This window comes from Pseudophryne corroboree, chromosome 4, assembly GCF_028390025.1.
Source record: "Pseudophryne corroboree isolate aPseCor3 chromosome 4, aPseCor3.hap2, whole genome shotgun sequence".
Taxonomy (NCBI): Eukaryota; Metazoa; Chordata; class Amphibia; order Anura; family Myobatrachidae; genus Pseudophryne; species Pseudophryne corroboree.
The window spans coordinates 452,806,476-453,712,218 of record NC_086447.1 but is presented as its reverse complement, the minus strand read 5'-3'; the positions used below and the strand labels follow the sequence as shown (position 1 = coordinate 453,712,218).

The following is a 905,743-nucleotide window of genomic DNA, read 5'->3' as shown; positions in this document are numbered from 1 at the left end:
TGCGACTGCCTGGATGTGCAGTGCTGGGGTAGTTTGGTCAGAGTCCCTGATCAAAAATATTGATACCCTGGACAGGGACAATATTTTACTGTCGTTAGAACAAATAAAGGATGCATTTCTTTATATGCGTGATGCACAGAGAGATATCTGCACACTGGCATCACGGGTAAGTGCTATGTCCATTTCGGCCAGAAGAGCTTTATGGACACGACAGTGGACAGGCGATGCGTAGAGGAGTTATTTGAGGTCGGTCTATCGGATTTGGTGGCCACGGCTACGGCCGGGAAATCCACCTTTCTACCTCAAGTCACTCCCCAACAGAAAAAGGCACCGACCTTTCAACCGCAGCCCTTTCGTTCCTTTAAAAATAAGAGAGCAAAGGGCTATTCATATCTGCCACGAGGCAGAGGACGAGGGAAGAGACAGCAACAGGCAGCTCCTTCCCAGGAACAGAAGCCCTCCCCGGCTTCTACAAAAGCCTCAGCATGACGCTGGGGCTTCGCAAGCGGACTCGGGGGCGGTAGGCGGTCGTCTCAAAAATTACAGCGCGCAGTGGGCTCACTCGCAGGTAAATCCCTGGATCCTGCAGATAATATCTCAGGGGTACAGGTTGAAATTAGAGACAGAGCCACCTCGCCGTTTCCTGAAGTCTGCTTTACCAACGTCCCCCTCAGAAAGGGAGACGGTTTTGGAAGCCATTCACAAGCTGTATTCTCAGCAGGTGATAGTCAAGGTACCTCTTCTACAACAAGGGAAGGGGTATTATTCCACTCTATTTGTGGTACCGAAGCCGGATGGCTCGGTAAGGCCTATTCTAAATCTGAAGTCCTTGAACCTATACATAAAGAAGTTCAAGTTCAAGATGGAGTCACTCAGAGCAGTGATAGCGAACCTGGAAGAAGGGGACTTTATGGTATCCTTGGACATCAAGGATGCGTATCTCCACGTTCCAATTACCCCTCACACCAGGGGTACCTCAGGTTCGTTGTACAAAACTGTCACTATCAGTTTCAGACGCTGCCGTTTGGTTTGTCCACGGCACCTCGGGTCTTTACAAAGGTAATGGCCGAGATAATATTTCTTCTTCGAAGAAAAGGCGTATTAATTATCCCATACTTGGACGATCTCCTAATAAGGGCAAGGTCCAGAGAACAGCTAGAGATGGGTTTAGCACTATCTCAAGAGGTGCTAAAGCAGCACGGATGGATTCTGAATATTCCAAAATCCCAATTAATGCCGACAACTCGTCTGCTGTTCCTGGGGATGATTCTGGACACAGTTCAGAAAAAGGTTTTTCTTCCCGAAGAAAAAGCCAAGGAGTTATCTGACCTGGTCAGGAACCTCCTAAAACCAGGAAAGGTGTCTGTACATCAATGCACAAGAGTCCTGGGAAAAAATGGTAGCTTCTTACGAAGCAATCCCTTTCGGCAGATTCCATGCAAAGGGATCTGTTGGACAAATGGTCAGGGTCGCATCGTCAGATGCACCTGCGGATAACCCTGTCGCCGAGGACAAGGGTATCCCTTCTGTGGTGGTTGCAGGAGGCTCATCTATTGGAGGGCCGCAGATTCGGCATACAGGATTGGATCCTGGTGACCACGGATGCCAGCCTGAGAGGCTGGGGAGCAGTCACACAGGGAAGAAATTTCCAGGGAGTGTGGTCGAGCCTGAAAAAGTCTCTTCACATAAGCATTCTGGAACTAAGAGCAATCTACAATGCTCTAAGCCAGGCGGAACCTCTGCTTCAAGGAAGACCGGTGTTGATCCAGTCGGACAACATCACGGCAGTCGCCCATGTAAACAGACAGGGCGGCACAAGAAGCAGGAGGGCAATGGCAGAAGCTGCCAGGATCCTTCGCTGGGCGGAGAATCACGTGATAGCACTGTCAGCAGTATTCATCCCGGGCGTGGACAACTGGGAAGCAGACTTCCTCAGCAGACACGACCTTCACCCGGGAGAGTGGGGACTTCATCCAGAAGTTTTCCACATGCTATTAAACCGTTGGGTAAAACCAATGGTGGACATGATGGCGTCTCGCCTCAACAAAACACTGGACAGGTATTGCGCCAGGTCAAGAGATCCGCAGGCAATAGTGGACGCGCTGGTAACACCTTGGGTGTACCAGTCGGTATATGTGTTTCCTCCTCTGCCTCTCATACCAAAGGTATTGAGGATTATACGGCAAAGAGGAGTAAGACTAGTGGCTCCGGATTGGCCAAGAAGGACTTGGTACCCGGAACTTCAAGAGATGGTCACGGACGATCCGTGGCCTCTACTTCTGAGAAGGGACCTGCTTCAGCAGGGTCCTTGTCTTTTTCAAGACTTACCGCGGCTGCGTTTGACGGCATGGCGTTGAATGCCAGATCCTAAAAGGAAAAGGCATTCCAGAAGAAGTCATTCCTACCTTGATAAAGGCAAGGAAGGAAGTCACCGCGAAGCATTATCGCCGTATTTGGCGAAAATATGTTGCGTGGTGCGAGCAGCGGAGTGCTCCGATGGAGGAATTTCAACTGGGTCGTTTTCCTACTTTTCCTGCAATCAGGATTGTCTATGGGTCTCAAATTGGGATCTATTAAGGTTCAAATTTCGGCCCTATCAATATTCTTCCACAAAGAATTGGCCTCAGTCCCTGAGGTCCAGATTTTTATCAAAGGAGTACTGCATATACAGCCTCCTGTGGTGCCTAAGGTGGCACCGTGGGATCTAAATGTAGTTTTAGATTTCCTCAAATCCAATTGGTTTGAACCACTAAAGAATGTGGATTTGAAATATCTCACATGGAAAGTGACTATGTTACTGGCCCTGGCTTCGGCCGGGAGAGTATCTGAACTGGCGGCTTTGTCTTATAAAAGCCCTTATTTAATTTTCCATTCGACATAGGGCAGAGCTGCGGACGCGTCCGCATTTTCTCCCTAAGGTGGTATCAGCGTTTCACCTGAACCAGCCTATTGTAGTGCCTGCGGCTACAGACGACTTGAAGGACTCCAAGTTGTTGGACGTTGTCAGAGCCTTAAAAATATACATTTAAAGGACGGCTGGAGTCAGAAAATCTGACTCGCTGTTTATACTGTATGCACCCAACAAGTTGGGTGCACCTGCTTCTAAGCAGTCGATTGCTCGTTGGTTTTGTAACAAAATTCAACTTGTACATTCTGTGGCAGGCCTGCCACAGCCTAAATCTGTTAAGGCCCATTCCGCAAGGAAGGTGGGCTCATCTTGGGCGGCTGCCCGAGGGGTCTCGGCATTACAACTCTGCCGAGCAGCTACGTGGTCAGGGGAGAACACGTTTGTAAATTTTTACAAATTTGATACCCTGGCAAAGGAGGACCTGGAGTTCTCTCATTCGGTGCTGCAGAGTCATCCGCACTCTCCCGCCCGTTTGGGAGCTTTGGTATAATCCCCATGGTCCTTTCAGGAACCCCAGCATCCACTTAGGACGATAGAGAAAATAAGAATTTACTTACCGATAATTCTATTTCTCGGAGTCCGTAGTGGATGCTGGGCGCCCATCCCAAGTGCGGATTATCTGCAATACTTGTACATAGTTATTGTTAACTAATTCGGGTTATTGTTTAGGAAGCCATCTTTCAGAGGCTCCTCTGTTATCATACTGTTAACTGGGTTTAGATCACAAGTTGTACGGTGTGATTGGTGTGGCTGGTATGAGTCTTACCCGGGATTCAAAATCCTCCCTTATTGTGTACGCTCGTCCGGGCACAGTACCTAACTGGAGTCTGGAGGAGGGTCATAGGGGGAGGAGCCAGTACACACCACCTGACCTGTAAAAGCTTTACTTTTGTGCCCTGTCTCCTGCGGAGCCGCTATTCCCCATGGTCCTTTCAGGAACCCCAGCATCCACTACGGACTCCGAGAAATAGAATTATCGGTAAGTAAATTCTTATTTTTAACTGAAGGAAGCAAGGAGTGCCGGCTACATATATATAGATAGATATGTAGATACATATACATATATATTTATATATATCTCTATCTATTTCTGAGATATATATGAGAGAGATATATATATATGAGAGAGAGAGAGATATGAGAGAGATATATATATATCAGAATGAGAGAGAGTCTGCGGTAGAAATTAGGAAAAACACAGTTACATTTTCATGGTCCAGTTTTAATGTATTTATTTCTCTTTGTAAAAGTACTGTAGATCCACATGTTTTTTGGAATAATCTGGAACAAACACTTAACGCCTGTCACTTTTAGCTGCTGTCACTGTTCATTTATTGCTTTTTTTGTTTGATTTTGTTTGATTTTTTCAACCATCCCACCCTAGCATGTTTAGATGTCTCCCTGCTTCATATCACCTCTGTCATTTCACCCTCCACATACAAACAGCGATCTGATTTCCTGTTTCATAGTTCCTTTACACCATCCTTGTCATTTCCAATGGTATGTAATGATTAGCATTGTTAATGTGTTCCTTTTGTTTTCTTCCCCATCTCTTTGCTGGTTTATAGGAGAGTAGAAGTAGCAGCAGATCCTCTAGTCCTAGCGTGAGGATGATAACTACCTCAGGACCAACCCCTGACAAGCCGCCACGTGTTATTCCATGGGGTCCTGATGATTCAGGTAGCAATTTACCATCATTATTTCTTGTTTTACTAGTGAAGCTAAATCTGTTGGGGGGGGGGGGGGGGGGTTCCCCCCTAAGGAGCTTTTCATGGTGATATTAAATGTAACGGAACCCTCCTATTAATATAAAAATAATTTATTTAAAATTTTTCTTAGGGATGTAGGGTGGGGAGTGACCAGTGTCTGAGCATATCATCACTTTAGAGCACTGTGGTTGACGGGACGAAAAGTCGCAGCATTTCCAAGTGCCTGACGTGCACATTCTCAGCGTACTTTTTACCTTGTCTGTAAAACAGTGTGTGAGCACTATTTTGCTTAGACAGCAGTGAATATGTAAACGCCAGGGGGAGTAGACTTGTACATGCTACCTGCAGCAGTGAAGTATAAGATTTGATTGTGGCAGTCTGTCTCACAGAGAACTCGTTGGCTATAACAGTGCTTTTACTTTCTTCAGCAATTAGAAAAATTACATGAGAATTCCCGTAGCTCAGTGGTTCCCAAACTGTTTGCCCAGGCACCCTGGGCTGCCTTGGGACATTTGCAGGGGTGCCATGGATTGGTGTTCCAATACCAATTCAAATTCTATATGGTCATTGTAATAGAAAAACTAGTGCTGGTGGCTGCCAAAAATAAAACTTGTGGACAAACAGAAGCAAATCTTGTCCCTCACCACATAATTGAACCTAAGGATGACATATAAACACCATTTACTTAAGTTAACAATTTTTTTCAAAATTTCTCAGTAAGAAACTTTTGGCCTAGGGGTGCTGTGATAAAAAAAAATTCTGAATCTCTAGGGCGCCGTGCTTTAAAAACATTTGGGAACCACTGCTATAGCTGAAAATGGCCTTATGCAGTGATGGGAGAATATCAAGTGTACACCACGCAAAAGAAGTATTCATAGAAAAAAGTTTATATTTGCCTATATGCAGAGCTGTATGCATCTCAAGGTCTGGCCAATCTGTGTGTATAGCTTATTTATTACCAGTTATTTGTACAGTGCACACACATTCTGCAGCCTTTTACAGAGAATGTTTGGTCATTCACATTAGTCCCTGCCCCAATGGAGCTTACATTCTATATTTCCTACTACACACACACACCAGTATGTTTTTTGATTATATGAGGAGCCCAGAGCACCTGTAGGAAACTCTGCAAACATTGGAGAACATAAACACTCCACACAGATATGGCCTTACTGGAAATCAAACACAAGGCCACTGTGCTGTGATTCAGTAATGCTAGCCACTATACCACACATGCTATCCATATGCACTTGGTTTGGTACAGTTCATCATAATAAGTAGGTACAGTACTTGCACCCTCATTATACTAGGTGTAAAACATACTTGTACAAAAAGGTATATATTTGCTTACATACAGGTCTGCATGGGCTTTGTGTAAACTTTGCCTACGCGATAGCACCTCTTCACGGTATCCGGACCATAGATCTACACTAAAAAGGTCTACAGTAAACAGGTCTACCATTAATGGTAGACATGCATTAGGTCGACAGGGTCAAAAGATCGACACACATATGGTAGACACAAGTTGTTGTATTTTGTGGGGGGGGGTTCAACTTATTCATACTTTACCATCCACATGGACTACGATTGGGAATAGTAATCTGTGCCAAGTACTGTGGTAGTGGAGTGAGGCACCTTACCCGAAGCATGGCGAGGGGACGTGGTACACTGATGGGGCTTGCTTGTGGCAGGAAAGTGCCCAAACCCCCCCCCCCCTTCCCCCACCTCAAAAAAAAATTGTCTACCTTTTTTGTGTGGACCTTTTGACCCTGACGACCTAATGCATGTCTACCATTAGTGGTAGACCTATTGACTGTAGACCTTTTTAGTGTAGATCTAATAATCCACACCCCCATTCCACCTCTCCGGTTTTAAATGTAGATGCAATCAAAATGCTTGTGACTCTGCATTCACTGTACTTGTGAGTGCCTATTTTCTGAGCCTGTGAGTTCACGCAACGTATGCTTAGCACTTCACCAAATTTCAACTCTGTGTGAGAATCATTGGTAAAGCTGTCCGAATCTTGGAGTGCGTGTTGGATATTAAAAAAAAAAAACCAACAACTTCATAAAGAGTTGCATCTGAGATTACAAACCACTTTGTAGTTAATGGTTGGTTGAAGCTCTGCCTTGTGTGCCACGTAGTGTTTTTGTTTTGTGTTCATTAAGGATATAACTGTAGCTATATAGTAACTGCAGAATCCTAAGTAGTATGAAATGAATAACCTCGTGTTGTGGTTCCATAAATGCCAGCAGGTTGAAGAAGGTTCCACACGGTATCCACCTCAAGCAAAGGGCAATCCTGCGCAGAAGGAAAATATATATAATTATTGATAAAAGTAATCGTGTTCACTGAATGTACCTAATGTGAAAAGAGTTTGAGTTTACGCTCACCTATGATAGGTGAAGTGCAGGCAAAAGATTGACAATATTTCCTGTTCACACGTTTCAACATCATGTTCTTTTTGCTACAGTCCCCAGAAAGGAAAAGGAACACACACAGTGCTCACTGTAGGGCTAATTTAGCATGGATCGCATTTGTAAAGCAGCTTTGCAAATGCGATCCTTAGCAATGTAAATGCAGGAGGAGGTGTTGAACACCTCCCTGCTGCATTTGCGATCCCTGCGTTGCTACCGTGTCGCAGCCTGGCTTCAGCTTACTCGGGCTGGCCTACGCTTGGAGGCTTGTGGGACCAAGGAACCTGCATCTCACGACGCAGTCCTTGGCCTCACCACTCCCGAAAAACGGGATCTACATGCCCCCGTTTCCGGCAACATCGGCCTCCCCCACCCCTCCTACTGAATGCCTCCGTTCATGTAATGAACTTTTGACCAGTTTTTCAAATGTAAAATCTATTTTCTCTATCGTCCTAGTGGATGCTGGGGTTCCTGAAAGGACCATGGGGGAATAGCGGCTCCGCAGGAGACAGGGCACAAAAAGTAAAGCTTTAGGATCAGGTGGTGTGCACTGGCTCCTCCCCCTATGACCCTCCTCCAAGCCCCAGTTAGATTTTTGTGCCCGGCCGAGAAGGGTGCAATCTAGGTGGCTCTCCTAAAGAGCTGCTTAGAAAAGTTTAGCTTAGGTTTTTTATTTTACAGTGAGTCCTGCTGGCAACAGGATCACTGCAACGAGGGACTTAGGGGAGAAGAAGTGAACTCACCTGCGTGCAGGATGGATTGGCTTCTTTGGCTACTGGACATTAGCTCCAGAGGGACGATCACAGGTACAGCCTGGATGGTCACCGGAGCCTCGCCGCCGGCCCCCTTGCAGATGCTGAAACAAGAAGAAGGTCCAGAATCGGCGGCATGAAGACTCCTCAGTCTTCTTAAGGTAGCGCACAGCACTGCAGCTGTGCACCATTTCCTCTCAGCACACTTCACACGGCAGTCACTGAGGGTGCAGGGCGCTGGAAGGGGGGCGCCCTGGGAGGCAATGAAAACCTATTTTTGGCTAAAAATACCTCACATATAGCCTCCGGGGGCTATATGGAGATATTTAACCCCTGCCAGAATCCGTTAAGAGCGGGAGACGAGGCCGCCGAAAAAGGGGCGGGGCCTATCTCCTCAGCACACAGCGCCATTTTCCCTCACAGAAAGGCTGGAGGGAAGGCTCCCAGGCTCTCCCCTGCACTGCACTACAGAAACAGGGTTAAAACAGAGAGGGGGGGCACTAATTTGGCGTTAGAAATATATAAAAAAGATGCTATAAGGGAAAACACTTATATAAGGTTGTCCCTATATAATTATAGCGTTTTTGGTGTGTGCTGGCAAACTCTCCCTCTGTCTCTCCAAAGGGCTAGTAGGTCCTGTCCTCTATCAGAGCATTCCCTGTGTGTGTGCTGTGTGTCGGTACGTGTGTGTCGACATGTATGAGGACGATGTTGGTGAGGAGGCGGAGCAATTGCCTGTAATGGTGATGTCACTCTCTAGGGAGTCGACACCGGAATGGATGGCTTATTTAGGGAATTACGTGATAATGTCAACACGCAGCAAGGTCGGTTGACGACATGAGACGGCCGACAAACAATTAGTACCGGTCCAGACGTCTCAAAAACACCGTCAGGGGTTTTAAAACGCCCGTTTACTTTAGTCGGTCGACACAGACAGGGACACTGAATCCAGTGTCGACGGTGAATAAACAAACGTATTCCTTATTAGGGCCACACGTTAAGGGCAATGAAGGAGGTGTTACATATTTCTGATACTACAAGTACCACAAAAGAGGGTATTATGTGGGATGTGAAAAAACTACCGTAGTTTTTCCTGAATCAGATAAATTAAATGAAGTGTGTGATGATGCGTGGGTTCCCCCCGATAGAAAATATGGGCGGTATACCCTTTCCCGCCAGAAGTTAGGGCGCGTTGGGAAACACCCCTTAGGGTGGATAAGGCGCTCACACGCTTATCAGAACAAGTGGCGGTACCGTCTATAGATAGGGCCGTCCTCAAGGAGCCAGCTGACAGGAGGCTGGAAAATATCATAAAAAGTATATACACACATACTGGTGTTATACTGCGACCAGCGATCGCCTCAGCCTGGATGTGCAGAGCTGGGGTGGCTTGGTCGGATTCCCTGACTAAAAATATTGATACCCTTGACAGGGACAGTATTTTATTGACTATAGAGCATTTAAAGGATGCATTTCTATATATGCGAGATGCACAGAGGGATATTTGCACTCTGGCATCAAGAGTAAGTGCGATGTCCATATCTGCCAGAAGATGTTTATGGACACGACAGTGGTCAGGTGATGCAGATTCCAAACGGCACAAAGGTGTATTGCCGTATAAAGGAAGAGGAGTTATTTGGGGTCGGTCCATCGGACCTGGTGGCCACGGCAACTGCTGGAAAATCCACCGCTTTTTACCCTAAGTCACATCTCTGCAGAAAAAGACACCGTCTTTTCAGCTTCAGTCCTTTCGTCCCTATAAGAGTCATATCTGCCCAGGGATAGAGGAAAGGGAAGAAGACTGCAGCAGGCAGCCCATTCCCAGGAACAGAAGCGTTCCACCGCTTCTGACAAGCTCTCAGCATGACGCTGAGACCGTACAGGACCCCTGGATCCTACAAGTAGTACCCCAGGGGTACAGATTGGAATGTCGAGACGTTTCCCCTGCGCAGGCTCCTGAAGTCTGCTTTACCAAGGTCTCCCTCCGACAAGGAGGCAGTATGGGAAACAATTCACGAGCTGTATTCCCAGCAGGTGATAATTAAATTACCCCTCCTACAACAAGAAAAGGGGTATTATTCCACACTATATTGTGGTACTGAAGCCAGAAGGCTAGGTGAGACCTATTCTAAATCTAAAAAAATTTGAACACTTACAAAGGTTCAAATCAAGATGGAGTCACTCAGAGCAGTGATAACGAACCGGGAAGAAGGGGACTATATGGTGTCCCGAGACATCAGGGATGCTTACCTCCATGTCCCAAATTTGCCCTTATCACTAAGGGTACCTCAGGTTCGTGGTACAGAACTGTCACTATCAGTTTCAGACGCTGCCGTTTGGATTGTCCACGGCACCCCGTGTCTTTACCAAGGTAATGGCCGAAATGATGGTTCTTCTTCGAAGAAAAGGCGTCTTAATTATCCCTTACTTGGACGATCTCCTGATAAGGGCAAAGTCCAGGGAACAGTTGGAGGTCGGAGTAGCACTATCTCGGATACTGTTACAACAGCAGGGGTGGATTCTAAATATTCCAAAATCGCAGCTGATCCCGACAACAAGTCTCCTGTGCTTAGGGATGATTCTGGACACAGTCCAGAAAAAGGTGTTTCTCCCGGAAGAGAAAGCCAGGGAGTTATCCGAGCTAGTCAGGAACCTCCTAAAATCAGTGCATCATTGCACAGGGGCCATGGTAAAAAAAATGGTGACTTCCTTCGAAGCAATTCCAGTCGGCAGATTTCATGCAAGAACTTTTCAGTGGGATCTGCTGGACAAATGGTCCGGATCGCATCTTCAGATGCATCAGCGGATAACCCTATATCCAAGGACAAGGGTGTCTCTCCTGTGGTGGTTACAGAGTGCTCATCTTCTAGAGGGCCGCAGATTCGGCATTCAGTTTTGGATGTTGGTGACCACGGAGGCCAGCCCGAGAGGCTGGGGAGCAGTCACACAAGGAAAAAATTTCCAGGGAGTGTGATCAAGTCTGGAGACTTTTCTCCACATAAATATAGCTAAGGGTAAATTTATAATGCTCTAAGCTTAGCAAGACCTCTGCTTCAAGGTCAGCCGGTATTGATCCAGTGGGATAAAACATCACGGCAGTCGCCCACGTAAATAGACAGGGCGGCACAAGAAGCAGGAGGGCAGTGGCAAAAACTGCAAGGACTTTTCGCTGGGCGGAAAATCATGTGATAGCACTGTCAGCAGTGTTTCATTCCGGGAATGGAAACTGGGAAGCAGACTTCCTCAGTAGGCACGACCTCCACCCGGCAGAGTGGGAACTTCATGGCGTAGTTTTCCACATGATTGTAAACCGTTGGGAATTACCAAAGGTGGACATGATGGCGTCCCGTCTGAACAAAAAACGGGACAGGTATTGCGCCAGGTTAAGAGACCCTCGGGCAATAGCTGTGGACGTTCTGGTAACACCGTGGGTGTACCAGTCGGTGTATGTGTTCCATCCTCTGCTTTTCATACCTAAGGTACTGAGAATTATAAGACGTAGAGGAGTAAGAACTATACTCATGGCTCCGGATTGGCCAAGAAGGACTTGGTACCCGGAACTTCAAGAGATGCTCACAGAGGACTTATGGCCTCTGCCGCTAAGAAGGGACTTGTTTCAGCAAGTACCATGTCTGTTCCAAGACTTACCGCAGCTGCGTTTGACGGCATGGCGGTGGAACGCCGGATCCTAAGGGAAAAGGCATTCAGGAAGAGGTCATTCCTACCCTGGTCAAAGCCAGAAAGGAGGTGACCGCACAACATTATCACCACATGTGGCGAAAATATGTTGCGTGGTGTGAGGCCAGGAAGGCCCCACGAAGAAATTTCAACTCGGTCGATTCCTGCATTTCCTGCAAACAGGAGTGTCTATGGGCCTCAAATTGGGGTCCATTAAGGTTCAAATTTCGGCCCTGTCGATTTTTCTTCCAGAAAGAATTGGCTTCAGTTCCTGAAGTCCAGAAGTTTGTCAAGGGAGTATTGCATATACAACCCCCTTTTGTGCCTCCAGTGGCACTGTGGGATCTCAACGTAGTTCTGGGATTCCTCAAAACACATTGGTTTAAAACCAGTCAAATCTGTGGATTTGAAGCATCTCACATGAAAAGTGAACATGCTCTTGGACCTGGCCTGGACCAGGCGAGTGTCAAATTGGTGGTTTTTTTTCTCAAAAAAGCCCATATCTGTTTGTCCATTCGGACAGGGCAGAGCTGCGGACTCGTCCCCAGTTCTCTCCCTAAGGTGGTGTCAGTGTTTCACCTGAACCAGCTTATTGTGGTGTCTTGCGCCTACTAGGGACTTGGAGGACTCCAAGTTGCTAGATGTGGTCAGGGCCCTGAAAATATAGGTTCCAGGACGGCTGGAGTCAGGAAAACTGACTTGCTGTTATCCTGTATGCACCCAACAAACTGGGTGCTCTTGCTTCTAAGCAGACTTTTGCTAGTTGGATGTGTAATACAATTCAGCTTGCACATTCTGTGGCAGGCCTGCCACAGCCAAAATATGTAAATGCCCATTCCACAAGGAAGGTGGGCTCATCTTGGGCGGCTGCCCGAGGGGTCTCGGCTTTACAACTTTGCCGAGCGGCTATTTAGTCAGGGGCAAACACGTTTGTAAAATCCTACAAATTTGATAACCTGGCTAAGGAGGACCTGGAGTTCTCTCATTCGGTGCTGCAGAGTCATCCGCACTCTCCCGCCCGTTTGGGAGCTTTGGTATAATCCCCATGGTCCTTTCAGGAACCCCAGCATCCACTAGGACGATAGAGAAAATAAGAATTTACTTACCGATAATTCTATTTCTCGGAGTCCGTAGTGGATGCTGGGCGCCCATCCCAAGTGCGGATTATCTGCAATACTTGTACATAGTTACAAAAATCGGGTTATTATTGTTGTGAGCCATCTTTCAGAGGCTCCGCTGTTATCATACTGTTAACTGGGTTCAGATCACAGGTTTTACAGTGTGATTGGTGTGGCTGGTATGAGTCTTACCCGGGATTCATAAATCCTTCCTTATTGTGTACGCTCGTCCGGGCACAGTATCCTAACTGAGGCTTGGAGGAGGGTCATAGGGGGAGGAGCCAGTGCACACCACCTGATCCTAAAGCTTTACTTTTTGTGCCCTGTCTCCTGCGGAGCCGCTATTCCCCCATGGTCCTTTCAGGAACCCCAGCATCCACTACGGACTCCGAGAAATAGAATTATCGGTAAGTAAATTCTTATTTTTTAATTTTTATGTACTCAAATTAACTAGTTTTTATTTCAGATACAAATGGATCAGATAACTCTATACCAATGGCATACCTTACCCTGGATCATCAGTTACAGGTCAGTATAACTAATTATTTTATTACTCTACCTCAATACCGTCTCTACATATATACCCACACACTACCTATGACTCAATGTATCCATAGAGGTTACTATTTTTCTTCCTGTCTTCCGCATTTGGGAGCAAGTTGTCAATTGTCATTTGCTTCCATACATTACCGGATTTTGTTTTTTGTTTGTTGGTGGGGCTGGCTTAGAGCCCTTCACCTTCCCTATTTCATTGATGTATTTAGGTGTGGCACCTTACAGACAATAATACCATACTGTATGTTTTCTAAATGTTACAACAAACTGGGAGTTGTGATGATAAAACAAAATCAGCAATAGGTAATTCAGAATCTACTAAACTTAGAGCAGAACATCAACTTCATTTATTTTCAGTTTCGCAGTACTAAATATTTTAAACTTTTTTTTATTTCTCATACGTCCTAGAAGATACTGGGGACACTTCAAGAACCATGGGGTATAGACGGGATCCACAGGAGACATGGGTACTTTAAGACTTTCAAAGGGGTGTGAGCTGGCTCCTCCCTCTATGCCCCTCCTCCAGACTCCAGTTTAGAATCTGTGCCCAGGCAGACTGGATGCACACTGAGGAGCTCTACTGAGTTTCTCTGAAAAGACTGTTAGTTTTTTTATTTCCAGGGAGCACTGCTGGCAACAGTCTCCCTGCTTCGTGGGACTTAGGGGAGAGAAGTCAGACCTACTTCTGTGAGTTTAAAGGATCTGCTTCTTAGGCTACAGGACACCCATTAGCTCCTGAGGCTTCAGTGACTGCTTTGATGTACCGCACAGCGGCCGCGCTTCGCGCCATGCTCCCACGCACAACAGCACTGCAGGGCGCGGGGTGGGGGGGCGCCCTGGGCAGCATATAAACCTTATTTATCTATCTGGCAGCAGCGGACAAGGTGCCTGGGCACTGTCCGGACCCCCGCCAGTGTAAAAAAGTTCAAAAATGAGCGGGACTGAAGCGCGCCAGTAAGGGGGCGGGGCTTAGCCCTCACAGCACACAGCCCGGCGCCATTTCTCTCCACATGCAGCAGAGATGCTGGTCCTTCCTCACACTGCTGTAACAAGTAACAGGGTGGAAAACGGGGGGTGGGGAGGGCACAACGATTTTGGTGCATTATACTAATTTATAAAAGCGCGGCAGGTCTGGGACATCATCTGTAGTGTTCAGACCAGGTTTTGGGCGCTGGGGTGTGGTCTGGCTATATCTCCCTCTGTCTCTCTCTGACAGGCTTTGCTGTAGGTCTGTCCCCTATAGGCCCAGTGTATCTGCGTGTGGTGGGTGCACGTGTGTCGGCATGTCTGAGGCGGAGTGCTCCTCCCAGGAGGAGACTGTGTTGGGGACACAAAAGGCTGTGGGAGTGACCCTGTCGGCGCCGCCGACACCGGATTGGGTGAACGTTGAGAGTGCTTTGAATGCAAATGTGGCTCTGATTAATAAAAGATTGGATAAATCTGAGTCTCAGAACCAGGCTTGGAAGAAATCCATAGGGGATGTGTTGTTTCAAGTCCAGACCCCTTCGGGGTCACAAGAACTTTCATTTGCCCAGCTGGCAGACACGGATACCAACACGGACACTGACTCCAGTGTCGACTATAGTGATGCCAGATTAGATCCACAACTGGCAAAGAGCATTCAGTACATGATTGTAGCTATAAAATAAGAATTTACTCACCGGTAATTCTATTTCTCGTAGTCCGTAGTGGATGCTGGGGACTCCGTAAGGACCATGGGGAATAGACGGGCTCCGCAGGAGACTGGGCACTCTATAAGAAAGATTTGGTACTATCTGGTGTGCACTGGCTCCTCCCTCTATGCCCCTCCTCCAGACCTCAGTTAGGATACTGTGCCCGGAAGAGCTGACACAATAAGGAAGGATTTTGAATCCCGGGTAAGACTCATACCAGCCACACCAATCACACCGTATAACTCGTGATACTATACCCAGTTAACAGTATGAAATATAACTGAGCCTCTCAACAGATAGTTAGTTAGGCAATAACTATATACAAGTATTGCAGACAATCCACACTTGGGATGGGCGCCCAGCATCCACTACGGACTACGAGAAATAGAATTACCGGTGAGTAAATTCTTATTTTCTCTGACGTCCTAGTGGATGCTGGGGACTCCGTAAGGACCATGGGGATTATACCAAAGCTCCCAAACGGGCGGGAGAGTGCGGATGACTCTGCAGCACCGAATGAGAGAACTCAAGGTCCTCCTCAGCCAGGGTATCAAATTTGTAGAATTTTGCAAACGTGTTTGCCCCTGACCAAGTAGCAGCTCGGCAAAGTTGTAAAGCCGAGACCCCTCGGGCAGCCGCCCAAGATGAGCCCACCTTCCTTGTGGAATGGGCTTTTACTGATTTAGGATGCGGCAATCCAGCCGCAGAATGCGCCAGCTGAATTGTGCTACAAATCCAGCGAGCAATAGTCTGCTTAGAAGCAGGCGCACCTATTTTGTTGGGTGCATACAGGATAAAAAGCGAGTCAGTCTTCCTGACTCCCGCCGTCCTGGAAACATACATTTTCAAGGCCCTGACTACATCCAGTAACTTGGAATCTTCCAAGTCCCTAGTAGCCGCAAGCACTACAATAGGTTGGTTCAAGTGAAAAGCAGATACCACCTTAGGGAGAAACTGGGGATGAGTCCTCAATTCTGCCCTATCCATATGGAAAATCAGATAAGGGCTTTTACATGACAAAGCCGCCAATTCTGACACCCGCCTGGCCGAAGCCAAGGCCAATAACATGACCACTTTCCACGTGAGATATTTCAAATCCACAGTGTTAAGTGGCTCAAACCAATGTGATTTCAGGAAACTCAACACCACATTGAGATCCCAAGGTGCCACAGGAGGCACAAAAGGGGGCTGAATATGAAGCACTCCCTTTACAAAAGTCTGAACTTCAGGCAGTGAAGCCAGTTCTTTCTGGAAGAAAATCGACAGAGCCGAAATCTGGATCTTAATGGAACCCAATTTTAGGCACATAGTCACTCCCGACTGTAGGAAGTGCAGAAAACGACCCAGCGGAAATTCCTCTGTAGGGGCCTTTCTGGCCTCACACCAGGCAACATATTTTCGCCAAATACGATGATAATGGTTTGCGGTTACTTCTTTCCTGGCTTTTATCAGCGTAGGAATGACTTCCTCCGGAATGCCCTTTTCCTTTAGGATCCGGAATTCAACCGCCATGCCGTCAAACGCAGCCGCAGTAAGTCTTGGAACAGACAGGGCCCCTGCTGTAGCAGATCCTGTCTGAGCGGTAGAGGCCATGGGTCCTCTGATATCATTTCTTGAAGTTCTGGGTACCAAGCTCTTCTTGGCCAATCCGGAACCACGAGTATCGTTCTTACTCCTCGCCGCCTTATTATTCTCAGTACCTGTGGTATGAGAGGCAGAGGAGGGAACACATAAACCGACTGGTACACCCACGGTGTCACTAGAGCGTCCACAGCTATTGCCTGAGGGTCCCTTGACCTGGCGCAATATCTCTTTTTAGCTTTTTGTTGAGGCGGGACGCCATCATGTCCACCTGTGGCCTTTCCCAACGGTTTACCAACAGTTTGAAGACTTCTGGATGAAGTCCCCACTCTCCGGGGTGTAGGTCGTGTCTGCTGAGGAAGTCTGCTTCCCAGTTGTCCACTCCCGGAATGAACACTGCTGACAGTGCTAAGACGTGATTTTCCGCCCATCGGAGAATCCTTGTGGCTTCTGCCATCGCCATCCTGCTTCTTGTGCCGCCCTGTCGGTTTACATGGGCGACTGCCGTGATGTTGTCTGATTGGATCAGTACCGGCTGGTTTTGAAGCAGGGCCTTGCCTGACTTAGGGCATTGTAAATGGTCCTCAGTTCCAGAATATTTATGTGTAGGGACGACTCCTGACTTGACCAAAGTCCTTGGAAATTTCTTCCCTGTGTGACTGCCCCCCAGCCTCGAAGGCTGGCATCCGTGGTCACCAGGACCCAGTCCTGTATGCCGAATCTGCGGCCCTCTAGAAGATGAGCACTCTGCAGCCACCACAGCAGAGACACCCTGGTCCTTGGAGACAGGGTTATCAGCCGATGCATCTGAAGATGCGATCCCGACCACTTGTCCAAGAGGTCCCACTGGAAGGTCCTTGCATGGAACCTGCCGAATGGAATTGCTTCGTATGAAGCCACCATTTTTCCCAGGACTCGTGTGCAGTGATGCACCGATACCCGTTTTGGTTTCAGGAGGTCTCTGACTAGAGATGACAGCTCCTTGGCTTTCTCCTGCGGGAGAAACACTTTTTTCTGTTCTGTGTCCAGAATCATCCCCAGGAACAGTAAGCGTGTGGAAGGAACCAGTTGTGACTTTGGAATGTTTAGAATCCAGCCATGCTGTTGTAGCACTTCCCGAGATAGTGCTACTCCGACCAGCAACTGCTCCTTGGACCTCGCCTTTATTAGGAGATCGTCCAAGTACGGGATAATTAAAACTCCCTTTTTTCGAAGGAGTATCATCATTTCTGCCATTACCTTGGTAAACACCCTCGGTGCCGTGGACAGTCCAAACGGTAGTGTCTGGAATTGGTAATGGCAATCCTGTACCACAAATCTGTGGTACTCCTGGTGAGCAAGGTAAATGGGGACATGCAGGTAAGCATCCTTGATGTCCAGGGATACCATGTAATCCCCCTCGTCCAGGCTTGCAATAACCGCCCTGATCGATTCCATCTTGAACTTGAATCTTTTTATGTATGTGTTCAAGGATTTCAAATTTAAAATGGGTCTCACCGAACCGTCCGGTTTCGGTACCACAAACAGTGTGGAATAGTAACCCCGTCCTTGTTGAAGTAGGGGTACCTTGACTATCACCTGCTGGGAATACAGCTAGTGAATTGCCTCTAGCACAGCCTCCCTGCCCGAGGGAGTTGTCGGTAAGGCCGATTTGAGGAAACGGCGGGGGGGAGACGCCTCGAATTCCAGCTTGTACCCCTGAGATACTACTTGAAGGATCCAGGGATCCACCCGTGAGCGAACCCACTGATCGCTGAAATTTTTTAGGCGGCCCCCCACCGTACCTGGCTCCGCCTGTGGAGCCCCACCGTCATGCGGCGGATTTGGAAGAAGCGGGGGAGGACTTTTGTTCCTGGGAACCTGCTGTGTGTTGCAGCTTTTTTCCTCTGCCTCTAGACAGAAAGGACCCGCCTTTTCCCCGCCTGTTTTTCTGGGGTCGAAAGGACTGTACCTGATAATACGGCGCTTTCTTAGGCTGTGAGGGGACATGGGGCAAAAATGCTGACTTCCCAGCTGTTGCTGTGGAAACAAGGTCTGAGAGACCATCCCCGAATAACTCCTCACCCATATAAGGCAAAACTTCCATGTGCCTTTTCGAATCTGCATCCCCTGTCCACTGCCGAGTTCATAAGCCTCTCCTAGCAGAAATGGACAATGCACTTATTCTAGATGCCAGCCGGCAGATCTCCCTCTGTGCATCTCTCATGTATAAGACTGAGTCTTTTATATGCTCTACGGTTAGCAATATAGTGTCCCTGTCTAGGGTGTCAATATTTTTCGACAGGGAATCTGACCAAGCAGCAGCAGCACTGCACATCCACGCTGAAGCAATAGCTGGTCTCAGTATAACACCAGTGTGTGTATATATAGACTTTAGGATAGCCTCCTGCTTTCTATCAGCAGGTTCCTTTAGGGCGGCCGTATCCGGAGACGGTAGTGCCACCTTTTTTGACAAACGTGTGAGCGCTTTATCCACCCTAGGGGGAGTTTCCCAACGTGACCTATCCTCTGGCGAGAAAGGGAACGCCATTAGTAATTTTTTTGAAATCACCAATTTTTTATCGGGGAAAGCCCACGCTTCTTCACACACTTCATTTACTTCTTCAGATGGGGGAAAAACTATTGGTAGTTTTTTCTCCCCAAACATAATACCCTTTTTTGAGGTACCTGGGTTTATATCAGAAATGTCTAATACCTCTTTCATTGCCTCAATCATGCAACGAATGGCCCTAGTGGACATTAAATTTGACTCATCGTCGTCGACACTGGTATCAGTATCCGTGTCGACATCTGTGTCTGCCATCTGAGGTAGTGGGCGTTTCAGAGCCCCTGATGGCCTTTGAATTGTCTGGGCAGGCACAAGCTGAGGAGCCGGCTGTCCCGCATTTGGCATGTCGTCAAATTTTTTATGTAAGGAGTCGACACTTGCACGTAATTCCTTCCATAAGTCCATCCACTCCGGTGTCTGCCCCGCAGGGGGTGACATCACATTTATAGGCATCTGCTCCGCCTCCACATAAGCCTCCTCATCAAACATGTCGACACAGCCGTACCGACACACCGCACACACACAGGGAATGCTCTTAAAGGAGACAGGACCCCACAAAAGCCCTTTGGGGAGACAGAGAGAGAGTATGCCAGCACACACCAGAGCGCTATATAATGCAGGGACTAACTGAATTATGTCCCCTTATAGCTGCTATAAGTTATACTGCGCCTAAATTTAGTGCCCCCCCTCTCTTTTTTACCCTTTCTGTAGTGTAGACTGCAGGGGAGAGTCAGGGAGCTTCCTTCCAGCGGAACTGTGAGGGAGAAATGGCGCCAGTGTGCTGAGGGAGATGGCTCCGCCCCTTTTTCGGCGGACTTTTCTCCCGCTTTTTTATGGATTCTGGCAGGGGTAATTACCACATATATAGCCTCTGGGGCTATATATTGTGGTTATTTTGGCAGCCAAAGTGTTTTTATTGCTGCTCAGGGCGCCCCCCACCCAGCGCCCTGCACCCTCAGTGACCGGAGTGTGAAGTGTGTATGAGGAGCAATGGCGCACAGCTGCAGTGCTGTGCGCTACCTTGGTGAAGACTGAAGTCTTCTGCCGCCGATTTTTCGGACCATCTTCATGCTTCTGGCTCTGTAAGGGGGACGGCGGCGTGGCTCCAGGAACGAACACCAAGGACGGGACCTGCGGTCGATCCCTCTGGAGCTAATGGTGTCCAGTAGCCTAAGAAGCCCAAGCTAGCTGCAAGCAGGTAGGTTCGCTTCTTCTCCCCTTAGTCCCTCGTTGCAGTGAGCCTGTTGCCAGCAGGTCTCACTGTAAAATAAAAAACCTAACATATACTTTCTTTCTAGGAGCTCAGGAGAGCCCCTAGTGTGCATCCAGCTCGGCCGGGCACAGAAATCTAACTGAGGTCTGGAGGAGGGGCATAGAGGGAGGAGCCAGTGCACACCAGATAGTACCAAATCTTTCTTATAGAGTGCCCAGTCTCCTGCGGAGCCCGTCTATTCCCTATGGTCCTTATGGAGTCCCCAGCATCCACTAGGACGTCAGAGAAAAGATGTATTACATATCACTGAGGACCCTACTGTTCCTGATACTGGGGTCTGTATGTATAAGGGGAAGAAACCTGAGGTAACGTTTCCTCTCTCTTATGAACTGAACATGCTTTGTGAAAAGGTTTGGGAAAATCCTGACAAAAAGTTTCAGATTCCCAAAAGGATTGTAGTGGCGTATCAGTTTCCCTCTGGGGATAGGGAAAAGTGGGAGTCACCCCCCATTGTGGACAAAGCTTTATCACGGCTGTCCAAAAAGGTGGCTCTTCCGTCCCGACACGGCGGCCCTGAAGGATCCTGCGGATCGTAGGCAGGAAAATACATTGAAATCCATTTATATCTCCACGGGTACGCTACTCAGACCAGCCATTGCATCTGCGTGGGTGAGTAGCGCTATCAAAAAATGGACAGATAACCTGTCATCTGAATTGGATACCCTGGATAGGGATAGCATTCTTCTGACACTAGGTCATATCAGGGACGCTGCAGTCTACCTAAAGGAAGCTGCGAGAGCTATTGGCCTCTTGGGTTCACGGGCCAATGCCATGGCGGTCTCGGCTAGGAGAGCATTGTGGATTCATCAATGGAATGCTGATGCTGACTCCAAGAAAGCTATGGAGTCTCTACCTTATAAAGGTGGTGTATTGTTTGGTGACGGCTTCACTGAGTTGGTATCTACGGCTACCGCGGGTAAGTCATCCTTTTTACCTTATGCGCCTGCACCACAAAAGAAAGCACACCAATATCAGATGCAGTCCTTTCGGCCCTATAAATACAGAAAAGGCCGGGGGTCTTCCTTCCTTGCTACTAGAGGAAAAGGGAAAGGGTAAGCGATCACCGGCCTGTTCCCAAGAGCAGAAGTCCTCCCCGGCTTCTGCCAAGTCCACCGCATGACGCTGGGGCTCATCTGCGGGAGTCCGTACCGGTGGGGGCACGTCTCAGGCTCTTCAGTCAGTTCTGGGCTCGTTCGGGCCTGGACCCATGGGTTTTATAAATAGTGCCCCAAGGGTACAAACTGGAGTTTCAAGATGTCCCTCCTCACCGATTTTTCAAATCAGCCTTACCCGCTTCTCTTCCAGACAGGGAAGTGGTATGCGCTGCAATACAAAAATTGTGTCAAAATCACGTCATAATCAGGGTTCCCCCTTCGCAACAGGGAGAAGGCTTTTATTCGAGCCTGTTCGTGGTCCCGAAGCCAGACGGCTCAGTCAGACCAATCCTGAACCTCAAATCCCTCAATTTCTACCTGAGAAAATTCAAATTCAAGATGGAATCTCTCCGGGCTGTGATCTCCAGTCTGGAGGAGGGGGATATTTTGGTGTTGGTAGACATAAAGGATGCCTACTTACATGTTCCCATTTATCCTCCACATCAGGCTTACCTTAGGTTTGCAGTTCAGGATTGTCATTACCAATTTCAGACGTTGCAGTTTGGTCTGTCCACGGCTCCGAGGGTTTTCACCAAAGTAATGGTCTAAATGATGGTTCTCCTGCGCAAACAAGGAGTCACAATTATCCCATACTTGGACGATCTCCTGATAAAGGCGAGGTCCAGGGACTAACTACTGCAGAACATTACGCTCTCCCTGACAATTCTGCAGCAACATGGTTGGCTCCTCAACTTGCCAAAATCACAGTTGGTTCCGACGACACGGCTGTCGTTTTTGGGAATGATTCTGGACACAGAATTAGAGTTTTTCTTCCAGTGGAAATGGCTCTGGAAATTCAGAATCTGGTAAAACAAATTCTGAAACCAGCAAGAGTATCGATCCATCTATGCACTCGGTTGCTGGGGAAGATGGTGGCGGCCTATGAGGCCATTCAGTTTGGCAGATTCCATGCCAGAGTGTTTCAGTGGGACCTGTTGGACAAGTGATCCGGGTCCCATCTGCACATGCACCGAAGGATAACCCTGTCCTCCAAGACCAGAATCTCACTCCTGTGGTGGCTGCGCAGCTCTCACCTCCTAGAGGGACACAGGTTCGGGGTCCAGGACTGGATCGTAGTGACCACGGATGTGAGTCTCCAAGGCTGGGGAGCAGTCACGCAGGGGGAAAGCTTCCAGGGAAAATGGTCAAGCCAGGAAATGTGTCTACACATAAACGTTCTGGTGTTAAGGGCCATTCACAACAGCCTTCTGCAAGCGGAACATCATCTTCGCAATCGGCCCGTCTTGATTCAGTCGGACAACATAACAGCAGTAGCGTACATAAACCGCCAGGGCGGAACAAGGAGCAGAGCGGCAATGGCAGAAGGTGTACCGTTGGGTGGAAAGGCATGCAAGCGCTCTATCAGCGATCTTCATTCCAGGAGTTGACAACTGGGAAGCAGACTTCCTCAGCAGACACGATCTCCATCCAGGAGAGTGGGGTCTTCATCAAGAGGTCTTTGCAGAAGTAACAAGTCTTTGGGGAATTCCTCAAATAGACATGATGGTGTCTCGCCTCAACAAGAAACTTCAGAGATATAGTTCCAGGTCGAGAGGCCCTCAAGCAATAGCAGTGGACGCCCTAGTGACACCGTGGGTGTTTCGGTCAGTGTACGTGTTTCCTCCGCTTCCACTCATTCCAAAAGTGATAAAGATCATAAGAAGAACAATGGTTCAAGCGATCCTCATTGTTCCAGATTGGCCAAGGAGGGCTTGGTATCCAGATCTTCATGAATTACTCATAGGATATCCTTGGCCTCTTCCTCTGAGGGAGGATCTGTTACAGCAGGGGCCGTGCGTGTTCCAAGACTTACAGCGACTTCGTTTGACGGCTTAGAGGTTGAACGCCGGATCCTAGCCAGAAAGGGTATTCCCAAGGAAGTCATCCCCACTCTTATTCAGACCAGAAAAGGAGTAACGTCTGAACATTACCACCGTATTTGGAGAAAATCCGTGTCTTGGTGTGAATCCCAGAAAGCTCCTACGGAAGAATTTCAGTTAGGACGTTTTCTCCATTTTCTGCAAGCCGGTGTGGATGCGGGCCTAAAGTTGGGCTCAATTAAAGTTCAAATTTCGTCTTTATCGGTTTTCTTCCAAAAACAATTGGCCTCCTTTCCAGAAGTTCAGTGAAAAGCTTATTGCACATTTAACCTCCCTTTGTGCCCCCTGTGGCACCATGGGATCTTAACGTGGTTTTGCAGTTCTTTCAATCTCATTGGTTTGAGCCTTTACAGGAGGTAGAGTTGAAATTCCTTACTTGGAAAGGGGTCATGCTGTTGGCCTTGGCATCCGCAAGGCGGGTGTCTCAATTGGCGGCCTTGTCTCACAAGAGCCCTTATTTGATCTTCCATGAAGATAGAGCAGAATTGAGAACTCGTCAGCAGTTTCTGCCGAAAGTGGTTTTCTCGATGTAGTAAGAGCTTTGAAGATTTTTGTCGCCAGAACGGCTCAGTTTAGGAAAACTGAGGCTCTGTTTGTCCTGTATGCTCACAATAAAATTGGGGCTCCTGCTTCCAAGCAGACTATTGCGCGCTGGATCTGTCGTACGATTCAGCAGGCTCATTCTACGGCTGGATTGCCGTTACCGAAATCGGTGAAGGTCCATTCTACCAGAAAGGTGGGCTCATCCTGGTCGAGGCTGCCCGAGGGGTCTCTGCTTTACAACTTTGCCGACCGGCTACTTGGTCGGGTTCAAACACCTTTGCGAAGTTCTACAAGTTTGATACCCTGGCTGATAAAGACCTCTTGTTTGGTCAATCGGTGCTGCAGAGTCATCTGCACTCTCCTGCCTGTTCTAGAGCTTTGGTATAAACACCATGGTTCTTGAAGTGTCCCCAGCATCCTCTAGGACGTATGAGAAAATAGCATTTTAATACCTACCGGTAAATCCTTTTCTCTTAGTCCGTAGAGGATGCTGGGCGCCCGTCCCAGTGCGTACTGTATCTGCAGTTATTAGTTATGGTTACACACATGTTGTGTTACGTTTATGGTCGGCCTGTTGCTGATGTTGTTCATGCCGTTGACTTGCGTTATGTTGAATGCCATGTTGTACGGCGTGCTTGAGGTGTGAGCTGGTATGTATCTCACCTTAGTTTAACAATAAATCCTTTTCCTCGGAATGTCCGTCTCCCTGGGCACAGTACCTATAACTGGAGTCTGGAGGAGGGGCATAGAGGGAGGAGCCAGTTCACACCCCTTTGAAAGTCTTAAAGTGCTCATGTCTCCTGTGGATCACGTCTATACCCCATGGTTCTTGAAGTGTCCCCAGCATCCTCTACGGACAAAGAGAAAAGGATTTACCGGTAGGTATTAAAATCCTATTTTATTTTTTTTTATATTTACTAGCTTAAGATGGTATGGACTATAAAGATCAGTTCCTTTTTATCCATTTCATTTAATCAGTTCTCTGTAACATTATAAAAGTTGGAACCATGGCAAAAAAAAAAAAGCATACTAACGTGCTAAGTAACATTTATGGAGGGTTACATATCTGTATAAGTATGCCGATATTCTGTGGATTTAAACCTGCAATTAACATGTCTTGTTTAATCCCGAATGAGCTATTGATACATTGTTAATGGAACACTAGTGAACATTCCTATATGTATAATATGTGCACTGTGTAGTATCCAATACTTATAAAACATGTCGGCTCCCATATTACGTAAAAAAACCTTTTACATCTAAAGAATCAGAAGTATTGCCTAATGAGACAATGGTCATTTTAAATGTTTTTTAGTATTCTATTTTAATCAAACTACTATGAACAATACCTACTGTATAGGTCAGTCATGTCCAAACTGCGGCCCTCCAGCTGTTGAGAAACTACACATCCCAGCATGCCCTCACACAGCTTTAGCATTCTCTGACAGCAAAACTGTGTCAGGGCATGCTGGGATATGTAGTTTCACAACCGCTGGAGGGCCACAGTTTGGACATGCCTGGTATAGGTGAATCTCAAACTCTGTGCAATCTCAGATGTGCTTGTGTTCCTCACTAGCAACAGAGCCAGGTCTGACTCAGATTTAGAACCCAGGGTTAGGTTTTCCCGGTGCAAGGAACAGCGCTTATTTTTAAAAGCTTATGGGTGTAAAAATATTTCAAGCAGAGTCTAGCATGGTATATGTGGAGATATCTGTTGATTGGTTTTTATGTCTGCTTTATTTTCAGCCTCTAGCACCATGTCCAAACTCCAAAGAATCCATGGCTGTGTTTGAGCAGCATTGCAAAATGGCACAAGAATATATGAAAGTTCAAACAGAAATAGCATTGTTGTTACAACGAAAGTAAGTGTCCAAAAGAGGTGGGGGGGGGGGGGGGGGGGGGACACATAGGGGTCAATTCAATTCGGCAACTTATGAATAGCGCCGGGAATTAGCTCCCGACGCTATTCAATTCAGCTCCAGTTAAGTCGGCGATGTTCCGTTCTCGCCGACTAAACAGGTTGAATTGTCGGGAGAACGGGCATTCTCCGACTTAACTCCCCGGCGCGAGGCTGATTCCCGACAGAATCAGCCTCGTGCCGGCCGCGAGGCAGCACTTTTGTCGGGTTTCTTCTCTCATCCCCCAGGGATGAGAGAAGAATTCCCGACAATTGCGGGTAACTAGCAGCTGAATTGAATAGCGTCGGGAGCTAATTCCCGGCGCTATTCATAAATTGCTGAATTGAATTGACCCCATAGAGTACCAGTTACAATGTTGAAGTTCTATTTGTAGTGGTATCTGTACACCTTGTAAGTCTGTTATTGATGCTGGTATTAAGTGCTTAATGGGTTTTTCTCTAACGTCCTAAGTGGATGCTGGGGACTCCATAAGGACCATGGGGATTAGCGGCTCCGCAGGAGACTGGGCACAACTATAAAGAAAGCTTTTAGACTACTGGTGTGCACTGGCTCCTCCCACTAAGACCCTCCTCCAGACCTCAGTTAGATTATTGTGCCCGGCCGAGCTGGATGCACACTAGGGGCTCTCCTGAGCACCTAGAAAGAAAGTATATTTAGGTTTTTTATTTTCAGTGAGATCTGCTGGCAACAGACTCACTGCAGCGAGGGACTAAGGGGAGAAGAAGCGAACCTACCTATCAGGTGGTAGTTTGGGCTTCTTAGGCTACTGGACACCATTAGCTCCAGAGGGATCAACCGCAGGACCCGACCTTGGTGTTCGTTCCCGGAGCCGCGCCGCCGTCCCCCTTACAGAGCCAGAAGCACGAAGAAGGTCCGGAAAATCGGCGGTAGAAGACTTCAGTCTTCACCAAGGTAGCGCACAGCACTGCAGCTGTGCGCCATTGCTCCTCATGTACACCTCATACTTCGGTCACTGATGGGGGGGGGGCGCTGGCGGGGGGGGGCCTGAGGGCAATAAAGAACACCTTGGCTGGCAAAATATACATCATATATAGTCCCAGAGGCTATATAGATGTAAAATTACCCCTGCCAGTATCACAGAAAAAGCGGGAGAAAGTCCGCCTAAAAGGGGGCGGGGCTTCTCCCTCAGCACATTGGCGCCATTTTTCCCTCAGTTCCGCTGGAAGGAAGCTCCCTGGCTCTCCCCTGCAGTCTGAGAATACTACAGAAGGGTAAAAAAGAGAGGGGGGGCACTAAATTTAGGCGCAGTATAGATATATATATATATGTAATATATATAAAAAAGCAGCTATAGGGAAAGATCCCAGTGTTATATAGCGCTCTGGTGTGTGCTGGCATACTCTCTCTCTGTCTCCCCAAAGGGCTTTGTGGGGTCCTGTCCTCTGTCAGAGCATTCCCTGTGTGTTTGCGGTGTGTCGGTACGGCTGTGTCGACATGTTTGATGAGGAGGCTTATGTGGAGGCGGAGCAGAGGCCTGTAAATGGTATGTCACCCCCTGCGGGGTCGACACCTGAGTGGATGGTGCTGTGGAAGGAATTACGTGATAGTGTCGACTCCTTACATAAAAGGTTTGACGACATACCTAATGTGGGACAGCCGGCTTCTCAGCCTGTGCCTGCCCAGGCGTCTCAAAAACCATCAGGGGCTCTAAAACGCCCGCTACCTCAGATGGCTGACACAGATGTCGACACGGATACTGACTCCAGTGTCGACGACGAAGAGACTAATGTAACTTCCAGTAGGGCCACACGTTACATGATTGAGGCAATGAAAAATGTGTTGCACATTTCTGATGTTACCCCCGGTACCACAAAAAAGGGTATAATGTTTGGAGAGAAAAAACTACCAGTAGCTTTTCCTCCATCTGAAGAGTTAAATGAAGTGTGTGAAGAAGCGTGGGCTTCCCCTGATAAAAAGATGGTAATTTCTAAGAGGTTACTAATGGCGTACCCTTTCCCGCCAGAGGATAGGTCACGCTGGGAAACATCCCCTAGGGTGGATAAAGCGCTCACACGCTTGTCAAAGAAGGTGGCACTACCGTCTCCGGATACGGCCGCCCTGAAGGAATCTGCTGATAGAAAGCAGGAGGCTATCCTGAAATCTATATATACACACACAGGTGTGATACTGAGACCGGCTATAGCTTCAGCCTGGATGTGCAGCGCTGCTGCTGCGTGGTCAGATTCCCTGTCAGAAAATATAGATACCCTAGACAGGGACACTATTTTGCTAAACGTAGAGCATATAAAAGACGCACTTTTATACATGAGGGATGCACAGAGGGATATTTGCCGGCTGGCATCCAAAATTAGTGCAATGTCCATTTCTGCCAGGAGAGGGTTATGGACTCGGCAGTGGACAGGTGATGCAGATTCCAAACGACACATGGAAGTTCTGCCTTATAAGGGTGAGGAATTGTTCGGGGATGGTCTCTCGGACCTCGTTTCCACAGCAACAGCTGGGAAGTCTACATTTTTGCCCCATGTTCCCTCACAACCAAAGAAAGCACCGTATTATCAGGTACAGTCCTTTCGGCCCAATAGGGGCAAGCGGGTTAAAGGCGCGTTCTTTCTGCCCAGAGGCAGAGGTAGAGGGAAAAAGCTGCAGCATACAGCCAGTTCCCAGGAGCAAAAGTCCTCCCCCGCTTCCTCTAAGTCCACAGCATGACGCTGGGGCTCCACAGGCAGAGCCAGGTACGGTGGGGGCCCGTCTCAAGCATTTCAGCAATCAGTGGGCTCGCTCACGGGTGGATCCCTGGATCCTTCAAATAGTATCTCAGAGGTACAAACTGGAATTCGAGACGTCTCCCCCCCCCCCGCCGTTTTCCTCAAATCTGCCTTGCCAACCACTCCCTCAGGCAGGGAGGCAGTGTTACAGGCAATTCAAAAGCTGTATTCACAACAAGTGATAGTAAAGGTGCCCCTACTTCAACAAGGAAGGGGTTACTATTCCACAATGTTTGTGGTACCGAAACCGGACGGTTCGGTGAGACCCATTTTAAATTTGAAATCCTTGAACACATATATAAAAAAATTCAAGTTCAAGATGGAATCGCTCAGGGCGGTTATTGCGAGCCTGGACGAGGGAGATTACATGGTATCGCTGGACATCAAGGATGCTTACCTACATGTCCCCATTTACCATCCTCACCAGGAGTACCTCAGGTTTGTGGTACAAGAGTGTCATTACCAATTCCAGACGTTGCCGTTCGGTCTCTCCACGGCTCCGAGGGTCATTACCAAGGTAATGGCGGAAATGATGATACTCCTTCCAAGGAAGGGAGTTTTAATTATCCCGTACTTGGACGATCTCCTGATAAAGGCGAGGTCCAGAGAACAGTTGTTGGTAGGGGTAGCACTATCTCGGGAAGTGCTACAACAGCACGGCTGGATTCTAAACATTCCAAAGTCACAGCTGGTCCCTACGACACGCCTGCTGTTCCTAGGGATGGTTCTGGACACAGAACAGAGAAAAGTGTTTCTCCCGGAGGAGAAGGCCAAGGAGCTGTCATCTCTAGTCAGAGGCCTCCTAAAACCGAAACAGGTGTCGGTGCATCACTGCACACGGATCCTGGGAAAAATGGTAGCTTCCTACGAAGCGATTCCATTCGGCAGGTTTCATGCAAGAACCTTTCAGTGGGACCTGTTGGACAAGTGGTCCGGATCGCATCTTCAGATGCATCGTCTGATAACCCTGTCTCCAAGGACAAGGGTGTCTCTGCTGTGGTGGCTGCAGAGTGCTCATCTTCAAGAGGGCCGCAGATTCGGCATACAGGACTGGGTCCTGGTGACCACGGATGCCAGCCTTCGAGGCTGGGGAGCAGTCACACAGGGAAGAAACTTCCAAGGACTATGGTCAAGTCAGGAGACTTCCCTGCACATAAATATTCTGGAACTAAGGGCCTTTACAATGCCCTAAGTCAGGCAAAACCCCTGCTTCAATACCAGCCGGTACTGATCCAGTCAGACAACATCACGGCAGTCGCCCATGTAAATCGACAGGGCGGCACGAGAAGCAGGACGGCGATGGCAGAAGCCACAAGGATTCTCCGATTGGCGGAAAATCACGTGTTAGCACTGTCAGCAGTGTTCATTCCGGGAGTGGACAACTGGGAAGCAGACTTCCTCAGCAGGCACGGCCTCCACCCGGGAGAGTGGGGACTTCATCCAGAAGTCTTTCAAATGATTGTAAACCAGTGGGAAAAACCACAGGTGGACATGATGGCGTCCCGCCTAAACAAAAAGCTAGAAAAATATTGCGCCAGGTCGAGAGACCCGCAGGCAATAGCTGTGGACGCTCTGGTAACACCGTGGGTGTACCGATCGGTTTGTGTTCCCTCCTCTTCCTCTCATACCAAAGGTACTGAGGATAATAAGGAGAAGAGGAGTAAGAACTATACTCATTGTTCCGGATTGGCCAAGAAGAGCGTGGTATCCGGAACTTCAAGAAATGATGTCAGAGGACCCATGGCCTCTACTGCTCAGACAGGACCTGCTGCAGCAGGGGCCCTGTCTGTTCCAAGACTTACCGCGGCTGCGTTTGACGGCATGGCGGTTGAACACCGGATCCTGAAGGAAAAGGGCATTCCGGAGGAAGTCATTCCTACGCTGATAAAAGCTAGGAAAGAAGTAACCGCGAACCATTATCACCGCATATGGCGAAAATATGTTGCGTGGTGTGAGGCCAGGAAGGCCCCAACGGAAGAATTTCAGCTGGGCCGGTTCCTGCACTTCCTACAGTCAGGGGTGACTATGGGCCTTAAATTGGGTTCCATTAAGGTCCAGATTTCGGCTCTATCGATTTTCTTCCAGAGAGAATTGGCTTCACTACCTGAAGTTCAGACTTTTGTTAAGGGAGTGCTGCATATTCAGCCCCCTTTTGTGCCACCAGTGGCACCTTGGGATCTCAACGTGGTGTTGGATTTCCTAAAGTCACATTGGTTTGAGCCACTGAAAACCGTGGATTTAAAATATCTCACGTGGAAAGTGGTCATGTTGTTGGCCTTGGCTTCGGCCAGGCGTGTTTCAGAATTGGCGGTTTTGTCATGTAAAAGCCCTTATCTGATTTTCCATATGGATAGGGCAGAATTGAGGACTCGTCCCCAGTTTCTCCCCAAAGTGGTATCAGCTTTTCATCTGAACCAACCTATCGTGGTGCCTGCGGCTACGAATGACTTGGAGGCTTCCAAGTTGTTGGATGTAGTCAGGGCCCTAAAAATTTATGTTCCATGACAGCTGGAGTCAGGAAGACTGACTAGCTTTTTATCCTGTATGCGCCCAACAAGTTGGGTGCACCTGCTTCTAAGCAGACTATTGCTCGCTGGATCTGTAGTACGATTCAACTTGCACATTCTGCGGCTGGACTGCCGCATCCTAAATCAGTAAAAGCCCATTCCACAAGGAAAGTGGGCTCTTCTTGGGCGGCTGCCCGAGGGGTCTCGGCTCTTCAACTTTGCCGAGCTGCTACTTGGTCAGGGGCAAACACGTTTGCTAAATTCTACAAATTTGATACCCTGGCTGAGGAGGACCTTGAGTTCTCTCATTCGGTGCTGCAGAGTCATCCGCACTCTCCCGCCCGTTTGGGAGCTTTGGTATAATCCCCATGATCCTTACGGAGTCCCCAGCATCCACTTAGGACGTTAGAGAAAATAAGAATTTACTCACCGGTAATTCTATTTCTCATAGTCCGTAGTGGATGCTGGGCGCCCATCCCAAGTGCGGATTGTCTGCCATACTTGTATATAGTTATTGCTTAACTAAAGGGTTATTGTTGAGCTATCTGTTGAGAGGCTAAATTGTTATCATGCTGTTAACTGGGTATTGTATCACGAGTTATACGGTGTGATTGGTGTGGCTGGTATGAGTCTTACCCGGGATTCAAAATCCTTCCTAATTGTGTCAGCTCTTCCGGGCACAGTATCCTAACTGAGGTCTAGAGGAGGGTCTTAGTGGGAGGAGCCAGTGCACACCAGTAGTCTAAAAGCTTTCTTTATAGTTGTGCCCAGTCTCCTGCGGAGCCGCTAATCCCCATGGTCCTTACGGAGTCCCCAGCATCCACTACGGACTATGAGAAATAGAATTACCGGTGAGTAAATTCTTATTTTTTGTATTGTATCTCATACTAGAAAGTAATTGATCATATTATATTATAGAATAACCACAACTTTAGTGGAGTATATATTATTGCAAAGTCTAATGGGTCTAAATGGCTAAATACTGCTTTACTGGATTAGTTTTCTATGCATTATAGTCTCAAGCACAGTCCATCTGTTTGCATGGCTTCACTGGTTTCCTGATTTTCAGCTGAAAGCTTTGTATACAGCCTGCTAATGATTACCTTTCCCATTGTACATGTATCAGCAGCAGACTGTTTCAGCTGGAGATTCCGTAAATATGAAAGCTTTCCATTTGTATAATAAAACAAATCAGGGCATCACCTTGTACAAGTAGTCAAAAATATAAAGACCCTGGTTCTAGCCCACTTCATGATAGTCAGTTGGAAAAGTAGCCTCAATATCAAGACTAAAACAGAATATCAAAGTAGAAATATAAAACTGGTAAAGTGACGCACAAACAATTTAAAAAATGATAAAGGGATTTCATATTCATTACGCGTAGCCCGTATAAGCCCACGTGGAGTTTTAGTTGCCACCCAGGAGTCTGCTTGTCTAGGGTTAGGGGAAGGTTCCTGCCAAAAATACTTCCAGGAATCTGCTCAGGGACCCAGCTCACTATTACTAGCCTGAATCCAAGCTCCAAAGATGGGCAGCCTAGGCCCCCTGGCAGGGTCTCCTGGCCTCAGAGTAGAAGCTCTCAAGAGCTCCCTGAAGACACTTGGCTTGCTGTGTTGGCTAGTCCTTCCTCTGTCTCCCCTTGCTACTTTCATGTGGAGGCCAGAGCAGAAGACATTCCATTTGCCTGTATTCCCCCTAGACCACCAGGAACCCAGTAAGTGTAACTTCTATACTTTTAAATACATGTAAAATATAGTTCACATAATTACACTAAGCTTGTGCATAGCAACAGGCTTTCCAAACCACACAGCACTTCAGCTGGGGATATGTAGTCCCAGCTCAGTGCTGCACATACATTAAAATGCATTTGTACAGTTTCATTTAAACCCTTGTGCTTTTATTCTGTGCTGGGGCTTCATTAACACAGCCCTGCAGCCATGTAGTGGACTGCGGGGCTCTCCCCCGGGTGCAGCGCGGCGCACCGGGGGTCAACCAAATCGACTGCCTGGGGATCCGGGGAGCTGGTTCTCCCTGTCCTCCAGCGTGCAGCCAAACAGCTCAAAAGCCATTTAGGGCTGAGGTCCTCACTAGCAGGCGCTTAGTCTCGCAGTCTACGCTGTACAGGGAGCCAGCTAGCCCAGTCCCTGTGTGTGCAGCACTCAGCCCCACTGGGGCACCCGAGCCCCAGCGGTCAGTGCAGCTGGCACTCTCAGACCCCTAGCATACGGCACAAAATCCTTATAGTGCTGGGGCACCGAGAGCCAAGATTCTGCACCCCAGCGGTCTGCACTTCGCCCTGCAGCCTGGGAAGTCCCAACAGCAGCAGCTTACTTCTCTCTCGGTTCATCGGGGGTTAACATAGTACCCAGACAACTCTTTTCTCCCCTGGCGCACCGTGGGTTAGCATATATTGCCACGGCCGCTGGTTAGGGTCCAGGGCTGCGGCACCTTGAATTACACTTAAATAGCGATGTATTCAAAATTCGCACCTTTTGTCCCTTTAAAGATGGCGCAGCAGCACTGGGAACCCCTTCAGTGAAGCAGCGCCAATCTTCTCCACATAGGTCAGGGTCTCCGGCAATAAACTGGGTCCTGCTTGCCATTGCCAGGTCAACACTATACTCTTCTTTTAGGTGGTAGTCAAGAATTGTCATCTCCGATTCCTTTTTGCACCATTACTGATTTTCTGTAGATCTTTGTGTACTTCACTCCTCTACTAGATCATTTATATTGCTTCTATATATCAATACTACGAAGTGTCATTTGCCCACCGTTGAAAGGACTAGCATTTTTGTCCTATTTTACATGAGGTTTTAGTGAGTAATTGATGACAATAATTAGGCTGACCATATTATCCCTTTAACCTGTGACACTCATGAATTACACAGGTTCTGTGGCTGCTTAAAACCAGGTGAAATGCAGGCTTGTAGTCAGCCAGCCACAGAACCTGTGTAATTCATGAGTGTCCTAAGTTAAAGGGATAATATGGTCGGCCTACAATAATTATAAAATTTCTGTTTGCCAAAATAATCCCTTTAATTTGTGACACACCCTATTATTCACACAGGTTATGTGGTTGATTAAAACCAGGTGAAATGCAGGCTTTAATTTAGCCAGTCACAGAATCTGTGTAAAATCATAGGTGTCCCAGATTAAACGGTTGGTCTGGTAAACCTATTTGTAAGGCATTGACTGCACAATATAACTCAATACATGATTTATTTAAACTTTGTTGTAGGCAAGAACTAATTGCAGAACTTGACCAGGATGAAAAAGACCAACAAAACACATCTCGTTTGGTTCAAGAACACAAAAAGCTTTTAGATGAAAACAAAAGTCTTTCAACTTATTATCAGCAATGCAAAAAACAGCTGGATGTAATCAGAGGTCAGCAGCAGAAGCGACAAGGAACCTCCTGATTACAAGACACATGAACAATTGACCTCACAGAATGGTGCAATTAAACATTTTGCAAACTTTCCTTTATTTTTGAGCATGAAGATGGATATATTCATTCGATCAGACTTAGTGTCCAGAGAAATACAACTATTAACTATTACGAGATTGTTGTGAACTATTGATATATGCATGTTTCATGCCCGTGGAAAGTCCTATTACGTTATGTATGAATAGTTTTTGATCCTTTTTTTTTTCTTTCTTTTTTTGTAAAGCTGAACTTTGCTTCTCAAAGAAATTTGTCCAAGATAACCTGCTCTTCAAAGGATTTATTTTTTTGTTAACAAAATGTTAGTCCACTCGCTAATGCACAGTTTCATAGGGGGAAAAAACTTTTTCAGGACAGTTCACATGCTCTGGATCTTATTGTATTCATGCATCTTGTCGTTTATATTTTACTATCTGTGTGCTGAGAAAAAATGATTGGTGGGGAATAATGTTGTACGATGAAATAAAAGCAGGCTCATTAAAACAAAGCAAAATATACAGTCAATGACAGTTACCTTTATTGCCCAGTCTACTTTCAGTATAAAGTTAAAGTACAGTAAATGAACATTAAGAAAACCATTCCTTTTAGGTCGTGGGATATTTCTAAATGAATTTTGGAACCTTCTACAAGAACATGTTACTGTATGTAAATATCTAGCTGGATTAAATATTTTCAGTGTATTGCTCATCATAAAAATACAATTATTTACAAGAAGTAATATAAATATTCTAGTGTGAAAATAATTCTTTTCTAATTAAAAGTGCAGCAGAAGTTACTACATTTTGAGTAAAGGTCATTATATATCAGTGACAGTGTCGATATTTGCTGTTCCCCCGACTGCAGGGTCAGGAATATTAAAATGATATGGTCATGTAAAATAATTGAAGAACAATGAAGTCTCTTTGGTAGATTTATTGCATTGTGAAGTTCACAGGGCTCACGATAAAAGAATATCATGAACTGCACATTGACACGTTGATTTCATCTTATATACTTTCATCATAGCATTACATGATCTAATCAAATTAACAAGCCAATCATATACATAGACCAATTACATTTCAAATATCAGAATATATTATAATTTATAAACTCCCCTTATGGGGGATTTCCAATTAATTAGCTCAGCATCTTGTGATTATGACTGTTACATTAAAAATATACTTTTACCTTCAACATACTTTCGACTTCCCTTTTCTATAGGATACTAGCTAACCACAGTCTATGAAATACTGTAAAGCTAGACTAACTTCCTTAATTGCTACTAAAATCAAAGTTTCTGCAAACATATAAGAATCACATTTAAAGCAACAGTTTCTTTTAAGCAATAGACAAACTGACATCCAGCTTCCATTTTGTGTATTCACTTATCTATATCATTCCTCTCTCTGCCAATATACTTGGCACTCTAATACACAAATCAGAAGGTTCAATTTCACAATTTCTAATGAGGGTTAGGTAGACGCACAACATAGGAAAAAGGTAGGTTCACGGGGATGGGCCTGGCGCCAATGCTCACCGCACCGGACGGGAATCCCTGTTCTTTTTATAGGAACCTTCTGGTGTTGGCTAAGAGGGTGTTGACACAGTTAGGTGAAACTCGCTTGTATTTCATGTCTAACATACTCATCCTGATTCATTTATACTCTGTTATCCAGTCCATAAGTAAAATTAACAAGCTGTGTACTTTCCCTACCTGCCTGATCCTCCTCTAAAGCCTGGTATATGGGCTCAGCTTCCTAGAGTTGTAAACTTTCATAAGATTTGCTCATGTCAGCATATACCACCTGTCTCTCCTGCTGCCCCTGACTAGTTCCCTGAGTCACCTGTTCTAGTGGAACCTCATCATCTACCACCACAATGGTCATTTCATGGTGCACTTTCAACCTTTTAAATCCTTTACCACATTGTACACAGACTACTGGTCCACACTTGATGGTAAGATATATGATTCCTACAATCAGTGCAGCAAACACAATGTACTGCAATACTCCAGAAAAAAACTTTGCAATACTTCCTCCTAGCCATCCAAGTGGATCCCAACCTTCACTAGCACCTAACCTTAACATTTCCTGCTGCAACTCTCCCACCTTGCTCAGATGAGCACTTATTTCAGCTCTGTGATCTTCAATATAAGTACAACATTCTTGTCCTACCACTGCACACGTGCCCCCTTCTGCTGCCAACAGCTGATCCAGTGCCATCCTATTTTGTAAAGCCACTTTTCTTACTTGAGCCAGCTCTTCCACTGTCTGATTGATTGAAACGACCAATTCCCCTACCATCTGATCTAGTACCGTTAAGGTTTGGGACACAACTTTTTCCACCAAATAGTGGACAGAGGAAACAAAGTTCCAGCCGTACGTTCACCATCAGAAAATCTGAAAGATACATATCCTTTTTTCACTTCTCTTTTACTGAGATGTCTTAAATATGTCAGGTCACTTGGTACCAAGTCATGCTCTATAGGAATACTGAGGAGAGTACACATTGTCCTTTAGAACCTAAGGGAATCCATGAGTATGCCCATTTTCCACAAACCCAATACATACCCTTAGGCAGAGGCATTCCAAGTACTTTAGTGTAAATGAGTCCTATATATATCATAAAATACCCAGTGTTATTGCCATTGACATCTCTACACGTGCTGTTATCAAGAGTACACCCATCGTGCAGTAACTGGTCTAGGGTGTCATTAGGTGTTAGCACTCCATTTGTATCTATTGAGTTCCAACAGTGTTTGAGGGTTTTTAGTGTACACTTTTTTGAACTTTGAACTACAAATGTGGCTCCAGTATAGTTAGTGTACCCTAGGTTTGGGCTTTTTACCTGTAATATTTTTTCCTTGTACACATATGGGTGGGACTTTTCATTAACACTTAAGCAGAATTCAGGTTTCCCTTTGGCTGCAGATACCTGCAGAGCGGGCGCATACAGCAAGCCTGCGTCTAAGACATCCAAATATGGGAAGTCTACTATATTCTGTACTTTAGGTGTCTTATTGGCACAACTGCGACTACCATTCTTTCGCTTATGGCAGGACCAATCTCTGTCTATCATGTCAGCTGTGCTTATGTAATGAGCCAGGAGCGGTATACCTGCATCTACACTGATGGGTAGGTGGGTACAAATCCAACATTTGCTTGTGTTGAGAGCCTTTGCAATTTTACTGTGCATTGCTATCATGGAATTACCTGTAAATTCTCCTCCATAATTATTCTTTTGTAAGGCCCTACACACACGTGTCTTGAATAACGCTTCATTGTAAGATGTTACATTACCTGTTTGACTGGTCACATTGTTAACAGACCCTGGAATGTATATACAACACTCAAGCACAATGAGTATGATTGTAATCAGACATGCCCATGAGAGAATGCACCCCCATAGTCCACGGTCTGGCCTTTGGCCTATCGGCATCATCCTGTTTAGCATTGTCTTTGTTGTCCTTTGATCTTCACAGTACTCTTCTAGGAGTTATGTACCCTCCACAGAGATACTGCGTTGGCAAGTGGCTCAAGGGATTATTATGCCCGAACCACTCACTTGCTGGTTTTACTGGTGAAGTGCAGAGGAGTCTTGGAGAATATCTTCCACATGTGCTGTCTCAGGAGGCGTGACTTTTCTGCAGTGGGTGGAGTGGATCCACGAAGTCTTCTCCTTTATCTTAACAGCAGTTGGGGTTGTCAACAAGACTTGGTAAGGTCCTTCCCACCGGTCTGTCAGCGAGCCCGATCTCAGGAAATTTCTGACCATCACCTCATCACCAGGATGTAGATTATGACAAGCACCTTCCACAGGGATTGGTTGTGTGCTGGTCACAGTAGCTTGGATCTTCTTTAGCTGGTTGCTTTGGAAGCTGAATGACATCAATTTGTATAACTTGGAAAGGACCAGTTGTCTGGGGAAGATGTGAAGGTATAGTCTTAACTGTTCTTCCAGCATTCCTCTGCATGGGTCAGTCCATGGGACATCTGTGCCAATGCTGTCAAGAGTGATTTTGGGGCAACAGTTTTACCTTCAGAGCTGTGCCACAAGCCTTCATTGCATTTTCCCTCTTTAGTCCTTTCCTGTAAATAACAAGCTTTTTGCATTTTGATTAATGTTTGTTCATTTAGTATACATATATCTTTAGTAAACATGTAAACATTTTTATTACAATTTATTTTCGTGCTGCTACCTTGGCAGTTATTATCAGCTTAGTCAGGGTATATTAAGCAAGCACGAGGGGTTACACTTTCCTCCCCCCATTCCTCTCTCTAAAACCCATCAGTTTCATTAACCATTTGTAAAGTAGCAGACTTCAAAATATTACATTTGACCAGGGTAATGGTGGTAGAAATAATGAGGACCAGTTTTTATTCTGGTAAGCGTGCCACAGTGTCATGCCGAGTTTTCTGACAAGTTAGTAGAGCTGCTATTATTATTATTTTGCTTTGCAGGGATTTCTGTTAGCATGGTTTGCTATACAATATGAGGTGAAATTACATTATATGCCTTAATTAAAAACTAATATATTTTATTCTTCTCTGGAACTGTCCTGCCCAGCACGGTCTGCAGGTCAAATTAACAACGTATTATCTGCAGTTGGTTTCTACAGAATTAACAAACAATTTCAGCTCAACAGCGCAAGTATCCAGTTGATCAGACTGGACACCTGCCTGTTTCACGCTGAAACGGTCTAAGTCTAGGGGTGGTACCTTTCTGTTGCCCACCCAGCCATATTACCAGTGACTTCAGCAACTTTAACTTGTTTCTAACTTTATTGAACACCAAGTTATCTTCATGGTGTACTGCTAAGGTTGTCAAATCCTCTGGGACTTGTGTGCGCCACAGTAGATCATTAATGGTCAACCAATTTTTGATATGCGATCTAAGACCCTCAACAAAAGCAATGGTCAACATTGTAAAAGGTTTCTTGTGATCAAATATCTCTTTTATTTGTCCATAATTTTGTACTTCTGGTTTGAACCTTACCCAATAATCTCTGGTATGTTTTCTCTGTAGGTCTCTGAGAAACATCTTTTCTTACTCTATTTGTATCCTGTGTGTTTGAAATGGATGTTTTCTCACCCTTCTTCTTTAGTGAGTGCCTTTTATTCTTCAGTTGTTAATAAACCAGTAAACAATTGTACCATATTACTATGTGTAAATGAATGTGTCTTATACAGCCGTACTAGCTTGATTAACTTACTTTGGCTTTCTCCTATAATGGTTACATTTTTCTAGGGTCCAGGGCACATGGATTGACCATAACTTGACCTCATCAGTAGTTACTACTCTTAGTGGAGCACGTAAAAGTGTTTGTTGCTGTGCTACCTTACTTCATGTAATTCCAGTTGCAGTCATGTTATCTGGGTGTATGTTGGCATAATTTGCACCCTTTTTTTTTTTCCTTTCCCTTTTTAAGTGGAACACATTCATTGTCTTCATTTCTCTCTAAACAATGATATCTGTGCTAAATAGGCAGAAGGGGGAATATAACGAGATGTTTCTAGCCATAATGTATATACCTTCCATTCTTCAGCCTTTTTCCCTTAATTTACTTAATTCTATCCACTTGTCTATGCTAAAGGTTCCTATGAATGATCTATCAAGGTATTTTGCATGCCATCTCCTGAGAAATTTCACAGCCACACTCCCATGTCTCTGATACATCACACTCGCTGGACTGCCGTGCGGGATCTCTAACATAGAAGAGCCCTTCGGTGTGGACATCTCTTGACCCATTGTAATGGCTAATCTTTATTTTACAGTCCAGCCTCAATGTCCAATACAATGGTAAACAGGGACGCTCCCCTTGTTTAGAGAGATATTACTCCACTTAGGAAACCTCACCACCTCGTCAGGTGCCACGGCTCTGAACAGGCACACGTGTTCCACACTCTGCTAAGCTTGGCCTTATAGTGTACAAGGTGCTTTTCACAGTGGGTGAGTATCCCTGATACTATCCAGCATAGGAGAGTTTAACCGGAGCCTCTCTCCTACCTGGGCCCTGTCCAGAATCTGCCGGCGTAAAGCCTCGGCCAATCACACTCATAATCACTCACAGACTTCACGCTTAATTTAGCAAGATATGGCAGGCAAAAGATCCCATAAAATCATTAAATATGATAATGACAGAAATTACAATCTTAACACTCTATACTAATCACTGCATCTGGTAATAAAATGCAGTTAAAATCATTTTGGTTCCATACTCACAATCTCCAAAAAGACTTCAAGGAGTTACAAGCCAACAATAACACACAAAGTCAGCAGACCGAGGCAGGGACACATGGAGCAGAAGTAAGATAACAGCTCTTACCTATGGCCACAGTTGATCCAGGTGTCCCGGCTCCAGCCCACCTTCCTTCTTCGTGTGTCAATGTTGGGTTGATCTCGGTGGCACAGACCTCCAAAATGATATGGTCATGTAAAATAATTGAAGAACAATGAAGTCTCTTTGGTAGATTTATTGCATTGTGAAGTTCACAGGGCTCACGATAAAAGAATATCATGAACTGCACATTGACACGTTGATTTCATCTTATATACTTTCATCATAGCATTACATGATCTAATCAAATTAACAAGCCAATCATATACATAGACCAATTACATTTCAAATATCAGAATATATTATAATTTATAAACTCCCCTTATGGGGGATTTCCAATTAATTAGCTCAGCATCTTGTGATTATGACTGTTACATTAAAAATATACTTTTACCTTCAACATACTTTCGACTTCCCTTTTCTATAGGATACTAGCTAACCACAGTCTATGAAATACTGTAAAGCTAGACTAACTTCCTTAATTGCTACTAAAATCAAAGTTTCTGCAAACATATAAGAATCGCATTTAAAGCAACCGTTTCTTTTAAGCAATAGACAAACTGATATCCAGCTTCCATTTTGTGTATTCACTTATCTATATCAAAACATATTTAAAAATCCTTCTTCCCATATCGTCGGCAAATTGGGGATTTTCAACATGTTTTATTTCTTCTCCTCTGATGGGTCGCCGATCATCGGCGGATTGCTGGTGCCGTCTGATCGGGGACATGGGGTCGCTGATGTATGGGGGCCTTAAGTCAAATCTGGGGGGGGGGGGGTGTAAAGATGGGTGTTTTGGTATGTGGTGGACAAGACACATTGGGGCAGATGTATTAAGCCTGGAGAAGTGATAAAGCAGTGATAAGTGGAAGGTGATAACGCACCAGCCAATCATTATGGGTATGAAAAAAGGAGCTGATTGGCTGGTGCGTTATCACCTTCCACTTATCAATGCTTTATCACTTCTCCAGGCTTAATACATCTGCCCCATTGTATGGTCTCCTGTAACACAGTATAAGAGATAAGTAAGCTGTCCTGAGATTGTAACAAAGTTTTTTTTTTTTTTTTTATTCCATGTGTATTATAGCACACAGAACAACAGTTATTACAGGTTGAGTATCCCTTATCCAAAATTAAAAATCCCACATTTTTGGGTCCCCTACTGAGATAATGACTTATATATTATATATTATGTGTATATATAGATATATTATATAGATATACAATGTAATATACATATGTGTGTCATTATCTCAGTAGCGGAACCAAAAATGTGTGATTTTGGATAATGGATACTCAACCTGTAGTTTTATAAAGTCTTGCCTTTGTAAGAGATTTACTAAGCGCGTGCACTTTTACCCCTGCTTTATGACTCTATGGTCTCCGCAGTATCTATTTATTGAGATTATTCAGATTTAAATCAAAAAGAGGGAAAAAAAAGTTGTAACTGTTGTATCTCAGGAATCTAGTGTACTTTGGTGGGACTTACATACTCAATGCTTTGCATATATCTCCTTGCAATATTTCCGCATTTGATCTTCCTCCTTACATGCAAATCCAAGTGACTGCTGTATTCTTCATCCTATTTGTGCAGCAAAATATTGGCAAATTTGTGACTGATTCAACTTCTAGTATTAATGTATTGGGGTTTTTTGTTTGTTTAATGTGCGCTTTTTATTACGAGAAAGTAAATATTCCAGATTAGCAGAACGTTAATGGATCTATTAAAAAAAAGAGCGTGAGTACTGAATTTTGCAAAGCAGGCATCTGAAAAATCTATAGATCTACAGTATGTCCTATATATTGGAAAATAAGGTATTTTTGAAAAATGAGGTATTAGCGTCTCTATTATGGTAGAGGGTTTTTTCAACGCAATCTAACATTGAAAAGGTGGTGTGTATTAATGTGTTAACACAATAAAAATACAATTAATATATGGGAATTGTTATATGACTGATAGAAAAAAAGTAAAACATTTGTCATGGACACAAAATGGTGAACAATAGACCAATTTAAACCCAAATATAGGGAGTATAATCGGCAGCACGGAAGGTGTAATCGTTAGTATTACTGCCTCACAGCACTGAGGTCTTGGGTTCCATTCCCACCACAGCTCTGTGCATAGTTTGTATATTCTACGTACATATGCTTGCATGGGTTTCCTCCAGGTACCCTGGTTTCTTTCCACAATCCAAAACTATACTGGCAGGTTAATTGGTTCCTGACAAATAGTAACCCTGGTATGTTTGTGTGCATACATGTGGTAGGAAATATAGATTAGATTGTAAACTCCACTGGGGCGGCTGTAGCGCCTGGAGAGGAGTGTGGCGTGTGGTGCCTTGGGAAATCATAAGGGTATATAAGGCCATTGGGATGCATAGTAGTACAGACGGTAATGAGGAAGTAAGCACATTCAGTTGAATATGAGCACGACGATCCACCCAGACCAGAGAGGAAATCTGTATTAATTTTGTCCTTACTCCATTTAATAAGATGGTAAGAATGCTAAATTGATTTCTCACAAATATTTAAAATGCCCGCTCTAATATATATTGTAAACGCCTGCACCTCTTATTGCCATATCCCATGAATGTGCGCTATACATCGCAAAACACTGCATCCCATAAGAGAAAACAATACACATTATCTGAGTTCCAAAGCTCATTGATGTATATATTTGTTATTAAAAAGGATATGGATTCAATATATATTACAAAGTACAGTATACCTATAGTTACATGATTACAACTCACACAGTAAGCAGCTAATACATACAGTTACATGCCATTACATACAGTTTCAGTTACAGGCCAGCGATACAATTACCATTCCCTCCAATGCATCTTATGTCTCTCTCTCTCTAAATAAATACAGGAACTGATCTGCCAGCAACTCCTTCATCCTCTGGTCCCAAAAAGCCACTAAGCTCCTGTGTGTTCAATGTGTTATCTATTTTCTGGTTGAGGGATTCACCATGAGTCACCAGTCCCTTTGTATATGGTAATCAGGTTCAGCCTTGAAGACATCCAAAGGGCTGGCCTGAGTTTCCTGTTCATTACCTGTTTGGAATATCTATTGTTCTAATAAAAGTGATTTTAGCTTTTATACATTTAATCATAATTCCGTGTTGCAATGTCCTACAACTTAATAACAAGTATCAAATGAATCTACACATCAATCTGGTCGTTTTAACAGTAAACGCGACAGGTCTATCTTGTTTCGTTCAAATAATACACATTCATGACATTACTTCATTAGATAATTTTAAATCATCATGATGTCTGGCGCTCGATATTATAATTATGTACTGTATGAAATAAGTGTCGAATCCATCTCTGTAAATGCGTGTGTTACCATATATTGCTTTGCTCGCTGCGCGTATTTGCAAGTATAGCGACTTATATGTGTGTAGTTTGTATGTTCTCTTTATGTAATATTTTTTTTTACTTCGACAGTGCACCCTTTGGCAGCAAACAATAACTGCCATCAATTATTAACATAAGAAAAAAAAAATTTCATACAATAATCGGTGACCTAGACACAAGTATGTATTAATTTTGCAAATCAGACACTTGACTATATTTGGGGAAGACAGGGAGGAGGACAAGACATCCTCTATATGCACTCGGCGGTCACGGGACCACTAGTTGGGTGTGGGACAACATTCAACCTATAGAGTATGCTGGGACAGTGCTTTGGCCTATAATGTCTGATTTGCGACGAACATTTCACACATACATGTACCTACGTCTTTGTACACTGATGTTTGGATTCAGTTGAGGTTCTGCTGGGTAGATGAAGAAGACACAAACAAATTGTGACAGTGACATAAAATTTTCATGACCTATATATTCCTATCATTTTCTGAACATTGTTTCCATTTCTGGAACGTATGCTAGGTCTGTTTAATAATTGAACAAGGGTTATAAGTAGTGTCCTTCCTAAATAACATAAACCTTCGGAGTTCGGGGAGAGCCACTCATAAACCTTTCTTCCACATATATTAATGAGCTCTTTATCTGCAATGTGTGAATAGCCATTGTCTGATTGTTCCTGATTACCTCTGAACTCCATAACTACTAGACCTTTGATTTTTCTCTGACTTTAACAAATTGATCGGCTAATCCTGGGATCCTATAAGGAGATCACTCCTTCCTACAGAAACCAGTTCTAGTCCCACACTCGACTCCTCATAAAAAAAAACCTTGCAAAAATCGAATATCCTGAAAGAAAATGTTTGTCAGCGGCAAAAAGAGAAATCGAACAAAACAACTCTTGTTCATAACAAATCAATTACAATGACTGGTCTTTCTGCAATCCTTTAGTACGCTCAGGTAGTGTTCAACAATGCCACCTCTCAGTCTTCATGGAACAGAGTCTCTGGTGATAAGAGGTTCTCTTTGCCTTGCTCTTTGGACACACAGTTCACTTGGAACACACAGTTCACAATCTCGAATGTGAGCAATAAACTACTTTGTCACGAGTTCTCTCTGGGTCAGCGACCTTCTTGCAGTGGGACGAGTGGACCCAAATCTCTTTTTCGGGGGGCGACCTTTAGTGCTGTCAACAAAACTTGGTATGGTCCTTCCCACCTGTCTATTAGGCAACCTGAGCGTAAGAACAATCACAGTCTCTTGGTTCACACTCAAGACAGTTGGCATACCAGCAATCAACCGTTTCAAGTTCTTTTGTCAAGTTCTCAAATGCTGGCTCATCTCAATAAGGTACTGTACTGTCACCTCATTGGTGTATTTCTGATCATTGTGCGGATCAATCATGACATGAGGTTGTCTTCCAAAAACAACCAAAAAACACAAATACTAAAACAAAAACAAATTTCGAAGAGGGTGATTCGTTAAGTGGAGATCTGGGAGTGGTTCCGAAGCTACATAATACTAGTGGCAGTATCTATGATCACAATAGTACAATTTCAAGCTTTGCTCCTACTTCTAGGGGTACCATTATCTACACACAAATTTCTGCGCAATTTTCCTTTGCGGTAAACACAGCAGTATCTGTGGCAGCAAAATGCCTCTACCCAGTTTGAGAAAACAGTGCACACCAATACATAACAATAATTCCTAAAAGGTGTTAACTGTACGAAGTCGGTTTGTTTTTCCTGAAAAGATCCGTCTGCAGGAGGGATATGGGATGGCTCTGTTGGTATTGCTTTACCAATATTCTTCCTCAAGCAAGCAAGACAGGTCATTGCTCTCTTTACCTGCATGAGAATAGAATCCTGGCGCACACCAGTAGACTCTCATCAGCCGGCACCTACCCTCTTTGCCTAGATGAGTCAGACCGTGTGCCACCTCAGCTAGACTTGGAGGGTATGCTCTGGGGGCTACTGGCTTACCGTGTAAACCTGCCCACAGTCCTGAGGAGTCCTGGCCATACCCCTTTGTCCTCCATACTGCCTCTTCCTGCATGGAACACCCTTTTTTTTTTTTCATTTTAATTTTCTATCGTGTGTTTGCAATGTAGAGTACCATGAGCATAACTCAAAAAAATAAATAAAAAAGAAACATCTCTAGAGGAGAGAAATAAGAAGAAAATGTCAGGTTTGCCATTCACCAACAGGCATATCAGTGTCTATACAAAATTTCCCTTCACCAGTATTCCCATTCTCCACCCTTTGTGCATGACAAGGCACACTGCAGTAATACTGGTGTCATCGTGCTGTTGAGATATACTGGGTTCGGGCAGAACTCTGAAGGACCTAGGCATGTGGAGTTTGAACTGTACTTGGGTCCATGTATTGTACCACCCTGTGTGAACGCAAAAGATGAAGAGGAAAACTGTAGAGAAACAGAATAGAGGTTGGTGACAGATGAGTTTGTAGAGGTGAAGAAGATTTTATAAAAATTTGACAACTGGATTGGGCACTACGGGGAAGTGATTCTCTACTTAGTCTACTCCCCTTAAAAAAATTCTGTGTTTATCGTATCGCTATTGGGACTATCCCAGCCATCAATCCAGTGTCCTGTCCATACTAAGTTCATAGGGAACCCGGTATCTGTGAGATAATTTCCTCTACCTGTGATGGACATGCATCTAGAACAGTAGAATGCGACATTAGCCTTTGAGGGGTGTCTAGTTTATTTTGTACTTCTTGAGCATGGTTCTCAGGTATATCCAAGAAGACACCCTCAGGAGTACAATATATGACACACCGCATTTTACACAATAAGTCTCTGCCGAGTAGATTAGTCGGAGCCGATGCAGCCAGCAGAAAAGACTGTTTGGTTTGCAAGGGCCCTATCGTAATCTCTGCAGGTCTACTCAAAGGGTATTGTTGCATCGTTCCTGTTACTCCCATTGCCCGAATCTGTGTTTTCTATATGGATCGTGATTCCTTACTATATGTCCCTTGGTCCCGTCTATGTGTTTAATAATGTGGCTTGTGTTTTCTGTCTAGGGGATCTATATTGACTGTGTCCTACTCCTAAAATCTCTGGCAAAATGCCCTTCCTTCCTACTAGTGTAACATATTATTGACCATTAGGGATCTGGGGTTTGGACTGATCGGTCTTTCCTGTATGTGCCAGTATACTTACCGTCCTCAACCTCTCCACCTGTTGTTCTCTGCACCTAGCACTATTCTTGTGATGTTCAATAGCACACTATCTAAGATTAGCTACTGTGACCCCTTTCCAATTTTGCAAAGAAGTCTGCACCCTGACACTCAATGCCTTATTGAGCCCATCCATTTGCACAGAGACAGCCACCTCCCATTTGCCGAATTAGTGTTTACCAGTGATCTTATCCAGATGGAGAGTTTTCTATTTCTGCAAGAGACAAAAACAAAAAAAAAGTTTAACAAGCTTCTAGGTCATGCAAAGTATTTCATTCAATCCTTCTCATCCCCTATTAAGGGTCTGTACATGGTCCAACAAACATTTCCGAGCTCATCTTTACTAGGGGCATTATTAGGAATGAATACTTCTTATATGGTAACTGAAAGAAATACCCAGGGGTTACCTTGTCTCTGTCCGCTTTCCTACTGGCAAATACTAATGTGCAGACAGGTTTTTTTTTCCAGTTCTGATGTTACTTTCTTGATTTTTTTTTGTTGTTTTATTTTTGGGTTTTACTATATATGTACACAAATGATACCATACTTACCTGTTCCACTGGTCTCAGCCACTTCCCCCCACAGGCTACTGCTCTTCTTTTACCGGTTAAATACTCCTCTGGGTACATGAGAAATGGCTGAAAACAACCAGGTCACCTTCTCCTCCTAAAAAAAACTTCAACATTCATTAGTAAATATATAGGTTACAGTTATATTTTTCATATTTTTATTTTCTATAGTTTGTATGCTGGTCGTAACTACTTCCACATCTACATATGGCGGTGTACTTGCATTCTCTTTTTTTTTTTTTCCTACTTATTTATTGTTGCTACAAGTTCAAACAGTTTATTTATATTTCCATTCTTGTCTTATATGATTTTGGTTAGACATACCACCTGCAATACCTTAGGATCAAACTCACCAACCCCTCTTGCTGTCACAGGTTTAAACAATTTGTATGTCTGACCCTTTGTTTTCGGGATTTTATCAGACATTCTTATCCTTAAGTTCTGCAATACCTCTGGTTCAAAGCTGCCCACTTTAGGGAATGGTACCCTATCTTTGTCAGTCATACATTCCTATTCAGACAAAAAGTCTTCAGCGTGTGGACCATATTTCCCACACATAATACTTTTCCCTTTAAACTTCGCTGACCCCCTGGGCCGCGGCTCTTCAACCTGAACCCTGGTTACAAAATGTCCACCGCTTGTGCAATTGGATCCTATCGCAGACTTTTTCCCTTATTACGCAATCCCCAATGCACAATACGAATAGACGGTGAAAGTTCTTAGAGTGCTTTCATCCACTCCTCCGCTGAGTACCACGACTCACTCCAATAGTGACCACCGCATACCCAGTGAGGTCCCTATCTGGTTTCTATTTACTGGAAGTGTTAGGAGTGACTTACCTTTTCCAGTGAATATACACAGCTGGAGATTTTCCTGAGAGAGACCAGCGAAAACTCCCTATACACAAATCACACTTGCGTATGCTCTATACAGCGCTAATGATACCGCGATTTTACGCAAAAGCTCGTAAAGGGGTATCCAGTTGCGCTATATATATCGCACCCACAAATGTGCGGTCCAATCGCACAGCGTATAGGTACTTGTTACCTATCTGCCGTACAACCACGGGTCGATGTACAAACTGCGACCCTCAGTTCGGAGCGTAATACTAAAACCTTTTAACTTCAATCGCAATACTATGCACTATCACGCTCCTCTGCAAATCCCCTCACGATTTGCGTATTTCAATCTATATTAACGTGAGTCAGCCACTTCACGCCACCAAGCCTCCTCTTACTTGATGTACCACAGGACCCGACTTCCGGGGTTCAGTTCCACTCACTCCTACGTTCGCTCTCTCAAGTACACTTTGTCTTTTCTGTACAGAAAAGATTTTCATTCAGATAGGCAGCTTTACCCCAGAGGCAATACAGTTTTTTTAAACTAAATTTAGAGTAACCTGCTTTTGAAATCTGATAGTAGACATTTAACACAATAGCACATAACTATCTCACCTTTGAACTAAACGACACTATTGTGTAATTTGTACTTAGCACCCGCATTCTTATGCACTTTGCGTAAACCCGCAACCGTGCGTGTCTCTATGCCACATGTGCGGCCTTGCGCCACGTGCGTGTTTTTGTACGCTGTCCTCACGTTCCGTACCACATGTACCAATGTACGTCCGCAATAAAACAAATCACAACTTCTATAAATGTGAGCAATACTAACTATAATCGCTCACTTAACACAACACACAGTTTCTTTCTGTATAAACCTTTACAACCAGGCCAGACTGCGTTTGTGCTTTACCCTTACTTCCTTAAACATTTATTTTAGTTTTAACTATATAGCAACAAATGTATTCGGTTTCACACAGATCTATAATGAATCTAGCAATAATCAATCATTTAAATGGTATGATTCAGATTGGATAGCTATCTTGCAGAACATACACTGATATAAATATACACATAATTATAATAATACACAGTGTGTGTCGGCGGCGGTCAGCGTGGCGGACTGAATGGAGACAGCCTATACAGGTGTGGTAAGTTAATCTTTTTACAGGTGGGGGAGGTCCTGGTGAGGGTATATATTTGGTTTTTGTATTGTGATGTACATCCCTGATGACGGGCAATGGCCCGAAACAATTGTAGGATGAATCTTCAATAAAAAGAAGTATTGGATACAAAGTCTCTGGAGTGCCGCCTATTCTTCTGGCTATATATATATCACTTGACGCTCATAGAACCCCCACACAGTACACACCTACTGAATGAATGAATTTCCTTCAAAGTATCTAATTTACATATCAATAGAGGTTCATATGCCTGTTCAAGAGGGTAGTGGGATAGGTTAATTAACATTTCAATGGCTATCCTAAACTAGCAAGCAGAGTTAACTAAATCCTAGAGGTAAAAGGAAAAAAAACTTTTTTTTATATCTGTGTGTAATTCTTACATCAAGTATTAATCTATTAACTCTCACTAGGCCCAGCTGAAACTATTTGTAATTGACTATGGCATGGGTTAAATAAATGCATTGGTAACTCCTAAATGGTGTTTGATGTGACCAAGGAAAGCTGATTATTCTGAGCAGTGAAAATCAGCCATTTAGAAAATGACCTTCCCAAAATGGCCGCTGCTCCTCCCCCTTCCACATCCATGAGGGTTACACAAAATGGTGGACAGGCCATGTGGTTAGTCCAAAATGGAGGACAGACCATGTGGCTTCCTTTGTCACAAAGAAATCACACATCATACAAGCACCAGAAGTTATTTTAGGCCTGCGTTAAAAATAAAAACTATATCAAGGCTATGCAGCAACTTTTAAATATACTTTTAAACCTACTTAAACAGATAAACAATCCAATCTGAATCAAACACAATATGACTTATTTGAACCTTGTTTTGCAACAATAAAAATACATTTTAGCATCTTAAATATTATGAGAAACGCATTGTCCCTTGAATTTCATATCAGCGTCTTACTAATAACACAACAATAGATACGGATATGATTTTTTCAGCTTTAGGATGCGTCCATCACAAGCTGATCGACCACAGTGCATCATTAAGATTTGGCAATGTACAGTGCATCATTAAGAACGTGATATCGCGGACCAGCCCCATCTAAGAATGCCAAATTGCTTTCTCACAAATATTTAAAATGCCCGCTCTAATATATATTGTAAACGCCTGCACCTCTTATTGCCATATCCCATGAATGTGCGCTATACATCGCAAAACACTGCATCCCATAAGAGAAAACAATACACCCACACATTATCTGAGTTCCAAAGCTCATTGATGTATATATTTGTTATTTTAAAGGATATGGATTCAATATATATTACAAAGTACAGTATACCTATAGTTACATGATTACAACTCACACAGTAAGCTAATACATACAGTTACATGCCATTACATACAGGTTCAGTTACAGGCCAGCGATACAATTACAATTCCCTCCAATGCATCTTATGTCTCTCTCTCTCTGTAAATAGATACAGGAACTAATTTGCCAGCAACTCCTTCATCCTCTGGTCCCAAAAAGCCACTAAGCTCCTGTGTGATCAATGTGTTATCTAGTTTCTGGGGGAAGGATTAACCATGAGTCACCAGTCCCTTTGTATATGGTAATCAGGTTCAGCCTTGATGACATCCAAAGGGCTGGCCTGAGTTTCCTGTTCATTACCTGTTTGGAATATCTATTGTTCTAATAAAAGTGATTTTAGCTTTTATACATTTAATCATAATTCCGTGTTGCAATGTCCTACAACTTAATAACAAGTATCAAATGAATCTACACATCAATCTGGTCGTTTTAACAGTAAACACGACAGGTCTATCTTGTTTCGTTCAAATAATACACATTCATGACATTACTTCATTAGATAATTTTAAATCATCATGATGTTTGGCGCTTGATATTATTATAATTATGTACTGTATGAAATAAGTGTTGAATCCATCTCTGTGGCATGTCCGTGTAAATGCGTGTGTTGCCATATATTGCTGTGCTCGCTGCGCGTATTTGCAAGTATAGCGACTTATATGTGTGTAGTTTGTATGTTCTCTATGTAATATTTTTTTTGACTTCGACAATGGTCAACTCCCAATACACTTTCTCATCACCACGATAATTTCGGAGCTATTGAATTCACTCCACTGTGTATTCAATTGCGGTCTATTTTGAAGGCATTTTTCGCCAATGCCTTTTCACTTTTTTTTTTCTTAACTAAAAGGCATTGGCGAAAAATGCCTCAAAATCATCAAAAATGGCCCAAGTTTTCGCCGGCGCAGGTGCAAAAAACACGTGAATTCGCCATTCCACATGTTTTCGCTACTGACGTATTTGTCACCTAGGCAAAATAACAGCCCTCCTATTGAATAGGGCAAATCCCCATTCACCCTAAAAAATTGTGAAAAGTGCTAATTGAATACCCCCCTATGGTTCGATCCAAAAGAATTAGATTCAGGTAATGGTAATTCAGGTAATCATAAGTAAAAAGACCAAAAAAATTGGACTTACAGAACACTCCTGTGGGGCTCTAGCACTAATCTTAACTGCAGCAGATATTGATTTCCCCAATCTTACTAGTTGCTACTTAGTAAATCTAAATTCCAAGTGGACATCAGTACACTAAATCCCAGCTTATATAGTTTACCATTATTGCTGGGAGAAATTTATTAAATGCAAAACTGTAGTCAACAAAGAATAATCTTACATGGGTGTTTGGCAGCTCTAAATGACTGAGGGAAGAATGTACCACTGTGAGCAAAGCATCACCAGTCAACCTATTCTCTCTAGGTGAACTGAAGTCTATCAAAGTCAGACGGCAGACTACTTTTAAGTTTTAATATGTGCTTGTATAAGTTTTTTCTAAATATTTAAAAATCTATATGCATGAGTGGAGCCTGCACATCTCACATGCTGTGATTGAAACTTTTTGGATGGGAATCTGCGTATTCCCTTATCTGGAACACTGTATGTTTAGTAGTTTTGTTGTATTGTTTAATTGCAAAGTGAAAAACCAATAAAAATTATTGAATTTAAAAAAATATTTAAAAACCAGTGGGGTAAGGGCAATTGGGTGATAATCATTCAGTTCAGGAACTTGGAACGCTGGGACTGGAATAATCAAAGTAGACTTAAAACATTCAGTGACAATATATTGTGCCATAGATAAATTAAGAATAAAGGTAAAACCCCCTGCAAGCTGGCCTACACACTCCTGTAATACTTGCCCCCCTATATCCCATCAGGGCTGGGTGCTCTCCCAGCATGGACTTTTCTGAAGTTTTCCTAACATCTTGCTCTGTAACAACCAGTTATGCATCCCTGGTCTTTATGCAGCCTTCTCCAGTTGCAGAGACAGACCAGAGGCACTGATGTGGGCACCAGTCCACCAGGGTACTATAAACTGAGAGACATTATACAGGCCAGTGGCCCCGGAGGTTAACGTCAGCATGGGGAGGCCAGCTCTCCCCTACGCCAGCTCATAGCGCAATTCCACTGTGGCTTCCTGCCTCTGAGCTGCTCCTCCACCCTCCTCCCACTGTGAGATGCTCAGCAGCCATTTTCTGAACTGCAGGTTTCTATGAGTCCTGGGTCCTCTCCTAAGGGCCAGGTTATACAGCACTCATCCTACCAGTCACTGCGGTGTGGTTGATTTAAGAGCCCTTTGCAACTGTATATTTCTCTTACGTCCTAGAGGATGCTGGGGTCCATATTAGTACCATGGGGTATAGACGGGTCCACCCAGGGGCGGAAGTCCCGGAGGCAACGGAGTCAGTTCCAGCCTTGGGTGGTCATTCCGAGTTGTTCGCTCGCAAGCTGCTTTTAGCAGCTTTGCACACGCTAAGCCGCCGCCTACTGGGAGTGAATCTTAGCTCATCAAAATTGCGAACGAAAGATTAGCAAAATTGCGAATAGACACTTCTTAGCAGTTTCTGAGTAGCTTCAAACTTACTCGGCATCTGCGATCAGTTCAGTGCTTGTCGTTCCTGGTTTGACGTCATAAACACACCCAGCGTTCGCCCAGACACTCCTCCGTTTCTCCAGCCACTCCCGCGTTTTTCCAAGAAACGGTAGCGTTTTTTCACACACTCCCATAAAACGGCCTGTTTCCGCCCAGAAACACCCACTTCCTGTCAATCACACTACGATCACCAGAACGTAGAAAAAACCTCGTAATGCTGTGAGTAAAATACCTAACTGCATAGCAAATTTACTTGGCGCAGTCGCAGTGCAAACATTGCGCATGCGCAGTTAGCGGAAAATCGCTGCGATGCGAAGAAAAATACAGAGCGAACAACTCGGAATGACCCCCTTGAAGGGGGCACTTGGCTACTTCATTGTCCCCTCGTCCAGACTCCGCATCAGTCTAATTACAGTGCTGCAGAGTGAAGAGCTGAGCATCATCAACGCGGCACTCCTCACCAGTGACCTGGACACAGTGCTCTGGGGGTCGCAGTCGTCATGTAACATCCGATTGCGACCCCCAGAGCACTGTGTCCAGGTCACCGGTGAGGAGTGCCGCGTTGATGATGCTCAGCTCTTCACTCGGCAGCTCCTCTAACAGGAAGCACCCGTCAGGCTTTCAGCACACTGAGCGGTTGGATGTGCTGAGGAGACGGGAGAAAATAAAAGTGTTCGGCCGTGCGCGGCTGTCAGTCTGTGTGTGGATGGGAGCCGGGAGTCGTGAGAGCAGCAGCTGCATCACAAAGGTCTGGTGGCACACAATAAATCTTTAGTAATTGCTAGAGATGAGCGGGTTCGGTTTTACTCGGTTTTACTCGGTTCTCAAAACGGCATCTAATTGGCTCACGGATGTCACGTGTTTTGGATAGCCAATAAGATTCGGTTTTGAGAACCGAGTAAAACCGAGTAAAACCGAATCCGCTCATCTCTAGTAATTGCAAGCCCTGTGGTGAGGTGTGTGTGAGTTGAGCGGGTGTCTATATGCTGTGGAGGGGCTAAGGGAGGCGGGTGTCTGTATGTGCTGCAGGGGTGAGGTGAGTGGATGTCTATGTGCTGTGGGGGGGTGTCTGTATGTGCTGCACGGGTGAGGTGAGTGGATGTCTATGTGCTGTGTGGGGGGGTCTGTATGTGCTGCAGGGGTGAGGTGAGTGGATGTCTATGTGCTGTGGGGGGGGGGGGGTGTCTGTATGTGCTGCAGGGGTGAGGTGAGTGGATGTCTATGTGCTGTGGGGGGGTGTCTGTATGTGCTGCACGGGTGAGGTGGGTGGATGTCTATGTGCTGTGGGGGGGTCTGTATGTGCTGCAGGGGCGAGGTGAGTGGATGTCTATGTGCTGGGGGGGTGTCTGTATGTGCTGCAGGGGTGAGGTGAGTGGATGTCTATGTGCTGTGGGGGGGGGGGGTCTGTATGTGCTGCACGGGTGAGGTGAGTGGATGTCTATGTGCTGTGGGGGGGTGTCTGTATGTGCTGCAGGGGTGAGGTGAGTGGATGTCTATGTGCTGGGGGGGTGTCTGTATGTGCTGCAGGGGTGAGGTGAGTGGATGTCTATGTGCTGGGGGGGTGTCTGTATGTGCTGCAGGGGTGAGGTGAGTGGATGTCTATGTGCTGTGGGGGGGTGTCTGTATGTGCTGCACGGGTGAGGTGAGTGGATGTCTATGTGCTGGGGGGGTGTCTGTATGTGCTGCAGGGGTGAGGTGAGTGGATGTCTATGTGCTGGGGGGGTCTGTATGTGCTGCAGGGGTGAGGAGAGTGGATGTCTATGTGCTGGGGGGGTCTGTATGTGCTGCAGGGGTGAGGTGAGTGGATGTCTATGTGCTGTGGGGGGGGGTCTGTATGTGCTGCAGGGGTGAGGTGAGTGGATGTCTATGTGCTGGGGGGGTCTGTATGTGCTGCAGGGGTGAGGTGGGTGGATGTCTATGTGCTGTGGGGGGGGGCAGGTGTCTGTGCTGCAGGGGTGAGGTGAGTGGGTGTCTATGTGCTGGGGGGGGCAGGTGTCTGTATGTGCTGCAGGGGTGAGGTGAGTGGGTGTCTATGTGCTGGGTGGTGAGGTGAGCGGGTAACTATGTGCTTGAGGGGGAAGGGGGGCAGGTGTCTATATGCTGTTGGGGGATGTGAGCAGGTGTCTGTATGTACTATGGGGGAGGGGAGCGGGTGTCTATGTGCTGTGGGGGGATGTGAGCAGGTGACTGTATGTGTTGGAGAGGGGAGCGGGTGTCTGTATGTGCTGTGTGGGGGAGGTGAGCGTGTGTCTATGTGCTCTGTGGGGGAGGTGAGCGAGTGTCTATGTGCTGTGTGGGGGATGTGAGCGAGTGTCTTTGTGCTATGTGGGGGAGGTGAGCAAGTGTCTATGTGCTGTGGGGTAGAAGGTGAGCGGGTGTCTGTATGTGCTGCTGGGGGAGGCAGGGTGAGCAGGTGACGGTGTGTGCTGCATGGGGGAGGGGAGCGGGTGACTGTGTGTGCTGCTGGGGGGATGAGCGGGTGACTGTGTATGTGCTGCAGGGGGGGAGGTGAGCACCGGTGACTGTATGTGCTGAAGGGGGTGAGTACCGGTGACTATGTGCTGAGGGGGGTGAGCACCAGTGACTGTATGTGCTGCAGGGTGCGGTGAGCGGGTGATGGTATATGACCGATGGGACCCAGAAAAAGACAGGTAAAACCGCAATTTTTAAAAGTTACCCACTTTTTGGGGGGCTCAGCGTGATCACTGTTACTGTGTGGCTTAATTTGTAAGTGGCACTACTGTGACATTACAGAATAAGGGGCATTACTATGTGACAGGATGTGAATAAGGGGCACTACCGTGTTGCGTAATGTGAATAAGTTGTATTATAGTGCAGTGTAATGAAAATAAGGTTACGCTACTGTGTGGCGTACTTTGAATTGGGGGTACTGTTGTGTGGACACACCCATTCACAGTGAGACCACACCTTTTATTGGTGCTGTCCCTATTAAGCATGTGGTGAGTGAAGGGGGGGCACCAACATCTATATTGCCTCCGGGCAACTGGGAGGAAGTTACGCCACTGGGTCCACCAGGAGCCATTGGCACTTTAAGAGTTTAATAGTGTGGGCTGACTCCTTCCTCTATGCCCCTCCTACCAGACTCAGTTTAGAAAATGTGCCCGGAGCAGCCGGTCACAGCTAGCGGAGCTCTGCAGAGCTTCTTTAGAAAAAGTTTATTTTCTTTCTTTTCAGAGTTTTTTTATTTTACAGGGAGGCTGCTGGCGAAAGCCTCCCTGCAGCAAGGGACTGAGGGGGGAGGGGGGAGGGGGGGGAGCAGTGTCGGCCCTGCGGGGTCTTGAGCCACTGCTCCCGCTGACTGAACATTAGGCTTCAGAGGGATCTGATCGCGCCCCGCCGCAGGGGAACGCTCGCCCCGGCAGCCGGCCGCCACCCCCTCGGGAGCTGAAGATGGCGAGTGAGACACTGTCCCCCCTTACAAGCGGGGGGACAGTGTGAAGAAGGCGGCCTTAGGATAGGGAGCACGGTCTCACCCGTGCTCCGTGATGGCACAGCGGTACTGCGGTGCGGCACTGGGAGGGGTGTCCTGGGCCAGCGCCAGACCCTACTCTGTCCACTGAAGTCTGTTGGGGTCTGCGGATCCAGGCCAGCGCAACTCCTCTGGCCAGTATAATCTTTCGTGAGCGGGAATACAGCGCCATTTAGGGGGCGGAGCTTCTCCAGAGCGGACCCAGCAGCGTTCAGTGCCATTTTCTCCTGCCTGCACTTACTACAAGTGCAACCAGGTCCCTCCAGAGCAATCTCCAGCTATCTGTACGGTACCAAGGGGGTTGTAGAAGGGGGGGGGGGGGCTGTATACAGGCTGTGTCCCCTATTAAGGGACACAGTCAGCGCTGGTAAGGGACTCCCTATACCTTTGATAGCACTCTGTGTGGGTTGGCTCCAATCTCTGTGTCTCTCTGCCATTCTTGTGGGGGAAACTCTGTCTTCATAATACCCTGTGTGTCTGTGGGGTGTTTGAGTATGTGTGCAACATGTCTAGGGACACTGTTTCATATGCTGCAGAGGATTTATCTTCCCAGGAAGACTCCATTCCATGTAATCAGGATTGCACTGTCTAAACACAGATCCCAGCTAGAGAGCCAGAATGGTTAGTCTATCTGAAGGGGACTATTTCTCAGATTTCTGATGGAGTTGCTAGGACTGAGCATGCCACGCAAGTCCTCCAGTCCTCTATGGTTGTATGCTCTGATACTGCATCCTCGAGGTCCCCTGCGGCACATTCTCACAAACGTGCACTTGCAACTTTGCAGGATGACACGGACACCGACTCTGATGCTGCAGGCGGTGACGGGGACGTTTTGAGGGGGACTGCATCACTTGCCAAGGGGGTGCAGTTGATGATTGAGGCTGTTAGGGATGTTTTACACATTTCAGACACAGCTCCGGAACAGGTGGAGGAGGCCTTCTTCACAGATAATAAGAAGTCCCCCCTCACTTTCCCGGCATCCAAAGAATTGAATGCTATCTTTGAAAAGGCCTGGGAAACTCCGGAAAAAAAATCCAGATTCCCAAGAGGGTCTTGGTGGCGCTTCCCTTCCCAGAGGAAGAGATGGGAGTCCCCGCCGATCGTGGTCTCCAGGCTGTCCAAACAGGTGGTATTACCGGCCCCGAGGTCTACCGCGTTAAAGGACCTGGCAGATCGCAAGGTGGATGCTTCGCTGAAATCCATTTACACGGCTTCAGGGGCTATATTGCAGCCTACTATAGCCTGTGCTTGGATTGCTAAAGCTATTGCCAGGTGGTCGATCACTTTACAGGAGGAATCGTCTACGCTGGACAAAGGTGATGTTGATTTATTTTTACGTAATATTCAGGATTCTGCAGGGTTCCTGCTGGATTCCATGAAAGAACTGGGTTCCATGGCTGCGAGGATCTCCTCCATGTCTGTCTCGGCTCGCAGGGGTCTCTGGCTGTGCAACTGGTCTGCGGACGCGGAATCCAGGAAGTGTGTGGAGGGCCTACCATACAAAAGTCAGGCTCTCTTTGGGGAGGCGCTGGATGCGTGGACCGCGGGTAAGTCTCCTTTTCTCCCCTCAGCTGCACTGGCTACGAAGAAGCCTTTTACACCAGCCACGTCACAGTCCTTTCGGCCCACGAGGTCCAGAAAGAACAAGCCTTCGAACACCTTCTTCAGAGGTGGTCGTGCCAAAGGAAAGGAACCTGCTCCCGCAGGTTCCCAAGCCCAGAAGCCCGCTTCTGATCCCCCTAAGTCCTCTGCATGACGGTGGACAGCTAGGCCTGGAAGAAGGTCAGGTGGGGGCAAGACTCCAGCAGTTCAGCCATGTCTGGGTGTCATCTGGTCTGGACCCCTGGGTCCTGGATATAGTGTCCAGGGGGTACAGACTGGAGTTTCAAGATCCCCCACCTCACCGTTTCTTCAAGTCAGGCTTGCCAGCTCTGCTGGCGGACAGAACAATCCTTCTGGAGGCCATCAGAAAATTGATGGTGTCAGAGGTCATTGTTCCTGTTGCACCTCAGCAGTGCAACAAGGGTTATTATTTGAACCTTTTTTTGGTACCAAAACCGGATGGTTCGGTACGGCCTATCCTAAATTTAAAGTCTTTGAACCCTTATCTCAGAGAGTTCAAATTCAAGATGGAATCTCTGAGAGCTGTCATCTCAGGACTCACGGAGGGGGAGTTCCTGGTGTCGCTGGACATCAAGGATGCTTACCTCCACATTCCCATTTGGTCGCCGCATCAGGCATATCTCAGGTTTGCACTGTTGGACAATCACTATCAGTTCCAAGCGCTGCCGTTTGGCCTTTCCACAGCAAGGATTCACACCAAGGTGATGGCGGAGATGATGGTTCTCCTCCACAAGCAAGGGGTGAACATAATTCCATATATGGATGATCTCCTGATCACGGCGTTGTCCAGGGAGAGGCTGTTGCGATCCATCGCGCTCACGACACAGCTGCTCAGAAAGCACAGTTGGATCCTGAACCTTCCAAAGTCTCATCTGGAGCCGACAAGGAGGCTGTCTTTCTTGGGAATGATCCTCGACACGGAGGTGCAGAGGGTTTTTCTCCCGTTGGAGAAAGCATTGGTAATCCAAACAATGGTCCGGGATGTCTTAAAGCCTACCCGGGTATCGGTTCATCAATGCATCCGCCTTCTGGGGAAGATGGTTGCCGTCTACGAGGCGCTGCAGTACGGCAGGTTTCATGCTCAACCTTTTCAGCTGGACTTATTGGACCAGTAGTCGGGCTCTTACCTACACATGCACAAGAGGATACGCCTGTCTCCGAAAGCCAGGATTTCACTCCTCGGGTGACTACAACTTCCGCACCTTCTGGAAGGCTGAAGGTTCAGAATTCAGGACTGGATCCTTTTAACCACAGATGCAAGTCTAAGAGGTTGGGGAGCAGTCGCTCTGGGGGAAACCTTTCAGGGAAGGTGGTCGAATCAAGAATCCCTTCTCCCAATAAACATCCTGGAGCTAAGGGCCGTTTACAATGCCCTTTTGCAAGCAGCACACCTTCTACAGGATCAGGCTGTTCAAGTGTAGTCGGACAACGTGACCACGGTGGCCTACATAAACCGACAAGGCGGAACGAAGAGCAGGGCTGCCATGTCAGAGGTGTCACGAATCCTCCTCTGGGCAGAAAGACACGCGGTGGCGATGTCGGCAATCTTCATTCCGGGAGTAGACAACTGGGAAGCAGACTTCCTCAGCCGCCACGATCTCCATCCGGGAGAGTGGGGCCTCCACCCGGAGGTGTTCGAGGAGGTAACCGGTTGGTGGGGGGGTTCCTCACATAGACATGATGGCCTCCCGCCTCAACAAGAAGCTGGGGAGGTACTGTTCCAGGTCAAGAGACCCACAGGCAGTGGTGGTGGATGCACTGGTAACACCGTGGGTGTTCAAGTCAGTGTATGTGTTCCCTCCACTTCCTCTGATACCAAAGGTTCTTCAGCTGGTGAGAAGAACAAAGGTTCTGGCAATTCTCATTGCTCCGGACTGGCCAAGGAGGGCTTGGTACGCGGATCTGCTGGATCTTCTGTTAGAGGATCCAAGGCCCTTACCTCTTCGGGAGGATCTGCTACTGCAGGGGCCGTTCACTTATCAAGACTTACCGCCGTTCGCTTATCAAGACTTACCATGGCTATGTTGGACAGCATGGCGGTTGAATGCCAGATCTTAGCTCGGAAAGGTATCCCGAGTGAGATTATTCCTACCCTGATACAGGCTAGAAAACGTCTAAACATTACCATCGTATTTGGAAAAAAAATGTTTCTTGGTGTGAATCCAAGAAATTTTCTGCGGTGGAGTTTCAACTTGGACGTTTGCTCCTTTTCCTGAAAGCAGGTGTGGATATGGGCCTGAGATTGGGTTCCATCAAGGTCCAAATCTCTGCTTTGTCCATCTTCTTCCAAAAACAATTGGCTGTCCTCCCTGAGGTTCAGACCTTTTTGAAAGGGGTTCTACACATCCAGCCTCCCTTTGTGGCACCGACGGCTTCCTGGGAACTGGACGTGGTGCTGCAGTTCCTGCAATCTGCTTGGTTTGAGCCTCTGCTGGAGGCTGACATCAAGTTTCTCACGTGGACGGTGGTCACTTTGTTGGCCTTAGCTTCTGCTCGACGCGTGTCGGAATTGTGGGCTTTATCTTGTAAGAGTCCCTATCTGATCTCCATGAAGATAGGGCGGAACTTAGGACTCGTCCATAGTTCCTGCCTAAGGTTGTATCGGCTTTCCATATCAACCAACCTATTGTGGTGCCAGTGGCTACTGACTCCTCAATTGCTTAAAGGCCTTGGATGTTGTGAGGGCTTTGAAGATTTATGTGAAGAGGACAGCTCGTCATCAAAAGACTGACTCCTTGTTTGTCCTCTATGATCCCAAGAAAATTGGGTGTCCTGCTTCTTATCAGTCGATTTCACGCTGGATTAGGTTCACCATCCAGCATGCATATTCTACGGCAGGATTGCTGTGTCCAAAATCTGTAAAGGCCCATTCTACTCGTAAAGTGGGCTTTTCCTGGACGGCTGCCTGGTACTAATATGGACCCCAGCATCCTCTAGGACAGGAGTGGGGAACCTCAGGCCCGCGGGCCGTATAAGGCCCGCAAAGCCACTTTATCTGGCCCTCCCAGGCTCACCTAACCAAGGTAGATGCCGGGCGCCCACTGAGATTTTGTTACTAGCGGGCACCCGGCTCACTCCTGAGCTCCGGCTTCCGGCTCTGGCAGAGTGCGTGTGCTGCTGTGCGGTGTTATGGGAGAGATTTCATGACGTCTCTCCCATAGTTCTGAGGAGCGGGCAGCCAGGCAGAGGGCAAGGGTCCGGAAGCAGGAGCGTGGCTGGTGAGTATTGTGTTTTTTCTTTCTTTTAAGGTGTGTGTGTAAGCGGTGCTTCTAGGCAGGGCCGGCGCATCCATTAGGCAGCTTTAGGCAGCTGCCTATGGGCGCCAGAACCTGAGGGGGCGGGTCGCTGTCGCTGGGGCATGTGGCTGTCTGTGAAAAAAAATTAAGTATGAGTGAGCGGCCTCCCCGGCAAATGTGACGGTCACATTTTCCGTCAGCTCCGCCGGCTCCCGCTCTACTGCAGTAACTGAAGGGAAGTCCCTCAAGCGCCGCCTCTGCCGTGTGAGTTAAGAGCCCCTGTAATCTGCTCTGGGCTGCTCCACTCACGCTTTCCCGGGTGCCGCTGTCCGTGTTCGCCTGCTGCCGCCCGTCTCTGCGTCCTGCTGGTAACATCTCCGGAGGGGGTGATCAGCTTGAGCTACTCTCGGTAAGTGAGAGACAGCGGCTACAGAGGAGACTGCAGGCGGCCTCCTGCTGTTGTTGTTCCATGCGTGGATCACCAATTCCTGCAGCCTGCAATCTGTTCTCCTTGGCCTGGCCCCCACTATACATTTTCATGGGCTGATTGTAGTGATTTTGGGTGTAATATATATATATATATATATATATATATATATATATATATATATATAGAGCTGTGGGGATATACTGTACACACACATTTTATATATATATATATATATATATATATGTACAGTATATCCCCACAGCTCTATATATATATATATATATATATATATATATATATATATACATACATACATACATACACACAGTGGTCGAAGTGGGGCAGTATACAGTGGTATGGTATGCCGCCACTTCTTCCACTGACCCGGAAATGAAAATGTGCAGCATGAGGCGAGGGAAGTCGCCATCCTGCTGCACATTGTGCTCCTGTCCCTGCTCGATGGCCAGCGGCTGTGTAGAGTGCTGTTGTAGCTCACAGCCGCCCAGCCGCCCTCCACCCGCCGCCGCCGCCAGCCCGGCTCACGCGTGACACTCCACGGCTCAAAGCTGCCCAGCCGCCGCCAGCCTGGCTCCCGCCACCCTGACAGCGCAGCTGCCCAGCTCAGTCTGGAACTGATGTAAGAGAGTGTCAGTGTGGGGACATGTGTGTGTGTCTGTGATGTGTGTGTGTGTGTGTGTGTGTGTGTGTGTGTGTGTGTGTGTGTGTGTGTGTGTGTGTGTGTGTGTGTGTAAATCTGGCTGCGTGTGTGTGACTGTGAGTATGTAGATATGTGGCTATGTGTGTATAAGTGATATAGTGTGTGTGTGTGTGTGTGTGTGTGTGTGTGTGTGTGTGTGTGTGTGTGTGTGTATGTGTATATGGCTGTGTGTAAATGTGGCTGGGTGTGTATTTTTATATATGTAAGTGTGTGTATGCGTGTATATGTGGTTTTGTGTGTATACCTGAACTGGACCGAGTGGGGGGGGGCAATATGATCTCTTTCGTCTCTGGCCGTCCGCCACCAGCCGCTCACCGCTGCCAGCCACCAGCTGCTCACCGCCGTCAGCTCACCGCCACCAGCCACTCACCACCACCAGCCAACAGCCGCCCGCTGCTCACCGCCGCCAGCCGCTCACCCGCAACAAATGGCGGTCAGAGGGACCTAACCCACCAAAGGCCTCCTTATCACTGCCGCTGCCCATGGGTGCCTCCGCCGACCACAGTCAGGTAATGTTCCCCTGCTGTCACCCTCTCTTCCTGTCGTTACTGTCCCTACTGTCACTCTCTCTCTCCCTGCTATCACTGTCGTCACTCTCTCTTCCTGCTGTCACTGTCGTCACTCTCTCTCTCCCTGCTGTCACTGTCGTCACTCTCTCCCTGCTGTCACTGTCGTCACTCTCTCTCTTCCTGTCGTCACTCTCTCTCTCCCTGTCGTCACTCTCTCTCTCCCTGTCGTCACTCTCTCTCTCCCTGTCCCTGCTGTCACTCTGGCTGTCACTGGTGTCACAATTTCAGCTCATTCAGTGTGCTATAATGTGATTTTCGTCTCATGCAGTGTGCTACAATGTGAATGTCGGCTCATTCAGTGTGCTACAATGTGAATTTCAGCTCATTCAGTGTGCTACAATGTGAATTTCGGCTCATTCAGTGTGCTACAATGTGAACTTCGGCTCATTCAGCGTGCTATAATGTGAATTTCGGCTCATTCAGTGTGCTGCAATGTGAATGTCGGCTCATTCAGTGTGCTACAATGTGACTGTCTACTCAGTCAGTGTGCTACAATGTGACTGTCGGCTCAGTCAGTGTGCTACAATGTGACTGTCGGCTCAGTCAGTGTGCTACAATGTGACTATCGGCTCAGTCAGTGTGCTACAATGTGACTGTCGGCTCATTCAGTGTGCTACAATGTGACTATCGGCTCAGTCAGTGTGCTACAATGTGACTGTCGGCTCATTCAGTGTGCTACAATGTGACTGTCGGCTCAGTCAGTGTGCTACAATGTGACTTTCGGCTCAGTCAGTGTGCTACAATGTGACTGTCGGCTCAGTCAGTGTGCTACAATGTGACTGTCGGCTCAGCCAGTGTGCTACAATGTGACTATCGGCTCAGTCAGTGTGCTACAATGTGACTATCGGCTCAGTCAGTGTGCTATAATGTGAATTTCGGCTCAGTCAGTGTGCTACAATGTGACTATCGGCTCAGTCAGTGTGCTACAATGTGACTATCGGCTCAGTCAGTGTGCTATAATGTGAATTTCGGCTCAGTCAGTGTGCTACAATGTGACTATCGGCTCAGTCAGTGTGCTATTATGTGAATTTAGTCTCGTACCGTGTGCTATAATGTGAATTTCAGGTCGTACCGTGTGCTATAATGTGAATTTCAGCTCGTACCGTGTGCTATAAGGTGAATTTCAGCTCGTACCGTGTGCTATAAGGTGAAAGGGGCACCAGTACTAGATAGTATAAGGCAGGCATGTCCAAACTGCGGCCCTCCAGCTGTTGTGAAACTACATATCCCAGCATGCCCTGACACAGTTTTGTTGTCGGAGAATGCTAAAGCTATGTCAGGGCGTGCTGGGATGTGTAGTTTCTCAACAGCTGGGGGGCTGCAGTTTGGACATGCCTGGTATAAGGGGTTCTACTACACTGGACACGCCCCATTTTAGGTGACCACGCCCCCTTTTCCTGGAGCGCGGGCGCCTTTGGCGCGCACATAATTGCATCCTTGACTTTTGCATACCCCCACTTCAAAATTTCCACTTCGACCACTGTATACACACATACACACACACACACACACACACACACACACAAACTCGCCGCAAGTGGGAATAGTCCCTGCTAGTCGGCATGCCGACTGACAGGATTTAGAGGGGGGCGGGATGTAGGTCGGTAATGTGATCGGCAGTCTCGTGACCACCGGTCACATAACTACATCCCTATAAATCTATATATATATATATATATATATATATATACACATATCTCCATATAAAAATCTGAATATACCCCCCAGTTCCTGCACACATATCTGTCTGTCTATGTATGTAATGTATGCATGTATGTATCTATCTACAGTACATATCCTGCTGAGTTGTGTTCCCCCTTTCCTCCCCCATACACCACTACTACCTGCCTGGAGTCACCGCAATATGTCGCACATAGTGTGGTTTTTCTTCCATATATTTTTGGAGGGGCAGTTTGTGGGTTTGGGCAAGGGAAGGAGGGGGGGGGGGGGGGGGCAGTAGGAAGACATTTTGCCTAGGGTGCCGAAAAACCTTGCACCGGCCCTGCTTCTAGGGGTCATATCTAATGGGGGCATATGTACTGGGGCAGGCTAATTTTTAAGTTGATCATTTTTGTATGCCCCCCGAAGGATTTTATAAATATCCAAATGGCCCTTGGTAGAAAAAAGGTTCCCCACCCCTGCTCTAGGACGTAAGAGAAAATAGTATTTTAATTACCTGAACGGTACATCCTTTTCTCGTAGTCCATAGAGGATGCTGGGCGCCTGCCCAGCACTTCATTTTCCTGCATTGGTTTTTATAGTTCAGTACTGCCTGGTTCCTAGGTAAGTTCTGCGTTATTTACTGTTTCAGTACTGTTTCAGCTGTTGCTGAGTTGTTCCGGCATGTTGGCCGGATTTGCCTGTTGTGTGAGCTGGTATGAATCTCGCCACTGTCTGTAATTCCTTCTCTTGAAGTATGTCATCTCCTCGGGCACAGTTTCTAGACTGAGTCTGGTAGGAGGGGCATAGAGGGAGGAGCCAGCCCACACTATTAAACTCTTAAAGTGCCAATGGCTCCTGGTGGACCCATCTATACCCTATGGTACTAATATGGACCCCAGCATCCTCTATGGACCACGAAAAAAGGATTTACAGTTCAGGTAATTAAAATCCTATTTCTATATGCATTATACAGTATGTGATAGCTCTGCTGTCTGACTTCCTTCTGTCAGTTATACCTATCTTTTCTGTTCTTCTAACACTAAATACACGTGTATAGGGGTTCACAGAACTTCACAATTGCTGGTATCTGTGAAGGGTGTCACATTGCATTACAAGCTATACATTTATTAGGCGAGATTCAAATGTTATCACCTGTCTAAAGTGATGGGAGAACGCAGGGGGCAATATGTAAATGTCCCCGTTTTTCCGCTTATCGCGTGTCATATGGCTAAACCCGAATAAACTATTGGACGTAACGCAAGAAGTCCCATATGGGCGGCTAGGCTTACGGTCATTAGGTCGACCACTATTGTTAAACATGCAAAAAGGTCGACATGAGTTTTTCACTTTTTTTTTTTTTTTGAACTTTTTCATACTTTACGATCCATGTGGACTACAATTGGGAACGGTAACCTTGCCCAAAGCACGGTGCACTAATTGGGGTTCTCCGTCACTTTACAAAGAAAACGACACCCAAAAAAGTAAAAGAAGAAGAAAAAAAAATCTCATGTTGACCGTTTTCCATGTTGACCTTGTTCATGTCGACCTAATGCATGTCGACCAATAGTGGTCGACCTAATGTCTGTCGACCTAAGTCTTGTGAACCTAATGACACATACCCGGCGGCTAAACGGTTCACTTTTCACGCATTTCAGCTCACCACCCCCGGGGGTAGCAGGCTGAAATGCTGATGTTGCGCCTTTCGGCAGCAACATATGAATAGCTGCTGGCGGGCGGCAACATTTGAATCTTGCCTATTGTTTGTTATTATATTATTGTTACTGTGTCTTCCAAGGGCAAAAGTAACTAGGAGACTACTGTTCCTTTGCTGGTCACATGCAGGTCCTGTTCCACAGGATTATCCCATCAGGGTCTGTCCAGGATGGTCTGTGTGCAGATTGCTATATTCCAACTTACCAGTCTGCCCCATCAGCCCCTGTCCAGGAACCACCCGGAGTGTCTTTCTTCTCACAGGTTTTGACGCAGATAGCGGACCGCTTATCAGCCCCCACTCTGCCTCCCACTATGGGGTTTCTACAGCAGTTACAATCTGCTCTGCTAGTCCTCCCTGTGCATTCTACCTGGGTAGAGGTTTTTTCACACGCAGTCCAGAATCAAGTTCCAACTTCTGCCACCTTTCAGCAAATGTTACCGCATGACAGACCTATAGCACATAGGCGTACTGTACCATCCTTAGTCTACAAAGCTTTTGTATTCTGACATGTCATCTGGGGAGCCAGATGAGGCAGATGTCTCTCTCCCTGAGTCCCCCCCAGTTGAGAAGAAGCATCATTCTACAGTGGATGTACCCGCACTAGTATAGGCAGTCGAACCCATTCTGGAAATAGAGTAGCGAGCGCCTAAGCCAAGATCCTGGTATTTAAACGCCAGGAGGTGACTTCATGCATGAAGCATGGAGTAACCGTAGTAGGAAGTTTCAGATACCAAAAAGATTATCTTCCTTTTACCCTCTCCCACCTGTTGAATTTGCTAAGTGGGACGTTCTCCCTACAGTGGGTTTTCACGAAGCGCGCCTGGTTCGAAGCTCTACTTTGCCTATACCATCTGCGTCTTCCCTGAAGGAAGCTGTGGATAGATTTCCTTAAATCTGTCTATTCTCTTACAGGGGCTGTTATACGACCAGCTATGGCCTGGGTGGCTAAGGCTATTGAATGCTGGGCCGATGCCCTAGATGACAGTCTCCCCTCTGACACTACCACGGAACTACTGTCCCACATTACCCATATCAGGGAAGTGGCCTTTTATCTAGTAGAAGCGGCATTGGATACTGGTCTTGCTTCCAATGCTCCCTTTGTCCCTCCGGTGGCTCCATAGGATTTGTCTTTGGTTATTTAGGCTCTACAGCTTCCTTCACTTGAACCTCTGGACTCTGTGGACCTCATGTGGCTGACGCCGAAAACGCTTTTTCCATCTGACCATTGCACTCCCCCCTTTCTGATCTTTCATCTGGACAGAGCTGTTCTACGGACCCAGGCCGGATACCTCCCCAAGGTGGTGTCCAGGTTCCACCTTAGTGAAGAAATTGTAGCTCCGGCCTTGCAATTTCCAAACCTTTCTGAAGTAACATAGGGTGTCATTCTGACCTCATCGTAGCTGTGCTAAATTTAGCACAGCTACGATCACTTACACTGACATGCGGGGGGACGCCCAGCACAGGGCTAGTCCGCCCTGCATGTCAGGGTGGACCCCCCGCACAAGTACAAAAGCATCGCACAGCGGCGATGCTTTTGTACTTGAAGAGTAACTCCCAGCCAGTGCAGCTTCTGCGGCTGGACGGGAGTTACTCATCGCTGCCCGAGTCGCAGCGGCTGCGTGTGACGTCACGCAGCCGCTGCGGCCCGCTCCCCGCACGGTCCAGCCATGCCTGCGTTGGCCGGGCCGCACCCGCAAAATGGCCAAATGCCGCCGTGTAGACCCCCCCCACACCCACCCCCACCGACCAGCGACCACCTCTGCCTGTCAATCAGGCAAGGCGATCACTAGGCAATGACAGCCGTCGGCTGTCAGCCATGCGCCGGCACACTGCGGCGCTGGCGCATGTGCAGTTCTGACCTTATTGCTGCGCTGCGATGAACTGCAGCGAGCGATCAGGTCAGAATGACCCCCATAGTTTCAAAGGTTGAAAAAAGACAATTTGCCCATCGAGTTCAACCTGTTAGTGCTCTCCTACACTGTAATATTTTTAAGACTAATTTAACTGTGGTAAATGTTTAGCTGTTACGTCAATTCCTTTTTTTTTTTTCTTTTTTCTTTTAAATACTATAGTGCATGATTAAACCGGCCATAACCATGTATATCCTTATCCATTAGGAATTTATTTAGGCCATTCTTAAAAGTAATGACCGAGTCCACCATTACTACTCTCTCATGCAGTGAATTCCAAGTGCGTATTGTCCTTACTGTTAAGAAACCTTTCCGTCTGTGTGCGAAATCTCCTCTAATCTAAGCGGGTGTCCATGAGTCCTTTGTGATGATCTTACCATAAACTATTCCCCCCACTATTATTTATTTATTTATTTATTAACAGTTTCTTATATAGCGCAGCAAATTCCTTTGCGCTTTACAATTTGAAATAACAATAACAAAATGGGTGATAACAAACAGTCATAGAGGTAGGAAGGCCCTGCTCGCAAGCTTACAATCTATAGACTCTGTGTATTGACCCCTTATATATCTGTAAATGTTACTCATGTCTCCTCTTAATCTCTTTTCCAGTGTAATCGAGCCTAGCAAGCCTTTCCTCATATTCTAGCGTCTCCATCCCCTTAATTTGGTCGCCCGTCTCTGAACCTTTTCTAGTTCCAGGATATCCTTTTTGTAGTATGACTTTACAGAGTTTGGTATTGTCAGCAAAAATTGACACTGTGCTCTCTAGACCTACTAACAGATCATTTATGAAAATGTTGAACAATAGTGGTCCAAGTGCAGACTCTTGTGGCACACTACTTAGTACTTCAGTCTAATTTGAAAAAGTTCCATTTACCACCACTTGCTGTTCCCTTTTATCCAACCAGTTTCTAACCCAAGTGCATATTGTGCTCCCTAGCCCAAGTTCTCTTAATTTGTATATACTGTAAATCTCAGGTGAGGTACTGTATCGAAAGCTTTAGCAAAATCTTAAAAGATTACGTCCACCTCTTTACCCTGATCTGGGTTTGCACTAACGGTTTCATAAAAGCCTATTAAGTTAGTTTGACATGATCTATCCTTCACAAATCTATGTTGGTTCCTATTAATAACCTTATTGGCTTCAAGGAACTTCTGTATTCTATCCCTTAAAATACCTTCCAGTACTTTCCCCACTATGGATGTAAGACTTACCGGTCTATAATTACCTAGTTCAGATTTACTTCCCTTTTAAAATATCGGCACTACTTCTGCTATATGCCAGTCTTTGGGGACCATGCATGATGTAAGTGACTCATTGAAAATAATATATAGGGATCTTGCTTATTCGGAGTACAGTTCCATGAGAACCCTTGAGTGAATTCCATCTGGACCAGGTGACTTATTAATCTTATTTTTTCTTAATCGGTCACAGACTACTTCCTCAGTAAAATAAACATTTAGCAATGGGACATTATTATTGCTGAGGTTATGAGTCAATCCCACCATCTGGTCCTCTCTTGTAAACACAGATGAGAAAAACTTGTTTAGTTTTTTTCGCTATGTCATGGTCGTCTTTGATTAGGACTCCCAACTTGCCTTTTAAAGGGCCTATACTCTTTCTTTAATCTTTTGCTGTTGATGTATTTAAAAACTTTTTGGGGTTTGATTTTCTTTCCTTTGCTATTAGGTTTTCCATTTCTATTTTAGACGCTCTGATTTCTTTTTTTGCATATTTTGTTACAATCCTTATAGTACTGGAATGACTCCGCCCTCATGTCCGATTTATAGTTTTTGAATGCTCGCCTCTTTTTGGTCATTAGTTCCTTAATCTTTTTGTTAAGCCACATTGGTTTGGAATTATTACTCCTTCGTTTGCTGCCTGTGGGAATGAACTTACCAGTATAACTAGCAGCATTTTTAATACATCCTATTTCTCTGTAGTATTCTTGCCTTGAAACAAAATTTCCCAGTTAATGTCCCTTAAAGCTTCCCTCATCATGTTAAAGTTGGCTTTGCTAAAGTTTTAGAGTCTTAGTTGAGCCTGTATAGGGCTGCTTGTGAAAACTGATATTGAATGTGACCATATTGTGGTCGCTGTTTCCCATAAACTCCCCTACTATAATATTTGATATCAATTCCCCATTGTTTGTTAAAACCAGGTCTAAGATTGCATTGTACCTAGTTGGTTCCTTGATTAATTGAAGTAAGTGGTAACCGTTAAGTGTGTTTAAAAACCTATTACCCCTAGCAGTATCACATAAATCATTTGTCCAATAAATCTCTGGATAGTTAAAAGTGGACGCCTCCTTGGCAGTGGTTCGTGCTCTTCGGACTTACGTGGATTGTACCAGCTCCATCAGAAAAAAGGATTCCCTTTTGTCCTATATGAGTTCCACAAGATTAGCAATATGGCTTTGCATGACTATCTCACATACTTAAACGCAAGCTGACCTCTCTGCACTGTATACAGTCTCTGCACATTCTACTTGCTCTGTGGGTCCTTCATGGGCAGTTTGGTGCGGTGCTTCTGCTGAACAGTTATGCAAGACAGCCATGTGGTCTTCTCTCCGCACCTTTCTTAGGTTGCATGCCTATGATTCCTTTGCCTCTCAGGCTGCTTCCTTTGGGATCTGGATTCTCCTTTCTGCGCAGGAGCATCCCCTCCCTTTAAGTAACTACTTTGGGACATCCCCAATGTCTTCTATGTCCCTGATGCACCTGGTTTCTATGGGTTTTCTTTTCTCTTGGTGACTGATTCCCATCTCTGTTGTGTGAGAGTGTGATTCTTGTGTGTACCAGTCTTCCTTCTGTCCTATCCTGCTCCTGCCTTGGACTTATTCACAAAACTGGATAGCTTTAGCTGGGGGTGGGGTATAGGGAGGGGGGACCGTTACATCCTAGTGCTTCAAAAGCTTTAACTGTTTGGTGCCCGGTCCTCTGCAACCACCTACAGTTGGCTCATTGTGTATAAAGATGCAAATAGTATCATAATTACATTACCATCAATTACTAAGCATTATTTCTTTATAAACCTAATTATTTACCAAACAGATGTTATGGCATAGCATTATCTTAAGCTTTCCTGACTATTTGTGTACTAATTGCTTTTATACCATTACCACCGCCTTCCAGTTTCTGCCCTTGTCTTGTGCATTGCTTCCACAACACTGGTCCTTGATTAATATATACCTAAGATTTCCTCATTTGTTAATTTCTCTTACATCCTAGAGGATACTGGGGTCCACATTAGTACCATGTGGTACAGACGGGTTCACTAGGAGCCTTGGGCACTTTAAGAAATCAATAGTGTGCACTGGTTCCTCCCTCTATGTCCCTCCTACCAGACTCGGATTAGAAAATGTGCCTGGAGGATTCAGTCACGTTTGGGAAGCTCCTGAAGAGTTACTCCATTAGGCTTGTACTGGAATCCTCTCAAAATAGGATGGATTGTTGTTGCTGCAGGGGATGGTCCAGTTATTTGACTCCAGTGTTCCTGACTTGGTAATCACGATACTGACGCATTTCGCTGCACTCAGCTTGCAGCTTTCTCAAAGGGGGGAGCAATAATAGTATACTAAGCCCCTATTAAGGGTGCTTAGTTTGCGACCCAGCTAAACTTGGAAATTAGCTATAGGAGCGCGGTGTGGCTGGCTCTGTGTGGGTTAACTGTGCTTTTAACCTATTGTCCTGTGTGTGTGGGTTCTTTCACATTTTACTATGTCAAAGGAATGTGTCTCATGCACGGCAGAGTGTTTTTCTCACTCAGGGGGATCACTGCAGTGTACTCAGAATAGTACACATTGGGGGTCATTCCGACCCGTTCGCACGCAGCGGTTCTTCGCTGCGTTGCGAATGGGTCAGAACTGTTCATGCGCGGTGTGTGCAATGCGCACGCGTGTCATTGCCTGGCGACGGACATCGCCGGGCAACGGCGTGCACAGCGAAAGAAGACGCAGCGCCGATTGCAAGAAGATTGACAGCAGAGAGGCATTCCTGGGCGGATACTCACCATTGGATGCCGTTTTCTAGGAGTGGTCATCCAAACACAGGCGTGTCCAGGCAATCAGAGGGCGGATGTCTGACATCAAAGCTGGGATGAACGTCACTGGATCTGTTGCACAGGGTAAGTAGATCCAGCCTTACTTTTCAACAGCACAAAACTTTTTTAGCTAAGCAGGGCTTAGCAGCCCTGCTAAGCGGAAATACACTCCCCCATAGGCGGGGATTACTTGATTTCACCAGCAGCAAAAAGTTGCTGGCTGCGATCAACTCGGAATCACCCCCATTCTCAGGCTAGTGGATCTGAACCTGTATGGTTAGATTCATTGAAAGGGATGATCTCTAATATTTCCCATAAATTATCCCAAAATGAGAAGGAGACGCAATACTTAAGACAGTCGGTAGATGACCTGATGAATAGAGAGTCAGTGGCCATTCTGGCATCTCAGACCCCTGCCATTTGTCCACAAAAGCGTACACTGGCCCAAATCCTGCAGACTGATGATGATGATGTATCAGATGTTGAGGAGGGTGAGGTGGACTCGGGAGGGGGGGGGGTGCAGCTTTGTCACAGGGAATACAGGCCCTGATAGAAGCTATTAGAGATGTCCTGCGCATTCCTGACAAAACGACAGAGGATGAGGAGGAATCTTATTTTAATGTAAAAAAGAAATCCTCTGCTACTTTCCCTGCATCTAAGGAAATAAGGGGGTAATTCCAAGTTGATCGCAGCAGGAAATTTTTTAGCAGTTGGGCAAAACCATGTGCACTGCAGGGGGGGGGCAGATATAACACGTGCAGAGAGAGTTAGATTTGGGTGGGTTATATTGTTTCTGTGCAGGGTAAATACTGGCTGCTTTATTTTTACACTGCAATTTAGATTGCAGATTGAACTCACCACACCCAAATCTAACTCTCTCTGCAAATGTTATATCTGCCTCCCCTACAGTGCACATGGTTTTGCCCAATTGCTAACAAAGTTCCTGCTGCGATCAACTCAGAATTACCCCCATGGTTCTACCCAACTGCTAACAAAAATCCTGCTGTGATCAACTCAGAATTTCCCCCTAAATTCCCTATTTGAAGAAACTTGGATTAATCCTGACAAGAAGTTTCAGATCCCTAAAAGGTTACTGACATCATTCCCTTTTCTTCAGGACGATAGGAAAAAATGGGAAAACCACCGATTGTTGACACATCAGTATCTAGATTGTCCCGTAAGATAGTCTTACTGGTCCCGGGGGCAGCCTCCTTAAAGGATGTGGCTGAATGCAAGATTGATACCACTCTCAAGTCTGTATACACAGCTGCGGGAGTGGCCCAGAGACCCACTATAGCTTGTGCTTGGATCACTAGGGCCATTGCAAAATGGTTGGGTAACCTAATTGAGGGGTTAGATTCCTTACCAGAGGTGAGGCACTTTTACAGGACTCTGCAAATTTTATGCTGGAAGCCATAAAAGAAATCGGATTGCTCAATGTACGCACCACAGCCATGGCAGTGTCTGCATGCAGGGGCCTATGGCTACATCAGTGGACGGCGGATGCGGATTACAGAAAGGGGGTGGAAAGCCTACCTTTCACAGACGAGGCCCTGTTTGGTGATAAACTGGATACGTGGATAGCCAAGGCTACGGTAGGTAAGTCTACATATCTTCCTTCTGCAGCCCCCCAGCTAGGAAGGCCTATTCTGCTCCAACTCTGCAGTCCATTCGGACAGCAAAATTGAAAAATAAAGCCAAGGGTTCTTCTACAGCCTTCAAAGGCAGTAGAGGTAAACTCAGAAAACAAGCAACTGCAGGTTCACAGGAACAGAACTCTGGTTCTGCTTCCTCAAAGCCTTCAGCATGACAGTGGACCTCTCTGCCTGGAAGACGGGCAGGTGGGAGCCCAGTTAAAAGATTTCAGTCACGTATGGGCAACATCATGCCAGGATGCCTGGGTCAAAGAGCTCATCGCCCAGAGATACAGACTGGAGTTTCAGGACCTCCCACCTCACAGATTCTTCAAGTCAGGCTTACCAGCTTCTCAGGAGGCAAGTATAAATTTACAGGATGCAATTCAAAAATTGATACAGACTCAGGTCATTGTTCCAGTTCCACCTCAGCTACGGAACAGAGGGTATTATTCCAACCTGTTTGTGGTACCGAAACCGGACGGTTCGGTGAGACCCATTTTAAACCTCAAGTCGTTGAACCCGTATTTACGGGTGTTCAAATTCAAGCTGGAGTCTCTGAGAGCGGTGATCTTGAGTCTGGAGGAGGGGGAATTCTTGGTGTCTCTGGATATCAAGGATGCATACCTTCATAACCCGATCTGGCCGCCTCATCAGGCTTATCTCAGGTTTGCCTTATAGGACTGTCACTACCAGTGCCTGGCTCTACCTTTTGGCCTCTCCACAGCTCCGAGGGTGTTCACCAAGGTAATGGCGGAGATGATGTTCCTCTTCCGCAAACGGGGAGCAGTGACCCAGGGGGAACACTTCCAAGGAAAATGGTCAAGTCAGGAAACTATTGTTTCAATCAACATTCTGGAATGAAAGGCCATATACAACGCCCTTCTGCAGGCAGCACATCTTCAAGATCAGGCGATCCAGGTTCAGTCAGACAATGTGACGGCGGTAACGTACATAAACCGACAGGGTGGAATGAAGAGCAGAGCAGCAATGTCAGAGATAACACGGATTCTCCTCTGGACAGAAAGATTTGCTGTGGCGTTGTCTGCGATCTTCATTCCGGGAGTAGACAACTGGGAAGCAGATTTCCTCAGCAGACACGACCTCCACCCAGGAGAGTGGGGCCTTCACTCGGAGGTGTTCGGGTGCGTGGCACATCAGTAGGGAACTCCACAAATCGACATGATGGCCTCTCGTCTCAACAAGAAACTCAGGTGGTATTGTTCCAGGTCGTGTGATCCACAGGCAGTGGCGGTGGATGCTCTGGTGGCTCCATGGGCCTACCAGATGGTGTATGTGTTATCACCACTTCCACTGATCCCAAGAATTCTCAAAAGAATAAAAAAGGGAAAAGGTTCAGGCAATTCTTATTGCTCTGGATTGGCCAAGAAGGGCTTGGTATGCGGATCTACTGGACATGCTTCTGGAGGATCCGTGGACTTTACCTCTCCAAGAGGATCTTCTGCAACAGGGTCCATTCGTCTATCAAGACTTACCGCGGCTACGTTTGATGGCATGGAGGCTGAGCGTCAAATTTTAGCCCGGAAAGGAATTCCAGACAGGGTAATTCCTACCCTGATCCAAGCCAGAAAAGGGGTAATGTCTAAACATTACCACCGGATTTGGAGTAAATATGTGTCAGTGTGAAAACAGAAAAATTCCTGTGGTGGAATTTCAACTGGGTCGGTTTCTGCTTTTTCTGCAGTCTGGCGTGGATGTGGGCCTACACCTGGGCTCCATAAAAATCCAGATTTCGGCCTTGTCCATTTTCTTCCAAAAACAGTTGGCTTACCTCCCTGAGGTTCAGACGTTCTTGAAAAGTGTTCTGCACATCCAGCCACCCTTTGTGCCTCCCACGGTACCTTGGGATCTCAACGTGGTGTTGTGGTTTCTACAATCTGAATGGTTTGAGCCTTTACAGGAGTTTGATGTAAAGTTTCTTACGTGGAAGATCGTCACATTGCTGGCCTTGGCTTCGGCAAGACGTGTGTCAGAATTGGGGGCGTTGTCTCACATTAGCTCCTATTTGATTTTTCATGAAGATAGAGCTGAACTCAGAACTTGTCAGCAATTTCTTCCAAAGGTGGTGTCTGCATTTCACATCAACCAGCCTATTGTGGTTCTAGTGCTTACTGACACCACTTCCACTTCAAAGTCCCAGGATGTTGTGCGGGCTTTGAAAATCTGTCAAACGGACAGCTTGTCGCAGAAAATCGGACTCGCTGTTTGTACTCTATGATCCCAATAAAATTGGGTGTCCTGCTTCAAAGCAGTCTATTGCTCGCTGGATGAAGCTTATTATCCAGCATGCTTACTCTACGGCAAGTTTTCTGGTTCCTAGATCTGTACATGCCCACTCTACTAGGTCGGTGGGTTCTTCCTAGGTGACTGCCCGGGGTGTCTCGGCCTTACAGCTCTGCCGAGCAGCTACTTGGTCTGGTTCAAACACGTTTGCTAAGTTCTACAAGTTTGATACTTTGGCCTCTGAGGACCTTCAGTTTGGTCAATCGGTTCTGCAGGGACCTCCGTCCGCACTCTCCCACATGGTTTGGGAGCTTTGGTACATCGCCACGGTACTAATGTGGACCCCAGTATCCTCTAGGACATAAGAGAAAATAGGATTTTAATTACCTACCGGTAAATCCTTTTCTCGTAGTCCGAAGAGGATACTGGGCGCCCGCCCAGTCCTTCGTTCTTACTGCACTGTTACTTGATTAAGTAATGTTGCTTCGGCCGTTGCTGTTCCTGTTTCAAGTTTGGTTAGCTTGGCTTTCCTCTTGTTGTGTGTGCTGGTTCGGAATCTCACCACTATCCTTAACTATCCTTCTCTCAAAGTATGTCTGTCTCCTTGGGCACAGTTTCAAGACTGAATCTCGTTGGAGGGGCATACAGGAAGGAGCCAGTGCACACTGTTGATTTCTTAGTGCCCAAGGCTCCTATTGGATCTGTCTATACCCCATGGTACTAATGTGGACCCCAGTATCCTCTACTGACTTCGAGAAAAGGATTTGCCGGTAGGTAATTAAAATCCTTTTTTTTTTAGTAGCACTCTGAAAATCTTTGCAAATATGAAATATATCATACATTTTTCACATAGCTAACTTTCCTGAGGAAATCTGGATAATTTGATGAGCAGTGTATCACACAGCAAGGAACTCAGGGTGTTATTAAGGTTTGTTAGCAAACCAAAAAAGCGAACTAATGGGCAAAACCATGCTGTGCTGCAGGTGGGGCAGATGTAACGTGCAGAGAGTTAGATTTGGGTGGGTTATATTTTTTCTGTGCAGGGTAAATACTGGACAGCTTTATTTTTACACTGCCATTTAGATTTCAGCTTGAAAACACAGCACCCAAATCTAACTCTCTCTGCACATGTTACATCTTCCCCACCAGCCGTGCTACATGGTTTTGCCTATTAGTGTGCTTTTTTTGGTTTGTTAACAAACCTTAATAAGGTCCTCAGTTGGGTTCACCAAGTCATGTCACTGCTTCAGTCTGGTGCTGTAAAGACGCTTGAAGAATCAAAAGACCAATAATTACTAGTTTTAAATGCCCATATGTCCATTGAATGATGCCACAACCTGCATGCTGAGCGTGAGTCTGACCACACACTTTCCTGCACACAGCTCTGCTGGTTGCTTCTTGTTGATTAAGTGCTATTTCAGAATGATAAATCAGGTGTGAGTAGGCGCAGCAATGACGTGTCCAGAGATAGTAATTCCGTTATATTTTACCATTTTCATCATAAGTGGCTGCTTAATTTTTCTAACAATAAGGAGCAGACTGTTGCAGACTAGCTCATCAAATCTATTTTCATACCTCTTTGATTCAACTAATTAGATACTTAGCACATCAAAAATAATACTGTTATAAATATTTTACATTTTATAATCCTTTCTAAAAAAACAAAAAGGGCAAATTCAAACCTCTTTCAGATTGTTATCAGGGCTTTTCACATCAGTCAGCTTTCATCTACTCCTACTGCAGAAACCCAGAGAGCTGCACCAGGCTGTGCAACATTATTGGGCCAATGCTCATCCCTGCTCATCGTCCCTCTGTGACTCTTTACTGCAGGTCACCTATGGGTTGGGGCTGGAATGCCGGCGGTCGGGATCCTGGAGGTCACCAGAATGCTGGCGGGGGGGCAAGCACAATGGAACTCCACGCGGACTCGGTGGCTCGCTGCACTCACCACAGGTTCCATTCCCACTCTATGGATGTCGTGGACACCCACGAGTGGGAATAGTCCCTGTTAGTCAGCATGCCGACTTTCTCAATGTCTGTCATTGGGTTTTCGGCGTCTCTATCCTTACCGCCGGGATCTCGACTGCCGGCAAATCAACTACATCCCCCACCTGTATGTGACTTTCTGCCATTTGATTCCACATAGAGGAGGAGCAGAGTGGTACAGTGGAATACCAGGTCCTAGAGCTCCAAGGAAGCGAAGATTGTATTGCAGAGGAGAGGACAAAAAGACCTGCCAAAAAGATGGAAAGTAATGATTTTTATTTATTTATTTATCATTATTTTTTGCATGGAGTTGGGATGGCTCCTGCATATTTTTGTCAGTTCCGGGACCAACAATTTCTGAAGGCGGCCCTGTAAAGATATATACCATGTTCACAATTCCAGTATTTAAAGCCAAAAAACTTCAAAATATGTAGCCATGCTCTAAAGTCGATATGCCCCAACCCTTTCCAGTTCTAAAAATAAGGGCTAAACTATGCCTATTTGAACTGCTCGTGGTACGTTTAACATTGTATCTAACAAAACAAATACTAAGGCCAGTTAGTCTACATCTACATTAACTGTTTTTTGTTTGCTGTAAATCTGAGTAGATTGAAATGTGTAGGATTATGAAAAAGGTTTGCAACTTTTTTGTATGTGTATGCGTGTTTTGATGCGTTTAGCGCCGAAGATCACGCCATCATGTTCAACACACACAAGGAGAATTTTTGGTTAGGGAACCACTTATTGCGTAAACTTTTATATGTATATATATATATATTTTTTTATTTTTTTATTATTATTATTATTATTATTTATTTATTTTTTTATTTGCAAGCCTTCCCATTACGTCTCCTGAGTCTTTTGAAACTGTCTTTCCCGTGTAATTCTAAAATCTTTCAGAACTGGCAGCAATTTTCCAGACAGAAACTAGGTCTAAAATGTAATTTTACACATGGCCACTTGCTATAAGCATGCAGCTTTAGTGGCTGTCAGACTAGAGATCATTGATCTGTGGATAAAACTGCTATGTCAGAAGACGTAGACTCTTTCCCAAACACTTGACAGACAGTGATAGCTGCAGGCAGCATTCAAGCATGGTCTGACAAGTATTGGGGACAGTATTCTAGTTTCCGCGTGTATAGTGATACTAATACAGAGCATTGAGAAATGTGATTCTCTATCACACATGGGCACTTCTCATAGGTTCTGCTTATCACATTGGAAAAGCAGAATTAAGGCTAGTGTGCTACATTAGCAAGTCTGTATTAAATTCTACACGGCTTAATCACTGCTACACCAATGTAATTAGTGGAGATTCAGAACTAACAGTACTATTTATGTATGTACAGCAATTTCAGAAATTCTTGTCAATACTACAGTATGTACAGTATGAGTGTAGGAGGGATCATGCATAATGCCTGTCTCATGTTAATCGAGTAAGATGTGCATCAGAGAAAGTCCCAAAAAACTTTAGTTAACATTAATGTACTGGCATAGATGACATTTGGCTCTCATTTGACATACCAAGAACCATATTTCCGCTAACTAAAAGGTATTGTTGATCTTAACTGCATCATGATCTCCTGTACAACATTTATTATACCCCTTTTCCACCGCCATAACAACCCGGGATATTGGCAGGTTAACCCATGTCACGGCTTAGTGGAAAAGGGTCCCCAAAAAATAATCCGGGTCCAGTGAGCCAGGTAATGAGCAGAGCGGGATCCGGGAAGGACCTGGGTAATGGGGTAGTGTAAACTAGCGAAAGAGGTCATCTGACCCGGATACTAAAAGCATAGGAGAGACAGCTCACCGACGCTTGGAGATGACGTAACGGTAATCTCCTAGCGACGGCATAACAGAAACACATTGCACACAGGTGCAGTGTGAAAGGAGCAGACCCGGGAATAACCCTGGTCAAGGCACCGGTGGCCTGTCCCTGGTTGGAACAGTGTTCCAAAATTTGTGATTTCAGTGGAAAAGGGGTATTAGTGTGCTCGTGTGTGTGTGTGTGTGTGTGTGTGTGTGTGTGTGTGTGTGTGTGTGTGTGTGTGTGTGGTGTGTGTGTATACAAGGTATACCGCAGTGTTTCTCAAACTTGGTTCTCATAGACCACAAACAGATGTTTTCAGAATAATCTAACTGGAGTTAAGGTGTATTAATTGACTAACACAATAGATCTGCAGGTGGCACTAATTATTAGCGAGGATACCTTGAATACACATACTGTTAGGGTTCCATGAGGACTGAGTTTGAGAAAAACTGATATCTACAAGGTTAATGTTTGTTACCGCAATTCTCATTTTTCTAATTACTTTATTCTTATACAATTATTTAAATGTTAAAAAATGAGGCTTGTCAATAAAAATTGCCAAATAAAATAATCTGTATCTGAAGGATGTGTTTTATCCCCAGATATTGACCAGGATGTAATGAAGTCAGAGTTCGGCAGTCGTGCGGGATACCAGCCGAATTCAGATGTTTTTTTTAATGGAGAAATCATGTACGAGGCATGGTTTAGCCTTGTACATGATTGCCTCTTTAAAAAACTGTCCGAGTTCGGCAAGCATCCTGCACGGCCGCCGAACTCGGACTTAATTACATTCGCGCCATTGACTGTTTTAATAACAAGTGATATTCTTGTTATCAGTCATTACTAATCTTAAATGGTGCACCCTCCAACCAATCAGCTCCTAACTGTCATGTGTTTGAAAAATGACAGGAGCTGATTGGTTGGAGCACCATTTAAGATTATTAACGAGTGATAACAAGAATATTACTTGTTATTAAATATAGCATTATACATTGATCATATCGTGCATGGAGCTCCTGCAGTTACCAGTTGTTGCAATTGTTGATAGAATCGTCTATTACTCATTGATCACTTGATATTGGGGGTCATTCCGAGTTGTTCGCTCGTTATTTTTTTCTCGCAACGGAGCGATTAGTCGCTAATGCGCATGCGCAATGTCCGCAGTGCGACTGCGCCAAGTAAATTTGCTATGCAGGTAGGTATTTTACTCACGGCATTACAAGGCTTTTTCTTCGTTCTGGTGATCGTAGTGTGATTGACAGGAAGTGGGTGTTTCTGGGCGGAAACTGGCCGTTTTATGGGTGTGTGCGAAAAAACGCTACCATTTCTGGGAAAAACGCGGGAGTGGCTGGAGAAACGGAGGAGTGTCTGGGCGATCGCTGGGCGTGTTTGTGTTCCATCCTATTCAGCTAAAATAAGGAAGTGAACTTAAGTTTGCTTCCTGTCTGAGCACTGTGGTGGCAGCTGTGTGACATGTCTCTTCTGATCGTTAAGTGATCCAGAGAGACTATGGCCCTCATTTCGAGTTGTTCGCTCGCTACCTGCTTTTAGCAGCATTGCGAACGCTAGGCCGCCGCCCTCTGGGAATGTATCTTAGCTTAGCAAAATAGCGAACGAAAGGTTAGCTGAACTGCTACTAAATAATTTGTTGCAGTTTCTGAGTAGCACCAGACCTACTCCTAGACTGCGATCACCTCAGTCCGTTTAGTTCCTGGTTTGACGTCACAAACATGCCCTGCGTTCGGCCAGCCACTCCCCCATTCCTCCAGCCACTCCTGCGTTTTTACCTGGTACGCCTGCGTTTTTTAGCACACTCCCTGAAAACGGCCAGTTTACACCCAGAAATACCCACTTCCTGTCAATCACACTACGATCACTTGAGCGATGAAAAAACGTCACTCGACCTTGTGTAAATCTACAAAGTTTTGTGTGAAAGTAATTAGCGCATGCTCGCTGCGTACCATGCGCATGCGCATTTTTGCTGTTTTTTACTTAATCGCTGCACTGCAAAAATCGTCAGTGAGCAATCAACTCGGAATGACCACCTATGTTGTCAGATCAGCCTCATGCATTAATGCATGAGGCTAATCACTGTGTGATTGCAGTCAGTGTGACCTCTCTGCTTTGTGAGGAGATCACGTAATGTGAAAATCAGCTGTTCCTGTCAGTAGCAGCCGGAGGGAGTCCCAAGGCTGTGTAGGTGATACCTAGCCTTGATAATTGTACAACCGGTTGTACGCTTACCACTGAGAACTGCTGTTCTAGACATTAACAGCTATACAGGTTGTCCATTTTGCAACAATATTTTCCTTCTTTACTCCTCTCCTACTACTTGTATATAGTTAGACAATAGGCACCACTGACCTAAAACCCCCACTATTGCCAGTTTACTAATTTTGTAAACTTTATACTTTCTATGTTGCTGACTAGAGAATTCACAAAGGGAACAGACTCGCCTCCAAGAATGAAAGCACCTGCCACCTGTTTAGGTATTGCTCTACAGATATGTGAGTAATAGAACTACAAGTTGAGTCTTCCATATCAAAAAATACGATATTCAAAATCCAGTTGTTTGTTTTAGTAGCAACTGAGATGGCGACACCTTTGCTTTCTTGATGGTTCAAGGCACACAAACTTTGTTTCATGCACAAAAATATTAGAAATATTGGTTAAGATTACCTTCAGGCTATGTGTAGATGAAACATAAATGCATTTCATATTTATATTTGAGTCCTATCCCCAAGATATCTCATTATAGTATGCAAATATTCCAAAATACATAAACATCCAAAGTCCAAAATACTTCTGGTCCCAAGCATTTAGAATATATGAGACTCAACCTGTACTAATTAAATTAAAATTGTGGTTATCTATGTTCTTCAAAGATGAGACCAATAGATTTATGTTTTGTAATTGTTATAAGGATATTAACTCCCTTGCTTCCGAGTGTATTATGGCAATTTTTTGGGCTAGTCACATTTCAGTATCAATATCAGACTGGTAACATACCTTTGCTGGACATTATGCAATACACAAACCTAGTGGTGCATACTAATGCCATACGCATGAAGATTTAAGCAAAGGAGCAAAGGACAGTTCTTCCAATAAGAGCTGTCCTTTGTGGCATGTGGACGTCTAGGTTTATGACCTTAAAGTCCTACTGCACATGCACGACTGTCAGTCTGCTCAAGTGCAAGCAGATGAAAACGCACACAGAATATACAATAAAACCAGAAAGTTGAGGAAAGTATCAGAGTGCGCTCAGGAACAGCAGCAAGTGTGAAAGATTCTGTCTAGGAGGGTACTCTCTCCCTCCCCACACATAGATTAATACAACAAGAAGTGACAGAAAGTGAATCACAATGCGCTACACACGGTGTAAAATAAATAAAACTAGATACGTTCACCAATATCTTTCCTCCTCCACGTTAACGTAGATGGATTTGTTCCTCATGTGCATGTAAGGAAATTAAAAAAGATTTGCCATATGGTGAAGTACAGTTTAATATGGTGGACGTGGGGTGACGGAGGCAGCTGACTGGACTAAGACCCGACGGGAGAACCATCTGCACATATGGTCTAAGGAACCCGGGCTATCCAATAGACTCCTATGCTGTCAGGATTATTCTATGCGAATAACCTTGCATCCTGCCGGTAATTGTTCATTTTTGCAGCCTCCAGAGGATTCCCCATTATTGCTGTCATTGTACTATTGCACTTGCACTTTCTGTGAATGATTGATGCTAGAAATTAAGTTTTTAAATATATTAAACTGTACTTCACCATATGGCAAATCTTTTTTAATTTCCTTACATGCACATGAGGAACAAATCCATCTACGTTAACGTGGAGGAGGAAAGATATTGGTGAACGTATCTAGTTTTATTTATTTTACACCGTGTGTAGCGCATTGTGATTCACTTTCTGGCACACAGAATATAGGCATGCCGTATACCATTTTAATCAGCAGAGTCTGCTTGTGCATCCTATTTGCATAGCAATGCAATTAAGGCTTATCCAGCTACTTAGCGTATTGAGGCAATATGTGTGAGGACACATCTGTATAATAAACTGTTAATTATAGATAGTATGCAGCCATAAATTAAAATAGAGACACTGCCTGAGACTGCCTTTCATAATAGCTGCCAGACCTCACAATGCAGATACAGTAACTTGAAAGCATCTTCACATTACAAGGAAATCCTTAGGAGATGCTAGGATCCATTTTAGAAAAAAACGTTTACACAGACCTGGTACTAAGAGCTCCTTAGCACTACCATCAGGCAGATTACTTGCAGCTGCAGGCAAACACTATTCTGCAATCTAGGCTCGCTGTTCATATTAACTTTTGGAGGTACTAGCATGCCAACTCTATAGCGCATGCACAGCTCTGACCTATCCCCTCAGAGCACATAATGAGAAGATCTGTAGTGCTGATAGTCATACCCCATTCACATACTGGCATGCAGTGATGAAGCATGATGTTTTGGCATAGCCCTTTAAACTTTGGTCAAATCTTCACAGTAAAAGAAGGTGTACTTCACTATTATAGTTTTCATTCTTCAAAATATTACTTTAAATGTCACTCAGATGTCCACATACAAAATTCCCTTTCAATTTAATTCTAATGATGTTTGGTCAGAATCTTGACCGGGCAACACCATGTACTACAGCTACTCTATAGGCAGATGCCAACAAGTTTGTACGAGTGTAGCCAATGTGAGCAAGGAGGTTAGTCCACATGTTGATTCCAAGCCGTAGTACGTTTTATTAAACATAACAGGATACACGTGATAGATGACAAAGTCAATATGATAAGGTATCAATCTCTGTTGGGCTAACTACTGTACAGTCATATAATGGCAATCCAGTAACACAGCGTTAGACTTGTGCACATGCAGATACTTTTATAGAGGCATGTAAACAAGTCCTGTACCTGGAGACTACACAATCTGACCTTTAAGTCTGGTGAAAAACATTTTCTCAGACATACAGTATGTGGTTCTTTACACAGATGAGTCATACACAACAACACTCCATTAAGAGACAACAGGTAGTGATTAACCATTTAACTACTGTACATATCAATCTGTTTTACTACTTTTATTAACTACTTAATAATATATAAAAGTTGATAAATTAATTCTTAAGACTTAATGATAATTGTGCTATTTATATTTTTAATGAATATAATATAATTTATATTTTTCCTAATTTTTTTCTATTGTGTAAACGCAGCTCACATACAGTATCTTCAATATGATAATGGGACAACGGCATCATTTTTATTTCTCCATTTGACTAATTTACTGCTCATTCATAAGTTATGCACATTAATTCTACAATATCGTAACATGAAACTACGGTGCCCAAAACATGCATCTTTGGCCTATACCAAAAGCACACTGTATGACCAAGTGCAGTAGTGTCTTAAATAACAAAAAATGTTCTCCCTTTCTGCTAACAGCTCTGCAGCTATTCACTACTGTTGTCAACTTAACAACTTAATAGTAGGGGCCATTTAAATAAAATTGATTTTTCCAGGTCCACAAAGAACTTTTAATACCTTGAGCTCTGTTTTTGCTTCAAGAAATTCTAGAAGTACAACCACATACTGTACACAACATTTCTTAGAACAATGAAAACATAAATATTTTTGATCTTGTATTGATCTTACATTTCTTTTTTTTAAACATTACATTTTTTATTGAAGAGTTTACACATAAAAATGGGGAACAGAATAAAGAAATAGGAAAACACAGGGGAAGTCCGGAATGGTTACTATAAGCAAACTTAAACAACGCACAGTCTAAGGGGTATACATTTGGTTACATTGAACATACAGACACAAGAAAAGGAGAAAGCACCAAAAGGAGAGATGAAGAGGACATATCTAGTAGCACGGCATTCACGTAGAGATAATTCTAGGAGAGGTCGAGAACGGACGTGTCAATTGGAGAGCTATATACTGTTAGCCTACCTTCTCTACTTCTATAATCAGACCAACCCAACCATTTCATGTGGATAGAGTTAGCCGAAGAGGAGTATTTAGCCTTCGCGGTTTCAAATATGAAATGTTTGTGGATCTTATTTTGGATGAGCTCCAAGGTGGGAACACTCTCAGATTTCCATAACTGTGCTATAGCAACTTTAGCGGCTATCAAAATGTGCCCCAAGACATAACGGTCACCTGCGGAGAGGCGATCTACATACAAGTGAAATAGCGCCAGAGCTGGGTCCATGTGGATGCTAAGCCCTAACACCATGCCGGCCATATTTAAAACTTCTCTCCAAAGTGGTTGTATACGAGGACATGCCCAGAAGACATGAAAGATATCCCCCGTGGAGCCACATTTCCTCCAACATAATTTAGATTGGGAAGGCCAGATTCTGTGCTGCTTGGCAGGGGTGAAGTAGGCCCTCTGTATAAGCTTGTAAAACATTTCTGAGTGGTTAACACATTTAGAGACTTTAAAACAGGACCCAAATATACCATCCCACTCTGCCTCAGTAAAGGACCTATTCAAATCTCTTTCCCATAAAGTCTGAGCTTTCAATTTTATCTGGGGGCCGTTTGTCAGTTGAAATTGATACCACCACGTAATCCTATATTTATGCGAGGGTGTCTCCAGTCGGCTCACAATGTAAGTCGGAAGAGACAATTTGTGGAGATGTGAGGGAGTACATGAGTGCAGCCAACTTCTCACCTGCAGGTATTTAAAGAAATTCTGAGCCCGAATCCCAAATCTCTCTTGTAATTGAGAGAAGGACATCAAGATGTCCCCTTCATATAAATCGCCCACGGTAGTGAGCCCCTTCCGAGTCCACTCCACTAGTAGAAACATTGGGTATCAATGACTTAAGAGCAGTTAACGACAGGCAGGGGGCGGGTAAATTAAGCTCTTCTGAAGAGAGTACTAATTTATGCCAGGAATCTATGGTCGTTTTAATAGACTTGTAGGATTCGGCCCTACTCCTAGCAGCGGGCGGTGGCAACCAAAACATATCAGGGAGAGAAACAGCATCCAAGCAGGAGGCTTCCAGAATAACCCAAGGCTTCAGACTTGTGGTGTCAAACCAGTCCCTAGACTGACTTATCAGACATGCCGCATGGTACTTTTCTATATCTGGGAAAGCTACCCCCCCAGACAGTTTAGGCCGTACAAGAGTCTTCTTAGCAATTTTCGGTCTAGATCCTCCCCACACATATCTGGTCAAGACCTGGTTAAATTTATTATAGAGGAGTCTGGGAAGGGGCCTTGGTATGGCGCGAAACAGGTACATTAATTTCGGCAATAAAACCCTCTTAGCAGCAGCAATCCTACCTAACCAAGACACCTCCTGCAGCATCCACTCCCCAGTCAGCTCAACAAACGCTTTTAATAACGAGGCATAGTTACACTCAATCAAGTTGTCTTCTCTGGTTAAGTTTATCCCCAGGTATCTCAGGGAGCAGGACTTCCAGGCATATTTATACCTATCCTTCAACCTAGAAACCACAGTCGGAGGTATATGGAGTGGGAGGGCTTCAGTTTTATTTGTGTTTAACTTATAAAAAGAAACCTCTGAATGGCTTTGAAGGACCTCGTGCAAAACTGGCAAGGAAGCTTCGGGGTCAATTAGACATAGCAGAATATCATCCGCAAACAAACTAATTTTGTGAGAAATGCCCCCTATAACAGGACCACTAATCGCATCCCGAGATCTAATACAAGCAGCCAAGGGTTCTATTGCCATCGCAAAAATAAGAGGGGATAGCGGGCATCCTTGACGTGTGCCATTAGAGATATTAAAGGGTGAGGAAAGGCATCCGTTAACAAAGACCCGTGCACTCGGGGAGGAATAAAGAGCCAAGATAGAGTCCAAGATCCTTCCAGAGAAGCCAAATTTGTCCAGAGTTAATCTCATAAAATCCCAATTCAATCTATCGAAAGCCTTTTCGGCGTCAAGAGACAAGACTAGGAGGGGTTCTCTTCTACCTGCTGCGTGCTCAATCACATTAATCACCCTGCGGGTATTATCTGGGGCCTGTCTGTTCAGTACGAAACCCACTTGATCGGGGTTGATAAGAGAGGGGAGCAGAGGGCTGATACGGTTGGCTATTAATTTGGCATACATTTTTAAATCCGTATTTAGTAACGCGATCGGTCTAAAATTTTGAACGGAGGTGGGGGGTTTTCCCGGTTTGGGGATGGTAATGATTTGAGCTTCCAGCATCTCTTTAGGGAAGTGGCCTGCCTCTGAGGCTTCATTGAACACCGACAAGAGCACCGGGGCCAAACTCTCCCTAAAGGATTTATAGAAACTGGCAGGATAACCGTCGGGACCCGGGCCTTATCTGCTGGGAGGGAGTCAATAGCCTTTTCGACTTCAGCTAAAGTCCAAGGCGCACTTAGAGAGCTACAAGACTCCGGCGACTGCGAGGGGAGAGTAAAGTCACTCAGGAAATTCTGAACATCTACGCCTGTAGGTTGAAAGGTAGAAGAGTCCCCCTTCACGTTGTATAGTTTGGAGTAATAGGATGCAAAGACATCTGCAATTCCGTCTGGATCATAGACTCTGTTACCCCTATCCGAATGGACAATGTGAATTTTTCCTTTAGCCTTCCTACCCCTCAGGTTCCTCGCCAGCAGTCTACCAGCCCTATTACCATAAACATAAATTTTTTGATTCAGTCTATGTAGGTTGCGTTGCACCTCCGCTAGATAGAAGACATTCACCGCCTCCCTTGCTTCTATCAAAGACTTAAGAAGGGCTTTATCGTGCAGATGTGCCTCGTGAGAACTCTCCAGGGAGGCGACTGTAAGCTCAGCTTGTTCAAATTTTTTACGATATGCCCGTTTAAGTTTAGCCGCTGTTTGAATTGCCGTCCCTCGTGTCACTGCTTTGAGGGCGCACCAGAATGTGAAGATAGACGTCTCCTGGGGAGAGTTCTCAGAAAGATAATAATCTAAGGTGGATTGGATCGCCTGCGTGGTCTCCGGCCGAAGAAGACTGAGTTTACCCAAACGCCAGGGGGCCGGGGTAACCTTTCTATTATTTATATCCCATTCGATGAATAGTGGGGAGTGATCCGACCAGGACATGGGAAAGATGGTGATTTTACGGATGGACTGTAGGGTCCACTTATCCGCCAATGCTAAATCTATTCTAGAGTAGGATGCGTGCACCGAGGAATAAAATGTGTAATCTCTATCCATTGGATGCTTAACGCGCCAGAGGTCTAAAAGATCATATTCCGCCAGTAGCTGGCTAAAGCCCTTTGCATTCCTATGGAGCTGACTGGAGAGTGAGGGTCGCTTGCCAGAATTATCGACGAGAGGGTCTAAAGTCATATTAAAATCGCCCATTAAAAGTAAAGCACCCTTAGCCAATTGTTGCACCTTAGCGCAGAGTTTCCTGCAAAATGCTAGTTGCTTGGTGTTAGGGGCATAGCAGGAAACTAATGTCACCTCTTTATTTTCAAGAGTACCTACTAGAATAAGGATTCTCCCCTCAGGGTCGCAATATTGCAAAGCGAGGGAGAACGCGCAGTGCTGAGATATCAAGATTGCCACTCCCGCCTTCTTAGCCGGCCCGTTAGGCAAATAGCAATGGGGGTATCTCCCATTAGTAAACCGTGGAGGGGAAGATTTAATAAAATTAGTCTCTTGGACTGCTATAATTTGAGCTTTAAGTTTATGAAAATTATAAAGCGCTAATCTCCTCTTGTGTGGGGAATTAAGCCCTTTTGCATTTATAGAGACAATGTTAACCATAACGTAAAACTGTTGGGGAATACGTTTCTAACCACAACCAACTGGCAAGTAAAAAATATGTGTAACATACCCGGACAAAAAAGAGAGGAAAGAGGAAAGAAAAGGCAAAAGAGAAGAGGAATACAGAAAGAAAAAACAGAAGAAAAGAAAAACAGAACATTAACCCCACTTGGGGGTACATTTGGACACCTAACCATGGCGACTCCAAGTTAAACAGTGGGGGTAGTGGCAAGCCGCCCGCACCCGAACCTAAGTTAAACTAAATGTAGGCTCTCGACACCCCATCTCTGGGCCCCCGACTGCCACCGGGGGTAAATGAAACTTGAGTAGAATTCCCAGCCAAAAAGGAATTGTGGGTGGCAGTCGGGGCAGCAGAGACAGACAGTAACCAATGAAATACCGGTGAGGAGGCCACACTGAAAAACATTCTAGAAATATAAGCAACCTCCTCAGATAAACGCCAAGGAGTTGATGCAACGTAGGAATATACGACATGACAAACTAATTAAGAAACATGAAAACAAGGCAAGTGTAACATATCAAACAATACTCAAAATTCTGTAGCCGATGAGGCCCAGTCCCGCTGAAGGCCCCGTTCGGGAGAGGTGTGTGTAGGAGAACTTGCAGAGTTCCATGATGCTAGGATCTTTTTACCCTCCTCAACATTCGTTATAACAACTGTGGACCCTTCTCGAGAGATGAGCAACTTCGTAGGAAATCCCCATCTGTATAGAATGTTCTCTTTCCGTAGCACTGATGTGATGGGGTAAAGAGAGCGCCGTTTCGCCAAAGTAGCTGGGGACAAGTCTCCGAAAATTTGAAGTGAGCCCAAAGCCTCTGACGCAGCATCTGAGGGTCTGGCAGCTTTCAAGATTGCCTCCTTCACATGGTAATAGTGGAACCTCATAAGGACATCCCGGGGGACACCATCGGGGGCATTCCTGGCCTTTGGAAGCCTATGGATGCGATCAATTAAGAAGTCTGCGGGCCGGTTAGAAGGAAGGAGTTTGCTAAAGAGGTCAACTGCAAAATCGTTTAAAGCGCTATTAGCGACATTTTCCGGAACACCTCGTAGCTTTAAGTTGTTACGCCTCGATCTGTCTTCCATTTCCGAGAGTTTGTCTCTAAGCGCCGTGACCTCAGTTTGGAGCAGTTTGTGTGAGGAGATTAGGTCGTTGTGAGACGACACCACTTCACCCATTTTCGTTTCGAGGTGGTCGGTGCGGCCTCCGATCTCGTCAATTGATCGCTGGCATTCCTTCATAGTTGCTCTAAATTCTGCCGCGACTTCATCCTTAAATTGCGTTAAGAGCTGCTTCATAGCTCCCACCATAAGCACTTCACTATCGGCAATGATGCTGGTGTGTGCAGTGACCGGGACGGGCGCATCTCGAAGCAGTGAGGACACAAGAGCAGCAGGTTTAGAGGTGCCACCCCGTGCGTCCTTTGCTTTAGCGGCCTGGGGAGAAGGTTTAAAGAACGCCACCTGGGAAACAGTTTTAGCAGCCTTATATTTCTTGGGAGGCATAGCAACGCTGAGTGACAAAGGTAGAGGAACCGGAGGCAAGAGGCGTCTGGAGCGTCAATCTCGGAAGGATCCACAGAATTGTCGAGCTGTCATATCATGTCATAAGAGCATTCGGGCGCAGGCGGAGCCTTCTCAGAGCGATCAGAACATAATATTATTCATCCATGTGGACATCGCGGCCGATCGTCTCGGCGGGAGCCGGGAAATCTGCGGTCTGATGAAGTCTGCAGAGCAATATGTATTATATATCCCGCACACTGAGAGAGAAATGTGGGCTATTACATCCAGAGGCCACTAGATGGGGCAGGTGCAGTAGAAAAGAATAGTGTCAAGTGTAAGGCCGTCTCCCAACTCAAAAAAACAAATGCACAGATCCTGCCACAGGAGCTCCAGGTCAAGAGCAGGGAGGGAACAATGCCAGAGGGCCACCAACCTGAAGAAGCCCCAGTCCAGAGACCCCCACAGCAGCAAAATCACCCTGCTACCTCAGTGCCAGAACTACCTGATGGATTAAAGATGGCCGCCGTGTCTCACTGGCCGTCTGTTCCGCCTCCGTCCCCCGCTGCCCGGCGTCCCTCCGATCCTCTGCCCCGGGGGGGGTGCGCTCCGGAGGGCCGGGGGAAGCTCCCGAGTGCTCCGGTGTTAGTATGCGGGGTCCGCGCCGCTCCCCGGCGCCGCGCTCCCGCCGTGGAGCTCAAGACACGGGCGCCGGGAGTACGCGAGTCCCCAGCTTCCGCCTGCGTGTGAAGGCTGCAACCTGCAGGAGCGGTTAAAACCACTCCCCGGCTCCGCAGCCGACGCCACAGGGCCGAGGGGACCTACAGGGAGGGACAGGGAGCCCCCGGAAAGGTAATCCAGGGGGTGAGCACCCCGGATTATTCCAATAAAGAACGCTGGAGAGAGGAGAGCAGCAAAGGCACGTCTGCCCTCTTCTCCAGCCAAGCCACGCCCCCCCCCCCCCCCCCGATTTTACATTTCTTATACAGTTGTACACAGTCCATTGTGTTCTGCTAATGTGAAACTTGCCATAGACTCACTTATATTCTAAAGTGGCTCATCCTTTAGTTTAGGCACTCGTATATGTTAATTATTTATTGGTTTTACGCATGTAAGACTGCAGACAAAATTATGATATCGGCGGTAGCATTTCCTTTTCTTTTTTTAAAGTGGTACCACCAAACTTCAGACTTGTGGGAAAGGGGGGTGGGTGTCTATTACTAGTGATGTGCCAGAGAGTAATTGAGGAACATTCATCTACAGGCACATGACTCTATTTTCCTCTCCTCTGATATTGGTGCACTGGATATTAAGCAAAGATTTCCTGCCATGTTAAATAGCAATTTATAGTGTTCGTCGCTTTTCTAGTGCTTGAATTTTTCTCGATAACATTTTATATTCATTAATTTAAGGTATAATATGGTATAGCAAAATTGTTATAAATACGGTAGTCATTAACATACGTAATTATAGGGCATAATCATCTTAGTCAATAACTTTTGTGTATGTGAGATAATACATGTTCAAGTTTTAAAAAATAAACTTGATTGATTGATTGATTGATTGATTGATTGATTGATTGATGCATGCATACTGCAGGATATAAAACAGCCAGGTAATTGGCATATTTTTTGTTTGAAGTCACTCTACATATACTGTGATTGGGGTGTACACATTATGTCATGTTTTGCCCCTTGGCATGTGCCAGGCTTTCTAAACATCCCAACCCAACTTGTTTAACTCTTTGCTAATTTGACTGATTAGATTTATTATTCAATTATTATTTATTATTTTATATTTGTCTTATTCTGTAAGTCGGTTTCACCATTTCTTTTATGTTTATATAGTCTATCCACATAAAATGTAGGGGTAGAAATATAAATAAAATAAGCTTATTAATAATTCTTCCCATAGGACAAGTAGAGGAACAACAGAATTTTACCCCACAAATTAGTTAGCTAATTCTCCGGAGCTTAGCGGTACCAGGATGCATGTACTTTACTCAACGCCTCTAGAGTTGCTGTAAAACCCTATAAGAACAATAATTATCCAATAATTTAGAAGTAAGGAAGAAAAAAATAAACATTAAAAAAGTATTACTTTTTTCGTGAAGGGAAGAAATTTCTCCAGTCATTAAGTGGTTAATGAGTTTAATGGGTACACATTTACATTTAGTTAAAAAAAAATATTGCATCATCCACAGTGTAAGCAATTAAAAACCTGTTAATGTTTTATTAATATTTCCAAAGTTTAACTCAGAGTTCAGCTACAGTTCAGCTACAATAAAATTGGTAACAAATAAACAAAAACACAGTATATGAGTGCACTTTATTACATGATCTAAAGCACGTTTGGGGCAAAAGTATACTGTATTACCCATGACTTCTCTACTATTCCCTTACAGCAGGGCTCCATAGAGCGCATAGGTAGGACATTAAAAATATAGTTATTGGTCTCTAAAGTAATTTGAACAGACATGCAGTGCACTTATTTTAAAATGACTGCTGTAAATAAGGTTTGAGGAATATTACATAGTATACCATTACTAGGATTGCTGCAATCTCCTTTTGTAATGTGTGTTGTTTTATGTAGCAGTTTTATTCCCATTACAGAAGTAAAAATGTATTAATTTTTGTGGCTGTTCTGCTAAACCCTTCAGCTAATATGCTGATTATCACCCTATTAAATACTCATATACATATTCAGTGGCATGCAAATAACAGCTATGACTACACTATGGGGGTCATTCCGAGTTGTTCGCTCGTTATTTTTTTCTCGCAACGGAGCGATTAGTCGCTAATGCGCATGCGCAATGTCCGCAGTGCGACTGCGCCAAGTAAATTTGCTATGCAGTTAGGTATTTTACTCACGGCATTACGAGGTTTTTTCTTCGTTCTGGTGATCGTAATGTGATTGACAGGAAGTGGGTGTTTCTGGGCGGAAACTGGACGTTTTATGGGAGTGTGTGAAAAAACGCTACCGTTTCTGGGAAAAACGCGGGAGTGGCTGGAGAAACGGAGGAGTGTCTGGGCGAACGCTGGGTGTGTTTGTGACGTCAAACCAGGAACGACAAGCACTGAACTGATCGCACTGGAAGAGTAAGTCTCGAGCTACTCAGAAACTGCACAGAGATGTCTTTTCGCAATATTGCGAATCTTTCGTTCGCAATTTTGATAAGCTAAGATTCACTCCCAGTAGGCGGCGGCTTAGCGTGTGCAAAGCTGCTAAAAGCAGCTTGCGAGCGAACAACTCGGAATGACCCCCTATATTAGCTCTGTTACTACCTTCAATGTAATCTTCTTCCTCTCCCAGCTAGCAATGTATATGGGTGTAGGAAGTTACAAGGTGATGGTATCACAGTAAGGGCAGGAAGTGCTATCTGTGAATAAGGGCCATAAACTAAGTCCAGCAGTGAGCATGGTGCAAGGGAAAAAGACAATTCCACTGGGCTGGTGGCAATCCAACAGGTGAGGGAATCATTATGTATCAACAATACCAAAAACATTGATGGCCATGAAACACAGTCACTCACCATTTGACATCATATTCAAGAAGGATAAAGGTGCAGGGAAGGCTCCTGCTAGTGATGTCATTAGCCCAGCTTTATGTTTTATGCTTCTCATAAAACATAAATGGCCAATGACAGCCAACAAAACACACCAGTGGCTGCTTTAATATTGTTAACTGATAATGCTTTTGCCTTACAGTAGTCGTACATTATCCCACCACCTTAATCTGTCAAACTGTAATTCAGGTGTCCTAAGGTAGGACAGATACCTCAGTGGAGCAGAAGGGCAAAATATTGCTTGATCTTGACTATGAAAGTGGGGCCTTAAGGTGTTTCTGACTTCTGGGGCTTAAATCAGGTGGCAGCAAAGTTACCTCTTAGTGTATAAGCTCAGTTGGGCAGATTCATGTTTACCTTTTCCTTTTTGTTATTTTTTTGTAATGTATTGCTAACATGAGCCCCACAATGTGCAATGCTAAATAATACATCACCACTATAAATAAATGGTGATAATTATAAAAATATACATACTGTACATACAGCCATATATTTCTATCAATCCTGGTGCTAGAGTGGTTTACTACTTGGTTATCATATGTTTAGTGCAGATTTTCAAATTCAATATAGTAATACATAAATATACTTTGCAGTTATACAGTATTAGTAATCTCAATAGTGCCAAAGAATTCAGTGGCCTCATAACAAATAAGTGCCTGATGCCAACTAGGTTTTGGCAGCTGGATGCTATTCCGTAATTGTTTTCTATGAAAATTAAGCTTGTTATAAAATTGATATGTTCAACTTTGATCTTTCTATATGGAATCCTATTTGCTTTATTATTTACTACATTGGGGGGTATTCAATAGAAGTCGGAAACTGCCGTCTTTTCGGAAAGACGTCAGTTTCCAACTTTTTTATGTCGGAAGGGGTTCCGACCTATTCAATGCTGCCCCCGTTTTTCCGACAAGTCGGTAATTCCGACTTGTCGCAAAACATGTGGATTGGCGAATTATCCGCGGATCCACGTGTTTTGTCAGATTCCGTGTCCAAATCCAACAGGTTTTGGCCCCGGTACGGACAATGTCAATCCAACTTTAAAAAAAGTCGGATTGGCATTGTCGTGAACGGCCTCTCATTGAATACTCAGATGTCGGATCCTTACTGTCGGAAAGGATCCGCCATCTATTGAATACACTCCATAAAAAATTGTACCCAATGCCTCAATGTAATAATGTAGTGTTAAGTACCTAAACAATTTTGTTAAACCTTTTGAGGAAGATTCAAGGAATGTGAATGGGATGTTGATGATTTACTGATTAATAATTTTTCTGATTAGTTCATAAATGAGCAGCATTTTAGGAGAAAAAAATGAGAAGTTGCCTTTATTTAACCATTTGCTATAAAATGGACTTTGAGAAGGTATACATACGTTGCTCACTGCATCTATGCAGATTTTTCCACCTTTCTGCCCAGATTTTTCTAAGTTGTAGAAGTGTCTCATGAGAGAGTAAGGTAGGCATCAGTAGTGAAACTACACTGGGTGCAGAAAGTGCAGCCCTGTGGGAACCATAGGTCTGGTTCACCTCCCAAACTGAAGAACAATTTCTAATCTCTAAAGACCAGAACAGGGCATCTGCTGAGCCTTTGCAGGTCCTGCATACTGTATATGCAGTTGGTACATACACTGCACAAGAGCAGATCATGGTGACCAGGAGGCTAAGGAGGTATTGCCCACATTTTACTATGTGGCACAGCGTTAGACAGTTTCTACCTTAATAGGCATGCAACTTGATTTGAACTTGGTAAACCATCAGATGCCCTGGTGCAAATCCAAGTAATTTTACGGTGCTTAACAAGTTTGCATTGCAAATTAACTCCTGAGAGGTCATTCGCAGACACTGTTAGACTCCTGTTAGATCCACAGTAAACAGTACAGAGATTAGCAGAAAATGTACATGTAAATTTGATGGACTTAATATACTGTATTTTTCAACATAATTACTGTGTTGCTACAGAACCCTTTATGTGGTTATCAATGAATATTAGAGTATGTTCATTCAAATATAGGTAACTTGTGTTTTAACTATAATTGTCCTTTATGCGAACAGGCAAATGTGCAATTACATGATTAGTATAATCTTTAGATTTCGTAATGTGTTCACATTTGCATTTGTTTGCTCAGTATGAGATCTGAATACAGTGATTAAATTAATTAGGTTAAGTAAAGTTTATTCCCTCTGAGTGCTAATCTTTGAAGAGAGATTTTTAAAACTTCAGCTAATGCTGATACTTAGTAGAGCAATAGCTTTAGCAAACATGGAAAATAAACTCTTAAAACAAATTAAAAAACACATTTCATGGGTGGTAAAACTATCAAGTCCCAGCTCAATGTAGGGAATCCTAGTCTCTTAAATTTGGCTATTTTCCATCAACTTTATACTGTACATTAAATAAATAAGTATTGGCATATTCATATTACATAATAAGTATTTGTATGTTTGTTTATGTGGATGTCTGCTTTTATTATGGACATATTGATCTATCTACTAAAGTACCTGACTGAGGCCACCAAAATTTGGAAGATTGACAACCACCAAGATATTGCATGCAGCTCAATCTAGCATCGGCGATAGCGATGCGCGGGGCCGCGCATCGCTATCGCTTGAGGGCATACACACGGCAGATCCGTGCTTAAAATCTAAGCAATCTAGCAAGATTGCTTAGATTTTAAGCACGGATCTCTCCGTGTGTACCCCCCTTTAGAGTAGAAGAACAAGTCTACAGTGCAAGTTTTACAAATAATGAAAAGAGTAGACTCTAGGAAAAGTCCATGAATCAGGTGCCAGTGGACATTAAACCAGTGAAAGATAGATAGACACTAGTACCCACAGACAATATATTAATAGCAACGAGCTTGACCCCCAAATGAAATATGGGAGATCCTAGGTATTCATTTGTGGATCAAAGTATGCAAGTGGCAGGATAAAGAATCAGATGTTGCTTCAAGTACCTTGGACTGAGGTAGAGTGCATTGCATTAGTCCAAGCATGAGCATACATATGCTTGCAAGAGGGTGCTACCATCCTGGATCATTTGTATTTCCTACAGTATCCATAGGAAAATAGTTCTTTTGTAGAACACCCACGCATTTTGGCCTCTAGAATTATTTCACCTGGAGCCTATACAAATGTTCTTAATATTAGTTCTCCATGCAACTACTGACCTTTGGAAAAAAGACAGCTCAATCTTGGCATGCCTAATGTAAATCATCAATCAATACTGAAGTAGAAGACCATGGCTAAAGTATAGTGCACAAACTTTGTCATCTCCTTCATCTAGTACTAGTTGTTGACTTGACAACATCATGAGTAGTCATGTAGCATTTGTAGTTGTGGTGGTAGCATTAGGTAGGTATTCTCCATTTGCAGCAGATAAGGCTTATGGTGCTCCCTAGTGGTCTGTCACTTACTTGTCTGTTGACACCAAATATAAAACTCCTAACTTTCTTGGCAAAAGTTACAACTGTAGTAAATTACAATCTGTGCCCTCCATGGGCTTTACTGCTAGAGGTGCTTGTTACTATGTGAACTCAAAATAATTCACTAAAAGTACGCCATCTAGGTAATGAGAATGCACATAGCTTATAGCAAAATTTGCACATGTTAAGTCATTGTTAGATTCCTTTATTAGATCACTGTCAAATAATTTTTCTCAGTTGAAAATGGTCTGTGCACACAGACTATACACCTGCAGTATTAGGATCTGCAGTAGATATTATTTATATTTACTGGGAACCAACTATCAGTCTCTTCTATTCATGTCGCACAGAACTTTTTAGAGATGAGTTTAAGTGGAAAACGTTTTATTAAATGAAGTAGGACAAGTCCCAAGGTGCGGCACTCCAGGCTTAATGAAAACTCATGTTGTGTCATGAGCGACTTGTGTCATGAGTTTTCATGAATCCTGGAGTGCCGCTCCTTGGAACTGGTATATATATGGGGGTGCTGTGAAAGTTTGTGAACCACTGGGATTAAGTTTTATTTTAGGTCACTTCTGATGTAGTTTTGTTCCAGAATACTGTCATTTGTTTTTTAAGTTATTTCCAACTAATTCCTAATACTTGTATCACCAAACTTTTGATCCTTGTTAAAGCTGACAGTGAAATAGATATGTTCTCCTACATCCTTGATGCTTTCACGTTAAACAGCCTTTGACGTGACTCATTAGTGCCAAGTGTCTTTATGTGTGAATTGTTATGTTTAAATGCGTCTAAGTCACCTTGCTATGCGAATATGATGCACAAGCAGCTTATGCTGATTAAAATGATATGCAGCATGCCTATATTCTGTGTGTGACTGCGGCTGTATCTGCATACGAAATGGTACGTTACAGTGTTTTCCTGGAAATCACTGTAACATAGCTACAACCACAGTCACACACAGAATATAGGCATGCCACATAACATTTTAATCAACATAAGCTGCTTGTGCATCCTAGTCATATAACAATGCGAATAAGACGCTTTTAAGTAGAAAAAGTTGCACATAAAGACGCTCTGCACTACCGTGTCACACTACGGCATAGCGTGACTAGAAGAGCTGTTTAACGTGACTGCAGCAAAGATGAGAACACATCTGTATTTCACTATAAGCTTTATCATGGATACTTGGACACGTTCTCACATCTGCTAGAGCCACTACTGCTCAGCAGTGGAAGACCTCCTCTGCCCCCTCCCTTTGCAAGGTTGTTACCAAGACTCAATTTCATTATGAGATGGTTCCCTATTCCATGACCTCCTCCTCGGGTACGGCGCCAGGGGGGATCAAAGGGGACAACTGTAGCAGGCCCCAAGGATCAGAAGGGCCCCAAGGATATGCCGCATAGTCATATTTGCCTACTTTTGAAAAAGCATTTCAGGGAGATGTGAAAGTAACACCTTTCAGCGCAGACGTGTACTGCTACATCTGAGAGGCGTGTCATAAAAATAACTTACATCCAAATGTAAATGAGCCCCAAAGTTAGTAAAATCTAATTGTTGAGGAAAAGACACTGATATTTTTCAGGAATTGTTTGTGTATTGTGTTTTGCAAGCCGTTCAATATACTGTAAGTGGCCACAAGAAAACTTATTTAAACTGCATGTAGCCATAGGGATCATTGTGCCTTTTAACCAATGCAGGGAAATGTTCTCATTTGAATGTATATATCTCTGATTTCTTATTTCTCCCCAAGAATGTAACAGCTACATAATAGGGGTAAGGTGCAATCAGGGAGATTGCAGGACTATTCAGGGAGTCCGGGAGATACCTGCTATTTCAGGGAGTCTCCTGCAGAATGCGAGAGGGTAGGCAACTATGCACATACTGCCCGGCAGGGATGGGAGCCGTCTTGTCCAAATACAGCAAACTGTAGATGGTGTGGGCGCAGCCTCAGAGTGACAGGAGCCTTTCACACACGGTGAGTATGTGCCCGCTCTTCCAGGTCCAGCTACTTTGCAGTCAGTTATAGGACAAGCAGCAGCTCCGCTGGTCAGATTTCCCTGTGTCGGCCTCTTCTTGTGCTGTGTGAGGGCCGAATGGAACCAGTTGTGCAGTGTTTGGATCTGGGTACTGGGGAGTGCAGCGCAGGGTGGTCTCTCCCCGGGGTAAGAGTGGCTTGGTGAGGTGATACAGGGCTTTGGGATGGGGTGAGGGAGCTGGGAATGCATCATGGAGTCATTGGGGAGAGACAGACTGTGGGGCATGTGGGAGGAAGGAGAGAGGGAGACACAGACTGGTGTGTGTGGAGGAGGAAGGAGAGATATACATATTTATATAAGTGTATAGATAAATAAACATATATTTATTAACAGCTTCTTATATAGCGCAGCAAATTCCGTTGCACTTTAATATATATAAATGTATATGTGACAATAGTGAAATTGGCACCCTAAGGAGTTGGAATTGGTTCCCTCCTTTGTTATTGATTATACAATAATACAGCGTAACATTTTGTACATTATAAAACAAACCGTAAGTTCCAATACACAAGTTTTATTTAAAATTCATAAAAATAGCGGCAGTGTCCATATACATAAATTATTTTTAGTCCAGCAACCCCCTATCACATAAAATGGGGGTCTGGTTTTACATAAGTGTACAAATACTTATTTTGTGATATCCTGCTTCAAATAATGTAGATTGGAGGTCACATCAGAACAAGATAGAATACCCAACGCGTTTCGTCTTGCACAGAGACTTCATCAGGGGTGTATCTATAATGTTGAAACATAATTTTTTCTAGTACATCAGATCAAATACAGTAAATATACATTATTACATAAAAAGAGATTGGAACATCACCGAGAATAAACCACTGAAGTTACAGACTAAAACGGAGGAATTAGAACAGAGGAATTGAAACAAGAAGGAATAAATGACATGGAGAACATTTAAGGTATGAAGATGAATATAACACATACCTCATACGAGGAGTATAACATTGGATGATTGTACCACAGGGAAGTGTTCTTGGACAGAACAGACCAAGTGTTCTTGGACACTTTTTCAAACAGGCCACACGTTAATATACGAGTGAGCACTCGTGCCTATTGAAGAAGTATCCCCATTTTTATACACTTCTTCATATAATAACTTCAAGATAGCACTTTCTATTCTAACCAATAAAACGTACCTGATAATCTGTAAAAAAGGACGTGTGATACTTAAGGGTTCAAATTCGCAGGGAAATCTCATAGGAAAATCTCAGACATACTGTATTCAACCTGGTGGAGTTTATTACATAAAATCAGTGCCCGAAGACTTATCATTTAGACTGACTACTTAGAGCAGGCATGTCCAAACTGCGGCCTCCAGCTGTTGAGAAACTACACATCCCAGCATGCCCTGACACAGGTATTGCATTCTCTGACAGCAAAACTGTGTCAGGGCATGCTGGGATGTGTAGTTTCACAACAGCTGGAGGGCCGCAGTTTGGACATGCCTGACTTAGAGACAAGGATATCAAAATCAGTACATAGGGTGTATCAGAATACATAGTAACATAGTATTTGAGGTTGAATAGAGGCAAACTGCCCATCGTGTTCAACCTGTTTTAAGTTGTGATGATTCTATATACTTGCTAAATAATGTTTTATGACTAGTTAGCTACTATAACTCATGTTACCTCCGGATTAACCACGTTGATATTTTAAGTATTATAACCTTGGATAGCTTTTTCATTCAGAAATGTATCCATTCCTTTTTTAAATCCAGTTACAGAGTCCGTTATTACCACCTTCCCTGGCAGGGAATTCCACATCCTGAATTCCACACCTTCCCTGGCAGGGAATTTCACATCCTAATCTACCTTGAATTAGTTGTTAAGATAATATTGATAGTAATTAACAACTTAATGACCTTTTTATCAACAGTATTATAAATGTGTCACACAATGTACATATAAACCGGATCTATAGAATTACAGAAGATTGAACCTGGGCCATATTTAAATATAATTTGTAATCATAAACAGATGCCTTTAGAACATGTCTTATTAGCAGCATTTTGTGTGTACTAACTAATCCAAATAATAACATATGGATGCCTTGTGTCCTCTATGAGGATCTAAATTCATTACCTAATAAACACTGCATTGGTATATAAGTGAGGTCATAATCAAACAATGTGACCTTCTAGTACATAATATTAAGTATTTTATCTATCTACTTAGAAAATATATAGTGAAAAGTGCTTACCATCAGGTTAAATGAGTGGTGTATCCCAGTATCACAGATGCTAGGGTGAGGGCACTGATCCTCCTTTTATTGTAATGGAAATCATGACATAATTTCCCCTTTCCGTGATTGGTGGACCCATTTAAGTGTGTAAACTATCATTTAAACTGTTTGGACATGTGAGCTGCTCCCAACAGAGGAAGATATTATCGTGGACTAGGGTATCAATCCCCTTAATTGTTTGAAAACAACTATTAACTAGTGCAAAAAACTTAATTATTAAATCGCCCCATAATGCCGAGCGGCTACCCATAATGCCGTTATGTGTCACTCCACTGTCAGATTGACAGATGAATGGTCCTATCTAAGGGGGGGCGGGTCATCATTAACTCACAACATTATATTGGGGAATGTAACCTGCCTCTGGGGGCAGGATGACATCACTGATCACAGCCACCCATTGTTACCTTAGTGGGCTAGATGCAACATCGCTTGGAAAGTGATAAAATGGAGAGTGAAAAAGTGCCAGCCAATCAGCTCCTAACTGCCATTTTTCAAACACAGCCTCTGACATGGCAGGTAGGAGCTGATTGGCTGGTACTTTTTCACTCTCCATTTTATCACTTTCCCAGCGATGATGCATCTAGCCCAGTGTATTACATACACACCAGTACTTAGGATGCTGCCAGGTCTTAAACCTCAAGCAGTAGGGGCTCACCCAATTGGCTGGAGACCACAGGATAACAGGCTGGAGAAATATATCTACTGCAGAATACAGACAAGAGTGGAACACGGTGGGCTAACTGACAAGTGAGAATCTAGCTGTAGATACACTGTGAGTTTGAACTTGGAGCACAGTGCAGTTGATAATTCCCTTGCAGGCAAAGCTGGAGAAGCACACACAGCGGAACAGACAGGGATAAATCAAGACAGATACTAGGTCAGGCAAGGTTCAGACTTGACTGATTGTCAGTGATACTGACAGGCAGAGTATTCAGAGGAACAGGCAGAGAATCCACAAGAGTCATACAAAGTACAATACTGTACAGGAACTTGGGACAAGACCAGCAACTTACACAGGAGTATAAGTTATAAACAACACTGGAGAGCTGGGCTGACTGCCTATATAACAACAAGCTGAACCAACGAGGAAAGCCGGACTGGGATAATAAATTACAGATTCTGTGCAGCAGCAGCGCTGCACGTAGCTAAAGGCATACAGCTGCTAGGTAGCTGCAGCTGCTGTGGATATCCGGTGTCCCGGTTGCCTGGCAACCAGCGAGACCATCGGACACAGCGGCAGGAAGATACAGTGTCCTAGTTGCCTAGCAACAACCAGGACCTACTGAGGTTACAAGCCACCACCGCGGCTTGTAACATTGGTGCATACTGTCGTCATCGTCTAAGATTGTACTCTCATCCTCCTCCCTGTTTTCCTTGTACTGCACTTTTTCTCTTTTTTGTACCCCATGTTTTAGTTTTTGCATACTTAATAAAAATGTAATATTGAAGGGGAAAAAACGCCTTTGGCTAGATTTAGTGTATTAAAGCTCTAACAAAACAAATGTATAGGTGTTGCTCATAGCAATCAATCCAATTCTAGCTATCAGTTCTCTATTGCATTCTAGAACAAAAGTGTATTTGTTTAATTAACAGGGAACCATGGTAGATGTTGAATGTGAACTGGGGATATACTGTATACTTGATTGCTACAGTATGTGAGTTAAAAACAGACCCACTAAATTTATTTAGTTGTCTATTTACCTATCTACCTACCTACTTACCTACCTACCTACTTACCTACCTATATATATAGCTATGTTGATGACTGCTGTTGCTTTATTAAAGCAATATTATATGGTAAATATCTAATTATATAGAGGGAATATGAAAGCCTTTAGTGTACATTTATATACGAAAATCATGTACAGTATACTTATACAGGTTGAGTATCCCTTATCCAAAATGCTTGGGACCAGAAGCATCTCAGATAACGGATTATTCTGTATTTCGGAATATTTTTATATTTTAATGAGTTATCTTGAGGATGGGACCCTGTTGTGAACACAAAATGCATTTATACTGTAAATAGACCTCAAACACATAAAATACACACAAATAGAATTTATTTGTGCATAAAACAAGATTTCAGAACATGAAAAATAAGATTTTACTTACCGATAAATCTATTTCTCGTAGTCCGTAGTGGATGCTGGGGACTCCGTCAGGACCATGGGGATTAGCGGCTCCGCAGGAGACAGGGCACAAAAATAAAGCTTTAGGATCAGGTGGTGTGCACTGGCTCCTCCCCCTATGACCCTCCTCCAAGCCTCAGTTAGGATACTGTGCCCGGACGAGCGTACACAATAAGGAAGGATTTTGAATCCCGGGTAAGACTCATACCAGCCACACCAATCACACCGTACAACTTGTGATCTGAACCCAGTTAACAGTATGACAACGTAGGAGCCTCTGAACAGACGGCTCACAACAATAACAACCCAATTTCTTTGTAACAATAACTATGTACAAGTATTGCAGACAATCCGCACTTGGGATGGGCGCCCAGCATCCACTACGGACTACGAGAAATAGATTTATCGGTAAGTAAAATCTTATTTTCTCTAACGTCCTAGTGGATGCTGGGGACTCCGTCAGGACCATGGGGATTATACCAAAGCTCCCAAACGGGCGGGAGAGTGCGGATGACTCTGCAGCACCGAATGAGAGAACTCCAGGTCCTCTTTAGCCAGGGTATCAAATTTGTAGAATTTTACAAACGTGTTCTCCCCCGACCACGTAGCTGCTCGGCAGAGTTGTAATGCCGAGACCCCTCGGGCAGCCGCCCAGGATGAGCCCACCTTCCTTGTGGAATGGGCCTTGACAGATTTAGGCTGTGGCAGGCCTGCCACAGAATGTGCAAGTTGAATTGTGCTACAAATCCAACGAGCAATCGTCTGCTTAGAAGCAGGAGCACCCAGCTTGTTGGGTGCATACAGTATAAACAGCGAGTCAGATTTTCTGACTCCAGCCGTCCTTGAAATATATATTTTCAATGCCCTGACAACGTCCAGCAACTTGGAATCCTCCAAATCGCTAGTAGCCGCAGGCACCACAATAGGCTGGTTCAGGTGAAACGCTGACACCACCTTAGGCAGAAAATGAGGACGCGTCCGCAGTTCTGCCCTGTCCGAATGGAAAATCAGATATGGGCTTTTATACGATAAAGCCGCCAATTCTGACACTCTCCTGGCTGAAGCCAGGGCCAGTAGCATGGTTACTTTCCATGTAAGATATTTCAAATCCGCCGATTTGAGTGGCTCAAACCAATGGGATTTGAGAAAATCCAAAACTACATTAAGGTCCCACGGAGCCACTGGGGGCACAACCGGGGGCTGTATATGTAGTACTCCTTTTACAAAAGTCTGGACTTCAGGAACTGAAGCCAATTCTTTCTGGAAGAAAATCGACAGGGCCGAAATTTGAACCTTAATGGACCCCAACTTGAGGCCCATAGACAATCCTGTTTGCAGGAAATGTAGGAATCTACCCAATTGAAATTCCTCCGTGGGGGCCTTCCTGGCCTCACACCACGCAACATATTTTCTCCAAATGCGGTGATAATGTTGTGCAGTCACCTCCTTCCTGGCTTTTACCAGTGTAGGAATGACCTCTTCCGGAATGCCTTTTTCCCTTAGAATTCGGCGTTCAACCGCCATGCCGTCAAACGCAGCCGCGGTAAGTCTTGGAATAGACACGGTCCCTGCTGAAGCAGGTCCCGTCTTAGAGGTAGAGGCCACGGATCTTCCGTGAGCATCTCCTGAAGTTCCGGGTACCAAGTTCTTCTTGGCCAATCCGGAGCCACGAGTATCGTTCTTACTCCCCTTTGCCGTATAATTCTCAGTACTTTTGGTATGAGAGGCAGAGGAGGAAACACATACACTGACTGGAACACCAACGGCGTTACCAGAGCGTCCACAGCTATTGCCTGAGGGTCTCTTGACCTGGCGCAATACCTGTCCAGTTTTTTGTTGAGGCGAGACGCCATCATGTCCACCTTTGGTTTTTCCCAACGGTTCACAATCATGTGGAAAACTTCTGGATGAAGTCCCCACTCTCCCGGGTGTAGATCGTGTCTGCTGAGGAAGTCTGCTTCCCAGTTGTCCACTCCCGGAATGAACACTGCTGACAGTGCTATCACATGATCTTCCGCCCAGCAAAGAATCCTTGCAGCTTCTGCCATTGCTCTCCTGCTTCTTGTGTCTGTTTACGTGGGCGACTGCCGTGATGTTGTCCGACTGGATCAACACCGGCTGACCCTGAAGCAGGGGTTTTGCCAGGCTTAGAGCATTGTAAATCGCTGTTAGCTCCAGTATATTTATGTGAAGAGACATCTCCAGGTTTGACCATACTCCCTGGAAGTTTCTTCCCTGTGTGACCGCTCCCCAGCCTCTCAGACTGGCATCCGTGGTCACCAGGACCCAGTCCTGTATGCCGAATCTGCGGCCCTCTAACAGATGAGCACTCTGCAACCACCACAGAAGAGACACCCTTGTCCGTGGCGACAAGGTTATCCGCTGATGCATCTGCAGATGCGATCCGGACCATTTGTCCAGCAGATCCCACTGAAAAGTTTGTGCGTGGAATCTGCCGAATGGAATCGCTTCGTAAGAAGCCACCATCTTTCCCAGGACTCTTGTGCATTGATGCACAGACACTTTCCCTGGTTTTAGGAGGTTCCTGACAAGTTCGGATAACTCCTTGGCTTTCTCCTCCGGAAGAAACACCTTTTTCTGAACCGTGTCCAGAATCATTCCCAGGAACAGCAGACGTGTCGTCGGGGTCAATTGAGATTTTGGAAAATTCAGAATCCACCCGTGCTGTTGCAGCACTATTTGGGTTAGTGCTACTACGTCCCCCAGCTGTTCCCTGGACCTTGCCCTTATCAGGAGATCGTCCAAGTAAGGGATAATTAATACGCCTTTTCTTCGTAGAAGAAACATCATTTCGGCCATTACCTTGGTAAAGACCCGAGGTGCCGTGGACAATCCAAACGGCAGCGTCTGAAACTGATAATGACAGTTTTGCACCACGAACCTGAGGTACCCTTGATGTGAAGGGCAAATTGGGACATGCAGGTAAGCATCCTTGATGTCCAGGGACACCATAAAGTCCCCTTCTTCCAGATTCGCTATCACTGCTCTGAGTGACTCCATCTTGAACTTGAATTTTTGTATGTACAGGTTCAAAGATTTCAGATTTAGAATAGGTCTTACCGAGCCGTCCGGCTTCGGTACCACAAATAGTGTGGAATAATACCCCTTTCCCTGTTGTAGGAGGGGTACCTTGACTATCACCTGCTGAGAATACAGCTTGTGAATGGCTTCCAATACCGTCGCCCTGTCTGAGGGAGACGTTGGCAGAGCAGACTTTAGGAACCGGCGAGGGGGAGACTTCTCGAATTCCAACCTGTAACCCTGAGATATTATCTGCAGGATCCAGGGGTCCACCTGTGAGTGAGCCCACTGTGCGCTGAAATTCTTGAGTCGACCCCCCACCGCCCCTGAGTCCGCTTGTAAAGCCCCAACGTCATGCTGAGGGCTTTGCAGAAGCCGGGGGGGGCTTCTGCTCCTGGGAAGAAGCTGCTTGGTGCACTCTCTTACCCTTTCCTTTGCCTCGGGGCAAATATGACTGTCCTTTCGCCCGCTTGTTCCTATAGGAACGAAAGGACTGCGGCTGAAAAGACGGTGTCTTTTTCTGTTGGGAGGGGACCTGAGGTAAAAAGGTGGATTTCCCGGCTGTTGCCGTGGCCACCAAATCCGATAGACCGACCCCAAATAATTCCTCCCCCTTATACGGCAATACTTCCATATGCCGTTTGGAATCCGCATCACCTGACCATTGTCGCGTCCATAAACTTCTTCTGGCAGATATGGACATCGCACTTACTCTCGATGCCAGAGTGCAAATATCCCTCTGTGCATCTCGCATATATAGAAATGCATCCTTTAAATGCTCTATAGTCAGTAAAATACTGTCCCTATCCAGGGTATCAATATTTTCAGTCAGGGAATCCGACCAAACCACCCCAGCACTGCACATCCATGCAGAGGCGATGGCTGGTCGCAGTATAACACCAGTATGAGTGTATATACTTTTCAGGGTAGTTTCCAGCCTCCTATCTGCTGGATCCTTGAGGGCGGCCGTTTCAGGAGATGGTAACGCCACTTGTTTTGATAAGCGTGTGAGCGCCTTATCCACCCTAGGAGGTGTTTCCCAGCGCGCCCTAACCTCTGGCGGGAAAGGATATAATGCCAATAACTTCTTTGAAATTAGCAGTTTTCTATCGGGGTTAACCCACGCTTCATCACACACTTCATTCAATTCGTCTGATTCAGGAAAAACTACAGGTAGTTTTTTCAGACCCCACATAATACCCCTTTTTGTGGTACATGCAGTATCAGAGATATGTAAAGCCTCCTTCATTGCCGTGATCATATAACGTGTGGCCCTACTGGAAAATACGTTTGTTTCTTCACCGTCGACACTAGATTCGGTGTCCGTGTCTGGGTCTGTGTCGACTGACTGAGGTAAAGGGCGTTTTACAGCCCCTGACGGTGTCTGAGACGCCTGTACAGGTACTAACTGGTTTTCCGGCCGTCTCATGTCGTCAACTGATTTTTGTAATGTGCTGACATTATCACGTAATTCCATAAATAAAGCCATCCATTCCGGTGTCGACTCCCTAGGGGGTGACATCACCATTACCGGCAATTGCTCCGCCTCCACACCAACATCGTCCTCATACATGTCGACACACACGTACCGACACACAGCAGACACACAGGGAATGCTCTTATCGAAGACAGGACCCCACTAGCCCTTTGGGGAGACAGAGGGAGAGTTTGCCAGCACACACCCAAGCGCTATAAATATATAGGAACAACCCTATAGAAGTGTTGTCTCCCTTATAGCAGCTTAATATATATCAAAAACGCCAAAAAAAGTGCCCCCCCCTCTCTTTTTTACCCTGTTTCTGTAGTGCAGTGCAGGGGAGAGTCCTGGGAGCCTTCCTCGCAGCGGAGCTGAGCAGGAAAATGGCGCTGTGTGCTGAGGAGATAGGCCCCGCCCCCTATTTCGGCGGGCTCTTCTCCGGAGTTTGTGAGACCTGGCAGGGGTTAAATACATCCATATAGCCCCAAGGGCTATATGTGATGTATTTTTTTAGCCAGAACAAGGTATTCTCATTGCTGCCCAGGGCGCCCCCTGCAGCGCCCTGCACCCTCCGTGACCGCTGGTGTGAAGTGTGTGACAACAATGGCGCACAGCTGCAGTGCTGTGCGCTACCTCATGAAGACTGAAAAGTCTTCTGCCGCCGGTTTCTGGACCTCTCGCTTTTCGGCATCTGTAAGGGGGTCGGCGGCGCGGCTCCGGGACCGGACTCCATGGCTGGGCCTGTGTTCGATCCCTCTGGAGCTAATGGTGTCCAGTAGCCTAAGAAGCCAATCCATCCTGCACGCAGGTGAGTTCACTTCTTCTCCCCTAAGTCCCTCGTTGCAGTGAGCCTGTTGCCAGCAGGACTCACTGAAAATAAAAAACCTAAAAACTTTTTCTAAGCAGCTCTTTAGGAGAGCCACCTAGATTGCACCCTGCTCGGACGGCACAAAAACCTAACTGAGGCTTGGAGGAGGGTCATAGGGGGAGGAGCCAGTGCACACCACCTGATCCTAAAGCTTTATTTTTGTGCCCTGTCTCCTGCGGAGCCGCTAATCCCCATGGTCCTGACGGAGTCCCCAGCATCCACTAGGACGTTAGAGAAATATGAAATGAAGTTTCTGTACATACTGAATTTGACGGCTAATTTTCTTGCACATATTCACACATAACTAAAAGTACACTGTACTTACCACTAAAACATATAATATAACATTAATACAGGTACAGTGGAAAAAGTAAGGGGGGGCACGGTGATACACATACTGGGGCCTGGGAGGACACACACACTGGGTCCTGAGGACATGGTGACACACACACACACACACTGGGTCCTGGAGGGGGAAGCACTGACATGATGACACTGGGGCCTGGGAGGGGGGCACAGTGATACACATACTGGGGTCTGGGAGGACACACACACACACACACTGGATCCTGGTGACATGGTGACACACACATAAACACACACTGAGTCATACTGGGTCCTGGGGGAAGGGGGTGACGTGGTGACACATACCAAGAGGTTCCAGTGCTGGTCAAGCAAAAAGCTCCTACCAAATACTGGAGGGTAACCCGCACCGAGATGGTGACACATACACCTTGCAGCCGGGGGAGCATGGTGACCAGAGTCCTCATCATAGTACACAATTCGACCACTTGCGCATCCCTGAATGGAGGACTGGAGTCTGGTGCTTCCTTTCATCCACTGTGCATCCCCGCCTCCCCCCTCCAGCCAATCTGATAGGCAGCTGTGAAAGAGGGAGATGAGAGGCGGGCAAGGCGATTAGTCACTGCTGGAGCTCGCCCCCGCTCTCAGTGATCACTTGCAGCAGCCTACGCTCCACCCGCATCATGCCCGCACTCTGCAAGCGCAATCTATGGTCCTTGGTATAAACGGTATATGTTTCCAAGCAACATATACCGTTTCTACCTAAAGATGAACTAACCTCCACTGGCATCAATGGAGAGGCGGGGAGCGGCCCACCCGCTCAGACGTGTCTCCTGTGCTCCATGCTAGTGGCGACTGGCGAGTGTTCTCCTGTCCCAGCACAGTTTGTACATATTGTAATGAGCGGTATGACGCTCCGCCACTCATTACATATGCATGAACACACAAGGAGGAGCCGCGTCCACAGCAGGCAGCAGCACTGATCAATCAGCCGGGGCAGGGGACGGACGAGTGCAGCATAAATGAAAAAATAAAATTCTGCATACCGAAAACTACGGTTTTCAGAATAATTTGGATAAGGGATACTCGGATAAGGGATACTCAACCTGTATATGATACATAATGGAAAAAGTCAATCCAGCCATGTAGGCTGTCATCATCACTGGTATTCTGGAGATTCACGTGTTATGGAGAGAGAATATTAGTATTGTGACAACATGGGAAAGATGCAAGTCTTCATCTCCATACATGTGTGACATTGTAGCAGTGTTCATCCTTTCTGATCCCCTGATTAAGCTGATATTTAGTTATATTAGCCTCATTTAAGGATGTGACTGATTTCAACCAAGAAGGGCCGGATGTAATGATGGCCAGGATTGCCGGAGGTGCGAGATGCAGGCCGATCTCAGACGTTTCTTTAAAGAGGCAATCATTTACAAGGCATGGTTTTGCCTTGTAGGTGATTACATCACTTGTCATTACATCCGACCCGAAGTTTCTATTATAGTCATTTATTTTATTTATATACCTGAGTTTTTATTGGGCTGCAGTTCTCTTACTAGAACTGTAGCTGTTCCCTGATCACAATCCCAATAAATCGTCCTGAGAAGCGGACCTCGAAACCCCACCTGACACTTGGGACGACTGAAAGACCTACGATTGCCACATCCTCCATTTCCACTCATCTTACCTCATAAACTATATAACTACTGGTACTATACCCCAGTGCAGCTTTCTCAAATGTTTCCCTCCATCTTGCCTCTCTGCTGGAGAAACTGTGGCCTAGAGCTACCCTTGCTCATGTCTGGTGGACATGCTCTGCCATTGAATTTTTTGGGACGTCTGTTTATACGCTCCTGGACATCCTACTTGAAGCTCCAATACCAAAAGATCTGTGGATCTTTCTCCTCAGTTACCCTCCTCCTGACCTTTGCAAACTTTCCTTCAAATTGTTGCCTCACAAAAACCTGATTACCCATAACTGGAAGAACCCCCTTCCACCTTCTGTCTCTGCCCTAAAATCATAAATTTGACATATAGCCATGATGGAAAATAATATTTATTATCTCCATGACAGAGGCCACATGTTTACTCAGGTATGGTCCCCTTGGATTTCTTACCCAGGCACCCTGTGTCCTTTGTTTCTTGTTCCTGCCACCTGTTTGACAAATGTTATGCTTCTTTTGCTTCTAGTATTCCTTGTCAAACCTTACTTGATTGATTGATTGATTGATTGATTGATTGATTGAGTGATTGTTTCATCTTTCTTGTTTCCCCCCTCTACTACATGGCACTAATTTTATCTAAATGTCTATTTCCAGCATCTAGGGGGGTATCCAATTGGGTACATAAAAACCTAGCAGACCTAGTGCCTATTTTTGGATTACCATAGGTATCAAATTAAAATAAATGGGAGAAAATAAAAGGTCTCTGTGGCTCCCGATTATCTTTACTCCATCTTTCCACTGGAAAGGTGGCTGCTGGGTTGATCTGAGATGCACGTTTTCTGGGGGTCCTATATTTGAATACGAAAAACCCCTTGGCTGCGGGAAAAACCTAGTGCCACAGGGTTTTTGAAACATGAGTGCACAATTGACTATGCCCCCTAGTGTTTATTATGGTACTTTCCTTTTCCTGTAGTCCTGTTTAGATGTGGATCATAAGCAGACAAACAATTTGGAAGCTGCTCAGTCATACCTGGAGGTAATTATATATCAGGTGCTGGAAGGGGGAGGGGTCACAGACTAACAACAGACAAAGAGGAAGGGGGTGCAAATCCCCACCTCTAAATTCCCTTCCGCACACTGAAAATTACCTGTAACCATCCCTGAACCTATCTGGTAATAAAATTCAGAGAATTAGTCACAAATGTTTGCAAACACATGTTTAGCTGCTGGCCACTTCACGGCTTATCTGATACAGCAGTCCTAACACTACTTGATAGCAGTGCCCAGTTACAGGTAATTTTCAGGGTTTGAAGGTCGACAGGATTTCTAGGTCGACGTGCTAGGTCGACAGGTCAAAAGGTTGACATGATTTTTTTTATATTTTTTTTAAATTTGTGTCGTTTTCTGCGTACAGTGACCGGGAAGCCGAATTAGTGCACCGTGTCCCCTCGAATGGCTCGCTTCGCTCGCCATGCTTCGGGCAAGGTTACCGTTCCAATCATAGTCCACATGGATGGTTAAGTATCAAAAAGTTCAAAAAAAGAAAAAATTTTGAAAAAACTCATGTCAATCTTTTGAGCTGTCGACCTATCACATGTCGACCTAGAAATCCTGTCGACCTAGTGACTGTCGACCTATAGTTGTTGCCGTAAACATTGTCGACCTAGACAGTGTCGATCTTCAGACCGGATCCCTCCTGTTCCCCCTTGTACCTCTGCCCTCTCCCCCAATCCCCTAGTATTTGCTATTCACTATTCAACATATACATATTGTCTATTATTGTATTCATTCATTCTACCTGCAGAAATGGCTCACTTGTATTGCTCCTTGTAATAGTTTTTTGTTTACTCTTGTGAGCTCTCAAAGAGAGGGACCCCTTGTCTTAAGTGTCCTGGGCCCCCCAAAGGCTTAAACTGGCCCTGGGAGTAAGAGACCGCATTGGTCAGGTTTACATTGGATTCAAAGTTTGCTAGAGTTCTAATGAATTTATGTATCTTATTAAGCAGCAGTCTTTCTGTAATTACAGTACATCATCATCTACATTAAAAAGCAGAAATGTTTACAATCTGTACAGTTGTTTGCCAGCAGTCTTTTTCCAGTCTGTGCAGTCTGTGCGTAGCCCAGGACTGACTCCTACAGTGTGATACAAACAGGCTGATCGAGACCTGAGCTGATGTCACGCACCCTTCCAGATAACGCTTGGGAACGCTGGCGTTTTTCCTGACACTCCCAGAAAACGGGCAGTTACCACCCCCAAACATCAGCTTCCTGTCAATCAACTTGCGTACACCTAGCGATCAATATTTTCGCACCATTCTTTCGCAGTTTGGCCTTGCGCCTGCGCATTGCGATCCATATGCATGTGCATTCGTTCGATAATCGCTCATCATGCAAAATCGCACAACATCGATCAGGTCTGAATTAGGCCCATGGTAACTTTCATGATAGCTACATAACCCACACAACCTCCATGTATGTCACCTTTGCCCCAACTAGTGTACTGCTTTCTACATTTACTGAATGTATACTGTAGATAAGAGTCAATGAACATATCTCTGTCACTTTAAAAACTTAAAATAAAATAAAAAATAAAAAGACAAAATATATTGTAATTTATATAAAACAAAAAAATTCAGCAAAACAAATACACATATTCACCTTTTTGCCAAGGCAAGAATGAGTGAACATATTCATAACATTTTTGCAGGGTTTAACAATTGAAAAGACTTTCTAAAGCCATCTTTCTATACCACTAGATGGCAGCTTCATCCAAACCAAAAGAACACAGTGTGATCACTTCTAATGTGCAGGTGATTTTCTCATTATTTGCTCTGTCTTCCTTTCATTACTATTCCAAAAATTGCTACAGTATAGAAAGTTTACCTGCTTTGTTTACAATCACTATTAGGAGGTTATCCAATTACCCACAGTCAATGACGGAAGGAAACTGTATCGCCAGGGCTATCTAATTACCCCCGATTCTGGCACTTATCTGGGATTATGCTTTGGGTGGCATAATCTGCGATAACTGGCCACCTGAGCAGCAGTAACACATTGTATCGGGAGCTTATTCTGAATCAAATGTGCTATTGGACGATTGCGTACCCGTTTTCAGATGATCAAAGTGGCCTCTAATTGGATACCGCGATAATGACCATGGGTCAAAAATCGCGGTATCCATCCGTTTGAACTGCCGAAAACAGATTGCATGTAATTGGATACCCCACAAAGTCATGAATGTCTTTTCACAGCTCCTAAATTATCCAAACATAGACACATAGTATATCATTTTAACATTTAAAAATGATACATTATTTATAAATTACACATTTTATTAACTACATTAATATTTTCATAGATATCTATTGTGTGAAAGATCAATGTACTATTTCATTTTAGAGTACCGTATATAGTAAACCTATCAAAAAATAAACCCTTTTCCCAAAAAATACATTATAATTGATAATAATAGCAAAGCATTTCCATCACTGTATTTCTTGGAGAATGCGTAGAAAAGAAGCACAGGTGGCATCTAATTGTTAATTTACTATGAGTTAAGTTATTTTTCTAATATACTTTCAATATTTGAATAATAAAAAATGTGTGCTAATGGTAGGCAATCAGACCTGGATACTGTATATGAAGAGATTCTAGAATTTGATCACCAGGATGTGATAAAGTTGTATGCTTTCCACAGGTGAACCAAAGGATAAAAATGTTACTTCTTATTCCCAAGAGTGTGAAAGTGCAATTGTACCATAAGCTGGGATCCGGGCCTTTTGGTGCTGATGCAGGATCCATACAGCAGTGTAGAAAGTATACAGTTTATTTTTTCTTGCACTATTCACCCAAGTGTAATAAATATTATTATTATTATTATTATTATTATTATTATTATTATTAGTGTTGATGTTGTTATTTTGATATGTATAATAAAACCTGAGGCTGGAAAACTAATTTAAATCAGTATATACAGTATTATAGATGAGTCATTATCACTTAAACGCGCAAAACCGTCCGGTATCGGTTTTCCACCTCAGTTGTCCATATAATCTCTAGTTACAGTCACAATCTGTAGTGTTTTGTGCTGAACATCAATTTTCATTCTCCCTTATTCTTCCACTCTTTAGGCTATTTCTCATTCACTCATAAAGAAACAATAGTTTCAAAGCAAATACATGCTAAAGAAACATATCACATAGTTCTTTTGTGCAGGCTTAGACAAACACAGTTTCTTGCCTCTACAAAACTATCTGTTTTTTTCCCATATAAATGATCAATACTTTTGTACTAGCTGCAATGTAGCTGTCACAATGGTTGGTGTCACAGAGAAGTCAATCTGGAATAAACATTCATCTGCAGCATAAAATGATGTAGGATGGAATGTTTATGTCTGTAAAGCCTTATGTTGCCACAGAGTGGCAATATATGTAAACCATTTCACTAAACAAGTCTGAAAACATTACCTTTACCTACTTAACTGGCTAACACATTTTCCAAAACTGTCCCCAAAATTGTTGATTTTTTCCTTTATTTCAAATATGCCGATCTATTAATAAAATTATATGGGTTAAGTAGCTCTTATTTTAAAAAAAATTGATCATTTAAAACATTAACATTTTTGGGATCACTATTAAAAATAACAATAGTTTATACAGTTATCAATTTTTCCCGCCAAAATCTCTCTCTCTATATGTATATATATATATATATATATATATATATATATATGTTCTAGTGATAAATCAGCTGCGCCTTCAGTGTTTGTGAATAGTTCATTACAAATCCTTAGATGACAATTAAAATATGCGTACCAGACATACGTAGAACAGTTGCCTTATACAGAATGTCTTTGCATCAGGGTAACCCTTATTCGTACTGCCTCTACGCTTCAATCCGTCCGGGTAAAGAGCCGCGCGTTGCCGCCATTTTCACTCATGCATTGGAGATTGAATGGAGAGGACGTGGCTGCGTTCTCTCCCTGAAAAGCTCTGTATCTGTGCTCAGTGTGCTGCAAATATCTGTGCTCAGTGTGCTGCAAATATCTGTGCTCAGTGTGCTAGAAATATCTATGTTCTGTGCATGAAAACGCTCCATATCTGTGCTCAGTGTACTGCAAATATCAGTGCTCAGTGTGCTGCTTTGTGGGGACTGGGGACCACCAGTATATAATTATAGTAGTACAGTACAGTAGGCCATTGCTGTATCTTGCAGCTCTGTGTCAAGTATACTATCTCTGTGCTGCATTATTGTGAGCAGTATATAGTAGGACAGTGCAGCATTTTGGTGACCAGCAGTATACATATAGTACAGTACAGTAGGCCATTGCTTTATCTTGCAGCTCTGTGTCAAGTATACTATCTCTGTGCTGTATTATTGTGAGCAGTATATAGTAGGACAGTGCAGCATTTTGGTGACCAGCAGTATACATATAGTACAGTACAGTAGGCCATTGCTATTGATATATTACTGGCATATAATTCCACACATTAAAAAATGGAGAACAAAAATGTGGAGGGTAAAATAGGGAAAGATCAAGATCCACTTCCACCTTGTGCTGAAGCTGCTGCCACTAGTCATGGCCGAGATGATGAAATGCCATCAACGTCATCTGCCAAGGCTGATGCCCAATGTCATAGTAGAGAGCATGTAAAATCCAAAAAACTAAAGTTCAGTAAAATGACCCAAAAATCAAAATTAAAAGCGTCTGAGGAGAAGCGTAAACTTGCCAATATGCCATTTACGACACAGAGTGACAAGGAACGGCTGAGGCCCTGGCCTATGTTCATGGCTAGTGGTTCAGCTTCACATGAGGATGGAATCACTCATCCTCCCGCTAGAAAACTGAAGAGTTAAGATGGCAAAAGCACAGCAAAGAACTGTGCATTCTTCTAAATCACAAATCCCCAAGGAGAGTCCAATTGTGTCGGTTGCAATGCCTGACCTTCCCAACACTGGACGGGAAGAGGTGGAGCCTTCCACCATTTGCACGCCCCCTGCAAGTGCTGGAAGGAGCACCCACAGTCCAGTTCCTGATAGTCAAATTGAAGATGTCACTGTTGAAGTACACCAGGATGAGGATATGGGTGTTGCTGGCGCTGAGGAGGAAATTGACAAGGAGGATTCTGATGGTGAGGTGGTTTGTTTAAGTCAGGCACCCGGGGAGACACCTGTTGTCCGTGGGATGAATATGGCCATTGACATGCCTGGTCAAATTACAAAAAAAAAACACCTCTTCGGTGTGGAATTATTTTAACAGAAATGCGGACAACAGGTGTCAAGCGTGTGTTGCATTTGTCAAGCTGTAATAAGTAGGGGTAAGGACGTTAACCACCTAGGAACATCCTCCCTTATACGTCACCTGGAGCGCATTCATCAGAAGTCATTGACAAGTTCAAAACCTTTGGGTGACAGCAGAAGCAGTCCACTGACAACTAAATCCCTTCCTCTTGTACCCAAGCCCCTGCAAACCACACCACCAACTCCCTCAGTGTCAATTTCCTCCTTAGACAGGAACGCCAATAGTCCTGCAGGCCATGTCACTGGCAAGTCTGACGAGTCCTCTCCTAACTGGGATTCCTCCGATGGATCCTTGAGTGTAACGCCTACTGCTGCTGGCGCTGCTGTTGTTGCTGCTGGGAGTCGATTGTCATCCCAGAGGGGAAGTCGGCAGACCACTTGTACTACTTCCAGTAAGCAATTGACTGTCCAACAGTCCTTTGCGAGGAAGATGAAATATCACAGCAGTCATCCTGCTGCAAAGCGGATAACTCAGGCCTTGGCAGCTGTGTTGGTGTTAAACGTGTGTCCGGTGTCCACCGTTAATTCACAGGGAATTAGAGAATTGCTTGAGGTAGTTTGTCCCCGGTACCAAATGCCATCTAGGTTCCACTTCTCTAGGCAGGCGATACCGAGAATGTACACAGACGTCAGAAAAAGAGTCACCAGTGTCCTAAAAAATGCAGTTGTAACCAATGTCCACTTAACCACGGACATGTGGACAAGAGGAGCAGGGCAGACTCAGGACTATATGACTGTGACAGCCCACTGAGTAGATGTATTGCCTCCAGCAGCAAGAACAGCAGCGGCGGCACCAGTAACAGCATCTCGCAAACGACAACTCATTCCTAGGCAGGCTACGCTTTGTATCACCGCTTTCCATAAGAGGCACACAGCTGACAACCTCTTACGGAAACTGAGGAACATCATCGCAGAATGGCTTACCCCAACTTGACTCTCCTGGGGATTTGTGACATCGGACAACGCCACCAATATTCTGCGTGCATTACATGTGGGCAAATTCCAGCAAGTCCCATGTTTTGCACATACATTGAATTTGGTGGTGCAGAATTTAAAAAAAAACGACAGGGGCATACAAGAGATGGTGTCGGTGGCCCGAAGAATTGCGGGCCACTTTCGGCATTCAGCCACCGCGTGCCGAAGACTGGAGCAACAGCAAACACTCCTGAACCTGCCCCGCCATCATCTGAAGCAAGGTAACGAGGTGGAATTCAACCCTCTATATGCTTCAGAGGATGGAAGAGCAGCAAAAAGACATTCCAGCCTATACATCTGCCTACGATATAGTCAAAGGAGGGGGAATGCACCTGACTCAAGCGCAGTGGAGAATGATTTCAACGTTGTGCAAGGTTCTGCAACCCTTTGAACTTGCCACACGTGAAGTCAGTTCAGACACTGCCAGCCTGAGTCCAGTCATTCCCCTCATCAGGCTTTTGCAGAAGCAGCTGGAGAGATTGAAGGAGGAGCTAAAATGGAGCGATTCCGCTAGGCATGTGGGACTTGTGGATGGAGCCCTTCATTCGCTTAACCAGGATTCACGGGTGGTCAATCTGTTGAAATCAGAGCACTACATTTTGGCCACCGTGCTCGATCCTAGGTTTAAAGCCTACGTTGCATCTCTCTTTCCGGAAGACACAAGTCTGCACATGTTCAAAGACCTGCTGGTGAGACACTTGTCAAGTCAAGCGGAACGTGACCCGTCAACAGCTCCTCCTTCACATTCTCCCGCAACTGGGGCTGCGAGGAAAAGGCTAAGAATTCCGAGCCCACCCACTGGCGGTAATGCAGGGCAGTCTGGAGCGAGTGCAGACATCTGGTCCAAACTGAAGGACCTGCCAACGATTACTGACATGTCGTCTACTGTCACTGCATATGATTCTGTCACCAATGAAAGAATGGTGGAGGATTATATGAGTGACAGCATCCAAGTAGGCATGTCAGACAGTCCGTACGTATACTGGCAGGAAAAAGAGGCAATTTGGAGGCCCTTGCACAAACTGGCTTTATTTTACCTAAGTTGCCCCCCCCCTCCCCCCTCCAGTGTGTATTCCGAAAGAGTGTTTAGTGCAGCCGGTCACCTTGTCAGCAATCGACGTACGAGGTTACGTCCAGAAAATGTGGAGAAGATGATGTTCATCAAAATGAATTATAATCAATTCCTCCATGGAGACATTCACCAGCAATTGCCTCCAAAAAATGTACACAGGGACCTGAGATGGTGGATTCCAGTGGGGACGAATTAATACTCTGTGAGGAGGGGGATGTACACAGTGAAAGGGGTGAGGAATCGGACGATGAGGAGGAGGTGGACATCTTGCCTCTGTAGAGCCAGTTTGTGCAAGGAGAGATTGATTGCTTCTTTTTTGGTGGGGGCCCAAACCAACCAGTCATTTCAGCCACAGTTGTGTGGCAGACCCCGTGGCTGAAATGATGGGTTTGTTAAAGTGTGCATGTCCTGTTTATACAACATAAGGGTGGGTGGGAGGGCTCAAGGACAATTCCATCTTGCACCTCTTTTTTTTTATTTATCTCAGCATCATGTGATGTTTTTTTAAGTGCCATCCTGTCTGACACTGCAGTGCCACTCCTAGATGGGCCAGGTGTTTGTGCCGCCGACTTGGGTCGCTTAGCTTAGTCATCCAGCGACCTCTGTGCAAATTTTAGGACTAAAAATAATATTGTGAGGTGTGAGGTGTTCAGAATAGACTGGAAATGAGTGGAAATTATGGTAATTGAGGTTAATAATACTATGGGATCAAAATTACTCCCAAATTCTATGATTTAAGCTGTTTTTGAGGGTTGTTTTTTTAAAAAAACACCTGAATCCAAAACACACCCGAATCCGCCCAAAAAAATTCTGGGAGGTTTTGCCAAAACGCGTCCGAATCTAAAACACGGCCGCGGAACCGAATCCAAAACCAAAACCCGAATAATTTCCGGTGCACATCTCTAATTTATATATATATATATATATATATATATATAAATATAAAACTCCAAGGTCCGGCACTCACATGAACCATAAATAATCTGCAGCCGGTGCCCTCATAAATAAAGTCACATAGATACCCAAAAGGTGCGGCACTCGGCATAATGACCACAAGAAGCAAGGCTCAGCAATGTTTCAGTGTAATAACACTATCACCAGGCTAACAGAAGCAGAAACATAACATACCTTATATACTTTAAGACACCACGTGTAGCGGCCGAGACAGAACCGGGACCACGCACCCGGCAAATGTCGTAGCCAATGACGTCACTCCTAACAGCCGAGATGCTGAAAGAATGACGGAGTGAACAATCACCATGGAGACAGACAACACCAATAAAAACATACACAGAAATGACTGCAGGTATAAAGATCTAAAACATTACAGCGATCAATGTAAGGATACTCAGAGGCGACCAGACAATAATCAATAAAATAAATAAACATCTCAAAAATAGGATAGTACCAAGTTTTTATTGAGGCCATTAGGTGCCAACACTCCAAGTCTATGAATCCACCTAGCCTCACATTTGAGAAGTTGTAAATTCCAATCACCCACCCTAAGGGAAGATGGAATGTGATCAATCATGCGGTAACAAATGCTGGACAAGCTATGTTTGGCTTCGACAAAATGTCTCGCCACCGGCTGGTCACTGATCCCACTCTGCAGAGCAGCACATATAGTAGATCTGTCCCCCGACATTCTCTCTTTAAACTTACATTGTGTTTTGCCCACATAGGACAATCCACAAGGGCACAAAATCTGGTACACAACAAATGTGCTGTTGCAGGTGAGATGGTGACGAATCTTATACTTCTTACCCGAACGGGGCGGTGTGAATACATCACCTGACAGCATATAGCCGCAGATGACACACAAGCATTTAAAACAGCCAGGTTTTTTTTTGAGACAAAAAATGATCAGAAGTTGCATTGGATTTTACTGAAATATCAGCTTTAACTAAAAAGTCACGGCGGTTCCTACCCCTGGAATAACAGGGCATTAGTCTCGTCGAGTATTCCAGGGGTAGGAACCCCGTGATTTTTTAGTCAGGTCATTCCCCTCATCAGGCTTTTGCAGAAACAGCTGGAGAAAGTAAAGGAGGAGCTAAGATGGAGCGATTCCGCTCGGTATGTGGGACTTGTAGATGAAGCCTTTCATTCACTTTGCCAGGATCCGAGGGTGGTCAATCTGTTGAAATCTACATTTTCGCCACCGTGCTCAATCCTAGGTTTAAAGCCTACTGTCATGAAGCGGTCACTTACCGCTGTGAGTCCCAAGGTCCGGCCGCTACCGGTGCGGCTGCTTGGAGTCGGGAGTGTGGGGACGCGGCCTCTGGGAGTCGGGAGTGTGGGGATCTAGTGGCATGCAGCACTCCTGTGTGTCTGTGGCATCGGTGGCGGCCATGTTAGAGACCAAGTGTGCACCACTGAGCATCTATGGGTGAGTGTCAGCCAATCCTGTGTTCTTGTGGCCTATAAATAGGCTGGAAATTTAGCATTCTGTGCCAGTGCTTTGTTGTAAATACTCTGTACCCTAGCTCTGTGCTCCTGCAGATTATATCTGTGCATTTGCAGTTGTTTGGTCCTATCTCCGCTCTCAGCGATTGACAGTTGTCTCCCGCTGCAAGGATCTCGACGGCTCTCCAGAGCGCGGCACGGTCATCCGCTCTCCCACCAGGTGCATTCGGATACCGTAGGATTCCCACGGTGGTTCTCTCGCTTCAGCCGGTGATCTTCATCTACGCCTTCGCATCATCCAACAACCAGTCCTCTCAGTCCTTCACCCACGTCTTCGCATCATCCAGCAACCAGCCCTCACAGTCCTTTGTCCACATCTTTGCATCATCCAGCAACCAGCCCTCACAGTCCTTCATTCATGTCTTCGCATCATCCAGCAACTAATCCTCACAGTTCTTCATTCACGTCCTTGCACTGCCCAGCAACCAGTCGTCACAAGTTCCACATCCACGTCTTTATATTATCCGGCAAACAATCTTCTCAGTTCTTCAGCTTCGCCTTCGTATCACTCAACAACTGAACACCACGATTCTTCAGCCACATCTTGTACCAACTAAGGATATTCCTCATTCTTCTTCAGTCTCGGCCCCGCATCATTCAGTGACTTCCTTTCCGGCAGTTTACCAATCCAGAACTCTTTAGTCTCCATTTTCCGACAAGTCTCATTCTTATCTGTTATCTTTAATAAATATATGAGAGGGAATTATCTTCGTCCTCCTTGCTTCCAGCACTCTGGGGCATCTGCTCCTTCGGTCGGTCAAAGTCCAACGGATCCACAGAAACACCCCGTCGTGACACCTACGTGGTGTCTCTCTTTCCGGCGGACACAAGCCTGCAAAGGTGCAAAGACCTGATGGTGAAAACACTGTCAGCTGAAGCGGAACGTGACACAGCAACAGCTCCTTCTTCACTTTCTCCCGCAACTGGGGCTGCCAGGAAACAACTTAGATATCCGATTCCTAACCAACCCGCTGGCAGTGATGCAGGGCAGGTAGGACCAACTTTGGACATCTGGTCGGGACTAAAGGACCTGCCAACATGTCTACTGTCACTGCATATAATGCTGTCAACATTGAAAGAATGGTGGAGGATTACATTGGTGACAGCATCCAAGTAGACATTTCAGACAGTCTGTACCTGTACTGGCAGGAAAAAGAGGCAATTTGGAGACCCCTGTGCAGCGGGCACTTTTCGTGTTTTGTGTATTGGTTTTAGTTCTAATTCCACTTTCGTGTTTTGGTTTTGGCTTGGTTTCGCCAAAACCACCCTTTCGAGTTTTGGTTTTGGTTTTGGATCTGGATGATTTTTGAAAAAAACATAAAAACAGCTAAAATCACAGAATTTGGGGGTAATTTTGCTCCTACGGTATTATTAACCTCAATAACATTCATTTACACTCATTTCCAGTCTATTCTGAACACCTCACAATATTGTTTTTAGGCCTAAAAGTTACACCAAGGTGGCTGTATGACTAAGCTAAGCGACACAAGTGTGCGACACAAACACCTGGCCCATCTAGGAATGGCACTACAGTTGCAGACAAGATGACACTATTCAAAAACTAGTCCCCAAACAGCACATGATGCAAAGAAGAAAAAGAGGCGCAAGATGGAATTGTCCTTGGGCCCTCCCACCCACCCTTATGTTGTATAAACAGGACATGCACACTTTAACAAACCAATCATTTCAGCGACAGGGTCTGCCACACAACTGTGGCTGAAATGACTGGTTTGTTTGGGCCCCCACCAAAAAAGAATCAATCAATCTCTCCTTGCACAAACAGGCAAGATGTCGACCTCATCATCATCCTCCGATTCTTCACCCCTTTCACTGTGTACATCCTCCTCACTGAGTATTAATTCGTCCCCACTGGAATCCAACATCACAGATCCCTGTGTACTTTCTGGAGGCAATTGCTGGTAAAGGTCTTCCCAGAAGACGTTATAATTCATTTTGATGAACATCATCTTCTCCACATTTAGTGGAAGTAACCTCCTACGCCGATTGCTGACAAGGTTACTGACTGCACTAAACACTCTTTCAGAGTACACACTGGAGGGGGGGGGGGGGCAACTTAGGTAAAATAAAGCCAGTTTGTGCAAGGGCCTCCAAATTGCCTATTTTTCCTGACAGTATACATACTGACTGTCTGACATGCCTACTTGGATGCTGTCACTCATATAATCCTCCAACATTCTTTCATTGGTGACAGAATCATATGCAGTGACAGTAGACATATCAGTAATCGTTGGCAGGTCCTTCAGTCCGGACCAGATGTCAGCTTTCGCTCCTGACTGCCCTGCATCACCGCCAGTGGATGGGATAGGAAATGTTATCCTTTTCCTTGCAGCCCCAGTGGTGGGAGAAATTGAAGGAGGAGCTGTTGAAGGGTCATGTTCCGCTTGAGTTGACAATTTACTAACCAGCAGGTCTTTGCATCACTGCACACTTGTGTCTGCTGGAAAGAGAGATACAACGTAGGCTTTAAATCTAGGATCGAGCACAGTGTCCAGAATGTAGTGCTCTGATTTCAACAGATTCACCACCATTGAATCCTGGCAAAGAGAATGAAGGGCTCCATCCACAAGTTCCAAATACTTTGCGGAATCGCTCCGTCTTAGCTCCTCCTTCAATTTATCCAGCTGCTTCTGCAAAAGCCTGACATGACTCAAGCTGGCAGTGTCTGAACTGACTTCACGTGTGGCAAGTTCGAAGGGTTGGAGAACCTTGCACAAGACGGAAATCATTCTCCACTGCGTTTGAGTCAGGTGCATTACCCCTCCTTTGCCTATATCGTAGGTGGATGTATAGGCTTGAATGGCCTTTTGTTGCTCCTCCATCCTCTGAAGCATATAGAGTGTTGAATTCCACCTCGTTACCACCTCTTGCTTCAGTTGATGGTGGGGCAGGTTCAGGAGTGTTTGCTGGTGCTCCAGTCTTCGGCACGCAGTGGCAGAATGCCGAAAGTGGGACGCAATTTTTCGGGCCACCGACAGCATCTCCTGCACACCCCTGTCATTTTTTTAAAAATTCTGCACCACCAAATTCAATGTATGTGCAAAACATGGGACATGCTGGAATTTGCCCACATGTAATGCACGCACAATTTTGGTGGCGTTGTCCGATGTCAGAAATCCCTAGGAGAGTCCAGTTGGGGTAAGCCATTCTGCGATGATGTTCCTCAGATTCCATAAGAAATTGTCAGCTGTGTGCCTCTTATGGAAAGTGGTGATACGTAGCGTAGCCTGCCTAGGAATGAGTTGCCGTTTGCGAGATGCCGCTACTGGTGCTGCTGCTGCTGTTGTTGCTGCAGGAGGCCAAACATCTACCCAGTGGGCTGTTACAGTCATATAGTCCTTAGTCTGCCCTGTTCCACTTGTCCTCCTGTCCGTGGTTAAGTGGACACTGGATACAACTGCATTTTGTAGGACACTGGTGATTCTTTTTCTGACGTCTGTGTACATTCTCGGTATCGCCTGCCTAGAGAAGTGGAACCTAGATGGGATTTGATACCGGAGACACATTACCTCAAACAATTCTCTAAGTCCCACTGAACTAATGGTGGATACCGGAAGCACCTCTAACACCAACATAGCTGTCAAGGCCTCAGTTATCCGCTTTGCAAAAGGATGACTGCTGTCATATTTCATCTTCCTCACAAAGGACTGTTGGACAGTCAATTGCTTACTGGAAGTAGTACAAGTGGTCTTCCGACTTCCCCTCTGGGATGACGATCGACTCCCAGCAGTAACAGCAGCAGCGGCAGCAACAGCAGGTATACCACTCAAGGATCCTATGGAAGAATCCCAGTTAGGAGAGGACTCCTCAGTCTTGACAGTGATATTGCCAGCAGGACTACGGTCTTTCCTGAGGAGGAAGTTGACGTTGAGGGAGTTGGTGGTGTGGCTTGCAGGAGCTTGGGTACAGGAGGAAAAAGGGATTTAGGTGTCAGTGGACTGCTTATGCTCTTACCCAAAGTTTCATAACTTGACACTGACTTCTGATGAATGCGCAGCAGGTGATGTATAAGGGAGGATGTTCCTAGGTGGTTAACATCCATACCCCTACTTATTACAGATTGACAGAGGCAACAGATGGCTTGACACCTGTTGTCTGGATTTGTGGAGAAATAATTCCACACCGAAGAGGTGGCTTTTTTGGTAGTTTGCCCAGGCATCACAATGGGCTTCTTCATCCCAAGGACAACAGGTGTCTCCCCCGGTGCCTGACTTAAACAAACCACATCACCATCAGAATCCTCATCGTCAACTTCCTCCTCAGCGCCAGCAACACCCATATCCTCATCCTGGTGTACTTCAACTTCAATTTCAATATCAGGAACTGGACTGTGAGTGCTCCTTCCAGCACTTACAGGTGGTGTGCAAATGGTGGAAGGAGCCAACTCTTCCCGTCCAGTGTTGGGAAGGTCAGGCATCGCAACTGCCGACACACTTGGACTCTTCTTGGGGATTTGTGATACCATCTCAGAGCGCACAGTTCTTTTCTGTGCTCTTTCCAGCTTGACTCTTAATTTTTCTAGCGGGAAGATGAGGGCTTCCATCGTCATGTGAAGCTGAACCACTAGCCATGAACATTGGCCAGGGCCTCAACCGTTCCTGAGGCCCTGGCATCGGCCTTGGCAGAAGACGTCTATGTCATGGCAAGTGGAAGCAGCTTCAGCACTAGGAGGAAGTGGTTCTTCTTGATCTTTCCCTATTTTATCCTCAAAATTTTTGTTCTCCATTATTTTTTGGGAGTTATATGAGACAATATGCAGCACAAGAATGACTGGAATGACTGATGAGACAGGACACTACCACTGGTCTGTTTCAGCACAACAGGTTGTTATAATTATTATACTGCAGCAGTGGACATATTGCAGCAGCATATATCGTCACTGGAATCGTTTTACATTTTCTGGGGGTCCTTTAATTGAATAAGAAAAACCCCATGGCTGCGGGAAAAACCTAGTGCCGCAGGGTTTTTAAAACACGAGTGCACAATTGACTATGCCCCCTAGTGTTTATTATGATACTTTTCCTTTTCCTGTAGTCCTGTTCCCCACTGCATCTCTGCCCTCTCCCCCAAAGTTATTTACTATTCACTGGTCAACCTATACATATTGTCTATTATTGTATTCATTCATTCTACCTGCAAAATGGCTCACTTGTATTGCTCCTAGTAATTGGTTTTTGTATACTCTTGTGAGCTCTCAAAATAAAGCATTAAAAAACTACATCTGTTACTGCTACTTGACACTAATTTCAGTGGACTGACTGAAGCCTGAGTACTAAACTAACAAACTTCATGTGAGATCTTAAGTGAAATGATGGTTACCATTGCAAGGATATTCTTATGCTGCTGTTAAAAGTAGATTGTATTATATATATATATATATATATATAGCTGCTACAAACGGATCGGCACTCGCCTAACTTGTTTTGCTCACCTTGACAAAGGGGCGGTTACGCCCCGAAACGTTGGTTTGGTATGCAGACTTTTATTATGATTCATTAAAGCACAGTTTTATGCCAGTACAAGCCTCCGAGTGCCACTGAATGGAACTGGGTTATTTTTATATATATATATATATATATATATATATATAGAAAAAGAGACAGGGGGGGCGCTCCATAGTGCACAATCAATTTAATTTGTAAAAGCACACAAACACTCCAGTTAAAACACAGCGTTAAGTGCCCGTACCAGAACATAATCCGCTGTGGGCTTAATACCACATGATTTAAAAACATATGCCCCTGGCATTTCTCCAAACCTCTGGCAATCTTCTAGGACAGGACCACAACCCCGTACCGCTAGACCGCTGGACACAGCCGCCGCACGTCGGAACACCGTCACTTGTCGATAGCAGACGAGGCAGGAGGGGGCACGACCACACACGTCAGCAAGCCATGCCCCTACGCATTTTGTCACAGACTTTGTCAGAGGGCTGGCTTGCTGTACGTGTCACACTACCTTTTAAGAACGGCTCCCACCAATCAGCTACTTCAATCAATTGTTTTTGCATAAAACAAACAGTGCGTCCACAATAGACTATCCAGATTTACAGGCATACATCTCTCCTATGCTAATTACCTATTATTTAACCATTATATTTAGAAACAAATTAAATTAAGTTAAAGTACTCAGTGCAGAAGCTATTATACAGCCACTTACGCTGCAGCAGTCCCGGTCTACGGGGGCTCGAGTATCCCGACTCAGTTCAATTATGTACAGAGAGTTCCCTTCTAATATTCAAAAAATGTTTATACTACACCCAGCACTAGTCAGTCTAATGTGGATACACTTTACATCATTTATACAGGAAAAAAGAAACAGTTTCTATTATTTTCATTACTGTATCACTTATTAATCCTGCTAGTGGTGTAGAGTCCTAAAGCTGCCACAGATACAAACTTCTCATACGTTTAAAACGATCATACAGTACTGAATCATAAATACTGCATCTAACATATTTTTAACAGAAACAGGGACAAAAATGGAAAATAAAAGATAATAAAAAATAATAGTAAAAAATAAAGAATAAAAAAGAAAAAATATTTCCGCACAGTGTAGAATAATCATGTAAATACCACGGTGATCACACGACACAGACCATTACAAGTTTATATTCCTTTAGTCACACTATGATTCATAACACCATTATTAATATTCCTTAAATGCTCAAGAATCCTAATTTTTAAAGGCCTTTTGGTCTTACCTATATACTTTAGCCCACAGGGGCACATAAGCATATAGACAATATAGCATGAATTACAATTAATAAGGGAATTAATTGAGTATTGTCCATTTATTGCAGTTCCTTCAAAGTATTTTGCCCCTTTTAGTCCTTGTGGGCATATTTTACATGACCCACACGGATAGAACCCTTTAATATTCCCAAACATATTTCCCTTATTTAACACACTATCATCTGGTAATTTTTGCAAACAACTTTTAGAAACCATACTCTTTATTGTTTTTGCTTTCCTATAAATAATGGTAGGCTTATTTGGAAGGCATTTCCCCAATACTGGATCCATCTGTAATATGTGCCAGTTTTTCCTTAGGATCTTTTCTACTACCTTATTTGCATCATTATATTGAGTACTGAAGGGACATAGCACTTTTGAATCGTCTTCCCCCCATTTCTTTTTTTCTGTATATTCGAGTAGTTCATCCCTGATCTTACTCTTAGCTTTACATTTTGCCCTTTCTACTAAATTGACTGGATACCCCCGTTCATTAAATCTCTCAATATAAATGTTAGATTGTTCTTCATACTGTTCTACCTTGGAACAATTTCTTCTCAATCGAGTAAACTGAGATAATGGTATATTTTCTTTCCATCTACTCAAATGGCAACTGTCAAACGGTAAATAGCTATTGCTGTCTACTTTTTTGAAATGAGTGAATGTTTCTATTATGCCAGTGTTCAATGATTGTGTTGAGTCAAGCACTAGGTCAAGAAATTCTATTCGATCCCCACCTATGGCATGTGTAAATTTAAGATTAAATTCATTTATATTGACTCTAGCCATAAAATTTTCAAATTCTACTTCATCACTGTCCCATATAATCAAGATATCATCGATATATCTCTTAAAGATGACCAGATGTTCTCTCATATCACCAGCCAATGTTTCACATTCCCATTGGCCCATATACAGGTTTGCCAGGCTTGGGGCACAGATACTCCTCATAGCGGTCCCGCAGACTTCCATATACCACTCATCTAAAAAAGTGAAGTAATTATGTTTCAACACAAATTCCAAACATTTACATATAAAATTAACCATGTGTTCTGCCATCTCTGGATCATTACTAAGGGTTTGTCTTACAGCTTCTACTCCCTTTTTATGGGGAATAGCTGTGTACAGCGATTGTACATCAATTGAACACCATATACATTTTTTCTGCCATTGAATATCTTTAACTAATTGTACAACTTCAGTAGAGTCCTGGACATAGGACTCCAATTTTACCACATACTTTTTCAAGAATATTTCTATGTATTCAGAGAGTCTAGACGTCAGTCAGCCAATTCCACTAATAATAGGGTGACCCGGGGGATGAGACAGATTCTTGTGAATCTTTGGGATATGGTAAAAGGTTGCTATTCTAGGGTTTTTATTAAACAGATAATTATATTCCTCTATAGCAGTGGTTCTCAAACTCGGTCCTCAGGACCCCACACGGTTCACGTTTTCCATGTTACCCAGCAGCTGCACTGTGTATCACCAACTGTCACATTTTAAAAATCTACAGGTGACCTGCAAAACATGAACTGTGTGGGGTCCTGAGGACTGAGTTTGAGAACGTGTGCTCTATAGTGATACTTCCATTTTTTAGACCTTCAGCCAGCAATATTTCAAGCTCCCCCAAGAAAGCAACGGTAGGGTCCTTCTTAAGTTTGGAATAGGATACCTCATCTAGTAAAAGGTTGAAAGCTTCCCTTTCATAATATTCCCTGTCCATAACCACTACCCCTCCCCCCTTGTCAGCATTTTTGATGACTATATTTTTATTATCGGCTAGGCCTTTCAAAGCTGAAAACTCCTTTTTTGTCAGGTTTTTAATTTTATTTTTCATAGAAGATGGAATCTGATCTATGTCATTCTTCACTATTTTGGAAAACAACTCTATATAGGGGCCTTTTGACTCCACAGGATAATAAGTGGATTTAGGTTTCAATCCTGACATCGAGCTGGCGCCTAAGTTCTTATTTGCCCAATTTTTAATTGGTGCATCCGATTTCCTCAGAAAGTGGCGTTTTAACGTCAGATTTCTCATATACAAATTGAGATCAATATACAAGTTAAATTTGTTAGGACCACAGGAAGGAGCATACTGTAGTCCCTTTTTTAATACCACTTTCTCAACCGATGTTAGATCAGTGCTAGAAATATTAAAAATACCCTCATCTAAATTTTCTACTGTAAGTTTCTCACCTTTGCCTCCCTTTTTGGTAGCTCTTCTACCTCTTTTTCTGCCCATCTTCTTTTCGTCCCCCCCGGGGATCCTGGCATTTCCCTTGACATTTGATGTCCTACTCTTTCTTTCCAGTGGTTTCTTTGTTCTAAAAAAACCTCTCTATCATTATTTCCAGAGGAGTTTCATCTCTCAAACCTATTCTCATGCACAAAACCTCTTGGTTTCTCAGCGGCAGCATATTTTACACTGCGTTTGGGATATTCCCATTGGTTCCCACAATTGGAGTTTCTTCGTTCCTGCCACTGTCTGTCCCTTTCCCCTTTATTCGACAGATTCCTTTCTCCCCACTGTCTAGGGTGAATATTTTGCCATCGTCTTGGTTGTTCCCTCCAAGACTGATATCTAACCCTTTGGGGGAATCGTTCTCTTTGTATGTCATTATCCCTTTTAATCCTATTTTTACTCCTCACTTGGTGCCAAATTCGTACTTGGTTTTTGAGATAATCCTCCTTATCCCTCTGGAATTTCTTTACTTTAGTATCCATTACTTTCTCTTCAATAGTTGTTACCTTTGCGTCTATAGATTTTTTATTTTTAATAAAGACCTCTGTATCTTTAATACTTTGAAGCTTTAAATCCAACTGTTCTAATTCTTTGTCTACCTCTTTGAGAATTTTTTTCTTCTCAAAGACTAATAATCTCATGAGTTCCATTGAACACTCATCTAGAATTCTATACCATTCTTTTAAAAATTGAGGATTTTCCCTGACCCATAGTAGGATTTTTGGTAAGTCTAAGACCCCTCGGTATTCTCCCATGTTTGATATAATTCTCTAAGCCCATTACATCCCACCAAGTTTTTGTTTCTTTAATTAGTAATTTCTCTAGTGTGTAATACACCTCATCATTTTTAACAAAAATGTCATTAGAAGTTTCTCTTAATTCTTTTGTAGAATCCTCAAAAATTCTTGCACATTCTTGTGTGCGTTTAGACCTATACTCCGTGCTTCTAAACATTATTAAGCTGGAGAAGTAATTATCACAACAAATAATGGCAGGTGAAAATAGCCTCTTAGCATATTCAACCAAGATAAGAACACAGTACCACACTTTCACAAGTAGCCACAAGCCTGTGCTGCTACCTGATTAATTTGGAATTCAGCTGGTACTAATACATACACAATTTAGAATAATCAGGTGCGCTCAGTATAATAGAAAGGTATCATGAAAAAAGTCTTTAACCAGTAAAGCTTAAAAGTCACTTCTCTAAAACCAGAGGAGAGTGAATGCACCAGTGTCCTTCTTTTAATAGAACCGCTGCTCCCCCGCCGTCATAAATAGCCCGGAATTCCACGGGAGACAGGTATCTAGAAAAAGAGACAGGGGGGGCGGGGCGCTCCATAGTGCACAATCAATTTAATTTGTAAAAGCACACAAACACTCCAGTTAAAACACAGCGTTAAATGCCCGTACCAGAACACAATCCGCTGTGGGCTTAATACCACATGATTTAAAAACATATGCCCCCAGCAATTCTCCAAACCTCCGGCAATCTTCTAGGACAGGACCACAACCCAGTACCGCTAGACTGCTGGACACAGCCGCCGCACGTCGGAACACCATCACTTGTCGATAGCAGACGAGGCAGGAGGGGGCACGACCACACACGTCAGCAAGCCACGACCCTACGCGTTTCGTCACAGACTTTGTCAGAGGGCTGGCTTGCTGTACGTGTCACACTACCTTTTAAGAACGGCTCCCGCCAATCAGCTACTTCAATCAATTGTTTTTGCATAAAACAAACAGTGCGTCCACAATAGACTATCCAGATTTACAGGCATACATCTCTCCTATGCTAATTACCTATTAATTAACCATTATATTTAGAAACAAATTAAATTAAGTTAAAGTACTCAGTGCAGAAGCTATTATACAGCCACTTACGCTGCAGCAGTCCTGGTGTACGGGGGCTCGAGTATCCCGACTCAGTTCAATTATGTACAGAGAGTTCCCTTCTAATATTCAGAAAATGTTTATACTACACCCAGCACTAGTCAGTCTAATGTGGATACACTTTACATCATTTATACAGGAAAAAAGAAACAGTTTCTATTATTTTTATTACACTGTATCACTTATTAATCCTGCTAGTGGTGTAGAGTCCTAAAGCTGCCACAGATACAAACTTCTCATACGTTTAAAAAGATCATACAGTACTGGATCATAATACTGCATCTAACATGTTTTTAACAGAAACAGGGACAAAAATGAAACATAAAAGATAATAAAAAATAATAGTAAAAAATAAAGAATAAAAAATATTTCCGCACAGTGTAGAATAATCATGTAAATACCACGGTGATCATCACACAACACAGACCATTACAAGTTTATATTCCTTTAGTCGCACTGTGTCAATGATTATTCCTACAAATGATATAGAGTCCCAGAATTATAAGAAATGCAGACTTCTAAACTATTTTGGTAATTATACTATTTTTCTAAAGCCTAAGAAATTACATCAACATATATTAGCCACAAGAATATATAGATAAATACTGGATCAGGGGACTCAACACTTCCTCAGCGAGGGAGATCATAGGGAGCATTTCATTATACTAATTTCAAACTTATATTAACGTTCCTCAATAAACGGAGTCAATTCATAGTTTTCATTTAACCCTTTTGGTATCAGGGTGTTTAACGTTATTATCCAATATGTTTCCCTTTTGATCAGCTCCTTATCACGATTTCCTCCTCTTAGATCTGGCAAAACTTGTTCAATTCCTTTAAGTTTTAGTCCCTTGGGGTCGCTATTATGATGCTTTTGGAAATGCTTCGGCACACTATGATTCATAACACCATTCTTAATATTCCTTAAATGCTCAAGAATCCTAATTTTTAAAGGCCTTTTGGTCTTACCTATATACTTTAGCCCACAGGGGCACATAAGCATATAGATAATATAATATGAATTACAATAAATAAGGGAATTAATTGAATATTGTTCATTTATTGCAGTTCCTTCAAAGCATTTTGCCCCCTTTTAGTCCTTGTGGGCATATTTTACATGACCCACACGGATAGAACCCTTTAATATTCCCAAACATATTTCCCTTATTTAACACACTATCATCTGGTAATTTTTGCAAACAACTTTTAGAAACCATACTCTTTATTGTTTTTGCTTTCCTATAAATAATGGTAGGCTTATTTGGAAGGCATTTCCCCAATACTGGATCCATCTGTAATATGTGCCAGTTTTTTCTTAGGATCTTTTCTACTACCTTATTTGCATCATTATATTGAGTACTGAAGGGATATAGCACTTTTGAATCGTCTTCCCCCCATTTCTTTTTTTCTTTATATTCGAGTAGTTCATCTCTGATCTTACTTTTAGCTTTACATTTTGCCCTTTCTACTAAATTGACTGGATACCCCCGTTCATTAAATCTCTCAATCTAAATCTTTAAGCTTTACTGGTTAAAGACTTTTTTCATGATACCTTTCTATTATACTGAGCGCACCTGATTATTCTAAATTGTGTATGTATTAGTACCAGCTGAATTCCAAATTAATCAGGTAGCAGCACAGGCTTGTGGCTACTTGTGAAAGTGTGGTACTGTGTTCTTATCTTGGTTGAATACTCTAAGAGGCTATTTTCACCTGCCATTATTTGTTGTGATAATTACTTCTCCAGCTTAATAATGTTTAGAAGCACAGAATATAGGTCTAAACGCACACGAGAATGTGCAAGAATTTTTGAGGATTCTACAAAAGAATTAAGAGAAACTTCTAATGACATTTTTGTTAAAAATGACGAGGTGTATTACACACTAGAGAAATTACTAATTAAAGAAACAAAAACTTGGTGGGATGTAATGGGCTTAGAGAATTATATCAAACATGGGAGAATACCGAGGGCTCTTAGACTTACCAAAAACCCTACTATGGGTCAGGAAAATCCTCAATTTTTAAAAGAATGGTATAGAATTCTAGATGAGTGTTCAATGGAACTCATGAGATTATTAGTCTTTGAGAAGAAAAATATTCTCAAAGAGGTAGACAAAGAATTAGAACAGTTGTATTTAAAGCTTCAGAGTATTAAAGATACAGAGGTCTTTATTAAAAAATAAAAAATCTATAGACGCAAAGGTAACAACTATTGAAGAGAAAGTAATAGATACTAAAGTAAAGAAATTCCAGGGGGATAAGGAGGATTATCTCAAAAACCAAGTATGAACTTGGCACCAAGTGAGGAGTAAAAATAGGATTAAAAGGGATAATGACATACAAAGAGAACGATTCCCCCAAAGGGTTAGATATCAATCTTGGAGGGAACAACCAAGATGATGGCAAAATATTCACCCTAGACAGTGGGGAGAAAGGAATCTGTCGAATAAAGGGGAAAGGGACAGACAGTGGCAGGAACGAAGAAACTCCAATCGTGGGAACCAATGGGAATATCCCAAACGCAGTGTAAAATATGCTGCCGCTGAGAAACCAAGAGGTTTTGTGCATGAGAATAGGTTTGAGAGATGAAACTCCTCTGGAAATAATGATAGAGAGGTTTTTTTAGAACAAAGAAACCACTGGAAAGAAAGAGTAGGACATCAAATGTCAAGGGAAATGCCAGGATCCCCGGGGGGGACGAAAAGAAGATGGGCAGAAAAAGAGGTAGAAGAGCTACCAAAAAGGGAGGCAAAGGTGAGAAACTTACAGTAGAAAATTTAGATGAGGGTATTTTTAATATTTCTAGCACTGATCTAACATCGGTTGAGAAAGTGGTATTAAAAAAGGGACTACAGTATGCTCCTTCCTGTGGTCCTAACAAATTTAACTTGTATATTGATCTCGATTTGTATATGAGAAATCTGACGTTAAAACGCCACTTTCTGAGGAAATCGGATGCACCAATTAAAAATTGGGCAAATAAGAACTTAGGCGCCAGCTCGATGTCAGGATTGAAACCTAAATCCACTTATTATCCTGTGGAGTCAAAAGGCCCCTATATAGAGTTGTTTTCCAAAATAGTGAAGAATGACATAGATCAGATTCCATCTTCTATGAAAAATAAAAATAAAAACGTGACAAAAAAGGAGTTTTCAGCTTTGAAAGGCCTAGCCGATAATAAAAATATAGTCATCAAAAATGCTGACAAGGGGGGAGGGGTAGTGGTTATGGACAGGGAATATTATGAAAGGGAAGCTTTCAACCTTTTACTAGATAAGGTATCCTATTCCAAACTTAAGAAGGACCCTACCGATGCTTTCTTGGGGGAGCTTGAAATATTGCTGGCTGAAGGTCTAAAAAATGGAAGTATTACTATAGAGGAATATAATTATCTGTTTAATAAAAACCCTAGAATAGCAACCTTTTACCATATCCCAAAGATTCATAAGAATCTGTCTCATCCCCCGGGTCGCCCTATTATTAGTGGAATTGGCTCACTGACGTCTAGACTCTCTGAATACATAGCAATATTCTTGAAAAAGTATGTGGTAAAATTGGAGTCCTATGTCCAGGACTCTACCGAAGTTGTACAATTAGTTAAAGATATACAATGGCAGAAAAAAATTATATGGTGTTCAATTGATGTACAATCGCTGTACACAGCTATTCCCCATAAAAAGGGAGTAGAAGCTGTAAGACAAACCCTTAGTAATGATCCAGAGATGGCAGAACACATGGTTAATTTTATATGTAAATGTTTGGAATTTGTATTGAAACATAATTACTTCACATTTTTAGATGAGTGGTATATACAAGTCTGCGGGACCGCTATGAGGAGTATCTGTGCCCCAAGCCTGGCAAACCTGTATATGGGCCAATGGGAATGTGAAACATTGGCTGGTGATATGAGAGAACATCTGGTCATCTTTAAGAGATATATCGATGATATCTTGATTATATGGGACAGTGATGAAGTAGAATTTGAAAATTTTATGGCTAGAGTCAATATAAATGAATTTAATCTTAAATTTACACATACCATAGGTGGGGATCGAATAGAATTTCTTGACCTAGTGCTTGACTCAACACAATCATTGAACACTGGCATAATAGAAACATTCACTCATTTCAAAAAAGTAGACAGCAATAGCTATTTACCGTTTGACAGTTGCCATTTGAGTAGATGGAAAGAAAATATACCATTATCTCAGTTTACTCGATTGAGAAGAAATTGTTCCAAGGTAGAAAAGTATGAAGAACAATCTAACATTTATATTGAGAGATTTAATGAACGGGGGTATCCAGTCAATTTAGTAGAAAGGGCAAAATGTAAAGCTAAAAGTAAGATCAGGGATGAACTACTCGAATATAAAGAAAAAAAGAAATGGGGGAAAGACGATTCAAAAGTGCTATGTCCCTTCAGTACTCAATATAATGATGCAAATAAGGTAGTAGAAAAGATCCTAAGGAAAAACTGGCACATATTACAGATGGATCCAGTATTGGGGAAATGCCTTCCAAATAAGCCTACCATTATTTATAGGAAAGCAAAAACAATAAAGAGTATGGTTTCTAAAAGTTGTTTGCAAAAATTACCAGATGATAGTATGTTTGGGAATATAAAAGGGTTCTATCCGTGTGGGTCATGTAAAATATGCCCACAAGGACTAAAACTGCAATAAATGGACAATACTCAATTAATTCCCTTATTAATTGTAATTCATGTTATAAAATATCTATATGCTTATGTGCCCCTGTGGGCTAAAGTATATAGGTAAGACCAAAAGGCCTTTAAAAATTAGGATTCTTGAGCATTTAAGGAATATTAAGAATGGTGTTATGAATCATAGTGTGCCGAAGCATTTCCAAAAGCATCATAATAGCGACCCCAAGGGACTAAAACTTAAAGGAATTGAACAAATGTTGCCAGATCTAAGAGGAGGAAATCGTGATAAGGAGCTGATCAAAAGGGAAACATATTGGATAATAACGTTAAACACCCTGATACCAAAAGGGTTAAATGAAAACTATGAATTGACTCAATTTATTGAGGAACGTTAATATAAGTTTGAAATTAGTATAATGAAATGCTCCCTATGATCTCCCTCGCTGAGGAAGTGTTGAGTCCCCTGATCCAGTATTTATCTATATATTCTTGTGGCTAATATATGTTGATATAATTTCTTAGGCTTTAGAAAAATAGTATAATTACCAAAATAGTTTAGAAGTCTGCATTTCTTATAATTCTGGGACTCTATATCATTTGTAGGAATAATCATTGACACAGTGCGACTAAAGGAATATAAACTTGTAATGGTCTGTGTCGTGTGATGATCACCGTGGTATTTACATGATTATTCTACACTGTGCGGAAATTTTTTTTTTTTTTTATTCTTTACTATTATTTTTTATTATCTTTTATTTTCCATTTTTGTCCCTGTTTCTGTTAAAAATATGTTAGATGCAGTATTTATGATCCAGTACTGTATGATCGTTTTAAACATATGAGAAGTTTGTATCTGTGGCAGCTTTAGGACTCTACACCACTAGCAGGATTAATAAGTGATACAGTGTAATAAAAATAATAGAAACTGTTTCTTTTTTCCTGTATAAATGATGTAAAGTGTATCCACATTAGACTGACTAGTGCTGGGTGTAGTATAAACATTTTTTGAATATTAGAAGGGAACTCTCTGTACATAATTGAACTGAGTCGGGATACTCGAGCCCCCGTACACCGGGACTGCTGCAGCGTAAGTGGCTGTATAATAGCTTCTGCACTGAGTACTTTAACTTAATTTAATTTGTTTCTAAATATAATGGTTAAATAATAGGTAATTAGCATAGGAGAGATGTATGCCTGTAAATCTTGATAGTCTATTGTGGACGCACTGTTTGTTTTATGAAAAACAATTGATTGAAGTAGCTGATTGGCGGGAGCCGTTCTTAAAAGGTAGTGTGACACGTACAGCAAGCCAGCCCTCTGACGAAGTCTGTGACGAAACGCGTAGGGTCGTGGCTTGCTGACGTGTGTGGTCGTGCCCCCTCCTGCCTCGTCTGCTATCGACAAGTGACGGTGTCCCAACGTGCGGCGGCTGTGTCCAGCGGTCTAGCGGTACAGGGTTGTGGTCCTGTCCTAGAAGATTGCCGGAGGTTTGGAGAATTGCTGGGGGCATATGTTTTGAAATCATGTGGTATTAAGCCCACAGCGGATTGTGTTCTGGTACGGGCATTTAACGCTGTGTTTTAACTGGAGTGTTTGTGTGCTTTTACAAATTAAATTTTTTGTGCACTATGGAGCGCCCCCCCTGTCTCTTTTTCTATATATATATATATATATATATATATATATATATATAATAACCCAGTTCCATTCAGTGGCACTCGGAGGCTTGTACTGGCATAAAACTGTGCTTTAATGAATCATAATGAAAGTCTGCATACCAAACCAACGTTTCGGGGCGTAACCGCCCCTTTGTCAAGGTGAGCAAAACAAGTTAGGCGAGTGCCGATCCGTTTGTAGCAGCATATGTTTTTAAATCATGTGGTATTAAGCCCACAGCGGATTGTGTTCTGGTACGGGCATTTAACGCTGTGTTTTAACTGGAGTGTTTGTGTGCTTTTACAAATTAAATTGATTGCGCACTATGGAGCGCCCCCCCTGTCTCTTTTTCTAGATACCTGTCTCCCGTGGAATTCCGGGCTATTTATGACGGCGGGGGAGCAGCGGTTCTATTAAAAGAAGGACACTGGTGCATTCACTCTCCTCTGGTTTTAGAGAAATTACTTTTAAGCTTTACTGGTTAAAGACTTTTTTCATGATCCCTTTCTATTATACTGAGCGCACCTGATAATTCTAAATTGTGTGTGTGTGTGTGTGTGTGTGTGTATATATATATATATATATATATATATATATATTTACAGCCAAGGTTGCAGTGCTGACGTGAGGGAGAGGGACCCCCTGTCTTAAGTGTCCTGGACCCCCCGAAGGCTTAAGCCAGCCTGGGAGTAAGAGACCACATTGGTCAGGTTTACATTGGTTTCAAAATTTGCTAGAGTTCTAATGAATTTATGTATCTTATTAGGCAGCAGTCTTTCTGTAATTACAGTACATCATCATCTACATTAAAAAGCAGAAATGTTTACAATCTGTACAGTTGTTTGCCAGCTGTCTAATCAAACTGCCTCTATTATATGATCTGTGGTTCTACCCTGCTGCTAGTCAGTGCTGTCCTAAACAAGTGTAAGGTCTGAGCCTGGACTCAACTGAGCTCTTCCCTTCTTTTACCCCCAAAGTTTTCTGCGTGCAAAATTGCCAGGTAATCTATCATGGGGCCGAATTCAGACCTGATCGCTCCTCTATGTTTTTACAGAGGTCTGCAATCAGATAGCCGCCACCTGGGCCGGCTCCAGGCATGTTCGACTAGAGCGGCCGCGCGGGGCGCCACCCTTAATGGGCGCCGCCATAGTCATACCTGGAGCCGCCCTGTACGCTGCAGCTCTCCCCGCCGTCCCCGGCCTTTGACTGTGCACTGCGCGGCGCCGGCGTCTGACGTCAGACGCCGGCGCCGCGCAGTGCGCATGTAGAGCGCTCAAGCGGCCGGGAACACCAACAGACAGTTGGTGCCCTCAGACGGCAGCACTTCCCCTCCCAGCGCCACCGCAGGTATTGTGGGGATCATCGGGCACTGTGTGGGGGCATATCTGTCACAGTGGGATCATCTGCACTGTGGGGTCATATCTGGCACTGTGGGGGCATCTGCACTGTGGGAGCATATCTGTCAATGTGGGGGCACTGTCACTGTGTGGGGGCCTATCTGTCACTGTGGGGTCATATCTGCACTGTGGGGTCATATCTGGCACTGTGGGGGCATCTGCACTGTGGGGGCATATCTGTCAATGTGGGGGCACTGGCACTGTGTGGGCATATCTGTCAATGTGGGGGCATATCTGGCACTGTGGGGTCATCTGCACTGTGGGGGCACTGGCACTGTGTGAGGTCATATCTGTACTGTGGGGGCACTGGCACTGTGTGGGTGCATATCTGTCACTGTGGGGTCATATCTGCACTGTGGGGGCACTGGCACTGTGTGGGTGCATATCTGTCACTGTGGGATCATATCTGCACTGTGGGGGCACTGGCACTGTGTGGGGTCATATCTGCACTGTGGGGGCACTGGCACTGTGTGGGTGCATATCTGTCACTGTGGGGTCATATCTGCACTGTGGGAGCACTGGCACTGTGTGGGTGCATATCTGTCACTGTGGGGTCATATCTGCACTGTGGGGGCACTGGCACTGTGTGGGTGCATATCTGTCACTGTGGGATCATATCTGCACTGTGGGGTCATATCTGCACTGTGGGGGCACTGGCACTGTGTGGGGTCATATCTGCACTGTGGGGGCACTGGCACTGTGTGGGTGCATATCTGTCACTGTGGGGTCATATCTGCACTGTGGGAGCACTGGCACTGTGTGGGTGCAGATCTGTCACTGTGGGGTCATCTGCACTGTGGGGGCACTGGCACTGTGTGGGGGTCATCTCCACTGTGGGGGCACTGGCACTGTGTGGGGTCATATCTGCACTGTGGGGGCACTGGCACTGTGTGGGGTCATATCTGTCACTGTGGGGTCATATCTGCACTGTGGGGGCACTGGCACTGTGTGGGGGCATATCTGTCACTGTGGGGTCATATCTGTCACTGTGGGGTCATATCTGTCACTGTGGGGTCATATCTGTCACTGTGGGGGCACTGTGTGGGGGCATATCTGTCACTGTGGGGTCATATCTGTCACTGTGGGGTCATATCTGTCACTGTGGGGTCATATCTGCACTGTGGGGGCATTTATGTATCTGGCACTGTGGGGGCATTTATGTATCTGGCACTGTGGGGGCATTTATGTATCTGGCACTGGGGGCATTTATGTATCTGGCACTGCTGGGGGGCATGTCACGTGTATCTGGCACTGCTGGGGGGCATGTCACGTGTTGCTGGCACTGCTGGGGGGCATGTCACGTGTAGCTGGCACGGCTGGAGGGCATGTCACGTGTAGCTGGCACGGCTGGGGAGCATATCATGTAGTGTTCCCGCTAGGCGTCTGTGGCTAGGCAATGTGTCTCAGTGCTCTGCCTGGCGCAATGTGTCTAACGTACTCTGCCTGGCGCAAAGTGTGTAGGAGGTTCTACCTGGTGCAATGTATATTAGCTGCACTACTGTGTGGTGTAATACGAATTGCCACTATTATGTGGCCACGCACCTTCCCCACGAAGCAACTGCCCTAAATTTTTGCTGCGCGCCTTCGCCGCGCACTGTCCATGCTCTAGCGAATGGGTAGGTGAGCACCAAGCATTACAGTATGTACAGAATTTCGCCCTCCTAACTTGAAAATGTGCCCTCCCTGTGATCAGCACCCTGCCCTAAAAAGTGAGCACCATCATGTGTAGCTGGCACTGCTGGGGGGCATATTGTGTGTAGCTGGCACTGCTGCGGGGCATGTCACGTGTAGCTGGCATTGCTGCGGGGCATGTCATGTGTAGCTGGCACTGCTGTGGGGCATGTCATGTGTAGCTGGCACTGCTGCGGGGCATGTCGTGTAGCTGGCATGGCAGCGGGGCATGTCATCTGTAGCTGGCACTGCTTGGGGGCATGTCATGTGTAGCTGGCATGGCTGCGGGGCATGTCATGTGTAGCTGGCACTGCTGCGGGGCATGTCATGTGTACCTGGCACTGCTGGGGGGCATATTACGTCTATCTGTCACTGCACATTATGTGTATCTGCCACTATACTGGAGACATTGTGTGTAAGGAACCCTACTGTGGCTGTTATGTGTAAGGCTGCTAATTGTGTGCGTAGAGGGGGTGTGAAAATATATTTATAGTGTGATAATATGAGGCCACGCCTGCTTTTCCAGGAGGCCACACCCACTTTCCCTGGAGCGCGCACGCATAGGGTTTGGGGGAGGGGGGGGGGGGCTTTTATATTTTCTCGCTCAGGGTGCTAGTAGGCCTGGAGCCAGCCCTGGCCGCCACCCAGGGAGAATGAAAACCCGCCCCGTGCAAGTGTGCGAATGCATGCGTACGCTGTGCGAAAACTTCAGACAGCGGACATCTGCAAATCCGTTCGCAACTCACTCACCATCTAATGATTTTTCCAGTCTGTGCAGTCTGTGCGTAGCCCAGGACTGACTCCTACAGTGCGATACAAACAGGCTGATCGAGACCTGAGCTGACGCCACACACCCTTCCAGATAATGCTTAGGAACGCTGGCGTTTTTCCTGACACTCCCAGAAAACGGGCAGTTACCACCCCCAAACGTCAGCTTCCTGTCAATCAACTTGCGTACACCTAGCGATCAATATTTTCACACCTTTCTTTCGCAGTTTGGCCTTGCGCCTGCGCATTGCGATCCATATGCATGTGCAGTCGTTCTGTAATCACCCATCATGCAAAATCGCACAACAGCGATCAGGTCTGAATTAGGCCCATGGTAACTTTCATGATAGCTACATAACCCACACAACCTCCATATATGTCACCTTTGCCATACTTGCCTACCTGACCCTCTCCATGAGGGAGAAAATGCTCTGTTCCTGGACTTTCCTGGTAATGTATGATTGCCATCACCTGTGGTGAAACACCTTTCTTATCAATTAACTAGCTCACCACAGGTGATGGCAATCATACATTACCAGGAAAGTCCAGGAACAGAGCATTTTCTCCCTCATGGAGAGGGTCAGGTAGGCAAGTAAGCGGCTTTGCCCCAACTAGTGTACTGCTTTCTACATTTACTGAATGTATACTGTAGATAAGAGTCAATGAACATGCTTGTGTATCTCTGTCACTTTAAAAACTTAAAATAAAAAAACAATAATAAGATAAAATATATTATTGTAAATTATATAAAACAAAATAATTTAGCAAAACAAATACACATATTCACCTTTTTGCCAAGGCAAGAATGAGTGAACATATTAGGGTTCAAAGAGGGTTGCGATTACCTTAAGGATAAACAAAATGAGCAGACTAGATGGGCCAAGTGGTTCTTATCTGCCGTCAAATTCTATGTTTCTATATTATTACATTTTTGCAGGGTTTTACAATTGAAAAGACTTTCTAAAGACTTTCTTAATCTATACCACTAGATGGCAGCATCATCCAAACCAAAAGAACACAGGCCCTCATTCCGAGTTGATCGGTCGCAAGGCGAATTTAGCAGAGTTACACACGCTAAGCCGCCGCCTACTGGGAGTGAATCTTAGCTTCTTAAAATTGCGACCGATGTATTCGCAATATTGCGATTACTAACTACTTAGCAGTTTCAGAGTAGCTTCAGACTTACTCTGCCTGTGCGATCATTTCAGTGCTTGTCGTTCCTGGTTGACGTCACAAACACACCCAGCGTTCGCCCAGGCACTCCCACCGTTTCCCCGGCCACTCCTGCGTTTTTTCCGGAAACGGTAGCGTTTTCAGCCACACGCCCCTGAAACGCCGTGTTTCCGCCCAGTAACACCCATTTCCTGTCAATCACATTACGATCGCCGGAGCGAAGAAAAAGCCGTGAGTAAAATTACTTTCTTCATAGTAAAGTTACTTGGTGCAGTCGCAGTGCGAACATTGCGCATGCGTACTAAGCGGATTTTCACTGCGATGCGATGAAAAATACCGAGCGAACAACTCGGAATGAGGGCCACAGTGTGCTCACTTCTAATGTGCAGGTGATTTTCTCATTATTTACTCTGTCTTCCTTTCATTACTATTCCAAAAATTGCTACAGTATAGAAAGTTTACCTGCTTTGTTTACAATCACTATTAGGAGGTTATCCAATTACCCATAGTCAGTGACGGAAGGAAACTGTATCGCCAGGGCTATCCAATTACCCCCGATTCTGGCATTTATCTGGGATTATGCTTTGGGTGGCATAATCTGCGATAACTGGCCACCTGAGCAGCAGTAACACATGGTATCGGGAGCTTATTCTGAATCCCATGTGTTATTGGACGATTGCTGATCCGTTTTCGGACGATCAAAGTGGCCTCTAATTGGATACAGCGATATTGACCATGGGTCAAAAATCGCGGTATCCATCTGTTTGAACTGCCGAAAACAGATTGCATCTAATTGGATAGTCATGAATGTCTTTTCACAGCTCCTAAATTATCCAAACATAGACACATATTTTATCATTTTAACATTTAAAAATGATACATTATTTATAAATGACACATTTTATTAACTACATTAATCTTTTCATAGATTTCTATTGGGCGAAAGATCAATGTACTATTTCATTTCAGAGTATATAGTACATCTATCAAAAAATAAACCCTTTTCCCAAAAAATAAATTATAATTGATAATAATAGTAAAGCATTTCCATCACTATGTATTTCAGTGCCGTAACTAGGATTTTCATCATCCGGGGCAAGGCAATAGTTTGCGCCCCCCCCCAAGAAAAAAAAACAACAACAGTAAAACAAACTCTGTCAGACTAAAATATCAGATTACCAGGAAATTTGAAAAAAGGGGATACTATTGGACAATATTCCCCTGTGTGCCTCAAATGCCCTACAGTGTGCGTAACATGCCCTGCCAGCGTGTTCAACTACATGCTCCACTGTGTGCCCCCATACATTGCACTATGGCCCTCATTCCGAGTTGTTCGCTCGCTAGCTGCTTTTAGCAACATTGCACACGCTAGGCCACCGCCCTCTGGGAGTGTATTTTAGCTTAGCAGAATAGCGAACGAAAGATTAGCAGAATTGCTACTAAATAATTCTTTGCAGTTTCTGAGTAGCTCCAGACCTACTCCTAGACTGCGATCACCTCAGTCCGTTTAGTTCCTGGTTTGACGTCACAAACACACCCTGCGTTCGGCCTGTTACTCCCCCGTTTCTCCAGACACTCCCGCATTTTTCCCTGACACGCCTTTTTTTTTTTAGCACACTCCCGGAAAACGCTCAGTTACTTCCCAGAAACGCCCCTTTCCTGTCAATCATTTACCGATCAGCAGTGCGACTGAAAACCGTCGCACAAACACCAGCAAATCTACTAAGTTTTGTGTTAAATAACTTAGCGCATGCGATCTGCGTACCATGTGCATGCGCATTTAGCAACAAATCGCAGCATAGCGAAAATCGGCAACGAGAGAACAACTAGGAATGACTACCTATATCATAACACTTCGTCACTGCACTACATTCTCCTATCCACTGCACTACATCCCTATACTACATACCCTACACGCTGAACTATACTACATGTCCCTATGCACTGCACTACATACCCTATATGCTACACTACATCACTACACTACATCCCCTTATATGCTACACCAGATCAGTGCACTACATGCCCCTATATACTGCAAAACATTACTACACTACATAACCTATATGGTACACTACATCACTGTACTACACCCCCCTATAAGCTACACCAAATCCCCACATCTGGAAGGCAAAGCGGAGCTTGATACTGCTAACTGAGAGCACAGTGTGCTTCTATAGCTTGTACAGTGCACTGCACGCTAGTCGCAGCACTGCGTGGCAAAGAAGAGAGTTTAAGACAGTAGCCGGCATAGAAGAGATCCTAGGTACTGGAGTTCACCCGCACAGCGTTGGAGTCAGCTGTGGGCAGACAGGGGGGTCAGAGACATTGCCAAGGTTGCTGTCTGCTGCCTCACTGGAGCAGCACAGCACTGCCGGTAAAAAAACAAAAACCTGTTCCTCTGTAACTCCTTGGCGCTCCCTCAAATCCTGCACCCGGGGCACATGCCCCCTTAGGGCCCCCCCAGTTACGGCCCTGTGTATTTCTTGGGGAATGCGTAGAAAAGAAGCACAGGTGGCATCTAATTGTTAATTTACTATGAGTTAAGTTATTTATCTAATATACTTTCAATATTTGAATAATAAAAAATGTGTGCTAATGGTAGGCAATCAGACCTGGATACTGTATATGAAGAGAATCTAGAATTTGATCACCAGGATGTGATAAAGTTGTATGCTTTCCACAGGTGAACCAAAGGATAAGATTTTTACTTCTTATTCCCAAGAGGGTGAAAGTGCAATTGTACCATAAGCCAGGGACGTGCAGTCAGGGGAGGCAGGGGAGGAAGTGCCTCCCCTGTCATAAATGATTAAAATAATACATGTGTCATAAGTATGTGCTTAGCCTTTATATTATTTTAATTATCTTTGTTATGTAAAAAAAAACAGTTTTACGTGTGAACCGGAGGCCTCCTGCTGGCTATGTGAAAGGGCCGGAAGCAGGGGGGCGGGGCCAGGCATCGGGCAGTAAAAGCCCATTCCAAAAAGACCTGCAAGCGTCACCTGTAGAAGTGCCGCTTTGACACTGAATGATTGGGCAGTGGCAGCAGGGGTGGACTGTACTGTCAGGATACTAAGCCACCCCCCTTCCCGGGCTGACTGCCGCAAACAATGGCCACCCCTTCATCCGAGCTTAGACCAGTGGCTGCCAATCGTGACCTCCCCCCGATGTTTACCAGAGACGGAGGACTTCAGGGCAGCAGGGCAGGCTCTGTGTGTAATGTGCAGCTGCAGCACTGGCTGATTATCCTTATGTGGAGGCTGGGCTGGCTGTACGTAGGGGGAGCTGCAGTCACTTCCTCACCAGGCCAGCTCCTCTCAGGCAGTTCCCATGGGCCTTTGAGGGTTCAGAGGTCGGGTGAGGAAGTGACTCTGCAGCAGGTTCGTGACTGGCATGCTGGAGGGGGCTGGCTGGCCGGCTGATCGGGTAAGTAGTCACTGTCTTTTTTCCCCATGCCTGTTTTTCTCTCTCTCCATGTGTCTAGCTGTCTCTCTCTCTGTGTGTCCCTCTCTCTGAGTCCCTTCCCATACCAGTCTCCCTCCCCATATCACTCTCTTCATGTCTGTCTGTCTGTCTCTCTCTCTCTCTCTCTGCATGTCTGTCTCTCCCTGTGTCTGTCTCTCCATATGTCAGTCTCTGTCTCTCTCTATCTCTCTCCCCTACCTAAAAATACTCAATAGAATAATAGAATAACTTATAATTATATAATAATATAAAAGTTGGCATGGTTAATATATTAAAACACTTTAATATGGCAAATATCCCATGTATATTACAGAAATATTAAAGCTTGCAATTAGCATTAAAATCACATATGTTTAAAAAGTACATAAAGTAATATGTAACAGTTTATGCCCCTGTTCCAATAATACAGAATACATTTCAGTATACCTGTTTCTAGTATAGTCCCTGGGGGGTGATAGGCAGTCTATTGATGAGCACAAAATCAGCAGCATTGAATAGTTACCGCAGCTGATGGTAGGGTCACAATCCTACACCAGGTATAAGTAGTCATTCAGATGAATTGGGTATGGTTGACTGGCGTCCGGGATCCTGGTAGTCAGCATACCAACGTCGGGATCCCGGCCACCAGAATGCGACCTTGTCCATTGTGACCCTACCATCAGCTGCGGTAACTGTTCAATGCAATAGTTTATGCAGTTATCAAATTTTTCCACCAAATCACCATCTCTATCTATCTATCTATCTATCTATCTATCTATCTATCTATCTATATATATATATATATATATATATATATACACACACACACACACATATATACATACAAAGGTCGAATCCCAGCACTCAGCCAAAAGAAACACGTAGTGCTCCGGTGCCCTCCTCGGGTATGGCAGCCCAATGGTAAATAGCAAAAAGTGCAGACGGCACTCAGGAGACTACTGAAAGTGTTCATTTATTTCGATTTTCATCCAACATATGTTTCGGGCAGAAAGCTCGTCGCCAGGGATCAATCTTGTGCACCAACTAACAAAACATATATACCCATAAGACACATTTCTCCCCTCACTCCTCTAATTGCTCTCACCTGTCCGTGCTACTAAAGGTGTGTACACACGGTGAGATATTTTCCTTCGATTTTGACTATATAGTCAAAATCTCAAAAAAAGTTAGTGCAGATCGCAAGGTGAAAGTCACCTTGTGATCCCAATTCGATCCCGATGCGCGGTCCCGCCGGGTCAGCATCGCAAGAAAAGATAGACTGTGCAGGCAAGTCAATCCTTGCTAGATCGGTGTACTATCTAGTTCATCTCACATGTTAGTGATATCTCACATAAGCCAAAATCTCACATAAACCAAAATTGTAAGCACACATAGGGGGTCATTCCGAGTTGTTCGCTCGTTATTTTTTTCTCGCAATGGAGCGATTAGTCGCTAATGCGCATGCGCAATGTCCGCAGTGCGACTGCGCCAAGTAAATTTGCTATGCAGTTAGGAATTTTACTCACGGCATTACGAGGTTTTTTCTTCGTTCTGGTGATCGTAATGTGATTGATAGGAAGTTTGTGTTTCTGGGCGGAAACTGGCCGTTTTATGGGAGTGTGTGAAAAAACGCTACCGTTTCTGGGAAAAACGCGGGAGTGGCTGGAGAAACGGAGGAGTGTCTGGGCGAACACTGGGTGTGTTTGTGACGTCAAACCAGGAACGACAAGCACTGAACTGATCGCACTGGAAGAGTAAGTCTCGAGCTACTCAGAAACTGCACAGAGAAGTCTTTTCGCAATATTGCGAATCTTTCGTTCGCAATTTTGATAAGCTAAGATTCACTCCCAGTAGGCGGTGGCTTAGCGTGTGCAAAGCTGCTAGAAGCAACTTGCGAGCGAACAACTCGGAATGAGGTCCATAGTCCATATCTCAAGAAAAGTTAGTCAAAATCGGTGGTGCTGGGCTCCGGGGAGTTCAAGGGAAATTGCAAGTGAAAATCGGGCATAGCAAGGATCTCACCATGTGTACACACCTTAAGACTTCCCGCCACGCTGATTCCACCGGTTCATTGCGCTAGGCAATGATGTCATCCTACGGTGCGGTCTTGGTCTGTCAGGTCACTCGTAACCATGACGACACCTCCGAGCCGCTGGTTTACCCTGCCACGTCTATGATCCCTGCCCCAGGCACTATGTAGTGACGTAATCAGCTTGCGTGGTTGCAGGCCAGTGAATTCAGCGGTAACCATGGTGATCTGTAACAACATTAATGAATACATATATTTAAAAAACATATAAAGAAATGGTTAAACTATTCCTGGAAGTTACAATCATATATGCACTTATCCCCCATGGTGTATTATCAATATCAAGGATTAAAAATAGGATTCATAATAGTCGCTAGATCCTACTGACTATACCATAGAATATATGAACATACATATTGTACAGAAATTTAAAAAAGCAGTATAGGCCCAATGTTTAGTTCAAGCCTCTAGAAGATAATGTTTTGTTCAAGCCTCTAGGAGATAAAGGTGTTCCTAACTGATAGATTTAACGGCTCTCCAACTGTAATAGGCGTCAGCCCCTATTACCACCTCTTCTAAACGGTGGAACATGGTCTATAAATTTACACCGAATGCTGGCTACACTATGGCCAGCTGTGGCGCAATGTCTCGCCACTGGCTGATCACTAGGACCATTAGCTATAGCTGCCAGTATCGCTGTGCGATGGTTGGCCATGCGTTCTTTGAATTGGCACTCTGTCTTGCCCACGTATAACAACCCACATGGGCAAGACAGAGTATACACAATGTATCTGGAAGTACATGTCAAAGCGTGTTTAATGGGGAATTTAACCCCTGTGTACAGATGTCTGATGTGGTCACCAGCTAACATAGACCGGCAAGTTGTGCAGCAAATGCAGCTGTAACAACCATTCTTCCTGGTAAGGAAATGCACAGGTTTAGACTCAAGACTCATACCTGTTATATTAGCTTTTACCAACCGATCTTTTAAATTACGACCTTTAGTGTAAGCTGGCATAAGGTGTACATCTTTAAGCATAGATAATTCCTTCTCCGTGTTGACTATTGGCCAAAGTTTATTGATGCCCCTTTTCGGGTGCTCACTTTATTAGTGTACTTAGTTACCCAAGGGATTTTAATGCCTGCATCAACTTTTTCTTTAAACTTAAACGTGTCTTCTCTAGATAATTGATCAACTCTGTTCTTAGTATGTCTCAACTCATCTGACCTATACCCCCGTTGCTGTAATTTGAAAACTATATTCTCTAGAGCTTCCTGTGCTTCATCAGGTTCGCTTGTTATGCGCTTAACCCTCAACATTTGGGAATAAGGCAAACCCCATTTCAAAGGCAGCGGGTGGAAGCTGTCTGATTTTCACTATATAAATTAGCAATACCTAATATACGCTAGGACACCCTATTGTTTGATCAATATTAGACAATTGTTTCTACACTAAAGGCGGAAATCCTCAGGTAGTCTCTCTGCTAGCAAAAGACAATAGTATTTTACATGAAAGATGGGGTGAGGTGCACCTGCGATTAATTGTTTGTTAAATTACACCACCATTGCCATTTGATTTATCATATTAAATAAAAAAAATTATATGCAAAAAAACATATTAAAGATGATGGCCCTCATTCCCAGTTGTTCGCTCGCTAGCTGATTTTAGCAGCATTGCACACGCTAGGCCGCCACCCTCTGGGAGTATATCTTAGCTTAGCAGAATAGCGAACGAAAGATTAGCAGAATTGCGAATAAATAATTCCCTGCAGTTTCTGAGTAGCTCCAGACCTACTCCTAGACTGCGATCAGATCAGCCCGTTTCGTTCCTGGTTTGATGTCACAAACACGCCCTGCGTTCGGCCAGCCACTCCCCCGTTTCTCCAGACACTCCCGCGTTTTATCCTGGCACGCCTGCGTTTTTCCGCACACTCCCAGAAAACTGTCAGTTTCCGCCCAGAAACACCCACTTCCTGTCAATCACACTCCGATCACTCAACGATGAAAATTTTTTGTTCGGACATGAGTAAATCTACTAAGTTTTGTGCTAAAATACTTAGCGCATGCGCGCTGCGTACCATGCGCATTTTTGCCTTAATCGCTCTGTTGCAAAAATCGGCAATGAGCGAACAACTCGGAATGACCCCCCGATGTCTAGAGTAATCACCCTTGATTATCAAAAAAACTTTGGGAAGCATTTTAAGTTAAAGTTTCCATCAATTGACTATTAAGGTGATATCTATGAATTTTATAGTATAACTAGTAGATTTTCTGTCTTTCTTAAACAATAAATTTGTGATTCATATATCCAGTGTACTCTAGACATCATCTTTAATAATGTTTTTTTGCATACAATTTTTTTTTTACATATGATAAATCAAATGGCAATGGTGGTGTAATTTAACAACCAATTAATCACAGGCGCACCTCAGGACCTCCCATCTGTTATATATATATATATATATATATATATCCTGTTCTATGCTCCGGCACTGGGCACTGCCCCGACAATGGGGCTGACTTGCTCCGGTGTCCTCCTCCAGGTGTAGAAACCGAATGGATACCAACAGGAAAAAATGAGGCGGCACTCAGAGTCTTAAACCAACTTAGAACTTGTAATGGTGCATGACAACGTTTCGGGGTCTCCCCCTTCGTCAGGATTAGTGCAATACAGTACAAAATGTGATTAAATAGAACTTACCCCCCACAAGGAACATCCCCTCCAGCGTGTGCCGCTGGCCGCGCCGTCCCGGCGTCCAGCCCGCCGTCTCCAGCGTCTCAGCGGAAGTGACGCGCCGGCGCCCGGGTGCGCGTCCATGTCCACGCTGCCTAGCAACAGAGGAGCATGTAAACAACCTTAGTGATACAGTATCGTGATCATTACTCAAAACAACAATTGTTGTGCCTGTGTACATATTAAAGGAAATAGCATAAAAATAGTGTCAGAGTTTAGGTGCTCTCATTATTTGATGCTAGGTTACTAGACAGCTTGAAAACATCTTTTTTAAACACTGTAAAAAATACATATGTGACAAACATATTAAAAATGCACTGATGAACCAACCTAATGGCTCCGCCACGGCCGATTGTTAACGCTCTCCATATATATAGAGAATCACGTGACAATACATCCATATTATAGACACCTAGCATTAATTTTAAACTTATACCAGCTATCTTATTCTTTTAGTATTTGTTACCGCTTTTATTAATTTATTTTCTCCCTTACTTTCCTCCCTTAACATGGTATCCACAGGATACCTAACGCCCTTTCCCAAGGTTATGGCTCAGATGACGCGTCACTAGGCCACTTAAAGTAATTATGGCCCTACTAGATAAAGTTAATAAGACCCAAGTTGTCATTTAGACCAGCCGGTCTAAGAGTATTTAGCCTATGGATCCACATCGACTCTAATTGTAAGAGTTTTTTACCTCTATCGCCACCCCGCATAGACTCAGGTACATGGTCTATGATCCTATGTTTGAAAGTGGCCATGGTGTTTCTAAACTCCACAAAATGTTTGGCTACAGGTTGTTCCCCCTTGCCTGATGCAAGGGCATTCCGAATAGCCAGCCTGTGTTGTGCCATCCTGATTTTAAATTGGCATTCAGTCTTGCCAATATAGTATCTACCACACGGGCAAATGATGACATAAATTACAAATTTGGTGGTACACGTTAGAGGCCATTTGAAGGGGATTTTTTTTCCTGAGCAAGGATGTGTAATGTGATCTCCCACCGACATGTGAGAACAGGTCGTACACCCCGTGCATTTAAAGCAACCATTCTTACGTTGCAAAAAATGCTTAGGAGTTTCCTTGAATTTTGCCATGTCGGTTTTAACTACCATATCTTTAATGCTCCGCCCTTTCATAAAACTAGGCATCACTCTCTGATGGCGGAACACAGACAAATCAGGATCAGTTGATACCAGTGGCCATAATTTTTTTACCTGTTTTTGTGTATGGTTGCTGTGTGCATTAAAATCACACACCCAGGGGATGACATCACCCAATTTTTTGGCACCCTTTGGTTTCAGGCTTTCAATTCTATTTTTACTTAGAGCTTTTTCTCTAGCCTGGGCTAACAGTTGTCGTGGGTAACCTCTAGCAAGTAATCTAGATTGCATTTCATCCAATTGCTTATCTCTCCCGTCTATGTTACTATTAATTCTACACACCCTCAGAAATTGAAAATAGGGTACACTCCTGACAGTAGATAGTGGGTGGCAACTGTCGTATCTGAGGATGGTGTTACGGTCAGTTGGTTTTTTGTATAGAGATGTCACAACTTTGCCTTCCTGTATACTGATCCTAAGGTCCAGGAAGCAAATTTCACTGCGACTACTACTCAGCGTCAATTTAATGGGGCTGTCTGTGGCATTGTGTGTCTCAATGATGTCATATAGATCAGCCACCTCACCATGCCACATTAAAAACAGATCGTCTATATACCTAAAGTATTGGAACAATCTATTAGACACCAGACTGTTGGTAAAAAACAGGTTTCGTTCCACCTCCCACATATAGGCATTAGCAAACGAGGGTACCACAGAAGATCCCATGGCACACGCCGTTTGCTGCCTGTAAAACGGACCATCAAAACTGAAAAAATTATGCGTTAACGTGAAGTTTAATAGAGTCATAAAGAAATCAATGTCGGGGCCCTCATAAGATGCATTCCCTGTAATCAGATGCCTAACCGCCTGCATCCCTTGTGTATGCGGGATGCAGGTATATAGGCTTGTGACATCGATGGTGGCTAGAGTGATATCAGCCGGTACCTGATCAGTGAAATTTGCTTCCTGGACCTTAGGATCAGTATACAGGAAGGCAAAGTTGTGACATCTCTATGCAAAAAACCAACTGACCGTAACACCATCCTCAGATACGACAGTTGCCACCCACTATCTACTGTCAGGAGTGTACCCTATTTTCAATTTCTGAGGGTGTGTAGAATTAATAGTAACATAGACGGTAGAGATAAGCAATTGGATGAAATGCAATCTAGATTACTTGCTAGAGGTTACCCACGACAACTGTTAGCCCAGGCTAGAAAAAAAGCTCTAAGTAAAAATAGAATTGAAAGCCTGAAACCAAAGGGTGCCAAAAAATTGGGTGATGTCATCCCCTGGGTGTGTGATTTTAATGCACACAGCAACCATACACAAAAACAGGTAAAAAAATTATGGCCACTGGTATCAACTGATCCTGATTTGTCTGTGTTTTCCGCCATCAGAGAGTGATGCCTAGTTTTATGAAAGGGCGGAGCATTAAAGATATGGTAGTTAAAACCGACATGGCAAAATTCAAGGGAACTCCTAAGCATTTTTTGCAACGTAAGAATGGTTGCTTTAAATGCACGGGGTGTACGACCTGTTCTCACATGTCGGTGGGAGATCACATTACACATCCTTGCTCAGAAAAAAAATTCCCCATCAAATGGCCTCTAACGTGTACCACCAAATTTGTAATTTATGTCATCATTTGCCCGTGTGGTAGATACTATATTGGCAAGACTGAATGCCAATTTAAAATCAGGATGGCACAACACAGGCTGGCTATTCGGAATGCCCTTGCATCAGGCAAGGGAGAACAACCTGTAGCCAAACATTTTGTGGAGTTTAGACACACCATGGCCACTTTCAAACATAGGATCATAGACCATGTACCTGAGTCTATGCGGGGTGGCGATAGAGGTAAAAAACTCTTACAATTAGAGTCGATGTGGATCCATAGGCTAAATACTCTTAGACCGGCTGGTCTAAATGACAACTTGGGTCTTATTAACTTTATCTAGTAGGGCCATGATTACTTTAAGTGGCCTAGTGACGCGTCATCTGAGCCATAACCTTGGGAAAGGGCGTTAGGTATCCTGTGGATACCATGTTAAGGGAGGAAAGTAAGGGAGAAAATAAATTAATAAAAAGCGGTAACAAATACTAAAAGAATAAGATAGCTGGTATAACTTTAAAATTAATGCTAGGTGTCTATAATATGGATGTATTGTCACATGATTCTCTATATATATGGAGAGCGTTAACAATCGGCCGTGGCGGAGCCATTAGGTTGGTTCATCAGTGCATTTTTAATATGTTTGTCACATATGTATTTTTTACTGTGTTTAAAAAAGATGTTTTCAAGCTGTCTAGTAACCTAGCATCAAATAATGAGAGCACCTAAACTCTGACACTATTTTTATGCTATTTCCTTTAATATGTACACAGGCACAACAATTGTTGTTTTGAGTAATGATCACGATACTGTATCACTAAGGTTGTTTACATGCTCCTCTGTTGCTAGGCAGCGTGGCCATGGACGCGCCCCCGGGTGCTGGCGCGTCACTTCCGCTGAGACGCTGGAGACGGCGGGCTGGACGCTGGGACGGCGCGGCCAGCGGCACACGCTGGAGGGGATGTTCCTTGTGGGGGGTAAGTTCTATTTAATCACATTTTGTACTGTATTGCACTAATCCTGACGAAGGGGGAGACCCCGAAACGTTGACATGCACCATTACAAGTTCTAAGTTGGTTTAAGACTCTGAGTGCCGCCTCATTTTTTCCTGTTGGTATACATATATATATATATATATATATATATATATGTATAGGAAAAGGTGTAAACAGCGCTAACCACTCAAAATCAGATTCCCAGTTACCAAATTAATGCTTCTCAATAGAATAAACTTCTCAAGGAATTATACCAAAATGTATAAAATGTGTATAAAGCAAGTGTAAAATAGTGAACAATCAATAGAGGATAGATAATAGAAACACCCCCAATCAAACAGGTGTCGCGACCAGATTTCAAAATAGTCCAATTCACAAGGAGACCAATTTAAAATGTTCTAGTGGTAAATCAGTCGCGCCTTCAGTGTTAAAAACAAGTGATTCAATCACGATATCCTCAGACAACATTCAAATGTGCGTACCGGACGTAAGGGGATCAAGCATCTTATACGAAGTGTCTTTAAACGCTGGATCACTCGTATTCCTTCTCCTCTTAGACTCGTCCCGGCATAGGTGTAGAGTTTATATGTGGATGTGTAAAAAATATATATACACACAGGTTTCAGTAAGTTTGCTCTTAAAAGTGATTGGGTGCTGATATGTGCAATATTTACAATAAAGTGACTAAGTGCAGTATAAAGTGCTAAAGTGCTAGGTTATAGAAGCATTACGTAGGCTCATGCATTTGTGCTGACCCACTATAGGTAATGTGCTTATTTACCACTTTCTGGGGGTGCAACACCAGTTTTTAGTGAGCAAGATTTAAAAAGTTTGGAAAACAGCACTCACATTGATACTGCACTCCGTTAGGTACTGCCCTTGTTCAATCAGCAGTAATAGGATGCCTTAAAAATCAAAACAGAGCTCCCATATGGGAAAGAGAGAATCTCTGATAGTGTAGTATTATTTGAAAAGAAGTTTTTTAATAAAAAAATACATAAATGACAAGAAAAACAAATAGATGGACTCGTACAATTTTTACAAAAACATGATGCTTATCTGTCCTTTCTCATACAGAGAGCGGGGAGCCGGTAAGTGTCCGGTGGGTGTCCAACGCGTTTCGTCCCTTTGTGCAGTTGTGGGACTTCCTCAGGGGTCAATAGTCTATTGATTTTTAAGGCATCCCATTACTGCTGATTGAACAAGGGCAGTACCTAACGGAGTGCAGTATCAATGTGAGTGCTGTTTTCCAAACTTTTTAAATCTTGCTCACTAAAAACTGGTGTTGCACCCCCAGAAAGTGGTAAATAAGCACATTACCTATAGTGGGTCAGCACAAACGCATGAGCCTAAGTAATGCTTTTATAACCTAGCACTTTAGCACTTTATACTGCACTTAGTCACTTTATTGCAAATATTGCACATATCAGCACCCAATCACTTTTAAGAGCAAAGTTACTGAAACCTGTGTGTATATATATTTTTACACATCCACATATAAACTCTACACCTATGCCGGGACGAGTCTAAGAGGAGAAGGAATACGAGTGATCCAGCGTTTATAGACACTTCGTATAAGATGCTTGATCCCCTTACGTCCGGTACGCACATTTGAATGTTGTCTGAGGATATCGTGATTAAATCACTTGTTTTTAACACTGAAGGCGCAACTGATTTACCACTAGAACACACATATATATATATATATATATATATATATACACATACACATACACATACACATACAGTACATGCAACAAAAACTTTTTTTTAACTTTGTATATGGTACACTTCATGAAGGACTTCACAGTCCCCCAGCAGCCATTCCCCCCAGCAATGCCTGTCATTTGGGGGAGAAGGAAAGACATAGCTTCCCTGATTTCCCTAAGCCCTAGCTACAGAAAAACTGTCTTCCTGCATCACCGGTTGAGCGATCCTTCTGTACCTCACCCTGGAGGTTGGTTGCCATGGCAACTGCGGGCTGGCTGGTGGCATGAGCCCAGTAGCTGCTAGACGATTAGCTTCCAGCAGCCACTGCAGGTGTCTCTGACACATATGTCAGGGTGTCAGGGATAGCCCAAGCAAGTGACTAAAGGTCCTGATACCAGTTGGGTTTTTTTTGTAAATCATGTACAGTAGATGCCTACAGAATTTCCTACTGGACACATTTACTCTTTAAAGCTTGAAAATGCCCATCAGTTTATCCTGGTCACACTTTTTACAAAATGAAAAGGGTTGCAAGACTATGTATCAGTATGCGTTTAAGATACCGCCCGTCGGGGTGCTGGCAGTCGCAATACTTATGCCGAAATCCCGATGGGTACAATGCTGCCGATGGAATACTGGTGAGATAGGTGATTCTCCCTCTGTGGGTGTCCAATCAGAAGCCTCGATGCGCTCGCCCCACTGCCAGCATTCTGATGGAGAGGATGCCGCTGTCTGTATCATGACAGCCGGCATCCCGTATGTTAGGATCCCATATTGATCCTTATGTATCCTGTGTTGTTCCTGCTCAGGGTTGGACTGGCCCACTGGGGTATGGGGAAATTGCCATTCCCCGGGCTATGATGTATTCACTGTAGTGCATTACTGTTATCAATCTGGCACATTATCATGCAAGCACTATAAATATTTATCACATACACACAGTTACACACACACACACACACATATATACACACACACACAACACAGCAGGTGCGGCACTCCAAAGAAGAACACTTTAACGGCCAGGATTACAAGTACAGAACACATCTTACCTTATAAAGGACAAACACCCAGTGAGGCGCCAAATCGCCGGCGCGGGAGTGCACAACCGGTCGGCGGCGCAAGTAAAGAACGTCATTAGGACACCCAATCACAGTGTACCGATGATGAGTGCTATCACCATAGAAACATCTAAACAAAAACATAACAACGAACGGACTGTAGCATAAGTAAAGAAATATAAAAAACTACTCGTAAGCCATCAATAATAGAACATAGCTGATCGAATAATAAACATTATGACAGCTAATAATACATTAAGACCGCAATACTTTCACAGCAAAATTTAAATAGTGAGCATATTGATACCAGATTGCTCATTTAATCCACGGAGAGAGCCAATGTACCTAGATAGAAAATCCATCTAGATTCACACTGAGTCAGACGAAGACCACGATTACCACCCCTAAGTGATGGTGGAATGTGGTCTATCATGCGATATCTGAGAGATGACAAACTGTGAGAAAATAAAGCAAAGTGTTTGGCAACAGGTTGCTCACTGTTACCAGACATGAAGGCTGCCTTAATGGCAGAACGATGGGCAGCCATCCGATCTTTAAAAGGGCGTTCTGTTTTGCCTATATATGATAGGCCACAGGGGCAAATAATATGGTATACTGTAATCTTGGTATTACAAGTAAGATTAAACCGGATTTTTAAAGGTTTACCCGTTAAGGGATGATTGAAGGTGTCCCCTGGAATTAAAAAACGTCAGGTTACACAAGTACAGCGCACGCAACCCTTCTGCCAGTAGGACTAGGATCACTGGTACAAGAAAAATCTGTTTTTACTAATAAATCCCACAAATTAGGACCGTGTCTATAACTAGACATAAGACGCGTATCTGTAAAAGGCAAATCCCCATCAGATTGAACAATTGGCCATAGGCGTTTAGAAACTTTATTAATCACAGCACTAGGCTGGGTAAATTTATTAACCCATGGTAGCACAGAGGATTGTGATTTGGGCTTTTTAGCTTCTAATAAAGCTGATCTATCAAGGGCTAGGACTTTAAGTTTACATTCAACTAGGTGTTTAGGATCATAACCACGGTTAATAAAACGTTGGATCATAGCCTCCATCTGAATCTCAGCCTGTTCAGGATCCGACGTGATACGTCTGATCCTTAACAACTGAGAATACGGAAGCCCCCTGATAAGGGGACGTGGGTGACAACTGCTAGAAAGAAGAAGATTGTTTCGATCTGTGGGCTTAGAAAATAAACTAGTGGATATAACACCCTCCTTACATGAAATGGCAACATCCAAAAAAATTTACCAAACTAGTACTAGCTGTGAAAGTGAACTTCACAGGACTATTACTAGCATTATGTAGTTCAATATGTTTGCTAAGATCATCACCGGAACCCCTCCAAAATACCAACAGGTCATCTATGTAACGACAAAAAAACAAAATTCTATCAGCAACTGATGGATCTGGTTTTGTTTAGATGTTTCTATGGTGATAGCACTCGTCATCGGTACACTGTGCTTGGGTGTCCTAATGACGTTCTTTACTTGCGCCGCCGACCGGGTGTGCAGTCCCGCGCCGGCGTTTTGGCGCCTCACTGGGTGTTTGTCCTTTATAAGGTAAGATGTATTCTGTACTCTTTTAACCTGATGAAAATACCACACGAATAAAGGCATTGAAACGTTGTAATCCTGGCCGTTAAAGAGTTCTTCATTGGAGTGCCGCACCTGCCGTGTTGTATTCGGATTTTTCTGTGATGGCACCCACCTATGTGATTATGTAAGAGGCTGTGCCGGGTCCTTTGGATGTTTATATATATATATATATATATATATGGAAAAAAAGGGGGGGATCTGGGTGCGCTAAAAATACACTGACATCAACGACCATGAACAGAGAGAACAGTGATCCAGTAATTTAGTATTTATTACATAAAAAACAGGGAATTCTTCCCTTCATATAAAAACCAAATGATTTTTGCAGAATTTTTAGGCAGTACAATTCATACCAATACACGGTGAGTAATATACATTCAATGTTAATGAAACATTATCCAACAAACTGTTTATGATGGTGGAAACAGTGCTTGTAGAAACCCAACGCGTTTCGTCCCAGTCGGGGACTTCTTCAGGGGCATTTAACAGGTACCAGATTTATTTATAGCATATCTTGAAAAGACGTGTATCGCATTAAAAATGATAAAACAGGTATAAACCTAAGGAGCAAAAAATACAATTATGAGGGATCTTAAAAATTGAAATTAAAAAATGAGGAGATGGAGGAGGAGGGCGAGAGAGAGAAGATGTTACATACCCAGAATTGATCTATGGCGGATAATCCGTCAATGGATTTCCGTATTAAAAATGGACCATATTTAGCTGAACATGGAGAAATTACCTAAAAATATAAAAAGGAACCAACATTTCAACAGATTGATCAAACTGGGCATGAGGTGACTGAAAAACTCCAAGTGGAATGAGATCCAAATACATACCAGCCAGATGATTAAGATAAATGTATTCTGGTTCAATGTGAAGGAGACTAACGCTCAACCTACAATAATAATTATATCGCAGTAAATATATTTAGCCCGCTGGTGTAATAAAAAAAAAAAATAACAATAAATAAACATAAATAAACGAAACCATCCCCTTATCAATATATGGAGACAAGGCAGTCACAGTGTTACTTACTTGGAGCGGATAATTTACCGTTCATTAAGAAATGGAATTCAACTCTAGATGAATGTTCTGCTCAACTAATGAGCCTTATTATTAACTAACGGAAATTAGAAATGGCAAAACTCCAAGAGGAAATCGCTAAAATTGAATCCACCCTAATCAAGTTTGAAGACAGTGAGGAATACCAGAGAGATATGAAAGATCTTCAGTCTAAGATGGATAATCTCGAGAGAGATGTTATCTCTAGGAAGCAAAAAAAGTTTCTGAGAGATAAGAAGGATTACGCTTTAGGACAAGTACGTAACCCTATTATTAATAACGTTTATTCAGATAATATTAATCATTTTGGAAATGTTCCTCAGAGAGTAGGACAACAACAGACTAGAGGGTACCCCAGACGCCGTTCATACCGCCATTCATATCGTGAGCAACATCAAAGGGAACACTCACCCGATTCAAGAAGATTGTTTGAACGGCAGCAACACCCTAAATGGGAATACCAACAACCCCGAAGAAACCGACAGAGGGATGACGGCCGTGGTAGGCAATTCCGGAATAGGATTCCATCTTATTATGATCGGCAAGAAGAAAATCATTATAATTCTGGAAGATTCGAAGTATTCCGATCACCTTCGCCGGATTCTAGAAGGCCAGGCTATTTTTTAAACGTGAGACCAAGGAACAAACCTCCCACCTTACAGCGAAATTGGATAGAAGAACTCCATACAAGACTAGATTCCCCCCAAGGTCTCAAAAGAGGCCTAGGTGGAAACGAGGAGCAAGAGGTAGAAGAAAGGTCCCCAAAGAAAAGGAGAGCCTTCCAACCACAGGAGAACAAACAAGCATCATCAACAACTCTAAAAAGGAATTATCGTTAGCTGAGGTTGCTGTTTTGGATAAGGGCCTTAAGTTCGCCCCTGATTGTCATGTGGACAAATTTGGGCTTTTTAATAAGTATATCCGAAATCTCACGGTTCAAAGACATTTTATTAAAAATCCTGTGGCAGCTGTCTCTACACCAGACAGACCCATTGTGGCTCTCCCTTCACGTTTCAATCCGGTTGAATCTAGAGGTAGCCATCTTGATATTTTTTACAATCTCGTTAAAGATGATTTTAGGAAAATTAAACCTCTTAATAATAAATACTCAGGGAACTTGAGTTCCGAAGAGAGATCAGCCTTGAAATCATTAAAGAAGGAAGATAACGTCATAATCAAACAGGCTGATAAGGGGGGTTCCGTTGTATTAATGGATAGGCAGTCATATTTGGATGAATCGGATAGGATTTTGTTAGATGAGAGTACCTATATGATACTTAAAGGAAACCCCACTAATGACTTCAGTGAACAGTTGAATATCCTTTTGAATAGAGGGCTAAAAGAGGGCCATATACGTATTGAAGAATACAATTATCTTATGGTTAAGTTTCCCTCCACCCCTATATTTTACCATCTGCCGAAGGTGCACAAGAATAAAGACCATCCACCAGGAAGGCCGATTATCGCTGGCATAGATTCCTTAACAGCCAATCTGTCTCACTTTATTGATCTGAAACTACAGCCTTATGTGGTACGGAATAGATCACACCTTAAGGACTCTACTTCTATTCTTCAAAAAATGAAAGATATTGTCTGGTCAGAAAATTATACCTGGCTCACTATAGATGTGCAAACCTTATATTCCTCTATACCTCACTTAAAAGGAATTGAGGCTATTCAAATTGCGCTAGAAAATGGAACACCCCTGGATCCAAGGGAAGTCACCTTCCTGTTGGATTGTATTAAGTTTATATTACAGCATAATTTTTTTGAATATAATGGTAATTTTTACCTTCAAACCCAGGGAACTGCCATGGGCACTAAATTTGCCCCCTCATACGCGAACTTGTACATGAACAACTGGGAAGAGAAATTTATCTATGGGACGGCATTTGAACAGAACTTGATACTTTACCAGCGTTATATTGATGACATCATCATAATTTGGCAAGGACCTTCTGCAGATATTAATGATTTTATGACCTATATCAATACAAATGATTACAACCTTGTGTTTACTCATAAGATGGATAAAGCGGTTATAGAATATCTGGACCTTGAATTTAAAGGCCTTCCAGGTAATAACATCGAGACGAAAACCTATTTCAAATCAGTTGATGCTAATAGCTTTATTCCGCACACGAGTTGTCATCACCCTTCTTGGAAGAGGGGTGTCCCTTTTTCACAATTTATCCGTGTGAGAAGAAATTGTAGCAATATAAATGATTATTGGGCTCAATCACAGATACTCTTTGATCGATTTATACAAAGAGGTTACGAAAGATCACTATTAGATAAGGCCAGATTGAAAGCCTCTGAGAAAACTAGAGATGACCTTCTTATATCTAGACCCAAAGATAAGGGAGGACTAAACGCGAGACCGTTCATTACCCAATATAATAGGGAAAATCATTTCATACGGAAAATATTGGATCGTCATTGGGGTATCCTCCTTAAGGATCCCGTACTAGGACCACACTTACCGATTAGACCAACCATGGTTTTCCGTAAATCTGCTAATTTAAAAAGCATACTAGCTCCAAGTATGCTACCATCGAGATCCTCTAAACAGAAGGCTAGTAATTTATGGCTGCCTAATAAAACTGGTTGTAGACCATGCAATAATTGCATTTGTTGCAAATATATGGATCGTTCTACATTTAGTTTAAAATTAGAATCCGGTAGAACCTACACAATGAATGATACAGTTAATTGTAATTCTGAATATGTGGTCTATAGAATCACTTGTGGTTGTGGCCTTTCCTATATTGGTAAAACTAAGAGACAGCTAAAGCAACGCATACAAGAACATATGCGCAATATAAAAAATAAAATTAAGATCCATAGTGTTCCTCGTCACTTTGCTGCTAAACATAATTCCGAGCTTCATATTTCTACTTTTACATTTACTGTATTAGAGCATATTAAAACTCCAATTAGGGGTGGTAGTAGAGACTTACTTCTTGCTAAACGAGAAAGTTTTTGGATCTTTACTCTTGACACCTTAGCCCCACAAGGTCTAAACGAAGGGATAGATGTAGTCTCCTTCGTCTAGCAGCATATGTCCGCTTTCCCCTTTTATAGTTTTTTAATTTTTTATTTTATCATATGTTAATAGGCAGCCGACATTAATTCTATATTAAAATAAGGTATTATCTATATATGAATAGAGGGAATTTAGTCGACTGCTGATATATTTTTCAAACTCCTTAAATATTAGTTTAAGTTTGTCATTTATTATCACTATTTATGTTGTTACGTTATTATTGTATTCTTTATTGTTAAACAATTACTTTGATGTTTTGTAACCCCGTCATCGTGATTGTAAATATGGAGACAAATTAATTGTAAAGTCAACAGTGTTATTCACTAACTTTGAGCTGCATCTGAAATATATATACAGTATCAATTTTCATGTTGAATTCCATACTTATAGCATCTATTATTATAGTACACTTGTTTTGATTATTATTTAACTATTTACACTTAGTGTTTTTTGATTAATGATATTATTGGGCCATCAGGCCCTCATGATTAGCCTCCTATTTATTTTCTAATAGTTTAATCATCAGACTATCAGGTTTTCCTAATTAGGCACATATTCATATACCTTTCATTAGGATATCTATTTGCTTAGCATTTATTATTATTAGTTTTTATTGTCACTTTTTCACTCATCAATATAATTATATCTGTCCATGCGGTCTATAGCTGCAGAATTTTAAGGATGTAAAAGGGTGTAGCATACGATATCCCCGTTATGTGTCCCACCTTGTGATTCGTTATATTTTAAAGTTTGACCACTAAATAGAACAGTGTCCCTTGATATGTTATCACATGTGTATGCATCTCACTGTAAAGGCACTTAATTGACGGACACTTCCTGACGGTGGAACGCATAATGGCCGTGCGTTCCACCACCGTGATAATAATTATCTTATATCCAAACAACTATCCTCTAGTTACAACCTATTGGCCGGCTTCTCTGCATCTCATTGAGATGCGGTTCATCCCTCGCAGAGGAGTACTTCTTCTCCGCTTGTTTATGCGTTCCACCGCATAAGTACTTCCTCGATGTACACTTCCTGACGGTGGAGCGCATAATGGCCGTGCGTTCCACCGCCGTAACCACAATTATCTTTCTAACCATTCTCCATCTAGTTACGGCGGAGTCGCCGACGTGACTGCACCGCATAGAGATGTGGGTTATCTCCTACAGAGGAGGTTTTGTCATTTTGTTATATTTTAGGTTATATTTTTTATGCTGGCTGTTTAAATTTCCGTTCTATACACTTCCGGCTATTGGAACGCGGAAATGTGCGTTCCATTCATATAAATTAAGCTTTATCTTTTGTTATGATGGTTTACTCAATTTTTTGAGTAAACCATTAGGTTTTTGATACACACGTTATTGCTATCACTTATCTATTCAACCTCTTTTTTAACTGGGTATTAAGTTTTCTTTTTATTTTGTTAATTAGACCTCACTAATTACTCCAGGAAGTGATGTAATTTCAAGTTTGGTATAAATATTCTGCTGGTGGTACTCTCTTCCAGTTGCCTTCTGGACTTTGAGAGAACCACTACATGCTCACCCAGTAAGTAACACTGTGACTGCCTTGTCTCCATATATTGATACGGGGATGGTTTCGTTTATTTATGTTTATTTATTGTTCTTTTTTTTTTTTTTTTTTAATTACACCAGCGGGCTAAATATATTTACTGCGATATAATTATTATTGTAGGTTGAGCGTTAGTCTCCTTCACATTGAACCAGAATACATTTATCTTAATCATCTGGCTGGTATGTATTTGGATCTCATTCCACTTGGAGTTTTTCAGTCACCTCATGCCCAGTTTGATCGATCTGTTGAAATGTTGGTTCCTTTTTATATTTTTAGGTAATTTCTCCATGTTCAGCTAAATATGGTCCATTTTTAATACGGAAATCCATTGACGGATTATCCGCCATAGATCAATTCTGGGTATGTAACATCTTCTCTCTCTCGCCCTCCTCCTCCATCTCCTCATTTTTTAATTTCAATTTTTAAGATCCCTCATAATTGTATTTTTTGCTCCTTAGGTTTATACCTGTTTTATCATTTTTAATGCGATACAAGTCTTTTCAAGATATGCTATAAATAAATCTGGTACCTGTTAAATACCCCTGAAGAAGTCCCCGACTGGGACGAAACGCGTTGTGTTTCTACAAGCACTGTTTCCACCATCATAAACAGTTTGTTGGATAATGTTTCATTAACATTGAATGTATATTACTCACCGTGTATTGGTATGAATTGTACTGCCTAAAAATTCTACAAAAATCATTTGGTTTTTATATGAAGGGAAGAATTCCCTGTTTTTTATGTAATAAATACTAAATTACTGGATCACTGTTCTCTCTGTTCATGGTCGTTGATGACAGTGTATTTTTAGCGCACCCAGATCCCCCCCTTTTTTTCCATACCTTATATTGGACCTCATCTAACAGGAGGTTCCCTCTGGTGTGCAGCTCATTCCATATACACACAGCGCTAAGGGTTACTTCCCCTTTTTCTAGATATATATATATATATACACACAGAGTAAAAACCACAGCACTCACCGCACCAGAAGCGGGGCACAGCTATGCACTTACCACTCACAGGGTGGGGTGCATGTAACACTGCACTCTCCACCACAGAAGCGGGGTACACAGCTGTACTTACCACTCACAGGGCGGGGTGCATGTAGCCCATGACCACATCGCTCTAATAAATACAAACAGAGAACCCAGCACTCACCAAAGTAAACTCACTTATCCTCAACAATTCAATAAATAAATGATGGGGGTTTAGTTGGTGGATTGGCCAATGCACGGAAGCCTGTATACCGATTCAAGGTACCATCATATAAGAGAGGTCGCAGCATAAAGGATGCAGTTGTGCATAATGACATATCACAGTTCAAGGCAGTTGAAAGAATGGATGGCCATGCATAGGTCCAGTATCCGGGCAGCCCTGGAAGGCAAAGGCTCCGACCAACCAGTGGCTAAGCACTTTGCAGAACAAAAACACAACTTGGCATCACTGCGTTACAAGATGATTGATTTTGTTCCCCCTAAGATCAGACGCGGAGACCGTGACCGTAAACTGCTCCAGAGGGAGGCATATTGGATTCACACTCTCAAAACAGTCAAACCGTATGGATTGAATGATATGTTGTCCTATACCCCATTTCTATGAAATTATTTTCATTAGGTTCATAGGACATAGATATTAATGAACAGTTGGCGTAACACCATTACCCTTCCCTTATGGAAGCAGTGTTATTATTTAAATATGGTAAACTTCACATGTCATTCACATTTGGTTCATGGATGGTGGGTCCGACATGGGATCTTACCAACTTGTATCCCTTGGATGTAATTATGATCATTGCTAGATAGCTTATTTGACGTCACTAGAACGTACCAGGTCTGATCTGTGTGTAGTTTACACTAGCCGTTATATGTATTCTGCTAAGTAGTTATCATTTAATTGATTATAATTCATTATGATATATTGTTTCTGCATTTGCTGTTTTTTCTACATAATGTTGATTCAGGTCCTGACATACAGTTTTATGTAGTTTTAAGTATTTTTGTCATATTGTTTTGTTTGCACAGAGGTGAGATCCACTTCCCAGCGAGAACCCGGCACGTCGGCGTGGACGCGCCATGATGACGTCACCGGGACTCCGACGGGACTCGTGGAGATGGTGATGGTGCACCCTTTATAAGGTATGTATTTTAATGGTTTCTGTGGTCTTGATAAAGGGATTAACATCCCGAAACGTTGAACGCACGTACCTGTGTATTGTCTATTTCTTGGTCCACGAGTGCCAGCTATTTGGAATTCTATGCTATTTGAAAACCGGGGCACCGTGGCATTATTCACCTACAGCGGAGTGCCGGACATTCATTGCAGTATATACAATATATCCTTCCACACGATTGGAGTGGATTTAGCCAGGGCACCGCTGATTTTTCACAAGGCCCATCACTGTCTTCACTTATCCTTTCACTGGTGGCTGCTGGTGTAGCATTCTGCACATACACCATGTCTGTGAATCCGACAACAGAGGATGTTAGCGGCTTTGTAAGCAGTTTACTACCGTTAGGTGAAATGCTCAGTTTATCTGATGTGGATGCTGAAAGCATACTCTTTACTGATAATTTCCAAATAGCAGCAGGAACTGACACGGCAGAACAAAGCTATACTCAGCTGTTACGGCTAAAGAAAAAAGAAACAGATTTTTATTTACATGGCGTTACACTTTCGGATTACTTCCGCAGTAAAAAAAATCCCCAGGGGTTTTAGAATTAAGAACATTCCGACCATTGGTCGATATAATCAGGACTTCTGCAGGCGCTGGGCGGCAGTCCTGAACAAATGTTCCTTCGACCTGATCCTACTAGTCATAGAGGAGTCAGGGAAGGAACTTAAAGCTGTTAAAGAAAAAATTCAAGCTTTTGAAGCACAACACCTGGATAACATCAAAAAAGACACAAGCACAGATTGGATCCAAAAACTCCATGAACAAATGGAAAAATATAAACAGGAATTAATCAAATTCAAACAGAATAAATTACGTTTGGTCAACCAAGACTACGCAGAGTTGAGAGTTTATAGTTGGGCCTATAACAGAGAATCACAACTGGATCGTAAAAAAGGATTTAGAACTCGTCCCAACAAACATTGGGGAGATACCGAGTCCTCCAGTGAGGGATCCTCCTCCAGTGAACAAGAGAGACGCTACACGAGGGGTTTTCACAACAAACCACCATCGGGTGTCAGAACTCGGGCACGCAGAGACATGGCAGGAGAAAGAATAACAGAAGAGGAGGCCAGTGGGCTAGATTTTACAAAAAAGAACACAAAAAGGAAAACCTAGTGTTCAACCTGTCCCCCAGACAGTTGACGGACTCTGAAACAGCAGTATTAAATCTAGGTCTTTCGTTTGTACCCACCTAGAAACCCAACCCATTTCAGTCAAAAATTGACCTTCACAAATTGAATAGAAGGCTACGGTTGAAAGAATGGTTTGGTGACACTCCGTCTCCAATCAATGAGGTGATCCCTGTGAGGAAGAAATCTGTTTTTGAACCCCAGTCCCACAATATTGCCATTAAACACTTCACACAATCCATGGACTCCACCATCAATCATCTAGTGGACACACATGAACAAGAGTGATGGAATTTATCTTTGAAACAGACAAAAGCACTTAAAGATCTGAGCATGTACCAAGATATAGTCATCCGCCCCGCCGACAAGGGGGGAGGGGTGGTGGTTCAGGATGTGTCGACTTACCGTAATGAAGCTTATCGACAAATCAATGATGCCAGTGTTTATCGACAATTATCCAGTGATCCCACTGACCGATTTAAGAAAGAGCTGAACACACTTCTTGATCAGGCAGTTTCTGGTGGCATTATTACCGAACGGGAACAGAATGCGATATCAGTAGAGGAACCTGTGATTCCTGTGTTCTATATGTTGCCCAAACTGCACAAGGACCCAGTGTTGCCACCTGGCCGCCCAATTATAGCGGCTAGGGATTCATTATATTATGTTCTCGCTCAATATCTTGACTTTTATTTACAGCCGGTTGTTAAAGGTGTCCCCACGTTTTTTAAAGACACTACCACATTTTTGTTAAAACTCCAAGAATTGTCACCAATGACAGGTGAATGGTTAATGTGTACCATTGATCTGGTGGGATTATACACATGTATTCCACACGATAGGGGCCTCTCTACGGTTCGTCGCTGGCTTACGAATAATCCCCTGTACACTGGCCCAGATTTAAATTTCTTTATGTCATTACTAGAAATTACATTATCTAGGAATTACTTTCTTTTTGATTCCAAGTTGTATATACAACATTCTGGTTGTGCCATGGGGTCCAGCGTGGCCCCCAGTTTTGCAAACATTTTTATGGCCGAGGTCGGGAGGGATTTATTCTTAACCAATGTTGCAGTTATGCCTAATATAAAGTATTACTGTCGCTATATCGACAACATTTTTGTGCTATGGTCAGAGAGCCAAGATTTGTTTGAAGAAAAGATGAAAGAGATCAATACACTTGATACTGCGGTCAAGTTTACTTGGGAGAGTAGTTTTTCGTCCATTCATTATCTGGATGTATCTATCTCCACCAATCAAGATCATGTTATTGCAACTTCCTTATATACCAAACAAACTGACCGTAACACGGTACTACATGCACTGAGTGATCATCTAGCTGCCACCAAACGAGGGTTACCTTACTCACAGTTTTTGAGTGCTAGAAGAATTTGCAGCAATGAGGAAGATGCCATCGTACAAATTGACAAATTACTCTACAAATTCCTCCTTAGAGGATACCACTACAAGTTATTGAAGTCAGCTAAAATCAAAGCACTTACCAGAGAACAAGCTTTGCGTGGCAACACAGTACAAAACAAAAGTCTTGTGAAGAAAGTTGTTTGGCCCCAAGGTTACTCAGGAATCAGTAAAAAACTGGCACAGCAGGCACAAAAAGTCTGGCCCATTATCACTACAGATCCAAAATTACCTATGCTGAGAGAAACCTCCATTTTACCATCATATAAGAGAGGTCGCAGCATAAAGGATGCAGTTGTGCATAATGACATATCACAGTTCAAGGCACCGTCTAAAGAACACTTTCTCTCAAGAAAACCTGGTAACTACAAGTGCACAGGCTGCACGACGTGCAGTTATCTGGAATCAGGCCCCACATTCTCTCATCCCCATACGGGTAAAATATATAAAATCAAACATGTACTTACCTGTTCTTCCACTTTTATTGTATACTTTATCAGATGCCCATGCAGTTTATTGTATGTGGGGAAGACCAAAAGGCAGTTGAAAGAACGGATGGCCATGCATAGGTCCAGTATCCGGGCAGCCCTGGAAGGCAAAGGCTCCGACCAACCAGTGGCTAAGCACTTTGCAGAACAAAAACACAACTTGGCATCACTGCATTACAAGATGATTGATTTTGTTCCCCCTAAGATCAGACGCGGAGACCGTGACCGTAAACTGCTCCAGAGGGAGGCATATTGGATTCACACTCTCAAAACAGTCAAACCGTATGGATTGAATGATATGTTGTCCTATACCCCATTTCTATGAAATTATTTTCATTAGGTTCATAGGACATAGATATTAACGAACAGTTGGCATAACACCATTACCCTTCCCTTATGGAAGCAGTGTTATTATTTAAATATGGTAAACTTCACATGTCATTCACATTTGGTTCATGGATGGTGGGTCCGACATGGGATCTTACCAACTTGTATCCCTTGGATGTAATTATGATCATTGCTAGATAGCTTATTTGACGTCACTAGAACGTACCAGGTCTCATCTGTGTGTAGTTTACACTAGCCGTTATATGTATTCTGCTAAGTAGTTATCATTTAATTGATTATAATTCATCTCCTATATAATAGCCCTATTCTGTGACTTTGTGATTCATTTGCTAACGCTGGGCGGAGTCACAAGACTGGGCGGAGTTAGTCAAATGAGTCACAGATCTGGCCAAATCTACAGGAGACTAGGAGCAGAAGCAGATAGTATGGGCATGGCACAGGCAGGGGTGCATACCTCCCAGCTTTCTGCAGGAGCTGTCTTCAGGCAGAAGGAGGGACACACACACACACACACACACACTCTCGGCGAAAAGGGGGCGTGGCTTCACGGGAGGGCCTCGTTTTCGTCAGTGAGGGGGCATGCCCAGCGCTCTGTGAGCTGCTGGCATGCCCCCAGGGGCTGATTATGAGTCCGGGGGGCCCAGGGCACTTGAGACAGTGGAGCCATATCTCATTGCTGTGCCTGCTGTGGGGTTAGGGGCGTGGCCTAATCGCGGGGCGCGCGGCCACGCCCCCTTATGCAAATTCCGTTTTTTTTTTTTTTTTTTTTTTACTTTTATTTTTTAAATTGGATTTTGGCCCCTCAGCTAGGGCTAAATCCAGAGGGGGTGGTCGCTCCCCCCTACACACCCGCACAGGCAGAAGAAAGCAGGGAGGCTGCTGCCTCCCTGTAACACCACAGACCTGCCAATACACAGCAGCGTGTGCTGACTGTAGCACAATGCTGCCGCAGGGAGCATAGGCGCCAAAATGGCGCTGCGGCGATATAGGGGGGAGGGGTGGCACACGCGACCGCGGGCCAACGGCGGGAAAGGGGGGACGGGGGCAGGTATGCCGTCCTCCTTTTCACACCTGGGGGGACAGGGCAGCCAGTAGGGCAGCAGGAGGGAAGAGGGGGCAGGAAGGGGTTAAAAAGCAGATGCAGGAGGGGAAGCGGCATTGCTACAGAGGGAGCCGGACGGAGATAGATGCGGCCGGGAGAGCAGCAGCGGGAGCAATATTAACAGAGGCCTTACCTCGTTGCCGGACAGAGCTCGATGCAGACGGGAGAGCAGCAGCGGGAGCAGCATTAAAGAACACGTCACCTCTTTTAAACCAGCGGGTCTGGGTCGCAGCACCTCCAGCTCAGGGCAGCAGCAGCCGTCCATCAGCTCCAAGAGGTAAAAACAGCGGGGAAAGAGCACCAGCAAAGCGCCCAGGAGCGGGACACATCCAGCCAGACGAGGTACCGTAAGCCCCAGGGTAGCGCCAGCAGGGCATTATGGAGCCACTGGCAGCGCGGTCAAGCAGAATCAAAAAAGCCCCCAGTCGCTTCAGAGAAGAGGGAGAGGAGAGCATCCGGAAGAAGGGGAACAGAAGAGTGAGGAAGCAGCAGCACTTGCAGCGTGGAGGAGCACAGGCAGAGGGCGCACCCCCTAGTGGTCGGAGGGCGAAAGAGCGGTCCCTGGCAGCCCAAAGCAGAAGAAAAAAAGAGGCATCATACAGACAGAAGGGAGAGCAGCATGGGGAGGAGATCCAAGCACCGGCAGCGTACGACAGCATTCCAGCAGCGGCAGAATCAGACGGGGCGGAGTCAGGCACAGAGGCGCAGAGCGTCACGGCCCACTCAAGTCAAACTGGCGCGCCACGGATTTCAACTCAACAGAGGGACAGCGGCATTGCGGCAGCAGCGCTGGGCTCATCCGCGGGCACACCAGCAGAATGGGTACAGCAGGCATCTACGCAGCTATTTAAGGAGCTGGCGCAATTCCCAGCGGCCGCACCAAGGAGATCAAGGGAGCGGGAGTCAGCACATCACGGCAAGGGTGAGAGTAAACGCAGACGACGCGCGGCGAGGGATCACGGTCACCGTCATCACCCAACCCGTTACCTTTCACCCGCGAGAAGCATCCGCCACTACTCAAGGTCGAATGGAAGGGCATCGCCGGCGACGGCCAGCGGCGGCCAAGTGTCGCCAGCAAGGAGCTACCGCACGCAGCACCGGGATTGCCGGGGCTGCAGCTGCGCACGGCGATCAGAGCGGAGGGAGCAGCCTTACCGCGACAGGGAGCAATTTCTTCAGGAGGAATACAGCGGCGCAAGCAGGCGTCATCGCAGCCCACAGCGATCTTGTTTGGGGAGCACGAGGCAGTGGGACCAGGAAGCAAGGGTTTTCATTAGCACAGACTCAACACTGCAAAGGAGCTACCCTAACCGCGGGCAGCAGTTTGGCACGCCGCGGAGAGAGCATCGCGAGAGGCGCGCGAGCAGCCGGGATCAGAGGCAAGGAGGCGAGAGCACGGCCTACGCTTCGTTCGGCGTGGCGCCATCATTTCCAGCGGTTCACGCAGAACATACCCAGGTGACAGGGTCATCTCCTTGCGCCAAGGTCGGCGCAGGATACGCAGCACCCAGATGGACAGCGACGGGGTCATCTCCTTGCGCCAGGATCGGCACAGGACACGCAGCACCCAGAGGGACAGCGACGGGGTCATCTCCTTGCGCCAGGGTCGGCGCAGGACACGCAGCACCCGTAGAGACAGCGATCGAGGACGCGGCGCTCGGGATCGGTAAGAACAATGTCGACAATAATGACTTGCATAATGTTTGTATGACCCAAAATACTTGTCAGAATGCGCAGAGTATATGCAGCGATTTATGCAACGCAGCAGGGGGGTCGAGTCATAGCAGTTTCCATAGAATGTGTGTTATGCCAGGAAGCGCGCAAGGGGTACAGCGTAGCAGTATTGATGTCGATAAAATGACAGGAGCGCAGAGGGGCGGGGTAGAGGCGCAGTCAGATGCAGATTTGGGGCTAACCCCGGCGGAGTCGGACGAGGACGACGCATGCAGGGTGTTAAGGGAGCAATGGCTGGCAGCAGTTGCGAAGTGGAAGAGTAAGAAGGGCAGCATCCCCGGGGCTGACGCAACCAGGGAAAAAATGGGTGTGGTAGAGCATGATAAGGCAACAGCTTTTGTGCAGGGAACCGCAGGCCTAGTATGCGCCTTCGGTTCAGTAGCGGCCCACTTGCCGGCGCTGACTAGGAAGGAAATCGAAAAAGGGGCTTTTATAGATATATGTTCACTGACGGAGGCAGGGCTGAAGGCCAAGGAGGCAGCGAAGCCAAAGGGAGAAAGGCAGTCAGAAAGCTATAAGACAATTGAGCATTGGCTGAGTGGTATGTTTGCCTATACAGCTTGTTATACGGAGGCGTACCCTGAAGCAGCCGCGGGCATGCTGAGGTACACAAACTTCATTTACTCGGTGTATAAGGAACACGGGGGGACGGTATGGAGAAAATATGACGAGCGTTTTAGGGCAAGGGCGGTGGGCGGGAAGCCCATTGATTTCGGCGTCAGGGACATTGACGAATGGTTGAAAGCCCAGTCGGCAGGGGCCCCAGAAAAGGTCTTAACTACACAAAGGCCGTTTGCAGGGAGGCCTAGCGCGCAGAAACCAGATCATAAATGCTGGGCATTTAATGAGATGCGGTGCACTCGCGCGCAGTGCAAATTCAAGCACGCATGTTCAATCTGCGGCGCGAATCACGCAGCCAAAGAGTGCAGCAGACAGAGGGGAAATAACCAGAAAAAGGTACCCGCAGCGGCAGGGCCTAACAAAAGCAATTAGTCCAGTAAACTCGAACAGGATCCTGGCATGGCTGGCCAGGTATCCCAAGAGCCAGGAAGCCAATTTGCTGCGGGCGGGGTTCGGGGACGGGTTTAGGATACCCATAACTAAGGAAGTCGCGCCCTCCGGCAGCTCCAGAAATTTAAAGTCTAGCAGGGAGCAGCCACGAGCGGTGCGGGAAAAAATTATCAAGGAGCTAGCTTTAGGGAGAATGGCGGGGCCTTTCGTAGCCCCCCCAGTGGCGGGGCTAGTTATATCGCCGTTGGGGCTGGTCCCCAAGAAAGCACCGGGGAAATTCAGGCTCATTCAGCATTTGTCCTATCCAGAAGTGGCGTCGGTAAACGACGCTTTGGACAGGGACGAATGCTCAGTGCAGTACCAGTCCTTCGACTCGGCTGTCAGGTCGATCCGGACACAGGGGAAGGGGGCCCTGATAGCAAAATTAGACATCGAGTCTGCCTTCAGACTGCTCCCCCTACATCCTGAGAGTTTCAGGCTCATGGGGATAAGCTTTGACGGGTTTTTCTTCATTGACAAATGTTTGCCAATGGGTTGCGCTATTTCGTGTGCATATTTCGAGGCTTTTAGCTCTTTCCTGCAGTGGTGCTGGGAGGAGCGCACGGGGTCAAGAGCTATAGCACACTACCTGGACGATTTCCTGGTGGCAGGGCCTCCAGATTCGACACGGTGCGCCCACCTTCTGAGCGAGCTGAAGGCCATGCTGGAGGAGTTCGGCGTGCCTATCGCAACAGAGAAGACGGAAGGGCCCAAAACGGTCCTATCCTACCTGGGGATAGAGATTGACACAGATAGACAGGAGTGCAGGCTCCCCGAGGAAAAAATACGGAGGCTGGAAAGGGAAATCGGGCTGTGCGTAAAGGCAAAAAAGGTTACGTTGGGCCAGCTGCAATCATTATTGGGAAGCCTCAATTTTGCATGCAGGGTGATCCCAATAGGTAGGATTTTTAAACGGCGGCTCGAGCAAGCCACCGCGGGCGTTGCAAAGAGACATCACTTTGTGCGGATCAACAGGGATTTGAGGGAGGACCTGCGAGTATGGGAGGAATTCCTCCTACATTTCAATGGAGTGCGTATGTGGCCCAAAGTAGTACGGTCCAATCACGCAATGCATCTATTTACGGACGCCGCAGGGGGGACAGGCTTCGGGGCATACTGGCAGGGAGAATGGTGCGCGCAGGTTTGGCCCACATCGTGGGAGGAGGCGGGGCTCACCAAGAACTTGGCGGCCTTGGAGTTGTTCCCAATAGTCGTAGCAGTGACAATATGGGGGGAGAGACTCGCCAACAGGCAGATTCAATTCTGGTGCGATAATATGGGGGTGGTTCAGGCGGTGAACAACCAGAGGGCCTCATCGCCACCAGTCGTCAGGTTGATCAGAAAATTGGTGCTAGCATGCTTGCATCATAATATTACATTCAGGGCGAAACACGTGCCGGGGGAGAAGAATGTGATAGCAGATGCGCTGTCTCGGCAGAACTGGGAAGCTTTTAGGGCAGCTGCGCCAATGGCAAACGCGACTGGCCTAACATGCCCCTCATGTCTCTGGCAGATAGTCAAGCCGAATTAGGCAGGCTGGTGGAGCGGTCGCTGGCGCCAAAGACGTGGAAGGCATACAAGGCTGCCTGGAGATCGTGGCAAGAGTTTCAGGCTGCGGAAGGCACCGGGGGAAAAAATGCGCAGCAGCAGCTGCTGGCTTTCATAGCTAAGCTCAGGCGCGAACAGGCATCCAAGGCCAGGACGAGCGCCATGTTAGCAGGTATCGCGTTTTTCGATAAGTTTGCAGGGAAAAATGACGAGACAAAGTCGTTTACGGTACGTACAATCATGAGGGGCTGGGCCAGGGCAGAGGTTAGGAGGCCAGACGCAAGGGAACCCATTACAATGGAGAGATTGAAGACGCTGCTGGCATGCATCCCATCAGTGTGCAGGGATCAGGGCGAAGCGGCGCTGTTTGGGGCCGCATTCGTGATGGCTTTTAGCGGAGCATTCAGGATTAGCGAGCTTGTAGCGAGATCTAAGCTCACAAACGGCGACGGGCTGCAGTACAAGAACGTCGTCATAACCGAGCAAGCTGTGTTATGCAAAATACAGAAGTCGAAGACTGATCAGGAGGGTAAGGGAAAATGGGTTCAGTTGCGCAAGCACACGGATATTGTGGCATGTCCGGTGGCGGCGGTCAAGGCCTTCCTAGACCACAGGCCGCGAGGTGGGGATAATTTTCTCATACACACGGACGGGTCACCACTAACTAAATATCAGTTTACGGCGGTCCTGAAAAAATGCGTAACGGCCAGCGGATGGCAGGCCGATAGGTTTAGCACTCATTCATTCAGAATCGGTGCCGCCACGTCGGCAGCTAGCGAGGGCTGCGCTGGCGAGGAGATCAGAGCGCTGGGCCGGTGGAAATCAGATCGCTATAAAGTTTACGTCAGGCCGGTTACCAGCAATCTAACATCTAATTAAATCTCCCCCCCCCCCTCCGCAGGGAGCAAAGAGGCGAAGCGCATTTGGATCGTCGGCCATTCCTACATTCACTGGGCGGAAAAGAGGGCCGCCGGCAGGCCCTACGGCAGGCAGCTGGGGCTGGCAAGGAGCGCGGGACGAGTGTTTTGGTTCGGGCGGAGGGGGATGAGGTGGCACGGCCTCAGGGAGGCGTTGCTGGGAGGTGAAAAAACGGCGGGCAGCCCAGACACAATAGTCATTCATTTAGGTGGTAACGATTTGGGGAACACGAAGTCCCTTGACATGGTAAGAAGCATGGGCACTGACCTGGCATGGGCCAAAGCACGTTGGCAGGCAGCGAACATCGTGCGGTCCAGCATCATACCTAGGCTCACATGGCGTGGGGCGCGTAAAGGGGCTGCCATAGAAAGGACCAGGAAAAAGGTGAATGTAGCAGTGAGTAAGTGCGTGAGGGCGATGGGTGGAAAGGTCATCCGTCACCCGGACATCAGTCAGAAGGTCAAGGGCTTGTACAGGGCAGACGGGGTGCATTTGTCGGACGTCGGCATTGACTTGTTCAACAACGCTTTGCAGGAGGCTTTGGAAGTCGAGGTTAGGGAGAATGGCAGGGTGGGGGGGTTTTCGGTAATCGGGCAGACCCCGAAACCTCAGTGGCGGGAGGAAGCGGTGCGCAAGGCAGGTGGAGGACGGGAGCCAGCTGAGGTTGCAGATTCACCGACGGCGACGTGACGCATGCCAGGCTCCAGCTGTCGACGGCGGGCCGACGGCTGCTCACCAGGCCAGAGGAATCTGCGGGGGCTGGCTCACTAGCGGGGGCGTTGCTGAGGGCCTACGGCGTAGGTATGTGGCACGCCCCGTCGTAAATCAATGATCGGCATTGATAGGGTTTTTTGTGCCTTGCCCACCGTTTCTCTGCCCCTACCCTGGAAAAAAGTGTAAGTTGTAAATAAGGTAATGGTTAATAAAGAACTGTGGCCAATGATTCAATCCCAGATCTTGTCTCCGGGTATTATTTCGGTAGGGACGACAGGGGGGTTGGTTAGCAGGGGCGCAGCGGACCACCCTCTCCCCCTTAAGGGAGCATAGGCGCCAAAATGGCGCTGCGGCGATATAGGGGGGAGGGGTGGCACACGCGACCGCGGGCCAACGGCGGGAAAGGGGGGACGGGGGCAGGTATGCCGTCCTCCTTTTCACACCTGGGGGGACAGGGCAGCCAGTAGGGCAGCAGGAGGGAAGAGGGGGCAGGAAGGGGTTAAAAAGCAGATGCAGGAGGGGAAGCGGCATTGCTACAGAGGGAGCCGGACGGAGATCCCACCCACCCACCCCCTGTGTTAGGGACTGTATTGTTTTGTATATGCCTGTCAGCATTTGGAGTGTCTATGTCTGTCAGCATTTTGCGTGTTATATATATATAAAAAAATAAAAAATAAAAAATAAGAACTTGGAAAGGAAATGGGACGTTTTTACGAATGCAATTTGTGGTCGACAAAGTCTTGGTTATGCATGTTGTTTTGTCACAGTTGGTAAGAGGACGGCAGGAGGAAGCGGTGCGCAAGGCAGGTGGAGGACGGGAGCCAGCTGAGGTTGCAGATTCACCGACGGCGACGTGACGCATGCCAGGCTCCAGCTGTCGACGGCGGGCCGACGGCTGCTCACCAGGCCAGAGGAATCTGCGGGGGCTGGCTCACTAGCGGGGGCGTTGCTGAGGGCCTACGGCGTAGGTATGTGGCACGCCCCGTCGTAAATCAATGATCGGCATTGATAGGGTTTTTTGTGCCTTGCCCACCGTTTCTCTGCCCCTACCCTGGAAAAAAGTGTAAGTTGTAAATAAGGTAATGGTTAATAAAGAACTGTGGCCAATGATTCAATCCCAGATCTTGTCTCCGGGTATTATTTCGGTAGGGACGACAGGGGGGTTGGTTAGCAGGGGCGCAGCGGACCACCCTCTCCCCCTTATGTTGCTGGTAGGACGGGGGAGCTTCTGAGATGGGACAGAGCTACTCGAGCCGGGGGGCCCCCTAAAACTGTGGGGCCAACGGTACGTACCCCCTGCCCCCCCCCTCCCTAATCCGGCTCTGCTGCTGGAACCCCCCCTTAATCCGTACCCCCTGATGCCCCCTCTCCCTCTGTCTCCACTATTCACCGCTGCTCTGCTAAGCAGAACAACGAGTACAGGAGCTTTCCAACTGCCCCCCCACCGCGGGACACTGCGACCCGCGGGTGGGACAGCGGGACATACCCCCAAAAATGGGACTGTCCTGCGAAAATCGGGACATTTGGGAGGTATGGGGGTGGGTGAGGGGTATGTCATACAGACAGACGGGCACCGGCTCACTGTGTGCTTGACCCCCCACATCGGCATACTCAGCAGGGTCTCTCTGGCGCGGAGGAGCGTCACTTTCTAGCACACTCCACGCTTCTTAGCTGCAGTTTTGTGGGGCACCTGCCGCTGTGCAGGTTCCGTACTGCCTCTGTTATCTCCAGCCCCGGCAACCCCACCGCTAGCTGCAGCGCTGCCACCCGCAGTGAGGTGCGCCCAGCTCATTCACACACTTTAGCTGGCGGGTAGCGCTGCAGAAATCCAAGCTGCATGCTATGACCCCCTCCTCCCTCCAGCCGCAGCATCTCCTGGGGGCTAACCAGTCATTTCCAGTCTCACCTTACCACAGTGCCCGGCAGCTGCGCGAGGTCTGCGGTGTGTGACTGAGGAGGGGGGGAGGGATGCGGACGGGCAGAGGAAGCAGGACTCCAGCCTGAGAGAATCAACCATGCCAAGTCTCCAGCAGCAGCAGATCCCAACAGGTTGGAGTGGAACAGCAGCAGCCAGCAGCAGTGACTCCGGTAAGACACATCTGTCTGTCACCACTGTTTTGTCCCTAATACCAATCTCTCCCGTGCCCTGTGTTCTGTCATGTCCCTGTCACCCCTGGCCTTGCCCTGCCACCCTTATCCTGGCCCTTTCACCCTTATCCTGGCCCTGTCACCCTTATCCTGGCCCTGTTACCCCTATCCTGGCCCTGTCACCCCTATACTGGCCCCGTCACCCCTGTCCTGGTCCTGCCGCCCCTACCCTGGCCCTGTCACCCCTATCCTGTCCCTGTCATTTCTGTTCTGGCCCCGTCGCCCCTGTCCTGGCCCCGTCACCCCTGTCCTGGCACCGTCACCCCTGTTCTGACCCTGTCACCCCTGTTCTGGCCCCGTCAACCCTGTTCTGACCCTGTCACCCCTGTCCTGGCCCTGTTACTGCATACCCTCCAACTACCTTTTATGGCATGTACAGTACCCGCAGCGCCTCCAGACCTCTCCCCAATACACCACACATCCGCACCTTCCCCTCCACCACATGCGGCACTCCACCCCTCCCCCACATGCTGTGCCTCCAGACCCCCTACACCACCCGCGACTCCCACTCCTCCGCCCCTTCACCACCCACAGCACCTCCAGGCCCCCTCCACCATTCACCCCCCTTATATGTCTCCCCCCCACACCTGCCCCCCTCCACCCGCAGCATCTGCAGACACCCTCCTCCATCCGCGGTCCCCCCCTTACCCACCCCTCCCCCACCAATGGCACCCCCGCACCTGCCCCTCCACCACCTGCAGCACCTCCGGACCTCCTTTCCCATCCACCGCACCACCCGTACCTGCCCCTACCCTACCCATGGTGCCTGCGGTCCCCTACCCCACCCCCGGCACTCCCATCCCTTCCCATCCCACAGCACCTCCGGAACCCTTTACCCATCCACAGCATCCCCACACCTGCCCCTCTCCCACCTGTGGCACCCCTGCCCCTCCCCCACCTGCAGTGCCTCCGGACCCCTCCCCCATCTGCATCCCCCACTCCTCTGCCTCTCCCCCACCCGCAGTACCTCCCGAACCTTCCCCATCCGGGCCCCACCCTCACTTCTGCCCCCCCTCCACCCGCAGCATCTACATACACCATCCGCAGTCCCCCCCGCACCCGCTACATTCTGTACATCGTGCCCTGCAGGTGCTGTTCACGCCGTCGCAAGGGGCTGTGCCTCCTTCACCATCGCACGCCCTTTCATTGTGCAATATTTAACCACTAACAAAGGAATGCAGGTAATACTCCATATAATACAAATATTAAACCCCAGAAAGGCATGCAAGGGTTAAGGGGGCGTAGCCCCTTGCGACGGTGTGAAGAGCGCCCGTAGGGCGCGATGAAGCACCTAGTTATGATATATTGTTTCTGCATTTGCTGTTTTTGCTACATAATGTTGATTCGGGTCCTGACATGCAGTTTTATGTAGTTTTAAGTATTTTTGTCATATTGATTTGTTTGCACAGAGGTGAGATCCACTTCCCAGCGAGTACCCGGCACGTCGGCGTGGACGCGCCATGATGACGTCACCGGGACTCCGACGGGACTCGTGGAGATGGTGATGGTGCACCCTTTATAAGGTATGTATTTTAATGGTTTCTGTGGTCTTGATAAAGGGATTAACATCCAGAAACGTTGAACGCACGTACCTGTGTATTGTCTATTTCTTGGTCCACGAGTGCCAGTTATTTGGAATTCTATGCTATTTGAAAACCGGGGCACCGTGGCATTATTCACCTACAGCGGAGTGCCGGACATTCATTGCAGTGTATATATATATATATATATATATATATATATACTAGGTGCTTCATCGCGCCCTACGGGCGCTCTTCACACCGTCGCAAGGGGCTACGCCCCCTTAACCCTTGCATGCCTTTCTGGGGTTTAATATTTGTATTATATGGAGTATTACCTGCATTCCTTTGTTAGTGGTTAAATATTGCACAATGAAAGGGCGTGCGATGGTGAAGGAGGCACAGCCCCTTGCGACGGCGTGAACAGCACCTGCAGGGCATGATGTACAGAATGTAGCGGGTGCGGGGGGGACTGCGGATGGTGTATGTAGATGCTGCGGGTGGAGGGGGGGCAGAAGTGGGGGTGGGGCCCGGATGGGGAAGGTTCGGGAGGTACTGCGGGTGGGGGAGAGGCAGAGGAGTGGGGGATGCAGATGGGGGAGGGGTCCGGAGGCACTGCAGGTGGGGGAGGGGCAGGGGTGCCACAGGTGGGAGAGGGGCAGGTGTGGGGATGCTGTGGATGGGTGAAGGGTTCCGGAGGTGCTGTGGGATGGGAAGGGATGGGAGTGCCGGGGGTGGGGTAGGGGACCGCAGGCACCATGGGTAGGGTAGGGGCAGGTACGGGTGGTGCGGTGGATGGGAAAGGAGGTCCGGAGGTGCTGCAGGTGGTGGAGGGGCAGGTGCGGGGGTGCCATTGGTGGGGGAGGGGTGGGTGAGGGGGGGACCGCGGATGGAGGAGGGTGTCTGCAGATGCTGCGGGTGGAGGGGGGCAGGTGTGGGGGGGAGACATATAAGGGGGGTGAATGGTGGAGGGGGCCTGGAGGTGCTGTGGGTGGTGAAGGGGCGGAGGAGTGGGAGTCGCGGGTGGTGTAGGGGGTCTGGAGGCACAGCATGTGGGGGAGGGGTGGAGTGCCGCATGTGGTGGAGGGGAAGGTGCGGATGTGTGGTGTATTGGGGAGAGGTCTGGAGGCGCTGCGGGTACTGTACATGCCATAAAAGGTAGTTGGAGGGTATGCAGTAACAGGGCCAGGACAGGGGTGACAGGGTCAGAACAGGGTTGACGGGGCCAGGACAGGGGTGGCAGGGTCAGAACAGGGGTGACGGTGCCAGGACAGGGGTGACGGGGCCAGGACAGGGGCGACGGGGCCAGAACAGAAATGACAGGGACAGGATAGGGGTGACAGGGCCAGGGTAGGGGCGGCAGGACCAGGACAGGGGTGACGGGGCCAGTATAGGGGTGACAGGGCCAGGATAGGGGTAACAGGGCCAGGATAAGGGTGACAGGGCCAGGATAAGGGTGAAAGGGCCAGGATAAGGGTGGCAGGGCAAGGCCAGGGGTGACAGGGACATGACAGAACACAGGGCACGGGAGAGATTGGTATTAGGGACAAAACAGTGGTGACAGACAGATGTGTCTTACCGGAGTCACTGCTGCTGGCTGCTGCTGTTCCACTCCAACCTGTTGGGATCTGCTGCTGCTGGAGACTTGGCATGGTTGATTCTCTCAGGCTGGAGTCCTGCTTCCTCTGCCCGTCCGCATCCCTCCCCCCCTCCTCAGTCACACACCGCAGACCTCGCGCAGCTGCCGGGCACTGTGGTAAGGTGAGACTGGAAATGACTGGTTAGCCCCCAGGAGATGCTGCGGCTGGAGGGAGGAGGGGGTCATAGCATGCAGCTTGGATTTCTGCAGCGCTACCCGCCAGCTAAAGTGTGTGAATGAGCTGGGCGCACCTCACTGCGGGTGGCAGCGCTGCAGCTAGCGGTGGGGTTGCCGGGGCTGGAGATAACAGAGGCAGTACGGAACCTGCACAGCGGCAGGTGCCCCACAAAACTGCAGCTAAGAAGCGTGGAGTGTGCTAGAAAGTGACGCTCCTCCGCGCCAGAGAGACCCTGCTGAGTATGCCGATGTGGGGGGTCAAGCACACAGTGAGCCGGTGCCCGTCTGTCTGTATGACATACCCCTCACCCACCCCCATACCTCCCAAATGTCCCGATTTTCGCAGGACAGTCCCATTTTTGGGGGTATGTCCCGCTGTCCCACCCGCGGGTCGCAGTGTCCCGCGGTGGGGGGGCAGTTGGAAAGCTCCTGTACTCGTTGTTCTGCTTAGCAGAGCAGCGGTGAATAGTGGAGACAGAGGGAGAGGGGGCATCAGGGGGTACGGATTAAGGGGGGGTTCCAGCAGCAGAGCCGGATTAGGGAGGGGGGGGGGGCAGGGGGTACGTACCGTTGGCCCCACAGTTTTAGGGGGCCCCCCGGCTCGAGTAGCTCTGTCCCATCTCAGAAGCTCCCCCGTCCTACCAGCAACATAAGGGGGAGAGGGTGGTCCGCTGCGCCCCTGCTAACCAACCCCCCTGTCGTCCCTACCGAAATAATACCCGGAGACAAGATCTGGGATTGAATCATTGGCCACAGTTCTTTATTAACCATTACCTTATTTACAACTTACACTTTTTTCCAGGGTAGGGGCAGAGAAACGGTGGGCAAGGCACAAAAAACCCTATCAATGCCGATCATTGATTTACGACGGGGCGTGCCACATACCTACGCCGTAGGCCCTCAGCAACGCCCCCGCTAGTGAGCCAGCCCCCGCAGATTCCTCTGGCCTGGTGAGCAGCCGTCGGCCCGCCGTCGACAGCTGGAGCCTGGCATGCGTCACGTCGCCGTCGGTGAATCTGCAACCTCAGCTGGCTCCCGTCCTCCACCTGCCTTGCGCACCGCTTCCTCCTGCCGTCCTCTTACCAACTGTGACAAAACAACATGCATAACCAAGACTTTGTCGACCACAAATTGCATTCGTAAAAACGTCCCATTTCCTTTCCAAGTTCTTATTTTTTATTTTTTATTTTTTTATTTTTATATATATATATATAACACGCAAAATGCTGACAGACATAGACACTCCAAATGCTGACAGGCATATACAAAACAATACAGTCCCTAACACAGGGGGTGGGTGGGTGGGATCTCAGTCCGGCTCCCTCTGTAGCAATGCCGCTTCCCCTCCTGCATCTGCTTTTTAACCCCTTCCTGCCCCCTCTTCCCTCCTGCTGCCCTACTGGCTGCCCTGTCCCCCCAGGTGTGAAAAGGAGGACGGCATACCTGCCCCCGTCCCCCCTTTCCCGCCGTTGGCCCGCGGTCGCGTGTGCCACCCCTCCCCCCTATATCGCCGCAGCGCCATTTTGGCGCCTATGCTCCCTTAAGGGGGAGAGGGTGGTCCGCTGCGCCCCTGCTAACCAACCCCCCTGTCGTCCCTACCGAAATAATACCCGGAGACAAGATCTGGGATTGAATCATTGGCCACAGTTCTTTATTAACCATTACCTTATTTACAACTTACACTTTTTTCCAGGGTAGGGGCAGAGAAACGGTGGGCAAGGCACAAAAAACCCTATCAATGCCGATCATTGATTTACGACGGGGCGTGCCACATACCTACGCCGTAGGCCCTCAGCAACGCCCCCGCTAGTGAGCCAGCCCCCGCAGATTCCTCATACCCCTCACCCACCCCCATACCTCCCAAATGTCCCGATTTTCGCAGGACAGTCCCATTTTTTGGGGTATGTCCCGCTGTCCCACCCGCGGGTCGCAGTGTCCCGCGGTGGGGGGGCAGTTGGAAAGCTCCTGTACTCGTTGTTCTGCTTAGCAGAGCAGCGGTGAATAGTGGAGACAGAGGGAGAGGGGGCATCAGGGGGTACGGATTAAGGGGGGGTTCCAGCAGCAGAGCCGGATTAGGGAGGGGGGGGGGGCAGGGGGTACGTACCGTTGGCCCCACAGTTTTAGGGGGCCCCCCGGCTCGAGTAGCTCTGTCCCATCTCAGAAGCTCCCCCGTCCTACCAGCAACAGCGGCAGCATTGTGCTACAGTCAGCACACGCTGCTGTGTATTGGCAGGTCTGTGGTGTTACAGGGAGGCAGCAGCCTCCCTGCTTTCTTCTGCCTGTGCGGGTGTGTAGGGGGGAGCGACCACCCCCTCTGGATTTAGCCCTAGCTGAGGGGCCAAAATCCCATTTAAAAAATAAAAGTAAAAAAAATATATATATAAAAAAATAAAAATAAAAAAAATCGGAATTTGCATAAGGGGGCGTGGCCGCGCGTCCCGCGATTAGGCCACGCCCCTAACCCCACAGCAGGCACAGCAATGAGATATGGCTCCACTGTCTCAAGTGCCCTGGGCCCCCCGGACTCATAATCAGCCCCTGGGGGCATGCCAGCAGCTCACAGAGCGCTGGGCATGCCCCCTCACTGACGAAAACGAGGCCCTCCCGTGAAGCCACGCCCCCTTTTCGCCGAGAGTGTGTGTGTGTGTGTGTGTGTGTGTGTGTGTGTGTGTGTGTGTGTGTGTGTGTGTGTGTGTGTCCCTCCTTCTGCCTGAAGACAGCTCCTGCAGAAAGCTGGGAGGTATGCACCCCTGCCTGTGCCATGCCCATACTATCTGCTTCTGCTCCTAGTCTCCTGTAGATTTGGCCAGATCTGTGACTCATTTGACTAACTCCGCCCAGTCATGTGACTCCGCCCAGCGTTAGCAAATGAATCACAAAGTCACAGAATAGGGCTATTATATAGGAGATATATACACAGGCAAAAAAGTGGGAGCACTCACCAGTCTTCATTAAAGCAGAGGTTTATTTATAAATTCATACCAGACAGAGTAGTATCCACTTGGACTTTTGTCAGGAATCCTGACAAAGGTCCAAGTGGATACTACTCTGTCTGGTATGAATTTATAAATAAACCTCTGCTTTAATGAAGACTGGTGAGTGCTCCCACTTTTTTGTCTGTGTATTATACTGGTGACTTTAATTAGATCTCCAGTTTTGGACGGCACCCCAGCAGAAAATCTTAAGACGTGAGTGTGGACCCAACGCTTGGTATATATATATATATATATACATACATACACACATACATATTTACAGTGCTATTTTTGTAGGAACTGTGGGCAGGACAGAAGTGGGTGGTGATGTGGGTGGAGCTACCAAATGGGTGGGGCATCAGTTGGTACATAAACACATTTTTAAACACAATCTCCCCAGTAGTGCCGTATGTACACATAATGCACTAAGTAGTGCCATATATACACATAATGCCCCCACTAGTGCTATATATGCACATAATTCCCCCAGTTGTATCATATGAACACAATGCCCATAGTAGAGCCATACTGTATACACACAATGCCCCCAGTATAGTGCCAGATTCACAATGCTCCCAGTTTATTGCCAGATACACAATGCCCCCAGTAGTGCCAGATACACAATGCCCCCAGTAGTGCCAGTTACACATTCTGCCCCCAGTAGTGCTCACCCCTCTTCTGCTGCTGCAATAATCCGTGTCTGAGGGGAGGAGAACAGAGTGGGCATTTCTCTTGCCCCTCACTGTGTCCCGTTTCTGGTGGCCATATGAAATATGGTGCCAGCTTGTGAGCCAATCAAAGCTTTTGTGATGGTAGCCAATCAAGAGCTACAGCCACTGCTCAGGGCTGGATTAAGGTCTGTGGGGGTCCCTGGGCAACAAAGTTGTGGGGGCCCCATCTACATCAATGAAAGTGGGCAGGGGGTGCAGTGGGGGGGGGAGGAGGAGGATGAGCAGCATGTCTCATCTCCAGCATTTTCAGTCTGTTCCGGCCCGCAAGGCTGTCAGCGCCAACAAGCCTCCTGCTACTTCCGTTGAGCTGCCTTCTGCACTACTGCTCTCTCTCCTCTCTCCGCTGCTAGGCCCCCCACTGCTCTTGTTTTTCTGCCTTTGCCAGTGCCGCACTGTCACCACTGCAGCGTGTGAACGGGTCGGAATGACCCCCCAAGTTCGGATGGGAGTGACTGAAATTGACAGACAGCAAGCTATGGGATGTTTACTAGTCAAGCCCCTATGTTAATAAACAGCTAAACTGTCTGAGCATAACTCCTCCAACTGACGCAACAGTGTGTGGGCCACCGGACGACCGCCCCTAACGCCCCTCCCTTAATCCGGCCTTGCCGCTGCCATTCACGAGCTCTGATTGGCCACATTTTAAATAGAGATAAGCGGGTTCAGTTCCCTGAAATCCGAACCCTTCCTCCCCGAACATCACATCCCGATCCCGGATCCGAGCCCGGCTCAGGACTTCCTGCCTGATTCGGAAACCAGAACGAGGCAAAACTTCATCAATCTGCTGTCAGTCCATATAAGGAGCTACCATTTTAACTCCAGTCCTGGAGAGCGTAGCGAGAGGACATGTCTCTCTCCTCAGTGTCTGTCTGTGCGGGAAAGTGGTGTGGTGACCTGCTCTTATGTGTCATTTCAGTGCTGTCTTGTGCTGCATCAGTCCAGTGGTGGTGTCTTGTGCTGCATCAGTCCAGTCACAGTGGGGTGTCCTGTGCTGCCTGCCATAATTCCAGTACTGCTGTATAAGTCCAGTGCAGTGGTGCTGTGTTGTGCTGCATGAGTCCAGTGGCGGTGTCCTGTGCTGCCATAAGTCCAGTGCTGCTGCTGTATAAGTCCAGTGCAGTGGTGCTGTGTAGTGCAGCCATAAGTCCAGTGCTGTTGCTGAATAAGTCCAGTGGTACTGCCGTATAAGTCCAGTGGTACTGCCATATAAGTCAAGTCCAGTGATACTGCCTTACAAGTCCAGTGATACTGCCGTACAAGTCCAGTGATACTGCCATACAAGACCAGTGATACTGTCGTACAAGACCAGTGATACTGCCGTACAAGTCCAGTGATACTGCCGTACAAGTCCAGTGGTATAGCCGTATAAGTCCAGTCCAGTGGTACTGCTGTATAAGTCCAGTGGTACTGCCATATAAGTCCAGTCCAGTGGTACTGCCGTATAAGTCCAGTGGTACTGCCGAATAAGTCCAACCCAGTGGTACTGCCATATAAGCCCAGTGGTACTGCCGTATAAGTCCAGTGATACTGCCATATAAGTCCAGTGCTGCTGCCGAATAAGTCCATGGGTACTGCCATAGAAGTCCAGTCCAGTGGTACTGCCGTATAAGTCCAGAGGTACTGCTGTATAAGTCCAATGGTACTGCCGTATAAGTCCAGTGATACTGCCATATAAGTCAAGTGATACTGCCATATAAGTCCAGTACTGCTGTCGAATAAGTCCATGGGTACTGCCATAGAAGTGCAGTCCAGTGGTACTGCCATATAAGTCCAGTGGTACTGCCATATAAGTCCAGTGGTACTGACATATAAGTCCATTCCAGTGGTACTGCCGTATAAGTCCATTGGTACTGCCGTATAAGTCCAGTGATACTGCCGTATAAGTCCAGTGGTATAGCCGTATAAGTCCACTCCAGTGGTACTGCTGTATAAGTCCAGTGGTACTGCCATATAAGTCAAGTCCAGTGGTACTGCCGTATAAGTCCAGTTGTACTGCCGTATAAGTCCAGCGGTACTGCCGTATAAGTCCAGCGGTACTTCCATACAAGTCCAGTGGTACTACCGTACAAGTCCAGTGGCACTGCCGTACAAATCCAGTGGTACTGCCGTACAAGTCCAGTGCTGTTGCCGAATAAGTCCAGGGGTACTGCCATAGAAGTCCAGTCCAGTGATACTGCCGTATAAGTCCAGTGGTACTGCCATATAAGTCCAATGGTACTGCCGTATAAGTCCAGTGATACTGCCGTATAAGTCCAGTGATACTGCCAAATAAGTCCAGTGGTACTACCATATAAGTTCATTCCAGTGGTACTGCCGTATAAGTCCAGTGGTACTGCCATATAAGTCCAGTGATACTGCCATATAAGTCCAGTGGTATAGCCGTATAAGTCCACTCCAGTGGTACTGCTGTATAAGTCCAGTGGTACTGCCATATAAGTCAAGTCCAGTTGTACTGCCGTATAAGTCCAGCAGTACTGCCGTATAAGTCCAGTGATACTGCCATACAAGTCCAGTGGTACTGCCATACAAGTCCAAGTCCAGTGGTACAGCCGTATAAGTCCAATGGTACTGCCGTATAAGTCCAGTGATACTGCCATATAAGTCCAGTGATACTGCCATATAAGTCCAGTACTGCTGTCGAATAAGTCCAGGGGAACTGCCATAGAAGTCCAGTCCAGTGGTACTGCCATATAAGTCCAGTGGTACTGCCGTATAAGTCCAGTGATACTGCCGTATAAGTCCAGTGATACTGCCGTATAAGTCCAGTGATACTGCCATATTAGTCCAGTGGTACTGCCATATAAGTCAAGTCCAGTGGTACTGCCGTGTAAGACCAGTGGTACTGCCGTATAAGTCCAGCGGTACTGCAGTATAAGTCCAGTGATACTGCTAAACAAGTCCAGTGGTACTGCCGTATAAGTCCAGTGGTACTGCCGTATAAGTCCAGTGGTATAGCCGTATAAGTCCAGTGGTATAGCCATATAAGTCCAGTGGTATAGCCGTATAAGTCCAGTCCAGTGGTACTGCCGTATAAGTCCAGTGGTACTGCCGTATAAGTTCAGTCCAGTGTTACAGCCGTATAAGTCCAGTAATACTGCCGAATAAGTCCAGTGGTACTGCCGTATATGTCCAGCCCAGTGGTACTGCCCTATAAGTCCAGTGGTACTGTATCACTGACCTGGTTTGGGAGGGTTGTGGACTCGGGGTTTCTTCCGGTGACCGGGAAGTGGAACCGCAACTGGACCGCAGCAGAGATGGCCGGATGTAAGTTTTCCTTATGCAGGATCAGGTCGGCGGACAGGAGGCACGTGTGGACGCTGAAGGTCTCCTGAAAGAGAGAACTTGAAAGGTGCTGGTGAATCACAGAAAAATACTAGGTGCTGGAGACACAATTGCACTAACGTGCAAAGGACTTGGAGACACAGAAGTGTTTGTAGGCGCTGAAGCGCGTGGAGACACTGAGGTGCCTGGAGGCACGGAGGTGCTGAAGGCACGGAGGTGCTGAAGGCACGGAGGTGCTTGGAGGCACGGAGGTGCTGGAGACACGGAGGTGCTTGGAGGCACAGAGGTGCTTGGAGGCACAGAGGTGCTTGGAGGCACGGAGGTGCTGGAGGCACAGAGGTGCTTGGAGGCACGGAGGTGCTTGGAGGCACGGAGGTGCTGGAGGCACGGAGGTGCTGGAGGCATGGAGGTGCTTGGAGGCACGGAGGTGCTGGAGGCACGGAGGTGCTGGAGGCACGGAGGTGCTTGGAGGCACGGAGGTGCTTGGAGGCACGGAGATGCTGGAGGCACGGAGCACTGGAGATCACAGGTACAGTAGCAACGATGATACTCAGGCGCCGGAGCACTGCCCGGCGTCTGAATTTGAACTTCCCGCCAGGACCTGATTGGAGGACGGGCCAATGACGTCACCCGCACCTCCCGAGGACGTCGGACGCACACGCCGGCTGGACGGAGCGCCGGACGCCGGGACCCGCCAGCGAGGACGGCCGCACGGAGACCCAGCGCGCCCGGAGAGGTAAGTATGGAGACCGCGGCGCCGTGACAGTACCCCCTCCTCTAGGAGTGGCCCCTGGACACTTTCCCGGCTTCGTAGGATGTCTAGCATGGAAAATCCGGACTAGTCGAGGAGCCGAGACCTCAGAAGCCTTTATCCAACTTCTCTCCTCAGGACCATATCCTTTCCATTCCACCAGATATTGCAGATTCTTGTGAAGATAACGAGAGTCTAGAATATTTTTGATCTCGAAGTCTGTCCCTGTTTCAGTCTCCACTGAGGTGGGGCTAGAGGTCTTTGAATGAAAACGATTAAGGACGAGAGGACGAAGAAGAGAAACATGGAAGGCATTGGGTATACGTAGGTGCGAAGGTAAACCCAGCTTGCAGACCACAGGATTCAGGACTTGTAGCACAGGGTAAGGACCAATGAATCTTGGAGCAAACTTCATGGTGGGCACCTTCAACCGGAGATTACGTGTGGACAGCCACACCCTGTCATCAACCTCGTATTGTGGAGCGGCTCGCCGTTTCTTATCTGCAAAGAACTTGTACCGGACTGAAACCTTCTTAAGATTAGCATGAATCTTACTCCAAATTTGTCCGAAGTGTTGTAGAGTGGACGTTACAGCTGGAACCTCTTCTATCGGAAGGCTTGGTAATTCTGGAACACGTGGATGGAACCCATAGTTGATGAAAAATGGAGATTCACCAGTGGAAGAATGAAACGAATGATTATGGGCAAACTCCGCCCAAGGTAACAACTCCACCCAGTTGTCCTGTGAAGGGGAGAGATAAAGACGGAGGAAAGTCTCTAGATCTTGATTGACTCGTTCCGTTTGTCCATTCATTTGGGGATGATAAGCGGATGAAAACTTAAGTTTAATCTGCAGAGTCGAACAGAGGGCTTTCCAAAACCTTGCGGTGAACTGTACCCCACGATCAGAGACTATTTCCTGTGGCAACCCATGCAACCGAAAATGTTCTTGGATAAACAGTAGAGCTAGTTTCGGAGCTGTTGGTAGACCAGTCAAAGGAACGAAGTGTGCCATCTTCGAAAAACGGTCGACGATTACCCAAACGGTGTTGCAACCCTTGGAACGGGGCAAGTCAGTGATGAAGTCCATGGAAATATGAGTCCAGGGTTTCATAGGAATGGACAGAGGACGAAGTAACCCAGCATGAGGTAAACGGGGAGATTTATGCTGTGTACACTGGGGACAGGAATTAACGTAATCCTGTACATCCTTCCTCATGGAGTCCCACCAGTAAGATCTTTGCAGAAACTTGTACATCTTCTGGGCGCCGGGATGACCGGAGAATTTGGAGATATGGGCCCACTGTAGTCCTCGACTGGTATTTAACTGGTAAGGACATTCTTCCGGGAAGAGGACCTGGAGTAGTCGAGGCAGCAGAGACAGAAATTGGATTCAGAATTAAACTCCGTTCAAAGGAATCCTCATCATCTGTGGGAGTTTGTGAACGGGACAGTGCATCCGCTTTGGTATTGAAAGTCCCGGCTCGGTATTTGATAACAAAAGAAAATCGAGTGAAGAAGAGTGCCCATCTAGCTTGGCGAGGATTCAAGCACTGTGCGGTTTTGATATACAACAAATTTTTGTGATCAGTGTAAATGGTAGTCACATGTTTGGCCTCTAAGAGATATCTCCACTCTTCCAAGGCAGATTTAATCGCCAAGAGTTCCTGGTCTCCAATAGTGTAATTCCGTTCAGCCGGAGAGAATTTACGAGAGTGAAAGCCGCACGGATGTAATTTCTTATCTGAGGCGTACTGAGAGAGAACGGCCCCAACTCCGACCGAGGATGCGTCGACTTCTAGGAAGAAAGGTTCCTCGAAATTTGGTTGTTGGAGTACTGTGGCGGACATAAAAGCTGATTTCAAGTGGGAAAAAGGCATCTATGGCTTCGGGAGGCCACAACCCCGGGTTGGAACCCTTTCTCGTTAGGGCGGTAATGGGTGCAACAATGGTGGAGAAACCTCTAATGAACTTTCTATAATAGTTCGCAAAACCCAGGAATCTTTGTACTGCTTTCAAGGAGAGTGGCTGTGCCCAGTCCCGAATGGCAGAGAGTTTCTCCAGATCCATGCGAAGCTCCATCCCCGAGATGATATAACCGAGGAACGGTATTGATGTTACTTCGAAGGTACACTTGGACATCTTGGCATAGAGGTGATTCTCACGTAGACGACGGAGTACCTCTTTGACTTGTATCCTGTGTTCAGCAAGGTCTTTTGAAAAAATCAGGATGTCATCCAAATACACCACGACACTTAGGTATAACATGTCTCGGAAGATTTCGTTGACGAATCCCTGGAAGACAGCAGGAGCATTGCTAAGACCGAACGGCATCACCAGATACTCATAATGCCCATCCTGGGTATTGAAGGCGGTCTTCCATTCATCTCCCTCTCTGATACGTATAAGGTTATAGGCCCCCCTCAAATCGAGCTTGGAAAAAACGTGGGCACCGCGAACTCTATCAAATAGCTCTGTGATTAGAGGCAAGGGGTATTTATTTTTGATGGTAATATCATTTAGGCCGCGGTAGTCGATACATGGTCTTAACCCTCCGTCCTTTTTTTTCATGAAGAAGAAGCCCGCTCCAGCCGGGGAGGTAGAGGGACGGATGAATCCCTTGTGAAGATTGGATTTGATATAGTCAGACATAGCTTGTGTCTCTGGAAGGGAGAGAGGATAAATGCGACCCCGAGGTGGCATTTTCCCAGGGATAAGGTCAATGGGGCAGTCCCAAGCCCTGTGGGGTGGTAACTGGTCAGCTGCTTGTTCCGAAAACACATCTCTAAATTCTTGGTACGCCTCTGGGATAGGTTCTTCCTCCGCCTTAGAAGAAACACGAAGTGGACAGACAGGGGTGAGACAGTTGGCGTGACAAAAAGAACCCCAAGACCGAATCTGTGCGGTCTTCCAATCGATATGGGGATTGTGACTTTTGAGCCAAGGCATTCCGAGAACCAGATCGTGATGCATTTCCGGGATCACCAGGAACTCCAAATATTCTTGATGTAGAGCCCCGACCTGTAGTTTAACTGGAACCGTGCGTTCTGTTATGATACCCTTGGATATCCTAGTACCATTGATGGCTGTCAAGGAAATAGGCCGTTCGATGGACCGTACTTCCAAATTCAGGCTTTGGACACAGAAAGAAGAAACGAAATTCCCCGCAGCTCCGGAGTCCAATAGGGCTTCAAAAGACTTGGAAGTAACCTTGGTGATTAACGTTACAGGAAGCAAACAGTCCGAAGTGGGAGAAGATTTGGTCGTAACCCCCAACTTGACTCCTCCGGAACAAGCTAGGCCTTCTCGTTTCCCGGACGGGATTTGCAGGACTTGATGAAGTGACCCGCAGCTCCGCAGTACAGGCAGAGCTTACTCTCATGACGACGCTGCCGCTCCTCCGGGGACAATCGGGATCGGTTAATCTGCATGGGTTCGTCCGGACTTGGGACCACCGCTTGCCTTGCAGGAGGAAGCCGGAACCTGGAACGATCCGATCGACTACGTTCACCTCCACGTTCCTGCATCCGGAGATCTACCTTGACACAGAGAGAGATCAATTCCTCTAAAGAATCCGGAAGCTCTCGAGTGACCAAATCATCCTTCAGGCGATCAGAAAGACCGTTCTAGAAAGCAGCTCTCAGAGCCTCATTATTCCAACGAAGTTCAGAGGCAATGGTTTGGAAATGAACCACATACTGACCCACGGATCGGGAGCCTTGACGGATGCGGAGTAAGTCAGAAGAGGCCGAGGTCATCCTGCCGGGCTCGTCAAAAATTCGTCGAAAAGACGTGATGAATTCGGAGTAATTGGAAACCAGTGAATCAGAACGTTCCCATAAAGGAAACACCCAATCCAAGGCAGATCCTTCCAGCAGAGAAATAATATATGCTACCTTGGACCGGTCTGTAGGAAAGTTGTGTGCTAGTAGCTCGAAATGTACCTCGCATTGGTTTAAGAAACCACGACAATTTTTAGGATTCCCATTATAACGGGACGGCGTAGGCAACTGAAGGCGCGGAGTGGCACCGGCCGATGGTTGGACATTGCTGGAGGTGGCAACTGGTGCAGCTACTGGAACTGGTGCCGGAATTACTGAGGCTAGAGTCGCCTGAATCTGATCCAGACGCCCGGACAACTCCTGGAGGTACTGCATCACGTGACCTTGTGCCGCTTCCTGACTTTGTACTCGGGAAGCCAGGTTCTGGATGGCACTTGAGTCCATGTTCCGATTCCCCGGGTCCATGTGTCCTGAGTATACTATCACTGACCTGGTTTGGGAGGGTTGTGGACTCGGGGTTTCTTCCGGTGACCGGGAAGTGGAACCGCAACTGGACCGCAGCAGAGATGGCCGGATGTAAGTTTTCCTCATGCAGGATCAGGTCGGCGGACAGGAGGCACGTGTGGACGCTGAAGGTCTCCTGAAAGAGAGAACTTGAAAGGTGCTGGTGAATCACAGAAGAATACTAGGTGCTGGAGACACAACTGCACTAACATGCACAGGACTTGGAGACACAGAAGTGTTTGTAGGCGCTGAAGCGCGTGGAGACACTGAGGTGCCTGGAGGCACGGAGGTGCTGAAGGCACGGAGGTGCTTGGAGGCACGGAGGTGCTGGAGACACGGAGGTGCTTGGAGGCACAGAGGTGCTTGGAGGCACGGAGGTGCTTGGAGGCACGGAGGTGCTGGAGGCACGGAGGTGCTTGGAGGCACGGAGGTGCTGGAGGCACGGAGGTGCTTGGAGGCACGGAGGTGCTTGGAGGCACGGAGTTGCTGGAGGCACGGAGGTGCTTGGAGGCACGGAGATGCTGGAGGCACGGAGCACTGGAGATCACAGGTACAGTAGCAACGATGATACTCAGGCGCCGGAGCACTGCCCGGCGTCTGAATTTGAACTTCCCGCCAGGACCTGATTGGAGGACGGGCCGATGACGTCACCCGCACCTCCCGAGGACGTCGGACGCACACGCCGGCTGGACGGAGCGCCGGACGCCGGGACCCGCCAGCGAGGACGGCCGCACGGAGACCCAGCGCGCCCGGAGAGGTAAGTATGGAGACCGCGGTGCCGTGACATACTGCCGTATAAGTCCAGTGGTACTGCCGTATAAGTCCAGTGGTACTGCCGTACAAGTCCAGTGGTACAGCCATATAAGTCCAGTGGTACAGCCGTATAAGTCCAGTCCAGTGGTACTGCCGTATAAGTCCAGTGGTACTGCCGTATAAGTCCAGTCCAGTGTTACAGCCGTATAAGTCCAGTAATAATGCCGAATAAGTCCAGTGGTACTGCCGTATATGTCCAGCCCAGTGGTACTGCCGTATAAGTCCAGTGGTACTGCCGTATAAGTCCAGTGGTACTGCCGTATAAGTACAGTGGTACTGCCATATAAGTCCAGTGGTACTGCCATATAAGTCCAGTGGTACAGCCGTATAAGTCCAGTCTAGTGGTACTGCTGTATAAGTCCAGTAATACTGCCGAACAAGTCCAGTGGTACTGCTGTATAAGTCTAGCTCAGTGGTACTGCCGTATAAGTCCAGTGGCACTGCCGTATAAGTCCAGTGGTACTGACATATAAGTCCAGTGGTACTGCCGTATAAGTCCAGTGGTATTGCCGTATAAGTCCAATGGTACTGCCGCATAAGTCCAGTCCAGTGGTACTGCCATATAAGTCCAGTGGTACTGCCGTATAAGTCCAGTGGTACTGGCATATAAGTCCAGTGATACTGCAGTAGAAGTCCAGTGGTACTGCCGTAGAAGTCCAGTCCAGTGTTGCAGCCATATAAGTTCAGGGGTACTGCCCTATAAGTCCTGTGCTGTATATTACTTACTCCAAATAAAGGGGTTATTAATATTTAATCCAAATAATTTAGGGGTACGCTCTTCTGTACCTCATATTGTTATATAACTCCATCCAAAGTAATGTAATGTAAGGGCCTGGTACAAGTTGCCCCTTTTATTCCCCTGGCACCAGTTGATTTTTTTTGTGCTGCTGTATCTATCCAGTAGCGGCCGAGTCCATTGTGCTGTGTCCATCTGGGGCCTTGTGCTGTGTTTCCATCCAGGGGCTGCTGTTGTCCGTACTCTGTTCTGGTGTCCGTATGCGCCAGTGTTCCAAAATCTAAAGACAAAAGCTAAAAATAATACAGAAAGCAAAAAAAAAAGCAAAAACTAAAAATAATGCAAAAAAGCAACAAAGAAAAAATACAAAAACCATTACCCTGCACCCTCCCCCCCCCCCCCCCCCCACCACCACCACAAAAAGAAATAAAAAAAATGTTAACGTTGATATTGTTACTGTATTTGTAATGTTACCTTTTGATTAAAGTGGCACAATTGACTATGACATAGTGCTTGAGTCTACTGTGCATGGGTATGTTTCTGGGAACATGACACAGCACACACCCTGCACCCATTATAGATATGCCAATGCTTAGGGACCTGTCAGCCTCCTCCTACCCCTCCTATATGGTATCTTTGCAACTCTGCCTGTACTTCTGCATATGGGTTGGACAAAGGGCAGTGCTGGTGGAGCTGTTGGACAAACCTATCCATTAGATTAACCATCTGTCCCTCATCATCAATAACACTCCTGGCAATCTTCCTATAGACAATGCCCTTAATTTTTTTCTTTGTCTGTGAATGCTTTATATTGCTTGAATAACTTTCTGTAGGAATCCCATCTATTGTCTCTTTAGGAACCCTAGAATTTAACAGATCAAGAAACATTTGTTTATTGGACACCTTGTAGCATGGCTCTGCTCTAATGTAGGGGTTTCATGTGATTTGTACTGCTTCTGTTGTACCCCACTCGCTGTACAGGTCTTTGCTGATGTTTTTATTATGTTGCTCTAATTCTGTAAAATGACTCAGTGTAGTGTACACATTTATAGCTGTACTGTTTTATGGACAATACGGCATACAATGCAGCATGCGCAAAGTCACCATTTTGCTTGTAACTAATATCATAACAGGTTCTGACCATTCATTCACCACAGCAAACTTAGTGTTTATTTGCTATACATTAGGTTTTAAAACCCAGAACTTCTGATCGTGTTTATACCCAAAATTAAAAAGTACAATGCTTTTACTAGCCATGTTTACTTGTAAAATCAATGCCCTTTTAAATTTTGGGCATAAAAACAATCAGCAGCACCTGGTTACGTGTAAGTCATAATTGCTTATTATAGTCATTTCACTCCCACAGGTGGTTTGAGGCTGACAAAAGGCCACACATGCATAACTCTCCACACCCACACGTGTGGTTCTCATACAAAAATATCAGTGGAAAAAAAATGTCTTTAACTCGCATTCTATATAAAGACACTGTGACACTGAGATATTAAATTGAATTACTTTTTTTGTTCCTTGATTTTAAAACTGATACATCCCACTGATATGATATTTACATTTTAAAAGGTTACTTGGAAACTAATACCTCTTCTTCACTAATTGGCTAGATAATAGGGAGCAGTGCGTTGTGGTCAATGGATCATTTTCAAATTGGACTAAAGTACTAAGTGGTGTGCCACAAGTGTCTGTACTTGGACGATTTTGTTTAACATTTTCATCAACGACCTAACAGTAGGTCTAGAGAGCATGGTATCAATTTTCGCAGATGATACCAAATTGTGTAAGGTTATAAATACAGAGGGGGATGCTGAGTCTCTTCAGAACGACTTAACTAAACTGGAAGCATGGGCAGCAAAATGGAGAATGAGATTCAACACAGACAAGTGTAAGCTAATGCACTGTGGGGGCAAGACCAAAAATAATACCTACATACTAAATGGGGTAATATTAGGGGATTCTGTACTGGAAAAAAAGACTTAGGGGTTCACATAGATAACAAATTAAAAGCAGTACCCAAAGTAGGAGTGCAGCAAAGAAGGCTAATAAGACATTAGCATGCATAAAATGGGGAATTGATGCAAGGGACGAGAGTATTATACTCCCATTATATAAATCACTAGTGAAGCCTCATCTTGAATAGTGATGAGCGGATTCGGTTTTACTCGGTTTTACTCGGTTTTACTCGGTTCTCAAAACGGCATCTTATTGGCTCACGGATGTCACGTGTTTTGGATAGCCATACTGTGTGCAATTTTGGGCACCATATTACAAAAAGGATATCCTGGAGCAAGAAAAGGTTCAGAGGCGGGCGACCAAACTAATCAAGGGCATGGAGATGCTGGAATACGAGGAAAGGCTTGCAAGTCTAGGCATGTTTACATTGGAAAAGAGGAGACTAAGAGGGGACATGATCAACATCTACAAATATATAAGGGGTCAATACACAGAGCTTGGGAGGGACCTGTTTTCTGTAATATCAGCACAGAGAACACGTGGTCACTCGCTTAGGTTAGAGGAGAGGAGTTCTCGCACATTGAGGCGAAAAGGTTTTTTCACAGTAAGGACAATACTTGTTTGGAATTCCCTGCCTGAGAGAGTAGTAACTGCGGACTCAGTCAACACCTTTAAGAATGGGTTAGATAAATTCCTATTGGATAAAGATATTCAAGGCTATGGTGCCTACGCATTATAGTTAATATAACTAGTCCTAACATAAAAATAACTAGTCCTATAATAAGACTGCATAGGAGACCACAAATAGGTTGAACTCTATGGACAATTGTCTTTTTTCAACCTTAGTTACTATGTTACTATGAAGTCCCGGGTCTGACCCAAGGTTTGAAACACAGTTCCAAACTGGGACAGCCCCATTTCCACCATGGTGACAATCCTGTTATTCCTGGATCGGCATGGTTCACACTGCACAGTTCTGCCCAGCCTATACTTTCATCATTTTGATTAAGGGGCACACCACAATCAGAGTATCCAAAAAATATTTGCAGCCAGCATAGAAGTTCTCAAACACAGTCCTCAAGGCACCCCAACAGTCCAGGTTTTAAATGTATCCATGCTTGGCCACAAGTGATTTAATTAGTACCTCAGTCAATTTGATTTAGCCATCTGTGCTGAGCCATGGATATACCTAAAACATAGTAACATAGTAACATAGTATCTGAGGTTGAAAAAAGACAATTGTCCATCGAGTTCAACCTATTTGTGGTGTCCTATGCATGATGATTTGACTAAAATTTCTGACTGATGCTGATGTCAGCCATTGCATTTTATCCCTATTTATAGTAACTATAATGCATGACTATGCACCATACCCCTGGATATCCTTATCCAATAGGAATTTATCTAACCCATTCTTAAAGGTGTTGACAGATTCCGCCATTACAACTCCCTCGGGCAGGGAATTCCAAACACGTATTGTCCTTACCGTGAAAAAGCCTTTGCGCCGTATTGTGCGGAATCTCCTCTCCTCTAACCTGAGCGAGTGTCCACGAGTCCTCTGTGTTGATCTAACCAAAAACAGGTCCCGCGCAAGCTCTGTGTATTGTCCCCTTATATATTTGTAGATGTTGATCATATCCCCTCTTAGTCTCCGCTTTTCCAATGTAAACATGCCTAGTCTTTCAAGCCTTTCCTTGTATTCCATCGTCTCCATGCCCTTAATTAGTTTGGTCGCCTTCCTCTGTACCTTTTCAAGCTCCAGGATATCCTTTTTGTAGTACGGTGCCCAGAATTGTACACAGTATTCAAGGTGTGGCCTCACTAGTGATTTATATAACGGGAGTATAATACTCTCGTCCCTAGCATCAATACCCCGTTTTATGCATGCTAATATCTTATTAGCCTTCTTTGCTGCAGTCCTGCTTTGGGTACTACTGCTTAGCTTGCTATCTATGAGGACACCTAAGTCCTTTTCCAGTACAGAATCCCCTAATTTTACCCCATTTAGTAGGTAGGTGTAATTTTTGTTCTTGTTACCACAGTGCATTACCTTACACTTGTCTGTGTTGAAGCGCATTCTCCATTTGGCTGCCCATGCTTCTAATTTAACTAAGTCGTTCTGAAGAGACTCGGCATCCTCCTCTGTATTTATAGCCTTACACAATTTGGTATCATCTGCAAAAATTGACACCATGCTCTCTAGACCTTCTGTTAGGTCGTTAATGAAAATATTGAACAATAGCGGTCCTAATACTGAGCCTTGCGGCACACCACTTAGCACTTCAGTCCAAGTTGAAAAAGATCCATTAACCACAACGCGCTGCTTCCTATTATCTAACCAGTTTTTGACCCAAGTGCATATTGTGCTTCCTAGCCCTGATTCTTGTAGCTTGTAGATAAGTCTCATGTGTGGTACAGTATCGAACGCTTTGGCAAAGTCTAAAAAGATTACATCCACCTCTTTACCCTGATCTAGGTTTGCGCTTACTGTTTCATAAAAGCCAAGTAAGTTGGTTTGACAGGATCTGTCCTTCATAAACCTATGTTGATTCCTTTTAATTACCTTATTGGTTTCAAGGAACTTCTGAATACTATCTCTTAGAATACTTTCCAATACTTTCCCCACTATAGATGTAAGACTAACTGGTCTATAATTACCTAGTTCAGCTTTACTTCCCTTTTTGAATATAGGCACTACTTCCGCTATACGCCAGTCTTTGGGAACCATACCGGATATAACTGAATCCTCAAAGATCAAAGATAGCGGTTTTGCCAGTTCAGAGTGAAGCTCCATTAGAACCCTTAGGATGAATACCATCGGGCCCTGGTGATTTATTAATCTTTAAATGTTTTAATCGGTCACAGACTACTTCCTTGCTTAAATAAGTACCTGACGGGAAAGGGGGGATGTTCCTGCACAACCTATCAAAAAATGACGACAAATATTGTAAACCAGCAATCTGGAAGACAATTAGGGAAAGTATTTCCAGAAACAGATCATCCTGCTGGCGGTGCACCCCGAGGTAAAAAAACAGCTAAATATTAGGAAGATTTGTTCCTTGAAAGGAGTCAAGAAAACAAGAAGTAAACCTCTTTGTGGGGGCACTCTTATTAAATAGTCTAATTTATTTAAAACATAACGTTTATTAAGTCAAGTAAAAAATGTTGTTTATAGCCTTTCTCAAACAAAAGAGATTTTTGACCTCTAAATATGGGTCACCCTCAGGTGAAAATATATAGTATGATGTAAGGTTATATCAAAGAACTTTTTATTTAAATAATTTAATTATAGAATAAAATAAACAAGGTCAGAAAGTAATAATCCGACCATAACGGCATATTAATATTTCTAACTGGACGATCTACCACAGATGGTGAACAAGCCCGTTTTCAGGGTGAAACGTACGTTCAGTACTTGTCTTTGAGCGTCACATGACGCTACTTCCGGAATCCCGAGACACGTGACAGGGGCCCGGACTACAGCACTAACGGAGACGTCAGCCGCTACCGCTGCATACGGGGACTCTCTCTCCCCGCTAGGTATTTCAGTGCGCTCTCATCATCCGCTTGGCGGCACCTCCTAGCCCTGCGCTGATTAAATATCAACAGGGCTGCGGGACGCTATAGCGGATGACAGCAAGAAACACTTCTTTCTTTCTTCAGCCTGCTGCCGTCTGGCCAACTCTCTCACCTCCCATTTACTGTGTACTTGTACACACATGGGAAGGCAGCAGAAGTTGACCGGACACACGGGACGGGCTCTTTCTCTGTCCATAGCTGAGGATTTTTTAATCCACAAAAATATCCTTTTTTGGCAATTTAATTAATCTTCTCCACTATGTCTATTGTAGTTATACTTACAGTCTTAAATAAATTGACTCAGCTAACCTGATATAATTCTTCTTCTGTCTATGATTTCATTCACAGGAAGTTTGACATTTCTTTGCAACTTTGTTTCTGTTGCTGATGTTACATATTGCTCGAAAAATAACAAAACTGTAGCAAGTATAGTGGAGATCTGAGTCCACATAAGAAATTGTTACAATAGTTTTTTCTTTTTCTTCTGCTGAGATTACATACCATTTTCTCCTCAGTAATTGCTATAAGCACAGTGGAGTACCTAATTTCCAAACTATATATTATTAAAATCTATTGACAAGTACAATATCAGGAGATACACCATCCCCCGCTAGATCTGAGTTTATATAACTGAGTGTTCTAATTATTGCGGAGGAGTTTCTTTTGCTGACACCATATACTGCCCTATACATGACATATACTGCACTATTCTTAATAACTATAGAATTGCTACAAACACAGTGAAACATTTAACCTTTAAACCGCACATTATCATAAAGCTTTTGATGGTACAATATTAGGGGACATATCATCCCTTTGGGTAAACTGTGTTTATATAAATGTTCTAACTATTGCGGAGTATAGAGTTTTTTCGTTTCTATGTTTGGGGAAATAATTACTCACAGAGAAAATTTACTGTTACTTGTACTTTTTATTGTGGTCATAAACAAATTGTCATAATTATTGTGGAGTATATGGATTTTCTGCCTCATTCAGGAAGACACTCACTCACAAAAGAAAGTTTATTACCATTTGTATATGTACCAGGATTTCAACAAAATAAGGTTCTGATCCATAAGGCCTGCTCTGATATACTTATTCTTAGCAGGGACAGTGATCAGCTACAAACTAAGTTGATGTGTGCCTTTCCTATTTAGAAATATCTAGGAATAATCTCTGGTTAAAAAACTGTTATTGGTTTATTTCTCTCAATAGAAGTGATATATCAACTACTAACTACAGGTAGATCGTCCAGTTAGAAATATTAATATGCCGTTATGGTCGGATTATTACTTTCTGACCTTGTTTATTTTATTCTATAATTAAATTATTTAAATAAAAAGTTCTTTGATATAACCTTACATCATACTATATATTTTCACCTGAGGGTGACCCATATTTAGAGGTCAAAAATCTCTTTTGTTTGAGAAAGGCTATAAACAACATTTTTTACTTGACTTAATAAACGTTATGTTTTAAATAAATTAGACTATTTAATAAGAGTGCCCCCACAAAGAGGTTTACTTCTTGTTTTCTTGACTCCTTTCAAGGAACAAATCTTCCTAATAATTAAATAAGTACCTATCAGTGTGATATTCTCATTATTGAGATTGTGTGCCAGTCCCTGAATTGGGTCCTCTCTAGTGAATAATACTGTTGAAAAAAACTAATTTAGTGTGTCCGCTATGTCATTATCATTTTTGCTTAAGACTCCCAACTTGTCTTTTAAAGGGCCTATACTCTCCTTCTTTAATCTCTTGCTATTAATGTATTTAAAGAATTTTTTGGGATTCGCTTTGCTTTCCTTTGCTACTAGTTTTTCAGTTTCTACTTTAGCCGCTCTTATTTCCTTTTTGCAATTTTTGTTACATTCCTTATAGTGCTGAAATGACTCTGCTTCCCCGTCAGATTTGTATTTTTTAAATGCTCGCCTTTTCTTGCCCATAAGTTCCTTAATCTTGTTGTTAAGCCACATCGGTTTATAATTTTTATTCCCTTTTTTGCTACTCATAGGAATATATTTGAGTGTATTTTTAGCTAGCAGGAATTTTAGTACCTCCCATTTCTCCGTAGTATTTTTTCCTAAAAATAAACCTTCCCATTCAATATCCCTGAAAAATACCCTAATCTTTTCAAAATTTGCTTTGCTAAAGTTTAAAGTCCTAGTTGAGCCAGTATAGGGCTGTTTGTAGAAACTGATATTGAATGTGACCATATTGTGGTCCCTGTTTCCTATGGGTTCCCCTACTATAATACCTGATACCAAATCCCCATTGTTTGTTAATACCAGGTCTAAGATTGCATTGTACCTAGTTGGTTCCTCAATTAGTTGGACTAAGTAGTTATCATTTAGTGTGTTTAAAAACATATTGCCCCTAGCAGTATCACATGAATCGTTTTTCCAGTTTATCTCTGGATAGTTAAAATCTCCCATCACTACTATGTCTCCTACTCCTGCTGCTCTTTCAATTTGCTTTAGTAACAATTCATCATCAGATGCGTTGATACCAGGCGGCCTATAGCATACACCCAATACTAACTTTTTTATTCCTTTTTCCCCGCATGCAATTTCTACCCATAATGTCTCAACAGTGTCTACAGTCCCCTCCTGAATATCTTCCCATATATTAGGTTTTAAAAACGGCTTTACGTACAGACACACCCCTCCACCCTTTTTATTTAGTATGTCTCTCCTAAACAGTGTATAGCCCTCTAGATTGACTGTCCAATCGTGAGATTCATCCCACCAAGTTTCAGTAATGCCTATAATATCATACTGTTTGCTTGCTGCAAGTATTTCTAGTTCACCCTTTTTACCAGTAATGCTTCTGGCGTTTACATACATACAACTAAGATAAGTATTTTCCCTTGCGTTAGGGACATCTTTCACCTTATGTGGCAAGGATGACCTGTAATCGTCATTGGTTAGTGCTTTGGTAAAATCCCTTTTAGTACCCATGTTAGTAACCTTACCGCCTGCTCTTACCCTCCCCCCAACTTCTCCCCCATTTCGTTTACTACCGCCATCCCCACTATTCTCACTGCATGACCCGTAGTTTCTAGCTAAACCCTCCCCCCAGGCTCCTAGTTTAAAATCTCCTCCAACCTTCTAACCATCCTTCCCCCCAGCACCGCTGCCCCCTCCTCAGTCAGGTGCAATCCGTCACGACAAAAGAGATGGCGCCTGACTGAGAAGTCCGCCCAGTGTTCCAGGAACACAAACCCCTCTTACCTGCACCAATCCCTAAGCCACACATTTACCTCCCTAATCTCCCTCTGCCTCCCTGGACTAGCGCGTGGCATGGGTAATAATTCCGAGAATATTACCTTAGATGTCCTTGCCTTCAGTTTCTTTCCTAAGTCCCTATAGTCTTTCTTAAGGACATCCCACCTTCCGCTAACTTTGTCATTGGTGCCAACGTGCACCAAGACCGCCGGGTCCTTGCCAGCCCCTCCCAACAATCTATCTACCCGGTCCGCGATGTGCCGTACCCGAGCACCCGGGAGACAACCGACTGTACGGCGATCACGGTCCCGGTAGCAGATTGCCCTATCTGCCTTCCTGATGATAGAATCCCCTACCACCACCATCTGACTAGGTACTCTCTATCTTTTATCCCAACCGCGCCAGAGGGACCGCACCTCTGGATGCTAGAGGGAGCAGTCTCCTCCGGCACCGTCATTTCTTCACCATCATCCTCCGATTCCTCGTCCTCAAGGCACCGTTGGGGTGCCTTGAGGACCGCGTTTGAGAACCTCTGGTTTATACACATACAGTATGTTGTTTTCAATCCATTATACAGCAAAAAAATCAATTCCAGAGTGATGTTGCAGTGAAGAACGACTGCTTTTGAAGCTGCTAGAGCTTTGGTTCCCAAACTCAGTCCTTAGGGAGCACTAACAGTCCTAGTTTTAAGTATATCTAGTGTTCCTTCTAAGCTGTTTCAGCAGGGTGCAGGTCCATAAATCACCCCCTTGTATACAGAATGTAACAGTCAGAGTGCATGCTACAATGTTGTCTACTCCTTGCCCACCTCTGAAATTGGAACACAATTTCTATCCTTAGCCAACTGGATGGCAGAGGAGGCACTGTAAATAACACAGCACTCTGATAAAGAGGGAAAGAACAGGGTAAGCAGTGAGCTTGTACTGCTTACAGTATTTCCCTAGTAGAACGGACTTATTTTTTTCCTATATATTTTAACCCATTGTTTAACTTTTCTGTTTTATAACACATACGGATTATAACTACTTCAGCACTGGAAAAGACATTTATAATTATCTACTTATGTATATGCTACAGCCAATCTTTCAAGAAGACTGGACATATACAGTATGTTTCTCAGTACAGATGTTAGGAGTCTTATATGTATGCATGGGTAGATGATTTACTAAGGGCAAAATGTATGTACAAAAACTATAAACCTATGCGCTATGCTTTGTGTGCAAAGCGTCACATCAAAAAAGTGCCCTTCAAAATAAAAATGGGCCCTCTTCAATGCTCAGCACCCTGCCCTAAAAACATCCTAGAGTGAACACTATATATCCATGCTTAAGCACAGGTAACTTAATCAGTACCTTAGCCAGTTTGATTATGGAGCACTGGAGTGTTAATTGTCTAACACAATAGATCTACTGCTGGTACTAATTATTCCTGAAAAGCACTGCTAGCGTTATACGAGGACCGAGTTTGATCAACACTGTCTAAGACCCCTTTCAGACATGCATCAAAATCTCGGGTTTATGTACAGAATATTGGTATGTCTGAATGTAAAAGACCCAGGACTAAGTCCCAGGTCCATGACCTTTCTCCCGACCAGGGTCATGGAGCTCAGACCCAGCAATTTGCTGGCATGCTAGACCTGATAATTTCCCGGGTCTGATGTCTGAAAGGGGTATTAGAGGGATGATACACACATCCTCTGCAAAACATAACCAACCCCACATAGACTGTGTTTGGCAGCCATGCCTAATACCCCTTTTCCACTACCTTTAAAAATACGGTTAAATGCGCGGGGGCGCGCATTTACCCATGTTTTTTCCTAGTGAAAACGGCCCGCCGGCAAATTCCCGGATCAAGTGATCCGGGAATCCTACCCGGGTATCTTGCCGGGTTGAACACGTCTTCAACCCGGTAAGCTGTGTAGTGTGAATGGAAGCTGTGACGAGGCGATATGTATAGACGCATTCAACTGTGCACGGAGATACCTCATTGGACACTGCGGATTTAAATAGCATTAGGAGTAGAAGTGAGGCATATTGACACCTTGACAAAGACCCCAGTAGGGGAGGAAACGCGTTGGTGGAGGAGGCATTGCAGTTCTTATACTATAGAGGAAAACCTGTTGGAATTAGCAGCAAGGACGGTTGTGAGTGGTGCTCCCGGGATTCCCACCATACCATATGAGCTGTCTTTGAACTGTTTAAACCACAGTTCCACCAAATCTAGTAAACCTCCATTGCATATATTGACTGGGAAGCCTACCTTGTCTAAAATTATGCCTTTTTGCACAGACCATTGGATTTAATTTTATTTATATGTTGTTTGTAGATTAAAAACTGTGTTACACTATATTCTCTCTCCTATTTCTTTGTTACATATACAAATGACGGGGGTGATCTGATGAGAATTAAGTGAATTATTGAACAAACGGAAACGCTGGTTAAGTGGTTTCTCCATATTTTTCTTGTTGATGTTTGCACTATTGGTGAGGGGTGAAGGATACCTCCAGGAGTTTACCATTGACATGCCGCTTCTTGCGCACGAAATAGTTCTTTAAATTTCTTTGCTATTACAGTGAATGGAAGGGCGGCGCTGGGAGATCATGTGATGTTGCAGCGCCGCCCCTGCCGCTTCACTATCAGCGTCATCAACCCGACAATATGCCGGGTTGGTGAGCGCTGTGGGAAAGGGGGTAGTAGCATAGGTCGCAGCCATGTCAGGCTCCCGGCTGCGACCCGTGCTACAGGTAGAAAAGGGGTATAAGGGTGACCCAGTGTTATAGAGGGTCCTTATGAAGATGGCAAAATCATCAACTTCACTAATACCTGCAGAACCTGTCATTTATGATGTTTTTCATTTTAATACTTAGCTTTTCTTTAGGATATATTGTCTAAAAAAAGAATAGCTATTAAAGGTAATGTGGATTTGATAACCATGATTAATAGTGATATCAGAACTTTCTGGCTTCGTTTAATATTACACAGGGGATGTGAGAAGTCCTAGCATTGGAAAAGTGTCATGACAAGCAACAAAATATTTACATTAAATGGGGATTTTAAGTAGGTTTACCATACAATCCCTTTAAACCGGGACACTAATGAATTACACAGGTTTTGTGGTTGATTGACTTCAAGTCTGCATTTCTTCTGCTTTTAATCAGCCTCCGAACCTGTGTAATCCATAAGCATTCCGGTTAAAAGGGATGCTATGGGAAACCTAGGTTTAAGGGGCAGATTTACTAACTTTTTTTTTTTTTTACTAAAAATAATGTGAAAAGGGTTGAATAATGTAATAATGGGCTTTTGGAGCAGATTTTGTGAGAAACTGCTCCAAAACCTTTGATTCACTTTTTTTGGTAACATGATCGCATTTCCCATACTTATAATGGGAAATGTGATTTGGCCATATTTACTATAAAATAAAAGATAAAAACACTGCAGTGAGCCCTGTGATAATAATAATCTTCAGATAGCGTAATCACAATGCTCACTGTGGATCCCCTACCCCTGCACAGCTTTCTCTGCCCGCGGGCAGAGAAAGCTGTGCAGGGAACATGCCAGTGTAAATAAAAAAGTAAAAAACATCCACGCAATGTAATCAATTATCGCATAAGTTAAGCAATGTAACAAAGCAACGAGGAAGGATAGTCATATGCTTGGTTGCATAGGGAGAGGAATCAGCAGCAGAAAGAAAGAAGTAATAATGCCACTGCATAGGTCATTGGTACGGCCTCATCTAGAATACTGTGTTCAATTGTGGAGGACATTCCTTTAGAAGGATATTAATACATTAGAGACTGTACAAAGAAGGGTAATTAAAATGGTGCACGGTCTACATCACAAAACATACCCAGAAAGACTAAAAGATCTCAATATGTATAGTTTTCAGAAAATACAGCTATACATTATGTCAACAAATGCCAGATACAGTATGTGGCCGGAGAGACTAACCAGCCACACGTGTAATGGCGGCTGCGGCACTGAAGGGGTTAAGCCTCGTGCCCGGCAGCATATTAAGGGACAATGGGCGCTTGGCGTCACTGTTAAACGTACTTACGGCGCTGGGCGCGGACTGTTTAAAAGTTTGTTTAATGATGTGTTTTAACATGTCATATGTAGTGCTCTGTGCACAATTGCAGGATTGCATGTTTAACTGTATTTATTTTATATTCAAGATATGGTCACCTTTATTTTAAAGGGGAAAATGCACTTACTCTTATCAATGTCTGAATAATCATCTCCTGTCAGTAGGAAGTGGCATGCTAATGGGCCTGTCCTAGCAGAGAGGTGTGAATGACAAAACCTTTTGATGTGTAAGTACCTTAGAGAGAGATGCTAATCACGTGGGATCTCCTTATCCCATAGATAAAGTCTATGGGCTTGGAACCTGTTTGTTTCATGTAGCTGATTTAATTGATATACGAATCCTGAATGGTAGATGCAGGAAGGAAGAATATTTGTCTGGTAAATCCAATACAAACCATATTTAAAGCTATGTGGTAAATGTATCAATGGTGAAGTGTAACCTCCCAGGTGGTAGGAATTGGGGTTTAAATTATACAAAACTTTGTCTGTGTGTGGCAGGAAAAAGGAAATAGCTTTTTTGCACTTACTGACATCCTTGTAAAATGTAATTTATTTATATTTTGTGCGATAACCTGATTGGTTGGAGAAGACAGGGAGGGCTTACCCCCCTGTGGTACTGTGGGGAAAATTGACATAAAAAGGAGGCCTTCGTGCCTCCGTATTGTATTGTACCATCTTTATTCTGCTGGAACATCTTGCTGTATGCTGTTGCCCCTAGCAATAGGGATGAGTCTTTTTTAAGGCTATTATTGAGCAAATAAACATCTGCCTCAAGAAGACTGCTTCATCTTGTGACCTACAGGGTTATGCCAAACATAGCCCCGTCCTCCGGCTGTCCAGGGAAGCACCTAACGTCTCCAAGTTCCGCGTTCCACCAGCTACCGGTAGAGGCCTAGCAAGTGGCTAGTGGGGATTCGTCAACACCACACAGGTGTGGTAAGGCAGTGCGTCGGCACATACAGAGCAGAACCGTGGTTCCAAACGCCATGGCAGGTTAGGAGTTTGGTGGTGGCAGCATAAACCCGCCCACAATGCAGTAGGTGGAGTCAGTAACAGGCGGTTACTGACGGTAAGCGGGAATCCCCTATGTGGTCAGGCCTCGTGTGACCTGACCCTCCATTCTATGCGCAGGAGACGGGACGCGAAAGCGGCGAGTGCTTTCGTACGGGACCGTCCTGTCACACAGTAATATAAAAAAAATACTTGTTGACGGTGTCGAAGTAGGAAAAAGAAGACAATACAAACTACCCCCAACTACGCTTCTCGGTGGTAGCGTAAGGACGCAATTGACGTGTATGGATGCACCATGCTTCTTTACCATACATCATGCATTGAGTCGCATGGCATGCGTGTTGCAGCGTGGTGGGTGTATATATGGTAAAAGGTGCAATCACTGACAAACGCCATAAAGACGCACACAGACACTTATTTCATACAACACATAAATTACACATAGATAAAACATGTCCAGCAACAGACTTGTATTATATGGTATTTATATAATAGAGTGTAAAACCAGATATTTATGCATTATTGGGATGGTACAAGTTAATTATATCATGTTTAGTGTCAAAATGATCAGAAGAATGTGTGGATAAATTTGCTAGCTGTGGTTAGAATGTAGCACATTGCAACGATTGGTTATGATTAAATGTATGAATATGAAGCCACATTCTAAAGTGAACAAAAGAATATCCTGAAAGAAAGCATGTGGGCAGGAAACCAGTGGCTAACCCTATGATGTCATCTTTAAGGCTGGATGTTGCTTGCATATGAACTGACCAATGACACATCATGAATGAGATATCTCCCTCCCCTGGACCAATAACAGAAGACTCAGTCCCAGACATGTACTTCTCCCCAATACACAGTATATAGGTGATTCCCCTCACCCAAGAACTTTCTGTTTGCTGTTTGCTGTTGTTTAGTTGCTGTTGAGGCAGATTCAAAGATGGAGAGGACTGTGCATTGAGGGACAGGGTAAAGTATGCTGGCTGTGGCTGTAATGGATTCTTTTGTAACTACAACTGGCTTCTTGTGTAATTGTAACTCTGTAACCATATATATATATATATATATATATATACTGTACATGTGTTATATTGTATACATACCCTTTTAATATCAAATATATACATCTATGAGCGTTGGACCTCAATTTACAATGTGTGTGAGTACTTGTTTTCTCTTAAGGGATGTAGTGTTTGCAACGTACAGCGCACTTTTATCGTATATGGTAGTAAGATGCGCCTTGCGTCCGCAGCATATTTTAACACTGGCATTTTAAATATTTATTAGAAATAATCAGAAATTTTCAATGGAGACAACACTTGGCCCTTACACAGTTCTGTGTCCTTGCAGCTTTTTCAGAAGAGCTGATTAGCTTAGTCTATGACATTGGAGTCAGCCCTGTGAGTGTTGTGAGCTCCATTTGCATGTAAGTGAATGTAACTGTGTGACAACGAGACATTTACATTTTTAAAAAATCCTACAGACTCTTGAAAGAGTAGGGGAAACTCCCACATCTTGCCCACTTCCTATTAAAAATGTTGAGACAGGGAGCATAATGCCACAAATTGTCGGCTCATGAGAATGAGACAGAGCCAATATGTATGAGACTGAGAGAGTGATGCCTAATTGCATAAAACACCTGGTTCTGCCCGTATCTGGGATCAGCTGTCTCTCGCATTCATGTACTTTCCCAGAGGGGAGAAAATAAATGTTGGTAAGTATGCAATGGTGCGTTCACATGTAAGCTAAGTGTGCTGTCAATGTGGAGACAGAATTGCTGGCAATTCAGAGATAAATGTGCACAGAGATCAGGCTGATTTCAGATGGATTTTTTGCACTAAGAATAGGTTGCGGCAAAATGTTAATTATGGCGACTGCTCTCACTGGTGGATAAATGGGGCAATATGGCCGAATAGATGCAGCAAACTCTGTATGCAGGTGATGATGATCATCTATTTTCAAGCACACAATGCAGACACAGGTGTTTGCATGTGACTCAGGGCCAGAAAATGCAGTAAGGTGGGTGAGGTAACATTTATGGTGACCAGAGCCCCTTATATGTGCAGTCGTAACCCCAAACAAATATACCCTTAGTATATCCAGATGACAGCCATGCCTGGAGGTGTCTCTCTGCATGCAACAGGCCCATAAGGGAAGGAGAGAGAGTAGGGCTCCACTGACTTATGGATTCTGTATCCATAGTACACACACTCAATAGAATGTTTTTAAGAGCAAGCAATGAATGCTTTTTTGTTACAGTTTCTATTCTTAATACTAAAGAATTAGGGGCATATTTATTAACTTTTTTTTAACTAAAATAATGTGAAAAAGGGGTTTTCACACCCTTTTTACATTATCTTAGTATCACCTGAATGTATCAAAGGGCTTTTGGAACAGTTTTCATGAAAAACTGCTCCAAACCCTTTCGTTCTATTTTTTTTTAGTTGGACAGATCGCATTTCCCATATGCATAATGGGATATGTGATCTGACCAAATTTACTGAAAAAAAATAAATTTGTAAATAAATACAGCAGTGAGCCCTGTGACGCCAGTCCCCAAAGTCGCCCCCGATGGCTGCCCTGGATACATCCATGCAATGTAATCATTAATCGCATTGCTGATTAGGGCGATTTTATCACCTCACATCTGCATACTCAGATGCAGATGGTGATAAATCGACCCCTTAACCTCATATATTGTAGCTTTCTAGATTTCTGTATTATTGTTCTTGTGTTCCTTCAGTTTCAGGCAATACTCTGCTTTTTTCTTACTTTTTAGATTTATTTTGAAATTTTATCAAAAAATCCTCATTATTTACATTTAAAAGTCGTTATAGCCAAAATGAAAGTTAGTAATTGTTGCTATTTATATTTATATTAAAGCATTGCATCTATTTTTAATAAGGTCCTTTATTTTATGTTTATCATTTTCATACTGTTTCAAATACAGTACTTTATTTTCCACAAAAGTCACGGTACTCCATTATACCTATCATACCCAAGATCTGCAAATGATGTGTTGTACCTACTGTATTTATTTTGGTCACATGTGCTGCCTGAGATATTAATTAAAAAATCAGATATACTGTACATGAAAGATACATACTATTTGCTTAAGGTTATTGTGTACTTCCCTTAACCAATATGATCCCTCCTTTTTTCCCTCTGTACCCCATTTATTATTTAGAAAATTAATTAAAACCACAATACAAATATAAAATACATACAAACACAGTACACAAAGTAAGGCACTTCTGTAGACATCATTATTTAGCAGACTTATGACAATTGTGTAACAGTTGTGAAAGCTTTTAAAGTTCATCTGAACAGTCATGAAACCAGAGTTTTTCTACCCACTCAGAATGGGTAAAAGCACAACCACAGGGTTTGTTTATTGCATGCAAAATTTATTATGCAACCACTGTTGCCATTTAAATGTACTGACATTGCAAAGTATACAAAATTAGAGCTACAATAGCTCCAACAAAGATTTTCATTATGCCCCCAGATGAAAGCCTAGGTTTCAATGGGTTCTGATTAAAAGTATTACAAGTCATATCAAGAATTAACCTCCATATATTAAAAGGTCTTTGCAAACAATAACCCCCTCCTTCTTGCTACACATAGGTCATGTTACTGTTATTCCATGAGTTGAAAGGATTCATAGAACAAACGAGCTACAGGCCAATATTGTGGCTGATAGTAGGGCTAAAACCTTTGTCAAAGGTCAAGCTATGCTTGTTTCTGCTCATGTGGTTAGCCTAGTGTAATAGTGTTAATTGACACAAAGTCCCCACTGAAGTTTATTTCAGAGAATGTGCAATGATTCCCTAAGTGGAGACTATGAAAACAAGCTGTACCTAAACAATGAAGCAATATTTTGCTGACAAGAATTGCAATATGAAATGCACTCAGTAGCAATGAAGTATAACAGTATAAGGGATTCAATTACAAGAATTAAGTGTTAGCTGATGTTTATTTAAAATTAAGATACAACAGTAATATAAAATATTACTAATTTTAAACATTTTAATTATATAAGTTCAAATATACTGTAGCCCCTTTGTTCTCCTGGCCCAGAGTGTCCCGTAGACCCCAGGAGCTATACATGCTGGGACCTACACAGGATGGCTATTTACTACATGGACTATGCCAATATGGCTGGCTGTCACCTGACTTGAGCCTTAGTGATGCAAAAAGGGGCAGAACAAGTGAAGAGTCAGACCTGGCAGGAAACAGAGGAGCTGAGCCTATAAAAAGGGCTGGTTTGGCAGCAAATGGTGTTCCAGAAACAAAGGAGAGAAAGCAGCGCCAGGTGGCTGACTGGAATTTTGCAGTCAGGCCTGTATACTACAGAAATTCTGCAGTACTGTGGGCTCACTACCAGCATACCCTCCAACTGTACCTTTTTGGCAGTTACAGTACCTTTTTTTATGGTCTGTACCAATTTTCGTCTCTCTAAACTTCCATTGAAAGTATAGGAAAGGGGGCATGGCCACACACCCCTTTACCAATGGCCACGCCCCCTTTCCTCATTTGTACCAATTTTTATGTGTAAAATGTTGGAGGGTATGTACTAGGGGGCTGTGGTTTGGGCAGCAATCTGTCTGAACTGGTGGGATTACCAAGGAGGAGTTAATTCTGTCTGATTAGCCTTACCTGTTGGAGAGTTGTTTCAGGTCTCTCTCTGAGACAGGAAGTTGCTGATCATTAATGTTTCTTAGAGTTTTCTATGGATTCCTATGTCAGTCTGTAGCTTCTCCAGTAGTCTACATTTAGTCTACAGTGTTCATGTTCGGCTGTCTGTCAGGTAAACCTGTATATACCTCAGCTGCTGCTTCTGGACTCTATTAATCCTGTGATCCGGTCTCTAGGTCGACAGCAACTAGATCGACACTATCTAGGTTAACCACTATTGGTCGACAGTAACTAGGTTGACAGGGTTTCTAGGTCGACCGGGTCTTTAGGTCAACATGTCAGAAGGTCGACATGAGTTTTTCACAATTTTTTTCTTTTTTTGAACCTTTTCATACTTAACGATCCACGTGGACTACGATTGGAACGGTAATCTGTGCAGAGCGAAACGGAAGCGGAGCAAGGCACCTTGCCCAAAGCATGGCGAGCAAAGTGAGCCATGCGAGGGGACACGGTGCACTAATTGGAGTTCCTGGTCACTCTACGAAGAAAACAACACCAAAAAAACTCATGTCGACCTTTTGACCTGTCGACCTAGACCATGTCTACCTAAAGACCCTGTCATCCTAAAGACCCTGTCGTCTTAAAGACTGTCAACCAATAGTGGTCAACCTAGACACTGTCGACCTAGTTACTATCTACCTTCCATACCACACCCATTAAACCTACACCCATTAGTGCATTCTTCTGCTGCCTGCATGTTATGCCTGTATCCCATTTTCTGTGCATTTGTATTGTGTCAGGTTACTCGCCAGCCTACAAAGGACCTACATTAACCTGCATTCATGTGTTGATCATGATCTGCTCGTATATTGCATACCAGATCTCTTAGTATTTCAATGCACATCAAAAAGGTTTTGTTTTTTTCATGCAACAGATCAGGATATTAAGTACCAGTCAAAGGATCTCTCAAACTCCTATGTGTCCATTATTAGCTCCTCGGCCTGAGCTCCTGACAGTGACTTTGAGCCTTCACCGCCACCCGCTGCCTGGCTCAGTGTCTGTTCGCTGACCTCTCAACCGGCCGCTGCTCGGTCTCACTCCGCGGTTACTAAGGCAGTGAGGTGGATTTATATTCAAAGGATACAATCTGGTTTTTAGTGTCATTGGTTATTTTGAAAATGTATATGATTAAACAGACACAATTCGAAGGTGCCATCTAAACGTCGGGATCCCGCCATCGGCATGGTGACCGGCGATCTCCCAACTGCCGGTCACATGACCCCAATCCGTCACAATGGTGATTGTGATCACAAAGGTGTTGTCCAACAGCCTTTATAACCATTATCTGCTTTAGAATCTGTACTTGGTTTTTGAACACATGTTGAGTCATAACAGCTTGCCTAGTCATGAGGAACGTAACCATTGAGGGACAGGGCATGACATCACTGTTGCTACTGGAGAGCAGGTTGCAGTTGCAGATGCAAGGGGCATCGGCAGTGCAGAGCATGGTGTGGAGCTAATGCTGACCCCTTGGGAGAGTCAGGACAGTATCTACAAAGCTGGGCATTCTCAAGCTAGTTCCTGAAAAGAGAGAGGCTTCAGTTCTGGGTGGATGCTGCTGAGGGTTTCTTCAAGCAAGAAAGGGATGTCCATAACCTGTGCTTGAGTTCATCATAGAAAAGAAACTACCTCATAATCACATATATCCACTGTGTCAGGGCCGAGTGTTTTTGTGAATCCGTTAACCCTGGACCAATCAAAGGTGTAGGTGCTGGTGTATGATGAAAGCAGGGAGGATGAAGAAAGTTCAGTTTCATATATTTATTAAAGGCAACAATTCCAGTAAGGAGTTAAATGACAATTATTAGTCACCATATATATACTGACGTATTGCAATGAATGGTATAATGATAAGCAGGAACAGTCTTAAAGATGCATTGAAGAAATGTTCATATAACTGAGTTTAAACAGGCTTGTGAAGAATTGTCCAAATGAAGCAATGGCTGGTGCCAAACTGTAAGGAGTGTTAACTGGATATTGCAGACATAAATGAATAACTGTAGAGACTTGTACTGAAGCTTAAAGGTTAAACTGGAAGGCTGTGAAGAATTGTCCTTAATTGCAGCAACAATAAAAATACAATACTGAATAGAATACTTGTAAATTGTGAAGAAGCACTGTGAAACTACAGCAGATGACAATGGTGAAAAATGAGTTAAACTGAGAGCTGATTAAACAAGCACCTGAGTTTAGTAGAATCTTCCAAAGGCTGTGTGATTGAAGCAGGCAGACAGGGTAACCTCTCACAAGACTCTGGAAATCCACTTGTTTGCCACTGGGAGAGCAATTGACTGACAGCACAGCATGTAGCTGGTGGATCTTTTGCAGTAAAGGCTGCAGGCAGGCCTCTGGGAGCGGAGGTGATATCTGGACCACTGGAATCACACAGAAAACCACGGAGAGAGCACAGAGCTAGGGTACAGAGAAGCTACAACAAAGCATTGGCTCAGAGTAACATAATCCCAGCCTACTTAAAGGCTGCACAAGCACAGGATTGGCTAACAATTACCCACAGGTGTTTCACAAGTGCTCTCAGGTGCTCATTTGGTCTCCAAAATGGCCGACCCCTATACTGCAGACACACAGCAGTGTCTTTGGCCATTTGGTCCCCGCACTCCCGGCTCCCAGAACCTGCATCACCTCTGCCGCTGACCACGCCGCATCGCCACATGGCTGTACAGCACCACAAGCAACTGCGCCGGCAAAGGACGGACCCCAGAACCCGCAGAGGTGAGTGATCAGTTCGTGACACACTCTGATCTACCATATATCTACTGAGATTTGTGGAAGTGGTGGTCATTCCGAGTTGATCGCAGCCAGCAACATTTTGCTGCTGGTGCGATCAACTAGTCCACGCCTATGGGGGAGTGTATTTTAGCTTAGCAGGGCTGCGAACACTTGTGCAGCCCTGCTAAGCTAAAAAAGTTTTGTGTAAAAGAAGACTAGCCCTAGACCTACTTACCCTGTGCGATGGCTCCAGCGATGCAGGTCCCGGCTTTGACGTCAGACATCCGCCCTCCGTTCTTCTGACCACGCCTGCGTTTTCTCCACCACTCCCTGAAAACGGCCGCCAATGGTCTGGTGACGCCCAGGAATGCCTTCTTTGAGTCAATCTTCTTGCGGCCGCCGCTGCAACCGCTTTCTTCGTAATCCGCGTCGTAACCCAGCAAATCCCATCGCGGGGCAACGATGCGAGTGCGCCGTGTGAACGCTGCACATGCGCATTCCAGACCCGTTCACACCGCAGCGACAAACCGCTGCATGCGAACAGGTCGGAATGACCCCCTGTGTTAGAGCAGCGATTATCAATAGCCAAGACCTTTCTTTGGAGACAAACATAATTATCATCATATTGTCTAGCACAGTGAAGAGATGATCAAGAGTAATGGCATCACAGTACAAACAAAGTAGCCAAGGTCCTGAGAGATATTGGACCTATTTCATGTTTGTACGCAATGGGCGATTATTACACAATGGAGCGATTACTGGCAAACTGCGCATGTGCTGCGATTGCAATGCGCGTGCGCAAAGGTGCCATTGCGATCCCACAATGAGTATTTCATGGAAGAGTGATAGACAGGAAGTGACATTTTAGAGGTGTTAACGGGGAGTGGATGAGAAACGCAGGCGTGTCATGGCTGTTTTTGTGGCGTGTATCTGCTGTTGGATGCAAGCTGTATGTGCAGAAACATGGTGTCTGAGTCGCTACTGCTGTGTCCAGTCTGCGCAGCCATAGACCGACCATTAGCCCATTAGATGTTCCTCAGTTTTGCGTATAGGTCACGAATGTGTATGCAATTGTGAACGAGTTTGCGATGCCTGAAATGTGCGTCTCTTTTCATTTCTGGGCAGCAGCTTCACTTGCTAACATTAGCAGTTCAGTAGCCTAGAAAATCACAATTGCAATTGTATTTGCATACTAACATGAATTAGGCCCATTGTTTCAAGAGAGACTACATTTACTATTCAACATTGCCCATAGTACCTACCAACAGATCAAGCTTGCAATGTTACTATACTGTATTTATAAACATGATGCTGCATATCTGAGATTGCCAAGTATGCATGTGGCTATATTTTATTTTGCAGGGCCTTAACGAAGACAGTGTGGTCGGTGCACTTGCACAGAGCGGAGGTCACCCTGCGGGCGGATTACCCCTTTAAAAAAACTTTAGAGTTCGGCCGGCATCTTGCATGGCTGCAGAACTTAGGCAGCATTACATTCTGCCCTTTATCTTTTATATTGTGAATTATCATTATTTTTCTAATTCTATATCAATATCATACAAATATGTATTATGCATATTTTGCATTTTTTTACCTATGGTATTATTGATATTAGTCTTTATTAATCTTTTCTGATATTTTCATGTCTTGTTATTTTTACATTCCTGCTTGGCTGCTGATGGACGGAGGGCTGCTGCTGATGGATAGAGGCTGCTGCTGATGGAGGTGGACATAACGAAAGAGGAAGTGATGCGCGTGTGCGCGAGAGTGCACGTGCGTGTGCATGAGGAAATGCACTGAGTGGCGGAGTAAGCTGGGCACCAGTGTAAGCATAGGCAAACGCAGGGGGGGTTTCCAGTTGCATGGAAACCCCCCTCCTCTTGTCAAGTGGCTCAAATTATGACAACAATTGCAATGGTATTTAATACAATTACTAGAGCTGCAACCACATCATGAAGTTTAAGCTGCTGCACATGTCCAGTGGTAGAAGCTTCTGCTTCTGAGGCCTCAGTCAGTGCACTGGACCAGAGAGTAGCTACCAGGAAGAAGATACAGGAGCCTTACAATGAGGTGGGATAATGTGTGCTTCGAAAGTGCAGTACTGATTCTATTATGTTTGTGTATTTATTTATTTATTATGGCATGTTTAATCTTTTCCTGACCACTTACAATATCTTAATTATATAAAATATGTTTGATACAGCCTATACTATAGACCATCTATAGTGTTAAATAATAATATTGTATTGCATGTTCCGCAGAGTGGGAGATTTGTGGATTGCATGTGGAAACCCCCCTCTAGAAATCCTGCGTTTGCCACTGAGTGTAAGCACCCCCCAGACACGCCAGTATCATTATTATTACTGTATTGACTGTCTTGCATTGATACATTATTATACATTGTATTACCAAGTACTTTCTGTTGTTGAATATTGTTTCTCTTCACAGCTAGGCCATAGTGTAGTATCGTACTGCATAAATTGTATTGTTGTATTCTTTTGTACTTATTCTATTCTTTTTTCGAAAGTAATAGGGAGTTATGGGCCCTACACACTGGTCGATACCAGTGAAAAATATGAACGATCTCGTTCATTAATGAACAAGATACCATTCATATCTTTCAGTATATAGGCACCAGCAATGAACGATGCGCGGCCCCGCGCTAGTTCATCGCTGGTGCCAGCTTGTTTAAACATGCATGCCAATATGGACAATCTCGTCCATATTAGCATGGAGTGCTATGGAGCCGGGTGACAGGGGGAGTGAAGAAACTTCACTCCCCCAGCCGCCGGGTCACCTGCCAACCATATCGGCCATCGGGCAGTTCAGCGGCAGGTCGACAAGTGTGTAGGGCCCATTAGGCATTCAAATGGATGGGGCCGTAATTGAGAATCTCACTCAGTGCATGTCGTGCAAGATGTATGCACACCTGGAGCAACCATCCTAGTGTGAGTACATCTGCGCGAAGTGTGTGCGAAAGGTTGCCCTGGAAGCCCACGTAACTGATCTAGAGCAAACCGTTACGTGACTGAGTGATATTCACAGTCTCGAGCAAAGCTTAGATAGAACGGTGGAGGAGTTGCAGGTGGGGACACCGGGAGAGGATGATGACAATCAGGTAGCTAGTTGGGTCATGGTTAGAAGGAAGAAGAAGAGGGGAGACAGGACATCTCCGATCTGCCAAACCCCAATAAAATCGCCCGATTGGAAGAAGATTCTGGGGATGGCAGTGAGGATATGACGGAGCTGGAGGATACCATTCCCTCTAGCAACCAAAGGAGCGGTCCCTCCGGCACAAAGGGAATAGGAGTTAAGGGCCATACACACTAGACGATTTTTTTGACCAATATGGCCAATACAGACAATTGTGAACGATATATCATTCACATTGTCTAGTGTGCATGGACCTGCTATCAATGATGTGCGCACCCGCGCTCGTTGATTGCAGGTTGGCGGTCGGAGATGCAGCATGCTCTATGTGAGCAAAGTCACTTGTGACATTGCTCGTCACGGCATGTGTGTACAGAGCCGCGATGAGCGATGTCCACAATGTGACATTGCTCACCCCCCGCAGACGGCTCCGTCCCCGGCAGCGGCTCCCTCCCCTCCAGCGGCTCCCCTCCCCGCCAGTGGCTTCATACAGTATCTGAGGGCGCTGACAGGAGCCGCTGACCGCTCAGCACGTCTCCCCTCCAGCGGCTTCCTCCCCGCCAGCGGCTTCATTGTAGCTGAGCCGCTGACGGGAGCCGCTGGAAGGGAGACACTGACCGATCAGCATCTCCATCCACTGCCCCACCAATGTACCCAGTGTGCCCCACCAATGTACCCACTGCCCCACCAATTATATTTCCACTGCGCCACCAATGTAATTAAAAATTAATTATAGTGGGTTCTAAATATTATATTTATATATTTATATATATATATATATATATCCATGTAAGAAGGCACTCAGGAGACATCAATGTAGCAAACAAATATCAAGTGTATTTTTGGTCAAGTACTTTAGGGGACTGCGCCCCGTCCTCAGCACCACACCAATACAGCGCAGACAAACAAATAACATGAAGTGAACTTACCCACTTACACCCCCCATCGTGCTGTCACCCCCTCCTCCGCCGCCACTCAGCTCCCGGGACCCGCCAGCCAGGAGACGCACAAGATGATGCACTTCCGGTAGTCGCCCCCGCCGTCACCATGGAAACACCAGCATGTGTTCCAACGGCCGGACACGATGCGCTCCACCTGTGCTATTCCAAGGCATGCATGTGTAGCGAGTCTGTGAAGATATGAGCAGGGCAGAGATTAGAGGATACAGCAGGCACAGTAATCATAATAATAAAATACACAATAAACACTTATATAACAACATAATCAACACATGAACATAAACACAGACAAAGGAAGTACATTAATAATAACGCTATACAATAAATATAAATACCATAATGTCATATCTATTCATATCGGGTACCAAAGAGTAGCATACTCTTCCCACACGGTAATATAATACATGCTTTACACCAAAGAATTCCAATTGATTTTGTCATTGAGGCCACCTGGCTTGGTGGTCCCCAATCTCAGAATTCAGCGGGATTCCTTAATCAATAGGGCTTTTTCTCAAACATGGTCAATTCTTTGTCCCATACACCTTATCTCCCCAAATAAAGTGGCGGACCGGTACATAAAACCAATAATCCGATTTATGTAGATTTGTGTGCGCTAACAATGTCTCAAATGATTTAAGGCGACCTCCCTGTATAAAATTATAAATCCTAGTAACCCCCGCCGATTTCCAAGGAGCAGCAGCCTTCTCTACAGTACCTGGTATAAATGCAGAATTATGGACAACAGGGATCAACTGGGATATTGGTGACGCGATCTTCAATTTCTCTCGCAACCTCCTCCACAACAATAACGTAGGACCTACAATTGGGTGGTCAATAGACCTCACTTTTGATAACCAGGGTACCAGATTCAAATGGGAGTTGGTGGAGAGTGATTCAATTGAGACCCACTGCTTATCACCTGAATTTCTCGTCCATTCCAATACCCTACTTAGCATAGATGCTTGGTAGTATGCTGAGAACATCGGCAATTGCCTACCTCCTTGGGATTTACGTCTAAAGAGAGTCTGATGTTTCCTCCCTCCCTACAAGTAATCACGTAAAGTATTGTGCAAAGAGAGAAATCATGGTGGGAGGAGTATTGGGATTGTTTGGAACAAATAAAGAAACCTAGGGAGGACGTTCATTTTGACAACATTAATCTGACCCAACCATGAGATCCTCTCTGGAAACCAACGGGACAGGTCGCCCTTTATCTTCTTAAGCATTGGGGCAAAGTTTAGATCAAATAGTTTAGGAAGTTGGTTGGGAATCTTAATCCCTAAATATTGGAGATGTGAAGAGGTCCACTTAAAGGGGAATGATTTGGAAAGAATCTCAACCATCTCATCCGGTGCAGTGACATTCAGGGCCACAGATTTGGAGTAGTTAATCTTAAAGTTTGAGAGAGTATTAAAACGGTGGAATTCCCTCATTAAATTTGGCAGGGAGATTGTTGGATTAGTAATGGACGCCAGGAGGTCGTCAGTGAAAAGGCTCAATTTATAAACCTGCGGCCCTAATCTCATGCCCGAGATATCTGGATTAGCCCTAATTGCCTTTGCCAGTGCCTCCATACAAAGGACAAAGATCATCGGCGAAAGAGGGCAGCCTTGTCTTGTACCATTCATAATATGCACTACTTTGGACAAGATACCATTAATTCGTACCTGTGCTGAGCGTGCTTTGTATAGAGCCAGTATCCTACTCAGGAAAGTCTCCCCCAAACCCAGTTTCCACAACACTCCCTCCATAAAGTCCCAGTCAATCCTGTCAAATGCTTTTTCTGCATCAGTTGACAAAATGACCAAAGGGATATTATTAGTAGACGCATAAGAAATCAAATCAATAACCTTAATTGTATTATCCCTAGACTCACGACCCGGAACAAAGCGTACTTGATCAGAGTGGATGAGGCCAGGGAGGAGAGGTTTCAAGTGGCCAGCTATCAACTTGGCATAAAGTTTAATGTCTACGTTTAGCAGAGAGATAGGCCTATAACTTGCCGCTATACAGGGGTCCTTACCCTCTTTGGGGATCACCGTAATATGAGCAGAGAGAGATTGGTTGAAGAACTGTGCATGGGGAGAAACCGCATTACACGCCCTCAGCAGAAGAAGGACCAATTGGTCCTGGAAAGCCTTATAGTAAGCTATAGGGAAGCCATCGGGACCCAGACTTTTCCCACTGGGGGATGTCTTAATAGCTTCTCTCAATTCTTCTTCAGTGAATGGGGAATCAAGAGCCTGTGACACCACCTTCGGAAGAGAGGGGAACTCAACATCCTCAAGGAACTGCAAGATGTCAGCCTTATGAGCCGAAGTGAGTGAGTCTGTGCGGTTCCGAGTAAGATTATAAAGTTCAGAGTAATACTCATGGAAAATGGATGCAATCCCCTCGTTAGTAGCACGAATATTCCCAGAGGAATCCTTCATTTTTTTGTATGTACGTTAAGATTCTCTGTGCTCTGAGGGATCTTGCCAGCATCTTTCCAGGCTTATTACCCCACCTAAAAGAGTCATGTCTGCACCTCCTATACGCCCTGTTGACCCCATCATTAAGCAAGGAATTTAGGGACGTTCTGGCAGTTTGTAATTGAACAAAGACATCTGAATCTCCAGAGGTTTTATGGGCCAGCTCTAGAGCTTTGATTTTAGTCAAAAGGGCATCTCTGCATTCTAGTTTCTGCTTCTTAAGAAACGTTCCAAGTTGGATGCATCGGCCACGGATAACACATATGTGGGCTTCCCAGATCGTAACTGGAGAGACATCGGCCGTGACATTGGACACCACATAATCTTCTATGAAGCTCAATAGCTGAGTTCTATAGTGAAAGTCTGTCAGGAATTGCTTGTTTAACCTCCAATGCCACTGCCGTGGCCTCGCATAGGCATTGTGCAAAGTAACAGTAATAGGAGCGTGACCGGAACCCGTAATCTGGCCAATGGTTACCTCAGGCAATACATCCAAATGGGAATGAGCAATACACAAATAGTCAATACATGAATACGACCCATGTGGGGGGGTATATAATCCCTCTCTGCAGGATGTAATAACCTCCATGAATCAACTAATTAAAACTCATGTAGAATTTCCCTAAATCTTCTCGCTTCCCGGTATGAGGCTCGAGGAGCCCCAGAGGATGTGTCCAGGAGCAGTTCAAGGGCCCAATTGAAATCCCCACCAACTATCAGAATGCCCTCAATATATGAGTCAATAAATTCCAGGGATTTATGTAAAAATTGAGTCTGACCAGTGTTAGGCACATACAAGTTGACAAAAGTATAACGTTGTGATGCAATGATTACCTTCACCAGCAGACCCCTTCCATCACCAATCGAGACCACTTTTACATTGGAAAGCAGCAAAATTTGGAAAAGAGAATCCCCCCCCCCCCCCTCCAGCCTTAGCCCCAGAAAAATTATTGAAAAACCCAGTAGGGTAATAGCGAGAAGACAAACGTGGAGCAAGTCCCTTTTTAAAATGAGTCTCCTGAAGAAAGGCTATATCTATTCTATCTGTGTGTAGGGTATGTAACAAACGTGAAGGTTTCTCGGGCACATTAAGACCCTTGACATTGTTCGATAATAATGTTAAGTTAGCCATTAGAAAACCCTGTAAGGATGTAACACATTAAGAGGGCATCCCACTTAGGCTGAGTGGAGAGAAAAGAAAAAAAGAGGACAGAGAAAAGAATAGGAGAGATAACTAGACAGGAAAGCAACCAGGAGACATAAAGAAGAACAAGCATAGTCCGCCAAGACAGAGTCTTGGACGGAGCAGACCCTGTAGAGGGTGCTATGAAAACCCCTAATGGGTTCATAGGCACCATATATACCACAGGGAAGAGAACTGGGAAGTTCAGGGGGGAAAACATGAGTTGCGACATATAAACAGGCCCTAACAATAAAGGGGACTGGAGATAACATTTAGAGAGTATATTAAGCAATACAAATATCAGTAGGTCTATGTAAGAGTGACCGACTAACTGGTAATAAACCGGACTGTTGTCCGAACTGGGAACGATAACTATTATCCTGTGACCGCAAGGGGAGGAGGAGAGAGGGAGAGAAAAAGAGACTAAGCTATCACCGTGCAAAATGTAGTACTATAGATAGAGGTATACTAGGCATATAACCTAATTAGAAAAAGAATGAGAGAGTACTAGAAACCCAAAGATAACATCCATAGAATACATATATATAAATACCAACAGACCTCCCAATAATAGGAAAGACGAAATACAAAAAACATAGCACAGATACAAAGCGAAGTAGAATAAGTCTGTCTCAGGGGACGTCAGAGGTTTCCGTAGCCAAAGAATTTCTTCTCCTCCTCCTTGAGGTATGAACCATTTTCCATCTCTCCCGCCGAGGTTGAGGCAGTGCGGATGAGAGAGGAAGGTCCAACCAATTTGGCAGGGCAACTGGGGGAGGGCCTTAGGCTGTACAAAACGATGGGATATCCGCGGGCGTCTGCACTGTGTGAGTTATGCCGTCATGAGAAACGAGAATGCTCAAGGGGTATCCCCACCGGAATTTGAGATTCTGCTTGCGTAGCTCCTCAACCAGGGGACGAAGCAGCCTTCGTTGTGGCAAAGTATGCCAAGAGATGTCCTGGAATATTTGGATGGAGTTCCCATTAAAATCAATATCCGCAGCTCTGCGTGCATGTTGCATAATTCTTTCTTTAACAGTGAAGAAGTGTAAGCGACAAATAATGTCCCTGGGACGTTCCGATGGTAAGCCCTTGGGACGTAGAGCTCTGTGAGCACGATCAAACTTAATCTCTTCATTCGGGTCCGACCCCAACAACTCGTTAAAATTTTTCGTAAGGGCGTCCACTATGCCGTCCTGTGGGATGATAAAGGAATATTATCTGCGCAATCTCCTTAATTACCAAAGAAGAAAAGAATTTCAGAAAACGACAGATTTAATGGTGCAGCCATAGAATAGACCAGTACCCTTACTGGTTTAATTTATATACAGCATTAGATCTTGGCGCAGCATTAAACAATAATAGTGGAAAGAATACAAGAAAATGTCAGACTGAATAAAATATTACACATTTAATAGTAACAAATTAAAATCTAATACTTTCTGAGTATATATATATATATATATATATATATAAAACCACAATTTCTTTAAAATCTATATAAACATAATTTATATATAAGGATTGAACGGTAACAATGCCCCATATGTATCAGATAATTTAGAGACAACCGCGTCCTTGTTTTCTTCAAGAGAGACCACACGGTGACCCACCTGAGTTAGGTCGGCTTGGAGAGAATCCATCTGAATCTTGACTGCCTCCTGAATCCTCTGCTCAAGAGATTGTAAGTCATGTTGTAAGTCTCGTCTAGTAGGAAGGGTACGGAGATGGTTCAGTATTCCAGTGATCTCCAGAATCACCAATTGAGATTGTGGTTGTGTGGATGGAGAATGAACCTCCGGGGTATGGGCATCCTCCGAGCTGTCAGAGGCCATTATAGGCGACGTATGCGTCAAAGGAGTAAGTGCAGTAGGTGAGGAGGTTCCAAACAGGCTTTGAAATGCAGCAGTAGATTTAGATTTAGACTGGACTTGAGTGGCCTCAGCGGATTTACTAGCACGTCGTCTCGGCATATGGCTAGCAGGAGAGAACTCTCACATATCACCAGATGTTATCACATAAAAGGCTTGTACAATAGTAAAAGGATGTCACTCCTCATGATACCCCCCCTAAAACATAAACATATTCACATAGCAGCAGGCATCTTGAGGATCAGTGGATACACTAAGAAGCAGTTGCTCACTCGGCAGAGAGGTGCATCAGAAAAGCAGGGAAGGTGTTTCAAGACAAAAGTAGTGGGGCCCCTGTGAGAGCAAAGTATCCTGCCTTGTTTCCTCAGAAGGAGCACCACACAGAAAACCACATCCAATAGCACATAGATATAGCAAGAACTGTGTGGTAGAACAAAGCTGGGCTTTCCCGCTGTAGGCACTGTGTATACATGGTGATCTTGCTAGTCAAAGGTAGTCCTGTGACATGCATATAAACAGGTCTTGGTATCCCAACTTGATGGCAGAAATTGGATACCACTATGCCACAGTCCCACCAAGATTGACTGCAGCAGTGGGGGCAGCTGAATCAGAGCTCTAAGGCTTAGACACTGAGACACCCAGTCCAGGAGTAACAGTACCTCATTAGTGCAGGAGGCACAGTGCTCAGCACCCACTGGAACCACTATATACTGCTGGCGGACAGCAACCTGTGGGGCTCAAGATATGTCCGCACTCCTGGTATGACACAGTTGGTGGCCGCACGAAAGAATCCCAGTGAAGCCAGCACAGGGGCTCCGGAGGAAGCGGCAGGGATCCCAGCACCTCACGGCAGCTGCCAGCGGCACCAGGACCCCAGCTGCGGCACAAGCTATCACACTGCTCAGCTGCAGGAGGGACCTGCACTGACCGACAATGACTCACTGCCGGGCTGTCACTGGAGGAATCCTTGCAGAGCAGTCTGTCAAGGTAGCGGTAAGAGGACGGGAGCCACGACGGGAGAAGGATGGGAGCCGCAGTGAGAAAGGTCCAGGGTGGATGGGGACCACTTCCGGGAGACGCATCTGACTCCAGATCTTGGGCTGTAACGTGGCAGCTGAGCTCTCCCCGCCCGTGGTCAGTGCTGATTAGAAGTGCTCGTTTAGAGGAATGGTAGGGCCCAGGAGATAGGTGAGTGCAGGGCTGCTCAAGGGAAATCACAGCGCTATGTATAGGAGGGGAGGTAGCCAAGTCTGGATTCTTGCGGAAATATAGCACCCGGCTTCCGTAGAGTGTGCAGGCCTCAACCCCCAAGGAGGCTGGAGGCCACCTCCGGCTCCGAGACTATGCACACTTGGTCCAGGCAGGACGTGGACAATAGGCTGGGTGTGAAGGAAGCCGGGTGATGGCAGAAGAAGGCCAATTTAAATCTTTAACTAAAACAATGGCCCGGAGCTCTACCCAGGCACGTCTTCATTGCTTGCCTGCTAGGCCATGCCCCCTTATAATTAATTTTTAATTACGTTGGGGGCACAGTGGAAATATAATTGGTGGGGCAGTGGATCATAAAAAAATTAATTGGTTCCCCCTTCTACAGCCCTGCCCACACACCCAGAAATGCCTCCCCAATATTAAAATATGTAAATAAGGTGGCAATTCCAAAGATATCTTTCGTCTTTCAAATTGTTTGAAAAATTGCTTAGTTCAATTTTCGTTTGTCAGGACTCCTGGAAGTTCAAGGGAAATTGGTCATCTTTCAAATTGTTCATCTTTCACATTGGTCATGTCTTCTAGTGTGTAGGGCCCTTAAGCAAGGCACCTGGTCAGATTGTGGTGGTAGGGAATTCTATCATCAGGAAGACAGACAGAGCAATCTGCTACTGGGACCATGATCGCCGCACAGTCGGTTGTCCCCCGGCTGCTCGGGTACGTCACATTGCGGATTGTTGGGAGGGGCCGGGAAAAACCCGGTGGTCTTGGTGCACGTTGGCACCAATGACAAAGTTAGTGGTAGGTGGGATGTCCTTAAGAAAGATTATAGGGACCTAAGCAAGAAACTTAAGGCAAGGACATCTAGGGTAATATTCTCTGAAAAATTACCTGTGCCACGCACTAGTCCAAGGAGGCAGAGGGAGATTAGGGAGGTAAATGTGTGGCTTAGAGACTGGTGTAGGAAAGAGGGGTTCACTGGAATTATACAGATGTGTCCACTATTACCTTTCTGAAAACAGAGCTATGGTAGTAAATTTGGCATGACATATATTCCTTGTGCTTTTGTGCCGTCATATTGTGCCGTGACAATTCGTGACAATTGATAGTTTCACCACTGGGTGGCCAGTGCATCACGTAACATAGCTTTGCACTAACATTGCTGTTAAATAGACACTGTAATCAGTATGGCCAGCTTTAAAGTCTAATTGCTAATTGTGTAGGTGTGAAAATCTCAGTGTGAGAGGCCTTTGAAGTAGACTCCTTGGGGGTTACAGATTTTATCCTGGCTGGGGGATGTTACTATCAGTGACGTGCGGTGGGCACGTCCCTGCTTACTATACAGTATGTTGCTCAAAGCACAGAGGTGAATGAAATCTAAAGTGAAATTAAATAATAAGTTAATAAAAACCTTAGTGCTATAGAGTAAAAGAACATATTATAAGATTTTGCAATGATAAAATATTTCCAAATAAAGGGCCTCATTACGAGTTGATCAGACGAAGATGCTTTTTTCAGCCCGTGCGACAAACTAACCTCCGCCTATGGGGGTTGTTTTTTTTCCCATACCGAGGCTTTGATCACTTGTGCAGGCCTGTTATGGTAAAAAATGTTGTGCAGTTTCTAAGTAGTTCTGGACTTAGGGGGTCATTATGACCCAATCGCAGAGTGTTGTCGTTCGCACAGCTGCAATCGGGTCCCTACTGCACATGTGCGACGGCCGCTATGCGCACGCACGGCCATCGGCGGGAAATGACGCTGGAACCGAAAAAAGCGATCGCTGCAATGATCGCACGAAGATTGACAGGCGGAGGGGGTACCTGGGCATCAACTCACCGTTTGCAGCCGTTTTCGGGGGGGGGGTAAGAAAACGCGGGTGTAGTGAGAGAAACGCAGGCGTGTCCAGGACGGGTGTTTGACGTCAGAGCCAGGACCGAACAGGCTGAAAACGTTGCAGCAGGTAAGTAAGTCACCGGCACCCCTGCACTGAGGACACCGCCGGCACTGCCCACACTGCCGGCACCCCTGCACTGGGGATGCTGCCAGCACTCCTGCGCTGAGGACACCCCCTGCACTGCCGACACTGCCGGCACTTTTGCACCGAGGACACTTCCGGCACTCCCACACTGCCTGCACCCCTGACTGCTGACACTTCTGGCACCCCTGCGCTGGGGATACTGCCAGCACTCCTGCACTGAAGACACCTCTCGCACCAAGGACACTTCTGGTACTCCCACACTGCTGACACCCTTGAACTCCTGCACTAAGGACACCTCCAGTACTCCCGCACTGCCGACACTGCCGGTACCCCTGCACTGAGGACACCGCCGGCACTTCCCGCACTGCCAACACTCCTGCACTGGGTATACTGCTAGCATTCCTGCACTGAGGACACCTCCTGCACTACCGACACTGCCGGCACCCCTGCACAGAGGACACTTCCGGCACTCCCACACTGCTGGCACCCCTGAACTCCTGCAATGAGGACACCGCCCTCACTGCCAGCACTCCTGCAATGAGGACACCTTTTGCACTGCCGACACCCCTGCCCTGCCGGCACACCTATTGCTAGCACTCATGGACTGAGGACACCTCCCGCACTGCCGGCACTTCTACACCGAGGACACTTCCGGCAACCCCACACTGCCGGCACCCCTGAATTCCTGCAATGAGGACACCTCCCGCACTGTCGACACTGCCGGCACACCTGTACTGGGGATACTGCCAGCACTCCTAGACTGAGGACACCTCCCGCACTGCTGGCACCCCTGCACCGAGGACACTTCCGACACTCCCACACTGCCGACACTGCCAGCACCCCTGAACTCCTGCACTGGGGACACCTCCCACACTGCCAACACTGCTGGAACCCCTGCACCGAGGACACTTCTGGCACTCCCAAACTGCCGACACCCCTGAACTCTTGCACTAAGGACACCTCCAGTACTCCCGCACTGCCGACACTGCCGACACCCCTGCACTGAGGACACCACCGGCACTGCCTGCACTGCTGACACTCCTGCACTGGGGATACTGTCAGAATTCCTGCACTAAGGACACCTCCCGCACTGTCGACACTGCCGGCACACCTGCACTGGGGATACTGCCAGCACTCCTAGACTGAGGACACCTCCCGCACTGCTGGCACCCCTGCACCGAGGACACTTCAGACACTCCCACACTGCCGACACTGCCAGCACCCTTGAACTCTTGCACTGAGGACACCTCCCACACTGCCAACACTGCTGGAACCCCTGCACCAAGGACACTTCTGGCACTCCCAAACTGCCGACACCCCTGAACTCCTGCACTAAGGACACCTCCAGTACTCCCACACTGCCGACACTGCCGACACCCCTGCACTGAGGACACCACCGGCACTGCCTGCACTGCTGACACTCCTGCACTGGGGATACTGCCAGAATTCCTGCACTAAGGACACCTCCTGCACTGCCGACACTGCCGGCACCTCTGCACTGAGGACACTTCCGGCACTCCTACACTGCTGGCACCCCTGAACTCCTGCAATGAGGACACCGCCCTCACTGCCGGCACTCCTGCAATGAGGACACCTTTTGCACTGCCGACACCCCTGCCCTGCCGGCACACCTATTGCTAGCACTCATGGACTGAGGACACCTCCCGCACTGTAAAGCATGAAATGCCAAATATTCCATTTTTAAATTCTCTCCCTTTATTGACTTTTCACAGATCACCGGACATGAATCCTATCGAGCTAGTGTGGTCTCAAATGAAAAGTTATATTCGTTCTCAATGTAAGCCAAGGACAAAAGAGCAACTGATTGATGGCATCAATACATTTTGGAAAAACGTACTTACATTGGAGACCTGTAATAATTATGTAGACCATTTATTTTCTGTGCTGCCAGTGATTATAGAAATAAATGGACAAGCCAGCTGCATGTAATTGGAATGGATCATATTGTCAACAAAAAGAAGGTCAACAGTCATTAGGTCGACCAATATTGGTCGACAGGCCATATGTCGACACATCAAAAAAGACAGTACGCAAACGAATAATGCATAGAATTTGCATAAAGGGCCCTTTACCTATCGTACTCATCCTTTCTGCAAATGCTTGAAATATCAAAATTAGACTACCTGCTTAAATTAATTAATTTGTTATATTTTATCTGTAACATGTACTTCACCCTAGTATTACATTTGTTATGCAATCTTGAAAATTGTTTTTAAAAAAAAAGTTGTCACCTCTGCAACACTGTATACTGTAATTGTGTATGGATTGTACAAAGCATCCAAGTGATTGCATTCAGTTTTGTCTAACTTACAGTATATTTATACTATTTAGTTGGAATTATTTTATCATTGCAAAGTCTTATAATATGTTCCGTTACCTTGTAGCACTATTAGGTTTTAATTAACTTATTCTTTAATGTCACTTTAGACTTCATTCACCTCTGTGCTCTGAGTAACAAATAACTCCAATTTTTGCATTAATAAACTGAGGCTCTGAATTGCTAAAAGTTCACTGTTTAATTCAAATTCCAGGACAGCAGCCCTTCCCCCAACCAGAATACATGTTACTGGGCTGTATCTCTATTCCCCAAGGAATCTACTTCAAAGGCCTCTCACACTGAGATTTTCACACCTACACAATTAAGAACTGGACTCTAAAGCTGGCAATACTGTACATCAGAACGACCTGAATACAATCACACACACATAGCGATTTGGGCTGCTTTTCTAATTGATTTGCTGAGTCACTTAGAAATACAGCACAAATCGCTATGTGTGAATGGACTATAGCGATAGTGATGTGCGTCCCTGCATGCTTGAAAGATCTAGTCATCACCCATGTTTTCTCTATTGCAAACACGGGCAGTGACAGATCGCTCAGCACACAACGCTGGTGCAGCTCTGTGTGCTGAGTGATCTTGCTGAGCCCGTGTGATCACCGATATCGCTGGGCAGAAAACCACTCAGCGCATACATACTGAGTGATTTTCCGCCTGCCCAGCGATGTCAGCGGGAGTGAATGGTTTTGCATAGCAGGACGCTTCCTGCTGAGGTGTCCTCAGTGCGGGAGTGCCAGAAGTGTCCACGGTACCATCAACCAAGTGCAAGGAGGACATCTCCCGCACTACTGACACTCCTGCACTGGGGATACTGCCAGCCCCCCTGCACTGATTACACCACCACCACCTCTGCACCGAGGACACTACTGGCACTCCCACATGTATTGGAGATATATTAATACTTCACAATTAGCTGCCGCTGCTGATATTCCCGTGTGCCTGATGGATAAATTGCCCTGCACATATGGATGTCCATGTTGCTGCCCACGGTGCTTTTGGTGGCTAGAGGTGGGAGGAGAAGCCACCGGCATCCTTGATTCTGCTGACCGGAAGTCTGACCCGGTCACATGCTCGTTGCCAGGGGTTACATGCTCGTTGCCAGGGGTTACATATGCTTTTTGCCATAGGGGTTATATGCTTAGAGCCAGGGGGTTACATGCTCATTCTGGGTAGCGCTGGGTAATGGTCTAGTAATACCCCTGGCATCTGTCTCCTATAAGGGCCGTCTTCCATGCTGTCTGCATGGAATCTGCAGCTTCCAGTAGTAGGTAGAGCCTAAGCATCTATTGTGCCGGTGCCCCCCCAGGACTCAGCCATTCCGGCTGCAGGCTTATGGCTGATCAGGCCCTGGGTCTCATGTTTCTTCACCCACTTGTATGGCAGGCAGAGCACCCAGTGACTTATTATGGAGCACAGCCCAAGCACAGGACTGATTTGTGGCAGACAGGCACAGCACCCACTTGTATGGCAGACAGAGCACCCAGTGATTTATTATGGCAACACAGCCTCAGCACTGGACCGATTTGTGGCAGACAGACGCAGCACCCACTTGTATGGCAGACACTGTCGATCTTCAGACCGGATCCCAGTGAAATATATGTGGTATTGAAATACCAAAAATTCTCTCTACTCGCACCTTAACCACCAAACAATTGCAAAAAATGACAAGTATCAATAGTGCCTTTTAGTTAGTATCATAATTTCTATATTGAATCTCTGTGTGGAGTTTGTATGAACTCTTCATCAGCACATTATCAATCACAAGGAAAAAGATTTTTTTAAACATATAGGCAACATTGAGCCAGGTACATGTTGGAAGTTAGTATGAGAGATGTATTGGAAAAATATTAATACTTCACAATTAGCTGCTGCAGCTGATATTCCCGTGTGCATGATGGATAAATTGCCCTGCACATACGGCTCATGGGGGTCATTCTGACCCGATCGCGGCTGCTGACCAGCCGCTGCGGGCCGTGTAGTAATGAGTAGCTCCCGGCCAGCACGCTAAAGCTGCGCTGGCCGGGAGCTACTCCTGAAGTACAAAAGCATCGCCGCTGTGCAATACTTTTGCACTTCTGCAGGGGGGGGGGGGGGGGCGTAACTGACCTGCAGGGCGGACTGGCCCTGTGCTGGGCATCCCCCACATGTCTCTGTTCCTGATCGTAGCCCTGCAAAATTTTGCAGGGCTACGATCAACTCGGAATGACCCCCCCATAGCTGCAATTTTGTTAGCAGATGGGCAAAACCATGGGGGTCATGCAGGCCTGATTGCACGCTAGGTTGTTTTGCTGAGCTGCGATCAGGACATAACTGCGCATGTGTGTGCCCCGCAATACGCAGGCGCGTCGCACAGGTACAAAGTGGATCGTTGCTGAGCAATGGATTTAATGAAGAATCCATTCGCACAGACAATCGCAAGGAGATTGACTGGAAGAAAACATTTGTGGATGTCAACTGACCGTTTTCTGGGAGTGTTTGGAAAAACGCAGGTGTGTCTATGCGTTTGCAGGGTGGGTGTCTGATGTAAATTCGGGGCAAACACTTTAGCCTGTTCGTGTCCGGAATTGACGTCAGACACTTGCCCTGCAAACGCTTGGACACGCCTGCGTTTTCCCAAACACTCCCAGAAAGCGTTCAGTTGCCACCCACAAATGCCCTCTTCCTGTCAATCTCCTTGCGATCTGCTGTGCAAATCGATTCTTCGTTAAATCCATTGCTCAGCAATGATCCGCTTTGTACCCGTACGACGCACATGCGCATTGAGGTGCATACGCATGTGCAGTTTCGACCTGATCGCAATGCTGCAAAACAACCTAGCATGCGATCATTTCGGAATGACCCCCATGGTTTTGCCCATTTGCAAATAAAATGCTGCTAGAATCAGGTCTGAACTACTCCCTCTAGAATCTCTTTATCAGACTTTCTGCTTGCTCAGTTTCTGAAAATGCCACCTGCTGTCTGAAAAGTGGTACTGCACTATATTTCAGAGGAGATACACATGGCTTGCCGTGTATATCTTAAGAGGAAAGCTTATCTCGTGCCATGAACGGCAGGCCATGATACTTTTTTCAGAAAGGTAATAATGGACACATCTGTACATCAGGATCACTGGAGGCAGATTGGATAGCTGCCTCCCCTTTTGTTTTTTGCAGTATTATTGGTTGCTGTGTGGCCCCGCCTCCAGCTCCAGGCAGTTTCTGACTATCACAGAGGAGAGGCTGAGCTCATAGCTGTTTCACCTCTTGTCTCTTCCTGATAGTCCCTGTATTTCCAGTGAGGTGTTGTAAATTTGGGGAGTTTTGACTATAAAAATTATTAGAATAATACAAAGATGATATAAGTTATAAAATCTTTGTACAGGTTGCGTATCCCATATCCAAATATTCCGAAATACAGAATTTTTTGAGTGAGACTGAGATAGTGAAACCTTTGTTTTCTGTGGCTCAATGTACACAAACTTTGTTTAATACACAAAAGAATTAAAGATATTGTATTAAGTGACCTTCAGGCTGTGTGTATAAGCTGTATATGAAACATAAATGAATTGTGTGTATGTACACAAACTTTGTTCAATGCACAAAGTTATTAAAAATATTGTATAAAATTACCTTCAGGCTGTGTGTATAAGGTGTCTATGAGGCATACAGTACATGTATTCTGTGCTTAGACTTGGGTCCCATTGCTATGATATCGCATTATGGTATGCAATTATTCCAAAAGTCAGAAAAATCTGATATCCAAAATACCTCTGGTCCCAAGCATTTTGGATATGGGATACTCAACCTGTATTATACTCATAATTTTAGAGTCAAAACACTGGTGTGTACTGGAGTATGACTGGTGAGGCTCTGAATCCTTTGACTGCACGTCACTGTAAGATGCTCTATGTATTGTATAAAGGTCATTAGAATTTGTCCTGCATTTCATTGGCTGTACAAAACCATGCCTACAATAGAGGAACTACTGCCACTACCACATGTCTATCATCATGCTCATTTTTCTACTGCATCACTTTTAGAGGAGCCCAAGGCCCTTGTTTGTTTCTCCAATGGTAAAACCCCTCCTCTAGGCATGCAACATTTACATGTGTATTCCCTTACTTTACTTTAGAATTTACATGGAAATGCCCACTATTCAGATGCAAAAAGTCACAAGTGCTTTTTTAGGCGGAGCAACTTCATTTACATATTTATAAATCTAATGAGACTACTGTTTTTGCACAAGTGCTGTGCATCAAAGTACATTTACATACACAGTAAATTAACTTATGTCCATCTATATATTTGGCCCACAGTATTTTTCTTCTCCTTTTCTACAGATTCCAGATAAGTCAGCTGTCAACAAACAAAAGATGTATTATTTAAACAGACTTTCTTGTATCCTAAAATGGTCAGTAGAAATAGAGTGGAATAAAAAGGACATACAGCACATTAGGTGCTGAATGATATAATCCATAACACAGACTAGAAAAGTCGCAGATCAGTCACTTTCAGAGGTTGTTCCTTTCTATAAATATATGAAATGCCAGAGGCACTCCAGCCACTTTGCAGACAGTGCTGTAAAGATGGATAAGCTTTTCAGCTCCAGCTCAGGGGACAAGCACATGGAATATTTACTGACCATATATTTAGAGAGTAATGTTTGCTTTGTGCTAAATATATGCTGGACATAAAATATGAAGTGACATTAAAGACACCAATGCAATAAGTATCATTCTCTATTATCTCTTATGGAAAGAGTGTCTTATAATATTCAACAGAGACATGAAATATGTACAATTTAACAATAAGCACTGACTTTTAACCATCATGCACAAACAACTACCTATAAGTGCAACCCATTACCTCAGGTAGAATAGGAGAGTACACAAACAATGCTCTTCTAGGGATGGAATGTTGGTACAGTGATTTCCCTTCAGTGTTGGGATGCCACGGGCAACAAGTGGAAAATAACTGCATTAATCATAGCTGTGCCTGCTTAGATCCTACAGTAACCCCAGCATCTACATTCTGTCACTATTGTCATTTCAAAATGAACTATCACATAGTTACAATTCTGAATATAGGATCTTATTCAATAAGAATTGCAAAATTTGTGAATCGCAATCTGGATAATTGTCGAACAGTTGCGCATGTGCAGCATTTGCACTTTGCACGTGCAAGTAATAATAGCGACAGAAAATGAGTGCACATTGTGATTGCAATGCAGACGCTGTTTGGCTGACAGGGAGCCGGCGTTTCTAGGCGGAAACCTGATGTTTTCTGGGTGTGTCTGAAAAAACGCAGGCGTGTCCAGGCAGTTTTTTTTTACCATCATTAAGTTTTTATTATTTTTTCAACAACAAAAAAGGGTAGGGTACAAAAAGAAAGAGGGGGGGGGAAATTAATAAACATTTATAAACAATTAGGAGGGAGGGAAACATCTATGATAACAGATTCACTTTGTATCAAATTAGAACATGGCATCTGCATATAAATACACAAGCATATACGAGCACAGAGAGATCGGAGTATTTATGGACTAAGGCCAGGGGAATCATTCGGTTCGTTTAAAGGGAACAGGCTGGGGTTAGGACTGGAAATAGTCGGTAAGGGTTGGGACCGGACTCTACTTGATTCATATTCCCGCCATAATGACCAATCTGGTAGTTTCGCAGGGGAATGAAGTGACATTGCCACAAACTGTGTTTCCATCTCACAATTAGAGATGAGCGGGTTCGGTTTCTCTGAATCCGAACCCGCCAGAACTTCATGTTTTTTTTCACGGGTCCGAGCGACTCGGATCTTCCCGCCTTGCTCGGTTAACCCGAGCGCGCCCGAACGTCATCATGACGCTGTCGGATTCTCGCGAGGCTCGGATTCTATCGCGAGACTCGGATTCTATATAAGGAGCCGCGCGTCGCCGCCATTTTCACACGTGCATTGAGATTGATAGGGAGAGGACGTGGCTGGCGTCCTCTCCGTTTAGAATTAGAATAGATTAGAGAGACACTTGATTTACTAATTTTGGGGAGCATTAGGAGTACTCAGTAGTGTACAGTGCAGAGTTTTGCTGATAGTGACCAGTGACCACCACTTTTATTTATAATCCGTTCTCTGCCTGAAAAAAGCGATACACAGCACACAGTGACTCAGTCACATACCATATCTGTGTGCACTGCTCAGGCTCAGGCCAGTGTGCTGCATCATCTATTATCTATATATAATATTATATATATCTGTCTGACTGCTCAGCTCACACAGCTTATAATTGTGGGGGAGACTGGGGAGCACTACTGCAGTGCCAGTTATAGGTTATAGCAGGAGCCAGGAGTACATAATATAATCCGTTCTCTGCCTGAAAAAAGCGATACACAGCACACAGTGACTCAGTCACATACCATATCTGTGTGCACTGCTCAGGCTCAGGCCAGTGTGCTGCATCATCTATTATCTATATATAATATTATATATATCTGTCTGACTGCTCAGCTCACACAGCTTATAATTGTGGGGGAGACTGGGGAGCACTACTGCAGTGCCAGTTATAGGTTATAGCAGGAGCCAGGAGTACATAATATATTATATAGTGAGTGACCACCAGACACACAGTGCAGTTTATTTAATATATCCGTTCTCTGCCTGAAAAAAGCGATACACACAGTGACTCAGTCAGTCACATACCATATCTGTGTGCACTGCTCAGGCTCAGGCCAGTGTGCTGCATCATCTATATATATTATATATCTGTCTGACTGCTCAGCTCACACAGCTTATAATTGTGGGGGAGACTGGGGAGCACTACTGCAGTGCCAGTTATAGGTTATAGCAGGAGCCAGGAGTACATAATATTATATTAAAATGAAACAGTGCACACTTTTGCTGCAGGAGTGCCACTGCCAGTGTGACTAGTGACCAGTGACCTGACCACCAGTATATAATATTAGTAGTATACTATCTCTTTATCAACCAGTCTATATTAGCAGCAGACACAGTACAGTGCGGTAGTTCACGGCTGTGGCTACCTCTGTGTCGGCACTCGGCAGCCCGTCCATAATTGTATATACCAGTGACCTAACCGTGGTTTTTTTTTCTTTCTTTATACATACATACTAGTTACGAGTATACTATCTCTTTATCAACCAGTCTATATATTAGCAGCAGACACAGTACAGTGCGGTAGTTCACGGCTGTGGCTACCTCTGTGTCGGCACTCGGCAGCCCGTCCATAATTGTATATACCACCTAACCGTGTTTTTTTTTTCTTTCTTTATACATACATACTAGTTACGAGTATACTATCTCTTTATCAACCAGTCTATATATTAGCAGCAGACACAGTACAGTGCGGTAGTTCACGGCTGTGGCTACCTCTGTGTCGGCACTCGGCAGCCCGTCCATAATTGTATATACCACCTAACCGTGGTTTTTTTTTTCTTTCTTTATACATACATACTAGTTACGAGTATACTATCTCTTTATCAACCAGTCTATATATTAGCAGCAGACACAGTACAGTGCGGTAGTTCACGGCTGTGGCTACCTCTGTGTCGGCACTCGGCAGCCCGTCCATAATTGTATATACCACCTAACCGTGGTTTTTTTTTCTTTCTTTATACATACATACTAGTTACGAGTATACTATCTCTTTATCAACCAGTCTATATATTAGCAGCAGACACAGTACAGTGCGGTAGTTCACGGCTGTGGCTACCTCTGTGTCGGCACTCGGCAGCCCGTCCATAATTGTATATACCACCTAACCGTGGTTTTTTTTTCTTTCTTTATACATACATACTAGTTACGAGTATACTATCTCTTTATCAACCAGTCTATATATTAGCAGCAGACACAGTACAGTAGTTCACGGCTGTGGCTACCTCTGTGTCGGCACTCGGCAGCCCGTCCATAATTGTATATACCACCTAACCGTGGTTTTTTTTTCTTTCTTTATACATACATACTAGTTACGAGTATACTATCTCTTTATCAACCAGTCTATATATTAGCAGCAGACACAGTACAGTAGTTCACGGCTGTGGCTACCTCTGTGTCGGCACTCGGCAGCCCGTCCATAATTGTATATACCACCTAACCGTGGTTTTTTTTTCTTTCTTTATACATACATACTAGTTACGAGTATACTATCTCTTTATCAACCAGTCTATATATTAGCAGCAGACACAGTACAGTGCGGTAGTTCACGGCTGTGGCTACCTCTGTGTCGGCACTCGGCAGCCCGTCCATAATTGTATATACCACCTAACCGTGGTTTTTTTTCTTTCTTTATACATACATACTAGTTACGAGTATACTATCTCTTTATCAACCAGTCTATATATTAGCAGCAGACACAGTACAGTGCGGTAGTTCACGGCTGTGGCTACCTCTGTGTCGGCACTCGGCAGCCCGTCCATAATTGTATACTAGTATCCAATCCATCCATCTCCATTGTTTACCTGAGGTGCCTTTTAGTTGTGCCTATTAAAATATGGAGAACAAAAATGTTGAGGTTCCAAAATTAGGGAAAGATCAAGATCCACTTCCACCTCGTGCTGAAGCTGCTGCCACTAGTCATGGCCGAGACGATGAAATGCCAGCAACGTCGTCTGCCAAGGCCGATGCCCAATGGCATAGTACAGAGCATGTCAAAACCAAAACACCAAATATCAGTAAAAAAAGGACTCCAAAACCTAAAATAAAATTGTCGGAGGAGAAGCGTAAACTTGCCAATATGCCATTTACCACACGGAGTGGCAAGGAACGGCTGAGGCCCTGGCCTATGTTCATGGCTAGTGGTTCAGCTTCACATGAGGATGGAAGCACTCAGCCTCTCGCTAGAAAACTGAAAAGACTCAAGCTGGCAAAAGCACCGCAAAGAACTGTGCGTTCTTTGAAATCCCAAATCCACAAGGAGAGTCCAATTGTGTCGGTTGCGATGCCTGACCTTCCCAACACTGGACGTGAAGAGCATGCGCCTTCCACCATTTGCACGCCCCCTGCAAGTGCTGGAAGGAGCACCCGCAGTCCAGTTCCTGATAGTCAGATTGAAGATGTCAGTGTTGAAGTACACCAGGATGAGGAGGATATGGGTGTTGCTGGCGCTGGGGAGGAAATTGACCAGGAGGATTCTGATGGTGAGGTGGTTTGTTTAAGTCAGGCACCCGGGGAGACACCTGTTGTCCGTGGGAGGAATATGGCCGTTGACATGCCAGGTGAAAATACCAAAAAAATCAGCTCTTCGGTGTGGAGGTATTTCACCAGAAATGCGGACAACAGGTGTCAAGCCGTGTGTTCCCTTTGTCAAGCTGTAATAAGTAGGGGTAAGGACGTTAACCACCTCGGAACATCCTCCCTTATACGTCACCTGCAGCGCATTCATAATAAGTCAGTGACAAGTTCAAAAACTTTGGGTGACAGCGGAAGCAGTCCACTGACCAGTAAATCCCTTCCTCTTGTAACCAAGCTCACGCAAACCACCCCACCAACTCCCTCAGTGTCAATTTCCTCCTTCCCCAGGAATGCCAATAGTCCTGCAGGCCATGTCACTGGCAATTCTGACGAGTCCTCTCCTGCCTGGGATTCCTCCGATGCATCCTTGCGTGTAACGCCTACTGCTGCTGGCGCTGCTGTTGTTGCCGCTGGAAGTCGATGGTCATCCCAGAGGGGAAGTCGTAAGCCCACTTGTACTACTTCCAGTAAGCAATTGACTGTTCAACAGTCCTTTGCGAGGAAGATGAAATATCACAGCAGTCATCCTACTGCAAAGCGGATAACTGAGGCCTTGGCATCCTGGGTGGTGAGAAACGTGGTTCCGGTATCCATCATTACTGCAGAGCCAACTAGAGACTTGTTGGAGGTACTGTGTCCCCGGTACCAAATACCATCTAGGTTCCATTTCTCTAGGCAGGCGATACCGAAAATGTACACAGACCTCAGAAAAAGAGTCACCAGTGTCCTAAAAAATGCAGCTGTACCCAATGTCCACTTAACCACGGACATGTGGACAAGTGGAGCAGGGCAGGGTCAGGACTATATGACTGTGACAGCCCACTGGGTAGATGTATGGACTCCCGCCGCAAGAACAGCAGCGGCGGCACCAGTAGCAGCATCTCGCAAACGCCAACTCTTTCCTAGGCAGGCTACGCTTTGTATCACCGCTTTCCAGAATACGCACACAGCTGAAAACCTCTTACGGCAACTGAGGAAGATCATCGCGGAATGGCTTACCCCAATTGGACTCTCCTGTGGATTTGTGGCATCGGACAACGCCAGCAATATTGTGTGTGCATTAAATCTGGGCCAATTCCAGCACGTCCCATGTTTTGCACATACCTTGAATTTGGTGGTGCAGAATTTTTTAAAAAACGACAGGGGCGTGCAAGAGATGCTGTCGGTGGCCAGAAGAATTGCGGGACACTTTCGGCGTACAGGCACCACGTACAGAAAACTGGAGCACCACCAAAAACTACTGAACCTGCCCTGCCATCATCTGAAGCAAGAAGTGGTAACGAGGTGGAATTCAACCCTCTATATGCTTCAGAGGTTGGAGGAGCAGCAAAAGGCCATTCAAGCCTATACAATTGAGCACGATATAGTAGGTGGAATGCACCTGTCTCAAGTGCAGTGGAGAATGATTTCAACGTTGTGCAAGGTTCTGATGCCCTTTGAACTTGCCACACGTGAAGTCAGTTCAGACACTGCCAGCCTGAGTCAGGTCATTCCCCTCATCAGGCTTTTGCAGAAGAAGCTGGAGGCATTGAAGGAGGAGCTAACACGGAGCGATTCCGCTAGGCATGTGGGACTTGTGGATGCAGCCCTTAATTCGCTTAACAAGGATTCACGGGTGGTCAATCTGTTGAAATCAGAGCACTACATTTTGGCCACCGTGCTCGATCCTAGATTTAAAGCCTACCTTGGATCTCTCTTTCCGGCAGACACAGGTCTGCTGGGGTTGAAAGACCTGCTGGTGACAAAATTGTCAAGTCAAGCGGAACGCGACCTGTCAACATCTCCTCCTTCACATTCTCCCGCAACTGGGGGTGCGAGGAAAAGGCTCAGAATTCCGAGCCCACCCGCTGGCGGTGATGCAGGGCAGTCTGGAGCGACTGCTGATGCTGACATCTGGTCCGGACTGAAGGACCTGACAACGATTACGGACATGTCGTCTACTGTCACTGCATATGATTCTCTCAACATTGATAGAATGGTGGAGGATTATATGAGTGACCGCATCCAAGTAGGCACGTCACACAGTCCGTACTTATACTGGCAGGAAAAAGAGGCAATTTGGAGGCCCTTGCACAAACTGGCTTTATTCTACCTAAGTTGCCCTCCCACAAGTGTGTACTCCGAAAGAGTGTTTAGTGCCGCCGCTCACCTTGTCAGCAATCGGCGTACGAGGTTACATCCAGAAAATGTGGAGAAGATGATGTTCATTAAAATGAATTATAATCAATTCCTCCGCGGAGACATTGACCAGCAGCAATTGCCTCCACAAAGTACACAGGGAGCTGAGATGGTGGATTCCAGTGGGGACGAATTGATAATCTGTGAGGAGGGGGATGTACACGGTGATATATCGGAGGGTGAAGATGAGGTGGACATCTTGCCTCTGTAGAGCCAGTTTGTGCAAGGAGAGATTAATTGCTTCTTTTTTGGGGGGGGTCCAAACCAACCCGTCATATCAGTCACAGTCGTGTGGCAGACCCTGTCACTGAAATGATGGGTTGGTTAAAGTGTGCATGTCCTGTTTTGTTTATACAACATAAGGGTGGGTGGGAGGGCCCAAGGACAATTCCATCTTGCACCTCTTTTTTCTTTTCTTTTTCTTTGCATCATGTGCTGATTGGGGAGGGTTTTTTGGAAGGGACATCCTGCGTGACACTGCAGTGCCACTCCTAGATGGGCCCGGTGTTTGTGTCGGCCACTAGGGTCGCTAATCTTACTCACACAGTCAGCTACCTCATTGCGCCTCTTTTTTTCTTTGCGTCATGTGCTGTTTGGGGAGGGTTTTTTGGAAGGGACATCCTGCGTGACACTGCAGTGCCACTCCTAGATGGGCCCGGTGTTTGTGTCGGCCACTAGGGTCGCTAATCTTACTCACACAGCTACCTCATTGCGCCTCTTTTTTTCTTTGCGTCATGTGCTGTTTGGGGAGGGTTTTTTGGAAGGGCCATCCTGCGTGACACTGCAGTGCCACTCCTAGATGGGCCCGGTGTTTGTGTCGGCTACTAGGGTCGCTAATCTTACTCACACAGCTACCTCATTGCGCCTCTTTTTTTCTTTGCGTCATGTGCTGTTTGGGGAGGGTTTTTTGGAAGGGACATCCTGCGTGACACTGCAGTGCCACTCCTAGATGGGCCCGGTGTTTGTGTCGGCCACTAGGGTCGCTTATCTTACTCACACAGCGACCTCGGTGCAAATTTTAGGACTAAAAATAATATTGTGAGGTGTGAGGTATTCAGAATAGACTGAAAATGAGTGTAAATTATGGTTTTTGAGGTTAATAATACTTTGGGATCAAAATGACCCCCAAATTCTATGATTTAAGCTGTTTTTTAGTGTTTTTGGAAAAAAACACCCGAATCCAAAACACACCCGAATCCGACAAAAAAAATTCGGTGAGGTTTTGCCAAAACGCGTTCGAACCCAAAACACGGCCGCGGAACCGAACCCAAAACCAAAACACAAAACCCGAAAAATTTCAGGCGCTCATCTCTACTCACAATGGAAATCAATTTTTCAAATAACCTTCGAAATATGAGGCAATGTAGCCTGTTTCCAGTTTTGCGCCAGAGCTGCTCTTGCCGCTATAAGGATATGACCCAATACATATTTGTGTCGAGAGGACAGGGTATTCGGCATCAAATGAAGCAACGCCATACCAGGGGAGGGGCTTAGGGACATATGAAGAACATTATTAATGAAGTCAAATACAGCCGCCCAGAAGGGGGCCAGTAAGGGACAAGTCCAAAAAATGTGGAAAATATCACCTACCTCCCCACAGTGCCGCCAACAGAATTTTGAACATGAGGGCCAAAACACATGGAGTCTATCTGGGGTGAGGTAAAGTCTGTTCAGCAACTTTGTGTGCATCTCAGTGTGGTTAAGACACTTAGACATAGTGTGTGTAGATAAATAGATGGTGCTCCATTGGGAATCGGACAATCCGAAGCCCAAATCCCTCTCCCACTTAATCTGCGCTTTGACTTTAGGGTTGGTCAATAGGGCCACGAGAACGTTGTACCAAAAGGATATGTCTCCCTTAGAATCTGTCACATTCAGCCTAGCGTAAAACCGGTGAGTATATGGATGAACCCCTCTGGCGGCAACAGAGAGCGAGCTCCACCAATGACTAATTTGGTAATAGCTCAGTCGTGAGGAATCAGGTAAGGAAAATTGAGCTTGCAGGACAGGGAAAGGAAGCATTACTGAACCGTCTAATAAATCACTCAGTGTAGAGATGCCACATAAATGCCATCGAGAGATATTCAAATTTGGGACTAGTTTCATCAGGGCACGGAGAGAAATAGATGTAAAGGTAGGTGGTGTAGCAGTCAGTTTCGCCACTAATTTGTCCCATGTTTGCAGTGAGGTACGAGTAGAGGGAAGTGTTGGTAAAGAAGATGGGCGAAGGCTCTTAGGGGTATGTAGAATGTCCCCCAACGGGTAAGCCGTACAGGCTTATCTCTCCAGACTAGCCCATCCCAAGTCTAATCCAGCTGCTCTAAACATCCTTACATGTGCTAATGTACACGCCTCATGGTAAAGTGTAAGATCTGGCATCGCCAGTCCTCCTAAAGTCTTGGGTAGGACCATCCGTGTGCGAGCTATTTTAGGGGCCCGGGCTGCCCATATATATTTTACCATAATGGCCGTAAATTTATCGAGGTATCGGTTAGGAAAAGAGTAAGGTATCGTACGGAAAAGGTACATCAACTTGGGAAGGAGGGACATTTTGAACGCAGCTAAGCGTCCAAGCCAAGAGATATCATATAGCGCCCAGGATCTGGTTAAAAGTGTGAGTGAGGCTAGGAGGGGTTTGAGATTTTCCTCCAATACTGTCTCTATTTTAGGGGATATGGCAACACCTAACTAGGTGAGGGACGAAGTTTGCCAGTTATAGGGATATTTTGATTGAAGGGTAGCAAGAGAATCCGAGAGGTTAATTGGCAAAGCATCCGTTTTTGCAGTATTGAGCTTATAATAAGAGGCTCTACTATAATCATCTAGCAAAGAATGTAAGTGGGGGAGGGACTCTATGGGGTCAGTTACAAATAACAAAACATCATCAGCGAAGAGGCACAGTTTATGCGACTGGGACCCAAGAAAAACACCAGGGAACAGGGGACTGAGGCGGATTTTCGCTGCCAAAGGTTCTATAGCGAGCGCAAATATTAGCGGGGACAGGGGGCAGCCCTGTCTCGTGCCGTTAGTAATGGGGAATACATCTGATAAAAAGCCATTACTAAACACCCGAGCCGAGGGGCAGTGGTATAATGCAAGCATGCCGGAAAGAATACGACCGCTGAAGCCAAATTTAGATAGGACTGATTTCATATATGGCCAACCCAACCGATCAAATGCCTTCTCCGCATCCAAGGATAGCAGGAGAAGTCCCCGATCAGACGGCAAAGAATCGAGGACATTAAAGGCTCTGCGGGTGTACGTTTTTGCAGTATTGAGCTTATAATAAGAGGCTCTACTATAATCATCTAGCAAAGAATGTAAGTGGGGGAGGGACTCTATGGGGTCAGTTACAAATAACAAAACATCATCAGCGAAGAGGCACAGTTTATGCGACTGGGACCCAAGGAAAACACCAGGGAACAGGGGACTGAGGCGGATTTTCGCTGCCAAAGGTTCTATAGCGAGCGCAAATATTAGCGGGGACAGGGGGCAGCCCTGTCTCGTGCCGTTAGTAATGGGGAATACATCTGATAAAAAGCCATTACTAAACACCCGAGCCGAGGGGCAGTGGTATAATGCAAGCATGCCGGAAAGAATACGACCGCTGAAGCCAAATTTAGATAGGACTGATTTCATATATGGCCAACCCAACCGATCAAATGCCTTCTCCGCATCCAAGGATAGCAGGAGAAGTCCCCGATCAGACGGCAAAAAATCGAGGACATTAAAGACTCTGCGGGTGTTATCCGACGCCTGCCTTCCCGGTACAAACCCCACTTGGTCCTGGTGAATCAAGGTAGGCAAGAAGAGTTTCACTCGGGTGGCAATAAGCTTGGCAAATAATTTAATGTCTCCATTCAATAACGCTATGGGGCGGTAATTCTGGCATGAAGAGAGGTCCTTCCCTGGTTTAGGCAACGTCACCACCTGTGCCTCCAGCATTTCCTTGGGGGGTGAGCCCGTCTCAGTTATGTCATTAAAAACGTTGGTCAATGTAGGTGTTAGTAGTTCTTGGCACACTTTATAAAAATCGTTTATGAAATCGTCCGGTCCCGGAGCTTTACCTGAGGGCAACGACCTGATTGCCTCAACAACTTCTTCCGAGGTCCAGGGAGCATTCAAGAGCTCTACCTGGTCCTCCGACAAAGAAGGAAGGCGCAAGGAACTTAAAAAGCTATCAATGGACGATGCTGTAGGTTGTTGGGTGTTGGGGTCCGACGAGAGATTATACAGTCGGGCATAGTAATGGGCAAATTGGTTTGAGATATCCAGTGGGTTGGATATTTTTAAACCGGAGGAGGACATCAGGAATTTAATTTTATTCCGAGCTTGTTGGGATCGTAATCTTCGGGCCAGTAACCTGCCCGGTCTATTACCCGCTATATAGAATCTCTTGCACAATCTATTCAAAGCTTGCTGTGTTCGGGCCATTAAAAGTTTCTGCAATTGGCCCCGTACAATGGCAAGCTCCTTTCGAATGGACAGAGACGGGGTCTGTTTGTTTTGGTCTTTCAAACATTTCAATTTAGCTTCCAAGTCGCTTTGCAATTGAGCTGATTGACGTTTTAGTAATGCACCTGCTTGGATAGCCGTTCCCCTAACTACAGCTTTTAAGGCACACCAGTGATTACATGTGGACGTGTCAGAGGGGGCATTAGACAATAGATAACCTGATATACTATCCTCAATCATCTTTTTAGATACATGATTGGAGAGCAGGTGAGGGGATAGTCGCCAAGGATGGGGGGGTAGGTACTGTCTATCAAGATCCCACCGGCAAAGTATCGGGGCATGGTCCGACCATGTTATGGGAAGGATGTCCACTGAGCGAATGTGCTGTAGAGTTAATTTGTCACAGAAAGTGATATCAATGCGTGAGTATGAGTTATGTACCGGTGAATAAAAGGTGTAATCCCTTGCTGAAGGATTCTGGACTCTCCAAATGTCGTACAGATCAAATTCGTTCACCAATGTCCTAAACCCAGTGGAAGCCGTCAGGGGCGCCTCAGAGTCCACATCTATGCCAGCAATCGACATGGTGCCCAGTGAGTTACTTGATTTCAGAGGGGTCGAGGCAGTAGCCGGGCGTTCCCCCCGAGGGGATGATGAGGTCAAAGGTGATTTCTGTTTAGGAAAAGACACTTTAGGTGGCAGTGCTCCTTTTACCTTTTTAGGGGCCATGATAGAGGAGCTCGGAGGTAGTTGTAAAGGACCAGGACAGGCGTAGCGGTAGGTAAATTTATTCACAGAGATGCGGAACATGGAGGACCGTCAGGTGTCGGACACATTAAACATGAGTGGTGGAGGAAGGTAGGAGAGGGTCACATCAGAGATTCACTGCAGCATCCCACTAAGCTGCCTGTAACAGAACCAGGGTGTATCAATTGGTGATAAAATATGCACTCACCCTGCACCTGATCCCATGGATGTTGGAGATGCAGGAGATACCAGCTCCAGGATCAGCAGAGATTTTCCAAGATGGCCACCGAGGCCTCCAAGTGCCAGATCTGCTGCTGTTGTTGGAGCCCCTTGTGTGGATTAAATCAGGGCAGGCTTCCACCCCCAGCTCCGTGCCCAGGGGTCCGGAGGTGTTTACAGGCACTGCAGGAGGCTTGGGAGGCGTTCGCGGCCGCTCACTTCCGGTGCGCGACTCGCGCGTCTTCCGGAGCTCAATTCCCGGGTGCGTCGCGCACTCGAGCCCCCGGCTTCCGGACCCGGCTAGGCCGCAACCTGCAGGGACGTGCAGAGACGTCCCCCGGCTCCGCGGCTCCTCGGATCAGGTACAGGGGGGCCCTAGGGGGGATAGTAGGGAGCTGTGGAGGTCCAATAAGGGGTTAGGGCAGGTATATATGTGGCAATTAACCAGCTGAAGTGGGAGCCCAGTGCAAGGACCGTGTCCAGGCAGTTTTAAAGAGGGCCTCTGACGTCAGCGATGACCACTTCCAGCCTCTTGTGTTTCCACAATTGGGGATGACCTTGCCTGGCTCAGATAGGAAAAATCTTCGATGTTCCAGGAATTGCGTATGGTTTTGTGATCAGCCCGCATATTGTGATGCAGTTGCAATTTCTGCAATGGCCGTTTTTTCTTTTTTTCTAGGTGGCAACTATTTGATCGCAGCAACTGCTTTTTAGCAGAAATTGCAATCTTTACTGAATAAGGGCCATGGTTCAATTTAGACTGAAAATAAGAATTGTTTAATTCATTAACAATGGGCTTAATTTTATAATTTGCCATACAGTACAAAATCCATTTTGATGATGATGTTCTCCTTGATTTGCGCAGTTGTGTCTTGATTTCCACCAAAGACGGAGGAGAGTCTTTAGTGGCCAATGAAATTGAGTGGAGTGAGGGCTTTCATTGCCAAGTACAGAGTAACATACCCGGACCTAGTCTTGCAGAAAAGTTATAAAATATAGTATCATTCTGTGGGACAGAGTACTGCAGTGAGATAAAGTGGCGATGAGTCGCATGGATTTCTGTTCCTGGGTGCAAATGGTGAGTTTCTGCATACAGAGCATGTGCTAATGAGAATGTACGGAGGTACAGTATGTCTGTCCTATTATGAGTGGGCTACAACTTGGCCGGATTATTCTTTCTGTGAAATAGGGTGTTTTGGTGGCAATGCAATCTAATGTGATCACCCTGGCTGGAGACAGTGTCATTTGAGTGGCGTGGGCATTTATCAAAAGCTCCAAGTGGAAGCCTGTTCCAAGGTTTCTCTTGCACTTAGCATGAGGCTGGTGAATGTACAGGTACTAGTTATGACAGCTGCAGCGGCCGGGATAACATCAATGGGGGGCACAGGTTTCTGCTTGCAGACGCATAGGTGAATGGATACTGGCATGAGCATATAGTAGTGAAACACGGGTGTAGTACTGGTGAGCGGCGGTCTCCTGACCGCCGGTCACCTTACCGACGCCGGGATCCCGGCAGCATACCGACGCCGGAATCCCGGCGGGGAGGGGCGAGTGCAGCAAGCCCCTTGCGGGCTCGGTGGCGACCTGCGGTCGCCACGGGTTCTATTCCCACTCTATGGGTGTCGTGGACACCCATGAGTGGAAATAGTCCCTTTTGGTCGGCATGCCGACCATCGGGATAGTGAGCCGTCGGGCTCATGGAGGAGGTCATGTGACTGTCGGTCAGCTGACCGGCGGTCACATGAATACCACCCGTGAAACACAGCCTCTACATAAGACTCAGAATCAGCCCATCAGTCTTTTTTCATGGGCTGCATTACTGTATGCACCATCCAGATGCATTTTATAGGAGAAGCGGCAATGTGTAGGGCCCATAAGACATAAACCAGATCTTACAGAAAAAAAGGGAGGAATATATATAGGGATGGCTATAAAGTGCTAGCTTCTTTTACACTGATGTGAAGGCTACATTATGGCGCAGTACACCTCTACAGATTACTTTATCAGTCCACAAACCTTACTGCACATTTCATTAACAGAGGCATCTTCTAAGTGCAGAGAATAACCATGTGCACTGCAGGTGTGGCAGATATAACATGTGCAGAGAGAGTTAGATTGGGTGGGTTATTTTGTTTCTGTGCAGGGTAAATACTGGCTGCTTTATTTTTACATAGTAACATACATAGATTTCAGTTTGGACACACCCCACCCAAATCTAACTCTCTCTGCACATGTTATATCTGCCCCCCTGCAGTGCACATGGAGGGGGGTAATTCCGAGTTGTTTGCTCGTTGCCGATTTTCGCAACGGAGCGATTAAGGCGAAAATGCGCATGATACGCAGGGCGCATGCGCTAAGTATTTTAGCTCAAAACTTAGTAGACTTACTCACGTCCGAACGAAGAATTTTCATCGTTGAAGTGTTCGGAGTGTGATTGACAGGAAGTGGGTGTTTCTGGGCGGAAACTGACAGTTTTCTGGGAGTGTGCGGGAAAAACGCAGGTGTGCCAGGATAAAACGCGGGAGTGTCTGGAGAAACGGGGGAGTGGCTGGCCGAACGCAGGGCGTGTTTGTGACGTCAAACCAGGAACGAAACGGGCTGAGCTGATCGCAGTGTAGGAGTAAGTCTCGAGCTACTCAGAAACTGCTAAGAATTTTCTATTCGCAATTCTGCTAATCTCTCGTTCGCAATTCTGCTAAGTTAAGATACACTCCAGGAGGGCGGCGGCCTAGCGTGTGCAATGCTGCTAAAATCTGCTAGCAAGCGAACAATTCGGAATGACCCCCATGGTTTTGCCCAACTGCTAACAAATTCGCTGCAGTGATCAATTCTGAATTAGGCCCTTAGTGCTATCCATACACAGTGGTGTGGAAATGAGCTCCAAAGAATATTAAATACAATATAGGAAGTTACATGAAAGCCTACAAAAACAATTGAATGAAAGTTTTATTTTTGCACGCATCACTTCAGCAGCATGAAAGAGGGATTGTAATGTCTAAGCTAATCACCTCCCAGTTAGCAGTCAGGTATGTGAGATTCCGATGAATTTTAGTTTTTGATCCTGGGACATTATTGAGAATAAATAATTAGTTTTTTTTAAGTAATAGGTAGTAAGAACTGAGACTTAAAGCAAACTATTTTTCTCTTACGTCCTAGAGGATGCTGGGGACTCCGTAAGGACCATGTGGTATAGACGGGCTCCGCAGGAGACATGGGCACTATAAAGAACTTTAGAATGTGTGTGCACTGTCTCCTCCCTCTATGCCCCTCCTCCAGACCTCAGTTAGATCCTGTGCCCAGAGGAGACTGGGTGCATTGCAGGGGAGCTCTCCTGAGTTGCTCTGTAAAAAGAATTTTGTTAGGTTTTTTATTTTCAGAGAGCACTGCTGGCAACAGGCTCCCTGCATCGTGGGACTGAGGGGAGAGGAGCAGACCTACTAAACTGATAGGCTCTGCTTCTTAGGCTACTGGACACCATTAGCTCCAGAGGGTCGGAACGCAGGTCTCACCCTTGCCGTTCGTCCCGGAGCCGCGCCGCCGTCCTCCTCACAGAGCCGGAAGATAGAAGCCGGGTGAGTAGCAGAAGAAAGAAGACTTCAAAGGCGGCAGAAGACTTCAGTTCTTCAGTGAGGTAACGCGCAGCGTTAACGCTGCGCTCCATTGCTCCCACACACACACACACACACACAACAGCGGGCACTGTAAGGGTGCAGGGCGCAGGGGGGGCGCCCTGGGCAGCAAATAATAGCCTCAAGGGACACTGGCAGATGTACATATACTGCGGAGGCAGTATATTATTTACCCCCGCCAGTTTTTTGATTGTTTGAGCGGGACCGAAGCCCGCCGCTGAGGGGGTGGGGCTTGATCCTCCAGCACTAACCAGCGCCATTTTCTCCACAGCACATGCAGTGAAGCTGGCTCCCCGGACTCTCCCCTGCTGAACACGGTCACAGAGGGCAAAACAGAGGAGGGGGGGCACTTTTTATTGGTGCAGTGAGTGTATATTATATATATTTGTATAAAAGCGCTGTTTGTCTGGGAATTGGGTTTCCAGTGTCAGTTGGCACTGGGTGTGTGCAGGCATACTCTCTCTCTCTGTCTCTCCAAAGGGCCTTATTGGGGAACTGTCTCCATATAGATATATCCCTGAGTGTGTGGGGATACCGGTACGCGTGTGTCGGTATGTCTGAAACGGAAGGCTCTTCTAAGGAGGAGGTGGAGCAGATGATTGTGGTGTCTCCGTCGGCAATGACACATGATTGGATGGATATGCTGAATGTTTTAAATGCAAATGTGGCTTTGTTATATAAGAGATTGGACAAAGCAGAGTCCAGGGATAATACAGGTAGTCAATCAATGGCTTGGACGGTGTCACAGGGCCCTTCAGGGTCTCAAAAACGTCCCCTGTCCCAAATAACAGACACTGATACCGACACGGATTCTGACTCCAGTGTCGACTACGATGATGCGAGGTTACACCCAAGGGTGGCCAAGAGTATTCATTATATGATTATTGCAATAAAAGATGTTTTGCATATCACGGATGACCCCTCTGTCCCTGACATGAGGGTTCACATGTTAAAAGAAAAGAAGCCTGAGGTTACTTTTCCCCCATCTCATGAGCTGAATGAGTTATTTGAAAAGGCTTGGGAAACTCCAGACAAGAAGCTGCAGATTCCCAAAATAATTCTTATGGCGTTTCCTTTCCCTGCGAAGTACGTGTTGCGGTGGGAATCCTCACCCAGGGTGGACAAGGCGTTAACGCGCTTGTCCAAAAAGGTGGCGCTACCGTCTCCGGACACAGCAGCCCTCAAGGATCCTGCTGATCGCAGACAGGAAACTACCTTAAAATCAATTTAGACACATACATGGACCTTGCTCAGACCGGCAATAGCGTCGGCTTGGGTTTGTAGCGCTGTAGCAGCTTGGACTGATACCTTGTCAGCTGACTTTGATACCCTAGATAGGGATACCATTTTATTGACCTTAGGTCACTTAAAAGACGCAGTCTTGTATATGAGAGACGCTCAGAGAGACGTTGGTCTGCTATGTTCGAGAGCCAACGCCATGGCGATTTCTGCTAGGCGAGCCATGTGGACCTGCCAATGGTCGGGTGATGCCGACTCAAACATATGGAAGTTATACCTTACAAAGGTGAGGATTTATTTGGGGAAGGTCTCGCAGACCTGGTTTCCACAGCTACCGCGGGTAAATCTACCTTTTTACCTTATGTTTCTCCACAGCAAAAGAAGAAAACGCCGCAATATCAGATGCAGTCCTTTCGATCGCATAAGTCCAGAAGAGGTCGGGGTTCTTCCTTCCTCGCCAGAGGTAAGGGTAGAGGGAAAAAACTGCCTGCTACTAAATCCACAGCATGACGCTGGGACTCTACTGAGGGAGTCCGCCCCGGTGGGGGCACGTCTTCGACTCTTCAGCCACGTCTGGGTTCAGTCAGACGTGGATCCTTGGGCAATGGAAATTGTATCCCAAGGCTACAAGCTGGAATTTGAAGACGTGCCCCCTCGCAGGTTTTTCAAATCGGCTTTACCAGCTTCTTCCCCAGACATGGAGATAGTGTTAGCTGCGATTCAAAAACTGTGTCAACAACAAGTGGTTGTCGAGGTTCCCCTAGTTCAACAGGGGAAAGGGTACTACTCAACCCTATTTGTGGTCCCGAAACCGGATGGTTCGGTCAGACCCATTCTAAATTTAAAATCCCTAAACCTGTACTTAAAAAAGTTCAAATTCAAGATGGAATCGCTCAGGGCGGTTATCTCCAGCTTGGAAGGGGGGGATTTTATGGTGTCTCTAGACATAAAGGATGCATACCTTCATGTCCCCATATATCCCCCTCATCAGGCATACCTGAGATTCGCTGTACAGGACTGTCATTACCAGTTTCAGACGTTGCCGTTTGGGCTTTCCACGGCCCCGAGGATTTTCACAAAGGTAATGGCGGAAATGATGGTGCTCCTGCGCCGACAGGGAGCCACAATTATCCCGTACTTGGACGATCTCCTGATAAAAGCGAGATCGAGAGATCAGTTGCTGAAAAGCGTGTCACTCTCCCTGAGTGTGCTGCATCAGCATGGCTGGATTCTAAATCTTCCAAAGTCACAGTTGGTTCCAACGACTTGGCTATCTTTCTTGGGCATGATTCTGGACACGGAACAAAAGAGGGTTTTTCTCCCAGTGGAAAAAACCCAGGAACTCCAGAACATGGTCAGAGACCTGTTTAAACCGGAAAGAGTATCAGTCCATCAATGCACTCGAGTTCTGGGGAAAATGGTGGCGTCCTACGAGGCCATCCCCTTCGGCAGGTTTCATGTGCGGACGTTTCAGTGGGACCTTCTGGACAAGTGGTCCGGGTCCCATCTTCAACTTCATAAAAAAATAAGCCTGTCCCCCAGGGCCAGGGTGTCTCTCCTGTGGTGGCTGCAGAGTGCTCACCTTCTAGAGGGTTGCAGGTTCGGCATTCAAGACTGAGTTCTGGTTACCACGGACGCGAGCCTCCGAGGATGGGGAGCAGTCACACAAGGAAGAAACTTTCAGGGGATATGGTCAAGCCAGGAGGCTTGTCTACACATCAATGTACTGGAATTGAGGGCCATATACAACGGCCTTCGTCAAGCGGAGAATCTCCTTCGCGACCTACCGGTTCTGATTCAATCAGACAACGTCACAGCCGTGGGTCATATAAACCGCCAAGGCGGGACAAGGAGCAGAGTGGCAATGGCAGAAGCCACCAGGGTTCTTCGCTGGGCAGAAAATCACGTAAGCTGTATTCATTCCGGGTGTGGACAACTGGGAAGCAGACTTCCTCAGCAGACACGATCTCCATCCAGGAGAGTGGGGACTTCATCAAGAAGTTTTTGCAGAGATAACAGATCGTTGGGGACTTCCTCAAATAGACATGATGGCGTCACGCCTCAACAAGAAGCTTCGGAGGTATTGTGCCAGGTCAAGGGACCCTCAGGCAGTAGCAGTGGACGCCCTGGTGACACCGTGGGTGTTTCAGTCGGTCTTTGTGTTCCCTCCTCTGCCACTCATCTCAAAGATATTGAGAATCATAAGACGAAAAAGAGTGCGGACAATACTCATTGTCCCAGATTGGCCTTGAAGGGCCTGGTATTCAGATCTTCAGGAAATGCTCACAGAAGATCCGTGGCCTCTTCCTCTCAGAGAGGACCTGTTGCAACAGGGGCCCTGCGTGTTCTAAGACTTACCGCGGTTACGTTTGACGGCATGGCGGTTGAACACCGAATCCTAGCTGGGAAAGGCATTCCGGAAGAAGTCAGTGCCAGTGCACACCCATTCTAAAGTTCTTTATAGTGCCCATGTCTCCTGCGGAGCCCGTCTATACCCCATGGTCCTTACGGAGTCCCCAGCATCCTCTACGGACTAGGAGAAAAAGATTTACCAGTAGGTTTAAAATCTTATTATTTTATTAACAATTATTGTATATGTAGCTCAAACATTTTGAATACTTAACAGAGACTACTTTGCCATTCACATAAGTCCCCGTCCTAGTGGCACTTATCATCTAGATTTCCTGCCTGCAGGGTTCAGCATCACTTTAACGATTGTAACCTTGACATACGCAGTCTTCACCTGCTGACATCAGGGATTCTCACAATCCTCTCTTCTTCTTCATCCTTCTGCCACTGAACCTTCTTGGTCAGAGGCACATTTTCATCCAAGCAGGGGGTCTTCTATGCTTGTGCCTAACATCTCTCTTTTCTTCTGCATTCTGGCTGCTTCTGTCTTTTTTTTTTTTTTTCCTGAGACTGCTCTCCTCTCTCTCCGCCAGTATTCCCCTCTTCAATCCACTTCAAGGTTGCCTAGCTAAGTCACAGCAAGCCACGAGTGGCTCACCGTGGCCACTCTTAACCACCTAACGGATGATTTTTCCCCCCCAAAAAAAACGCTCCAAAATTGTTGGGTTTTTTTATGAGTGAATTTGGTGAAGAACATTAATTTAACCTTATCCAAAATGATTTTAGCTAAAATATATATATATATATATATATATAGATTTGTTTAGAACCGTCACTCCTTTGCTGCCAAAAGTGGATGTTCGGTGCCTTCAGTGGAAATAATAGATAATGCACATGGAGACTGCGGCACTCAATTTTCTGAAGTTGAAGAGTTTTTACTGAAGCATAATTTCAAAAGTTACAAGATGCCTTTACAAGGCCGACGTTTCGGTGCTGCAAGCACCGTCTTCAAGGCAGGCATGGATGGTATTACAGGTACAAGAAACTAGCAAGACAAACAAACATAGATTTCTTACCTAAATAGGCCCACAGACATCACGCCGCTGGAGAGCCGGGACCGGACTCCGCTTCCGCCTGCCGCAGCTGCGTCTGCGTCACTTCCGGTGACGTCAGTCGACTACCTCCTACGTTACCATGGAGACGCGTCCCGTAGTCATGGTGACGCGTCTAACTCTCTGGCCGCCTCTATGGAGCCGCTGACTGATCTCCCCGGCCCTCCAAGCGGCGATCTGCTGAACAAACACAAGGGGACACATTAGTAATTGCTCTGCTGGGCATAATAGCACATAATTTACTAAATTACTAATGTGTCCCCTTGTGTTTGTTCAGCAGATCGCCGCTTGGAGGGCCGGGGAGATCAGTCAGCGGCTCCATAGAGGCGGCCAGAGAGTTAGACGCGTCACCATGACTACGGGACGCGTCTCCATGGTAACGTAGGAGGTAGTCGACTGACGTCACCGGAAGTGACGCAGACGCAGCTGCGGCAGGCGGAAGCGGAGTCCGGTCCCGGCTCTCCAGCGGCGTGATGTCTGTGGGCCTATTTAGGTAAGAAATCTATGTTTGTTTGTCTTGCTAGTTTCTTGTACCTGTAATACCATCCATGCCTGCCTTGAAGACGGTGCTTGCAGCACCGAAACGTCGGCCTTGTAAAGGCATCTTGTAACTTTTGAAATTATGCTTCAGTAAAAACTCTTCAACTTCAGAAAATTGAGTGCCGCAGTCTCCATGTGCATTATATATATATATATATATATATATATATTTCAAACAATAATAATTTTCTCAATCATCGGAACAATGGTCGGGAAGATTGGTAGCATTGGAACATCATTAACATTGCAACGTTACTTTTTACCCACAAGACAGCTGCCAGGTACACGGGGGGGGGGGGGTCTGCGGGTGGCTTGGGGGGGTTGTTTTACACTTTCCCAGTGGCTGCTATTGTCTGCAGCCGCTGGGTGGGGGGTCCTGCCATGCTGACCAATCAGGAATTATCGGCAGCACGGCAACACTTAGGGGAGGGTGCAGGGATGCAGAGGAACCTTCTGGTCCCTCTGACAGCAGCAGCAGAGGGAAGTTTCTCTTCCCTGCAGCTGCTAACACTGTTTATCTGACAGGTCGCACCCTGTGCAATCAGATCAGATAAAACAATTGCTGGTGTGGTCGGATCTGATGCAACCATGCCAGGCAAGTGGTTAATTGGCCATCCAGTTGCGATCTGATTTACTGGACTTGAATCTTTGCAGATTCAAGCTTGCCACAGCTGAACAGGTGCAAGAGATACTCACCAGTAATGTCTTCTCCATCTGGTGAGAGATTTTTGGTGGCAGTTCTTTCTCCTACTTGGGACCAATTTCCTGTTCAAGCACTAGGAGGGTCATGGGATCCGGGCTCTAGGTCGACAGTAACTAGGTCGACAGTAACTAAGTCGACCACTATTGGTTGACAGTAACTAGGTCAACAGGGCAGTAACTAGGTCGACAGGGTCTCTAGGTCAACAGGGTCTCTAGGTCAATATGTTCTAGGTTGACAGGTCAAAAGGTCGACATGAGTTTTTCACAATGTTTTTCTTTTTTTTTTACTTTTTCATACTTCGCGATCCATGTGGACCACGATTGGGAATAGTGACCTGTGCCGAGCGCAATGGTGGTGGAGTGAGGCACCTTTCCCGATGCGAGGGGACACGGTGCACTAATTGGGGTTCCCGGTCACTGTACGGAGAAAAGGACACCAAAAAAAATAAAAAATTAATGTCAACCTTTTGACCTGTCGACCTAGACCATGTCGACCTAGTTACTGTCGGCCAATAGTGGTCGACCTAGTTACTATCGACCTTCCATACCACACCCGAGGGTCACAGAGCTCTCAGTCTCCATTGACCACCTCATTATAGCACCTTAATACAGTATATGAGCTTCTTTACCATTCAATTAGGAAAACCTATACTTCAGGAATTAATTTCAAATGAAGTATATGCTGCAAATTACAGATCCTTCTCAGTGGGTTCTATAAAGACTTTTAATGACCGGAATGCATTCATCCTTGTTTAATTGTTTATTGCTACATAGTTTTTTGTAGTTGGATTTGCAACAATGTATGTGTATTTTGTATATAATCTACAATATGTGTAATAAACAATGATGTGCGGTGGGGTGAGGCAGATGAAGCAGAGCCTTTCCTGTCATACTAACTAATGGGCCCTATACACTCGGCGACCCGCCGCCAAGCTGCCCGACGGCTGATACGGCCGACGGGCGACCCAGCGGCGAGGGGGGAGGTGACGGGGGAGTGAAGTTTCTTCACTACCCCGTCACCTGGCTCCATAGCAGTGTATGCTAATATGGATGAGATTGTCCATATTGGCATGCATGCATAAGCAACCCGGCACCAACGATGAACGAGCGCAGGGCGCGCATCGTTCATCGTTGATGCCTACACACTGAACGATATGAACGAGTTCTCGTTCATTAATGAACGAGAAGGTTCATATCGTTCAGTTACATCTTTAAGTGTGTAGGGCCCTTTACAAGCCAGAGTTTTGACTATATGAAACATGAAAAATAAAAAGAATGTATTAGAAATATCTTCTTTTTATTATTCTAATAATTTTTATAGTCAAAACTCTGGAGTAAAAAGTCTATGACAGGTGTGGCAGTGCCTCATCTGCCTGCCTTTTCCGCATCTGCCGGCAGCGGTGCAAGCGCAAAAGAACTCCTTGCGGGCATGGTGGCACGCTACGCGTGCCACGCTATGTATTCTCCCTCCAGGGGTGTCGTGGACACCCGAAGAGGGAGATTAGTTGTCGTATACCAGCAGTCAGAATTCTGGTGCTGGTATGCTGAGCGCCGGGATCCCGACAGCCTGTATATTAAGTAGCACCCATATCAGTATAATGATCAGTTCCTTTGTTTATCTCTAAAATTGTAGAATTGATCAATATATGCCACTTAATATACAATATATTTTGATGACTTAAAAAAACTTTAGGCTGGATTTCCAATGTTTTTAAACCCATCACAAACCACTGGCAAATATGTTCTCCAAACCACCAGATTTTTTTTATCCATCATTTTGGAGACTTTTAATGCAAATTGATGAACTTTCAGATATCATTTGATCTAGGTGGGGTGGAACTGCTGCAGTCTTTGGACTGTGAAATACTCAACAGCAAAGGAAACATTTTTTTTTTTGTACTCTTGTCTGTGCCTCTGTGTGACCAATTGCAGTATAATGTGCCCGAGTAAGCTGATTGTATACAATCTGTGGCTACTTTATTAGGTACAACTGGACACTGTTTGTTAATCAAAATATCTAATCAGCTAATTATGTGCCAGCAACTCATTGCATAAAAGCATGCAGTCTGATTCAGAGGTGAATGCTATAGCTACAGTACAACAATGCAGCAATTGTGCTAATATAAGCAAAAGCTGCAGGATGCATCTTGTGTTTAAAGACAATCACTGCCAGCTTTTGTGAGCCACTGCTATGTCCGACGACGCAGCATCATATCAACTGTGTGACCATCGGACATCTGAATAACCATCAGATTACTCAGAACATACCTCCCAACATGACCCTCTCCAGGAGGGACAGAATACTCTGCTCCTGTACTTCCCTCTTAATTTATGATTGCCATCACCTGTGCTGAAACACCTTTCTTATCCATTAACCTGTTCACACAGGTGCTGGCAATCACAAATTGAGAAAAAAGTCCAGAAGCAGAGCATTGTGTCCCTCCTGGAGAGGGTCATGTTGGGAGGTATGCTCAGAATGTTTTGCAAAATCACACTGCTAGAGCCAGTGAAGCTGCACCTGAGGACAAAGCCAATGGCCTCAGCATGCCCAGGAAACATGGATGACATACTGCCATTATCTGGAATGTTGCCAGTCGATGCCCCCAGCTGCCAGCAGGATGTCAATCATACTTTAGGGTTTCAGACACTGCTAGCAACATTGCAAACACAGATCTGCACATCATAATTGCCTACCTGACCCTCTCCATGAGGGAGAAAATAGTCTGTTCCTGGACTTTCCTGGTAATGTATGATTGCCATCACCTGTGGTGAAACACCTTTCTTACCAATTAACTAGCTCACCACAGGTGATGGCAATCATACATTACCAGGAAAGTCCAGGAACAGAGCATTTTCTCCCTCATGGAGAGGGTCAGGTAGGCAAGTATGCTGCACATACACACTGTGGTTTCTGTGCATGTAGATTCCCGTAAATCTCTGAATGAGGCCCATGGTCAAGAGATTTAGATGTTGCACCTGAACAGAGAAGGAATATAGGGGTAAATGTATTACCCAACAATATGGGGGAGAAGCAGTATCGGCACACATTATGTGCACTGATACCGCTTCTCCCCCATGTAAGACACTGGCGGAGTGTACACACTGACAGGGGCGCCCCTGTCCATATTGGCGCTGCTATCTAAAAGATAGCAAGGCGATATGTTAGTACATCTTGTCAATCTCCCTTCCTGCTTCGCCTTGGTGCCGCTATAATACATTTAAATCATAATCTGCATGCTACAAACTGTGTTTGAAAAAATGAGACTTGGGAACTGATTGGTTAGTACTTTTTCTCTCTCCACTTTATCTCTTAGCTTTGATAAATTTCCCCCTCTGTGTGTCACTCTAATGCTGAAGAGAAGAAGATCCCATACTGTCAGCTAAGATTGGCTCTACCTGGGACAGAGACATGGGGTGGAATTCAAATGTTTGAAAAGTTGGTTGGGTGTCTGTTTTTTCCTGTCTATTAGATAAGAAAAAACAGACTCCCAACTGACTTTTCAAACATTTGAATCTCCCCCATGGAGTCTAATATGCTACTGGTTTGTCCAGGGACCTCACAAAGGAGCATGGGCATTACTGCAAGTGGCATGCCGTTTGTAAACTCAATAGATAGGAGAATGGTCTGAGCAATTCAAGGTCAAGGTCACAAGCAAAGGTCCAGGAATTAAAGACAAGCCAAAAGTCATGTATACAGGAAACCTAGGGGGTAATTCCAAGTTGATCGCAGCAGGAAATTTTTTAGCAGTTGGACAAAACCATGTGCACTGCAGGGGAGGCAGATATAACATGTGCAGAGAGAGTTAGATTTGTGTGGGTTATTTTGTTTCTGTGCAGGGTAAATACTGGCTGCTTTATTTTTACACTGCAATTTAGATTGCAGATTGAACACACCACACCCAAATCTAACTCTCCCTGCACATGTTATATCTGCCTCCCCTGCAGTGCACATGGTTTTGCCCAACTGCTAAAAAATTTCCTGCTGCGATCAACTTGGAATTACCCCCCTAATGAGTAATAAATTGCACCAATTAAGCAGAGGCTACGTAATGATTAGAGAAGTGAAGCCCTGGCAGAGGAACATGGAGCCTGAGTCTAGGACCCCACTGACAGGACATTGGAAACCGCCAGTAACAGAGTGTAGCCCACGATGGATCCAGGTTTGGTGCATGGCAGTGTGTCTTGAAAAGAAGTAAAAGTGTTGAGGGAGAAAGTAAATAAAAGGCTGGTGCTGTATACCAACAGAGAATTAAATGAATATACTGTATATAGGAAGGCTTAACCTAAAAATGTGCTATACTGCAAGACAGTAATATGGTCTACTCTAAGCACCTTGAGTACTCTTGGAGAAGAACACTATATAAATAAAATTATTATTATTATTATTATTATTATTATGTATTACTTGGACTGATACATTTTTCCATACCATGTTAAACCTGTGGGTCAGTATAGAAGATGCATTCTTGGAAAGATTATGCTTTGATGGGTACAGTGTGTGTGGTGCACTCAGGGGTGCCAACCCGCACACACTGCACCTATTTTTTTAATACTCACCCCTCCAGAGTCCCGCGTCGACGTCATCGGTGCTGTTAAAACCCAGTGAAAATGGTGCAGTGGCCATTTTCACAGAGTTCTGTGCATGCGCAGTAGAGAAATGACTGGGAAAATGGCCACAGCGCCATTTTCCCAGAGATCTGCGCATGCGGAGTACAGTCTAAGCCTTCTAGTGCTCAGACTCTACAGCAATACTTGCAGAGAGGAGGGGGGCCCAAATGAAGGAGGCTGGACACGGGCCTTCTCCTCTCTTAAAGCGACCCTGCTCCAGTCCATCCGTGGGTACAGTCCTGACACTGCTCTTAGCAACCTAGATCAACCTCAGCAACATAGCTAAACTGTATAGTCTCCTTAGTATACAAACTACTGTAAATCCACCAATCTCCACCATTTAACATACAGATAGCCCTTAGCCAACAACCAAGCTCAGTCCATGTTAGTTTTATTCACGCCCATGATGGTTTATCATTTACTCCATGGCACATCATTGTTACATAATATTGGATTAATATTGCCAATACTTATGACAATATTAATTATGGTATTACATAATTGTGTGCATGCTATTAATGTGGCATAATATGTTCTTTTATATGGTACCTATGTGGTGCTAGAACAGCCTAGAAATAAAGAATTATTCAGAAGGTAATATATGACCTTTCATACTGCTAATCCCTAGGCCTTTCTTCCCTTTTCATTCCGCTTGACCTTTCTGCAGCCTGAGCCTTCACACACTTCACTTGCTTTATACAGTGTTCAGGACAAACCTTTCTTTTTGTGTTAATCATTTTCCATTTTTCTTCAGTTTGTATACTGGCATCCTATATGGAGCTATTGTAGATATTGTGTCTTTCCAATGGACACCTATGAATTTATTACTAGTAAAATCACTGAAAGACTTAATTTCTCAGTTGCAATCTCAACACAAAGAAAAGAGTTGCCATATGTACTGTTTGTCCATCCGTCCACCCCCCCCCCCCTCGTCACCAGGCCTGCCCATAACTGTCAACCTTGTTAGCATTCGCTGAATATGTGGAAATTCTGACTATGTCGACATTCTCATGTCAGCAAAATATGCAGAACCCTATTTATTTATCTATCTATCTATCTATCTTGAATTTTAAATGCCGGTGGGTGGGATGCCGGCGGTCAGTATACTTACCTTCCCCCAATAGGCCCCTAACCCTCTCTTGTAGCAGCCTAAACCTTACTCTCCACCTCCTGCAGCCTAACCATAACCGTCCCTGGGGGAGCCTAAACTTAATCATCCCTCCCTGCCGCCTTACGCTGACCCTCCCTTTCCCGCAGCCTGACCCTAACACTCCCCCAGGGGGTGGTCAAATCCTATACCTCCTGTCCAAAGCCAAACCGTAACCTCCCCCGGCAGCCTAACCCTAACCCTCCCATCCACAGCCTAACCCTAACTTCCTCTGGCAGCTTAACCCTACCCCCCCCAGAGCCCCCCCCCCGCCTAAAGCCTAACCCTAACTTCCTCCGGCAGCTTAATCCTAAACCCCCCATCCAAAGCCTAACCCCAACCTCCTCCGGCATCTTAACCCTAACCCCCCTGTCCAAAGCCTAACCCTAACCTCCTCCGGCACCTTAACCTTAAGCCCCCTGTCCAAAGCCTAATCCTAACCTTCCCGTCATCTTAACCCTAACATTAAACTGTCAACAGATGTCGCATTGTGAACATGTCAACAGTTTGAGGATGTCTACTTGGTGCCTGTTGACAGTGCGGACCATGTTGAGGATCAGATGTTGACGTTCCAGTGTCAACTTTATTCAACATTATTCACATTGTCATGGTTACTTTTAACCATTCGATATATTTACAATTATCAGGAGACCAGTTAACAGAATCACACATAAAAAAACACGCAAAAAAATAAACACTTTAATGGGGGAGTGTAACACTCCGAAACCTGTAATAATGACATAAGGCCTAATTCAGATCTGATCGCAACAGCAAATTTGTTAGCTAATGGGCAAAACCATGTGCACTGCAGGATGGGCAGATGTAACATGTGCAGAGAGAGTTAGATTTGTGTGGGTTATACTTTTTCTGTACAGGGTAAATACTGGTTGCTTTATTTTTACACTGCAATTAAGATTTCAGTTTGAACACACCCCACCCAAATCTACTCTCTCCACATGTTACATCTGCCCCCTCCCTGCAGTGCACATGGTTTTGCCCAACTGCTAACAAATTTGCTGCTGCGATCAGGTCTGAATTAGGCTCATACATGTTTCTCATTTCCATTGACTGAAATATATATCATATCAGAAATCCTGTATCAAATATTAGTTTATAAAATTGCTCCTCTGGATAATTATGTATGTAATATTGTCTAGTGAATACTTGTAACCAATCTGAAAAAAACGTAATGTGGGGCATGGCTATATCCACAGTGACCAATGATGTGCCTTAGAATACATTTGGGGAGATTCAATTGTTTGAAAAGTCAGTTGGATGTCTGTTTTTTCCTATCTAATAGATAGGAAAAAACAGACACCCAACCGACGTTTGAAACATTTGAATTCCCCCCATATTGTACTTCCGGATCTATATTGTGGTCATCTTCCACAATATTCTTACAGGCTCATGTAATTCCGAGTGAATTGACCGCTTGGCCTCAGGGGCTGAACCGCAAAATCTTATGTAAACGCCAGTGTAATATCAAATTCCTTACACAAGGATACAGACAGACTGAACTGTAACACTATAAAGTCCAAAACTCACATAATTTATGGTGAAACTGCTTATGTAAATATTGTACAACTTTGCGATCTCCAGACAATACTGAGAGCAATTTTGTGACCTCCAGACAATACTGAGAGCAAGTTTGTGACCACCAGACAATACTGAGAGCAATTTTGTGACTACTAGACAATACTGAAGGCAATTTTGTGACTCTAGACAATACAGAGAACAATTTTGTGACCTCCAGACAATTTTGTGACTACCATACAATACTGAGAGCAAGTTTGTGACTACCAGACAATACTGAGAGCAATTTTGTGACCACCCTACAATACTGAAAGCAAGTTTGTGACTACTAGACAATGCTGAAAGCTATTTTGTGATTACCGGACAATACTGAGAGCAATTTTGTGACTACCAGACAATACTGAGTGCAAGTTTGTGACTACCAGACAATATTGAGAGCAATTCTGTGACTATTCTACAGTACTGAGAGCAATTTTGTGACTACTCTACAATACTGAGAGCAATTTTGTGACTACTAGACAATACTGAGAGCAATTTTGTGACTACCATACAATAATGAGAGCAAGTTTGTGACTACCAGACAATACTGAGAGCAATATTGTGACTACCCTACAATACTGAGAGCAAGTTTGTGACTACTAGACAACAGTGAGAGCAATTTTGTGACCACCATACAATACTGAGAGCAAATTTGTGACTACCAGACAATACTGAGAGCAATTTTGTGACTACTAGACAATACTGAGAGCAATTTTGTGACCTCCAGATGAAAGTGAGAGCCATTTTGTGACTACTAGACAATACTGAGAGCAATTTTGTGACCTCCAGACAATACTGAGAGCAATTTTGTGACTACTAGACAATACTGAGAGCAATTATGTGACCTCCAGACAATACTGAGAGCAATTTTGTGACCTCCAGATGAAAGTGAGAGCCATTTTGTGACTACTAGACAATACTGAGAGCAATTTTGTGATTACCAGACCATACTGAGAGCAATTTTGTGACCACAAAAGAAAACTAATAGCATTTTAGTGACTTAAAGAATTTTGTGACCGCCATATAATACAAAGACCATCAGTGTCCACTATATAATGCAGAGCATTGCAGCACCAACCATATAATGCAGAGTGTTGAGTGTCCATCATATAATGCAGTGTTGCACAGACACACATATACAGTTAAACTGACACATATATACAGGTATACAGACACATACTGTATAAACACAGAAACATATATACAGAGTTACACAGATACACATATACAGTTACACTGACACATATATAGTTACACAAATACACATATACAGTTACATAGACACACATATACACAGACACTTACTGTACAAACACAGACACATTATATACACAGACACATATTGACAGGGTTACACAGAGACACATATAGTTACACAGATACACTTATACAGTTATAAAGACACATATATACACAGACACATACTGTATATACACAGACACATTATATGCACAGACATACTGTATATAGGGGGTAATTCAGAGTTGATCGCAGCAGCAAATTTGTTAGCAGTTGGGCAAAACCATGTGTACTGCAGGTGTGGCAGATATAACATTTGCAGAGAGAGTTAGATTTGGGTAGGTTATTTTGTTTCTGTGCAGGGTAAATACTGGCTGCTTTATTTTTACACTGCAATTTGGATTTCAGTTTGAACACACCCCACCCAAATCCAACTCTCTCTGCACATGTTATATCTGCCCCCCCCCCCCCCCTGCAGTGCACATGGTTTTGCCCAACTGCTAACAAATTTGCTGTCGCGATCAACTCTGAATTAGGCCCATAGACAGGGTTACACAGAGACATATATACATTTACATAGACATACATATACATAGACACATATACAGGTATATTTACAGACACATACTGTATATAAACATACTGTACACATATATACTGTAGTCACACAGACACAATAGTCCTCATACCTTTACATATACTGACAGTTGTCACTGAGTGGGGACTGTGGCAGCTCCATCACTCGTATATCCCATATGGTAGTTGCTAAATCCCAGTGGGATAAAGTACTTTTCACGCCCAGGGGGGAGGAGCAAGGGGGCTTGCAGTTTCACTGTCCACAACACCACTGGTTGCCTTTAGTAACCAAGTGGCGAGCGAAGCAGAGCAAGCCACCGTGCCCGAAGCGTGGCGAGCGTCCGTTTGGGTCCCTTCTTCCTTCTCCCGCTCCTGCCCTGTCACATGACAGGTCCTTTAGCCCACTAGGATTTAGACCTAGCCCATCCCATATGGCACTGCTGGGACACTGCCACTTTCCGTTTCTTCTTTTTATCTTCAAGATGGTCCTATGAAGGAGGGATGCCTGAGACACATGCCCCCAGAGACCACCCTTTTTGATCCACTGTTCCACTGTGACTGGAAGCAGCTGACCCGCTACTGTGTAGGAGGCGGAGCTTCTGCTGCCCCGGAGGATAGGTGAGCATAGCAGGAGCCTGGAGGAGGTGGAGCTGCACTGGCCGACCAGGCTGTACTCCCGTATTCACAGCTGGTAAGGGGAGCGCAGCAGGGGACAAGCGTCTGTCAGATAGACAGCGCCGGCTGCAGCAGCTGTCGCATGCATCATATGCATAATGCTTAGAGAACAGCACAGCGCCATTGCTGCAGGTGACCTGGGCTGGGAGCTGGCTGAGACAATGGAGTACAAGTGCCTCCTTCATGGCTGGAGCCCAGCGGCAGCTGACTCCATTGACTCCGGCAGTTCCGCCCTTGATTGGATGTATAGTATATTCAGAATAGAGCATGGATGAATATTACATGGAATTGTGGTCACATGCTTATATGTGCACACTGATTCTGAGTCATATTCAAAAGCACAGGTAGCATTTATTGGTAGTCACCCATCTGCGACTTTATGCAAATGGTCTACAAAAGCCTTCCCTTGTGAACATCAGTGCATCCGAATGTGCAAGGACTGAGACACCCACTTTTAGCATTCATGCATGCTGTAATATTGATTGGTGCATTCTTATATGCCATTAGGGCTGTTTCTAGAGCTGGGCGGTTTCTAGGGTCGGATACAGTGCGGGTCGGATATAGGGGCTCATTCCGACCCGTTCGCTCGCTGCGTTTTAACGCAGCAGAGCGAACGGGTCCCTGCTGCACATGCGCCGACGCCGTAGTGTGCCTGCGCATGCAGGACGGCCGAAGGCCGTAGCAGGACAGCGATCGCCTCTGCCTGATTGACATTTGCCCGCCGTTTCGTAGGCGCGGTCTGTCCAAAGCAGGCGTGGCCGGAACGAACGGGGGGCAGGCCGCAGCGGCTGCGTGACGTCATACGCAGCCGCTGTGGGCCAGGGAGTGAGGAGTAGCTCCCGGCCAGCACGCTAAAGCTGCGCTGGCCGGGAGTTACTCCTGAAGTGCAAAGGCATCGCTGCTGTACGATGCCTTTGCACTTCTGCGAGGGGGGCCGGACTGACATGCCCCCCCCCCCCCCCCCGCATGTTAGGAAAGATGATCTTAGCTGTGCTAAATTTAGCACAGCTACGATCAACTCGGAATGACCCCCATAGTGTGGGTTAGATACAGTGCGGGTCGGATACAGTGCAGGTCAGACACATTGCGGGTAGACATGCCAGCTGTAGCCTACAAGTAATACTGCACTTCAATGTACTGTGACAGAAGGCAGGAGGGTCCCCCTGATGGTAAGTTCCCCCAGTGGTGTCTGTGAGGATGAGGATGGACTGAGCGCTGCAGTGTACGCATCGCACTCTCGGTGCCTGCCATGCCTGGCTTGTGTGTGGCTGCAGCAGCCTCAAGGTGGATAAGAATGCAGGGATCCATTAGCTGAGAGCCATGAGAACAGTTCTCTCAGCAAATCAACGGTCAGCCCATTGTTTGCAATAGGGTTTGGAAATTGGCACTCCAAATCCAAACCCCGCGAGATCCGGAAAGATTACGTTTTGCTTTGTTTCTGGATCCAAGGCATGCGGGAAGATCCGAGTCCTGGACCGGATACACTCGGAGTGAGTAAGTTCTGGTGGGTTTGGTTCTCTGAGAACTGAGCTTTCTCATCTCTAGTTGTGTTGCCTATTTTTATACACAGCAGAATTACAAGTAATCCCTCTATTATAGTGGCCTGCTCCCTCAGTGGAGCTCTGGCAGCTGCTTGCTTAAACAAATCTTGTGGAGCTTGACCGTTTCTTTGGTACAGCACCTGCGCCATTTCACTGTTCACTTCCTTAAAATGGTTGAAGGTGGCCTTGTGAGATTAAGGATGTTACCTATGTAATTGTTACCTCATTGGTCAATACTGTCACTTGCAAAGCATAGACCTGGGGCGACAGGACAGGACGGGTCCCTCCCCAATGTATAGTGATAATTTAAATGCTGAGTGTTTGACAGGAAGGGACCGTTTAGGGGAGGTAACAGGAAGTGGCTGCAAAAATGTAGGGGTGTCATGGGTTGTAAAGTAGTCTTTTCCTGTGAGGCCACTCCCACTGCAGTGAGGCCATGCAAAATGGTTCTTTGTATGCTACAGTTTTAAAATAACCGGAGGAGGGGGAGTCATTTTTTGGGAGCCAAGTTGTCTATAAACAGCCCTGTATGCCACCATCGGTCACACCATCGAAAATGTACCAGCCCTGTGGCAGGTACAGTGTCTCTGTCTAATCACGGCTAACGACACTCCCGTAATACACCCACTGAACAGACATTTTTTGCGTGCACTGCTAACCACCCCCTAGTCACTGATCAGGAATGGCCATAATTATGCCACCACAGTCCTGATGATATTTGTCCTGATCACCTTTGGGCGTACACTTAGGGGTATATTTACTAAAGTGCGGGATTTCAGAAGTGGAGATGCTGTCCATAGCAACAGACGCATTTCTAGAGAGGAGGGGACCCATGTGCAGACTCCGTGTGTGGGCCCCCTCCTCTCCTGTAGCTGCCACCGCCGCTGTTAGCACTCTCAGCACTGAGACTCTGGCACAGTGCCAGGGTCTACAGAGCATGTGCAGGACTCTGAAAAAATGGCCACTGTGCCATTTTTCGGAGTCCTGCGCATGCGCTATAGACTCTGGCTTTGTGCTAGAGTCTCTAATGCTCAGTGTGCTAGCAGCGGAGGTGACGGCTACGGGAGAGGAGGGGGCCTGCACATGGTTACCGATGGACGCCGGAAAGGTGAGTATAGAAGAAATGGGTGCACACAGGCCCCCTCTGGACCCAGGGGCCTGTGTGCACCGCACACACTGCACCCATTATAGATACGTCACTGCATAGCAACTAATCAGATTGTACTTATCTTTTATCTAGCACTTTCCAGAAAATAGAATCTGATTGGTTGCTATGGGCAACATCTCCACTTCTGAATACCCGCACTTTAGTAAATATACCCCTCAGTGTAATGCACTGTAGGAGATTTCAGAATGTTTTCACACGTGCAAATTTGCAAAAAATCACTCAAATATGAATCTCTTTATTTTACTGTTTTATATGTAAATGCTATCTGATTGGTTTTCTATTTGCTAAGTAACAATGTTTAAATTCCTTTTCCTTAATGGATGAATACTTCAAGCCCCTTATCTGTAATTCTCCTGTTTATATAATGATCACATTTCAAGCTTTCTTTTACACATTTAATACATTTTTAATGGTTAAAGCACCTTTAAGTCAACAGTAAAAGCACCTTTAAGTCAACAGTAAAAAGCCCCAAAATAATGTGTGATATGGTGAAATAGTAGTAATAATAATTCATTATTATTATTATATTAATTTAGACTGTAAGCTCCAGTGCTGCAGGGACTGATGTGAGTGAAATACTTTTACTATAGTCAGGGACGTCTATTTGTATGTGCTCAATGGGCAGTTTCCCAAGGACCCCAGAATCATAAGTGGCCTAGGATGATAGCTGAGGGTCCCCTTTTTCCAAGAGTACCAGATTTTTTAAAAATGGCCCTGGGGAACCTGAGATATCTGACTTAAAAACAGTGGTGCCCAACAAAGCCTGTTAATTCCTCTTCCTAGTCAGATATCTCGGGTTCTGTCTGACTTAGGGTGTTTCTGAGGATATACTACCACATACCTCCCAACTGTCTCCATTTTCGCGTGACATTCCCGTTTTTTTGTGACTGTCCTGCTGTCCCACCCCTGGGTCACAGTGTCCCGTGGTGGTGGTGCGGGGAGGGGCAGTCGGGAGGCTCCTGTCATCGCTGCCCTGCTTAGCAGAGCAGCGGTGAATAGACGCTGTGCACATGCGCACAGCATCTATTCAGTGGAGACAGGAGGAGAGGGGGTATGCCAGCAGGTCACAGAGTGCTGGTCATGCCCCCTCAGTGATGAAAATAGGGGCATGGCTCGCAATCGCAGGCCCTCCCGCGAAGCCACGACCTTTTTTGGGATCACGCACGGCTTTACCGCGCATGTGTCCCTCTTTGTAAAATAAGAAAGTTGGGGGGTATGTATTCTAAAATATGGGACTCTGCCCTTTTGGTTTGCAAGCTTGTCTCTACTATGCCCAGAACCAGAGATATCAGCCATCTAGCAGCTGGTCCCACTCCAGCTCCACACACCTGGTATGTAGTTTTATATTTTCATCCGTGGATTGCTCTGGCTCCTGAACTCTGATCTCCAAGTCCCCAGTACCTCCTGAACGATGGGACTCTGTAGTGTTTTATCCCTGTGAAAACTAAGAAATCTATTTCCAGGAACTGGAGATATGTGCAGTCAAGCAAGCTTCCCTCCCACCGGAAAATTATGAATATTAAACCCACTCCACTATCCACCCCTCCCCTGCGTATTAAGCACCCCCTACCACCCTGGAAGTCATGTACAGGGGCCCCTTCATTCAGCCCAACACCCCCTTCTACAGTGTAGTGTTCTCCCTCTTGCCCCATCTTCCACCACTTATACAGTGACATACCTCCAACTGTACCTTTTTAATAGGTACAGTACCTTTTTTTATGGTCTGTACCGATTTTTGGCTCTCCAAACTTCCATTGAAAGTATAGGAAAAGGGGCGTGGTCACACCCCCTTTACCCGTGGTCACGCCCCTTTCTCTAATTTGTACCGATTTTTATGTGTAAAATGTTGGAGGGTATGCAGTGAAGGAGTGATTAGCAGAAATGACTGCTCCAAGTCCTACTTGCTGAGCAAAAGATAGAACACCACCTACCAACCGCAGGACTTTAAGCTGCCGCTGATAGCACCCCCCCTTTCCCCCCCCACTACCGCTGGAGTATGGGTAGGGGCCCCAGTGCATTGCTTTGCCCAGGGGCCTCCACTGCTGTTAAGATGGCGCTGACTGTAGTGTTGCCTAAGTGGTGGCACTACTGTATATAAAAAAGCAATTAAAATATTAATATAATCTTATGACCATAATGAAAAAGCTGTTTAATAACATGGTGCAATGGCCCTCATTCCGAGTTGTTCGCTCGGTAAAAATCTTTGCATCGCAGCGATTTTCCGCTTAATGCGCATGCGCAATGTCCGCACTGCGACTGCGCCAAGTAAATTTGCTATGCAGTTAGTAATTTTACTCACGGCTTTTTCATCGTTCTGGCGATCGTAATGTGATTGACAGGAAATGGGTGTTACTGGGCGGAAACAGGCCGTTTTATGGGCGTGTGGGAAAAAACGCTACCGTTTCCGGAAAAAACGCAGGAGTGGCCGGAGAAACGGAGGAGTGTCTGGCCGAACGCTGGGTGTGTTTGTGACGTCAAACCAGGAACGACAAGCACTGAAATGATCGCAGATGCCGAGTAAGTCTGAAGCTACTCAGAAACTGCTACCAGGTGTGTAATCGCAATATTGCGAATACATCGTTCGCAATTTAAAGATGCTAAGATTCACTCCCAGTAGGCGGCGGCTTAGCATGAGCAAATCTGCTAAAATCCGCTTGCGAGCGAACAACTCGGAATGAGGGCCAATATACGCAAACCTTTCACAATGTTATTATCATTTCTCATACGTCCTAGAGGATGCTGGGGTCCACTTCATGACCATGGGGTATAGACGGGATCCACAGGAGACATGGGCACTCTAAAGACTTTTCATTGGGTGTGTACTGGCTCCTCCCTCTATGCCCCTCCTCCAGACCTCTGTTGTAGAAATGTGCCCAGGTCGACTGGATGCACTCTGAGGAGCTCTACTGAGTTTCTCTGAAAAGACCTGTTAGATTTTTTATTTTCAGGGAGATCTGCTGGCATCAGACTCCCTGCTTCGTGGGACTGAGGGGGCAGAAGTATGAACCAACTTCCTAAAGAGTTTCATGGCTCTGCTTCTGGCTGACAGGACACCATTAGCTCCTGAAGGGAACTGAACGCTAGCCGTGCCTAGATGCTCACTCCCACAGCACGCCGTCACCTCCCTCACAGAGCCAGAAGTCAAAAGACAGGTGAGTAGAAGAAGACAGATCTACTATCAAGTAAGTGATGGCTAAAGGTACCGCGCAGCTGGCGGGAGCTCAGCGCGCCATGTTGCCCACACATACACAGGCACTGCAGGGTGCGCGAGGGGGCACCCTGGGCAGCATGAAACCTATGGAAACTGGCATAAATAAGGGGCATAAGTTGCTGAGGCACAGTCCTACCCCCGCTAGTATAAAAAATTACCTCATAAAAGCTGAGGAGAAACACACCATTGAAGAGTGGAGCTTCCTCCTCCGTCAGCCAGCACACTGCTCAGCGCCATTTTCTCTCTCTCCTCAGGCTGCGGAGACAACACTGGTCCTCCTCCACTACTGACAGGAGGGCCACAGTGAATTTGGTGCTATAGAATTTTGTGATTAACATTATAAAAGCGCTGAATGTCAGTGGGCATTTTGTGTTCACAGACATTGTGTTACTGGCGCTGGGTTGTGAACTGGCAAATCCCATCTGTGTCCCTCTGACAGATTTTACTGTGGGTCTGTGCCCTATAAATCCCGGAGTGTCTGTGGTGTGGTTCTGCATGTGTGTGACATGTCTGTGGCAGGGAACTCTGTGGAGACATGTTAGGGACAAAGAGGTGTAATATGACACCAAGAGCCTGACTGGGTGAAAGGTTACACGATAGCGTAAATCATATCAGTAAGAGGTTGGACTGAATCTCATACAGAAAATGAAAATAATCTGTTGAAGATGTGATTTTTAATAGTTCTGCCTTTCATCTACAGGGACCTTTCTGAGTCACATACAAATTTGCACAAGTAGTACAAACTGATACCGACATGGACTCTGATTCCTGTGTCGCCACTAGTGATTCCAGGGGAATAGGTCCTAAGTTAGCAAAAAAGCATTCAAAACATGTTTTAGCTATAAAGGAGGTGTTAGAAGTTACAAAGCCCCCTCTTTTACCACAAGGAGAGGGTTTACTTTATTAAAGAAGTAATGTTATTTTCCCTCTACCTCAGGTCTGATTTAACCTGAAAAGAAATTTCAGATTCCCAAAAGGAATTCAGGCAGCTTACCTTTTTCCAAAAAAGGTGGGAGTCACCCCGCATTTTAGATAGGAGGACCCTGTCATAAAAGAGAAAAGGTGTTTCTCCCTGCACCTGGAATGGCTTCACTTAAGGAGCCGACAGACTGCAAGTGAGTGAGGTGATTTATTGATGTGGCCAATGGGACACTACTCAGGCCTACCATTGTCTGTAAGTGGGTGAGTAGTGCTATTGAAAAGTGGTCAGAAAACTTGTCATTAGACATTGACACAATAGATGGAGACGAGATACTCCTTACGTTAGGTCATATCAAAGATGCTGCTGCGTACGTACTAGAATCCATGAAATATATTGGTTTCTTGGGATCAAGAACCGCTACCATGGCAGTATCGGCTCGGAGGGCGTTGTGGATTAACCAGTGGACTGCTGATGTAGATTCCAAAATAAAATATGTAGGGCTCTCCAGTATAAAGGTGAGGCCTTGTTTGGTGATGGGCTGGATGCGTTAGTCTCAGCGGCTACCGCAGGTAAGTCAACATTCTTGCCTTATGCTACTACACCGGCGAAAAAGACACATCACTCTCACATACAGTCCTTTCGGCCCAACAAATACAAAAAGGCCAAAGGTTTCCCCTTTTTTTGCAGGTAGGGGAAGGGGAAAAGGAAAGAAATCTGCAGCGTCTCCCGGATCGCAGGAGCAGAAGTCCACCCCTGCTTCTGCCAAATCTGCAGCATAACGCTGGGGCTCCCTTGCGGGAGTCTGCTCGGGTGGGAGCACGTCTGAAACTTTTCAGCCAAATCTAGATTCAATCTGGCCTGGACCAATGGTTCTTGCAAATAGTGTCCCATGGGTACAAACTAGAGTTTCAAGATGTCCCCCCATGCCGATTTTTCAAATCGACCTTGCCATCTTATCTTCCGGGAAGAGAGGCAGTAACAACGGTAATTCAAAAATTATGTCTGTATCAGGTCATTGTCATTTATTCAAGCCTCTTCGTAGTTCCGAAGCCGGACGGCTCGGTCAGACCGATTTTAAACCTGAAAAATCTGAATCTCTACCTGAAAAGGTTCAAGTTCAAGATGGAATCCCTGAGGGTAGTGATATCCAGTCTGGAAGAAGGGGACTTCATGGTGTCAGTTGTCAAAGTCAGAAAAATATCCCCATACACGTTGCCATATTTGCACCGCACACTGGTCCGTGCTGCGCATGCGTACGCTCTCCCGTGAAGGCGCATACCCGCAATAGCGTGCACTCGCAGGCGCGGTATGCGTATTTACGGTAGAGTTTATGTAGTCGTAGCGTGCGACTCATTCGTTACATATTTTCACAATTAATGTAGTTTATAGATCATGATCCCTTTGATAGTTTCTGAAAGTTTGGTTAATATAGAAGGTCCCTGTTTAAAGTAATCCCTCTTTGTATTGTACGAAGGGTCTAACAGGAATCATACAGCAGTGTTTGGTACCCATCGGAAGAGTATTTAATTAGCAATATTCCGGTGTTGGTTTGGAGCGTATTAATCGCTCGTGCGAATAGTTATGGACATAAGAAGTTTATGTCCATTTCTACTATTTACTCATACTCAGGTATGCGGCGGGAAACCTAGTTTCCCACCCACCTGAGCTGTTGGAAATCGTCACAGCCCACCTGTATGAATCAACCTATGACCTTTTGTTGTGATACAGGGTCGAATTCCTTCATCCAATGGACAATGGGATTGTAGGGACTATGAGATTGCATTGTGTGTGGGGCATAAATAGGCAGGCCGACCACATCCAGCTCTCACTCTTCAACGGTTCTCATTGCTGAAAATCGGGTGCTGGATGTCCAGGCGCATGCGATCGTTTACCCTGTGCGTAAGTTTCTCTCCGTAATCATTGTCTTTCTGTGAGCCAATTTCTCTCATCTCTCTCCGTCTCTCTCTCTCTCTCTCTCTCTTTCCCTTCTCTTTCTCTCGTATCTCCCCTAGACTAGTATTGTATTGTATTAGATAGTATTGTATTTTGGTTAGGAAGTCTCTGTTATATTGTAGTGTATCATTTGTACTGTTATCCCCTTTTTACAAGTATACTAGATATAATACAGTTAATAGGCTTTGGACCCTAAACCAGTATCTGTGTATTTCCTATAGTGTTAAGTGTTCACTTGAGCGTCGGTGACGCTCAAGCAGCTTTGTAGTTAGTCAGGTTACACAAGGTTGCACTTACACCCTGTATTCACATTAAGGTATTCCGTGTATTTCATTGGTATAAGGTTTAGACATAAAGGTATAGCGTTGTGAGCGTCTGCGCCGCTGGTGATCTCCTCGTGGTCTCGAGCGTCCGCTACGCCATAGCGAATCATTACTCTAGTCATAGCCAATAACGTGTCCTGTGATCACTGGGCCGTGAGCGAACGTGACGCTTGAGCGTCTCGCCTACGGCTGAGCGATCGTTACGCAACTAGCGTACCATTACGGTACTTCTTAAGTAAACAGCGTACAGTGTTCTTAGACTTCATAAAGGGTTGTTTATACGACAAGGGAATTTAGCATTGTCAATTGGGGACTCGTCCTATCCTTCTCATATCTGCACTAGGTAGATCAGCAGACATTATCCCCCCAGCAAAGGGTGGGAGGTTGTCTCGCAGTGCTGACGGGATAAGCGTCTGCTTCGCTTAGATAAAGAGTGCTGAAGGAATCCGGGAACCGGAAGTAAGAACAAAACGCTTGTGTCTTTTAAAACTGTTTTATTTCTCTTCTGTCTTGCGTATACACGCACGCATACATTTATCTGCATTTCTTTTTCAAATTTCGTATATCACTATTCCTGTTTGCCAAGTTTTATAGTTGATAGAAAGTGCTAAAAGAGATTTGCTGTTATTTCATAGTAGAGGTAATAGTTAAAATATAGACCAACACACGGCTTGTCTGGGAGATAAGGCAGTCAGTGTGGGGTGCGGTAGATGATCAGGGATCATCTACATTGATAAAGGTAGAAATTGTGTTACGGTGGATCTTTGTTTTGCGTACACGTGTCCCTAACAAAAGACTTGCGTACGCAATCCAAACGGCAGACGCACGCAGCGTACATTACGCAACGTAGCGTCTGGTTACGCCCACGTAGCTCAAGTCACGAAAAGTTGAATTAGCGCAAAGGCGATAAGTAACGCACAGCGGTAAATAACGCGACGCGGTAAATAACGCAAATCTATTTTTGGAAAAATCTGAAATTTAGTTTAACAGATCCTGCTCCTAATTGGTAACACTGTTGGACTGAAGACAATTTCTGCGCAGAAATAGATATAGAAACAAAGTGTACATGTGTTGAGTGAGTGTGTTTTTATTACATAAGTTTATATAACTTAGAGGTTGAACCAAAAGGAAAGTCGGGTACTCGTCAAGGGACACACGTGTAAGTGACATATACGGTGGCTAGGGAGGCATCCTTGGTTAAATAATATTTGAGCATTAGAGTATAGCGGACCATAAGGTAACAGACCAGGAGGTCATAAGGTAACAGACCAGGAGGTCATAAGGTAACAGACCAGGAGGTCATTAACAGACGGTAACAGACCAGGAGGTCATAAGGTAACAGGTAAAATAGACAAAGAGGTCCGCTATAAAGGTACAAGAGGCACAACGCCTGGGGTGTTGGTGTAGAACCCATATAGGCCACAAGCTCTTGCTGAAGGAATCGCGGCCGGAAACATCGATTCCATTGATCTTTCAGTACATGACAAGTAGTGCTTGTGTACTGAATGATTGGACCGCACGTAATTGTGTGCAGTAGTTAGTAATCTGACCTAATACCATTAGAGTAAAGTGGTCACAAACGCTATCTGTACATTCTGACGTGATTTGTGTAATTTTTTATTTTTAAAGGGAAGTTCGCTGGTCACTCAGGAACTATCTAACAACCCCAACTTTACTGGAAAGAGTAAGTGTCCTTCGGGTAACCCTCATATGTTCCAGTAAACAGAAGGTTCACAGGGGCCCTGGGTTGGGTACAGCAGCTCTGGTTACAGTTATTGCAGTACTGGCCAACGTGGGCGAGAAGTAAGTGGGGTACTTGGTAAACCGCCACCGCCGGCCTGCCCAGGACATCTTGGTTTGTTTGTAAGGGTTCGCTGAAAACCTTGATATAAAGATCCAAGGAGGAATAAGCAACACCTGCAGAATTATGGGGGCCATTTGTTCAGGTAGGGGGCGATCAACCTCGGTTCGGGTTGATTCAGAGAACCGACCCGTTGGGTCGGCAAGGTACATCATGTGTGAAAAATACGGAAGTCACACAGAATCTTTATGTGATGAATGGGAGAGAATGACTGTACAAGACAGGGACAAATTCCCAAGAATAGGTAGCTTCAGTCCAGACGTGTTACAAAATTTAAGGAGGAGGATATGTCTCATTGAACCAACAAAGAGACGAAGTAAACATTATGATTATGTGCAGTTAGGGCAACAGGAAGGTGAATTACAAAGAGATTCAATTGACTTTTCTGAATCTTATCTTGAGAGGAGAGACATGGCATCGGGGAGGATTATGGTTTCGGAGAAAAGCACAAGGTTGAACAATAAAAACGCTCTTAGCAACTGTAGTATAGATTATAAGAATAAGTGTAATAACTGTAACAATGATTATTGTAATACTGTTGAATGTACAACTATTAACCTATGCAAGTTGCACCCCATGTCAAACTTCCCTCAGGAATACAAACAAGAAAGTGAGCCCAGAACGATGTCAGCACCTCTTCCAGCAACCATCACAAAAGCCATCCAGGTGGACGCGACCAAATTGGTAAAGGCAATAATCGAACCCCCTAACGGAGGGTCAGGTGAGGTCGTGTCCACAGGTACGTACAATGTTTCATATCACGCACAAACAGATATACCCCAAAATATAAGACCAACACAAGATGATGTAACTGAGCTCGATCTGGCCAGGGTGATCTCAGTCCCCAATGGGAAGACTGACGATCAGGGAATCATTCCCGTCAAGGACAGTGCAATGCGCTGTCTCTGGTCCCGGACCGAATTGAGATCAATTGTGTCTGAATTTCCTGATCCTAGGAAAAATCTAGTCAAATGTCAAAAGTTTATTAAAGAACTAGGAAACGCCACAGAACCCACCAACAAAGAATGGCGGACAGTGCTGAGGGCATGTTTGCCCTCCAGTGTTGACCCTGAAAAATTCATTGCTGATTGTAAATTAAACACGGAGGTACCTTGTATGGAAGAACACAATCAGGAATGTATTAGGCAGATTAACCGACAGTTAGGAATATATTTCCCAGCTGCTGTCAAGTGGAACGACATCCTCTCCATAAGGCAAAACGAAAGGGAAAATGTTTCTAATTATTTCAATCGAGCACTGCAAATAATGGCTAGAAACACTGGGATCGCAGACATCAAGGCAAATGCACAACATAAAGAAATAGCGGTTAAGGTATTAATGAATGGTTTAAAGGATGAATTAAAAACAAGGGTACAGACCACCAACCCAAACTGGAGAGATATCTCGGTGACCGCACTAAGAGAGGCCGTCATCAATCATGATCAGAATATCACCAGATACAGAGAGTCACAAAGAGATGAGTTAATGGCAGCAAATATACAGGCCCAAAACACAAGACCACCCCAACAAAAGCCCCACACCCCTGTGAGCAATCCAGATATGGAAGTCTGTTACAATTGTCATAAAAAGGGACACTTTGCAAGAGATTGTAGATCAAGAGAAAGACAACACCATAATCATAAAATCCAAGGAATCAGGGAAGTACAGGGGAAACGATTGATGATGATGAGCATCCGAGCGTTTGAGGAGGCATCAAATCAACCAAAACCTCAGGTCATTGACACGTGGAGAAAGCCCAGGATTTGTTATCATTGTAGGAGAGAAGGGCATTATGCTAGCAACTGTAATAACCCACATAAAGTTAGACCCCCTAGACCAAGAAATGAGCAAAATTACAATACACACCATTATAATCAGGGATCACATAGGAAGGAAAGGTGATTATTAGGAATGGAGGCAAGCCTGAGGTAACGGTTAATAAAGTGGGAGGTCATTCACTGAAGACACCGGAATGACCAGGTGAAAAGTTGTAAATGTATTTGTGAAAAATGTTTTTTTTTCTCTCTCTCTCTCTATCCCCATCTCTGACTAGTATTGGTAAGAATTCACACATTGCATATCCACTTGGTCCTTGCAGAAGTCTACCAAACCCCAGCATGACCTATCCGCCACAATGTATTTCTGGCCAGATACAGACAGTGGAGTAATGCAGGTGCTGGTGGGGAGGGACTGCTCAAGGAGACCAGTAGACACATAGATATGACAGCCTAATAAGTCTGACAATGTTTTTCTAATGCTAACAAGGTTTTCTCAATGTTGACAATGTTTAAAAATGTTTTGTTTCTCTTTTCTTATTGATGGTTATTGTCGAGTTAAGTAATGTATATATGCACATGAATTGTTCTCTATCTCTTTTGTTTCTTTTTGTGCTTTCTCTCTCTTCTCACTCATGTTTCCATGGTTTAAAGATGGTATGTCACCCCTCAGTTGGACCAATGGTAATGCCAGATTTTTACTCCTTACAGAAAGATCGTCGGTTGGGAATGAACATTGCATCACCAGAATGTTCGTTTGGAAGACTGAGAGACAGCACCTTTGAGAGGACAGCAGAACAAGAAGAACAACAAGACGAGAGAACTTATTATCGTAACAAGTTCTCTCCCCCCCTCAAACTGTTTTCTTATGCCCCCTTTACAAATTTCTTCTTTTCTCCTCCTGTAAGATGGACTTGCCCCAAGAGACTGTGATATGGATTTTCCTGTTGACCATGATGTTGACCAGAGCAGTCTGTTTCGGTGAGAGTACCAGTGAGGTCGAGAAAGGATCCAGAAAGGTTCTAATGACTGAGACGGAGGTGTAAATTTCCAATAGCAACCCAACCACCAAGCAAAGGCGAGTACCGGGCACGATCTAACAACCATGTTATCTGTAAACATTTTCTTTGAAGGATTGTTAGCTCAAAAAGAAAATTGTATCTGTAGGCTCTGTGATAATCTGGTTGAAGATGGATGCATAAAGAAATGCCAATCCAGTTTTAATATCCATATGGACCGGCATCCATTGAGTGACTATCACTCCTTAGTGGGTAACGTGTTAAACCAAACAGATTGTTGGGTATGCTCTCAAGTACCTCAGGGTCATAGCAAATCAGGGCTAGTACCATTTCCTTTAACGTTAGGGGAGGTACTTGAGCTAAGTGGTGGGAGACCGGTGGACCGGAGGTTTAATATCTCCAGCCCTCCTAGTTTGAAGCTCCACCAATACCATGTGGATAGGTCCCTATTATGTTTTAACATCTCCAATCCCCGAAAGCCGGGAAATTGGGAAGTGTCATGGAGCAACCAAACCATGACCTTTTCGCATAGAGCAGATAGAATGCCTACAGATACAGAGCTTGTACGCCACATAGCCAGTAGAGGAAAATCTTTCCGGTATAGGTATACCTTAGGAAATAGGATTACGAGAGTTGGAGAAGTATCACCAGGATACTGTGCACATATCGTACAAACTGATACGTGCATTAAGCAGATGGAAGAATTAGGGTCAGGAGATTTCACCTGGAAGGTTTGTAACATGGTAATGTCCTTCTCCGTCCCATATGTTCTCCCCGATGACGCATATTTCATATGCGGGAGAAAGGCGTACAAGTGGCTTGCCCCAAACTCTGAAGGATTGTGTTATATTGGAAAAGTATTGCCTGAAGTGATGACTGTAACACATGACAAAATGAAAGACATACACCGTGGTGCCCAAGCTCCTTATACTCACACTCATTACGAGCACCGAGTTAAAAGACAACTGTCAGAAAGGTTAGAGCATCCGGCCTCTGATCTTATCCATGAATCCACCGGGATTCAGGTTCTGGTAGCGTTAGATTTCACTCGCACCGCTCGAGGAGTGATGAATTATAGATACATTTCCGCACTCGCCAATTTGTTAGATAATATCACTGAAATGTATGATGACACGTTTAGATACACTGGAAGAGAACTTCAAGCTTACAAAACGGAACTAGTTCAGCATAGGATGGTTCTTAATTATCTTACAGCAGTAACAGGCGGATATTGTGTTACATTGGCAACACAGTACGGCATAAAGTGTTGCACTTATATCACAAATAGCACCGAGGATCCGGTAGAGGTCATAGACCAAAAGATGGACGATATTCTGCAATTAAAGTGGGAATTTCGTCGAAAACACAATCTCACCCTTGCTGCTGTAGGTAATGAGCTGACTGGTTGGGTGTCATGGTTGAACCCGCGAAATTGGTTCTCCGGTTTAGGAGACTGGGCTCAAGGAGTCATAATGGATGTTGGAAAGTTTCTACTATGTATCTTGGGTGTCGTTATATCGATTGGATTGATATTTAGATGCGGGCAGGCTTTAATGAGGTGCAAACAAAGTACAAAAGTGATGAGCGTGAGGAGTGAGGAAACTGTAATTAACCTGGATTTGATTTATGACCCAATAATAGAAACCCGAATGTGATGAAAATGCGATTATACGGTCCGTTTCTTTCACCTGTTTTTCTGCTTTTCTCCAAGATACAAAGACCCCCTTGGACGAGGAAGTTGACGAGACGCTATACAGACAACAGACAAGCACCAAAGATGAAGTTTTGACCACTTGAGAAATGGACACTTGATGAACTTTGCCATGGATCCCCAGTTTCCCTAGTACATTTAAACTCACGCTAGCCCAACATTTTTTTGTAAATCCGATGGCTCTGACAAAGCTATTTGCTCATGCCCAAGGAGCAATACAGCGCAAAGAAGACGACTCTCAACAGATACCGAACACAACTTCGACGACAGATGTACATTTCCCTGACATAGAATATCATTGCATTTTCCATAAGTGTTCTTTATCTTCATCTCTACAACCCTCAGGTAATGACACACATAGACGATAGGGAATACAGGCACAGATATCAGCAACCACATACCTCCCCCATTCATGTATCATCAACTAAAATGTGCTCCCCATTTTGTTCAAAATCCGAAAAGAGCTCGGTAAAGTTTGACAGCCCATCCACAGACCTGTACCACAGGATAAGAAGGAATTCAAATGTATACTTCGCAATACCTCGAAGCTTGATTTACAACACGTACGGCACGATGATACATGACCCTCCAAACATGGACTCATACACACATGCTTCTGCTATCACACTAGGTCATACCCTCTTCACACCTACTCCTCTCTCCTCCCTCACCCAACCATGGAAATGAATTAACCCCTGACATATATTTTTCTCCTTTTGAAATGTTTTAGAAGGTGGCAGTTATTATTGACTGCCAAAGGGTGGACTGTCAAAGTCAGAAAAATATCCCCATACACGTTGCCATATTTGCACCGCACACTGGTCCGTGCTGTGCATGCGTACGCTCTCCCGTGAAGGCGCATACCCGCAATAGCGTGCACTCGCAGGCGCGGTATGCGTATTTACGGTAGAGTTTATGTAGTCGTAGCGTGCGACTCATTCGTTACATATTTTCACAATTAATGTAGTTTATAGATCATGATCCCTTTGATAGTTTCTGAAAGTTTGGTTAATATAGAAGGTCCCTGTTTAAAGTAATCCCTCTTTGTATTGTACGAAGGGTCTAACAGGAATCATACAGCAGTGTTTGGTACCCATCGGAAGAGTATTTAATTAGCTATATTCCGGTGTTGGTTTGGAGCGTATTAATCGCTCGTGCGAATAGTTATGGACATAAGAAGTTTATGTCCATTTCTACTATTTACTCATACTCAGGTATGCGGCGGGAAACCTAGTTTCCCACCCACCTGAGCTGTTGGAAATCGTCACAGCCCACCTGTATGAATCAACCTATGACCTTTTGTTGTGATACAGGGTCGAATTCCTTCATCCAATGGACAATGGGATTGTAGGGACTATGAGATTGCATTGTGTGTGGGGCATAAATAGGCAGGCCGACCACATCCAGCTCTCACTCTTCAACGGTTCTCATTGCTGAAAATCGGGTGCTGGATGTCCAGGCGCATGCGATCGTTTACCCTGTGCGTAAGTTTCTCTCCGTAATCATTGTCTTTCTGTGAGCCAATTTCTCTCATCTCTCTCCGTCTCTCTCTCTCTCTCTCTCTCTTTCCCTTCTCTTTCTCTCGTATCTCCCCTAGACTAGTATTGTATTGTATTAGATAGTATTGTATTTTGGTTAGGAAGTCTCTGTTATATTGTAGTGTATCATTTGTACTGTTATCCCCTTTTTACAAGTATACTAGATATAATACAGTTAATAGGCTTTGGACCCTAAACCAGTATCTGTGTATTTCCTATAGTGTTAAGTGTTCACTTGAGCGTCGGTGACGCTCAAGCAGCTTTGTAGTTAGTCAGGTTACACAAGGTTGCACTTACACCCTGTATTCACATTAAGGTATTCCGTGTATTTCATTGGTATAAGGTTTAGACATAAAGGTATAGCGTTGTGAGCGTCTGCGCCGCTGGTGATCTCCTCGTGGTCTCGAGCGTCCGCTACGCCATAGCGAATCATTACTCTAGTCATAGCCAATAACGTGTCCTGTGATCACTGGGCCGTGAGCGAACGTGACGCTTGAGCGTCTCGCCTACGGCTGAGCGATCGTTACGCAACTAGCGTACCATTACGGTACTTCTTAAGTAAACAGCGTACAGTGTTCTTAGACTTCATAAAGGGTTGTTTATACGACAAGGGAATTTAGCATTGTCACAGTAGACATAAAAGATGCTTACTTGCATGTTCCCATTTATCCTCCTCACCAAGCTTATCTGAGATTCGCAGTACAGGATTGCCATTACCAGTTTCAGACGTTGCCGTTCGGACTCTCCACGGCACCGAGGGTATTCACCAAGGTGATGGCGGAGATGATGGTCCTCCTTCGTTAAAAAGGAGTCAATATAATTCCTTATCTGGACGATCTCCTGATAAAAGCGAGATCCAGGGAACAGTTGGTGCAGCACATAGCACTCTCCCTATCAATATTCCAACAACACGGTTGGATCATGAATTTTCCAAAGTCGCAGTTGGAACCGACGACAAGATTGTCCTTTTTAGGGATGATTCTGGACACAGAAGTACAGAGAGTATTTCTTCCAGTGGAAAAGGCTCTGGAAATCCAGAAAATGGTCAAACAAATATTGAAACCAACAAGCGTGTCGATCCATCAATGGATTCGGTTGTTGGGGGAAATGGTAGTGCCCTACGAGGCCATACAGTTTGGCCGATTTCATGCCAGAGTATTCCAGTGGGACCTGTTGGACAAGTGGTCCGGATGCCACCTACACATACACCGGAAAATAATCCTGTCCCCCAAAGCCAGGATTTCGCTCCTGTGGTGGCTACACAGTTCTCACCTACTAGAGGGACGCAGGTTTGGGATTCACGACTGTTTCCTAATAACCACGGATGCAAGTCTCCGAGGATGGAGAGCTGTCACACAGGGGGAAAGCTTCCAAGGAAAATGGTCAAGTCAGGAAGCCTGCCTTCACATAAACGTTCTGGAATTGAGAGCCATTTACAACGGCCTTCTACAAGCGGTACATCTTCTTCAAGATCCCGTGCAGATCCAGTCGGACAATGTAACAGCAGTCGCGTACATAAACAGGCAAGGCAGAACGAAAAGCAGAGCGGCAATGGCAGATGTGACAAGGATTCTCCTCTGGGCAGAAAGACATGTTAAAGCTCTGTCAGCAATTTTCATTCCAGGAGTGGACAACTGGAAAGAAGACTTCCTCAGCAGACACGATCTCCATTCAGGAGAGTGGGGCCTCCACCAAGAAGTCTTTGCAGAGGTGACGAGTCTTTGGGGAGTTCCTCAAGTAGACATGATGGCATCTCATCTAAACAAGAAGCTTCAGAGATATTGTTCCAGGTCGAGAGACCCTCAAGCAATAGCAGTGGAGACACTGGTAACCCAGTGGGTGTTTCGGTCGGTATATGTTTTCCCTTCACTTCCACTGATTCCAAAAGTTCTCAAAATAATAATAAGAACAAGAGTTTGAGCAATCTTCATTGCCCCAGACTGGCCAAGGAGGGCTTGGTATCCAGATCTTCAGGAGTTGCTCATAGAAGATCCTCTGCCTCTTCCTCCTCGAGAGGACCTACTACAGCAGGGGCCGTGTGTGTATTAAGACTTACCCCGGCTACGTTTGACGGCATGGATGTTGAGCGTCGGATCCTAGCCCGAAAGGGTATTCCCAAGGAAGTCATCCCCACTCTTATTCAGGCCAGGAAAGGAGTAACGTCTAAACATTACCACCGTATTTGGGTAAAATATGTGTCTTGGTGTGAATCCAAGAAGGCTACTACGGTAGAGTTTGAGTTGGGACGTTTTCTCCATTTTCTGCAGGCTGGTGTGGATGCGGGCCCTAGATTGGGGTCAATCAAGGTCCAGATTTCAGCCTTATAAGTTTTCTTTCAAAAACAATTGCCCTCCTTTCCAGAAGTTCAAACGTTCGTGAAAGGGGTTTTGCACATCCAGTCTCCATTTGTGCCTCCAGTGGCACCATGGGACCTTAATGTGGTGTTGCAGTTCCTTCAATCGGGTTGGTTTGAGCCTCTACAAGAAATAGAGTTGAAGTTTCTCACTTGGAAAATGGTGATGCTTTTGGCATTGGCATCCGCAAGGCGGGTGTCTGAACTGGGGGCCTTGTCCCACAAGAGCCCTTACCTGATCTTCCATGAAGATAGGGCAGAGTTGAGAACTCGTCAACATTTTCTTCCAAAGGTGGTTTCCTCTTTCCACATAAACCAACCTATTGTGGTGCCAGTTGCTACTGACATGTTCGTTGAGTCAAAGTCTCTAGATGTGGTTAGAGCTTTGAAGATTTATGTCGCTAGAACAGCTCGAATACGGAAAACAGAGGTTTTGTTTGTCCTGTATGCTCCCAACAAGATTGGGTGTCCTGCTTCCAAGCAGACTATTGCGCGCTGGATCAGAGGTACGATTCAGCAAGCTCATTCTACGGCTGAATTGCCGTTACCGATGTCGGGGAAGGCCCATTCTACTAGGAAAGTGGGCTTCTCCTGGGCGGCTGCCCGGGGGGAATCTCGGCATTACAACTTTGCTGAGCAGCTACTTGGTCAGGGTCAAACACATTTGCAAACTTCTACAAGTTTGACACCTTGGCCGATGAGGACCTCAAGTTTGGTCAATCGGGGCTGCAGGGTCATCCGCACTCTCCCGCCCGTACTGGAGCTTTGGTATAAACCCCATGGTCATGAAGTGGACCCCAGCATCCTCTAGGACGTATGAAAAAATAGGATTTTGATAACCTACCGGTAAATCCTTTTCTCCTAGTCCGTAGAGGATGCTGGGCGCCCGTCCCAGTGCGTACTTTACCTGCAGTTTAGTTATTATAGTTACACAAGTTGTGTTATCTTAGTTCAGCATGTTGCTGCAATTAGTTCATGCCTGTTGGTGTGTGTTATGTTGAATGCCATGTGTGCGGCATGGTTGAGGGTTTGAGTTGGTAGATATCTCACCACTAGTTAAGTAATTCCTTTCCTCGAAATGTCAGTCTCCCTGGGCTCAGTTCATACAACTAAGGTCTGGAGGAGGGGCATAGAGGGAGGAGCCAGTTCACACCCAATGAAAAGTCTTTAGAGTGCCCATGTCTCCTGCGGATCCCGTCTATACCCCATGGTCATGAAGTGGACCCCAGCATTCTCTACGGACTAGGAGAAAAGGATTTACCGGTAGGTTATCAAAATCCTATTTTTCCAACTGCAATTTAGAAAGTGAAAGGAAGCTTTTGATTGGTTGGCATGGTTACAGCATTTGTGCATACTGAACTTAGTTATAAATAATCATATGTGTCTAAAGATATGTGATGCTGAGGTATCATTGCTATCACAAACAAATGTAATCAAATGAATTAAGAAAAAAGGATAGTGTAGTTAACCAATACATACATTTCCCGTATTTTACTTAAGTAACTTTTACTAAAAAAATATAATGTAAGTTGTCAGTAAATATATGCTGACTATGAAAATAGCTATGCGAATAAAAGAATATTTCTAGATTTTGAAAGTACAGTGTCTGTTGCTAAGCAACACTGTTCAATCAGTATTAGGCCAATTTCAACAACATCTTTTAAACTGTGAGGAAAATACAAGCTGGTCTTAAAATAGACTGCTCCTAACATGTTAACTTATTCATGTTGGGAAAAATACTATTCTGGGGATATAGGGATGAAACTGCATGAATTTATTTATGTATTCTGACCCAAGTACGCTTCTAGCAGCAAGAAAAAGCCTAAAAGCCCTGCAAATTAGCTATGCCTAGTTATTATGGTTATTTACTAACATTACTAATAGGTACATTCAGTTAGGTGCAGTTAAGTGTGCCTATATTCCGCACTTACAGTACCACCAGATTCATTGACCCATGGAGTTGCAAACAAAAATGTCTAAGTCTGAGGCGAGATTGGGCCACCAGCGGTGCAAGTTCTGCAGCCGTTGCCAGCGTTTGCGTGACGCTGCAAAGGCAACTCCCCCTCCTTACTTCTAATTGAATTGTCCCTATAAATAATTTCTTAAGGTCGGTATATATGATGATAAGAATTCTGGGTAATACGTAGGTAATAGCTAGTTCTTTAACTTTTATTCCATACACAACTTGCTATATGCATACTGTATGTGTGGTCATTGGATTACACATGCGTAAGCGTAAATTATTCTGATCCCTTTTCTGTAAAAAGTTGCGTTAATGTAGCCTATATGCTGCAATGGCTAACATATAAAGATGTCTTACACTATCAGGGGCCAAGCTCCAAAAAGCTAAGCTTTTCTGGCAACTCCCCCTCCTTACTTCTAATTGAATTGTCCCTATAAATAATTTCTTAAGGTCGGTATATATGATGATAAGAATTCTGGGTAATACGTAGGTAATAGCTAGTTCTTTAACTTTTATTCCATACACAACTTGCTATATGCATACTGTATGTGTGGTCATTGGATTACACATGCGTAAGCGTAAATTATTCTGATCCCTTTTCTGTAAAAAGTTGCGTTAATGTAGCCTATATGCTGCAATGGCTAACATATAAAGATGTCTTACACTATCAGGGGCCAAGCTCCAAAAAGCTAAGCTTTTCTGACTATTGTAAACATTTGTATGGGGACTGCTTGTACAATTACAAATACAATACCCTCTTAATACATTTCAGGATACCTAATTAATACGGTAATCCTTTGCATAAACTGTAAACATTCAATAAGATGTATTACTAGAGTATAAAAGTAAAAAAAAAATGTTCCTGTGATGGCATTTTTACAAGAGGATCCATATATGCTAATAAATATGAAGGTTGCATCAGCCTTGCACATGCACCAACCCTCACATTAGTTGAACAGATTCTCGCATTGTTGAGAGAAGAGTGCATTCCAGCGCTATCTTCCACTGCTACATTATAGCTAGGTAACCACCTTTACCATGATGGTTAATGGAACCAGCACCCTGTACAATCTTAGAGTGTCTCTGGGTTTAGTATTGCATGGATGTGCAGCACATGTTCCTCCAGGGAGTGAGTACCACTGATACACACCACAATCACTACCGCTGTCTCCGGTGATACAAACCACTTACTGTGTTATCGCTGTTACCAGTGACTACCACTGTTATCTTAAATAAACCTGTAACACTGCGTAAGGACAAAATGTCTGGCCTAAACTCCATTTCAAATTCTGCTAATGCCTATTGTTCTACACCAGGGCTGGCCAAACCGGTCCTCGAGATCTACCAACAGTTCACATTTTCCAGACTACCTAGCTGTTGCACAGGTGTAGTCATTACGAATTAAGATGTGCTGCATTCATTCCTAATTGACAATTCTACAGATCTCCAGGAGGCCTGGAAAACATGCACTGTTGGTAGATCTCGAGGACCGGTTTGGCCAGCCCTGTTCTACACCAATAAAACATACTTATGAACAGCATTAGTGTAAAGTAGAAATTGTTAGTTTGCGTGTATAGAAATTGGAATAACATCTAGCGCTGGTTGTTCTAAGCAGCTTGAATGCAAAATAGAATTTGGTAGGTTAATAATAGAATGACAAGCACTAATTTTAATATGTTATATGTGTCAAGAAAGTACTAGTGAATGAACATAAGACAAATCTAAAAAATATATTAAAAAACAATGCAATGTTAGCAGCTCTTTTCAGACTATTTATAGGGATTGGTATGATTGAGGCAATTGAAACTGCGTTTGTGGCACAGTGTCATTTGTGCTTTCCGCTGACCCTAAGCTTACCCTAACTGACGATCTCCAGCCGTAGATTTCACAAGCAGTGTTTTCTCCTTCCACTGGGCGCTGTGTTGTAGCGGCTGCAGCACTCGGCGGTGAATGGAGCCTCGCTAGCGGTCTCACTCTCCCCGCTCTCCTCTTGCCAGGCGCTGTATTGGATGGCATGCAGTGGCCGCGGCACTGGGTGACGACGTCACCGGCTGACAGAGCGTGACTGGGAATATCCAGTCACCGAAATCAGATCTCTCCCGATAGCCTTCCTTTCCTACGCATTTCACGCCACAGCGGGCCCTTTTTATCAAGGATGAAGGTGCCTTTACACCAAGGTTTCTTTTACAGTAAATAACATTCTGTCCTGGAGCAAAAACCGGAACCGGAATTGGATCTTAAAAGGCGGGGAGCACGTGTTCTTCAGTGTATATTAAAAAATAAGGGAAAATTCCTTCAATAAAAATAAAAATAAGTTTTATATAAAAATTTGTCTTTTTGGTTCATTCACTACATTATCTAGGTCTGAAGTGTGTACTAAAAATATGATCATTAGATTATAGTGTACTAATTTATTTGTTTTTTTCAAAAGTGTTTAAAGGAATACTGTAAGGTCAATGTCAATGTTCAGTCCTTTCGGTTCAAGTGTGTCAATTTTGTATATCCATTTTGTCTCTTGCGTCCTCAGAGAGGTCACACTCACAATATTACTGTTTCTCCAGTTCGCATATACTTTTTTGATACCCATACATTTTAAACCTGCTGTGTTTTTGTTGTGAAACTTTAAGAAATGTGCAGACACGCTGTGGGATTCCAAAGTTTTCTCTTGGTCTGTCCGATATATTGTTTCCCGCAAGGGCACTCTATCAGGTATATTACTCCCACTGTATTGCATGTTATCATTTCTTTGACCTTGTGTTATTTCTTTGTTTAGTTTGATACAAATTATTCCATGATTCCAGGTTTTTTTATTTTTACAGCCACTACAATTTAGACAATAATGGAAACCTGTTGTCGATTTTTCTTCCGGTTCTTCTTTAAGGTAACTTTTTGTAAGTTCTTGCTTTAGATTTTCTGCTTTTCTATAAATTATTTTCAGATATTGTGATAGCTTAGAGCTAAGTGATTCATCCAGATGTAACACATGCCAGTGTTTTTGTAAAAAAAAATTCTACTTCTTTATATGGTATATTGTGTTGTGAAATTAGTTCCTGACGGTTGCTTGGTTGTTTTCTCTTTGTATTGTAACATTTGAGAACGTGGAAATTTGGGAATTTCATCAGTTTCCCTTTGTAGAAAGGTTTCCTTGCATTCTTTTTCAAGAAAATCTTGTTTCATTTTGGTACTTTGCAAAATATATATCTCTTCATCTGTACAATTTCATTTTATGTGCCTAAACTGTCCCTGAGGTATGTTCCTGATCCTTTGTCGATGATGATTAGTTGAGACAGTATTTCCATTTACTTCTTTTGTATGTGTTCTGGTTTGTAAAATATAGTTTTCAATGTATATTTCGAGGTCCAGAAAAATAATAATTTCTTTGCTGTGACTAGTGCTGAAATCCAAATTGAGATTGTTATTATTCAAGTAAAGTTTAAACTCCTCCAGTAGATACTCCGGTCCCTCCCATATGAAGAGGAGATCGTCTATGTATCTTTTCCAACATCTTATGTATTGCCTGTATGTATTGTTGTTCCAGATATGGGACTCCTCCCACCAAGCCATGAAAAGGTTTGCGTAGCTTGGCGCGAAGGAGGTTCCCATGGTGGTACCTTGTCTCTGAATGTAAAATTCTTCATTGTACCAGAAATAATTGTTCCTAAGTATGAAATCTATACTGTCCATAATGAAGTTTATTTGTTGATTCTTTATGTCCATTGTATTTGAAAGGAAGAACCGGGTTGCTTCACTTCCTTTGTTGTGGTCAGTGCAAGTATATAACGACTTGACATCACTTGTACAGTGTGTGTATGTTTCCTTCCAATTCAGACTTTGTAATGTTTGTAATACGCTGGTTGTATCTTTAAGTAGCTTTTCTGAGTTTTGACAAGGGGTTGTAGAAAAAAGTCTATGTATTTGGAGAGATTACTTGTTGTTGACCCAATTCCAATAATAATGGGTCTCCCAGGAGGTTCCGTTAGATGTTTGTGAATCTTCAGAAGATGGTAAAAGGTAGGAATATTCGGATGGTCTTCAAAGATAAAATCAAATTCTTTTGAGGATAATATTCCTAATTCACGTCCTTTTTCTAAATGTTCGTTTGAACGTCGTTGCAAGTCCTCCATGGGATATTTTTTTATTTTCTCATATGTTGTTCTATCTGATAGTAGTCGAATGACCTCTTGGTTGTACTGATGTTTGTTCATTATGACTACTCCCCCTCCTTTATCTGCGGGCTTGATGACAATTGATGTATCCATTTTAGGGCATCCATAGCTTTCTTTTCTTTCTCTGTAAGATTGTATTTTATTTTCCATTTTTCTGGCAGTTTCTTTATATCCTCCTCAACTAATCTCTGGAAGGTAGTGATATGGGGTCCTTTTATGTGTGCTGGGAAAAATGTTAATTTTGGCTTGAAGTTTGTCGAAGTCGAAAATATTACATACACACCACATGTAAACCCCAAACAGAATGGCCTCTGTGTGTGCACGCTGCCTCCGTGCGTACGCATACACGCACGCTATATACACTGGTTCTCAAGCCTTGCGTATTAGTGCATGGTATGAGTATATACGGTAGCATACGCATTCGCACAGAAAAGCCACAAAGACATATTCAATATTCTATTTATATAGTGCATAATTTACACATAGTCTCCACACACTTTGCCAGCAAGTTACATATACTCAAAAGGTAGAACAACAGAGCTATCCGGGTTTACAGGATGTGAGGGGATAGAGCAAGGTTAGGACTTAATGTTTGGTATCCAGATGTGCAGTATTTAGAGACCTACATTCCGGTTGCTATTTGCAGTTGATCGCATGTCTCTGCGTGTAGATATACGCAGAAATATAATATTAGAAAACTGTTATGATACTGTATTCAGGATATTCGGTGGGAACCCGGTGGCGAACACCTGCATATACACCTGGACCTAGCATCGCCCATTCATTCAAACCAACCTATGACCCCTCATATACTGTAAATGACCTGCCCTTTGACCTATGAAAGAAGAGCTTACATTTCCCATTGTACAGCATTTGGACACATTGCATAAAAGAGAGTCCCCCTGACCAGGCTCAGTCTATTCTCTGAAGGTCATCTTGCTAAGACTGACTGAGTCCTGGGTCCAGGAGCGCTCGCGAACAAACGTATGTACTATTGGTTGTAGCTCTTCTCTGTAATATTGTTGTATCTTTTATATGTATCTTTTAAGTAAATATTGTTGATGCATTGGACCACAACATTACATATAACTACTGGTGTTGCATTCCATTCTTGTTTGGGATAAGGTGTATTCAGCCACACGTGTCGCTACATTGTGCGCATAACGTATCTGCATGTATACGCATCTTTACATACTTTAGCGGGTGTACGCATATGTTTAGTGGCCGCAGCGGCCCGAACCACAGTGTGATACGGTATTGCTTTCCTTGTAAATTAATCGAACTTTACAGTTGGGGGCTCTTTCTGGTTCACCTCATACTCGCGGACTTGCAGGGCCTTACAGACTTTGGTCTAACAACAAAGGGTGAAGGACGCATCTAAAGTAAAACAATTTCTGTTGTTGTGTTAAAACTACCTAATGTTGTTAAACCATGTCTGTCCTGTATAGTCTCAGAGGTGTCGGTGCAAACCAAGGCACAGCAAGGAAAAGCTATTTTTTTTGTGTGTTACTTCTGGCGCAAAAACGCACACAAGCATACAGATGTCTTGCGTATATACTCATACATTGTTGCCATAGGTTGTAATAGTCATTATAGATCTGCATAGAATCGGATAAGTTATTTGTTATACATTTGTTATATTTGTTTAGTGGTTATCTGTAAAGAACATACTAGACTCTGTTCCTGCCTAAAAGTTTGGGCAGCACTCAAAGGAATTTATCCACGTGGGTGACTTTCAGTGTGTTTGGGGAACAAAGGAAGTATTGGGTAGTAATCAATAGCAATAGAAGCACAAGTTTGTTCTATTGCTTTCATTGATTGATATAAGTGTGGTTGCTGCGTATATTCATACGCAGGAATACGTAATTGCGAACGCACGGTACACACGTGCACAGTACAAAGGTACATGAAGCGTGCATGATTGCGTACTTACGCAAAAGTTGCGTAATATAGCGAACAGAAGTTAGCCGCATAATAAAAGTTAATTTTAAGGTGGGAAAAAAGAATTATAGTTATACATTAACAAGTAACTATCCAATTTTAGACAGATTACTCAAAATCTTATTATAAGTGTACTACCTCTGGGGCAAACTATCAAAGGGAGTGATTTTCTTTTTCTGTACAGAAAATCTAAAAGTGTGGGTTGTTGAAAAGTAAGTGTGAGTGGATTGAACCCCGAAAAGCGTGATCTCGTCGGTGAGGCACTGAGTTAGCAGAGGCTCGGTGGCATGGAGGTTAGCGACCTCATGTATTAATTGGTATTGAGGCACGTAGTGTGTGTGGTTTTTTTTTTTAAAGGTAAAACATGCGGAGGAGCGTGCTTTTTGGAGTTACGCTCCGGCTGTGGTGTGCAGCTTGTAAATTCGACTCCCGTGATCGTAGGAGCATATAGATAACAAGTATCTATAAGCTGTGCGATTGGACCGCACGTGTGTGTGTGATACACACCGCAACGTGATACCATTTGCATAATTTTGCGCAATTGCGTCATCATACGCGCTGTGTTAGCATACGCAGACGTGATTTGTGTAAAGAAAAGGAATTTTTTGCTGACTCTCTCAGGAAATATTTCTGGTGGAACTCCATAGGCAGGCTCGGTGACGTTTCCCAGGTGGAATTCCTGTGGAAAGAAACCGAAAAGATCAGGCTTTTAACCTCCACTGAAAAAGGTGGGGTATTAATTTATTACTTCCAGTGCTGAGGGGTCTGGTAGGGTCCTCGCTGGGTACACGGGCAATCACTACTGGAGTGGACCGTGGTACTGGCCAGCGGAACAGGAACAGGTGAGAAGTGCTCAGAGGAACTTTTCACCGTCATCTCGCGTGGGCCGTTTGGTGTTTGTGTTTAAAAAGTTCTCAAATGGGAGCCAAGTGGGCATGCGAGAGGCGTTCAGGAGCCAGGGTTCAGGCTGAGGACAGAGGCCGAGAGGGTCTGCTCGGTATATTATGTGTAGGAACTATGGTCCTTACACTGAGACTTTTTGTGATGAATGGGTATGCATGACTGTTGAAAATAGGGCATAATTTCCCAGGGTTGGTAGTTTTGAACTAGAGGTGCTGCAAAATGTTAGAAATAGAATATGTCTGATCAAATCCAAGAACCGGAGGATCAGACATAACGACTGTTTAGACATATGGCAACAAGAAGGAGAAATGCAAAGGGAACTTGCTCGTGCAGCAAGGTCCAAACCAGACAGGAATGTGAATGCGAACACACCACCACCGCCCTATGTCGATGGAGAGAAGGCTGCTACAACCAATAACATACCAAGAAATGATAAAAATGCATTTGTAAAATGTACTAACCCTAACCCCTGCAAATTTTACCCTGTCCTAAGTTATTCCAAGGATCATAGGTCAGAGGAAGATGATGAACCTAGCCTAATTTCAGCCCTCTCTCAGGCAGCCACCACGCAGGAAACCCAGGTGGGTACAGCCCAACCGGTAAGAGCAGTGGCTGTGTCTTCTATAGAAGGAATGGGTGAGATCATAGCCACCGGTAAGTATGGGACTGTTCATTACGCAGAGACAGTAGCTCCCCACAGTGAGCCAAATAGATATGGAGTGGTTAGGTTACACTCTGTCTGGGTGATAGCAGTTCCCAATGGGAGAACTGATAGCCAGGGAGTAACCCCCATCAGGAATACTGCAATGTATTGCTCGTGGACCAGATCGGAACTGCGGTCAATCATTTCAGAATTCCCAGATCCCAGGAGAGATTTAGCCAGATGCCAGAAGTTTATTAAGGATCTAGGTAATGCCCATGAACCCACAAACAAAGATTGTCGGACAGTGTTAAGAGCGTGCCTACCCCCTAATATTGACACCCAAAAGTTTAGAACAGATTGTAAGATAGAGGCAGACAGTCCTCTGACTGATGAATACACTCAAGAGAACTTGAAACAAATCAATGTGCAACTAGGATTGTATTTCCCCACAGTTGTAAAGTGGAATACAATTTTCACTATCAACAGAAAGAAAGCGAACTGGCATTTGAATATTTTCATAGAACTTTACAAGTAATGGCTAAATACACTGGGATAAGGGATGTAAAGAATGATGTGAACCACAGGGAGGTGGCTGTCTCTGTGCTAATGGACGGACTCAAAGAGGCATTGAAAGTCAGGGTACAGACTTCTTTGCCTAATTGGAGAGGGGTCACTGTAGATGCTCTGAGAGAGTCTGCCATTGAGCATGACAAGAATATCTTCAAACGTAAGAAATAGCAGGGGGAGAGGTTGATGGTGGTGAGTATACAGGCTCTCGAAGGGATGACCAACCAACTGAAACCCCAGACCGTTGAAGAGAACTGGAGAAGGTCAATAAGATGTTATGTTTGACAAAAGGATGGACACTTTGCCAGAGAGTGTAGGAATGCAGGGACACATAGTAAGTATAGACCCCCTAGACAAGAACACGAGCCACGTTATAAAACACTTAGACGGGACCGAGGGACATACAGGAGGGATTTCGAGCCACATAGAGGGGAAACACATACATTTCCCCCAAGGAGGGATGGGCAGGCCTCCAACTTATCACAATTACTTCCCCCACACATAATAGCTGCCAATGCTCCCCAGGGAGGCCAATATCCACAAAAGGGTTCAGGTCACACCTGTATTTTACAGCCAGTGAGGTTGACTAATTGCCTCAGAGACGAACCTGAGGTCATGGTCAAGGTAGCTGGTACAAGACAACCCTTCCTTGCAGATACAGGGCGGCCAGATCTTTATTAACCTTTTCAAAAGTAAGAAAGGTCATAGGTAAATACTAATTCGGCAAATGGGAGTAACGAGAGAAGTGCAACATTACCCTTTGACAAAACCTGCTGAAGTTACGATTGGGCCTCTATGATGCTAAACCCTTTTCTTTTCCCCTAGCAGCAGTGGCCCCTGACTAACTTAATCGACAGAGATTTTGTTGTGTAAATTGAAATGTTAAATACATATATTGTACTCCTGCTCAGGAAGTACAAGGTATGTTAGATACTTCTCAAAGACTAATGTTGCATTCCACTGTTCTAGATTCATGTCCATCACAGGTAGAGGAAATTATCTCGCAGATACCGGGTTCCCTATGAACTTAGAATGGACAGGACACTGGATTGATGGCTGAGGTAGTCCCAGTAGTGACACAGCAAGCACAAGATTTAAGGGGGGTAGACCAAGTAGTTAATCAATTCCCCGTAGTGCCCAATCCAGCTGTCATTTTAATAAAATCTTCCCTACCTCTACAAACTTTACTGTTACCAACCTCTATTCTGCTTTCTTCACAGTTTCCTCTTCATCTTTGCGTTCACAAAGGGGGTACAATACATGGACCCGATTCTCCCAAGGTTTCAAGTGACAGCCTGAGTATTTTCTCCCAAGCCCTACATGACTATTTACAGTCCTTTCAGCCTGAGAATGGGTCGGTGCTGATACAATATGTTGGTGACTTGTTGTTGTGCGCTGATTCATTTGAGTCGTCCCTGGCAGATACGAAAGTTTCTGTTTCGTCTCTTCCAGACAGGACACAAGGTCTTAAAGGATAAACTGCAATTGTGTGGGATAAGGGTCAAATACCTAGGACGTAGTAATGGTACATGATTTGACAGTTCATACACCACATGCCGTATTGGTCCTTCAAAATTCTGCCCTAACCCGGTATGTCTCATCAGCATGAGTTAGCTGTCACTGATGACAACAGTATATTACTGCATGTGCCTTGTAATGCACAAAGGGTGAAGGATGAGAATACTGGTGAAGGGACATTTTGTACAGACACTGGTGTCACACCTCGCGGGCAGCGGCGGCCGCGCTTGCCTCTGCGGGTGTCCTGGATGGCCTGGCGCCTCTCTCCTCCGGCGGTCTCGGGTGTCCGGCGTTGGGTCGGCGGGTCTCTCCGGCGGCTTCCCGGAGCGAGGGCGCCGCCATGTTGACTGGGACTAGGTAGGCGGAGCGGGGCTGACGTCATCTGCCCGCTCCGCCAATCAGGCAAAGGCGGGAGGTTTAAAGCCAGACGCCGAGCAGAGATCCGGCGCCTGTGTATCATCAATTCTGCCTGTCAGAAACCGTGATCTCCAGAGCTCCCTTGTCCCTGTTACCGCTGTGCTTCCAAGCATATCTGTGTTTCCAGCATCTCAGCGTTCCCGAGCACCTCCGTGCCTCCCAGCACCTCCGTGCCTCCAAGCGCCCGAGCGCCATCACGCACCTTTGTGCCTCCAAGCGCCCGAGCGCCATCACGCACCTCCGTGCCTCCAAGCGCCCGAGCGCCTCTACGCACCTCTGTGCCTCCCAGCACCTCCGTGCCTCCAAGCGCCCGAGCGCCAACACGCACCTCCGTGCCTCCAAGCGCCCGAGCGCCAACACGCACCTCCGTGCCTCTAAGCGCCCGAGCGCCATCACGCACCTCCGTGCCTCCGAGCGCCATCACGCACCTCCATGCCTCCAAGCGCCCGAGCGCCATCACGCACCTCCGTGCCTCCAAGCGCCCGAGCGCCATCACGCACCTCCGTGCCTCCAAGCGCCCGAGCGCCATCACGCACCTCCGTGCCTCCAAGCGCCCGAGCGCCTCTACGCACCTCTGTGCCTCCCAGCACCTCCGTGCCTCCAAGCGCCCGAGCGCCAACACGCACCTCCGTGCCTCTAAGCGCCAGAGCGCCAACACACACCTCCGTGCCTCAGCGCCCGAGCGCCTCTACGCACCTCTGTGCCTCCAGCACCTCAGCACCTCAGTGCCTCAGCACCTCAGTACCTCAGCGTCTCTGTGCCTTCAGCACCTCAATATAACCAGCACCTCTGTACCTCAGCACTCAGCACTTTTACAAGTCTTGTTTTCCAGGAGACCTTCAAGCATTCCTCCGTGCTTCCTGCTTACCGTCTTCATCCTGTATGAGGAAGACCTACATCCGGCCATCTCTACTGTGACCCAGTAGCGGTTCCTCTTCCCGGTCACCGGAAGAAGCCCCGAGTCCACAACACCCTCCGACCAGGTCAGTGATAGTATACACAGGCCACATGGACCCGGGGAATCGGAACCCAGAAGCGAGTGCCATCCAAGATCTGGTTTCCCGTGTTCAGAGTCAGGAAGCGGCGCAAAACCAGGTGATGCGGTATCTCCAAGAACTATCCGGCAGGCTGGATCAAATTCAGGTTTCCCTGGCTTCAGTAGTTCCGGTTCCAGCTCCGGTACCCACTCCGGTAGTCGCCCCCGTTAATGCTCACGCAGTGTCCGGAACCAGGTCACGCCTTCAGCTTCCCACTCCCTCTCGCTACAACGGCAACCCGAAGAATTGCCGTGGTTTTCTTAATTAGTGCGAGGTACAGTTTGAACTCCTCGTGCACAACTTTCCCACGGATCGATCCAAAGTAGCATATTATTTCCTTGCTTGAGGGCTCAGCGCTGGAATGGGTGTCTCCGTTATGGGAGCGATCTGATCTTTTGGTTTCCAGCTACACCAATTTCATCTCATCTTTCCGCAGGATCTTTGATGAGCCTGGCAGAACGACCGCTGCCTCTTCAGATCTTCTCCGAGTTCGACAAGGCTCCCGTTCAGTGGGTCAGTATGTGATTCATTTTCAGACCATAGCCTCCGAATTGCGCTGGGATAATGATGCCTTACGGGCCGCTTTCTGGAACGGGCTGTCCGACCGTCTTAAAGACGAATTGATTACAAGAGATTTGCCAGATTCTTTGGAACAGTTGATCTCGCTCTGTGTGAAAGTGGATCTCCGCATGCAGGAACGAGTTGGCGAACGTTCTCGGTCTGATCGATGCAGATTCCGGGCTCCTCCGTCTAAACAATTGGTTACGACAGCTCCAGACAAACCCATGCAGATTAATCGGTCTCGACTGTCTCCAGAGGAGCGACAGCGTCGGCGTGAGAATAGACTTTGCCTCTACTGTGGAGCCGCGGATCACTTTCTCAAGTCTTGCAAGGTTCGCCCGGGGAAGTCAAGCTGGGTGTGGTTTCTCAATCTTCTCCAGAAGTGGACTGTTTACTCTCAGTATCTTTGTCTACTGAAACAGAAGTCAAAACTGTTATGGCTCTTTTGGATTCAGGAGCTGCGGGGAATTTTATTTCTCTCCCCTGCGCCCAGAGTTTGGGCTTGACGTTACAGTTGGTCGAACGACCTATTACGATAACAGCTATTAACGGTGTTCAAATTCCTAACGCCTTGATTACGAGTCAGTCTGAGTCAATTCAGCTACAAGTGGGAGCTTTGCATCGAGAACAACTGAAGTTTCTGGTTATTCAGGAGATGTCTCATGATCTCGTTTTGGGTCTTCCCTGGCTCAGGCTTCACAACCCTCATGTCGACTGGGGGTCGACACAAATAATTTATTGGAGTCCTTTCTGTCGATTGAATTGTCTTACTCCTGTCGTTCCACTCCGTGCATCGGCCAAGTTTGACGTGGAGTCAGTTCCTGAGGCTTATCGAGAATTTTTAGATGTCTTCTCGGAACAGGCGGCTGATAAATTACCTCCGCATAGGGCCTGGGACTGTCCTATTGAGCTCATTCCTGGGAAAATGCCGCCCCGAGGTCGCACTTATCCTTTGTCGGTTCCAGAGACACAAGCTATGTCAGAGTACATTAAGTCGAATTTGCAGAAGGGGTTCATCCGTCCCTCCACTTCCCCAGCGGGAGCTGGCTTCTTCTTTGTAAAAAAAAAAGATGGAGGCCTGAGACCATGTATTGACTATCGTGGTTTAAATTAAGTCACCTTTAAGAACAAGTATCCTCTGCCGCTCATCACAGAGCTTTTCGATATAGTGCGTGGAGCTCGAGTATTTACTAAGCTTGACTTAAGGGGAGCATACAATCTGATACGTATTCGACAAGGAGATGAGTGGAAGACGGCTTTCAATACTAGAGATGGGCATTACGAGTACCTGGTAATGCCATTTGGCCTCAGCAACACCCCCGCCGTCTTTCAGGGATTCATTAATGAAGTCTTTCGGGACATGTATCTGAATGTAGTAGTCTATTTGGATGACATTCTGATTTTTTCAAAGAATCTTTCTGAGCACCGACTACAAGTTAAGGAAGTACTCCTTCGGTTGCGCGAGAATCATCTTTATGGCAAAATCTCCAAGTGCACCTTTGAGGTTTCTTCTATTTCATTTTTGGGCTACATTATTTCTGGAACTGAATTGCGTATGGATCTGGAGAAACTCTCGGCCATCCGAGATTGGACTCAACCTCTTTCCTTGAAAGCAGTGCAACGATTTCTAGGATTCGCAAATTATTATCGGAAATTTATAAGAGGTTTCTCTACTATCGTGGCACCTATTACGGCTCTGACTAAGAAAGGGGCTGACCCAAGCAATTGGCCTTCTGAAGCAGTAGCAGCGTTCAAACAGCTGAAGACAGCCTTTATATCCGCTCCCGTACTTCAGCAGCCAGATTTCCTAAAACCATTCTTTCTGGAGGTTGATGCTTCCACGGTAGGCATAGGTGCTGTACTTTCGCAGTACGCCTCAGATGGGAAGTTGCATCCGTGTGGGTTTCATTCTCGCAAGTTCTCCCCTGCTGAATTAAATTACACCATTGGAGACAAAGAGCTACTGGCAATTAAATCTGCATTAGAAGAATGGAGATATCTTCTGGTTGGTGCTAAACACTTAATTACAATTTTTACGGATCACAAGAATTTACTGTATCTAAAGACGGCCCAATGTTTGAATCCCCGTCAGGCAAGATGGGCGCTCTTCTTTGCCAGATTTTCCTTTGTTATCAAGTATCGGGCTGGAACTCTTAATACCAAGGCGGATGCCCTATCCCGTTCAGTGATGGCTTCGGATGAGGAGAATACAATGGAGAAGGCATTAATCCTTAGTCCCATCTCTATTTCTGCAGCTCCCACTAGGTTGGGCCCTCCTCCTGGAAGAATGTCGGTACCAGTTTAATTTCGACCGAAACTGTTGCAGTGGGCTCACACTTCTAAGTTTTCTGGTCATCCGGGAGTTCAGAAAATGTGGGAATTTCTGTGAAGATCATACTGGTGGGACACTATGAAAAAAGATGTTCAAGAGTATGTCAATTCGTGTCCTCAATGTGCTCAGCACAAAACTCCACGTCTGCCGCCTGCGGGTTTGTTGCATCCTTTATCCATTCCTAAAAGGCCTTGGACTCATATCTCGATGGACTTTGTTACTGAATTACCTCTCTCTAAGGGTCATAACACCATTTGGGTGATCATTGACCGATTCTCTAAGATGGCACATTTTGTTCCGTTGACCGGATTACCATCCGCTTCCAAGTTGGCCCTGTTATTTATCCAGGAGCATTTCCGCCTGCACGGGTTACCTCTGGAAATAGTCTCAGATCGGGGAGTACAGTTTACAGCAAGATTCTGGAGAGCCCTCTGTTCGACTCTACAAATTAAACTCAAGTTCTCTTCTGCTTACCATCCACAGACTAATGGGCAAACTGAACGCGTCAATCAGGATCTAGAGACTTTTCTCCGTGTTTACCTTTCCCCTTCTCAAGATAACTGGGTGGAGTTGTTGCCTTGGGCTGAGTTTGCCCACAACCATCTATATCATTCTTCAACTGGTGAGTCTCCATTCTTTATTAATTATGGATTTCATCCCCAAGTTCCGGAGTTGCCCATTTGTCCTCCAGAAGAAGTTCCTGCTGCAGCTTCAACTCTCCGACATTTCACCCAAATCTGGAGTCGAGTTCATGCCAATCTTAATAGAGTTTCCGGTCGCTATAAATTCTTTGCGGATAGGAAGCGACGAGCAGCTCCTCAATATAAGGTTGGTGACAAGGTATGGCTCTCTACCCGCAATCTTCGTTTGAAAGTACCTACTATGAAATTTGCCCCAAGGTTCATTGGTCCTTTCTCAGTGCTGCAAGTCTTAAACCCGGTCGTTTGCAAATTGGAGTTGCCTTCCCACCTTCGAATTCCAAACTCCTTCCACGTCTCTCTCCTCCGCCCACTCATTCTGAATCGGTTCCACTCAGCGTCTCCTAGGCCAACTACTATAGTGTCTGAAGCTGGGACAGAATTTGAAATCAAAGCTATTCTTGACTCTCGTTATCTTCATAAAAAACTACAGTACTTGGTAGAGTGGAAAGGTTATGGTCCTGAAGAGAGAAGTTGGATCAATGCTACTGAGGTAATGGCTCCCCGACTGGTTCGGATCTTCCATTCCAGACCTCCAACTAAACCCGGAAAGTGTCCAGGGGCCACTCCTGGAGGAGGGGGTACTGTCACACCTCGCGGGCAGCGGCGGCCGCGCTTGCCTCTGCGGGTGTCCTGGATGGCCTGGCGCCTCTCTCCTCCGGCGGTCTCGGGTGTCCGGCGTCGGGTCGGCGGGTCTCTCCGGCAGCTTCCCGGAGCGAGGGCGCCGCCATGGTGACTGGGACTAGGTAGGCGGAGCGGGGCTGACGTCATCTGCCCGCTCCGCCAATCAGGCAAAGGCGGGAGGTTTAAAGCCAGACGCCGAGCAGAGATCCGGCGCCTGTGTATCATCAATTCTGCCTGTCAGAAACCGTGATCTCCAGAGCTCCCTTGTCCCTGTTACCGCTGTGCTTCCAAGCATATCTGTGTTTCCAGCATCTCAGCGTTCCCGAGCACCTCCGTGCCTCCCAGCACCTCCGTGCCTCCAAGCGCCCGAGCACCATCACGCACCTCCGTGCCTCCAAGCGCCCGAGCGCCATCACGCACCTCCGTGCCTCCAAGTGCCCGAGCGCCTCTACGCACCTCTGTACCTCCCAGCACCTCCGTGCCTCCAAGCGCCCGAGCGCCAACACGCACCTCCGTGCCTCCAAGCGCCCGAGCGCCAACACGCACCTCCGTGCCTCCAAGCGCCCGAGCGCCATCACGCACCTCCGTGCCTCCAAGCGCCCGAGCGCCATCACGCACCTCCATGCCTCCAAGCGCCCGAGTGCCATCACGCACCTCCGTGCCTCCAAGCGCCCGAGCGCCATCACGCACCGCCATGCCTCCAAGCGCCCGAGCGCCTCTACGCACCTCTGTGCCTCCCAGCACCTCCGTGCCTCCAAGCGCCCGAGCGCCAACACGCACCTCCGTGCCTCTAAGCGCCCGAGCGCCAACACGCACCTCCGTGCCTATGCACCTCTGTGCCTCCAGCACCTCAGTGCCTCAGCACCTCAGTACCTCAGCGTCTCTGTGCCTTCAGCACCTCAATATCACCAGCACCTCTGTACCTCAGCACTCAGCACTTTTACAAGTCTTGTTTTCCAGGAGACCTTCAAGCATTCCTCCGTGCTTCCTGCTTACCGTCTTCATCCTGTATGAGGAAGACCTACATCCGGCCATCTCTACTGCGACCCAGTAGCGGTTCCTCTTCCCGGTCACCGGAAGAAGCCCCGAGTCCACAACACCCTCCGACCAGGTCAGTGATAACTGGTATGCATGATGGTATGGAATATCTGAATCAGACCTTTACCACAAGACCAGACATAAATGACAGGTGTGAGGGCTGTATACCACCTAAGGACCTTCCAGACTACCATGTTTTGAGGTGAGGTAATCCGGATCTATCTCATCCTTTAGACTGTGTTAACATCTGCTGGATTGTCCATTAGGATTGTGCCCAATTGATATTTATTGTAATAAATTCTTTTACTCGCTTCCCACTCGTGATATATGTTTCATTTCACCGAGATTGGAAGTTTCTGACGGTCGAAGTCCACTTCCTGGGCAGGGAGTGGAAAAAGAAACCGCTACGGGCTTTACATCTCCTTTGAAGACTGTAAGTGGGGTACGCTTGCCCATTTATACTCTGACATTTAAGTTGATCTATTTGAACGTCTTAACCACGGTTAAAAGATACCATTACGTGATTATTGAATATATTCTGAGTGTGAGTACGGTACGCTGATTTAATTTTCAGCTAGCAGTGGGGTGAAAAAATCAAAGCTACTGTGATTTATTGATTGGGTCGTTCTTCTCCCTGTCTTTTACATTTTGGGATCATTTTGGGAGGATTTGAAAGGAGACCGAATCCCAATCCATCCAGCTAGGAGAAGTTTGGACCCATAAAGAAACCTTTATGAGTGGAAACTCTTCCTTTGTAGACGTGAGTACGGTACGAACCATCGTGACTAATCACAGAATCTAGAAATACTGATCGTCCCTGAATCTAGGACATACTACACGATATTGTTCTTCTATTCTTTTTTTGAGGGACTTTGGACTATCCCAGTGGGAATTTCACTATCCTATGGACTAGGTGTATATATACAAAAAAGATTGGAAGACGATCTCCTCTCTTTTTTTTGTTTGGAACTGACAGACTTCTGAACGGTCAATACATTCAAGTGGACTTCATTAAGCTGAGCGCGGTTGAGGTAGTTCTCATTTTTTTCTATTGTTCATGTTGTAAGGTGTTGGGTGACACCAGGGTTCTACACAACTGCAGCCGCCCAGAGCGCAGTGGTTGACTATTTTTGTATTTTTGTGTATAAATGACAGCCCATCAGTGAACGCAGACCTGATAATTTTTTTTTTTCCTCTTCCTTTCTCCTCCAGAGATGTTTTTACTCTACATTGCAAACACACAATTAAATTAAGATGCAAATTTGTGTTCCCTACAGGAAAAGGAGGTCTGGAAGACGAAGGGGTATGGTCAGCGGTCCTCAGGACTCTGGAGAGATGGACAAGGTAAGCCAGGGGCCCCCAGAGTGTATCTCCCAAGCCTAGCAGAGGCAGCACATGGTCTGACTCACCTAAGGTAAGGAAGGTATGTGCAAATTGGTAAGAGCTTACTGGCATGCACCAGGGTTCTCTTCTCAGGCAAGCAGGAATGCAATGACCTGTCTTACTTGCATGAGGAAAAACATTGGTAAGGTAGTACCAACAGAGCCATCCCATTCTCCTCCTGCAGACGGACCTATTCAGGTAATACAAATCGACTTCGTACAGTTTACACCCTGTAGGAATTTGAAATATGTATTGGTGTGCACTGATTTCATAAACTGGGTAGAGGCATTTTCATGCCGCCACAAATACTGCTGTGTTTACCACAAAGAAAATTGTGCAGAAATTTGTGTGTAGATACGGTATCCGTAGGATTTAGAAGCAAAGTGATGGCTGAAACTGGACTATTGTGGTCATAGACACTGCCACCAGTGTTATGTAGCATCGGAACCACTCCCAGATCCCCACTTAACGAATCACCCTATTTGACATTTTTGTTTTGGTTTCTGTTTTTTGGGAAGAAAACCTCATGTCATGATCGATCCGCACAATGATCAGAAATACACCAATGAGGTGACAGTACAGTACCTTACTGAGATGAGTCAGCATTTGAGAACTTAACAAAATAACTTTAAACTGTTGATTCCTGGTATGCCAACTACTAACTGTCTTGATTGTAAACCAAGAGACTGTGTGATTATTCTTACGCTCAGGTTGCCTAATAGACAGGTGGGAAGGACCGTACCAAGTTTTGTTGACAGCACGATTTCAGTGAAAGTAGCCGAGAGAGAGACTTGGGTCCACGATTCCCATCACAAGAAAGTCGTTAGTCTGGAAGGAACTCGTAAAGGGATTGAAATCGCAAAAAATATCACCCGAGAATCTGTTCCGTGAAGACTGAGAGGCGTCACTGTTGAACACTACCTGAGTGTACTAAAGGATTACAAAAGCAAGATTTGTTCTGTTATATTTTTTCTTTCCCCGCTGACATTTTTTTTCAAGACATTCTATTTTTGTGAGGGTTCCTGAGGAGTCGAGCGTGGGACTGGAACTGGATCTGGAGAAAGGAGTGATGTCTTTATAGGATCCCAGGATCAGCCTATCACTTTGTTTAAAGCCCGAGAAAATCAAAGGTCTTGTAGTCACAGAGTTCGGAAGTAAAGTGATAGGCTATTGCAGTGGTTTCCAAACTTTTTTGAATCACGGCACCCTAGAATATCAGAATTTTTTTCACGACACCCCTAGGCCAAAAATTTCTTATTGAGAAATTTAGAAAGAAATATTACATTAAGTAGATAGCATTTATATGTCATCCTTAGGGTCAGTTGTGTGGTGAGGGACAAGATTTGCTTCTGTTTGGCCACATATTTTATGACTGGCAGACACCAGCACTGGTTTTGCCTATTATATTGACCATGAATAATTTGAATTGGTCCTGGACCACCAACCCAGGGCACCCCTGCAAGTGTCCCGAGGCAACCCAGGGAGCCACGCCACACACTTTGGGAACCTCTGGGTTATTGTCTGAGGAATATTGTATTTTGTAGTTACTGCGACCCTATAATTGAAGATGAGTGCATCCAGAGATGTCAGTTAAGCAATAATGTGATTACCACTCACTAGTGGGTAAGGTCTTAAACCAAACGGAATGATGGATGTGCTCACAGGTACCTCTAAGACAAAATAATGCAGGATTAGTGCCATATTCTTTAGAGTTAGCTGAGGTACTTGAATGACATGGAAGGGGGGGCGGGGGACCGGTGGACAAGGAATATAATAAAACTAGACCCCCTAGTCTTAAGATCCACCAGTACCATAGATAAATCCCTGGTATGTTTAAATCTCACCAATTTCAGGAAACCAGGAAATTGGGAGGTAATCAGGAACAATCAGACAATGGCCTATTCACACATAGCAGATAAAGAGCTCAATATATGTGGAAGAAAGGTTTATGAGTGGCTCTCCCCGAACTCCGAAAGTTTGTTATCTAGGAAGGACACTACCTGAAATAATAACCCTTGTTCAATGATGAAACAGACCAAGCATACAATCCAGGAATGGAAACAATATGTTCAGGGAGTGATAGGAATATATACCATGAAAATTTTATATGTCTCTTTCACGATTTGTGTTTTCTCCCTCTACCATGCAAAACCTCTATCGAATCCGAACATCAGTGTGCAAAGACGTAGGTACATGTATGTATGCATTCAGATCAGACATCTTAGGCTATAGCACTGTCCCAGCATACTCTATAGGTTGAATGTCATCCCACACCTAACCAGTAGTCCCGTGACCGCCGAGCGCATTTTCGTCCTTTTCCTTGTCTTCCCTAACCATAGGCAATGTCTGATTGCGAAATAAATACATACGTGTGTCTAGGTCACCTATTATGTGTTTTGAAATATTTTGTTAGTCATTTATGACAGTTGTTAACTGTCAAAGGGTGGACTGTCAAAGTCAAAAATATTACATACACACCATATGTAAACCCCAAACAGAATGGCCTCTGTGTGTGCGCATTGCCACCGTGCGTACACATACACACACGCTACGTACACTGGTTCACGAGCCTTGCGTATTGGCACATGGTATGAGTATATACAGTAGCATACGCATTCGCACAGAAAAGCCACAAAGACATATTCAATATTCTATTTATATAGTGCATAATTTACACATAGTCTCCACACACTTTGCCAGCAAGTTACATATACTCAAAAGGTAGAACAACAGAGCTATCCGGGTTTACAGGATGTGAGGGGATAGAGCAAGGTTAGGACTTAATGTTTGGTAACCAGATGTGCAGTATTTAGAGACCTACATTCCGGTTGCTATTTGCAGTTGACCGCATGTCTCTGCGTGTAGATATACGCAGAAACATAATATTAGCAAACTGTTATGATACTGTATTCAGGATATTCGGCGGGAATCCAGTGGCAAACACCGGCAAGTACACCTGGACCTATCATCGCCCATTCATTCAAACCAACCTATGACCCCTCATGTACTGTAAATGACCTGCCCTTTGACCTATGAAAGAAGAGCTTATATTTCCCATTGTACTGCATTTGGACACATTGTATCACAGAGAGTCCTCCTGACCAGGCTCAGTCTATTCTCTGAAGGTCATCTTGCTAAGACTGACTGAGTCCTGGGTCCAGGAGCGCTCGCGAACAAACGTATGTACTATTGGTTGTAGCTCTTCTCTGTAATATTGTTGTATCTTTTATATGTATCTTTTGAGTAAATATTGTTGATGCGTTGGACCACAACATTACATATAACTACTGGTGTTTCATTCCATTCTTCGAACTTTACAAGCTGGAATGACTGTATTCTGATGTTTGATTGGTCACTTCTCGTGTTAGCGGATCTTTCAAATAATATTTCTTAATACATAATTTCCTCACAAATTTTTGGTTGTCGATTATAAATTAAATTTGTTGATGTTGGATTGAGGTGCAAATTTTAGATCTTTAGTGAGTACTGCTTCCTCCTCTTTTGTTAGAACTTTTGTCTCTCCTCATGGTTTTTAACTTTCTGTTTTCTTTTACCCCCTCAGGTTCCCCTTGGATGCTTGGAGAGTGGTTCCTTCTCTTTTTCTGTACGGCATTCAATTGTTCTGGCGGTCTTTGACGTCCCTTGCCCATTTCTAAAAAAAATGTCCTCATCGTCTGTTTCATATTCTTCCAGTAAGTTTCTTTTTTGTGATTTCTTCCTATAGGTTGTGCATTCCGGGTGAGAGGTCTCAATCGTGTTGTTGAGTGTCCTATAACTCTTGCTTTCTTCCTGATGGGTACCTTCTCTGAAAGCATCTGTTGCCAGTTTCTGTTTCTTTCTTGGTATGCAAAATTGTTAGGATTATAGGGTCGATACCGTTTGTATGCTTTGGTTGAACTAGGATTTGGTAATAATGGTTTATTTTGATTTCTTCTGTGACTTGTACTATTTCTTGGATATTGTGGTCTTTGTGATTTCGGGTGATAATTTTTGTATGATGTATTATTCCTTTCCTGTTTGATGCCTGTATGAGTAATGGTCTGTGTGTCTTTTTTGAATGATGTAAAAACTCTCCTCTGATTAAACATGATGTCTAGTTTTTCCTTTTCGTTGATGTCTATTGTGTATTTTCTTTGTTTCTGATTCATTATGTATGTATGTTCGCAATAAACTCAAGAACTACTGATTATGATGACCGAGTTTTCACTGAAATTGAGATCCTCTGTGTAACATAGGCTATAAATCATCTTGCTATCATGTTAATTGGTTAATTAGCTAACAAAATCATCAATGCATTGAATCGTCTCTGTTGTTCTGCGGGGGTCAGAGCCACATATGAGTAATGGGGGGTCAGAGCCACACATTGGTAATGGGGCACATAATAATGGGGCACCCCCTGTCATTTAGGAAAATGTTTATTTTACTTTAACCAAGTGCAGCTACATGGTATGAAAAGACGTGCGCTGGTACTGGAGAGGGGAGACAAGGGGGTGCCAGTCAGTGTCATGGGGATCAGTGCGCTGAGGGAACTAATACCATCTGGCTGTCACCTGCATGTCCCAGACTGCAGTACTGCTGACTCGGATGGGTGGCGGCCATCTTATGGTTTCTGGCTGGCTGCTGCAAATTACTGATATTATAAGGACTGGACCAGGGCCATAACTTGGTGTGTGCAGAAGGGGCACATAGCGCTGCAGGGTAGGGGGGTGCTGTTGGCAGCACTTTTCAATTATCTGTTTTAATTACTTACACTTGCAGCCTTCCCCCTTTTTAAAGCCCAGCATCTTCTGACCGCTCCTGTCTCCAACCCTGACCCCTTCTGTCAATAATACCTATACAACATTTATGAACTCAGCTTGAGATTTCTTTTTCATTCAGTCACACTGTTCTTTATTACATTTTAAATTGCTGCCATACCTGGGATTCAAACCCATTGTCTGTGGTATTGCAGTCAAACAATCTATTCATTGAGCTCTCTGCCCTTCCATAGAAAGGTAGATAATTCTAAGCTAGAGAATTCTAACTATTTGAAGCTTACCTTGTACTTTGTGAAAAATTATCATAGATCTGCTTAGCCACAATGCTGTAGTGTGTGGCTTCAAGAGATTGGATGCGTGGCTGCACACTACATAGATCCGCTCAATTGCAATGCTGATTTTCTTTTTACAAAGTACCAGTAGCTTCATATTGTGTTCATAGTTTTTATGTAGGATCAAATAGTTCAATGAGCAGGGTGTTTGATTAGAAATCAACAGTTTATAGGTTTGAATCCTCGGTATGGCAGTATATTGAAATGTGTTATTTAATTAAGGGTATTGTAACTCAATAACAATGAGCTCTCAAGTTAAGTGCATGAATGTGGAATTGTGGTATAAAGAGGATTTGTGTCCAAATTAATTTTCTTGCAGTGGTCAATAAATGTGTTATATATATATATATATATATATATATATATATATATAGTCAAGTTTTGTGGCGGCGGCACTCAAGCAGACTAGGCAACAGTAGTAAAGTGCTGTCAGTGTAATTAATGGCTTATTAAATTGACAGCACTTTACTACTGTTGCCTACTCTACTTTTTTTTTGTACCGCCACCACAAAACTTGACTGTATAGTGGAATCTGGGTATTCCATCAGAAGGGCACCGCAGCTGTTATTAGTGAAGAGAGGAATGCTGGGCTAATTTGGAACATTTATATAGATTTTACCTTTTATCTAGTTTTAATAGATAATAGGTAAACACACTGATAAAGTAAAAGTATAACAGACTGGACATTCATGCAAAGTAAATGTAATATAAAGGAATTTCATTAATAAAAAAAACTTAGCAGGCGCAATTACAGAAGTTCTGCTACAGGCAATTCAAAATGAGGACCGTTGAGAAGGGTTGTCACAAATTTAAATTTTATGTTTATCTTTAAAAGTCCATTTGTTCCTTAAGGGGGGTACTCACGGAGCGATATTCTAAGGAATCTGACTAGATTGCTTAGAATATAAGCCTGATTGCTCCGAGTGTAGCCCTTACAGCGATAGCGATGCACAGCCCCGCACATCGCTATCGCTGCTGCTAGATTGGCCTGCCGTGCAGGCCAATCTAGCGGGTCGCTCACTTCACCCGCTGGGTGAAGTGAGCGCCCCCCGCTCCCCCCGCACGCTCAGCACAGATCGTGCTGTGCTGAGCGGCGAGAGAGATGTGTGCTGAGCGGTTCGCTAAGCACACATCTCTCCCCGCATCGGCCCGTCTATATGGGCCTTTAGAATCAGACGACAATTGTTGGGTGTTTTCTTCAGCTTGTTATCAGTCCTAAAGCATCAGGAGACATGATGAAAGAATTAAAAAGCAAAGTCTTTATCTCGATTTCCATGTGGTTTTTAGATCGACATCTAGTGGTCATTTAAGATAATGCATGTTATTGTTATGTATTGTAAACAGTATACTGTATATATTATATGATACATTTCGTTCTACTATCTAAGAAAAAAATAGTTATATAAAAAAATGCTGATTGACAATTAGCATTTATTTTATCAATCCATCCTTTGATAGATCAATCAGGGCTTTAGAGAGTGGCAACGGGCCCTGTTAGTAATGGACAGTGTGGCCAATATGAGGAGGTATTGCCATGGGCCAACTTTAGAAATGAGGAAAATATATATATATATATACGCGTCAGCGTGCTGTAGAGGGATAGACATTTGTAGTCCTCAGCAGCTGCTGCAGTGCACCCACACACTACAGCGGGGAAAGGAGTGACGGGAATTTGAGGGTGGTGAGAGTTTGTACCCAGGTAGTCTCTCCCGACGCTGTAGCCGAGGCATTGTGGTCCGCAGGAGGTGCCCCATCCACAGCAGCCGGCATCTATGGGGAAAGACTTTCTAGTGAGTGCACATGCCCCCTCCGCTGTACAGAGGTTGCCATCGGCCACACAGGGGGGCAACTGACATGGGCCAGGCATAGCAGCTGACATGGGCCGGGCCCATTCATCAAGCCTAGGCCAGGGTAAACAGTACCCGACCCCCATCCCACCCCCTCAGCACTACTGGTATCTGTAACTATCAGCATTTTGCTAACTACACCTACAGGTTGAAAAGAGGCAAAATCACCATCGCGTTCAACCTGTATTTTGTATTAAGTTGAGTTGATTTTACTGTACCTGCTGAAGAATGTTTTATGACTAGCTAACAACTACAAATCATGTTACACCCGGATTAACAACGTCAATATTTTAAATGTTACAACCTTGGATATCCTTTTCAATCAGAAATTCATCCAATCCCCTTTTAAATACATTTACAGAGTCCACCATTACCACCTTCCCTGGCAAGGAATTCCAAATCCTTATTGCCCTAACAGTGAAGAACCCTTTCCTCCATTGCGTACGGAATTTTCTCTCCTCCAGCCTCAGCGAGTGCCCACGTGTCCTAAACAGAGTTCTTTTAATAAATAATTCTTCTAATAACGCTTTGTAGTGCCCCTTTACATATTTGAAGACATTAATAATGTCTCCTCTTAGACGCCTCTTTTCCAGTGTATACATATTCAACCTAGTAAGCCTTTCCTCGTAATCCAGTCCCTCTAGCCCTTTAATCAATTTAGTAGCTCGCCTTTAAACCCTTTCGAGTTCCCCGATATCTTTTTTATACAGTGGTGCCCAAAACTTAACACAATATTCCAGGTGCGGATGTACCAATAATTTGTACAGCGGCAGGATTACATCCTCGTCCCTTGTCTCAATTCCCCATTTTATGCGCGCTAGCACCTTACTTGTCTTCTTTACTGCGCTTTGACATTGTATACGGTTATTAAACTTATTATCAATGAGTACCCCCAAATCTTCTTCCAAAACTGTTACCCCTAGACATTCCCCGTTTAATATGCAGGATGCAAGTTTGTTTTTAGTCCCGAAATGCATAACCTTGCATTTTTCTATGTTGAACCTCATTCTCCATTTAGACGCCCAGATTTCAAGTTTAGGTAAGTCATTCTGCAGAGACTCCACAATTATATTTCTGAATTAAATACCCTACACAGTTTAGTATCATCTGCAAAGATTGACACTGTGCTTTACAGGTCTATTTCTAGGTCATTGATAAATATGTTGAACAGTAGTGGCCCGAGTATGGACCCCTCTGGTATTACGCTGACTACTGGTGTCCAGGTTGAGGACTTCCCGTTGACCACTACTCGCTGTACCCTGTTGTCCAGCCAGTTACTTATCCATGTACAAACAGTTTTTCCTAGGTCAAGCTCTTTTAATTTGATGATTAGTCTCCTGTGAGGCACTGTATCAAAGGCTTTTTCAAAATCTAAGTAGACCACATCCACTGCTTTTCCTTGGTCAAGATTGTCGCTCACTTCCTTGTAGAAGTTAACTAAGTTAGTTTGACATGATTTGTCCCTCACAAACCCATGCTGGTTCTTGCTAATAGTCTTAGTGGTCTGCAGAAACTCCTGTATGCTATCCCTTAGAATTCCTTCCAATATTTTCCCCACTATAGTTGTCAAACTAACCGGGCTGTAGTTACCCAAATTATTTTTGGATCCCTTTTTAAATAATGGCACTACCTCTGCTATACGCCAGTTCTTCAGTACCATGCCAGATCTAATTGAACTATTGAGATTCAAGTATAGGGGTCTTGCTAGTTGTGACCTAAGCTCCATAAGAACCCTCGGATGAAGTCCATCTGGGCCAGGTGATTTATTAATCTTTATTTTGCATAATCTCTCCCTGACTACTTCTTCACTTAAACAAGTATCTAACCACGAATCCTTACTGTCACTATCGCTATGCACTACTCCCACCGTCAGTTCTTCTCTGGTGAACACTGATGAAAAAAATGTATTTAGTATTTCTGCTTTTGATTCATCATTTAACAATACTCCAAATTCATCTTTTATTGGACCTATGTTCTCTTGTTTAACCTTTTACTGTTTATGTATTTAAAAAAAAAATTAGGATTGGTTTCACTCTAATGCAATATGCTTTTCGTTTTCAATTTTTGCTGCTCTTATTGCATTTTTGCTTCTTTTATTGCATTCCTTGTAGTACTGGAATGAATCATCCTTTCCATTAGATTTAAATGCTTTGAAAGCACGCTTCTTTTTATTGATTTCGTCCTTGACCTTCTTGTTAAGCCACATAGGTTTGAGATTGGTACTCCTGCGCTTACTGCCCATGGGAATAAATTTGTGAATATTGCTATCTAGCAACCCTTTTAAAGCATCCCACATTTCCGAAGTGTTCTTACCATGAAACAAAACTTCCCACTCAATGTCATTTAATGCACATCTCAGCATACTGAAGTTAGCCTTCCTAAAGTTAAATGTTTTTGCTGAACCCTTATAGCTATGTTTCCTGAAACTGATGTCGAATATGATCATATATTGATCACTGTTACGCAAAGTCTCCGCAACTTTAATATTTGATATGATGTCCACATTATTAGTAATTACTAGATCTAGAGTAGTTTTACCTCTAGTTGGGGACTAATTGAGACTAGTGATCTTTTAACATATTTATGAACCTGTTGCCCCTAGCTTTAACACATGGGGGGTAATTCTGAGTTGATCGCAGCAGGAACTTTGTGAGCAGTTGGGCAAAACCATGTGCACTGCAGGGGAGGCAGATATAACATGTGCAGAGAGAGATAGATTTGGGTGTGGTGTGTTCAATCTGCAATCTAAATTGCAGTGTAAAAATAAAGCAGCCAGTATTTACCCTGCACAGAAACAAAATAACCCACCCAAATCTAACTCTCTCTGCAAATGTTATATCTGCCCCCCCCCCCTCCCCTGCAGTGCACATGGTTTTGCCCAACTGCTAAAAAATTTCCTGCTGCGATCAACTTGGAATAACCCCCATGAATCGTTACACCAATTAATATCAGGATAGTTAAAATCCCCAATCACTAGGATGTCCACCAATCCCACAGCCCTTTCGATTTGCTGCAAGAGTTGTTCTTCCTCATGTTTGCTAATATCTGGCTGTTTGTAGCACGTGCCTATAACTAGTTTTTTTGCATCAATACCCCCACTTGAGATTTCAACCCATAGTGACTCCACATTAACGCCAGTCCCCTCATAAATAACCTCCTTTAAGCATGGTTTAAAAGATGGTTTAACATAAAGACATACACCTCCTCCTCTTTTGTTTGCCCTGTCCCTCCTGAAAAGAGAATACCCCTCCAAGTTTGCAACCCAGCCGTGAGAGTCGTCCCACCATGTTTCCGTAATACCTATAATATCATACTCAGCCTTTGATGCTAACAATTCCAATTAATTGCATTAATTGCATAGAAAATGGCCAAACAATAGTCACATGTATTTTGATGCAGCTCACATACATATGGGATTAATAGTATACTGTAGCAATTATTATTATTACTAGTTAACACCAGGGCTGGATTATAGGGGGCAGTCACTACTCACACAGGAGCTGCTGGGAGCCGGTGTTCTGTCATGCTGAGTGTGTGCGTGAGTGTGTGTGTGTATCTGTGCACACACAGCATTAGCCTTTCATAGCTATAGAGAGAGCAAGTGAGAGAGAAAGACTGTAATGTATATACACCAGTAATGGCACATGTAGTTCACCAGTCCTCACACAGCTTCTGGCCAATCTGGGGGTAGAGGACACCAGTAGCCACCAGCAGCTGGCCAGAGGAGTCTGGGCATGGCCTGTGCAGGGTGTTAGAGGGGTGAGCACAGGACCTTGCCCCTCTGCTGATGAGCAGTATATATAAAGCAGCTGAGCCGGTTATCTGCCTCCTCTTCACCCGCATCATCTGCAGCCCTAGCACCAACCCCTTCTCCTCCCGTCACCGCACTGCTCACCCCACACAGGGTCTTACCCAACCTTGCCTACTTTTGGAAACCAGTTTAAGAGAGATTCTATACATTGCTCGGTCTAAAGGGCGTATCTAGCTCAACCAATGGGCATGCCCACTGCCACGCAGGGGGCTGTCCTGCAGTGGCACACAGGGGTTATTGCCACCCTACACACACAGGAGTTAAAGTGCCTTGCTAAAGTATTCACCCCCTTTGCATTTTTCATGTTTTGTTGCCTCACAACCTGGAATTAAAATGGATTGGTTGAAAGTTTGTATCATTTCATTCACAGAACATGCCTACAACTTTGAAGGTTTGTTTTTTTTAAGCAAACAACAAATAGGACAAAATATCAGAAAATTTCTGCGTGCATAATTATTCACCCCCCTAAAGACAGTACTTTGTAGAGCCACCTTTTGCGGCAATTACAACTGTAAGTCGCTTTGGATAAGTCTCTATGAGCTTGCTACATCTTGCCACTGGGATTGTTTCCCATTCCTCAAGGCAAAACTGCTCTAGCTCCTGCCTGTTGGATGGTTTCCGCTTGTGAACAGCAATCTTCAAGTCTGACCACAGATTCTCGATTGGATTGAGATCTGAGCTTTCACTAGGCCATTCCAACACATTTAAATGTTTTCCCTTAAACCACTGGAGTGTTGCTTTATCAGTATGCTTTGGGTCATTGTCCTGCTGGAAGGTGACCCTCCGTCCCAGTCTCAAATCACAGGCAGACTGAAACAGGTTTTGCTCAAGAATATCCCTGTATTTAGCACCATCCATCTTTCCCTCGACTCAAAACAGTTTCCCAGTCCCTGCTGCTGAAAAACATCCTCACAGCATGATGCTGCCACCACCATGTTTCACTGTGGGAATGGTGTCCTTGGGGTGATGGCTGAAAAGTTAAATTTTAGTCTCATCTGACCAGAGCACCTTCCTCCATACATTTGGGGAGTCCATACATTTTGGCAAACTCAAAACGTGTCTTCTTATTTTTAACACTAAGTAATGGCTTTTTTTCTGGCCACTCTTCCATAAAGCCCAGCTCTATGGAGTGTACAGCTCATCGTGGTCACATGTGCAGATACACCAGTCTCTGCTGTGGAACTCTGCACCTCCTTCAGGGTTACCTTTGGTCTCTGTTCTGCCTCTCCTTGCCCTCCTTGTCCGGTCTGTGAGTTTTGGTGGCCAGCCCTCTCTTGGCAGGTTTGTTGTGGTACCATGTTTTTTCCATTTGAAGATGATGGATTTGATGGTGCTCCGGGGGATCATCAAAGATTTGGATATTCTTTTATAACCCAACTCTGACTTGTACTTCTCAACAACTTTGGCCCTGACTTGTTTGGAGAGCGCCTTGGTCTTCATGGTGTGATGCCTCTTGCTTTGTGGTGTTGCATCCTCTGGGGCCTTTCAGAAAAGGTGTGTTTATACTGACAGATCATGTGACACTTAGATTGCACACAGGTGGACTTCATTTCACTAATTATGTGACTTTTGAAGGTAATTGGTTGCACCAGAACTTTTGAGGGGCTTCATAGCAAAAGGGGTGAATACATATGCACATGACAATTTTCACATTTTTATTTATAAAAAAAATTTTATATACATTTTTCTCATTTCACTTCACCAACTTAGACTATTTTGTGCATAACCATCACATAAAATTCAGATAAAAAAAAATTAATTACAGGTTGTAATGTAACAAAATAGGTAAAAAAGCCAAGGGGGTGAATACTGTAGCAAGGCACTGTAGTGCCAGCCTAAACACACACACACACACACACACGGGCAGTGCCGGCCTACATACACACACACACACACACACACACACAGACACACACAGTGGTGCCGAGAGAGGGGGGGAGGGTACAAATTTCCCGGGCCCAGGTCTGATGGAGGGGTCCAGTAGGGGCCCAGGCCACCTCCCCCTTACCTAGCAGCAGATGCAGCTCTTGTCCTCAGCCCATCACACACCGCTGTGTACTGGGCTGCAGTGTGGCCATGAAGGTGCTTAAAATACTATTTTTTTCAGTATTTTTTTCTAAGGGTACATGACCACACCTCCTATGTTTAGGCCACACCCCTTTAAAAGTACCTAGGCCCATCCTGGCTCTCGACTACCCTGCAAACACACACGCAAATACACACACAGGCGCAGTGCCAGCCTACAAACACACACAGGGGCAGTGCCAGCCTACATACACACACACACAGGGGTCAGTGACCCTACACACACACACACACACGTACCAATATTGAAACCCTATTGTACTTTACTGAACTAATGCATTGAGACCCATCTGCATACAACTGGGTGTGTTGAAAGAGTATAAAAATAAGATTTTACTCACCGGTAAATCTATTTCTTGTAGTCCGTAGTGGATGCTGGGGACTCCGTAAGGACCATGGGGAATAGACGGCTCCGCAGGAGACTGGGCACTCTAAAGAAAGATTTAGGACTATCTGGTATGCACTGGCTCCTCCCCCTATGACCCTCCTCCAAGCCTCAGTTAGGAACTGTGCCCGGAAGAGCTGACACAATAAGGAAGGATTTTGAATCCCGGGTAAGACTTATACCAGCCACACCAATCACACCATATAACACGTGATAGGAACCCCGGTTAACAGTATGATAACAATTGGAGCCTCTGAAGAGATGGCTCACAACAAAACCCGATTTTTGTAACAATAACTATGTACAAGTATTGCAGACAATCCGCACTTGGGATGGGCGCCCAGCATCCACTACGGACTACGAGAAATAGATTTACCGGTGAGTAAAATCTTATTTTCTCTGACGTCCTAGTGGATGCTGGGGACTCCGTAAGGACCATGGGGATTATACCAAAGCTCCCAAACGGGCGAGAGAGTGCGGATGACTCTGCAGCACCGAATGAGAGAACTCCAGGTCCTCCTCAGCCAGGGAATCAATTTTGTAGAATTTAGCAAACGTGTTTGCCCCTGACCAAGTAGCTGCTCGGCAAAGTTGTAAAGCCGAGACCCCTCGGGCAGCCGCCCAAGATGAGCCCACCTTCCTTGTGGAATGGGCTTTTATTGATTTAGGCTGCGGTAATCCTACCGCAGAATGCGCCAGCTGAATAGTGCTACAAATCCAGCGCGCAATAGACTGCTTAGAAGCAGGAGCACCCAGCTTGTTGGGTGCATACAGGATAAACAGCGAGTCAGTTTTTCTGACTCCAGCCGTCCTGGAAACATAAATTTTCAGGGCCCTGACTACGTCCAGCAACTTGGAATCCTCCAAGTCCCTAGTAGCCGCAGGCACCACAATAGGTTGGTTCAAGTGAAAAGCTGAGACCACCTTCGGGAGAAACTGAGGACGAGTCCTCAATTCTGCCCTATCCATCTGGAAAATCAGATAAGGGCTTTTTCAAGACAAAGCCGCCAATTCTGAAACCCGCCTGGCCGAAGCCAGGGCCAACAGTATGACCACTTTCCACGTGAGATATTTTAATTCCACAGTCTTAAGTGGTTCGAACCAATGTGATTTCAGGAATGCCAAAACCACATTGAGATCCCAAGGTGCCACTGGGGGCACAAAAGGAGGCTGAATATGCAGAACTCCTTTGACAAAAGTCTGAACTTCAGGCAGTGAAGCCAGTTCTTTCTGGAAGAAAATCGACAGAACCGAAATCTGGACCTTGATGGACCCCAATTTGAGGCCCAACGTCACCCCTGCTTGCAGGAAGTGTAGGAATCGACCCAGTTGAAATTCCTCCTTCGGGGCCTTCATGGCCTCACACCAAGCAACATATTTCCGCCAAATGCGGTAATAATGTCTTGCGGTGACATCCTTCCTGGCTTTGATCAGGGTAGGGATGACTTCCTCCGGAATACCCTTTTCCTTTAGGATCCGGTGTTCAACCGCCATGCCGTCAAACGCAGCCGCGGTAAGTCTTGGAACAGACAGGGTCCGTGCTGCAGCAGGTCTTGTCTGAGCGGCAGAGGCCAAGGGTCCTCTGCCAGCATCTCTTGAAGTTCCGGGTACCAAGCTCTTCTTGGCCAATCCGGAACCACGAGTATGGTTTTCACTCCTCGCATTCTTATTATTCTCAGTACCTAGGGTATGAGAGGTAGAGGAGGAAACACATAAACCGACTGGTACACCCACGGTGTCACTAGAGCGTCCACAGCGATCGCCTGAGGGTCCCTTGACCTGGCGCAATATCTTTTCAACTTTTTGTTGAGGCGGGATGCCATCATGTCCACCCGTGGTCATCCCCAACGGTTTACCCGCATTTGGAAAACTTCTGGAAGAAGTCCCCATTCTCCCGGGTGTAGGTCGCCCATCGGAGAATCCTTGTGGCTTCTGCCATCGCCATCCTGCTTCTTGTGCCGCCCTGTCTGTTTACATGGGCGACCGCCGTGATGTTGTCTGATTGGATCAGTACCGGCTGGTTCTGAAGCAGGGGCCTTGCTTGGCTTAGGGCATTGTAAATGGCCCTTAGCTCCAGAATATTTATGTGAAGCGAAATCTCCTTGGAAATTTCTTCCCTGTGTGACTGCACCCCAGCCCCGAAGGCTGGCCTCCGTGGTCACCAGGACCCAGTCCTGTATTCCGAATCTGCGGCCCTCTAGTAGATGAGCCCTCTGCAGCCACCACAGCAGCGACACCCTGTTTCTTGCCGACAGGGTTATCCGCTGTTGTATCTGTAGATGGGACCCGGACCATTTGTCCCACAGGTCCCACTGGAACGTCCTTGCGTGGAACCTTCCGAATGGAATTATGCTTCGTACGAAGCTACCATTTTCTCCTGGACTCGTGTGCTTCCACTGGAAGAAACACTCTTTTCTGGTCTGTGTCCAGAATCATTCCCAGGAACAGAAGACGTGTCGTCGGGACCAGCTGTGACTTTGGAATATTGAGAATCCAGTCGTACTGTTGTAGCACTTCCCGAGAGAGTGCTACCCCCACTACCAACTGTTCTTTGGACCTCGCCTTTATCAGGAGATCGTCCAAATACGGGATAATAAAAACTTCCTTCTTGCGAAGGAGTATCATCATTTCGGCCATTACCTTGGTAAAGACCTTCGGTGCCGTGGACAACTCCAACGGCCGCGTCTGGAACTGATAGTGACAGTCCTGTACCACACATCTGAGGTACTCCTGGTGAGGAGGGTAAATGGGGACATGCAGGTACGCATCCTTGATGTCCAGGGAGACCCTGTAATCCCCCTCGTCCAGGCTCGTAATAACCGCCCTGAGCGATTCCATCTTGAACTTGAATCTTCTGATATAAAAGTTCAAGTATTTTAATTTTAAGATGGGTCTCACCGAACCGTTCTGTTTCGGTACCACAACCATTGTGGAATAGTAACCCCTTCCTTGCTGAAGGAGGGGCACCTTGACAATCACTTGTTGTGATTATAGTGTTGAATAGCCACCAACACCGCCTCCCTGGCAGAGGGAGGTGCCGGTAAGGCAGATTTTAGGAAACGGCGGGGGGAAGAACGTCTCGAACTCCAGCCTGTACCCCTGAGATACTACTTGAAGGACCCAGGGATCCATGTGAGAGAGCCCACTGGGCGCTGAAATTTCTGAGACGGGCCCCCACCGTACCCGGGTCCGCCTGAGCAGCCCCAGCGTCATGCTGTGGACTTACCGGACGCAGGGAGGACTTCTGCTCTTGGGAACTAGCTGTGTGCTGCAGCTTTTTCCTCTACCTTTGCCTCTCGGCAGAAAGGATGAGCCTCTAGCCCTCTTGCTTTTCTGGGGCCGAAAGGACTGTACTTGATGATACGGTGCTTTCTTTTGTTGTGGGGTAGCCTGTGGCAAAAAAGTCGATTTCCCAGCAGTAGCTGTGGAAACGAGGTCTGAAAGACCATCCCCAAACAGTTTTACCCCCTTATAGGGCAAAACTTCCATGTGCCGATTCGAGTCGGCATCGCCTGACCATTGCCGAGTCCATAACCCCCGTCTGGCGGCAATGGGCCTAGCGCTTATTTTTGATGCCAGCCGGCAAATATCCCTCTGTGCATCACGCATGTATAAGACCACGTCTTTTATATGCTCTATTGTCAGCAACATATTGTCCCTATCCATAGTTATTTTCCGACAGGGAATCTGACCACGCAGCGGGAGCACTGCACATCCATGCCGAAGCAATGGCTGGTCGCAATATAATGCCCGAGTGTGTGACTATATCTTTCAGGGTAACCCCCTGCTTTTTATCAGCAGGTTCCTTCAGGGCGGCCGTATCCGGAGACGGTAGTGCCACCTTTTCTGATAAGCGTGTAAGCGCTGTATCTACCCTATGGGGTGTTTCCCAACGTGACCTATCCTCTGGCGGGAAAGGGTACGCTGCCAATAACCGTTTAGAAATTATCAATTTCTTACCGGGGGAAGACCACGCTTCCTCACACACCTCATTTAATTTCTCAGATGCAGGAAAAACTACTGGTAGTTTTCTCTCACCAAACATAATACCCTTTTATGTGGTACCTGGGGTATTATCATAAATGTGTAATAAATTTTTCATTGCCTCAATCATGTAACGGGTGGACCTATTTGGAGGGTACACTAGTCTCATCGTCGTCGACACTGGAGTCGGTATCCGTGTCGACATCTGTTTCTGCCATCTGAGGTAGCGGGCGTTTTTAGAGCCCCCCATGACATTTGAGACGCTGGAACAGGCACAAGCTGAGTAGCCGGCTGTTCTGTGTCGTCGACCTTTTGTGTAAGGAGTTGACACTTTCACGTAATCCTTCCATAAGTCCAACCACACCGGTGTCGATCCCGCAGGGGGTGACATCACATTTGCAGGCATTCGCTCCGCCTCCACCTCATTATCCTCCTCATACATGTCGACACAGCCGTACCGACACACAGCACACACACAGGGAATGCTCTGACAGAGGACAGGACCCCACAAAGCCCTTTGGGGAGACAGAGGGAGAGTATGCCAGCACACACCAGGGCGCTATATATCACAGGGATATCACATATAAAGAGTGTTTTCCCTTATAGCTGCCTATATATATTGTATACTGCGCCTAAATTGTGCCCCCCCTCTCTTTTTAACCCTTTCTGTAGTGTATTGACTGCAGGGGAGAGCCAGGGAGCTTCCCTCCAACGGTGCTGTGAGGGAAAATGGCGCCAGTGTGCTGAAGGAGATAGCTCCGCCCCTTTTTCGCAGACTTTCTCCCGCATTTTTATGGATTCTGGCAGGGGTTAAAAAGCACCTATATAGCCTCTGGGGCTATATATGGTGCCAGTTTGCCAGCCAAGGTGTCAGTATTGCTGCTCAGGGCGCCCCCCCCCCAACGCCCTGCACCCATCAGTGACCGGAGTGTGAGGTGTGCATGAGGAGCAATGGCGCACAGCTGCAGTGCTGTGCGCTACCTTGGAGAAGACAGAAGTCTTCAGCCGCCAATTTTCCGGACCACCTTCTTGCTTCTGGCTCTGTAAGGGGGACGGCGGCGCGGCTCCGGGAACGGACGACGAGGTCGGGTCCTGTGTTCGATCCCTCTGGAGCTAATGGTGTCCAGTAGCCTAAGAAGCCCAAGCTACCACCACTTAGGTAAGTTCGCTTCTTCTCCCCTTAGTCCCTCGATGCAGTGAGCCTGTTGCCAGCAGGTCTCACTGAAAATAAAAAAACTAACAAACACTTTCTTCCTAGGAGCTCAGGAGAGCCCCTAGTGTGCATCCAGCTCAGCCGGGCACAGAAATCTAACAGAGGCTTGGAGGAGGGTCATAGGGGGAGGAGCCAGTGCACACCAGATAGTCCTAAATCTTTCTTTAGAGTGCCCAGTCTCCTGCGGAGCCGTCTATTCCCCATGGTCCTTACGGAGTCCCCAGCATCCACTAGGACGTCAGAGAAATGAAAATTAAATGTGGCACATCTGTCATTATGTGTACACAAACCAAATATACAGTACCTATCAGCCCCGTAACTAGACATTTTGGTGCCCTGTGCCAGAAAAAGAATTGGTGACTCCCCCACATATCAAAAATAAGAACAGTGCTTGGCGAAGGTGCATGTCAATAATATAAGGGCATGCCTTCATGGGGAAGGGGCGTAGTCCCAAAATACCAATTCATATTATGCCGCACAGCAGTGTCCATTATTCAAATTACGCCACACAATAGTGCCACTTATACACATTACACCAGGTAGAGCCCCTTTTACACATTACTTCAGTTAGAGCCCCTTTTACACATTACACCAGGTTTAGCCCCTTTTACACATTATGCCAGGTAGAGCCCCTTTTACACATTACACCAGGTAGAGCCCCTTTTACACATTACTTCAGTTAGAGCCCCTTTTACACATTACTTCAGTTAGAGCCCCTTTTACACATTATTCCAGGTAGAGCCCCTTTTACACATTATGCCAGGTGGAGCACCCTTTTACACATTATGCCAGGTGGAGCCCCCTTGGACACATTACACCAGGTGGAGCCTTTTACGCATGTATGTGTTATATTTATGTTTAGATCCAGAGCAGCAGCTTCGACCTTCCAGCCCTTTTACACATCTGTGTGTTCTTCAGACACTAGTTGCTGCCCTTGTACCTATTGAACAGTATTAATTCATTCACACGTTGTCCAGCCAAATTCTGTGCAAACAGTATAAATACAGGTTGAGTATCCCTTATCCAAAATTCTTGGGACCAGAGGTATTTTGGATATCGGATTTTTCCGTATTTTGGAATAATTGCATACCATAATGAGATATCATGGTGATGGGACCTAAGTCTAAGCACATAATGCATTTATGTTTCATATACACCTTATACAAACAGCCTGAAGGTAATTTTAGCCAATATTTTTTATAACTTTGTGCATTAAGCAAAGTGTGTGTACATTCACACAATTCATTTATGTTTCATATACACCTTATACACACAGCCTGAAGGCCATTTAATACAATATTATTAATAACTTTGTGTATTAAACAAAGTTTGTGTACATTGAGCCATCAAAAAACAAAAGTTTCACTATCTCACTCTCACTCAAAAAAGTCTGTATTTCGGAATATTCCGTATTTCGGAATATATGGATATGGGATACTCAACCTGTATATATAGAAAATAAAAAATCACATATGGAACTGAAATGTTCTCAGAGCAAATTACACACAAATTACACACAATTACACATACAACACTGGCATTTTGCACCTGAGTATCCCATTGTAAATGAGGAACAATTCAAGTATATATATATATTTTATAGTGCTAGACATTTAGCATTCATATTGCAACTATAATACTTAACTCTTTCTAAACACACACAGGCCAGTGATGGCAGGCTACGCACATAGGTCACCAACACACCCACAGACAGACGCTCCTACCTGTTAACCTGCCTCTGCTTTGAGCTCTCAGCCGCCTCCAAACTGGCTGTTCCCACCAGAGCGCTATGCCAGTTGTCCCATCACTCCCCTTCAAACTGCCAGCTACTCCCAGTGTGTGAGGGGAGGGGGCGGAGAGGGGAAGTGATCCACTGCTGCCAACCTGCCATAACAATGTTGTCTCCATACCTGCACTGACTACTGTATGCTATACTCTGATGTGCTGTTATGCGCTGCCCATACTGCGTAGTCGGCTGTCAAACTCCGCCCCCCCATCGTGTCTGGACTTGTGCATGCGCGATAAGGTTTACATGCAGGGCTGGGGTACCAGGGGGACTGGGAGGGCTTTCCGGGGTAGCGGCACACTTGCCGAGGAAACGGGAACCTCCCGCAGAATTATTATTATTATTATTACCAGTTATTTATATAGCGCACACATGTTCTGCAGCGCTTTACAGAGAATATTGGCCATATACATCAGTCCCTGCCCCAGTGGAGCTTACAATCTATGTTCCCGACCACATGTACACGCACACACATTCATGCTAGGGTTAATTTGTTGGGATCCAATTAACCTACCAGTATATTTTTGGATTGTGGGAGGAAACCAGAGTACCCAGAGGAAACCCATGCAAGTACAGGGAGAATATACAAACTCTACACAGTTAGGGCCACGGTGGGAATCAATCCCATGACCTCAGTGCTGTGAGGAAGTAATGCTAACCGTTACACCATCCGTACTGCCCCAGAATGCGGGAGTGTCAGCAAGTATGGTCTTACCCCTTCCTGCTGGGCTGATTCACCTTCTCCCTCCACCAGTGGCCACACATGTCCCCATTGCCTCCGCTCTGAGCGATGCGGGACAGTCTGGTGGTTCCTGTATTCGTTTTCTGGTTACTGCTGCTACTTGTTGCTGAGTCCAGAGATGGCAAGTAACCTGGCGTTGCAGCATAGTATATGAAGGAGGGGGTGCAGAGTATTTAGAATACGGCGGGAGCAGTATATGGAGGAGGGTGCTCTGTATATAGGGGGCACTATATGTAGGGGTATGGGGGTGCAGTGTGTATAAAGGGGCAGTATATGGTGGGGGTACAGAATATGGAAGAGGATAGCTGTGCCGTGTATATAGGGGCAGTACATGATGGGGGAAGCAATGTACAAATGTTGTGTGTATGTCCGTGTCTCAAACAGAACTCCATCTGGCAGCCTCCAGTGGTCGGTGGCAGCACCACAGAGGAGAGGAGCAGCGTTAACCCAGTTCCTATCCGCCAAGTATGAAACAATCAGATCAGTATTATTATTATTATTATTATTATTATTATTACTACCAGCAACAGGTTAGGAGGCTGTAACATCTCTCTGCAGTATCACTTTCACCTATGATAGTACAAAGGAGTCATTTGGTCCATTGTGCGCCTTCTAGTGGCCAGAAACGCACATAACAGAGGTGAGGGGCAACGGTAGCATTTTATTTCATAGGATTACATTTTATTTATAAGACCACCACAAGTGGTTTGCAGCGTTGTACATACAGCGCACATTAGTACAATACAGGGTAAATACGACATTACATTACAGTAGCAAAAACTAAATGAAGCACAAGAAACATATAGTACCACGAATCTCAATACACAATACAGCTGGAATGTAAGGTAAGCAAAGGAGCAATCGGTATACTACTAGGGGAATGCAGCCATTGAGATGGATTAACAGCTAAGAGTGAGAGGAGATGCAGGTTAGATGGGCACTGGAAAAGCGAGGGCTGTAGTTTATGTGTGAGAGAAGAGGGCTGTGAGAAAAGGAGGGACAAGGGCCCTGCTCTAAGGAGAATACAATCTAGTGGAAGAGGGAAGACAGACAGGTGACATGAGGTGTGAGCAAGCCTGAGGGGAGAAGGAAGCAGGGTAGAGATGGCCAAGGCATGAGACCGGGTTGGGAAGAGTAATCTCAAAACTGGTTATGTGGTGGAAGGGTATGCTTTGATGAACAGGTGGGTTTTCAGTGCCAGTTTGAAGCTTTACGAGGTTGGGGATAGTCTGATAGAGGAAGGCAGCTTGTTCCAGTGAAGGGGGGGATGGCAGCATGGCCAAAATCTTGGATTCAAGCATGAGATACAGTTACCAGGGTGAAGAAGAGACGACGGTCATTGAACAGTTAACTTAATCCAAATGTTCCTGGTTATCTCTCACAATAATAATGCAACTCTTTTGAAATGTCTATGATACACGGACTGGAAACAAACTGCATTAACTAGTCTTTTCTTGTACTGACAGTTATGCTATTACTTGTGGCTCCACAACACTCTGCCTTAAATAACTCCTCAACATTATAGGTAATGCGTGGTTTAACAAATAACTTGGCATTTTCACTCCTACCCTCTCTTCAGGATGCAGTCAATTTGCCGGCGGTCGGGATCCCGGTGTTCAGGATATCAATGCCGAAATTCCGACAGCTAACAATGCCGCCAGCCGGAATACTGGCACACCAGGGCTATTCACACTTGTGGGTGTCCACAACACCCATAGAGTGGGAATAGATCCTGTGGCGAGCCTGCAGCATGGCGAGAGCAGCGAGCCAGCAAGGGGACTCTTAGTGCTCGCCCCGCTGCCAGAATTCTGGTGGCCGGGATACCGCTGTTTGGATATGGACAGCCGGCATCCTGTCTGCCGGTAATACATACCGAACCCCCTCACTTCTGTCCCTATCTATTCAACCCTAAAGTACAAATCTAACTGTATAAGCATTAATATGGAAGGTAACGGTGTCTCTTGTTCACAAATGCCAGGGCCGAATAGTAGCCCCAGTCCATCCCTGTCTGTGACTGACAGGTAGGACTTCCAATAGAAAGTCGCTACCAGTCACAGTGAAGCCAGTGCAGTCATGGACTGCATCTTGCTTCATTGACACTGAGCTGGGTAGCGGATTTTACCTAAGTGGGCCGCAGTCCTGCAGGCCATGGGTAAAATCTGCCACTGCCTGTGGATAATTGAAAATGTTCCATAAACTTTACTCATGTATGTCATATAGACTCAAGCCCCATTAATATATTTAATTTGTTGTTTATTTTGTGTCCAGTGCTCATTAAATAAAAGTCTCGGCATGTTTTTGTGATAGAAAATGTTACCATAAAGTAGCAAATAACTTTGCAAATTTTGGGCCTAAATCTGAGTTGATCGCAGCAGCAAATTTGTTAGCAGTTGGGCAAAACCATGTGCACTGCAGGGGGGACAGATATAACATGTGCAAAGACAGTTACATTTGGGTGGGGTGTATTCAAACTGAAATCTAAATTGCAGTGTAAAATTAAGGCAGCCAGTATTTACCCTGCACAGAAACAAAACAACCCACCCAAATCTAACTCTCTCTGCAAATGTTATATCTGCCTCCCCTGCAGTGCACATGGTTTTGCCCAACTGCTAACAAACTTGTGCTGCGATCAACTCAGAATTACCCCCTTTGTCGAGGCATTTCTAATCTTTAAGACTCCAGGCAAAGTGAAAACTTTTAAACTTTTAATCATTCCTTAAATACCAGAACATCTATATACTATTATATTTTGAATTCGTTTTAAATGTTTTTTTTTTTTTTTTTTTACATAATGAGGCGTTTATGTGTTTTATAATACTTTCTTTCATAAACTGTCGCTCTCTGCTGCCAATAGCATACCTGGGCAATCAGTGTCAGCCAGAGGAACCAGTGGCTGTTCCAACCAATACAATACAGCACATTTAGTATGAGCTCTGTTTTCAACACACAACATCCATCCAGAATTTCTATGCTAACATTCTGGAAGTTGATCCAAAAAAAGATTACGTTGCTCTGATGTCATCAGTATTCCTTTTGATGTGGAGAATAATGTAAGCTGTTATAACAACCAGACAACACTAGAGAGCAAATTACTTCATTTTATGTGGCATTCACAATAAAAAAAAAGTGTGACACTATTTATATATTCTGAATAACTGCAGTGAATGGCGGACGTCTGTAACAACATACTACACCTATACTATATCTAGGATCTATGCCATCCTTTCTTTAAATGTGTGCAATCTATCTTTATATGTGTAATAAACATCTGAACCATATATAGGGCTCAATATAGAATTTACTATAATATTGACATACTCCATAGTGATAACAAAAGTAACTGCAGGAAATGGCACTATACTTCTTTCGTGTGTGTTTTACCCTTCTACCCTTTACGCATAACCTTGGGCCTGATTCCAATTCGTATGGAATTGCACAGCTGAAGGGAAGTGGTTGTGCAATTCTGTACAAATAAGATGCAAATGCAGCAGGAGGCATCTGTAGGATACAATGCCGTAACTAGGCATTTTTAGCGCTGTGTGCAAGAAACAGTATTGGCGCCCCCATGCAAGAAAGGGGCAGTGCGCGGCGTAGGCTGCGTGAAAAATATATAGGGGCGTGGCTTCATGGGGAAGGGGCGTGGCCACAAAATAATACCAATTCATACTATAGTGCACAGTAGTCTCCATTATTCAAATTACGCTGCACAGTAGCGCCACTACACCAGGTAGAGCCCCTTTTACACATTACAGCAGACAGTCCCCCTTTTTACACATTACAGGAGACAGTCCCCCTTTTTACACATTACGGCAGACATCGTCCCCCTTTTTACACATTACGGCAGACAGTGTCCCCTTTTTTACACATTACGGCAGACAGCGTCCCCTTTTTACACATTATGGCAGACAGCGTCCCCTTTTTACACATTACAGCAGACAGCGTCCCCTTTTTACACATTACAGCAGACAGCGTCCCCTTTTTTACACATTACGGCAGACAGCGTCCCCTTTTTTACACATTACGGCAGACAGTCCTCCTTTTTACACATTACGGCAGACATCGTCCCCCTTTTTACACATTACGGCAGACAGCGTCCCCTTTTTTACACATTACGGCAGACAGCGTTCCCCTTTTTACACATTACGGCAGACATTGTCCCCCTTTTTACACATTACGGCAGACAGCGTCCCGTTTTTACACATTACAGCAGACAGCGTCCCCTTTTTTACACATTACAGCAGACAGCATCCCCTTTTTTACAAATTACAGCAGACAGCATCCCCCTTTTTACACATTACGGCAGCCAGTTCCCCTTTTTACACATTATGGCAGCCAGTCCCCCTTTTTACACATTGCGGCTGAAAGGATAGAGAAATAGAGAGAGAGAGAGAAAGAGAGAGATACTTACCATCTCTCCCCGCTGGCAGTCAGGCTCCTCGTGCTGGCAGATCCCTCGGTGCAGGCAGCGGAGTAGGAGGAGGGAGGGGGACTGGAGCCGTAGCAGTGCTATGTAATTGGTGGTGGCGCTGCTGCAGCAGTCCCCTCTCCTTCCGTATTGGCTGTCCGCCGCTGCTGTGAATGCTGGGATGAAGGAACTGCATCCCAGCATTCACAGCAGCACCGGGCAGCCAATACGGGAGGAGAGGGGACAGCTGCAGCGGCGCTACTACCAATTACATAGCGCTGCGGCTCCAGTCCCCCTCCCTCCTCCTCCTTCTCTGCTGCCTCCGGCGCTGCTCTCTCTTCTCCAGCACGGCGCACACAGCAGAGGCGGCATGTAATGAGTCAATTTGACTCATTACATGCCGCTGGCCGTTGCGCCCTCAGGGCAACTGCGCTGTGTGCCAGGCACACCTGGCACACTCATAGTTACGGCCCTGGTAGGATATAGACACCTCCTGCGTGTATCTGCGGGATCTGAGTGCTGCAACTGAGGATGCAGTCTTGGATCACTATCGTTACCATCATTCAGGACTTGATATTAGGAGACCTTGGTCAGTCTGCGTAAGCTGTAGCCTACTCAGACTGACCATAGGATCCAGACAGATGGGTCCAGGAAGTCTGCTTCCAACAGCATTCTGGGTCCAGGAAGTCTGGACCAGGCACGCCTACAACACAGGGGCACAGAACTGGTTTTGTGTCTGCGCAGACTCACAAACATTGGAATTGTACGTAAACCATCGGGTTAATTCTGGCAAATGGCAGAAGTGCCTATATCTGATGGGCCAGTCCAGCCATGCAGAGAGACTGGGGCAGGCCGAGCACTCTGCTCGACTGCCCGGCTCACACAGACAGAGGCTGGCAAAGAAGCTCCACATACCGGCATTCTGCTTGGCTGCTCAACATACAGAGACACAGGGGCGTGCCGTGAGGCTAGGCTCCAGTAACTCGCGGCATGCACCTGTAATCCATGACGCTCGCATACTACAATGCCAGGCTGCTAGACCCCAGTTTGTCCCTGCCACCGAGAGACAACCTTAAAAAATATCAAGCTCTTCTATTTAGGTTACATCCACTACCCTGAATCTAGCAGTTCTATAAAGATATTATATTTATTTTGCTGTATCCGGTCTCTAGGTCAACCACACTTAGGTCGACATGCATTAGGTCGACCACTATTGGTCGACATGGTTTCTAGGTCGACATGGTCACTAGGTCGACATGACAAAAGGTCACCATTTTTATTTATTTTTTGAACTTTTTCATACTTTACCATCCACGTGGACTACAATTGGGAATGGTAACCTGTGCCAAGCGCAGCGGTAGCGGAGCAAAGCACCTTGCCCGAAGCATGGCGAGCAAAGCGAGCCATTTGAGGGGACACGATGCACTAATTGGGGTTCCTGGTCACTCTACAAAGAAAACGACACCAATTTTTCTTTTTAAAACTCATGTCGCCCTTTTGTCATGTCGACCTTGCTCGTGTTGACCTAATGCATATGTCAACCTATTTTAGGTCTCGACTTAGTTACTGTAGACCAATAGTGGTGGACCTAGACACTGTGGATTTAAGTGTGGTCGACCCTATGAACCACACCCATATTTTGCTATAGGGATAACGGACATTAATTATTTATGTTACACATTAGGAGCCCACCACATCAGATGCACTTTGGGCATTAATTAAACATCATGATGTTACCCATTTTGAGACTGACAAGTAGGGAGACAGCTCAGGGAAATACTAAACTTTTATAATTGTTGTATACACACACACTATTCAATCTTTTAATAAATATATTTTCGCCTCTTATACTACATGTTGAGGCTCCCATATCTGAAATGATAGGAACCAGAAGTATGTTGGATTTCGGACTTTTCTGTATTTTGGATTATTTGCATACCATAATGAGATATTTTGGGAATGGGACTCAAGTCTGAACATGAAATGCATTTATGTTTCATACTATATACACATCAGGCTTGCCTATCCTCCCGCATTCAGCGGGAGGCTCCCGTTTTTTAATTAACCCTCCCGCTGTCCCGCGCACCTTGCCATGCCTCCCGGATTTTACAGGTCCTGCTGAAAATATGGACTGCGCATGTGCGAGTCCAAAAATGCTGGGGGGGGCCTGCACGGGACGGGAGACGCCACTGACGTCAACGGTGGTAGCGGTGGCTGACTGTCCTGAAGAGGCAGTGTGAGCGGAGGATCTTCACTGCAGCCAGCCTCAGAGGTGCGGGATAGAGCAGAAGCTTCGGGCAGAGACCGGGAGCTGCAGTGTGTGAGACCTGAAGGGGTGGGGGGGTTAGCAATGCAGGGAGCTGCTGTGATGTATAACAGCAGTTTCAAAGCCCTTCCGTGTCCATCCCCCTGACTCGGTCTCCCCTTCCTGCCCCCCATCAAATACGGAAATATATTTATTTTACCTGGGCCCCGCCCCCTCCTGCGTTCACTTTCTTCCCCTCAGAGACAGGCAAAATTTTCTTCCTGATACAGCAGCAGCAGGAAGCCGAGGCTCCACCCCTCTCACAGGCCCCGCCCCTCCTGCGGCCCGCGATTTCCTCCCCTTCACCCAAAACTATGAGGATCCAGCACAGAGCTCCTGCAGGTAAGAGCTCTCTGTGCCCACCATCTTCAAACCAATATATTAGCATGACAAGCCTACAACGCAACATCATTTTGTTACTATGGGCCTGTTATTTTTCCTTTAAATTGACACTATGGGAGGTATCCAATTAGGTGTGATCTGTGTTTACCGGATGGTCATTATCGCAGTATCCGCAATCGCGCAAAAACACATAGGATCGGGGATAAGTACCCGATCCCATGTGTTATCACGGCTCCGTCAGCTGCTTATCGCGGATTTTGCTTCAGGTGGCTGAGGCATCCGAAGAAAATCAGCGATAAGTGCCAGCATCAGGGGTAGGAGCGCGCCACATTGGGGCTAATAGGATAGCCCCCAGCGATACAGTTACCTGCGGTCATTGACATGGCTAATTGGATACCCCCTTATGTGTTAGGTCTGAAATCTACCCAGCTCCCTAATTGTGTCCTTGAAGTCTGACATCCCTGACACAGGATGGGGCACTAAGTAACTTACACAGCACATACCGGCAGGTCCGGCGACAGGGGGGTAACAAAGGGTACACCCGTCCCAGGCCTCGAAGTTAAGGGGGACCCCGAGGTTCAGGGGGGCATGCACAAAACATTGTTGCAGTGTGATAATCTGACCACGCTGGCAGCCAGTCCAGCACGGCACAATAGGCTATAAAGAAATAAATATATCAATCCGGCCAGTGTACCCCATCACCTCCCCCGGTTACCCCGTCAGCTGATCTAATACATGGGGGTCATTCCGAGTTGATCGCTAGCTGCCGTTGTTCGCAGCGCAGTGATCAGGCTAAAAATCGGCATTTCTGTGCATGCGTATGGGCCGCAGTGCGCACGCGCAACGTACTTTCACAAAAACTATGCAGTTTCACATAAGGTCGAGCGACTCTTTTCAGTCGCTCTGCTGATCGGTGAGTGATTGACAGGAATGACCGTTTTCCGGGAGTATGCTAAAAACCGCAGGCGTGTCAGATGAAAACGCAGGCGTGCCTGGGGAAACGGGGGAGTGGCTGGCCGAACGCAGGGCGTGTATGTGACGTCAAAACAGGAACTAAATAGTCTGAAGTGATCGCAAGGTAGGAGTAGGTCTGCAGCTACTCAGAAACTGCATGAAAATATTTTGGAGCAGTTCTGCTAATCTTTCGGTCGCACTTCTGCTAAGCTAAGCTAGACTCCCAGAGGGCGGCGGCCTAGCGTTTGCATTGCTGCTAAAAGCAGCTAGCGAGCGATCAATTCGGAATGAGGGCCTGTGTTCTAAAGACTCCACCCGTTCCTGCCACTCAACTCGGAGCTGCTTCCCAGTGGCGTCTCTAACTGGGTTTCACAGTGCCTCACAGGGGAGGATGGTCCGTCTCTGCCCCGTTGTAACAGCCAAGGCCGCCTCCTTCCCAGAGCTGCAGATAGAAGTCAGCGTTACCAGACCCACACTGCACGGACAGCGGAGATCACCGGCGGTTTTATGAAGAATTCGGTACTTAAATATACTTACCGGTAGTTTAGGGACTGTTAAAGGGTATGATAGCCGGACTGTATCTCACCGGCAGTGCAGCACCTCCACGCTTCACTGTCCTCTCAGAAAGTCTCTCTAATGGTCGATTTATTTTTATCTTTTATTTTACCTCTGTGATGGAGATTATTAATTAACTATAACTTCCCTTTGTGAGGGCAACATACATCTTTAATACACCCTGCCGGGAGGGGCACCCATTAACAAATAAATTATTAATTTAAGGGTTTTTTAAACAGTTTTATATCAATTTGCTAACACCACATTTATAATACCTCAACAGCAAACAGGGTATTACACACACACAGACACACACACACACACACACACACACACACACACATATATAGTGGCGGGGTCAAGTTGGGGTCCCCCAGCGATATGAGCGTACCGGGCCCCAGAATTTCTGTTGCCGGCCCTGCATACCAGAAAGTGTTTATTTGATTTACCGACCCTGTAGGCAGGGCCGGCACTCTCCGCACTCTGCTGCTATCCCAGGCTTGCCTTCCCTCCAACATTCAGCAGGAGGCTCCCAGTTTTTAATATAGCCTCCCGCTGCCCTGCAAATCTTACTTGTCCTCCCGGTTTTTTACTGTCACCCGTGAGAATCTGGACTGGACATGCATGAGGCCTGAAATGCCGGAGGCGGGACCTGTACGGGGGACATCATGACACATGATTTCATGTCACTTAAATGCCGACCACCGCGGGGTTGTGGGTAGTGGTGGCCGCCTAGCAATGCATGTTCAGAGAGGCACAACCCAAAATCATTGCCATTGTAGGCTCTAACTCCGCTCTTAGCCTTAGAGGGAGGGATGTAGTTATGTGACCGCTGGTCTCCAGCCCACCGATCACAATACCGGCACCTACATTCCGCCCCTATCACAATAAGCAGTCGGCATGCTGACTAACAGGGACTATTCCCACTGGTGGGTGCCCATGGCACCCATAGAGTGGGAATAAAACTGTGGTGAGCAAAGCTCGCCACTGAGCCCACAAGGGACTTCGTTGTGCTCGCCGGGACGGGAGGGTTAGTGTTAGGCTGCGGGAGGGAAGAGTTAGGGTTAGGCACTAGAAGGAGGTTTAGGCGGCGGGAGGGACGAGTTAGGATTAGGCACTATGGGGAGGGTTAGGGTTAGGCTGCGGGAGGAAAGAGTTAGGATTAGGCACTAGGAGGAGGGTTAGGGTTAGGCTGCGGGAGGAAAGAGTTAGGATTAGGCACTAGGAGGAGGGTTAGGGTTAGGCTGTGGGAGGGAAGAGTTAGGATTAGGCACTAGGAGGAGGCTTAGGGTTAGGCTGCGGGAGGGAAGAGTTAGGGTAAGGCACTAGGAGGAGGGTTAGGCTGCGGGAGGGAAGAGTTAGGGTTAGGCACTAGGCGGAGGGTTAGGCTGCGGGAGGGAAGAGTTAGGGTTAGGCACTAGGCGAAGGGTTAGGCTGCGGGAGGGAAAAGTTAGGGTTAGGCACTAGGCGGAGGGTTAGGCTGCGGGAGGGAAGAGTTAGGGTTAGGCACTAGGAGGAGGGTTAGGCTGCGGGAGGGAAGAGTTAGGGTTAGGCACTATGGGGAGGGTTAGGGTTAGGCTGCGGGAGGAAAGAGTTAGGGTTAGGCACTAGGAGGAGGGTTAGGGTTAGGTTGTGGGAGGGAAGAGTTAGGGTTAGGCACTAGGAGGAGGGTTAGGCTGCGGGAGGGAAGAGTTAGGGTTAGGCACTATGGGGAGGGTTAGGGTTAGGCTGCGGGAGGGAAGAGTTAGGGTAAGGCACTAGGAGGAGGGTTAGGGTTAGGCTGCGGGAGGGAAGAGTTAGGATTAGGCACTAGGGTGAGGGTTAGGCTGCGGGAGAGAAGAGTTAGGGTTAGGCAGTAGGAGGAGGTTTAGGCTGTGGATGGGGAGGGTTAGGCTGTAGGAGACGGAGGTTAGGGTCAAGCTGGGCAGGGTAAGGGTTACAGTACCAAAATGTGTCAGGATTATGACTGTTGGGATCCCGTACCCAACCCGGCCACAGCTTTTTAGACTAATGAAAGTAATGTGCAGTGCTTTTGGCTAATTACTATTTTTAAGGAGAATTCTTCATTGGATAAGGTTCACAGCCCTATTCTCTAATTGTGTACTGTACTCTTTCTTATATAGTCCTACTTATCCGGACTATTGGTTGGACTTTCAAAGACACTTCTTTTTATTCAAGTGACCCTGATTAGACATTCTATATTTGTATAACTTGCAGTGGTCACAAATGTGTTAATTGGTTGCAACTATGCAGCATACAACTGTTTTGATGGATGGGAATATGTTACATGTTGCATTGTAACTTTTTCAATTTTTTTATAGATTAATCTTTTTCAGGTACCAGCGGTTTACATAATAATACATTTAAGTTATTTGATGTGTAATTAAATTGCTACATCTACCTATAATAATAGAACTGAATTTGTTTACTTGGTTCTTATGCAAATGTCAGCGCTGCTTAAATTCTTTGTTTTGTTGTTACCATTTATTAGGGCTGGCACCCTTTGAAGCAGCTGCTGTATAAGTATATATTGCTGTGTGCCTGGAATTATTTCATATCTTCTAGTGTGTAGCATAAGCGGAGGCTAGTGTGCTTGGTGGCAGTGTGAGCCGCAGTGGTTGCCTCTTCTCCCCCAACAGTGGCCTGTTATAATTGAAGGGACTTAAGTAAACCAGAAATGCATAATAGGAGCCGTAGTGGTTGGGCAGGAGAATGGGAAGAGACTGGGTGCTGAGTGTCACAGGCATTAGCTGCACTCTGAAAGGGCAGTGACTGACAGTCATCCATGGCTATCAGTGAGTCCTCTATCTGGGGGCAGGCAATGCCTGTGACACTCAGCGCCCATTTACTTCCCTTTCATCTGCCAGCATTTGGGTCTTGGGTTACTGTACAAATGAAGCCAAGCTCACAGTGGCCCATCTTAAAATGAATACATGTTATTTGTACAGTTGTATATGCAAGTTCTCATTTACTGTGTATAAGTTGCCAGGGTCATTACAGGAGGGAGCAAAGGGTGATTTTTAAATAAAATTAAGTAACCTCACCAGTCCATTGGTGGAGCTAGATACACACTTTGGGTGGTACATGACACGCCCCCTCAACGGCACACCGCACATTCTGCTACGACTTGCAATCTCCCTGAAACTAGTTTTCAAAAGTAGGCAACTATGATACACATAGGCCCTCATTCCGAGTTGTTCGCTCGCTAGCTGCTTTTAGCAGCATTGCACACGCTAGGCTGCCACCCTCTGGGAGTGTATTTTAGCTTAGCAGAATTGCAAACGAAAGATTAGCAGATTTGCGAATAGAAATTTCTTAGCAGTTTCTGAGTAGCTCCAGACTTACTCAGCCATTGCGATCAGTTCAGTCAGTTTCGTTCCTGGTTTGACATCACAAACACACCCAGCGTTCGCGCAGACACTCCCCCGTTTCTTCAGACACTCCCGCGTTTTTCCCAGAAACGCCAGCGTTTTATCGCACACTCCCATAAAACGGCCAGTTTCCGCCCAGAAACACCCACTTCCTGTCAATCACACTCCGATCACCAGAACGATGAAAAATCCTCGTTATGCCATGAGTAAAATACCTAACTTTTGAGTAAAATAACTAAGCACATGCGCTCTGCGACCCTTGCGCATGCGCAGTAAGCGACTAATCGCAATATAGCAAAACTCGGCAATGAGCGAACAACTCGGAATGAGGGCCATAGCCTGAAGGTAATTTTATACAAAAAAAAATTTGTGCAAAATTTGTGTACAATGAACCATCAGAAAGCAAAGGCGTCACTATCTCAGCAGCCCTCAAAAACTGTTGGGTTTCGGAATATTTTGGATAACGGCTTTTTAGATATGGAAAACGCAGACTGTATTGTACATTGGGGCTAATTCAGGTTGGATCGCAAATTGCGATCCAATCGGAAATATTGCATTCGCCCCTGCGCATACACTTTCTGCGGGTGCCCCACAGAAAATGTGATCACCTTTTCCTGTCAATTAGGCAGAGGCGGTTGCGGGGCAGGGGTGGTGGCAACACTGTGTTTTCAGGGCTGAGACGGAGCATTGCAGAGGCAGCCAAACGGGGGAAAGGGGTGCAGCGCAAACGGGGGCATGTCGGGGGCGTGATCGCGTCAGCTGCATGACGTCAAATGCAGCCGCCGTGATCGAGAACATGGCGGCGGGCCTCCTGCGGGCGCAGGAGGCATCCTCAATTTCTGCTAACAAGCTTCTTAAAAAAGCCGCCTTGTAGTGCGGGGAAATGCGTTGCATATACAAAGCTGTTGGTACCTTTTGCTACTAAGGATATCCTGCACTTACAAACAGACTCCATACACACCAGGAACGAACATAACAGGATATTGCTGTGCAAGTGGACATATTCTTTACCTGGAATTTACAATTACAGCAACAGTTGTGGTCAGCGGGTCACATTTCCACCTGCCGCTGACACTGTGGGAGTTTGAACCTTACCGCTTATCATTGTGTGCCATTCCAGCCTCTGGATCTCAGCGGCATTAAAACGAACTGGCTGCATACTTCCATCGATCGGTATAGCGACATCCCTGACCAGCTAACTGGTATCCATCATCTGCTGCCACCAAATGCACTGGTGTACATGGGGCTTCTACACACAGTAACCACCTGTGGGCGTTGAGACTGGCTGCTTAGAACTGAGAGTCTCCGCCGTTTGGATGTACCGCATTTGGTAACATACCACTCACTTGCATATATTCTCACTGGAGTCTTTTCTATATTGCAGGTCCCTTAAACAGTAGCATTTTTGACTATCACGTGCTGGAGAAATTTCACATCATTTAGTACTCATTTTTAATCATGTATGTATATTTTATATTAGTCATTTGCATGTATTAATTGTAATTGTATACCCCCAGGAGGTTTACCAACATCAATTTGTGTGAATAAATTGTGTTTATATATTTTAAAATTTTGTTGTGCATATGTGTTTTTAAGCACCCATTGTTCTTTAAATCTAAAAGGTTGGCATAACTCTTTTCCCAATCGGCTGCTGATATACACCAACTAGAGCTTCATTCAGCACAGCGCCCTAAAGCTACTTGTTGTTTTTTCGGTAAGATGTCCATGTCCCAAACAAGCATATAATCTAAGAGGTTGGGTAAACACTTGATATGTTAGGTAGTGAAATAACACTTGTTACTGTTAGTGGAGCTAAATATTCATAGATACAGGCACTTGCTGGACACAGGTACTGTGCTAGTTGCTGGCCAAAGGCATTTGATGAGTACAGGTATAGCACTTGTTCCTGGCTCAGGGCAGTCAGTTAGCTCCACGGCCTAAAGTCCTACACTTTTAACATTAATCTCTGGAGTAAGGCCTCATACTCACCATCACATTCCTGGGGAATGGCTGCAAAGACCTCTGGCGCTTTGTCTTTTAATCCCATTGTCAAATATAAAGCCAGGCCACTCCCGGGTGTCACCCTTCCAGGGCGGTGACACCAAAATGCTGACCCCTGGATGCTGACTAACAAGAGCTGGGTACAACAGTGTGGCACTGACATGCAGCACTCGGCTCCTGTCGCTGATAAGGAGCCGCAGTGCTGGAGTGAGGTAATCGGGGGCTTCACCCATGAAGCCATGCCTTTAGGGACATAAGTGGGTCTCCTGTGAAGCCACACCTCCTTTACACAAAGCCATGTCCCTTTTTGCAGGGGGTCTCTTGGCCGCACGGTGTGTCACAGACCCCAGTGCTGCCACTGATTGCCTGCAAGTCTTTTTGAAAGCCTCCAAAAAGATATCCAGGTGACAATCCTTCCTACATAGTAGAAAACTATTCCAGGTGATGCTTAACTGTTACCTTCCTAGGTTCACAGTGCTGTGGGAAATCATTATGTCCTTGAAGATGTGCAATTTCAGATGAAATGTCAGGTGACATTTTCTCTCCTTGGCATTCTGCCCTTGCACCCTTTTACTGATTTGGGCGATTAAATTAGATTCCTTGGAAGAAGTAGTGGCTATTGTGTGCTCGCATGTCTAGTAACCACTTATATGCATTGATTCAAAGTTCTTTATATTCTAATTTATTTTTACCAACTCTAAGGGCGGTATTCAATTCTTTCCGCCCCCTTCCACCCCAGTTCTGTTTCTGCTGACGGGCGTGGTATCATCATTTTAGCTTGCTACCCAAGGGATCTCATGGAGCTACACTCTGATTTAGCAAGACCCTATATTCGATTTTCAATGACTCACATCAGACATGGTCCCCAAAGACTCTATATATATATATATATATATATATAGCGGAAGTAGTACCGATATTTAAAAAGGGAAGTAAGTCTGAACCGGGTCATTACAGACCACTAAGTCTTACATCTACAGTGCAAAAGTACTGGAAGGTATTTTAAGGGATAGAATACAGGAGTTCCTTGAAACTAATAAGGTTGTTAATAGGAACCAACATGGTTTTGTGAAGGATAGATCATGTCAAACTAATTTAATAGACTTTTATGAAACGGTTAGTGCAAACCTAGATCAGGGTAAAGAAGTGGATGTAATCTTTTTCGACTTTGCTAAAGCTTTCGATACTCCACACATGAGACTTATCTACAAATTAAGAGAGCTTGGGCTAGGGAGCCCAATATGCACTTGGGTTAGAAATTGGTTGGAAAAAAGGAGCGAGTGGTAGTAGATGGAACGTTTTTGAATTGGACTGAAGTACTAAGTGGTGCGCCACAAGGGTCTGTACTTGGACCACTATTATTGTTCAACATTTTTATAAATTATCTAGAAGTAGGTCTAGAGCATGGGTCTTTAACCTGTGGCACTCCAGCTGCTGTGGAACTACACATCCCAGCATGCCCTGCCACAGTTTTGCTATTAAGGCATGCTAATAGCAGACTGTGCCCCGTAAAGAAGCTCTTTTGTTTATCCCCCTTTATCTTTTTCTTTTACCAGTAAAGTAATATACAGTAGGTTTACCCAATCTGATTGCATTATGCAAAATACTTAAGGGTGATGTACTGGATGAGTCCAAAATAATATAATATTGTCCTAGACAAATATGTATTTTCAATATAATCTGTGTTCTATTGTTACATGTTGTATGCTATAGAACCTAAATATGAAGGACTAGGTGATGCATCGTGCCCTACGGGTGCTCTTCACACCGTTGCAGGGGGCTACGCACCTTTCACCCTTGCACAATATTTTTATTATATGGAGTATTACCTCCAATCATTATTTTGTGAGTGGTTAAATATTGCACGGACAAAGGGCGTGCGATGGTTAAGGGGCCGTAGCCCCTTGTGACGGCATGAACATCGCACGCAGGGTACGATGAATCACCTAGTAGGTGCTGTGGCTTGGGGAGTGGCGGGGGAGGCACGGATGGGGGAGGTGGTCCAGGGGTGCCGGGGGTGGGTGCAGGGGTGCCGCGGGTGGGGGAGGGGCGGGTGCGGGATGGGGAAGTGGGTAGTTAGATGCTGCTGGTGGGGGAGGGGCGGGTGGACCACTGATGAAGGAGGGGGTCTGGAGGTGCTGACTGTGGTGGAGGGGCGGGTGCAGGGGGGTTCGTTTGGGGGAGGGGTGGGGGCAGGGTGTGATGGGTTTGGGGGAGGGGTTCCAGAGGTACTACAGGTGGGGGAGGGGTGGTTGCTGCGGGTGGGGAGGGGTGTGTGCGGGGGTGCCTCGGATGGGGCAGGTGCGAGTGTGGGGGTGCTGCGGGTGGGGGAGGGGCGGGTGCATCAACTACTCACCAGAAAGTAAAAGGATCATGGCCTGCATCCAGCCACCTCTCCTATATATTTGGACAGATCTGTTACTCTATGACTCTGACTCCGCCCAGCATTGTGACTCCACCCAGCATTAGGAAATGAGTCACAGATCTGGGCTAATATATAGGAGATATTAAGATGAGTTTATTGCTATTCTGTTTTGTTTTTTAAGGTGAACATGGAAAAAACATTTTATCAAGAATCTTCTGACTTGTGTTTTGACATAGTAATGACCTCCTCTACAGTAGAACTTAATATGAAAAGAAAAAAATAATACCTAGAAGCATAATTTGAGTAAACAAAGCAAAACATAACTACTGTAATCCAAGCTGCGTTGCCCTGGAAACAGTAAATTGTTCAAATGTTGTATATCATATACATAACAATTGCCCCAAAAAATAGGATTTTGATACCTACTGGTAAATCCTTTTCTCCTAGTCCGTAGAGGATGCTGGGGACGGCATCAAGACCATGGGGTATAGACGGGATCCGCAGGAGACATGGGCACTCTAAAGACTTTTCATTGGGTGTGAACTGGCTCCTCCCTCTATGCCCCTCCTCCAGACCTCAGTTGTAGGAACTGTGCCCAGGGAGACTGACATTTCCAGGAAAGGAATTACTTAACTAGTGGTGAGATATCTACCAATTCACCACCTCAACCATGCCGCACACATGGCATTCAACATAACACATGCCAACAGGCATGAACCAATTGCAGCAACATGCTGAACTAAAAGAACACAACTTGTGTAACTGTAATAACTAAACTGCAGGTAAAATACGCCCTGGGACGGGCGCCCAGCATCCACTACGGACTAGGAGAAAAGGATTTACCGGTAGGTATCAAAATCCTATTTTCTCATACGTCCTAGAGGATGCTGGGGACGACTTCAAGACCATGGGGTCTATACCAAAGCTCCAGTACGGGCGGGAGAGTGCGGATGACCCTGCAGCACCGATTGATCAAACTTGAGGTCCTCATCGGCCAAGGTGTCAAACTTGTAGAACCTAGCAAATGTGTTTGACCCTGACCAAGTAGCTGCTTGGCAAAGTTGTAATGCCGAGACCCCCCGGGCAGCCACCCAGGATGAGCCCACCTTCCTAGTGGAGTGGGCCTTTACCGATGTCAGTAATGGCAATCCAGCCGTAGTATGAGCTTGCTGAATCGTATTTCTAATCCAACGTGCAATAGTCTGCTTGTAAGCAGGACAGCCAATCTTGTTGTGAGCATACAAGACAAACAGAGCCTCTGTTTTCCGTATACGAGCCGTTCTAGCGACATAGATTTTCAAAGCTCTAACCACATCTAGAGATTTTGAATCAGTAAATGTGTCGGTAACTACTGGCACTACAATAGGTTGGTTTATGTGGAAAGATGAAACCACCTTCGGAAGAAAATGTTGACGAGTCCTCAACTCTACCCTATCTTCATGGAAGACCAGGTAAGGGCTCTTGTGAGACAAGACCCCCAATTCAGAGACCCGCCTTGCGGATGCCAAAGCCAAAAGCATCACGACTTTCGAAGTGAGAAACTTTTGTAGAGGCTCAAACCAATCCGATTGAAGGAACTGCAATACCACGTTAAGGTCCCATGGTGCCACTGGAGGCACGAATGGAGGCTGGATGTGCAGAACCCCTTTCACAAAGGTCTGAACCTCTGGAAGAGAGGCCAATTGTTTCTGGAAAAATACTGACAAGGCCGAAATCTGGACCTTGATTGATGCCAATCGGAGGCTAGCCTCCACACCATCCTGCAGAAAATGGAGAAAACGTCCCAACTAAAACTCTTCCGTAGGAGCCTTCTTGGATTCACTCCAAGATACATATTTTCTCCAAATACGGTGGTAATGTTTCGACGTTACTCCCTTTCTGTCCTGAATAAGGGTGGGGATGACCTCCTCGGGAATACCCTTCCTGGCTAGGATATGACGCTCAACAGCCATGCCGTCAAAACGTAGCCGCGGTAAGTCTTGGTACACACACGGCCCCTGCTGCAGCAGGTCCTCTTGAGGAGGAAGAGGCCGAGGATCTCCTATGAGTAACTGCTGAAGATCTGGGTACCAAGCCCTCATTGGCCAGTCTGGGGCAATGAAGATTGCTCGAACCCTTGTTTTTCTTATGATCCTCAGTACTTTTGGGATCAGTGGAAGTGGAGGAAAGACATACACTGACGGAATCACCCACTAGGTCACCAGTGCATCCACTGCTACTGCTTGAGGGTCCCTCGACCTGGAACAGTATCTCTGAAGCGTCTTGTTGAGACGAGACGCCATCATGTCTACTTGAGGAAGTCCCCAAAGACTTGTCACCTTTGCAAAGACTTCTTGGTTGAGGCCCCACTCTCCTGGATGGGGATCGTGTCTGCTGAGGAAGTCTGCTTCCCAGTTGTCTACTCCCGGAATTAATATTGCTGACAGCTTCTAGATGTTTTTCTGCCCAGCGGAGGATTTTTGTCGCCTCTGCCATTGCCGCTCTGCTTTTCGTTCCGCCCTGCCTGTTTCTGTATGCGACTGCTGTTACATTGTCCGCCTGGATCTGCACGGGACGGTCTTGAAGAAGATGTACCGCTTGTTGAAGGCCATTGTAAATGGCTCTTAGCTCCAGAACGTTTATGTGGAGGCAGGCTTCCTGTTGTGACCAACGTCCCTGGAAGTTTTCTCCCTGAGAGACTGCTCCCCAGCCTTGGAGACTTGCATCCGTGGTTACCAGGACCCATTCCTGAATCCCGACCCTGCATCCATCTAGTAGGCGAGAGCTGTGTAACCACCACAGGAGCAAAATCCTGTTTTTTGACGACAGGATTATCTTTCTGTGCATGTGTAGGTGTGACCCCGACCACTTGTCCAGCAGGTCCCACTAGAATACTCTGGCATGGAACCTGCCAAACTGGATGGCCTCGTAGGCCGCCACCATCTTCCCCAACAACCGAATGCACTGATGGATCGACACACTCGATGGTTTCGATATCAGTAATACCATTTTCTGGATTTCTAGAACCTTTTCCAGTGGAAGAAACACTCTCTGAACTTCTGTGTCCAGAATCATCCCGAGGAAAGACAACCTTGTCGTTGGTTCCAACTGTGACTTTGGGTAATTTATGATCCACCCGTGTTGTTGGAGTATTGACAGAGAGAGTGATATGTTTTGTAACAACTGCTCCCTGGATCTCGCCTTTATCAGGAGGTCGTCCAGATAAGGAATTATATTGACTCCTTTCTGACGAAGGAGAACCATCATCTCCACCATCACCTTGGTGAATACCCTCGGCGCCGTGGAGAGACCGAAAGGTAACGTCTGGAATTGGTAATGGCAATCCTGAACCGCGAATCTCAGATAAACCTGGTGAGGAGGATAAATGGGAACATGCAGGTAAGCATCCTTTATGTCCACCGACACCAAGTAGTCCCCCTCCTCCAGACTGGCAATCACTGCCCGAAGTGATTCCATCTTGAACCTTTTTAGGTAACCATTCAGATCCTTTAGATTTAGGATCGGTCTGACCGAGCCGTCCGGCTTCGGAACCACAAAGACGCTTGAATAAAAACTCCTCCCTTGTTGTGACAACGGTACCAGGACTATGACCTGGTCTTGACATAATTTTTGGATTGCCGCTGTTACTGCTTCTCTTCCTGACGGAGAAACTGGCAAGGTCGATTTGAAAAATCGGCATGGGGGAACGTCTTGAAAGTCCAGCTTGTAGCCCTGGGATACTATTTGCAACACCCAGGGATCCAGGCCAGACAGAATCCAATCCTGGCTGAAGAGTCTGAGACGTGCCCCCACCCGAGCAGCCTCCCGCAAGGGAGCTCCAGCGTCATGCTGGGGATTTGGCAGAATTAGGGGTAGACTTCTGCTCTTGGGAACCTGGAGCTGCTGTGGGCTTCTTTCCCCTTCCCCTACCTGCAAAGAAGGGGAAACCTCTCATCTTTTTGTATTTATTGGGCCGAAAGGACTGCATTTGCGGGTGATAGGTCTTTTTTGCCGGTGCAGGCGCAGAGGGCAAAAATGTCGACTTACCTGCGGTAGCCACCGAGACTAACGCATCCAGGCCATCGCCAAATAAGGCCTCACCTTTATATGGGAGAGCCTCCATGTTTCTTTTGGAATCTGCATCCGCGTTCCACTGGTGAATCCACAACACCCGCCTAGCCGATACTGCCATGGTAGCGGCCTGTGAACTCAAGTGTCCAATATCCTTCATTGCTTCCAGCATGTAGGCAGCAGTGTCCTTGATATTCCCTAACTTAAGGAGTATCTCATCTTTATCAATCGTGTCAATTTCTGATGACACGCTTTCTGACCATTTTTCAATAGCGCGACTCACCCATGCGCAAGCAATAGTGGGCCTAGTAAGTGTACCATTGGTAACATAAATGGATTTTAATGTCGTTTCCATTTTGCGGTCTGCCGGCTCTTTAAGAGAAGCCGTGCCAGGAGCAGGGAGAATTACCTTCTTTGTCAACCTGGAAAGTGCACTGTCTAACAAAGGGGGTGACTCCCACTTTTTCCTGTCCTCAGCCGGGAAAGGGTAAGCTATGTGAATCCTTTTGGGAATACGAAATCTTTTATCAGGATTCACCCACATCCCTTCAAACAGAGCATTTAGTTTGTGTGAAGGGTGGAACGTGACTTTGGACTTATTTTCCTTACATAAATACGCCTTCTCCTGAGGTACAGGAGTGGTTTCTGTAACCTCCAACATGTCCCTTATAGCCGCAATCATATATTGTATATTTTTTGCCAATTTATGATCTATCTCTCTGGATTCACTATCGTCGACACAAGAGTCAGAATCCGTGTCAGTATCAGTGTTTACAACATTTGCAAATGGTCTCTTATGTGACCCAGAGGGGCCGCACGCATAAGGAATAACAGCATCCTGAAAAATCACATCTTCCACAGATTTTCTACAGCATGCAGCCTTAGATTCAGACTTATCTAATCTACAGTTAATGAGATGCATACTGTCACGTATCTCTTTCACCCATGCAGGCTCTTGGTGTGCCGGTAGCGCCACCACATTACAACTCTGTGTCCCTAAAATGGCTTCCGCTGGGGACGAACTCCCTGCCTCAGACATGCCTCACACGTGTACAGCACACCAACAGACACACTGGGACTTATTTTGGGTACAGATCCACAGTAAAATCTGTCAGAGGGACACAGGATAGGAGCAACCAGTTCACAATCCCAGCGCCGGTATTTCCTGTGAACACAGTATGTCCACAGCCTAACAGCGCTTTTTAAACAGTAATATACACTATCAAATGCACCACAATCACTTTGTGCCCCCCCTTATAGCACCCTGTACTTGTCAGAAGTGGAGGAGAGGACCAACGTGTTCTCTGCAGCCTGAGGAGAGAGAGAAAATGGCGCTGAGTAGTGTGCTGGCTGCCTGAGGAAGAAGCTCCGCCCCCGCAATGGCGCGTCCTTACACTCATACAAACACTGTAATATTTATACTGGCGGGGGTAGGGCTGTGCCAGCGGCACCTTATGCCCCCCTTTAGCCAGTTTGAGGCATTTTTCTTGCTGCCCAGGGCGCCCCCCCGCGCCCTGCACCCTGTAGTGCCTGTGTTTGTGGGCAGCAATGGCGCGCTACGCTCCCACCAGCCGCGCCGCACCTCAGCCGTCACTTACTTGATAGAAGATCATTCTTCTTATACTCGCCTGTCTTCTGACTTCTGGCTCTGTGAGGGGGGTTACAGCGTGCTGTAGGAGTGAGCATCTAGACACGGCTGGCATTCAGTTCCCTTCAGGAGCTAATGGTGTCCTGTCAGCCAGAAGCAGAGCCATGAAACTCTGAGGAAGTTGGTTCTGCTTCTGCCCCCTCAGTCCCATAGGTATGCGCAGGGGGGGTGCCTGATGCGCACAGGCACCCCCTAATGTCTGGCACCCCGATCTCACATGCCTGATTCAGCGATCGCCGAGCAGGCTGATTACCGATTACTTGTCCCCTCTGCGCTGCACCCTGTCAGGACTGCATTACTGACCGGACGCCTGGGTTAATCAAGGGTGCCACTGACACCGGCTTTTAAATTCCCAGCTCCACCTCCATGTACAAAAAGAGTGTGATGTGACGTGATTATGTCATGCTGTTGCATGCCCACCCGTCACACCCGCCATATACACACCACTCTCCTTCTATGTTATGCCAACGCCAGCCACTGATGAGGATCAGCATGCAGCCAGCATTCCTCTTAGGAAGACAAATTCAATACTGGCAGGCAGTCGGCAGCAGCATTGACACGTCACTCGTTTTTCCAGCAGCAGCAGTACTAGTCTGAAACTGTGAGTGTCAGTGAGTGACTGACTTGTAAGTAAGCTGCTGCAGCTTGCAGGGGAAAGAGAGGGGGAGCCAGAGCAGGCTGAGGAGGAGCAGTGTAATTGCAGTGAGTGCCATCAGGGGTGTTTGTTTGGTGCACACCCCAACATCTGACAATGCATCTGCTTTATTAGGATTGGTACAAAGGTGGATATTTTATATGCGTTGACCATCAATAGATGGTGCTAGACATGCCCAAAAGGCGGTGCTAGACACACCCCTCCGAAGGTGCACCCCCTAATAAACTGTGCTGCGCACGCCAGTGAGTCAGTCCCATGAAGCAGGGAGTCTGATGCCAGCAGATCTCCCTGAAAATAAAAAACCTAACATAAGTCTTTTCAGAGAAACTCAGTAGAGCTCCTCAGAGTGCATCCAGTCGACCTGGGCACATTTCTAAAACTGAGGTATGGAGGAGGGGCATAGAGGGAGGAGCCAGTTAACACCCAATGAAAAGTCTTTAGAGTGCCCATGTCTCCTGCGGATCCTGTCTATACCCCATGGTCTTGATGTCATCCCCAGCATCCTCTAGGACGTATGAGAAAATGGATTTAAACAGAACTAGAACATTATTGATGTGTTTATTAAAAATCGCAAACAAAATATTTAAAAGTGAATTTGTTGTTTGTGTACTGGAGTACATTTAGAGCTTTGGGATAAAACATGAATATGTTTTTGGAAGCATTGTGTAATGGGATGCGGTTAAGACGGTGGCTGTAGGGATCCAGCAGTTGGAATGCCGACGCCGGAATCCTGATAGCCGTCAGAATCTTGACAGTCGTATACCGACTGTAAGTATAGTATAGTTTTCACAGAGCTGATTTCTTCAGATGTTTTTTTAAAATGTCACCATAATTAGTACAACATATAAAGTTATGCCTTAATATGGGGATTATTAAACAAACCAAGCACCCCCAGTGGGGCACAAAGATCCTGATTAAGGGGGACATTTACTAAACAGTGACAAGAGCGGAGAAGTGAGCCAGTGGAGAAGTGCCCATGGTAGCCAATCAGCACTGAAGCAGTACCTATAATTTGCATACTATAAAATTATACAGAGCTGCTAATTGGTTGATGGGGCAACTTCTCCACTGGCTCACTTCTCCGTTCTTATCACTGCTTAGTAAATGTCCCCCTAAGTCTCTAGTTAAATGATCTACAGACTACATGGTCTTCTTACTATACTGCTCCTGTGACTTAGCCTAACAGGAGCGTCGGTAAACCTGTGGTGTGACATTTCAGTGAACTGGGGCATACACTAGCAAGTTTGAAGTACACATTCCATTAAGAATTAAAGGAGCGATCGCTGGCTGCAAATAGTCAAAGCCTGGGGCACCATGCAGAAAGTCATCTTGCAGCATGCTGCACCGCAGCAAAGATGAGCATGCATTATTATAGACCATGGGCCTAATTCAAACCTGATAGCTCACTAGGGGTTTTTTGCACTGCTGCGTACAGATAGTCCCCTTGGCATTGCCTCCAAATTCATCGACATCTTTGCTTCCTGGCTTCCTCACTTCCTCTCTTCTGACATTCCCTCCATTATCCTAGGTGATTTCAACATCCCTATCGATATCCCCACACAATTCCCTGCCTCTAAACTCCTTAACCTCACCTCTTCACTTGGTCTCTCCCAGTGGACCTCTTCACCCTCCCATGTGAATGGGAGCTCACTGGATCTGGTCTTCACTCACCGTTGTGATATTTCTGATTTCTCCAACTCCCCATTTCCCCTCTCTGACCACCACCTGCTCTCCTTTAACCTATCTCTCTCTGCTTCCCCATCTCTACTCCTAAAGCTATCATCACTAAGTGTAACATTGAGGCTATTGACACCACATTCCTTTCCTCCCTGTTTGACTCACTTCTCTCTTCTATTCTCTCTCTCTCTCTCATGCCCTGAACAAGCCACTTCAATATACAATGCATCCCTTACTTCTGCTCTTGACTCTGTTGCTCCACCAACCACTATTCACCCTCGCAAATTAACACCTCAACCATGGCACACAAAATGCACCAGATATCTGCAAAAATGCTCACGTACTGCTGAGCGACATTGGAGGAAATCACGCTCTAAGGCAGACTTCCTCCATTTCAAACCTATGCTCTCATCTTTCAGTGCTGCTCTTTCCCTTGCTAAACAGTCATACTTCAAGAACCTCATCAGCTCCCAGTCTTACAACCCCCAGCACCTCTTTGCCACTCTCAACTCACTCCTCTGCCCACCTCCACCTCGTCTCCCCTCCTCACTCTCTGCTCTTGACTTTGCCACTCACTTCACGTCCAAAATTGACTCCATATGTCAGGACATCACATCACACCAGACCATCAGCAACCAGCCTCCTCCCATAACTTACCACCCCTCCCCATCCCTTTCACCAACTCTTACATCTTTCTCCCATGCATCTGGTGAGGAAGTCATGGCCCTCATTCGTTCCTCTCCTCTTACCACCTCCCCTCTTGACCCTATACCCTCCCTCCTCCTCCGCTACCTCTCTCCTTCTGCCTGTTCCCATCTGGCCCACCTTCTCAATCTCTCCCTCTCATCAGGCACTGTCCCCTCTGTCTTCAAACATGCACTCATCTCTCCTATTCTTAAAACACCTACCCTTGATCCAAACACTCTCTCCAACTACAAACCCATCTCTCTTCTCCCTTTTGCCTCCAAACTCCTTGAGCGTATTGTCTACAACCGCCTTACTTCCTTTCTTTCCTCACACTCACGGCTTCACCCATTCCAGTCTGGCTTCCGTCTTCTCCACTACACTGAAACTGCCCTTACAAAAGTCTGCAATGACCTCCATGCTGCTAAATCTAAGGGCCACTACTCTCTACTTATTCTTCTTGATCTCTCTGCTGCTTTTGACACTGTGGACCATCCTCTCCTACTGCAAATCCTTCAGTCCATTGGTCTGCGGGATACTACCCTATCTTGGCTTACTTCCTACCTCTCTGACCTTCATTCTTTGTCTCCTCTCATGACTCCACCTCCGCCTTACTTCTACTAACTGTAGGTGTACCCCAAGGCTCTGTCCTTGGTCCTCCTCTCTCTATACATCCTCACTAGGTAAGCTCATTGGCTCTTTTGATTTCCAATATCATCTCTATGCTAATGACACTTAAATCTATCTTTCCTCTCCGGACCTCTCCCCTGCTCTCCTCACTCGAATCCCCAACTGTCTCTCTGCTATCTCTGTTTGAATGTCCCAGTGCTTTCTTAAACTTAACATGTCTAAGACTGAGCTGATCATCTTCCCTCCCTCCCGCATAACCTCACCTCTCACAATCTCATTATCTATTGATGGCACTACTATCTCCTCTAGCCCCCAAGTGCGCTGTTTGGAGTAATCCTTGACTCCTCTCTTTCCTTCAAATCACACATTCAACACCTCTCACAAACCTGCCATTTTCAGCTAAAAAATATTTCCAGGATCAGACCCTTTCTGACCCAGGACACTACTAAGACCCTTATCCACTCACTGGTCATCTCCATACTGGACTACAGTAATCTCCTCCTGACAAATACCTCTCTCCACTCCAATCTATCCTCAATGCTGCTGCCCGGCTCATTTCCTCACCAAACGCACTACGTCCACCTCTCCTCTCCTACAAGACCTTCACTGGCTTCCCTTCCCTTTCAGAATCAATTTCAAGCTTCTCACACTGGCTTACAAAGCCCTCACCTACTCCTCTCCCATTTACATCTCTGACCTTATCTCCCTTTACACTCCCACCCGTCCTCTTCGCTCTGCTAATGCACGCCGACTCTCCTGCCTACTGATTACTTACTCCCAACTCCTACCTCCAAGATTTTTCACGTGCTGCTCCAATTCTCTGGAATTCTCTACCTCTCCCCCTCAGACTCTCTACCTCTCTACAAAACTTCAAACGGGCTCTCAAGACCCACTTCTTCACCAAACCCAGCCAAATCTCATCCTAACCCTCTGTTCCACGCTCTCTATGTACCCCGTCTGTGTCACCCCTGTCTGTCTACCCCTCCCCTTTAGAATGTAAACTCTCATGAGTAGGGCCCTCTTCCCTCATGTGCTTATCCTTTCTCTTACTTTAATAATCTTCAACTGCATCAACTCCAGCAGTCTTCTGCCACCTGATACTTATTCCAGTGTCATCTGCTGATGTAGCTATGTTTATTTATCCTGTATTGTCCTATATTGTCTTCAACTGTAAGTTGCTGTTTTCCTGGTTTGATCATTTGTAATTGGGCGCTGCAGAACCCTTGTGGTGCCATATAAATAAAGGATAATAATAATAATAATAATAATAATAATAATAGTCGCCGCTCATATGGGAGTGTATTTTCGCTTTGCAAGTTTGCGAACGCATGTGTAGCAGAGCTGTACGAACAGATCTTGTGCAGTCTCTGAGTAGCCGAGGACTTACTCAGCTGCTGCGAACACTTCAGCCTGTATGGGACCGGAACTGACATCAGGAACCCTCCCTGCAAATGCATATACACTGCTTTTTTTCCCCAACCGCGCCTAGAAAATGGTCAGTTACCACCCACAAATGGCTTTTTCCTGTCATACTCCTTGCGGTCGCCCATGCGAATGGATTCTTCGCACAAACCCATCGCTGAGCGGCGATCCACATTGTACCTGTGTGATGCACCTGTGCATTGCGGTGCAAAAAACGCTAGCGAGCGATCAGGTCTGAATTACCACCCATGTGTCACACCATATAAGTGGAGGAGATAGGGGGAGAATTCTTCTACAAAGAGATGCAAGATGGATACATAAACTCCATGCTGGGATTGAATGAATATATGCCGCTTAAAAGCTTTCTATAATGATCTGTTTTCTATATAGATTATCCTTTGGTATTTTTTCTTTTTTTTATATTTTATATTTTGGGTGCTGGTCTGTTTATTGGTATTTTTTGTATGTTCTATTTTGTATTAGTGCTGCAAGAGGTCTTGTTTTACATCTATATTAAATCTACATATATGTACATATACATGGCTATGTACACATGCATATTTTTGATGTTTGTGCCTTACTATATAAAATTGTATTTATTTTTGTCATAGTTAATTGTTATGTGCATTTTGCTCTTTTACATGCCTCCATGACTTGCGTTAATACGATTGGCCATCTATATTAATAATTACTATTATTATAATAATCACCATTATTCTTCCTCACTAACAGTGCGGCTGATTTACTTTTATTTTACCTAACATAATTTTAGTATTCATATATCCTTTAACCTGCAGTTATATAGCTTGATCTCTAACTAGCCTTTTTCTGCCTGGATATGTATCATTGGTTGCCTGTCAACTGTGTGATATGCTGCAGTAACTGATGACATCCAGCACTTGTATTGCTAATTGGCTGGCTTCTATGCCTTTCTGAACAGCATGCCATTTTAGCTCTTCAGACTTTCTGTCAGCCAATTCACTGAATAGCCCCATGGGATATCCAGCGTTGTAACGCAAGTTTGTTGACCTCTATCCCAGAATCCTGTTTGAGGAGCAGGAATAGTCGGTTGCCATTTTCAGATGATTACAAAGGAAGCATTCCGGTTAAGGTAGATAACGCCACAACTAATATCTATTAAATCCCATATGTCTGATTCTGGGTTTCAGATGTCTCCGGACTGGTGTCAGAGATGCTGGTCTTCTGGGTATTGTTATACTGGAAGCTGGGAGGCCGGAGATAATGCTTTCGCATAGAATACATTTGCCCTTGGTGGTTACAGGAATATGGGCAGAACTAGTACCAGGAGCTTGACGAGACCCAGAACAAGGGTGCAACTGGACTGGAGCTGGACTGGATTTCAACCGGACTGGGGCCTGATGAAGATAGATGTATTTAGCTTAAGCAGTGTCAACCATTTTGTTAAGTAGTAGCCATGACGTAGTGAAGTAGAAGTAAGCTTTGCTGGTTAAATAATAATAATGCTGACATTTCACAGTTAGTACGTTCTGTGCGAAGCAAGGCCGTAGCAATAAGTCTTGAAAACATGTTATTAGACAGTCTCTGTGTGTTTGGACTTCTGGTGAAGGACACGTAGGAGGGTGTCAGCCTGAGAGGAGTTATGAGAAGAGATGCATTATTGTTTTGAAAATGTGACGTGTATCAAGTGTTCAAGTACCTTTTTCCTCTATATAATGTCATGCTGAATAAAGTGGATGCAGTCTCATTTGGTGGACATAACTGCATGTCTTGTCTGCTTTTTGGGATTCCCAATTGATTGGTAAACAAAGGGTAATGAACAGACAATTGAAGGAGATTGATAGTAGGAGGTTTATCTCTGACAGGCCGTACTGGAGTACAACCGGACTGAAGTGCGACTGGACTGGAGCGTAATAGGCCTGGAACCTGAATGGAGTGTAACCAACTGGAACCAGATTGAGCATAATCGGACTGGAACCAGCTTGGAGTGCAATCGGACTGGATCCAGACTGGAGCCGGACTGGACAGGAACCAGACTGGAGTGTAAACGGACTGGAACTGGCATGGAGCCGGACTGTAGTGCAACCAGAATGGAATCGGACTGGAGTTTAACAAACTGGAACTGGACTGGAGCGTAACTGGACTGGAACGGGACTGGGGTTTTGGAGTAAAGCTTGTATTGCATAGTGGAACTTAGAACCAAGACTAGAGTCTTACTAAGGGACCACAGCTACAATGTTCACACTGCTGTGTGACTATGGAACTGGCACCAGAATCTTGTGAAGCAGGAAGCTTTATACCCTCAAGTTGATCCGGATTGGCTACAGGAATGATCTGACTCACAACCTGGCCAGGATTGGGCTAATCCTGGTCAGGTGACCTGAAGCAAGGTGGTGCCGTCCACACCACATGCCCCGACTGACCAGAGCCACGGGGAATGCCGCAGCAGCATGACACAGTCTCCCCTCTGCCCTGCCACCGACCACCAGCGGGAACAGTGCCATGACCGAACAGAGCGCTCGTTGCCGGGACGAGCGTGCCAGCACAGTTGGCCAGACAGGTAAATGCCGAGGCCTAGGCCAGGGCTCGCTGGTAGGGGATCAAACCGTTGGGATTTCTAGATGTGTTCTGCATCATGCTGATGGATTAATGGTATACTACTATTGGAAGCCTTGTGAGTACCTCTGAAAATGATATAATAATAATATTATTATTATTATTATTATTAATATTATTATTAATATTATTACATTTTTTTAGCATTATTCTCCCAATAGGATCAAAGTGCTTTACATTTGCATTTAAGAACATGTGGATCTTTTTATTTTTATTTTAGGAACTAAAGGGACATTAGTGAAAAGCTTGGGTGAACAGGTATTTTGTCTGTTTTTGAAGTATTCCAAAATGGAGGCTATGGGGGGCAGCGAATTCCATAGAGGTGGAACTGAAAAGCTAAAAGCTCCACCCCAGATGAATTCAGGAAGATTCTAGGTATTGCTAATAGTCCTTTATCTACAGATTACATTAATCAAGTATGGTAGTAATGAATCACAAGCATAATACAATACAATGCATGTGCGACTTTAGACAGATCTTCTGAGGGAATTAGGTGCTTGATTCTGGCTTTTGGGTCTTATTCAGTACCAGACGCATCAGCTGTTTTGCGTGTGCATGGACCGGGAGATGTAATAGTAACATAGTAACATAGTATCTAAGGTTGAAAAAAGACAATTGTCCATCGAGTTCAACCTATTTGTGGTATCCTATGCACGATTATTTTGTATAAAATTTTGACTGAAGTTGATGACTGCCGTTACGTTTTACCCCTTTTTTTTATAATAACCATAGTGCGTGACTATGCCCCCGTAACCCTGGATATCCTTATCCATTAGGAATTTATCTAACCCATTCTTAAAGGTGTTGACTGAGTTGGCCATTACAACTCCCTCAGGCAGGGAATTCCAAACATGTATCGTCCTTACCGTAAAAAAACCTGTACGCCGTATTGTGCGGAATCTCCTCTCCTCTAACCTGAGCGAGTGTCCACGAGTTCTCTGTGTTGATCTAACCAAAACCAGGTCCTGCGCAAGATCTGTATATTGTCCCCTTATATATTTGTAAATGTTGATCATGTCCCCTCTTAATCTCATCTTTTCCAGTGTAAACATGCCTAGTCTTGCAAGCCTTTCCTCGTATTCCAGCGTCTCCATACCCTTAATTAGTTTGGTCGCCCGCCTTTGAACCTTTTCTAGCTCCAGGATATCCTTTTTGTAGTAAGGTGCCCAGAATTGTACACAGTATTCAAGGTGTGGCCTCACAAGTGATTTATATAATGGGAGTATAATACTCTCGTCCCTAGCATCAATTCCCCGTTTTATGCATGCTAATATCTTATTAGCCTTCTTTGCTGCAGTCCTACTTTGGGTACTACTGCTTAGTTTGCTATCTATGAGGACACCTAAGTCCTTTTCCAGTACAGAATCCCCTAATTTTACCCCATTTAGTAGGTAGGTGTTATTTTTGTTCTTGTTACCACAGTGCATTACCTTACACTTGTCTGTATTGAAGCACATTCTCCATTTCGCTGCCCAAGCTTCTAGTTTAACTAAGTCCTCCGCATTTATAACTTTACACAATTTGGTATCATCTGCAAAAATTTACACCATGCTCTCTAGACCTTCTGTTAGGTCGTTAATGAAAATATTGAACAATAGCGGTCCTAATACTGAGCCTTGCGGCACACCACTTCAGTCCAAGTTGAAAAAGATCCATTAACCACAACACGCTGCTCCCTGTTATTTAACCAGTTTTTGACCCAAGTGCATATTGTGCTTCCTAGCCCTGATTCTTGTAGCTTGTAGATGAGTCTCATGTGTGGTACAGTGTCGAATGATTTGGCAAAATCTAAAAAGATTACATCCACCTCTTTACCCTGATCTAGGTTTGCGCTTACTGTTTCCTAAAAGCCAAGTACGTTGGTTTGACAGGATCTGTCCTTCATAAACCCATGTTGATTCCTTTTAATTACCTTATTGACTTCAAGGAACTTCTGAATACTATCTCTTAGAATACCTTCCAATACTTTCCCCACTATAGATGTAAGACTAACTGGTCTATAATTACCTGGTTCAGCTTTACTTCCCTTTTTGAATATAGGCACTACTTCCGCTATACGCCAGTCTTTGGGAACCATACCTGATATTACTGAATCCTTAAAGATCAAAAATAGCGGTTTTGCAAGTTCAGAGTGAAGCTCCATTAGAACCCTTGGGTGAATGCCATCGGGACCTGGTGACTTATTAATCTTTAAATGTTATAATCGGTCACAGACTACTTCCTCGCTTAAATAAGTACCTATCAGTGGGATAAGGAAATAAGAGCGGCTAAAGTAGAAACTGAAAAACTAGTAGCAAAGGAAAGCAAAGCGAATCCCAAACAATTCTTTAAATACATTAATAGCAAGAGATTAAAGAAGGAGAGTATAGGCCCTTTAAAAGACAAGTTGGGAGTCTTAAGCAAAAATGATAATGACATAGCGGACACACTAAATGAGTTTTTTTTTCAACAGTATTTACTAGAGAGGACCCAATTCAGGGACTAACACATAATCTCAATAATGAGAATTTTGCATATTTTGTTACATTCCTTATAGTGCTGAAATGACTCTGCTTCCCCGTCAGATTTGTATTTTTTAAATGCTCGCCTTTTCTTGCCCATAAGTTCCTTTATCTTTTTGTTAAGCCACATCGGTTTATGATTTTTATTCCTTTTTTTGCTGCTCGTAGGAATAAATTTGAGTGTATTTTTAGCTAGCAGGAATTTTAGTACCTCCCATTTCTCCGTAGTATTTTTTCCTAAAAACAAACCTTCCCATTCAATATCCCTGAAAAATACCCTCATCTCTTCAAAATTCGCTTTGCTAAAGTTTAGAGTCCTAGTTGAGCCAATACAGGGCTGTTTATGAAAACTGATATTGAATGTGACCATATTGTGGTCGCTGTTTCCTATGGGTTCCCCTACTATAATACCTGATACCAAATCCCCATTGTTTGTTAATACCAGGTCTAAGATTGCATTGTACCTAGTTGGTTCCTCAATTAGTTGAACTAAGTAGTTATCATTAAGTGTGTTTAAAAACATATTGCCCCTAGCAGTATCACATGAATCGTTTTTCCAGTTTATCTCTGGATAGTTAAAATCTTCCATCACTACTATGTCTCCTGCTGCTCTTTCAATTTGCTTTAGTAACAATTCCTCATCAGATACGTTGATACCAGGCGGCCTATAGCATACACCCAATACTAACTTTTTTATTCCTTTTTCCCCGCATGCAATTTCTACCCATAATGTCTCGACAGTGTCTACAGTCCCCTCCTGAATATCTTCCCATATATCAGGTTTTAAAAATGGCTTTACGTAAAGACACACCCCTCCACCCTTTTTATTTAGTCTGTCTCTCCTAAACAGTGTATAGCCCTCTAGATTGACTGTCCAATCATGAGATTCGTCCCACCAAGTTTCAGTAATGCCTATAATATCATACTGTTTGCTTGCTGCAAGTATTTCTAGTTCACCCTTTTTACCAGTAATGCTTCTAGCATTTACATACATACAACTAAGATAAGTATTTTCCCTTGCGTTAGGGACATCTTTCACCTTATGTAGCAATGATGACCTGTAATCATCATTGGTTAGTGCTTTGGTAAAATCTCTTATAGTACCCATGTTAGTAACCTTACCGCCTGCTCTTACCCTCCCCCCAACTTCTCCCCCATTTCGTTTACTACCGCCATCCCCACTATTCTCACTGCACGCTCCCGTAGTTTCTAGCTAAACCCTCCCCCCAGGCTCCTAGTTTAAAATCTCCTTCAACCTTCTAACCATCCTTCCCCCCAGCACCGCTGCCCCCTCCTCAGTCAGGTGCAATCCATCACGACAAAAGAGATGGCGCCTGACTGAGAAGTCCGCCCAGTGTTTCAGGAACACAAACCCCTCTTTCCTGCACCAATCCCTAAACCACACATTTACCTCCCTAATCTCCCTCTGCCTCCCTGGACTAGCGCGTGGCACGGGTAATATTTTGGAGAATATTACCTTAGATGTCCTTGCCTTAAGTCCCTATAGTCTTTTTTAAGGACATCCCACCTTCCTCTAACTTTGTCATTGGTGCCAACGTGCACCAAGACCGCCCGGGTCTTTTCCAGCCCCTCCCAACAATCTATCTACCGGTCCGCGATGTGCCGTACCCGAGCACCCGGGAGACAACAGACTGTACGGCGATCACGGTCCCGGTAGCAGATTGCCCTATCTGCCTTCCTGATGATAGAATCCCCTACCACCACCATCTGACTAGGTACCTCACTATCTTTTATCCCAACTGCGCCAGAGGGACCGCTCCTCTGGATGCTAGAGGGAGCAGTCTCCTCCGGCACCGTCATTTCTTCATTATCATCCTCCGATTCCTCGTCCAGTCGGGCAAATTTGTTCGGGTTTGATAGTTCGGAGATGTCGAGCCTCCCCCTCTTTTTCTTCCTTCTAACTGTGACCCAGCTGGCTACCTGATCATCATCCTCTTCTACCAGTGACCCCTCCCGCAACTCCTCCACCGTTCTGTCTAAACTTCGCTCGAGATTGTGAATCTCCCTCAGTCTCGTAACGGTTTGCTCTAGATCAGTTACCTGGGCTTCCAGGGCAACCGTTCGCACACACCTCATGCAGATGTAATCACGCTGGGCCAGTAGCTCCAGGTGTGCATACATCTTGCACGACATGCACTGAGTGAGGTCCCCAATCACAGATCCTCCCATATTGTTTGTAAGGTCTAACTCCCTGTTACTCTCAAAAAGAAGCAAAAAGAAAAAGTAGAAGACAAACAATCTCACTTATACAATAATTAAGCTGGCTTATACTTATCTATATTTGTGCGGTTCTTGGTCCTTCACTTTTATGCAGCCGTAGTACTCTCTCCTGCGGCACCGATACTCCACTTAGCAGTTGCAGTTGTTCCAGCTCACTGCACCTTCTTTTCACTCGGCTTACAGCTCCTGCTAAAAAAAAAAAAAAAAAAAAAAGCCCCTCACACACGCACAATCGCAGCCCCTCTACTACTCCAAGCAAGAGACCCTCTCACTCACTCACTCACAAGTTCAGCCCCTTGCAGCCTCACCAGAAATTTAATGGTACTGCAAATATGTGTGTTCCTGATTTGTGTATTATAAAACTCACCTTTTACTCACCTAATCACATACTATTGATGCGAACACCTCTGTCTGTCAATCAGGGGCAAATGGGGCCAGCAACATGGCATTGCGGAGGTGTAGCGGCAAAAATGGGGATGGGTCCGAGCCGTTTTCAGGGCAGCCACTTAACGTCACATGCGGCTACTGCAAAGCAAAACATGGCAGCGGTGCGCCTACCTTCGCAGTTAGGCAGTGAGCTACCCTTGTTTTGCGGGGTCAACGATACATTCGCAATCAAATTGCAATCAGTCCCCTGGCAGCCATTTGTGTTCTGGGCGGCCTTGTCCTGTGCTGGGTGGCGACAAGCATGCACTGCTAACAGTTGCAGTTTTCCTAAATTAGCAAAACTGCAACTGAAGCTTTATAGGTTCCTTTGTCCTCAGATGAAAGAATGAGGATTTGATTGTGGCTCATACTGCTGTTTAAGTGTTACGCCACTATCCAACACGTTTAATGTTTTGTAATTTAGATCCCCCATGCGTAAATCCAATTGGGTGGCTTTGATTAAGTATTTTCCTTTTATGGTGAGCTCCTATCATAAGGACCTCTGTTTATCAGTACAGAGCCGAAACTAGGATTCATGTCACCCGGGGCAAGGCAGTAATTGGCACCCCCACTGCAGAAGTCTGTGCCCCACCCCTCTTGTGTCTCTGTGATGCCTCACTCCTGCCAAGATGATCAGTTCCACAAGGGGCGACTACCCCCTTATATATAACATACACAATGCACAATAGGGAAGAGGAGAACAGGGGAGCCTACACCCTTTTAAACTTTACCAATGTGGCACAGAAGAAGGGGATCCTACCCCCTTTTAGACTTCTAAACAGTGTGAACATGGGAGGGAATGGGGAGCCTACCCCTTATGAACTTTATAAAAATGCACTAAGGTGAGGAAAAAACACAGGGGAGCCTACCCTTTACTTTAGTTTGTCCCCAACATGCAGAGTGCACCGTGGAAGGACTAGCAAGGCCTAGTAGACAGCAGAAGGCTTCATCTGGGTCTCACACCAGGCTGCAGTGCTTCTGCCACCTCTGGTCTTCAGTGCTGCCTGGGATGCTGGGCACTGCACTGAGATGCGCTCTTGGTCCAGGTACCTTGCCGCTCCCTCCAGCCGGCCACTTTCAGCTCTGTCTTCCTGATGCTGTCCTCACAGGCTCTGGCCAATGTTCCTTCTGGCTCTGCACTGTTCTCCAGCGGGGTCCTTCTCGGGTCCTGCAGCCGGCTGCTCCATGGGGCTTGCTCGGGGTCCTGACGCCAATGAGTCATCCTTGGCTCCGCTCACTGGTTCCGGTAAGCCTGGGGTCATCTTCAGCCTCTCTATCCCTCTTGTTGGCCTCTATTCAGCCTGCGGTGCTTCCTCCTCACAACACTGCTTCTCTTCTAGTAGTGGTCCTCCTGGGTACTAAGTGCCGGCGGAATGCAAAGCAGGGAGGTGCCAGGCATGAGAGGCGCTTTCCCTGCTCTGCATCCCTGTAATGTGCGCTGTTGCTGACAACGGAGCTAGCAGTATGAGGCGCAGCTTGTCACAACTGAGGGCCTGAGCTGACGGGAGGCAGCCTCAGTTGTAGGGGCTGAGATGTACCGGAACCTGGGAGGTTGTATCAGACCCCTGGACATGTAAGTAACATTAATAATAACTGCCCGAAGGCGTGACCACGACAACTTGGATAAAAGTCAATGATGTTTATTATGACAACTCCGCAACACAGCAGCAGTAAAAGAAAACGTAAAAGTCAGCAAATAATAAATACAGTTCCTGGGTACTACAGGATGGCAGGAGCCACAGGGCACTGGTAGTGTGAGATAGTTCTTATGATCTTCTAGATGGAAAGTCCTTACCAGGCCCGACTGTAGCAATGGAGATAACCCAGGATTGTGCCAGCTGGTGTTCCAGGAAAAGCTGGGTTGCTGAAGGTAAAACAGCTGCTGTGGATACTGGCTGGAACCAGACTGTTGTTAGCACGGAGTGGATACTGGCTGGAACCAGTTAAATAATAGATGAACTTGGGAGCGATGAAATATGAACTGAAATGTAGAACTTGAGAGCGGAGAAATAATAATACCGGTGGAGAGTGGTAAAGTGTAGAAAGGACACCGGCCCTTTAAGGGAAGCTGTACTCTGCTGAAAGCTGAGCTGGAAGCAGGTAATGTTGTAGCTGGAAACAGATGAATCCACAATGGATTGGAGAGTCAGGCTACACCGCAGGTGGAATGCTGGTGCGGGTCTCTATGGTGGAAGTCTTGAGACAGGAGCTGGAACCTGGAAGACAATCATAGGAGAGAGACAAACAGGAACTAGGTTTGACAACCAAAGCACTGACGCCTTCCTTGCTCAGGCACAGTGTATTTATACCTGCAGCAAGGAAGGGATTGGCTAGGCAATTATGCAGATTATCAATACTGAGAACAGATTGGTGGAAATGATCAGCTGACAGAATCCAAGATGGCTGCGCCCATGCAGACACTTGGAGGGAAGTTTGGTTTGTAATCCATGTGGTAATGAAAACAGTAATGGCGGCGCCGGCCACCGGAGACAGGAGGCGCCAGGCTGACAGATGCACATCCAACCACGCGGACACAGCGGAGGCCGCGGCTGACGTAATCGCCACTCAGACACTCTGCATGCAGAAGTTCAGGGACGGCGGCGGAGGCCGCGGGAGACGCCATGCCAGGTGTAATATGGCGTTTACTGTGACAGCGTCCCAGAGTGACAGGAGAGGATACAGGAATGTACACATCAGGATAACAGATGGGATCCGGTCCTGGAGCGCTGAGCCAGCCTTAGGAGGCATCTGATGGGTAAGAAATGGCGTCCAGATACCCGGATCGTGACAGCACCCCCCCCCCTTTAGGAGTGGCCCCAGGACACTTCTTTGGCTTTTGAGGAAACTTGGAATGGAATCTCCGGACCAAGGCAGGAGCATGGACATCAGAAGCATTGGTCCATGAACGTTCCTCAGGACCATAACCCTTCCAGTCAATAAGATATTGTAGTTGACCGTAACGGTGACGTGAGTCCAGGATCTTGGCCACTTCATACTCAACGCCTCGTTGAGTTTGGACTTTCGGAGTTGGAGGAAGTGAGGAATGAAACCGATTCAAGATCAGCGGTTTCAACAGGGAAACATGGAATGTCCTGGGTATTTTTAAGAAGGGAGGCAACTGGAGTCTGTAAGCAACAGGATTGATGACTTGTTCAATCTTGAAAGGACCGATATAGCGAGGTGCAAACTTCATACTGGGAACTCTTAACCTCAAATTCTTCGTGGATAACCATACCCGATCACCCACCTTGAGAGCAGGAACTGCTCGACGCTTCTTATCCGCAAACTTCTTGTACCTGAACGATGCCTTGAGCAGAGCTGATCGTACGCTCTTCCAGATATTGGCAAACTGATGCAAGGTGATATCCACTGCGGGAACAGAAGTTGCTGGAAGCGGTTGGAACTCAGGGACTTTAGGGTGGAATCCAAAGTTAGTGAAGAATGGTGTTGAAGCAGATGAAGAATGATACTGGTTGTTATGACAGAACTCGGCCCAGGGAAGTAATTGAACCCAGTCATCTTGAGAGGAGGACACATAGATGCGGAGGAAGGCCTCCAAGTCCTGATTCACCCTCTCGGTTTGACCATTGGTCTGAGGATGGTAAGCCGTGGAAAACTTTAGCTTGACTTGGAGGACTTGACATAAACTTCGCCAGAATTTGGCTGTGAATTGAACTCCTCGATCTGAGATAATTTCTTCAGGAAGACCGTGGAGTCGGAAGATCTCTTGTATGAATACTTGAGCCAACTTGGAAGCTGACGGAAGACCGGTGAGAGGAATGAAGTGTGCCATCTTGGTGAACCGGTCAACTACCACCCAGATGGTATTGAACTTGTTGCACATGGGTAAGTCTGTAATGAAATCCATCGACAAGTGGGTCCATGGTCGACGGGGAACGGATAGTGGAACCAGTTGCCCCGCAGGCGACTGGCGGGATACTTTATGTTGGGCACACTTTGGGCAAGATGCAATAAACTCCAAGACGTCCTTTTTCAGAGTTGGCCACCAATAGGACCTAGAGATAAACTCCAGGGTTTTTTGGATACCTGTATGTCCGGCAAAACGGGAAGCATGGGCCCAATGCATGAGCTTCTTCCTTAGCATCGGCTTCACAAAACTTTTCCCTGATGGAGGCGTAGAGTCCATCCCTACCGTGGAGAATGCCAACGGATTTATAATAGGATGCTTGTCTGAAGACTCTGACTCATTTTCTTGCTCCCATGAGCGGGAAAGGGCATCGGCCTTGCGATTCTGAGAGCCCGGACAGAACTGGAGTTTAAAGTCGAACCTGGAAAAGAAAAGTGCCCATCTGGCCTGACGAGGGTTGAGACATTGTGCGCCCTTCAGGTATAAAAGGTTCTTGTGGTCTGTAAGTATGGTGATTGAATGAGAAGCTCCCTCCAACAGATACCTCCACTCTTCTAGAGCGAGCTTGATGGCTAGCAACTCCTGGTCGCCAATGGCATAGTTGCGCTCAGCTGGGGAGAACTTCCGGGAGAAGAAACTGCAAGGGTGTAAATGGCCATCTTTAGCCCTCTGAGATAACACCGCTCCTACTCCAACGGAGGAGGCATCCACCTCTAAGATGAAAGGAGAGTCGATGTCAGGCTGTTTCAGAACAGGCGCAGAGATGAACCTTTGTTTTAAAAGATGAAATGCTTGCATGGCTTCTTCAGACCACTTGGACGGGTTAGCACCCTTCTTAGTGAAAGCAGTAATAGGCGCCACAATGGTGGAAAAGTCTCGTATAAACTTTCGGTAATAGTTGGCGAACCCTAAGAACCTCTGGACCCCTTTGAGGGTTAAGGGTACCGGCCAATTTTGGATTGCTTGTAGTTTCTCAGGATCCATCTCTAGTCCGGAACCGGACACAATGTACCCTAGAAACGGAATGGACTTGACTTCAAAGACGCATTTTTCTAATTTGCAATAGAGATGATTGACACGGAGACGGGACAGAACCTCTTTAACCCAAAAACGATGTTCCTCTAAATCGTTGGCAAAAATGAGGATATCGTCTAGATAGACCACGACATGACGGTATAGAATGTCTCTGAAGATCTCATTGACAAAATGCTGGAAGACAGCTGGAGCATTGCTCAATCCGAAGGGCATGACGAGGTACTCATAATGTCCGTCACGGGTGTTAAAGGCGGTCTTCCACTCGTCACCCTCACGGATCCGGATGAGATTGTATGCACCTCGCAAGTCCAGCTTTGTAAAGATGGTAGCTCCGCTAACTCTGTCAAAGAGCTCAGTAATCAGGGGTAAAGGATAACGGTTCTTGATGGTAATGTCGTTCAAACCTCTGTAGTCGATGCACGGCCGCAGACCACCATCTTTCTTTTTTACAAAAAAGAAGCCTGCGCCGGCTGGAGAAGAAGAAGGTCGAATGAACCCCTTTGCTAGGTTCTCTTTAATATATTCCTCCATAGAATGCGTCTCAGGCAGAGACAACGGATAAGTTCGGCCTCGAGGTGGAACCTTCCCTGGAACGAGATCAATCGGACAGTCCCATTCTCTATGAGGAGGAAGGATATCAGCAGAAGCTTTACTGAACACATCCGTGAAATCTTGATATGGAGGAGGTGGAACATCAGACGACCTGGGGGAGGAAGAACAGACAGGCAATACTTTAAACAAACATGTCTCAGCACAGGAGGAACCCCATGCCAGGATTTGCGTAGTCGTCCAATCAATTGTAGGATTGTGAAGACGGAGCCATGGAAGGCCCAGGACCACAGGATGTGTGGCTCTTGGAATCACTAAAAAAGAAATAAGTTCGGAATGAAGAACTCCCACTCTCAGATGAACTGGCAGAGTCCTTAAAGAAATAACTGCATCAAAAATTTTGCTGCCATCCACGGCAGTTAAAGAAATGGACGAAGGAAGTCTCTCGGTGGGTAGGGACCACCGTTTAACATAGGCTTCGGTAATAAAGTTCCCAGCTGCTCCGGAATCAAGGAGGGCAATGACGTTCCGATAACGTTGAGCAATTTGGAGCGACACTGGGAGATTACAATCATGAGGAGATGGAGAGGAGATCATTACTCCTAGCCGGCCCTCTCCTGGGCGAGCTAGGGTTTGGAGTTTTCCCGGACATTCGGGACAGGCATTGATGGTGTGAGACGGAGCTGCACAGTAAAGACAAAGAGACTTGGAGAGACGTCTTCGGCGCTCAGCAGGAGTTAAACGGGAACGACCAAGTTGCATGGGCTCATCTTTAGATGGTGACAGTTGACGAGGAGAAGGAGCAGAAGATTTTGGAGCAGATGATCTTCCACGCTCAGTTGCTCTCTCTCTGAAACGTAAATCAACTTTCGTGCAGAGTGAGATTAGCTCATCTAACTTAGAAGGTAAGTCTCTGGTAGCTAACTCATCTTTAACACGCTCAGATAAGCCATGCCAGAATGCAGCATACAGGGCCTCGTCGTTCCATGCCAGTTCGGATGCCAGGATCTGGAACTGTATCAGATATTGTCCTACAGTACGTGACCCCTGGCGTAAACGGAGAATCTCGGATGAAGCTGAGGTTACCCGGCCTGGCTCGTCGAAGATGCGCCTGAATGTTGACACGAAGGCAGTGTAGGAAGATAGCAGGGTGTCGGACCTCTCCCATAACGGTGATGCCCAATCAAGGGCTGAGCCACTGAGAAGAGAAATAATGTAGGCAATTTTTGTACGGTCACTGGGAAAATTGCCAGGTTGTAGCTCAAACTGAATCTCACACTGGTTGAGAAATCCCCTGCAGAATCTTGGAGATCCGTCAAATTTTGCTGGCGTTGGAAGATGAAGACGTGGAGCAGAAATGGGTAAGGTGGGTGGGGTTATAGCTGGAGTCACTGTGGTTGACGCACCAGACGCGCCTGATCCACGGAGAGTTGTCTGAATCCCATCCAGCCGAGTAGAGAGATCCTGGAGACAGCGGATGATGTGGCCCTGTGCAGCCTCCTGATGTTCTAGTCGGGCTGCCAGTTCTTGCATCGGCCTGGCCGCTTGATCCTGGTCTCCGGCTGGATTCATTAGGTCAGTGCTTACTGTCACAACTGAGGGCCTGAGCTGACGGGAGGCAGCCTCAGTTGTAGGGGCTGAGATGTACCGGAACCTGGGAGGTTGTATCAGACCCCTGGACATGTAAGTAACATGAATAATAACTGCCCGAAGGCGTGACCACGACAACTTGGATAAAAGTCAATGATGTTTATTATGACAACTCCGCAACACAGCAGCAGTAAAAGAAAACGTAAAAGTCAGCAAATAATAAATACAGTTCCTGGGTACTACAGGATGGCAGGAGCCACAGGGCACTGGTAGTGTGAGATAGTTCTTATGATCTTCTAGATGGAAAGTCCTTACCAGGCCCGACTGTAGCAATGGAGATAACCCAGGATTGTGCCAGCTGGTGTTCCAGGAAAAGCTGGGTTGCTGAAGGTAAAACAGCTGCTGTGGATACTGGCTGGAACCAGACTGTTGTTAGCACGGAGTGGATACTGGCTGGAACCAGTTAAATAATAGATGAACTTGGGAGCGATGAAATATGAACTGAAATGTAGAACTTGAGAGCGGAGAAATAATAATACCGGTGGAGAGTGGTAAAGTGTAGAAAGGACACCGGCCCTTTAAGGGAAGCTGTACTCTGCTGAAAGCTGAGCTGGAAGCAGGTAATGTTGTAGCTGGAAACAGATGAATCCACAATGGATTGGAGAGTCAGGCTACACCGCAGGTGGAATGCTGGTGCGGGTCTCTATGGTGGAAGTCTTGAGACAGGAGCTGGAACCTGGAAGACAATCATAGGAGAGAGACAAACAGGAACTAGGTTTGACAACCAAAGCACTGACGCCTTCCTTGCTCAGGCACAGTGTATTTATACCTGCAGCAAGGAAGGGATTGGCTAGGCAATTATGCAGATTATCAATACTGAGAACAGATTGGTGGAAATGATCAGCTGACAGAATCCAAGATGGCTGCGCCCATGCAGACACTTGGAGGGAAGTTTGGTTTGTAATCCATGTGGTAATGAAAACAGTAATGGCGGCGCCGGCCACCGGAGACAGGAGGCGCCAGGCTGACAGATGCACATCCAACCACGCGGACACAGCGGAGGCCGCGGCTGACGTAATCGCCACTCAGACACTCTGCATGCAGAAGTTCAGGGACGGCGGCGGAGGCCGCGGGAGACGCCATGCCAGGTGTAATATGGCGTTTACTGTGACAGCGTCCCAGAGTGACAGGAGAGGATACAGGAATGTACACATCAGGATAACAGATGGGATCCGGTCCTGGAGCGCTGAGCCAGCCTTAGGAGGCATCTGATGGGTAAGAAATGGCGTCCAGATACCCGGATCGTGACAGCACCCCCCCCCCCTTTAGGAGTGGCCCCAGGACACTTCTTTGGCTTTTGAGGAAACTTGGAATGGAATCTCCGGACCAAGGCAGGAGCATGGACATCAGAAGCATTGGTCCATGAACGTTCCTCAGGACCATAACCCTTCCAGTCAATAAGATATTGTAGTTGACCGTAACGGTGACGTGAGTCCAGGATCTTGGCCACTTCATACTCAACGCCTCGTTGAGTTTGGACTTTCGGAGTTGGAGGAAGTGAGGAATGAAACCGATTCAAGATCAGCGGTTTCAACAGGGAAACATGGAATGTCCTGGGTATTTTTAAGAAGGGAGGCAACTGGAGTCTGTAAGCAACAGGATTGATGACTTGTTCAATCTTGAAAGGACCGATATAGCGAGGTGCAAACTTCATACTGGGAACTCTTAACCTCAAATTCTTCGTGGATAACCATACCCGATCACCCACCTTGAGAGCAGGAACTGCTCGACGCTTCTTATCCGCAAACTTCTTGTACCTGAACGATGCCTTGAGCAGAGCTGATCGTACGCTCTTCCAGATATTGGCAAACTGATGCAAGGTGATATCCACTGCGGGAACAGAAGTTGCTGGAAGCGGTTGGAACTCAGGGACTTTAGGGTGGAATCCAAAGTTAGTGAAGAATGGTGTTGAAGCAGATGAAGAATGATACTGGTTGTTATGACAGAACTCGGCCCAGGGAAGTAATTGAACCCAGTCATCTTGAGAGGAGGACACATAGATGCGGAGGAAGGCCTCCAAGTCCTGATTCACCCTCTCGGTTTGACCATTGGTCTGAGGATGGTAAGCCGTGGAAAACTTTAGCTTGACTTGGAGGACTTGACATAAACTTCGCCAGAATTTGGCTGTGAATTGAACTCCTCGATCTGAGATAATTTCTTCAGGAAGACCGTGGAGTCGGAAGATCTCTTGTATGAATACTTGAGCCAACTTGGAAGCTGACGGAAGACCGGTGAGAGGAATGAAGTGTGCCATCTTGGTGAACCGGTCAACTACCACCCAGATGGTATTGAACTTGTTGCACATGGGTAAGTCTGTAATGAAATCCATCGACAAGTGGGTCCATGGTCGACGGGGAACGGATAGTGGAACCAGTTGCCCCGCAGGCGACTGGCGGGATACTTTATGTTGGGCACACTTTGGGCAAGATGCAATAAACTCCAAGACGTCCTTTTTCAGAGTTGGCCACCAATAGGACCTAGAGATAAACTCCAGGGTTTTTTGGATACCTGTATGTCCGGCAAAACGGGAAGCATGGGCCCAATGCATGAGCTTCTTCCTTAGCATCGGCTTCACAAAACTTTTCCCTGATGGAGGCGTAGAGTCCATCCCTACCGTGGAGAATGCCAACGGATTTATAATAGGATGCTTGTCTGAAGACTCTGACTCATTTTCTTGCTCCCATGAGCGGGAAAGGGCATCGGCCTTGCGATTCTGAGAGCCCGGACAGAACTGGAGTTTAAAGTCGAACCTGGAAAAGAAAAGTGCCCATCTGGCCTGACGAGGGTTGAGACATTGTGCGCCCTTCAGGTATAAAAGGTTCTTGTGGTCTGTAAGTATGGTGATTGAATGAGAAGCTCCCTCCAACAGATACCTCCACTCTTCTAGAGCGAGCTTGATGGCTAGCAACTCCTGGTCGCCAATGGCATAGTTGCGCTCAGCTGGGGAGAACTTCCGGGAGAAGAAACTGCAAGGGTGTAAATGGCCATCTTTAGCCCTCTGAGATAACACCACTCCTACTCCAACGGAGGAGGCATCCACCTCTAAGATGAAAGGAGAGTCGATGTCAGGCTGTTTCAGAACAGGCGCAGAGATGAACCTTTGTTTTAAAAGATGAAATGCTTGCATGGCTTCTTCAGACCACTTGGACGGGTTAGCACCCTTCTTAGTGAAAGCAGTAATAGGCGCCACAATGGTGGAAAAGTCTCGTATAAACTTTCGGTAATAGTTGGCGAACCCTAAGAACCTCTGGACCCCTTTGAGGGTTAAGGGTACCGGCCAATTTTGGATTGCTTGTAGTTTCTCAGGATCCATCTCTAGTCCGGAACCGGACACAATGTACCCTAGAAACGGAATGGACTTGACTTCAAAGACGCATTTTTCTAATTTGCAATAGAGATGATTGACACGGAGACGGGACAGAACCTCTTTAACCCAAAAACGATGTTCCTCTAAATCGTTGGCAAAAATGAGGATATCGTCTAGATAGACCACAACATGACGGTATAGAATGTCTCTGAAGATCTCATTGACAAAATGCTGGAAGACAGCTGGAGCATTGCTCAATCCGAAGGGCATGACGAGGTACTCATAATGTCCGTCACGGGTGTTAAAGGCGGTCTTCCACTCGTCACCCTCACGGATCCGGATGAGATTGTATGCACCTCGCAAGTCCAGCTTTGTAAAGATGGTAGCTCCGCTAACTCTGTCAAAGAGCTCAGTAATCAGGGGTAAAGGATAACGGTTCTTGATGGTAATGTCGTTCAAACCTCTGTAGTCGATGCACGGCCGCAGACCACCATCTTTCTTTTTTACAAAAAAGAAGCCTGCGCCGGCTGGAGAAGAAGAAGGTCGAATGAACCCCTTTGCTAGGTTCTCTTTAATATATTCCTCCATAGAATGCGTCTCAGGCAGAGACAACGGATAAGTTCGGCCTCGAGGTGGAACCTTCCCTGGAACGAGATCAATCGGACAGTCCCATTCTCTATGAGGAGGAAGGATATCAGCAGAAGCTTTACTGAACACATCCGTGAAATCTTGATATGGAGGAGGTGGAACATCAGACGACCTGGGGGAGGAAGAACAGACAGGCAATACTTTAAACAAACATGTCTCAGCACAGGAGGAACCCCATGCCAGGATTTGCGTAGTCGTCCAATCAATTGTAGGATTGTGAAGACGGAGCCATGGAAGGCCCAGGACCACAGGATGTGTGGCTCTTGGAATCACTAAAAAAGAAATAAGTTCGGAATGAAGAACTCCCACTCTCAGATGAACTGGCAGAGTCCTTAAAGAAATAACTGCATCAAAAATTTTGCTGCCATCCACGGCAGTTAAAGAAATGGACGAAGGAAGTCTCTCGGTGGGTAGGGACCACCGTTTAACATAGGCTTCGGTAATAAAGTTCCCAGCTGCTCCGGAATCAAGGAGGGCAATGACGTTCCGATAACGTTGAGCAATTTGGAGCGACACTGGGAGATTACAATCATGAGGAGATGGAGAGGAGATCATTACTCCTAGCCGGCCCTCTCCTGGGCGAGCTAGGGTTTGGAGTTTTCCCGGACATTCGGGACAGGCATTGATGGTGTGAGACGGAGCTGCACAGTAAAGACAAAGAGACTTGGAGAGACGTCTTCGGCGCTCAGCAGGAGTTAAACGGGAACGACCAAGTTGCATGGGCTCATCTTTAGATGGTGACAGTTGACGAGGAGAAGGAGCAGAAGATTTTGGAGCAGATGATCTTCCACGCTCAGTTGCTCTCTCTCTGAAACGTAAATCAACTTTCGTGCAGAGTGAGATTAGCTCATCTAACTTAGAAGGTAAGTCTCTGGTAGCTAACTCATCTTTAACACGCTCAGATAAGCCATGCCAGAATGCAGCATACAGGGCCTCGTCGTTCCATGCCAGTTCGGATGCCAGGATCTGGAACTGTATCAGATATTGTCCTACAGTACGTGACCCCTGGCGTAAACGGAGAATCTCGGATGAAGCTGAGGTTACCCGGCCTGGCTCGTCGAAGATGCGCCTGAATGTTGACACGAAGGCAGTGTAGGAAGATAGCAGGGTGTCGGACCTCTCCCATAACGGTGATGCCCAATCAAGGGCTGAGCCACTGAGAAGAGAAATAATGTAGGCAATTTTTGTACGGTCACTGGGAAAATTGCCAGGTTGTAGCTCAAACTGAATCTCACACTGGTTGAGAAATCCCCTGCAGAATCTTGGAGATCCGTCAAATTTTGCTGGCGTTGGAAGATGAAGACGTGGAGCAGAAATGGGTAAGGTGGGTGGGGTTATAGCTGGAGTCACTGTGGTTGACGCACCAGACGCGCCTGATCCACGGAGAGTTGTCTGAATCCCATCCAGCCGAGTAGAGAGATCCTGGAGACAGCGGATGATGTGGCCCTGTGCAGCCTCCTGATGTTCTAGTCGGGCTGCCAGTTCTTGCATCGGCCTGGCCGCTTGATCCTGGTCTCCGGCTGGATTCATTAGGTCAGTGCTTACTGTCACAACTGAGGGCCTGAGCTGACGGGAGGCAGCCTCAGTTGTAGGGGCTGAGATGTACCGGAACCTGGGAGGTTGTATCAGACCCCTGGACATGTAAGTAACATGAATAATAACTGCCCGAAGGCGTGACCACGACAACTTGGATAAAAGTCAATGATGTTTATTATGACAACTCCGCAACACAGCAGCAGTAAAAGAAAACGTAAAAGTCAGCAAATAATAAATACAGTTCCTGGGTACTACAGGATGGCAGGAGCCACAGGGCACTGGTAGTGTGAGATAGTTCTTATGATCTTCTAGATGGAAAGTCCTTACCAGGCCCGACTGTAGCAATGGAGATAACCCAGGATTGTGCCAGCTGGTGTTCCAGGAAAAGCTGGGTTGCTGAAGGTAAAACAGCTGCTGTGGATACTGGCTGGAACCAGACTGTTGTTAGCACGGAGTGGATACTGGCTGGAACCAGTTAAATAATAGATGAACTTGGGAGCGATGAAATATGAACTGAAATGTAGAACTTGAGAGCGGAGAAATAATAATACCGGTGGAGAGTGGTAAAGTGTAGAAAGGACACCAGCCCTTTAAGGGAAGCTGTACTCTGCTGAAAGCTGAGCTGGAAGCAGGTAATGTTGTAGCTGGAAACAGATGAATCCACAATGGATTGGAGAGTCAGGCTACACCGCAGGTGGAATGCTGGTGCGGGTCTCTATGGTGGAAGTCTTGAGACAGGAGCTGGAACCTGGAAGACAATCATAGGAGAGAGACAAACAGGAACTAGGTTTGACAACCAAAGCACTGATGCCTTCCTTGCTCAGGCACAGTGTATTTATACCTGCAGCAAGGAAGGGATTGGCTAGGCAATTATGCAGATTATCAATACTGAGAACAGATTGGTGGAAATGATCAGCTGACAGAATCCAAGATGGCTGCGCCCATGCAGACACTTGGAGGGAAGTTTGGTTTGTAATCCATGTGGTAATGAAAACAGTAATGGCGGCGCCGGCCACCGGAGACAGGAGGCGCCAGGCTGACAGATGCACATCCAACCACGCGGACACAGCGGAGGCCGCGGCTGACGTAATCGCCACTCAGACACTCTGCATGCAGAAGTTCAGGGACGGCGGCGGAGGCCGCGGGAGACGCCATGCCAGGTGTAATATGGCGTTTACTGTGACAGCGTCCCAGAGTGACAGGAGAGGATACAGGAATGTACACATCAGGATAACAGATGGGATCCGGTCCTGGAGCGCTGAGCCAGCCTTAGGAGGCATCTGATGGGTAAGAAATGGCGTCCAGATACCCGGATCGTGACACAGCTCTTCTAGTCCACCCATGCCACCAGCGGGAGAGGGGTAGTTTGAAGGGTTGGACGTAAAGAGCATATGATGGCCTGGGAGCAGAGAGTTTGTTACTGCTGACTGCAGTACTGCGAGGAGCCACTAGATGCCCCCATCTCCATAGAGCCATTTCACCTAACTGAAGGAACACCTGGACCCTGTGCATGTGCAGAGGAACTTCAACTGAGTGTTTTTCTGTGTGATTATCCCTATTGCACTTGGATCTGTCTCTGTACACTTCCTATCTATCTATCTATCTATCTATCTATCTGTTTGTCTGCCTATATCAAGCAATCTCTATATATGTGGTGGGGGCAGATATGTGTATGTATATATATATATATATATATATATATTGTAACAGGAGACTTGCTAGAATGTGTTTTGCTACAAAAATTCCACCAACGACCGACTCCAGGCTTGTGCAAAAACAACAAATACCTTTTATTCAGGTAGCTCAAAACAAAGATATACATAAAACAAAGATCACTTTAGTATAAACTACCAGGGAGGTTAGGCCCTGCCTCACTCCCTTCCTCTTACTTAATAAGGAACCCTTCAGGTCCCGGCATCCTGACACTAGTGCCCCAGTCTTCCTGATCCCAATGTCCCTAGCAGGCCTATCACCTGGACACTAACTGCCTTCAGGAGCCCTGACTCATGGGAGAGACTCTGCTTTAAACCCAGCACCCAGGTGCTGGCTGATGAAGCAGCTTCTTGGGCTAAAAAGCCTATAAGATCTGGTCTGGGCCAAATGGATGGGAACCCGGTCCATCCACACTTTCCCATCCACCCCCAGGACCCTAAGTGTAGCTTACAGGTGGCAAAGTACCTCTCCTGCCACAATATAGATCAATCGATAGATAGATAGATAGATAGATAGATAGATAGATAGATAGATAGATAGATAGATAGATACAGTCCATAGATTGGGCGGCACTCAGAGACTGGACATTGGTGAATGCACAAAACCCTGCAAGGTGTGTTTGATCAAATGGTGAACGTTTCGGGGACTTGTCCCCTTCTTCAGACAAAAACACAGTGCATCGGATCACATTGACACCACTGGGTGGCTTGCAGCACCCATGGGGTCGTGCAAGCCGACCATCGTAGATCCTTGTAAGTGGCCAGTAAATCAGTCCAACAACCGAGATCCTGGCCTCTACCCTCCCCCAAACTGTCAATTACTGAAAGCCTGATGCCATAGTGCATCCTCTGTTGCTGGACCCATTTGCACATGTGCAGAACAGGTTCTGCACATGCGCAAAGTACTAAACCTAGGTAGCTTACGCATCAGGATATAACTGAATATGCCACAATGGCTCTGAAGGGAAAACATAAAACACATTGGCCACGATGGGTAAAAAAATAAACACACTGGTCCCCAAAGGGAAAAAAAAACCAAATATATTGGCCCCAATAGGAAAAAAACACACTGGCCCTTACAGTAAACAAATAAAATACAATGGCTTCAATAGGGAAGAAAAATAACCACACTGGTCCCCACATTTAAATATTAAAACACACTGGCCCCCACAGTAGAAACATAAAACACACTAGCTCCCACAGTAAAACAAAATTAACACAAACTGGCCCCCACAGTAAAGAAAACAAACACACATTGATCTCCTCAGTGCCCCACAGAAAACTTACCTGACCTGTCGGTAGCACTTCAGAGATGAAGAGCTCCCAGTAACAGTGCCTTCCCCCTGTCAACATCGTCACCAGCAGCAGATACAGCTTTGCAGTCTCAGCGTGTGGCTGCATGGCCTATAATATCACAATTCCGTGTCACCCTAGGTCACAGTCCATACTGCATCCTACTTCTCTGGGCTGAAAAAACACCAGGAGAGTAGACAAGTATGCATACAATCAGTGTCGGACTGATTATGGTATGCAGTGGTAGGGGCCCATGATTAGAGGTGTGGGCAGCCTCCAAAGGGGGTGTGGCCAGCCACCACAGAGGTTTGGCTAACCATTATAGAGTACCTGGTCTGGACTCATTGATAGTTTATATAATAATTAATGCTAGTGTATGCATGATAATGTGCCAGAATAATGACAGCAATGTACTGTGGAGAATACATCATAATCATGTGCAGTATAAGGTAACATATGTATAATATATAATTCAAGTGCACAGTCTAGAACCTGATCCCTAGAGGAGGAGGGCCCCCAGGCAGTGGGGCCTACCGGCGGTTTCCCCTGTACCCCTGTGGGCCATTCCGAGCCTGCATACAATAAAGCTTTCAAGTTATTGTACTATTAATGCATACCTCCCAACATGACCCATTCCAGGAGGGACAAAATGCTTTTTTCCTGGAATTTCCTCTTAATGAATGATTACCATCACTTGTGGTGGAACACCTTTCTAGTCAATCTACTAGGTCAACACAGGTGACAGCCTTTCTTATCAATTAACTAGTTCAACACAGGTATCGGCAATTACACATTAAGATGGAAGTCCAAGAACAGAGAGCATTTTGTCCCTCCTGGAATGGGTCTGGTTGGGAGGTACTGTATGTTAATGGCACTAAGTAAAAGCACCAATGTTTGTTCCTATAAGCTTATAAATATTTTAAGAAGATAAAAAATAATGTATTGTCTATTATAAGGAGTTAAATGAGAGCAATCAGTCATTTAGAAGTAGCAATGCTAAAAATGATTGGTATACCAATATTATTTAAATTGTACCGTTAATGAAATCTTGCACTGTATCCCTAATTCACTCTTTCCATACAGACATAACAATAATAATAGTGTAATATTATATGAACACCACACTTCTTGGAAGCATTTTTCTTGTAAATAGCAGCATGGTAACCAGGAGGCTTCAAATATGTAGACAGAAATGAATTAAATTAAAATATTTAAAAAAAACAATATAGGCACATATTTTAAATGTGTATATGAGAGTGAGAGGGGGTGCGTGTGTATATAGAACTTAACACATACAATAGGATATTGGAAGCCACTGAGGATGGCCATACTCTTATGCCTTAAATGTAAATAGGTCATACAATGCTGAAGGCATTTTATTTTACAGAACATAATTCTTTACATTATTTGCCTGATTCAGAGGTGGACACAGAAGCGGCCACGGCTGCTTCTTTTGGCAGTCAACCATTCGCGACTTTATGGAAATGCAGCTACAAAGCCCTACCCTAGTGTACATTCGTGCATATCAGTGTGCAAGGACCGAGAAGCCTACATTAATTGTCTGTAGACACTGTAATACTTAGCTTGGTGTTTCTTTAGATGCCACAATCCATTGCACAATCCTTTCAACAGTTCTGTGGCACATGCAGATTTGGCCTCCAAAGTGAATGATTGAGCATCTGTGTATGCAAACACTTCAGCGACGCTCCCATAACACGTCCATAAGACAGACCATCTCCATATGTCTGATTAACCACCGCCTCCTATTCACCACGCAGGAACTTCCAGCACTTTTCCAAGACAGTTTCCAAGACAGTTATGATACTGTCCATCTCAACTGCAACAACGCCTTTGTGCATAAACTCTGTGTAATACATGCGCCACATGCATTTTAGGCATTATCGCAAAGGAGCAGTGTCACATTGTGGTTCTTCAGACCCGCTTAACTCATTCCTCATGGCTTGTCCCCACTGCTTGGATTCCATATGTCGATCCAAACATAGTTTTTGAATGACAGCGTTTCATAAGATACAATGTGGCTTGAGCGTCATGTTGTCTCTCATCACATTATCATTCTGCTCCTGTCCGTGTATCTCAACTTTCCACGTGAACATTCCAGCATATCCATACTCTGAGCACCTTATTTAAGTTAAGACAATGGGAAAGGCTCAAAGGTGCTGTCTGTCTTGAAATAGTCCAATCATTGGTAAAAATCACACTGGACTGCTTCAATTTTTTTCTCTGAAAGTAGCCTCCTCCATATCTCCTGTGCATAGAGAAGGAGGGAAAACAACTGAATGTCCAGATTTCTTGGAAAAAAATTCTTCACAATCTCATGTAAGGAAAACAACAATGGCACTCACCTGAAATAGGTAATATATGTTCACGTAAAGCTTTCTTTGGACATCTCAAAGTGGAATTATTGGCTGGCCTCAACCCTCTCATCCATATTCAGAAATCATGCATGTACATCTGAAAAAAATTCAGTCCATTGTGATTTGTACCATTGAGTGGACTATTTAAAGAGAGACAGCACCTTTGAGCCTTTTCCATTGTCTTAAGTTGGTATTGTAGACGAGTAACAGTGTGACTCTGGAAAAGGTTGTAAATTTCTTCTTTTTTTGACACACTGTTTTCATGCGACTTATGTTTTCACATATAAATAAGAGAAGATCCCAATTGAAGGATGTGTTTAGCAAAGAAAAAGGGAAAGATGCAACCCTTAAGAATGATAATTTAGATAACGCTATGTTAAATTTGGAAAAGTTATTAATAAGAAAAGGGAAGGTTTGATGGGAAATGGCCTCGCTGGAGAAATACTTAGCGGAAACATAATTCCAAGAGGTCTGACATTAGACAAAGTCCCCTCCTTTGAGAAGGAGTAAGAGGATTAAAAAAAAGAGCGGTTTAAAATACTTGATTCATGTTCCTCCTTATTCATGCAACTCATTATTAAGGAAAAAAGCAGGGAATTAAACAAAGCAGAAGAGGAGATAGAGGTAACTAGAATGTTGATTGAACCTTTTTCAGAATTCAAAGATTTCAAAGAGACAGAAGATGAAATTATTAGAAAAATGAGGGATATTAGAAATAAAAGTTTTTAAGAGACAAATATGATTTTGAACAAGGTAATCAACACGCCAAAAATAAGAAGGAACAAAACTATCTGAGTCGTATTAAACCTGTAAAAATATTTGAAGTTAACAAAGCCCCAGTTACAATAAAATACTGATAATTCACCGGTTAGGGCTTACAGAAGGGAAAGTTATCAAAGATTTAGGTCCAGGAGAGGAATAGGAATTGCCAACACACAGGTAAAAATAAAGATGAGAGTAAGGGGTTTGTAAATAGGACAATAGGGGTTTGTAAATAGGCTAAGAACAACAGCTCAAATAGAAAGATAATGCCCTCTGGTTATGAGGACAAGGATATGAGGTGTCCCAGTCCAGAATATCGGATTGATAGGAATTTTTGATAGAATATAGATTCAAACCAATTAGAGAACATCAGGCTCAACCTCGTTTCCAGCGGTGTAAATAAACGGAAACACAGTGGGAAGAGAGCTGGTACACATCGGTATCTGAATAGTAGGAGAACTAAAAAGTGACAATTGCATAAATTGGATGGAAATTACACAATTACCCTATCATTAAATGATGAAGAAGATGCTTTGTCACGACGCTGACGGCCAATTCCACAAATACGCCAACTTGAGAATTGCCACATGCGACGTGGGGGTCACTTTGGACATACAGGATTAATCAAACACCTTAACTGCCACCAGCAAGAGGAATTTAGCGACTAAACACAAGGTAGTCTTCGCTTCTACCGGTCACACACACACACTGCAAAAGTAGGAAGATGTGGGCCACACGAGGCCTTGGTTCATAAGAATCACAGGATCTGAACTAAAAATTAGATATTTAATTTCAAGAATACTTCAGAAACACATGTTTCTATGTAAGTTAAAGCTTATAATAAAACCAAAATATATAATTTAGGTAGCTACACGCTCAATGAACATGAAAGAAGTGTGTTAGAGAAAGGGTTAAAATTTTTCCCGTCAAATTATGTTGATTACTTTGAAGCCTTTATCGACTTACAAAAATTTATAAGAAAATTAGCCTTGAAAAGGTTTTTTACTGGACCTGAGAGTGGACAGGCCATGGATAACCTTGGAATATATTCCTACCCCATATTTAAATGTAAATCCACATTTTATCCGACTCTCAAAAAAGAGTGTTTTGTTGAACTTTTTGAGAAATTGGTTAGGGAGGACCTAGAAAGAACTGTGTTCAAGAGGGTTAAAAATGTAAATATGTCCAAAGAGGAAAGAGTAACCATTCAATCTACTCAAAATAATTCCACCATTGTATTGAAACCTGCCGAAAAATATGGCAGAATAGTTATTTTAAATGTAGACGATTACAATGCAGAAGTTTTGCGACAACTATCTGAGAATCGCACTAATGGTGTGTACACACGGTGAGATTTTTTCTTTCGATTTTGACTATATAGTCAAAATCGCAAGAAAAGTTAGTGCAAATCGCAAGGTGTTATGCCACTTGCGATCCTGATTAGATCCCGATGCGCGGTCCCGCCAGGTCGGTATCGCAAGAAAAGATGGACTGTGCAGGCAAGTCAATCCTTGCTAGATCGGTGTACTATCTAGTTCATCTCACATGTCAATTAAATCTCACATAAGCCAAAATCGTAAGCACACATAGTCCATATCTCAAGAAAAGTTAGTCAAAATCGGTGGTGCTGGGCTCCGGGGAGTTCAGGGGAAATCGCAAAGTGAAAATCTGGCATAGCAAGGATCTCACCGTGTGTACACACCATAAGGGCCTAATTCAGCATGAGATGCATCTGCGATGTGGTTACATGCTGAAGCCCTTGTGAAGTGTGATTACATGCAGGAGCTGCACTGCACCTGCGCACACAGGCCCTCATTCTGAGTTGTTCGCTCGCTAGCTGCTTTTAGCAGCCATGCAAACGCTAAGCCGCCGCCCTCTGGGAGTGTATCTTAGCTTAGCCGAAGTGCAAACGAAAGGATCGCACAGCGGCTACAAAATAATTTTGTGCAGCTTCAGAGTACCTCCAGACCTACTCCTAGCTTGCGATCACTGCAGACTATTTAGTTCCTGTTTTGACGTCACAAACACGCCCTGCGTTCACCCAGCCATGCCTACGTTTCCCCAGCCACGCCTGCGTTTTTACACACACTCCCCGAAAACGGTCAGTTACCTCCCAGAAACACCCACTTCCTGTCAATCACTCTGCAGCCAGCAGTGCGACTGAAAAGCGTCGCTAGACCTTGTGTGAAACTGCATCGGCTGTTGTGAAAGTACGTCGCGCGTGCGCATTGCGCCACATGGGCAGAATTGCCAATTTTTTGCCTGATCATTTGCACAGCGACCGAAAACAGCTAGCGAACAACTCGGAATGACCACCACAGTGAGATGCGATGGCATTTCACTTATGCGAACTCCTCTGCCTTATTAACAGGCAGAGGCATTTGTGGGGACGTTGACACTGCGTTTTTGGGGTGTGTTGAGGGACAGGGTCTGGAGGCGTGTCTGAACCATTTGTGGGGCGGGCTGCAGCGGCTGCGTGACGTCACACGTATGGTGGCCAATCCCGGGATCAGGATCGGCGGGATCCCGGGATTTAGGGCCAAAAATGGCCGGGATTCAATCCCGGGATTGGAAGCTCCAATCCCGGGGATTGAGGGATCAGCGTTGAGCATCCACAGGATGCTCAAACGCTGCCCGGCTTTCTGCTTCCGGGTCTCCAGCGCAGCGCGAAAAGTCACGCTGCACTGTCAGCTGCTGGTGGGAGCCGCCAGCAGCGTTAACAGGATGTTCCCCTCCCGCCCGACCCCGGTATATGGTGAGTTATATGTGCGGGGTGGGCGGGGTGGGGTGGGGCGAGGGTGCGGTCACCTAGGTAAAAGCCAATCCCGGGTATCCCGGGAATCCCGTAATTGGCCATTTTTCAATCCTGATACCCGGGATTTAAAAAATGGCCCGGGATTTGCTTCCCTAGTCACACACAGCCTCTGCAACCCAAAACTTGGCAGCCCGGCAACTAACTTTGCAGCTATAATTCTAATGATATTTTAAAGAACGATTATATATTATTGTAGAGAAACCTTCGATACCAGTCCTATATATCCACCTGAAAAATTCTCAAAAATGTGGAAACCCCACCTGGGAGGCCTATAGTGGCTGGTACCATTTCTCTTTTGGCTAACCTTTCACATTTTATAGCCCATCTGCTACAACCTCTAGTTGTTAAAACTCCAGCCTATCATTTTGGTAAGTGGCAGAAATCCCTTGGCAACCTGGTCTGTTATTGGTGACAGCTGACGTTATATCGCTGCACACCATAATCGACCATAATATAGGATTGCAGGAAGTGAAGTTCTTTTTAGATCAGAAAGCTAGGACTGAGGACAAAAAAACTAGAAGGCATTTCACTGATATTATGCAACAATTTTTTTGTGGTTTGACAGGTCATTTTATCTACAGCAGAAGGGTAGCGTTATGAGCGCCAGACTCAAACCCAGTTATGCCAATTTATGGTGTATTGGGAGATGTCAAAACATTTGGGGGTGTCTCTCACAGGGTGTGGGTATAGTGTCATGGGTCAGATGCACTGACTATGTGCTGTTTTTTATTGAATGGTGATATTACTTCCCTTGATGCATTTTGTAAAAGTTTAAATTTGAATTCTTTTAACATCTAGTTCACATTTGATAAGAGTGATAAGGAAGTAAATTAAAAAGTGTCCCTGCACTTTAAGGAAACCCATCAGTGTAGTCTAAAGGACTTTAGTGTCTTTTTGTGGTATCCATTGTATTAAACCTAAGTGGAGAACTGACACTATGGAGGAAGATTTAGCTAAAATGGAGATGTGAAGTATTTATAAGTTAAAGATGTTGGTCCCAATAGACTAAGGGGGGTCATTCTGACCCGTTCGCTCGCTGCGTTTTAATGCAGTAGAGCAAACGGGTCTCTACTGCGCCGGCGCGGTAGTGCGCCGGCGCAAGCCAGACGGCCGAAGGCCGTAGCAGGGATGAAATCGCCTCTGCCTGATTGACAGGCAGAGGCGATCGCTGGGCGGGAGGGGGCGGAACGGCAGCGTTTGGCCGCAGTTTCGTGGGTTTGGTCCGGCCAACGCAGGCGTGGCCGGACCAAACAGGGGGCGGCCCGCAGCAGCTGCGTGACGTCACACGCAGCCGCTGCGGGACGGGGAGCGAGGAGTAGCTCCCAGCCAACACGCTAAAGCTGCGTTGGCTGGGAGCTACTTTTGAAGTGCAAAGGCATCGCTGCTGTGCGATGCCTTTGCACTTATGCGAGGGGGGGGCCATACTGTCATGCGGGGCGGGCTAGCCCCGTGCTGGGCGTCCCCCCGCATGTCAGGGAAGAAGATCGTAGCTGTGCTAAATTTAGCACAGCTACGATCAACTCGGAATGACCCCCTAAATGCAGATGTTGAAGTAAATTTGTCTTTATAAATATATTTCTTGTGCTCACCATTGTCCTTAGTTTTATAGTATGATTGATGCCTCTCTAATTTAAGTTTTAACTAGCTGTGTTTTTATATACATTGTTGTTGATGTCACTTACCTAAGATGCCATTCTAATATCATAATTATCTCTCCATATGTGTTTTATTATATGTGCCATACATATTTGAAACATATCGTGATCTTTTCCTGATATGCGCCCCAAATGACCTCAAATGTGTGGTTCATGGGGTGGATAGTTACAAGTATACATGTTCCGCTATATTCACTACACAAGTACCAGTGCATAGCAAAAACAGACGGGAGGGATGACCAAATCAAAGAGGCGGTGATGGACTTCTGTGGCTCACTCTGAGCTTCCGGTTTGCAGTCCAACAGCTGGAAGTCGTCAGTGGATTACATAACAGTGTCTGTGTTTCAATATAGACTTCTGGTTGTGTTCCAATAACTGGAAGTCGGCTGCGAATGGAGCCTAAATGTATTTAAAGTTTCTAAATGTTTAGACAGGGGAACTTTCTGAGGATGTTGGTTCCACTTCATATGAACATTATAAAGGCATTTAAGTTCCCCAGGATCACTAGCACATTATCAGTACAACTTGTTTTACCACTAGTTCCTGGTTTCTGGTCAGTAGCTATGTCAGCTGGCTTCATTTGCTTGTCGTTCTCAGAGTGTAACAAGTGTTTCTGTGCAAACCTCTTAGCACTGTGATAGTGCTCTCCTGTGGTGCTCATCCTTACCATACACCAGTGTGCTCCTGTCTGCATTAATTCAAAGGGGTGGTCTTCAGTATGCCGACTGTCGGGATCCCGGCGCACAGTATACCGGCGCCGGAATCCCGACAGCCGGCATACCAACACTTTTTCTACCCCGTGGGGGTCCACGACCCCCCTTAAGGGGGAATAAAATAGTGTGGCGCGCATAGCGCGCCACCATGCACGCAGCGAGCCCGCAAGGGGCTCATCTGCGCTTGCCACGCTGTCGGTATGCCGGCGGTCGGGCTCCCGGCGCTGGTATGCTGGTCGCTGGGAGCCCGGCCGCCGGCATACCATACTACACCCAATTCAAAGGCCTGCTGGAAGCCTTTTTATCTTTCCTGTGTACAGGGCCAGATTATGGTCTGTGGGGGTCACTGGGTACCAAATTTGTGGGGGCCCCTATTAATAAAATGATTAAAGTGCTATACTGGTGATAGCATATCTCTTTTGCAATTATAAATAAAGAATTAAAATTTTGTTTACATTTTAAAGCAAATATCCTGGTACTTCAGCAATATATAAGTAGAAGTAATACATATACAGTGCATCCGGAAAGTATTCACAGCGTTTCACTTTTTTCACATTATGTTATGTTACAGCCTTATTTCAAAATGAAATAAATTACATTTTTCCCTCAAAATTCTACACACAATGGGGGTAATTCCAAGTTGATCACAGCAGGAATTTTGTTAGCAGTTGGGCAAAGCCATGTGCACTGCAGGAAGGGCAGATATAACATGTGCAGACAGAGGCAAACGCAGGATTTAGTCGGCGGGGTTTCAGTGTGTATGTGTGAAAATGTGTCAGGGGCTGGGAGGCGGAAGCAGACTGGTGGCACTTTTTGGACGGAGGGAGCTGCTATGGCTGAGCATGCGCAGCCAGCAGCTCCCCCGGGACACTCTAGAGAGCTACACAGCTCTCTGCTGCAGCAGCTCCCGCATCGCGGTCGCTTACGCGATTGCGGCTTTTACTGAGACGGAGACGGTCCCCGTCTCAAAAATGTACATGTTAGCTCATCAGGGGGGGTTTCCAGGTACTCGGAAATCCCCCCTGCGTGCGCCACTGGCAGAGAGAGTTAGATTTGGGTGGGGTGTGTTCAATCTGCAATCTAAATTGCAGTGTAAAAATAAAGCAGCCAGTATTTACCCTGCACAGAAACAAAATAACCCACCCAAATCTAACTCTCTTTGCAAATGTTATATCTGCCCCCCCCCCCCCCCTGCAGTGCACATGGTTTTGCCCAACTGCTAAAAAATTTCCTGCTGCGATCAACTTGGAATTACCCCCAAGACCCCATAATGATAATGTGAAAAAAGTTTTTTTGAGATTTTTGCAAATTTATTAAAAATAAAAAAACTAAGAAATCACATGTACATAAGTATTCACAGCATTTGCTCAATACTGTGTTGATTCACCTTTGGCAGCAATTACAGCTTCAAGTCTTTTTGAATATATATCGTTATTTTTTGAATAATATAGCGTTATATAAATAAAGTTGTTATTATTATTACGATTAAAATTGTACCATTATTTATATTAACTATTGCCTGGCATGGTTGCATTATTTGTGACTACACCAGGCAATGCGTTATCTGATCTGTTCGCAAACAATGCAACCAGTCACATACACTGTGTGAGAATCTTTCCGCAGATGCTGCTCGGTCCCGCTGCTTCACTGCACCCTCCCCCACTGTCTGCCATGCTGCCGATCACTGCTGATTGGTCAGCACAGCAGGACCTCCCACCCAGTGGCTGTAGACATTAGTAGCCACTGGGGAAATGTATGTTAACCCCACCCACTCCCCACAGCCCCGCCATTGTGAACCTAGTGGCTGTTCAGATGAATAGCCTCTGGGAAAATCAGCGTCACAATGTTACAATGTTGATGATCTGATTTTCCGATGTTTGAAAAAAAAAAAAAATTTTTTACTATTTTTTTTATACAAAATCATTTTGAATAAGTTTAAATACATATTCTTCACCTAATTCCCTCAAAAAAAAAAAAAAAGACAATTTTGGAGCAGTTTTTAGAAAATAGATTAGCCAGTTAAGTGGTTAATGACATCTATTTATCCACAAACTTTTAAACAATGTAAACAATGAGGATGCTTTTACCTTGAAAAACACTTGCAATTCATGCACATTCACTCATTTTCAGAGGCTTAGTAATACTCATTTTAGAGTGTCGGCCAAGTCTGAGTCATTCACTGGCACAAGCTTTCTAAACCACAAATACTGCATAGTTCAAGGCTGAATCATTCATGCAGTAATCTAATTCTGTGACCAGTGCATGTTTTCTTCAACTGCGGAAGGATTTATAGTTTATTTTATTTTACTGATGATTTTTTTTCCATTCTCTCATTAGTTAAAAGATTCCTAGCACACTTAGCAGAACACCCTTATCCTGAAGAGTCAGTTAAGGTTTACAGTCTGATGAAGTTTCTTATTCAGCACAAAAATAAAATTAATAGGTTTCCTATTGCGTGTGTTATTGGCAGAATTCAGTTACTGCTAGGGAGGTGTGGGACTCGTCCTATTTACAGCATTCAAGACCACACTTGCTCTAAAAAATCTACAGATCTGTACAGAGAAATGCACAACATATACATTACATCACCACCAAAATAACAAGATTCAGGTAGGAAACTTTCTCTAGGAGAAAATGACAGTTCATGCTACAGATATGGCCTCATACACTATTGCTGCAGTTGTGCCAAATGGCCCTTCCTGTACACAGTGGCGGATTTCCCACTAGGCACATGCCTAGGGGCGGCACTTGCTGGGTGGCGGCACATCAGGCTGATAAGGGCCAGGTGATTCTTTTTTTCGTCATTACGACCTATTTTTTATTTATTATTTATTTACTGTAGCAAATGATGGGGATGAGACAATGGGCAGCAAATTGTGGTTAAGGAGTTAGTAGCAGGGTGAGGCTGGGGCTGCTGCGGTGGTCTTGAGGCATATGGACCCCCCCCCCTCGGATTGCAGGGAGCAATGAGGTTTTCAGAGTTTGATGCAGGTTGGTCGCAATTACACTCGCGCTGCGTGCACGGATCCAAATGCAGATATTCAACTGTATGCTGAGTTGTACACATCTATGTGGTCACATCACCCCGCCCTATATGCATGTTCAAATATTGTCAACCTACCTGATACCGAAGCAAGCATGTCTGCCGGCAGCATTTCACCAACAAGCTCGACACCACCATCTCCAGACAGACAAGACCTGTAAAGCAGCGTTTTTCAACTGCTGTGCCACAGCACACTAGTGTGCCACAAGCGGTTCTCAGGTGTGCCGCCATCAGCCTGTGATGCCTACTACCCAGCTGCCACAATTATCACTATCAGGCTTGTGCAGCGCAGTGCTTTTCCGCGGCCCGGCCCATGACCTATGGTGACACGTCGTGACTCATAGGTCATGCACACCACAATGCCTTCCCGCTCGCCAAGTGCTGCTCCATGTTTCTTCTCAGTGCTCCTCATTGCTAAATGAAAACCTGTGCTTTTTACTGAGGTTGGGGCCAGTGTTTTTAATTTTTTTATTTCTGTGGGAGCCAATTTGTGCAATTTCTGTGGGGTGGTGGCAGGGCCGGCAACAGGGGGGGGTCAAAAGGGACACCTGTACCGGTCCACAAGATCAAAGGGGCCCTAAGACTACGCCACTTATCGTCCGGCAGTGATGTGAGCCATCTTGTCCAAATAGGGCAGCGAGTTGTAGGTGGTGTAGGCATAGCCTTAGAGTAACAGGAGCCTCTCACACACAGTGACAGTGCGGTGCAAATGTGTGCCCGCTCTTTCGGGTCCAGCTGTTGCAGGCAGCTACGGGATATGGCAGCAGCTCCGCTTCTGGTGGGAACTGCTGTGCGTTGTTCAGGTCTGGGTACTGGGGAATGCAGCACAGGTGAGTCTCTCCCTGGGGTAAGAGTGGCTTGGAGAGGGTATATAGGGCATTGGGATGGGGGGCTGGGAATATAGCCTGGAGTCACTGATGAGACTGTGGGGTGTGTGGAAGGAAGGAGAGAGGGAGGCACAGACTGTGGAGTGTGTGGGGGGAAGTAGGAGAGATATACATAGAAATATATGTGTGTGTATATATATATATATATATATATATATTTATTTTTTATATATATATATATATATATATATATATATACACAGTGTCAGACTGGGGCATGGAGGTCCCACCAGGGGAATACAGCTGTAGGGGCCCATTTGTAAGGGTGTGGACAGGCTCCAGTGGGGGCGTGGCTAGCCATCACAGAGAGAGAATATAGTAAATAAATAATAAACCATAGTCCTGTGATGTATAATGTAACATATGGGTAATGCATAATTCAAGTGCAGTAGGATAGATTCTGGAACCTGATCCCTAGAGGAGGAGGTGGGCCCACAGGCAGTGGGCCCTACCAGGGGTTTCCCCTATTCCCCTGTGGGCCAGTCCGACCCTGTATATATGTTGATAGATATTTATTAACAGTTTCTTATATAGCACAGCAAATTCCATTTATTATTTGTATACTGTATATTATCTGAGGGGGCCCAAGAGATATCACTGTACCAGCTCTGGGTGGGGGGCAGGCAATGTGTGGAATCAGTATGGGGGACAGTGTGTGGTGGAATTACTGGTGGGTGGGACAGTGAGTGGAATTACTATGGGGGACAGTGTGGCATTACTATGGGGGACAGCATTTCTCCCAACTGTTCCGATTTCAGCAGGATAGTCCTGCTATTCAGACACTGTCCCGCTGTCCCTCCTGCGGGTCGCAGTGTCCTGCAGGCGGGGGGTGGGGGGGAGGTGGGGAAACCAGTGATCACCGTTGCTCTGCTTTGCAAAGCTGCTGGTGATCACAGAATAAATGCCGTAGGAAAGCGCACGGCATCTGAACAGTGCAGGGAGGAGAGGAAAGGGGCTGCCCAGCTGCTCAAAGAGCGCTGGGCTCGCCCCCAAAACGTTGAAATCCGGGGATTGTAGCTTGATGCCCCACCCCCATCACTCGAGCCCCCGCGGGCACGCCTTCATCGCGGCATGTCCTGCATTAGGGATTCCAGAAGTTGGGAGGTATGGGGACAGTGTGTGGTAAAATTACTGTGGGGGACAGTGTGTGGAATTATTATCACTAGGTTTTATTACTGTGGGGCTGAATGCATTTGTTTTATTACTGTGGAGATTTGTTTATTTCTCTGTAAAGGATAAACTTGATACGTGTGTTATTTTCACAGAAATGAGGCCTCCTGTTGGACTTGCAAGTGCAGTATTCCCTATGAAGCTATGCCCCCTAACCACGAGGCGAAAGTCACTATTCCTGAGGTAAAGAAGTTGGGATGTATGCTAACAGCTGGATGTCTGATCCGTGAAAATAAACAAATTGCACCCGCAAGGTCACGAGGTGCTCATAGTGATATTAGATATATGCCCAATGCTGTTTTTAAACTGATTCGTCAACACATACACAATGGAAGAATTCTGATGTTCGCCTTGTATTGTGATACTGTGAACACTTGTGAAAATGTTTAAGGTGAACTCATAGGTGGTCATTCCGAGTTGTTCGCTCTGTATTTTTTTTCGCATTGCAGCGATTTTCCGCTTATTGCGCATGCGCAATGTTCGCACTGCGACTGCTCCAAGTAAATTTGCTATGCTGTTAGGATTTTTACTTACGGCATTACAAGGTTTTTTCTTCGTTCTGGTGATCGTAATGTGATTGACAGGAAGTGGGTGTTTCTGGGCGGAAACTGGCCGTTTTATGGGAGTGTGTGAAAAAACGCTACCGTTTCTGGGAAAAACGCGGGAGTGGCTGGAGAAACGGAGGAGTGTCTGGCCGAACGCTGGGTGTGTTTGTGACGTCAAACCAGGAACGACAAGCACTGAACTGATCGCACTGGCAGAGTAAGTTTCGAGTTACTCAGAAACTGCACAGAGATGTCTTTTCGCAATATTGCGAATCTTCCGTTCGCAATTTTAAGACGCTAAGATTCACTCCCAGTAGGCGGCGGCTTAGCGTGTGCAATGCTGCTAAAAGCAGCCTGCGAGCGAACAACTCGGAATGAGGGCCATAAATGGCTCCCAGAAAGGAGTTATCTTCCGAAAAGTGTTCTACTATAGTCGCTTTGAGAAATGCAGGGCATAGTTTGCATGAAATTGCTCCCCTGGAGGTTTTTCTTGGTGGCATGCAGTGCACCCTCAAGAGATAATTGGCAAACAACAGTGTACGTGATAAACCATGACCTGGACAACCTTGAGTGGTCACAAAATAGACCACAAATTTATGTGTTTTTCAAAGGGGACAGATTCCAAACAGCAGATCAGTGCTGCTCTGGTTAAAATGAGGAAGAAAAGCATGTCAGTTCTGTCTGTCAATTGTCGCCTTGTAGCGGTGGCTTAAAGGGATGTGTTGCAGCCCAAAAGTCATTGCTTAGCCCATAAATTAAAAAAAGGAGGCTATTGTGGTCTAAAAGGCACAGGAGCTGGACCACATTTCAGTAGAAGAAGGCTCTTTTCACAGATGAATCAAAATTTTAAGTGTTTGGGTTCAAGAGGCGCAAGTTCGTTTGTCATGTGACAGGCAAGAGCATGTTCCTGCTTGCATTCAGTCCACAGTCAGGCATGACGATTGCATGGTCTGGGGATGTTTCGGAGGTGGTGCGGTTAGTGACTTTGTAAAAATCAAAGGAATCATGGACTCATGGAATCATTCTGGCACCCGCCTTATCGGTCATAGTTTCACACTACAGCAAGATAACGACACAAAACATACCTCGAGTCCTTGACAAAAGAATTCAGTCAAAACAACGACAGCAGGAGACTTCCGGTTCCGGCGCAGCGGCTGATGGCAGCTTGGTGAGAGGCTCCATTGCTGCCCCGGCGATATCACCCCTACAACGCCGCACCCGCGGCTCCCTGCACGACCCCCCCTGTTTGCGGAACACCTGGGGCCCAGATGGAGAAGTTTTTCCCCCTGCAGCAGCCGCCTAAGGTACACCGCTTCCGCTCTGAAAAACGGAGCGCCCCTATCAAAATGGCCACCGCAGATGCAACGCTGAATACAGGGGATGGGGATACAAATGCTGCTGCACTATCCGACATGCACATGGCGTCTCAGCCGCAGTCCCCCCTCTCAGACCTCTCAGACTGCCCTGTCACTTACAGTGAGGTTGTGAAGGCTATCCAGGAAACGATGGGTCCTCTTATGGAGGCACACTCTGCAAAATTCTCACAGGCTGTCTTGGATATAAAATCACAGCTCAAACAGCTCACACAAAAGGTGAACTCCACTGATAATAGAGTTGGGGTTATGTTCCAGGATGTTGAGGAGCTGAAAGCTACTAATACCTCTCTGCAGACGTCATTAATAAGCTTGACGATCTTGAAAATTGTTTGAGGAGAAACAACCTCAGAATAGTGGACGTAAGTGAATCCTTAAGGGGTGCTGAACTCCATCGCTTTTTGACGGTCTCTCTCCCGGAATTACTGGGTCTTCAGGCAGAATGCTCTGATATGGTTGTGGAAAGAGCACACAGAATTGGTCCGCCGCGACCATCTATTGATAAGAGACCGCATGTGACGATTTTCCGCTGTTTGAATTACCAACACAAAGATGCTATCTGGTCTGCGTCCAGACGTCAGCGTGATCTAAAATGGGACGGTACTAAACTTCATATATTTCAGGACTATTCAGCAGAAGTCACCCGTGCCCGTAAGGAATTCTCACCTATATGCTCTTGTTTGTTCAAAGCTCACTGCAAGTTTGCTTTAATATACCCTGCCCGTCTCCGGATTTTTGAAGGCGACTCTTTTAAGGACTTTTTATCAGCGGGTGATGCCGATCGTTTTCTTTCTGATAACTTACCACATGCTACTTGAGGTTTTTGCCAAACTGATCTGATGATCCACGTGTGATGTTTTGCTGGCTTAGGCTTAGATCAATGTTACACCTGTAGCCCTTGCTTGGGCCCTACTATTATGTTTATTACCTGAGTGACCTCATCCTGCGGTCCTCTAATTAGTAAGTAGTGTTTGATTTTGAATTTGATGTGCTTGATGTCCTCTATTTCTATCTATTGCATCTTATGACATGTCTTTGTACACTGTATATGGTGGCCATCTGTCCATATTCACACTGCGGGGTAAATTTACTAAGATTCGTATTTTCCCGTTTCAGGTCAAAGTTCAATCACGAATGACATCGAAAGTGTAAAACTGCAACTTTTTGAATTTGTTACGATGGATTTACTAAGCTGTCGTATTCGGGTTTTTCTTTTCTTCCGATGTCGATGTCATTCGTGTTTTTTTTGTGTTTTTTACGGCAGTGATTAGCAAAACACTGCCGACTTTTTTACAATTAATCTCGGCCGGATCTGTGTGATCCGTGCTGGGGTTCTATTTTTTTTTTTTTTTTAATTAAACACTGTAAAATTTTTAAAAAAAATTGCGTGGGGTCCCCCCTCCTAAGCATAACCAGCCTCGGGCTCTTTGAGCCGATCCTGGTTGCCGAAATATGGGAAAAAAAATGACAGGGGTTCCCCCATATTTAAGCAACCAGCATCGGGCTCTGCGCCTGGTCCTGGTTCCAAAAATACGGGGGACAAAAAGAGTAGGGGTCCCCCGTATTTTTAAAACCAGCACCGGGCTCCACTAGCTGGACAGATAATGCCACAGCCGGGGGTCACTTTTATATAGTGCCCTGCGGCCGTGGCATCAAAAATCCAACTAGTCACCCCTGGCCGGGGTACCCTGGGGGAGTGGGGACCCCTTCAATCAAGGGGTCCCCCCCAGCCACCCAAGGGCCAGGGGTGAAGCCCGAGGCTGTCCCCCCCCATCCAATGGGCTGCGGATGGGGAGGCTGATAGCCTTTGTTGTAAAAGAAAAGATATTGTTTTTAGTAGCAGTACTACAAGGCCCAGCAAGCCTCCCCCGCATGCTGGTACTTGGAGAACCACAAGTACCAGCATGCGACGGAAAAACGGGCCCGCTGGTACCTGTAGTACTACTACTAAAAAAATACCCAAAAAAAGACAAGACACACACACCGTGAAAGTATAATTTTATTACATACATACACACATACATACATACTTACCTTAAGTTCCCACGCAGGTCGGTCCTCTTCTCCAGTAGAATCCAAGGGGTACCTGTTGAAGAAATTATTCTCACGAGATCCAGGGGTCCAGGCTCCTCGGGAAATCCAGGGGTAATCCACGTACTTGAAAAAAAAAAAAAAAAACGGTGTCCCGACCACGAACTGAAAGGGGACCCATGTTTGCACATGGGTCACCTTTCCACGAATGCCAGAAACCCACTTTGACTTCTGTCTAAGTGGGTTTCTTCAGCCAATCAGGGAGCGCCACGTTGTAGCACTCTCCTGATCAGCTGTGTGCTCCTGTCCTCACTGACAGGCAGCACACGGCAGTGTTACAATGTAGCGCCTATGCGCTACATTGTAACCAATGATGGGAACTTTCTGCCCTGCGGTTGACCTAAAGTGACGTCACCGCTGAGCAGAAAGTTCCCAGCATTGGTTACAATGTAGCGCATAGGCGCTACATTGTAACACTGCCGTGTGCTGCCTGTCAGTGAGGACAGGAGCACATAGCTGATCAGGAGAGTGCTACAACGTGGCGCTCCCTGATTGGCTGAAGAAACCCACTTAGACAGAAGTCAAAGTGGGTTTCTGGCATTCGTGGAAAGGTGACCCATGTGCAAACATGGGTCCCCTTTCAGTTCGTGGTCGGGACACCGTTTTTTTTTTTTTTTCAAGTACGTGGATTACCCCTGGATTTCCCGAGGAGCCTGGACCCCTGGATCTCGTGAGTATAATTTCTTCAACAGGTACCCCTTGGATTCTACTGGAGAAGAGGACCGACCTGCGTGGGAACTTAAGGTAAGTATGTATGTATGTATGTATGTGTGTATGTATGTAATAAAATTATACTTTCACGGTGTGTGTGTCTTGTCTTTTTTTGGGTATTTTTTTAGTAGTAGTACTACAGGTACCAGCGGGCCCGTTTTTCCGTCGCATGCTGGTACTTGTGGTTCTCCAAGTACCAGCATGCGGGGGAGGCTTGCTGGGCCTTGTAGTACTGCTACTAAAAACAATATCTTTTCTTTTACAACAAAGGCTATCAGCCTCCCCATCCGCAGCCCATTGGATGGGGGGGACAGCCTCGGGCTTCACCCCTGGCCCTTGGGTGGCTGGGGGGGGGGGACCCCTTGATTGAAGGGGTCCCCACTCCCCCAGGGTACCCCGGCCAGGAGTGACTAGTTGGATTTTTGATGCCACGGCCGCAGGGCACTATATAAAAGTGACCCCCGGCTGTGGCATTATCTGTCCAGCTAGTGGAGCCCGGTGCTGGTTTTAAAAATACGGGGGACCCCTACTCTTTTTGTCCCCCGTATTTTTGGGACCAGGACCAGGCGCAGAGCCCGATGTTGGTTGCTTAAATATGGGGGAACCCCTGTCATTTTTTTTCCCATATTTCTGCAACCAGGATCGGCTCAAAGAGCCCGAGGCTGGTTATGCTTAGGAGGGGGGACCCCACGCAATTTTTTTTTGAAAAAATAAGCACTTTCCCACCCCTTCCCACTGATATACATGCACGGATCTCATGGATCCGTGCATGCCTATCCAATCACGAATAAAAAAAAAAGCTCTGTTTTTTTTTAGCACTTTTTTACGAGTTGTAATTTTTCACGGCAGTGTTTGTTTTTTTTTTGCTTTGCACTTCTTAGTAAATGACCGAGATTCATACTTAAACAGCCGCGTTTTGACCGATGGTGTATTCATTCGTAATTTTTTACTTGGACTTGCAAAAAATTACGAATGCCCTCATCTCTGCCGTGATTAGTGTTTAGTAAATTACCGAGATGACACTTTGATGAAAAAACGGCATCTCGGTCAAAATCGGGAGCTTAGTAAATTTCCCCCTGCGTCTTTAAATTTATGTGACACTATATGCAGCACTGATAGTCCTTTTGTGCCTCTGGTTCTACGCACATAAGTAGTCATATATATGTCCTTATATATGTACACGTATATTTAATTTTACTTCTGTTTTATTTGCCCGTTGCAATACTTATTATTTTTCAGTTATGCTGGTGCTTATCGCCGGTTTGCTCTAGGAGCTTCCCCAGTTCTATACCATGTGTATGGGGTGCTGCTGTGCCCCCTTTGTTCCTTTGATATATGTCTTTGTTTTTCTTTTCCTTCGCTTTTCACCAGCTTACCCTGTCTTCTCTCCTTATGTTTCTTGTCATGTCTCCATATTCTCCCCGTCTGGTTATGTCCTATTCACGGATGCAACAGTTGATCCGTCTTTATACAATGGCCTGGCTACATGTATTATCTGGTTGATTACTTATGGCTAGTTTGAGATTGGGTATTTGGAACGTTGGGGGTATTAATTCCCCGATTAAGAGGAAGAAAATCATTCTATATCTTAATAACTTAAATATTGCCATAGCTTTCCTACAGGAAACCCACCTCTTACCTCCGGAGGTTTTAAAGCTGAGTATGTTAAGGTGGTCTGTATTGACTTCCTCTACGTATACCTCTAAGGCTAGGGGGGTCGTGGTGCTAGCCAAACAGAATTTGGATATTCAGGTTCATTCCACTATCTCCGATCCTCAAGGTCGATATGTCATTGTTGAGGTCTCTATTAACTCTGCCAAGTACGTGCTCTGCAATATCTACGCAACTAACATATGAACGAAAGAATTTATTTTAAATATGGTATCTTAATTGTATTGTCATTCAGTTGCCTCCTTATACTTGGAGGTGATTTTAACCTGGTATCTTCCAATGTCTTGGACAGGAATAAGCCTAGAGACAAACGTACACCTAATCCAAAGGTTGTGATTCCATATATTGCTCGTGAGCTGGGGGTGGTGGATGTGTGGAGGGCATGTCATCCATTAGAACGTGAATGTCACGATCCGGGTATCTGGACGCCATTATTTGCCTTTTAGATGTCTCCTGAGACTGGCTCAGCGTTCCAGGACCGGATCTCACCTGTGTTACTGATGTCCACGTTCTACATCTCCCTCCTGTCACTCTGAGACGCTGTCACAAGCGGCATCACGTTTGGCGTCTCCAGCCTCTGCGGCCTCCGCTCCTGTGTTCCAGTTCCTGATTGTCAGTGTGGCGTTTCATGTCTGCCGTGATCTCCGCTGTCATCCATATGTTCCAGCGTGCAGGTTACCAGTGTGACGTCTCCTGCCCTCCGCGGTCTGTGCCGCCATTGCTGCTGAATCTCCACATGGTTTTCTCAAACTGACTTTCCCCCCAAGTGCTAACATGGGCGCAGCCATGTTGGTTTCAGTCACATGTCTCAGTCTCCACCAATCCGCTGCTCCTGGAATCTGCATAATTGCCCAGCCAATGCCTGCCTTGCTGCAGGTATAAGTATTCTGTGCCTGGGCCAGGAAGGCGTCAGTGCTTTGGTTGTCAAACCTAGTTCCAGTCTCTCTCTCTCTCCTGTGATTGTTTCTCCAGGTTCCAGCTCCTGTTACCAGCAGCCACTAGAGACCCGCACCTGCTTCCATCCTGCGGTGCAGCCTGACTCTGCAGTCCTCCGTGACTACTTCAGCTTCCAGCTACCAACTATCTGCTTCCAGCGGTCAGCTTTCAGCAGTATCCAGTTTCCTTAAAGGGCCGGTGTTGTTCCAGTGGATACTAACATACCAACAGTATCCACAAACCATCGGTAACTACCATTCATCTTTCCAGTATCCACGCTCCCTAGCTTCATCCTGTCACCTGGCTGGTTCCATCCAGCATCCACTCCGTGTCTTCATCACCTGGCTGGTTCCATCCAGCAACCACTCCGTGTCTTCATCACCTGGCTGGTTCCATCCAGCATCCACTCCGTGTCTTCATCACCTGGCTGGTTCCATCCAGCAATCACTCCGTGTGTTCTATCACCTGGCTGATTCCATTCAGCATCCACTCCGTGTTTCTACCATCTGGCTGGTTCCATCCAGTATCTACAGCAGTCTGATCAAGTTACAGCGTTACCAGCTTCACCTGTTACATCTGCTGGCGTGTTCCTCGGCTACCTTCACTACTACAGACAGGCCTGGTAAGGATATTCCATCAATGGGACTTTAACATCCGTTCCTCAACCTACCAGTGCTCTGTGGCGCCTCCCAAGGTTATAGTGATCCAGGAACTGTATTATTTATCACTGCTCATTATCATCAATGCTTACTGTTGTATTAATACGGAGTCTGTTAATAAATCTTTTATTGACTTTTAAACCTGGTTGTCATGGTCACACCTTCGGGTAATCCTTCTACACTTATATGTCCAGGGGTCTGATTAAACCTCCCAAGTTTAACTTTACTTCAGCCCCTACAACTGAGGCTTCCTCCTGTCAGCCTAAACCCTCAGTTGTGACAGTGAATATACTTGTTTGTCGGCTGCTCATGGCACGCTCTCCCGCATTGACTATCTTCTGCTGGCTGGGCATACTTTTTCTACGGTTTTGGATTCCAGGATAGAACCCATCCACCTGTCTGACCATGCTCTGTGTTGGATGACGCTCCCTGTTGTTACAGACAGGGGCCCTATTAGACAGTGGAGGTTTCACTTCTATTTATCTTCTTCTCTGAAATTCTGAAATATGTTGGAGTCCACATGGACTGACTATAAAAATAATAATTCAGATTATAGTGACACCCAACCACTGTTGTTTTGGCAGGCAGCTAACCCTGTAGTGAGGGGTCATATTTCGTATTGTAAGCATAATGACAGTTGGATGGGAGAGGTCTATCTGGAATGCCAGAGGAATCTTACAGCGGCTTTTCAGGAATTTAAATGCACACCCACTCGCATTTCCAAGGCGGCATATTACCACCAGAAAAGTCTATTTGATAATGTAATGCCTACCATGGAGACAAAATATACATGTTATAGCGAAGCTATGTTTCACAAACATGTTAACAAATCCAGCAAACGTCTTTCCAATTTATTACATGGCCGCAGGCCTCCTATTGCCATCAAAGCTATATGTACCACAGATGGTACCCTGTCCAGATCCAATAAATGTATAACTGACACTTTTCGGTCTTTTTATTCTTAGTTGTACTCGGAGCCAGTCGTTGATGTGGAGAGGGAGGCGGATTTCTGGTCTAAATGCCACTTGCCGCAACTATCAGCGGATCAGTCTGCTTCCTTGCTGTCCCCTATTACTCCTGAGGAAGCGAATGCAGTCATTTCTAACCTTAAATCCAACAAGGCCCCAGGCCTTGATGGCTTTTCCAATGAATTTTACAGAATTTTATCCCCCATAATCAGCGAACCTTTAATTGCCGTGTTTAATTCTATCCTCACAGGTCACGCCCCACCACAATATTTCAATTCAGCGCTCATAAAGGTTTTACCCAAGCCAGGCCGCGACCCTACCCTGCCTACCTCATACCGTCCTATTTCATTATTGAATTCAGACTACAAAATATTTACTAAAATTATATCCAATAGACTAAAGTTACTTTTACCCTACATCACACACCCTTACCAATCCGTCTTTACTTATGGACGACAATCTGTAGTTAATATTAGGAAGGTCCTCTCTATAATGCAGCATGTACAGGATTCTGGTTGTTCTGCTGATAGAGCAATTTTATCACTAGATGCTGAGAAGGCATTTGACCTTATATCATGGAATCATTTATTTAACACATTACGCCGGTTTGGACCCCCGGAAGACTTTGTTCAATTGCTAACTAATCTATACTTAACTCCTGCCGCTCAAATTATAGGCAACGGCTACTTATCCCCTCCCTTCCTTATTAAGAGAAGCACCCGCCAGGGATGTCCTCTGTCCCCATTACGTTCTGCAATTGCCTTGGAGCCCCTGGTGATTGCCCTACGCACATCATCTGTCTTTTCTGGAATTCAGATTGGTGAGGTGGAGGCCAAAATCGCGTTGTTCGCGGATATACTCTTGTTTATATCAAATCCAGAGGTTTCTATTCCAGCCATACTAGAGTTAATTGAACAATTTGGCTCTTTTGCAGGCTTCTTGGTGAACTACTCCAAATCCGAAATCCTGCCTAATGCAGACAATATCTCCCAATATACTGACCATCCTAATCTATCACAATTTCCCCTAGTTTTATCTTCTCTTAAATATCTCGGCGTCAGAATACCTAAAACGCTTCACACTCTTTCTAAAGTAAATTTTGGCCCAGCCAATAGCTCCATTTCCCAATTATTGATGGGTTGGATGGGTCTGCCCCTTTCGTTGACTGGGAGAGCAGCTGTTATTAAAAGTATAGCTTTTCCTAAGCTTTCATACCTCCTGCAAATGCTGCCTTTCGGTCTTCTGAAGAGGGATATCCATGTAGTTTATTCCTTATTCTCTAGATTTCTTTGGGCTGGCAAGAAGCTCAAGGTATCCTATTCTAAGTTACAACTGCCTCGGTCCGAAGGTGGTCTTAATATCCCTGATTTGGCAGCTTTTAGTAGATCCGTCTCTCTTTCAGATACATTATTGACTGGTTCTGGGGTCGCTCTACATTTGTGAATTTTGATCTGGAGAGGGAGTTGATGGCTCCTTTTTCCCCTAGTGCATTGCTCCATAACCCAAAAAAGGATTTTCCTGATGCCATACTATCTAATATTTTGTTTAAAGAAGCCTATAATACCTAGTGGTTTACTAATTAAAAATTGAGGAGGGACCCACGCTCCTCTTCTCTTACTACCTTCTGGGGCAACCCAGCTTTCCCGTCTGGTCTGGATAACATAGGTTTCAAAAAATGGAGGGAAATGGGCATAGCATCCATCCGAGATGTGTTTGACCCAGGTGGAACTTTAATGTCCTTCTCACAATTGAGGGACAAATATGGTATATATAATAAACAATTCTATATGTATCTCCAGGCTAGACACTTTGCCCAGACATTGCCGGGGGCTATGCCCACTAAGGAGTCGCCTGATCCCATATGCTCCCTTCTATCTTTTACGAGCACAAATTTATATCGCTTAAAATTTTATTATTCCGATTTAACAGTTAATAATAGAGATAAGATGTGGTAAAATGCTTTTTTTTAAATCACTGGAATTCAGACATTCCAAATTTCCCCAAATTGGATGGTATTTTATCGCATATCACGATGATATATAAACATCTCCCACTCCGCCTCTCTTCAAGAGGTTTATTTCAAAACACTACATAGGGCCTATGTTTCTCCTGCTCAGAGGAAACATATGATGCCTGATGATTCTGGACACTGCCCGAAGTGTACTGTACCCGGTGCCTCCTTTTTCCATAGCTTCTGGCAATGTGGTAGGGTGGCTGTGTTTTGGCACAAGATTATGGGATTTATAAACCAGATATTTTCACTGTCATTACAAAGGCACCCTCTGGCGTGTTTACTGCATGATTTTACCCCGTGGTGCCTAGACCCCACTAAAAAGATTTTGTTTCCAGATCTGAATGTAATATTAGCAGTGGCAAAAAAAGTTCATTTTAAAGTATTGGATAAAGCGTATCTCCCCTTCCTCGACAGAGGCTAAAAACATGATTCTTCGCATTATATACTTGGAGAGGAGAGCCACTCTCCCTGATATTGAAAAGGGGGACCTTCTCTTTGATAAAAAATGGGTCTGTTACATTTCCGCTTTGGATGATGACACATAGACACATATATATATAAGCTATTTGAGTCTACTATTTCGTATTTGCACAGACAACTTGACTCCTCTCTTTGAATTCTTTGTCACCCTTAACGTTCCGGGTGTGTATCATTACAGCCCATTATATGCTTTGGAATGCATATCACAGGTCAGGCGTATCTTCCGTTTGTCTTTACTCCTCCTGTCCGTGTCCACAGTGTATCCCCCTTTGTGTATCTTATTCTCTCTCTCTTTTCCTCTCTACTTACCGTAATCTATTTGTCTACTATCCTCTTTTTCTTTTTAGTTCTTTAGGTTATTTTTGGTACAACTGTCGTTTTACTGTACAGTAGTTTTTATCTGGAAATATTATGCGGATCTCCAGTGCTAATTAATGCCCACTGTCCTCTCAATAGTCCTACGTATCCTGTATAGGCTGTTCTTAAAGTTTCTCATTGTTATTCGGCCGTTTCGGCTTTACCTGTTTCGCATTTACACAGCCTTAATTTGATTTTCTGTATATTTTCTGCTCATGTGATCTATATTCGTTTTGACTGTATGGGTTTTATTGCACCTACTGTTCCTTGTTATTGGTATTACATTTATATCAAGCTGTACCTTACTTTTGTATGATTTGTCAATTTCTACTGAAAATAAAAATTGTCAATATAAAAAAAACAACGACAGCAGGTGCAGAAGAACATGGTTTTGCCACCCAGGAGTCCTGATTGCAATCCAATTGAACTCTTTTGGGATCATCAGGACAGGTGTGTTTGAGATGTGCAACTAACGAGCCAAAATCACCTTTGGAAGTTGCTGAAAGACAAGTGGGCTGCATTTGGAGCTCAAACTTTATAAACATCAATAATTTGGGTGGTGTATTGAAATTAATGAGCTCTAGTGTATATATTATACCCCCTTTGCTTGATTCAGCTGCAGCTTTTTTTTGTTGAAATATCAACATGCCAGTGAGATTGTGCGATAAACCTCATTGTGACCAACTTGTAAACTTCACAACGTAAAATGACCTGGATGATAAGCAACTTGTAAAACAGCTCCACCTACTGCCCTAGTGTAGCTTCCCAAGCAATAAAGCCAGGGCAGGGCAGTACGGATGGTGTAATGGTTAGCATTACTGCCTCACAGCACTGAGGTCATGGGTTCGATTCCCACCATGGCCCCAACTGTGTGGAGTTTGTATATTCTCCCCGTACTTGCGTGGGTTTCCTCCGGGTACTCTGGTTTCCTCCCACAATCCAAAAATATACTGGTAGGTTAATTGGCGCCCAACAAAATTACCCTAGGCGTGAATGTTTCTACGTGTACATGTGATAGGGAATATAGATTGTAAGCTCCACTGGGGCAGGGACTGATGTGAATGAGCAAATATTCTCTGTAAAGCGCTGCGGAATATGTGTGTGCGCTATATAAATAACTGGTAATAAATAATAAATAAATAATACACAACCTGTAGCTGTTAGCATATTCCAACCACCCTTCCCAGTAGCTGAGGCTCAGTCCTTTAGACCATTTTTTTTAATAGCCTGTTAAATCTTGAACTAGATAGAAGCTTTGTAAAGATCAGCATTGCCATTAGTTTTACACTTGTCTTTAAATGTCCATTTGCTGCCTATGGGCTTTCTCTCTGCTGGCTGTTCAGTAAGAAGTCAGTTTTGCTTGCTGTGCAAGGAGTATATTTCTTTTTCAGATGCTTTTGTCCATCTGTTGGCTTCCCCTTATCATGAGATCTATTTTCCCATGATGTGCATTCATGAACATACAGTAAATTGCATTCAACATGGGATGAGGAGCATACAGGAGACTTACCATTGTCTTTTCTTGTTGTATGCCTTACTTTGTCCTTAAAAGTGTGCTCTCATCAGGTTGGGTATGGGTGACCGGCGGCTGGGATACCGTCGGTCACCATACCGACCGCCGGTCACATAACTGCATCCTCTCTCATCTATGCTCAAGTCCACAATTGTTAGAAGTGGAGTGCGTTACAACGCAGTCTCCAACAATATGACTCCTCAAGGGATGCTCCATTCCCTTACCAAGATGGTAGCCGATAGTGTATATATGCATGTGCAGTGCACCATAATATTGTTCACTGTATATGAGTGACATGGTGCAGAGAGGCTGTCCACCTCTTAGTTCCAGAGATCCATGGCTGCACCCTACAATAGCGCTGTTTCTTAACCCTGCTCTGCTACCATAGACAAAGAAACAGTCACTGGCTGATGAGCTGTCTACACCCTGCTCCATTACTATACATCCAGCCAAGCAGTGTAACAGTGAGTACAGTTGTACCATCACTTGTACTAATAAACCACATTGCCTGTTTAAGCCACTGGACTGGTTTTTGCCTGAATTACAAACCGCTTATGTGTACATTGCTTTGCTTAAGACCAAAACTGCACACATTCCCAACAATGTGCTCAATAATTTTTTTAGAAGATTGTGATCTGTTTAGTGTTGTATTTCTCCTCTGTACCAAAGCCTGGTAAGACCATTGCATCATATCTTATGTATTCAACAGGTCACACTTTTGCTGATAATAACCTTGCTGTTCTTGACTCTGCATCCTTTCAAACTTCTAATGCTTGGCTTTGTAGCTTGCTGCATTTTTTTCAGGAATGTATAGACAAATGGTTAATATGTTTAATGCTATAGAAAAGGGCTAGTGCAAGGTTTCTTGGTGCCCTAGGCAACATTACACCCACAGCCCCTGCTCCTTCCAATTCATAATATGCCACGCATCAGTGCCCCCAATTTATAATATGCCATAGAGCAGTCTCCACAACTAATATGACACACGCACCCTACCAGCACTCATTAACTAACACACACAAATACACACAAACCCACACCGCAACCCCCATACACACACTCATCCTGCCAGCATTTCTTAAACCCTTCCTCTACACACACACACACACACACACACACACACACACACACACACACACACACACTGTCAGCACTCATTAGCCCCCCCATACATACAGTACACATACACACACACCCCGTCAGAACACATTAACACACAAAAGCCACAAGTGACACATTGGCATCTGGAAGAAAGGAGAGGACTGGAGGAGAGGGAAGGGGCAGCCACCACTGCTGCTGACTCTCCCACACTGACAGGTGAGAGTGCAGTGCCGGGGGCTTGGAGAGCTACAGAAGCTTGATACCTTGGTAGTTTCGTCTCTGGTCATCAGTAGTCCCGGCCGAGATTGAAAGCATACCTCTCAACATGACCCATTCCAGGAGGGACAAAATGTTCTGTTCCTGGACTTCTCTCTTAATTTGTTATTACAATTACCTGTGTTGAACTAGTTAATTAAGAAAGGTGTTTCCCCACAGGTGATGGCAACCATAAATTAAAAGGGAAGTCCAGGAAGAGAGCATTTTCTTCTTCCTGGAATAGGTCATGTTGGGAGGAATGACTGAATTTTTTTTCATGGACTCAGTGGCGCCCCTAGACAGCTGCCTAAAGCTGCCAAATGGTAGAGCCAGCCCTGCTATAGATACCAAATATAGTGTAAACAGTGTAGAAGTGCGCCAGTGGATAAGTTGCCCCATGGTGTTTCCTTTGACATTCTGGTGAATAATCTCCATCAGTGTTCTGTTCTTCATTCCAGTTGCTCTATTTTGCACTGTGGTATAGTAAATATAATCCTATATGGCACAAAAAGCTATCTGCAGTACTTTACATAGTAAACCAGAAGTAGTGCAAACGAAACAAGAAAAAAAAAGAAATGCAAGAGTCCTACAGCACAAAATAATGCATAACATATGATACAATACAGTTTCTATAGCCACTGCTGCACATACAGTCATAATATCCACAAAAGCATGGCAGCTAAACCCTGAGGTTCTGTGCTATTGCTGACAATGGAGAAGAGATGGTGATAAAAGTGAGAGAGGGAAAAGGACATGACTGAAAAGGGCCTTGCTCATGGGAGCTTACATATTAGAGGGGAGGGGCAGATGGACAAGGGTGACAAAGAAGGGAAAGACAGTAAGTGTGGAGTATGGAGCAGTTGGATAGAATGAAATCTGGAAGTCTTTAATAAAGAATTGGGTTTGAGAGCATGTTTAAAGCTTGGAGAGAGGTGGAGAGTCTGATAGGGAGAAAGTTCTAGAAATGGGGATCAGAATAAGCAAAATCTTAAGGTGTGTACACACGGTGAGATAAATCTGTAAGATTTTGACTATATAGTCAAAATCTTATGAAAAGTTAGTGCAGATCGCAAGGTGAAAGTCACCTTGCGATCCCGATGCGATGCCGATGCGCGGTCCTGCACGGTCGGCATCGCAAGCCTAGATAGACTGTGCAGGCAAGTCAATTTTGACTATCTGCCATCTTGCGATACAGTTCCGATCCCGATGTGCGCTCCCGAGGGGTCGGTATCGTAAGGCTAGATAGTCAAGATTGACTTGCCTGCACAGTCTGTCTAGTGTACTATCTAGTACAAAGTATAGTCAAAATTGGCACTTTAGTAAAAATCATACACATAGACAGAATCTGAAGCACAGATAGTCCAAATCTGTGCTATCAGGGCTCTGGGGGAGTTCAAGGGAAATCACATAGACAAAATCGGACATAGCAAGGATCTCACCGTGTGTACACACCTTTAGAGGTGTCAATGAGAGGATGAAATTAGTTGGGATGAGAAGAAGCAGTCATTGGTAGAGCAAAAACGGGCAGGTGGAAGTGTGGAGGGAGATGAGGTCGATGATGTAGGGCAGGCTTGGCCAACCTGTGGCTCTCCAGATGTTGTGAAACTACACATACCAGCATGCCTTGCCACAGTTTTAGCATTCCCTAATAGCAAAACTGTGGCAAAGTATGATGGGACTTGTAGTTTTACAACAGCTGGAGAGCCACAGGTTGGCCAGGCCTGATGTAGCGGGAAAGAGGACTGGGTGAGGGAATTTTAGATATGGAGTTTGAACTGTGATCTGAAGGTGAGATAGTGTTGGGCCTGGTGGATAGAAGAGGCAGAATCAGTACACATAGAGAGAAAGATTCATCAAGCAGCAGAATTGTGAATAAATTGGAGTGGAGAGAGGTTGGAGTCAAGGTGATCAGAGAAGAGGAGGTTACAGTAGTCCAGGCTAGAGATAACCAGTGAGTGGATGAGGGTCTTCATTGCCTCAACGGTGAGAAAATGGAAGCAACAAGACAGAAGAAGGACCAAATGTGTGGTTTGAAAGAAAGGTAGGAGTTGAGAAAAACTCAGACAATGGAGTTAGATAGAATAGATGGGGATGTAGTCAACGGTGAAATTGTGGGAGGTGAGGGGACTCAGGAGAGTGTGACAATAAACAACTCTGTCTTACTGATGTTAAGTTCTGTTAAGTACTGGGACATCCAGGAGGAAATAGAGAAACAGCTGCAAACAAGAAAGAGAAGACCTAGGGTAAGGTCAAGGAAGGAGTGATAAATCTGACTTCATTAGCATAGAGATGATACTGGAGGCCAAAAGAGCTGATGAGCTCATCTAAAGAGGAAGTATAGTAGAATAGAAGGGGACCAAGAAGAGTACCTTGGGGGACAGCAACTGGTAGTAGAAGAAGGGGATACTTTGAGCCATGGGAAGAGACAGAGAATGAGCGATCAGAGAGGTAGGTGGGCACCCAAGAGAGGGCAATGTCACATAGACCAAGGTATGGAAGGATTTGCAGGTAGAGATGATGACCCACATTGTCAAAAGCAGCAGAGAGGTCAAACAGAATCATTTAAGAGTATTAGCCCTTGGATCTGGCAGCAAGAAGGACATTGCTGACTTTAGTCAGCGCAATTTCTGTATAAAAAAGAGGATGGAAGCCAGACTAAAATGAGTCCAGTACAGAGTGGAAGGAAAGAAAAGTAGTAAGGCTGTTTTGGACAATCCGCTTGAGGGACTTGGAGGCATATTGGAGGGGAGCATTACGGTCACGTGTGAGGGGATGGTACCTGGTGAGAGAGAAAGACTGAAGACATGCACAAGATAGGAGCAGGCAACAAGGGTGGACGAGGCAGAAGGGGATAATAGAAGACTTGGAGGACAGGATTAGGGCCAATAATTTATCTGAAGTGAAAGTTGGCAGGATGGAGGGGGAAGATGGGAAGAGGTTGGAGGAGATGAGGCTGGATGGGAAGAGAGAGGGTAAGGTGAGGAAGGCCTGGTGGGCAGTGATGTCCTGATGGATGGAATAAATGTTGGATGCGATGTGAGCTTCAAAAGTCAAAGTTGGAGAGTGAGTAGGGAATGCAAGGAGGGGGAGGGGAGACCTAAGAGGAGATGAGGGTTTTGAAAGGGAAAGGGCAGTACTGTATTAGAAGAGCATACATTTGAAATGGAGCAAGTCCACAGGGGAGCACAATTTCCTCTACACTGTCCCTGTGTACCACATTGGAGAGGGGATAGGGCACCAATGGGCACAAATAAAACTTTTTTCTGAACTAAACTTATTAGTCTTCTAGAAGCAACTTATAAAAAAATAAAAGATCTTTGAGTTTGTATTAGTTAAAATTTCATCCATAATATCACCTGTGAAAAGTACCTCAAAACATTGCAAGTGATGTTTTTGTCTCTAGCTTGACCTTTCACACCCAGCAAATGTGTTGTTATGTTTTTACTTCTTTTTGGGATGTTGGTTCTTAGCAGTTCCTTATTTGTCCGACCATCTTTACCAACATAGTATTGCCAGAAAGTAGATGGCTCATTGCACAAAGTCATGTCTTTGCTATCTATCTCATTTGATTGGACAAAATACTCAAGTGATCGGATTCAACATCACTTCGAGAAAGAAACAGTCATTTTCGTTGTCACTTTCTTGCAAAAGTGCTGAATATATGTTTTCATCCTAAATCCAATCCAATTAGACCCGAGGGGTGTGATGTTCCGTTGCCTCCGCATTTCAACGCTGGCAATGGCACCCGATCTTGCACCCTTTGTGAAAACTTATCAGCGCTGCAATATTGATAATCAACGTAGAATCCTCCCGGATCCGTCTTTCGCCATTCACCATATATATTACCCAATGGGAAGGAAAGAATAATGTTGCATATTTGGAAGTACTATTTAATATTCAATGAAACGCAACATATATCTAAAAAAAAATACATATAAAACATATAAAATCCACACAGATTGCAGTATCCACAAGTGACAGGACAGATACCTCTACCGCTCGCCATTGTATTAGCTCATCTTAAATAGATAAGCATAGAAACAATATACCATGGCGAGTGAAAACGGTAATTAGCACTACATTAGACTTTCAATGATAAATGAGGGCATATGTATCAAAATATACTAAAATCCAAAATATTGTATCTCACCTTGGCCCCCATTTAACAACGAAAACGTTTTCTTAAGCCAATTAACACGACCGCTCGCTGCACTTTTTTACTTGTATTCAGCATTGAAGCTGTCGCTAGCGAGCGGTAACGTAAGTACACCCATCAGCGCTGTTTTTGAAGACCAAACAGTGCTGACGAATGCTCTTTTTCTCTGGCATCCCTAACTACTGCGCATGCGCGTTCTATGCATATTCCCGGCACATGTGCATTAGTGATTTCCGGACGTCGTGGTCATGTCGGGACTGCATGCCGAGTGGGCAGAGATGTGCTGCCTCTTCTCCACCCCTTGGTTTCCACAGAAATCCGGCAGCCGGGGGGCAGCGCTGGATAAACACCGCCGCAGCGGTGTTTTAGCAGCTAGGAAGAGTAGATGAATCTGATTAAGGTAGGTGAGCACTATTACAGAAATAGCGCTCGTTGATAAATAACACTTACATACAACATTAATGCGTGGACACTAATCTGATAGTGTTGTCTATTTACAGCGCTATCAAGCAATTATAAATAGAAAACTACCCTAATTACCACGGAAAACAAGATTCCAGCTGGGAAACTCGTTGATAAATGGGGGCTCTTTTTCGCTATGTGCTGAACCAGGTGGGGTATGAGATGTCCACACACACTGTACGCATGTGTACGCGCTGCGCTGGTGCTCGCCACTACACAAACTGTCAACATTGCAACTCCAGCTACATGAAGCGGCAACTTGCACTCAGTATTTTAAAAACAAGTTATAGGAGTTTAAGTCTTGCTGGGGTAATATGTCACACCACTCCTAGTTCACCGAAGGATAATGACAAACCGCATACAGAATCACTTATCTCTCTTCAGGGCATGTTGTACACATGTTGTGAGTCACGGTCAGCCGCGTTCATTCATTTTTCAATACGTTCCAAGACGTCTCCTTTGCTCTTCTCCACCTTCTGTATACATATTTTTACAAACACAAATGTTAGGATTGACTAGTTCAAAACCTGTATTTTAAAATGCAGATTCATAAGCCTAGTAAATCATATCTTAAGTTGTTTTAAGTACAGATGAATAGATATTTAGGAATGTAACACACAGCTGGATTTGTGTGAAAGCATGAATCAGTATTACTCTGTGCAAGTAATAAACAATGCAGTCACTGTGTTGACAATGAGAGGCAGTATATGTGACACACTAGCACAGGAGCACACAGTAGATGTCAGTAACGAGTCTACAACCAGATTTCATCTGCCATTAACCAAGAGGGAGGCAGAGAAAGAGAGAGGCTGGTGTAGGCGGTCCATTCTGAGAGCAACAAACACATAGCAGTCACACACGCTGCTCTGCAATCAGGATGACGAGAGGCAGGCACACATCACACTCGCTGTCTCATAGCAGATATACACACACAAGGAAGTGACCTAACTTAACTTGTGTGCTCTCCACATTGTGTGAGAAATCAGATCGTCAGCTGCTGCCTGCTCCCAGCATGAGCTGACACATCCACACCGACCGCAAATAGGAGAGCAGCAGCAGCTACGTTTCCCCTTGCAAAGCCTTCCTCTTTACAAGCCCCACGTAAAAGGGGGTGGGGGTGGATCCTGATTGAGGAGCTGCTATCCCTGGCTCCTGGGAAGTGGGAACAACAACAACAAGCAGCCTGAGAAGCAGCAGCTACGGCGAGTGGCCATGTGATGTCTCCCTGGTGGGTGAGCTTGTAAAACCAAATAGAAGAAGCGAGGCACAGCCAGAGAGAGGCAGCGTGCTGCGCCGGGGAAGAGGAGGAACTGAGAGTGCACAGAAGGTGAGTGTATGGGGGACACCAGTGTGCGGCCACCACAGCTGTGGTGGGTTGTGTGAGGCTTGTATAGGGGGCGAGAAGGGATTCCCGGGGAGGCTGCCTGACCTGATCACATCATAGGTCACAGGCAGCAGAGCTGGAATGGGGGGAGCTGCGAGGCGCTGGAATGCCATGTACAAAGCCATGGGCTCTCGCCGCCCACTCTACTACAATATATGTATTCATGCTACAAGCACACAGGACCGGCTCATGGATGCAGGGGAAGTTCCTGGAGTAGCCCCCGCAGCCTGGCACAGCGGCCAGTCACCCAACTGTCAGAGAAGATGGGTGTCTGGAGAGCAGCCCTGTCACACTGCATGCAGTGCTGCTAATAGCTCCAGCATGGCTCTTGTTGTTGGGCCGCTTGCAGGGAGAAACAGCTGTCACATTTGGAGGCCTCTTTTATTGCTATTAACCCCTGGCTGGCTTATTGCTGAACTGTGTGACTGTCACGCATGACAAGTGTGCAGCTCCTGCCCTGGCAGTCGGTGGGGGGGGGGGGGGGGGGGTGCAGCTTCCTCCATTCATACGGTAGTAGTGCTGGGGGCATTGTGCATTTCTCAGCCACGTGACGCTGCTTCCCAGTATAGTCGCGTCCTCGCTGTGCATGCAGCGCTGAGCGCTCTGTACCGCATGCTGCATGGAGGTGAGCTGCTGGCAGGGAATAGGTTAAATTCCCGCACAGGGGTTCATATTCCCTTACACTGGGTGACGTGATTAGCAGTCGGAAGGAGCTGCACATATTATTCAGCGCTCTCAGGGTCACCTTAGCTCAGCCAGATGATATGGTAAAGGGTTGTGCTGGATGTGAGAACGGTGACATGACAAATGTCTCTCCAGTGACACCGCAAGTAACACTCAGTCATGTCATTACATTGTGTACGGATGCAGCATGGACACACACATTCACATTACACAAGTCATGCCTCTGTCTCCATTGAAAAATACCAGATTACGCTGAGCTGTGCAGAATGGTCCTGTGTTAACTAGCACATTGCACATATCATACCTAGCACATTGCACATATATCACTATTTACACTATGCAGTATCATAACTAGCACATATATGTACTGTATCACTATTTACACTATGCACTATCATCATAAGTAGTACACTACACATATATTACTATTTACACTATGCAGTATCACAATACCTATCACATTGCACATATATCACTATTTACACTATGCCAGAGGTTCCCAAACTGTGTGCCGTGGCTCCCTGGGGTGCCTCGGGACACTTGCAGGGGTGCCCTGGGTTGGTGGTCCAGGACCAATTCAAATTATTCATGGTCAATATAATAGGCAAAACCAGTGCTGGTGGCTGCCAGTCATAAAATATGTGGCCAAACAGAAGCAAATCCTGTCCCTCACCACACAACTGACCCTAAGGATGACATATAAACGCGATCTACATAATGTAATATTTCTTTCGAAATTTCTCAATAAGAAATTTTTGGCCTAGGGGTGCCATGAAAAAAATTCTGATATTCTAGGGCGCCGTGATTCAAAGAAGTTTGGAAACCACTGCACTATGCAATATCATAATACACATGTCTCACTATTTACACTATGCAATTTCATAACTAGTCCCATATACACATCTGCCACTATTTACACTATGCAATATTATAACTAGCACATGTCATACCTAGCACATTGCACATATATCACTATTTACACTATGCAGTATCATAACTAGCACATATATGTACTGTATCACTATTTACACTATGAAACGTCATAGCTTGTGCACATCTGCCACTATTTACATTATGCAATATTATAACTAGCACATTGCACATATCGCTTCACACTGTAATATCATTGCTAGTACATTGTACACATCTATCACTATTTACACATTGTACATATCTAACTATTTACTCTATGCAATATCATAATTAGTACATTGTACACATCTCATTATTTGCACTATGCAATATCTAACGCTATTTACCCCATGCAATATAGTAACTAGCATATTGTATGTATATGTCATGATTTACACTATGCAATATATTACACATCTAACACTTTTTACACTACAATACCATAAATAGCACATTATACACATTTATCACTATTTAACTATACAGATCACACTCCCTAGATGCTCATTGCATATCACGTATAAGCTTTTGTTTGTTTCCATGGCAAACACTTCTAGTTTTAGCCATGCTCATAATATTGCCAGTGCCACAGAGAGCCCTTTCTTCTTGTTTACTGTGTGTTAGGCAAACTGAGTGGGATTCAATCTGTCTCCCAAATATCATCTCTGTGTATCATAAGCAGAATATGTCTTCTCAGCTCTGTCTGATGTAGCCAAGATCATCTTCACTGTACAATTCACTAGCTATGTGTATTTAATGCCAAGGATAATTCCCTTCATCTACAAGGAGAATACATACATACCTACCTACTTACCAACCAACCAACCAACCACTGTTTACTAGTGATCTTAATAAATGATGTGGCCTATACAGTGTACTCAGCATACTTACTGCAGGGCTGTATATGACAGTTACAGTATTTTGTTGATCCATCAGCAATTTGTTTAAAAAAAAACAACAAAAAACATATACCACAGCAGAATTTCAGTAACGCAACAAATAATAGTAAATTGTACTGTGCAGAGTCAAAAAATGTTGTAAATAAAACTTTGTGAAATGTGCATTTTTCTGCTCTCTAAAGGATGACTCTTCTTTGATATATTTGTTTAAATACCATTGCTTGTTTCTTAAATGTTCATGACTGTAACATGACCCTCTGCCATGACAGCATTGTTCTACAGTGGAGTGAGATTTTGCTGAGTAGCAGAAAAAGCATTTGGAGGTCTATGTATTAATCACACCACTGACATGATTATTAACAGTCAGTATTGTAATGGGTATTTTCATTTTGAATGAAAATATTTGTTCTATTTACTAAAGGTAATTCGCAGGGACAGTGACAATGATAACGACTGTCCCTGAGAGTTATATCCCTGGCAGGAGTCTTTCATATTTGTGTAAGACTCCTGCGGGGGAATCTAACCCTGCGCATATGCACAGTATCAGATTCGGGAGCCGGACAGAAGATCCCTCTCCTGCCAGAATGCCTCCATAGGAATAAAGCAGTTTACGCCATCTGAGAGTGGTGTAAACCAGAGGGGACAAACTCCGACAAGCTATGCTTTTCGGTGTTTGGTACATATGGTCAGACTTTAATAATAAGGAGGACTGCGGTCCTGTGAAATCTCCTGCATTAAGCTGTTAGCAGATAGCAACAGTTCATATAATTATGCAGAAACAACAGTTCTACTTAATTTTATGAAAAAAGTCCTTGACCAACAGAACCTTTAGTTATGAAGTTTCGTCAACATCATGTTCTGTTGCTTAATATATGATTATAGCACAAAGATAATTAAAAGAAACAAATTTGTGGCTGTAATAAAATATATGGTTTAATGCTTATTTGTTTATGAAAAACACAATTTGTTACAGTTTGGAAAGGGAAAACTTGTATATGTAGATTTATAATTAAAGTAGGTATTTTTGTTTGTATCTAAATAATTCACAATTAGCTGATTTACTGTTGGGTGTGTTTGAGTCACAAAATCCTTTCTAACTATTAACCTAAAAAGGGAAATCTAAAGTGTTACTGACTGTATGTTGGCTTTGTATATTATGTACTATTGGTATATTTCTAAAATATTTTTAATTTCTTTAAATGTTAAGGCCCATACACACGGTGAGATTCGGGCTATGTCGGCACATAGTTAGTATCGCAAGCACACTCATTATGTGCTTGCGATACTGACTGCGATTTTTGCTGTGTCAATTTTGACTATCTCTTCTATAGAGAGAAACTGCAGGCAAGTCAATTTTTACTATCTATTCTTGCGATGCTGGGTTCGCAAGGTGACTGGTGACAAGGCGATCTGCACTAACCTTTCTTACGATTTTGACTATATAGTCAAAATCGTAAGAAAAAATCTCACCGTGTGTACACACCATTAGTCTCTAGCATACTCTGGCTAATTCAATTGTTTGTTTGATTGTGTGCCTTTTACGTATTGTTGACTTGTGTAGTCTGATGTGTTTGTGTATCCACACCTCTCTACCTGAGGAAACCCTGATTTCTTGTGTGATATGTGCTATATGAGAATTGCTCAGCAACAATGTACATATGCAATAAGAGCACAATTATTTTTCATTCATAGCTGAGCAGAATTTTAATTGTGGTTGAGTTTCAAAACACATAAATATTTAATAAAACCACTTTTCTGAAAAGCAAATATACATTTGAAACTGGTAGCAAAAGGTTAGTGTACAAAGTGGAATTGTATGTGTATGCTACATATATTGGTTTTCCATTTATTTACCCTTGTGGTGTTAATATATAAAGTTTTAATTGTGTTTAATTAGATTAACAAAAAAAAAGCCTCTAGCAGTTTGCATAATTTCACAAAGATGCTTTATTATTATTATTATTATTATTATTATTATTATCTGAGATGCTGATGCAAGTACTTTATTATGACCATACAAACACACCTAAGGAATCTATGTGTGTCATATACTATGGGTTGTAATAGAAATACAATGGCTTAATGGATGCTGACCTTCAGCCTAGTAATAGTTGGCAGCTCACAGCTGAGAAAGAAGTCTGCTTTGTAGCTAAATTGGTCTCCTTTACTCTTGTCATTCCATCTCATGAGATCACTGAGTGAAAGAGAGGGTGACTTTAGCTAAATAATGATGCAACATGAAATACTTAAATATTTGCTGATGAACGATGTAAAATGTACAGCATAACTTCATTAAATGTCTGGGAACACGTGTTTCAACTAAGCTGGTTAGGTTTATCCTTGTCTTAGTTCATTTATATAATAATAATAATAGTTTTATAATCTATTGTTAGACAAAAATGTCAAGCCATAGTTTTTCTAATTGCTAAAGCAGAAAAGAAATGATTACAATCTTCAATTTAAAAAAAAAATAAAAAATTTTTTTTTATATATTATGTTTTAGTTTTAATATTTGAATGTTGGCATATGTTAAGAATAGTTGTGAGTTTACTTTTTTATTTCATCATATTTGTCTTTTATAAACTTTTGTTATCTGTCACTAGCCTTATTTGTATGTTTTATTTAGTAAATTTCAAATTATTTGTTAAGAATCAATGAAGCATAGAGAATGCTACGTTAACTAGTGCAAGGACATCCTAAGAATGTACTAATAAAACTTAAATCTCTTTACATATCCAATAAAGAGAGACTCGTACTGTATTTTGTGTTGTGATAGAGACACAATTCATTAGACCACAGGTTCTCAAACTCGGTCCTCAGGACCCCACACGGTGCATGTTTTGCAGGTCTTCTCACAGAATCACAAGTGACATAATTAGCTCCACCTGTGGACCTTTTATAATGTGTCAGTGAGTAATTAATACACCTGTGCACCCTGCTGGGTTACCTGCAAAACATGCACTGTGTGGGGTCCTGAGGACCGAGTTTGAGAACCACTGCATTAGACAATAAATTCTACTAAACCAGTTTTAAGAATTGAAAAGCATTCATTATGTGATGGTTAAACTCAAAAGAACTTCACACATAAAGGAAACTATGTAATGCATACATTCATCTGATGTTTTTACTTACTGAGATAGGGAATGTGGAAAACAATTACAATTATTCAAGTAGTATTAAATATTCTGGATGGGGTTGGTAATTAAACACCACAGTTTTAATTATAGTAAATTGATCTAGCTCTTTTTGCACTTGGTCGATCCATACTACTTGCATAATTTTCTATGTAACCGTACAGAGATAAACTATTTACCTTTTTTTATTTTTTATATATGTGTTTATGTTTAGATGCCTTTTTATTCTTTTATCCCTAAAAATACTTAAGATACTTAAAATTAATAAAATAAACATACTTAAGAATTTCAATAGATTTTTTTTCCCCCCCCCCCTACAAACCAAGTTTTTTGAACCTAACCTTTTGCTACCTTTCATGTGTCCTTTTCAGGGCTGCAACTGTCATAATTTCTTACACTGGGTTATTCTATCGCAAAACCTGCTTTTGAAATGGTATTTGAAACGGTTCTTAAAACGGGTCAGAGCAGTTAAACCCCTTTCACATCTCATGTTGTAACCAGTAAATTACCATTTCATTACCGTTTTGGTACCTTTCACACTGAACCCGTTTCACCCATAGAAAACAGTGGTTGTCATTATAAATGGACTTTTCTGGCCCACACATTATTAATAATTATTAATTAATTCATTATTAATAATTTGGATAGTCGTACGATGGAACCCAGCAGCTTGAAGCATTTTTGCTATGTTTTTATATATGAGGGTATCCTTGACTGTCCCAGTAATTTGGCAGCAGATTTCCTCATCCCCTCTGATCCTAAAGCAGCTCCCTCACCTCTTCATCACTCCAATTAGACATTTTATAATGGCTTTGCAGTCTAAACGTTTATAAAGCCACTCTCACATGTGTCTCCTGTGTTTTCCAAGCTGTTTCCTGGTTGTGGCTGCTGACATCACACATGGAGACAGCCTATGACCTGCTGGGGCTTGCAAATACCGTTTCAGACCCTTTCACACTGCACAGTGAAATGGGACTGAAACGGGTAGGACCCTTCTTTTTTACCGTTTCAAAATACAGGTATTTTGAAAACGGTAAATTGAAGGGGACCCTTTCACATCGCAGCTTGACCCGTTTAGGAAGCCAGTTAAAACGGCAAAATACCGGGTATAAGCTGCGGTGTGAAAGGGGTATTATTGTCCTTTCATTTGTGCAGCTAATCCTTAAAGTAGGTACACACTAGGCGATGTTCTCTATGAGCAACATCGCCTAGTGTTTCCTTGTTTCCCCTCCTGGGCTGGGGCGGTCGGCGACAGTTGCATACACACTGAGCGATATGCAAACCATATCGCTCAGTGACGTCCACGCTGCGGCCAGGCCGTACATGCAGTTATTGACAGTCCAAATTGGTCTGCGCATCGCTCGGCGGCGGTGGCATACACACTTAGCGATAAATTAAACAAGGTCGAAGGGTAAAAATGAGCGACGTTTCATTTATCGCTAAGTGTGTACCCATCATTACAGTTATGTTACAAAGTTGTATTTTCTTAATGTCATTTTTTTTATGGACGGGGAGTGGATACAGTGGGCTCTTGTTAAATAAATAATATATGTGTGTATATATATATATATATATATATATATATATATACACACACACACACACACACACACACACACACACACACACACACACACACACACACACACTCTCTATCTATATGTATATATATATATATATATATATATATATATATATAACATGCAGGTCCGGCTCTCCCATTAGACAATCCAATAGCGCTGGGTGCCTCCACAGTTATTGGGATATACACAGCATATGGTGCGGCACTCCAAGCGACGTAACAAAGTACACTTACAATCGTAGTGAAGACAACGTTTCAATGCTTTTACTTGTGCATTTTCATCAGGTCAAATGAACAAAACCAAAGTGCTTACCTAAATAGTGTGTGCAGACGCCATCACCACGCTTCCGGAACACAGGCACATGCCTAGTCCGTCGGCGCTCCCACATGACGTTATTACCCACAGCCAGTTACTATAGCAACATCAGTACACAATACAAACATATTAGATATACATTATAGACAGAGCAAACACACCAGTCGGCATGTCCATAGATTAAATTACAAGGAAAGCTTATTGCAGGTCACCATCAGGTCAATATATATCGGCATATACAATTCTATTTTTGTATATGCCGATATATATTGACCTGATGGTGACCTGCAATAAGCTTTCCTTGTAATTTAATCTATGGACATGCCGACTGGTGTGTTTGCTCTGTCTATAATGTATATCTAATATGTTTGTATTGTGTACTGATGTTGCTATAGTAACTGGCTGTGGGTAATGACGTCATGTGGGAGCGCCGACGGACTAGGCATGTGCCTGTGTTCCGGAAGCGTGGTAATGGCGTCTGCACACACTATTTAGGTAAGCACTTTGGTTTTGTTCATTTGACCTGATGAAAATGCACAAGTAAAAGCATTGAAACTAGAGATGAGCGGGTTCGGTTCCTCTGAATCCGAACCCGCCCGAACTTCAGCTTTTTTCCACGGGTCCGAGCAGGCTCGGATCCTCCCGCCTTGCTCGGTTAACCCGAGCACGCCCGAACGTCATCATCCCGCTGTCGGATTCTCGCGAGACTCGGATTCTATATAAGGAGCCGCGCGTCGCCGCCATTTTCACACGTGCATTGAGAGTCATAGGGAGAGGACGTGGCTGGCGTCCTCTCCGTTTAGAGAAGAGAGAGACACAGTATTTTGGGGAGCATTATTAGGAGGAGTACTACTATACTGTATACTACTCAGACACAGTATTTTGGGGAGCATTATTAGGAGGAGTACTACTATACTGTATACTACTCTACTACTTGCTGAAGTGATATTTATAGAGTCATAGGGAGAGGACGTGGCTGGCGTCCTCTCCGTTTAGAGAAGAGAGAGACACAGTATTTTGGGGAGCATTATTAGGAGGAGTACTACTATACTGTATACTACTCAGACACAGTATTTTGGGGAGCATTATTAGGAGGAGTACTACTATACTGTATACTACTCTACTACTTGCTGAAGTGATATTTATAGAGTCATAGGGAGAGGACGTGGCTGGCGTCCTCTCCGTTTAGAGAAGAGAGAGACACAGTATTTTGGGGAGCATTATTAGGAGGAGTACTACTATACTGTATACTACTCAGACACAGTATTTTGGGGAGCATTATTAGGAGGAGTACTACTATACTGTACACTACTCTACTACTTGCTGAAGTGATATTTATAGAGTCATAGGGAGAGGACGTGGCTGGCGTCCTCTCCGTTTAGAGAAGAGAGAGACACAGTATTTTGGGGAGCATTATTAGGAGGAGTACTACTATACTGTATACTACTATACTACTTGCTGAAGTGATATTTATAGAGTCATAGGGAGAGGACGTGGCTGGCGTCCTCTCCGTTTAGAGAAGAGAGAGACACAGTATACTATTTTGGGGAGCATTATTAGGAGGAGTACTACTATACTGTATACTACTCTACTACTTGCTGAAGTGATATTTATAGAGTCATAGGGAGAGGACGTGGCTGGCGTCCTCTCCGTTTAGAGAAGAGAGAGACACAGTATTTTGGGGAGCATTATTAGGAGGAGTACTACTATACTGTATACTACTATACTACTTGCTGAAGTGATATTTATAGAGTCATAGGGAGAAGACGTGGCTGGCGTCCTCTCCGTTTAGAGAAGAGAGAGACACAGTATACTATTTTGGGGAGCATTATTAGGAGGAGTACTACTATACTGTATACTACTCTACTACTTGCTGAAGTGATATTTATAGAGTCATAGGGAGAGGACGTGGCTGGCGTCCTCTCCGTTTAGAGAAGAGAGAGACACAGTATTTTGGGGAGCATTATTAGGAGGAGTACTACTATACTGTATACTACTCTACTACTTGCTGAAGTGATATTTATAGAGTCATAGGGAGAGGACGTGGCTGGCGTCCTCTCCGTTTAGAGAAGAGAGAGACACAGTATTTTGGGGAGCATTATTAGGAGGAGTACTACTATACTGTATACTACTTGCTGAAGTGATATTTATAGATTAGATAGTGTGACTAAGTGTATTATCTGACTTGTGGGGGAGACACTGACAGTGGGGAGCAGTTAGAGTCTGAGAGCAGGACTCAGGAGTACATATAACGTACAGTGCACACTTTTGCTGCCAGAGTCGGTGCCACACTGCCATTGTTGTGACCACACTGACCACCAGTATAATAATATATTTTGTGATTGTCTGCTTAGGACTCGGAGTACTAGTTGCAAGTTGCAACGTGACCTGACCACCAGTTTAATAATCAATCACCACCGGTTTAATATATATATAATTGTATATAATATATATATATATATATATAATATTGTATACCACCTACCCGTGGTTTTTTTTTTTTCTTTCTTCTTTGTACATACTACTATAGTATAGTAGCTTACTGTAGCAGTCTGCGGTGCTGCTGAGCTGACAGTGTCCAGCAGGTCCGTCATCAGTCATCATTACCAATACCTAATAAATATATTATCTACCTGTCCGGCTGCAGTACTAGTGATATTATATATACATACATATATATATTGATTTCATCTCATTATCAATCATCCAGTCTATATTAGCAGCAGACACAGTACGGTAGTCCACGGCTGTAGCTACCTCTGTGTCGGCACTCGGCAGTCCATCCATAATTGTATACTAGTATCCATCCATCTCCATTGTTTACCTGAGGTGCCTTTTAGTTGTGCCTATTAAAATATGGAGAACAAAAATGTTGAGGTTCCAAAATTAGGGAAAGATCAAGATCCACTTCCACCTCGTGCTGAAGCTGCTGCCACTAGTCATGGCCGAGACGATGAAATGCCAGCAACGTCGTCTGCCAAGGCCGATGCCCAATGGCATAGTACAGAGCATGTCAAATCCAAAACACCAAATATCAGTAAAAAAAGGACTCCAAAACCTAAAATAAAATTGTCGGAGGAGAAGCGTAAACTTGCCAATATGCCATTTACCACACGGAGTGGCAAGGAACGGCTGAGGCCCTGGCCTATGTTCATGGCTAGTGGTTCAGCTTCACAGGAGGATGGAAGCACTCAGCCTCTCGCTAGAAAACTGAAAAGACTCAAGCTGGCAAAAGCACCGCAAAGAACTGTGCGTTCTTCGAAATCCCAAATCCACAAGGAGAGTCCAATTGTGTCGGTTGCGATGCCTGACCTTCCCAACACTGGACGTGAAGAGCATGCGCCTTCCACCATTTGCACGCCCCCTGCAAGTGCTGGAAGGAGCACCCGCAGTCCAGTTCCTGATAGTCAGATTGAAAATGTCAGTGTTGAAGTACACCAGGATGAGGAGGATATGGGTGTTGCTGGCGCTGGGGAAGAAATTGACAAGGAGGATTCTGATGGTGAGGTGGTTTGTTTAAGTCAGGCACCCGGGGAGACACCTGTTGTCCGTGGGAGGAATAGGGCCGTTGACATGCCTGGTGAAAATACCAAAAAAATCAGCTCTTCGGTGTGGAAGTATTTCACCAGAAATGCGGACAACATTTGTCAAGCCGTGTGTTGCCTTTGTCAAGCTGTAATAAGTAGGGGTAAGGACGTTAACCACCTCGGAACATCCTCCCTTATACGTCACCTGCAGCGCATTCATAATAAGTCAGTGACAAGTTCAAAAACTTTGGGTGACAGCGGAAGCAGTCCACTGACCAGTAAATCCCTTCCTCTTGTAACCAAGCTCACGCAAACCACCCCACCACCAACTCCCTCAGTGTCAATTTCCTCCTTCCCCAGGAATGCCAATAGTCCTGCAGGCCATGTCACTGGCAATTCTGACGAGTCCTCTCCTGCCTGGGATTCCTCCGATGCATCCTTGCGTGTAACGCCTACTGCTGCTGGCGCTGCTGTTGTTGCTGCTGGGAGTCGATGGTCATCCCAGAGGGGAAGTCGGAAGACCACTTGTACTACTTCCAGTAAGCAATTGACTGTCCAACAGTCCTTTGCGAGGAAGATGAAATATCACAGCAGTCATCCTGCTGCAAAGCGGATAACTGAGGCCTTGGCATCCTGGGTGGTGAGAAACGTGGTTCCAGTATCCATCATTACTGCAGAGCCAACTAGAGACTTGTTGGAGGTACTGTGTCCCCGGTACCAAATACCATCTAGGTTCCATTTCTCTAGGCAGGCGATACCGAAAATGTACACAGACCTCAGAAAGAGAGTCACCAGTGTCCTAAAAAATGCAGCTGTACCCAATGTCCACTTAACCACGGACATGTGGACAAGTGGAGCAGGGCAGGGTCAGGACTATATGACTGTGACAGCCCACTGGGTAGATGTATTGACTCCCGCCGCAAGAACAGCAGCGGCGGCACCAGTAGCAGCATCTCGCAAACGACAACTCTTTCCTAGGCAGGCTACGCTTTGTATCACCGCTTTCCAGAATAGGCACACAGCTGAAAACCTCTTACGGCAACTGAGGAAGATCATCGCGGAATGGCTTACCCCAATTGGACTCTCCTGTGGATTTGTGGCATCGGACAACGCCAGCAATATTGTGTGTGCATTAAATATGGGCAAATTCCAGCACGTCCCATGTTTTGCACATACCTTGAATTTGGTGGTGCAGAATTTTTTAAAAAACGACAGGGGCGTGCAAGAGATGCTGTCGGTGGCCAGAAGAATTGCGGGACACTTTCGGCGTACAGGCACCACGTACAGAAGACTGGAGCACCACCAAAAACTACTGAACCTGCCCTGCCATCATCTGAAGCAAGAAGTGGTAACGAGGTGGAATTCAACCCTCTATATGCTTCAGAGGTTGGAGGAGCAGCAAAAGGCCATTCAAGCCTATACAATTGAGCACGATATAGGAGGTGGAATGCACCTGTCTCAAGTGCAGTGGAGAATGATTTCAACGTTGTGCAAGGTTCTGATGCCCTTTGAACTTGCCACACGTGAAGTCAGTTCAGACACTGCCAGCCTGAGTCAGGTCATTCCCCTCATCAGGCTTTTGCAGAAGAAGCTGGAGACATTGAAGGAGGAGCTAACACGGAGCGATTCCGCTAGGCATGTGGGACTTGTGGATGGAGCCCTTAATTCGCTTAACAAGGATTCACGGGTGGTCAATCTGTTGAAATCAGAGCACTACATTTTGGCCACCGTGCTCGATCCTAGATTTAAAGCCTACCTTGGATCTCTCTTTCCGGCAGACACAAGTCTGCTGGGGTTGAAAGACCTGCTGGTGAGAAAATTGTCAAGTCAAGCGGAACGCGACCTGTCAACATCTCCTCCTTCACATTCTCCCGCAACTGGGGGTGCGAGGAAAAGGCTCAGAATTCCGAGCCCACCCGCTGGCGGTGATGCAGGGCAGTCTGGAGCGACTGCTGATGCTGACATCTGGTCCGGACTGAAGGACCTGACAACGATTACGGACATGTCGTCTACTGTCACTGCATATGATTCTCTCAACATTGAAAGAATGGTGGAGGATTATATGAGTGACCGCATCCAAGTAGGCACGTCACACAGTCCGTACTTATACTGGCAGGAAAAAGAGGCAATTTGGAGGCCCTTGCACAAACTGGCTTTATTCTACCTAAGTTGCCCTCCCACAAGTGTGTACTCCGAAAGAGTGTTTAGTGCCGCCGCTCACCTTGTCAGCAATCGGCGTACGAGGTTACATCCAGAAAATGTGGAGAAGATGATGTTCATTAAAATGAATTATAATCAATTCCTCCGTGGAGACATTGACCAGCAGCAATTGCCTCCACAAAGTACACAGGGAGCTGAGATGGTGGATTCCAGTGGGGACGAATTGATAATCTGTGAGGAGGGGGATGTACACGGTGATATATCGGAGGATGATGATGAGGTGGACATCTTGCCTCTGTAGAGCCAGTTTGTGCAAGGAGAGATTAATTGCTTCTTTTTTGGTGGGGGTCCAAACCAACCCGTCATTTCAGTCACAGTCGTGTGGCTGTCACTGAAATGATGGGTTGGTTAAAGTGTGCATGTCCTGTTTATACAACATAAGGGTGGGTGGGAGGGCCCAAGGACAATTCCATCTTGCACCTCTTTTTTTCTTTAATTTTTCTTTGCGTCATGTGCTGTTTGGGGAGGGTTTTTTGGAAGGGACATCCTGCGTGACACTGCAGTGCCACTCCTAGATGGGCCCGGTGTTTGTGTCGGCCACTAGGGTCGCTTATCTTACTCACACAGCTACCTCATTGCGCCTCTTTTTTTCTTTGCGTCATGTGCTGTTTGGGGAGGTTTTTTTTGGAAGGGACATCCTGCGTGACACTGCAGTGACACTCCTAGATGGGCCCGGTGTTTGTGTCGGCCACTAGGGTCGCTTATCTTACTCACACAGCTACCTCATTGCGCCTCTTTTTTTCTTTGCGTCATGTGCTGTTTGGGGAGGGTTTTTTGGAAGGGCCATCCTGCGTGACACTGCAGTGACACTCCTAGATGGGCGCGGTGTTTGTGTCGGCCACTAGGGTCGCTTAGCTTAGTCATCCAGCGACCTAGGTGCAAATTTTAGGACTAAAAATAATATTGTGAGGTGTGAGGTATTCAGAATAGACTGAAAATGAGTGTAAATTATGGTTTTTGAGGTTATTAATACTTTGGGATCAAAATGACCCCCAAATTCTATGATTTAAGCTGTTTTTTAGTGTTTTTTTTGAAAAAAACACCCGAATCCAAAACACACCCGAATCCGACAAAAAAAATTCGGTGAGGTTTTGCCAAAACGCGGTCGAACCCAAAACACGGCCGCGGAACCGAACCGAACCCAAAACACAAAACCCGAAAAATTTCCGGCGCTCATCTCTAATTGAAACGTTGTCTTCACTACGATTGTAAGTGTACTTTGTTACGTCACTTGGAGTGCCGCACCATATGCTGTGTGTGTATGTAGCAGCATGATTTTCTCTGACGTCCTAGTGGATGCTGGGAACTCCGTAAGGACCATGGGGAATAGACGGGCTCCGCAGGAGACTGGGCACTCTAAGAAAGAATTAGGACTACTGGTGTGCACTGGCTCCTCCCTCTATGCCCCTCCTCCAGACCTCAGTTAGAATCTGTGCCCGGCTCGAGCAAGTTGCACACTAGGGGCTCTCCTGAGCTCTTAGTAAAGAAAGTATTTATTAGGTTTTTTATTTTCAGTGAGATCTGCTGGCAACAGACTCACTGCTACGAGGGACTTAGGGGAGAGAAGCGAACCTACCTGCTTGCAGCTAGCTTGGGCTTCTAGGCTACTGGACACCATTAGCTCCAGAGGGATCGAACACAGGCCCAGCCTCGGTCGTCCGGTCCCGGAGCCGCGCCGCCGTCCCCCTTGCAGAGCCAGAAGCAAGAAGAACGTCCTGGAAATCGGCGGCTGAAGACTCCGGTCTTCATTAAGGTAGCGCACAGCACTGCAGCTGTGCGCCATTGCTCCCCATGCACACCACATACTCCGGTCACTGATGGGTGCAGGGCGCTGGGGGGGGGGGGGCGCCCTGGGCTGCAATTAGATTACCTTAAAATGGCAAAAAAACACATAATCTAGTCTAATAAACTATATGTGTGTAAAAATCCCCTGCCATAATATTAATATAAAGAGCGGGAGAAGCCAGCCGAAAAAGGGGCGGGGCTATCTCCCTCAGCACACTGGCGCCATTTCCTCTTCACAGCTCCGCTGGAAGGACGCTCCCCAGGCTCTCCCCTGCAGTTTCCAGGCTCAATAGGGTAAAAAAGAGAGGGGGGGCACTAAATTTAGGCGCAATACTGTGTATTATAGCTGCTATAGGGAAAATCACTTTGTGTAGTGTAAATCCCTGTTTATATAGCGCTGTGGTGTGTGCTGGCATACTCTCTCTCTGTCTCCCCAAAGGACTTTGTGGGGTCCTGTCCTCAGTCAGAGCATTCCCTGTGTGTGTGCGGTGTGTCGGTACGGCTGTGTCGACATGTTTGATGAGGAGGCTTATGTGGAGGCGGAGCAGGTGCCGATAAATGTGATGTCACCCCCTGCGGGGTCGACACCAGAGTGGATGGATATGTGGAAGGTATTAACCGACAGTGTCAACTCCTCACATAAAAGGCTGGATGACGTAACAGCCGTGGGACAGCTGGCTTCTCAGCCCGTGCCTGCCCCGGCGTCTCAAAGGCCATCAGGGGCTCAAAAACGCCCGCTACCTCAGATGGCAGACACAGATGTCGACACGGAGTCTGACTCCAGTGTCGACGACGACGAGACTAATGTACATTCCACTAGGGCTATCCGTTGCATGATTACGGCAATGAAAACTGTGTTGCACATTTCTGACATTAACCAAAGTACCACTAAAAAGGGTATTATGTTTGGGGAGAAAAAGCAACCAGTGGTTTTTCCCCCTTCAGATGAAGTAAATGAAGTGTGTGAAGAAGCGTGGGCTTCCCCTGATAAAAAACTAGTGATTTCTAAAAAGTTACTAATGGCGTACCCTTTCCCGCCAGAGGACAGGGTACGTTGGGCGACATCCCCGAGGGTGGATAAAGCGCTCACACGCTTGTCAAAAAAGGTGGCACTACCGTCTCAGGATACGGCCGCCTTAAAGGAGCCTGCGGATAGAAAGCAGGAGGCTATCCTGAAGTCTGTATATACACACTCGGGTACTATACTGAGACCTGCTATTGCTTCAGCATGGATGTGCAGTGCTGCAGCAGCGTGGTCTGATTCCCTATCTGATAATATTGATTCCCTTGACAGGGACACTATATTGCTAACCATAGAGAATATTAAAGACATAGTCTTATACATGAGAGATGCACAGAGGGATATTTGCCGGCTGGCATCTAGAATAAATGCAATGTCCATTTCTGCCAGGAAAGTATTATGGACTCGGCAGTGGACAGGTGATGCGGATTCTAAAAGGCACATGGAGGTTTTGCCTTACAAGGGTGAGAAATTGTTTGGGGATGGTCTCTCGGACCTCGTTTCCACAGCGACAGCTGGGAAGTCGACATTTTTACCCCAGGTTCCCTCACAGCCAAAGAAAGCACCGTATTATCAGGTACAGTCCTTTCGGCCCCAGAAAGGCAAGCGGGTTAAAAGCGCGTCCTTTCTGCCCAGAGGCAGGGGTAGAGGGAAAAAGCTGCACCATACAGCCAGTTCCCAAGAACAGAAATCCTTCCCTGCTTCCATTAAATCCACCGCATGATGCTGGGGCTCCACTGGTGGAGCCAGGTGCGGTGGGGGCCCGTCTCCGGAACTTCAGCGACCGGTGGGTTCGCTCACAGGTGGATCCCTGGGTTCTACAAGTGGTATCTCAGGGATACAAGCTGGAATTCGAGACGTCTCCCCCTCGCCGTTACCTCAAATCAGCCTTGCCAGCTACTCCCCCGGACAGGGAGGTAGTGCTGGCGGCAATTCACAAGCTGTTCCTCCAGCAGGTGATAATAAAAGTTCCCCTCCTTCAACAGGGACGGGGTTACTATTCCACAATGTTTGTGGTACCGAAACCAGACGGTTCGGTGAGACCCATTCTAAATTTAAAATCCTTGAACACTTATATAAGAAGGTTCAAGTTCAAAATGGAATCGCTCAGGGCGGTTATTGCAAGCCTGGAAGAGGGGGATTACATGGTATCACTGGACATCAAGGATGCGTACCTGCATGTCCCCATTTACCCACCTCACCAGGTGTACCTCCGTTTTGTGGTACAAGACTGCCATTACCAATTCCAGACGTTGCCGTTTGGTCTGTCCACGGCACCGAGGGTATTTACCAAGGTAATGGCCGAAATGATGATATTCCTTCGAAAGAAGGGAGTTATAATTATCCCATACTTGGACGATCTCCTTTATAAAGGCGAGGTCCATGGAGCAGTTGTTGGTCGGAGTAGCACTATCTCAGGAAGTGCTACAACAGCACGGCTGGATTCTGAATATTCCAAAGTCGCAGCTGGTTCCTACGACGCGTCTGCTGTTCCTGGGTATGATTCTGGAGACAGAACAGAAGAAGGTGTTTCTCCCGGAGGAGAAGGCAAAGGAGTTGTCATCTCTGATCAGAGACCTCCTGAAACCAAAACAGGTGTCGGTGCATCACTGCACGCGAGTCCTGGGAAAGATGGTAGCTTCTTACGAAGCAATTCCATTCGGCAGGTTCCATGCAAGGATCTTTCAGTGGGATCTGTTAGACAAGTGGTCCGGATCGCATCTTCAGATGCATCGGCTGATCACCCTGTCCCCGAGGGCCAGGGTGTCTCTGCTGTGGTGGCTGCAGAGTGCTCATCTTCTAGAGGGCCGCAGATTCGGCATACAGGACTGGGTCCTGGTGACCACGGATGCAAGCCTCCGAGGTTGGGGGGCAGTCACGCAGGGAAGATACTTCCAAGGACGATACTGGGGGGCGTGATCTAGCCAGGAAACCAGCAAGACACATATATTCTGAGCTCCTGCAATATCCTGTATAATATAAGGTATTATATCCCACACGCGACCTATACCATATCAGACGGTGTTTATCTATCTTGCGGGCACTCTCTGGATCACGTTGGTTGGTGCTGTGAAGCCGGGGGTGGGAGAAATACCTTTCTGCAGGCTACGGCCTATATCACCTACCAAGCCGCGGACTTAATTTCTCACAGCACCTGACACCCGAGCTCCTGACCCTAGATTGCAGGCTTTTTAGGCTGCGTACTGCTTGGGAGCCACATCCGGAGGTGAGCCATACCTATATCCTGCTTTATCTGGGCATCATTTTCCCGCACTAACGTCCTCATAGCCCCGCTGGAAGGCAGAAAACTCCGGGTGACTTGTTCCCTTATTACTTTCCAACGGCCATCTTGGAAACAGCCTGCACAGGCTTTTCAGTGGAGATGCTTTGAAAAGGTCTGTGCTTTATCCCTAATATTTCTACGCGGCATCCCGGTCTCACCCATAGTTCCTGTCATTCCTGAATTTGGTGGTGTGCTAGCCACCGCCATTTTGCTGCGGTTCACCATTACGGAGACTGGTCTGCTTTACATACTGTGCTGATCTCCTCCTGCGGACCTTATATTGGAACCATGGATATCTCCTTACAGAGAATACTCCAGGCTATTCATGCCGCTACTCAACGGCTCCTTAACAAATTTACTGCAACATATTTGGCTACCCCCTCTTCTTGTCTACCTGAGCAATGTGTCGGAGGAAATGCTGAGGATCTGACTCTAAACTATAATACTACCATTCCTATTGCCCCTGAGGCTGATTATACTATGGACTTGAGTCTTCTGGTGGTTCCGCCCAAATCAGAGATTTCTTGGTTCGTCAAACCTGGATGTTGTTCTGATGCCGATGTTCCCTCATTTGTTCCTTCTATGTCTCTGTTGAAGATCTTACGACCCCGGGACTTACCATTTATGTTTGCCGGATGCTTTATTGTTTATTCACGATCACCCTGGGATGGACCTGGCTTTATATTTTTGCTATGTCGGAGAGCTGAACTTTGGCCAGACTAATGACTATTGATACACCACCTTAGTATTGGAGATGCCTCATCCATCTCTGGATACCCCTCCTTTTTTTTTTTTTTCTTTTTTTTTTTTCTCCTGATTGCTGTGGTATATATGTATTTATATACTCTGTTTTTTTCTTTTTTTCTTTTAATATAGTACTATTTACCTTTTATTTGAAGGGTCTACATATCCGATTTCTTATCATTCTCATTAATGCCTACTGTACGACATTTCTTTTTTGTCTGAAGCAATTAGCAGAGTTCTGTTTACTCTTGCTCTGGGTTCTTCAGTACACATTGATTCAACATATTATTCTAATATCTGTTAGGCTGTTTGTATGTCAGACTGATGTCAAGTTCTATGTGGGGAGGAACTTTATGTCCTTTATTATGAGACAGTTGAACCTATCCTAGTTGGAGCCATTAGTATTTTGCCCGTGTCAGTTATTTATTTTAATATCCTTCATTGAGGGAGGAGGGTGGGAGGTGTTTAGATAGATAGTGTAGTTAGAGGGGGGAGGGGTTACTTTTTTTCGGGATACAAGTATACCTAGGTTGGGGGTAGGTTATACAGGGTGGGGGTTATGGGGAGGGTGCGTTTGGGTACAGTTTATGGGATCCAAGTATGCCTGGGTTGGGGTTAGGTTATACAGGGTGGGGGGTTATGGGGAGGTTTGCTTTGGGTAGATTAACCAAAATAAAATAATCTCATGTTTGTCCGGATACTTGTTATTGTTATGATTCCCGTACTCCAGACCAGAGGAGATCTTAATGACAGAGGTCTGAGTACTGGAAAGATATGCTGGTACGGGAGCAGGAAAGCCTAGTAACCCCTGGCGCCCTAACTCCGTTGTCTCGCCCGTGTTATCAGAAATCCCCTGCGAGACTATGGTTGCTTGAGCCCATGGCAGCCGCGTTCGAAGGGCGGATTATGTCTGCCCAACCCCGATGCCCCCTCAGGTCTTAATGGGAGACAAAGGGAAATCCGAGACAGGGTGATAACAAGGGGCCCTCTAACTAAGCAACCAGGCCAGGGGTTACAAGCTATCTAACTTAAACCAAAAGTATGTGCGGACAAACCGCCAGGGAAAAGGACAACCAAAGATCCACTGATCCGTTACTCCTATCCAGCACCGCTGGATACCAGAGTGGATTTGTGGGAGCGGAATCCTCCGCAAAAGCTCCAGAACACAATAAACCAAATAATAAATAGTAAGCGGTCAAGCCGCAACACACGGCTACGCCGCGACTCACGAACACCACAGGATGTCAAAGGTGCTCGGTCGGACTCCAGGAATAGATGACAAATTCCGAGTACTGGATCACTGAGGACAGGAACAACCGGGTTGAGCAGGACTGGAAACTCTCAGTAACTGACACAGCCAACAGGAAGCTATCACCGGCGTCTGTGATAAGTCCTGGGAGTGCTTATATTTGGGAGCCCTCCAATCATGATCCAGACAGGGTAATTATAAAGTGATGCCGTGCAGCTGCACGGCCGGAATACACAAGCACTGATAATTAATACCCAGCAACGGGGAATGCGGCCTGAACGTGGCGTCCCCGTTGCTAGGGTCTGAGCGGCTCCGTGCGCCCGGCGTCTAGCGTTGCTAGGGAGCCGGCGGCTGTCTGCCTGCGGCGTCCCTAGTTGCTAGGCGCCGGGCCGCACTGACGGGCGGACCCTCGGCGCCTAACAGTTATCTGGTTTCTATTATTTTTTTTTCCTTTTTTCCTTTTTTTTTCTTTTCTAATGGCGTGGTTTTTTTCTTTTTTTTTTTATTTACATTTAAACTCCTCTTTGTTTGGAGACTGGAAGAGCCCGAATGGCGCCTTCGGGTGATCGAGTTACCATCCTTCTGCGATAACGTTATTATATTATTCATAATTATGCTGCATATCCTTACTATATATGTACCTCGCTATTATTGTTCTACTGTACGTGATATTTGCTAAATATGTCTGTCACATTATTATTGTTTATGTTGGGGTGTTTTCTTTTTTTTTTTTTTTTATGAAAACCAATAAAAATTACATAATTGAAAAAAAAAAAAGAAAAAGATACTTCCAAGGACAATGGTCGAGTCAGGAGGCTTCCCTACACATAAATATTCTGGAACTAAGGGCCATTTACAATGCCCTAAGTCAGGCAAGACCCCTGCTTCAAAACCAGCCGTGCTGATTCAGTCAGACAAGATCACGGCAGTCGCCCATGTAAACCGACAGGGCGGCACAAGAAGCAGGATGGCGATGGCAGAAGCCACAAGGATTCTCCGATGGGCGGAAAATCACGTGATAGCACTGTCAGCAGTGTTCATTCCGGGAGTGGACAACTGGGAAGCAGACCTCCTCAGCAGGCACGACCTCCACCCCGGAGAGTGGGGACTTCATCCAGAAGTCTTCCAACTGATTGTAAACCGTTGGGAAAGGCCACAGGTGGACATGATGGCGTCCCGCCTAAACAAAAAGCTAAAAAGATATTGCGCCAGGTCAAGGGTCCCTCAGGTGATAGCTGTGGATGCTCTAGTGACACCGTGGGTGTACCAGTCGGTTTATGTGTTCCCTCCTCTTCCTCTCATACCAAAGGTGCTGAGGATAATAAGAAAGAGAGGAGTAAGAACTATACTCATCGTTCCGGATTGGCCAAGAAGGACTTGGTACCTGGAACTGCAAGAAATGATCTCAGAGGACCCTTGGCCTCTGCCTCTCAGACAGGACCTGCTACAGCAGGGGCCCTGTCTGTTCCAAGACTTACCGCGGCTGCGTTTGACGGCATGGCGGTTGAACGCCGGATCCTGATGGAAAAGGGCATTCCGGTTGAAGTCATTCCTACGCTGATAAAAGCTAGGAAAGATGTGACCGCAAAGCATTATCACCGCATATGGCGAAAATATGTTGCTTGGTGTGAGGCTATGAAGGCCCCCACAGAAGAATTTCAGCTGGGTCGATTTTTGCACTTCCTACAGTCAGGAGTGACTATGGAACTAAAATTGGGTTCCATTAAAGTCCAGATTTCTGCCCTGTCTATTTTCTTTCAAAAAGAACTGGCTTCACTGCCTGAAGTTCAGACGTTTGTTAAGGGAGTGCTGCATATTCAGCCCCCTTTTGTGCCCCCAGTGGCACCTTGGGATCTCAACGTAGTGTTGGATTTCCTAAAATCACACTGGTTTGAGCCACTTCAGACCGTGGAATTAAAATATCTCACGTGGAAAGTGGTCATGCTTTTGGCCTTGGCTTCGGCTAGGCGGGTGTCAGAGTTGGCGGCTTTGTCCTGTAAAAGCCCCTATCTGATCTTCCATATGGACAGAGCAGAATTGAGGACGCGTCCCCAATTCCTCCCTAAGGTGGTATCAGCGTTTCATTTGAACCAACCTATTGTGGTGCCTGCGGCTACTCTGGACTTGGAGGCCTCCAAGTTGCTGGACGTAGTCCGGGCCCTGAAAATCTGTTTCCAGGACGGCTAGAGTCAGAAAGACTGACTCGCTGTTTATCCTGCATGCACCCAACAAGCTGGGTGCTCCTGCTTCTAAGCAGACTATTGCTCGCTGGATCTGCTCCACGATTCAACTTGCACATTCTGCGGCTGGACTGCCGCATCCTAAATCAGTAAAGGCCCATTCCATGAGGAAGGTGGGCTCTTCTTGGGCGGCTGCCCGAGGGGTCTCGGCTTTACAACTTTGCCGAGCTGCTACCTGGTCGGGATCAAACACGTTTGCAAAATTCTACAAGTTTAATACCCTGGCTGAGGAGGACCTTGAGTTTGCTCATTCGGTGCTGCAGAGTCATCCGCACTCTCCCGCCCGTTTGGGAGCTTTGGTATAATCCCCATGGTCCTTACGGAGTTCCCAGCATCCACTAGGACGTCAGAGAAAATAAGAATTTACTCACCGGTAATTCTATTTCTCGTAGTCCGTAGTGGATGCTGGGCGCCCATCCCAAGTGCGGATTGTCTGCAATACTTGTACATAGTTATTGTTAACTAAAGGGTTATTGTTGAGCCATCTGTTGAGAGGCTCAGTTGTTTTCATACTGTTAAACTGGGTATAGTATCACGAGTTATACAGTGTGATTGGTGTGGCTGGTAGGAGTCTTACCCGGGATTCAAAATCCTTCCTTATTATATCAGCTCGTCCGGGCACAGTGTCCTAACTGAGGCTTGGAGGAGGGTCATAGTGGGAGGAGCCAGTGCACACCAGGTGACCTAAAAGCTTTCTTTAGTTGTGCCCAGTCTCCTGCGGAGCCGCTATTCCCCATGGTCCTTTCGGAGTTCCCAGCATCCACTACGGACTACGAGAAATAGATTTACCGGTGAGTAAAATCTTATTTTTTCCCAGCATTGCAAAGCTCAGAAATTGTGTGGGAGGCTTACCTTGGGGGGGGGGGGGGGGGGGGGATCTTCAAATGAGTTTGGAGAACAATTGATAACAAGTGATAGAGACATTTATGAGGCTGTTGTAGGACCGTTTGTGACCAAAAAAATACCTTTCATATTACTATAGATATTTATGCTATCTTTTTCTACTTGTCTTTTTACATATATTCTATGATGTAACTTTGGGGCAGATGTATTAACCTGGAGAAGGCATAAGGAAGTGATAAACCAGTGATATGTGCAAGGTGATAAAGGCACCAGCCAGTCAGATCCGAACTGTTAATTTACATATTGGAGCTGATTGGCTGGTGCCTTTATCACCTTGCACATATCACTGGTTTATCACTTCCTTATGCCTTCTCCAGGTTAATACATCTGCCTCTTTGTCCTTACTTGTGATACATGTAAATAAATAAAGGTGTTTCTATAGTTACAGCTGTAGATTCATTGGCCGGGTCACATACCACCATGCTGCAGATCTTTAAACAATTTGCAAATCCCTGTGTAATTTCCATTTCTACACCACATTTGTGATGTCTCTTGCTGTGGTCTGTAAATATTTCGGAAGAACCTACCATTTAAGCCACTTTAGCTTTGAGAAGATTATCTGACGGCTTCGTTAATGTCCGTTTCAAGGTTTTTATGTTTTAGCAAAATAAAATGATTATAAATTGCTATAAAAATGTCAGCCGCTAGGCAGTTGACAGAACATTCTGGCTCGCGGACTAGAACATGATATATACAGATGCACTTTTTTTCCCATTTTCAAAGTATCCGTTTCAAAAGCCTATAGTAGAAAAAAAGAGGAAGCCATGTTTTGCAAATATATTTTGGTGGTTGCCCCCCAAAAAAAATCCCCAGGGTAAAGTTTTCATTGATCTATCAGACTAAAATGATCAAGAATGAATAGTTCCAAAGTTCTTAGTTTTCCAGGACAATCCCACTTTTTAAAGATGTCACTATAAATGTTTGTAATATGCTACTTATATATATATATATATATATATATATTTATTTCACACATACCATCTGCACAAAATGTTTTTACCATTTTTCTAGATGTTAAATGCAATTCCAACCATATAGATTTTAGTGAGAATTATGTATATTGAGCTTCAGTCATACCAACAAAGTAAAGTTCCACAGTAGTACATAAGACAGTGGTAAATCAATAGCCAACCATATAGATTGTATAGGTCAGTCTGTGTTGCAAATACAGAATGTACACTACAGTAAATGTTCATCGGTTCATAGTGTGCCCAGGGTCTCGGGTCCACCTGGAGGTGCGGAGTCCGCAACAAAATGTCACAGGAAAATATTTAACAATGTTGGCAACTACAGTATGTGGAATTATAAATGTGTGTTTTGTTAACAAATGTTGCTTTTTATTTTGTGCTGGCAGTATTGTGTCTATAATGCATCTTTATCACTAAACTGCTTTTTTTTTGTTTCATATATTAACATACTGCTCTGTGCGAAAGGCTTTTCGTTCATTATTCACAATGAACTATAATATAAAATGCAGTGGAAATTAGATGGAGATAATAATCTTTCTCTAAAAGCTTTGCAGGGCACAAGAGGGGTTAATTTCGACCTTGACTTTGAAAACAGGAACTGTAAGTGTAGAGGTCTTCCTGGTGTCCAATTTACATACACTCATCTTTTATTTATGAAGGAGGTGTGTGTAGTGGTTTGTGTATAGGAGAACAATACTGCTTGTCAGCAGTTTCCTACAGGCAGCTGCTGCTGACTCACGTGTCTGGTTGAGCCCTGAGCTGCCCTCTCTCAATCATTTCCAGTGTGAATGGAAGAATGTGCAACTGTCCGTTATCTGATCACTCTGTAACTGACTTGCATGTCCCTTTAACTAAAGAACTAGAGATATATATAAAAAAAAAAAAAAACGCGATTGCCAAAACGATTTGAATACTGTTTACTCTCTGTACAGTGCACACATCCTTCTCAGACGTTTACTTAGATTGCACTTGGCTGATTCCTGCATGAAGTACGGAACAATTGCATCATTTTTATGGTAACAAAGAAAGTATTGTTCTACTCTCTGTTGCATACGTCATGCTATTTTTCTGGGATCTCATCCATAGCCCTTCCCCGTGCAGAGATGTAAATAAGACTCCTACAGTACTCAGACTGGGTAGACCAGACTGAGTTTATTTTCATGAGCATATAATGATTTAACATTTAAGAGTGCTTATAGGTTGTGGGCAGTTACACGATAGGAAAGGTTGAGATTGCTAATCCTTAATTTCTCTATCGTCCTAAGTGGATGCTGGGGTTCCTGAAAGGACCATGGGGAATAGCGGCTCCGCAGGAGACAGGGCACAAAAGTAAAGCTTTTACAGGTCAGGTGGTGTGTACTGGCTCCTCCCCCTATGACCCTCCTCCAGACTCCAGTTAGATTTTGTGCCCGGCCGAGAAGGGTGCAATTCTAGGTGGCTCTCATAAAGAGCTGCTTAGAGAGTTTAGCTTAGGTTTTTTATTTTACAGTGATTCCTGCTGGCAACAGGATCACTGCAACGAGGGACAGAGGGGAGAAGAAGTGAACTCACCTGCGTGCAGGATGGATTGGCTTCTTGGCTACTGGACATGAAGCTCCAGAGGGACGATCACAGGTACAGCCTGGATGGTCACCGGAGCCACGCCGCCGGCCCCCTCACAGATGCTGAAGCAAGAAGAGGTCCAGAATCGGCGGCTGAAGACTCCTGCAGTCTTCTTAAGGTAGCGCACAGCACTGCAGCTGTGCGCCATTTTCCTCTCAGCACACTTCACACGGCAGTCACTGAGGGTGCAGGGCGCTGGGGGGGGGGCGCCCTGGGAGGCAAATGAAAACCTTTAAAAAGGCTAAAAATACCTCACATATAGCCCCAGAGGCTATATGGAGATATTTACCCCTGCCTAAATGTACTAAATAGCGGGAGACGAGCCCGCCGGAAAAGGGGCGGGGCCTATCTCCTCAGCACACGGCGCCATTTTCTGTCACAGCTCCGCTGGTCAGGAAGGCTCCCAGGTCTCTCCCCTGCACTGCACTACAGAAACAGGGTATAACAGAGAGGGGGGGCAAAATAAATGGCAATATATAAATATAAAAGCAGCTATAAGGGAGCACTTAATCATAAGGCTATCCCTGTCATATATAGCGCTTTTTGGTGTGTGCTGGCAGACTCTCCCTCTGTCTCCCCAAAGGGCTAGTGGGTCCTGTCTTCGTATAGAGCATTCCCTGTGTGTCTGCTGTGTGTCGGTACGTGTGTGTCGACATGTATGAGGACGTTATTGGTGTGGAGGCGGAGCAATTGCCAAATATGAGGATGTCACCTTCTAGGGGGTCGACACCAGAATGGATGCCTTTATTTGTGGAATTACGGGATAGCGTCAACTCGCTTAAGCAGTCGTTTGCCGACATGAGGCGGCCGGACACTCAATTAGTGCCTGTCCAGGCGCCTCAAACACCGTCAGGGGCTGTAAAACGCCCCTTGCCTCAGTCGGTCGACACAGACCCAGACACAGGCACTGATTCCGGTGGTGAAGGTGACGAATCAACCGTATTTTCCAGTAGGGCCACACGTTATATGATTTTGGCAATAAAGGAGATGTTACATTTAGCTGACACTACAGGTACCACTAAACAGGGTATTATGTGGGGTGTGAAAAAACTACCAGTAGTTTTTACCGAATCAGAAGAATTAAATGACGTGTGTGATGAAGCGTGGGGTGCCCCGATAAAAAACTGCTAATTTCAAAGAAGTTATTGGCTTTATACCCTTTCCCGCCAGAGGTTAGGGAGCGCTGGGAAACACCTCCTAGGGTGGACAAAGCGCTAACACGCTCATCAAAACAAGTGGCGTTACCCTCTCCTGAGACGGCCGCACTTAAAGATCCATCAGATAGGAGGATGGAAAATATCCAAAAAGGTATATACACACATGCAGGTGTTATACTACGACCAGCTATTGCGACTGCCTGGATGTGCAGTGCTGGGGTAGTTTGGTCAGAGTCCCTGATCGAAAATATTGATACCCTGGACAGGGACAATATTTTACTGTCGTTAGAACAAATAAAGGATGCATTTCTTTATATGCGTGATGCACAGAGAGATATCTGCACACTGGCATCACGGGTAAGTGCTATGTCCATTTCGGCCAGAAGAGCTTTATGGACACGACAGTGGACAGGCGATGCGTAGAGGAGTTATTTGGGGTCGGTCTATCGGATTTGGTGGCCACGGCTACGGCCGGGAAATCCACCTTTCTACCTCAAGTCACTCCCCAACTGAAAAAGGCACCGACCTTTCAACGCAGCCCTTTCGTTCCTTTAAAAATAAGAGAGCAAAGGGCTATTCATATCTGCCACGAGGCAGAGGACGAGGGAAGAGACAGCAACAGGCAGCTCCTTCCCAGGAACAGAAGCCCTCCCCGGCTTCTACAAAAGCCTCAGCATGACGCTGGGGCTTCGCAAGCGGACTCGGGGGCGGTAGGCGGTCGTCTCAAGAATTACAGCGCGCAGTGGGCTCACTCGCAGGTAAATCCCTGGATCCTGCAGATAATATCTCAGGGGTACAGGTTGAAATTAGAGACAGAGCCACCTCGCCGTTTCCTGAAGTCTGCTTTACCAACGTCCCCCTCAGAAAGGGAGACGGTTTTGGAAGCCATTCACAAGCTGTATTCTCAGCAGGTGATAGTCAAGGTACCTCTTCTACAACAAGGGAAGGGGTATTATTCCACTCTTTTTGTGGTACCGAAGCCGGATGGCTCGGTAAGGCCTATTCTAAATCTGAAGTCCTTGAACCTGTACATAAAGAAGTCCAAGTTCAAGATGGAGTCACTCAGAGCAGTGATAGCGAACCTGGAAGAAGGGGACTTTATGGTATCCTTGGACATCAAGGATGCGTATCTCCACGTTCCAATTACCCCTCACACCAGGGGTACCTCAGGTTCGTTGTACAAAACTGTCACTATCAGTTTCAGACGCTGCCGTTTGGTTTGTCCACGGCACCTCGGGTCTTTACAAAGGTAATGGCCGAGATAATATTTCTTCTTCGAAGAAAAGGCGTATTAATTATCCCATACTTGGACGATCTCCTAATAAGGGCAAGGTCCAGAGAACAGCTAGAGATGGGTTTAGCATCAAGAGGTGCTAAAGCAGCACGGATGGATTCTGAATATTCCAAAATCCCAATTAATGCCGACAACTCGTCTGCTGTTCCTGGGGATGATTCTGGACACAGTTCAGAAAAAGGTTTTTCTTCCCGAAGAAAAAGCCAAGGAGTTATCTGACCTGGTCAGGAACCTCCTAAAACCAGGAAAGGTGTCTGTACATCAATGCACAAGAGTCCTGGGAAAAAATGGTAGCTTCTTACGAAGCAATCCCTTTCGGCAGATTCCATGCAAAGGGATCTGTTGGACAAATGGTCAGGGTCGCATCTTCAGATGCACCTGCGGATAACCCTGTCGCCGAGGACAAGGGTATCCCTTCTGTGGTGGTTGCAGGAGGCTCATCTATTGGAGGGCCGCAGATTCGGCATGCAGGATTGGATCCTGGTGACCACGGAGGCCAGCCTGAGAGGCTGGGGAGCAGTCACACAGGGAAGAAATTTCCAGGGAGTGTGGTCGAGCCTGAAAAAGTCTCTTCACATAAGCATTCTGGAACTAAGAGCAATCTACAATGCTCTAAGCCAGGCGGAACCTCTGCTTCAAGGAAGACCGGTGTTGATCCAGTCGGACAACATCACGGCAGTCGCCCATGTAAACAGACAGGGCGGCACAAGAAGCAGGAGGGCAATGGCAGAAGCTGCCAGGATCCTTCGCTGGGCGGAGAATCACGTGATAGCACTGTCAGCAGTATTCATCCCGGGCGTGGACAACTGGGAAGCAGACTTCCTCAGCAGACACGACCTTCACCCGGGAGAGTGGGGACTTCATCCAGAAGTTTTCCACATGCTATTAAACCGTTGGGTAAAACCAATGGTGGACATGATGGCGTCTCGCCTCAACAAAACACTGGACAGGTATTGCGCCAGGTCAAGAGATCCGCAGGCAATAGCTGTGGACGCGCTGGTAACACCTTGGGTGTACCAGTCGGTATATGTGTTTCCTCCTCTGCCTCTCATACCAAAGGTATTGAGGATTATACGGCAAAGAGGAGTAAGACTAGTGGCTCCGGATTAGCCAAGAAGGACTTGGTACCCGGAACTTCAAGAGATGGTCACGGACGATCCGTGGCCTCTACTTCTGAGAAGGGACCTGCTTCAGCAGGGTACTTGTCTTTTTCAAGAATTACCGCGGCTGCGTTTGACGGCATGGCGTTTGAATGCCAGATCCTAAAAGGAAAAGGCATTCCAGAAGAAGTCATTCCTACCTTGATAAAGGCAAGGAAGGAAGTCACCGCGAAGCATTATCGCCGTATTTGGCGAAAATATGTTGCGTGGTGCGAGCAGCGGAGTGCTCCGATGGAGGAATTTCAACTGGGTCGTTTTCCTACATTTCCTGCAATCAGGATTGTCTATGGGTCTCAAATTGGGATCTATTAAGGTTCAAATTTCGGCCCTATCAATATTCTTCCAAAAAGAATTGGCCTCAGTCCCTGAGGTCCAGATTTTTATCAAAGGAGTACTGCATATACAGCCTCCTGTGGTGCCTAAGGTGGCACCGTGGGATCTAAATGTAGTTTTAGATTTCCTCAAATCCAATTGGTTTGAACCACTAAAGAATGTGGATTTGAAATATCTCACATGGAAAGTGACTATGTTACTGGCCCTGGCTTCGGCCGGGAGAGTATCTGAACTGGCGGCTTTGTTTTATAAAAGCCCTTATTTAATTTTCCATTCGACATAGGGCAGAGCTGCGGACGCGTCCGCATTTTCTCCCTAAGGTGGTATCAGCGTTTCACCTGAACCAGCCTATTGTAGTGCCTGCGGCTACAGACGACTTGAAGGACTCCAAGTTGTTGGACGTTGTCAGAGCCTTAAAAATATACATTTAAAGGACGGCTGGAGTCAGAAAATCTGACTCGCTGTTTATACTGTATGCACCCAACAAGTTGGGTGCACCTGCTTCTAAGCAGTCGATTGCTCGTTGGATTTGTAACAAAATTCAACTTGTACATTCTGTGGCAGGCCTGCCACAGCCTAAATCTGTTAAGGCCCATTCCGCAAGGAAGGTGGGCTCATCTTGGGCGGCTGCCCGAGGGGTCTCGGCATTACAACTCTGCCGAGCAGCTACGTGGTCAGGGGAGAACACGTTTGTAAATTTTTACAAATTTGATACCCTGGCAAAGGAGGACCTGGAGTTCTCTCATTCGGTGCTGCAGAGTCATCCGCACTCTCCCGCCCGTTTGGGAGCTTTGGTATAATCCCCATGGTCCTTTCAGGAACCCCAGCATCCACTTAGGACGATAGAGAAAATAAGAATTTACTTACCGATAATTCTATTTCTCGGAGTCCGTAGTGGATGCTGGGCGCCCATCCCAAGTGCGGATTATCTGCAATACTTGTACATAGTTATTGTAAACTAATTCGGGTTATTGTTTAGGAAGCCATCTTTCAGAGGCTCCTCTGTTATCATACTGTTAACTGGGTTTAGATCACAAGTTGTACGGTGTGATTGGTGTGGCTGGTATGAGTCTTTTCCGGGATTCAAAATCCTCCCTTATTGTGTACGCTCGTCCGGGCACAGTACCTAACTGGAGTCTGGAGGAGGGTCATAGGGGGAGGAGCCAGTACACACCACCTGACCTGTAAAAGCTTTACTTTTGTGCCCTGTCTCCTGCGGAGCCGCTATTCCCCATGGTCCTTTCAGGAACCCCAGCATCCACTACGGACTCCGAGAAATAGAATTATCGGTAAGTAAATTCTTATTTTCAAATTGGATGCTGTTCCTAATTTAAAATGCCAAAATGATCTGTATTTGTTTATTTTAATTGTACCAATTAGTAAAGCTGTTACTGTTTTTTGTTTTTTTGTTTTTTGTAAACAAACCAAAAGGAATTTTCATTTTGGATTATTCTATTTTTGACTTGACTAAATTGTTCTGCGTGCTCCAGATAGGTAACTGTTTTATATTTTTCTAGCAGTCTGGGGACACATGCCCAGGGGGCAGGAAAGGGCCCGTCCTGAGTTGTTGAAGTTCATGGTATTTTTCAGGAAATCAAGGTGAATGACCTGGAAAGAATCTGTACAGTCATGCAGAAGTGGATTGTCCCAACAGTGACTGCTTACTGCAGTGTTTGTATACAAAAAACTAAATGCTGATGACACCTCCTGTATCATTTCTCAGTAAACTGCTCCATTTTTTTTCTTTTCTGTCCTTAGACTTCAGAGTATACATTATGTTGTGTTAAATTACAATAACGTGTACTATCTGACTACATTTTTACATAGTCATGGTTTATAAAGGGTGGAATGTTTTTTTTGTGTTTTTTTCTAGTAAAAACATCTTTCAGTCTAGGTGGGAATTTCACTTACCCCTGCTAATTTAATGGGGGTGAAAAAGGAGCGTATCCTCGAGCTTTTACGCCTGAGGGCTATTCAGTTAGAGCCTCCTTTTCTTACTCGTTAAATTCATCTATATTCTGGCTTTAACCCACAGAATCCGGGATAAATTCTCGGACCTATAAGCCGAAAGTTAATCTCTCAAGTATGGGTTGCCTTCAGGGTTAATTGAATTGCCCTGGGGGTAAATTACCATGGCTAATTGAATTCCCCCCCCCCCTAAATAAGTTGTCAACAACAGAAGGTCCAATAGTGCTGTGATCTCCTAATAATACACAAGCTATGGGAACTGAAACCGTTGTAATGAAGACAGACTTCTATGCCTTTCTGTGTAGGACCAATAACCCTAAGTTTACATTTATTTTTTTTTAATTACCCTCCACACCAGTACAGATAGTTGCAACTCCTCCCATATCATTATAACAATGGGGGTAATTCAGACTTGATCGCTAGCAAGCAATTATGCTCTGCTGTGATCATAGTCGCCGCCTACAGGGGGAGTGTATTTGATCTGTGCAAGTGTGCGAACGCATGTGTAGCAGAGCTGTAGAAACAGATTTTGTGCAGGCTCTGCACAGCCCAGGACTTACTCAGCCGCTGTGATCACATCAACCTGTCCAGGACTGGAATTTACGTCAGGAACCCTCCCTGCACATGGACACGCCTGCGTTTTTCCAGACACTCCCTGAAAACGATCAGTTGATACCCAGAAACGCCTTCTTCCTGTCAGTCTCCTTGCGATCGCCCGTGCGAATGGAGCAGTCGCATAAACCCATCGCTGAGCGGAGATCTGCTTTGTACCTGTGCAATGTGCCTGCGCATGGCGGTGCATGTGCATGCAGCAATAAGGTCTAAATTACCCCCAATGTCCTAATGAGATTGTACTTAACTCAAAATTAATGTATGAATTTGAACTGAAAGTTTGCAAATCTAACACTCGCACTCTGCCGAATTAGTCAGACAAGTGTCTCACTTCTAACATCGCAACACTCCAGGTGACAGACAGAGAGCACTATGGGCTTTAATACAAATCAGGTCAACACTACAGATGTGTCCCTATACACAATAGCTCTTTGCGATTTAGCTGCACCAAGCATCTATTTTGTTTCTTACATTTCTTTTATTTGTACAACTAAAGCAACAAAACCACATTTGAAGTGTACACTGACCTCTAGAGCTGGCAGTACTTGTGCTTCTGTGTGCCACTAATACCCCTTTTACACCAAGCTGTTGACCCAGGTTATTGGCGAGTTAACCCAGGTCAGGTCTTGGTGTAAAATGTTATCCCGGGACCAGTTACCCTAGAATCCAACCCTTCAAGGTAGGTTGAAGGGTTGGTTCTCGGAAGGTCACTCGGGTTAGGTTCCCGTGTGAATGTCAGGGCTGACTTTTTGTGAATCCGTTAACCCTGGACCAACCGAAGGTGGATGTGCTGGAGTATGGTGAAAACAAGGAGGACGGAGAAAGTTCTGTTTTCATAAATGTATTAAAAGACGATTCCAATAATGAGTTAAATGACAATTAATAGTCACTGTATGTAAACTGAGGTACTGCAATGAATGGCATAATGATAAGCTGGAACAGTATTATAGATGTATTGAAGAAATGTTCATACAACTGAGTTTAAACAGGCTTGAGAATGAATTAAGAATTGTTCAAATGAAGCAATGATTGGTGCCAAACTGTAAGGAGTGTTAACTGGATATTGTAGACATAAATGAATAACTGTAGAGACTTGTAGTGAAGCTTAAAGGTTAAACTGGAAGGCCGTGAAGAATTGTCCTTGAATGAAGCAACAATGAAGATACAATACTGAATGGAATACTTGCAGACTGTGAAGATAATACTTGAAGCACTGTGAAGCTGCAGCTGACTACAATGGTGAAGAATGAGTTAAACTTGGATGATGAGAGAACGAGGATCAGGATTAGGTAGAACTTCCACAGACTGTGTGATTATGGCAGGCAGTCACTGAACAGGGTAACCTCCCACAGAACTCCGGGAATCCACTTGTTGCCACTTGGAGATTGATTGACAGCCCAGCAGGGAGCTGGTGGATTTCTTGCGGTGAAGGCTCCAAGCAGACCCCTGAGAGCGGAGGCGATATCAGGATCATTGGAACCACAAAGGATGTCACGGAGAGAGCACAGAGCTAGGGCATAGAGTAGATACAACAAAGCACTGGCTCAGAGTAATATAATCCCAGCCTACTTAAAGGCAGCACAAGCACGGGATTGGCTAACGCTTACCCACAGGTGTTTCACAAGTGCTCACAGGTGCTCATTTGGTCTCCAACATGGCCACCTCCTATACTGCAGACACACAGCGACGCCTTCGGGCATTCGGTCCCCTCACTCCCGGCTCCCAGAACCTACTTCACCTCTGCCGCTGGCCACACCGCGGCCGCACAGCACCGCGAGCAACCGCGCCGGCGATGGACAGACCCCAGAACCCTCAGTTCGTGACAGTGAACAGGTAACCCGGGTCATCTGACAACAGTCCCATTCACTGCCACATTACTGGCACTTAAACATGATGTCATCTCCAGGCGCTGGCAGAGGTAAGCTCCAGCAATATCCTGAGACCAGCCAGTGGTGTGAAAGGGTTTCAAACTTGAAACCCATGGTCAGTGACCCAAGTTTTTGGATGGCATACTGTAAATTTATACTTGCCTCTTGTGAAACTAGCAAGCCTGATTTGAAGAATCTGTGAGATGGGAGCTCTTGGAACTCCAGTCTGTTGCCCTGGGAAACAAGATCTATAACCCAGGGATCCTGGCACGAACTTGACCAGATCTGACTGACGAATTGTAGTCGGGCTCCCACCTGATAGTCTTCCAGGCATTGCGGTCTACGGTCATGCTGAAGTCTTTGAGGAAGCAGAGCCTGAGCTCTGTTCCTGAGCACCTGCAATTGCTGGTTTGCGTGGTTTACCTCTAGCACTGCTGGAGGACGTAGAAGCACCTCTGGATTTGCCCTTGAACTTGGCCGTCTGAAAGGACTGTAACTTAGAAGCTGAATAAGTCGTCTTGGTTGGTGGAGGGGCTGCGGAAGGAAGATATGTAGACTTACCCGTAGTAGCTGTGGAGATCCATTTGTCTAGTTAATCTCCAAACAAGGCCTCTCCTGTGAATGGTAGGCCTTTTGCGCCTTTCCTGGAGTCCGGGTCAGCAGTCCACTGGCATAGCCATAAGCCCCTGTGTGCCGACACTGCCATAGCGATGGTGCATGCGTTAAGCAAGCCTATCTCTTTTAAGGCTTCCACCATAAAGTTTGCAGAGTCCTGTATATGCTGCAGGAGTAAAACACCCCCCCCCCCCACCCCTCCCCTAGACAAGGAATCTAATCCCTCAGTTAGGTTACCTGACCATTTTGCAATGGCTTTTGTGATCCACGAACATGCAATAGTGGATCTTTGGGCCACCCCAGCAGCTGTGTACAAGAATTTGAATGTAGTCTCAATTTTACGATCAGCCGTGTCTTTTAGGGAGGCTGCACCAGGAACAGGCAATACAATTTTTTGTGAGAGCCTAGAGACTGATGCATCCACTATCGTGGATTTTCCCATTTTTTTCCTATCCTCCAGAGGAAAGGGAAAAGATGAGAGCAACCGTTTAGGGATCTTAATTTTTTTTTTTATCATGATCAACCCACGGTTCTTCGAACAGGGTACTCAGTTCCTTAGACACAGGAAAAGCGACTGAGGACTTATTTTTGACATTAAAATAAAATTCCTTACACTCCTCTGACACTTTATCAGGAATATGCAGAACATCTCTGATAGCTTCTATAAGAGCCTCTATTCCCTGTGACAGAAACGCATCTCCCCCCTCCATGTCTATCCTTTCAGTATCAGAGTCAGACTGCAGGATATGGGCCAGAGATCGCTTTTGCAGACAAATGGGAGGGGATTGAGACGCTGTTCTGGGGACTGAGTCTCTGCTCATAAACTCATCCACTTTTTTAAGTATGGTCTCTTTCTCATTGCGGGACAATTTTGTAGAAAGAGTGGAGATCATTCCTTTCAGAGAATTAACCCACTATGGTTCAGTCCCGCTATTTATTCTGTGAACCCTGAGTACCCAGTAGTGAGCCCCCTGGTGAAGAGGAACACTCCGCTGTACAAGAAACACACTCTTTGCATGACATAATGTAACTGACAGCACACACATACAGGAAAAGGTTAAGCACAATTAACCCACAAAGAGCCCTTCAGGGAGACACAGAGATGATTGGAGCCAGCCCCCACCGCGCCCTTACCGCTAATGCCAAGCTGCCACCCAAATCTAACTCTGTCTGCACGTTATATCTGCTTCGCCCCCCCCCCCCCCCCCCCCCCCCCGCTGCAGTGCACATTGAGGGTCATTCCGACCTGATCGCTCGCTACAGTTTCTCGCAGTGCGCCGGCGCATGCCAGCTGTCGTTGCCTAGCGGTCGCCTCTGAGGCAGAGGCGGTCACTGGGCGGGAGGGGCAAGGACTGGGAGTGACGAGTAGCTCCTGGCCAGCACGCTAAAGCTGCGCTGGTTGGGAGCTACTCTTGAAGTGCAAAAGCATCGCCGCAGTGCAATGCTTTTGCACTTCTGCGGGGGGGGGGGGGGCGGCACTGACATGCGGGGTGGACTAGCCGTGTGCTGGGCGTCCCCTCGCATGTCAGTGTGAATGATCGTTAATTTAGCACAGCTACGCTAACTCTGAATGACCCCCATGGTTTTGCCCAACTGCTAACAAATTTGCTGCTGCGATCAATTCTGAATTATTCCCATTGTCTGGTAACAAAAAGGGGGTTCTCAATGAGACGATCAGATGCACACCGATACAGATTCTGGTATCCACATTTTATGCACTTTTCTCACAGAGAACCATTTTGGTGAAGTGGGGAATAGACTATGAAGCTTTTTTTGAGATACGTTGTAACGGTCATTAATAAAACCCCGAATTTGTCATATTGTGAAAATTATTATTTTTTCTTTTTTTTCTTTTCTCTGACGTCCTAGTGGATGCTGGGAACTCCGTAAGGACCATGGGGAATAGACGGGCTCCGCAGGAGACTGGGCACTCTAAAAGAAAGATTAGGTACTATCTGGTGTGCACTGGCTCCTCCCACTATGACCCTCCTCCAGACCTCAGTTAGATTTCTGTGCCCGGCTGAGCTGGATGCACACTAGGGGCTCTCCTGAGCTCCTAGAAAGAAAGTTTATTTTAGGTTTTTTATTTTACAGTGAGACCTGCTGGCAACAGGCTCACTGCATCGAGGGACTAAGGGAAGAAGAAGCGAACCTACCTGCTTGCAGCTAGCTTGGGCTTCTTAGGCTACTGGACACCATTAGCTCCAGAGGGATCGACCGCATGGAACTGGCCTTGGTGTTCGTTCCCGGAGCCGCGCCGCCGTCCCCCTTACAGAGCCAGAAGCAAGAAGAGGTCCGGAAAATCGGCGGCAGAAGACATCAGTCTTCACCAAGGTAGCGCACAGCACTGCAGCTGTGCGCCATTGCTACTCATACACACCTCACACTCCGGTCACTGAGGGTGCAGGGCGCTGGGGGGGGGGGGGGGGGCGCGCCGCGCCCTGAGCAGCAATAAAAACACCTTGGCTGGCAAATATATCACAATATATAGCCCCAGAGGCTACATATGTGATAAATACCCCTGCCAGAATCCATAAAAAAGCGGGAGAAAAGTCCGCGAAAAAGGGGCGGAGCTATCTCCCTCAGCACACTGGCGCCATTTTCTCTTCACAGTGCAGCTGGAAGACAGCTCCCCAGGCTCTCCCCTGTAGTTTGCAGGCTCAAAGGGTTAAAAAGAGAGGGGGGGCACTAAATTTAGGCGCAATATTGTATATACAAGCAGCTATTGGGAAAAATTCACTCAATATAGTGTTAATCCCTAAATTATATAGCGCTCTGGTGTGTGCTGGCATACTCTCTCTCTGTCTCCCCAAAGGGCTGTGTGGTGGGGTCCTGTCCTCAGTCAGAGCATTCCCTGTGTGTGTGCGGTGTGTCGGTACGGCTGTGTCGACACGTTTGATGAGGAGGCTTATGTGGTGGCAGAGCAGATGCCGATAAATGTGATGTCGCCCCCTGTGGGGCCGACACCAGAGTGGAAGGTATAAACCGACAGTGTCAACTCCTTACATAAAAGGCTGGATGACGTAACAGCTGTGGGACAGCCGGCTTCTCAGCCCGCGCCTGCCCAGGCGTCTCAAAGGCCATCTGCGGCTCAAAAACGCCCGCTCCCTCAGATGGCAGACACAGATGTCGACACGGAGTCTGACTCCAGTGTCGACGAGGTTGAGACATATACACAATCCACTAGGAACATCCGTTACATGATCCCGGCAATAAAAAATGTTACACATTTCTGACATAAACCCAAGTACCACTAAAAAAAGGTTTTATGTTTGAGGAGAAAAAGCAGGCAGCGTTTTGTTCCCCCATCAAATGAGTGAATGAAGTGTGAAAAAGCGTGGGTTCCCCCGATAAGAAACTGTTAATTTCTAGAAACTTACTGATGGCGTACCCTTTCCCGCCAGAGGATAAGTTACGCTGGGAGATATCCCCTAGGGTGGATAAGGCACTCACACGTTTGTCAAAAAAGGTGGCACTGCCGTCTTAGGATACGGCCACTTTGAAGGTACCTGCTGATAAAAAGCAGGAGGCTATCCTGAAGTCTGTATTTACACACTCAGGTACTAGACTGAGACCTGCAGATAGTGCTGCTGCAGCGTGGTCTGTGACCCTGTCAAACAGGGATACTATTTTGCGAACATAAGAGCATATTAAAGACGTCGTCTTATATATGAGAGATGCACAGAGGGATATTTTGCCGGCTGGCATCCAGAATTAATGCAATGTCCATTCTGTCAGGAGGGTATTAGAGACCCGACACTGGACAGGTGATGCTGACTTTAAAAGGCACATAGAGCCTTATAAGGGTGAGGAATTGTTTGGGGATGGTCTCTGGGACCTCGTATCCACAGCAACAGCTGGGAAGAAAATGTTTTACCTCCGGTTCCTCACAGCCTAAGAAAGCACTGTATTATCAGGTACAGTCCTTTCGGCTTCAGAAAAGCAAGCGGGTCAAAGGCGCTTCCTTTCTGCACAGAGACGAGGGAAGAGGGAAAAAGCTGCACCAGTCAGCCAGTTCCCAGAATCAAAATTCTTCCCCCGCTTCCTCTGAGTCACCGCATGACGCGGGGGCTCCACAGGCGTAGCCAGGTACGGTGGGGGGCCGCCTCAAAAATTTCAGCGATCAGTGGGCTCGCTCACAGGATCCCTGGATCCTTCAAGTAGGATCTCAGGGGTACAAGCTGGAATTCGAGGCGTCTCCCCCCGCCGTTTCCTCAAATCTGCCTTGCCGACAACTCCCTCAGGCAGGGAGGCTGTGCTAGAGGCAATTCACAAGCTGTATTCCCAGCAGGTGATAGTCAAGGTGCCCCTACTTCAACAAGGACGGGGTTACTATTCCACACTGTATGTGGTACCGAAACCGGACGGTTCGGTGAGACCCATTTTAAATTTGAAATCCTTGAACACATACATAAAAAAAATTCAAGTTCAAGATGGAATCGCTCAGGGCGGTTATTGCAAGCCTGGAGGAGGGGGATTACATGGTATCCCTGGACATCAAGGATGCTTACCTACATGTCCCCATTTACCATCCTCACCAGGAGTACCTAAGATTTGTGGTACAGGATTGCCATTACCAATTCCAAACACTGCCGTTTGGACTGTCCACGGCACCGAGGGTCTTTACCAAGGTAATGGCAGAAATGATGATACTCCTTCGAAAAAAGGGAGTTTTAATTATCCCATACTTGGACGATCTTCTTATAAAGGCGAAGTCCAAGGAGCAGTTGTTGGTCAGAGTAGCACTATCTCGGGAAGTGCTACAACAGCACGGATGGATTCTATACATTCCAAAGTCACAGCTGGTTCCTACCACACGCCTACTGTTCCTGGGGATGGTTCTGGACACAGAACAGAAAAAAGTGTTTCTCCCGCAGGAGAAAGCCAAGGAGCTGTCATCTCTAGTCAGAGACCTCCTGAAACCAAAACAGGTATCGGTGCATCACTGCACACGAGTCCTGGGAAAAATGGTAGCTACTCACGAAGCAGAATTCCATTCGGCAGGTTCCATGCAAGAACCTTTCAGTGGGACCTCTTGAACAAGTGGTCGGGATCGCATCTTCAGATGCATCGGCTGATAACCCTGTCTCCAAGAACCAGGGTATCTCTACTGTGGTGGCTGCAGAGTGCTCATCTTCAAGAGGGCCGCAGATTCGGCATACAGGACTGGGTCCTGGTAACCACGGATGCCAGCCTTCGAGGCTGGGGGGCAGTCACACAGGGAAGAAATTTCCAAGGACTTTGGTCAAGTCAGGAGTCGTCCCTACACATAAATGTTCTGGAACTGAGGGCCATTTACAATGCCCTAAGTCTGGCAAGGCCTCTGCTTCAAAACCAGCCGGTACTGATCCGATCAGACAACATCACGGCGGTCGCCCATGTAAACCGACAGGGCGGCACAAGAAGCAGGATGGCGATGGCAGAAGCCACAAGGATTCTCCGATGGGCGGAAAATCACGTCTTAGCACTGTCAGCAGTGTTCATTCCGGGAGTGGACAACTGGGAAGCAGACTTCCTCAGCAGACACGACCTACACCCGGGAGAGTGGGGACTTCATCCAGAAGTCTTCTAACTGTTGGTAAACCGTTGGGAAAGGCCACAGGTGGACATGATGGCGTCCCGCCTAAACAAAAAACTAGATATTGCGCCAGGTCAAGGGACCCTCAGGCAATAGCTGTGGATGCTCTAGTGACACCGTGGGTGTACCAGTCGGTTTATGTATTCCCTCCTCTGCCTCTCATACCAAAGGTACTGAGAATAATAAGAAAACGAGGAGTAAGAACGATACTCGTGGTTCAGGATGGGCCAAGAAGAGCTTGGTACCCAGAACTTCAAGAAATGATATCTGAGGACCCATGGCCTCTACCGCTCAGACAGGATCTGCTACAGCAGGGGCCCTGTCTGTTCCAAGACTTACCGCGGCTGCGTTTGACGGCATGGCGGTTGAATTCCGGATCCTAAAGGAAAAGGGCATTCCAGAGGAAGTCATTCCTACGCTGATAAAAGCCAGGAAAGAAGTAACCGCAAACCATTATCACCGTATTTGGCGAAAATATGTTGCGTGGTGTGAGGCCAGGAAGGCCCCAACAGAGGAATTTCAGCTGGGTCGTTTTCTGCACTTCCTACAGTCAGGAGTGACTATGGGCCTAAACTTGGGTTCCATTAAGGTCCAGATTTCGGCTCTGTCGATTTTCTTCCAGAAAGAACTGGCTTCACTGCCTGGAGTTCAGACATTTGTAAAGGGAGTGCTACATATTCAGCCCCCTTTTGTGCCTCCTGTGGCACCTTGGGATCTCAACGTGGTGTTGAGTTTCCTAAAATCACATTGGTTTGAGCCACTTAAAACTGTGGATTTGAAATATCTCACGTGGAAAGTGGTCATGTTATTGGCCTTGGCTTCGGCCAGGCGTGTGTCTGACTTGGCGGCTTTGTCATGTAAAAGCCCTTATCTGATTTTCCATATGGATAGGGCAGAATTGAGGACTCGTCCCCAGTTTCTCCCTAAGGTGGTATCAGCTTTTCACTTGAACCAACCTATTGTAGTGCCTGCGGCTACTAGGGACTTGGAAGATTCCAAGTTACTGGACGTAGTCAGGGCCTTAAAAATTTATATTTCCAGGACGGCTGGAGTCAGGAAAACTGACTCGCTTTTTATCCTGTAGGCACCCAACAAAATAGGTGCTCCTGCTTCTAAGCAGACTATTGCTCGCTGAATTTGTAGCACAATTCAGCTGGAGCATTCTGCGGCTGGATTGCCGCATCCTAAATCAGTAAAAGCCCATTCCACGAGGAAAGTGGGCTCATTTTGGGCGGCTGCCCGAGGGGTCTCGGCTTTACAACTTTGCCGAGCTGCAACTTGGTCAGGGGCAAACACGTTTGCAAAATTCTACAAATTTGATACCCTGGCTGAGGAGGACCTTGAGTTCTCTCATTCGGTGCTGCAGAGTCATCCGCACTCTCCCGCCCGTTTGGGAGCTTTGGTATAATCCCCATGGTCCTTACGGAGTTCCCAGCATCCACTAGGACGTCAGAGAAAATAAGATTTTACTCACCGGTAAATCTATTTCTCGTAGTCTGTAGTGGATGCTGGGCGCCCATCCCAAGTGCGGATTGTCTGCAATACTTGTATGTAGTTATTGCCTAACTAAGGGTTATTGTTGAGCCATCTGTTGAGAGGCTCAGTTATATTTCATACTGTTAACAGGGTATAGTATCACGAGTTATACGGTGTGATTGGTGTGGCTGGTATGAGTCTTACCCGGGATTCAAAATCCTTCCTTATTGTGTCAGCTCTTCCGGGCACAGTATCCTAACTGAGGTCTGGAGGAGGGTCATAGTGGGAGGAGCCAGTGCACACCAGATAGTACCTAATCTTTCTTTTAGAGTGCCCAGTCTCCTGCGGAGCCCGTCTATTCCCCATGGTCCTTACGGAGTTCCCAGCATCCACTACGGACTACGAGAAATAGATTTACCGGTGAGTAAAATCTTATTTTAATCTGTTTATTAGATTTTCACAATTTTCCAATACAGAACGTAACAAACAGCATAAGGGGCATAAAAGAGCATAGCACAAATAAAACACTTTAAGAAAAGGCACAGAGTAATAACCTCTACTCTCCGCAACCATGATTTACAATTGAGAAAAAATATTTTTGCCATATGAAAATAAGCAGATCCTTTAAAACTCTTTCACTGTTTGAGAGTATAAATGGGGATCAAAACCCACAAATTGCCCCAGATACAGAGAAAAAGAGAAAAAACAAGGAGGAGAAGAGAAGGACAGAAGATGGGAAAATAAAAAGAATAGATGAGGAGGGGAGAGGGGAGGGGTATAGTCCTGATGGTACCTCAGAGCTTAGGCCCGATCGTTCAGTCGATGCAGGCAGCCATTGACCAACCAAAAACATAAATCATAGATCAAGTAGATTCCGGGTCCAAGTCCCATTCTGAAAAGTCGGCACATAACATGGCAAGAGGGTCGCTATGCAAACGAAGATGCAAAATGGAGTTAATAAAACGCATAATCTTCTCCCAGAATTTACGGATTTTAGGGCATGACCAAAAATTATGGAAAAATGTGGCATTAGGGTGTCTACATTTGAGGCAAAAACCAGATTCCCCAGCAACTATATACCGTCTGTGAGCTTGTGATATATGTATGCTCAATGTATACATTTAAAATGAACCTCTTGCAGCCAAGAACAACACAAGTGCTTTACAGTTTTATAATAGCGGAGGAGATGTTGCAGATTAGAAATCGAAGAGATTGCCATGCATAGACAGTATGGGACCACAACTTGTCCCTGGACAGCTATAATAATTCAGAGCAGACATATTTAGTTTTGTAGGGATGTAAGAGTAACAGAGACATCAGTTTATGTATAGGGTCCTGGTTAACAGCAGTAGGGATCTGGCCCATGCTGGTACGTGCAAAGTGCGCCGCTTGCAAATACATAAAAAACTGAGAGAGGGGTAATTGAGCCTTACATTGTAGAGCTTGGAACGTCAGGATAACCCCTCCAGGGTCAAACACATCCTTGATCTTAGATATGCCTTTTTTTATTCCACAGTTTAAAAAGTAAGTTATCCATTCCCAGAGGGAGCGTAGTGGGAAGCCGAAAAAGGTCTCGACAGTTTAAAGCAAACTTAACACCAAGTCAAGTAAATATCACGGAAAAGTATGTTATGAAAAATATGGGGGGGAATAGCTCCCTTAGGGGAATGAAGCAGGGCTGCCGGCAAGTATGGAAAGAACATGGCCAGCTCAGAAGGGGAATGGGTATAAGTCTCCCGTGTCAGAAGCCAAACACGAATGTGTCGGAAAAATACAGCTCTAGTAAATATACCAATATCAGGTAGGCCCGCACCACCCTCACACCTGCGGAGTTGTAGTTTAGAGGCCGCAAGCCAAGAACGTCCCCCACGCCACACGAATTTGGTAAATAAAGGGGTACAAATCGCAATATCCGATTTGGAGAGGGAGATGGGCAGCATTTGGATAGGATAAGAGAGTTTAGGAATAATCACACTTTTAATCAAAGCTATGCGTCCAAACGGAGAAAGCGGCAAAAGCATCCAGGATGTCCGTAATCGTGAAATCTGAGAGATAACTGGGACGAAGTTCAATTCATATAACCTAGAGAGGGAAGAAGGGATCTGGATACCGAAGTATTTAAACTGATGGGGCGATATACGGAACTGTGAATAAATGGCTTGATGAGAAAGGGAGGAGTCGGAAATGCCTAGGGGCATAAGTTCTTATTTGTGAACATTTATTTTGTACCCATCAAACGAGCCAAAAATGATGAGCAAGCGCAAGATTGCAGGGAGGGAAGCGCAGGGATCGGAAACTAACAACAACAGGTCATCCACAAACAAGGAAAGCTTGAGTTCAACCGCACCAATATGAATCTCCCTGAAGCTCTGCGAGAACCTTGCGAATATTAATCACAGAGTGGCGACCCAATATAAAGCCAGTCTGGTCCGGGGCAATAACTTTCAGTCTCTCTGACATAATTTTCATAAACCGTTTATAATCGACATCTAACAGGGAAATAGGCCTATAAGAGGCTGGGTCACGACCAGGTTTGGGCAAAACTTTAATAATAGCTGAATTAAAATAACGAGGGACAGAATTGTCCAATAAAAGAGTATTATACACAGAGTGTAAGGAAGGGCTAATTTCAGATTCGAGAAGCTTATAAAACTCGCCAGAGAAACCGTCAGGACCAGGGGATTTTTTAACTGGCTTCAATTTTTTGATAGCTTGACGGAGTTCCTCAGCAGAGAACAGGGCTATAAGGGAGGCCTGTTGGGGGAAAGAGAGGAAAGGGCGGTTGACAAAGGGGGAGGGGAGGGGGAGGTAAGGATTAACACAGGCTAGGACATTCAAAAACAGTACTAGAATGGCAATAAAAGCAACCCTAATAGAACGAACAAATAAAATTATATATAAAACTAAACAAGGCTATAATACAACATCAACTTATGAAAGCCAGGGATATCTTCCTGGCAACATCACAGAAATAGCAAGATGCATAAGGCACAAAACGGCAGGGTGTCACCAGACTGGGGATCAGTCGCAGGAGTCCGGGCGGAATCGGACAAGAGAATCAGAAGTCTCCTTTGTGGAAGCCTCCTCGCGTAAATACTGCGTGGCATCATCAGGAGTAGAGAAGTCCACAGTGGAATCTCCAACGAAGAGCCGCAGGTGAGCAGGAAACATAAGCGCAAAGCGACACCCAGATTTTACCAGATCCGCGCAAACCGCAGAGAACGCCTTACGGGCCCTTGTGACTTCTGCCGAATAGTCCTGGGAAATCCAAAGCTTATGGGAGTCCCACATCAGAGGTTGTTGCTTTCTAGAGGCCTGCCAAATGATCTCACGGTGCAGGAAGTTAAGGCAGCGAAAGATGGTGACCCGCGGGCGTGAGTTCGTGTTGGCACGGGTGTGGCCGAGGCGGTGCGCCCGTTCCACAACCAAATCAGAGCAGAAGTCAGCCACATCAAGCAGGTCCAGCAGAGTGGTGGTTAAGAAATGGGTGAGCGAGTCCCCTTTAAGAGTCTCAGGCAGACCCACAATGCGGAGGTTATTTCTCCTAGACCTGTTTTCCAAACTGTCCACTTTATCCAGGATTTGGAGGTGCGGTTTGTGTAAAACCTTATAACGCTGTTTAAGAGTGAAAACGTCCTGAAAAGTCTCTCCCAAGGTAACCTCAGTAGTGTGCACTCTGAGTGAGCTGCAGGATATTAGCATTTGTTTCCTGCAATGCTTTTTTAAAGGATGCAGCCTGTTCTTGCATAAGGGGGGCCATGGTAGACTTTATAGCCCTCACAATATCTGTGTAGCTGGCCAGAGCAAGGTCAGAAGGGGCTTCAGTGCCTGCAGGGGGACCAGTATCTGCAGCCAGAGGAGAGGGAGGGCTGGAGGTAACGCTGGAAGCGGAGGGGGACGCTGACCAGGAAGCCACGGCCGCCATTTTGGATCCGCGGCTCCGTCTGACTCGTTGGCGCTGCTGCTCTTTGCGGAGCATGGAGAAGGTGAGAAACCCATCCATGTACAGCGGGGAGCGTCCCCTCGGTGGCGGCCCGGCTGGCGGCACCCAGAGGCGGGTGAGAGCGGGTATAGAAGCTGCGGCCTCAGAGGAGCAGCTCTAACATGCAGCCAGAGCCGGAACCCAAAAATTATTGTTTTAAGGAAAAAAGTCGCTAAAGAAAAACATAGAAATCTGCTTTACAAGACTGCAGTTAATATTTTTCAGTCTTGCGACTGAAGATCAGTGTTACAGTGTCCTCTGGTTTTGTTTATTTTTGAGGTGTTTTGTGTTTTTGTTAATAGGATTGTTAAAAGGTGTTATTTGCTTACTTGCTACCACCATTTCATGTTCAGATGCTAGGCAATGTTTCGGGTACTTATGCTGTTTAAATGAAAAGAGCATGTTATGCTGTGCACTAGAAACACCAAGCATTTGAAGTAGTGCCTTATGAAGGTACAGTAGGCTCCTGTGTTACCTAATAAGGTTTCCACACATCTGGAATTTGCAGTTGGCCCACATGACTATGGGGTACATTTACTAAGCAGTGATAAGAGCGGAGAAGTGAGCCAGTGGAGAAGTGCCCATGGCAACCAATCAGCACTGAAGTAACCTCTATAATTTGCATACTATAAAATGATACAGAGCTGCTGATTGGTTGATGGGGAAATTTCTCCACTGGCTCACTTCTCCGTTCTTATCACTGCTTAGTAAATGTACCCCTAAGTCACCTGGAGATCTACTATTAGTCCAGCTGGCTGCACGCACATAAAATTGCAAATACGTACTTTATTTATTTATTTTTATGTCAGTTGCTCTCGATCATCTGTTTTGGACATTAGAGCACCATGCATACAGGGATTTTTGGACCGTTTGGCCTAAACTTAACAAATATACAGAATTGCCATGCATGTGGATGTATTTAGACTTGTCTTGCTATGGGATGGTAACCCTTTTCCTGACTAAGCATAGCAGACCATTTTAAATGTAAAGCTCATAGATCTCAAGGACAAACAGTATGCTTATACTTCCTTCAGTAAAGTGAAGACATGTTAAATGCTAGCCTGGAGAAATTCTGTTCTAGGTACAAGCCCTGTAACATTGAACTCAAATTCTGTCAAAAGCAATGTCTTTCTAGTATAGTAGTACAAGGAATTGTGATTTATTATGCAGGTTGAGTTTCCCATATCCAAAATTCCAAAATACAGACTTTATTTGATAGTTAAACTCCTGCTTTCTCATTATTCATTGTACACAAACTTTGTTTAATGCACACAATTAAAAACATTGTATAAGATTACCTTCCAGCGATGTGTATAAGGTGTACATAAAACATAAATGCATTCTGTGTTTAAACTTGGGTCTTATCCCCAGGATATCTCATTATGGTATGCAAATATGTGAAAAATAATACAGAAATCTGAAATCAAAAATACTTCTGGTCCCAAGCATTTGGATTTGGGAGATCCAACCTATACGGAAATTATCTGCTGTTCATTTTAAAGCGATGTAATCTAGCGACAATGAGTAGAGATCACAGTTTTAATTCAGATGTACTGTGTTGCTCTTGTTGCTTGTCAATGCAGATCGAACCAGCTGTGCGTCAATTCTTAAACCAACTTGAAAATTTGTTAAAGAATGGAACCATTTGGTAGATGTTTTTTTTTTTTTTTAATCAATTATAAGAAAAAAAACAGAAAGGCAAACTGTTTTGATTATGTCCTAGTTGATACATCTGTTGATGAATTATTTTGCACAATATGAAAACCAGTCCTAAATTTTATTCAAACACATTTCAGCTGAATTACTTTTTTATTTTAGATTATTTTGGGTGTGTAGCGGGAGGGGGTGTTGGCGGAAGGAATGGTGAGGTCTAGTGTTTGTAGTCCATTTATATTTTTTTAAGAAAAATTGTAAATATGTGAACTGGGTTGACATTTTCATGCAATCATTTTTGTTTTATGCCTAGTGATAGACCTAAGAGTACCCACCACCTAAATTGCAATGATACATTTTCACTGAAGAACAACACTACTTATCAAAGCCATCAGTTTCCACTTTCCAGCAGGACACTGTATGCTTGGGGACAAAACTGAAGTGTTTAAAATATACTTTAAAATGTGGGATTTGGTAGTTTTCTTTTAATGCTTCATATTAGTACCTCTTTTTGAAAAATTACCCTTAATAGAATGTGCTCTGTGCAGTTTGTATATTAACTACAACTTTTGCACAATAGTTATATTTTAACCAGTAATGCGCTGAAAAAAAAAAAATCAAGAAAAAAAGAAAACAGGCTGATGTTTAACTTGTGCCAGAGATAGTGATTCTTGGTTTCCGCCACTAAAAGTGACTCAGTATCAGTGAGACGAGTACATCTAATAATAAAACATGTGGTTTTAGTTTGTCTCAGCAAAAGGTTGGAAAATATTGCTCTTTTGATTCTTACCTTTAAACTTTGGTAAACATAATAGATTACAATATGACAAATGTCATGATCTCCCATTCACCCCCTCCCCTCCTTGTTATAATGTTTTTCCTAACTATTTGTTGCTGTAGAAAAGTAGATTAAGGGGGAATTCAATTCTGTGCCATTATGAGCATACATTGCAGCTTAATCCGATAGCCAAACATTGCTAATATTCCTCAGCAACTACATGGGGTGTAAAAAAAAAAAAAATATCAATGTTACTGGTTGTAAAGTTCCATTCTTTCTAAAGAAACTTAATACCCCTTTCTCTGACGTCCTAGTGGATGCTGGGAACTCCGAAAGGACCATGGGGAATAGCGGGCTCCGAAGGAGGCTGGGCACTCTAGAAAGATTTATGACTACCTGGTGTGCACTGGCTCCTCCCACTATGACCCTCCTCAAAGCCTCAGTTAGATCTTGTGCCCGGCCGAGGTTGGATGCACACTAGGGGCTCTCCTGAGCCTCTAGAAAGAAATTATAGAATTAGGTTTTTTATTTTCAGTGAGACCTGCTGGCAACAGGCTCACTGCAGCGAGGGACTAAGGGGAGAAGAAGCGAACCTGCCTGCTTGCAGCCAGCTTGGGCTTCTTAGGCTACTGGACACCATTAGCTCCAGAGGGATCGACCGCAGGCCCAGCCTTGGTGTTCGGTCCCGGAGCCGCGCCGCCGTCCCCCTTACAGAGCCAGAAGCAAGAAGAGGTCCGGAAAAGCGGCGGCAGAAGACATCAGTCTTCACCAAGGTAGCGCACAGCACTGCAGCTGTGCGCCATTGCTCCTCATACACACTTCACACTCCGGTCACTGAGGGTGCAGGGCGCTTGGGGGGGGCGCCCTGAGCAGCAATAAAAACACCTTGGCTGGCAAAAATACCACAATATATAGCCCCAGAGGCTATATATGTGGTAAATACCCCTGCCAGAATCCAGAAAAAAGCGGGAGAATAGGCCGCGGCAAAGGGGCGGAGCTATCTCCCTCAGACACACTGGTGCCATTTTCTCTTCACAGTGCAGCTGGAAGACAGCTCCCCAGGCTCTCCCCTGTAGTTTTCAAGCTCAAAGGGTTAAAAAGAGAGGGGGGGCACTAAATTTAGGCGCAATATTGTATATACAAGCAGCTATGGGGGAAAATTCACTCAGTTATAGTGTTAATCCCCACATTATATAGCGCTCTGGTGTGTGCTGGCATACTCTCTCTCTGTCTCCCCAAAGGGCTTTGTGGGGTCCTGTCCTCAGTCAGAGCATTCCCTGTGTGTGTGCGGTGTGTCGGTACGGCTGTGTCGACATGTTTGAGGAGGAGGCTTATATAGTGACGGAGCAGATGCCGATAAATGTGATGTCGCCCCCTGTGGGGCCGACACCAGAGTGGATGGTTAGGTGAAAGGTATTAACCGACAGTGTCAACTCCTTACATAAAAGGGTGGATGACGTAACAGCTGTGGGACAGCCGGCTTCTCAGCCCGCGCCTGCCCAGGCGTCTCAAAGGCCATCAGGGGCTCAAAAACGCCCGCTCATTCAGATGGCAGACACAGATGTCGACACGGAGTCTGACTCCAGTGTCGACAAGGTTGAGACATATACACAATCCACTAGGAACATCCGTGACTTGATCCCGGCAATAAAAAATGTGTTACACATTTCTGACATTTACCTCTAAAAATGGGTTTTTATGTTTGGGGAGAAAAAGCAGGCAGTGTTTTGTTCCCCCATCAGATGAATGAATGAAGTGTGTGAAAAGCGTGGGTTCCCCCTGATAAGAAACTGGTAATTTCTAAAAAGTTACTGATGGCGTACCTTTTCCCGCCAGAGGATAAGTTACGCTGGGAGATATCCCCTAGGGTGGATAATGCGCTCACACGGTTGTCAAAATAGGTGGCACTGCCGTTTTAGGAACGGCCACTTTGAAGGTACCTGTTGATAAAAAGCAGGAGGCTATCCTGAAGTCTGTATTTACACACTCAGGTACTAGACTGAAACCTGCAGAGCGTGCTGCTGCAGCGTGGTCGGTGACCCTGTCAAACATACTAGTTTGCTAACATGAGAACATATTAAAGACGTCGTCTTATATATGAGGGATGCACAGAGGGATATTTTGCCGGCTGGCATCCAAAATGAATGTAATGTCCATTCTGTCAGGAGGGTATTAGAGACCTGTCACTGGACAGGTGATGCTGACTTTAAAAGGCGCATAGAGATTCTGCCTTATAAGGGTGAGGAATTATTTGGGGATGGTCTCTGGGACCTCGTATCCGCAGCAACAGCTGGGAAGAAATATTTTTACCTCAGTTTTCCTCACAGACTAAGAAAGCACTGTATTATCAGGTACAGTCCTTTCGGCTTCAGAAAAGCAAGCGGGTCAAAGGCGCTTCCTTTCTGTACAGAGACAAGGGAAGAGGGAAAAAGCTGCACCAGCCAGCCTGTTCCCAGAATCATAATTCTTCTCTCGCTTCCTCTGATTCCACCGCATGACGCGGGGGCTCCACAGGTGTAGCTAGGTACGGTGGGGGGCCGTCTCAAAAATTTCAGCGATCAGTGGGCTCGCTCACAGGTGGATCCCTGTTTCATTCAAGTAGTATTTCAGGGGTACAAGCTGGAATTCGAGATGTCTTCCCCCCGCCGTTTCCTCAAATATGCCTTGCCGACAACTCCCTCAGGCAGGGAGGCTGTGCTAGAGGCAATTAATAAGCTGTATTCCCAGCAGGTAATACTTAAGGTGCCCCTACTTCAACAAGGACGGGGTTACTATTCCACACGGTTTGGGGTACCGAAACCGCATGGTTCGGTGTGACCCTTTTTTATATTTAAAATCCTTGAACACATACATAAAAAAATTCAAGTTCAAGATGGAATCGCCCAGGGCGGTTATTGCAAGCCTGGACGAGGGGGATTACATGGTATCCCGGGACATCAAGGATGCTTACCTGCATGTCCCCATTTACTATCCTCGCCAGGAGTACCTCAGATTTGTGGTACAGGATTACCATTACCAAGTCCAGACTCTGCCGTTTGGACTGTACATGGCACCGAGGGTGTTACCAAGGTAATGGCCGGAATGATGATACTCCTTCGAAAAAGGGGAGTTTTTAATTATCCCGTACTTGGACAATCTCCTTATAAGGGCGAGGTCCAAGGAGCAGTTGCTAGTCGGGGTAGCACTATTTTGGAAAGTGCTACAACAGCACGGTTGGATTCTAAACAGTCCAAAGTCACAGCTGGTTCCTACGACACGTCTACTGTTCCTGGGGATGGTTCTGGACACAGACCAGAAATAAGTGTTTCTCCCGGAGGAGAAAGCCAAGGAGCTGTCATCTCTAGTCAGAGACCTCCTGAAGCCAAAACAGTTATCGGTGCATCATTGCACGCGAGTCCTGGGAAAAATGATAGCTTCCTACGAAGCAATCCCATTCGGCAGGTTCCATGCAAGAACTTTTCAGGGGAACCTGTTAGGCAAGTGGTCCGGATCACATCTTCAGATGCATCGGCTGATAACCCTGTCTCCAAGGACCAGGGTATCTCTACTGTAGTGGCTGCAGAGTGCCCATCTTCAAGAGGGCCGCAGGTTCGACATACAGGACTAGGTCCTAGTGACCATGGATGCCAGCCTTTGAGGCTGTGGGGCAGTCACACAGGGAAGAAACTTCCAGGGACTTTGGTCAAGTCAGGTGACTTCCCTACATAAATATTCTGGAACTGAGGGCCATTTACAATGCCCTGAGTCAGGCAAGGCCTCTGCTTCAAAACCAGCCGGTCCTGATCCAATCAGACAACATCACGGCAGTCGCCCATGTAAACCAACAGGGCGGCACAAGAAGCAGGATGGCGATGGCAGAAGCCACAAGGATTCTCCGATGGGCGGAAAATCATGTGTTAGCACTGTCAGCAGTGTTCATTCCCGGAGTGGACAACTGGGAAGCAGATCTTCTCAGCAGACACGACTTCCACCCGAGAGAGTGGGGACTTCATCCAGAAGTCTTCCAAAGGATTGTACACCATTGGGAAAGGCCACAGGTGGACATGAAGGCGTCCCGCCTCAACAAAAAGCTATAAAAGATATTGCGCCAGGTCAAGGGACCTTCAGGCGATAGCTGTGGACGCTCTGGTAACACCGTGGGTGTACCAGTCGGTTTGTGTGTTCCCCCCTCTGCCTCTCATACCAAAGGTACTGAGAATAATAAGAAGGCGAGGAGTAAGAACGATACTCGTGGTTCCGGATTGGCCAAGAAGAGCCTGGTACCCAGAACTTGAAGAAATTATATCAGAGGACCCATGGCCTCTGCCGCTCAGACAGGACCTGCAACAGGGGCCCTGTCTGTTCCAAGACTTACTGCGGCTGCGTTTTGATGGCATGGCGGTTGAACGCCGGATCCTAAAGGAAAAGGGCATTCCGGAGGAAGTCATTCCTACGCTGATTCAAGCCAGGAAAGATGTAACTGCAAAACATTATCACCGCATATGGCGGAAATATGTTGCTTGGTGTGAGGCCAAAAAAGGCCCCAACAGAGGAATTTCAACTAGGTCGATTTCTGCATTTCCTACAAGCAGGAGTGTCTATGGGCCTAAAATTAGGCTCCATTAAGATACAGATCTCGGCTCTGTCGATTTTCTTCCAGAAAGAATTAGCTTCAGTACCTGAAGTTCAGACATTGTAAAAGGAGTGCTGCATATTCAGCCCCCGGTTGTGCCTCCAGTGGCACCTTGGGATCTCAACGTGGTGTTGAGTTTCTTAAAATCACATTGGTTTGAACCACTAAAAACCGTGGATCTAAAATATCTCACGCGGAAAGTGGTCATGTTATTGGCCTTGGCTTCGGCCAGGCGTGTATCAGAATTGGCGGCTTTGTCATATAAAAGTCCTTATCTGATTTTCCATATGGATAGGGCAGAATTGAGGACTCGTCCCCAGTTTCTCCCTAAGGTGGTATCAGCTTTTCACTTGAACCAACCTATTGTGGTGCCTGCGGCTACTAGGGACTTGGAGGATTCCAAGTTACTGGACGTAGTCAGGGCCTTGAAAAATTATGTTTCCAGGACGGCTAGAGTCAGGAAAATTGACTCGCTATTTATCCTGTATGCACCCAACAGGCTGGGTGCTCCTGCTTCTAAGCAGACTATCGCTCGCTGGATCTGTGACATGATTCAGCAGGCGCATTCTGCGGCTTTACTGCCGCATCCTAAATCAGTGAAAGCCCATTCCACAGGGAAGGTGGGCTCATCTTGGGCGGCTGCCCGAGGGGTCTCGGCTTTACAACTTTGCCGAGCTGTTACTTGGTCAGGGGCAAACACGTTTGCAAAATTCTACAAATTTGATACCCTGGCTGAGGAGGACCTTGAGTTCTCTCATTCGGTGCTGCAGAGTCATCCGCACTCTCCCGCCCGTTTGGGAGCTTTGGTATAATCCCCATGGTCCTTTCGGAGTTCCCAGCATCCACTAGGACGTCAGAGAAAATAAGATTTTACTCACCGGTAAATCTATTTCTCGTAGTCCGTAGTGGATGCTGGGCGCCCATCCCAAGTGCGGATTGTCTGCAATACTTGTAAATAGTTATTGCTAACTAAAGGGTTATTGTTGAGCCATCTGTTGAGAGGCTCAGTTGTTTTCATACTGTCAAACTGGATATAGTATCACGAGTTGTACGGTGTGATTGGTGTGGCTGGTATGAGTCTTACCCGGGATTCAAAATCCTTCCTTATTATGTCAGCTCGTCCGGGCACAGTGTCCTAACTGAGGCTTGGAGGAGGGTCATAGTGGGAGGAGCCAGTGCACACCAGGTAGTCATAAATCTTTCTAGAGTGCCCAGCCTCCTTCGGAGCCCGCTATTCCCCATGGTCCTTTCGGAGTTCCCAGCATCCACTACGGACTACGAGAAATAGATTTACCGGTGAGTAAAATCTTATTTTTCCACTAGCTCAAAAAACACAACCCGGGTTGGTGAGCGCAGTGGGAAAGAGCGCTGAGCACGGGCCGCAGCCGGGTAGCACCCGTGTCAGGCTCCCGGTTGCGACCCGTGCTTAGTAGTGGAAAAGGGGTATTAGCAGCAATCACGCTCAACTGAATTGTGAATTCCTCTAAAAACCACAGACAATGGGGATCGTTTTACGGCTTGTTTTGTAATATCAATAACATGTTGTGTTTGCAAAACGTTGTGCACATATTTAGAGCCGGATTAAGAGGGGTGGGTAACGGGGTAACCGCCCACATTGAAAGCCTGCGCCGGCTCTCAGTGTAACTGGGTGGCCGTGCAGCTTGCAAGGAGGAGCCGGGGGGTACAAAAGGAGATAGCGGGCAGCTGAGCACATTCGCATCGAGGGACATGTCAGCGGAGGAGCATGCTGCTGTCACTGCAGTAAGGCAGCTCAACATAGGAAAATAAGGCAGGTCTTTTTTTTGTTTTGTTTTTTGTTATCAATTCAAATTAAATGTACATTAGTTTGTGGGGAAGACTTTAGGGCTCCCTTGTCCTAAATGCCCCGGGACCCCCAAAGCCTTGATCCGGCTCTGCACATATTAACTAAGTAAGATTTACGTAGTTGGTTACATAAGCACGTATTTGTGCTAATGTTGGAGGAGCCTGATTGAACCTTCATTATGTCCTAAACCAGTGATGGCTAACCTTGACACTCCAGCTGTTGTTGAACTAAGCATGCCCTGTTACAGTTTTGCTATTTGGCCATGCTAAACCTGATGCAGGGCATGCTGGGATGTGTAGTTCAACAACAGCTGGAGTGTCAAGGTTAGCCATCACTGTCCTAAACTGAGACGTTGTAAGGTGGTTCACGATAGAGATTGGTTTAACTGTGTTCCCAGTTTATCCAGAGTTGACAGTACTGTGTAAAAACAACCTGATTATTTTACATCACGTGGAAAAGTAGTGGCTGTTAGCTCTGTAGTGCCATTTGCCCAGTGTTTATGCTTTTTATATTATGGCTGTGCATTACTAGTGTACAGAATTAAAAAAATAATGGTCAATTGTGGTCCAAATGGGATAGCAGGTAGTAACTGATGTGACATTGGGCTCTGTTTAATTGACTGCGATGTTAATAGCACCGGGAAGGAGGTCCTGGTGCTATTCAATTGAGTGTGATGTTAAGCAGGAAAATGCCGGTTCTCCCGGACAGGGTGCTTTGTCGAGAGAACTGGCCTTCTCCAACTTAAGTGCCAGACATGATGCTGTTTCCACCACGCTAAGGGCAGAAATCAGTATTTCGCCGGCACTTTTGTCGGGTTTCTACCTGCACCCTTCCGAGGGTGCGAGAAGGAATCCTGTTGTCGGCTGTCATTGCGTACTCAATTGAATAGCATCGGGACCTCCTTCCCAGCGCTATTAACATCGCAGTCAAATGAATATGAGTCCATTGTATCTTTTTTAGATATCTTTATTATACTCACAGTCCAAAAATATGCTAATAAAGCTTTAAAGTGTCTGACCAGGTAGACCATGGAATGCAGATTGCTGGCATGCATACATGCATGTGCAGTTATGCTAAATCAGCACTACTGAATCCAAATGCTGGAGTTGCATTTTTTCCTATAGTACAAGACCTGTAATGAGTTTTTGTTTTGTGGCAATAAATAATGCATGCATACATTCTAACAGGGTTCACATTTAGGATGCTGGCTGTCGGGATTCCTGCGTCGGCATTCTGACATCTGTCAGGATTCTGGCGTCTTCATTCCGACTGCCGGGATCTCGACATCCGGCATCTAGACAGCATCCCTTCTAATAAGTGCTAAAATGCCTTCATTTTTGTTCATTGATGTTCTAAAGACAAAATAAAACCTTCAATTTCTATTTTGTTTTTCCACCACTTTCCATATATTATTGAACAACTGCTGATTTACCTGTTTTTGATGCATGATAAAACTTTCCTGTAAGATTTATAAACTTTATGCCACTTTCATCAGAGGCAGGAAAAAATGTGGCACACCACAATGCATCATACTAAAATGTCTCTTCCCCCTCTACATTCCATGGTGAACAAGTGAGTAGGTGCTGGGCTGTTGGAGGAAACAGTTGCACGGTTTGAGTAGGTGCTTCAGAGATTTTGACATAAAAATTGGTTTTACAAAGTGAACAACCTACTTCTAATTCCTTTAACGTGGTCTGTCCTGAGGCACTATTTTCCTGTTTGACACATTTCATTTTCTTGACAATAAAAAAAAAAAAAAAAAATCTGCATACCTATCTGTTACATACGTGAAGGTATCCTGACCGCCGGGATCCCAACAGGCTGCCTCCCACGTGGGATATAAGTTTAAAATGCACACTTTCAGCTTATCGTCAGCATTATTTTTATATATATATATATATATATATATATATATATATATATATATATATATAGTAGTAAAGATGATGTGCGGCACTCAGGATTGAAGAAAAGAATCACCACCAGCGTAATGATCAACGTTTCAATTTTACTATGAAAATTGTCATCAGGATACAAACAATGATAAAAACTCACCTTATATCCCGGTCACCAGCGTGAAGTGTGATGTGCAGCGTTCGTTCGGCGGGGAACCGCTCGATCGTGTGGCGCTGTGTGATGACGTAATCGCGTTGTGCGCGACTCGCGTCAGGGACCCGTCACCATGGAAACCCGATGCAACACACCTGGGGGGAGCAAGGCGGCAATGTTGCGTGGTTGTCAGGCTGTATAATGAATGCAAGGAGATGCGTACCTTATAAGGAGAATGTTTACAAGTCTGGCTGGCATTGGGCATAATAAAGATGAAATAATAAAGTGGTACATGAAAATGTGTGAAAATGTAAAAATGTAAATGCTGCATACAAAGCGTCCCCGTAATACATGGGTAAATGTGGTGGCACTATTAGTAAAGTCCTCCACAGCTGCAAAAGATGTTTGTTAATGCTATCAAGCAAAAAATGAAGGGGAAAATGTAGAATGCAGCTGTTATATAAACACAACTATTGTGTCAATCAGTCTGTATGACTGCCAATAGACATGTAATAAATCGATGCGGGCATCAGATAGCTGGATCTATTAATGTAGCCCTAATTAATTATGTGTGACAGGATAATACATTAAACACTGAAAAATATATGTAAATGTGTCTGCGTCAATGGAGGAACAAATGTAAAGATCTACAGCAAGATAAGAGAGAACCCAGTGATAACCTGATAATTGATGTGAACAGGTAAACTAGAACATGGTGAAAAGGAACATGATAAACAGAGTATGCAGTTGGAAAAAACATATGTTTAGAAGAAACAAGACAATGGTAATGATTCGCTGAGTCCCTTGGGCGTTATTACATCTAATTTAAATATCCAACGTGATTCACATTGTAACAGCGCCTTATGCCTGTCGCCACCTCTGATGTTGGCAGGTATGTGATCAATCATGCGATATCGTAGACTCGCAACGAGTGTCTCAAGGTCACGAAGTGGCGTGCCACCGGTTGGTCACTCTTCCCTTTGATTAAAGCCTGTCTGATGGCAGATCTGTGGACAGTCATTCTTTCTTTAAACTTCCTCTTGGTCTTGCCGATGTAGGTCAAGCCGCAAGGGCAAATTATTTGATAGATCACAAAGGAAGACTCACACGTCAAATGATGTTTGATGGAGATTTTGTAGCCCAGATGTGGGTGATGAAAAGTATCCCCAGCGATGAGGTATTGGCATGTTGTACATGTGCATCTGAAACAACCCCGTTTATAGGGTGTAAATATCATGGGCCTTTCAACGGTGGTTCTGGTAGAAATGTCTGTTTTTACCAGTATGTCTCTCAGATTTCTGGAGCGGTGATAGCAAGGCATGATGTTAGTATCCTGTAAATTCAATTTGTTATCGGTTTGAATAAGGTGCCAATGTTTTTTGGTAACCCTATTAATTTCTTCTGAGGATGAGTTGAAAGTACTTTTCCAAACAAATTTAGATGATGTAGTGGTCCTGGGTTTCTTGCATAATAATGATGCTCTGTTCATGGCTAACACTCTTGTTTTGGTCTCATACAGATTTTTAGGGTTGTATCCACGTACGGTGAACCGGTTGATTAGATCATCAATTTGAACAGATGCTTGTTGTATATCTGAGTTGATTCTATGGATCCTTATCATTTGTGAATACGGTAGACCAAGCTTGAGGCCTTTAGGATGACAACTTGCATTATGCAGGAAGGTGTTTCTGTCAGTCGGTTTGATGAACACCGTGGTATTGATAGTTGTATTCATAATAGATATCCTGACATCAGTGTTTATATAACAGCTGCATTCTACATTTTCCCCTTCATTTTTTGCTTGATAGCATTAACAAACATCTTTTGCAGCTGTGGAGGACTTTACTAATAGTGCCACCACATTTACCCATGTATTACGGGGACGCTTTGTATGCAGCATTTACATTTTTACATTTTCACACATTTTCATGTACCACTTTATTATTTCATCTTTATTATGCCCAATGCCAGCCAGACTTGTAAACATTCTCCTTATAAGGTACGCATCTCCTTGCATTCATTATACAGCCTGACAACCACGCAACATTGCCGCCTTGCTCCCCCCAGGTGTGTTGCATCGGGTTTCCATGGTGACGGGTCCCTGACGCGAGTCGCGCACAACGCGATTACGTCATCACACAGCGCCACACGATCGAGCGGTTCCCCGCCGAACGAACGCTGCACATCACACTTCACGCTGGTGACCGGGATATAAGGTGAGTTTTTAACATTGTTTGTATCCTGATGACAATTTTCATAGTAAAATTGAAACGTTGATCATTACGCTGGTGGTGATTCTTTTCTTCAATCCTGAGTGCCGCACATCATCTTTACTGCATTTACCTATGGGAAAGTGAGGGCACCAGGGACAAATGCACCAGTTATTGGAGTGCCGGACCGTCTTCTACATACATATATATATATATATATATATATATATATATATATATATATATATATATATATATATATATATTATAGCCAAATCACAGAACAAAGTCCCGGGAAGCCGCACTGACACTCTCCATTAGAAAAAGAGCTGGTGTCCGGTTAAATAGAACATAATACAGTCACATGCCAATCCCTCTGAATGAGGTTTAAGACAGAACCAGCACTCTGCGTAATATTCAAAACAAATTTTTACTCCACGTTGTACTTCATTCTTAGAACAATTACATCGACATCAGCATGTATCGACAACAGCATATACTCATCGCATTGTAGTAATATTTCATCACTGGCAAACTCCCAAACAGCCGTTTTCAGTAAGTAACCTTCCTCGGGGGAATAACCAGGCAAAATGTCAAACTGCCATGTCAGAAAGTGCTTGCGTGCCGTGCAACCCTTGCATCACCTGTGAGCGCATTATATGTGCTCACAGTGCCCTACTCACCCCCAGCACCTGGAGTCCATCACCGCCCACAGAGACCGGTCCCGCCGCTGCACATACATCAGGAAGCGTGCGCCGTGGAACGCACGCCGCTCCCCACGAATCCGGAAGTTACGGTACGTGGAACGCAAACTGCGTGTCACTCGGCGGAAGTCCTCCCGTCAGTGCTGCGCTAGCGGGCACAGCGTCTCGGGGCAACAAGTGTATGTATCCCATTGTGCTGATAGTAGTGTTGGCAACAATACAGTAACAAACATAACTATCAAATAACCATACAGAAAAAATAATAAAGTGATTCTAACAGGACTGATAAAGATCAGTAAGGATCGAAAATGAGACCAAGGTTACAATAGTAGGGCACCTGAATACCATCAAAAATAGACTAACCCTAAATAACTAATAGTATTCTCATATGATCCAAACGTTAAAGAGGTCCTGTACACTCTCCAATCCATAAATGTGCTTGAAGGATATTTATTATATCATACTCACAAAGATACAAATGCAAGGCTCCATTATATGCATGTAGACAGAATCACAGCATTTATGGATTGGAAAGTGCCTACTTGTTAGAATCTATCTATCTACATATATAGCAATACACACAGGGTCCCTGGCACTCCGGGCTTACGTACACCTTGCTCTGGTGCCCTCCCTGCAGATGAGCATCTGTAAATATTTTCTTTGTATGGGCGGCACTCAGAGACTTTCAACAAGCAGATTAAGTGAAAAGGGACCCCACCGGGCCAATTTAATGGTAACGTTTCGGTCTGAGGAAGGGGAATAATACCCCGAAACGTTACCATTAAATTGGCCCGGCGGGGTCTCTCTTTCACTTAATCTGCTTGTTGAAAGTCTGAGTGCTGCCCACACAAAGAAAATCTCTCTCTCTCTATCTATCTATCTATCTATCTATCTATCTATCTATCTATCTATCTATCTATCTATCTATCTATATATATATATATATATATATATATATAATAAATTTGTGATTTTTCTGGCCATTTGTCAGAGAATATGAATAACTCACATACTTTTCTTTCACTCATGGTTAGTGGTTGGGAAAAGCCATTTATTGTCAAACAACTGTGTTTACTCTTTTGAAATCATAATGACAACAAATGCTATTCTAATAAACGGGCATTGAAACGTTGTATCCAAAATACCTCTGCCTTTGTGAATCATTGGAGTGCCGCACCACCCTGTGTCTGCTATATATATATATATATATATATATATATATATATATATATATATATATATATATATATATATACTCGTGGTAGTGGTCGGCACTCTCAAGTAAAAACTCACGTAGCCCTGGTGCCCTCCTAGGTGTATGCACACCAAACAGTATATAGCGGAGATAGGCGGCACTCCCGGGACTTATTCAAACAATACACGGGACAACACCCGTGAGCATCAACATCAACGTTTCGATTTTATTAATCGTCTTCAGGATAAAACATGTACCAAGATAACAAACATTTATAACTCACCAAGTGAATGCACGCCTCCTCCTGCCGCCAGGCTCCGGGCATCCGTCCACTCCCGATGACGTCACAACACCGCGACGTGCGCCCTCCAGCGCTCACATCAAGATCCGCACCGGACTCCCGTTGCCTAGCTACAGCAGACAGGCATAACCATGTGACTTGCCACCACCATGCGATATGAGAATATGAAAAGAAACACAAATAAAGCATAACAGTTAAAATGCAGTCCATCCTACCCTGCTTACTGCAATTGTTTACCATTATCTGAATCGACAATACTGTACTATGCTAAGCATTATATACTTTGTTAGAAAAAACTTAATTGAACAAAACCAGACTACTATTAAAATCTATTCCTGGTGTTTATTAAAGAAAACAATTTAGCCCAAAATTCTCGTTCAGACCATATGGGGATACAGTATTTAGTCTATGTATCCACCTCGCCTCACATTTCAGGAGGGATCTGTCCCTGTCACCACCTCTCACTTTTTTCTCTACTTGGTCAGATAACATTATTTCTGATTCTTTAAAAAATGCATTATTCCAACAGTTTCCAGTAGCTCCTGTGCTATACACAATTCCTAAAGTCCACAAAGACCCCCTTTGTCCCCCGGGACGTCCCATAATCTCTGCCCGGGACTCTATATATTATAAAGAGTCCAAATATTTGGACACACATTTTCAGCCGGTTATTCAAGCTCAGAACACATATTTAAAGGACACTACAACCTTTATCCTTAAGCTAAATCAATTACCATCTCCATTGCCAAAATGTTTTTTATGTTCCTTGGATGTTGTGAATCTATACACGAGCATACCCCATGATGGAGGTTTGAGTGCAGCATGCAAAATCCTTACCGATAGTCCACTGTATACTGGCCCTGATATTTCATTTTTTATTGGCTTGTTAGAATTGACCCTTAAGAATAATTACTTTTTATTTAACAACAAATGGTACTTACAGCAACAAGGCTGTGCAATGGGGTCCTGTGTGGCCCCGGCCTTTGCAAACAGCTACATGTTTGAGGTGGAACGAGAAATCTTTTTTTCTGATTCCAACATAGCGTCTAAATTTTTGGTTTTTTTAAGATATATAGATGATCTTTTTATCATCTGGCTAGGAGAGGAGGGTGACTTCCATGATTTAATGACAAGAGCTAATTTAGCAAATGAACATATTAAATTTACGTATACTATCAGTGATTGTGAGGTGAACTATTTAGATGTTACTATTCAACTTAAAAATTATACTTTACATACTACCCTATATAGGAAGAAAACAGATCGTAATAATGTTTTACATCATTCAAGCCAGCATCCCAGAGCAACCAAGGAAGGGCTTCCCTTCTCCCAATTTGTCAGGGCACATCGCATTTCTGATACTGGAAGATGCTAATAATGAAATTGACCGTATGATCATGCAATTTCTAGCAAGAGGGTACAAATATGAGCAATTGATTGAGGCCAAGAAAAAAGTTTTAGCGATACCCAGAGAACAAGTATTGGTTACTAATAAGCACAAATTGGGAGATGATCCTAGAATACCATTCGTACAACAATTTCATGCACAGAGTGGACTGGTGGTCAAGGAGACCAAAACTCTCTGGCCACTAGTCACTACAGATCCGGACCTTAAGGTCTTTGAAAAAACCAAAATAATGCCAAGCTTTAGACGCAGTAAAAACCTCAAGCAGTGGTTGGTGAAAAATGATATTTCTGAAAACACCAAAATTCTCAATAAGCCCAATTTTCTTACCAGAAAACCTGGCTGCTACCGGTGTGTGGGATGCACCACATGTAGTTACCTTGAAAAAGGAGACACATTTGCGCACCCCCACACTGGTAAACGTATTCCCATTAAGAAAGTACTTACCTGCACTAGCACTCATGTAGTGTATTTCATTAGGTGTCCATGTGGTCTTCTCTATGTAGGGAAGACCACTAGACAATTCAAAGAACGGATGAACTTACATCGTTCATCCATTAGAAAAGCGGTTGAGGGTCAAATAGTAGCTCAAGAACAGCCAGTAGCCAGGCACTTTAGAACCCATAAACATGGACTGTCCACCTTAAGATATAAAATTATTGACCAAGTAGAGAAAAAAGTGAGAGGTGGTGACAGGGACAGATCCCTCCTGAAATGTGAGGCGAGGTGGATACATAGACTAAATACTGTATCCCCATATGGTCTGAACGAGAATTTTGGGCTAAATTGTTTTCTTTAATAAACACCAGGAATAGATTTTAATAGTAGTCTGGTTTTGTTCAATTAAGTTTTTTCTAACAAAGTATATAATGCTTAGCATAGTACAGTATTGTCGATTCAGATAATGGTAAACAATTGCAGTAAGCAGGGTAGGATGGACTGCATTTTAACTGTTATGCTTTATTTGTGTTTCTTTTCATATTCTCATATCGCATGGTGGTGGCAAGTCACATGGTTATGCCTGTCTGCTGTAGCTAGGCAACGGGAGTCCGGTGCGGATCTTGATGTGAGCGCTGGAGGGCGCACGTCGCGGTGTTGTGACGTCATCGGGAGTGGACGGATGCCCGGAGCCTGGCGGCAGGAGGAGGCGTGCATTCACTTGGTGAGTTATAAATGTTTGTTATCTTGGTACATGTTTTATCCTGAAGACGATTAATAAAATCGAAACGTTGATGTTGATGCTCACGGGTGTTGTCCCGTGTATTGTTTGAATAAGTCCCGGGAGTGCCGCCTATCTCCGCTATATATATATATATATATATATATATATATATATATATGTATGTATGTATGTATGTATGTGTGTGTATATGTATATGTATATATATATGTATGTATGTATGTATGTATGTGTGTGTATATGTATATATATATATATATGTATGTATGTATGTATGTATGTATGTGTGTGTATATGTATATGTATATGTATATATATATATATATATATATATATATATAAATATATATATAAATCCAATGGAGTAGGCGGCACTCAGAGACTGATGAGAAAAGGTTGAGCGTGCAAAAAAGCCCCTTGGGGCTTTTTTGCACGCTCAACCTTTTGTCATCAGTCTCTGAGTGCCGCCTTCTCAATTGGATTTCTGCATACCAGGGGTCATTGCCCCAGAGGAGGGCACCAGAGCAAGGAGCACAGTCTGGAGTGCCGGAAGATATGGTGGTATATATATATATATATATATATATATATATATATATATATATATACACTGTGAAATAGCCCGGCACTCACTGGATACAACGTGCAATAGGTCTGGGTGCCCTCCGTGGTAATGCTGATATGTTGGAAGAAATCGGCGGCACTCCAGGATATAGTCAAGCAAAACTTGTGTATTAAAGCATCACAAGATACAATACAAAAACCGACGTTTCGGGGCCACGGTTTTTGTATTGTATCTTGTGATGCTTTAATACACAAGTTTTGCTTGACTATATCCTGGAGTGCCGCCGATTTCTTCCAACATATATATATATATATATATATATATATATATATATGTATATATGTATATATATGTATATATATATGTGTATGTATGTATATGTGTGTGTGTGTGTATGTATATATATATGTGTATATGTGTGTGTGTGTGTGTGTGTTTAAAATATACATATATATATATATATATACAAAATATATGTATGTGTGATATTTTTGCCTCCGATACGTAGTGTTTTTCATATTTTCCACTTTATTCATTCCTTCTCCAGAGAGATGTTTGCTCCTAAATTCTAGTTGATGCTACATCGTGTATGGTGTATATTGATTTCTTATGAGTCAAGGTATTAGTTTCATTTGTCTTTTTTTTTTAAATATTCCCCAACCCCCTTTTCCGTGTCGAGTGGAAACTAAGATGGGTCGCCTTTTCCACGCCAGTAATTGTCATGTCTCGATGTAATCATATTGTCTATACCTTTTTTAGATTTAAAATCATTAGTAGAAATGAATAAGGTGTTTTGCTGTTTTTGTTTTATCTAGATTGCATTATTTTGTTTCACAATTCTGATGCTCACTTATGTGTTTCTGACATTTTTCTTTCTCATGTGCATATATTGTATGTAATGGCATCTTAGGATGTTGTTATCTGGATGTGCCCACAGAAATATTAATAATATTGTGCCTATGGGCGGTCTGCCCCTTAAATTTGCGACCATCTTTGGACGCAGCAGCGATGTGCTCTGAATGACCACCAGATTTCCTCAGCCAGGGACTGTAGGCGTAGACCCTGGCCTTGGCACTCTCCAAAATAGGGGGTGACCCCCTCCCCCACCCCCCACCCCCATTTTCAGGAATGCTCTACGTGGAAGGTCAAGGGACAGGGTAGGGCTGCGACATTAGTAGGCTAATAGGTTACATGTATTGCGTGTCAGCAAGAAGTCAGGACTCTAACACCTATTACCTGACAGATGGAGACTGCTTATCTTCTATATAACTTCTCCCCCTCCTCTGACTCCTCCTGACAGGTGCATGCAATCCTCTGTATAGCTCCTCCCCTTCCTCCTTTAACTGCTCCTATCTGGCATGTGCTGCAGGATCCCTTGTGCTGGCTGCTGGGTGTCAGGGAGGAGGGGAGTTTCTGACGTTAGCTGATAGGTCCAAGTCTCTTCCTCCTCCTTACCAGAAGCAATATATCTTTATTTGGAGGAGGAAGAGACTTGGACCTATCAGCTAACGTCAGACTGTCCCTGCTCCTGCTTTCTGTCAGCCCATCACCCTGAGGTATGCATTGGTGTACCACCTCCTTCCATGCCAAGGTGGGGCTGGGTTATACGGTTTGGGATCTTCTCTAGGAGTGCAATCTAGCAGGGCAGAGGGGGACATTCTGTGTCTGGGCAGGCAGGCACTGGTGGGGGAAGGGGGGTGTTGGGAGTGTTCTGTGTCCAGGAAGACACTTACTTTTTATTGCCCAGTGGTTCTTGAACTCTGTCCTCAGGTACCCAAACAGTTTCAGTTCATGGTTTTCAGGTCACCTGTGGTTCTTTAGATGTGACCTTTGGTAATACACCTGTGCTCCTGGTGGGTGACCTGGAAAACGTGAAGTGTTAGGGGACCTGGGAACTAGGGCTGATTAACCCTGATCTATCTTCGTTATCGTGAAATAATGGATCCTGTGTAGAGCTTGGGTGCAGTGGTTCTCAAACTCTGCACTCTGGACCCTAAACAGGTCACCTCTTCAAGACCACTTAGCAGGTACACAGGTATGTAACCAATTATCACTTTTTAAAGATCTACAGTTGACATGGAAAACATGGACTGTTTGGGGTCCTTAGGACTGAGGTTGAAAACCAGTGCACTAGTGTTATTGTAGCCCACTGATAATCAACCACATTTACCTTATATCACATGGGTCCTTAACCTGTGGCCCTCCAGCTGTTGTGGAACTACACATCCCAGCATGCCCTGCCACAGTTTTGATATTAAGGCATCTTAAAACGGAGGCAGCTGGGATGTGTATTTCTGGAGGGCTGCAGGTTAAAGACCAATGCTGTATCAGGTCCAATTTTACTTCATTTTAATTACATTTTGTTTATAAATATTGAAAAGTTCACACACAAACAGCAATAACAGAATTTGTCAGATTACAATTATCAACTGGTTTGTTATTAGATGAATGTTTTAGTTTATAATTTTGAAGGCTAGTGATGGCTTACATAACATCCTAATTAACAATTTTGAGTGCAAAGTATTTGTGGGGGTGGGGTGGGGGGCTTTTAAAAATGTATTTAGATTACAGAATAGTGAGAGTGCCAGGGAAAGAGGTGTTGCTGTAGGGAAAGAAGGAGAATTGGCAGTGACGAGGCCAAAGCTGAAGAAATGTTAGTGAGCTACAGATTTATTATGTTGGTACCAAAGTTTCCGTTGCGCTACCGATACTCTATTATTAAGTAAACTGGATGGAGGCATCACTGTGATTACCATTGCTGTCTCACAGACCTAAGTAGAGTCATATATTCCATATACTGCTCCATATAGCGATGTAAATTGCTACATTATTATTATTATCCTTTATTTATATGGCGCCACAAGGGTTCTGCAGCGCCCAATTACAGACTACATATTCACATAATCAAAACAGGAAAACAGTGACTTATAGTTGAAGACAATATAGGACAAGTACAGGGTAGCTAAGCATAACTACATCAGTAGACGACACTGAGATAAGTATCAAAGTGGCTGAAAACTGCAGGATTTGGGCAGTTGAAGATTATTAACGTAAGACCAGGATAAGCACATGAGGGAAGAGGGCCCTACTCGTGAGAGCTTACATTCCAAAGGGGAGGGGCAGACAGACAGGGGTGACAGAGGGTTAGGATGAGATTTGGCTGGGTTAAGTAAAGAAGTGGGTTTTAAGAGCCCATTTGAAGTTCTGTAGAGAGGTGGAGAGGTAGAGAATTCCAGAGTAAGGGAGCAGCACGTGAAAAATCTTGGAGATTGGAGTGGGAGGAAGTAATCAGAAGACAGGAGAGTCGGTGTGCATTAGCAGAGCGAAGAGGACGGGTGGGAGGAGAGTAAATGGAGAGAAGGTCAGAGATGTAAGTGGGAGAGAAAAGGGTGAGTGCTTTGTAAGTGAGAGTGAGAAGTTTGAATTTAATTCTGAAAGGGAAGGGGAGCCAGTGAAGGGCTTGTAGGAGAGGAGAGGTGGATGTAGTGCATTTGGTGAGGAAGATGAGCCGGGCTGCAGCATTGAGGATAGATTGGAGTGGAGAGAGGTAATTATCAGGGAGGCCAGTTAGGAGGAGATTACAGTAACCCAGTCTGAAAATAATCAGTGAGTGGATAATGGTCTTGGTGGCATCCTGGGTGAGAAAGGGTCTGATCCTGGAAATGTTTTTGAGATGAAAATGACAGGTTTGTGAGAGGTGCTGAATGTGTGGTTTGATGGAGAGGGAGGAGTCAAGGATTACGCCAAGACAACGCACTTGGGGGCTAGAGGAGATAGTCGTGCCATCAATGGATAATGAGATTGTGGGAGGTGAGGTTGTACATAGTATGTATGTGTTATATAAATAATTTAATAAATAAATGCACACAATTTCCAAACCAATCATAATTTAACCAGACATTCCTTGTCATAAGCTTGCTTCTTTCATTCTGCAGCAGCATTATTTACATGGCTGATAAGCTTTTCCTCATGTTTAAATGAGTTGATCGGCTTTCCAAAAGTAATATATTATGATCTACCCATAGTTGAATTTTCATTATTTGGTGAATTACGTTGATGATGAGAAGTGAGCTATTTAGGGATTATCCCAATAATATGAATAAATATCCCAGTGATACAATTTTTCCTACAGAAGTCAGGGGATTAACCTTGTGGCGCCTACATGGTACAATATATACCATTTGCATTATGTAAACCGTTTCCTCTTTGGAACTACTGTACATGCGAATGGATAGCGATCTGCAAAGCATTCACAAACTTGCACGGGGCATTTGTTCTTCCTGTCAGGGTGGCGCCTTTGTATTCACAGACACCTGCAATTTCTCAGAATAACGATCTATACTGAATTAGGCCCCCAGTACGATATAGTCAGCGTTTGGACTAGGTGGCGGGGCCGGCAGCGATGAGCATTGGTAGGGGAGAACGGTGCCATGCTGCATTTGGCATCGTGGCCCTCCTTGACTATGTCGCCCATAGGACTAACAGAGGATGTTGCAGACAACGCACAGGAGCGTGCATTGTCAGCGACATACTGCATACACACTAGACGATATCGTGAGTGATGTGTCATAATTGGGGATATTGTCTAGTGTGTACCCGGCTTAAGACAGTAGAGCAATTTTAAATATGAGCAAGAGGAATATAATAATAATAATTATTATTTTTTATTATTATTATTGTGCCACAAGGGATCCGCAGCGCCCAGTTACAGAGTACAATAACAAGTAAGCAAAACAAGAAAACAGTGACTCACAGTTAAAGACAATATAGGACAAGTACAGGGCATATAAACAGCTGCATCAGCAAGAGTCACTGAAATAAGTTTCAGGGTGGTAAAAAAACTAGGTATTTGGTACAGTCGAAGGGAGTATGGAATAGAAGATGGTTTATGTAAGAGAAGTAAAGGCACATGAGGGAAGAGGGCCCTGCTCGTGAGAGCATACATTCTAAAGGCATTCTAAAGGAATATCAAAGACCTCTGGGGAAAAAAAGCCTGAACACTGTACTCGTGGTAATTTAAAAATGAATTTTGGGTGAAATGATGCTAAATAGAAGGCCAGTTAATGTATAACCGGTGCCAAAATATTTTATCAAGGTAAACAATGAAAATGTCTCCTTGTGTGCTTGCAGTACCTAGCATTGGCGTGTGTGTGTGTGTGTGTGTGTGTGTGTGTGTGTGTGTGTGTGTGTGTGTATATATATATATATATATATGTGTATGTGTGTATACTGAACAGTACGTGAAGCAAACTCACAGTACAGCTATTGTTTGTTTGTGGGCTCTATTGTGAAAGTATGTAGGCGTTTCTACATTACAGTGGTTTCTAACCACTAGAGTTTTTACATATAGCACACACAATATAGATAGATTTGTCGGGGTATCAGTTAATTTCAATAATTTATTCGCATATCACTTTAATACAAAACGTGTCACTGGCTATTGTATGTCCTTGTAGATGTAGTAATAATTTAGAAGTATTATAATATTTCGTACTGTTGTGGCACCTGCTCGTTGCCCATCTTAAACCTTTTGCTGCTGTTTATCTATTTTGGATATATTGGAGATCTACTGTCGCTATATAAAAAGAGGAAAAAATGAAGCTAGTTTGAATCAATACCTGAAAAATAAATGGTAGTTACACTGAGTTCAGATAAAAGCTTAGGCTGGGTACATACTAAGCGATATAGGGCCTTTTTCAGATGTGGCTGTTCTTGTGATTGCTGTTGCAGTCTTTTGCCGTTCACAATTGCGTCTATGAGGTGGAATTATGAAACATCGTTATGGGGTGGAAGTGGTATCAGCGCACGTTATGTGTGCTAATACCGCTTTTTCCCCCATGTATTAATGCCGCAGTGTGTGTCCATTGGCGCTCCTGTCCTTTATTGGCAATGCTATCTAAAAGATAGCACATCGATATGCAGGGCTATGTAAGAACGCTCAGTTGCACAGACTATTTTTTTTTTTTTTTTTTTACTTGAAGCCCGAGGTGCGGTGCTCCATCACCCAGTGTCTGTGACCAAACGTGCTGGGGGCATAGGTTCTTGGACCCTCTCCCAAAGGAGAAGGGCCCCGTTACTCCCCTAACCCTCAGAGCCAAAAGGCCTACTGAGGGAAAAAAGGGACTGTGGGTCCCCCCTTGCCTAAGCGCAGAGGGACCCTCGTGTGTCCCCAGGGTTGGCCAAAGCGTCCCCCTGGGGACCGAAAACTGCGTCTGGTCCCCCCCCCCCCCCCGTGGAGAGGACCTCAGCAACTTAGAGGAGAGGGCGGCCCATAAGGGTCTCACCTTAACCCCAATCGAAAAAACGTGAACGTGACACACTACAAAAAACATAAAAAAGTGCTGTGCAAGTGCAAAACGCATATGGGCATAAATAAATAAATAAATAAGCCCCAGCCAGAAGGCCGGGGGGGGGGGGGGGTAAAAAATTATCCTTGCCCTAGCCAAAAGGCCAGGGCAAAGGACGTGGTGCACCAGAAGTTGGGAGTGTGACTGTGCTCGTGCCATCAAGTGCAAGGTTCCCAGAATACCTGTGCAGTTTGAGGCACCCCTGGGTCTCCCCAGGGGCACATATCACCTCGAGCTTCGAAGCAGCTCCCGGCCTCTCAGCCAGACCAAGTTTCATACTGCTCTATGTCAGGGTCAACCCCCAGTACAAGAGTAGATACTAGACCAGGCTGTTCCTAAGCAACGTAAGGGTATGCTTAAGCCCCTACGAAGTAGGAATACTCAGCCCAGTTTTTCTCCACTCTCGACCAGGGGCCCGCCACACCCCAGCACGGTACTCCCACAGGATGTTTCTCCATTCCACATCTAGGAACCTCTCACGCTCCTAGTGTAGGAACAGGTAATCCACCCTGTGTTTCTCTACCGCAGATACTTCACCGGGCCGTTCCCTATACAACGTGGGGTTCTATTACTCCCCCACGAAGTAGGGATAACCGGCCCAGTTTTTCTCCACTGATAAGAACAGATACTACACTTGATCTTAGCCAAAAGGCCTTGCACTTGATGGCAATAATAACGAGATCCTGCGCATGCGTAGTGGAGCCAGCCATGCAGGGAGACAGAGCGCAGCTGCGCTAAACTCTCAGAAAACGCCACTGAAAATGCACTCCTAGAATGCCATCTGAACGACCATGACACACCTGCATTTATCCGACCACTCCCCATTACCACCCCCAAACGCTGTCTTCCTGTCACTCACTTTGAGATGAATTCCTCTGTGCAACCACTATAGCAATTCACTCGTTGCATGAGTGCAGTGCGGGTCAGACGCATGCGATGTTAGAAACCATCAACTGATTTACATACAGTGGGCCTAATTAAGGTTGGATCGTATTGAGAAAGAAATTTACATTTTCTCAGTCCTGCTTCTGCTAAAAATTGCATGTGAAAAGCCACCCACAAAGGTAAAAGAAGACCACCGATTCAATCGCATCATTGTGTATTTAATCTCATTATTGTGATGCATACGCAGAAATCGAGTACCATCGACAATTGTGGTTAACCCAGGGCTACTCAGAATTATGAGAATTCATTTGCACTGGCGCCATGTTTTTAGTCTCCATCCATTGCAACTGACGTTGGATACACACCCCGAAAAATGACCATTATCTGCCTGCGTTTTTCCAACACTCCCCACAAACGCCATGTTAACACCCATGAACTGTCATTTCCTGTCAATCAAATTGCGATTGCATTTCACTAAATTGCATTTGCAACTTAGTCCCCATGCATGCGCAATGAATTTACACTGCATGCGCAGTCTGACTGTAATCGCCCGATTTTCAATTTTGTAACTGAAGATAAATAAGGCCCAATAGCTGCTTTAAGACTGCATCTGAATTAGGCTCATATTATACGATATATTGTTCAGATGCGGATCGTAATGATATATTGTACGCATCGTATAGTGTATACCCGTGATTGCACGGTTGTTCATCGCATCTTCTCATCTGATGACCTGCATTTCACATGGGATGATGTAATGAATGATGGCATGCAGTTACACATGTAGTGTGTATGGCGTGTGATGTACTGTTGTATCGTGACACAGCGTTGGCTGAGACACACATCGCAAAGTGTGTGTCCAGCTTTACTTTTACATCAGCCCCGTCCACATACCTTACTGACAGGCTAGCAGTTGCTTAGTACAGCAGAGGGGGCATCCCGCCTTCTCAACTCTGTTACTGTTGGGACAGGAGGAGTAAGGCCCTTTCCAACGCCCTCTGTCCCAAATTGAGGTCTGCAACCAGCCCCCCACCTGAAAATGCTCCACACATGGCTCATTTATTTATCTAACAGAATTCTCATTTCTGATGCGCCTGTCTTCACAGAAAAAGTGGAATATTATCTTGTAAATTAGGGGTGCAGAATATGTAAGGGCTGATGTAGAGATGGGCGTAAGCTCAAATTGAGCCATGCTCTGCTGCATGTGCAGAAAGAAATAGTTATGTATCAGCATTATCCAAGTATAATAAGGTTTTGTTCATGCACAGGGTTCTATTACCCCTCCCAAAAGAATTGCATATTTGACTATCAGGAGTGGTAACATTTGTTGGTATTCAACCGCCTGGTGCAAAATATGAACTACAAGATAAATACGAGATGGCAGTCAGCAGCCGCTTCTATTTTGCTTGGTGCGTTTTGATCTCTGCCAATAATATGATTTATATTATTAGCATGGCTCCTGTAATCTGTTCACATTATTTACATGATATATGCATTGATCTGCAGAATGAAAGCAGATTCCCATGTTACTTTGTTGAATGAGAAGATAATGGATAGCTTTTAATTGAACTAAATTTTTGCGTTTGTATCTGTATGTATTTTATACACAGTAAAATAAACTTAAAACTTATGAATACCTTGACACATTCTTATTGAATTTCATTAAGGTACTTTATTATTTATGAATTCTGTACTGAAACTGTAGCACACGCCTCCTGAGGACTATGGGACTTCTAAGCAATATGCAGATATAGGTATTTTGCATTAGTAGACCAGGATCTTTAAGAGTAGCAGTATTTATCTCTTAAGAGCTATTCACTGAAAGCAACTTTTTCTTTTTATAGAGTTAAGAGATGTTAACCCTTGTCATCAAATCAGTCCAGCATTTGACATGCTGCACCAGTTCACGTGGGTGATGTGATCAGGGTGGCTGATCTGGGAGAGGTGGTGGCTGCTCTGAGCCAACCAATCAGGACTCCTTTTGACTGGATCACTAAATACGACTTTTTGCTCATGTGCAGTACATTCATTATTCTCCTGTTTAGTCATGAGGACAGATCTCTCCTCTTGCAAACCAGAGCATTCAACAAAGCCATGTGTCATGTTAATGGTAGGCATTAGAGTAGAGCTCTGACAGCAGGGAACAACGGGTTCTCTAAAATTGGGTTAAATCTGTAGTTATTAAATAACTGCAGTGTTCACCATTGGGACAGTTTCACTAACACATACACAGGAAGATTCCTTTTGTGTTTTACTGCTAGCCCTTTACCTGGGCTCCGACTAGATGCCTAATTAGCATGCAATTTCTTGTTTTGCATTTACGACATTTACAGTAATCTCTCGAATACTGCTGCAGAGAAAATATAAAATTTCTACAATAAACTCAATTTTTCTCATTCTCATGTGTTAGAAGTAGCCATGCTTCGCGCTACTTATAAGAAAGGAAAAGAAAAAAAAGAAAAAAGAAAAAGTTGGTTAGGTATTTATTATGCTGATGGAAACTTTTTTTTTTTTTTTAGAAAGACACCCATGAATTACTCCAGGTGCACAACACAAGAAAAATAACTCTCTGCGTTCAGCACTTAGCGAAAATGCAAAGACACTGCCATACATTTATTGTAACCTGACAAATAAATTCTTTGTTCTGTTGTATGTGATGGATAAATGCATTATTTTCATTTTCCTTTTTATTGTGCTTTACCTTAACGAAGAGCAAGCAGAGTGGTGGTAGTATACAATATACAAACTTTGTTGTGTATTGGCACATTAATATGTACTTGCCTTCAAACTACATTTTAAAAAACTTGTCAAAATGTGACTAGACCCCTTTTGCTAAGATAATATCCTTATCAGACCTTTATTCCCTCATCACTTTTACATTCTTAATAAGATTTTTGTGTGGAGCAAAATAAATTAACCACTTTGATTCATGTTTTGGACATATTTTCTTTTCCCCAGATAGTGACCATCCGTTTTAATTGTACCTTCATGTAATCTGCAGAAAATACAGAATGTTTCACTCCTCCGAAGCCTAAAAAGCCTTGGGTGTAGGAAAACTACATCTTAGGAAGGTAATGTAGTAAGGTCAACACCTAATTTATTGACCACAATTGCTGTTTAATCAGCAATGACTGAGGTATTATGGGAGGAATACCAACCTGGCTGTTATATGGTGGGAGATGGGGTAAAATGTAACCGTGCTTTTTAAGTTTGAGATGGAATATACCATTGCCAGCAGTAAATTATAACCTTATTTCCCAACAGAATTTATGCTTTTTGTTGCCCTTTGTGTTCTTCCTGTGACCAACCTATCTGGTAATCTTTATAGAAGTATGTGGACATACCCTAGGATTTAAATTGGGAAATGTTGAAAGACATCTATTTTCATCTATAGCAGCGGTGGCCAACTCGCGGCTCTCGAGCCGCATGTGGTTCTTTCATCCGCCGCATGCGACTCGGCCGGCTCCTGGCCACTGCTGCCCCCAGCCCCAGACACACGCAAGCCTGTCCGGCAGCGGTGTCTCGGTTCAATTCGGCGCCGGCCCGTGAGCCAATCAGAGCTTGCGGACCGGCAACTAAGGCTCCTGATTGGCTGCCGGGCGCGAGCTTTGATTGGCACACGGACCGACGCCGAATTGAAGCGAGACACAGCTGCCGGAGAGGCGTGCGTGTGTCTGGGGCTGGGGGCAGCGGTGGCCAGGAGCCGGCCGAGCCGCATGCGGCGGAGGAAAGAGCCGTGGGTTGGCCACCGCTGATATAGATGAACAGGACATGTGGAGACACATAGTTCAAGAGAGACACCGCCGCTGGAGAGAGAGCAGAAGCAGCAGCGCGGGGAGGAGAGCGGAACTGAAGGGAGCGGGCGGCTGGTGAGCACTGTGGGGACATGTATATCTGTACTGGGAGCTTAGCAGGCACTGGGGGCATAGCGGGCATATCTGGAACTGGGAGCACAGCAGGCACTGGGAGCATAGCAGGCACTGTGGGGACATGTGTATCTGGCACTGTGGGGACATGTGTTTCTGGCACTGGGGATATGTGTATCTGGCACTGGGGGCATATATGTATCTGGCATTGTGGGGGCATATATGTATCTGGCAGTGTAGAGGCACCCATTTTTTGCCGTTTTTATATGTATGTGGCACTGGGGACATATATGTATCTGGCAGTGTAGAGGCACCCATTTTTTGCCGTTTTTATATGTATGTGGCACTGTACTGGGGCATTATATGTATCTGGCACTGTACAACATGACGAAAAACGGGGTTATGATATGAGGTCATACTTCTACAAATGTCATACCAAAAGGTGTGCACACAAAAATGGGGTGTGGCTTTGTGACAACTAGGCCACGCCCTCATATTTGCGCGCGCGCATGAGAGTGGCTCTTGCTCTTGACTACAGATCTTTTCTGTCTCTTTGCCTCTGACTGGTTGGCCACCCCTGATCTATAGTCTCTATATTTTACACGAATGGAGATGAAGAGTGGGATGTTCTTTGAATGCATACATTTAGCTACAAATTGTACACATTTACCCTTTCAGTGATGAACAGGTGAACAAAATGATTTATTTGTTGCAGTTCATCTCATTTTGGTCGGTTTAGGTCATTTTGGTCAGGTCTTAAGTTTATTCGTTAACAGAAATATAGGAAAAATACTCCTAGTGAGACCCCATAAACATAAGACATTCTTCTTATTCTGTTGTTAGAATGCTTATTACTGTTTTAGAAGGCCCCTTTTTGCCAGCAATGGTGATGGGGAAAGTGTGGACTATGGGCCTGATTCAAGTTTGTTAGCAAAGCAAAAAAGCAAGCAACTGGCCTAAAACCATGTTGCACTGCAGGTGGGGCAGATGTAAGGTGCAGGGAGATTTGGGCGGGATTTTTTCAAACTGAAATCTAAATTGCAGTGTAAAAATAAAGCTGTCTAACATTTAGGGGCTACATGCAAAAGCAGAAACAATATAACCCATGCAAATCTAAATCTCTCTGCACATGTTACATCTGCCCCACCTGCAGTGCAACATGGTTTTGCCCGGTTGTGTGCTTTTTTTTTGCTTTGATAACAGGGCCTGACACTTCCCAGTACATTTAACTGTAGTATAGGAAAAAAGTAATTACAAAAACACAATTCTAAGTTCTCCTCTTGTATCTCATTAGTTTCTTTTGAACTAAAATAATACATATAGGGGCAGATGTATTAACCTGGAGAAGGCATAAGGAAGTGATAAACCAGTGATAAATGCAAGGTGATAAACATACCAGCCAATCAGCTCCCATATGTAAATTAACAGTTAGGAGCTGATTGGCTGGTGCATTATCACCTTGCACTTAACACTGCTTTATCACTGGTTTATCACTTCCTTATGCCTTCTCCAGGTTAATACATCTACCTGACTGTATGAAAAAAGGATTTCACTGAAATAAACTATTGGGTACATGGAGAGAATTCATTTTTGTGAAGTTTGGTCACTTGTCTAGCAATTTAACATTTGTTGTAAGGGTATCTTCAAACCTATAAAATGATTTCATTACATCTGCTAGCTAAACTGTACTCAATGTGACTAGCGATTTATCTGCAACTCAGCTAAAATTGAGCATGTATCTTAAAAAATAAATAAATGTAAATGCAGCAAACTGACACTTATGGCGTGTACACGGTGAGATTTTTTCTTACGATTTTGACTGTATAGTAAAAATCGTAAGAAAAGTCAGTGCAGATCGCAAGGTGAAAGTCACCTTGCGATCCCGAGCCGATGCGCGGTTCCCGCCGCAAGAATAGATAGCCTGTGCAGGCAAGTCAATTTTGACTATCTCTACAGAAGAGATAGTCAAAACTGACACACATACCCGTTTTCCACTTGCTAGCATGGGCCGCAGCTGTGAGCCTGACACGGCTGTGATCCGTGCTAGAGCCCCCTTCTACACTAGCTCACCAACCCGGCATATTGCTGGGTTGGTGACGCTGCTGCTGACGCGGCAGGGGCGGCGCTGGGAGATCTCCATACTCTGTGTCGCATCGATACGGCTTCCGTTTACACTACACAGCTTACCGGGTTGAACACGTGTTCAGCCCGGCATGCTACCCGGGTAGGATTCCCGAATCACTTGATCCGAGAATTTGCAGGGGGGGGCGTTTCCACTAGGAAAAAACACGGGTAAATGCGCGCCCCCCCGCGCATTTACCCGTGTTTTTAGAGCTAGTGGAAAAGGGGTATTAGCCAAAATCGCACATAGTCAGTATCACAAGCACATAATGAGTGTGCTTGCGATACTGATTATGTGCCGACCTAGCCCCTGTCGCATAGTGAGAATCGGGCATAGCCCGAATCACGTGTGTATGGGCCATAAGAAATAACTGTTTAGCCTCCAAACAACTTAACAATTATCGACTTAAAAAAAAGAAATACAATTATTTTGCTATATGTTTTTATTTTATTAAAGGAAAATGCCACATGACTAAACTGGTTAGGGTTCTATGAGAAAATAAGATGAAATGAGGGATGAATGTGCACTTTGCCTCATGATCTGCTCTCCACTGTGGCCTGTAGATGGGTAGCTAATGTAAGCATCAAATGTCTGGTGGTGATCAAAAGGTTTACACCTGATTATGATAGGCTAAAGTCTAAATGCTTTTTGCAGTCTTAGATGTTTGAATTGTGACTTGTTCCCCATCTCCCAAAATAACTTTCAGATTCTCTGACGGCTTTGGATCAAGACACTAGTCTAGGGTTTTTATATTTTTAAATATATTAAACTACAGTAAATTAAGACTGTAGAAAGAAATGTTTTTGTTCAACACACTTTCTCGGACGTCCTAGTGGATGCTGGGAACTCCGTAAGGACCATGGGGAATAGCGGCTCCGCAGGAGACTGGGCACAACTAAAGAAAGCTTTAGGTCACCTGGTGTGCACTGGCTCCTCCCACTATGACCCTCCTCCAAGCCTCAGTTAGATTTTGTGCCCGGCCGAGGTTGGATGCACACTAGGGGCTCTCCTGAGCTTCTAGAAAGAAAGTATAGAATTAGGTTTTTTATTTTCAGTGAGACCTGCTGGCAACAGGCTCACTGCAGCGAGGGACTAAGGGGAGAAGAAGCGAACCTGCCTGCTTGCAGCCAGCTTGGGCTTCTTAGGCTACTGGACACCATTAGCTCCAGAGGGATCGACCGCAGGCCCAGCCTTGGTGTTCGGTCCCGGAGCCGCGCCGCCGTCCCCCTTACAGAGCCAGAAGCAAGAAGAGGTCCGGAAAATCGGCGGCAGAAGACATCAGTCTTCACCAAGGTAGCGCACAGCACTGCAGCTGTGCGCCATTGCTCCTCATACACACTTCACACTCCGGTCACTGAGGATGCAGGGCGCTTGGGGGGGGGGCGCCCTGAGCAGCAATAAAAACACCTTGGCTGGCAAAAATACCACAATATATAGCCCCAGAGGCTATATATGTGGTAAATACCCCTGCCAGAATCCAGAAAAAAGCGGGAGAAAAGTCTGCGAAAAAGGGGCGGAGCTATCTCCCTCAGACACACTGGCGCCATTTTCTCTTCACAGTGCAGCTGGAAGAAAGCTCCCCAGGCTCTCCCCTGTAGTTTTCAGGCTCAAAGGGTTAAAAAGAGAGGGGGGGCTCTAAATTTAGGCGCAATATTATATATACAAGCAGCTATTGGGGAAATTTCACTCAGTTATAGTGTTAATCCCCACATTATATAGCGCTCTGGTGTGTGCTGGCATACTCTCTCTCTGTCTCCCCAAAGGGCTTTGTGGGGTCCTGTCCTCAGTCAGAGCATTCCCTGTGTGTGTGCGGTGTGTCGGTACGGCTGTGTCGACATGTTTAATGAGGAGGCTTATATGGTGACGGAGCAGATGCCGATAAATGTGATGTCGCCCCCTGTGGGGCCGACACCAGAGTGGATGGTTAGGTGAAAGGTATTAACCGACAGTGTCAACTCCTTACATAAAAGGGTGGATGACGTAACAGCTGTGGGACAGCCGGCTTCTCAGTCCGCGCCTGCCCAGGCGTCTCAAAGGCCATCAGGGGCTCAAAAACGCCCGCTCACTCAGATGGCAGACACAGATGTCGACACGGAGTCTGACTCCAGTGTCGACAAGGTTGAGACATATACACAATCCACTAGGAACATCCGTGACTTGATCCCGGCAATAAAAAAAAAAAAAAAAAATGTGTTACACATTTCTGACATTAACCCTCTAAAAATGGGTTTTTATGTTGGGGAGAAAAAGCAGGCAGTGTTTTTTGTTCCCCCATCAGATGAATGAATGAAGTATGTGAAAAGCGTGGGTTCCCCCCGATAAGAAACTGGTAATTTCTAAAAAATTACTGATGGCGTACCCTTTCCCGCCAGAGGATAAGTTACGCTGGGAGATATCCCCTAGGGTGGATAAGGCGCTCACACGGTTGTCAAAAAAGGTGGCACTGCCGTTTTAGGAACGGCCACTTTGAAGGTACCTGTTGATAAAAAGCAGGAGGCTATCCTGAAGTCTGTATTTACACACTCAAGTACTAGACTGAGACCTGCAGATAGTGCTGCTGCAGCGTGGTCGGTGACCCTGTCAAACATGAGAACATATTAAAGACGTCGTCTTATATATGAGGGATGCACAGAGGGATATTTTGCCGGCTGGCATCCAAAATGAATGTAATGTCCATTCTGTCAGGAGGGTATTAGAGACCTTTCACTGGACAGGTGATGCTGACTTTAAAAGGCGCATAGAGATTCTGCCTTATAAGGGTGAGGAATTATTTGGGGATGGTCTCTGGGAGCTCGTATCCACAGCAACAGCTGGGAAGAAATATTTTTACCTCAGGTTTCCTCACAGACTAAGAAAGCACTGTATTATCAGGTACAGTCCTTTCGGCTTCAGAATAGCAAGCGGGTCAAAGGCACTTCCTTTCTGTACAGAGACATGGGAAGAGGGAAAAAGCTGCACCAGTCAGCCTGTTCCCAGAATCAAAATTCTTCTCTCGCTTCCTCTGAGTCCACAGCATGACGCTGGGGCTCCACAGGTGTAGCCAGGTACGGTGGGGGGCCGTATCAAAAATTTCAGCGATCAGTGGGCTCGCTCACAGGTGGATCCCTGTTTCATTCAAGTAGTATTTCAGGGGTACAAGCTGGAATTCGAGATGTCTCCCCCCCGCCGTTTCCTCAAATATGCCTTGCCGACAACTCCCTCAGGCAGGGAGGCTGCGCTAGAGGCAATTAATAAGCTGTATTCCCAGCAGGTAATACTCAAGGTGCCCCTACTTCAACAAGGACGGGGTTACTATTCCACACGGTTTGGGGTACCGAAACCGCATGGTTCGGTGTGACCCATTTTATATTTAAAATCCTTGAACACATACATAAAAAAATTCAAGTTCAAGATGAAATCGCTCAGGGCGGTTATTGCAAGCCTGGACGAGGGGGATTACATGGGATCCCGGGACATCAAGGATGCTTACCTGCATGTCCCCATTTACCATCCTCGCCAGGAGTACCTCAGATTTGTGGTACAGGATTACCATTACTAAGTCCAGACACTGCCGTTTGGACTGTACATGGCACCGAGGGTGTTTACCAAGGTAATGGCCGAAATGATGATACTCCTTCGAAAAAAGGGAGTTTTAATTATCCCGTACTTGGACAATCTCCTTATAAGGGCAAGGTCCAAGGAGCAGTTGCTAGTCGGGGTAGCACTATTTTGGAAAATGCTACAACAGCACGGTTGGATTCTAAACAGTCCAAAGTCACAGCTGGTTCCTACGACACGTCTACTGTTCCTGGGGATGGTTCTGGACACAGAACAGAAATAAGTGTTTCTCCCGGAGGAGAAAGCCAAGGAGCTGTCATCTCTAGTCAGAGACCTCCTGAAGCCAAAACAGGTATCGGTGCATCATTGCACGCGAGTCCTGGGAAAAATGGTAGCTTCCTGCGAAGCAATCCCATTCGGCAGGTTCCATGCAAGAACTTTTCAGTGGGACCTGTTGGACAAGTGGTCCGGATCACATCTTCAGATGCATCGGCTGATAACCCTGTCTTCAAGGACCTGGGTATCTCTACTGTGGTGGCTGCAGAGTGCCCATCTTCAAGAGGGCCGCAGGTTCGGCATACAGGACTAGGTCCTAGTGATCATGGGTGCCAGCCTTTGAGGCTGGGGGGCAGTCACACAGGGAAGAAACTTCCAGGGACTTTGGTCAAGTCAGGTGACTTCCCTACACATAAATATTCTGGAACTGAGGGCCATTTACAATGCCCTGAGTCAGGCAAGGCCTCTGCTTCAAAACCAGCCGGTACTGATCCAATCAGACAACATCACGGCAGTCGCCCATGTAAACCAACGGGGCGGCACAAGAAGCAGGATGGCGATGGCAGAAGCCACAAGGATTCTCCGATGGGCGGAAAATCATGTGTTAGCACTGTCAGCAGTGTTCATTCCCGGAGTGGACTACTGGGAAGCAGATCTTCTCAGCAGACACGACCTCCACCCGGGAGAGTGGGGATTTCATCCAGAAGTCTTCCAAAGGATTGTACACCATTGGGAAAGGCCACAGGTGGACATGATGGCGTCCCGCCTCAACAAAAAGCTATAAAAGATATTGCGCCAGGTCAAGGGACCCTCAGGCGATAGCTGTGGACGCTCTGGTAACACCGTGGGTGTACCAGTCGGTTTATGTGTTCCCCCCTCTGCCTCTCATACAAAAGGTACTGTCGCTTTTTTCACACATCTCTTACACTTATAACACTGCTCAGCTAAACTTCACATTCTGATACTTTACTGCTGTCCTCCTCTTTTCTTTTATATTCAGCAGCCTCTTTCATTTGCTTAACACTGATCTTTCACTCCTATTCTTTTCTGTTTGATGCCCTGGGGTGGTTTAGCTGGGGTAGTCTGGGGGTGCTCTGCGTCCCGGAGGTGAACCCCTATAGTGTTAGGGACCTGTCCGATGAGGTCACCGTGAAGCAGGTGGGCAGGCTCATATACTGGCCAATATATGCCAAGAACCTCAAATATTATATTACGGTTATAATAATTTTAATGGTGTATGGTGCACCTGCAGTACTACAGTACTTAGTCCCAGCAAGGTAGCACATCCCATTATAATAAGCCAGGGTGTGCAGTCCAGGCCCCGTTTCCATATAAACACCGTGGGTGTACCACTCGGTTTATGTGTTCCCCCCTCTGCCTCTCATACAAAAGGTACTGAGAATAATAGGAAGGCGAGGAGTTAGAACGATACTCGTGGTTCCGGATTGGCCAAGAAGAGCTTGGTACCCAGAACTTCAAGAACTTATATCAGAGGACCCATGGCCTCTGCCGCTCAGACAGGACCTGCGGCAGCAGGGGCCCTGTCTGTTCCAAGACTTACCGCGGCTACGTTTTGACGGCATGGCGGTTGAACGCCGGATCCTAAAGGAAAAGGGCATTCCGGAGGAAGTCATTCCTACGCTGATTCAAGCCAGGAAAGATGTAACTGCAAAACATTATCACCGCATATGGCGGAAATATGTTGCTTGGTGTGAGGCCAAAAAAGGCCCCAACAGAGGAATTTCAACTAGGTCGATTTCTGCATTTCCTACAAGCAGGAGTGTCTATGGGCCTAAAATTAGGCTCCATTAAGATACAGATCTCGGCTCTGTCGATTTTCTTCCAGAAAGAACTAGCTTCAGTACCTGAAGTTCAGACATTGTAAAAGGAGTGCTGCATATTCAGCCCCCGGTTGTGCCTCCAGTGGCACCTTGGGTTCTCAACGTGGTGTTGTTTCTTAAAATCACATTGGTGTGAGCCACTAAAAACCGTGGATCTAAAATATCTCACGCGGAAAGTGGTCATGTTATTGGCCTTGGCTTCGGCCAGGCGTGTATCAGAATTGGCGGCTTTGTCATATAAAAGTTCTTATCTGATTTTCCATATGGATAGGGCAGAATTGAGGACTCGTCCCCAGTTTCTCCCTAAGGTGGTATCAGCTTTTCACTTGAACCAACCTATTGTAGTGCCTGCGGCTACTAGGAACTTGGAGGATTCCAAGTTACTGGACGTAGTCAGGGCCTTGAAAAATTATGTTTCCAGGACGGCTAGAGTCAGGAGAACTGACTCGCTGTTTATCCTGTATGCACCCAACAAACTGGGTGCTCCTGCTTCTAAGCAGACTATTGCTCGCTGGATTTGTAGCACAATTCAGCTGGCGCATTCTGCGGCTGGACTACCGCAGCCAAAATCTGTAAAAGCCCATTCCACAAGGAAGGTGGGCTCATCTTGGGCAGCTGCCCGAGGGGTCTCGGCTTTCCAACTTTGCCGAGCTGCAACTTGGTCAGGGGCAAACACGTTTGCTAAATTCTACAAAATTGATACCCTGGCTGAGGAGGACCTGGAGTTCTCTCATTCGGTGCTGCAGAGTCATCCGCACTCTCCCGCCCGTTTGGGAGCTTTGGTATAATCCCCATGGTCCTTACGGAGTTCCCAGCATCCACTAGGACGTCAGAGAAAATAAGATTTTACTCACCGGTAAATCTATTTCTCGTAGTCCGTAGTGGATGCTGGGCGCCCATCCCAAGTGCGGATTGTCTGCAATACTTGTATATAGTTATTGCCTAACTAAAGGTTTATTGTTGAGCCATCTGTTGAGAGGCTCAGTTATATTCATACTGTTAACTGGGTATAGTATCACGAGTTATACGGTGTGATTGGTGTGGCTGGTATGAGTCTTACCCGGGATTCAAAATCCTTCCTTATTATGTCAGCTCGTCCGGGCACAGTGTCCTAACTGAGGCTTGGAGGAGGGTCATAGTGGGAGGAGCCAGTGCACACCAGGTGACCTAAAGCTTTCTTTAGTTGTGCCCAGTCTCCTGCGGAGCCGCTATTCCCCATGGTCCTTACGGAGTTCCCAGCATCCACTACGGACTACAAGAAATAGATTTACCGGTGAGTAAAATCTTATTATTACATTGGATTGCAAAGAAAAAAAAAGTGAAAAAAGTATTTTATTGCGGGGCACACTCTCAGCTGATGATAATTTATTGTTTACACTACTCTTTGTACGAGTGTGTCCTGCAATTGAATACTTCTCTTCCTCTTTTTGTTGACATTTAGTTTTCTTTTGCGCACCCCCAGAAAGGAAAGATCTCCTATCCTTGGTGATGGTGAAACACACGCTGAATATTAGATATTTGTAGTGATGATATTTTTCTTTGTTGCAAAGAAATATGATTTAAACTTTTATTAAAATGATTAGCAAAAGGTTTGGGAGAATTGATATTAATTACCCTATCGCACATGTCTAATGAGCTGGTATGCTGTCTTTTGCAGACTATTCCCATTCAGTCATCACTTTTGCTGGTGTCAACTGTAATAGGGGACCCTCACTCTTGTCTTTACTTCAGTGCAGTTTTACCATGCTTTAAAAACCTGTTTGTCTGTCTTTCTTTCTCTCTCTCTCTCTCTCTTTCTTTCATTCTCTTTTTCTCTTTTTCTCTTTCTTTTCTTTCTTTCTTTCTTTCTTTCTTTCTTTCTTTCTTTCTTTCTTTCTTTCTTTCTTTCTTTCTTTTTCTTTTCTTTCTTTTTCTTTTCTTTTCTTTCTTTTTCTTTTCTTTTCTTTCTTTCTTTCTTTTTTTCTTTTTCTTTTCTTTCTTTTCTTTCTTTTTCTTTTCTTTTCTTTCTTTCTTTCTTTCTTTTTCTTTTCTTTCTTTTTCTTTTCTTTTCTTTCTTTTTCTTTTCTTTTCTTTTCTTTTCTTTTCTTTCTTTCTTTCTTTCTTTTTTTCTTTTTCTTTTCTTTTTTTCTTTCTTTCTTTTTCTTTTCTTTCTTTCTTTCTTTTTCTTTCTTTTCTTTCTTTCTTTCTTTCTTTCTTTCTTTCTTTCTTTCTTTCTTTCTCTATCGTCCTAGTGGATGCTGGGGTTCCTGAAAGGACCATGGGGAATAGCGGCTCCGCAGGAGACAGGGCACAAAAAGTAAAGCTTTTCCGATCAGGTGGTGTGCACTGGCTCCTCCCCCTATGACCCTCCTCCAGACTCCAGTTAGATTTTTGTGCCCGGCCGAGAAGGGTGCAATCTAGGTGGCTCTCCTAAAGAGCTGCTTAGAGAAAGTTTAGCTAGGTTTTTTATGTTACAGTGATTCCTGCTGGCAACAGGATCACTGCAGCGAGGGACTGAGGGGAGAAGGAGTCAACTCACCTGCGTGCAGGATGGATTGGCTTCTTGGCTACTGGACATCAAGCTCCAGAGGGACGATCACAGGTACAGCCTGGATGGTCACCGGAGCCGCGCCGCCGGCCCCCTTGCAGATGCTGAAGACAGAAGAGGTCCAGAATCGGCGGCTGAAGACTCCTGCAGTCTTCTAAAGGTAGCGCACAGCACTGCAGCTGTGCGCCATTTTCCTCTCAGCACACTTCACACGGCAGTCACTGAGGGTGCAGGGCGCTGGGAGGGGGGCGCCCTGGGAGGCAAAATGAGTACCTATAAAGGCTAAAAATACCTCACATATAGCCCTAGAGGCTATATGGAGATATTTAACCCCTGCCTGATTTCTCAAAATAGCGGGAGACGAGCCCGCCGGAAAAGGGGCGGGGCCTATCTCCTCAGCACACGGCGCCATTTCCTCTCACAGCTCCGCTGGTCAGGACGGCTCCCAGGTCTCTCCCCTGCACTGCACTACAGAAACAGGGTAAAACAGAGAGGGGGGGCAAATTTATGGCGATATTTTTATATAACAAAGCAGCTATAGGGGAGCACTTATTATAAGGCTATCCCTGATATATATATAGCGCTTTTGGTGTGTGCTGGCAAACTCTCCCTCTGTCTCCCCAAAGGGCTAGTGGGTCCTGTCTTCATTAGGAGCATTCCCTGTGTGTCTGCTGTGTGTCGGTACGTGTGTGTCGACATGTATGAGGACGATATTGGTGTGGAGGCGGAGCAATTGCCAAATATGGGGATGTCACCTCCTAGGGGGTCGACACCAGAATGGATGCCTTTATTTATGGAACTACGGGATAGTGTCAACACGCTAAAGCAGTCGTTTGACGACATGAGACGGCCGGACAATCAATTAGTGCCTGTCCAGGCGACTCAAACACCGTCAGGGGCTGTGAAACGCCCTTTGCCTCAGTCGGTCGACACAGACCCAGACACAGGCGATGACTCCAGTGGTGACGGTGACGAATCAACCGTATTTTCCAGTAGGGCCACACGTTATATGATTTTGGCAATGAAGGAGGCGTTACATTTAGCTGATACTACAGGTACCACTAAACAGGGTATTATGTGGGGTATGAAAAAACTACCTATAGTTTTTCCTGAATCAGAAGAACTAAATGACGTGTGTAATGAAGCGTGGGTTGCCCCTGATAAAAAGCTGATAATTTCAAAGAAATTATTGGCATTATACCCTTTCCCGCCAGAGGTTAGGGAGCGCTGGGAAACACCTCCTAGGGTGGACAAGGCGCTAACACGCTTATCTAAACAAGTGGCGTTACCCTCTCCTGAGACGGCCGCACTTAAAGATCCATCAGATAGGAGGATGGAAAATATCCAAAAAAGTATATACACACATGCAGGTGTTATACTACGACCAGCTGTAGCAACTGCCTGGATGGGCAGTGCGGGGGTAGTTTGGTCAGAATCCCTGATTGAAAATATTGATACCCTGGACAGGGACAATATTCTACTGTCGTTAGAACAAATAAAGGATGCATTTCTTTATATGCGTGATGCACAGAGGGATATATGCACACTGGCATCACGGGTAAGTGCTATGTCCATTTCGGCCAGAAGAGCTTTATGGACGCGACAGTGGACAGGCGATGCGGATTCAAAACGGCATATGGAAGTTTTGCCGTATAAGGGGGAGGAGTTATTTGGAGTCGGTCTATCAGATTTGGTGGCCACGGCTACAGCCGGGAAATCCACCTTTCTACCTCAAGTCACTCCCCAACAGAAAAAGGCACCGACTTTTCAACCGCAGCCCTTTCGTTCCTTTAAAAATAAGAGAGCAAAGGGCTATTCATATTTGCCACGAGGCAAAGGTCGAGGGAAGAGACAGCAACACGCAGCTCCTTCCCAGGATCAGAAGCCCTCCCCGGCTTCTACAAAAGCCTCAGCATGACGCTGGGGCTTCTCAAGCGGACTCGGGGACGGTGGGCGGTCGTCTCAAAAATTACAGCGCGCAGTGGGCTCACTCGCAAGTAGATCCCTGGATCCTGCAGATAATATCTCAGGGATACAGGTTGGAATTAGAGACAGATCCACCTCGCCGTTTCCTGAGGTCTGCTTTACCAACGTCCCCCTCCGAAAGGGAGACGGTGTTGGAAGCCATTCACAAGCTGTACTCTCAGCAGGTGATAGTCAAGGTACCTCTTCTGCAACAAGGGAAGGGGTATTATTCCACTCTTTTTGTGGTACCGAAGCCGGATGGCTCGGTAAGGCCTATTCTAAATCTGAAGTCCTTGAACCTGTACATAAAGAAGTTCAAGTTCAAAATGGAGTCACTCAGAGCAGTGATAGCGAACCTGGAAGAGGGGAACTTTATGGTATCCTTGGACATCAAGGATGCGTATCTCCACGTTCCAATTTACCCCTCACACCAGGGGTACCTCAGGTTCGTTGTACAAAACTGTCACTATCAGTTTCAGACGCTGCCGTTCGGATTGTCCACGGCACCTCGGATCTTTACAAAGGTAATGGCCGAGATGATGATTCTTCTTCGAAGAAAAGGCGTATTAATTATCCCATACTTGGACGATCTCCTAATAAGGGCGAGGTCCAGAGAACAGCTAGAGATGGGATTAGCACTGTCTCAAGAAGTGCTAAAACAGCACGGGTGGATTCTGAATATTCCAAAATCCCAGTTAATGCCGACAACTCGTCGGCTGTTCCTAGGGATGATTCTGGACACGGTTCAGAAAAAGGTTTTTCTCCCGGAGGAAAAAGCCAAGGAGTTATCCGAGCTTGTCAGGAACCTCCTAAAACCAGGAAAGGTGTCTGTACATCAATGCACAAGAGTCCTGGGAAAAATGGTGGCTTCTTACGAAGCGATTCCATTCGGCAGATTCCACGCAAGAATTTTCCAAAGGGATCTGTTGGACAAATGGTCAGGGTCGCATCTTCAGATGCACCTACGGATAACCCTGTCTCCAAGGACAAGGGTGTCTCTTCTGTGGTGGTTGCAGAGTGCTCATCTATTGGAGGGCCGCAGATTCGGCATACAGGATTGGATCCTGGTGACCACGGACGCCAGCCTGAGAGGCTGGGGAGCAGTCACACAAGGAAGAAACTTCCAGGGAGTATGGACGAGCCTGGAAACGTCTCTTCACATAAACATTCTGGAACTAAGAGCAATATACAATGCTCTAAACCAGGCAGAACCTCTGCTTCAGGGAAAACCGGTATTGATCCAGTCGGACAACATCACGGCAGTCGCCCATGTGAACAGACAGGGCGGCACAAGAAGCAGGAGGGCAATGGCAGAAGCTGCAAGGATTCTTCGCTGGGCAGAGAATCATGTGATAGCACTGTCAGCAGTGTTCATCCCGGGAGTGGACAACTGGGAAGCAGACTTCCTCAGCAGACACGATCTTCACCCGGGAGAGTGGGGACTTCATCCAGAAGTCTTCCACATGCTGGTAACCCGTTGGGAAAGACCAATGGTGGACATGATGGCGTCTCGCCTCAACAAAAAACTGGACAGGTATTGCGCCAGGTCAAGAGATCCGCAGGCAATAGCTGTGGACGCGCTGGTAACGCCTTGGGTGTACCAGTCGGTGTATGTGTTTCCTCCTCTGCCTCTCATACCAAAAGTATTGAGAATTATACGGCAAAGAGGCGTAAGAACGATACTAGTGGTTCCGGATTGGCCAAGGAGGACTTGGTACCCGGAACTTCAAGAGATGATCACGGAAGATCCGTGGCCTCTACCTCTAAGGAGGGACTTGCTTCAGCAGGGTCCCTGTCTGTTTCAAGACTTACCGCGGCTGCGTTTGACGGCATGGCGGTTGAACGCCGGATCCTAAAGGAAAGAGGCATGCCGGAAGAAGTCATTCCTACTTTGATTAAAGCAAGGAAGGAAGTAACCGTGCAACATTATCACCGAATTTGGCGAAAATATGTTGCGTGGTGCGAAGATCGGAGTGCTCCGACGGAGGAATTTCAACTGGGTCGATTCCTACATTTCCTGCAATCAGGATTGTCAATGGGTCTCAAATTGGGATCTATTAAGGTTCAAATTTCGGCCCTGTCGATTTTCTTTCAAAAAGAATTGGCTTCAGTCCCTGAAGTCCAGACCTTTGTTAAGGGAGTGCTGCATATACAGCCTCCTGTGGTGCCTCCAGTGGCACCGTGGGATCTAAATGTGGTTTTGGACTTCCTAAAATCTCATTGGTTTGAACCACTAAAAAAGGTGGATTTGAAATATCTCACATGGAAAGTGACCATGCTTCTAGCCCTGGCTTCTGCCAGGAGAGTGTCAGAATTGGCAGCTTTATCTTACAAAAGCCCATATCTGATTTTCCATTCGGACAGGGCAGAACTGCGAACTCGTCCGCATTTTCTCCCTAAGGTGGTGTCAGCATTTCATCTGAACCAGCCTATTGTAGTGCCTGCGGCTACAAGTGACTTGGAGGACTCCAAGTTACTGGACGTTGTCAGAGCATTAAAAATATATATTGCAAGGACAGCTGGAGTCAGAAAATCTGACTCGTTGTTTATATTGTATGCACCCAACAAGATGGGTGCTCCTGCGTCTAAGCAGACGATTGCTCGTTGGATCTGTAGCACAATCCAACTTGCACATTCTGTGGCAGGCTTGCCACAGCCTAAATCTGTAAAGGCCCACTCCACAAGGAAGGTGGGTTCATCTTGGGCGGCTGCCCGAGGGGTCTCGGCATTACAACTTTGCCGAGCAGCTACGTGGTCAGGGGAGAACACGTTTGTAAAATTTTACAAATTTGATACTCTGGCTAAGGAGGACCTGGAGTTCTCTCATTCGGTGCTGCAGAGTCATCCGCACTCTCCCGCCCGTTTGGGAGCTTTGGTATAATCCCCATGGTCCTTTCAGGAACCCCAGCATCCACTAGGACGATAGAGAAAATAAGATTTTACTTACCGATAAATCTATTTCTCGGAGTCCGTAGTGGATGCTGGGCGCCCATCCCAAGTGCGGATTATCTGCATAAGTTGTACATAGTTATTGTTAACTAATTCGGGTTATTGTTAAAGGAAGCCATCTTTCAGAGGCTCCGCTGTTATCATACTGTTAACTGGGTTTAGATCACAAGTTGTACGGTGTGATTGGTGTGGCTGGTATGAGTCTTACCCGGGATTCAAAATCCTCCCTTATTGTGTACGCTCGTCCGGGCACAGTACCTAACTGGAGTCTGGAGGAGGGTCATAGGGGGAGGAGCCAGTGCACACCACCTGATCGGAAAAGCTTTACTTTTTGTGCCCTGTCTCCTGCGGAGCCGCTATTCCCCATGGTCCTTTCAGGAACCCCAGCATCCACTACGGACTCCGAGAAATAGATTTATCGGTAAGTAAAATCTTATTTTCTTTCTTTCTTTCTTTTTCTTTTCTTCTTTTCTTTCTTTCTTTTTCTTTCTTTCTTTCTTTCTTTCTTTCTTTCTTTCTTTCTTTCTTTCTTTCTTTCTTTCTTTCTTTCTTTCTTTCTTTCTTTCTTTCTTTCTTTCTTTCTTTCTTTCTTTCTTTCTTTCTTTCTTTCTTTCTTTCTTGCCACACATTGCTTGTGACGGCTTTCGAACTGCGCACCTACTACATGCTGTGGTTTGGGTTTTCAATTTGCATTTTGGACATTCTGTCACTGGTCATATCTAAAAAGTGCCTCCATTCAGGAGTTTATTATGTGCAGTTTCTTCTATAAGTAAAGATCCCCTTGTATCATTCTGGAACACCTTTTTTGTATTCCTGAAAGTCAGAGCTTTCATAAACTAAATTAAAAGAGAATAAAAAATACTTTGATACCATAGACCAAGATTGCAAATATGTAGATTTATAATCTATACCTTTTTTAATTTACTATTTTCTGTATAGCTATATTGACTATAATTTACACTATACATTCTTATCGTCTCTGCCTGATCTATTAATTTTTTGCTAAAGTCACAGGAAGTCTTTAATATACAAATTTGTAAAGTTTAGATATGGTATCATTATTGGGATTGAGGATTGAGCTCTTTTCATGAGATAAATGCAGCAATCTGTAAATGGTGTCAAAGAGCTGGGTACTCTGCTACTATGTTAAATACTTGCTTTCATGTTGTTGATGGCCATGCCAGTAACGGAGTACTGAAGTCTGCATTGCAGGATTTGCACACAAGTGCTATATGAGTGAGGAGAAAACATGTAATAGGCAATAGGTAACTGATTGCATATATTTACATCACGATCAGTTGCTCACAGAAACATCACCCACCAAACCTGTGCAAAGCTTGAACACTACTGAAGCATACTATTGTGTAATGAAGCATAATAAGTGAAGGAGTCTTCTAAGGAACAGTGTGTCAGTATGCAAATGTGTGCTCCGCGTCTGTCAACTGCAGGTGTTGTTTTGCTGAATGGCAAACAAACTACAATTGTCAAAAGCCCAAGCTGTGAGAAAAATGATCCTCACTAGAACAGTGTATGTGCAGTTTTTGTACATTACACCACACTTAATGTATAGAGAAATGTAGCTGTAGACACGTCACTTATAATGAGAACCTCTAGAAATAAGTAATATATGCTTCTCTTCCATTAACATATTTGAACCTGAGCAATAGTGCAGTGAATCATGGGTGTGCTCTGGTATGTCACCTAGTATGTAAAGTAGTATTAAAGAGAACCAGAGCCTTGGTACATATGATTCCTGCCCATTCTCTAGATCAGGGATTACATACTGGACAGATTGGGCGGTATTCAATTGTTTGAAAAGTCAGTTGGGAGTCTGTTTTTTTTCCTGTCTATTAGATAGGAAAAAACAGACACCCAACCGACTTTTTCAACAATTGAATTGCACCCATTTTATCTATAAATGTATAGCTTCCAGTTAGCATGTAGAAATAAACTGTCCAGAGGAAGTGTGAACACATTCAGTTGGAATATGGGAAAGGAGTGTGAGAGTGATGCCTCCAAGTGGGCAGGCAAGAAGTGAGAAGAATGCATAATATCGGAGGGTACCTGCAATGTTATTTATCTACATCATATAAGTTTAATAATATACAGTATATGCAGAATTATTACAGATTCCAAATACTGATTTCATTAGAAGGGTTTTGATACTGGTGAGGTGACCTGATTCACTCAATCAGTCTCCGGTTTGGTACCCAAATCTACATCATCTACCCTGACCTCTCTCCATTGCATCTGATTAACGCTACCTGAAACTCAACTTGTACAAAGCAGTCCTCATTCCCTTCCCTCAAATCTCCTCCTTTTTCTTAAATTTCTTTAGTGTCACACTTTACTTATATTCAGAGAATTGTTGCTATTACGAATCGCCAATAATAGTCTGCAAAATTTGTAATATAACATATAGGGGGTAATTCTGAGTTGATCGCAGCAGGAATTTTGTTAGCGGTTGGGCAAAACCATGTGCACTGCAGGGGAGGCAGATATAACATGTGCAGAGAGAGTTAGATTTGGGTGGGTTATTTTCTTTCTGTGTAGGGTAAATACTGGCTGCTTTATTTTTACACTGCAATTTAGATTGCAGATTGAACACACCCCACCCAAATCTAACTGTCTCTGCACATGTTATATCTGCCTCCCCTGCAGTGCACGTTTTGCCCAACTGCTAACAAAATTCCTGCTGTGATCAACTCAGAATTACCCCCATAATACGGTACTACCCCTGGAAATACTACTGTGGCGTAGGCAAGATTCACATTCTTAATTTTATTTTCAGTGCAGCTCAGAGCTGTTTTATTTATTTGTATAACAACTCAAGATTGCATAATTGTTATTCATTTTCTTTGGTATATTATGAAAATGTGTTTAACGTGCTGAACAATGAGGCAAGTCTTAATTGCATATCACTTTTGTACAAAACACATGAACGTATGGAATCTGCTGTCCAAAACAAATAAATTCAATAGATATAGTTTGTGTGTGCATACATTATTGAAGCAGCAGCAATTATTTACTTACTGTTTTTTAGTCATTTTCAAAAGAGGTTTCATACCTGTATTCCTGTACACATAATTATGGTATGAACTTTTTGGTCATATTGGGATTCCCAGGTTGACCCTAGCATTAGTATCCAATTAGCGGCCTCATTCAGTTTCAGTTGCACTTTTGCTGTTTTAGCAAAACTGCAACTTGCTGCGATCGCATGCTGGGGGCCGCCCAGCACAGGGCAAGGCCACCCAGCATTCAAAAACCCGGCAGTGGAATTGCAATCGCATCGCTGGTTTGTGGATGCCCTTATCGGCGGTTATCTGCAGCTCTTACTGGCGGTTTTGTTTACCCTGCCTCGGGCAGGCAAAACCAAATCCCTGTTAAGTATGCTTTAAAGCCACGATAAGTACCGCGAAAACACATAGGTACTTGGCTCTTTCGCAGACACAATATATATTTTTGCACGGAAAATGGGGGGATTTCACATGAAACAATAGGGGGAGATTTTTTTTTTTTTTTAAATCCCTCCATTTCTTGCTGGCGAGGATAGGATCTTGAAATGTATTTTTTGCAAATTTGTATAATTGCAAATTGTAAATGAGTGAAACCAAGTCCGCAGTGTAAAAATGCCAGTTTGTCAGGAGTTTATAAATAAAGGGAACACAGCAGTTTGTCAAAACCAATTAATTTGCTAACGGCAGAAGCCCCATAGATAATAAAGTAGAGAAAACTCTGTAACACACCGCCATCCAGATTTTCCATTAGTATAGAATAGAGAATATTGTGAGTGGTTATGACTGGCAGGATAGTGCTGTTTGAGCTATGCGGCCAATCAGAAGATGAGGACTCTTAACTACTTGCCTGGCATTGTCATATGTGATGCGTTACATAGCCAGGTCCTATGACATATCGCCGGCAAGCCCCGCTAAAATATATATATTTAAAGTTATATAAAGTTAACTGAAATATTTATATATTTCTTTAAAAATGCTTCTTTTTAAACTTTGTTAAATAAAACAACCTCCTTTTTTTATCTACTGGCTACTGTGCATATGATTCTACTTGGACTATATTGTTTTACTGTGGTATTTAGTGGATTAACTGTATATGGTTGGCCGTGCTCAGTATGCAACCCCACAGCCTCCTAATCGCTAAAACAAAAATAGGTATGTTTACAGTTTTATCTTTTAAGAATTTCAAGATAATTCAGCATATGAGTATTTGCCAGGAATTGGCTTTAACTTGTTTGTACGACAGTTGATGGCATATTTAATAACAAGTGATATTCTTGTTATCACTCATTACTCATTTTAAGTGGTGCTCCAACCAAACAGCTCTTGTGTTTCTTGTGTCATGCTAGGTACTTATTGGTTGGAACACCATTTAAGATAAGTAACAAGTGACAACAAGAATTATCACTCATTCTTAAATATGCCCCTTCATTGGGTTATCCTTGTTGGGGGGTGGGTTTATTTATTTTTTTGGTTGGGTTATGTTTTATAAAACCTGATGTACAGTCTGAGCCTTCTTTTCTTATGGAAATCCCCTGTCCTCCTACCTTGTGTTCTGTGCTTTCTTTGTTCTTGGGTGGGAGAGAATGGCAGTTACTGTTCATCTTGCCACAGCAGTTTGTAAGGTGCTCTGCCCGACAATACACGGGGTCAACTGATTTTACCTTGCTGGGGTCAGCAACGCCACCTGTCTGTGGGCTTTTTGTGGTGTAATTGAAAGAGAGATTTTGATACTTTTTTTTTAGGATTTGTAGATGGGCTGGCGGGTTTTGTATGATTTACAGATGAACAGGATGGCGGTTGTCAGAATCCCGACCATCAGAATCCCAACAGCCCCTCTAGAGTCCTTTAACCCTCCTGGGTGATGCCTAGCCATAACCCTCCCAGGTGGTATCTAACCATAACCCCTCCTTCCTTGTGATCTAAACCTAACCCTCCCCGCTTGATGCCTAACCCTAACCTCCCCTTCTCTGTGCCTAACCTAACCCTAACCTTCCCGGCCCTATACCCTACCCCTAACCCCCCTTCTCCTGCCTAAGTGTTTAGTGTTTTGTTGCATAGCCTCTTGGGTTTATGTCTGTAAGTTGTAATAAACAACGGAGACTGCATATTCCGGCTGCCGGCATTGTCGGCGTTGGTTTCTTGAACGCCGGGATCCCGACAGCCGACATTGTAACTGCATCCCTGCATATGACCTTAGTGACTTTAAATACTTCAGACCACAAATTGTCAAGTCCTAAAGTCCTGTTTTTTATGGGCACGATCTGTTCATGGCTTTTGTATAATTGTGAGATACTTCTAGATTGTTCCCCTTGTTTCTGATGCTGATACCAGAAAAGTGTTGGCTTTTAAGAACATTTGAAAAACGTAAAATAGCAAAAATATTATAGGAATATGTCTTCCCTACTTTATTTGTACTATTGGATCTAATTGGAGAAACAGAAAACGTTTATCTTTGCACAACCGCCTACTCACAGCAATCTTCAGTATATCTCTAAGTGTTGGATTTGTGTGTTTTAACATGCTGGAATCCATGGCAACTGCTACCTTGCTTTACAGACAGCCATAGATATTTCTATGCAAATTCTTGCCTTTCAAAAGCCTTCACATCTAGGATGGTCCATAGCAGACCTAAAGGGTATTGTATATATGCTGGAACACAGTTTTAATGGAGAGTCTGCGTATATTTGACTAAATTGTGAAGTATGTTCAGTGTAAGGGTCTCTAGTCATGCTCATCTAATGTTAAGAGCTCTCAGTGACTGTACTAGAAAGATGAGTTTTGTAGAACTTAAAAAAACATTGTAGGAGTGGAACGTGTGTGTATGTATAAATATATATAACATGTATATGTGTGTGTGTGTGTGTATATGTATATATATATATATATATATATATATATATAATGTGTGTCTATGTATATATATATATATATATATATATATATATATATATATATATATATATATATATATATATGTATATATATATATGTGTGTGTGTATGTATGTATATATACACACACACACACACACACACACACACACACACACACACACACACACACACACAGTATAAATATTGGGACATCGACACAATTCTCATATTTTGGGCTCTATACACCACCACAATGGATTTGAAATGAAACAAACAATATGTGCTTTAACTGCAGACTTTCCACTTTAATTTGAGGGTGTTTACATCCAAATCAGGTGAACGGTGTAGGAATTACAACGGTTTCTATATGTGCCTCCCACTTTTTAAGGGACCAAAAGTAATGGGACAAACTAAACAATGCTAAATCAAACTGTCACTTTTTAATACTTTATTGCAAATCCTTTGCAGTCAGTTACAGCCTGAATTCTGGAACGCATAGACATCCCCAGACGCTGGGTTTAATCCCTGGTGATGCTCTGCCAGGCCTCTACTGCAAATGTCTTCAGTTCCTGCTTGTTCTTGGGGCATTTTCCTTTCAGTTTTGTCTTCATCAAGTGAAATGCATGCTCAATCGGATTCAGGTCAGGTGATTGACTTGGCCATTGCATGACATTCCACTTATTTGCCTTAAAAAACTCTTTGGTTGCTTTCGCAGTATGCGTCGTGTCATTGTCCATCTGCACTGTGAAGCGCCGTCCAATGAGTTCTGAAGCATTTGACTGAATAGGAGCAGATAATATTGCCCGAAACAGTTCAGAATTCATCCTGCTGCTTTTGTCAGCAGTCACATTATCATTAAATACAAGGGAACCAGTTCCACTGGCAGCCATACATGCCCACGCCATGACACTACCACCGCCATGCTTCACTGATGAGGTGGTATGTTTTGGATCATGAGCAGTTCCTTTCCTTTTCCATACTCTTCTCTACCCATCACTCTGGTACAAGTTGATCTTTGTCTCATCTGTCCATAGGATGTTGTTCCAGAACTGTATAGGCTTTTTTTAGATGTTGTTTGGCAAACTCTAATCTGAACATCCTGTTTTTGTGGCTCACCAATGGTTTACATCTTGTGGTGAACCCTCTATATTCACTCTTGGGAAGTCTTCTCTTGATTGTTGACTTTGACACATATACACCTACCTCCTGGAGAGTGTTCTTGATCTGGGCAACTGTTGTGAAGGGGTTTTTCTTCACCAGGGAAATAATTCTTCTGTCATCCACCACAGTTGTTTTCCGTGGTCTTCCGGGTCTTTTGGTGTTGCTGAGCTCCGGTGCGTTCTTTCTTTTAAAGAATGTTCCAAACAGTTGATTTGGCCACAACTAATGTTTTTGCTATCTCACTGATGGGTTTGTTTTGATTTTTCGGCCTATTGATGGCTTGCTTCACTGATAGTGGCAGCTTTTTGGATCTCATATTGAGTCAATAGCAACAGATTCCAAATGCAAATGTCACACCTGGAATCTACTCCAGACCTTTTACGTGCTTAATTGATGATGAAATAACGAGGGAATAGCCCACTCCTGTCCATGAAATAGCTTTTGAGTCGATTGTCCCATTACTTTTGGTCCCTTAAAAAGTGGAAGGCACATATAGAAACCGTTGTAATTCCTACACCGTTCACCTGATTTGGATGTAAATACCCTCAAATTAAAGCGGAAAGTCTGCAGTTAAAGCACATCTTGTTTGTTTCATTTCAAATCCATTGTGGTGGTGTATAGAGCTCAAAATATGAGAATTGTGTCGATGTCCCAATATTTATGGACCTGACTGTAGTTGGGAGGCCCCCTCTCACTAAAATGCGCAAGTGCTATATTCATGGAGCACAGGGCATGTTCCCACCGGGATTTAAAATAGGGGCATGGCTCGTATGAAAGGCATTTCCTGCAAGACCATATCCCCTACCCATGAGTATACTCCCCCATAATTTCAAACGCACGCAGTTGTACCTGTATCTCATGGGAGAAAGTTGGTAGGTATGACATCACAACATTATCCGCAACCAAAAAGAAAAAAAAAACATATAGAACAAAGAAAAAAACGTACAGAAGGATGCACAGTCCACATTGAGAAGGAAAAAACGAGGATGTCATAAAAATAAGAATAGGTAAATATGAATATAAAAAAGGTAAAGCTAAGGATAAGCTATATAATAAAATCAAGCGGTGATAAAAAAAAAAATCATGATGTTGGTGTGCATAGCACGTGCCCCCAAATAGTAAAACTTACCCACACTCTAAATACCCCACAGCCCTGCTCCTTTCTAAACAAATACAAAATAATTGCACGTACCAGCTCTCCATATAGTTTAACAACACAATCCAGTGTGTGTGCGTCATGACTGCACATGAGCGCTGCTGGGTAACATAGAGATTTATCTGCACACTGCATCTAGTGCCAACAACTGGAAGTACAAAAGATGGGCCTGTGATGGAGGAGGATGTACTGTAGTCAAAAGGGTCTGGTGGATGGGTTTGTGCTTTTGAGAATGAGGAGGTTTATCAGAAGCTGTACACTGAATAAGAATAACTCACAGTTCTATGTCCTCTCTCTCTCTCCCCCCCCCCCCTCTCTCTCTCCCCCCACCCCTCTCTCTCTCTCTCTCTCTCTCTCTCTCTCTCTCTATATATATATATATATATATATATATATATATATATATATATATATATATATTCAGCACCCTCTGATCTGTATTATTTGTATTACTTGTAGAACTTTTGCTAACAGGAAGTTTATCAAGAGGTGCTGCTTGTGTTACTCCTGAGCGCAATTGGGAACTTTTTCCTTTCATGTGTGTGTGTGTGTGTGTGTGTGTGTGTGTGTGTATATACACACAGGAGATATATATAGTCTGTCGGAGCTGTATGACACATATATCATTAATGTGTTGATCTGTATGGTGTGGTGAGCCTTTCTTATTATTTTTTTCTTGTACTTGATTTAGTTGTGTTTAGTAGTTTAATCAATAATTATTGCTTAATGTATTCCAAAATATGCATAGTTGTCAGTAGTGATTTAGGCAAGGGGTTAAACCACCAAAAATACATCTGGGCAAGTATTAGCAGGTATAAGAAGGGTGCAAAAATGCCAACCTTTGCTCCTGGGCCTTATAACACACTCCTACGGTAAATACAGCACATATATGAGGAATCTACATAAATAGAAGCTGCCTAACATATTTAGGGTGTGTATTTCACTAGTGCATGGTGTATGAAAATGTGCTGCTGAGCGTCCAATAAAATTGCGAAAAATACAAAGAATAACAAGTTATTTTAGTGTGATAAAATGAGATCATTGTTCTAATACCTGTTGATGATGATGATTATTAGTGTAAAATTAAGTAGTTCCTGATGTTACTCACAGTCATTTAATGGTCTAGTTTCATAAAAAGATTAAAGCGTTGTTTCTGTTGACAGGTGGTAAGCTGCCATTGTGACAGGAAGGATTTCTCCCAGAAACATCAAAGACGAAGGTTTGGCTGTGTTCTGTTAAATGACTGCTTCTTGGGACAACTTCAGGTAAATGTCAAAGGACTGTAGACTTAGATGTGATCCCAATGTGATGAACAGAAGTTAAACCGTAAAATAATCTAACTGATAAATATGAAATGCAATGGCCATAAAGCCTTAATCTGGTCTCTGGTGGCTATCCAAGGCCATCATTAGTTGAATGTCAGTGGGGGAAATTTATAAACATGGGAAAATTAGTGCACTGCTAAAGCAGTTTCTTCCTGTATATTTAATACAGTATTCATATTTTAGATAACTTTCTTTAAATAAATACTTCTGCAGACAGTCCACAAATATGGTATATTTTTAAAGTGTTGGATCGTCAGTGATCGTGCATAATTGGAGGTTTTCATGTTTCAGTCCAGAGCAGCTTTACTCCTGCAATTTAACCACAAAACTAATGGTGGCAGTGATGAATATACAGCTGCTATAAGACAAGATATTTTTGCATTGGTCAGCAGAGCTACCAAGAGATCCGTCAGTCCCTAGAAGAACTGAGGGAGCATGGCCAAGCCTGTGTGGAACATGATCATACCATGTTTTGTGGGGCATCTGCTGAAGCTCTGCTCTGCCTACCATGTGGTCCTACCTTTTGGTATCCCTGCTGACCTGCTGCATTCTAGAAGAAAATCACATTATAATGTGCTGGCAATACAATTAAAATACAGTATGCAGTAAAAATATCCGGGTGATATAGTGAGCCCTGATGTCTGATATCCCAACTGATTTCCCCTGTACTATTCTCCCAGGTAGGAGCTGTATATTTTACTAAAAGTTACTGTTCTATAGAAATGAATGGGTTTTACCTAGGTGGGGTCAAATATTTCCTACTCTAACTTTTTAAAACGCTGCATGCAGAGTTTAGGACAGAACAGGGAAAATGCGGGCAAGGTAGCAAGCCTTAGAAGTCTATGTTCATTCAATTGTAACTGCCATAAAAGGGATTAAAGTGCTCCTCATAAACTGCTCACAGACAGTATTATGAAGAACTCGTTGGGCAGTATTTCTGGCTGCAACAAAACCCTCTGAAACTGTGAATAGCTCTTTTTACCTAGCTGTTTCCTGCTGGATAGCTTGTGTCACAACATCCCTTACTGTGAGATATAGCATGCATTAATGAGGCTCAAACGAGCAGTACTGGGCAAGTGGGATGTAAATCTGTTTTTGTGTGGTGCAATAAAATTGATGCAATCACTTTTAAAAATGCATTGTGCACTCATTTCTTTGCATTTATGCATTGCCTTTAAAATAAAATCTAGTGTCCTTGTCTGATGAATTATACATATACAGTATTACTGCACGGGAACACCAAAGACAATGATACCTAGATTGTATTTTATGTAGTGCAAATATGCTGTTCTATACTTGATGTAATGCTTGCTGTACAGATCTACTTTCTAGAAACTTTCACAACACAATGGATTCCTTTTTGCTTGCTTGCAATGGATTGTAATGAGAAATGGGAAAATGTGTGGTGCAATGAGATTTCTTAACCTAGAACTGATATGCAGCCTTATCACACTGCTTTGGCAGTGATCCCTATCTACAGAAACCTTTCTTCCGAATTCTTATGTACCCTAATGCTGTATATGCCAGTGTTTCAAGCCAATCCAAACAGTATAAAATGCACTGCAGTATACTCGCACATATGTCTTGTTTGCATATCAAACACTTCGCATGTATTCCAAGGGCACTCTTACGGGGTCCCTTTTGAAGTTATAGTTACAATTGTTTCATTTGCTATTTTTTTGTATGCTCCATGTAACTGAATAGTTAAGGCATTGTCATATCAAATGTTATATTTCTATAAGAATGTGTGTGAGGAGTTACTAAAGGACCTTTATTTATACTGTCAAGTCAGTTTAAACTGTATACGCCTTCATTTTCTAATATAAAGATTCAAGTACAGTATGTATGTATGTATTATATATAAACTCCTGCATTATGCTATTAGTACATGGCCACAAAACATAAAATTATGCAGAAACTACCGTTTCGACAGCATTATATTGAAAAGTATCTTGATACATTGCCCCTTTAGAAATCCGTTCAGTGTTATCATTGCAACCTTCATGGAAACAATTTATTGGTTTGTAAAGTCAGATTCATTTTTTTACGTGGATTCAGAACACGAATTCCTAAAAGATCTTTTCAAATATATTTTGTTTTGTTCCTTCTTTTGGATATTCAGCAGGATATTTATTTATTTTTGGGTGGTTCATAGTACAGCTGAAAACGATATTTCTCTTACGTCCTAAAGGATGCTGGGGTCCACATTAGTACCATGGGTATAGACGGGTCCACCAGGAGCCATTGGCACTTTATAGGCCAGTACTCCCGGCCCGATATGGGAGAGATGTGTGCTGAGCGTGCGGGGGGAGACGGGGGGGGGTCGCTCATTTCACCCAGCGGGTGAAATGAGCGACATGCTAGATTGGCCTGCACAGCAGGCCAATCTAGCACCCGCGATAGCGATGCGCGGGGCTGCGCATCGCTATCTCTGTGGGGGGTACACATGGAGCGATCATGCTTAAAATCTAAGCAATCTAGTCAGATTGCTTAGATTTTAAGTAGCGATCGCTCTCTGAGTACCCCCCTTAAGAGTTTGAGAGTGTGGGCTGGCTCCTCTCTCTATGCCCCTCCTACCAGACTCGGTTTAGAAAATGTGCCCGGAGGAGCCGGTCATAGCTAGGGGAGCTCTCCAGAGTTTCCTTAGTAAAAGTTATTTTTTAGAGTTTATTGTTTTACAGGTAGGCTGCTGGCAACAGCCTCCCTGCAGCGAGGGACTTAGGGGGGCATAGGGGGGAGCAGTGTCCGCCCTGCGAGGTCTGAGCCACTATCTCCGCTGACTGGACACTGAGCTCCAGAGGGGATAGATCGTTCCCCGCCACAGGGGATCGCTCACCCCAGCAGCATGCCGCCACCCCCTTGCAGAGCTGAAGATTGTGGCGAGTGAGACACCGACCCCCCTAGCAAGCGGGGGTCCGGTGTGAAGATGGCAGCATCATGGTAGGAGCGCAGTATTAACTGCGCTCTGGGAGGCTCAGCGGTACATTGTGCGGCGCTGTGAGGGGCTCCCTGAGCCAGCGCCTGCACCCTACACTGGTCACTCAGCCTGTCAGGGTCCCCGGATCTCAGCCAGCATCAATCCTCAGGCCAGTATAATCCTATGAAGAGCGGGAAGACAGCACCATTTTGGGGGTGGAGCTTCTCCTCAAAGCGGACCTTGCAGCGTTCAGCGCCATTTTTCTGCCTGCACAGCGCTGTCCGGGAAAGAAGCAAGTCCCTCCACAGCAATCTGCAGCTATCTCACGGTACAAGGTGGTTGTAGAAGGGGGGGGGACGGGGCTGCAAAACGGCTGTGTAACCTATTAAGGTACACTGTTAGCGCTCATAAGGGGTCTCCCTTATATGTATAAAAGCGCTGTGTGTGGGTTGGCTCCAATCTCTGTGTCTCTCTTGCCATTTTTGGGGAGAAACTCTGTCTGTATCCCGTGCGTGTGTGTGGAGTGTTTGTGGTCACCAATAGCAATGTCCAGGGAGTCTGTGTCATATGCTGCAGTGGATTTGTCCTCTCAAGATGATCCCATTCCATGTAATCAGGATTGCACTGATTTGGCACAAATTCCAGCAAGGGAGCCGGAATGGTTATCCTCTATCAAAAATATGATTTCTCAGATTTCACAGAGGGTTGAACAAAATGAATCTGCTACTCAGGTGCTGCAGAATATGTCAGTCTGGCCCAGTTCTGGTACCTCAGGTCCCCCTGCTGTGTACTCCCGTAAGAGTCCTATAGCACAAATTATGCAGGATGACACAGATACAGATTCTGACAGTGATGATGGGGTACGGAGGACAGCATCTCTTGCTAAAGGGGTGCAGTTGATGATTGAGGCTATTAGGGATGTGTTGAATATTAATGATACACCACCTGAGCAGTTTGAGGAGGCTTACTTCACTGAGAATAAGAAAGCCTCGCTAACCTTCCCTGCGTCCAAAGAATTAAATGCTGTTTTTGATAAGGCTTGGGAAAACCCTGAGAAAATATTCTAGATCCCTAAGAGGGTTTAGGTGGCTTTTCCTTTCCCTGTTGAGGATAGAAAAAATTGGGAAAACCCGCCTATTGTTTCGCGTCAGTATCCAGACTTTTAAAAAAGGTGGTGTTGCGTGTTCCGAGATCTACCGCCTTGAAAGAGCCGGCTGATCGTAAGATTGATAATACACTCAAATCCATGTACACGGCTTCAGGGGCTATACTGCGTTCCACTATTACCAGTGCTTGGATTGCCAAAGCTATAGTAAAGTGGTCTGGCACCTTACTTGAAGATTTGGATACTATGGATAAGGATGATTTTGGCTTATTTTTGCGCAACATTCAGAATTCAGCTGGATTTCTGGTGGATTCTATGAAAGATCTGGGTTCCACGGCTGCAGGAATTTCTTCCATGTCGGTCTCAGCGTGGCGAGGACTGTGGCTACGTCAATGGCCTACCGACACAGAATCCAGGAAAAGTGTGGCGTCTCTACCGTATACAGGTCAGGCTCTCTTTGGGGAAGCGCTAGATGCGTGGATTTCCACGGCTACAGCGGGTAAGTCTCCCTTTCTTCCCTCAGCTGCTCCTGCTCCGAAGAAACTACTTTCTTCACCTACATCACAGCCCTTTCGGACTACGAAGCCCAGAAAGGCCAAGCCGTCCAACACCTTCTTTCCGGGAGGTAGGCTCAAGTCCAAGAGACCCGCTATGTCAGGGTCCCAGGAACAGAAACCTATTTCAGGTACACCAAAGTCCTCCACATGACAGTGGACTGCTGGTCCCGGGGGTGGGGCCGGTGGGAGCGAGAATCAGGCAGTTCAGTCACGTCTGGGTGTCGTCCGGCCTGGATCCATGGGTGCACGATATTGTGTCCCAGGGGTACAGGCTGGAGTTTCAAAATCTCCCCCCTCATCGATTTTTTTCAAATCGGGTTTACCAGCTCTGCTGGCAGACAGGGCGGTCCTACAAGCCGCCGTCCAGAAGTTGGTGGAGTCACAAGTCATTGTGCCCGTACCACCCAGTGACGTCCGGTGGGGTGAGGCAGAGCCTTTCCTGTCATACTTAAGTTTAAACCAGAGTTTTGACTGTATAAAGTATATGAAAAATACTAATAATTTGTTTGAAATATCTTCTTTGCATTATTCTAATAATTTTTATAGCCCAAACTCTGGAGTAAAAAGTCTATGGCAGATGAGGCAGTGCCTCACCTGCATATCTTTTCAGCACATCTCTGATTAAAACTCACCAAATTTCCAGGAGTTTATAATGCTGTACCTGTGTATAATGCCCAGATGTACCCTTTGGTTCATATATTGCATGGAATTCTGGCTCTGGGGTTAGCCAGTGCCTCCTGAGCCATTTAACTCACCGCACGTCCCTGGTACCACCTCATATGCACAACAAGGGTTACTATTCGAACCTTTTTGTGGTACCGAAACCGGATGGTTCGGTCAGGCCCATTCTGAACCTAAAGTCACTAAACCTCTTTCTGATGGAGTTCAAGTTCAAAATGGAGTCTCTAAGAGCGGTGATATCAAGTCTGGAAGAGGGGGAATTCCTGGTATCCCTCGATATCAAGGATGCATACCTCCACATTCCGATCTGGCTGCCGCATCAGGCGTATCTCCGCTTTGCCTTGTTGGACTGTCTTTTCCAGTTCCAGGCCCTGCCATTCGGCCTCTCAACGGCATCGAGGGTATTCACCAAGGTGATGGCAGAGATGAGGGTTCTCCTTCGCAGACAGGAGGTGAACATCATTCCATATCTGGACGAGTTGCTGATAAAGGCATCGTCCAGGGAGAAACTATTGCTGTCCATTGCTCTCACAACCGATCTTCTCAGTGTCCACAGTTGGATTCTGAACCTTCCAAAATCACACTTGGAACCAACCAGGAGGTTGTCCTTTCTGGGAATGATCCTCGACACGGAAGTACAGAGGGTATTTCTTCCACTGGAAAAAGCGTTGGTGATACAAACATTGGTCCGGGATGTCCTGAAGCCAGCCTGGGTGTCGGTTCATCAATGCATTCGCCTTCTGGGAAAGATGGTGGACTCTTACGCGGCTCTCCAGTACGGAAGGTTTCATGCTTGGTCCTTCCAACTGAATCTCCTGGAAAGGTGGTCAGGATCTCATCTGCACATGCACCTGAGAATTTGTCTGTCGCCAAAGGCCAGGATTTCGCTCCTCTGGTGGCTCCAACTACCTCACCTTCTGGATGGCCGCAGATTCGGGATTCAGGACTGGATCCTTTTAACCATGGATATGAAAAAGATCGTATACACTATCAAGGGAGCGCTGGAAACCTTATTGGATTTAAGTGTATTTAATTTATTTATACTCCAAATATACAACATAAGACCTAAAACCATATATATAAATTCATGTATAAAATTACTATGGACTTAGGAAGGCACCAGCACTTGCATCTTGCTGCCCGTCACTATCTACCTTCTCTGTCTGCCGGTGAGCCTCCAAACAGGGTAAAGGCTATTGCGGGACCGAGCTAAGGAGGTCCGCACCCTGTTCATCTCAAAGCCGCTACAGCCGTGAGTAATCTGTGACAACTATTGCGGCTAGACAGCACAGGGGTAGAGTGTATCGCTGTGGCCAAAATCTAACACAGCGGACTCCCCCTGTCATCAGCAAAAATCCTATAAGCGATTGAAATTACCAACTATAAATCTTTATTCCGGCTAAAGAGACATAATACAGCAACACACAATTTGGGGTCGTAGCATACCGCTGTGGACAGTTCAACACACAGCGCTCTCCCCCTGTCATTATTATTAATCTCACCAAGTGGCTGCAGTTAATGACTGCAACTTTGTATCCCGGCTGTCTTAAGAGACGGTTGTCCAAGAGTAACAATTGTTACTAAATATACAAGAGACAATATATGGACATTATTTATAAATGAACTTTAAGGGCAATTTTTTAAGAGTTACTGTATGTGGATTTATTTATATTATCCATAGTAATTTTATACATGAATATATATATATATATATATATATATATATATAACATAGATGAAGTTTGGCACTCGTCAGACATGTACTTAGCTGCAGCCGGTGCCTTCATAAAGGGTAATCACAGGAGACAAAGATGCGGCACTCAGGGCTTTTGAAAAATACACAGCAACAACTTCTTGCTTTGCAACGTTTCAGTAGACCAACCTACTGTCGTCAGGCTTTACGTTTAAAGCCTGACGACAGTAGGTTGGTCTACTGAAACGTTGCAAAGCAAGAAGTTGTTGCTGTGTATTTTTCAAAAGCCCTGAGTGCCGCATCTTTGTCTCCTATATATATATATATATATATATATATATATATATATAGTTTTATGTCTTATGTTGTATATTTGGAGTATAAATAAATTAAATACACTTAAATCCAATAAGGTTTCCAGCGCTCCCTTGATAGTGTATACTATCTTTTTCATATAGATTACATTTGGCGGGACAGTGCCACCGGTGGGAGACGCAGGAATCCTTTGTGTGTGTGTGTGTGTGTGTGTGTATATATATATATACGTGTGTGTGTGTGTATGTATATATATGTATATGTATATATATATATATGTATATGTATATGTATATATATATATATATATATATATATATATATATATATATATATGATACATTCAAACAGTTTTTGGTGGTTTGCAAGCGTTGTGTTTGTATATAATATATATTGTTGCCAATTTACTTCTAACCATGGATGCAAGCCACCGGGGCTGGGGCGCAGTCACTCAAGGGGAGACCTCCCAAGGAAGGTGGTCAATTCTGGAAGTCTGCCTTCCGATCAACATTCTGGAATTAAGAGCCGTATACAACGGTCTTCTTCAGGCGGCCCATCTTCTAAGAAATCTGGCCATTCAAGTGCAGTCGGACAACGTAACAACAGTGGCTTACATAAACCGACAGGGCGGAAAGAAGAGCAGAGCTGCCATGGCGGAGGTAACAAGAATCCTCCTTTGGGCAGAAAAACACTGGCGCTGTCAGCAATCTTCATTCCGGGAGTAGACAACTGGGAAGCAGACTTCCTCAGCAGACACAATCTCTCCATCCGGGGGAGTGGGGTCTCCATCTGGAGGTGTTCAAAGCCTTTTCTCGTAGTACGTAGACGATGCTGGGCACCCGCCCAGCGCTTCGTTTTCCTGCAGTTGTTATCTGGTTCAGTACAACTTTGTTGTTAGTTATGTACTGCATTATTACTAGGTAAGTAATGTTTCAGCTGTTGCTGAAGTTTTTCAAGCTCGTTAGCTTGATGTACCTTGTATGTGTGAGCTGGTATGAATCTCGCCACTATCTGTGTGTAATACATCTCTCGAAGATGTCAGTCTCCTCGGGCACAGTTTCTAGACTGAGTCTGGTAAGAGGGGCATAGAGGGAGGAGCCAGCCCACACTCTCAAACTCTTAAAGTGCCAATGGCTCCTGGCGGACCCGTCTATACCCATGGTACTACTGTGTACCCCAGCATCCTCTACGGACTACGAGAAAAGGATTTACCGGTAGGTAATTAAAATCCTATTTATCCTTTTACTCATAGCTGTACATTTCTTCAGTAAGTATCAACTGAATATGCATAATTATCAGTCTGGTTCCTTGGGGTACCAGAGACAGCTGTATAATGTGGTGATCACTCCTTCTTTCTGTGTTTTTGATAGAAGAATGGTGTATTTGATAAAAGAATGGTGCATGAAAATGCAGAACAGCGGTTCATTAGGCTTCTGTTAATGACACTGTGTGATCCTCTCACATGCGCTCTCCATTCTGAATGAGATCTTGCGGTTTTGCAAGATCTAGGGCATGTGCACCAAGGCTGCTGAGTCATTCCGTATGGAAGCAACACTAGGCTGATACAGACAGCAAATCATTATCTGTAATACATTTTCTCTAACGTCCTAAGTGGATGCTGGGACTCCGTAAGGACCATGGGGATTAGCGGCTCCGCAGGAGACTGGGCACAACTAAAGAAAGCTTTAGGACTACCTGGTGTGCACTGGCTCCTCCCACTAAGACCCTCCTCCAGACCTCAGTTAGATTTCTGTGCCCGGCTGAGCTGGATGCACACTAGGGGCTCTCCTGAGCACCTAGAAAGAAAGTATATTTAGGTTTTTTATTTTCAGTGAGATCTGCTGGCAACAGACTCACTGCAGCGAGGGACTAAGGGGAGAAGAAGCGAACCTACCTAACAGGTGGTAGTTTGGGCTTCTTAGGCTACTGGACACCATTAGCTCCAGAGGGATCGACCGCAGGACCCGACCTTGGTGTTCGTTCCCGGAGCCGCGCCGCCGTCCCCCTTACAGAGCCAGAAGCACGAAGAAGGTCCGGAAAATCGGCGGCAGAAGACTTCGGTCTTCACCAAGGTAGCGCACAGCACTGCAGCTGTGCGCCATTGCTCCTCATGTACACCTCACACTTCGGTCACTGATGGGTGCAGGGCGCTGGGGGGGGGCGCCCTGAGGGCAATAAATAACACCTTGGCCTTGCAAAATATACATCATATATAGTCCCAGAGGCTATATAGATGTAAAATTACCCCTGCCAGTATCACAGAAAAAGCGGGAGAAAGTCAGCCGAAATGGGGGCGGGGCTTCTCCCTCAGCACACTGGCGCCATTTTCTCTTCACAGTGCAGCTGCAAGACAGCTCCCCAGGCTCTCCCCTGTAGTTTTCAGGCTCAAAGGGTTAAAAAGAGAGGGGGGGCACTAAATTTAGGCGCAATATATGTATACAAGCAGCTATTTGGGGAAAAATCACTCAGTTATAGTGTTAATCCCTGCATTATATAGCGCTCTGGTGTGTGCTGGCATACTCTCTCTCGGTCTCCCCAAAGGACTTTGTGGGGTCCTGTCCTCAGTCAGAGCATTCCCTGTGTGTGTGCGGTGTGTCGGTACGGCTGTGTCGACATGTTGGATGAGGAAGGTTACGTGGAGGCGGAGCAGAGGCCGATAAATGGTATGTCGCCCCCTGTGGGGCCGACACCAGAGTGGATGGATAGGTGGAAGGTATTAACCGACAGTGTCAACTCCTTACATAAAAGGCTGGATGACGTAACAGCTGTGGGACAGCCGACTTCTCAGCCCGCGTCTGCCCAGGCGTCTCAAAGGCCATCAGGGGCTCAAAACAACGCCCGTTACCTCAGATGGCAGACACAGATGTCGACACGGAGTCTGACTCCAGTGTCGACGAGGTTGAGACATATACACAATCCACTAGGAACATCCGTTACATGATCTCGGCAATGAAAAATGTGTTACGCATTTTCTGACATAAACCCAAGTACCACATAAAAGGGGTTTTATTTTTGGGGAGAAAAAACAGCCACTGTTTTGTTCCCCCATCAGATGAATGAATGAAGTGTGTAAAGAAGCGTGGTTTCCCCCGATAAGAAACTGGTTATTTCTAAAAAGTTACTGATGGCGTACCCTTTCCCGCCAGAGGATAGGTCACGTTGGGAGATATCCCTTAGGGTGGATAAGGCGCTCACACGTTTGTCAAAAGGTGGCACTGCCGTCTTAGGATACGGCCACCTTGAAGGAACCTGCTAATAAAAAGCAGGAGGCTATCCTGAAGTCTGTATTTACACACTCAGGTTATATACTGAAACCTACAATTGCCTCAGCATAAATAGTGCTGCTGCAGCGTGGTCTGACACCCTGTCAGATAATATTAATACGCTAAGACAGGGATAATAATATTTGCTAACATTGAGCATATTTAAGACGTTGTCTTATATATAAAGGATGCACAGAGGGATATTTGCCGGCTGGCATCCAGAATTAATGCAATGTCCATTCTGCCAGGAGGGTAGTAGAAACCCGGCAGTGGACAGGTGATGCTGCATTTAAAAGGCACATGGAGATTCTGCCTTATAAGGGTGAGGAATTGTTTGGGGATGGTCTCTGGGACCTCGTATCCACAGCAACAGCTGGGAAGAAAAAAAATTTACCTTGGGTTTCCTCTCAAAAGCTTAAAGAAAGCACCGTATTTTCAGGTACAGTCCTTTCGGCTTCAGAAAAGCAAGCGGGTCAAAGGCGCTTCCTTTCTGCACAGAGACAAGGGAAGAAGGAAAAAGCTGCACCAGTCAGCCAGTTCCAGGATCAAATATCTTCCCTCGCTTCCTCTGAGTCCACCGCATGACGCTGGGGCTCCACAGGTGGAGTCAGGTGCGGTGGGGGCGCGTCTCGGGAACTGCAGGGATCAGTGGGCTTGCCCACAGGTGGATCCCTAGGTTCTGCAAGTAGTATCACAGGGATACAGGCTGGAGTTCGAGACGACTCCCCCTCGCCGTTGCCTCACATCAGCCTTGCCTGCTGCCCTCGGAGAAAGGTAGTACTGGCGGCAATTCACAAGCTGTACTTCCAGCAGGTGAAATCAAGGTACCCCTCTTTCAACAAGGCCGGGGTTACTATTCCAAAATGTTGTGGTACCGAAACCAGACGGTTCGGTGAGACCCATTCTAAAATTGAAATCCTTGAACACTTATATACGAAGGTTCAAGTTCAAAATGGAATCGCTCAGGGCGATTATTGCAAGCCTGGAAAATTTCAGGGTATCACTGGACATCAAGGATACTTAGCCGCATGTCCCTATTTACCCTTGTCACCAGGTGTACCTCAAAATTGTGGTACAGGATTGTCATTACCAATTCCAGACGTTGCCGTTGGTCTGTCCCCGGCACCGAGGGTATTTACCAAGGTAATGGCCGAAGTACTTCTCCCGTGCTTGGACGATTTCCTTATAAAGGCGAGGTCCAGGGAGCAGTTGTTCGTCGGAGTAGCACTATCTCGGGAAGTGCTACTACAGCACGGCTGGATTCTGAATATTCCAAAGTCACAGCTGGTTCCTACGACGCGTCTACTGTTCCTGGGTATGGTTCTGGACACAGAACAGGATAAAAAGGGTTTCTCCCGGAGGATAAGTCCAAGGAGTTGGCGTCTCTAGACGGAGACCTCCTAATACAAATACAGGTATCGGTGCATCTATGCACGCGAGCCTTGGGAAAGATGGTAGCTTCTTACGAAGAATTTCCATTCGCCAAGTCCCATGCAAGGATCTTCCAGTGGGATCTGTTGGACAAGTGGTCCGGGTCGCATTCTCAGATGCATCGGCGGATAACCCTGTCTCCAAGGGCCAGGGTGTCGCTGTGGTGGTGACTGCACATCTTCTAGGGGGCCGCAGATTCGGTATACAGGACTGGGTCCTGGTGACCACAGATGCCAGCCTTCAAGGCTGGGGGGCAGTCACACAGGGAAGAAACTTCCAAGGCCTATGGAAAAGTCAGGAGACTTCCCTACACATAAATGTTCTGGAACTTTGGGCCATTTACAATGCCCTAAGTCAGGCTAGACCCCTGCTTCAACACCGGCCGGTGCTGATCCAGTCAGACAACATCACGGCGGTCGCTCATGTAAACCGACAGGGCGGCACAAGAAGCAGGATGGCGATGGCAGAAGCCACAAGGATTCTCCGATGGGCGGAAAATCATGTGTTAGCACTGTCAGCAGTGTTCATTCCCGGAGTGGACAACTGAGAACTTCTCAGCAGACACGACCTCCACCCGAGAGAGTGGGGACTTCATCCAGAAGTCTTCCAAATGATTGTACACCGTGGGGAAAGGCCACAGGTGGACAGGATGGCGTCCCGCCTCAACAAAAAGCTACAAAGATATTGCGCCAGGTCAAGGGACCCTCAGGCGATAGCTGTAGACGCTCTGGTAACACCGTGGGTGTACCAGTCGGTGTATGTGTTCCCTTCTCTGCCTCTCATACCCAGGGTAATGAGAATAATAAGAAGGAGAGGAGCAAGAACTATACTCATTGTTCCGGGTGGCCAAGAAGAGCTTGGTACCCAGAACTCCAAGAAATGATCTCAGAGGACCCATGGCCTCTGCCGCTCAGACAGGACCTGCTGCAGCAGGGGGCCTGTCTGTTCCAAGACGTACCGCGGCTGCGTTTGACGGCATGGCGGTTGAACGCCGGATCCTGAAGGAAAAGGGCATTCCGGAGGAAGTTATCCCTACGCTATTTAAAGCTAGGAAAGAAGTGAACGCAAACCATTATCACCGCATATGGCGGAAATATGTTGCGTGCTGTGAGGCCAGTAAGGCCCCAAAGGAGGAATTTCAGCTAGGTCGTTTTCTGCACTTCCTACAAGTCAGAGGTGACTATGGGCCTAAAATTGGGTTCCATTAAGGTCCAGATTTCGGCTCTATCGATTTTCTTCCAAAATAGAACTGGCTTCACTGCCTGAAGTTCAGACTTTTGTTAAGGAAGTGCTGCATAGTCAACCCCCGTTTGTGCCTCCAGTGGCACCGTGGGATCTCAACGTAGTGTTGGATTTCCTGAAGTCGCATTGAGTTGAGCCACTTAAATCCGTGGAGCTACAATACCTCACGTGGAAAGTGGTCATGCTGTGGGACGTGGCGTCGGCCAGGCGTGTATCAGAATTGGCGGCTTTGTCATACAAATGCCCTTATCTGTATTCTATATGGATAAGGCGGAATTGAGGACTCGTTCCCAATTCCTTCCTAAGGTGGTATCAGTTTTTCATGTGAACCAACCTATTGTGGTGCCTGCGGCTACTTGGGACTTGGAGGATTCCAAGTTTTCTGGACGTAGTCAGGGCCCTGAAAAGTATATGTTTCCAGGACGGCTGGAGTCAGGAAAACTGACTCGCTGTTTATCCTGCATGCACCCAACAAGCTGGGTGCTCCTGCTTCTAAGCAGACTATTGCTCGCTGGATCTGTAGCACGATTCAACTTGCACATTCTGCGGCTGGAATGCCGCACCCTAAATCTGTGAAAGCCCATTCCACGAGGAAAGTGGGCTCTTCTTGGGCGGCTGCCCGAGGGGTCTCGGCTTTACAAATTTGCAGAGCTGTTACTTGGTCGGGTTAAAACACTCTTGCTAGAGTCTACAAGTTTGATACCCTGGCTGAGGAGGACCTAGAGTTTGCTCATTCGGTGCTGCAGAGTCATCCGCACTCTCCCGCCCGTTTGGGAGCTTTGGTATAATCCCCATGGTCCTTACGGAGTCCCAGCATCCACTTAGGACGTTAGAGAAAAAAAGATTTTACTCACCGGTAAATCTATTTCTCGTAGTCCGTAGTGGATGCTGGGCGCCCATCCCAAGTGCGGATTGTCTGCAATACTTGTATATAGTTATTGCCTAACTAAAGGGTTATTGTTGAGCCATCTGTTGAGAGGCTCAGTTGTTATCATACTGTTAACTGGGTATAGTATCACGAGTTATACGGTGTGATTGGTGTGGCTGGTATGAGTCTTACCCGGGATTCAAAATCCTTCCTTATTGTGTCAGCTCTTCCGGGCACAGTATCCTAACTGAGGTCTGGAGGAGGGTCTTAGTGGGAGGAGCCAGTGCACACCAGGTAGTCCTAAAGCTTTCTTTAGTTGTGCCCAGTCTCCTGCGGAGCCGCTAATCCCCATGGTCCTTACGGAGTCCCAGCATCCACTACGGACTACGAGAAATAGATTTACCGGTGAGTAAAATCTTATTTTACTTGTAAGACATCCTGCATTATTGCGCTTAGGGGTGATGCAGGATGTTTCATCTCTGAGAAAAGGGACAATTTGATTTATTAATCTCTTAATTTGTAAGGTTACTAGAAGGACCAGTTTTTGTGATGCTGGATATATATCTACAATTATTTTATTTTAGTATAGCTTGTAGAATATTAAACCTAAAAGAAGACATTACTCACTGTAGTATTAAAATCTTATCATTCTGGACCCAGGTTTTCAGCGTAACACTTTGCTTAGTCACACACTTTCAGATCAGCTAATGCAGACAGGATCAGTATGAGATCCCGGCGGCGAGTGCAGCGTGTCCCCACGCATGGTCACTGTGCTCGCCACAGGGTTCTATCCCCCCTCTGGTGGTGTCGTGGACCACCACCCAAGTGGGGGAACCAGCCGGCGGTCGAGACTCCAACCGCCGGTATTGTAGATTGTGTCGGGTTTCCTGCGTCGGTATATTGACCTCCAGGATCCCGGTCGTCGGTCAATTGACTGCCTCCCAATGCAGACACGCTCTACAGCAAATACAAAAAGAATGAAAATAGCTATACCACAACCTTTTTAACGTTAAATTTATTGGGTTATAATCTTTACTGCCCAACAAGGATCATCATCATAAACACAACCACATTTATATATACCAGGCTGGCCAAACCGGTCCTCGAGATCTACCAACAGTTCATGTTTTCCAGGCCTCCTGGAGATCTGTAGAATGGTCAGTTAGGAATGAATGCAGCACATCTTAATTAGTAATGACTACACCTGTGCACCAGCAAGGTGGTCTGGAAAATGTGAACTGTTGGTAGATCTCGAGGACTGGTTTGGCCAGCCCTGATATATACAGTTACACATCGTCAATGTGCACAACACTGAAATGCATATATTTTAATATGCTAGAAACAAGTTGGGGATGGAATGCCGGCGGCCGGGATCCCGGAGGTCAGTATACAGACACTGGGATCCCGGCCACCAGAATGCAGGCAGCAGGGCGAGCACTAGAAAACCCCTTGCAGGTTCACTGCGCTCGCTGCGCAGAGGTCTCGGTGGCTTGCTGCACTCGCCACAGGTTCTATTCCTACTCTATGGGTGTTGTGGACACCCACTATTGGGAATAATCCTAGCGTAGCTGTTGGCATTCTCGGCAGTAGTTATCACGCGTAGGTATTCTGACCGCCAGGATCCGACCGCTGGGATATTAACTACATCTCCTAGAAAATATTTATGGGAATCTCTATATAACACGTGTAATAAAAAAAATGCTGCAGTCACAAAAACACTCGTATGCACTACAACAAATAACCGTCATCAGTGAACACTAAAATCTGAACACTTTTATTTAGGCATGGTTAGTTTGGCGGATTAATAAATATACTTTTTCTTGTAAGAAATGGTTTGTGTTAGTTATCAGACATGTATAATATGTTTTAAATGTACAAATTATTGCAGAGTTTCTGGCAAGTTGTAAGACAAATCATCATTATTATTATTATTATTATTATTATTATCCTTTTATATGGTGCCACAAGGGTTCCGCAGCACCCAATTACAGAGTACATAAACAAATAATCAAACAGGAAAACAGCAACTTACAGTTGACGACAATATAGAACAAGTACAGGGTAAATAAACATAGCTACATCGGCAGATGACACTGGAATAAGTATCAGGTGGCAGAAGACTGCTGGATTTGGTGCAGTTGAAGATTCTTAAAGTAAGAAAAAGGATAAGCACATGAGGGAAGAGGGCCCTACTCGTGAGAGCTTACATTCTAAAGGGGAGGAGTAGACAGACAGGGGTGACACAGACGGGGTACATAGAGAGCGTGGAACAGAGGGTTAGGATGAGATTTGGCTGGGTTTCGTGAAGAAGTTGGTCTTGAGAACCCGTTTGAAGTTCTGTAGAGAGGTGGAGAGTCTGAGAGGGAGAGATAGGAATTCCAGAGAAGTGGTGCAGCACGTAAAAAATCTTGGAGGTAGGAGTGGGAGGAAGTAATCCGTAGGCAGGAGAGTCGGCGTACATTAGCAAAGTGAAGAGGACGGGTCGGAGTGTAAAAGGAGATAAGGTCAGAGATGTAGATGGGAGAGGGCTTTGTTAAGTGAGTGTGAGAAGCTTGAAATAGATTCTGAAAGGGAAGGGAAGCCAGTGAAGGTCTTGTAAGAGAGGAGAGGTTGACGTAGTGCGTTTGGTGAGGAAAATGAGCCGGGCAGCAGCATTGAGGATAGATTGGAGTGGAGAGAGGTATTTGTCAGTAATGGCCAGTAATGTCAGTCAGGCTTACAGTAGTCCAGTATTGAGATGACCAGTGAGTGGATAAGGTCTTAGTAGCATCCTGGGTCAGAAAGGGTCTGATCCTGGAAATAATTTTTAGATGAAAACGGCAGGTTTGTGAGAGGTGCTGAATGTGTGGTTTGAAGGAGAGGGAGGAGTCAAGGATTACTCCAAGACAACGTACTTGGGGGCAAGAGGAGATAGTAGTGCCATCAATAGATAATGAGATTGTGGAAGGTAAGGTTATGGGGGAGGGAGAGAAGATGATCAGCTCGGTCTTTAGACATGTTAAGTTTAAGAAAAGGGACATCCAAACAGCAGAGAGACAGTTGGAGATACGAGTGAGGTGATCAGGGGAGAGGTCTGGAGAGGAAAGATAGATTTGAGTATCATCAGCATTGAGATGATATTGGAAACCAAAAGAACTAATGAGCTTACCTAGTGAGAATGTATAGAGAGAAAAGAAGAGGACCAAGGACAGGACCTTGGGGTACACCTACGGTTAGTGGAAGTGAGGGAGGGTGGAGTCATGAGAGAAGACGGAGAATGAACAGTCAGAGAGGTAGGAAGACAGCCAAGAGAGGGCAGTATCCCGCAGACCAATGGAGTGAAGGATTTGCAGTAGGAGAGGATGGTCCACAGTGTCAAAAGCAGCCTCTATCTTGCTTGAATTTGTACAGTTCATGCACACAACAGTTGCTGAATGTTGCCATGCAGATCTACTGTATGTGATTGTACAACTTACTGGCTATGCAGGACAGGGACTTCTAATGTACTGTAAGAGTGTCCTAATGCAGTGACAAATACATGCAGGTGAGGAAAAGGGTGCATGTTCATACAAGAGCAGATGATGATGACAAGTGCAAGTGATGGTGAATGTCTTTTTAGGAACACTCTATATACACTGATTGGTGCTTTCTTCATTGCTTGGGCATTGGTTACGCTTTTGTGAGTGTGCTTAAGCATTTTATTTTATTTTTGCCTACACAAGACTGGGAATTATTTTTGCTGTATTATAGAGGTTTTTTTGTAGTTTAGTTGAAGCCAAATAGCAAATGCATTTGTTGCACAAAATACATGGTGCACAACATGGGCTGTAAGGGAGAGTCACAAGTGTCTGTGATGCACATATGCTACAGTTGAAAACATTACCAGCAGTTTGCGGAAATATGCAGCTGTGCTAGTGACTTAGTTTGAGCATATGAGAAAGCAGCAGGAATCTATTAAATAGTAGTTATAGATGACCTATCAACTTTTATACTATTTAATTTCCTTGGAACTTCTGAATTAATTTAGTCAAGTTAGTAAAAATCTGTTCATCAATACACTTTATACAATGAAACAAAAAGTAGCTTTAATAATTCATTTATTTTATTTTCATATATACAATATTACAGTTCATGTTCGTAGTAGAAGGGGAAGTAGTTATTTCTCCAACAATCACATTGTCAGCAGTGTAATGTCTTGCACAGATTGCCGGCATGGTATTAATGTAACCAAGTCGGCATTATGACTTTAAATATAACTTGTCCCAGTAGAAAACCACACTTTTAGCCAGAAAAGTGCAAGTCTGAAGCTCCTGCAGTGACCCACTGTACACCAGTGAAACAAGAGCCGTGTGTCATTGCTTCCCTGCAGTGCTTACTGTGTGATGAGGGCCATATTTATCACAATCCAGTGTTTTAATGCGAATGTGATAGAGATTTTTTATTTAAATTTGCTTTATGAAAATTAATAATTTCCCATAAATGTACTATTATGCTCTTGCTGGGAGACTTGCTCCGATAAGAGCCCATCCTGGTCTCAGATGTTGGCTACAGGGACCAAGCTTTGTACATGCGACTGCATAGCAGTCCCCACAGAATATTTTGGTGTTTTTTTTGCGGTTAGAAATAGAGGGTCCCTCTATGACAGATTCTGGGGATCCTTAATATTGCGGGTACAATTGCAAATATTATATGATCAATAGGCCCCTAAGAAACAATGCTCTCCCATTCACTGCTGAGTTCTGTAAGGGAACTTCTAATCAGAAAAGCACAGGGGATAAAAAATAAAAATGCATTCAAAATGTGATTTTTATTTTATTTTTTTTGCTTTAAAGAATTCCTAATGTTTTCTACTTTCTTCACTTACCTACATATATGTATTGCATAATTTTAGACATACAATTTAGTTGTTTTTTTATGGTGCTTTTGAAATATTTTTACCATTATAAATTAGTATAGCAAGCTGGTAGAGCGGATTATGTTATAGTAGAAAATACAGGGTACATTGGCAGAAAGAGGGTTACATTTTGGAATTACTACAGCACACATTAGTACAGCCAGCCGATGTGCTGTAGATTGATAGATGTGCTTTAATGTCTAAGAATCCCCTTTGCTGTTGGGGGCTCAATGGTTAGTCACTCAGGATACTGAATTTACTGCTGTGACTCAGATTACAACAATGTACTGTATGCTGTGGTATGAAATTCAAACTGCATTCTTTTGCCTCCCATTAAACATACACAAGCACATGAGGAAAACAACTTTCCTCATGGGGGCTCCAAGTATTGTTCAGTTAATTACCTGCATTTGGTTTTATTAGGTTCAGTTTCAGTGGCTCTTGGGCATGAAATAAAACCTCTGTGCAGTTCCTACTGCATATTTAATTGCCAAGCTGCGCTATGCTCTATTGCTTTTTCTTCCAGAATTTGTCCTTGTTTTACAAATTTGTCACATGTGGGTTTGAGCTGAAGAACACTGGTAATATTGAGTGTGAGAATCGAGGTGACTCTCTCCTCTAAGTACATACAGGAGGGTACCACTGTTTTACATTACTTGAATAACAAGTCTCTTTAACCCCTTTGTTGCCAAGGGGTCTCTGTCCTGTTCTAAGCTCACCTTTTCAATGTTTTACATTAGTCACATTCTAATATCAATCTCGCAGTTCTTTTTTATGCAGCTCTCATAAAATGTGCCTTTTTTTTTTTTTTACTTTTGGCTTAATCGTACACGTCAATAAATTTTTTATTTTTTTTTAACCAAAATGGCCAAAAAGTGATTTTCATTGAAACTAAACAAGAAGCAAATGTTATTCCCACTAATAAGCACTGCAAAGAAATTCAGTGTAAACTGATGCTGAGGCGGTAACACCTTTCCCAAACTGCAATCAGAATTCCAGGTGGAGGTCTTTACAACAGAATCTGAATTTGAGGATGCTTTTTCCCCTCATTTGCTAATTGCCTCCTTTTAGTGGCTTACAATGTGTAGGAATATTATGATAGCCAAACAAGGCTTAATCTGGGTACACCAGCGTTCACTCTAGGATTTTTTTTTTTAGGGCAGGGCACTGATCACAGAGGAGGGGACATTTTAATTTTGAAGGCCACTTTGTGATATGATGCTTTGCACACAAACATATGTTTATAGTTTTTATACATATGTTTCCCATTAACGTGTTATATACCCCTAAATACGTATAGAATACCCACGTAACGCGTGTATACTGAGAAAAATACTGTATATGCCCAGTCTCTTCTTGAGAGAATAGCTGTAGCATATAAATAATAAGTAGATAATAATAAAGGTCTCCTCCAGTGCTGAAGTAGTTACAATCCTTTTGTGTTCTAAAACAGAAAAGTTAAAATATATACGGTTAGGTACAAAATAAGTCTAGGAAAATAGTGTAAGCAGTGCATGTTCACTGCTTACCCTGTTCTTTCCCTCTTTAGCAGAGTGCTGTGTTATGCAGGCAGCCACCACAGTAATGTCATTTGCAGTTACTCCTCTGCCATCCATTTCACTAAGGATAGAAATTGTGTTCCAATTTCAGAGGTGGGCAAGGAGTAGCCAACTACACTGAAACATGCACTCTGACTGTTACATTCTGTATACAAGGGAGTGATTTATTATCCTGCATGGTGCACTGAAGAAGCACAGGGTGCTTTTTCACATTTCAAAAATGGACAGGGTGTAGCACCCTGCTGAAAGAGCCAAGAAGGAACACCAATACACCCTATACAATTACTGTATATGGTAGATCAGACTCTATGGAACTCTTCCCTACACAGTTCGAGAAGCCCCCACTCTAGAATTTGTCAAAAACAGACACAAGACTTGCCTATTTACTCCTAATTTCAATAATATCTACTGTTAAGCTTGTTTTGTGTTTTGCGCTGTAAAGGCAAATGTAAAGCACTTTGAGACATATTAGCTAGCAGAAAAGTGCTGTATAAATAAATAAAATTTGATATATATATATATATATATATATATATATATATAAATTATTATTATATGTAGATTCAGAAAAAAAAAACAAGGCTACATACCAGGAGATTCATGATCAAAACATGCTCATTACACCTTTAAGCAACTGAATGGAATTTTTGTACATTGAAACATCTGCTTCTTTTTAGATGTCACACTGCTTGTTTTGCTTCAGTGAAGTAGCTCATAAACCATGATTGATCAAGAATCTATTGGCATGTACAGTAGCTTTCTGTTTTCTGAATCCTAGATTTTATCTGGTGATCACCAGATAATGGCTATGACAGCATCATATAAAAGGGGGAATTCTTTCTAATGTGGTAGATACCTTGTGTGCAGGTATCATTGTGGGGGTGATATTGTTCATGTAATGCCATCTATGGAAAATGGAGGGTAATGATGTCTGCTGCTTGTGATGAAACTGTGAAATGCTCTGTTTAAGCTGTTAGTTACATTTTCGGAAAAGAAAAAAAAAACAATTCAATTATGTTCTAGTTACGAGAACATAATCACAAAGTTGCCATATAATGGTCAAAATAAATTAATTGGTCTTTGTAAATTAACAGCACCATTGCGGGCTTTCATGGATATTTTTTTTTTTTTTACCCAGGCCTGCCTGTAGACGGCCCTAGTGGAAGGTGCAGGGGGCAGTGGTGCAGTGAATTGTGTCAATGCAAACTGCCCACTTCATTAGCACCTGTGGCTGGAGACCCTGACCCACGTGGAGAAGATGGCCGCTGTGGCACTGATGGGTTTAAGCTAGAGATGAGCGGATCATCTCTAGTTTAAGCCCCATGCTACGACGCTATCTTTAAAGTGACATATTGGTACTAGGTGCCATATTTCAATGTATTTTAAATGTGTTTAAGAGAAATTGCACTTAATGGTAACTCTGGTGGTCTAGGGAGACTCCAGGTCTCTCTGTGTGCTGCTGGTTCTCCTAGGCAAATGGAATGCCTTCTGTTATGGTCTCCTCCATGAAAGTAGTATGGAGGAAAAGCTGGCCAACCTAGTCATCAAAATGGTTTCAGGGAGCCCCAAAGGACGCCCACTCAGTGGGCAGTAGACTCTGCCAGGGAACCCTGGTTGCCCATCTCTGGAGCTTGGATCCAGGCTAGAGGTGGCAGGTTGGTATCTTGGCAGATTCCTGGAAGTAGTTTTGGAGGGTATCTTTTTCCTCACCCCAGACATGTCAGCACCAGAGCGTAACTGTGCAGTGGGTGGAGTCTTGAACAGGCGGCTACTGATGATAAGAGAGATTCCCCTATTGGTCCAGGTCCCGTGAGACCCAATACACATCTGTGATCGCTCTGTGCAGGCAACAAGGCTCATCCGGTCACAGCAACAAAACCTAAAACAAGAATAAAACATTAAGATAAGTAGTGGAGAAAATAAGCGCTTGGGAGTGCAACAGCAAGTTTAAAAGGGAAATAGTCAGGTGGGTATGATTAAAACCAAGAACACTTTTCTGGTTTTACAAGAATTTCCAACGATTGTTGATCATTTGGGATTCACATGTAAAGAAAAACATAACAAAACATAGTGTGTACCGTTCTCACAAAAAATGTCATTTAGCAATAGAGGGCAATGAATTAGGGAACGTGCTTATTCCCAATTGTACATATTTGATAGCCCAGACATTTTATATGTAAACAAAATAACAATTTAATATAAAAAACATACAAATGGCTACACTAAACACGTACAAGATAAAAGAGTATTTCGAGGCTTATCTGTCCATCTAAAAGGGACTCAACAGCAGGCTGTCCCGATACATATAAAATAGCCAGAATACATGCGTACAGGATTTAAAAAGTTCAATCGCTTATCTGTCCATTAGAGGATTTCAGCAGCAAAACATTCATAAACAAAATCTGTTTTGAAAAAATGTGGAATACACTGTATGTAAATCCAGGTTTGAAGCAGCTAAGGTTGGGCCAAAAGCAATTTCATTGTTAATTTGAAACTGTTGCAATTGAGCATTCATCCCGCTCCCAAATTTAAATTCTGCTCATTGTTGGAACCCTATCCCTGTGTAGCTGTGAAGCTGATGTAATTTATGGTGTATGCATTTATTTTATTTTTTTCACTTTCCAGGGGAGGATGAGAGCTTTTCATTTTCTCTCAATGTGAAACAAGTGTCAAGGGCGCCACGGCAACTGTTGCATCTGCCAAGAATGTGCCTATTTTTAAACACTGGGGATCAAATATCAGCAATGCTGGTTACAAATCCTTATCTGTGTGCATGAGGAAGCCCTCCTCTGTGTAGTCTACAAATGGGAATGCCTCTACTTGCCTTGTTTACACTGCAGCTCTGTGCATTCTTTAGTAATTATAGTAATGGAACCAGAGGGAAAGGGGGACGGGAGGACAGGATGCTATATGAGGTAAACTTTGCTTTGAAAGTTGGTGAATGAAAAGAAACTCTGTCTGGGAAAGTAGTTTTAAAAGAAGGGAGGGAGAGCGCTTCATCCACACAGGGAAATACTGTCCTTTACATCTACTTCACTGCATAGAAACCAGATGGTTTGCTGGAACACCCGCTCTGAAAAACTGAGAAGCCAAACATATGGCTGATGGTCGGGAGAGGCGTTTCGAAGCCAAAGCATTTGTTACTGCTTCACATTACAGACTGTTATGTCATTGCCAAGCTAAGTGCTTAATACCCACTGTGGTTACTGCACATACACTTACACAAATGACCTAGCTCTTTGTTGGCAAAGAACAAGTTGACATCATCGGCTAGTTTTTCTAAAACGTCCTTTTTCTTTCCTGTGCTGCAGCACAGGAGGGGGACGTTTTATTGTTCTGTTATGTCTTATTTGCATTAATGAATCCATTCCTGGACTGTTCCTTTCGTATCCACTATAGGATACTGCTGATGTACGTGGCACTGAGAAGTGTTTTTTTTTTGAGATCTGGGCAATACTAAGGCCTATGTTATCTACGGAACTGCTGAGCTCATTCATCTCTTTTTCACGGCCGTTTCCTTTTATTTTCAGCCAAATCTGTCAAGCCTGACAGGCGAGTAATTTGAGCCAGAGAAAGGGCAGAGCTCCAGGTCCTTTCCACAAAGCAATTCTTCTCCTCCCCTCCTGGGAAGGCTCTGAACTTGGCCTGCTTCAGGCAGATGGATTTGTTGAGTCATGTGAGATCATTTACACAAAAATACATAGTGAGCGAGCAGGATAAAAAAAAAAAAAAAAAAAGCAAAACAGTTGCAATTAGTCTCATACTGATTACTGAAAACATTCATTCTTGATGGTCATTTAAAAGCGAAGTATACAAATTTAATCTCCGTTTAACTGTTACCACCCGTGGTACATAAGTGAAAAAAATATTACTAGCACTTGCTGATTTCTTTTTTTCATACTTTTATGAAACAAATCATTGGATCATGATTTCCTTAGCAGAATCGCGATAACACAAAGTCCCACTTTACTGTGTGCTGGTCAGATTATCTGACAGGCATTAGATATGTTGTTGCCATAGAACAGTGTTCGGGGGCAGCTCTCCATCACCTGCAACTTCCATCTCCTCCTTGCTGTTCTGTCTCTTTCTTTTGATTAATGGTATTGTTTTAACCTATTATTCAGATTATGCGGAATATGTTTCAAATCTAGTAAAGAGGACAAGTGGAGGCAAATCAGATTCTGGTTATCCTTTATCTCGTACATTCTGTAAAGTGAGAACTAGAGTCTGATTGATTGGAATGGGCATCACCTTTACTTGTCTTTTAGCTTTGATACATGTCCCCTGAAGAGTAACGCACAGCGGTTTAGAAGGCTAGAAGGGTATGAGTTTGGCTATCTCCACCAGAGAACATGAAAAATTTGTCAGAAGTTTTTTGGTCTCAATGCTGTGTACAAACCTATATACTTGTCGAGCAGATTGCCAGATATCGGCTGATAGGTGTGTATGTAGGAGCATTAGCCAATAAGCAGCTTAAAATGCTCCTGCTGTGGTCTGATTGGGAGGATGCATTTTATGTACGGTTAAATATTAAACTGCCCGACCTCCCAATCTTATAGCAGAGCGTACACACTAGCTATTTCTAGTCCAGTGTGTATGGGGGTCACACAGATCAGACCAAGGATCGAAGAGCTTGTCTGATCTGCCTAGTGATCCGCATAGTGTGTATCCAGCATTATTGTTTACGTAACAATGTCTATTTAATTGCTATGTTTTCATATATTTATTGGTTGAATTATCTGTCTTTATCCTGGAAGCTACATACAGTGATTTTATGAATCCCCCCCAAGACCAATGTGCCTCTTGTTTAGGTACCTTGAAGTATGATTTTATTTTTTTTGTTGCCGATCAGATGACCAACAGTGTTTTCTTCTGCTGCTCTGAGGCCGACTTAAAACATAATTAAGCTTACATGAAAATTATCCTCTCAAGAGCCAGACAGAAAAATGCAGTGCAGATTCTTTCTTGAATAAGGTAATGTCTATTTCACAGAAAGAGGTGGGGCCATTTTGGTGAGCTAACTGAATACATCTATAAAAGGGAAAGAGAGAAAGCGAATATCTTGCTCTAACATGATGATGTGTACAATAAGGCTGGCTGTGCTGGTGTCTGCTTGCGTTGCAGCGATTTTTTTCTTTTTCCCTGACAGAGATACTGTAGACAATGCCTGTGTAACAGATACAGAGAACACAAGCTGAATTGCACACATTGCAACTTGCACTCTTTATCTGATAGTAAAAGCAGATGGCAATTAGAAGATGAAAATGTGATATGTATCCGTACTTATTTATTGCTCCTTCTTAACCGTAAGCGTTAACTTAGTGAAAATAGATATACTATCCGTTTCGGCTTCAATGAGTTAAACTATCTCCAAGCCAAGTTTGCCATGTCCTGCCCAGTTTTGGTATGCTTGAAGTTCAGACACTTGACACTGATGCTGTCGTTCATCAAATGTATGCATAAATGGGAACAACTAAAGGGAAGGACAGATTAATTAACAAGAAAGGGGTAGCGATAATGGGAATACAGATAGGGCATTTGTTATCATAAGTGATCAGTTTTTCTTGAGAAATCTGATATTACTAACGCATTATGAATATATCTTGGGTCCGTTAGAACTGTCTGTGTTATTACCTTGATTATCAGTGAGTCTTCAGTGCAACAGAGGTAAAATACCGGCGATCATCATTATGCAGCATATAGTCCACGAAGACCATGGATGACAAAGATCAGTTAATTGTCCTTACTTGTTTATAGTACTACCACAAATTAATTTAGGGAAAGTCCACATGCAGAAGGATGCAAATATTTTCCAGCACAGTTTTGACAAATTCATTACTCTTTAATGCAGAATAGCTTCATTTGGGATGACTGATGTTTTATTTTTAATTGATTAGCAGCATATTGGGGCCAAAACTTGCAGGCATATTGTATGGTGTACTATCCCAGACTCCAGTGGGGTTCAGTATGTATGACCGGCAGATGGGATGCCGGCTGTCAATATCCCAACAGTGACATCCCGCTCGCCAGAATGCCTGCAGTGAGTGAGTGCTAAGAGTCCCCTTGCGGGCTCAAGCGAATAGCCCTGTTCTGACAGGATTCTGGGTGGCGGCATTGTCGGCTATCAGTATTACGGCTTCTGTATCCTGACCGCCGGGATTCCGACCGTCAGTAAATTAAATGCATCACCTCCAGTGATGGAATTGTGTTTGATTAACATACTTTTGCCTGTGCGTCGTTATCTGGGAAAGAGATGGCACCAGGATGCACCATGGGAAGAAAGCCGAGGCAGTGTGATGCTCTGGGCAATGTTCTGCTGGGAAACATTGGGTCCTATCATTCCTGTGGATGTTACTTTTACAGGTATCACCTACCTGAACATTGTTGCAAACCAAGTACACCCCTTCATAGCAAAGGTATACCCTGATGGCTTCCTTCAGGTGGATAATGTGCACTGCCACACTGCAAGAATTGTTAAGGAATGAACAATTCATGGTGTTGACTTGGCCTCCAAATTCTGATACTGATTCGTTTTTTTTTGTGTTTGGATGTGCTGGAAAAACAAGTCCCTTGCGACTTACAAGATGCAATGATCTGCTGCTAATGTCTTTGTGCTGTATGCCACAGGACTCCGTTGGAGGTCTTGCTGAGTCCATGTTTTATAGGGTCAGAGCTACTTTGGCAGCACAAAGAGAACCTTCACAATATAATGTCAAGGTTTGCAGAGGAGCAGCATTCTTTTACCCACCACACATCAGTGACCTTCATTTTCAGTCCAGACAGTTGACATGAGCACCGCTATCAAATGCTGAGTTTCTGTAGATAAGCAATTTTGGGGCAGATGTATTAAGCCTGGAGATGGCATAAGGAAGTGATAAACCAGTGATAAGTACAAGGTGATAAACGCACCAGCCAATCACCTCCTAACTGTTAATTTACTTATTGGAGCTGATTGGTTGGTGCATTTATCACCTTGCACATATCACTGGTTTATCACTTCCTTATGCTTTCTCCAGGTTAATACATCTGCCCAATTATCTCATAGATAAGAGATTTCTCTCATGTATGATGTAAGCATGTGTTTGTTGTTGTTGTTCGTCACGTCGAATTGGGGATTTTACACATCAGAAGTGTTTCTGTCCTTTCTTTTCATAGGAAAATTGTTTTATGTTTGTTCATACAAAGGAGGGATTCAAGTGTAGAGCATTGTATACAAAGCTTCTGCCAGATACGCCTCTATTTATACAGTATATTCAATGTGCACAGGTTTACTTCTAACTTTTTACTGTAGGTGTGCTAAAATACAGATGTTTCCTCATACACTATTGCTGCTGTCACGCCAAACATCCCTTCACGGCGCACACGGTCCCATGCATCTTTTTGGCTCGAATCTGCAACTTCGTTACAATTGGATGCAACAAAATCGCTTCAAGAGACTGCATGGATTCATTTGATTTGCGATACTTTTGTATATCTGTGTTAGTCTTAATTGGTACAAGTAATGTTGCATTGCAGTGGCTATGGCTTTTTTTTTTCACGCTAAGTTCTGTTGTGCTTTGTATATAAATTCAGACTCAATCGCGCCCAGATTTACAAATGTTACATATCAAATTAAACAGTACAGTCTTGGAAGTGGTTTTGTCGCGTCTGACGAGAATGAAGAGGCACATTAGAGTGAAAGACACACAAAGTATGCTATACCGCTCGCCATGGATCACTTGCGCCATGTGTCTCATAGCTAGGACGCATCTGGAATATGGCTGTCTAAGTCAACCTGGAAAAGGTAGACAGTGTCTAGGTCAACCCTAAAAGGTCAACAGGCACAAGGTCGACATCCAAAAAGGTTGACACTGAAAAGTTTGACGCAGGAAAAGGTCGACATGAGATTTTTATTTACTTTTAGTGTCATTTACTCCGTAAAGTGGACGGTAACCCCAATTAATGCACCACGCCCCCATCGCATGGCACACTTTGCTCGCCATGCTTCTGGCAAGGTGCCTCGCTCTGCTACCACTGAGTTTGGCACAGGTTACTATTCCCAGTTGTAGTCCACGTGGATTGAAAAGTATGAAAAAAGTCAAAAGATGGAAAATTTGTAAAAAGCCATGTCGACCTTTTCCTGTGTCGACCATTCTGCCCATGTTGACCTTTAACCATGTTGACCTAATGTCTGTTGACCGTTAGTGATTGACCTATTGACTGTTGACCGGATACCACACATCTGTACTACACCATAATCTTCTGGTTCTACAGATACTATTGTTCCCGACTGGTCTAGAATTAAATAAGAAGCAGCTAATAAATATATACACCATATTGTAGTTTGGATTTTGTGCATGTTATTATTGATTGTTGTTTTGCTAGATTTGTATCTTTTTTGAGGGGGGGGGATATATGGTTGTGTATATGTATGTATGTAAATTTATATACCGTATATATGCATACCCTAAACTGAAGAAGTTATTGCTCAGTGTTTGTCAATAACTCTGTGTACTTTAGAATCTTCAATTGTTGAGCCTTTTGTTAGGGAACCCCAGTAAGTGATAACAATACATTTTCTAATAAACAGAAATTGATATTAGAGCTACGTAGGCTTAGAATTCTGTGTACTACAGCAAGGATGCTCTGTTCTGTTTTACGACCACACAAACTATTGATTTAATTCTCCAAGGCAAACTACCTATTGTTGGTCACCCGTATATGTTTAACATATGAGTCATGAGGTACTGTGCTCATTTCAAGGTGCCGCCATTAGTAGATCTGGTAGTGAGACATGTATTTTAGAGGATTCCTATCATCGTTGTCAAACTCGCTCTAGCAGCTAGTTAATATTGTCTATGTGCCTTAACTGTAAACCACTTTATAGCTTACTGGGTAACTGGATGTTTTTCTATAAAGCTTGTTAAAGAGTTTATGGAAATCCTTATCTTGTTTGAAGCAATTTATGAAGAGTAGTTTAAGCGGTGTATTGAATGATGAAACCCAAACCTACTAGTAAATGTTTTCCATGGCAGATTATTTAGATTGTAAGCTCCATTTGGGCAGGGACATAAATTAATGATTAAACATTGTCTATAAAGCAAGTGTTAATATGTTGCAATATAGTATATACAGGCTAATATAATATAAGCTAGGTGACACCTCTATTATATGTAAGCATTTTACCTTCACTTACTGTTATTCAAAATAAACATTATGACACAAATTCACAGCCTATTTATGGACTCAATACAGGAGACTATTCGATCAAGAGAACGCAAAATACCACTTAACTTCGATGAAAGTGTAGTGTTTTAATATTTGTGTGGCTTGATCTGACACAACCATTATTCCACTTGTCCACTTTTTGACAGCTCTGAATTTCTAGGTTTGTTTTGTCATCTTCGCTACATATTACATAAGATACTCTTTGGACACTTAAGCCATATATTGCTAACCTCTGAAGCTGCCATGAGAAAATGGCGGAGAAATGCATAAGGAACACAATTATTGCGGCAACAGTAACCTCCAACTGAAGCGATCAATGGTATTTGCAATGTGGAATCAGATCACATTTTTGTCTTATCAGTAGGGGCGGATTTAGGGGTGAGGGCGCCACTAGGCACAACAGGCGTACACCCACTAAGACTTGAGGTGAGGAAATTTTGTACTCTGCACAGGAAGGGATTCTTCACTGTAAGGGCAATACGGCTATGGAATTCAATGCCAGAGAAGTTTGTAATGGCAGACTCGGTCAATGCGTTTAAAAATGGCTTAGATAAATTTCTAACAAGATATCCGAGTATATAGCCTTTAACCAGAATAGAATAGGTAATATAATATATTTCAGGTTGAACTCGATGGACTACTCACCAACTATGTTAGTAATGGCCACCCACTCTGCCTAATTTTATTATTTTTATTGATTGGTTATAAGCCCATATTTGATGATAGCCATCTTAATAGAATAATAATAAAAAAAGCCACTGACTATGATTTTTATTTATTTATTTTTAATTATGTATACATATTTACAAAGTGGAACAGCTTACAGGGACAGTATTATTGCATGTCCTACACATTTACACTCCACTCAAGATGGCATATGGTACAGTACAGTTGAAATATTTTGCAGTTACTGGTACTTTTTAGGTTGACGTTACCAACATAAGCATCCAAGTGCTAGCCCCAAACAAGTGCCGCACCTAGGCACATGCCTCAAGTGCCTAATGGGAAATTCACCATTGCTTATCAGCGCACTCCATCCTCGGTAAGTGGCTCACATTGGTGGGCTAACTGTGGCTGCAGTAAGGAGACCGAGCAGCACTGACATACAGTATAATGCGACACTTACCAATAGGGGAGGTGTGAGCAAGCGCAGCTGTCTGCGCCGTGTGTGTGCCATTCTGGGACTGAGGCTGTGTGGTCCAGAAGCATGGATTCGTAGAAAACTGGCATTCATATACTTCAGAAGCAAAGGAGACTAGTGTGCTGCTTCTAGTTACCTACCGCAAGTCCATTCATTGCTGTGTAAACTTTTATATAGAGTGTCTGCTATGAGCAGAAGAACATTTTAAAGCTGTATTTTGCATTTGAATGTTACCAAAAATACATATTGCTACAAATCCAAGAGCTACACATTTGTTGATACCAGGAGTTCTCCACGATTAATCTGATTTCTATCATGAGCTGTGTGGAAATATGCAATAAACCTTTTTGGGACGTACCCATTAACTGTCACTTTACCTGCTTGCAAGATTAAGCCTTTCTTGCTATGTGCTTTGGAGTCTGCTTAAATATATTTTCTATGATTGATTCAGTGTTTAAAAGTATTTTTACATTTTTAGTATTGTATGTTATGTGAAATAATAATTGCAAAATATAATTTACTTGTATAATTATTCATTGCACTCTTTGGATGTTTTTACTAGGTGTTAAGCCCATTATTTGGTAGCTACATATTATTTTGTGCCTAATTTAGGGCCTGTTATAAACTGTAATGTTAAAGCCCCGCTCCATCCAGGAATGACACGTCAGAATTTTTTTAACTGTCAGAAAATAGGGGAATTCCTCTTCCTCCTATTCTGGCACCCACAAGATTCCTCTTCTTTGCTGATGTGGTATATTTGGTTGACGTTCATTAGGTTCATCATGGTTGTAATGTTTACATTGAACATGTCGACATGGTAATAATGCCAACTATTGACTATACCGACCTTCATTAATGTAATGTTGACTTTGTTGAAATATGTTTTGATTGTACTTCTATCCCAAACACTAACTCTAAGTAAATTGGAAATTCTATGTCTAATGAAAAGCCACGTAGAATTTGGGTACTGCTTAAATAACTACAAATATTGATGTTGGAATATGACCAGCACATAAAGTGCTAAAGCAGGCTCAGCGTGAAACCAGTAAGAGCTGTAAATACAAAACAGGCACACCAAATACAAGTGTACACTTTGACTCTACTGCTCAGATGAGCAAGGGAAGGAAACAAGTAAGGTTAGCTAGGGATAGGGAATATTGGGCCTAAATCTGAGTTGATCGCAGCAGCAACTTTGGGGTCAATTCTATTCGGCAACTAAAGAATAGCGCCGGGAATTAGCTCCCGACGCTATTCAATTCTGCTACTAGTTGCCCGCAATTGTCGGGAATTCTTCTCTCATCCCCGGGGGATGAAAGAATAAACCCGACAAAAGTGCTGCCTCGCGGCCGGCGCGAGGCTGATTCTGTCGGGAATCTGCCTCGCGCCGGGTAGTTAAGTCGGAGAATGCCCGTTCTCCCGACAAAACTACCTGTTAAGTCGGCGAGAACGGGACATCGCCGACTTAACTTTAGCTGAATTGAATAGCGTCGGGAGCTAATTCCCGGTGCTATTCTTTAGTTGCCGAATAGAATTGACCCCTTTGTTAGCAGTTGGGCAAAACCATGTGCACTGCAGGGGGGGCAGATATAACATGTGCAGAGAGCGTTAGATTTGGGTGGGGTGTATTCAAACTGAAATCTAAATCGCAGTGTAAAAATAAAGCAGCCAGTATTTACCCCACACAGAATCAAAATAACCCACCCAAATCTAACTCTCTCTGCAAATGTTATATCTGCCCCCCCCCCTGCAGTGCACATGGTTTTGCCCAATTGCTAACAAACTTGCTGCTGCGATCAACTCAGAATTACCCCCATTGTGCGTTATCTGAAATTAATGTGCTTCCTAAATTAAGGCAAGGGAACTCGCATAAAGGTCGAGGAAAATAAATTCCTGGATCTAAGTTAACCCAGTCTCCAGGCCATTACTCTAAACCGTGTGTGGCCACTTTTTAAGATGGATTACTAAATGGAATTTAAAATCCTAAATACCCACTATGGAGCTGCATACATATTCTGGTGCCATAAATATAAATGTTACATTAATAATATTAAATGCAATAAAGGGCCAGATTGGTTAACGCTGGGAAAACCAGATCTGCCCTCTCCCCTCTGTAATAGAGAGAAGATGAAATAGAACAGATCACTTGCATATTTAATATTTTATCTAAATTCCTGGACCCTTGGCTTGGATCATTACTGTGCAAGGCATTTTAAATTCCTGAAAACCAATGTCTGTGAGAGACACCGTATATAAAGAGTAATAGAGTGTATAGTACATGCAAAGCTACACTATGTAGACAAGTGTTTGGACACTGGCAGCACATAGATCGATCAATCTGTAGGTCCACCACGTGCAGTGATTACTGCAGACACCTTTCTTGGCAAAATGTCCACAAGTTCCTGGACAGCAAGCAGCATGCCATTCCGAGTACAGTGACCAACTGTAACACTGAAGAAGGTTGAGTCAGTCTAGAATACAACCTCGCTCCAATTCGTCCCAGATGTACTCAGTGGGGTTAAGATCTAGGCCACTGGTTCTCAAACATTTTTGAATCCTAGCGCCCTAGAGTATCAGAATTATTTTCACGGCACCCCTAGGCCAAAGGTTTCTTATAGGGAAATTTAGAAAGAAATATTAAATGTAAGTAAATTCTGTTAATATGTCATCCTTAGGTTTAATTATGTGATGAGGGACAAGATTTTCTTCTGTTTGCCCACATATTTTGACTGACAGCCACCAGCACTGGTTTTGCCTATTACATTGACCATAAATAATTTTAATTGGTCCAGGACCACCAACCTGGGGCACCCCTAGCAATTGTCCTGAGGCACCCCAGGGTGCCACGGCACACAGTTTGAGAACCACTGATCTAGGCTATGAGCTGGCCAGACCACCCGTGTTACCAAATTTTCTGTATGCAGCCTACTATGATCCCTACTATCAAACCCTTTTAGCGCCTCCTGGCAAGCCTTTTTTGTTAGCAAAGATCTAATCAGTGCCCCTCTACCCATGTTATACCTTCACAAGCACGTGTCTGCTATAGGAGCACACCATTTTGATTGTGCACGCACGCTGGGGAGGGGGGGTGTTGTTGTCCAGTTACTTTTGTCTACATAGTGTACATACTGTATAGTCTACATAGTGTACAATGTTTAAATGTAACCAAAAGATGATTCATTGAAAAACATTGTGGAAATCTGTAACAAAGAGTATAACAGATTAATATTTTGGATTAAATTCCCATTCCCTCATTAATCCAGTGTGTATTATTTGCTAAATACTTAAACCCACATTGTTAATTAACCTTACATTACTGGCTAATTGCTACCCATAACAGATCTATAAGTTATGATTTATTTGTTTAGGAATACCTAGAACATGTTATTTGTTTATATAATTTAGAACCGATAAATGATTTTTATGTTGCTGTGAAAACTCTCTCTCTCTCTCTCTCTCTCTCTCTCTCTCTCTCTCTCTCTCTTTCTCTCTCTCTCTCTCTCTCTCTCTCTCTCTGTAGAACAATCTATCCCCATATGTTATGCTGAACATTTATATTAAAATAAAGTGACAATAGACCTTAATTACAAGCAAGTTACACTTTCCTTTTTCTAATGTACTTTACAAAACTACATCTGCTGGGTGTCTTGTCAACTTAATACTATCAAAAGACCTAGGGCCTAATTCAGACCTGATCGCAGCAGCAAAATTGTTCTCTAATGGGCAAAACTATGGGGGTAATTCCAAGTTGATCACAGCAGGATTTTTTATAGCAATTGGGCAAAACCATGTGCACTGCAGGGGAGGCAGATATAACATGTGCAGAGAGAGTTAGATTTGGGTGGGTTATATTGTTTCTGTGCAGGGTAAACACTGGCTGCTTTATTTTTACACTGCAAATTAGATTGCAGATTGAACACACCCCACCCAAATCTAAAGGGCCCTACACACTGGCCGACCCGCCGCCGAGCTGCCCGACGGCGGATACGGCCGACGAGCGACCCGGCAGCGGGGGGGCAGTGACGGGGGGAGTGAAGTTTCTTCACTCCCCCCGTCACGCGGCTCCATAGAACTGCAGGCAAATATGGACGAGATCGTCCATATTGGCCTGCATGCACAGCCGACGGGGGACCAGCGATGAACGAGCGCGGGACCGCGCATCGTTCATCGCTGGAGCCTCCACACTGAAAGATATGAACGAGTTCTCGTTCATTTATGAACGAGATCGTTCATATCTTTCAAAAAATCGTCCAGTGTGTAGGGCCTATAACTCTCTCTGCACATGTTATATCTGCCTCCCCTGCAGTGCACATGGTTTTGCCCAATTGCTAACAAAAATCCCTCTGCGATCAACTTGGAATTACCCCCTATGTGCACTGCAGGGGAGGGGGGGGGGGGCAGATATAACATGTGCAGAGAGTTAGATTTGGGTGGGGTGTGTTCAAACTGAAATCTAAATAGCAACCAGTATTTACCCTGCACAGAAACAAAATAACCCACCCAAATCTAACTCTCTCCGCAAATGTTATATCTGCCCCACCTGCAGTGCACATGGTTTTTCCCATTAGAGAACTATTTTGCTGCCACGATCAGGTCTGAATTAGGCTCCTGGTCTTGTCTATGTTCAATAAACTATTACATTTAATAAGCAGAAAACTTTTAAAGCAAATTGTTTTAGCAAGTCGCCAGCACAAATGTTGTCATGTTATAAAGAACGTGATGTGTCAAATCCTTCACAGCACATATGTGAGTGTAAAATGGTAAAGAATGCCAGAACATGAACAAAATATACATCATTCTACTGCTTGCTCTTCTAGGCTCCAGGTTTAAATAAAAATGAACATTGTTATTTATTTAATAGAATCATGATCTTTCTTTAGCAAAATTTCCTTCCAACCACACGGCAATATTCCCAACTTGACAGCCGTAGGAAAGGATTACGCCATGCTGGAAGTGATCTGACTGAAGCTAAAAATAGCTGTGTGGATTGCAGACAAAGAAAAGAATGTAAAACAATAGGAATCCAAGCGGCTAGTACGTCTGCAGCATTTTCTTAGAAACACATCAATAAAATGCCTAAATAAAGACTTCTCCATAGTGTGGCCTTAGGAGACCTTTGTGTGTTTATGTCCAAAACCTTACAACTAAAAGAGAAAGCTTTTTGTTTCTTTAAACTTTAACATTGCGGCAGGCTTCACAAGGGCTTTTCTGCCTAGCCAAAGTAAGCTGATTGATAAATATACGAGCGCCATCCAATCAGGTTATTTGTATGGTCAACTCTGTGAATATTGGCCCTCATTCCGAGTTGTTCGCTCGGTATTTTTCATCGCATCGCAGTGAAAATCCGCTTAGTACGCATGCGCAATGTTCGCACTGCGACTGCGCCAAGTAACTTTACTATGAAGAAAGTATTTTTACTCACTGCTTTTTCTTCGCTCCGGCGATCGTAATGTGATTGACAGGAAATGGGTGTTACTGGGCGGAAACACGGCGTTTCAGGGGCGTGTGGCTGAAAACGCTACCGTTTCCGGAAAAAACGCAGGAGTGGCCGGAGAAACGGTGGGAGTGCCTGGGCGAACGCTGGGTGTGTTTGTGACGTCAACCAGGAACGACAAGCACTGAAATGATCGCACAGGCAGAGTAAGTCTGGAGCTACTCTGAAACTGCTAAGTAGTTAGTAATCGCATTATTGCGAATACATCGGTCGCAATTTTAAGAAGCTAAGATTCACTTCCAGTAGGCGGCGGCTTAGCGTGTGTAACTCTGCTAAATTCGCCTTGCGACCGATCAACTCGGAATGAGGGCCCTTGTGCAAGCAATGTGCTGTATGGACACACTGCTAACACACACACAGTGAACGCAGCATAAATACTTCTCATATCCTATTCACAGTTTCCCCAGTCCGCTTGTTAGTCTTTTATTTTAAGTAAGTTATTTAAGTAGCCACAAAATGCTATTATATGTAACTAATTTGTCTATTTTGCACTATTTACAATAGAGAACATGTGTTATTAGTTATTGGGCTCAATGCAATTAGCTGCCAGTCCTCTCACGTTGTATGTAAGTGTAGCTATATGCTGCACTTCCGGTACTGATGGGCTCATACCAATATCAGTGAGTCCTGCCGCAAGGTGATAGCAATGGCAGTTCCCCTCCCTTGCGACTAATTGAATTGAGCCCATTATGTGTTGTGTTGTAATGAATGTTATGTAGTACAATATCAATGTTTTACTGGTGTGTGTAAACAAATACAGTTGGGTACACACGGAGAGATCCGTGCTTAAAATGTAAGCAATCTGACTCTCGTGTGTATGCCCCCCAGCGATAGCCGGTGCTTAGGTAGACTATTTCAGATACAGCTGCTGTACCAACATCTCTTTTTCAGAAATGGAGCAGTGAATGGTCTCTCCAGGTTCTGTATTTGGGATGCAGTCAATATACCGGCATATATATTTGTGTTTCTTCAGCAATAGATAAAGGCCAGAAAGACCTGTATTATATTGTGCACCTATTATGTCCACGATGCTCTCTGCATGGAATTTGTATGCTCTTGTGTTTCTTTGGGGGTGCTCCAGTTTCCTCCTTAAGGCCATTGATAAAGTAGTTCAGATATGTCCTCATACACTGTCACGCCAAACAGTCCGTCTTGGCATGCCAGGTCCTGTGCATCTCATCCTGCGGCAGGCATCTATTTAGCATGCATGGATGTCTTAATCGCAATATGATGTGAGAAAACTGCTTCACAAGTCTGCACTGGTTCATTCGATTTTCGACACTTGTGCATCTCTGTGCAACGGAGTCAGAAATTGTATCCGAAGTGCTATGATACAGGTGCTGCAGATTTATTTCACACCCAGATTCATTGTGCTTCGTATACAGATAACTCAGTCGCTCACATATATCCAAATGTCTTATGAAGCAGCTTTGTTGCATCGCAGTGCAAAAAGATGCTACAGCACTTAGCGGGGTTCACTCGCACCACATGGCGTATTGAGGCTTACTGTATATGTACCTTATTTAGCTTCTAGAAACACTGTGGTTGGTGTTTGTGTCTGTAGGAGAGATGTACTAAGCATTGGAGAGAGATAAAATAACAGACAATCTGCTCCTGCCATGTTACAGACTGACTGGGAGCTTATTGGTTTGTTCTTTATCTCTCTACACTTTATCACTCTCCAAGGCTTGGTACATCTGCCCCTGTGGGGGAGCACTTACTTTGTAAGCTTCTCTATGGACTTTTGTCACACTTGTCTACTCTCCTGGAATGTCTCCAGAATTTCAGAGCGTTCTCCTAGCTCACTGGGATAGCAGGGTACCCTCTTGGATGGCACCTTCTTACCTAGTGAAGTGTGCAGGGACTTCATGACATGATTTGCTGTGAATCCTATCATGGTCCTGATCGCAGCTGTGCAGTAACACAATTTACAGCATAATGCAGCAGTGCCTGGGAACATGATAACATGAGGTAACAAAATTAAGCAAATATTACTGATGTACACATCTTGGATTGTACAGTGCTGCGGAATATGTTGGCACTATGAAGGATTCCAGTGATTGCAGAGCATGAACTTTTTGAGGCTTAAATTGTTTTTTTCAGTGTTTTGATTAGTAATGCTAGATATTGCACTAAGAAAGGGTAGGCAGTTACGCCACTTAACTGTCATGCAATTTCTGTGGAGAGAGGAATTTGAAAATGTCTTTATTCTAATTATTACACAACACTAATTATTTAGCATAATGAGAGAGAACCATTTTAACCACTATACATTGGACAACGGAAAATTCAAGTGTTGCAGCTTTGAAGAGGTGTCTTGGTAAGCGGGAGCTCGAGTAGCATGTTTCCATTGATTTCAATTTGATTTTAATGTGCTTCTGTTTAGAGCCCTTCTGTTGAGAGTGTGGAATAAAGAGAAGCAGATGCCTTTGATAAGACAGTTGTTAATTTATCTCTCCTAATGAGACAACATTAATACTGGCAGTGCTGCAAGTCATTCCCATAACCTTCAGCAGGTCTACAGCAGGTAATGAAAATGTTATTTTGTGTATTGGGTGCAGGCAGAGGCGTCACTCACCTCTGTAACACCCGGTGCGGCAGCGAGGAAAAAGGGAGCGGGGCTTCGCGGGCGGCACCCGGTTTTAGCCCATTGAAGGCACGAAAAGGGGGCAGGGCTTCGCGTCCCGACACCCGTTTTTTTTTTGTCACTGGGGTGTGTGGGAGGTGAGGGCTGACTCCCAGGGGGGGGGTGCTGTCCCTGCAGTGCTGGCTCCTACACAGTGACAGGAGCCGAGTGCTGCACATAATATAACAGTGCAGCATTCGGCTCCTGTCACTGTGCAGGAGCCGACATTTTGGTGTCACCCCTCGGCGGGTGACACCCGGGAGCGGGCCGCACCCCCCTTGTGACGCCACTGGGTGCAGGCAGGGGGCCAATTGGGGCGTGCCCAGGAACAAGGTTCATAGGCCTGCCAGACATGACCACAAAGTGACATGGTCATCACTGTGGCAGAACCTTGTTTTCACAATGGAGGCATGCTCATGCTCCCACTTCCCCTAGTACCAAGGCACATAGGATCTCATTGCAACACTTGGCGCAACAAAATGCTTATTACCATACCTGAGTACCGTCCGTATGTGACATTATAACTTGAGATTTTATGTATCAGACCTTTGGGCCCAGTTGCATCTTTACGGCACTGTTCTCAATATTTTTTTACGAAATTACCACTATATTTCCACTTTCTCTGACGTCCTAGTGGATGCTGGGACTCCGTAAGGACCATGGGGAATAGCGGCTCCGCAGGAGACAGGGCACAAAATAAAAGCTTAAGGATCAGGTGGTGTGCACTGGCTCCTCCCCCTATGACCCTCCTCCAAGCCTCAGTTAGATTTTTGTGCCCGGCCGAGAAGGGTGCAATCTAGGTGGCTCTCCTGAGCTGCTTAGAATAAAAGTTTAGTTTAGGATTTTTTATTTTCAGTGAGTCCTGCTGGCAACAGGCTCACTGCATCGTGGGACTAAGGGGAGAAGAAACGGACTCACCTGAGTGCAGAGTGGATCGGGTTTCTTAGGCTACTGGACATTAGCTCCAGAGGGACGATCACAGGTTCAGCCTGGATGGGTCACCGGAGCCGCGCCGCCGTCCCCCTTACAGAGCCAGAAGAGACGAAGAGGTCCGGTGAAATCGGCGGCAGAAGACGATCCTGTCTTCAGACTAAGGTAGCGCACAGCACCGCAGCTGTGCGCCATTGCTCTCAGCACACTTCACACTCCGGTCACTGAGGGTGCAGGGCGCTGGGGGGGGAGTGCCCTGAGACGCAATATTACAGTATATACCTTAGGTGGCTAAAAAGAATACATCACATATAGCTCCTGGGCTATATGGATGTATTTTACCCCTGCCATTTTACACAGAAAAAGCGGGAGATAAGGACGTCGTGAAGGGGCGGAGCCTATCTCCTCAGCACACAAGCGCCATTTTCCCTCACAGCTCCGCTGGAAGGACGGCTCCCTGACTCTCCCCTGCAGTCCTGCTTCAGAATCAGGGTAAAAAAGAGAAGGGGGGGCACGTTTGGCAGCAAATAAATATATTAACAGCAGCTATAAGGGAGTAACACTTATATAAGGTTATCCCTGTATATATATATATATAGCGCTGGGTGTGTGCTGGCAGACTCTCCCTCTGTCTCTCCAAAGGGCTAAGTGGGGTCCTGTCCTCTATCAGAGCATTCCCGGTGTGTGTGCTGTGTGTCGGTACGCGTGTGTCGACACGCGTGTGTCGACATGTATGAGGAGGAAAATGAGGTGGAAGCGGAGCAGTTGCCTGTGTTAGTGATGTCACCCCCTAGGGAGTCGACACCTGACTGGATGATTGTATTTAAACAATTAAGTGATAATGTCAGCAATTTGCAAAAAACTGTTGACGACATGAGACAGCCGGCAAATCAATTAGTGCCTGTCCAGGCGTCTCAGACACCGTCAGGGGCCCTAAAACGCCCGTTACCTCAGTGGGTCGACACAGACCCAGACACAGATACTGAGTCTAGTGTCGACGGTGACGAGACAAACGTGATGTCCAGCAGGGCCACACGTTACATGATCACAGCAATGAAAGAGGCATTGAACCTTTCTGACACTACAAGTACCACAAAGAAGGGTATTATGTGGGGGGTGAAAAAACTACCAATAGTTTTTCCTGAGTCAGATGAAATAAATGAGGTGTGTGATAAAGCGTGGGTTTTCCCCGATAAAAAACAGCTAATTTCTAATAAATTATTAGCACTATATCCTTTCCCGCCAGAGGTTAGGACGCGCTGGGAAACACCCCCTAGGGTAGATAAGGCGCTCACACGTTTATCTAAACAAGTAGCGTTACCGTCCCCTGATACGGCCACCCTCAAAGAACCGGCTGATAGAAGACTGGAAAATATCCTAAAGAGTATATACACACATACTGGTGTTATACTGCGACCAGCAATCGCCTCAGCCTGGATGTGTAGTGCTGGAGTCGCATGGTCGGATTCCCTGACTGAGAATATTGATAACCTGGATAGGGACAGTATTTTGTTAACTATAGAGCATTTAAAGGATGCATTGCTATATATGCGTGATGCACAGAGGGATATTTGCACCCTGGCATCAAGAGTCAGTGCTATGTCCATCTCTGCCAGAAGAGCGTTATGGACGCGACAGTGGTCAGGGGATGCAGATTCCAAACGGCACATGGAAGTATTGCCGTATAAAGGGGAGGAGTTATTTGGGGCTGGTCTATCGACCTGGTGGCCACGGCAACGGCTGGAAAATCCACCTTTTTACCCCAGGTCACTTCACATCAACAGAAAAAGACACCGTCTTTTCAAACTCAGTCCTTTCGTTCCCATAAATACAAGCGAGCAAAAGGCCACTCTTTTCTGCCCCGGGGCAGAGGAAGGGGAAAAAGACTGCACCATGCAGCCGCTTCCCAGGAGCAGAAGCCCTCCTCTGCTTCTGCCAAGTCTTCAGCATGACGCTGGGGCTTTACAAGCAGACTCAGATATGGTGGGGGCCCGTCTCAAGAATTTCAACGCGCAGTGGGCTCACTCGCAAGTGGATCCCTGGATTCTACAGGTAGTATCACAGGGGTACAAACTGGAATTCGAGGCGTTTCCCCCTCATCGGTTCCTGAAGTCTGCTTTACCAAAGTCTCCCTCCGACAGGGAGGCAGTTTTGGAAGCCATTCACAAGCTGTATTCCCAGCAGGTGATAATCAAGGTACCCCTCTTACAACAGGGAAAGGGGTATTATTCCACGCTGTTTGTGGTACCGAAGCCGGACGGCTCGGTGAGACCAATCTTAAATCTGAAATCTTTGAACACTTACATAAAAAGGTTCAAATTCAAGATGGAGTCACTCAGAGCAGTGATAGCGAACCTGGAAAAAGGGGACTATATGGTGTCTCTGGACATCAAAGATGCTTATCTCCACGTCCCAATATACCCTTCTCACCAAGGGTACCTCAGGTTTGTAGTACAAAACTGTCATTATCAGTTTCAGACGCTGCCGTTTGGATTGTCCACGGCACCTCGGGTCTTTACCAAGGTAATGGCCGAAATGATGATTCTTCTACGAAGAAAAGGCATCTTAATTATCCCTTACTTGGACGATCTCCTGATAAGGGCAAGAACCAGGGAACAGTTAGAAGTCGGAGTGGCACTATCTCAGGTAGTGTTACGTCAGCACGGGTGGATTCTAAATATTCCAAAATCGCAGCTGATTCCAACGACACGTCTACTGTTCCTAGGAATGATTCTGGACACAGTCCAGAAGAAGGTGTTTCTCCCGGAGGAGAAGGCCAGGGAGTTATCCGAGCTAGTCAGGAACCTCCTAAAACCAGGACAGGTCTCAGTACATCAGTGCACGAGGGTCCTGGGAAAAATGGTGGCTTCTTACGAAGCGATTCCATTCGGAAGATTCCATGCAAGAACGTTTCAGTGGGATCTACTGGACAAATGGTCCGGATCGCATCTTCAGATGCATCAGCGGATAACCCTGTCGCCAAGGACAAGGGTGTCTCTCCTGTGGTGGCTGCAGAGTGCTCATCTTCTAGAGGGCCGCAGATTTGGCATTCAGGATTGGATCCTGGTAACCACGGATGCCAGCCTGAGAGGCTGGGGAGCAGTCACACAGGGAAGGAATTTCCAGGGCTTGTGGTCAAGCATGGAAACATCTCTTCATATAAACATTCTGGAACTAAGGGCCATTTACAATGCCTTAAGTCAAGCAAAACCTCTGCTTCAGGGTCAGGCGGTGTTGATCCAATCGGACAACATCACGTCAGTCGCCCACGTAAACAGACAGGGCGGCACGAGAAGCAGGAGGGCAATGACAGAAGCTGCAAGGATTCTTCGCTGGGCGGAAAATCATGTGATAGCACTGTCAGCAGTGTTCATTCCGGGAGTGGACAACTGGGAAGCAGACTTCCTCAGCAGACACGACCTTCACCCGGGAGAGTGGGGACTTCACCCGGAAGTCTTCCACCTGATTGTAAACCGTTGGGAAAAACCAAAGGTGGACATGATGGCGTCACGTCTAAACAAAAAACTAGACAGATATTGCGCCAGGTCAAGGGACCCTCAGGCAATAGCAGTGGACGCTCTGGTAACGCCGTGGGTGTACCAGTCAGTGTATGTGTTCCCTCCTCTGCCTCTCATACCAAAAGTATTGAGAATCATAAGAAGGAGAGGAGTAAGAACTATACTCGTGGTACCGGATTGGCCAAGAAGGACTTGGTACCCGGAACTTCAAGAGATGCTCACGGACGAACCGTGGCCTCTACCTCTAAGAAAGGACCTGCTACTGCAGGGGCCTTGTCTGTTCCAAGACTTACAGCGGCTGCGTTTGACGGCATGGCGGTTGAACGCCGGATCCTAAAGGAAAAGGGCATTCCAGAAGAAGTCATCCCTACTCTGGTCAAAGCCAGGAAGGAAGTAACCGCAAAACATTATCACCGCATTTGGCGTAAATATGTTGCGTGGTGTGAGGCCAAGAAGGCCCCTACAGAGGAATTTCAACTGGGTCGTTTCCTGCATTTCCTGCAAACAGGACTGTCTATGGGCCTAAAATTAGGGTCCATTAAGGTTCAAATTTCGGCCTTGTCGATTTTCTTCCAGAAAGAACTGGCTTCAGTACCTGAAGTTCAGACATTTGTGAAAGGGGTGCTGCACATACAGCCTCCTTTTGTGCCTCCAGTGGCACCTTGGGATCTCAATGTTGTATTGAGTTTTCTAAAATCACATTGGTTTGAACCACTTTCCACTGTGGACTTAAAATATCTCACGTGGAAGGTGTCGATGCTGTTAGCCTTGGCTTCAGCCAGGCGGGTGTCAGAATTGGCGGCTTTATCATATAAAAGCCCTTACTTAATTTTTCATTCTGACAGGGCGGAATTGAGGACTCGTCCTCAATTTCTACCTAAGGTGGTTTCTGCATTTCACATGAACCAACCTATTGTGGTGCCTGCGGCTACTAGGGACTTGGAGGACTCCAAGTTGCTAGACGTTGTCAGGGCCCTGAAAATATATGTTTCCAGGACGGCTGTAGTCAGGAAAACTGACTCGCTGTTTATCCTGTATGCACCCAACAAGCTGGGTGCTCCTGCTTCAAAGCAGACGATTGCTCGTTGGATTTGTAGTACAATTCAGCTTGCACATTCCGTGGCAGGATTGCCACAGCCAAAATCAGTAAAAGCCCATTCCACAAGGAAAGTGGGCTCATCTTGGGCGGCTGCCCGAGGGGTCTCGGCTTTACAACTTTGCCGAGCAGCTACTTGGTCAGGGGCAAACACGTTTGCTAAATTCTACAAATTTGATACCCTGGCTGAGGAGGACCTGGAGTTCTCTCATTCGGTGCTGCAGAGTCATCCGCACTCTCCCGCCCGTTTGGGAGCTTTGGTATAATCCCCATGGTCCTTACGGAGTCCCAGCATCCACTAGGATGTCAGAGAAAATAAGATTTTACTTACCGATAAATCTATTTCTCGTAGTCCGTAGTGGATGCTGGGCGCCCATCCCTAGTGCGGATTGTCTGCAATACTTGTATATAGTTATTGTTACAAAAATTCGGGTTATTATTGTTTGAGCCATCTTTTCAGAGGCTCCTTTGCATTTATCATACTGTTAACTGGGTTCAGATCACGAGTTGTACGGTGTGATTGGTGTGGCTGGTATGAGTCTTACCCGGGATTCAAGATCCTTCCTTATTATGTACGCTCGTCCGGGCACAGTATCCTAACTGAGGCTTGGAGGAGGGTCATAGGGGGAGGAGCCAGTGCACACCACCTGATCCTTAAGCTTTTATTTTGTGCCCTGTCTCCTGCGGAGCCGCTATTCCCCATGGTCCTTACGGAGTCCCAGCATCCACTACGGACTACGAGAAATAGATTTATCGGTAAGTAAAATCCTATTATTAGGGTCTCTTGATTTTCAGTTAATGGCACCTGTCTCACCAGCTTGTTTACACAACTCCTAAAAGTACCAAGTTTGAGATGTCAAAAGTGGAATAGTATGGGATACTCTCTGTGTATTGTGGGTGTGGTCTAATTTGTCCTGTGAGGTACTGTATGTGTTTGTAAAGTATGCAGACTCCTCTAAACAGATGCAAAGGCATAAATAACTATTTTAATTGTTGCTCACAAGCATTCTTTATGTTTATGTAGAGGTCTACACAAACCTCTACAAAAAGTAAATTTGGGTAGTTTGATTGAACAATGAGACACGTATGCAGTATGTACAGACAATGACTAGTATATACACATTTTATTATCTTATTCATCTTATTACTCTTACAGTATATCATTTCAATTGCATCTTGGAAACCCATTTGATAAAGTATATGCAGACTGGCATTTTTTTTTTTAATTCTGACTCATCAGATACTTAGGTTTTACAGCCCTCTTGATAGGACAAAGCCACTGATTGTTGTCTATACAACAGACAGTTAAATTGGCTTTGACAAACCGAGGCATAGTAAACATGAGAGGCATTTGATATGCTGGCTGTCGGGATCCCAGCAGCCAGCATACCGACAACTATTCTCTTGGGGGGTCCACGACTCCCCTGGAGGGAGAATAAATAGCGTAGGGTCTCAATTGCACTCGCCCCGCTACCGGCATGCCGGTGGTTGGGATCCGGCGCCGGGATCCCGAAAGTCGGCATGACGTAGTATACCCAGTAAACATACCCTTATGACCGTTTTAAAAACAGAAACAAAATGTCTGCCATGATGTACCCTAATCACTTCCAAGTTTATTTTTACTTCCTGTGTAAAATTGGGGGTAGCAACAGCAGTTCTTGGTTACTTTATGATTTAGCACCCTGTAGTAATTCTGTCATTGATTGTATGTCGTTGACCTTCCTTGTAATTTGTATACATAGGTAGTCTGTACTAGCACAATGACTAGAGGCCTGATCGATTGATTTCATTTGTTTACATCAATGAGGCATAGACAATGAAGTAATCTGCACTGCAATGCAGGTTAAATATACCTGAAGTTCAAAGCTGTGCATATTTATTAAGTATCATTTATTCCGGCTCAGTGAACACATTTTGAATGAGTTGTTTATAAATGAATTTGTCTGTAGATTGTGAACTGCAATGAACGACCTACGCCTTCCCCCATTCAGTATGTTACTATAGTGATTGTAGGATAAGTTGAAGAAACAGAAGACGCAATAGACAGAAATGAAACAAATGGTATTCGCTGCATTTTAATCTCATTGTCTCTGTTTTAGCAACAAACAATTTATTATTTAAAAATCAATAACGGTGAAGTGTTCCCAAGGATCAATCGACAATAATCACACCCCGACAAAGGCTCATTTGGAGTAGAAACGTGTTGGTGGTCATCCAACAAATCGGGCCTAGGTAATTGGTACCCTCTCATACCCCCCTCAGCAGCTCTGGAGACAGTGGCACAAAATCAGCAAAAGGTTCCTTGATTTTTGGACACTGGCCATCCTGAATTGCCCAGACTCCAAACAAATGTCACCTTTTCTGTACTGTCCTGTCCAATCCTGGGTGAGTGGTAACCCTCTTAGGGCAGACGTCATGCAGGGAACAAAAACGTCTCCTATTTCTGCCGTGCCCCAATTTCAGTAATTGCCCCCAATTCTTTATTCTTCAAGCACTGATGTTTGAAAAAAGCTTGGTTATTTCATGTCTCCTACAAACCAGACCTTTATAGCTGAAGCTGGTGCAAAAGCTATTTTTTCATTGAAGTATATGGTGACACCAGTGACCTTTTATTTTATGTTTACCAAATCATTGACTATATCCCATCATCCAGTTGATTGTGCACATTTAGTTATTTTATTTATTAAAATGCAAGAATTATTACTTTTCAGGTTTCGTGTTCACTGTAGAATTCATATTTAAAATTGTTTTAAAATATTTTTCATGATTTTATTTTTTTATTTTTTTTGTCCCAGATGAATTTCTTAGAATTACTGGTGACTCAGAGCCTATTGGAATAATTATTAAAATTTGACTGTCTTTCTTGGCAACTATTCTTTAATAGATCTGTCATAACATATGGTATTTATTTCACAGTGCTTTTCTTTGTTACTATGGCCCCAAGTCTGCACATTTTCTCTGTTTTGTTTGAATTTTTTTGTTACTAGAATTCTACTAATCAGAGATTCCAAAATAAGGTGTTCCTCACGAGTACAAAGATAGTCTTCTGCTTTATATCATCATATATGACCCTCTCGTGACTGTGTTGTGGAAGCCCGATTGGAAGGCCACAGCACTTACTTGGGGGGTGGGGGATGGGTACAGTTTTAGTGAACAAGTCTTAAGGTGGATATCTCTTTTAATACATACTTATAGTCCTTGCAATAAACATGTACTGGGAAAAATTTGTATTGAAAGAAAAGTACTATATGAACGGACTAGGGATGTACTGTATTACAGGCCGGGCATTTATGTGTCTGTGCGTGCCATAGTCGCAGTCACAGCTCACAGGGCCTCGCAGCATGCCTCCGTATCTCTAGTGGTGGCCGAGTAGAGTGCCGGGTGGCTGCGCAGCTTGGTCAGCCCCTCTCATGTAACCGAGCAATGCTCCAGGAGGCTGCACTGCTCGGCCAGCTTGTCTCTCTGTGTGGTCGGACCGGCCCATCAAACCATTGGCCTTGCTGGCAGTCTAGCCCTAACTAAAGGTAACTGAGGAAAATGTGGTGTAACCAGTTGCTACCAATTAGATCTTTTGTTTTCTGTGAGTAGTAGAAAGTTACAGCTGTAATCTAGTATCTGTCTTGGAAGGTGGATAACTTTTACTATCTCTCTACAGGGGGAAGGAAGAGGAGCTATGGGGTGTATTCAATTGTAGTCGGAAACTGCCGTCTTGTCGGAAAGGTGTCAGTTTCCAACTTTTTTAGGTCGGAAACTGTTCCGACCTATTCAATGCCCCTGCTTTTTTCCAGTCAAGTCGGCAATTCTGACTTGTCGGAAAACACGTAGATCGGCGGATCAGCCGAGGATCCACGTGTTTTGTCGGATTCCACGACCAAATCCAACAGGTTTTAGCCCTGTTTCCGACAATGTCAATCCGACTTTAAAATGGTCGGATATGGCCGCTTATTGAATACTGAGATGTCGGATCCGTTCCGTCCGAAAGGATCCGACATCTATTGAATACACCCCTAAAACACTGATTGGGAGATGTACTAAGCAGTGATAAAAGTGGAGAAGTGATCCAGTGGAGAAGTTGCCCGTGGCAACCAATCAGCTGCTCTGTATAGTTGTATTGTATGCTACTTATATATGTTACGTCAATGCTTATTGGTTGCCATGGGCAACTTCTCCACTGGCTCACTTCTCCACTTTTATCAGTGCTTAGTACATCTCCCCCTTAATATTATATCTTAATTAATTATTTCTGTCACAGGGAATGACACTGGGGTGTAGAGTAGGATCTTGTTCAGAGGCACCAACAGACTCAAAGCTTTGACCTTCTTCCCAGAATGCCTTGCACCGCCTCCTCTATAACCCAGCCTCCGTGCACAGGAGCTCAGTTTTGTAGTTGGTGCCATGCAGTAAGCAGGCATACAACAGGGGGGCTGCTCCAGCAGCCCTGAGAAGAAACTTTTAAAAGAAAATTGAAGACTTCAAGGGCTGCAGCAGAGGCACTGTCTGTGTTAGATGTCAGTCAGAGATCTCCTGCTGAAGCTCCATCACCTCCCCCAGCGGCGCTGTATACTCCCGCGCCCTGGTTGCCGGGTACTTACAGCGGAGGCTCCTGTTTTCTTCCTGTTAGTCACACACACGACCGCTGTTCTCCTGGATCGCGTGACCGCACTCAGGGAGGAGGTAAGTGGGTCCCCCCGGCGGGACCCACTGTAAATCACAATCCCGCGCGCCCGTGGACACTGTGGTAGTACAGGGACCCCACTAGACCACCAGGGCAAGGGCACAGGTCGGTTTTCTCTCATAACTGAGCTCCTGTGCACGGAGGCGGGGTTATACAGGAGGCGGCGCTAGGCATTCTTGGAAGAAGGTTAAAGCTTTGAGCCTGTTGGTGCCTCGGATCAAGATCCTACTCTACACCCCAATGTCATTCCCTGTGGAGCCCAGTGTACCTCGCAGAAAGAGATTTAACAATGGTAAGTTCTTACCATAAATCTTGTTATTCTGCTAATTGCTCGACACTATGGTCACACATCACCAGCACTGTTAACCACCTAGAAAAATGGGGGTGCCCTAACTTGAAAGAGGAGAGTCCCCTCTTTGAAATGGTGTGCTCACATAAAGGTTCACACTGAACTCCAGACATTAACTGCCTGCACTCCAGGAAAAATAAATGTAGTCCAGGCATTTAGGAAGATCTTTCCCAACCTGGCTACAAATAATCAAGGGGAATCCACTTATGAAGCGATCGCTGACTGAGAACTGTCGCAGCCTGGCACGCCTTGCAGCCTGGCTACATTTGTGCGTGTGTGTGTGTATATGTGTGTGTGTGTGTATATATATATATATATATATATATATATATATATATATTTAAAATTTATGTGCAAAAGAAATTGGAGAGCGCACTATTTTATATAAAAGGCATACATCAAGGTTTAAGATCAGAAATATGGCAAAGTTCTGCCGCAAGTAAAACCGTTAATCCTCTGCTCTGTCCGGCCAACCTCGCATGCTAGCTCTGGACCCAGCGGGTGATGTCACAGCGTCCACGTTGTTTAGCCACGCCCAACACGTTTCATCTAATGAGGGACTTCGTCAGGGGATTTAGAATATAATATACACTGAATATTAAATAAAACCACTTTGTATGATGATAGTTATATGGAATGGACAAGTAGCTCATTACTGAGTAAGGAGGATTGGAAAGATTATATAAATTGTATTGTGGTTTTAAAATACCCTAGTTAGTGCTGGAGAAATTTATTGTTTTGTATTCTTTATTAACCACTTAACTGACAATTTGTCTCTTCAAAACGTTTATAACATTGTTTTTTATTTTAATTTTTTTTAAATTTAATATAGTTTCAAAAGTATTTTTTTAAATATTATATTATGCGCATCTGCAGAACGAATCTCCTTGTCAAAAACTGAGGTACACAGTGGAACGGCGCAGTCGCATGTGATCTGACCATGCCAGTTAAGTGGAGGGGGAAGTGGGCCCCAAACCAGTGTGCTGCCTAGGACCCCATGGGCTCTTAATCTGGTTCTGCCACGGACACTTTGCTGCTGGGCACCTACAGCTATAGGGCTTCAAATCTATTTAATTATTTTGCGCTTTCGATCTCCCGTCTGTAGTGATAGCCATCGCGCCCGAATAGAGCTACAATTGAATAGCTCTGTTGGCCGCCATTCAGTGGCTGACGGCGGACAAAACATTTTAATTCCACCCTATGAATCAACCCCAGTGAGTCTTGAGAACAAAGAAGTATATGAGAAGTGGTACTATACATTATATTTAATGGGTCTGCTTATAATTTAAGAGCATAAATCCTTGATGGACAATATTAGAAAACTATAGCAAGTTTGACACTCCACAATCAGTCATACAGTAAGACAGACATGCTCTATACTTTCCACAAGTAGCATGCAATATATTAATTGCATCAATACCTGTTAGATTTTTCTAATGATAGTACTGTTTAGTGAGTGTGCTGGATTTACCAATTGAATTATGTTGACTTGTATAAGTGTATTCTTTGGCACAAAAACTGCATTTCTGTATTTCACACAAAATTAAAAAAACTTGTTTGTTGCTGAACGTTATTGTGTTGTTCTTATACGTCCCTTTTACGTTACACAAAAAAAACTATAAAATGTTCATATTCTGCATAGTCTTTGTAGCTCTAATTGCTACTTCTTTCATAAATGTAGCTTCGCAAAGCAAATCAGTATTGAATTCTGTATCCCATTAAAAAAGTGCTGACTCACTCACATCAATGAATTCCTGTAATTAATCTATGCCCACTGAACTAGCACTTAATTTTGCAGCTTGAAACCAATGCAAGCTGCCTCACTCGGAAGGAGAAAGCTAATGGCAGTTCTGATGTTATTTATTTACACTAACACTTGTCAGTAGTATGTTCAGTCATTGATTGTCCTCCTTTGTTGGCACTTGAGTCTCCGCAGCTTATTTTCAGTCTGTACATGGCTGTACTGAAAACATCCATTTATCGGTCCAGGAAAAAAAAATACTTATAAGTGTCCTCTTGAAATGTTGTTCTGCAAATCTGCCTGTATAAAGATGGCAGATGAACACTGTGTACTGACCTTGGTAACACAAATTTGCTACATTTATATTCAGATACCAGTGTAAGAAGATGTGAATATGAGACTTGGATGTTACTTGCAAAGTTGTTAATATTGATTAGGGATGGCCATTGATGGTTCCGTGCTACCAATCTATTTATTTATTTATTTTACATTTTCTCCATGTGTTGGGGCATGGAGCTTAGCACCGCTTCCGTGTTCTAATCGGCCCACAGGTGATTTTACATTAATGCAGGGGTGATCATCGATGGGTAAAACAATCGATGGTTCCCTTACAGATGGCTTTACACCATCGAGGCTATCCATCTATGGTACCATCGATGGTGACCATTGATTGATAACCCACCGATGACCATCCCTAATACTGATTCCAGTGTTTCCCTTTATTGTATTTGTACTGCAACCAAATTGGAAACTGTGGCATTAGTTTTATATCCATGACTGTCAATATAATCTAAATTCTCCAGAGGTATTCCAGGTAAATGGCATCTAACCAGACCTTTGATTACATAATATATTACTGTGGAAGGAAGTACCGTAATCCTATGTAGTAAGAGTTAGCTGAATGGGCTTATGGTGCTGGTAATAGAGTCCATCTACTTCTCATTGTTTTCACCAAGGTGAAGTATAGCGCTGTCCTAAGGTGCTGCATGCCCCTGTTGATCTGGGCCTGAAGATACCAGGAAATGCACAGCTGCAGGAGTTTGTGGGCAGACCACTTTCTCCCACAGCACTGGGGAATTAAGGCTCACAACCAAGAGCTAAGGGGGAAGTAAAGTTACAATGATCCCTTATGTTGAGTCCTGGCCAGATTTCCAGATGTATTTTTCCATGCACAATCCATCCATTACTTACTCAGCAGTATAAAGAATGTTCTCAGTCACATCCATAGTTATTTGTCTGTTTACATGACAGCTGTGATCTTTACATTTAATAGTAGGTAATGTCCATCTAGAATCCAGTATCCACAACTGAAATGATTGGGTGTGCTCTTGTTCTCCTACCCTACTACCGACCTATCTTACAAAAATACCATACATACATACATACATACATACATACATACATACATACATACATACATACATAGTGGCAGAGGCAGCACCGACATTAGGGGACCTCAAGCACCCACAGAAGTGTGGTCAGAGGTGCTGCTGTTAGCAGTGTATGTGTGCTCAAGAGATGCATTGCTGCAACTTTACTGTAGCTGCACAGGAATTAGTATTAAACAGATACAAAGTCGCAAATGAAACATAATGGAACTGTGTGTGACAAAAGCTGCAGCACTTTGTATACAGTTACGGACTCATTTGCACACAGATTTACAAATGTTGCACATCAGAATGATCAATGTGATCTTGCAAAGTAGTTTTGTTACTTCCTTTTGTTTTATTTGTACAAATAAGATGCACATTTTGAGCGACAAAAAGGATTGGAGTGGCTTAAAGCGGCTTTTTTGGCATGACTCAGCATCAATTCGCAAAGATAGAATAATATTTCTCTGACGTCCTAAGTGGATGCTGGGACTCCGTAAGGACCATGGGGAATAGCGGCTCCGCAGGAGACTGGGCACAACTATAAAGAAAGCTTTAGGTCTAACTGGTGTGCACTGGCTCCTCCCACTATGACCCTCCTCCAGACTTCAGTTAGAATCTTGTGCCCGGCTGAGCTGGATGCACACTAGGGGCTCTCCTGAGCTCCTAGAAAGAAAGTATATTTAGGTTTTTTATTTTACAGTGAGATCTGCTGGCAACAGACTCACTGCAGCGAGGGACTAAGGGGAGAAGAAGCGAACCTACCTAACAGGTGGTAGTTTGGGCTTCTTAGGCTACTGGACACCATTAGCTCCAGAGGGATCGACCGCAGGACCCGACCTTGGTGTTCGTTCCCGGAGCCGCGCCGCCGTCCCCCTTACAGAGCCAGAAGCAACGAAGAGGTCCGGAAAATCGGGGGATGCACAGAGGGATATTTGCCGGCTGGCATCCAAAATTAGTGCAATGTCCATTTCTGCCAGGAGAGGGTTATGGACTCGGCAGTGGACAGGAGATGCAGATTCCAAACGACACATGGAAGTTCTGCCTTATAAGGGTGAGGAGTTGTTCGGGGATGGTCTCTCGGACCTCGTTTCCACAGCAACAGCTGGGAAGTCTACATTTTTACCCCATGTTCCCTCACAACCAAAGAAAGCACCGTATTATCAGGTGCAGTCCTTTCGGCCCAATAGGGGCAAGCGGGTTAAAGGCGCGTCCTTTCTGCCCAGAGGCAGAGGTAGGGGAAAGAAGCTGCAGCATACAGCCAGTTCCCAGGAGCAAAAGTCCTCCCCCGCTTCCTCTAAGTCCACAGCATGACGCTGGGGCTTCACAGGCGGAGCCAGGTACGGTGGGGGCCCGTCTCAAATATTTCAGCAATCAGTGGGCTCGCTCACGGGTGGATCCCTGGATCCTTCAAGTAGTATCTCAGGGGTACAAGCTGGAATTCGAGACGTCGCCCCCCCGCCGTTTCCTCAAATCTGCCTTGCCAACCACTCCCTCAGGCAGGGAGGCAGTGTTACAGGCAATTCACAAGCTGTATTCACAACAGGTGATAGTAAAGGTACCCCTACTTCAACAAGGAAGGGGTTACTATTCCACAATGTTTGTGGTACCGAAACCGGACGGTTCGGTGAGACCCATTTTAAATTTGAAATCCTTGAACACATACATAAAAAAATTCAAGTTCAAGATGGAATCGCTCAGGGCGGTTATTGCAAGCCTGGACGAGGGAGATTACATGGTATCACTGGACATCAAGGATGCTTACCTGCATGTCCCCATTTACCATCCTCACCAGGAGTACCTCAGATTTGTGGTACAGGATTGTCATTACCAATTCCAGACGTTGCCGTTCGGTCTATCCACGGCTCCGAGGGTCTTTACCAAGGTAATGGCCGAAATGATGATACTCCTTTGAAAGAAGGGAGTTTTAATTATCCCGTACTTGGACGATCTCCTGATAAAGGCGAGGTCCAGAGAGCAGTTGTTGGTCGGGGTAGCACTGTCTCGGGAAGTGCTACAACAGCACGGCTGGATTCTAAATATTCCAAAGTCGCAGCTGGTCCCTACGACACGTCTACTGTTCCTGGGGATGGTTCTGGACACAGAACAGAGAAAAGTGTTTCTCCCGGAGGAGAAGGCCAAGGAGCTGTCATCTCAAGTCAGAGGCCTCCTAAAACCAAAACAGGTGTCGGTGCATCACTGCACGCGGATCCTGGGAAAAATGGTAGCTTCCTACGAAGCGATTCCATTCGGCAGGTTTCATGCAAGAACCTTTCAGTGGGACCTGTTGGACAAGTCATCCGGATCGCATCTTCAGATGCATCGTCTGATAACCCTGTCTCCAAGGACAAGGGTGTCTCTGCTGTGGTGGCTGCAGAGTGCTCATCTTCAAGAGGGCCGCAGATTCGGCATACAGAACTGGGTCCTGGTGACCACGGATGGCAGCCTTCGAGGCTGGGGCGCAGTCACACAGGGAAGAAACTTCCAAGGACTATGGTCAAGTCAGGAGACTTCCCTGCACATAAATATTCTGGAACTAAGGGCCATTTACAATGCCATTTACAATGTCAGGCAAAACCCCTGCTTCAAAACCAGCCGGTACTGATCCAGTCAGACAACATCACGGCGGTCGCCCATGTAAACCGACAGGGCGGCACGAGAAGCAGGACGGTGATGGCAGAAGCCACAAGGATTCTCCGATGGGCGGAAAATCACGTGTTAGCACTGTCAGCAGTGTTCATTCCGGGAGTGGACAACTGGGAAGCAGACTTCCTCAGCAGGCACGACCTCCACCCGGGAGAGTGGGGACTTCATCCAGAAGTCTTCCAACTGATTGTAAACCGTTGGGAAAGTCCACAGGTGGACATGATGGCGTCCCGCCTAAACAAAAAGCTAGAAAAGTATTGCGCCAGGTCAAGAGACCCGCAGGCGATAGCTGTGGACGCTCTAGTGACACCGTGGGTGTACCGGTCGGTTTATGTGTTCCCTCCTCTTCCTCTCATACCAAAGGTACTGAGGATAATAAGGAGAAGAGGAGTAAGAACTATACTCATTGTTCCGGATTGGCCAAGAAGAGCTTGGTACCCGGAACTTCAAGAAATGATCTCAGAGGACCCATGCCTCTGCCGCTCAGATGGGACCTGCTGCAGCAGGGGCCCTGTCTGTTCCAAGACTTACCGCGGCTGCGTTTGATGGCATGATGGTTGAACACCGGATCCTGAAGGAAAAGGGCATTCCGGAGGAAGTCATTCCTACGCTGATTAAAGCTAGGAAAGAAGTAACCGCAAACCATTATCACCGCATATGGCGAAAATATGTTGCGTGGTGTGAGGCCAGGAAGGCCCCAACGGAAGAATTTCAGCTGGGCCGTTTCCTGCACTTTCTACAGTCAGGGGTGACTATGGGCCTAAAATTGGGTTCCATTAAGGTCCAGATTTCGGCTCTATCGATTTTCTTCCAGAGAGAACTGGCTTCACTGCCTGAAGTTCAAACTTTTGTTAAGGGAGTGCTGCATATTCAGCCCCCTTTTGTGCCTCCAGTGGCACCTTGGGATCTCAACGTGGTGTTGGATTTCCTAAAGTCACATTGGTTTGAGCCACTTAAAACCGTGGATTTGAAATATCTCACGTGGAAAGTGGTCATGTTGTTGGCCTTGGCTTCGGCCAGGCGTGTATCAGAATTGGCGGCTTTGTCATGTAAAAGCCCTTATCTGATTTTCCATATGGATAGGGCAGAATTGAGGACTCGTCCCCAGTTTCTCCCTAAAGTGGTATCAGCTGAACCAACCTATCGTGGTGCCTGCGGCTACAAAAGACTTGGAGGCTTCCAAGTTGTTGGACGTAGTCAGGGCCCTAAAAATATATGTTTCCAGGACAACTGGAGTCAGAAAGACTGACTCGCTATTTATCCTGTATGCGCCCAACAAGTTGGGTGCACCTGCTTCAAAGCAGACTATTGCTCGCTGGATCTGTAGTACGATTCAGCTTGCACATTCTGCGGCTGGACTGCCGCATCCTAAATCAGTAAAAGCCCATTCCACGAGGAAGGTGGGCTCTTCTTGGACGGCTGCCCGAGGGGTCTCGGCTCTTCAACTTTGCCGAGCAGCTACTTGGTCGGGGTCAAACACGTTTGCTAAATTCTACAAGTTTGATACCCTGGCTGAGGAGGACCTAGAGTTTGCCCATTCGGTGCTGCAGAGTCATCCGCACTCTCCCGCCCGTTTGGGAGCTTTGGTATAATCCCCATGGTCCTTACGGAGTCCCAGCATCCACTTAGGTCGTCAGAGAAAATAAGAATTTACTCACCGGTAATTCTTTTTCTCGTAGTCCGTAGTGGATGCTGGGCGCCCATCCCAAGTGCGGATTGTCTGCAATACTTGTATATAGTTATTGCTTAACTAAAGGGTTATTGTTGAGCCATCTGTTGAGAGGCTCAGTTGTTATCATACTGTTAACTGGGTATTGTATCACGAGTTATACAGTGTGATTGGTGTGGCTGGTATGAGTCTTACCCGGGATTCAAAATCCTTCCTTATTGTGTCCGCTCTTCCGGGCACAGTATCCTAACTGAAGTCTGGAGGAGGGTCATAGTGGGAGGAGCCAGTGCACACCAGTTAGACCTAAAGCTTTCTTTATAGTTGTGCCCAGTCTCCTGCGGAGCCGCTATTCCCCATGGTTCTTACGGAGTCCCAGCATCCACTACGGACTACGAGAAATAGAATTACCGGTGAGTAAATTCTTATTATTTTGATTATTACTGATTACATTTGATGGACTTGTGTGTTTTTCACCTTGCTATCTATTGCCTTAGTAGCATCAGCTTTAAATGTAAATGTCTAAAAGTTATTTGGCTTTCAGAATGCCTGGAATCACATCCTCCATTTCATGATTAAGTGATGTGAATTCATTCTCTGTCCAAAGGACATCAACCTTCTGTCTTGTTGAACATTAAAAGATTAATCAGCTTATTGATCTGTTGTGGAGCATCTCGCTGTCTTCACGTCGCTAACTGTATTACACAGTCCCGTGTCAGCAGCACTGCAGAAACCACTGGTAAAATGGTGCAGCTGCCATTTTTCCACCGTTTCCTGCATGCACAGTAGGAAAATCACCGGGAAAATGGCTGCAGCACTCCCCCCCCCCCCCCCCCCCCCCCAAGTCCTGCGCATGTGCTAGGGTCTCCTAGTGCCCAGAGTCTATTGCTCTGCTGGCTAGAGAAGAGGGGCCCCGTACTGAGACTGTACATGGACTTCCTCCTCCTGTCTGCTCTTAAAGCTTATAATATGCTTATACCTTAGTAAGCTGTTTATCGTATACTCTCCAATGTGTACACCATACTTGCCTAGTCTCCCGGAACAGCCGGGAGGCTCCCGAAAATCGGGTGGCGCTCCCGGAAGAGTAGGCAAGTCTCCAGGCCAGGCGCCATTTGCCCGCTACCCCCTGTCAAAGTCAGAAAAATGTCTCTATGCACGTTGCCATATTTGCACCGCACACTGGTCCGCGCTGCGCATGCGTACGCTCTCCCGTGAAGGCGCATACCCGCAATAGCGGGCACTCGCAGGCGCGGTATGCGTATTTACGGTAGAGTTTATGTAGTCGTAGCGTGCGACTCATTCGTTACATATTTTCACAATTAATGTAGTTTATAGATCATGATCCCTTTGATAGTTTCTGAAAGTTTGGTTAATATAGAAGGTCCCTGAGCTAAGGAATCCCTCTTTGTATCGTACGAAGGGTCTAACAGGAATCATACAGCAGTGTTTGGTACCCATCGGAAGAGTATTTAATTAGCAATATTCCGGTGTTGGTTTGGAGCGTATTAATCGCTCGTGCGAAAAGTTATGGACATAAGAAGTTTATGTCCATTTCTATTATTTACTCATACTCAGGTATGCGGCGGGAAACCTAGTTTCCCACCCACCTGAGCTGTTGGAAATCGTCACAGCCCACCTGTATGAATCAACCTATGACCTTTTGTTGTGATACAGGGTCGAATTCCTTCATCCAATGGACAATGGGATTGTAGGGACTATGAGATTGCATTGTGTGTGGGGCATAAATAGGCAGGCCGACCACATCCAGCTCTCACTCTTCAACGGTTCTCATTGCTGAAAATCGGGTGCTGGATGTCCAGGCGCATGCGATCGTTTACCCTTGTGCGTAAGTTTCTCTCCGTAATCATTGTCTTTCTGTGAGCCAATTTCTCTCATCTCTCTAAGTCTCTCTCTCTCTCTCTCTTTCCCGTCTCTTTCTCTCGTATCTCCCCTAGACTAGTATTGTATTGTATTAGATAGTATTGTATTTTGGTTAGGAAGTCTTTGTTATATTGTAGTGTATCATTTGTACTGTTATCCCCTTTTTCCAAGTATACTAGATATAATACAGTTAATAGGCTTTGGACCCTAAACCAGTATCTGTGTATTTCCTATAGTGTTAAGTGTTCACTTGAGCGTCGGTGACGCTCAAGCAGCTTTGTAGTTAGTCAGGTTACACAAGGTTGCACTTACACCCTGTACTCACATTAAGGTATTCTGTGTATTTCATTGGTATAAGGTTTAGACATAAAGGTATAGCGTTGTGAGCGTCTGCGCCGCTGGTGATCTCCTCGTGGTCTCGAGCGTCCGCTACGCCATAGCGAATCATTACTCTAGTCATAGCCAATAACGTGTCCTGTGATCACTGGGCCGCGAGCGAATGTGACGCTTGAGCGTCTCGCCTACGGCTGAGCGATCGTTACGCAGATAGCGTACCCATACGGTACTTCTTAAGCAAACAGCGTACAGTGTTCTTAGCTTCATAAAGGGTTGTTTATACGACAAAGGAATTTAGCATTGTCAATTGGGGACTCGTCCTATCCTTCTCATATCTGCACTAGGTAGATCAGCAGACATTATCCCCCCAGCAAAGGGTGGGAGGTTGTCTCGCAGTGCTGACGGGATAAGCGTCTGCTTCGCTTAGATAAAGAGTGCTGAAGGAATCCGGGAACCGGAAGTAAGAACAAAACGCTTGTGTCTTTTAAAACTGTTTTATTTCTCTTCTGTCTTGCGTATACACGCACGCATACATTTATCTGCATTTCTTTTTCAAATTTCGTATATCACTATTCCTGTTTGCCAAGTTTTATAGTTGATTAGAAAGTGCAAAAAGAGATTTGCTGTTATTTCATAGTAGAGGTAATAGTTAAAGTATAGACCAACACACGGCTTGTCTGGGAGATAAGACAGTCAGTGTGGTGTGCGGTAGATGATCAGGGATCACCTACATTGATAAAGGTAGAAATTGTGTTACGGTGGATCTTTGTTTTGCGTACACGTGTCCCTAACAAAAGACTTGCGTACGCAATCCAAACGGCAGACGCACGCAGCGTACATTACGCAACGTAGCGTCTGGTTACGCAACGTAGCTCAAGTCACGAAAAGTTGAATTAGCGCAAAGCGATAATTAGCGCAAAGGCGATAAGTAACGCACAGCGGTAAATAACGCGACGCGGTAAATAACGCAAATCTATTTTTGGAAAAATCTGAAATTTAGTTTAACAGATCCTGCTCCTAATTGGTAACACAGTTGGACTGAAGACAATTTCTGCGCAGAAATAGATATAGAAACAAAAGTGTACATGTGTTGAGTGAGTGTGGTTTTGTATACAAAAGTTTATATAACTTTAAGGTGGAACCAAAAGGAAAGTCGGGTACTCGTCAAGGGACACACGTGTAAGTGACATATACGGTGGCTAGGGAGGCATCCCTGGTTAAATAATATTTGAGCATTAGAGTATAGCGGACCATAAGGTAACAGACCAGGAGGTCATTAACAGAAGGTAACAAGACCAGGAGGTCGTAAGGTACTAAAAGGTCCGCTATAAAAGTCCAGTGGCACAACGCCTGGGGTGTTGGTGCAGAACCCATATAGGCCATAAGCTCTTGCTGAAGGAATCGCGGCCGGAAACATAGATTCCATTGATCTTTCAGTACATGACAAGTAGTGCTTGTGTACTGAACGATTGGACCACACGTAATTGTGTGCAGTAGTTAGTAATCTGACCTAATACCATTAGAGTAAAGTGGTCACAAACGCTATTTGTACATTCTGACGTGATTTGTGTAATTTTTTATTTTTGGAAGGGAAGTTCGCTGGTCACTCAGGAACTATCTAACAACCCCAACTTTACTGGAAAGAGTAAGTGTCCTGCGGGTAACCCTCATATGTTCCAGTAAACTGAAGGTTCCATAGGGGCCCTGTATCGAGTACGCCAGCACCATATCGGTGTGATCAGGTCGTATTGGTCGAGGTGGGCGAGTGAGTGGGGTACTCGGTAAACCGCCACCGCCGGCCTACTGTGGAGTAATTTGGTTGTCTGTAAAGGCTTGCTGAAAACCTTGATACAGAAATCCAAGGAGGACTAAGCAACACCTGCAGACTATGGGGGCCAGTTGCTCAGGTAGGGGGCGATCAACCCTGGTTCAGGTTGATTCTGTGAACCGACCAGTTGGGTCGGCACGATATGTAATGTGTGAAAAATATGGAAGTCACACCGAATCTTTATGTGATGAATGGGAGAGAATGACTGTACAAGACAGGGACAAATTCCCAAGAATAGGTAGCTTCAGTCCAGACGTGTTACAAAATTTAAGGAGGAGGATATGTCTCGTAAAATCAACAAAGAGACGAATTCAGCATCATGATTACTTACAGTTATGGCACCAGGAAGGTGAGATACAGAGAGGTTTGGCTCTGGCGGCGGGATCTGGGGCAGTCAGGAAGCTGATAGCCACAGCTCCACCTCCACCATACATTGCAGGAGAGAGGTTGATTACGGAGAGAAACGCACTGGGTTGTAAAACACAAACTCTTAGTAACCCTGTAAATGTTAATGATGTTAACCAAATAACTCATGCAAGTATTAACCCGTGCAAGATGTACCCTGTTTTGAACCTTCCTCAGGAGTGTGATCAAGAAGAAGATTCGGCAACAATTTCAGCGCTCTCTCTAGCGGCCACCATATCAGAAACCACAGTAGGAACTGCACCACCCACGAGATTAGTGAAGGCCCCTAGCGGAGGGATAGGTGAGGTCGTGTCAACGGATGGACTTGCCCCAAGAGACTGTGATCCGGATTTTGATGTTAACCATGATGTTGACCAGAGCAGTCTGTTCCGGCGAGAGTACCATAGAGGTCGAGAGAGGTTCTGGAATGGGTTCCGATTATGATGATGGAGGCGTAGTTTTCCAAGATCAACCAAACCAACAAGCAAAGGCGAGTATCAGAAAACGATCCGATAGAAGAAATTGTGATGGATTGTTAGCTGAAGAAAATTGTATCTGTAGGCTCTGTGATAATCTGGTTGAAGATGGATGCATAAAGAAATGCCAATCTAGTTTTAATATCCATATGGACCGGCATCCATTGAGTGACTATCACTCCTTAGTGGGTAACGTGTTAAACCAAACAGATTGTTGGGTATGCTCTCAAGTACCTCAGGGTCATAGCAAATCAGGGCTAGTACCATTTCCTTTAACGTTAGGGGAGGTACTTGAGCTAAGTGGTGGGAGACCGGTGGACCGGAGGTTTAATATCTCCAGCCCTCCTAGTTTGAAGCTCCACCAATACCATGTGGATAGGTCCCTCTTATGTTTCAATATCTCCAATCCCAGAAAACCGGGAAATTGGGAAGTGTCATGGAGCAACCTTACCATGACCTTTTCACACAGAGCAGATAGAATGCCTACAGATACAGAGCTGGTACGCCACATAGCCAGTAGAGGAAAATCTTTCCGGTATCGATATACCTTAGGAAATAGGATTACTAGAGTTGGAGAGGTATCACCAGGATACTGTGCACATATCATACAAACTGATACGTGCATTAGGCAGATGGAAGAATTAGGGTCAGGAGATTTCACCTGGAAGGTTTGTAACATGGTCATGTCCTTCTCCGTCCCATATGTTCTCCCCGATGATGCATATTTCATATGCGGGAGAAAGGCGTACAAGTGGCTTGCCCCAAACTCTGAAGGATTGTGTTATATTGGAAAAGTATTGCCTGAAGTGATGACTGTTACACATGACAAAATGAAGGACATACACCGTGGTGCCCAAGCTCCTTATACTCACACTCATTACGAGCACCGAGTTAAAAGACAACTGTCAGAAAGGTTAGAGCATCCGGCCTCCGATCTTATCCATGAATCCACCGGGATTCAGGTTCTGGTAGCGTTAGATTTCACTCGTACCGCTCGGGGAGTGATGAATTATAGATACATTTCCGCACTCGCCAATTTGTTAGATAATATCACTGAAATGTATGATGACACGTTTAGATACACTGGAAGAGAACTTCAAGCTTACAAAACGGAACTAGTTCAGCATAGGATGCTTCTTAATTATCTTACAGCAGTAACAGGCGGATATTGTGTTACATTGGCAACACAGTACGGCATAAAGTGTTGCACTTATATCACGAATAGCACCGAGGATCCGGTAGAGGTCATAGACCAAAAGATGGATGATATTCTCCAATTGAAGTGGGAATTTCGTCGGAAACACAATCTCACCCTTGCTGCTGTAGGTAATGAGCTGACTGGTTGGGTGTCATGGTTGAACCCGCGAAATTGGTTCTCCGGTTTGGGGGACTGGGCTCAAGGAGTCATAATGGATGTTGGAAAGTTTCTACTATGTATCTTGGGTGTCGTTATATCGATTGGATTGATATTTAGATGCGGGCAGGCTTTAATGAGGTGCAAACAAAGTACAAGAGTGATGAGCTTGAGGAGCGAGGAAACTGTAATTAACCTGGATTTGATTTATGACCCAATGATAGAAACCAGGATGGGATGAAAATGCGATTATACGGTCCGTTTCTTTCACCTGTTTTTCTGCTTTTCTCCAAGATACAAAGACCCCCTTGGACGAGGAAGTTGACGAGACGCTATACAGACAACAGACAAGCACCAAAGATGAAGTTTTGACAACCTATGATATGGACACTTGATGAACTTTGCCATGGATCCCCAGTTTCCCTAGTACTTTTAAACTCACGCTAGCCCAACATTTTTTGTAAATCTGATGGCTCAGACAAAGCTATTTGCTCATGCCCAAGGAGCAATACAGCGCAAAGAAGACGACTCTCAACAGATACCGAACACAACTTCGACGACAGATGTACATTTCCCTGACATAGAATATCATTGCATTTTCCATAAGTGTTCTTTATCTTCATCTCTACAACCCTCAGGTAATGACACACATAGACGATAGGGAATACAGGCACAGATATCAGCAACCACATATCTCCCCCATTCATGTATCATCAACTAAAATGTGCTCCCCATTTTGTTCAAAATCCGAAAAGAGCTCGGTAAAGTTTGACAGCCCATCCACAGACCTGTACCACAGGATAAGAAGGAATTCAAATGTATACTTCGCAATACCTCGAAGCTTGATTTACAACACGTACGGCACGATGATACATGACCCTCCAAACATGGACTCATACACACATGCTTCTGCTATCACACTAGGTCATACCCTCTTCACACCTACTCCTCTCTCCTCCCTTACCCCACCATGGAAATCAATTAACCCCTGACTTGCATTTTTCTCCTTAAATGTTTTGTGGCAGTTATTATTGACTGCCAAAGGGTGGACTGTCAAAGTCAGAAAAATGTCTCTATGCACGTTGCCATATTTGCACCGCACACTGGTCCGCGCTGCGCATGCGTACGCTCTCCCGTGAAGGCGCATACCCGCAATAGCGGGCACTCGCAGGCGCGGTATGCGTATTTACGGTAGAGTTTATGTAGTCGTAGCGTGCGACTCATTCGTTACATATTTTCACAATTAATGTAGTTTATAGATCATGATCCCTTTGATAGTTTCTGAAAGTTTGGTTAATATAGAAGGTCCCTGAGCTAAGGAATCCCTCTTTGTATCGTACGAAGGGTCTAACAGGAATCATACAGCAGTGTTTGGTACCCATCGGAAGAGTATTTAATTAGCAATATTCCGGTGTTGGTTTGGAGCGTATTAATCGCTCGTGCGAAAAGTTATGGACATAAGAAGTTTATGTCCATTTCTATTATTTACTCATACTCAGGTATGCGGCGGGAAACCTAGTTTCCCACCCACCTGAGCTGTTGGAAATCGTCACAGCCCACCTGTATGAATCAACCTATGACCTTTTGTTGTGATACAGGGTCGAATTCCTTCATCCAATGGACAATGGGATTGTAGGGACTATGAGATTGCATTGTGTGTGGGGCATAAATAGGCAGGCCGACCACATCCAGCTCTCACTCTTCAACGGTTCTCATTGCTGAAAATCGGGTGCTGGATGTCCAGGCGCATGCGATCGTTTACCCTTGTGCGTAAGTTTCTCTCCGTAATCATTGTCTTTCTGTGAGCCAATTTCTCTCATCTCTCTCCGTCTCTCTCTCTCTCTCTCTTTCCCGTCTCTTTCTCTCGTATCTCCCCTAGACTAGTATTGTATTGTATTAGATAGTATTGTATTTTGGTTAGGAAGTCTTTGTTATATTGTAGTGTATCATTTGTACTGTTATCCCCTTTTTACAAGTATACTAGATATAATACAGTTAATAGGCTTTGGACCCTAAACCAGTATCTGTGTATTTCCTATAGTGTTAAGTGTTCACTTGAGCGTCGGTGACGCTCAAGCAGCTTTGTAGTTAGTCAGGTTACACAAGGTTGCACTTACACCCTGTACTCACATTAAGGTATTCTGTGTATTTCATTGGTATAAGGTTTAGACATAAAGGTATAGCGTTGTGAGCGTCTGCGCCGCTGGTGATCTCCTCGTGGTCTCGAGCGTCCGCTACGCCATAGCGAATCATTACTCTAGTCATAGCCAATAACGTGTCCTGTGATCACTGGGCCGCGAGCGAATGTGACGCTTGAGCGTCTCGCCTACGGCTGAGCGATCGTTACGCAGATAGCGTACCCATACGGTACTTCTTAAGCAAACAGCGTACAGTGTTCTTAGCTTCATAAAGGGTTGTTTATACGACAAAGGAATTTAGCATTGTCACCCCCTGCAGCTTACCGCAGCCAATTGCATTACCCTGCACATTCTCCCGGAGCTGTCATGTCTGGGGGTCCGATGACGCAGATCGCGTCATTGTGGCTCAGCCCCCTGCCTAGCAATGCCACTAACCTCTGCACTGTGTAGCGGGGCCACAATGACGTGGCAAAGCGGTCACGCCCACAGGTCCACCCGCTTTCAGCATCGGATTGCCCCTCGCAGTGCTGACCTGGTTGCTCCCGGAGGGGGCAGCCAGAAAGTCGGCATGTATGGTGTACACCCACCACAGAGTTATGAAGGCAGGTAGCAGGTCAATAACTGAAGAGGGTGTGGCCAAGGCTGGGACACACACACACACACACACACACACACACACACCTCCTGCTGCATTAGCATTTTAGTTGTACGGTATTGTACAGCTACTTCCCTGTGGCTGTGCAATACTTAACATATTGGAATCAGGCCTGAGGCATATTATTAGTGAATTAAGATGAAAGATCCTGAAAAATGTACAGGAATCCCTACCGAGTCGTATCATGCGTCTTGCTCCATATGGTGCAAAAAGGATAGATGTATGAGGACGCATCTATCTGTGTTCTTAGCATGCCACTTTCGAATGAAAAGTGTCAGCAGGGGCTATTTCTCAGGTGCAAAGTTGTCATACACTCTAGTTTTGCTTCATTGTTCTGTACAGTGCCATATTTATAAATTTACATTTTACAGGATTTAGTGTGTATAGGGTCTATTTATCATAGGGATAAGATCCCTAAGACGGGAGAGATGGGACTTTTCCTATATAGCATACTCCAAAAAAACATAAGCTCTAGCGGAAGGTAGCCTCCATTTATATAATTAAATAAAAAATAAAAAATTCAGCTACCCAGGTGAATGGAGCTTTATGACAAGAGCTGGGATAGTGAAGATCAATGAATTTTAAGTTAATAATTGTTAAGGTCACATGTGGAAAGTGGAAACTGCATTATTTTAGGGCTGATAAACTTGATAAATAGGCCGATAGAAGTAATGAAAAGAGAGTCCCTGGTTTTTATTTACAAAATATGAATTTTTTCATATATATATATATTCTTTTATTTAAGGATGCATAGTATATTATACATATACGTCAACAATAGAATGTCCAAGACATTAACATCAAAATGCATCATACAATTTCGTTTCACTCTTTGCGTAAGGAAATTGTATGATGCATTTTGAACAGAATATTGATTTCTGCACAGAGCGTGAATGCCTGTGGTGATGTACACAGTGATGGAAGACATTTTTCATAAAAATGCAGTTTATCGATTCACAAGGAATCAGACTGTTTATCAATTAGTTTGAAGTTGGTGTGTATCTTGCCTGTAATTTGTGCATGGCAGGGAAAGTGGGACATGGTAAGCATGACAGGGCACTATCTTTTATGGGCAAACTTCCAGCCCGCTTTTGCAGACTTTGGGGGAGATGTACTAAGCAGTGATAAAAGTGGAGAGGTTGCCCAATGCAACCAATCAGCTGCTCTGTATACTTTTATAGTATGCAAGTGATAAATGTTACGTCAATGCTGATTGGTTGCCATGGGCAACTTCTCCAGTACATCTTCCCCTCTTTTTTTTTTTTTTTTTAATTTCTAGTCCAAGAAGGTGTGCAGGTGCTGTTACACTTTCACAGTCCCCATCAAAGCAAGTGCATGAGTAAGAAGAAGCATCCCATGCACAGTGACATTTCTTTCATATACATATAGTGAAGCTCCAAAAGTATCATCCTAAACCCCAGCAGTGTTGCGTCAGAGAACCCAGCATTGCCCCTGACTACTAGTGAATGTATAGGCTGAATATTGGTTGAGTCAAATCTGCACACCAAGCAGTCTTTAGTTGCAAGTCTTTACTTACCGTCCCCAGCAGTCAGGTAGGAGTGAGACTGCAGAACCCTCAGACAAAGATTCCAATATAAGAAAGATTAATCATGTTTGAAGCATTTAACACACACACAATGTGCACCCCTCACACCTTCCTATCAATGGGAAGTAGTCAGTTTGTCAACAGTCAATATGTAGTTGGGACAATGCTGACGTCATTATCAATAATTGGGATTGACTGCCACGTTTTTATCAGGCTTTAGTCTTTTCCTATTGCTAGACAGGGATGGTCTGGGGCTGTTATACAGCCCTGGTATTTAGTTGTGCACACACACGTAAAGGGGACATGGTCATGGCTCATGGAGGCCTCGCGGCACGCGCCTGTCTCTCAATGCCGGACAGCCAAGCAGAGCGCCGGGAGGCAGAGCTCTTTGGCCAGCCCCGTCTTTCTGCTTGCCCGGACCGGCCCATAAGCAGATAGGCCCTTCTGACTTTTGCCAGAAGTGCCGGATGGGCAGTCTGGCCCTGTTGCTAATCATACACGGTCAGATAGAATGCTTGTCAGACCGACCGACATGGGACAGCCTGTATCCCAGCAAATATCGTGGCCATGCACTGCGATTTATTTTGTAGTGTATATGGCCAAAAGTAGGGGTTCCTTGTCAAGGTAGGAGACCTTTCCACGTTCCTGCCGTGTGATAGAACAGCGGAAATGTCCATCGTTTAGCCGCAGTAGCACATACACTGCCTGATGTGAGCGAATTGCAAGTTCAAAAATATCGCAACGGACATTCCGTATGATTCGGTATGTCGACCAATCGATATTTTGAGACACTGTACAGTTATCTCTGCAATTTGACGATTATCAGACAGATCACCCACATAATTGTGTAGTATATGCCCAGCATATGTATGTTGTATTGTTTAAGCATGGTTTGAAGACCCAGGATTCAAGCATATTTTCAGCAATAAATTCAAGGGTCAATCTTGATTGATGATTACTAGAGTACTAGTGTCTGCGACAGGTCAGCTTTACCTACCGTATTTTAAATCTATATATTCTATAAAGTTTTTTACTGTGATACATATTTTGAGAGAACGGCTGAACGTAAAAATATGGTTGAGGTGTCAAAATAAAGGTCTTACCTTGTAGATGTACCATTTGAAGAGAAAAATGAGATTGGTGCAACAGTTCAGGTGTTGCGGAGCAGCAAAGTTCCCATGTAAAGTCTATGGGCGAGGTGTGAGTGAGCAATGTAAACATTTGCTCTACCACTAGATCCAAAATATCCACTTTTTGTTTACCTTGTGAAGGGTATCATTGCCCTTATCTACATAAAGCGCTCATTTCAGTGTCAGACTTGTGTCACAACTGAGGGCCTGAGCTGACGGGAGGCAGCCTCAGTTGTAGGGGCTGAGATGTACCGGAACCTGGGAGGTTGTATCAGACCCCTGGACATGTAAGTAACATGAATAATAACTGCCCGAAGGCGTGACCACGACAACTTGGATAAAAGTCAATGATGTTTATTATGACAACTCCGCAACACAGCAGCAGTAAAAGAAAACGTAAAAGTCAGCAAAGAATAAATACAGTTCCTGGGTACTACAGGATGGCAGGAGCCACAGGGCACTGGTAGTGTGAGATAGTTCTTATAATCTTCTAGATGGAAAGTCCTTACCAGGCCCGACTGTAGCAATGGAGATAACCCAGGATTGTGCCAGCTGGTGTTCCAGGAAAAGCTGGGTTGCTGAAGATAAAACGGCTGCTGTGGATACTGGCTGGAACCAGACTGTTGTTAGCACGGAGTGGATACTGGCTGGAACCAGTTAAATAATAAATGAACTTGGGAGCGATGAAATATGAACTGAAATGTAGAACTTGAGAGCGGAGAAATAATAATACCGGTGGAGAGTGGTAAAGTGTAGAAAGGACACCGGCCCTTTAAGAGAAGCTGTACTCTGCTGGAAGCTGAGCTGGAAGCAGGTAATGTTGTAGCTGGAAACAGATGAATCCACAATGGATTGGAGAGTCAGGCTACACCGCAGGTGGAATGCTGGTGCGGGTCTCTATGGTGGAAGTCTTGAGACAGGAGCTGGAACCTGGAAGACAATCACAGGAGAGAGACAAACAGGAACTAGGTTTGACAACCAAAGCACTGACGCCTTCCTTGCTCAGGCACAGTGTATTTATACCTGCAGCAAGGAAGGGATTGGCTAGGCAATTATGCAGATTATCAATACTGAGAACAGATTGGTGGAAATGATCAGCTGACAGAATCCAAGATGGCTGCGCCCATGCAGACACTTGGAGGGAAGTTTGGTTTGTAATCCATGTGGTAATGAAAACAGTAATGGCGGCGCCGGCCACCGGAGGCAGGAGGCGCCAGGCTGACAGATGCACATCCAACCACGCGGACACAGCGGAGGCCGCGGCTGACGTAATCGCCACTCAGACACTCTGCATGCAGAAGTTCAGGGACGGCGGCGGAGGCCGCGGGAGACGCCATGCCAGGTGTAATATGGCGTTTACTGTGACAGCGTCCCAGAGTGACAGGAGAGGATACAGGAATGTACACATCAGGATAACAGATGGGATCCGGTCCTGGAGCGCTGAGCCAGCCTTAGGAGGCATCTGATGGGTAAGAAATGGCGTCCAGATACCCGGATCGTGACAGCACCCCCCCCCCCCCCTTTAGGAGTGGCCCCAGGACACTTCTTTGGCTTTTGAGGAAACTTGGAATGGAATCTCCGGACCAAGGCAGGAGCATGGACATCAGAAGCATTGGTCCATGAACGTTCCTCAGGACCATAACCCTTCCAGTCAATAAGATATTGTAGTTGACCGTAACGGTGACGTGAGTCCAGGATCTTGGCCACTTCATACTCAACGCCTCGTTGAGTTTGGACTTTCGGAGTTGGAGGAAGTGAGGAATGAAACCGATTCAAGATCAGCGGCTTCAACAGGGAAACATGGAATGTCCTGGGTATTTTTAAGAAGGGAGGTAACTGGAGTCTGTAAGCAACAGGATTGATGACTTGTTCAATCTTGAAAGGACCGATATAGCGAGGTGCAAACTTCATACTGGGAACTCTTAACCTCAAATTCTTCGTGGATAACCATACCCGATCACCCACCTTGAGAGCAGGAACTGCTCGACGCTTCTTATCTGCAAACTTCTTGTACCTGAACGATGCCTTGAGCAGAGCTGATCGTACGCTCTTCCAGATATTGGCAAACTGATGCAAGGTGATATCCACTGCGGGAACAGAAGTTGCTGGAAGCGGTTGGAACTCAGGGACTTTAGGGTGGAATCCAAAGTTAGTGAAGAATGGTGTTGAAGCAGATGAAGAATGATACTGGTTGTTATGACAGAACTCGGCCCAGGGAAGTAATTGAACCCAGTCATCTTGAGAGGAAGACACATAGATGCGGAGGAAGGCCTCCAAGTCCTGATTCACCCGCTCGGTTTGACCATTGGTCTGAGGATGGTAAGCCGTGGAAAACTTTAGCTTGACTTGGAGGACTTGACATAAACTTCGCCAGAATTTGGCTGTGAATTGAACTCCTCGATCTGAGATAATTTCTTCAGGAAGACCGTGGAGTCGGAAGATCTCTTGTATGAATACTTGAGCCAACTTGGAAGCTGACGGAAGACCGGTGAGAGGAATGAAGTGTGCCATCTTGGTGTACCGGTCAACTACCACCCAGATGGTATTGAACTTGTTGCACATGGGTAAATCTGTAATAAAATCCATCGACAAATGGGTCCAAGGTCGACGGGGAACAGATAGTGGAACCAGTTGCCCCGCAGGCGACTGGCGGGATACCTTATGTTGAGCACACTTTGGGCAAGATGCAATAAACTCCAAGACGTCCTTTTTCAGAGTTGGCCACCAATAGGACCTAGAGATAAACTCCAGGGTTTTTTGGATACCTGTATGTCCGGCAAAACGGGAAGCATGGGCCCAATGCATGAGCTTCTTCCTTAGCATCGGTTTCACAAAACTTTTCCCTGATGGGGGCGTAGAGTCCATCCCTACCGTGGAGAATGCCAACGGATTTATAATAGGATGCTTGTCTGAAGACTCTGACTCATTTTCTTGCTCCCATGAGCGGGAAAGGGCATCGGCCTTGCGATTCTGAGAGCCCGGACAGAACTGGAGTTTAAAGTCGAACCTGGAAAAGAAAAGTGCCCATCTGGCCTGACGAGGGTTGAGACATTGTGCGCCTTTCAGATATAAAAGGTTCTTGTGGTCTGTAAGTATGGTGATTGAATGAGAAGCTCCCTCCAACAGATACCTCCACTCTTCTAGAGCGAGCTTGATGGCTAGCAACTCCTGGTCGCCAATGGCATAGTTGCGCTCAGCTGGGGAGAACTTCCGGGAGAAGAAACTGCAAGGGTGTAAATGGCCATCTTTAGCCCTCTGAGATAACACCGCTCCTACTCCAACGGAGGAGGCATCCACCTCTAAGATGAAAGGAGAGTCGATGTCAGGCTGTTTCAGAACAGGCGCAGAGATGAACCTTTGTTTTAAAAGATGAAATGCTTGCATGGCTTCTTCAGACCACTTGGACGGGTTAGCACCCTTCTTAGTGAAAGCAGTAATAGGCGCCACAATGGTGGAAAAGTCTCGTATAAACTTTCGGTAATAGTTGGCGAACCCTAAGAACCTCTGGACCCCTTTGAGGGTTAAGGGTACCGGCCAATTTTGGATTGCTTGTAGTTTCTCAGGATCCATCTCTAGTCCGGAACCGGACACAATGTACCCTAGAAACGGAATGGACTTGACTTCAAAGACGCATTTTTCTAATTTGCAATAGAGATGATTGACACGGAGACGGGACAGAACCTCTTTAACCCAAAAACGATGTTCCTCTAAATCGTTGGCAAAAATGAGGATATCGTCTAGATAGACCACGACATGACGGTATAGAATGTCTCTGAAGATCTCATTGACAAAATGCTGGAAGACAGCTGGAGCATTGCTCAATCCGAAGGGCATGACGAGGTACTCATAATGTCCGTCACGGGTGTTAAAGGCGGTCTTCCACTCGTCACCCTCACGGATCCGGATGAGATTGTATGCACCTCTCAAGTCCAGCTTTGTAAAGATGGTAGCTCCGCTAACTCTGTCAAAGAGCTCAGTAATCAGGGGTAAAGGATAACGGTTCTTGATGGTAATGTCGTTCAAACCTCTGTAGTCGATGCACGGCCGCAGACCACCATCTTTCTTTTTTACAAAAAAGAAGCCTGCGCCGGCTGGAGAAGAAGGTCGAATGAACCCCTTTGCTAGGTTCTCTTTAATATATTCCTCCATAGAATGCGTCTCAGGCAGAGACAACGGATAAGTTCGGCCTCGAGGTGGAACCTTCCCTGGAACGAGATCAATCGGGCAGTCCCATTCTCTATGAGGAGGAAGGATATCAGCAGAAGCTTTACTGAACACATCCGTGAAATCTTGATATGGAGGAGGTGGAACATCAGACGACCTGGGGGAGGAAGAACAGACAGGCAATACTTTAAACAAACATGTCTCAGCACAGGAGGAACCCCATGCCAGGATTTGCGTAGTCGTCCAATCAATTGTAGGATTGTGAAGACGGAGCCATGGAAGGCCCAGGACCACAGGATGTGTGGCTCTTGGAATCACTAAAAAAGAAATAAGTTCGGAATGAAGAACTCCCACTCTCAGACGAACTGGTAGAGTCCTTAAAGAAATAACTGCATCAAAAATTTTGCTGCCATCCACGGCAGTTAAAGAAATGGACGAAGGAAGTCTCTCGGTGGGTAGGGACCACCGTTTAACATAGGCTTCGGTAATAAAGTTCCCAGCTGCTCCGGAATCAAGGAGGGCAATGACGTTCCGATAACGTTGAGCAACTTGAAGCGAGACTGGGAGATTACAATCTTGAGGAGATGGAGAGGAGATCATTACTCCTAGCCGGCCCTCTCCTTGGCGAGCTAGGATTTGGAGTTTCCCGGACGTTTGGGACAGGCATTAATGGTGTGAGAAGGAGCTGCACAATAGAGACAGAGAGACTCGGAGAGACGTCTTCGGCGCTCAGCAGGAGTTAAACGGGAACGGCCAAGTTGCATGGGCTCATCTTTAGATGGTGACAGTTGACGAGGAGGAGGAGCAGAAGATTTTGGAGCAGATGATCTTCCACGCTCAGTTGCTCTCTCTCTGAAACGTAAATCAACTTTCGTGCAGAGTGAGATTAGCTCATCTAACTTAGAAGGTAAGTCTCTGGTAGCTAACTCATCTTTAATACGCTCAGATAAGCCATGCCAGAATGCAGCATACAGGTCCTCGTCGTTCCATGCCAGTTCGGATGCCAGGATCTGGAACTGTATCAGATATTGTCCTACAGTACGTGACCCCTGGCGTAAACGGAGAATCTCGGATGAAGCTGAGGTTACCCGGCCTGGCTCGTCGAAGATGCACCTGAATGTTGACACGAAGGCAGTGTAGGAAGATAGCAGGGTGTCGGACCTCTCCCATAACGGTGATGCCCAATCAAGGGCTGAGCCACTGAGAAGAGAAATAATGTAGGCAATTTTTGTACGGTCACTGGGAAAATTGCCAGGTTGTAGCTCAAACTGAATCTCACACTGGTTGAGAAATCCCCTGCAGAATCTTGGAGATCCGTCAAATTTTGCTGGCGTTGGAAGATGAAGACGTGGAGCAGAAATGGGTAAGGTGGGTGGGGTTATAGCTGGAGTCACTGTGGTTGACGCACCAGACGCGCCTGATCCACGGAGAGTTGTCTGAATCCCATCCAGCCGAGTAGAGAGATCCTGGAGACAGCGGATGATGTGGCCCTGTGCAGCCTCCTGATGTTCTAGTCGGGCTGCCAGTTCTTGCATCGGCCTGGCCGCTTGATCCTGGTCTCCGGCTGGATTCATTGAGTCAGTGCTTACTGTCACAACTGAGGGCCTGAGCTGACGGGAGGCAGCCTCAGTTGTAGGGGCTGAGATGTACCGGAACCTGGGAGGTTGTATCAGACCCCTGGACATGTAAGTAACATGAATAATAACTGCCCGAAGGCGTGACCACGACAACTTGGATAAAAGTCAATGATGTTTATTATGACAACTCCGCAACACAGCAGCAGTAAAAGAAAACGTAAAAGTCAGCAAAGAATAAATACAGTTCCTGGGTACTACAGGATGGCAGGAGCCACAGGGCACTGGTAGTGTGAGATAGTTCTTATAATCTTCTAGATGGAAAGTCCTTACCAGGCCCGACTGTAGCAATGGAGATAACCCAGGATTGTGCCAGCTGGTGTTCCAGGAAAAGCTGGGTTGCTGAAGATAAAACGGCTGCTGTGGATACTGGCTGGAACCAGACTGTTGTTAGCACGGAGTGGATACTGGCTGGAACCAGTTAAATAATAAATGAACTTGGGAGCGATGAAATATGAACTGAAATGTAGAACTTGAGAGCGGAGAAATAATAATACCGGTGGAGAGTGGTAAAGTGTAGAAAGGACACCGGCCCTTTAAGAGAAGCTGTACTCTGCTGGAAGCTGAGCTGGAAGCAGGTAATGTTGTAGCTGGAAACAGATGAATCCACAATGGATTGGAGAGTCAGGCTACACCGCAGGTGGAATGCTGGTGCGGGTCTCTATGGTGGAAGTCTTAAGACAGGAGCTGGAACCTGGAAGACAATCACAGGAGAGAGACAAACAGGAACTAGGTTTGACAACCAAAGCACTGACGCCTTTCTTGCTCAGGCACAGTGTATTTATACCTGCAGCAAGGAAGGGATTGGCTAGGCAATTATGCAGATTATCAATACTGAGAACAGATTGGTGGAAATGATCAGCTGACAGAATCCAAGATGGCTGCGCCCATGCAGACACTTGGAGGGAAGTTTGGTTTGTAATCCATGTGGTAATGAAAACAGTAATGGCGGCGCCGGCCACCGGAGGCAGGAGGCGCCAGGCTGACAGATGCACATCCAACCACGCGGACACAGCGGAGGCCGCGGCTGACGTAATCGCCACTCAGACACTCTGCATGCAGAAGTTCAGGGACGGCGGCGGAGGCCGCGGGAGACGCCATGCCAGGTGTAATATGGCGTTTACTGTGACAGCGTCCCAGAGTGACAGGAGAGGATACAGGAATGTACACATCAGGATAACAGATGGGATCCGGTCCTGGAGCGCTGAGCCAGCCTTAGGAGGCATCTGATGGGTAAGAAATGGCGTCCAGATACCCGGATCGTGACAACTTGGTGTGTGCATTGTACTCCATGATCAGTCCTAAAGTAAGTACAGTAAATACCTTATTGCATTCTTACCCTTAACAGCAAGAAACGTTAGAGCCCTACTGGAAGGTGTGAGCCTTTTATTAGACGATGAGTTTCCACTAGTATCTTGCGATACCTTTAGAATCCATTTAGCATTAGTACATCCATATATTTTTGTGTTACTGTTAAATGCCTTTCAGTTGTCAAGTAATTTTGTTTTATTTTGTAAGTGGGTGTAGGTTGTGGATGTCTCCTAGATGGTGTAATGAGTAAATTTAGAGCAATTAGCATTTTAGCTGATAAGTTTGTGAGGATAACTGTAGGCAGTTAGGGTGCTAATTAGATGCTGCAGACTAGAACATAGCGGTAGCTTTGTGCATATGAATGGGAAGGTGAAGATAATAGGCACCATTGCTGTGCTACTGTAATCAGGCAGCAGTGCGCTGCAGGCAGTCATGTTATGCATGTTTTCAGTACTTTTAACTCTTCCACCATTTGCATCAATATAATACTGTAGAAATAGTTTCTGTATTTCTGATTACAATACATGTCCTCTGTGCAGATGACCATTACATAGAGTGCTGTGCATAATCGGTATAACCACTCCCTGCACCTGCACTCCGTGAAACACTTAACAACGTAAGCTGTTACCACTGTAATTGGGCACCACTTAATATATTCCTGAAGGAACTCCAACACTTCCAAAACAAAAAAGTGTTCAGATCCCACAATAAACACATGTTTGAAAATATTTATTACCCTTTCTACAGTAGAAAACTATAAAATTTTGGCCTGCAGAGTCCTTATTCACAGGTCCAACAAATATAAAAAAAACTTTAAGTATCAGTGATTAACAGCACTCATTGTGAAAGCAGAACTTATCCCCATACTTTTATTCAAAACCTGTCACAGTAATGTTTTATTCTGAATGATATATCCGAATTGTGGTATTTCAGAATGACATATCGTTCGTATCGTCCAGTGTGTACGGATGCTCCCGCGGATTGTCAGCGACATTCCCTGTCATCCATACATGCAAGTCAATCACAATGTCGTTGACTATACCATGATGCCAAATGCAGCATGGCCCCCACTCTCCCCCTAGCGTCGTCGTTCGCAGTATCGGCAAGTGTGTATGCACTTGATGATGCTGCCAGCCCACTGGGACACGCCACACATGATATCACTGGATACACACTATCCTTTAGTGTGTACGTAGCTTAAGTGCCATACCCACTTTGGTTGCAATGAATTACTACCATATCATAATTGCTAACTCTCCCTAAATGTTGGGGAAACTCCCTAAATTAGTGGACATCTCCCTGACTCCCTGAAGACTTGGCAATCTTCCAGATTATACCGTAAACCCATTATGTGGCTGTTGTATACTTGGAGTAGAAATAAATAAATCTGATATATACATTCAAATAGGATTATCAGTGCCATTTCCTTGCATTGGTTATAAGGCACAGTGATCCCTATGGCTTCATACATTTTCAAATAAGGTTTCTTGTGGTTACTTATATGGAACCACTTGTTAGTAATACACAATAAATGAACAGCCCTGGAAAGTATGCGCCCAACTGTGTAAATGCTTTGGGGGCTTTTTACATTTATATTTAAGTAAATTTCATTACACGCCATTCAGGCACAGCAGTACACGTACACTCTCTGCAGCATTTGATACCGTGGACCATGGGCTACTGACTGAGCGACTGATTTTTGTGGACTGGTTGGCACAGTCCTAAGCTGGTTCAAATCATTTCTCACAGGCAGGTCACAGAGAGTATCGTCTGGAGTATACTCATCACCATCAGTGCCATTGCCATGTGGTGTCCCACAAGGTTCTATACTATCCCCCATGCTTTTTGCAGTATACATGCTCCCATCGGGGGAAATAATTAGGCACCATGGCCTGGTCTACCACTGCTATGCAGATGATACACAACTGTACTTGTCCTTTGCTCCGGGCACTGATAACCCAATAGCAACCCTAAATGGCTGTCTAGCTGAGCTACAGGAGTGGATGAGCGCCAGTTGGCTGCGACTGAACCCGGATAAAACAGAGGTCCTTATGATAGGACCGCAACATCAAAGGACAAGACTGCAGCATAGCCAACCAACTGGACTTACACTTGGGGATTCAGAATTACAAACCACTGATCATGTGCGGAATCTTGGCGTTGTCCTGGATGGTGGCTTGACCTTAAACATCAGATATCAGCCGCAATCAAATCCTCATTCTTTCACCCGAGGAACATAGCCAGAATCAAGCACTTAATTCCCTCAGATGATCTTCCAAAAGTCATCCATGCATTTGTATCATCTCGATTAGACTATTGTAATGGCCTCTACCTTGGTCTCCCAGCAAAAGAATTGCACCGCTTACAGCTGTTACAAAACACAGCTGCCAGGCTGTTAACCAACCAGCCCTGTTCTAGCCACAAAACACCCATCCTTTACTCCCTTCACTGGCTGCCTGTAAGATGGCGAATTATCTTCAAGATTGGCTTACTGAGTTTCAAAGCACTACAGGGCCCAAGGTACCTGAAGCAGCTTCTGATTCCATACTGCCCCACTCAATTACTGCAATCTGTAGATGAAGGATTTTTAGCAGTACCTAGAATCTCCCGTAATTCATCTGGAGGTCGAGCTTTTAGTCATGCGGCTCCGACTCTATGGAACTCACTTCCCCGCACAGTGCGAGATGCCCCAACTATAGAATCCTTCAAAAGAAGACTCAAGACTTTCCTGTTTACTCAAGCATTTCCATAATGTTCCTTTAGTATCTACATGCTTCTGTATTTTATGAAAAGCTGTTCTATATTATGCTATGTATCTGTTAAGCGCCTTGAGTCCTAATGGAGAAAGAGCTCTATATAAATAAAATTATTATTATTATTATTATTACTTTAGTCACCAAGATCATAGGTGTTGCGTTCTCAAACTCTCTGAAATATTTTTTTCAAAAGTAGGCAAGTATGTTCCTTTATTATTTAATCTAATTTTCTAGGCTGTAAGTCAGACTGTATTATGCCCTGGTGATACACGATTACTTAGTTAAACTAAATATTATGCATACAAATGAAGATGTCTTCCCTGTCCACTGTTAAACCTGCTGACATGATCTGCACACCCAGAGCCGGCCCTAGCCAATTTGGTGCCCCAGGCAAAATTTTGTCCGGTGCCTCCTAGCACCGCTGCTAGTTCTGCATCTGACCCAGCAACACTCAGGCAGTGGGGCACACCGCATGGTTACCCTGTGGGCCAGTTCAACCCTGCATAATGCCACACAGTAATGCCCATAATACACATAATTCCACACAGTAATGCACGTTACACATATGCCCCACATTAGTAATGCCCATAATACACACAATGCCACACAATAATGCACCTTACACATATGCCCCACATTAGTAATGCACATAATACACAATTCCACACAATAATGCACCTGACACATATGCCCCACAATAGTAATGCTAGTAGCTTTTATTAATAAAATTTATGACTGCGTTTTGTGAGAAGGGGGTGGCAGGATAGGTGGGTGCGTGTTTGCGCTCACACCCGCTAAAGGGGCACCCGTACAAGGGATGTGACCTCACAGGGTATGCCATCCTTTGCAAGCTTCACCCTTTATTTTTGCTTGCTCGTTGGAAACAGATAGCAATGTCCAGATACTGCCACACTTGCTGGTTATACAAAAAGACCAGTATCAAACATGTAGCAACTATCCATTCTCTTCACTGTTCAGTGTGTTTGCTGGTGTCTGTTACTCCCGGCAACTGCATGCCGTTTGTTTTGTACTGTGGGAGCGATATGCTCTGCCCTCCAGTCTGACGTGTCCGAAAGTAACGCTGCACTGATGTTTCATATAGAAATAGCGCAACGCAACTTACTGACCACGTTACAGTACTGGATGGCAGGGGACTTTTACGGCATGGACTGACTTGGAAATAAAGTGTGGGGAGAACACTGCCCATGTTATGTCCCTGCAGACACCTGGGGTTTGCACAGGGATAAGGGACACACACAGGATGGCAGAGTCTCCCTCTCCCATGTGCACAAGCAGTATAGGTGATGTCAGATTAATGTGAAGCAGTCTTCAAAAATACACATGTATCATAAGGAACCATCCAGTAATAACCTTATATAGTCAGTGAAAATGTCACATGTCCAAGAATTGCAGTTACCAGGCTTCTGCTGTCCTCTCACAAGTCAGGGGTATTCAAGCATGTTGGAGGGAGTTTAACAACTTTAAGGGACAGTGTGCATTCTATTTGACAAGTGTAAACAGCAGTGTTTACAAGTACTGATTGAATTCATTTGGAAAGTAACAGTTTGCAGACTGTCCCTCCCAGCATGAGATACTGCAGGGAAATGCTTGGATGCCCCTAGACATGCTTGGATGCCCTAGGCAAATGCCTAGCCTGCCTATAGCTAAGGCCGGCTCTGTGCACCCCAGTACGTCTGGTACAGCGTAGCATGATGTCACACTGGGGCAGATGAATTAAGCCTAGAGAAGTGATAAAGCACCAGCCAATCAGCTCCAATATGTAAATTTACAGCTAGGAGCTGATTGGCTGGTGCGTTATCACCTTGCACTTATCACTGCTTTATCATTTCTCCAGGCTTAATACAGCTGCCACAGTGTGACTTTAGACAGTCCAAACTGCTACCGTATACTGAAATGGTGATTGACAGCAGGGAGGGAGGACTTGGGGTGGGGTACTTATCCCTGATTCTTAATGTGCAGAAAATGAAGAAACCTATGCAGATGAGATGCCACATTAGTGTAAAGAATGGTCCACACACAGGCTTAATAAGGAAGGTTGTTGAAAATTGGAAAGAAATTGAACAAGTTAATTGTATGAAATAAAATAAAGACTGAGGTCTGCAGTGCTAGTGTGTCTTATGTAGACGAGTAAATCCTGCAATATACGTTATATTTTCAGGGGAAATCTGGTTAATAAATAAATCCCTTAGACTGTACATTTTAAAGTATACTGTTCTACATGTAAAAATGTGAACAATTGACAGAAACCTTGATCTATAGCTGCATGTACATTCAGGGCCAGTCACTTGCCTGGTGTAACCATCAAATGCTGAAACAAGTGTGTGTGTGGCTGTTCCAAGACTGGGAAACATTTATACATTTTCTTCCAGGGCTTTTGTTTTGATGCAGCAGATGAAAGTAGGACGGGCGATGACCTTGGAGTAGTATGAGGCAGCAGTTTACAGGGTTACTTTCTGACTGCAATAAAGCTGGCGGTATTCAGGAAGTCTGCTACCTTGTATGTACATCCTGCTGTTGTGAGGATCTTTTCTGTTTTCCTCTGCAGCTTTGTAGACTCTAGATTGTTGCTAAGATACCATCAGCTGAGACCTGCATGAGCACAGAGGTTTTTCTGCTCTTATAGAGAATACAAACTGTACAAATCAATACAATCCAGCTGAAAACAATATAACTGCTGAGTGCAGTGTCACTATATACGCATAATACTACCAGATAAAATCAGTGCACTTGACATTGGAGTTTTGAAGTCTGGGACTAAGAAATTCTATTTACCCTTACCTGGAAATGAATTATATAAAGACATAGCTATATATGGATATTTATAGATTGATGGACATTATCCTATCCTATTCTATCTATCTATCTATCTATCTATCTATCTATCTATCTATCTATCTATCTATCTATCTATCTATCTATCTATCTATCATATTCTCTGACTTTCTGGCTGCTCCATCCAGGATTGAGCAGCCAGGTCGGCTCACCAGGGGGCAGGGCTCTGTAAAAGAGGGTGGTCTGAGGGCGTGCAGACGATGTATCATCACGCCACCCCCGCTCACCACCACTATGCTATACCTACATTACCGGTTTTGCCAAGCAGGGTGCGGGACTACAGTGATGCGGCGTATCTCCACACGTGTCATCATCCCGCCTACTTTTTCCTCTCATTGTAGGCGGCTGGGTTAAGCGCAGGAAAGTGAGGAGTACGAGCAAGTTGTGGGAGAAAAGTGGTACTGTGCACAGATGCTTAATCCGTTACATCTCCCATACCCAGACAGAAAGTCTGCATCTACCATAGGGCTTTTGCAAGTTTCCATGGTGCAGTTGAAGGTGGTGTGTCAGGATGCACCAAGCGCTTTTACGGTATCTGTAGACTCTCGAAGCGAGAGTCTCAGTTCTTGCACATTCAGACACTCTCTTCTACTCCAGCCGAAGGGCTGATACTAACAGCAGGCACGACTATGGCAAGCAGCATCATGTCACTCAGACTCCGCACCATAGTGTAGATAATATATGACACATTAAGGGCTGAAGTCAATTAGGCAGGACCCTCTCGTGACCGTGAGTAATTCACACAGGGTTTTTGTGCATCATTGAGTAGGTGAAAGGTTGCTTCTTCAGTATGTGAGGTTTATTTACTAAGTGTTGGTTTATAAAGGCCACCTCTTCCTGGTGTGTTTAAGCTCATAACTTAAAAAGGCTTTTTAATAGCAAAACACCCCACTAACTGTCTAACATGGAGGAGGAAGTGTAATGGTCTATCTCTTTTGCGGGTTCACTAGTCAGTGACTTGCTCAGGGTGAATAGCACCTTGAACTTAAAAATAAAAAGCAACCACAGAATTTTGCAGTGCCATGCAATAACCTCTGGTCTACACATAGATGGCTGCGACTAATCTGCTGCAGTGCATGCGTATATTCGCATCCGCAATCCATTACATTATCCCATCGCGGGTGCGTATGCATTGCGGGTAAGCTAAGCCCGGCTACATCTGTATAGTTGGTTAAGGGTTTATACTACAGCAAGTTAATATACCAAAGTACCTAAAAGCTATATCAGAACTAACTTTCAGGAAAGGAACCTGAAACTATGAGGGCTGCTTCTATTATCTGAGATATCGGTTACAGTCCCTCCATTTTACTTTCAGGGGATCCTTAATATTTCTAGGTTGCCCCCAGAAAACAAGTCTTTTTGGGTGATAGGCCCCTTAAAACCCACTGAGCTGCTTTGGGGATGAAGTAGAAGGTTGAGAGAGAGGCTACTTTCAAATGTAACACATTTGTGGGAATTTATGTAACAGTGTTTGGAAGAAGTTCCTGAACAATATTTCATATCCATTGTAAACAGAATGCCACAAGTGTGTTTAGTGGTTATATCTGCAACAGGTGGCTATTTTGTCAGAAATGAAGAATAAATTAAATATTGTTAAACAACATCTATGATTTCTACTTTTATCTTCAATTGTTTATTAGTTCTCTGATTCTATTTCAGAGTACATTGAGACATTAAACTTCATAAATCCAATAAAAACTGGAAAAATGGGGGAGTTCCCTTTTGATCAGTAGAGTATATATTAAGGGCAGGTATGTAATGAATTCCGAGTTCAGCGACCATGAGGGATGCCGGCCACATTCAGACGTTCTTTAAAGGGGCAGCCATGTACAAGGCATGTGTTAGCCTTGTACATGATTGCCCCTTTAAAAAAAAGTCGGAGTTCGGCCGGCATCCCACACGGCCACTGAACTCTGACTTCATTACATCCCGTCCTTATTTCTTAAATCCCTACACTAAATTGTAGCACTGACACTTCTTCAGATAAATATATTGACATAATTTCTACATGCAAATTTAGGATGGGTATAAAAGAGACCAATGTACTGGTGAAATGAAAATTACACCAAAAACCGTTATTGTGGTTTTTACGTATGGGGGGAATTCTGTTAGCTCTGTAAATTACAGAGGCTAATTGATCTACTAGGGGTTATTCAGCTGTTCCCGAAAGCCGGCACTGTCAGGGAATTTTTTTTCTTCTGCCCGGAGTTAGGCGAAACAAAATCCCCGATAAGTGCTGTTTTTTTTCTTCACACCCATTATCATGAAAATACATAGATCTGAGATCTTATCCCAGTTCATATGTGTTTTTGCCCGAAAACTGGTTTTTTTTCCCCCAAGCCACAAAAATGAGTTGCCATTGAATTGCCCAGTAAAACTATTGGCCAAAAAAAAACGCACTAAAGCCTGTTTTTGGGGGGGGCTTTCATCCAAAAATGTATCTTGCACAATTGAATTCCCCCTTAGTGTTAGTACATGACGTGTGTAAGATAACTAGTCGGCAATTTATACGTATGTGCTCCCTCCACTAGCTAGAGAACATTGAAAGAAAGTGCATCCAGTATTCAGTATGGGAATCAGTGTGAGTGACCAAGCAATAGATTGGGATTACTGTGTGAGCACAGTGTGTGATTATTTCTTTCTGTGTGTGTGTGTGTGTGTGTGTGTGTGTGTATATATATATATATATATATAATATAGCATTATTTGAAACCAGTATTAACACACAAAGTGACAGGTCCTTTTAAAATTCCCTTTTTAACTGTAGTGACCAATCCTGGAGTATGCCACTTCTGATTCTTGATATGCTCTATGATAAAATGCACAATAATTAGTAAATTAATTCATGGATATAACGAATATTGTGCAGAATCCGGAAATCAGCAAAAATATCACTACATTGTCAGCCATCTATAAGACTCATTCACAACATGAATGTTCATGCATAGCATATGCATATACAGATTGCAGATTATTATGGTCACCACACTTGCCGGTTCATATAACAATGAAGTATAAGGCTTCAGTAATGCTGCATGCTGGGCCACTAAATGGAAATCTGACGAGCTGTAAGATAGTGCATGTGACTAAGCAACAGTAATTAGCAGGTCATTATTTTATAGAAATAACCTTAAGCTACACGTTTACATTAATATGAATATATATGTGTGTGTGTATATATATATATATATTAGTGTCATAATGTGTGTCTATAATACACAAGAAACTGACTGGGATGTCACGCTGAATATTTTTCTGTCATATTGTATAGAACTGGGCACATGATGAGTGGAAAGCTCTTTCTCACTGTGGGGTTGAATGTGTAATGGAGAAAAAGGGAATGGTTAAACTTTTACTATTTAACAAACCCTCAGTAAAAAGCCAAGGTGAATCTCAACAACATGTTTTACCTTCATGAGAGCTTCATATATTAAAATCTCATATTTAAGGTGTAATTCATGTATTTTTCTTTTGTCCTGGTGAAAACCTTAAATTGGAAAAGCCTTAACTTGAAGACCAAAAATGGAAGAGTCCGGTGTAGACTTTTCAGTCGGCTGAATTAGCAGGATTAGTTGCAATACGATCTTAAGCCAATATTACATAGGAAACATATGCAGCTTTCACAATCGTAAAATAAAATATAATTTGCATAAGGAATTTGCCATCTTGCAGGCTGCCTATAAGATGACAAATCGTTTTCAAGATTGGCTTACTTACTTTCAAAGTCCTATTTATTTACCACCGCGGAAAAGCTGTGATAGATAAGGTGATATATAGAGGGGTGATAAATAAAGAGATGCTGAACTTTCACAGTAGATGAAGAGCTGTTACATAGCTTAAAAATGTTTACTGTAAGTTGTCTTAAAAAAAGAAAAACATGACCGGCAGTCTTATATAGAGCCCTATGAGGATAGCTGCAGAGTGAGTAGATGTACAGTATCCAACCTTGAAAGAGATAAAGTGGAGGTGTTGCTCATAGTAACGAATCATCTTCTGTTCTTTTGTAGACGATGGGGCAAATTCAGCACGGTATGGAGAAGTGCAAAACTTCTGTGCACGCGATCGCAACGTCCCGGCAGGGGGGCGTCAAATCGCCGTTTATGGGACGGCATTGGGGGTGCGCAGTCCAGATAATGCAGACATGTCCAGACTGTTTGTGGGGTGTGCCACGGCGGCTGCGTGATGTCGCATGCAGCGGCTGCAACTCATAACTTGGCTGCTAAGCGACTGCCTTCGTAGATAGGCTGCGTAGTCAGGGGGTATCCCTAAACATGTGATCGCTTTGCTATATAGCGATGCGCTCGCATTTTAGCAGTGGGGCAAGACCCAGCATGCGGGGCAGCCTTGCCCTGCGCAGGGCGGCCCCTCCACGTTAATGAATTAGGCCCTATGCATGGTAATTGATAGCAGCAGATTAATTCCTTTGAGTAAGTTGTCTACTTTGGGGGTATATTCAATTGATGTTGATCAGACATCTCGGTATTCAATGAGCTGATGTTCCAGACAATGCCAATCCGGCTTTTTTTTAAAGTCGGATTGACATTGTCGGAAACGTGGCTAAAACCTGTTGGATTTGGCCACACTTCCAACAAAAACGTGGATCCACGGCTATTCTGCCGATCCACGTGTTTTCCAACAAGTCGGAATTGCCGACTTGTCGAAAAACGGCAGGGGGATTGAATAGGTCGGAACAGTTTCCGACCTAAAAATGTTGGAAACTGCCGTCTTTCCGACAAGACGGCAGTTCTTTAGCCACTTTAACTGAATTTTTTTTTTCTAAAAAATGCTCCGAAATTGTCGGACTTTTATTTGTGTTTTAATTATGAGAAGGACAAGTAAACTTATCCAAAACTATTTTATTAATAAAAATAAATGTTTTTTGTTTTGTTTGTTATATGCACCATCGGCATCAAAGCCAATTGAAGGAAAGAATTTACTGACCTGGTGCAGAGAAAACACATACAGCAATTACACTGACAATCCTCAATGTACGATATGCCCTATACAATTAATGTCATGGTTAATTTTTATGTGCCCTTCGATTTTAGTATTTCGGACTCAAGTCACAGCTTGACGCAGTTTAAGGGGTTAAACCTTTTTTTTGCGATACGTAAGCCTTCCCTTTACACTAATATGGGGACAGTAGCCTGAGTTGATCTAACAAGCTACTGTTTCTTGGCCTGAATTTCCATCTAGGACCACCGACAGTTGGAGCACGTCCCCTCACTGGGCTCACCACACTTCAGGCTGCGCTTGTCACAAGGTTTATAACCAACACTATGCCCTCTTGGAGGAGGTATGAAATGGTCCTGAACCCCCCCACCCCCCAAAAAAATACTGTCGACCTTGCCAATGTCGACCTAACAACCATGTTGACATTCCATACCTGTCGACCTAGTCATGTGTCGACCTTCAGTCACTGTCGATCTACTTACTGTCGACCTTCAGTGGTCGGCTTAGTGACCGTCAACCTGGACAGGGTCGACCTAAAGACCGGATACCGTAGCTAGCACCATCTTAGAATGATTTTACTACACAAGGCAATTGGACCTATACAGGTGTAGGGATTCACTATATCCTAGTCAGGTCAAATAGATATGCACATTTATGGACATTATCCAGGCGTGTGTATATTACTAGTGTTCCCGCTAGGATGCGGGAAGTGCAGGGCGTAGAGGTGCCGGGGTAGTCCGTTCGTGTGTGAACGTTCGAAAAGAGGGCATGACCCTGCTGGCATGATATCACTATTGGGGGTGATGCAGCCCCCTCAATGTCACTAATGGAGGCGTACCCAGCGTTTACGAAGGTGCTGGGCTGCCACCAAGCTCCCACTTTAATGTGATTAGATGCCGTGTGCATGCCTGCGGCATCTATTCATGTGGTGGTAGCACAGCAAAGGGCAGGCTGTTTTAGGGCGTCGCTGAAGAAGCAGTGCATATTTTGCCCTTTAAATATTGGGCAGGGTGCAGTGCCCTGTTAAAATAGCCTAGCATGAAGACTATATTACCTTTAAATGTTTACTTGCAGAATTAAGTTGCCTGTGAAAGTGAGAAAACCCTTGCTGAGGAGCAGTGTTTTTGCCTGGCTTGGTAAATTGCAATGGTATATTGCTAAAGATGTGCCCTCATACATCATTGCTGCAGTCACGCCAAACAGTCCTTCTTAGCGCACCAGGTCACGTGACACTATTGTAGTGCCGGGCTTATTTTTAGCATCTTAGTCGCAATGCGACTATGTGGCCAGAACGCACGAGGAGACTGTGCTAATTAATTTGATATGCGACACTTGTATATCTGTGTGCGTTCGACTCTCTGATTCTCTATACGCAGTGCTACAATGTACCAGCCCCAGCTTTTTTCCAATGCGAGTTCTGTTGTGCTCTGTATACGGACACACAATATACAAGTGTTGAATATCTAATTAATCAGCGCAGTCTCGTTGTGCGTTCTAGCCACATCGTTGTGACTAATAGGCCCTACACACTGGGCGATCTGACTACAAGATATGAACGATCTCGTTCATTAATGAACGAAATACCGTTCATATCGTGCAGTGTGGAGGCAACAGCGATGAACGATACGCGGCCCCGCGCTCGTTCATCGCTGGTGCCCCGTCGGCTGTGCATGCAGGCCAATATGGACGATCTCGTCCATATTTGCCTGCACTTCTATGGTGACGGGGGTAGTGAAGAAACTTTACTCCCCCCGTCACTGCCCCCCCGCCGCCGGGTCGCCCGTCGGCCGTATCCGCTGTCGGGCAGCTCGGCGGCGGATCGCCAGATGTGTAGGGCCTTTACGATTCTTTTTCGGCAAGAAAAGATGCCCTACGTTAGCAGAGTTGCACGGGACCTGGTGGCTCACTCACAGCAGACATTTCACGTTGTGTGGTGTATTGAGGCTAGATGTATGAGGACACCTCTATATGTATCACTGATAATGCCATTATATATAATGATAATAACAGTTGGCAACTATCTTACTGCTGCAAACATAAAAGATGTCTCTAGCAGACTGGATGCACTGCCACATTCCTCGATCTCTGCCTAGTTTCCCATGCACACAGTACACATGACTGCTACTGCGAGTCTGGGTGTTATGTCTAATCCTATATCCAGTCTGTTACCACATCACTGTGAAATGCTGTTTGTTCTGAAATCGTACCTTGGCTTTGCTCCGTTCTCTATAAGTGTGCAGACGTGTGGCTGGGGGCTTCCTGTGTGTGAAAGGGAGTGGTGCAGAGAACGATATGTTTTTATTCACTTGTGTAGCTTCTTAGATGAAGATCTAGAGTTTGTGTAATATATACGATCTGTATGACCTCAATGCTTCCTGTGTACACGTGGGCGGCATAAACATACTTTTCTTTCTCCTTCATGTTTATCTGCCTATTGAGTGTCATTTTACCAACTGACTTTCTCTATTAAATGATATTATTTTATTACTCTTTAAGACCAGATCAAACAACATATCACCATGGACAACTACTCATTACAATAACAATGGTTTTATAGGTAAAGCGACAGGAACGCCTAGCAATGTAGAGGTACTCGCTGCTGTGCATCTCGTTTCTTACAGCAAAATTCCGAAATGTCTAAACCACTGTAATACAAAAGTCTTGAATGAGATATTTCTGGAAGCTCTATACAATAGTCACTGCTAATTCAGTACTCTGTTACAGTGTTTGATATTATTAAAAATGAATGCTAATGATGATGTCAAAGCTCAAGGTATCCATCACTGTCCATTTGTAGTACTGTATTAAACTGGGGTTAACACAACACTAGATTTTAATACTATATTGCTTACATTTCTAAGTTTTTTTTTTTTTAAACAATTTAAGTAGTCCACAGTAATGAAAAGGAAATACAATATTAATGTAGATGTGAACCATGATGCTGTGGAATGAATCCCAGACTTAAGGACATACAGTATATATCAAAAGGCAAAAATCGTTGTGTGGAGAAAATGGGTGTGTCGCTAAACACAAAGGAGCTGCCGGGTTTCTGGAACCTGGGACTCTGTCATGCTGAGCATGTGTGTGCCACTGGCATACCATAGAGGTGAGGAGCAGTGTTAGCCTTTCATAATAAATATAAAATATAGATGCTGTATATCTGTAATGGGCAGACTATAATGAAGCTACACTATATACAACAGTACTGGCACGTGTAAGCTCACCAGTCCCAGCACAGCTCCTGGCCAGTCTGGGGGTAGAAGAGCCAAAAAGCCACCGGCAGCTGACCGGAGGGTCTATGCATATTGTGGGAGGGGTGAGCAGAACTCCCCGCCCCTTCGCCGGCACACAGTATATATAAAGCAGCTGAGCTGGTTATCTGCCTCCATCTCACCTGCCTCATCAGAACGAGTTGAGAATGAACTAAACTAATTTGCTGCCCACTTCTATTGATTTATCAGTAAAAATGATTTATTAAGGAAAATGGTATGCAGTCACAAAGTCGGCGTTATGATGTTAAAATGGTTAAAATGGTGACATCTGAGAAATGTTAACATGCAAATAATGTTAACGTTAGCGGGCAGGTTTAGGGGTTAGGCAACCAGAACAAGACATTGTTGACAATCTGACCATGTCGACATGGCCATCATCCACAAAATATACCAAACACAAGGAAAATGTATGTTTTAGATTTGTAATCATTTAAAGCAAGTATAAGCAACAAGAATGAATCAAAAAGAAAAACTTGGCAAACAAGTGCAAAGCATATTGTGCCAATTTGCATAGGACTGGTCAGGTGAGTGGCAGTCAGCACAATACTGTGCTCTACCCCAGTGTAAGCGCTCCACAAAGTTCCCTGCAAAATGAGATATGTGGGGTGAGGTAGATACACATTTTAGGCAGTTTTTCTTCTGTAATAAAGTTGTTCCACCATCACAATAAAAGCCTTGTGAAGTTTATAGAGATTTACCTTTTACTGTTTTGCTGAGAGAATGGATGTGAAATTAAAATTTTGGCACGCGTTTGTACTTGAAGGTGGCAAGAAAGGTGCCACTTCAGATGAAAAGCAAAATTGGTAGGATTTGATTTCTTGTCTTCGTCTGGCATTTTCATTAGAAAACCAATAAATCAATAGTTATTTAAAACCATGTAAAGCATGGCTGGACTTACAAAGTAATTTGCAACCTGATAAAGTAGCTTGGGCAGACTCTCAATGTCATCTCCAGTACAACTTCTGTATGTCTCCTGGACTGCGGCCAACAAGAGAGTGTCTGTGTAATGCCTTCCTTAATAATAAGCAGGGTTTGCTTTTTCCCCCCTCATTTGATGATTGTACACTAATTAAGTACAGATGATCTCATTGCAGTCTGTAGTGCCAGTAATGTCCAGTTTCTCTGCTTGACGTAAGGGTATAACGATCGTTAAGAAGCCGTCTCAATGTCTTGGTCTCCATTTTCTGTGTGATTTAAGAGTGTAATCATTGGTATATCTGAGAAATAGTGAGGGTCTCAAGTAAGGAGCAGATGAATTTTTCATGATCTATTGCAGTACTTAGAGTGCTAGAGCCTTATGTATTTATTCAAAAGCCTCTCTCCTCTTACAATGCTGACCTCCTCTTTGCTTGTAGCTATTGAACTGTAGATGAGTGAAATGCCTGGAAATCACAAATATACCAAGAATGTGGTTCCATAGAAGCATCATGTAATTGTGGATTTATTATCCCAGTTTACTAGAAGCATAATTTTGTTGATAAGCTTCAAACTGTCACACTTCTAACAAGACCTTGTGATATTTCATATAGCCAAGTGTCTTTGCAGAACGTCAACCTGTTATTGACATATTAGTATTTAATTTAACTGGGATTCTTTGTCCCATTTCCACAGTACTCTTCTTACACTGCGTAACACAGAGCTACAACAAGATACAGATCAGTGTATTATAGCCGTAATGCAGACCATACACTTGAAAATCCTTTGCATTATTGCTAGTCATGATCATTTCTTGCCTGTGGAGACACTCAATATTCCTGATGTGATAAATCTTTGGGAGACTTTTTTTATAGAGCGAATGCGTGTTGCATCCTATGTACACCCAGCTCTTCAAGGACACAAGTGAGTCCATCTTGAACTTGATGGCTTCTAAACATTTGCATTTCTGTATGGAAATGCTTTGCTTGATATATTTGGGCAAGTTTTGATGTAATATGATATTAGGAAAAAATGATGTCATAGTACATATGTCTATTTAGAAATTAATTAGGGGTTTAAAAATTTCTCCACTGTGTTTGACAGGTACATATTATCAGGGATCTTGTTAACGCTGATATTGGCCTTCCTGACGCCTTGTGAAACTTTGCCTTTCTTCAACACATAGATCTTTAGATATATAAGATATGCATTAACGTATGGTACATGAGAACAAAAAATGAATACAGATATGCATACATACTGTATACAGGTAAATGTAATAGGGTCTGAGATGCTGGTGGTGCAGGACTTCGGGCGAGAATGCCCGTACTTTTAAAGTGGCAATCATTTACAAGGCAAATCCAGGTTGCCTTGTAAGTGATTGCTGCTTTAAAGTTACAGATATTCTCATCCGAAGTCCGACAACTCAGACCCTATTACATTTACCCCATAGTGGTCTATTCAATTCTAGTCGGAAAGACGTCAATTTCTTGCCGTTTTTCCGACCTGTCGGAAAACACGTGGATCTGCAGATTTGCTGCGGATCCACGTTTAAAAAAAAAAAAAAAAGTCAGATTGACATTGCGGCTCTTTCATCCTCCGTATGCATCTGAGTCTGCTCCCGAGTCCCTGCCACCGCTGCCCGACACACACACTTCGCCTCCCCCCCCCCCCTCCTCCAACTGCTGCTGTGAGGGGAGGAGAGCGCAGCGTGCGCCTCTCCTGCCCCTCAGTATCTATCTTCAATTTGGCGGCGGCCCGTGAGCCAATCAGCTTGCGGACCGGCAGCTAAGGCTTCTGATTGGAAGCTGGACCGCATACTTTGAATGGCTCACGGACCGGCGCCTAATTGAAGATAGACACCCGCACCACCGCCGAAGACTGAGGGGCAGAAGAGGCGTGCGCTGCGCTCTCCTCCCCACACAGCAGCAGCGGGGTGAGCAGCACACTGGCACTGTGGGTACATGTGTATCTGGCACTGGGGGCATATCTGTATCTGGCACTGTGGGGACATGTGTATCTGGCACTGGGGGGCATTTCTGTATCTGGCACTGGGGCATATCTGGCACTGTGGGGACATTTCTGTATCTGGCACTGTGAGGGCATATCTGGCACTGTGGGGACATGTGTATCTGGCACTGGGGCATATATTGCACTGGGGCATATCTGGCACTGTGGGGACATGCGTATCTAGCACTGTGGGGACATGTGTATCTGGCACTGGGGGCATATCTGGCACTGTGGGGGTATGTGTATCTGGCACTAGGGGCATATCTATATCTGGCACTGGGGGCCTATCTGTATCTGTCACTGGGGTCATATGTATCTGGCACTGTGGGGCATATATGTATCTGGCACTGTGGGGGCATGTGTATCTGGCACTGGGGAGGCACCCATTTTTCTCTTACGTCCTAGAGGATGCTGGGGACTCCGTAAGGACCATGGGGTATAGACGGGCTCCGCAGGAGACATGGGCATTTTAAGACCTTTTAATGGGCGTGAACTGGCTCCTCCCTCTATGCCCGTCCTCCAGACCTCAGTTAGATTCTGTGCCCAGAGGAGACTGGTCGCACACTAGGGGAGCTCTACTGAGTTTCTCTGGAAAAAGACTTTGTTAGGTTTTTTATTTTCAGGGAGCACTGCTGGCAACAGGCTCCCTGCTTCGTGAGACTGAGGAGAGAGAAGCAGACCTACTTTACTGATAGTCTCTGCTTCTTAGGCTACTGGACACCATTAGCTCCAGAGGGTCGGAACACTTGGTACGCCTAGCTGTTCGTCTCAGAGCAACGCCGCCGTCCTCCTCACAGAGCCGGAAGATAGAAGCCGGGTGAGTATGAGAAGCAAGAAGACTTCAAAGGCAGCAGAAGACTTCAGATCTTCGTGAGGTACCGCGCAGCGGTCGCGCTGCGCGCCATTGCTCCCACACACACACACGAGGCACAGCAAGGGCGCAGGGGGGGGCGCCCTGGGCAGCAATAATTACCTCATAAAAGTTCACTGGCACGCATAGATACTACATGGGCAGTATATACAGACCCCCGCCAGTATAAAAATTAGTGGGACCGAAGCGCGCCATCGAGGGGGCAGAGCTTAGTCCCTCAGCTCTAACCAGCGCCATTTTCTCCACAGCTTGCTGCAGAGACGCTGCTCCCGGACTCCCTTCACCGCTGTATACAAGTAACAGGGTGCAAAACGGGGGGGGGGGGGGGGGCACATTAATTTGGTGCTAGTGTGATACAGAAAGCGCTTACAGGTCTGGGACATTATTAATATTTCAGACCGCAGTGGCGCTGGGTGTGTGCTGGCAAACTCCCTCTCTGTCTCTCTAAAGGACCTTATTGTGGGTCTGTCCCCTATATCCCAGTGTGTGTGGGGGTGTCAGTACGGGTGTGTCGACATGTCTGAGGCGGAAGGCTCTTCCAGAGAGGATGCGGAGCAGAATGTGATAATGACTCCGTCGGCACAACCGACTGCTGATTGGGTAGACATGTGGAATGTTTTGAATGCAAGTGTGGCTTTATTACATAAAAGGTTGGACAAATCTGAGTCCCAGAACCAAGCATGGAGACAATCCATGGATATTAATGTGTCACACAACCCATCAGGGTCCCAGAAACGTCCCTTTACCCAGATAGCAGACACTGATACCGACACGGATTCCGACTCCAGTGTCGACTATGATGACTCTCGGTTACACCCAAGGGTGGCCAAGAGTATTCAGTACATGATTATTGCAATAAAAGATGTATTGCATATCACCTGTCAGTCCCTGACACACGGGTCTGTATGTTTAAGGGGAAGAAACCTGAGGTAACATTTCCCCCATCCCATGAGCTGAACGCTCTATTTGAAAAAGCTTGGAAAACTCCAGACAAAAGACTGCAGATCCCTAAGAGAATTGTTATGGCGTATCCTTTCCCTTCGCAGGACAGGTTATGGTGGGAATCATCACCCACGGTAGATAAGGCTTTGACGTGTTTATCCAAAAAGGTGGCCCTACCGTCTCCGGACACGGCGACACTAAAGAATCCTGCGGATCGCAGGCAGGAAACTACCTTGAAATCGATTTATGCGACTACGGGAGCCCTGCTCAGACCGGCGGTAGCATCGGCATGGGTGAGTAGCGCGATTGCAGGATGGGCAGATAACTTGTCATCTGACATTGGCACCCTCGACAGGGAGAGTGTATTGTTGACATTGGGTCACATCAAGGACGCAGCGTTATACCTAAGGGAGGCTGCGAGAGATATTGGCCTCTTGGGATCGAGGGCCAATGCCATGGCAGTTTCAGCTAGGAGGGCGTTGTGGACCCGTCAATGGACTGGTGATGCTGACTCCAAGAGACTTATGGAGGCCTTGCCTTACAAGGGTGAACTTTTGTTTGGGGACGGCCTCGCGGACCTGGTTTCCACAGCTACCGCGGGTAAGTCTTCTTTTTTGCCTTTTGTTCCCCCACAGCAAAAGAAAACGCCTCCATACCTGATGCAGTCCTTTCGGTCTCATAAATCCAGAAAGGGACATGGATCAGCCTTCCTCGCCAGAGGCAAGGGTAGAGGGAAAAGAACATCAGCTGCGGCTAGTTCCCAGGAGCTGAAGTCCTCTCCGGCCTCTACCAAATCCACCGCATGACGCTGGGGCTCCGCTGCGGGAGTCCGCACCGGTGGGGGCACGTCTTTAGCTCTTCAGCCAGGTCTGGATTCATTCGAACTTGGATCCTTGGGTGCTAGAAATTGTTGCCCAAGGATACAGACTGGAGTTCGAAGACGTGCCTCCACACCGATTTTTCAAATCGGCCTTACCAGCTTCTCTCCCAGAGAGAGAAATAGTTTCAGCTGCGATACAAAAGCTGTGTCAACAGCAAGTGATTATAACGGTTCCCCTGTTGCAACAGGGAAAGGGGTTTTATTCAACTCTATTTGTGGTCCAGAAGCCAGACGGCTCGGTCAGACCAATTCTAAACCTAAAATCCCTAAACCTGTATTTGAAAATATTCAAATTCAAGATGGAATCTCTCCGGGCAGTGATTTCCAGTCTGGACGGGGGGGATTTTATGGTGTCACTAGACATAAAGGATGCATACCTTCATGTCCCCATATATCCTCCTCATCAGGCGTTCCTGAGATTCGCTGTGCAGGATTGTCATTACCAATTTCAGTCGTTGCCGTTTGGGCTTTCCACGGCCCCGAGATTTTCACCAAGGTAATGGCGGAAATGATGGTGCTCCTGCGCAAGCAAGGTGTCACAATTATCCCGTACTTGGACGATCTCCTGATAAAGGCGAGATCAAGAGACCAGTTACTGAAAAGCATGGCACTCTCTCTGAGGGTACTACTACAACAACACGGCTGGCTATTAAATTTGCCAAAGTCGCAGTTGATGACAACTCGACTGTCGTTTTTGGGCATGATTCTGGACACGGAACGGCAGAGGGTTTTTCTCCCATTGGAAAAAGCTCTGGAACTCCAGAACATGTTCAGGGATCTGCTGAAACCAAGAAGAGTGTCGATTCATCAATGCACTCAAGTGTTGGAAAAGATGGTGGCGGCCTACGAGGCCATTCTGTTTGGCAGGTTCCATGCAAGAACTTTTCAGTGGGACCTACTGGGCAAATGGTCAGGGTCTCATCTCCAAATGCATCGGATGATAAGCCTGTCCCCCAGGACCAGGATATCTCTCCTGTGGTGGCTCCACAGTGCTCACCTCCTAGAGGGTCGCAGGTTCGGAATCCAGGATTGGGTTCTGGTAAACACGGACGCGAGCCTCCGAGGCTGGGGAGCGGTCACACAAGGAAAACATTTTCAGGGAATATGGTCAAGCCAGGAGGCTTGTCTGCACATAAATGTGCTGGAATTGAGGGCCATATACAACGGCCTGAGACAGGCAGAGCATCTTCTTCGCAACCTACCTGTACTGATCCAGTCAGACAACATCACAGCCGTGGCACATGTAAACCGCCAGGGCGGAACAAGAAGCAGAGCAGCGATGGCGGAGGCCACCAGGATTCTTCGCTGGGCGGAAAATCATGTAAGTGCTCTGTCAGCCGTTTTCATCCCGGGAGTGGACAACTGGGAAGCAGACTTCCTCAGCAGACACGATCTCCATCCAGGAGAGTGGGGGCTTCATCAAGAGGTCTTTGCAGAAGTGACAAACGGTTGGGGACTCCCTCAAATAGACATGATGGCGTCACGCCTCAACAAAAAGCTTCGGACGTATTGTTCCAGGTCGAAGGACCCTCAAGCAATAGCAGTAGACGCACTAGTGAAACCGTGGGTGTATCAGTCGGTCTGTGTTCCCTCCACTTCCACTCATCCCAAAGATATTGCGGATCATAAGAAGAACAAGAGTTCAAATGATACTCATTTTTTTCGGACTGGCCTCGAAGGGCCTGGTATCCAGATCTTCAAGAAATGCTCACAGAAGATCCTTGGCCTCTTCCTCTAAGAGAGGACCTGTTACAACAGGGGCCGTGTGTGTTCCAAGACTTACCGCAGTTACGTTTGACGGCATGGCGGTTGAACACTAAATCCTAGCTAGGAAAGGTATTCCAGGGGAGGTCATCCCTACTCTGCTTAAAGCTAGGAAGGAGGTAACGGCGAAGCATTATCACCGTATCTGGAGGAAGTATATGTCTTGGTGTGAATCCAAGAATGCTCCTATGGAGGTTTTTCGCCATTTTCTACAGGCGGGGCTGGATAGGGGCCTAAAGTTAGGCTCCATTAAGGTGCAGATTTCGGCCTTATCAATATTCTCTTCCAGAAGTGCAGACTTTTGTGAAGGGAGTACTGCACATCCAACCTCCTTTTGTGCCCCCAGTGGCACCGTGGGACCTTAACGTGGTGTTACAGTTCCTTAAATCACATTGGTTTGAACCACTTCAAACTGTTGAGTTAAAATTTCTCACTTGGAAAGTGGTCATGTTATTGGCCTTGGCATCTGCAAGGAGGGTGTCAGAATTGGCGGCCTTGTCTTACAAGAGCCCCTATCTGATTTTCCATATGGATAGAGCGGAATTGAGAACTCGTCCACAATTTCTACCTAAGGTGGTTTCGTCGTTTCACATGAACCAACCTATTGTAGTACCGGTGGCTACAGATGTCTTGGAGGATTCCAAGTACCTTGATGTAGTCAGCGCTTTAAAAATATATGTAGCCAGAATGGCTCGTTTTAGGAAAACGGAGGCTCTGTTTATCCTATATGCAGCCAACAAGGTTGGCGCTCCTGCTTCCAAGCAGACTATCGCACGCTGGATCTGTAACATGATTCAGCAGGCTCATTCTACGGCTGGATTGCCGTTTCCAAAATCGGTAAAGGCCCATTCCACTAGGAAGGTGGGCTCTTCTTGGGCGGCTGTCCGAGGCGTCTCGGCGTTACAACTTTGCAGAGCAGCTACTTGGTCGGGTTCAAACACTTTTGCGAAATTCTATAAGTTTGATACCCTGGCTGATGAGGACCTCTCTTTTGCTCAATCGGTGCTGCAGAGTCATTCGCCCGGTCTGGAGCTTTGGTATAAACCCCATGGTCCTTACGGAGTCCCCAGCATCCTCTAGGACGTAAGAGAAAATAAGATTTTAAACCTACCGGTAAATCTTTTTCTCCTAGTCCGTAGAGGATGTTGGGCGCCCGTCCCAGTGCGGAATTAATCTGCAGTACTTGTACATAGTTATTGATAAGTCTACACAAGGGTTGTGTTGCAGTTCAGATCAACCTGTTGCTGATCTTATTTGTTCATACTGTTAACTGGTTTAGTTATATCCCAGGTTGTACGGTGTGTTGTGGTGTAAGCTGGTATGTATCTCACCCTTAATTAACAAAATCCTTTCCTCGAAATGTCCGTCTCCTCTGGGCACAGTTCCTATAACTGAGGTATGGAGAAGGGGCATAGAGGGAGGAGCCAGTTCACGCCCATTAAAAGGTCTTAAAGTGCCCTTGTCTCCTGCGGAGCCCGTCTATACCCCATGGTCCTTACGGAGTCCCCAGCATCCTCTACGGACTAGGAGAAAAAGATTTACCGGTAGGTTTAAAATCTTATTTTTGGCATTTTGATATGTATGTGGCACTGTACTGGTGCATTATATGTATGTGGCACTGTACAACGTAACTAAAAATGGGGTTATGACGCAAGGTCATACTCCTACAAACGTCATACCGAAAGGTGTGTACACAAACACAAAAATGGGGTGTGGCTTTGTGACAACTAGGCCATGCCCCCATTTTTGCGCATGATAGTGGCTCTTAACCTTGACTTCAGATTTCTTCTGGCTCTTTACCTGTGACTGGTTAGCCACCCCTGCCATAGTGACTACTTACGCTAGAAGAAGCGGTATTGGTATGCATAAGAGAAGTACACTAAGGGGTATATTTTACTAAAGTGCGGTATTATAGAAGTAGAGATGTTGACCATAGCAACCAATCGGTGTCTAGCGATTATCTTCTAGATGGCGCTAGATAAATGATAAGTAGAACCTGATTGGTTGCTATGGGCAACCTCTCCACTTCTATAAACCCACACTTTAGTAAATGTACCCCAAAGAGTGTGTAGCAACCAAGAAAGAATAGGCTCAACTGACAGATAAGGAGATTTATCTAAACTTGGAAAGAGATACAATACTAACTAATCAGCCTGTAACTGTCATTTTGTGCTTGAAAAATTACAGAAGCTGATTGGCTGTTTTTTGTTTTGTTTTGTTTTTATCTCTCGCCACTTTATCTATCTCCAAGATTTGATTAATCTCCTCCTCTCAGCTTAGTTTATTCTTTCATGGTCGCTATGCAGAGAGTTAAAGAACTATTTATCTGCTAATTATTAGTTTTAGTGTAAGAGAACCCCACCACCACCATCAAAATACAAGCAATTTAGTGTGTAATAATTTATGAACAATTAGGTTCTGTGTGGTGGATGATGATGATTTGAAACTTTTAGTGATGTTCACAACAACAAATAAAACCCCCAACTCTTGTGTAGATATATTTAGTTCTAGCTGCGCTACAGTATATGACTTTAAAAAAAAAAAAAAACACTTTCTTATTACTATGTAAAAACCCCTACCAAGTCCAGCCTGGAAGGGCTGTGTTTGTATTTATATGTCTGAACGAGTTATCACAAGTAGATCCCTGTGATGCAGCAGTGATAATAAATACTCAATAAGTATTATTAATAAATGACAGCAAGTCTTATGAAAAGCAGGCTTCCAGAGGGGCGGAGAAAGCGCTTCTCTCTGTACATTACAGTATTGCTGTGTCAGGAGGTGAGACACATAGCCAGAGCTAAATGCTGGAATTAGTGCTGTGAATTCCATGTGAAGCATTGCAGTGTGTGCGAGTAATCGCTGTCAGCAGGGAAAGCTAGTCTTTGTGCAGTGGGTGTTAACTACTGTCTTTTCTAACAAAGGGTGAGTCACTTTGGCTTCTAATCTGATAGTGAGATGTTTGTGTGAAGTCATTCTTTCCGATGAACACTTGCATTTTTCGCCCCCACAGCTTTGCTTTCACCTGCTACAGTATGTAGTTAAATATTGATGGCATTTACTGTTGTCTGTTGAGACAATTAACATTTTTACTCTTACGGTGAATGGAGATGATGGAGATATTCTGTTTATCTTTAGACTGCAAGTGAATGCTCTATGGTCACTGACTTTTAGGGTTCTCAGACATTGAAAATAACAGCATTGTTTTTGCTGATTAAAGAAATTGTAGAACTAAGTCTTGTTTTACAACTTATAAACTAAATTCTCTTACTGCAAAAACCATGAAAAAAAAGAGGGTATCCAGACAAAAGGTCAACACCACTTAGGTCGACACCTAAAATAGGTCAACATGAGCAAGGTCGACATGGAAAAGGGTCAACATGGGTTTGTTTGTTTTAAAAAAAAAAAACATTTTCATTTTTTTTACTTTTTCATACTTTACGATCTACGTTAACTACAATTGGGAACGGTAACCTTGACCGAAGCATGACAAGCCATGGTAGGGGACACGGCGCTCTAATTGGGGTTCCCGGTCACATTACGGAGAAAACAACACCAACAAAACATAAAAAACTCATGTCTACGTTTTTCCATGTCAACCTTGTTCATATTGACCTTTTGTCCATGTCAACCTATTTCAGGTGTCGATCTAAAGTGTGTCGACCAATTGTTGTCGACCTAATTGCTGTCGACCTTGAGTCCCAGACCCAAAAATATATGTTTGGGGTGTAAAAACCCTTCACAGGATGTCCCTTATGATGAGCAGAGAGTTTATGTAGGTGGCAACATTGTAAATGATTTTCCCAGGACACCTTGCTGCATAGCCAGTACATTCACCTAGGGTTTCTTGTGGTACTATCACAGCAAACCTTGTAGCACTACAATCCCATCATCTCATGTTCACTGATGCATTTTAAACATCCCTTTTAAAATTAATAGATAAAAATAGAATGACAATTAACATGTAGTAATATATACTACAAATTGAGAAGTTTCATTGTGTAGGTGGTCAATATTGAAAATTAAGGACACTTCCAAACTACAAATATTACTAATAACATATCTTTAAAACCTGTTAATATCTAAGTATAGTAGGAACTTATTAATTTAATAAACACACAACTGCAAGTTTCTTTACATGTTAATACCCAGGTGTACAAGCAAGTTTATATGTAAGGTTAATGTGTGCGATCTTTGATGTTTTAAAGATAGAACTCAAAGTGGAGGCATAACACTAGATCCAGTAACACTTGTCTGACCACTTTTATTTGTTAAAAACTTTCTAACTCTTATTATGTAAAGAGTAATTAGGTTGAGTATCCCATATCCAAATATTCCGAAATACAGACTTTTTTGAATGAGACTGAGATAGTGAGACCTTTGTTTTTTGATGACTCAATGTACACAAACTTTGTTTAATACACTAAGTTATCTAAAATATTAAATTACCTTCAGGCTGTGTGTATAAGGTGTATATGAAACATATAAACAGAAAAAGAAATTACTCTGCGCCAAATAACACTTTGTAAAACCAGTGTGCAGTCTGTCATGTATAATAATTGACTCAGTACAACTTAAATTATAAATAACCACTTTTATATTCGGTCTATTAAAATTAGCAACATGAAACACATATATACATAAACTTTGTAGCAATAAATTATTCTCTATGCAAGCAGTGTAAACAATATACAATGTATTTAAAAGTAACTTGTTGGCTCTGTTTGGTTAAGGTTAAATTACTAGACACTGGCGTCCCACTCCACATTGGTTTCTGTATGGCCTAATCTGTCCGTAGAACGGACCTACTGCTTTACACAGCCACAGCATCCTTCTGCACGCTGCACGCCGGGCGCTCCAGCCGGCAACTACCCGCTGATTACATCCCGAGAGGCTGCAGAATGGTGTTCATAGCCGGCGGTACTCTGCAACATTCATCGTCAAAGGCTCACGATTGTCTTCAAAACCGGCGAGTACCAGCTAATTACCGCATACGGCTGTCCGCAGCGGCTTCAATCATATTCAACATTCCACTTGTTCATACCGGGTGCCTGCTATTGTCCTCCGCAGTGGGGTCCATTGCCCGTGGTGTGAAATCAATCATAGAAGCCTCCTGACAAAGTCACTAATCAGGGTGAGCTTTGGCGATTGGAACGGTAACTCAATTCTATACTAATTACCTACACATGTGCATTATATCATAAAACGGACCCTGCATTTAATCATTCCAGGAACCAGCACATTGGTAACTATTCATTACAATTCTTCTAAATCACTCATTAAGAGACTGCATTATCATATTTGCGGGACTTTTTTTTCATTTAATTTGATACTGGGACGCCAGTGTCTAGTAATTTAACCTTAACCAAACAGCCAACAAGTTACTTTTAAATACATTGTATATTGTTTACACTGCTTGCATAGAGAATAATTTATTGCTACAAAGTTTATGTATATATGTGTTTCATGTTGCTAATTTTAATAGACCGAATATAAAAGTGGTTATTTATAATTGAAGTTGTACTGAGTCAATTATTATACATGACAGACTGCACACTGGTTTTACAAAGTGTTATTTGGCGCAGAGTAATTTCTTTTTCTGTTTATTTGTTTTAACTATAAGCAACCTAGCAAGTTGCTTTTTACTCAGCTGCCAATTCACATTTTTTATTTATTTATTTTCTGATTTATTTTCTGATTTTTTATAATTAGCGCCGGATTAACAGACCTGTGACATTTGTCTAGATCTATTGTCCACCAATCAGTTCGTATATGAAACATAAATTAATTGTGTGAATGTACACACACTTTGTTTAATGCACAAAGTTATAAAAAATATTGGCTAAAATGACCTTCAGGCTGTGTGTATAAGGTGTATATGAAACATAAATGCATTCTGTGCTTAGACTTGGGTCCCATCGCCATGATATCTCATTATGGTATGCAGTTATTCCAAAATACGGAAAAATCCGATATCCAAAATACGTCTGGTCCCAAGCATTTTGGATAAGGGATACTCAACCTGTACAATGTCAGGGTCTGCCTTTTAATTCCATTTGCAAAAAAACGTTTTTATCCTTTTTCTAATTACATTGGTTTAGGCATTGTATAGTTTTTGTGCCTAAACAGAGCGGGGTACTTAGGGTTAGATATACTAAGCAGCAACTTTTGCAAGCTGACAATGCTCTGTAGTTTTGATCCTGAAATTTAAACCTACAATAATATTGAATGCAAAACACCTGTGGTTTGGAATTTAATTTTGATGTCTTTTTAAATTGTGGGGTCAAAGTCTATTTATGATGTTACTTCTAATAAATGCGAAAAAAAAAGGATTATCTTTTCCTGTCCATAATCTTTATGTTGAACTTCTTAACACTGAATTGTAAGACGTTTCTGATAATGTTACAGCAACCCCCACTTATGGGGGTATTAGTCGAAAAAACTGCCCTTGGCGCCCGTTTGTAGGTCGAATTCACATTCGACCTATTCAAAGCCCGTTCCAGATTTTTCGACTTTGCGGTAGTTTTTGACAGTTTTTTGTTCAGTTTTCGCCCATGCTGATACAACCCCCAAAAAAAAGACACGGCGCACTAATTGGGGTTCCCAGTCACATTACGGAGAAAACGACACCAACAAAACATAAATTAATTTGTTGAATGTTGAAACTAGGGAGGCCAATCCCAGTATTGGGATAGGCAGGATCCCGAGATTTAGGCCCAAAAACGGCCGGTATTGGAAGCTCCAATCCTGGGGATTGATGGATCAGAATTGAGCGTCCTCAGGACACTCAGATGCTGCCCGTCTCCCTCCTCCCGCCTCTCTTGCGCAGCGTTACGTGCAGTCACATGTCGTGCTGTGCCGTTACCCACCGCCGAGATAGAGAAGAGGAAGTTGTGCAGGGCGAGGGGGCATCCACATAGGGAAAGCCTCCCTAGTGGAAACTATCAAATGCAGTAAAAAGTGTGCTTTACACATTTTCTCTATAGGAACAGCTCCACTTCTCAAAACTACTAGCATCCTTTCCACTGCTCCCATGCCTGTAACGCTCTCCGTGACTGCTTCATATTAGATTTCTCACATGTCACCAACTATGTTAGCAGCTGTCTACACATTTACAATTAAATCCTGTTCCAGTAGTACAATTCCTGTACTTGTCCACTCAAACCGGGGATTACTTTATCCTGGTAATGACAGAACAGAAACAAGAATTGGACTGGATTAACAAAATATTTAGTGTAAATGTATTTCCCAAAATGTAGGGTATTTTTATATTTAAATATTCAGGTGATGTATGTTAGTTATATTTAGCATTGAAAGTTAAATTGTGACTTCATACGGGCAGGTAAAATATAAGGTCATGTGTGTCCCAATTTTGGCAGAACTGTTCTGACTAGGCAGGCGTACAGTATTTTGCCTCCAGTTTGCCTTCTGTAATGTTCACTAACTCTTTATTCACTGAATTCATAGCGGGTGAGTTAATTGTTTTTTGAGCACCTGACAAGCAATTCAGTTGTTGCTGCTGGCAAGCGCAAATGTTGTAGCGCCCATATTTCTGCTCGCACCCTCCTGGGCATGTGGAGAATGGATGAAATAGAAAGATATTCAGAAACATTCCTGACTGTTCAGAGAAACTAGATTCCTCTGTGAGTTTGAGTCATGCAGCAGCATTTCTGTCATCTCATTGGCATGTTCCTAGTGAAATGCTGATGCAGCCGCATGAAGGGATTTCTGGTTGAGGTTAACATGGGGCAGACTGCTTTATCACACAACGTTCGCACTATGTACTCTTTCTTATTGGAAGTTAGTCATAATTAACTGTTCAGGTGATCTTTATTATGGCAGGTAATTCTAGATAACGGAGGTGCTTTGATGCCAGTATAATTCTGAACTTCTGTATCAGACTGTTATCAGGAGGACTTTAATTGGTTTTTATAGCTTTGTTAAGGTAACAGTCCAAGAATGAGTGCACATGACAAGATTTGGTGCTTCTTAAAGGCAGTTTAATGTCAAACTTAGCTAGCAATATGGCCAAAAGTATGTGGACACGCCTCCTAATATGCGTGTTTAGCCATTTCAGTCACACCAGTACTAACCAGTGCATAAATCAAGTATTCAGCCATGCACTCTCCATAGTCAGACAAGCACTGCAATGAGTCGTACTAAAGCAAATTCAGCATGGCCCTGTCATAGGTTGTAACTTGTCCAACAACTCACTTCATCCAATTTCTGCCCTGCCAGCACCGCTCTTATTGTGAAATGCAAACATCTAGAAGCAAGAACCGGATTTGTGCTGGGAACTTCACTTACACTTCATGTTAATTGTAAGAGTTTCTCAAAATTATTGTGACTATCCGTATTCTTAGTGCTTAGAGTGTGCACCTGCATTTCTCTTTTTTTTGAACAGTCCTGGGAATGTGTAATACTAAACAATTCTGTGTCCGCTTCTCATTTGTTCAAGACAACTAATAATTCATATCTTCAGGGTGTTACTAATCCTGTCCATATGAATTCATATTTGATCTGTCCCACAGTAGGAAATCTCAAATGATTAATGCTGGGATATCCTGATTCACAGGTTATGGCACGCTTTACTATATTATTTGCGCTCAATAACATGACACAGGATCAGTATGTGATCCCGACGAATGGGATGTTGGCTGCATCCCGATTTTCAGCTGCCAGGAACCCAAACGTATACCCATGGCACATCAGATATAAAGAAGCATCTATTTCCTTTGCTGTGTCTCTTCATTCTGTAGGCCATCCTTAGCCCATTAATCCTCTACACTGTGGTCCTCATACATAACAGGAAAGTATGTACTTTGTACCTGCAGTATAACGGCCAGGGTAAAATGTGCAGTGAAAGGATTGTGCTAAATAAACCGTTTGTACCCTGACATATGCATTAGTTGGGATGAATTGAATCACAGTACCATGACACCTTGTATGTTTTAATGTAAAGTGAGCCACACAAACCAGTATCTAGGCTGATTATTTTCTTTTCCAGAAAATAGGAAACCGTTTTTGTTCAGGGCAACAAATTAAGTCTTGCTGATCATTTTAATGTCTTTAACCTTCAGTCTGCATGAAAACGTTATCCAATTTATTTGGGTGGCAGCCCAACTTGTAGATTTTTACTGAGACTTGGTAAAGTCTGACATCAAAAACAAAGGCGTAATTATATGAAAGCACAACATGGGGGCTATGTAATTGGTTCTAAGATCACAGAGCTGGCAATCAGTTATGCTTGTTACCTATAACTCCCTAAATACATCTTAATTTCCAATATATATGAAAGTTGAGTGTGTGCATGTGCCAGGAAATAATGAGTATATGCTTATGTGACCCATTTAACAGTGCTTACAATGACACAGTAGCTCCCAAAGATTCATTCAGCATGTAGACAAAAATAAATAAAAACCGGAGAAAGTGTTTAGTATCATTATGCAACAAATATTTTAATAAAAATTGTATTTGTAAATAATACATGATGTGTATGCAAGTACCTCTCCGATGGTGGCGGTGATGGTGCATGCCTCTCTAGTAATGGTGGGGGCGCATGCCTCTCTGGTGTTTGTGGTGGTGCATTCCTCTCCGATGGTGGGGGTGCATGCCTTTCCTGTGGTGGTGGTGGTGGGGGCACATGCTTCTCTGGTGGGGGATGCATGCCTGTCCGGTGAAGTGGGTGCATGCCTCTAAGGTGGTGATGGTGAGTGTGCATGCCTCTATGGTGGGGGTGCCTTTCTTGCCTGAGGTGGCAGGGGTGCCTGTCTTGCCCGTGGTGGTGGGGGTGCCTGTTTTACACAGGATTGCAGGGGCACCTGTCTTGCCTGATATGGTGTGGGCTTGTGCCTCTATAGGGGGGTAGGGCTTGTGCCTCTCCTGTTGTGGTGGGGGCACTTGACTCTCCAGTGATAGTGATGATGCCTCCCTCCGGTAGCGGTTTGGGCACATTCCTAGTCCTCACCTTAATTAAATAAAGAGGAACTAGAAATTTTAAATGAATAATTAAGCTCCGTTATATGCAAACATCCTTTCTAGTCAGACTTCCACCATAACCATCCCCTGAGACTGCCCTCACAAGTCTAAGGATTCCATTTATCAACAATCACGTTTGCAGTGCAATGTGATCATTATATTAGCTCCCAGAATCACATTGCATAATGCAATTATACCATCCAAATTTATTAGCGCACACACATACAGTGGGGTACAGGCATTCGGGTACATGAGATGCGGTACAGACACATACGTACACATAGGTGAGGATTTGATAGATTAGCAGGGATGCTCAAAGGTGCGGCTCTGACTGTTGTGGGGCTGCATGTCCCAGCATGCCCTGCCTCAGTTTGAGCATACCCTAATAGCATCACTGTGGTGGAGCATGCTGGGATGTGTGGTTATTAAGTGGCTGGTGAGCAGCATGTTGAATCCACTGGACTAGAAAAACCATTACAGCTCATATGCATACAATTTGCTGCCATTGAGAATGAGTCAATACTATAAATACATACCTCCCAACTTTTGGGTTGATGAAGACGGGACTCTCGCGCGATGCAGCCGTGTGCCGACCCGAAAGGGGGCGTGGCCTTGCTCGTGATGGGCGTGGCCTCATTCAAGTAAGCGTGGCCTCGCCAAACGGGCTATTTTACGGCCTTTTGGGGGCGTGCTGACCCGAAAAGGGTGTGACCTCGCTCGTGATGGGCGTGGCCTCATTCAAGTGGGCGTGGTCTCGCCATACGGGCTATTTTCCTGCCTTTTGGGGGCGTGCTGACCCAAAAGGGGGTGTGGCCTCACATGTGATGGGCGTGACCTCATTCAAGTGGGCGTGGCCTCGCCGAACGTGCTATTTTCCTGCCTTTTGGGGGCGTGCCCAGCGCTCCCCGAGCAGCTGGGCAGCCCCCGCTCCCCTCCTAGCACTGAATACACAGCATGTATTCAGTGATCACCGGCTGCTCTGCAGACCAGCGGGTGATCAAAGGCTCTCCCAACTGCCCCCTACCCGCGGGACACTGCTGCCCGCGGGTGGGACAGCGGGTCAGGGTCCGATTAGTGGGACTGTCCCGCTGAAAGCGGGACAGTTGGGAGGTATGAAAATAATAATAAATAACCTCTTATGTTAGATTTGGGCAGATGCACCTCCTGAGATTTATGCTGGCCATACATCAGAACGACCCGCATCCAGTGCGAGTCCTATCACGATGTCCCTTCAATCTTCCTCGGCAGATCCCTGGCAGTCCCAGACACACGAGTAACACACAATATGATAACGACTCATCATTAAACGATTGACTGTGTGCCTCACACAATAAAATAATTGAAGTCCAGGGAAATGCCAGTCACAATCGTACGATACATCGTATGTGCATAAAACATGGCACGACAATTATGACTGATAATATCTGCTGCACGTATGATCTGAGGATGCGACATTCGAACTACGGGGACGCGCATCACATCGTAATCACACCCAAAACATGAACAATGTGCACAAGATGCATCTAATGAGGCGTTGAAATCGTAATTCATACGCGATATCGTCCTAGTGTATGGCCAGCACTAGGCCTACTAAATTAGGACAAACTGCCTTCTACACCTTGACACACCCACTTTCATTTCAGCCCTGTCTTTTATCAAATCCATGAAAAGCCCTCAATGTGCAAAGTCCAAATAAAAATATGCGCACTTAACTTACTCCTGTAGAATGGCCAGCATACTGCATGTTGAAAGAGAAACAGCCCTTGGCTGCACTGTACTGTACTGTACTGTGCTGTACTATACTACAGGTTGAGTATCCCATATCCAAATATTCTGAAATACGGAATTTTTTGAGTAGGACTGAGATAGTGAAACATTTGTTTTATGATGGCTCATTGTACACACACTTTGTTTAATACACAAAGTTATTAAAAATATTGTATTTAAAGACCTTCAGGCTGTGTGTATAAAGTGTATTTGAAACATAAATGTATTCTGTGCTTAGACTTGGGTCCCATCGCCATGATATCTCATTATGGTATGCAATTATTCCAAAATACGGAATAATACGATATCCAAAATCCTTCTGGTCCCAAGCATTTTGGATATGGGATACGCAACCTGTATATACTAAAATACAAAAATTATTAACTAAATATAAAGGACACTACGGTGTCTTAACGCTAAGGTTGCAGTTTTTATGTATAGTTTCCTATCTATCACAATCTGAAATCAAATGCCACCAGCTCCAACAATCGCTTTCTAATCTAGGATAAACCCTGCCCTGGCTTACCACTCATCATCTAATCATAGGACAGTTAAGATGTCATCACACAGACAGTAGCAGCCATACAGGCAATTATATGTATGACATAAAGTATCAGACATAAAGTATCAACCGCTGACCGCAAAGTTCCCACCATTGGATACAATGGAGCGCCTATGTGCTACATTGTATCTCGAGTGCGCCGCCTGACAGGTCAGACGCGCACAGCCAATCAGGAGAGTGCCACGACATGGCGCTCCCTGATTGGCTGAAGGGACCCTCTTTGACAGCAGTCTCGGGGGGTCCCGGCAGTCGGGGAAAGGGGTCCCATGTGTAAACATGGGACTCCTTTCAGTGCGTGGTCCGTGGTTTCCGTTTTTTTATTTTGCCAAGTACGTGGATTACAAACTAAGAAGAGGACCAATCTACCCTGGATTGTTGGGAGTATAATTTTATTTACAGGTACCCCGTGGATTCTACGTGGAGAAGGGGACCGACACTTCGTGTCAACATAGGTACGTATGTGTGTATGTCGGTGTGCTTGTATGTAATAAAGTTATACTGTCACGGTGTGTGTGTACTGTTTTTATTTGGGTATTTTTTTTGTAGTAGAACTACAGGTACCAGAGCGCTCGTTTCCCCCCCCCCCCCCATGCTGGTACTTGTGGTTCTCCAAGTACCAGCTTGCGGGGGAGGCTTCCTGGGACTTGTAGTTCTGCTACAAAAAACAATATTCTTTTTTTCTGACACATGGCTATCAGCCCCCCATCCACCGCCCTTGGATGGGGGGAACAGCCTCGGGCTTCACCCCTGGCCCTTGGGTGGCTGGAGGGGGGGGACCCCTTGATTTAAGGTGTCCCCACTCCTCCAGGCTACCCCGGCCAGGGGTGACTAGTTAGTGATTTAATGCCACGGCCGCAGGGACCTATATAAAAGTGTCCCCCGGCTGTGGCATTATCTCTCTGACTAGTGGAGCCCGGTGCTGTTGTTAAAAATACGGGGGACCCCTACGTGTTTTGTCCCCTGTATTTTTGGCACCAGGACCGGACGCAGAGCCCGGTGCTGGTTGTTAAAATACGGGGGATCCCATGTCATTCCCCCCCCCCCCCCCGTATTTTTACAACCAGGACCGTCTCAAAGAGCCCGAGGCTGGTTATGCTTAGGAGGGGGGACCCCACGCAATTTTTTTCAGGGTTTTTTTTAACACTTTTGTGCCGTCCATGAAGTCGAATCCAGGACGCACACTATCGTCAATTGGTCCGTTTTTCGACAGCGGGACTGAATACGTTTTTTATTGAATATGTCGAATTCAGGTCCCGGCGGGAGGGTTTGTGACTGTCGAATTGTGTCGAATTAAAAAACAGTCGAATTCCAGCCAGAATTCGACCGCAATTGCATATACCCCTATGTATATGTGTAAGCAGGGGCAGAACAGCATATCTGAAGTGGAGTTTTGCAGGGCTTATTTGTCCCAGTGTCTGAAAGTCAAGCACCATAATAAAGTCTGGGTAGAGGCCTGGCAATATCTGCTGTGGTCCCTATCTCATACATTCAGTAGATACTTAATATTTGCGGCTAACACCCGGGCAACAATAACAAATAACCCATACTATCACACACTATATATATATATATATATATATATATATATATATATATATATATATAAATTAGAGAGAGCGCGAAGAGTAAATAAGGGAACTCACCAGATTTTTCATGCACTTAAAAGAATTTTATTCCAAGATTCAGAACATATCACATGAAGGTCTCAGACGTGTTAGATCCAAATGGATCTTCATCAGGAGTCAAAACCATGCAGCAGCAAAATGTTAAATGCTTCCCAGTCTCCAGCAGCAGTGCAGGTACTGCCTACCGGGTTCCCATATATACCATTACCAATCACAAATGGCCCCAAAAACAGAATATCCACGCTCCCCCATCACAAATGTTAACTCATTACTCACCACCTTGATAGAAATTATCCAAGAGGGGCCAATGGGGAGCTCAATGCAGCATTACTTACATCTATGAAAAGCAGTAGCTTTCCACGCTACACTGGACTCTGCAGTGAGCGCACATCCAGCGTGACGCGACTTCCGCGTTCCAACTAAAACGCAAGGACCGTGACCCGGAACACAGCATGCATCTAGAGGAGAACCAACGTATATGTCTTCAAAAGAACAAACTAGAGGATACAGAACACCCTACCATATATCCTAAGATTGACCAAAGCAAACAAGACCTTATATTATTAAATACCTTGTGTGACCTTTAGGCCCTAATATGTACATTATATAGTAGACCTGTATATATGAGGACCCAGCAGGGAAATTACAGTTTTAGCTACCATTATTAAAACAACATAATTATTACGCAACTGGATTAAAGACCAGCAATATTACACTAAATATATACAACTAATGTATGTATGCACTTACAAGGGGTGCAGTGGTCACAAAAAAAAATCACGAAAAAGATTTTTAACGCAAAAAAAAGTATTGAAGGCATTATATTTGTTTAACCCATGTGGAGCTACAGTACCAAGAAAGAAGATCCACTTAGCCTCCAGCTTTCTCAAGATCAATGCACGATCACCACGGCGTTTTAGCGGTGGGACTCAAATGATGATTGTGCATTTTAGCGCAGGAACTTGATGTCCAAATGTCAGGAAGCGTGGGTAACATGTTTGTCTGTAGTGCTATATGTAACATATGTAATAATAATAATAATAATAATATGTGTTATATATAAAATGTGTGTGTGTATATATATATATATATATATATATATATATATATATATATAGTGTGTGTGTGTATGTATGTATGTATATATGGTATAAGTCACTGAAAATAAGTTTACTTGCAGCGTTAGAATGATCAGAGCGCATGTTGGTGTTGATCTCTCACTACAGATTGCTCAGCCTGAATGTGAAAGGAAAGTGCTCTATTGTCCTGAAGTGGTATGCTCACATTTCAGTAGGATATGGCATGTTTGCTTTTAGGATTACAGTGTTTGACTTTTTTTCTACTTCATGCAATGGATGAATTTATAAATGTATGAGATCAGAGAGGTGATGAATGAAATGACCTCAAGCTCTTCTGTGTTTAGTGACCTTCAGTGAGAAAGTATTAAGCTCTAACACAGATGTATGCTACAAGTGTGCTTGTGCCTTACTTAGCCATCTAAGGAAAAGTACACTTACCCAGCACTTAAATATATTAAAATATTAACCATATTATCAGACATAATATTAAGGATTTCGCCAGAATCATTGCCATGTGGTTTCTAGAGGGAAACATAACTCGCCTGTAATTATCAGCAGTGGTAAAGCAAAATAACACACACATCAAGTATCGGACACTGGTACTAACAAATGGAAATTCATGTGATTTGCAAACAGATGCAGACTGGCTTAGACATGCATATACACCTGCAAAAGCTGTTTCATATGTGGGTGTTCAAGGTCAGGTGCAAATACACAATGCTGACTGTTGCCAGCACTACATAATCACTTCTGATTGGATGATCGCGGATTCACTGCTTATTGTTGATACTGTAGGTGTTTTTTGTTAATCGTGCATATATTGTTTTTCAGAAGATAGCATGCGTATTTTACAACAAACAAAAAAAATTGTAAAAAACATGCATTAGGTCGACAGGGACATTAGGTCGACAAGTCAAAAGGTCGACATGGTTTTTTTTTTTAACTTTTTTTTTGGCGTTGTCTTCTTCGCAAAGTGACGGGGAACCCCAATTAGGGCACTGTGTCCCCTCGCATGGCTCGCCATGCTTCGGGCAAGGTGCCTGGCTCCGCTATGAAAAAATCAGAAAAATGAAGAAAAAAAAAGTTAAAAACTCATGTCAACCTTTTGGCCTGTCGACCTAGTACAGTACTAGGTCAGTGATGGCTAACCTTGACACTCCAGCTGTTGTTGAACTACACATCCCAGCATGCCCTGCTACAGTATTGCTATTTGGCCATGCTAAAACTGATGCAGGGCATGCTGGGATGTGTAGTTCAACAACAGCTGGAGTGTCAAGGTTAGCCATCACTGACCTAGTACATGTTGACCTAACGACCATGTCGACCTAATGCATGTCTACTTCAGTGGTCGACCTAATGACTGTCGACCTAAGCTGTGTTGACCTAACGACCGTATCTCGTTGTAAGTATATAGAACGTATGCCTGGCATTAATCGAGTGCACATGCTGTTGGTGCTGATCTGTGCACAACTTGTGTTCAATACTTTTAAGATGGCATTGATATTAATTAACTGTAAAACTGTGTTCCATAGGATGTAAGGCAAACGCTATTTGGAAAACAAAACCTAGTGTACATGCAACATAAACACACACTTCTATTCTTGTGTCTGTGCAAAATCAAGAGATTAGCAGATTTAGCAAACCATGTAAATAAAACTAACATTTTAGATAAAAATAAAAATGTATCATTGTTTCAGTGCAATGTCAAAAGAATCATCATCTTCAGCCGTTATTAAAAAAGAAGTTTTCAGAATTAAACAAATAAAATAATTGCATATTGGACCTCATTCAGCTCGGATCACTCTTGAGAACTATTTCTGCTAAAAACCACATGTGCGGAGCTGCCCAGAAATGTAAGACCCCCACCGATGCATTCGCAACTCTGTGTATGCAATTGCAGACTTGTGTTCCGTACTCAGAAATCGAGTACTATCGACAATTCTGTTTGACCCATGCATATTCAGGGTATACGTGGTAGCGGTCACAGCAGTGCTATGTTTAAGATTGCAGCGATGCACACTACGAAAATGGCCATGCCACGCAATCGTTTTCCCAACCACTCCCCCACGACTGCCATGTAACCTCCCTCAAACGGTGACGTCTTGTCAGTCACTATAAGGTTGGAACTTGCTAGGCAGGAAATCGCTTTGCAATCACAGTTTGACCTTCGCACATGCACAATGCAGTCGCAGCGCCTGCACAGTCACCCGATAATCGATTTGCGATTTTGCAACGAGCTGAATAAGGCCCAATATTTAGTGCGAATTGTATTTTAGAAATGTAATGAATGTTAATGGAAGAAACCTACAGTATTTTTGTTTTATCTGTTTCAGTATTTGGGACTCTACAAAATAGTTTTTCTTCCTCCTTGTGATGTACTCCCTTTACCTAGCGGAAAAAATTAAACTTGCATGTGTGTGAAGGTGCAGGGATACTATAGTGTCTTAACTAGTTTCTTTTCTATGTTTCAATAAACAGGATTTATCACTAGGGGCCCAGTTTGGATAGAGGTGCACAGAAATGTATCTACGCAGCAAAAAATGGATCTTGTTGCTAAATAGATGCCATGCACATCTGCCAAAGTTGCATTTGAATTTAGAGCTGCACGTATCTTGATCTTGGGGATGTGGCACGGGAGCATAAAGCTTTCAGATGCTGAATATGGGCCCGATACAGTAGTGGTCGTAGAAGTGCAGGAATCGCTATTCAGCAATTTCCGCACTTCTGCGCATGCGTGAGGACTTAGATTGCGATCGCATGCGATGATGCAGCATTTTGGGGGCGGTGTTGGGGAGGCGTGTCTGGACTGTTTGTGGGGCAGGCCGCGGGGAATGCATGATGTCACGCACAGCTGCTGCAGCCCAAAACATGGGGCATGGCGACAGTCATTGCAGCTAGGCAGCGGAGGCAGGGGGCTACCCTAAACATGCAAGCGATCACTGTTTAGCTATTTGCTCACATTTTAGCTGGGAGGAAGGACCCGGCATGCGGGGCGGCCTTGCCCTATGCTGGGCAACCCCCTGCATGCTAGAGAACGGAGTTGTAGTTTTGCGATTTCTTCGAAAACTACAATTTATGCTGAATCAGGCCCTATGTGTACTTAGGCCCTCATTCCGAGTTGTTCGCTCGCTAGCTGCTTTTAGCAGCATTGCACACGCTAAGCCGCCGCCCTCTGGGAGTGTATCTTAGCTTAGCAGAATTGCGAACGAAAGATTAGCAGAATTGCGAATAGAAATTTCTTAGCAGTTTCTGAGTAGCTCGAGACTTACTCAGCTATTGCGATCAGTTCAGTCAGTTTCGTTCCTGGTTTGACGTCACAAACACACCCAGCGTTCGCCCAGACACTCCCCCGTTTCTTCAGACACTCCCGCGTTTTTCCCAGAAACGCTAGCGTTTTTTCGCACACGCTCAGAAAACTGCAAGTTTCTGCCCAGAAACACCCACTTCCTGTCAAACACAGTACGATCACCAGAACGATGAAAAAACCTTGTTATGCCGTGAGTAAAATACCTAACTTTTGTGTAAAATAACTAAGCGCATGCGCTCTGCGAGCCTTGCGCATGCGCAGTAAGCGACTAATCGCAATACAGCGAAAATCGGCAACGAGCAAACAACTCGGAATGACCACCTTAGTTTCCTGCACCAGTAAAAATGTTGAATAAAATAGTCACTGCTATTTTAAAGCAACATTAAAAATTGGAATAACAAGTAAAATGTATTCATAAGCAGGCATTTCCACGGTAACTGCAAATTCGCATATGCAGTGATTACAAGTTTGAAGATATGTACAGTGCCACCTAGTGGTGTAAGAGTGGCAGTGATGTCTTCAAGTGGTTGCAATGCCACATGTTTGAGCTTAAATGAGAGCTGTGGCTTGAGAAACAGCTTATAATACAGTAAGTGAAATGTCAAGATGAACCATGCCAACCATAAAATGAATGAGAGAAGCGAAGTCTAGTGTAATAGCAAGTTCAGCTGGTCCTATAGTGTGCGAGTCGGATTCCAGTCCAGCATGTGGATATACAGTGATAGAGGTTAGTGAGATACCTATCAGTGAAAGACCAGGTACAGTACACCATTGTATAGGATCGGCCTGTATAGCGAAGTTGGCAATGAGGAGAGCTACAGATGGTGCCACGCTCATGTTGGCTTCTCTGCTGCACCTAAGCACAACACAAGGTGTGTGACAGAAATGTAAACAGCTCACAAGCCACAAAGAAGGAGGGCAGTAGTGACAATGGACCCAGAGTAGTGAAAGGCAGCTCTTGCTACAAGTACGGTACAGTTGACTCTCTGTCCTTAACATGTAAACAAATGCCTAGTATATTTTTTTTGTTCTTTACGTAGAATGATCTGGTGACCATTATCTCCAACGGATGTGTTGGGGCACCACTTTTCATGAATCCTTTGGATTTCTTCTTTCATTTATATAGCACCTTTCCATGTGTCTTGTTTGCCTATTTTATCCCATATGATATTAAATGGGAGAGACTAACTACAGCCAGGTTAGCTGGGGAACAATAGCAGGCGCGAATCAATGGAGACACACTACCACACCACACACAGGCGGGCATGGGTTACATGTAATATAAAGTACAAATGTATTATTTATATTGGAATAGATAAAATGTGTTGTCATGTTGTCCACTGGATCCCCTTTACTGATTTTACTGGTCAAGAATATACTCAAAATTGTCCCTGGCATCATGTAGTTTTGCTAGTTACTAAGGGGCAGATATTTTATTTTAGAAAGAGGAGAGATATTTTGGTGGAAAGATCCAGGACCGGTCCTGAACCAAGTGGAGCCCAGGGTGAGAATTTTCTATGGCATCCTTCCTCACACACATGCTGCTCCAATGCCTCACACATTCACTGCCCAGTAGACAGACAGACAGACACACACACACACGCACACTACCCATAGCCACAAACAAATGCTGGCAGGGCAAAGGAGAGGAGTTAAACAGGCCACACATCTACAGATCTTTTGGACAAATTACCTAAGCAGTGACATCTCCCATCCTTATAGTCCACACATAGCTAGAAGTGAAGGGGTTAAGCAAGGGAACCCTTTCCCTGCAGGAAAATAAGTTTCCCTATCACAAGCTGGCACTGAATGGACATTGTGGGCCCATGAAACTTGGCTAATCCAGATACAAGGGGGCTATCCATCCCATCAGTATCCCAGGGGTCAGTGTCCCTCAGCCAACACACACAAGGCACATCTTACCGCCAGGGGCCCTGAGTCGGGTACCTCCTCCTACAGCTGCATCCTCATCCTCTCAGCCACAGCCTGCAAGGAGGGAGGCTGGAAGCAACAGAGAGGGCAGAGTGTCTGGGGGAATCCCGGGCCACGTCTGAGCCAGAAGATGAGACTTGCGCAGCCTGGGCCAGAGGTTCAGCCAGCGGCTGGGGGCGCAGGGCTATGCCCTGTGGCCTTGAGCTGCCACACGTAAGATCATAGAAATGTATTGAAATGTGTAATTTAAAACAAAGTGAGCACAGAAATGGAAATGTAGGGAAAAGAAAAACAAAGAAAATAACTTTGTTATAATAATTGTAATGTATTTATTTAATTTATAAGAATTGTAATGTATTTGAGCTTAAGAACCAAATGATGGATGTTTTGGCCAGTCCAGATTATTCCTAGCAAATCTGTTATTGATTTGGGAGCACAGCAATTTTTGTGCAGTAATGCTCTCCACAAGTCTTGAACATCCCGTTAGGCTACATGCCCCACCAAAGAAATGGGATTATGTTTCCAGCTTGTGCTGCAAGGGAGAGGACACAACAGTTTGGATGTTCTACTGAGGGAAATCCTTACTGCAATCTGTGTTCCTAGAGCAGAACTGCAAATATTATTTGTTCTGCAATAATAAGAATGGGGACTGATCGGGATTATTAGATGATTGCAAGTAGAGGAACACCTGTAAACAGCGGTGTAACTAGAAGTTTGTGAGCCCCGTTGCAAAATCTTGAATGGGTGCCCCCCCTTCCCTGCCATTGTCACAACAATGCCCCTTACGGAACCAGGGAAAAGCGAGTGAGGTGTGAGAGACAAAAAGAGGATAAAGGGAAGAGAGAAAGAGGAGCAAAGGAAGACAGGGACAGAGAAATTGTCAGGGAGAGAGAGAAAGAGACTGACGGAGAAAGAGATAGGGAGAGATAAAGTGTCAGGGAAAAAGAGAAGCCGTGTTAGGGACACTTGGAGATTGACCGTTTCAGAGAGAGAGAGACTGTGTTTGGGAGAAAGAGAGTGAGAGATACAGTGTCGGGAAGAGAGTGAGGGAGAGAGAGAGTCGTCAGGGACAGAGACTGTCAGGGAGCAAGAGAGTGAGGTAGGGGGAGTGAGCATTACTTGACTCTAGTAGAGGTCTCTGATCGGGTCGGGCACTTCCTGACAATAGCCCCCCCCCCCCCCCCCCCCCCGCGCTGCATCCTACGTGCGGTTGCTGCCTCTGTGGAATAGAGGGTTTATTATATCAGCTGGGCCGTTCTTAGCGAGGGAGGGGGGTGAAGGGGAGCTACAGGCCTTGGGGGCAGCCTGTGAATGGGTGCAGGGTGGGCAGCAGGTCCTCGAAGCAGCCCAGGCCCCATAGCAGCTGTACCCTTGGTAGTTATGCCACTGCCTGTGAATGTCATTATAACAGACTTGATCATTTTTTCAATGCTGAAATTAAGATATTGCATTAGTTTATTTCATAAAGTTATCTTCCAAATATGATGATTTGTGATTATTTTGCATAAATGCAAATGTGTGGGTAATCAAGTAATATTATCTCAAATGCAATGATGCCTAAAAATGACTGTGTCTTCTCAATGTGATTATCAATGTAGCTATGACAGCTTATTGTTAACTAGACTCCCGGTGGAGCTGTTGTCACCTGTTCAGAGATGCACAGCAGCATATTACTGTATGTTATATGGATGAACTGCATTGAGTCCTATAGCGTAACCTGTTGTGATGTCAACAATGAAAATGTAATGTTACAATTGTATACTGCAAGGCCTTATCCAAATACATAGTGATGACATTTATTTGTTATATGGCTTCCTCCAGCAATAGCAGACAAATGATGGCAGGGTCAAGAGATATAGTATAGTCATGTAACCTGCATTAAGGCTGCATCATTGACTGAGCAACTTACATGATAGCTTATTAGGTTTTGCAAGGTCATACCATATAATGGGGCAAATGTATTAACCTGTAGAAGGCATAAGGAAGTGATAAACCAGTGATAAATGCAAGGTACTAAACACACCAGCCAATCAGCTACCATATGTAAATTAACAGTTAGGAGTTGATTGGCTGGTGCATTATCACCTTGCACTTAACACTGCTTTATCACTTCCTTATGCCTTCTCCAGGTTCATACATCTACCCCAATGTCTCACAACTGGAAAAGTAAGACATTATTTTGGCGGGACTAGGTACATCATAGTCATAGTGTCATAATCACTATCACCAGATAACCTGGCCTAGTGTCACATAATTTGGAGCAAAACACTGGAGCATGAATGCTTATTATTATTTATGAAAAAATATAATAATCATAATATTATTATTATTATTATTATTATTATTATTATTATTATTATTAAGATGATATAGGCCCTTAAATAAGAAAAATACTGAGAGGAAGGTACAAAAAACTGTCAGAAATTCTAAAGCATAGAACAATATAAGAGCAGAAAAGCAAAAATTGAGTGACACTGGGCCCTAGTTATCTGGTGATTTCTCTGACGTCCTAGTGGATGCTGGGAACTCCGTAAGGACCATGGGGAATAGACGGGCTCCGCAGGAGACTGGGCACTCTAAAAGAAAGATTAGGTACTATCTGGTGTGCACTGGCTCCTCCCTCTATGCCCCTCCTCCAGACCTAAGATTTCTGTGCCCGGCCGAGCTGGATGCACACTAGGGGCTCTCCTGAGCTCCTAGAAAGAAAGTATATGTTAGGTTTTTTATTTTACAGTGAGACCTGCTGGCAACAGGCTCACTGCAACGAGGGACTAAGGGGAGAAGAAGCAAACCTACCTGCTTGCAGCTAGCTTGGGCTTCTTAGGCTATTGGACACCATTAGCTCCAGAGGGATCGACCGCAGGACCCGTCCTTGGTGTTCGTTCCCGGAGCCGCGCCGCCGTCCCCCTTACAGAGCCAGAAGCATGAAGATGTTCCGGAAAATCGGCGGCAGAAGACTTCAGTCTTCACCAAGGTAGCGCACAGCACTGCAGCTGTGCGCCATTGCTCCTCATACACACTTCACACTCCGGTCACTGAGGGTGCAGGGCGCTGGGGGAGGGGGGGGCCCTGAGCAGCAATAAAAACACCTTGGCTGGCAAAATAATCACAATATATAGCCCCAGAGGCTATATATGTGATAATTACCCCTGCCAGAATCCATAAAAAAGCGGGAGAAAAGTCCGCGGAAAAGGGGCGGAGCTATCTCCCTCGGCACACTGGCGCCATTTTCTCTTCACAGTGTAGCTGGAAGACAGCTCCCCAGGCTCTCCCCTGTAGTTTTCAGGCTCAAAGGGTTAAAAAGAGAGGGGGGGCACTAAATTTAGGCGCAATATTGTTTATACAAGCAGCTATTGGGGAAAATTCACTCAGTGATAGTGTTTATCCCTACATTATAAGGCGCTCTGGTGTGTGCTGGCATACTCTCTCTCTGTCTCCCCAAAGGGCTGTGTGGGGTCCTGTCCTCAGTCAGAGCATTCCCTGTGTGTGTGCGGTGTGTCGGTACTGCTGTGTCGACATGTTTGATGAGGAGGCTTATGTGGAGGCAGAGCAGATGCCGATAAATGGGATGTCGCCCCCGATGGGGCCGACACCAGAGTGGATGGATAGGTGGAAGGTATTAACCGACAGTGTCAACTCCTTACATAAAAGGCTGGATGACGTAACAGCTGTGGGACAGCCGGCTTCTCAGCCCGCGCCTGCCCAGGCGTCTCAAAGACCATCAGGGGCTCAAAAAACGCCCGTTACCTCAGATGGCAGACACAGATGTCGACACGGAGTCTGACTCCAGTGTCGACGAGGTTGAGACATATACACAATCCACTAGGAACATCCGTTGCATGATCTCGGCAATAAAAATTGTGTTACACATTTCTGACATTAACCCAAGTACCAAATAAAAGGGTTTTTATGTTTGGGGAGAAAAAGCAGCCGGTGTTTTGTTCCCCCATCAGATGAGTGAATGAAGTGTGTGAAGAAGCGTGGGTTCCCCCGATAAGAAACTGGTAATTTCAAAAAATTACTGCTGGCGTACCCTTTCCCGCCAGAGGATAGGTCACGTTGGGAGATATCCCTTAGGGTGGATAAGGCGCTCACACGTTTGTCATAAAAGGTGGCACTGCCGTCTTAGGATACGGCCACTTTGAAGGAGCCTGCTGATAAAAAGCAGGAGGCTATCCTGAAGTCTGTATATACACACTCAGGTATTATACTGAGACCTGCAATTGCCTCAGCATGTATAGTGCTGCTGCAGCAGGGTCTGATACCCTGTCAGATAATATTAATACCCTAGACAGAGAGAATATGGTGCTAACATAGAGCATATTAAAGACGTAGTCTTATATATGAGGGATGCACAGAGGGATATTTGCCGGCTGGCGTCCAGAATTAATGCAAGGTCCATTCTGCCAGGAGGGTATTAGAGACCCGGCAGTGGACAGGTGATGTTGACTTTAAAAGGCACATGGAGATTATGCCTTATAAGGGTGAGGAATTGTTTGGGGATGGTCTCTGGGACCTTGTATCCACAGCAACAGCTGGGAAGAAAAATTTCTACCTCCGGTTTCCTCACACCCTAAGAAAGCACTGTATTATGGGGTACAGTCCTTTCGGCTTCAGAAAAGCAAGGGGGCCAAAGGCGCTTCCTTTCTGCACAAGGGAAGAAGGAAAAAGCTGCACAGACAGCCAGTTCCCAGGATCAAAAATCTTCCCCCGCTTCCTCTGAGTCCACAGCATGACGCCGGGGCTCCACAGACAGGTGCGGTGGGGGCGCGTCTCGGGAACTTCAGGGACCAGTGGGCTTGCCCACAGGTGAATCACAGGGTTCTGCAAGTAGTATCACAGGGATACAAGCTGGAGTTCGAGGCGACTCCCCCTCGCCGTTACCTCACATCAGCCTTGCCTGCTGCCCTCGGATATAGGGAGTTAGTACTGGCGGCAATTCACAAGCTGTACTTCCAGCAGGTGAAATCAAGGTAACCCTCCTTCAACAAGGCCGGGGTTACTATTCCAAAAATGTTGTGGTACCGAAACCAGACGGTTCGGTGAGACCCATTCTAAAATTGAAATCCTTGAACACTTATATACAAAGGTTTAAGTTCAAAATGGAATCGCTCAGGGCGATTATTGCAAGCCTGGAGAATTTCAGGGTATCACTGGACATCAAGGATGCTTACCTGCATGTCCCTATTTACCCTCCTCACCAGGAGTACCTCAATATTGTGGTACAGAATTGTCATTACCAATTCCAGACGTTGCCGTTGGTCTGTCCCCGGCACCGAGGGTATTTACCAAGGTAATGGCCGAAAGAATTATCCAGTACTTGGACAATCTCCTTATAAAGGCGAGGTCCAGGGAGCAGTTGTTGGTCAGAGTTGCACTATCTCGGGAAGTGCTACAACAGCACGGCTGGATTCTGAATATTCCAAAGTCGCAGCTGGTTCCTACGACGCATCTACTGTTCCTGGGGATGGTTCTGGACACAGAACAGAAAAAAGTGTTTCTCCCGCAGGAGAAAGCCAAGGAGCTGTCATCTCTAGTCAGAGGCCTCCTGAAACCAAAACAGGTGTCGGTGCATCACTGCACGTGAGTCCTGGAAAAAATGGTAGCTTCCTACGAAGCAGTTCCATTCGGCAGGTTCCATGCAAGAACTTTTCAGTGGGACCTCTTGGACGGGATCGCATCTTCAGATGCATCGCCTGATAACCCTGTCTCCAAGGACCAGGGTGTCTCTGCTGTGGTGGCTGCAGAGTGCTCATCTTCTAGAGGGCCGCAGATTCGGCATACAGGACTGGGTCCTGGTGATCACGGATGCCAGCCTTCGAGGCTGGGGGGCAGTCACACAGGGAAAAAAATTTCCAAGGACTTTGGTCAAGTCAGGAGTCGTCCCTACACATAAATATTCTGGAACTGAGGGCCATTTACAATGCCCTAAGTCAGGCAAGACCTCTGCTTCAAAACCAGCCGGTACTGATCCAATTGGACAACATCACGGCAGTGCCCATGTAAACCGACAGGGCGGCACAAGAAGCAGGATGGCGATGGCAGAAGCCACAAGGATTCTCCGATGGGCGGAAAATCACGTCATAGCACTGTCAGCAGTGTTCATTCCGGGAGTAGACAACTGGGATGCAGACTTCCTCAGCAGACACGACCTACACCCGGGAGAGTGGGGACTTCATCCAGAAGTCTTCCAACTGTTGGTAAACCGTTGGGAAAGGCCACAGGTGGACATGATGGCGTCCTGCCTCAACAAAAAGCTACAGAGATATTGCGCCAGGTCAAGGGACCCTCAGGCGATAGCTGTGGACGCTCTAGTGACACCATGGGTGTACCAGTCGGTTTATGTGTTCCCTCCTCTGCCTCTCATACCAAAGGTACTGAGAATAATAAGAAGGCGAGGAGTAAGAACGATACTCGTGGTTCCGGATTGGCCAAGAAGAGCTTGGTACCCAGAACTTCAAGAAATGATATCAGAGGACCCATGGCCTCTACCGCTCAGACAGGATCTGCTACAGCAGGGGCCCTGTCTGTTCCAAGACTTACCGCGGCTGCGTTTGACGGCATGGCGGTTGAATTCCGGATCCTAAAGGAAAAGGGCATTCCGGAGGAAGTCATTCCTACGCTGATAAAAGCCAGGAAAGAAGTAACCGCAAACCATTATCACCGTATTTGGCGAAAATAGGTTGCGTGGTGTGAGGCCAGGAAGGCCCCAACAGAGGAATTTCAGCTGGGTCGTTTTCTGCACTTCCTACAGTCAGGAGTGACTATGGGCCTAAACTTGGGTTCCATTAAGGTCCAGATTTCGGCTCTGCCGATTTTCTTCCAGAAAGAACTGGCTTCACTACCTGGAGTTCAGACATTTGTAAAGGGAGTGCTACATATTCAGCCCCCTTTTGTGCCTCCTGTGGCACCTTGGGATCTCAACGTGGTGTTGAGTTTCCTAAAATCACATTGGTTTGAGCCACTTAAAACTGTGGATTTGAAATATCTCACGTGGAAAGTGGTCATGTTATTGGCCTTGGTTTCGGCCAGGCGTGTGTCAGAATTGGCGGCTTTGTCATGTAAAAGCCCTTATCTGATTTTCCATATGGATAGGGCAGAATTGAGGACTCGTCCCCAGTTTCTCCCTAAGGTGGTATCAGCTTTTCACTTGAACCAACCTATTGTAGTGCCTGCGGCTACTAGGGGCTTGGAAGATTCCAAGTTACTGGACGTAGGCAGGGCCTTGAAAATTTATGTTTCCAGGACGGCTGGAGTCAGGAAAACTGACTCGCTTTTTATCCTGTAGGCACCCAACAAACTAGGTGCTCCTGCTTCTGAGCAGACTATTGCTCGCTGGATTTGTAGCACAATTCAGCTGGCGCATTCTGCGGCTGGATTGCCGCATCCTAAATCAGTAAAAGCCCATTCCACAAGGAAAGTGGGCTCATCTTGGGCGGCTGCCCGAGGGGTCTCGGCTTTACAACTTTGCTGAGCTGCAACTTGGTCAGGGGCAAACACGTTTGCTAAATTCTACAAATTTGATACCCTGGCTGAGGAGGACCTTGAGTTCTCTCATTCGGTGCTGCAGAGTCATCCGCACTCTCCCGCCCGTTTGGGAGCTTTGGTATAATCCCCATGGTCCTTACGGAGTTCCCAGCATCCACTAGGATGTCAGAGAAAATAAGATTTTACTCACCGGTAAATCTATTTCTCGTAGTCCGTAGTGGATGCTGGGCGCCCATCCCAAGTGCGGATTGTCTGCAATACTTGTATATAGTTATTGCCTAACTAAAGGGTTATTGTTGAGCCATCTGTTGAGAGGCTCAGTTATATTTCATACTGTTAACTGGGTATAGTATCACGCGTTATACGGTGTGATTGGTGTGGCTGGTATGAGTCTTACCCGGGATTCAAAATCCTTCCTTATTGTGTCAGCTCTTCCGGGCACAGTATCCTAACTGAGGTCTGGAGGAGGGGCATAGAGGGAGGAGCCAGTGCACACCAGATAGTACCTAATCTTTCTTTTAGAGTGCCCAGTCTCCTGCGGAGCCCGTCTATTCCCCATGGTCCTTACGGAGTTCCCAGCATCCACTACGGACTACGAGAAATAGATTTACCGGTGAGTAAAATCTTATTTTTTGCTTTTCTGCTCTTATATTGTTCTATGCTTTAGAATTTTTGACAGTTTTTTGTACCTTCCTCTCAGTATTTTTCATATTTAGGAGCCTATATAATGTTGTTGATGATGTTGTTGTTGTTGTTGTTGTTGTTGTTGTTATTATATTTTTTTCATAAATAATAAGCATTCATGTTCCAGTGTTTAGCTCCAGTTAATCAGAGCGATAGTAACAGAATACAATTACCTGCACCCCGTAGTAACAATACTTGCTTCCATGGATAGCGATTCCAAAATGAGGCTTGCCTCCCATTGAAAAGTCATTTAATGTCTAGATGCAATATTGGAGAGATCTCGTATGCTACAACGGCTAACACCATTTGAAGATGGTGTTTGCTAATGAGACAATGCTTTGAAGCTTGACATATTGGGCCAGATCGCAGTTCTCATTTATAGAGATAAAGGTATATTAGGACGGCAAGTTATGTTTTCCTTACACAGAGGACAGGCAATAGGAATGCTTTTGTTATTTTCTTTTGATGTTGTGTTATAAATATGTCCACACGGGTAAACAGGGAGTTTGTCACTCAGGATGCCCTGAGGTGATCCTGTGTAGTTCATTAGAATGTACATCTCTGAGGACATCCTGTGACCAGGAAACCCAATTAACTGATCACGGATTCATAAACAAGGTCTGTTGTCAGTGGGCGCATATTGATTATGTAAATTTGTGAAGCTGGCATTGAACCCAGCAGGTGTAGGTACAAATAAACAGACAGCAGTCTTCCAAAAGGTGATCTCCGACTGCAGACAGAGAACAAATGCAAAACTAAATGTTATTAGTTTTTCTGGAATAATTGGATAACTTACAAAAATCATAGTATATATCAGAAGTCTATATGCAGGCTAGGTGTGATTTAGAAATAAGATGTATGGTTTTGGAGTAAAAGGGGGTATACACGGGAGAGATGTGTGCTGAGCGAACCGCTCAGCACACATCTCTCCCGCCACTCAGCACAGCGCGATGTGTGCTGAGCGATGTGGGGGGAGGACAGGGGCCGCTCATTTCACCCAGCGGGTGAAATGAGCGAACTGCTAGATTGGCCTGCATGCAGGCTCAATCTAGCAGCGGCGATAGCGATGTGCGGGGCCGCGCATCGCTATCACTGAGGGGGCTACACATGAGTGATCTGTGCTTAAAATCTAAGCAATCTAGTCAGATTCCTTAGATTTTAAGCATGGATCTCTCCGTGAGTACCCCTCTTAATGAGGAAACCTAACCTATTACACATTATAAACCCATCCTATTTACACTCCTATTATAGCTTAAATAATGGCGATTAATGGAACACACCATATTTTATGTAGTTATTGCACAGGGGAAATTATCTACAATTATTTGTACTTTAGTTAAAAGTTACAGGAAATTGGCAGTTCTGGAGGACTCGGATTTAAATAACTGGTCATCCAGTCATTAGATATTTGGGTGACCTAATTCATGGAATGGGGTGAACTAGTGATAAATGCTAAGGACACCTTTTGTTCTGGTTCAGACTGGGATCAAATTCTTATTTCAAGCCAGTACCTGCATTTCCGCAATTACCTGCTGTTCCTCCCTGCCAGATTAGCACCGTGTTATTCTACATAAGGTCTCCTTTTTATTTAAAAGAAAAATAAAATGTTACTTTTAACCCTTTTTCTTAACATTTTTATAACTAGGCATTGTACTTCTTTTGGAAATAAAATGTTATTTATTTAGTCTATTTCATATACTCTCCAGAACCCAGTAGTGGAAGCTATTGGGTCATGAAGGTTACGCTATAACTGTTATTGATTGCTAGAAGTAAACAGAGACCAAACTAACTATATGGTAGTTTGTTTCACCGATCCTGTGCAATTGTGACAGTGTTAGAAGGACCTGTGGCTCCTTCATCTTCCACAAGTGGTATCATAAAAAATAAGTATATGGTACAGTGGGCATAGAGATAAAATATTCAGTGTATTATATTCACCCCTGCCATCACTACATCAGGACTTGGTGATCTGCGCGATCGCAGTCCTGACGCTACTGTCATACAATCAAGATGAATCAAATTACAGACTGCTGGAGTCCCTGACACCATTGGAAAAAATGGGGATTCTGGTCTGCAGCTGTAGTTTCTCGGAGGTAGGAGAAACTGTGATTACGCCTGCATTCGTGCTTTACTCAGTAGGCTAGTTTATTTTTTATTTTTTCAATTATTTAATGAACCCACAGCAATCGACAAAAAAATAAAATAAATACAGGACATAAAATAGGCAAGCCAATTTTCATAGGCAGAATGTACACTATAACAAACATTATACGTAAAAGTGAATAAAGAAGAGGACATAAGTAAAAGGGAGAAGGGGGGAAGAAAAGGGATTCAGGGGTGACAGGACTTTAGAGAAAGGGAGAAGAAATTTGAAGAATTTAAAATAGTGAACAGAAAACACCAAAGGGGAGGAATGTTATGCGTATTGGATGAAAGGGGAGAAGAAAGGTGAGGACCAATAATAAGCAAGAGGTCCAACAAGAGTATTATTATTACATTGTATTTATAAGGAGCCACAAGTGTTTTGCAGTGCCGTACATACGACACACATTAGAACAATACAGGGTACACAGAACTTAACGTTACAGAAGCAGAGCACAGGTACAAATTAACCTCACAAATTCTCAGTACACAATACAGCTGATATGTAAGGAAGCAAAGGAGTAATTGACATACTACTACGGGCAGGCAGCTGTTGGAAGAGTTGAACGGTCACGAGCAAGAGGAAGTGCAGGTATAGACAGTCACTGAGTAGTAGAGATCTGTAATTGAAGTGCAAGAGAAGAGGGCTGTGAGAACAAGAGGGAAGAAGGCCCTACTCCAAAGAGTTTACAACCTAGTGGGAGGTAGGAGACAGACAGGTGACATGAGGCGCAACCAAGCGGTAGTTCACCTGGTGGCAAGAATCAAGAGAAGCAGAGATGGCCAAGGCATAAGGCAGGGGTTGGGAGAGCAGCTTCAAGACTAGTTTATGTGTAAGAGTATGCTTTGAACATGTGAGTTTTCAGTTTGAAGCTTTGCAGGGTTGGGGAGAGACTAATAGAGCGAGTGAGGGAGCATGATCCAGTGAAGGGGGGCAGGGCAGGCAAAATATTGGATTCGCGCATGGGATGCAGTGACCGGGATAAGAGGAGAGAGAACAGTCATTGGCCAACCGGAGAGGGCGGGATTAGAAAGCTAGTTACTTTAAACAAGCAGAAAATACTATTTCCATATGATTTTAAGGGTGCAATTAGATTAATAAATAGAGCTTGAGTAATTGTTTAATTAGTGTATATAACCTTATTATACAAATAATTACATTGAACCCTATAGTCTGATTATAGAACCATATGCTCAGTATAGATCTTTCTTTAAAATGTTGTTGTAATTTCATTTAAATTTGTTTTCAGTGTTCCACACTGCACTTACAATCAGTATTCTATGTATATAGGCTGGTATCCAATTATCCCCATAATTTACCGATGTTAATGGATTCGCCCTCGGCTAACTTGTTAGCCCTGATGCCAGCAGTTATTGGGGATTATGGGGTATATGCAATTAGTGGCGAATCGCAGCAATTTTTCGTCCGTTTTTTAATTCGACACAATTCGACCGTCTAATTTCGGCAAGTGGGTGCCGAAATTGACCATATTCAATAAAAAAACGGATTCGACAGTCCCGCTGACGAAAAACGGCCGATTTGACGGATTTTGTTCCGATTTTTAAAAACCGGGGAAAAACCCGAAAAAACATTGCGTGGGGTCCCCCCTCCAAAGCATAACCAGCCTCGGGCTCTTCGAGCCGGTCCTGGTTCTAAAAATCCGGGGGGGGAAAATGTCATGGGATCCCCTGTATTTTTAAAACCAGCACCGGGCTCTGCGCCTGGTGCTGGTGCAAAAAATACGGGGGACAAAAAGAGTAGGGGTCCCCCGTATTTTGTACACCAGCATCGGGCTCCACTAGCTGGACAGATAATGCCACAGCCGGGGCTCACTTTTATACAGCGCCCTGCGGCCGTGGCATTAAATATCCAACTAGTCACCCCTGGCCGGGGTACCCTGGGGGAGTGGGGACCCCTTCAATCAAGGGGGCCCCCCCCAGCCACCCAAGGGCCAGGGGTGAAGCCCGAGGCTGTCCCCCCCCATCCAAGGGCTGCAGATGGGGGGCTGATAGCCTTTGGAAAAATGAAAGAATGTTTTTTCCAGTAGTACTACAAGTCCCAGCAAGCCTCCCCCGCAAGCTGGTACTTGGAGAACCACAAATACCAGCATGCGGGAGAAAAACGGGCCCACTGGTACCTGTAGTTCTACTGGAAAAAAAATACCCAAATAAAAACAGGAAACACACACCGTGAAAGTAAAACTTTATTTCATACATGCCGACACACACATACTTACCTATGTTGACCCGCCGACTGCCACGCCCCCCTCGTCACTGAAGAATCCGGGGTACCTGTGAATAAAATTATACTCACCTCAATCCAGTGTCCAGGTATATCCACGTACTTGGCAAAACAACAAAACGGCAACCCGGACCAAACGTACTGAAAGGGGTCCCATGTTTACACATGGGACCCCTTTCCACGAATGCCGGGACCCCACGTGACTGCTGTCACAGAAGGTCCCTTCAGCCAATCAGGAAGCGCTACTTCGTGGCACTCACCTGATTGGCTGTATGCGCGTCTGCTGTCAGACAGCGCATCGCACAGCTCCCTCCATTAGTTTCAATGGTGGGAACTTTGCGGGTAGCGGTGGGGTTACCCGCGGTCAGCCACTGACCGCGGGTGACCTCACCGCTGACGCAAAGTTCCCACCATTGAATATAATGGAGAGGCTTTGCGATGCTCTGTCTGACAGCAGACGCGCATACAGCCAATCAGCAGAGTGCCAGGACGTTGCGCTCCCTGATTGGCTGAAGAGACCTTTCTGTGACAGCAGTCACGGGGAAGGGGGGGGGGGGTCTCTGCATTCGTGGAAAGGGGTCCCATGTGTAAACATGGGACCCCTTTCAGTCCGTTTGGTCCGGGTTGCCGTTTTGTTGTTTTGCCAAGTACGTGGATTATAACCTGGACACTGGATCAGGTGAGTATAATTTTATTCACAGGTACCCCGGATTCTACTTGGACAAGTAAACCGAACGTCGTGTCAACATAGGTAAGTATGTGTGTGTCGGCAGGTGTGAAATAAAGTTGTACTTTCAAGGTGTGCGTGTCCTGTTTTTATTTGGGTATTTTTTTTTCAGTAGAACTACAGGTACCAGCGGGCCTGTTTTTCTCCCGCATGCTGGTACTTGTGGTTCTCCAAGCACCAGCTTGCGGGGGAGGATTGCTGTGACTTGTAGTACTACTGGAAAAAACAATATTCTTTCAAATTTCTCAAGGCTATCAGCCCCCCATCCGCAGCCCTTGGATGGGGGGGGGGGGACAGCCTCGGACTTCACCCCTGGCCCTTGGCTTGCTGGGGGGGGGGCCCTTGATTGAAGGGGTCCCCACTCCCCCAGGGTACCCCGGCCAGGCCGCAGGGCGCTGTATAAAAGTGACCCCCGGCTGTGGCATTATCTGTCCAGCTAGTGGAGCCCGATGCTGGTGTAAAAAATACGGGGGACCCCTACTCTTTTTGTCCCCCGTATTTTTTGCACCAGCACCAGGCGCAGAGCCCGGTGCTGGTTTTAAAAATACGGGGGATCCCCTGTCATTTTCCCCCTCGGATTTTTAGAACCAGGACCGGCTCGAAGAGCCCGAGGCTGGTTATGCTTTGGAGGGGGGACCCCACGCCATTTTTTTTCGGGATTTTACCATTCCATTTAAAAAAATAAAAATAAATAATAATATTTTTAAAAATATATAAATAATACTTGTGCCTCCAAAATAGACAAACCAAGTACCTAATCCCTTCTAATATAAATAGATATGCTATTACCAATAAAAAAAACACCAAAAAAAAACATGTTTTAAATTTTTTTTATTAGATTCCCCCACCAAAGTGTGGCGGATTGAAAATGACGAATTTACTGTCTAAAAGCACTGTTGTCAAATTTCCAAACTTCAATTGAATATACTTTTGGCGAATTGCTGCATTTGTACCATTGCAGAAATGTCGAATTTGACAAATGTCGAATTTCAAAAAGTCGAATTTTGAAAGTCCGTTTTTTTGACGGAAAGTACTGAATTGCATTGTCGATTTTTTTTGGGGGGGGCGAAAAAGTCCCGTTTTTCGACAATTTCGGGAATTCGACCGCAATTGCATATACCCCTATGTTTTGTGTGCCCTTAGAGAACCATTTTTTTTATTGTTTAGAAGAAACATGAGTTAGGGAAATCATCCCGGATCCTGTGTGTTTTCAGCCTAAAAACTAAACATTTTTCTTGTAACAAAAAAATGAGCTATACTTGAATAACCTGAAAATGACAATCAGACTAAATTGACGTAATAGCCCGTTTTTTTGTTGGTTTTTTTTTACCCGAAAAATTAGCACCGACAATTGGATACTGGCCGTAGTGTTTATTCCTCACTTAACATAGGCTTCAAAACAACACTGATTAAGCTTTTGCGAGTACTATAGACAATATTATTGACCGTACATGTTTATCATCAATTGACTGACACTATTTGTATAACCAACCATTTTTTACTGAATCCATGTGTTCACCATAAATTATTTTGTGGCTTTATCAGCTATCTTCTTTCTTGTAGAACTAGCCGTAATAGGACTTTGGTGTCTACAGAGTGCTATGCTATATTTGGCATAGCTTGTAGCACACATACCTTATGAACAAGCACTACTTCTTATGTTGCTGAAGTGTGTCTCAGGAATTGGCTAAATCACATACGTGACTCTTGTATTTCTCCTCAGCATGCCACAAATTGCAGACATGCTTAAAAGTGTTTTCTTCTGTAGATATTCTCTATCTTTTCAATGTATTATTCTTATCATACTCGTATAGAATTTTCTTGCGCAATACTTATTACTGTAGATTATAGAACTTTCTTTTGATATATTATACAATGGATCAAAATACAGTTTTGTTTTTTTTAATCTTTTTGTGCTGATATTCTTAGCGCAAAATGTAATAGTCTTATGATCTGCTGGTGCCACATAAACTTCTCACTATTAGTACCGACAGCTTAGCATTACCATGTCAACTTAAAAAAAAATAACATAATGTGTTTATTTTGGCTTTTTGGAAAGATGCCTGAATATGAAGTAAGACGGATCTTTAAAAGATACCCACCTTCAGCCATGCTGTTGAGAACCAGGACCATAGAGCTGTCATTTTTATTTATGGATTACTTTTTTCTTTTATTTATTAGAGTTTTACATATATATAATACGGTCAGGATGCCGGCGCTTGGAATGCCGGCACGGAAACTCCAACAGCGAACAAAATGCAGACGCCGGAATACTGACACCTGGAATCCCGATTGTAAATATATGGGGACTGTCAGTGTTAGCCTGTGGGGGGGTTAGGTTTAGGCACCTCCGGGAACAGTTAGGGTTAGGCTGTGGAGAAGGGTGGGTTAGGTTTAGGCACCACCGGGGAGGGTTAGGGTGAGGCTGTGGGAAGGAAGGGTTAAGGTGCATACACATGGTGAGATATTGACTTCGAGATTTCCCTTGAACTCCCTGGAGCCCTGAACCACCAATATTGATTATCTTTACTTGAGATTTTGACTAAGTGCCAATTTTGACTATACTGTGTACTAGATTGTATGCAATATAGTCAAGATTGACATGCCTGCACAGTCCATCTTGTCTTGCGATAGCGACCCCATGGGAGCGCGCATCGGTATCGTAAGCTGTGTACTTTCGGTGCGAGTTTGCACTAACTTTCCTTACGATTTTGACTATATAGTCAAAATCGTAAGATTACATAGCACCATGTGTATGCACCTTAAGGGGGATATTGAGGGAAGGTAAGTATACTTACCTACCCCCTATTGGGATTCTCTCCATCAGGATGCCGCAGTCAGTCTTCTGACTGTCAGCATCCCGAACGTCAGTAAATCATAACACACCCCATACACACATATACGATTTCCATTATCCGAGTGCATCCTTCTATGTTTCTGATTGCTGTTCTGCATTTTTCTGGTGTAGAGGGGTTTTTAAAATTCAGAGAGCGTCTGTATGGTTGTAGTAAGGAATACTACGAGATCTCATAGGCAGCCGCGATATGATTACTGGTTTACAAAAGATGAGTTGCCAGTTGGGTATATATAAGACTGAGAGTATTTTTATATGAGATTTGTGTTTTATAAAGGAGTGGTGGTGTTGAGGGCTTTGAAGATCAGGATGAGTAACCTGAATTGGTTTTTGGAGGAGATGGGGAGCCAGTGTAGCATTTTGCAAAGTGGTTTGGGAGATACGGAACTGTAAAAAAGATCATTATTAAGATGATATGTTTTGAAGCATGGATAAATGTCAGATGGAAAGGCAGATAGAGATTGTAGTTGATGTTTACATGCACTAATATTCCCACAAGGAACTGGGCAGGGTCAATATGTTCCACACTTTCCCCCGAAAAGGGTTGTAATTTGGCCCCTTATACGTCACTAATGAGGTCATGCCCCAAATGCGTGGCATCATTAATGGGAACATGCTGCTGGGCTTCCCCCAAACTATGGGGTAAATGTATTACCCTCCGATATGGGGGAGAAGCAGATTCAGCGCACTTTATGTGCACTGATACCACTTCTTCTCCATGTAAGACAGTGGCGGAGTGTGCAGACGCTATACGTCCCTGTCCATATGACGCCGCTATCTAACAGATAGCAGGCCAATATGTGCTGGCAATTTGACACCTGCAGCTGTCAATTTCGACAGCTGCAGGTGGTGATGCCCATACACCACGGCAGGGACAGAGCTGTCCCTGGCTGTGGCGGCCGCCGGCTCCGGAGTGCACGGCAGGGAGACACAACGTGTAATTTTGCCCTTTAAAACTTGGGCAGGACACAGTGCCCTGCTACAACAGCCTAGCGTGAACACTACATACACTATGTAGGCAAATGTGATTGGACACCTACCCCCCTGCACATGCAAAATGGTGTGCTCCTGAAACAGACACATGTTTGTGAAGGTATTAACAGGTAGAAGGGCACTGATTAGATCATTTCTAACAAAATAGCTTGATGGAAGGAGCTAACGGAGTTTGAAAAAGGGATCATCGTAGGTTGCACAATGTCATGTTTCCAGGGCGAAGCTGGACTGGTAAACAGAAAATTCGGTAACACAGATGGATTGGCCAGCTGGGATTCGCAACGAGTGTGTTCTTGACCAACTTGACCTTCTTTAGCATCGCAGTTGGTCTCTGTACTTAAGGCGGAATGGCAAAACATACCGTCTGCTGTTGTCCAGGAACTTATGGACAGTTTTCCAAGAAAGGTGTCTGCAGTAATCACTGCATGTGGTGGACCTACAAAGTACTGATGTCAATAAAATCTTGTTAATCTATTTGGTGGCAGTGTCAAATCACTTTTGTCTATATAGTGTAGTACCTAACGTGGGCATTTAAATTTGAATTGTTGACTTGCACATGATAACATTAGGGCGGACAACTATAATATGTATGAGTAAATGGGGGGCCGAGAATGTAGTATGTGTGTGTCAGAAATTACCACCCTGTCTAGTCAAAAAGCAAATAGAGAGATTGGGTGGAATTCAAATAATATATCACGCCCAATCTCCTGTCCAAAATGATCCTCATTATCATGCATATCGCACCCATAGTAATCAGGTTTAGCTGTTTAAAGGGTCTGGTGCCTTGTTACTCCAAGGGTAGCAAGTTGAAATAATGATACCATGACCCCGAGGGCAGAAACAGAATGGGTGTGGAAAGGGGTGAAAAAAATGTAATCCCACCCAATGAGTCCATCAACATGTTGGACTATGTGCTCGGCTGGTAACCTGGTTCTGCCTTTCTGCTCAGGAACCAGAAGTGTACAGTCTGATCCTCCATGCAGATGGCCACAGTTCATCTAAATGGCTAGCACACTGCTTGTGTGGTCACCATAAGTGGAAACACTCCTGTGGCAAGCATAATCCCACTAATGATTTACACAAAATACCCTCTCTTGTGCTTTCATGCGTATATCCCAATAGTACAGTATTTTGCTTATGATTAGCTCCAAACTGAGAGCAGTGTAGGAGAACACATGAAGATTCCCCCACCCTCAGTAACTTACACTCCGTAATAAAAATAGTTCTTGCTTTCTGTTGCTGCATGAATGAATTCTGAAACACAGTAGTTTTATCCACTGTGGTTAAGTAAAGTGATAAATAAAGGAAGTAAAATAAATGGAAATAATTAAATATAAATAAATGTTCAAAATAGATAAATGTAAATGATGTTGAGTTTCCAAAAGAGAAGTCAATGATATGCTCAAGTACTCTCCTATACAATCATGAAACAAAAGCTATTTACAATGTTGCCAAATGACTCATCTTCACAAAGAAACACCTGTGAATTTCACTTCCAACAAATTATACCCATATAATGGTTGGTGAATAAACCACGATATCAGAATTAATTGACACATTGAGTAGTATTTATAAACCTTTTATCTACAGAGCCAGTTAAAGACCGAGAGCGTAACACATTTGTCCACTTAAACCTCTGCCCCTTGACATGTTTATGCTAGCATTTTATCCTTATAATAAAGACCATATGGGGTTCTAGGTAGGGTAATAGTTTTGGCACTCTACCCCTCCATTTGTTTAGAAAACCCACAATAAAACCAGGTTACAGTGATCCTTTTTACCAGTTGAGCTGTAGGTGGAAGCCTAGGATGGCTCATGGTTCCCCAACTCTGTCTCACAACCTTATTGAGCCACCAATTACACAGAACCACATTTTATATACATAGTCAGCCCCGCTGCTCAGGCATCACTGCTTGCAGCTGTGTTTGGAAAGCAGTTCTACATACAATCCGCAGGCCACTTTGCCAACCACAGTGGTCACACCTTATTATAAGTAACATTTGCTAATATTGCCAGTCACGTTTCACATACCTTATTGCTGATATCCTATAACCTATATTTAGCCTCACTGCTCAGACTTTTACTGTAGATCACAATGTATAAAAGTAAAAGTATAGAAACTAAAAATGTAAATATGTTTGCGGTAATTGCCCTGCCTACCTGCTTACTACCACCATCTGCAGCCTGAAGCAGACAACAAATGATGCTCTAGGAAAGTGGTTCCAAATGGTTTCCACTATTTCCAGTGTGCTATTGAATAAGGAACCATTACTTAGGCCGACAAATGGTGAGAACCAAGTAAATGTCTCCTTTATCTATAAAGTAGCTAGCTGGTATGCCAGAGACAGCATCACACAATCCTTCATTGGGTCTGTCAAACTCAGTACTAGATTTATGGCCACATAGGCCTGGTACTAAAATTGATCAAGGGCTTATAGTGAGATGCAGAAGAGCTGTGACTAGTGCTGTGTAGGTGTTCCATAGCCATTTGGGCATGTTTATCCATTCTGTCAGCCCCAGTGTCTCCCTAAATATGTAAAATCAGGAAAATTGCATAATTTTGTCAGGAAAATAGAAATACAAGTTTAATATTTTGATTTATGGCCTACAGTGTTGCAAGCTGTGTGACTGGTCAACATCTTGCCATCAAGCTGGTGGCCTTTTTGTATGTGCAGGCTTGGTGCTGTAGTCCCATCTGCCCTATTGTTAAACTGTCCTCTGTCACACTGACAAACACATTAGTAGGGTAAGCCTCCAGGCTGCCAGGACAGATAGTTACTGGTAGTCACACGTCCCTGATCTGATACGGTAAGTGCTCATTACAGGTTCCTGGAATCCCCTTCTAGTCTGACCTACTATTTCAATATGAAAAAAGCCATTATTAAATTATTTCTAACTGTACACATACACTTGGCCGGACTATTTTTTGCTAGGCATTATGATTTATAGACCTTTCCTGGGCAGGGCACATATGTAGTGTTTTCTATACAGTATATCTTGCATATAGAGTTTGTAGACTGCATACCATGGCATGTGGATCCAATATGAATATTGGGTGTGGATCATAGGGTCGACAGTAAGCAGGTCAACACCCAAAATAGGTTTACATGACAAAAGGTCGACATGAGTTGTTGTTGGGGGGGTTTTGTGTCGTTTTCTCCGTAGAGTGACCGGGAACCCAAATTAGTGCACAGGTCCCTTTGCTTCGGGCAAGGTGCCTCGCTCCAATACCGTTGCGTTTGGCAAAAGTTACCGTTCCCAATTGTAGTCCACGTGGATCGTAAAATATGAAAAAGTATAAAAAAAAATTGTGAAAAACTCATGTCGACCTTCTGTCTTGTCGACCTAGAGACCATGTTGACCTACTTACTGTCGACCAATAGTGGTCGACCTACACATTGTCGACCTAAGTGTGGTCGACCTAGAGACCGGATACTATGAATATTTTGCTTATATGTAATGCTGTGAAAGGAAGTTTATAGTTTTGTTGTGATGTGTGTTACATGCACTATTGTGTGCTCTGACAGGTTTTCTATATTTGATACAATGATTTATGTGACAGTATTTGTCATCCAGATCATTTTTATTTTCATGCTTACACTGTTATAATGTTCCTTGTATTTACATATGCAGTTTTGTAATAAAATATTGTATAAAAGGAAGTTTGTTTGGCTTACCATATTTTTTGTGCATTTACATATTCTGTTTATGGAAGTACTTAAAGTTTTTTTGGGGGGGATTGCTTACAATGGTATTATAGCGTAGATTATTCCTTGGCAACATGTAATACTTTTTATACTCTTATTCTATTTACAGCTCAGCCTATTATAGCTTAAAAGTTAATTTACAGCAAATTGTTTGTTATGTAAGCAGTAGAGCCCATTTTCTCACTGTAACAGGGAAATCCGTAGTGTGGTGTCCCCCTATCTTACTGGTAAGCAACCCTAGTGTGTTCAACATGCAGCTCAATGCAGCAGATATTGGAGATATCTGCCTCAGTACCGCCATGTTATATCTAGAAGATACTTCATTTTTGTTGGGATTTCCCACAAAATAACTATGGTAAATTTAGCCAGTTGTATTTGACAACAGACTATGCACTGAATTACGGAAACCAATCAGAAACTAGCTTTTATTGGCTAATGCAAGTTAGCTAGTGTAAGCAAGTATCTGACTGGTTGCACATACGGCAGCAAAGTGAAATGTCAAAGAGCTACAGTATTTCTACAACAAAAAATAAGAAAATACCTTTATTAATATGTCCCATTTCTTATGTTTTAGACACTGCGAGATAATCAGATCTGGAAATCCAAACCAAGTCTTCCATGTGCCCACAATGACCTTCCGAAGTGTGAATAAGCATGAAGAGAGTGTCACAGAAATAACTGTTCAGTGATTTCTGGAAAATGTATATTAATAGAGAGAGACATCATTTAAAGGTATTGTTGTGTTTGGCTTTAAACAAGTTGCAATTGATTCCTGTTGTTAAAAATACTGTCCTTTCCATTTTTGTATCCCGCCCTTTGTGTTTTCAGTATTAAGTTCTATTGAGACTTCGATATAAAAAATATCATCTAGGTAAAGCTTAACATGTTCTAAACCAATGCAGCAAATACATATCTTTTACAGTCTCCAAAATACTGTCAAAGTGCTAAAAATGTTTTATTCAAACTTACTTTATTTCAAGGTGGAAGTTTCGATCTTAGTGCTCAACCATAGTACCCCCCATAGTATCCTGGCTTGTCCAGGAGACCTCCCAGACTCCCTGCAGAGTAGGCCTCCTTCCCGCATCCTGTTAATTTGTGAATTGCATCATTATGGCTACGCCTGCTACTATGCATCGATGCAAATAGCATCATTACTCAGTGGTGGGAAGACTGTGTTGATACATATTGCATTGTCACATTCCCTGCACTTGTTCTTTGGAAATCTTAGAGGGGAGATCCCAAAATTAGTCATACATGAGAATCACTAAGTAACCTATCACAGCGCATTAACCGTGGTGTAAATTCTGCAACATGTGTTCCTTAGATTGGATAGGTTGGGAGATTCAGCTCAATCACCTAGTGCTGTCTGTAGATGATCTTGCACTCATTTAGGGTCAAAAAATGCTCGGACAGGAACCAATGCTAGTGAGAAGGTGTCTCGCTGTAAAGAAGCTATGTTCATCATCTGTTGAAAGCATGGGAACCCAGATTTGGTGATTTTTATTGCACTTATTGTAGGGTCACATGGAAACTTAGAAGTCTGATTTATGATAGCATAAACTACCAATTATTTCATACAATGTTGTGTAATTCCACAAAGAGAGATTCAGAGCCAAAGCTTTCTGTGGCTGTGGAGAAGGTATACCACCACTACCTAGATCAGTGATGGGGAACCTTTAACACTCCAGCTGTTGGTGAACTACACATCCCAGCATGTCCTGCTACAGTTTTGCTATTTGGCCATGCTAAAACTGTAGCAGGGCATGCTGGCATGTGTAGTTCAACAACAGCTGGAGTGTCAAAGATTCTTCATCACTGACCTGGATGGTTTTAACTGCATTTTGGTTGGTTTGCTGTTTAGGTATTTAATTTTATCCACAGTAAAATGGGCATTGAATAAACTATGGACTTTCTTTTTCATCCACTAGGGGTCACTGGAGTACTCTAGGGATATGGACGGTTCCACAGGAACTAGGCACTGAATAAATTAAAATTTGAGAGTACTTCCCCCCTCCATATCCCAGAGTACCTCAGTGTTTTTTCAGTGCTCACCGAGCAACTAGGCCTGTGGAGTTTTTCCACAATTATTGGATTTATTTTTGATTTTTCAATGTTCCACATCCCTTCCCCCCTTCCAGAAAGGCGAGGGTCCGGGATAGTGGAAGCTGCTGAAGCAGCTGTGGGTATCGGTCCTCTCTGAAAGAGCTCCCTCACTACCACATGCAGGACTAAAACCTGCAGTAAAGGCTGGACGGAACTTACAGAGAGGCCCCGTCATAGCCCTCACCACAGGGTCCAGGTATGTTGAACGGGGCGGTCAGCTCACGCTGCCGCCCCGCTGTGTGGGATACTGTGTGTGTGTGGCCGCCAGCCGATGCCTTCAGCCGTCCACCGCCGCTTCCAGCGCCGCTGTTTATGCTGTGTCCCCCGCGCTCTGAGCCGCGCTGGCCACGTTGATTTATGCATAGGCCGCTCCACACAAATGAGAGTTTTTGTAAAAGGCAGGCTCCATAGCCTAGTGAGTAACTTTGCTGCCACAGTGATGTTCCCAAATGTCAGGGTCACTGGATAAAATCTCATGTTCAACTCTTGTTGATAAAAGAAAGTATGTTTACTAGAATACAGCAGCGCTGCATATGTATTACAGTAGGCTATTAAGTCTTTGTTAAACAGGATACATGTTATATGTGCAGGTTTGAATGCAACATAGTATGTTTATTAAATCTGCTTACATAATTATAAGTCTGCACTTTGTGTTATACTGTGAGCATGAGGACATATTTAACCATGCTTCCTGTTGTTTTTCCTGTTGTATTTCCAGAATTTCCTGTATTACATCTCTCCTCCATTGAAGGCGCAGGGGTGTTAAGGGGAATTTGGGATCAGGCATATTGCTGGCGTGCACTGCACTTGGCCAGATATATATTTATAGAGACACCTTAGTGCTATTTACTGAGTCGCGCAAGTTGTATTTTGTATTGTCTGTCTGCATAATGAGTAAGACACCAGCAAAGACTAAAAAGCAGTTTCCCTACCATGTCTGTAACAGTGTATTACATGGATCTACACTCACTTCTCTTACTATTATTTTTATCATAACTGTTTATAATGATATTAACCCAAAGACTGCAAATCTGAATCATGGCTGTGGTCAGCGAAATACTGGCTTTGTTCACTGTTGTAAAGTAAGATGTGTTATACAATTGGTCAGCACATGGTGATTATAAAACAGTATCTGTGGAGCACTGCAAGCATTGTGAGTTCAGGCTCACCTGCAGCAGCTTTGCTTAATTCACTTAGCCACACCACAATTGGATACGCCCGATCTCGTCTGATCTCAGAAGCTAAGCAGTGTTGGGCCTGGTTAGCCACCTGGGAATACAAGGTGCTGTAGGTATTTTTAAATCTACAGCCACGCCACACTGGATACGAGACCCATTAACTAAGCTGCGGTTAAACAGCAGACTTCTCAGGTTTTTAAGCTTGTGAGTGGTCACATTTAGTTTCAGACTTCTAAGAATTATTATACCTCTGAATTAGGATATATCTGGATATATGTATATGGGTATATAATATATATGTGTGTATGTATGCATATATGAAATATATATATATTTATAAGGTCTGAGTATGTGTGAATATATATTGTTGTATATGTGTGTATGTATATATATATATATATATATATAATATGCTGACATAAAAAATCTATTTTGCAATAAGCAAGACTACAGTGGCGCAGTTGGTCGGCACACAGTGCTTATTAAACAGTATCTGTTGAGCACTGCAAACCTTGTGAGTTCAGGCCTCATCTCCCCAGATCCCCAGTGGCCTAATGGATAGGACACTGCCCTCCTAAACCAGGGATTGTGGGTTCAGGTACCATCTGGATTGCAAGGCACTACAGCAACCATTTCATCACCAGAGTTGATGTTTAAACAGCAGCTTTGCTTATTATTTTTACAGGTGGCTCTGTAGCCAAGTGGTTAGGCTTCCCGCCCACAGTGAACATTGTGATTGCATGGACACTGGTTCAGATCCTGGTTTAACAGGTGTAATATAAAAAAATAAAAAAATAAAAACATGGTAGGACACCATTTTTAACGTTACTTCCTGGGTCTTTGCTGGAGGTTGCTGCCCTACAACACTCAGCCTCTGGGGGAGCAAGGGGTTGTTAGGAATTTAATTTATTAATTGTTTTTGACAGCATGTCTCTACAGGAAGATTCACTCTTGCTGGAAACCACATGCACGATAATGCAGGTTTATACACAGATTACTTCCGTGGTGTACTTACTGGTCGGGGTACATGATCACTAAGTCTAATGCATAATCAAACAAGCAGCTTCGCTACAGAGTCGGTCACACAGTGTGTCGGACAAATTCGACTGCACAGACAGACCCTTACCGGTCCTCTTTGGGGGGAATGCGGGCACATGTACTGCCTGAGAGGGAAAAATTTACTGTTTCAGCTAGATTGTTGCGGTCGATTCGCCGCCAGCCCTCATAGCACCAGGCCAGTACGTCAGGTTCTCAGCGAAGGCTGAACAATTTCCAATGAGAGACAATTGCAATTATTGGGCGTTTAACTACCTATCGGAGTGTACCCTACACAGCAGTAGGGCTGTTGCTTCGCCCTGCTTTGGTAAGGATTTGAGGTAACAAGGCTGTAGTGGCAGGGCACTCCAGTTCAGGTTGGCCCTAAATAAAGACCACCTTACACTTCTTGCTGCCTACAGCTTCTGTGAGGTTGGCAGTTGGTTCTTGCGTTTCAGCTTCGCTAGTGGCGCACAGCGTCCACTTTGGCTATGTTCCAAACGAGAATAGATCGCGGACCAAGTGGGGGGGGGGGAATCTGATTTCCTACCATTGTCTACGCGAATTCCTGAATGATTCCGTCTCAACGATTTCAATTCCTAGGTATGATTCTCGATACGGTAAATCAAAGAATTTACCTACCCGAACAGAAGTACAGGTCATTCGTCATCTGGTACAATTAGTGCTCAAGCCTCGCACAGTCTCTGTTCATTTGTACATTCGCCTATTAGACACAATGGTGGCGGCTTTCGAAGCACTTCAGTTCGAAAGACTTCACTCACGTCCTTTTTAACTGGATGTGCTCGCAATGGTTGGCTGTGGCCTAACGAGTACAGTGTCTGCCTGCAATGCATGGCAAAATCAATGGTCGGGCTCGCTTCTGCAGATTCACTGCAGGGTGAGGTGGTCTCCAAGGGCCAGGGTGTCTCTACTCTGGTGGCTCAAAGTACAGAATCTAACCGCAGGGAAACGGTTCGGCGCCTGGAATTGGATAATTCTCACGGTGGACGCGAGTCTCAGAGGTTGGGGAGCTGTAGTTCAAAATTTTCAGCTCCAGGGTCTCTGGGCGGATCACGAAAGAGTGCTGTCTATAAATGTCCTGGAACTCCGGGCAATTTACAATGCGCTACAACAAGCCGTGCACATGCTGCAGGCTCAGGCTGTTCAGGTGCAGTCAGACAATGCGAGGGTGGTCGCATACATCAACAAACAAGGAGGAACGAAAAGCCGCATGGCAATGCGGGAAGTAGCTCGAGTCCTCAATTGGGCCGAGGTGATTTTGTCGGCAGTATTTATTCCGGGAGTGGACAACTGGGAGGCGGATTATCTCAGCTGCCGGGATTTTTATCCAGGATGTGCATTAAATCCAGAAGTGTTTCACATGCTGGTCCAGAAGTAGGGTTACCCGCAAGTGTACCTGATGGCATCTCGCCACAATTATCAAACGCCCCAGTACGTGTCCAGAACGAGAGATCCAAAGGCAGTGGCGGTGGATGCTCTCACAATCACGTGGCCATACAGTCTCGTGTATCTGTTTCCACCGTTTTCCGCTGCTCCCTCTGTTGCTAAAACGGATCAAAAGAGAGTCCGTCACAGTCATACTAGTGGCGCCTCATTGGCCTCGGAGAGCTTGGTTTTCGGATCTCCGCGGTCTACTCGGGGACGTTCCTTGGCCGCTCCCACTGCGTCCGGACCTGTTACAACAGGGTCCGTTCTTTTTCTCCGATTTAGCGCTGCTGCGTTTGACGGAGTGGCTGTTGAGACAGCCCTCTTAAAAAGAGAGGGCATTCCAGAATAAGTTATACCAACCATGTTACGAGCTAGGAAGCCGGTTACGACAGCTCATAATTACAGAATTTGGCGTGCCTATATAGGTTGGTGTGAAGTTCGGAAGTTTCCGTCATCATCTTTCAAGTTATCCCGTCTTTTGTTATGTCTACAGATGGGGTTAGATGGAGGTCGTGTTTATCCACACTAAAGGTGCAGATATCTGCGTTGTCAATTTATTTTCAAAGAAGATTGGCTCTATTGCCGTCGGTACACACCTTTATGCAGGGTGTCCTCAAAGTACAGCCTCCATTTCACTCCACTTACTGCGCCATGGGACTTGAATCTGGTTTTAGATTTCTTATAGTCTTTTTGTTTGGAACCCTTACAACAAGTGGATATTAAGTTTCTCACTTGGGAAACAATTTCTCTCCTAGCCTTAGCTTCGGCAGGGCGGGTTTCAGTTTTGGGTGCCTTGTCATGCAAGCCACCGTATTTAGTGTTTCATAATGACAGAGCGGAACTTTAGACGAATCCCGCTTTCCTGCCAAAAGTAGGGTCCTCTTTTCACATCAATCATCCAATAGTAGTTCCTGTGTTAACAGGAGATTCTGGAATTTTGGTTGTGGTACGCGCATTACGCGTTTATGTATTCCGAACGTCTACAGTTCCTAAGACGGATACGTTGTTATTCTCTACGGTGCGGCCAAGGATGGGTTGGCCACCTTCTAAGCAGACCTTATCCAGTAGATAAAACTGACCATACGTCAGGCTTACCTTAATGCTAGGTTACAGCCGCCTACATCAGTAACAGCTCATTCCACACGTTCTCCGGGAATGTCATGGGCAGCTGGTCGTTGAGTTCTAGGACGCAGCTTTGCCGTGCGGCTACATGGTCTTCAGTGCACATGTTTGTGCGCTTTTACAGGTTTGATACTTTTGCGGCATCAGCATCTAGCTTTAGCCGTCTAGTGTTACAGGTGCCAAACAGCTCTCCCGCCCAGGGGGGAAACTTTGGTACGTCCCTAGAGTACTCCAGTGACCCCTAGTGGATGAAAAAGAAAATAGGATTTTGGTACTCACCAGGTAAATCCTTTTCTTTGAATCCATAGGGGGCACTGGACGTCCACCCAGAGCAGTTTTACCTGGCTTGTGGTAGCTTCAGGGGATCTTATGGTAACACACTCTCACCGACTGGTTCAAATTAGCAAGTTTATCGGGTTGGTGTCAACTGATAGTTGTCAGTAACGTTATGTGTCAACTTTATTGTTGTCCGTTTGTTATATGTAATTCTCCATTAACCTCTATAGCTCCTGTTCGGCTCAGTAAAAAAACACTGAGGTACTCTGGGATATGGAGGGGGGAAGTACTCTCAAATTTTAATTTATTCAGTGCCTAGTTCCTGTGGAACCGTCCATATCCCCAGAGTACTCCAGTGCCCCCTATGGATTCAAAGAAAAGGATTTACCTGGTAAGTACCAAAATCCTATTTTTTTTTTAAAGGATAAATCCATCCAAAAATAAAAGTTGTACTTTTTGGTGAGATTAAATACAATTTCAGTTGATTTAGCTGGATCTTTGGGCGTGTAGCTGTCCCAAGCAGGAGATTTCTGCTCAGACTATCTTTGTTCAGAGTTGTTACCTACACTGCAAATTTATCCTTCACATTAATGGGAATCTCACAGGGGAGGTGCTTTGTCATCCTTTGTGTTACTTGAACAATGCCCATCTGAGCAGGAGAGAACATCTTCATGTCGAGGGAACTAGTCAATTGCTGAATTATTTATTTTTGCTAGAAATCAAACTTTACGGTTAATATTTATTAGATTCTGCAAATTCTCATGAATCAAGTGCAGACAATACACTAGCGGTGTGCTGAATTTCGGTTTCGTAATTTCAGGAATACCATTTTCGCTTTTTATTTTTTCTTGAAAGAACATCCGATTTTATACAAAAGCTGGTTTCTGTATGACACAAGTGGTTGACAGGGTTTGGTTCGGTACGGTATAATAAGAGCACTTTTGTGTTTTTTTTTTTCTTGGACTCCGTCTACTGTATGGGGCCATTAAAAACCGCAAACTGTCCGTCTACTGCACAAGTATTGCACGATCGCATCATCTGTGCATGGAAGCCACCTTTCATCACAAGCAAATGAATTCTGACTCATTAAAAGCTTGATATTTCAATCATTAGGGTTTATATTAGTCATTCTTGGCTTTGTAGATTACTTTGTGACTCAGATGGAGATATGTAAATGAGCTTTGTGAATACTGTCAGGAAGTGAGAGTTCTGAAGGCAACTTAGAGGCAGACCACAGATTTCCATTGTTACCCTTTGCAGACTTTCAGTTGTAAAGCTTTAATAAAGAATGCAATGTTTACTTTCACCATATATCACATTCGTTACCATGGTACTAATCTAGTATTTATAAAGCACAAACTTAGTCTCTGGTTATGTCATTTTCTGCTCCTATGAGCTTGCAATCTAAATATAAGCCGCACGCGGTTTTTACGGAATTGAGCAACGTTTGCTACTGCACCTGTACAAAAATCCCTAGAAAGTTGTTTGGTGTGTGAGTTACACAGTACAGCGTATTCACAAAGGCGCTGTTGCGATTGAGACGCATTGTATCAGAAATGTCCTGGAAAAATACTGGGTGTCCCTGGGCAATGATTTGGAGGTGGCTAAATAGACTTGGTGATGGTCCATCTTATGGGCATGTTGTAAAAGTGTTTGCCTACACATATGCTTCATTGCACACGTATGGAGGGTGTGCTGTAAAGATGCACCAGGGGGTATTACGGCAGCTACAGATGCTCAGAGTGGACGTCTCAGACCTTGTACATTCATACACGCGGATGTACATTAGGGAAGGGATTTGTTGCGGGATTTGCATAAAGTCGTAGATGGGCGAACGCCAGAAGAAGCGCCCGTATCTGCGTCCATCTCTGAATCTGCTCCAAGATGTGAGTATTTAATAAAAAAGGGATGTGGGTAAGTTGTATAATAGAAGCAGACACAGCTGGTCAGGGGGAATTTCTTTTCAGAGCAGCAGCAGCAGCAGAGAAAGTTGCATAGAAAAGGGCAAAGGTAAAAGGCATGGGTTGTACCTTATACCTTATTCTCACACTGAGAAACTGCCAAGTCTGAACATAAAGACATTTGAACAAAAAATGATTCATGATGATGTCCAAGGATGGCTGATTACTAATTGTTGGCTTATTGTTGAATCTGCATATGACTCCTCTATAGGAGGAGTGTATTATGAGCTGAGCACCATTTAGATAAATGCAGTTTGTGTGTTATAGTTATCAGGAATGGGGTGAGAATGCTGCTTAACGACGCCCCGTCTACACCCTAAAATGGGTCAGATATCATTGGAGATGTGTTGAAACACTGCGTTTATGTACATCTCAGGCCCAGTTTAAATATTGCATTTCTAGTACCTGAAAAAGTTTTCAGACATTACACTGCCATAATTTGTAAAATGTAATATGTATTCTGGCTTGTAGCAGTAGTTGAAGACACTAAAGAAAGCCATCTCCTAGATAATGAATAGTGCTATGATTTGCTGGAGCGAAATCTGAACAGGGAAGCCAATTTGTAAAGTAATTGGATTTTGTGTGCAATTTGACCACAAATGTGCAAGGTTACATTACACACTGTATTGTGTGGAGGGGGGGTATAGAGCCTTCGCTAAACCTGTTATTACATTGTGTTTGAATTAATCGCTTGTGTTTAGTTTAGGGACAAATTCTTGGCAATAGCCAATTTGGTAATGAATTACTAAACTGATACCAAATTATGGTCAAATCTGTGTTTCTGTGCAAAGCAGGGTTTTCTTTAGGGCTCAGGTTTGACCAGGTAAAATAGGTATTATGATAGTCCATTTCAGTACCGAATAGTTGAATACATAGGTTCCCTTTTAACAATTCATAAAATTTCCCGTAAACAGCATGACGATTTCAGTGTATTTTAGTATACTTAAATACCAATGGTTTGATACTGACAGAAGTTGTGACCTTATTGACTTTCGTGGGGAAATCTGTTTGCTTCCTTAAACTGTATTATGCTGTAGTATTTGTAAGAGAGTCTTTAAAGTTTGTGTGCTATTCTGTAGAGTAAATCTATAAACAAGTATTGTACTGCGCTCAGTCCTATGCTCTGTAGAGTAATCTCATATGTATAGGGCCTGATCGGCAGCTATAGTATCATGTGAAAAGCACTGGGCATGGAATTGATTGCAAAACACTACTATTCCTTCCAAGTCACAATGGTGCAGAAAATGCTGGAGTAGACTAAAGCCCAGTACCCACGGGCCGATGCAGGAGAGATGTGTGCTGAGCGAACCGCTCAGCACACATCTCTCCTGCCGCTCAGCACAGCGCGATCTGTGCAGAGGGGGGGGGGGCGCTCATTTCACCTAGCGGGTGAAGTGAGGGACCCGCTAGATTGGCCTGCATGCAGGCCAATCTAGCAGCAGCGATAGCGATGTGCGGGGCCGCGCATCGCTATCGCCGAGGGGGCTACACACAGAGCGATCATGCTGATATTCTAAGCAATCTAGTCAGATTGCTTAGAATATCGCTCCGTGAGTACCCCCCTTAATATTTCTTTGCAGATTGATTGGTAATTGGAGAAACAACGGTTTGTGTGGCTATGATAGATTAAGAATAGTCTGACGTAACTTGAATCTGAGAGATCAGCAGTGAACTTTAACAGTATGTTTAGAGATAAAATTAGTGGATGCTTAGCGAAATCTTTTTTTTTTTTTTTTTTTTACTGAAATTGTATTTATGATCATTTGAAGTATGTTATGGTTTTATCAAACAAATGTAATTTTACCCTTTAAATGACACATAACATTTAACCTTGTTAGCCTACAAGACCAAATGAGTCACAGCAAGATAACAGTTATACGTTATGAAGAATAGTCGTGCTCTTTTTTACTTCTCACACATTTAGCCATGATTTTAGAATAAATATTGTAAATATCCGTTTTGGACAATTATACATTATTCACATAGCAGCTAACCCCTTTGCTGCAGAGGACAGGTGGGACTTGTTCACAGGATAAACACTGTCATAGTCAGAAAAATATCACGCTGCACATTGCCATATATGCACCTCATGCGTGTGCCCGCTGCACGTGCATGAGCCCTCCCGTGCGTGCGTATACTCGCGGTCGCGTGCACTCGCGGACGCGCGGTATGCGCATTTACGGTAGAGTTTGTGTTCGTCTAGCGGGCGACTCAATCATAACATATTTTAGTCATATAATGTATTTTGTAGATTATGGTCCCTTTGATAGAATCTGAAAGTTTAGTTAATATAGCATGTTCGGGGACCGAGAGATTCCTCTTTGTTTGATACGAAGGGTCAGACAGGGGTTACACAGTGGTGTTTAGTATCCATCGGAAGAGAATATAATTAGCAATATTCCGGTGTTGGTTTGAAGCGGATTACTCGCTCGTGCGTATAGTTATGGACATAAGAAGTTTATGGACATTTACTATATTTGCACTTTATTATCCATGCGGCGGGAAACCCAGTTTCCCTCCCACCTGAGCAGTTTGAAATAGTCACAGCCCACCTGTATGAACCAACCTATGACCTTTTGTTATAATACAGAGACGGATTCCTGTGTCCAATGAACAATAAGAATGTAGGGACCATTGTACTGTACTGTGTGTAAGTGTATATAAAGACAAGCCGACCTGGGCCAGCTCTCTATTCTCTTCTCAACGGTTCTCATCACTGATGATCGGGAGCTGGATATCCAGGAAGGCGCATGCGATTGTTCCCCTTGTGCGTAAGTTCTCTGCAACCATATTTATCTCCTATTTTGTTGTAAGCCATTCTCTCTCTCCTTCCCCCTTTTAAATGTAACCGTGTCTTTGTTGTATTTTAACGTGTAGTAACTCGGTTAGGTATTTTATGTTAGTTTGGTAGTGTATAACTTGTATTGTGTATTCTTTTGCGATTGAACGTTCATTCATTTCCTTAAAAGGTGTTAGACCCTTAGACCGGTATTTGAGTGTTTATTATATTGCTAAAGGGTTCTCAGAGCGTAAGAATCGCTCATACAGCTTTTAAACCAACAAAGTTACACTGTGTTGCATTTACACCTTATCACTGCACAAAGGTTTAACTCTGTGAGCGTCAACGCCGCTCGTGATCTCCTCGTGGTCTCGAGCGTCCGCTACGCTGATAGCGTATCATTACGTTAGTCGGCAGCCTATAGCGTGCTTGCCTTTACGCTTTAAGCCGTGAGCGAACGTGCCGCTCGTGCGTCTCGTCCACGGCTACGCGTTTGTACGCTACGTGCGTACTCTTACGGTATTCCATACGCCAATTGCGTACTGTGTTCATTAACCTTTTAGAGTGTTTAATATAGGATATATATTAGGCTTTTACAACACCTAGACTGTGAAGGACAAGTCCCACTCGGCCTCCACAGCAGGGGCTGAAGAATAAAACTTTCTCTCATTACCAGAGTCTACATATAATGACTTGACTGGCATTTAATTGGCAGATATTAATTTTCATACACATTTTAATTTCTAGGTACAAACGCTAGGTTTTCATAGAGTAGATGCTATCTTGTTGCAGATAGCACTATCTGGTACTAGTGCAGCTACTGTTTGAGTGACTTCCCCAATGAGGGGTGTGACCACGCTGACCAGTAGGAAGGTATTGGTCTGCAGAAGCCTTTCCCCTGCCCACAATACAGAACAGAATTGGTTATGAAATGGCAGATATGGTTGGAGCTTCATCTGCCGCACCATCAGCACCTAGCCCTGGTACTTTGTAGACTCCCTCAAAGACCTCTTGGCACCACCAATTTTCTGTATATGAAATAATGATTCATATGTTGTGTATATTATGCTTTGGAAAACTGTATACTCAGTCCTACAGAGAGGTGCACCAGATTTCATAAACGCTAGTGAAGAGAAGGATTCTGGGCATGTGTAATGTTGCAAGATGAACACATTAATACAACCTATTCCAAATGCAGAGGGACTGTATTACACAGTAGTTTAACCCTAGTTAAATCATTTAATGAAACAGTATAAAAACAAGGCATAGATGTATAGTAAATAGGATTTTAAAATGTTTATGGTTCAAAGCGTATAATATAATCTGAAACAGTTTTCTTTAAAAATTGTAAACTTCCTTATAAGTAGCAGAATTTGCAGTCCTTGTGTCCGCATGCTGGGGACCGCCCATCGTAGGGCAAGATTTCCATTGTTACCCTTTGCAGACTTTCAGTTGTAAAGCTTTAATAAATAATGCAATGTTTACTTTCACCATATATCACTTTCGTTACCATGGTACTAATCTAGTATTTATAAAGCACAAACTTAGTCTCTGGTTATGTCATTTTCTGCTCCTATGAGCTTGCAATCTAAATATAAGCCGCACGCGGTTTTTACGGAATTGAGCAACCCCTCCCCCGCCCCCCTGTGATTAAGCAGAAATTGCGATTGTACTTTAATTTCTGCATGATCTCAGAAATTAGGGTTGACTCCTGCCGGTGCAGCTTAACTGACACTCGACAGTTATTGAGGCAAAATGTGATTGCAAATGTTCAAAGTGTTCTACAAAAGCAAATGTTGTTGGTTTTTTCTAATATGTAAAAGCAGTATGATTGGAGTGTGACCAGTGTAGTTAATTCTGTCTCTTAACAACAATGCCAAGATTTATCAAGCCTTGGCGAGTGATGAATTGCACGGTGATAAAGTACCAGCCAATCAGCTCCTTACGGTCATTTTTCAAACACTGGGTCCTGTAACATGGCAGTTACGAGCTGATTGGTTGGTGCGTTATCACCGTGCAATTTATCACTCTGCAAGGCTTGATAAATCTGGACCCATATCATAAATATTTGTACCAAAAGCAATTTATATCAAGAGTTGCAGATCTGTAACAGCCCACTGCTGTTACTGCAATGCATTATAAAACGTCCCCATAACTATTATTTTAATCACTGGACTCTTGGCTTTCATATTGATTGTAAATAAAATGAAAACTAATGAGTGATACAGTACCTTTTAGCCATGTAACATAATTTCTCATACGTCCTAGAGGATGCTGGGGACTCCAACAGGACCATGGGCACACTATAAAGACTTAAACTGGGTGTGAACTGGCTCCTCCCTCTATGCCCCTCCTCCAGACCTCAGTTAGACTTTGTGCCCAGGAGTGATGGGTCACACACTAGGGGAGCTCTACTGAGTTTCTCTGAAAGACTTTTGTTAGGTTTGTTATTTTCAGGGAGACCTGCTGGCTACAGGCTCCCTGCTACGTGGGAGTGAGGAGAGAGAAGTCAGACCTACTTCTTCTTAGTTTAAAGGCTCTGCTTCTCGGCTACTGGACACCATTAGCTCCAGAGGGTTCGATCACTTGGTGCGCCTAGCTGCTTGTTCCCGGAGCCGCGCCGTCAATCCCCTCACAAAAGCCGGAAGAAAGAAGCCGGGTGAGTATTGGAAGAAAAGAAGACTTCAGTGACGGCAGAAGACTTCAGTAACGGAGGTAACAGCAACGTCTCTGGCAGGGCGCTGGGGGGGAGCGCCCTGGGGGGCATGTTGCTGAGGATCTACAAGGCTGGTGGGGGACATATGTCGGTGCCTGGGCACAGCGTATGTTCACCCCGCCAGGGTGCCGCAGGGGGGAGAGACAGCGGTAACGCTGCGCTCCCTGCTCCCACATGTACCATCGCCTGCAGGGTGCAGGGCGCTGGGGGGGGGGGGGGCGCCCTGGGCAACATATAGCATTTAATATGTAGTTTACTGGCGGGGGGACATGCTTCGGTCCCCGCCAGTGCGCCGAGAACGGGAGGGAGCAGCAGCGGTAGCGCTGCGCTCCCTGCTCCCGCACTCCGCCGGCCTGCAGGGTGCAGGGCGCTGGGGGGGGGAGCGCTCTGGGCAGCATATAGCATAATTTCTATAGATCACTGGTGGGGGGACATGCTTCGGGGCCCGCCCCGCCAGTGCGCCGCGTACGGGAGGGAGCAGCAGCGGTAGCGCTGCGCTCTCTGCTCCCCCTCTCCATCGGCCTGCAGGGTGCAGGGCGCTGGGGGGGAGCGCCCTGGGCGGCAATTTTGAAAGGATCCCGGGCGGGGGAACATACCCGGACACCGGGTGTCTTCGCCCCGCCGGGATACCGCAGCGTGCACGCTGCGGTCCATGGCTCCCACACACCAAAGGCTTCCGTGGGTGCAGGGCGCGGGGGGGGGCGCCCCCTGGGCTGCGTTGGGACATAAAGAGAGTTATACAGGGGGTTACCCCCTATATATAGGGTCCCCAGCTGGTTTTGGTTTTATATAATTATATAATTTGAGCAGGCTTAAGCGCGCCGGGAAGGGGCGGAGCTTAGCCCTCACGGGGAGATCAGCGTCATTTTCCTCAGATCCCCGCCAGGACTTGCTGGATAGTGAGTTGGAGGTGGGGCACTGTGTTTTAAAGCTATATAGGTGTCATATAGCCTTAGGGTTTATATTGGGCGCATAATTACATATATTCAGGGTTTCCCTGTTTGTTCCCACTATTGGTTAGTCGACATATGTCGGCAGGTGTGAGGGCTTTGTCACAGGCTGCTGTGGGCATAACTGTCGGCTTCGCCGGCACATGGCAGTACTTGATTCGGGAAATTAAGTATTAGCACATTGGTGTTTGTGTGATTACAACAGTAAACACGATAGGGGAGATACAGGTGTATGGGGATGCCCCGTCGGCATCAACTGTATTTCCTGGGGGGGGGGGAAAAGAGAAAAGAAAAGGAATTGTCAGGCTGTTATTGCTTTGTACCTATATATATTTTTATTGGTATAGGTGTGGGGAGTGTTATCAGATTTGTATTTGTATCCTTCCCTCTGGGTTCCGTGATTATTTTTTGCCTGCTTATTATTCCTTTTCTGTCGACATTTACTATGTTTCTGTCGACCTTAACGTTCCTGGTAGATCCACATAGGGGGCATGTCAGTGCATGGTCTTACACATTCACAACACATTACCGTTACTAGAGACCTGACAGGTCTGGACAATCCACTTGCGTATAGGTTATATCTATATGTGTGTTTATGTAGATATAGGTTTATATATGCATGGTTAGGATTTATGTGTTTTATTGTGTATTACCTGATGTATATCCATGAATCCTGAAATAATGGTATTCTTATCATGCACTGATCGCTCTGTTGATTAAGCTCTAGATTGGCCGTTACGAGTTGGTTCGATCCTCTCAAGGTGTCCGAATATTCTTCTCTTCACATCGCGGAGAGAAAATTGTGACAGTCAACTCCTGGCCGACGCAGAGCCCGGTCGCAAAGGATCATACACCGGCAGCTAAGTGAAATTTTATTTCTATACTTTGTCCTTGTTGCGCTGTATGCACTTGAGGGAGTGTTGTATTCGGGTAGGCATCTGATTGAATTACCCTACCCGGTGTGGGTAGGCTTGTCTATGTTTGTTCTACCTTATAACATTGCAGCAGGCTGCCACGTGACAGAGGTGACCGGAAAAAATGCGGAGGATGTCTCCGGGAGATGATGGAGGAAGGTATACAGCTGTTTGTTTGTCTATGGTCAGTCAATCTCGGCGGATTCCTCTGGTAAGTCTAACTTTGTGTTAGCCTCCTTCACAACGGTTGGTGACGCATTCTTTTGGGGAATGTGGTCGTTTTATCCGGTTCGATACAGTCCTTTTTTCTGTTCTGTGTAGTCAGGGGAAGGTGAAAAGGTAAGAGTTCTGCAGCCTTGTTAGGTTCGCAGAAGTGGATGTAGTTTCTGTTTCCTCCACATCCACCACTTGTCGCTGAGTCTATTGGGCTGGTCCCCGCTCCGGCGGGCACTTGTCCACTATGCTTCGGTTGGTCCGGAAATAGACTGGGACCTGTGGGTTATTTATAGAATCCAAAGGGGAACATTTGGAGTTACGTTGTTTCCCTTTACTGTTTTTCTAATAGTTCTTGCCATTCCTTTCTGGAAGGGAAGATGGTACACAACGCCGTACAGAGGTGCGTCAGGATCAGAACATTGTCCGATGGTCCCTGTATAAGGGTGCAAATCGTTGTTTCTCTCAGACTTTGCCTGGACACAGGGATCGGCTGTTGTTTTTTCAAAGTTGATAATGACCGGTAAACGTTCGGGGTTTTTCCATGTGAAAAGAGATCTGCTGATCCAGGGTTGGATCGGTTTTCCTGTGACACTTCATCAGGGTGTTCAGTTACGTAACCGTTTGGCTGCAGCCGGAGAGGCCTTTGTGGGTGAGAGGCTTTATTGCTGGAGTGGTTTGCAAGAGACCAGTTGAAAAGGTGGTCCGGCTGTCACTTGCGTACGCACATGAATATAAGCCTAACGGCCGGGACATCGCTCCTGTGGTGTCTGCTCGGTTCTCTCCTTCTAGAGGGATGAAGGTTCGGGTTCCGGGTGTAAGTCCTGGTGTCCGTGCATACAGATCTCCGAGATGGAGGAGCAGTACTTGCAAGGGACGTGTTTCCAGGGGATAGGATAGAGTTGGAAAACTTGTCTGATATAAACTTGCTTGAATTAAGAGTTAGTTTCGACAAGCGTATTGTTCGTGTTCTGCCCGTGTGAGGTCTGCTCGACGTCTTGTCAGCAGTGGCATAAGTGAACCGCTAGGGCGGAGCAAGGAGCAAAGCGGCAATGGAGGTAGATGCACAGTTTTTGCCGTTGGGTGGAGAGTCTGGTAACCGCTATATTATCAAGCTTCGTTCCGGAGGTGAACGACGGAGAAATAGATTTTCTCTGCTGCCGTGATCTCCATCCGGGGGAAAGATTCGATCGTCATCGAGGAGTTTTCACAGTCGTGACAAGTCTTTGAGGATTGTTGCAATTGGTTAGGTTGGCGTCTCGCCTCCAGGAGAGGCCTCCGGGTTATTGTTCCAGGTCAGGGGGACGCTTAAGCTATAGCAGTGGACAACCTCGTGACACCGTGGTCTTTAGTCTGTCTAGGTGGCCTCTCCGCTTTCATTTTGGTTTGCAGGTAATAAATGTGGGATGAATGAAGGTTCAGGCGATCCTCTTGGATCCGGTCTTGCCACGGAGGGGTTGCTATCCAGGTGTTCATGCTTTACTCATGGAAGATTCCTGACCTTTTTTCTTTACGTGCGAATCTGTGACAACAAGATCAGGGCGTGTTTCAAGACTTACCGTGGCTGCATCTGACGTTGTGGCGGTGGAATGCCATATCCTAATCCGAAAAGTGTTCCCAGTGAAGTCCTTTCCTTAATTCGTTAAGCTAAGAAAGAAGTAATGGCTGAGTTTTACCACTGTAGTGGGCGTAACTATGTGTTTTGGGTGTATCCAGGAAGGCTCTAATGGAAGTCTTTCAGCTAGGTCATTCTTATCCATGCTTTGCAAACCGGTGTGGAGGCAAGTTTAGAGTGGGAGTGTGGCCTAATAATTTCTTTACGAAAACTTATTTCTTGGAAAGTGGTCATGCTCTTGGATTTAACATCCGTAAAGCGGGTGTCGCTTGTAGTGGTTTTGCCTCACAGGAGCCTTGTTTGATCTTTCATGTGGATAGAAAGGAATTGAGAACTTGTTTAGTAGTTCTGCCGTGAGTGGTTTCTGGGTTTCGCAGAATTTGGCCTATTTTGATGCCGGTGGTTACTTGGGCATTAGCTCTTTCAAATTCCCTCGATGTAGCCAGGGATTTGAATATTTAGGTCACCATTTTGGCTACACGCTGGATCTGGATGCTATTTGCCATGTTCGTTCTACGGCTGGATTGCCGTCACCGAAGTCGGCGGAGGCCCATTATACTGGGTAGATGGGCTCTTCTTGGGCGGATGCCCGAGGAGTCTCAGCGGGTCAACTTTGCTGAGTGGATACTTGGTCGGGTTCACTCGCTTTTGCTATGCTCTGCAAGTTTGATACCCTGGTTGAAGGGGACCTTTTGTTTGCTCAATAGGTGCTGCAGAGTCGTTCGCACTCTCCCACGAGTTCTGGAGCTTTGGTATTGACCCCATGGTCCTGTTGGAGTCCCCAGCATCCTCTAGGACGTATGAGAAAATAGGATTTTGGTACTTACCGGTAAATCCTTTTCTCTTAGTCCGTAGAGGATGCTGGGCGCCCGTCCCAGTGCGTACTGTGTCTGCAGTTATTGTTTTTGGGTTATACTTTCGTGGTGTTTCTTCTCTGTCAGACTGTGCTGATGCTGTTCAGGCCATGGCATGAGGTGTTTCATTCTTGGTTGGGTTAGCACACAGGTTGTGTTACATATTTTTTCAGCATGTGGCTGTGTCTTTTTCATGCTGTAGGCTGGTTTTCTATTGAATGCCACGTTCTGCGGTATGGTCGTGGAGTGAGCTGGTATGACACTCACTGTGTTTAAAAATTCTTTCCTCGAAATGTCCATCTCTCCTGGGCACAGTTTCTAACTGAGGTCTGGAGGAGGGGCATAGAGTGAGGAGCCAGCTCACACCCAGTTTAAGTCTTTATAGTGTGCCCAAGCTCCTGCGGATCCGTCTATACCCCATGGTCCTGTTGGAGTCCTCAGCATCCTCTACGGACTAAGAGAAAAGGATTTACCGGTAGATACCAAAATCCTATTTTTCCATAGATGGAATACAGAGCCATTTAATAGCCATTAAGCTTGTTGGTAATTGTGCAAATCTTTCACAGTCTACAGTGTACATAATTTCAAGGGAAATACCATTAATACATTCCTTAGCTGAACAAATACCTATAATCCGTTGACAACAACTTCTAACACCCTTTTTACACTGCTCAAATAACCCATCCACTAACACGGCAATCCAACCCGGGTAGCGAACAAGGTTAGATCCATGTAACAGCGCCGGATGACCCGGGTCCCATTTACAGCATGGGGAGATCAGATTTCCCGTGGCTTGTAGATGATGTTATCGCAAAGCTAACATTTCAGTCAAGTCCTAGCAAAATACATATGACTGTGTGTGTGTATATATATATATATATTTCTCTAACGTCCTAAGTGGATGCTGGGGACTCCGTAAGGACCATGGGGAATAGCGGCTCCGCAGGAGACTGGGCACATCTAAAGAAAGCTTTAGGACTAACTGGTGTGCACTGGCTCCTCCCCCTATGACCCTCCTCCAAGCCTCAGTTAGATTTCTGTGCCCGACGAGAAGGGTGCACACTAGGGGCTCTCCTGAGCTTCTTAGTGAAAGTTTTAGTTTAGGTTTGTTATTTTCAGTGAGACCTGCTGGCAACAGGCTCACTGCATCGAGGGACTAAGGGGAGAAGAAGCGAACTCACCTGCGTGCAGAGTGGATTGGGCTTCTTGGCTACTGGACATTAGCTCCAGAGGGACGATCACAGGCCCAGCCTGGATGGGTCCCGGAGCCGCGCCGCCGGCCCCCTTACAGAGCCAGAAGAGCGAAGAGGTCCGGAAAAATCGGCGGCAGAAGACGTTCCTGTCTTCAATAAGGTAGCGCACAGCACTGCAGCTGTGCGCCATTGCTCTCAGCACACTTCATACTCCGGTCACTGAGGGTGCAGGGCGCTGGGGGGGGCGCCCTGAGACGCAATAAAACATGATAAAAATACCTTACATGGCAAAAAATACATCACATATAGCTCCTGGGCTATATGGATGCATTTAACCCCTGCCAGAATATACAGAAAAACGGGAGATAGGCTCCGCCCCCGGAGCCTATCTCCTCAGCACACTGGCGCCATTTTCCCTCACAGCTCAGTTGGAGGGAAGCTCCCTGGCTCTTCCCTGCAGTCACTACACTACAGAAAGGGTTAAAAAAAGAGAGGGGGGCACAAATTAGGCATAGTATTAAAACATACAGCAGCTATAAGGGGAAAAACACTTATATAAGGTTATCCCTGTATATATATATATAGCGCTCTGGTGTGTGCTGGCATACTCTCCCTCTGTCTCCCCAAAGGGCTAGTGGGGTCCTGTCCTCTATCAGAGCATTCCCTGTGTGTGTGCTGTGTGTCGGTACGTTTGTGTCGACATGTATGAGGAGAAAAATGATGTGGGATGGTCCACGGCACCCCGGGTCTTTACCAAGGTAATGGCCGAAATGATATCCCTTCGAAGGAAGGGAATTTTAGTTATCCCTTACTTGGACGATTCCCTGATAAGGGTAAGATCCAGGGAACAGTTGGAAGTCGGTGTAGCACTATCTCAGGTAGTGTTGCGGCAGCACGATTGGATTCTCAATATTCCAAAATCGCAGCTGGTTCCGACGACTTGTCTTCTGTTTCCTAGGGATGTTCCTGGACACAGTCCAGAAAAAAAAAAAAAAAAAAAAGGTGTTTCTCCCGGAAGAGAAAGCCAGGGAGTTATCCGAGCTAGTCAGGAACCTCCTAAAACCGAACCAAGTCTCAGTGCATCAATGCACAAGGGTTCTGGGTAAAAATGGTGGCTTCCTACGAAGCAATCCCATTCGTTAGATTCCACGCAAGAACTTTCCAGTGGAACCTACTGGACAAATGGTCCGGGTCGCATTTTCAGATGCATCAGCGGATAACCCTGTCACCAAGGACAAGGGTATCCATCCTGTGGTGGTTGCAGAGTGCTCATCTTCTAGAGGGCCGCAGATTCGGCATTCAGGACTGGGTCCTGGTGACCACGGATGCCAGCCTGCGAGGCTGGGGAGCAGTCACACAGGGAAGGAATATCCAGGGCTTAGGGTCAAGCCTGGATACATCACTTCACATAAATATCCTGAAGCTAAGGGCCATTTACAATGCTCTAAGCTTAGCAAGACCTCTGCTTCAAGGTCAGCCGGTGTTGATCCAGTCGGACAACATCATGGCAGTCACCCACGTAAACAGACAGGGTGGCACAAGAAGCAGGAGGGCAATGGCAGAAGCTGCAGGGATTCTTCGCTGGGCGGAAAATCATGTGATAGCACTGTCAACAGTATTCATTCCGGGAGTGGACAACTGGGAAGCAGACTTCCTCAGCACGACCTCCACCCGGGAGAGTGGGGACTTCACCCAGAAGTCGTCCACATGATTAAAAAACTCGACAGGTATTGCGCCAGGTCAAGAGACCCTCAGGCAATAGTTGTAGACGCTCTGGTAACACCGTGGGTGTACCAGTCAGTGTATGTGTTCCCTCCTCTGCCTCTCATACCCAAGGTACTGAGATTGATAAGATGGAGAGGAGAAAGCACTATATTCGTGGCTCCGGATTGGCCAAGAAGGACTTGGTAACCGGAACTTCAAGAGATGCTCACGGAGGATCCGTGGCCTCTACCTCTAAGAAGGGACCTGCTCCAGCAAGGACCCTGTCTGTTCCAAGACTTACCGCGGCTGCGTTTGACGGCATGCCGGTTGAACACCGGATCCTGAAGGAAAAAAGGCATTCCGGATGAAGTCATCCATATCCTGATCTAAAGCCAGGAAGGATGTAACCGCAAAAACATTATCACCGCAATTGGCGAAAATATGTTGCGTAGTGCGAGGCCAGTAAGGCCCGACGGAGGAAATTCAACTGGGTCGATTCCTACATTTCCTGCAAACAGGAGTGTCTATGGGCCTGAAATTGGGGTCCATTAAGGTTCAGATTTCGGCCCTGTCAATTTTCTTCCAAAAAAGAACTAGCTTCAGTCCCTGAAGTTTAGACGTTTGTAAAAGGGGTACTGCATATACAGCCTCCTTTTGTGCCTCCAGTGGCAATTTGGGATCTCGAAGTAGTTTGGGTTCCAAAAGTCACATTGGTTTGAACCACTTAAATCTGTGGAGTTAAAATATCTCACATGGAAAGTGGTCATGCTGTTGGCCCTGGCCGGGGCCAGGCGCGTGTCAGAATTGGCGGCTTTATCCTGTAAAAGCCCTTATCTGATTTTCCATTCGGACAGGGCGGAATTGAGGACTCGTCCTCAGTTTCTCCCTAAGGTGGTTCCAGCGTTTTCACCTGAACCAACCTATTGTGGTGCCTGCGGCTACTAGGGACTTGGAGGAATCCAAGTTGCTGGATGTTGTCAGGGCCCTGAAAATATGTTTCCAGGACGGCTGGAGTCAGGAAATCTGACTCGCTGTTTATCCTGTATGCACCCAACAAGCTGGGTGCTCCTGCTTCTAAGCAGACTATTGCTCGTTGGATTTGTAGTACAATTCAGCTTGCACATTCTGTGGCAGGCCTGCCACAGCTAAAATCTGTAAAAGCCCGTTCCACAAGGAAAGTGGGCTCATCTTGGGCGGCTGCCCGAGGGGTCTCGGCTTTACAACTTTGCCGAGCAGCTACTTGGTCAGGGGCAAACACGTTTGCTAAATTCTACAAATTTGATACCCTGGCTGAGGAGGACCTGGAGTTCTCTCATTCGGTGCTGCAGAGTCATCCGCACTCTCCCGCCCGTTTGGGAGCTTTGGTATAATCCCCATGGTCCTTACGGAGTCCCCAGCATCCACTTAGGACGTTAGAGAAAATAAGAATTTACTTACCGATAATTCTATTTCTCATAGTCCGTAGTGGATGCTGGGCGCCCATCCCAAGTGCGGATTGTCTGCAATACTTGTACATAGTTATTGTTACAAAAATCGGGTTATTATTGTTGGGAGCCATCTTTTCAGAGGCTCCTCTGTTATCATACTGTTAACTGGGTTCAGATCACAAGTTATACGGTGTGATTGGTGTGGCTGGTATGAGTCTTACCCGGGATTCAAAATCCTTCCTTATTGTGTACGCTCGTCCGGGCACAGTATCCTAACTGAGGCTTGGAGGAGGGTCATAGGGGGAGGAGCCAGTGCACACCAGTTAGTCCTAAAGCTTTCTTTAGATGTGCCCAGTCTCCTGCGGAGCCGCTATTCCCCATGGTCCTTACGGAGTCCCCAGCATCCACTACGGACTATGAGAAATAGAATTATCGGTAAGTAAATTCTTATTATTTATATATATATATATATATATATATATATATATATATATATATACAAAACATAGCAAAATGACAGCACTCAGTAAAAATCAAATAAAATTGACATGGTGGTGCAGGGTCCTGGAAATTGATACAGACACTCACTGTTTTGATGATAAGAAAAAAGGGGTTTATTCCTTACAGAAGAAACATCTGGACATGATCCTAGTACTACAGCCCGACGGCCGTATCAACTCTCCGTGGTTTTCGTCAGGGGCTGCCCCTGACGAAAACCACGGAGAGTTGAAACGGCCGTCGGGCTGTAGTACTGGGATCATGTCCAGGTATTTCTTCTGTAAGGAATAAACCCCTTTTTTCTTTTCATCATCAAAACGTGAGTGCTGGTCTTTTTTTCTTTTCTTTTGCAAAAGCGAGTGTATGTATGTATGTGTGTGTGTGTGTGTGTGTGTGTGTGTATGTGTATATATATATATATATATATATATATATACAGTGTATGTATGTATGTGTATGTATATATATATATATATATATATATATATATATATATATATATTTTTTTTTTTTTTTTTATAACAGCAAGAAATCCATGATCCTATTCATCACTCAATATAATTGTGAGGGGGGAAAAAACTAAGAACACATTTTCCAGACATTGGCACATCCTGAAGATGGATCTAATTCTAAATGGAATACTTCCAGATAGACCAGAAATGATCTTCAAAATGTCACAAAACCTGAAGGAAATACTTGCCCCAAGCCACGTAACAACCATAAAAGTTAAAAGTCAATCCATGATTAAATGTGTTGGAACATACAAATGTGGCCGATGTAACGTTTGTAAATTTGTTAACCCAAACAGGAGATCGTTCTTAAACTTTGACAACTCGAAGGAATTCAAAACAAAACAATGTTTTAAACTGCAATACTAGTTTAGTCATTTATTCGAATGCGGCTATGGATTAAAATATGTAGGGAAAACCAAGAGACCCCTCAAACTATCCCTACAGGAGCACCTTCGAAATATCAAAAACAAAGTATAGAGCCATGCATTATCAAAACATTTATCCATTCATCACAAATCAGAACTTGATTCCTTCACGTTCAGAGCAATTTAACGTGTACAATTGGACCCTAAAGGAGGCAATCTCATGAAACGACCTAATGAAACGACTATCACAACGTGGGATGTTCTGTATTTTTACCTTGAATACCCTAAACTCAAATGAACACAATGAAGTATATGAAATTGCACCCTTCTTATAGTAACTGTTCAGAACCATTTATTTCTACGCCCAAATTTAAGCAGATTGGAATTATTTATCTTGCACTCTGTCCCCTAACCCCACTATGATGACTGTTGAAAAACAACAGTGATTTTTATTCAACAACAAAGAACTTTTATTTGTTTACTATTCTAAGGTCCTGTGTTTGCTATACTTGGCTCAATCATGGACCTGGTCTCTTAAAATTGTGTAAATAGATCAATTTCATAAGGTATGATACTCATCACTGGTGAATATGTCTATGAAAATTGTTTTTATTTTCCTCTCTGTTCACTATTGTTCTGTCAAGAAAGCCTCTTCAATGACTCATATCAACCCACATAGCGCTAACAGAAGAATATTAGAACCACAACACTTCCAACAGTGACGCACTTTTGCAAACAGAGTCCATTCACTACTGTTTGGAGTGCACTCATGACTTCCCGTAGACACGTACTTCCGGTTCCGGCAGGCTCCCGTGAACTGGAAGTAATTTGCATATGCTTGTACCTTAAAGATGAATTGAAAGGGGTATATAAAGATCATCCAGTGCACCCAAAAGACACTCCTGAAGAAGCCTGAATTAGGTGAAACGCGTTGAAACTTGTGACCTGTACCTCCATCCAGTGTGGCTATCCTAGCAGACCTATCCAAGATACTTTTCCATACCCCAATGCTATTGGGCCAACAAGCTAATAAAATATATATATATTTTTTTGTTCTGAGATTTGAACACCCACTGGCAGACTTCATGAATATGAGTGTCGGGGAGGACAAGAATCAAGTGACCGCTGGTCAGGATACTGACGACAGAATCCCGACACCGAAATCTTGACCGTCGGCTGGTTTTCCCTTGCCACCTCCCGAGGGAGAATAGAACCCCAGCGAGGGGACACGCTGCGCTCGCCGCAGGGATCCCGGCTGACGGGATCCCTGCTTTGGTCTACTGACCACCGGGATCTCATTCTGGTCCCGGGCCAATCTGTAGTGAAATTATTACACTATCAGGCATTTCCCCTACCCTTACTACTGATTAAGATCCAGGGACCCTCTGACTGATGTTGCGATATCAGACGCCCCATTTGATGTGCCTATTTTTACTCCAAATCTGGTACCCTGATTAGCTATAATTTGTGTGGATATTTAACTGGAAATTGCAATATTACACTATCAGGCGCTTCTTTCATCCCGATTGTTTCAGATTTTGGGGTCATTCCGACCCCATCGCTCACTGCAGTTCGCAGCACAGCGATCAGGTCGGAACTGCGCATGCGCCGGCGACCGTTGTTCCCTAGTGATCGCCTCTGCCTGATTGACAGGCAGAGGTGGTCGCTGGGCGGGAGGGGGCGGCACGGCAGCGTTTTGCCACCGTTTTGGGTGCGCGGTCCAGCCAACGCAGGCGTGACGAGCAACTCCCGGTCAGCCGCAGGAGCTGCGCTGGCTGGGAGTTACTCAACAAGTAGAAAAGCATCGCCGCTGTGCGATGCTTTTGTACTTGTGCGGGTGATGCCGGACAGACATGCGGGGCGGGCATCCCCCCGCATGTCTGGGAACATGATACTAGCTGTGCTAAATTTAGCATCGCTACGATCAACTCGGAATGACCCCCTTTGTCCTTCCATTCTACCCATTGGTGATTTTATGAATTGAGCTGATCTCCAAGACTTTATACTGCAGAAAGTGTAAACTCGTTCGACGGACGACATAGCCATATTTCTTGTGACTTTACGACATCAGACCATAACGATTAAGGAAAGAGAATGAGGAGTAGTGCTTTGATTGCTCTTATTTTTTACTTATATACATATATATATATATATAGTGGCACCAAGTGAAAACCCTATATTGCGCTGTACCTTAAGCTTCAACCACTACAGAAATACCTTCTGTCAGAAAAGATATTGAAGATAGATAGAAAATATAAAGGATTCTCGTGGGAGCTGAACCACCTTAAACTTCAATTTATAGTGCTTAAAAGATTTTTATTCACATAAAATGAACAATAAAACTCATGACATTGTTATATTTGTCAGTTGACACAGATAAAAAATATAAAGACATCAATCCTATGTACAAATGTTGTTTTTTGATTGATCAGAGGAATTACAATCTGGTGATTTCCGCTTGAATTTTAGGGTGGATGTATGTCAAACCCGAAGATTCTGATGTAGATTCTAATTAACCAATACGAAGAAACACGGGGTTTCTTCGTATTGGTTAATTAGAATCTACATCAGAATCTTTGGGTTGGACATACATCCTCCCTAATATTCAAGCAGAAATCACCAGATTGTAATTCATGTGATCAATCAAAAAACAACATTTGTACATAGGATTGATGTCTTTATATTTTTTATCCGTGTCAACTGACAAATATAACAATGTCATGAGTTTTATTGTTCATTTTATGTGAATAAAAATCTTTTAAGCACTATAAATTGAAGTTTAAGGCAGTTCATCTCCCACGAGAATCCTTTATTTATTTATTTATATATATGTGTGTGTGTGTGTGTGTGTATATATATATATATAATATTAGTGCCAACTGTTTATTAGCACATCATACTTTATACTGAACTTTCATGTCTGTTTAATTATTTGCCTGCTTGTTGCAACACTGCAGCAGTATGCTTCTAAGGCTGTGTATGGTGCAGAGAGTGAAAAGGTGACGTAAACACACATAGTAAACTTAGCAGATGGTACTGTCAATCACACCTTCCAAGAAAAGAGTGACATTGCAAAAGATACGCTTGCATTTCCTTCTGTCATCCTAGTACTGACGTCCCTGGTGTAATTTCATCTCACTGCTCCATTACTTAGTGAATGTAGTAGACTTCTTAGCCAAGATGCGACTTGCCATCCCATTTCCATTTATAGCAATAAAAACCTGCAGAGTGTGACATTTAATGAAGCTTTGCATGTGGGATCATGTGAACACATATGTTTATTTCTATTTCATGTTTACCAGTTGCTGAGCTACTTGTATTGTGATCTAATGAAGCTGTTCATAAATGTTCATGGGCTAAAACCCAATAAAAAATATAAAAAATATTCATAAAATGGTGTTTATAAAATATCAGATTCCACAGAACATCTGTCATCTAGTTTCCGGTATCCGGTCTTTAGGTCGACATCACTTAGGTCGACACTCATTATGTCGACGTGGTCATTAGGTCGACATGGTCACTAGGTTGACGCGGCAAAGAACGACACATGAGAAGGTTGACAAGGTTCCACTTTTTTTTTACATTTTTTTAACTTTCATACTTTACGATCCACGTGGTGGACTACAATTGGGAATAGTAACCTGTGCTGTGCGCAGTGGTAGCGGAGCGAGGCACCATGCTCGAAGCATGGCGAGCAGATACTGTGCTCTAATTGGGGTTCCCGGTCACTTTACGAAGAAAACAATCCCCCCAAAAAATGTAAAAACTTTTGTCAACCTTTTCCATGTTGAGCTATTTCAGGTGTCGACCTAGTCAATGTCGACCAACAGTGGTCAACTTAATGACTGTCGACCTATTTACTGCCGACCCAACAAACCACACCCCTAGTTTTCTGTCTGATAAATGTCCCTATCACAAGCAGAAGAAATTGTTTCTGACATAAACTTTGCCAAAGTTCAGTAGAGGCCTGCACCTCTGGCTAACCAAATACAGGTTGAGTATCCCTTATCCAAAGTAATCAAACCTGACATATTTAGAACATTCATTACAGCGGATTCAATTCAGTGCGAGTTTGTTAAGCTCCCGGCAAGAGTGCACGGAGCTATTCAGATGCCCTCACTGTAAACCTGCAACTAGCAGATCTCTGATTGAATCCACCTGAGGTGCAAGGAGATATCCACACTAACTAATCACTGTGTTTCCGCATCACAGTCCATGTCTGAAAATTTAGTCTACATTGCATTAGTTGCTGTAAACTGCATCTCCCGACTTAAGTGTTTACACAGTGCGGGCAACTGGATAGCTCTGGGCACTTATCCTGCGAGTTTAACAAACTCATGATGGAAGTAATTCCCCCCCAATATTCATTACATCACAGTATAGCCATAAAATACATTATTGGCCATGATCAGTGCTACAGACTTATAAATTAGGTTCTTATTCACGATTTACCCTTGAGTTTTACCAGTTACAAAAATCTAAGGGATAAATATTTTCTGGAAATATGACAAATATACTTGGTTTGTTTTTGTCTTGTGCTTCTCTCGTGAGAAGACTTGATGCAAACTAATGAATGTGTTCTATAATGTAGGAGGATAGCTAAAGTGAATGTTATATATTATATATTTTCTGCACTCTGCCTACTAGCTTCCCTCATGAGAGGACTCCCAGAGAAACATTGTGAAGTTTATATGAAAATGCTTCAGTGGTCCTGGGGTTTCCCTCCTCTAGCTGAGATCTCCATTAAGCCATCTAATTTGCATGGTTTAGCATTGAAATACACAATTTATTGTTAGGGTTTCCACTATTATTTTATTAGTATTGATTAAAATCTAATTTGACTGCTAGTAGACCAATAATAAAAAAAAGTTTAGCATTCATACTTGACTATTGGGAGGAGGGGATGGGTGACACTATAGCTTTTGAACAAAGTTTCTCCCATTACAATGAATTTGCCAAGCAAGGGGTGTTTGGACAAGAAAATTCCTATAAAATACTTAAGCAAAATAATTTGTCCAGTTCTTGTTTTTAAATGTAAAATTGGAGAGAGAAAAAAAGAAGAAAACATGACAAGTGCTTAAATGTCCCTAATCTGTCATCTCAAGATGAAGCTCTGTGGTTTGGACACTTCCTTTCATTGCAGGCAGTCCTCAGTCTTTATCTGTACAGTAACTTTGGGGGACAAATAATTTTACTCTAATTTACTTAATTTACGCTTCTGTATATTTTTATACAGGTTGAGTATCCCTTATCCAAAATGCTTGGGACCAGAAGTATTTTGGATATGGGATTTTTCTGTATTTTGGAATAATTGCATACCATAATGAGATGTCATGGAGATGGGACCCAAGTCTAAGCACAGAATGTATTTATGTTTCATATACATCTTATACACACAGCCTGAAGGTCATTTTAGCCAATATTTGTAATAACTTTGTGCATTAAACAAAATTTGTTTACATACAATTCATTTATGTTTCATATACACCTTATACACACAGCCTGAAGCTCATTTAATACAATATTTGTATTAAACAAAGTTGTGTACATTGAGCCATCAGAAAACAAAGGTTTCACTATCTCTGTCTCACTCAAAAATTCCATATTTCGGAATATTCCGTATTTCGGCCAACGTCAACACTTACTATAGATCAGTCCTAATGGGAGCTCCGTAGCAAAATATCCCCTCCCCCACCCTCCATTATTGCCGCCATGCAGTATTTAGTGTGGGGCAGGCATCCACCAGTGGCAGTGATGAGGGTAATCACCCCGCACCCCCAACACACAGTCACAGCCATATGCTGCTGCTCTGGCATAGGGTGAACCTCAGCCAGTCAGCCACCTACTATATACTTGCCCTGGGCCCTAAAATTAGAGTATATCTTCTATGTAGTACAACTTTTATGATTGAAGCATTTTCAGACTCATTTATGTCTCCTTAGGAACCTAGAGGATAATTATACGTCTCATCAGTTACATGGATGAATAAAATTATACTTTGTTTACTTTTGTCATCCTATATAATAAAAGGCTGACGCTGCTCCTCACCTCTCTGAGGGGAATTAAAGTGTTTTGGCTTTGACATTACTGTTATGTTCTGTCATTTTGATAGGCTGGTAACTAGTTTTCAGTATATTTTGCCACTTCACATGCGCATCTTGTTTCCAATGCCCTAGACTTACTAGTGTAAAAGGTACATGCAGTTACACTGGCGTATCTATAATGGGTGCAAGGAATGCTGTGCACACGGGCCCCTAGGTTCAGAGGACCCACATGCCGCACACCCTGCTCCCATTTAATTGTACTCACCTCTCCATGGGCCCGGCGCTGGCTGCAGAGCAGAAAATATCACTCGTGAAATGGTCACCGCGGCTATTTTCTGGTGATTCACGCATGCGCAATAGAGTTGTCCCCGGGAATGCAGCGTGGCCGCCATGTTCCTGGACGCCTACACATACGCAGTAGACTATGGCACAATGCCAGAATCTACTGCACAGCCAGAGGGTAGTGGGTCCAATCGGACACTGCACATGGGTCGCCTCCTCTCTTAAAGCGCCTCTGTGTAGTTACAGTATTGGTAGTTACATTGTTGATGGTCTGTCTTTGTGTCTACATTTTTGAAAGGTGTAGTTGCTCATCTTATGGTTCACTTGGAAGCTCCTATTTACAAACTATCATGTCTTACAGTATTTGGCAGACGTGCAGTGTGCATAGATTTATACAAAGGTGCACAATATGCACCTTTGTAGAACAGGCTGATGTGTTTTGGGAAGTGCTGCAGAATGGTTTCTGGCTTAGAAAACAGGCTGTTTTTAAATTTTGGTCGATGATGATTTATTGTTTCAGCTTCTCTTCCTACATCTCCATTATATGCACCGCTGCAAACATTGGAGTGTGATGATAGAAATAACCCATTCCCCACACATTTGCGGTGTTATTTATACTGTGAGTGGTCTTATGCCTTATTTATACTTATTGTTTAACAAAGCTGCAAGAGAGAACCAGGATAGACCCATACTGTGTATTTCACATTCATGCATCATGTATAAAATATGTCAGTACCGTATATGTGTTTCTTCACTGTCCGTTACATGTGCTATGTCATGCATTACCAATATACTGTATACTACTAAACAGTGTACATTACATTTTAGGTCGCGTTTGAAAAAAAAATCATAATTTCATCCACATTTGTTTCGCGTGGTCTCTGTAATGTTGTCAGTACTTCATTTCTCTGCAAAAGGTACAACCAGTGTAAAATATATGAAATACAGTTTTTCCACCCCCATATGTATTGCACGTATACAAATGTAGCATGATGTGAACGTGCCATGAATACTGATGAAACTAATGAGATTTCTTTCTGTAGGCAGAATTTCAATCCTTCGCTTTTGTTAGTAAGCATTCAAACCTCAAAATCAGTGTTCACTAATAGCAGTTGCTGACTATTTTACCCAAAGACTGTTCTACAAAAGAATTTCAGTGTTCTATAAAATGATTTTACGCAATGAGGATCTGTTACTAAAGCAAACACTGTAAAGTTGTTTTACAAATATGGGGGGGAATATTTGCCTCAACAACGTTGTCACTTTGGTCTTGTTATGTTGTATAATAATTGTTGAACCTGTGATATTTGAGACTGGAGCTTGTACTTTGGTAAATTTACACCAAAGTGTTCCGAATAAAAAAAATACACCTTCTATTAAGTGACTAGAGATGAATAAATGCTATTACAAGTTTGCTTCTGACTTTTAAAGCAGTTCTGTTACCTGCACAATTTGTGATAGTCACCATTCTTACTTCATTATCCTGAAACGTGACCTCCCCAATCCAAAATCCAATGTAATTTTTCAAAACCAGCATGTAACTTGGCAGTCAGCAGCTGATTGGCCGATACTTTATCTCCATCCAAGGTTTAGTAAATAGACCCATATATTGGCAAATACTTATTTAAATGTGCAATGTCACACATATATTTCTAATAATATTTATATATTAAAATTGTGTGCCTCTCCTAAAAACATTTGGTTTCTGTTTGGTCTTATTCTGAGCCAGCAAGATCTTTATTGGTCAGGTAATAGCTAAGGGAGGAGGGGTATTATACTAAAATTGGTCAAAAGCCTCTCTACGCCTGTCATCATGTCATGTGGCTGTAGATGCCATGGTAATTACATCACACCTGATAAACTATAAAGTATTCATGTCAGCTGGCATGTTCTAACGACATCATGAAAGACTGAGTCCTATTAGAATAAAATGAGTGTGTGTGGGGGGGGGGGGGGGGCAGATGTTACATTGTAATAGAAAAGTTGTAATATATTCATTATACAACAGTAATGTATTGTACTATGTGTGTTGACTCCGAAGCAATTTTAGTAAATGAGTTATATCTTGCTATCATATCTTCTTAATGAAGTAATAAAAAAAAAAAAATTATATATATATATATATATATATACATACACACACACACACACGTGTGTGTATATACAGTGTGTGGGTGTATATATAGATATATACTTTTTTTTTGTGCTGAAAAAGACCCCTCGGCTTATACTCGATTCAGTGTGAAGGAGGGACACGGAGGGCACAGCGCTCGCCTCTCCTGTGTCCCTCCTGCGTCGCCGGCGGCAGCGGCGGGTCTATTAAATGAAGTACCCGTTCGTGAGCTCTGATTGGCTCACGAACCAGCACTTCATTTAACAGACCCGCCGCGGCCGCCGGAGACCCAGGAGGGACACAGGAGAGGCGCTCGCTGTGCCCTCCGTGTCCCTCCTTCACAAGACAGCGCGGGAGCGGCGGAGGGTAAGTTATACCAGGCACTGGAGGAGCATATTTGGCACTTGGGGGGGGGGGGGGGGGGGGGGCATATGTGGCACTGAGGGGGCATGCATATCTGGCAGTATGAGGGCATATCTGGCAGTATGAGGGCATATCTGGCACTGTGGGGGCATATCTGGCAGTGTGAGGGCATGTATGGCACTCAGGGGGCATGCATATCTGGCACTGTGGGGGCATATCTGGCACTGTGGGGGCATATCTGGCAGTATGGGGGCATATCTGGCAGTGTGGGGGCATATCTGGCAGTGTGGGGGCATATCTGGCACTGTGAGGGCATATCTGGCACTGTGGGGGCATATCTAGTAGTGTGGGGGCATATCTGGCACTATGAGGGCATATCTGGCACTGTGGGGGCATATCTGGCAGTGTGGGGGCATATCTGGCACCGTGGGGGCATATCTGGAAGTATGAGGGCTGTGTACGGCTAGAGCTGCATTTCCCACCCTAGGCTTATACTCGAGTCAATACGTTTTCCCAGGTTTTTGTGGTAAAATTAGGTGCCTCGGCTTATATTCGGGTCGACTTATACTTGAGTATATACGGTATATAATATATCATGCATTTTTCACAGATTAGCCTGTAAATTCCATAATTCCCTATGAAGAGCTTCAGATGACTGCTTGTCCTCACCTCATTAAATTACACTGTCTATACTGCAACTGCCTGTCCAATAAATCAAAAATGTGACAGGCGGTGTTTGCAGGCTAGTTTTCTGTCATTGTCATTGACACTTACCAGTTGCAGCATGTTTTATGCCTATAAATCAGCACTTACTGCCAGCTCCAGTTTTTACAGCAGTAAAGTAATTACAGTTGGTGTAAGTCAGGCATGTCCAAACTGCGGCCCTCCAGCTGTTGTGAAACTACATATCCCAGCATGCCCTGACACAGTTTTGCTGTCAGAGAATGCTAAAGCTGTGTCAGGGCATGCTGGGATGTGTAGTTTCTCAACAGCTGGAGGGCCGCAGTTTGGACATGCCTGGTGTAAGTGAATGTCCAGTACGGTTAGTATTTCTACTGATCCAAAGATTTCTTACTTTTTGGGTACATTTTTTTTTGTGAGACTATGGGGTCTTTGTATTAATCCTTGGAGAGAGATAAAGTTCCAACCAACCAGCTCCTGACATTTTTCAAACACAGCCTGTAACATGGCAGTTAGGAGCTGATTGGCTGGTACTTTATGTCCATACACTTTATCTTTTTCCAAGGCTTAGTACATAACCATATTATTCAGTATATTTAAAATACCTGGTGTATTCTGTCCTTTATAAAGATCTTTCTTTTGATTATTTAATTGTATTTTGGAAATACAATTTTAATGAGTTTTTAACATTTTAACAGAGGTAGAACAATTAAAATATAAACAGCAGTTAGTCTGATAAGTGGGAAAATGTAACAGTGAATATATCTGATAAGCCAACCAAAAATTAATCAAGTAACAGAATGCAAAAGGAGCTGTACTAATGCGACGAAAAGGAATAAGTGGGCCAGAGAATGACAGTGGGCCAGACTCACAGTGCACTAGGTTGCTGTGAAACTATGATAATACTGCAGCCGATGGGCTGTCTATTGAGACACCCACCGGGTGCGCACTAATCCGTTGTGGTGCGCACCATTGGACATCTGCACAACCCTATTGTCTGACAGTATTTGGCTGCTGAGGTCAGTGAAACGGTGTCTCCCAGCGCAGTTCCTGACACTGTCATGACCCGAACGGCCCGTCGACTTGAGCCCACACCCCACTGTTGCCATCCAGTAACACTTATCGGAACTGCATGGATCACAGTACAGTTCTGATCTGTGTTTGAAGGGAGTGACCATCAGGAAGCGTACACAGTGTGCGCGGGTACATGTACATAAATAAACCACTTGACATTTGCGTCCTCCTCTGAATTGGGCACAGTGTTAGTATGTGTATCTGCTGAATGCGTGAGGAATAGATCAAATTATCTAACCAGTGTAACATGGGAAAGCCGGTTGAACCATATGCTTACAAATTTGTTGGAGTATTCCTGAAGAATGGCACGGAATGGATGTGTGCCAGATAGTTCTATAATGGAGGTTCTGTTTTATCCAAGCTATGCAATATCATAGTTACTCTAGCTGAATTTATATGTGTCTAATTAAAAGCTGTAAATGCTTTTCTTCATTTTGGAGAGTGAGTGTGAGAAGCAAGGTAAATTCCAGTGGTCGGCAGCATTAAGCTGTATACAGCACTAATTCCCAATATTTCCCAACTAAAGTATTTGGCCAGAGCTGCCATATATGTGCTTAGGTGCCCTCTCCCTGAAATCCCTCCAACATCAGAGGCCTGAATACATACGTGAGAGTGTGAATGCATTTAGGCACCAGATACTAACGCTATAGCTGTTTGAAAGTATTTCTCTTGATTCTTAAACAAATAAAAAAAATAGTTTTTTTCTTATTTACTGTATCCTCACTCCTTCGGCTCCAGTGTCTTCCACATTTGCCACTACCAGATTAGCTCTAGCTATGCAGCTTGCTTATACCCCTTTCACACCGCACAAATGACCCGGCATATTGCCGGGTCGATGCGGGTCAGCGCGTGGTGTGAAAGCGCCATGTCGGAAATCCCGGGTAGCCTGGCCCGGCAATTCAACCCGGGAATAAAGCAGTGTTATTCCCGGGATGAATACCGTGTCAATGGCAGCGTAAACGGGCTCCCGGGTCGATGCGACCTGGGACCCGTTCACTACAACAGGGAGAGGCGGCACGGAGATGATCTCATCTCCCAGCGCCGCCTCCGCCCCAGCTGCCGGCACCGCCCCCGCTGCTACGGCAAACCTCCCGCCATATTGCCGCGTCGGGGAAGCCAGCAGCAGCGTCCAATGCCGGATCCCACCCGGGAAAGACCCGTTTCCAATTCCCGGGTGGGTTCCGGCATTGGACACCCACCCAGAAAGAGTTCTGGAACTGTCTATTGAGAAAGAATTCCAAAGCAATCATGATCTCTGAAACTTCAGGAAATGTAGGAAGGAAAATACTTTGGTGTTAATGTCTACAGCAGTGGTTCCCAAACTCTGTCCTCAAGGACCCGCTAACGGTCCAGGTGTTAAGTATATCCATGATTGGCCATAGGTGACTTAATTAGTACCTCAGTCACCTTGATTTAACCTTCTGTGCTAAGCCATGGATATCTTTAAAACATAGGCCCTCATTCTGAGTTTAACAAGAAGAAGGTAGGATCAGTTCGCTCTGTGGGCGCATAGGGCAAGGGAGGGAAAACAGGGTTAAATGAGACTTTCTTTTTGTCTAAATTGGTTTCCTATATATTCATACACAGGGTAATTGTCGAAAGGTTATCGGCGTACCCCCACTCACACTGACAGGGGGTAAATCGTGCACATAAAGGTATCTTTATCCTTATTCAATGGAACAGTGATATCAATTCAGATGGATCAAAAAGTCTGGGTATCGTACCCCAACTCACACAAGGATGGGAAAGGTGACTCCTATCAAGGTATCTTTTAATGCATGTCCAGTTATGGCTCCTGATGTGTCTGAGTTGTTCGCTCGCTAGCTGCTTTTAGCAGCATTGCAAACGCTAGGCCGCCGCCCTCTGGGAGTGTATCTTAGCTTAGCAGAATAGCGAACGAAAGATTAGCAGAACTGCTACTAAATAATTCCTTGCAGTTTCTGAGTAGCTCCAGACCTCCTCCTAGACTGCGATCACCTCAGTCCGTTTAGTTCCTGGTTTGACGTCACAAACACTCCCCCGTTTCTCCAGCCACTCCTGCGTTTTTACCTCGCACGCCTGCGTTTTTTAGCACACTCCCTGAAAATGGCCAGTTTCCGCCCAGAAACACCCACTTCCTGTCAATCACACTATGATCACTCGAGCGATGAAAAAATGTCGCTCGAGCTTGTGTAAATCTACAAAGTTTTATGTGAAAGTACTTAGCGCATGTGCGCTCTGTGTACCATGCGCATGCGCATTTTTGCCGTTTTTTTACTTAATTGCTGCACTGCGAAAATCGGCAGCGAGCGATCAACTCGGAATGACCACCATAGACTGTTAGGGTCCTTGTAGACCGAGTTTGGTAACCACTGGTATAGAGGAACTACCTTGCTATTTTGTAAAGGGGTCATGGGTAAGTTCTGGATCAGACAACACACTTTGGCATAATAATCTTTATTATTGAAAGTGTGAATTTCAAAGTCTGGATGGAAAGCGAAGATCAACAACTGTGTTTAGAAAGATCCCAAAAGAAGGATTCTGACGAATGAAAGACTGTAAAATTCACCTCAAGATCTACTCACACTCTAAGGTGGAAATTGACATGGGCTTATAACCACGCATGTAAGGTGCTAAGCCAAATATAATTCTTGAAGTTAGTCACACTCAACCTCTGTCTTAGAAAATGCCATCTACATATAGTATTGCTTATCGTGTCCAAGCTCTGAAACCTTTTGCATTCCAGAACTTATATATAGTATGGGAATGCAGGCAACAGTTTTTCTGAGTTTTGGCCGCATTGTCAGCTTTAGTTCATCCCGCCACCAACAGTACAATTATTTATCCATTCATATCGGTCTCCTCTTTTCTTCTATGTATGGTAGCCTCTTTGTTTCTTTACACTATTAGTTGTGCTAAAGCTGTAATTTTTTTTTTTAAACAATATTTTTTATTTCTCTGACGTCCTAGTGGATGCTGGGGACTCCGTAAGGACCATGGGGAATAGACGGGCTCCGCAGGAGACAGGGCACTCTATAAGAAAGATTTGGTACTATCTGGTGTGCACTGGCTCCTCCCTCTATGCCCCTCCTCCAGACCTCAGTTAGATTTCTGTGCCCGGCCGAGCTGGATGCACACTAGGGGCTCTCCTGAGCTCCTAGAAAGAAAGTATATGTTAGGTTTTTTATTTTACAGTGAGACCTGCTGGCAACAGGCTCACTGCAACGAGGGACTAAGGGGAGAAGAAGCGAACCTACCTGCTTGCAGCTAGCTTGGGCTTCTTAGGCTACTGGACACCATTAGCTCCAGAGGGATCGACCGCAGGACCCGTCCTTGGTGTTCGTTCCCGGAGCCGCGCCGCCGTCCCCCTTACAGAGCCAGAAGCAAGAAGATGGTCCGGAAAATCGGCAGCAGAAGACTTCAGTCTTCATCAAGGTAGCGCACAGCACTGCAGCTGTGCGCCATTGCTCCTCTTACACACTTCACACTCCGGTCACTGAGGGTGCAGGGCGCTGGGGGGGGGGCGCCCTGAGCAGCAATAAAATCACCTTGGCTGGCAAAATAACCACAATATATAGCCCCAGAGGCTATATATGTGGTAATTACCCCTGCCAGAATACAGAAAAAAGCGGGAGAAAAGTCAGCCGAAAAAGGGGCAGAGCCATCTCCCTCAGCACACTGGCGCCATTTCTCCCTCACAGTTTCGCTGGAAGGAAGCTCCCTGACTCTCCCCTGCAGTCTACACTACAGAAAAGGGTAAAAAAGAGAGGGGGGGGGGGCACTAAAATTAGGCGCAGTAAATATTATAGCAGCTATAGGGGACATAATTCAGTTAGTCCCTGCATTATATAGCGCTCTGGTGTTTGCTGGCATACTCTCTCTCTGTCTCCCCAAAGGGCTTTTGTGGGGTCCTGTCTCCTTTAAGAGCATTCCCTGTGTGTGCGCGGTGTGTCGGTATGGCTGTGTCGACATGTTTGATGAGGAGGCTTATGTGGAGGCGGAGCAGATGCCTATAAATGTGATGTCACCCCCTGCGGGGCAGACACCTGAGTGGATGGACTTATGGAAGGAATTACGTGCAAGTGTCGACTCCTTACATAAAAAATTTGACGACATGCCAAATGCGGGACAGCCGGCTTCTCAGCTCGTGCCTGCCCAGACAATTCAAAGGCCATCAGGAGCTCTGAAACGCCCACTACCTCAGATGGCAGACACAGATGTCGACACGGATACTGATACCAGTGTCGATGACGATGAGTCAAATTTAATGTCCACTAGGGCCATTCGTTGCATGATTGAGGCAATGAAAGAGGTATTACACATTTCTGATATAAACCCAGGTACCTCAAAAAAGGGTATTATGTTTGGGGCGAAAAAACTACCAATAGTTTTTCCCCCATCTGAAGAATTAAATGAAGTGTGTGAAGAAGCGTGGGCTTTCCCCGATAAAAAAATTGGTGATTTCAAAAAAATTACTAATGGCGTTCCCTTTCTCGCCAGAGGATAGGTCACGTTGGGAAACTCCCCCTAGGGTGGATAAAGCGCTCACACGTTTGTCTAAAAAGGTGGCACTACCGTCTCCGGATACGGCCGCCCTAAAGGAACCTGCTGATAGAAATCAGGAGGCTATCCTAAAGTCTATATATACACACACTGGTGTTATACTGAGACCAGCTATTGCTTCAGCGTGGATGTGCAGTGCTGCTGCTGCTTGGTCAGATTCCCTGTCGGAAAATATTGACACCCTAGACAGGGACACTATATTGCTAACCGTAGAGCATATAAAAGACTCAGTCTTGTACATGAGAGATGCACAGAGGGAGATCTGCCGGCTGGCATCTAGAATAAGTGCATTGTCCATTTCTGCTAGGAGAGGCTTATGGACTCGGCAGTGGACAGGGGATGCAGATTCTAAAAGGCACATGGAAGTTTTGCCTTATAAGGGTGAGGAGTTATTTGGGGATGGTCTCTCAGACCTTGTTTCCACAGCAACAGCTGGGAAGTCAGCATTTTTGCCCCATGTCCCCTCACAGCCTAAGAAAGCGCCGTATTATCAGGTACAGTCCTTTCGACCCCAGAAAAACAGGCGGGGAAAAGGCGGGTCCTTTCTGTCCAGAGGCAGAGGAAGGGAAAAAAAGCTGCAACACGCAGCAGGTTCCCAGGAACAAAAGTCCTCCCCCGCTTCTTCCAAATCCGCCGCATGACGGTGGGGCTCCACAGGCGGAGCCAGGTACGGTGGGGGGCCGCCTCAAAAATGTCAGCGATCAGTGGCTTCGCTCACGGGTGGATCCCTGGATCCTTCAAGTAGTATCTCAGGGGTACAAGCTGGAATTCGAGGCGCTTCCCCCCCGCCGTTTCCTCAAATCGGCCTTACCGGCAACTCCCTCGGGCAGGGAGGCTGTACTAGAGGCAATTCACAAGCTGTATTTCCAGCAGGTGATAGTCAAGGTACCCCTACTTCAACAAGGACGGGGTTACTATTCCACACTGTTTGTGGTACCGAAACCGGACGGTTCGGTGAGACCCATTTTAAATTTGAAATCCTTGAACACATACATAAAAAGATTCAAGTTCAAGATGGAATCGCTCAGGGCGGTTATTGCAAGCCTGGACGAGGGGGATTACATGGTATCCCTGGACATCAAGGATGCTTACCTGCATGTCCCAATTTACCTTCCTCACCAGGAGTACCTCAGATTTGTGGTACAGGATTGCCATTACCAATTCCAGACACTACCGTTTGGACTGTCCACGGCACCGAGGGTGTTTACCAAGGTAATGGCAGAAATGATGATACTCCTTCGAAAAAAGGGAGTTTTAATTATCCCGTACTTGGACGATCTCCTAATAAAGGCGAGGTCCAGGGAACATTTACTGGTCGGAGTAGCACTATCTCGGGAAGTGCTACAACAGCATGGCTGGATTCTAAACATTCCAAAGTCACAACTGGTTCCTTCCACACGCTTACTGTTCCTGGGGATGATTCTGGACACAGAACAGAAAAAAGTGTTTCTCCCGCAGGAGAAAGCCAAGGAGCTGTCATCTCTAGTCAGAGACCTCCTAAAACCAAAACGGGTATCGGTGCATCACTGCACACGAGTCCTGGGAAAAATGGTGGCTTCATACGAAGCAATTCCATTTGGCAGGTTCCATGCAAGGACCTTCCAGTGGGACCTCTTGGACAAGTGGTCAGGATCGCATCTTCAGATGCATCAACTGATAACCCTGTCTCCAAGGACCAGGGTGTCTCTACTGTGGTGGCTGCAGAGTGCTCATCTTCTAGAGGGCCGCAGATTCGGCATACAGGACTGGGTCCTGGTGACCACGGATGCCAGCCTTCGAGGCTGGGGCGCAGTCACACAGGGAAGAAATTTCCAGGGACTTCGGTCAAGTCAGGAGTCGTCCCTACACATAAATATTGTCACAACTGAGGGCCTGAGCTGACGGGAGGCAGCCTCAGTTGTAGGGGCTGAGATGTAACGGAACCTGGGAGGTTGTATCAGACCCCTAGACATGTAAGTAACATGTAGAATAACTGCCCGAAGGCGTGACCACGACAACCAGGATAAAAGTCAATGATGTTTATTATGACAAACTCCGTAACACAGCAGCAGTAAAGGAAACATAAAAGTCAACAGAGGATAAATACAATTCCTGGGTACTACAGGGTGGCAAGGGCCACAGGCACTGGTAGAGTGAGACAGTTCTTATAATCTTCTAGTTGGAAAGTCCTTACCAGACCTGACTGTAGCAATGGAGAGAACCCAGGATCGTACCAGCTGGTGTTCCAGGAAAGGCTGGGTTGCTGAAGATAAAACGGCTGCTGTGGATACTGGCTGGAACCAGACTGTTGTTGGTACGGAGTGGATACTGGCTGGAACCAGTTAAATAATAAACGAACTTGAGAGCGATGAAATAATAATGAAGTTTGGAGTTTAAGAGCGGTGAAATAATAATACCGGTGGAGAGTGGTAAACTGCAGAAAGGACACCGGCCCTTTAAGAGAAGCTGTACACTGCTGGAAGCTGGGCTGGAAGCAGGTGATTGATGAAGTTTGGAGTTTGAGAGCGGTGAAATAATAATACCGGTGGAGAGTGGTAAACTGCAGAAAGGACACCGGCCCTTTAAGAGAAGCTGTACACTGCTGGAAGCTGGGCTGGAAGCAGGTGATTGTTGTAACTGGAAACAGGTGAGTCCAGAATGGATCGGAGAGTCAGGCTACACCGCAGATGGAATGCTGGTGCGGGTCTCTATAGCAGAAGTCTGGAGACAGGAGCTGGAACCTGGAAGACAACCACAGGAGAGAGACAAACTGGAACTAGGTTAGACAACCAAAGCACCTACGCCTTCCTTGCTCAGGCACAGCTTACTTATACCTGCAGCAAGGAAGGGGTTGGCTAGGCAATTATGCAAATCAACAATACAGACAGCAGATTGGTGGAAATGCTCAGATGACAAAATCCAAGATGGCTGCGCCCATGCAGACACTTGGAGGGAAGTTTGGTTTGTAATCCATGTGAGAATTGAAACAGTAATGGCGACGCCGGCCACAGGAGACAGGAGACGCCAGACTGACAAGCGCACATTTAACCACGCGGGCACAGCGGAGGCCGCGGCTGATGAAATCACCACTCTGACATTCTGCATGTGGAAACTCAGGAACAGCGGGATCCGGTCCTGGAACGCTGAGCCAGCCTTAGGAGGCATCTGAAGGGTAAGTAATGGCGTCCAGATACCCGGATCGTGACAAATATTCTGGAACTGAGGGCCATTTACAATGCCCTAAGTCAGGCAAGGCCCCTGCTTCAAAACCAGCCGGTTCTGATCCAATCAGACAACATCACTGCAGTCGCCCATGTAAACCGACAGGGCGGCACAAGAAGCAGGATGGCGATGGCAGAAGCCACAAGGATTCTCCGATGGGCGGAAAATCACGTACTAGCACTGTCAGCAGTGTTCATTCCGGGAGTGGACAACTGGGAAGCAGACTTCCTCAGCAGACACGACCTACACCCGGGAGAGTGGGGACTTCATCCAGAAGTCTTCCTACTGTTGGTAAACCGTTGGGAAAGGCCACAGGTGGACATGATGGCGTCCCGCCTCAACAAAAAACTAAAGAGATATTGCGCCAGATCAAGGGACCCTCAGGCGATAGCTGTGGACGCTCTAGTGACACCGTGGGTGTACCAGTCAGTTTATGTGTTCCCTCCTCTGCCTCTCATACCAAAGGTACTGAGAATAATAAGAAGGCGAGGAGTAAGAACGATACTCGTGGTTCTGGATTGGCCAAGAAGAGCTTGGTACCCAGAACTTCAAGAAATGATATCAGAGGACCCATGGCCTCTACCGCTCAGACAGGATCTGCTACAGCAGGGGCCCTGTCTGTTCCAAGACTTACCGCGGCTGCGTTTGACGGCATGGCGGTTGAATTCCGGATCCTAAAGGAAAAGGGCATTTCGGAGGAAGTCATTCCTACGCTGATAAAAGCCAGGAAAGAAGTAACCGCAAACCATTATCACCGCATTTGGCGAAAATATGTTGCGTGGTGTGAGGCCAGGAAGGCCCCTACAGAGGAATTTCAGCTGGGTCGTTTTCTGCACTTCCTACAGTCGGGAGTGACTATGGGCCTAAAATTGGGTTCCATTAAGGTCCAGATTTCGGCTCTGTCGATTTTCTTCCAGAAAGAACTGGCTTCACTGCCTGAAGTTCAGACTTTCGTAAAGGGAGTGCTTCATATTCAGCCCCCTTTTGTGCCTCCTGTGGCACCTTGGGATCTCAATGTGGTGTTGAGTTTCCTAAAATCACATTGGTTTGAACCACTTAAAACTGTGGATCTGAAATATCTCACGTGGAAAGTGGTCATGTTATTGGCCTTGGCTTCGGCCAGGCGTGTGTCAGAATTGGCGGCTTTGTCATGTGAAAGCCCTTATCTGAGTTTCCATATGGATAGGGCAGAATTGAGGACTCGTCCCCAGTTTCTCCCTAAGGTGGTATCAGCTTTTCACTTGAACCAACCTATTGTGGTGCCTGCGGCTACTAGGGACTTGGAGGATTCCAAGTTACTGGACGTAGTCAGGGCCTTGAAAATTTATGTTTCCAGGTCGGCTGGAGTCAGGAAAACTGACTCGCTTTTTATCCTGTATGCACCCAACAAAATAGGTGCTCCTGCTTCTAAGCAGACTATTGCTCGCTGGATTTGTAGCACAATTCAGCTGGCGCATTCTGCGGCTGGATTGCCGCATCCTAAATCGGTGAAAGCCCATTCCACGAGGAAGGTGGGCTCATCTTGGGCGGCTGCCCCGAGGGGTCTCGGCTTTACAACTTTGCCGAGCTGCAACTTGGTCAGGGGCAAACACGTTTGCTAAATTCTACAAATTTGATACCCTGGCTGAGGAGGACCTTGAGTTCTCTCATTCGGTGCTGCAGAGTCATCCGCACTCTCCCGCCCGTTTGGGAGCTTTGGTATAATCCCCATGGTCCTTACGGAGTCCCCAGCATCCACTAGGACGTCAGAGAAAATAAGAATTTACTCACCGGTAATTCTATTTCTCGTAGTCCGTAGTGGATGCTGGGCGCCCATCCCAAGTGCGGATTGTCTGCAATACTTGTATATAGTTATTGCCTAACTAAAGGGTTATTGTTGAGCCATCTGTTGAGAGGCTCAGTTATATTTCATACTGTTAACTGGGTATAATATCACGAGTTATACGGTGTGATTGGTGTGGCTGGTATGAGTCTTACCCGGGATTCAAAATCCTTCCTTATTGTGTCAGCTCTTCCGGGCACAGTATCCTAACTGAGGTCTGGAGGAGGGGCATAGAGGGAGGAGCCAGTGCACACCAGATAGTACCAAATCTTTCTTATAGAGTGCCCAGTCTCCTGCGGAGCCCGTCTATTCCCCATGGTCCTTACGGAGTCCCCAGCATCCACTACGGACTACGAGAAATAGAATTACCGGTGAGTAAATTCTTATTTTTATTTTAGAAAGAGAAAAACAGTCAATACAAAGGTGTACCGTAAAATATGACCATCACAATATCAGTGAGCAACAAAAAGTACACAAAAACATAGAACGTACAACAAAATATACATTAAATACGCAGCAAGTAAAAAAACAAAAACAAAGGAAGATGATACCCTGAGGGCATAGGGGATAAAGTATATGGAGTCATAGGTATATCAGCAGAGTCCAGGGAGGGGTATAGAATGAAAAAGATACCAGGGGGACCATATTTTGTGGAAGGGCGGTACCGTGTTATTTTGTAAACTTGTTATGTATTCCATTGAAGCAATAAAGTGAATACGGTTCAAAAGGGCAGTAGTTGAATCCGCCACAAAGATTTCCAATATTTGGCTATGAGGGATTTAACTGCATTACATACAGGGATTATAAGCTTATCTTGATGCTTGCTAACACACAATAATGCAGTTGCAATGTTAGCTGATACTGAAGACTCCAAAATCTGTGATAGAAGCGCCCACACTTGTTCCCAAAATATCTGAATTACTGGGCAAAACCACCTTACATGAGGGAATGTATCAACCTCTCCACAGTTCCTCCAGCAAAGATTCGAGGTCAATGGAAAAATGGCGTGGAGTTTGGAGGGTACCAAATACCACCAAGTACACACTTTGTAACACGTCTCTCTGATAGTTACACTGATGGAGGCTTTAGCGATTCTAGTCCTAATAGTGGACCAATCCTCACTGTCAAAATTGGACAGAAGATCTGACTACCATGCCAATTCATGAGGTTCACGGTCGGGAGGGTCTGGTTCCATGACGGAAAGAGAGAGAACAGAATTATTACCTTTGCGACCAATTGAGTAGGAGCAGACGCGTTCAAAGTATGTCAGCATACAAAGTTTACTAGAGGGGAATTGCGAGTTGACGAAACTCATAATTTGATTATATTGAAAGTGGTGATTGGCAGGGATTGAGTGAGTCAGTAAACGAAGGGTGGAGCAAATTGACCCTTTATATGTTTAAATCTAGTAATGTGTAGACTCCGCCAGAAGGATACCATCATTTTTATTTTAAATGTAATTGTGTGTTCACCCGACTGCAATCACATGCATTGGATCCTATTGTGAATTTGTGCGCCAAGCTTACATGCAGGTGCATGCTTCACCTGCCAAGGATAAAGTGTCCAAATAGCAAGATGTGAGCAAATGATTGAGTAAGTTAGTAGGTGAGGTGGGTGGATGAGTGAATGGGCTGACCCTAGGTGCTGGTGGTGGCGGCATGTTGTCTGTCATTGGTGGCAGTGGTAGATGTGAGCCACAGCTTCCAGAGACGGACATTTAGTAGGATTCTATAGTAGATAGACAAAATGGTGCAGATTGTCTTCCAACTGGACTGGAAACGTGACAGCGGACAAATCAATATTCAGTGGTGAGAAAATAGCTATCAGACTGTGGAGGATAATGGTAGCATGCAGTATAAGCAAATATAGACTCTTTCATGAGGAGGGAGTAGAGGAGCTGTCTGTAGGTGGTAGAATCAATTGAGTAGTAAATGTCATAAGACAACACAAAAGTACAATGGGTGGTGCACTCAGTGCAGTAATTGCTACTGTAGATCTTTACAGTGGATTGCAGACACTGGAGGAGTAGCAGGTCCCAGGTTGTATTAATGCATTGGGGAAATGTAACTCTTGGTGTCCTGATTGTTCAGATTTTACTACAGAGCCAAATACACTCTTGGACTTTTTTGCTAATTTAAGCTCGCATTTATACAGTGGCTTCAGGAAAATCGCTGGAAATTAACTGCTGGATTGAGAGGGCAACAAGATCCAACAAAGAGCCTTGTTGTCTCATCTTCAGCCAGATGTTATAGGCAACAAACAGGGTATACTCCACTTGGCTGTACTCTAAATAGTGAGATTAGTGGAACAGCAGAGGGCCAATAGTCCAGTTAGTATAGTACAGTAAGTAGCGGTCAGAGTACAGTTTGATAAGCTTTCAGAAGTATCAGGTAAATAGGCTGAATATCTGCTCTTGAGCAGAAAGATTCTAAGTAGGATAAATAAATAAATAAATAAATAGAAAAATTATCCCTTATTATAGTGTGCCCACTCAGCTCAGTAGAGTCATTTAAGGTCCATACACACTTAACGATATAATGAGCGACGTCGCTCATTTTCCCCCTCCTTGAGCGACGTCGCTCATTATATCGTTAAGTGTGTATGCTGCCAGCGACGACCGATGCGCGGCCCCGCGGGTCGGCAACGATCGTCGCTGTCGGTAGGGCATGCATGAAGGATGTGGACTGTCGTCCACGACCTTCATGCAGGGCTGGCGGGGGCGTGACGTCACTGAGCGATATGAACGGTCATATCGCTCAGTGCGTACAGGCGGCCGCCGATCGGCCGGCCCGGGAGGGGGAGACGTTAGACGATGTCGCTCACAGAGCGACATCGTCTAATGTGTATGGGCCTTTAGTCAATCTTGGAAAGAGGGCTGTTCTAGGCTTTACAATCAGACCACTGAAGCCACTATAAGTGAGTCCCAGTTCTTTAAAGTGTTTTGTAGAGCATAGATCAACCATGTCTCACTCGTATGACTTCCAGGCTGCACCCCTACCATGACTGACATGAAGGGTGGAGTGCTATTTTATACATGTAAACATCAATATTGTCATTTTAGCCTGATGGCATTTGCATTTTGAGATGATATATAATTTTGCTGCATAAAATGAGCATCTTTTTGGATGCGTGAGGGAGATGCAGAACTGCCACCCCTACTGTTACAGCTAAGCAGTCCTTGTTCCTACTTGTGTAACAAAGCAGCTCCTAGAGCATGTTTTCAGTACAGTAGCACCATTTGGACATGTTCCTCACTTTTGGGAAAAGGTGAGACCCTTTCTTCAGGCAGTATAGTAATATACTGCCAAAAAATAGATTTTCCCCTCCTGATCCCTAACGTCTCTGCAAATATGTTTGTTAGCTGTGATCTACAATAATTTATTGTAAGAAGCGGCACAGGGTGACTTACTGTAAGTCACATGCATTGCCTCCTGCAGTGACTGATAGTGAATTTGGACAGAAGAGAGAGATGTGTCATTTTCCCACTTCTGCTCCAGCTTCCCTCATAGTGCCCTTTGCCCTATCGCAATACAATGACTGTTGTTCCTGAGTAAAAGTAATGCCTGTCACCAGTGCTTTTTCTTCCATTCAGTGTTTGATGAATAGCGCATTGAAAAAGGTCACCTCTGACGAAAGGATATCTCAGTAGGCCTTATCGTAAACTTATCTCCCAAAATGCATCACAGTCCTAAAACACAAAACTTCGAAAATATTGATAATTGTGGTCAGCTATTCAACATGAACATACTGTACCTCCCAAATTCAGTGGCTGAACTGACCTAATTCCCAGGTACCTGCAGGGGGTGTAGTATGTTATGCCAGCGGTCGAGATCCCGGCGCCCAGCATACCGGCGCTGGGATCCCGACCGCTGGCATGCCGGCAGCTGGGTGAGCGCAAATGAGCCCCTTGCGGGCTTGCTGTGCTCGCCACGCTACGGGCACGTAGAGGGAGAATAGTTGTCGGGATTCCGGCGCCGGTATACTGAGCGCCGGGATCCCAACAGCCGGCATACTGAATACCACCCCCTGCAGTAATCGATATTCTACAGTACCACTGTTCTTTCTGTCACTTATATTGGTATTCTTATGTGTCAGCTATCCTTCAGTTTCGCATAGAAATTTGAGAACACTAAAACACGCCTTTTAGGTGTGCCAGTCACCTGACACTCTGCACCTACTCAGGATTTCTCTAACGTCCTAGAGGATGCTGGGAACTCCGTAAGGACCATGGGGATAGACGGGCTCCGCAGGAGACATGGGCACTTTAAGAAAGACTTTAGTTCTGGGTGTGCACTGGCTCATCCCTCTATGCCCCTCCTCCAGACCTCAGTTTGATACTGTGCCCAGTGGAGACTGGGTGCTTTTCAGGAGCTATCTTGAGCTTTCTGAAAGAAAGTATTTTGTTAGGTTTTTTATTTTCAGGGAGCTCTGCTGGCAACAGACTCCCTGCATCGTGGGACTGAGGGGAGAGAAGCAGCCCTACTCTCTGAGTGCAGGTCCTGCTTTTTAGGCTACTGGACACCATTAGCTCCAGAGGGATTGGTACGCAGGATATCACCCTCGCCGTCTGTCCCAGAGCCGCGCCGCCGTCCCCCTCGCAGAGCCGGAAGATAGAAGCCGGGTGAGTATGAGAAGAAAAGAAGACTTCAGAGGCGGCAGAAGACTTCATGATCTTCACTGAGGTAACGCACAGCACTGCAGCTGTGCGCCATTGCTCCCACACACCTCACATACTCCGGTCACTGTAAGGGTGCAGGGCGCAGGGGGGGGCGCCCTGGGCAGCAATATAAACCTCTTTTTGGCAAAAATATAACACATATACAGCGGGGCACTGTATATATGTATGAGCCCCCGCCAATTTTACAGTTTAAGCGGGACAGAAGCCCGCCGCTGAGGGGGCGGGGCTTCTCCCTCAGCACTCACCAGTGCCATTTTTTCTCCACAGCACCGCTGAGAGGAAGCTCCCCGGACTCTCCCCTGCTTATACCACGGTAGACAAGAGGGTTGAAAAGAGAGGGGGGGGGGGGCACATAATTCGGCGCAAATTACATACAGCAGCGCTACCGGGCAAACATTAAGTTAGTGTGTTATTCCTGGGTAATATAGCGCTGGGGTGTGTGCTGGCATACTCTCTCTCTGTCTCTCCAAAGGGCCTTGTGGGAGAACTGTCTTCAGAAAGAGGATTCCCTGTGTGTGTGGTGTGTCGGTACGCTTGGGTCGACATGTCTGAGGAAGAAGGCTATGTTAGAGAGGAGCGGGAGCAAATGAATGTGGTGTCTCCGCCGACACCTGACTGGATGGATATGTGGAATGTTTTAAATGCTAGTGTAAACTCATTGCACAAAAGATTAGACAAGGCTGAAGCTTTGGGACAGTCAGGGTCTCAACCCATGCCTGATCCTATGTCGCAGGGACCGTCAGGGTCTCATAAGCGCCCACTATCCCAGATTGTTGACACAGATACCGACACGGATTCTGACTCCAGTGTCGATTACGATGATGCAAAGTTACAGCCAGCCAGAAATTGTTTCTTAGGGTTACAAGCTGGAATTCGAAGAAGTGCCTCCTCGCCGATTTTTCAAATCGGCCCTACCAACTTCTCCCCAGGAAAGGGAGATAGTGTTATATGCAATACAAAAATTGTATCTTCAACATGTGGTGGTCAAGGTTTCCCTCCTCCAACAAGGAAAGGGATATTACTCGACCATGTTTGTAGTCACGAAACCGGACGGTTCGGTCAGACCCATATTAAATTTGAAATCCCTGAACCTATACTTGAAAAGGTTCAAGTTCAAGATGGAATCGCTCAGGGCGGTTATCGCCAGCCTGGCAGGGGGGGATTTTATGGTATCTCTGGACATAAAGGATGCATACCTTCATGTTCCCATATAGCCACCTCATCAGGCGTACCTGAGATTTGCGGTACAGGATTGTCATTACCAATTTCAGACGTTGCCGTTTGGTCTCTCCGCGGCCCCGCAAATTTTCACCAAGGTAATGGCGGAAATGATGGTGCTCCTGCGCAAGTAAGGTGTCACAATTATCCCGATGCGAGATCAAGAGAGCAGTTGCTGAACAGCGTATCACTTTCACTGAAAGTGTTAAAGCGACACGGCTGGATTATCAATATCCCGAAGTCGCAGTTGGTTCCTACGACTCGTCTGTCTTTCTTGGGCATGATTCTGGATACGGACCAGAAGAGGGTTTATCTCCCGATAGAAAAGGCCCAGGAACTCATGACTCTTGTCAGGAACCTATTGAAACCAAAACAGGTGTCAGTGCATCACTGCACTCGAGTCCTGGGAAAGATAGTGGCATCATACGAGGCCATTCCCTTCGGCAGGTTCCATGCGAGGACTTTCCAATGGGACCTACTGGACAAGTGGTCCGGGTCACATTTACAGATTCATCGGTTGATCACCCTGTCCCCCAGGGCCAGGGTATCACTCCTGTGGTGGCTGCAGAGTGCTCACCTTCTCGAGGGCCGCAAATTCGGCATTCAGGGCTGGATCCTGGTGACCACAGACGCAAGCCTCCGAGGTTGGGGAGCAGTCACACAGGGAAGAAATTTCCAAGGTCTTTGGTCAAGTCAAGAGACTTGTCTTCACATCAACATCCTGGAACTAAGGGCCATATACAACGCCCTACATCAAGCGGAGACCTTACTTCGCGACCAACCGGTTCTGATCCAGTCAGACAACGTCACCGCAGTGGCTCATGTAAACCGCCAAGGCGGCACAGGGAGTAGAGTGGCGATGGCAGAAGCCACCAGAATTCTTCGCTGGGCAGAGAATCACGTAAGCGCACTGTCAGCAGTGTTCATTCCGGGAGTGGACAACTGGGAAGCAGACTTCCTCAGCAGACACGACCTACATCCGGGAGAGTGGGGACTTCATCAGGAAGTCTTCGCACAGATTACAAGTCAGTGGGAACTGCCACAGATAGACATGATGGCGTCCCGCCTCAACAAAAAGCTGCAGAGGTATTGCGCAAGGTCAAGAGACCCTCAGGCAGTAGCTGTAGACGCCCTAGTGATACCGTGGGTGTTCCGGTCGGTCTATGTATTTCCTCTTCTTCCTCTCATACCCAAGGTGTTGAGGATAATAAGACAAAGAGGAGTGAGAACAATCCTCATTGTTCCAGATTGGCGACGGAGGACCTGGTATCCGGATCTGCAGGAAATGCTCACAGAAGATCCGTGGCCTCTTCCTCTAAGACAGGACCTGTTGCAGCAAGGGCCCTGTCTGTTCCAAGACTTACCGCGGCTGCGTTTGACGGCATGGCGGTTGAACGCCGGATCCTAGCAGAGAAAGGCATTCCGGTTGAGGTCATATCTACGCTGATAAAGGCTAGGAAAGATGTAACGTCAAAACATTATCACCGTATATGGCAAAAATATGTTTCTTGGTGTGAGGCCAGGAATGCTCCTACAGAAGAATTCCATCTGGGCCGTTTCCTTCACTTCCTACAAACTGGAGTGAATTTGGGCCTAAAATTAGGCTCTATTAAGGTCCAGATTTCGGCCTTATCCATTTTCTTTCAAAAAGAATTGGCTTCTCTTCCAGAAGTTCAGACTTTTGTAAAAGGAGTGCTGCATATTCAGCCTCCTTTTGTGCCTCCGGTGGCACCTTGGGACCTTAACGTGGTGTTAAGTTTTCTAAAATCACACTGGTTTGAACCACTTAAAACGGTGGTTGAAATATCTCACGTGGAAAGTGGTCATGTTGTTAGCCTTGGCTTCGGCTAGGCGAGTTTCAGAATTGGCGGCTTTATCACATAAAAGCCCCTATCTGGTTTTCCATATGGATAGAGCGGAGTTGCGGACCCGTCCTCAATTCCTACCTAAGGTGGTCTCATCCTTTCATATGAACCAACCTATTGTGGTGCCTGTGGCTACACGTGACTTGGAGGATTCCGAGTTACTTGATGTGGTCAGGGCTTTGAAAATTTACGTGGCCAGGACGGTTAGAGTCAGGAAAACTGAAGCGCTGTTTGTCCTGTATGCAACCAACAAGATTGGTGCCCCTGCTTCAAAGCAGACTATTGCTTGCTGGATTTGTAACACGATTCAGCAAGCGCATTCTACGGCTGGATTGCCGTTACCGAAATCGGTCAAGGCCCATTCCACGAGGAAAGTGGGCTCTTCTTGGGCGGCTGCCCGAGGGGTCTCGGCACTACAGCTGTGTCGAGCTGCTACTTGGTCGGGTTCAAACACCTTTGCAAAATACTATAAGTTTGAAACCCTGGCTGAGGAGGACCTCATGTTTGCTCAATCGGTGCTGCAGAGTCATCCGCACTCTCCCGCCCGTTTGGGAGCTTTGGTATAATCCCCATGGTCCTTACGGAGTCCCCAGCATCCTCTAGGACGTTAGAGAAAATAAGATTTTAAACCTACCGGTAAATCTTTTTCTCGTAGTCCGTAGAGGATGCTGGGCGCCCGTCCCAAGTGCGGACTACTTCTGCAATACTTGTATATAGTTATTGCTTCAATAAGGGTTATGTTATAGTTGCATCGGTCCTGCACTGATGCTATGTTGTTTTTTCATACTGTTAACTGGGTAGTTTATCACAAGTTATACGGTGTGATTGGTGTGGCTGGTATGAATCTTGCCCTGGATTAACAAAATCCTTTCCTCGTACTGTCCGTCTCCTCTGGGCACAGTTTCTCTAACTGAGGTCTGGAGGAGGGGCATAGAAGGAGGAGCCAGTGCACACCCAGAACTAAAGTCTTTCTTAAAGTACCTATGTCTCCTGCGGAGCCCGTCTATCCCCATGGTCCTTACGGACTCACCAGCATCCTCTACGGACTACGAGAAAAAGTCTTATTTTGTTTTACATAATTCTTTATTTTTATATGTTTTTATTCCAGATGATAGTCTTGTGCTTCTTTGTCTTATATAGTCAATCACATCTGATATATCTGCTTTTGTCATATGTTATATCTAATGTAACAGGGATCCGTACAAAAGGTCGGCACCACTTAGGTCGAAACACCTTAGATCGACACCTGAAATAGGTCGACATGGAAAAATGTCGACAGGAGTTTTTCAAAATAATAAAAAAAATTTTTTGTACTTTTTCATACTTTACGATCCACGTGGGCTACAATTACGAATGGTAACCTTGCCCGAAGCATGGCGAGCGAAGCAAGCCATGCGAGGGGACATGGTGCACTAATTGGGGTTCCCGGTCACATTACGGAGAAAACGACACCCAAAAAACATAAAACTCATGTCGACCTTTTTCCATGTCGTCCTTTTTCCATGTCGACCTATTTCAGGTGTCGACCTCGGGTGTGTCGACCTTGCGTCCGAGACCCATGTAACAGTGCTGGTGTCATTTATTATATCAGATTTACAGAATCTGCTTAGCCTTATTATCTCACTTATCCATCTCACCAGCCAGGAGCAAAAAACGGTTATCTGCTGATTTCAAAAATACTTTCAGTGGCAGATTAATCCAGTGATGGCAGCACTGGTGAAGGTTTATCAAGCATGGAATGGGCATCTACAGTACTTCACTGTAACAATGTACATACTTAATGCCTTCAAAAGGTCATAGGGCAGGCTATAGTTCTTTTTTTCTTCTATTTCTGTAATCCGTATAATGTGCGACATAGCGGTGACGAGGTGTATTCTGTGTCTTTCAATCAGTACAAATTACTTTTGAGAATAGTTGTAGAAGTGGTTAATTGGATTGCTATTATTTTTCCTGTGTGTGAATCTCCTCCACAAGCTCTGTTGACTGTATTATTCTTACTGAGGTGGAAAGAAAGGGGGGGATGATGGTGTTACTATGACAGCATGTCATCTCTTGCTTGCAGCTGACTTGCTTGTGTGATCTCAAGACATATATAACAAGAATGGGGGTTGTCCTGATTTAGCTCTTCTGAACCTACTGTATGTCAGCCAATTGACTTGTAATTCATGCATAAAATGCTTCATAATGATATGCTTACATGTTGTTATAAATATAAGATGTAAGGCGCTCACAATAAAACATAAAGAGATCAGCAGGTAATCCTGCATTGCCTAATAGACACTCATACCCCTTTCAGACATGCTCCAAATTCCCGGGATTTTGCACATGAACGCGCATCAACCCGGAAATTTGGTATGTCTGAAAGACACCGACCCGGGAAACGTGATCTGGGTCGCCAACCCTGCAATTGACCAGTGTCCCGGGAAGACAACCCGGCTTATGCCTGATAGGTGTGACCCGGGAATTTGCTCCCAGGTCGCACCTGTTTGGCGGGGCTGCCTGGAGGAGGCCGGAGTGAAGAGGGGGCGTGCACCGGCTGCTGTAGTCCGTGCTGCTGTGAGTAGTTGAAGCAGCTGGCGCAGCCAAAAAACAGGCCCATGGAGTGAGTGAGTGTGTGTGTGTGAGAGTGTGTGTGTACAGTGATCGCGCTGAGCCAAAAAAAAGTGGGTCCCAGGGACCCCTCACTTTTAGAAATTGGGGTCCTACCGGTCTTTTTCTGGGTCCCATCGGAATGAAGGTTCTTATTAATCTTAATCTTGTTTGGACACTACAAAAGTGTTGCAAGGTGGGGGGATGGGGTGACAATGCTGCTGGGCTGTGTAGCATACAGAACACCCTGCACCAGAGGTGTAACTAGACATTTTGGTGCCCTTAGGCAGAAAGCGAATTGGTGTTCCACCTCACAGAGTGTAAAGTATAGGCAGTGCATGCCGCAAAATTTTAGGGGCGTGACTTCATGGGGAAGGGGCGTGACCACATAATAGTGCCAATTCACATTACACCACACAGAAGTGCCGCTTATACACATTGCACCAGGTAGAACCTCATATGCGCACTGCGCCAGGTAGAGCACGTTATACACATTGCACCAGGTAGAACCTCATATGCGCACTGCGCCAGGTAGAGCACGTTATACACATTGCACCAGGTAGATGACAGTATGCACATTGCACCAGGTAGAGCGCATTATACACAATGCGCCCGGTAGAGCACGTTATACACAATGCGCCTGGTAGAGCACGTTATACACATTGCACCAAGTTGAGCACGTTATACACATTGCATCAGGTTGAGCACGTTATACACATTGCACCAGGTTGAGCATGTTATACACATTGCACCAGGTAGAGCACATATAAACATTGCACCAGGAAGAACACTTAGACACATTGCACCAGGTAAAGCGCATTATACACATTGCACCAGGTAGAGCGCGTTATACACGTTGCACCAGGTAGAGCGCGTTATACACGTTGCACCAGGTAGAGCTCGTTATACACGTTGCACCAGGTAGAGCGCGTTATACACATTGCACCAGGTAGAGCGCATTATACACATTGTAGCCACCATCTCGGACCCCCAATTGTCGTCCCCAGACACAGTGATCGCGGGTGTCAATGGAGGGGGTGTCAGATGGGTGTGTGTATAAAGGGCACTGTGAACATGTTGTGGGCAGTGCATATGATTGGCACTATGGTTGGTTCTAAATCTGAGTGGGAGAAGGGACCTTCCGACGTCACTAGGGGAGGAGACGCGTCACCAGGGGGAGGAGCTATGGCCGAACAGGGTACCCGAAAAGTACCCTCACGGGCTCGCTCCGCTTCGCTCGCCACCTGATTACTAAAGGTAATAGTTGGTGGCGTGGATAGTAGAGGAACTATCCTGCTAGCCTAGCTCCTCCTCCTTGTGCCGTGGCTCCTCCCCCTGACGTAAAAGGTCCCTTAGGCCACTTGAATCTAGCATCAACCTTGGCACTACGTGTCCATACTATCTGACCCCCGGAACTCACCACCACCTCGGCTGTAGTGTGTGTGGCAGCTCCTAGAAAGCTTGAATGGAGCACAGGCAGGCTAGGCAGGGGAGATGCAGCCGCACCTCGTCACCGGAGCCCAGCAGCAGCAGCAGTCTGCACTCCCGGTCAGCACAGCAGTACGTCACCCGCTTGGGAGTCCCGTCGACAGTACTCTGATGACAGCAAGGCCAGTCCTCCAGCAGATGCACAAGGCAGCGTGCGGCAGATGCAGGAAGTCTCCGGTCCCCAGCTCACTGCAGCGGGATAGATGCCGCCAGGTCCCCTGCAGACTTCAGATCCCAGCGTATGGCAGGATAGTAGCCCACCCCACGCCCCGCAATCCTCACTGCCACTAGACGTAGGGGGGAGGGGTCACCACATCCTCCTCAGCCAGCTGACAGCCACAGGTTTAATGAATGATGTCTCCCTCCCTTGCCCAATTGGCTCCTCCTTCACTTTTATAATCCTCTCTGCAGCCGGGCAAGGAAGACATCATTCATTAAACATAGCCAATCCCAGTGGAGCGCATCCCCGGGGACCCAACCTTTTTTGAAAACTGAGTCATTGGTCCTCAATTTCGGGTAAAATATGCGCTATTGCGCGTTTCTGCGATATATGAATTTGGCATGTGTGTGTGTGTATATTAAATGTATGTGTGTGTTTGAGTGCGACATGTGTATGTGTAAGACGTGTGTGTAAATGTAAATGTACGTGTGTGTGTGTGTGTGTGTGTGTGTGTATATAAGACGTGACATTAGAGTATCCTGGTCTGACCTGGCTGCCAGGACAGACCAGGCTTATGTCTGAAAGGGGTCGACCCGGGAATTTCCCAGGTCTCAGTTTTAGTGTGAAAGGGGGTCCCAGCAAAAACCCGGTATTTTTCAGAGGGGAAAATCCCAAGTCTGAAGCAGGGAAATTCCCGGGTCCTATGTCTGAAAGGGGTATCACTTAGGGGTCTATGCATGAAGCAGTGAAAAGAGTGGAGAAGTGAGCCTGTGGAGAAGTTGCCCATGGCAACTAATCAGCTGCTTCGTACAATATTTATAGTATGCAAATTATAAATCTTACTTCAATACTGATTGGTTGCTATGGGCAACTTCTCCACTAGCTCACTTCTCCACACTTTTCACTGCTTCATAAATAGACCCCTTAGAGACTATAGAAATTAGTTACTTATGTTTTAGCATTATAATGTATAAACATTTTACATTTTGTAAATCGATATTAAAATATATCTGAAAATTTGTGTGGCATACAGTATATCGTTTAGTTATTGATTAAAACAAATTATGATAAACAAATCCACCTCTTTATCTGGAATTACGTATAGTCGGGTGTAGTATGTGTGATCGGCAGTCAGGAGGCCACCGGTTAGCATACCAATGCCAGGGAATCCCGGCGCGGGGTAGTGAGTGCAGCAAACCCCTTGCGGGCTTGCCACGCTGCAGGCTCCACCTACGGTCACCATGGGTTCTATTCCTACTCTATGGGTGTCATGGACACCCACGAGTGGGAATAGTCCCTGTTGGTCGGCATTGTGAGGGGGAGGGATGTAGGGGGAGGTTATGTGACCGTCTGTCTCCTGACCGCCCAGTCACATAACTACATCCCCATATAGGCTGTCGTCTCAAAGACGACTGTAAATGCAATTCCACATACAGCCATGAAAATGCAACCTGCACAACACTCTTTTAAACACTTAGCTGCTGCGGATCCACTTTATTGTCCCTTTATTGGTGCAAATGCAGTCAACCATTTAATAATAAAGATCCACTCGATTCAATAATAAGGACTTTATAAAGAACAGAGATCCAGGAAAAAAACAATGGTCCAAAATGAAACTCGTAGGCCTTCAGTAATAACCAGGGTCCCATGAGTTGCAACTTCTGCAACCATGGCACACTAGACGAGATACACACTAGACGAGAAAGTGAAAGATCTCGTTCAGAAGGGTCGATCTGAGCGAGATCTTTCACAATCTCGTCCAGTGTGTACACTCAATGTCGTTAACAATGCGCGCTCCCAAGCATCGTTAACAAACCCCTCCCTTGTCTGAACATATACAGACAAGGGAGTTCCTCGTTAACGACAGCTGCAGCATGGCCGTCGTTCTCCCTGCCGTTGCTCCCTTCCCCGCCAGCATCGGCAAGTGGTATGCAGTTGCCGATGACGGCACCCTGCCAGGTCCCCTCCGCCGCCAATATCTGCGTCGGCAGGGATCGCCTAATGTGCACTGGGTTTAAGACTGAGAAATGGTCCAAAATGAAACTCGTAGGCCTTCAGTAATAACCAGGGTCCCATGAGTTGCAACTTCAGCAACCATGGCAATTTTGGGACTTTTCTTCCATCGGTGCTGCTGCCAGATACAGTATATGTGTACATTATGTTACTGTGTATAATATCATATATTCTTACCTAATGACCTACCTGTCAAGTAATCTTTCACTATCCTTCTCATTATGTTGCTAACTTCATTATTCAACAAACTCTGAGCTCCAACAATGATCATTTTCCCCTTTCATAACATTTTCTTACATGTGCTTCCAAGACATCTAACATGCTGCACCTCATTTATTTCCTTCGTGTTTCATCCACCAACTTTTCACCTTTCAAATGTTTGAAACTCCCCCTATGACAAAGATTTATATTCCTACAATCTCCTACCTCAGATTATATATGCTACCTCTATGGAGCCAATTTTGCATACCTGCGAACTTTGAAAAAATGATGGGCATGGGAATGTCATGTTGGGTGCTTGGCCATGTCCCGGTGAGGATGCAGCCAAACCCCCCGTCTGTTTAAGCTCCAGGCCATTCATAACCCCCCCTTCCCCCCATTCCTTCCAAACATCCATTCATTGCAGCACGTACCAACCACTGGTAGGCTGGACCACCACCAGGTGGGTACAAAACCTGAGTGTTGGGCCAAGACTGTGGACAGTTATAAGATATGGCTTTAGTATCTTACCTTAACCAGTGTTCTTCCAGGGGTCAGTTTACCAAATTGTAAAGCACTGCTGAATACATACTGTATATAACTTAAAGTATATTTATTGTATATTATAATATAAAATAATATAGTATTACAGTGACAAGAATGCTTGTAAGTCTATTAAACATACACCTGTATTATAGCACTGTAGCCAATACTCTCTTGATTTTACAAAGACTATTAGGTTAATGTTTTAGTAGTCACAATTATTGCATTTTTCCTTCCTTTGGTTCTGACAGTGCCAAGTGTGTGTGTCTATACCAGGCATGTCCAAACTGCGGCCCTCCAGCTGTTGTGAAACTACATATCCCAGCATGCCCTGACACAGTTTTGCTATCAGAGAATGCTGAAGCTGTGTCAGGGCATGCTGGGATGTGTTTCTCAACAGCTGGAGGGCTGCAGTTTGGACATGCCTGGTCTATACATACAGCCTTCTTAAGAATAATTCCCTGGTGTTTAATTTGGAGTATATCAATAGCAGAAAAGAGGGGCAATAGCTCATGGTCTTTTCAATAGATTGTCAAAATAGAATAGCAACAACCGACAGCAGCTGGCGGATCATGAAACCTATAGATGAGCAGGGACATCTACAGCACAGGAAAAATTCCAGCACGTTTTCCTGCTGTGTGCCAGTTGTCAAAATAACCCCTAAAGTGTTGGAATATTAGTTGCTTATTTGTAAAAGGGATATATAGAAACATTTCACTACTGATTAGAAATTCTAAAGCCCCATACACACTAGACGAGAAAGTGAAAGATCTCACTTAGAAGGGCCGATCTGAGTGAGATCTTTCACAATCTAGTCCAGTGTGTACACTCAATGTCGTTAACGATGCGCGCTCCCACGCATCGTTAACGAACCATTCCCATGTCTGAACATGTTCCTCCCCGCCGTTGCTCCCTTTCCCGCCAGCATCGGCAAGTGGTAAGCAGTTGCCGATGACGGCACCCTGCCAGGTCCCCACCGCCAATATCGGCGTTGGCAGGGATCGCCTAATGTGTACTGGGCTTAAGACTGAGAAAATAATATGCACACATATATTTTCTGCAACTGTATATTTGTTTATCTGCCTTCCTCACTCCTTCTACCCAGTGTGTTGCTTATTTTAGAGGTGATTCTGTAAAAGGGGCATACACATGGTGCGATTCTGCCTATGTGGCAGATTTGCACTATGCGATTTCCCTTGATCATCCCAGATTCAAAATCCACTGATATTAACTATACACACGGTACAATTTTGGATCTGTGCAATTTTTGCGATGGTCAATTTTGACAATGCAATGTACTAGAGCACAGGTTCTCAAACTCGGTCCTCAGGACCCCACACAGTGCATGTTTTGCAGGTCTCCTCATAGAATCACAAGTGAAAAAATTAGCTCCACCTGTGGATCTTTTAAAATGGGTCAGTGAGTAATAAATACACCTGTGTACTTGCTGGGTTACCTACAAAACATGCACTGTGTGGGGTCCTGAGGACCGAGTTTGAGAACCACTGTACTAGATCATAGGTTCTCAAAGTCGGTCCTCAGGACCCCACACAGTGCATGTTTTGCAGGTAACCCAGCAGGTGCACAGGTGTATTAATTACTCACTGACACATTTTAAAAGGTCCACAGGTGGAGCTAATGTTTTCACTTGTGATTCTGTGAGGAGACCTGCAAAACATGCACTGTGTGGGGTCCTGAGGACCGACTTTGAGAACCTGTGTACTAGATTATACACTTTATAGTCAAAATTGACCTGCCTGCACAGTCTATTTTTTCTTGCGATACCGACGCCGCAGTAGTGTGCATCAGCATTGTAAGCTGTATACACACGGTGTGATATGCACTATGTTTACTACCGATAGCGACTATATATTTCATATCGGTATTTAAATCGAACCGTGTGTATGCCCCTTAAGCCTTGTAAAACTTTAAACAAAGTGTGTCCTTTGTGTCAAATGCCCTTTGAGGAAGATGCTTGGGAAATAGATTAGTTGCAGATTACTTATGTATTTTAATAAACATTCTTATGCTAACAAATGTAAATATAAAAATCCAAATCTGTCCACTACATTATTTAGGGGTATGGGTCAGGGTCGACATGAATTAGGTCGACAGTCATTAGGTCAACCACTATTGGTCGACAGTGACGAGGTCGACACCTGAAATAGGTCGACACAGTCATTAGGTTGACATGTAAAAAAGTCGACATGAGTTTTCATGTCGTTTTCATTGTAAAGTGATGGGGAACCCCACATAGTGCACCAAGTACCCTCGCATGGCTCACTTTGCTCGTTACTATTCCCAATCGTAAAGTATGAAAAAGTTCAAAAATGAAAAAAAAGTGAAAACAGCATGTCGACTTTTTCCCATGTCGACCTAGTACATGTCGACCTAGTGACCATGTCAACCAATAGTGGTCGACCTAATGACTGTCAACCAAAGTGTGGTCGGCCTAATGACCGTATCCCTTATTTAGAGTGGTTTAGTGGATATAAGGGCACATGCTATGAACAGTCATATATTTGCATTTCTTGCAAAATGAAATGCATAGCAAGCAGATTTGTATTAGATATCTTTGTCCACCTACCTCCCATTTGTCCATTTCTTGGTGGAACAGTCCTGAATTGCTGAACTTGGATGGAATTGGGTCAAAAATAGGTGTATTTGTTGGATCAGGGGCAAGAATCTTTGTCCCAGTTTTGCATTTCTAAATATTTGGAGGTACTGTATGGTGAGAGCATCGCTTAAAATGGCCCAACTCAAGAGCAGCAGAGACCATACTCACCAACTCTGCCTCGTTGTCAGGGAGACTCCTTGAAATAACAGCTAACTCCCTGAAGAGTCTAGCAATCTTCATGATTACATCTTACCCCCATTATGTAGCTGTTACGTACTTGGGGGGAAAAATAATCAAAGATACATTCATTCAAATGGGATCATCAGTGCCATCTCCCTGCATTGGTTATAAGGCACAATGATCCCTATGGTTATATGCATTTTTAAATTACTTAGTTTCCCATCGCCACTTATATGGAATCACATGCGAGTAGAACACAGTGGGGGAGATGTACTAAGCCTGAAAAGTGATAAATATCACTGTGATAAAGCACCAGCCAATCGGCTCCTAACTGTCATGTTACAGGCTGTGTTTGAAAAATGACAGTTAGGAGCCGATTGGCTGGTGCTTTATCACTGTGATATTTATCACTTTTCAGGCTTAGTACATCTAGCCCAATACATGAACAAACCGTGAATGTATTGTATCAGTGTCTTTTTGGCAACAAGTAGCTCTTATAGGCCCTACACACTGGCCAATCCGCCGCCGAGCTTCCCGACGGCAGATACGGCCGACGGGCGACCCGGCGGCGGGGGGGCAGTGACGGGGGGAGTGAAGTTTCTTCACTCCCCCCGTCACCCATCTGCATTAAAGTGCAGGCAAATATGGACGAGCTCGTCCATGTTGGCCTGCATGTAAAGCCGACGGGGGACCAGCGATGAACGAGCGCGGGGCCGCACATCGTTCATCGCTGGTGCCTCCACACTGCACGATATGAACGTTATCTCGTTCATTAATGAACGAGATTGTTCATATTGTGCAGTCATGTCGCCCAGTGTGTAGGGCCCTTTACTGAGCAACAATTAAGCAATCTCCCTGAAGTGCTTTTGCAAAAGTAGGCAAGTATGGCAGAGACTCTGACAAGGTTTTACAAATGACAAATAAGAAAATTGTTTGGAACACATTATACTGAGCCATGCTTTATATAGTTGTGCTCATCCTAGATAGCTTAGCACGAGATATAGCCTACCCTGCGGGAACAAGTGATGGATGTCATTGTATTAATTATATATGGTTTTGCATTTTATAGGATTGTAGGGAAAAGCTTGGAACATCTTTCCATCTAGTTACTAGGTTACTGCACTGAAACTAATCATATTGCAACTTATTTTATTGTCATAACTTTTTTTTTTACACAGTTTCTAATTTTATTTTATTTTTATTACATCTCTACCCCTTTAATTCTGAGTTATATGCTTAGTGTACTGTAACCCTATGGAAACAGCTTAATTTCCTCTCACCACATGAGTTTTACTTTCACTGTTGCAGAGATTCATATGATAATAACACAGTCATCTTGTGTCTGCACTGAAGGCGGTATAATTCACCCATGTATGAGACATTTCTTCACAGTGAAGAAGCATGTGTGGACAGTGTAGACAAGAGCACTTCGATAGACTCATACAGTTTCTTCACTGCCGCTTAGTGCTAATTTAGGATGAAAGTCTTCTAGTGATTTACAGGTAGGAATAATGAAAAGTTAGTTGTTAGTTTTTTTTTTCTGTTCTAGGTCTGGATATGCAGAACAGAACTTATATAATGTTCCATTCATGTGTGTTGTTCTCTTACTAAGTGTTACATCCTGGATTGATAAAGGTTTACTGGTTCATAACAGAACAGCAATATATTTGTGTAAACATGTATATATTTCTTGAACTATCCACACGTAAGTCTCTTATTTTAATAATGTAAGTACTGTATGTACAATTGGTTAACATAGCTTGTGTTGTCTATTTCAGTCAAGGTGATCTGAAGTAACTCAACAACTAGAGATGAGTCTATTTCAGTTTACTGAACTGTCTGGTTCACTAGTTTGGAAAAAATACTGATTAACTTTTGTCTGTAATGTTTAACAATTCGGAACTCAAAACATTCAAGTCAAAATTTGGAGTAGCCAAGATGGAGAGGTGATGGTTTTAGATGGGCTTTGTGTTCAACTTTTTCATTCCTTTATGTTTGTTTGGTATTCTTTGTCACCTACAGTATTCAGTAAATGTCACATATTTGTTATTGTTGCTGGTTTGTTGTAGTGGTTTTTAGCAGGTGTGGTGACAGAGTATCTCCATCTATCTAATAGTCAAGAAAGACTTTTGAAAAATAAGATTTTACTTACCGATAAATCTATTTCTCGTAGTCCGTAGTGGATGCTGGGACTCCGTAAGGACCATGGGGAATAGCGGCTCCGCAGGAGACAGGGCACAAAATAAAAGCTTGAGATATCAGGTGGTGTGCACTGGCTCCTCCCCCTATGACCCTCCTCCAAGCCAGTTAGGATACTGTGCCCGGACGAGCGTACATAATAAGGAAGGATATTGAATCCCGGGTAAGACTCATACCAGCCACACCAATCACACCGTACAACTCGTGATCTGAACCCAGTTAACAGTATGATAAATTTAAAGGAGCCTCTGAAAGGATGGCTCAACAATAATAACCCGAATTTTTTGTAACAATAACTATATACAAGTATTGCAGACAATCCGCACTAGGGATGGGCGCCCAGCATCCACTACGGACTACGAGAAATAGATTTATCGGTAAGTAAAATCTTATTTTCTCTAACGTCCTAAGTGGATGCTGGGACTCCGTAAGGACCATGGGGATTATACCAAAGCTCCCAAACGGGCGGGAGAGTGCGGATGACTCTGCAGCACCGAATGAGAGAACTCCAGGTCCTCCTCAGCCAGGATATCAAATTTGTAGAATTTAGCAAACGTGTTTGCCCCTGACCAAGTAGCTGCTCGGCAAAGTTGTAAAGCCGAGACCCCTCGGGCAGCCGCCCAAGATGAGCCCACTTTCCTTGTGGAATGGGCTTTTACTGATTTTGGCTGTGGCAATCCTGCCACGGAATGTGCAAGCTGAATTGTACTACAAATCCAACGAGCAATCGTCTGCTTTGAAGCAGGAGCACCCAGCTTGTTGGGTGCATACAGGATAAACAGCGAGTCAGTTTTCCTGACTCCAGCCGTCCTGGAAACATATATTTTCAAGGCCCTGACAACGTCCAGCAACTTAGAGTCCTCTAAGTCCCTAGTAGCCGCAGGTACCACAATAGGTTGGTTCATGTGAAATGCAGAAACCACCTTAGGTAGAAATTGAGGACGAGTCCTCAATTCCGCCCTGTCAGAATGAAAATTTAGGTAAGGGCTTTTACATGATAAAGCCGCCAATTCTGACACACGCCTAGCTGAAGCCAAGGCCAACAGCATCGACACCTTCCACGTGAGATATTTTAAATCTACCGTAGACAATGGTTCAAACCAGTGTGATTTTAGAAATCTCAACACAACATTGAGATCCCAAGGTGCCACTGGAGGCACAAAAGGAGGCTGTATGTGCAGCACCCCTTTCACAAATGTCTGAACTTCAGGTACTGAAGCCAGTTCTTTCTGGAAGAATATCGACAGGGCCGAAATTTGAACCTTAATGGACCCTAATTTTAGGCCCATAGACAGTCCTGTTTGCAGGAAATGCAAGAAACGACCCAGTTGAAATTCCTGTGTAGGGGCCTTCTTGGCCTCACACCACGCAACATATTTACGCCAAATGCGGTGATAATGTTTTGCGGTTACTTCCTTTCTGGCTTTTACCAGAGTAGGGATGACTTCTTCTGGAATGCCCTTGTCCTTCAGGATCCGGCGTTCAACCGCCATGCCATCAAACGCAGCCGCGGTAAGTCTTGGAACAGACAAGGCCCCTGCAGTAGCAGGTCCTGTCTTAGAGGTAGAGGCCACGGTTCGTCCGTGAGCATCTCTTGAAGTTCCGGGTACCAAGACCTTCTTGGCCAATCCGGAACCACGAGTATAGTTCTTACTCCTCTCCTTCTTATGATTCTCAATACTTTCGGTATGAGGGGCAGAGGAGGGAATACATACACTGACTGGTACACCCACGGCGTTACCAGAGCGTCCACTGCTATTGCCTGAGGGTCCCTTGACCTGGCGCAATATCTGTCCAGTTTTTTGTTTAGACGTGACGCCATCATGTCCACCTTTGGTCTTTCCCAACAGTTTACAATTTGGTGGAAGACTTCTGGGTGAAGTCCCCACTCTCCCGGGTGAAGGTCGTGTCTGCTGAGGAAGTCTGCTTCCCAGTTGTCCACTCCCGGAATGAACACTGCTGACAGTGCTATCACATGATTTTCCGCCCAGCGAAGAATCCTTGCAGTTTCTGCCATTGCCCTCCTGCTTCTCGTGCCGCCCTGTCTGTTTATGTGGGCGACTGACGTGATGTTGTCCGACTGGATCAACACCGCCTGACCCTGAAGCAGAGGTTTTGCTTGAATTAAGGCATTGTAAATGGCCCTTAGTTCTAGAATGTTTATATGAAGAGATGTTTCCATGCTTGACCACAAGCCCTGGAAATTCCTTCCCTGTGTGACTGCTCCCCAGCCTCTCAGGCTGGCATCCGTGGTTACCAGGATCCAATCCTGAATGCCAAATCTGCGGCCCTCTAGTAGATGAGCCCTCTGAAGCCACCACAGGAGAGACACCCTTGTCCTTGGCGACAGGGTTATCCGTTGATGCATCTGAAGATGCGATCCGGACCATTTTCCCAGTAGATCCCACTGAAAAGTTCTTGCATGGAATCTTCCGAATGGAATCGCTTCGTAAGAAGCCACCATTTTTCCCAGGACCCTTGTGCACTGATGCACTGAGACCTGTCCTGGTTTTAGGAGGTTCCTGACTAGCTCGGATAACTCCCTGGCCTTCTCCTCCGGGAGAAACACCTTCTTCTGGACTGTGTCCAGAATCATTCCTAAGAACAGTAGACGTGTCGTTGGAATCAGCTGCGATTTTGGAATATTTAGAATCCATCCGTGCTGACTTAGCACTACCTGAGATAGTGCCACTCCGACTTCTAACTGTTCCTTGGTTCTTGCCCTTATCAGGAGATCGTCCAAGTAAGGGATAATTAAGATGCCTTTTCTTCGTAGAAGAATCATCATTTCGGCCATTACCTTGGTAAAGACCCGAGGCGCCGTGGACAATCCAAACGGCAGCGTCTGAAACTGATAATGACAGTTTTGTACTACAAACCTGAGGTACCCTTGGTGAGAAGGATATATTGGGACGTGGAGATAAGCATCCTTGATGTCCAGCGACACCATATAGTCCCCCTCTTCCAGGTTCGCTATCACCGCTCTGAGTGACTCCATCTTGAATTTGAACCTTTTTATGTAAGTGTTCAAAGATTTTAGATTTAATATTGGTCTCACCGAGCCGTCCGGCTTCGGTACCACAAATAGTGTGGAATAATACCCCTTCCCCTGTTGTAAGAGGGGTACCTTGATTATCACCTGCTGGGAGTACAGCTTGTGAATGGCTTCCAGAACTGCCTCCCTGTCGGAGGGAGACTTTGGTAAAGCAGACTTCAGGAACCGATGAGGAGGAAACGCCTCGAATTCCAGTTTGTACCCCTGTGATACTACCTGTAGAATCCAGGGATCCACTTGCGAGTGAGCCCACTGCGCGTTGAAATACTTGAGACGGGCCCCCACCGTGTCTGAGTCTGCTTGTAAAGCCCCAGCGTCATGCTGAAGACTTGGCAGAAGCAGGGGAGGGCTTCTGCTCCTGGGAAGCGGCTGCATGGTGCTGCCTTTTTCCTCTTCCTCTGCCCTTGGGCAGAAAAGAGTGACCTTTTGCTCGCTTGTACTTATGGGAACGAAAGGACTGAGTTTGAAAAGACTGTGTCTTTTTCTGTTGATGTGAAGTAACCTGGGGTAAAAAGGTGGATTTTCCAGCCGTTGCCATGGCCACCAGGTCTGTTAGACCAGCCCCAAATAACTCCTCCCCCTTATACGGCAATACTTCCATGTGCCGTTTGGAATCTGCGTCCCCTGACCACTGTCTGGTCCATAATGCTCTTCTGGCAGAGATGGACATTGCGCTTACTCTTGATGCCAGGGTATAAATATCCCTCTGCGCATCACGCATATATAGCAATGCATCCTTTAAATGTTCTATAGTTAACAGAATATTGTCCCTATCCAGGGTATCAATATTCTCAGTCAGGGAATCCGCCCATGCGACTCCAGCACTGCACATCCAGGCTGATGCGATTGCTGGTCGCAGTATAACACCAGTATGTGTGTATATACTTTTCAGGATATTTTCCAGCCTCCTATCAGCTGGTTCTTTGAGGGTGGCCGTATCAGGGGACGGTAACGCTACTTGTTTAGATAAACGTGTGAGCGCCTTATCTACCCTAGGGGGTGTTTCCCACCGTGCCCTAACCTCTGGCGGGAAAGGGTATAGTGCTAATAACTTATTAGAAATTAGCTGTTTTTTATCGGGGGAAACCCTCTTTCATTGCCGTAATCATGTAACGTGTGGCCCTACTGGACATTACGTTTGTCTCGTCACCGTCGACACTAGATTCAGTATCTGTATCTGGATCCGTGTCGACCCACTGAGGTAGCGGCCGTTTTAGGGCCCCTGAGGGTGTCTGAGACGCCTGAACAGGCACTAATTGATTTGCCGGCTTTCTCATGTCGTCAACAGTTTTTTGTAAATTGCTGACATTATCACTTAATTGCTTAAACACAATCATCCAGTCAGGTGTCGACTCCCTAGGGGGTGACATCACTAACACAGGCAACTGCTCCGCCTCCACCTCATTTTCCTCCTCATACATGTCGACACACGCGTACCGACACACAGCACACACACCGGGAATGCTCTGATAGAGGACAGGACCCCACTTAGCCCTTTGGAGAGACAGAGGGAGAGTCTGCCAGCACACACCCAGCGCTATATATATACAGGGATAACCTTATATAAGTGTTAATCCCTTATAGCTGCTGTTAATCTAGTTATTTGCTGCCAAAATGCCCCCCCTTCTCTTTTTTACCCTGAATCAGATGCAGTACTGCAGGGGAGAATCAGGGAGCCGTCCTTCCAGCGGAGCTGTGAGGGAATAATGGCGCCAGTGTGCTGAGGAGATAGGCCCCGCCCCTTCACGACGTCCTTAACTCCCGCTTTTTTGTGTAAAATGGCAGGGGGAAAAATACATCCATATAGCCCTGGAGCTATATGTGATGTATTCCTTTTGCCAGCTAAGGTATATGTGTGTTATATTGCGTCTCAGGGCGCTCCCCCCCAGCGCCCTGCACCCTCAGTGACCGGAGTGTGAAGTGTGCTGAGAGCAATGGCGCACAGCTGCGGTGCTGTGCGCTACCTTAGTCTTGAAGACAGGATGTCTTCTGCCGCCGCTTTCACCGGACCTTCGTCTCTTCTGGCTCTGTAAGGGGGACGGCGGCGCGGCTCCGGTGACCCATCCAGGCTGAACCTGTGATCGTCCCTCTGGAGCTAACGTCCAGTAGCCTAAGAAGCCCAATCCACTCTGCACTCAGGTGAGTTCGCTTCTTCTCCCCTTAGTCCCACGATGCAGTGAGCCTGTTGCCAGCAGGACTCACTGAAAATAAAAAAACCTAACTAAACTTTTATTCTAAGCAGCTCTGGAGAGCTACCTAGTTTGCACCCTTCTCGGCCGGGTACAAAAATCTAACTGGCTTGGAGGAGGGTCATAGGGGGAGGAGCCAGTGCACACCACCTGATATCTCAAGCTTTTATTTTGTGCCCTGTCTCCTGCGGAGCCGCTATTCCCCATGGTCCTTACGGAGTCCCAGCATCCACTTAGGACGTTAGAGAAATAATAATTTGTGTGAAAGATACTAACAACTGAAATAATTGGTTACCTCTCTTTCACTTGCTACTGTAGTACATATTTAATTAAATCTGTGTAATGTTTACCTTTTTATACTATGTTATTCTGTTCTACTTGTTATTGAATTCACATCTTTAAAAACACGGAACAACTAGAGTTAGACCTCTGAGGTGTGAAACAATGTTGATTGTAAGGCAATCAGGGAACACTTAAGGTGTATACACACGGTGCGATGTGTACTTACAATTTTGACTATATAATCAAAATCCTAACAAAAGTTAGCACATATTGCATCGTGTGTATACAGCTTGCGATACTGATGCATGCTCCTACGGGGTCGGTATCACAAGAAAAAATAGACTGTGCAGGCAAGGTGTACAATCTAGTTTCTAGTATAGTCAAAATTGTACATAGCCAAAATTTCACTGTGTGTATAGTCAGTATCTGTGGTTCTGGGCTCCGGGGGGTCCAAGGGAAATTGCAAAGTGAAAATCGGCCTTTAGGCAGAATCGCATTTTGTGTATGCACCTTTACATAGTAACGGGATGCGCTCAAGATCCCGCCGGACGGAATCCCGGTGGTCGGAATACCGACACCGGAATCCCGACCGGCACAATCCCGACATATTCTTCCTCTGTGGGTGTCCACGACACCCATAGAGGGAGAATAAATTAGTGTGCCGAACGTAGCGAGGCACCGTGCCCGCAGCGTGGCGAGCACAGCGAGCCCGCAAGGGGCTGCGTTGCGCTCGCCCCCTTGTTGGGATTGTGCCGGTCGGTATTCCGACCACCGGGATCCCGTCCAGCGGGATTTCGTACTGATCCCATAGTAACTATGCAGTGCTGCTAGTAGGTGTTCTTGAAGAGGTAGCCAGAAAGCTATGCCTGACCTCCAAAGTGCCAAAAACAATCAGCTCCTACCAGTGGCGTAACTAGAAATTTTTCTTCCCCAAGCCAAAAATCTTTCGGCGCCTTTCCCCCCCATACCCCCCGTAATTGGCACTAGCAAAGGTAGAAAAATGCGCGCGCCGCCGGCAAAAAGGGGGTGTGGCTTTGTCGAAATGGGCGTGGCTTTGCGTGGAGGGCGTGGCATTGCAGGAAAAGACTACCTTATACCCCAGTTTTGCAACCTGCACGCTCAGACGTTGGCCACCACAGGAAAGAAAAAAAATCCTGATTCATGCCCCTTACATTATTTGTCATTTTTCCTCCTTATAGTAATGCCCAGTATACATTATTCCACATACTGCAATGGCCCTTAGACATTATTCCACACACAATAATGCACATGACACAATATGCACACACTGTAATGCCCCAGACACATTATGCCACACACCGTAATGCCTGTGACACATTATGACAGGAATCGCAATGCCCGTTATACATTATGCTACACACTGCAATGCCCCTGATACATTATAGCACATACAATGTCTGTGACACAGTATGACACACACCACAATGATCCTGAGACATTATACCACATACCACAATGCCCGTGATATAGTATACAACACACCGTAATGCCTGATACATTATGGCACACACCGCAATGTCCGTGATACATTATGCCACACACCATAATGCCCGTGATACATTATGCCACACACCATAATGCCCATTACACATTAAGTTCTACAGTAAGGCTTCTAATTACTTTTAAATTACCTGCTTGTTGCCAGGGGTTTCATGCTCTTGGTTCCATGCACGGTGCCAGGGGTTTTCATGCTCAGGGTGTCATGCTTGTTGCCAGGGGTTTCATGCACTGGGTGTCATGCTCGTTGCTAGGGGGTAGTGCTTGTTGCTAGGGCTATGCTCCCAGTGCCACATATGCCCCCAGTGCCAGATATTCCCCCACAGTGCCAGGTATATGCCCCTAGTGCCAGATATTCCCCCACAGTGCCAGGTACATGCCCCCGGTGCCACATATACCCCCCCCCCAGTGCCACATATGCCCCCTCGGTGCCTGCTCCCCCCAGTGCCAAATATTCCCCCACAGTGCCACATATGCCCCCTCAGTGCCTGCTCCCCCCAGTGCCAAATATTCCCCCACAGTGCCAGGTATATGCCCCCAGTGCCAGATCTGCCCCCACAGTGCCAGGTATATGCCCCCAGTGCCAGATCTGCCCCCACAGTGCCAGGTATATGCCCCCAGTGCCAGATCTGCCCCCACAGTGCCAGGTATATGCCCCCAGTGCCAGGTATATGCCCCCAGTGCCAGATCTGCCCCCACAGTGCCAGGTATATGCCCCCAGTGCCAGATCTGCCCCCACAGTGCCAGGTATATGCCCCCAGTGCCAGATCTGCCCCCCACAGTGCCAGGTATATGCCCCAAGTGCCTGCTCCCCCGCCCCCCCCCCCCCCCCATGAGTTGGAGGGACACGGAGCGCATCGCGCGTCTCTCCTGTGTCCCTCCTGGCTCTCCCCCGCTGGTCTAATAAAGGAAATGCCGGTTCGTGAGCCAATCAGAGCTCACGAACGGCTCTTCCTTAGACCGGCCGGGGGAGAGCCAGGGAGGGACACAGGAGAGACGCGCGATGTGCGTTCCGTGTCCCTCCAACACAGCAGGGAGGGAGAGGAGACCGCAGATTGACATGCGGACGCTCGTCCGCATGTCAATCTGTTCTAAGTCAGTGGCGCCCCCGCAGCCCCTCGCCCCCAAGCCACCGCGAGGACTGCGGGGGCAGTAGTTACGCCACTGGCTCCTACCACTTTTAATCCTATTGTGATTCTATTAAACAGAGTGAAAGTGGTGAAGGCACAATGACATACAGTACAGCTGGCTACTTTTATCATTCACTGTGTTTAGTTGAGTATGCAGTTGTATAGAGTTGCCTGGTATCCGGACAAAAGGTAGACACCAATAAGGTCGACACCAATTGGTCGACACACCTTAGGTCGACACCTGAAAATGGTCGACATGGACAAAAAGTCGACATGAGTTTTTTTTTTTTAAATTACCCTTTTTTTTTTTTTTTACTTTTTCATACTTTACAGTCCACGTGGACTACAATTGGGAACAGTAACGAAGCACGGCGAGCAAAGCGAGGGGACACTGCACTAATAGGGGTTCCCGGTCACATTACGGAGAAAACGACACCAAAAAAACATTAAAAACTCATGTCGACCTTTTTCCATGTAGACCTTTTTCCATGTCGACCTTGCTCATGGTGACCTTTTGTCCGTGTCGGCCTATTTCAGGTGTCGACCAGTTAGTGTCAGCCTAAGTGGTGTCGACCTAATTGCTGTCGACCTTGAGTCCCAGACCCAGTTGCTTAATGACCAATGCAAGCCCTAAATGGTACCCATGAAAGGAGGAGTTCTTTATAGTCTCATATCATGTGAAGAATCCCTGTATTTATCTACTTATTAAACTATTCAGTTTTTGGCTTACATTTTTTTTCCCTTTTAGTTTGAAAAAAAAAAAAAAATCTCACTTCTCAATATGGTTAAATTAGGATACAGTAAATGAGCATAAATGGGGTCAATTGCAAAATAATTTGGTGAATACAGCACACTTAGATATACATATATTTCTTTTTAAGTCACCATCACCTTTTTATTTGAAGTAGATTCATATATTTTTGCCCAGAATGCTAATTGATATGTCTTTGTTGGCATACATTCTGTCTGCTTCTACTTATAGTACCTTGATTTTACAAAATGTTACCTTATCTGTACTTTTCATAAAAAATTTGGGAATTATATTACGAACTGCATATTATAAATGCTTTCTTTTTGTTTTCTATTGCTTTTCATAAGAAACGGAATATATTCTGAATTTGATAAACTGTTGCAGCTGCACTTTTTGTCTATTGTTCCTAAATTCAGCAACATCAGCAGATATTTAGTGTTCTGTTACTTTTCGGGGAGCTCTGTCGGGAATGCTGGGCACCCTCCTGGATCTTGCCTACTTTCCTAGTGAAGAGGTCCTGACAAGTACTTTATGACACAATTTGCTCCATTGCCCCATCCTGTGCTACAGTACATCCTACGTGATACTATAAATTGTGCCACTGCTCAGCAGGGGTGAGGCCATGATGACACAAATTGCACTACCATGTCCTCTGCACTTGTTACTTGGAGATTCTTTCTGGAATCTGGATGGGCATCGTAAAAGTATTCCGCATGCTTAAATTGGTCCATATGCAGGCCAGGTTTATTTTTTATTTTTTTCTCTCTATTAATTATCAAATGCTGTAATTAATGAAGGAACATAATATAATGACCGATTCAACTGAACTTCGCGTGAATCAATCTGTAGAGCAGAAATGAATGTATCCAAGCTCTACTATTGTAGTGTGCCAAGCGTTAGATGTCTATTACAACTCTTAATATTTGGGGATGTCAGGAAGTGACTTAGGGGGACATTTACTAAGCAGTGATAAGAGCGGAAAAGGGAGCAAGTGGAGAAGTTGCTCCATCAACCAATCAAAAGCTCTGTATAATTTTATAGTATGCAAATTATAGATGTTACTTCAGTGCTGATTGGTCCCCCTTAGTGCAGTCTACAAATCATCACTATAATGCAACTCACAGAACACATACTGGTATCTGTCAATCCAATCTTTGCACTGCATGAAAATACAAAATGTTGGAAAATAGATTTTATTTATTGAAATGTGCTCCTTTTTTTTTTTTTTCCTCTTTCATTCATATCATATTGCTGTAACAATAAATCAAATTCTGGTTGGCAGAAATCCTGGGATAATAGAAAATGTAATTTTAGTTTTGTGAGCTTGGATGTTCATAACTGTGCAAGGTATAGTATCAAAGTAAAACCGTTAAATACTAAAAAGTATTATAGAGTGAATAATACTGAATTAATGGAACTGTCGGCATCTAAGTGACTTTATAAATTATTGCTGACATAGACACTATAAAATCCATATAAAGCAGAGGTTCCCGAACTCCTCAAGGTACCCTAACAGTCCAGGTTTGAAAGATATCAATGGCTCAGCACACATAGTTAAATCAAATTGACAGAGGTACTAATTAATACCCCTTACATACATAAACCCCAAATTGTCCGGGAATAACCCGGGTCATCATCCATGTGTGAACTGGGGGTAAGTACACAAAATCCCAGCTTCAACCAATGCTCTGTTTCCCAGGTCCAAGCCAGGTTAAAGCCAGGATTTATGTCTGGAAGGGATATATGTCAATTGTGCTCAAGCATGGATATACTTAAAACCTGGAGCTTTAGGGTGCCTTGAGGACTGAGTTTGGGAACCTCTGGTATATAGCAACACAGCCAGAACTCAGTGATTGCCATACTGTTCACACAGTCTCCAGTGACAAACATACAGATTTTTTCTTATACTGTACATTGATGCTGCAGTTGCACCAAACAGCCCCTCTCTCTATGCCAGATCCCATGAAACTCTGCTAGCGTCTGGCTTCTTTTTTGCATCTTTTGTTTCTATGCTGAAAAAAATGTCTAAGTATAGCTGGCGGGTTAGGTGGGGAGTAGATAGGTTTAGGCACCACTTTGGGGTGTTAGGGTTAAGATGCGGGGGGGGGCGGTGTTCGGATTAGTCACCACCGCGCGCGGGGGGGGGGGATTTTGATAGGTTTAGGCACCAAGGGGGGAGGGTTAGGGATAGCCTGCGGGGAAGGTGAGGTTAGGTAGGGCACCAACGGGGGGAGGTTATGGTCAGGCACTAAGGTGGGAGGTTAAGGTGAGGCTGCGGGGAGGGGTACGGGATAGGGGAACATTCTTGGTATACTGTTGGTATCAGGATGTCGGCGTCGGTATTCTGACCGCTGGCATCCCGTCAGCCGGGAGTATTTTTTGGGACTGCAGGGCCATCTTTAACCTCTTTATTAGTAGCATATCTATAATAGATGCAGGGTATAGCAGCAGCACACTGGTGCACACACCCTTCTCTTACCACATATAGAAGCAGCACACAGTCGCACGCACACACCTTTTGCCACATATAGCATCAGCACACTGGTGCATACACACACACACACACACACACACACACACACACACACACCTCTTATCACAAACCTCAGCAGCACACTGACACACAACCACAACTCACATGCTGTATTGATCTAGTGGCGGCCATCTTTAAGTGGTGCAATGCATCATGGAATTTATAATTTATTTTTTTAGTGCACAGAGCACTAAAAAAATAAACTACAAATCCAATACCACCCCTCTTCTCTGACCGGCCAGGTGGGCGGACCTGGGGCTGTGTGATGGGGGAGCGATTGGTGCAGACGGGGTCGATCAATGGCGGGCAGTGCGGGTACAGTGCCCTGGCTGGTAGCACCCCCTTCTGCTGGGCCAGTGCACATGCCTGCTCGTCCGGCCCTAGTTATGCCACTGCAAGTCATACCCACATTTAACATAAAACAAGTTTTAATCTGCCTGTGTGTGCTTTCTGGTAAAACCCCATTTACTCCAGTGAAAGAGTAAGTATGTCATGACATTATCAGCAAAAATAGCACTGTGCCTATGACCACCAAAATTTTACTTGGCTTGCGCATTTTTGGCATATATGTGAATGACGAGTTGTATGCTGCTTCTTTGCTATGCTTTTAGTTTATCTCGGTTGTAATGTAGTAGATCAAGGGAAAGAATATTTCTGAATGTTTATTCTTATTCTAGTTGTGCTCCACAGTCATTTTTTAACAATCATGCTCTCCTCACCAAATCCTACAATTTTTTTTAACTCAAATCTTATGATCAACCAACAGATTTTACATTATTTACTGTATGAATATAAGCAATTATCCTGATATATGATCCAGCATCATTGTCTGGTGGCCTCAGATTAGGGCTGATTCATAAGTCTTGTGTTTTGTGGAAATTAAACCATACTGCAATACTTTTGTTGGATGAGGACCTTTCTCCATGTTTCTTTTCTACAAAAGCTGTAATTTTTTATTTTTATGTGGTCATGAGCTTTAGTAATTACCATGCTAAGAGCCCTTTAGATTCTAGGCTGTAATTTTTGTGTTCTTTGCATTTTCTAGAAGTAGTCTGATCTTTGGGTGAATTTACAGAGATGGTAACAGTAGAAACAAAATCCCCAATAAGTGCCATGTTTTTTGTGGCTGTGATCACAAAATCACTTAAATATGGGAACATATCCTGGATCCTGTGTGTTTTCGTGCAAAAATCGTCCGCGGAAAAAATGGGGTAGTTGAATTTCTCCTCTGGGGGGAATTCAGTTACCCGCAGTCTGTTTTCACGGTAAAACAAAATTGCTGTAAAATCCTGTTTAAGTGTATAGTACATTGAGCTGAACTTTATTCAGTTTTACTGCTTTTTACCGCAAAAACGTATCATGGGTAATTGAATTCCCCCAGAATTTTAATACCTAGGTTGTGTGATTTTTCTGCAAAAATGTTACATGCCTTGCGTTTATCAGTAAGTAGGAAAAAAAGTGCCTATCATGTACATTGTACACCTGTGGTGATGGTGGAGGTTGGGTGCTAAGTGCTCCCTAATTGTTCTGTTTGTTGTGTCCTGAATTCTGCAGTAAAAAGGTGCAGCCTAACAGTGTATGGGGATGTGGTTTGATGGGAATATTGAAGTGTGGCCTGCACAGAATGGGACTGTATAAAGTGTTAGAATTTGTTAAAAGTGTATTCTAGCATGGTATACTGTATTATGGGCCTAATTCAGACCTGATCGCAGCAGCAAAATTGTGCAAAACCATGTGCACTGCAGGTGGGGCAGATGTAACACGTGCAGAGAGAGTTAGATTTGGGTGGGTTATATTGTTTCTGTGCAGGGTAAATACTGACTGCTTTATTTTTACACAGCAATTTAGATTTCAGTTTGAACACATCCCACCCAAATCTAATGGGCCCTACACACTGGACAATATTACTGAAAGATATGAACAATCTCGTTCACTAATGAACGAGATACCATTCATATCTTTCAGTGTGGAGGCAGCAACGATGAACTATGCGCGGCCCCACGCTCGTTCATCGTTGGTGCCCCGTCGCATGTGCATGCAGGCCAATATGGACAATCTCATCTATATTTGCATGCGCTGCTATGGAGCCGGGTGACAGGGGGGGGAGTGAAGAAACTTCACTCCCCTTGTCACCCCCCCCCCACTGCCGCCGGGTCGCCCGTCTGCCGTATCGGTGGTCAGGCAGCTCGGCGGCGTGTCGCGCAGTATGTAGGGCCCATAACTCACTCTCTGCACATGTTATATCTGCCCCACCTGCAGTGCACATGGTTTTGCCCATTAGAGAACAATTTTGCTGCTGCGTTCAGGTCTGAATTAGGCCCTATATCTAATTAAGTGCAAAAGCTAATGTTAAGTAAGCTCATAGTTTACTTTCATAGCTTAGCTTGTAATCAAAGTTGATTGCTAAGTTTTGTGTCGTGGCACTTGATTAGTAAATAGTCCCATTGTATAGAACTGAAGTATGCTGCTTGTTCCTGTTTGCACACTTGTATGCATATTAGAGGCTTGGCTAACTCAGCAGGTCACATTTGTTCTCTGCCACAGGAAAACTGCACTTTCAGATGGGAACTGCGGAGTGAACACGTGTGATCTGTTGATAGCATAATCACAAATGCAAGGCCATATCTTCAGAATAAGACAGAAAATGACATACTGTGTGATTACAAATACATAAATCAGCCAGAAAGCTAAGAAAAGGATTCTTGCATTTGTCAAACATAAGTGCGTCTGTCTACAGTTTGGCATCTATGGACAGATTAGTTGATTGGTTTTACAAGTAGTTCAAAAACATATCTTCTCCCTTTTATTTTCAGCATTGGACTATATCTTGCAGAGGCTTGTGCACACTATTGTTGAAAAACTATGCTTATTTATACATGGAACCTTTTATTTTATCCTTGTGTTTTAGTGCATTGATTCATGTCTGGCAAGCTTTTGTGCTGCTCAAGCGAGCCATCTTATTGATGTCCATTGTATTTTACAGCGCGTTAACATTTCTGTTTGCTTCAGGTAACTTTAAAAGTAATGGAAACCAAAGGAAACTGTTGCCAGGAAATGTGTGCAGGTCTATTTGCTTTCATTATACATGGACCAGCAATGTCACAGTGCGTTTAATAGTCCTTGTGAATGTATGTTAAACTCTTTCAAATGCTTGTATATGTGGGGCTACAATGTTTCAGCACCACGTCTGCTGGAAAGTAGTGATTTCCTGTGTAGAGAGTGTGGGTATCTCTGTAAGGTTGCACATCAGCATGCACTGCACATTAACCACTCTGCTAATCAAAGTGCTGTTCATTTCTGTGTCAGCAGGTTTTTCCCAGACACTTCCATCTGCTCTAGGGTCTGTTACATCTAGTGAAAATGTGCCTTTTTATTGGGCTGACCAATCTAGTATGACTGCAGTTTAATTGATAGTGTGTCAGCTTATAGCCAAGAGGCATGCTAAAGAGAAGCAGTATCTGTGTTTTCAGAAAATTCATAACCTGACTCTGTGGTTCACTCTGTGTTAAACACGTTGAATATCTGAGGCAGTTCCAGAAAATGAGGCTTTCTTTGCTCTTTTACAGATACTCTTTTTCTGTAAATTTGTGAAAAAGCATGAGTCAAGATGTGTGGCAGTCATCCAACTTCACCCTTTCTCTTGTGGTTGCCCAGTGTTACCCTGTTCTTGGAGTTTGTTAGATGTACTAGTAGATGCTTTGTTTTTGTGAATTCAGGAGGTGAAAGGCTAAATGGGGAGAAATCAATCTTCTAGTAATAGCAGTAACGTGAGGTGCCACAGTATTGGAACTTGGTCAAGAACTTCTTACAGATCACACCAGAAGTAATATGAGAGAATATCTATTACTCACCGATTAATACTAAGTGTAGTTTTAGGTCTAGCCACCAATTCTCGTGGTTTTGAACCCAAAATGTTAAAACAGTCAATAATATTAAATTCAGAACTAGGCATATTTTGCATTTAATACTCTTGCCATTTTCAGTTTTGCAGTAAAAAAATCGCCATGAATCAGATCTGATTAATTTATTCTGTCATATAATTGAAAAATAATGCGGATAATATTACTACAGTATATACATAATTCAGGCTACTGTGCCAGATGTCTTCTAGTACAGTTAGTACTTTGTCCTATAGATAATGGCTAGGAAAGGAGATGACTTTGGGGGAGGGCATGACAGTATGGTGGTACATAGAGGGCAGCATACAAATTTAACCATCGGTAACAAGAAATTTGGTAACTGCTCAATCTAATTAATAACATCATCCAGGTGCATGAAAGCGAGGGGATTTTATGAACAAGAAACAGGTATCCCCCAGCACTCTGTATGTCCTCAGCAACAGGATTTGAAAACCTACATGGTGGTAGATAAATCAGAGATCTCAGTTGCATATATTTGCAAAGATATGGTAAGCCCCCATCTCTGAGTACTAGGGGTTACTAATACAAAGTGTAAGTCCAGGGCAGGAAACCTTACAAACCATCGAGAGCAGCCACCCCAGGGTAGTACACCAGGGAAAGGCTAAAGTATTAGTGAATGTAAATAAGAAGGAAGCAAAAGCTATGTATAAAAGGTTATACACGAGTGAGAAGTGTAATTAAAATGCTCAAAGAAGTCCTATTAGTAGAAGAAAATTATATGAAACTGTTGCAAAAAGTGGTTAATGAAATATTACGGTGTCTTCTATATTCAACCACTTCTATGTTAATGGTAAACATCCCCAAATACACTTACATTCTAGTTTATTTAATGCATTTTTTATTTATGTATCTAGCAAATGTAGTGAGCAAAACAAATCCCATACTGACCACAATACACCTGTTTGAAGGCAGATAACTTGTGGGTACTCTATCCCTTGTGAATATGCAAACTGATAATGATGACAACCAGCTTCTGCTTGGTTGAATGTGTCTGAATCCGATATGAAAATCATTGTGCCATTATTCTAATTACTGCCAGTGCCCATTTACAGCAAACGGGCAATGGGACACTCAACAACATGCAATAAAGCAATCACATACAGTACAGGTTTGATTTTCTACTTCATCCTAAATGCACTTTAACGATTTCATCTGGATGGGACATTTGTTTTTCAATACTATCTATACACACAACCTAAAATGATGTATATTTTTAGATGGGGACCTTATGTTCCTTATTTTATTTCACATGTGCCAGAATTGAGTCCACCTGAGCTTCATCTCAGGTTCGATTTCATATGACTTTGATGCTATTGCCAAAATGTGATATCCTGTTTACAGGCACATTCGTTTGGTTTATTATCATTTAAAGTTGTAGTATGATATTTACACTGCTTATCTTTTATTTGAATTAACACACATTTATAATGAATGTTAATAACAAGCATGGTCATTTGCATATCTTATATTTCTCCTACGTCCTAGAGGATGCTGGGGACTCCAAAAGGACCATGGGGTATAGACAGGATCCACAGGAGACATGGGCACACTATAAGACTTTGAATGGGTGTGAACTGGCTCCTCCCTCTATGCCCCTCCTCCAGACCTCAGTTAGATTTATGTGCCCAGAGAGACAGGACACACACTAGGGGAGCTCTACTGAGTTTCTCTGGAAAAGACTTTGTTAGGTTTTTTATTTTCAGGGAGACCTGCTGGCTACAGGCTCCCTGCATCGTGGGACTGAGGGGAGAGAAGTCAGACCTACTTCTTCTTAGTTAAGGGCTCTGCTTCTTAGGCTACTGGACACCATTAGCTCCAGAGGGTTCGATCACTTGGTGGGCCTAGCTGCTTGTTCCCGGAGCCGCGCCGTCAACCCCCTCACAGAAGCCAGAAGAAAGAAGCCGGGTGAGTATACCGAAGACAGAAGACTTCAGTGACGGCAGAAGACTTCAGTAACGGAGGCACAGCGCAGCGGTCGCGCTGCGCTCCATGCTCCCACACACACACCAACGGCACTCGCAGGGCGCAGGGGGGGCGCCCTGGGCAGCAAGTTACTGGAGTTTTACACTGGCAGAAGTATATTATCAGTGCCTAGGCACTGCATATAGGACCCCCGCCAGTATAATTATTTGAATGTGAGCGGGAATGCAGCGTGCCGGGTGGGGGCGTGGCTTAGCCCGCACAGCTTACCAGCGCCATTTTCTCTCTTCAAAGAGCATGCAGAGACGCTGGCCCGGACCTCCACTCTCCTTAACAAGTACAGAGAGCAAAATGGGGGCGGGGCACAGCTAATTGGTGCTAGAGATATATATATATATATATATATATATATAACAGCGCAGTGATCATATATTATTTCTCATACGTTCTAAAGGATGCTGGGGACTCCGTAAGGACCATGGGGTATAGACGGGATCCGCAGGAGACATGGGCACACTATAAGACTTTGAATGGGTGTGAACTGGCTCCTCCCTCTATGCCCCTCCTCCAGACCTCAGTTAGATTTTGTGCCCAGGAGTGACTGGACACACACTAGGGGAGCTCTACTGAGTTTCTCTGGAAAGACTTTGTTAGGCTTTTTTATTTTCAGGGAGACCTGCTGGCTACAGGCTCCCTGCATCGTGGGACTGAGGGGAGAGAAGTCAGACCTACTTCTTCTTAGTTCAAAGGCTCTGCTTCTTAGGTGACTGGATACCATTAGCTCCAGAGGGTTCGATCACTTGGTGCGCCTAGCTGCTTGTTCCCGGAGCCGCGCCGTCACCCCCCTCACAGAAGCCAGAAGAAAGAAGCCGGGTGAGTATTAGAAGAACAGAAGACTTCAGTGACGGCAGAAGACTTCAGTAACGGAGGCACAGCGCAGCGGTCGCGCTGCGCTCCATGCTCCCACACACCAACGGCACTCACAGGGTGCAGGGCACTGGGGGGAGCGCCCTGGGCAGCAAGTTACTGAGGGTCTTTTCACTGGCAAGAGCTGCATATTCGGTGCCCGAGCATCAGGTACGATACCCCCGCCAGTATAAAGCAGCTGTCGCGCTGCGCGCCATTGCTCCCACACACCAACGGCTTTACAAGGGCGCAGGGGGGGCGCCCTGGGCAGCAATATACTCTCCATTAAGCCTGGTTAAACACGTATACAGTGCATAGGCACTGTATACGGACCCCTGCCAGCATAAAAAGCTCAAATATTAGCGGGGCTGAAGTGCGCCGAGAAGGGGCGGGGCTTAGCTCTCACAACATGATTCAGCGCCATTTTCTACATGTCCCTGCCAAAACAGTGTAAACGAAGGGGGGGGGGCACAGTGTTTAGTGCAATATAGTATGAAATATAGCACTATCTTAGATAATGGGCATGTAATCAATTGAGTTGTGCATATATGTCTGTGTTTTCCCTGTCAGATATACCCACTATAGCTTTTTAGTACACATGTGTCGACATGTGTGAGTGCTATGTCGCAAACAGCTATGGGATTCTCTGTCGGCATCGCCGACTCCTGTTGTTACTTGATTCAGTAGATGAAGTGTCAACGGGTTAGTAATTGTATGCTTTTCAAAGTAAACACTGTAGGGTAGACACAGTAATATGTGGGTGACCCTGTCGGCACCATCTGTCGTTACTGAGTGAAAATTAACATGCTGTAACTAACCTGTATATATATTTTTTATATGTATATGTATGGTACTGTTCCATGGGCCTGTAGCTCGAGCACAGACATGGTAGTATTTGTGGGGGAGTGTTATTAAAATTATATGTGTATACTTCCCTCGGACCCCCCGGAGTCGCAAGAATGTTATTTTGCTTGGTTACTACTCCCTGCTGTCGACGAATACTAGGTTTTCTGTCGACTATAAGGTTTCCTGTTAGATCCACAACTGGGGCATTCAGTACATGGTCATACACATTCAGAACACATTATTGTCACTAGGGACCCGACGGTTCCTAACAATCCGCTTATATGTATGGTGTGTGTGTGTGTATATATATATATATATATATATATGTGTGTATTACATTTATGTTTATTCATATTATGATTTCTAATGAATGCTGAAGTAAAAGTATTCCTTCTCATGTGCTGGTCGCTCTGTTGATAAAGCTCTATGTCGGCCGTGACGAGTTGGTCTCAGATCCTCACAAGGAGTCCGAATGTTTATTCTTTTCCCGCCGCGGATAGAATACTGTGAAAGTCAACTCCTGGTCGACACGGGACCCTGTCACAAAGGATCGTACACAGGAAGCTAAGTGATATTTTATTCTATACTTTGGAGTTATTTGCATTACATGCACATGGGGGAGTGTTTGTATTCGGAAAGGCATCCGATAGAATTACCCTAAAGAAAGAGGGGATGTGTCTTATGTTGATTCTTCTCTATAACATGGTGGCAGGCTGCCGTGCGACTGCAGAAAGAATGCTGAGGCTGACTCCGAGAGATACTGGAGTGTTTCCCTGGGACGGCGTACCGCTGTTTGGGGAGGCCTCAGTTCAGTCAATCTCGGCGGATACCACTGGTAAGTCTAACTTTGTGAGTTAGATTCCCTCACAAAGGTTGGTGACGCATTCTGTTGTGGGATGCAGTCATTTTAACTGGTTTGATACCGTTCTTTTTTCCCTTTCGGTGCAGATTGTGGAAGGTGAAAAGGTAAGAGGTCTGCAGCCTTGTTAGGTTCGCAGAAGCGGATGTCGTTTTCTGTTTCTACCACATCCACTGCATGTCGCTCGGTCTATCTGGCTGGAGCCCACTCCGGTGGGAACTCGTCTACTACTCTTCAGTCAGTCCGGGAATGGACTTGGACCTGTGAGTTAATTATAGAATCCAAAGGGGGATATACTGGCGTTTACAGATGGTTTCCCTCACTGATTTTTCAATTAGTTCTTGCCGTTTCCCCTCTGGAAGGGGAGGTAGTACGCAACGCCATACCATGGAATCTCTCAGGCCAGGGAGTTCCAGCACGTAAAGGTAGAAAGGGGTTAAATATGTTGTTCTCCGCATTCAGCTTACCTGTCTTGATATCCAGGATTGTCTTTGCATTTCACCGGAGTGATGGCTGTAGGATGGTATTCTTTCACCAGTGAGAGCCATTGTTATTCTGTACTGGGACACTCTCCGGATTAAGGCGAGGTCAAGACACAAGTGCAAATCGTTGTTTCTCTCTGACTGTTCTTCAACACAGGGAAAGGCTGTTGTTCCCAACGACGTAGACGTCGGAGGTGGGTATCAGAGTAGATACTGAACGGTTGAGGTTCTGCGTGTTCCTGTGGAAAGAGGTCTGAGGATCCGGAGTCGGATCAGATTTGCAGTGACAATCCATCAATATGTTCCGTTGATGAAGAAGATGGTGCGGCCTAAGAGGCTTTTTTCGGTGAGCAGGTCAAATGCCAGAGTGGTTTTCACGGGGCCAGTCGGAAATGTGGTCCGGGTCTCACCTGCACATGCGCCAGAATATAATCCTAAAGGCCTGGATATCGCTCCTGTGGTGTCTGCTCAGTTCTCACCTCCTAGAGGGACGAAGGTTCGGAATCCAGGAGGAGATCCTGGTGTCCATGCATGCAGATCTCCGAGACTGGGGAGAGGTCCTTGCAAGGGAAGTATTTCCAGAGGAAAAGGTCAAGCTGGGAAGCTTGTCTGCAATAAGCTTTCTTGAATTAAGAGCTATTTTCAGTGAACATATGCTTAGTCATCTGCCCGTGTTAATTCTGTCGGACGACTTGACAGCAGTGGTGTAAGTAAGCAGCTAGGACGGAACAAGGAGCAAAGCGGCAATGGCAGATGCTGTAAAAGTTTTCCGCTGGATGGAAAGACTGGTAAACGCTATATTAGCAGTCTTCGTTCCGGATGTGAACGACTGAGAAATAGATTCCTCTGCAGATGCGATCTCCATCCGGGAGAAATACAGTCGTCATCGAGAAGTTTCACTGAAGCGACAAGTCTTTGAGGAGTGCCTCAATTGGACATGTTGGCGTCTCGATCTCAGGGATATTGTTCCAGGTCAGGGGACACTCAAGATATAGCAGTAGACGTCCTCGGGACACCTTGGGTGTTTTCAGTCGGTCTATGTGTCCCCTCTGTTTTCACTCTTCTGAAGGTGATAAACGTAAGAAGAACCAAGGTTCAGGCGATCCTCATTGTTCCGGTCTAAACATGGAGGGCTTGGTATCCAGTTCTTCAAGATTTGCTCATAGAAGATCCCTGGCCTCTTCCTCTACGTGAGGAACTGTTACAGTAAGATCCGGGCGTGTATCAAGATTTACCGTGGCTGCGTTTGACGGCGTGGCGATTGAACGCCATATCCTAGCCAGAAAGTGTATTCCCAGTGAAGTAATTTCCACTCTTCTTCAGGCTAGAAAAGAAGTAATGGCAAAGCCTTACCACCGTGTTTGGAGAAAATATGTGTCTTGGTGTGAATCCAAGAAGGCTACTACGGAAGCTTCAGCTGAGTCGTTCTTCTCCAGTCTTTGCAAGCAGGTGTGGGTGCAGGCCTAAAGTTAGGCTCCATTCAAGTGCGGTTTTCTTTCAAGAAAGAATTGGCGACCTTTCCGGAAGTTCGGACCTTCGTGGAAGGAGTACTGCACATCCAACCTCCATTTGTGCCCACATTGGCACCGTGGGACCTTGACGTGGTGTTGCGTTTTCTTGTGTCACAGTGATTGGAACCTTTATGAAAGGTTGTGTTAAAATTTCTCTCTTGGAGAGTGGTCATGCTTTTGGCTTTGGCGTCCGCAAGGCGGGTGTCGGAAGTAGCGGCTGGGTTTCACAAGAGCCCCTGTTGGATCTTCCAGGTGAATAGAGCGGAATTGAGAACTCGGATAATAGTTCTGCTAAAAGTGGTTTAGGTGTTTCGCAGAAACCAGCCTATTTGATGCCTGTGGTTTCTTAAGCATTGCCTGATTCAAGGTCTCTCGATGTAGTCAGGGCTTTGAATATTTATGTCGCCAATTTGGCTCAGATTGGGGAAACAGAGGTTCTGTTTGTCCGGTATGCTCCCAGCGTGATTGGGGCGCCTGCGTCTCTGCAGTCGGTTACACGCTAGATCTGTGATCCGATTCGGCGTGCTCGTTCTACAGCTGGATTGCCGTTACCAAATTCGGTGGTGACCCATTCTACTAGGAAGGTGGGCTCTTCTTGGGCAGATGCACGAGGAGTCTCGGCGGTTCAACTTTGCCGAGCGGATACTTTGATACCCTGGCTGATGGGGACCTCATGTTTGCTCATTCGGTGCTGCAGAGTCGTCCGCACTCTCCCGCCCGGTCTGGAGCTTTGGTATAAACCCCCTTTTCTCTTAGTCCGTAGAGGATGCTGGGCGCCCGTCCCAGTGCGTACTGTGTCTGCAGTTATTGGTTATGATTACACTCTTGTGGTGTTTCTTTTCTGTCAGGATGTTGCTGACGTTGTGCATGCCATGGCAGGCGGTGTCTTATTATTGGTTGTGTTGACACACTGGTTGTGTTACATATTCTCTCAGCATGTGGCTGTGTATTTTTCATGCCGTTGGCTGGTATTCTATTGAATGCCACGTTCTGCGGTATGTTCTTGGTGTGAGCTGGTATGACACTCACCGTGTTTAAACAATAAATTCTTTCCTCGAAATGTCCGTCTCCCTGGGCACAGTTTTCTAACTGAGGTCTGGAGGAGGGGCATAGAGGGAGGAGCCAGTTCACACCCATTCAAAGTATTATAGTGTGCCCATGTCTCCTGCGGATCCCGTCTATACCCCATGGTCCTTACGGAGTCCCCAGCATCCTCTACGGACTAAGAGAAAAGGATTTACCGGTAGGGCTATGGAGCTTTTAGAGAATCCCTAGTATACTGCCTTTATCAGTGTGATATTGATTGTATACAAATGTGCGTTGTGGAGGAAATTGTATGCATATGATACATTGGTTTACTAAGAAGCAATTGTAGGTGTCAGGGAAACTACTGTGTCAGTTGTGCAGAGCATTATTTAATGACAACAGGAGATTTCCAGTAAGGTATATAAGTAAACTGTATTAATAGGTGTTATAATAGTTTTATGTTATCTGTATGGTGATTTTACTATATTTTAATAAAAGCCTATATTTTGGACAGCGCTTTCTCTATTTTTTCTGTGATTTTTCTGATATTGGGAATCAACAACCCATTAACTTGAGAGCTGCAGTCCTAAATAGAGGCAGGGAAAATTGATTAATTCTAAAGATCATTTGGAAGTTGGGACAGCTGATACACATTTAGCCCAGCGCTTTTTCTTTGTAGTTTTGAATAGATTTTTTTACCGGTAGGTATTAAAATCCTATTTTTTCTGGTAGTATATGGGTGCTGGGGTGTGAGCTGGTATACTCCCTCTGTGTTCTCTCTAACAGGCTTCCCTGTGGGTCTGTCCCCTATTGCCAGTGTGAGTGTGTGTGTGTGTGTGTGTGTGTGTGTGTCGGTACAGTGTGTCGACACTGGGTGCTCCTCCCCGGAGGAAGTTACTGGGGGCGCAGAGAAGGATTTGGGAGTGACTCTGTCGGCACCGCCGACTGCTGATTGGGTGAATATGTTGAGTACATTGAATGCAAATGTGGCGTTATTGTCTAAGAGGCTGGATAAATCTGATTCTCAGACACAAACGTGGAGGAAATCCATGGAGGACGCTTTGTCTCAGGTACAGGCCCCCTCAGGGTCACAAAAACGTTCATTTACCCAGATGGCAGATACGGATACGGATACCGACACTGACTCTGATTCCAGTGTCGACTTCAGTGAAGCCAGTTTACATCCGAAATTGGTTAAGCGCATTCAGTACATGATTGTGGCTATTAAAGATGTTTTACATATTTCTGAAGTGCCTGCTGTTCCAGATACGAGGGTTTGTTTGTATAAGGGAAAAAAGCCTGAGGTGACGTTTCCCCCCTCTCATGAACTGAACGCTCTTTGTGGAAAAGCTTGGGAATCGCCTGATAAAAGATGGCAGATTCCAAAGAGAATTTTTATAGAAACATAACATAGAAACATAGAATTTGACGGCAGATAAGAACCACTTGGCCCATCTAGTCTGCCCTTTTTTTTATCTTATCCGTTTCCACTGGCGACAGGGAAAAGTGGGAGTCATCTCCCAATGTGGACAAAGCTCTGTCCCGGCTGTCCAAGAAAGTGGCGCTTCCGTCTCCTGACACTGCTGCCCTCAAGGATCCTGCAGATCGTAAGCAGGAAGCGACATTAAAGGCCATGTATGTCACTACGGGTGCACTACTCAGATCTGCCGTGGCGTCGGCATGGGTGAGTAGTGCTATTGCTAAGTGGGCTGATAATTTGGCATCTGACATGGATACCCTAGATAGGGATAACATTCTTCAGGGACGCTGCAGCTTACCTAAAGGATGCGGCGAGGGATATTGGCCTCTTGGGATCAAGGGCCTATGCCATGGCAGTCTCGGCCAGGAGAGTGCTGTGGATTCATCAATGGAATGCTGATGCCGACTCCAAGAAAGCTATGGAAGCTCTCCCTTATAAAGGTAGTGTCTTGTTTGGTGACGGCCTCGCGGACCTGGTGTCTACCGCTACAATGGGTAAGTCATCTTTTCTTCCTTATGATCCCGCACAACAGAAAAAGGCACCCCATTATCAGATGCAGTCCTTTCGCCCTAATAAATACAAAAAAGGAAGGGGCTCGTCCTTCCTTGCTTCAAAAGGTAGAGGAAAGGGAAAAAGGTCGCCTGCTGTGTCTGGCGCCCAGGACCAAAAGTCCTCCCCGGCCTCTGCCAAGTCCACCGCATGACGCTGGGGCTCCCCTACGGGAGTCCGTGCCGGTGGGGGCCCTTCTCCGACTCTTCAGTCAGGTCTGGTTTCAATCGGGCCTAGATCCGTGGGGTTTAGACAGTGTACCAAGGGTACAAACTGGAGTTTCAGGAGGTGCCCCCCCCCCCCCCCCCACCGATTTTTCAAATCAGCCTTGCCAGTTTCTATCCCAGGGAAGTAGTGAGTGCTGTGATACAAAAGCTGTGTCAATAGAGTGTCATTGTCCCGGTACCCCCGTCCCAACGGGGAGAAGGGTTTCATTCGAGCCTCTTTGTCGTGCCAAAGCCGGACGACTCGGTCAGACCGATCCTGAACCTAAAATCCCTCAATCCGTATTTAAAAACTTTCAAGTTCAAGATGGAATCTCTTCGAGCAGTGATCTCCAGTCTAGAAGGGGGGGATTTTATGGCGTCACTCGACATAAAAGATGCCTACTTACACGTCCCGATATATTCTCCACATCAAGCTTTCCTGAGATTTGCGGTGCAGGATTATCATTACCATTTCACGATCCGGGTATCTGGACGCCATTACTTACCCTTCAGATGCCTCCTGAGGCTGGCTCAGCGTTCCAGGACCGGATCCCATCCGTTACACTGATGTCCACATTCCTGCCTCCTCTCCTGTCACTCTGAGACGCGGTCACCGCGGCGCCATGTAACATCTGGAATGGCGTTCCCCGCGGCCTCCACCGCTGTCCCTGAGTTCCTGCATGCAGAGTGTCAGAGTGGCGATTAAGTCAGCCGCGGCCTCCGCTGTGCCCGCGTGGTTTAGATGTGCAATCATCAGTCTGGCGTCTCCTGTCTCCTGTGGCCGGCGCCGCCATTGCTGTTTCAATTCTCACATGGATTACAAACCAAACTTCCCTCCAAGTGTCTGCATGGGCGCAGCCATCTTGGATTTTGTCATCTGATCATTTCCACCAATCTGCTGTCTGTATTGTTAATCTGCATAATTGCCTAGCCAACCCCTTCCTTGCTGCAGGTATAAATATGCTGTGCCTGAGCAAGGAAGGCGTCAGTGCTTTGGTTGTCTAACCTAGTTCCAGTTTGTCTCTCTCCTGTGGTTGTCTTCCAGGTTCCAGCTCCTGTCTCCAGACTTCTGCTATAGAGACCCGCACCAGCATTCCATCTGCGGTGTAGCCTGACTCTCCGATCCATTCTGGACTCACCTGTTTCCAGCTACAACAATCACCTGCTTCCAGCCCAGCTTCCAGCAGTGTACAGCTTCTCTTAAAGGGCCGGTGTCCTTTCTGCAGTTTACCACTCTCCACCGGTATTATTATTTCACCGCTCTCAAACAATCACCTGCTTCCAGCCTAGCTTCCAGCAGTGTACAGCTTCTCTTAAAGGGCCGGTGTCCTTTTCTGCAGTTTACCACTCTCCACCGGTATTATTATTTCATCGCTCTCAAGTTCGTTTATTATTTAACTGGTTCCAGCCAGTATCCACTCCGTACCAACAACAGTCTGGTTCCAGCCAGTATCCACAGCAGCCGTTTTACCTTCAGCAGCCCAGCCTTTCCTGGAACATCAGCTGGTACGATCCTGGGTTCTCTCCATTGCTACAGTCAGGCCTGGTAAGGACTTTCCAACTAGAAGATTATAAGAACTGTCTCACACTACCAGTGCCTGTGGCCCTTGCCACCCTGTAGTACCCAGGAATTGTATTTATCCTCTGTTGACTTTTATGTTTCCTTTTACTGCTGCTGTGTTACGGAGTTTGTCATAATAAACATCATTGAATTTTATCCTGGTTGTCGTGGTCACGCCTTCGGGCAGTTATTCTACATGTTACTTACATGTCTAGGGGTCTGATACAACCTCCCAGGTTCCGTTACATCTCAGCCCCTACAACTGAGGCTGCCTCCCGTCAGCTCAGGCCCTCAGTTGTGACAGTAAGCACTGACCTAATGAATCCAGCCGGAGACCAGGATCAAGCGGCCAGGCCGATGCAAGAACTGGCAGCCCGACTTGAACATCAGGAGGCTGCACAGGGCCACATCATCCGCTGTCTCCAGGATCTCTCTACACGGCTGGATGGGATTCAAACGACCCTCCGTGGACCTGGCACGTCCGGTGCGTCCACTACAGTGACACCAGCTGTAACCCCACCCACCTTACCCATTTCCAGTCCACATCTTCATCTTCCAACGCCAGCAAAATTTGATGGATCTCCAAGGTTCTGCAGGGGATTTCTCAATCAATGTGAAATCCACTTTGAGCTTCTACCTGGCAATTTCTTCAGTGACCGTACCAAAATTGCCTATATCATCTCCCTTCTCAGTGGCTCAGCCCTTGACTGGGCATCACCTTTATGGGAGAAGTCTGATCCCCTGCTATCCTCCTATACTGACTTTGTAGCTACATTCAGGCGCATCTTCGAGGAGCCAGGCCGGATAACATCTGCTTCATCTGAGATTCTCCGTTTACGCCAGGGAACACGTACTGTGGGACAGTATCTTATACAGTTTAAAATCCTGGCATCCGAACTGGCATGGAACGACGAGGCCCTGTATGCTGCATTCTGGCATGGCTTATCAGAACGCATCAAGGATGAGTTAGCTACCAGAGACTTGCCCTCTAAGTTGGATGAGCTAATTTCTCTTTGCACGAAGGTTGATCTACGTTTCAGAGAGAGAGCAACCGAGCGAGGAAGATCATCTACTCCTAAATCTTCTGCTCCTCCTCCTCGTCAACCATCTCCATCCAAGGATGAGCCTATGCAAATTAGTCGTTCCCGTCTATCTCCCGCTGAGCGCCGAAGACGTCTCTCTGAGTCTCTCTGTCTCTACTGTGCAGCTCCGTCGCACACTATCAATGCCTGTCCCAAACATCCGGGAAACTCCAGATCCTAGCTCGCCAAGGAGAGGGCCGGCTAGGAGTAATGATCTCCTCTCCATCTCCTCATGACTGTAACCTCCCAGTGTCGCTCCAAATTGCTCAACGTTACAGGAACGTCATTGCCCTCCTTGATTCCGGAGCAGCTGGGAATTTCATAACCGAAGCTTATGTTAAACGGTGGTCCCTACCCACCGAGAGACTGTCCTCGTCCATCTCTTTGACTGCCGTGGATGGCAGCAAGATTTTTGACGCAGTCATTTCCTTAAGGACTCTTCCAGTTCGTCTGAGAGTGGGAGTTCTTCATTCTGAGTATATTTCTTTTTTAGTGATTCCAAGAGCCACACATCCAGTGGTTTTAGGCCTTCCATGGCTCCGTCTCCACAACCCATCAATTGACTGGACGACTACGCAAATACTGGCATGGGGTCCCTCCTGTGCTGAGACTTGTTTAGCCAAAGTTCTTCCTGTTTGTTCTTCCTTCCCCAGGTCATCTGATGTTCCGCCTCCTCCATATCAAGACTTCACGGACCTGTTCAGTAAAGCCTCTGCTGATATCCTTCCTCCTCATAGAGAATGGGACTGCCCAATCGACCTCATTCCAGGGAAGGTTCCACCGCGAGGCCGAACTTATCCGTTGTCTCTGCCTGAGACACACTCCATGGAAGAGTACATCAAAGAGAACCTGGCGAAGGGTTTCATCCGACCATCTTCTTCTCCAGCCGGCGCAGGCTTCTTCTTCGTTAAGAAGAAAGACGGTGGTCTGCGTCCGTGCATCGACTACAGAGGTCTGAACGACATTACCGTCAAGAACCGATACCCTTTACCCCTGATTACCGAGCTCTTTGATAGAGTTAGTGGTGCAACTATTTTCACAAAGCTGGACTTGAGGGGTGCCTACAATCTCATCCGAATCCGTGAGGGTGACGAGTGGAAGACCGCCTTTAACACCCGTGACGGACATTATGAGTACCTCGTCATGCCCTTCGGATTGAGCAACGCTCCAGCAGTCTTCCAGCACTTCGTGAATGAGATTTTCAGGGACATCTTGTACCGCCATGTCGTGGTTTATCTAGACGACATCCTCATCTTTGCTAATAATCTCGAAGATCATCGTTTCTGGGTAAAAGAGGTTCTTTCCCGTCTCCGTGTCAATCACCTCTATTGTAAATTGGAGAAGTGTGTGTTTGAAGTTAAAACCATTCCGTTTCTAGGTTACATTGTGTCCGGTTCCGGACTAGAGATGGATCCTGAGAAACTCCAAGCAATCCAGAATTGGCCTATACCCTTAAGCCTCAAAGGGGTCCAGAGGTTCTTAGGGTTCGCCAATTATTATAGAAAATTTATACGAGACTTTTCCACCATCGTGGCGCCTATCACTGCATTAACCAAGAAAGGTGCTAATCCGTCCAAGTGGTCCGAGGAAGCTACACAGGCCTTTCACCTTCTGAAGCAACGGTTCATCTCTGCACCAGTTCTGAAACAGCCCGACACCGACTCTCCTTTTATCTTAGAGGTAGATGCCTCCTCCGTTGGAGTAGGAGCAGTGTTATCCCAGAGGGCCAAAGATGGACATCTACATCCTTGCAGTTTCTTCTCCCGGAAGTTCTCCCCAGCTGAGCGCAACTATGCCATTGGCGATCAGGAGTTGCTAGCCATCAAGCTCGCTCTGGAGGAGTGGAGATACCTGTTGGAGGGAGCTTCCCACTCAATCACCATACTTACCGACCACAAAAATCTTTTATATCTCAAAGGCGCACAATGTCTGAATCCTCGTCAGGCCAGATGGGCACTTTTCTTCTCTAGGTTTGACTTTAAACTCCAGTTCTGTCCGGGTTCTCAGAATCGTAAGGCCGATGCCCTTTCCCGCTCATGGGAGCAAGAAAATGAGTCCGAGTCTGCAGACAAGCATCCTATTATTAATCCGTTGGCATTCTCCACGGTAGGGATGGACTCTACGCCTCCACCAGGGAAAAGTTTTGTTAAGCCAGTTCTAAGGAAGAAGCTCATGCATTGGGCCCATGCTTCCCGTTTTTCTGGACATACAGGCATTCAGAAAACCCTTGAATTTATTTCTAGGTCCTACTGGTGGCCAACTCTGAAGAAGGACGTTATGGAATTTATTGCCTCCTGCCCAAAGTGTGCCCAACACAAAGTCTCCCGCCAGTCGCCTGCGGGGCAACTGGTTCCATTATCTGTTCCCCGTCGACCTTGGACCCATTTGTCGATGGACTTTGTTTCCGATCTACCTATCTGCAACAAGTTTAATACCATCTGGGTGGTAGTTGACCGGTTCACCAAGATGGCACATTTCATCCCTCTCACCGGTCTTCCGTCAGCTTCCAAGTTGGCTCAAGTGTTTATACAAGAGATCTTCCGACTTCACGGTCTTCCTGAAGAGATCATCTCGGATCGTGGAGTACAATTTGTAGCCAAATTTTGGCGAAGTTTGTGTCAAGCCCTCCAAGTCAAGTTAAAGTTTTCCACGGCTTACCATCCTCAGACCAATGGTCAAACCGAGAGGGTGAATCAGGACTTGGAGGCCTTCCTCCGTATATATGTGTCTTCCTCTCAAGATGACTGGGTTCAACTCCTTCCTTGGGCCGAGTTCAGCCACAACAATCAATACCATTCCTCATCTTCTTCTACACCATTCTTCATTAATTATGGATTCCACCCTAAAGTCCCAGAATTCCAACCGCTTCCCGCAACTTCTGTTCCAGCAGTGGATGTCACCTGGCGTCAGTTTTCAAATAACTGGAGGAACGTCCGCGCAGCCCTGCTTAAAGCCTCATTCAGGTATAAGAAGTTTGCCGATAGGAAGCGTAGAGCGGTTCCTGCTCTCAAGGTGGGTGATCGTGTGTGGCTGTCCACGAAGAATTTGAGGTTGAGAGTTCCCAGCATGAAATTTGCACCTCGCTACATCGGACCCTTCAAGATTGAACAAGTCATCAATCCTGTTGCCTACAGGTTACAGTTACCATCCTTCTTGAAAATACCCAGGACATTTCATGTTTCTTTGTTGAAACCGCTGATCCTGAATCGGTTTCATTCCGCACTTCCTCCAGCTCCCAAAGTTCAGACTCAACGGGGAGTCGAGTACGAGGTGGCCAAGATTTTGGACTCACGTTTCCGTTACGGTCAGTTACAATACCTCATTGACTGGAAGGGCTATCGTCCTGAAGAACGCTCTTGGACCAATGCCTCAGACGTCCATGCTCCTGCCTTGGTCCGAAATTTCCACGCAAAGTTTCCTTTAAAGCCTAAGAAGTGTCCTGGGGCCACTCCTAAAGGGGGGGGTGCTGTCACGATCCGGGTATCTGGACGCCATTACTTACCCTTCAGATGCCTCCTGAGGCTGGCTCAGCGTTCCAGGACCGGATCCCATCCGTTACACTGATGTCCACATTCCTGCCTCCTCTCCTGTCACTCTGAGACGCGGTCACCGCGGCGCCATGTAACATCTGGAATGGCGTTCCCCGCGGCCTCCACCGCTGTCCCTGAGTTCCTGCATGCAGAGTGTCAGAGTGGCGATTAAGTCAGCCGCGGCCTCCGCTGTGCCCGCGTGGTTTAGATGTGCAATCATCAGTCTGGCGTCTCCTGTCTCCTGTGGCCGGCGCCGCCATTGCTGTTTCAATTCTCATATGGATTACAAACCAAACTTCCCTCCAAGTGTCTGCATGGGCGCAGCCATCTTGGATTTTGTCATCTGATCATTTCCACCAATCTGCTGTCTGTATTGTTAATCTGCATAATTGCCTAGCCAACCCCTTCCTTGCTGCAGGTATAAATATGCTGTGCCTGAGCAAGGAAGGCGTCAGTGCTTTGGTTGTCTAACCTAGTTCCAGTTTGTCTCTCTCCTGTGGTTGTCTTCCAGGTTCCAGCTCCTGTCTCCAGACTTCTGCTATAGAGACCCGCACCAGCATTCCATCTGCGGTGTAGCCTGACTCTCCGATCCATTCTGGACTCACCTGTTTCCAGCTACAACAATCACCTGCTTCCAGCCCAGCTTCCAGCAGTGTACAGCTTCTCTTAAAGGGCTGGTGTCCTTTCTGCAGTTTACCACTCTCCACCGGTATTATTATTTCACCGCTCTCAAACAATCACCTGCTTCCAGCCTAGCTTCCAGCAGTGTACAGCTTCTCTTAAAGGGCCGGTGTCCTTTTCTGCAGTTTACCACTCTCCACCGGTATTATTATTACATCGCTCTCAAGTTCGTTTATTATTTAACTGGTTCCAGCCAGTATCCACTCCGTACCAACAACAGTCTGGTTCCAGCCAGTATCCACAGCAGCCGTTTTACCTTCAGCAGCCCAGCCTTTCCTGGAACATCAGCTGGTACGATCCTGGGTTCTCTCCATTGCTACAGTCAGGCCTGGTAAGGACTTTCCAACTAGAAGATTATAAGAACTGTCTCACACTACCAGTGCCTGTGGCCCTTGCCACCCTGTAGTACCCAGGAATTGTATTTATCCTCTGTTGACTTTTATGTTTCCTTTTACTGCTGCTGTGTTACGGAGTTTGTCATAATAAACATCATTGACTTTTATCCTGGTTGTCGTGGTCACGCCTTCGGGCAGTTATTCTACATGTTACTTACATGTCTAGGGGTCTGATACAACCTCCCAGGTTCCGTTACATCTCAGCCCCTACAACTGAGGCTGCCTCCCGTCAGCTCAGGCCCTCAGTTGTGACATACCAATTTCAGACGTTGCCGTTTGGGCTGTCCACGGCCCCGAGGGTCTTCACCAAAGTCATGGCGGAAATGATGGTACTCCTACGCAAGCAGGGTGTCACAATTATCTCGTACTTGGACGATCTCCTGATAAAGGCGAGATCAAAGGAGCAGTTGCTAAGAAATGTGGAACTCTCCCTGACGGTTCTGCAACATCATGGTTGGATTCTAAATTTGCCAAAGTCTCAGTTGATTCCGAAAACTCGGCTGCCTTTCTTGGGCATGATCCTGGACACGGAACTGCAGAGAGTGTTTCTTCCAGCGGAAAAAGCTCTGGAAATCCAATGCATGGTCAAGGAGATTCTGAAACCGGCAAGAGTGTCGATTCATCAATGCACTCGAGTGCTAGGGAAGATGGTTGCTGCTTACGAAGCCATTCCGTTTGGTAGGTTTCATGCCAGGGTGTTTCAGTGGGACCTGCTGGACAAATGGTCCGGGTCTCACCTACACATGCACCGGAAAATTAGTCTATCTTCTAGGACCAGAATTTCTCTCCTGTGGTGGCTGCAAAGTTCTCACCTTCTAGAGGGACGCAGGTTCGGGATCCAGGATTGGGTCCTGCTGACCACGGATGCAAGTCTCCGAGGCTGGGGAGCAGTCAAACAAGGAAGAAGTTTCCAGGGAAAATGGTCAAGCCAGGAAACTTGTCTCCACATAAACGTTCTGGAGTTAAGAGCCATTTACAACGGCCTTCTGCAAGCGGAACACCTTCTTCGAGGTCTACCTGTCCTGATTCAGTCGGACAACGTAACAGCGGTGGCGTACGTAAACCGCCAGGGTGGAACAAAGAGCAGAGCGGCGATGGAGGAGGCCACAAGAGTTCTCCGCTGGGTGGAAAAGCACGTGAGCGCTCTGTCAGCAGTCTTCCTTCCGGGTGTGGACAACTGGGAAGCAGACTTCCTCAGCAGACACTATCTCCATCCAGGAGAGTGGGCTCTTCATCAAGAGGTATTTGCAGAAGTGACAAGTCGTTGGGGAATCCCTCAAATAGAAATGATGGCGTCTCGCCTCAAAAAGAAGCTTCCGAGGTATTGTTCCAGGTCAAGGGACCCCCAAGCCAGTGCAGTGGACACCCTGGTAACTCCGTGGGTGTTTCAGTCGGTATATGTGTTCCCTCCACTTCCTCTCATTCCAAAAGTATTGAGGATCATAAGACGAACAAGGGTTCCGGCAATACTCGTCGTTCCAGATTGGCCACGGAGGGCCTGGTATCCGGATCTTCAGGAATTGCTCATAGAAGATCCTTGGCCGCTTCCTCTCAGAGGGGACCTGGTACTGCAGGGGCCATGCGTATTTCAAGACTTACCGCGGCTGCGTTTGATGGCGTGGAGGTTGGACACCAAATCCTAGCTCGAAAGGGTATTCCCGGGGAAGTAATCCCTACTCTCCTTAAGGCTAGAAAGGAGGTCACGGCGAAGCATTATCACCGTATTTGGGGTTTCAGCTGGGTCGTTTCCTCCATTTTCTTGCAGGCAGGCGTGGATGCAGGCCTGAAATTGGGTTCCATCAAAGTGCAGATTTCTGCTTTATCTATTTTCTTTCAAAAAGAATTGGCCGCCCTTCCTGAAGTTGAGACTTTCGTGCATATCCATCCTCCGTTTGTGCCACCCGTGGCACCGTGGGATCTTGACGTGGTGTTACAATTTCTTATGTCTCACTGGTTTGAACATTTGCGAAAGGTTGAGTTGAAATTTCTCACTTGGAAAGTGGTCATGCTTTTGGCCTTGGCGTCTGCCAGACGGGTGTCGGAATTGGCGGCTTTGTCCCACAAGAGCCCGTGTTTGATTTTCCATGTGGATAGAGCGGAATTGAGGACTCGTCAACAATTTCTGCCGAAGGTGGTTTCTTCGTTTCACATAAATCAACCTATTGTGGTTCCTGTGGCTACGGAGGCCGTGACGGTGCCAAAATCTCTCGATGTCGTAAGAGCGTTGAAAATTTACGTCGCCAGAACGGCTCTTGTTAGGAAAACGGAGGCTCTGTTTGTCCTGTATGCTTCCAACAAGATTGGGAATCCTGCTTCCAAGCAGACTATTGCACGCTGGATTTGTAATACGATTCAGCACGCTCATTCTACGGCTGGATTGCCGTTGCCGAAGTCAGTAAAGGCCCATTCTACCCGGAAGGTGGGCTCATCTTGGGCGGCTGCCCGAGGGGTCTCGGCACTTCAACTTTGCCGAGCAGTAACGTGGTCGGGTTCAAACACTTTTGCTAAATTCTACAAGTTTGATACCCTGGCTGATGAGGACCTCATATTTGCTCAATCGGTGCTGCAGAGTCGTCCGCACTCTCCCGCCCGGTCTGGAGCTTTGGTATAGACCCCATGGTTCTTTTGGAGCCCCCAGCATCCTCTAGGACGTAAGAGAAAATAGGATTTTAATACCTACCGGTAAATCCTTTTCTCCTAGTCCATAGAGGATGCTGGGCGCCCATCCCAGTGCGGACTGTTACTTGCAGTTGTATTGTTAGTTGTTTTCGGTTACACGAAGGTTTTGTATCGGTTATGTTCAGCTTGTTGCTGTTTTTTCGTTCATACTGTTATCTGGTATTCCTGCTAATCCAGTTGTACAGTGTGTTTGTGGTGTGAGCTGGTATGTATCTCACCCTTAGTTTAACAAAAACCCTTTTCCTCGAAATGTCCGTCTCCCTGGGCACAGTTCCTATAACTGAGGTCTGGAGGAGGGGCATAGAGGGAGGAGCCAGTTCACACCCATTCAAAGTCTTATAGTGTGCCCATGTCTCCTGCGGATCCCGTCTATACCCCATGGTCCTTTTGGAGTCCCCAGCATCCTCTACGGATTAGGAGAAAAGGATTTACCGGTAGCTATTAAAATCCTATTTTACATTTTAAAATGTACTAAAAGCCAAAAAAACTCCTAAGCCTGGCAAACTAAAGTATGCCAGGTAGAGGAGTCACATTTTTGGAAAACTGCCCTCATTCGGCATATACATTATTGCCTTTGGAGTTCTGCATAGTAGTTCTCCTATTATTTTAGGGGATGTAGTTACATTGCCGGCAGTCGGGATCTCAATGGTCAGGACACAGACGCCGGAATCCCGACCACTGACAATCCGCCAGCCGGAATCCCAGCTAACAGGGGCTATTCCCATTCGTGGGTGTCCATGACACCCATAGAGTGGAAAAAGAACCTGTGGTGAGCGCAGCTTCGTTGCGCTCGCCCCCCTACTGGCAATCTAGCGGCCGGCATCCCATACCCAATGCCATTTTAGTTCTACCCATAATTCAAGCTATGCCACAGAGCATCACCCCCAGCTCAATTCATAGAATGTACAACAATACAGTACATAATGATGAAGCAAAAGTGTTGCTGGAAAAATCTGTCGCAAGAACGAAGTCTACCTCAAAATTCAGTTTTCTTGAAACTCCACCACAGCTTCACTAATCTAAATGATTTATGTCTGTGCTTCAATAAGCAGATGTTTTTCGCCAAAGCATGCATAGCAAATACATCGTTTTTTTAATACGGTTTACTTTTTTAGGTCATACCATACTCTAGTAACATTTCTGTGAAATACTGTGCAGAATACTACGTATAGAATGTCTGTTGTATCACTATGTTTATTTAATTGGTGGTAACCTAATATTAGTTTAAAGGCACGTCATTTTAATGGCGCACTTTGTGTGCTATACTAGGTTAAAACACAAGAGTGGCAGCTATATAAATTAAGATTATGGAGTCTAGGTACAAAGCCTTGGAGAGGCACTTAAGAATAAAATAAATAACTACAAAAGCCAATTTTTGCTGCAGTAAATATAAACTAATGTTTCATTTTTCTGTCATTGGGGAATTTTTAACACAGTGACTTTTTGAATCCTCATATGTTACATGTTTTACATGTGATAAATACTGTGATAAATAGGGAGGGGTCATTTTAAAGGGAATACATATGTATTCCCGGCGGACGGGATGCCGGCTTTCAGTATCCCAACAGTGGCATCCCGCCCTCCAGAATGCAGGCTGCGGTGTGAGTGCTACGAGTCCCCTTGCGGGCTCGCTGCGCTCACCACAGGATCTATTCACACTCTGTGGGTGTCGTGGACACCCACGAGTGGGAATAGCCCCTGTGAGCCGGTATTCCGGATGGCGGGATTACGGCATCTGTATCCTGACTGCCAGGATCCGACAGCCGGCAAATTGATTGCCCCCCTTTTAAAGGGATTGTACACCACCCTTTTCCCCTAGTTAATCAAATGTCTCTGTCAATGACACTGAACACCTAATGTACTGTTAAAATAAGGGGAGGGAGTATACAGTATTTCTCTAACGTCCTAAGTGGATGCTGGGACTCCGTAAGGACCATGGGGATTAGCGGCTCCGCAGGAGACTGGGCACAACTAAAGAAAGCTTTAGGACTACCTGGTGTGCACTGGCTCCTCCCACTAAGACCCTCCTCCAGACCTCAGTTAGATTCTTGTGCCCGGCTGAGCTGGATGCACACTAGGGGCTCTCCTGAGCTCCTAGAAAGAAAGTATATTTAGGTTTTTTATTTTACAGTGAGATCTGCTGGCAACAGACTCACTGCAGCGAGGGACTAAGGGGAGAAGAAGCGAACCTACCTAACAGGTGGTAGTTTGGGCTTCTTAGGCTACTGGACACCATTAGCTCCAGAGGGATCGACCGCAGGACCCGACCTTGGTGTTCGTTCCCGGAGCCGCGCCGCCGTCCCCCTTACAGAGCCAGAAGCATGAAGAGTCCGGAAAATCGGCGGCAGAAGACTTCGGTCTTCACCAAGGTAGCGCACAGCACTGCAGCTGTGCGCCATTGCTCCTCATGTACACCTCACACTCCGGTCACTGATGGGTGCAGGGCGCGGGGGGGGGGGCGATCTGAGGGCACTATATGACACCTTGGCTGGCAAATCTACATCATATATAGTCCTAAAGGCTATATAGATGTAAAATTACCCCTGCCAGTATTCCAGAAAAAGCGGGAGAAAGTCCGCCGAAAAAGGGGCGGGGCTTCTCCCTCAGCACACTGGCGCCATTTTCTCTTCACAGTGCAGCTGGAAGACAGCTCCCCAGGCTCTCCCCTGTAGTTTTCAGGCTCAAAGGGTTAAAAAGAGAGGGGGGGCACTAAATTTAGGCGCAATATATGTATACAAGCAGCTATTTGGGGAAAAATCACTCAGTTATAGTGTTAATCCCTGCATTATATAGCGCTCTGGTGTGTGCTGGCACACTCTCTCTCGGTCTCCCCAAAGGACTTTGTGGGGTCCTGTCCTCAGTCAGAGCAATCCCTGTGTGTGTGCGGTGTGTCGGTACGGCTGTGTCGACATGTTGGATGAGGAAGGTTACGTGGAGGCGGAGCAGAGGCCGATAAATGGGATGTCGCCCCCTGTGGGGCCGACACCAGAGTGGATGGATAGGTGGAAGGTATTAACCGACAGTGTCAACTCCTTACATAAAAGGCTGGATGACGTAACAGCTGTGGGACAGCCGGCTTCTCAGCCCGCGCCTGCCCAGGCGTCTCAAAGGCCATCAGGGGCTCAAACAACGCCCGTTACCTCAGATGGCAGACACAGATGTCGACACGGAGTCTGACTCCAGTGTCGACGAGGTTGAAACATATACACAATCCACTAGGAACATCCGTTACATGATCTCGGCAATGAAAAATGTGTTACGCATTTTCTGACATGAACCCAAGTACCACATAAAATGGGTTTTATTTTTGGGGAGAAAAAGCAGCCAGTGTTTTGTTCCCCCATCAGATGAATGAATGAAGTGTGTAAAGAAGCGTGGTTTCCCCCGATAAGAAACTGGTAATTTCTAAAAAGTTACTGATGGCGTACCCTTTCCCGCCAGAGGATAGGTCACGTTGGGAGATATCCCTTAGGGTGGATAAGGCGCTCACACGTTTGTCAAAAGGTGGCACTGCCGTCTTAGGATACGGCCACCTTGAAGGAACCTGCTAATAAAAAGCAGGAGGCGATCCTGAAGTCTGTTATTTACACACTCAGGTTATATATTGAAACCTGCAATTGCCTCAGCATAAATAGTGCTGCTGCAGCGTGGTCTGATACCCTGTCAGATAATATTAATACTAAGACAGGGATAATATTTTGCTAACATTGAGCATATTTAAGACGTTGTCTTATATATAAAGGATGCACAGAGGGATATTTGCCGGCTGGCATCCAGAATTAATGCAATGTCCATTCTGCCAGGAGGGTATTAGAAACCCGGCAGTGGACAGGTGATGCTGCCTTTAAAAGGCACATGGAGATTCTGCCTTATAAGGGTGAGGAATTGTTTGGGGATGGTCTCTGGGACCTCGTATCCACAGCAACAGCTGGGAAGAAATTTTTTTACCTCAGGTTTCCTCACAAAAGCCTAAGAAAGCACCGTATTTTCAGGTACAGTCCTTTCGGCTTCAGAAAAGCAAGCGGGTCAAAGGCGCTTCCTTTCTGCACAGAGACAAGGGAAGAAGGAAAAAGCTGCACCAGTCAGCCAGTTCCCAGGATCAAATATCTTCCCTCGCTTCCTCGGAGTCCACCGCATGACGCTGGGGCTCCACAGGTGGAGACAGGTGCGGTGGGGGCGCGTCTCGGGAACTGCAGGGACCAGTGGGCTTGCCCACAGGTGGATCCCTAGGTTCTGCAAGTAGTATCACAGGGATACAGGCTGGAGTTCGAGACGACTCCCCCTCGCCGTTGCCTCACATCAGCCTTGCCTGCTGCCCTCGGAGAAAGGTAGTACTGGCGGCAATTCACAAGCTGTACTTCCAGCAGGTGAAATCAAGGTACCCCTCCTTCAACAAGGCCGGGGTTACTATTCCAAAATGTTGTGGTACCGAAATCAGACTGTTCGGTGAGACCCATTTTAAAATTGAAATCCTTGAACACTTATATATGAAGGTTCAAGTTCAAAATGGAATCGCTCAGGGCGATTATTGCAAGCCTGGAAAATTTCAGGGTATCACTGGACATCAAGGATACTTACCTGCATGTCCCTATTTACCCTCTTCACCAGGTGTACCTCAAAATTGTGGTACAGGATTGTCATTACCAATTCCAGACGTTGCCGTTGGTCTGTCCCCGGCACCGAGGGTATTTACCAAGGTAATGGCCGAAGTACTTATCCCGTACTTGGACGATCTCCTTATAAAGGCGAGGTCCAGGGAGCAGTTGTTCGTCGGAGTAGCACTATCTCGGGAAGTGCTACAACAGCACGGCTTGATTCTGAATATTCCAAAGTCGCAGCTGGTTCCTACGACGCGTCTACTGTTCCTGGGTATGGTTCTGGACACAGAACAGGATAAAAAGGGTTTCTCCCGGAGGAGAAGTCCAAGGAGTTGGCGTCTCTAGACGGAGACCTCCTAATACAAATACAGGTATCGGTGCATCAATGCACGCGAGCCTTGGGAAAGATGGTAGCTTCTTACGAAGAATTTCCATTCGCCAAGTCCCATGCAAGGATCTTCCAGTGGGATCTGTTGGACAAGTGGTCCGGGTTGCATCCTCAGATGCATCGGCGGATAACCCTGTCTCCAAGGGCCAGGGTGTCGCTGTGGTGGTGACTGCAGAGTGCTCATCTTCTAGGGGGCCACAGATTCGGCATACAGGACTGGGTCCTGGTGACCACGGATGCCAGCCTTCAAGGCTGGGGGGCAGTCACACAGGGAAGAAACTTCCAAGGCCTATGGAAAAGTCAGGAGACTTCCCTACACATAAATGTTCTGGAACTATGGGCCATTTACAATGCCCTAAGTCAGGCTAGACCCCTGCTTCAACACCGGCCGGTGCTGATCCAGTCAGACAACATCACGGCGGTCGCTCATGTAAACCGACAGGGCGGCACAAGAAGCAGGATGGCGATGGCAGAAGCCACAAGGATTCTCCGATGGGCGGAAAATCATGTGTTAGCACTGTCAGCAGTGTTCATTCCCGGAGTGGACAACTGAGAAGCAGACTTTCTCAGCAGACACGACCTCCACCCGGGAGAGTGGGGACTTCATCCAGAAGTCTTCCAAATGATTGTACACCGTGGGGAAAGGCCACAGGTGGACAGGATGGCGTCCCGCCTCAACAAAAAGCTACAAAGATATTGCGCCTGGTCAAGGGACCCTCAGGCGATAGCTGTGGATGCTCTGGTAACACCGTGGGTGTACCAGTCGGTGTATGTGTTCCCTTCTCTGCCTCTCATACCCAGGGTAATGAGAATAATAAGAAGGAGAGGAGTAAGAACTATACTCAATGTTCCGGGTGACCAAGAAGAGCTTGGTACCCAGAACTCCAAGAAATGATCTCAGAGGACCCATGGCCTCTGCCGCTCAGACAGGACCTGCTGCAGCAGGGGGCCTGTCTGTTCCAAGACGTACCGCGGCTGCGTTTGACGGCATGGCGGTTGAACGCCGGATCCTGAAGGAAAAGGGAATTCCGGAGGAAGTTATCCCTACGCTATTTAAAGCTAGGAAAGAAGTGAACGCAAACCATTATCACCGCATATGGCGGAAATATGTTGCGTGCTGTGAGGCCAGTAAGGCCCCAAAGGAGGAATTTCAGCTAGGTCGATTTCTGCACTTCCTACAAGTCAGAGGTGACTATGGGCCTAAAATTGGGTTCCATTAAGGTCCAGATTTCGGCTCTATCGATTTTCTTCCAAAATAGAACTGGCTTCACTGCCTGAAGTTCAGACTTTTGTTAAGGGAGTGCTGCATAGTCAGCCCCCGTTTGTGCCTCCAGTGGCACCGTGGGATCTCAACGTAGTGTTGGATTTCCTGAAGTCGCATTGAGTTGTGCCACTTAAATCCGTGGAGCTACAATACCTCACGTGGAAAGCGGTCATGCTGTGGGCCTTGGCGTCGGCCAGGCGTGTATCAGAATTGGCGGCTTTGTCAAAAGCCCTTATCTGTATTTTATATGGATAAGGCGGAATTGAGGACTCGTTCCCAATTCCTTCCTAAGGTGGTAGCAGTTTTTCATGTGAACCAACCTATTGTGGTGCCTGCGGCTACTTGGGACTTGGAGGATTCCAAGTTTCTGGACGTAGTCAGGGCCCTGAAAAGTATATGTTTCCAGGACGGCTGGAGTCAGGAAAACTGACTCGCTATTTATCCTGTATGCACCCAACAAGCTGGGTGCTCCTGCTTCTAAGCAGACTATTGCTCGCTGGATCTGTAGCACGATTCAACTTGCACATTCTGCGGCTGGACTGCCGCACCCTAAATCTGTGAAAGCCCATTCCACGAGGAAAGTGGGCTCTTCTTGGGCGGCTGCCCGAGGGGTCTCGGCTTTACAAATTTGCCGAGCTGTTACTTGGTCGGGTTCAAACACTCTTGCAAGAGTCTACAAGTTTGATACCCTGGCTGAGGAGGACCTAGAGTTTGCTCATTCGGTGCTGCAGAGTAATCCGCACTCTCCCGCCCGTTTGGGAGCTTTGGTATAATCCCCATGGTCCTTACGGAGTCCCAGCATCCACTTAGGACGTTAGAGAAAATAAGATTTTACTCACCGGTAAATCTATTTCTCGTAGTCCGTAGTGGATGCTGGGCGCCCATCCCAAGTGCGGATTGTCTGCAATACTTGTATATAGTTATTGCCTAACTAAAGGGTTATTGTTGAGCCATCTGTTGAGAGGCTCAGTTATTATCATACTGTTAACTGGGTATTGTATCACGAGTTATACGGTGTGGCTGGTATGAGTCTTACCCGGGATTCAAAATCCTTCCTTATTGTGTCGGCTCTTCCGGGCACAGTATCCTAACTGAGGTCTGGAGGAGGGTCTTAGTGGGAGGAGCCAGTGCACACCAGGTAGTCCTAAAGCTTTCTTTAGTTGTGCCCAGTCTCCTGCGGAGCCGCTAATCCCCATGGTCCTTACGGAGTCCCAGCATCCACTACGGACTACGAGAAATAGATTTACCGGTGAGTAAAATCTTATTTAATAATTGCACGCTAAACAAGGATAATGAGGAGAGTAAAAGAGGCCTTTCGTATAACAGATCTAAAAAAAATATTGATTGGGAAGCTGTATAGAAATACTGTATAACATACAACATTTCTGAAGATTGTGATTTTCAAATAATTTGTTATTGTGCTTGCTGGTTTAGTATCAATCTTAGTATCAACAAAAGCAATTAATAAGAAATATATTTTTATTAGTGAACACTGGTAGCTGTGTAGCTGTTGGGAGAACGTACAGGTGCAGTATGTGTTGCCTTGGAAACATGGTCCATACTTATCTTTGTTCTTCAGCTCTTAAACTGGGGAAGCCTTTATCATACGTTGCCTACCCTGCGTTTGTATTTCATGTTGCTGCATTATATTATTTGAACCTGAGTCAGCTGTAGTGAATATTAATAACCATTTTATGTGCAATGAGTTTGAAACCTAGTAGCTAATCAGTGTTACTGTTTACTAGCAAGTGTCCATGTGATGTCATCCTCATTAGTCATCCCAGTGGCTTGAAGGTGCTGAAGTAAAGTACAGTGTCTGCAGACGTTTGCAGTGTTAGAAGCTTAGAGACATGGAAAAGACACGCATAGCTTGCTTCAGTATATCACCATGTACCCAGAATGCACTGCCATAATGGATCTTCGAATTCCAACCATTGTGCACACTGCTATGTTGGTCACAGTGTATACTCTGGTTAATAAGTAGGTATGATTGGGCAATGCCTGACACAATGGAATGTGAAGTAGCACATTCAGCAGCAATGAAGGAGAGCGTATCTATCAGTGCCATGACTTGACAGCGCAGGGAGTATAAATGATAGTGTCACTGAGTGCTGCATAAGGTAACAAGGGAATTCCACTTCAGTAAATTACATTACGAAGACAGACCCAAAGGCATTGTATCTGAAAGAGCACAGGAAAGTAAAGGTTGTCAGCATAAAGCTGAAGATATTACAGAACAACTGGCTTCAGGCTTAGATTGCCGTGCTTTCATTCTGTTTTGGGAAAATTCAGATATATTCCAGCTTGTTGTTCTCCCAGTGTTTTGTATGAGGACAACGGTGGCTGTTTTCATTCAGTTTTATTGGTGGGGAATTCAAAAAGACAGCACAGGGTATTAATTACATACTAAAAGATGAGTCCACAAGAGTTCTCATCTGTCAGTAGCATACATAAGTAATTCCAGTTCTGGCTATTAAGAGCTTTGCCTAACCTGTAACAAAAAGTACACAGACAAATATTAAAACAGTAATATATTTTCTGTAGCAAATTACTTTGGCACAAGCTCACGTAACATGTGGCGCTCCAGCTGTTGCGGGAATGAAACACCTACCATGTCTGCTGTACAGAGCAATTACCTGTACATGATGCTTAAAGTCTGCAGTCAGGCTCATCTTAATAATTGTATTTGAACCCTGTGCTATTGGAGTAGTTATAGTAAACTGGCCATCGGATATGTGTTGGAGGTTTAATAGGCATTCAGTGTATTTCAGAAGCATAAAAGGAAAAGCTGTTATTTCTGTGAATGTGTTGAGTATTGAGTGCATAACGCAGTGAGACCAGTTCCACCAACCAGGGCACAAAGCCGAGGGGGTTGCATAGTTGCTGTCCTGTAGCATCTGTGTTCAGCCCAGCTTTCCGCTCTTGGTGATTGTGGGATGGCTGGAGAGTTCCAGACTTATCTGTATGTGGTTACCTGTCCAGGTGGTCGTAGGCACAGATTGGTAACCACTCCCAACTGTCTATTAGGGACAGTGTTAAATGTGTGTATGCACAGCACATAATTTGATTGGTTAAAGGATCCAGGGTGGGCTCCCTGTGGTATTGTGTGTAAGAACTAGATAAAAAGAGGGCATGTGAGTCCCTTTCAGCAAGGGACTTTTTCTTTTTCAAGATATTTGAGCAGTAAACATCTTGCCTTAAGACGCTTGTATCCTGTGACATTCAGAGTAGTGCCAAATGCTACTATATTCTCTGGATGTTCTCGATTGGGCCCAGTGTCTCCAAGCTGAAGCCCTCGGCCAGGGTATCCGGACTCTGGGTCGACACACATTGATCAACAGTGAATAGGTCGACTCTAGAAATAGACATGCAAAAAGGTCGACATGCTTTTTTCAAAATTTTTTTCTTTTTTTGAACTTTTTCATACTTTACGATCCACGTGGACTACGATTGGGACCGATAACCTTTCCTGAAGTTCGCTCGCCATGCGAGGGGACACGGTGCACTAATTGTGGTTCCCGGTCATATTACAAAGAAAACAACACAAAAAAACTTTAAAAACTGGTGTCGACCTATTTCTAGTGTCGACCTAGACACTGTCGACCCTGAGTCCCATACCCCTCTGCCAGCTACCTAGTGCAGACTGGTCCATAGTGAGGAATCAGTGGGAACTAGCTAACAACAACCAGCAGGTGGTGTAACAGCGTGTGCAAACATAACCAGAAGTACTGTAGGTGGTTACAGGTGCCAATTGTAGGAGCTGTGCAAGTGGTTCCAGGAGCTAGTGTAGGATCCCCGTGATGGCAGCGAATTACCCGCCCACTAAGCTGTGGGAGGAGTCAGTAGCACGTAGTTACTGTGAGAGGGAATCCCTAGGAGTGGTTAAGTAGGCACATTCAGGTTACTCAATGATAAGTAACCACCACTATTCTATCATTGTCAAAAATCTGTGATCACCTCGTTGAGTGAGGTCATCTAATTACACACTGCTCCTTATCATTTACTATATTATTGTTCATTTTCATTATTCTGGCCGACCTGTAGGTGTAATGTATTGATGTAGTATTGAAAAGCGAATTGTCCATAAAATAATATATTCAATTAAAACAAAAATGTATGTCTGGCATTTTTCAGTCATAGTGGTGGGTGACAAGCTCCATTAATCATAACAATATGGCTCTGATGCTGGGGGGAACCACCAGGGATCTAAAATCACAATCTAGTGACAGTACCCAGCGGTAACAGTAGGTCTCAGAGAGGAGAGGAGGAACTGGAGGTGAGAGGCTGGGAGAGGAGGAGACCCCTTCCTCTTTTTCGGCCAGGCCGCCTCCTCCGTTTTCATCGCTGCTGTACTGCGTTGGTCTGACTCATTATTAATGCCACCATCTCTGGCCCCTTCATTACGGTGGGCCATAGTTGCGATAGTTCTGCCACTGCCAGGTGTGTAAAGTCAATAAAAATGTATCTTGATTTTAAGCTTTACATCACATAAGCTTACAATAATTTCAATAAAGTATTATAGGTCTGGAAATCAAATTTTTTCCCCTCATTTAATGTGGTTATATGAGAATCCGCACAATACCAACTACAGATAGTGGGTGGCAGTGCACCAACAACCCTGTCAACTCTACACTCCTGCTTCTAATTCAATCTCCCCCCCCCCCCTTCCGCCCCTAACTTAGGGGGTCATTCCGAGTGGTTCGCTCGGTAATTTTTTTCGCAACGCAGCAATTTTCCGCTTAGTGCGCATGCGCAATGTCCGCAGTGCGACTGCGCCAAGTAAATTTGCTATGCAGTTAGGAATTTTACTCACGGCTTTTTCTTTGTTCTGGTGATCGTAGTGTGATTGACAGGAAGTGGGTGTTACTGGGCGGAAACTGGCCGTTTTATGGGTGTGTGCGGAAAAACGCTACCGTTTCTGGGAAAAATGCGGGAGTGGCTGGAGAAACGGAGGAGTGTCTGGGCGAACGCTGGGTGTGTTTATGACGTCAAACCAGGAACGACAAGCACTGAACTGATCGCAGATGCCGAGTAAGGTTGAAGCTACTCAGAAACTGCTAAGAGGTGTGTAATCGCAATTTTGAGAATCTTTCGTTCGCAATTTTAAGATGCTAAGATTCACTCCCAGTAGGCGGTGGCTTAGCGTGTGTAAAGCTGCTAAAAACAGCTTGCGAGCGAACAACTCGGAATGACCCCCTTAGTGCAATCAGCACTGTTATAAAGGTCAAGTCAGGACTAACAGATTTCACTTGATGCAGTCTTTATAATGGACTCACTCCTACCTATCTTTGCACAAGCAAAATTGGAGTTGCGCTTTTAAAATCATGTTTCATTTGCCTATGTATCAACTTTGGCTTATTTGCCCACAGTTTCGCAACCCATCAACGTAGGCTTCATCCCTTACTATCCCTTACTATTCTACCTTCTCCAACCCATCAACTACAGTTTTGTCCCTGACGTCTCATCCACTCCCAGTACTAAGAGGCTTGTCCAGCTATGGTGTGTCCGTTCTCTAACTTCTCTCAGTGCTTCTCTACAGGTTATCTATATTTTTTATGTATTTTAGAATATGTTGTAGAATCCTCTCTTCAGTGGATTTTTGTTCTTCCCAATATCTTTAGGGTAATATTTAGCAAAAGAAATTTGTGGTTTATCCCCCATAAACATAAATTTATTTGGAGGATAATCCGCTAATTTCACGCATGCCCAGAATGTATCTAGAGACTGATATCTGGTCCCCCGTCTTTGATCACAAAAGCATTCCCCATAGCTTTCTATGGAGGCTGCTGTATTGTGAGATTTACCAAGCTCAGAAAATATTCATGAGCATGGCATCTGTAGCTAATGCAATCTTCAGATGACATTAGACCATAGTAGGCTATGAGCTACTCTGACACTTTTTTATGCAGAGTGAGAGTCTCCGGATTAGGCTGAATGGGTCTGTAAGCAAAGTAAGTTATCACTCTTCTTCCAACTCTCTGCCGGGGCAGACTCTTAATGGAGCCCTTGTCCCAGTAAGAGTTTTTTGCTATACCTGTATGAAAATTAATTTGCTTTGCAAATGTAGTTGTCGTATCCCAACTGCATTAAAGTTACAGGATATGACAAATATGCTCCTTAAGACCATAACTGCATCCTATCATATAAATCTAAAAGGAGTTGTTTCAATCAGGGGCTTAGAATGGAATCATGTCGCCCAGAGCCAGTTTCATTCTACACTCTCACCCTAGTACTGAAATGTGTTTGGAGAGGGTGTTGATGTGCAAAATAAACCAGCATGAGTAATGTCAGACAGGGACTTCAGCGGACTACTGAATATCATAACCATCTGCCAGAGTGGTTGTGGCCAGCCCAAGTAAGACATAGAAGCTCTCAGGAAAGGCACACAACTGAAGAGTCAGGCAAAATGGTAATGAATGGAAGGTCACCTGCTTAGCAGCTTATGGGGTATATGCAATTGCGGTCGAATTCCCGAAAATGTCGAAAAACTGGACTTTTTAGCCACAAAAAAAACTGACTTTTCAAATTCGACTTTTTGAAATTCGACATTTGACAAATTCGACATTTCTGCAATGGTACAAATGCGGCTTTTCGACAAAAGTATATTCAATTGAAGAATGTAAATTCGACAACAGTGCTTTTTGACAGTAAATTCTGCATTTTCAATCCGCCTCACTTTGCTGGCGGAATGTAATAAAAATTTTTAAAAACATGTTGTTGTTTTTTTGTGTTTTTTTTTATTGCTAATAGCATATCTATTTATATTAGAAGGGATTAGGTACTTGGTTTGTCTATTTAGGAGGCACAAGTATTATTTATATATTTTTTAAAATATATATATTTTTTTAATGGAATAGGTTAAAAAACCAAAAAAAAAAATTGCGTGGGGTCCCCCTCCTAAGCATACCAGCCTCGGGCTCTTTGAGCCGGTCCTAGTTGTCAAAATACGGGGGGGAAAAATGACAGGGGATCCCCCGTATTTTAACAACCAGCACCGGGCTCTGCGCCTGGTCCTGGTGCAAAAAATACGGGGGACAAAAAGAGTAGGGGTCCCCCGTATTTTTTGTACCAGCACCGGGCTCCACTAGCTGGACAGATAATGCCACAGCCAGGGGACACTTTTATACCGCTCCCTGCGGCCGTGGCATTAAATACCCAACTAGTCACCCCTGGCCAGGGTACCCTGGAGGAGTGGGGACCCCTTCAATCAAGGGGTCGTCCCCCCAGCCACCCAAGGGCCAGGGGTGAAGCCCGAGGCTGCCCCCCCCCCCCCCCCCCATCCAAGGGCTGCGGATGGGGGGCTGATAGACTTGAGTAAAATGAAAGAATATTGTTATTTTGCAGAAGAACTACAAGTACCAGCATGCGGGGGGAAACGGGCCCGCTAGTACCTGTAGTTCTACTGCAAAAAAAAAACCCAAATAAAAACAGGACACGCACACCTTGAAAGTACAACTTTATTACATACATGTCGACACACACACATACTTACCTATGTTGACACGACGATCGGTCCACTTGTCCAAGTAGAATCCATCGGGTGTACCTGAAAATAAAATTATACTCCCCTACATCCAGTGTCCAGTGATATTTGTAATCCACGTACTTGGCAAAATAAAAAAACAAATTTACCCGATCCACACGGACTGAAAGGGGTCCCATGTTTACACATGGGACCCCTTCCCCCGAATGCTGACACCCCCTGTGACTCCTGTCACAGAGGGACCCTTCAGGCAATCAGGGAGCGCCACGTCCTGGCACTCTCCTGATTCCCTATGCGCGTCTGAGCTGGCAGACAGCGCATCGCACAGCACCTCCATTAGTTTCAATGGTGGGAACTTTGCGGTCAGCGGTGGGGTTACCTGCGGTCAGCCGCTGACCGTGGGTGACCTCACCGCAAAGTTCCCACCATTGAAGATAATGGAGGGGGCTGTGCGATGCGCGTCTGACAGCTCCGACGCGCATACAGCCAATCAGGAGAGTGCCACGACGTGGCGCTCCCTGATTGGCTGAAGGGACCTTCTGTGACAGCAGTCACGGGGGGTCTCTGCATTCGGGGAAAGGGGTCCCATGTGTAAACATGGGACCCCTTTCAGTCCGTATGGATCGGGTAAATGCGTTTTTTTGTTTTGCCAAGTACGTGGATTACAAATATCACAGGACACTGGATTTAGGTGAGTATTAAGTTTATTTTAAGGTACCCCGGATTCGTCGACATTGGAGACGTGGCAGTCGGCGTGTCAACATAGGTAAGTATGTATGTGTCGGCATGTGTGAAATAAAGTTGTATTTTCACGGTGTGCGTGTCCTGTTTTTATTTGGGTTTTTTTTTTTGCAGAAGAACTACAGGTACCAGCGGGCCCGTTTCCCCCCCGCATGCTGGTACTTGTGGTTCTCCAAGTACCAGCTTGCGGGGGAGGCTTGTTGGGACTTGTAGTTCTTCTGCAAAAAACAATATTCTTTCATTTTTACACATGGCTATCAGCCCCCCATCCGCAGCCCTTGGATGGGGGGACAGCCTCGGGCTTCACCCCTGGCCCTTGGGTGGCTGGGGGGGACCCCTTGATTGAAGGGGTCCCCACTCCTCCAGGGTACCCCGGCCAGTGGTGACTAGTTGGGTATTTAATGCCACGGCCGCAGGGAGCGGTATAAAAGTGTCCCCCGGCTGTGGCATTATCTGTCCAGCTAGTGGAGCCCGGTGCTGGTACAAAAAATACGGGGGACCCCTACTCTTTTTGTCCCCCGTATTTTTTGCACCAGGCGCAGAGCCCGGTGCTGGTTGTTAAAATACGGGGATCCCCTGTAATTTTTCCCCCCCGTATTTTGGCAACCAGGACCGGCTCAAAGAGCCCGAGGCTGGTTATGCTTAGGAGGGGGGGACCCCACGCAATTTTTTTTCGGGTTTTTTACCGTTTTTTGTACCATCTGAAAAGTTGATTCAAAATCCGTCAATTGGTCCGTTTTTCGACAGCGGGACTGTCAAATCCGTTTTTTATTGAATATGTTGAATTCCGGCACCTGCCGGCCGGAATTCGACGGTCGGATTGTGTCAAATTTAAAAACGGGCGAAAAATTGCCGCAATTCGCCCGGAATTGCATATACCCCTATATTTGGTCCTCTCTGCATCCCCTTAGTAACTTTACTGGAGTAGCGCATTGGAGCAGAGTCCGTCCACATGGGAACTTTTTGCGATACAAAGTAAATATTATATGTCATTGCAACTGTGATATATTAAGGCCTCTCAAAAAAGGAACATACTGAACTAAATTTGAAAAACTTGGGGGGTCATTCCGAGTTGTTCGCTCGATAAATTTCTTCGCATCGCAGCGATTTTCCGCTTAGTGCGCATGCGCAATGTCCGCACTGCGACTGTGCCAAGTAAATTTGCTATGCAGTTAGGAATTTTACTCACGGTTTTTTCCTCGTTCTGGTGATCGTAATGTGATTGACAGGAAGTGGGTGTTTCTGGGCGGAAACAGGCCGTTTTATGGGAGTGTGTGAAAAAACGCAACCGTTTCTGGGAAAAACGCGGGAGTGGCTGGAGAAACGGAGGAGTGTCTGGGCGAACGCTGGGTGTGTTTGTGACGTCAAACCAGGAACGACGAGCACTGAACTGATCGCAGATGCCGAGTAAGTCTCGAGTTACTCAGAAACTGCACAGATGTCTTTTCGCAATATTGCGAATCTTTCGGTCACAATTTTAAGAAGCTAAGATTCACTCCCAGTAGGCGGCGGCTTAGCGTGTGCAAAGCTGCTAAAAGCAGCTTGCGAGCGAACAACTCGGAATTAGGCCCTTATTTATTTATTATTCAAATATCTATCTATCTATCTATCTATCTATCTATCTATCATGGGCCACCATTTTGTGGCAATATGTAAATTGGTTTTATTGCCACTTATAACAGCAATACACAAATCCCTTAGTGTCGCAATTTATCCATAGAATATCGCTGTGGTAGCACGGCAATACTCTGCTAACCCCGGTTACACTGGCCCAAGGTAGTGAGGGTTAACATCTTTACTAATATTATTAATACTAATATTTCTGTAATTCACATGGGGAAACCGTTGTTTGCAAAAGGTGGTAAATTTTACTGTGTTCTGTACTATCTCTGGCAACAGCAGGGCCATCCCCAGGTTCATCCATGTTTCTTCTGATCAGCGGCCAACAGGACTTCAGCAAAAGAGGGCAGAAAGGGGTGGTGGAAGAAAGTACAGGGCAAGAGGGACACGGGAAAATTGGGAGGTGGAAGTAAATGGTAGAAAAGAAAGGACAGATTCTCATAAAGATGAGACAGACCCACAGGGGTGTGGTTCGTTTTATCGACAGTATCTAGGTCGACAATGTTTAGGTCGACCACTATAGGTTGACAGTCACTAGGTCGACATGGATGGAAGGTCGACAGGGTTGCTAGGTCGACAGGTCTAAAGATCGACATGAGGATTTTTTTTTTTCTTCGTTTTCTTCGTAAAGTGACCGGGATCCCAAATTAGTGCACCGCGTCCCCTCGCATGGCTCGCTTCGCTCGCCATGCTTCGAGCATGGTGCCTTCGCTTCGCTCGGCACACTTTACCGTTCCAATCGTAGTCCACGTGGATCGTTAAGTATGAAAAAAAAATATTTTTTTAAAAAACTCATGTCGACCTTTAGACCTGTCGACCTAGCACATGTCAACCTAGAAACCCTGTCGACCTTCCATCCATGTCGACCTAGTGACTGTCGACCTATAGTGGTCGACCTAAACATTGTCGACCTAGACACTGTCGATCTTCAGACCGGATCCCGACCCACAGGATGGTGACCGTTTCGTACATGCACACAGGTGGAGGGGTCAGGAGTAATGTAATGCAAACAGCTAAACTGTACAAGAAGAGGGAGGAAGTTGGGTCAGGTAGTGAGCAACCAGGGGCTTAGCAGAGATCAGGGGATACAGCATGAACGGTATTCTGGATGAGCTTTGCTCCTGATTTCAATAGATGGCCTAAGTGGGGCAGGCAATATTTCAGTTTCCAACAATTTGGCTCCAGCTTTTTCCCCCCGCAAACTATTTGGGGTTTTTATCAGGGAGATAACTCAGGTCTGGGTTTAAAATGAGAAGTTATTTACCCGGATTTACTCGGATTTACCTGGATCACAAAACGGCATCTTATTAGCTCTTGGATGTCACATGTTTTGAATAGCCAATTAGAAAAATCCGGATAAATCCGAACTTGTGTTAATTCTGGTGTTAACAACCAAGTAAATCCGAACCCGTACATCTCTAAAAATAAGCATTGATTAGTCATATTTATTTAAAGGAGACATTCAGCCATTAAAATTGGCTATAATCTATTAAATTAAAAGAAGCCCTCCCTTTAGACACCTGCATGTGGCCAATATTCCTATAGTGTGTCCTTAGTGTCTTCTGGCCTAGGGAATGTTAAAAGTATGCAGTGCTCATTCTGTGTGTCAGATGTCAGCTTATGCTGTTAGCTGAGATCTGATACACACTGTCAATACAAGCTCTGTTTCAGCTGGCTGGACAAGCTGTAGTCCGTACAGATCCAAAACACTTTCAGCCCCGTCATAAAGGACATAAAGAACATTCTTCAGTATTTGAGGCTAGTAGGACAATGAGTGAGACTGGCATCTGGGTAAGTATTGGACTAAGGAGGGCCAGGTGGAAGGATGCACATGCCTCAGTTCATAGATGGGAGGGGAAGGGCTGAATAAAATATTACTGGAGATTAAATCTCTGCTTTCGACAATGCACCGTAATCTTTAATGCATTTGAGTAGATTAGGTTTTTGATGACTGACAAGCATGGACCAATTAAATATTTGTGTTCTGATCAGGCCCATATTTATGGGCAGACCACATTAGCCCAAGAACTCTGGTACCCTGCTGAAATATATATTCCATTTATTAAATGCTTTGCTATGGCAGCTTGAGTATGAAGGGTGAGGGGCAGTGTAGTACGGCTGTGCTGTTACTGCTATATCCGAAAAGGAGCTCTTGCTCAGAACACTCTGATGGCATGCAGATGTACTGAGACTACAAGGAGTTGCTCTGAAAAGTACACTGTAGTAAGAATTTGTTTTAAACTGATTTATTGAAGAAAAAAATAGCTTTATCTACTAAGCTGTGCTACGGGGGATTTCACAGGACTTTTTTTTTTTTGTTCTTTTTTTTTCGCCCTTCCATATTCTTTCCTTACTCCCCTTTTCCTTCCTATCTTCCTTTTCTTCCCCATGTTTCCTTTCCTCCAATTTTCCTTCCTCCTACATTAATTGTATATCTAGTTTAAGTAAATCAGTAAAAAAAAAAAAAAAAAAAAAAAAATGTAAGCTGTCCTTGCTATGTTAGTGGTGACTCGCAGGTCCCAGCACAATCGCTATTGGCATGAAATACTGAGACATGCAATTCCACTGCAGCTGGTTTACTTTATATACACTGGATATAGAATTGTGCGGGATACATGATGGAAACAGGAGTCCTGCATTATGGTTTGAAGGAGTTCTTTGCTCTTAACATCCGCTCCCACCTTTGATGCCTCATGTGCAAAAGAACTCTGTGACGCCCACTGATGGTGTCCTGGTATTATGCCCAGACTGTCTGCATCACAAGTAGCCTCCTGGGGAGAGGAAGAATAAGTGAGGAGACAGCCACATTCTCAGGGAGGATGAGCAGATCGGCCCACAGTCCTGATTGGCACTGTTCCCTGTGTGTCAGCCTGGTCATTCTGGGGAGAGAAAAAACAAAAACAAAAGGCAGCGCTGGGAGAGGATCGCAAACTACTTTGGGGACCTTGGGCTCCCTCTGCTGGGGAGAGTTATAGAGATATTACTGTTGTTGATACCAGTGGATTTTCTCTTAATCATTTTCATAGTTGAGCACAATGGCAATTTAATCACACAGCACTCTGTCTATGCAGGGTCAGAATGACAACAACTGCATTTTAGCACACTCTATAGATACTGCATCTGTCCATATTATCAAGGACTAGTGGCTTCTATTTTCTGGAAAAACTGACACCATTTTCTGCACACCATTATAATATATGGTGGTGCAGGGTGGTAACGCCGGCATGCTGACTATATCCCCTTGCAGGGATCCGAGAAGCCTTCACTGCCATATAAAGTATCTAATGACTTGGGTTTGAAAGAAGCTTGCATCTTGAAAGCTCACCCTGTATAAGTTAGGATGAATTTTATTAAGTTAAAGAGACTGTTGTTTAAATATTTGTCCATACGTTCTTCTATGTAGCTTTTGTAACATCAGGAGTTTCCTTTTACTGCTGTGTTTGCCACATGTACAGTAAATCTCTACTAACGTGCATGGCTTTTCCATATATGTATCTCAGCTAAGTCATAATCCTTAGGTACATTTTTGTTGTTGTTTTTTTAGTTGCTTGCCTAAAATATGCACCTTTTTAAGAATAGATTCTGTTGCATGAAAAATAAAAAAATTCTACACAACAATAAGACTAAGGTGACAATATAACCACTGCAGTTTATTCTCACGTTAAAGAGCAGACTAGATGGGCCAAGAGGTTCTCATCTGCCATCAAATTCTATGTAAGTAAAGGAAATGTTTGTAACACTTCATTGTATTTTGTTTTCTGACATTAAAATATAGTTTAAAAAAAGTAAGAAGTGATACAGTAATCCCTTTGGAGCTTGGAAATTCCCTTGAGGTCATTTATACATACATTATTATTTTTAATACTCTATACATAGTTCTGTTTTCACCCTACACAGCAGACGCTTGTGTTTCTTTGAACAAATGCAAATGAGTATAAAGCTGCTCTGGGGCTGAGAGGGGTTTTTGCTTTCCTTTAAGCAATATGATTGTAAATTTCCTTATGATGCACTATTCGTATTGCTGAGCTGGAACTTTTTATTACATGGGGAGAATGAAGGCATGCTGTACAAAAAAATTTTGTTCTTTTTACAGAAATTACTTTCAGAACGTTTTGCTGAAATCATGAGTTGCAATGATGTATATAGAACATTTGCATAACACTTTCACAATTGTTTTAAAAGAAAAAACAACTTTGTGTTTTTAGTTAACAGGACAAAACTAAAAAAGTGCAGACATCATGAACCTCAGTATTGGAATATGTCCCATATTAGAACAATTACTTCATTCATGTTTTATGACATGCATAACTGAGAATGTCAAATAAAGAGCTCTTTATTAAATTATCTCTTGTGGTGTAAATAGCTCACAACTGTGGTCCTGTGATGCCTTTTCTTTTAAAGTCATTGTAGTATTTTTTTCCTTGGAAATCAAGACTCAGAGAGAAGTTTGAGTAATCACTGTGGCCTGAGATGACCTGAATGCCTTGAATTCGGGTGGTGCTTTCATAGCAAAGTAGAAACTGTTTTAATGACAAAAGCCTTGCAGCAGCTGTGTGGTATAGGACGTCATTAATTAAAGTTAAAATTAGAGTTTTTCACATCTCCATAGCAAAGAGATTTGTCCTAAAGCTGGGAACGAATGCAAAGGGTGAGTATGTTAGTAACTCCTAGTTGCCACCCAGAAATGCCTATATTACATTAGACTCTATTCACCCAAAATGCAACGCACACATACACACCTACTCAGCACTTGGGACACATTGTATAACGCATGCGCGCACAGTGTTTGTGATTCAGGCGCATACACAGTCTGCTAAAAAATTAGAGCTTGGTCTGTTTTTCATTTGTGTCCGACTTGGGCCCTAACACAGGTACAGTTGGAAAACACTTCCAGTTACTTTGATAATCAAGAATTGGGCCCTAACACAGGTACAGTTAGAAAACACTTCCAGTTATTTTGATAATCAGTTACAGTAAAAGTTGTACTGCAGGACTCTTTCTTTTTAATGAGCAAGCTAATGTTTGATTCTTATGTTTATAATGACACTAGGGGCCAAATGTAATAGGATGCAGGATTCTGAAACTGCCAAAATGTCGGCATGTTAGCAATGAAATTTAAAGCGGCAATGCTTAATAAGGTAAAGGCAACCTGGATTTGCCTTACTAAACATTGCTACTTTAAATTTGACTGCTAATTTTCCAAAATCTCAGTAGTTTCAGAATCCCTTTTACATTTCGGCCTAGATCTTTTTTTTCCTTAAAATCATTACTATTATTTCTGTAATTTTGTTTCTGGGGTCTTGCACATGGCCCTGTAGAACATAAGGCCTAATTCTGAGATGGTTGGTAATATATATCTTTGGATGCAGCTGCAGTGTGTAACAAGTTGCTATATATATAGGAAGGGTGTGCTACCAAGTCTGGAAAGGTGGGTACACATTTAGCGGTAAATTAAATGACGTTGCTTATTTTGACCCTTACTGAGCTAGTGTTTATGCCGCCGCCGACCCTCGCTCTTGGTCGTGCATGCAGCTCAATTTGGACTGTCATATAAAAACTGCATGCACGGCCCGGCCACGGTGTAACTGAGCGATATGATTTGCATATCGCTCAGTGTGTATGCACTGCCGCCGACCGCCCCGGCCCAGGATGGGAAACATTAGAGCACATTGCCTAGTGTGTACCCATCTTAAGAGGTTGTACTATACAGGATTTACATATATAATGAGTTTTGTGCAGGTCAAGTTTGAGCATGGCTATTTGTGATTTGAAATGCAATCTAGTTACAATACATTATGAGGACAATTAAAGTCATGGTTTGTGGATTGATTCTTCTTTGACGCTAGTTTTTTTTTTAAAGCTATATGAAGAGGGTAACATTATAAATACAGATACACTGATTGCATATACTATGTGCTTTCTGCCTTATGACTGAAGGATAAGCTCCGAATGAATGATGTGTCATGTTTATGTGCTCAGTTAGTGTAACATTACTATAGGGGAAGTAATTACTTATTTTCATTAGAGTACAACTCATGTTTTCTTTAAATAAATTCAACGTGCATAGAATATATACTGACCTTGTACTTATCTTCTTAAAATACACACTGAGTAAGAGAAATGTGTACACGGTGTATATAATACAATGACTTAATATACATTGCCCATTGGTGACTGGGCTCCTGATCTATAACGGATACCAAGTTACTTCTATAGCCACCTTCTTTTAACCACTTGCCTGGCATGGTCACATGTCGCATTAGATGCGACCATGCCTGCAATAGCTCTATCTGACCTGGTCGTACAGGATGCGACCAGTCAGATAGAGGGTGTTAGCAGCGGCAGGGAAGGGAAACTCCCTTCCGCTGCTGCTGTCATAGGGACCGGAAGGTCCCTCTGCCTCCCTGCACTTTCCCCTACTGATTGCCGTGCTGCCGATCACTGCTCAGCACAGCAGGATCCCCCCCCCCCCTCCAGCGGCTGCAGACAATGTGCTGACTATGAGTATGTGAATGTCATCTTAATGTAAAGGCATGCATACCTCAAACACCAGCAGAAGCATGTCATTTGTGGGTCATATAGAGTGATCTCAAAATTAGTTTTTGGGAATTCTTGACAGTTGCTTATACAGTATATTTTATTGGAAACTGATCCTTTTGGTGTCTGAACAAATGGCACACTGAAGTACTGGCTTAAACAGAAATAGTTTCAGCACCAATAATTCACATGGAAATGTATATGGTAGACATAAGCAGGACCGAAACTAGGATTTTTGCTGTCTGGGGAAAGGCAGTTATTTGGTCCCTCTTCCTCAGTTCAGTGTACATCACACCTTAGCAGTGATCGCAAAAACGTGCTATGGCGCGTTTTTTACCCGAGAATTGATGGTGGGGACGCAAAAATAAAAAAAACTCAGTGTCCCTCAGGACGCGCTCTGACCAGCAGTGCTGTCCTGTGCTGTCCAGCAGTTTCAGTCTCCCTGACAGCGGAGGGAGGAACTTGGAAGGAGAGGAGACCATGGAGAGAGTGTTTTCTCCCGCCCCGCCTCCGCTCACCATCTGCTCCGCGCGCACAAGGCATTAATCATCCTTCTGTGTGTACTGTAGCTATGACCTCCGCGGGCAAGCTGGTGACATGAGGAAATCCTCAGTGCCCCTCCGGTGAGCTACAGGAGCCAGACTGCGGAGGAAGCAGGAAGATGACAGTGGTAAGTGGCGGGACAAGATGCGACTGCGGGTGATACAGCATGAGGGTGATATGGGCAGGCTGGAGAAGTGTAGAGGGAAGCGCCTGCAGGACCGGACCCACCCCATTCATTCCCTCTAACCTGGCGTTCTATATTGTGATCGGCTCCTCTCATTCTGAGGACTAGACTCACCCACTTCTTACCCTCCACCCTGTCATCCGCTCCCCTCTTCCACGATACCCTGTTGGAGCTCCACAGGGCAGAGGAGGTGGGTTGTGCTGGAGGGATGTAAGAACTGCCCCCCCCCCCCCATGCCTTTCCCCTGTATGTATAATAACTGAATAACTGTGACCCCATCCCCTATGTGCATAAGTAATAATGGCCACAAGTTACTTAATTAGCACCTCAGTCAATTTAAGTTAACCATCTGTGCTGAGCTATTTATATACCAAAAACCTGGACTGTTGGGGTGCCTTGAGGACCGCATTTGAGAACCTATGTCTTATACACATAACGCCACACAGTAGTAGTGCCCTTTCTATACATAATGCCACACAGTAATGTTCCTTACACATTATCACACATTACTAGTGCCCTTATGCACATTATGCCACACATTAGTAGTGCCCTTATACAAATGCCACACATTAATAAGTAGTACCCTTATGCACATTATACCACAAATTACTGCAGAATCGGCGCATCCCAACTTCCAAGATTGTGCCGATTTATAAAGTGTGCAAACAGCAGAGCCGTGCTCCCAGTATAGGGCCGGCCCAGGTCGAACTGGCCCACGGGGAAACGAGGAAAGCACCCTATAGGCCCCACAGCCGGAGGGCCCACCCTCTCCTCTAGGGATCAGGTTTTAGTCTATGCACTTGAATGATACATTATACATGAGCTACATTATACTTAACAGGACTATGGTGTATTCACTACAATGCACAGCTGTTATTAATCTGCTACATTATCATGCATGCACTAGCAATATTTACTATATTTATTTATAAAGGGGCCCAAATCATATCTAATAGTTAGCCAAGCCTCCGTGGTGTATGGCCACACCCCTAAGCATGGGCCCCTATCACTACATTTCCTCGGTGGGCCCTTCATGCCCCAGTCCGACACTGGGGGGCGGCCCTGAAACAGACTGAGCTGCTCAATGGGTAGCTCAGACGCTGCTGTGGGGTCTCAACACGATAGGAGCTGTTTAGTTCATGGCGGAACTCAAAATACTAAAATCTAATCATAATCATTCAGTTTGAAAAGTCAGTTGGGTGTCTGTTTTTTCCTATCTAATAGACAGGAAAAACCGGACACCCAACCGACTTTTCAAACAATTGAATATCCCCCATAGTGTATCATGTATATAAGGTGGACCAGGAGTTTGTTAGAAATGCTGTTTTCTTATGTGCATAAGTTGTGTACTTTGTTAATCATCTCAAAAAAAGAGTAAACACAGCATATATTACATGCTGTATCCTTGTGAACAGGAAATCCAGATATACAGTAGTGCAAATTCACTCACTTTGGTTGATTCAGATGTGGACGGAGAGGCTATCGCCACTGCTTACATGGAAAAAAGCAGTGATAGCACTAATATGGTAATGCAGCAGGAGATGTCACGCCTCCTGCATGCACTACTGATCCGAGCTGTGTCCTAGGATGCAGCGTCGGATCAATTGCGACACCATCAGTCAGCTGCGTGACCCATGGGGTCGCACAAGCCGGCCGCTGCAGGCCCCTACCCAGAGCCCAGGAAATCTCTGTCTCCTGAGTGAGATCCTGGCCTTGTCCTTCCTCTGTAATGGTGGCGACACGCTTCCTTCTGAGAGACTGAGCCTGTCGCTGCCCCCAAATGGCATCAGATTATCAATCACTGACAGTCGTATGGTGTCTTGCATCACAACTGTACTTTGCGGCATCTGCCGCTTCTGTGTTGGGACCTGAGTCAGGCCCCTTGTTAATAAAGGAATCAGGCTTTGGATATTCATTACACCAATGTCCATCAGTATATGACATGCTTTCCCACCTGACAATGCTATGATGTACTTGTATATTTTCAAAGGATAAACAATGCAAGAGACTGCACTCGGGGTCTGTTATAACAAAATGCAAATGTTGTATTCCAAAAATCAGGTGGCTGCTACGCTCTACAAATACAGTTATTGAAATTGCCCTGATGACGGTGTGTGCCGCCACCGAAACATCTACATCGTGTGTATCAGATTTTTGGAAAACAACATTTGCATTTTGTTAAAAAGATCCTGAGTGCAATGTATGTGTGTGTGTGTAAAATATATATATATTTTTTTTTTCTACATACGTACACAAACGTGACTAAAAGTAAAAAATAAATTTTTACATAAAAATGAATATAGGATAATATACACAGAAAATGTCAATAATACATAAGAATTCAAGTAGGAGGTGGCAGAGGATGGAATCACATACTACTACACACAATTCACACAGCATGTTTCTGTGACACCTGCCTTATCAAGTCATTAAAGCAGAGGTTCCCAAACTGTGTGCCGCGGCTCCCTGGGGTGCCTCGGGACACTTGCAGGGATGCCCTGGTTTGGTGGTCCAGGACCAATTCAAATTATTCATGGTCAATATAATAGGCAAAACCAGTGCTGGTGGCTGCCAGTCATAAAATATGTGGCCAAACAGAAGCAAATCTTGTCCCTCACCACACAACTGACCCTAAGGATGACATATAAACGCAATCTACTTAATGTAATATTTCTTTCTAAATTTCGCAATAAGAAATTTTTGGCCTAGGGGTGCCGTGAAAAAAATTCTGATATTCTAGGGCGCCGCGATTCAAAAAAGTTTGGAAAACACAGCATTAAAGAGTTTAGGAATACAGTAGATTGGGAATTTACACGTGCACCCCTCTTTGTGACCTGTACTTGCATGCCTGCAATCTGCCTCTTGTGGAATAGGGGTCACAAGTGCAAGTTACGTTCAGCATAAAATTCTACTTTGTTTTAGTGCACATGCTACATAAAACAAATCTAAATGCGACCTAAAGGGCACTACACATTGGCCGATCCGCCACCGAGCTGCCCGACGGCGGATACGGCCGACGGGCGACCCGGCGGCGGAGGGGCAGTGACGGGGGGAGTGAAGTTTCTTCACTCCCCCCGTCACCCGGCTGCATTGAAGTGCAGGCAAATATGGACGAGATCGTCCATATTGACCTGCATGTACAGCCGACGGGGGACCAGCGATGAACGAGCGCGGGGCCGCGCATCATTCATCGCTGGAGCCTCCACACTCAAAGATATGAACGTTATCTCGTTCATTTATGAACGAGATCGTTCATATCTTTGACTGATGTCGGCCAGTGTGTAGCGCCTATAAGTTGTTTGGGAGAAATAAAATAGCTGCTATAATACTCCATTTAGAAAATCTAAATAAAATGCGACCACTGGCTATAATCTGCATATTACTGGGATGCATATACAAGCCACAGATAAACATATATTAACATATTCCAGAAATAAATGTAGCACAATGTCCTGTGTTATGCCCAGATATTTTTTTCATTGCAATGTTCTAAAAGACTGGCAGCGACAAAGGAAAGCATGACATAGCAATTTGCCGCAGCTCTCTAACCTGGTAAAATGCTAACACAGCTGTAATGTGTAATTACAGAAATTAGTGTGAGAATTGTTGCTCTGTATAATTATCTTTTCCTGAAACTTTATCGCTGAATGAATTATTAATCCAAATCAGTGTTGTATAGAATTTCCAGGAACAAAAAGAAAGTGTGTAATTAAATCACATCAGTTTTATTTTTGTACTGGTGTTTTACTGTGCTGTAAATTGATAATTAATTGGTAAAAGTGTGTAGGAGTTTCAGGTGGGTGGCATCTGCAGGTTTTTCTCGTAATCAGAACAGTGTAAATAGCTTATTTTTTTTGTATGTTGTTTTCTTATTTGTATTATTTATTATTTTGCTATAAAGTGGCATTGTATCGAATTCAATGTCCTGATAGTGTGTGGTTATCGGGGGTAATTCAGATCTGATCGCTGCTGTGCGTTTTCACACAGCAGGCAATCAGATCCGAACTGCGTATGCACCGCACTACCGCGGCGCTTCACACGGCTGCAAAGGGGATCGCCGGTCAGCGGCGGGAATTTGCGAAGGATCCATTCACACGGGCATTCGCAAGGAGATTGACAGGAAGAGACAGTTTATGGGTGGAAACTGACCGTTTTCAGGGAGTGTCCGAAAAAACGCAGACAGCCTCAAGTGTTTTCAGGGAGGGTTCAAAAGAGGGAGAGAGAGACACATATAGTCTCAAAGGGCCATGCACAGGCTATCAGACAATATTAAAAAAATATATAATTAATTGATTAGATAATAACCAGCCAATTAAGAAAGACAATTGAAAGGATTAGGTACCTTCGTTGCAATTAAAGTGGGCTGGAGGTGCACCAGTAAGCAAATACAATGTGAGAAGGGACAAAAGAGGAGGACGATCATAGGCGATCGTCACCCAAAAGAAGGCTTACTTTGTGGTGCAAGATTTAGGCAAATTACATCAATTGCCAGACATTTTTATTACCGACATTCCAAATCCCCCTGTGGCTTGAAATTTTTCTGCCTAGACAAGCTAAAGATGGGCATTAGAGGTGGTGATTCAGAGAGAGAATTGCAGAAATTGGAGAGCGAATGGATCTTTAAGTTGAATACTATGACCCCGGGTGGTCTAAATGAGAACATCAACTATGGTGTTTTTCTACCCGTATGATATATTTGAGATCACAATAGTATAGATGTACTACCAATAAAGATCAGCTCTCATATCATGAATAACCATCTTTATTATCAGAAAAACAGTCTGTAGTATCATCATCTTTCTATATAGATAAAATAATATGATATAATTTGAAATCGACATATCGTATTATTAATAGAATATTCCAACATATATTTCTTTATAAAACAGCTGTATTACTCTATATATCGTACATACTATAATGATAATACAAACTCTAGGGTCCCAGATATAGGACACCCACATTACAACAATAATATTCATCCAGTTATACATACCATGGTACGATGTCTGATGTATGGGAAATTGAACACACATTATACCTGACATCCTCACATGTAAGTCACTGAAACATTCGACCAATGACTCTTTAGATATCTATCACTCCGGCCCATGGGGTTCTTTTCCCAGATTCAGGAATATCAGATATGGAAAATTTGTTTGATCTATAAATATGAAACCAGGTATCTATGGTTTGTAATAATATCTCCTATGTGTTGTAAATCACCATTTGTAAGAATTATAATATGGCTGTTTGAAATAGCCCGTCAAATTACACCTTAATTAACTCTCCATGTCAAATACGAATTTGATAGACTCTAGGTATCTATGGTCTATAACAGTATCTTTCATGTGCTGAAATTACCGTTTGGAATAACTATAATTTAGCTGTTTGAATTAGCTTGTCGAATTATACCTGAATTAATTTTCTATGTTAAGTACGAGTTAGCCACGTAAATTTAGGTCCCACATGGATTTATTGTATTATCATAATTATGACTATCGAATGATATATGATTTGGCTTATGCTTGGTATCCTGTCCTGAGAATAAATGTAATATCTCTGCCCGAATTGACCGACTATATCATAAATTTTTTCTCTTATACACCTTTTTTAGTATAGTGTTATTTACAGTATATCATTAGGCACCGCATAGGAATCACCATATAAACTCAGTAACATCATGGAATTATATACGATACGATGTATGGTGGGTATGCTATTCTGATAATAACACATGGTACTCATCGAGATACTTTAAATTATTGCTATGGGCAGTTGGTCAATTTTGGGAACGTACATCTGTGCTTTCTACAAATATAATCTTCAAATATGATAGATGGATTCCACAGATGTGTGCCTCTCTTTCCCCTTCCCTTCCCCCCCCCCTTTTTTTACATTATCTTAAAGTTATAAAATCTATACTCTACGACTTATTGGTGTAAAAATTCTTCCCATTTTTTAATAATATGGGTACTATCATGGCGTATCGCCATCACTTTAATATAGATTATTACTTGGAGCTTACTCGCTATGAACAAATTGAGTGTTTTCAGACCTATATCAATGTCTAATGAATAATTAACACTAAAAGATTATTTTCGCTTTACAAATGATCTCAGGGATAATTTAAAAGACTCTTTCCCTATCAATTGGGTATGTGCTCTCAAATAGAACCATACTATATGCGTGGTTAATTACCGCTGATTTCAAATGTAATCGTGATATATATACTGATTATCCTTAGTCTGCAAACCACTACAGAGACTTTACATCTGTATTCAATTGAAACTCATGCCCGCACTGAGTATGCTGTATATATAGCTCTGGCTCACAGAGCTAAGCGATAACGATGTGAACAAGCCTTAGTGAAACGTACGTCATCGGCATACCCAGACGCACACTGTTTCCGGGGGTGTGGAATTCTCAGCCCGACCCGGCGTCTGGTCACGTGAGCGGCCCTCTGTATCCAATTGTACATTGCAATGGCGGCTCATACACGCTCCTTTTAATTTCATTTTCAGAGCGGCTCTCTCATCCACAATTAGTCCCCTTACTGCCCCTGCACTGTGGCGGCACAACAGGTGAGTAGAGGTTCTTCTTGGGACAGCAGAAGCAACTCGCACCTCTTTCTTCTATCCTGGCACAAGATGTTACCCGAACTCTCATCGGTCTCATTCACTGCAACTTTTTGCACATGAAACGAAAGCAGAAATGGTGAACTAATCTGACAATGCCGGGATCTGAATATCTCCCACTTATTTGATATCTACATGAACTAGCATTTACTGTTTTATAGCAGGATCAATCGTACTTAACACTGCTGGTGCCAACAACTGCAACATCACTGGTCGGTTATTATAAAGCTAAAACCTTTAATGGGTCATAATCAGAGTTGTGATAGAAAATCCCATGTTTGATTACTATTTGATTGATCCTTTTTGATGTTTTGATGCCATCTGTGATTGATGGCTTAATTATCTTATTGCATCATCTCTGTTATTGCATCAGCAGTTCTCTGTGTTTGAACGTGCACACAAAACAAGGCAATATAAGCAAGTCTTTCTCAAATTTCAGAGCGGCTCTCTCATCCACATCGGTTCTCCTATTGCCCCTGCACTGTGGCGACACAACAGGGGAATAGGGGGTCTCTTTGGGACAGCAGAAGCAACTCGCACTTCTTTCTTCCATCTCGTCACAGTAAATGACCCGAACTCTCATCGATCTCATTTACTGCATTAATTGCACATGAGACGAAAGCAGAAAGGGGAATAAAACTTCATAGTGCAGGGATCTGTTTGCTTTTCTATACGATCTTAAAAGAGTGAACATCCTATTTATTTGCAATAAGATACATATCACTATGAAACAATGTTGGTACTAACAGATACAATGTCTGATGTTTCTTAATGAATTGTTGTCATGTTAGTTCGATACTAGTTACATGAGACGAAAGCAGAAAGGGGAATTAAACTTCATAGTGCCGGGATCTGTTTGTTTATCTACACGATCTTAAAAGAGTGAGCAGCTTATTCATTTGCAATAAGATACATATCACTATGAAACAATGTCGGTACTAACAGATACAACGTCTGATGTTTTTCAATTAATTGTTACCTTGTTAGTTCGATACTAGTGACAGCAGTCACTATGTGCTATTGGGAGATGTTAATGCCATTATAACCTGGACAATCAAGGAATTAATCTTAAACGTGCAATCAGAAACTACTATTATCTGATTATCCCTTGATTGACTTTGTGTTGTAGTAGATGCAATATCAATTATTATAGACTGTTGGAACGTGCATTTGAGCCATTCCTGTCCCCTTGGAGGACCATTACTCCTTTTAAATAAGGATTTGTACACTAAATAGACAGAGGCCGTCACAACGGGTACGCATTCTCTAGATGAGATCTAATTATTTAATAAAAAAGATCTCTGAAAATTTGGAGTGACCCGTAAAATGTTTTAAATTGATATTTCACTTTTTTCACATTTCTGCAATTACCATTGTATGGGTTATTCCCACTCCGAAATTAATTATAAACTGTTATCAATATGAATTGATTATTTCTTATATCTTGATTATATTTGATGAACCTGCTCTATCTATATGTCCCGACTACTCTATCTTAAATAATTTCAATAAATGTTAAGTTTTAATATTATAACATTAACAAATTTTCTCAATAAAAGAGTGCACCACAAAGTAAGCCTTCTTTTGGGTGACGATCGCCTATGATCGTCCTCCTCTTTTGTCCCTTTTCAGGGAGGGTGTCTGACATCAAATCCGGTGCTGAACAGGCTGATGTGATCGCAGCCTCTGAGTAAGTCTTGGACTGCGCAAAAAAATCAGTTTGTGCAACTCTGCTACACATGCGATCACACACTTGCACAGCGAAAATACACTTTCTCTGTGTTGGCGGTGACTATCTGATCACAGGACTGCAAAAATCGCCTAGCAATCAGATCTGAATTAGGCCCATCAGATCTGAATTAGGCTGATGGTCCTAGATACAAAATGAATGGATCAGTCAGAATACATATGTTTTACTGGCAGATGGGATGCCGGCTGTCTGTATACGGACAGCAGCATCCCGTCTGAAGGAACCCCGGCAGTGATGTTATAAATCAATAGAAATGGAGTGGTCAGAGTATTTATATATCGCATCAACAATACTGTACAGTTTGAGGCGATTTTTGCAATTTCTCTAACGTCCTAGTGGATGCTGGGAACTCCATAAGGACCATGGGGAATAGACGGGCTACGCAGGAGACAGGGCACTTTAAGAAAGAATTTGGATACCGGTGTGCTCTGGCTCCTCACTCTATGTCCCTCCTCCAGACCTCAGTTTGAATCTGTGCCCGGACGAGCTGGGTGCTACTTAGTGAGCTCTCCTGAGCTTGCTAAAAAGAAAGTATTTTTTTACGTTTTTTTTATTTTCAGAGATCTACTGGCAACATACTCTCTGCTACGTGGGACTGAGGGGAGAGAAGCAGCCCTACTCACTGAAGATAGGTCCTGCTTCTTAGGATACTGGACACCATTAGCTCCAGAGGGATCGTACACAGGATCGCACCCTTGGTCGTCCGATCCCGGAGCCGTGCCGCCGCCCCCCTCGCAGAGCCGGAAGACAGAAGCCGGTGACAGAAGCAAGAAGACTTCGAAATCGGCGGCAGAAGACTCCAGTCTTCATATGAGGTAGCGCACAGCACTGCAGCTGTGCGCCATTGCTCCCACACTAAACCCACATACCCTGGTCACTGTAGGGTGCAGGGCGCAGGGGGGGGGGGGCGCCCTGGGCAGCAATTAGAGACCTCTTGGCAAAAGTGGGCATATATATAGTTGGGCACTGTATATATGCATGGGCCCCCGCCATATTTTTACACAAAAAAGCGAGACCGAAGCCCGTCGCTGAGGGGGCGGGGCTTCTTCCTCAGCACTCACCAGCGCCATTTTCTCTCCACAGCTCCGCTGAGAGGAAGCTCTCCAGGCTCTCCCCTGCAGAATCACGGTAGAAGAGGGTAAAAAGAGAGGGGGGGCACATACATTTGGCGCAAAAACAGTATATACAGCAGCTACTGGGTTAACACTAAGTTACTGTGTGATTCCTGGGACATATAGCGCTGGGGTGTGTGCTGGCATACTCTCTCTCTGTCTCTCCAAAGGGCCTTGTGGGGGAACTGTCTTCAAAAAGAGCATCCCCTGTGTGTGTGGTGTGTCGGTACGTTTGTGTCGGCATGTTTGACGAGGAAGGCTGTGTGGAAACAGAGCGGGAACAAATGAATGTGGGGTCGCCGCCGACACCCGATTGGATGGATATGTGGAAGGTTTTAAATGATAATGTTACTTCCTTGCATAAAAGGTTGGATAAAGCTGAAGCCTTGGGACAGACGAGGTCTCAGCCCATGCCTGATCCTATGTCACAGAGGCCGTCAGGGTCTCAGAAGCGCACACTATCCCAAATTGTTGACACAGATATCGACACGGATTCTGACTCCAGTGTCGATGGCGATGATGCAAAGTTACAGCCTAAAATGGCTAAAGCCATCCGTTACATGATTATAGCAATGAAAGATGTGTTGCACATCACAGAGGAAACCCCAGTCCCTGACAAGAGGGTTTATATGTATGGGGAAAAAAGGCAAGAGGTGACCTTTCCCCCTTCACATGAGTTAAATGAGTTATGTGAAAAGGCTTGGGAATCTCCAAATAGGAAACTGCAGATTTCCAAACGGATGTTTATGGCGTATCCTTTCCCGCCAACGTACAGGTTACGCTGGGAATCCTCCCCTAGGGTGGACAAAGCTCTCACACGCTTATCCAAGAGGGTAGCCCTGCCGTCACAGGATACGGCCACCCTAAAAGATGCTGCGGATAGAAAGCAGGAGGGTATCCTGAAGTTCATTTATACACATTCAGGTACCTTACTAAGGCCGGCGATTGCGTCGGCCTGGATGTGTAGTGCTGTAGCAGCATGGACAGATACCTTATCTGAGGAACTTGATACCTTGGACAAGGATACTATATTACTAACCCTGGGGCATATAAAAGACGCTGTCCTATATATGAGAGATGCTCAAAGAGACATTAGCCTACTGGGCTCTAGAATAAATGCAATGTCGATTTCTGCCAGAAGGGTCCTGTGGACTCGGCAATGGACAGGTGATGCCGACTCAAAAAGGCACATGGAGGTTTTACCTTACAAGGGTGAGGAATTGTTTGGGGACGGTCTCTCGGACCTGGTCTCCACAGCTACGGCTGGAAAGTCAAATTTTTTGCCATATGTTCCCTCACAACCTAAGAAAGCACTGTATTACCAAATGCAGTCCTTTCGATCACAAAGAGGCAAGAAAGTCCGAGGTGCGTCCTTTTTTGCCAGAGGCAGGGGTAGAGGAAAGAAGCTGCACAATACAGCTAGTTCCCAGGAACAGAAGTCCTCCCCGGCTTCCACTAAATCCACCGCATGACGCTGGGGCTCCACAGGCGGAGCTAGGCCCGGTGGGGGCGCATCTACGAAATTTCAGCCACAAGTGGGTTCACTCCCAGGTGGATCCCTGGGCTATAGAGATTGTGTCTCAGGGATACAAGCTGGAATTGGAAGAGATGCCCCCTCACCGTTACCTCAAATCGTCCCTGCCAGCTTCCCCCTTAGAGAGGGAGATAGTGTTAGCTGCAATTCACAAATTGTATCTTCAGCAGGTGGTGGTAAAGGTTCCCCTCCTTCAACAGGGAAGGGGTTACTATTCAACCTTGTTTGTGGTACCGAAACCGGACGGTTCGGTCAGACCCATATTGAATTTAAAATCCCTGAATATATACCTGAAAAGGTTCAAGTTCAAGATGGAATCGCTCAGAGCGGTCATCGCAAGCCTGGAGGAGGGGGATTTTATGGTGTCTCTGGACATAAAGGATGCTTACCTTCATGTCCCCATTTATCCACCTCATCAGGCGTACCTCAGATTTGTGGTACAGGATTGTCATTACCAATTCCAGACGTTGCCGTTGGTCTCTCCACGGCACGGAGAATATTTACCAAGGTAATGGCGGAAATGATGGTGCTCCTGCAACGGCAAGGAGTCACAATTATCCCATACTTGGACGATCTCCTCATAAAGGCAAGGTCCAGAGAGCAGTTGCTGATCAGCGTGGCACGCTCTCGGGAAGTGTTACAACAGCACGGCTGGATTCTGAATATTCCAAAGTCGCAGTTGATCCCCACGACTCGTCTGCCCTTCCTGGGCATGATTCTGGACACAGGCCAGAAGAGGGTTTATCTCCCGATGGAGAAGGCTCAGGAGCTCATGACACTGGTCAGAGACCTATTAAAACCAAAACAGATGTCGGTGCATCACTGCACTCAAGTCCTGAGAAAGATGGTGGCATCATACAAGGCCATTCCCTTCGGAAGGTTCCATGCGAGGACTTTTCAATGGGATCTGTTGGACAAGTGGTCCGGATCACATCTACAAATGCATCGGCTGATCACCCTATTCCCCAGGGCCAGGGTGTCTCTCCTGTTGTGGTTGCAGAGTGCTCACCTTCTCGAGGGCCGCAGATTCGGCATTCAGGATTGGGTCCTGGTGACCACGGACGTAAGCCTCCGAGGGTTGGGAGCATTCACACAGGGAAGAAATTTCCAAGGTCTGTGGTCAAGTCAGGAGACTTGCCTTCACATCAACATCCTGGAACTAAGGGCAATATACAACGCCCTACGTCAAGCGGAGACCCTGCTTATCGACCGTCCGGTGCTGATTCAGTCAGACAACATCACCGCAGTGGCTCATGTAAACCGCCAAGGCGGCACAAGGAGCAGGGTGGCGATGGCGGAAGCCACCAGAATTCTTCGCTGGGCGGAGAAACATGTAAGCGCACTGTCAACAGTGTTCATTCCGGGAGTGGACAACTGGGAGGCAGACTTCCTCAGCAGGCACGACCTCCACCCGGGAGAGTGGGGACTTCATCAAGAAGTCTTCACGCAGATTGCAAGTCGGTGGGAACTGCCACAAGTAGACATGATGGCATCCCGCCTCAACAAAAAGCTACAGAGGTATTGCGCCAGGTCAAGAGACCCTCAGGCGATAGCTGTAGACGCACTAGTGACACCGTGGGTGTTCCAGTCGGTCTATGTATTTCCTCCTCTTCTTCTCATACCCAAGGTGCTGAGAATCATAAGAAGAAGAGGAGTGAGAACAATACTCATTGTTCCGGATTGGCCAAGAAGGACTTGGTATCCAGAGCTGCAAGAAATGATCACAGAGGACCCATGGCCTCTGCCTCTAAGACAGGACTTGTTGCAACAGGGGCCCTGTCTGTTCCAAGACTTACCGCGGCTGCGTTTGACGGCATGGCGGTTGAACGCTGGATCCTAGCAGATAAAGGCATTCCGGATGAGGTTATTCATACGCTGATAAAGGCTAGGAAGGACGTGACGGCTAAACATTATCACCGTATATGGCGAAAATATGTTGCTTGGTGTGAGGCCAGGAATGCCCCTACGGAGGAATTCCAGCTGGGCCGTTTCCTTCACTTCCTACAGTCGGGAGTGACTTTGGGCCTAAAATTGGGTTCCATTAAGGTCCAGATTTTGGCCCTATCCATTTTCTTTCAAAAAGAACTGGCTTCTCTTCCTGAAGTTCAGACGTTTGTAAAGGGAGTGCTGCATATTCAGCCCCCTTTTGTGCCTCCAGTGGCACCTTGGGATCTTAACGTGGTGTTGAGTTTCCTGAAGTCACACTGGTTTGAGCCACTTAAAACCGTGGAGTTAAAATTTCTCACGTGGAAGGTGGTCATGCTATTAGCCTTGGCTTCAGCTAGGCGTGTGTCAGAATTAGCGCCTTTGTCACATAAAAGCCCTTATCTGGTTTTCCATATGGACAGGGCGGAATTGCGGACCCGTCCGCAATTTCTGCCAAAAGTGGTGTCATCTTTTCATATGAACCAACCTATTGTGGTGCCTGTGGCTACTCGTGACTTGGAGGATTCCGAGTTACTAGATGTGGTCAGGGCTTTGAAGGTTTATGTAGCCAGAACGGCTAGAGTCGGGAAAACTGAGTCACTGTGTATCCTGTATGCACCCAACAAGCTGGGTGCTCCTGCTTCAAAGCAAACTATTGCTCGCTGGATCTGTAACACGATTCAGCAGGCTCATTCTGCGGCTGGATTGCCGCTGCCAAAATTAGTAAAAGCCCATTCCACAAGGAAGGTGGGCTCTTCTTGGGCGGCTGCCCGAGGGGTCTCGGCATTACAACTTTGCCGAGCAGCTACTTGGTCAGGTTCAAACACGTTTGTAAAGTTCTACAAGTTTGCTCATTCGGTGCTGCAGAGTCATCCGCACTCTCCCGCCCGTTTTGGAGCTTTGGTATAATCCCCATGGTCCTTACGGAGTCCCCAGCATCCACTAGGACGTTAGAGAAAATAGGATTTTACTTACCGGTAAATCTATTTCTCGTAGTCCGTAGTGGATGCTGGGCGCCCGTCCCAAGTGCGGACTTTTTCTGCAATGCTTGTATATAGTTATTGCTTACATAAGGGTTATGTTATAGTTGCATCAGGGTTGATCTGATGCTCTATTGTTGTTCATACTGTTAACTGGGTAAGTTTATCACAAGTTATACAGTGTGATTGGTGTTGCTGGTATGAGTCTTGCCCTGGATTCCAAAATCCTTTCCTTGTACTGTCAGCTCTTCCGGGCACAGTTTCTTTAACTGAGGTCTGGAGGAGGGACATAGAGGGAGGAGCCAGAGCACACCAGTATCCAAATTCTTTCTTAAAGTGCCCTGTCTCCTGCGGAGCCCGTCTATTCCCCATGGTCCTTACGGAGTCCCCAGCATCCACTACGGACTACGAGAAATAGATTTACCGGTAAGTAAAATCCTATTTTTACTCATTGGAGAGACAGTATTTACTAAAGGCAAAACAAGTTATGCAATGCTCTTATACAAACAAATAATTAATAATTTACATGACTTCAAAATAATGTTTCTACTAATATGAGATCACTGTAAACGTCACTGTTTTTCTCAATCAAAGCTTTGGGGGGAAAAAAAACATTTCTGCAGTCATTCTTCATTAAATTGCAAATACATAAAGTTTAAGGGGGATAGTCAATTAGTGCCGAGTTTTCAGACAGTCGGAAAACCGGCACTAATTCGACCATTGGCTATTAAATCGCAGGCGTTTTCTACAGGTTTTTGCTCCGTTTTCGTCATGCCTTTTTTATTTTATTTTTTTGGGTCGAATCGGCATGGCCGAAAAAAACGGACCAAAAAACTGTCAAACGCCCACAAATTTGCCCTTCCACGTGGTTTTCGCCCGGCAGGATTTTTCGACAAGTTGAAAAATTGGGCTGGGCTTTTGCAAACTGTCGGAAAGTGACGTTTTTTCGACAAGGCAAAAAACCCGGCACTAATTGATACCCCCCCTAAATTATCGAAAAAAATCAAAATCGTCAGAGTACAAAAATTGCCAAGGGCCTGCTGTACCCCTCCATTTATGCATATTTGCCAGCAATTCCACTAAGGCACATTGTGAAGAAATGGAAGTTTGTCCAAGTAAAGTGGAGGCATAGGGCTGTGTGCAGAGACTAGTTTACTTTTAGTGGAGCAATATTACATTTAAATATGTTTTTGTTATAGGGGGTGCATTTCAACACCTTAACTTGGATTTTCACCAGCTCAGAGCATGCATCATCTGGTTACATCCTATACTTTAATGCAGTGGTTCTCAAACTTTTGAATCACAGCACCCTATGGGGGCCATTCCAAGTTGATCGTAGCTGTGCAAAATTTTGCACAGCTACGATCAACTTTCCTGACATGCGGGGGGGACGCCCAGCACGGGGCTAGTCCGCCCCACATGTCAGTCCGGCCCCCCTCGCAGAAGTGCAAAGGCATCGCACAGCGGCACTGCCTTTGCACTTCAGGAGTAACTCCCGGCCAGCTCGCTAAAGCTGCGCTGGCCGGGAGCTACTCCTCGCTCCCTGGCCCGCAGCGGCTGCGTATGACGTCACGCAGCCGCTGCGGCCTCCCGCGCCCCCCCCCCCCCCCCCCCCCCCAGTCGGTCCAGCTACGCCTGCGTTGGCCGGACCGCGATTACGAAACGGCGGCCAAACGCAGCCGTTTCGCCCCCTCCCGCCCATCGAACGCCTCTGCCTGTCAATCCGGCAGAGGCGATCGCTGTCCTGCCACGGCCGTCCCGCAGGCGCACAAAGGCGCTGGTGCATGCGCAGCAGGAACCCGTTCGCTTTGCTACGTGAAAACGCAGCGAGCGAACGGGTCGGAATGACCCCCTGTATACAGTATTCTACATTTTTTCACAACACCCCTAGGTCAAAAGTTTTGGAAATTCAAAATAAAATATAAAATTATGTGAATTGTGTTTATATGTCATCCTTTATGTTCAGTTATGTTGGGGAGGGACAGTATTCGCTTCTGATTGTCCACATAGTTTTTGATTGTAAGCCATAAACACTGGTTTTGACTATTACATTGATCATAAATAATTTGAATTGTTCCAGGACCACTCAACTCAGGGCACCCCTGCAAGTGTCCTAAGGCACACCAAGGTGCCACGGCACACAGTTTGGGAGCCGCTACTTTGATGGAACTGAAGTGCATTGCCTGGAGTATTCTGATCAGACAGCATTTTAAAAGAAAAAGATGTTTATTTTTGGGGGAGGGGTGGTTGTACAGTGGCAGGATGGACTGTGGTGTGAGATACAGTATATTGCATATTATACCTTTGCAGATGTTTCTACGTCTCTTCACAAAGAGGAGCATTCCTGGTTTGCTGACGTGTCTCCCGAGAGTAAATAGTAGCAGAGTCCCTTCATGCGCTTCAGTCAGACCATCCAAGCAAACCTTTGTGCTGCAAATAAAGTTGACTTTAGAAATTGCATCCTCCAGTGTTTACTGTTTTCTATTATTTTTATTAATATTAGAATAGTCCATATAAACAAGTTGCAGCATTTTTATTTTTTATTTTGATTAACTACAGTTCCTTCTGTAGACGTCTTCAGAATATGTTGATGTTGTGATATCATATTATTTAGCATATATATTATTAGAACTACAGCAACTACTCATGATTTATATTTTTATATATATAGATATATATGTGTGCGCGAAGAATAATAATTAATTATTATTAGTACAGTGCCCCTTAGTGGCCAGATGATCAGGAACAATTTTGGAAAGCCCTCCTTGCAACACTTTACATTAGCTAACTGGTGTGCACAGGGTCGGCAACAGACATCTTTGGGCCCGGTACAGTGATATCTCTGCGGCCCCCTCAGAGCATTGGAATTTGCTGCACAATATAATAAACTGTTATTGAATAAATATATATATTTTTATATATCTACAGTATACAGATATATAAATATGTACATCTCTCCTTCCTCCCCAACACACACCACGGTCTGTCTCTCCACAATAACTCTATGATGATTCCCTGCTCACACCCCTGCCGGACACTAAGTGGCATATACTTGGGGCCCCTCTGATCCTTGGGGCCCGGTACAGGTGTCCCCTTTGACCCCCCCTCCCCCGTTGCCGGCCATGGGTGTGCATTGAAGTTTTGGAAAACAAATAGTGTACAAATGTATTCTGTTTCCAATACAAGCAGCTTACAGTACAGAGCCCTTAGTTTGGCAGTAAAAGTATTATCTTTAGCAATGCGTAGTCATGAAAGATTCTTACTGACCCCTTTTTTTGTATTTATTTATTTTTTGCACCTATTGATTACCAAGCAAACTCTGGGCTGGGACCTGTGCATCAGATTGCAAAATGACACTGTATTAGTGACAGTAACTGATACTTACCGACACCACGCGATGGACACGTTCCAGGACTATAGTAATGCCTTTTGTGGGATGCTTACAGAACTACCTTTATAAAGGTCATTACTAGCCTCTGCGTTTATGTGCTCCATGAGCAACATCGCCTAGTCTGTCCCCTCCTGGTCTGGGCTGTCATACACATCGCACAGTGACGTCACGGCATTGGCGTTTCTATAAAGGGTGCAGTGTGTGAGTCCAGTGGGGGCCCACACTGCACATACTGCACCCATTTCTCCTCTACTTACCTTTCCGGAGTCCATCGCTGACCGTATGTGGGCCCCCTCCTCTCCTGCAGCCGTCGCGCCCCTGCTAGCGCACTGACCACTAGAGAAATGCGGCGGCCATTTTTCGGAGTCCTGCACATGTGCTGTAGACTCTGGCACTATGCTAAAGTCTACAGCGCTCAGAGCGCTAGCAGCGGTGCGACGGCTACGGGAGAGGAGAGGGCCCACACACGGAGTCTGCACACGGGTCCCCTCCTCTCTAGAGACGCCCCTACGTCACGGCCAGGATGTATGTAGCTTTGGATGATGAGTCCAAACTAAACTGCATGTACGGCCAACACCAAGGGTCATTAACGACTCGCGCATCAGCCGTCGTCGGCTGCGTACACACTGGGCGATATAGAAAAATTATATCGCTCAGGAGGGGGGAAATGAACTATATCAATTACTATATCGCTAAGTGTGTATGCACCTTAAGCCATATCTGTTTTATTTTTGTACTTTATACTTTCCCACAAACGTGTGACACATTCATAATCACTCCAGCACAAGGAATGTTATGTTTGGATGTAACCCTCATTCAAGTACAGTAGGTTACTTATAGTCCATTATTATTATCTTGTCATCAAGAAGAAAAAAAACATTTTACTGTTTATACATCATAAACAAATCTCCCCATTGGCGGTCTGCAGTTTATGACAAATAAAAGGCTTATATTTGTATACTTACAAATGAGTGGGTCCAGTGCTGCGCCCCTGCGCCAGAGTTGGGTTACATGAATGTGCTGACGTTTCTTGCATGTTAAATATAGAAACATAGAATTTGACGGCATATAAGAACCACTTGGCCCATCTAGTCTGCCTTAATAAATGTTGTTGGATATTAACCTGCAGAATAACTGAGGTGATCATTACAGGTGTGTAGTGCTTACACTGCAGAAGAACCTTTTGTTTTTCAACTACTTTAAGGGAAAAAGTTAAGTTTCCTATTAGCAGCAGTCAGTTGGCTACCTCGGAGCATAGCCCCTTTCATGAGGGGCGTATTAGGTGATTCATATACCCACCTTAAGAAATAGTGTTTGCCTAGTAGGTAGTAGCACAGAGGTAAACTACTCAGTATATACGGGTAATCCTTGAATCTGTTTTGTGCCAACTATAGTTAGTTACAGATTTTTCTTCCTGCTAATCATGTTAATCTAGATTCATCATTGATTTCTAACATAACAAATAAGCATTTTACTTTAGCAGCTCCATGCTTGCTTTATATGCTTAATTACAAAATGTGGGCTTAGACAGAGATAACTATTGTTAAATTATATATTCCCATAGAATTATGTTGCCTGATGCATATTGCTGAGTACGCCAGTGCTCCTGTGTTCTGTGCAAAACATTTAGGGACCTATTTACTAATCCTTGGATGGAGATAAAGTAGCAGCCAATCGGCTCCTAACTGTCATTTTTCAAACCCAGCCTGTGACATGGCAGTTAGGAGCTGATTGGCTGGGACTTTATCTCCGTCCACTTTATCTCCATCCAGGGCTTAGTAAATAGACCCGTTAATCTCCCTTACTATTAATTTAATTTCTGCTACAAAACAACTCTTTATAATGGACAGAATTCTGTCTTTTCAGAACAGTGTTTACTAAAGCTACTTATACGTAATTCACCTATTAGGTGTGGTCACTGTTTAAAAAAAAAAAACTAACCAGAAATGTTGCAAAAAAGAGGTGCAAATATTTGTTAATTTGTGGGTTTTGTTTCTAGAGCACAAAATGGCTAAAGGTGCATACACGCACCGATGCAGGCTATCGGACGCTACTGACTACATTGTGCCAAAAGGCATGTAGTCCGTATCAGCCCCGCCTGCACACACTATATTTTCTTGCGATGTCGATCCCCCGGGACCGCGCATCAGCATCGCAAGGGCATACACACGATGCAATATGCACTATGTTTCTGTGCGATATGGCCTACATAGTCTATATTGCATGGAAAATCGCACTGTGTATGTATGTAGCTTTAGATGCTGTATGCAATCCTGCGCTACAGTATGTACCACAGCTTCCACAAGTACACACAGCTCTCCATGACAATTGTATGGAGCAAAGGGATGAATGAGATGGGTTGCCGAGTGCACTGACTGGCCCTGAGCTCCTGACCTCATCAGAGAATGTCTGCTTACTCATACTGTATATTTCATCTGTTTAGCTCCTAATCTGGGAGCACCATTAAACCTGTTCCTAGGTCAATAGCAGATTTTCGCTCACAGTATTTTTGTTTTATTGCATTTTTCAGGGTCTGAACGGAATGTCTGCAGATGACAAGACTGAATCGCCCATGTACGTGTATGAGTCAACTGTGCATTGTACAAATATTCTACAGTGCCTCAATGACCAGTGGAAACAGGACATTCTCTGTGATGTCACCTTAGTAGTGGAAGGAAAGGAGTTTCGAGCCCATCGGGCGGTGCTGGCCGCATGCAGTGAGTACTTCCTGCAAGTACTAGTTGGGCCAGCAGACCATGGACTGGTAATCAGCCTGCCAGAAGAGGTATGATGTTTATTGTTAGCTGTGATAGAGCATTTATAGAGTTTTCTATAGTTTGTGCTACAACTCAGGGAATCCTCTTTTGTTAGATTAGTACCAACACTAACGTCTAATAGCTCAGATTGTGGAGGAAGCAAGTTATATGTAAAGGGGGGTACTCACGGGAGAGATGTGTGCTGAGCGATCTTAACACAGACCGCTCAGCACACATCTCTCTCCCCGCTCAGCACAGCGCGATGTGCTGAGCGAGGGGGAAAGCCGACGGGGAGCCGCTCACTTCACACAACGGTGAAGTGAGCGACCCGCTAGATTGAGCCTGCATGCAGGCTCAATCTAGCACCGGCGATAGCGATGCGCGGGGCCGCGCATCGCTATCGCTGGGGGGCATACACACGGCAGATCCGTGCTTAAAATCTAAGCAATCTAGCAAGATTGCTTAGATTTTAAGCACAGATCTCTCCGTGTGTACCCCCCTAAACTGTAACTTGAGATATAAACTACACTCAGACATATCCGTAGCTGCTGTAACACTTCAGTCAGTTATTTACAAAGCATTGAACAAGAGCTATGAGTTAGGATTGCCCTTTTGTAGCCTAATAGTCATATGTAAGGATGAGCAAATTTGCAGGTAAAGTTTCACTATTTTAAACGGAACAGCACATTTTGTTCTTCAGCCTTTGTTTCCCCACCCATATAGACATGTACAAGGTCTACAGCACATCATGATTTCACTTATGACTGATGCCTGGTCCATGTTATGAATGTTGGTACTAGATCTACCAGGGGAGTTAAGTTGTTTGGCAATCTCAGGAGATTACCTAATGGGGATAGTATGGGAAGTTGTAGTTTAGGACCGTGGTTCCCAAACTGTGTGCCATGGCACCCGGACACTTGCAAGGGTGCCTTAGGTTGGTGGTCCAGGACCAATTCAAAATATTTGTTATCCATGTAATAGGCAAAACTAGTACTTGTGGCTGCCAGTCATAAAATATGTGTACAAACAGAAGCAAATCTTGTCCCTCACCACATAACTGAACCTAAGGGGTATATTCAGTAAGAGTTGGATCCATTCTGACATGCATTTGTCGGAATGGATCCAACAAGCCCTATTCAGTAGAGTGGCCAAATCCGACTGTCTGATTTGGCTGGCATCCGTGCAGCTGCTGTTAGCAGCTCCCTGTGTGTTAGACCACAGGGAGCTGCTGGAGGGAACCGCACATCACGGCACTCAGCTGTGTAGCCCAGTGCGGGTCGGGGAGCACTGCAGGGGGGGCATCCGTCAGGTACCTGCATGCCCTGCTGTCCCTAGCCGGCTGCACCACTCCCCCCATCTCACCTCAATCCGACTTTTTTTAAAGTCGGATTGAGATTGTCGGAAAAGGGGCCAAAACCTGTCAGATTTGGCTCTGTTTCTGACAGAAGCACTCGATTCGGCGGCTATTCCACCGATCCACGTGTTTTCCGACAAGTCAGGAATTCCCGACTTGTCTGAAAAAAACAGCCCATATTGAATAGGTTGGAACCCCTTCTGACCGAAATTTGTTGGAAACTGCCGTCTTCCGACAAGACGGCAGCTACCGACAGCTATTGAATACACCCCTAAGAATGACATATAAAAATAATTTACTTAATTTCATATTTTTTATAAATTTCTCAATAAGAAGCTTTTGGCCTAGGGGTGCTGTGATAAAAATTCTGATACTCTAGGGCGCCGTGATTCCAAAAAGTTTGGGAACCAATGGTTTAGGATGTAAATAATGTAACACTCAATGCGAGGTGATGAGAAATAATAGTATTGGGGGTATGGAGCTGGGAAACTACAGATTACCTGTAAATGTTCTGCCAGTCCATTTCATCCCCACACCTTGACTGCATGGGATCATCTAATATCCTGTGGCTGTGCTTTTATTTGAAACCTGGAATTCTCCCTGTTGTTGCCTGTCAGTGTATGACTGACACTCCAGTACTCGGCAAACACCATAGTACACTTCATCTTTCTCAGCCATGCTATGGGATTTATTATCCGGGAGAAATCATTCACATTGACAAAAGAAAGAAGGGATTGGTAAAATATTACTACTATAACCCATAAGTCTACTACACTGAGTAAGTTGTACAGTCAGTATTCATGAACAAGAGCACATAACACACCACATCCACTTGTATTTAGCTGTAATAAACAGCAGGTTATATAACTAGTGTGACCCAAATGTACAGTATTCTACTCCCCTGTATACTGCTCCCTGGTCGTCTTCATTCATAGCCTCTCTGTTTTGCTCTGCAGCGCATACTTTAGGTGTTCAGTCTACAACTGCAGAGTTCCTCACTATACACAGTATCTCCCCAGTAACAAGTCACTAAATGTTCTCAACGTAATAAGTAGTATTCTGGATATATATATATATATATATATATATATATATATATATATACATACATACATACATACATACATACAGTAGCAGGTCACTTCCTTGCATTACGCCAGCAGACTAGCTTCTGCCCCAGTTGCTGCCTCTGCTGTCTACGGCTACGCTAAAGTGTTCCTATCTGTGCTGAGAAATGTTCATTACAGTGAGTCAGTGTGTTTGAAGATGTATAATAGTAGTATGTGAGTTAGAATGGTAAATACTGTAGTGAATGGGTTTCCAAATAACAAAGTGTCTGTAGAAGGATCATACCTTTGTGAGTCTCACATTTGCTTGCTAGGACTGTTTCAAATCTAAAGTATAAACACACAAAAAATCTAAAGCAACATAAAAAAAGAAGTTTAATAAAATCTGAAAACCTGTTTTGTAAAGAGTACACAATTAATGGGCGTGGTGCTTTACAAGCTTGATGCTAGTTACTGTAGGAAATTAAATAATGATTTTATGCTAGTAAATAAAACTGGTTACCAATTGTTCTTTTTATTTAAAAAAAAAATGAGCGAACTAAAAATCTGTAACTGCTTTTATTACGGCAATACAGGTTTTAGTTGTGCCACAATTTATCAATCCAGATCTCCTTTTGTAGACCTGGTGTAATTAGTTTAAACCTAACTATCCTGTTTAGAAATTAGAAAAGGTGAGATTATTCCTTTCTACCAAAAAGACAGAAAAAATTACTCTTCTCCACTCACTAAGTAGACCCCTATGAAAGAAAATGATGAAATATTTGCTTAAAACCTTCATTTTACAGTCACTTACAAATATATTTTTTTCCTTAAATACCATTTGGTCACCCTCTCTAATGGTTTTACACTCTTTATTCATCTTTTATGTTCTAAAGGGTGTCATAGAAAGATATAAATGTCTGCCATGCAAGGGTACTGTGGGTCATGCCAATGTTCTGGGCAAGAAGCCATTATTCAATTAACATTACTTCATCATTGCTACTAATAGCTTGTGAGTGGATGGTTACGTTATCTCAGTGGAACACTACTCTAGAAACTGCTAATGCTTGTGAGGACTGGTTTCTTACTTTGAGCTGTATATTATACCTTAAAGGGTGCAAATAGGGGGGACAAGCAATGATTTATTGATTTGGCCCTTATATACATTACAGTAAACCCGTCAACCTGCCTTTCTCCAACAGTTTTCTTGTGTTATAAACAAAGATCAGTGAAGTCATTGGATATACAATAGTGTTACTGGGTATGGTTGTATAGTGGGCATGTCACCTAAGTGGCTCTGCACCCCTCATCACAGCCCAGAACACATTGCACCCATATTGACATCACAGTGAGCTGTGAGCAGGACACAGAAATCTGGGTTGCACGTCTGCTCTCTCTTAGTGCTCTTGAGAAATATAGTTATATAGGGGTCTATGTACCAATCCTTAGAGATAAAGTAACAGCCAATCAGCTCCTAACTGCCATGTTACAGGCTGTGTTTGAAAAATGACAATTAGGAGCTTATTGGCTGGTACTTTATCTCTCTCCACTTTATCTCTCTCCAAGGCTTAGTAAATAGACCCCATAGTTTTATTACTGAAGGATAAAAAGGAAGATGAGCGTTCCTACGCAGGTGTGAATCCCCAGACATTTGATGTCTGGGGATGAATGTCCAGAATAATCCTGGATAGGTGGTAACATTAGATATAATAAACTTTTTTCCTCTTGAGTGTTTTCTGCATAAGTCATATAATACATATAAACTGAGTGTCCACATTTTTATGACCACCTGGAAATATTATGCAAAGTTGCTATTCCGCTGATGTCTGAATCTGTAATAGAATGGAAAGGCGCAGGTATCAGGGGTGTAGCGAGGCTGGCTCCGGTGGAGCTCGAGCTCCGGGTGACAGAAAAGTTACACAGCGTGCTGATGCCTGCCCCCCCCCCCCTCCACCCGCTATACCGCAACCCGCTGTACAGGCAGCTGCAGAGCAGGAGAAGCAGAGGGGCGCACACTGACTTGGACTCAGAGACTAGGTAGGGAACAGGGCAGGCCAGAGGTGATCGTAGGAGACACTGACAGCCGGCACATGCCAGAGTTCTGCCGCCCTTTTATTTGTCTCACTGTCTGCTTGTAGCTGTGCAGCAGGGCTACGTCTGTCCTGCTATACCACTCTTTGTCCCGGCTGCTGCAGCTCCTCTTTCAGCTTTATTGGTCAGGTATACTTGCGTATACTGAAAACAAATTCCTAGTATACGCAAGTATACCTGGCCAATAAAGCTGATTCTGATTCTGCTGCAGCACCTCTCTCTGCCCCGGCTGCTGCAGCACCTCTCTACATTGATGCTGGAGAATCCCTCTCTGCCCCAGTTACTGCTGCAGCACCTCTTACTGCATAAGAAGCTGCAGAGTAACATGTATAAGCGGCTTTACTGTGGCATAACCTGCATAAGTGGCACTACTGTTGTGTAATGTGTATAAGCGGCTCTACTGTGGTGTAATGTGTATAAGCGGCTCTACTATTGTGTAACGTGTACAAGCAGTTCTACTGTGTTGTGAAATGTGTGGGTTCTACTGTGGTGTAATGTGAATAACGGACACTACTGTGCAGTGTAATCTGAATTGGTATTATTCTGTGGCCATGCCCTTTCCCCATGAAGCCGCACCACTATATTGCAGTGTCCCTATTTTATGCATGTGGGGCGCCCAACAGAAACTGAGCTCCACAAGATCTAGAACCAGACCTGTCACCAATTTTGTATTTTTTTGTATTTTTTCTTTTCAAATTTAACATACACCCAATTCAGTACAGGGGAGGGTGCGCCAAAAGATACCCTTGCTCCGGTCACCATGGCACCTAGCTACACCTCTGGCAGGTATGCAGAGACTAATGATGTGTGCACTCTTTCAATAATGGGTAAATGACGTGATCTGATGTACTTTGAATGCATACCTTCGCCTGCATTAGCAATCCGGCTGCACTAGTGAATTGTTTGAGGGCAGCAGATGTCAAAGTGTACACAGAGTGAAGCAGCAGACAAAATGCTGGGCCTGTGCGCAAGGCCTGATGTCATATATGGCTTGTTCACTCCCACAGATGGGCAACAGTGCATGAAATGACAGATAATCTGAATAAGGGACCCATTCAGATGGCCTTTTAATGACCAGTATGCAGCACATTACATTATAGGGGGTGTAGTTGGCATTCCGACGGACAGGATACCGAGGGTCAGCTGACCGGTGACTGAATCCTGAGACGTCAGAATGCAGACAACAAAATTCCAAATGTATTTCCGGGGAGGGTTAGGGTTAGGCTTTTGGGAAGGGAGTTTTAGGATTAGTTTAGTTGCTTCAACCTGTCAGGATGATAGGAGTCGGGATGTCGGTGTTGGTAATCGAATATCTATCATCCTAACTGCCGGTATCCCGTACCTAACCCGGTTATAAAAGCAATAGGCCTGTCCATACTCCATTGCTATCTGCTGCAAACAGGGTGAAATGTCTTCAGTTTGCTCAGGATTCTTGGAATTGGACAGAAAGTGATTAAAAAGGTGTCAGTGGTTTGAGGAATCACGTTTTCAATAACACTATGCAGGTGGTAGAGTGAGCATAGGAAGACAACAGCACGAAACCAAGGATCCTTCTTGCATTGTCATGACTTCAGGCTGGCTGAGGCAACGTTATGGCATGGTCATAATAATTTCACCACTCAGAGTATACATACATACATACATACAGTGTCAGGCTGAGGCATGAAGGGCCCGCCGGGAAATGCCCTGTGTGTGTGTGTGTGTGTGTGTGTGTGTGTGTGTGTGTGTGTGTGTGTGTGTGTGTGTGTGTGTGGCCAACCTCCTCAGAGGGTTGGCAAACCCTTTGATAAATATATTAAACACTGCTTATCTATGAATGATAATGTACCAAATTAATAACAACATTGCACTGTACAAAATATACCATAGGCCTGTGCAGTATAATGTAACATATGTATCATATGTAATTCAAGTGCACAGTCTGTACCCCTGTGAGCCAGTTTGACCCTCCATACATATATCTATGTATGCCCTACAGTAAATATGGTCAGTGGACATGATTTTTGCAGTCTGCCTAAATATGGTTACCCATCTTTATAAGATAACACAATTGAACATGGTTCATTAGAACCATGAAGAGGTTTTATGATGACTCTTAGCAGTTATGTTTTTATTTTTCTAACAGACTGAAAAAGGAGATTGAGGGAAAATGGGAACTCATGCAGCTTATTTTATCTTGTGTTACGTCTTATGCCTTATACTTGGTGATATTAATATAACCAGAGTCCTGCTCAGCATTACTTACTGGAACAGGTGCTCCTATGAGAGTGGAAGACAATGTGGTGACTCACCAAAAGATTCTGGGCAGGATGTATAATGCATTGCATGTTCTATGCAATATATCCCACCACGTATCACATGTACAGTATAGCAGCATTTATAAACACTGTATGCATCTACAATTACGATTATTTACACCATGGGTCTTCAACCTGCGGCCCTCCAGCTGCTGTGGAGCTACACATCCCAGTATGCCTTGCCTCAGTGTTAGCATGCCTTAATAGCAAAACTGTGGTAGCGCATGCTGGATTGTGTACAGGGCCGGTTCTAGGGCTTTTTGCGCCCCGGGCGGGCGATAGGGGCGTGGCTTCATACAGGTGGGAATGGTAAGTTACGCCCCCTGTACAGTAGTAGCGCCGCTGAAATGCTATGCGGTGCGCAATGACGTCATCGCTCACCGCACAGCAAAGGTCCTCTCCACGAAGGGAAACTAGACGCGTAGCATCTAGTTCCCTTCGTGGAGAGGACCTTTGCTGTGCAGTGCGCGATGACGACATTGCGCACAGCACAGTAAAGGTCCTCTCCACGAAGGGAAACTAGACGCTACGCGTCTAGTTCCCTTCACAGCGGGCAGCGGGGGGCACAGCAGCAGCGGATCTTGCCATGGTGTGGCGCCCTCCGGAAGGCAGCGCCCCGGGCAAAAGTCCTGCTTGCCCGTGGCAAGATCCGCTACTGGATGTGTAGTTCCACAGCAGCTGGAGGGCTGCAGGTTGAAGACCCATGATTTACACTGTCCTTTTAAGTTTAATGACTTCCAAGTTTATCGGATCCTTCTAAAGGATTTGTGTGGCGAAAAGGACATAGGATTCTACAGACAATGCCATCTGCAGATGGCTTTACCTATCTGGCGCAAACTCTGGAAAGTTTGGATTTCTGGATCTTGACCCACAAAATGTGGTGAATGTGGTCAAACCTCAGAAAATGGCAGTTTTATCGGAGGTTTGACTGTAACATAGTGATAGTACATGCAGGGCTACCGTCAGAAATTGTGGGTCCCGAGACAAAATAGGCAGAGCCCCCCCCCCCCCCCCCCCCCCCAAAAAAAAAAAAAAGAGTGGGAAGAGAACTGCAGATAATCTGGGTGGAGCTACAGCGGGATGAAGCATCAATTAGTTGTGTAAATCAGTTTTTCTAAAAAGGGAAGGCTGGACCAGGATGGCACAGGGCAGTTATAGCATGGCCAAGGGGAAGTGCAGGACATGTTGGACTAGACATATTTGGGGGCTGTGTCTTGTCCCTCCACCTCCTCCATGCTCAGTTGCTTCTGGACTACAAAAATCCCATCTGAGGCTCCCCATGTGAGCTGCTGAACCCTCGCAGCGCTTCCCATCAACTCACAGACTCTACAGCTTCCCTGTGCTGCCTGGGTGCCCTGTACTACCTAGCTGCCCTATGGCCTCCCCTCCAAACACCAGGACCATGCCTACCACTAGGATCATCTTCTGGCTGAGTGAGTCACCATTTCAGTGTCTATCTCCATGTCTCCCTTGTACTTCAACCACTGATTATGCTTCTGGCTTCTAGCTGCATTGCAGGATGTAGCTCCCAGACCCCATAGCAGCGAGATCAGGGATCACAGGGACACCTGTCTGTGGCCTCCACCTTGCCACCTGCTCATGGGGTCCACAGCTTCATCTACCAGAAGTCAGCGCAGTTCACAATCCTGCTGCCCGCCACTTCTCCAGGACAAGGACTCCTGAATCCTGTGGACATGCCCAGCTCCGCCAGTGCCTGCTGGTGGAGCCCGCCCAGATACTGGTGCTGCCAGAGGACCAAGCTGCTAGACTTGCAAATGGGTCTGAACTGTCACCTGAAAATATGCCCTATTTTGCCTCATGCTGATACTTCCACCTACGGTCTCTTCTTTCTGCTGCCTCACGGATCCCACCATGAACTACAATTTGAACCTTTTTTTTATTAGAATATATAACCCATTGAAGTTATTACCCAAAATGTCTGCACCAACTCTGCTTGACGTTTATAGTGCGCCTTAGGTTTTTTACTTAGTATTACTGTATACTTTTGTACTATGTGCTTTGTTTTGATGCCTGTAATCTTCTGTAGTTTGTGCTTTGTTTTTAATGCCTGTTAAGTGCCTTGAGTCCTGTTGGAGAAAGAGTGATATATAATTCTTATTATTATTATTGTCACGATTGTCCGGACGGTTCTCCAGATACATCAATCAGAGAATTGCCGCCAGTGACTTATGGGTTACTTCTGACATGGTAACTGCCACCAGCAAAGGAAAGAATCAATGTACTGACCCCAATGTAGTCCTTTGCTGCTACCTCCATACACAATTATTAATATTTCTTGAAACAGGTAACATAAGCCTCACAGGGCTTAGGTTAAGAACACAGAGGTCAGAACGAGAAATTCAAGGATAAGAATACATCAGAGCTTACAGTTACAAAAAAGATAGTTACAAAGTATATTTGATTATATTTAAAAATACACACAGATTACAATTTCAGAAAGTAAAAAGATAGTGTTTCAGAAATTGTTTTCATTTACAGAAACACATAGTTAAATGGTAGAATAATGGGCATAATATTCACAAGCTCCTGCCAAAGAAGTTTCAAAATAAATAGACTTACTGTATATCGATGCTTGAAAAGGAATTTTTGTTACCGTTTTACTGGCTAACGAGGAAATGAAACATAATTTGGACTATATGGTTGCTTCATAAGACCCAGCTCTTAAATTTATCACAAAGTATCACAAATCCCATCCTCACCCAGAACAGCGCATGTTTTCAGGATTTCAGTTTTTGAAAACCGTATAATTTTAATCATGCCCAAGTCATCTGGGCATGATTAAACACAAAAGACCTTATGCAGTTTTTGCTAATAGCGGCCATCAATGCGATCGCAGTTCACTTGCGTTCGCATTGCTGAATTAGGGAAGCCCCTCTGCCTCCACAGGCCAGGCTGTCGCTATTTTCCTGTTCAGAGCAGCTGCCCCAAGCCCGCCCCCATTTCCGAAGAAACGCCTCCGTGAACGCCTCTGCCTGTCAATCAGTCAGAGGTATTTGCATCAATCTGATGCGATCGCATTAGCCGCCCAGCACATGCGCAAAGCGGTGCCTGCGCCCCCGCTGATGCAATGATTGCTGAATAGGGCCCAAAATGCAGAAAACCTTAGCTATGGGTGTGCATAAGGTCTGGATTTGGGAAACACTGATTTATATCTTAATTTTTGAAGAGGATTTCCTGATGAAGGGTACCGCAGAATACTGACAGTTTGCCAATTATATTTTCTTCTATAGTAGTGTGGCACTCCGGTTCCTGTGGAACTACACATCCTAACATGTCCTGCTACAAATTTAGCATGCCCTAACAGCAAAACTGTGACAGGGTCCTGTTCTTGATTAATGTTCTGAAGTCCACCAGTAGCACTCTCAAGTATCAGGTCACACTAAGGTGTGGCTAATAATGCAATTAGAGGTGGGACTCTAGGAAATATATTGTACTACAATACAATACTGGATTGGTGTGGGACAACAAGTGGTCTTTTGGAAAAAGCAAAGAAAAATCCACTCACAGGCAAAATTAGAGACCCACTGGATGGGGATGGTGCCCAAAACTACAATATCTAGAAACTCGCTTAAGGTGGCCAAGGACCACCCCTGGTGTCCTCATATGCCCAGAATTCCATAATAAAACGGAACTCCTCACTCTGGCCCTGTAACCGAGCCTGTTGCTCTCTTGCTGGTTTATTGTGCTGTGTAACCTCAGTGTTGCTAAATGCTACACTTCATCTGACATTGGCAACTTTGGCTTATTAAAGTTGCAAAAAAAAAAAAAAAGCTTTGGGGGAAACCAGTTGAAACAGAAGAACATAAATAATGCATTACTAAATGTGAAAGGAATTTGGTATACTGCCTCTCTGAGTTACATGCTTGCTCTAGCCTGCATTGTAAGCTGAGGGAACAGAACAACATTTGTGGCTTGTTTGTCTCCAATTCTGCAGTAGTATGAGATTTAAAATTTTAAACGGCTTATTTTGCTTTGGGAATTCTTCTAGCTTTTATACCTGAATACAGTATAGCTATATACAGTAGCTAATTAAACCGTCATGCTAGGAAAAGTGTATGAAGGATAAAGCTTTTTATATGTGCATGCATTATTATATTTAGGTTAAACTCAATCAGCTATGAGATTCTGTCGGAAATGAACGTGACGTGCAGCTGTGACACTGTGACATAATTGACCATGGGAGGTAAACCTAGCGCATTGTTTGCTAACACCTCAGGTTTAACGTGTGAGGTTCTGTAGCATCTAAATGGATTGTCCTCCTCGGGTCTGATCTGAGGTGGACACAGACGTGTTCACAGCTGCATCTGTGTCTTTATGCTAATGTCACATCCAGTTGTTAAACATCAGAGACGCCCACTTGCAGTGGCTTAGGCCAGTGCTTTCTATCAGTGTACATATTTAGAGATACCATTGGCACACCTTTGAAACTTGCACCAGCCCTATGGCAGCTGCAGTTTCTCCTTCTCTGTATGGCCTGCTTTGTGAGCGGATGTGTGTCTTTGAATACAACTGTTATCAGCAATATGCCCACATCAGCCTCGCCACCCCCATGTTACTGCCCAGGAATGGCCACTATAATTCTCATAAACACTGCATATGATTCTGTGATGTGTCTGTGTGCACACAAAAGGGGCACACACGCAGACAACTGCATACTGCCACTGAATCATGTCCTAAGTGTTGAAAGTTCTTTCGATCAATGGTAAAGTAAGTTACTCAGTCAGCATTGGTGTATCTATAAAGGGTTGGTCCAGGGGAGCCAACACCGCTCACCCTACGCCCATTTCTTCAATACTCACCTCTCCGGAGTCCCACGCTGGGGGAGGCAGCTTTGGAAAATCAGTGGAAAAATGGTGTGGCAGTCATTTTCCACCGTGTTTTGTGCATGTGCAGTAGGGGAATCACCAAGAAAATGGTCAGTGCATAGTTCGCCTGTAGGCCTGTGCATCTACTAGCACTCACTAATGCCCTGTCAGCTTCAGCAGAGGAGGCCTGGATGGAGATTACACCCAGGCCCCTTCCTCTCAATACACCCATGTCAGACACTCTTCTTTTTAATATAATTAATGAATTCATTATCATACCACTACTCAAGTGCTCTTGTATAAGTAGTCATGGAGCAGTGATACATGATAAACTGTACAGTATATTTTTATGTAATCTGTTTTCTAAGGCGTGAAATCCATTATATCAACTATTTATTTGTTCAAAGGCTTTCTGTTATCACGCTTACCTTTTAATGATGTTTGAAGTGGGCCAAGCCCTGTAGTATTGCTTCCATGAATTGACTTAAATGTCAAAATAGTTTAAATTAAGTCATATAATGAGGTAAAATGAACGTGTTAAAAATGTGTTTATTTCTGTTACATCCTAGAGGATGCTGGGGTTCACATTAGTACCATGGGGTATAGACAGGTCCACTAGGAGCCACTGGCACTTTAAGAGTTTGAGAGAGTGGGCTGGCTCCTCCCTCTATGCCCCTCCTACCAGACTCAGTTTAGAAAATGTGCCCGGAGGAGCTGGTCACAGCTAGGAGAGCTCCATAGGAGTTGTTTTAGTTTTATTATTTTTAATAGAGTTTAGGCACAGGGAGGCTGCTGGCAACAGCCTCCCTGCTTCGAGGGACTAAGGGGGGAAGTAGTGTCCGCCCTGCGGGGGTCTGAGCCACTATCTCCACTGACAGGACACTGAGCTTCTGAGGGGATCGAACGTTCCCCGCCACAGGGGATCGCTCACCCCAGCAGCATGCCGCCACCCCCTTACAAAGCCAGAAGATTTGTAGCAAGTTAGTCACCGGGCCCCCTGGCAAGCGGGGAGCTGGTGTGAAGATGGAGGCAACAGGGTATAGAGCGCAGTACTCACTGCGCTTCGGGACTCAGCGGTACATAGTGCGGCTCTGGGAGGGGCGCCCTGAGCCAGCGCCTACACCCTACACTGACCTCCAAACCTGTCATAGTCCCAGGATCGCTGCCAGCACAATTCCTCAGGCCAGTATAATCTTCAGAAGAGCGGGAAGACCGCGCCATTCAAGGGGGCTGAGCTTCTCCTCAGAGCGGACCCAGCAGCATTCAGCGCCATTTTCCTGCCTGCAGAAGCGCAGTTAGTGAGAGCTGTCTCTCCAAATCAACTCCAGCTATCTTATACAGTTTTAGGGGTTTGTAGAAGGGGGGGAGGATGTAAATCTGTACTGTGCAACCTATTAAGGTGCACAGTAAGCGCTAGATAAGGGTTTCCCTATATCCTGAAGCGCTGTGTGTGTGGGTTGGCTCAAATCTCAGTGTCTCTCTTGCTATTCTTAGGGGGGAAACTCTGTCTGCCCCTTCCCTTTGTGTTTGTGTGGAGTGTTTGTGGTCTCCATTAAGCTATGTTCAGGGACTCTGTGTCATATGCTGCAGAGGATATGTCCTCTCAGGATGATCCCATTCCATGTAATCAGGATTGCACTGTGTTAGCGCAGGTCCCAGCAAGGGAGCCCGAGGGGTTAGCCTCTATTAAAAGTATGATTTCTCAGATTTCTACTAGAGTTGCACAAAATGAATCCGCAGCTCAGGTTTTCCAGAACTCTATGGCAGTGTGGTCTGGTTCTGTTACCTCAGGGGCCCCTACTGTATGGTCCCAAAAAACGTGCTCTTGCCCAGATTATGCAAGATGACACGGATACCGATTCTGATGCGGCAGATGGCGTTGGGGATGTGCTGCTGGGGACGGCATCTCTTGCAAAAGGGGTGCAGTTGATGATAGAGGCCATTAGAGATGTGTTGAATATTGCTGATACAACACCTGAGCAGGTTGAGGAGGCTTACTTCACTGACAATAAGAAAGCCTCGCTAACCATCCCTGCGTCTAAGGAATTAAATGCTATATTTGAGAAAGCATGGGAAAACCCGGATAAAAAATGTCAGATCCCTAGAAAGGTTCCTGTTGCTTTCCCTTTCCCTGAGGAGCATAGGAAAAAATGGGAAAACCCACACATAGTTGACATTTCTGTATCAAGACTCTCAAAAAAGGTGGTTTTACCTGTCCCTGGATCTACTGCGTTAAAAGAACCGGCTGATCGCAAAATTGACACTACGCTCAAATTCATATATGCTGGTTCAGGGGCAATACTACGTACTACTATTTCCTGTGCATAGATTTCCAAAGCTATAGTCAGGCATATTACTTGAGGATTTGGATACAATGGATAAAAGTGACGTTGAATTGTTTTTACGTAACATTCAGGATTCTGCAGGGTTTATGGTGGAATCCATGAAAGACCTGGGTACAATGGCTGCAGGGATATCTTCCATGTCTGTCTCAGCTCGTCGAGGACTGTGGCTGCGCCAGTGGTCTGCCAACGCGGAATCTAGGAGAGGTGTGGAGACCCTACCCTACACAGGTCAGGCTCTCTTTGGGGAAGCGTTGGATGCGTGGATTTCCACGGCTACAGCGGGTAAGTCACCTTTTCTTCCCTCAGCTACACCTGATACGAAGAAACCTTTTTCTTCAGCTGCCTCACAGTCCTTTCGGGCTGCTAAAACAAGAAAGGCCAATCCGTCCAACACCTTCTTTAGAGGAGGTCGGCCAAAGTCCAAGAAACCTGCTGCAGCGAGTTCCCAGGAACAGAAGCCTGCTTCAGGTACTGTACGCCAAAGTCTTCAGCATGATGGTGGACAGCGCGGCCTGGAGGTGGGGCCGGTGGGGGTGAGACTCAGGCATTTCAGCCACGTCTGGGTATCGTCCGGCCTGTATTCCTGGGTGCAAGATATTGTGTCCCAGGGATACAGGCTGGAGTTTCAAAATCTCCCTCCTCATCGATTCTTCAAATAAGGCTTGCCAGCTTTGCTGGCAGACAGGGCTATCCTACAGGAAGCTATCCAGAAGTTGGTGGAGTCACAGGTCAGTGTACCAGTTCCAACCCATTTGCAAAACAAAGGTTACTATTCGAACCTTTTCGTGGGACCGGAACCGGATGGTTCGGTCAGACCCATTTTGAACTTGCGTACACCACATTCCGATTTGGCCGCCGCATCAGGCTTTCCTCCGATTCGCACTGTTAGACAGTCATTTTCAGTTCCAGGCCCTGCCATTCGGCCTGTCCACAGCACCGAGGGTATTCACCAAGGTGATGGCTGAGATGATGGTTCTCCTCCGCAGACAGGGTGTGAACATAATTCTGTATCTGAACGATCTGCTGATAAAAGGAGAAGCTGTTACAGTCCATTGTTCTCACGACCCACCTCCTCAGTGAACACGGTTGGATCCTGAATCTTCCAAAATCACATTTAGAGCCAACCAGGAGGTTATGCTTTCTGGGAATGATCCTCGACACGGAAGTGCAGAGGGTGTTTCTTCCAGAGGAAAAAGCGTTGGTGATACAAACAATGGTCCGGGATGTCCTAAAGCCAGCCCGGGTGTTTGTTCATCAGTTAATTTGCCTTCTGGGAAAGATACGAGGCTCTGCAGTACAGGAGGTTTCATGCTCGACCCTTCCAACTGGATCTCCTGGACAAATGGTCGGGATCTCATCTACACATGCACCAGAGAATTCGTCTGTCGCCATAGGCCAGGATTTCACTCCTCTGGTGGCTACAATTACCTCACCTTCTGGAGGGCCACAGGTTCAGGATTCAGGACTGGATCCTTCTAACCACGGATGCAAGTCTCCAGGGTTGAGGTGCAGTGACTCAAGGGGAGACCTTCCAAGGACGGTGGTCAAGTCTGGAAGCCGTCCTACCTATAAACGTTCTGGAACTAAGAGCCTTCTACAACCGTCTTCTCCACGCGGCTCATCTTCTGCAAGATCGAGACATTCAAGTGCAGTCGGACACTGTAACGACAGTGGCTTACATAAACCGACACGGCGGAATGAAGAGCAGAGCTGCAATGTCAGAGGTAACAAGAATCATCCTCTGGGCAGAAAAACACGCGTTGGCGCTGTCCGCAATCTTCATTCCGGGAGTAGACAATTGGGAAGCGGACTTTCTCAGCAGACACGATCTCCATCCAAGAGAGTGGGGACTCCATCCGGAGGTGTTCATGGAGGTAACAGATCTTTGGGGTGTACCTCAAATAGACATGATGGCCTCTCGTCTCAACAAGAAGCTTCGGCGGTATTGTTCCAGGTCGAGGGACCCACAAGCTGTGGCGGTAGACGCCCTAGTGACTCCGTGGGTGTTCCAGTCGGTGTACGTGTTTCCTCCACTTCCACTCATTCCAAGAGTTCTAAAACTCATAAGGACAACAACAGTTCAGGCAATCCTCATTTCTCCGGACTGGCCAAGAAGGGCTTGGTACGCGGATCTACTGCTAGAAGAGCCGAGGCCTTTTCCTCTTCGGGAGGACCTGCTGCAGCAGGGGCTGTTCGCTTATCAAGACTTACCGCTGCTTCGTTTGACTGCATAGAGGTTGAACGCCAGATATTAGCTCGGAAGTGCATTCCGACCAAGGTTTTTCCTACCCTGATACAGGCTAGGAAAGGAGTAACGTCTAAACATTACCATCGTATTTGGAAAAATATGTATCTTGGTGTGAGTCCAAGAAATTTCCTACGGTGGAGTTTCAACTGGGACGGTTTCTCCTCTTCCTGCAAGCAGGTGTGGATATGGGGCTCAGGTTGGGATCCGTAAAGGTCCAAATTTCAGCCCTATCCATTTTCTTCCAGAAACAATTGGCTTTCCTCCCTGAGGTTCAGACTTTTATGAAAGGGGTTCTGCACATCCAGCCTCCCTTTGTGCCACCTACGGCGCCCTGGGATCTTAACGTGGTGTTACAGTTCCTACAAACGGATTGGTTCGAACCTCTAAGGTCAAGTTTCTCACATGGAAGGCTGTCACTTTGTTGACCTTAGCTTCTGCTAGACGTGTGTCAGAGCTGGGGGCTTTGTCTTGTAAGAGCCCCTACTTGATCATCCATGAAGATAAAGCTGAGCTCCGGACACGTCCGCAGTTCCTTCCGAAGGTTGTATCGGCATTTCATTACAACCAACCTATTGTGGTGCCAGTTGCTACTGACTCCTCAATTTCATCAAAGTCCTTGGATATTGTAAGGGCTCAGAAAATCTATGTGAAGAGGACTGCTCGTCACAGAAAATCGGACTCTCTGTTTGTCCTGTATGATCCCAAGAAACTTGGGTGTCCTGCTTCTAAGCAGACAATCTCTCGCTGGATCAGGTTCACTATCCAGCATGCGTATTCTACGGCAGGATTGCCGTGTCCTATGTCTGTTAAGGCCCACTCTACTCGTAAGGTGGGTTCTTCCTGGGCGGCTACCTGGGGTGTCTCGGCTTTACAGCTTTGGCGAGCGGCTTGGCCTCTGAGGACCTGAAGTTTGGTCAATCAGTTCTGCAGGAGCCTCCGCGCTCTCCCTCCCATTCTAGGAGCTTTGGTACATCCCCGTGGTACTAATGTGGACCCCAGCATCCTCTAGGACGTAAGAGAAAATAGGATTTTAATTACCTACAGGTAAATCCTTTTCTCGTAGCCCGTAGAGGATGCAGGGCGCCCGCCCAGCGCTTGTGATCCTGCAGTGGTTACTTTGTTCAGTACTGCTTAGTTCTTGGTTAAGTACTGTTTTGTTACTTGGTAAGTAATATTGTTCATCCGTTGCCGATGTTTCAAGCTAGTTAGCTTGGTTTGCCTTGTGTGTGAGCTGGTGTGAATCTCGCCACTATCTGTGTAATATCCTTCTCTTAAAGTTGTCCGTCTCCTTGGGCACAGTTTCTAGACTGAGTCTGGTAGGATGGGCATAGAGGGAGGAGCCAGCCCACACTCTCAACTCTTAAAGTGCCAGTGGCTCCTAATGGATCCATCTATACCCCATGGTACTAATGTGGACCCCAGCATCCTCTACGGACTACGAGAAAAGGATTTACCGGTAGGTAATTAAAATCCTATTTTCATAGTAGAAGACAAAAAAACATGGAGAAAAAGAAAGAAGAGATAAAGGAGATTTTTGCAGGGTGCACAAAAAAAGAGAGAAAAACTTTGGGGATAGAGAGAAGTACTGTATGTTTATTTGCAAAGGTTAGATGTGTTAAAAATGATTTAATTGCTTTAACAAAACTCAGATATTAAAAATAGTAATTATAAGGATCAACTTTTGTGTTATTTCCTAGCTCTACATGACATATCTTTGAAGTTTGCCAGCTTCTCTTCTATCTTGTGTAGAGTCTGCTCTCTTCCTTTGTTACAGAGGTTTCAGTATGATATCCTGGCTTTTGGGATCCCGGCGGTCAGGAGACCGATGACTGGATCCAGACAACTGGAATACAGACAGCGAGCACTGCGTGTCCCCTCACAGGCTTACTGCGCTCGCCACGCTTTGGGGCCAGTGGCAACCAAACAGGGTTATATTCCCCCTCAGGTGGTGGTGTGGAAGGTATTTCACCGGGTGTCAGGATTCCGGCGTCGGAATCCTGACAGCCAGCTAAATGAATGCCTCCCATTACGGAAAAAGCCAGCAACATACTTTTGTACTAAATGTTTGTTTTGATGGAAAATACATTTATAAATACAATTTTTATTAGAATGTGTGTGTGTGTGTGTGTGTGTGTGTGTGTGTGTGTGTGTGTGTGTGTGTATATATATATATATATATATATATAAAAACCAATCAGATAATTTTCAGCATATGACACTGAAAAAAACAAAAAAAAAAAACATTTTTTTTTGTAACCGTTATAAAAGCAATTGTAAACCTACTATTTAGGTCAATTCTGGTTTTCCCCATAGTTTTTCTGCTAAACCATTTTTGTACATTAAACACTATAGTGTGTTCTTTCCCAAACTTTGGGGCCCAGGGATTGCACAGGTGCCCGAGGCTGAGTAACTAGATGTTCAGTTAGTTGAGGGGGTGGGGTGGCTGGGGGGGAGGTTACTTACTGTACTATACTGTATTTCTGGAAAATGTGGAACACATAATACTGTTGGTGTTTTTCTCTTTTATTTTTCTTCTTTGATATAAAAAAGTAAAGCTAAGCGCGTGACTGTAGGAATGTCTCTTTAAAAGAACCATTTCCAACAGTCTTGCCGCTTCATGTTGTTTTAACTGAGGACACAACAAAGTATTGTAAAACATTTAGCTCTTAAATGGTGATTAAGCAACCGCTGAGATGCGTCTTTCCTACAATTTCTCCCTGTGCTAATGACTCGGAGACAGCCACGCATAGCATAAATCCCTCCTACAAACATTAAACATGCATGCGGCTATGATCACTGCATCAGAATGGTACTCTATGCAGAAACTTGCTTAGCTGGATGTGAGATCACAGTAGGGTGAGGTGACAGTTCTTTAATTAAATTACTCAGAGCTATTTACATGTTGTCATTCATTATTTATATGTGAATACAACTCATGTTCTATTCTGGGAATGATTTGCAATAGATTACAGTAACTGTTGATATGAGGCGATGGTTCGTTTAGGTTTCTTTATTATACAGTATATACAAAACATGGTGTTGTTTTAACTTGTTATACCTGTCAGCAAGAGTTCACCGTTTTTAATTCATCAAAATCTCAAACCAATTCTAGATTGCTGGCAGCCGTTTCACAGCCCCTCTCAAAGCTAGGTGGGATCACAAAAAGAAATAAACTAAATAGGCAGCAATAGTTTAAAGAGATGTTTACCAAAGACTAAGCAAACACTGACCATGGTTATAGTAAATAGAAGGGCTCTGAAACATTGAGGTCGCAGCAAAAGGATATTCCGCCAAAGTATTAGTGTGCGAGAGGGAACAGACAAGCATCTTAAATCGGCAATGTCATGCTAAATAAAATAGCTGTCTGCCGTTGCCCAGTGTGAAATTATGATAAGTAATAAGAGAGATGTTACATTGATATCTGTGGGGTGGAGCACTCCAAACTCAAGCTTTTGCTCAGTGCAAGACCCAGGGTCCGTGCCAGCAAGAACATGAGCAGGGGGGCTTGTTAAAATGCGGCAGAGATTTGTGGGTGATGTGGGTTGCACAAGTGGCCCTGAGATTTTTAGGGTCCTGTAGAAAGGCATGGGAGTCACCTAGCCTTCTCATGGCGCTAAAATGGTCTGTGATGGCAAAGCATACAGTATATGTGCTCAAGCACTTGACAATTTTGTTTTATGGGTATTATGTGAGAATTTTTTTTTTTTAGTCTGCTGTCCTGGCCAGCATTACGCTACCCCAGCTTCCTACCTATTCCACTCTCCACTCCCTATGTAGGTTGGTCTCTCTCTCTCTCTCTCTCTCTCTCTCTCTCTCTCTCTCTCTGTATGGTCCCCCTCCAGTCTTTCCGTCTCCTCCACTTTCCTCCATTCGGTTCTGTCAACTTGCAAAGAGGCTGTAGTGGCAGATTATCAGGGTGGGGGCAGCTGGCAGGGTCATGTCTGCTGCAATACATGCCTATATCATCTTCTGTATGTTCTAATACACATACATGTCTTCTATATGTCCTAAAATACAGTGATACATCTTCCATATATCATAATATACAGAGGTACAGCTTCCATTTATCATAATATACATTATGTCTATATGTCCTAATACACAGACACACCTACCATATGTCCTAATACACAGACACGTCTCTTGTATGTCCTAATTTACAGAAATACACCTTCCATCTATCACAATATACAGAGGTACGCTTTCCATTTATCATAATATACAGATGTACGCTTTCCTTATATCATATTATACAGAGGTACGCTTTCCATATATCATAATATACAGAGCTACACCTTCCATTTATCATAATATACAGAGGTACGCCTTCCATACTGTATATTATAATATCATTCCTTCTATGTGTCATAATACACAGATACACCTTCCATATGTAATAATATACAAAGATATTCCTTCCATATATCATAATATACAGACAATCTTCCCATACAGTATGTCATAATATACAGACATACCTAATATGCAGAGACACTCATTCCATATTATATGTCATAATATGCAGACACACCTTCCTTATGTCTTAATGCAATGTAATAATTTTGTAGCGGAACAGAAATATTATTTCGATTTATAATGAAGATTTTCTGTTATTTCTGTATGTTTGAACCATTTCTAAGTTCATGAATTGACAAGTGCTTATCTGATTATAATGCACACAAAATTAGATGCCTCCTCATTTTATATATTTTTTTGTTATATTAGGATCTGTGACACTATTGGGAAACTGGTGGTGTGCTTTTCAGGGTTTCACAAATTACTTTATTTCCTTCTTGACCACTAGATGGACGATCTAAGTATTTATTTCATACTGGTAAAGACAGACTTACAAAGAGCCCCCACAGTAGCTCGGATTTGTTGGTCTGGTGGGACCTGAAATAATTAAGTACACACTAGAATAATGAATCCTCTATCTTTAAATAGCTTTTGTACAAGTCTTGCGCTTATAACCATGACCTTATCACAGTACAGTAGTACACAGCTATCCTGTAGTAAAGTTTTGCACAGCTTGTCCTGTCGGGGCCAGTGATGCACAGCTTGCCCTGTCGGGGCCAGTGATGCACAGTTTGTCCTGTCGGGGCCAGTGATGCACAGCTTGCCCTGTCGGGGCCAGTGATGCACAGCTTGTCCTGTCGGGGCCAGTGATGCACAGCTTGTCCTGTCGGGGCCAGTGATGCACAGCTTGTCCTGTCGGGGCCAGTGATGCACAGCTTGTCCTGTCGGGGCCAGTGATGCACAGCTTGTCCTGTCGGGGCCAGTGATGCACAGCTTGTCCTGTCGGGGCCAGTGATGCACAGCTTGTCCTGTCGGGGCCAGTGATGCACAGCTTGTCCTGTCGGGGCCAGTGATGCACAGCTTGTCCTGTCGGGGTCAGTGATGCACAGCTTGTCCCGTGGAGCAAGTGATACGCAGTTTGTCCCGTCGGGCCAGTGATGCACAGCTTGCCCTGTCTGGGTCAGTGATGCACTGTTTGCCCTGTCTGGGTCAGTGATGCACTGTTTGCCCTGTCTGGGTCAGTGATGCACTGTTTGCCCTATCTTATTGCTGTTCTGTTTGGAGTCATCAATGATCTTCTTATATGCCAGCATGTGATAGCTATCCACAAAATACACGTCAGCACATCCTGGTTTTGCCATATGCATAGAAACATACAAATGATGTTGCTGCAATGTGATAAATAGTGAGGTAATATTATAGGGAGACCACCATGCATGTGATTACATTTGGCTGTGAAAGCTTCAGTACTATAAAGTAATATATCTGCTCACCTAGGCTAGTCTAGAGCGCACATACTTTCCTGTCTTTGTTACTGGCAGCGTTTATACATCGCCCTCTGAAACAAAGCATCATCTGAGTCTCCCAACAGATGCACTGTCTGATTGAAGTCGCTTCTGCTCTCAGAACATTTCTCCAAGTAGAACATTTTAGTAGTCTCGTGGGTGTTGTTAGGAAAGAGAACATACATTAAATATTCAGCAATTCATTCAAGTGAAAATGCTATAAAAATATCCTGCACTTTTTATTCAGTTCTGCATATTCATTATGATAAGGTATGACTTGTGACCCAGATCTAATTAGACGTAGCAAAACTACAATCACCATGGTTTCATCTTCATAATATGCGTAATGTATAGTTTAATATCACTTAACTCATTGTACATTTTAGAGCTCTGTGCCATCTTTGCCAACACTTACATTAACCACTGCTGATGATTTTATTATACTCTATATAGACAATACTGTAGGAAAATAAAATGAACTAACATGATCACTGGAATTTATAATCTATACACTGTAGACAGATGACACTACACTTAGCCAACATGACCTGCCTACTGGACATTATAAAGTTCTATGGAATTCTACACTGACATGGGATGCTACACCTACCCAACATACACACTTGTCACAATCATAACACCGTTGTATTATACTTTGTATAGAGCACTACACCATGAAACACCTGGCCACACAACAATTCTATCCCACAAAGCGATGGACACATCAGACATTAACCTACTCAATGTGGTGTCACCATTGCTTATTATTGGAATACAATCCTCTCTATGCCAAAGGGGGCCTAGCTACTCTTTGAAAGGGGCAGAAATTTTATTTATTTATAATAAATAATATGAACAAGAAATTATTGCCTTACTATTTTAACTGCAATTGTTTGGAGACCTTCACTGCTGTGTCCGCTGCACTGAGGATTTTCCTTAATTCTCTTGTATGAGCATTTGCATAAAATAGTGACTGCACAGAGTTCATGTGTATTTAAAGTAAGCAGGCACACAACTATTAATGGTTGACCCATTTGTCAAGTCCTCAGGTAACTAGTTCTTTTTTCTTACATTTATGTTTATGGTTACATTTTCACTGACTAGCTCCTTCCTCTTAGTGCAGCCCTGTGCATTTCTTGTTAAAACAGTATTTCCTCCGATTCTATATTTTGCATTTTTAAAAATCAGTCAAGATTGGTGTGAGTGGGTGGGTTGCGAAGAAGCTCCTTGCTGGCAGATTCACATTAGCCACAGTCTCCTCCATTTTTACCCCAAGGCTTTAAAATGAAATGAATGATGGCAACCTGGGCAAAGCTTCACATTCAGGTTTTATAGGTCAGGTTTTACAGGCAGCTCTAAAAACAGCAGAATAACACTACAAGTTCTGGTAATCACAGACAGTGCATATTCCAAATGGCTCTTAACGTAACCCGAGACTCATGTATCACTTGGCCACTTGCTGGCATCAGGAGCAATGACCTACTGAACAAAACACATTTTTAAAGACCGCAAACAAGGCAAAGTGATTAGCCCAGCTGTGGCTTACCACAAACTCCACTAAAACCCGGACTAGATTCCATCAGACCTGTTGCTTCTATTCCAATCCTGCAAAAGCCTGCTGTTCCACATTAACCTCATGTGGAAACAACTGGGTGACTCCCACAATGACCCTTGCGGACCAGTATACATAGAGAGAAAAGGAGAGGCACTTACCAGGGTTTTTAGCAGGCAGTTAATTGCAGATTTATACCTTACATGCACATAATACTTGTTCTACTCAACATCTCTGTCCTCATCCAGACTTTTATGAAGAGGCATATCCACAAAAAGCAGCAATTAATATACCATAGTTGATACAAACTAACCCGGTCTCTGTGGCTCCCAAAATACCCAATTACCCACCAAAAAAGCACGGTCAAACACTGACACTTCCACATTTCAGCTGGAAGGCATGTGATGTCACTTCCAGGAGTGCCAATGTTATCCATGTACAGTATATCCAAGAACATACAGGAATCTATCTGATTCCAAACAGTTATATATAGTGCCAAGAACATCAACACCGACGTACATCGTTTTTTGTAACCACCAACTCAAACAGCCCAGAGTGACCACTTCCATTATTGTCACCTAACTTCTGTGTTCCACTCTGACCCGCAGCTGAAGTCGGCATCTGGCTTTATAAGAAAGTCCAGATGTCATGCACCCAATCATGCATGTATTACACCAAACTTTATGGTGCTGGTCAGTACACAACCAGTAATCACGGCACGTTTATAGGAAGAAAAAAAAATATAATAAGACTATTTTTATGTCTATAAGTGTGATGTGTTTGTGGCTCCCTTGTATCCTATTTATACCCATAGGAATTAGGTTGTAGATTTAATATTTAATTGAGCAATCATCTCATGGATAAGTGATCTATAATATAGCAGTTTTTTTATATGCAAAAGTGCCGTAATTAATGGTTATGTATTGACCAGCACAAGGAAGTTTATTGAAATAGATGCATGAATGGGTGCATGACATCCTGACGTCAGCTGCGAGCTAGAGTAGAATGCGGAAGCTGAACCAGGTGTGAGGCAATGGTCACTGCAGGCGGCTGTTTGAGCTGGTGGTTACATAAACCGATATACAGAAGGTATGTGTACGTTGGTGTTGTCATTCTTGCCCCTATATATAACTGTTTGGAATCCGAGTGATATGCACTTGGATATACATGGATAACATTGGCGCTCCTGGAAGTGACATCACATGTGTTCCAGTGGGAACGTTGAAGTGCCGGATTTGGCACGCTTTCTTGATGGGTAATTGGGTATTTAGGGAGCCACAGAGACAGAGAGGGTTAGTTTGTATCACCTATGGTGTGGTACTTGCGGCTCTTTGTGGATGTGCCTCTTGAAAAAGGTCCGGATGAGGACCGAAACATTGAGGAGAACAAGTATTATGTGCATGTAAGGAAATGTAATTAGACTTAGATATTGTCTGTATTCAAGCAAAGGTAAATAAAAATGCAGTTACCATTACGTATGTTCCGGTTGTTACATCACCCAGTTATTTAATTTACCAAATAAATAGAAGTGAATCTTTTTCGCTACGTATTTAACATATGCTGTTCCTTTTATGTACCTTATTATTATAATTTAAAATAGATATTTACTGTTGACTTGCTGATATTCATGAATATTCAGTTTGATGTGACACAGTAAGATGCTGGGTTTTGTCCTACACTGTTTTCCTAGCTTGCTATTTCTGTGTTGCTTCCTTTCCAGCAGTAAGGCTATCAGATTGCTATGCAAGTACATAGCATGTGTCATCTTCTGCTCACCATTAAACGCAGCATTCCTGTGTGATGGTCGGCTGCATAACATTTGTCACTCGTATGATCTGTCGCATGTTGTCCATGTCGTTTCTTTCATATAACTGTATCTATTTTGCAGATGCCAAAGAGTGTAATCTGCAACACGGCAGCCTCCTGTATATTAGCATAAAATGACCCAGTTCTGTCAGTTTGATTCATTTGTCCCTTTGTCTCCCTCCATATTATAAGTGCTATTAATGGTTCCAACACTTCATATGTCAAAGTCTTTCTTCTTAATGACTTGAAAACGTGGTTTATTTCCGCCTTCTCTACATTATTTTCCTCATTTAAGATTCCACTCGCATACAGATTTATGCCATGCTCTTTCATTATCAGACTGGTTGCAGCATAGGAGTGATTGCATATGGTATATAGGGTATGCACGATCCCAGGGGCAGCAGCTGCTGGTGTAAGCTGAAAATAGATCCAGCCTGAGCTCAGCACTTTTCCCAGAGGTCTGCTATTTATTAGTAACAGGCATGGTGTAGGACAGCCTGAATCCTCATTTAGCAAGATGACTCGGAGTCTCAGACCAGAACAGTGACTTTGCTCAAAATCTGCTGTGTAATATATATATATATATATATATATATATATATATATATATATATATATATATATATATATATATATATATAAATTATTTCTGACATCTAGGCAGTGACTTCATGAAACATAAATCGTAATATAATCCTGATTTATAATGAACTCAGGAAATGATGGGCTTCACTTGAAGTAATGGTGCCTGACAGATCTAAGGTTTAAATGAAATAATCCTATTTGTAAGGGAGCATTTCAGAATGATTTATTGATTTAAAAAGAGCTCTTTTTCATTTCACATTGCTTCACATTCTGTTGACCTCAAGAATATTTGTGTTCTCTCTATGTATATGGGTGTAATGTATTTTATATGCCAATGGATGAATTTACTGTGGTGAATGGGGAAGGATATATAAAAGTCATCATTTTGAAGGCAGGAAAATCATACAGAAATGATACTACTGATGCTTTTAATGTTCGCTAGCCTAGTTTTCAGTGTAGTTAAATTTCTTTTTCTTTTCTTTTTTAGGAGCTATTGTACTGTTACTTACAGAATCCATAAAGCCCTAAGATATTTTCACATGATAAATGAGGAAGGAAGTATACATACAGTACATTGGGTGTTAGTTTCACATTGCACTACAACTGTAAAGCATTACCTACCCCACTATATCATGCAGAGCTACAGCATCTGCCACAGCTATATTGTCCCAAGGGGATATTGTCCCAAGGGGATCTGATACAGGTCAAAAGCTGAGACTTCTTTCAGTTCAATGAACATGACATTAGTATTCCTGTGTATCATTCCACCAATTCACACAGTTAATTTCTTTAGCGCAAGTCTTCCAAACTGTGACTCACACAGTGGCATTGTCCATGAAAGCAGGGGTGGTTCAAGAGAGCAGAAGGTCTGTCTGCATCTTCTCTGCGTAACCTCCCCCCCCCCCCCCCCCCCCCCCATCTTTCAACAGTTGATTTTCACTGTAGACTCTGGCACATGCATCAGGCATCTAGGCATCTATTCACAGAGTTGCAAGGGGGCCTCCCAACCTCGCCCCACGCTGCAGTATACTGTGACCTGCGGATGGGATGGCGGGACTGTCCAGCCAAAATCTGGACGGTTTGGAAGTATGCGGGTATAAAGTCCTTCTTCCTTGGTGTACATGTGTGTATACAAATGTCAGGGTTAGTGTAACAGAGGAGATGGCCAGTGTGCAGGATTCGTTCAGGCCCCTTTCTTTCTGTCAGCGCAGGAGACACTGGGGTATATTCAATTAAGGTCGGACCCATTCCGACATGCATTTGTCGGAATGGATCCGACAAGGGCTATTCAATGCCCATCTCAATTCGACTTTAAAAAAAGTCGAATTGAGATGAGGGACCGGAGAGGTGGGAGAGCCGCGGGCAGACGGGGGACAGCAGTGCTGCAGGAGGATGTGGCATAGCCGTCAGACCTCACGGCAGCATCCACCCGGCTCCAGCAAGTAGGACCTCACTAGCTGGAGCCGGGTGGACGCTGCCGTGAGCGGCGGCAATGACACATCATCCTGCAGCGCTGTGCTGTAGCGATGCTGTCTCCCGTCTGCCCGCAGCTCTCACCCCTCTCCTCCTCTCAGGTCCCTCATCTCAGTTCAACTTTTTTTAAAGTCGAACTGAGATGGTCGGAAACGGGGCAAAAACCTGTCGAATTTGGACCCGTTTCCCTCAGAAGTACGCGAATCGGCAGCTATACCGCCAATTCACGTACTATTCAACAAGTCAAATTCCCAGACTTGTCGAATAAAAATGCTCGGGACTGAATAGGTCGGAACCCCTTCTGACCTGAAAAAGTCGAAAACTGACGTCTTTTCGACAAGACAGCAGTTTCGACCTTAATTGAATATACCCCTCTGGCTTTGTGCATCTCTACTGCACATGAGCGAATCACCAGGAAAATGGCCAATGCACCATTTACCCAGGGGTGATTTTAGTCTTTCTGTAAGGCTGGACACTGTGGGACTTCAGAGGGGTAAGTATGTTTATATGGGTGCAAGGTGTTCAACCCCCAAATAAAAGGAAAAGCAAAGTTCCTATCTGTCTTTAGCTAGCAGAATATGGTGGAAGACTAGACCTGATTTAAGGCATCAGTTTATAGGGTTTATAATCCGGATTACTGCACAGTACGTCACTGGAAATGAAGACCATGGCAGGCACACATTTTGCGAACATGAATGTCGTCTTATTCTCATGATAAATGTTCCCCAAGCAAGAACAGGTTTATGAAGACTGAAGCATCTGTTTCAGGTATCAGGCTTTGAGAGGCAATAACATTCTGAAGGAAATGTAATAATGCATATGTATGTAAAAACAGATGCATTATTGCCCATGCTTTCATGCATAAATGACAGTAGACATCAAAAATGTTAATGCTGTTTTTATATGGTATAGAATTTGTTTCCAGAGTGTACTATTCACCATAATACTGTGATAAGGAACGCATCTCCGTAAATATTTTGTCATGGGATACTACTAATACTATAAAAAGGACTACTCATTACTCTGTTGGAGTCTACCAATATTGATAGAACCCATGCCCTTTTTTTAAGTATGTAAAGAAAATTGTCCATTTCCATTAAGATAAACTCTGTGTCCTTCTCCAGTCACCTGAGACAGATGGGTTTCTTCAGTTCTTCAATCTCCTGATATCTATGGTTCCTAGTAAACAACCTTGAAGGTGACAGTGACAACAAAGGGAAGGACAAGTAGCTTAGCAACTTGCTTGCCTCCAGCTTCTAACCCGTCTAACTCCGTATCTCCTGGGGAGAAATCCAATCTGAAAAATGATTGAGACAAGTCTGTTGTGCTGTGCGTATCTCCTCATAGTCAGTGCTGGTAGTGTTGACTCAGCCTATTAATTCTATTCAAATCATGTGGTCTTAGTCCTCATTGCATTCTGCTGCAGTACTGTGATATGATGAATAGTTGTATTCTGTTTCTTACTCTAGATGGAATTTAACAAGAATGTATTTATTCACTTAGGCAATACCTTTCTCCCATTTTTCACAAACAACATGCTCTTTAACTGGCATACATGAGCAAAAGCTTCTAGTTTCAATATTAAATACTAAATAAGCTTGATGTTTTGCTGTGTATTTCCCATTAGGTTCAGCGATTCTGTTCACACCTCATGTAGCTGTCATGTAAGCACAGTAAAATTGGAGCGCTTTTTATAAATCAAGCAGATTAAATGGAAAAATCATTTAATTATATTATGTGTGTGTTTATCTGGAATGCATTTTGCTGTACATTAAATCACAAATAGACATTTCTGTTTTCAGTAATACAGTATAGTCTACAGTTGTCCATGCAGACAGCAATTCCAGCAGATTATATGGTAGTCTTAAGAGGGGTACACATGGAGAGATCAGTGCTTAAATTCTAAGCAGTCTGACTAGATTGCTTAGAAATTAAGCATTGATCTCTCCGTGTGTATGCCCATAGCGATAACGATGCGCGTACCCGCAAGTCGCTATCGCTGACTAGATTTGGCATGCATGCATGCATGCCAAATCAGTTAGATGGCTCATATCACCGCTCTGTATCTCAGTACTAAAATACAAGCCAGAATATGCTGAGAAGCACCAGAGCAGAGAGCGACACTGCAGGCAGGAAAGAGGAACTACACGTGTTTTGAAAGGTGCAGGGTGCTAGAATGAACACTAGCACTGTGTGCTGAGCAGGGGGAGAGATGTGTGCTGAGCGGTCTGTGCTAGGTTGCTCAGCACACATCTCCCCGTGTGTACGGGGCTTTAAGGTAAATTGCTGAAATCACTGATGTATTGCACAATGAACATCTGGTTATGACCTAGAAAATTTCAACGGAGAATGACTGTTATTTGGACCTCATTTGTATACAGGTTCCCTGGCCAGATTTCCCAATTGAGGAATTTGCCACATTTAGATAGACACACACACATTAACTGGTGGCATTCACTGGTCTTCAAATAAAGAATCGCTCCACATGCTGTGTATTAGTTCAACGTCTCAGTCTGTTCGACTGTTCTCAAGAACATATATATATATATATATATATATATATCAACAGGGAGACGGGCAGCACTCAGAGATAGGGCTTATATGTATATAAATCAACACATAGTCGCAGGTAGGTGCGTCCAACGTTTCGGTTTTAATTACCTTCATCAAGGATATATATTTGTATCTTAGATCCCTATTGAGAACATAATACATATATAATTTCTCTTACGTCCTAGAGGATGCTGGGGACTCCGTAAGGACCATGGGGTATAGACGGGCTCCGCAGGAGATAGGGCACCTAAAAAGAACTTTGACTATAGGTGTGCACTGGCTCCTCCCTCTATGCCCCTCCTCCAGACCTCCGTTAGATCTTGTGCCCAGAGGAGAATGGGTGCACTGCAGAGAACTCTCCAGAGTCTTCTGTTTTAAAATAATTTTGTTAGGTTTTTTATTTTCAGGGAGTCCTGTTGGCAACAGGCTCCCTGCATTGTGGGAGAGAGAGAAGCAGGGCTGGCTTTACGGTTGGGCTCTGTTTCTAGGCTACTGGACACCATTAGCTACAGAGGGTGTCAGAACACAGGTCTCACCTGGGGTTCGTCCCGTAGCCGCGCCGCTGTCCTCCTCACAGATGCCGAAGATAGAAGCCGGGTGAGTATGAGAAGGCAGAAGACATCAGGCGGCAGAAGACATCAGATCTTCATGAGGTAAGCGGCGCAGCGGTAAACTGCGCGCCATTGCTCCCACTATACACACACAGAGCAGCACTGAAGGGTGCAGGGCGCTGGGGGGGCGCCCTGGGCAGCAATATTCCTAACTTCTGGGCATGTTAAGATGGATTAGGCTGCGGAGGCAGTAAATCCAAGAATCCCCCGCCATTTTAATAAAAAAAGCACTGGGACCGAAGCCCGCCGTCTGGTGGGCGGGGCTTGATCCTCAGCACTAACCAGCGCCATTTTCTCCACAGAGGCTGCATGCTGAACGCAGGCTGGAAAAAAGAGGAGGGGGGCACATTGGCGACGCAGTGAGTGGGAATTGGAATATTATTATATAAAAAAAAAAAAAGCACTATCTGGTCATATTTTTCCACAGTGTTATTAAGCGCTGGGTGTGTGCTGGCATACTCTCTCTCTGTCTCTCCTAAGGGCCTGGTTGGGGTTTTGTCCCCTTGAGGTTAATCCCTGTGTGTGTGGGGTGTCGGTACGTGGTGTCGACATGTCTGAAGCGGAAGGCTTCTCCAAGGAGGAGGTGGAGCAAATGAGTGGTGTGTCCCCGTCGGTTGTGCCGACTCCGGAATGGATGGACATGTGGCATATGTTGAATGCAAGTGTGGCATCTTTACATAAAAGGCTTGATCAGGCTGACTTAGGGGGTCAATCCTCGGATTGAACCGACTCACAGGGCCCGTCGGGGTCTCAAAAGCATCCCTTAACACAAGACACTACTACCGACACGGATTCTGATTCCAGTGTCGACTATGACAAAGTAAAATTGCACCCTACGGTGATTAAAACCATTCAGTGTATGATTGTGGCAATAAGGGATGTGTTGCATATCGAGGATGAACCCTCGGTCCCCGACACAAGGGTACACATGTTTAAGGAAAAGAAACAGATTATTAATTTTCCCACATCTCATGAATTAAATGATTTTTTTGGAAAAGCTTGGGAGACTCCGGAAAAGAGACCGCAGATCCCCAAAAGAATTTATATGGCATACCCCTTCCCTAAGCAGGACAGGGAGATTTGGGAATCACCCTCCACTGTGGACAAGGCCCTGACGCACTTGTCCAAGAAAGTGGCGCTACCGTCTCCTGACACAGCGGCCCTTAAGGACCCTGCAGATCGCAGGCAAGAAACTACCTTAAAGTGTATTTATTCTCATACGGGTGCTGTGCTAAGACCGACAATTGCGTCGGCATGGGTGTGTAGCGCAAGTGCAGCTTGGACAGATGAGCTGACAGCTCAATTTGATAATATGGATAAGGATACTATATTCTTAACTCTAGCCCATATTAAAGACGCAGTCTTATTTATGAGGGATGCTCAAAGGTACATTGGACTGCTAGCTTCTAGGGCCAATGCCATGTCTATCTCGGCGAGAAGATCCTTATGGACTCGCCAATGGACGGGTGATGCGGATTCCAAAAAACATATGGAAGTACTACCCTATAAGGGTGAGGTATTGTTTGGGGATGGGCTGACGGACCTGGTTTCCACAGCTACAGCAGGTAAATCAGATTTTTTACCATATATTCACCAACAGCAAAAGAAAGTAACACCCTATCAGATGCAGTCCTTTCGGTCGCACAAGTCCAGAAGAGGTCGGGGATCCTCTTTCCTCGCCAGAGGTAAGGGCAGGGGCAAAAGAGCACCTGCTTCGGCAGGTGCCCAGGACCAAAAGTCCTCCCCGGCTGCTCCAAAACCCACAGCATGACGCTGGGGCTCCCTGAGGGAGTCCGCATCGGTGGGGGCACGTCTTCGACTTTTCAGTCAGACCTGGGTCAGATCAGACCTGAATCCCTGGGTGTTGGAAATAGTTTCCCAGGGGTACAAACTGGAATTCGAGGAGGTGCCCCCGCGCCGATTTTTTAAATCGTCCCTACCAGCTTCCACATCGGAAAGGGATGTAGTGTTAGCTGCAATTCAAACGCTGTCTATACAGCAAGTGATAATCAAGGTTCCCCTGCACCAGCAGGAAAGAGGTTACTACTCGACCCTATTTGTGGTCCCGAAACCGGACGGTTCGGTCAGACCTATTTTGAATCTGAAATCCCTAAACCTGTACATAAAAAGATTCAAATTCAAACTACCGTTCCTAGGTATGATACTGGATACGGAACAAATGCAGGTCTTCCTCCCAATAGAGAAAGCCCAGGACATCCAGAACATGGTCAGAGACCTGCTAAAACCGAAAAGGGTGTCAGTTCACCAATGCACTCGAGTTCTGGGAAAAATGGTGGCGGCCTACGAGGCCATTCCCTTCAGAAGGTTCCATGCAAGGACTTTTCAATGGGACCTTCTGGACAAGTGGTCCGGGTCCCATCTGCACTTACATCGGAAAATAACTCTGTCCCCAGGGGCCAGGGTGTCTCTCCTGTGGTGCTTGCAAAGTGCTCACCTGCTGGAGGGTCGCCGGTTCGGAATTCAGGACTGGATCCTGGTAACCACGGACGCGAGCCTCCGAGGATGGGGAGCAGTCACCCAAGGAAGAAATTTTCAGGGACTATGGTCAGACCAAGAGTCCTGTCTACACATCAATGTGTTGGAACTCAGGGCCATTTACAACGGCCTTCGACAAGCGGAGAGTCTTCTTTGAAACCTACTGGTTCTGATTCAATCAGACAATGTCACAGCAGTGGCTCATGTGAACCGCCAAGGCGGGACAAGAAGCAGAGTCGCGATGGCGGAAAATCATGTAAGCGCTCTGTCGGCTGTCTTCATTCTGGGAACAACTGGGAAGCAGACTTCCTCAGCAGACACGATCTCCATCCAGGAGAGTGGGGACTTCATCAAGAAGTCTTTGCAGACATAACACGTCTTTGGGGAACTCCTCAAATAGACATGATGGCGTCACGCCTCAACAAAAAGCTTCGGAGGTATTGTGCCAGGTCTCGGGACCCTCAGGCAGTGGCAGTAGACGCTCTGATAACACCGTGGGTGTTCAAATCGGTCTACGTGTTTCCTCCTCTTCCTCTCATCACAAAGGTGTTGAGGATCATAAGACAAAGAAGAGTACAGACGATACTCGTTGTCCCAGACTTGCCTCGAAGGGCCTGGTACTCAGATCTACAAGAGATGCTCACAGGAGATCCCTGGCCTCTTCCTCTGAGGGAAGACCTGTTGCAACAAGGGCCCTGTGTATTTCAGGACTTACCGCAGTTACGTTTGACGGCATGGCGGTTGAACGCCGAATCCTAGCGAAAAAGGGGATTCCGGAAGAGGTCATTCCTACGTTAATAAAGGCTAGGAAGGAGGTGACGGTTAAGTATTATCACCGTATCTGGTGAAAGTATGTGTCTTGGTGTGAGACCAAGAATGCACCTACGGAAGATTTTCATCTGGGTCGTTTTCTCCACTTCCTACAGACAGGAGTGGATATGGGCCTGAAATTAGGCTCTGTTAAGGTTCAGATTTCGGCCCTCTCGATTTTCTTTCAGAAGGAATTGGCTTCTCTTCCAGAAGTCCAGACGTTTGTAAAGGGAGTGCTACACATCCAGCCTCCTCTTGTGCCTCCAGTGGCACCGTGGGACCTCAACGTGGTGTTGCAGTTCCTAAAATCACACTGGTTTGAACCCCTTAACAAGGTTGAGTTGAAATTTCTTACTTGGAAGGTGGTCATGTTGTTGGCCTTGGCATCAGCAAGGCGAGTATCAGAATTGGCGGCTTTGTCACACAAAAGCCCCTACTTGATTTTTCATGTGGATCGAGCTGAATTGAGGACACGTCCGCAATTTTTGCCTAAGGTGGTTTCTTCATTCCATGTGAATCAACCTATTGTAGTGCCTGTGGCTACAAGTGACCTGGAGGATTCCAGATCCCTGGACCTAGTCAGGGCCTTAAAGATTTATGTAGCCAGGACGGCTAGAATTAGGAAAACAGAGGCTCTGTTTGTCCTGTATGCGGCCAATAAGATTGGTGCACCTGCTTCGAAGCAGACTATTGCTCGCTGGATCTGTAATACGATTCAGCAGGCTCACTCTACGGCTGGATTGCCGGTACCAAATTCGGTTAAGGCCCATTCCACTAGGAAGGTGGGCTCTTCTTGGGGGGCTGCACGAGGCGTCTCAGCATTACAACTTTGCCGAGCGGCGACTTGGTCGGTTCTCAAACACAAAATTCTACAAGTTTTATACCCTGGCTGATGAGGACCTAGCGTTTGCTCAGTCGGTGCTGCAGAGTCATACGCACTCTCCCGCCCAATTGGATGCTTTGGTATAAACCCCATGGTCCTTAAGGAGTCCCCAGCATCCTCTAGGACGTAAGAGAAAATAAGATTTTAAACCTACCGGTAAATCTATTTCTCCTAGTCCGTAGAGGATGCTGGGCGCCCGTCCCAGTGCGGAAACTCTGCAAGACTTGTATATAGTTGTTGCTTACATAAGGGTTATGTTACAGTTGAAATCGGTCTTGGACCGTTACTGTTGTTGTTCATACGGTTAACTGGTTATGTATGATCCAGGTTACATGGTATGATTGGTATGGGCTGGTATGAATCTTGCCCTTGGATTTCTAAATCCTGCCTTGTATTGTCCATCTCCTCTGGGCACAGTTCTCTAACTGAGGTCTGGAGGAGGGGCATAGAGGGAGGAGCCAGTGCACACCCATAGTCAAAGTTCTTTTTAGGTGCCCTATCTCCTGCGGAGCCCGTCTATACCCCACGGTCCTTACGGAGTCCCCAGCATCCTCTACGGACTAGGAGAAATAGATTTACCGGTAGGTTTAAAATCTTATTTTTTTGCAAACTACAGTACTTAAAGCAGTGACAGGCCACAGACGCAATCTGATCTCAGTTTTATGTGTTCTTCTTCCATGCATTTGAAAATTAATAAAAAAGGAAAAAGCGCCTGGATTGTGCATTCTCAGGACACATTCATTCCTAAATTACTTTATCTGTGTTAATGACTGTCATTTGCAAACCAGAAAAATAAGCGGGCTCCGTTCATAATTATTAAGTAAGTGGCTTATTTGAGTGTGAGCCATGTACACAGGTACATGACCGAATTCCACTTTTTCATGTTTCATCACGTCCGATTTTGCTCTATACGCCATTATGCGGGATTGCGGACTGTCATAGGACTGTGCATACCAAAAGTAAATGCTGACTATAATCACTGTAATTTGTACTGTAATATTTGATACCACTATTCACTTAAAGATGACAATATCTGGCATAATAGCGTGTCAAATGAATATAAATGTCTTAGTTTGTGCAGCAATTAATAAGGGCAACTTTTCAGGTATTGCTTCAGCTTTAAGCAAAATAAGTAGAACCGCTAGATACTCAGAACTATGATGATATGTAGGGACGTTGGGCCTAATTCAGAGTTGATAGCAGCTGCAAATTTGTTAGCAGTTGGGCAAAACCATGGTGGTCATTCCTCCGAGTTGATCGCTAGCTGCATTCGTTCGCTGTGCAGCGTTGACGGCAAAAAAACGTCACTTCTGCGCATGCGTATGCAGCGCAATGTACTATTACAACGAACAATGTAGTTTCACACAGGGTCTAGCGATGCTTTTCAGTCGCACTGGCTGCTGCAGAGTGATTGACATGAAGTGGGCATTTCTGGGTGTCAACTGACCGTTTTCAGGGAGTGTTCGGAAAAACGCAGGCGTGCCAGAAAAAACACAGGCGTGGCTGGGCGTGTTTGTGACGTCAAATCAGGAACTGAATGGTCTGAAGTGATCGCAAGTGCTGAGTAGGTTTTCAGCTACTCTGAAACTGCACAAAAAAAAACTTTGTAGCTGCTCTGCGATCCTTTCGTTCGCACTTCTGCTAAGCTAAAATACACTCCCAGTGGGAGGCGGCATAGCGTTTCCACGGCTGCTAAAAACTGCTAGCGAGCGATCAACTCGGAATGACCATCCATGTGCACTGCAGGGGAGGCAGATATAACATGTGCAGAGAGAGTTAGATTTGGGTGGGGTGTGTTTAAAACTGAAATCTAAATTGCAGTGTAAAAATAAAGCAGCCAGTATTTACCCTGCACAGAAACAAAATAACCCACCCAAATCTAACTCTCTCTGCAAATATTGTATCTGCAGTGCACATGGTTTTGCCCAACTGCTAACAAATTTGCTACTGCGATCAACTCAGAATTACCCCCATTGTTAGAGACACAAAAATTATAAGGGAAATGGTTAAATACTGATAATTAGTCAGACACTAAACAATGTAGGGCATATGCAGCACCATCTAAATGTATAGGCACATTGGGCATCTGTCCAGGTCCCCACAAATCTATGGCCCTTCTAGCAGGGGCGGGTGGTGGTCACACAATTAGAGTGATGATGCAGCATTCTCTACCTGCCTCCCAGCCTGCAGCCAGACAGTGAATAGCTGTCTGCATGCTGATTGGTGGATGGCTGGAGCTATCCAACAATCAGAGTGCTGACAACCATTCACTGTATAGAGCATGTAAAAAGACGGCGTCCAGGCCTACTATGCTGTTAAGACGGCCATGTGCATATGGTAGAAGTGCAGCTGTGTGTTCTGGAAAACGGTTCTCCTGGTTTAAAGTGCTACAGTGAGGACACATTCCACATGGGATCTGTTCAATTTGCCGGCTGTCGGGATCCCAGTGGTCAGGATGCCGACGCCAGAATCCCGTCAGCAGTCAATGCCACCAGCCGGAATACCGTTGCACAGGGTCTGTTCCCACTCGTGGATGTCCACGAGTCCCATAGAGTGGGAATAGAACCTGTGGCAAACGCAGCGAGCCCCGCTGCCAGCATTCTGCCGGGCGGAATACCGCTGTCGGGATTACGTATTTAATCCTTCCACACTATTGTTCTGCATAAAGAGTCTGTCAGGTATTCTATAAATATTATGAATTGTAATGGCATTTTATAACTTTTTTACTCTGTTATCCTTGGGTATATGCCTATAACAAACCCTATGGAACATGTTATACATTGTAAAACAAACTTTTAAGACATCAGATATTGTGTGGACATTCTTAAATTATTATAGTGATGTCTATAAATCCCGTTTAAACGGGTTCACTACGGCTGGCCGGCGGTCGGGCTCCCGGCGACCAGCATCCCGGCGCCGGGAGCCCGACCGCCGGCTTACCGACAGCTTGGCGAGCGCAAATGAGCCCCTTGCGGGCTCGCTGCGCTCGCCACGCTACGGGCACGGTGGCGCGCTACGCGCGCCACACTATTTTATTCTCCCTCTATGGGGGTCGTGGACCCCCACGAGGGAAAATAATTGTCGGTATTCCGGCTGTCGGGCTCCCGGCGCCGGTATACTGAGCGCCGGGAGCCCGACCGCCGGCAAACAGAAGACCACCCGTTTAAACTGCTCGGCTTTCGGCCGTCACCCTTCATAAACTTTCCTCTGTGGCCTGCGCCTTTCTTGAATCACCCATAACCAGAGCCGGATTAAGAGGGGGGGCCCTGGGGATAAGTACCCTGTGCCCCCTTTCTTAAAATCATTGCCATAGATCTGACCTCTGGTCTGATCTGCGGTATTACACTGCGCTCCCGGGAACCAGCGCGGGCGGCGGTGCCACACGCAGGGCAGTTCAGCGATTGCTGTCCCTGGCGGCTCCTGACTCCCCACACCATTCATAGGCTGGCGCCGCGGCCACACGCAGGGAGTCACTGTCAGTGTGTAAAGGGAAGGACAGCTGAGCGACGGCTCAGCTGCCCAATAATCTGGGGAGCAGCAGCCCTTGGCTCAGTCATTGGCTGGTCGCGCAGGCTGCAGGCATGAAGGATGACGGCGCTTGGAGGCAGCAGCCAGGCAGCTCTCCTATTTATACAGACTACAGTACATTATCTGTGCAGCCTGCCAGCAGCAAAGTACAGAAAAACGTAAGGCTGGCTGTATTATATACTGTCTGTATTATGTACTGGGTTTTAATAGATTATATATATATATATATATATATATATATATATAGATATATGTGAGTGTATGTATGTATGTATGTATGTGTATGTGTGTGTGTATATATATATATATATATATAATGGATATTCGGATCGGCACTCTCCCTGTAAGTTCAAAGGTGCTCCGGTGCCATCTGGAAAAATGCAAGCATGTGCTTTCAAAACAGAACAAGCAGCGGCACTCAGAGACTACAGGAGCCAGGAATAAAGTGCAGGTGCTTTTTAATCCATATTAGCAAAACAGGGGTGATCCAACGTTTCGGGGCGCGAATGTCCCTTTGTCAAGGTGTACAAACACATATATATATATATATATATATATATGAAGAAAACAGCGGCAGTCCGATAGTCTTGTTCAAATAATGCAATGTAGTTTTTTTTGTGCCGCAGTTTTCTTCCTGTTGTACTAATTACAGAAAGCACCAGTGGCATTTGCTCCTTTATAGGAGTGCCGGGCAATCTATTCCTATATGTGTGTGTGTATGTATGTATGTATGTGTATATATATATATATATATATATATATATAATCTCTCGAAGTGGGTCGGTATACGCCGGTATGGCATACCAGTACTTTGAGCACTGTCCCCTGCCGCTACAGCCTTTCAAATTCCGCACTTGAACCGGCAGCCAATCAGGAGCGGCCGATACTGATTGGCTGCCGAACCGCAGCAGATTTCAAATGGTGGCGCCGCGGTCATAGGGACCGAAGGTCCACACCACCGCTGCCCCAGGCCTGCTCCTCTTCATCGCCACTGCTGTCGCCCACGTCGTGCTCTGCACCGCCGCTCGCTGCCCAGTGTCTTCTCACTGCCGCCGACTACAGCCTCTGCCACTCTCTCTGTCCCTGCTGCCACTCTATCTGTCCCTGCTGCCACTCTCTCTGTCCCTGCTGCCACTCTCTCTGTCACTGTCCCTGCTGCCACTCTCTCTGTCACTGTCCCTGCTGCCACTCTCTCTGTCACTGTCCCTGCTGCCACTCTCTCTGTCACTGTCCCTGCTGTCACTCTCTCTGTCACTGTCCCTGCTGTCACTCTCCCTGTCCCTGAACTTTGGCTTTTACTGTGTGGCATAATGTGAATACGGCTCATACTATGTGGGATAATGTGAATTTCGGCTTATACTGTGTGGCATAATGTGAATACGGCTCATACTATGTGGGATAATGTGAATTTCGGCTTATACTGTGTGGCGTAATGAGAATACGGCTCAGTCTGTGTGGCGTAATGTGAATACGACTCATACCGTGTGGCATAATGTGAATTTCAGCTCATACTGTGTAGGATAATGTGAATACGGATTATGCTGTGTGGTGTAATGTGAATATGGCTCATACTGTGTCGCATAATGTGAATTTTGGCTCATACTCTGTGGGATAATGTGAATTTCGGCTCATACTGTGTGGCGTAATGTGAATACGGCTTATACTGTGTGGCTTAATGTGAATTTTGACTCGTACTGTGTGGCGTAATTTTAATTTTGGATCATTGTAGATCTTTGTAGTGATTGAAGATGTTATGATTTTAATTTAAAATCTTAGGACCCCCCTGTCTTAAGTAGACAGGGGTGTCCCCTTTCTCCCACACTCTTTGCTATTGCCATTGAACCCCTTGCGTGTATTATTAGGTCACATCCGGGTATACGGGGTGTTTGCATTTGCTCCAGTCTGCATAAAATGATGCAATACATTGTATGCAAATCTAAGTCATGGTGTAAACTTCTTTTGGCGGTCACCGGCAGGGTCAAACTTATTAAAATGTTATTGCTGCCTAAACTTTTGTATATCCTTTCCCAGTCTCCGGTATACATATTTCCCTCTTTTTTTCAGTAAATTAAACAGTGTTCTTTCCTCTTTAGTTTGGGTCAATGGGCGACCTCGAATGCAACTTAACACTCTCACTAGAACTAGGGCGGATGGTGGTCTGGCGCTGCCTAACTTTCAACTCTATTATTATGCTGCTCAAATTGTGCATCTTAGGCCCTGGCTGCAGGATGATAATGTGCTTTCGCTTCATTATGCGTTTATTCAATGTTGTTTTCCAGGTTTCTCACCTCTGCAGGTTTTACTAAGTGGCGCTCTATCTCCGTTCTCTCCCCACATTGTTTTTCAGGCCACAAAAATTTGGCAGACGCTGCGGGTGCTTTCTAGATTTGATGGTCTTGACCCGGACACTCCCCTCTGGTACTCACTGGCTGCCTGAATTGAAGTCTCTTGCTGGCCGTAGTGTGTGGGCCCCTAAGTCTATAGTTTCACTGTCTCAACTGTATTGTGATGGGACGCTAAAGTCCTTCCAACAATTAAAGGGCGAGTTTGGTTTACCTAACTCGTACTTTATTCGCTACCTTCAACTAAGGCATGCATTGCAGGCACAATTAAGACACGCACCTCCTACACTCCTACCATTCCCTATTAAGACTTTTATACTTAGGGGTATATTCAATTAAAGTCAGATCCATTCCGACTTGTATTTGTCAGTATGGATCCGACAACCCCTATTCAATCTCATCTTAATTCGACTTTTTCAAGTCGAATTAAGATGAGGGACGCAGAGGAGGAGAAGGGGGGCGAGCCGTGGGGAGACCAGCAGGGGACAGCCGGCGGGCATACAGGGGAGATCAGCGCTACAGTAGCGCTGCAGCAGGATGTCACTCAGCCGCCCGACCTCATGGCAGTGTCCTCCCGGCTCCAGCAAGTGTGCTGGAGCCGGGTGGAAGCTGGCGTGAGGTCGGGCGGCTGAGTGACATCCTGCTGTAGTGCTACTGTAGCGCTGATCTCCCCTGTATGCCCGCCGCCTGTCCCCCCGTCTCCCCCTCTCCTCCTCTGGGTCCGCATCTCAGTCCGACATCTTTTGATGTCGGACTGAGATGGTTGAAAAGGGGGCCAAAACCTGTCGGTTTTGGCCCCCGTTTTCGACACAAGCACGTGGGTCGGCAGCTATTCCGCCGATCCACATGCTTTTCGACAAGTCGAATGCCTTGACTTGTCAAAAACATTGAATAGGTCAAATCAGGATTCGACCTTAAAAAGCTGAAAACTTCCGTCTTTTCGACAGACGGCAGTTTTCGACACCAATTGAATATACCCCTTAATCTGGGACAGGTTAAACCAATTTCCTTCTCCTACCTGCGTCTCCTTGCCTTGCATCACACCGATCCGCTCTCTCGGTTACATGTGAAGTGGGAGGGTGACCTGGGCCCGGTAGATGATGAGGAGTGGGAACTTGCTATGGAGTACCCATGTATTGTTACTAAGTCCATTAGGTTTCAACAGATACAGTTCTGTATATTACATAGGGCTTACATGACTCCAGTTAGGCTTACCAGGTTTGTGAATGGACGCTCTAAGGCCTGTCCTAAATGTGCTATTGCCAATAGTGCTTTCTGGCACCTTATGTGGGAGTGCCCTTCAGTACAGGCCTTTTGGTCTCGGGTCCAGTTGGCCCTGTGAGATGCAGGATTACCCTTATCTGTACTGACACCTAGGTTCTGTGTACTGGGTATACTGGGCTCTAACTCCCTGTCTAGATGAGAGGAGTTATATGTTCACAATATCTGTGCCCCTGGGCAAGGTATGCATCGCCAGATTATGGATGGCCTCTAAGGGGACCACCTTCTCCTCCTTTAAGGCGCTAGGGAATGATTCTGTTTTTTAAGAGCGTTTTGCGTATTTGCAGAGTAATTCTAGTTCCAAATTTGAGAAGATATGGTCTCCCTGGTTGGGATCTGTATATTCCTCTCATGAGCCTTCTATGTAGGGCTTAACCTCTCACTACTTGCTTTCTACACCCTGATATGCAGTGCACTTTACTTTACTCAGATTTTATTGTATTGTGTTTTATTTTTATTTTTCGTTTTTATTATTTTTGTTTTGTTGTTTCTGGTGAATGTTTGTTTTATTTACCAGGTTGTATTAGATAATATATCTTGGCCTCTGACATATTCGTATGCAGATTTATTGTGCTATTGTATATTGTTTTGCAAGTTCTTGCTATTACCTGAGGAATATATATTTTGTATGTGCTGATCTGATGGTATGTTACCATGTGTCTATATTACAAAGTGCTCTATGCTGTTATTACTTACTTGCACAATTGTTATCTGTACCTGAGCTTTATTCTTGAATAAGAATTTGACTCTATTAAAAAAAAAATACTTTTAAGAGTCATAGGTAACAGTGGTGACCGCTTCCCTTCTCCTAGAGTTCATGCTTCTCCCAGAGAATACATACATTTATTATACTATTTGTACACTGAAAATATACTCCAGTTTTCCAGCCACTCTACTGCCTGCACTGAGACCTTTTCTAGGATGTGACATTTTATACAGTACACGCTAACTTGATGTATGACATGCTTATGCGCATTTCTCACTCTGAACCCACACAAGAAGGGCAGTTATTTTAATTTTGCATACTAGAAATTGCTGCACCGCTCCAGAACTCGGGTTAGCTCGTTTAGTGCTGTTGGCCTGCATGTTAAATTCTGACACACAGCATTCACAAACAGCAGCTCGACGGGAAAAAAGCAGGTGTCTGGATAGTCTATGCGAGTTTGTAATAAAAGTCTCTGGACGATGTCTGTGTTACCGTATATGTCCTCCTCTAGCTACACACTGCAAGCCTGCATTTTGCACATACATAAGCTGTTGACCGAAGCTAAATTAATTCCAAAATTTTGGCATGACGTGCTTCATTCCTTCATGTGTGTTCGGCATGCCAAGCAATGAGCCTGCTGTAAATAGACGATACAGAGGTTTTTTTAAATTCTGGATCAGAACATGACTCGGGCATGACATCATCCTTGCTTTTTATGTGACTGGGTCTAGAAGACTGCACATTAGGTATAGTTTCAGGTAAATATGTGTGGGCCTGGGGGGGGGGGGGGGTTTGACTCCATATACATATGTATGTGTGTATGTATGTGTATATATATATATATATGTGTGTGTGTGTGTGTGTGTGTGTGTGTGATGATAGGCTGGCACTGTCATTCGTTTTCACACATCTGCCATGGTGCCCATAAGTAGAAGCAAAATATATCTAGCAAAACTCTGCTCTCTGTGGTCTTGGTGAGGTCAATTAATCACATCAGCAGACTGGAATTATGCAACGTTTCGGGCGTTTAATTCTCATCGTCGTCTAATGCCTGACGACGGGCATTAAACGTGCCGAAACGTGCATTCGTCCTGCTGATGGGGTTTATTGACCTCACCAAGACCACAGAGTGCAGAGTTTGAGTTTCGCCAGATAGATATATATATATATATATGTGTGTGTGTTCTACCCATTCTGCGCACGGGAGTGTCTGATTTTCACAGTTGTAAATATACATGTGTTAAAAATTTGGTAAATCTATAAAGCTGTAAATTTGAGACAACTTAATGTAAGTAAATATTAATCCATGGTTCTTAACGTTACCCAAGGAGCACCCGTAGCAGATACGGTAAAAGGTGACAGGACCATTTTTGTTGTTTATTAAATTCTACACAATGCAGTTGCAATCCAAATTTTTATCCAATTATCTGTTTGGGCGTTATCATTCACTTAACTCAAGCCATGACTCGGTAATGATGTCATTATGTCAACCCTTTTCATCCCCCTAGGGGAGGGTTATTAAAATTCTAATTATGTCGTTTTCCTATTTCCGACCTGCAGAATACCTATGTTAAATTTTATTTTCCTAACATATTGGGAAGTAAGAGAATAAGGGGGGCATTCAATTAGTGGCGTTTTTTTTTTTTCAACCAGTCGGGGAAAAAACAGCACTTTTCGCCAGTTTTAAGATCGAATTTACATTCAACATATTCAATGCCTGTGCCATTTATTTCGATTGGTTGAAAAATCCGGAACTGGCGAAAACTACATGTATCGTGTTTTAGCAAATTCGCAGGCGTTTTCGCCTGTTTTTGTCGCAATTTTCGCCCATGCCAAAGTATTAGGCCACACCTGTATTATTATTGACTTCAGGTGTTTGTCAGACCCATTGCCACAGATGTATAAAATCAAGCCCCTAGCCATGCAGTCTCCATTTGCAAACATTTGTGATACAAAATGGGTCATTCTGAAGAGCTCAGTGACTTCAGGCGTGGTACTGTGATAACATGCCACCTCTGCAATAATACGGTTTGTGAAATTTCATCCCTGTTTGATATTCTGCAGTCAACTGTAAGTGTTATTATTAGTAAGTGGAAGCGTTTAGGAACAACAGCAACTCAGCCACAAAGCAGAAGACCACGTAAAATCACAGAGCGGGGTCAACTTAACGGAATGGGTTTCCATGGCCGAGCAGCTGCATGCAAGTCTCACATCACCAAGTCCATTTGCCAAGCGTCTGATGGAGTGGTGTAACACACACCAACACTGGACTGTGAAGCAGTGGAAATGTGTTCAGTGGAGTGACAAATCACGCTTCTCTGTTTGACAGTCACATGGGCGAGTCTGGGTTTGGTGGATACCGGGAGAACGTTACCTGCCGGACTGCATTATGCCAACTGTGAAGTTTGGTGGAAGAGGGATAATGTTTTTCAGGGTTTGGCCTAGGCCCCTTATCACCAGTGAAGGGCAATCTTAATGATACAGCATACGAAGACATTTTGAACAATGCTATGCTTCCAAGTTTGTGGTAACCGTTTGGGGAACTCCCTTTTCTATTCCAATGTGCCCCAGTGTACAAAGCAAGGAGTTGGGGGTCTATTTACTAAGCCTTGTGTGGAGATAAAGAGGACAGAAATAAAGTACCAGCCAATCCACTCCTAACTCGTTTTTCAAACCCAGCCTATGACATGGCAGTTAAGAGCTGATTACTTTAACTCCATCCACTTTATCTCCACACAAGGCTTAGAAAATACAGATGAGTTCAGTGTTGAAGAATTTGACTGGCCAGCACAGAGTCCTGACCTCAACCCCATCGAGCATCTTTGGGATGAACTGGAGTGGAGATTGAGAGCAGGACCTACTCATCCAACATCAGTGCCTGACCTCATAAATGCTCTACAGAATTAATTGGCACAAATTCCCACAGAAACACTCTGGAAGGCCTTCCAAGAAGAGTGAAAGCTGTTATAGCTGCAAAAGGGGGCCAACTGCATGTTAAAGTACATGTGTTTAAATACATTGTCATTACAGTCACTACTGATGCAATGGTCAGCCGTCCAAATTTTTTTGACTTGTGTGTGTGTGTGTGTGTGTGTGTGTGTGTGTGTGTGTGTGTGTGTGTGTGTGTGTGTGTGTGTGTGTGTGTGTGTGTGTAAATTGCATGGAAAACTCTGTATCATGACTGGACACACTAAATCACATGACGAAGTAGTATTTTCCAATGACCACACAGTTCCCAGCATGTCCACACACTTGAACTGTCACATGACCATCTGCAAACAAACACAACCAATACTGCCATCTGCAGATATATCTGGCAGACCATAGTCATGAAATGTGTCAAATCTTATTTCAATTTACTTAATGGGCTGGCCTTCTAAAGAGCACACAGGAAAAGGAACAGCATTTCTTTCTCTGTGTCCCACTTCTTCTGTCTCCCACAGTCTCTCTCTCTCTCTCTCTCTCTCTCTCTCTCTCTCTCTCTCTCTCTCTCTCTCTCTCTCTCTCTCTCTCTCTCTCTCTAAAGCATAACTAGCCTTGGGATCTTTGAGCCAGTTCTGGTTCAACAAATCCGGGAAATAAAATTTGTAGGAGCTAAACACGTGTGCGGTGTTGCACCTCCTGGACCCATTATAGGAATGCCAATGAGCAGGGGGTAATGGCATAGCCTGGGGATACACCGGACTGTGTCCTATGGCCAAACCATTCAACTAGTCCACCCAGGCAAGCCTGTCCCGCATGCTGGTACTTGGAGAACCACGAGTACCAGCATGCGGGGCCCGCTGATACCTATAGTCTCCATGTAAAGGAAATATTAACATAAACACACAACACTGACTGTTTTAATGTTTTATTACTGCACCTTCACCTGGAGGGCAGCGATCTTTAAACTCTTTAGCATGGCTGCCTTCTCCCCAGGGCTTCCTCCTGCGTCATCTTTTGTGATGTCCACCTGGGGGGCAGCGGCAGCCTTTAAGCTCTTTTGCATGGCAGTCACCTCCCCAGGGCTTCCTCCAGCTTCATCTTCTGTGATCTTCACCTGGGGCGGTGGCTTTTAAGCTCTTATTCATGACCACCGCCTCTCCAGAGCTTCCTCCGGCGTCATCTTCTGTGATCTTCAACTGGTGGGGCGGCGGCCATGTGAGCACTTTTGCATTGACTCCTGCCCACCCAGGAGTTTTCAGGAGCACTTCCCAGCTCCTCCTCCGCCATTGGACTGTCTGCCCCCTGTCTCGCGCTGGCTAAAATTGCCAGACCAAGGGGGCGGGGCAATGATGCGGGGAGTTTGTACACACCCGCCAATCAGTTGATGGGCCAATATATTTGCCAGTGTGTACCCAACATTACAGAGAAACTGACACGCAGCAGCACATGAGAGAACTACAGATTTGTGACCGAGCAGTGTCAACTGTTTTATTTACTTACACTGTTATCCAGTTACATGTTTATTCATTAAAAATAATTTAAATTAAACCGCCTATTCTGAACTACTGTTTCCTTATATTCTTTAACTGTTTCACCCTATTTTGTCACAACAGGAGCCATTTTATAAGATAGATCCATAACACTCTTGGGTGTGCGGCTGCACTCTGATATATGCACTTCTTGGGTGGTTGAACGCACTCTGCCCTGGGTCACGTGCGTCACCATGTGCACCCAGGCACGCATATATCAGAGCACGACAGCACACCCAAGACCGACATTAGCAGCAGATCCTTTAAATCCTATAAGAGATGGCTCAGACTTGTTTTTCCAGCGCATCTTACAGATGCTGAATCATATTGATATCTGGGGAATTTGGAGGGCAAGTTAACACCTTGAACTCCTGGTCATGTTCCTCAAACCATTCCTACACAGTTTTTGCTGAAAGAGGCCACTGCCATCAGGGAATAGCATTACCGTGAAGGGGAGTACCTGATCTGTAATCATGTTTGGGTAGGTATTACGGGATGTAGTCACTTTGCCTGCAGTCAGGATACCGACGCCAGAATCCCAACCGCTAGAAATGCCGACTTACAGGGACTGTTCCCACTCGTGGATGTCCACGACACCCATAGAGTGGAAATAGGTACCTGTGGCAAGCCACTGAGCCCGCAAGAGGCTTTGTTGCGCTTGCCCCCCTGCCGGCATTCTAGCGGCTGGATCCTGGCCGCCGGCATACCATGCTCAACACGGCATTACAGCTGTGTCCACTACATCTAGACTCACGTTAAACCGCCCTTCTAGTCACGCTAACAGAGTTGCACAGGATCTGTCAGCTCATTCATACCAGGCATCTCCCGCTATTTTCCTGCTTCCAACGCATCAACTTCAAGAACTGAGTAATATATCCCATCCATTGACAGGTGCCATTGTAAAGAGATAATCAATGCTATTCCTTTCACCTGTCAGCGGTGTTAATGTTATGCCTAATCATTGTGTATATATACAGTATAATATATATGTGTGTGTACATATGTGTATGTATATGTTGTTGTGTGTACTGGACAGTAAAGTGAGCTGACAGCTGATGGCATGAGAGGATCTGCGCTTCAACTCCCCTTCAGCCATATGTTTTTATGCAGTTGGTACATCTGGATGGGTTTGTTGGTACTCAGAAACCCCAGTTTTCCATATATAGCCAATGCGTCTGCAGCTGTATTCATTTGTCATAGAAACATATAAAAGTTCCAAAACTAATATATGGCTTTTTCATTTTAAATATACGTTTTTCACACAGATGAAGCGTGCAGTTGCAGTTGGTTTGTTCCTATTTAGCAGATTCTCCGATATCTGAGATCTGACAATACAAATGACGTGATTTACAGAAGTCTTAACACAATTTTTTTTTGCAGTCTTCTTTATCACTGTTGTTTGACTTCTCTCCCAAGAAGCATGTTCCAATGTGACGTGACCCTTTGTAGTCTGCCGCATTTATCAGTCTTGCCACATACTTAATTTTTTATGAAGTCACTGTCCTAGAAATGTATTGTGTTAGATGTGTCTAAGTAAATTTAGGAATCTACTCTCTTATGAGAAAAAGAAAGCGTAAGATTAAAATATAATAAAACATAAATCTATTATCATGTAATATATAACCACCGGACCTAAGACTCCTGCAGTAGCTGCTGGATTACCATATGTTTGCATATATATGTAACTGAGATCTCTGCATTGCTATTATCATGTAGGATGTATGTCTCTTGCTGGCAATTTTTTTTTTTTTTCTAGACATGATTTGTTTGTTGTCAATAGTGTATTTCAACAATTATTGTTGTGTTTCAATTCGCTTCTTTAACGTCATTGGTATATATTTTATGTGGCAGAAAGAATATGACCGGTAAAGAACTACACCCCTTCTTGAGTACGGGGAATATGTACTTGCTATAATTGTTATGTTTGCAATTGTATCTATCTCTATCCTTCATTGCTAAATATTTTATGTGCCATGAACATTTGACAGAACAGGTGCATATCTACACCCCTGTTTAAGTACAAAAGATATTTATTGTGTCCCAATATCTGTTAGGTACTCTGTACACCCCTGTGCAATGATCATTTTATAGAACAGGTGGATGCTTACACTCTTATTCCAGGAAACAGGGTTCATTTTTGTGTCCCATTAGATATATTTGCGACTCCATATATCCGACCAGAATTCTGAGGCTGTACATTAATTTGTAATATTCACCACTTTTTTGAGTCTGTGTGATATTTTTGTGGGTATATGTTTTGCACCTGTGTTCTGTATCATTTTAATGTTCTCTCATAAAAAGTTGTTTCCTTCTAAAGAGTCCCCATGAAATAGTTTCTTATCTCCGTTATGCCGAATCCCCCACAGTTTGCCAATCGTTGATATCTGTCTGTTGACTTTTTGATAGGATCGGCAGAGAAGATCAGATGTACAGTATGGCGTCCATTATTTATACATCTCATTCATCTTTTGACCATGTTGTGAGATATTCTTTCTCTCCCTCCTACATATACCTACAAACTGCATCTTGCATCCTCTATCGTAAGCACATCTCACTCTAGCTGCCAATATTTCTCCCATGCTTATACCCAGTTATGGAACGCTGCTACCCAGCCTGGCCAGAATGTCCACCAACTTTCAATAAAGAAACTCTCAAAACCCACCTGTTCACTATAATCTCTCCTACCCACACACTACCTGCTATTGTCCCAACAATCTCAGAGCCCAGCCAGCTCCAAAAGTGTCAGTGTTTTCTTCCTCTAGACTGTAAGCTCTTGCAAAAGGTCCTCTCTACCATCTACTTAATCTTTTTATATATTAATAGCTCTTTGAACTACAGACTGTCCAGTGCCGCTTGGTGCGGGTTACACTCGACAATGAGGTTGATAATGAGAACACTCTAAAAGGGAGTACTAGACTAGTACTAGTATAACAGCCAAATGCTGATAAAAAGACTGTGCAGAGGGATTGCTCACCTCTTCTCCAAAATGGAAAAACACACAGGTCTCCGTAAAGTTAAAGACGTGGTTGATTCCGCCTCAGTTCTCCCAAAAAACATATTTCTCTGACGTCCTAGTGGATGCTGGGAACTCCGTAAGGACCATGGGGAATAGCGGCTCCGCAGGAGACTGGGCACAAAAAGTAAAAGCTTTAGACTAGCTGGTGTGCACTGGCTCCTCCCCCTATGACCCTCCTCCAAGCCTCAGTTAGATTTTTGTGCCCGAACGAGAAGGGTGCAAGCTAGGTGGCTCTCCTGAGCTGCTTAGAAGTAAAAGTTTAAATAGGTTTTTTATTTTCAGTGAGTCCTGCTGGCAACAGGCTCACTGCATCGTGGGACTAAGGGGAGAAGAAGCGAACTCACCTGACTGCAGAGTGGATTGGGCTTCTTGGCTACTGGACATTAGCTCCAGAGGGACGATCACAGGTTCAGCCTGGATGGGTCCCGGAGCCGCGCCGCCGGCCCCCTTACAGAGCCAGAAGAGCGAAGAGGTCCGGAGAAAGCGGCGGCAGAAGACGTTCCTGTCTTCAAATAAGGTAGCGCACAGCACTGCAGCTGTGCGCCATTGCTCTCAGCACACTTCACACTCCGGTCACTGAGGGTGCAGGGCGCTGGGGGGGAGCGCCCTGAGACGCAATAAAAACGATATAAAAACCTTATATGGCTAAAAAAAATGCATCACATATAGCTCCTGGGCATTTATCCCCTGCCAGTTTCCTGAAAAAAAGCGGGAGAAAAGGCCGCCGTGAAGGGGGCGGAGCCTTTCTCCTCAGCACACAAGCGCCATTTTCTTTCACAGCTTCGCTGGAAGGACGGCTCCCTGACTCTCCCCTGCAGTCCTGCACTACAGAAACAGGGTAAAACAGAGAGGGGGGCACTATTGGCAGCTAATATATAAATACAGCAGCTATAACAGGGAGTAACACTTATATAAGGTTATCCCTGTATATATATAGCGCTCTGGTGTGTGCTGGCAAACTCTCCCTCTGTCTCCCCAAAGGGCTAGTGGGGTCCTGTCCTCTATCAGAGCATTCCCTGTGTGTGTGCTGGGTGTCGGTACGATTGTGTCGACATGTATGAGGAGGAAAATGATGTGGAAGCAGAGCAATTGCCTGTGTTAGTGATGTCACCCCCTAGGGAGTCGACACCTGACTGGATGGTAGTAATTAAAGAATTACGTGACAATGTCAGCACTTTGCAAAAAACTGTTGACGACATGAGACAGCCGACAAATCAATTAGTGCCTGTTCAGGCGTCTCAGACACCGTCAGGGGCGCTAAAACGCCCGTTACCTCAGATGGTCGACACAGACCCTGACACGGATACTGAATCCAGTGTCGACGGTGACGAGACAAACGTAATGTCCAGTAGGGCCACACGTTACATGATCACGGCAATGAAGGAGGCATTGAACATTTCTGACACTACAAGTACCACAAAAAAGGGTATTATGTGGGGTGTGAAAAAACTACCAGTGGTTTTTCCTGAGTCAGATGAATTAAATGAGGTGTGTGATAAAGCGTGGGTTTCCCCCGATAAAAAAAAAAAAAACTGCTGATTTCTAATAAATTATTGGCACTATACCCTTTCCCGCCAGAGGTTAGGGCACGTTGGGAAACACCCCCTAGGGTAGATAAGGCGCTCACACGCTTATCAAAACAAGTGGCGTTACCGTCTCCTGATACGGCCGCTCTCAAGGAACCAGCTGATAGAAGGCTGGAAAATATCTTAAAAGGTATATACACACATACCAGTGTTATACTGCGACCAGCGATCGCCTCAGCCTGGATGTGCAGCGCTGGAGTGGCTTGGTCGGATTCCCTGACTAAAAATATTGATACCCTGGATAGGGACAGTATATTATTAACTATAGAGCATTTAAAGGATGCATTACTATATATGCGAGATGCACAGAGGGATATTTGCACCCTGGCATCTAGAGTACGTGCGATGTCCATTTCTGCCAGAAGAACGTTATGGACGCGACAGTGGTCAGGTGATGCGGATTCCAAACGACATATGGAAGTATTGCCGTATAAAGGGGAGGAGTTATTTGGGGTCGGTCTATCGGACCTGGTGGCCACAGCAACGGCTGGAAAATCCACCTTTTTACCCCAGGTCACCTCTCCGCAGAAAAAGACACCGTCTTTTCAAACCCAGTCCTTTCGTCCCTATAAGGGCAAGAGGGAAAAAGGCCGCTCGTTCCTGCCCCGGGGCAGAGGAAGGGGAAAAAGACTGCACCATGCAGCCTCTTCCCAGGAGCAGAAGCCCTCCCCCGCTTCTGCCAAGTCCTCAGCATGACGCTGGGGCTCTGCAAGCAGACTCGGGCACGGTGGGGGGCCGTCTCAAGAATTTCAGCGCGCAGTGGGCTCACTCGCAAGTGGACCCCTGGATCCTGCAGGTAGTATCACAGGGGTACAAATTGGAATTTGAGACGTCTCCCCCTCGCCGGTTCCTGAAGTCTGCTCTACCAACGTCTCCCTCCGACAGGGAGGCAGTATTGGAAGCTATTCACAAGCTGTATTCCCAGCAGGTGATAATCAAGGTACCCCTCCTACAACAGGGAAAGGGGTATTATTCCACGCTGTTTGTGGTACCGAAGCCGGACGGCTCGGTGAGACCAATTTTAAATCTAAAATCTTTGAACACTTACATAAAAAGGTTCAAATTCAAGATGGAATCACTCAGAGCAGTGATAGCGAACCTGGAAGAAGGGGACTATATGGTATCTCTAGACATCAAGGATGCTTATCTCCATGTCCCAATCTACCCTTCTCACCAAGGGTACCTCAGGTTTGTGATACAAAACTGTCATTATCAGTTTCAGACGCTGCCGTTTGGATTGTCCACGGCACCACGGGTCTTTACCAAGGTAATGGCCGAAATGATGATTCTTCTTCGAAGAAAAGGCGTATTAATTATCCCTTACTTGGACGATCTCCTGATAAGGGCAAGGTCCAGGGAACAGTTAGAGGTCGGAGTAGCACTATCTCAGGTAGTGCTACGTCAGCACGGGTGGATTCTAAATATCCCAAAATCACAGCTGATTCCAACAACACGTCTACTGTTCCTAGGGATGATTCTGGACACAGTCCAGAAAAAGGTGTTTCTCCCGGAGGAGAAGGCCAGGGAGTTATCCGAGCTAGTCAGGAACCTCCTAAAACCAGGACAAGTGTCAGTGCATCAGTGCACGAGAGTCCTGGGAAAAATGGTGGCTTCTTACGAAGCGATTCCATTCGGAAGATTCCATGCAAGAACTTTTCAGTGGGATCTGCTGGACAAATGGTCCGGATCGCATCTTCAGATGCATCAGCGGATAACCCTATCTCCAAGGACAAGGGTATCTCTCCTGTGGTGGTTACAGAATGCTCATCTTCTAGAGGGCCGCAGATTCGGCATTCAGGATTGGATGCTGGTAACCACGGATGCCAGCCTGAGAGGCTGGGGAGCAGTCACACAGGGAAGAAATTTCCAGGGCTTGTGGTCAAGCATGGAAACGTCTCTTCACATAAATATCCTAGAGCTAAGGGCCATTTACAATGCCCTAAGTCACAGAAGCTGCAAGGATTCTCCGCTGGGCGGAAAATCATGTGATAGCACTGTCAGCAGTGTTCATTCCGGGAGTGGACAACTGGGAAGCAGACTTCCTCAGCAGACACGACCTCCACCCGGGGGAGTGGGGACTTCATCCAGAAGTCTTCCAAATGATTGTAAACCGTTGGGAAAAACCAAAGGTGGACATGATGGCGTCCCGTCTCAACAAGAAACTGGACAGATATTGCGCCAGGTCAAGGGACCCTCAGGCAATAGCGGTGGATGCTCTGGTAACTCCGTGGGTGTTCCAGTCGGTATATGTGTTCCCTCCTCTTCCTCTCATACCAAAAGTACTGAGAATCATAAGAAGGAGAGGAGTAAGAACGATACTCGTGGCTCCGGATTGGCCAAGAAGAACTTGGTACCCGGAGCTGCAAGAGATGCTCACGGAGGACCCGTGGCCTCTACCTCTAAGGAAGGACCTGCTCCAGCAGGGACCTTGTCTGTTCCAAGACTTACCGCGGCTGCGTTTGACGGCATGGCGTTTGAACGCCGGATCCTGAAGGAAAAAGGCATTCCAGATGAAGTCATCCCTACCCTGATCAAGGCCAGGAAGGATGTAACTGCAAAACATTATCATCGCATTTGGCGAAAATATGTTGCGTGGTGTGAGGCCAAGAAGGCCCCTACGGAGGAATTTCAACTGGGTTGTTTCCTACATTTCCTGCAAGCAGGATTGTCTATGGGCCTAAAATTAGGATCCATTAAGGTTCAAATTTCGGCCCTGTCGATCTTCTTCCAGAAAGAACTGGCTTCAGTGCCTGAAGTTCAGACGTTTGTCAAAGGGGTACTGCATATACAGCCTCCTTTTGTGCCTCCAGTGGCACCTTGGGATCTCAATGTAGTTTTAGGGTTCCTAAAATCACATTGGTTTGAACCACTTGCCACAGTGGATTTGAAACATCTCACATGGAAAGTGGTAATGCTGTTGGCCCTGGCTTCAGCCAGGCGCGTATCAGAATTGGCGGCTTTATCCTATAAAAGCCCTTACCTGATATTTCATTCGGATAGGGCGGAATTGAGGACTCGTCCTCAATTTCTCCCTAAGGTGGTTTCAGCGTTTCACATGAATCAACCTATTGTGGTACCTGTGGCTACTAGGGACTTGGAGGACTCCAAGTTGCTGGACGTAGTCAGGGCCCTGAAAATATATGTTTCCAGGACGGTTGGAGTCAGAAAATCTGACTCGCTGTTTATACTGTATGCACCCAAAAAGCTGGGTGCTCCTGCTTCTAAGCAGACGATTGCTCGTTGGATTTGTAGTACAATTCAACTTGCACATTCTGTGGCAGGCCTGCCACAGCCAAAATCTGTAAAAGCCCATTCCACAAGGAAGGTGGGCTCATCTTGGGCGGCTGCCCGAGGGGGTCTCGGCTTTACAACTTTGCCAAGCAGCTACTTGGTCAGGGGCAAACACGTTTGCTATATTCTACAAATTTGATACCCTGGCTGAGGAGGACCTCGAGTTCTCTCATTCGGTGCTGCAAAGTCATCCGCACTCTCCCGCCCGTTTGGGAGCTTTGGTATAATCCCCATGGTCCTTACGGAGTTCCCAGCATCCACTAGGACGTCAGAGAAAATAAGAATTTACTTACCGATAATTCTATTTCTCATAGTCCGTAGTGGATGCTGGGCGCCCATCCCAAGTGCGGATTGTCTGCAATACTTGTATATAGTTATTGTTACAAACAAATCGGGTTGTTTATTGTTGGAAGCCATCTTTTCAGAGGCTCCTACGGTTATCATACTGTTAACTGGGTTCAGATCACGAGTTGTACGGTGTGATTGGTGTGGCTGGTATGAGTCTTACCCGGGATTCAAGATCCTTCCTTATTATGTACGCTCGTCCGGGCACAGTATCTTAACTGAGGCTTGGAGGAGGGTCATAGGGGGAGGAGCCAGTGCACACCAGCTAGTCTAAAGCTTTTACTTTTTGTGCCCAGTCTCCTGCGGAGCCGCTATTCCCCATGGTCCTTACGGAGTTCCCAGCATCCACTACGGACTATGAGAAATAGAATTATCGGTAAGTAAATTCTTATTTTTTTCAAGAGATTCTATATTACATTTGTTTATACTTGTGACAACATAAAAGTTTGGTCTTTTCTCATGGAACATATGAGAAAAGCAACAACCATTAGCATGAATGCCAAGTGAAGTGCTACTGTATATTCTCTGCATGGTAATTTCTTGAGCCTGTAATTGCTGGTAACTATGCCAGTACCAGAGGAAATTCAGGAACACACTTGATTGACACGTGTTATTTTTCTATGTATCACAAGAATTAAGTACTGTAAAGGTCATGTCACGTGGGTGCTATTTACACCAGTGCTTTTCCAGTGTCAGGAGTGTTTAAAATGTATCTCAACGGGAAACGATAAGAACTTATAAATCTCATCTCTTAAGATAATTGCTTACAATTCACCGTGATACATATGTCTGTCATTTGGAGAACATTTTTTTACTGAGCAAATTGTACATTTGTACAAAACTAAGATGTCTTCATTCTGACACCAGCTTCATCTAGTAAATCACCCGTATGATTTACAGTATATGCTTTTCATCTCTGTGTATATTAATGCACCTTATACTGGAGGGAAATTGGCATTCTATCATCCGCATAAGTGTCCGTGTCCTTTTTTTTTTTTGCGTACATGGAGTAGAACTTGGTTAATAAGCTAGAACTAGGGAAAACATTAAAATGTGCAGCCCCTGTATTATTTTTAATGTGAAACCAAAAATCTTCATAAAAAATAGATGCTTTATCTTTACCTAAATTAGATTGGTCAGAGCCATAGCAGTACTCTGGTATTATAGCTCAGCATATGGCTTCCTGCTTATTACTATTCCTGCCCTGATGTTGCCCCTAACATAATTACATAAGCAGGGTTGGACTGGCCCACAGGGGTACAGGTGGAAACCCCCGGTGGGCCCCACTGCACCCTCCCCTCCTTTTATGGATCAGGTTCCAGACTGTGTACTTGGAGTATACATTATACATATAATTACCTTATACTGTACAGGACTATGGTGTATTCTCTACGGGGCATTGCTGTTTTTAATCTGGTACATTCTTATGTATGCATTAGCAGTAATTTACTATATATATTTATCAAGGGGCCCAGAAAATGCAGTTGCTAATGGTTAGGCAAACTAATGTGGTGGCTGGCCACACCCCATCTGGAGACTGGCCACACCCCTAAACATGGGCCTCTACCACCACATTCCCCCGGTGGACCCTTCATGCCCCAGTCCGACACTGTACATAAGTGGCCAGGTATATATTTTCTAAATGATTAGCACGCTCATATCCTGCTGCTGTGACCATTCCTGATGATGAGATGTAATCCAAAAAAGGTGCTCTGAGCATTATCAGAATGGGTGTGGATCACTGGGTCAGCCCTAACTAGGTTGACAGTCATTAGGTCGACCACTATTGGTCTACACCTGAAATAGGTCGACACAGTCATGAGTCGACATGGAAAATTTCAACATGGTAAAAGGGCGACATGAGGGTTTTTTTTGGGTTGGGGGGTTGTGTCGTTTTCTTCACAAAGTGACCAGGAACCCCAATTAGTGCAACGTGTCCCCTTGCATGGCTCACTTACCTCGCCATCCTTCGGGCAAGGTGCCTCACTCCACTACCTGTGCTCGGAAAAGGTTGCTATTTCCACTCGTAGCCCACGTGGATAGTAAAGTAAGAAAAAGTAAAAAAAAAATATATATATATATATGTATATATTTTAGAAAACTCATGTCGACCTTTTAAAGTATCGACCTACTGACCATGCTGACCTAATGCATGTCGACCTGATGACTGTCAACCCAAAGACCGGATACCATCAGAAAGAATACGAAACTGATAAATGGTATCAGTTCAGAAAACCTCAGAATTGTCCCAATTTTTGTGGCATAGGGGGTAATTCCGAGTTGTTCGCTCGTTACCGATTTTCGCTATGCTGCGATTTGTTGCTAAATGCGCATGCACATGGTACGCAGCGCGCATGCGCTTAGTTATTTAACTGAAAACTTAGCAGTTTTTCTGTTGTGTGTACGGCGCTTTTCAGTCGCACTGCTGATCGGTGAGTGATTGACAGGAAGTGGGTGTTTCTGGGTGGTAACTGAGCGTTTTCCGGGAGTGTGCTAAAAAACGCAGGCGTGCCAGGTAAAAACGCAGGAGTGGCTGGCCGAACGCAGGGCGTGTTTGTGACATCAAACCAGGAACTAAACAGACCGAGGTGATCGCAATCTGTGAGTAGGTCTGGAGCTACTCAGAAACTGCTTGAAAATATTTAGTAGCAATTCTGCTACTCTTTCATTTGCTATTCTGCTAAGATACACTCCCAGAGGGCGGAGGCCTAGCGTTTGCAATGCTGCTAAAAGCAGCTAGCGAGCGAACAACTCGGAATGACCACCATAGTACCAATTTCAGGGCTCTGCATGGTCCCAGTTGGCCACGCTGTTGGGCAGGTTAAGTTCCACTTGCTGTTGCTGCATGCAACTGTAATGGTCTGAGCGTGGCATTAAAAGGGAAGGAAATGGTGTTAGTGTGGGTTTAGTCTGGCCAACAGAATCCGTGGGCACAATTGCATGATGCATGACTCCATTATGGAACCTTCTGAAGCGCTACTGTCCCACTTCAGCCACTACAGAATTAGGAAGGTATGATTCTTCTACCCATTTCATTGCAAGAGCAAATGTTCGTTTCAGAAATATTTGTATAATGCATATTATTTCATGCACACACAACCATATACAGCTATACGTTTTCAGTTGGTTAACTCCCAATTAAATTTAGAGAGACCAGAACTCAAAACTGGCTACAACAATGAGCTAAATTATCAGCAATAATATCTGAGGTTCCGGGATGTAATACCGGCAGTCAGGAGACAGACGTCGGAATCCCGACAGCTGGAATCCCGAAACGTATCTTTTAAGGCAGGGGTTTCCAACCATGGTCCTCAAGGAAGATTATCAGTCCAGGTTTGAAGGATAGCCAACCTTAAGCACAAGTGACTTAGGGGTCTATTTACTAAGCCGTGGATGGAGATAAAGTGCATGGAGATAAAGTACCAGCCAATCAGCTCCAAACTGCCATGCCACAGGCTGTTTAAAAAATGACAGTTTGGAGCTGATTGGCTGGTACTTTATCTCCATGCACTTTACCTCCATCCAAGGCTTAGTAAATAGACCCCTTAATTAGTACCTTGGTTATTTTGATGTAACCATCTGTGTTCAAGCCTGGCTATCACTAAAACCTGGACTGTGTGTGTGTGCCTTGAAGACCAAGGTTGGGGAACATTGATTTAGGGGATAGAAGTGATTAGCTGATGTTGACATGATGCTTACTGTTGAGTGATTGTGATTGGCTGGGCTGATTCCTGCCTGTCCCAAGGGACTTTCACAGTAGACAGGCATGCACACTGGCAAGGTGATAGGAAGACTTTGTAAGCTAGAAAAAGGCAGAGCTATTTTACAGATATCTGGATAGGTTTATTGTAAATGCCTGCTATGAAATGTCCTTAGAATCAACACTCTAAATTATTTATATATGCATAGATATTCTAAACAATACATTACATTTATGGGACTCTATTCTTCGAAAGATACTTAGGACACGCTCCTTTTGCTTTTCAATTGGAGAAGGGAACTGACAAAGATCTTAATTGAAATGCAGTAAAAAAACATTCTTTTAAAACCGATGATGCAAGTAAGAAACAGTGATGACGTTGGCATAAATATGTTTGTTTACATTTAGCGATGTTAAAGGCGAGGAAATAGTTTCTAAAATTATGTAGTATGATTTATTTTCCACTTCACAGACTGGTCTTTACACCAACTAAAATGTGCTTATAGGAGCTATGTACATGCCCCTGTTTATATTACCAGGGTGTGGTATGCATACAGACGCTGGGATCCCGGTGGGGGGTGGCGAGTGCAGCAAGAACCTTGCGGGCTCGGTGGCGACGGTTCTATTCCTACTCTGGGTGTCGTGGACACCCATAAGTGGGAATAGTCCCTGTTGGTCATCGGGATTGTGAGGGGGCGGGATGTAGGGGGAGGTTATGTGACAGTCGTCTCCTGACCACCCAGTCACATAACTACATCCCCATATTACCATCATGTTAAATACATTTTAGTTTTCAATCTTCAAGTTTACTGTAAAACCCATGGTGGTATAATATTCAAGGAAATCTGTAACTAGACAGAAGACGCCTCACATTTATTAGGTATGTTGGCTCTCATTCAGATGGTGCAGTTCTATCTCCATAGTATACTGTAGAATTCCTTTGGGGCTACGGAGGTTAAAGAACAATGGAAAGTGAATGCTGAGTCTCTGCATTTGAATTTTAATGATCAGTAGCTTGCATGTAGAGTAGATTTCAAAGTATCTCCTGCGGCGTCAGGAGCCCTTTAATGGCCTATGTGCATAACAAATGAGGCATTGGATTGGATTTTAAATGTAACAAACAGAAATGTGAACAATTTAACAACACTGAGCACACATTTCCGGCAAAGACAGATTCATCAAATAATAAAATGTGTGTGTGTGTGTGTGTGTGTATGTATGTATATATATATATATATATATATATATATATATAAAATGTGTGCTTATACACAACTACTGTATCCTTTTACACCAAATGGTACAATTTTTCCTCCATTGTGCTACTGTATCTTTTCCACGATTTTGTATCCTAGCTTACAGTGGGTGGAATGAGTATTTCGATTAGTGCTTTGGCATGACTAAGTCCATGGCTATTTGGCGCGATATAAGAATGGATGTGTGTGGACACATCTGTATTTATGATCTATTATCACTCACACTAAGCATGGGCTAGCATTCAACTCTCAGTAGCCCAGATACTTCAATGTCTACATGTATTTTAAATAAGGTTTCTCGTGGCCACTTACAGTATATGAAACCTCTTGTAAAACACAATACACAAAAAATATCAGCGTCTTTTCTTCACCAAGTAGATCTTACTAACTTTGGGGCTCATTTACATTTGGATGTAAGTTTATGACACGCCTCTACACATCCATGCTTAAGGGGTTACTTTCACAATCTCCCTGAAATGCTTTTTCAAAAGTAGGCAAGTATTGTATGCTGTATCTTAAAGTGCACATTGCATGGCAAAATGTTAAAAAGTAAATATATGCATTCAGTACAAAACAAAGGAAATGATTGTGTGTGCAGTACATAGCACGATGAAACATTAATCCTGTCATGCATAGATTGACAAAACCAGAGTCAGCTTAGTATGCATCTTCCATGTAAAAAGGATATCATTTGTATGCTTTGCTTAACACCTATGGAAAAAGTAAATACTTAGCATGCATGCTCTACAATAACTTAGCATTAAGCATAGAATAGCTTAATAGTAGTGTATATACTGTAGCAGTTCCAGTTGTGAAGGGAATAAAATGGACATATGCTCATTATCGAGAGACCCTTGCTCAGCACAATAAGGGGTCTATTTTATCTGCATTTAGCAACAGATCTTTTTCTGTCACCACATATTGCAAAGTTTTAGTGCTACGATTTATCAACAAAAGTTATTGCTCCGCTTCTTGGCACTACTGACTGGCAGCTGTTAGAGGATTCACCTCATCGCCAATCAGGCTTGAGTGCTTCTGTACACGCGCAAGCCGGCACACAGTGGAACTAAAAGACCACAAATGTATACTTTGTTTGCAGGTTTACTTTTGGAAAAAATGCTTAATTTTAATAATAATAAAGCATTTTTTCTTTACTGCCCTCTTTGCTCTAGGGTTGCAGCGGAACATTTAACATTGCGATCAAGGGCATAACTACCTGTGTGACAGCTACTGTATGGGGGAGAGAGGGGGTCTGCCTTCCTTGCCTGTTCAGTATTTCTATGTCCGGTTTTGGGGCCCTTGTTATGTTGCTATGGGCCCCACAAGTTACTAGTTACGCCCCTAAACGCAAACCTTTTAAAAGTGGTTTGGAAAACTATTGCTGGAGGTAGCTGGTGTAGGCTATCACAATCCATGGGGCATATTTAAATAAAGTGAAGCTTTATCTTGCCTACGCCAGTTTTAAGGCTTTTTCTCTGACGTCCTAAGTGGATGCTGGGGACTCCGTCAGGACCATGGGGATTAGCGGCTCCGCAGGAGACAGGGCACAAAACTAAAGCTTTAGGATCAGGTGGTGTGTACTGGCTCCTCCCCCTATGACCCTCCTCCAAGCCTCAGTTAGGTTTTTGTGCCCGTCCGAGCAGGGTGCAATCTAGGTGGCTCTCTTAAGGAGCTGCTTAGAAAAAGTTTTTAGGTTTATTATTTTCAGTGAGTCCTGCTGGCAACAGGCTCACTGCATCGAGGGACTTAGGGGAGAGAAGTTCAACTCACCTGCGTGCAGGATGGATTGGCTTCTTAGGCTACTGGACACCATTAGCTCCAGAGGGAGTCGGAACACAGGTCTCACCCTGGGGTTCGTCCCGGAGCCGCGCCGCCGACCCCCCTTGCAGATGCTGAAGATTGAAGGTCCAGAAACCGGCGGCAGAAGGCTCTTCAGTCTTCTTGAAGGTAGCGCACAGCACTGCAGCTGTGCGCCATTGTTTGTCACACACTTCTCACCAACGGTCACGGAGGGTGCAGGGCGCTGCTGGGGGCGCCCTGGGCAGCAATGTAAATACCTTTTATGGCTAAAAAATACATCACATATAGCCCTTGAGGCTATATGGATGTATTTAACCCCTGCCAGATATTACAAACTACGGGAGAAAAGCCCGCCGGAATAGGGGGCGGGGCTTATTCTCCTCAGCACACAGCGCCATTTTCCTGCTCAGCTCCGCTGTGAGGAAGGCTCCCAGGACTCTCCCCTGCACTGCACTACAGAAACAGGGTAAAACAGAGAGGGGGGGCACTTTTTATGGCGATATTTTATATATTTAAGCTGCTATAAGGATACAACACTTATATAAGGTTGTTCCCATATATATTATAGCGCTTGGGTGTGTGCTGGCAAACTCTCCCTCTGTCTCCCCAAAGGGCTAGTGGGGTCCTGTCTTCGATAAGAGCATTCCCTGTGTGTCTGCTGTGTGTCGGTACGTGTGTGTCGACATGTATGAGGACGATGTTGGTGTGGAGGCAGAGCAATTGCCGGTAATGGTGATGTCACCCCCCAGGGAGTCGACACCGGAATGGATGGCTTTGTTTATGGAATTACGTGATAATGTCAGCACATTACAAAAATCAGTTGACGACATGAGACGGCCGGAAAACCAGTTGGTACCTGCCCAGGCGTCTCAGACACCGTCAGGGGCTGTAAAACGCCCTCTACCTCAGTCGGTCGACACAGACACAGACACGGACACTGAATCTAGTGTCGACGGTGAAGAAACAAACGTATTTTCAAGTAGAGCCACACGTTATATGATCACGGCAATGAAGGAGGCTTTGCATATCTCTGATACTGCAAGTACCACAAAAAGGGGTATTATGTGGGGGGTGAAAAAACTACCTGTAGTTTTTTCTGAATCAGAGGAATTGAATGATGTATGTGATGAAGCGTGGGTTAACCCAGATAGAAAAGTGCTAATTTCAAAAAAGTTATTGGCATTATACCCTTTCCCGCCAGAGGTTAGGGCGCGCTGGGAAACACCCCCTAGGGTGGATAAGGCGCTCACACGCTTATCAAAACAAGTGGCGTTACCGTCTCCTGATACGGCCGCCCTCAAGGATCCAGCTGATAGGAGGCTGGAAACTACCCTAAAGAGTATATACACACATACTGGTGTTATACTGCGACCAGCCATCGCCTCAGCCTGGATGTGCAGTGCTGGGGTGGTCTGGTCGGATTCCCTGACTGAAAATATTGATACCCTGGATAGGGACAGTATTTTATTGACTATAGAGCAATTAAAGGATGCTTTTCTTTATATGCGAGATGCTCAGAGGGATATTTGCACTCTGGCATCGAGAGTAAGTGCGATGTCCATATCTGCCAGAAGAAGTTTATGGACGCGACAGTGGTCAGGTGATGCGGATTCCAAACGACATATGGAAGTATTGCCGTATAAAGGGGAAGAATTATTTGGCGTAGGTCTATCGGATCTGGTGGCCACGGCAACTGCCGGAAAATCCACCTTTTTACCTCAGACCCCCTCCCAACAGAAAAAGACACCGTCTTTTCAGCCGCAGTCCTTTCGGTCCTATAAGAACAAGAGGGCAAAAGGACAGTCATATCTGCCCCGGGGCAGAGGAAGGGGTAAGAGAGGGCAGCAAGCAGCCCCTGCCCAGGAACAGAAGCCCTCTCAGGGTTCTGCAAAGCCCTCAGCATGACGCTGGGGCTGTACAAGCGGACTCAGGAGCGGTGGGGGGTCGACTCAGGAATTTCAGCGCACAGTGGGCTTGCTCACAGGTGGACCCTTGGATCCTGCAGGTAGTATCTCAGGGTTACAGGTTGGAATTCGAGAAGTCTCCCCCTCGCCGGTTCCTAAAGTCTGCTTTGCCAACATCTCCCTCAGACAGGGCGACGGTATTGGAAGCCATTCACAAGCTGTTTTCTCAGCAGGTGATAGTCAAGGTACCCCTCCTACAACAGGGAAAGGGGTATTACTCCACGCTATTTGTGGTACCGAAGCCGGACGGCTCGGTAAGACCTATTCTAAATCTGAAATCTTTGAACCTGTACATACAAAAATTCAAGTTCAAGATGGAATCACTCAGAGCAGTGATAGCGAATCTGGAAGAAGGGGACTTTATGGTGTCCCTGGACATAAAGGATGCTTACCTGCATGTCCCAATTTGCCCTTCACATCAAGGGTACCTCAGGTTCTTAGTGCAAAACTGTCATTATCAGTTTCAGACGCTGCCGTTTGGATTGTCCACGGCACCTCGGGTCTTTACCAAGGTAATGGCCGAAATTATGATTCTTCTGCGAAGAAGAGGCGTATTAATTATCCCTTACTTGGACGATCTCCTGATAAGGGCAAGGTCCAGAGAACAGCTGGAGGACGGAGTAGCACTAACCCAAGTAGTGCTGCAACAACACGAGTGGATTCTGAATTTTCCAAAATCTCAGTTGACCCCGACAACACGTCTGCTGTTCCTGGGAATGATTCTGGACACGGTTCAGAAAAAGGTGTTTCTTCCGGAGGAGAAAGCCAAGGAGTTATCCGAACTTGTCAGGAACCTCCTAAAACCAGGAAAAGTGTCTGTGCATCAATGCACAAGAGTCCTGGGAAAGATGGTGGCTTCTTACGAAGCAATTCCATTCGGCAGATTCCACGCACGAACTTTTCAGTGGGATCTGCTGGACAAATGGTCCGGATCGCATCTGCAGATGCATCAGCGGATAACCTTATCGCCACGGACAAGGGTGTCTCTTCTGTGGTGGTTGCAGAGTGCTCATCTGTTAGAGGGCCGCAGATTCGGCATACAGGACTGGGTCCTGGTGACCACGGATGCCAGTCTGAGAGGCTGGGGAGCGGTCACACAGGGAAGAAACTTCCAGGGAGTATGGTCAAGCCTGGAGATGTCTCTTCATATAAATATACTGGAGCTAAGAGCAATTTACAATGCTCTAAGCCTGGCAAAACCCCTGCTTCAGGGTCAGCCGGTGTTGATCCAGTCGGACAACATCACGGCAGTCGCCCACGTAAACAGACAGGGCGGCACAAGAAGCAGGAGAGCAATGGCAGAAGCTGCAAGGATTCTTAGCTGGGCGGAAGATCATGTGATAGCACTGTCAGCAGTGTTCATTCCGGGAGTAGACAACTGGGAAGCAGACTTCCTCAGCAGACACGATCTACACCCGGGAGAGTGGGGACTTCATCCAGAAGTCTTCCACATGATTGTGAACCGTTGGGAAAAACCAAAGGTGGATATGATGGCGTCTCGCCTCAACAAAAAACTGGACAGGTATTGCGCCAGGTCAAGAGACCCTCAGGCAATAGCTGTGGACGCTCTGGTAACACCATGGGTGTACCAGTCAGTGTATGTGTTTCCTCCTCTGCCTCTCATACCCAAAGTACTGAGAATTATACGGCAAAGGGGAGTAAGAACGATACTCGTGGCTCCGGATTGGCCAAGAAGAACTTGGTACCCGGAACTTCAGGAGATGCTCACGGAAAATCCGTGGCCTCTACCTCTAAGACGGGACCTGATTCAGCAGGGACCGTGTCTATTCCAAGACTTACCGCGGCTGCGTTTGACGGCATGGCGGTTGAACGCCGAATTCTAAAGGAAAAAGGCATTCCAGAAGAGGTCATTCCTACACTGGTTAAAGCCAGGAAGGAGGTGACTGCACAACATTATCACCGCATTTGGAGAAAATATGTTGCGTGGTGTGAGGCCAGGAAGGCCCCCACGGAGGAATTTCAACTGGGTCGATTCCTACATTTCCTGCAAACAGGATTGTCTATGGGCCTCAAATTGGGGTCCATTATGGTTCAAATTTCGGCCCTGTCGATTTTCTTCCAGAAAGAATTGGCTTCAGTTCCTGAAGTCCAGACTTTTGTAAAAGGAGTACTACATATACAGCCCCCGGTTGTGCCCCCAGTGGCTCCGTGGGACCTGAATGTAGTTTTGGATTTTCTCAAATCCCATTGGTTTGAGCCACTCAAATCGGTGGATTTGAAATATCTTACATGGAAAGTAACCATGCTACTGGCCCTGGCTTCAGCCAGGAGAGTATCAGAATTGGCGGCTTTATCGTATAAGAGCCCATATCTGATTTTCCATTCGGACAGGGCAGAACTGCGGATGCGTCCTCAGTTTCTGCCTAAGGTGGTGTCAGCGTTTCACCTGAACCAGCCTATTGTGGTGCCTGCGGCTACTAGCGATTTGGAAGATTCCAAGTTGCTGGACGTTGTCAGGGCATTGAAAATATACATTTCAAGGACGGCTGGAGTCAGAAAATCTGACTCGCTGTTTATACTGTATGCACCCAACAAGCTGGGTGCTCCTGCTTCTAAGCAGACGATTGCTCGTTGGATTTGTAGCACAATTCAACTTGCACATTCTGTGGCAGGCCTGCCACAGCCTAAATCTGTCAAGGCCCATTCCACAAGGAAGGTGGGCTCATCCTGGGCGGCTGCCCGAGGGGTCTTGGCATTACAACTCTGCCGAGCAGCTACGTGGTCGGGGGAGAACACGTTTGTAAAATTCTACAAATTTGATACCCTGGCTAAAGAGGACCTGGAGTTCTCTCATTCGGTGCTGCAGAGTCATCCGCACTCTCCCGCCCGTTTGGGAGCTTTGGTATAATCCCCATTGTCCTGACGGAGTCCCCAGCATCCACTTAGGACGTCAGAGAAAATAAGATTTTACTTACCGATAAATCTATTTCTCGTAGTCCGTAGTGGATGCTGGGCGCCCATCCCAAGTGCGGATTGTCTGCAATACTTGTACATAGTTATTGTTACAAAAAAATCGGGTTGTTATTTGTTGTGAGCCGTCTGTTCAGAGGCTCCTACGTTTGTCATACTGTTAACTGGGTTTAGATCACAAGTTATACGGTGTGATTGGTGTGGCTGGTATGAGTCTTACCCGGGATTCAATATCCTTCCTTATTGTGTACGCTCGTCCGGGCACAGTATCCTAACTGAGGCTTGGAGGAGGGTCATAGGGGGAGGAGCCAGTACACACCACCTGATCCTAAAGCTTTAGTTTTGTGCCCTGTCTCCTGCGGAGCCGCTAATCCCCATGGTCCTGACGGAGTCCCCAGCATCCACTACGGACTACGAGAAATAGATTTATCGGTAAGTAAAATCTTATTTTCCCCATCGTAAATAGACCCCAAAGTACCTATGACTTTGATATACAATTCCATGGCAATCATAAAGTATCTTGCTAAGCACATTCTCATACACACATACTTTCCAGTATTTCCAAAAATCAAGACCGATAACACCACACCCATGATCAACCTAAAGCACAGCCTGACCCAGCTGTATAACTCCCATTTTCAGCAAGGCTCTGTCCCCTTCACAGCAGTTGACACACATTTAGATTGCTGGAAATCATTACTGTAGCAGAACATTGTGGCTGATATGTACGGTCACAATACAAGTAGCTATAGATCCAGGACCAGCTAAAGTTGTCACTATAGGAACACTCTTGATGGTGTTGCTTTGGTGACAAGTACAGGCATACAAACTAATATGTATTCAATCTGCACTATAATTACTTATATTGAGTAGGAATAATCACCTACAGTATTAGCCGCATTCCCTGAGGAGAGACCAAATTCACCACTGCATCTACTAACAGTTTTGAACTGCAGTACCGGTACTTTGTAATTGTGCAACCTTTGCCAGTGTGTCTTTTACAGTAATGAGCTCCATCACAGGCTTACTGTATGACATGAATTAGCATGTCAGCCAACCCTAGCAACGATTACTCTCATCTGTCTTTATATCTGATATAGCCACACTCACCTAGGCACATTCAAGCCTGGTTTGCTGCGACCACATGCCCATGCAAGGCACCTCTGCCTTACACATGCACACGCCCCATTTGCGTGAATGTGGGTGGCAAAAGACACCGCTAGGTGTGCGGGCTTGCCTATCCGCACCAGGAGTGCCCGTACACAGCAGATGTAGCCACGATGAGCATGACTACATCTGTATGTCTGTATTTTACTATTTATTTATATTTTTAAATGGAGGTTTTTCAACTGCCTAAATTTTAACAGGTGGTGCTGAGTAGCATTGTGATCAATCCATCCATCCTCTTTTTTTTTTTTTTTTTGCATCATATTCTTCTTGAAAAACACAAAAGTAAATCATGGGTGTACAGAAAAAGAATAGGGACAACAGGAGGGGAAAGCAAAAACACAAAGGGGACAGGGGAGACATGTCATCCACAGGCATCAAACAAGAAATAACTCAGAAATTACAAAACATAGAAATCAGTCATCTGAGTCCCCATTGTGGTTTCATTGACATCGAAAGGAAAGGTGGGGAGCTCTGTGAGGTAGAATGTGCGGAGGTCACCCTTACCCACTGTGACATACACGCGTAATGGGAGCCACTTCATAATGAGAGGGGAGAGAGCAGTAGAGTAATGAATCTCTCTAGTCTCCATTTAGAAATTAAATTGGGTTTTGGAAAGAACTTTTGCAAATGAAGGAGGGGATGGAGATTTCCAGTGCTGAGCTATAGTAGCCCTGGCAGATATTAAAAGGCAGATTTGGGAAAATACTGGGGTACCAATGTAAAAGGGCTAAAGAGAGGTCTGATGCTAATGTCAGGTCTAAAACCTCCTGTATAAGAGCAATCACCTCCGCCCACATGGGCCGTAGAACAAAGACAGTCCCTGAAAACTTGAAAAATGGTACCAGCAGAGTGACCGAAACCCCAGGAGAGTTTGGAAGTCATGAGCCATATCTTATATAATTTAGAGGGAGTCAAATACAATCTATGTAATAGTTTAACATGCATTTTGGTATGATTGGTGTATTTAGATAAGTAGAAGGAAGAAAGATGAATAGATTCCCACTGTTTAATGGTGAAGGTACACTGACGGTCAGTCTCCCAGTTTAGCTGAGCAGAAGACTTGACTGTTGAGATTGGGTGTGATAATGAACCATACCAAAAAGATAGGGCACCATGGGAGGAGGATCTAGTCAGTCACCTAAGACACAATCCAGGAGAGTCCGAAATGCAGTGGAACTAGTATTTTTTACCTGCAGGGTTAATGAGACCTTTAATACTATTATGGGCCCATCAACCACAAAATTTACATGCTAACAAGAAGCTTTATACCTAGCTGTATAAAATTTATGACTGAGGTGAGCCAGAACAGAATGCATATGAAGCATGAAAAGTTTCTGAAGCTGATGCCTTACCTCCTGAAGTAGTTTACATAAGACTCTGGTTGTGTATACTTGATTCTGGGACTCCAAAGACCATAGAGTTGACTCCCAGTCAGTCTGTAATTTTCAGGAACAAGCTAAGCACCCTTCTGAATGGAAGCACCGTGGGGTACAGCTTTCAGAGCATACCAATACGTGAAGATGGAAGTATCTTCAGGAGAATTGGTTTGCATGTGTAACGTGAGAGAGTCAGTAAGGGCCTTTAGAGTCTCAGGATCAGTTTTTTGTATTCAGGAAATCGCCAGGGACCTGCAGAGGGAAGTACAACCCGTATCCCAGATCCCAAGCCATACTTTCTTATGGCCCATACACACAGTGAGATTCGGGCTATGCCCGATTCTCACTATGCGGCAGGGGCCAGGTCGGCACATAGTCAGTATCGCAAGCACACTCATTATGTGCTTGCGATTCTGACTGTGCGATTTTGGCTAGGTGTCAATTTTGACTATCTCCTCTGTAGAGGTAGTCAAAATTGACTTGCCTGCACAGTCTATCTATTCTTGCGATGCCGACCGGGCGGGACCACGCATTGGCATTGAATCGGGATCGCAAGGTGACTTTCACCTGGCGATCTGCACTAACTTTCTTACGATTTTGACTATATAGTCAAAATCGTAAGAAAAAAATCTCACCGTGTGTACACACCATAACTCTCCCAGAATGTCCAAAAAACTCTGAAGTTCGATATGTCCCAGGAGAGGACAACTATCCAGAATCCTTTCCATGTCTGCAGTGAATGAATCATGCCCCCCCCCCCCACACACACACTTCAGCGAAATGTAGCAGAGCACATACTTTGCAGCTGCGGAGGAATCATGATGTGAATCACAGTGCCGCAACTCCTGCAGTTGCCCTTAGATCATCTGTAGGTGAGTCCTATAGTAACTATGTAATGTAACTGATGGTTAAAAGGGTGCGATCTATAGGAAACGCACTGAAGCTGTATCCATATGATAAGACAGATACAGTGCTCAGTCTAATGCTCTATACTGTTATACCATGTTTACATTTCTGTAAAGTGCTGATGTAGGAAGCCAAGTTTGGTTCCAAGCTGTTATCAAAACAGTGTATTAGACAAACATTAGGGCCAATTCAGACCTGATCGCTGCTGTGCATTTTTGCACAGCGGGCGATCAGTTCTGAATTGCGCATGCACCGCAATGCGCAGGTGGTACGGGCCGCAGCGCCGAGTAGTGACGGAATGGTGCGGAAAAAGCGAACACACGGGTGATCGCAAGGTGACTGACAGGAAGAGACCATTTGTGGGTGGTAACTGACCAGTTTAGAGGAATGTCCGGAAAAACGCAGGAGGGACCAGGCGTTTGGAGGGAGTGTTTCTGACGTCCGCTCCAGCCCTGATCATCGCACTGGAAGAGTAAGTCCTGGGCTGTGCAGAGACTGCACAAACTTCTGTTTGTGCAGCACACCTGCACAGCGATTTCCCCCTCCCCCTGTAGGCGGCGATTACCTGATCGCAGGGATGTAAAAAACGCACCCTAGCATTCAGCCTGAATTAGCCCCATTGTGTGAGCAGTTGTATGAATATTTTAGTACAGGGAAACAGATTGAGAAATAACTGTGCAGCCTATGGAATAAATGTGAATCCCAACATCTAGGATACAATGAATGCTGCCTTTGTTCTTTTCAATAGCTCTCCGCCTAAGCTGTCTGATGAATTCCAGTAGCTCTACTATGGAATGTTTTGAATCTTAAGTTTGTTTACAGTATGTATGTGGTTATATAGGAAAATCTCTCCTCATGGCTTTCAGAGAGACTAATTATCCACTTTCCTGCAGCGTACTTCCAATTCTTCCCGTTGTTGGTACAGCAGAGTGCACTTATCCCAAGTCCTGAGTGCTAGTGGAATCTAGTGATTAGCACACCACATATAGTATAACATGACGTACTATATATTTAATTAGCATTTTTGATCTAGCTTTAATTGCTTTTTTTCAAATTGTAAACTGCATATTTGATAGGGCATTGAAACATTTAGCAATCCTATAGACACAGTTAAGGCCAATACACACAGGAGAGATGTGTGCTGAGCGAACCGCTCAGCACACATCTCTCCCGCCGCTCAGCACAGCGCGATGTGTGCTGAGGGTGCGGGGGGAGATGGGGGGGGCCGCTCATTTCACCCAGCGGGTGAAATGAGCGACGTGCTAGATTGGCCTGCATGCAGGCCAATCTAGCACCAGCGATAGCGATGTGCGGGGCTGCGCATCTCTATCGCTGTAGGGGGGTACACACGAGTGATCTGTGCTTAAAATCTAAGCAATCTAGTCAGATTGCTTCGATTTTAAGCATGGATCGATCCGTGAGTACCCCCCTTAAAGCTTTCTAGTGATCTTTAAGAACCACTGGTAAACGTTTCTTGTGGAATGTTAGACCGCTTTAGTGCAAAGGAGGAATTCTTTAGTTACATGAAGCAAATGGAATTTGCAGTAATTATGCTGGCCATCGGGGAAAATTAACTAGGCTCTAATTACACAGTAGGTTATTAACTAAGTGTGGTGTTTTACAGTGAGTTATTTAACCAATTCTTTGGGACATATTGATCAAATGTAAAGCAGTAGTTCTAAAATTCCAGCACAACATCACCATACCTCTGAGCCACTCAGAACTACCCACTATTCACCATGTCTTAGAACCTTTTTTTTTTTTTTTTTTCAAATGGGTGGAAAAATGTAGTGGCCAATTTATTAAGCCTACAAACAATAAGAAACAACTTATTTAGGCAAACTTAAGTATCTGGGCTATTTAATATAAGTCAAACACAGGACAGACTCCAAAAATTCCTCTTTTCGCTGCTGCCATAAGTAAGCACCAAAAGAAGTGTCAGTGGGGCACAGTCATCACCAGCCGATCCTCTTACTGACTGCGCTGTCTTGGCATGACTGTAAATTGCTCAGCTAATTCATCTGTTATTGTTGCAAATAGCCGTGTTAACAGAAGATGATTAATGGGCAGGTTTTTGGGACAAATAGGCCGCTATGAGAACTTGTAGCTCAACTCTACATCACAGTGAAACTGAAGATATCCATTATTTGTGTGTTACAAGCAAAAGTGGAATGTGTTTTTCCTGCTTGAAAAAATAAATACGTTTACACCCCTTCCATCATAGCATGGTTTGTCCAGATGCAAATTTGCTCCAATTCATTGAACTTGATCCTAATGCTAAATGATGCTACATGTAATTATACACCACTCACACACAATGCTGAAATTCCCTCTTGCTAGACTGTGCCCCTTCACTGTTTTCAGTCTCCATCCACAAAGGTTTTCTTACACAGTCTCTCTTTACTAATACTATAGACACATCTCTTGTTTATCGCAAAACACAAACATAATGGTCCTGTTGGTCAACAGTAATTCTTTCCATTCTTAGAACTGTTGTCTAAGTAAACTGGCTCTGTTGCTCCCCAACTTCAGGGTTTTTTTTTTTCTCCATCTGCCAACTCCATACACCAACATATTCATTTTTTCAATCCCTAACTATCTCCACCCACAAGCACCCCACCTCCACTTTTCACGATTATGAAGCATGCACATGCAATACTTTTCCCCACTTTTTCCTATGCTTTTGCTGGCTAGAATGATTGCGCGATTGCCGTTATCGCTGATAATAGAATAGGTGCGATAAATGGGAGTACTGGAAGTAAATTCTCACACTGCTCATTACAAACCTGGCATGACTTATGCTACTGCATATGCTTTATAATTCATGGAATGTTATTTATTTTCATTCTATAATAGTTTATTGGGGAGGGGGGAAGTGCAGTGTTTTCCATTTGCCTTTATGTGTATGTCACGGCAAATGCTCAGTTGTCCATAATGGAGCCTACTTCAGAAACTCGTTTACGGAGCAGTCTGATGCTGTACTATTTTCTGAATCTTACTTTTTTATCTCCTGTCCGCTTTCAACTTGTGTCCATGTAGACAAAAGTGCCAAAACAGGGAAGGTGGTGACTATTGTGGCGTGGGCAGATGATGCTGGTCTATGCCTCTTCACTTTTGTATTAATTATAAAATTATTTGCAAGGCAGAAGCTACTCTTAGCTTACTGTGTTGCAGTACTCTGATCTGATAAGAAGACGATAAACAGAAATGCTGTGCTTCGACCGTACATGTGCCTTCACTTAAAATATGCTCCGTTAACTACTGAGCGTTAAATATATGGTGTGTTAAAGTCATTGCACATGGATACAGGACAGTGCAGTTTTGATACATTTTTGGAACAGCACAGACCCTTAATGGATATATTCTATGATTAAACAATTGCCATAATTATAAAAGCCTCTTAAACGTATGACCCATACACACTGGGCGATTTTGAGCTGAAAGCAGGTCACTTTTGGTGTTTTGAGCTGCTTTCAGCTCAAAACCACCCAGTGTGTATGCCCCGGTGATGAGCACTGATGTGCGCCCCCGCTTCATGAATGGCGGGGTGAACGGCTTTCCATAGCGTCCTGCTATGGAAAGCCGTTCATCCCCGCTGACAGCATGGGCAGGGGGGAAAAGTGCTCAGTATGTATGCACCTTAAGTTGTACAGACAGAGGGATTCTAGTGCTTATCCAGAAATGTTTGATTTACATGATTTCCAGACACTATTGTTTCATTGTGACCAATACAGTGTGTGTATATGTGTGTGTGTGTGTGTGTGTGTGTGTGTGTGTGTGTGTGTATATATATATATATATATATATATATATATATACACACACACACAATGTAAACAAAAACTGGATAGATCATAAGTAAGATGAACACTCCATAAAATAATTACGCAACTGCTGTCCTTTAGAAAACCAGATGGTAGTTCTGCGAAAGCAGAAGCAAGCACGAGCATATACAATATTTAGTACTTAATAGATGCAGGCTCTTTGTACGTTATAAATACATTTGTTTTACTCGATCTACTAAAGTAGGAGCTGCTTGTTCTTCTAACAATTTAAACTCCTCAAATGTTATGAACTTATTATTGCTGTCACAACATCCTGCCCCAGCTTGCGCTGTGCAGCTGGGCGGTCATGACATGGGTTTTACTCGAGCTGCTACCAGAGTATTGAATAGTGCTCTTGCGATCACCAGACACTAAAATCACACTTGCAAAATCTACAGTTATTACATATATGTAGTATGTGTCTCTCCAGGCACGTGAATTCATAAAGCACAGAGATAACACTAATAATGTTTTGGGATTTATTGAGAAATAGCTCCAGGGTTAAGTTACAAAGAAAAACAATGATAAATAAAGAAGACACATTTTTTTTTTAAATATGCACAGGATGACCTCAAGAAAATAAAAGGAATAAAAAGTCAGAATAACCTAAATAATCTTATGCTGAGGCTCCTGGTCATTCTGAATGGTGGAGACCACAGGAAAGCAGAAAATGGGACCCCACTCCTAGCATGAAGCTACTCCCTTCAAGTGACCACCCAGCAGTTTCTGCTTTTGAGCCATATAGTTCCACAGCCACTCCTCCCAACAGCCCCCACCTTTTCCAGGGTGAGCAAGGATTGTCCTTTGTTCTCACAAACTTGCGTAGATGCAAATTAGGTGTCTCCGGGGACATAGCTTGATTAGTTATACCTTTTGGCAGATTTTGGATCTCCCATCTTGTGAGCAGGTTGTCAGGAGAGGCGGAATGAATAGACCAGCTGACTCTCTCCCAGCCTGCCTTTCTCCAGGGCCAGAGCAAGGGCTCCACCACTGTGAAGAGCAAACACTGTCCCAGGAAGTCCAAACTTCAGAAGATTCTAGTTCACACCTCGTCATGGCATACACAATCCTTACATAGTTGTGAAACTAGCAAAACAGGCATTCATGAAATATACATTTTGGGAGAACTATAATAATTCACATCATGGTCACGGCCAGGTTATGACTCATAAGTCTGTGTGCACAGTTTACCTAGGGCACCCAGAATGCATCCAGTCATGACACGTGACTTTGAGATATCACTGTAACCATGGCAATGCCATAAATGGCCCACAAGTAATGACAATTTTAAAGGCCCACCTGGCACCTGAGTTCTTTCGCATATCCGCAATATACACAAACACTAGAGCCTTCATCCATTCCACCCACATGAGTTATTTCGCATACACCCACTAGTAATAACAGCCACAATATACACAAACACTAGAGCCATCATCATACTTTACTTCATCTATTCCACCCATACTGCCTGGCATTCTGGGGTCTGACTTGAACATGTCCTTCATTCTTGTCTGTGTCCATCTTTTCAGGACATATTGGACCCAGCAGTGGATACTATAGTCACTGCACCATATGGCAATAGCATTGTCTGCAGGTATCTTAATATTTTAACAACTGAAATAAATGAAACTGCTTTGTATAAGGTTTACTAACGTCTACCCCATTGAGGGCTGTATAAACGTTTATCAGGAGAGGCTATGTGATTCCTACAGAAAATTGCAGTATGAGGATGTCTCCTACAGTAGATCTATTTTTGTTTCACGTAGGATGGTCTTATTCTATCCTCACACCATTGTATAATATCTTAATGAATGATGCATATATTACTGCTGTAACTTTTACCATGAATTCATCAGATTACACAGAAAGTATAAAAAGGCTTTTGCTGTCTTTCATTGCAGACCTACTAATGTGAAGACACACAGCAGGCAAAAATCTGTTTGCAAAGAAATACACAATTTGTCTTTTTCTTCCCTAAAAACCCTAGCTATAATGACAAAATTCCAGACATAGAATCCTAGCAACACGGAAAGTGTTCAGTCACCATTAGAAGCAGAAGTATTTGCTTGTGTTGATTTAGTACATTTTTATCACTCATCAGGGATGTTGTCTGAAGTTAGCCAGGCTGTGCTTCGGTCTGTCTTTCATTTCCAGCCATAGCATGATGTGTAGAAGCAAATGGAATTAATTATTAAATGTAGATTCACTGCTGACCTGATGGGAGATTAACTGGTACTTTACTGTGTTTATATATGAACATTGTAGCTGTCAAATTATCTCACTACACTTGAGGGATTCTGGACAATTGCAGTGCTGATGGTAATATTGGCAATTTCCCTACTTTTTTTTCTTTCTTTTTTTGCAGGTCACTGCTAGAGGATTTGGTCCATTGTTGCAGTTTGCCTACACTGCAAAGCTATTACTGAGCAGAGAAAACATCCAAGAGGTCATCCAATGTGCTGAATTCCTGCGTATGCACAACCTGGAAGACTCCTGCTTCCGCTTTCTTCAGAGGCAGCTTCTAAACAGCGAGGATGGCTTGTTTCTGTGCAAGAAAGACACCTCGTGCCAGAGTGCTCCAAGTGAGACATTTGATTGTGAAGAGGAAACTATGGAATCTGAAACCTCAAAAATATCTTGTCCCAAGGAAAGACTACACCACGAGCCTTTTCACTTTGGTTCAGGGGAGAAAGCCACAGACAGCAATGAAGCTAATTTGCCTAATTCAAATATGCAAAGGGATAACAAGGAAAGTTTAGACAAGGATCCTATAATCCGCTATCCACGATATAAGAAATACCAGCTGGCTTGTACTAAGAATGTCTACAATACATCACACAGTACCTCAGGTTTTACAAGCACATTCAATGAAAATAACTCTGAAATTGGCCTAAAATTAAGACTTCCTTTAAGCCAGATCAAAAGTGAGCCTCGGGATGATGATGATAATGAAGAAGAGAGTGTTACACTTTGCCTGTCTGGAGATGACACTGACATCAGGGATAAAGAAGGGGATATCGAGATGGTGGGGAAACAACTCAGCCCTGTTAACATTGATGACCCAAAAAATGTGTCATCCCCTTCCAGTCTAAGAACGTTTTTTAGTAGAACGAAAGGGGAGGAATTGATTGACTTGCCTGGTACTTCCCAACAGCGTTTTGTCAGAAGTCCTTCATGCCCTGTGGAAAAGGGAGCAACTCAGGGTGACCATAAAACTGAATACAACCCGTTCACTGGGAATTATGAACTGTCTTGTGAACCTCATAAAGATTCCTCTAACTTCCTAATGGCTTCCCCTCTACGGGGGTCTGGCTCAGAACTTGCATCTAAGCATGAGATGGAACTAGACAGGAGAAGTGTCATATTCTCTTCAAGTGCTTGTGACCAAATAAGCACCCCGGTGCAATCATATTCTGGTGTGAGCTGTTTGGACAAAGAGTTTTCTGAGCATGTGCCAAAAGGTCTTTGGGCAGGAGCTAGCCAATCTCTTCCTAGTTCGCACACCTTTTCCCACAGCGGGCTGGTAACAGACCAATTACCAGGAAGGCTGCGGCCAAACACTAGTTGTCCTGTGCCAATTAAAGTGTGTCCCCGTTCCCCGCCTTTGGAAACTAGAACCAGGACATCAAGCTCATGCTCCTCTTACTCATATGCAGAAGATGGCAGTGGTGGATCCCCTTGTAGCCTTCCTCTCTGTGAATTTTCATCATCCCCCTGTTCACAAGGCCCTCGTTTTCCACCTACTGATCATCAAGAAGCTTGTTCAATGGCAGACTCCATTTTTAACCAAGTAAGGCCGCAAATAAAATGTGAGCAGTCATATGGAACAAACTCGAGCGATGAATCTGGATCATTTTCAGAAGCAGACAGTGAGTCCTGCCCTGTGCAAGACAGGGGACATGAGGTAAGATGTCCATATCCGTTTTAGTAGATAGGTAACGGACCATAACTTGGAAGCAGGAAAATTAGTGACAAATGTGAAAACAGTCAGCAAGAGTTTGACATAGTTTCTGGAACGCATGAAGTTATTAAGCCTGTCATAAATCAACAGTCAGGTATAGTATTTTACTGTATAAACTTCACATACTGTATAGGGGCAGATGTAATTTGTCGCAGATTGAGTTGCACAGTCTGTTCTCATGGGTAAAGTCCCGATAGCTAATCATTTAGAATCCCGTGCTCACTCCGCAAGCAGCTGAGGCAGTAGCTAACACTAGTTTCCGCTCATACCTCCGGAACAGAATGAGCGACTCAACTCACGGATAATTGAATCTGCCCCTTAAATCAGTTTTTCAACTCCAGATTACTTTAATTGAATGGCTTGTATATGACCTACTACAACTTTTACTAAATACATTGTTGTATCTTTTGGTGCACTGTAAACAATTCTGGTAAAAGAGCAACTTTGTGTCATACCAAAGGAGAGAGGAAATACATGGAAAAGGACAGAGGGGAGCCAGACAGATTGAGCACTGCATTTGTTTTTTTTATAACAGGGCATGTACAAACCAGTACATTCCTGAATTAATGTTTTTGTCTTTACACTCAGCATTCAGACACAATACTCTCCAGCAGCCAAACGAATAGCAGCTTTTACCGCCCCCTCATAAGGAAACTGCCAAACCAAAACTGAAGTGAACAAACAGAAGAGTACAACTGTTCACAAACTAATTAAATGGACTGTTAGACAATATTTGATCAATAACTTTTTTTTTATAGACCATTAAATGGATGTACGTAACATCAGTCTTTATGAGAGCAGACCATATGATTGATGAACTAGTCTTTATAAACCTCTGTGTAAACCCAAGTATTTTTCTCTCTATATATTTATTAGTTAACTTTGCTTCTAAGGTTAATGAGGTGACAGCGCTTGGGCCTTAGAATGTCTGAAAGAGGGGATGTACTATATCATGTAGAATGTGTCACATGATGGGATAGATATAGCTTTGGTCTACATTGCTATGGTTCCTGACTCTTTCAGATCTCCTGCTGCCTGATTGCTGTCAAACATAGACAGGGGCTAAGGGCTTAATTCAGACCTGATCGCTCGCTAGGTTTTTTTTCGCATTGCTGCGATCAGATAGTCGTCACCTATAGGGGAGTGTATTTTTGCTTTGCAAGTGTGCGAACGCATGTGCAGCCAAGCGGTACAAAAAAGTTTTGTGCAGTTTCTGAGTAGCCCAGGACTTACTCAGCCGCTGCGATCACTTCAGCCTGTCCGGGGCCGGAACTGATGTCAGACACCCACCCTGCAAATGCTGGGACACGCCTGCGTTTTTCCAACCACTCCTAGAAAACGGTCAGTTGACACCCAGAGATGCCTTCTCCCTGTCAGTCTCCTTGCGATCGGCTGTGCGAATGGATTCTTCTTACAGTCCATCGCCCAGCAACAATCCGCTTTGTAGCCGTACAATGCGCCTGCGCATTGCGGTGCATACGCAGTTCTGACCTGATCGCAGCGAAAAATCCTAGCGTGCGATCAGGTCTGAATGACCCCCTAAGTCTCATGATTTGAGTTGGAGGGTGTTTAAGCAACTGGAATCTTCCTCCACATGTGCTTCAAACATCAAATTTGAATTCTTAAAAATGACTCATGAAGGTAATATATTCAGCGTTAATCTGACGTCCCACTGCAGATTTGTTGAAAATTAAAGTTTAATATAGTATTATTACTAGCATTATAATTTTAATGAATTAACTTCCAACTGCATAAGCAGAAGCCACTGACCACATCCTGAGACTGTAGTCAGAGCTGCTGTGGCATCACTCGGACAGACCCTGTGTGTGATTATGCAATTCATACAGACACCCATGCCAAATTAAAGCAGGGTAGGTGGGGTGATTGCCCAGGGGAGCCCGCACACCTAGCTAAATCACCAGTGTACCTGGCATTGTGGCATGTGTGCACAGGGGATTCTGTATATCAAGAATTTATAAAAATAAAGCGCTGTTGATCAGACCAATAAAATTGATTTCAATATGCAAATTGCAGTATTAATAAAAAACAATAATATAAATGGTATCCGGATTATAGGTCGACAGTCAGTAGGTCAACTCCATATTATCAACATGCACTAAGACGACAGGTCGACATGTGAGGTAGTGCTTATGGTCAACAGGTTCAACAAAAGGTTGACAGGTTCAAATGGTTGACATGACAATGGTCGACACAAGTTATTGTTTTTTATAATTTACTGTCCAGGTGGACTACGATTGGGAATAGTAACCTTTGCCGAGCGCATGCCCGAAGCATGGCGAGCAAAGCGAGCCCATGAGGGTACGCTTCCTATTATTTGCCGTACAGGTGGATAGACATACAAAATGACTTACAACAAAATAAAAATATTTTTTTTTGTGGCGACCATTCCCTGTCAACCTTTTGCTTGTGCCGACCTTTTGTCCCTCTCGACCTTTTGTAGGGTAACTTCTTTGATGGAGACCTATTGACCCTGTTGACCTTTTGACCCAGTTGACTTATTTCATGTCAACCCAATGATCCTCACCCAATAAACACAGAGTCAGTGTCCACATAAAATAACTTAATAAAACAAAAGTATTTGGACTTCGTATAGATGGTCTACCAACAATAGACCACCCATACTTTATAGTACAGGTTGAGTATCCCTTATCCAAAATGCTTGGGACCAGAGGTATTTTGGATATGGGATTTTTCCGTATTTTGGAATAATTCCATACCATAATGAGATATCATGGTGATGGGACCTAAGTCTAAGCACAGAATACATTTGTGTTACATATACACCTTCTACACACAGCCTGAAGGTCATTTTAGCCAATATTTTTTATAACTTTGTGCATTAAACAAAGTGTGTGTACATTCACACAATTCATTTATGTTTCATATACACCTTATACACACAGCCTGAAGGTCATGTAATACAATATTTTTAATAACTTTGTGTATTAAACAAAGTTTGTGTACATTGAGCCATCAAAAAACAAAGGTTTCACTATCTCACTCTCACTCAAAAAAGTCCGTATTTCGGAATATTTGGATATGGGATACTCAACCTGTATAAGTAAATATATATTAGAGTCTTTACAGCAGTCTCAAAACTTTAAGGAAAAATGTTCTATGCATAAGTTATTGGGCAGGCAATTAGTATCTTTCCCAAATGTATAGTTAAGTATCTTGCATACCAGTTAATATTAATTTCCATCCAAATAAATATTCCACTCACTCAAAATGTATACTTAGTAGACAACAGGGGCATATTAAAGTGCAAGAGGGCCCGCGTGCATCGTGCTCCCCTACTCTGAGCAGCAAGGCCCTCTAGCCTGCATCTTAACTTGTGCAGACAAGTGGTCTCTCCTCCTCCCTGTGCCATCTTCCAATATTTGGGATGATGGCACATGCACACAAGAGAGTAAAGGCTCTGGCATAGTGCCAGAGTCTTAGCTTTCATTGTGCAGTGCCATCTTCCTGAAGATGTCACAGGGAAGAAGGCACTATGGAGGAGGAGGGACACGTTTGCCGACCACAAGGTAAGCAGTAGCTAGTCTATAATGGGTGCAAGGTGTGCAATGTACACTGAACCCTGGGTCCAGGGGGGCCCACACAGCACGCCCTGCACCCATTTCCTGAATATTTACCCTTCCAGGAAAATGGTGCATTTTCCCAGCATTTTACCCATGCACAGTTGGAAAATCGCCGCAAAAATTGGGGTGCTATTCCCTGGAGACCTGTGCATGCGCATTGGATTCTGATAAAGCGCATAGTGACCCCAGTGCTCATCGTCCCACTGCAGTGCTAGCTAAAAAGCAGGTGTCCCAGATGGAGACTGTACACGGGGCCCCACTTATCTTACTACATACCTGGAGGCAAGTATACTCTGGGTGCAGGGCTTGTGGCGCAGTGCCCCCCTGGTTTCGGGGCCTGTGCGCTCCGCACACACTAGATCCATTATAAATTTGTCTATCAGTAGCAAGCATGTTAGGACATCCATCTCAGCTCTGGACATAAGGGTCAAATTCCATGATAAAAATAGAAGCAGGGATTGCCTCTTACCTCCCAGCTGCTGGGACTCCCTAGAATGCAGTCTTTGGGGGGTATCCAATTAGCCACTGTTAATTAGCACGGCTAACTGTCCAGCTGGGGGTTATCCAATTAGCCATGATAAGCCAGTACGAGCCACGGCTTATCAGGGATTTTGTTTCACCTGCCTCAGGTGAAACAACCTGTGTGTTTTCGGGAGAGAATGTATTTGTTTTACAGATGACCGAATTGGATAGCCTGTAAAAAAAAATGATATTATATATATATATATATATATATATATGTGTGTGTGTGTGTGTGTATGTCACAACGGGAAAAATCGTCCGTTTTTCACACCTGATGTTTCTTCACCTCTAATTGGATACACCCTTAGGGAGGTTTCTTTTTGTAAATTTACGCTACACCTGTTAGGTGGGACAGTAGCGGGCTAATGTTATGCATACAAGCAGCCAAACTCATTTATGCACCTTCTATTAATCTGCCTCTTCCTCAAAAGATCAGCTTCCCTCTCCAGGGCCTTTTTTATAGCGCCGTATATTGCGCGCCTGTTTCAGCTCCATATTTATCAGGAAACAGAAGATGTCACTGTGTTCAACTTCTGTGTTTCCAAAACTAGACACGACCATGAGACAGACAGGGCAAGAATGCTTTCATTATGGTAGACTGATCACAATTTCATGGAATACGCAGAAGATCACAGTGAAACAACTTGAAAGAGCTGAACTGTCTAGAAAGCTTTAAAAATGTAATTAGACTCAGCTGAAGGCGGGATTAACAACAGGACATGTACTGGGGAGCCCCCACACATAGCTATATCACTAGCGTAGGGGGGAGTGTGTCATATGTGAACACGAGTTGCTGTGTGGCATAATGTGAACTGGGGCCACTACCGTTTAACACATTTGTGGTGCTGGGAGTATTTACACATTCTACTTTTTAATAACATCACCAGCATATCATATTGACAATTCTATTGGTTGGGGCCCCCATAAACACTGAGCCGGATCTGAGAGACATGACACACCTGTCAGTCATGCTCACTTGGTAAAGTAACTCCACTGCAACGCAACCTCCTGCAGATGATAAAAAAGAGCATTGTGGACATATATTTAGTAGGCAGTTATTTCAGGTTTGTTATTCACTAACATACATTACCTTTCTATGCATTAAAGTCAAATGGAATACTTCCCAATGGGAATAAGGGATGATTTAGGTTATATTATCAATCCACTATGAAAGTTGGAGCTCTCACACAAAAACTGGACATGTAGATGGTTGTTGTTTACTTATTCTTAAATATTGTCTTGGGCTAAATATGTATGTGTGCATTTGAATATAAAAGTGAACTTATACGTTCATGAATGTAAATTTAAAAAAAATACTGCATTATTTAAATATTGTGGCCATTTATTATGACGAGACATATGACAAGAGAAGCAGACTATGGGGAATGCAATAATGGCCAATTTACAAGGCTCCAAAAAGCTGTAGCCGATTGTAACCTACAGGCTATGCTACAGTACATCAACTTGGTTTAAGAAGAGTGATAATTCTCTGGTAACTAACGCATGCACATACAGTACATGATCCATTGCCTTTGCATTTAACAAGCCAGGATGTAAATCAATAGAACTTTTTCTTTTTGCAAGGATGTGCTTGATTGTGTCCCTGCAAGTAAATTATAGTAAATTATCCCGACAAATCAATTCTTGTTGCCACAATATGCTTCAAAAGGAAATTATACTTATCAGGGCAAAAGTGCAGGGCATAATAAATAGACTTCATAACTCCAGTATCCATTACAGTTGCTGCTTTAGGTTTGTCTTGTCTAAAGGCACTGCTTCAGATGGGAGGCACTGCTTCACCATCTAAGGCATCCCCAGAACTAGTGCTGACCCCGCTTGCTAACTTGTACCACACATCATATTGTCAGTGACGATGAAACAAGTATTGAGGATTACCTCTTACAGGTTACTCGGTTTACCATGTAACCCAAATTGTATGATATATCATCTCTCCCAACTTTGGAGGTTCTGGCAGTGGGACGGGAGGAGTGGCTGTGGCACAATGAGGATGTAACCATGTCAGTGACTTTTGTCCATCACTTATACTGCGTGATGTGTAGGTACCTGCCACCTCCCTACTCACCTCTGAATCGGGAAGGACGTTCTCATTGCGGGACAATCTTCGAACATTACAAAAAACCCCAAATTAGACATGTTTTTATTCAGTTCAATTCTGCAGGGCAAGGAGATAGCAGGGTTTCATATTTTTTATACTGCGTAAGTACATAACCTGTATAATCTTTGCAAGTTATTTTGTAGTTGTACATAGTTAAAATAATAGCAAATGTATATAGTAGTTCAGTTGTAGGGGTTAGCCACTTAGAGGAAAGCACCCTCTTTAGTATAATGGTATCTCTATTACTCCTATCAATGCAAACTCTCCAGCAGCTCATGTCTGAGAACTTGAAGGGTGCGAGGGGATATGATGTATTTGGGGAAGTAGTAAATAAATGCTGGATTTGTCCCTGGTTGGACAACAATATTATCTATAAAGTGGTTGAAGGTGAAATATTTCAGTGAAATAATTTATTTTGCTAGATATTCTTGCTGAATACGTGCAGGGAGAAGGGGTCATTCAGGTGTAGCTGGAAATGCTATCACTGCAGCTTCCTTGGAAGCAGCAGTGATAGCGCTGTATGGTGATGCAGCAGGAGATGCCTATTACATGCAGCTGTCTCCTGCTGCAGTAGTGATCTGACCTGCATCCTAGAACACAGCATTGGATCTCTCAGTCATCATTGTGCAGCTTACGGCACCTAACAAGATCCCTACGACAGAGATCCCTGACCTCATCCCAGACTCTAAACGGCGGTGATACATCTCTGTATAAACAAACTGAGACCGTCGTTGGCCCATCCCTGTCCCCCAGACAGCAGCAGCCTGTATATCACTGACAGTCTGCTGACGCTCTGCGTCCTATGTTGCAGGACCCATTCACCCACAGTATGGGTCCTGCACATGCGCAAAGTGACAAAAATCGGTATTTTGCACCGATGAACGCACCTCCGACCACATCTGAATCAGGCCTTGAATTTGCTAAGGGTCATTTTCATGGCTAGTGGTCTTTTGCACGGAATAGGAAAACACACAGGGGCATATTCAATTGGCAACTTAATTTTTGTGGTAAAAACTACCATGGACCTCCTGAGCAATTTTTCATTACTGCTGGTATAAGTGCTCCTGATACCCGCAGTATTCAACTGGAAAATATGTCTGCGAGATTTTTAGCGCAAAAAAATAAACAAGTGTTGGCACTACCTCTGTGATGCACGGGCTCAGCCCCAGAGTCCTTAGTGTAAGCAATCCATCAGACTGATCTCTCCATATGCACAGCTATGCAAATCCCTCAGTTCTGTCTACATACCCTCACTAATTATAATCTTGGTGTTAACGCCATGTTGGCACCAGTATGCAAGTGAAGATTGACCTGATTTGCATACAACTATGAATTGCCCTTAGATTCATGCACATGGCTACGGAGCATGCACAGTGAAAAAATATATACTAAAAAACACAAGATCTATCCTCAAAGTTAATTACATGCAACACTGCATCAGACACAAAAGTACATGTGTCAGCGTCTATTGGCGGTTTCCCATTAATTGCAATCTCTTTCCCTTATGTGCTTCCGTTCGGCTGAATGTGCAAGGACTGCAGTGCATCTGTACTCTCAGTAATACCCATTGGTGCGTCCTTATACACCACCATCAGTTGCACCTTTGAAACTTGCACTGGACTTATGGCAGGTGCAGTTTCTCCGCCTGACCACGGTCTCATATGCCTGCGTCTGTGGACACTGCCACTTGCATAATGCGCTCGCTGAACTGACCATTTATGCATGCACTACTAGCCACTTTGCAGGATGCCCATAATTTTTCACAACATTTGTTACCCTCTGACTCGAAAACAACAGCACCTTTGTGCATACACAATGTGTAACATGTGCCATAGGGTTTTCAGGAATTTTGGTGCATGTTAGATTGCAAACAACCGCTCTACTACAGTATGTGAATATTGCATGCAACACAGAATCAGGCTTTAAATCTTCAATGAGGCAAATTAATAAAGTTCAATGCATAACCAAAAAATGAGTTCATGATGTGCCATAAATAACAAATAATGAGCAAAAAACATTTTCTTAGAGATTGCAGACAACTGGCAGATTCAGTGAAGTTGCCTGCATTTCTTATAAAGATTTCAGAATGTAAAAGTGAGTCCGTCATCCCCCTTGTCAGTGGCCCTTAGTATTTATAGCCTGTAGTATACGTTCCATCTGCAGCTATCTGTAACATTCTAATTACTGGGGAACCGGAGTGCAGACTGTGTTACAGGACTATGGGCCTAATTCAGACCTGATCGCTCGCTAGCTATTTTTTGCAGCGCTGCGATCAGATAGTCATCACCTATAGGGGAGTGTATTTTTGCTTTGCAAGTGTGCGATCGCATGTGCAGCCGAGCACTACAAAAAAGTTTTGTGCAGTTTCTGAGCAGCCCAGGACTTACTCAGCCGCTGCGATCACTTCAACCTGTCCAGGACCGGAATTGACATCAGACACCCGCCCTGCAAACGCTTGGACACGCCTGCGTTTTTCCAAACACTCCCAGAAAACAGTCAGTTGACACCCACAAAAGCCTTCTTCCTGTCACTCTCCTTGCGATCGGCTGTGCGAATGGATTCTTCGTAAAAACCCATCGCACAGCAAATATCCGCTTTGTACCCATGCGACACGCTTGCACATTGCGGTGCATACGCAGTTCTGACCTGATCGCAGCGCAGCAAAAAAATCTAGCGTGTGATCAGGTCTTTCTATACACTGAGGGTTTAGTTGGAGTCATTTCTCCAGTTCTAATCATAGTTACTTAGAACATATGCATGGGACTCGCGGCTCCTAAAGTAGCAACACCTCTCCACAGCTGACTTGAACCTCCAAATAGCTCTTAAATTCAATAGTTTATATTTATAGTAAATTATGGCACACCAGCTCAATCAGAGGCGGATTGGCCACAGGGTTTACAGGGAAGATTCCCGGTGGGCCGACACACCCGTGGGACCTGTTTTGTTTGAGGACATTTGGTCCTTTTTATAGACATAATGAATAAGAAAAAGGACAAACTGTAATGGGGGAATCATGAAACAGGAGGCCTTCTCATGCTTTCACATTTATATGAGACACAAAGCAGCTTAACGTGACTCACCAAATCCTTACATTGGAAACCGCATATGCCACACAGTATGATCCATTTGAACTCCCCTGTGGTGTGATGCTTGTTCTGTATCCGGCATACCCTGCCTTTACACCGATAGCATAATCCATGGCGGAATCTCACTGTGTGTAATATTGGAGCTCCTCCATGCTTCCCTCTGTCACTGAGTATATTACTGATCAGCACCAAACTTCCAGCCCGAGCACTTATATGTCATTTACACCAGATAGTCAGTGCAATATTTCTCATGGCTTCATTAAACTGTCATGCTTTTGCTTTTTTTTTGTTCAGCATCCAGCTCCTTACAGAAATTAGTTTTTATTTAAAGCAAATGCATAAAAGTATAGCTAAAGTGACTGTATGAATAGGAATGGAAAGTACAGCACTTACAGGAATGACTAGTTCATGTCAATATATAATTGCCTATATCAGGTATACATGTCTATAGATGTATTAAGGAGGGAAGGCAAACACTAAAGTACAGGTACAGTACTGTACTTAAACCAGACTAAATAGAGAGTGGAGGTTTCCCTTTAAGGCAGTGAGTAAAATCACTGTTGCCAAACACTGTGGGTGATGGATGTACAAGTCAGCAGTCCACATCATCAAGTCTAAGGTGAACTGTCCTGTGTAAAGTGCAGTGCTCTGTGTTTATTTGGGTGTCTGATGGAGCTGATATCACACACTACAGAGGTACAAAGTCTAGTCTTGTGTGAAAGGAAGCAAAGTTCAGGCTCTTCTGCCAGGGCTCACACTGGAGCAGCATTCAGAGCCTGCTCTAGGGTCCCCCTAGTGGTGTTATGCATAATCACACACATGGCTTACAGTGACTAAATGCTGAGTAAGATTGCAAAATGAAAACTGATGCTCTGTGAAATGGGATGTTCACTTTCACAAGTGCAGTACATTTATTCACATTTGTAAAAGATGCAAAATTTAGAGGTGTTAAAGTGTATGTGCCTATGATAAGTATTTGATTACATTAGTGCGGGGGGTTGTTGTAACAGTATTTGTGTCATCTTGGACCTGCGCTCCGCAGTACCACAATTTGAGATGTCATGATGCAGTGTCCTATATGTTCCGCAGCACATGCAAGTAAGCACCTTGCGTAGCAAGCTAAGAGACAGCGGGGGTCATTCCGAGTTGATTGCTAGCTGCCGTTGTTCGCAGCGCAGCGATAAGTGTAAAAAATGGCTAATCTGCACATGCTTAGGCACCGCAATGCGCACGCGCGTCGTATGGGTACAAAGTCCATTGTGGTTTTGCACTGGTTCTAGCGATGATTCCAATCGCACAGACTGACCGTTTTCAGGGAGTGCTTAGAAAAACGCAGGCGTGGCTGGGCGTTCGCTGGGTGGGTGTGTGACGTCAAAAGCCGTCCCTCCGTTGTTAGAATCAACGCACAGGATAAGTAACTACAGGGCTGGTCTTGTTTTGCACAAAATATGTTTGCAGGCGCTCTGCTGCACAGGCGTTCGCACTTCTGCAAAGCAAAAATACACTCCCCAGTGGGCGTCGACTGCATTTGCACGGCTGCTAAAAACTGCTAGTGAGCGGTCAATTCGGAATGACCCCCAGTAAATCCACTGTATGACCTTATATCAAAATACTTGTAATATGTATAATAATGGAATAATACACCTAAAATAACTATAGTTTGATATTATTTTCCCATAATTAAGGCCATCACATATAACAGAAGTAGCAGGAATAAGATCCCATAACAATCTTTGTAGAAGGACCCTCCCTTGTACAGAATCCTACATCATTAATTCTAACACTTTTCTTTATTATTAACAATGGTTTTATTTTATTTTACTCCAATACATTTTAATAAATAATATCTCAAGGTTCTGGATTGGACAGGATCTTCAGGGCTAAAATCTCCTTGGCATGCCTGAGTAATTGATGACATTATTGCATGCCACAATTTATTACCAGTTATTTATATAGTGCACACATATTCCGCAGCACTGGTGTTATCAGCTAGCCCTACTTATTGTTAAATAAACACATGAAATCCTTTGAGCTTGTTTCCTTTACTTAAGTATTAAAGCCGAACCACTGTGTCCTTTAAATATATTGAAAGAAATTCTAGTACTCTTTTGAAATGTCTTGTTAAACTGATTTTAATCAGCAACAAGGGTTTTTCATGGTGTTTTGGTATGAATCATACAACTACCTGCAGGATTTCTGTATGTTGCTCTATTTGCCTAGCAATAAACATAAATTGCTGAATTTTCTTGCGTAAACCTCACACTTTCTGGTATACATTTACATAATTGAGCTACTAAATTAGCATGCTCATATTCTTTAAAAATACGCAATCAGTGCACTCTTGTGGCAAATCAGTGGTATTACAATAATAAACTGTGCTTGTAACATGTCAATTGCCATTGTTCAAATCGTATTCAGTTTCATAATGTTATGGGTTGAATGCATTTTATATAGAATATATATATTTTTAGGCCTCTCGATAGATAGATACACACACACACACACACACACACACACGAAACCTTCTAATCTATTTAATACTTAAGTGTAACACTTGTCCCTGAAGATTACGCTCACATAACAAACTTATTCCGATGCGCCATTAATTGAAAGTTTAGGTAATAACAGCCTTGGGAGGGATCCTGTTTGCTTTGAATCATACCCATGCAGACCACATTTGCAAGTTCCACATTGTTGAACAGGTTCATGGCCACTACATGACAGGGTTGTGCTTATCAATTTTGAAGTGTTAGGTTTTCCTCAAGAACCCTCCTCTTCTCCTAAAAGATTATTGAACTGGCGCATGGAACAGTACCCTCCAATTGGGACTGGCCTGACAAAATTGAGACAGTTGGCAGGTATGTATACCTGACTGTTAAATAATGGTCTATAGTTTTGCTTTAAAAAGACAAAATACATATTCGCTTTACTTTAGACATTAACATTTATTTCCATCCATTAAGTCATTTCTTTTTTAGCCACTTGCACCCCCCTTCCCCCCCTCACGCACCTCCCCCCTCCCCCCCCCCCCCCCCCCCTTTTTTTTTTTTTTTTTTTAACAAAGCAGCAGAACTTTTTTGATAATGACAGAGACAATCTGGTGTAGTGGTGGCACAGGTGAGACCTCCTGAAACTGCAAGGGTCCATGTCTTACAACATTTATACTAATTAGGAGAGGCCTAGTGACTCTACAATTTCGGTGCACATATTCTGTAAATTTCTCTTTTATTTTTTATTTAAATGTATTTATTTCAACATGTTTATTTTGATACACAAAGCCAAAGACCCCAAAAACGTAACAGAATTTATTAATGGTGTGCTACAACAGCAGCTTGCTTGTGTACACAGAAGTTAGAGCCTTTGTGAAAACCAATAAACCACTAATGATTCTTTTTTCTGCCATGTAGGTTAAGTTGCCCTTTCCAATTGATCAAATCACAGATCTTCCACGCAATGATTTTCAGATGATGATAAAGATGCACAAGCTGACCTCTGAACAGTTGGAATTTATTCACGATGTCCGGCGCCGAAGCAAAAACAGGATAGCTGCCCAGCGCTGCCGTAAGAGGAAACTTGACTGTATACAGAACTTAGAATGTGAAATACATAAGCTGGTGAGTACAGTCTGCTACCTAGCTGTGATGTGGTGGAGGGTGAGAGCAAGCAAGGGCTTCGTGATGATATAATTAGGTACTGTATGCCAGCAAATACATACGCTATTGGCCTTAATAGCTGTCACTAGAATAATATTCTGTGAGAACATCACATTTATAGGAAGGAATTCAGTAAGCCCTGAAAATGTAATGGGTGCAAGAAATATGGGTAGCCTTGAGTTTTTTTGCGCTTTTTCACTTCGGGCTATTCTATTGCAGACCGTTTTTGTGCACGTTAAATTTTCTGTTTTTGTGCGTTAACACATAGATTCCGTGATAAGTTCATGAACCTACGTGTTAACACTGCTGGATTCGCAGAAAAATCCTTAATCTGTCAACTTTCCTTTATCTGCTTTCTTGCAAACTAGTTTCAAAACAGTTCAATGTTATTTGATAAAAAGATTTGATAAATACACTCTAAATACTCTATTATCACTCAAATTAAACATGTAGTTTATAGGTATTTAAGATTCTCCATTTTCTACAAAGAAATATTCTGAAATTCCTCTATAATGTACATCATCTAATACAACCATGACCACATCCAAATCCCTCTTTTTCTTCATCTTCTTGTTCGGAAACTATTCCAACTCAGCATATATCCCAATTCAAATCAATAAAGAGATCAAAAAGAGTTTGGACTCAAGCACATTTCAATCCTTTATTTAATAATAATAATAACAACTCATGCTGCATATATTCTCTGGTTGACATATAATACAGCCCTCCAGGCAGTGGCACAACCAGCTTTGGACATGATGGGGAGCGAACATGGTAAAATAGGCTCCTCAGGCTCACGTGTTTCCAACTACAGTAGGTGCACCAAGTCAGAGATGCAAAGTCATGTGGCTAGTAACCAGTGACGTGCTGGGTGCCATTTCTGTAGGTGGGCTGTATACTAGAATATTGACATACATTCACTACTAATTGAACCTACATATATTTTTGGGGAATTTACATTCAAGGGAACAAACGTATCATCCTTATGTTTATATAATATGTACTATTTATATTTCATAAGCATAGTAAAAACTCGCTACTTTTGAGACTTAGGGACTCATTTATCAAGCCTTGGAGAGTGATGAATAGCATGGTGATACAATGCCAGCCAATCAGCTCATAACTATCATGTTCCAGGCTGGGTTTGAAAAATGACTGTTAAGAGCTGATTGGTTGGTACTTTATCACCGTGCGATTTATCACTCTCCAAGGCTTGATAAATCTGGGCCTTAATGTTAGTATAATACAACTGATTGTTTTTGTAAGAATTGTTTATATGGAAATGAATTCCAAGTTTGTAGCTCTCTACAAGTGTACAAATGAAGAATGATTTTTGTTCTTTTGTATCCTTTTGATTGGTACTGTAGGTGTCAAAATACTAGTAAATGTGCTGTAAGGAAAATGGGTGTGCTAGAGGTGAAGGACACACTAGTCTCAGCTGCTTGAACCCAAGGGGAATGTGACACCACATTACAGCAGGCTACTGAACTAAAATCATTTACCACACTGACTAATTTAGTGACGATATTACTGTATATGCTGTAGTGATTCCATTTAGGAGAGATAACTGGAACAATTCTTGTAACTTGCTGTTACCGGGGATGACAGTCTAAAGCAGTGTACACACTAGTACGATGTGCGCCCCATGCAATACTGTATGCAATTTCCCAACATACGATATTGGGCATGCACACTATACAATGAAACAATAAGATAAGATGACATTATATCTTATGGGGCTGAAGTTGTTTTTAAGGGAGCACAAGCAGAAGAAGGAGGGTCCAGGATGATGTCAACGCCCTAAAATCGTATGGTTGTATGTACAACAAGACAGCATGCAGGTCAGATGTTGGATGTCCACGGGAGCGCGCATCATATGATAAATCGTGTGTACACACTATGCGATATTGTGTGCAATATTTCATAGTGTGTATGCAGCACCACAGTGCCACAAATATTGAATTTTCACTGTAAAGCTAAGTTTTAGAATGTAAACTATTCCAACACATTTTCTAATCTGCGGAATCAGGAATCCGTAAGCAAACAATGCAAATTTCATCTATGTGAGGTAATTTGCAACTCAATTGCAATAAGTTTATAACAAAGGGGTTTAATGGTTCAGGCGATGGGTTTCAGCTATGTGAGAAACCATGAATTAATGCGTTGTCCTTCATTTTAGGTGTGTGAAAAGGAAAAGTTGTTATCGGAGAGGAACCAGCTGAAGGCATGCATGGGGGAGCTACTGGACAACTTCTCTTGTCTGTCCCAGGAAGTGTGTAGGGATATCCAGAGCCCTGAGCAGATCCAAGCTCTGCACAGGTACTGCCCTGTTTTGAGGCCTCTGGATCTACCCAATGCGGCTGCATTTAACCCTTTACCAGCAAGAGGAGAGCAAAGTCTTGTCACTGCTCAGGATGCAGGGGAAAACATGCAGTGCTGCAATGAGCAATCCCCAATACAACATGGAGGTCACACAATTCCTAACAACATACCAGACAATTGTATCGCAAGAAGAGGGCTGGAGGGATCTGACCACGGTACTTACTCAGAGAGGCAAACTTGTTTGGAACAGAACAGCCAAACAGTAACAGTTGATTTCTGTCAGGAAATGACCGAGAAATGTACAACGGATGAGCAACCTAGGAAAGATTTCTCCTAGTAATGTCTGATGGTGTCCATATATATGGCCAAGCAGAAGTCACCAGTCAGCCTTTGGCTGCCACTGCCTCCAGAAAACATTATTGGTGCACACTACAGCAGTCTTAGCAGCAATACTGTTTTATAAGTATTTCCCTCCTCTCTGAAAGCAGGAGATCCCTTCACGATGGTGCTATACCTTGCTCAGGCAAGGAATTATACAGTGTCTACACTGTCCTCCTTGCGTTCTATTTTATTTGTTAATGTATTCTAACTTCAGATCTTAACAGGGATGGACTTAACATCCATGACGACCCAACAGCAGCTTATATTCTCAGTGACCCATGTCACAAAAACCTATCTCAGGAATTTCCTTGGAATGTTCATTTGTTTTTCATTGAAGACCGCTAATCAAGGTTTTATAGGTAAAGTGTATGTAGGTTCTTTATCCATATGCAAAAAGTCCACGCATCCCTCAATTTTCACACCCTAAAACTGGAAGTCTTCTGTTTTCTATTGTATACGCAAGATACAACATTCCTATTTATGTCATTGATGCCACACAGACTGCTTATTATCTATTTTTCCTCAGTCTGACACTATCAGCTAGTTATTTATTAACCACCGTATGGACACCTTCTCTAGTTTTCTTCTCCACAGATGTTTTAGAGCAGTACAGCTGCAGTTTCCATTCAATCAAGAAGTTTCTTTGTAGATTTTTCTTTCTTACACAGACTGTACAATTTGCCCTTGTACCATGCACTGAGCTTTGCTATTGTGTGTAAATGTAACATGACTACATATGCATTATTTGTTTGTAAAACAAAGAAAACAAAAAAAGAAAGAAAATACTCAGGAGATTAGGATGTACAGTAGGAACATTTTCTTGCCAAATATTACATTTACCATATAGTGTAAAACTTCAAAATGATTAATCCCTCTTCAATCCTGGTAACATAATATCTGTTCTCAAAATAATGAACTTTTGATTTCTGTGGGTGATCGTTGTGTAAGAAACACATTAGGAATCAGGATTAAAATGCTGACAAAGGGAGTACGCTGCAGTCCATCAAACCAATGAAAATCATTTACCTCATAAAAAAGTGCAGGAATTCTGAAACATGTTTTTAACCCATACATTTTAACCTAGTATTTTATATTATTGTTTCCCGGTTTCCCTAGGTGATTTTCTTAATAACATGGTCACAAGTAACACTGTGACTTGCCTGTATTGCTGTTGTCCCAAAACGTATATAATGGATTGCATGCTCTGTTGCTGTTATTTGGAAGATGAAAACTTTAAAAAACTTAGTTGACTGTTGCTTGAATGGTTGCTATGAAAATGCAACTCTAGGCAGCTCAGACGTATATTAAAATGTATTTTTGACCCTGCAGTACAATGTATGCAACATACTGTGCTGCAGTAAGCTCTCAGTTGATTATGCTTGTTATTTTCTAAATTTCTATTATGTTCCCACTGCTTTTGCTTTACTTGTAACATAAAGTGAATAGGAAATTATTCTCCTCCAGTGTACTTAAAACAAAGACATTTGCAAGTTCTTACCATAAATATAAAGTGAGTTTGTATTGAGGGTACTTTCATATTGCTACCCCAACATCAGGGTAACGAGTGTACCTTAGCAGGCTAGTTTATTAAAGGTTGTGCCATCTTGCTATTATAATGTGTAAGTATTTAGCACATTTTCATAAACCATTCTGGAGATCCATGTATTATGGAAGAAATGTATCTCCTGAATACTAAATAGTTAACATATTAACAGAATGAAATTAGGAAAAAACTAAATTGTCAACAATCTTAAATTGTTTATAAATTAAGTGCGATTTGTTAGGGGTCATTCAAAGTAGTGTTTTTTTTTAAAGGCTGCGTTACAGTAAGTCTAGCCATAAAAATCGCATTTTAAGAAATAAACCCCTAACGCATGTACTTTTTTCTTCTAGCGATCTTAAAACAACATGTAATATTTCAGCCCAGAATATTAAACCTTATAAATATGTAGTTAAAATATTCCACCCTATGCCATGCTGCTGCGGTATGCTGATTAAAAAATGCAAATGATTAGGGGCTGTAAGAAAAACAAACTAGATAACATAAAAGATGCATTTGTTTGAAAATATTTTAAATGCTCAATTTTTTTTTGTATTTGCTCAATGGATATTTAAAAGTCAGTGCAAAGTAATACTAGTTCTCCTTTATTTAGGAACGAATGGGCCTATTTCTGAAACACTTTTGTTTCCCGATATATCTCAGGCAGCAGGGGGTGTTTAACACAGGTCAAATCCATGTACCCCTGAAAACCATCATGCCTATGGTCTTGTAGGCGAACAGTGAAATTTGGCTCTGATAGTGAACAGCATCTTCCAATGGAAAGAGCTGTTGGGAGTGCGAAAAGAGATCTCTTCAGATATATTCTCTTCCTCTGGCTTTTTCGTGTGTGTATGTGCCACCCAAGGTAGCGCATGTGCAGGAACACTGTTAGAACAGGACCATGGTGTGTCATCTTTTACCCCTGCAGCTAGTGGCAAAGGTAAAGGTTTTATCAGTCATTGGGACAGTTGTACTGGCATAAATATATTTGTAATTTCCATGAAAGCACATCCTTTTTTACACACATACTGGCATTAAAAGAGGTTATCAGGACAGAAATGATCATTAATAGCGCACTATTCAGCTAGATACATGGAGGCATCCATTTTGTGGTTTCACCCAATATGTGTTCCCTTGGATCATTAGGGACCTGTGACATTATATGTGCATTTTACTTAACCTATTTAGTATCATTTATAAAAATAAATGTATATTTTCATATAGAAGCACTTTTAAGCTTAGTTATATGTCTAAGTTTAATGTTTCCTACTTTTCCTGTACATGATATCACTTTAAAATAGTCCCCTCCATTTTGGCTTAACAGCAACCTTGGTTCTCACACATTGGGCGGTATTCAATTGTTTGGCTATCTAATAGCCAGAAAAAAACAGCCACCCAACCTACTTTTCAAACAATTGAATTCCCACCATTGTGTTCACAGTATCAAAAGAAAAGTATTTCAAATAAAAAATTTGAATGTATAAAGAGATGAATGCACCATAAAGCCACATTAATCCAATGTATTTTGTACTTCGCTGGAGGAGGTGTGTTCTTATGTGCTAAGTAATTTGGTTTAGTTTATACCTCTGTACAGCAAGTATACAATCACTCCAAATCCCAGTGGTGCACCTAACACCCCATATTTAACTTCAGTACAGTGGTTCCCAAACTGGGTGCTATGGCCCTCTGGTGTGCCTCGGGTCCCTTGCAGAGGTGCCCTGGTTGGGTGGTCCAGGATCAATTCTAATTATTTATATTCAATGTCATCGGCAAAACCAGTGCTTGTGGCTTCCAATGATAAAATATGTGGACAAACAGATGAACTTTCATCAGTAGTTTTAATAATAAAGCTAACCGCAGCTTGGATACAATTAGGTATTTAGCAATATAGAGAGACACAATAGGAACAAATACTAAAATAAATCAGGAATATAAATAATAATGGGAATAAACAAGAGGGAAGTTATCCATATGCAAAGGGACAATTACAGCACATGAGGGCTCATAGAAAGACAGACACTTAAATACCAAAAGGAAACCTAAAACCAATCCAACAGTATATCATTTGCAGGTCCATGACCCATATGTCATTGTGGAGCCACAGTTCCGACGGCAGTACTCAAAGATGGCCATAATGTAGAGTTATACTTGGACCACAACCTCCACTTAATTTTAGGAGTAGTTGGAGCAGGATATTTAAACCCCAGAGTCTCCATATCACTTTTTTGCACGTATGTAATAATCTTAGAATTTTCCTGGGGATTAGGATTTTTCCAGTAAGAATATGGCCTGTCACGTATCAACAGTGTGGTTGGAGAGAGGATGGATAGTGGTGCAGTAAGCTCATTTCAGATTTTAATGGGAGCATGACCCATATGACATGAAAGATGAGAACAAAAAGAGAAGAGTACCCACCTCACCACAATTCCTCCAACAGAGATGAAAAGCTAATATACAAATAAATAAATAAATATATATACTGCATATATATTTCTCAGTAAGACACTTTTGGTCTACGGTTGCAAAAGTTTGGGAACCGCTGCTTTAGTATATAGATGTTGTCTTAAATGGTATGCATAACCTTCCTGCAGTGTATCCATTTTGTGGCTAAAGTTATTTAGCCAATTATCATTGAATTAAGAACTAGTGATGTCAGTATGCGACAAGGCGCCTTCTCAAGACTTTTTAGGTTTAGCCCATAAGGCATCTGCCTCTACTCAGCAGCTACACTTTAAAAATAGTGGGGTCTATTTGTGGAGAAGTGAGCCAGTTGAGAAGTTGCCCATGGCAACCAATCAGCTACTTTGTGTAATTTTATAGTATGTAAATTATAAATGTTACTTCAATGCAGATTGTTTGCCATGGGCAACTTCCCAAATGGCTCACTTCTCTACACTTTTCACTGCTTCATGAATAGACCCCAGTATTTGTATTTTAGATTGTGCATTATAATTGCAATTTGGATGAGATACTTACCTAGAGATTGGACAATGAACTGCTAAAGGCCGTGGTTTCCAAACTTTTTTGAATCACGGCGCCCTAAAATATCATATTTTTTTTCACGGCACCCCTAGTCCAAAAATTTCTTATTGAGAAGTTTAGAAAGAAATATTACATTAAGTAGATTGCATTTATATGTCATCCTTAGGGTCAGTTGTGTGGTGAGGGACAAGATTTGCTTCTATTTGGCCACATATTTTATGACTGGCAGCCACCAGCACTGGTTTTGCCTATTATATTGACCATGAATAATTTGAATTGGTCCTGGACCACCAATCCAGGGCACCCCTGCAAGTGTCCCGAGGCACCCCAGGGAGCCACGGCACACAGTTTGGGAACCTCTGGCTAAAGGTGTTCATTTGCCACTTTGTGAGAACACCTCAGCAAGGAGGGACTATGTAAAATCCCTCCTACTTGAAGCCCTATGAAAAAATACTCTTTACAAAGTACTAGCTCCCGTGAGATTTAGCATATACAGTAGCACACATATCTTAAGTGCTGATAAGTCTATCTACTACACATATATATGAATATTGGTGTTGCTTTCTTTATATTTTTCTACTTTTGGTTGCAATAGTATAAAGCCTGCACCATCTATTAATGAAAGGTTAAAACTGGTTATAAAGACTATATGAATTTCATAGGGCTTGTATGCTGAAATGGGGAAAACTTGTGTGTTCATGTGTTTACAATAAATTGTGCTATTACAAATACAGCATATAGTACACGTAGTGTGCTTTAGCGCATTTTAAATTTGACAGTGTAGTCCCGGAACAAGCCCATAAGAATCCTCTAAATAACAGCCTACATTATAATGTCACCCATAAAGTTGTAGTATTTGCAAATGTTCATGTACTATGCTGCATCGCCTGAGCCACATGTAGCTGGAATTAGCGTGACCCTCTTTCTAACATCAAGCCTTAAAGTTCCGTTTATTGTTCTGCCTCACATTTTAATCCAGAAGATAACTGGCTCATTGCATTAAATACTGAGGATACTGTTACAAGGCCATGGGGGTTAGGTAGATGATTTTTAATTTGTAAATCTTGGGATATTTTACAATTTAATATCAGATGTCAATAAATACATATACACATTCATTTTCTAAACTTTGACATGTACTGTGATACTCACTCCCACTGCAGTTATTGTGGTGTACACTTTATGCCTTTGAAAGTGTGTGTGTCTGTTGTATTAAAGCAGTGTGTCATTTAGCCCTGCATATTTTGTTATATTAGGTACTGACTTTTTTAGTGTGGATTGTTACTTCTTTAAACTGATCAGTAACCAGTTTTAGTAAAGAAGCATTGTACCTGCCGTTATCTCCTGGCAGTGTATTGTGTGTTTTGCTAATTTATCTCACACTAGCATTGGGTGTAATGCTGCTTATAATACTTTTTTATTATTTTCTTTCTGTACATAATTTCTGAAAGCTGTATACATAAGATCAGATAGAATATACCAGTACTAAGTACTAATACCTTCATTAAATGAGAACCAATAATAACGTTATGAACACTTGGCCAATGTTAGATGGTGAGACTGGAAGCTGGAGAGAGCATGCACCCTCAGTGTGCTTCATTATGTTAGTTTTACCCTTTTCATTATTGGTTTATAAGAAACGTGCGATCCTTTCTACGCTGCCTATCATATTATTGGTTATTTTTAGTCAGCCTTCACATCAGCTTTCATCTTTATATGTATTATGAAGCATGTCCGTGTTGTAACCGGCGCATGTACATCATTCTCATTTGTGTATCTATATTTCTGTTTACAAATTAGTTTGTCTTATTATTTGATAAGTAATAATAACCTGATTTATCATGTCTTTGTGATTTATCAGGATTTTTATAGCCTTGCTTTGGATCCTATCTGAAAACTCTTGGTTTCATTGCTCCTTCCTTTTCTAAACATTTCATTATATTTAGCTACTCTTATACAGAACACATTGTGAGGGGAATATCAGTAGACTGAAATGGTGATTATACCTGTACACTGTCATGTACCGTGATGTGTACAGATGTAGCCACGCTCATCTTACCCACAGCATGGCCGCACCTGCACACGTGCTGTTCCAAGCCACGGGTGTGCTTTAGTACGCCAAGCTGCGACTAGGTATGCCGTCCATTCATTCCTAAGGCCGTTCACGAGCGTGTCATAGTCGCGGGCACTCTAGTCATGCCTTCTTTGCTGTTGATAAGACGTACGGTGGCAAAGGTGACCTTGTCTACATCTGTATATCTGCTGTATACTATCTCTGTGTTCCACTATTCCTCGCCTCTCACTTGACACATTTCTATATTGCGGTTTGCTAAATAAATGTATTTAAATGTACTTGCATATAGAACTACCACTGCTGAGCCAGTATAAATAGACATATATACATTTACTAATGTATGCTGACATCGGTTGGCTACAAGTCATTTAACTAGTCATTAATATAATTTGCAGGTGGTATGGCTTGATGAAGCGATTAGGGGATTGTACATTATAACTACTTACAAATATGGCTTCCTTAATGCCACGTCACTGCTCCGAAGGGACATATCTTAAAACAAACTGTGTTACTGTTCAAGCTACTGATGAAGCCTGTACAAAGCAAAACATACTGTATTCAGCTGTATTAAACATTCAAGCGGTTTACAGTGTTTTGGTGGACAGAGCTGCTAAAATATGTCTCTTGTCAAGTTGTTCTAAATATAAAATAAATTGTACAGTATATACAGAGATGATGATAAAACAAAAGCCATAAAACTATATGAGTATGTTACTAGGTAACAAGGAGGTCTGCTCATCTGCTTCACAGTCAGCAACAGGCCACTAGAGGTACTGCAAGGAGTGTGCTTAATAATGCATTCTAATCAATTAATATAGTTTCAATACAGAACATACAACATACATGTGTCAAAAGTTCTGCGGATATGTTTACCAGCAAAATGATCATCTGATTCACTAACCAAATATTTGTGTTAAAAGGAAATGATCCTTTGTTATTTTACAGTAAAGAAACTTGCTGAAAGGTTCACTGACACATTATTAGCCATTGTGGTAACTTACTGAGATTCATACTGCATACTGTACTCTGTATAATAACAGATGTGCCAGTGCGGCCTCCTTTCTTTATATATACTATCAGCATAGCTTAAAGAGCAAGTAAAGCCACGATTTGCAAAAATATTTGTCAAAGGCTGTATAACTGCGTACAACCAAGCTCTCCGTATATCTCCCGCAGCAGGTTGATATATTATTAGGAGGTGTTTGTCTAAATAAATATGCAATGGGCCAAATGTAATGCATGCTTTACATCAGCGGTCGCAAATCCCTGATCCGCCGATCAGAAACACTGATCAGCTGCCACTGATGATCATCAGAGAATTCTGCATGCTAAAAATCCCCAATTGGCCAATCCCAATAATTTTTTCGTTAGAATTGGCAAATTCGGGAAATCTAACCCGGGTGTTGGAAGAACAGGGATTTGAGGCAATCCATCTCAGATGTTTGAGCTCCATAATAGCTTGTGAGTTGCGCCAAATGCTGGGATTTCTGTGATTAAATGATCAGGGGTTTTTTCAAGGAAAACAATTGCTGCGTTAATATCACAACTCAATTTCCAAAATCTCAGCACTGCTCCAGGCTATTACATTTGTCCCCTACAGAATGAGAGTTTTAGCTTCTAGACGTGTATAAGATCGGGACACTGACCTAAAGATTGGGAGGGGTTGTGTGTAGTTAAGTGGGAAAGTCATACTTATTTGTAAACACAGCTAGAGTGAAATGTCAGTTTATCATGGAAAATGTATTTTACCTTCATGGTTTTGTCTTTTAAACTGAGCATTAACATTAGGAGTTTCAGTGCCATAGTGCAGCCATATTGTTATTTGCCAAGTTGACAATGCACGTGCTCATAGCTGCCTGGGTATTGATCTAAAGACAGCCCATGGGCATTTCATAGTTCTGTGTAATTGCAGTATTTTCACAATATGAATGGGCATTACTTGCAGTGTAGTAGCAATTCGAGATACATTTATGTATATTTCTGTTATTTGTTTTTAATCTTTGCTGTATGCTTCAGCCCAGACATTTCTCTGAGGGCTCCAAATTGTCCTCATAGTAATTCCATGCAACTTGCTAAAAGAGAAATATTATTTCCTAGTTACATAGGGAGTGAGCCATGGCTTTTCCATGTAACGTTCTTGGCCCCCCTTCTATAGTAACATATCAACTGTCCCCACCTCTGTAAGTAACACATTTACCCCCCTTACCTTTATTATAATAAATTCCTGCACCTCCCCTGTAGTACTACATGCCTTTACACCACCACTCCCCTGCAACACATTCACCCTACCACTTTGGGTAAACCGCCCTGGAGTAATACATACTCCCATATCATCACATTTCCCTGTCTGTAGCAATGCAATCTTAACCCACTCCACCCCCATCAAAACATACTGTATGAACGTCTCTTCCAACCTTCCCTCCCAGTACCAACACATTCTGCACATTTTCTTACCTATCCTCCTGAGCAGGGGCTTAGTCTCTCTTGTGAAAATAAGCTTCCGAGTAGTACAAGGACAGGCTGGCAGCGAATCAGGGAATGATAATTCTCTGCTAGACTGACTTCACTGACGAATGGCCTGGTCTTGTTGTGGCTGCCACAGTGAGACTCTATTTACATTCGCTGTGCAGTTATCATTAGCTGTTTCCAGCATGAACTTCTGAGTGTCACCTTCCCACATAATAATAATAATAATATTACAAATAATATTAACATTTAAAATTAGGCTGTGACCATAAATAAAAATGGAAGTGTAATTTTTTTTTTTTTTTTAAATATTGATGAAAAGAAGTTTCTAGCCACATGATGGCGTCAGGAGAAGGCTAGCTGCTCAGCAATATATGACATATGGCATGATGTCATATATTGCTGAAAAGAAGTTTCTAACCACATGATGGCGTCAGGAGAAGGCTAGCTGCTCAGCAATATATGACATATGGCATGATGTCATATATTGCTGAAAAGAAGTTTCTAACCACATGATGGCGTCAGGAGAAGGCTAGCTGCTCAGCAATATATGACATATGGCATGATGTCATATATTGCTGAAAAGAAGTTTCTAACCACATGATGGCGTCAGGAGAAGGCTAGCTGCTCAGCAATATATGACATATGGCATGATGTCATATATTGCTGAAAAGAAGTTTCTAACCACATGATGGCGTCAGGAGAAGGCTAGCTGCTCAGCAATATATGACATATGGCATGATGTCATATATTGCTGAAAAGAAGTTTCTAACCACATGATGGCGTCAGGGGAAGGCTAGCTGCTCAGACCATGCTCCAAATGGCATTATGTAATCTATTTTGGCAACCAAAATAGGCTAGTCATGAAGACTATATTGCAAAATTTGATGGGTTCTGGAAATGTAAAAATAAAAATTGAAAGCACCAATCTATTATATCTGCTTTGTCATTAACTCTTCCTACTGTACATGATTTTGGACAACCATGCTGACCATCTAAGCACTTTACAAAAAAATATTTATTAATTGGATAGATAATATGCATTGTAAAGCTATAAATAAGCACTTAAATAAGCTTAAATGATTCTGCAATAAATAAGTGATATCTCCCATAATGTAGGAGTATAAATGAAACATAATCCAACATATATTTCAATTTAATTGTGTGTCTGAGAGACTTTTCATTTCTATAAAACAGTACTGCGTAGAATTAATGAAACCATTATCTATATAAATTGGCGATTAGAGGATTTTTGCGTTGTTAGTATAGGTCCATCTTTTCATTACTGTTTTACTAATATCCTTTTACATTTTGTCAAAGCCACAGAAACTGAGTTTAAATTCAGTACACTGTTTTATATTTCATTTGGACTGCCATTTTTATGTTATGGTTTGTTGTGATTGCATCACATTAAATAAAACTTATTGCAGTGTAAAAAAAAAAAAAAGGTAATTTGTATGGCTCATAGCCAGATACCTTAAATGTTTGTATTTATGTTTATTATGGACTACGCTGATATATATATATATATATATATATATATATATATATATATAGATATATATAGATATATATAGATATATATAAGATGATCCATATATTACGTTTTGCACTGTGTCCTGGTATGTAAATACAAAATAACAGATTATGAAAAATGAAGAAAAATTTAATTTTCTTTGACAATGGGATGAAAAAAGTAGGTTCCTTCCTGGAGAGAAGTAACACTTTAAGTGCAGACCTACTTAAACAGAGAGAAGGCAGCCATTTTGTGATACTCAGTATTCATGGGAATTCAGTTGCAATCATTGACTTACTGATGTCACTGGGTCCTACTAAATTAATAAGCTCTATTTAAAATGGCTGGCTCCACTATGTACAGGAGATGGATACATTTGTACTCTGTGTCATACTGACAGTGAATTCATATTGTACAAGGAGAGTCTATTATTAAACCTTGAATTACTTTCACTAGTTATTCTATGAATAACCTTGATAGTCTATCCCTGAGCTCACAGGGGACTGTCTTGCTTATTTTCTGAGGAATATTTTAGATCCTTTGTATACTTTTACACATACTGTAATTCAAACCCACTGCTTTTGTTATCTCCACATCATTTTTTTAATTTTCATAATTAATGGGGTTTTTTCAACAGCTTTTGTGGAATATATCGCTATATTCATCTGCTTCTTGTAAATAATATTGAGGTAGACGATTTTGCTTAACAGATATGTGCAGTAAAGTAAGTTTATGTATTTATGAAAATAAATCCAGTAATATTTAATGACTTTGGCTTCCACTTGGTTGCTGTATTACCATATATATTGACCTACTGTCAGTGTACATAGGAAGTATACATGCATTATAAAATAGAGGATTTATAAAAGCATACTATGTGACAATGAAAATATTTTTCTTCTTCTAAAGCATAAAAAAAAGGAAAAAAAAACAATTCAGAAACTATTTTATTGTACTTCATAATTTTGAGCCACGAATAGCCTTTTGAGTGCAAAGTAAATTATTACAGCACACTTCAGCGGTTACATGGTTCTATAATTATGCAATGTTGAAAAGTAAGCAAAAAACTGTTACTTTATGCTGACAGCCACTCACTTCTGGAGAGGAGCTGACCTATTTATACATAGCTATTCATGGGTAGCAATACTTGAAAGGCAGTGGTCATCATATTCCTACATGTCCACAAAAATTATTACTATTATTTTTATTATTATTTTACTGTATGTGTGCACAGTTCAACCAAAAAGGTAACCATGATTGTGACTGTTGCTAGATACTGTATATCTCTGTAACAACGCCTCAATTTCTAAAAAAAAAAAAAAAAAATGCACCCCTCCCCCCCCCCAAGTATCCAAACATCAGGGTCCAATGCCTTGAACCTCTAACAATTGGGTTATATACAGCTTATTCCCACAGCGTCTCTCTGTAGCAGTATATTATTTGTTGGCAGTGCTCTCTGTACATATGTACTTCTCATGTGTCAAGAACACTGATTGGGCAGTTGCAGTTTGGATACTTTGGTGGAATTGCTGCTTTATGTTATAGACATGTTAGGGTGGACATACACTTCTAACATTGACTGCTAGTATATCTTTAAACACAATGGGGTTATTAACTATGTCTTTTTGGTTGCTTCTTATACACATCAGTTGTGACCTCTGAAATTGAAGGTGAGGAGCTACATCTTTAATGAATGTGTTTCCTTATTAAGTCAAGTATTAAGCTTAGTTGAGAATTTCTGTTTTGCAGTGTACTGTGTAGAGGGGTTGTGGCCATAGTAATTATGGCCTGACACAGGAAGGCTTGCTCTTCCCATGATAAGCCCCACCCATAAATACAGTGGATGGTTTATTTGTGAGTGTTACAGCAGTGCCCAACTATATAGTATCCAATGCTGTTGATTAGAAAATCAAATATCACTCAAAGGGTAAATTGAAGTTACCGCAACCAAAAAGAATATCAACTTCGCTGAAAGACAAAAGCTAAGCACTTAAAGTTATTTCAACATTCTTGTTTCCATTTTTGTAGTCTCTTAAATCTGCTTCACTCACTGATAACTACACTTTCTGTTTAATTGTACTAAAGTTAAATAGACTGTATACCTTCTCCTTGTATATTCTGTCTTATTCATTTATCCTAAGACACAGTTGTGCTCAAATCATGGAACGTACACATAAGTGGTTATGTCCCAGTGTAAACCCTGACTAAATGAAGCATGTTGGGTCCTGGATTTAATGTTGAATGGGTTGCTTGTCCGTCATTTGTTCTTTTTCATTCCTGCTCTACTGAGGCATAAAATTGTGACTATGACTTAAGCTGACCAAAGCAACGCCCTCTTCTTATTCTCCCACCCAGGTTGCTGGTGTCACAAAGCTCTAGAAGTTTTAGAATCCGTTGGATATAAGTGCACCTCTCATTTATTTTGCCTTACAAGCTTCAAACTCCATAATCAAACAGGGTTTTTTCTCAGTGTATGCAAGTGGAGGCCTCTACCTCCATTTCCTTCCTCCCGAG

The 905,743-nt window shown here is 44.8% G+C and overlaps 2 protein-coding genes, 1 long non-coding RNA gene and 1 pseudogene across 6 annotated transcripts in view; 2 read left to right on the top strand and 2 right to left on the bottom strand.

Annotated features, from left to right (window-relative positions):
• MAP3K7 (mitogen-activated protein kinase kinase kinase 7) overlaps positions 1–34,902 on the top strand; it is a 162,862-nt gene extending 127,960 nt beyond the window's left edge. For all 3 annotated transcript variants that reach the window (XM_063916993.1, XM_063916992.1, XM_063916994.1), the window contains 4 exons: positions 4,477–4,588; positions 13,049–13,110; positions 25,536–25,651; positions 34,201–34,902. In XM_063916993.1, coding sequence (XP_063773063.1) covers positions 4,477–4,588; positions 13,049–13,110; positions 25,536–25,651; positions 34,201–34,381 — 471 coding nt within the window. In that variant the 3' untranslated portion in view covers positions 34,382–34,902. The remainder of the gene's footprint in view (positions 1–4,476; positions 4,589–13,048; positions 13,111–25,535; positions 25,652–34,200) is intronic.
• Positions 34,903–101,678: 66,776 nt separating this feature from the next.
• Positions 101,679–102,420, bottom strand: LOC134911498 (uncharacterized). Its single transcript, XR_010176621.1, has 2 exons — positions 102,335–102,420; positions 101,679–101,915 (listed from the first exon to the last, which is right to left on the bottom strand). It is a non-coding gene; the product is annotated as an uncharacterized LOC134911498 (long non-coding RNA).
• Positions 102,421–416,395: 313,975 nt separating this feature from the next.
• Positions 416,396–903,224, top strand: BACH2 (BTB domain and CNC homolog 2). Of its 2 annotated transcripts, none has more exons than XM_063916991.1 (7): positions 416,396–416,873; positions 517,206–517,307; positions 656,060–656,217; positions 798,530–798,784; positions 875,374–876,912; positions 889,760–889,909; positions 892,128–903,224. In XM_063916991.1, the coding sequence occupies exons 3-7, from the start codon at positions 656,185–656,187 to the stop codon at positions 892,605–892,607; spliced, it is 2,457 nt and encodes an 818-aa protein (XP_063773061.1). In that variant the 5' UTR covers positions 416,396–416,873; positions 517,206–517,307; positions 656,060–656,184; the 3' UTR covers positions 892,608–903,224. The 2 variants fall into 2 exon arrangements, with proteins under 2 accessions (XP_063773061.1, XP_063773060.1); XM_063916990.1 differs by having other exon boundaries at positions 889,703–889,909.
• Positions 488,425–488,532, bottom strand: LOC134913262 (U2 spliceosomal RNA; annotated as a pseudogene).
• Positions 903,225–905,743: the final 2,519 nt, after the last annotated feature.

Excerpts from the sequence above, each read along its gene's own strand:
- BACH2 (XM_063916990.1), top strand. The coding sequence starts at position 656,185 with ATGTATATTAATAGAGAGAGACATCATTTAAAG. Across the intron at positions 656,218-798,529 it reads GAGAGAGACATCATTTAAAG|GGTCTGAACGGAATGTCTGC; the intron begins GTATTGTTGTGT and ends TGCATTTTTCAG. Across the intron at positions 876,913-889,702 it reads TGCAAGACAGGGGACATGAG|GTTAAGTTGCCCTTTCCAAT; the intron begins GTAAGATGTCCA and ends TCTGCCATGTAG.